The following is a 1153433-nucleotide window of genomic DNA, read 5'->3' as shown; positions in this document are numbered from 1 at the left end:
TTCCATTTATTTCAGCTGATGCTTAAGCGCTTTTACTTGCCAATGCCTATGTCCGTAATTTTCTGCCCTTTAAACTAAAGCATTTCTTACAACCTACTGTACCTTAGTTCTGTAAGACTTCATGTTGGTTGGCAAATGGTCTCCTGAGGGTTTGTGCCTCTATATCATAGTAATATGTAGTGCACATTTAAAGCTGGATGTCCCTTTCCATTTATTTGGATCTCCCCTACATGGACACCAATGCTTACAGTAACTAACCTGCACAGTGGTTGCCTCTCTTTTTCGTACATTTGCATCAAACTAGCCTTTTAATACTGGATAGCATGTGGCCACACAGTTGCTTAGCCCTCATTTTACTTCATGACTGAGCTCCGATGGGCAGAACGCTTGATTCTTTTCTACAGCGCTCAGCATTATTCTCTAACAAATTAAGCTCTTGGATTTGTGTACACATTTAAATGCTACTTAAAGTGACAGCAGCATCTAAATGGTTAAAAGCACTGCTCAGAGCTCACTGCTGTTAGAGGCAGTGGCTGAGCCCACTGCAAGCACCAGCAATGTACATCCTATGTCTGGAAGCGGTTAAACAAACACTTAATAGTCTCCTTTACTTTCATCTTTACATAAAAATGAGGAACACACAAATTGTGTCTTAGGAGCTTTGTCTCATGAAAGTCACCAATCAGATTGATCAGTATGGGTCAAGAGGGAGATCAGTTCTCTTAGTGATCGGAAAGGACACTGTCAGCATTCATTACAGGAAGATGCCTCTGAATTTTTAAATGCACCCACTTAACAAGATTTTTTCCTTGCTAAAAAGTAAGTCTTATAATCCAGAAATGAGATATATTTTTAGCTTAATTTAAACATTGACTTCTAGGTTTACTGTTACATTAATACAGGGTTGTGCTTAGGATATGTAAAAAGATAAATGCAATACATTTTTGAAGAAACTGCAGATTATTAGGTGTTTAAAGATTAACACATGCTAAGTGGTAGAGCTGTATATGATATTAATGTTTTGCTTTGATTATTCTATGGGGGAAAAAAAAAAAGATTTTCACTTTTAATTCTGCATGCAAGCAGCAACAACTGGGCTTACGACATGATTGTTTATTATTAATTATTTATTTATATAGCACCATTAATTCCATGGTGCTGTACATGAGACAGGGTTACATCAAAATGCAAATATCACTTACAGTAAACAAAACTAACAATGAGACTGATACAGAGGGGAGATGACCCTTGACGCGGGTTGCCAGCTTATATATTATGGCCAGAATATCAACCAATACCTTACATATATTTATATGTTTTGTTTTGCACTTTGTATTTTTTGCAGGATGCAGTTGGGCCCAAATGGTTTTGTACACTGTGGCCTCTGTTCACACAGGATGCATTTTAGCACTGGGCAGCCCGCCATAGGGCGTCATTAATAGGCTGGAGCCAGATGCTCTGCATTCCTTGTGTGAACATGCCACATACAGAGTATATTTTTTAGTGCATTGGTGTACCACACGGCCAATCCCTGATTGAAGGCTGGCTGTTTCATTAGGTATTGCACCTGTGCATTTGCCATTTTATTTGGGTCCGCTGCGCTCTGTCTGTGCAATTGTATTGAGGCTTTCTTGAAGAGGTGGGTTTTCAGGTTTCTTTTGAAGGACCCAAATGTGGTGGATAACTGGACGTGTTGGGGCACAGAATTCCAGAGGATGGGGGATATTCGGGAGAAGTCTTGGAGGCGATTGGATGAGGAGCGAATAAATGTGGAGGAGAGAAGGAGGTCTTGGGAGGACCGGAGATTACGTGAGGGAAGATATTGGGAGATTAGTATGGAAATATACGGAGGAGAAAGGTTATGGATGGCTTTGTAGGTCAGTGTTAGTAGTTTAAACTGGATACGCTGGGAAATTGGGAGCCAGTGAAGGGATTTGCAAAGAGGGGAAGCAGGAGTGTAGCGAGCAGAGAGATTAATTAGTCGGGCAGCAGAATTAAGGACGGACTGGAAGGGTGCGAGAGTGTTAGAAGGTAGGCCACAGGAGGATGTTGCAGTAGTCGGGGCGGGAGAGGATTAGGGCATGCAAAAGCATTTTGGTAGAGTAAGGGTTGAGGAAAGGACGGATTCTGGAAATATTTTTTGGACCTGTAAGTGACAGGAGGTGGAGAGAGCTTGGATGTGCGGTTTGAAGGACGGGCATTGTCATGGGTTACTCCGAGGCAGCGGATTTTGGGGATTTTTGTTTTAAAGGCAACTTCATGTGTCATAGCTAGCTAAAAAATTACCAACTACTTAACAGGCCTTTGATAAAACTATGGAAATAAAAATTTTGCACATGGCCTAAAAAATAAATAAATAAAAAAAGCAAAATACACAGCCACCTTACCTGGATGAAGCATTTCGTCCAAGACCACGTTTGTGCTCCGACTCTTTAAGGCTTTGACTGATGGTAGGAATCAGGCTGGCAACTAGCGATTGGTCTAAAACTGCAAGGGTCTCCAAAATGGAAAATATTTGATAGTCATACATGGTTATATTTTCAAGTATAAACTGTCTGCAGGGAAACAAAAACAGCAGAACCAATAGTTACAATACGTTTTAATAAAAAATGTAAGTTTCAATAAAAAAAAAACCTTACAGCTAGGCTGACTGCACTCATCGCACATGTAATCTATGTATACATAATATATAGCAGAAAAACATTGCAAAAAGTCCCAAGATTTTGGGAGAACACAGGGGTCCTTCTGTGTTCCATTTTTTTGGCTGGATACCTGAATTCTTACTGAACAGAGGCAGAAGAGCTCCTGCATCAGCACCGCACAGGACAGTGAGGATGAGGAGGAGATGACTGAGCTTTAGGGACACACAACAAACATTTCTTTATTTACTTCTCAGTTTTAATTATACTTGGAGACAAAGTAGAACCAACAACAGCAAGAGGAGATTATGGGAGGAATTGGGTTTTTTTTAAGCATTTTCTATATTTAGTGTTCCTTCAAATGGAATCTGTCTCCAGGTTTCTGCTGCCCCATCTGAGAGCAGCATTATGTAGGGTCAGAGACGATTCCAGAGATGTATAACTTATGGGCTGCTTGCTGCAGTCCCTGGCAGATCTACTAGATCTCTGAATGCTGAGCAGTGCACTGTATAACCTCGCCCCCACAAGTGAGCATCTGCTTTCTGTGCACACTGTGAATAAGCAAAACACTGCCAATCAGTCGTGAGTGTGGGGTTATAGAGCGTTCATGTGGCGGACTACCTGGCAACAGGTTTACTAATCCTCTAGTGATAATCTACTGCTGATAGAACAGTGACTATCAAAACTACAGAAAGCAGCCCAGTACGTGACCTCACTGAAATCATTGTCACGGTCTCTAAGTTACGGCGTTCTCCGATTAGATGGCAAAAACATGATGACAGATTCATTTTAAGCAATGATTGTACCTTAAATTTGTTGTTAATCGAGTTGCAGCATCGCCTTGCGGTACGGCCTGGCAGCCTTCAACCATGTGCTGTAGTGCATCCGTAGAAAGCTTCTTAACTGAACGATCAAAGCATAAATCATCAGCACTGGTTACATATTTGCAAACTTACACTAAAGACTTTTCTTATGACCAGCACCCTATTAATTGGGCCAGACAGAACTATCCATGACACTGTAAAGTTGTTTTGACCTAGAGCATCTAAGGATTGAGGAAAAAAACAAAACTGAAAACGGTGGTGAACCCACTGCAAGTGGGACATGTAAAAAGGGTCTACAGGCATAGTGTATATGCAGCACAAGTGTATATACTTAGCATCACTATAGTCGTTTGGGGTCTGTGTGTAAAAACACAGCAATTGTAATCTCCGTTTGAGGTCTGCATTAACATACAGGTTGCAGGCTATAATTTTGAAACCCTAATAACCTGAAGTCACAGCATAGAGACTTTTAGCCAAGCAAGAAGATGTGGTGAGGAGTGGGAATAGTGCTGGAGTGGCACAGGCTTTAGATCTACAGTGTCAGTTGCATATAAATTCCACTACATATGCATAAATAGTTTTGGGGGGACTCATGCTGACTTAATAGCAGGCCACAGCTTCTTTCCAGATTACATTCAGCTTACCCTGTGGCTCATTGACCAGTATCAAACACTTTAGAAGCGATGGAAGAAGAGTATCAGCATCTGCAGCATCAATGGTCTTGGTTCTCTGGAACACATCCACTATGAATGACAGAATAGTGGCTAAACGAGGAGGTGGCGCATGACCTTTGAACTGCAAGTAGCCATCTCTAAAACAAACAGTGTTCCCAAGAGAAAAGACATAAGTGCGGCAAGTTTTAGGGAGTAATTTGATACATTTTTTTTATTATATTATGAAATAACAGTTAATGCTTGATCTGTTACCACTCCTGACATATTAGTCATTGTGAACACCTGTATTTTTCATTAAACAACTCTGGATCATATTTTATTTTAGAACTCTGAATTGTAAGGCTCTGTAGACCGTGTGCTGGGGTGGTCTCTCCCAAAATACAGTGGTCCAAGGACAAAGAACACGACCAGGCAATTTGTTAAGGAACTAGTTTTTACTTACAATGAAAACTGTTACCACTGAAACGCAAGAAAGAAACACTATCACACACACCAGATCAGCTAGGACCCATGCGCTACACAACCGATAGAACATACCAGGGTGGATAAAAATCAATGTTTTTTTAAAAAAATAAAAAAAAAAAAAAAATCGGATTTTTTTCAATAAACTGCTTTTTGAGGAAAATATTTTACCATCCAAAGGTTCTTCCATCATGAGATAAAGCTGAGTTGTTTAACTCAGTAGAATAAAGGCTGTATATGTGTAACATTCACAATGCCATGCTCTTCCAGAGGTTTCTGTAGGATGCTGACTATCCAACAAGTTTGGGCATGTCAACTGAATGGAAAAAGAAACTAAACCAAAAGTGAAACCAAGCTAGAAGTGTGGAATTAAAGGGGCAGTATGAACAAAATGTGGAGGCTATTAATAGTTTATACAATTAAGACATGCTGCTTTTAAACACCTACCTATTGCCATATAGTAAAACAAAAAAGATTTTTACTTACTTTGGGGTCCCCCCTCACCCTGGCGTTAGATCGTTGCCCCTAGTTTCGTCCGTGTAACTATGGGCGCACATGCGCACTGCTCTCACTTCTCATTTTAATCGTGATTTATATTAAAAAAAAACTTTTGATTTAAATCAGTGATTTAAATCATGATTAAAATCATGATTTAAATCGATCCGATTTAAATAGAAAAAAATCTTTTGATTTAAATCGTGATTTAAATCATGATTTAAATCGGCGTGATTTAAATCAATCCACCCTGGAACATACGGGCCTATCGGGTACACTATAATATGTCTGACCCGTGGTTCTGCCTACTGTGGTAACCGGGATACCTAGAGCAGGGGGCAAATAGAGGAGTACAAGAGGTGGACCCTGCTGCGGTGCAGCATAGAGATTCACAAACTTAACAATTCTCTAAAACTACAATTCTGTGATGCTATCTATACACAAGCTCACCCGCTGTGGGGAATATCTAGCTAAGGTTCACATAACCCTATTGGCAAACAATATCACTGAGAATTTAGGTTTGGCTCCAAACTCTCGCTCTAAAGTCTGCGTGCATGCACCCACCGGGATCCCTGTGGTGGGGCCTGAGCTCAGGACTTACCGGCCGTTAACTGAACACAGAAGTGGCTGTCTGATCGTCCAAACGGCCGTTTAGCTGGGAGACCGTGGAGTGGATCCTGGGCTTGTCACCTGAAGAGCAGTTTTGCCTGACAGGCTAGCAGAAGACCATTCACGTCACAGCCGATGCTTTGGGTGGAATCTAACTCTGTATCCAACCATAGTCTTCTCCCCAATGTGATTCTTCTTCTCTGACAGGAATCACCGACAGTGTTGCACCTTTCCTCAGTAATCTGACAATTCCTAGCACACACCTGTTCCTCTTAACTCCCCTGTGCTCCTGTCACATCTGTCTCTAACTCACTGCACTCCAAGATGGCCGCCTGCAACTCTCAGTCGCTCTTCAGTTTTTCCAACTGTTGCTGGGGGCGGCTCAAACTGGTTATTTCCCTGTGTGCCAACTGACATACAGGTGACTGTCGTATGAATCTGCAAACAGCTGCCATCTACTAGCTAAAACACCAATAACATATTTTATGTGTACACAGGTGTGGAGTGGGGATCTTCAACCACCCCATCACAGCTCCTCCAATTCTCTCTACATATCACTGAATGAATTGACAACTGGGTGTAACCATTTCCCTTGATAAGAAGGACTGTCTGGTGACAGTCTAACAGTGTCAGCACTGATTGGACAAGATCAGACTATGTACAGACACCCCCAAAGTGGTAACACCCAGAAGGTTATATTGCCGCAAATGTTTGAGGAATCCTAGAGGAACCAGACAATGAAGAGTTCTAAAAACAGAGGTCATATTATTGGAGATAAAATTATTTACTAATGCAGGCAATTCAGGAGGGCACTTATGTCCAAATTCCTTTAAAATATGCAAAACCAGACTCCTGGCTTAGTATATATCCATTGAGGAGGCAGCAGATGTGTGCTGTGAGCCCCCAACAAAGCACATTCATTATTCAGATGAAATAACGCTTTTTATTGGTCCCTTTTAGTGATGAGCGAACGTGCTCGGATAAGGTGTCATTGGAATATCTCGGGCATAGTTGAGTAATAAGCTAGCGTCCCAGTGGCTGGATGTCTCGTGGCTGTTAGGAAATCCCTGCATGTGCTGCGGCTGTGTAACAGCTGAGGGGACTCGAACATATTACCCGACTATGCCCGAGATACTCCAATAACACATTATCTGAGCACGTTCTCTCATCACTAGTGATCACGCTCATGTGCTAACCGAGTGTCTTCGGCGTGCTCGAATCCCATGTTTGAGTCGTTGCGGCTGTTTGTTAGGGAATGTGTTACAGCCAAGAGTCATGCAGCCGCGGGGACTAGAACACAGAGCATCTTCGGTGTGCTCAGACCACACTTTATCAGAGCATGTTAGCTCATCACTAGTCCCTATCCAAGAAGCAGCGTCACTTTATATATACTCGTCCTTCATGCTGATCACCATGTTACCAATACAATTAGGCCAGATAACATATTAATATCGATACATAACCCCCACTGAACCGAATCATTCCGTCTATGCTCACCGTACGACTTCCATTACAGTCCTTCTTAGGTTAGTTGTATGTGGGCTTGGAACAGAATCACACAGAGCTAGCAGCAGCGGGTGACTTCCTGATACAGAAGGTGCATTGGGAAGAAACCTTCCAAAATATTGTTGGATAGTCGTTTTTAGCTGCTGTTTGACATAAGCAGCTTGGGACTGACGAGATATAATGGACAGACCCTAAAATGAAACAACATTAATATGTTAAGATTCTTTTATTTTCTAAACTTAACCAGCAATGCAAGTTTATTATATTCCTATATTCAAGCTGGAATTTCTGTTACAAATGGCTCCCTATTACGGATTACATCCACTCAATAGATTGCAAAAAGTAAGTAATAGTTGCACTTAAAACTAACATGAAGAACTGATATTTACTTGCATACTACAGTGCTAGCGGAAATTCACAGGGTATAGCATGGTGTGTGCCCATCTAATAAGCAGTGTGCTGCTGGGATGTGCGTGCTTAGGCACTCCCCATTGTCTCTGTAGTGGTGTAAACTGCAAATATTAGTCACTTATGATATGACCAGTAATGGTAAGCCAACCCCTTTAAATATCAAATCCACAATCTTAAGAGGTTTTTCCCATCTTCATAAATGGCTATTATAACTACAAGCAATTTTGTTCATGTTTCCAGCTGTTCTTGAGATATTCAGGCTTTTCTTTTGTACACAGCTCATTGCCTTGGAGACCAACCACTACTGCTAGACAGTATAACATAGGAAGTGCTTACAAGGTTTTTTTTCCCCCTGTGAGCTTTTATAAAACACTATTTTGAATTTGGCTAGGATCAGTGGAGTACATGGTTAGCACCTAATCCCAGCCAGTTTAAGTCAGTGCTTACAAGCTAGAAAGCAGCGGTGGCCGGTGTCCAGGACAACAAGCTGTAGCGTGAATGAAGCCATGTGGCCGCATCTCTATTAATGAAAGCCGGAGGAATAAATGAAGATCTTTAGTACTCAGAGCTCAGTTTTCGATGGGGTGAGCCAGTACTGTACCATGAGCAATCAGCAACATGTCATTTTGAAACAAGCATCCTCAAAATGGGCCTGTGGGACAGACTTCGTAGAGCACAATCTGAGTTTATATGACAACGTTCCTGTACTGCTCAGTTGGAGCTACCTCTAATACAAGGACTGGCGCACACATGCAGTTTTTTTTTTTTTTTCAGCCGAAACACAGAAATCTTGCTCCAAAGAGAAGGTCTCCGTGTCCGATTTCTACGTTTCGTACCCTTCAGATCCACTCTTGGTTTTGGCATTAAAATCCTGAATGTGCGACTCCAGCTGAAAATGACAATTTTGCAATAAAACTATGGTGCCGACTATACAAGTAAATTCTCTTATGGGAAGTGGAGGATGGAAAAATTATTTTTAAACAAAGTATAGACAGAAGGGAATGTTAACGAACTGAATAAGTCATCATTATAGACTTTTGTGAAGCTTATAAAACATTTTCTGCTCTTTCCTGGTCACCAGTTCTTAAAGAAAAATACATAATGAGAGTAATACTGTGAGATTTACACCTGTAGAAAGAGAGGTAGGGTCTCCCGTATAGCAGACAGCATGGCTGGCAGCAAACCCTTATCTTGCTGGAACAAGGCATGTGGTAAAAGCAGGTAATCAATGATGCGGAAGAGGAGCTGCTGTGCTTTGGAAGTGGCCAGAATCAATGCCCAGTACCGTACAAGATATCCTGGAAAGCAGACAAGAAACAAGATAAAATAGCAGCACACAACTGCCTCACTTGGCATGCCCGCAGGTGCCAATCACAGCCTCATTTTATAGTTCAGACATACTTTATATGACGGCAAGTGTGGCACCAGGAGTAAATCAGAGGAGATTGTAACAGGCAACAGATGAAGCCTGGCAGCTCTATTAGGTTCTCAGCATTACTTGTCTTGTTTTATCAATTGACTTGGCTTCTAGTTATTGCAACGCACATTTCTATATTTATTATGTAAATATATATTTTTTCTTTTAAAATCCTTAAGGGTACGTTCACACAGGACTTTTTTGCTGCTTTTTTTTTATGCTTTTTTTATGCTAATTTTCAGCTGCTTTTTACAGTACCAGTAAAGCCTATGAGATTTCAGAAATCTCATGCACACACGTTGGTTTTTTGTTTGATCAGTTTTTTCTGCTTTGCTGCTTTTTTTGGACATAGGGCATGTCACTTCTTTCAGCGTTTTTGCTGCGTTTTTGCAGCGTTTTTTCACCCATTGACTTGAATGGGTGATGAAAAAAACGCTGCAAAAACGCTGAAAAAACGCATTTAGCATTATTTGCTGCGTTTTTTTGTGCAGAAAATCATGGCCAGCAGGAAGGGATCTCACAGCCAAGAGCTTAGGGGTGTGGTTAGTGAGGTGTGAAGAGCCATTGTGAGGTGTGAAGAGCCATTGTGAGGTGTCCTGTTTGTGATCTATTGTGAGGGAGTTCCTGGTAGTGAGGTGTGAAGAGCCATTGTCAGCCATTGTGAGGTGTGAAGAGCCATTGTGAGGTGTCCGGATTGTGATCTATTGTGAGGGAGTTCCTGGTAGTGAGGTGTGAAGAGCCATTGTCAGCCATTGTGAGGTGTGAAGAGCCATTGTGAGGTGTCCTGATTGTGATCTATTGTGAGGGAGTTCCTGGTAGTGAGGTGTGAAGAGCCATTGTGAGGTGTCCTAGCAGCTGAAAATTGGCATAAAAAAGCAGCAAAAATCTGCAGCAAAAAAGTCCTGTGTGAACGTACCCTAAGACATTTCATGGTGTGATCTTCTCATAATAGATACCAGCAAGCCAAGATCAGATAAGATAAAAAAATTAACATTAATTTGAAGATTTTTGAAAATTGAAGGAATTAAAGGTAAATAAAAAATTTATATTTGGTCTAAACTGTGCAGGTATAGTAGTAGGAACTGTATGTAGGTGCCATTACGATAAAGCAGTTCCTGGCACTTCCTGCGTGGGCGGGCAATGCTCCTGGAACTCTCCGCGAGGGCGGGCCATGCTCCTTGAACTCCCCGCGAGGGTTGGCCATGCTCCTGGAACTCCCCGCGAGGGTTGATAATTACTTTGGTTTGTCTCTTAGCACATGAACCCAATAGTAAGCCGAAGTGACATGTCAATTGAAAGGCATTAATGCTTACTGACAAGGACACAAGGAAGTTCAGGGAATATGCAGCAATTATACAGATACTTTTTGTCAGAATGGTGAATGTATGCTTGTACGTATTTACAACAGTAAGGGTCCATAGACTCTCTATGAACATCCATTGCCTTTTCTGTATGGGCAACCATGTAAAACTAACCATACATACAGATTTGGCCCTCATCTCCCTCTGGAAACAAATTTGACACGGAATTAAACACTTGATACGTCTTTGCACAAAATATATATTTTTTTGTTTGCAGTTTAAATTTGCAAATACTAGGATTTCATCAGCTCACCCAACCAGACATATTAGAATCCAATTCTCAATAGACATGTGCACAGCACGGATCACCACCAAGTTCCTGCCGGCCGACTCCCAGGTGAAAATGCAAATCACTCACTTATCCAGCTCATGCAAATATTGAATGGAGGAGATGAAAATAGAATAAAATCTTGTCTTTAATTAGTGAATCATAAAAACAAGCTGACGCGTTTCAGGAAGTACTGCCCTTAGTCATAGCTATGATGCACTAATAAAGGATAAGATTTTATTCTATTTTCATCTCCTCCATTCAATATTTGCATGAGCTGGACAAATGAGTGATTTGCTTTTTAAATGCAAATGTTAAACAACTTTCTAAAATTTTTTTTACATAAAAAAAGTTCACTCTTTTGTTGTAGCAGAGTGTCTAAAATGCTGCTTTTAAGTGGGCAGCAAATGGGAAAAAGAAATTTGGTTCGTCAGTTGGGATTATTTTTGGGCAGGCTGAAAAATAATTATTCCCGGCAGCACATTGTCCTGTGTAAACACAACGTGCTGCTGAGCACAATGATAATCTATAAGCACAAAACTATCAGAATAGCAAGCATTGTGTGTCCATGGAAGTGCAGGAAAGATATATGGAATAAATGGAATACATGGATACATGGAAGTGCAGTCAGCCGGTCAAAAAAGGACATTCAAGGACTACTGATTTGCTTGCATGTAGCTGATTGGCTGTCATTTAATAACCAATGATGACACATGTAAACTGAGCAAAAGTCTTAACAGAGTGCTCTGCAAAAAAAAAAAAAAAAAAAAAAGAATCTAAAATCTGTGGAAGCTACTGCTCCAAGCAGCTCTCTCCCTACTACCCGCCTTTCTTATCATTAGATAATGATATAATTAGTGTTAGAGCAGCATGAAATGTGGCAAGAAGGGAATCCAGCTACAGTTTCAGGCAGGACAAGACCTGATGAGGGGAGCAACATTCCACTAGAACCAGGTTTATGAACATACCCCACACTGGCCGTTCAGTGGCTGCAATGCTCTGGTTTTGGAACAAAAATGAATAATGATTTTCTGCCTATTTTAATGTAGAAAACCATTTGGAATCTCTGAGCTCTTTAGGACTTTGTCTTCTGTAAGATGTGTGTGTATGCGCAAAGTTTACCTTGACGTTTCAGTTAAAGCAACACTGACTTTAACAGACTTGAATCACTTTAACCCAGTAGTCGCACTCACCTACAGTCCGGTAAGTAATCTGCAGGCCTTCAACTGGGCCTTTCTTCGTCAAGTATGGCTTTACATACTTTAGTATATCTCCAATATATTCCTGGCATTTTGACACCATAGAAGACTTTTCTGACAGGGTTTGTAAACCGGCATATGTTGTACCAGTTGCCTGACAAAAAGAAAAATAAAAACCTTTCAAAGTAAATTAAAAAAGAATCCAGTTTCATATCCTTGTTTTTTTTCAGTAGCCATTTTACATAACTGAAGAAATAGAACATTGTGAAAAACATCACAGTCCTTAAAGGACGACTTGTAGGTTATTATTAGAAAAACATGACATGTAACAGTAGATTAAGTTATAGGGTTTTCTCAAATATATTATTAGCAAAGCAGATTATTTCCCTCAGTATTACAGCATTGCAGGTTTTACTGAAAGTTTACCAGAGAAAAGCTTTTGAGATGGACGCTTATACAGCATGTACATGGAAACGTAGACTCTCAGTCTCCCCTACCCACTGTTATCTCCCAGCTCAAAAGCAGGAAGTCTCACACAGCCGTGAAGATACTGAGACATTGGAGAGTCTACCTTTAGTTATCAGTCGGCCTTTGTTAAGAAGCCAGAGCTTTTGTCACCAAGTCAGGAATTATTTTAGTATTTCAAAATTTTGCAGATTTGAGTAAGCTTTTATATATTTTAACCCCTTCATGACCCAGCCTATTTTGACCTTAATGATCTGGCCATTTTTTGCAATTCTGACCAGTTTCCCTTTATGAGGTAATAACTCAGGAATGCTTCAACGGATTCTAGCGATTCTAAGACTGTTTTTTCGTGACATATTTGGCTTCATGTTAGTAGTAAATTTAGGTCGATAATTTTTGCGTTTACTTGTGAAAAAAAATCGGAAATTTGGCGGAAATGTTGAAAATTTCGCAATTTTCAAATTTTGAATTTTTATTTTGTTAAACCAGAGAGTTATGTGACGCAAAATAGTTAATAAACAACATTACCCACATGTCTACTTTACATCAGCACAATTTTGGAAACAAAATATTTTTTGCTAGGAAGTTATAAGGTTTAAAATTTGACCAGCAATTTTTCATTTTTACAACACAATTTACAAAACCATTGTTTTTACGGACCACCTCACATTTGAAGTTAGTTTGAGGGGTCTATATGGCTGAAAATACCCAAAAGTGACACCATTCTAAAAACGGCACCCTTCAAGGTGCTCAAAACCACATACAAGAAGTTTATTAACCCTTCAGGTGCTTCACAGCAGCAGAAGCAACATGGAAGGAAAAAATGAACATTTCACTTTTTAGTCACAAAAATGACTAAATTTGTTTTATTTTCCCAAGGGTGAAAAGAGAAACTGGACCCCAAAAGTTATTGTACAATTTGTCCTGAGTACGCCAATACCCATGTGAGGGGTGAACCACTGTTTGGGCGCACGGCAGGGCTCGGAAGGGAAGGAGCGCCATTTGACTTTTTGAATGAAAAATTGGCGTTTAGAGAGCCCCTGTGTGCCTAAATATTGGAGCTCCCCCACAAGTGAACCCATTTTGAAAACTAGGCCCCCCAAGGAACTTATCAAGATGCATAGTGAGCACTTTCAACCCCCAGGTGCTTCACAAATTGTCCGTAAAAATGAAAAAGTACTTTTTTTTTTTTTTTCCACAAAAAAATTCTTTTAACCTCAATTTTTTCATTTTCACATGGGCAACAGGATAAAATGGATCCTAAAATTTGTTGGACAATTTCTCCTGAGTATACCGATACCTCATATGTGAGGGTAAACCACTGTTTGGGTGCACGGCAAGGCTCGGAAGGGAAGGAGCGGCGCCATTTGACTTTTGAATGAAAAATTAGCTCCAATAGTTAGCGGACACCATGTCACATTTGGAGAGCCCCCTGTGTGCCTAAACATTGGAGCTCCCCCACAAGTGACCCCATTTTGGAAACTAGACCTCCCAAGGAACTAATCTAGATATGCAGTGACCACTTTAAATCCCCAAGTGCTACACAGAAGTTTATAACGCAGAGCCGTGCAAATAAAAAATCATTTTTCTTTCCTCAAAATTTATTTTTTAGCCTGCAATTTTTTATTTTCACAAGGGTAACAGGAGAAATTGGACCCAAAAAGTTGTTGTCCACTTTGTCCTGAGTACGCGGATACCCCATATGTAGAACCTATCACAGCGATCAAAATGTACCTGGAACGAATCTGCCGGCGGATTCGGCGGGCGCACTGCGCCCACCATTTTGGAACATGGCGGTGCCCATGCAGAAGACGGACGGATACCGGGAGGGACACCGGAGGTCGGTAAGTATGCGGGGGTGGGATCGGACAGCAGGGGGGTGAGATCGGACTGCGGGGGGCGGACAGGAGGACGGAGGGCAGCGGAGCACAGGACGGAGGATCGGTGGCAGATGGCGGTCTCCAACCATGGCCGATGATATTGCAGCATCGGCCATGGCTGGATTGTAATATTTCACCAATTTTCATTGGTGAAATATTACAATTGCTCTGATTGAAAGTGAAACGTCACTTTCAACAGCCAATCAGAGCGATCGTAGCCACGGGGGGGAGGGGGGGTTGCGAAGCCACCCCCGCTGGGCTGAAGTACCATTCCCCCTGTCCCTGCAGGTCGGGTGAAATTACAGTTAACTCTTTCACCCGGCCTGCAGGGACGCGATCATTCTGTGACACAGCATATGCGTCACAGGTCGGATTGGCACCGACTTTCATGACGCATACGCTGTGTCACAGGTCGGGGAGGGGTTAATCTCTTTATTTATTGAGGTTTTTCAGGAGGGGTAGATCTTCTTAAAATTAAATGACAGGCTGTCACTGTCTACAAGGATTGTGTGCCAGATGTCAGACAAGAAGGGCTTAATGAATTTTGGTAACAAGGCAACACATTTTCCTCCAATCCAGCCACAAGAGCAAGTCTACAGTATAAAAAATAGAAACATATGTCCAACAGGCTTTCCCCACATTATGATGGCTGCATTCATAACAAGAACATGAATATTGCAATCAAACATACAGCAGCATGACACAGGGAAAAAGTATTAAAACACACTTACTGAAATCTAATACATACACTCATACAGTAACCTTTGTTGGTGATGACAGCTTCAAGATGCCTCCTGTATGGAGAAACTAGTCGCCTGCATTGCTCAGGTGTGATTTTGGCCAATTCTTCCACACTCTTCAAATCCCGAGGGTTCCGTGGGCTCCTATGAACTGAGCTTTAGTTCCCTCCATAAATTTTCTATTGGATTCAGGTCAAGTGACTGGCCGGGCCATTAAAGCAGCTTTATTATCTCTGAAACCAATTGAGAGTTTCCTTGATTGTGTGTTTGGGATCATTGTCTTGCTGAAGTGTTCACCCATGTGCCATATTCATCATCCCGGTAGATGGCAGAAGATTTTTATCAAGAAAGTCTAGGAACATGTGTCCATTCATCCTGCCTTCAAAATCACATGAAGTTTACCAGTGCCGTATGCTGAAAAACAGCACCACACAATGATGTTCCCACCTCCAAACTTCACTTTTCGTATGGTGTTTTTGGGGTGATATGCAATTCCTTTTGGCCTCCAAAAATGGTGAGTGTTATGGCATCCAAAGAGTTAAATTTTAGTCTCATCTGACCAGAACATATTCTCCCATTATTTCAAAGGCTTGTCAAACTGATGTTGAGTAAACTTTAAACACGCCTAATAATGCTTTTCGTTCAGCAAAGGAGTCTTGTGTGGTGTGGGTGCCTACAAACCAGAGAGGTTGAGTGCATTACTTATCATTTTCTTTGAAACAATTGTACCTGCTGATTTAATGTATTTCTGTAGCTCTCCACCGCTGGTGCTTGGCTCTTGAACAACTCTTCTTCTGATAATTCTTTTGACTCTGTTGTCTGAAATCTTGTGGGGAGCACCTGGTTGTGGCCGAGTATGTTCTTTCCAGCTTTGGATTATGACCCCATCAGTGCTCACTGGAACCATCAGTAATTTATAAATCTTCTATGACCAATGCCATCAGCAGGTTTTTCAACAATAAGGTTACAAAAGGTATTGAGATAGCTCACTGGTTTTACCCATCATGAGATGTTTGTTGTGTGGCACCTTCCTAATGAGACATCTTTTTACAGGCCATCAGTTAAACTAACTGATATTTTCACTAAGAGGTAGGGTTGCTTTTCTAAAAATTTATAGATTTCAGCTGGTCTCATGACGCTTTTTGTCCATCTTTCTTGATGTGTTGAATAATGTTTTTCCCGCGCATTTCTCATTATTACACATAACTTAATTTTATGGATATCTATGGTTTGATTTCTTTGCCTGTGTGGATTAGATAACCCATCTAATCCACACAGGCAAAGAAATCAAACCATAGATATCCATAAAATTAAGTTATGTGTAATAATGAGAAGTGCGCGGGAAAAACATTATTAGACACCTGATGAGAATTTCATTTCAATAGCACCTTTACTAATATATTTACTTAGAAAATTGGTGACGTGTTCAATACTTATTTCAACGGCAACATAATTGGCCATATAAATTAGTAGCTGGTCAGAAAAGAAGCTCTATTTCATCATCTTCTGATCTGGTCATTACCGCTTCCTATAAAAACTGGTCATACCTTCTTATCCCTGTTGGTGAAAGATTTGTCTTCCTGTGCTGTGTGCTAAAGCCAAGTGGTTGGAGTAGAGTTGCTGTAGCAGTGTTCTGTAGTACGTTTGTTTATTTCCTGGTCCATGTTCCCATTTAGTTTATTCCTCCCTGTCCCTATCTTTCTTCCTATTGTTGGTTAGTGCTTTTATATGATAGAGGTTTCAGTTATCCCTTTGTGTCTTGTTTATGTTACATTTCTGTCCCATTTCTTATGGGGTGGAGGAGGGCACAGATCAGGGTTTAACAGGAGCATAGTACCTTCAAGAGTACCCCCGGGACAATGATAGTTAGGGTCCCAGTTCCAGGGGCAGTTTGAGGCCCCCTTTCTTTACCAAAGACCTTCACAGCGTGGCATTACAGCTGCAAGTCGCTTTGCATTGGTCTCTATGAGCTTTCCACATCTTGCCACTGCGATTTTTGCCCATTCCTCAAGGCAAAACTCATCCAGCTCCTTCAAGTTAGATGGTTTCCGCTGTTGATCAGTAATGATGAGCGAACATGCTCAGATAAAGTGCTATCCGAGCATGCTCGTGTGCTGAGTGTCTTTGGTGTGCTCGAAAAATATCTTAATCCACCTAGCTGCATGTCTCACAGATGTTTAACAGCTGTAACATATGCAGTCATTGCCTGTTTGTTGGGAAACAACCGCAAAATATGCTGCCACAGACACCCGATTAGCACACAAGCATGCTCGGATAACACCTTACCCGAGAATGTTTGCTCATCACTAGTGAACAGCAATTTTCAAGTCTGACAACAGATTATCAATCGGATTAAAGTATGGGCTTTGACTAAGCCACTCCAAAAGATTTACATGTTTCCCTTAAAGCACTCGAGCGTTGCTTTAGCAGTCTAGGGTCATTGTCTTGTTGGAGGTGAACCTCCAACACTGGCAAATCACGGACAAACAGGTTTTGCTCAAGAATATCCCTGTATTTTGCGCCATCCATCTTCCCCTTGCCTCGGACAATTTTCACTGTTCCTGCGGCCGAAAAACAACCCCACAGAATAATGCTGGCACCACCATGTATCACTGTGGGGATAGTGTTCTTGAGGTGAACAGCTGTGTTGGTGTGGTGCCAGAAACAACGTTTACCTTTGTGGACAAAAAGTTCAATTTTGTTCTAATTTGATCATGGCACCTTCCTCCATACCATTTGGGAGTCTCCCACACGTGTCTTTGCAAACTCAAAACAAGCCTTACAATTTGGTGTGTAAGCAAAAGCTTTTTACTGCCCACTCTTCCATAAAGGCCACCCGTTTGGAGTGTACGGCTTATTGTAGTCGTATGGACAGATACCCCAGTCTCTACTTGGGAACTCTGCAGCTCCTTAAGGGTTACCCTTTGGTCTCTGTGCTGCCTCTCCGATTAATGCCGTCCTTGCCCAAGTTGAGAGTTTGGGTGGATAGCCCTCTTTTGGCAGGTTTGTTGTAGTACTTGGTTATTTCCATTTAATAATGAAAGATGTTATGGTGCTCCGGGGTATCAAACATTAGGATATATATATTTTTTTTTTAATACTCCAACCCTGACTAGTATGTCAACAGCTTTGTCCCTGATTAGTTTGGAGATCACCTTCATCTTCACTGTGTTGTTTGGTTAGTGGTGCCTCTTGCTTAATGGTGTTGCAGCCTTTGTGGCCTTTCAGAGAAGGTGTGTATATACTTACAGACCACGTGACACTTAGATTGCACACAGGTGAACTTCGTTTCATTAACCATGCTACTTATGAAGGTAATTGATTGCACCAGAAAAGTTTTTAGAGGCTTCATAGCAAACGGGGTGAATACATATGCAGGTGCCAATTTTTATAGTTATTTGATCCTGTAAATTTAATTTATGCCTATATTTTCCTCACTTAAAATATTTAGTGCTGATGCATCACATACAAATCGGATTACAAAAATCTTGAAACACAGATTGTAATGTAACAAAATGGGTAAAAGCCAAGGGGGTGAATACTTTCGCAAGCCATTGTATTTCTGCTTTGTTGGATGCCACAAGGTCACCAAATTGGTTGTTGCATATGATCTAGCTTCTCAGGAATGGAAAACTGTTAATTTTATTATTTGCAAAAAATACTTAGAAATGCACGTAGAATTGTTTGATTTAATAGACTATTCAGCATTACCTTGATGAACTGGAGTAGTGCTTGCTTTGGGTCTTGTTTGTAGCTTCTTTGATCTATTTGTGCTTTACTCAGTATGTTTTCTGCTTCTGGGAGCTTGAACACCAATCTGGTGAGTTCCACAAGTTGCTCTGCCAGTACTGAGGCTGGTAAGAACAAAAGGATGGCTGATGTTCACTGATAATCATGTAAATACTAGCAAAAACTTAAATAGTTAATTCAGGGGTGGGGAGCCTCAGGTCTGCGGGCCGTTTATGGCCCTTGATGACTTTTTATCCAGCCCATGTGCAGATTCGAGGGGACAACAGTGCTTGGGCTGGCAGCTGTATTTTGCTGGCCGCTGGCCCATTAATATCTACTTGCACTGTGAGCACGCGCATTTTGTGTTCACTACTGAATGCCAAGGAAGAAATGAAATATTACGACCTGACACCAGTGCCAGCGTTAGGACACATTTTGTGGGCAGAGGTAACGCGAAATATACACGGCCCCCAAAGGATGGTATAAATATCCAAAAGATTTCAGATTTGACGAAGGCAGATGCCGAAACGCGCGTCGGGGTGAACGTATACCTGGGACAGACTTGGACCCCTCTCTCCTCCATCTTCTAACAGGTACTACACCATGCAATATAGTGGCAGTATATGTATATTTACACTTTACTCCATGGGTAGACATCGTTAACTGGCACTGTTTACGTGGTCAACAGTGTATTAACATGGTGACAGTATAGGCACTTGCACTTTATTATCTATTAATCCTCATACTGCCTTCTTTACTATATCTCGTATCTGGTTTTTTCATGCGGGTCCATTTTTACACTTTTTTATATGCTTATATTTTTCGTATGCATCACTGATTGTGATACATTAGCAGCACATCATTTAATATTTTTGTACGCACTTTTTAAATTCAAATTACCATATTTTTGCTGCTATTAGTTCCTTGTCATAATATCTACCTGTCCCCCCGTGTACTGCGTGCCTTTTTGTTCGCTTGAGTATTTGTTTCCACCTTTTCCAAATCTTTTATCATTGCATTTAATAAATAAAGCATTTTTTTATTATTCATTTGGGTTGTAAATTTGTTTTTTTTTCTTCCTTTTTTTTTTGTCTATGTCTCTCAGACTTGCATTGAGTTGTGACTTCCAGATCGCCCAGCAAAAAAATGGAGCGATCCTGCAGAAGACGACCAGAGCGGTGCCGATAATATGTGAAGACGGCAGCTGGTAAGTATATTAGATGCAAAGAACTTTATTGAACCCCTCCCCCAAAAAACATCCTGCTAATGTGTGTTAATGTAATTTTACATAAAAGTTGCAAAAAAATACATGTAATAAACTGCATAACCTAGACAGGTCATAGCGGTCACTATAAAAAAGGTGTGGAACAATTACACTATTTCAGCAAAGTTCTGAGTTAACTTTGACATTTGACACTTTGGAGTGTCATCCTCAGCCAGCACTGGGGAGATTACTACCATGCTTATCGGCGCAGTGGTTAGCCCTGCAGCGCTGGAGTCCTGGGTTCAAATCCCACCAAGGACGACATCTGCAAGGAGTTTGTATGTTCTCCCTGTGTTTGCGTGGGTTTCCTCCGGATTTTCCAGTTTCCTCCCACATTCCAAAGACATACTGATAGGGAATTTAGATTGTGAGCCCCATCGGGGACAGTGATGATAAAGTGTGAAAAAACTGTAAAGCGCTACAGAATATGTTGACGCTATATAAATAAAGAGATTATTATTATTGTCAAATCTATCGTTAAAGGGAACCAGTCACTTGATTCATGCTGGCTAAAAACTGTGGACAGCATGAATCAGAGATTAGCAGCCTATCTGCAGACCGGTACGTTTTACCCTGAAAAGGTCTGGAGTTTCAGCGACAAATATGTTTGAAGAACTGTCCAGGAACAAGGCGATTTTGATGCGGTCCCTAGCAGGATTCTTCCCACCGCAAGTGACTGGCAGGTATTTCCATTAGCACACACATGGGATGGACCAGTCAAAGAGCTGGAGGATGACTGTTAGAAGCCAGCCGGGAAAGGAACTGGTCTAATAAAGTCTCAGTCTCTAGTCCCCGGCCAGCTCTTAAGACTAATGGGTCGGCTCATCAAAGCTTTCACGCCGGAAAAATGGCACAAAAAGAGTGAAAAGATGCAGAGTTGCAAAAATTTGGCAACTATTGTCACACCAGTTTTAATCAGCACCTCCAAATGTGCGGCACTGGTGAGGAGCCAGGCGGGACGAGGCAGGCCATGTCCACTCATCCAAATCATCAAAAGTGTGGGAGCTTTGTACATCCCTGACTGGCATAGCATTTTTTGTGCAGTGTATGTTCTGAGTGATTGATTATGTGGTGTGCAACCCTTAAAGAACTTGGTGACTCGCATGCCAGTGAGTTTACTCTACACCAGTTTTGATTAATCGTCCCCTATGTTTTTTTCTGAAACGCTAAAGCATTTCAGAGTACAACATACCTGACCGCAACTGCGCAACAAGGCTGCAATTCATGCTGCTTGCGGTCTGACAGGTTCTCTTTACGTTGTGACATTTGATAAATATACAGTGGCTGAGGTGAAGTGAGTATACTGAAAGGTTTGGTGCAAATTACGACAGTTTTGATAAATACGGGCCTTTGCATAAGCACAGATTTTCTATACGAGGTTTATACATGAGTAAATGACTGCTGCTGTGGAAAGATTAAAAAAATACAAATAAACTACTTACTTGGTTCAGTTCCTGTTTTAATTATAGCACCGACTGGCAGGTCAATATACATCTGCAATACACATCGAATCCAAGCTCGAATTGACAAGGCTTGATAAGAGGAATATCCAATACCAGTAAAGGCTTCTATCAATGTACTGGAAAGTAAAAGGTCATTAAAAGTGACTTCACTTATTAAAAATAAAGTATTAAAACAAAAGTACATTATATATACACCCGAAACTATAGTACTTCAAGGGGGTTGCCAAAATTGAAAGATGTCCCCCATCTGTATGATAGTGGATAACTTATCGCATGGAAGCAGGGGGTCCGACTGCTGGAACCTCCAGAGATTCTGAGAACGGGACTCTTGAAAATATCAGGACTGTATATGCTTGGCCTTCACTCCATTCATTGTTAATGAGACAAAAATAGCCAAGTACTGTGCTCCTCCTTTTCCTGTTGTCCCAAAAACAATGATTAAAGCGGAGATTGAACCTGCGCAGCTTTGCCCAATTCAAGACGGTGCTCTGCACAGCCCTGTTCACAGGGTCGCTGTGGGTCCCAGCAGTTGAACCCCCAGTGTTCAGCAAACCCCTTTGAGTAATCAGAAATATCTACTGTATAAGATTGTGACAAAAAATGGTTAAAAGCAAGAATGGAATTAAAAAATAAATTAAAAAAATTGACCTGGTAAGGCCACTTCCAGTCTTTATTTCCTTATCTGTAGTGATGACAGATGACATGATGTACATCCATGTGACCATTGCAGCCATCACTGGCCTCAGCGGTCTTGTGCTGTACATGGAAGCATCACTACCTTTTTTATTTTAGGCAAACTTGCGACTCATTGCATTAAAATCCCTCTCAACCCCTATAAATAATTGGTACAAAAGCAATCGCTTACCTGTTTGGAACCAAATGGCTCAGATAACGGGATACCATTTGTGGTGTGACCATATCATCCCAGCCAAAAAGTTGCATCATTGAAACGAACGGCTGTGGCTGCAGGTCAGGTGGGGCACTGCTCGGCATGTCCAAAGCGAGAAGCGTGTATGCTGGTAATCAAAAAAGTAGATTATACACTGCTCGAAAAAATAAAGGGAACACAAACAACAGAATATAACTTCAAGTGATCAAACTTCTGTGAAATCAAACTGTCCACTTAGGAAGCAACACTGATTGACAATCAATTTCATATGCTGTTGTGCAAATGGAATAGACAACAGATGGAAATTATTGGCAATTATCAAGACACCCCCTATAAATGAGTGGCTCTGCAGGTGGAGGCCACAGACCACATCTCAGTACCAATGCTTTCTGGCTGATGTTTTGGTCACTTTTGAATGTTGGTTGTGCTTTCACAGTCGTGGTAGCATGAGACGGACTCTACAACCCACACAAGTGGCTCAGGTAATGCAGCTCATCCAGGATGGCACATCAATGCGAGCTGTGGCAAGAAGGTTTGCGGTGTCTGTCAGCGTAGTGTCCAGAGGCTGGAGGCGCTACCAGGAGACAGGCCAGTACACCAGGAGATGTGGAGGGGTGTTATGGACTGGTAATTTAGGAGCGACATGCGACTAGCTCTGGGCAGGTGGTAACTATACAGACCGCAGTTCCTGATATTAACACAACACTAGCAGTAGCCGTGGAATGTTCCTGTCACTCCCTGGACATCTCGTCACAGCCGGAGAACTAGCTACCCCTAAAGGTAGAAAACGGAAAGCTATCTTGCCTCAGAGAAAATCCCCAAAGGATAGGACAGCCCCCCACAAATATTGGCTGTGAGAGGAGAAGGAAATGACATACGTAGTATGAAACAAGTTTTAGCAAAGGAGGCCAATTCTAGCTAGATAGACAGTAAGGAAAGAAACACTGTGCGGTCAGTAATAAAAACTAGAAAAAGTCCACCGCAGAGATATGCAAAAATCTCCACACCTGACTAAAGGTGTGGAGGGCAAAATCTGCAGCCCAGAGCTTCCAGCTTAGCTAAATAGATACATACTGATAAGCTGGACAAATGAACAAAACATAAATGTGCTGAACAATAAGTCCACAACCAGTGGACTGCAAAAGGACAAGCAAGGACTTAACTTTGCTGAACGGGTCAGAGTGTCAGGGAAATCCAAGAGCCGTGCCTCCAGGCAAGAACAATTGGCAACTGGCATTGATTGAGGGATAAAGCCAGACTAAAATAGCCGAGCAGAAAGAAGATCAGTGGAAGAAGCTGCTGATACTAAATCCAAGAAGCAGCTATACCACTCAAAACCACAGGAGGGAGCCCAAGAGCAGAATTCACAAAAGTGCTACTTACAACCACCGGAGGGAGCCCAAGAGCGGAATTCACAACAGAGGGGGCCGTAGGAGGGCAACAACCCAGCAGCAGGACCGCTACCTCAGCCTTTGTGCAAGGAGGAACCGGAGGAGCACTGCCAGAGCCCTGCAAAATGACCTCCAGCAGGCCACAAATGTGCATTTGTCTGCACAAATGGTTAGAAACCGACTCCATGAGGATGGTCTGAGTTCCCGACGTCCACAGATGGGGGTTGTGCTCATAGCCCAACACCATGCAGGACGCTTGGCATTTGCCACAGAACACCAGTGTTGGCAAATTCGTCACTGGCGCCCAGTGCTCTTCACAGATGAAAGCAGGTTCACACTGAGCACATGTGATAGACTTGACAATCTAGAGACACCGTGGAGAGCAATCTGATGCCTGCAACATCCTTCAGCATGACCAGTTTGGCAGTGGGTCAGTAATGGTGTGGGGTGGCATTTCTTTGGAGGGCCGCACAGCCCTCTATGTGCTCGCCAGAGGTAGCCTGACTGCCATTAATTACTGAGATGAGATCCTCAGACCTCCTGTGAGACCATATGCTGGTGTGGTTGGCCCTGGGTTCCTCCTAATGCAAGAACAATTCCAGATCTCATGTGGCTGGAGTGTGTCAGCAGTTCCTGCAAGATGAAGGCATTGAAGCAACGGACTGGTCCCCCGTTCCTCAGACCTGAATCCGATTGAACACATCTGGGACATCATGTCTCGCACCATCCAGCAACGTCACGTTGCACCACAGACTTTCCAGGAGTTGGCGGATGCTTTAGTCCAGGTCTGGGAGGAGATCCCTCAGGAGACCATCTGCCGCTGGAACTGGAATATTTCATTCAGTGATACCGAGGATGTGGAATTTTAGTGTGCCCTTTATTTTTTTGAGTAGTGTAGGATATGTAGCCTAAACTACTTAATGAGTCTATATTAGCATGCCAGTATAACGACATCTAAACCATTACAATATTACGATGAACAAGGAAAATAGCAAGCAGATAGTAGACAAGGGCACAGACCTGCTGCTGTGTCAGCTAACTGGGAGGGAGGGGTTTGGGAAAGTCTTAAACTTTTCAAGAAGGGGAAGAAATTTCTCCAGAGAGCAGTAGCGACTGCTAGATGGCGCTCCTTTGCCACCGACACAGATAGTGCATGAATCCCTGGATTCCCATGTCCTTGGACTGCGCGGCTGTGGATGTTTCTGAGAGAAAAAAAAAACCCACAAAGATGTGTTAGAAGAGTCACATACAATAAGACAAAATTAATAGTGTTTGTTTTCTTCGCATGTACTAGAAGGGTTAATTCACACTGCTAGAAAAACATTTCTCATAACAGTTATTATTGTACGCGTAACTGAGCATTGATAAATTCTTCACAAATCGTGAAGCAATAAGAAGAAAAAACATGGTCAAAACAGATACCAAGCAGGATTTACACCGGCTGATTACTGAGTGAGCGTTCCTAGGAATGATAGGCTCCGAATAGTCAGGCAGTGTAAACAGGCTGCTGGTCACTCACTTGGCAGGTGAAATTAGTTTTAAGTGGACTAAAAGGGAATCTGTCAGTAAGGGAAACCCTCATAAGATATCTATATGGGCATATCGCTTCATTGACTTTAGGGTAATTGGAAAAAAAGAAATCTAACTAATGTACCAAAACAAATGTACTGAAGTCTGGACACGATCTGTAGTGGGAACATAGCTGTAGAGCAGGGTTTCTCAACTCCAGTCCTCAAGACCCACCAACAGGTCATGTTTTCAGGATATCCTTAGTATTGCATAGGTGATAATTTCATCACCTGCTCAAGCATTAATTCCATCACCTATGCAATACTAAGGAAATCCTAAAAACATGACCTGTTGGTGGGTCTTGAGGACTGGAGTTGAGAAACACTGCTGTAGAGCAAGGATGTCAAACGCAAATACACAGAGGGCCAAAAGTAAAAACTTGGACAAAGTTGGGGGCCAGCCTTGATATTCATAACATTAACCCCTTTCCAACATCGGGTGTACATTCACGCCGATGTCGGTATCCCCCGCTTTGATGTGGGCTCCGGGAGTGAGCCCACATCTTTTCCGGCACATGTCAGCTGTTTTGAACTGCTGACATGTGCCCAGAACAGCCCCGGGTGGAATCGCTATCCACACGTGGCTATTAACCCATTAAATGCTGCTGTCAAACTCTAACAGCGGCATTTATCGTGAGCTTCCGGCCATTGAGCCTGAAATCCACCCACCAGTGACCCCTGTCACGTGATCAAGGTGGGTTGGCACAACAACCAGAGGTCTCTTGGAGACCTCTATGGTTGTCACTGTCGAATTGCTATGAGCGCCACCCAGTGGTCGGCACTCATAGCAAGTCAGTAAATCGACTACATACAGGTGATCTGATCATCGCCTGTATGTAGCAGAGCCAATCAGGTTATGGCAGCTTCTAGTCTCCCATGGAGACTACTGAAGCATGCCAAAAGTAAAAAAAAAAAAGAAAAAAAAAGTTTTTAAACATATATAAAAATATATAAAAAGTTCCAATCACCCCTCTTTCGCCCCATTCAAAATATAATAAAAAAAAAAAAATAAAAAAAATATCAAACATACACATATTTGGTATCGCCGCATTCAGAATCGCTTGATCTACCAATAAAAAAAATGGATTACCCTGATCACTAAACGGTGTAGCGAGGGGAAAAAAAAAAAAGGCAAAACGACAGAATTATGTTTTCTTGGTTGCGGCGACATTGCATTAAAATGCAATAATGGATGATCAAAAGATCATATCATAAAAAATAATCCCTCACCCAACCAGAGATCACAAAAATGTTGATGCTACGGTTATCGGAAAATGACGCCTTTTTTTTTTTAAAACAAAGTTTGGAACTTTTTTTCACCACTTAGATAAAAAAAAGAACCTAGGCATGTTTGGTGTCTATGAACTCGTAATGACCTGGAGAATCATAATGGAAGGTCCGTTTTAGCATTTAGTGAACCTAGCAAAAAAGCCAAACAAAAAGTGTGGGATTGCAGTTTCTTTGCAATTTCACAGCACTTAGAATTTTTTTCCCCTTTTTCGAGTACACGACATGATAAAACCAATGATGTCGTTCAAAAGTAAAACTCGTCCCGCAAAAACAAGCCCTCACATGGCCATTTTGACCAAAAAATAAAAAGTTATGGCTCTGAGACAAGGGGAGTAAAAAATGAAATTGCAAAACCAAAAATACCTCTGGTCGTTACGTGATTAATAGCAACAGAAAAAATGGGAATAGGAAGAGAAAGGGGGAAAAATGGGTTGGTGGAATTTGCCTAGGGTAGAGAGAACCCCAAATTTGCAGAAGTTAGGGTTGTTGGCATGCTAGATAGCAGTATACAGGGGAATGCACAGGGTATGGTGACTCAAATAGAAGGAAATATAGGGGAGTACAGAACATGAGAAGTACATAAACAGCATTGAAACAATATTTGCAGAGTCCAGATGGAGAGGAGTGAACAAATCAGGTATGATCTCAATAACTGATGAAATGATAATGTACAAAAACAAAATGAAAAAGGAGAATGACCAAATGGCATGAGAGCACCAGCTCAATAGTGTCACGAGTTTACAGCAAGAGAGAGGCCAGAAGACCGCAGCGTCTGATTTCACATACTCCTGCACTGATTAGAAGCACTATCCCTTCATATTAAATGGTGCAGGTTTCTGTTAGCAGTGCAGGGGTAATCTGTTCAGCTTGGAGTCTCTGTAGCTGCCCAGCTTGGATGATCTCAGCTGTGCAGTATTAGACACTCCCCTCTCTGTGTTTGGTATTTCATTTTTCCCTTAAGTCCTTCCTTATTTGTCCTGTTTGTGTATATTCATACACTATTACTCCCCAAATCCCTGTGTGGAGGAGGGGTTCAGGTATAGGGCTGATTCAGAAGCTCAGCAAGGTATGTGGCCCAGGCGTCTTCACCATCAGAAGTAATTCAGGGAGCAGGAAAAGCTAAGGCGCTCCTAGAGCTAGGGACAGGGAAAAAGCCCCATGGCTTCGGGTAACCTGGTGACAGAAACGTGACAAATATAGCATACCTATGCCCAGCTTGTAGACGAGATAAAGGGTAGGCGCTATGCTCGCTGAGATATATGGGAGAGCAAGAAGTGAGTGCGCGCTGATGTAGGAAGAAGAGGAAGGAACTCTCGTCTCAGTTTAAAGCTGATGGGGAGCGCATTACTACGGGGGCATGTCGTAAACAGCCTTGTAGTATCCAGGGAGCGTGCTGGACTGGAATTGTGAGATTTCTAGTATTACCAGAGCTGGCTACCGGTGAGCCAGCTCCAGTAGACATTTGGTATTTTTTTGGGGGGCCAAATATAATAACACTGAGGGACAGATTTGGCCCAGAGTTTGACATATATGTTGTAGTGGAACATTTTATATAATTATGTATACGGGTTCATCATTAAAGATATCTTGCATGATCAAATATTTTAAAGCCCATGACAAAGGAATTTTACATGATATTTTGTATTTGTCGGATCACAAAGTTAATAAAAACAAAATATAATAAAACATTCTAAAAAAAAACAAAACAGAAAAGAAAACCTAGAACATCGTTTTACATTCTCAAGGATAAAATGCCATCTTGCTATACTCCAATAAGAAAAAACAGAGTGCAGATCTCAGAGTTCCCTTCAGCAGGACCAGTGTACGATTTCCTAATGCGTTTTAGAAAATGATATTACATGGCTGTGACCACATCTTTGTTAGTAGAGTAAGGACAAACATTGCAGCCATACAAAGCATCTCCCTTCTGCAGACAATGTGGCATGAATTCAATAATACACTCAATTTTCTTTGATTTCTCTAGTACCGTACTTGCTACTTAATCTAATTTGGAAGTTGTGACTTTCTAGAGGTTTAATAGAGATATGTCTGCGGGGAATCAATGTTCCCTGAAACAGGGGGGAGGGGGAAAAAAAGGCATTAACAAATTTGTCTGGCAGAGCCAGATTCACAGCATTACTGCGGTAGGCTGATGAACTAAATTACACGCTTATTAAAAACAATCTGCAGGAACGCAGCAGCATTGCTGCTTCCATTTATCTTCTGGTCAACCCAATTCTGTACCTACATTAAATTTACCACATTTCCTTTATTAAATTGTCTAAAGCGCAGCGTAGCGTCAGTGCCTAGATATCTGTCCGATAAAGCAATAACCAAGTGTTAAATGTGGGGGATAAAAGTCTGATGGAACATGGGGTCACTGGAAGCACTCGGCCTCTACATGTAACATTGTAATTATAGAGAACTGAATCCCCACGTGTTGTGTCTGTCTGCAGCGGCAGGGACTGGGACATAATATACAAGCACGCCCAGATGCTTGGCTAAGACGTTATCACTAGTTCTGATATTATTTAGAGCGTAACCGGTTTCATTTTTATCTCATAGATCAATAGTACACATGAAAATAAGAAACTTTGTAGTATATTTTATTAGAAACGTTTGATCAATTTGGTCAGAGAAAGAAGCAGTCATTTGCAAAATTCTCAATTCTGAGGTAAAATCTGTATTCAGTGAAGACAGGCTACCCCATTACTGAGATAAGAGATTGTGGGTGTTATGGATAGAATTTTATGTAAATGGGGAGGGGCTTGTCTCTAGCTCCTCCCTCCTCCAATCTACATAGCACTGTATCCACAGCAACTGGATCATAGTCCGGCCCGTAGATCTTAACAGCTCATTTACATATAAGAAAAAATTTGAGTTTTCTGAAAGCAAAGCACTGGATTTCAGATATCAAGGCATCACTTTATTTGGCTTCCTATGACCTACATGTCCAATAAAACAGCATTCATTATGGTAGTTATGTGTTTTAATTTCACTGTACAAGGACTTTTAAGGCTTTTTTTTCCCCTTACAAGGGGTTTTCCCACAAAGTTAATTTTAAAGTTGATTTTAATCAATACATCTTAGAATAAGAATAATTTCCACAATTGGATGTTAAAAAAAATAAAAATAAAATGTTCTTGTGTGGAGTTAATGGCTGTAAGGGCTTGAGAGAGGTCCACATCCTGGACTGAAACGTCGCACATGGGCCAATAAACCACATTTATTTTTTCCATTGGAGTGCTGCCTTCATTTTTCTAGATAATAGCATGAGGTTTGGTAATACCTGGAAGGATTTTTTGCACCCTTTGTTTTCTGTTGGTGCTGCTTTTTGTTATCTTTTTAATATATATATATATATATATATATATATATATATATATATATATATATATATATACACACACACACACATATATATATATTATTAAAAAGATATATATAATATATGTAATATATATATGTAATATATATATACACACAGACATACACACATATATATATATATATATATATAGTATATATATGTGTGTGTGTATGTCTGTGCATATATATATATATATATATATATATATATATATATATATATATATATATATATATATATATATATATATATATATATATATATATATATATATATATATATATATACACATACACACACACACACACATATATATATATATACACACACATATATACACATATACATATACACACACACACACCCCATGTATACACACTAAAAGGAGCCCAAATATTTCACACTGATACAGTGTATCTGGACACAGCCTTTTAGGCGAAATGCGTGTCAGCCTGGTGTGTAATTTGTGTTTGGTTGGATTTTTGTGGTTCTTGCCTTTTGAATTCTCATAATTATAGGTTTCCAGTCCCTCATCGCTTCTTACTGCTTATGTGCACTATTTTCTGCTCTAACCACAGCATGTTAGGCTACCAGTATTGATTATTTTTGGGCAATTGTGTTAACCCCGTTATTTGCAGTGGTTTTAAAATCACAGAAACCATTTTTTTTGTGCAAATTTAACATGGGAATGCTACAGTGTATTGATTTTCGATATCTACAAGACCCTTTTATTCCTTTGTACATATTGAAAATAATGTTTGATACAGGTGTAGTTATTGCAACAGATTTGGGGTTTTTGCTGTTTGTATGAGTTTCTGTTTATCCAATTTTTTTTTCTTTCTATAGATGCATTATGATAATAGGGCCGATGCATACATTTTGTAACAATAGTGAAATTACTGTAATTTGACTTGGTAGAATGGATTTAAGATTGTAGATTCCTTTTTGTTTCCATACTTGGCAGATCTGGGTGCCGTTATATAACCCTGTCTGCTATAGCAACTAATGGATGCCTCCTTCCTCTGTCTAACCACTTAGACGTGGTGGTAAATCCTGACAGCAGCATCTAAGGAATTCATCGGGTATAGAATACAGATAGTGCCAGCACAACGCCTGTGATCGCGCCATCACAGGGCTGTCAATCTACAGGTGCTAATAGGGCTTGCTTACTTTCTGCTACTTACCAGTCAACCTTTTATGTTGCCAATTTGTAAGCCCCAGGCTGCTGAGTAAACTATGGGTTCCCTGGAAGTCACCTCCCCATCTATACATTTGGAAACCATAGTCAGCATTGACCTTGGCATCTATGGGGTTTAATTCACAAGATTGGAGTTATCCTATGACACAGTGTGTTAAAGGGTTCACTTATTCACATGGCTAACTTATGTATAGGTCATTATTTCTTTAAAAGATGTATGAAGTATTTGTTATACACCTTGGTGCAAAAAAAAAGGATTGTGCAATTTAGCCTAAAGAGCTATTCATACAATTTTTCTTCCTACCGGTGTTTCATCAGTATTTACATATATACCGTATATACTTGAGTATAAGCTGACTCGAGTATAAGCCGAGACCCCTAATTTTGCCACAAAAAACTCGGAAAACTTAATGACTCGAGTATAAGCCTAGGGTGGAAAATGTAGCAGCTACCGGTAAATGTCAAAAGTAAAAATAGATACCAATAAAAGTAAAATTAATTGAGACATCAGTAGGTTAAGTGTTTTTGAATATCCATATTGAATCAGGAGACCCATATAATGCTCCATACAGTTCATGATGGGCCCCATAAGATGCTCCATACAAAATACGCCCCATATAATGCTCCATACAGTTTATGATGGGCCCCATAACATGCCCCATATTAAAATATGCCCCATAGAATGCTGCACAAATGTTGATTATGGCCCCATAAAATGCTCCATAGAGATATTTGCCCCCATATAATGCTGCACATGGCACCATAAGATGCTCCATAGAAATATTTGCCCCATATAACGCTGCATATGGCCCCATAAGCTGCTCCATAGAGATATTTGCCCCATATAATGCTGCATATGGCCCCATAAGCTGCTCCATAGAGATATTTGCCCCATATAACGCTGCATATGGCCCCATAAGCTGCTCCATAGAGATATTTGCCCCATATAATGCTGCACATGGCCCCATAAGATGCTCCATAGAGATATTTGCCCCATATGCTGTTGCTGCGATAAAAAAAAAAAAATGACACACTCACCTTTCGTCGCTCAGGCCCCCAACACTTGCTATATTCACCTGTCCCACGTTACACCGTCGGTGCCGCTCCGTCTTCCGCGTCCTCTCCACTGACTGTTCAGGCAGATGGTGGCGCGCACACTAATCGCATCATCGCACCCTCTGACCTGAGCGTCACTGCAGAGGACGCGGAAGACGGAGTGGCGCCGACGGTGGAACGTGGGACAGGTGACTATGCCCCCATTATACTCACCTGCTCCTGGCGCGGTCCCTGCAGGTCCCTGGACAGTAATGAATATGCGGCTCCACCCCTATGGGAGTGGAGTCGGGTCCATATTCATTGCTGTAATGAGCGGTACCATGTGACCGCTCAATACAGGAAGAAGCTGTCAGTGCCTGGAGAACCAGGGACCTGCAGGGACCGCGCCAGGAGCAGCTGAGTATTATTAGACAGCTGCCGCTCCCCCTTCCCAGCCGACCCCTGGGAATGACTAGAGTATAAGCCGAGAGGGGCAATTTCAGCCTTAAAAAAATGGGCTGAAATTCTCGGCTTATACTCGAGTATATACGGTATGTATATGTGTATATGTGGGGCTGGGGTCTGCTGACATCATCCTAATGGAAACCATAAAGCAGCACAGATTTACAATAGGGGCAACCAGGGTTTCTGATGTTGCGCTACTCTACTCATCACACCCGACAGAATCTGCAAAGGAGCCTAACAGGGTTAACAGAGCCTTATGACTGCTTACTTCCTTAGAGGAATTTTCTTGTCACTAGGGGGAACTTTGCTTGGAAACATTGAGAAACACTGTACTAGTCTGCATTTTTTGGAGGACATTAAGTGATAAAGATATATATCTATCGCACACATATATTAGTGGCAGCGGTGTCCACACTGTGCAGTGATGAGGCTGTGACCCAGGAAAGTTCAAAGTAAACGTAGTTTTTAATGTCCCAAAACTTACAAACAAAACAATGGTATCCTCCGGATTACTGCTGGGAAACAAGACAGTCCATAAATGCGTTCGGTTGCCGAGGGCGACTGCACCGCCGTGTACGCTGAGGGGTGCCAGGTGTTTGGGCTCCGCTTAGATTCTGTGTTGCTTCACACAGATGGAGCTCTGCACACTTGCGAAAACCAAACTTACGCACCTAACCCTATTTTTATTTTTTTTTACAAGGAACCTGTGCAGGCCATATGGAAAACCTGGCTGGGAAGGAAAAGGACCTCCTCACTACCATCCGGTAGTCTGTTTAAAAAATAAAAGCCCAGAGCAGGTTTCTTAAATCTGCCTTGGACAAATATGTAGCTTGCCCATGACCAAACACTCACTTTTATTCTGCATTGCAATCACAGCTAAGCCTGTGATTGCAATGCACTCCCACGGCCTCCATAGGCTTCTTTGCACATCCTGGGGGACACATAGAGGCCCTAGCATATAACACCGGTCACTGCCTCACAATGACAACATGTCTCCAAATTTCCAAGCAATCATTTTTTTTTTTTTTACTAAGAAAAATGGTCAAAATGTAAATAATAAAAAAAAATCCCACAGTGCTTTCAGACCTCAAATAAAGCAAAAAAAACCCCAACAAGATCATAATAATTTAGAAACAACAATACTAATGTTTTAACTCGGGAATAGATCAGAAATCAATATTTTGTGGAATAACCATGATATTTAATCACAGCTTTCATACGTCTTGGTATGTTTTCTACTTTTAGTCTTCCACACTGCTCCTGGCGCAAAAATATAAGCAGTTCTTCTTTGTTCGATGGCTTGTGACTATCCATCGTCCTCTTGATTACATTCCAGAGGTTTTCAATGGGGTTCAGGTCTGGAGATTGGGCTGCCCATGACAGGGATTTGATGGGGTGGTCTTTTTGCCAGAGCTGTTTAAAGTGTGAACAAGGTCAAAGATTGAGGACCAACCATAGTTATAGAAAACTTCGGGTGGGTCCCAAGTTTCAATAGGCAAAGGGGCTAACCACAAAAAAAATAACTAGAACAATGCTGCTAAAGTACCGTTAGACTTGTGAAACAGATGATCCATCCATATATTTGTATTACAGTTTATAGGGAATCGACAGCTATCAATCAAAAGACAAGAAAGATAGAAAAAAGCTAAAGATGCTGTGTAATAAGCAGATTAATTATGGATGTTAAGGACTCCATGCTTCAACTGACCAAAGAATTCTTAGATCAACAAAAAAAATGGGCATCTTTCCTCTGCACCATATATCCCAAAGAGAAAATGCTAAAGAATTTTGGTAATTAAATGGAATCAAATTGTTGTGATGGGGAGGGGGATATGTTTGTTTCATGGATGGGCTTTCAGCAGTTTCACCTTCTGTAAAAACTCATGTAGCGGACTTAGAAAGAAGACCAGGACCATGTAATTGCCTAGCATTATCCAGTTGAACTGATAAGGTTCGAACGATTACAAGCAAGGCCATAAAGAAGCATATTTCATTTCCTTTACCTCTATCTTATTTGTCTGAAGGCTGCGTGGAGGCAATATAGCACTGAAAACCCTCGCTGCAGAAGAGCCTTTGCTCCGGCATCTCCTCCGCCCGACAACACGCAGACTGTGAAGAATTAGGCTGCTTGTGCAGAGTAAATTGATGATACTTGATAAACAGCTTCTGTTGTAAACCCCTTAGGAGGTGCAAAGCCACACTGGTTGGCATTAGACCAGATAAGCAGGCGAACCAGCTGTAATCTCATTTAGACCTGAGCTGATCCCCCAGTCCTTTCATTCTCTAGGATCAAAGCAGAACCACTGTGGATGGTGCAGCATCTATGCGACAGGCGTACCACAAATACACCCCCTTGAAGCCTGTCGACACATAATCTTCTCAGAGCTGGCACAATCAATGGCTCTCTGAATTCATTACTCTTTTTGACGAGCTCTGTATACAAGAAGTTGCTGGAGAAGCTACTATGGCATAAAACAAGGCCAATTTGATTTCTCCTGGAGTCAGAAGTACACATTTTACTGCAGATTATCACACCAGGCCTGTGTGGCTAAGGTTAGAGCTCAAAATGAACATTTTCCAGAAAAAAAAAAAAAAAGGATACTGCCGGGATGGAGGCCATACAGTTACTCGGATGGCTTTATTTAAGTGAATATCGGAATCCAGTTTTCTAGGGATTCTTACAGAACCCGCAAGAGTACTGGAAGGAGAACACAATATATTAGTGTGAAACCAGCCTTACATTGTTGTAGTGACTGGTAACATTTATTAGAAAGTGCAGAAATATTACCCAATTTAGTGCATTTCCAACTTTCTAGGGCTAAGTAAACATGGTATTTGGTGAGCTTTTGAGCTTGCACATTTTCTGCATCTATTAGGGTTTGTTTCCAAGGTCAGTAAATGCTGCGGGTTGTACTTGTGCAGGGTCCATCTCGCAGCGTCCAGATGTTACAGCATAGTGGATGGGATTTCAAGAAATCCCATGCCCACTAGGCGTCCAGAGATGCCCACAGCTTACCTGTGGAGATGGACATGCGGACCAACTTTCCAGACCGCAGCATGTCTATTTATCTTGCGGAGACGCACAGTCTCCGCAAGATAAATATCACCCATCCAATGTTTAGGACGTGGTGATTCCACACGGTTCAATGAACGCAAGCGGAATCACCTGCGTTCAACAACCGGCAGCGCTTTGGACTCAGCGGACATGTGCTGGGCCCAAAGTACTGCCAATTACTGACCATGTGCGCCTACCCTTAGGTTACTTGTATTTTACTCATTGCATATCTGGTGTGTTGTAAATAAACCTACCATATATACTCGAGTATAAGCTGAGATTTTCAGCCCTTTTTGTGGGTTGAATGTCCCCCTCTCGGCTTATACTCGAGTAATACCCAGGGGTCGGCAGGGGAGGGGGAGCTGTCTAATTATACTCACCTACTCCTGGCACGGTCCCCGCTTCCCCGGCACCGCAGCTTCTTCCTGTACTGAGCGGTCACATGGTACCGCTCATTACAGTAATGAATATGCGGCTCCACCTCCCATGGGGGTGGAGCCGCATATTCATTACTGTAATAAGCGGTAACGGTGACTGCTCAATACAGGAAGAAGCTGCGGTGCCGGGGAAGCAGCAGGTGAGTATAACGGGGAGGGGAGCGCAGCGCTGCGCGATATTCACCTGCTCCTCGTTCCGGCGCCGCTCCGTCTTCAGCAGTGACGCTCAGGTAAGAGGGCGCGGTGACGTGGTTAGTGCGCACCCTCTGCCTGAACGTCAGTGCAGAAGACGCTGAAGATGGAGCGGCGCCGGGACAAGGAGCAGGTGAATATTGAAAGTGCCGGGGGCCTGAGCGACGGAGAAGTGAGTATGTGATTTTTTTTCTTTTATCGCAGCAACAGCAAATAGGACAAGTGTCTGTATGGAGCATCTTATGGGGCCATAACGTTTGTGCAGCACTATATGGGGCAAGAATCTGTATGGAGCATCTTATGGGGCCATAATCAACGTTTGTGCAGCACTATATGGGGCAAATATCTTTATGGAGCATCTTATGGGGCCATAATCAACGTTTGTGGAGCATTATATGGGGCAAGTGTCTGTATGGACCATCTTATGGGGCCATAATCGTTTGTGGAGCATTATATGGGGCAAGTGTCTGTATGCAGCATCTTATGGGGCCATAATCAAGGTTTGTGCAGCACTATATGGGGCAAATATCTTTATGGAGCATCTTATGGGGCCATTATTAACCTTTATGCAGGATTATATGGGGCATATTTTAATATGGAGCATCTTATGGGGCCATCATAAACTTTATGGAGCATTATATGGAGCTCCTGATTCAATATGGATATTCAAAAACACTTAACCTACTTATGTCTCAGTTAATTTTACTTTTACTGGTATCTATTTTTACTTTTGACATTTACCGGTAGCTGCTGCATTTTCCACCCTAGGCTTAACTCGAGTCATTAAGTTTTCCCAGTTTTTTGTGGCAAAATTAGGGGGGTTGGCTTATACTCGAGTATATACGGTACTTTGTTTTAGATCCTTACAGTTAAATACCTTTTATAAAACTTAATGGATACAGTTGTGTGGACTTCAAATGTTTTAGTGTTTTTCGCAGCGGAAACGCACATGCATTTTTTTTTTTTACCTATGGGCATAAGATTTATATAAATTCCATCCACTTTTCTGAAACCAAGATGCTGCATTTTTTATGCACCAAAAATGCTGCACTTCGCCTTGGCCCCAAAGCTTGTTTTCACCTTCCTGACCAGACCAATTTTTAAAATTCTGACCACTGTCACTTTATGAGGTAATAACTCTGGAACGCTTCAATGGATTCCACTGATTGAAATTATTTTCTCGTGACATATTCTACTTCATGATCGTTGTAACATTTCTTTGATATGACTTGCGTTTATTTGTGAGAAAAAAGGAAATTTGGCAAAAATTTTCGCAATTTTCAAACTTTTAATTTTTATGCCCTTAAAATCAGTGAGTCATATGGCACAAAATAGTTAAATAATATTTCCCACATGTCTACTTTACATCAGCACAATTTTTGAAACAAATTTTTTTGTTAGGACATTATAAGGGTTAAAAGTTGACCAGTGATTTCTCATTTTTACAACAAAATTTGCAAAACCATGTTTTTGTAGGGACCACGTCACATTTGAAGTGACTCTGAGGGGCCTATATGACAGAAAATATCTAAAAGTGACACCATTCTAAAAACTACACCCCTCAAGGTACTCAAAACTACATCCAAGAACATTATTAACCCATCAGGGGAGTCACAGAAATTTTTGGAATGTGGAAGCTTTGAAAAAAATAAAAATAGAAAAATGTCCTTTTCTTTCACAAAAATTTCCTTTTTTTACTTTTGCAAGGGTATCAGGAGAAAATGGACCATACATTTTGTTGTGCACATTCTCCTGAGCATGTAGATACCTCATATATGGAAGAAATCTACTGTTTGGGCGCACTGCAGGGCTCAGAAGAGAAGGAGCACCATTTGACTTTTTGAATGCAAAATTTGCTGGAATAATTAGAGGAAGCCATGTCGCGTTTGGAGACCCCCATGATGTGCCTAAACAGTTGGCCCTGGCTTCATTGATTGTTCCCGGCCAGCAACAATCAGCGACAGGCGCAGTCTGGCCGTGAATTGGCGTGGGATTTGAACCACGTTTCGCTAATTGGTCGCACCCGGCTGGCCGAATCCTGTGTATTCATTACATTATTATCAAAGCTTCATAAATAGACTACATACATATTCTAGAATACCCGATGCGTTAGAATCGGGCCACCATCTGATAAAAAAAAATATATATATATATATATATATATATATATATATATATATATATATATATATATATATATATATATATATATATATATATATATATATATATATATATATATATATATATATATATATATATATATATACACACACATACATACATACATACATATACATACATATACTCTCAAATGCTTCTGCGCTGCAGGGCATCAGACCAGCATCTGGCAGGCAGTGAAGGAGTCTCAAGTCCTGCTCTCTGCAGGCACTGCGAAGCCACCTTCCCTGAAGGACCCCGCAGCCATCTTGTGGACCATCAGGACAACACGATTGCAGGGAATGGGTTCCCCACGCGATGCTCCTCTATGTCGCGGTCACTACTGACTGCAGCATCAGAGGGGTTAAATGCCCGCGATCGGTGCTAGCACTGATTGTGGGCATTGCTGCAGGGTGTCAGCTCTCACACAGGGCTGACAATCGCACCTGATCGCCACGGCGCTCAGCGTGAGGCCGTGCGAGCAGTACATGTACAGCGCATATCAGGAAGGGGTTAAAATCTCAGAGTGGGAACTTAACCCAAGTCAGCAAATTAAATCTATGCTTGATATGAACTATGAACACGTGAAGTTTGGTCCAAAATGTGCGCTATTTTCAGGCTTTCTACTTGATAAATTTGACTATGACAGTCTCCTTGGTGACAACAACGACTTTTTTGCCATGCCTCTAATTTGTAGAGGACAATCAGACAACCAAAGAACCATAGCAGTAAGTTTAGGTTAATAGTGTAATATTATGCCAGGTTCATAAAGCAAACTTTAGATATGGATTATAATTTGTTTAAAGCATGACTTAATATTTTTGATGAGTTTATAGCCTTTGGCCAGTGTTTCTGCCCTTGAACGGTGTCTCACATAACAATGAGCTGCTTCTTATTAGTGAACTAATACAGTTGCGTCATCTTACATTCACACGGTATGTTCAAGTTGAAAAAAATCAGGCAATTTTACAGAGGTTTCGGAAAATCAAAGCTAAAAATAAATAAAACTCAAAGCATGGTAAACATACCCTTAATGTTCAAGGTGGGAACCTTCCTATTTCACAAAATTTAGCCATAATAATCATAACAAATGAATGGATCAATATCTTAAAAGTTTTGTACAAGGTAAATAGGAGGGGCAAATTTGAGGGGCCAAAAAGCCCCCTTTACTAGTGTTAGCTACTGTATTCTTCAGTTAATCAGCAGTTGCTCATACGTCCTCTCCTTCTGTGAGGCAAGCAATATGTGACACCAGAGTGCACAAAAATGAAAGCCTCCTGACAATTATTCTGGAAGCTTAGCACTGTGTGAAAGAAATGAAGAGTGGTACATACACTGGCATTCTACATAAGGCATTAGTGCAAAACTCCCCCCCCCCCAAAAAAAAAAATTGACCATATTTTTCAGATTATAAGACACACCTAGGTTTTAGAGGAGGAAATTAGAAAAAAAATTGAAGCAAAAAATGTGGTCAATTCTGTACTTATATCCCCTATGCTGGTATTAAGGGCCCCCATCTCTGTCCTGGTATGATTGGCCCCCATCTGGGTTCCTGCACGTGTGCCACTACTAAAAGGAAGAAATATTCATTACATTCCACGCCTATGGGAGTGGAATGCAGTGAATATTCATTGCCTTAAGTGACCGGCACACTCGAATGCCAGGCAGCTGCAGGTAGCCAGCTGCTGGGGATAATACTGTGCTCGCTATTAAAGAGAAATGAATATTCACTACTTTCCACGCCCATGGGCATGGAATGCAGTGAATATTAATTTCTCTTTAGCAGCGGGCACCGGAGTTTGCAGTAGTAGTGGCTCCTGCCCCCTATGACCCGCTGCTCCACCACTGACGCTCCCCCACCTCAGCCACATTAGGGACATACGGACTAGAAGATGCACCCCCCCAATTTTCCACCACATTTTTGGAGAAAAAAAAAAAAAGAGAGCATCTTATAGTCCGAAAAATACGGTATTTACAGAAACTCAAATTACAGAAATAATGAACAGTGCTAGTAGTACAAATGAAGGTTCTGTGAAGTCCTGGGAGAAAATATTAATATGAAAGATACTAAGTGGTCTGTTCTATAATGAGTACTCTGACTTTGAAGGGCTTATCAAGCAAAGAAATTTTTTTGAAAACCACTGTTGAATTATACCAAAAGGGTTACACTTATCTTACCGATCCACCATTACTTCAGTTACCCTGACAATCTATGTACTTTGTACTGGTACAGTAATGTGAAAGGCAGGTCTAAAGAAATATAGGTTTTTAGGGCATGATTAACACTGTGAATATTGGTAATTAACCAGTTTATCAAGGGAAGTGGATTCTAGAGAACTGGTGCAGCACAAGAAAAGTCTAAAAGACTGGAATGGGAGGTTTGCATTATGGAGGATCTTAATCTCGACTCATTAGCAGATTGGAGAAGATGGGAAGGAAGGTAGACAGAGATGAGGGAAGAGATGAAGGGTGGTGCAGAACTGTGGAGTTTTGAGTCTGAGTGATAACTATTTTGTACTCTATAACAGATGGGCAACCTGTGTAATGATTGACACAAGGTGGAGGCATCTGTGTAGAAGCTGGACAGAAAGAGGACCCTGGCTCCTGAATTCAGGATAGATTAGTAAGCAGGAGACCGATTAGCAGAGCGTTGCAGTAGACCAGATAAGAATAAATCAAAGCAACCGTAAGAGTTTTTGCAGTTTTAAGAGGCAGAAAAGGGCAGATTCTGGAGAGGTTTTTAAGACAATGGTGAATTGAGCGAGCAAGTAGAAATAGGGAGAAGTAAAGATCTAAGTCAAATATAATTCCAAGACAGCAGAGCACTGCTTCAGAGTTATGTTAGAACCACACATAGAAATAAAAATGCCAGGTTTAAGTGGGTTAGTAGAGGGAGGAAACATAAGAAATTTAGTTTTGGAAAGATTCCGTTTAAGACAGAAGGAGGACATGAAGTTAGAGACAGCAGACAATCACTGGTATTTTGTAGTAATGTCAGAAGAATTGTATAATTGGTTGTCATCAGTACAGAGAGGATACTAAAAACCAAATCTGTTAATGGTTCACCCAATAGTGGCAGCATATAGAGAAAAGAGGAGGGGACCCAAGACTGAACCCAAAAAAACTCAGACATTAAAGGGAAAGCAGAAGAGCAGCCAGCAAACAATACATTGGAGGCATGGTCAGAGGTGTAGGAGAACCAAGAGAGTGATTTCCTTTACACAGAGAAGCATAGTGGGAGGGAACTGGTGGTCCACAGTGAAGTTTGGTATTCTCTATTCATTCCTATACACTTGGTGCAGTTTGTCTACGCCTCTGATGGATCCAATATTAGAAAAAGTACTTTTTTCAAGTCAATTCTACTTTTGACAGCGTCACATGCCACATTTATACTGTTTAACAAGGCCACAGGTTAATGTCACCAGGCAGATGTCGATCAGTCATTCTATGGTCAGAAGAGCACTATAAGTCACCTAGAGAGAGGGTATTTTGGAAACCACCATGAATGCGAAGAACCCTACAAAAAGACAAGTGTGCGCATAGGCATACTATTTCCCCAAAGATATGGGAAACAGAGCAGGATATGCTTCTTACAATCAGCAAGGAGCAAAAGCAATGGGTTATCGGTGTCCTAATTCTTTTAATATTTGCCAGATCCCGCTTTGTGTGATGATAACAATGCTACAGGAACACAGAAAATTGTTTAATTAAGCTTTAATTGTTTTGTGAAGCTTGCATTAATCACAGAGTTTAAGTACCAGGCTTGGAATTATAATAATTCTGTAAAACAAATTTAAACTAGCTAAGTAGGTCAGCGCTGGGAACATGCAACATGGGACCTCTGGGAATTCATCTCTTAATGGCTATTTATGTGCAAATGAGCACCCTCTAACGATCCAAAATCCTGCGTAGCTGAAGGGCATTTCACTTAGCCAGGAGCACTGTTTAACACATAAAGACGTAAACTAAAGCGTTTTATTGGGAATATGGTATATTTTCTAACTTCTTCCTCTTTTCAGAGATACACCTTCTACTTTTATAGTAAAACAGATCACAAGTTAGCGATATGTTAGCCAAAACTGAAATTATCCAGAACAGGAGGAAAAGGTCTAGCTCAAACTGACAAGCTGGGAGTTGCTGCCAGAGCTATTAGCAACTTCTGGGATAGCTGATGGGCTGTAAAGCTTAATTTAGGCCAAAATCAGATACTATACCACTGCTTTGGATGGGAGTCATCAATCCACTGCCAAGTCAGGTTGGTAGCAGAGACATAGAAGGATAATATATCACAAAATGGAGTAAATATGTAGAGATGGTAGTGAAGGCGCACCTGTAGGCACACACACTATTGGACAAATGAAGCCAGTGCCCAGGTTCTTCCACACTCCGCCAAAGGAGCAAAGATTAACAATGATGAGGTCTGCAGGTTTATCCTTCAGATAGAGGCACAAATGGATCCCAGATGGAAGAGAAGAATAGGCAGGACAATGAGCGATAGTCTTTATGAAATAAATAGAAAATGTCCCCAACAACAGCGAGTTTCAACACAGTCAACTTTTTCAAGTATATGGAGATATATTTATATTCAGTGCCAAAAATACGGTCAGGCACCATCACTACAGCGCAGGGAAACCAGTTCCAAATAAAATCTTTGGTAAATGTTCTTGTTTTGTGCTGAAAGAAACCCTTTAAGTGCCAAGAAGTGCATCAGGTCCTCTCAGGATGAACCATCCTAAGCCAGAGTCTATATGGGCATGTAGGTCATAGAAAGTTGAATAAAATGATATCTTGATACCTGCTTAAAGGGAACCTGTCACCGGAATTTGGCGGGACCGGTTTTCGGTCATATGGGCGGGGTTTTCGGGTGTTTGATTCACCCTTTCCTTACCCGCTGGCTGCATGGTGGCCGCAATATTGGATTGAAGTTCAGTATGCTTTGCCCAACTGCAGGCTAAGCCGAAAAGCACTAGTGCGCATGCGCTGGCGCACTATGTTCCGGAACACAGCAAAATACCCCACCCATATGACCGAAAACCGGTCCCACCAAATTCCGGTGACAGGTCCCCTTTAATAAGATCTATGGGGTGGACACAGATCTCCCTGAGAATCTGCTTCCAGAGCTTGTTATAAAATGAAAGTGGGAGTTACCAGTGTGAGACATGTAGATCAGGAGAGCAGGCAGTCAGTCATTACTTTGTGACCATATAGACTGCTTAGCAGAGATGATACTAGCTAGTGACAGATTCCCTTTAATATTCAGATCTCCAGCACAACTGTATCATACGATTCTAATCCTGCACTTTGTGTCAGTGACCAGCTGCTCAGACACACTTGTGTAACACGCAAGGGCAGGGCCAGACGGTGCAGACGGTTTGGACCCGTTGAAGTGCTGAGGCACGAAACGATCGTTGTCCGCATTTTTTCTACACTCTCCCTTGCTTTTGTTATAATGTTGTCCGAATAAAGTTGTGACTTTTTGCATATACGGGTAAGTGCACTTTTTTATCTTTTCATGGACTTTGATGTATTACTTCGCAAGATGCACCCCGTAGCATAAAAAAGGATATAAAATCGGCTCACTAATTGGGTGATAAAAACGATAGAGTCTAGCCTAAAATAACAGCAGTGCGGAGGTTCACTTTTTTCTTCATTTAGAGGTAGCAGATAGGTCTAGCCTATAAATGTTTAAAAAATGTAGACGGAGAGGACCAAGTGGCCGCCTTACAGATTTGGTCGATGGTAGCATCTGCTCTCTCCGCCCAAGACGTCGCCATGGCCCTCGTGGAGTGGGCTTTCAGACCCTGTGGAACAACCCTGCCTGCACTACTATACGCTAGAATAATGGCCTCTCTCACCCATCTAGCTATAGTCTGTTTCGAGGCTTTAAGGCCCTTCCTTGACCCCTGGAATGAAACAAATAAAGCCCTCTGTTTCCTCCAGGATTTTGTCATCTCTAAATACTGTAGTATACATCTCCTGACATCTAGGCAATGGAGTCTTTCCTCTTTCTTGTTACTAGGATTGGGACAGAAAGAGGGTAGGGGTTATATCCTGAGCCCTATGGAATCTCGATACCACTTTGGGGAGATTTGCCGGATCTAATTTTAATACAACCCTATCGTCCATAATTTGTGTGTAAGGGGGGTCAGCTGACAACGCGTGTAAATCCCCCACCCTACGGGCCGATGTAATTGCCACTAACAAAGCTGTCTTTAATGTTAGTACTTTATCTGATGTTGTATTTAACGGCTCAAAGGGGCTTTCTGTCAAAGCTGTTAACACTAAATTTAGATCCCATGGTGGAGGAGTAGGGGATGGAACAGAGTCAGCTCTACTACAGGCTCGGATAAACCTCACCACCCACCTATTGCTTGCCAGGTCACAGTTGAATAAGGCTGCTAAAGCTGAAATGTGTACTTTGAGGGTACTAACAGCTAACCCCAGATCTAAGCCCTTTTGCAGGAACTCCAGTATTGCCACTATCGGGACCTCCCCTTCCCATATTGGCCCTGAGCTGGACAGGAATTTCTTCCATATTCTCCCATAGATCTTTTTCGTTACTGGTTTTCTGCTACTGAGCAAGGTGGATATTAAACCAGCTGAGAACCCTTCTTTCTCTAACAACGACCGTTCAAATGCCAGGCTGTCAAATGTAGCCTGGAATTCTGCGGGTGACTGAAGGGACCTTGTGTTAGAAGGTCCTGGTCTTCCGGGAGAACCCACGGGTCCGTCACTGACATCACTCTCAGCCAGTAACACCACTTTTCAGCCAGAAGGGAGCTATTACAATTACCCTGGCCTTGTCCTCCCTGATCTTCAGAACTGCTGGGATTAAACATATCGGTGGGAAGGCATACAGGAGTCCTGACGTCCATTCTATGCTGAAGGCGTCTACTGCCAACGGCCTGTCTGCTGGGTTCAGGGAGCAGAACTTTTGAACTTTTTTGTTGGCTTTTGAGGCAAAGAGGTCTACACTGGGTTTTCCCCACATGTGCACTATCTGTTGAAAAATTGACTTTTTTAGGGACCATTCCCCTTGCCTTAAGTGGTTCCTGCTTAAAAAGTCTGCCTTTATATTGTCCACACCTCGGATATGCAGGGCCGATAATGAAAGGAAATGCCTTTCGGCTAGAGTCATGAGTCTTTTGGTTATGTGCATCAGTGACCGAGAACGGGTACCCCCCTGGTGGTTCACGTATGCGACCGCTGTTCGGTTGTCCGATAGGACTCTCACATGATGCACTGTCAAGTGTGGAAGTAATCTCTCTAGCGCCTTTTCGATTGCTAGGAGTTCCCACTCGTTTGAGGATAGATTTTTCTCCTCTTGAGCCCAGGGATCTTGGACCCATAGTGTGTCTGAGTGAGCTCCCCACCCCCATGGACTGGCGTCCGTTGTGATTACTTTGAAGGCTGTGTATGTCCAGGGAACTCCTCTCGGAGATGACTATCTGTAACCACCATCTGAGTGTTTGGAGTACAGAGAGTGGGAGAATGAGCTTCTGCTCTAGCTGCCCCTGAAATTCCAGGTCTTTCTGCAGCACACACTATTGCAGTTCTCTTGCATGGAACTGGGCCCATTTTACTGCCGGTATGCAGGAGGTTAGGGACCCCAACACCGACATGGCTCTTAAAGTCATCTCTGGTTTTTTTAATGTGGTCATAATCATTTGTTTGATCTTTTCCTCTTTTTCCTCTGGGAGGCGACATTCCTGCGCCACGGAGTCTACCGTTATCCCTAGGAAATTCTGGACCATTGCTGGCTCTAGTTTGGATTTCTTGAGGTTCAGTTGCCATCCTAGTGTCTGTAGAGTGTCCATCACTATTCTGACCTGCTCCTGACAGTGAGAAAAGTTTTTCCCCACTATCAGGAAGTCGTCTAATTATCAGAGTATCTTTTTCTCTGAGATGTGCTGTGATCTCTGCAATCAGTTTTGTAAATACCCGTGGGGCTGTTGCTATCCCAAAGGGCAAAGCCCTGTACTGAAAGTGACATAGCTGGGACCCCATCTGAACTGCCACTCTGAGAAACTGACGATCTTGTTGTCTGATTGGGACATGATAATAAGCGTCCTTGAGGTCTAGGACGGACATGTAACACTGAGGATATATGAGCTTCACTGCTGATTTTATTGTTTCCATTTTGAACGATGGAATTATTAGATATTTATTGAGGCCCTTTAGATTTATTATTGTCTTCCAAGAATTGTCCGTTTTTTTTTATGAGAAAAAGGGGGGAGTAAAACCCTTTCATCCTTTCCTCTATTGGAACTTTTTCCAAGACGTGTTTGTCTAGGAGTGATATTATTTCTCCTTCCAGACTGTGTTGTTTCTCTTGGGAGGACTGTACCGGGGTCTGCATGTATCTTCTTGGAGGCCAGTGGTGGAATTTTAGTTTTAGGCCTGATCCTATAATCTGACGGATCCATACGCTGGATGAGATCCTCTCCCAGGCTGGAAGTGAGAGAGCCTCCCTCCCACCTGAGAAGGACCGTCACTGGGAGGTTTTCTTGGTGTCCCTGGGGGAGTTGCCAAAATAGAAGCCTTTTCCTCCCCTGGACCGCTTATCGAAGTTGCTCCTGTCTCGGTCTCTATACTGCTGCCTTCGGAATTTTCGGCCCCTCTGAAAGGAGCGCCGAACGGGCTGAAATGGCTGCTTTGGAAAATTTGTCTTTTTGTCACCAGCTTTCTCCAACACTTCGTCTAATGCCGGTCCAAACAGAAAGTTCCCCTCACATGGCAAAGAGCAAAGCTTCATCTTTGCCTGTGTATCTCCTGGCCAGCATTTAAGCCATACCGCACGGCGTCCTGTGTTGGCTAAAGCTGCTGACTTTGCTGCCAGTCTAGCAGAGTCTGCTGATGCTTCAGCTAGAAACACTGCCACTGCTCTCATGGTTGGTATTGTCTCTAGGATAGTTTCTCTGGGAACTTTTTGTTCTACCTGTTCTTCCAGGTTGTCTATCCAGATTTTTAGGGATCTGGCTACACAAGTGGCAGCGATAGCTGGCCTTAGTGCTCCTGCCGAGGCCTCCCATGCTGTCTTTAGGCAACTATCCATCTTTCTATCCAGAGGTTCTTTTAGAGAACCTAAATCCTCGAATGGCAGGGAGGATTTTCTGGCAACTTTTGAAACTGCCACATCAATTTTTGGGGCTCTATCCCAAGATGAGGACGCCTCCTCCTCCTCAAAAGGATATCTTCTCTTTAGGGAGGTGGTTATTTGGGACCTTTTTTCCGTTTTTTGCCATTCCGTTTTAATCAGTTCTTGTAGCTGTTCATTAATAGGGAATGACCTCCGTTTTCTCTTTTGCAGACCACTGAACATAAGTTCTTGTGCTGTCTTTTTTTGCCTTCTCGTCCAACAGCCCCATGGTAGAGCGAACAGCTTTTATAAGCTTATCCGTAGCCTCTGCTGGAAATGTATCTTCCTCCTCTGAGCTACTATCTGAGCAATGAGCTGTATCTTAAGGTACCTTCACACTGAACAACTTAACAACGATAACGATAGCGATCCGTGACGTTGCAGCATCCTGGATAGCGATATCATTGTGTTTGACACGCAGCAGCGATCAGGATCCTGCTGTGACATTGTTGGTCGGAGCTAGAAGGCCAGCACCTTATTTCGTCGCTGGCTCACCCGCTGACATCGCTGAGTCGGCGTGTGTGACGCTGATTTAGCGATGTCTTCACTGGTAACCAGGGTAAACATCGGGTTACTAAGCGCAGGGCCGCGCTTAGTAACCCGATATTTACCCTGGTTACCAGTGTAAATGTAAAAAAACCAAACACTACATACTTACATTCCGGTGTCTGTCGCGTCCCCCGGCGTCCGCTTCCCTGCACTGTGTCAGTGCCGGCCGGCCGTAAAGCAGAGCACAGCGGTGACGTCACCGCTCTGCTTTACGGCCGGCGCTTACATAGTGCAGGGAAGCGGACGCCGGGGGACGCGACAGACACCGGAATGTAAGTATGTAGTGTTTTTTTTTTTTTTACATTTACACTGGTAACCAGGGTAAACATCGGGTTACTAAGCGCGGCCCTGCGCTAAGTAACCCGATGTTTACCCTGGTTACCCGGGGTCTTCGGCATCGTTGGTCGCTAGAGAGCTGTCTGTGTGACAGCTCTCCAGCGACCACACAACGACGAAACAGCGACGCATCATTGTCTATATCGCTGCAGCGTCGCTTAATGTGACGGTACCTTTAGTCTTCTCCTGACTCTGAAGAATCCCTTTGAGATGCTACTGAGGGGCTGGATCTGTCCCTAGACAGATGGTATCTGTGTCGGCTGTCTGCAATGCTTTTACAGACCTACAGACCTCTGATTGGATCAGTGATCTTAGACTCTCTGTAAAGGAGGGTGTTTCCTCCGCTACCGTCTTGTTAATGCAATCCTGACACAGATTTTTATTCCAGGATGGTTTCAATGCTTTTTTGCATAAGGGACATTCCTTGTTTTTAGCCTTCAATTTACACTTCTTGGGGACCTCCTATACTCCACCCCCCCAAATGTATGTAAGAAAAGAGGGGAGAGGCGGAGATAAGAGAAGAGAACAGAACAGACATTAGCGTGCTGGACTTTCTCGAGGTTCACTCACCACTCGGACGCTTTCAAAATACGGGTACCGGATCCGGAGGTTGGCTGGTTCTCTCCGTGTCTCCCAATGAGACCAGGGACCCCTCCTTGGCATGGCGATCCGTCCGTACGCTGTCCGAGCGGCATCTACTGCTGCCATGGCGGATCTGGCTCTTCTCACTTGAGCGAGACCGCCTCTCCTGCACCTCTTGCTGTGGCATTAAATGTTCTGGTGAAAAGCTCTCCATTTTACACACTACCACGTAACAAGAGCAGTCACAATCAACCTGGCCTGGTTTAGTGACACAGGGCAGCACTCCTGGTTCGTTTAAATAGATTCACTTCCCCCTTTTTTTATTTAATGGATCACCTGGTTGATCCTGCCATTACTGGTCGCTTCAGCAGTCAGGTGCATGCGTGCACCTGTCTTGATTGATTACCTGGCTGATCGTGCCTGCACCACTTCTGGTGCATGTGATGCAATCAATCACCTGGTTGATCCTGCGTCTGTCAGCTGCCAGCGCGACGCCATACACTCATGCATAAGCGCGCACCCGGCAACCACTTCCGGTGCGTGCTTCTTAATCCACCATTCATCTGGTTGATCCTGCCTCTACCCGAACACTGGTGGTCCTGCGCACGCACCCGGTCCTTACTTCCGGTGCGCGCTGCTGTACTGTGCTCCAGGCGTGCATCACTTCCGGTGCGCGACGCCTTTTTCGATCCCCCTGCCCCTTACAAATGTTCCGAGTGCTGCCGCCGGGTAATGTGCGCACGCGCGTACCTCCACTTTCGGGTACCCGGCGCCGGCTGGAGGGAGGCTCGCAGTGCTGACGGTGTCCACGCCACGGATGTCAGGAAGGCAGCGCAGCACTTACCCTCAGCGTCCCTCACCACCAGACACTGCTCCATGCTTCTCCCTTCTCAGGTACCGACTAGGAAGGAGGGGAGGGGAGGGGGAGACCTGCTCTTAATGCTCGACAGGGAGGCCCCCAACCTCCGAGGAGACTTACCCAGCCCGGGCACCGATGTGCCTTACGGGCTGCATAGCCACCTTTGGTCAACAGGGGGGGCACCATAAAAGTGACCCCCGTGGACAGCAGGATTTTAAATCAACAGGGGGGAAACACTACCTGCGGCCCCCGAGGATAATTTTTACCCAGGCATTGCCTCACGGGTTGTGGCCATGCTTCGCTCAGGGGGGGCATGGAATACATGACCCCCGAGGCGACTATCGATACCTGGTGACGGGTGCAGCAGACCAGCGCCTGCCCAAATCCACCCGACCCAGGCATCCTCTTCTGTCTTCATCAGAAGTCTTCATCTTGAGGGTTCCCTGTCAAGGACAGGAAACCAACTGATGTGGAGAGAGGAGCCGCCCCTTTTATCTTGAAGGTTTCCTGTCCTTGATGGGCGGATCCCCTCTCTCGTGGTGCCATCACGTATGATGGAAAAAAACAGATAATTTTATATACGGTAGGTTAAAACTAGCCAATAGCTGTTCATTTCTATCCTCGTCTTCATCATGCACATTTCCCTTTCCCCGTAGATACAAATACAGTGTATCTTGACTTGGTGGATGTGATTTTGGAGTTTGTTAGTTTTTCCCCCTGTTCCCTTTCATCCTTACAACACTCAGGGTATCTGCACACGTCCGGATTTCTTGCAGAAATTTCCTGAAGAAAACCAGAAATTTTCTGCAAGAAATCCGCATTTTTTTTTTTTTGCGTTTTTTTTTCCGTTTTTTTTAGCATTCTGCAAGCGTAATTAGCTTGCAGAATGCTAAAGTTTTTCAAGCGATCTGTAGCATCGCTTGGAAAACTGACTGACAGGTTGGTCACACTTGTCAAACATACTGTTTGACAAGTGTGACCAACTTTTTACTATAGATGCTGCTTATGCAGCATCTATAGTAAAAGATAGAATGTTTAAAAATAATTAAAAAAATAAAAAAAATGGTTATACTCACCCAGACGATCTCCTCAGCGGCGTCCGTTCCTCTTCCTATAGCTGGTGTGTGCGCGCAGGACCTTCCATGACGTCGCGGTCATGTGAGCGGTCACGTGAGCGGTCACATGACCGCTCACGACCAATCACAAGACAGTGACGTCATCACAGGTCCTTCACCGCACACCAGCTATAGGAACCGAAGAGGCAGCATGCAGCGGTGAGGCGGGAACACTGCGGGGGACATCGAAGGTGAGTATAGGGCTATTTTTTATTTTAATTCTTTTTTTTTTTTTTTTACCAATTATATGGTGCCCAGTCCGTGGAGGAGAGTCTCCTCTCCTCCACCCTGGGTACCAACCGCACATAATCTGCTTACTTCCCGCATGGTGTGCACAGCCCCGTGCGGGAAGTAAGCAGATCAATGGACTCCTAGGTGTGCGGAATCCCCGCAATTCCGCATTTTTAATGAACATGTTGCTTTTTTTTCCCGCGATGCGATTTTTTCGCGGAAAAAATCGCAACATTTGCACAAAAAATGCGGAATACACTGTAAATAATAGGAGGCATATGTTAGCGTTTTTTTCGCGTTTTTATCACGTTTTATAAAAAAACGCTAAAAATCCTGAACGTGTGCACATGGCCTCAGTGGTACTTTTACAGACAGGGAATCTGTTTACACTAGATAAATAAGTCTGGTGACGACTGTATACGTTTCCAACAACTAATTGTATATAAAGAAAATAAATCAGTCAAACAAAATTACCACATTATTTAGGCTAGGGGGGCTAATTGCCTTCATTGCACAGCGGCATTTTATTAAGAAGGCTTAAATATCCTGAAGCACCTCTCTATCACCAGAAGCTGAAGAGACTGCATCAACGGCTCCTCGGCACCGCCAAGCAGTTAGCAGCCGGCTTTAGACTACTGTCATTATAAAAGCAAGATGACACTGTTCTCTAATCCAGCCAAAGCTGATAAGTACCATCAACCTGTCACTTCCTACACTTCAAAATTCTTCCATCTCAGCTTCAAAGAGTTTTTACATTTCGATTTCTTTTGCTGGCAGCCTCTCATTCTCCCACGGTGCTCTAATGCAGCATTTGCACACCAGGGTGACTCCCCACCTGAATAGCAGGTCATCCCCTGCTCACTGAGCTCATCTGTGGCCCATGTGCTAGGCAATTTAGATCCAATCAGCCCTTATTTAGCTCAAGAGTAATGAGCAGCATAGTGACACAGAGTTAAGCCTGACCCTCAGGACACTGCTCATCAAGCAGTAAAACTGTGACAAAATCATTCATCTTCTACCCGCTGGCAAGAAATAATACTCACATTCTCTGTATTACTTTTCAAGATACAAAAAAAAATAAAAAAAACGCTCCTGAATTTTCATGATGTGAGACATTAATTTGCAGAGAGCTGAATTCCCTTAAACCCCCTACCGCTATCTGCTCACCAGGGGAAATAGGCCTTAGGAGACTGAAATGGAATAAAGAAAATTGCTCCAGCTTTCTTTTCATTTTAAATAAGCCTTGCATCTGACATGCAGAAAACACCGGGAAGATTCCAAAAGAAATTAGAAATTCTTGTAATATCCAAAAGGAGAATATCGTAGGTTAAACTTTAGAAGAAAAAGTCTGTCATCCAGACTGTACGTACTCACACACGGACCCACATACACGTCCATCATTAATGTTCTTAAACAACACAACACATTGATGACTCTGTCACTGTCCGTTCTTATGCAGCCAGGTGACTTTATACTAGAAACCTTACTTTTCGGGCATACATTTTACAGGTCATTTACAGCAGCCAGCAACGTAAACTATTCACGTTTTCATTATTGTTGCCGTAGCCCAGGGATGTCATCTATACAATTTTATATAAAAAAAAAGAGAAAACGCAATGGTGCAGAGGGATGACAAGGTGGGCAGGCACTAAAGGAACCATTGCCCCTATCGCCAAAGTCTACCGAGGTGCAAATTCCTTACCACCCCCGAGGGAGCAGCCACTACCGTCAAAGTGATCCGCGAGTGCCTGCTCAACACAGCTTGTTGTCACGGTTGCTGCCTATGCAGAGAGTAGCATTTTGCGACAAACTAATCTAGACTGTTGCATACTGCATAAGCAGCAGCTGACATGATAGTAATGAGTGAGCTGCTCATCTTCCAAGAATTGCTCTAACTAGGATAGGAATTGTTTAGGATTAGGCTTTGTGCTAGGGTAATAAAATTGTTGCATTAAAAATTGTACTAGAAATCTAAAAAGATAACATTTTAAAAGTAAGAAGTTATGTCCAACTTCATCAAAAAGCAGAACACAACTAGGTTAAAGTGCAAACTATAATTGCAATAGCATTTTTCTCAAATTACAATACATGTGTCTGTGGAATAAAGTGCTCAATACCAGAGTGGTGAAAAAGTTTTATGGCTAACCACTAATCTCACCTAGAGTCGCTAAAGAAATGACATTCATTATTGGATGTCAGGCTCTTTATATTCCCCTTCTCTCTCTCTCATCTGCATGATGATATCTTGAAATAAGGTTGCCTTGTTTTTTTTATTCATTTTTTTATATAGATTTTTGCTGTCCTCTTTTTCCCCTAGCCCCGCGGTTTTTTTTTTTTTTTCAGAACTCTACAATGGACATTTATGCCATCATTTGTCATTTCCAGGGCTGAGGAGTCATTGTCCCTTTTTCATTGAGTCGAAGTCGGTATAACATGGTCAGACTCATAAAATATATAACAATTGGGTACAATAGTACAATGCAGGATGTGCTATAAAGATTTTGGGAAAGTTATGAAATGTCCTATATATGTGGAGATGAATCTGTGCTGCACTTTATGTACATGCTCAGTAGTGACCAGTGCTGTGGAGATGAATCTGTGCTGCGCTTTATGTACATGCTCAGTAGTGACCAGTGCTGTGGAGTCGGAGGGGAGATGAATCTGTGCTGCACTTTATGTACATGCTCAGTAGTGACCAGTGCTGTGGAGATGAATCTGTGCTGCACTTTATGTACATGCTCAGTAGTGACCAGTGCTGTGGAGATGAATCTGTGCTGCGCTTTATGTACATGCTCAGTAGTGACCAGTGCTGTGGAGTCGGAGGTGAAATGAATCTGTGCTGCACTTTATGTACACGCTCAGTAGTGACCAGTGCTGTGGAGTCGGAGGTGAGATGAATCTGTGCTGCACTTTATGTACATGCTCAGTAGTGACCAGTGCTGTGGAGTCGGAGGTAAGATGAATCTGCGCTGCACTTTATGTACACGCTCAGTAGTGACCAGTGCTGTGGAGATGAATCTGTGCTGCGCTTTATGTACATGCTCAGTAGTGACCAGTGCTGTGGAGATGAATCTGTGCTGCGCTTTATGTACATGCTCAGTAGTGACCAGTGCTGTGGGGTCGGAGGGGAGATGAATCTTTGCTGCACTTTATGTACATGCTCAGCTGTGACCGGTGCTGTGGGGTCGGAGGTGAGATGAATCTCTGCTGCACTTTATGTACATGCTCAGTAGTGAGGCAGTGCTGTGGAGATGAATCTGTGCTGCACTTTATGTACATGCTCAGTAGTGAGGCAGTGCTGAGGAGTTGAAGTCAGGGAAATTGAGGGGTCGGAGTCAGAGAAATTGAAGGGTCAGAGAGGTTTGACTTATCGACTCCACAGCCAGCGTCATTTCTATCTCGCATTGGTCTATATCCTCTTTAATCCTGATCTGATCCTCTTTAATCCTGATCTGACCTGGAAGTTTATAACTTGTTTAACTATTCTCTTCATTTTTTCCACTAAAAACTGAAATTTGAAAACAGAGAACAAGAGAAAAAGAACCAGCTGTAAAGCTCTTATAATAGTGCTCGTTACTTGAGTTTGCCTACAGTGCTCGGGTTTGCACAGAGCATCACGGGTGCTCGAGTGACATGTTTGTGTCCCCCGAGGCTGCCTATTTTGCAGCTATTGGACATCCACAAAACACGGGAGGATTCCACGTGTACGTCAGTCAATCCCCCCAATGTTTTGTGGTTGTCTAACAGTCGCAAAACATGTGGGCGCAGGGACTCGAACTTGTCACTCAAGCACCCGCGATGTTCTGTGCATACCTGAGCACCATAGACAAACTCTAGTAACTAGCACTCATTACTAATAATAATGTGAGAGCTATTCACACCCTGCTCATAGGTGAAGCCACAGTGGCTCAGTGGTTAACGCTGTTGCTTTGCAGCCAGCACTGAGGTTCTGTGTTCAAATCCCACCAAGGTCCACAGCTGCAAGGAGTTTAGTATGTTCTAGTATTTATGTGGGTTTCCTCTGGGTACTCAGATTTCCTCCCACACTCAAAAGACATACAGATTGGAAATTTATATTGTGAGCTCCATAAGGGACAGTGAGGATGTCTGTAAATTTATCTGCAATACGAGCAACAGGGCAATGCATCTTCTAAATAAATGTCAATTTCATGATTCTACACTTTGCACAATTCTGGTGACTAATGTGTCATATACCATCTGTATGGAGAAAGATTTTTACCTATAATCTTTAGGATTCATTACAGTTTCCCAATGTCTAAATTAAATGCTCACCATGATTTTTGCAAAAGTTGTCGAGAAATGAAAATAAAAAAATGATATAGACACACAAATTAATCCTACATTTAGTGCTTATTTTAAGTAAAAAGAAAAAAAGACTTACAACAAAAACATTTGCGCTTTTCTGTTACCTGAGTCTTGCAATGGCTGTCTGCAGAAAATGAAGAACAGCACTCAACTCTGACTCCCGACACGCTGGCAGCAACATACTGAAACCATCATTCAGTAACTTTTCTTCTGAAAGTTGTAAAAGACTGCTTGTCTCAAAAACCTCTTGGACGCCATCGACATATGTGGAAAGCAGGGTCCAGTGTGTATGTTTCTGGCCATAGTCCCCTTTAGAAACCAGGAACTCTTTGGCAGTTTCGCGAAAGCTGTGGGAAAGGTTTTCAGCCAAAACACTTAGATCCATGTTTTTCTCCACATAAATTAGTATGAAGGCAAAATTGCCTCTCCATATTAGAGCTTGCTGAGCAGAACTAAGATGGGAAGGAACTAGAAAACGTAAGAGGTCCAAAACACGGCTTGTGACATCTTCAGTCTCTGCTAAAGTAGCCAGTAACAGAAAAAGCGTAAAAAAGTTCTGCAAGCCAACTTCTGTGAGCTCCTGCATTTTCCTTTGATGGAATTTGGAGTAGATTCTGTCAAAGAATCAGATATGTCCAGTCAATATATATTCTAGCGTAGAGAAGAATACAACATAGTAAAGTCATGAACAATAGAAGAACATAGAACACAATCCGTGCAATGAATCAGATCAGATAGAAACTCTACATGTAGCATTTCCGCCTGAATCAGTAAGAACAAAATTAGATAAAAGGATAAAGTAATTTGTACGAAATTGACCAATTTTATAAATGACAGCCAATACCCAAATAAAAGGACTATCATGACGAGGAACAGCATTAACAACCAAGCAGGTACTCAACAGGTTGAAGAATACAGACCTGCCTTTAATTTGCTTCCAAGGATGAGCACCGGCACTATCCTTGGCTTTTTTCATTAGCCGGGCCAAGATGCGTAAGAAGATAAGGTAGCTGTTATCAGACTTGTACAAGTCGGGACTCTGATCCTCTGCACAACAGCTTTTCACAACTTCCAGCATGGAAAAAGGCGTTTTACTGACACTGGCCAGGGATTTTAATCCTAGCCAGGATATGTTAAACAAACAGTTCTAGAACAAAAAAAGGGCAAGACAACATTTAGTGATTCAAAAGTAAGAAAACCAGAAGAAAGACTATATTTAGCTGGTAAACTGAGGAATGTAAAACGAATACCGTATATACTCGAGTATAAGCCGACCCGAGTATAAGCCGAGACCCCTAATTTTGCCATAAAAAACTGGGAAAACTTAATGACTCGAGTATAAGCCTAGGGTGGAAAATGCAGCAGCTACCGGTAAATGTCAAAAATAAAAATAGATACCAATAAAAGTAAAATTAATTGAGACATCAGTAGGTTAAGTGTTTTTGAATATCCATATTGAATCAGGAGCCCCATATAATGCTCCATACAGTTCATGATGTGCCCCATAAGATGCTCCATACAAAATACACCCCATATAATGCTGCACAAATGCTGATTATGGCCCTATAAGATGCTCCATACAGACATTTGCCCCATATTAGGGCATGTTAGGTTAGGCTATGGGTTGAACTAGATGGACTTACAGTCTTCCTTCAACCTTAATAACTATGTAACTATATATAATGCTCCACAAATGTGGATTATGACCCCATAAGATTCTCCATACAGTCATTTGAACCATGTAATGCTCCATAAATGCTGATTATGGCCCCATAAGATGCTCCATACAGTCATTTGCCCCATGTAATGCTCCATAAATGCCGATTATGGCCCCATAAGATGCTCCATACAGTCATTTGACCCATGTAATGCTCCATAAATGCCGATTACGGCCCCATAAGATGCTCCATACAGTCATTTGCCCCATATGCTGTTGCTGCGATAAAAAAAAAAATCACATACTCACCTCTCGTCGCTCAGGCCCCCGGCAATTGCTATATTCTCCTGTCCCAAGTTCCACCGCCGGCAGCTGCCGCTACGTTCCCCGTCCACTGCACTGACTGTTCAGGCAGAGGGCGGCGCGCACTAATCGCGTCACCACACCCTCTGACCTGAGCGTCAATGCAGAGGATGCAGAAGACGCAGCGGCGCCGGCGGTGGAACGGGGAGCAGGTGAATATCGCGCACTGCTTATACTCACCTGCTCCTGGCGCGGTGTCCCTGCTTCCCCGGCGCTGACAGCTTCTTCCTGTAGTGAGCGGTCACATGGTACCGCTCATTACAGTAATGAATATGTGGCCCCACCCCTATGGGAGTGGAGTCGGGTCCATATTCATTACTGTAATGAGCGGTACCATGTGACCGCTCACTACAGGAAGAAGCTGTCGGTGTCGGGGAACAAGGGACCGCGCCAGGAGCAGGCGAGTATGATTAGACAGCTGCCACTTCCCCTCCCCTAGCGACCCCTGGGTATGACTTGAGTATAAGCCGAGAGGGGCAATTTCAGCCTAAACAAATGGGCTGAAATTCTCGGCTTATACTCGAGTATATACGGTAATTATGTACATTCTAAAAGATGACCTTCACCATTGCATGTGTACGTCCATGTGTCTGGTACTGCTGTTCGGCCCTACGAGACAATTTGTACAGTTTTATGTCCTGAAGTGAAGCGTTCAGCTTCAGTTGGAGATGCTGGATCTTAGGAAACGTCATCTGCTGCTGCATGCAGGCAGGAGGATAACATTCCCCTGTAACTGGGGCTTATACACCAGCACATGTTACAGGGGAAATCACCATTTAAAAATAAATAAATTAAAATAAAAGTATTAGGCCATGTTCACAGTTTGCGGGTTTTACCGCGGATCCGCAGCGTTTCTGCAGCTGTGGGTCCGCAGCAGTTTCCATTGCGTTTACATTTACATGTAAACCCTATGGAAACCGCAATCCGCTCAGCACATGCTGCGGGAAAAACTGCGCAGAAACGCAGAGGTTTACATTCCGCAGCATGTTACTTCTTTTGTGCAGAATCGTGGCGATTCTGCACACATAGGAATGCATTGATCCGCTTACTTCCCGCATGGGGCTGTGCCCACGATGCGGGAAGTAAGCGGATCATGTGCAGATGATACCCAGGGTGGAGGAGAGGAGACTCACCTCCAGGCCCTGGGAACCATATTTGTGTTAAAAAAAAGAAATAAAATAAAAAAAATAATGATATACTCACCTCTCAGCGCTGCACGCGGCCGTCCGGTCGCAGGGTTGCTGTGCGAGCAGGACCTGCGGTGATGTCGCGGTCACATGACCGTGACGTCACGAAGGGTCCTTCTCGCACAGCATCTTTGGAACCAGACCGCCGCGTGCAGCGCCGAGGAGATCGTGACTTCAGAGGGTGAGCATAAACCATTTTTTTTTTTATTTTTAACATTACTATTGATGCTGCATATTGCTGCATATGCAGCATCAATAGTATAGGAGTAATCCCGCAGCGGAAACCGCCAGACAAACCGCGATAAATCTGCAGGGATAACCGCAGCGGTTTTGCCCTGCAGATTTATCAAATCCGCTGCGGGAGAACCCGCAGAGACCCTTCCTATGTGTGCACATAGCCTTAATATGTTAAAATGCCTCCTCCTCCCCTGACAAAGATCTTATGAGGGGGCACAATGTGAAAAATAAATAGCCCCTCCTGGGGGAAAAAAATTCAGCATCTAAAAATTATTTCTTTGGAAAGAGAAACGCAATTAATTTTTTTTTTTAGCAATCTTTTGTGGTGATTAAAAAAAACAAAAAAAAAAACGACCACACATTTCCTAGTTTTCTTTTAATTTGCCAACTCCATATCAGCAAAACGAATGCAATAATAACATGAAAATTAAAACCCACATATTGTGGGGAAAAAAAAATCTAATTTATTGAAATGCCCAATAAGCATGTACAATAAAGCATAAAAATGTCAGAAACGGGGGAAAATGGTCTATAATATTTGTGCTTTTTTTTATAATTAAAATCAGCCTAAAATATGAAATATTCTATTTTTCAAACTGGTCACTAAAAGGCACACAACAGGCTGACCCTGCTTATAGACACTCAGGAGAGCACAAAACTTTTTTTTGTGTGTTACCAATGACTCTAAAGTACATTTTCATATTACCATAAAAACATATACTGAATACATTTTTCTATCTTGCTACGCTTTCCTAAAACATTTATAGTTGCTACAGCTCACCAGATTTTTGCTGTAATACTCCCACAGTATAGTGGCTACTGTTAGATTTGGTTCCCAGACGTCACATAACGACAGGCAGCACTGTAGATGCATCCGCAGTTGGTCCTCCAGGATTCCAGACTGGAAAGTATAACCACAATAGGATAATTATTACTACCTTTAGCACGGTTCTTAACAATTGTACACAAAAGATACACCAGTGCGGACTACAAAAATTACAATTTAATATTATCAGTACCTGATTAGCGCTAGACTTCTTTAAAAGGTCTTCTACAAACTTCCAATTTGATGTTATTTCAATCTGTTGAAAAAAGTAGCAAAAATTATGCAAGTTCTATTGTACAAAACCTCATTTGTTATTACATACTATCAATTAAGCATCGCAACAAGAGCCTGCCTGTTTTTCTTTCCCTCCGCTATAGTTTTCTTCCTACCTTAATTCCACGGGCCATACATTTTTTTTTTATTTTTCTGGCGACTAAGCCGTGTGACAGCTTGCTTTTTTGCAGGACAAGTTGAACTTTTGAATGACACCCTCTATTTTAGCGTATAATGTACCGGTAAGAGGGGAAAAAAATTCCAAGTGTAGCGAAAGACCGAAAAAAAACAACGCACTTCAGCAATAACATTTTTTTTCATTAGCAGCAATCATTTTACAGTAAAAATTACCTGGTTACGCAGGTACAAAACATGTATCGTTTTTATTTCATTAAAGTGGTGAAAAAAATTCAGAAATTTTTTTTTTTTAAAAAAGTTGCTTGCGTCACCAATTTCTGAGAGCCGTAATGTTTAAAATTTTCATAGATATGGACTTGTCCGAAGGCTTGATTTGCGCCCTAAGGCTTCTTTTACACTTGCTGTGGTTATGCGGCCCCAATAGATTTCTATGGGGCCGCAATCGTAGGAGTGCTGTATGCCATATGGCCGTGAGGGCCGTGAAAAAAACATCGATCTTGCTCGATATTTTTCACAGCTTACGGACACAGCCCCCATTGTAAATCAGTGGGGCCGCAAAAACAATGGAAGGTTGTTTTTGAGGTGTGCCGTGACTTCCGGTTTTGCGGACCGCCGTTTTTTTTCAGCAATACTTTTGCTATAGTACTGGGAACCTGAAAAACGGTGATCCGCAAGGTTTTTGCGGTCCGACATTGCAGCAGACCTTGAAAATTGCGGCGATTCGGCCCGCAAAACCACCCCGCAATAACGGGCCGCAAAAACCTGGTTAGTGTAAAAGAAGACATTTTTATTGATAATCACTTATAGGGGTAGATGAGATGCTTTGATCTCCTCTTATTACATTATGTGTTGTTGCAGCGGCCAAAAAAACTACGATTCAGGGGTTCCGATTGCTTTTCTTGATACAACGTTTAATGATTGGATTGATTGATTTTATTACATTTTGATAGATGGGACTTTTATAAACGTAGCAATACCAAATAGTTTTTTTAATTTTCTTTATTTCAGAATTTTTAATGGGGGAAAGATGTGAAAAATTGAACTTTTGCATTTTTTTTTATTCATTCTATATTTTTTTATAAACATTTTTTTCACTTCACTGTATTTATTAGTCCCCTTAGTGATCGCTTGTGCTACATATAGCAATGCCACAGCACTGTTGTACATAGGAGAAATCACTGTCTCCTATGAATGCCAGAGACAGGCTGGCTTTCACAGCTTTCACAGGAGTACCGTGATGACAGGCACAGGGGTCTTCAGCAGATCCGTGACTGTCATGGCAACCCATGAGGTCACGTGTGCACTGATGGAATGAAGTGCCCCCCCGACTGTCTGACTGTCTGACTGCCCCCTGACGAAGTCGACGCGAAACGCGCGTTGGGGCTCCGGTGGTGATCCCTGTGCGTCTGCGTAATGGGTAAGAGATATTGAACCGGGTCGGGTACGGTATATGCCGAAATGTGTTCGGTACCCCACTGTGGGATTTATATGGACTGACCCATAGTAACCCGGTCTGGGTAGCTTCTCTTGCCTTGATATGCACTTTTAGCACTTTATGATGGAAAATAAGCAGAGTTTCATAGGGGCTGCCATCGTATAGATTGTATCAGTGTTTTCCTTAGTTTCCCTTGCTGTTCAGATTATGTCTCTAATGATTAATTGTTACTAAGCAATTTGTTGTTTTTTCTATAAATAAAAAATGTGTATTTATATTTTTCTAAATGGGACTTATACTCCGTGTTTTTCTTTAGTTTATGAAACACAGAGAGGAAGCAGAAGCAAAGAGATGCCACTGCTCCTACTACAGTTGGGTCAGCCAGCGAGCAGCCCTGTAAGAGATTACAGAGTGCGTTAGGCGAGCCCCCCTACAGCTCATGACCAGGGGAATGACTGGCGGCTCCAAAGGTCCTATTCTCACATTGGGTAACAAAAATAAACAAGGGCTTACATGCTGCTACAAATTCATAAAAAACAATCACAAAACACTCACATTATTTTCGGCAATGCCATTGCGATCAAGGCAATATAATGGTGACAGATGTGAAATTAACCACCAGCAGAATCCCAAGGGGTCTTTACATTGCACCGCACTACCAATGGGGTGTGCTCCACTTTCACTTGATCCCCGAAGTAAATGCCTCATTATAGCACTCGCTAATGTCCAGAAACTCTGAAATAAAATGTAAAACAAAATAAAAGTTTATTTTAAAAAGTCACGGTCTGTTCCTACATAAACTACAGCTCACATAGGCACAATTAGGACTTATTTATTAACCCCTTGGCATAACAGTGTTGGCTTTTTTTTTTTTTTTTACGGTCATGTTAGAGAAATCGTAACTTTTTATTTTACTGCATTTTTTTTTAGCTGTACGAGGGCTTGGATTTACTGCATTAGTTGTATTTTTCAGTGGAATTATTTTAGTGTACAAGTAACTTGATAACTAACTTCTTAACTCTACCAAGAGTAACACTGACAAAACAGCAATTTTGCCTCTGCTGGTAACATTTCAAATTTTAAATTCTCACTATGCAGCACAAATAAAGAGTTAACTTCATTTTTGTAGGTCAATACAATTACAGCGATACCAAATGTATTTACCGTATATACTCAAGTATAAGCCAAGGCACCTAATCTTGCCACAAAAAAATGGGAAAATTTATTGACTCGAGTATAAGCCTAGGGTGGGAAACGCAGCAGCTCCTGGTAAATGCTCCATACAAAATACGCCCCATATAATGCTGCATAAAGGTTGGTGATGGCCCCATAAGATGCTCATCATACCAGTGCACTTTATGTTGATTTGATTATATCCTATATTGCTGCTGCAATAAAAAAAAAAAAAAAAAAAAAAAAAAAGAGACACTCCTCATCGCTCACTGCTGCTCCTCAACATCGCCGGCTCTCAGCAGTGACTGTTCAGGCAAAGGGCGCACACTAACGCGTCATCCGCCCTCTGACCTGAACGTCACAGCCAGAGGACCCGGAAGACAACGTGGCAGCAGAGCGGGAACAGGTGAATATCGCAAGTACCGGGGGCCTGAGCAAGCAGCGGCACAGGTACCTGGCCCCTATAGCGTGCCTGTATCCCCCACCTGCTCAGGACCCCGGCATTTGTTCTGTGGCCAACGCCGACCCTGTCAGCAGCCACCGGAACACTTACGAGGCTGCAGGGGAGCGTGGACATGTTACGGAGACCCCGGGGACCTCCGCACTGGGACCATGACTCGTGTATAAGCCGGGGGGGTCTTTTTCAGCCCCCCCCCCCAAAAAAAAAAGGGGGGTTGAAAAACTCGGCTTATACACGAGTATATATGGTAGTTTTGTGGGGTTTTTTTTTTTTTTTTTACATAATACACACTTTTGAAGAGAAAAAAAAATAAAACAATCCACTTGTTTTCATGTTGCAATATTCAAAGAGCCTGAAGTCTTACAATTCTCTGCAGTCAGTGGAGTGGTACGAGGGCTCATTTTTTGCAAGACAAGGTAAAGGGTTCATTGATGCCATTTTATGTTGCTAGCAATTTTTTGATCAATTTTTATTACTCTTTGGGAGGCAAAATGAACACAAAAAAAAAACTCAATTCTGAATTTTTTTCTCACTTGCAATTTAAAGGGGTTGTCCACTACTACTACACTTGATCTAAATGTTGGCCCCTGTGACAAAGTCACTGGTAAAGTGCTGGAAGGGAGATATGCTTCACTAGGCTTGATGGCATCAGTGATGTGAAACCCAGAGTTTTACCTCCAACACAATAAGTGCTGGAAGACTTAAGCTACCGTATTTTTCAGACCATAAGACACAGATAAGTTTTAGAGGAGGAAATTAGAAATAAAATTGAAGCAAAAACTGTGGTCAATTCTGTCCTTGTGTGCACGATCCCCACATCGCTAGCCTGGTATGCACGCCCCCCCCATCCCTAGGCCTGGTTTGCACCGCCCCCCACCATCCCAAACCTGGTGTGCACGCTCCCCCATCCCTAGCCTGGCATGCATGGGCTCCCCCATACCAAGGCCGAGTGTGCACGGCCCACCCATCCCTAGGCGTGGTATGCACGGCTCCCCCCATCCCTAGGCCTGGTATGAACGGCCCCCTCCATCCCTAGCCTGGTATGCACGCCCCTTCCCCTCATCCCTAGCCTGGTATGCAGGGCCCCATCCTTATCCTGGTATGATTGGCCCCCGTCCTCACCCTGGTACGCATGGCCCACATCAGAAGAGCATTAAAAAAAAAAAAAAAAAAAAAATTACTTACCTTCCTGCGCTCCTTCGTAGCGTTTTGTTCCGAAGCCAGGAGCTGATTTATGCTTGTTAGCAGCACATGGCAGTGACATCATGCACTGCTTACAAGCAGAAGACAGCTACCAAAATACTCACTGCTCTCCACACCAAGACTGGCAGGCAACTGACTGCAAAAGTATGGCTGTGTTACAGCATTTTGTAATTTTTGTTGTTTTCATGTTTTGCCTGAAGGGCTGTGTTTTACTTTTCCCTTCATGTTGGTTTATGCCACTATATAATAAACAAACAGAAGATTTAAAGAGACAGTGTTCCTGTTTTCTACCTCCGTGTACCGCTGAGAGTGTTGAACTGCCACACCTCGGTAAAATAAAAAAAAGCTTATACTCGCTTCCCGTGCCGGAGCCAAACATTTAGATCAAAAGAGAGTTGTCCTAGTAGTGGACAGCCCCTTTAATCCCCATTTATAGGATATGATTTTGATCCCATAAATGGGGCTCTCCACCCAAAGGCTGGACCCCAGCAAGCACTTTTTGCTCCCTATAGACCTCTCAAAGGCAAGAAAGAAAAGCGAAGATCTGACCAATTACTGTTGACAACATTGCTAGGCTTTCTATTTTGATGAGGCCTAACGTCTATATGTTCATTTGTTCAGATACAAAAACTTTATATTTGTGCTAGAGAAAATCCAGGGGCAGGGTGCTGCTGTACCCACTGTGTATTTTGGAGGAAGAAGAGAAGACAGTACTGCAGTAACCATTGTAGGTAATGGTGGGCAAACAAGGCACTGCTGTGAGCATCGGATGTATGGTGGAAGGCTAAGCTCTGCTAAGGTTATAGTGGTGGAAGATAGCCGCAAGGACTGCAGTGAGTATTATGAAGTAATAGGAGAACATGGCACCGCTGTGAGCATCGGATGTATGGTGGAAGGATAAGCCCTGCTAAGGTTATAGTGGTGGAAGATAGCCGCAAGGACTGCAGTGAATACTATGAAGAAATGGGAGAACATGGCACCGCTGTGAGCATCGGATGTATGGTGGAAGGCTAAGCCCTGCTAAGGTTATAGTGGTGGAAGATAGCCGCAAAGACTGCAGTGAATACTATGAAGTAATAGGAGAACATGGCACCGCTGTGAGCATCGGATGTATGGTGGAAGGCTAAGCCCTGCTAAGGTTATAGTGGTGGAAGATAGCCGCAAGGACTGCAGTGAGTATTATGAAGTAATAGGAGAACATGGCACCGCTGTGAGCATCGGATGTATGGTGGAAGGCTAAGCCCTGCTAAGGTTATAGTGGTGGAAGATAGCCGCAAGGACTGCAGTGAATACTATGAAGTAATGGGAGAACATGGCACCGCTGTGAGCATCGGATGTATGGTGGAAGGCTAAGCCCTGCTAAGGTTATAGTGGTGGAAGATAGCCGCAAGGACTGCAGTGAATACTATGAAGAAATGGGAGAACATGGCACCGCTGTGAGCATCGGATGTATGGTGGAAGGCTAAGCCCTGCTAAGGTTATAGTGGTGGAAGATAGCCGCAAAGACTGCAGTGAATACTATGAAGTAATAGGAGAACATGGCACCGCTGTGAGCATCGGATGTATGGTGGAAGGCTAAGCCCTGCTAAGGTTATAGTGGTGGAAGATAGCCGCAAGGACTGCAGTGAATACTATGAAGTAATGGGAGAACATGGCACCGCTGTGAGCATCGGATGTATGGTGGAAGGCTAAGCCCTGCTAAGGTTATAGTGGTGGAAGATAGCCGCAAGGACTGCAGTGAATACTATGAAGAAATGGGAGAACATGGCACCGCTGTGAGCATCGGATGTATGGTGGAAGGCTAAGCCCTGCTAAGGTTATAGTGGTGGAAGATAGCCGCAAGGACTGCAGTGAATACTATGAAGTAATGGGAGAACATGGCACCGCTGTGAGCATCGGATGTATGGTGGAAGGCTAAGCCCTGCTAAGGTTATAGTGGTGGAAGATAGCCGCAAGGACTGCAGTGAATACTATGAAGAAATGGGAGAACATGGCACCGCTGTGAGCATCGGATGTATGGTGGAAGGCTAAGCCCTGCTAAGGTTATAGTGGTGGAAGATAGCCGCAAGGACTGCAGTGAATACTATGAAGAAATGGGAGAACATGGCACCGCTGTGAGCATCGGATGTATGGTGGAAGGCTAAGCTCTGCTAAGGTTTATAGTGGTGGAAGATTGCCGCAAGGACTGCAGTGAATACTATAAAGAAACTAGCTGTTTCCAGCCAGCTAACGCTCGGCACACTCATTGCTATCTAATTAACGCTGCTAGTGATTAAACTAAAGTAAATAATGACAACATTCAATAGCGCTTACGCAGGTGGTAAATTAACTTAAAATGAAGTTAATAACAATAATAATCATAAAAAATCTGAATAATACTAATACATTTTATTCACAGTGTAAAATCAAAAACAAGCTGGATTCGTGTGGTAATGTGTGGGGACAGAGCCTCGTGTGGTAATGTGGGGGGACAGAGCCTCGTGTGGTAATGTGTGAGGACGGAGCCTCGTGTGGTAATGTGGGGGGACGGAGCCTCGTGTGGTAATGTGTGGGGAGGGAGCCTCGTGTGGTAATGTGTGGGGACGAAGCCTCATGTGGTAATGTGGGGGGGCAGGATTATGTGTGGTAATGTGGTGGGGGGTGGGATTATGTATGGTGATGTGGTGGGGAGGGCGGGATTATGTGTGGTGATGTGGTGGGGGGCGGGATTGTGTGTGGTAATGTGGTGGGGGGCGGGATTATGTGTGGTGATGGGGGGCGGGATTATCTGTGGTGATGGGGGGCGGGATTATGTGTGGTGATGGGGTGGGGGGCGGGATTATGTGTGGTGATGGGGTGGGGGGCGGGATTATGTGTGGTGATGGGGTGGGGGGCGGGATTATGTGTGGTGATGGGGTGGGGGCAGGATTATGTGTGGTGATGGGGTGGGGGGGCGGGATTGTGTGTGGTGATGGGGTGGGGGGGGCGGGATTATGTGTGGTGATGGGGCGGGATTATGTGTGGTGATGTAGTGGGGGGCGGGATTATCTGTGGTAATGTAGTGGGGGGCGGGATTATCTGTGGTGATGTGGTGGGATTGTGCGTGGTAATGTGGTGGGGATGGGATTATCTGTGGTAATGTGGTGGGGGGACGGGATTATGTGTGGTGGTGGGGGGACGGGATTATGTGTGGTAGTGTGGGGGCGGGATTATGTGTGGTGATGTGGTGGGGGGCGGGATTATGTGTGGTGATGTGGTGGGGGGCGGGATTGTGTGTGGTGATGTAGTGGGGGGCGGGATTATGTGTGGTGATGTGGTGGGGGGCGGGATTGTGTGTGGTGATGGGCGGGATTATGTGTGGTGATGTGGTGGGGGGCGGGATTATCTGTGGTAATGTGGTGGGGGGCAGGATTTTGTGGTAACGTGGTGGGGGGTGTGTGTGTAGTAATGTGGTGGGGGGCAGGATTATGTGTGGTAATGTGGTGGGGGGCGGGATTGTGTGTGGTGATGTGGTGGGGGGGCGGGATTGTGTGTGGTGATGTGGTGGGGGGGCGGGATTATGTGTGGTGATGTGGTGGGGGGCGGGATTATGTGTGGTGATGTGGTGGGGGGCGGGATTATCTGTGGTAATGTGGTGGGGGGCGGAATTATGTGTGGTTATGTGGTGGGGGGCGGGATTATCTGTGGTAATGTGGTGGGGGGCGGAATTATGTGTGGTTATGTGGTGGGGGGCGGGATTATCTGTGGTAATGTGGTGGGGGGGTGGGATTGTGCGTGGGGATGTGGTGGGGGGGCGGGATTATCTGTGGTAATGTGGTGGGGGGCGAGATTGTGTGTAGTAATGTGGTGGGGGCGGGATTGTGTGTGATGTGGTAAGGGTGGAGCTACTGTGCAGGGGGCGGGATTAGCGAGTAATCACGATGCCTCATATATATAGATGGGAGAACATGGCACTGCTGTGAAAGCTGTGTGTGATGGAGACACAGGTGGTGGTATACCAGCTGTCCTTTGCAGAGTATTAGTGTTAGATATGAGAAGCTGGTTCCTAGCCCACAGTTAGATTTGCCCCTGGCTTGTGCTGTGTCATACACACTTAGCGCCCGATTCATCATTTGCAGTTGTTTTTCCCCAAGTTACCGTTTTTTTTTGTTTTTTTTAATCTTGTGGTGTTCGCTTAACAGGAGGAAATGTAATAACAGATCAGGCACTTGGAGCACATTAGAGAGACTGAAGTACAAGTCACCCCAATATAATGTAAGCAGAAGACTTGGTGCAGTACTACATTAGGATGGCATTCTCAGCAGACTTCTGACACTCCTGTTCACCTCTGAAGAAGATCCTTTGCTTCTATGATCAAGAAGTTGAATAAGTAAAGTCCACATCTCCTTAATACAGGGACAAGGGTAAATGTGACTACTCAGCACTTCAGAGGGGCGAACCTGATGGGAAAACAAACAACGTTATTGATTTCAGATTTAGGTCTGTATTTCAATCCTTTTCACTATTTTTAAATTAATGCACCACATAAAAAAAAGATTAAAAAGTCTATTTAAAGAAGATCCGTCACCAGATTTCACACCATGAATTACATACATTATGTAGATCTCCAACACAAAGTGCGTAGTGTACGTACTTTGAAGATCCGTGTAAAAATATATATATTGTCTTGTAAAAGTGTTTTTAATGAATACCAAAATGCTCATTTTATGTCAAAGTAAGTACATTTATTTTGTGAAATCTGGTGGCAGAACTTATTTGAAAGGGAATGTCTGGGAGTTTTATATAGATGGCATATCTTTAGGATAGATCATCAATATCTGATCAGTGCGAGTGAGACACCCCCTGCAGATCAGCTATTCCTGGTACCGGCTGGATGTGCCAAGTTGCGGAGCTGCACAGCTTCATTAACTGCATAGTGGATGGGTACTGCACAACCAACCCCTATTTGAACAAATTGGGAGTAGATATGGTGGCCATTATATAGTTGGCAGGATTGTGGAAGCCTGCAGCTTGGCAGATCCAGCTGATCTGCGGTGGTGCCGGGGTATCTCACCCCCAACAATCAGATATTAACGACCTCTCCTAAAAACAGGTCATTAATATTAAAATCCCAAACATCCCCTTTAAAAATATTTTAGAATATTTTCTTCTTCAACTGTGAAATTAAGGAGAGAGAGCGCACATAGGGCGATAAAAGTGATAATTTGGATGACAATACACGGTAGGTGCACTCACCTTTAGAGGTTGTGAAAAGTCACAACCCCTTGCAGAATATGAGAAGAAACCGTGGTCGCTGCAGACTCCTGTAGATACCAATGTAACAAAGAAGGAAGGAGAAGACCAGGCTTCTCAATGTATCCGCGCTGACCACACACGATGGAAATGTTCTTAAAAGCTTTATTGTACCGACGCGTTTCATGGCAATTGCCACTTCCTCAGGGCCAAATATTTCTTATCCAGAGATTCCTTTGGCCCTGAGGAAGTGGCACATTGAGAAACCCGGTCTTCTCCTTCCTTCTTTGATACTTCTTCAACTGTAAGACTTCAAAGGCAATCCCAGTTTTAGTGAAAATATGCTCACTTTCACTGTATACTATATACACACACATACATACATATATACATAATTTTCATGACCTCTTTGGAGGCATGCGGAGTTAAAAATCTAAAAGTAAATACAAAGAGAAAAAATAAAAATGAAAACCACATGAAGACAGCCGCCATAGCTGCCCAGAATCCACAACTATACATATGATATATTACAGCAACTGAAATAAAAACAGGAAAGCCATTCTTATGTATTACTTTTGTACACATTGCCTTGACACCCATCTTGCCCTATGAGGTGCTATGTCTCTGTAATCAGTGGATATCAGACTGCATATAATGTACCCTCACTGATCAGTATGTGATGTCTGACTGATGAAAGCAAGCAAGGAAAAACGTACATATGCCAGACACAATAAGAACAACATTTCAACCACCAGCAAAGCAAATAGCATAAAGGAACATTAAAAGACCACCAATAGTGAAGTACCTTAGTATATTTAGTCGCTGACAGCGCAATAAGACTGCACAGGAGGTTCTTACAGTGACCCTCTAATAAGCTCACATTTGTTAGGTTTTCTCCAATCAGATTGATATATTGATGGGCATAAACAATTTGACCTGTATATTAAAAAGAGAAAAAGAAAACATTGACAAGTAATGTGCAAGAAAACTGACTGTTCTGGGCCATGGCAATAACAGTCTGCATTGTCCTGTCGCTGATGGGGTAGAGGAGGAAGGCTCCTGCTGCAGCCAGACACAAGACAGCGAGAGGAACCCCTTTCAAGAGGTTAAAGACCCCTCTTCTGTGGGTAATGTATTTTTAGCTTATTTTTTTTGTTTCTGTTGGGCATTATTAAAACTCTTATCTTAAACCTATCTCTACAACCTCTATACAGTACTTTGCAGTCAGAATCCAACAATGGGCATGTCCTGACATGAGACTTTCTAAGGCTACGTTCACATTTGCGGTCCGCGCCGCAGCGTCATGCGCCCCTATATTTAACATGGGGGCGCATGGACATGCGGTGCACTTGCGTTTTGCGCCGCATGCGTCACTGCGGCGCACGCGTCCGGGCGCAGAGGACGCAGCAAGTTGCATTTTTGCTGCGTCCAAAATCAATAGAAAAAAGGACGCATGCGGCGCAAAACGCAGCGTTGTGCATGCGTTTTTGTTTGCGTTGTGGCGCCGACGCTGCGGCGCACAACGCAAATGTGAACGTAGCCTTATTCTTGGTCTCCTCATTTGAGCGGTTCTCAGCAGATTTCTAGCCACATGAAAGTGCAGTTGAGCTTCGGGGTCATAGATCCACTGATAGGAGCTGAGAAAAAGGAACATAAGGCTATGTTCACACGTTGACTTTTTCTATGCAAATTTTCAGCTGCGTTTCACAGTACCAGCAAAGTCTATGAGATTTCAGAAATCTCATGCACATAGCTTTTTTTTCCTGTTTTGTTAAAGAGCTCCATTTTTGAAAAATGTAGCATGTCACTTCTTTCAGAAATGTTTCAGTGTTTTTCACCCATTGAAAGCAGTGGGTAGTGCATCAAACGCTGCAAAAACGCAGGTATCAGCTGCACTAATGCCAAAACCTGATCAGGTTGAATCAAATTATTTTTTATCCACTAATCTTTAATCACCATGCACAAGAGACAAATGTACCCCAACAAAAACTGCTTTTTGCAAGCAGCTTAAACTTTGCATTAAAAAAGCAGCAAAAATGCAACGTGTGAACATGGCCTAAGAGTGCTAAAGTCTCCTGTAAGAACAGGATCACTACTGGACTCTCAAACTCATTCTGTGACCAGCAACACTGAGGCCGTAACAGTGCCAGGGTTTAATGAAACTTTATTGCCAAAGTCAATTTTAGCCCGATAATTGCACTCGAAAGGTGTCGATATCCTTCTGTACTACATAATAAATTGAAACTAGCTTATCTTACTCTGGATGCTGAATGTCCACCCTACTCTATTGAGCGTTACCCTTCCTACCCACAGCATTCTGATGAATACCGATTCTGGCTATGTGGGGCGCTATCTCCATGCAAGCTCCCATCAGCACCTTGATGCCCCTTCAGCTATCGTATACAACATTTTCTCAGGTTTAGAGTATGTTCACTTTTTTTTAGTTTTTTTCAGGAAGCCAAAAATATCCATTTTTTAAGCAGAAGATGCTTCAAGAAACTTTTCATCTGGCATTTTGTAAGTTTTGTTTATGGTTTTTTCAATCACTTTTGACAGCCAACGTTCTTTTGAGCAGTTTTTCTAACATTTTGAGGGTGTCTTATGTACTGTCGATTTCTGGACTTTTTTTTTTTCTTTTAAATAAATTAACAATAAAGAAACTGCTAGTGGTTTTCAAGCAAACCCGCTAGCAAAATGGTAGAAAAACAAAAAAAAACCACAACAACCTGGGAGTCTTGAGCCTTCTCATAAAGTGTCTTCAAAATATAAAATGCCAGAACAATTGATAGCTCACTGTTGGTTAAAAGACGCTCAAAAAAGATGAAAATATGACTAGCAAGTAGTGTTGAGCGATACTTTCCGATATCGGAAAGTATCGGTATCGGAAAGTATCGGCCGATACCGTCACAGTATCGGAATCCAATCCGATACCGATACCCGATCCCAATGCAAGTCAATGGGACGAAAATATCGGAATTAAAATAAACCCTTTATACACTTGTAGGTTCATTCTACATGAAGGAAAACAACTAAAAATATTGTAGGATGTATTGGGGGACGTGGCGGAGATATTAAAGGGACAGAGGTTTAGCCCAATGTAATAGAATAGCAGGATTTTTTTTTTTTTTTATGAAGTTCGGCGTTAGAAAGAATTTGACTATGTTTTTTGTTTTTTTTTTATGTCAGATATTGATGTTTCACTACTTCCACGCCCTTCACCTTCTTTTTTACTTCTCCCACGCTTTCTTCTTAATTATCCTCATCATCAGCTTCTTTGACATCAACTTCTTCACCTTATTCATCTTCTTCTTCATCTTCTACCTATTATTTTTTGGGTTACATTGTTCATATTCTTTTTATTTTACTATTATCTTCATCATATTCAACTTCTTCATCATATTCTTATTTGTGACAGGCATTCCCGTAGTTGTTATCTATAAAAGTTTGAAGATTACACCTTCCGTTCTGCCTGTCACAAAACAGTTACATTTGTCCGCGTTCAGTTTGGCCTGCAGCATCAGGCTTTATCCAGGGGCACCACGAGGAGGAACGGACTCACCCCCATACACTGCTTAGTCTTCTTCTGCTTATAATTTACATAATATTTTTTGCTCTGATATTTTGTGTTATGCTTAATGTCCTTCTGCTCTTTGTTCTGCAGCCTCTTGTTCTTCTGCTTCTCGGTCTTCCAGGTCGTCGTCGTCTCCAGGGTCGTCGTCTCCGGGGTCGTCGTCATCGGGGTGGTCTTCAGGGTCGTCGTCTCCGGGGTCGTCGTCATCGGGGTGGTCTTCGGGGTCATCGTCTCCAGGGTCGTCGTCATCACGGTGGTTGTCGTCTCTGGTGTCGTCGTCATCTTAGGGGTGGTCTTCTGGGTCATTGTGTTTAGTCTCTTGAACTTGGAAATGTAGCAGAAGGTACAAGAAGGCTGAGAAAATGCCGAGAACCAGCTGATGGAACTGGAACTCGGATGGCTACCCGAAGGTCCAAGAGCCAATGGAACTACCGAGGACCAGCTGACGTTACTGGAACCCGGTTACTAAGCAGGAGGTACCTGTGCTGAAAGCACTACCAAGGACCACCTGACGTTGGTGGAACTCGGATACCCAGAGGGAGGCACCTAAGCCAAAGGCTCTGCCCGGAACCAGCTGACGGTACTGGAACCAGGATGGGGAGCAGAAGGTACAAGAGCAAAAGACACTGCCGAGAACCAGCTGACGGTGCTGGAACCCGGATGGGTAGCCGAAGGTCCAAGAGCCAATGGAACTACCGAGGACCAGCTGACGTTACTGGAACCCGGTTACTAAGCAGGAGGTACCCGTGCCTGAAAGCACTACCAAGGACCACCTGACGTTTGTGGAACTCGGATACCAAAGGGAGGCACCTAAGCCAAAGGCTCTGCCCGGAACCAGCTGACGGTACTGGAACCAGGATGGGGAGCAGAAGGTACAAGAGCAAGTGTCTGCGTGGCTTTTGCAGGACACGATGCCGGCTGCACAGCAGGGGAACAGCTGGCGGTGCTGGACCCCACTGACACATTGGCGAGGTGTTTTTCTCTGTGCAGCTAGCACATCTGGGCCCCAACTGGCGGTGTGTTAGAGCCCAGGGTCAGCAGGAGGAGGAGCAGGAGGAGGAGGAGCAGGGGGAGGGGAGTGTAGGCCGAAGCCTGCACTGGCGGCAGCTTTGGGTCTGTTGTGTCTGCGTGGCTTTTGCAGGACACGTTGCCGGCTACACAGCAGGGGAACAGCTGACGTTACTGAACCCCAATAACAGAGGAGGGACTGTTGACTGTGCGTACAGCACTTCTGGACGGCAACTGGCGGTGTTGGAGCCCAGGGACAGGTGGAGGAGGAGGAGGTTGGAGGAGGTTGGAGGAGGTAGGAGGGATTGCCACACACACAGCAGGGGAACAGCTGACGTTACTGAACCCCAATAACAGAGGAGGGACTGTTGACTGTGCGTACAGCACTTCTGGACGGCAACTGGCGGTGTTGGAGCCCAGGGACAGGTGGAGGAGGAGGAGGTTGGAGGAGGTTGGAGGAGGTAGGAGGGATTGCCACACACACAGCAGGGGAACAGCTGACGTTACTGAACCCCAATAACAGAGGAGGGACTGTTGACTGTGCGTACAGCACTTCTGGACGGCAACTGGCGGTGTTGGAGCCCAGGGACAGGTGGAGGAGGAGGAGGTTGGAGGAGGTAGGAGGGATTGCCACACACACAGCAGGGGAACAGCTGACGTTACTGAACCCCAATAACAGAGGAGGGACTGTTGACTGTGCGTACAGCACTTCTGGACGGCAACTGGCGGTGTTGGAGCCCAGGGACAGGTGGAGGAGGAGGAGGTTGGAGGAGGTAGGAGGGATTGCCACACACAGCAGGGGAACAGCTGACGTTACTGAACCCCAATAACAGAGGAGGGACTGTTGACTGTGCGTACAGCACTTCTGGACGGCAACTGGCGGTGTTGGAGCCCAGGGACAGGTGGAGGAGGAGGAGGTTGGAGGAGGTTGGAGGAGGTAGGAGGGATTGCCACACACACAGCAGGGGAACAGCTGACGTTACTGAACCCCAATAACAGAGGAGGGACTGTTGACTGTGCGTACAGCACTTCTGGACGGCAACTGGCGGTGTTGGAGCCCAGGGACAGGTGGAGGAGGAGGAGGTTGGAGGAGGTTGGAGGAGGTAGGAGGGATTGCCACACACACAGCAGGGGAACAGCTGACGTTACTGAACCCCAATAACAGAGGAGGGACTGTTGACTGTGCGTACAGCACTTCTGGACGGCAACTGGCGGTGTTGGAGCCCAGGGACAGGTGGAGGAGGAGGAGGTTGGAGGAGGTTGGAGGAGGTAGGAGGGATTGCCACACACACAGCAGGGGAACAGCTGACGTTACTGAACCCCAATAACAGAGGAGGGACTGTTGACTGTGCGTACAGCACTTCTGGACGGCAACTGGCGGTGTTGGAGCCCAGGGACAGGTGGAGGAGGAGGAGGTTGGAGGAGGTAGGAGGGATTGCCACACACACAGCAGGGGAACAGCTGACGTTACTGAACCCCAATAACAGAGGAGCGACTGTTGACTGTGCGTACAGCACTTCTGGACGGCAACTAGCGGTGTTGGAGCCCAGGGGCAGGTGGAAAAGCAGAGGAACACAATGTAGGCCGAAGCCTGAGAAAGTCGAAAGGGAACCTTTAACCCCCCCCCCCCAAGGCGTTTGTAGCTGAAAGAGCCAGCTTGTGCAGCACAAAAGATGCAAAAGGAAAAGGTGGCTCTTTTCATCATGCTCCTTGCAAACACAGAACTAAACACTTATAAAATGTGTCCCCTGAAGCCGTGAAACCGTCCCGGAGGTGGGACTTTCCTTCGTAATATGACGCAGCACAGCCATCATTACTACCCCCCCGCCGCCGTGCCCCGGCTCCTCAGCGTTGTTTGATTCCGTCCCGGAGCCTGCGCTGTTATGTTATCCCGTGGCCAGGCACACTTAGCGCTGCCCATCTTCTGACATCATTTGGTGTCAGGCTGGCTGCGCCTGTGCGGCCGCGCTGGCCGAGAGCCCGCCTCGCAGTGTCTTCTGATGTAATCCCACTGGGGGCCTGGGATCCATGGCCATGCGCAGTGCATATCCTCGCCTCTCACTCCCCTCCCTACGGCTTCTTTTTCAGACTGTGCGGTGTCACGGCCGTGGCATGCTATTAGGGACCAGCTGACACCGAACAGTCTGAAGAAGCCATAGGGAGATGAGTGAGAGGTGGAGGTTCAGATATGCACTGCGCATGTCCATAGATCCCAGGCCCCCAGTGGGATTAAATCAGAAGACACTGCGAGGCGGGCTCTCGGCCAGCGTGGCCGCACAGGCGCAGCCAGCCTGACACCAAATGATGCCAGAAGACGGGCAGCGCTAAGTGTGCCTGGCCACGGGATAACATAACAGCGCAGGCTCCGGGACGGAATCAAACAACGCTGAGGAGCCGGGGCGCGGCGCCGGGGGGGTAGGAATGACGGCTGTGCTGCGTCCTATTACGAAGGAAAGTCCCACCTCCGGGACGGTTTTACGGTATCAGTGGACACATTTTATAAGTGTTAAGTTTTGCGTGTGCAAGGAGCAAAACCAAAATAGCTACCTTTTTCCTTGTGCAGCATTACTGCTGCACAAGGTGGCTCTTTCAGTAACAAACGCCTTGGGGGGGGGGGGACAGATTCCCTTACATTTCAGTTGTTGTGTCAGCGTGGCGGTCGCATGACACATTGCCGGCTACACAGCTGGGGATCAGCTGACGTTACTGAAACCCAATAACACTGGGTCGTATGTTTTGACTGTGCAGACGGCACGTCTGAGCCTCAACTGGCGGTGTTGGAGCCCAGGAATTTAAGTTCAGGTGGTAGAAAGATGAACACAACAGGAGACCTGGATAACGTATACAGTGACCTAATTATTTAATCAGGAGGAGGAGTGGCAAATTCCTGCGAGATCCAGGCCTTGTTCATTTTCAGAAAAGTAAGCCGGTCAACGTTATCGGAGGATAGTCGCATGCGACGGTCAGTTAGTACACCACCTGCAGCACTAAAGACACGTTCCGATAATACACTGGCCGCAGGGCAAGACAGCACCTCCAATGCATACTGGCTTAGCTCTGGCCATGTATCCAGCTTTGAGACCCAAAACTTGAAAGGGGAAGAGCCGTCTGGGAGTACAGCAAGAGGGCAAGACATGTAGTCTGTCACCATCTGACGGAACCGTTGCCTCCTGCTGACTGGAGCCGTCTGTGATGGTGTAGACTTTTGTGGGGGGCACACAAAACTGTGCCACAGTTGGGCCATACTGGTCTTGCCTTGGGCAGAGGCACTGCTTCTGCTCCCTCTTTGTGCAGAGCCTCCACCACTGCCTGGACGCACTGAGCTGCTTTGGAATGCAGTAGCAGCACTTCTCTCAGTTGGAATGGAGAAGATGATGGAACTGACCAGTGTGTCTTGGTACTCCCGCATTTTTCGCTCCCGGTTCAACGGTGTGATGAGGCTTTCTACGTTGTCCCGGTAGCGAGGATCGAGGAGGGTGAACACCCAATAATCAGACATGTTGAGAATGTGGGCGATGCGGCGGTCGTTTCTCAGGCACTGCAGCATGTAATCCACCATGTGCTGCAGACTGCCAACTGCCCAAGAAACGCTGTCCCCAGCTGGAGGCGTGATCTCTGCCCGCTCGTCATCACCCCACCCTCGCTGTACACACTGAGTACTGGACAATTGTGTAACTCCCTCCTCTGGACGGATGTCTTCCTCCTCCATTGACTCCTCCTCATCCTCCTCACAAACTGTCCCCTGCCTACGCGTTTGTGAGGAACCACGTGGCGCTGACTGTCCAGAAGATGATGGAAGTGGTGAATCCTCATCCTCCACCTCTTCCACAACATCATCCCTTAGCGCTTGCAGTGATTTTTCAAGCAGGCAGATAAGGGGGACAGTCATGCTGACTAGTGCATCATCTGCACTCGCCATCCGCGTGGAATAATCAAAGGGACGCAAAACCTGGCAGACATCCTTCATAGTGGCCCACTCTGTGGTTGTGAAGTCTGTACGGCGCTGACTGCGACTTTTTTGCGCCTGATACAGCTGGTACTCCATTACAGCTTGCTGCTGCTCACACAACCGCTCCAACATATGTAACGTGGAATTCCACCTGGTAGGTAGGTCACATATGATGCGATGTTCCGGCAGGCGGTGTCGGCGCTGCAGAGCCGCAATGCGCGCTTTTGCCGTGCTGGAACGCCGCAAGTGAGCACACTCTAGGCGGACCTTGTGCAGCAGTGCATCAAGATCCGGATAGTCCCTCAAAAAACTCTGCACGACCAAATTGAGCACATGTGCCAGACATGGGATGTGAGTGAGGTTGCCGAGGCCCAGGGCTGCCACCAGATTTCGGCCATTATCACACACTACCATGCCTGGCTGGAGATTCGCTGGCTCAAACCACACATCGCTCTCCTGCTTGATGGCATTCCAGAGCTCCTGCGCTGTGTGGCTACGATTCCCCAAAAAAATTAATTTCAAGACGGCCTGTTGACGTTTGGCCACGGCTGTGCTCATGTCGGTCGTAACAGGTACACGTTCATCACGGGTCCATGTGGAGGTGGACTGTGACGGCTCCTGCAGCGATGATTCTGAGGAACTGGTGTAAGAGGAGGAGTCAATGCGTACAGAATGGATTCCTGCAATCCTTGGAGTGGGCAGGACACGTCCTGCGCCACTCGCACGGTCTGTACCCGGCTCAACTACATTAACCCAATGGGCAGTGAGGGAAAGGTATCGCCCCTGTCCATGTTGACTGGTCCACGCATCGGTGGTGAGGTGGACCTTGCTACTGACGGCGTTCAGTAGCGCGTGTTTTATGTGTCCCTCCACATGCTTGTGCAGGGCAGGGACGGCTTGCCTGCTGAAGTAAAAGCGGCTGGGCACATTGTACTGTGGGACTGCCAATGACATCAAGTCACGGAAGCTGTCAGTCTCCACCAGCCTGAATGACAGCATTTCCAGTGACAGAAGTTTGGCAATGCCTGCAGTCAGAGCCTGTGCTCGTGGGTGGTTTGACGAGAAAGGCCGCCTTTTCTCCCATGCCTGTACTACCGATGGCTGTAGACTGGGCTGGGAGTGTGTGGATGACTGGGAAAGTGGTGCTGCGGGTGGAATGACAGCGGGTCTCTGGACAACAGGGCCAGAGGTTCTTCCACGGCGATCCTGGGAGGAAGCCGAACCAGCTGCGTGTGAGCTAGAGGAAGAGGCAACACGAGCTTAAGAGGTGGTAGCTGCCGCTGTTGGTTGGCCTAGCTCTTCAGTGTGTTTGTCTAACTCCGCCGGGTGCCTGTTGCGCACGTTTCCACATGTTGGAGGTATTGAGGTTGGCGACTTTTTGACCTCTTTTGATTTTTTGATGACACACCTTGCATCTGACATAGCAAATGTCATCTGCAACTGGGTCAAAAAAGGACCAGGCACTGCAAGTCTTGGGAGCCCCCCTTTTGACTTTTGGAAGAGACATGCTCCTTACGGGTGCCAAAGCGGAGGCTGCAGGATCCGCAGTCTTCCCCCTCCCTCTCCCTCTTTGGGCCGTACGGGGAATCTCTTCCTCAGAGCTGCTCCCACCACCTTCCTGTCCCTGACGCCAAGATGGGTCAAGGACCTCATCATCTACACTACCCTCTGCCCCCAACTGCTCCTCCTGGGTAGTCTCAGCAGCAGAGCACGCACCAGTAAGTGGCACCTGAGTGTCATCATCAGCTGATGCGGCCTGCGAGGTGGTGACCGGAGCCACTGGCCCACCCGCCTCTTCAGAGGAAGACAGAAAAAGCGGTTGGGCATCACTGCACCCTGCCTCTTCTTCCATTTCTCCAATGCTGCTTGGCTGGCCCCCTGTTTCCAAGCCAAGAGATGATTCAGAGAACAGAAGTAGAGACTGCTCCTGTCCTGGGATCTCTGTCTGCCTGGCCAATTTTGCAGGTGGTGAAGAGACAGATGGCTGCTCTCCAGTGCTCTGTGTCTGAGAGGATGTGGCACTAATGGAAGTTGATGCATTAGCTGCCATCCATCCCACAACGGCTTCAATTTGGTCTTGACGCAGCAGCGGTGTACGGCGCTCGGCGACAAAGCTGCGCATGAACGACTGTTCCCTTGTGAAAGTGGGTGCTGATGACTCACCGGTGCCCGCAGCAGGCACAGAATCCCCACGTCCCCTCCCTGCTCCGCGCCCACGCCCACGTGCCTTACTCACTGCCTTCTTCATCTTGGTTGACTGATAAAGATAAGCAGAAAAGTACTAACGGCTTTGTGTGCTTATTCCTGAGCAACTCCTCCTAACAGGTATAAGACACACTAATTTTCTAAAGTGTGGACTAGACTTGAATATGAGCTAATGTGGCCTACACAAATGTAAAGTGGTGTAACTGGTATGTTTGGTGAACTTTATTATTTATTTTTTTGGGGCTGAACTGACAACGGATAGAGCTGCAGTCACACGGAGACCGTGCAGACAGACGTAAACGGCGCTGCAAGGCCCAAAAACCCTCCTCTACTTTATCCTATGTAGTGTTTTTCCACAAATTAGCTGGAGACGGGTGGAAAGACACTAATAGGATTTTTTTAAATTAATTAGCAGCAGACTACACTACTTGAAAACAAAATGAAAATTGATTTGGCGGTATGACGCAGTGAACAACCCTGAGCTGGAGACAACCAAGCTACGGCTCCTCACAGACTACAGGGCGAGCTGCAGTCACACGGAGACCGTGCAGACAGCCGTAAACGGCGCTGCAAGGCCCAAAAACCCTCCTCTACTTTATCCTATGTAGTGTTTTTCCACAAATTAGCTGGAGACGGGTGGAAAGACACTAATAGGATTTTTTTAAATTAATTAGCAGCAGACTACACTACTTGAAAACAAAATGAAAATTGATTTGGCGGTATGACGCAGTGAACAACCCTGAGCTGGAGACAACCAAGCTACGGCTGCTCACAGACTACAGGGCGAGCTGCAGTCACACGGAGACCGTGCAGACAGCCGTAAACGGCGCTGCAAGGCCCAAAAACCCTCCTCTACTTTATCCTATGTAGTGTTTTTCCACAAATTAGCTGGAGACGGGTGGAAAGACACTAATAGGAATTTTTGGAAAAAATGTGCAGCAGCCTGCACTACTTCAAAAAAAAAAAAAAAAAAAGAACAGTATGAGGCAATGAACCACCCTCCCTGAACTGAATACAACCAGCTATGGATGGCCTATGTGGCTGCACTCAGACTAGAGAGTGGGCTGCACTCACACACACACACACAGAGAGACCTTGCAGATCGCTGTGAAAACAGCGCTACAAGGCAAAAGGAAGGTGAATAGTAGGTGAACACAGCGGTTGCTAAATTAGCCTTTGGAAAGCACAAAGAAGCAAATCGCTATCTCTAAACTGTCCCTCAGTCAGCAAACAGCGTCCTGTCACTAACTGAATTCACAGCAGAGTGATCGCAAAATGGCGCCAGCGACTTTTAAACTGCATCATGACATCATTTCAGCAGCCAATCACAGCCATGCCAGTAGTTTCATGCCCTCCATGCTGAACAGGATGTGCCCACACTTGAAATCATTCTCATTGGCTGAATTTCTGCATTTTGAATCTGGGAACTTCCGATTCCGGTATCCGATACGCGGCAAGTATCGGAATCCCGGTATCGGAATTCCGATACCGCTAGTATCGGCCGATACCCGATACTTGCGGTATCGGAATGCTCAACACTACTAGCAAGTCATTTTTAAGTACTAAATATATATGTTCATTTTTTTAATTGTTTGTTGAGTGCTTTTTAGGGTGGGTTTGGAATAGCCAAAGGCATGTAGCTGTTTAATATTGTTAGTAGTAATGGTCAGCCTCTCGGTGCCCTAATGATTGTATTCCGATAGCTTAGGTATTGCTCCGATGGTGACGTTTATGGAGGCAGTATGGTGTAAAATTAATATGTACAGTAAGTCAGTACAAAGATCACTATTCCAAAATATGCAAGAGTCAATGTTCCATACCAAACATACTGTATGTGAGCCCCTTAAATCAGAAAAACAAAGGGGAAAAATTGCGAAGTTGAATGCCGTGCTCAATAGTCTACAGTTAGCAGTGGATGGGCTATATGTATATATGAATGGCACCCCCTACTCTCCAAAAATAGATGAAAAATTCTAATGAAAGAGAAAAACAGCCAAGTTGTTCAGTTACTTTGTCATTATATAAAAAAAATTACCACAAGAAGCAGGGCTGTGGAGTCGGTGTCCATTTTGGTGGATTCGGTGTTGAAATAAAATGGACCGACTATTAAAATATACGTTGAGTACTGTAGTACAATGCAGGATGTGCTGTAAACATTTTCATAATAATTTGGGAAAGTTCTGAAATGTCCAATAAATGTCTGTTCTGTTCCTGATCTAATGATCTCGGCTTTTAGTGGAGATGAATCTGTGCTGCACTTTATGTCCATGCTCACTAGTGGCCAGGGCTGTGGAGAATCGGAAGTCAGGGAAATTAAGGAGTCGGAGTAAGAGGTTTAGCTTACCGACTCCACAGCCCTAACAAGCAGAGATACAACAATCATACCTTGCATCTTTTCTCCCAAAATCTGCAGGATTTCCAAAATAGACCAATGTATATCCAGATGAAGATGAAGCAAATGCCAAGAAGCTGGTAGAACCTATAAAAAAAAGTATATATTTTTCACCCTACTGGTCAATGTTATTTAAAGGGAATCTGTCAGTAGGATCAATCCTCCCAAGTTGGCTACTTGGACATAGGAAGCTGAATAAAATTATATCTTGATATCTGCATTCTGATATCTTATTCCACAAAAATCCAAGTTTTTCTTATATAAATGAGCTGTTAAGATCTATGGGCCAGACACTGATCTGCACAAGAATCTGTCTCCAGAGCTTATAAAAAAAATACTGCTAATCAAAATCATTGTTACTAGACCCGCCTCCGTTAACTAAAGAGAGAAAAAAAAGTCCAATATTTAAAAAGGATTGTTACAAAAAGGGGAACACATTTTAAATGTATTGTAACGGTTCACTGTAGTCATAAAAATAACAAACTAAGTCCTACATACCTTGAAAAAAATTGTTTGACTACGTGAACGAGAGGGGAAAAAACAAAAAAAGTCGCAGCTTTTTAAACCACACGTTCGATAAAAACCCCAAATGTGCCAGATTTAGAATGGAGCTACAGTACAGACCAAAAGTTTGGACGCACCTTCTCATTTAAAGATTTTTCTTTATTTTCTTGACTATGAAAATTGTACATTCACACTGAAGGCATCAAAACTATGAATTAACACATGTGGAATTATATACTTAACAAAAAAGTGTGAAACAACTGAAATTATGTCTTATATTCTAGGTTCTTCAAAGTAGTTGATGAGCTTCAAGAGGTAGTCACCGGGAATGGTCTTCCAACAATCTTGAAGGAGTTCCCAGAGATGCTTAGCACTTGTTGGCCCTTTTGCCTTCACTCTGCGGTCCACCAGCTCACCCCAAACCATCTCGATTGGGTTCAGCTCTGGTGGCTGTGGAGGCCAGGTCATCTGGTGTAGCACCCCATCACTCTCCTTCTTGGTTAAATAGCCCTTACACAGCCTGGAGGTGTGTTTGGGGTCATTGTCCTGTTGAAAAATAAATGATGGTCTAACTAAACGCAAACCGGATGGAATAGCATGCCGCTGCAAAATGCTGTGGTAGCCATGCTGGTTCAGTATGCCTTCAATTTTGAATAAATCCCCAACAGTGTCACCAGCAAAGCACCCCACACCATCACACCTCCTCCTCCATGCTTCACAGTGGGAACCAGGCATGTAGAGTCCATCCGTTCACCTTTTCTGCGTTGCACAAAGACACGGTGGTTGGAACCAAAGATCTCAAATTTGGACTCATCAGACCAAAGCTCAGATTTCCACTGGTCTAATGTCCATTCCTTGTGTTCTTTAGCCCAAACAAGTCTCTTCTGCTTGTTGCCTGTCCTTAGCAGTGGTTTCCTAGCAGCTATTTTACCATGAAGGCCTGCTGCACAAAGTCTCCTCTTAACAGTTGTTGTAGAGATGTGTCTGCTGCTAGAACTCTAATCTGAGCTGCTGTTAACCTGCAATTTCTGAGGCTGATGACTCAGATAAACTTATCCTCAGAAGCAGAGGTGACTCTTGGTCTTCCTTTCCTGGGGCGGTCCTTATGTGAGCCAGTTTCTTTGTAGCGCTTGATTGTTTTTGCCACTGTACTTGGGGACACTTTCAAAGTTTTCCCAATTTTTCAGACTGACTGACCTTCATTCCTTCAAGTAATGATGGCCACTCATTTTTCTTTACTTAGCTGCTTTTTTCTTGCCATAATACAAATTCTAACAGTCTATCAGCTGTGTATCCATCAGACTTCTGCACAACACAACTGATGGTCCCAACCCCATTTATAAGGCAAGAAATCCCACTTATTAAACCTGACAGGGCACACCTGTGAAGTGAAAACCATTCCCGGTGACTACATCTTGAAGCTCATTAAGAGAATGCCAAGAGTGTGTAAAGCAGTCATCAAAGCAAAAGGTGGCTACTTTGAAGAACCTAGAATAAGAATTTCAGTTTCACACTTTTTTGTTAAGTATATAATTCCACATGTGTTAATTCATAGTTTTGATGCCTTCAGTGTGAATGTACAATTTTCATAGTCGTGAAAATACGGAAAAATCTTTAAATGAGAAGGTGTGTCCAAACTTTTGGCCTGTACTGTATATCAGAGGTGTCAAACTGCATTCCTCGAGGGCCGCCAACAGGTCATGTTTTCAGGATTTCCTTGTATTGCACAGGTGATAATCTAATCACCTGCACAGAATGATTCCAGCACCTTGTGGAATGCTAAGGAAATCCTGAAAACATGACCGGTTGGCGGCCCTCGAGGAATGCAGTTTGACACCTCTGCTGTATATGGTCCGGTCCTTAACTGGTTAAAGAGGACCTTTCAGCAGGTCAAAAGTGCCCAGTTATTTGACTCTCCCTGCTCCCATGAGTAATCAGGTATTTTATTTATTTATTTTGTTAAATCCTTCATGGGGTTCCATAAATAAGGGGCTTTTTACTTTGAGCTAATCTTCATGGTCTTTCTTTAAAAAGGGAACATTGCTCACAGGGTAATAACACATCAGCCTAAATTCGCACCATCAAAGAACCCTCGGAGCATCACCCCCTTAGTAAAGTCCCAGAAAACTAGCACCAAATTAAACTGGCCCATATCTCTGGAACTGTATCAATAAAGAGAAATAAAAACAAACATGGAGTACTCAGGGAAGAAAGAATAAAACAATTTTGCAAACGCTGGGTAATGATTTTGGAGATCTAGGAGCTGGCACTAAAGAGGACCCATAACTTCTTTATCCTGCTGTAAATATCTGTTCTCCTGAATCTGGCATGGTTTCCTTTTTTGTTCCGCTGCGTCTTCATTACGGAGATATGTTTTGTTTTTAAGCTTTTTGCACTGTTTTGCTCATTTATTGCAGAGGCTTTTGCCACCTGTGTTTTTTTTTTTTTTTTTTACTTGTGGGTATAACATAGTGCATGGATTCCAAGCGGAGGACCCCTGAAGAAAGGTCAGGTCACTTCTTTTAACCGCTTGGTGTCTTTGGAAACCTGAAGCAGTTAAAAGCAGTTTCAAAGACGAAACATAAGCAGAGCAAGTTGTTTTCCGATGCACACATTAACTACTTTTTCAGGTGGGATTCGGAGTGTATGCACCTAAAAAAGACATTGTGAGGATACTGTATATCCTTGAAGGGCTTGCCCACTACTTGTACTACCATATCCTACATGGAACAGTACCCTGCTTAAAGTAAACGCAGCATCTAAACACATCCCGGACTGGTGCAGCAATAGCGGAGCAGTGTCTCCCATGATATTATGTCACATGAGCCCAACAGCCACTGATGGGGCCTCCACCTCCCTTGTCCAAAACAGTTTGGAGGGATTGGTCACAGTTTAGCAATCTATTTATTAGCTGATGGGCTGCAGTGCTCATGAGACATAATCGGGCACGACTGATTGCAGACACAAGCAGGTTTGGCACTGGTCCGAAAGGCAAATACCGGTATATGTACTGTTGCATTTAAGAAAAGGTTTTCTATGTAGTGGAAAACCCTTGTAATAGCCTTAAATTACTAAATTAGAGAGGAATTTTTTATTCCTGTATGTATATATATTAGACAGGGTTACACTTTGTCTCTTAAGCACATACATTAATGATAGCCATGCAAAATGAAAAGGCAAAGGATACAATGCATTTATGGCCAGTGTCGGGCACATATGCTCAGGTGGTATACAACACAGTCACGATGGGTGGAAAGATGGACGTCTCGGCATCCGTCCATCATAGAGACCATCTTTTTATGTGGTGCTTCACTGTATAGGAAAGAGCAGTCTGCAACTCATTCTTATGTAGTTCAAAAAACAGTATGCACACACATACCGGCGAGAAGAAGGGCAAAAGAACACACTTTTGGCCTCTGTCTATTGGCTGGGCCCCACACAGAGTACACTAAGGGAGCTTTTACACTGCATTCAGACTCCCGTTCGTGGGTCCCATCAGGGCTTCTGTCCAAACCCCCCGCAAAATGGGATTCTGGCGTATGTGCCGACGGGGCCATAAACTGTAATTGTACCCACAGAGCGAAGGTGTGCGGTGTCGAGCATAATTTGTGGGTGTATATGCCTACTGGAGATAGACACAGAGACTCAGTCTACTACATCTGAGAATGTCTGCCCCCAGTAGGCATATACGCCCAAAAATGATGCACAACACCGCATACATTCACTCTGCCGGCATCATTATAGTCTATGGCCCTGTCTGCACATACCTCCAAATCCCATTTTGACAGGGGGTTCGGATGCAAGCCCACGAACTTGTAGAAAAGCCCAACGTGAAAGCACCCCAAGTATAATGTGCACATTGGCAAACCAAGTCAGCTAGATTGTGGAGATAAAAACTAATACAAGTACATACATTACAACCAACACTGTTTGAAAAAATAAATAAATAAATAAATCTTTTGTTCTTTGTGTCTCTATACACAAATCCAAAGAATATTTGAGTAAAATGAGTGACATGAGTCACTGTGCAGGAGGAATACGATATGTTACATATGATTACAGTACAATTTAGAACTTATTTTTTACTGCTTATGCAAAAAAGTAAGCAACTTTTTATTTATTTTAACATCACATTCTGACAGCTGGCACTTTTTTCATTTTTCAGACTACACACTCCATATGAATTTTTGACCATTTTATCTCATGAAAAATAAACAAAAATAGGAATTCTGGTGTAGTTTTATTTAAAACTTTTTTTTTTTTTTTTTTTTTAAGGGAAAGGGGTGACGGTAAATAATTGTTCTAGTTGTGACAGGCCCGGTAACACCACATGTGTCTCTTTTGGGACATTTGGCTTCATTATAGAACAGACTTTTTAACAGTGGGTGTTCAATTGATAGCAGACAACTGAGGAAGGCTGTAGGATGCCAAAACATGTTGTGTTTTTATCTATTTTTAAAATTGTAAACTTTTTTTTTTTTTTATTGGTGGCAAATTTGTATTCTTCTGCTGTGAGAGTGCCACACACCAGAACACCCACTGCTATCACACGCTGGAGGAACTTCTTGCAGCACACTAGGTCGGCTCTACCCATCAGTTAGCACAAATCATTCAGATGGGCACACAATTTCTCACCTGATGATTTTATTTTCACCCACTATGGTTAGGTAGCGCCACCATTACTCTCCTTTCCAGAAGGGGTTTAGAGTATTAGTATTATTATCCAGTCTGTTCATGTTCTACTGATAGGTAGCTGAACAGGTTGTGCCTCTGGCCCGATCTATTAGGTTTTGGTCTATGGTAAACTGGAGAACAACCATTGGCTCCTTGCGATCACACTGCAGAGAGCCAATAGAGCAGGGGTGGGGAACTTTTCATGTGGCCCGTGGGCAGGTCACCGGAGTCCACAATGCTCGGGCGGCAGCCGTATCCTGCCAGCTCTTTAACCCCCAAGTGCACAGTATGCAGCGTACATTATAGAACGCTGCCTGCCTGCACATGAATGAGGAGGTCATCGGGGTGGGTGGGGTTAGTGCCCAGTGCACTCCGTCCTCCTGTCCTGGAAGAGGAGCTGCTGCCAGAGAGTCCAGTGCGATCTCTGTGCCGGCAGCTCTGTGCCTGTCTGCTGGTGAGTGGTGATTTGTGTGTCCGCAACTCTGTACCTTTCTGCTAGTGATCTCTGCCCCTCAGCTATGTGCACCCCCCTGAGATGTGTCCCCCCCAGTTATGTGCCCCAATATGATCTCTGTGCCCCCCAAATATATAGCCCCCTGTGATTTGTGTCTCCCAGCTATGTGCCCCCATGTGATCTGTGCCCCCCCGTGATCTGTGTCCCCAGTTATGTGCCCCTCCTGTGATCTCTATGCCCCATAGCTATATATCCCCCTGTGATCTCTATGCCCCCCAGCTATGTGCCCCCCTGTGATCTGTCCCCCCCCCCCTATATGCACCCCCCCTGTGATTTCTGTGTCCTCCAGCTATATGCCTCCCTATGATCTCTGTGCCCTCCAGCTATGTGCACCCCCGTGATCTGTGGCTCCAGCTTTGTGCCCCCCTGTGATCCCTGTGCCCCCTGCTATGCACCCGCTGTGATATTTGTGCTCCCATGTGTTCTCTGTGCCCCCTGTGATCTCTGTCCCCTCCAGCTATGCCACCCACCGGTTATCACTGTGTTCCCCTGGTGATCTACGAGTTCCACCTGGTGATCTATTTCCCTGCTCGGCGATGCCTGTCCCCCCCCTCCACCAGTGTTGTATATCCCCCCAGGGCTGTATGTGCCCCCAAGTGATATGTACATTCCCAGTGCTGCATTTACCCCAGAAGTGCTGTATATCCCCCACCTGTGATGCATATAGCCCCAGTGACGTATGCGACCCCACCAGTGATGTATATTCCCCCCCAGTGCGGTCTGTGCTTCCTAGTAATGTATATAGCCCCCTCAGTGTTGTTTATTCCCCCCAGTGATGAATATGTCCCAGCATCTCCTGTGATGTCTATGCCCCCCAGCACCGCCTGTAATTTATATGAGCCAGAGTCTCCTGAGATGCCTTCACATTAAGGGCAAGTTACTGTAATTGTTTGACTAAATATACCGAGGTAATTTTCAAGGTGGTCATTTTTTTTGTGGCCCCCGAATGATGGTAGAAATTTCCAAATGGCCCCCGACTGGAAAAAAGGTTCCCCACCCCGGCAATAGAGTGACAGAGAGAAAGATTTATACGTCGCAGTAGCTATTCAATGTAGCATGTAAGGAGTTAATAGAGCTGCTACAAAGACTGACAGCACTCACACCTCACCGCTGTGTCAGCTGTGCTTTACAGTCTGTGCTTCCTCTTGCACTAGTAGTTAGGGCCTTTTCACAATGAAATGTATAGTGGCGCCTTTTCACAATGAAATGTATAGTGGCTCATCCATTAGGATGTGAAAAGGCAGTGCTGTGAATAAGGCCTCTGTGATCTCTAGTAAGTAACTATGTATGACCTCTAGTAAGAAAAAATGTCAATTTAACAATGGAATGTCATTTTTAGGATTTATCAAACCTGATACCCAGGTGGGGACCCATGTGATTGTGGAAATAAAGTGACTGCATTGCTTTTATTCAAAAGTGGGAAAACGGCACCTCGCCTCCACTAAAATTAATTGGGCTTAGCTGCACCACCACTTACAAAATGTGAAAGGCTGCCGCATAGGAAGAGAGTAGCCATAATTTCCTACAACCTCTCAATACTGCATAGTCTGGTCTTCAAATAAGACTTGTCATCAACATACTAGACAAACCTTGCCGTGATGTTGAATGGAAAATGCTCCAAGAATGTGGTTTGGGAGATCACTGAGACTTCCAATATACAAGGTAAGTCCGTGTAGCGCTTCTATCAGTTTGGTGGGGAGCTGAGCATTCATGTCCTCATATGGATGAGCCAACGAATTTTCTGTCTGCCTTGAGGAATCCACAAACCTAAAAAAATATAGGATTTTGTTTAAGAAAAAAAATAGGGATTTTTGTGTGTACTCACCATAAAATCCTTTTCTCCGAGCCACTCATTGGAGGACACCGGACCATGGGGTGTTATGCTGCTGTCACTAGGAGGCTGACACTAAGCTGAGACAAAAAAAGGTTAGCTCCTCCCCTGCAGTATACACCCTCATGCTGGCTTCCAGAGACCCAGTTCAGTGCAAAAAGCAGTAGGAGAATAATAACAATATATCATGTAACAGTAGAGTACAACATGTCAAAGAAAGTCAAAAACCGAAAAAGGTAAAAAGCCGAACAGGCTAACAGGGTGGGTGATGTGTCCCCCAATGAGTGGCTCGGAGAAAAGGATTTTACAGTGAGTACACACAAAAATCCCTATTTCTCCTTCGCCACATTGGGGGACACAGGACCATGGGACGTCCCAAAGCAGTCCCTGGGAGGGAAACAATACAACCAAATAACTCCGTGTACCATCTGACTACAAATGCGCGACGGCCGCTTGCAGAACATGTCTGCCAAGGGCCGCGTCCGCAGAGGAATGAATGTGGACATTGTAGTGCTTTGTGAAAGTATGCAGGCTGGACCACGTTGCGGCCTTGCAAACCTCCTCCGCTGTTGCCTGGTGCCGGATGGCCCAGGAAGCACCCATCGACCGAGTGGAGTGAGGTCTAATCCCCACCGGGATAGGTCTACCTCTGACTTGATAGGATTCTTGGATAGCAAACCAAATCCATCTCGCTATCGTGGACTTAGACGCAGCCAAACCCTTTCTGTGACCCTCCGGAAGAACGAAAAGGGAGTCTGATTTTCTGAAATGAGCCGTTCTGGAAATGTACCTCCTAAGGGCCCGTACCACGTCTAGGGTATGAAGGGCTTTTTCAACCCTGTGTTTTGGCTGCGGGCAAAAAGAGGGAAGAATGATGTCCTCGTTAAGGTGAAAAGAGGAAACCACCTTAGGGAGAAAAGCAGGAGATGGGCGTAGGACTACCTTGTCCTGGTGGAAGGCAAGAAAAGGAGCCCGGCAGGATAAAGCGGCCAATTCTGAGACCCGTCTGATAGATGTTACGGCCACAAGGAAAGCAACCTTCCAGGAGAGAACAGTAAGTGGAATGTCCGGAATAGGCTCAAAAGGAGGTTCCTGAAGAACCCCCAGGACCAAGTTGAGATCCCAGGTCTCCAACGGCATTCCGTAGGGGGGTACCACATGGGAGACCCCCTGAATGAAAGTGTTGACTTGAAGGCTGGCAGTGATCCTACGTTGGAATAACACGGATAACGCTGAGATCTGACTTTTGAGGGAACTCCGCGCCAAGCCGGAATCCAAACCGGACTGAAGGAAATCCAAGATGCAAGGGATAGAGAAAACGAGCGGAGGGCGATGACGGAGCCTACACCACGAGAAGAAGGATTTCCAGGTGCGGTGGTAGATGGAAGCGGAAGACGTCTTGTGAGCGCTTAAGATGGTGGGAATGACCTGCTGAGAGAAACCGTCTCGAGTTAGAATCCAGGTTTCAACAGCCACGCCGTTAAACGTAGGGCCCCTGAGCTCTGGTGGCAAATCGGCCCTTGGCGAAGCAGATCTGGACGGTCTGGTAACCGCCAGGGGACGTCGGCTACGAGCTGAACGAGCTCCGCGTACCAAGCGCAACGTGGCCAATCAGGAGCGACCAGAATGACCGGAACCCCCTCCGTCTTGATCTTCCGGATCACCTTCGCCAGTAAGGGAAGCGGAGAAAACACGTACGGGAGATGGAACTGATGCCACGGGGATATCAGTGCGTCCACTCCAATAGCCTGGGGATCCGGAGAACGAGCAATGAAATTGTGAACCTTGGCGTTCAATCTGGATGCCATCAGATCCACGTCCGGGGTCCCCCAGCGAAGGCAGATCTGTCGAAACACCTCTGGATGGAGTTCCCACTCCCCCGAGGCAAGGCCCTGACGGCTCAGAAAGTCCGCCGCCCAGTTTTCGACGCCCAGAATGTGCACCGCGGAAATGGTGGAATGGTTGGCTTCGGCCCAACGAAGAATGTGGGAGACTTCCTGCATCGCCGCCCTGCTGCGGGTACCCCCCTGGTGGTTTATGTATGCCACCGCTGTGACATTGTCCGATTGGACTCGGATTGGGTGACCCGCGAGCAGGGAGTGAAAGTGTCTCAGGGCGAGTCTGATCGCGCGAATCTCCAGGATGTTTATAGGGAGCCTCGACTCCCGAAGTGACCAACGACCCTGGGCAGAGTGGTGAAGAAACACCGCACCCCAGCCGAGGAGACTGGCGTCGGTAGTTACCACTAACCAGCGGATCGGGAGAAAAGACTTCCCCTGGAGGAGAGATGGACCCAGGGTCCACCATACAAGGGATTGTCTGATCCGCGGAGACAAAGGGCATGGACGATCGAGGGATAAGAGACTCCTGTCCCAGTTGTCCAGCAGAGCCTGTTGCAAGAGGCGGAGATGGAGTTGAGCGAAAGGAACCGCTTCTATTGCGGCTACCATTTTGCCCAGGATCTTCATGGCGAACCGAATGGGTCGCGGACGAGGATGGCAAAGCGTCCGAACCCCATGCTGAATCTCTTGGGCCTTGGGCCGAGGAAGCAAGACCAGTCCCCTTGAGGTGTCCAGGATCATACCCAGAAAGGAGATCCGTCGGGCAGGAACGGGGGAGGACTTGTCCAAGTTGATCAACCAGCCCAGGCGCGAAAGAGAATCCAAGGTAATGTGGACGCTTGCCTGGCAAGCCTGAAAAGACGGACCCTTTATGAGGAGGTCGTCTAAGTAAGGCAACACGACCACTCCTCGAGAATGAAGAATGGCCATGACGGCCGCCATGACTTTCGTGAATACCCTGGGCGCCGTGGCAAGACCGAAGGGTAAGGCCGTGAATTGGAAGTGGTCCTCTAGGATGGCAAAGCGGAGGAACCTTTAGTGAGGCGGGAATATAGGAATATGGAGGTAGGCATCCTTGATGTCTATCGAAGCCAGGTATTCCCCTCTCTCCATCGAGGAGATGACCGACCGAAGCGATTCCATCCTGAAGTGCCGTACCTTTACGCACTTGTTCAGGAGCTTGAGGTCCAAAATGGGGAGCACTTTCCCGTCCTTTTTTGGTACGACGGAGAGGTTTGAGTAAAAACCTCTGAACCTCTCGTGTTCCGGAACCGGAACTATGACCCCGCTTTGGCGGAGGGATTCGATGGCGCAGAGAAGAGCGCGAGACTGAGCTCCCGAACTTGGAAGACGCGAGGGAAAAAAACGAGCTGGAGGGGAGGCGGAGAATTCTATTTTGTAGCCAGACGACACCAGATCCCTGACCCATTCGTCGTGGACGACGGAGAGCCAGACTTGCTGAAAAAGAAGGAGACGTCCGCCTACTTTGGAGGTGTCGACTGGAATAGACCCCGAGTCATTGTGAAGGGAATCTGGCAGGCCTGGACCCTCTGGTTCTGGGTTGCCTAGGCTTTCCTCGCCAGGACTGATTCGGCCTGAAAGAGGGACGAACGTCTCTGTCTGAGCGAGCGGATCGGTCCGATTTGGAAGAGGCGGCAGGATTGGACCAGGCTGGACTGCTACGAAAGGGCCGAAAGCGAAAATATGGTTGGCACTGGAAGGCAGTCTTGGGCCTCTGTTGGGGAAGGAACTTGCTCTTTCCCCCTGTAGCATCAGAAATAAGCTGGTCTAGCTTTTCTCCAAAAAGACGCCCGCTCTGAAAAGGAAGGGAAATCAGAGACCTTTTAGAGGAGGAATCTGCGCGCCACTCTCTGAGCCAAATGGCTCTTCTGATGGTGATGGCGTTAGAAGCCGCCGTTGCTGAACAGTTCGCTGCATCGAGGGATGCGTACATCACGTAATCACCCGCCATGGCAATCTGTTTGGCAAGGCCCGCCACCTCAGACGGGAGATCCTGCTCCTGCACCGATTTTGCTAGGGCATCTGACCAGGAAACCATTGCCTTGGCCACCCAAGCCACGGCGAAGGAGGGAAATAGAGAAGAACCTGAGGCTTCGTACACTGAACGAGCTAGGGAATCTAGCTGGCGTTCTGTGGGGTTCTTAATTGAAGCGCCATCTGGAACGGATAAGAGAGTTTTGGAAGCAAGGCGTGAAACAGGATGGTCTACCAAAGGTGACTCCGTCCAGTCTTTAACGAGATCTGCGGAAAAAGGATACTTCGATTCCAGGGCCTTTTTGCCTGTGAAACGCATATCCGGACGCTCCCTGTGTCGCCTGACTATATCCAGGAAATCTGGGTGAGAGGCGAACGTCTTATGGGAATGCTTGGCTCTAGTAAAGGAGACTGAGTGGTCCGGAGCCGAATTAGAGTCATCGTCCACTTTGAGAGCGTGATTGACTGCCTCAATGAGGGAGTCAACTGTAGATCTAAACTCCGGAGCATCCGGGTCTAAGGATACGTCAGACTCATATACAGAGTCGTGAACGCTACGAGCCCCTAAAGAGGGTGAGCGAGAAGTGGAGCTGTCAGAGCCTGACTGGCGAGGCGAGTGCTCAGGAGAGGTAGTGCGGATCCGTTTCCTGGATGACCGTGCCTCTTTCCGGAGAGAGCGGCCCCTGCTGGCCGACGATTCCCCTGCTACGGAGGGATCTCTTAACCCATGAAAAGGATTGCCCCGCTCCCCAGGCGGGTTCTGAATAGATTTGATGGCATTGGCTAAAAAATCCACGGACTGAGACAGTGAAGCGACCCACGCAGGGGGACTAGCTAACCCGGGGTCGGTGGCGGTGGAGGGCTCCTGGGCACTTGGGGCATCGCAGGCTGAGCAGAGGGAGGAACTCTGAGGCCGAGGAAGCGGAGCCTGGCAGGTGGTACACACAGAAAAAAAGGTAGTATACACCTTTGAGGACTTATTTGACTTTGACTGGGACATGGTGCACTCTAATGTAAGATAGACCACAGGGTCTACAACTAAGGAAGCAAGGGCGGCGCTGCAGGGGAGAACCTGACGTGGTCTCCTTACCCGAGGTCCTGTGTCCCGCAAAGGAGAGAGAGAGAGAGAGGCGGCTGATGTTGGCGACAGTCGGCGATCAAAACGCTGCACGTGAGAGAAGCTGCGGCGTGCAGAGGAAAAACCAAGATGGCCGCCGAGATTAGAGAGAGGAGATCTCGCAGACAGCGAGAAGCGCCAGGACTGGGGGGCGGCGCCGCATGATGAGGCGAAAACGGGGGCGGAGCCTATCGGCATGCGGCCTGTGCAAGGCCGAAGCCGCTGAACGCCGGAGGGTAAGGGGCCCAGAAATAAACGTGCCGCTGTAAAAAGGAGCCCTCCGGACCGCAGAGCGGCCGACCCCCCCCCTGAGACACTTACCCCGAAAAGAGGGGGAACGCTGACTCTTGTTGCCCGCAGGAAACTGTCAGGTGAGCTGTGCCCGGGGATCTCTAGAATAGGACGGTGCAGGGATTGGGGGAGCCTCCATTCACCATCCCCTGAAAAGGGGGGTGGAGAGGAACCATCCGCCTCCTTCCATCATCCGTTCTTTTTCAGTGGTGATGCAGTGGGGGCTGCATGGACGCCACGGTGGAATAGTGCCTCTGTACAGCCGAGGGTGAAACCTGGTGGGCAGGGCAGATGTCCGGCAATAAAAAAGGGCCTGGCTGCAGAAGAGGATACTGGAGGTAAAAACACCAGTGCTCGTCTGTTACTCGGGGGAAGATCGGTGCCCGTGAAAGGGTCCCGTCGCCCAAAAAGGTCAGCTCAGGCAGTGGCATCCCACGTCGCAGGAAAGGATACGGAGAGGTGAAACTCCCGTGCTCGCCTGTTGTTGGTTCGGGGGAGATCGGAACATAAAAGAATCCGTCGCCCCCTTCGTCCGGAATAGAAAGGTTTAAATTCCAGTGTGCCTCCTACGGACACTAAGCTTGAACTGGGTCTCTGGAAGCCAGCATGAGGGTGTATACTGCAGGGGAGGAGCTAACATTTTTTTGTCTCAGCTTAGTGTCAGCCTCCTAGTGACAGCAGCATAACACCCCAATGTGGCGAAGGAGAAAATGATCACTTCTATTCATATTTTCTAAAGTAGATTTTATTAAAAGGAAATGGTCATGATGCCCTCAGAGATTAAAGGGGTTGTCTGGTCCAAATAGATAAGTCTGCAGTCTCTCTTCCCGATGCAGAAGTAAGAGGAGTCACAGTCTATTACAAAATGTTGGCATAAGCAAAGTGATGGGAAGCATCTTCACAATGTGCCTGGTGTACATTTTTCAGAAAATAATGATGGCATAATGCGATTTTCCTTTTGCATTTAAAAATTCTGAATTGGGGGTGTGAACGATGGCCCGAAACCAGTGAAAAAGGTTAAAGTGCATCTAAAGCAGAGAATCTGCCACACAAGAGATATTCACAGAAACAAACATGTTTCCATCAGTCTATTGTCCCTACAAGATCCGCTATATAATATGGTCATGTGAACAGTACCATAAACTATAATGGGTACATTTTCATTCCTTGAAAAACGGAGAAAAAAAGTGAAAAACGGACACCTTACCTGTATAAAAATACCTTTACATAATGTAGAAATTTTGTGCATTGGTTTCTGATTTCTTCGGCCTCATTGTGAATGTTATTTACTTGTCCTAAAAAAATAAAATTCCAACATTAATACATAAATAGTAAAGCCAATATTATTACTAGAACTGTCCCTTGAAATTGTATTTGGTGTAATAATATTTTAGCCAGAGAGAAAAATGATTTCTGAACGTTGCAGTGAAAATGGAAAGGGCAACACAGAAGAACATTTTGGGTTCTTAACATAAAGCGATGCATTGTAATGGCATATGTTCCATGGTGGTATTTTAATACTTTGTGTCTGTGGCAGCAACAGATGATCAGGCATGTACCACATAAATTCCTGTGTATACCATATAAATCTAGCATGAGAATTCTCCTTCTTAGGCCAGTTTCACATGTCTGTTTTTCCCAGTACCGGAAAAAAAAAACAGTACAGGAGATGTTAGTGTTCGTGTGTGTAATACTTGCAGCATCCCATCCACTATGCTGTAACATCTGGCCGCTGTGGGCTGGACGCTGCGGATGTACGCAGCGTCAACCCACAGCGTTTACTGACCGTGGGAACATACCCCCACATAATTAACCTACATATGCTGTAACAAAAAAGCAACAGTCAGAAATATGTGTCTGTTTAGCTTTCAAAGAAATTTTATTTAAAATTGCGTGGGCTCCCGCATAATTTTAAATAACCAGCAGAGGGAAAGCCGACGGCTGAGGGCAGATGTTAATACTATGGGAAAGAGCCAATAGCCATAAAGGTTCCCAGGCTATTAATATCACCTCACTGCTGTTTGCTTAGCCTTTACTGACTAGTTTATAGGGGAACCCCAGAAAAAAGTTGACATGGGGGCCCCCCTATAAAATCGAACCAGCAAAGGCTAGGCAGACAGCTGCGGGCTGATATTAATAGTCTGGGAAGGGGCCATGGATATTGGCACCCCCCAGGCTAAAAACATCAGCTCTCAGCTGTCCTAGAAATGGCGCATCTTATAGATGCACCAATTATGGCCTCGCTCTTCCTACTTGCCCTGTAGCAGTGGCAAATAGGGTTTATATTTGTGGGGCTGATGTCACCTTTGTATTGTCAGGTGACATCAAGTCCACAGGTTAGTAATGGAGAGACATCTATAAGACACCTATCCATTACTAACCCTATAGTTACATGGTAAATAAATACACGGCCAGAATAAAGTCCTTGATTTGAAATAATCACAAAGACTATATTGAAGCTTAATTTACCATACTTACTGAACCCCTAATCCCCAATACCCTCGTCTCCTGCAACAAAAATAAAATAATAAACCAACATATAATTGTGATGGTGTGATATGTTATGTGGGTATCATTTTGTGTATATTTATATTTTACTGATTATCATGGTGCTCTCTTGTAGTAGGAGTTATTTGCCAATTAATGAATGGCTGTTATTTGCCATCTGATATCAGATCCCACATTCCTGTACTGTTATCTCTCCACAGGGTCAGTGAATAAACATGTCTGCTAATATGCTAATGACATATTGAACTAGCTTGTTGAAACAATGACCCCCTGTAGTGCCTTAATCCACCAGCCACCTTTGTCAGGTGTGGGAGGCCTGAAAACCACCCCAACCTGTCTGACTACTCCTGGACATAAGGAGAGGACAGGAGCTGGGGGGAATTCAGATCCTGTGTGGAACCCATGATCTGAAGACAGCACATCAGAGAGAGAAAGAAGGGAATATGGACTGTTATCCTCTGTGCTGGATTGTTGGACTTTTATCCTGTTACTGAACTGCATTCGTGTTCTGGAATATTTTATCCTTTGTGTGGTGGATCATATATGGACCCTTCGTACTTTTGCCTAAATAAAGGTCTTGGGATTGTTCAATATTCTTTTGCTCTGTTGATTGTGTGATACCGGAGAAGGAACCTGTAACAATATAATACTCCCTGTCTGACGAAGTCCATTACAGAGTGTCCCACGACAATCTCACATGTAGAACAGTCACATCGGGAGATGTGACCGCTCAACCCAGCCTCCAGTGATACACTGACGGGAGGTAATCGCTCCTGTAGTGTATCACTGAGAGTTTACCGAAGTTCATCAGCTCCGGTGCTCTCACTTATGGCACCATTGCGTGAGAATTTTCTCACAGAGCGGTGCCACAAGTGAGAGCACCGGAGCTGATCAGCTGATCAACTCCGGTGAACACTGCGGGAGTGATTACTTCCTGTCAGTGTATCGCCGGAGGCCAGGTAGAGAGGTCACATCTCTTGATGTGACTCTTCTACACGTAAGATCGCCGTGGGACACTCGTTATTAAATGGACTGCGACGGACAGGGAGTATACATTGGTTTATTATTTTTGATTGCTTGCAGGAGACGCGAGCTTCGGGGATTAGGTGTTCGGTGAGTATGTATTGTATATGTAAATATGCAAATGTTTTGTTTTTTTTTTTACAATTGAACACAGGTGCCGGATGATGGGACTACTCTCCCATCATTGGCTTATGCTGTCACTGTTATATGTGACAGCAGACATAGCCAGATGGGAGTAGTAGTCCCATCAGACGACGCCTTGGTGCACACACACACAGACAGACAAGCACATATTCTCCGCTCAAACATATTCTAAGCCCACACACTCTTCCTCCTTCTGACATTTCCATTCTGCAGCGTTTTTGGCACGCAAATCCGCAAATCTTTTCACACCTGCCTTTTTGCTGCGGATTTGACTGACTCAATGCAAGTAAATGGGTGCAGAAACACTGCAGATCCGCAAAAAGAATTGACAGGCTGCACAAAATAAAATCATGCCTATGCAGCATCAATAGTAACAAGATATAATGTTAAAAATAATTAAAAAAAAAAAAAAAAAAAAAAAAAAAAAAAAAAAAATCGCAGTATTCTCACCTACCGGCGTTCCTGCGCAGCATCACCAATGCTCCCGGCAGCTAGCGTTACTTCCTAGTAATCCATTGTGAAATCTCGCGAGAAGTCAAGGCCTCGCGAGACTGCGACTTCTCGCGAGATTTCGCAATGGATTACTAGGAACGCTAGCTGCCTGGAGCATCGCTGCGTGGGAACGCCGGTAGGTGAGAATACTGCGATTTTTTATTTTTTTTAACCTGGTTTGTGTTGTGTATGCGTTTTCGCAGAGGAAAACAGCTGCGAAGACGCATACACAACAGGTGCACATAGCCTCGACGGGTCCGTCAGAAAGACGGGCCCAGTGCACACGTTTCCCACAATCTGCACAGGATCCGTCATTTCAACGTCTTGACGGATCCTGTGCAGATTTGGAAGACGGAAATGTGAAAGAATTCTAAAGTAAATTTTTTAATATTACATTGTTGCATTTTGCTCTGTGACTTTTCTAATGCACCAACCAAAAGCAATATTCAGCTTGTACTTTGCATGATAGAGAATTAAAGTGTATTATACCTTCTGTCCTTTTATATTAAGATAATTATGCTTTTACACTGCGATAGGATTCCTACCCCATTAATTGCATTTAAACAAAACTTTGTTGAAAAAAAATAAAAACCAAAAACTTACCAAAGTCAAAAGAAACAGGCTGTGTTAATCTTTCAAGCGCATCTATTTTTTGCCTTAAAAAAAAAAAAAAAAAAAAAAAAGGTATAAAACACTAAAGAGAAATAAATACACATATACAAACACACACATACATAATATACAGTTGCTACGGAAAGTATTCAGACCCCTTTAAATTTTTCACTCTTTCATTGCAGCCATTTGGTAAATTCCAAAAAGTTCATTTTTTTATTCACATTAATGAACACTCTGACCCCCATCTTGACTGAAAAAAAAAAACAAACGTCAACATTTTTGAAAATGTAAAAAAAAGAAAAACTGAAATATCGCATGGTCATAAGTATTCAGACCCTTTGCTCGGACACACATATTTAAGTCACATGCCGTCCATTTCCATGTGATCCTCCTTGAGAAGGTTCTACTCCTTCATTGGAGTCCAGTTGTGTTTAATTAAACTGATAGGACTTGATTTGGAAAGGCACACACCTGTCTATATAAGACCTCCCAGCTCACAGTGCATGTCAGACCAAATAAGAATCATGAGGTCAAAGGAACTGACCAAGGAGCTCAGAGACAGAATTGTGGCAAGGCATAGATCTGGCCAAGGTTACAACAGAATTTCTGCAGTACTCAAGGTTCCTAAGTGCACAGTGGCCTCCATAATCCTTAAATGGAAGAAATTTGGGACCACCAGAAGTCTTCCTAGACCTGGCCGTCCAGCCAAATTGAGCAATCGTGGGAGAAGAGCCTTGGTGAGAGAGGTAAAGAAGAACCCCAAGATCACTGTGGCTGAGCTCCAGAGATGCAGTACAGAGATGGGAGAAAGTTCCACAAAGTCAGCTATCACTGCAGCCCTCCACCAATCTGGCCTTTATGGCAGAGTGGCCTGACAGAAGACTCTCCTCAGTGCAAGACATATGAAAGCCTGCATAGAGTTTGCTAAAAAACACATGAAGGACTCCCAGACTACGAGAAATAAGATTCTCTGGTCTGACGAGACGAAGATAGACGTTTTTGGTGATAATTGGAGATGTGTGGAGAAAACCAGGCACTGCTCATCACCTGCCCAATACAATCCCAACAGTGAAACATGGTGGTGGCAGCATCATGCTATGGGAGTGTTTTTCAGATGCAGGGACAGGACTGGTCATTGAAGGAAACATGAATGCGGCCAAGTACAAAGATATCCTGAATGAAAACCTCTTCCAGAGTGCTCTGGACCTCAGACTTGGCCGAAGGATCACCTTCCAACAAGACAATGACCCTAAGCACACATCTAAAATAACAAAGGAGTGGCTTCAGAACAACTCTGTGACCATTCTTGACTGGCCCAGCCAGAGGCCTGACCTAAACTCAATTGAGCATCTCTGGAGAGACCTGAAAATGACTGTCCACCAACGTTCACCATCCAACCTGATGGAATTGGAGAGGATCTGCAAGGAAGAATGGCAGAGGATCCCCAAATCCAGGTATGAAAAACTTGTTGCATCATTCCCAAGAAGATTCATGGCTGTACTAGCTCAAAAGGGTGCGTCTACTCAATACTGAGCAAACGGTCTGAATACTTATGACCATGTGAGATTTCAGGGTTTTTTTTTTATAAATTTGCAAAAATTACATTTGTTTTTTTCCCCTCAGTCAAGATTGGGTGCAGAGTGCACATTAATGAGAAAAAATGAACTTTTTTAAATTTACCAAATGGCTGCAATGAAACAAAGAGTGAAAAATGTAAAAGGGTATGAATATGTATATATGGTATAGTGTAATGGTTAAGTGCACTGCCTATGACATGCGAAACTGGGGTTCAAATCCCGGATCTTACCTGTGGAAAAGTTATATACCAAGGCTCCTAACACTGTAATACACTATAATACCTACCCTAGGTGGCTGTTATAGCGTAGCGGTTAAGGTGCACAACCACTCTGGTAGAGGACCCGAGAATGAGAAAGGACAAAAAAAAAAAAAAGACCACTCCCATTGGGGGTGAGAAGGAAGGATCTATAATATAACGCTGGGAGCATCACTCTGTCCGAAGCCTTTATAGACTGCGCAAGCGCCGGCGCAGTCTGGACCCCACAGAGTGACGCTCCCAGGAGATCGCGGTATGCGTAAGCACTGAACGCACACCGCGATCTCCAACGGAGAAGCAGGGACGAGAGTGAGTATGCAATATTTACCTTCCAGTGATGCGCGCTGCTCCATCCTCCGCTTGCGACTGTTCAGTCAGTCATCGCGCCCTCTGAACTGAACAGTCACAGGCAGAGGACCCGGAAGATGGAGCGGCGCGCAGCAGTGGAACGGGGGACAGGTAAATATAGCAAGTGACCTGACCCCCCCCAGCGCGCCGGTGTCCCCGCCTGCTCAGGCCCCCGGCACTCACCACCGCCACGCACAGCCGCCCGCACTCAGCGCGCAGGATGAGAGCACATGACAGGATGGGGACGCAGGATGGAGCAGCACATGACAGGATGGGAGAGCAAGATGGGAGCAGCACATACCAGGATGGAGACCATATACCAATATACAGTGGGGCAAAAAAGTATTTAGTCAGTCAGCAATAGTGCAAGTTCCACCACTTAAAAAGATGAGAGGCGTCTGTAATTTACATCATAGGTAGACCTCAACTATGGGAGACAAACTGAGACAAAAAAATCCAGAAAATCACATTGTCTGTTTTTTTATCATTTTATTTGCATATTATGGTGGAAAAATAAGTATTTGGTCAGAAACAAAATTTCATCTCAATACTTTGTAATATATCCTTTGTTGGCAATGACAGAGGTCAAACGTTTTCTGTAAGTCTTCACAAGGTTGCCACACACTGTTGTTGGTATGTTGGCCCATTCCTCCATGCAGATCTCCTCTAGAGCAGTGATGTTTTTGGCTTTTCGCTTGGCAACACGGACTTTCAACTCCCTCCAAAGGTTTTCTATAGGGTTGAGATCTGGAGACTGGCTAGGCCACTCCAGGACCTTGAAATGCTTCTTACGAAGCCACTCCTTCGTTGCCCTGGCGGTGTGCTTTGGATCATTGTCATGTTGAAAGACCCAGCCACGTTTCATCTTCAATGCCCTTGCTGATGGAAGGAGGTTTGCACTCAAAATCTCACGATACATGGCCCCATTCATTCTTTCATGTACCCGGATCAGTCGTCCTGGCCCCTTTGCAGAGAAACAGCCCCAAAGCATGATGTTTCCACCACCATGCTTTACAGTAGGTATGGTGTTTGATGGATGCAACTCAGTATTCTTTTTCCTCCAAACACGACAAGTTGTGTTTCTACCAAACAGTTCCAGTTTGGTTTCATCAGACCATAGGACATTCTCCCAAAACTCCTCTGGATCATCCAAATGCTCTCTAGCAAACTTCAGACGGGCCCGGACATGTACTGGCTTAAGCAGTGGGACACGTCTGGCACTGCAGGATCTGAGTCCATGGTGGCGTAGTGTGTTACTTATGGTAGGCCTTGTTACATTGATCCCAGCTCTCTGCAGTTCATTCACTAGGTCCCCCCGCATGGTTCTGGGATTTTTGCTCACCGTTCTTGTGATCATTCTGACCCCACGGGGTGGGATTTTGCGTGGGGCCCCAGATCGAGGGAGATTATCAGTGGTCTTGAATGTCTTCCATTTTCTAATTATTGCTCCCACTGTTGATTTCTTCACTCCAAGCTGGTTGGCTATTGCAGATTCAGTCTTCCCAGCCTGGTGCAGGGCTACAATTTTGTTTCTGGTGTCCTTTGACAGCTCTTTGGTCTTCACCATAGTGGAGTTTGGAGTCAGACTGTTTGAGGGTGTGCACAGGTGTCTTTTTATACTGATAACAAGTTTAAACAGGTGCCATTACTACAGGTAATGAGTGGAGGAAAGAGGAGACTCTTAAAGAAGAAGTTACAGGTCTGTGAGAGCCAGAAATCTTGATTGTTTGTTTCTGACCAAATACTTATTTTCCACCATAATATGCAAATAAAATGATAAAAAAAACAGACAATGTGATTTTCTGGATTTTTTTTTCTCAGTTTGTCTCCCATAGTTGAGGTCTACCTATGATGTAAATTACAGACGCCTCTCATCTTTTTAAGTGGTGGAACTTGCACTATTGCTGACTGACTAAATACTTTTTTGCCCCACTGTAAATGCTCGCCACCCGGGCGTAGAACGGGTTCAATAGCTAGTATATATATATTATTAGTAAGGGTAAGTAAGGGTATGAGTAAGGGTATGTGCACACGTACACCATGTAAAGCTATGGAAAACAAAATCCGTGTGGAAACGCAGTGTTGTATTTTCTACAGCATGTCAATTCTTTGGGCAGATTCCGCAGCGTTTTTACACCTCTTCCTTTATAGGAATCCGCAGGTGAAATCCACACAAAAAACGCTGGAAATCTGCGGGTAATCCACAGGTAAAAACGCAGTGCATTTTACCTGCGGATTTTTCAAAAACTGAGCGGAAAAATCCGCACAGAAATCCGCAAAGTGTGCACATAGCCTAACTCTGGAATAATTCAACGGATCCCACTGATTCTAAAGGGTTTACGCTGTTAGGGTTTACACAGCTTAACAGCTGATGTCAGCGGTGGCGGGTTTCGCAACCCTACCAATAAGACATTGATGACCTATCCTAAGGATAGGCCATGAATCAAAAAATAGCGGACAACCCCTTTACAGGTGACCAAATATGCTATGCGGCCAATATACTACCATATACATACAAAATGCGTCAGCACACTGACACTAAACACATGAACTCCAATATTGATGCATGTAACAACCCTGCTGGCATCACTGCATGGCCTCCCATCCCCAACCTGCATTACACTCAAACTCACTTACTTCTCTGGGCCATCTTGTGACTTCTCTCTGCTGCCAGCTCCATGCTGTGTGCCTCATGTCTGCGGCTTGCTCTGTGCATGCTCTGTCTGTGTGCATAGGGGGGGCGGCGCCGGCAACTCCTGTGTCTTATTGAAACTGTGTGCACCTTGCTAAGGTGTCCCCTGCCAATAGCCATGAGGCTTCCTGTATTTAAGACTTCCCCACCCATTGGTGGGAGCCTGTGCAACTTACTCCCTCAGTTCTTAGCTGCTGAGGTGCGGGCCCTGTCTGTTACTCTTATGTCCGCCACCCAGGGGGGCAGTGTACCCTGGTCTGTGTCCTGTGTTAGCCACCCAGTGGGGCCTCGTATCATGGCCTATGTCCGCCACCCAGAGGGGTGTCGTACCCTAGCTTGTGTCCATGTCTCTGTGCCTTGACCTGTTCTTGACTTTGTCTTAGCCTAGTCCTGTTTCTGTGTCCGTTTATATCCCCGCCTTGGTTTCCTTTCCCTGCTGTGCGTACTCTGTCTTGCTTTGCTCTGCTTTTGGCTCTGCTCTCTGCGACCTTGCTTTGCTCCTTGCTCTGCATTCTGTGACCTTGCCCTGCACTCTGACTTTGCTCTGCTCTCAGCTCTGCACTGTGGCTTTGCTCTGTGGCTCCGCTCCTTGTGGTTCTACCTTGCTACGCTTCTTGTGGTTCTTCTCTGTTCTGCCTCCAGCGTCTCTGCACTTGGCTCCGCCTCCTGCATGTCTGCACTTGGCTCCGCCTCCAGCGGTTTTTTCTTTTTCACTTGGCTCCGCCTCCTGCTCGTGGCTCCACCTCCTGCATGTCTGCACTTGGCTCCACCTCTAGCGTTTCTGCACTTGGCTCCGCCTCCTGCTCTTGGCTCCACCTCCTGCGTTTCTGCACTTGGCTCCACCTCCTGCGTTTCTGTGCTTGGCTCTAGCGCCTGTGCTTCCGCTCTGCATCCGCTCTTGCAGTCTCTCTCTACCTCTTCTTAAGTCCTCCTGTCTGAACAGGTTCTTGCATGTTTTACATACCTGCCTGTAGACCAGTCCTTACCGGTTCTTCCAGTGTACCAGCCTTTTCTGTCAGTCCTGCTAGAGCCAGCCGAACCTGCCTGCCTACCAGAGAGCCAGCCGTGCCCGCTTGCCAGTGTCTCTGTTGTATCCGTCTGCCTGTCTGTGTCCCAGCCGTGCCTGCCTGTCTGCCAGAGTGCCAGCCGTGCCCGCTTGCCGGTCTACGTTCCGTTCCCCGGTGGTATCAGCAGTCACAGCCAGACACCACCCTGGAGTAGCACCTAGTAGCTTCCTGCGGCACAAGCCTGACCTCACCATCATAGGCTCCAGCGAACACCAAGGAACCTACTTAGTTACGCCCCTTCCAGGGTAGTCTGGTCTGTGGCACAGTGGGGCCACACCCCCGCACCAACCTGTCTGGGCGCGAGTGTGACAATGCAAATGTTAAAAACGTAGAGGTACGTTTTTTGTTTGTGTTTTTTTTTTATCAAAGAGTGCAAAAGCCATCCAACCACGTCAAGGTGTACCTAAATATGGATGGTTCCTAAAGATTAAATGTCTTACCTTTGTAGTGTAGGTATATGTTGTATTTTATGTTAGTGGTAAATATGTTTTGCGTTTATGAAAATATGGGAATTTTGGCTTAAGTTTAGAAAATTGTACAATGTTCAAACTTTCAATTTTTATATCCTTAAAATCATTTAATACATAGATATTAAGGTTGAAGGAAGACTTTAAGTCCATATAGTTCAACCCATAGCCTAACCTAACATGCCCTAACATGTTGATCCAGAGGAAGGCAAAAAAAAACCCATGTGGCAAAGAGTAAGCTCCACCTTGGGGAAAAAAATTCCTTCCCGACTCCACATACGGCAATCAGACTAGTTCCCTGGATCAACGCCCTATCAAGGAATCTAGTGTATATACCCTGTAACATTATACTTTTCCAGAAAGGTATCCAGTCCCCTCTTAAACGCAGACTCCCCAGTCCTCTAATAACCTTGGTCGCTCTTCTCTGCACCCGCTCCAGTTCAGCTATGTCTTTCTTATACACCGGAGACCAGAACTGTGCACAGTATTCTAAGTGTGGTAGAACTAGTGACTTGTATAGAGGTAAAATTATGTTCTCCTCATGAGCATCTATGCCTCTTTTAATGCATCCCATTATTTTATTTGCCTTTGTAGCAGCTGCCTGACACTGACCACTGAATATGAGTTTGTCATCCACCCATACACCCAGGTCTTTTTCATTGACGGTTTTGCCCAGAGTTTTAGAATTAAGCACATAGTTATACATCTTATTACTTCTACCCAAGTGCATGACCTTACATTTGTCCCCATTAAAGCTCATTTGCCATTTATCAGCCCAAGCTTCTAGTTTACATAAATCATCCTGTAATATAAAATTGTCCTCCCCTGTATTGATTACCCTGCAGAGTTTAGTGTCATCTGCAAATATTGAAATTCTACTCTGAATGCCCCCTACAAGGTCATTAATAAATATGTTAAAAGAAGAGGGCCCAATACTAACCCCTGTGGTACCCCCACTGCTAACCGCGACCCAGTCCGAGTGTGCTCCATTAATAACCACCCTTTGTTTCCTATCCCTGAGCCAGCTCTCAATCCACTGCCAATAAGAAAAAAACACTGGCGCACTACTGGTAGTATATAATCAATAATCGGGGTGCAGCAAGAGTGGTAATGAAACTGGCATAAGAAAATAGAGAAAGAACCACTCCAAAAAAGTGCACACCACTGTATAACAATATATAAAAGGCAAAACTTTAATTTGGTGCAATGAAGGCGCAGTCTTCATTGTCCGTCATAGGTCAGATGCAGGGTGCCTGACTGCGCCTGTGTGGGCAGTGCGGCCACCCTGTTGCTGAATCCCCGCCCCGCACTGTGTTATTCATTATGCACAGTGCGGGGCTGGGGTTCCTGGGCATGCGCACTGCACTGTTCAGACGCTCCCCCGGTCCCCCGCCTTCCAGCGTTGCCGTAATATACAGGTTTCCTTGCCAGCGTTTGGAATGAAGCAGCCGCAAATAACAACGCTGGAAGGCGGGGGAGCGTCTGAGCTGGGGGAGCGTCTGAACAGCGCAGTGCGCATGCCCAGGAACCCCAGTCCCGCACTGTGCATAATGAATAACACAGTGCGGGGCAGGGATTCAGCAACAGGGTGGCCGCACTGCCCGCACAGGCGCAGTCAGGCACCCTGGATCTGCCATGACGGACAATGAAGACTGCGCCTGTCACAGGCAGGCACGCACAGCGCAGGCGCCGGATTTAAGACGAAACAGCGCGAAGGGGGCGGCGACCACATCCCCAGAAGAGAAGAGTGACGGCCGTTGGGAGATTCACAGAGGAGGCTTCGGACCGCCTCCAGGTCTACAGACAGGCAGTTAGGGCAAATTTTAAAACGCTTTATTGAGGGAATAACGGAATCAAAAACTAAAAGAGCCACCTTGTTAGACTGCAGCATTACTGCTGCACAAGGTGGCTCTTTTAGTTTATAATGGCTGGAGGGGGTGACAGTGGCCCTTTAAAGATTAAAAATAATGGTCTATCAACGACTGTACTTAATTCCTGCAGTACTCGAGGGTGTATCTCATCCGGGCCCGGAGATTTGTCAATTTTAGTGAGTTTTAGACGCCGCAGTACTTCCTGCTGGGTTAAGCAGGTGACATTTAATTGGGAATTTTTATCACTAGTCATTTTGTCTGCCATGGGATTTTCTTTTGTAAATACTGATGAAAAAAAGTCATTTAGCATATTGTCTTTTTCCTCATCCACCATTTCATCCAGACTATTTTTAAGGGGGCCAACACTATCATTTTTTAATTTCTTACTATTTATGTAGTTAAAGAATATTTTGGGATTATTTTCTCTCTCTCTGGCAATGAGTCTCTCTGTCTCAATCTTTGCTGCCTTGATTTGCTTTTTACAGAATTTATTTAATTTTTTGTATTTATTTAATGCCTCCTCACTACCTACTTCCTTTAATTCTCTAAATGCTTTCTTTTTGTCACTTATTGCGCCCCTTACAGCTCTATTTAGCCATATTGGTTTCCTCCTATTTCTAGTATGTTTATTCCCATACGGTATATACTGTGCACAGGTCCTATCCAGGATGCTAATAAACGTCTCCCATTTTCTTTGTGTATTTTTATGTCTCAGGATATCGTCCCAGTTAATTGCACCAAGATCCTCTCTCATCCGTTGGAAATTTGCCCTCCTGAAGTTTAGGGTCCTTGTCACCCCTCTACTACACATCTTATTAAAGGATACACGAAAACTTATTATTTTGTGATCACTATTCCCCAAGTGACCCCCAACTCTTATATTTGATATGCGGTCATGCTGCACAAAATAGTAAATAACATTTCTCACATGTCTACTTTACATCTGCATCATTTTTGAAATTTTTTTGTTATGAAGTTAGAAGAGTTAAAAGTTAATCAGCAATTTCTCATTTACAAAACCATTTTATTTTTTCAGGGACCACATAACGTTTGAAGTGACTCAGCGAACTATATGACAGAAAATACCCAAAAATGACACCATTTAAAAAATTGCACCCCTCAAAGTCATCAAAACCACATTCAAGAAGTTTATTAACCCTTTTGGAACTTCACAGGCATTAAAGCAAAGTGGAATGGAAAATAAACATTTTAACTTTTCCCACCATGTTCATTTAACCCCAAAATTTGCATTTCCACAAGGGTAACAGGATAAATTGTTGCACAATTTCTACTGAGTATGCAGATACCCCATATGGGGTGGAAAACTACCGTTTGTGTACACATCAGGGCTCGGAAAGGAAGGAGTGCAGTTTCACTTTTGAAGAGCAAAATTGTCTGGAATAGATAGAGGTCATGTCACGTTTGGAGAGTACCTGATGTGCCTAAACAGCGGAATCCCCCTACAAGTGATACCATTTTAGAAACTACACCCATAAGCAGCTTATCTAGATGTGTGGTGAGCACCTTGAATTTGCAGGTGTGTCATAAAATTTTATTAAGTTGTTCCATGAATATAAAAAAAGCACATTTCCCCATGAAAATGTTGCTTTAGCCCCAAATTGTTTTTTTTCTGAGGCACAATGCAAAGATCAGAAGGGAAGAAGCGCTATACGGAAATACAGATTTGCCTGGAATGGTGTGATGGCGCCCATGTCACATTAGTAGAGATCCTGAAGTCCCAGAACAGTGGACTCCCCCATAAGTGACCCCATTTTGCAAGCTGCACCCCTCAGTGAATACATCTAGTGATGCAGTGATCATATTGACACCACAGATGTGTCACAAATATAAACTATTGGGTGATCAAAAACTAAACTACATTTTTATCACAAATACTGTTTTACCCACTAATTTTTCCATCTTCGGAAGAGAAAATGATTAAAAGGCACGAAAATAAGTTACACAATGTCTCCCGAATGTGACAACAGCTTACCGTATAAACTCGAGTATAAGCCGACCCCCCCTAATTTTGCCACAAAAAACTGGGAGAACTTAATGACTCAAATATAAGCCTAGGGTGGAAAATGCAGCCAGCTACTGGTAAACTTTAAAAATAGATACCAATACAAGTAAAATATGCCCCATATAATGCTGCACAAAGGTTAATACTGGCCGCATTAGATGCTCCACACATTATGCCACACACATTATGCCCCACAAGATGCTCCACACATTATGCCCCACAAGATGCTCCACACATTATGCCCCACAAGATGCTCCACACATTATGCCCCACAAGATGCTCCCCACATTATGCCCCACAAGATTCTCCCCACATTATGCCCCACAAGATGCTCCCCACATTATGCCCCATTTGCTCACCTCTCTTCACTCAGGCCCCCGGCACTTGCGATATTCACCTCTCCCCGTTCCACCGCTGCGTGCCGCTCTGTCTTCCATCCTCCGCAGTGACTGTTCAGGTAGAGGGCGGCGCACACACTAACTACATCATCGCGCCCTCTGACCTGAACAGTCACAGCCAGAGAACGGAAGACAGAGCGGCGTGCAGCGGTGGAACGGGGAGAGGTGAATATCTCGCAATGCTCACCTCCCCCGTCATACTCACCTGCTCCCGGCGCGGTCCCTGGCAAAGTCTCACTGTCAGATGATCTTCGGGAGCCGGCGGCATCTTCCTATGTACAGCGGTCACGTACCGCTCATTAAAGTAATGAATGTGTGTCCATATTCATTACTTTAATGAGTGGTACCATGTGACCGCTGAACACAGGAAGAGCTGCCCGGAGACCATCGGAGGCAGGGACTGCGCTAGGAGCAGGCGAGTATGTGACAGCCGCCGCTCCCCTCCCCTGCCAATCCCCTGGGATAACGACTCAAGTATTAACCGAGAGGGACACTTTCAGACCAAAAAAAGTGGGCTGAAAATCTCGGCTTATACTCGAGTATATACGGTATATGTAGCTGTACAGTTTGGCAACATGGCAGGGAAGGAGCGTTATTTGACTTTTGATGAACTGGTTTTCCTAGAATAGTTTGTGGACCATTTGCACAGCCTCTGATGTGCCTAAACACATCTGAAGGCATTTCCAAAAACAAATACGCAGTGAAAGTTGCAAATATGCCATTGTATTGCCCAATACATTGTAGTGTCCAGTACTTTGTAGTGCCCGTACATTGTGCCCAGCTTGTACTTCTGGAGCCACCCACCTGTATATTAAGTGGGCTCTCCTCACTGTTAAACATGTGGTCACTAACTGCAGTTTAGGCACATCATGGAGCTCAGAAGGGAGGGGATATTTGGATTCGGAAGAGCAAAACTAGCTGCATCTCTTTTGGTGGGAGACATGTCACTTCTTCAGAGCAGTTATGCTACCAATAATGTGGAAGCCCACTATATTCTGTTAACATATGACGGACATTGGGGGGGGGGGGTTTGGAATTTTGTATCAGTTCTAATTTTTCTTGTGCTCTACACTGAGCATTTGTAGTGGCGACCAAAAGTTTTTTATTTTATTTAAAGTGTGATTACTTCTGTCTGGTTGCTGTGATGCCATTTTCCTGGTGATGAATTGAAATTGCATGAAGTTCTCATCATGCAAGGCCTTAATTTTAACCAAAATGCTTTATAATACAGGTATGGTTATTTAACCCCTTTCTGACATTGGACGGAATAGTACGTCTGATGGCAGATCCCCTGCTTTGATGTGGGCTCCGGCGGTGAGTTAAATGCCGCTGTCAAGAGCTTGCGGCCGGACAGCGGCATTTAACAAGAGCTTGGGGCCGGAAATGAGCGCACCGATGACCCCTGTTTTTGGGGGTTTGTTTGTTTTTTTAAGCAAAGTTTGGAATTTTTTTTTCACCACTTACATAAAAAATAACCTAGACATGTTTGGTGTCTATGAACTCATAATTACCCGGAGAATCATAATCGCAGGTCAGTTTTAGTATTTAGTGAACCTAGCAAAAAAGCCAAAGAACCAAGAAGTGTGGGATTGCACTTTTTTTTGCAATTTCACCGCACTTGGAATTTTTTTCCCGTTTTCTAGTACACGACATGCTAAAACCAATGATGTCGTTCAAAAGTACAACTTGTTTCGCAAAAAAATAAGCCCTCACATGGCCATATTGACGGAAAAATAAAAAAGTTATGGCTCTGGGAAGGAGAGGAGTGAAAAACGAAAACGGAAAACTGAAAAAAGCTCCAAGGGTTAATTATACAAAACCGACTACCAAAAGTTTTGCATATACTATTTATTGATCACCATATACAAAGTAATTCATTGTCTACAATACCAAACTTAGTATTTTGTAGCATAACCTCTTGCTTCAATTACTGCACCACACCGACGGGGCATTGAAGCTACTAGGGTATTCAAGACATCCAGAGGGCTCGCTCCATTCCAATTCATCTTTCTTGCTATGGGTACGGGCCCCAACTCGTCACTAACTTATGCCAAAGGTGCTCTATATGATTGGCTTGGCCGTTGCAAAAGGCGAACATTTTTCTTTGCTAGCCAATTTTTGACTAAATTGGATGTGTACTTAGCTTAGGATCATTGCCTTCCTGGAGTCTCCAGTCCCTGCCTACTTTGGTTTTACCATGTGGCAGCATTACATTCTCCAGTATATCCTTGTACACAGCACCTGTCATATTTCCATCAATTTTATGTAGAGAGCCAATGGCAGATGCAGAAAAGCAGCCCCAAACCATGACATTGCCACCACATTTCACTACACGTGTTTGGTACTGTATATCATTATGTTTTTCAATTGGGCGATATAGTGATGGCGAACCTATGTAAATATCTGAGCTGTGTGATTCAGATGAACACCCCCCCCACACCAGAGAGATCCATTCACTATAATACGTAAGCAGAATAATTTGGACTACATTTGGCCTCTGTTCAGAGTTGTCATTTTATTCAGAAACTAGCTGAAGAGCCCGGCCCGGCGTTGCCTGGGCATAGTAAATTTCTGTGGTTAGTTATAGCACCTCACTTCTCTTATTTTCCCATCACGCCTCTCATTTTCCCCCTCACATCTCTCATTTTCTCCCTTACACCTAATTTTCCCCCTCACTCCTCTCATTCCCCCATCCTCCTGTATATTGTATATACCTATGTGTCATCTCCTCCTGTATATAGTATATACCTGTATGTCATCTTTTCTGTATATACTATATACTTGTATGTCATCTCCTCCTATATATAGTATATACCTGTATGTCATCTCCTGTATATAGTATACCTGTATGTCATCTCCTGTATATAGTATATACGTGTCATCTCCTCCTGTATAGCATATACCTGCAAGTCATCTCCTCCTGTATATAGTCTATACGTGTCATCTCCTCCTGTATATAGTATATACCTGTGTCATCTCCTCCTGTATATAGTATATACCTGTGTGTCATCTCCTCCTGTATATAGTATATACCTGTGTGTCATCTCCTCCTGTATATAGTATATACTGTGTCATCTCCTCCTGTATATAGTGTATATACGTGTGTCATCTCCCCTGTGTATAGTATATACGTGTGTCATCTCTTTCTGTGTATAGTATATACCCGTGTCATCTCCTCCTGTATATAATATATACCTGTGTCATCTCCCCTGTATATAGTATATACCTGTGTGTAATCTCCTCCTGTATATAGTATATACGGGTCATCTCATCCTGTATAGCATATACCTGCAAGTCATCTCCTCCTGTATATAGTCTATACGTGTGTCACCTGCTCCTGTATATAGTATACCTGTGTCATCTCCTCCTGTATATAGTATATACCTGTGTCTCATCTCCTCCTGTATATAGTATATACTGTGTGTCATCTCCTCCTGTATATAGTGCATATACGTGTGTCATCTCCCCTGTGTATAGTATATACGTGTGTCATCTTTCTGTATATAGTATACCTGTGTCTCATCTCCTCCTGTATATAATATATACCTGTGTCATCTCCCCTGTATATAGTATATACCTGTGTCATCTCCCCTGTATATAGTATATGTGTGTCATCTCCTCCTGTATTAGACATCATTCACATGTTATTTGCTCAGTATTTTTACCTCAGTATTTGTAAGCTAAATTGACAGCCAGATAAATCCACAGCCAACAGGAAGCCCTCCACCCTAGCAGTATATATTAGCTCACACATACACATAATAGACAGATCATGTGACTGACAGCTGCCATATTTCCTATATGGTACAGTTGTTGCTCTTGTAGTTTGTCTGCTTATTAATCAGATTTTTATTTTTGAAGGATAATACCAGACTTGTGTGTGTTTTAGGGCGAGTTTCATGTGTCAAATTGTGTGTGTTGAGTTGCGTGTGGCGACATGCGTGTAGCAACTTGTGAGATGAGTTTTGTGTGACCACATGCATGTAGCAACTTTTGGTGTGTCGAGTTGCATGTGACAGGTTAGTGTATCAAGTTGTGTGCAGCAAGTTTTGCGCGTGGCGAGTTTTGAGCGGCGACTTTTGTGTTTAGACTTTTATGTGGCGAGGTTGGTGTATGTGTGGTGAAATGTGCGCTGAGGGTGATATGTGTTCAAGCACGTGGTAGTGTGTGGCGCATTTTGTGTGTGTGTTCATATCCCCGTGTGTGGTGAGTATCCCATGTTGGGGCCCCACCTTAGCAACTGTACGGTATATACTCTTTGGCGTCATCGCTCTCACTCTTTAAGTCCCCCTTGTTCACATCTGGCAGCTGTCAATTTGCCTCCAACACTTTTCCTTTCACTTTTTCCCAATTATGTAGATAGGGGGAAAATTGTTTGGTGAATTGGAAAGCGCGGAGTTAAAATTTCGCCTCACGACATAGCCTATGACGCTCTCAGGGTCCAGACGTGTGACTGTAGCTGCGACGGTGCAGATGCCAATCCCGGACACACACACACACACACACACACACACACACACACACACACACACACACACACACAGCTTTATATATTAGACTAGCTGAAGAGCCCAGCGTTGCCTGGGCATAGTAAATATCTGTGGTTAGTTATAGCACCTCACTTCTCTTATTTTCCCATCACACCACTCATTTTCCCCCCTCACACCTCATTTTCCCCCCTCACTCCTCTCATTTTCCCCCCTCACTCCTCTCATTCCCCCCTAAGGCCGCCGTCACACATGCGAGTTTTACGGACGTAAGAGCGCAGAAACTACGTGCGTAAAACTCGCATAACATACGGCACAATGCTTCTCAATGGGTCTCGTCCTATCAGCCGTATATTACGGATCCGTAATATACGGCGTTCTACGGCCGTACAAAATCGCAGCATGCTGCGTTTGTCAGCGTATTGAGCAAATAATACGCCAATGAAAGTCTATGGGGGCGAGAAAAATACGGATTCCACACGGACCAGCAGTGTGACTTGCGAGAAATACGCAGCGGTGTTAGTGAAAAGTCGGTAATTCAATTGCCGGCTTTTCATTTCTCCTGCCTAAACCCGACAGGATATGAGACATGGTTTACATACAGTAAACCATCTCATATACCCTTTTTTTTTGCATATTCCACACTACTAATGTTAGTAGTGTGTGCATGCAAAATTTGGGCGCTGTAGCTGCTAAAATAAAGAGTTAAATGGCGGAAAAAATTGGCGTGGGCTCCTACGCAATTTTCTCCGCCAGAGTGGTAAAGCCAGTGACTGACGGCAGATATTAATAGCCAGGAGAGGGTCCATGGTTATTGGCCCCCCCGTGGCTAAAAACATCTGCCCCCAGTCACCCCAGAAAAGGCACATCTGGAAGATGCGCCTATTCTGGCACTTGGCCACTCTCTTCCCACTCCCGTGTAGCCGTGTATCCACCAGGGGGCGCATCACCGCGACTGAAGGAAATGTAGGTCAATGACCTACATTTCATTCATTCGCTGGGGAATTACAAGCACGAGCACAGCTGCATTTGCAGGGCTCCTGCTTGTAAATTATTTTAACCCCTTCAGATGGATTACTTCGTGGGACGTGACGGGTCAGCAGAAGGTATGTATATTGTGGGTTTATTGTTTTGCCAAGCGAGGGTCTGCAAATGGATTGAGAGAGCAATAAAATATTACAACAACCGCTGTGTTTATTTCATTAAAATACTTTTAAATCGTGTGTGTGTGTGTTTTTTAACCCTTTCATACAATTGGATTAATAATGGATAGGTGTCATAATTGACGCCTCTCCATCATTAATCTGGCTTAATGTCACCTTACAATAGCAAGGTGACATTAACCCTTCATTACCCCATATCCCACCGCTACACGGGAGTGGGAAGAGAGTGGCCAAGTGCCAGAATAGGCGCATCTTCCAGATGTGCCTTTTCTGGGGTGGCTGGGGGCAGATGTTTTTAGCCACGGGGGGGCCAATAACCATGGACCCTCTCCTGGCTATTAATATCTGCCGTCAGTCACTGGCTTTACCACTCTGGCGGAGAAAATTGCGTAGGAGCCCACGCCAATTTTTTCCGCCATTTAACTCTTTATTTTAGCAGCTACAGCGCCCAAATTTTGCATGCACACACTACTAACATTAGTAGTGTGGAATATGCAAAAAAAAAAAGGGGATATGAGATGGTTTACTGTATGTAAACCATGTCTCATATCCTGTCGGGTTTAGGCAGGAGAAATGAAAAGCCGGCAATTGAATTACCGGCTTTTCACAGATATCGCGCTGAAGTAAATATAAATACAGATATATATATATATATATACATATATACACACACACATATACATATATCCATATATATATATATATATATATATATATATATATATATATATATATATATATATATATATATATATATATATATATGTGTGTATATATATATATGTGTGTATATATGTATATGTGTATATATATATATATATATATATATATATATATATATATATATATATATATATATATATATATATATATATATACACACACACATACATATATATACATATACACACATACATATATATATACACATATACTGTATATATGTTTTACCGAACATTTGAGCACATAAATCCATTAGATGTCGGTTTTGCAAGCCTGCGAGAAAATATCGCAGTACGGATGCCATACGGATTACATACGGAGGATGCCATGCGCAAAATACGCTGACACACCCTGACTACGGATCACTATTTTGGGAACATTTCTCCGTATTACGGCCGTAAAATACGGACCGTATTGTCTTACGCCGAGTGTGACGCCGGCCTAACACTTGTCATTTCGACCTCACATCTGTCATTTTCCAATCACTCCACTATTTTCCCTCACTCCTCTCATTTTGCACTCACACCTTTTCATTTTCACCTCACTCCCCTCATTTTCACCTCAGTATATACATGTTTGTCATCTCCCTTATTTATAGTATACACCTATATGTCATCTCCTGTATATAGTATATACCTGTATGTCATCTCCTCCTGTATATAATATATAGCTGTATATCATCTCCCCTGTATATAGTATATACCTGTATGCCATCTCCCCTGTATATAGTATATACCTGTATGCCATCTCCTCCTGGCTGTCAATTTGCCTCCAACACTTTTCCTTTCACTTTTTCCCCCATTATGTAGAGAGGGGCAAAATTGTTTGGTGAATTGGAACGCGCGGGGTTAAAACTTTGCCTCACAACATAGCCTATGACACTCTCGGGGTCCAGACGTGTGACTGTGCAAACTTTTGTGGCTGTAGCTGCGACGGATACATACATACATACATACATACATACATACATATTCAGCTTTATATATTAGATGCACAAAACTGTGGCAGACATCACTTTTATGCACGCCCAAAAAGACAGATACCGCCAAATCACAGGGCAGACAGCGTCCACAGTGCCTTCATCTTCCTCATTATAGGGAATCTTCCACTGAGGTTCCGTCTGAATCACGTATTGTAATGATTTACACAGAAACCCCGGTGTAAGCGCTCAGCGCAGAATATATGTGAGCCGAGCCTTACTGCGATCTTTGGGAGGCAGAATGAACAAGTCAACAGCAGTTGAAGATTAAACAACTTTATCCTTGAGGTCGGTGCGATTACAGTGATGAGAAAGTTAGAAAGTTATCTTTGCTATATTTGGCAGCTGTCACACACAAATGCTTTTTTTAAATAGTTTTTGCTGCATTTCAATTTTTTTTTTTTTTTTACTGTGTTCACTGAAGGGGTTAACTAGCGTGATAGTTTTATAGATCAGGTCGTTCTGGACTTTGTGATAACATGTGTACCTTTGTTTTTACAATTTTATTTTTGTACTGTTCTTATTTAGTCCCTTTATGGAATTTTAACGTTTATTACTCTGATCGCTGGTATAATGCATTGTAATACATAATACCTGTCAGTTTTACACTGACAGAAGCCTCTTAGATCATGCTCCAAGCAAGGTCTAAGCAGGCCTCCATAGCTGACAGGTCAGGAGGGTGTCATGTGACCTCCTACGGGATGACGTTTTAGGGGTACGCTCAGACGGGAGAGGGAATCCACTGCCTCTCCCAGCCTTCTAACTGCTGTGATCACTATTGCTCACACCATCTAGAGGGTTAAACAGCCTGGGGCGGTGCAGGCACCATTCATGGCAGTGACAGCCATTGAGGCTATCACTCAAGCAGAGTTCCCGGCAGCGATTGTGTGAGCACAGGAGCTGTGCCAGTGCTATCACCATGACAAACTGGTACGTCCATTTCCAGGAGTGCACCGCAAAATATGACACTGCTACATCATATTTTGGGAAAGAGGTTAAACTATTTTATGACTTTGTAAGCCTAAAGAAAAGGAGTTAAAAACTGATCATTTGTACAACAAGTCATTTTTATGCAAATGTTCTTTCTTTTTGGTGCTTTTTCAGCTGGGTTCTAGGCGGAATCTACCTGAAAAAGACACTCTGTGGATATACCCTATATGAAGAATGTTAGACTAGTTCCATATGTCCCACATTCAGGGGGTAAATATGGATGGGTAGCGGGTCTCCTGACCTAAACGCAACAACCGGTAAATGCATATAAGGCTGTTGGAGACACACGGCAGCTCTGTACACTGTGGTCAATACTCAGTCAAATGTCAGATGTGTGAATCTGGCCTTACTTCGGAAACTCCAGAAGGAGCGCAGAAGCCAAATACTACCCCAGATTCTCATTATACCTTTTTACCACTACACCTGTCTGAAAACCAGCACCTAATTATACAACAGATAAACAAAAAAAATGTCTGTACCGGAGCAATCCAAACAGGAGATTGGTGGATTCCACAAGGGCAGTCTCAGTCACCCACTGAAAGCCAAAAATCTCCACTGTGTCTGCCTCATAATCGGTCGGAGATGGGTCGAGCTTCAATAAGAGCCTAGATGAAAAATACATTATTACTAAGACTTCCATTATAATAAATGTGTAATCATACAAATACAGAACCCAAGAGGATGTGTGATCCATCCTGCTGCTTTGCAATAGGATAAGAAGTTAATTCCGGAATGAACAAGTCAATCATTGAACCACTCAGTGTTTAGTTCATCGTTTGGCGATTGCCGGCATGGTTACTCAAGGTTTGCCATTATCAGCTTGTCTAAATGGGCCTTAAAGTGGACCATTCACTGGATTGTTTCATTTAAACTCAGTACCTCCTCCAAGTGGCACTGCTCCACTGATTCGGAAACGGTTTTTCTTTATTTTTTGATCTCCTCCATTCCAAAGTTATGCCTCCGGGACATAAAGATGCAGATTCTCCTTTCAAATAACTGAACGCATATGAAAGACTTGTCTGTGGGCATTTACTGTTTCTCATCTGATCCAGACCAATCACAACACAGCCACGCTACAGAGAAGTGATTGAAGGGGAAATCTGCACAACTAATACCAGGGGCGGGGGAATAACCTTGGAATGCAGGGGCCCAGAAGATAAACAGCTGCACAACCAGTGGAGCAGCACCAATTGGAGGAGATACACAGCTAAACCTGTCAGCAGGATTTTGTAATGTACCGTAAATGAAAGCAATGGCAATAACCCTGTAAGGCCGGTTTCACATGTCCGTTTAATTGCGGTACGGGAGAGGTCAGTGTGTGTGTACTACGTGTGGCATCCAGTGGCATCAGTACCATACGGACGGACACTGAGGGAAGAAGCGCTACAGTAAGCGCTGTTCCCCAGTGGCTGGTGCTGAAGTCGGCTGTCATCATTCTCCCCTGCTATGCCAGCAATCGGCGCAAGCAGAGAAGAATGATGAGAGTTATAATAAAGTCCGAGTGATGACAGCGGATGGGGGCAGGTCGGTGCCAAGATGCGGCCGTCCCGGCTGAAAACCACTGGTGAATGAGATTCTGAGAGCAGCATCATTCACCAGCGGTGACATCATCACTAGGATTTTCCCACGGTCCTGAGGTCACCGCAGTTCAACCCGACCTCGATGAGGTCACCGCTGGTGAATGATGCTGCGCTCTCATTCACCAGTGGTTTTCAGTCGGGACGGTCACATGTTGGCACCATCCAGGCTGAAAACTGTCCGGACATGGATTACAGAATGGGACACAACGACAGACAGGTGTGGTATATTGTTGTTTTTTTATTTTACTTTTATTACAGAAGATCGAGGGCTTCGGGGAACTAGCTGTTGCAATAAGTATGGTTTAATTTAGAATATTTAAGGAGTCTGTGTCATTTTTTTCAAATAAAGGATTTTATTCCGGCTATGTCTTTATTTAACATATAACTATAGGGTTAGTAATGCGTAGGTGTCTTATAGACACCTCTCCATTACTAAGCCGTGGGCTTGATGTCACCTGACATTACAGAGGTGACATCATCTCCACAAGTATTAACCCCCCACTTGCCACCGCTACAGGGCAAGTGGGAAGAGCCGGGCAAAGCGCCATAATTGGCACATCTAATAGATGCACCTTTTCTGGGCAGCTGCAGGCTGCTGTTTTTAGGCTGGGGGAGGACAATATCCATGGCCCCTTACCAGCCTGAGAATACTAGCCCCCAGCTGTGAGCTTTAGCAAGGCTGGTTGTCAAAAATGGGGGGACCCCTCAACGTTTTTTAAATTATTTAAATTATTAAAAAAAAACTGCACGGGGACCCCTCTATTCTTGATAACCAATCTTGCATAAGCTGACAGCTGAGGGTAGCAGCCCCCAGCTGTGACTTTTGCCTGGTTGGTTAAAGAAAATAGGGTGGAACCCAAGTCAGATTTTTCATTCATTTATTTCATTAGACCACAGGCGGTGGCTGAGGGATACCCCGATCATCCACTCCTGCTGTCACTATTATTAGCGGCATCAGGTGTCGGATTATGGGAGTAAGAGTCCCAAAAGTCCCCACCTCCCGTCATCGCTAAGATTTTATTATAACTCTCATCATTCTCCTCTGCTCGCGTCATAGCCGGCAGAGCAGGGGAGAATGATGACAGCCGGCTTCAGCACCAGCCGCTGGGGAACAGTGCTTATGAGTCGCCCGCCAGGGCCGTGGGGTACTCGGTACTGGGTCTAGTACTTAAGGGGACGTGTCACGGCGGCGACCCGGTCCGTGGCCCTGGGCACCCATGTAAAAGGGGAAAGTCTTTAAAGGGATTTGGTGAATAGAGTTTATGTTCGTGACACCACCTGTGGTATTCGGTCAGTGGGGACCGATGCTGCTTTAAGGGGTCCTCTGGGGTGATGTTATGGCAGCTAGATGGTATAATTTTCCACAGGTGAAGTATATCCCCAGGGCTCCCGATGTGTAGATGGAAGATGGTGAATGGCGCAGTAAAGAACGAGGACACAGGTTTGCAGTCTCTTTACCTGGTTTACTGAAGACTTAAGGCAGCCACAGTCCAGGGTACCAGATCACAGGGCAGGCAGGTTCCGGCCGGCTTGGAAGCGAATCCAGAGTCCCCTCTACCAGGTAGGAGTTAAAAGCCTTCCTCAAATCGCGGTGGTGTTGTAGTCCCTTACTGCCGATGGCTTCACATAAGGTCCTCACAGTTGTTCTCTCTGTCCCCCATATAGGATAGGACATAACCCGTATGACTGGTGACTTGAGCCTTTTTACAGGGACTCTAGCATGCCCCGGGCTCTATAGGTGTCACCGTGCCTCCTGGGTATTAAGGTGGACAGGTAACTTGCAGTTCAGCTGTCCTGCCGGTCTCTGATGTAAGTCGTAGAGTCCTTACAACCTCGGTGGTCAGGCTACCGGTTATCTGCGCCTCCGAGGGAGGCAGCCTGCTCTTAGCTGGTCTCCCCTGATATCCTTCTCCTGTGCTTCGCTCTCCTTCACGCTCACTCAACAATGTTCTGCTGTCGGTATAATCTCTGTCCATGAGCTCCAGCATTTTCTGGCTGAACGGCCCCTCCAGTCCTATAGACTGCTCTCTTCTGTCTCTCTGACAATCTGATCTCTCTTTCCCTCCAAACCACTATATATAGGGGAGTCACCTAGTAAATAGGATCAAAAGCTCCCCCATGTGGCCTCGAGTGTGAACATGTTGTGTGTATAGTGGTTACCTGATAAGAGTTATCCTTCGCTTCCAAATGTAACATCAGTCTCCCCGTGAGGAAAGCAATGCTACTGTGATGACCAGGACCCTGGGGCGCCACACTTACTGTAGCGCTTCTTGCCCGATGTGTGTCACACGGATGACATCAATGTGTGTTCTCTGTGTGCAGAACGTTTTGCCATCCATGCTGACGGTAGAAAATGGACACGACAGCGTGTTTTGCCTACTGACACAGTCCGTGGAAACATACTGACATGTGCACAGACCCATTCATTTGAATGGGTCTACGTGTCTCCGATACGTGTGAAAGAGGCTTAATACTGATTAGGGAAGAAATCCTCTTTGTGGTTCTTTTTTTAATTTACCATGTGAAGCTTCCAGTAATTAGATTTTGGTGCACAGAGGCTGGACTGTACACAGGCTCCTCCTTTTGTGTGATTCCCTGGACCCTCCACCCGCCTCCGGTCTATGATTCACCCCTTTCCACGAGGTCAGCGGCAGCATACGCAGCGAGCACCCATACACCCGCATGATCATCAGCAGCGGGCACCCATACAATCATCGGCAGCGGGCACCCATGCAATCATCGGCAGCGGGCACCCATGCAATCATCGGCAGCGGGCACCCATGCAATCATCGGCAGCGGGCACCCATGCAATCATCGGCAGCGGGCACCCATGCAATCATCGGCAGCGCGCACCCATGCAATCATCGGCAGCGCGCACCCATGCAATCATCGGCAGCGCGCACCCATGCAATCATCGGCAGCGCGCACCCATGCAATCATCGGCAGCGCGCACCCATGCAATCATCGGCAGCGCGCACCCATACACCCGCACAATCAGCGGCAGCACACACCCATACACCTACATGATCAGCTGCAGTATGACGTTAACCCTGTTCCAGACAGTTTAGTCTTTAAAGGGAACCTGTCACCCCCAAAATCGAAGGTGAGCTATGCCCACCGGCATCAGGGGCTTATCTAGAGTATTCTGTAATGCATTCTGTAATGCTGTAGATAAGCCCCCGATGTAACCTGAAAGATGAGAAAAAGAGGTTAGATTATACTGCAGTGCGCAGGTGTTGGGAAAGGTCAGAGGCCCGGCACCTGCGCACTACAGTACTTTGCTCTGCCCTCAACAGGACAAATTACGCCTGCGCCAGAGCCGCAGCATGAAGACCAGAAGAGGACGTCATCGTAAGAAGATAGGAGGCGCCCGACCGGGACACCCATCGGACCCGTATCGCAGCGGGACCACCCCTGGGTGAGTATAATCTAACCTGTTTTTCTTACCTTTCAGGATACATCGGGGGCTTATCTACAGCATTACAGAATGCATTCCAGAATGCTGGAGATAAGCCCCTGATGCCGGTGGGCTAACCTTCCATTTTGGGGGTGACAGGTGCCCTTTAAGGGGCTATAATATAGGTTACCCATTACAGACGCCCAGCACCTACAGAATATAAACTTACACCACAATCACCAGAGGAAAAACTGCAGAATAATCGCAGAGTAATGACTCGAGCAGACACAAATGGACGGACTGCGTAGGACACTACACCAGGGGGGCTCTCACCTTTTTAAGCTGCCAGTTGTTAAATAAGAATCGAAAGAAAATACTTTCCCGCCATCTTTGCAGCTATAGCTGTCACACGTAAAGCGCGGCGGCCGACAGTCCCCGCAGCTCTCCCGCTCCAAGCTCTCGGTAAGATACGGCGAGAACGGAGGAGTCAGTGATCCGGTGAACTCTTCACTCATGATTATTGCTTGGCAGTGGCACGGCGGACATTTCCCGTGCGATCGTGTGAGAAGCACAGACCACGCCCCCCCTTAGCAAACGTCATACTGACGGCAGCCAATAGAAAGCCTTTCCTGCTGCTGCATTCATGCTGCCCATTGGCTGAGGCTGTGAAGTGTTAGCGCGGGAATAGCCGGCGTGGCCTGGACTCGGGGCGGGACGAGAGAAAGAGATGGAATGGCTGTGTGAGAGTGTGACGTGTGTGTGTCGGCGGAGGCCGTGTGTGTCGGCGGAGGCCGTGTGTGTGAGTGTGTGTGTGTCGGCGGAGGCCGTGTGTGTGTGTGAGTGTGCCGGCGGAGGCTGTGTGTGTGTGTGTGTGTGTGTGTGTGTGTGTGTGTGTGTGTGTGTGTGTGTGTTCCAGCGTGTGTGTGTGTGCCGGCGGAGGCCGTGTCTGTGTGTTCCAGCGTGTGTGTGTGTGCCGGCGGAGGCCGTGTGTGTGTGTGTGTGTGTGTGTGTGTGTTGGTGGAGGCCGTGTGTGTGTGCAGGCGGAGGCCGTGTGTGTGTGTGTGTGTGTGTGTGTGTGTGTGTGTGGGCGTGTGTGCAGGCGGAGGCCGTGTGTGTGTGCTGGCCTCTGTGTGTGCCGGCGGAGGCCGTGTGTGTGTGTGTGTGTGCTGGTGGAGGCCGTGTGTGTGTGCAGGTGGAGGCCGTGTGTGTGTGTGCAGGCGGAGGCCGTGTGTGTGTGAGTGTGCCGGCGGAGGCCGTGTGTGTGTGCTGGTGGAGGCCGTGTGTGTGTGCTGGTGGAGGCCGTGTGTGTGTGTGCAGGCGGAGGCCGTGTGTGTGTGTGTGTGTGTGTGTGTGCCGGCCTAGGCCGTGTGTGTGTGTGTGTGTGTGCGCCGGCGGAGGCCGTGTGTGTGAGTGTGCCAGCGGAGGCCGTGTGTGTGAGTGCGCCGGCGGAGGCCGTGTGTGTGAGTGTGCCGGCGGAGGCCGTGTGTGTGTGAGTGCCGGCGGAGGCCGTGTGTGTGTGAGTGCCGGCGGAGGCCGTGTGTGTGTGAGTGCCGGCGGAGGCCGTGTGTGTGTGAGTGCCGGCGGAGGCCGTGTGTGTGTGTGTGTGTGTGTGAGTGCCGGCGGAGGCCGTGTGTGTGTGTGAGTGCCGGCGGAGGCCGCGTGTGTGTGTGCTGGTGGAGGCCGTGTGTGTGTGTGCCGGCGGAGGCCGTGTGTGTGTGTGCCGGCGGAGGCCGTGTCTGTGTGTTCCAGTGTGTGTGTGTGTGTGTGCGCCGGCGGAGGCCGTGTGTGTGTGCCGGCGGAGGCTGTGTGTGTGTGTGTGTGCGCCGGCGGAGGCCGTTGTGTGTGTGTGTGTGTGTGTCGGCGGAGGCCGTGTGTGTGTGTGTGTGCGCTGGTGGAGGCCGTGTGTGTGTGTGCAGGCGGAGGCCGTGTGTGTACCGGTAGCCCCGTGCCCCGCTTGCTGGTGTACTCTGTAGTTGTTCCTCTGTAGCTTGTTGAGGTGGTTCTTACCTTTGTGTAGTTGTATGGTCACGTTAACCCTTTTACCCCAGACCAAACATTCGTGTTTCCTCTCTTCCAGGAGCCATTACTGTGTTATTTTCACGTCCCCATAGCTGTGTGAGGGCTGTTTTTGCAGGACAAGTTGTACTTTGTAAGGACACCATCCATTTTATCATGGAAGGCAGGAAAAAAAATTCCAAGTGTGGCGAAATGGCGACAAAAGCCCAATTCGAAAATTGTCTTGGGGATTTTCTATTTCCTGTGTTCTTTATACGGTACGTGACCTGGAAATCTGATTGTACAAAAAACATGATTCCGGGATGTGCTTTTTTTTTGTTAAGCCATGTACCAATCTGATTATTTTTTTGATTTTCGATAGATTGGACTTTTACCAATAAACCGCATGTGGATTTTTAAAATGTATTTTAATTGGGTGGATGATTTTAACTTTTTTAAAATATTTTTTGCATTATATCCCTGTAAGGAGACTTGAACCTGGATTGTCTGATCGCTTGTACTATGCACAGCAATAGTCACAGTCTCCTATGAATACCAGCAACGAGCCAGCTTTCACAGGAGAGAGTACTGGCAGGGGGTTGTCAGTAGACCCTTGGCTGTCACGTGCAACCTGAAAAAGCCGCTGCCAGAGATCGACAGGTAACAGGTTAACTGATGCAGGCTGAGGTTTAGGCCCCTTTCACACATCAGTTTTTTGCCGTCAGTCGCAATCCGTCGAATTTTGAAGAAAAAAAGATCCGGCGACTGATGCCGCTGGATTCGTTTTTTTCTCATAGACTTGTATTAGCGACGGATGGCCTCACGTTTCATAATTCGAGAATTGTTAATCCAGAGACAATGGACAAAGTAAACTTTTTTTGGCTCCGCCATCCGTCATTTGCAAGAATTGGAAGCCTATGGCGCCAGATCCGTCAAATGACGGAATCTGGCGACGGATTCTGTTTTTTTAAACCCCTTAATCCCATATGACGTACTATCCCGTCGAGGTGACCTGGGACTTAATTCCCAGTGACAGGATAGTACGTCATATGCAATCGGCCGCGCTCACGGGGGGGAGCACGGCCGGGTGTCCGTTGACTATCGCAGCTGGCATCCGGCACTATGTGCCAAGAGCGGTCACTGACCGCTCCTCGCACATTGAGCCCTGGAACACTGCAATCAAACATGATCGCAACTTTCCAGGGGCATAGGGAAGCATCGCGCAGGGAGGGGGCTCCCTGAGGGCTTCCCTGAGACCCTCAGTACAAGACGATGTGCTCACCTTGTACTGAGAGTCTCCTCCCTGCAGGCCCCGGATCCAAAATGGCCGTGGGGCTACTTCCGGGTCCTGCTGGTAGGTGGCTTACAAGCGCCTGGTCTGAGCAGGCGCCGGGAAGCCTCCCTGCATATCAGATTGCTGATCTGACACAGTGCTGTGCAAAGTGTCAGATCAGCGATCTGTCACTATACAGTGATGTCCCCCCCAGGACAATGATAATGTAAAAAAAAATATTTAGATGTGTAAAAAAAAAAAACCTTCCTAAATAAAGAAAAAAAATATACATTGTTCCCATAAATACATTTCTTTATCTAAAATAAAAAAAACAATAAAAGTACACATATTTAGTATCGCCGCGTCCGTAACGACCCGACCTATAAAACTGTCCCACTAGTTAACCCCTTCAGTGAACACCGTAAAAAAAAGAGGCAAAAAACAACGCTTTATTATCACACCGCCGAACAAAAAGTAAAATAGCACGCGATCAAAAAGACGGATATAAATAACCATGGTACCACTGAAAACGTCATCTTGTCCCGCAAAAAAACGAGCCGCCATACAGCATCATCAGCGAAAAAATAAAAAAGTTATCGTCCTCAGAATAAAGCGATGCAAAAATAATTATTTTTTCTATAAAATAGTTTTTATCGTATAAACATAAAAAAATGATATAAATGCGGTATCGCTGTAATCGTACTGACCCAATGAATAAAACTGCTTTATCAATTTTACCAAACATGGAACGGTATAAACGCCCCCCACAAAAGAAATTCATAAATAGCTGGTTTTTGGTCATTCTGCCTCATAAAAAAAAAAAAAATAATAAAATTAAAAAAATGTATTTCCATTTTCCCATTAGGGTAAGGGCTGGGGCTAAAGATAGGGCTACAGTTAGTGTTGGGGCTAAAGTTAGGGTTAGGATTACATTTGGGATTAGGGTTAGGGGTGTGTTGGAGTTAGGGGTGTGGTTAGGGTTAGCGGTGTGTTGGGGTTAGGGTTTCAGTTACAATTGGGTGGTTTCCACTGTTTAGGCACATCAGGGCTCTCCAAACGCGACATGGTGTCAATTCCAGCCAATTCTGCATTGAAAAAGTAAAACAGTGCTCCTTCCCTTCCGAGCTCTCCCGTGCACCCAAACGGGGGTTTACCCCAACATATGGGGTATCAGTGTACTCGGGACAAATTGGACAATAACTTTTGGGGTCCAATTTCTCTTGTTACCCTTGGGAAAATAAAAATTTGGGGGGGCTAAAAAAAAAAAAAAAAAGTTTTTGTGGGAAAAAAATGATTTTTGCATATAATGGAAAGGGGGCACCACGGATCATGGGATACCACCAGGACCTGAGACATATGAGCATACACAAAAGATGAAACAGACAAGGTCCTAAAAAAGGGGATCACCACAACAAGGATATGGCAAAAAAATATATACACAGCTTTATTGAAATATATATATACAAACAAGGGTAACAAACACATAGACATATAAAAACACTTAAAAAGCATACAAATGCTATACACAACAGCCCCTAATACGGCCGTACCCCACATAGGACTCGAGTCATGTACATATGATGTAATTACCTAGAACCAAATTGCTAATAGAATGAAAGAAATAGGCCAAGCTACCTAGGCACTCCCCTGGGTACTGCAAATGGAAACAGACCACTAATAGTGTGAATGCAAAATAGCAAAAGTATAAAGCCCACATAGACATACAAATCCCTGCACTGCAAGTGCTAGATAAGGGAGACACATGCACAAACCTGCCTAGCATGTAGAGACGACAGGTGTGTACATTACGCTACATAAATGTCAAGCAGCAAAAACTATAACAGCATAGTGCCTCAATAGCATGTGACCAACAATCTAACATGCCACTATACAGAAAAATAGCACCAAGATAGTGTGAGCTGTAGAGATAGCATATTACCCAGGGCACATGATGCCCAAGCCTATAGCGCCTGGAAAAAGAGTCCTAATGTGGGCTACAAGGAGACCCAACGCGTATCGCCACCACACCGGGCAGCTTCGTCAGGGGTATATATTTTTTTGCCATATCCTTGTTGTGGTGATCCCCTTTTTTAGGACCTTGTCTGTTTCATCTTTTGTAAAAAAATGATTTTTATTTTCACGGCTCTGCGTTATAAACTGTAGTGAAACACTTTGGGGTTCAAAGTTCTCACAACACATCTAGATAAGTTCCTTGGGGGGCCTAGTTTCTAATATGGGGTCCCTTGTGGGGGGTTTCTACTGTTTATGTACATCAGGGGCTCTGCAAATGCAACGTGACGCATACAGACTAATCCATCTAAGCCTGCATTCCAAATGGCGCTCCTTCCCTTTCGAGCTCTGCCATGCGCCCAAACGGTGGTGTCCCCCCCCCCCATATGGGTTATCAGATCAGCTTACTCGGGACAAATTGGAATGATTTTTATTTTCGCGGCTGTGCGTTATAAACTGTAGTGAAACACTTGGGGGTTCAAAGCTCTCACAACACATCTAGATAAGTTCCTTAGGGGGTCTACTTTTCAAAATGGTGTCACTTGCAGGGTGGATAAAAATCAATGTTTTTTAAAAAAAAAATCGGATTTTTTTGATTTAAATCGGATTTTTTTTTTTTAATTTGGATTTTTTTCAATAAACTGCTTTTTGAGGAAAATATTTTACCATCCAAAGGTTCTTCCATCATGAGATAAAGCTGAGTTGTTTAACTCAGTAGAATAAAGGCTGTATATGTGTAACATTCACAATACCATGCTCTTCCAGAGGTTTCTGTAGGATTAGTGGGCAGTTTCTCTCCTATATTATCACAGACGCTCGCTTTACTTACGCAGTTCTCAAAACTGAATTTGACTCCGCAGAGGTCCCAGCCTCTTCTTCATGGCAAAAATGTTACAACATGAACAGAGTTGAGAAAAAGACCTTAATCCTATTGTTCTACAAACCTATGAATACAGAATCAACCCCTTCAGTGCCAAGTCCAAGAAGTTAGACAATATGTTTCTGATTGTTTGGAGTGGAATAGATCTGCACAACACAAGAAGAATGTGAATCTAAGTGTTTTGAGGAGGAAGGGCAAGCAGACAAAAAAATGAAAGTGAAACTTTGAGCACAATACTGCAGCATAGCCACAGACAGACAAGTTTGGATCTGTTTGTGTGTACGATCTGAGGTTTATTACATTCTTTCCTTATAATGGCAGCAGGCCGTAAAAGAGACCCAGTTTGGGAATATTTTAATGAAGCTCCTTCGCCTATCGGTAAGGCAGGCATGCGTGCAAAATGCAAACGATGCAACAAAGAGATGCAAGGCCTGGTGGCGTGAATGAGGCAACATCATGAGAAGTGCGGTGATGAAGATGACCAAAGAAACACTTCACTATCAACATCTTCATTTCCCTTCTGGTTGCAGTTTTCATAATGTGATTTCAAACGGCAAACAAGTCCTTGGATATCCTTTTGACAGTATTTGCACTTTGCTCTTGCACCTTTCTTTCCAAGATCTGCTGCTGGCATCTCAACAAAATGAACCCAAATAGGGTCTCTCTTACGACCTGCCATGGCTCACACAGATCACTTATGAAGTTTGATTGTTACTACAGCCAAGTACTGCTGACTATCCAACAAGTTTGGGCATGTCAACTGAATGGAAAAAGAAACTAAACCAAAAGTGAAACCAAGCTAGAAGTGTGGAATTAAAGGGGCAGTATGAACAAAATGTGGAGGCTATTAATAGTTTATACAATTAAGACATGCTGCTTTTAAACACCTACCTATTGCCATATAGTAAAACAAAAAAGATTTTTACTTACTTTGGGGTCCCCCCCTCACCCTGGCGTTAGATCGTTGCCCCTAGTTTCGTCCGTGTAACTATGGGCGCACATGCGCACTGCTCTCACTTCTCATTTTAATCGTGATTTATATTAAAAAAAAACTTTTGATTTAAATCAGTGATTTAAATCATGATTAAAATCATGATTTAAATCGATCCGATTTAAATAGAAAAAAATCTTTTGATTTAAATCGTGATTTAAATCATGATTTAAATCGGCGTGATTTAAATCAATCCACCCTGGTCACTTGTGGGGGGTTTCAATGTTTAGGAACATCAGTGGCTCTCCAAACGCAACATGGCGTCCCATCTCAATTCCAGTCCATTTTCCATTGAAAAGTCAAATGGCGCTCCTTCCCTTCCGAGCTCTGCCATACGCCCGAACAGTGGTTTACCCCCACATATGGGGTATCAGCGTACTCAGGACAAACTGCACAACAACTTTTGTGGTCCATTTTTTCCTTTTACACTTGTGAAAATAAAAAAATCATTGCTGAAAAATCATTTTTGTGGAAAAAATGTGATATTTTTTTTTTTTTTTTTTAAATTTTCACGGCTCTACGTTCTAAACTTCTGTGAAGCACCTGGGGGTTTAAAGTTCTTACTACACAGCTAGATAAGTTCCTAGAAGGGTCTAGTTTTGAAAATAGGGTCACTTGTGGGCGTTTTCCAATGTTTAGGCACATCAGGGGCTCTTCAAACGCGATATGGCGTCCGCTATCAATTCCAACCAATTTTGCGTTCAAACAGCCAAAAGGTGCTCCTTCGCTTCCGAGCCCTGCCGTCCGCCCAAACAGTGGTTTTCCTCCATATATGGGGTATCGGCATACTCAGGAGAAATTGCACAACAACGTTTGGGGTCCATTTTCTCCTTTTACAATTGTGAAAATAAAAAAATTGTTGCTGAAAGATCATTTTTGTGACTAAAAGTTAAATGTTCATTTTTTCCTTATACGTTCCTTTAGCTGCTGTGAAGCACCTGAAGTGCAGCGCCCCAGGGTCCTGGTCGTTGCAGTAATGTAATTTTCCTCTAGGGGAGAGTGATATTACGTTTTGGAGGCAAAGAAGGACAACTGCATCCAGGTATCACAAACATGCAACACATTTCACACTCCAGGCTGCCAGGGGGAGCTCTTGCTCCTATTTATTAGGTCTCTCCCCCAACATAGGTAAAACTGGTTTCCTGTAGGGAAAGTTAGCTAGTTGCTGGCTGAGCTCTGCTCAGTGAGTTGGTCCCTGACAGGGGTGGGATCCTGTCAGAGAACGAAGGAGAAAGGACACGGAGCTGTGCATGCCCTCAGAGCTGCAGCTCCCAGAAAGAGACATCGAAGGCAGAACTGTATTGCAGAGAGGGTGAAGGAAGTCGTAGCAAAGGAGTTGATACCAGAAGGGAACCAGCCCTTCACAGGATGCCTCCTGAGGCGCAGAACCTCGGTAGCCGGAGCACCGAGGGAGTAAGGACCTTTATGCTTTGCTCCAGAGACCGGCTAATTTCATGTTACCTGTCCGCCCTACACCCAGGAGGCACGGTGGCACCCCTTAGAGGCTGGGGCATGATAGAGTCCCTATAAACCGCCTCAAGCCACCAGTCATACGGGTTTGTCCTATCCTATACGGGGGACAGAGAGCGAGAGACATTACATCTGTGAGGACCTTATGTGAAGCCTTAAGCAGTAAGGAACTACAACACCACGGCGCTAGAGGAAGGCTACTGATTTCCACCTGGACAAGGGGACTCTGGACTTGCCTCCAAACCGGCCGGACTCTGCCTGCCCTGTGATCTGGTGCCCTGGACTATGGATGCTGAAGTCCTTAGTAAAGATAAAGAGACTGCAACCCTGTGTCCTCGTTCTTCTCTGCGTCTCTCACCATCCACCATCTACACACCGAGAAGCCCTGGGGATACACTTCACCTGTGGGAAGGTATACATCTAGCTGCCATAACATCACTCCAGTGGACCCCTTAAAGCAGCGTAGGTCACCCTGACCGAATACCACAGGTGGCGTCACGAACATACGCCTTAAAGACCTTTCCCTTTTACACGGACGTCCCAGGGCCACGGACCGGGTCAGCAACCGTGACATCCCCCTGTGAACCGAAGGACCTGGTACCGGGTACCCCATGGCAACATGGGGGCACTCCAACTGCGCTGCTGCAGAGTCAGATGGCCACTAACAGCACTCTACAGCAGTCTGTGCAGCCAGGATAGGGGATGTATGGACGTGGGTGAACACATAAGCAGTCAGGGAGTACACAAACGATGCCAGAGCACCTCCATAAGCAGGGATTAAACATAACAATGCCAGAGCGCCCCCTTAAGCGGTCAGGGAGTAAACAACAATACCAGAGCGCCCCCATAAGCAGTCAGGGAGTACACATAACAATACCAGTGCGCCCCCATAAGCAGTCAGGGAATACACATAATACCATAGCGCCCCCATGAGCAGTCAGGGAGTACACATAATACCATTGCGCCCCCATAAGCAGTCAGGGAGTACACATAATACCAGAGTGCCCCTATAAGCAGTCAGGGTGTAAGCATAACAATACCAGAGTGCCCCCATAAGCAGTCAGGGAGTAAACAACAATACCACAGCGCCCTCATAAGCAGTCAGGGAATAATAATAATAATACACAGCGCCCCCATAAGCATTCAGGGAGTACACATAACAATACCAGAGCGCCAACATAAGCAGTCAGGGAGTAAACATAACAATAGCAGAGCGCCCGCATAAACAGTGTCAGGTTGTCCATATAAACAGTGTCAGACCTTAATCATAAGCAGTCCTAGAGAATACACATGAGTGCCCCCATAAACAGTGCCATAGAGTCCCTAAACAATGCAATATTGTCCCCATAGACCGTGTCAGACAGTACACAAACAGTACCAGAGTGCCCCAATAAACAGTGTCAGTATACATAAGCAGTGCCAGAGAGTACACATAAACTGCACCAGAGTGCCCCATAAAAAGTGTCAGTTGTCTCCATAAACAATGCCAGAGAGCACACAAACACTGGCAGACAGTACACAAACCATTCCAGAGTACACATGAACAAATAGTGCCAAAGGGCCCCTATGAACAGTACCATTGTCCCCATAAGCTGTATCAGCCTACCTACACTCAGTGCCAGAATGCACCATAAACATTGCCACGGTCTCCCTATAAAAGTGCCAGAGTTCCATTAACAGTGCCAGGGTGTCCCCATAAAAGTGCCAGTGTGTCCTATAAACAGTGTCAGTGAGTACACATACACTGTACTAATGTAGAAATGACGTGTACAAATATCAGATATTGGAAAATAACATAAGTCAGCAATACAAACTAGGAGACAAGTCCCTGACTGCTTATGGGGATGCTCTTGTATTATGTGTACTCTCTGACTGCTTATGGGGGCGCTCTGGCATCGTGTATATGTACTCCCTGACTGCTTATGGGGATGCTCTGGTATTGTTATGTGTACTCTCTGACTGCTTATGGGGGCGCTCTGGCATCGTGTATATGTACTCCCTGACTGCTTATGGGGGCGCACTGACAGTTAAAGCTTTCTCAGTGTCACTGGTGATTATACCATTATTACATGATATTATGCGATGACTGTAGCCACCTTGTGATGCCGCTTGCTGGCAGTAAGTACCCCTGAGCAGCAGTGTCCGATGTCTTTCTCGTGAGCTCGTTATGTAGTGAGCTCGTTATGTAGTGTGCTCGTTATGTAAGGGGCTCCTCAGTGATTCTGTCCTGGTGACCCTGCACCAGCTAATATCTGCAGTCCCTTTAACCCCTTAATGACCGCCGATTCGTCTTTTAACTGACCTAAGATATAAGAGAATAGCATCTCCATACAGGAGACAATACAGCAGCTGTCAGCTGTACACTATAGCTGACAACTTCCTGCATGAGCCACGATCAGTGTTGTCACCATCCATATCTGTTTAACCCCTTAGATGCTGCTGTCAATAATGACTCATATAAATGTTTATCCCCATCGGCATCCTGAGATCACGATTGTGTGGTCCTGATGTTTGTGATGGCAATTCACAAGCAAATAGCGGCCTTAGTCTGCCGGCTACACTGACCTGTTAAAAAGTCTGCGACATTTAGGTTGTAAAAATCAACTTTTTCATTCCTATCATGCCACTTTGTATTAATTCCTGAAAAGCACCTGAAGGGTTAATAAACTACCTGTCAGCAGCTTTCAGTATGTCAGGAGGTGTTGTTTTTAAAATGGTATCAGTTTTGGGTGTTTTCCAATATATAGGACCCCCAGAGTCACTTCAAACCTGAATAGGCCCCTAAAAAAAAATATTTTGTAAATTTCCTTGAAAAAATGAAAAATTACTGCTACATTTGTAAACCTCCTAAAATGCTAACAAAATAAAATAACATTTAACTAAAGGTGCCGATGTAAAGCTAACATGAGGGAAATATTATTTATAAGGCTATGTGCCCACGTTGCAGAATGTTTGCAGAATTTTCCTGATAAAAACCGGACTCCTTTCGCAGGAAATCCGCTCGTGTTTTTTTTCATGCTTTTTTTCCCGGAGCTTCCCAATACAATAATATAAGAACCACAATATTAACACCTTTCTGGATAAAACAAAAATTTTTCACTATAAAAATATATAATATATAATATTACAATAGTAATGCTTATACCAGACTTAAAATCAAATAATATAATATGATCAAAGCTGACTAATCAGCCCCCAATGTAATGCCTCCTACTAGAACAACAACTCCATTTATGATTTTTAATAGTAATAAGGGACTAAAAAATGAGTGAGTAATGAATAAAAGCCAAAAATTGTGCAAAGAGTGCCACATCAAAACTGCAATTGTAAACTGATGATCTCCATATCGGAGTAAAGTATAAAGTGGCAAACGTAGGGAGCAATAAATGAGTCCCACATATAATATAATGGTAATCTTCAAGGGGAAATAAAGTGCCAAGGTAGAAATATACGTGTATCAAGAATAGTGGGGTAATAGGAGGGCTATACCTTTAAGGTCCGTCTGGTCCCTGTAGTGTGCGCACCCCGACGTGCGTTTCGGAAGTATTTTCCTTCGTTAGGGGGTGGTATAATGTACGCCGTTTGGTTGTATATATAGTAGCGCTTTATTTACCGATAGATTTGCCCCCAGTGTTTGCAGCGCGTGCGCAGTTCATGACCCAGAAGTATCAGTCAGCGTGTCATGTGACCGGACGCACGGGACTGAGTACCCGGCGTTACCTAGGTTACATGAACGCCGAAGACAGACGTAAGGGGACAGACCATGCATGCGCACCACCTAGAGCACAGTATGGGCAAACCAGCGATGTAGGTAATAATAATATAGCGGCAAATCCACCGAAATTCCGCAAAATTAATGAACATGCTGCGTCTTTTTCCACAATGCGCTTTTTTGCGGGAAAAAAACGCAGCATGGGCACAGCAATGCGGATTTCCATTAAAAATAATGGAAAGCGTTTTTAAGCGTTTTCACAGTGAAAAAACGCAACGTGTGCACACAGCCTTAATGTTCTGCTATGGTATGACTATTTGAATTAAAGGGATAATCACTCAAATTTTGAAAATTGCTATTTTTTTACATTTGTCAATTTTCCGATAGTTTTATAAATAAACACAAAACATATCAACCTAAATTTATCATTATCATAAAGTATAATGTGTAACGGAAAACCAATCTCAAAATCACTAGGATTTGTTGAAGCGTTCAAGAGTTATTACTACATAAAGTGACACTGGTCAGATTTTTTAAATTTGTCTCTGTCACTAAGTGGTTAAGAAAGGATGCATAAGGCTGCCATCACACTAGCAGTATTTGGTCAGTATTTTACATCAGTTTTTGTAAGCCAAAACCAGGAGCGGGTGATAAATACAGAAGTGGTGCATATGTTTCTATTATACTTTACCTCTAATTGTTCCACTCCTGGTTTTGGCTTACAAATACTGATGTAAAATACTTACCCAATACTGCTAGTGTGACGGCAGCCTAACAAATCAAGCATTCCCTGACCCCACAGCCAGGTTTTGAATAGACAGTACAGCTGCTAGGAGGGCGGGCAGCCCTGTCTGTTGATAATTAACCGGCCCAGGGGGCAATTGCCTCTCTGCCACCCGACCCAGTCCGCCCCTGGTTGCTAGGGAATCCCCACATGTAATCAAGCTGTCTAGTAGCCGTAAATCATCTAGCTGCAGCAAGCAAAACTAAATCTCCAAGCAGTCATAAATACTCGGAGACTACCCCAGCGTGCTCGGGGAAAACCCAAACAACGAGTATACTCACTCATCACTACTTCTGACAGGTTCCCTTTAAATAAAAAAAACCTATACATGTTTGGTATCTGTGTACCCTTAATGACCTGGAAAATCATAATGGCAGGTCAGTTGTACCATATAGTGAATATGATAAATAATAAATTGTTTTCCAGTACCCTATATGGTAAAATCAATGGTGTCCTTCAAAAGTACAACTTGTCCCGTAAAAAGCAATCCCTCATAAGGCCATATTGACAGAAAAATAAAAAAGTTATGGCTCTGGGAAGAAGGGGATATCAGCCATTGCTGTAAATTTCTGACATCAATGAACCTTTAATGAAAATTAAAAAAAGCAGGGCGCTCCATAGTACTTAAATACTTAGAGGTTGTCGACTTCTAGGAGAACCCCTCTCCTCCAGGAGACTGGGACCATTTTTTTTTTCTCACTTTTCATTCGTGTGCAGTCCTTATGGAATCTGTTTTTTTTTTTTGTTTTTTTTTTGCTCTGCAGTAGTGTTATAAGGTGTTATCCAAGCACACTTGGGTGCTAAGAGTATATTTGTTGTGCTCGAATAGAATACTATGTTTGAGTCGCCGTGGCTGCATGTCTCTTGGCTGTTGGGCCATCACCATCATGCTGTTGGTGGACTATCATTATTTGGTGGTTGTCTTACTGTTAGGGTGGCAGTGGTGGCCATCAGGCTGTAAGGGGAGTTGTGAGGGACCATCATACTTTATGGACGGCTGTGGGGGAACCATGATATTATTGGAGGACTACAATACTGTGTGTGGGGCTGTGGAGACAATCATGTTGTGAGGGGACTTTCATACTGTTTGGGTGCCTTGATACTGGGGGGGGCAGTAGAGCCCATCAAACTGTCTGGGAGGCATTGGTGGATATCCTACTGCGGGTGGCAATGGTGATCATCATACTGTAAGGTGGGGTGTGTGTGTGGCTGTGGGGTAGTGGTGACCATCATGCTGTGTTTGGGGTTGTGGAGATCCACATACTGGGTGGGGGGCATTAGTGACCATCATACTGTGGGAGGAGCAGGACTGACCATCATACTGTGAGGAGATAAATTTACCATCATACTGTGTTGGGTTTGCGGGGCCATCATACTGTGTACATGGAGGAATGTGAGAACATTCTTTGTGGTAGCATCATACCCTATGTGGGCCATGAAAGGGGTATTTTAGTGGATGAGAACACAAATTTCAGTAGGGACAAAATAACTCTTAAGTGCTGTGATACATATCCCTCTCCATGTCTTAGGCTACGTTCACACGATCAGGATTTCCATCCTTTTTTTTTCCTGCCCGTTTTTGGAAAACGGCAGCTAAATTCCGCAGTGATTTTGAGCTGCGTTTTCTGATCCTTTTTCTTCAGCGTTTTCCACTGCGGGTTTCCAATAGCAGTTTCCTATTGGAGCTGCTGGAAAACCGGTGCGGAATCCGCTGAAAGAATTGACATGCTACTTCTTTTTTCCGCTGGAAAATCCGCGCGGATTTTCCAGCGGAAAAACGGATCGTTAGCACAGCGGTTTTGGTTTTCCATTGGGTTACATTGTACTGTAACCAACATGGAAAACTGATCCGGATCCGCAGCTGAAAATCCGCTACGGATCCGGATCAAAATCCGGATCGTGTGAACGTAGCCTTACTATGGAACCCAGTGATTTCTATGTACATCCCTGCTCAGAAGCATTATTATAAGGAGGCACACAGAGGAACTATTATGAGAAATACACAGGGCTGTGTTTGTATTATTATAAGGTCATGGTCATTGATAATGTGGGTAATGAGGAATTATTTCTATATGGTGCTGTATAACTGTATGGAGACACAGAAGCATTATTATTGCAAGAAAGTATAGGGGGAATATTATTACTGGGTATGAGCACAAAGGAGGCACTATGAATGTGTAGGGTGCAAATGGAGGGTACTATCACTATGTAACGGGTGGGGTGGCACCCATGGCTGAAGTGCACATCCTCCACGCCCCACCACGCTACATGAAAATGGGGATCCAGACTGGGTGTAGTGCTGTTGCCTTGGCTATACAACTCTGCGGACTGCATGCTGCTGATTGCCTTGGCAGGCCAGGATCTGATGTACTGAAGGTGAGTGAGGGAGACAACAGTCCAAGACGAAACTTTTCTTTACTGAACAACTTGATGAAAAGTACAGCAGGTGAAATAATTATAGAAACTTGATTCCAGCTCACCCAGTTGCTCTATGCTCATCCACCTGGGGCTCAGACACCGGCCTCGCCTTGGCCTCACAGCAAGGAAAATAGAAAAAATTGGAGTTCGGCTCAACAGGACTGGATTTTCCTTTTCTTTTTCAAAAGAAATTATAATGCATACAAAAGAAAAATGTACAGTTATATGAAAAAGTTTGGGCACCCCTATTAATCTTAAACTTAATGTTTTATTAAAAAAAAATGTTTTGCAACAGCTATTTCAGTTTCATATATCTAATAACTGTTGGACACAGTAATGTTTCTGCCTTGAAATGAGGTTTATTGTAATAACAGAAAATGTGCAATCTGCATTCAAACAAAATTTGACAGGTGCATAAGTATGGGCACCTCACCAGAAAAGTGACATTAATATTTAGTAGATCCTCCTTTTGCCTCTAGTCGCTTTCTGTAGCTTTTAATGAGTTCCTGGATCCTGGATGAAGGTATCTTTGACCATTCCTCTTTACAAAACAATTCCAGTTAAGTTTGATGGTCGCCGAGCATGGACAGCCCTCTTCAAATGATCCCACAGATGTTCAATGATATTCAGGTCTGGGATGGCCATTCCAGAACAGTGTAATTGTTCCTCTGCATGAATGCCTGAGTAGATTTGGAGCGATGTTTTGGATCATTGTCTTGCTGAAAGATCCATCCCCTGCGTAACTTCAACTTTGTCACTGAATCATGAACATTATTGTCAAGAATCTGCTGATACTGAGAGGAATCCATGCATCCCTCAACTTTAACAAGATTCCTGGTGCCGGCATTAACCACACAGCCCCAAAGCATGATGGAACCTCCACCAAATATTACTGTGGGTAGCAAGTGTTTTTCTTGGAATGCTGTGTTTTTTTGCCGCCATGCATAATGCCTTTTTGTATGACCAAAGAACTCAATCTTGGTTTCATCAGTCCACAGGACCTTCTTCCAAAAAGAAATTGGCTTCTCCAAATGTGCTTTTGCATACCTCAGCCGACTCTGTTTGTGGCGTGCTTGCAGAAACGGCTTCTTTCACATCACTCTCCCATACAGCTTCTCCTTGTGCAAAGTGCGTTGTATAGTTGACCGATGCACAGTGACACCATCTGCAGCAAGTTGATGCTGCAGCTCTCTGGAGGTGGTCTGAGGATTGTCCTTGACTGTTCTCACCATTCTACTTCTCTGCCTTTCTGATCTTTTTCTTGGCCTGCCACTTCTGGCCTTAACAAGAACTGTACCTGTGTTCTTCCATTTCCTTACTATGTTCCTCACAGTGGAAATTGACAGGTTAAATCTCTGAGACAGCTTTTTGTATCCTTCCCCTGAACAACTATGTTGAATAATCTTTGTTTTCAGATCATTTGACAGTTTTTTTTGCGGAGCCCTTGATGCCACTCTTCAGAGGAGATTCAAACAGGAGAACAACTTGCAAGTGGCCACTTTAAGTAGCTTTTCTCATGATTGCATACACCTGGCTATGAAGTTCAAAGCTCAATGAGGTTACAAAACCAAAAAAAGTGCTTTAGTAAGTCAGTAAAAAGTAGGTAGGAGTATTTAAAACAAGAAAATGATAAGGGTGCCCATACTTATGCACCTATCAAATTTTGTTTGAATGCAGATTGCACATTTTCTGTTAGTACAATAAACCTCATTTCAAGGCAGAAACAGTACTGTGTCCAACAGTTATTAGATATATGAAACTGAAATAGCTGTTGCAAACAAAACAATTTTTATAAAACATTAAGCTTAAGATTAATAGGGGTGCCCAAACTTTTTCATATAACTGTACATGGTCGACAAGACATGGTCGACATGACCCAGTCGACGTGTTTCGACTGCACTAGGCAGTCTTACTCATTACAGTGCAGTCGAAACGCGTCGACCATGTACATTTTTCCTTTGTATGCACTATAATTTCTTTTGAAAAAGAAAAGGAAAATCCAGTCCTGTTGAGCCCGGACTCCAATTTTTTCTTTTTTCCTTGGGTGAAATTATTGAACGAGTCACCAATTTTCTAAGTAAATGTATTTCTAAGGCCAGGGTCACACTTGCGAGTGTGATGCGAGAAACTGGCACGAGTCTCTCGCATCAATTCCTAGCACTGCCACCAGCACTCGGGACTCGAGTGTGCGGCCGTATAGAAATACATGCAGGCCCACACTCCGGTCCCGAGTGCCAGCGGCAGTTCTGGGTTTAGAGGCGAGAGACTCACGTGAGTTTCTCGCATTGAACACGCAAGTGTGACCCCGGCCTAAGACTGACATTGGCTTGGAACCAAGCCAGGAACAAGTGAGTAAGCTTGCAAAGTGACGGTATGTGCACACGATGCAGATTTAGTGCAGAATTGGTGCAGAACTGCAGCAGATTTTTCTGCTGCAGAAACGCTGTAGAACTGCACTGTGAATTACAGTACAATGTAAATCAATGGGAAAAAAAAAAGCTGTGCACATGGTGCAGAAAAATCTGCGCAGAAACGCTGCAGACTTCAAAGAAGTGCACGTCGCTTCTCTTGTGCAGTTCTGCAGCGTTTCTGCTGCAGATTTTTCTGCACCATGTGCACAGCTTTTTTTTTTTCCCATTGATTTACATTGTACTGCACAGAAACTGCATAGAAACTGCATAGAATCTGCGCAGAAACTGCATAGAAACTGCACAGAAACTGCATCAAATCTGCAGATGCAGATTTAGTGCAGAAAATTCTGCACCACATTTCCTACGTGTGCACATAGCCTAAGCCTTTAACCTACACATAGAAACACAGTGCATCTACTCTGTATTCTAGGGGGGAACACCAGTCTCGGCAACTTAAAGAAGGATAACAAGAAGTCAGGGAAGGATAGAAGATGTTCTATCTGTAACGTACCAGATACCTGGCAGAAGCACCTATGTGAACCCTGCACTTCAAAAATCATCAGAGAGGAACTGACTTCTTTGCTGTCGGACATGAGGTCCATAATCAGAGAGGAGGTCCAGGCCTCATTTTCTGGGATAGTATTCTCATACCTCACAATCCGAATCCCAGGGTGGGTCCCGTAAAAGACCAAGGGAGATAGAAGTGTCCTCTGAAGAAGAGATGTTGGATGAATCCGACCAGGAAGAAGGGGAAGTATTTTCTGACCCACCAGAGGGAGGGAAGAGATATATCTCTTCCTACAAGGACACTGATGAACTCCGTGCTTTACGAACTCCTCCATGCGATACGAAATACCATGCAGGTGGAGGAAACCCCAAAACCCCTCTTCTTACAGGATGAGATGTTTTGAGGGTTACGATCGCAGAGAAATAGAGTATTCCCGGTCAACAGCCACATTCGTTTTATGATCATGGAGGAATGGGAGGATGCCGAAAAAAGGCTGGTCATTCCGAGAGACTTTAAACTTCGCCTACCCTTTGAGCCAGAGAACATCAAAGCCTGGGAAGATATCCCCAAGATAGATGTTCTGGTAGAAAAAGTGGTGAAGCGAACCTCAATCCCGTTTGAAGATTCCTCCAGCCTGAAAGAAGCCATGGACCGGCAGGCAGACGGCCTCCTAAAGAAAACCTTGGAAACCTCGGCAGCCATAATCCGGGCTAACATAGCATCCTCGGTGGCTCGATCCATGCATTTATGGGTCAATGGCTTAGAGGAACACTTGAGATATAAAACTCCCAGGGACACCATCCTAAAATCCCTTCACCTCCTGAGACTGGATTCATGGCTGACGCATCAGCTGAATCTGTACGATTCGCAGCCAGGAATGGGTCTTTGTCCAATGCTATCTGGTTAAAGACTTGGTCGGTGGACACTCAGTCCAAGAATAAGCTCTGTTCCATTCCCTTCTCGGGCCTATTTTAGATGATATTCTGAAAAAGGCGTCAGATAAAAAGAAAGGGTTCCCTGAGCAGAAACCAAAGAAATATCAGCCCTTTCTTTGGGCCCAACATAGCCAGAAGTCAGGCTATAAGGGAAAGGGCAAATGGAGCTACCCCCAGGGAGGTAGGGGTAAGAAATCTATATTTTTTTTCAGGCTCAGGTAGAAAGTAAAGCCATGAGAGTGGGGGGCTAAGATGGTTCTTGTGGGGCTGGCAGGAGATCTCTGAAAATCTGTGGATTCTAGAGCTAGTCTCCCATGGTTACAAAATAGAGTTCACCCATCTACCCCAGAAAGGTTCATAGGACAGATGTAAAGGACCTACTAAAATCGGAGAGGTAGTCCCGGTCTCCAAGCAGGAAAAATGCAAGGGCCATTACTCCAGTCTCTTCTCGGTAAAGAAACCCTCAGGAGAGAGCAAGACAATTATAAATCTGAAGCCCCTAAAGCAGTAGTCCCCATCCTGTAGCTCGGGAGCCACATGTGGCTCGCAGTCCCATGAATTGTGGCTCACGGCTGTCTGTCAGCTTGGTGAATTAGCTCCAGTTCTAGCAAACAGGTATGAAGTGTAAATCTGAAAATGGTGAATTTTGTGAGCAGCCCTGCACAAAAGAGCAGATCTGGATGCACATATACAGGTCCTTCTCAAAAAATTAGCATATAGTGTTAAATTTCATTATTTACCATAATGTAATGATTACAATTAAACTTTCATATATTATAGATTCATTATCCACCAACTGAAATTTGTCAGGTCTTTTATTGTTTTAATACTGATGATTTTGGCATACAACTCCTGAAAACCCAAAAAAACTGTCTCAATAAATTAGCATATTTCACCCGTCCAATCAAATAAAAGTGTTTTTTAATAACAAACAAAAAAACCATCAAATAATAATGTTCAGTTATGCACTCAAAACTTGGTCGGGAATCCTTTGGCAGAAATGACTGCTTCAATGCGGCGTGGCATGGAGGCAATCAGCCTGTGACACTGCTGAGATGTTATGGAGGCCCAGGATGCTTCAATAGCGGACTTAAGCTCATCCAGAGTGTTGGGTCTTGCGTCTCTCAACTTTCTCTTCACAATATCCCACAGATTCTCTATGGGGTTCAGGTCAGGAGAGTTGGCAGGCCAATTGAGCACAGTAATACCATGGTCAGTAAACCATTTACCAGTGGTTTTGGCACTGTGAGCAGGTGCCAGGTCGTGCTGAAAAATGAAATCTTCATCTCCATAAAGCATTTCAGCCGATGGAAGCATGAAGTGCTCCAAAATCTCCTGATAGCTAGCTGCATTGACCCTGCCCTTGATGAAACACAGTGGACCAACACCAGCAGCTGACATGGCACCCCACACCATCACTGACTGTGGGTACTTGACACTGGACTTCAGGCATTTTGGCATTTCCTTCTCCCCAGTCTTCCTCCAGACTCTGGCCCTTTGATTTCCGAATGACATGCAAAATTTGCTTTCATCAGAAAAAAGTACTTGGGACCACTTAGCAACAGTCCAGTGCTGCTTCTCTGTAGCCCAGGTCAGGCGCTTCTGCCGCTGTTTATGGTTCAAAAGTGGCTTTACCTGGGGAATGCGGCACCTGTAGCCCATTTCCTGCACACGCCTGTGCACGGTGGCTCTGGATGTTTCCACACCAGACTCAGTCCACTGTCTTCCTCAGGGTCCGGTCACCTCTTCTCGTTGTACAGCGTTTTCTGCCACATTGTTTCCTTCCAACAGACTTACCATTGAGGTGCCTTGATACAGCACTCTGGGAACAGCCTATTTGTTGAGAAATTTCTTTCTGGGTCTTACCCTCTTGCTTGAGGGTGTCAATGATGGCCTTCTTGACATCTGTCAGGTCGCTAGTCTTACCCATGATGGGGGTTTTGAGTAATGAACCAGGCAGGGAGTTTTTAAAAGCCTCAGGTATCTTTTGCATGTGTTTAGAGTTAATTAGTTGATTCAGAAGATTAGGGTAATAGGTCGTTTAGAGAACCTTTTCTTGATATGCTAATTTATTGAGACAGGTTTTTTGGGTTTTCAGGAGTTGTATGCCAAAATCATCAGTATTAAAACAATAAAAGACCTGACAAATTTCAGCTGGTGGATAATGAATCTATAATATATGAAAGTTTAATTGTAATCATTACATTATGGTAAATAATGAAATTTAACACTATATGCTAATTTTTTGAGAAGGACCTGTACTGGTCTTAGGGGTTTTGAGAGGATTTAAGTATGGTACGCTGGAGACAAGATGATACCACCTGTCAGCGGAGGTGTTTGAAGCTGGATGTGACAGTGTCTTGGGAGTGCTTTATAGGAGAATAGTGAATGGGGATATTGTGGGAACCCCTGGATCTTAGTATACTGCTTTAGCGTGATTTTTGTGGAAAAATTTTGGCTACCATTATGCCTGTAATGTGGGCTTTGGTTGCCACTATTGTGAGGTGGGCGGGAGCTGAATGTGGCTCGCAACCCTCTCTCAAGGCTGGATGTGGCGCTCAAGGTCAGAAACGTTGGGGATCCATGCCCTAAACCAATGGATAAAATACAAGACGTTCAAGATGAAATCCATCAGATCTACAATTCCTAGATTTAAAATAAAGCGTACAATCACATTCCCATCCATGCTTCATTCCAGAGATTCCTAAGTTTTGCTCTGAGGGTCCAGGGGAGGATCCGTCACTACCAGTTCCAGTGTCTTCCCTTTGACTTAGCTTCAGCACCCAGAGTATTCACCAAGCTTGTGGCGGAGTTAGTCGCCTACCTAAGGAAACAGGACATCATCATCAGCCCCCTATCTAGACGACTTCCTGATCATAGCCAGCTTCTAGGACCAGCTCAGGGAGCACTGGCAGACCTCAATCTCAATGCTTCAAAGGCTGGGATGGGTCGTAAATTGAGAAAAGTCAGATCTCGGTCCAGAATCCAGGAAGAAATTCTTAGGGGTCCTGCTAGACTCCCCACTAGGAACATATTTTTAACAGCAGGATGCCATGATGGAAAGAATCTGCCAATTTACAGGAAGCAGCTGCTCCATCAGAGAGGCAATGAGATTCCTGGGACTAATGACATCTTGTATTCCCTGTGTAAGGTGGAGTCATTTCCACTCTCAAGAGCTCCAGGGTGCAGTTCTATCTGCCTGGGATAAACATCAACTGTCGCTGGACAATGTGATGCCCATATCTCTCCCAGTGATGGAATTTTTACATTGGTGGACCACTCCGTAAAACCTCCAGGCGGGAGTTCCGTGGATTCTCTCCCCGTGCATCATGGTCACCACCAACGCAAGTCAGCTGGGTCGGGGCGGCCATGTGGAAGGGAGATATTTCCAGGGAGAATGGAGTCCAGAGATGTGATCCAGGTCTTTGAATTTCATGGAACTGTATGCAGTATGGAAGGTATGACTTCAAGTCTGGTCAGAGGCAGACATATAAAGATCCTTTCAGACAACATGACCGCGGTGGCATTCCTGCGTCATCAAAGGGGACCAAAATATCCTACACTGCAACACCTGGCCAAGAAGATCTTCAGATGGGCAGAAAGGATGGTTCTATCTGTCTCTGCAGTACACCTGGAAGGATCCAGGAACCAGGTGGCGGACTTCCTAAGCAGGCATAAGTTATCCCCCACAAAGTGGGAGCTGAACGGGGAAGTGTTCAGCATGCTGTGTCAACGCTGGGGGGTGCCGTGAGTGGATCTGTTCGCAAACAGAGAAAATGCGAAGGTCAGAAGGTTTTTCCCCTAAACCCCCAAATGGTTGAGCAGGAGTCGGCGCACTGTCCCAACCATGGGGAGAGGGGCTGTCCTATGCATTTCCCCCCCTTTTCCTTTGGTTCCGAGGGTGCTCAGGAAAGTGCAAGAGGAAAGGGCGAAGATCGCTTTGGTTGTGCCCTTCTGGCCAAACAGGAGTTGGTTCCCTCTGCTGAGGAAAGTGGTGGAAGAAGACCCAATCCTCCTTCCAAGGAGAAAAGATCTCCACCAGGGCCAATTCTCCACCACAATCCAGACAGTCTTCAACTTTCAGCATGGATTCTGAGAGGCATATCCTGAGGTCAAGGGGATTGTCCGACAAAGTGATATCTACCCTTCAAGCAAGCAGGAAAGCCGTGACCTCTGCTATATATAATAAAATCTGGAAGCGTTTCTGCATTTATTGCGGAGAATCGTCAGTAGATACATCCCTCACGGACATTCCCAAGATTTTTGATTTCCTGTAGGCAGGTTTCAAGAAGGGTCTTAGAATGAGTACTCTAAGGGTACAGATTTAGGTCCTTTTGCATATTTTTCGACTCTCCCCTATCTACCCACCCCTGGATAGCTAAGTTCTCTAGAGCTATACTAAGTCATATTGCACGACTCGTTAAAGGGTTGATTGTGACTTGTAGGATCGCTACTTCCAACAGGTGGCGCTATAGAGTTAAGTCCTGTTTTTCTCAGAAGAGGCAATTTGCATATTTAATTTCCCAGAGGAGCATTGCACGGCGAATAAGCCTCCTTACCTTGACAAGCCAGCTGGTATGTCACTCTCCATAAGGAGAAACGTTACCCCTTAGACCCCAGTCCAGAGCCTCTCACCTAGCCAAATCAGTTCTCATGCTTCGCACTGACGAGGGCCAACAGCCCGAAACACCATGTCTGCGAATTGAGATACTGATTTGGCTTTTATCCTAAGTCATATTGCACGACTCGTTAAAGGGTTGATTGTGACTTGTAGGATCGCTACTTCCAACAGGTGGCGCTATAGAGTTAAGTCCTCTTTTTCTCAGAAGAGGCAATTTGCATATAGAGCTATACAAACACTGAAACCTTCTGTGAGGAAGTCTGTCCCACCTTGGGATCTAAACCTGATGCTAAACGCACTTTGTAAACATCCCATACGAACCAGCAAAGGATATGGACATTAGTAGGCTCTCATTTAAAACTGCTTTCCTTGTAGCAATCACATCGGCCAAAAGAATAGGGGAATTGTAGGCCCAATCTATTCAAGACCCGTATATACAAGTGTTTGAGGACCAACTGGTCTTGATGCTCAACCGAGCTCTCCTACCCAAAGTAGTGTCAACCCCGAACATAAATCAGGAAGTTCTCCCCTCCTTCTGCCAGCACCCTAGAAACCTGAAGGAGCAATCCTTTCATTGCCTAGATGTTAGCGAGATGGTTCTCAATACCTAGAGGCAACTAGGGTCGGGAGACAGGACACAAACCTGTTCGTGCAATATGGGGGTTCAAATAGGGGTAAGAAAGCTGCAAAATCCACAATAGCCATGTGGATCAGATCCACGATTGGTCTAGCCTATGAGGCTCAGGGAAAAACTCCCCCGGAGACTTAGGGCCCATTCAACTAGGGCCAGAGCTACTTCATGGGCAGAAAAAGGGGGTGCTTCAGTGGATCAGATTTGTAGAGCCGCAACTTGGTCTAGTCTAAATACCTTCTCAAGACATTATAAGCTAGATGTAGTTTCAGGGCAACTGGCCTTCGGTAGGAAGGTTCTTCATGCAGTGGTCCCACCCTAGATCATCATACTTTGGTATTCTCCATCGTGCTTTCAGGATGGTGAACTTGAAAACAGTAATTAGACCTACCGGTAATTGTATTTCCAGGAATCCATCCTGACAGCACTACTAGTTCCCTACCCTCTGAGAAGATTCTATACTAGAAGTGTGACCAGAATGGTGACTGGTCTGCAAACCATGTCCTATGAGGAACGTTTACAGGATTTGGGAATGTTTAGCTTGCAAAAAAGAAGACTTAATAGCTGTCTATAAATAGCTCAAGGGCTGTCACATTGTAGAAGGATCATCTTTATTCTCATTTGCACAAGGAAAGACTAGAAGCAATGGGATGAAACTAAATGGGAGGAGAAACAGATTAGATATTTTGACAGAGTGATCAATGAGTGGAACAAGTTGCCACGAGAGGTGGTGAGTTCTTCAATGGAAGTCTTCAAACAGAGGCTGGATAGACATCTGTCTGGGATGATTTAGTTAATCCTGCTTTGAGCAAGGGGTTGGACCAGATGACCCAGGAGGTCCCTTCCAACTCTAACATTCTATGATAATGTGAAGAAAGGTTTGTATAAAGAATGACTAATACATTTTATGTTGCATCCATCCAGATGTGGTACTTTGAAAAGACACTGAGGGGTGGAGATGGGAGGGTCCTTTTAACCTCTCATTGTTTCCTGTTCCAATGAGAATAAGAAGGATGACCTCCATGGTGCTATCAGGATGGATTCCTGGAAATACAATTACTAATAGGTCTAATTACTAGTGATGAGTGAGTGTACGCGTTGCTCGGGTTTTCCCGAGCACGCTCGGGTGATCTCCGAGTATTTATGACTGCTCGGAGATTGTTTTCATCGCCTCAGCTGAATGATTTACAGCTACTAGCCTGCTTGATTACATGTGAGGATTCCCTAGCAACCAGGCAACCCCCACATGTAATTAAGCTGTCTAGTAGCTGTAAATCATTCAGCTGCCGCAATGAAAATTAAATCTCTTAGCAGTCATAAATACTTGGAGGTCACCGGAGCAACGAGTAGACTCGCTCATCACTACTAATTACTGTTTTTTTTTTTTTTAATATTTTCTTATGGAGCCATGCATACTAAGACGAGATGGGAGCCCTGCATACCAGGATAAGGGTGGGGGCCATGCATACCAGGATAGGGATGGGGCCATGCATACTAGGACGAGATGGGGACCCTGCATACCAGGATAGGGATGAGGTATCCATGTGTATCAGGATGGGGATGAGGGAGCCTTATGTACCTATACCAGGATAAGGGATATGAAGTACAGAACTGACCACATTTTATGCTTCAATTTTTTTCCCCTAATTTCCTCCTTTAAAACCTAGGTGCGTCTTATAGTCTGAAAAATATTATAATTATCTATTTTAAAAACCCGCTCCAGCTATATGGTTTTTAAAAATATTGTGTGAATGTTTACAGCTTAAGCACTTAACCGCATTTTTGTCATTATCACTCCCTGATGTTTGACAAAATTATCTCTTACTTAGCATGTAATATTGTTGTCTATTGTTGACCCAGGGCTTAGATTGCTGTGTTGCATACTTTTATGATGGACTACACTGTTAATATTAAGCGTTGAGTAGTTTTTTACTGAATGTGTTCTATCGTTAATTTTAGATTTAGATTCAACGGTCTCTCCTGTGCGGCACTTCATCTGCAGTTTCTAATTGGGAAATCGACCATCTCAGGCATTGTACTGTACATTCCACTTGTACCCAAATATGGGCCCGCCTTCATAATTCTGTTCTGCCGGAGCCCAAACAAGAAGACTGGCTGCTGATAGTCCGTGGCTTTGAGCAAACATGCCAGTTCCCCAACTGCATAGGATCCCTTGATGGGAAGCACATCTGTGTTCGTAATGTGCCGAACTCAGGTTCCTAGTAAGCATTTTTATGCTTATAGGAACTCAGGTTCCTATAAACATTTTTTCTGTAGTGCTGTTGGCCCTGGTCAGCAGCACATACAGGTTTATAATAGTCGATATTGGAGCCTATGGAAGAACTGGAGACTCCAGAGTCTTCAATACTTCCTTAATGGGTCAGCGGATGCAAAATAATGATTTGGACTTCTCACCCCCACGTGTTCTACCGGGTTTATGTTTGGAAGGGGTTCATTATGTTATGGTTGCTGATGAGGCGTTTCAATTGAGCCACAGTGTAATGAGGCCATATCTATAGAGAGGCCTTGACCACCGGTGCCAAATCTTTAATAATCGGTTATCCCACGCATGACGATTGGTGGAGTGCGCCTTTGGAATCCTATGTGCAAAATGGAGGGTCCTGATGTCAGCCATACAACTAAGTGAAGCAAATGTCAATGCTGTCATTAAAGGGAACCTGTCAACCCCAAAATCGATGGTGAGGTAAGCTCACCATCATCAGGGGCTTATCTATAGCATTCTGTAATGCTGTAGATAAGCCCCTGATGTTACCTGAAAGAGGAGAAAAAGACATTAGATTATACTCACCCAGGGGCGGTCCCGCTGCGGTGGGCGTCTCAGGTCTGGTACAGCTCCTCCCATCTTCATTCCATGACGTCCTCTTCTGGTCTTCACGTTGCGGCTACGGCGCAGGCGTACTTTGCCCTGTTGAGGGCAGAGCAAAGTACTGCAGTGCGCAGGTGCCAGAAAGGTCAGAGAGGCCCGGTGCCTGCGCACTGCAGTACTTTGCTCTGCCCTCAACAGGGCAGGCAAAGTACGCCTGCCCCGGAGCCACAGTGTGAAGACCAGAAGAGGACGTCATGGAATGTAGATAGGAGGCGGCGGCGGAGCGGACCTGACACACCCATCGGACCGGACCGCAGCGGAACCGCACCTGGGTGAGTATAATCTAACCTCTTTTTCTCCTCTTTCAGGTAACATCAGGGGCTTATCTACAGCATTACTGAATGCTGTAGATAAGCCCCTGATGACGGTGGGCTTACCTCATCATCGATTTTGGGGGTGGCAGGTTCCCTTTAAAACCTGTGTCATCCTTCACAATTTCATAAGGATACATGAATTTCCTTAAAGTGCAGGACATATTAACAAATTATTTTCTATCACCAGCAAGATTATGCTGTCTATGTTATAATAACTCTGTATATCATAAGCCTCGACTATATATTTGTAAAAAAAAACAAAATCACACATTCAACTAACTGGTTTATTTTTTACAACTGTATTTTTCCAAAAAGTATGGCAACTTAGGTTACTATGCCATAGAAACCTGAAACAAAGATATTACCCATTAAAAGACACTTTTTTTTTTTTTTATGCAAATTCTGGTACGAAGGTGGAGGTAATGGCGGCAGCACAGCCTGATTTGTTTGTTGATTTATGTTTACATGATTGGGCCCCTGAGAGGTGGATGAGGCTGTATTCTGGCCCAAAAGAGGGCCCTGTTGTGGTACATGGTATTGGCTGTTTGGGTAATGGTATCTATGCTCATGTGGATTTGTGTTTTACATTTGGCTAATGAATTGATAGAATAGATAGATAACTTGCGGTATCCTCTTCACTGGCATTTTCCCAGGGGCCAGAGGTTACCTCAGGTCAGGCTGTGAGGGAGTGCAGGCTCAGTGATGTCACCGCTGGTTACTGCGCCTGCGGCTGCTGTGTCTCATTCATTCCCCAGTAGCTTACAGCCGGGAGCGGCCGCATTAGCAGGGCAAATACTGCGTGGGACACTCGTTATATTGGACTGCGACGGATCAGGGAGTATACTTTTGTTTTTTTATTTTATTTTTATTTCAGAAGATCGATGGCTTCTCTTGGAATGGCAGAATAATAAAATGGTAAAACTGTGTGGTGTTTTATTTCATTAAAATACTTTTTTCTGCATGTGTGTGTTTATTTAACCCTTTAATTACTATAGGATTAGTAATGGATAGGTGTCTTATTGATGCCTCTCCATTACTAAGCCAGCTTAATCGTCACCTTTCAATAGGAACGTGACTTTAACCCCTCAATACACTGCTTGCCACCACTACAGGGCAAGTGGGAAAAGCCAGGCAAAGCACCAGAATTGGTGCATCGGTAATAGATGCGACTTTTCTGGGCAGCTGCGGGCTGCTATTTTTAGGCTGGGGAGCGCGTATATAGCAATGACCCCCTACCAGCCTGAGAATACCAGCCCCCAGCTGTGAGCTTTAGCAATGTTATTTGTCAAAAATGGGGGGGACCCCACACCGTTTTTTTTTAATTATTTAAATGATTTTTTTTTTTTTAAAGTGTGAGGACCCCTCTTCTTGATAACTAGCCTTGCTGAAGCTGACTGCTGGGGATTACATCCCCCAGCTCTGAGTTTTGTCTGGCTGGTTATCGAAAATGGGGAACTCACGCAGTGTTTTTTTTTTTTTATTACTATAGCGCAGGAGCGGCAGATGAAAACTCCCATCCTCCGTTCATGCTGTCACTGTAATTAGCGGCTGCAGGTGTCAGATGATGGCATCAGTAGTCCCATCAGCTGACACCAGTGATCAGAGGTGATGTTTATACCTCTGATCACAGCTGAGCTCTCCCCGCTGTCTTCTGACAGCGTGGGAAGCGCGGCTCTCTGGCCGGTGGGGATGATTTCCCCGCCGATCAGAAGCGGTGTTTGCCGCGCTGTCATGCATATGACAGCGTGTCAAACACTGTAATGTTGGACCCCCCATTCAAGTGAATGCCCACTCTGCTGGATGAAAGGCTGCATGGACCCATCATGCAGCCTGCCATCTAGATGTAGCAGAGCCGAGTGTGACCTCACATCCGACTGTCCTTGACTTTTATGGAGCAAATACGCTGCAAGAAAAGTCAATCTGCGTATTTGCAGCGTTTTTCCACCATCCATTTAAGTCAATGGGTGGAAAAATGCTGAAACAAGTGACATGTCCAAAAAACGCAGCAAAGCACAAAATACTTATCACACAAAAACCAATGAGTGTGCATGACATTTCTGAAATCTTATAGGCTTTGCTGGTACTGTAAAAAGCAGCTGAAAATTAGCATTAAAAAAGCAGCAAAAAACGTCCTGTATAAACATACCCTTAGTATGATCACCTTGTTTGCATTAAGAATGATAGCTTACAATGTAAACTTGCCTTCAATTTGCTAAGTGTCTTTGGACAAACATGCCAGTTATTCCAAGTAACCGTGAAATACATTATTTCATTTTTTTTTTTAGTTTTTTTTTAATACTTACTAATGTTCTGCAGTGCCTCACGTGTACTTTTAGAATAATTGAGGAACATCTGGCAGCATATGCATCTCCAAGCTCCATCCTTTCTATTGCGGTCCGCATAATTGGCATCGCGTTGGTTCCAGATTTCAGACCTTTCCTGCATCAGAACAATCAGCATTTCCACACTGATATGTCTGACCATGTTGCTGGTATCCGTGAAGGCATGTTCCTGGCTTTTTTATTGGTTGCCAGGACAATCTGCATGCCAAGCCACCTGTTTTTGCCTGATGCAATTTTCTGCCTTCAGGAAAATATGTGTATTTGTCGCACGCTATACGAATGGTCCGTGTGGCGTCCGAGTTTTTCCTGCACCCATTGACTTGCATTGGTGAGTTCCAGGTGATATACGTGCAAAATCGCGGCATGCTACGATTTTACACGCACATCGAATACACCTGAGAAAAATAACGTTAATGTGAGCTGCCCCATAGATTAACACTGGGTCGAGTGCTATGTGATGTTTTTTCACATAGTACTCGGCCGTATTCTACGGTGCGGTGATGTGACTCCAGCCCTCCTGTCAAAGTCCATTCGATGAGGGCCACAGTGCCACATGCTCCTTGCTGTGCCAATGCATTTTCAGTTCCCCATAGGAGATTTCTTCTCCCAACTTGGCCATCTTGCCCTCTATGAAGCTGAGGCCTGGCTACACTCTAGCATTCAATCTAGTGCAGATAATAATTTACTTTACACCTGCTTGCCTGAGATAAGGAATCCTTCTTCCACTTAGTCTTTGCTTTAGGCCCCCTTGCCTGAGATAAATTTCTTCTGCTTGGGAAGTGCCAGTAGTCATTTTGTTGAAATAACAAGAAAATAGAAAAAAAAATGAGTAGGGAGGCAAAAACACTGGAAGCACGAAAAAGCTGGCAAAATGAAATAAGGATATTTTCAGCTCACCGTGTGTGGGAATACAGCCTCTATAGTAGGGTACGGTGTACGGACTCCATCTGGGCAGCAAAGTCAAAGAGAAAAAGGGGATTCCAGCATCCATTTGATGTTGAGATTAAAACATGACACTTAATGGTAACCTTTAAAAATGAAAAAAATCATAATGATAAAATAAATGTGGGGAAAGAAGGATGGAAGTGTGGGGAGAATTAGGACATTTTTCTACGTATTTTAAGCTCATGGCTCTTAGTCCTGACAATGTGTGTGTCCAGGCTAGATGTAAATATATCCAACAGGAAGGGAAAAAAAACCCTGAAACATATGGTGTAATCAGACATGAACTGAATGTTAGTTGCATATAAATGAACCTGTGCTGACAACAGCCTTCAGCAGAAAGACTACATAGAACAAAATGAAAAAATATATCATATACAACTTAGAAGCCAGACAACGACAGCGATACGAATGTGTTGCAGTAATTTCTTTGTGCACAGTACATAACATAGAGAGTATGCAAGATTTTACATACTCGCAAAAGCTTTCATATTTGAAATTTGGTACCAACATCCTTATTATAACCATTTATATTATGCCTACATTTTTATATTGCTGTCTGGCTTCTAAGTTGTATAGGGTATATTTTTTCATATTGTTTGATGTTCACTGCTCAAAAAAATAAAGGGACCACTAAAATCCCACATCCTAGATATCACTGAATGAAATATTCCAGTTGTAAATCTTTATTCATTACATAGTGGAATGTATTGAGAACAACAAAACGTAAAAATTATCAACATAAATCACAACTAATATCCCACGGAGGTCTGGAGTTGGAATGATGCTCAAAATCAAGGTGGAAAATGAAGTTACAGGCTGATCCAACTTCAGTGGAAATGCCTCAAGACAAGGAAATGATGCTCAGTAGTGTGTGGCCTGTTTGACCTCCCTACAATGCCTGGGCATGCTCCTGATGAGGCGGCGGATGGTCTCCTGAGGGATCTTCCACACCTGGACTAAAGCATCTGGATCACCCCCAGTAGGGCAGTGGAGTACTCGGTACCGGGTCCTTCGGTTCTCGATGGGGATGTCACGGTGGCTGACCCGGTCCGTGGCCCTAGGGATGTCCGTTTTAAAAGAAGGGGGAAAGGTCTTTAAAGGGATAATGTTCGTGACGCCACCTGTGGTACTCTGTCAGGGTGACCGACGCTGCTGTAAGGGGTCCGCTGGGTTGATGTTATGGCAGCTAGATGGTATACCTTCCCACAGGCGAAGTGTATCCCCAGGGCTTCCCAGAGTGTAGATGGTGGATGGTGTGAGGCGCAGTGAAGAACGAGGACACAAGGTTGCACTCTCCTTACCTTTTACTGAAGGCTTCAGCATCCACAGTCCTGAGCACCAGATCACAGGGTACGCAGAGTCTGGCCGGTCTGAAGGCAAATCCAGAGTCCCCTTATCCAGGTGGAAATCAGTAGCCTTCCTCTAGCGCCTGGGTGTTGTAGTACCTCCCTGCTGAGTGTCTCGGTAAGGTCCTCACAACTGTTGTAGATGTTCTAGATGTTATGTCTCTTTCTCTCTGTCCCCCTGATGGTAAGGATAGGACAAACCCAAATGACTGGTGGCTTGAGGCTTTTTACAGGAGCTCTAGGATACCCCGGCCTCCCATCGTTGCCACTGTGCCTCCTGGGTAAAGGTCGGGCAACTAATATGGAATTAGCTGTCCTGCCAGTCTCTGGAGCCAGGCTTGGAGATGATGATTCCCTCGGTGTTCCGGCTACCGGATCCTGCGCCTCAGAAAGGAGGCAGCTTTTTACAGGGCAGAACTCCTGGTTTCCTCTCCTTTTGCTGTGACTTCGTTTCTCACTCTCTACAATACAATTCCCTTCCAATGTCTCTTTCTTAGGATGCTGCCGCACGTCGGGCAGGCGCAGCTCTGTGGCCTTCTGTCTAGGCCTCTGACAGGATCCCACCCCTATCAGGGACCCACTACATGAGTGGAGCTCAGATAGCAGCTTACTGGGTAAAGCCCAGCTCGCTTCTGCCTAACTTCCTATCCAGACCACCAGTTTTACCTAATTGTGAAGAGTGCCCTAATAGATAGGAGCATAGCTCCCCCTGGTGGACTGGAGTGTGAAGTGTGTTGTGTTGTTTGTGATACCTGGTAAAAAGATCTCCTTTATTGCCTTCAGACGTAACATCACTCCCCTGGTGGGAGAATGACATTACTGCAACGACCAGGACTCTGGGGCGCTGCACATCCGCCAACTCCTGGACAGTCTGTGGTGCAAGGTGACGTTGGTGGATGGTGCGAGACGTGATGTCCCAGATGTGTTCAATCTGATTCAGGTCTGGGGAACGGGCGGGCCAGTCCATAGCTTCATGCCTTCATCTTGCAGGAACTGCTGACACACTCCAGCCACATGAGGTCTAGCATTGTCCTGCATTAGGAGGAACCCAGGGCCAACCGCACCAGCATATGGTCTCATAAGGGGTCTGAGGATCTCATCTCGGTACCTAATTACAGTCAGGCTACCTCTGGCGAGCACATGGAGGGCTGTGCGGCCCTCCAAAAAAATGCCACCCCACACCATTACTGACCCACTGCCAAACTGGTCATGCTGAAGGATGTTGTAGTTAGCAGATCGTTCTCCGCAGCCTCTCCAGACTCTGTCACGTCTGTCACATGTGCTCAGTGTGAACCAGCTTTCATCTGTGAAGATTAGGGTTGAACGAAATGGATCGTTCATTTTCATAAGTCGCCGACTTTTGGCAAAGTCGGCGTCTCATGAAACCCGACCCGATCCCTGTGTGGGGTCGGCCATGCGGTACGCGACTTTCGCGCCAAAGTCGCGTTTCAATGACGCTAAAAGCGCCATTTCTCAGTCAATGAAGGTGGACGCAGAGTGTGGGCAGCGTGATGACATAGATCTCAGTCCCCACCATCTTAGAGAAGGGCATTGCAGTGATTGGCTTGCTTTCTGCCGCGTCACAGGGGCTATAAAGGGGCGTTCCCGCCGACCGCCATCTTACAGCTGCTGATCTGAGCGTAGGGAGAGGTGCCGCTTCGTCAGAAGCAGGGATAGACAGTGTTAGGCAGGGTACATTCACCCCCAAACCGCTTGTGCTGTAGCGATTTCCACTGTCCAACACCACCTTTTGTTTGCAGGACAGTGGAAGCTACATTTTTTTTCCTCAGCGCTGTAGCTCACTGGGCTGCCCTAGAAGGCTCCCTGATAGCTGCGTTGCTGTGTGTGTACGCCGTGTGCTGTGCAAACCAACTGCTTTTTTCAAAGCACAAATCCTGTTGTTCCTTTCTGCACAGCTATCTTGTTTGTTTGTCCACACTTTTGTGTGCAGCAGTCCTTTTTATAGCTGCCTGCCATACTTTTCTGAGATTACTGCAGGGAGATAAAGATTGGCAAGTCTGCCTCTGTGCCAGTGCTATGTGTGGCATCTGTCTCTCATTGTGTGCCACAGAAAACCTAGTGTGTAATATTGTTTTTTGTTTTGTTTTTTTTAATTCTCCCTGAAAAAAAAATATAAATAGTGGGAGATAAAGATTGGCAAGTCTGCCTCTGTGCCAGTGCTGTGTGTGGCATCTGTCTCTCATTGTGTGCCACCGAAAACCACTGTGTAATACTGGGCCATTTTTTTTTTTTTCTAAATTTTCCCTGTAAAAAAAAAAATAATTAGTGGGAGATAAAGATTGGCAAGTCTGCCTCTGTGCCATTGCTGTGTGTGGCATCTTTCTCATTGTGTGCCACCGAAAACCACTGTGTAATACTGGGCCATTTTTTTGGGGGGGGTAAATTCTCCCTGTAAAAAAAAAAATAATTAGTGGGAGATAAAGATTGGCAAGTCTGCCTCTGTGCCATTGCTGTGTGTGGCATCTGTCTCATTGTGTGCCACCGAAAACCACTGTGTAATACTGGGCCATTTTTTTTGGGGGGGGGGTAAATTCTCCCTGTAAAAAAAAAATAATTACTGGGAGATAAAGATTGGCAAGTCTGCCTCTGTGCCATTGCTGTGTGTGGCATCTGTCTCATTGTGTGCCACCGAAAACCACTGTGTAATACTGGGCCATTTTTTTTTTCTAAATTCTCCCTGTAAAAAAAAATAATAATTAGTGGGAGATAAAGATTGGGAAGTCTGCCTCTGTGCCATTGCTGTGTGTGGCATCTGTCTCATTGTGTGCCACCGAAAACCAGTGTGTAATACTGGGCCTTTTTTGGGGGGGGGGGGGTAAATTCTCCCTGTAAAAAAAAAATTAATAGTGGGAGTCTGGGAGATAAAGATTGGCAAGTCTGCCTCTGTGCCAGTGCTGTGTGTGGCATCTGTCTCTCATTGTGTGCCACAGAAAACCTAGTGTGTAATATTGTTTTGGTTTTTTTTGTTTTTTTTTTGGTTTTTTTTAAATTCTCCCAGAAAAAAAAAAAAAATAGTGGGAGATTAAGATTGGCATTTCTGCTTGAGTGCTGGTCCTGTGTGTGCCATCTGTCTCAAATTTTTGGGGCACAGAAAACCTAGTGTGTAACATTGGGCCTGATTTTCCTTTCAGTGTCAGGCACCTATAAAGGTATATATAAATCCAACAGAAGTTTGAGTTCACCTTATAAGTTGTTTTACAGTAACAAATACCGTTACTTTGGTTATGCTTTGCAAACAATGAGGAAGTCTAGTGGAAGAGGTCGTGGCCGTGGGCGGTCATTGTCAGCTGGTAATGATGGTAGTGGTGGTGGAGCATCAGGTGGTCGTGGTAAAAGCAGTACAGCACCTAAGTCTCGAGTTGTTGAGCCAGGATCGTTGTCTGGCTACACAAGGCCTCGAACGCTCTCTTTTCTGGGAGTAGGAAAACCAATTTTGAAGCCGGAGCAGGAGGAACAAGTATTGGCTTTCATTGCTGACTCTGCCTCTAGCTCTTTCGCCTCCTCCTCGGAAAGTGCCAAATATCAGAGCAGTGCATCGTCAGTGGATGCTCCCGGTCAGGAACAAGTCGCTTCCTTGTGTCCTTCACCCAGAACAACAGAGAAGGATGCGTCAGTCGACACAACAGGTTACTCCATGGAGCTCTTTACACATACCGTTCCTGGGTTACACAGTGAAACAGTTAACAGGCCATGCCCATTAGAAGTTGAATCGGACATGGAGTGCACAGATGCACAGCCACAGCCAGATTACTATGCTGTTCCTTTGACTCAGACCAGAACATTGCCCTCGCAGTGTACTGAGGCAGAATCAAACCCAGCGGAGACTATGGTGCCCCGTCACGAGCGCTATACCACCGGCTTACATGGTGACACAGACGAAGTTGCACACGACATAGAAGAGGAGGTCATAGATGACCCAGTTGTTGACCCCGATTGGCAGCCATTGGGGGAACAGGGTGCAGGCGGCAGTAGTTCTGAAGCGGAGGAGGAGCCACAGCAGGCATCAACATCACAACAGGTTCCATCTGCCGGGCCCGTATCTGGCCAAAAACGCGTGGCAAAACCAAAACCAGTTGGAGGACAGCGTGGCCATCCGGTTAAAGAAGCTCAGTCTGCAATGCCTGAAAAGGTATCCGATAGTAGAAAGAGTGCAGTCTGGCATTTTTTTAAACAACATCCAAATGATCAGCGCAAAGTCATCTGTCAAAAATGTTCAACTACCTTAAGCAGAGGTCTGAATCTTAAAAGTCTAAATACAAGTTGCATGCATAGACATTTATCCACCATGCATTTGCAAACCTGGACTAACTACCAAATGTCCCTAAAGCTTGCAGCACCCTCGGCCAATGAAGCAAGTCAGCAACGCTACATCCCTTCCCTCACTGTAAACCCACCATTTCCCGCACCACCTGCAGTATCAGTGCAGCTTTCGTCGCCAGGCCAAAGCAGTCAGGGAATCACCAGGTTTGCAGTAGCAAACACTGCATGTAGGGCACCGGCAAGAATACCATCTCCAACCCTCTCTCACTCACCCATGTCCACCGGCACCACCGCTAGTTCCACGATCTCCAGCTCTCCAGTCCAGCTCCCCCTACATGAGACTCTTGTTAGGAAAAGGAAGTACTCATCCTCGCATCCGCGTACACAGGGTTTGAACGCCCACATTGCGAGACTAATCTCATTAGAGATGATGCCCTACCGGTTAGTTGAAAGCGAAGCTTTCAAAGCGCTGATGGACTACGCTGTACCACGCTACGAGCTACCCAGTCGACACTTCTTTTCTAGAAAAGCCATCCCAGCCCTCCAACTGCATGTTAAAGACCACATCGTCCATGCACTCAGGCAGTCTGTGACTACAAAGGTGCACCTGACAACAGATGCATGGACCAGTAGGCATGGCCAGGGACATTACGTGTCCATCACGGCACACTGGGTGAATGTGGTGGATGCAGGGTCCACAGGGGACAGCAATATTGGGACAGTTCTGCCTAGCCCACGGTCCAGGAAAGAGTTGGCTGTAGGCGTTCGCCCCCCCTCCTCCTCTTCCTTGTCCTCCTGCAGAAGTGAGAGCTCGTCCACAGACCGCAGTCGCACATCCACTCCATCCGCACCTGCCACTGTTGCACACCAGGTGTGCCATTATGGGACAGCTAGTGGCAAGCGTCAGCAGGCTGTATTGGCAATGAAGTGTTTGGGCGACAACAGACACACTGTGGAAGCTCCTGACGAAGCTCATCGGGCGAAACGCGCGTCGAGGCGCCTGGCAGCTCGGCAGCAGGATCTACCCACCTCCTATAGACCAGCCATGGCCACAGGTATAACAAGCTAACATACTATTGGATTATATTTTTTCTAAATTGCTAAAATAGTGGTGCAAACTAGTTAGCTATTGTTAAGAACCTTTTAGCCTATTATGGCTTAATAGCCATGGCAGTCTAAACATTTGGTATCCCAGATTGGGACCGTTCATAGATACTCCATGTGGTGCGGGTTTTTCTTGCTTTCGCTGCCTGGCTTAGCATTCGCATCTTCTGTTTCTTTTTGTCTGCTACTAGGGGCTGTCCACAGTTCTACTATATATATGATGTTATTGCCTAATACTGTACTTTTCTATATTTAAATAAAGTTTATTATGTTTATAAAACTTTGGTTGTTTTACCTCCACCATGATATATAGTCCTCTTAGAATATTATTTTTCTCATTGGGAGAAATCTGGACTATATTGTTGTAGGTTTTCATGTTATTGTGTTGCTTTGGAGGTACACACTAATTTTGGAAGAAAAATTTATAGGTTGTGCTACAGGGCAGAGGTGTTAGAGGTGCACAGATCAGAAGTGGCGTTGGACAGAGGGGTTTTCTGACCAGGTTGTGGAGTGATTTCGCAATGACCGCAGACAGGACAGGTACTGCAGCATCTATTCAAAGTGACAGGAGACAACATTTGTCCAGTATGGTTACTAACTATTTTTCATCCCTTATCGATGTTCTCCCTCAACCGTCATTCCCATTTGATTACTGGGCATCCAAATTAGACACCTGGCCTGAATTGGCAGAATATGCATTGCAGGAGCTTGCTTGCCCAGCAGCTAGTGTGCTATCAGAAAGAGTATTCAGTGCTGCTGGTTCAATATTAACCAAAAAAAGGACTCGTCTGGCTACCCAAAATGTGGATGATCTCACCTTCATTAAAATGAACCACTCCTGGATTTCAAATTATTTTGCCCCACCTTTCCCGGCTGACACCTAGCTTTCCTATAAAAAGGTCTTGCTTGTGGACTGGTCTTACTGAGTGTTCCAATCTCTTAATTTGCAGCAGCTGTTTGTCCAGCATACGACATGATTACACCTCCCTCAATGGGAAAACTCCCCCCACGGGGCCGTGGTCCCGCCACTTGGCGCAAGCACCCGTTAGAGTGCTGTTTGTCTGAAGAGGTGGGTGTGCCCGCTTTTGGTCGACGGCACTGCCACTGGGTCCCTCATAGTACAATAAAGTGTCTCTGGCGGTGGTGGCGCGCACCCAACGTCAGACACACCGTTGTAACATGAGGGGCCCTGGGACGGTACCGCCGGCCACAAGAGAGTTCCCCCCCCAGCTCAAACTGTGCTCTACCCCGTGCAAAATTATCACGCACAGCTCCACCAATGTTTAGTCTATGCGCTGACATCATTCAATGCCTGGCACTGACAATACCAATTTGTTGACATCTATGATGCTAGTTAAAGTAGTCTGGGTCAGTGTCCTATATTGACACCAGTAAATACTTACTGCCAAATTACTTTGTCAGACACTCAGCAGATGAGCCCACCCCTGTACCTAAGTATGCCACACTTTTTTTGTTGTTGTTGTTTTGCGAGACATTAACATCTATTTATTTTTTGTGACAGTACTAACTGTGTCAGACACTCCTTGCAATCCTCCTCCTCCGCTGACCACAATGCTGCCTGTGTATCCATGTAACCGATTTAAAACTGCCTTGAGCCTATTTTTTGTTATTTTAGGCCTTCGTTAGCCTGTCTGCGGTCCCTCCTTGCAATCCTCATCCACTGACCACAATGCTGCCTGTGTATCCATGTAACCGATTTAAAACTGCCTTGAGCCTATTTTTTGTTATTTTAGGCCTTCGTTAGCCTGTCTGCGGTCCCTCCTTGCAATCCTCATCCACTGACCACAATGCTGCCTGTGTATCCATGTAACCAATTTAAAACTGCCTTGAGCCTATTTTTTGTTATTTTAGGCCTTCGTTAGCCTGTCTGCGGTCCCTCCTTGCAATCCTCATCCACTGACCACAATGCTGCCTGTGTATCCATATAACCGATTTAAAACTGCCTTGAGCCTATTTTAAGTTATTTTAGGCCTAGTATGCCTGTCTGCGGTCCCTCCTTGCAATCCTCATCCACTGACCACAATGCTGCCTGTGTATCCATATAACCGATTTAAAACTGCCTTGAGCCTATTTTTTGTTATTTTAGGCCTTCGTTAGCCTGTCTGCGGTCCCTCCTTGCAATCCTCATCCACTGACCACAATGCTGCCTGTGTATCCATGTAACCGATTTAAAACTGCCTTGAGCCTATTTTTTGTTTTTTTAGGCCTTTGTTAGCCTGTCTGCGGTCCCTCCTTGCAATCCTCATCCACTGACCACAATGCTGCCTGTGTATCCATGTAACCGATTTAAAACTGCATTGAGCCTATTTATATATTTTATTTAATATTAATAAAGCCATGATGGACTACGCTGTACCACGCTACAAGCTAACCAGTCGACACTTCTTTTGCGAGAAAAGCCATCCCAACCCTCCACCAGCATGTAAAAGACCGCATTGTCCATGCACTCTGGCAATCTGTGAGTACAAAGGTGCACCTGACAACAGACGCATGGACCTGTAGGCATGGCCACGGAAGGTTACGTGTCCATTACGGCGCAATGGGTTAATGTGGTGGATGCATGGTCCACAGGGGACAGCCTACTAAGTCTGTCTGCAGTCCCTAATTCAAATTGTCCTCCACTGTCTAAATCTGAGCTTCAACCTTCTGGCTCTCATTAAGTGCTGTTTTTTAAAAAACTTGGTGGTTACGGCCTACTAACGGTGTCTGCCGCTCCCTGGTGTTGTCCTCAACTGTATAAAGCTGAGCTTCAACCTTCTGGCTGTCATTAAGTGCTGCTTTTTAAAAAACTTGGTGGTTACGGCCTACTAACGGTGTCTGCCGCTCCCTGGTGTTGTCCTCAACTGTATAAAGCTGAGCTTCAACCTTCTGGCTGTCATTAAGTGCTTTTTTAAACAAAAATTGGTGGTTACGGTCTACTAAAGGTGTCTGCCGCTCCCTGGTGTTGTCCTCCACTGTATAAAGCTGAGCTTCAGTCTTTAGGCTTTTGGCCTATAGTAGCAGATATTAAACTGCATTTGGCCTACTAGTGTGGTTGGGCCCTTAAAACAGTGTCTGCTGCTCCTGGGTTTGCTACTCCACTGAACAAAGCAATGCCGCCTGTTTAGTCCTGTTACCAATTTTGAACTGCATTTAGCCTACTTTATTCTTTGGCCCTATATCTGTGTTTCCTCCTCATCCTGCCCATTGCCCAGCCACTGCTAGATGAGTCTGCTGGTACATTGACCTAGACCACTACATTCCCCTTGCACTCTACACAGCCAGAATCTGACCCTGCTGAAAGTAAGGTTCCCCTTCCCGCATGTTATACCACCTTACACAGGGACAAAGAGGAAGGTGCAGATGAAAGTACAGGTTCCTTCATCAGGTGGGGGGGCATACTCGTTGGCGACGTCACTGGCACAGGGCCCCTCAGAGTACGCAAAAGTGTCGCTGCTGGTGGGAGGCACCCCCGCCCGTGCAAACACACCGCTGTACTTTGAGGGGCCCTGTGCCAGTGCCAATGCCAACGAGTGGGCCCCCCCTGCTTGCTTAGGATCACAGCACTTGCAAAGTTGACATACTTACCTCTCACTGCTCCACCGCCGTGACGTAGTCCACGTTTCCTGGGCCCACTAAAACCTTGAACCAGCCCTACCCCCCACAACTTTTGCCAAATGACCCCCAATTTCCAATGCCCAACTATTATTATAAAGTTAATTAAGATTGACAAGCTTCAGAAACAAGAATGGATGTTTTTGGCATTAAAATGGGCACTGTAGGTGTTTTCATGGCCTCCACTCACTGTCGACTATGCTTCCCCATTGACTTGCATTGGGTTTCGTGTTTCGGTCGATCCCCGACTTTTAGCGATAATCGGCCGACTGCACTCGACTCGACTCTGGACAAAGTCGGGTTTCGCAAAACCCGACTCGATCTTAAAAAAATGAAAGTCGCTCAACCCTAGTGAAGATCACAGGGCACCAGTTGCAAATTTGCCAATCCTGGTGTTCTGTGGCAAATGTAAAAGCATCCTGCACGGTGTTGGGCTGTGAGCACAACCCCCATCTGTGGATGTCAGGCACTCAGACCATCCTCATGGAGTCGGTGTCTAACCGTTTGTGCAGACACATGCAAATTTGTGGCCTGCTGGAGGTCATTTTGCAGGGCTCTGGCAGTGCTCCCCTTGTTCCTCCTTGCACAAAGGCTGAGGTAGCAATCCTGCTTCTGGATTGCTGCCCTCCTACGGCCCCCTCCACGTCTCCTGGTGTACTGGCCTGTCTCCTGTTAGCGTCTCCAGCCTCTGGACACTACGCTGATAGACACAGCAAACCTTCACGCCACAGCTCGCATTGATGTGCCATCCTGGATGAGCTGCGCTACCTGAGCCACTTGTGTGGGTTGTAGAGTCCGTATCATGCTACCACAAGTGTGAAAGCACAACCAACATTCAAAAGTGACCAAAACATCAGCCAGAAAGCATTGGTACTGAGATGTGATCTGTAGTCCCCACCTGCAGAACCACTCCTTTATTGAGTGTATCTTGATAATTGCCAATAATTTCCTTCTGTCGTCTATTCCATTTGCACAACAGCATGTGAAATTGATTGTCAAACAGTGTTGCTTCCTAAGTGGACAGTTTGACTTCACAGAAGTTTGATTTACTTGGAGTTACAGTATATTCTGTTGTTTAAGCGTTCCCTTTATTTTTTTGAGCAGTGTAGTTTTTCTGCTGAAGGCAGTTGTCAACCCAGGTTCATTTATATGAAACCAACATTCCATTCATGTCTGATTACACCATATGGTTCAGGTTTTTTTTCTTCCTTCCTGTTAGATTTATATACATCTAGCATGGACACACACATGGTCAGGACTAAGGGTCCTGAGCTTGAAACACGAAGACAGATGTCCTAATCCCGCCCCCACTTCCCTCCTTCCCCCACAATTATTTTATCATTATGATTTTTTTCACTTTAAACGTTATCATTAAGTCATGTTTTAATCTCAACATCAAGCGGATGCTGGAATCCCCTTTTTCCCTCCTGACAGCACCATCAGGAGGATGTCCTTCTTGTCCTTGATAGGGACAGGAACACAAGAGGTTAAAAGGCCCGTCCCTTCACCACCCCTCAGTGTTTTTCCTGTCCCTATCAGGGACGGATGCGGAAGAGTGTACCTGTCTTCTTCCATCAAGCTAGAGCTCCTGATCGGGAGGATCGGGACGGGGTCCTCGTTATCTCTTCACTTCCTCCTGTGGGAGGTCTGGAGCCCGACAGCCCGCCGAACAAGGGGTCCCGCAGCCTGTTCAGTTGAGTGGATGCTCCTGGAGTGAGCTGCTTCCCCTCCTGAGGGGCTCTTGGCTCGCACAGCTCATGCCAGCTCGTGGTTCCGATATGTGCTGAAGATTCAGAGGCACTTCCGGCAGAGGGATGACGTGCAGGCTTCTAGTGTGCTGCATGCGTTTCACTGTGGAAGGCTACGTTCACATTTGTGTTGTGTGCCGCAGCGTCGGCGACGCAACGCACAACGCAAACAAAAACGCAGCAAAACGCATGCAAAACGCTGCATTTTGCGACGCATGCGTCCTTTTTTTGGTTGATTTTGGACGCAGCAAAAATGCAACTTGCTGCGTCCTCTGCGCCCGGACGCGTGCGCCGCAGTGACGCATGCATCGCAAAACGCAAGTGCAACGCATGTCCATGCGCCCCCATGTTATAGGGGCGCATGACGCATGCGGCGATACTGCGGCGCCCGACGCTGCGGCGCCGACCGCAAATGTGAACGTAGACTTGTCGCCGCATGCGTCATGCGCCCCTATATTTAACATGGGGGCGCATGGACATGCGTCGCACTTGCGTTTTGCGCCGCATGCGTCCCTGCGGCGCCCGCGTCCGGGCGCAGAGGACGCAGCAAGTTGCATTTTTGCTGCATCCAAAATCAATGAAAAAAAGGACGCATGCGACGCAAAACGCAGCGTTGTGCATGCGTTTTGCTGCATTTTTGTTTGCGTTGTGCGTTGCGGCGCCGACGCTGCGGCGCACAACGCAAATGTGAACGTAGCCGAACGCACTTTCATGAGATTTGGAAAAAGGGCACCAAATCCTAATATAAAGGGGAACCGCCTTTTGACGATTCAGATGGAAGACAGGTGAGACATTTAATTTATGGGCAGGGGGAGCTGAGGTTCCAGTACATCTAGTTAGCCAGCTATGGAAGGGCAAGCCACTAGCCAGTCTGATACTCCTGCTGAAACCTTGGTACAAGTGAGTTTCTGAGAGTTTGGGTCTCGCACTTTCTGTCGTCTACGTTACAATTCATAGCACCATCTATTGTTCTTTTATAAGACAAGGAAGGCCCTAAAAGGTCCATGACACCATCTGCACCTAAAAAGAAAGGGAAGGGATGTGGCATGTGTAGTACTAAACTGGCTGACACGTATGGGAAGCAGTTATGCTGAGTGTATTGCCAAGGTGGTTAAAGATGACCATGCCTAATTTATGACCAACATAAGGACCATAATAAGAGAGGAGGTTCAGAATGTCGTCACTGAGTTAGTTCCCCCACAATCTTCCCAGATGGCTCCTAGGCAAAAAAGACTACAATAGTAGATGGAATCCAGTTCAGAGGGGGGAAGAGTTATCGGAAGAGGGAAGGGAAGAATTTGTTACAATGCCCCCAGAAGAAAAGAAGTACCTTTTCTCTTGGGAAGATACTGATGCTCTATTATCAGCCATCAGGAATACTATAAAGGTGGAGGATACCCACCAGCCCCCCCTCCTCAATACAGGATGAAATGTTTGGAGGTTCAAGGAGCCGTATGAACAAGGTGTTCCCTGTCAATAGGCATATTAAAGCCATGATCTTGGAGGAGTGGAAGATGTAGAAAAGAGACTGACAATTCCAAGAAGGTTTAGGTCACGCCTGCCTTTTGAGTTGAAGGATAGAAAATTATGGTAATAAATCCCTAAGTTGGATATCCCTATAGCGAGGGTAGCAAAGAAAACAGCTATCTTTAAAGAATCGTCATGCCTAAAAGATTCTAAGGACAGGTAGAAGGTCTTCTCAAAAAAAACATGGGAGACATCTGCAGCCATAATTAAAGCTAATATAGCCTCTACCTCTGTTGCAAGATCCATGAATATATAGTTGGAAGAGTTGGAAGCTAATCTAAGAAAGAAGACACCCAGAGAGGAGATCTTGGAATCTATGCCGTTGCTCAAAATGGCAACAGGTTTTATGGCTGATGCCTCAGCAAAATCCATTAGATTAGCAGCAAGGAATGAGGCATTGGCCAATATGGCTAGCCGAGCAATATGAGTGAAAATGTAGTCAGGGGATTGTCACTCTTAAGAATAAATTGTGCCCCATCCCCTTTTCGGGCCTTCGAAAGTTTTGTCCGGTATTGGACGACATGTTGGAAAAGGCATCAGATAAAAAAAAAGGGGTTTCCGGAAGAGAAACCTAAAAAAGTTTCGTCCGTTCAGAAAACCTTATTCCCATCAGAAGCCAGAATACAAAGGGAAAGGAAAGACCGGTAGATGGAACTACCTGAAGGGCGGTAAAGGAAAAAGTGCCTTTTCCGGTTTAGCAAATAGCACACGTAAACAATGACACCAGGAAAGTGGGGGGAAGACTCCAAAACTTTCTTCCGGTTTGGACAGAGGTATCCAGGAACCCATGGATACTGCAAACGGTAGCAGAGGGTTACAAGATACAATTTGTGCAGATATTCCCAGGAAGATTCCACCTGACAACTAACCAGTCTCCCCATGTCGCAAGAAGGCTGCTGGCGGATGTAAAGAAGTTGGTGGAATCAGGAGCAGTGGTTCCAGTGCCAGAGTCAGAATAAGGTCTCGGTTACTATTTGGGCCTGTTCTCAATAAAAAACTGGGGGGAAAGGCTAACGCACCATATTCTGAAGTCACTAAACAGATGGGTATCATACAAAAGATTAAAAATGGAGTCTATAAGATATGCAACTCCTGTGATCAAGAATATGGTAATGTGCAAGTTAGTCCTCAAAGAAGTGTATTATTACACGCCTATTCATCCTCACAGCCAGCGGTATCTAAGATTTGCGTTGGTAAAGGAGGGGAAAACTCAACATTACCAATTCAAATGCCTCCCATTTGGTCTTTCCTCAGCACCACATATTTTCAACAAAGTGGTGGAAGAAGTTATATCCTTTCTCAGGGAGCAAGGAATATTAATTGTCCAGTATCTGGATGACTTCCATTTGATGGCGGAGTCTCCCCCAGCAACTGAGAACCAGTTTAACATCAACCATCTTAGTGTTAAACAACTTAAGGTGGATCATAAACTGGAAAAAAACAGATATGATGCCAGGAAGGCAAAAGGTCTTCCTTGGAATTCTTTTGGAATCCGAACAGCAGATGTCTGTCCTTCAGGAAAAGAAACAGGAGGAACTCAGAAACAAGGTAATACCCTTCAGAAGGAGATCACAGGTGTCCATCAGAGAGGCTATGAGGATTCTGGGGCTGATGACTGCTTCTATTCCAGGGGTCCGGTGGTGTCAGTTCCACTCGACATCTGCAGCATCAGGTCTTGATAACCTGGAACAGAAGGACAGATGGGCTAGACAAGAAGTTAAAACGGTCAGCAGTAACAAAAAGGTCGTTAGCCTGGTGGATGTCCATGACCAATCTAAAATAGGGCATTATGTGGAGACAGTCCCTGTTCATATTGATCACCATAGACACAAGTGGCAGTGGCTGGGAGGGCCCAGATGCAGGATCAGTGTATACAGGGTACCTGGCAAAGATCAGATCCTCCCAGATCATCCCACCTCTGACAGCTTCAGGCGGTCTGGGAAATGCTAAAGTGATGTGGACAAAGCCTAAAGAACAGACACATCAGGATTCTGTCAGACAATATTACTACAGTGGCCTTCCTCAAACATCAAGGGGGTCCAAGACACCACCTTTTGCAGGTGGTAGCATAGAAGATCTTCCTTTGGGCAGAGGAAACGGTGCTATCAGTGACCACAGTGAATCTGAAATGGTCTCATAATGTAGTAGCAGACTTTCTCAGCCGGTAGACAATTCAACAGTCAGAATGGGAGCTGAACTGGGAAGAATTCTGTCACATAGTATGCCCATGGGGTACCCCCCAGGGGTACCTGTTTGCTACAAGGGAAAACTCAAAAGCAGAGAATTTTTCTTCCTTCAAATCAGGGAGAAAGGCCAGCATGAGTAGACGCCTTTTCTCAAAAATGGGACAATGACCTGGCATATGCTTTTCCCCCATTTCCTCTAATCCCAGCAGTGCTGAGGAAGATACAGGAGGATCAAGTCAAGGTGATCATAATTTTCCCTTTTTGGCCCAGAAGGAGCTGATTTCCCTTACTAAGAAGGATGGCCATAGAAGATCCCATCATCTTTCCAGAGAGGCACAATCTAGTGGTTCAGGGGCCAATACACCATCCCAATGTGAAACTCCTACAGTTGTCTGCTTGGATCCCAAGCGGCAGATCTTGAGGTCTAGAGGTCTCTCGGATTCGGTCATAGCGACGATACAAAAAAGTAGGAAACTGGTAACATAGGCAATATATACGAAAATATGGATCAAAAATTGTGTGCAATATCCCGAGGCGACTATAGTACTATATAAGCCTGATATTCCCAAAATCTTAGAATTCCTCCAAGCAGAGTTTGAGAAGGGCCTAAGACCCAGCACTCTGAAAGTGCAGATTTTGGCTCAAAGTGTTTTTATGGACTATCCACTAGCAGGACATCCATTAATTGAATGATTTGTAAAGGCCACAGGCAGAGTAAGACCCACGGTTAAAGCCTATGTCCCACCTTGGGATTTGAACACGGTCTTAAATGGGTTATGCAGGTCACCATATGAACCACTTTAGGATTCAGATACAAAATCTCTCCCTTAAAAATGCATTCCTGGTTGCCATAACAGCCAGATGAATTGGGTAAATACAGGCATTTTACATTAAAAGCCCATATCTACGGATCTTAGATGACTGCATTATTCTTAGATTAGACCTTGCATTCTTGCCAAAAGTAGTAACATCCTTTCATATGAGGCAAGAGATAGTCTTGCCTTCCTTCTGCCAGGACCATAAAAATAGTCAGGAACAGTCTTTTCATTCCTTAGACGTCAGAAGGGTAGTCCTCCGGTACTTGGAAGAAACAAAGGACTGGGGAATAAATCCCAATCTGTTCATACAGTTTTTGGGGAAAAATAAGGGGAAAAGGCATCAAAAGCAATGTTGGCATGATGGGTCAGTTCAGTGATCAGCCTGATCTACACATGAGAAGGAAAGTCTCCTCCAGTCAATATCAGTCCATTCCACGAGAGCAGTAGCCACTTCTTGAGTAGAGCAAGCAGTGAGCTTGGTGGGTCAAATCTGCAGTGCTGCAACATGGACAAATCTGAATACCTTTTGCAGACACTATAAACTGGACATTTTATCTGGCCACAAGATGGCCTTCGGCAGGAAAGTCCTCCAAGCAGTGGTCCCGCCCTGAATGTGTCCTCTGGCCTGATGGTGCTGTCAGGAGTGACGTCCTGGAAAGTAGGCATTAGACCTACCAGTAATAGGTTTTCCAGGAGTCCATCATGACTGCACTAATTACATCCCCTCCCTTATATGTTGCGGTAACGTATGTAGAAGGAAAACTGAATAAAATAGAGTTGCATCCATCCTGGTTTGGTACTTGAAAAAATCACTGATGGGTAGTGGAGGGAGGGGCCTTTTAACCTCTTCTGTGTTCCTGTCCCTATCAAGGATAAGAAGGACATCCTCCTGATGGTGCTATCATGATGGACTCCTGGAAAACCTATAACCGGTAGGTCTAATGCCTAATTTCCCTCATAGGTAAGCCCAGCAGTGTCCACACACACCAGCGTTACACTGACACTACCTCCTCATCAGCCGTTTGACTGTGCAAACCCACCCAAGGACTGATCCACCTAAAATGTAGCAGTTCTTCCACAAAATTCTTCTGAATCTAGAAACCATCCATTGGGTCTCTTATGGTAAAAATTTTTCTGACAGAACAGAATTACTCCACTGGTGGAAAAGACTGCTAGACATGAAATTATCTCCTTTTAGTAAATTTCACCATTTCTTCATGGCTAGCTAAGTTTCCTTTGTTCTTCTGTATTGATAATGAAAGCAAAGCAGAATAAAACAAATTACAGAACTCCTTTTCTGTTTAGACTTGTGGCCTTAGTGGGCATTCAGGTTAGTGGCTTCTAATCCTCAATGTCCTCCGCAACTCAAATCTTATTGCCATGTACCTCTTGATCCACTATAGCTGATACCTCTAACAAAACTCTGGGTTGAAATTCCCATGGACTGTTTTTTTCAAAGATCTTCCTGAAGCACCAGGGTTAGCTGCCATCTTAGTCCTGGTTGGCTGATTTTCCAAGATATCTCATTTTGTTCTCTTAACTGGACTACTATCTGCTCTACATCTGTCCTGAATGTTCTTCAAAGAGATTTTCATATTACACGGCCTTTCTGTTCCTATTCAAAGTGTCTAACTATAGTGTGGAATTTGTATCCAGGTTCTGTAGGTCAATTTGCAAAATTATTATAATCTCCTTTGACTTTTCGTCTACTTTTTCACATCCAAAGTATTGGGTAGGCAGAGAGGATCAATAAGTCAATGGAACAATATATTTTTGGATTTTCTGAGATACCATCACAGATAACTGGCTGGGTTTGCTTTCTGAGGCTGATTTTGCCCACAACAATTCAATTTGGGTCTTCTGGAAAATCTCACTTCGTCACAATCTATGGTTGAGCCTTATCTTCTTCGACCAATAGCATCTAATAGTAAACGTCCTGTTGTATGTAAATAGTCCTCAGGATATCCTAAGCATCTGATCTGAGGTTTAATTCAAGGTGGCAGCAGCTGTGGCAATAGCAAAGAAGAGGCCTGGTCAAATTTGAACCCTTATAACTTCCTAACAATAAAAAAAATGTGGTTTCAAAATTGTGCTGATGTAAAGCAGACAGGTAGGAAATGGTACTTATAGAAACAAGCAGCAGTGAATGTTGCCGTTGTAATGGCCAGTACGCTGTGGTGCCAGTACTCTGTAGTGACCAGTACGTTGCTGTCACCAGTACATTATGCCCAACCCGTGCTTATGGAGGCATGCACCCGTAAGTTAGATGGGCTCTCATCACTTCAGAAATGCCAAACGGGGATGCAATATGTGGTTTAGGTACACTGTGGGGCTCAGAAGGAAGGGAGGCATTTGGATTTGAGAGCGCAGAATTTGTTGAATTTCTTTTGGTGGATGAGAAGCCATTTCGCTTTTCCAGAGCCTTTGTGCTACCAGTAATGTGTAAGCCCCCTATATTTGCATTAACTGATGATGGACCTGAGTGAGGGCTTGCTTTTTTTGTGGATTGAATAGAAGCTTTCATTGGGAACATTTTACATAACATTTGGGATCACATTTATCTGGCGCTCTATGCTGAGCACTTTGGGGTTTCCATTTAAGGGTATGTGTACACGTTGCGGATCGTTTTATTTTCCGCAGCATGTCAATTCTTTTTGCGGTTCTGCAGCGTTTCTGCCCCCATTGACTTCCATTGAGTCTGGCAAATCCGCAGCAAAACTGCAGATGTAAAAAAGATTTGGTGAGCATACAACCCAAGCCCATTTTCCTACACTGAGGATGGGCAACACTCCACTACATTTATAAACATACTGATCAAAAATAGTTATTAAACTATATTGAGTCAAGAAGTGCCTTTATCTTTTTTTTTATTAAAAATTTAAACCTTTATTTACATATACATACAATAAACACGATTAAAATAGTGCCTTTGAACCAAACAATTGTAGAAAGAGGTAAGCTAGGGCATATATAGATGACCAGATACAATAAACATTACAAACTCCTTTTCATAAAGTGCTAACTATAGACATTCAAAATATAATTTATAAAAAAATATCCTCACTCATTGCCTCCAAAATCATATGTGAATTTCCCTATAAGTGAAGTAAATTATAACTATAAAGTGCAAATGCGTCAATATTTCAATGTCCAGGCACATTAACCCCTTTCTGACCTCGGATGGGATAGTACGTCCGAGGTCAGAACCCTCGCTTTGATGCGGGCTCCGACGGTGAGCCCGCATCAAAGCCGGGACATGTCAGCTGTTTTGAACAGCTAACATGTGCCCGCAATAGCGGCGGGTGAAATCGCGATTCACCCACCGCTATTAACTAGTTAAATGCCGCTGTCAAACGCTGACAGCGGCATTTGACCGGCGCTTCCGGCCATCGGGTTGGAAATGAGCGCATCGCCGACCCCCGTCACATGATCGAGGGTCAGCGATGCGTCTGCATAGTAACCATAGAGGTCCTTGAGACCTCTATGGTTGCTGATGCTGGATTGCTATGAGCGCCACCCTGTGGTTGGCGCTCATAGCAATGCAGGAATACAGCTGCATAGGAGCGATCTGATGATCGCTTCCATGTAGCTGAGCCAATCGAGTTGTGCCAGCTTCTAGCCTCCCATGGAGGCTATTGAAGCATGGCAAAAGATAAAAAAAAAAAAGTTAAAAATGTGAAAAAATTAAAAAAATATAAAAGTTTAAATCACCCCCCTTTCGCCCCATTCAAAATAAAACAATAAAAAAAAAAAATCAAACCTACACATATTTAGTATCGCCGAGTTCAGAATCGCCCGATCTATCAATAAAAAAAAAGGATTAACCTGATCGCTAAATGGCGGAGCGAGAAAAAAAATCGAAACGCCTGAATTACGTTTTTTTGGTTGCCACGACATTGCATTAACATGCAATAACGGGCGGTCAAAAGGACGTATCTGCACAAAAGCGGTATCAATAAAAACGTCAGCTTGGAATGCAAAAAATAAGCCCTCAACCGACCGCAGTGTATGAAAAATGGAGATGCTACAGGTATCGGAAAATGGCGCAATTTTTTTTTTTTTAGCAAAGTTTGGAATCTTTTTTCACCTCTTAGATAAAAGACAACCTAGACATGTTTGGAGTCTATGAACTCGTAATGACCTGGAGAATCATAATGGCAGGTCAGATTTAGCATTAGGGAACCTAGTTAAAAAGCCAAACAAAAAACAAGTGTGGGATTGCACTTTTTTTGCAATTTCACCGCACTTGGAATTTTTTTCCCATTTTCTAGTACATGACATGGTAAAACCAATGGTGTCGTTCAAAAGTACAACTCGTTTCACAAAAAATAAGCCCTCACATGGCCATATTGATGGAAAAATAAAAAAGTTATGGCTCTGGGAAGGAGGGGAGCGAAAAACAAACATGGAAAAATGGAAAATCCCAAGGTCATGAAGGGGTTAAATTGTAAAGGATAGTCCACAATGGCAAATATCGGAGCATGTACAAAGTGCAAATGCATGTCCTATTAATTTGAAGTCACTACTGTCTGAGCCATGTGGACAATATCCACACGATCCAAAGCACCATTGAAAGGCAAATTGCCTCAACAATGTCCACAGTGTAAAAAGGCAAGTTGCCGCAATGATATCAGTATATACACCATATGTTTACAATAAACCAAAGCTAGTAGCCCCCAACAGACACATTTTACCTGAATCTATTATGCCGCTATTCAAAATCCAATGCCAGGTGGCACGCTATAGCTCCGAGAACCCGGACGCGTGTTTTGTGACTGCTTCCTTCTGGGGGCGTGTCTATGGTTGAGCGTCATAGGACGCTGCTAATAGCGCGTCATATAATGACAGTGCCTGCCACTGCCGTCTACAAAAGATACTCTGAAGTGACCAATAAGATTAAGGCTGGGCAAGACTATTAGCAGCATGTTATGTAGCGCAATATTGGTAAGATTGCACAAGGTGGAGCACTTTGTCAGTACATCAAGAGTAGAAAGCACATATAGCTACAGCCTAAATATACGCTTTAGCTTAACCAATTAAATTATAGCAAAAAACGGTAAAATTGAACAGAGTAGCGCGCCATATATAAATAGCGCATGTAGCTACAATCAGACTATATGCTTTGAGTTAGCCAATGAGATTATAAAAACTGGGCTAGTAACATTACGTCATATGGTAACAGCGCATACATCTGCAGTATAACAAGTAAATGATACATATAACCCTAATACAAAAAGCCATGTTAGAAAAACTGAATTGTCATGCAAAAAAGCCCTATAAGAAACTAGGGAAACACAAATTATTATGATGTCACTAAAGATAAAGGGATAGATCTACCCCTATTAAACTCCTATATTTGTCCATACCCACAGGCAACATGTTCATTAACCCTTATGATCCCAAACAGAAGGGGTACAAAAATATAACTATATACTGAGTACCCAATTGCCTATGATTAATGCACCATTATTATCATAAATCGTAATACTTTTACACCCTCTAATTGTAGCCAAAGATAAAACTACACCTTATATCATAGAAACTCGACTTGGTGTGCAGTAGAAAAGATCTTAATTGAATAATGAATAGTGATTAATAAACGTTTGAAGAGATGAAAAGATCAGTCAGTAGGTGAGAGGGTTAAAAAAATCAATAAATGAACACCGGATGAAAAATATAGAGAACTACTACCAACACCTGGATAGTGAGGAGCAACCACCACCTCCCCTGCAGGATAGAGGAAATGGCCGCTACCATCACCCTCTATACGATCCGGGGTTATTCTACTGTTCAGACCAGAGTGCAAGGAGCAAAAAAAGACCCATATACTAAAACACCTAGAATGTGCTAGTATCAAAATAATTTATTATTTTTCCTAAAACTTCATGGTTAACAGTAATATATATGTAGACCACTTCCACCAGTGAATATCTAACTATAGAGGTAAATCTAATTAGCAGATATATAAATATGCCTTACAGACATAGATCACTAATATGTCTATATCAACAAGAACCTCCCTACCACGGCTCATAGTATACATCTTGGTAGGTCCGCATTTTTATGTCCCCATGCATAACTTGTGTCTTTAACTTACCTAAATATATTACAGACAAATCATATTTAGTGAATATACCCTACAAAGAATTAAACACCCTCCAAAAATATACAATCTTCTTCACTTCCATTAATAGATAAATTCTTAATAGTGCAATCCCCATTTTAGAAATATAATAATAATTTTGGCATGGTCCATATCTTCAAATATTTACATCACAAATTTGAAAGTTTCCGATGTTTCCAGTCCAGAAAGTCTCTGGCTAAACTCCAACTCTATTCAAGCCAGCTGACACCCACCAAAATCCAGATCACTGGTGAAATCCTTTTTGATGAAGGCAAGACCATATGATTACGAACAAGGTGATATCCTATGAGAGACAAAGATAATTAAAACTAGAAAAAGCAACAGTAAAAACCCATGGGGAAAGAAAGCCCCACCACAGACAAAAAATGTTAAAAAACTGATGAAACAAATGCAGATAGGGACACAGGAAGATATGACTTAATTACAAAAAAGCTCCAAAGCTTAAGTTTTCGTTAAGGCCTTGAGGGCCCAAAGTATGCAGCCGATAGATCCATCGGCTCTCGACTTGAGCCAATGCTTTTCCTAGATCCCCTCCCCTAGGACCCACATTCACAATATCTTTACCTTTTACCTTCATAAGATGAGTATTGCAGTTGTGAAATTTCTTGTAATGTCTTGGGATTGTCTTCAAGCTAAGGGTATCCTCCACTGTTTTTGCTTTCTCAATGTCCAAAAAATGTTCATGGACACGTACCCTTAGCTCTCTTGTGGTAAGACCTATATACACTTTACCACATGGACAGGTGGAGTGGTATATGACTCCTTTTGATGTACATGTAATAAACTTCCTGATGGCATACATTTTAGATCCATCAAAGTTGGGGAATTTTTTGGCTTTCACACAATTAGAGCAAGCTTTGCACCGACCACACGGAATAAAGTCACTGAGTTCTTTGTCCAAATTCTTTGCCTTTTTTACAGGTTCATGGTGGCTATTGTTATGATCCGGTGACCTTGGAGCCGCATGAAACTTTCTCTGGAGTAGGTGGAAACTATACTGACCGCAGATCCTGAACTAACACCGCAACTAGAAGTAGCCGTGGGGTGTGCCTAACAAACCCTAGACACCTCGACACAGCCGGAGGACTAAATACCCCTATAGATGGAAATAGGAATACTACCTTGCCTCAGAACCCCAAAGGATAGGCAGCCCCCCATGAATATTGACTGTGAGTAGGAGGGGAAAGACACGCAGGCAGAAAACAGGATTCAGCAAAAGAGGCCACTCTAGCTAAATAGGGAAAGATAGGACAGAATACTAAGCAGTCAGTATTAAAACCCTTCCAAAAATATCCACAGCATATAATACAAAACGTTCCACAATCTAACTAAAGACATGGAATGTATATCTGCCACTCCAGAGAATCCAACAAGACCGAGAAAATACTGACACAATCTAAGCTGGACAAGAAAACACAAAAGAATAGCACTGAATCATGAAGCACACAGCATGTGTGCAACAGAAAAAAAACCAGACACTTATCTTTGCTGATTTGGCAGAAAGGCAGGAGGAACCAGGCAGAGGTCCAACACCTCCCAACAACAATTGACAACTGGCAAGGACTAATGAATCCTGCACACCTAAATACCCCAGTCAGAACTGCAATCAGCAGAAACACCTAACCAGGACTGAAACCCAGGGACAACTGCATTACCACCTACCACCACCGGAGGGAACCCAAAAGCAGAATTCACAACAGTACCCCCCCTTGAGGAGGGGTCACCGAACCCTCACCAGAGCCCCCAGGCCGATCAGGACGAGCCAGATGAAAGGCACGGACCAAATCAGCAGCATGGACATCAGAAGCAAAAACCCAAGAATTATCCTCCTAGCCATAACCCTTCCATTTGACAAGGTACTGAAGCCTCCGCCTCGAAAAACGAGAATCCAAAATCTTCTCAACCACATACTCCAATTCCCCATCAACCAACACAGGGGCCGGAGGATCAACAGAGGGAACAACGGGCACCACATATTTCCGCAATAAAGATCTATGGAAGACATTATGGATAGCAAAAGAGGCCAGAAGCGCCAATCGAAAAGACCGGATTAATAATCCCAGAAATCCTATAAGGACCAATAAACCGAGGCTTATACTTAGGGGAAGAAACCTTCATAGGAACATGACGGGAAGACAACCAAACCAGATCCCCAACCCGAAGCCGGGAACCAACACACCGACGACGGTTAGCAAAACGTTGAGCCTCCTGAGACAACACCAAATTGTCCACCACATGAGCCCAAATCTGCTGCAACCTGTCAACCACAGAATCCACACCAGGACAGTCAGAAGGCTCAACCTGCCCAGAAGAAAAACGAGGATGAAAACCAAAATTACAAAAGAAAGGCAAAACCAAAGTAGCTGAACTAGCCCGATTATTAAGGGCAAACTCGGCCAATGGCAAAAAGGCCACCCAATCATCCTGATCAGCAGACACAAAGCATCTCAAATAGGTCTCCAAGGTCTGATTAGTTCGCTCGGTCTGGCCATTTGTCTGAGGATGAAATGCAGAAGAAAAAGACAAATCAATGCCCAGCCTAGCACAAAAGGCCCGCCAAAACCTAGAAACACACTGGGAACCTCTGTCAGACACAATATTCTCCGGAATACCATGCAAACGAACCACATGCTGAAAAAACAACGGAACCAAATCTGAAGAGGAAGGCAATTTAGGCAAAGGCACCAAATGAACCATCTTAGAAAACCGGTCACAAACAACCCAGATAACCGACATCCTCTGGGAAACCGAAAGATCAGAAATAAAATCCATAGAAATATGCCTCCAGGGCCTCTCAGGAACCGGCAATGGCAAAAGTAACCCACGAGCACGGGAACAACAAGGCTTGGCCCGCGCACAAGTCCCACAGGACTGCACAAAAGAACGCACATCACGTGACAAGGAAGGCCACAAAAGGACCTACCAACCAAATCTCTGGTACCAAAAATACCAGGATGACCAGCCAACACGGAACAGTGAACCTCAGAAATCACTCTACTAGTCCATCTGTCAGGAACAAACAATTTCCCCAGAGGACAGCGGTCAGGTCTGTCAGCCTGAAATTCCTGAAGAACCCGCCGTAAATCAGGGGAAATGGCAGAAAGGACCCCCCCTTCTTTCAGAATGCCGACCGGTTCAAGGACCTCAGGAGAATCAGGCAAAAAACTCCTAGAAAGGGCATCAGCCTTAATATTCTTAGAACCCGGAAGATACGAAACCACGAAATCAAAACGGGAAAAAAACAAGGACCATCGAGCCTGTCTAGGACTCAGCCGTTTGGCAGACTCGAGGTAAGTCAGATTCTTATGATCAGTCAGGACCACAATACGGTGCTTAGCTCCCTCAAGCCAATGTCGCCACTCCTCAAATGCCCACTTCATAGCCAACAACTCCCGATTGCCGACATCATAATTGCGTTCAGCAGGCGAAAACTTGCGGGAGAAGAAGGCACACGGTTTCATCAAGGAACCAACAGAATCCCTCTGAGACAAAACGGCCCCTGCCCCAATCTCAGAGGCGTCAATCTCAACCTGAAACGGAAGGGAAACATCCGGTTGGCGCAACACCGGAGCAGAAGTAAATCGGCGTTTAAGCTCCTGAAAGGCAGAGACAGCCGCAGAGGACCATTTCGCCACATCAGCGCCTTTCTTCGTCAAATCGGTCAAGGGTTTAACCACGCTGGAGAAATTAGCAATGAAACGGCGATAAAAATTTGCAAAACCCCAAAATTTCTGAAGGCTCTTCACGGATGTGGGTTGAATCCAATCATAAATGGCCTGAACCTTAACCGGATCCATCTCCATAGATGAGGGAGAAAAAATGAAGCCCAAAAAAGAAACCTTCTGCACCCCAAAGAGGCACTTAGACCCCTTCACAAACAAAGCATTGTCCTGAAGGATCTGAAATACCATCTTGACCTGTTCCACATGAGACTCCCAATCATCAGAAAAAATCAAAATATCGTCCAAATATACAATCAAGAATTTATCAATATAAGTCCGGAAGATATCATGCATGAAGGATTGAAAATCCGATGGAGCATTAGTGAGCCCGAATGGCATCACAAGGTATTCAAAATGGCCTTCAGGCGTATTAAACGCAGTTTTCCATTCATCACCCTGTTTAATACGAACAAGATTATATGCCCCCCGAAGGTCAATCTTAGTAAACCAACTAGCCCCCTTAATCCTAGCAAACAAATCAGAAAGCAAAGGTAAAGGGTATTGAAACTTGACCGTGATCTTATTCAAGAGGCGATAATCAATACAAGGTCTCAAGGCGCCATCCTTCCTAGCAACAAAAAAAATCCCGCTCCCAACGGTGAAGAAGATGGCCGAATATGCCCTTTCTCCAAAGACTCCTTAACATAACTCCGCATGGCGGTATGTTCAGGCACAGACAGGTTGAAAAGTCGTCCCTTAGGAAACTTACTGCCTGGAATCAAGTCAATCGCACAATCACAGTCCCTGTGCGGTGGAAGGGAACTGGACTTGGGCTCATCGAATACATCCTGAAAATCAGACAAAAACTCTGGAATTTCAGAAGAGGAAGAAGAGGAGATTGACATCAAAGGAACATCATTATGAACCCCCTGACAACCCCAACTAGTCACAGACATAGACTTCCAATCCAACACAGGATTATGTACCTGCAACCACAGAAAACCCAGCACGATAACATCATGCAAATTATGCAACACCAGAAATCGACAATCTTCCTGATGGGCTGGCGCCATGTGCATGGTCACCTGTGTCCAAAACTGAGGCTTATTTTTAGCCAAAGGTGTCGCATCAATCCCCCTTAAAGGAATAGGATTCTGCAAAGGCTGCAAGGGAAAACCACAACGCCTGGCAAACTCAAAATCTATTAAGTTCAAGGCGGCGCCTGAATCCACAAACGCCATGACAGAAAATGATGACAATGAGCAGATCAAGGACACCGATAACAGAAATTTAGGTTGTACAGTACTGATGGTAAATGAACTAGCGATCCTTTTTGTCCGCTTAGGGCAGACTGAAATGACATGAGAAGCGTCGCCACAATAATAACACAACCTATTCTGACGTCTGAATCCTTGTCGTTCCGTTCTAGACAAAATCCTATCACACTGCATTGGCTCAGGAATTGGCTCTGAGGACGACGCCACGGCGTGCACAGTTCTACGCTCCCGTAAGCGCCGATCAATCTGAATGGCCAGAGACATAGAATCACTCAGACCGGAAGGCGTGGGAAACCCCACCATAACATCTTTAATGGATTCAGAAAGACCCTTTCTGAAAATTGCCGCCAAAGCATCATCATTCCATTTAGTCAACACAGACCATTTTCTAAATTTCTGACAATACAATTCTGCCGCCTCTTGACCCTGAGACAGGGCCAACAAGGTCTTCTCCGCTTGATCCACAGAATTCGGTTCATCATATAATAATCCTAAAGCCTGAAACAAGGAGTCTACATTAAGCAAAGCAGGATTCCCAGATTCCAGGGAAAATGCCCAATCCTGTGGATCACCACACAGCAGGGAGATGACGATTTTAACCTGCTGAATGGAATCACCGGAGGATCGAGGTCTCAAAGCAAAAAACAGTTTACAATTGTTTTTAAAACTCCAAAATTTGGACCTGTCACCAAAAAACAAATCAGGAGTAGGAATCTTCGGTTCTAAAACAGGAGTCTGAACAATATAATCAGAAATACCCTGTACCCTAGCAGCAAGCTGGTCTACACGAAAAGCTAATTCCTGAACATCCATGCTAGCACAAGACTCCTCAGCCACCCATAGATAAAGAGGGAAGAAAAGACAAAACAGACTACAGAAAAAAAAATGGCTCAACACCTTTCTTCCCTTCTTCTGAGATGCATTTAGCTCATTATGGGCCAGTTGTACTGTTATGATCCGGTGACCTTGGAGCCGCATGAAACTTTCTCTGGAGTAGGTGGAAACTATACTGACCGCAGATCCTGAACTAACACCGCAACTAGAAGTAGCCGTGGGGTGTGCCTAACAAACCCTAGACACCTCGACACAGCCGGAGGACTAAATACCCCTATAGATGGAAATAGGAATACTACCTTGCCTCAGAGCAGAACCCCAAAGGATAGGCAGCCCCCCACGAATATTGACTGTGAGTAGGAGGGGAAAGACACACGCAGGCAGAAAACAGGATTCAGCAAAAGAGGCCACTCTAGCTAAATAGGGAAAGATAGGACAGAATACTAAGCGGTCAGTATTAAAACCCTTCCAAAAATATCCACAGCAGATAATACAAAAAGTTCCACAATCTAACTAAAGACATGGAATGTATATCTGCCACTCCAGAGAATCCAACAAGACCGAGAAAATACTGACACAATCTAAGCTGGACAAGAAAACACAAAAGAATAGCACTGAATCATGAAGCACACAGCATGTGTGCCACAGAAAAAAAAACAGACACTTATCTTTGCTGATTTGGCAGAAAGGCAGGAGGAACCAGGCAGAGGTCCAACACCTCCCAACAACAATTGACAACTGGCAAGGACTAATGAATCCTGCACACCTAAATACCCCAGTCAGAACTGCAATCAGCAGAAACACCTGACCAGGACTGAAACCCAGGGACAACTGCATTACCACCTACCACCACCGGAGGGAACCCAAAAGCAGAATTCACAACAGTACCCCCCCCTTGAGGAGGGGTCACCGAACCCTCACCAGTGCCCCCAGGCCGATCAGGACGAGCCAGATGAAAGGCACGGACCAAATTAGCAGCATGGACATCAGAAGCAAAAACCCAAGAATTATCCTCCTGGCCATAACCCTTCCATTTGACAAGCCTCCGACTCGAAAAACGAGAATCCAAAATCTTCTCAACCACATACTCCAATTCCCCATCAACCAACACAGGGGCCGGAGGATCAACAGAGGGAACAACGGGCACCACATATTTCCGCAATAAAGATCTATGGAAGACATTATGGATAGCAAAAGAGGCCGGAAGCGCCAATCGATATGACGCTCAACCATAGATAGACACACCCCCAGAAGGAAGCAGTCGCGAAACGCACGTCGGGGTTCTCGAAGGTATAGCGTGCCACCTGGCATTGGATTTTGAATAGCGGCATAATAGATTGAGGTAATATGTGTCTGTTGGGGGCTACTAGCTTAGGTTTATTGTAAACATATGGTGTATATACTGATGATATCATTGCAGGAACTTGCCTATTTACACTGCGGACATTGTTGAGGCAATTTGCCTTTCAATGGTGCTTTGGATCGTGTGGATATTGTTCACATGGCTCAGCTAGTAGTGACTTCAAATTAATATGACATGCATTTGCACTTTTGACATGCTCCAATATTTGCTATTGTAGACTATCCTTTACAATTTAATGTGCCTTGACATTGACATATTGATGCATTTGCACTTTATAGTTATAATTTACTTCACTTATAGGGAAATTCACATATGATTTTGGAGGCAATGAGTGAGGATATTTTTTTATAAATGATATTTTGAATGTCCATCGTTAGCACTTTATGAAAAGGAGTTTGTAATGTTTATTGTATCTGGTCATCTACAGTACATATGCAATAGCTTACCTCTTTCTACAATTGTTTGATTCAAAGGCACTATTTTAATAATGTTTATTGTATGTATATGTAAATAAAGGTTTACATTTTTAATAAAAAAGAAAGAAAGAGGCACTTCTTGACTCAATATAGTTTAATAACTATTTTTGATCAGTATGTTTATAGATGTAAAAAAGATCTGCGGTTTTGCTGCAGATTAGGGTGTCAAAAACGCTGCAGAGGGCAGTCACCATCTTGGAGCCGAAATGGAGGCCTATCGTTGCATGGGGATGGATGTCTGGCGTCTGATTGACCTGATATGCATGTGTGTGTGTGTCTGTGTGCGTCTGTCAGTGTGCATCTGTCTATCCCCATGCAACGATAGTGCGACATAATTGTACTCAGTAGTCGTATGGGACTGCTGCTCCCATCCGGTTATTATGATGGGAGAGTAGTCATTGGAATGCACTACCCAAGTTAATATGATTAATCCCCAATCCCCAGAGTTTTAAGTGTGCCCTAAAAACGCATTTGTTCAGACTGGTCTTCCGCCTCAATGCATTAACCTAACTATCCCTGTGTGGCCCATTCAAAGAACTTAAACCATAATCAGGTTCCTCGCATCATGTTTCTCATACACTTTATGCAGTTAATTAGCCCTCTGTTTAGGCTGGTAACTGGTTCATGCAGCTTTACATGAACACCAGATCCTTACACTATGGCTGGTCCGAACAACGACAACAATTGTTACCATCCACCTCTCGTGTCTCCCCTTTTTCCTCATAGTTTATAAGCTTGCGAGCAGGGTCCTCTCTCCTCTTGGTATCTGTTTTGAACTGTGAATATTGTTATGATGTAATGTCTATTGTCTGTACAAATCCCCTCAATAATTGTAAAGCGCTGCGGAATATGTTGGCGCTAAATAAATAAATAAAATTATTATTATTATTATTAGTCCCATCATCCTGCGACTGAGTACAATTGTGAGTTAAACAAAAAACACATAATGACATACAATACACATACAATACATATAACATACATCATAGACAGTATATACAATATACAACATAGAGTACATACTCACCATACACCACATCTAATGCACTGAAGCCCTCGGTTCCCCTAGAAAAAAAGAAACAAAAATAAACCTATAATATACTCCCTGGTCCGCTGTAATCCAATACAAGTGTCCCACCCCGAACTGTTACTTCCTCCGGCTATACACTAACTGGAGATATGCTCCTGGCAGTGTATCGCTGAGTTCGCCGGATTTTTGCAGCTCCGTGCTGTCACTTTATGGCACTAGAGCTGCGTGAGAATTTTTCTATGCAGCTGTGCCATAAAGCGAGAGTACTGGAGTAAATGAACTCCGGTAAACTCTCGCGCATGCGCAGTGACACACTGCAGGAGCCGTAGCTCCTGTCAGTATGTTGCTAGAGCCGTGGACAGCAGACACATCTCCTGATGTGACTGTTCTCCATGACAGATCATTGTGGGACACTCGTTATGGACTGCATCGGACCAGGGAGTATACTTTTGGCTTTTTATTTTTTATTTTTTTCCAGGAGAACGAGGGCTTCGGTTGGAATGAGCGTTCAGTAAATTATGGTCAAAAACACTGTAATTATTTCATTAAAATACTTTTTTCTAGTGTCTGTTTGCTTTATTTACTTTTTCTTACTATTGGATTAATAATGGATAGGCGTTTTCTTGACGCCTCTCTATTATTAACCGGGCTTAATGTCACCTTACAATAGCAAGGTGACATTAACCCCTTATTACCCCATATGCCACCACTACAGGGCAGAGGGAAGAGAGAGGCTAAGCGCTGAAATTGGCACATCTTACAGATTTGCCTTTTCTGGGGCTTCAGTGGGCTGGTATTTGTAGCCAAGGGGGGCCAATATACATGGCCCCTACCAAAGGCTATGAGTATCAGCCTGCAGCTGTCTGCATAGTCTTTCTGGCTATAAAATATAGAGGGACCCCATGTCATTTTTGGGGGGGTTCCCCCTATTTTAATAGCCAGTAAAGGCTATGCAGACAGCTGCTGGCTGATATTCATGGCCTGGGTAGATCCATGGGTATTAACCCCTTCCCAGGCTATAAACATCTGCTCCCAGTTGCCGGCTTTCCCTCTCTGGGGCATAAAATTGCACGGGAGCCCATGCAATTTGTTTTCCGAACCCCTTTTGTTAACCATGTAAAAAAAAAGTTATAAAAAAATTTAAAAACCCCCAATTAAATATTAAATTAAAAAAAACTTGTATTAACCCATTAAAGTATGGCTAAATAATAAACTAAATTTTTGGAAACTATTTCAATTTGCAAATTAGTATTAGGGCTAGCGTTGGGATTAGGGTTAGGGGTGTGTTGGGGTTAGTGTTCTGATTAGGCTTGGAGTTAGAGTTTGAATTAGGGTTAGGGTTGGGATTAGGGATAGGGTTTGGATTAGAGTTAGGGTTTGGATTAGGGCTAGGGTTGGGATTAGGGTTAGGTGTGTGTTGGGGTTAGTGTTCTGATTAGGCCTGGGGTTAGTTTGGATTAGGGTTAGGGTTGGGATTAGGGATAGGGTTGGGATTAGAGTTAGGGTTTGGATTAGGGTTAGGGTTGGGATTAGGGTTAAGGGTGTGTTGGGGTTAGGGTTCTGATTAGGCCTGGGGTTAGGGTTGGGATTAGGGTTTGGGTTAGGGTTTGGATTAGTGTTAGTTTTAGGGGTGTGTTGGGGTTAGGGTTCTGATTAGGCCTGGGGTTAGGGTAGGGGTTAGATATAAATAAGTAGCGCATTTTTTTATATTAACTTTTTTTTTATATTATTTGGTTGTTGAATAACGTATCTAATGACATTATTGTATACATTGTAGGTTAGTGATTTTCCAGCAATCTGGGACGCCGCTGATGACTCATACAAGGATAAATTTTATAGAGACATTTGTTGGACTAAAATTTTTCAAGAGCTATATCCTGATTGGAATTCCTGCACAAATTCAAGGCAGTTGCAAATTGGTAATTATATACGTTATTTGACAATATTATACTTTTTAAAAAATGGACTAAGATTGATAATAGTGTTTATTTATTTTTTTAGAGAAAGATATTAAACAGAGGTGGCATTTCGTCAGGGACAGGTTCAACAAATTTTTCACCAACTGTCAAAAGATAAATTTCCCTTTTTTTCAGGAGTTGCAATTTCTTCTGACAAGCAGGACATTGTGGAGGTAAGTTTTTTTCCCCAAAAATATATAAATCAGTAATTAAATATATATCTAGCCTGTATGTTTCCAGGTGGCGTAATACAGCACAATTGGCTGCGTATTCAACATCCGCATTCAATCCGCAGGGTTCAGACGTTACAGCATAGTGGAGGGGATTTTATGAAATCCCATCTCCACTATGCGTACAAAGACGCAGGTGGGCAGGTGGCAGACCTACGTCACCGGACATGCGGCGCATCTTTCTAGACCACAGCATGTCTATCTTTCTGGTGGAGGCGCTCTGTCTTCGCAAGCTAACTACTATAGGGCAAAATAGGGTCTTATCCTATAGATAACTGTTATGGTTTCCAATGGCAAGGAAACATCAGAAGCATAGAATAAACGGACAAGCTCTCGGGTGATGGAAACTAGAGCTGACCGCGATGCTAAACCTACACACCACACTAGAAGTAGCCAGGGGGCATTCCTGCGTTGTCTCTAGATGCCGCGCGCCAGCCGGAGAACTAACTACCCCTGGTAGAAGAAAACACAGTCCTGGCTTGCCTCCAGAGAATGTCCCCACAGGAGATAGCAGCCCCCCACATATAATAACGGTGAGAGCAGATGAAAAGACACACGTAGTATGAAAGCAGATTTAGCACAGAGAGGCCCGCTAACTAAATAGCAGAAAGATACAACAGAGGACTTCGCGGTCAGCTGCAAAACCCTTCAAAACACCATCCTGAAATTACCTTAACTCATGTGACAACTCATGCCACTGGAGTGGTAATTTCAGCCCAACAAGAGCTTCCAGCTGCAGAGATTCACATAAATGCAAACTGGACAAAACATACAAAAATAGACTTAAGGACTAAAGTGTCCAACTTAGCTGAGCAGAAATCTGGGAGCAGGAACATGCAACAGAATCACTCTGGATACATTGATGGCCAGCATTAGAATGACTGAGGAGCAAGGTTAAATAGGATACTCCCACATCCTGATAGGAACAGGTGAACTGAGAAGGCAAAGCTTGCAGGACACCAGTACCACAAGAGACCACCGGGGGAGCCCACGAACCGAATCACAACAGTACCCCCCCCTTAAGGAGGGGGCACCGAACCCTCACAAGAACCACCAGGGCGATCTGGATGAGCCCTATGAAAGGCACGGACCAAATCAGAAGCATGAACATCTGAAGCTGTAACCCAAGAATTATCCTCTTGACCGTAGCCCTTCCATTTCACCAGATATTGAAGTCTCCGTCTGGAAACACGGGAGTCCAAGATTTTCTCCACCACGTACTCCAATTCACCCTCAACCAGCACAGGAGCAGGAGGCTCAACAGAAGGCACAAGTGGTACCTCATACCTCCGCAATAATGACCGATGGAAGACATTATGGATAGCAAAGGATGCTGGGAGGTCCAAACGAAAAGACACAGGGTTAAGAATTTCCAAAATCTTATAAGGACCGATGAACCGAGGCTTAAACTTAGGAGAAGAGACCCTCATAGGGACAAAACGGGAGGACAACCACACCAAGTCCCCAACACGAAGACGAGGACCAACACGACGATGGCGATTAGCAAAACGTTGAGTCCTCTCCTGGGACAACTCCAAATTGTCCACCACCTGCCCCCAAATACGATGCAACCTATCCACCATGGTATCCACTCCAGGACAATCCGAAGACTCCACCTGACCAGATGAAAAACGAGGATGGAACCCTGAATTGCAAAAGAAAGGGGAGACCAAAGTGGCAGAACTGGCCCGATTATTAAGGGCAAACTCAGCCAACGGCAAAAAGGAGACCCAGTCATCCTGATCAGCAGACACGAAACACCTCAAATAAGTCTCCAAGGTCTGATTAGTACGTTCCGTCTGGCCATTTGTCTGGGGATGAAATGCAGACGAAAAAGACAAATCAATGCCCATCCTGGCACAAAACGCCCGCCAAAATCTGGACACAAACTGGGATCCCCTGTCGGAAACGATATTCTCCGGAATACCATGCAACCGAACCACATTCTGAAAAAACAGGGGCACCAACTCAGATGAGGAAGGCAGCTTGGGCAAGGGCACCAAATGAACCATCTTAGAAAAGCGGTCACACACCACCCAAATGACGGACATCTTCTGAGAAACAGGGAGATCAGAAATAAAATCCATAGAGATGTGTGTCCAAGGCCTCTTAGGAACAGGCAAGGGCAACAACAACCCACTAGCCCGAGAACAACAAGGCTTGGCCCGAGCACAAACATCGCAAGACTGCACAAAAGTACGCACGTCCCGAGACAGGGAAGGCCACCAGAAGGACCTAGCCACCAAATCTCTGGTACCAAAAATTCCCGGATGACCTGCCAACGCAGAAGAATGAACCTCCGAGATGACTCTATTGGTCCACTCATCCGGCACAAACAATCTACCAGGCGGACAACGATCAGGCCGATCCGCCTGAAACTCTTGTAAAGCCCGTCGCAGGTCTGGGAAGACAGCAGACAATATCACCCCATCCTTAAGTATACCCGTAGGTTTAGAATCACCAGGGGAATCAGGTTCAAAACTCCTAGAAAGGGCATCCGCCTTCACATTCTTAGTACCTGGCAGATACGAAACCACAAAATTAAACCGGGAGAAAAACAACGACCAGCGCGCCTGTCTAGGATTCAGACGTCTGGCCGACTCAAGATAAATCAAATTTTTGTGATCAGTCAAGACCACCACCTGATGTTTAGCACCCTCAAGCCAATGACGCCACTCCTCGAATGCCCACTTCATCGCCAAAAGCTCCCGATCACCGACGTCATAATTTCGCTCGGCGGGCGAAAATTTTCGAGAAAAGAACGCACAAGGTCTCATCACTGAACAATCTGAACTTTTCTGCGACAAAACCGCCCCCGCTCCGATCTCGGAAGCATCAACTTCCACCTGAAAAGGAAGAGAAACATCAGGCTGGCACAACACCGGAGCAGAAGAAAAATGGCGCTTAAGCTCCCGAAAGGCCTCCACAGCAGCAGGAGACCAATCTGCACATCAGCACCCTTTTTAGTCAAATCAGTCAAAGGCCTGACAACGCTAGAAAAACCAGTTATGAATTGACGATAAAAGTTAGCAAAGCCCAAAAATTTCTGAAGGCCCTTAAGAGAAGTCGGTTGCGTCCAGTCACAAATAGCCCGAACCTTCACAGGATCCATCTCAATAGAAGAGGGGGAAAAAATGTACCCCAAAAAAGAAATCTTCTGAACCCCAAAAACACACTTTGAACCTTTAACAAACAGAGAATTGGTCCGCAAAACCTGAAAAACCCTCCTAACTTGTTGAACATGAGATTCCCAGTCATCCGAAAAAATCAAGATATCGTCCAAATACACAATCATAAATTTATCCAGATATTCACGGAAAATATTGTCCATAAAAGACTGAAAGACCGAAGGGGCATTTGACAGACCAAAAGGCATCACCAAATACTCAAAATGGCCCTCGGGCGTATTAAATGCGGTTTTCCACTCATCCCCCTGCTTAATTCGCACCAAATTATACGCACCGCGAAGATCAATCTTAGAGAACCACTTCGCCCCCTCAATGCGAGCAAATAAATCTGTCAGCAATGGCAAAGGATACTGATACTTGACTGTGATCTTATTCAAGAGTCTATAATCAATACAAGGTCTCAAAGAACCATCGCTTTTAGCTACGAAAAAGAACCCCGCTCCAAGAGGAGACGAAGAAGGACGAATATGTCCCTTTTCCAAGGACTCCCTAATATACTCTCGCATGGCAGCATGTTCAGGTACAGACAGATTGAATAGACGACCCTTAGGAAATTTACTGCCAGGGATCAAATCTATGGCGCAATCGCAATCTCTGTGAGGAGGAAGAGAATTAAGAGTAGATTCCTCAAAAACCTCACGATAATCAGACAAAAACTCAGGAATTTCAGAGGGAATAGATGAAGCAATGGAGACCAAAGATGTGTCCCCATGATTTCCCTGACATCCCCAGCTTAGTACAGACATTGTTTTCCAGTCAAGGACTGGGTTATGAGTTTGCAACCATGGCAATCCCAGCACCAACACATCATGTAGATTATACAGTACAAGGAAGCGAATCACCTCTTGATGGTCTGGAGTCATACGCATAGTCACTTGTGTCCAGTATTGTGGTTTATTACTAGCCAATGGTGTAGAATCAATACCCTTTAAAGGTATAGGAACTTCCAGAGGCTCTAGATCAAACCCACAGCGCCTGGCAAAGGACCAATCCATAAGACTCAAAGCGGCGCCAGAATCCACATACGCATCCGCAACAATAGAAGATAACGAACAAATTAGAGTTACAGACAAAATAAACTTGGACTGCAAAGTGCCAATAGCAGAGGATTTATCAACTTTCTTTGTTCGTTTAGAGCATGCTGATATAACATGAGTAGAATTTCCACAATAGAAGCACAAATGATTTTTGCGCCTATAAATCTGTTGTTCGCTTCTGGACAGAAAGCTATCACATTGCATACTCTGTGGTGCCTCTTCAGAAGACACCGCCAACTGGTGCACAGGTTTGCGTTCCCGTAAACGCCGATCAATCTGAATTGCCATTGTCATGGACTCATTCAGACCAGTAGGCGCAGGAAACCCCACCATGACGTCTTTTACAGCATCAGAGAGACCTTCTCTGAAAATTGCCGCCAGAGCGCACTCATTCCACTGAGTAAGCACAGACCATTTTCGAAATTTTTGGCAATATATTTCGGCTTCATCTTGCCCCTGAGAGAGGGCTATTAGGGCTTTCTCAGCCTGAATCTCCAAATTTGGTTCCTCATAAAGCAACCCCAAAGCCAGAAAAAACGCATCCACATTGAGCAACGCAGGGTCCCCTGGTGCCAATGAAAATGCCCAATTTTGGGGGTCACCCCGCAGTAAAGAAATAACAATTTTTACTTGCTGGGCAGGATCTCCAGCAGAATGAGATCTCAGCGAAAGAAACAATTTACAATTGTATTTAACATTTAGAAAACAAGATGGATCTCCAGAAAAAAACTCCGGTATAGGAATTTTAGGTTCAGACCGAGGAGCATGTAACAAAAAATCTTGTATATTCTGAACTTTAGAGGCAAGATTATTCAAATTGGTAGCCAGACTCTGGAGATCCATATTTCAACAGATAAAGTCTGAGCCATTCAGGGGTTAAGAGGAGAGGAAACAGGAGACTGCAATTAGAGCTGGAGTGCAACTTCAGAGGAAAAAAAAAAAAAGGTTTCACACAGTTCCTTTTCTCTCCTGCTTCAGCCTATAGATTAAACATTTTTGGCTGGCCATACTGTTATGGTTTCCAATGGCAAGGAAACATCAGAAGCATAGAATAAACGGACAAGCTCTCGGGTGATGGAAACTAGAGCTGACCGCGATGCTAAACCTACACACCACACTAGAAGTAGCCAGGGGGCATTCCTGCGTTGTCTCTAGATGCCGCGCGCCAGCCGGAGAACTAACTACCCCTGGTAGAAGAAAACACAGTCCTGGCTTGCCTCCAGAGAATGTCCCCACAGGAGATAGCAGCCCCCCACATATAATAACGGTGAGAGCAGATGAAAAGACACACGTAGTATGAAAGCAGATTTAGCACAGAGAGGCCCGCTAACTAAATAGCAGAAAGATACAACAGAGGACTTCGCGGTCAGCTGCAAAACCCTTCAAAACACCATCCTGAAATTACCTTAACTCATGTGACAACTCATGCCACTGGAGTGGTAATTTCAGCCCAACAAGAGCTTCCAGCTGCAGAGATTCACATAAATGCAAACTGGACAAAACATACAAAAATAGACTTAAGGACTAAAGTGTCCAACTTAGCTGAGCAGAAATCTGGGAGCAGGAACATGCAACAGAATCACTCTGGATACATTGATGGCCAGCATTAGAATGACTGAGGAGCAAGGTTAAATAGGATACTCCCACATCCTGATAGGAACAGGTGAACTGAGAAGGCAAAGCTTGCAGGACACCAGTACCACAAGAGACCACCGGGGGAGCCCACGAACCGAATCACAACAGATAACCAAGAGAGCTTTCTTAGAATTGCTCACCTGATTTTATTGAATGAAGAGCATGTAGCGATTTCGGCTGCTGCAGATCCGCAAGCCGATCAATGGCCATATGACAATATAAACTGTGCAGGAGGTGTGAGTTAAATCCGCGCTGCCTTAATGATGAAGTTCCAAGGATAATAAATTTAGACAGTGGTTTATTCAATGCGTTTCAAGGTCAGTGCGACCTCTTCTTCAGGAAATTCAAAATACAACATCAATCACATGTTGTATGTGGAATTTCCTGAAGAAGAGGTCGCACTGACCTTGAAACGCGTTGAATAAACCACCGTCTAAATTTATTATCCTTGGAACTTCATCATTAAGGCAGCACGGATTTAACCCACACCTCCTGCACAGTTTATATTCGCAAGCTAACTAGCACAGTGTATTGATAAGATGCGGTGATTTCACGTGTGTTCAATGAAAACATGCGTTATCACCACGCAAACAAAAAAGGGGGCAGCGCTTTGGGCGGAGCATGCTTTTTGCTGCGTCCAAAGCGTTGCTCCTACGCAGCGTGGAAACATACCATAATAATGATGAGTTGTTTTCTTTTTTTACACAGCACTGAAGGGAACATTTGTCCTCCTGGGCCTGATGAAGATGACTCTGAAGACTTACAACTTTGGAGGACCCTGTTCCAATTGCACCATTTCAAGACATTTTAAAGGGGGTCCTTGGTAGTTTTTGTCCAAGACCACAACCAAGAAAACATGACTGCAGATACAGTAGGCCAGCCAGCACTTATTCCCAACAATGTGAGTCAGGCAGCACACAAAGGCTGGGCCCCTCACCGACTGCAAGTTTCCATTCAGATCCAGCGACATCATATGGGTACTGCCCTGAGTACCAATTTTTAAATTAGGTTTAAGGTTTTGTTTAATCCATGCCAAGTGTCTCAGACCAGCCATCAAGGCCTTCCTCAAGATGTTTGAAGTCTGCAACGCCGAGTTTGACGTTGCCACCACAAGGCCGGCTTCACTATCAAGAGACCAATGACCTTTTTGGAAGCATAGCAACTTTTTTGTTATGTAGTCAAAAAATTAATTTATTTGGCCAAAAGTTTAAAAAAAGTTTTCATATTGAAAAAAAAATGACAATGTTTGTCATAATGTTTTTATTGGTTTTCAAATAAAGTTATCTTTTCAAAATGTAAGTTTTTTTTATATATATTAGTACAAGGGGGCTATACAAGGGCTCTATCTCTGACTGTTTCATGGGTATATGAGCGCAGGACTATGGGATAGAGGATATGTATGATGGTATATGGGCATGGGACTATAGGATGGAGGATATGTATGATGGGTATATGGGCACAGGACTATGGGATGGAGGATAATGATTATAATTTGTTATAACAAACCACACTTAGTAAATAGAAAACATAAAGCACATCAAATTAACAATCATAATTTTTTTTATTACAGAAAAATATACAGCTAACATTTAAAAAAAAAAAAAATTGTAATGATCTTCTTTTGGGTCGGTCAATGTTCTTCCATCCTTCTCTGCTGTTCAGGCTGCACAACACAGTTTTGCCAGTGCACGGCACCTTCTGGACTCATAAAATAGTCAGTAAAGGTTTCTCACACGCACCAGTCAAGCGCACCAGAATTGGATGGCCTTCCCAGACCAACGTTGCGCACTGTATTAAATACTGGCTCCTGGTGCTCCACATGTACCTCAGCGCTGTACTCATGATTATAGTTATGGAGTACACAGCATGCCTTAATCACAGCGTCAACTGTCTGTTTCCAAATGGATGGGTGTGTGAAAGATCCTCCACTGACTACTCGTGATTCCTAAGGTGCATTCCACATATCTGCTTGCATGACTCAGCCGATAGTTAAAAATCCTCCACCGGGCATCCAGTCCCCTTTGTGGGTGTGGGCACAGCAGGGTGCTCATTAAGGGAAATGCCTCATCCAATACCACTGTATGTGTGGAACCTGGCAAAGGTCATGGGGCTGGAAGCATTCCGCAATCTCAAAGAATTTGCAGACCAATCTGTGATGTTCGCAACACCCGAGAGTTCCCAGTACTGCCATAGGCACCAACATCAATGGCAACAAATGTGCATCAGCCACTGCCATCAGGACCACAGAAAAATACTTCTTATAATTAAAGAAGCGTGATCCCGATCGTGGTAGCTGCTGAACCCTTAGGCTAAGTGCACACGTCGCAGAATTGCCGCGGAAATTTCCGTGGCAATTCTGCAACTCCTGCCGTGGGTATATCGCATGCGAAATTGGCATGCATATTCCTGCTAAAAACTAGCGTTTTGCAAGCGTAATTAGCTTGCAGAATGCTAGCGTTTTCTAAGCGATCTGTAGCATTGCTTGGAAAACTGATTGACAGGTTGGTCACACTTGTCAAACATAGTGTTTGACAAGTGTGACCAACTTTTTACTATTGATGCTGCTTATGCAGCATCAATCGTAAAATATATAATGTTAAAAAAATAAAAAAAATAAAAAAAATGGTTATACTCACCTTCTGATGACCCCCGATCTCCTCAGCGGCTTCCGTTCCTATAGATGCTTTGTGTGCAGGACCTTCGATAATGTCACGTGACCGCGACATCATCACAGGTCCTTCACACAAAGCATCTATAGGAATGGAAGTGGCCGCGTGCACCGCTGAGAGGCGGGAAGACTCCGGGGCCATCAGAAGGTGAGTATATCACGATTTTTTATTTTAATTCTTTTTTTTTACCAATCATATGGTGCCCAGTCCGTGGAGGAGAGTCTCCTCTCCTCCACCCTGTGTACCAACCGCACATGATCTGCTTACTTCCCGCATAGTGGGCATAGCCCCATGCGGGAAGTAAGCAGATCAATGCATTCCTAGGTGTGCAGAATCCCTTTGATTCCGCAAATTAATGAACATGCTGCGTTTTTTTCTGAAATGTGATTCCGCTCAGGAAAACAACGCAGCATGTGCACAAAAATGCGGATTGCATTCTATTAAATAGGATGCCTAATGTGAGCGTTTTTTTCGCGGTTTTATAGTATTTTTATAGTGAAAAACCGCGAAAAAAACGCGAAAAATCTGCTACGTGTGCACACAGCCTTACATGTTTACCATCAACTGCACCTATGCAGTTTGGGAAATTGGCCACAGACTGAAAGCCTGCTGCAACCTGCAGCCAAGTCTCCTTGGTGAAGGCATCACGATGGGCTGCAACTTCTGCCAGATCAAGTTACATGTGCACTTCACAATTTTATGTGATGGTGGATTTACCAACTCTAAACTGGAGGTGTAGTAATGTATAGCTCTCTCCTGTGGCCCGAAATCTGCAAAGGAAAAGAAAAGATTATTAGAAATGTCACCCAAAAATGTAAGGGAACCTGTCAGCAGTTACGGCTGTAATAAGATTTGGCCACCGCCTTTCAGGTCTTATCTGAAGTATTCTATAACGCTGTCGATAACACCCCGGTCCGACACAAAAGATAAAAATATATAAAAATATATATATTATACACAACTGCGTGGGGTGGTCACATCAGATGGGAGTCGCAGGTCCCTGTCCAGCCACTCACATCTTTTTGCAACGACACCCTCCTGCTTGCTTCAACACTCTACTACTCAGCCGTACTTATCTGGCCTGTTGAGGGCAGAGCAAATTCCTGCAGTGAGCAAGCGCCAGGAAAGGTCTGAGAGGCCCAGCGCATGCACACCTCTGGACTTTGGTCTATCCTAATCAGGACACAAAAGTATGCCTGCGCAGTAGAGTAATGAAGCAAGCAGGAGAGTGGTATCGCAAGAAGAAGGGAGGCGCCCCACCTGGACCTGCGACACCTATCGGATCACATCACACCATAGCGCCCCACGGGTGAATATAATCAAAATTATTTTTCAAATTTTTCTTATCTTTCTCTTCTGACCCGGGGGGTTAATTACAGAGTGCTGTAGATAAGCCCTGAAAGGCAGAGGCTGCATCTTATAGCAGCCAAAAATGCTGACAGGTTCCATTCGGGTTTTACACATCATGATATTTCCAGTACCGTAAAACACTGTACCAGAGATATCCATGTCTATGTGTGCGGCACACATGTGGCAACCGCGTGCCACCCGTGTGCTGCATCATTACCACACGGATGGCTGGCAGGGAAAAAACGCTACAGTAAACGCAGTTACACGGTTGCAGGTGCTGAAGACAAATCCCATTCTTCCCTGATGGTGCTTAAATCATGCATAGCATGGGAGGATGATCACAACATCTTCATCACCTGCCACCAGGGAACAGCGCTTCCTGTAGCGCTTCTTCACCAGTGCCAATGTGTATCACACAGAGGACATCAATGTGTGTTCTCCGTGTGCGGTACACTTTGTGCAACTGGTAAAAATATGACATTTCAGCGTGTTTTGCCCATGGACACACGGTCTGTGAAAACATACTGTCAAGTGCATAGACCCATTCTTTTGAGTGGGTCTATGTGTGTAAGTGTGTCCGGGATATGTGAAAACTTTCACCACACGTACCGGACACACTGATGTGTGAAAGAGGCAATGACAGACAAACAAAAAATTATTTACTTACTGCAAGGTGATGAGCAGCCTTTCCTCATGACCGTATCGGACACTGTTAGATGGGGTGACAATATTCCGAGCAGTCGGTCAAATGCCGCGATCGTTATATGGCAAAATGGTATGAATTTGTCTGGAAATCTGTAAGAAAATTTGACATGAAAATAATGGTTAGTTTATATATGATTATTTTTTTCCATACACATTTCTGGATATTATCTTAAGATATGGGTAACTTACCTTCACAAATATGTGTATAGCACATAAAAGTGCCCCTTCTCAGTGCGCTCTGCAACTATTGGGTGCTCCCACATCTTTCTTGCTCTCCTTCTGTGCTGCTCCTAAAAAGATAAAAATTTTGTTTAGTACACAACACAGTGAAAAAACAAAGAAATGTCAATATTTTTTACATATACTTTAGCTCACATGCTCTCTGTGACGATTGATGTTTTGCAGCAGTAATCCCAACATCATTATTCTATATGGCCGCCTGAGGAGCCGTAAGCGCTGCGCGTTCTGCTGTTGGGTACACTCTGCTGGGCGCTCTGCTCTTCTACCAACCGTCCACTCTTATTGTTTTTGCAAAATGGAGAATGGAAGAAGAAGGGTTGGACAAGGAAATTACATCACAAATTTTTTTTTTGGCTGAGTAAAGTTTGTCAAAGTTTAGATATCTTTATTGCTGTCAAAAACGCAGACAAATACGCAGGAAAAAACGCAATGAAAAACCGCATCAAATCCGTATCCAATCCGCACCTGCGTTTTCTGCCAAGAGATGTGGATTCTGTGCGGAAAAATCCGCAGATAAATCCACGTGTGCACATACCCTAAATCTCCAAGTAACGTAATTCAGATGAAACCGCTGAGGGGTCCAGTCACTATAATGAGGCAGCAGAGTTACTGGCTTCTGTTCAGTGGTATCCTTTTCAGAAGTGCACAAAACTGCGGCCGACGGCACTTTTATGCAATACTAAAAGGACGGACACTGCCGGATCATAGGGAATCTTCTGCCGGCGTTCCGTCTGATTCACGTGTTACAGAGATTTATATGGAAACTCCGGTGTAAGTGCAGAGCGCAGGATAAATGTGACCCGAGCCTTACTGCGATCTATGGGGGCCAGAATGAAAAAATCAAAGCATGTGAAGAATTGGTTTTATTTATTTTTACGATGCTCCTTGTGCGGTATAAGTGATTAGGCAACTATTCTTCGGGTCGGTGCGATTACAGCGATACCAGATTTATATCGGGTTTTTATGTTTGGCAGCTGTCACACTAAAAGACACTTTTTATTGCAAAAAGTAGTTTTTGCATCACCACATTTTGATAGCTATAATTTTTCCTTATTTTGGCCCATAGAATGTTGTGAGGTCTTGTTTTTTGCAGCACGAGTTGACGTTTTTATTGGTGCCATTTTCGGGCACATGACATTTTTTTTCGTGTTCTATTCCGATTTTTGGGAGACAGAATGAACAAAAACCATTAATTCAGGAATTTCTTTTGGGGGGGATGGTTTATACCGTTCCATGTGTGGTAAAATTGATAAAGCAGTTTTATTCTTCGGGTCAGTACGATTACAGCGATACGTCATTTATAGATTTGTTATGTTTTGGCTCTTTTATACAATAAAAACTATTTTATAGAAAAAATAATTATTTTTGCATCACTTTATTCTGAGAGCTATAACTTTTTTTATTTTTCTGCTGATGGAACTGTATGGCAGCTTGTTTTTTGTGGGACATGATGTTTTTTGAGCAGTACCATGTTTATTTATATCTGTCTTTTTGATCGCGTTTTTTTCCACGTTTTTTGGCAGTATGATGATAAAGCATTGTTTTTTGCCTTTTTATATGGTGTTCACTAAAGGGGTTAACTAGTGGGACAGTTTTATAGGTCGGGTTGTTGCAGACACAGCGATCTCTCGTATACTTTTATTGTTTAGATTTTTTTTCCATTCAAATATTTATTAAGAGATACAATATCGTTTGATTTTTTATTATTCTTTTGATTTTTTTAAAAAAATATTTTGACAATTAAAACATTTTTTTTTACTTTTTTCTAACTTTTTTACTTTGTCCCGCTGTGGGACAATAATTTTTTGCAGGTTGATCGCTTCTGCAGCATCATCCCCATGCTGTAGAAACTGTCAGCTCTGCACTTACAGACAAACTTGCTCATCATGCACTGGGCTGGATCTGCAAGTTTCCTAGGTCTGGTGACCTGAATGACATCATGACGACATCGGGTCACGCAGCATGGTCTTCGATCCAAAGGCAGAGGGGTTGTCAGCCCTCTGCCGGCTCCCTTGAATGCTGCGTTCGTGTTCGATCTCATCATTTCGGGGGTTAAAGTGCCGGAAGCGGTCTGTGACCACTTCTGCCACTTTGTGCCGGGTGTCAGCTGTCAGAATCAGCTGACACCCGGTGATGATCGTCCGTACACCCCTTGTGTCCACGGGCAATCGCGGGGATGTAGTAATCCGTTCCTGGTTAAATGGACAGATAATTACATCTGATGTCAGAAAGGGATTAAATAAAGCACTTATTATTTTGTATGACCAGATGTGCCATGCATTTTTGAATTACAAATACAATATGAGATACTGATGTGAAATCATAAAGCGTGAACTCTCCAGTCTAGGGCCCCAATTTTCAATGCATAACCATGAGTAAGGAGTAGTGTTGAGCATTCCGATACCGCAAGTATCGGGTATCGGCCGATATTTGCGGTATCGGAATTCCGATACCGAGTTCCGATATTTTCAGTATATCGGATACCGGAATCGGAAGTTCCCATAATTCAGGGCCAGAATTCAGCCAATGAGGAATGGTTAGAAATGTGGGCACATCCTGTTCTGCATGGTAGGCATGTAAGTACTGGCATGGCTGTGATTGGCTGCTGAAATGATGTCATGATGCACTATAAAAGCCTCCGCAGCCATTTTGGGCTCACTCTGCTGTGAATTCAGTTAGGGACAGGACGCTGTGTTCTGACTGAGGGCCAGTTTAGAGATAGCGATTTGCTTCATTGTGCTTTACCCAGGCTAATTTAGCAACCGCTGTGTGAGAACCTTGCTTTTGCCTTGCAGCGCTGTTCACAGCTGTCTGCAAGGTCTCTGTGTGTGTGAGTGCACATCGCTCTGTAGTCTGTCCGCAGCCACAGCCGGTTGCAGTCAGCTCAGGGTGCATCACTGCCTCATACTGTTCAATCCATTGTCCGTTTCTCAATTAGTGCAGCCTGCTGCACATTTTTTTCAAATTTATCCTATTAGTGGCTTTCCACCCGTATCCTGCTAGATTGTGGAAAAACACTATAGGATTACATAGAGGAGGTTTTTTTAGCCTTGCAGTGCCGTTTATGGCTGTCTGCACGGTCTGTATGTGAGTACAGCTCGCTCTGTAGTCTGTTCTGCCGCCACAGCCGGTTGTAGTCAGCTTAGGGTGCGTCACTGCCTCATACCGTTCCATTGTCCTTTTTTGCAATTAGTGCAACCTGCTGCACATTTTTTCAAATTTATCCTATTAGTGGCTTTCCATCCGTATCCTGCTAGATTGTAGAAAAACACTATATAGGATTACGTAGAGGAGCTTTTTTTGGCCTTGCAGCGCTGTTTACGGCTGTCTGCACGGTCTGTATGTGAGTACAGCTCGCTCTGTAGTCTGTTCTGCCGCCACAGCCAGTTGTAGTCAGCTCAGGGTGCGTCACTGCCTCATACCGTTCCATTGTCCGTTTCTCAATTAGTGCAGCCTGCTGCACATTTTTTTCAAATTTATCCTATTAGTGGCTTTCCATCCGTATCCTGCTAGATTGTGGAAAAACACTATATAGTATTACGTAGAGGAGCTTTTTTTGGCCTTGCAGCGCCGTTTCCGGCTGTCTGCAAGGTCTGTGTGTGAGTGCAGCTTGCTCTGTAGTCTGTTCTGCCGCCACAGCCGGTTATAGTCAGCTCAGGGTGCGCCACTGCCTCATACCGTTCCATTGTTCTTTTTTGCAATTAGTGCAGCCTGCTGCACATTTTTTCAAATTTATCCTATTAGTGGCTTTTCATCCGTATCCTGCTAGATTGTGGAAAAACACTATATAGGATTACGTAGAGGAGCTTTTTTTGGCCTTGCAGGGCCGTTTACGGCTGTCTGCACGTTCTGTGTGTGAGTGCAGCTTGCTCTGTAGTCTGTTCTGTGGAAAAAACAAAAAGTTTATAAAGTTCACCAAACACTCCACTTTAGAGTTGTGTAGGCCACATTAGGTCATATTAAAGTCTAATCTACACTTGATAAAGTTAGTGTTCCTTATACCTGTTAGCAGCTGTTCAGGAATAAGCACACTAAGCCCTTAGTACTTTTCTGCCTATCTTTATCAGTCTACCAAGATGAAGAAGGCAGGGAGTAAGGCACATGGGCGTGGGCATGGAGCAGGGAGAGGATGTGGGGATTCTGTGCCTGCTGCGGGCACAGGTGACTCATCATCCCCCAGTTTTAGCAGGGAACAGTCCTTCATGCGCAGCTTTGTAGGAGCTCGTCGTGCCCAGCTGCTGCGGGGTGAACAAATTGAAGCAGTTGTCAGATGGATGGCAGCTAACGCATCGACTTCAATTAGTGCCACATCCTCTCAGGCACAGAGCACTGAAGAGCACCCATCTGTCTCTTCACCACCTGCCAAATTGCCCAGGCAGTCAGAGAGCCCAGGACAGGAGCCATCTCTACTTCTGTTCTCTGAATCTCTTGGCTTGGAAACAGGGGGCCAACCAAGCAGCATTGGAGAAATGGAAGAAGAGGCAGTATGCAGTGATGCCCAACAGCTTTGTCTCTCTGACTCTGAAGAGACGGGTGGGCCAGTGCCTCCGGTCAGCATACCTCAGTACGCATCTGATGATGAGACTCAGGTGCCACTTTCAGGTGCGTACTGTGCTTCCAAGACTACCCAGGAGAAGCAGTTGGTGGAAGAGGGGAGTGTAGATGATGAGGTCCTTGACCCATCATGGCGTGAGCTACAGGAAGGTGGTGGGAGCAGCTCTGAGGAAGAGATTCCCCGAACGGCCCAAAGAGGGAGAGGGAGGGGGAAGACTGCGGAGCCTGTAGCCTCCACTTCGGCACCTGTTAGGAGCATGCCTCTTCCAAAAGCCAAAACGGGTGCTCCCAAGACTTGCAGTGCCTGGTCCTTTTTTGACACAGTTGCAGATGACATTTGCTTAGTCAAATGCAAGGTGTGTCATCAGAAAGTCAAAAGAGGGAAAAGTGTCAGCAACCTCAATACCACAAATATGTGGAAACATGTGCGGACCAAGCACGCGGTGGAGTTACAAAAACACACTGAAGACCTAGGCCAACCTACAGCGGCACCTACCACCTCTTCAGCTCATGTTGTTGCCTCTTCCTCCAGCTCACACACAGCTGGTTCGGCTTCCTCACAGGATCGCCATGGAAGAACCTCTGGCACTGTTGTCCAGAGACCCAGTGTAATTCCACCCACAGCACCACGTTCCCAGTCATCCTCACACTCCCAGCCCAGTCTACAGCCAACGGTAGCACAGGCATGGGAGAAAAGGTAGCCATTCTCAGCAAACCACCCCCGAGCACAGGCTCTGAATGCTGGCATTGCAAAACTACTGTCCCTTGAAATGCTGTCATTCAGGCTGGTGGAGACTGACACCTTCCGTAACTTGATGGCATTGGCAGTCCCACAATACAATGTGCTCAGCCGCTTTTATTTCAGCAGGCAAGCCGTCCCTGCCCTGCACAAAAAACGTGCTACTGAACACCGTCAGTAGCAAGGTCCACCTCACCACCGATGCGTGGACCAGTCACCATGGACAGGGGCGATACCTTTCCCTCACTGCCCATTGGGTTAATGTTGTTGAGCCGGGTACAGATCATGCGAGTGGCGCAGAACGTGTTCTGCCAACTCCAAGGATTGCAGGAATCCAGTCTGTACGCATTGACTCCTCCTCATACACAAGTTCCTCAGAATCATCACTGCAGGAGCTGTCACAGTCCACCTCCACATGGACCCGTGAACGTTTACCTGTTACGATCGATATGAGCACAGCTGTGGCCAAATGTCAACAGGCTGTCTTGAAATTAATTTCTTTGGGGAATAGAAGCTACACAGCGCAGCAGCTCTGGAATGCCATCAAGCAGGAGTGCGACGTGGGGTTTGTGCCAGCGAATCTCCAGCCAGGCATGGTAGTGTGTGACAATGGCCGAAATCTGGTGGCAGCTCTGGGCCTAGGCAACCTCACTCACATCCCATGTCTGGCACATGTGCTCAACTTGGTCGTGCAGAGTTTTTTGAGGGACTATCCGGATCTTGATGCACTGCTGCACAAGGTCCGCCTAGAGTGTGCTCACTTGCGGCGTTCCAGCATGGCAAGATCGCGCATTGCAACTCTGCAGCGCCAATTCCGCCTTCCGGAACATCACATCATATGTGACCTACCCACCAGGTGGAATTCCACATTACATATGTTGGAGCGGTTGTGTGAGCAGCAGCAAGCAGTAATGGAGTACCAGCTGCATCAGGCGCAAAGAAGTAGAACTGCGTGCCGTTTGGACTTCACAACCACAGAGTGGGCCACTATGAAGGACGTCTGCGAGGTTTTGCGTTCCTTCGATGATTCCACGCGGATGGCGAGTGCAGATGATGCAAAAATGCGGGAGTACCAAGACACACTGGTGAATTCCATCATCTTCTCCAGTCCAACTGAGAGCAGTGCTGCTAGTGCTTTACAAAGCAGCTCAGTGCGTCGAGGCAGTGGAGGAAGCTCTGCACAAAGAGGGATCAGAAGCAGTGCCTCAGCACAAGGCAAGACCAGTATGGCCCAACTGTGGCACAGTTTTGTGTGCCCGCCACAAATGTCTACACCATCACAGGTGGCTCCAGTCAGCAGGAGGCAACGTTTCCATCAGATAGTGACAGACTACATGTCTTGCCCTCTTACTGTACTCCCAGACAGCTCTTCCCCCTTCAAGTTTTGGGTCTCTAAGCTGGATACATGGCCAGAGCTAAGCCAGTATCCATTGGAGGTGCTGGCTTGCCCTGCTGCTAGTGTATTATTGGAACGCGTCTTTAGTGCCGCAGGTGGTGTACTAACAGACCATCGCATGCGACTATCCTCCGATATCGTTGACCGGCTTACTTTTCTGAAAATGAACAAGGCCTGGATCTCACAGGAATTTGCGACTCTTCTTCCAGATTAAATAATTGGTTGGCTACAGTATCCAGGTCTCCTGTTGCATTCATGTTTCTACCACCTGAACTGTAATCCCTGGGCTCCAACACCGCCAGTTGATGCTCAGAAGTGCCGTCTGCACAGTCAAAACACATGACCCAGTGTTATTGGGTTTCAGTAACGTCAGCTGATCCCCAGCTGTGTATTCGGCAATGTGTCCTGCGACCGCCACGCTGACACAACTGAAATTTAAGGGAACCTGTCCTCCACCCCCCAGGCGTTTGTTACTGAAAGAGCCACCTTGTGCAGCAGTAATGCTGCACAAGGAAAAGGTAGCTCTTTTAGTTTTGCTCCTTGCACACGCTGAACTTAACACTTATAAAATGTGTCCCCTGGTACCGTAAATCCGTCCCGGAGGTGGGACTTTCCTTCGTAATGGGACGCACCACAGCTGTCATCCCTACCCCCTTGGCGCCGTTCGCCGCCTCCTTAGCGTTGTTTGAATCTGTCCCGTAACCTGTGCTGTTATGTTCAACCTTGGCCATGCGCAGTTTGTGCTGCCCATCTTCTGACATCATTTGGGGTCAGGCGGACTGGGCCTGTGCGGCCGCGCTGCCCGAGATCCCGCCTCGCAGTCTCTTCTGATTTAATCATACTGCGGGCCTGGGATCCATGGGCATGCGCAGTGCATATCTTCACCTCAGGCTCTCACTCATCTCCCTCCGCCTTCTTCAGACTGTGCGTCGTCAGCTGATCCCTACTAGCATGCCACGGCCTTGACGCCGCACAGTCTGAAGAAGCCGAAAGGAGGTGAGTGAGAGGCGAAGATATGCACTGCGCATGCCCATGGATCCCAGGCCCGCAGTGTGATTACATTAGACGACACTGCGAGGCGGGATCTTGGGCAGCGCGACCGCACAGGCGTAGCCAGCCTGACAACAAATGATGTCAGAAGACGGACAGCGCTAACTGCGCATGGCCAAGGTTGAACATAACAGCGCAGGCTCCAGGACAGATTCAAACAACGCTGAGGAGGCGGTAGGGTAGGAATAATGGCTGTGCTGTGTCCCATTATGAAGGAAAGTCACACCTCCGGGACGGTTTCACGGTATCAGGGGACACATTTTATAAGTGTTTAGTTCTGCATTTGCAAGGAGCATAATTAAAAGAGTCACCTTTTCCTTTTGCAGCATTAGTGCTGCACAAGTTGGCTCTTTCAGCTACAAACGCCTGGAGGGGGGTTAGAGGTTACCTTTCAACTTGTTCCAATTAGGCCTCAGCCTACACTCTGCTCCTCCTGCTTTCCCTGGGCGTCAACACCACCAGTTGCTGCCCGGAAGTGCTGTCTGCACAGTCAACACTTGCTGCCGTGTTATTGGGGTTCATTAACACCAGCTGCTCCCCTGCTGTGTGTGCGGCAATAACTCTAGCCTGCTCCTCCTGCTTTCCCTGGGCTTCAACACCGCCAGTTGCTGCCTGGAAGTGCTGTCTGCACAGTTAACAGTTGCTCCTCTGTTATTGGGGTTCAGTAACGCCAGCTGCTCCCCTGCTGTGTGTGCGGCAATAACTCTAGCCTGCTCCTCCTGCTATCCCTGGGCTTCAACACTGCCAGTTGTTGCCCCGAAGTGCTGGTGTCATGCGGGTACTGGGTAGACTACAGCTGATTATCCGGGCCCCTGCGATATCCTTCAGACTAGGGAAAACCCTGTCTGTCCCTCTCCCAGAATTTACACTGATGGTGTGCTTGTCTGGACCGCCAGGCCTGACCCTAACTCCTGTTTCTGTCCTATGCTGAAACCTCCACCCGCCACCCAGTGATAAGACCACACACCAACCCCTACAGAAAGCACAGACAGGGAAAACTAAAAATGCACCACGCCGCAGACACACAGGAAAACACTATAATGTGCACAGGGCAAAACAAATACAAACATAGGAAGGAGAAATATGACAAAGGATAATACACCACCAGATAGGATATTTCTTCTCCTAGACCTCCACTCCAGACCGAGATCACCAGGCACAAGACACAAGCTATAATCGGCGACACCCAAAGTCCAGAATGACTATTTAAAGGCCATGGGCGTGACCCAGCCTCCAACCCGATTACCAGCTAGATTAACCCCGGACAACCTGGATAAAGTCTACCCGGTGCCACTGAGCGTATAGTGGACAAATGTGGAATTACCGCTGTCTGTCAGACGCCCTAGTGTGAATAGCGTCCGACATGACAGCTGGCTGCACAGTTAACAGTTGCTCCTCTGTTATTGGGGTTCAGTAACGCCAGCTGCTCCCCTGCTGTGTTGCGGCAATAACTCTAGCCTGCTCCTCCTGCTTTCCCTGGGCTTCAACACCACCAGTTGCTGCCCGGAAGTGCTGTCTGCACAGTTAACAGTTGCTCCTCTGTTATTGGGGTTCATTAACGCCAGCTGCTCCCCTGCTGTGTGTGCGGCAATAACTCTAGCGCTGCCAGCCTGACACCAAATGATATCAGAAGACGGGCAGCGCTAACTGCGCATGGCCAAGGTTGACCATAACAGCGCAGGCTCTGGGACAGATTCAAACAACGCTGAGGAGGCGCCGCACAGCGCCAAGGGGGTAGGAATGACGGCTGTGCTGCATCCCATTACGAAGGAAAGTCCCACCTCCGGGACGGTTTCACGGTATTATGGGGACACATTTTATAAGTGTTTAGTTCTGCGTTTGCAAGGAGTATAATTAAAGAGCCACCTTTTCCGTTTGCAGCATTAGTGCTGCACAAGTTGGCTCTTTCAGCTACAAACGCCTGGGGGGTTTAAAGTTTTCCTTTCAACTTGCTCCAATTAGGCCTCGGCCTACACTCTGCTTCTCCTGTATTCCCTGGGCTCCAACACCGCCAGTTGCTACTCGGAAGTGCTGTCTGCACAGTCAACACTTGCTGCCGTGTTATTAGGGTTCAGTAACGCCAGCTCTTCCCCTGCTGTGTGTGCGGCAATAACTCTAGCCTGCTCCTCCTGCTGTCCCTGGGCTCTAACACTGCCAGTTGGTGCTCAGAAGTGCTGGCTGCACAGAGAAAAACACTCGCCACTGTGTCAGTGGGGTTCAGTAACGCCAGCTGTTCCCCTGCTGTGTAGCCGGCAATGTGTCCTGCAAACGCCACGCAGACACTACAGATATTAAACTGCCTCCAGTGCAGGCTTCGTCCTACACTCTGCTCCTCCTGCTGTCCCTGGGCTCTAACACCGCCAGTTGGTGCTCAGAAGTCCTGGCTGCAAAGAGAAAAACACTCGCCACTGTGTCAGTGGGGTTCAGTAACGCCAGCTGATCCCCTGCTGTGTAGCCGGCAATGTGTCCTGCAAACACCACGCAGACACCACAGATATTAAACTGCCTCCAGTGCAGGCTTTGGCCTACACTCTGCTCCTCCTGCTGTCGCTGGGCTCTAACACCACCAGTTGGTGCTCGGAAGTGCTGGCTGCACAGAGAAAAATACTCGCCACTGTGTCAGTGGGGTTCAATAACGCCAGCTGTTCCCCTGCTGTGTAGCCGGCAATGTGTCCTGCAAACGCCACGCAGACACTACAGATATTAAACTGCCTCCAGTGCAGTCTTCGGCCTACACTCTGCTCCTCCTGCTGTCCCTGGGCTCTAACACCACCAGTTGGTGCTCGGAAGTGCTGGTTGCACAGAGAAAAACACTCGCCACTGTGTCAGTGGGGTTCAGTAATGCCAGCTGTTCCCGTGCTGTGTAGCCGGCAATGTGTCCTGCAAACGCATATCTTCGCCTCTCAGTCATCTCCTTCTGCCTTCTTTAGACTGTGCGGCTTCATGGCCATGGCATGCAATTAGGGATCAGCTGACGCCGCACAGTCTGAAGCAGGCGTAAGGACATGAGTGAGAGGCGAAGATATTTACTGCGCAAGGCCATGAATCCCAGCCCCGCAGTGTGAATAAATCACAAGACACTGCGGGGCTGGGATTCATGGGCAGCGCGACCGCACAGGCTGACATCAAATGATGTCAGAAGACTGGCAGCGCTAACAGCGCATGGCCAAGGGATAACATAACAGCGCAGACTCCGGTACACAAAAAAGCAACGCTCAGGAGGCTGCGCCCAGTGCCAAGGGGGTATTTTTTACAGCTGTGCTGCATCTCATTAAGAAGGAAAGTCCCGCGTCCATGACGGTTTAACGGTATGAGTGGCACAATTTTATAAGTGTTTCATTCAACGTGTGCAAGGAGCATAATTAAAAGAGCCACCTTTTCCTTGTGCAGCATTACTGCTGCACAAGGTGGCTCTTCTAGTTACTAACGCCTGGGGGGGTTTAAAGGTTCACTTTCAATTTGCTCCAATTAGGCCTCAGCCTACACTCTGCTCCTCCTGCTGTCTCTGGGTTCCAACACCGCCAGTTGCTTCCCAGAAGTGCTGTTTGCACAGAGAAAAACACTTGCTCCTGTGTTAGTGGGGTTCAGTAACGTCAGCTGCTCCCCTGCTGTGTAGCTGGCAATGTGTCCTGCGACCGCCATGCTGACACATCAACAGATATTAAACTGCTTTGAGTGCAGGCTTCGCCCTACACTCTGCTCCTCCTGCTGACCCTGGGCTCCAACACCGCTAGTTGCTGCTCAGAAGTGCTGTTTGCACAGTCAACACTTGCTGCCGTGTTATTGGGTTTCAGTAACGTCTGCTGATCTCCAGCTGTGTATCCGGCAATGTGTTCTGCGACCGCCATGCTAACACAACAACAGATATTAAACTGCCTCGAGTGCAGGCTTCGGCCTACACTCTGCTCCTCCTGCTGTCCCTGGGCTCCAACACTGCTAGTTGCTGCTCGGAAGTGCTGTCTGCACAGAGAAAAACACTCGCTCCTGTGTTAGTGGGGTTCAGTAACGTCAGCTGCACCCCTGCTGTGTTGCGGCAATAACTCTACCCTGCTCCTCCTGCTGTCCCTGGGCTCCAACACCGCTAGTTGCTGCTCAGTAGTGTCTTTGGCACGGGTACTCCCTCCTGCCCAGCCAGGTTACAGCACGCCAGCTGTTTCCGGGTAGTGTTAAGGTCACTTGGCCTCCAATACCTTGTCCTGTCGGGTTGAGGTCGGGTTAGCCGACTCTATGGTGCCTGCAGTTTAGGTGCTTCCTATGTGGGCTGCGGGAACTGGAAATCAAGGCTGGTTCCGTAGTGCCAATAGGACAAGCTCTCGCTGTAGGACTGTGGATTTTCGGTAATCACGGCCGGCTCGCGGCCTAGCAACTTTTGATTTTCCTGTGGACCTTCTGCTGCCTATCTGAGTTCCAGCACCATTAGCTGGTTCTTAGGAAGACAATCTTGAATAGGTCCCCCTGGTTCCAGTACCGTCAGCTGGTTTTGGGCAGAGCCTTTGGCTTAGGTGCCTCCTTTTGGGTATCCGAGTTTCACCAACATCTGGTGGTCCTTGGTAGTGCTTTCTGGCACAGGTACCTCCTGCTTAGTAACTGGGTTCCAGTAACGTCAGCTGGTCCTCGGTTGTTCCATTGGCTCTTGTACCTTCTGCTACCCATCCGGGTTCCAGTACCGTCAGCTGGTTCTCGGCAGTGTCTTTTGCTCTTGTACCTTCTGCTCCCCATTCTGGTTCCAGTACCGTCAGCTGGTTCCAGGCAGAGCCTTTAGCTTAGGTGCCTCCTTCTGGGTATCTGAGTTCCACCAACATCAGGTGGTCCTTGGTTGTGCTTTCTGGCACGAGTACCTCCTGCATAGTAGCCGGGTTCCAGTAACGTCAGCTGGTCCTCGGTAGTTCCATTGGCTCTTGTACCTTTGGCTACCCATCCGGGTTCCAGTACCATCACCTGGTTCTCTGCATTTCCTCAGCCTTCTTGTACCTTCTGCTACATTTCCAAGTTCAAGACCCTAAAGACGACGACCCTGAAGACCACCCCTAAGACGACGACCCCAGAGATGACGAAGAAGAAGACTAAGCAGTGTATGGGGGTGAGTCCGTTCCTCCTCGTGGTGCCCCTGGTTAAAGCCTGCTGCTGCAGGCCAAACTGAACGCGGACAAATCCTGTTGTACCTCTTTTGTGACAGGCAGAACAGAAGGTGTAATCTTCAAACTTTTATAGATAACAACTACAGGAATGCCTGTCACAAATAAGAATATGATGAAGAGGTAGAATATGAAGAAGAATAATAGTTTAATCAAAAGAATATGAAGAATGTAACAAAAAAAATAATAGGAAGAAGGTGAAGAAGAAGATGAATAAGGTGAAGAAGAAGTTGATGTCAAAGATGCTGCTGCTGAGGATGATGAAGAAGAAAGTGTTTGAGAAGTAAAAAAGAAGGTGAAGGGCATGGAAGTAGTGAAACATCAATATCTGACAAAATAAAAAAAAATCTTAACATAGTCAATATCTTTGTAACTCCGAATGTCTTAAAAAAAATGAAATTCCTGCTATTCTATTTGATTGGGCTAAACCTCTATGCCTTTAATGTCTCCGCCACCTCCCCAATACATTCTACATTATTCTTAGTTGTTTTCCTTCATGTTGAATGAACCTACAAGGAAAGAAAAGGTTTATTTTAATTCCGATATTTTGGTCCCATTGACTTGCATTGGTATCGGGTATCGGTATCGGGTATCGGTATCGGCGCTATCAGATATTTTTTGAATATCGGCCGATCCAATCCGATACTTTTGGTTATCGGAAGGTATTGCTCAACACTAGTAAGGAGGAGTTTAAATGAAGTGATGGTTTGAGCATGCATGGTACAGTTTTATTCAAAGTGTTTGGGTCTGACAGTGACATCTGAATATAATTTTTGTTGATGGCTATCTGCCTAATAGACACTGATTGGACCAGAGTCGGACATGCGTTCTGCTACTCCACAAAGACGCCTCATCACTTTAGTCTTGCAGTGCGGAAGTACAAGTTTGGGCCTCCTGTTCTAGTGATCTATAGTTTCAATGGTCAGACATTTATAACGTATGCTATGGACAGTTGATGAATGGCAATTGTGGGAACATATAGGGGGTTACAAAAATTGTCATATTGAATGGTATTTACATAACCATATACAGGAGTTTTTAATTTTTATTATATACTCAATGCCAGTGAGGTACATATTTTACCAATCCGCAGGACAATATAAAGCACCAACATCATCTGTTAATGTGAATTGTGAAAAAAAAGTATCCTGCTGATTTAACTGCCTCAAATAGGGAATGAGACAATATTAATTGGACGTGTTGTAAAATAAAAAAAATATATAAGTATGTAGAAATAGTGGAATGAAATATGAACGATTATAATTTAATTGTTAATAAATCATAAAATGATTGCAATACAAAATATGTTTCCAGTAAAATTGTCTTGAAGGCAAGATTTATGGTGCTGAATTCACCAATGTTTACTTTGGATACGATCAATAATTATTGATTCATTCAATGTCAACGTCATCTTTAAAGTGAAGGCATTCAATTTGAGGGATTAATGGAAGGAAATTAAATGTTTTATTAAATAGTATAATATAAGCCCTCTGACTTGCATTATTAAATAAATCAATATTCATTATGAGGGACCTAATTTCACCTTTATTCAATTCAAACTATTGGATGTATTTATATCCTTATATATTATTTCTAAACACTCTTTTTCGGTGATTACCTTGCATCTCCGTTCATACTGCACCCACACACACAATTGATACACCATTTGAAAGGTAAACTTTCCCCCTTCAGCAAGAAAATAGCCAAACAAGCCACACATCTACGGTGTGATTACAAAATACAGTTTAAACATTAATTGTCATAAACCTGCAGTAAGGAAAAATGACCTGCAGGTGGCACCACACTACCCCAAAGCACACTACCACAAAGCTGCTTATAGACATCACAAACAAATCCTAACATTTGCCTTGGGAGCTTTCCAGCTTGTCGAACTCCTTGCCCAGACGATTTCAGCCACATTGGAGGATTGCACACTTCACTGCAGGTGAGTCACATATGCAAACACATTTGTAAACATGCACTGCCTATTTAATTGCACACTTGCTACATTTATACTCCACTGACACACAAATGATACACCAATGTCAAATTACCTGCAGGTGGCATTTGCCTTGGGGTTTTTCCAGCTTGCCGAAGTGCTTGCCCAGCCTATTTCAGGCAAATTCGCCCCCACACACAAATAATACACCATTTGAAAGGTAAACTTGCCCCTTCAGCAAGAAAAGACACAAACAAACCACACATTCACGATTTGATCAATAAATACAGAATAAACATTCATTTTCAGAAACCTGCAGTAAAAAAACAATAACCTGCAGGTGACACCACAACCTCAAGTTGCTCCGTTTATACTCCACTGACACACACAAATGATACACCATTTCTAAGGTCAAATTACCTGCAGGTGGCATTTGCCTTGGGGGCTTTCCAGCTTGCCAAGCCTATTTCAGGCAAATTCGAGGATTGCACACTTCACTGCAGGTGACTCACATATGCAAACACATTTGTAAACATGCACTGCTTTTCGGTGATTACTTTACTCCACACACACAAATAATACATTATTTGAAAGGTAAACTTTCCCCTTCAGCAAGAAAATGCAGTGCCCCAGAGTCCTGGTCGTTGCAGTAATGTCGCTCTGCCACTAAGGGGAGCGATGTTACGTCTGATTGCACTAAAGGAGTTCACGTGACCAGGTATCACAGTCACACATTACACTTCACAGCCTCCAGGGGGAGCAAAGGGTTCTATGTATTAGGCCACTCCTCACACTCTGGTAAAACTGGGGGTTGGATAGGAAGTTAGGGAGAAGCTGACTGGGTTTTGCCCAGGTAACATCTAGTGAGAGGAGAGCGTTACTTGGGAAGATTCAAGGGGGTCCCTGTCAGGGGTGGGATCCTGACAGAGGCCTAGCGAAAGGACAGATTGTTACGGAGCCGTGCCTGCACCTCATTGCGACGGCATCTTAAGAAAGGACATGAAGCGAAGGATATTGTGGAGAAGTGAGAAACGAGATCACAGCACAAAGGCGATAGAACCAGTAGGAGTCGTGCCCCGAGATCGGCAACATCCTACTGAGGCGCGTAGCCGGTGGCCAGAACACCGAGAAAGTAACAGACTCTACGCATTACTTTGAACCAACGGCAGGGCAGTTAACTTTAGGTTGGCTGTCTCACCTTTTTCACCTAATGAAGACAGCGGAGGCAATTGTGGGAGAGGGGCGTCTCTAGGGTCCCTATAAAATAACTCCAGGCCTACCCCGTCATACGGGTGCGTCCTATCCATATCATCTGGGGGACGGAGAGAGAGAATAACAGAAACATACACGACAGTTGTGAGGACTATCCCGTGGTGCTCAGCAGGGAGGTACTAGAACACACAGGCGCTGGTAGGAAGGCCACTGATTTCCACCTGTAAAGGGAACTCTGGATGTGCCTTCGGACCGGCCGGTCTCAGCCAGCCCTGTTAGCAGTGCTCTGGATTGCGGATGCCGAAGCCTTCAGTAAAAAGGTAAAGAGACTGCAACCCTGCGTCCTCGTTATTTACTGCGACCTGCACCGTCATCTACATCTTTAATTGGGCGCCCCTTAGCAGGGCCACGGACCGGGTCAGGCCACCATGACATCCCCAGAACCGAGAGAGACCCGGTACCGAGTACCCCGCTGCCCTGCGCTTGGGGGGCCGCTCCAAAAAGACACAAATAAACCACACATTCACGATTTGATCAATAGATACAGTTTAAACATTCATTTTCAAAAACCTGCAGAAAAAAACTATAACCTGCAGGTGGCACCACAACCTCAAGACATTTTTTAATCTCTACTTATCAAACCAATTTATTGTATTACCAATCTACATATATAAATACCTCTCTGCGTTCATAATCTCATTAAATACATCAACATTTGACCAGCTTGATTTTCCTGAAGTTGCCTGCGACCCCAACAACCAATGTGCGCAAATTTCGCACAGGCCAACTAGTAGTTTTATATTTTTCCAAATGTTTCCAAACCAGACATTATACAGTTTTAATATTGTCACTTAGATTTACCCAATTAGCTGAAAAATTAATGAAAGCAATAAAACAATTGTAGTGCTGCACAAGTATCCAAATTAAATAAAGAAGCAGCCTTCTCCTCATAGTTCAAACTCGGCTATCATCTTCTCCCCCTCACACAATGACTACCACCACTCATGTTACATCTGGACTAGCTTTTTCCAAGGCATGTTTCAGAAAGAAACTAAATCAGGTGATTGAATCCGAGCTGATTATGCACAGTCTATTGCTATATCAACTTGACATGGGTCACTTCATGAGTGACACCTCACGGTTAATGGCTCTACAATACAGTTCCGACAGGTCGATACCCTGGGGTAACTTTTAACTCTGTCCTGGAAACTCGCCTTTGTGTACCTTCACATGGCACTAGTGACCACCTTTTATCCCCACATGGTGGTAATGCACCTTTTGTACCTCCTCATGATATTACCATATTATGACATATGGTGCCCCACTCCATCTCCTCATTACACTGTCATCCCCCACTGTCTATCCTTATTCTATATCATGAAGTATAAGGGAAGGGGGGTGGGGAAAGCATAGAATGTGAGGCCTTTATCTGCAAACAAACCAACCTCAAACTTTCCATGTACCTGTAGTAAAAGCACGAGAACCTCTTTTTTTTAGGAAACCTAAATAATCGATGGTGAACCCAGTCGGCATCCTGAAGCTTCTTCAGATCACCAAACTGGATTTTAATAGTAAATACACTTTCAACATTTTTTCACATTTTACAGGCAATGGGGTGGTTCAGATCCTGAGAACACCACGATTATTTGTTAAATCCCTTAGAAGTGTGCAGCTCAGTAGACAGAAGCACACAGCTCCTGCTTAATTAGGCATACAGAGCAGAGTATGGATTCAATAGAAAGCATAGCCTCTATACCTCTCTTGAGTGACCTGTTGGGGGTCTCGGGACAATACCAAGCCTATGCTTTTTATTGAGTCCATACTCCGCTTTGTGTGCATGTCCAGGCAGGAACAATGTGCTTTTCTGTTCTGAGCTCTGCACTTCTTAGGGGTCACTTGAGCAACTGATGGGTGGTTCAGTACCCAGTCACCTACTGGTTGCTAGGCAAATAAAGTATCTGCAAAATATGAAAAAATGTTGAATATTTAGTTACCCTTTTCAGGAGAATAGGGGTAAACTGTCTGAATTTCACCCCTGTCCTTCATCACCTTATGCCATCTCTAAATTCAACACCATTTCCTGAATATTCTCTTCTCTCAACTTTGAATCTGCAAAAATGCTTGTAAAAGTCCACATTATCTTCTGCCTAGTCTACTGGACCATTCTTCTCTGTGGCTTCCCATCTAGCACTCCTGTGCTCCACCAATCTATTCTTAGATTGTCTGATTAGTCCACCTCTGACCTTGTTTCTCTTCTGCATCTTTCTTCTGCCAATCCCTTCACAGATTACACATTACCCCGATAATTCAGTTAAAAATACTAACAGTAACATACATTTCTTACAATACAATTTCTAGATGCCTCCATATAACTGACCTAATTTTCCACTACCTCCAAAAACATAAGGCTTGATTCATTAAGACTGGCATTTATGTGCCTTTACCAGAAATGCTACTGCAGCGCCCCAGAGTTCTGGTCGTTGCAGTACTGTCGCTCCGCCGCTAAGGGGAGTGATGGTATGTCACAACAGGTGTTGTTTTCTTCCCAGTCCAGGAGTACTGGATTTAACCGGGGGGGAGTGCAGCGCCCCAGAGTTCTGGTCGTTGCAGTATTGTCGCTCCGCCGCTAAGGGGAGTGATGGTATGTCTGATGGCACTGAAGGAGTTCACCTGACCAGGTATCACAGACACCAATACACTTCATAGTCTGGCCTCCAGGGGGAGCTAAGGGCGCTATGTATTAGGCCACTCCTCACAATCTGGTAAAACTGGGGGTTGGATAGAAAGTTAGACAGAAAGCTGACTGGGTTGGAACCAGGCAACATCCTGTGGCAGAGGGTGTTGCAGGGGAAGATTCAGAGGGGTCCCTGTCAGGGGTGGGATCCTGACAGAGGCCTAGCGAAAAGGACAGAACGTTAAGGAACCGCGCCTGCACTACATCGCGGCGGTATCTCAAGAAAGGACAAGAAGCGAGGTTTATTGTGGAGAGTGAGAAACGAGATCAAAGCAAAAATGGAGATAACACCAGTAGGAGTCATGCTGTAAGATCGAGGCAACATCCTACTGAGGCGCGTAGCCGGTGGCCGGAACGCCGAGGAAGTATTGGGCTCCAAGCATTATTTCAAACCAACGGCAGGACAGTTAATTATAGGTTGGCTGTCTCACCTAAATCACCTAAGCAGACATAGGGGGCAACTGTGGGAGAGGGGCGTCACTAGGGTCCCGGAAGAACTCCAGGCCTACCCGTCATATGGGTGCGTCCTATCCATATCATCTGGGGGACGGAGAAGAACATCAGAACAGACATAAGTTGTGAGAAAGAACATCAGAAACAGACACAACAGTTGTGAGGATTATCCCGTGGTGCTCAGCAGGGAAGTACTACAACACACAGGTGCTAGAAGGTAGGCACAGATTTCCACCAGCAAAGGGAACTCTGGAGGTGCCATCGGACCGGCCGGTCTCAGACAGCCCTGTTAACCATACTCTGGAGTGAGGATCTTGAAGCCTTCAGTAAAGAGGTAAAGAGACTGCAACCCTGTGTCCTCGTTATTCACCGCGACCTGCACCACACACCACCACCTACACCTTTCATTGGATGCCCCTTAGCAGGGTCACGGACCGGGTCTTGCCACCGTGACAACCCCAGAACTGAGACAGAGAAGCCCGGTACCGAGTACCCCGCGGCCCTGCGTCTGGGGGCGCTCCACTACTCTTGAGTACACTTCTAGCAAAATGTACGCCCTTAATGTGGCATAAATTTTGATAAATTTGTTGGGTGGGTTTCATCACGCAGCAGCTATGTGTACTTTGACAAATCTCATTGGAAACAAGAGTAGAAACACAAAAAGTCACAAAGTTTCAGGTAGAATTAACTCATGGGATAACCAGCTCCAAGGATACAAAAAATGCTAGGCTAAGACACAGGCTTTTCACTGAACTAGTTTTATTTTCTTCTCAGGCAAAGAAATATTACGTGTCACAGTAAAAAAAAAATAAAATCCTAAAGCTGATTGGTTATTATCTACACATACTGTATAACTTTCCATAGATAGCAGGTGCAGGTCTACTACCTAACATCTCAAATATACATTTACCACACCAATCTTGACTCCAACAAGCTAGTGTTATGACTTTGCAATCCCATGCACATGGTTAGCATACAAACGAGGTGGGTAAATGCTAGAACATGACATCCTTGTTCCAACTGGTAAAAGCTCTAATCTACCCCTGTTTGTCCTTACCTGACTGCGGAGGTTGGCACCCTAAGGTAACGCAATGGTGCCCCCACTCAACGGTGGCTCACCCTGAATGCACCTTGTATAATTACGCCTGTGTAGTAACTCACTTGGGAAAATAGGTTATACCCTTAAAACTAACTGACCCTGACGGTTCCTGTACAAACTAGATATCCTGACTCCGCAGTCCCTAGTGGTACCTGCGGGTTCAGAGATAGACCTAACCACAGACTAGGAGATGGCAACTGTGGCCTAAACTGCCTAAAAGGTGACAAGTTGCTTCACGTTCCTCCTAAAGAATTGGAGGGCAGAGCATGAATTACCTACAAGAAGAAAAGTGTGCTGGACAAAGTAAAGATTCCAACGTGAGTAGAGTAAACACCAAAATACCAAGCAAAGAATTAAGCAAGTATTGTTAATAAATATGCTGCCTACTACTTAATGATAAACAGAAGATAGGTACAAGAAAACAGCAAATCAAAAAACCGTAGCTGGAATCTCCCAGACTGGCTCCAAATATCAATAGAATGTCAGAACACCCAAAGGAATCTATCACCAGCAGGAGAACAGAATATAAAGTCGCATCCAAAAGGTGATAGATACAAATGAAAACATCTGTGTTAAGCTAAGCAGACTGCAGTCAGAAAAGCACAGAAAACAGAAACCAAACACTTATTAAAAATGAATGTCTCCTGCGTGGCTCAGCAGAAAGAGAAGCTGACCACAGAAGACAAGCTCAAGAAATCTAATCCAGGAGCATGACAGTATCCCCCTTCTACGAGGGGCTACTTGGCCATCAGATATTCCCAACCACTTATGCCACCAAAGAATTATTCTCCCAATCAAAACTTTTCCACTTAACACAATGGTGCCATTGCTCACCCTCATACTCCAGAGCAAAACTACATGATAAAGCATCAGTCTCGTCATTCTTAGTATCGCGGAGATCTCAACATCGGGTTGACTGAGGACAGAAGCTTTAGAAAAAGGCTGTCTTGAGGGCAACATAACCTATAACAGCCTCAGTAGGCCTAAAGAAAAATTCAGTACCCTTCTTGCTTATATCAATAAGAGGTGTGACTATGACCGAAAAGTCTTTAATGGAATTACTATAAAAATTATCAAACTCTAAATATGTAAGATTTGTTTCCTGTACCCAATCAAGGACGGGCTGTACTTTAACGGGATCAATCCGAGCATCCAATCATGAGGCCTCTGGAGGAGAAGAACTTCTCTCTAAAGGTACCTTCAGACTAAACAACTTTCCAACGAGAACGACAACGATCCGTGACGTTGCAGCGTCCTGGATAGCGATCTCGTTGTGTTTGACACGCAGCAGCGATCTGGATCCCGCTGTGATATCGCTGGTCGGAGCTAGAAGTCCAGAACTTTATTTGGTCGTCAGATCGGCGTGTATCGTCGTGTTTGACAGCAAAAGCAATGATGCCTGCAATGTCCCTTCATGGAGCGAACTGGAGCGAACAACCAGCGAGAACGATAAGTATGTCACTGGATCGCTCCTGCATCGTTCTGCTGTTGCCGGTGTCTGACGTCTCCTAGCGACCTAAACAGCGACGCTGCAGCGATCGGCTCGTTGTCTATATAGCTGCAGCGTCACTTAATGTGACGGTACCTTAAGTCTAAGAAAAAACACCCTCAGAATCCTGAACAAAATTGGGAGGAGAAGCTCTCATAGATGACATGGATTTAGATAAACAACTTGAAAAACAGAAATTCCCCTAACACTTAACCTCGCAAGTCCTCCAATTGATGCTAGGTTTGTGTTTCAGAAATCAAGGCACACCCAACACAATTTTAGCTGGCAAAGAAGGAAGAACCATGAATGAACAAGATTCTGTGCATAACACACCCACTTTCATGCATACATTTGCAACCTTAGAAGTAAGGCTGGATAAGGGGAGAACTATCAGTTGTGGACACTTGAACAGGATACCCAAGAGTTGCAACTCTGTGCCCTCACTTGACAGACAAATTTCTGTCAATGAGATTTAAGGCGGAAACAAATGCAGAGGTGACTATAACTCTAGATTTGGTAGCCAATGACACTTGAAAAAAGCAACCAGTAATCTGCATGTGACATAACCTCAAACCTTTAGAAACAGTGTCCTTACATATTAGTGACTTGCTTCTTTCCTTCTCCTTAGATTTAAGAAATTCATTATTGAATTTGACACATTGAATCATTACATGACCTGTTTGACCACAGTATAGACAGAAACGAGCCAGTTTTTTTAGGTGTAATTTTGCCCTTAGAGTCTCTGCAGGCATCAATTTGTATTGGTTGTACTGACTCAATAGGATGAAAGGGATAATTCACTAAAACACTGTTGAATGTTTTCTTATCCCTAAGATGTCTCTTCAAGCACACTGCCAGTGACATGACCTCATCCAGGGACAATGGGGAGGGACTATTAGCCATCATATCTCTTATCTGATTAGTAAGACCCTGGCAAAATTGACTGCAGAGAGCTGGGTCATTTCAGGAGGTTTCCACTGCCCAGCATCTGAACTGAGAGCAGTACTCCTCCACACTATATTTTCCCTGAACCAAACTGCAGATTATTGATTCAGCAACAGCAACTTTATGGGGGTCATCATAAATGAGCCCAAGAGCAGAAAGAGAATTCTCAGGCAGAGAAAATACCCAAGCCTGAGGATCTCCACAGAGCAATGACGGAACAATACCCACAAGTTGACTCTCACTTGTGGGTGAAATAGGAAGGAGACATAAAACAGCTCTATATGAAGAAAGAAAAATGGAAAACTTACTTTGGTCCCTGTTAAAGCAATTTGTCAAATTTATCTTAGGCATAGAAAGTGGTTTTAGTTGTTGTAGAACCTGCGTAGCAGCAGGTAACACCTGCTGATATTGCTGCTTAGATATCTGCCACTTTGAACAGCAAGGACTGCAATTGCGCTGTCAATTAGTCCACAATGTTCATGATGGCTAATTAGCACAAAAAGAATGGTGTGTTCTGGTGATAATTTTATGACTACAGAAGCACATGCACACGGGTAGCATACAAACCAAGTGGACAAATACCTGAACATGACAGATGCCCCTTCAGACTGATAAAAGCCCTACTCTGGCCTTGGTCAGTCTCTACTTGACTGCAGAGGAAGGCACTCAAAGATAATGCAATGGCGCCCCCACTCAACTGCGTATCACCCGGAATGTTCCTACCAGTACCTAGTATAGATATGCCTGACTCTGACTCTGCACCCCACCCATCAGCCCAAGGATGTTTGTAATCAGCTCTGATTCCTTCCGGCTTACTTAAATGCGCAGGTTTGTAACCCAGGGGAAGCATGTTTGCCCATTCACACTGTAAACTTATAGCACAAGAGAGGCATATTTTAGATGATAGGACCCATCAGATAGGTGTCACCTTGTTGCGGATGATGAGCTCACATGAATTGGCCAATTTATGCGCTAAGAATCTTCACTTTTACAAGTAATTAAAAAATTTATTTTCTACTTTTTATTACAGTTTACTCAGCAATTAGGATAGATTTTGTGTTCGCATATTGGTCTCTACAGAGTGCTGCTGCGTTCCTCCTTTTTGCAAGTTGTGTAGTCATTGCAGTAGGCACCTGTTCACACTATATGGAGGTGCTGGTTAGGTATTTTGTTCTATGCAGTTATCTGTTGGAGGTTGTTACTGCCTCCTTTCTGACTCTGCACCCCACCCATCAACCCAAGAGTGTTTGTAATCAGCTCTGGTTCCTACCAGCCTACTTAAATGTACAGGTTTGTAACCCAGGAGAGGCATGTTTGCCTATTCACACTGTAGACTTATAGCACAAGAGAGGCATGATTTAGATGATAGGACCCATCAGAGAAGTATCACCTTGTCGCGGTTGATGTGCTCACATGAATTGGACAATTTATGCGCTAAGAACCTTCACTTTTGTAAGTAATTTTTTATTTTTTTACCTTTTATTATGCAAAGATAGATCTAATCACAGACTAGGAGATAGCAATTCTGGCCTAAACTGTCTAAAAGGCCAACAAGTTGCTTAACATTCCTCCTAAAGAACCGGTGGGCAGAGCAGAGTGTGAATTACCAATAAGAAGAAAAGTGTGCTGAACAAAGGAAAGATCCTAAATGGAGTATAGTAAATAATGAAATACCAAATAAAGAATTAAGTACTGTTAACAAATATACTGCCTACTTCCTAATGATAAACAGAACATAGGTGCAAAGTATAGCAAAGAAACAGCAGAGAAAAAAAATCAGCTGGAATCTCACAGACTGGCTCCAAATATCAATAGACTGTCAGAACATCTAAATGAATCTATCACCAGCAGGAAATGCCAGCAGGGGGACAGAATATAAAGCTGCACCTGTATTTAGCTAAACAAAAGCCAGAAAAGTAGAACCCAAACACCCAGAGAAAAGGTGTGTCTCCTGTGGCTCAGCAGAAAGAGAAGCTGACCAAAGACTCAAGGGATTGAATCCAGGAGCATGACAGCTGTCATGCCCACAGCTGCGGGTCCGGTCTCCGCTGTGCAGCACCTATCACGCAGCTCCACTGGTACTGCTTACCCTGTCCATGGCTCCAGACGATCAGCGGTTCCTTTCTCTGCTAGGAATCTGCAACCTCTTGGCAGGTCTCCTGTAAATGCTCTTAGGAGGCGTGCCCCGCTTCCTGCACATACTTAAAGCAGCAGGGCACCTGTTCTCTAATTGGGCTGTCTGTGCTGTGATGCTCTGTGCATAAAAGGCACCATCCCCTTAAGGGAGGTGCCTGGGCAACATGTTCATTCTGTGGGATCATTGCTTCCTGCTCAGGCTGCACTCTGCTGTGCTCTGCAATCAGACGTTTGTTGTTTTGCTTTATGCTGATATCACTGTCTCCATAAAATCCTCTGCTGGCAGTTCCCTTTCCTGGATCCCTCAGAACCATCCGGATACCACTACCAGCTAGATCAGCCTTTCCAGGATTATACGGAGCTTCTGGGATTCTCTCCATCGACAGAGACAGTATTTCACAAGTCTCTTCTATCTGGTCTGTACGGGTCATCCCTCTGGTCCGAGATTCACAGCATTTAGGTCTCCTGGTGTTGTGACAGGGGAATCCCTGTATAGGGGTACACCTTGCCCGGTGCTCCACTACGAGGTTCAGTGTTGTGATCCAGGGGGTCTGTTATGATCCGGTGACCTTGGAGCCGCATGAGACTTTCTCAGGAGTAGGTGGAACCTGTACTGACCGCAAACCCTAAACTGTCACCGCAACTAGAAGTAGCCGTGGGGTGTATCTAACACATCCTAGACACCTCGACACAGCCGGAGGACTAAATACCCCTATAGGAAGGAAATGGGAATTCTATCTTGCCTCAGAGCAGAACCCCAAAGGATAGGCAGCCCCCCACAAATATTGACTGTGAGTATTAGAGGAAAGACACATGCAGGCAGAAATCAGGATTTAGCAAAAGAGGCCACGCTAGCTAAATAGGAAAGGATAGGACAGAATACTAAGCAGTCAGTATTAAAACCCTAAAAATATCCACAGCAGATAATACAAAAATTCCACCATCTAACTAAAGACATGGAATGTATATCTGCATCTCCTGAGAATCCAACTTGACTGAAATATCCAAACACAGTCTAAGCTGGACAAGAAAAAACATTGAATAGTACTGAATTGTAAAGCACACAGCATGTGTGCTGTAGAAACAAAACCAGACACTTATCTTTGCTGATTTGGCAGCAGGGCAGGAGGAACCAGACAGAGATGCAAAACCTCCAAGAACAATGGACAACTGGCAAGGGCTAATGAATCCTGCACACCTAAATATCCCAGTCAGAGCTGCAATCAGCAGGGACACCTGCCCAGGATTGCAACCCAGGGAGAACTGCATTACTACCAACAACCACAGGAGGGAACCCAAGAGCAGAATTCACAACAGGGGTCCTCCTCTCAGGCACCTTTTTCCTTTTGTTAAATCTTCTTTAATAAATATCCTTGGTTTATGAAGCTCAATCTCTTGTCTCTTGAGTATCTGGTATACAGCTGCCGCTGCACCATCAGTGGTCTAATGAGTCCAGTGTACCTCATCACGCCCTGTGGGCGTAACAACAGCTAGCATCACCTATCTTTCTCAAACTGGGAACCTTGTGTGAATTGCTTTAATTTTATATAATGAGATCTCTCAGTTAAATTGCACTTACTTTATTTATTTATTTATTTATTTTACTCTCTTACCGTATTTTGCGGACTATAAGGCGCACCTAGGTTTTAGAGGAGGAAATTAGGAAAAAAAATAAAGCAAAAAATGTGGTCAATTCAGTACTTAATATCCCCTATCTTGGTATATATGGTCCCCCATCCTCATCCTGATACACATGGCCCCCTCACCCTACCCTGGTGTGCATGGCCCTCTCATCTCTACCCAGGTATGTATGGCCCCCTCATCCCTATTCTGGTATGCATGGCCCTCCCATCCCTATTCTGGTATGCATGGCCCCTTCACCCCTATCCTGGTATGCATGGCCCCCTCATCCTTATCCTGGTGTGCATGGCCCCCTCATCCCTATCCTGGTGTGCATGGCCCCCCTCATCCCTATCCTGGTAGGAATGGTTTCCCTCATCCCTATCCTGGCAGGAATGATCACTCTCATCCCTATCCTAGTATGCATGGCCCCATCCCTATCCTGGTATACAGGGCCCCTATTTAATCCTAGTATGCATGACCCCATCCCTATCCTGCTATGCAAGGTCCCCATCTCATCCAAATACGCATGGCCCCATTCCTATCCTGCATGGAAGGCCCCATCCCTATCCTGGTGTGCAGGGCTCCCATCTCATACTAGTATGCATGGCCACCATCCTTATCCTGGTATGCAGGACTCCCATCTTGTTCTAGTATGCATGGCTCCATCCCTATTCTGGTATGATTGGCCCCCATCCCAGTCCTAGTATGCATGGCCCCATCCCTATCCTGGTATGCAGGGCCCTCATCTTGTCCAAATATGCATGGCCCAATCCCTATCCTGGTATGCAGGGCCCCATGTTGTCCTAGTATGCATTGCCCCATCCCTATTCTGGTATGCAGGGCCCCCATCTCATCCTAGTATACATGGCCCCCATCCTTATCCTGGTATACAGGGCCCCCATCTTGTCCTAGTATGCATGGCCCAATCCCTATCCTGGTATGCATGGCCCCCATCTCGTCCTAGTATGCATTGCCCCCATCCTTATCCTGGTATGCAGGGCCCCCATCTTGTCCTGGTATGCACGGCTCCATCCTTATAATTGTCCTCCACCCCCATCCTGGTGTTACATCCTCCGCTACGCTCCAGCGTCCTCGTTCCATCGCTCCAGCGTCCCGGTCTGCACGCTCCTCTGCAGGTGTTCTTTCTCTGCGCAGGCGCTCTAGCTTCCCTGTAGCTCGCAGGCCCAGCGTCTCTGTTACCTCCTCCTGAAGTCACATGTTCTTTCCATCCAATCCTGTTCCTGCTCCTCCTATAAAAGGTAGTTCTTCCTGCTTCCTGGTGCCTGATTGTTTTAGCACGTTTGCTATTACGTTTGGCCCTTCGTATTCCCTGCTTAAGTACCTGCACTCTGTGCCTTACCGTGCTACCTTCCGGCTCTCTCTGGTTCACTCCGTTTCCTCCTTGTTGTTACCTGCAGTCCCCGTTCTTCTTTTCCTGTGGTTTACCTATGGTCTTTGTTTTGTTTTCCTTCCCTCAGCTCCGCTCCGTTCCTGCCTCCCAGCCCTCCGGGCTCTCTAGCTGCTTCCCGTATTCTTCCTCAGTATCCTGCCTTCGTTTATTTCTCTTCCTGGAGCCGTCCCTACTGGTATCTCACCGTGGGTAAGTGACCTCTGGGCTTGCTCCTTCCGGTCCCTGTATAGGGGTCGTTATCTCCTAGGTCGCTCGCCCAGGGGTAGGGCTCCCCACGGTCCAGAGGGTCCACTCTTGTCTCTCCTAGTTCGCTATACCTGGTATGCTTGGCCCCATCAGAAAATGTTAAAAAAAACCCCAAACTATCACACTTACCTTCCTGGTGCTCCCAGGCTGTTGCCAGCAGCTTCTTTATGCTTGTAAGCAGCGCATGGCAGTGACATCATGCGCTGCTCACAAGCAGATCATAGCTGGAGGAATACCCACTGCTCTGCACACCGGAACTTTGTGCGCAGAGAGCAGTGAGGATTCATTCCTTTTTAGAAGCGTGCACAGTGTCAGCCAGAGCCTTCCTGCCACTGCGGGTGGTCACATATGCCACTACTTAAGAGAAGTAAATATTCACCTCTCTGGGTGTGCAGAGAGGTGAATATTCATTTCTCTTAAGTAGTGGCACACATGACCGCCCGGCAGCAGCAGGAATCCGGCGGCTGACACTGTGTGTGCTATTAAAGAGCAATGAATACTCACGGCTCTCTGCGCACACAGTCCCAGCGTGAAGAGCAGTGAGTATTCCGCCAGCTATGATCTACTTGTGAGTAATGCATGACATCACTGCCATGCGCTGCTTACAAGCATAAAGCAGCTGCTGGCAACAGAGCAGGACGCTGCGAGGGAGTGCCGGGAAGGTAAGTGTTATGTTGGGTTTTTTATGTTTTCTGATAGGCCATGCATACCAGGATGGGGGTGAGGGCCAGTCAAAAGGATGAGGCCATGCATACCAGGACCAGGATTGGGGCCAATCATACCAAGATGCTGTTAAAGAGAAATGAATATTCATTGCCCTCCAAACTCATGGGCTTGTAATGCAGTGAATATTAATTTCTCTTTAGCAGCGGGACAGCCGCAAGCTCAAGCCTCCTGTGACCCGCTGCTCCGCCGATGCTGCTCCCCCACCTCCCCACCACAGCCAGAGATGGCCGGTACATCTGGACTATAAGACACCCCCCCATTTTCACAGGAAAAATGTGTTATAGTCCGAAAAATACAGTATATAGTGCCAATAATTCCACAATGCTTTATGGACATCATCATCATCAGCCCATTGGGGCTCCGAATCTAACTTTCCTTTGGAATGTGGTAGGAAACCGGAAAACCTGGGGGAAATCCACAACATAGATACTCCTTTCGGATGTTATCCATGGAGGGATTTGAACCCAGGACCCCAGCGCTGCAAAGTAACAATGCTAACCACTGAGCCACTGGGCTTGCTTGCATTAGACAGCCTAAGACAAAGACTGTCTGCTTGTAGTCAAATCTCCTCTTCTTTTTCCACTCCTGCAAAACAGCCCTTTGAGGCCTTCCACATGCTAAATAAAGAGAAATTATAGCTTAGTAAAATACGTTTGTAATACTCTAACACTTTTAGGCTCAGTTCCCATGATGAGTTTTTGATGCTGCGTATTTTCACTGCCCAAAATCTGCCACATCTCAATTTTCTCTTGTGGGTACGCTGAGTTTTGTGTGCAAAATTTCCCTGTAGATGTACAATAGATTTCGAAAATTTGCGTAGTGTTATTTAAAACATTGAATATAAAAAAAGAGACAACAACCGCAGATTCAAAAACAAGATAAAAATGCATGTAAAGAAACCTGTAAATAACCTAACCTAGCTAATAAGTGCAGAATTGCTGCAGAAAATCTGCAACATCAAAAGCTCACTGAGGGTATGTGCACACGTCAGGATTTCTTGCAGAAATTTCCTGAAGAAAACCGGAAATTTTCTGCAAGAAATCCGGATTTTTTTGCGGTTTTTCCCCGTTTTTTTCGCGTTTTTTTTAGCAGTTTGCAAGCGAAATTAGCTTGCAGAATGCTAAAGTTTTCCAAGCGATCTGTAGCATCGCTTGGAAAACTGACTGACAGGTTGGTCACACTTGTCAAACATAGTGTTTGACAAGTGTGACAAACTTTTTACTATAGATGCTGCCTATGCAGCATCAATAGTAAAAGATATAATGTTTAAAAGTAATAAAAAAAAAATAAAAAATGGTTATACTCACCTGCAGACGGCCGATCTCCTCAGCGGCGTCCGTTCCTATAGATGATGTGTGTGTGCAGGACCTTCGATGACGTCGCGGTCACGTGAGCGGTCACATGACCGGTCTCGTGACCAATCACAAGACCGCGACGTCATCGCAGGTCCTTCACCACACACCAGCTATAGGAACCGAAGCGGCAGCATGCACCACTGAGGCAGGAACACTCCGGGGGCCATCGAAGGTGAGTATATCACTATTTTTTATTTTAATTCTTTTTTTTACCAATTATATGGTGCCCAGTCCGTGGAGGAGAGTCTCCTCTCCTCCACCCTGGGTACCAACCGCACATAATCTGCTTACTGCCCGCATGGTGGGCACAGCCCCGTGCGGGAAGTAAGCAGATCAATGCATTCCTAGGTGTGCGGAATCCCCGCAATTCCGCAAATTTAATTAACATGTTGCTTTTTTTTCCGCAATGCGATTTTTTCGCGGAAAAAAATGCAACATTTGCACAAAAAGTACGGAATACCCTGAAAATAATGGGAGGCATATGTTAGCATTTTTTTCGCGTTTTTATAGCGAAAAAACGCGAAAAAACCGCGAAAAATACTGAACGTGTGCACATGGCCTAAAAGTTCATCATTCAAGCATGCATTTATGCTGCACTATTGTGAACAACTATTCTTAGAAACGTTTGTTCACAATTATTGTGCAATATAAACAGGAAGCCAATCATTTGGTTTGCCCAAAAGATCATCTTTCTGTGCAGCACATCTCCCTGTGTAAACAGGAATTGTGCTGGCAAGAACAATGGCAGCTTATGCACACTAATAGATCTATTACTAATCATTCATGGCGAATCTGAAGAGCGGTCTGCCGGTGTAAACAAGGAGTGTTGAATCAGGCTTTTAATCCAATAAACAGATAAATCCAATTAGGACGCGTTTTAGCCCATTCCATCAACAATATTGATGAAAAGCTGGGATAAGCTGCAATGCATCCTAATTGGATTTATCTATTTATTAAATTAAAAGCCCGATTCATCAGTATGTGAGAGCCTGGACCTCTTTGAATTCTATACATTGCATTTTCCTCGAGCACCACTTCACATGGAGTGCCGATCCACCTTTTGAACTTGCCTGTGTAAACAGGCTGTTACACGTCTGCCAAATATTTACCAAGCGGTGATCATTTTATGACACAAAATCGGTGAATTTCAGAGCGGCATTAACAGCTACAGTGCTACAACTAGTAAAGAAAAAGAAAACTACACACAACAAATGTTAATGAAGCTTGAAAAATCTGACTTCTACATTTTCAAACAATCCTGTTCTCATGGCGAGCTGTTCAAAATCTGTATTTATTTCCCATCGGAACCAACATTTGTCTCATGTCACATTTATCTGGATCTGTGATCTTTCTAGGCCCATCAGCTAACTGCCATAGAGCCTCAACTCATTCCCTGTATTATGCTTCACATATGAAATAATTGTATTTTCTTTTTAAAGATGACTAGTAATTACAATAGGATAAAGGTACAAATGAATAGGCATGATGCACTTTTGCTGGTTCTAATTTCACTAAACTTTTGTGTGGTCCCCTTCCATCCCCTCAGTTGTCTCATTCTGCATTGCTAACATTCCTGGCTAATTAGAAAAACACTACATCATTGTTAAATAAAACTGTGCCCAGGATTACCCTAATTTCCATATGCAGATTTATCTGCACTGACAGCCCTCTTTTTTCTTTTCCTTCTCCCTCTCAGTGTCTCTCCCCATATCTTTGGGCATTGCATTGAGACTGCTTCCAGTAGCTACCTTCTAATAAGCACACAACCAAATAATGAACATATTAAAGACAATCGACAACTGCTGCGACTGATTTGAATAAAACCTACTGCATTCTTTTACCTGATTTTTAACTTCTTCAGCCTGTGGAGCAGCCTGTTACGGATGGAATGATGAAAACACCATGCGGATGCTATCAACTGTTTTGGAATTTACTCTACAGAAGACGGAAAAAACTCACAACGTGAATTAAAATGATGTATCTTTATCTTGACGACGCATAGATTTTGTCCTGAAAATGAATATTCATAGCCTTGGACTTCTTTCTGGCCGAAGAAATGAAATGAACTAATCTTCTGCTACACTATTTAAGGTACGTAAATGTTTTATATATTACGTAAAGCTTTTTTTTGTGTGTCACATCAAGAACATACACAGAACAGAGCGTACGTCTTTTTGCAGTGTGATTATAGAAGCCTAGTGCGTGCTCATAGGAAGAACAAAACTAGCAGTGGCTGCCAAGGAAATTAGCTTTGATTTTATTTTCACGGGGCACAAAATATTAGGTTATTTCAATGCACTTCAGTTGTTCTCAGAACCATTTTTGTATGAAAATATTTAAGACGCTTCTTGTGTATTTTTGTTCTGCTTTCAAGTAAATATTTGAACTTTGATTAAAACAGCGGATTCCTGCGATAAAGTAATTAATGTTACAAAATTAAGTACAGTGTTTAATTTGTCTGTTGTGAAGCAAAAGAAGAAGGTAATAATTTTTATTGTACTATTCAGTCTCAAGACGTTCTCTGTGTTAATTGGGTTAAAAAAATTGCAGTACTTATTAGAAATTCTAATTTCACAATGCAGCTCTGACAATACGCTCAGCCTGTGAATTATTCACATCTTTAATTTGCTCACTTAATGACAGTGTTCTGTAATCAGAGAGCAGAGCCTGCTTCCCATGCATTATGTATGACGCTCAGGACTTAAATGCAGGACATTATGAAGCTCTCAGTGGTTCAGTAATTAGTTTTCCACAAGGCGGTACTTAGATATTAAAGTACTGGAACGCATATTTCAAACAAACTGCACGCTGTAACTAATGATGTTTTATCCCCAGACAGCCTTGTTCCAATATTTTTTTTTTCTAAAGAAACACTTGTTGAACCTAGAAAATAAAGACAAGTGGGAAATGACATAAAGAAAGTGTAGTGACATGTTTGGATTTGTATATTTGCTATTATTGTCACTTCTGAAATATCTTCCTCTTTCTAAAAAAAAAAATGTTTTCCTGTACACTAGACAGACAAGGCCTATGAAATGAAGGAAAATAGTCTAAGTGAAGCCCATCATAAAAGTTGTGGCCCACAAAGCCACTCTTATTTTTATAGCAGACACTATTAAATTGGCATATACGACCATGACAACCATCTTGGGGAAAGGAACGTCAAAGAAGACTACCGGTGCTTGACCGATTCCAAACCTCTACAATATGGATCATACAGAATGTACTGTACATGGAGACTTACTCTTCTTTACTAAAATTATTAACCATGTTAATATAATGAGCTATTGCTGTTCTGCAATGTGTTTTATTTGGAGAAAAGCTACTGTATGCATTTTTCTATGACAGTCCTACCAAAGGAAGGGCACAGGCGGAACATAACCAAATATGCAAGCTCATATAAATAAAGTTTATGCTTGTCATTGTGTAAGGAGAAATAATGGTCTGTAGTAGGGTTGAGCGACTTTCATTTTTTAAAGATCGAGTCGGGTTTTGTGAAACCCGACTTTGTCCAGAGTCGAGTCGAGTGCAGTCGGCCGATTATCGCTAAAAGTCGGGGATCGACCGAAACACGAAACCCAATGCAAGTCAATGGGGAAGCATAGTCGGCAGTGAGTGGAGGCCAGGAAAACACCTACAGTGCCCATTTTAATGCCAAAAACATCCATTCTTGTTTCTGAAGCTTGTCAATCTTAATTAACTTTATAATAATAGTTGTTCAATGGAACTTGGGGGTCATTTGGCAAATTTGTGGGGGGTAGGGCTGGTTCAAGGTTTTAGTGGGCCCAGGAATCATGGACTACGTCACGGCGGTGGAGCAGGGAGATGTAAGTATGTCAACGTTGCAAGTGCTGTGATCCTGAGCAAGCAGGGGGGCACACTCGTTCGCATTGGCACTGGCACAGGGCCCCTCAAAGTACAGCGGTGTGTTTGCACGGCGGGGGCGCCTCCCACCAGCAGCGACACTTTTGCGTACTCTGAGGGGCCCTGTGCCAGTGACGTCGCCGAGTATGCCCCCCCACCTGATGAAGGAACCTGCACTTTCATCTGCACCTTCCTCTTTGTCCCTGTGTAAGGTGGTATAACATGCGGGAAGGGGAACCTTACTTTCAGCAGGGTCAGATTCTGGCTGTGTAGAGTGCAAGGGGAATGTAGTGGTCTAGGTCAATGTACCAGCAGACTCATCTAGCAGTGGTTGGGCAATGGGCAGGATGAGGAGGAAACAGATATAGGGCCAAAGAATAAAGTAGGCTAAATGCAGTTCAAAATTGGTAACAGGACAGGACTAAACAGGCGGCATTGCTTTGTTCAGTGGAGTAGCAAACCCAGGAGCAGCAGACACTGTTTTAAGGGCCCAAACACACTAATAGGCCAAATGCAGTTTAATATCTGATACTTTAGGCCAAAAGCCTAAGACTGAAGCTCAGCTTTATTCAGTTGAGGGCAAACACCAGGGAGGGGCAGACACTGTTAGTAGGCCCTAGCCACCAATTTTTAAAAACACAGCACTTAATGAGAGCCAGAAGGTTGAAGCTCAGCTTTATTCAGTTGAGGACAAACACCAGGCAGGGGCAGACACCGTTAGTAGGCCGTAACCAAAGTTGAAGGCCAAATGCAGTTTAATATCTGATACTATAGGCCGAAAGCCAGAAGGTGGAAGCTCAGCTTTATTCAGTTGAAGGCAAACACCAGGGAGGGGCAGACACCGTTAGTAGGCCCTAACCACCAATTTTTAAAAACACAGCACTTAATGAGAGCCAGAAGGTTGAAGCTCAGCTTTATTCAGTTGAGGACAAACACCAGGCAGGGGCAGACACCGTTAGTAGGCCCTAACCACCAATTTTTAAAAACACAGCACTTAATGAGAGCCAGAAGGTTGAAGCTCAGCTTTATTCAGTTGAGGACAAACACCAGGGAGGGGCAGACACCGTTAGTAGGCCGTAACCAAAGTTGAAGGCCAAATGCAGTTTAATTTCTGATACTATAGGCCGAAAGCCAGAAGGTGGAAGCTCCGATTTAGACAGTGGAGGACAATTTGAATTAGGGACTGCAGACAGACTTAGTAGGCTGTCCCCTGTGGACCATGCATCCACCACATTAACCCATTGCACCTTAATGGACACGTAATCTTCCGTGGCCATGCCTACAGGTCCATGCGTCTGTTGTCAGGTGCACCTTTGTACTCACAGATTGCCAGAGTGCATGGACAATGCGGTCTTTTACATGCTGGTGGAGGGTTGGGATGGCTTTTCTCGCAAAAGAAGTGTCGACTGGTTAGCTTGTAGCGTGGTACAGCGTAGTCCATCATGGCCTTATTAATAGTAAATAAAATATATAACTAGGCTCTATGAACTTTTAAATAGGTTCCAGGGGTACACGGGCAGCATTGGTGTGGTCAGTGGAGGAGTATTGCAAGTAGGGGCCGCAGACAGGCTAACAAAGGCCTAAAATAACAAACAATAGGCAGGCATGGCAGTTTTAAATCGGTTACATGGATACACAGGCAGGCACTCCAGGCAGCATTGTGGTCAGTGGAGGAGTATTGCAGGTAGGGGCCGCAGACAGGCTATCAAAGGCCTAAAATAACAAACAATAGGCAGGCATGGCAGTTTTAAATCGGTTACATGGATACACAGGCAGGCACTCCAGGCAGCATTGTGGTCAGTGGAGGAGTATTGCAGGTAGGGGCCGCAGACAGGCTATCAAAGGCCTAAAATAACAAACAATAGGCAGGCATGGCAGTTTAAAATCGGTTAAATGGATACACAGGCAGGCACTCCAGGCAGCATTGTGGTCAGTGGAGGAGTATTGCAGGTAGGGGCCGCAGACAGGCGATCAAAGGCCTAAAATAAAAAACAATAGGCAGGCATGGCAGTTTTAAATTGGTTACATGGATACACAGGCAGGCACTCCAGGCAGCATTGTGGTCAGTGGAGGAGTATTGCAGGTAGGGGCCGCAGACAGGCTATCAAAGGCCTAAAGTAACAAACAATAGGCAGGCATGGCAGTTTAAAATCGGTTACATGGATACACAGGCAGGCACTCCAGGCAGCATTGTGGTCAGTGGAGGAGTATTGCAGGTAGGGGCCGCAGACAGGCTATCAAAGGCCTAAAATAACAAACAATAGGCAGGCATGGCAGTTTTAAATCAGTTACATGGATACACAGGCAGGCACTCCAGGCAGCATTGTGGTCAGTGGAGGAGTATTGCAAGTAGGGGCCGCAGACAGGCTATCAAAGGCCTAAAATAACAAACAATAGGCAGGCATGGCAGTTTAAAATTGGTTACATGGATACACAGGCAGGCACTCCAGGCAGCATTGTGGTCAGTGGAGGAGTATTGCAAGTAGGGGCCGCAGACAGGCTATCAAAGGCCTAAAATAACAAACAATAGGCAGGCATGGCAGTTTTAAATCGGTTACATGGATACACAGGCAGGCAGCATTGTGGTCAGTGGAGGAGTATTGCAAGAAGTGTCTGACACAGTTAGTACTCCCAAAAAATAAATAGATGTTAATGTCTCGCAAAACAACTATAAATAAAAAAAAGGGTGGCATGCTTAGGTACAGGGGTGGGCTCATCTGCAGAGTTTATGACAAAGTAATTTGGCAGTAATTTAGTATTTACTGGTGTCAATATAGGACACTGACCCAGACTACTGTAACTATCATCATAGATGTCAACAAATTGGTATTGATTGTCAGTGCCAGGCATTGAATGATGTCAGCGCATAGACTAAACATTGGTGGTGCTGTGTGAGATAATTTGGCACGTGGTAGAGCACAGTTTGAGCTGGGGGGGAACTCTCTTGTGGCCGGCGGTACCGCCCCAGGGCCCCTCATGTTACAACGGTGTGTCTGATGTTGGGTGCGCACCACCACCGCCAGAGACACTACATTGTACTATGAGGGACCCAGTGGCAGTGCCGTCGACCAAAAGCGAGCACACCTACCTCTTCTGACAAACAGCACTGTAACTAATGGGTGCTTGCGCCAAGTGTCGAGAGTGAGACAACGGCCCCGTGGGGGGAGTTTTCACATTGGGGGAGGTGTAAACATGTCGTATGCTGGTCAAACAGCTGCTGCAAATTAAGAGATTTTAACACTCAGTAAGACCAGTCCACAAGCAAGACCTTTTTATAGGAAAGCTAGGTGTCAGCCGGGAAAGGTGGGGCAAAATAATTTGAAATCCAGGAGTGGTTCATTTTAATGAAGGTGAGATCATCCACATTTTGGGTAGCCAGACGAGTCCTTTTTTCGGTTAATATTGAACCAGCAGCACTGAATACTCTTTCTGATAGCACCCTAGCTGCTGGGCAAGCAAGCTCCTGCAACGCATATTCTGCCAATTCAGGCCAGGTGTCTAATTTGGATGCCCAGTAATCAAATGGGAATGACGGTTGAGGGAGAACATCAATAAGGGCTGAAAAATAGTTAGTAACCATACTGGACAAATGTTGTCTCCTGTCACTTTGAATAGATGCTGCAGTACCTGTCCTGTCTGCGGTCATTGCGAAATCACTCCACAACCTGGTCAGAAAACCCCTCTGTCCAACGCCACTTCTGATCTGTGCACCTCTAACACCTCTGCCCTGTAGCCCCCTGCAGCTCGTGTGAGAACCATCACCGGCGCTGTGTGCTGGGAATGCCTGAATCAAATGGTCTACAAGAATAGCTTGTTTGGTTGCTAATATTTGTTCGAGGTTCTCATGTGGCATAATATTTTGCAATTTGCCTTTATAACGAGGGTCAAGGATGCAGGCCAACCAGTAATCGTCATCGGCTCATCGCTCATCATTTTAATAATGCGTGGGTCCTTTTTGAGGATACGTAAGGCATAATCCGCCATGTGGGCCAAAGTTCCAGTTGGCAAATCTGCGGTTGTGCTGGTTTGAGGGGCAGTTACAGGCAAATCTACGTCACTTGTCTCCCTTACAAAAACAGAACCCGGCCTTGCAACGCCACTAATTTCTGTTGGCCCAGGAGAAGCTTCCTCAGTAAAAAAGTACTCATCCCCATCATCCTCCTCGTCCTCCTCTTCGCCCGCTACCGCGTCCTCTACACGGCCCTGACCAGACAATGGCTGACTGTCATCAAGGCTTTCCTCTTCCTCGGCTGCAGACGCCTGCTCCTTTATGTGCGTCAAACTTTGCATCAGCAGACGCATTAGGGGGATGCTCATGCTTATTATTGCGTTGTCTGCACTAACCAGCCGTGTTATTACAACAACTGCTGTGTTTATTTCATTAAAATACTTTTAAATCATGTGTGTGTGTGTTTTTTTAACCCTTTCAAACAATTAGATTAATAATGGATAGGTGTCATAATTGACGCTTCTCCATTATTAATCTGGCTTAATGTCACCTTACAATAGCAAGGTGGCATTAACCCTTCATTACCCCATATCCCACCGCTACAGGGAGTGGGAAGAGAGCGGCCAAGTGCCAGAATAGGCGCATCTTCCAGATGTGCCTTTTCTGGGGTGGCTGGGGGCAGATGTTTTTAGCCACGGGGGGGCCAATAACCATGGACCCTCTCCTGGCTATTAATATCTGCCCTCAGTCACTGGCTTTACCATTCTGGCGGAGAAAATTGCGCGGGAGCCCACGCCAATTTTTTCCGCCATTTATCCCTTTATTTTAGCAGCTACAGCGCTGAAATTTTGCACATACACACTACTAACATTAGTAGTGTGGAATATGCAAAAAAAGGGGATATGAGATGGTTTACTGTATGAAAACCATGTCTCATATCCTGTCGGGTTTGTGCAGGAGAAATGAAAAGCCGGCAATTGAATTACCGACTTTTCACTAACACCGCTGCGTATTTCTCGCAAGTCACACTGCTGGTCCGTGTGGAATCCGTATTTTTCTCGCCCCCATAGACTTTCATTGGCGATTTTTTTGCGCAATACGCTGACAAACGCAGCATGCTGCGATTTTGTATGGCCGTAGAAAGCCGTATAATACTGAGCCGTAATATACGGCTAATAGGAGCAGCCCCATTGAGAATAATTGTGCCGTATTTAATGTGAGTTTTACGGACGTAGTTTCTGCGCTCTTACGTCCGTAAAACACGCATGTGTGACCCCGGCCTTAGAGGCAGAGTCAGCAATGAAAGCCAATACTTGTTCCTCCTGCTCCGGCTTCAAAAGTGGTTTTCCTACTCCCAGAAAAGAGAGCGTTCGAGGCCTTGTGTAGCCAGACAACGAACCTGGCTCAACAACTCGAGACTTAGGTGCTGTACTGCTTTTACCACGACCACCTGATGCTCCACCACCACTACCATCATTACCAGCTGACAATGACCGCCCACGGCCACGACCTCTTCCACTAGACTTCCTCATTGTTTGCAAAACGTAACCAAAGTAACACTATTTGTTACTGTAAATCAACTTATCAGGTGAACTCAAACTTCTGTAGGATTTATATATACCTTTATAGGTGCCTGACACTGAAAGGAAAATCAGGCCCAATGTTACACACTAGGTTTTCTGTGCCCCAATAATTTGAGACAGATGGCACACACAGGACCAGCACTCAAGCAGAAATGCCAATCTTAATCTCCCACTATTTTTTTTTTTTTTCTGGGAGAATTTACCCTAAAAAAAAAAAAATGGCCAAGTATTACACAGTGTTTTCGGTGCCACACAATGACAGACAGATGCCACACACAGCAATGGCACGGAGGCAGACTTGCCAATATTTATCTCCCACTAATTTTTTTTTTTGGAAAAGGGAGAATGTACCCCCCCCAAAAAAAAGGGCCAAGTATTACACAGTGTTTTCGGTGGCACACAATGAGAGACAGATACCACACGCAGCAATGGCACGGAGGCAGACTTGCCAATATTTATCTCCCACTAAGTTTTTTTTTTGGAAAAGGGAGAATGTACCCAAAAAAAAAAAAATGGCAAAGTATTACACAGTGTTTTCGGTGCCACACAATGAGAGACAGATGCCACACACAGCAATGGCACGGAGGCAGACTTGCCAATATTTATCTCCCACTAATTTTTTTTTTCGAAAAGGGAGAATTTAGAAAAAAAAAAAATGGGCCAAGTATTACACAGTGTTTTCGGTGGCACACAATGAGAGACAGATACCACACACAGCAATGGCACGGAGGCAGACTTGCCAATATTTATCTCCCACTAATTTTTTTTTTGGAAAAGGGAGAATGTACCCCCCCCCAAAAAAAAATGGCCAAGTATTACACAGTGTTTTCGGTGCCACACAATGACAGACAGATGCCACACACAGCAATGGCACGGAGGCAGACTTGCCAATATTTATCTCCCACTAATTTTTTTTTTGGAAAAGGGAGAATTTAGCAAAAAAAAAGGGCCAAGTATTACACAGTGTTTTCAGTGGCACACAATGAGAGACAGATACCACACACAGCAATGGCACGGAGGCAGACTTGCCAATATTTATCTCCCACTAATTTTTTTTTGGAAAAGGGAGAATGTACCCCCCCAAAAAAATAAAATGGCCAAGTATTACACAGTGTTTTCGGTGCCACACAATGAGAGACAGATGCCACACACAGCAATGGCACGGAGGCAGACTTGCCAATATTTATCTCCCACTAATTTTTTTTTTGGAAAAGGGAGAATGTACCAAAAAAAAAAAGGGCCAAGTATTACACAGTGTTTTCGGTGGCACACAATGAGAGACAGATACCACACACAGCATTGGCACGGAGGCAGACTTGCCAATATTTATCCCCCACTAATTTTTTTTTTGGAAAAGGGAGAATGTACCCCCCCCCAAAAAAAAATGGCCAAGTATTACACAGTGTTTTCGGTGCCACACAATGACAGACAGATGCCACACACAGCAATGGCACGGAGGCAGACTTGCCAATATTTATCTCCCACTAATTTTTTTTTTGGAAAAGGGAGAATTTAGCAAAAAAAAAAAGGGCCAAGTATTACACAGTGTTTTCAGTGGCACACAATGAGAGACAGATACCACACACAGCAATGGCACGGAGGCAGACTTGCCAATATTTATCTCCCACTAATTTTTTTTTTGGAAAAGGGAGAATGTACCCCCAAAAAAAAAAAAATGGCCAAGTATTACACAGTGTTTTCGGTGCCACACAATGAGAGACAGATGCCACACACAGCAATGGCACGGAGGCAGACTTGCCAATATTTATCTCCCACTAATTTTTTTTTGGAAAAGGGAGAATGTACCCCCCCCCCAAAAAAATGGCCAAGTATTACACAGTGTTTTCGGTGCCACACAATGAGAGACAGATGCCACACACAGCAATGGTACGGAGGCAGACTTGCCAATATTTATCTCCCACTAATTTTTTTTTTGGAAAAGGGAGAATGTACCCCCCCCAAAAAAAAATGGCCAAGTATTACACAGTGTTTTCGGTGCCACACAATGACAGACAGATGCCACACACAGCAATGGCACGGAGGCAGACTTGCCAATATTTATCTCCCACTAATTTTTTTTTTGGGAAAAGGGAGAATTTAGAAAAAAAAAAAATGGGCCAAGTATTACACAGTGTTTTCGGTGGCACACAATGAGAGACAGATACCACACACAGCAATGGCACAGAGGCAGACTTGCCAATATTTATCTCCCACTAATTTTTTTTTTGGAAAAGGGAGAATGTACCCCCCCCCAAAAAAATGGCCAAGTATTACACAGTGTTTTCGGTGCCACACAATGACAGACAGATGCCACACACAGCAATGGCACGGAGGCAGACTTGCCAATATTTATCTCCCACTAATTTTTTTTTGGGGAAAAGGGAGAATTTAGAAAAAAAAAAATGGGCCAAGTATTACACAGTGTTTTCGGTGGCACACAATGAGAGACAGATACCACACACAGCAATGGCACAGAGGCAGACTTGCCAATATTTATCTCCCACTAATTTTTTTTTTGGAAAAGGGAGAATGTACCCCCCCCAAAAAAAATGGCCAAGTATTACACAGTGTTTTCGGTGCCACACAATGACAGACAGATGCCACACACAGCAATGGCACGGAGGCAGACTTGCCAATATTTATCTCCCACTAATTTTTTTTTTGGAAAAGGGAGAATTTAGCAAAAAAAAAAGGGCCAAGTATTACACAGTGTTTTCAGTGGCACACAATGAGAGACAGATACCACACACAGCAATGGCACAGAGGCAGACTTGCCAATATTTATCTCCCACTAATTTTTTTTTTGGAAAATGGAGAATGTACCCCCCCCCAAAAAAAAAATGGCCAAGTTTTACACAGTGTTTTCGGTGCCACACAATGAGAGACAGATGCCACACACAGCAATGGCACGAAGGCAGACTTGCCAATATTTATCTCCCACTAATTTTTTTTTGGGAAAAGGGAGAATGTATCCAAAAAAAAAAAAAGGGCCAAGTATTACACAGTGTTTTCATTGGCACACGATGAGAGACAGATACCACACACAGCAATGGCACGGAGGCAGACTTGCCAATATTTATCTCCCACTAATTTTTTTTTGGAAAAGGGAGAATGTACCCCCCCCCAAAAAAAATGGCCAAGTATTACACAGTGTTTTCGGTGCCACACAATGAGAGACAGATGCCACACACAGCAATGGTACGGAGGCAGACTTGCCAATATTTATCTCCCACTAATTTTTTTTTTGGAAAAGGGAGAATTTAGCAAAAAAAAAAGGGCCAAGTATTACACAGTGTTTTCAGTGGCACACAATGAGAGACAGATACCACACACAGCAATGGCACAGAGGCAGACTTGCCAATATTTATCTCCCACTAATTTTTTTTTTGGAAAAGGGAGAATGTACCCCCCCCCAAAAAAAAAAATGGCCAAGTTTTACACAGTGTTTTCGGTGCCACACAATGAGAGACAGATGCCACACACAGCAATGGCACGAAGGCAGACTTGCCAATATTTATCTCCCACTAATTTTTTTTTGGGAAAAGGGAGAATGTATCCAAAAAAAAAAAAAGGGCCAAGTATTACACAGTGTTTTCATTGGCACACGATGAGAGACAGATACCACACACAGCAATGGCACGGAGGCAGACTTGCCAATATTTATCTCCCACTAATTTTTTTTTGGAAAAGGGAGAATGTACCCCCCCCAAAAAAAAATGGCCAAGTATTACACAGTGTTTTCGGTGCCACACAATGAGAGACAGATGCCACACACAGCAATGGTACGGAGGCAGACTTGCCAATATTTATCTCCCACTAATTTTTTTTTTGGAAAAGGGAGAATGTACCCCCCCCCAAAAAAAATGGCCAAGTATTACACAGTGTTTTCGGTGCCACACAATGACAGACAGATGCCACACACAGCAATGGCACGGAGGCAGACTTGCCAATATTTATCTCCCACTAATTTTTTTTTTGGGAAAAGGGAGAATTTAGAAAAAAAAAAAATGGGCCAAGTATTACACAGTGTTTTCGGTGGCACACAATGAGAGACAGATACCACACACAGCAATGGCACAGAGGCAGACTTGCCAATATTTATCTCCCACTAATTTTTTTTTTGGAAAAGGGAGAATGTACCCCCCCAAAAAAAAATGGCCAAGTATTACACAGTGTTTTCGGTGCCACACAATGACAGACAGATGCCACACACAGCAATGGCACGGAGGCAGACTTGCCAATATTTATCTCCCACTAATTTTTTTTTTGGGAAAAGGGAGAATTTAGAAAAAAAAAAATGGGCCAAGTATTACACAGTGTTTTCGGTGGCACACAATGAGAGACAGATACCACACACAGCAATGGCACAGAGGCAGACTTGCCAATATTTATCTCCCACTAATTTTTTTTTTGGAAAAGGGAGAATGTACCCCCCCAAAAAAAAATGGCCAAGTATTACACAGTGTTTTCGGTGCCACACAATGACAGACAGATGCCACACACAGCAATGGCACGGAGGCAGACTTGCCAATATTTATCTCCCACTAATTTTTTTTTTGGAAAAGGGAGAATTTAGCAAAAAAAAAAGGGCCAAGTATTACACAGTGTTTTCAGTGGCACACAATGAGAGACAGATACCACACACAGCAATGGCACAGAGGCAGACTTGCCAATATTTATCTCCCACTAATTTTTTTTTTGGAAAAGGGAGAATGTACCCCCCCAAAAAAAAAAAATGGCCAAGTTTTACACAGTGTTTTCGGTGCCACACAATGAGAGACAGATGCCACACACAGCAATGGCACGAAGGCAGACTTGCCAATATTTATCTCCCACTAATTTTTTTTTGGAAAAGGGAGAATGTACCCCCCAAAAAAAAAAAAATGGCCAAGTATTACACAGTGTTTTCGGTGCCACACAATGAGAGACAGATGCCACACACAGCAATGGCACGGAGGCAGACTTGCCAATATTTATCTCCCACTAATTTTTTTTTGGGAAAAGGGAGAATGTATCCAAAAAAAAAAAAAGGGCCAAGTATTACACAGTGTTTTCATTGGCACACGATGAGAGACAGATACCACACACAGCAATGGCACGGAGGCAGACTTGCCAATATTTATCTCCCACTAATTTTTTTTTTGGAAAAGGGAGAATGTACCCCCCCCCTAAAAAAAAAATGGGCAAGTATTACACAGTGTTTTCGGTGCCACACAATGAGAGACAGATGCCACACACAGCAATGGCACGGAGGCAGACTTGCCAATATTTATCTCCCACTAATTTTTTTTTTTAAAAAGGGAGAATGTACCCCCAAAAAAAAAAATGGCCAAGTATTACACAGTGTTTTCGGTGCCACACAATGAGAGACAGATGCCACACACAGCAATGGCACGGAGGCAGACTTGCCAATATTTATCTCCCACTAATTTTTTTTTTGGAAAAGGGAGAATTTAGCAAAAAAAAAAAAGGGCCAAGTATTACACAGTGTTTTCGGTGGCACACAATGAGAGACAGATACCACACACAGCAATGGCACGGAGGCAGACTTGCCAATATTTATCTCCCACTAATTTTTTTTTTTGGAAAAGGGAGAATTTAGCAAAAAAAAGAAAAGGGCCAAGTATTACACAGTGTTTTCGGTGGCACACAATGAGAGACAGATACCACACACAGCAATGGCACGGAGGCAGACTTGCCAATATTTATCTCCCACTAATTTTTTTTGGGGAAAAGGGAGAATTTAGCAAAAAAAAAAAAAATGGCCAAGTATTACACAGTGTTTTCGGTGGCACACAATGAGAGACAGATACCACACACAGCAATGGCACGGAGGCAGACTTGCCAATATTTATCTCCCACTAATTTTTTTTTTTGGAAAAGGGAGAATGTACCCCCCCCCCAAAAAAAGGCCAAGTATTACACAGTGTTTTCGGTGCCACACAATGAGAGACAGATACCACACACAGCAATGGCACGGAGGCAGACTTGCAAATATTTATCTCCCTGCAGTTATCTCAGAAAAGTATGGCAGGCAGCTATAAAAAGGACTGCTGCACACAAAAGTGTGGACAAACACACAAGATAGCTGTGCAGAAAGGAAGGAAAAACAGGATTTGTGCTTTGAAAAAGCAGTTGGTTTGCACAGCGGCGTACACACAGGCACAGCAACGCAGCTATCAGGGTCAGGGAGCCTTCTAGTGCAGCCCAATGAGCTACAGCGCTGAGGAAAAAAAAATATAGCTTCCACTGTCCCTGCAATCAAAAGGTGGTGTTGGACAGTGGAAATCGCTACAGCACAAGCGGTTTGTAGCTTTATGTACCCTGCCTATCACTATCCCTGCTTCCGAAGAAGCTGCAGCAACCTCTCCCTACGCTCAGATCAGCAGCAGTAAGATGGCGGTCGTCGGGAACGCCCCTTTATAGCCCCTGTGACGCCGCAGAAAGCAAGCCAATCACTGCAATGCCCTTCTCTAAGATGGTGGGGACTGAGATCTATGTCATCACGCTGCCCACACTCTGCGTCCACCTTCATTGGCTGAGAAATGGCGCTTTTAGCGTAATTGAAACGCGACTTTGGCGTTTCGAGCTGGAGTTTTGGATCAAAGCTAGAGGTGAACTGTAAACATGTTGTGATTTGTTTCTTTACTCTGTTTCCATATGTGTTTCCTCATTGTTTTGCTGCCTTTAGTCTGAATCTACAATGTGACCATTCCAATTTAGCGATTACCTTTTCAAAGTACCAAGGGGATTTACGGTACTATTATTTTATATGACTACTATTTTATAGAGGAACAAAACAAAGAAAATAGATGTATAGCTTTGTTTTATGCTGTGTACAATGAAGTAGCAAGAAATTGCTGTTCACTAGGTAATGAGTGAACGATTGGAGCAAGTTCAGAGAAGTGCTACCAGGATGGTGAGCGGACTGCAAAGTATGTCCTACGAGGAATGGTTAAAAGATCTAGGAATGTTTAGCTTACAAAAGAAGGCTAAGAGGAGACTTAATAGCTGTCTACAAATATCTGAAGTGATGTCATTGTGTAGAGGGAACATCCTTATTCTCATTTGCACATGGAAACCTGAGAAGCAATGGAATGAAGCTGAAAGGGAGAAGATACAGATTAGATATTAGAAATAACTTTTTGACAGTGAGGATGATCCATGAGTGGAACAGGCTGCCCTGATAGGTGGTGAGCTCTCCTTCCATGGAAGTCTTCTAACAGAGACTGGACAGACATCTGTCTGAGATGATTTAGTGAATCTTGCATTGAGCGGCGGGGGGGGGTTGGACATGATGACCCTGGGGGTTCCTTCCAGCAATAACGTTCTGTGGTTCAAATATAAGCCCCTGGACACATTTTCAGGTAGCATTAGCCTGCAGGTCCTAACTGATCCGATCATTTAAATCAGGTCAGGTGATAAACTGCAGCTAGACAAGTGCAGGAGTTAGCTGCAGTTTTCAGGCTTAGGCAGGAAGTTTCAACACCATAGAAGGTTTCAAGAAAGAGAGTGGGCAGCAAGCCTTCATCACCAGATAGAGCTGTATTCAGCACACGTAGTCTACTGCACATCGAGTGGGAGCACCTGATGTAATGAAGATTTAAGTCAGAAGGTTCATTGAGACTAAAACTGGTCAATGCATTTTAGCAATTAGCAACTGAACTTTGCATAAAGCGATTTACAGCCTCAATAGAGACCACGTGCATATTTGGCCCTAAGTTAATGGATTGTTCTAGCACTGTAGTTTATCCAGTAAGAAATGTATTAGGAACTGAGCTGGAATCACAGGTTGCTGGCAAAAATTTGCTTTTCATTGCAATAGGGACTGAGGTCTTTTAAAGTGCCATTTATTTCATCTGTACATGTATCAGTCGAAAGTTTGGACACACCTGTTCATGCAAAAGTTTTCCTCACTCTAATTGGAATGAGCACATTCCACTGAGGTGCTATTTGTCTTTTCTGAGGCTTTGAACTTTTCTGAACTTATTCTCTGCAACAGAGAAAATTGAAAAGTCTTCTTTTCATTGGGAAGTCCTTATAAGAGCCAGTTTCATCAAAGCGATTGATGGTTTTCATGACTGAAATCATTGAAATGGGTGACTCGCAGTCCAGAGAAGACCTGCTTCAGAGTACTCAGAAACCGAAGCATTCTGCACCACATGATCATCATGCTCCCACAGCGGCGTAGCGCACTCCAAGGCCCTGTCTGACAGAAGGGAAATAATAAACCCCACTTTAGCCCGCTCTGAGGGGAAACGTGCAGCCATTAGCTCCAGGTTTATCGCACACTGGTTCACGAATCCCCTACACGACTTGCTATTGGAGCGCCCCCACTGTCGCAGGGCCGAGGGGTATCCGGTACCGGGCCTCACTGTCTCGGTTCTGGGATTGTCACGGTGGCTAGACCCGGTCCGTGACCCTGCTAAGGGGCGTCCAGTAAAAGTTGAGAGTGATAATGTGTGGTGCAGGGTGCGATGAATAACGAGGACACAGGGTTGCAGTCTCTTTACCTCTTTACTGAAGGCTTCAGGATCCTCAATCCAGAGTACGGTTAACAGGGCTGTCTGAGACCGGCCGGTCCGATGGCACCTCCAGAGGTCCCTTTGCAGGTGGAAATCTGTGCCTTCCTTCTAGCGCTTGTGTGTTGTAGTCCTTCCCTGCTGAGCACCACGGGATAGTCCTCACAACTGTTGTGTCTGTTTCTGATGTTCCCTCACAACTGATTCTGATGTTCTTCTCCGTCCCCCAGATGATATGGCTAGGACGCACCCGTATGACGGGAAGGCCTGGAGTTCTTCCGGGAACCTAGCGTCGCCCCTCTCCCACTGTTGCCCCCTATGTCTGCTTAGGTGATTTAGGTAAGACAGCCCGCCTATAACTGACTGTCCTGCCGTTGGTTTGAAGTAAGGCTTGGAGCCAGTACTTCCTCGGCGTTCTGGCCACTGGCTACGCGCCTCAATAGGATGTTGCCTCGATCTTACAGCACGACTCCTATTGGTGTTATCTCCTTTTTGCTTTGATCTCGTTTCTCACTCTCCACAATAAACCTCGCTTCTTGTCCTTTCTTGGGGTACCGCCGCGATGTAGTGCAGGCGCGGTTCCTTAATGTTCTTTCCTGTTCGCTAGGCCTCTGTCAGGATCCCACCCCTGACAGGGACCCCCCTGAATCTTCCCCTGCAACACCCTCTGCCACAGGATGTTGCTTGGTTCCAACCCAGTCAGCTTTCTCTCTAACTTTCTGCCTAACCCCCAGTTTTACCAGATTGTGAGGAGTGGCCTAATACATAGCGCCCTTAGCTCCCCCTGGAGGCCAGACTATGAAGTGTATTGGTGTCTGTGATACCTGGTCAGGTGAATTCCTTCAGTGCCATCAGACGTACCATCACTCCCCTTAGCGGCGGAGCATCAGTACTGCAACGACCAGGACTCTGGGGCGCTGCACAAATGTATTACATTTCTTTTTTATAAAACATTTTTTTGTTCTAAAGCAGGGATGATGTTACGATAAGAGAACCACCAAATAAAGGCAAAAAAATTGCTAGTATGTAAGGTATAATGAAACTGGAAAAAAAATGTTTTTTAATACATTTGTTTCCATAAAAATTACTTTTTTTACGGTTTATTGCTTCCCTGTTCTCCTTTTTTCATGTTTATTTGATTTTAGAAGTTTTGCCGCTTGCCTAGGCAGCATTCATTTTTGATGTTGGACATTTTATCTACCTGGCCGTTATTGGTACTGAAACCCATCCTCCAAGACATGTGTGGATGCATGGCCTGATAATGGTGTGAATGGTGCCTGTTTCTCCTAATCCTCTTACTCCTGTGCCACCTTTTCATCCATCATCGCCTGAAGCTTTGTTTTTCTAGGAGGCATAGAAGTTGGTTAGTAGTGCTGATGCTGACATCATCAGCACTGGCTATGTTCCTGGAGCACCTGGAAGCAGTGCAATACAGCACACACATCTGCAGGGAGACCCAGTCATAGGCCGTGAAGTGTTGTTGTTCTGCAGATCGATTCACCCTTATGTGCTGCAGCTGAAACTCAACTATCATGTGTTGCTGCTCACACAGTTTCTCCAGCAAATGCGAGTTCCACCTCGTGGGTATATCACATATGAGGTGAGGATCAGGACGGCAGAAGTGACGTTGCACCGCAGACAGGTGAGAAGAAACAGATTGAGAACACCAAAAGCGCTCACAGACGGCCTGTGGTTTCTGACCGGATGAAGAGATGGTGGAGGAAGTGAAGTAGGAAGAGGAGGCAACTTGGACAGAGAAAAGGCTAGAGGCTGACCGCGTTACACAGTAGCAGCTAATTTAATGGCTAGGGGCTGGCTGTTGTTGGTACAAGAACCCATTCTCAAAGACATTTATAGATGCCTGGCCTGATTATGGTGTGAATGATACCTGTTCCTTCTAATCCTCTTCCTCCTGTGCTACCCCCTCATCCATCATCGCCTGAAGCTTTGTTTTTCTACGAGGCATAGAAGTTGGATAGTAATGCTGATTATGGCATCATCAACGCTGGCCATGTTCATGGAGCACACGAAGCAGCGCAACATGGCACACACATCCACATTAAGGCCCACTTGTTGGTCCTGAAGTGGTGTTCTGCAGATCCATTCACCCGTGTGTGCTGGCGCTGAAACTTAACTATCATGTTCTGCTGCTCACACAGTCTCTCCAGCATATACGAGTTTTCCACCTCTTGGGTACGTCACATATGAGGCGATGATCAGGATAGTAGAAATGACGCTGCACCACAGACAGGTGAGCAAAAGCAGGTTGAGAACACCAAAAGTGCTCACAGATGGCCATCATTTTCTGACCAGATGAGATGGTGGAGGAAGCGGCGTAGGAGGCAACATGGACAGAGAAAAGGCTAGTGTGTTATGGACCTGGTGGTTAGGTGCACCTGGAATGACCTGATGGTTAAACTAGAAGACAGGACGAGCTCTGGGAAGTGGGAACTCTGCTGACCACATATCCTAATCCTATAACACACACACTAGAAATAGCTGTGGAGCGTACCTAATTCTCCCTAGACGCCTCTTCACAGCCTAAGAGCTAACTACCCCTAAAGATAGGAAAATAAGCCTTACCTTGCCTCAGAGAAAATTCCCCAAAGGTAACGGCAGCCCCCCACATATATTAACTGTGAGTTAAGAGGAAAGTCACAAACACAGGGATGAAACAGGTTTCAGCAAAGGAGGCCAGACTTACTAGATAGACTGAGGATAGGAAAGGGATCTATGCGGTCAGCACAAAAAACTACAAAAAGCCACGCAGAGTGTGCAAAAAGACCCCAGCACCGACTCACGGTGCGGAGGTGCCACTCTGCAACCCAGAGCTTCCAGCTAGCAAGGCAATATCATGTTAGCAAGCTGGACTAGAACTTAGCAAGTACTAAGAAATATATTCAGTACACAATGAACAACAAATGAACTAGCAGGGACTTAGCTTCTGCTGGAGTAGACAGGTCATCATAAAGATCCGAGAGAGATCTGAACCAGTGCTAATACATTGACAGCTGGCATGGAGTAACGATCTGAGTGGAGTTAAATAGAGAAGCCAACCCAGCCGCAAACGAGGGCAGCTGAGGAAGCAACTTCAGAACCAGCAGTTCCACTCACAGCCACCAGAGGGAGTCCATGGACAGAACTCGCCGAAGTATCATTCATGACCACAGGAGGGAGTTCAAGAACGGAATTCACAACACTAGTGGCTGACCGCGTTGTGCAGTAGCAGCCATCTTAATGGGTAGGGGCTTGCCTCGGCGCATTTGCACCCTGCTCCCTCCTTTGCTGTGCATCTGCGGCAGCGTGACCACCATCTCTTCCCCCAAACTGCCAATGTCACTTGGATGGCCTTGTGTAATAATCATAAGGGATAACTCAGGAGACTCTTTGCGTGGAACAAGACAACTACAGGACACAGTTTTATAAGTGGTAAAGTCTATATTATTACACGGTGATTCAAACAGGTGCAGAGAGAAACTCAAATCTACAACACTTGGTGTAAATATTAAACGCAGCTTAGCAGTCTATAGGAAACTTCAGAGGAAAATGCAATCACGCAGAAAGTCTATGATGCACAGTTATTCTTGAGGATACTTGACACGAATAAGTCCTTGCTTTAGTCCAAACACAGATAGATATTCTTATAAGGCAGTTCAAATAATATCTTAGCACAACCAGGGTGGCCTGGGTAATAGTCTCAGGTTTTTGCAGAGCAGCAACAGCTTACATGTCCTGCAAATGCAGATGGAAGTAAACACAAGCAGCAGATGAAGGAGGATTTCTGGAAACTGGTGTAAGCAGCAGGAACTCAGAGCAGAGTAGCAGGATCACCACACAGGTTCACAGGAGCAGGTATATAGCCAGGGAGTCACCAGAGTCAGGAGCTGGATGCAAGGCAGAATACTCTAGCACAGCCTGAAGGCTGGGGTGGAGTTTTATAGCAGGAAGACACAGTGCACATGAGACCAAAGACGCCATCTTGGAAAAGGGCAGTAATGCATAAAAGGTAATAAAAAATGTTCAGAGTCCTGACATTAGAAGATCCTTAGAAGCGGCCTCAGTACGATCCTGGACCTGGTTTCTCAGGGAATCTCTGATGAAAAAGAGAAATCTTCTGTTGGGCATTGATGTTTTCCACAGGTTCCCAAGTGTCTTCCTCAGGGGGATATCCCTGCCATATTATCAGATATTGGAGCCGATTCCTGCGAATCCTGGAATCAACAATTTCCTCCACCACAAATTGTTCTTGCCCATCAGTCACCACAGGCTGCGGAGGTGGCACAACATGTCCCTGGAAGGTATTAGGAGATACAGGCTTTAGTAAAGATACATGAAAAACTAGATGTACCTTATAGTCCTAGGCAGCTTCAGCCGGCAGGCCACAGAGCTCACAATAACGTTGATCTTGAAAGGGCCAATGAATTTCTGTCCAAGTTTTTGTGAAGGAATGTTTAACTTCAGATTCTTAGTTGCTAACCACATGGAATCTCCTACCTTGAACATGGGTGCAGGTTTACGGAATCTATCAGCCGATCTCTTATAACTTTCTTGAGCTGTGGTCAGGGATTCCTTCAGAACCTCCAGATTTTGCCTCATCACAGTCAGCCTTTCCTCCACTGCCGGAACCGGAGAATTAATTGGAGACCTAGGTAAGATACACGGATGATAACCCAGATTGGCAAAGAAAGGTGTAAATTTAGTGGAGGCGCTCTTAGAATTATTATATGAAAATTCGGCTAACGGCAGCAACTCCAACCAATCATCCTGGAGATGGCTGACATAGCATCTTAGATATTGTTCCAGCATCTGGTTGGTACGCTCAGTCTGACCATTTGTCTGGGGATGGTAAGCAGAAGAGAGACAGACATTAATATTGAGTGCAGAGCAAAACCCCTTCCAGAATCTTGAAGTGAACTGTACTCCACGGTCAGAGATGATCTCATCCGGAACCCCATGCAACCGAAAGACATTCTGTATAACCAAGTTCACTGTATCTTTAGCTGAGGGGAGGCCGGTGCACGGAACAAAATGAGCAGCTTTAGTCAGGCGATCAACTACCACAATGATTGTATTCATGCCCCCTGATGTAGGCAGCTCCACAATAAAGTCCATTGATATAGACCCCCAAGGGCGGGACGGAACAGGTAATGGTTGTAGAAGACCCGTAGGTGCCACATGAGGAGTCTTGTAACGAGCACATACCTCGCAAGAGAGAACATAGTCCTTGGTATCCTTCAGGCAAGTTGGCCACCAGAAGAATCGGCTCAGGAACTCTTCTGTCTTCTGTACCGCCCTGTGACCAGCCAACTTAGAGTCATGTACCAACTTGAGGATCTGCAGACGGACGACCTCAGGGATGTAGATACGTCGATCTCTGTACCACATGCCACCCTTAAAGACAAGATTAATATCCACAGGTGGGTTGGCCAGAAATACATCACCGTCATAGGCCTCCCTGCACTCCTTCCACAAGTCCTGATTGTGGATAACTCCGATGAAATTGGCATCAGATAGAATGGTCTTGGACGGGGCTCCAGGTACGGAATCCGCAGCATAATTCGGGATAAAGCATCAGCCTTCCCATTACGAGAACCTGGACGGTACGAGATAACAAAGTTAAATTGATTTAAAAATAAGGTCCAATGAGCCTGTCGAGGAGAAAGACATCTAGCGGATCTAAGGAACTCTAAATTGTGATGGTCAGTTAGCACTATGATCTGTTGTGCAGCTCCTTGCAGATGATGCCTCCATTCTTTGAAAGCCGCAGTAATAGCCAGCAATTCCTTGTCTCCCACATCGTAATTCTTCTCTGCTGAGGTTAGTCTACAGGAAAAGAAAGCACAAGGATGTAGCAGACCCTTCTCTCCAGTTCTTTGGGAGAGAATAGCCCCCAAAGCATTATCAGAAGCGTCCACCTCCACAATGAAAGTGTTGGATCTGGGTGTATCAACAGCGGTGCTGATGTTAAACAAATCTTAAGCCGATCAAAAGCTTCTTGAGCCTGTGATGACCACTTAAAGGGCTTTTCCTTCTTTGTCAAGGAAGTAATGGGACAGACAATATCAGAAAAATTTCGAATGAAGCGTCTGTAGAAATTTGCAAAACCAATAAAACGTTGGCCCTCCTTAAAGTTCTTGGGTACCGGCCAGTCAAGGATAGCCTGAATCTTACCAGATTCCATGTTCAGCCCCTGGGGAGAGATGATATAGCCTAAGAACTGTATCTCAGAACGATGGAACTTGCATTTCTCCGGCTTAACATACAGATGGTTCTCTTTCAGACATCTTAAAACAGTTTTGACATGTTCTTCATGTTCCTGTAAAGAGTCAGAAAAGATTAGTATATCGTCCAAATAGATCACCACAAACTGGTCCAACAAATCTCTGAAAATGTCATTAGCAAGGTGTTTAAACATTGCAGGGGTGTTACAAAGCCCGAAGGGCATCACAAGATATTCAAAGTGTCCATACTGGCATCTGAATGCTGTCTTCCACTCATCCCCTGGACGAATACGCACCAAATTATAAGCCCCACGAAGATCCAGTTTAGAGAACACCTTAGCATGGCGGACTCTTTCCAGTAATTCGGGAATCAGAGGCAAAGGGTAACGGTTTCGTACGGTTACCTTATTGATTTCCCGATAGTCAACACAAGGTCTCAGGGTCCCATTCTTCGTTTGTACAAAAAATATAGGTGCCCCTGCTGGTGAGGAAGAAGGATGTATGAAGCCTTTGGCCAGATTTTCATCAATATACTCCTTTAAGGCTTGAAGCTCAGGTGCCGCCAAAGGGTATACGTTACCAAAAGGAATAGCTGCCCCAGGAAGCAGCTCAATGGGACAGTCATAATGCCTGTGTGGAGGAAGCTGATCTGCATTCTTCTTGTCACAGATGTCAGAGAACTCTTTATATGCTGGAGGTAAAGAAAATACCTGTACATGTGGTTCCGTAGCCATGGACTCAGGGACAGCTTCTGTTAACGCTGAGTTGCTCCTTGTTGGAAAGATAATCTCCTTGGTCTTCCAGTTGATAATTGGGTTCTGAGAACGCAACCACGGAATGCCTATAATCACAGGAAAATGAGGAGAAGAAATAAGCAAGAAAGAAAGTTGCTCCTGATGATTAGGCTCCAACAAAATTTCAAGGGGTACAGTCTCCTGATCCACAGGCCCAGAGATTAAAGGTGTCCCATCCACTGTTTCCATGGTAATTGGAGAGGCTCTTTGCTGAATTTTAATACCATGTTCCTTGGCAAATGCGATATCCATGAAATTGCCACCTGCACCAGAGTCAATCATAGCTGCACTGGAAATCCACTGTCCTGAACACAGGATCTTAGTAGGGAGAGAACAGTGAGAGTTCTTTTCCTTAAGCTCTTTGGGGGTGAAGTCATAGAAAGTGAATGGAATACAGCGTTTAAAGGCAGGCTACATTCAGAGATGTCAGATTCATCATCACAGTTGTCATACTCCCCTACTGCTGCTAGCACCTTGTTAGGCCATCTAGGACACTTAGGACAATTGATCAAGAAGTGGTCAGACTGACCGCAGTAGAAACATAGACTTTCACGAAGGCGATGCTCCCGGCGCTCATTATGCTCACGCCTCTGAACGGAATCAATTTGCATGGGCACCTCCTCCACCTACCGAGATGTTTTACCTGCAGGCTCTTTGGAAGGAAGGGAAAAGTTAGAAATATGGTTATATGCAGCAAACTTCTCCTGCCTACGCTCAGTAAGGCGAATGTCTATGCGCAAACAATGCTGTATAAATGTCTCTAGCTCTTGTGGTGACTCAGAGCAAGCTAGTTCATCTTTTACAATACTAGACAGACCCCTTTTAAAAATAGGCAATTGTGCATAACTTGTTGTGATTTTGCTTTTTGCTCCCTCTAGTGGTCATTAGTGATTTGACTCTGGAGCGTCTGTCTTTTCCTATATCCTCACCTGGGCCGTTAGTTCAGGGGCGTTGCTATATAAGCTCCCTGGACCTTCAGTTCAATGCCTGGCATCGTTGAAATCAGAGCTAATCTTTTGTGCTCTTGTCCTCTGATCCTGGTTCCTGTTTTTCAAGCTAAGTCTGCTTCTTTGCTTTTTGCTTTTGTTTTGTTTGGTATTTTTGTCCAGCTTGTTCCTATCTGTATCCTGACCTTTGCTGGAAGCTCTAGGGGGCTGGTGTTCTCCCCCCGGACCGTTAGACGGTTCGGGGGTTCTTGAATCTCCAGCGTGGATTTTTATAGGGTTTTTGTTGACCAGATAAGTTATCTTGCTTTATTCTGCTATTAGTAAGCTGGCCTCTCTTTGCTGAACCTGGTTCATTTCTGTGTTTGTCATTTCCTCTTACCTCACCGTTATTATTTGTGGGGGGCTTGTATCTTGCTTTGAGGTCCCTTTCTCTGGAGGCAAGAGAGGTCTTTGTTTTCTTCTCCTAGGGGTAGTTAGATTCTCCGGCTGGCGCGAGTCATCTAGCGATCACCGTAGGCATGATCCCCGGCTACTTCTAGTGTTGGCGTTAGGAGTAGCTATTTGGTCAACCCAGTTACCACAGCCCTATGAGCTGGATTTTTGTATCTTGCAGACTTACACGTTCCTCTGAGACCCTGTCCACTGGGGACACGTTCCTCTGAGACCCTGTCCACTGGGGTCATAACAGTATGCCAGGCCAGTATTAAATGCTTAATGCATTGCAGAAGTGGGATTATAAGAAAGAAAATTTTGAGTTTTTTTTTTCCCTCTCTCATTTTTTTTTTTTTTTTTTTTTTCTTTTCCCCTTTACCTCAGAGTGGCTTAAGCTTGCTGCAGACATGAATGTCCAGACCTTGATTACAAGTGTGGACCAGCTTGCCACTCGTGTACAGGGTATACAAGATTATGTTACCAGAAATCCTAGGTCTGAACCCAAGATTCCGATTCCTGAACTGTTTTCAGGAGACCGATTTAAGTTTAGGAATTTCAGGAATAATTGTAAATTATTTTTGTCCCTGAAACCTTGTTCGTCTGGAGACTTTGCTCAACAAGTAAAAATTGTTATTTCATTCTTACGGGGTGACCCTCAGGATTGGGCTTTTTCGTTGGCGCTAGGAGATCCGGCATTGGCTGATATTGATGCGTTTTTTCTGGCGCTCGGTTTACTTTATGAGGAACCCAATCTTGAGATTCAGGCAGAGAAAGCCTTGCTGGCTATGTCTCAGGGCCAGGACGAGGCAGAGGTGTATTGCCAAAAATTTCGGAAATGGTCCGTGCTGACACATTGGAACGAGTGTGCACTGGCCGCTAATTTTAGAAATGGCCTTTCTGAGGCCATTAAGAATGTTATGGTGGGTTTTCCCATTCCCACAGGTCTGAATGATACCATGTCCCTGGCTATTCAAATTGACCGGCGGTTGCGGGAGCGCAAAACCGCAAATTCCCTCATGTTGTTGTCTGAACAGACACCTGATGTGATGCAATGTGATAGAAAAACCGCAAATTCCCTCATGGTGTTGTCTGAACGGACACCTGATTTGATGCAATGTGATAGAATTCTGACTAGAAATGAGAGGAAAATTCATAGACGCCGGAATGGCTTGTGCTACTACTGTGGTGATTCTACACATGTTATCTCAGCATGCTCTAAACGTATATCTAAGGTTGTTAGTCCTGTCACCGTTGGTAATTTGCATCCTAAGTTTATTCTGTCTGTAACTCTGATTTGCTCACTGTCATCTTATCCTGTCATGGCGTTTGTAGATTCAGGTGCTGCCCTGAGTCTTATGGATCTCTCATTTGCTAAGCGCTGTGGTTTTATTCTTGAACCATTAGAAAATCCTATCCCTCTTAGGGGTATTGATGCTACGCCATTGGCAGAAAATAAGCCGCAGTATTGGACACAGGTTACCATGTGCATGACTCCTGAACACCGCGAGGTGATACGTTTTCTCGTTCTACATAAAATGCATGATTTGGTTGTTTGGGGCTGCCATGGTTACAGACCCATAATCCAGTCCTTGACTGGAAGGCTATGTCAGTGTCTAGTTGGGGCTGTCGTGGTATTCATGAGGATTCCCTGCCTGTGTCTATTGCTTCTTCTACGCCTTCGGAAGTTCCGGAGTACTTGTCTGATTATCAGGATGTCTTTAGCGAGTCCAGGTCCAGTGCATTGCCTCCTCATAGGGAATGTGACTGTGCAATAGATTTGATTCCAGGCAGTAAGTTTCCTAAGGGAAGACTGTTTAATCTGTCGATACCTGAACATACCGCTATGCGTTCATATATCAAGGAGTCTCTGGAGAAAGGACACATCCGTCCGTCTTCTTCCCCTCTTGGTGCGGGATTCTTTTTTGTGGCTAAAAAGGACGGATCTTTGAGGCCTTGTATTGACTATCGGCTTTTAAATAAGATCACTGTCAAATTTCAGTATCCTTTGCCGCTGTTGTCTGACTTGTTTGCCCGGATTAAAGGTGCCAAGTGGTTTACCAAGATAGACCTTCGTGGTGCGTACAACCTTGTGCGCATTAAGCAAGGGGATGAATGGAAAACCGCATTCAATACGCCCGAAGGTCATTTTGAGTACTTGGTGATGCCTTTTGGGCTCTCTAATGCCCCTTCAGTTTTTCAGTCCTTTATGCATGACATTTTCCGGAACTATCTGGATAAATTTCTGATCGTTTATCTGGATGATATTCTGGTTTTTTCTGATAATTGGGACTCGCATGTGGAGCAGGTCAGGATGGTCTTTAAAATTTTGCGTGAAAATTCTTTGTTTGTCAAGGGCTCAAAGTGTCTTTTTGGTGTACAGAAGGTTCCCTTTTTGGGGTTCATTTTTTCCCCTTCTGCTGTGGAGATGGACCCAGTCAAGGTCCGAGCTATTCTTGATTGGACTCAGCCCTCGTCAGTTAAGAGTCTTCAGAAGTTCTTGGGTTTCGCTAACTTCTACCGTCGTTTTATCGCTAACTTTTCTAGCATTGTGAAACCTTTGACGGATATGACCAAGAAGGGCTCCGATGTGGTTAATTGGGCTCCTGCTGCCGTGGAGGCTTTCCAGGAGTTGAAACGTCGGTTTACTTCGGCGCCTGTTTTGTGCCAGCCTGATGTCTCGCTTCCCTTTCAAGTTGAGGTGGATGCTTCAGAGATTGGAGCAGGGGCCGTTTTGTCGCAGAGAGGCCCTGGTTGCTCTGTTATGAGACCTTGCGCCTTTTTCTCTAGGAAGTTTTCGCCTGCGGAGCGAAATTATGATGTGGGCAATCGGGAGTTGTTGGCCATGAAATGGGCATTTGAGGAGTGGCGTCATTGGCTCGAGGGTGCTAAGCATCGTGTGGTGGTCTTGACTGATCACAAAAATCTGATGTATCTCGAGTCTGCTAAACGCCTGAATCCTAGACAGGCCCGCTGGTCATTGTTTTTCTCCCGTTTTGACTTTGTTGTCTCGTATTTACCAGGTTCAAAGAATGTGAAGGCCGATGCTCTTTCCAGGAGCTTTGTGCCTGATGCTCCTGGAGTCGCTGAACCTGTTGGTATTCTTAAGGATGGTATTATCTTGTCAGCTATTTCTCCAGATCTGCGACGTGTGTTGCAGAGATTTCAGGCTGATAGGCCTGATTCTTGTCCATCTGACAGACTGTTTGTGCCTGATAAGTGGACCAGCAGAGTCATTTCCGAGATTCATTCCTCAGTGTTGGCAGGTCACCCAGGAATTTTTGGCACCAGAGATCTGGTGGCCAGATCCTTTTGGTGGCCTTCCTTGTCTAGGGATGTGCGGTCATTTGTACAGTCCTGTGGGACTTGTGCTCGAGCTAAGCCTTGCTGTTCTCGTGCCAGCGGGTTGCTCTTGCCCTTGCCTGTCCCTAAGAGACCTTGGACACATATCTCCATGGATTTCATTTCTGATCTTCCGGTGTCTCAGGGCATGTCTGTTATCTGGGTGATATGTGATCGCTTCTCCAAGATGGTCCATTTCGTTCCTTTGCCTAAACTGCCTTCCTCTTCCGATCTGGTTCCTGTGTTTTTCCAGAACGTGGTTCGTTTGCACGGCATCCCTGAGAATATTGTGTCAGACAGAGGATCCCAGTTTGTTTCCAGATTCTGGCGATCCTTTTGTAGTAGGATGGGCATTGACTTGTCGTTTTCGTCTGCTTTCCATCCTCAGACTAATGGACAGACGGAGCGAACTAATCAGACTTTGGAGGCTTATTTGAGGTGTTTTGTCTCTGCTGATCAGGACGATTGGGTGACCTTCTTGCCGTTAGCTGAGTTTGCCCTTAATAATCGGGCTAGTTCCGCCACCTTGGTTTCGCCGTTTTTCTGCAACTCTGGTTTCCACCTTCGTTTTTCTTCGGGTCATGTGGAACCTTCTGACTGCCCTGGGGTGGATTCTGTGGTGGATAGGTTGCAGCGGATCTGGAATCTTGTGGTGGACAACTTGAAGTTGTCACAGGAGAGGGCACAGCGCTTTGCCAACCGCCGCCGCGGTGTGGGTCCCCGACTACGTGTTGGGGATTTGGTGTGGCTTTCTTCCCGCTTTGTTCCTATGAAGGTTTCCTCTCCCAAATTTAAACCTCGTTTTATTGGTCCTTACAAGATATTGGAAATTCTTAATCCTGTGTCCTTTCGCCTGGATCTTCCTGTGTCGTTTGCTATCCACAACGTGTTTCATAGGTCCTTGTTGCGGCGGTACGTTGTGCCTGTGGTTCCTTCTGCTGAGCCTCCTGCTCCGGTGTTGGTTGAGGGCGAGTTGGAGTACGTGGTGGAGAAGATCTTGGATTCTCGTCTCTCCAGGCGGAGGCTTCAGTACCTGGTCAAGTGGAAGGGCTATGGTCAGGAAGATAATTCCTGGGTGGTCGCCTCTGATGTTCATGCGGCCGATTTAGTTCGTGCCTTTCACGCCGCTCGTCCTGATCGCCCTGGTGGTCGTGGTGAGGGTTCGGTGACCCCTCACTAAGGGGGGGTACTGTTGTGATTTTGCTTTTTGCTCCCTCTAGTGGTCATTAGTGATTTGACTCTGGAGCGTCTGTCTTTTCCTATATCCTCACCTGGGCCGTTAGTTCAGGGGCGTTGCTATATAAGCTCCCTGGACCTTCAGTTCAATGCCTGGCATCGTTGAAATCAGAGCTAATCTTTTGTGCTCTTGTCCTCTGATCCTGGTTCCTGTTTTTCAAGCTAAGTCTGCTTCTTTGCTTTTTGCTTTTGTTTTGTTTGGTATTTTTGTCCAGCTTGTTCCTATCTGTATCCTGACCTTTGCTGGAAGCTCTAGGGGGCTGGTGTTCTCCCCCCGGACCGTTAGACGGTTCGGGGGTTCTTGAATCTCCAGCGTGGATTTTTATAGGGTTTTTGTTGACCAGATAAGTTATCTTGCTTTATTCTGCTATTAGTAAGCTGGCCTCTCTTTGCTGAACCTGGTTCATTTCTGTGTTTGTCATTTCCTCTTACCTCACCGTTATTATTTGTGGGGGGCTTGTATCTTGCTTTGGGGTCCCTTTCTCTGGAGGCAAGAGAGGTCTTTGTTTTCTTCTCCTAGGGGTAGTTAGATTCTCCGGCTGGCGCGAGTCATCTAGCGATCACCGTAGGCATGATCCCCGGCTACTTCTAGTGTTGGCGTTAGGAGTAGCTATTTGGTCAACCCAGTTACCACAGCCCTATGAGCTGGATTTTTGTATCTTGCAGACTTACACGTTCCTCTGAGACCCTGTCCACTGGGGACACGTTCCTCTGAGACCCTGTCCACTGGGGTCATAACAATAACTGTCCCAATTGGTATCTACCGCTAATCTCCTGAATTCAGTAGCATACTCAATAACAGAACGTTTAGCCTGGCATAAGGACAATAAAGCAGATTCAGCGGTTGCACGGCGATTAGGGTCATCAAACATTAATGCCATAGCGGCCAGTAAATCATCCAAGTTATTTAACCGTGGGTCACGAGACTCAATCATCGGATTCGCCCAGGCGAGAGCTCGTGCAGTCAGCAGCATTATTACACACAATACTTTGGATCTATCATTAGGAAAACGGTCAGCATGCACATCAAAATATAGCATACATTGATTCACAAAGACACAAAATTTGTCGCGATCACCATTAAATCTGAATGGGGGCAACTTAGGTGGGCTAGCTGGTGGCGGTTGCCCAGAGGGTAAAATCACTTGTGCAGCTATTTGCGTGCTTATGTCCTGAAAAGCCCGTCCATACTGGGACTCTATGCCAGCAAGTTTGTTTTCCTGGGCTGCCATGCGGGTGCTTAAGTCCTGCAAAGTCTGTCCAAACACTTGTTGATTGTGTTCAAAGCTTCCAAACTTCTTTTGCAGACCTTCCACATCTTTCTGCAGTGATCTAATTATGGAAAACACCTGCTCTAATCTGCTCTCTGCAGCCATTGTTCCAGCAGTCTCCTCTTTTGAGGCTAGAGTATCCTGTAATAATTATAGGTGATAACTCAGGAGACTCTTTGCGTGGAACAAGACAACTACAGGACACAGTTTTATAAGTGGTAAAGTCTATATTATCACACGGTGATTCAAACAGGTGCAGAGAGAAACTCAAGTCCACAACACTTGGTGTAAATATTAAACGCAGCTTAGCAGTCTATAGGAAACTTCAGAGGAAAATGCAATCACGCAGAAAGTCTATGAAGCACAGTTGTTCTTGAGGATCTTGACACGAATAAGTCCTTGTTTTAGTCCAAACAGATAGATATTCTTATAAAGCAGTTCAAATAATATCTTAGCACAACCAGGGAGGCCTGGGTAATAGTCTCAGGTTTTTGCAGAGCAGCAACAGCTTACATGTCCAGCAAATGCAGATGGAAGTAAACACGAGCAGCAGATGAAAGAGGATTTCTGGAAACTGGTGTATGCAGCAGGAACTCAGAGCAGAGTAGCAGGATCACCACACAGGTTCACAGGAGCAGGTATATAGCCAGGGAGTCACCAGAGTCAGGAGCTGGATGCAAGGCAGAATACTCTAGCACAGACTGAAGGCTGGGATGGAGTTTTATAGCAGGAAGACACAGTGCACATGAGACCAAAGACGCCATCTTGGAAAAGGGCAGTAATGCACAAAAGGTAATAAAAAATGTTCAGAGTCCTGACACCTTGACTCCATGTGGGGTCTAGGATCTCATCATGCACTATCGCCTCATCGCACCTCTCTAGTCTGTCCTTAGCTCTGCTGCCCTACTAATGCACTTCTGTTCTCAAATCTCCTCCGCTTCTACCCTCTGCAAATCCCTTCATTGTCTCCCATCTCCACAAAGTATCCACTTCAAACTACTAAGATCTACAAAGCCATCCATAATCTGTCTCCACCTACATCTCTGAAAAAATCTCCCGATATCTCACACCACATATAATTTCTGATTCTCTCAAGACCCCCTTCTCTCCTCCACAATCGTACGTTCCTTGTCCAATCGCCTGCAAGACTTTTCTCAAGTATCCCTCATCCTGTAGAATACTGTGGCCCAACACATACCATTTTCCCCTACATGTGGAACTTTCCATTAGAACTTAAAAACCCATGTCTTCAGAACAGCTTACAGTCTGCAATGACTCTGCTGCCACCTAACCAACACTAAAGCTGCAGCAGCCCCCGAACCTACTGTCTCTTTCCCCATTATCCTGTAGAATGTAATGCAGCTAGGGTAGGGTCCTCTCTCCTGTGTACGTGTCTAAAGATTAAAAAATGGGATGTAGAGGTAGATTCTTCTCTGCGCCGCTTATAAAATTAGAAGTCCAATTAAGTAATCCAATGAAAAAGTGGCTTTATTCTATAAATAAAATAAAGCCACTTTTTCATTGGATTACTTAATTGGACTTCTAATTTTATGAGCGACACAGAGAAGAATCTACCTCTATATTCCATTTTTTATCTTTGGTTGGTCACGAGGAGACCGGTGGATTTGCAGCAGCTTACTTCTTTATGAGCCTGTGTTGGGGCTCAATCTGGTGAGTAAATTTGAATAGAATTTATCTTATTATACCCAGATAAGACCCTTATGCGCTTTTTATTTCCTTCTAGCCCTTTACTGCTCTGAATGTGACTGTCATTATTATTCTGTTCCTTGTAATTTCTTTTTGGGTTTTGTATGTAACCCCCTCTTCATGTACAGCACAATGGAATCAATGGTGCTGCAAAAAAACTAATAATAATCTTCCGCATGATTTTACACCCAGTTTTCACACCTGCCGTTCTTGCTGGACTGCACACAGCAGAAAGCTGCAGCAGTTGCCACCTGTGTTTCATCATCATCAGAGATGTGCTGTGGTGGTCCGCTGACCTTTTGCACTATCCGTCCCAGGTGCTTATCCTCCAACAGAACAGGTGGTTTGGCATCAGTGCATTCAATCTCTTCCTATTGTTGGGCCGGGCCACGGGGATAGCCCACGAAACCACAGCCAGCAGAGTCATCAAAAAGCAGAAATGACTGCTGCATGACTTGGGGCTCAGACTGCTTGCCTGATTTGCAAAGGGGTGAGGTGAAAGACAGATGCCCATAGGCCGAATGGTCCAAAATCTGCGCTTTCAGCAGGGGACCGGGTGGAAGACAAAAACCACCTCTATTTGTTACATCCTCACCACTCATCCAGCTACATTCGGGCATATTAAATTACACAAAATGTCCTGTCATCTGCTTGCACCAGAGGAACGTGTTTCATTTGAGTGTGTAGCAAGCACATAACCACTGACTCTCTTTCCAAGCTGCAGCTACACCAACACCAGCAACACGGCCACATCTCCTATATGATGCTCTCCTCATTGTTTTCACCCAAAAAAAGTGCAGAGTATTAAACGGTTGTATCCAGAGAGAAAGCGGCCAGCAGATAATTATACTGCATGTTTTCAGAGTATCCCAAAAAATCAATGAAAAACCTCCTACACCTCTTCCACCTACACCGCCATCTCCTCCTCCACTTGGACCTCCGCCTCCTGGTTCAAGATTCTAATTTTTATTTATTCTGTCATTATAAGTCATTTCCATATCCACATTTGTTTGCAGGGCAATTGTCCTGCTCTTACCCCCAATTACCTATCTTTTGCAATCCCCTAGCACTTACAATGACCTTTTTACAACCATTTTAAAGCACCAAAGTACGGGTCCCCATTGACTTCTATTGGGTTTGGGTTCACTGTCAAGTTTGGATACCAAACCAAACTTTCAATTCTATTTCGGACAAACCTGACGAACACAAACATCCACGGGTCAGTTTATCCCTATTGATGATATCAATTATGTTTTTTTTTGCTATATGTTTAAAATGAGAAAAGGGGGTTCATTTGAATTGAAGCAAGTAAAAAGTAAAAACAAAGTTTCTAAAAATATTAAAATAATAAAAAAACACAAACGTTCAAATCACCCCTTTTTGCCCCATTCAAAATAAAACAATAAAAAAAAATCAAAAATACACATTTTTGTTATCGCCGGGTTCAGAAATGCTCAATGTACCAAAATATAAGAATAATTAATCTGAGTGGTAAATGGTGTAATGAGAAAAAAACAAAACCACCAAAATTAAATTTTTTTGGTCGCCACAGCATTGCAGTAAAATGCAACAGGGGATCAAAACATCGGCTCTACCCCCAAATGGAATCAATAAGAACTTCAGCTCAGCATGCAAAAAAATAAACCCTCACTCATCCCCAAATCTGAAAAAATGGAGACGCTACGGGTCTCGGAGTATGACACCATTTTTTTTCTTTTACAAACTTTGGATTTTTTTTCACCACTAAGGACCTATACATTATTGGTATCTAAGAACTTGTATTGACCTGGAAAATCATAATTGCATGTCAGATTTAGCACTTTGTGAACATGATTAAAAAAAACCAATTGTGGATATTCTCTTTTTTGCAATTTCACCGCACTTGGATTTTTTTTTACCGTTTCCCATTATACTATATGGTAATATCAATGGTTTCCTTCAAAAATACAACTTGTCCCGAAAAAAAGAAGCCTTCACATGGGAGCAAAAAACAAAAACGCAAAAACGGAAAATCCCAAAGTGGCGAAGGGGTTACCATACCAAATTTTTGAAATCTGCCCAGTGTCACTTTATGTGATAATAACTCTGGAACACTTCAGCATACAGTTGTGCTAAAATGTTTACATACCCTGGCAGAATTTTTGTTTTCTTTGCCTTTTTTCAGAGAATATGAATGATAACACCAAAACTTTTTCTCCACTCATGGGTAGTGGTTGGGTGAAGCCTTTTATTGTCTAGCCACTGTATCTTCTCTTTTTAAATCATAATGACAACTCAAAACATCCAAATGACCCATATCAAAAGTTCACATACCCCTTTTCTTAATACCGTGTACTGCCCCCTCTAACGTCAATGACAGCTTAAAGTCTTTTGTGGTAATTGTGGATGAAGTTCTTTATTTTCTCAGATGGTAAAGTTGTCTACTCTTCTTGGCAAAAGCCTCCTGTTCCTGGGAATTCCTGGGCTGTCTAGCATGAACTGCGTGCTTGAGATCTCCCTAGAGTGGCTCAATGATATTGAGGTCAGGAGACTGAGATGACCACCCCAGAACCTTCACTTTGTTCTGCTGTAGCCAATGACAGATCAACTTGGCCTTGTGTTTTGGATTGTTGTCATGTTGGAACGTCCAAATACGTCCCATGCGCAGTTTCTGGGCTGATGATTGCAAATTTGCCTCCAGTATTTGCTGATAACTTGCTGCATTCATCTTTCCTTTAACTTTGACCAAGTTTCTTGAGCCTTTGTAGCTCACACATCCCCAAAACATCAGCGATCCACCTCCGTGCTTTACAGTAGGAATGGTGTTCCTTTCATCATTGGCCTTGTTGACCTCTCTCCAAATGAACGTTTATGCTTGTGGCCAAAAAGTTCAATTTTGATCTCATCATTCCAAATTACCTTGTTCCAGAAGATTTGAGGCTTTTCTCTGTGCTATTTTACGTATTGTAGGTGAGATACTTTGTGGCATTTGCGCATTAATGGCTTTCTTCTGGTGACTCGACCATGCAGCCCATTATTCTTCAAGTGCCTTGTTATTGTGCATCTTGAAACAGCTACACTGCTAGTTTTCAGAGTCCAGTAATTCAGCTGATGTTATTTGTGGGTTTTTCTTTGCATCTCGAACAATTTTCCTGGCAGTTGTGGACAAAATTTTTGTTGGTCTAGCTGACCATGGTTTTGTTTTTACAGAGCCCCTGATTTTCCATTTGTTAATCACAGTTTGAACACTGCTAACTGGCATTATCAATTCCTTGCATATCTTTTTGTATCCAGTTCCTGTTTTATACCGTTCAACTATCTTTTCCCATGAATCACATTCCTGTAACGTTAGTGGCTGGATGAAAGTTGCAAGAGTCTGTCTGGATTCCAAAAACTCACTCAGCTTTTATGCCTTCACACTGATTACAATCAAATAGGTCCCAGGTGAAGATGTTACCTTTAATAGCCATTCAAACCCATTTGTGTCAACTTCTGTGCATATTATCAGGCCAAAATTACCAGGGTATGTGAACTTTTGATCAGGGTCATTAGGATGTTTTGGGTTGTCATTATGATTTTAAAAGAGAAAACACAGTAGTTTGGCTTCACCTCACCACTAAACATGAGTGGAAAAAAAAGTTTTGGTATTATCATTCATATTCTCAGGAAAAAGGCCAAGAAAGCAAAAATTCTGACGGGGTATGTAAACTTTTGAGCCCAACTGTATCCCAGTAATTGTAAGTTTGTTTTTTCCTGACATATTGTACTTAATTTTAGGGGTACAGTTTGGTCAATATGATTTGTGTATATTTATGAAAATGTCTAAAATTTGCCAAAAAATAGCAAAGTTTCCAATTTTGAACTTTAAATTTTTATGCACTTAAAAATGTCTAATTTTTTCAACAAATGTAGAAAACCTGGTTTTTTTTAACCCCTTTCCAACATCGGGCATAATAGTACGCCAATATCAGACTGCCTCCCTTTGAGGTGGGCTCCGGCAGTCGGCCCACATCTTTCCAGGCACATGTCAGCTGTTTTGAACAGCTGACATGTGCCCGGAACATCCAAGGGTGGAATCGCGATCCGCCAGCAGCTAGTAACCCATTAAATGCCGCTGTCAAATACTGACACTGGCATTCAACATGTACTTCTGGCAATTGCGCTGGAAATCCGCCCATCGGTGACCCCCGTCACGTGATCGAGGGTCACCGTTGGGTTGACATGACACCCAGAGGTCTCCTGAAGACCTCTATGTTTGTCACTGCCGATTGCTATGAGCGCCGCCAGGTGATCGGTGCTCATAACAAGTGAGGTATTCTGCTACATACAGGTGATCTGATGATCGCCTTTGTGTAGCAGATCCGATCGGGTTATGGCAGCTTCTAGTCTCCCATGAAGACTGTTGAAGCATGCCACAAGTGGAAAAAAAAATGTTTTCAAAATATAAAAAAATATAAAAAAAATATAAAAGTTCAAATCACCCCCCTTTCGCCCCATTCAAAATAAAACAATAAAAAAATCAAACATACACATATTTGGTAAAGTTGCATTCAGAATCTCCCGATCTATCAATGAAAAAAAAGATTAACCTGATCGCTAAATGGCGTAGCAAGAAAAAAAGTCAAAACACAAGAATAATGGGCGATCAAAAGATCGTATCTGCACCAAAATGGTATCATTAAAAACATCAGCTCGGCGCACAAAAAATAAGCCCTCACCCAACCCTAGATCCCAAAAAATTGAGATGCTACTGATTTCGGAAAATGGCGCAATTTTTTTTAACAAAGTTTAGATTTTTTTTTACCACTTAGATAAAAAAGAACCTAGAAATATTTGGTGTCTATGAACTCGTAATGACCTGGAGAATCATAATGGTAGGTCAGTTTTAGCATTTAGTGAACATAGTAAAAAAGCAAAAGAAAAATCAGCTGTGGGATTGCCCTTTTTTTGCAATTTCATCGCACTTGGAATTTTTTTCTCATTTTCCAGTACACAATATGTTAAAAGCAATGGTGTCGTTCAAAAGTACAACTTGTCCCACAAAAAACAAGCCCTCACATGGCCATATTGATGGAAAAATAAAAAAGTTATGGCTCTAGGAAAAGGGGAGGAAAAAACGAAAACGCAAAAACGAAGATACCTCCGGTCATGAAGGGGTTAAGGACTGTCACGAAAAGGGGGGTGACCTTCGGCCAGCACACGGCTATCACATGTGCAGGGGGCTTATCTTAGTTATCCCACCACTGCTACAATTTGATGAAAACACAAACAATGCTATTGACCTATCAATTTACTGCAGGTGCTTATTTTAGTTATCCCACTGCTGCTACAATATGACACGAACTGCAGTGTTTTATGTATATCCCACTTTCCAGTTCCGCTTCTGAACTTGCAGCTCTCAGGCACCCCCTTACCCTCAGGTAAGTCAAGGAACTGCACCTGGGATAATTAGTCGCCGGATGGGCCGCTTCACTGTGGACTGGCTAGCAGGCACGCTGCAGCGAGGGAATTATATAATGCTCAGGCTGCAGCCAGACAATAGCTTATAAAACCCCGTTAGCATAATTAACTTCAGACATGTGAAAATTCACATAGAACATGGAGAAAACGAACTAGTAGTTTTATAGTTTACTCCAAAAGGTAGTCAGTGTTTACAAAAGGTGTATAAAGATTTTACAATATGAGACAATTAAAGTATGCACAGCAATTACTAAAAAAAAGGGATTAAGGAAGATAAACACTCACATGTTGCTTAGATCATCTTAGGTAACCATGCTGGTGGGAGGAGCCAGATATCCCAATTCATCAGAGGGTCCTGGTGCAACAGCTTCTCAGGCAAGAATGAAGGCTGGCCTGGGTGCAGTGACTTATACTTTTGGGCTTGTGACATCACTAAAGGGGCTGGTTTTACCTGCCCGGGTGCACATTTTGGTACGAAAACTTATAATACTCCTAAATGTGCTTGCAAATCTAGCAGAATAATGGCACACACATCACTCATCTTATATTGAAATTAGCTTTGTAATGAGTCCAAGCTTGGGCTAGCTATTCCACTCTGTTTAGGAGAAATCCATTTCTCTGGTTCTCTTGGTGCTAGATTGCAGCAAGAGGCCCTGTAGTGAAGCTCTATCACAGCACGTTGCGAATATGTATCTGTCATATTCCTATCATACACTGGCTCCGCAATATGGCTTCTTTAATATCTCCCCCACACACAGCAAACACATGGACTTTAGACAAAAGAAATTCCTACGGGAGTGGGGAAGGAGCAGTGAGGAGAGTCAGAGCCCCACACTGGAGTTTCAAGCTACACAGGGTTTGTGCCTAGACCAGCGAAGGCAGTGGGAAGGGCAAGAAGGGGGGTCGGGGCCCACAGCGTGTGTCTTGCACAGCTAGGCAGATACTCAAACATGGCATATTCACATTATTGTGACAAGGACCTATTAAGATCTACATGGACTTTGAGGGGCCTATAAGTTGGAAACTCCCCAAAATTGATACCATTTTAAAAACTGCACCACTCAAATACTTCAAAACTGTTGTCTGGAATTTTTTTACTCTTCAGGTGTTACTCAGGAATTAATGCAAAGTGGAATGAAAAAAAAATTACTTCTAAAATCTTGCTTTAGCCCCAAATTTCTAACTTTTGCAAGAGGTAAGCAAAAAGTGGACCCCACAGTTTTTTACACACTTTTTTATGAGCACAGAGATAATCCACATGCAGTCAAAAAGTTCTGTTTTGACAAACGGCAGGGCTTTAAGGAAAAGAAGCAATATCTGAATTTTGGAACACAACGCTATGCCGCATTTTCAGGGCTTTTAAGGAGCCGAAACAACAGAAATCCCCCGCAACTGACCCCATTTTGAAAACTATACTTCTCAAGGATTTTATCTAGGGGTATAGTGAGCATTTTGGACCCACGGGTATGACATTGAATTTGAGAACATTAGGTTGTCATATTGAAAAAGTTAATTTTTTTAACCAAAAAGTCGACCCCACAGTTTTACGCACTTCCTTATGAGTGTGGTCATTCCCCACATATAGCCAAAAGTTCTGCTTGGACAAACAGCAGAAACAATATTTGAATTTTGGAACACAAATTTGGCGGAAACGTGGCGGTCACCATGTACAATTCGCAGGGCCCCTAAGGTGCCTAAACAGAAGAAAGCCCCCGAAAACTGACCCCATTTTGGAAACTATACTCCTCAAGGATTTTATCCAGGAGTATAATGAGCATTTTGTACCCACAGGTGCGACACAGAACTTAATAACATTAGGTCGTCATTAGTGTTGAGCATTCCGATACCGCAAGTATCGGGTAACGGCCGATACTTGCGGTATCGGAATTCCGATACTGAGTTCCGATACTTTTATGGTATATCCATATACTCACCTCTCCGGCGGCCCCTGGACCTTACCGCTGTAACCGGGAGCCTCCGTTCCTAAGAATGAGCCCGTGAAGGACCTTCGATGACATCGCGGCTGAAGTCGCGGCTTCTGATTGGTCGTGTGAGCGGTCACATGAGCGGTCACGTGACCAATCAGAAGCCGCGACGTCCTTCACGCGCTCATTCTTAGGAACGGAGGCTCCCGGTTACAGCGGTAAGATCCAGGGGCCACCGGAGAGGTGAGTATATCCATATTTTTTATTTTAATTCTTTATTTTACACATGAATATGGATCCCAGGGCCTGAAAGAGAGTTTCCTCTCCTTCAGACCCTGGGAACCATTCCGATACTTTGGGTCCCATTGAAATGCATTGGTATCGGGTATCAGTATCGGCGATATCCGATATTTTTCGGGTATCGGCAGATACTATCCGATACCGATACTTTCAAGTATCGGACGGTATCGCTCAACAGTAGTCGTCATATTAAAAAAGTTCCTTTTTTCACAAAAATCTTGCTTTTGCCTCAAATTTCTCACTTTTGCAAGAAGTAACATCAAAGAGTGGACCCCACAGTTTGTTTCCCACTTTCTTACGAGTGTGGCGATACAACACATGTAGTGAAAATTTTCTGTTAGTACAAATGGCAAGGCTCGGAACGGAAGGGGCACAATGTGATTTTTGGAAAACAAATTTGGCTCTATTTGGAATAGGTTGTCATATTTGCAGAGCCTGTGTGCTTCAAGAGCAACAGAAATGTAAATGTATTTTTTTGTAAATTACTGTATTTTTCAGACAATAAAAAGCAACGGACCATATGGCGCACCCCAAATATTCAGAATTAAAATAGGGAAAAAAAATGAATGCGCCAAATCGGGGTCCGTCTTACAGTCTGAATTCAGCTTAAGGGGGAGATAGTCAGCATTGGTGGAGCAGGGTCACAGGAGATTATCGGTGGTCCCACGTTGATCTAACTCCCATCCCAAGCTGGTGTGGCAGGTTTGGCGGTGCTCGGTGGTGCGGGGGCTCCGTCGACATTTTGTGAAATCTGAAGCCCCCGCACATCCATTGCTGCAATGCGGTGGCCTCCAGGAAATCCCATCCCAGACTGATTTGGCAGTGCTCGGTGGTTCGGGGGCTCTGCCAACATTTTGTGAAAGCCCGGAGCCTCCGCAATTCCATTGCTGCAATGTGGTGGCCTTCGGGAAATGAGATCTCATTTTGCCGGAGGCCACCGCATTGCAGTAATGAATGTGCGGGGGCCTTGGGCATTGACAAAATGTGGAAGGAGCCGCCACACAACCAAACACCACCATACTAGCCTGGGATGGGTGTAAGATCATCGCCCTGCAGCATCAGACACCGAACAACCCCTCTTCCCAGCCCAGTGCCGGCAGAATCGCCACAATCCTGCTGCCGCCACACTCCTGGTAAGTACATTCAGACTATAAGACACACCGCCATTTTCCCCCAACATTTTTTGGGAAAAATGTGCTTCTTATAGTCCAAAAAAACCTCCAAAGATTATATCTAGGGAGGTAGTGACTAGTTTTGTACCACCATTTTTTATGCAGTTAGTGCAACCACAGGTTTGAAAATTTACAATTTGTATTTTTTGTCACTGTTACTTTTATGAATTAAATCTTTTTTGGTACAGTCTGAGCAACACACCTCAAATTCTATTGCACTACTTTTTATGTGTTCAGAAATACATCCAATATGGCACCAATGCAAGTACTAGACACACGGCTCTGCCTATAATAGATGGTACACAATTTGGTCTTTAGGGTAAAATTGATGGAATTCCAGGACCCATTCAAAGCTTACAGTGGCATTGAGTTACCAAACAAGAAAATCCTTTTAGGATGACTCTGGGAGTTTATCTGCAACAAGGTGCATGCATTTGGGTGAGCTAACTTTCTCCTTTTACATTGTAATAAATTTATGTAAGGCGTTGACTTGTTGGACCCTGTGCTTCAACCGTATCTGGTGAAGCGGAACACCAGGTAGTAATCTACCTCATCCAGATTGCTACAGCTTTATCCTCTATAGGTACTCACTTTTCTCCAGTTCCAGGAGAAAATTGTCGAGTGTCTCCTATGTGACTCAACGGCACAAGAGGCAGTCTTCTAGTCAGAGGATGTCGGGAGACTATCAGAGCGACATTTTTTTTGCCTTGTCCCTGCCACTCCCGCCCATTTATGTTAGTTTGACTATTTTTACAACTGTCTTGCTACACAAAAATTTAGTTTTCATTTATTTTACTGATCATGATCATTTTATTGGAGGATCTCAGATAATGATGCTGTTCCGCACTTATACACTATGGGCTTTACTGCACGGTTCTTGCCGCACCTCCTATACCAGACAATACTTTCAAGATTCTGTAAGGGATTGGTTGTTTTATGCACATAGCGGTTCCTAACTTTGCAGATGGGAGCCTGTAATAGTATACCACTTCTATTGGCACATTCGTCCCTCATATACGGATTGATGGAGCCAAAGAGACGTTGTATGACCAGTCTCTCAAAGATAAACCTAGTCAGGAACGTAGGTAGACAAAATGGTATATGCATGGTATATACAGTATATATATACCATTGACTAAGGCTCTCTGATGAAATGCATTGGTTTATACTGCTATATATCTCTATTTGTGGTGTCCAGTTACCCATGTTTTTATACTTGTACTATTAAAAGATAACTTTTAACTTATCTATGTTTTCTACACTGGAGATTCTTTGCTTCCTTAAATTTATTACATAAATAACAGAAAAATTGACTGGCACATGAAGAACTAGTCTGAACAGGTGCATACAAAAAAAAGCAACTTCTATATCTGACCTTTCCTGGCGCCTGCGCACTGCAGTACTTTGCTCTACCCTCAACAGGGCAGACAAAGTACGCCTGCGCAGGAGCCGTGGCAAGAGGACAAGAATAGGATGTGATCATATGAAAATGGGAGGCGCGGGACCCGGATCGCAACGCCCATCGGACCCGGACCGCTGCGGGACCACCCCTGGGTGAGTATAATATAACCTTTACTTCTCATCTTTCAGGTTACATCGGGGGCTTATCTACAGCATTACAGAATGCTGTAGACACGCCCCTGATGACGGTGGCCGCAGCTCATATACGATTTTGGGGGTGACAGACTCCCTTTAATAACTATGTCACTATGTTACTATGTAATATCTGAATGCATGGGTGAATATAAACATCTCTCTTGGTAAAGCCTACCTTTATGGGTTGGATGGAATCTGATGAGGAACCGATTCCTGCTATTCCCCGGCCCCTCCTCACCCATCCCTTGTAGATTGTGAGCACTCGTGGGCAGGGTCCTCTCTCCTCCTGTACCAGTTGTGACCTGTATTGTTTAAGATTATTGTACTTGTTTTTATTATGTATACCCCTCCTCACATGTAAAGCGCCATGGAATAAATGGCGCTATAACAATAATAAATAATAATAATAATGTAGTTAAAATCACTACATGGTGAAGGTGAAGGGCGGAGTGCTCAGTTAGCATATAAATAACAGAAAAACTGACCGGCACATCAAGAACTAGTCTGAACAGGTGCATACCAGAAAAAGGCTACTTATATATCAAAATCTGAAAATGGTTGCACTCAATAAATTTATTATAGTCAGTAATGCAGAGCAGTTTTTGCTTGTCCCTGGTAGTGCTCCTGTCTTTGACCATCACAGTGGTGTCCACATGCAGCATAGTCAGCATGTAGACGTCCTTCTTGTCATTCCACTTTACTGCAAGAAGTTGGTTACTTGCAAGTGAGAATACCACCCCCTTCTCCAAATCTCTGGACCCCAACTGTGATAGAAAACCTACTCATTTTTTTCAAACTATCCCTATATTTGCAGCAAGGAGGGATACCCATGTAGTAGTTTTCTGTGTAAACATAGTATCCTTGATGAAGAAAGTGCATCATTAGCTCCCAGACAATTTTACCTGTGATGCCAATTGTCTGGGGCAGTTTGGTGGGTTAATTTGGGGGTTTCTACTTTTGAAAATTATAAGGGTGGATTTGTAGCCTGTTGTGCTCTCACACATTTTATATAACTTGACGCAGTATTTGGGTCTCTCGGAGGGGATAAATTGTTGCAATGACAGACGGCCCTTGAAACTCATCAAGGACTTGTCAAATGCAACATTTTGCTCAGGAGTGTATGAATTAAAAAAAAAATGTTTAAGAAGGGAAATTAGTAGTCTCAATTTGTTCAGGTGATCGTAGTTGGGAATAGTTCTCGGTAGGGGCTTTATAATTGTCACTAAAATGAAGGAATCTCATTAGCGTTTCATAATGGCATTTCGACATGACAGCTGCAGAAGGAGACTTCCGATCATGCTCAGTGCGCCTCTCTGAAGCTGGCACGCATACACCCGGAGTGATGATACTAACTTAAGTTCCATGACTCTAGTCTTATACTTACCAGCTGCCGTCTTAAGCTCTTCCCGACGCTGCTTCGGTCCCTTTCTGCCATTTTGTGACTGCAATTTCTGAGTGACCAGAAGTCAGAGTAAACAGTCACAAGCTCTCAGTGTAAGCCTATGAGAGCATCGTTCTGGCTTTCTCTCCAGCAAACACTGGAGCGATCCGGCAGGTCACAAACTGTTAGAGAGAGTCTGGAGCAGTACCAGAAACAGCTGATGTCGGCTGCTGGCGAGTATGAAACTTTGTACAAGGAACTTAGATTAGTGACACTACTCAAGTGCTACAATAAAAAAAAACACTAGAGTGGTGCTTTAAGTTATGGCAAAATATATATATATAAAAAAGTTTTTTTTCTTATCTGCTGGTATACTTTAACTCAACACTTAGAAAGAGATCACTTATCTAAAGATACTTCAGAGTTTTAAGACTTATTCATTGCCTTTTGATCTATCAAGTGTTACATTATAATGTATATTTTTATATTTTACTAGCACTGTTGAAATTTGAGAGCTTTACAAAATTTTAGTTAATAATGTCAGCACTTTTGCAAGTGAAAATATTTTATGCTCTGTTAAACTAAAGTCCCTGTGCAATTGTATTTAATTAGACTTACTCTGTGTGAGGAATACTCAAACCTGAATTACTTCAAAGGGTCATTGGAAGTGATGCTATGAAATATATCCCACAGTGATAGTTAAAGCTGCTCATGGCAAATAAAGGTAGATGAGAACCAATTCATCTGTACAAACCTCCACTCTATGGATAACCTCCCTGTTTCTGCAATTTGCATTACTTAAATTGCTGGCCCTTATCTGTCACTGTATGCATCTAGGTTTCTGCTGATTTAGTGTTTTACTAATGGCAAATGCCAAAAAGTTACACAATCTACAAGCCAATTATTGTATTGTGGGTTGTATTGTAAACTAACTAAATAGCAAATGGTGGAGTCTTAGATCCAATAAGTGCAACCTGTTTTTGGTTGCATGTTTCATTGATTGGCTACTGCAGGAGTTGCAAAAACAGACATTATGGGTATTGCATAGTAATTAGCAAATATATTCGTTGCTCGAGATTTCCCGAGCACGCTCGGGTGTCCTCCGAGTATTTTTTAGTGCTCGGAGATTTAGTTTTTCTTGCCGCAGCTGAATGATTTACATCTGTTAGCCAGCATAAGTGCATGTGGGGTTGCCTGTTTTCTAGGGAATCCCTGCATGTAATCAAGCTGGGTAAGAGATGTAAATCATTCAGCTGAGGTGAGGAAAACAAAATCTCCAAGCACTAAAAATACTCGGAGGTCACCCGAGCGTGCTCGGGAAATCTAGAGTAATGAGTATATTCGCTCATCACTAGTATTGCAGAATATTCTTCCTCTTCTTCTGAAAGCAGGCATATATATAGACAACCTAATTACAGGGATTAAATTATGAAATTAAACTAAATTACCAGATCAGCAAGCAATGACTAGGTATCTTCACGTTGCTATGACACATCATCATACAGTGTCTTTCTAAAGTCTGTTCTGGGATTATTATGGGAACTTTGATCTCAACTACCCTTAGGGTAAGAAAAGGACTGCCACTGTTACATAGGAATGGTATTCATCACATGGCGCTGGCAGTAATGCTTTGTGTCACTATATAGGGTTTTAACTTATTGTGTTGTCGAATACAGCAGCAAAAGGTCAACAGCCAAAAAATGATAGCTTTATTGGTATGCAAATAGTCTTTTTAGAAGGAAAAGGACTTTAGCTCTCGCAACACCTATTGGGTGTAGCAATCCTAAAAGTCAATATTGACCCTTTAACGAGCCTTGCCACATGATTTAGGATAAGAAGCCAAACCAGAATCTCCATTTCTAGACATGTTTCAGGGTGTTACTCCTCCTTAATGCAAAACAGATGATCTGATTTGGCTAGGTGAGATGCCTCTGACTGGGAATATAAGGAGGAACGTTTCTCCTTGTGGAGAGTGCCAAGCCAACGTAAGGAGACTTATAGGCCTTTTCAGAGGAAGAGGACCTTTTCTCTTGTGCCACCTATTGGATGTAGCAATCTTAAAAGTCAATATCCACCCTTTAACGAGCCTTGCCACATGAATTAAGATAAGAAGCTGAACCAGAAACTCAATTTGCAGACAACATGTTTCTGGGTGTTGCCCCTCCTTAGTGCAAAGCAGATTTGATTTGGCTAGGTGAGAGGCCTCTCTCTTGGGATCTAAGGGGGAACTTTTCTCCTTGCCGAGCCAGTGTAAGGACACTTACAGGCCATACAATACTCTAGTGGGAATTTAAATATATGCAAATAGCCTTTTCAAAAGGAGGAGGACTTTAGTTTTATTAGCATGCAGTTTTTTTTATCTATACTGGTCAATTATCATCTGGATCGCTTGAAAACAGGAAATTGAATCAATATTTTGAATGCCCATGTAAATGTCCCATTAGAGATGCCCATACTTAGATCTTTTATTTCAATGTTGCTTTGTTGCTTGTGCTTATTTGATAAGAAAAGGAAAACAATAAGTAAACCAAATAACAGCAGTTACAATTTTTTATAGTTGGAATGTGAAAGAGTAACTATTTTATGTATAGACATTTTTATTTCACAGATAATGAACTAATTACTCATTTAGAGAATTTTGAAAATGAACACAGATTTGAATGTAATAAAAATAATTTAGTAGGGTGCATTATACTCCTCAACACTGAAATATGGAAATTGCAAAAGCAAGAATGAAAAGTCACTTAAGTATGAAAATCACAGGATCAATAGACATGTTAAATATAGACAAATGATGAAAAAATCTAAACAGAAATTTTAAAACATTTTGCATTATTCAATATCAAGTATGATCATCATGCACAGAAATGCACGCATTTACATGCCTTGGCATTCTATCAATGAGGTTATTAATGGTTGTCTGAGGAATGTTCTGCCACACTGAATGGACATGGGCACACAAATCATCAAGATCTGCTTCTGGCAGCTTGCTTTGCAAGTATCAACCAATGACATTCCAGAAGTGCTCAATAGGAGACAAGCTAGAGATGCTGCAGGCCATAGTTGCATGGTTAGGACACCCAGGCTGCACACAATAATATGAGCAACATACTCCCAGGAGTAGGACAGGTGTGATATTCCCTCATGTTGACCTCTTCATGACAGGGCACACGTGGTCTCCAGATGTAGACCAGAGGTTGGAATGTGGTAATGGAGACAGGAATCAAGATCTTCAGTGATGAATCCTGCTTTTGTCTTGGACACAATGATAGCCAGAGATTTGCCTGGGAAAAACATGGGCCATGGAATGAAGCAGCTTTCACAAGGCAATGTCACACTTGTTTTACTCCTGGGATTGTGCTGTGGGGTGCCATAACTTATGGCAGCCAGACCTCTTTGTCTGTTGTAATTAAATAAAGCAGAACATTGTGGTATTCTAACCTTTAGCACCCTTGGCCGCCTTCTCCTCCTTGTGAATGTACATGCTAATACATATTATTTACATATTATCTAAAACACTTATCTCCTATCCACAGGATTTGGCTGCCATCAGTGGGACTATTAACCCCTTTCTGACATTGGATGTACTATCCCGTCGAGGTGGGGTGGGCCCGTATGACCACTGACGGGATAGTACATCCAGCGCAATCGGCGGCGCTCACGGGGGGAGCGTGGCCGATCGCGGCCGGGTGTCAGCTGACTATCGCAGCTGACATCCAGCACTATGTGCCAGGAGCGGTCACGAACCGCCCCCGGCACATTAACCCCCGGCACACCGCGATCAAACATGATCGCGGTGTACCGGCGGTACAGGGAAGCATCGCGCAGCGAGGGGGCTCCCTGCGTTGCTCCGAGGGTCTCCTACCTCCTTCCTCGCTACAGGTCCTGGATCCAAGATGGCCGCGGCATCTGGGTCCTGCAAGGACGGAGGTGGCTTACCGAGAGCCTGCTCAGAGCAGGCGCTGGTAAGCCTGCAGTGCTCTAAGTCAGATCGGTGATCTGACAGAGTTCTATGCAAACTGTCAGATCACCGATCTGTGATGTCCCTGGGACAAAGTAAAAAAGTAAGAAAAAAAATTTCCACATGTGTAAAAAAAAAATAAAATTCCTAAATAAAGAAAAAATAAATAAATATTATTCCCATAAATACATTTCTTTATCTAAATAAAAAAAATAAAAAAATAAAAGTACACATATTTAGTATCGCCACGTCCGTAACGACCCCACCTATAAAACTATAACAAAAAGTGGAATAACACGCGATCAAAAAGACGGATATAAATAACCATGGTACCGCTGAAAACGTCATCTTGTTCCGCAAAAAACGAGCCGCCATACAGCATCATCAAAGAAAAAGTAAAAAAGTTATAGTCCTCAGAATAAAGCGATGCCAAAATAATTATTTATTCTATAAAATAGTTTTTATCGTATAAAAGCGCCAAAACATAAAAAAATATAACTGAGGTATCGCTGTAATCGTACTGACCCGAAGAATAAAACTGCTTTATGAATTTTACCAAACGTGGAACGGTATAAACGCCTCCCCCAAAAGAAATTCATGAATAGCTGTTTTTTTGTCATTCTGCCTCACAAAAATCAGAATAAAAAGTGATCAAAAACTGTCACGTGTCCAAAAATGTTACCATTAAAAACGACAACTCGTCCCGCAAAAAACAAGACCCACATGACTCTGTGGACCAAAATATGGAAAAATTATAGGTCTCAAAATGTGGAGACACAAAAACTTTTTTGCTATAAAAAGCGTCTTTTAGTGTGTGACGGCTGCCAATCATAAAAATCCGAAATAAAAAACGCTATAAAAGTAAATCAAACCCCCCTTAATCACCCCCTTAGTTAGGGAAAAATACTAAAATTAAAAAAATGTATTTATTTCCATTTTCCCGTTAGGGTTAGGGCTAGGGTTAGGGCTAGGGTTAGGGCTAGGGTTAGGGTTAGGGCTAGGGTTAGGGCTAGGGTTAGGGTTAGGGCTAGGGTTAGGGTTGGAGCTAGGGTTGGAGCTAAAGTTAGAGTTAGGGTTGGGGCTAAAGATAGGGTTAGGGTTGGGGCTAAAGTTGGGGTTAGGGTTTGGATTACATTTACAGTTGGGATTAGGGTTGGGATTTGTTAGTTAGTTAGGGGGGTGTCAGGGTTAGGGATGTGGTTAGGGTTACCGTTGGGATTAGGGCTAGGGGTGTGTTTGGATTAGGGTTTCAGTTAGAATTGGGGAGTTTCCACTGTTTAGGCACATCAGGGGTGCTCCAAACGCGACATGGCATCCGATCTCAATTCCAGCCAATTCTACATTGAAAAAGTAAAACAGTGCTCCTTCCCTTCCAAACTTTCCTGTGCGCCCAAACAGGGGTTTACCCCAACATATGGGGCATCAGCGTTCTCAGGACAAATTGCAGAACAACTTTTGGGGTCCAAGTTCTCTTGTTACCCTTGGGAAAATATAAATTTGGGGGGCTAAAAATCATTTTTGTGGGAAAAAAAAAGATATTTTATTTTCACGGCTCTGCGTTGTAAACTGTAGTGAAACACTTGGGGGTTAAAAGTTCTCCCAACACATCTAGATAAGTTCCTTGGGAGGTCTAGTTTCCAATATGGGGTCACTTTTGGGGGTTTCTACTGTTTGGGTACATCAGGGGCTCTGCAAATGCAACGTGATGCCTGCAGACCAATCCATCTAAGTCTGCATTCCAAATGGCGCTCCTTCCCTTCTGAGCTCTGCCATGCGCCCAAACAGTGGTTCCCTCCCACATATGGGGTATCAGCATACTCAAGACAAATTGGACAACAACTTTGGGGGTCCAATTTCTCCTGTTACCCTTGGGAAAATACAAAACTGGGGGCTAAAAAAATCATTTTTGTGGAAAAAATGTTTTTTATTTTCATGGCTCTGCGTTATAAACTGTAGTGAAACACTTGGGGGTTCAAAGTTCTCACAACACATCTAGATAAGTTCCTTGGGAGGTCTAGTTTCCAATATGGGGTCACTTGTGGGGGGTTTCTACTGTTTGGGTACATCAGGGGCTCTGCAAATTCAACGTGATGCCTGCAAACCAATCCATCTAAGTCTGCATTCCAAATGGCACTCCTTCCCTCCCGAGCTCTGCCATGCGCCCAAACAGTGGTTCCCCCCCACATATGGGGTATCAGCATACTCAGGACAAATTGGACAACAACTTTTGGGGTCCAATTTATCCTGTTACCCTTGTGAAAATACAAAACTGGGGGCTAAAAATCATTTTTGCAAAAAAAAAAAAGAATTTTTATTTTCACGGCTCTGCGTTATAAACTGTAGTGAAACACTTGGGGGATCAAAGCTCTCAAAACACATCTAGATAAGTTCCTTAGGGGGTCTACTTTCCAAAATGGTGTCACTTGTGGGGGTTTAATGTTTAGGCTCCCAAACGCAACATGGCGTCCCATCTTAATTCCAGTCAATTTTGCATTGAAAAGTCAAATGGCGCTCCTTCCCTTCCGAGCTCTGCTATGCGCCCAAACAGTGGTTTACCCCCACATATGGGGTATCGGCGTACTCAGGACAAATTGCACAACAACTTTTGTGGTCCAATTTCTTCTCTTACCCTTAGGAAAAAAAAAAATTGGGGGCAAAAAGATAATTTTTGTGAAAAAATATGATTTTTTATTTTTACGGCTCTGCATTATAAACTTCTGTGAAGCACTTGGTGGGTCAAAGTGCTCACCACACATCTAGATAAGTTCCTTAGGGGGTCTACTTTCCAAAATGGTGTCACTTGTGGGGGATTTCAATGTTTAGGCACATCAGGGGCTCTCCAAACGCAACATGACGTTCCATCTCAATTCCAGTCAATTTTGCATTGAAAAGTCAAATGGCGCTCCTTCCCTTCCGAGCTCTGCCGTGTGCCCAAACAGTGGTTTACCCCCACATATGGGGTATCAGCGTACTCAGCACAAATTGTACAACAACTTTTGGGGTCCATTTTCTCCTGTTACCCATGGTAAAATAAAACAAATTGGAGCTGAATTAAATTTTGTGTAAAAAAAAGTTAAATGTTCATTTTTATTTAAACATTCCAAAAATTCCTGTGAAACACCTGAAGGGTTAATAAACTTCTTGAATGTGGTTTTGAGCACCTTGAGGGGTGCAGTTTTTTGAATGGTGTCACACTTGGGTATTTTCTGTCATATAGACCCCTCAAAATGACTTCAAATGAGATGTGGTCCCTAAAAAAAATGGTGTTGTAAAAATGAGAAATTGCTGGTCAACTTTTAACCCTTATAACTCCTTAACAAAAAAAATGTTGGTTCCTAAATTGTGCTGATGTAAAGTAGACATGTGGGAAATGTTACCTATTAAGTATTGTGTGACATATCTCTGTGATTTAAGGGCATAAAAATTCAAAGTTGGAAAATTGCGAAATTTTCAAAATTTTCGCCAAATTTCCATTTTTTTCACAAATAAACGCAAGTTATATCGAAGAAATTTTACCACTATCATGAAGTACAATATGTCATGAGAAAACAGAATCGCCAGGATCCGTTGAAGCGTTCCAGAGTTATAACCTCATAAAGGGACAGTGGTCAGAATTGTAAAAATTGGCCCGGTCATTAACGTGCAAACCACCCTTGGGGGTGAAGGGGTTAATGATCATGAGAATGGAGGTTCAGTGAACTCTGTATGAATTGAGGTTCTGTGATGAATTCACATATGCACAGTACTATACCACATATAATGAACTACTAGATGGAGGCCCGATGCTATCACATCAGGAGGGCGGTAATGTCACGATGAGGGCAGGCATGCGGCGCTGTTGTTGCCTAATGGCATCCTGTGATAATCTAATGACTTTTCCATTAGGGATCTCATGTGCTTGACGCCTACGCTTATATGCATTGTTTTTGTCCCAGCGATGCTGTAGCTCGTCAAGAGTCTCATTTGCCCTTTGTTGTCTTTGACATTGTGCCTTTGCCACTTTCCTTTCATTGTCATTGGTGTAATTTTTAGGAGGATCCATGTTGGCATTGAGATTTGCTTTTTAAAGGGGTTTAAATTTTTCGGCTGATCCTGGTAGCGGCGTGTCCGCAACGGTGTTCCGCTGGTGGTACCACGCAAGAGGCTGTGTGAGTGTGTGAGTATGAGTGTGTGAGTGTGAATGTGTGTGTGTGTATGAGTGTGTGTGAGTGTGTATGAGTGTGTATGTGGTGCGTACGGCGCATAGAGTGTGTGTGTGTTGCGTCGGTGTTCCGCTGGTGGTACCATGCAATAGGTTGGTACAAGCAGCAGTTTCCATATTGAGACACCCATCACTTGGGTGTCCCAATATGGCGGTCGGTGAACTTCCTCCGCTTGGAATTTTGGGATACGGTGACATCTGAACAGAACAGGAAATTAAAACATTACATGGCAATTATATAAATAGGTTAATCACCTGTGAACGGGAATGAGTTTGTATTATGGGAAAACCACTTTTAAAGGAAAAATGTCATGTCCCCCAAGCCACTAAACCACCACTATAATGTCAAAATTGATTTATCTGTGCAATCAAATACAGTGCTTGATGCCCTACATTGTGGTCAGTCTCTCTGAGCCAGCAGCTATTGAAGAGAACTCTAGTTTTTCAATTTGCACTTGCCATCACTGTGGCTCCTGGGTATACACAGTGTATCAGTGAAGCTAAAGAGAGTACACCCAGCTTCATTGTGCACCCTGGGGCAGGATGTAGGCTTTTCTAAGAAGTTGAGTATAGAATAGAGAATATCAGTCACCCCCCCGGTTGTGATTGTAGAATTTGAGCCAGGTCTAGTCTGGGGTAAATGATGCCTCACTTGACTAGTATTGGCTCATTTGCACATAACAAAAGTTATAAAAGTTATTTTTTTTACAACATAGCAAAATTTGTGTGGAGCATCTTGTACTGAAATTAGATTCCAGGAGTAGGCCAATTCAAGATTATCGTGGTGATCTGGCAGGTTTGGGTGGCCTGACAGGTTCTCCTTAATAGCATAACCTATTGTTAAATCACTAGAATCAAAGTTTTTCGTGGGATTATTATTAATTAACTTGTATTATATATTCTTTATACGATTGTTACATTTTTCAATTGGATTGAAAACAGATAGCAGCTATTCAGGAAAAAACCTTGAGAGACACTGAAGATTACTGGTATGTGCCAGCAGTGAACTTTACATTCTACACTACATTGTATTCTAACAGTAATGTTCACACTAAGAAGAAAATACACTTGGTCTATATATTTCATTTACCACATTAGGCCAACAACTGACATTTTAAATCAAATGCAATTACCGCTTGCTTGGAACCATATCTACGTGTTATTTCAACTTGTAAGAAAGAACTCATTTCTTTGAGGTGACTGCCCTAACCAGAAATTGATTTTAACAGCCTCATCACAAAGAATATGAGTCCCTGTTATTGCTCCGGAGTTAATAGCATTCTTAGATACTAATCCAAATCTGAAAAGCTTTTGTTTTAATTGCGTAATAGCATTCATTTTCATCAGTATAGAAAATGATATTTAATCCATTTTAATTAGGACAAGGAAAAATGTATTTAAAAGTAAGGCATGAGTTAATGGGAAGTATGATCAAACACTTTAAGAGGAATACAATGTTAACAAATGCTTAACATTTAAAAATGTCTCTAAACTTTTACTTTATTGGTTTTTGTTATCCACACTCACTCTTTATTTATGTAAATGTTTTCTACATTATTATATTGGTCCCAAATGTGTGGTAAAATGGATAAAATGTATCTTTACAGTAATTGGGTGAGTAGTCTGACCTTTTCCAGTTTTCACAGCGCCTATAATTACCAACATTAGAACAGCAAACTATTATATATTCCGACCCCACTTTTGCAGTTCCCATAGTAGCACACAAAGTACAGAATTAGAACAGCACAGTGGGGTTGAGTTCAAACTCACTAACACAGATTGATCTGATATTGATGACCTGCCCTATACCTAGGATCATGTGATTTTTTGCTTCTATGGTATTCACCTTGCAGCAGAGGCATATATAAAAATCATGATGCCCCATAGCAGAAGTCCTAATTGGGCCCCCCTCGAAAAAAAAATGGGAGAAAATGGGAAAAATATTATTGCCTTTGTTAGATCAGGGGTACCCAACCTGAGGCTTAGGAGCCACATGTGTCTCTCAGGTCTGTAACAGGGTGAACCATGATAACATCAGGAGAGCATTAGGACCCTGCTGTTTCTGCATGACTTAGCTGAGAGAAAAAACCTGGGAAACTGTGTGAGCGGGGAAGCTCAAGAGAGGGGAAGCTCAAGAGAGACGAATGGAGGGGGATAAGAGAAACTGCTGTGTGAGACACAGCATAGGGCAGCTGATGTGAAGTGAGGAGTTTGGACTCTAAAAAGACAGTTTTGCTGCCAGCGTGTTAGTGAGGGTGTTAACCCCTTCCTCTGGTGAACCTGTGGTACTGTTGTGGAACAATTACAGAGCATTCAGGAGAGCTATGTGACTTTAAAGCTCTGTGGAGTCCCTGCAGTGCTGAGCTGAATAGCGACAGAAAACATTAAGCCTGTGCAGATTCAGGCAGCTTGCTCTCAGGACAATTTGTAAGTGACTGCTGGAGACAAGCCTCGTTGAAGCCAACATACCTTGTTGAAGTGCTATCCCGGACTGTATCCTGAGGCTTTAGAACTGTAAATCCCCGGCGTGTGGGCTTGGCATTGGCCGACAAGATGAGGAATCTTATTTTCCTGTGGTTGTTTTGGCACCAAAGATTTTGGGACTGGCTGCAGCCGATGCAAATTATATACCTGAGTAGAGACTCACCTCAGGTTAAGGGTTACCGTAGTAATAGATACCCGGGAATCCCCAGATTAAGTGACTTAGAACTTTTGTTATATTTATATGTATTGTTATTGTGGGTTTTGAATGGTTTATACTCAGTGTGCCATCCCAGGGGGTTCCATAATACCACCTCATCTGATTTACACCTGTTTTCTTGGTGCCTTGTTTGACCTTTACGACAGGTAAATTTATTGTAAACCTCAGTGTAACACACTCAAAGCGGGAACTTTGGGATTGGCACATTGATTTCAGCTCTGGCTGAATGAGTGTAATTGAAAGGGAATTTCAGTCTGTTTCCTTCAATACTAAACCTCAATCCAACTGTCATTTTAGTAAAGACAGTATTGTTATTTCTGCCTCAGTCTCAGTTTATGACCCACTGGATCTTATTAGAACCTCTGGTCATTATAGGTCCATGATGTGTGGTTCATGGCTGCCTGCCTGCATTAGCACCAGGTTAAGCAAACAACTACAAAGAGCAGGTCTCCAGATAGTGAATTTTGTGAGTTGCCCTCCACCAAAGAACAGATCTGAATGTGCATGTTCTGACCATGGGGGTTTGAAGTTAATTTAAGTATAGTCAGCTGGAGTGTGGATAAAACGAACTGTCAGAGGAGGTACTTGAAGCCGGATTCAACAGTGTGGTGGGAGTGATTGATGCGAGATTATTGAATGGAGGTATTGTGGGAACATCTTGATCTTGGTATTCTGCCTCGATATGATTTAGGTTTAAAAGCTTTGGCTTTTATTACACCAGTAATGGGGCCTCTGTGTGTCCCAACTGTGAGGGGGCAGGAGCTGGATGTGGCTTGTGACTCTCTCTCAAATATGAACGTGGCTCTCAAGGTCAGAAAGATTGGGAGTCAGGTTGAAAAAAACCTAGGTCCATGTTTTTTTCATGAAATGTGATCAATTTGATGAATGTGGCCAGAGTTCTATTTTAATCTCCTTGGTCCACAGGACTTTTTTCCAAAATGCAACAGGCTTATTTAGATGTTCTTTTGCATACTTCTAATGCTAGATTTTATGATGAGGATGCAGGAGAAGTTTTCTTCTGATGACTCTTCAATGCAGGCCATATTTGTGTAGGTGTCTCTGAACAGTAGAACAATGTGCCACAACTTCGGAGTCTGCTAAATCTTTCTGAAGGTCTTTTGCAATCAAGCGGGGATTCTGATTTACCTCTCTAGCAATCCTACGTGTAGCTCTCACTGAAATTTTGCTTGGTCTTACAGACCTTATCTTAGCCTCCACTGTTCCTGTTAACTGCCATTTCTTAATTACATTTTGAACTGAGGAAAGGGCAACTTTAAAAAAGCTTTGCTTTCTTCTAAATAGCCATTTCCTGCTTTGTGGGCGTCCACCATTGTCAGAGTTCTAGGCAGCTACTTAGAAGAACCAATGTCTTCTGTTTTTTGTCACAAGGTTAGAGTAGGCTGGGTTTTTATAAAGCTGGGAAATTTGCATCACCTGACCTTTCCTATGATAGTGAACAAGCCATAACCCTAACAAACTATTCAAGGTCTGAAACCTTGGTCAATGTTAACAATAACAGTAATTTTGACCAGGGATTCCCAAACTTTTACATGCTACTGTACCAGGGGCACATTTATAAGATTATCTCAGTGCAGGAACATTTTTTCTAATCACATCCAACTGTGGAATGCTTTATTATTCCAAAATCTGTTCATTAAAAGGAACTTTATTCATGGGACGACCCCTTTGCAACAGTATAATGCCCCAACAGCTCCCCACATACTGTACATTATGAGGCCCTAACATTCACTCCCAACAAATTAGGATGCTCACAAAGAGCCTACACAATATGATGTCTTCACAGTATGATGGACCCCCATATCCCCTCACTCCACAGAGTTTGATAGCCACTACAGACTACCATATAGTAAAATGGCCCTCATAGGCCCCATGACTATATGATGGCCCCCACAGCTCCTCCACTCAGTATTATAGCTCCCACACATTCAAACACACTACTATGACTTCCACAGCCCTAAAAACAACCCCCACTCAGCACCCCCCACAGCACCCCACACTCACAAAATGATGACCATCACAGAATCCTATATAGTAGGATACGCTCATAGTGCTCCATAGTATGAAGCTGATTGTGGAAACTTCACACTAGACCTTGAAAATCAAGGTCCCAGAGTCTGGAGGAAGAATGGTGAGACAGACAATTCAAGCTGCTTGAGGTCTAGTGTGAAGTTTCTACAATCAGTGATGGTTTGGGGAGCCATGTCACCTACTGGTGTAGGTCCATTTTGTTTTATCAAGACCAAAGTCAGCACAGCCGTCTACCAGGAAATTTTAGAGTACTTCATGCTTCACTCTGCCGACAAGCTTTTTGGAGATGGAAATTTAATTCTCCAGCAGGACTTGACACCTGTCCACACTGCCAAAAGTACCAATTCCTGGTTTTAAAATAACAGTATCATTGTGCTTGATTGGCCAGAAAACTCGCCTGACCTTAACCCCATAGAGAATCTATGGGGTATTGTCAGGAGGAAGATGAGAGACACCAGACACAACAATGCAGATGAGCTGAAGGCTGCTATCAATGCAGCCTGGGCTTCCATAACACCTCTGCAGTGCCACAGGCTGATCGCCTCCATGCCACTCCGCATCGATGTAGTAACTGATGCCAAAGGAGCCCCAACCAAGTATTGAGCGCATTTACTGAATATATATTTCAGTAGGCCAATATTTCAGATTTTAAAATATTTTTTTTAAGCAGGTGTTTTAAAGTATTCTAATTTATTTAGATAATGACTTTTGGGTTTTTATTGGCTGTAAGCCATAATCATCACCATTAACAGAAATAAACACGTGAAATAGATCATTCTGTTTGTAATGACTCTATATAATATATGAGCTTCAGTTTTTGTATTAAACAACTGAAATAAATTAACTTTTCGATGATATTCTAATTGTTCTAATTTTGTGAGATGCACCTGTAGCTTGATGGCCCCATAGCCACCCACACCTCTCCATACAGTATGATTCATTCATGGTTCCCCCTACACATAGTATGATGCTACCACAGCTCTTTCACACAAATTATGAGACCCCCACAGTGAACCCCAAAACAGTATGATACATTTCTAGTTTCAAAACAATATGATGCACCCAAAGTCCCTCACTTAGTATGATGCCCCCAGTCTAATCCCCTTATTATGATGCCCCCACTTTATGATGGCTCCCAAAACCCCCAACAAAGTATGCTGGCACCACAGAGCTCCACATGGTACAATGGCCCACACAACCCCTACACAGTATGATGATCCACTAAACCTTTACACAGTACTTTGGCCTCCACAGACCCTCACACAGTATGACATCTCCCAAAACCCCCACCCCCAATATACTGAACCCCCACACAACACATGGTATGCTTCCTCCACAGTACATTACCTGACACAGTATGATGGCCCATGTTGTGCCAGAATCTTTCCCTATTTTTCGTCTATGATAGCCCATATAGTCCCTCACACACAGTATGATGCCTACATTTCCCCCCACACAAAGTGATGCCCCACAATCCCCACAGCACAGTATAATGTCTTCATAGTCCCCCCCACACAGAAAGATAGTATGATGCCTCTACAAAGAGTATTATGCTGCCACAGTGACCCCACTCATACACAGTATGATGAAAACACTGATGAAATTATATATTTTTTAGAATCCGAAAATCACTGACATGTGAATGAGCACTTAAGTAAAGGCTCATCTGAAAATATGTTCAGATACAGGATTATTTGAGTTCGTAAATAATTGTTCATAAGGAATGGAGAGAAGGCGACTATTTGAAAAGTCTAAGGGCTCAATGAGATGTAAGTGCAAATCGGTCCAAGTACTGATCATAACGGATGAACTGGCCACAGGTCTGCAGACTGGAGCATGATAGGTACATGTACTTCTATCTCACTTGGGTTGGGAGAACTGCTGCCAGTCTGTGTATTGCTGTCTGTGCTCATACCGATTTGCACGTAAATCTAAATGATCGCTAAGTTTGAATCTAGATGGATTTTTAAAAAAAAATATTCTATCCCTAAGGGTTTTGTTTTAAATTAAGAAATTTAACTTTGTTTTTGAACATGCACAGCAGTATTATAAGGTTTTTGGGTATCCCGATATGTATTTTTCCTTAGGATTCATAGCATTATTTTCCCATACATAGAGTGATCAAGAGAGAAAATGGTGGATTTTACTTTTTTTACATATGATTTGTATTGTTTCTTATTGTATTCTATTTCTGCTCCTTACATTGTTAGATGATACAGTATGTTCACCAGTTCTGGGGTTACAGATACAGCAAGTTGCATAATGTCTACATTTGAGGGAGTATATCTAAATCCTTTCACGATCAATGATGTATATTTACATCTTTGATGTGGACTCCGGCGCTGAGTCTGAATCTTTCACCATACTTGATGGCTGATTTAACGCTTGTGGCTGTTGTTCATTGGAGATTGTGATTTTTTTTCTATACATAGCAGGGCTGGAGCATTCAGAAATGTACAATCTATTAAAATATAAAGCAAATTAATCCAATCCGTAAACGGCATAAAGAGAAAAAAATCAAAACGTAAGAATTACAGTTTTAGAGTTGTCTCAACTTTGCAGTAAAATGGAATAACAGGCGATCAAAACATTGTCTCTACCTCCAAATGCTATTAATAAAACCATCAGCTCTGGGCACAAAAAATAAGCAATCACACAACCCCTGATCACAAAATATAAGAATGTTACGGGTCTCGGAAAGTGGTGACAAACGCAAAAACTGTTTTTGATACAAATTTTAGATTTTTTTTCACTACTTAAATAAAAGATAAACCATACATGTTTGGTATCTACATACTTGCAATGACCTGGAGAATCATGCTACTAGGTCAGTTTTACCATATAGTTAACATAGTAAATAAAAAAAGCTAAAAAAACTATCGCGAAATTGCCCTTTTTTTTGCAATTTCATCGCATTTAGATTTTGTATTCTGTTTTCCATTACTCTAAATGGTAAAATCAATAGAGTCATTCAAAAAAAACCCCTCATATGGCCATATTGATGTAAAACTATAAAATTTATGACTCTTGGAAGAAGGGAGGGAAAAAGACAAAAACGGAAAGTCGCCTAGGGGCATTTAATAGAGCTGAATATTAGATTTGTAGCTATAAATCGTCATTTGGTACATATTCTATATAATTTTGAACTGTTATGAGTAAAGGAGTAATTTTGAAACATGCAAATATACCAAGTGGAAGTTTTTATATATGCTATTATTGTCTGGATTTATTCCGGAATTTTTATGCCTCCCTCTTCTACTGCCATCCAAAACATTTTATACGAAAGCGAAAGCCAGTGAGGAATTAAAACCCTGAGGCCGGCCTCACACTAGCGAGTTTTACGGACATATGAGCGCATACACTACGTCCGTAAAATACGCATAACATACGACCCAATGATTCCCTATGTCCCAGCTCCTATCAGCCGTATTTTACTGATCCATATTATACGGTCTTGTACGTCCGTACAAAATCGCAGCATGCTGCGTTTGTCACCGTATTGCGCAAAAGAATCGCCAATGAAAGTCTATGGGGGCGAGAAAAATATGGATTACACACGGACCAGCAGTGTGACCTGCGAGAAATACGCACCGGTGTTAGATGTGCCTTTTCTGGGGTGGCTGGGGGCAGATGTTTGTAGCCGGGGGGCCAATAACCATGGTTCCTCTCTAGGCTATTAATATCTGCCCTCAGTCACTGGCTTTACCACTCTGGCGGAGAAAATTGCGCGGGAGCCCACGCCAATTTTTTCCGCAATTTAACCCTTTATTTTAGCAGCTACAGCGTCCAAATTTTGCACATACACACTACTAACATTAGTAGTGTGGAATATGCAAAAAAAAAAAGGGATATGAGATGGTTTACTGTATGTAAACCATGTCTCATATCCTGTTGGGTTTGGGAAGGAGAAATGAAAAGCCGGCAATTGAATTACCGGCTTTTCACATATATCGCGCTGAAGTAAATATAAATACAGAATATATATAAAAACTTACAACAATAGAAAGACAGGAAACCGGCACCAGGTATATATCCACTACTCCATACTTGCTTCAGCTGACGGGGAATAATAGCGGACTCTCTGGAGCGCATAGGAAACCAGCTATGGGTGGTGCTCAACCAGAAAATACTGTCAAGTTATTCCAAGAATCGAATACGAAAAGAAAGTGGCACTCACCCAGATGTTGCTGAAAAAATAATTCGTCCTTTATTGAACTTTACATGGAGAGGCGGCTGGTAAAGAACGAGGGTGCGGGGAGTGAAGAGAGGACTACGGCCGTTTCACGCTTATGCGCTTCTACGGGTCCATGTCACCCGTAGAAGCGCATAAGCGTGAAACGGCCGTAGTCCTCTCTTCACTCCCCGCACCCTCGTTCTTTACCAGCCGCCTCTCCATGTAAAGTTCAATAAAGGACAAATTATTTTTTCAGCAACATCTGGGTGAGTGCCACTTTCTTTTCGTATTCGATTCACAGAATATATATATATGTGTCTCAATATATATACTGTATATATGTTTTAACGAACATTTGAGCACATAAATCCATTAGATGTCGGTTTTGCAAGCCTGCAAGAAAATATCGCAGTACGGATGCCATACGGATTACATACGGAGGATGCCATGCGCAAAATACGCTGAAACACCCTGCCTACGGATGACATACGGATCACTATTTTGGGGACTTTTCTGCGTATTACGGCCGTAAAAAACGGACTGTATTTACATACGCTGAGTGTGAGGCCGGCCTGATGAAGGAAGGTGTTTTTCCTAAATGCGTAGGGTTTCTGGTTCTCACGGGTACCTGTACTTTAAAGCAAGTGATGTCACACACCAATGCTTGGATCAAAAGCTTCCGGACAGTTTTGGCACCCCGTATAAGGCAATAAGTTTGCACTTGCAGTGGGTAGCTAATAACAAACAGATTAATTGACTGCCTTTTCACCTTATCTGGCAAGGTCTTTGTAGGAATTTTTGCATTCATTACTAAACTGCAAATTCATCCTTGAATTTTTCACTGCTTTATGAAATACCTAAATGTTTTTTTTTATTAATAGCTACAGAGAGAAATGCCTTTTATCATTAGATAGTGAGTTTTTGGTCTTTTGGAGCTCCCTCCAGGGCCGTGGGGATACTCGGTACTGGGCCGGATCTTAACCCCTTTCTGACCTCGGACGGGATAGTACGTCCGAGGTCAGAAGCCCCTCTTTGATGCGAGCTTCGGCAGTGAGCCCGCATCAAAGCCGGGACATGTCAGCTGTTTTGAACAGCTGACATGTGCCCGTAATAGGCGAGAGCAGAATCGCGATCTGCCCACACCTATTAACTAGTTAAATGCCGCTGTCAAACGCAGACAGCGGCATTTAACTACCGCTTCCGGCCGGGCGGCCGGAAATGATCGCATCGCCGACCCCCGTCACATGATCGGAGGTCGGCGATGCTTCAGAATAGTAACCATAGAGGTCCTTGAGACCTCTATGGTTACTGATCCCTGGCAGCTGTGAGCGCCACCCTGTGGTCAGCGCTCACAGCACACCTGCAATTCTGCTACATAGCAGTGAACATCAGATCGCTGCTATGTAGCAGAGCTGATCGTGCTGTGCCTGCTTCTAGCCTCCCATGGAGGCTACTGAAGCATGGCAAAAAAATAAAAAATATATAAAAGTTTAAATCACCCCATCTTCGCCCCAATCAAAATAAATCAATTAAAAAAAAATCAAAGCTACACATATTTGGTTTTGCCGAGTTCAGAATCGCCCGATCTATCAACAAAAAAAAAAAAGCATTAACCTGATCGCTAAACGGCGTATCAAGAAAAAAATTCGAAATGCCAGAATTACGTTTTTTTGGTCACCGCGACATTACATTAAAATTTAATAACGGGCGATCAAAAGAATGTATCTGCACCGAAATGATATTATTAAAAACGCCAGCTCGGCACGCAAAATATAAGCCCTCAGCCGACCCCAGATCGTGAAAAATGGAGACGTTACGGGCATTGGAAAGTGGCGCAATTTTTTATTATTTTTTTTAGCAAAGTTTGGAATTTTTTTTCACCACTTAGATAAAAAATAACCTAGTCATGTTAGGTGTCTATGAACTCGTACTGACCTGGAGAATCATAATGGCAGGTCAGTTTTAGCATTTAGTGAACCTAGCAAAAAATCCAAACAAAAAACAAATGTGGGACTGCACTTTTTTTGCAATTTCACTGCACTTGGAATTTTTTTCCCATTTTCTAGTACACGACATGCTAAAACCAATGATGTCATTCAAAAGTACAACTCGTCCCACAAAAAATAAGCCCTCACATGGCCAAATTGACGGAAAAATAAAAAAGTTATGGCTCTGGGAAGGAGGGGAGTGAAAAACGAACACAGAAAAACGGAAAATCCCAAGGTCATGAAGGGGTTAAAGGGATGTGGTCACGGCAGCAGTGACCCTGTCCATGGCCCTAGGCATCCAATAAAAGAGTCAATGAATTGAAAGGGGAAATAAAGTTAACAGGGGTATTGTTCGTGACGCCACCTATGGTACTCAGCCAGGAATGGCCGACATTGCTTAAAGAGGACCGCTGGGGCTCCACAGGTAGAGCTTAGTCCCAGGGCAATTATGGTGCTAAAGTCAACGATGGTGGAAGTGAATGTTGTAGTGCAGGTGGTGCAGCAATAATTCAAAGGGCACAGCAGGGTGCAGTTTCCACTGTTTACTCACAGTTTGAAGTGCAGGCCGGGGCACTGGTTACAGATGACAATGGAAGTCCAGGGAGCCTGGAAGCAACTTAGGATCCACTAGCCAGATGGATTTTGAGACCTCCTTACTGCACTGTCCTAAAGCTTTGCTCAGTCCTCTGTTCCTTATTGGTCTGTAGTACTTGCCTGTATAGCAGGCAGCTTGAGCCTAATACAGGTGTCACTCCTTCGTGGTGGCTCCGGGCTCTCATTTGCTGCTGTGCCTTTAGGTGTTGGATGGGTCAGGAGACCTGCAGTCCCCTGCCCTCTGGATTTAGTTGTGGGGCCTGCAGTTCCCACACAACCATGGACTCTGGTGTCTGGTCTTTGGCGCTCAGTCCTGGGGTGAGCTCAGTCGCAGCTCAAACCCCTCAGGTTCTTCCTTGACTTCCTCTCTGTCTTCCTTAGACTAACTAACTCCGCCTCCAGGCCAGAACTTATATAAGGAAGCTCCCCTAAAATCAGGTGTTAGAGCTCCCCCTTCTGGTCTGGAGTAGGAAGAATGTTGGATGTAAGTGTTATCTAGTCAGGGAAACCCTCCTTGCTTCCAGGCATGTCATCACCCTCTGAGAGGGAGGCAATGCCACTGTGGCAACCGAAATCCTGGGGTGCCACACTTTGGATTGATGCCATTGATATTCTATCTAACTCTAATTTAATATATGTAGACTCACCTTCTTATTTTAGCTGTTGTGGTGTGTGTTGTAATGTGATAGTGGATAGTTCTGATTTTTTTGTTCAGTTTTCTGAATGTAGTGTCTCAGCAATTTTATGGTACAGTTTATCACTTGCACACAGTGAGCGCAGAAGTTTTGTTTTTTGTTGTTTGCAAAATATTTTATGTTTATTTAATCAATTTGCTGTTTTCAAATTGATTAGGTGCCAACAGTATAAGTCTTCAATAGTGAATGCAGATCAATATAGTTCTAATTTTAGAATTTATTCAATCCATTTCATTTGATTTTATTTTATTAGAAAAATGTTAAATTGTTTAATATACTTCTAAGTGACCATAAAGTGAGCCTCCTCCCTCCTTTCCATATAGAATCATTCTACTGCAGGTAACTTGATAGCCAAAGATTTTTTCTTTCAATTACAAAAATATCACTTTAAATTTAATCTATGGATGGTACAGAAAAAGCACGGCCCCATTTCACACTCTGTAAAGAAAATCTGAAGCATAAATTAACGAGTGTTGCTGATTTGACAACTGCAGCATGTGCTGAGAGTGAGAAGTGCAAGAAATCCGCATAAGTTGTACTAAAACTAAAACACATTGGGAATATAAACTAAATCTAGTCATGTTCACAAATGTCTTCCATGTAAACAGGTTGCCGATCACCCGGATGAAATGATCGTTCTTCTTGAGAAAGAAGTGCAGAGTTCTCAGCAGTGCATTGTCCTGTGTTAACAACACTACCAGTGCCGAGAAAGATGGCAGTCTGTTTGCAATTGACAATAAATCGTTCAGCCAGGGGCGTAACTACCGCGGTCGCAGCGGTCGCCAGTGCGACCGGGCCCGGCAGGTCAGGGGCCCGGCAGGTCAGAGGCACCCAACACCATGTTGCAGTGCAGGAGATTCCTCCTGCACGGCAACAGTCCAAGGCGTATCTAGGGGGAGGGGGCAGCTGGGTAACGTGAGAGACAGGAAGCAGCTCCAGTCATCATCGTGAGACTGTCAGCTTCTGCTCTGCAGCCCCGGGACAGAAGGTGAGAGCAGGGGGGAGGTGCGGGACAGAGCCGCTTTAGTCAGGAGAAGCTGAGGAGCTGCAGCCAATTTTACATCAGCCACCCCTGTATCAGAGAGGAGATTGTGAGTTGTGTATATGAGCTGGTATCCGGTGTGTGTGTGTGTGTGATATCTGTAGTATGTGTGTGTGTGTGATATCTGTAGTATGTGTGTGTGTGATATCTGTAGTGTGTGATATCTGTAGTGTGTGTGTGATATCTGGTGTGTGTGTGTGATATCTGTAGTGTGTGTTATCTGTAGTATGTGTGTGTGTGATATCTGTAGTGTGTGTGTGTGTGATATCGTAGTGTGTGTGTCCCCATGTGCCTGTCTCCTTTGTCCCCTTGTGCTTGTGTCAGTCTCCCTTGCCCACTAGTCCCTGTGTGTCAGTCTCCCTTGCCCACTAGTCCCTGTGTCCCCTTGTGCTTGTATCCCTTGTCCACTAGTCCCCGTGTGCCCCTTGTGTCAGTCTCCCTTGCCCACTTGTCCTCGTGTGCCCCTTGTGTCAGGCTCCCTTGCCCACTAGTCCCCTTGTGTCAGTCTCCCTTGTCCCCTTGTGTCAGTCTCCCTTGTCCCCTTGTGTCAGTCTCCCTTGCCCACTAGTCCCCTTGTAACCTTCTCCCCTGCCTCCTAGCCCCCATGTGTCCCCTTGTGCCTGTCTTCCTTGCTCCCTAGCCCCCCTATGTTACCCTTGTGCCTGTCTCCCCTAGCCCCCTTGTGCCCTCTCCCCTGCCCCCTCGTCACCATTTGTTTGTGTCTTTCTCACTGCCCCTGTATGGAGGGGCTGCATTATACTATGAGGGGGGCTGCGTTGTATTCTATGGGGGTTACATTGAGTTGTATGGCAGGGCTGCAGGGGGGGGCTTCATTTGGAAGTTCGCACCGGGGCCCATAACTTTGTAGTTACGCCACTGCGTTCAGCCCATGTGGTTTGCTCGTGTCCTAAACAAGTATTTTCGGCGTACATGAAAAAAATGTTCAAGACGCCGCGACTGCATGTCTCGCAGCTAGCTATTTGACAGCCGCAACACTTACAGGGATTGCCTGTTTGTTAGGTAATTCCACATGCAGCAATGGCGACTTGAGCATTTTTTTCATGCACGTCGAAAATACTCATTTAGGACACGAGCGTGCTCGGATAACACCTTTTCCATGCACATTTGTTTATCACCAAAAGGTTTAAAGGTCCATGTAAAGGGATTCTAAGATTTCTTTGTGGTTCTAATCACTGATGTTCATCTCTTACTGCTGGGTCTGATAGTGATAAAACAATGGGAACCTACTCACTTTGTTTATACCGCTTAGATATTGTGATGAAAATTATTTATGGCATCAGAGAAGTTGAATGGCCAAGATTGAGATGTTTTCTGTGCCGGAGAACCATGTGTTACAGCTGTCCTCTCTCCAAGTCCACAACTACTGTGTCTGTGCGATCCTCCTGTCTTGCTTGTATGGTATATCAAAATATTTATATAGATTTTTCAAGATTGCCTAACTCCTTCACCAGGTAATAGCTTTTTTTTATGTTTGCATTGACATAGCTGTACTAGGGCTTGTAGTGTTTTCAATGAATAAAAAATTTGCTTATGTTTCCATTTTCTGAGACTCCTAACTTTTCTTTTTTTGTTGATCAATCTGGGATACATACAAAATTCTGATTGCTTTTTATTGCCTTTTTGAGAAAGGTACAATGATCAAAAATTGTACGTTCTGGCATTTTGATATCTTTCATTGCCATATGGACTAATTAATTTTATATTTTTATATATTGGACTTTTGTAGACAAAGCGATACTTAATATGTTATTTTTAAAATGTTATTCCCATATTTTTTAATTGGAAAAAGGAGGGGGTCCTTGTTAATTTTTATTTTTTTTTTATCTTAAAAAATTTGGGAAAAACATTATTTATTTTTCAGAGAAAAGGGTACAATATAAAGAAAAACTGGATCCGCGCTACAGTGCTGTAAAAACAACTCAAAATGTGCACCAAATAATAGGCTTAGACAATGCACAGTAAATAAAACAACAAAGGGATGATTGCTGTAGTGCCCAGTGGTCCTGTGGCACCCCGTACTCTCTCCTAGCTCAGTGACGTCACACGCTGAGCCTTGCGCCAGCGAGCTCCTCCCTCGGTTGTTTCCCGCTCGCATCCAGGGACGCTACCGGCCGGAGTGGTCCCTGGCTCTGCGTAGCTCTTCCACACGGCAGCCTGCTCGTTCGCCCAATCTGCCCGCACACCAGCCCAACGGACACCACCTTCTATTGGACCCGTATACACCATCATCTACTGGGTACTGGAATAACGGTTAGTGTGGCAATTTTCACCGGCTCTCCAGGCCCTTCTCTAATGCTGGTCATGGTATTTGTACATATTTGGTGTCGTGTGTAACACTGGGCACTACAGCAATCATCCCTTTGTTGTTTTATTTACTGTGCATTGTCTAAGCCTATTATTTGGTGCACATTTTGAGTTGTTTTTACAGCACTGTAGCGCAGATCCAGTTTTTCTTTATATTGTACCCTTTTCTCTGACAGTTTTAGCCTCTGTTCTGTCTTGGTTCCTGCTGCTCAGTGACTTTGGTAGGCAGCGCTGGTGTATTCTTTTGCATTATTTATTTTTCACTTTTTTAGGCCCGCTAAGGAAATTCATCACTTGTACAATATACTGAAATACTACACTATTATAGTATTTCACAATTTCCTGTGAAAGCCCTTGAGTAGGCTCTAGCTGTCATGGTAACCCATCACGACCCCACAATTTAATAGTAGTATATTCGTAGTAGGCACACAACAGCTATAAAAGGTGGGTGCTCTATACTAAATTATCTTGTAGACATGAAGAGGAAACCATGTACTCCAAGTGCAGTTCCTGGTTTCCTCTCTACACCCCACAATTTAGATGTTCCCATCTAAATGCTGCTTTCAGTGACTGACATCGAAATTAGGGGTGGAAAATTAATTTTCTCAAGGGGCGACATGAGAGACCATTACTGTTGTGGAGGGTTGAACCAACATGATGAACTAAATTCTGATCAATATTATTATTGTTTTATATAGTTTTTAATATTGAGCAGATTTAAATATGTTGACTAACTTCTACTGTTAATACATTTTACATGGGTTTATTATAACATGTGTTCTTACCAGTAGAAGCTAATTGAAACAACATAATTTGCTGAGTTTTAAAAAAGTTGTACTGCTCCTGTAATGCATTTTTATTATGTATAAGTATAGAGGTACCTTGATGAACAGCTCCCAACACATAATGATGCCACCACAGCATCCCCAACACAGCATGATGCCCCTACAGCCCCCACACATTATGATGGCTCCATAGTCCCCCACACAATATTATGCCCCTACAGCATCCCCAACACAGCATGATGCTCCTACAGCCCCCACACATTATGATGGCTCCATAGTCCCCCACACAATATTATGCCCCCACAGCTCCCTACTCAGTATGATATCACCATATTTCCTCACAGCCCCCAAATGATGTCACAGTGGAATCCACACATTTGAGAAACAGAGTCTTCTGTGTTGAGGAACTGCTGTATTTTACTAGACCTGAAAACCCTTAGTTTCTTATTCAGAATCCTTTTAGGATCTATACCCATGTTTAAGTTATATATTTCTTTGAGAACTATTCTCTATAGCATTTACTTTCGTCTGTCCACATGAAGAGAAAACGAATGTTACATGAGTGGGTTACGATGACTTTGCACAGTAGGTAACGCAAATGTTAAAGAAAAATATTAGTATTTTTATGAAGCGGTAAGTATGCATTATGGCATTCACTGCCTAGGTGATCACCGCTAAGAAGACCACCTACCAATAGATATCTCTGAATGTATAGGTTTTACTGTTGAGATTTACTGCTTTTGTAACAATGGAATTTTCATAGCATATGGTGAGTTGGAATCAGAAGGTGAAGACGTTTGTGGAACTAGTTTTTTAACCTATTGCCTCCTTCATTTTGTATTTTAGTTTGGATTTATTTTATAAGGAGGTAAAATTGCTCTTATTAAAAAGCTACCATTGCTGAGTGGACGCAGCAGTTTAATATTTTTTGTGCCACACAAGGCAGATTTTACTTATGTGGAAATGGTTTCCAATCTCTACATTATTCCCCTGTCAGCTCTTCCTGCAGTCTTTTGTTCATAAAGATGTTACTTTGGAAATGCTTTGTGATGCTCCTATCTTTTCATTATTGCTGGTCAACCATGCTGTTTTTTCATTGCCTAAGGGCATGTCTCTTCAATTTATTCTTATTTAATCATTTTCTATTTTATTTTGATAAAGGAGCTTTATTTTCTTTGTCAGATCACTTAATTAGGCTCTCTGCAATATGCTTATCCCAGCAGTTACTTTTCAGTGTTTCATCACAAACAAATCCATTAAAAACACTTTAGGTCCGTGACTCATATGAGCTGTAAATCCTCAGCACACTGTCCTGAGTGAATTACAGTAGAAGAGAGATATTTCATATCACACAATAACTGCACAGTACGTGACCTTCTGTCATAATCAAGTCATGTTTGAATTGTGTTGCCTTTCTTATAAAGCATCCCAGTTTTTCGTGACATCTTCCATCTATGCCTAGTGTTTATAGATGAGTTGTAGTTTGCATAATAATAAGCAATTTCTACTGAGGGTATTAATTACATAACTTATTTGCATACTAAATAAATATTCTCCCATAAACCAACCAATTTAATGGCAATATGTTCAAAACTGTTATAATTTAGCACAATGGATAAGCTAAGTGTTATAGTTTTGGTGGTTCAAATTTTTACATTTTCACCATCTGTCAATTGGGCTGGGAAAGATTTCAAGATATAAGATGGTCTTATCTTTGATGTTCGTTATAAAATTATGAAGCACTTATTATGTCAAAAGAATGCCCTGCGTTCTGATTACGGCTTATCCAAGCCTGATTGGCCAGAAAGCACCACATAAGCATGGGTGGGACTCCTTCAAGCCACACCTCTATAAAGGAATATTACCTATGCTCAAGGCTTCAATATTTCATAAGCGGAGAGCTATCCCAATAATCAACTGTTTGCATTGCCAACAGTAGACATATCTAAACTGTGTGTGAAGTCAGAACAACACAGTTTCATACTCAGCGTAGTGGCCATTTTTGAGGATTGTGGCTCAGCTCCTATTCCCTTTAATGGGACCTGATCTGCACATGCAACACAGCTCTGTACACTGTTTGTATCCGGCCACCACCACCTCTGCAAACAGCGGGTACCAGGTGACCCCTACTGACCTCCACTGATCCCAAGGATAGATCATTAATAAGTAGTGAATAAGACCTTTAAAATGTAGTCAGAAAATATGTTATGAGTTTCAATTAAAAATCTTGATTGCAGTCTCTTACTTGAATGTAAGAATTGCATGCTATGTGCTCATGATCAGGAATAGCAGTATTTTGGATGCAGCGTATTTTCACTGGCTCTAAAACGCTGTGTTCTAATCACGCACTTAAATCCGCATGTTCTTAGTGAACTATGTGGATTTAATGCATCTAATGAATAGCTATGGGGGTGTGGCACCCCAGGAGTCCGGTTGCCACAATGGCATTGCCTTCCTCATTGGGGGTTGATTTCATGCCTTGGAGTAAGGAGGGATCTCCTTGGTAGGTAACACAAACATACAAAACCTTCTGACTCCAGACCAGAAGGGGGAGCTCTAAACCCGGATTCAGGGGAACTTCCCTAGAAGTTCTGGTCTGGAGGTGAGGTTGGGGAGTGTAGGGTAAGACATTGAAGGGAGAGGAAGCATGTGAGGAAAGAGACTGGGAATGGAGCTGTAACTGAGCTCTTCCCAGGATAAAGCACAAAAGACACTGGACACCGGAGTCCGTTGTTGCACGGGTACTAAAGTCCCAGCAGCTAGAACCAGAGGGCAGGTGATTGCAGGTCTCCTGGCCCATCTGACACCTGGAGGCACCACAGCAGATCAGGATCCTGGGGCTGTCAGTGAGAATACAGTGCCCATGAAAGGCTCATGCTGTTAACCATACAGGTTAGGAGTAACAGACACTGAGAGGAACCTGTGTAAAGCTTCAGGCAGCAAGAGACAGAGAATTCAGCGCAGAAGGAAGGCCTCCGAACCCACCTGGCTAAGTGGAATCCAAGTTACTCCCAGGCCAGCCGGACCCAATCTACACCTGTAACCTGTGCCCCGGACTGCACCTGAAATTCACCAGTAAATTATTTCCTGCTCCCTCCGTCCTGCACCCCACCAGCTATCATCCCTTACCAACTGCACCTGTAGCCCTGGGGTCTAAGCTCTACCCGTGGGAAGCTATATCAACTCTGCTGCAACACCATCAGCCCCAGTGGGCCCCTTAAAGCAGCGTCGGCCATCCCTGGCCGAGTACCACAGGTGGCGTCACGAACATTTCTCCATAGCCTTTATTTACAACTACACTTCATCCCCTTTAATTGGATGCCCAGGGCCATGGACCGGGTCATCGCTTCCATGACCACCCCTTTAAGTACCGCTGGATCTGGCCTGAGTACCCCACTGTCATATGGGGTGCTCCAGGGGAAACTACACAGTGGAGACTGGAAATACACAAAACAACATTTGGAAATGTGTCATGGTTCCCAATGGCAAGGGAACGTCAGAGAACATAAATAACAGAACAGCTCTTGGGTGATGGAATCTCGAGCTGACCGTGAGCTAAACCTACCACACAACTAGCAGTGGCCGGGTGGCGTACCTACGTTTTATCCCTAGACGCCTAGCGCCAGCCGGAGGACTAACTAACCCTAATAGAGGAAAAGACAGACCTGGCTTACCTCTAGGGAAATTCCCCCAAAAAGGAGACAGAAGCCCCCCACATATATTGACGGTGAGTTCAGAGGAAAAGACATACGCAGTATGAAGGTAGGTTCAGCAAAGCGAGGTCCGCTTACTAGATAGCAAGAAGATACAATAGGGAACTTCACGGTCAGCTGAAAACCCTATTAAAATACCATCCCGAAATTACTTTAAGACTCATGTGTCAACTCATGACACCGGAGTGGCAATTTCGGCCAACAAGAGCTTCCAGCTACAGAAAAATAACATAACTGTGAACTGGAACAAAAATGCAAAACAAACTTAGGACTAAGAGTCCAACTTAGCTGATAGTAGTCTAGAAGCAGGAACATGCAACAGAAAGGCTCTGGTTACATTGATGGCCGGCACTAGAATAACTGAGCAGCAAGGCTAAATAGGATACACCCATACCCTGATGGAAACAGGTGAACAGAGAAAGTGAAGCACACAAGTCCAGTACCACCAGTGACCACCGGGGGAGCCCAAAAACCAAATTCACAACAGAAATGCATAAAACAATCCCAAACTAGCTTTCATTAACCCCTTTCCAACATCGGGCGTAATAGTACGCCGATGTCGGACAGCATCCCTTTGATGCGGGTTGCGGCGGTGAGCCCACATCTTTCCTGGTACATGTTAGCTGTTTTGAACAGCTGACAAGTGCCCGCAATAGCTGCGGGTGGATCACAATTTCTATTAACCAGTTAAATGCCAATGTCAAACTCTGACAGCGGCATTTAACAAGAGCTTCCGGAAATCGCACCGGAAATTCTCCAACTGGTGACCCGTGTCACGTGATTGTGGCTCACCAATGTGTTGGCATGACAACTGGAGGCCTCCTGGAATCCTCTTTGGTTGTCAGTGCTGCATTGCTGTGAGCGCGACCCAGTGGTCGGCGCTCATAGCAAGTGTAAGTAATTCTGCTACATAGAGGCGATCTGAGAATCACCTCTGTGTAGCAGAGCCGATCGGGTTATGGCAGCTTCTAGTCTCCTATGGAGACTATTGAAACATGCTAAAAGTAAAAAAATTACTTTAAAAAATATAAAAAGAATAAAAAAATATAAAAGTTCAAATCACCCCCCTTTTGCCATATCTGAAATAAAACAATAAAAAAACAAACATATACATATCGTTGTTGGTATCATCACATTCAGAATCAACTGATCTATCAATAAAAATAATTAACCTGATCGCTAAACAGCGTAGCGAGAAAAAAAGTCAAAACGCCAGAATTACTTTTTTTGGTCGCTGCTACATTGCATTAAAATGCAATAACAGGCGATCAAAAGAACGTATCTGCACCAAAATATTATCATTAAAAACATCAGCTTGACAAGAAAGAAATAAGCTCAACCCAACCCAAGATCACTAAAAGTGAAGACGCTATGGGTCTCTGAAAATGGTGCAATTTTTTTTAACAAAGTTTGGAATTTTTTTTCACGATTTAGATAAAAAAAACCTAGACATGTTTGGTGTCTATGAACTTGTAGTGACATGGAGAATCATAATGGCAGGTCAGTTTTAGCATTTAGTGAACATAGTAAAAAGGCCAAACAAAAAACAAGTGTGGGATTGCACTTTTTTTGCAATTTCACCGCACTTGGAATTTTTTTCCCACTTTCTAGTACATGACATGGTAAAACCAATGGTGTCATTCAAAAGTACAACACGTCCTGTAAATAGTTATGGCTCTGAGAAGAAGGGGAGCAAAAAACGAAAATGCAAAACTGAAAAAAGTTCCGGGGGATAAGGGGTTAAAAGTGATGCTTAAAAAAGCATACCTATTAAATACAATAGGTATGGAAAGTATTCAGACCTCTTTAAATTTGTCACTCTTTGTTTCACTGCAGCCATTTGGTAAATTTAAAAAAGTTAATTTTTTCCACATTAATGTACACTCTGCACCCCATCTTGACTGAGAAAAAACAGAAATGTAGACATTTTTGCAAATTTAATAAAAAAGAACAACTTAAATATCACATGGTCATAAGTATTCAGACCCATTGCTCAGACACTCATATTTAAGTCACATGCTGTCTGTTTCCCTGTGATCCTCCTTGAGATGGTTCTACTCCTTTATTGGAGTCCAGCTGTGTTTAATTAAACTGATAGGACTTGATTTGGAAAGGCACACACCTGTCCATATAAGACCTCAGAGCTCACAGTGTATGTCAGACCAAATGAGAATCATGAGGTCAAAGGAATCCTTAAATGGAAGAAGTTTGGGACCACCAGAAGTCTTCTGAGACCTGGCCGTCCAGCCAAACTGAGCAATCTTGGGAGAAGAGCCTTGGTGAGAGAGGTAAAGAAGAACCCCAAGATCACTGTGGCTGAGCCCCAGAGATGCAGTAGCGAGATGGGAGAAAGTGCCACAAAGTCAACTATCACTGCAGCCCTACACCAGTCAGTCCTTGATGGCAGAGTGGCCCGATGGAAGCCTCTCCTCAGTGCAAGACATATGAGAGCCCGCATAGAGTTTGCTAAAAAACACATGAAGGACTCCCAGACTATGATAAATAAGATTCTCTGTTCTGATGAGTCAAAGATAGACCTTTTTGGTGATAATTCTAAGCTGTATGTGTGGATAAAACCAGGCACTGCTCAACACCTGCCCAATACAATCCTAACAGTGAAACATGGTGGTGGCAGCATCATGCTTTGGGGGTGTTTTTAAACTGCAGGAACAGGACAACTGGTTGTCATTGAAGGAAACAAGAATGTGGCCAAGTACAGAGATATTCTGGATGAAAACCTCTTCCAGAGTGCTCTGGACCTCAGACTTGGCTGAGGGTTCACCTTCCAACAAGACAATGACCCTAAGCACATAGCTAAAATAACAACGGAGTGGCTTCAGAACAACTCTGTGACCACTCTTGACTGGCCCAGCCAGAGCCCTGACCTAAACCCAATTCACCTTCCAACCTATTGGAATTAAGGAGGATCTGCAAGGAAGAATGGCAGAGGATCCCCAAATCCAGGTGTGAAAAATTTGTTGCATCATTCCCAAGAAGACTCATGGCTGTACTTGCTCAAAAGGGTGCTTCTACTCAATACTGAGCAACGGGTCTGAATACTTATGACCATGTTATATTTCAGTTTTTCTTTTTTAATAAATTTTAAAAAATTACTACATTTCTGTTTTTTTCAGAAAAGATGGGGTACAGAGTGTACATTAATGTGAAAAAATGAACTTTTTTGAATTTACCAATTGGCTGCAATGAAACAAAAAGTGAAACATTAAAAGGGGTCTAACTACTTCCCATACCCACTGTAAGTCTAAAAAAATTGCACTTCCAATACACAAAGTGATTGCCAGTCAATTATCCTAATAACATGCCTCATTTTATTAAAGTGCCCCTGTCAGCAATTTTGGCGGATATAAGATACGGCCACCGCCTTTCAGGGCTTATCTACAGCATTCTGTATTGCTGTAGATAAGCCCCCAGTCCCACCTGAAAGATAAGAAAAATAAGTTTTATTATACTCACCTGGGTTGTGGTCCGATGCGGTCCGGTCCGATGGGTGTTTGCAGGTCCTCGTCCGGCACGTCCCATCTTCTTGTGATGCCGCCCTCCTGTTGCTTCATCATTCTCCGGTATCGCGCTGCCACACAGGTGTACTTATCTGCCCTGTTGAGGGCAGGGCAAAGTACTGTAGTGCGCAGGTGCGGGGAAAGGTCAGAGAGGAACAGCACCTGCAGTACTTTACTCTGCCCTCAACAGGACAGATAAGTACGCCTGTGCAGGAGCTCGATGCTGGGGAGCCAGGAAGCAACAGTAGGGTGGCATCACAAGAAGATGGGAGGCGCCGGACCCGGACCTGCGACATGTGCACTATTGGCGCATTTTCATACTAGTATATGATAAATTGCTGGAAGCAGATTTGAAGCATTTTTAGATTTCTATTTTGGTGAGGAAGCTGGGTAAAAAAAACTGCAAAAAAATTCTGTGTGAATATACCTAAGGAGGTTTTTCTTTTTACAAGGATTTTTCAAGCTGTCAAAAAACACACCAAAATGCTCCAAAAAACATAGGTATGTAAACACTTTGTTAACTCAGCCCTTTAGTTTCTTTCTAAATCTACATAAAAAGTACATACTATAAGTGCCAAAGACTTCACTATTTAGAATTGAGAGTCCTCAGTAGTTGATACCTTTTAATGGCTAACTGAAAAGATGGTAACAAATTGCAAGCTTTCGAGACTACACAGATCCCTTCATCTTAAAAGGTATCAACTACTGAGGACTCTCAATTGTAAATATTTTTCTATCCACTGGCTAACAAGGTACCAAGATATATATCTTTCCTGTTTCAAAGACTTCACTAGTAATTTAATCGTTTACCATATTTCATGTTACAAACTGCATAACTTATTAAAATATTATTATATTCAGCTGAGCATCAGATGAGGCTGATGTGCTTAACTAAAATTATGTCAGAATGCATGAACAATTATAATGTTAAAATTATAATTTTAAGGGCTTGCGCACACTATCGTGTAAGATACAGTGCCTTGCGAAAGTATTCGTCCCCCTGGAACTTTTCAACCTTTTCCCACATATCATGCTTCAAACATAAAGATACCAAATGTAAATTTTTGGTGAAAAATCAACAACAAGTGGAACACAATTGTGAAGTTGAACAAAATGTATTGGTTATTTAAAATTTTTGTGGAAATTCAAAAACTGAAAAGTGGGGCGTGCAATATTATTCGGCCCCTTTACTTTCAGTGCAGCAAACTCCCTCCAGAAGTTCATTGTGGATCTCTGAATGATCCAATGTTGTCCTAAATGCCTAATGATGATAAATATAATCCACCTGTGTGTAATCAAGTCTCCGTATAAATGCACCTGCTCTGTGATAGTCTCAGGGTTCTGTTTGAAGCACAGAGAGCATCATGAAGACCAAGGAACACAACAGGCAGGTCCGTGATACTGTTGTAAAAGGTTGAAAAGCTCCAGGGAGCCGAATACTTTTGCACGGCACTGGAGGAAATTACTGTGATGTTTTATCGGATAGCACTTGGACCTATGTTATAGTATGGGGTAGAGCAGATCTCTGATTATTTTCTCTTGCTGATTTGGCATGAGAAAACAATGGCAGCATGCTGCCGATGCATCCAATCAGATTGCGTGCACCCATACAAGTCTATAGGTGCAAGTGAAACATTGGATTGCACTCAGATGTCATCTGAGTGCAGTCAGATATAATCGCATAGAGTTAATGAAGAAGATGGAGAAATTAAGTTCTCCATCCTCTCCACACCTGTGCTGCAATTCTCTCATGCAAAAAAATCACACTCAGATAACACTCGGATTCAATTCTGAAAAAGTTTGATCCGAGTGTCATTAGCACAAACCAGCCCAATTCTCTAGCAAGAGAGAAGCTACACCAGTGTGAGCGTACCCTATTTGTCCAGCTTAACAGTTAGGGGTGAAAGAGCCCAAGTTTGTTCAATCTCTAACGCAGTCTGAGTAGCAGCATGAACTTATACTGAGCAGCAACCGAGAAGAGGGACACATAGAAGCTGTCAATCAGACTAGGTGGGCCTGATTTGAATTAAAACTTTCAGTGAGCATTATACAGCCACTCTAAGGGCAGATGCAGATGAGATAATCAGGGTTATTATGCTAATCACGCTCAGATCGGAGTTTGATCACAGTGTCAGCATGGTATAATCCAATTCTTTCGGATGAGGAGTAGATGAAAAAAAATATTTCTCCATCTTCTCCATTCTGTCAGTTTGTGGAAATTGGACTGCACTCAGATGTCATCCGCGTGTAGTCTGATGGTTTCCAGCAACTCATCGACTTACATGGCCAAGTGTGATCCAAATATCGGATAACATGCTGACATGCAAGACCCTAGAGCCGTGATGGTGAACTTATGACATGCGTGTCAGCACTGACATGCTAGCCATTTTCGATGACACGCAGCCGCATACAGACAAGTATGTCGCTGCATGAAGAGAAGGACGTTTCATCCTTGGCTCCTGCACGGCCAGTTGCATTAGGCGTCCGTACTGATCACCTACTGTCCAGGCACGGACACCGAACACGGTGTTACTGTTTGGGTTAGGCTGCCCGAACACTGGGTGTTTGTCGAGCTGTCATGTGCTTGGCAGCGCTGCAAACACTGCTTCTGATTGGCAATCAAATCATTGCCGCCAGTCAGGGAGCTGTGGTTCCATGCTGTCAAAAAATAGCGTGAGCACTCAGCTGTGATCGGAGGTATAAACTTCATCTCTGGTCACTGGTGTTAGCTGATGGGACTACTGATCCCATCATCTGACATTTGCAGCTGCTTATAACAGTGAGAGCAGGGGTGGTGAATCGAAGTATTCATCAGCTGCTCCTGAGCTGTAAATATAATAAAAAAAAAAACCTCCATGGACCCCCCTGTTTTTGATAACCAGCCAGGCAAAACTCACATCTGGGGGCTGGAACCCTCAGTTGTCAGCGTTAGCAAGGTTGGTTATCAAGAATAAAGGGGTCCCCAAGCTGTTTTTTAAATTATTTAAATAAATAATGTAAAAAAATGGTGTGAGTGCCACCCATTTTTGACAACCAGCATTGCTAAAGCTGGCAGCTCGGGGCTGGTATTCTCAGGCTGGTAAGGGGCCATGGATATTGACCCTCCATGACTAAAAGTAGCAGCCCGCAGCTGCCCAGAAAAGGCACATCTATTAGATGCACCAATTCTGGCACTTTGCCCAGCTCTTCCCACTTGCCCTATAGCGGTGGTCAGTGGGGTTTATATTTGTGAGGTTGATGTCACCTTTGTATTGTCAGGTGACAGCAAGCCCCGAGGTTAGTAATGGAGAGGCGTCAATAAGACACCCCCATTACTAACCCCATAGCTACATTGTATAAAGACACAGACACCAAGAATAAAGTCCTTTAATTGGAAAAATGACACAGACTCCTTTAATCTTCATTAAGCCATACTTACAACCTCAGTTATTCCACCGAAGCCCTCGTTCTCCTGTAATAAAACTAAAATAATAAAACAGTATACCATAATTGTTTGTCGTTCTGTCCCACACTGTAACCCATGTCTAGGGGATTAATAGTTTTAATAGTTTTCTACCTGGATGGTGCCAAGATGTGACCGTTCAGGCTGAGAACCACTGGTGAATGAGCTGCTGTGAGCACAGCGTCAGTGACTGGGGTGACGTCACTGAGGCTCCATTCCCAGCCGGGCTGAACTGCGGTGACCTCGGTGAGATCCCTGCTAGCACCGTGAAAAAAACTCTCACGATGCTAGCGGTGTTGTCACCGAGGTCTCTGCAGTTCAGCTCGGCTGGGAATGGAGCCTCACTGATTGGTGGTAACCTTGATGACGTCACCACCGGTCTCTGAGGCTGTGCTTGCAGCAGTTCAGGCATCATCCAGGTTGAAAACTATTTATCCCCAGACATGTATTATGGCATGGGACAGAACTCCTCTGTGCCAGAGGTCTGTAGGCCAAAACAACGGAACTCCGGCATTGAGCGTCTAGTTCTGGGACTTCCATTAGGCCATTAGGGGATCTTTGACCTCACTTCTGGCAGGTGGAGCAGGGAGCAGCGGAATACTGTGGGAGACGCATCTCTGTGGGCCCTGTGATCACCATTACCAGCAACCACATAACCACAGCAACCATCATCCAATCTACTGCTCTGGGGTGTCGTGGATTTCTAATTGATCATCATTACTGAGATAAGTGATGAAGAGGCTGGGAGAGGCGAGGGCCTGTGCTATAGGTGCTGTTTCACGCCATTAAAAATTGCGGTAGCCATCTTAATTTACGTAAGGAATGCCATCTTGCAGCATAGTGCAAACTCCATTTCATCACTATTACTTTGTGTATCCTTATTAACCCCTATTTCTGCTTATTAACTATGCCCTTTCCTAAAAGACAGTTACATGTGCCATCTTGTGGTCAGTTAGGCTAGTTAACCCCTAATTTCCTTCAGGGCTAACAGGCTCTCTAGAATTTTATCTTCTGTCACTGCCCCCCTGATGGAGAACCCAAACAAATAAAAAAAAAAGGTTAATTAAAGGAAGGTTAACACAAGATGACGGATGAACAAAAAAGTCACTAAGCAGATAAGTTAAATAATTCATTTTTGGTTTATTAAATACAGTTATATATTACAATTATACATTTTTGTTATTTAAATTATAAATATCGCAAAGTTATGTTTTTTTAATCTCAAAGTGACACATACCCGAGTTATGCTCATTTTTTTGGCGAATTTTGACACACCAAGTTCAAAAGATTGCCCATCACTGCCCTAGAGACTAAGATTGATCCAGATGTGATCCGATGTTTTGTAGGATCGTACTCGGACCAAATACAGTTGTCTGTACAAGCGCTGATATAGAGTAGTAATTTTTCTGGAGCTCCTTCTCAGGTGAACTAGCTTTTCAAACAGCTGGGCAGCCATTGATTTAAGCTGATGTGTCATCAAAAAATTACCTATTGTTTAAACAAAGCTATCATGTAAAAAAAATGCTATTAACCTGCAATTAATTAGCCTGAGGTTAATTTGCAGGATAATTGCATTTTGAAGATTCATTTGCTCCCACACTGAAGACATGGCTACTAGGAGCAAATTAACTTTCTTCCTGCTGGCAGCCCCGAGCTTTCAGTCATAGAGTTGCGGGTGGCACAATTTCAGTCACCGCTCAGTACATAGTGAGCAGCGGCTGTAACCACACATTGGCACTGACTGACAACCGGCTCAGCACTGATGCACCGTAGAGCTGGCTGTCAGTCAGTGCCAGGGTGTGGTTACAGCTGCTGCCCACTATGAAGGCCCAGGGCTGCTGGGAGGAATAAAGTTAATTTCCGCCGGGTAGGCGGGCACTTAGTGTGGGCCCCCTCTCAGCTCCAGAACGCTATTAACCTGTAGATTAACCCTATATTTGCAGATTAATAGTGCTTTTTTCTCATGACAAGTTCTGAGTAACATTTTATTTAAACACATCCAATTGTTTAAATTATTATTATTGCAAAATCTATTAATTAAAATTAACTTTTGTTGGTAGGAAACCCCTTTAACTCTGATGCCGGCACTATTCCAGCGATGTCTGCACAGGTTCTCTGGGTGCTCACATGATGTCTTGCTTCCAATCAGAGGCCTCTAATGAACTGCTTCATACTCTATTAGGGTGAAGCTAACATTCAGAAGAAGTGAGATCGTCTTGTCTCTCTGACCTCCTCTAAAAGTCAGTTATGTCTGAAGGAATAAAAAGGTAATGCTGGGAATTCAGGGTAAGCCTTAGAAGAGCTAAAGTCATTAATGAAGTAAAGGTACCTTCACACTAAACAACTTTCCAACGAGAACGACAACGATCCGTGACGTTGCAGCGTCCTGGATAGCGATCTCGTTGTGTTTGACATGCAGCAGCGATCTGGATCCCGCTGTGATATCGCTGGTCGGAGCTAGAAGTCCAGAACTTTATTTGGTCATCAGATCGGCGTGTATCGTCGTGTTTGACAGCAAAAGCAACGGTGCCTGCAATGTTTCTTCATGGAGCGAACTGGAGCGAACAACCAGCGAGAACGATAAGTACGTCACTGGAACGCTCCTGCATCGTTCTGCTGTTGCCGGTGTCTGACGTCTCCTAGCGACCTAAACAGCGACGCTGCAGCGATCGGCTCATTGTCTATATCGCTGCAGCGTCGCTTAATGTGACGGTACCTTAAGGCTTGCAAGGGAGACCAAAAGCAGTTAAAAAAAGATTTTGGAGGTATGACAAAAGCAAAGGAAAAGTCAAAGATGTTATAGGATATTTACAGGATGAAAAGGATGAAGTGGTAAAAATGATGTTGAGCAGGCCAAACTTTTAAATTGATATTTTGCATCTGTGTTCTCTAAGAAAGCAATTGTAACATCAACTGATCTTCACTGTGCCATCAAAAGAATAAAAGAATCCACAGTATCCATAAACATAGAGATGGTGAGGGAACACTTAGCTAATTTAAATGAATTTAAATCTCCTGGTCCAGATGAATTACATCCTAGGGTACTGAAAGAATTAGCAGAGAAAACTGCAGAACCACTAGCCAGAATCTTTGAAAAATATTGGAAAATAGGAGAAATCCCAGATTTCACGCACCCTGCACGGTACTTACAGACAGGTTCATGCAGGTGTCCTGAGCAGGGGTGAAAGTATACCGGGCACGCAATCAGGGATCTAGGAGGAGTGATGTAGCTGAGGTAAAGAGAAGTATTTTAGTTTAACAGGACCTTGTTGTGACTGCGAGGGGAGTGTCTGGGGCAGAGCCAAACCCCGGAGTCCCAGAGATCTATACAGTGCTGGGAGAAGCAGGAGAAGTGTCATACAGGCGAAAGTCAAAACCAGAGGAGGGCACAAATTGCAGAAGGGGGCAGACAGGAACATGGTCAGGGACAAATGCCGAGGTCAGAAACAGAGAGATAACAAAGTACCAGAGGGGTCAGATAAAGCGGGTAGCCTAAGGGAAAAGCAGGAGTAAAAAAAAATGCAAGCAAATAAACAGCACCAAGACAACAGACAAACTCACAACGAGGGGACAGACCGGGTCATAACCAAATGAGCAACAAGATAACAGGCACAAGCCACAGGTACACAAAGGGTCAACCACTTCAGCCAAGTGCAGGAATTTAACTGACACCGGACCTAGGAAGATTGGCAACTAAATAGCTGCCTTCTGCCAGAGAGAGGCAGATACAATTAACTCCGTCTGACCAGGATGGGATAAAGACAAAACCCTGTCCTGGATCATGACACCAGAAGATTGGAGAAGGTCAAATGTTGTCCCTACCTTCAAAAAGAAAGAAGATGGAGCCAGGAAATTACAGACCAGTGAGCTTTACATCTGTACCAGGAAACTTGTTTGAACAAATTATTAAACAGCATGTATGTAAGTACTTGGATAAGAATACAGTAACTAACCAGAGACAGCATGGATTTGTAGCTAACAAATCATGCCAGATTAATCTAATTTCTTTCTATGATGGAATCACTGACTGGGTGGATCAGGGAAATGTGGTAGAAATAGTATATCTCGACTTCAGCAAAGTACGAGATTGACGAGGCTATGGTTAGATGGATTCATAACTGGCTTGGTAATCTTACTCAAAAAGTAGTGATAAATGGTTGCACATTCAATTGGAAGAGTGTTTCAAGTGTGGTACCACAAGGCTCTGTCCTGGCCCCAGTGCTGTTCAACATTTTTATAAATGATCTAGATAAGGGAACTGAAGGTTAACTGATCAAATTTGCAGAAGATGCAAAGCTAAAAGCATAGGTAACATTAGAAAAGACAGAAACGACTCATAAGGATCTAGATAAGCGTGAAAAATGGGCAGTGACTAATAGAATGGTATTTAACACAGAGGAATGCAAGATTCATCTGGGCAAGAAAAACAAAAGCTACATCTACAGAATGGGAGGAATAGAACTAAGCAACAGCACGTGTGAAAAAGGACTTAGGTATATTAATAGTTCAAGAAAGGAGAAATGAGTTCCAGCTCCGTAAAATTCAAAAGTGAAAATAAAAACAATACTGTGAGGAATCAGAGCAATATACCCAGGAGACTTCAACATGCACTAAAAGAACTTAAAGACATGACAGACATTACTATAAAAATGTCAGACAAAGGAGGGGTAGTAGTAGTATTAAATACATCAGACTACCATAATAAAATGATGGAACTGTTGTCTGACCCAAACACATATGACAAACTAAAATCAAATCCGGCCAGTGCAATTATAAAAAGAAGGGACCTAATTATCAAGGAGGGACAGAATTTAGGAGTACTAACCAAAAAACAAATAGATTATATTATGGTAGAAAATCCGATTCTTCCCATTATATATGGGGTACCCAAAATTCATAAAAAGGAAGGGATTCCTCCTATGCGACCAATAGTGTCGGGAGTAGGTTCATGTAATGAGAAGCTCTGTCAGTGGGTTGATTCTCTCCTCCAACCATTAGTAAAACGAACTCCGGGTTATATACAAGACTCCAAGGAGGTATTGCGGATCATGGACAACAAAACGTGGCAAACTAATTATTCTTGGGTTTGTTGTGATGTTGTCTCCCTGTACACGTGTATTCCTCACAGTGTGGCACTTACAGCAATACAGTATCATCTTGTTAAATTTAGTGACTACTCTATGGATCTGATTAATTATTTGCTGATGGTAATTCAATTTTTACTAACCAATAATTTCTTTTCTTTTGATGGCCAATTCTACATGCAAAAAACGGGAGTGGCCATGGGTGCCAAATACTCACCCTCCCTAGCGAATTTGGTCATGTCATTTTGGGAGTTGGAATACGTCTTCTCGGTGGCCAATCCGTATCTGGACTGTGTGGTGTGGTATGGCAGATACATAGACGATACCCTCATTATTTGGAGGGGTGATGTATCTGCCATACCACACTTTGTGGATTATCTTAATGATAACCAGTACAACATTAAATTTACATATAAATTTGATGGGTCAAAAATTTCTTTTTTGGATCTAGAACTTAGTGGATCCACCGATCTAAATATTACCACTAAAACCCATCATAAACCAGTTAGCGGAAACACTATTTTGCATGCGGACAGTAGCCACAGTAAGCATACAATCAAGGCAATCCCGGTGGGTGAGTTTACCAGGGTTAAGAGAAATTGTTCTCTGGAGGTAGATCTTCAGGGGGAATTCAGGCAGATTGAAAACAAATTAAAAAATCGGAAATATCCAAATTGGGTAATTAATAGAGCAAACAAAATAGTAGAAAAAAAAGATCGGAATGATCTAATAACATCAGAAAGGAGGATAGATTTAAATCAGGTGAAAAAGCCGTATATATGTTTTCAATACAGTCCCCAATTCAACAAAATTAAAAATATTATCCATAGATATCTGCCTATCCTCTATGAGGACCAACATCTTAATGACATTTTAAAATCAGGAATTAACATAGTATCAAGAAGGGCTCCAACCATAGGTAGCCAAATATCCCCCAGTCTATTTCAATCTCAGATAACGGGACACAAAAAAACATGGTTGAATTATCCCGTTTTTTTCAGATGTGGCACAAATAACTAGTGCATGCAAATATGCTTTGGTAGCCAAAACCTTTCAAAATGCGGAAGGCACAATAAACTTTAGTATCAAACAATATATTAATTGTAATTCTACCAATTTAGTGTATAAAATTAATTGCAAAGAGTGCAATGTGTCATATGTGGGCTGCACATCGAGGAAACTCAAAACCCGTATTCGGGAACATCTATATGACATTAATAACATAACAAGTGGCAATAGGAATATGTCAGCAGCATCCAGACACTTTGTTACCTGTCATGCACGTAATACTGCCAATTTCCAGATCCAGGCCATAGAGCAGGTGAATATGCCTCGTTGGGGCGGGGATATGAGAAGACGTCTCCTAACACGAGAGGCGTATTGGATTTTCCATTTAAATACTAGATATCCGATGGGACTAAATAAACGTACGGAGACCATGCTGCACTATTGTTAAATATAAAGTGAATATTTTAATATATATTTATCTGTTGTTAATGTTTTTACTAGGACCTTAAGAAATGTCATGTGATCCAGTAATTTAATCTGATTGGTGGATCTCTCTATATAGAGAAACACAATCAGACATAGGTATGGCTTTGAGAAAGATCTTCGGATCGAAACGCGTCGCCATTTGCTCCTCATACTTGGGCATGTACACCGGAGGGAGCACAGTCACCTGTCTGTATTTTAATGAAGGACTCAATTAAACTTTTGAATTTTACGGAGCTGGAACTCATTTCTCCTTTCTTGGATTCTACTCGGTTTCCCGCAAACGGAGTTCCGTGCACCTGCGTTCATCAATGGTGAGCTGGCTTACAACTTTTTTATATTAATAGTTCACAGACTGCACATCAGTCAACAGTGTGATGCAACAGCAAAAAAGGCAAACAGTTCTAGGATATACGGTATTAAGAGAAGCATAGTCTAGATCACATGAAGTAATTATCCCCCTTTACTACTCCTTGGCCAGGCCTCATCTGGAATATAGTGTCCAGTTCTGGGCACCATATTATAAAAAAGACATTGAAATACTGGAACAAATTCAGAGTAGAGCTATCAGAATGGTGAGCAGTTTGTCCTATGTCCTATGTCCTATGTCCTATGTCCTATGAGGAAGGGTTAAAGGATCTGGGAATGTTTAGCTTGCAGAAAAAAAGGCTAAGAGGATATTTAATAGCTCTCACAAATATCTAAAGGGCTGTCACAGTGTAGTGGAATCATCCTTATTCTCATTTTCACATAGAAACAAGAGAAGCAATGGAATGAAACTGAAAGGGAGAAGATACAGATTAGATATTAGAAAAAACTTTTTGACAGTGAGGGTGATCAATGAGTGGAACAGGCTGCCACGAGAGGTGGTGAGTTTTCCTTCAATGGAAGTCATCATAAAGAGGCTGGACAGACATCTGTCTGAGATGGTTTAGTGAATCCTGCGCAACATTGAGCAGGGGCTTGGATACGATGACCCTTGAGGAGTGAAGTGGCCCATTAGTGACTACTGAATGGCTGCAGGAATCATGAGACATAACAATGTCAACGTCACTAAAATGGTTCAGACACTGGCTGTTTTTATCTTACAAGGTGAATATAGTAATTTGGAAAGGGATGTACAAGTAGAGGACAACCCCAATAACACTGCAGGTTAGAGAAGGTGAACTTGTGGAAATAAGTTTATTACCATACTACTTTGCATTAAAATGCTTACATTCCATACAAATATTGCATGTACTATAATGCTTATATGTGAATTGATAAGAGAATTGGGAATCATTGATATGAGCTTTGGGAATCATAATTTTAAATTTAACAGACATTTCAGCTTTTTGATGCCCCTGTCTGTCACCTACTACATTCTGTATTTGATTCCTTTTTTTGTAGTATTGCAATACAATGTTATATAGTAAAGTTATAGGTTTGGGTAGATACTGAGATTATTAGTTTATCAGCATTGATAAAAGTGTTTCCAAGTTTAGTTTTGCCAAATTTCTTATCAATACTTACTAGTTGTTACTCACACAGAGAGTAAGTCCAACTGACTTACAGGTCTGTGTTCCAATACGAAACTTAGACATATAGGAGCATAGAAACCACTAAGATACATCAGTAGGGCCTCAAGGCTAGGAACTAGTACTTGATTATTTGTGTTGAAGCAATCTATCTAACATGAAAGGTTTTTCACCTGGTTAGTGTTCTGCACTCCCTGTTGCTATGTTCTAGCAATACACGAGGCTCCTTATGTGGTAAGGGTTTGAGCTTAGTTTACTTGAGCTTCAATTGATTTCTGATTGTGCTATTGTTACACAGCCGTAGCCTTTCACACAACACATTATTAACTCACAAATGATTGTTCTTAACATATTTTGACCATCAATATATAGTCAAGACATTACAGTACACATAGCAGTTATTACTTTTTGTGACCAAAAATATATTACTGTGAAATTTCTGTTCTTTAACACTTATCTTTTATGATATGATATTTGAGGACTGTAACATTTTATGTCACTGACAGTATGACATCCATGATACACAGTTACTGACTATAAGTATCTCAGAAAGTCCAGAACCCAACATCTAGCATCCAAATTTCTGTGACCAAGGTTGATCTTGACATTGTACAAAGAAGAGTTCCCTATTGTTTAGTTTAAATTTGACAATATCAACTACGTATAAGTGTTTTTTTTTTTGTTTCAGTTGTAAAACAAAACCCTTGTTTAGGGTATGTACACACTAATTTTTCTGGAATCCAACTGATAAAGCGCCACTAAAGTGCAGCAAAAAATGAACATAATGCACAGCAATGTTAAAACTTTTTCGCACATGTTCCATCTTATGTCACTTCTTTTAACTGCTTCAGTGTTCAGAAACCTTGAAATGGTTAAAAGATGTAACATGCTTAATCTTGGTTCTGCTTTGTTTCAAAGCTGTCCACGCTATATACTTAAAAGTAAAGATTATAGACATGACCTCCCACATTTTTCAAGTTTTTGCATCTTGGAAACGCCAACGACATCCCCTGATGTCTTAAAGATGCCATGTGCACATAGCCTAATAGAAAACAATAGCATCTTTACCTAGGAGACATATTGTTTTATGCCAATGTAACCATTTTCTTAGGTTTTTATTTGCAGGATGTTTTTTTTTTTTAGTTTTTTTCTTGGCACTCATCGGTAATCTTTTTCCTTTCTGCTACTGTAGAGAAATCCCTTAAACAGCTGTGGTAAAAACACTTTACAGTTTTCATTTAGAGAAATATTGGATAAATCCTATTGCTGTTCCAACATTTTTTAACCCTAAAATTAAGTATGTAACAAACAGCGCTGAATGAGCCAACATCTATCTTTCCCGATTACTTCATGAGATTGATCATGCCAGAATCATTTGGCAGCAGGTTATCTTCCTGCCAAACAAAAGGACCAGGTTATTCCAACTGCTTGATCCTCATGTACCCTGATATAATCTGTCAGGGAACAGTCATGAGGTTCCCTTACACTTTAGATCAGTGTTTCTCAACTCCAGTCCTCAAGACCCCACAACAGGTCATGTTTTCAGGATTTCCTTAGTATTGCATAAGCGATGGAATTAATGCTTGAGCAGGTGATGAAATTATCACCTGTGCAATACAAAGGAAATCCTGAAAACATGACCTGTTGTGAGGTCTTGAGGACTGGAGTTGAGAAACACTGCTTTAGATAATCTTCCTAAACCACCAATATTGTCTGGTTTAGTCGACTTTTATCTAATGTGTATAGGTACATTTAGGCTAGTGAAACTTATGGCAACTGTTGGGTGAACACACTTAAAAGATATATGCCCAACAAAGGCACAATAATTCATCCATCTTTCGAACAGATTAGAGGTGAGCAAGTGTTTTGAAGTTCATTTCAGTTCATATTAATTATTATTATTATTATTATTTATTTATATAGAACCGTTGATTCCATGGTGCTGTACATGAGGAGGAGTTACATACAAATTACAGACACTTACAGTAAGCAAACTACCAATGACAGACTGATATAGAGGAGCGAGGACCCTGCCCTTGCGGGCTTACATTCTACAGGATGATGGGGAAGGAGATAATAGGTTGGGGGTTATGGCAGCTCCGGTGTTGGTGAGGGGGTAGCTCCAGTGGTGGTTAGGAGGCAGCAGGGTCATTGCAGGCTGTAGGCTCTTTTGAAGAGGTAGGTTTTCAGATTCCATGTGAAGGATCCGAATGTGGTTGATAGTCGGATGTGTTGGGGCACAGAATTCCAGAGGATGGTGTATATACGGGAGAACTCTTGGAGGTGATTAGGTGAGGAGCGAATAAGTGTGGAAGAGAGAATGAGGTCTTGGGAGGACCGGAGATTACATGAGGGATAATATCAGGAGATTAGGTCAGAGATATATGGAGGGGACAGGTTATGGATGGCTTTGTAGGTCATTATTAGTAACTTGAACTGAATATGCTGAGGGAATGGGAGCCAGTGAAGAGATTTGCAGAGGGGAGAAGCAGAGGAGTAGCGAGGAGAGAGAATTTGTCGGGTAGCAGAGTTAATGATGGACTGGAGAGGTGCGAGAGTGTTAGCAGGGAGGCAACAAAAAAGGATGTTGCAGTAGTCGAGGTGGGAGATGATGAGGGCATGCACAAGCATTTCAGTAGATTGAGGGTTGAGGAAAGGATAGATTTTGGAGATATTTTTGAGCTGGAGGTGACAGGAGGTGGAAAGAGCTTGGATGTTGAAGGACAGGGCAGAGTCAAGGGTTACTCCGAGTCAGCGGACTTCGGGGGAAAGTATGATGTCATTAATGATGATAGATACAGTAGATCAGGTAAGGTCAGGTAAGGAAGATCTGTGAGATGGTGGAAAGATGATGAGTTCATATTTGTCCACATTGAGTTTGAGGAAGCGAGGGGAGAAGAAGGAGGATATGGCTGATAGACACTAGGGATTCTGGACATCAGAGAGGTGACGTCTGGACTAGAGAGGTAGAGATCTGAGTGTCATCAGCATAGAGGTGGTACTGGAATCCATGGGACTTTATGAGTTGTCCCAGGCCAAGTGTATAGATTGAGAAGAGTAAGGGTCCTAGAAAGCAGAGAACAGGTCTAGAAGGAGGAGTATAGAGCATTGTCCGTTAGCTTTGGCTGTAAGTAGGTTGTTAGTAATTTTGGGCAGGGCAGTCTCAGTGGAATGATGTGGATGGAAACCAGATTGTGGATTGTCAAAGAGCAAGTTAGAGGAGAGGTGGGAGGAAAGTCCAGCGTGGACGTGCTGCTCCAGGAGTTTGGAAGCGAGAGGAAGCAGTGATATTGGGTGATAGCTGAACATAGTGGTTGGGTCTAGGGTTGGCTTTTTCAGGATAGGCGTGATTGTGGCATGTTTGAAAGCAGAAGGGAAGGTGCCAGAAGTTAGTGATAGGTTGAAGAGATGGATTAGGCATGGGATAAGTATGGTAATGAGGTTGGGGAGGAGGTGGAATGGGATGGGGTCTAGTGCACAAGTGGTGAGGTGTGATTTGGAGAGGAGACAATTAAGCTCCCCTTCAGTGATGTTGGACAGGGAGGTTATGGGGTTTGGGCATTGGTCTGGTTTACAAAGGGGTTGTGGTGGTTGAACAATGAAGACTTGCCTTGTTTGGTCTATCTTATTTTTGAAGTGTGTGGCAAAGTCCTCAGCTGAGATGAGGGAGGTTGGAGGGGGAAGTGGTGGGCAGAGGAGGGAGTTAAAAATTTTGAATAACTGTTTGGGGTTGGAGGATAGGGAAGATACAAGGGTTGTAAAGTAGGCTTGTTTAGCAGAGCTTGGATCAAATCAAAAGTGCCCAGAAAGCTGTATCAGATGATTTTTATACTCTGTCGCTCCAAACTCCAACGCATAATAAATGTGAGGTAGGGAATACATCCTAGTCAAATGTCATTGGCACTCACCTGTACTTATGTCAGGTCCCATTGACGTACATTGCCATTCCATTCACCTGACGGTGTACAGCCAATCACTGACCTCAGCACTGGAAGATTACGTCAGAAGAGCTGAATACCAGAGTGGAATGTGATGTTGTGTCGGAGCAATGACCTAGGACAGCTAAGTATAGTATGATTCATTATTTTAATACATTTGAGGCTCATTTGACCAGGTGACCACCGTTTTGATGGATTAGTGAAAATCGTATTCTGCAAGTTTCACAAGAATCTGAAGGTTTTGGGAAATCCATAAATATTTGAGTTATTACAGATAGATTCACTTATTTCCAATAAGTACCCACTTGGAGGTAACAGCATCATGCTCTGAGGATGTTTTTCTTCACCAGGGAAACTGGTCAGAGTTGATGGGAAGATGGGTGGAGTTAAATGCAGGACAATCCTGGAAGAAAACCTGTTAGAGGCTGCAAAAGACTTGAGACTGGAGCGTAGGTTCACCTTTCAGCATGACACCAACCCTAAGCATTCTGTCAGAGCTTCAATGGAATGGCTTAGATCAAAGCATATTCATCTGTTTGAAAGGTCCAGTCAAGGTCCAGGAGTAAATCCCATTCAGAATCTGTGGTAAGTCTAAAAAATTGCTGTTCACAGACGTTCTCCGTCCAATCTCACTGAGCTAGAGCTAATTTGCAAGAATGGGCAAATATTTCATCTTCTAGATGTGCAAAGCTGGTTGAGACATACCCAAAAGACTTGCAGCAGTAATTTCCGCAAAAGATGGTTCTACAATATATTAACTCAGGAAAATTGAATACAAATGCAACTCACAATTATCAGATTTATATTTTTTAAATATTTAGAAAACCATGTATCATTTATTTTACACTTCACAAGTACTTGCTACTTCATGTTGTTACATCACATAAAGTCCAAGTAAAATACATTTAAGCTTGTGGGTGTATTAAGAAAAAAATTTGAAAAAGTTCACAGGGTAAGGCTCTATGAACATACACAATGTAAATGTTCTTTGTCAAGGCACCAAGGACATTTTCTCATTGCTTTATCCACACACTAATTTAGAAATACTAAATACATAGCTAATTACTACTTTTTTAATACTTTAATGAAAATTATTTTGCAATTAAAATACTTAATTCACATACAACTAAGCAATCTTGTTACATTTCTGTTTTCCTATGCTAAGAATATACCTTGCATTCGCATTACTTAAAAAGAACCTAAAGAATATAAAACTATGTTCTTTTTCCTTTCCTTTTAATGAGAAAACTCAAATATGGATGTAACACAAAAATAGTACAATGTATCTAATATCAATTTACGAACATAAAATGAGGAATCAACTGAAGAACAATCCTCATAATGTGCCAAAAAAGATTTTATAATCCTTTGAATCTTATAAATGTTTGCTAGGATCCAGCAGATGGCAGAGAAGCTCCAATAGCTGCATCTTTGTAAATGTGAAAATGAACAGAGTGTATTGTTAAACACTTTTATGTGGTAAAATACCAAAGTATCATGCAAAGTTTGTATTTTGTGGTTAACTAGATAAAATTAGGAATATCAAAAATGTATTAATCAGGTTAATTTGGTAATAAAAACCTTTAAAGAGGTTTCCAGTCTTCTGATAAAAGTTTGCGATCACTCTATGTGGCTGCAGACATCTGAATCCTTTCAGGCTGTGCAAAATTGTGCGAGGCCGAGCACATCTAGTTGGAATGTGGCCGGAATTATGCAAATCACATGACTTCCGGCTCTTGCAGGCAATGCTGGAGAATACTGACAGCGTGAGGTATGCATGCTGTAAGCATTCAGTTGTCTGTAGTCACATAGAGTGACTGCAGACTTTATCAGAAGACTGGACAATCCCTTTAAGTGACTGATGAGGAATGCGTAGATATCAGGGTGCTCCACAGCAAAATTCCATATTGGACCCTCCTCGCTCTCCAAAAAATGGGGCAGGGCACATAAGCGTAATCACGGGGGGGGGGGGGGAGAAATACCTCCCAATATTTAAACATAGGGAGAGAGACGTGTTTTGGAGCATGTACACAATCATAGTGACCCTGTTTAAACAGCTTAGTGTTCTCATCCATTATGATACCCTTTCATAGCTCCCATATAGTATGATGCGCCCCAAAATGCCTCCACACAAGGTATGATATCTCACAGTGAATCCCCCCACATAATTTACTTGGACAGTACAGTCCCACACTGTATGACTGTCCTACAGCCCTCCATACATGGTGTCCTCTACAGTTCCTCACACAGTATGATGCCTCCTATAGCTCCACACACAGTGTGATGCCCCAACACCATGTATCATACATCTTCACAACTCCCAACACCATGTATGATGGCCCCACAGTCCGTCACACAGTATAGTGTCACCCACAGCCCCTCACACCATGTGTGATGCATCCACAGTCCACCACATGATGCCTTTACCACTCCACCTACCATGTAGTGATGTCATTGTTTTAAAGATATTAAAGCTTATTTGCACAGGGTAAATGAAGGAGCAGAGAATGATAACTCCCTTTTTTACCTGTATTTAATAGTATTTGCACCCTCATGATTCGGATGCTGTCAAGGTCAGAATGCCTTGTATGTGGAGTTGTAAGGTGGTGTTGCACAGCACTACCCCCCCAGCTGAGGGGCTCCATAGCTGCTGTGAAGACCCTTGACTGCATAATAGTTCTGCATATGGGCTAGACTGGCCTCAGCACCTAAAATGTGAGGAAAAGGTTGCGACCAACTGGAGTAGGGATGGACTGCTGAAAGTGAGGTAGACAGGAGAAAAAATTAAAGCAAGGATGAATACCACACAATAAAATAGAAAAGAATAGATCTACAAGTGGTCAAACATTTGCTAGCTTTGATCACAGCATCATGAAATGGCTGATATTGAAAGGTAACTTCACATCCCAGAGAGACAGATGAGTGTGGGAGTACAAACTTATGATGAACCTTGACACATTCAGAGGAGGAATGAATGTGTCTCATGGATTTATGTCTTTTTACATCAGTTCAGGACTTTGCTCCTCAGATCTCGTAAGGGAATCAAAATCATGGATTAAACCTCAATCAGTGGACAATAAAACTTTCACATTCCTTATCTATGATCTGCCCCAATATTTACTACCACAACTGTTTCTCCTTGTCCCATACTAATAGTTCTCCTTTAACGTCATTTGTCTAATTTACTGCACTATTCCTGTGCCCTGTTGTGCATAAATATGTCTTGAAAGCTTGCTATTTGTTATCTTTTCAGTTAGTCAAGAAAAGGTATCAACCACTGAGGGCTCTCAAGGGTTATTATTTTTGTTATACTGAAGCATTAAGATTTCCTTTCATTGCAATTAAAGGGTTTAGGCCGACTCCTGAAAAATAACTCCACCATTATTTCTCATCTACCAAACTTTACAGTTGGCACAATATCGTTAGACAGTTAACAATCCTGGCATTCGCAAAACCCTAACTCATCAATCAGATTGCCTCATCTTATCGGAGCTATCCTTCCCACTGCCTGCCTGTGAGATGGAACCTGACAAGCTCTGCTGTAATGTGGTAGTTGTAATCATCTCAGTTCTGAAGTGAGATCAGGAGAGCAGACTGTCAGTCATTACATGTCTCACATTGGTAATGCCCCTTTCCTTTAAAATAAACTCTGGATGCATATTCTCAGGGAGATAAATGTCCTGCCAATACATCTTAATATCTCATTTACACATTAATAAAATGTGGATTTCTCTGGAATAAGACTCTGGCTTGTCCATAGCAACTTATCTTTTTATTGAACTTTCTAGTGCATGCTCATATAGCCGGCTTAGGAGGGCCGATCCTTCTGACAGATTCCCTTTGAGGCAAGAGCTTTAACAATATCCTAGCCTAAAACCATAGGCATTAATAGAGAGTTGGTCCTCAGTTTGCAGCTATAACAGGTTATACTCCTCTGGGAAAGGATTTCTAAAAGTTTTTGTAGTGTTTTGGTGGAAATAGTTTTTGTCCATTCATCAAGAAAAGCATTTGTGATGTCACACACAAATTTTGGAGGGGGTCTGACTTGCAATGCCTGTTTTATTTCATCCCCAAAGTGTTCGATCAGGTTGAGGTAATGGATCTTTCATGGCAAACTCACCCAGCCATGCTATTATGAACCTTTCTTTGTGCACTGGGGCACAGGCACAGTCATGCTGGATCAGAGAGGGTCTTCCACAAACTGTTCCTACTAAGTTGGAATCATACGATTGTTGAAAACGTCCTGGTATTTTGAAGCATTAAGATTTCCTTGCACTGTAACTAAAGGGCTTAGGCCAACACCGAAAAATAATCCTAATACCATTATTCCTCCTCCACCAAGCTTTGCAGTTGGCTCAATGACATCACACAGGTAACGTTCCAGGCATTCACAAAACCCAAGCAACATATCCCATGTCAATAAATGTATGGGACATTTACATTTATTGACATGGGATATGTTGTTTCATTTTGATGAAGTGCCCTAGGTACTATTGGACACATGTTGATTCACAAAACCCAGACCCATCGATCAGACTCCATAGAACATATTTCCACTGCTCTAGAGTCTGGTGGGCTTTTACAAATGTCTTTAAAGGCAGACTGCATGGCTGCGAGCTTTATTTTATAGGCTTGTGGTAATAAATCCCAAAGAGAAACCTAAATTTAATGATTAAGGGGTGTGTTCAAATACTTTTCCAGTGTCTCTGTAATCCCTATAACTATAAAAAAATAAAATAAAATACAGTCAATGTATTATTTATAGCAATCACTAGATGACATGATTAAAAATACCTATTTTTTTCTGAATTTAAAAAGATAATGCAAATAAATGCTTATATCTCTGTATGGCCAACGGCAGCTTGTCCCAAAATAAGACTTTATTCAGCTATGTTGATGCAAAGATTAAAACGTTATGGCTGTTTTAGCTATGAATATTGGAAGTCAAAAAGAACAATTCTTCAGGCTTTGTTGATACAACAAGGGAATGTAATTACAGATGTAGCAAGTGCCATCATAACTACCATATGGCACATTAGCAAAAGAGATTCTGTCTGCACAAAATGACTGTTGATGAAACCAAGTACAAGCGCTTGGTGCACCATGGCATGGCCAAACAATTAAGTGCACCTTCCCACCTTGTTTTTCCTCTATCTCCACCTTTCTCTGGCCAGAGCTTTCAATGAAAGAAGAAGAGGGTGGAGATTGAGGGAAAACAAGCAGGTTGAAGGGTGTATTTAAGTGATAGACCCCGCCATGGTACACCGGGCGGTAGTATTTAGTTTGAACAGCTTTCTGTGTTGACAGTCCCTTTAAACTTAGCATGCCTGCAGAATTTTCATAACCAGGCATGCACTGATTTTACGGTTGTGGGAAAAGCTAAGTACATGAATTGTATGGTTTATGTATCAGAACATAATAAAAAGTCATCTGGTCCTTAGAAAGTCTTAAAACGTCTTATTATTCTATGTAAATCTGTTCTTTTTTGCAGTTTGTATTTTGTTTCCCCAATATATGCCTACATTTGTGGCTTCATAAAAGGCTGATGTGCTTCAAGGGGGCTGTCTGTACAAGTAAGTGCACTAGCTAAGGGGCACTCCATTGTTTCTGCATCAGCTATAACAGAGAAGGAGCATGTGTTAGCTATTGAAAAGAGCTGGACAGCTAGCTCCCGTCAGGCATATAACTAGTCATATGTCGATACATAGACCTCCATTTTGCATTGAACCAAACCTGGTAGTACAGTAGGATTAAAGTTTAAATCAGGACACGTTGCCTTAAAAAATAATGAAAGTATATTACTAAGGTTTTTAAATCAGCATTACAAACACATTTAACCAATTTCCTTATCCGGCTGGACAATCCGTAAAAATATGTAAGGAGGTGGTCAGATTTTTTCTGAAGACATTAGTTGTTTTATTGTATTATAGTAATGTTATGTACCTGAAAAGTGCCTGCAGTATTAACCACCGGCCACAAGAGGTCATTGTCTTCACTTTGATATGTTTAGGTTTCCCTGTGGCCTGCAGCATCCTGAATTCAGGGATGAGAGAGTTAAGTTTTAGAGTGCAAACTGTGTTCGTAACGCATCCGGTCAAGTCTTTCACCCTTCAATATTAATTTTTTACTGGCTTTCACAACAATGCCAATATTTTTATTGTGCATCAAATACAAATTTACTATTTTACTCAACTTTGCTGGAGCCGGATTCTCAATTAAATCCTCGCACATGAGAGGGTTAACACCTAGCCAGCCAGGGAGGGGGAAGAGTGACTAGGCACAAACACGAGACTAGTTCAGGGTAGAGTTTATGTTGAGGAGACACTGTTGGCCATTAGTGGGAGAATTAAAGGAAGAAGTGAGCAGTGTTGGCCAGACGTGGGGGACCGTATGAAGGAAAGGTGCTGCCCAGCTGAGGACACAGAAGAGGGAAAGCAGCTCTAGAAGTGGCCCTTCTAAGGGATCACAGACTGCTGTTTGGTTTCAGGATTCACAGCATAACATATCAACCAGTATGTACCTGCACTTGGATGATGGAGCTTCAGGTACGGACTGGGACTGAAATTCAGCCCTGGCATTTAAAATCACACATGCCCATGCCGTAACCCACCTCCGAGCACCAGATGGGGATATATTACTAATATTACCCTGGATTGAAGAAAGCAAGATTTACTACAAGTCCAATATTTCTAATGATACCTGTGGCCTGCTGGGAAAAGAGACGGTGTCAGCGACTTTGTGCTCCATCACAACTCTTAACAGTATGTGTATCTTGAGAACACGGATTCTGCTAACAACGTAGCAGACAAGGCAGCCCATGACCAGACAGGCCCTTCTGGCATTTGCTAGAATTGCCAGATGGCCAGTCCGGCCCTGTGGAGCTTTATCTAATTTGCTCTGCTTATTTACCATCCACATGTACAAGTGCCGTAGCCAGAAACTGATAAGAACGTACCTCTGTATGAAACAGAGGAAGTTGTAAAGTGTACTGTCTGCTGCCTTGTGTACCTAAGTGTACTGCCAACTAAAGAGTATCTTGTTCTTATGAACGCGCCTGGTGTCCTTGTCTTGAAGTCTAATGGACCTGGAAAGGAGTAGAACAGAAGTGGCCTGAAGGTGAAGGTACCCATAGCAACACTGTCAGCATACACACACACATCCAGAACTCGTGTTTTTTCTGTAACATGCCGGTGTGTGGAATCCACGACACTCGCCCACTGCTACCACTCTGGGCACGTTACCAAATACATGAATAAAGGAAGAAGAACCGTAGGAGGCAGGAGTTCCTAATACTAACATTTGAGGACAATCTTAACAGACCACACATTAAAAAGTTAAAGTTAAGGCAGTTGCTGCACTGATTTCACCTACACATAAAATCCTGAAGAACCTTTTAAGGAATTTTGTGTAAGAAAATGGAATGTTTTGATCAGAGCTGTATTTTGTTTTTACTTTTGTCGCTTAAGTAAATGTAGGCATTCAACTTTTACATTAATGTTAATGCTTATTTCTTTAAATACACGTTTTTCGTGAGTTAAATGCAGCACATCCAACAGTTTGGACAGGCTTGCACAAGTAGTCAAAGTTAAAGTAGTAAAAATTTGTAAGTAAGTGACATAAGAACACAAGTAGTGCTACATAAGAATTTGTTTAATTGCATCCATTTGCTTAAGTAATAACAAGCATTCCTGTAAACACTTCACAAAGTTAAATCACGCCATTAGCTTTTACCGTATTTTCATAATCTATTCAAAGCAAAGCTGCATCACAGCGATGAGGAGACAGATGACTTAGAAATAGTGACATCCAGTGGCTGCTTGGTGCTCATTTAAAGAATTATGAAAACATTTACAGAGTGCTCACAGTTTTCTATGCTTTCCTTCACATAGTACATTTACACTATATTGCTTTTCTCATTTATTTGTTCAGCTTTAGTGCATTTCTGAACTTATTCCTTTTGTCATGGGTCCACAGTTCTGAAGTCTCTGGATCATGAAACAGGAGTAGCATGCATATATTTATCGTTCTCAATACTGCTCTGCACAAATAATGTAAGAATATGAATCTTAATGAATAGAAGATCTTTATCTACAGTCTATCTATCTATCTATCTATCTATCTATCTATCTATCTATCTATCCCATATCTATCTATCTATCTATCCATCCCATATCTATCTATCTATCTATCTATCTATCTATCTATCTATCTATCTATCTATCTATCTATCTATCTATCCCATATCTATCTATCTATCTATCTATCTATCTATCTATCCCATATCTATCTATCTATCTATCTATCTATCTATCTATCTATCTATCTATCTATCTATCTATTTATCCATCCCATATCTATCTATCTATCTACAAAAAGAAGAGCAGATCACAGCATCTGAACAATAGCAATAGTTGGGTGCAGGGCTATAGGCTAAGTGCACACGTTGCAGAATAGCCGCGGAAATTTCCGCAGCAATTCTGCAACTCCTGCCGCCGGGATATCGCATGCGGAATTGGCATGCGTATTCCCACTAAACACTAGCGTTTTGAAAGCGTAATTAGCTTGCAGAATGCTAGCGTTTACCAAGCAATCTGTAGCATCGCTTAGAAAACTGATTGACAGGTTGGTCAGATTTGTCAAACATAGTGTTTGACAAGTGTGACAAACTTTTTACTATTGAAGCTGCCTATGCAGCATCAATAGTAAAAAGATCTAATGTTAAAACTAATAATAAAAAAAAAAAATCATGATATTCTCACCTTCCGGCGTCCCGCGCAGCTTTTCTGCTCCTCGCGATGCTCCCATTCCCAAGGATGCTTTGCGGCATGACCCCAGATGACGTGGAGGTCTCATGAGACCACTACGTCATCACAGGTCATTTTCACAAAGCATCCTTGGGAACGGGAGCATTGCGAGGAGCTGAAAAGCTGCGCGGGACGCCGGAAGGTGAGAATATAACTATTTTTTATTTTAATTCTTTTTTTTTTTTAACAATTATATGGTTCCCAGGGTCTGGAGGAGAGTCTCCTCTCCTCCACCCTGGGTACCAACAGCATATGATCCGCTTACTTCCCGCATGGTGGGCATAGCCCCATGCGGGAAGTAAGCGGATCAATGCATTCCTATGTGTGCAGAATCGCCGTAATTCCGCACAAAGAATGAACATGCTGCGCTTTTTTCCAGAATGCGAATCCGCTGCGGAAAAAAATGCATGTGCACAAAAAATGCGGAATACATTCTAAAAATAGGATGCTTAATGTATGTGTTTTTTTCCCGGTTTTATTGCGTTTTTATAGCAAAAAAACACAAAAATTTCTAAACATGTGCACATAGCCTTAAAGTTATATACCAGTCCTTATATTAGAAAAATCAAAGACGCAGCACACCATCATTTTAGTGCTAAAAAAAAAGCTATTTTAATAGCCCATTTGTGCACGACGTTTCGGCTCTGTGTGTGAGCCTTTTTCAAGCTTAGAGAGAAGAAGAAACTTGTCCGGCTCCACTGCCAAATGGATCTTCTCAGCTTCTCAGTGCCAAAGCCCTAGTGTCTACATAGGGAAAGATAGATAGAGTAGTATAGCTAGCTAGACAGATAGATATGAGAGAGCGAGATAGATGATAGATAGATAGATAGATATGGGATAGATATGTGATAGATGATAGATATGGTGATAGATAGATATGAGAGAGCGAGATAGATAGATGATAGATATGGAGATAGATATGGGATAGATGATAGATAGATAGATAGATAGATAGATAGATAGATATGGGATAGATGATAGATAGATGATAGATATGGAGATAGATATGGGATAGATGATAGATATGGAGATAGATAGATAGATAGATAGATAGATAGATAGATAGATAGATATGGGATAGATAGATATGGGATAGATAGATAGATGATAGATATGGAGATAGATAGATGATTGATAGATAGATAGATAGATAGATAGATAGATAGATAGATAGATATGGGATAGATAGATAGATGATAGATATGGAGATAGATAGATAGATAGATAGATATGGGATAGATAGATGATAGATATGGAGATAGATAGATAGATGATAGATATGGAGATAGATGGATAGATAGATAGATAGATAGATATGGGATAGATAGGTAGATGATAGATAGATAGATATGGGATAGATAGATATGGGATAGATATATAGATAGATAGATGGTGGAGCAGGATGAGTTTCTTCTCCTTCTCTCTATGGTCCTCAAACAGATCTTGATATTCAGCACCACCATTATGTGTCACTGGGATTCTTACTCGCTTGTGCAAGTGAGTTTCTTCGTACTTATGTAGGTTTATTGTTATTTAGCTCTTTACACTTTACATTGTTGTCCCCATAATCTGTCTTTTTCTACTTCTTGTTAATGCACATTTTTTTGTGTTTTGTTCAACCATTTTCTTTGTGTTTAGGTTGGGCATGAGTCTGCTTCGGGTGTTTTTTGTTTGTTGTGTACCTCCCCATTGCATACTTTGCGCTTGGTATTTTAATTGTTTCCAGTGGTTGTTTGTGTATTGTCACTACTGCAATAAACTATGGATATGTTTTGTGGCTTATTTGATTTGGTGTATCATTGATAATTTAATGATTTGCAGTAGACACAACGTATTTCCTCATGGGATATTTAATATCACCAATTGCTTAAGCCTATGTCAAAAAGAAAATAGTTGTAAAACCAACATCTGTAGTTATCAATTGTTATGACCAAGGGAAATGTTGCTATAGGGAAATATAGTATCGCATGCCATACCAGTCATTCAAAAGAACCATGAGGGGTTGGGTCTACCAGGTAATTTTTGTCATTCATCGTTTTATGTATGTAATGAATAAACAGAGTATTAATAGAGCACAATAGAAACAGAAAAATGAGAAGAAAAAGTAAATATTGAAAAACGAATAAATCAAAGTAAGACTGAAACATACTTATATCATCTTTCTCTTTTTTATCAAATTGGAATCTCTAGACTGGACTCTATCAGTCTTTCATTTGTGAAGAACTATCGAGTTGGCGCTGGATGAAAACAATTATTAAAGGGAACCTGAACCACAAGTAGCAGGAATCAGGGGCAGGGACACAAATCTATATTACAATCTCTGTGGTTTCAGAGGAAACATAATTTTAATGGGGAAAGTGGGAGTGAAAGATGGAGGGGGGAGGGCAGAACAAGGTGACAAATAAAATAGTAATTTTAAAAGGAAGTGCAAGTAATCCAGGGGCTTCCATCTTAGTGCTCCCTCGTAGATGAAAAACGATTTTGAGCAGCAGCTGAAACATCTGTGAAAAAAATGATATTTTCAAAAACACAAGACTTGATGAAGCAAAAAACTAAATAAACGATATAGTCGCTACATATAACTAAAGGCTATGGTCACCTTTGACACGTAAAAAATGATTTTTACGTATGTTAGTAGTTACCTTTAGTTAATAAAATCGCACTGAGTTTCAGTCTACAGTCTTTAACCCCTTCCCGACATGTGACGGAATAGTACGTCACATGTCGGGACCCCCGCTTTGATGTGCGCTCCGGCGGTGAGCGCACATCAAAGTCGCGACATGTCAGCTGTTTTTTACAGCTGACATGTGCGCGCAATAGCGGCGGGTGAAATCGCGATCACCCGCCGCTATTAACTAGTTAAATGCCGCTGTCAAGCGCAGACAGCGGCATTTAACTACCGCATCCGGCCGTGCGGCCGGATATGAGCGCATCGCCGACCCCCGTCACATGATCGGGGGTCGGCGATGCTCCTCCATTGTAACCATAGAGGTCCTTGAGACCTCTATGGTTACTGATCGCCGGTGGCTGTGAGCGCCACCCTGTGGTCAGCGCTCACAGCACACCGGCATTTCTGCTGTGTAGCAGCGATCTTATGATCGGTGCTGCATAGCAGAGCCGATCGGGTTGTGCCTGCTTCTAGCCTCCCATGGAGGCTATAGAAGCATGGCAAAAGTAAAAAAAAAAAGTTTTTAAAAATGTGAAAAAAATAAAAAAAATATAAAAGTCTAAATCACCCCCCTTTCGCCCCAATCAAAATAAATCAATAAAAAAAACCCCCAACCTACACATATTTGGTATCGCCGCATTCAGAATCGCCCGATCTATCAATAAAAAAAAGCATTAACCTGATCGCTAAATGGCGTAATGAGAAAAAAATTCGAAACGCCAGATTTACGTTTTTTTGGTCGCCACGACATTGCATTAAAATGCAATAACGGGCGATCAAAAGAACGTATCTACACCAAAACGCTATTATTAAAAACGCCAGCTCGGCACGCAAAAAATAAGCCCTCACCTGACCCCAGATCACGAAAAATGGAGACGCTACGAGTATCGGAAAATGGCGCAATTTTGTTTTGTTTTGTTTTTTGCAAAGTTTGGAATTTTTTTTCACCACTTAGATGAAAAATAACCTAGTCATGTTAGGTGTCTATGAACTCGTAGTGACCTGGAGAATCATAATGGCAGGTCAGTTTTAGCATTTAGTGAACCTAGCAAAATAGGCAAGCAAAAAACAAGTGTGGGATTGCACTTTTTTTGCAATTTCACTGCACTTGGAATTTTTTTCCCGTTTTCTAGTACACGACATGCTAAAACCAATGATGTCGTTCAAAAGTACAACTCGTCCCGCAAAAAATAAGCCCTCACATGGCCAAATTGACGGAAAAATAAAAAAGTTATGGCTCTGGGAAGGAGGGGAGCGAAAAACGAAAACGGAAAAACGGAAAAAGCTCCGGGGGTGAAGGGGTTAATTATTAATTCATTTTCAGACCCATTGGATTGCAGTTTGCAGACGGACCCATGTTTCAGATCTTTCTCTGGTGGGATTGCCCCTTTCTGTAATGAGTGGCTGAACGTAAGGTCTGGGTCTATCCAGGGTACTGAGACTTTCAGTAGCTAAAATATAATTAAAGCTTCTATCTTTATGCACTTTCCTCTTGTTTTTTTGCTCTCCTTGAGAGTTCCCCTCACCTCTGTCCATGCTGTGGGGATCTGAATATGACTCTTCTGCTCTCCCCCTCCCTTCTATATGGTTGTTTCATATAGCTAAAAGGCTATGGTCATCTTTAACTTGGAATAAATGATTTTACCTATGTTATTGGTTACCATTAGTTAAGATAATTGAACTTAGTTTCAGTCTGGAGTCTTCATTTCTTCATTCACTTCATTCATACTCAGACCACTTTGGTTTGCGGTTTAGAACCTGACCCAAGTTTCAGATCTTTCTCCTGTGGGGCGTCTTTTCCTGCAATGTGTGGCTGAATATAAGGTCTGAATCTATCCAGGGTACTGAGATTTTCTGTAGATAAAATATCACCTCCATCTATGATGTGGAGATTGATATACAATCACGCTGCACCCCATCTCTTCTCTCAGTGATAGAGATTGCAGTAGGGTGGAGGAGGGAAGAGAAAGCTGTCAGAACTGAGGGTTTTTATTTTTTTATTTAAATCACTTTGCTAGATAAAGTGTTGCTAATGCAATGAAAGAGACATTTTAACCCCTTTATGACCAGAGGTATTTTTGGTTTTCATTTTCATTTTTTGCTCCCTTTCTTCCCAGAGTCATAACTTTTTAATTTTTTTTTTCTAAATGGCCATGTTGTTTTTTTGCAGGATGAGTTGTACTTTTGAAAGACACCATTGGTTTTAACATATCATGTACTGGAAAACTGAAAAAAAAATTCTAGTGCTGTGAAATTGCAAAAAAAAGTGCAATCCCACAGTTGTTTCTTTTTTTTTTATTAACCATGTTCACTAAATGCTAAAACTGTCTGGCCATTATGATTCACCGGGTCATTACTAGTTCATAGACACCAAAGATGTCTAGGTTATCTTTTATTTAAGTGGTGAAAAAAAATCCAAGGTTTGTTAAAAAAAAATGCACCATTTTCCGATACTCGTAACATCTCCATTTTTTGTCATCTTGGGTTGGGTGAGGGTTTATTTTTTGCACGCTAAGCTGACGATTTTAATGATACCATTTTGGTGCAGATGCAATCTTTTGATCGCCCCTTATTGGATGTTAACGCAATGTTGTGGTGACTAAAAAAAGCGTAATTCTGGTGTTTTGACTTTTTTTCTCATTATGCCGTTTAATGATCGGGTTAATCATTTTTTTTATATTGATAGATCGGGCGATTCTGAAAGTGGCGATAACAAATATGTGTATGTTGACATATTGACAGAGATTGACAGCGGCATTTAACTAGTTAACAGCTTTGGGTGGATCACAATTCCACCTGTGACTGTTAGAGGCACATGTCAGCTGTTCTAAACAGCTGACATGTGCCAGAAAAGATGTAGGCTCAGCGCAAGAGCCCACATCAAAGGGCGTCCGATATCTGCGTACTATTACGCCTGATGCTGGAAAGGGGTTAAAGAAGACTATTTAGAGAGATGTAAAACTTTACATTTAAAAAGCAAATGAACCATAAAAAATCAGTGTGAAAGTGTACATAGCTTTTAATTCCTAACCTCAAGTTACCAAGTTTAAATATTACATATGAAATAATCAAGTAAAAAATATTAACAAAATTCTATACCCACAAGATTTCTTAAAAGTTATCTAGTGGTTGGCTACTTCCATTTCTACTTCATCCATGAAAATAAAAACTTTTCATTCTTGGTGGACCAATTTATGCCAGACTGTACCCAATTATCAGAACATTCAGATTTACCAAGCTTTGCTTACCCTTACCCCAAATATCAAGTTACAACCAAGATAGTTTTTCATGCCACACAGCTAAATTTATCCCGCAGTGATCCATAAGACAACTGGATCATCAGAAGTAACTGAAGAAGCAATCAGAAAGACGTCAACAAATATTCCACTAAAACGCTACTTGAACAGTTAAACATTTTATTACTTTCTCTTTAAAATACATGTCTTCAGATGATGCTTTCAATTCTAACTTGTGCCCCCACAAAAAATAAAATGCATCATAATACACAAAAAAAACACAATCTCTCACATAAAAGTTGTGTTCTTTGACCATTATTGTATTGTCAAAAATACCCTCCTTGGAGTAATTAATTATTAATTAGGCTTCTAATATACACGTTTGTTTCCTGGCCTGAGTATGGCATAAATAATGCATTATGGAGGATACCTGAAGGCTGCGCCTGAAAAGCTGATTGGCCACTTTGGATTTGTGGAATTATGAAGTTTCATTATTAGGAGAGTAGGCAGCTGAGAGATACGCTTAGCTTCGGGGACTTTGAAAGCATAAGCTGTCTCATTAGGGAAAAGGGAATGAGGCAAAATATGCAAACATGTTAGCTATAGAAAAAAGGTAAGCTTCAGCGCTGAATATTTTTCTAAATATAGGGTTTTCATTTTATGCAACTTAAATTCCACAAGCCTATCTATTTCAAAGGGACCTTATTTCATCAGAGAAAGCTTCTCTCTAAAGCATTTTGTTTTGTATCAAGAGCAATCTTTAATATTTTACTGAAAAATCCACAGGTAGCTTAATAGGTTCTGCAGCCGAGCTGGCACTTGGAAATGAGAGAAAGAAGACAGTCCAGGGTTCTCGCTAGAACGTGTGTTGTGCATGCAATTAAATCTCAAGGTCAAACAATTTACAGACAATTACTTTTCTCACATCTCCAGAAATGCCTGCTTACGCGTCTTTAATTTTAAATGATACTGATATTCCAATTCTCCCCAAAGGTTAATGCTGACTAAATCCAGCTGTGACCTGACACGATACGACAGCACAGTAGCTAATTATCCTCTGGATAGTCATTTACTTGAAACCATTAAGAAATAGAATGTGAGGGAGATTTAGGACCCTGACAAAATGTTCGGCAGACTTTTTTTTTTTTTCTTTAAGAGACAATGGAAAAATAAATAAATAAGAAAAAAAATAACATATTTATTAAATGTTCTACATTTGCTTTTATGGCGGAAAATCTTCATCCCGTTGTGTCTTTCTCAGGTTAAGTTGTTAACTAGCTAATTTTATCCTTTCCCTGAGGCTGCCACTAAATGTCAGTGACAAATTTTGTATATCTCAAATGAATTATGTCGTACACAAAAGCAATAAAATTTGCGCAAAATTCTCCTAGACTATCAAAGATACCTTTTATTATAATGGTGTGACAGCATTTTAACTGATCTTTGCTAGTCTGTATCCATTACTAGAGCTGTGTGCAAATGACAAACTAAAAGATATACTCAGTGATGTATTACCATTAGTATCATCTTGCTACCTTCATTTATATAAGATTATGTATTTAACCAACTTACGGTATATGTTTTTGAAACCACATTTTGTTAGTGGAATAAACACATCCTCAGGGGTATTCATGTTTCATTCATATTTCTAGTTCAATATGTGTCTAGCAAATTAATTTTCATTGTTGACCATTTAACTATTACCAAACAAAATCTTATTTTTTTTAGGAAAACACTGTTTAAAATACACAAGTTAACAGTATTTAAAAAAATGAAGAAAATTGGCTGCATAGGTGACTCAACCCTTTAAAGAGAATTTCACCAAATTTTTCATGTTAAGCTGTTAGTTAGTCACACCCAGTTCTGCTGTGCTCCGGCACCTGTAATCACACGGCAGGAGGAGATATTAGTAGTGATGAGCGAATATACTCGTTACTCGAGATTTCACGAGCATGCTCGGGGGTCCTCCGAGTATTTTTTAGTGCTCGGAGTTTGTTTTTCTTGCCAGAGCTGAATGATTTACATCTGTTAGCCAGCATAAGTACATGTGGGGGTTGCCTGGTTACTAGGGAATCCCCACATGTACTTATGCTGGCTAACAGATGTAAATCATTCAGCTGTGGCAAGATAAACTAAAACTCTGAGCACTAAAAAATACTCAGAGAACCCCCGAGCGTGCTCGAGAAATCTCGAGTAACGAGTATATTCGCTCATCACTAGATATTAGTCAATGCTATTTTTGGGGGTGTTCATCTTACCCCAGTGTTTTTGCCTGCTTATGATTGGCCAGAGTCAGAAAGAGGTGGAAGTAAATGCCCCCAGTGAAATCTCTCTGGTAATACCCATTTGGACTTAAAAAAAAATGAAATGTTTAAAGGCGTTGTGCACTACTTGGACAATACCTTCTCAATGTGACTGTTTGCCCCTTGAAAATAAAATCAATTATACTAACCTTCAGCTTTGCATCTGGCTATTACATTGTGTGTCCAGTTTCACATTAAAACCCCTTAATGACCACCAATTTACCTATTTAATGAACTGAGATATAAAAGAATAACAACCCCCCATTGGGTGAAAATGCAGCAGCTATCAGCTCTATATGATTGATGACATCCTGCTGCATCAGTCCAAGTCGGTGTTGGCAACTGCGGCCTTTAAACATTCTGTATGCTGCTGTCAATAGTAATAGTTGCATTTAGATGGCTAACAGACAGTGAGGGCTCCCTCTTTAATCCCATTGACACTCTGAGATCGCAATTGGGTAGTCCTGTTGGTTGCCATGGAAATACAAGGCCTAGTAATGGCCTTAGAGTCTGTCAGCTAGTGGTCTGTTTAGAAGTTAGCAACAAATTAGTGGTATACAAAATAATTTTTCATTCCTCTCATTCCATTTTGCGTTAATTAAAAGACCTAAAAAGGGTTAACAAAATACCTAATGGCAGTTTTGAATATTTTGAGTAGTGCTCTTTTGCAATTGGTATAACTTTTTCAAATATATAGGTCCCCCAAAGTCAAAACTGAAAAGGTCCCTAAAAAATAATAATCTATCTAAAATTCCTTGAATAAATGAAAAGTTGCTTCCCAATTTTAAAACCTTCTAATGTCCTAACAAAATAAAAGGACTTTTAACAAACTCTGTTGATATAAGGTAGACAGAAGGTAAATGTTATTTATTAACTAGATTGTGCGGTATGACTATCTGGATTAAAGGTATAAACATTAAAAGTTTGAAAATTGCTAATTTATTGACATTTTTGAAAAAATTTATGAACATTTTCATAAATAAATGCAAAACATATCAACCTAAATTTACAAAGTATAATGTGTCATGAAAAAAACATTCTCAAAATCACTGGCATATATTGAAACATTTGCTGCATAAAGGGACACATGTCCGATTTAAACATTTTTGGCCTGTCACTAATGGGTTAAACTTTTAGTGAATTGTCCTCTTTTATAATTACAGGATTATAATGCAAGCTGGATTTGAATGTGTATATGAACGTAAATACTTTCAGCAGCTATGCAAAAAGTCACATTAAGTAAAGTAGTCGCATTTTTTAAAATCAAATGACCGAGGACATCTTTATGCCGATAGCAGCACTGCTGCTTTCCGCTGCTTACTATATTGATCCATAGATGTTAGAGGCCCTTAAAATGCAGTGTTGCAGTTGTCAATTTGGTCAGTTTGACTGGATCGAGTGAAGTGATTTTAAAACCTGGAGCCATATCAGGAGCCATAGCCAATTTAGTGGTGATCACAACACCACAGCTATTATCGTATATAAAATCCTTATCTGTTAATGTTATTTTTTCCATACCCTATTTCTCTCCTCTATATACAAGTTACTTACATATCTACCTTTAATAAAATATTTATATACCTTACATTAACATTATATCCTTGAAGCATGTGGGTGATTTTAGATGAACACCAACTGCGAGTGGTGCCGTGTGAATTTGCTCCCATCATATGGCTATATATAGGGCATTGTACCTATACATCACTCATATTCTTATATGCGGTACTCTCCTTATCTCCAATATCTATATTTTGTCTCTTTCATATTACCTGGCCATATTGAGCACTTTTGGATGTGCCTAGCTAATATGTCCAGTAATAGTGTTTTTTTTGTTAATCAGTGGTCCTTATGGTGTTTGTATGACTGCATCCTGCAGCACACTGGGTATTTTTTTTTTATAGCTTTCCTGGTTGGTGTCGTGTTCCCTAATAATGGTTTCTGTGCTTTTGGGTGCTCGTTGTGTCTGCGTGAATATTATACACATAGCGTCTTGGTACCAACATGCACATCAGCATATTAGTGTCTGATTGCAAATGCAAGCACCGCCAGTACGATTGCAGCACCTGCGCTGTGCTCCCCCTATGTTGCAGCGAGGAAGTATTCATCAAGTACACTAGCATATCACTGGTCTTACTGATGTAATTTATGCAGGCAACATTTGATGATTGCCTGCACTTGCGCAGTAGGTGGACTATGCACTGCGTTGTTGTCAATATCTGACACACCTGCGCACTAGATTGTGGGAGCCTCTAGTGTCTAACTGAAGCTCAGTCATGCACATTTGACTGTTAGGGGGCATTTTTTCATGCACACACACCCTCTTTACATTTATTCTAAACAAGAAGTGGACTCATTAGACAGGTTAGTGCCTGTATATTATACAGTGGGGGAAATATTTGATCCCTTGCTGATTTTGTAAGTTTCCCCACTGACAAAGACATGAACAGTCTATAATTTTAAGGGTAGGTTAATATTAACATTGAGAGATAGAATATCAAAAATAAAATCTAGAAAATGACATTGTATAAATTAAATAAATTTATTTTAATTTTACAGGGAGAAATAAGTATTTGATCCCTCTGGCAAGCAAGACTTAATACTTGGTGGCAAAACCCTTGTTGGCAAGCACAGCAGTCAGACGTTTTTTGTAGTTGATGATGAGATTTGCACACATGTCAGGAGGAATTCTTGTCCACTCCTCTTTGCAGATCATATCTAAATCATTAGGATTTTGAGGCTGTCACTTGGCAACTCAGAGGTTCAACTCCCTCCATAAGTGTTCTATGGGATTAAGGTCTGGAAACTGGCTAGGCCACTCCATGACCTCAATCTGCTTCTTTTTCAGTCACTCCTTTGTTGCCTTGTCTCTATGTTTTGGGTCATTGTCTTGCTGGAAGACCCAGCCACAACCCATTTTTAAAGTCCTGGTGGGAGGAAGGAGGTTGCCACTCAGGATTTTACAGTACATGGCTCCATCAATTCTCACCCAGCATCTTACTTATGGTTTTGTAGCCCATTCCTGCTTTGTGCAGGTCTATAATCTTGTCCCTGACATCCTTAGAAAGCTCTTTGGTCTTGCCCATTTTGTAGAGGTTAGAGTCTGACCGATTAATTAAGTCTGTGTACAGGAGTCTTTTATAAAGGTGACTATGTAATACAGCTGTTTGTAATGCAGGTAATGAGTTGATTAGTAGCGTCTAACTGGTCTGTAGGAGCCAGAACTCTTAATGGTTGGTATGGGATCAAATACTTATTTCTCACTGCAAAATGTAAATAAATTTGTATAATTTATACAATGTGATTTTCTTTTTGATATTCTATGTCTCAATGTTAAAATTAACCTACCCTTAACCCCTTCCCGACCTGTGACACAGCGTATGCGTCATGAAAGTCGGTGCCAATCCGACCTGTGACGCATATGCTGTGTCACAGAATGATCGCGTCCCTGCAGATCGGGTGAAAGGGTTAACTCCAATTTCACCCAACCTGCAGGGACAGTGGGAGTGGTACTACAGCCCAGGGGGGGTGGCTTCGCCCCCCCATTGCTACGATCGCTCTGATTGGCTGTTGAAAGTGAAACAGCCAATCAGAGCAATCTGTAATATTTCACCTATGAAAATTGGTGAAATATTACAATCCAGCCATGGCTGATGCTGCAATAGCATCGGCCATGGCTGGAGACCCTGATCTGGCCCCCCCACTGACTGACGGCGGTGATCTACAGCCGCCGTCAGTGTTCCGTACCCCTCCGTCCTGTCCTAAGCGCCTTCCTCTCCCCTCCGCCCCCCCCGCTGTCCGATCGCACCCCCCCATACTTACCTAGTCCCGGTGTCCCTCCCGGTGTCCTCGGTCTTCTCGCATGGGTGCCGCCATCTTGGAAAATGGTGGGCGCATGCTCAGTTCGCCCGCCGAATGTGCCGGCCGGCAGATTCGTTCCCTGTACATTTTGATCGCTGTGATAGGTTCTATCAAAGCGATCAAAATAAAAAAATAAAATAGTAAATAAACCCCCCCTTTATCACCCCCATAGGTAGGGACAATAATAAAATACAGAAAATATATTTATTTTTGTTTTTCCGTTAGGGTTAGGGGTAGGGTTAGGGTTAGGGGTAGGGATAGGGTTAGGGGTAGGGTTAGGGTTAGGGTTGCACTTAGGGTTGCACTTAGGGATAGGGTTGCACTTAGGGATAGGGTTGCACTTAGGGATAGGGTTGCACTTAGGGTTAGAATTAGGGTTAGGGTTATAATTAGGGTTAGGGTTACAATTAGGGTTAGAATTAGGCTATGTGCACACGGTGCGGATTTGGCTGCAGATCTGCAGTGGATTGGTCGCTGCGGATTCATAGCAGTTTTCCATCACGTTTACAGTACCACGTAAACCTATGGAAAACCAAATCCGCTGTGCACATGGTGCTGTAAATACAGCACGGAAATGCTGCGTTGTATTTTCTGCAGCATGTCAATTCTTTTTGCGGATTCCGCAGCGTTTTACACCTGCTCCACAATAGGAATCCGTAGGTGAAATCCACACAAAAAACACTGGAAATCCGCGGTAAATCCGCAGGTAAAGCGCAGTGCGTTTTACCTGCAGATTTTTCAAAAACTGTGCAGACAAATCTGCACACAAATCTGCAATGTGGGCACATAGCCTTAGGGTTAGGGTTGGAATTAGAGTTAGGGTTGGAATTAGGGTTAAGACTAGGGTTAGGGGTGTGTTGGGGTTAGGGTTGGGATTAGGGTTAAGGGTGTGTTGGGGTTAGTGTTGGAGTTAGAATTGAGGGTTTTCCACTGTTTAGGCACATCAGGGGGTCTCCAAACGCGACATGGCGCCACCATTGATTCCAGCCAATCTTGCGTTGAAAAAGTCAAATGGTGCTCTCTCCCTTCCGAGCCCCGACATGTGCCCAAACAGTGGTTTACCCCCACATATGGGGTACCAGCGTACTTAGAAGAAACTGGACAACAACTTTTGGGGTCCAATTTCTCCTGTAACCCTTGGGAAAATAAAAAAATGCAGGCTAAAAAATTATTTTTGAGGAGAGAACTTATTTATTATATTCCTGGCTCTGCGTTGTAAACTTCTGTGAAGCACATGGGGGTTCAAAGTGCTCACCACACATCTAGATAAGTTCATTTGGGGGTCTAGTTTCCAAAATGGGGTCACTTGTGGGGAGTTTCTACTGTTTAGGCACATCAGGGGCTCTGCAATCGCAACGTGACACCCGCAGAGCATTCCATCAAAGTCTGCATTTCAAAACGTCACTACTTCCCATCCGAACCCCGACGTGTGCCCAAACAGTGGTTTACCCCCACATATGGGGTATCAGCGTACTCAGAAGAAACTGAACAACAACTTTTGGGGTCAAATTTCTCCTGTTACCCTTGGGAAAATAAAAAATCCGGGCTAAAAAATCATTTTTGAGGAAAGAAAAATTATTTTTTATTTTCACGGCTCTGCGTTATAAACTTCTGTGAAGCACCTGGGGGTTTAAAGTGCTCACTATGCATCTGGATAAGTTCCTTGGGGGGGTCTAGTTTGCAAAATTGGGTCACTTGTGGGGGAGCTCCAATGTTTAGGCACACAGGGGCTCTCCAAACGCGACATGGTGTCCGCTAACGATTGGAGCTAATTTTCCATTGAAAAAGTCAAATGGCACGCCTTCCCTTCCGAGCCTTGCCGTGTGCCCAAACAGTGGTTTACCCCCACATATTAGGTATCGGCGTACTCAGAAGAAATTGCCCAACAAATTTTAGGATCCATTTTATCCTGTTGATCATGTGAAAATGAAAAAATTGAGGCTAAAAGAAATTTTTGGTGAAAAAAAAGTACTTTTTCATTTTTACGGATCAATTTGTGAAGCACCTGAGGGTTTAAAGTGCTCACTATGCATCTAGATAAGTTCCTTGGGGCGTCTAGTTTCTAAAATGGGGTTACTTGTGGGGGAGCTCCAATGTTTAGGCACACGGGGGCTCTTCAAACGCGACATGGTGTCCGCTAAAGATTGGAGCCAATTTTTCATTCAAAAAGTCAAATTGCGCTCCTTCCCTTCCGAGCCCTGCCGTGCGCCCAAACAGTGGTTTACCCCCACATATGAGGTATCAGCATACTCAGAACAAATTGGACAACAACTTGCGTGGTCCAGTTTCTCCTTTTACCCTTGGGAAAATAAAAAAATTGTTGCTAAAATATCATTTTTGTGACTAAAAAGTTAAATGTTCATTTTTTCCTTCCATGTTGCTTCTGCTGTGAAGCACCTGAAGGGTTAATAAACTTCTTGAATGTGGTTTTGAGCACCTTGAGGGGTGCAGTTTTTAGAATGGTGTCACTTTTGGGTATTTTCAGCCATATAGAACCCTCAAACTGACTTCAAATGTGAGGTGTTCCCTAAAAAAAGTGGTTTTGTAAATTTTGTTGTAAAAATGAAAATCACTGGTCAAATTTTAACCCTTATAACTTCCTAGCAAAAAAAAATTTTGTTTCCAAAATTGTGCTGATGTAAAGTAGACATGTGGGAAATGTTATTTATTAACTATTTTGTGTCACATAACTCTCTGGTTTAACAGAATAAAAATTCAAAATGTGAAAATTGCGAAATTTTCAAAATTTTCGCCAAATTTCCGGTTTTTTTTTCACAAATAAACACAGAAATTATCGACCTAAATTTACCACTAACATGAAGCCCAATATGTCATGAAAAAACAAACTCAGAATCGCTAGGATCCATTGAAGCGTTCCTGAGTTATTACCTCATAAAGGGACACTGGTCAGAATTGCAAAAAATGGCCAGGTCATTAAGGTCAAAATAGGCTGGGTCATGAAGGGGTTAAACTTATAGACTGTTCGTGTCTTTGTTAGAAGGCAAACTTACAAAATCAGAGAGGAATCAAATACTAATTTCCCCAACTGTATATGGAGTGAGGGGGTGAGGTGAGTTGCAACCTCATCTGTAGGACATTGATCCGTCATTATGCCTATCGATTTTCAGATCTCCTGATGAACCCGGACTTATTGAAAGTGGCATTTAACATGCTAACAGCTGGTAGATCGCGATTCCACCTGTGGCTGTTAGGGGCAGGTGCCTGAAAACATGCACGTTCAGCACTGGAGACTGCATCAAAGAGGGGAAGGTGACCTTTGACATACCTATACATCATAGATCCTAAAGGGGTTAGAGGTTATAAACTTCCATAGGATTTCAAACAAAACACAGCCTGTTAGGCACAAAAATAAACAGAATATAAAAACTCCATGCAGTAGGCACAGGTATGTCAATGCAGGGCTTACTCGAACAGATTATAGTCCAGCTCTGTACTTCTGTCAGAGATTAAGAAATATTCACAGGTCTTCCCACCTCTCCTCCCAGATGCAGACACTGAATGAGGCAGCTGAACTGCCTTAAATAGGTAATTCAAAGACCTGGAGGTATGTGAATAGCCAACCCCACCCTGCTCTAATGGCCGTCCCTAAAACTCGAACCCAAAATTCGGGCCCATTAAAACCGTCTCAGCACTAACTGTGCTGGAGCCTGCTCTTTGTGCTTCACATCACCAAGGCTTGGGACCTCTGTGACAGGAATATAGAAGATTCAATACCAAATTATAGGAACATTTTATGCACATGATCTTTTATAACATCCCCAAACTACACTCAGAAAATTGGAAGAATAGAATTGTCCAAACTGTCCTGGTTTTCTGCAAACTTCTGATCACTGGAAGTAAGGAGCCTTTCCCAACTTCTCAAAAACAACCCCATAGTAGTATCCCTACTCCACCCAGCTTTAAAGCTGGCACAATGTATTCAGCATTAACATCCAATACATCAATTGTTTGACACGGTGTTTGATGATTTCAGGCTTGCATGCAGCTGCCCGACCATGAAAGCCCATCCTATGAAGCTCCTAAGACATAGATTTTGAGTTGATATGAATGCTAGAAGAGGTTTACATAGTAACATAGTTATTAAGGTTGACAGAAGACTTTAAAGCCATCTAGTTCAACCCATAGCCTAACCTAACATGCCCTAACATGTTGATCCAGAGGAAGGCAAAAAACCCCATGTGGCAAAGAGTAAGCTCCACATTGGGGAAAGAAATTCCTTCCCGACTCCACATACGGCAATCAGACTTGTTCCCTGGATCAACACCCCATCAAGGAATCTAGTATATATTACCTGTAACATTATACTTTTCAAGAAAGGTATACAGTCCCCTCTTAAGTTTAAGTAATGAATCACTCATTACAACATCATACGGCAGAGAGTTCCTTAGTCTCACTGCTCTTACAGTAAAGAATCCACATCTGTTATTATGCTTAAAACTTCTTTCCTCCAGACGTATAGGATGCCCCTTTGTCCCTGTCTCAGGTCTATGATTAAAAAGATCATCAGAAAGGTCTTTGTACTGTCCCCTCATATATTTATACATTAAAATAAGATCACTCCTTAGCCTTCGTTTTTCCAAACTAAATAGCCCCAAGTGTAATAACCTATCTTGGTATTGCAGACCCCTAAGTCCTCTAATAACCTTGGTCGCTCTTCTCTGCACCCGCTCTAGTTCAGCTTTGTCTTTCTTATACACCGGAGACCAGAACTGTACACAGTATTCTAAGTGTGGTTGAACTAGTGACTTGTATAGAGGTAAAATTATGTTCTCCTCATGAGCATCTATGCCTCTTTTTTAATGCATCCCATTATTTTATTTGCCTTTGTAGCAGCTGCCTGACACTGGCCACTAAATGTGAGTTTGTCATCCACCCATACACCCAGGTCTTTTTCATTGACGGTTTTGCCTAGAGTTTTAGAATTAAGCACATAGTTATACATCTTATTACTTCTACCCAAGTGCATGACCTTACATTTATCCAAATTGAAGCTCATTTGCCATTTATCAGCCCAAGCTTCTAGTTTACATAAATCATCCTGTAATATAAAACTGTTCTCCTCTGTATTGATAACCCGGCAGAGTTTAGTGTCATCTGCAAATATTGATATTCTACTCTGTATGCCCCCTACAAGGTCATTAATAAATATGTTAAAAAGAGGGCCCAATACTGACCCCTGTGGTACCTCACTGCTCACCGTGACTCAGTCCAAGTGTGCTCTCAACCCACTTACACATATTTTCCCCTATCCCCATTATTCTCATTTTATGTATCAACCTTTTGTGTAGCACTGTATCAAAAGCTTTTGAAAAGTCCATATACACTACATCTACTGGGTTCCCTTGATCCAGTCCGGAACTTACCTCCTCATAGAAATTGATCAGATTAGTCTGGCGGTCCCTAGTAAACCCATGCTGATATTGGGTCTTGAGTAGTGTTGAGCATTCCGATACTGCAAGTATCGGGTATCGACCGATACTTGCTGTATCGGAATTCCGATACCGAGATCCGATATTTTTGTGGTATCGGGTATCGGTATCGAAACAACATTAATGTAAAAATGTGTGTAAAAATGTGTAAAAGAAAGAATTAAAATAAAAAATATCGCTATACTCACCTCTCCGACGCAGCCGGGACTTCAGCGAGGGAACCGGCAGCGTTGTTTGTTTAAAATTCGCGCTTTTACTTGGTTACGTGAAGTCCCGGCTTGTGATTGGTCAGGTCGGCCATGTTGCCGGGACGCGGACCAATCACAGCAAGCCGTGACGAAATTACGTCACGGCTTGCTGTGATTGGTCCGCGTCCCGGCAACTTGGCCGCCATTAACCAATCACAAGCCGTGATGTCACGGGAGGCTGGACTTGCGCGCTTTTAAAAAGCGCGCGTGTCCAGCCTCCAGTGACGTCCCGGCTTATGATTGGTCACGGCGCCATGTTGCCGGGACGCGGACCAATCACAGCAAGCCGTGACGTAATTTCGTCACGGCTTGCTGTGATTGGTCCGCGTCCCGGCAACATGGCCGACCTGACCAATCACAAGCCGGGACTTCACGTAACCAAGTAAAAGCGCGAATTTTAAACAAACAACGCTGCCGGTTCCCTCGCTGAAGTCCCGGCTGCGTCGGAGAGGTGAGTATAGCGATATTTTTTATTTTAATTCTTTCTTTTACACATTTATATAGTTCCCAGGGCCTGAAGGAGAGTTTCCTCTCCTTCAGACCCTGGGAACCATCAGGGATACCGTCCGATACTTGAGTCCCATTGACTTGTATTGGTATCGGGTATCGGTATCGGATTGGATCCGATACTTTGCCGGTATCGGCCGATACTTTCCGATACCGATACTTTCAAGTATCGGACGGTATCGCTCAACACTAGTCTTGAGGTTATTCCTCTTCAGATACTCCAGCATAGCATCTCTTAGAATGCCCTCCAGGATTTAACCCACAGTAGAGGTTAAGCTTACTGGCCTATAATTTCTGAGTTCATTTTTTGTCCCCTTTTTGAATATTGGCACCACATTTGCTATATGCCAGTCCTGTGGTACAGACCTTGTTATTATGGAGTATTTAAAGATTAAAAATAATGGTCTATCAATAACTGTACTTAATTCCTGCAGTACTCGGGGGTGTATCCCATCCGGGCCCGGAGATTTGTCAATTTTAGTGATTTTTAGACGCCGCCGTGCTTCCTGCTGGGTTAAGCAGGTGACACTTAATGGGGAATTTTTGTTATCACTGATCATATTGTCTGCCATGGAATTTTCTTGTGTAAATACTGATGAAAAAAAGTCATTCAGCATATTGGCTTTTTCCTCATCCTCATCCACCATTTCACCCAGACTATTTTTAAGGGGGCCAACACTATTATTTTTTTAGTTTCTTACTATTTACATAGTTAAAGAATATTTTGGGATTCTTTTTACTCTCTCTGGCAATCTTTGCTCCCTTGATTTGCTTTTTACAGAATTTATTTAATTTTCTGTATTTATTTAATGCCTCATCACTACCTACTTCCTTTAATTCTCTAAATGCTTTCTTTCTGTCACTTATTGCGCCCCTTACAGCTCTATTTAGCCATATTGGTTTCCTCCTATTTTTAGTATGTTTATTCCCATACAGTATATACTGTGCACAGGTCCTATTCAGGATGCTAATAAACGTCTCCCATTTTCTTTGTGTATTTTTATGTCTCAGGATATCGTCCCAGTTAATTGCACCAAGATCATCTCTCATCCGTTGGAAATTTGCCCTCCTGAAGTTTAGTGTCCTTGTAACCCCTCTACTACACATCTTATTAAAGGTTACATGAAAACTTATTATTTTGTGATCACTATTCCCCAAGTGACCCCCAACCCTTATATTTGATATGCGGTCTGGCCTGTTGGTTAATATTAGGTCTAGCAGTGCCCCCCTCCTTTGTTGGGTCCTGAACCAGTTGTAAAAGGCAATTGTCTCTCATAGTTGTCAAAAACCGATTACCTTTGCTGGAACTGCAGGTTTCTGTTCCCCAATCTATTTCAGGGTAGTTGAAGTCCCTCATAATAATGACTTCTCCTTGAGTCGCTGCTTCATCTATTTGCTTTATGAGGATACTCTCCGTTGCTTCTATTATTTTTGGAGACTTATAACTGACCCCTATCACTAATATATTATTTTTTCCCCCCTCCTCTTATCTCCACCCACAGGGACTCTACATTTTCATTAGATTCACCTATATTATCACGCAGGATGGGTTTTAAGGACGATTTTACATATAGACACACCCCTCCCCCTCACTTATCTGTACCGTCATTTCTGAACAGACTATAGCCCTGTAAGTTAACAGCCCAGTCATGGCTCTCGTCCAGCCATGTCTCTGATATCCCCACCATGTCATAATTATGCTCCAACAACATTAATTCTAATTTGTCCATTTTGTTGGCGAGGCTTCTGGCATTAGTATACATACACTTTATGTATCTCTCTGCACCTCTATTTTTTCTTAAATTATTAATTGTTCTAACTCCACCCCCATGCCACCGCCACCCCCAACTTCCTTATTTGTGCCCAGTTCTCTATCTGCACTATCTTCCCCTCCTATAAAATCAATACCCTCCCCCCAATCCCTAGTTTAAACACTCCTCCAACCTTCTAGCCATTTTCTCCTCCAACACAGCTGCACCTTCCCCATTGAGGTGCAGCCCGTCCCTAGCGTAGAACCTGCAGCCAACCGAGAAGTCGGCCCAGTTCTGCAGGAACCCAAACCCCTCCTTCCTACACCAATTCTTGAGCCACTTATTAACCTCCCTAATCTCCCATTGCCTCTCTTGTGTGGCAAGTGGTGCAGGCAGTATTTCGGAAAATACCACTTTGGAGGTCCTTGATTTCAGCTTGCAGCCTAATTCCCTGAAATTGTTTTTAAGGACCTTCCACCTACCTCTAACTTTGTCATTTGTGCCAATGTGCACCATGACCGCTGGGTCCTCACCAGCCCCTCCCAGTAATCTGTCCACCCGATCAGCGATGTGTCGGACTCGAGCACCAGGTAGGCAGCACACTGTTCGACGATCCCTGTGTTTGTGACAGATTGCCCTATCTGTTCCCCTAATAATTGAATCCCCCACTACCAGCACCTGTCTGGCCTGCCCTGCTCTCCTATTTCCCTCCTTACTGTAGTAATCACTCCTCTGGCTTTCAGAGAACATGCCTGGCTGCAGCAGTGCTACCCCTGTACTGGCAACTTAGCAAACTTATTGGGGTGTGCCAGATCAGGACTAGCCTCCCTGGCACTCTTCCCTCTACCTCGCTTCCTAACTGTCATCCAGCTTGCTGCTCCACTGTCCTGCAGCTCCATCCTACATCTTCCTCCTCATCTATCCCATTGAGTGTCTGCTCAGTGAGCAGAAGTCTCCTTTCCATATTGTCAATGGATCTCAGTGTTGCCAGCTGCACATTTAGATCCAGTATCTGGGCTTCCAAATGCTCAACGTGCTCACATCTCGCACAGCAGTATGCACCCTCAACCGGCTGATAAAGGATAGCATACATGTGGCAAGATGTGCATTGGATGGCATTAACAATAGTGGAGCACATTTCCTAATGGGGATTGCACCAGACAGAAAAGTTAAATAAAAAATAAATGTAAAGTATTAATAAAATACAGACAGCAATTCAGTAATTCCTCCCTTGGAAACTCCCTGAATCCAAAGTCACTGAATCACAAGTCACACTTACTGCCGTTCACACTTACGCTCAGGTCACACTCAGCTCTTTCACACTCTCTAAGCTGAAGATATAAAGAGATTTTTTTTTTTCTCTTTCCCCTCAGCAGCAATCCACCTTGCTGTTCAATGCACTTCCAAAAGTTGGAACTCAGCAGTTATTGAGTTAGGTCCTTCTCTTGCTGTTATGTCTCCTATTTTTTCTACTTATTGCAAGAAGCGCAATTTATGTATTTTTAACAGATTCATAATACAGTATTAGAGAGATCCTGAAAAAGGCTTACCTTGTAAGCCACATTCAGCTTCATGAAAAGGTTGGGAGCCACATTCAAGTCAGAAATATAGAATTGATGTATTAAACGTTGGAAAGTAGATAATATAAAATTGCAAATGTATATACAGCTCTGGCAAAAATTAAGCGACAACCACATCAAAACCCTGTCATGGGCAGCCCAATCTCCAGACCTGAACCCCATTGAAAACCTCTGGAATATAATCAAGAGGATGATGGATAGTCACAAGCCATCAAACAAAGAAGAACTGATTCACTTTTTGTGCCAGAAGCAGTGTGAAAGACTGGTAGAAAGCATGCCAAGACGCATGAAAGCTGGGATTAAAAATCATTGTTCTTTCACAAAATATTGATTTCTGAACTCTTCCTGAGTTAAAACATTAGTATTGTTGTTTCTAAATGATTATGAACTTGTTTTCTTTGTATTATTTGAGGTCTGAAAGCTCCGGTTATTTTGTTTAATTTTGACCATTTCTCCTTTTCGGAAAAAACAAAAACAAAATTTATTGCTTGGAAATTCGAAGACGTTGTCAGAAGTTTATAGAATAAAAGAACAATTTACATTTTACTCAAAAATATACCTATAAAGAGAAAAATCAGACAAACTGGACATTTTGCAGTGGTCTCTTAATTTTTGCCAGAGCTGTAAGTGTGTATGTGTAGATTTATATATTTATTGTAGGTATGTTTGTCGGACTGAGAACACTATAGGGACCCAATGTGTTTGAAGACCATTCATTAGCCAGTAGTACGTTTCATGGCCAGCCAGTACTACTGTATTGTGCTAAGACGTTATAAGAAATTATACCATCTGTTTTCATGCACAAAAATAATTATTTGTTGGATGTATTTGGACACTGAACATATAACATAACCTAGCAATTTATTCTGTTTAGAGCCCTCTATAGAACCTAATGACTGTGCATGTTAAATGCATTCTGTTAATATATTTTAACAATAGTCAGATGTTTTTCATCCTTACACTTAATTTGCTATGTTTTTTCCATGTTTATTTTGAAGCTAATTGTTGTTCAATTGAATTGCCATCTGTTTCCCTTCAATATTTACTTATATACAGATATTTCAATCTCCACAAGTTTAATAACTATGTGTTGGCTGTGAGAAATTACATTTATCATGATAAAGCAAAATATCACACATATTTTGCATACTAGATTTATTCCCAGAAACAATCTTTGAAAATGAATCAGTAAGTGGCATATTTATGTTTATCTGCTGAAGTGCAAAAAAGTATTCATTTTACTCAAATCTATAATTTAGCTTACAGAACATAGCAGCAAGTATATTTCAACAACGGATCTGAATATTTTTCACTTGCCTCAGTTACAAATTGAACTGCATTCATATCGGTGTTTATTAGCACAAATGAATAAAATTACATACTTATATTTAAGTCTTTATTTCTCATTGTATATTATATATTTACTTCTAATTAGATATTATTATGGGTTTTTATGGAAATCTTTGTAAACAAGTTACTATTTTTTATCCTCACCCATCCCTTGTAGATTGTGAGCCCTCGCGGGCAGGGTCCTCTCGCCTCCAGTACCAGTCAGTGGCTTGTATTGATCACGATTATTGTATTTGCTTTTTATTATGTATACCCCTTTCACATGTAAAGCACCATGGAATAAATGCCGCTATAGCAATAAATAATAATAATATAATACTGTGTACAAAAGCATTTGTTGGTGATGACAGGTTCAAGTCTCCTTCTGTATGGAGAAACTAGTCGCATGCATTGCTCAGGTGTGATTTTGGCCCATTCTTCCACACAAACACTTCAAATCCTGGAGGTTTCATGAGCTCCTTCTATGAATTCTGAGCTAAACTGGCATATTTATGCTTATATGCTGAAGTGCAAAAAAGTATGCATTGTACTCAAATCTATACTTTAGCTTACATAACATAACAACTATATTTCAACAGCGGATCTGAAGATTTTCCACTTGCCTCAGTAACAAAAAAAACTGCATTCATATCGGTGTTTATGAGTACAAATTAATCAAATTCACATTTATATTTAAGTGTATATTTCTCATGATATACCATATTTTTTACTTCTAATTAGATATTATTATGGAAATATTTGTAAACAAGCTAGGGTTTTCTTTAACATCTTTTTTCTTTTGGCAAAGATGCAATAATTCTAAAATAAATGTACTTTTTGATTTAATAAATTAATTGTATTTTGTCAATAAATAATTTATTACCCCAATTATAGCGGGTGAAATCAGTATTGCAGATGTCACCAATTTTCTAAGTAAATAAATTTCTAAAGGTGCTATTGACATGAAACTCTCAATAGATGTTGGTAACAACCCATCCAATCCAGACAGGCAAAGAAATCAAACCATAGATGTACATAAATTAAGGTACTTGTAATAATGAGAAATGAAATAGGAAAAAAGTATTGAACACACTTACTGAAATGTAGTTAACCTCTTAATGATTAGGCCAAATTAATTAAATCTGACCAGTGTCACTTTATGTGGTAATAACTGTGCAACTCTTCAACATATCCTGTTGATTTTGAGACTTTTTTTGGTGACATTCTTTACTTTATGACAGTGGTAAATTTATGTCCAAATTTTCTGCATTTATTTATAAAAATATCAGAAATTTTACAAAAAAATAAAAAATAGCAATTTTTGAACTTTGAATGATTATCTCTTTAACCCCTTCACGCCGCAGCCCATTTTTTTTTTTTTTGTTTCTGGTTTTTGCTTCACCACATGCTAAAACTGACCTGCCATTATGATTCTCCAGGTCATTACAAGTTTGTAGATACCAAACATGTATAGTTTTTTTTAATTCAAGTGGCAAAAAGAAAATCTAAAGTTTGTTAAAAAAATTGTGTCTTTTTCCGAATCTGGGGCCAGGTGGGGGCTTATTTTTTGCTTGTCTTGTTTTTTGATGTTTTTAATGATACCATTTTGGTGTAGATACGATCTTTTGATCGCCCGTTATTGCATTTTAATGCAAAGTTGCGGCAACCAAACAAACATAATTCTGGGGTTTTTACTTTTTTTTTGCTGCGTCATTTACATGAGACCACAACTAAGACTATTTAGTTGAAATGCATCAGTCTTGCTCCCCCTGGGATCCCCCTTGTGAAGCCAACATGTCTTTTTAAAACAAGTATTGAATAAATTTGAAGTTTTACCTTTCTACACTGGAGAACATTCCTTCCTATTTCTGTCTCAAAAAACGTCCAGGACCAGGGCAGCTCCGTGCGTGGATTCCTTTCACTACCAAGTGCCAGATATACGATGAGCTATTTCCCCTCCCTATACTTATATTTTTTAGAGACCTATTAAGTTTTGAAGTGATTTTGGGGGTCTGTGAGACAGTGAGGGGGATCATATGCGAGGGTCGATATATATCCTATTAGACCCGCTTGAGTGCCTTGTATTCACAGCAGGACACTTGGGAGCCAAAAGGCAAAGTAAAAGTAAGTATGAACCTGGTCAACCTACTGTATTTGACAAAGGCAATATTCAGGAAAACCAGGTAAGGGCTTTTAATTTTTAAGCGGACTACAGGATGGTATTGGGGCGGTCAGCTTTCTCCAAGCTGGGTCTTAAGGTGGCCCATGGCCACAGATTCCAGTTAAAAACCCTGCAGGTGTGTCAGTGTTTGTTTGCAAGTAGCAGAGCAGGTAACTCTTCAGCATCCAGCCTGTGTGAGCTAACAAGAGCAGTGAACGCCTGGCACCCCGCAGCGTGATATGGTGGTGCAGTCGCCCTCGGCAACTGGTCTCGTGTACAAACTGTTGTGACGCCTTGGCTGCGATCCGGAGGATACCATGGGCTGTGCACTGTGTGAGTTGTTTTGGACATTAAACATGTTTGCTGTGAACTTTCCTGTGGTTCCTGCCTATCTGTCACACTGCACCAAACCCACTGCAGTACCTATGGTTGGAGAATGCAGGCAGTGTGAACTGAGGCTGTGTGCTGCATGTCGGTGATCAGGCCTGCAATGCTGCAGCCCAAGCCTGCTGACAAGATGGAGGAAATACAGTTGACGGTCTCTCAAGCGCAACAGCAGAAGTTGCAGGAATTTCAGCAGCAGCTACAGCAGCAGCAGCAAACCAACAATTTGATCCTGCAACAGATTGTGGCTCTGTGTGAAATGTCTTCCCCAGCGACAATGGTCCGTTCAGAGGCAAGGTACAAAGTCCAGTCAGCGCTGAGGAAGATGGGTCCTGAAGATGACATGGAGGCCTTCCTCACCGTCTTCGAGCGCACCGCAGAGCGGAAGAGCTTGGTGTGTTCCCAGTGGGCTGAAGTGGTGGCTCCTTTCCTGATGAGAGATGCCCAGAAAGCCTACCTGGACCTCAGTCGAGACGATGCCCTGGACTGTGGGAAATTGAAAGGTATTGGCAGATGTCGAGGAGACCCCACCGATCCCTGAGCTGTAAGTTTTCCCTGGTAAGTTCGGGACAGCTCAGCTCCAGGATCCCACTCTGACCCAGGCACAGGAAAGAGTAATCAAGGTAAATGGGGTGGCTCAGCAACCAGGTGAGGAGATGTGTTTCCACAATGGGGATCAACCAGGAGTTATTATATATGGTTGATAAGATCTGGGTTGAGGTGGTAGGACAACTAGTAGTGCCCAAATCCTTCCATCTGGTTGTGCTCTACATGGCTCACACCCAAATGCTGGGAAGCATTTGGGGGCCAAAAAGACGCAGGAGCGCATACTGCGGTGTTTTTTTTGGCCTTAGGTCTACACTGAGGTACAGAGGTACTGTGATACATGTCCAGAGTGTCAACTAACCTCACCCACCACAAACTAATGGAGTCCATTCGTGCCCCTGCCCATTATAGAGGTACCTTTCGGCTAAGCTTATCGCACGGGAGTTGGTTGCCATGTTCTGTCGCCTTGGGCTACCGAAGGAGATCCTCACTGATCAGGGGACTCCTTTCATATCCAAGGTGACGAAGGAACAGTGGAGGCTCCTCAAGATAAAACAGTTGTGCACATCAGTGTACTATACTCAGACCGATGGACTAGTCAAGCGCTTCAACAAAACCGTCAAATCCATGTTGAAGAAGGTAGTCTCCAAGGATGGAAGGGATTGGGACATGTTGTTGCCCTACTTGATGTTCGCCATTCGTGAGGTACCGCAGACTTCCACGGGATTTTCACTCTTTGAGCTACTGTATGGCAGACATCCTAGTGTCTGCTGGATGTAGCCAAAGAGATGTGAGAGAAGGAACCTACACCACATAAGAGTGTCATTGAGCATGTGGCCAATATGCAGGATCGAAATGCAGAGGTCATGCCTATTGTAAATTAGCATTTGGTGAATGCTCAGTCAGTGCAGGGCCATGTATATAACAAAAAGGCCATGGCCCGCTCCTTTAAAGCAGGAGATTGGGTATTAGTTTTGATGCCCACCACTGAAAGCAAGCTTATGGCCAAGTGACAAGGGCCGTATGAAGTTCAGGAAAATGTGGGGTAAGTAAACTACCGAGTTTACCAGCCCAGGAAAAGGAAACCCGAACAATTGTATCACGCTAATTTGTTGAAACCATAGAAGGACCGGGAGTGTATGCTCCTGGTGGTGACTCCGAACATGTCATCTAGAGACCCTCCGATGTTGGTCCAGATGGAGGCCGAGAGAGAGGTAACGATAGGAGACACCCTCTCGAAACAGTAGCAGTGAGAAGTGCGGAAATTGGTACAGGAGAATATGGATGTATTCTTGGGATTACCTGGTCTTTACCGCTGTCATCCAGCATCAAATTGTCACCGAGCCTCATGTAAGTGTGTGAATGAAACCATACCGTGTGCCTGAGGCCCGGAGACAAGCCATCGCGAGTGAGCTAAAACAAATGCTCCAGCTGGGAGTAATCAAGAAATCCCGGCGTGACTGGGCTAGTCCAATTGTGCTAATCCTGAAGCCTGATGGATCATTATGATTCTGTAATGACTTATGAAAATTAAATGAGGTGTCAAAGTTCGACCTGTACTCAATGCCGCAGGTGGACAAGCTGATCGAGCGACTGGGTCAGGCCCAGTACTTTACCACGCTCAATCTGACCAAGGGTTATTGGCAGGTGCCTCTTACAGAGTCGGCAAAGGAAAAGACTGCCTTCATAACACCAGAGGGTCTGTACCACTATGTCATCCTGTCCTTTGGACTACATGGGGCCCCAGCCACTTTCCAGAGGCTGATAGACATAGTGCTAGAACCCCATAGGAAGTAGGCATCAGTGTACTTGGATAACATCATCATCCTTAGTACTGACTGGCATACCCAGTTGTCCCAGGTGCAAGCCATAGTAGATTCGCTCAGAACCACAGGCTTGATGGAGAATCCCAAGAAATGTGTGGTATGGCTCGAGGAAGCCCAGTACTTTGGATACATGATAGGCTGTGGGGTTATCAAACCCCAAATAAATAAAATCGAGGCCATTCAGAACTGGCCCCGACCGGTTATCACTAAACAGGTGGGAGCGTTTCTCAGGATTGTTGGTTATTACCGAAGGTTTAAACCTAATTTTTCGGGGAGAACAACACCCCTTACCAATCTCCTCAAGGGAAAGAAGTCGGTCAAGGTTCAGTGGAACCCCCAGGCAGAAGAAGTGTACCAATCCATTTAGGTGGCGCTCTGCGGACAGCCCACCCTCATTAGTCCTAACTTTCAGAAATGCTTCATCATACAGATGGATGCCTCTAACTTGGGCCTAGGAGCGGTCTTGTAACAGGAGGTGAATGGGGAGGAACATCCAGTTACCTACCTAGGTAGGAAACTCACCCCAGCTGACAAAAATTATAGCTTATTGGAGAAGGAGTGCCTTGCCATTAAGTGGGCCTTGGAGTCCCTACGCTATTATTTACTCGGTCGACCATTTTGTTTGGAGACAGATCATTCACCCTTGGACCGGATGAGGAATGCCAAGGAGAGGAATGCTTGGATCACCAGATGGCTTCTATCCCTGTAGAATTTTAATTTCACCATTGAACATTGGGTGGGGAAATCACAAGGAAATGCGGATGCCCTGTCATGGTCCCACTGTATGGTGACAATAGTTCAACCCCACAAGTTTGAACAGAGGGGGGATATGTAAGGCAGTGAGGGGGATCATATGCGAGGGTCTATATATATCCCCGAGGATGCGGACGGAGTCACATTAGACCCGCTGGAGTGCCTTGTATTCACAGCAGGACGCCTGTGAGTCACACCCTGCAGTATAGGGTTTGGGTGTGTCAGTGTTTGTTTGCAAATAGCAGAGCAGGTAACTTTGTAGCGTCCAGCCTGTGTGAGCTAACACAGAGCCAAGAACAGCGAATGCCTGGCACCCCACAGCATGAAACGGTAGTATAGTTGCCCTCGGCAACCGGTCTCATGTACAGATTGTCATGACACCCCAGCTGCGATCCGGAGGATACGTTGTGCTGTGCACTGTGTGAGTTGTTTTGGACATTAAACACGTTTGCTGTGAACTTTCCTGTGGTCCCTGCCTATCTGTCACACTGCACCAACACTGCTGCATTACAGGGTCCTATATATTGGAAACACCCAAAAGTGACACCAGTTTAAAAACGGCACCACCCAATATGTTCAAAATTGGTTTCAGGTAGTTTATTAACCCTACAGGTGCTTTTCAGGAATTAATGCAAAGTGGCATAACAGGAATTAATAAGTTTATTTTCACCATCTAAATGTTGATAAATTCTGAAAAGGTCACTGTAGCCTGTAGACTTTAAGGCCATTGTTTGGCCATGAATTGCCATGGTAAACATCAGGTACCACACAATCAAGATCAAAGGTTGCCGATGGAGTTAAAGAGAAAGCCCCCACACTCAGTTAAACAACTAGATGCTGTAGTCATTATTGACAGCAACATTTAAAGGGTTAAACGACTGTAGTTGGTACCAACACTGATTGTGGCTGATGCAGCAAATTGTCAGCTGCTGGATTGTCACTAGTGGAGGGATGTTAGTCCCTTATATCGCAGGTCAGTAGAAAAGACGCATTGGTGGTCACTAAAGAGTTAATACATCTTACACAAGCCTTTGTTGGTGATGACAGCTTCCAGACACCTCCTGTATGGAGAAACTAGCCGCATCCATTGTTCAGGTGTGATTTTGGCCCACTCTTCCTCATAAACACTCTTCAAATTCTGATGGTTCTGTAGGCTCCTATGAACTCTGAGCTTTAGTTACTTCCATACACTTTCTGTTGAATTCAGGTAAGGTAATTGGCAGGGCCATTCTAGCAGTTTTATTTTCTTTCTCTGAAACCAATGGAGAGTTTCCTTGGCTGTATGTTTGGGATCATTACCTTGCTGAAATGTCCACCCTCATTTCATCTTCATCATGCTGGTAAATGGCAGCAGATTTTTATCAAGAATATCTTGGTACATTTGTCCATTCATCATTTCTTCAATCACATGAAGTTTACCAGTGCTGTTGTTATGATCCGGTGACCTTGGAGCCGCATGAGACTTTCTCAGGAGTAGGTGGAACCTATACTGACCGCAATCCCTAAACTGACACCGCAACTAGAAGTAGCCGTGGGATGTACCTAACAATCCTAGACACCTCGACACAGCCGGAGGACTAAATAACCCTATAGATGGAAATGGGAATCCTATCTTGCCTCAGAGCAGACCCCCAAAGGATAGACAGCCCCCCACAAATATTGACTGTGAGTATTAGAGGGAAGACACACGCAGGCAGAAAACAGAGTTTAGCAAAAGAGGCCACTCTAGCTAAATAGGAAAGGATAGGACAGAATGCTAAGCGGTCAGTAATAAAACCCTGAAAATATCCACAGCAGATAATACAAAAATTCCACCATCTAACTAAAGACATGGAACGTATCTCTGCATCTCCTGAGAATCCAACTAGACTGGAAAAATAATGGCACAGTCAAGCTGGACAAGAAAAAACAATGAATAGCACTGATCTGTAAAGCACACAGCATGCGTGCTGCAGAAACAAAAACCAGAAACTAATCTTTGCTGAATTGGCAGCAGGGCAGGAGGAACCAGACTGAGATCCAAACCTTCCAAGTACAATGGACAACTGGCAAGGGCTAATGAATCCTGCAACCTTAAATACCCCAGTCAGCACTGCAATCAGTAGGGACACCTGCCCAGGATTGCAACCCAGGGACAACTGTATTACCACCAACAACCACCGGAGGGAACCCAAGAGCAGAATTCACAACATGCTGTATGCTGAGAAACAGCCTCACACTATAATGTTCCCAACTCCAGACATCACTGTTGGTATGTTGTTTTAACATGATGTGCATTATAAACACGTAAAAGAGAACAGATACAAGCCATGTACAAACAGGGATCGCCAAAAAATATATCACATTTTATTAAGGCACATAAAGCCACAAAAAAAGTATTTTAAAAATGTCAAGAAACTACATTATTACACAACAACCCATAATAGGGTTATATGAACCATAGCTGTTGAAAAAAATTGGAACAACACAGAAAAAGTGAAAAAATGTCAAATTGGACAAAATTTCACACAAAACCCCCAAAATGGGCTGGACAAAATTGTTGGCACCTTTCCAAAATTATGGATAAACAACTTTGTTTCAAGCAAGTTCAAAATCACCTGTCGGCAAGATGAAAATCATACATGAAACAAGATAAAAAGGAGAGAGTTGACGCCAATCTTTGCATTGTGTGTCTGTGTGTGCCACACTAACCATGGTGAAAAGAAAGTGGTTGACACAGAGCCTTAACCCTAGAACGCATACCCATAGAAATCTACACATTCACGCACCTGGGGTCTTTTAGGCCTGTTTACAATTATCATGGAATAACTCAAATAAAAATACTTTTCAAAGTTTATTGCAAAGTAAGGATGCATTCCCACTAGCGCAGGGGTCCGCCAGGACGGGATTCCGTAATGGATCTGACCTCCTGGTGACCCCAGCTAAGGCTGGCGGACGCATACCTGGGGCCTCGCAGGACTGCCAGGTTACTTGTTTTCTATTTTCTGTAAAATTACTTTAGTTAGAATTTTGAAACTCTAGGTATTCCACAGGTATATAGTTGTTAGTAATTTCCAGTTGTTCATATATTTTTATGTTATAGACATTTCGGTATAACAACCTTTTTTTGGGACTATCCCATATTCACGCACTTGGGGCCTTTTAGGCCTGTGTGCAAATAACACGGAATAACTCAAATAAAAATACTTTTCAAAATTTATTTTACAATTGCAAGGTAAGGATGCATTCCAACTAGCGCTGGGGTCCGCCAGGAGGGGATCCGTAATGGATCTGACCTCCTGGTGACCCCAGCTAAGGCTGGCGGAATCCCGCCATTCCGGCAGCCTTAGCTGGAGTTACCAGGAGGTCAGATCCATTATGGATCCCCTTCTGGCGAACCCAAGCGCTACTGGGAACACAGCCTAAGATGTGTATATTTCAAAACATAATTATGTGCATAAAACAACAAAAAAGTAAGTAAACGGGCATGCCAAATATAGGCATTCTATATGCAATTTTTTTATGAAAACATTTTTTGGTTGTAGCAAACTTGGTGCAGGAATATTTATTTGTAACTTTACATATTCCCCCGACAGTTCTCACATATTATTTTTTCGGCTGAATGTTCCTTGCATACATTTTGTCCGTAAGTAGAACAGAAACGCTCCGATTTTCTTTCCTTCTTTGCTGGACAAATATAGCAGCGCTTTCTTTTTTTTCTCTTTGCTCTGGATGTTCCAGAAAGCGTATTCCACATCGGATCATTGCTTCCGTAATTTGCCTTGATAAGCATATCATGCTGCTTCTCTCCATCATAGTTGGCATCAAAAGTTCATATCAAAGTTCTGTCAAAAATAGACGTCTCTTGTCTTTCCTGTTGGCATGGAATTCTGGATTAGTTTGACAATAAACAATGTAGCTATTGAGGGCTGACACATCAAGGATATTGGAAAAAAGGGCAACAGGCCAACGTTTAGTCTGCCTTTTGCACGAATACTCTCCAATCATTTCGTCCATCTTGTCGACACCTCCTTTTGTCTTATTATAATGCAGTATGATTTCAGGTTTTTTTCCTGTCATTGGTATCAATACTTCCATCATGATGCATTGTACTCAGTAATATCACGGATTTTTCTTTCTTGGCTTTATAAGACACCATTGTTGCTTGATTGCAGAAACCGAATACACTCTCGTAGATTGTTCGCTATGCATTGTGCTTCATGATTGGAGGAATTTTGCGGCGGTTTGGCTTCATAGTACCAACAAGTGTAAGTTGCTTTTGAAGCAAAAAGTTGGCCATTTCAAAATTGGTAAAGTAATTATCCATTGTAATATTTTTATTCTTTTTTTTTTTCTTATTTTTCTTATTTTTATGTTGTCATGCAGAATCCACACTCTTCCCAGCAATAGCAGAGTCATAAAAGTTCTTCCCCAGCAACAATACAGACAAAAAGACTGAGTTTCACATGTAAACCTAGTACAGGCCTAAAAGGCCCCAGGTGCGTGAATATGGGGTAGTCCCAAAAAAAGGTTGTTATACCGAAATGTCTGTAACATAAAAATATATGAATAACTGGAAATTACTAACAACTATATACCTGAGGATACCTAGATTTTCAAAATTCTAACTAAAGTACTTTTACAGAAAATAGAAAACAAGTAACCTGGCAGGCCTGCGAGGCCCCAGGTATGCGTTCTAGGGTTAAAAACTATACTGCAGTTTGTCAAAATATACAGCCAAAATCTTTTTGGTAAAGCGTCTTTTGGACAGATGAGACCATGATAGAGTTTTTTGATAAAGCACAGCATTCTACTGTTTACTGAAAACGGAAAGAGGCCTACAAAAAAAAAGAACACAGTACCTACAGTGAAACAAAGGACTGGGGAGTTTTAAAGTGGCCAGCAATAAGTCCGGATCCTAATTCCACTGAATACCTGTAGAAAGATCTTAAAATCGCAGTTGGGAGAGAGCACCTTTCAAATATGAGAGAACTGAAGCAGTCTGCAAGCGAAGAATGGTCCAAAATTCCAGTTACGAGGTGTAAGAAGCTTGTTGGTGGTTATAGGATGTGATTGATTGAAAGTATTTATTCCAAATGGTGTGCAAACAAATATTCAGCTGAAGATGTCAACAATTTTGTCTGTCCCATCTTTAGGGTTTTGTGTGAAATTATGCCCAATTTGACTTTTTTTCAGTTTTTTTGTGTTGTTCCAATACACACAAAGGAGATAAACATGTGTATAACATAACGTGTTGTTGCAATCATTTTAAGGTCAGTGTTCATGACTCCACCATAAGAAAGAGCATGAGCAAAAATGACTTGCATGGCAGAGTTCCAAGAACAAAAAACCACCACTGAGCAATAAGAACATAAAGACTCATCTCATTTTTGCCATAAAACATCTTGATGATCCCCAAGACTTTTGGGAGAATACTCTGTGGACTGAAAAAACAAAAGTTGAACCAAGGGCATGGAGTGATGGTAGCACCTTCTCTTTCAATATACAGCAGTACATCTGTGAATTCATGATGCCGTCAATGAAATGTAGCTTCCCTACACCAGCAGCACTCACAAAACCCCTAATAAAGACACTGCCACCATGCTTCACTTTAGGCACTATGCATTTTTTTGTACTTCTCAACTTTGCAATGCAATACAGTTTTGAAGCCATCTGTTTCAAAAATGTTTCTCTTGGTCTAACCACTTCAGAAAATAGAGACCCAGTAGTTTTCATATTTTTCAGAATATGCCCTGGCAAATTGTATGTGGGTTTTTTTGTGCATGGAATTTAGGAAAGCCTTCCTTCATGGATGACACCCATGCATACCATTCCTCTGTAGTTTACACCATATTGCATCATGGGAAACACTCACACCTTTTGACTTTCTACTTCTTATGCTAACTGCAGTGAACTTGCATGTTGATTTTCTTTAACCCTTCTCATCATAAAATGCACCTGCTTAGGTGTTAACTTCTGTGGTAGGTCTGGACATCAATGTGAGATGGTTGCAGTTCCATCTTTAAGCTTTAAATCACTTTTGCTACAGTATTCTGACTGAATTGTAAAGCTTTGCAGATCTTCTTGAAGCCTTCACCTTTGTTGTGAAAATAAATTATTTTATTTCTTAATTCTTATGACATTTCTCTTCCATGTGGTGCAATTGCTGACTGCATTAAATAGGATGGGATTTTCTTTGTTAAAGAGGTTGTCCACTACTTTAACAGTAGAATATGTCATAAATGTTTGTTAATCAGCTGGCACCCCCTCTGATTAGCTGTTCTTGGTGTCGACAGTGGCGAGAAGTGCTCCATCTAGTGACAGTGGCCACGGTTGGGGTTTGCACATCCACCCCCTATTCAAATCCATTACTTTTTTTGGGTGTACAAAATAACAAATCTTGTTTGCAATATATGGCCCACATTTGTGTTAGTATTTTGTAGTGTGGTATCCCATAGACAGTATTGATTTTGAAAGAAAGCTAAAAGTATTTTTGACAAATCTGTTGCAATATACTCCTTTGTGTTTTTTTCACATACGAGAAAAACTGCTAAAAATTGAGTCAAACTCTGTGGCTGATGAAAGTGGCTGATGAAACTCAGTCTGCTCATTGCTTACATGAAAGAAACGGATGTCTGAATCAGTCCTTAATCTAATAGCAACAACACCTATAAGTGTTGATAGATAAATATTAACAAATCGTCTTATTTACAAAGCACCTATGGTGAGGGCCCTGTTACTGGATGTGCACTAGGGCTTAGGAGCTTAAAACGAACAAGCCACCTTGGAAATGCTATTTACCTACACATATTGTGTTAATCTGTTGCCATATAGTGTTCTAATGCTGCCCCACTGCTTTGCTGAACATGCTAAAATAAATTAGCTTATTTCCTGGGAGCTGTTGGCTTTCAGTCATAGGGGCATGCACAGTCACAGCATCACTAACTATACCGTTAGTGGTGACTGTAGACACTTCCTGGCAATTTGATTGACAGTGGTCTCTGCAGCTCATGTGTTGAGAGTGAGCTGTCAATCAAAGTGCTGAGGTGTGCTTACCACCGCTGCTTACAGTATAGTGAGTGATTACTGTATCCACTCTCTATACCCCCTATAACTGAAAGCAGGCGGCTCCTGGTAACCAAACATTCAGTAACGCTACTGAGCAACATTGTAAAGCCATTTACCTGCAAATTGACCCAATATCTGCACATAAATAAATAGTGTTTTCCAACGTGACAGGTTCCATTTAAAGCTAAACCTCTGACACTAGTGTAATGATTGTATAGTGGCCTTACTAGATAATGACATATTTGTATACATATTAAACATGAATATCATTTCCCACTGTGAGTATTGTCAGTGTTTTATTTGTGTCAAGTATAAGGAGACTTTTTTACATAAGTGCAGAACTGGCAACGTATAGGAAATGTAAATGCTTTAATAACACAAGAACATTTTTACGTTCTTCTGAACTGCATTTCTAAGGTGCCATTTTACTCTACAATCCTAACTTCATAGTGTTTCTCTCTCTGTAAGATTCAAGTTATTCTAGCCACATTGTTTTAATGCTCGTGGTTCGGCACTGGAAGGTGCAATGATTGTAGTTTAATGGGGGTCTGCAGCCCCAAGTTCTTTCCTAGCTTAGAGTGTGGTTACTCTGTAAGGACATTTTAGAACCTTTACTGATCGTCAAAGTGAATTTTCTCTGAGCCAGAAGGGGTCAGTGCAGACTAAAACAAATTGTGATCAATTAAATTGTTGCAACAATTATGCTATAGTGGCCATAGGAAAAAGTATTTTTATAGTAAACATCTGTACTGCATTTTAAATATACAAGTTATTAAGTTAACGATAATTATGTATTGCAGTGTGAAAGGAGCTACAATATCACAAAAAGATGCAATATCAATATCTCATATTTCAGTTTTTCTACTCCCCCACTTTTTAATACAAACATGTCTGGACTTATTGTTATCCTTAAAATGACTTTCTTCATACCGACATTGATGGCAAATCTGCAGGATCAGTGAGGATCTGACCTCCATTAACCCTTCCTATTTCAAACTGGCAGTAACTTGCTACGGTCTTCAGTTGGTTCCAATCAGCATTTCCTGGAGACTGCATCATTGCTGCATTGCACTTTATTGATCACAAGGGATCACAGCAGTTAGGCTTCCATTGATAGATGTTGATGTAATCTTTTAGCATAATATTATACTAGAGACGATCGGATCTGACAAGATGTGAATTTGCCAAATTGCATGAATTTTAACCAGAAAACGTAATTAAAAACAAAAACATTTTCCGCGAATTGAATGTCCCTTATTATGGGGTCTGGAGAGACCCCAGATCTTAATAGAATTAATATGGAGAAAAAAAAAAACAACCAATATTCACCTAACCTCTTATCTCTGTTGCTTACTGTACGATCCTCCATATGAAAGGCGCAGCAACAAGTGATAAGCGAACCCGAACTGTAAACTTTGGAGTTCGTACCAGACACACCCACAATTCGAACTTCTAACCCTACATCCATGTTATTATTTGGGTTCGTCAGACTAAGAAAGCTTGTTGAAAAGCTGCAGCTGACATCATCACCTGTGAGACATGACCATGAGTGACCTATGGAGCCTTCTGTTACCTGTCTTCATTCTGGCTCTCACACTGTGCTCTGCGAGAACCAGCGGCTGTGAACTAAGGTGACATCACTAAGGTCTGTGAAGCATCGTGGGAAGCTCCATGGTTATTGGGCACTTCCCAGCTTAAAAATAACAGCCTGAAGCTGTCTGCTTTGCCTTAGCTGGCTATTAAAAATGGGGGGACCCCACATCCTTTTTTTTGGGGACCCCCCATTTTCAATACCCAGCAAAGGCCAAGTAGAAAGCTGCAGGCTGATATTACTAGGTTGGGAATGTCCATGGATATTGGTCCCTTCCCAGCATAATGAGACCAGCTTACATCTATCTACTTTCCCTTGGCTGGATATTAAAAATAGAGGGGACCCCACGTCTTTTTTTTATTTCTTTATTAACAAGTATATTAAACTACACATACAAGGCACTGCAGGTTCAAGATGATTATTTTTAATTTTTTTAATCTGTTATTTTAAGTCATTTTCCTATACACATTTGTTTGCAGTGCAATTGCACACTAGCCCTTACTATGACCATTTTACAGTACCAAAGTTTTGGTCCTCATTGACTTATATGGGGTTTGGGGTCAAGTTCTTGTACCCAAACCAAACTTTGGAATAAACTTTGTCTGAAATTGACGAACCTGGACATCCACAGGTCAGCTTATCCCTACCTAGTATGGCTATGTCAATGCAAAAATAAAAAAAGCTATTGCCTGGTCATGAAGGGGTTAGGCTATCTTGAAAAATCTGTATATTTTGATATATTATACAGATAAGACAATAAACAGGAGGATCGCACAAACACTACAGATGACTTATATAAGGTACTGGGTTGGGGTCAGGTTCGGGTACCAAGCAAAACTTTGGATTAAAGTTTGTCTGAACCTGCTGAACTCAAACTTCCACGGGTCTGTTCATCACTAGCCGCAACATTACAATATGCATTCTAGGCTGGGACTTCTGGCCATAACTAGACCTGGGATGTGCAAGATGATTTCTATTTTAAAGGATTTTGCTACATTTTTGCGGTTATGAAGAGGCAACGATGACAGTAGGGGAGGTGGCAATCTATCCCATAACTATCTATCTATCTATCTATCTATCTATCTATCTATCTATCTATCTATCTATCTCTCTCATATCTATCTCTCTCATATCTATCTAGCTACTGTATCTATCTATCTATCTATCTATCTATCTATCTATCTATCTATCTATCTATCCCATATCTATCCATATATTATCTATCTATCTATCTATCTATCTATCTATCTATCTATCTATCTATCCTCATATCTATCTATCTATCTATCTATCTATCTATCTATCTATCTATCTATCTATCTATCTATCTATCTCAATTATTATTATTTAAGCGGTGTTCCTTTTTGTAAATATATGAAGAATAATTGCATTTGTTCAAAATGGCATTTATGAAATACCGTTGATTGTGTCACAAACTGCTCAGTATTTGGTCAGCATTTTACCTCAGTATTTTACATGAGTATCTATAAGCCAAAACCAGGAGTGGGTGATAAATGCAGAAGTGGTGCATATGTTTCTATTATACTTTTCCTCCAATTGTTTCGCTCCTTGTTTTGGCTTACAAATACTGATGTAAAATACTGACCATGGTCTCACTCCGTGTGACATGATCAGTATCCATACAATGTATGAGGAGAACACCCAGTGTAAAATGAAGACAAGGGCTCTCTGGCCATATTGCCTTTTGTTAGAGCTAATGTACAGCAATAGCATATAGATACAGTATATGGCAGTATATTATAGTAAAACATATAAGGTTAAATAAGCCCTAATGGGATTAAAAACAAGCGCAATAAATAAAGAAAAGTGATGTTAAAAAAGCAATAAAAACACGTTTTAAATTAAAATCATTTAAATATAAATGCAACAAAATATCTACATATTGGTATCACCCCCTACCGCATCGTTTTAACAATGTGAACAATAAATATATTTTTGACTTTTCTCTGCATTGTTCTAAAGTAAATATTAGTATAGGCTAATGTCTAATGTGCAAGTGCTGTAGAAAAAAATGGTACTCCCGAAAATAAAAACAATGCCTCATACAGCTATTTTGACATGAATCCCATAGAATGTAAGTCCGTAAGGACAGGGTCCTCTCTCCCCCCTGTACCAGTCTGTCACTGTAAACGTCTTTACTGTAAATGATATCTGTAACTCTGTTTGTAACCCCTTTCTCATGTACAGCACCATGGAATTAATGGTGCTATATAAATAAATAATAATAGTAATAATAATGAACATTAACCCCTTCACGACCTATGAAGTATAGGTATGTCATAGGTCGTATATTTCTCTTTGATGCAGTCTCCGTCCCTGAGCCTGGATTTTTTTCTGGCACATGACAGCTGATTTGATAAGCAGCCATAATAAAGATGACATCTGAGGGTTGCTGCTCGCAGCTGTCAGTTTCTCCATGCTGGTTTTCAAAAATAGAAAGACCTCATGTCATTATTTTTATTATTCATTTATTTCTAGTGCAGATGCTGGCTGATGAATATTCCCATCAGCTGCTGCCTGCTCTCGCTGTTATTAGGGACAACAGGCGTAGGCTGATGGGAGTAGTACTCAAATCAGCCGATGCACCTGTGACTGGAGGTAAAAAAATTTTCATAAATTATCTTACCGCCATTCAGAGCCACTGGTGTTTTTGGCACTGTCATGCCAAACCTGAACAGTAACACAGACAACCTGGAGAAGTCTGTGTTCGGGGTCCGAGACGGAACAGTAGGTGTTCGGTATGGACCATGAACTTTACAGTTCGGGTTCGCCCATCACTAATTGTTAGTCAAAACCAGGAGTGGGTGAGAAATGCAAAAGTGATGCATGTGTTTCTATAAACCTTTTTCTCTAAGGCCGGAGTCTCACTACCGTACAATACAGCCGAGTGCTATGCAATAAAACATTGCATAGCACTCTGCCCAGTGTTAATAGAGCAGCACACATCTGCAATTATTTTCTCATGCCAAATCGGCATGTGAGAACAATCGCAGAATGCTGTGATTAGCATTGAGACTCGGCCGACTCTTGGCTCACTCGCACCCTTATAAGTCTATGAGTGACACAACGCATATCACTCGGATATCATCCACGTATGGTGCAATATATACCAAGTTCGGCAGCGGAGGTGATGGAGAAATTACTTTCTCCACCTCCTCCACAGTTGTGCTGTTCCTCTCTGTGCAAGAGGCTTGGAGCACAGTAGCATGACACTCGGCTCCGGCTCGCAGCAGAGCAGGAGCCAAGGGTCATTAACATATCGCATCCGATGCTCTCGCATTGGATGCCATATGCTAGTGTGACTCCAGCCTAAGGGCTCATTCCCACTTGAGATGAAATCAATCAAATGCAATCTGCTGGAAAATCGGATTGCATTGTTAGTCTATCATTGTGTGTTCATCTGCATTTTTTTCTTCCAGCTTGGATCGGATCACGATCGAACTGAAACAAACTTGCAGCATGCTGCGATAGTAATCGGAAATCAGATTGCATCCCGCAATAGAAGGCAGTGGGTGCGAGAAAAAAACTTTCTCACGCTTGCAGTGCTGTCAGACAGGCCTCATCATGCAACCATGCAGCCTGCCATCTAGATGTAGTAGAGCTAGACCCGTCGTGGAACAAATGGATTATCATCTTCTCTGTGCAAGGGTGAGGAATATTGTTTGTTTTTTTAACTCTTTTGCAGAAGACAATGGCGTCAGTGGAATAGGCGAGGTGGTAAGTATGGTTTAATTAACATTTATTAAAGGAGTCTGTCATTTTTCCAAATAAAGAACTTTTTTCTTGGTATGTGTGTTTTTATATGATATGACTATGAGGTTAGTAATGGCGGTGTCTTATTGACGCCTCTCCATTACTAACCTTGGGGCTTGATGTCACCTGACAATACAAAGGTGACATCAACCCCCTCCAACTATCACCCCACTTGCCACCGCTAAAGGGTAAATAGGAAGATCAAGGCTAAGTGTCGGAATTGGCACATCTTAGAGATGCGCCTTTTCTGGGGTGGCTGAGAGCTGATGTTTTTAGCCTGTGGGGGTCAGTATCCATGGCCCCTTCCTAGGCTATTAAAATCAGCCCACAGCTGTCTGCATAGCCTTTGCTGGTTATTAATTATAGAGGGACCCTACATCATGTTGGGGGTCCTCCATTTAACAGCCAGTAAAGGCTAAGTGCACAGTTGTGAGATGATATTAATAGCCTGGGAAGCTCCATAGGTATTACCCCCTTCCCAGGCTATAAACATCAGCCCCAGCAATCAGCTTTCTCTCTGCTGGTTAAGAAAATTATGTGGGATCCCATGTAATTTTTTTCAGAAAAATAATCTTTAATTACTTAAATACATGTACAGTAAGCTGCACACACACTGTACTAATTATATATGTCAGTGACATCTGTATATCTATCTATTCTATGTGTATATATCAATTCTATCTATTCTAATCTGTCACGCTGTGATTTTACTGTAAGCTGCAAATGAATCGACGAATATATATATATATTGAAGAATATTTCCTTTGAAAACAATGTGTAGATGACATAGAGAGAATTGCTGTAGTAAAAGCTCATATTAAAATCGCATTGCATTCGGATGTAAATCGGCTGTTAGGTGTGAAAAATCGGATTGGACTCGCATGAAAAACACATGACACTTGCATTACACTTGCATTACACTCATTTCAGGAACAAAATCGGACCGATTTTGAAATTACTAGTGCGACTCCAGCCTAATTGTTCAACTCCTCATTTTGACTTAAAAATACGGAGGTAAAAACTCACCAAATATTCAACGTGTGCACATGGCCATGGAGTCTGTTCACATGTTGCAGTTTGATCACATTTTTTTCTGCGCAGTTTTGTCACAGAACCGCAAGGATCTACTAGTACCAGTAAATTGAATGAGGTTCCTGATGTCTCCCACACATGCTGCTTATTTTTTCATTGCAGATTTGCAGCACGTCAATTCTTTCAGCATTTTTGCTGCATATTATACTAATTCTAATGAGTGGGGAAAAACCTGCACCAAAAACGCATTTAAAAAAAGAGTCAAAAATGCACCGATTTTACACAGTAAGTTTTTCCTCCCAAGAAATGCAGAAATTTCTGCTGCAAATAATAAAGATTGTGCATATACCCTAAGAGTCTTAAAAGTTTACCTAAAAATTAGAGAGTGAGTTATAGCAAATAAGTGGAAAGGGAATCTAGTCCGACAAACAGGTTCTTCTTTATTTAGATGAAATTCATACAAAGAACATCTGACAAGATGATAGCGAATGAATAGTCACTAACATAGCGCTGGTATCTAGTTGTTTCAGGTGACATCTGAATTGCGTAGATGCCAGCGCTATGTTCGGATGGGTCGAGAGATCTCAGCAATGAGCTGGAACTGTTATCGCATTATTTTCGTTATCACAACCTCGTATGTGTTCCATCCACAACATTAATTTACTATAATATCAGCACTGCACTCTGGAAATGCATCATAGCTGTGAAATACCTTTCTTTTTTCATGTTTTTTCAATTACATGTTAGTGGTCATTTCACCAGACTACTGTCTTTTACTCCATTTAGATTAATTATGTTTATGCAGTAGAAATACAATGAAAATTGAAATAAATATGCCAATTTAAATGTCAGGCTATTAAAGCATCACAGAAGGCACAATTCTATTCAGTTAATAACATTGACTAATTCTCTAGACTGATTTAATTTCAATTTTAACGTGTTTATCTGCCAAAGGATAAAATATTGTGAAGTGAATAATGTTTCATGGTAAAATATAATAGATACATTTTTTTTCTTTATTTAGGAACTACTCTAATAGCTTTGGATAAAAAAAGGAAGAAAAATACTGATCAAATACTGAAATGTGAATGAGGCCTTACCAGTAGGGTTGAGCGACTTTTCCTTTTTTGAGGTCGAGTCGGGTTTCACAAAACCCGACTTTCTCAAAAGTCGAGTCGAGTGAAATCGGCCGATCTTCTTGAAAGAAACCCAATGCAAGGTAATGGAAAATCTATATATTTTTATATTTACTTCAGCGCGATATATGTGAAAAGCCGGTAATTCAATTGCCGGCTTTTCATTTCTCCTGCCTAAACCCGACATGATATGAGACATGGTTTCCATACAGTGGACTGAGAGAGCAATAAAATATTAAAACAACCGGTGTGTTTATTTCATTAAAATACTTTTTAATAATGTGTGTGTGTGTTTTTTTAACCCTTTCATACAATTGGATTAATAATGGATAGGTGTCATAATTGACGCCTCTTTATTATTAATCTGGCTTAATGTCACCTTACAATAGCAAGGTGGCATTAACCCTTCATTACCCCATATCCCACTGCTACACGGGAATGGGAAGAGAGTGGCCAAGTGCCAGAATTGGCGCATCTTCCAGATGTGCCTTTTCTGGGGTGGCTGGGGGCAGATGTTTGTAGCCAGGGGGGGGCCAATAACCATGGACCCTCTCTAGGCTATTAATATCTGCCCTCAGTCACTGGCTTTACCACTCTGGCGGAGAAAATTGCGCAGGAGCCCACGCCAATTTTTTCCGCGATTTAACCCTTAAATTTAATAGCTACAGCGCCGAAATTTTGCACATACACACTACTAACATTAGTAGTGTGGAATATGCAAAAAAAAGGGGGATATGACATGGTTTACTGTATGTAAACCATGTCTCATATCATGTCGGGTTTAGGCAGGAGAAATGAAAAGCCAGCAATTGAATTACCGGCTTTTCACATATATCACGCTGAAGTAAATATAAATATATATATATAAATATATATATATATATATGTGTTTCAATGACATATATATATATATATAAAAAACGAAACCCGACTTTGGAGCGAAGATCGCCGACGGCCGACCCGATCCCACAGTGAGATCGGGTCGGGTTTCACGAAACCCGACTTTCCCAAAAGTCGGCGTCTTTTGAAATTGGCCGATCTGTTTCGCTCAACCCTTACCAGCATTATGTGCATGAAGGGAGGAGGTGAAAATCAGGAGGGGAGTGAGGTGTAGCGTCAAGCAGAAGCTAGAGTGATAACTGATGCCAAAGAGGAGGCACTGTTCTCTCCTAGCTTTGCGTTCTGAAAATATTAAAAATTCCACAACATGCAATTGGATCTGTTATTATGCTTCTTAACCTTATTAATTGTTGAAACTGTCAGTTTTAGGCTACGATCTCACTATTATTTGTATTTGTTGAGTTTTTCATATTGCAGATTTTCTGCTGCATTTTTATACCTACTAGGTAATATGTATTTTTTTTTTTATTTTTTTTCCATTGTGTTTTTCTAGCATTTTTAAACTGAGTTCTTCTGTTTCTTTTTTATATCATGTTTTAATAAAATCTGCTTTGTTTTTGAAACTTTCTTCATACTCCCCCCTCCATGAAGCCCACCTGCATATAAACTGTACATTTACATGCATACTCACATTAGTCACACATATGTAAAGTAAGCACATGCTGATACATTATTTGCAAGTTAAGCATGCAGGCATAGTACACACATGCACACCACTATATATATAATATGCAAGCACAGATAACACATTTATACACATAATGACATTTTTGTGATCCACTTGTTTAGATGACCAGATGATTTTTTTTGTACATTTTTTCATTGTTGCAAATTGTCTCTTCAGAGAGGAATTTACCGTATTTTTCAGACTATAAGATGCCCCGGACCATAAGACGTACCTAGATTTTAGAGGAGGAAACTCTAAAAATAATTGAAGCAAAAAATGTAGTCAGTTCTGTACTTTTATCCCCTATCCTGGCATATATGTTCCCCTCCTCCCCAACCTGATATACACGGTCCCTCATCCCCATCCTGGTATATATGGCCCACTCATCCCTATCTTGGTATGCATGGCTCCCCATCCTGGTATGCATGGCCCCCTCATCGCTATTCTGGTATGCATGGCTCCCTCATCACTATCCTGGTATGCATGGCCCCCTCATCCCTATCCTGGTATATATATATTCCCCTCCCCCCAATCTGATATACATGGTCCCTCATCCCCATCCTGGTATATATGGCCCACTCATCCCTATCTTGGTATGCATGGCCCCCATCCTGGTATGCATGGCCCCCTCATCGCTATCCTGGTATGCATGGCCCCTTCATCACTATCCTGGTATGCATGGCCCCCTCATTGCTATCCTGGTATGCATGACCCCCTCATCCCTATCTTGGTATGCATGGCCCCCATCCTGGTATGCATGGCTCCCTCATCGCTATCCTGGTATACATGGCCCCCTCATCCCTATCCTGGTATGCATGGCCCCTCATCGCTATCCTGGTATGCATGGCCCCCTCATTGCTATCCTAGTATGCATGACCCCCTCATCCCTATCCTGGTATGCATGGCCCCTCATCGCTATCCTGGTGTGCATGGCCCCCTCATCGCTATCCTGATATGCATGGCCCCCTCATCCCTATCCTGGTATGCATGGCCCCTCATTGCTATCCTGGTATGAATGGCCCCCTCATTGCTATCCTGGTATGCATGGCCCCCTCATTGCTATCCTGTATGCATTGCCCCCTCATCCCTATCCTGGTATGCATGGCCCCCTCATCCCTATCCTGGTATGCATGGCCCCCTCATCCCTATCCTGGTATGCATGGCCCCCTCATCCCTGTAACGTGTGGCTCACGATCCCATGAATTGTGGCTCACAGCTGTCTGTCTGCCAGCTTGGTGCATTAGCTCCAGGTCTAGCAAATAGATATGAAGAGCACATCTCAAAATGGTGAATTTTATGAATAGTCCTGTGCAGAAGAGCAGATTTGAATGCACATATACTGGTCTTAGGGGTTTAGAGATACATTTAAGTATGACAAGTAGGAGGTGATTCACAAGGCTCTTGCCTGGCTGCCACCAGACCAGGGTCCTGCAAATAAATTAATTCATATCTACTTATTGGTCTTTTTCTTACGGGTTAATTAATTCAATTACATCTTAGTGATGATATATCCTGTTCAGTATATATGGAAGTTATCCCTCTAATTAATTTCTTCTGGTGGGCTTAAGAGTCTGAGTCATCACTGGTTAGAGGGACGAGGTTTCTTTTTTAGATACCATGATAATTTAGCATATCTATGCAGTATGGATGGGATATTGAGAACCACTGTACACTGGTTACATCTACAGCCTTGGCCTGCAACACCAGCTTTATATTGTTCCTTGTCATAAAATATGAAGTCAGCCCATGAAAGACTTGGAAGTCAGTAGTCTCTTGAATATACGATTCTTTATACATACAGAAGTATACAAACAGCTTTGAACATTTTTCAGTTTGCATCAAAAAGAAACCTGTATAAAAAATATCTACAAATGTAGTCGTATTATTTCCCATGTTTTGTATAAAGGTACGGCAGCCTAAAATGTGCAGATAACAGATCAATTGTACCTTTCTGTCCACTGAATTCTAACAATGGCAGTAAAACAAAATAATAAAAATGAATTAAATTTTTGTGTTTTTTTTTATTGTCTCCGGGGAGTCATCAGTCTCAGTCCCTGTATGTGCAACTTCTTGCTGATATTCTGAACTGACAGAGAAACAGTGTCTACTGGGACCGCAAACACACAAAAAGAGATGCATACTGTCCCTCGATACCAGGCGTGTTTTGCCTTACCCCTTGGCAATTTATGCTGCAGCACAGCTTTGTATAAATAGGATAGGAGAATTTATACCACAAGCTAAAATGCAAAAAGGCAAAAGGCCTTCTATCTATCCCTGCTTAAGACATATCAACCACAGAGAGGAGGAAAAGGTAAAAAAAAGAGATTTCTCTCTCTTCTACATTTATGCTTAAAGCTCAAGGCCAATTTCATGGAGCTTCTCAAGGCTGACTTGTAAAAAAAACCCATAGGGTATATTCATAAAGAGGTTTTTTTTACATGTGGAAAATAAGTTTTTTAAATAAATTAAAGCCAGAATTTCAGGCATTTTCTTGCATTGTTTAACCCCTTCACTATCCGACGATTTTCCACTTTTTCCTCCCCTTCCTCTTCCAAGAGCCCTAACTTTTTTATTTTTCTGGCCTTATAGCCATAAGATGTATTGTTTTTTTGCAGGATGAGTCGTACTTCTGAATTACATAATTCATTTTACCACATAGTGTACTGGAAAAGAGGGAAAAAAAAGTCCACTGAAATTGCAAAAAATGTGCAATTTCACAATAGTGTTTTTGGTATTTTATTTATTAGGTTCAATATATGGTAAAACTGACCTGACAATTTGATTCTCCACGTTAGTACGAGTATGCAGATACCAAACATGTATAGTTTTTTGTACATTGCCCTTGCAGTGTACTGAGCCAGAATCTGACCCTGATGAGACTATGGTGCCCCGTCACGAACGCTATAGCACTTTACACAGTGACACAGAGAAAGGTGCACATGACATTGAAGAGGAGGTGATAGATGACCCAGTTGTTGACCCAGATTGACAGCCATTGGGGGAACAGGGTGCCGCTGGCAGTAGCTCTGAAGCGGAGGAGGATGGTCCGCAGCAGGCATCTACATCGCAACAGCTTTCGTCTGGCAGGCCCGTATCTGGCCTATCAAAAACGTTTGACAAAACAAAAAACACTTTTAGGACAGCATGGCCATCCGGTGAAAGTAGCTCAGCGTGCAATGCCTGAAAAAGTATTCGATAGTAGGAAGAGTACAGCGTGGGCATTTTTTAACCAAGATCCGAATGATCAGTGCAAAGTTATCTGTAAGAAATGCTCAAAGACCTTTAGCAGAGGGAAGAATCTTCAAAATTTAAATACAACGTGCATGCGTAGACATTTAACCAGCATGCACTTGCAAGCCTGGACTAACTACCAAACATCCCGTACCATTGGTGCACCCGCTCAGAATGAAGGTAGTCAGCAACGCTACATTGCTTCCCTCACTGTAAGCCCACCGGTTAGGACACCACCAGCAGCAAATGTGGAGGTATCGTTGCAAGGCCAAAGCAGTCAGGGAATCACAAGGTTCTTGGTAGGCAACACTGTATGTAGGCCAACATCAAGAATACCATCACCAACCCTCTCAATCTGCCATGTCCACCACCACCCCCGCTAGTTCCACCATATGCAGCTCTCCAGTCCAGCTCACCCTACAAGAGACTCTCGTTAGGAAAAGGAAGTACTCATCCTCTCATCCGCGTACACAGGGTTTGAATGCCCACATTGCTAGACTAATCTCATTAGAGATGATGCCCTACCGGTTGGTTGAAAGCGAAGCTTTCAAAGCCCTGATGGCCTACGCAGTACCACGCTATGACCTACCCAGTCGACACTTCTTTGCGAGAAAAGCCATCCCAGCCCTCCACCAGCATGTCAAAGACCGCATTATCCATGCACTCAGGCAATCAGTCAGTAGAAAGGTGCACCTCACAACAGATGCATGGACCAGTAGGCATGGCCAGGGACGTTATGTGTCCATCATGGCACACTGAGTTAATGTGGTGGATGCAGGGTCCACAGGGGACAGCCATAGTGGGACAGTTCTGCCTAGCCCACGGTCTAGGAAACAGTTGGCTGTAGGTGTTCACCACCCCTCCTCCTCCTCCAGAAGCGAAAGCTCGTCTACAGAGCGCAGTCGCACGATCACTCCATCCGCAGCTGGCAGTGTTGCACACGAGGTGTCCCATTATGGAACAGCTAGTGGTAAGCGTCAGCAGGCTGTGTTACAAATGAAGTGTTTGGGCGACAACAGACACACCGCGGAAGTACTGGCCGAGTACTTGCAGCAAGAAACTCAGTCATGGCTGGGCAGTGTACATCTTGAGGCAGGCAAGGTAGTCAGTGATAACGGAAGGAATTTTATGGCTGCCATAGAAAAATATTTAGAATTGAGTTAGCCAAAAAGCCATTTCAGAACTGAAACACATACCTTGCCTGGCTCACACCTTGAAACTGGTGGTGCAGTGCTTCCTCAAATATTATCCGGGGTTACCAGCCCTGCTCCTGAAGGTGAGAAGACTTTGCTCGCACATCCGCCGGTCGCCCGTACACTCCAGCCGTATGCTGAACCATTAGCGATCGCTGAGGCTTCCCCAGCACCGCCTAATAATCGACGTTACAACAAGGTGGAACTCCACACTGCACATGCTTCAGAGGCTTTGCGACCAGAGGCGTGCTGTAATGTATTTGTGGGAGGATACACATTGTCTGCTCAGGGAACTCTCCTGGATGAGGTGGCGGATGAAGAGGAGAAGGAGGATGATGGGGATGAATATTTATGGGAGGAGGATGCTTCTCAGGGGGCAATAGAAACTGGTGGCGTTGCAAGGTCAGGTACAGGGTTTTTGCGGGAGACAAGTGATGTTGATTTGCAAGAAAGTGCTCCTCAACCCAGCACAAGCAGTGAATTGACACCTGGAACATTGGCCCACATGGCTGAGTATGCCTTGTGTATCCTAAAAAGGGACCCCCGCATTATCAAAATGATGACCGATGACGATTACTGGTTGGCCTGCCTCCTGGATCCACGATATAAAGGGAAATTACAAAATATCATGCCACATGAGAACCTTGAGCAATTCTTGGCTACCAAACAAGCAACTCTTGTAGACCGTTTGGTTCAGGCATTCCCAGCACACAGCGGCAGTGATGGTTCTCACACGAGCTGTAGGGGGCTACATGGCAGAGGTGTTAGAGGTGCACAAATCAGAAGTGGCGTTGGACAGAGGGGTTTTATGACCAGGTTGTGGAGTGATTTCGCAATGACCGCAGACTAGTGTTGAGCATTCCGATACCGCAAGTATCGGGTATCGGCCGATACTTGCGGGTATCGGAATTCCGATACCGAGATCCGATACTTTTGTGGTATCGGGTATCGGTATCGAAACAACATTAATGTGTAAAATAAAGAATTAAAATAAAAAAAAATTGCTATACTCACCTCTCCGACGCAGCCTGGACCCCACCGAGGGAACCGGCAGCGTTCTTTGCTTAAAATGCGCGTGTTTACTTCCTTCCATGACATCACGGCTTATGATTGGTCGCGTGCCGCCCATGTGGCCGCGACGCGACCAATCACAGCAAGCCGTGACGTAATTTTCAGGTCCTCAATGCCTAATTCTAGGCATTCAGGATTTTAAAATTACGATCCGGCTTGTGATTGGTCGCGTCGCGGTCACATGGGCGACGCGACCAATCACAAGCCGTGACGTCATGGGAGGCAGGAAACGCGCGCATTTTAAAATTACGTCACGGCTTGTGATTGGTTGCGTGCCGCCCATGTGACCGCGATGCGACCAATCACAGCAAGCTGTGACGTAATTTCAGGTCCTGAATGCAGAATTAGGCATACAGGACCTGAAATTACGTCACGGCTTGCTGTGATTGGTCGCGTCGCGGTCACATGGGCAGCACGCAACCAATCACAAGCCGTGACGTAATTTTAAAATGCGCGCGTTTCCTGCCTCCCGTGACGTCACGGCTTGTGATTGGTCGCGTCGCCCATGTGACCGCGACGCGACCAATCACAAGCCGGATCGTAATTTTAAAATCCTGAATGCCTAGAATTAGGCATTGAGGACCTGAAAATTACGTCACGGCTTGCTGTGATTGGTCGCGTCGCGGCCACATGGGCGGCACGCGTCCAATCACAAGCCGTGACGTCACGGAAGGAAGTAAACGCGCGCATTTTAAGCAAAGAACGCTGCCGGTTCCCTCGGTGAGGTCCAGGCTGCGTCGGAGAGGTGAGTATAGCAATATTTTTTATTTTAATTCTTTCTTTTACACATTAATATGGATCCCAGGGCCTGAAGGAGAGTTTCCTCTCCTTCAGACCCTGGGAACCATCAGGGATACCGTCCGATACTTGAGTCCCATTGACTTGTATTGGTATCGGGTATCGGTATCGGATTAGATCCGATACTTTGCCAGTATCGGCCGATACTTTCCGATACCGATACTTTCAAGTATCAGACGGTATCGCTCAACACTACCGCAGACACGACAGGTATTGCTACATCGATTCAAAGTGACAGGAGACTGCATTTGTCCAGTATGGTTACGAACTATTTTTCCTCCTTTATCGATGTTCTCCCTCACAGGTCATTCCCCTTTGATTACTGGGCATCTAAAATAGACACCTGGCCTGAATTGACAGAATATGCATTACAGGAGCTCACTTGCCCAGCTGCTAGTGTGCTATCAGAAAGAGTCTTCAGTGCTGCTGGTTCAATACTGACCGAAAAAAGGACTCGTCTGGCTTTCCGAAATGTTGATGATCTAACCTTCATTAAAATGAACCAATCATGGATTTCAAATTATTTTGCCCCACCTTCCCCTGCTGTCATGTAGCTTGCCTGAAAAATGTCTTGCTTTTGGCCTCCTCTTACTGACTGCTCCAATTCCTCCATTTGCAGCTGCTGAATGTCCACCATAGGCCATTTTTATACCTCCCTAAATGGGCTGACTCCCCCCACAGGGCTGTGGTCACCACTTGGCGCAAGCACCCGTGCGAGTGCGGTTTGCCTGGACAGGTGGGTGTGCCCACTCTTGGGCGATGGCACTGGCACAGGGTCCCTCATAGTACAATGAAGTGTCTCTGACGGTGGTGGTGCACAACCAACGTCAGACACACCGTCGTAATATGAGGGGCCCTGTGCCAGTACCACCCCCCACGAGAGAGTGTTCCCCCCAGCTCGAACAGTGCTCTACCACATGCAAAACTTACCTCTCCCTGCTCCACCACTGTGTATTCTGTGCAGTTAAATCCTTCAATGGCACTGCCAATACAAATTTGTTGAAATGATAGATGATAGTAAAAATATACAGGGGCCCTGGCCTCCATTTAGACCAGTTAATACTTTGCGCCAACTACCACCGTCTGCTATTCAGCAGAGGAGCCCACCCCTGTACCTAGCTATGCCACCTGTTTATTTATGAACATTTTTTTGGCAGACATTTAGTTTACTTACTTATTTGGTCCTAGTAACTGTGTCAGCCAGTCCTTACAGTTGTCCTCCACTGAACAAAGCAATGCCGCCTGTGTACTCCTGTTACAAATTTTGAACTGTATTTAGCCTACTTTTTTATTTTAGGCCTACTACCTGTGTCTGTCTGCGCTAGTCTTTACAGTTGTCCTCCACTGAACAAAGCTATGCCGCCTGTGTACTCCTGTTACCATTTTTGAACTGCTTGGAGCCTACTTTTTTAAAAGTGGGCCTACAAACTGTGTCTGCGCCACTCATTACAGCTGTCCTCCATTGAACAAAGCTATGCCGCCTGTTTACTCCTGTTACCATTTTTGAACAGCTTGGAGCCTACTTTTTTAAATGTGGGCCTACAAACTGTGTCTGCGCCACTCATTACAGTTGTCCTCCATTGAACAAAGCTATACCTTCTTTGTAACTCCTGTTACCAATTTTGAACTGCATTTAACACACTTACTTATTTGGGCCTAGTAACTGTCAGCCAGTCATTACAGTTGTCCTCCACTGAACAAAGCAATGCTGCCTGTGTACTCCTGTTACAAATTTTGAACCGCATTTAGCCTACTTTTTTATTTTAGGTCTACTACCTGTGTCTGTCTGCGCCACTCCTTACAGTTGTCTTCCACTGAACAAAGCTATGCCGCTTGTGTACTCCTGTTACCAATTTTGAACTGCATTTAGCCTACTTTTTTATTTTAGGCCTACTACCTGTATCTGTCTGCGCCAGTCCTTACAGTTGTCCTCCACTGAACAAAGCTATGCCGCCTGTATACTCATGTTACCAATTTTGAACTGCATTTAGCCTACTTTTTTATTTTAGGCCTACTACCTGTGTCTGTCTGTGCCATTCCTTACAGTTGTCCTCCACTCAACAAAGCAATGCCGCCTGTGTACTCCTGTTACAAATTTTGAACTGCATTTAGCCTACTTACTTATTTGGGCCTAGTAACTGTGTCAGCCAGTCCTTACAGTTGTCCTCCACTGAACAAAGCTATGCCGCCTGTTTACTCCTGTTACCATTTTTTAACAAATTGGAGCCTACTTTTTTAAATGTGGGCCTACAAACTGTGTCTGCGCCACTCATTAAAGCTGTCCTCCATTGAACTAAGCTATGCCACCTGTTTACTCCTGTTACCATTTTTGAACAAATTGGAGCCTACTTTTTTAAATGTGGGCCTGCAAACTGCCTGCGCCACTCATTACAGTTGTCCTCCATTGAACAAAGCTATGCCGCCTGTTTACTCCTGTTACCATTTTTGAACTGCTTTGAGCCTACTTTTTTAATGTGGGCCTACAAACTGTGTCTGCGCCACTCATTACAGCTGTCCTCCATTGAACAAAGCTATGCCGCCTGCTTACTCCTGTTACCATTTTTGAACTGCTTTGGGCCTACTTTTTTAATGTGGGCCCGCAAACTGTGTCTGCGCCACTCATTACAGCTGTCCTCCATTGAACAAAGCTATGCCGCCTGTTTACTCCTGTTACCATTTTTGAACTGCTTGGAGCCTACTTTTTTAAATGTGGGCCCGCAAACTGTGTCTGCGCCACTCATTACAGCTGTCCTCCGCTGAACAAAGCAATGCCGCCTGTTTAGTCCTGTTAGCTATTTTGAACTACATTTTGCCTACTTACTTATTTGGGCCTACTAACTGTGTCAGCCTCTCATTACAGTTGTCCTCCGCTGAACAAAGCAATGCCACCTGTTTAGTCCTGTTACAGATTTTGAACTGCATTTAGCCTACTTACTTTTTTGGGCCTACTAACTGTGTCTGCCCCCCATTACAGTTGTCCTCCACTGAAAAAAGCAATGCCGCCTGTTTAGTCCTGTTAGCTATTTTAAACAACATTTAGCCTACTTACTTATTTGGGCCTACTAACTGTGTCAGCATCTCATTACAGTTGTCCTCCACTGAACAAAGCAATGCCGCCTGTTTAGTCCTGTAGGCTATTTTGACCTGCATTTAGCCTACTTTTTTATTTTAGGCCTACTAAGTCTGTCTGCGACACTCAATACAGTTGTCCTCCACTGAACAAAGCAATGCCACCTGTGTACTCCTGTTACCAATTTTGAACTGCATTTAGCCTACTTTCTTATTTGGGCCTATATCTGTGTTTCCTCCTCATCCTGCCCATTGGCCAGCCACTGCTAGATGAGTCTGCTGATACATTGACCCAATAAGTAACAGAACACAAAACAAAAATATGCATAGCAGAGGATGATATTTATAATTCAAATGATCCAGAACAAAATGCTACGCCAAGAGGACTAATGCATAAATGCGGGTAAGTCGCTATAAAATATAAAGCAAGGGAAATGTGGGTCATAAAGACCCAGAAAGAACGACCAAAAACCCAATGTATAAAACTATAAATTTTATTGCACAAAGATATAAATGTAAAGCATACCACATATAAGAAAAACAGGTGAGGCTCGGTACCGCAGGGTGCACATGGACACCACTAAAGGAGCATATAAGGGGCGCACGGAGCCGGGATCAGATTTTAACCCATAATAATAGATGGTGGACCATAAAGCCCATACTGCTGACTAAATACAAGCCCCAACACACATAACCAGACCAAAGGCCCAAGTACAACAGTGTAATAAGGTATAATAACTGCAAGGTTTCCCTTTCCCCCTGAGGAAGGTTTTATTACCGAAACGTGCGTTGGGGAGGACGCACTGACCCTGGATCCGGTTTACCCACCTGCCCCTCTGAGGTAATGTGTATGCAGTTATTATACCTTATTACACTGTTGTACTTGGGCCTTTGGTCTGGTTATGTGTGTTGGGGCTTGTATTTAGTCAGCAGTATGGGCTTTATGGTCCACCATCTATTATTATGGGTTAAAATCTGATCCCGGCTCCGTGCGCCCCTTATATGCTCCTTTAGTGGTGTCCATGTGCACCCTGCGGTACCGAGCCTCACCTGTTTTTCTTATATGTGGTATGCTTTACATTTATATCTTTGTGCAATAAAATTTATAGTTTTATACATTGGGTTTTTGGTCGTTCTTTCTGGGTCTTTATGACCCACATTTCCCTTGATACATTGACCCAGACCACTACATTCCCCTTGCACTCTACACAGCCAGAATCTGACCCTGCTGAAAGTCAGTTTCGCCTTCCCGCATACTATACCACCTTACACAGGGACAAAGAGGAAGGTGCAGATGAAAGTGCAGGTTCCTTCATCAGGTGGGGGGGCATACTCGTTGGCACTGGCACAGGGCACATAGTATGCAAAAGTGTCTCTGGCAGTGGGAGGCGCCGCCTGCCGTCAAACACACCGCCGTACTATGAGGGGCCCTGTGCCAGTGCCAACTAGTGGCCCCCCTCTGCTTGCTCAGGATCACAGCACTTGCAAAGTTGAAATACTTACCTCTCCCTGCTCCACCGCCGTGACGTATTCCGCGTTTCCTGGGCCCACGAAAATCTTGAGCCAGCCCTACCCCCCCACAACTTTAGCCAAATGACCCCCAGTTTTCAATGCCTAACTATTATTATAAAGTAAATTAAGATTGACAAGCTTCAGTAATAAGAATTGATGTTTTTGGCATTAAAATGGGCACTGTAGGTGTTTTCCTGTCCTCCACTCACTGCCGACTTTGATTCCCCATTGACTTGCATTGGGTTTCGTGTTTCGGTCGGCCCCCGACTTTTCGCAATAATCGGCCGATTTCACCCGACCCCACTTTTCAGAAAGTCGGGTTTCGCGAAACTCGACTCGATCCTAAAAAAGTGAAAGTTGCTCAACTCTACTGAGCACTTTATGCCTCCCAGGTGGAGATGTAGAGCAATCACTATTAAAATATATGTGTGATCTTTATAATATGAGTTAGCGAATTAGTATAATAACTTGAGCCCAGTCTTATTGCACCAAATTTTTTACTGGCTTTTTTTGGAATTATGTGGATATCACCTTTTAATCAGGGTTATATTGGCACTATGCATTTATTGAAAGAATATACAACATTCAGCAATTTGTTGAATTATACCTAGGTGTTACATTTTCCTTGCAAAGAAAGTACCGTATATACTATATTTAAATATATCATATAAACTGCAATGTACTGTAATTCTGGTATACATCACCTCGTGTTATTACAATCCGTATTCTGAAATTTGGCTCATTTTCTTATGATAATCCTGTGTTTTCAGGTCCATTTTTGTATCTACCCGCTAAGACAATACTTGTTTCAAAAGTTTTTATAAAACTTGTATGTTTATCTTTTTGTTAATAAAATTACTTATTTTTTTACTACTTGGTATATGCTTCCGTATGTTGCAGGTTTAATGATAGTTGAAAGTACCTTTGAAGCTAGGTCATTTTTTCTTTTTTTTTGTGTACCTTACTACTGTAGTTGCAGATAGAGTTTTTAGTTGTTACAGGATAAAAATATCTGCCAATTGATGTGACTGTAATTGTTTATACCACTCCCACAGTATAGTGAATGGTGACTGTAACCGCTCCATGCCCCACCCTAATGACTGAAAGTAGGCAGCTGCAGGGAAAATAAAACTTCACTTTATTCTGTGTCCGCTGATCCAGTTAGCCAGTCAGGCATAGTTTGAATGCTATTTACCAGCAGATTACCACCTTATCTGTGGGAAAATAGCATTCTTAGAGGTGAGCGGTTCCCTTTACATTAGTTAATGAATAAATTGCAGGTCACTGTAATGTCCTACTGTCCGTAGCCATCTGTAGGTAAATGTATTATACCTCTGTGATAAGATCACATAGGGATACTCACTGAATCAAACTGTGGAAATACAGTTTTTTCTACCTTTCAGAGCAATTTTAAGAGGCATGATCTTAATATGCATATGATAAGTACTATGGCTTTGAGATGTGTATGGGTCTCTTTGAAGAAAAGTTGAATACAATAAAAGCATGTAAGTAAGAGATTTTTCTTCCTAATGGTAGGCTTAGGCCACAGTAGAAATAAAAAATGCATGACGGATTTTATTTTGCCTTATGGATTTTTGCTATTTTATTTTCTATATTACCAACACATTTCCTGTGCCGCAGCATTATTTTTAAAAATTTTATTTATTATATGTTTTAACAATGCTGAACAGCCATAATTTACTTACAAGCACAAACTGGACTTGAGTAAAATGATTCCAATATTATAATCATGAATCGTTCTGAGAAAGTTTGTGACATAAAGGGACACTAGTTAGTTCTGAATGTTTATTCACAATATGTTATTTTAAAGTAAAGCTCAAATTCTTCCTCAATTATTTCCACAATGAGCTTAGTGATATCCATTGCCTCTGGATGCCAAGGAAATATTCACTTCTTTCATTTGTTTAATGCAGAGTGAGATGCCTCCTGGCAATGAAGGATGTTTGCTCCATCTTCGTAGATAATAAAATTGCATATAAAACAGGGGAAAAAAAATCATGCAGTTAAAACCTCTCCGAACAGCAAGCCTAGTGATTGTTTATGCTCCAGAATCCCCTGTGGTAGAATTAGGTGAGCATGGCTTTTCACTGAATATTTCAGTGGAGTAGGAAGAAGGAAATCCTTTGCTCTTCATCCTGAGTCTTCCCCCAGCATTTACTTCTATCATATGTCCTTGCTATAGTGCATGCAATAAAACCTTTTTCTTTTCTAAGCCTTCCCAGTGTGGCTGAACACAGCAATTAGAGAACACGCTTGGCTAGAACCTTTCTACTCTCTTTGAAAGTTCAAACTTCTCAATTCTGAGCATCCATCCATTTCTAAGGCCCAGCTTCTTTTCATTTTCCATTAACTAAACAGAATTTATTTGTAACACATTACTAGTTGCCTCTCAGTGGAGTAATTTAATCATATACTGTATGTAAACAGTAAAAAATGTTATTTACAGTGTATTGTATATTTTATAGCTTCATAGTTTTATTCTGTCAAAAAACAAAGTGCCTGGATGTGACAATATTGCAATAGAGCTGATAAGTTCTTCTAAAGCAGCAGTTGATGCCATCATACGCCTGTGTCAACAGATCTGGACAACTGGTAAACGGCCCGAAGACTGGACAAAATCTGTGTTTATTCATTGTGGACTATTGCGCTCATACCTCATGCCAGCAAAATACTGCTGAAGATCCTACAAAGAGGTGCCAGAGGAGCAAGCAGGATACAGAACATTCAGAGTAACAAGAGATGAATTGTTAACATTAGATGGATAATGGAAAAGGCAAAAGAATATGCGCCGTCACCCTGCATGCCACTGAGCACATATTCTGCTCCACTAGCCAGTACCTGGTATACTCACCTTTTCCATTGGATCACTATTTGGCACCCTTTGTATTGCATTTTTTTGAGGCCCTATCCTTTACAGATATATCGTGATAAAAGCCGGACTTAAGGCCGGAACGGAGTTGGAGAGTAGTCCTCATGGTGGAGACAGGGAAGTGTTGGCTGTAGATACATTGGCACATATGGCCGACTTTATGTACCGCTGCCTTTCCCTTGGCCCTCGCAAGTCAAGATACATTATTCTTGGCCAAAAAGAGTACTGATTTTTACCCTTCTACAAGGAGAACATTGCATCTCTTCTTCCTGAGGCAGAGAGTTCTTCTAAAATGATGCTATACCAGAATACCAATGTTGAAAATATGTTGAAAAAATTCCCATCAGTCAACACTAGCAGCAGGGGGCAAGCTTCCTGGCCCAAGCAAGGAGGAAAGGTGAAAGAGAGACACACCAGGTACAGCAGAGGCAGGAGTACACTGTCAAAGGCCTTGACCAATTTCATGACACCTTCCCACCGTTCATGCCCTCATGACCGGGTATTTTTAACAATGTTGGAAAAGTTTTAAAAGATGGTCAAGCAATACCTGGTTAACCAAACCAACATACTTGCTAATTCCTCTGCAACCTTCAGCTATTAGGTTTCAAATTTGAGCAAATGGCATGAGCTGTCCCTCTGTGCCCTGGAGGTGTTGGGCTGCCCTGCTGCTATAGTCTTGTGTGAGTTGATTTTTAGCGCCACAGTGGGGTCACAACAGACAAGTGCTGATAGGCTCACTCTGATAACAATGCACAAAGCCTGGCTTAGACCCGATTTTTATACACCACTAGATGATAGCAGCATATAAAGTGTTTTTAATGTTCTATATTTGAATGATGCCCACCAGTTTTTGACTTTTAGGGTCTATGGATGACCCTACTTATATTTTGTTCCTGGCTTTGAGCCTTTATGAGTGTAGAAGTACTACAACTATACTTTGTTTACAATATTAGAATGAGGCAATACAAGGGTGTATGGATGACCCTGCTTGTAATGTTTGGCAGGATTTGCACTTGGTGAATAGCCTTTATGAATCTAGGAGTGCCAATACATGACCATTTGAACAGAATGTGTATTAGGACCTCATTTATGTCTAATATTGGGTGTATCTGAGTCCCTCTCAGTCCCTAATTTTTGGCAGTTCTTGCTTCCTTCTTGAATTAAACTTAAATTTCCTATTTTTTAATAACAAAATCAATTTTGGTTTACTTAAATTATATATTTTTAAAATCCTTTTTAAAATTTTCCTTATAAACAAGTCATTATACAGGAAAAAAAAGCATTACATTTGTTTTTCAGTAAAATGCAATTTCTTGTGAATTTGGAATGTTTTATTGTCCCTCCTTAAAGGGAACCTATCACACCCCAGGCATTTTTAACTAAAAGAGCCACCTTGTGCAGCACTAATGCTGCATTCTGTCAAGGTGGCTCTTTTAGTTCGGATCCCTGCAAAAGCTGAAATAATCGCTTTTATAATGTGCCCCTCATACCTGAATTTGTCAGGGGGGCAGGTCTTTTCCCCCTGACACAAACACCTCCCAGCTGTCACTCAGGGCCGCCGGGCGCCGCCTCCATTTCCTTCATGAACATCCCCGGTGCCTGCGCTGTAAGTTCGAAGGGCAGCGCAAACTGCGCATGCCTGAAAAAAAAACTTACAGCGCAGGCGCTGGGGACATTAATGAAAAAAATGGAGGCGGCGCCCGGCGCTGGGAGGTCTGAGTGACAGATGGGAGATGTTTGTGTCAGGGGGGAAAAGACATGCCCCCCGACAAATTCAGGTATGAGGGGCACATTATAAAAGCAACTATTTCAGTGTTTGCAGGGATCCGAACAAAAAGAGCCACCTTGGCAGAATGCAGCATTATTGCTGCATAAGGTGGCTCTTTTAGTTAAAAATGCCTGGGGGGGGGGGGGGGTGTGACAGGTTCCCTTTAAAGTGGAGTAAAAGTGTGACACCATTGTTCTCAGCAATGATCTGGGAGTCAGAGTTGCTTCCAGGTGTCTACCCCATGCTGTTTTCCTTCCATTCAGCACATTTCCCATCTATTTCAACATTTTCAATGTCCCTGGACCTATTTGTAGTGTCTGCTGGAAAAAACTTGGCTTTCCTATTGACTCCCATTATACTTGTTACTCGAAACGAGTATTCGTGTATTAGGAATTGCTTGGTTCGAGCAAAGAGCACCCAATAATTTTAGTGCTTGCTCACCTCTATATGCTATTTGATTGATCTGCAAAGGATCCTTTTTTCTTTCTTGCTTACCCATAGAATAGGTGAACCTCAACCAAAATGCAGAAGAGATTAGTGCATGCTGTGATCATTGTCATACACATATTCCATGTTATAAAATCTTAATTTTAACAGCCCTATTGAATAACATTTGTCTGAATACTGTCTAATGCTGTCTGCTGTCTGATTGTCTGATGATAGACAGCACAGACTGTAGCCTTCATATGTATTTTATATGTATCTTATTACCTTCTGCAGCTTCAGTTGTCAGTTATGCTGTCATAAAACATCTATTGGGTTGCTTTGTGCTTACAGACATGTGTTTCAGGCTTTTTACCCCTCCTCATTGCAAAGTCCTCTTTTCAATATTTAAATTCCCAGAGGAGAATTGCATGACCTATAAGTCACCTTATGCCAGCTTGGCACTCTCCACAAATCTTAGGGTACCGTCTCACAAAACGATTTACCAACGATAACGACCAGCGATACGACCTGGCCTTGATCGTAAGTCGTAGTGTGGTCGCTGGGGAGCTGTCACACAGACAGCTCTCCAGCGATCAACGATGCCGAAGTCCCCGGGTAACCAGGGTAAACATCGGGTTACTAAGCGCAGGGCTGCGCTTAGTAACCCGATGTTTACCCTGGTTACCAGTGTAAAATGTAAAATAACAAACACTACATACTCACCTTCGCGTCCCCTGGCGTCCGCTTCCTGCACTGACTGAGCGCCGGCCCTAACAGCAGAGCGGTGAAGTCACTGCTGTGCTGTACTTTCACTTTCACTTTACGGCGCTCAGTCAGTGCAGGAAGCGGACAGCGAGGGACGTGTGACAGACATCAGAGGGTGAGTATGTACTGTTTGTTTTTTTTACTTTTACGATGGTAACCAGGGTAAACATCGGGTTACTATATCACTGTTTAAAAGAAATTTGCCAGAAGGTAGGGGCTGAGACACTGATTTCAGCAATGTGTCACTTATTAGGCTGTGTGCTGTTGTTTCAATAAAATGAGTGTTTTATCAGCAGGAGATTATTACTGCCGGATTATGTGCCTATGTGCATCTTGGTTCAACTCCACCCCCACCACTGATCTGCAGCTTATTGTCAATCAGGGCTGCCACCAGGAATTTCAGGGCCCCATACTGGCAAAATTTTCAGGTCCCCTTGAGACTCCGTCCAGGCTCTACCCCAGCTCCGCCTCCCCCTCAAATCTTCATCAATCCCATTGCCCATTCTTGGAAAAACTCCACTTCTGCACAACGTCCTCAGGACTCACTAATTAACAGTTCCAATGGAACACCATATCAAATACATAGCCATCAGCTTTTGTTTTCGCCAAAAGAAGGTAGACTCTTTTTGCCGTGCCCTACTCTACTCTAACCTATTACACACGTCTTAAAATATCCAATACTCTTTTTAAGGAGAAAAATTGGAACAGCATCAATTGTTACCTTTAGATATCATGCAGATCTTCCCAATCATCAATTCAATGGTTTCCAATAATACTCTCCCACACCTTCTAGTCTCAATTCATGACCATTTGCTGTACCCCATCCCCAGTCTCAATTTATCATTATTTGCTGTCCCCACCCCCAGTCTCAATTCATCTTTATTTACTTTCCCACACTCCCCATTCTCAATTCATCACAATTTTCTGTACTCCATCCCCACAGTCTCAATTAATCATTATTTGCTGTCCTCACCCCCCAATCTCAATTCATCATCATTCACTGTAACCCACTTCCAATCTCAATTCATGCTCATGTGCTACTCCCTTCCGACTCTCATTTAATTCATTTTATAAAGCAAGAATGTCATACTTACCTCTCAGACGATCCACTGCAGGTGCAGCTCCACTTCTGTAGTCCTCTTGGCGAGTGGTGCACATACATACTGGTGCGTTTGTAATGATGTCATCATGTACGCGACATCACTAGCACATCACAGAAGAGGCGATAGTGAGCCCTGAAGCCGCGCGGCTGTTCTGTATTGACTGCTGTGCAGCAGCAGGGGGAAAGCGCCCTGCTCACGGCACCCCTGAACTCAATACTTTACACCCTGGGGCCCAGTGAGCAGAAGCACAAGTGGGGAAGCCCAGACTGGGCCCGTGTGCCCCCTCTTTCCTTCTGCTCACCGGGCACCATACAGCAGCAATGGCAGTAATGCCCTGATGCTCTGCTGTCAGTATGTAATGTACACAGAAATTTGCTAATCAGGAATGTTGGGTATAGGTGAGGTTAGGTTTCTAATGCTTTGCTTCATGCAACATCTAAAAACTGCTGCACCCAGTAAACTAAGTGATACATGGCTGGAATCAGGGTCTCTTTTCCTACAATTTGCTGCTCTCAGATAAGGTAGCAAAAATCTGATAACAGATTCCCTTTAAGTGGACTAATAATATAAAATATAACCTTTATTATATACATATTAAATATATTCACTATTCCACTGTGCTTAGTCCAAGTCTATCCAGTAAGCTGCAGCAGTGACAATGGTTATTTGAGTCATTTCACATAGATGAATTGTGGCAATTTGTTAGCAGGGTAACCCTATCTAAAAAGAGAAGCAAAAATTTTTTATCTGTCATATTATCTACATCAATAGAATCATTACATACAATATTGCAATTCTAAGCAAAATCTAGCTGGCCCATTAAAACATTACATTCCTCTTGCATATCATAAGCACTAGCTAAACCTATTCCTTTATGCTTATTATCTGCTAGTTCAGGTTTGGGGAACTTCCGGCCCGTGGGCTGTTTGCGGCATGTGATGATCTTTTCATTGGCCCAAAGGCAGATTCCCAGGGACTGCAGTGCTCGACCAGCAGCCCTGTATTGCTGACCACCAGACCTTTAACTACTTCTTGTACTGTGAGCACTCGCATGCAGCATTCGTTACGTTACTGAATGCTGCTGTGCATGCACTGAAGGATTACATACTAGTGCTGGCCAGTCCTACAAATGAAGGCAGCAGCAGTCCCACTGACTCCTGCGATGTACATGTTGCAGCCCCACTGTGTCCTGTGATGTACCTGCTGCAGCCCCATTGTCTCCTGTGATGTACATGCTGCAGTCCCACTGTCTGATATGATGTACATACTGCAGACCCACTGTTTCATGGGATGTACATGCTGCAGTCCCACTGTCTAATGTGATGTACATGCTGCAGTCCCACTGTCTCCTGTGATGTACATGCTGCAGTCCCACTGTCTGATGTGATGTTCATGCTGCAGCCCCACTGTCTCCTGAGATATATATGCTGCAATCCCACTCTCAGATGTGATTTACATGCTGCAACCCCACTGTCTCCAATTGTATATACTCTATCCCAAGCATGTCCTATGTGATATATATGCTTCTAACTCAGTGTCTCCTATGTGATGTATATGCTCCAGCCCCAAAGTCTCCTATGTGATGTATATACTGCAGCCTCCCACTGCCTGCATTAATTTAACATGAGCAGTGATGAATTTACCACTGTGAGGAGACAAGCAGTGTAATATACCTCTGTCTTCAGAACAACTTACTGCAAGTTCTTTACAAAACTTACCACAAGAAGTTGCCTGCACGCCAGACTGACGCAAACCAAGAAAAGCAGTTTTGAGTATTAACATGATCAACATCACACTTCTCACCAAAGAAAAGCGTTCCATTACATTATAGGTGAGTTACAGTTGTGCTCAAAAGTTTACATACCCCAGCAGAATTTTTGCTTTCCTGGCCTTTTTTCAGAGAATATGAATGATAACACCAAAATGTTTTCTCCACTCATGGTTAGTGGTTGGGTAAAGCTATTTATTGTCAAACTACTGTGTTTTCTCTTTTTAAATCATGACAACCCAAAACATTCAAATGACCCTGAGTTTTTTTGTGGTAGTTGTGGATGAGGTTCTTTATTGTCTCAGATGGTAAAGCTGCCCACTCTTCTTGGCAAAAAGCCTCCAGTTCCTGTAAATTCCTGGGCTGTCTAGCATGAACTGTGAGCTTGAGATCTCCACAGAGCAGCTCAATGATATTGAGGTCAGGAGACTAAGATGGCCACAACAGAACCTTCACTTTGTTCTGCTATAGACAATGACAGGTCGACTTGGTCTTGTGTTTTGGATCGTTGTCATGTTGGAACGTCCAAGTACGTCCCATGCGCAGCTTCCGGGCTGATGATTGCAAATTTGCCTCCAGTATTTGCTGATAATATTCATTCATTCATAGATTCATTTTTCCTTCAACCTTGACCAAGTTTCCTGTGCCTTTGTAGCTCACACATACCCAAAATATCAGCGATCCACCTCCATGCTTTACAGTAGGAATGGTGTTACTTTCATCATAGGCCTTGTTGACCTCTCTCCAAATTTAACATTTATGGTTGTGGCCAAGTTCAATTTTGGTCTCATCACTCCAAATTACCTTGTTCCAGAAGTTTTGAGGCTTGTCTCTGTGCTATTTTGCATATTGTAGGCAGGGCCGGACTGGGACTAAAATTCAGCCCTGGCATTTGAAGTCACACAGGCCCACTTGTCGCATGGTGACTGTATAATATCTTTGTACACTTGTACGCTACAAGAAGTGAGGGGAGTGTAACACGACTATATAACATATAATTACAGCTGTATCCAGCATTACAGCTCAGCCCCCATAGAATGTAATACAGCACAGCCCCCATAGAATGTAATACAGCACAGCCCCCATAGAATGTAATACAGCACAGCCCCCATAGAATGTAATACAGCACAGCCCCCATAGAATGTAATGCAGCCAGACCCATAGAATGTAATACAGAACAGCCCCATAGAATTTAATGCAGCACAGTCCCCATAGAATGTAATGCAGCACAGCCCCCATAGAATGTAATGCAGCACAGCCCCCATAGAATGTAATGCAGCCAGCCCCATAGAATGTAATGCAGCACAGCCCCATAGAATGTAATGCAGCCAGCCCCATAGAATTAAATGCAGCACAGCCCCATAGAATATAATGCAGCACAGCCCCATAGAATATAATGCAGCACAGCCCCATAGAATATAATGCAGCACAGCCCCATACAATATAATGCAGCACAGCCACCATACAATGTAATGCAGCCAGCCCCATAGAATATAATGCAGCACAGGCCCATAGAATGGAATGCAGCCAGCCCCATAGAATATAATGCAGCACAGGCCCATGGAATGGAATGCAGCCAGCCCCCATAGAATGTAATGCAGGCAGACACCATACAATATAATGCAGCACAGCCCCCATAGAATGTAATGCAGGCAGGCAGCCCCCATAGAATGTAATGCAGGCAGGCAGCCCCCATAGAATGTAATGCAGGCAGGCAGCCCCCATAGAATGTAATGCAGGCAGGCAGCCCCCCATAGAATGTAATGCAGGCAGGCAGCCCCCCATAGAATGTAATGCAGGCAGGCAGCCCCCATAGAATGTAATGCAGGCAGGCAGACCCCATAGAATGTAATGCAGGCAGGCAGCCCCCCATAGAATGTAATGCAGGCAGGCAGCCCCCATAGAAAGTAATGCGGCCAGGCAGCCCCCATAGAAAGTAATGCAGGCAGGCAGCCCCCATAGAAAGTAATGCAGGCAGGCAGCCCCCATAGAAAGTAATGCAGGCAGGCAGCCCCCATAGAAAGTAATGCAGGCAGGCAGCCCCCATAGAAAGTAATGCAGGCAGGCAGCCCCCATAGAAAGTAATGCAGGCAGGCAGCCCCCATAGAAAGTAATGCAGGCAGGCAGCCCCCATAGAAAGTAATGCAGGCAGGCAGCCCCCATAGAATGTAATGCAGGCAGGCAGCCCCCATAGAATGTAATGCAGGCAGGCAGCCCCCATAAAAAGTAATGCAGGCAGGCAGCCCCCATAGAAAGTAATGCAGGCAGGCAGCCCCCATAGAAAGTAATGCAGGCAGGCAGCCCCCATAGAAAGTAATGCAGGCAGGCAGCCCCCATAGAATGTAATGCAGGCAGGCAGCCCCCATAGAATGTAATGCAGGCAGGCAGCCCCCATAGAAAGTAATGCAGGCAGGCAGCCCCCATAGAAAGTAATGCAGGCAGGCAGCCCCCATAGAAAGTAATGCAGGCAGGCAGCCCCCATAGAATGTAATGCAGGCAGGCAGCCCCCATAGAATGTAATGCAGGCAGGCAGCCCCCATAGAAAGTAATGCAGGCAGGCAGCCCCCCCAATAGCTCCACAATCCAGTCATCACTCATTGATAAAAAAAAAACAAACAAACACACTACTCACCTCTCTCCTCGTGTCCCGCGCTGCTCCTGGCTCCGGCCTCAGCAGTCGCAGTCTGCCCGCCCGGTCACACAGCAGGTGCGCGATGATATGACGTCATCGCGCACCCGCAGTGTCAGCGGCAGGCACAACGGGGAATGATGGGAGAGGGGGCGTCAGCAGACGCTCTCTCCTCCATCATTGCATTCAACTGTACCGGCGTCTATGACGCCGGTATAGTTGAATGCGGGGCCGGGAGTGCGCCGACAGTGGGGGGAGTGTGCCGACAGCGGCACATTCGAGCGGCCCACTACTGCCATTGGCCCTTCTGGCATTTGCCAGAACTGCCCTATGGCCAGTCCGGCCCTGATTGTAGGTGAGATATTTTGTGGCATTTGGGCAGTAATGGCTTTCTTCTGGCGACTCGACTATGCAGCCCATTTTTCTACAAGAGTCCAGTATTTCAGCAGATGTTATTTGTGGGTTTTTCTTTGCATTCTGAAAAATTTTCCTGGCAGTTGTGGATGAAATTTTTGTTGGTCTACCTGACCGGGGTTTTGTTTTCACAGAACCCCTGATTTTACATCTGTCAATCACAATTTGAATGCTGATGACTGGCATTATCAATTCATTGGATATCTTTTTGTATCCCTTTCCTGTTTAATACAGTTCAACTTCCTTTTACCATAGATCCATTGACAATTATTTTACTTTCCCCATGACTCACAATCCAGAAACGTCAGTGGCTGGATGAAAGATGCAAGAGTCTGTCTGGATCCCAGAAACTCACTCAGCTTTCATGCACATACACTGTTTACAAGCAAACAGGTCACAGGTGAGGATGTTACCTTTAGTAGCCAGTCAAACCCATTTGTGTAAATATCTGTGCATGTTATGAGGCCAAAATCACCAGGGTATGTAAAGATTTGATCAGGGTAATTTGGATGTTTTGGGTTGTCATCATCATATAAAAAGAGAAAACACAGTCGTTTGACAATAAATGGCTTCACCCAACCACTAACCATGAGTGGAGAAAAAGTTTTGGTGGTATCATTCATATTCTCTGAAAAAAAAAGGCCAAGAAAGCAAAAATTCTATATAGCAGGATCATTTTCCAGTTGATAATTTTGTATAAACCCTGAATGATGTTATAAATATCCAAATGGCCTTTGTCAGAATCAAGGTTCTTCACCCCTGTGTTAATATAACTGTTATTAATTGTCCCATTCTAATATAACTTTTGTCCAGGCTAATCTTTCGCCCAATATACTAACACAGTGGTTACTGAAGCAACCAGACTTTTCATCATAGTTAATTGGATCCAACCAAGTCATAACAATAGGCAAATTGTGTCTATCTTTACTTATTGTTATTATTGGCAGAATCGCTATGATATACAAAGTTGCAACTCTAAAACGATTGCTTCCTGCAATAATGGAGAACCAATATTGTCTACTTGTGTCTCATCCAAGCTGGCTAAGCCCGTGCTATAGTATTATAAGCTGCTGTTTGCAGGATCCTATCATGACAATATTCAATTCCCATTGATTGTCCCTAGATAAGTTTGGAAACTTTTAGTCTCTCATCTCAACATGTTTCGCCAGCCCTTTTTGCACTAGCTATAGAACCACTTGCAGAAGCCATTAGAAAAAAATCCGAATATAACAGGTCCCTCAGATCTAGATGACGAATATAAAGTCAGTCTGTTCGCAGATGATCCTCTTTTAACTGTTACCAACGTCTACACCACTCTTCCTAATTTATTTTCTTTGCTTCATGATTTTGAAACTATTTCTGGTCTCAAGATAAATGTAGATAAATCTGAAGCCCTTTTTCTAAATACTCCTAAGGAAACACAAGACAGTATAGTTTCCCACTTTAATTTCATAAAAAAGGATAATTATTTGACATATTTGGGTATCAATTTAACATCAAACAGGTCAATTCCTTTTTAAGTGGAACTACACTCCTCTCATCCAGAATTTTCAAGCTGATCTTACCAAATGGTCTTCGACTAATTTATCTTGGCTAGGAAGAATCCACTCAATTAAAATGGTCTCTCTACCTCGTTTCCTATACCTTTTTCCATCCCTACCAATAGCTATACCAACTATAACATTTTCTAAGATACATAATTTAGTATTTAGCTATATTTGGCAGAGAAAAAAACCTAGAATTCTACGAAAAACCTTTTTTTCAGAGAAAATTAGGAGGTGTCTCATTACCAAGTTTTGCTCTGTATTATAGGTCTGCACAAATAGCCCAATTAACAAGCACCTGCTCATTTATCAATAAACCAAGATGGGTACTTCTAGAATCATCCCTTATCAAACCATTCTCATTAGCCGGTTTAATGTGGACAATGGAAAAACTCCCAAAAGGCATTAATATTATATCGCCCCCTTTACAGCCCACTCCATGCTACTCTGGAGAAAAGCTAGATTTAAATTTGGACTACAGTCAGCTTCCTCTCCTATGACTAATCTTTTTTTTAATCCAATGTTTACCCCTGGTTTAAACCCACACCTTTTCTCATGGTGGATCTTAAAGGGATTTTTTACACTAAAACACTTGTGTTCACCATATAATGTATTATTGGATTAGACAGGAGTTTATTCTGAAATATGAACCTCCGGTAAGAGAATTCTTATGAATTAAGCAAATATTCAATTTTTCTAAAAGACTTATACCAAATAAAAACCCTCTTACCATCTCCAGTTTTGAACAAACATGTATCAATGATCCTATGAGAAGATGTACAATTTCTTTGATATATTCAATTATTAATCCTCCTCATGATGAGAAAAAATAGAATTACATGATAAACTGGGAGAGGGACCTGGGTTTTGAATTATCTATAGAAGACTGGAGATATTGCTGTGACACATTATCTAAAGGTAGCCATCAATCATCTCTGGTGGAGACCTCATTAAAGGTTCTCCATAGGATATATCTTGTTCCATCTAAATTACATAGCATATATCCACATGTATCTGCTTTATGCTTCCGAGGTTGTAGCCAGCGAGGGGATATGATGCATATATGGTGGACGTGTCCCATGGTATTAGATCTGTCAAAAAGATAAATTCCTAGTAGATCAAATGATTGGCACAAGAATTTGTTTGGATCCAGCGGTTTTCCTACTGGGGGCAAGACACCCCTTACTCCAGAATGGTATGCACAAACTAGTAAACTTCCTCTTTATGGCTACCAAAATTCATATAGCTGCTAAATGGAAATCACCCTCGCTATCCATATCAGTTGTTAAAGAAAGAATGAATAACATTATGCTATCTGAACGTATTGAAGCAACCAGAGGTGATACTTGGGATCTCTTTTTCAAACTTTGGAGTCCTTGGATGGATTTGGAGCCAAATTTCCAAGTGGATCGAGCATTACACCTCTCTCCATAATTCTTCCTATAATATGGTACATTTAGATTGATATAATCTTCAAGGATATGTTATTGCTATTTTATATGCTGTGGAATTTTTGTTTGTCTCTTTCCTATTGTGCTATCCTTCCTCGGTCTTTGTCTGGTTCCCCTTTATGTTAATTGCATTATTATTATTACAACTCATTGAAGTTCCCCTGCGAGGGAATAATACATCTTTCGATTCCTTTTATGAAAACAATGTACCGTATATACTCGAGTATAAGCCGACCCGAGTATAAGCCGACCCCCCTAATTTTGCCACAAAAAACTGGGAAAACTTATTGACTCGAGTATAAGCCTAAGGTGGAAAATGCAGCAGCTACCGGTGAATTTCAAAAATAAAAATAGATGCTCCATACCATTCATTATTGCCCCATAGATGCTCCATATAAAGCTGTGCCATATATAATGCTCCATACCATTGATTATTGCCCCATATATTATCCATATATAGCTGTGCCATATAGAATGCTCTGCACCGTTCATTATGGCCCCATATATGCTCCATATAAAGCTGTGCCCCATATACAATGCTCTTGCACCGTTCATTATGGCCCTATAGATGCTCCATATAAAGCTGTGCCATATATGCTCTGTACCGTTCAGTTTGGCCCCATAGATGCTCATTATAAAGCTGTGCCCTATATGCTCTGCACCGTTCAGTTTGGCCCCATAGATGCTCATTATAAATCTGTTCCCTATATGCTCTGCACTGTTCAGTTTGGCCCCATAGATGCTCCTTATAAAGCTGTGCCCTATATGCTCTGTACCGTTCAGTTTGGCCCCATAGATGCTCCTTATAAAGCTGTGCCCTATATGCTCTGCACCGTTCAGTTTGGCACCATAGATGCTCCACATAAATCTGTGCCATATATAACGCTGCTGCTGCTGCAATAAAAAAAACAAAACACATACTCACCTCTCTTGCTTGCAGCTCCCCAGCGTCCGGTCCCGGCGTCTCTCCGCACTGACTGATCAGGCAGAGGGCGCCGCGCACACTATATGCGTCATCGCGCCCTCTGACCTGCACAGTCAGTGCGGAGAGACGCCGGGAAGATGGAGCGGCGCCCGGCGTGTGGATCGTGGACAGGTAAATATGCGATACTTACCTGCTCCCGGTGTCCCGCTCCTTCCCCCGGACAGCTGGTCTCCGGGTGCCGCAGCCTCTTCCTCTATCAGCAGTCACCGGCACCGCTGATTAGAGAAATGAATATTCATTTCTCTAATGAGCGTTCCCACGTGACCGCTGTACAGGGGAAGAGCTGCGGCACCCGAAGACAGTGTGACGGGCAGGGGGAGCATCAGGATCGCCGGGACTAGGTAAGTATGCCTCAGCGCTCTCTCCCCCTCACCCGCCGACCCTGCCACAGACTGTGACTCGAGTATAAGCCGAGAGGGGCACTTTCAGCCCAAAAATTTGGGCTGAAAATCTCGGCTTATACTCGAGTATATACGGTATTAAGTTTGAATTGTTTAAATAAAACTTTATTGAAATTAAAAAGCCTGCCATATGACTTATTATAAGAAGCCAAATCAGAAACTCCATATGCAGACACGTGTTTCAAGGTGTTTGTTTCCATTAGTGCAAACAAAGAGAACTATTTTCATTGGGTGAGAGTGTTCTGACCGGGGTTTTAAGGGATAAAGTTTCTCCTTGTGGAGAGCACCAAGTTGTCATAAGCAGACTTACATGCTCGGGAATGGTCCCATAGGAATTTGAATATGCAAATAGCCTCTTCAGAGAGGAAGAGGACAGGAGCGCTAGTGGAATCCTATTGGAAGCAGCAATCCTACAAGTCATTATCAATCCTGTAACGAGACTGGCACATGACTTAGGATAGAAAGCCAGAGCAGAAGCTCCATTTGCAGATTGGCAATATCACATGTCTGTGAGTGGAAAAACGATGTGAGCCTTTCCCTTTAGTATCTGTTATGACTCTCTTGTGCAGAAATAACTGTATCTCAAAGTTTCCAGTAACTGTTGATTAGTTCTGCACATCAACTTTCATGAATTCTCTACCGTTACTCACTGCCAAACAGCTTAAACAACTGTTGGTGGGTTTTCTTCCATAAACTAGCTTCAGTCCCTTCCACAAAATTCCTATAGAATTTCAGTCAGGACTTTGACTTTGTCATTCCAAAACTTTCACTTTTTTCTTCTTTGACCATTTTTTGTAGAATGACATGCGTTTTGTGTTGTTGTCTTGCTGCGTGACCCATGTTCTCTTGATAGTCGCCTCATGCACAGATAGCCTTAGATTTTCGATTAAAATTTGCTGGTGAAATTCAGAATTTACACTGTGTTTCAAATTATTATGCAAATTATATTTTTCTCAGATTTTCCTAAATGGTTGGTGCAAATGACAGTCAGTCTAATAAAAGTAATCACCCGTTAGAGTATACAACAAATTTTATTGAAGAACCCTCCCAATGATAACAATATAATCTCCAAAATGAATAAAAACTCAAAATGCACTGTCCAAATTATTAGGCACAGTAGAATTTCTAAACATTTGATATGTTTTAAAGAACTGAAAATGCTCATTTGTGGAATTTGCAGCATTAGGAGGTCACATTCACTGAACAAAAAAGCTATTTAACTCCAAAACATCCTAACAGGCCAAGTTACATGTTAACACAGGACCCCTTCTTTGATATCACCTTCACAACTCTTGCATCCATTGAACTTGTGAGTTTTTGGAGAGTTTCTGCTTGTATTTCTTTGCATGAAGTCAGAATAGCCTCCCAGAGCTGCTGTTTTGATGTGAACTGCCTCCCACCCTCATAGATCTTTTGCTTGATGACACTCCAAAGGTTCTCTATAGGGTTGAGGTCAGGGGAAGATGGTGGCTACACCATGAGTTTATCTCCTTTTATGCCCATAGCAGCCAATGATTCAGAGGTATTCTTTGCAGCATGAGATGGTGCATTGTCAGCATGAAGATGATTTTGCTCCTGAAGGCACGTTTCTGCTTTTTATACCATGGAATAAAGTTGTCAGTCAGAAACTCTGTATACTTTGCAGAGGTCATTTTCACACCTTCAGGAATCTTAAAGGGCCCCACCAGCTGTTTCCCCATGATTCTGGCCCAAAACATGACTCCTCCACCTCTTTGCTGAAGTTGCAGCCTTGTTGGGATATGGTGGCCATCCACCAACCATCCACTACTCCATCCATCTGGACCATCCAGGGTTGCTCGACACTCATCAGTAAACAAGACTGTTTGAAAATTAGTCTTTATGTATGTCTGGGCCCACTGCAACTGTTTCTGCTAGTGAACACTGTTTATGGGTGGACGAATAGTAGGTTTATGCATCACAGCAAGCCTTTGAAGGATCCTACAACTTGAGGTTCGAGAAGCTCCAGAGGCACCAGCAACTTCAAATAACTGTTTGCTGCTTTGTAATGATATTTTGGCAGCTGCTTTCTTAGTCCAATTAATTTGTCTGGCAGAAACTTTCCTCATTATGCCTTTATCTGCATGAACTCTGTCTGTGCTCTGTTTCAGTCACAAATCTCTTCACAGTATGATGATCACTCGTAAGTTTTTGTGAAATATCTAATGTTTTCATACCTTGTCCAAGGCATTGCACTATTTAACGCTTTTCGACAGCAGAGAGATCCTTTTTATTTCCCATATTGCTTGTAACCTGTGGCCTGCTTAATAATATGGAACATCATTTTTAAGTAGATTTCCTTTAATTAGAATCACCTGGAAAACTAATTATCCCACGTGTTTAAGATTGACTTCAGTGAGCCATTGAGCCCTGAGACACAATACCATCCACGAGTTTATTTGAAAAACAAAACAATTAAATCTTTATGACACTTAAATCCAATTTGCATAATAATTTGGAACACACTGTATTGTTTCATTAATGATGATGAGCTTTCTCCTCGCCAGACTTAAACATTATGTTTATATCAATACAAACTGTTGTGAAATTGGATTTTGGGCTCCCCCGGTGGCCACTGGTGGAATTGAACTTGTGTGCATCATCCCCTCTGTTCACCTGTTCCCATCAGGATGTGGGAGTCGCTATTTAACCTTGCTCCTCTGTCACTTCCATGCCGGTCAACATTGTAATCAGAAGCCTTTCTGTGCATGTTCCTGCTACCAGACAACTTCCAGCTAAGTCGGACTTTTGTCCTTGTTTGTTTTTTGCATTTTGTTCCAGTTCACAGCTGCAGTTTCGTTTCTGTGTCTGGAAAGCTCTTGTGATCTGAAATTGCCACTCTGATGTTATGAGTTAATACTAGAGTCTTAAAGTAATTTCAGGATGGTGTATTGATAGGGTTTTCAGCTGACCATGAAAGTACCCTTTCTGTCTTCCTGCTATCTAGTAAGCGGACCTCGATTTTGCTAAACCTATTTTCATACTACGTTTGTCATTTTCATCTTAAATCACCGCCAATATATGTGGGGGCCTCTGTCTGCCTTTCGGGGAAATTTCTCTAGAGGTGAGCCAGGACTATATTTTCCTCTGCCAGGATTAGTTAGTCCTCCGGCCGGCGCTGGGCGTCTAGGGATAAAACGCAGGCTACGCTACCCGGCTACTGTTAGTTGTGCGGCAGGTTTAGTTCATGGTCAGTTTAAGTTTCCATCCTTCCAAGAGCTAGTTCTTATGTATGCTGGGCTATGTTCTCTTGCCATTGAGAACCATAAAAGTTTGACCGGCCCACAAAGGGTTAAATTAATTGGCAGAGAAAGGAGAGAAAAAAGAAGTCTGCTGAAAAATTTTTTTTTTTTTTTTTTCCTTCAGTTCTGAGTGTGCTTTCAATTGAATCACTTGCAAGTCTGCCTATATTGCAGCCTTCCTCTCTCTCTCTCCTTCTAATCCTGGAATGGCTCTGTGTTCACCTGTTTAAAATGGATATTCAGAGTTTAGCTGCAGGTTTGAATAATCTCACCACGAAAGTTCAAAATTTACAAGATTTTGTTGTTCATGTTCCTATATCTGAACCTAGAATTCCTTTGCCTGAATTTTTCTCGGGGAATAGATCTTGCTTTCAAAATTTCAAAAATAATTGCAAGTTGTTTTTGTCCCTGAAATCTCGCTCTGCTGGAGATCCTGCTCAGCAGGTCAGGATTGTGATTTCCTTGCTCCGGGGTGACCCTCAAGATTGGGCTTTTGCATTGGCTCCAGGGGATCCTGCGTTGCTCAATGTGGATGCGTTTTTTCTGGCCTTGGGGTTGCTTTATGAGGAACCTCATTTAGAGCTTCAGGCGGAAAAGGCCTTGATGTCCCTATCTCAGGGGCAAGATGAAGTTGAAATATACTGCCAAAAGTTCCGTAAATGGTCTGTGCTTACTCAGTGGAATGAGTGCGCCCTGGCGGCGAATTTCAGAGAGGGTCTCTCTGATGCCGTTAAGGATGTTATGGTGGGGTTCCCTGTGCCTGCGGGTCTGAATGAGTCCATGACAATGGCTATCCAGATCGATAGACATCTGCGGGAGCGCAAACCTGTGCACCATTTGGCGGTGTCTACTGAGAAGACGCCAGAGAATATGCAATGTGATAGAATTCTGTCCAGAAGCGAACGGCAGAATTTTAGACGAAAAAATGGGTTGTGCTTTTATTGTGGTGATTCAACTCATGTTATATCAGCATGCTCTAAGCGTACTAAGAAGCTTGATAAGTCAGTTTCAATTGGCACTTTTCAGTCTAAGTTTATTCTATCTGTGACCCTGATTTGTTCTTTATCATCTATTACCGCGGATGCCTATGTCGACTCTGGCGCCGCTTTGAGTCTTATGGATTGGTCCTTTGCCAAACGCTGTGGGTATGATTTAGAGCCTCTTGAAACTCCTATACCTCTGAAGGGGATTGACTCCACCCCATTGGCTAATAATAAACCACAATACTGGACACAAGTAACTATGTGAATTAATCCGGATCATCAGGAGATTATTCGCTTTCTTGTGCTGTATAATCTACATGATGTGTTGGTGCTTGGATTGCCATGGCTGCAATCTCATAACCCAGTCCTCGACTGGAACGCTATGTCTGTGTTAAGCTGGGGATGTAAGGGGATGCATGGGGACGTACCTTTGGTTTCCATTTCGTCATCTATTCCCTCTGAGATTCCTGAATTCTTGTCTGACTATCGTGACGTTTTTGAAGAACCTAAGCTTGGTTCATTACCTCCGCACCGGGAGTGCGATTGTGCCATAGATTTGATTCCGGGTAATAAATACCCTAAGGGTCGTTTATTTAATCTGTCTGTGCCTGAACATGCTGCTATGCGAGAATATATAAAGGAGTCCTTGGAAAAGGGACATATTCGTCCTTCGTCATCTCCCTTAGGAGCCGGTTTTTTCTTTGTGTCTAAGAAAGATGGCTCTTTGAGGCCGTGTATTGATTATCGGCTTTTGAATAAAATCACGGTTAAATATCAATATCCGTTGCCACTGCTGACTGATTTGTTTGCTCGCATAAAGGGGGCCAAGTGGTTCTCTAAGATAGATCTCCGTGGGGCGTATAATTTGGTGCGAATTAAGCAGGGGGATGAGTGGAAAACCGCATTTAATACGCCCGAGGGCCACTTTGAGTATTTGGTGATGCCTTTTGGCCTTTCAAATGCCCCTTCAGTCTTTCAGTCCTTTATGCATGACATTTTCCGTGATTATTTGGATAAATTTATGATCGTGTATCTGGATGATATTCTGATTTTTTCGGATGACTGGGACTCTCATGTCCAGCAGGTCAGGAGGGTTTTTCAGGTTTTGCGGTCTAATTCCTTGTGTGTGAAGGCTTCTAAGTGCGTTTTTGGGGTTCAAAAGATTTCCTTCTTGGGATACATTTTTTCCCCCTCTTCCATCGAGATGGATCCTGTCAAGGTTTGGGCTATTTGTGATTGGACGCAACCCTCTTCTCTTAAGAGTCTTCAGAAATTTTTGGGCTTTGCTAACTTTTATCGTCGATTTATTGCTGGTTTTTCTGATGTTGTTAAACCATTGACTGATTTGACTAAGAAGGGTGCTGATGTTGCTGATTGGTCCCCTGCTGCTGTGGAGGCCTTTCGGGAGCTTAAGCGCCGCTTTTCTTCCGCCCCTGTGTTGCGTCAGCCTGATGTTGCTCTTCCTTTTCAGGTTGAGGTCGACGCTTCTGAAATCGGAGCTGGGGCGGTTTTGTCGCAAAGAAGTTCCGACTGCTCCGTGATGAAACCTTGTGCTTTTTTTTCTCGTAAATTTTCGCCCGCCGAGCGGAATTATGATATTGGGAATCGAGAGCTTTTGGCCATGAAGTGGGCTTTTGAGGAGTGGCGTCATTGGCTTGAGGGGGCTAGACATCAGGTGGTGGTATTGACCGACCACAAAAATTTAATTTATCTTGAGTCCGCCAGACGCCTGAATCCTAGACAGGCGCGCTGGTCGTTGTTTTTCTCTCGGTTTAATTTTGTGGTGTCATACCTACCGGGTTCTAAGAATGTTAAGGCGGATGCCCTTTCTAGGAGTTTTGAGCCTGACTCCCCTGGTAATTCTGAACCTACAGGTATCCTTAAGGATGGAGTGATATTGTCTGCCGTTTCTCCAGACCTGCGGCGGGCCTTGCAGGATTTTCAGGCGGATAGACCTGATCGTTGCCCACCTGGTAGACTGTTTGTTCCTGATGATTGGACCAGTAAAGTCATTTCTGAGGTTCATTCTTCTGCGTTGGCAGGTCATCCTGGAATCTTTGGTACCAGGGATTTGGTGGCAAGGTCCTTCTGGTGGCCTTCCCTGTCACGAGATGTACGAGGCTTTGTGCAGTCTTGTGACGTTTGTGCTCGGGCCAAGCCTTGTTGTTCTCGGGCTAGTGGATTGTTGTTGCCCTTGCCTATCCCGAAGAGGCCTTGGACGCACATCTCGATGGATTTTATTTCGGATCTTCCTGTTTCTCAGAAGATGTCTGTCATCTGGGTGGTGTGTGACCGTTTCTCTAAGATGGTCCATTTGGTTCCCCTGCCTAAGTTGCCTTCTTCTTCCGAGTTGGTTCCTCTGTTTTTTCAAAATGTGGTTCGTTTGCATGGTATTCCGGAGAATATCGTTTCTGACAGAGGAACCCAATTCGTATCTAGATTTTGGCGGGCATTCTGTGCTAGGATGGGCATAGATTTGTCTTTCTCGTCTGCTTTCCATCCTCAGACTAATGGCCAGACCGAGCGGACGAATCAGACTTTGGAGACATATTTGAGGTGTTTTGTGTCTGCAGATCAGGATGATTGGGTTGCTTTTTTGCCTTTAGCGGAGTTTGCCCTCAATAATCGGGCCAGCTCTGCCACCTTGGTGTCTCCTTTTTTCTGTAATTCGGGGTTTCATCCTCGATTTTCCTCCGGTCAGGTGGAATCTTCGGATTGTCCTGGAGTGGATGCTGTGGTGGAGAGGTTGCATCAGATTTGGGGGCAGGTGGTGGACAATTTGAAGTTGTCCCAGGAGAAGACTCAGCTTTTTGCCAACCGCCGGCGTCGGGTTGGTCCTCGGCTTTGTGTCGGGGACTTGGTGTGGTTGTCTTCTCGTTTTGTCCCTATGAGGGTTTCTTCTCCTAAGTTTAAGCCTCGGTTCATCGGCCCGTACAAGATATTGGAGATTCTTAACCCTGTGTCCTTCCGTTTGGACCTCCCTGCATCTTTTTCTATTCATAATGTTTTTCATCGGTCATTGTTGCGCAGGTATGAGGTACTGGTTGTGCCTTCCGTTGAGCCTCCTGCTCCGGTGTTGGTTGAGGGCGAGTTGGAGTACGTTGTGGAAAAAATCTTGGACTCCCGTGTTTCCAGACGGAAACTCCAGTATCTGGTCAAATGGAAGGGATACGGTCAGGAGGATAATTCTTGGGTGACTGCCTCTGATGTTCATGCCTCCGATCTGGTCCGTGCCTTTCATAGGGCTCATCCTGATCGCCCTGGTGGTTCTGGTGAGGGTTCGGTGCCCCCTCCTTGAGGGGGGGGTACTGTTGTGAAATTGGATTTTGGGCTCCCCCGGTGGCCACTGGTGGAATTGAACTTGTGTGCATCATCCCCTCTGTTCACCTGTTCCCATCAGGATGTGGGAGTCGCTATTTAACCTTGCTCCTCTGTCACTTCCATGCCGGTCAACATTGTAATCAGAAGCCTTTCTGTGCATGTTCCTGCTACCAGACAACTTCCAGCTAAGTCGGACTTTTGTCCTTGTTTGTTTTTTGCATTTTGTTCCAGTTCACAGCTGCAGTTTCGTTTCTGTGTCTGGAAAGCTCTTGTGATCTGAAATTGCCACTCTGATGTTATGAGTTAATACTAGAGTCTTAAAGTAATTTCAGGATGGTGTATTGATAGGGTTTTCAGCTGACCATGAAAGTACCCTTTCTGTCTTCCTGCTATCTAGTAAGCGGACCTCGATTTTGCTAAACCTATTTTCATACTACGTTTGTCATTTTCATCTTAAATCACCGCCAATATATGTGGGGGCCTCTGTCTGCCTTTCGGGGAAATTTCTCTAGAGGTGAGCCAGGACTATATTTTCCTCTGCCAGGATTAGTTAGTCCTCCGGCCGGCGCTGGGCGTCTAGGGATAAAACGCAGGCTACGCTACCCGGCTACTGTTAGTTGTGCGGCAGGTTTAGTTCATGGTCAGTTTAAGTTTCCATCCTTCCAAGAGCTAGTTCCTATGTATGCTGGGCTATGTTCTCTTGCCATTGAGAACCATAACAACAAACATATTTAAATACAGTTTATAACAGTACAAATAATGCATCATCTAATCCACAAAAACAAGATGTGAAGTACTTTAAAGGGAATCTGTCACCAGAAATAACTTTGGGGTTATTCTGCAGGTTAACAGAGTTATGATGCTGCCCAGCTCCTGCACGTAGCCAAATGCGGCGGAGAGAAAATTATCTTTATTCTCTCCGCCAGCATTTGGTATTCAGTCATAGGTGTGGCGACTGACACTGGTGCTCCATTTCGGCCGGCTGTGAGTCAGGGCCGGGAGCATGGTTACAGCAGCCAGTCTGCATACTCAGAGCGGCGGATGAACCAGCGCTGCCCCCCATGACTGAATAGCGAATGCTGGGTGAGGAGAATAAAGATTATTTACTCCCTGCTGCATTCGGCTGCGAGCAGGCACTGGGCAGCATCATAATGCTGTTAACATGCAGATTAACTGCATAGGCGCAGGCTAACAGCGTTATTTCTGGTGACAGGTTCCCTTTCATGGAGCTCCATTTTAAAACATATAAACGTAATAAGTTATTTAGCTCCCTCTAGTGGCATCTTTTAGAGCACATAATTTTATCATTTAATGGTAAGACTATGGAAGTGGGGGATTAGGAGTTATAAGAATAATAAAGATATTTAAAAAATGAATTGGCAAAATATACAATGGTTGAAACATTACTTTAAACCAAAGTATAGTGATCCCAAATTAGTAATTTATTGGTTTCTCTTGATATTATAGATTTCCTGTCTACTAGCACAATTTGTGAATAGGATTGTTTTCCATGAATGAAATTGCAAATTTCCATTTGTTGTACACTGTGTTTTCTAGGCTCTTGTCACTTGTGTTGTTCTGTGCATTGAGGTTTACATTCTGTAGATAGGAGAAATAGGTTTACTAGAGCTATTACAGAAAACACTGTCTTCCGATATTGGTTTATTATTGTGAAATAGCTATTGAAGATCTTGCTCAAAATATTACTGCAAAAAGTTGACAGTAAATCAAAGACAGTTTGCCAAGCTAACCCAATATCCTGTGCACAAATGCCATATATTCCGTGAGTTACAGTAGAGGCAGCAGCCTGCTTGTAGCAAGGAAATAGAATTTTTTTTTCTTCATTTGTTGGGCCATTTAGAGTGTTAGCAGTTTTACTGGATGGAATCTATCTGTCAAGGCATTTAATCAATGAAAGGGTGAGTGTGAGATGTATTTTCTCTCATGGGTATAAAGAAGTTCATTTAAAAAAAATGTAAGCTGTCTCTTTAGATACGGCTGGGAATCTTCACCTTAAACAAGATATGAGCATGGTTCTTGCTGCTCTTCCTCTTCAGTGGGCTGAATTAGTCCCTAGATAAAACGGTGAGGGTCCTAGGTTGTGTACTAGTAGTGCAGGTGCATGAATCATATTGCAGACATGCTGACAATGCTTCAATGCTCCTTTGCCATAACAAATTAACATCAAAAGGTTAGCACACTGCTTTGTAAAGACTGACATTTCCTGCACAATTCGTTATCATTGTCTTATAGTCTTGCATAGCATGGTAGCACACCTACAAGTTACACACTTTAGCTTTCCACAAACAGGTGCTCCTTACAAAATTAGAATATCATCAAAAAGTTAATTTGTTTTAGTTCATCAATACAAAAAGTGAAACTCATATATTATATAGTCATTACAAACAGAATGATCTATTTCAAGTGTTTATTTGTTATTTATGTTAATGTTGATGATTATGGCTTACAGGCAATGAAAACCCAAAAGTCATTATCTCAGTAAATTAGAATAATTAACAAAAAACACCTGCAAAGGCTTCCTAAGCATTTAAAAAGTCCCTTAGTCTGTTTAACTAGGCTCCACAATCATGGGGAAGACTGCTGACTTGACAGATGTCCAGAAGGCAGTCATTGACACACTCCACAAGGAGGGTAAGCCACAAAAGGTCATTGCTAAAGAAGCTTGCTGTTCACAGAGTGCTGTATCTAAGTATATTAATTGGAAGTTGAGTGGAGGGAAAAAGTGTGGTAGAAAAAGGTGCACAAGCAACCGGGATAACTGCAGCCTTGAAAGGGTTGTAAAGAAAAGCCATTCAAAAATTTGGGTGAGATTCACAAGCAGTGGACTGCTGCTGGAATCATTGCTTCAAGAGCCACCACACACAGACGTATCCAGGACATGGGCTACAAGTGTCACATTCCTTGTGTCAAGCCACTCATGACCAATAGAGAATGCCAGAAGCATCTTACCTGGGCCAAGAAGAAAAAGAACTGGACCGTTGCTCAGTGGTCTAAGGTGTTGTTTTCAGATGAAAGTAAATTTTGCATTTAATTTGGAAATCAAGATCCCATAGTCTGGAGGAAGAGTGAGGAGGCACACAACCCAAGCTGCTTGAGGTCCAGTGTGAAGTTTCCACAATCAGTGATGGTTTGGGGGAGCCATGTCATCTGCTGATGTAGGTCCACCGTGTTTTATCAAGACCAAAGTCATCACAGCCATCTACCTGGACATTTTAGAGCACTTCATGCTTCCCTCTGCCAACAAGTGTTTTGGAGATGGAAATTTCATTCTCCAGCAGGTCTTGGCACCTGCCCATGATGCCAAAAGTACCAATACCTGGTTTAAAAACAACAGTATTACTGTGCTTGATTGGCCATCAAACACACCTGACCTTAACCCCATAGAGCATCTATGGGGTATTGTCAAGAGGAAGATGAAAGACACCAGACCCAACAATGCAGACATTATTCTGATTAAAATGATACCTTGGTTGATGAAAGACGTCTTGTGGTTGTTGTGATCTGATAGATGCTACTGCACAGGCACTAGAGGTGCCATCTTGGTGGAGACAATTTTTTTTTCCTCCAGCAAAATGGCACCTATGGCGCCTGCACAGAAGCATCTATTGTCGATTCGGTGCCATTTTGAGAAACTTTTTTTTTTATATAATAAATGTATATGACTAAATAAAACAATTTAATGCGTATTATAGATGTGCAATGTTATTATAGTATGTTAGATACAAGGCTAGGACAGCAAAAAGCTTGAATAAAAGAGTGTATCTTAACTAAAGTTAAGTTTTTGTTTAAATTATTATTTTAAGGTTAAGTTCTCAAATTTTCATGTGTACAGTACACACCAGTCCATCTACATGTTATTGATCTGTTCTTGATCATGGTGGATAGATCATTCACCCTAGTCAGTCTTTCATGAACACTAGAAACATCACATTGTGATCTCATTGACCTTGACCATACCTAGACATTAATCTTACAAATTTAAAAATAACCGTATAATCAAAATTTGTGACAGATTTTAAGATCAATGTCAATATTTTTTTATTTTTCACAATTATCGTTCTTGTAACTGGCAATTTTTGCATATTCCTAATGTCATTTATATAGTGTTAAGGAACTTCTCTGTTGGCCATTGTTTTCCACGTAAGCTAACTCAAATGGAAAATCCTTCTGTTTCACCACTCTTCTCTCTAGAAGTAGCAGAGGGGTCATTATGAATTAGTGAAACTGTAATGGTTCCACCCCTCAGAGTGTCCTAGGACACAGTGATTGACAGCTCAGTCATCTAGTCTGGTGCAGGGGCGTGCTGAGCTGTCTGTGCAGTGACTGACAGCTCGGCTAGGAGGTGCTGAGATCCCTTCAGGTGTTCCCTTTTCTGGTGATTACTTAGCTACTTAACTGAGCTGTCTGGACGAGATAGCTGTCAGTCTAAAGGTACCTTCACACGAAGCGACGCTGCAGCGATAGCGACAACGATGCCGATCGCTGCAGCGTCGCTGTTTGATCGCTGGGGAGCTGTCACACAGACCGCTCTCCAGCGACCAACGATGCCGAGGTCCCCGGGTAACCAGGGTAAACATCGGGTTGCTAAGCGCAGGGCCGCGCTTAGTAACCCGATGTTTACCCTGGTTACCAGCGTAAAAGTTAAAAAAACAAACAGTACATACTCACCTGCGCGTCCCCCGGCGTCTGCTTCCTGACACTGACTGAGCTCCGGCCCTAACAGCACAGCGGTGACGTCACCGCTGTGCTTTCACTTTCACTTTAGGGCCGGTGCTCAGTAAGTGTCAGGAAGCAGACGCTGGGGGACGCGCAGGTGAGTATGTACTGTTTTTTTTTTTTACTTTTACGCTGGTAACCAGGGTAAACATCGGGTTACTAAGCGCGGCCCTGCGCTTGGTAACCCGATGTTTACCCTGGTTACCAGTGTAAAACATCGCTGGTATCGTTGCTTTTGCTTTCAAACACAATGATACACGGCGATCGGACGACCAAATAAAGTTCTGGACTTTATTCAGCGACCAGCGACATCACAGCAGGATCCTGATCGCTGCTGAGTGTCAAACTAAACGATATCGCTAGCGAGGACGCTGCAACGTCACGGATCGCTAGCGATATCGTTACAAAGTCGTTTCGTGTGAAGGTACCTTTAGCTTTTAGCTCTGTGTGGTTTGTTCTTCTGTGCCTTGCTCTCAGCATTCTGACTTTCTAATACTTTGTTGCCTCTTGGGGGCATTAATTCTAATATTAACCATTTTATGAGCATTGCCACATGACTTAGTATAAAAAGCCAAACCTGACACTCCATTTGCAGACATTTTTGTCTCAACATTGTAAAGCAGGAGGTCTGATATTGAGTCTAAGTGGGCATGTTTTTACTTGTGGAGAGTGCCAAGCTGTTATAAGGAACCTTATAGGCCATGCAATGCTCATCTGGGAATTTAAATATGGAAATATCCTCTTCAGGTACTAAGAAAAATAGAAATCTAGTGCAAGCTATTGAAGGTAGCAATCTTAAAAGTCAATATCGACCCTTTAACAAACCTTGTCACATGACTTGTGGCAAGTCTCTTTATAGCCTCTTTGTGATGCTCCTTAGGCTTACATTGCAAAAGCGAGTACAGGAAGAGCCATAACATGACCGTAGCGAGCAGGAAACCATGAGAAATGGCGATCCATTAGTATATTAACACACTTAGGCTAGGTTTGCACATTCAGTATTTGGTCAGTAAACGAAAACTAGCACAGGATAAAAAATGCAAAAGTAGTGCAATCCTATGATTGCTCCTCTCCTAGTTTTGACTGACAAATATTGATATAAAATGCTGACCAAATATTGAATGTATAAACACTGCACTTATTTTGAAAGTGTGCTTTGCAAAAAATATTGTGACTGAGAATAACCCATAACTCCTTCGCAACCTTGCAATTTTCCACTTTTTTTTGTTTTCGAGTTTTCATCCCTTTCTTCCAAGAGCTGAAACTTTTTTAATTTTGTCAATATAACCATATGAGGGCTTGTTCTTTCCAGGTGGAGTTGTACTTTTGAATGACATCATTCATTTTATGATGGGATGCACTGGAAAGCAGCAAAACACTTTCAAGTGCATTGAAATTGCAAAAAGGGTATAATTCTACAACTGTTATTTGGATTTTTATTTATTTAATTTTTTTGGGGGGGGTATTAGTTACCATGTTCACTATATGGTAAAAAGGACCTAACAATATGATTTTCTAGGTCAGTATGAGTATGCAGATACCAAAAATGTATAGTTTTTTTAAGAATTAAAGTTGTCAAAAAAATTGTAAATTTGTAAGAAAACACATTTTTTCTTGTGTTGCCATTTTCCAAAACTCGTAACGTTTTTATTTTTCTGGATATGGGGGTTGTGTGAGAGCTTATTTTTGGCTTGCTGAACTGACATTTTATTGATACCATTTTGAGGTAGATACAATGTTTTGATTGTCTCATTGCATTTTATTGCAATGTTGCGGGGGCCAAAATAGCTTAACCCCTTTCTGACCTCGGACGGGATAGTACGTCCGAGGTCAGAAGCCCCGCTTTGATGCGGGCTCCGGCGGTGAGCCCGCATCAAAGCCGGGACATGTCAGCTGTTTTGGACAGCTGACATGTGCCCGTAATAGGCGCTGGCAGAATCGTGATCTGCCCGCGCCTATTAACTAGTTAAATGCCGCTGTAAAACGCAGACAGCGGCATTTAACCGGCGCTTCATGCCGGGTGGCCGGAAATGAGCACATCGCTGACCCTCGTCACATGATCAGAGGTCGGCGATGCTTCTCCATTGTAACCATAGAGGTCCTTGAGACCTCTATGGTTACTGATCGCCGGTAGCTGTGAGCGCGACCCTGTGGTCGGCGCTCACAGCACACCTGCAATTCTGCTGCATAGCAGCGAACATCAGATCGCTGCTATGTAGCAGAGGCGATCGGGTTGTGCCTGCTTCTAGCCTCCTATGGAGGCTATTGAAGCATGGCAAAAGTAAAAAAAATGGAAAAAAAATGTGATATAAAAGTTTAAATCACCCCCCTTTCGCCCCATTCAAAATAAATCAATAAAAAAAATCAAATCTACACATATTTGGTATCTCCGCGTTCAGAATCGCCCGATCAATAGAAAAAAGGCATTAACCTGATCGCTAAACAGCGTAGCGAGAAAAAAAATTGAAACGCCAGAATTACGTTATTTTGGTCGCCGCGACATTGCATTAAAATGCAATAACGGGCGATCAAGAGAACGTATCTGCACCGAAATGGTATCATTAAAAACGCCAGCTAGGCATGCAAAAAATAAGCCCTCAACCGACCCCAGATCATGAAAAATGGAAACGCTACGGATATCGGAAAATGGCGCAATTTTTTTTTTTTTTAGCAAAGTTTGGAATTTTTTTCACCACTTAGATAAAAAAGAACCTAGTCATGTTAGGTGTCTATGAACTTGTAATGACCTGGAGAATCATAATGGCAGGTCAGGTTTAGCATTTAGTGAACCTAGCAAAAAAGCCAAACAAAAAACAAGTGTGGGACTGCACTTTTTTTGCAATTTCACCGCACTTGGAATTTTTTTCCCGTTTTCTAGTACACGACATGGTAAAACCAATGATATCGTTCAAAAGTACAACTCATCCCACAAAAAATAAGCCCTCACATGGTCATATGGACGGAGAAATAAAAAAGTTATGGCTCTGGGAAGGAGGGGAGCGAAAAACGAACACGGAAAAACGGAAAATCCCAAGGTCATGAAGGGGTTAAATGGAACCTATCAGAAGGATTGTGCTGAGTAACCTACAGACAGTGTTAGGTCAGTGCTGTTATACTGATTGAAATGAGATCTTGGTTGATGAATTCCATTTTGTCGTTGTTGTTTAATTCTTCATTTGTAGTTCTCAGTTAGGCCGGGGTCAACTTGCGAGTTCAATGCGAGAAACTCACACGAGTCTCTTGCATCCACCGGCACTCGGGACCAGAGTTTGCTGCTGCATGTATTTCTATGCAGCCGCACGCTCCGGTCCTGACTGGCGGCAGCAGTGCCGGGACTTGATGCGAGAGACTCACGTGAGTTTCTCGCCTAGAGCTCGCAAGTGTGACCCCGGCCTTAATAAGATTCTCGTGCTACAGGGCGGCCTGTGGGGGGCCTTCATGTGGTGCGCTGATTAGGTATTCATCTGTATGGCTTATGACATGCCACTGATCCCTCAGTGACCTGCCCCCTATTTTACATACTGATTATTATATGTATTGAATAAAAAAAAATCACATGCAGCAGGCAGGCAGAGGCGGCTTCTGCGCTGCAACATGATCGCATGTATAATGTGCATTAAATTGTTCCCTTTAGTTCGGCATTTTACAACGACCTAACTAAATATGTGTTTTTTTATTATTGTTTTATTTTTATTGGGGCAAAAGGGGAATGATTTGAACTTTTGTGTGTTTTTTTCAGAATTTTTGAACTTTTTGTCAGAAAACAATTTTTTTTTGTGCTGCCATTTTCCAAATGTCGTAATGTTTTAATTTTTCTACATATGGGTTTTTACTGATATCATTTTGGAGTAGATACAATGTTTTGATTGCCTACTTTTGCATTTTATTGCAATGTTGCACCAAAAACTTTTTTTTTCACTTTTTATTGTATTTAATACTTTCCTTAGGGGACTTGAAGCTGCGATTGTCTGATTGCTTGAGCTATATACACCGGTATCAGTGCATCACGATATCCTATGAAAGCCAGCCATGGGTTGGCTTTCACAGGAGGATCACAATGACAGGCATGGAGGTCTTCAGTTGTCATGTCATCCTATTGGTGCCTCATGATCACGTCACAGGTGCGCCGATGGTTGAGTGGAATGATGCGCACTCCTTCCTGCACGTGTTTAATGCCGTTGTGAAAGGTCGACAGTGAGATTTAACAGGTTACCATCTGTAAGCAGAGCTTCGGTCCACCTGCTGCTGTTAGAGGCACATGATGGCTGATTAAATGGGGGAAAGATGGGGGCTTGGTGTGTGAACCTGCATCAAAGGCAGAGAATCGACTTTTGATGTACAAGTACATCAAAGGTCATGAAGGAGTTAATATCTTTGATTATATAATTGTACAAAATTAGAGATTTGAGACCAGCAAGCCAGAGTATTGCAACAGCTCAATAGGCTTCAATCTGCTCAAGGTATTTAGGTGTTGTTATTGGTGTTACTACAGCTCTGGCAAAAATTAAGAGACCACCACATCAAATCCCTGTCATGGGCAGCCCAATCTCCAGACCTGAACCCCATTGAAAACCTCTGGAATGTAATCAAGAGGATGATGGATAGTCACAAGCCATCAAACAAAGAAGAACTGCTTACATTTTTGCTCCAGAAGCATTGTGAAAAACTGGTGGAAAGCATGTCAAGACGCATGAAATCTGTGATTAAAAATCATGGTTATTCCATAAAATATTGATTCCTGATCTCTTTCTGAGTTAAAACATTAGTATTGTTGTTTCTAAATGATTATGAACTTGTTTTCTTTTCATTATTTGAGATCTGAAAGCACTGTTTTATTTTAATTTTGACCATTTCTCCTTTTCAGAAAAAATACAAAATGTATTGCTTGGAAATTCGGAGACATTGTCAGAAGTTTATAGAATAAATGAACAATTTACATTTGACTCAAAAATATACCTATACAGAGAAAAATCAGACAAACAGAACATTTTGCAGTGGTCTCTTAATTTTTGCCAGAGCTGTATACTAACATTAACACAAGTGGGAATTAAAAAATAATGGACTCCAAACTGCCAAGTATAAAAAAATGAACATTAATAAAATACAGGTTATAGTAAATCATTTTCCCAAAATACAACATGCTTATGCCCTGGAAGATAATCTTTGCAGATGAGGCTGCTTGGTTAATGTGGCAATTTGTTTTAATTCAATACAAAGTGGTGCCAATACAGAAAAGTTACATAGAAAATTCTTAATGTAAAAATCAAAATATAAAAAATGCAGCTTAAAAATTATTTTAAAAAGTGCAAAAATACATTTTATTAAGTAAATATATATTAATATTATACATGCAGTAAAATGTCTGTCATTTTCAACCAAAAGACCTTAGAAATTTGAGCTTTTATGGTGTGGTCTAAAAGAAGATGGCCAGTATATACAATATAATATCATTTAATTTAATATTGTGGTACTGAAAATTTGTTATAGCAAATTTGGTTTGGATGTGTAGATTGTGTAGATTGCACCAGAACCCCAGTGCAAAATCTGCAATAGAGTCCCGGACTATCAAGGGTCTATCATAGTGTTGGATTTCTCATATGTGCTAAAGGTACCTTTTGGTATGTGACTGTATTTACAGAAAATGTCTTTATAATAAGTTATCGAGCCTTCTCAGTGAATAATATATTATTAAAATGATAAAGTAAATCCATTAAAGAACACACGTTTGTGAGCCCAAGTTCCCAGTTGCTGGTTGATTCACCTACTTTACAGCCATCCGTTTAAACCCTCAAGGCAAGAAAGAAGCCTGTATCTTAAATATGCATCATAGATTCCAAAAATGAAAAGAAATTGGATTTGGATAGTGCTTACTCAATACATAGACATGATACATGGTAAGAAGGTGCACTGTCTGCCCTGTGATAGATTAAACTACTTTGTAGGAAAATTACTGTGAACCACTCACTATCACCAGCGTGGCTAAATCTTTAATAAAATTCTCTTCCATATTCAACAGTGAAGTATGAAGTACACAAGGAGTAAGGGAGGTGGGGGGAGTACCGTGCCATTTATCAAACGCAAGCAAGGTCTGCAATCTTCAGCTGAATCGCTCTTTTCTACTTGAAGTGTGTTTATTGCTAGAAGAAAGTAGATGCATTGGAGGCGTCTGAGCAGGGCTGCATTGCTTTTACGTTTCGATTGAATGCAAATATTTGTATTTATACCGTTTTAGGCAAGTTAATATTAAATACAATAATATGCCAGAATCCTAATTATTCTTTTATTCAAAACGCATTGTATCTAATGCTCCCATTGACCGTAAAGAGCAACGTCTGACGCTGCCCCAAGGTGGCACTAGTTGGTCAGAACATTGAGCTGCATGCCAACGGTAAAGAGGAAACGTGTAACTTTCACCTTCATGTGTTTGTTATGACATTATGGAGAATTATGATAATTAACACAATACATATTCCTAAAGGAGTAATTGTTCATATTTGTTAATATTTTTAACATTTGAATGTGTTCTGGAAAGACAGGTTTCATACGATTAATATATAAAATATGCAATTGGACTCTTAAGGAAATATATCTGACAAGGAGTTTTGAGTTCAGATGATGGCATACTGTATGTGTGATGTTTTAAGCTTCGCAGGTGATTTATAACTTTATGCAGATATAACATATAACATTTTTTAGATCACATAGGGCATTGATTAAAATTAAAGCAACAATATGTTACAGTACGTGTATCGTGACATTGTTGTTTGCTCCCAAAAAGGGTCAAAACTTTCATATTTTGAGGTCTTTAATGTCTACTATGCTGACCATTTTGTAATTTCTTTCATGTATTAATTTCAGTTGTCTGATATGTGGTATGGGGATTTTAAAGAATAATTCCCAAAATTATTATGTCAAAACATAATGATTCTCATGCAATTATATTTACCGTGTTTTTCGGACTATAAGACGCACCGGACTATAAGGCGAACCCAGGTTTTAGAGGTGGAAAATAGGGAAAAAAATATTTGAAGCAAAAAAATGTGGTAAAATATTTAATAACATACTATTATATGTGGTGTTATTATATATAATAGTATGTTATTATGTTGGAAGCTGCGGGACCAGTGTGGTGTCTGTGAAGTACTATATGAAGATGCTGGAGGGTGAGTATAAGAATGGGGGCACAGGGCTTATATTGAAAGCACCACTCCAGCACTGCAAAATAACACTAGAGTGCTGCTTTAAAATCTCATGGGAGACCTATAACTCCCAGCATGTCCTGCAGATCCTATGACATGCTGGGAGTTATAGTTCACTAAAGGAGTAGCAGAGTGCTTTATTGTGTTTTGGAAAGACTAACCTCTTAATTGTGGCAGCCAGCCACACTGTGGTGAGGTAAAAGCATCCCATGACTGCACACACAGAGCCCTCCCTCTTGTTGCCTTTCCACAGCACAGGTAATGGAAGCTTGCAGATTCTAGTGTTGGAGTCTGAAGGACCTGTGATGATGTCAAGAAGAGGGAGGGCTCTGTGTTGCCATGTGGTGCTCCAGCCCGCCCACTTCTGACATCATCACAGGTCCTCCTGCACAGCACTCAGCTCCAGCCCAGGAAGGTACCAGCGATCTCCTCACACCCGGACCCTGCTGCTGCTGCCTCCTCCTCCCCCGGACACACGGATCTCCCCAGCTGCTGCAGGAATCAGCGCTGAGGAAACCATGTGTGTCCCTGCTTAAGTGCAGTATTCATTTGCTGCTCCTGGCTCACCGCTCAGCTGATAGGTGGGCGGGGAGTAGCTAATGAATATTCACTGCACTTAATCATCGGGACCACATGGTTTCCCCAGCAGCTGATTCCCGGCAGTGGGGACATTTTTCTGCCTCCTGAAGTGGGATAACAGTGCGATCCCACTCACTGCTGCCCCCCTCCCCACATGCTACATCGCTACCATAAGACGCACCCACACTTTCCTCCCAAATTTGGAGGAAAAAAAGTGCGTCTTATGGTCAGAAAAATACAGTACTTGTGCCAATATAAAAAAATCAAATCTGTCTAGCTTTTGACATATTACCCCTCAAAGGTTCCCCCCTCTGTTCTAATTACTCTCCTTTGCCATTGGAACTGTCCATACCACAGAGGTTGAACATGTGAAGATGATATCCTGTATCTGCCTGCTCTTGCTCTCTAAGGTGCTTTCTTCCAATTTATTGCTTTTGAGACGACTGCCTGTGCCAGCTCTTGACCTGCCTTCAGTAAACCGCTCATACTTGGTTCAGTGCATTAACCTTTGGGCAGCCAGCCATCACAGCCAGGGCCGGTTTTAGGCAAAGTGGGACCATAGGAAAAAGTTTAAAATGGGGCCTCAAATGCTAACATATTACATATCACACAGAAGCATTTCTGTTGTATTTACATGCGCCGAATTCAGGCCGCTAAACGAGTGTGATCGACAATATTGAAGTTGTTTGACACTTGTTTCCCGACCTCTTTACATCAACTGAGGAAGAATGATGAGGACAGAACAGTCACTAATAGATCAATCTGTCCCCATACAGTATCATGTTATCAGCAGCATATCTACAGTTTACACCGGCGATGTGCTGCTGTGAACAATAATTTCTGTTCTGGCATAAACAATCCAATCATTTGATGACTATGCAGCATTTTGCTTGTTTAGCATAATACACCTCATAGTCCTCCATATAGTATAATGCCCACCCCATAGTCGTCCATATAGTATAATACACTCCCCATAGTCTGCCATATAGTATAATACACTCCCCATAGTCCTCCATACAGTATAATGCACTTCCCATAGTACTCCATATATCAAAATACACTGCTCAGTCCTCCATATAGTATAATATACTCATCATAGTGCTCCATATAGTATTATATGCTCCCCATAGTTCTCCATATAGTATAATACACTCCCTATAGTCCTCCATATAGTATAATAAACTCCCTATAGTCCTCCATATTGTATATTGCACACCCCATAGTCCTCTTGGCCTTGTTTCAGAGAATATGAATGATAACACCAAAACTTTTTCTTCACTCATAGTTAGTGGTTGGGTAAAGCTATTTTTTTGTCAAACTGCTGTGTTTTCTCTTTTTAAATCATAATGACAACCCAGAACATCCAAATGACCCTGATCAAAAGTTCACATACCCTGGTGATTTTGGCCTTATAACATGCACAGAAGTTGACACAAATGGGATTGAATGGCTACTAAAGGTAACATCTTCACCTGTGACCTGTTTGCTTGTAATCAGTGTGTGCATAAAAGCTGAGTGAGTTTCTGTCATGTCGGGGTTAATTTACCTTATGTTCGGATTGGAAGCTGGGCCATGCCCATTGCCTTTAAATAGTTCTCCTGAACATTGGGCGTCGCCGATTATAGCTTCTGTCTAGTGCGTTGTTATCTCGGTCTGGAGTGGTGAGCTAGTAGTTGGAGTATCGTTGCTGGTGGTGTATTTCCCTTTGTTTTATTTACTCCTTCCTATATTTGTATTTATTTTGCCCTGCGCATTTATAGTGTATTCCTGAGTGACTGCGGCGTGGTGTATATTTTCCGTTATCCTTGTCTGTTCTAACTGTGGGTATTGGTGTATGATCTTTCCACTGGGTGGTGGGCAGTGGTTTCAGCCTAGGGTTGAAACAGGAGACAGGGCGAGGGTCGAGGCCTAGACATGCACACCATCAGTGTAAACTCTAGGTAGAGGGTCAGTCAGGATTTCCCTAGTCTGAGGGAAGTTGCAGGGGCCCGGGTTATTAGCTCTTGCCCACCTAGTCTCCCCGTGACAGTTTCTGAGATCCAGACAGACTCTTGCATCTTTCATCCAGCCACTGATATTTGTGGATTGTGAGTCATGGGGAAAGCAAAACAATTGTCAATGGATCTACGGGAAAAGGTAGTTGAACTGTATAAAATAGGAAAGGGATACAAAAAGATATCCAAGGAATTGATAATGCCAGTCAGCAGCATTCAAACTGTGATTAACAAATGGAAAATCAGGGGCTCTGTAAAAACAAAGCCAATGTCAGGTAGACCAACAAACATTTCATCCACAACTGTCAGGAAAATTGTTCAGGATGCAAAGAAAAACCCACAAATAACATCTGCTGAAATACAGGTTATTATTACACTTGGGGTTATTTAGTGTTGAAAAAAGAAGGCTAAGGGGTGATCTTATTTTAATGTAAGTTGTAAGTAAGTTAAGTTGTAAAGCGCTGCGGAATATGTTGGCGCTATATAAATAAAAATTATTATTATTATATATTATATAATGTATAAATATATGAGGGGACAGTACAGAGACCTTTCTGATGACCTTTTTACTCGTAGACCTGAGTCAGGGACAAGGGGGCATCCTCTACGTCTGGAGGAAAGAAGGTTTAAACATAATCAGACGCAATTCTTTACTGTAAGAGCAGCGAGACTATGGAACTCTCTGCCGTATGATGTTGTAATGAGTGATTCATTACTAAGATTTAAGAGGGGACTGGATGCCTTTCTTGAAAAGCATAATGTTACACGGTATATACACTAGTTTCCTTGATAGGGCGTTGTTCCAGGGAACTAGTCTGATTGCCGCTTGTGGAGTCGGGAAGGAATTTTTTTCCCCAATGTGGAGCTTACTGTTTGTCACATGGTTTTTTTTGCCTTCCTCTGGATCAACATGTTAGGGCATGTAAGGTTAGGCTATGGGTTGAACTAGTGTAGATGTTTTGGAGAAATGTGAGCTACAAAGGCACTGAAAACTTGGTCAAAGATGAAGGAAAGATGAATGCAGTATGTTATCAGCAAGTACTGGAGGCAAATTTGCAATAATCAGCCTGGAAGCTCCACATGGGACGTACTTGGATGTTCCAACATGACAATGATTCCAAACACAAGGCCAAGTCAATCTGTCATTGGCTACAGCAGAACAAAGTGAAGGTTCTGGAGTGGCAATCTCAGTCTTCTTACCTCTATCATTGAGCCACTCTGGGAAGATCTCAAGCGCAGTTCGTGTTAGACAGCCCAGGAATTTACAAGAATTGGAGGCTTTTTTGCCAAGAAGAGTGGGCAGCTTTTACCATCTGAGAAAATAAGGAACCTCATCCACAACTACCACAAAAGACTTCAAACTGTCATTGATGTTAGAGGGGGCAATACACAGTATTAAGAATTGGGGTATGTGAACTTTTGATCAGGGTCATTTGGATGTTTTGTGTTGTCATTATAATTTAAAAAGAGACAACAGTTTGACAGGACAGGGCAAGGTCTTTGATGCCAAGGGAAGAAAGAATCTGTAGCAGTAGGCAGTGGTGGACAGTGTCAAAGGCAGAGGACAGGTCGAGAAGGAAGAGGATGGAGAACTGTCTGTTGGCTTTGGCTGTGAGTAAGTCAATAGTAATTTTGGTCAGGGCAGTTTCGGTGGAGTGGTCGGGGTGGAAGCCAGGCTGGAGGTTGTCAAGGATAGAGTTAGATGAGAGGTGGGAGGAAAGTTGAGCATCGACATGCTGCCCAAGGAGTTTTGAAGCAAACGGGAGCAGTGATATGGGGCAATAGCTGGGCATAGCAGTTGGGTCAAGGTTTGTTTTTTGAGGATGGGTGTGATGGTGGCATGTTTGAAGGAAGAGGGGAAGACAGCAGAAGATAGTGATAGGTTGAAGAGATTGGTTAGGGCTGGAATGAGCGTGTTAGTGAGGTTGGGGAGCAGGTGGGAAGGGATGGGGTCAAGTGCACATGTGGTGAGGTGTGATTTGGAAAGGAGGTGAGTAAGCTCTCCTTCAGTGATGTTGGAGAAGGAGGTTATTAGGGAAGGGCAGAGGTCTGGTATATGGAGTGGTTGGGGTGGTGGAACAGTAAAGGTTTGCCTTGTTTAGTCGATCTTATTTTTGAAGTAGGTGACTCAGAAGAGATGAGGGAGTTGGAGGTGGCAGTGGTGGGCAGAGGAGAGAGTTGAATGTGCTGAACAGTTGTTTTGGTTTGTAGGATAATGAAAATACAAGGTTTGTGAAATAGGTCTGTGTAGTGTAGCTTGTTTGAAAGCAGTGAAGTCGTCTGGCAGGCGTGTTTTCTTCCGATGCTGCTCAGCGACCCTGGATGCTTGTCAAAGTTTGCCTATTGCCTATTGATTCATCGCATTTTGCCATGCATGAGATGGACAACTGAGTCTATGGCTGATGTGAGGGTATGTAAACTTTTGGTATGATGTAAGGGTATGTAAACTTACATGGTATGTAAACTTTTGAGCACAACAGTATCTACTGAGAATAGCTCAAAGTTTTCAGCTCTATTATGAAATGTCTCTATTTCATATATTGCTTTCTGTCTCTCCTCCTTTATGGGGTATAATCAGCACTTACCAGTCAAACAGTAATACTCGTTTGTCAGCACTGCTCAGAAGTTGTAAAATATTCTCTTCCAGCATCCTGCCGGTTCCATGCCTAATGATTATAATCTTGGATCATGGCATTATTTTTCCTAAAGCTAACGTATTGCTCTTTTAATATTCATTTCCATATGGATCTGGGATGACATTTGTTCCTGTGGGTATTCCAATAGTGCTCTTGCATTCCATTCTGGTTTTAATAATTTTATGGTGTAAAAAGAAAACACTAAGTGCTTTTTCCTCTGTTCAAGGCATTTTTATAAAAAGTGGGCATAACTTAGCAGGAGGGGATGGGTCCATGAACATATGGACCAATTTACTGTAATGTACACCAAACAGGGGCATGCAATTTATTGTAAATCTATGGTATATGACAGCCATTTGATTTTCCACCTCACATACCTGTTACTCATTATCATGTGAATTCATCCAACTGGACTTTATGTTTTGTTCCCAATAAATTTGGAATTTTTTGGGAAGCTGGATTTTTTCTTTCCTTGCTACATTTGTTTCACGTGATGGCGACACGATATCCGTGCTTCCCCACAACACATGCCTAACAGGTGAGCTGGTTTTTCTATTTCTATGTATTCACTCATGTTGTTTATGTGCATGTAGTTCTTCTCCAGACCGTACTGCACGATGTCTCTGGTTTGGCATAGGTGTCTCTTCCAGTATTCCTTTAGGTTGTGATGATGCAGATAATGCTTGCTTTATGTTCCAAGTTAAACAGTTCATTCTCCTATAATATATGAGTGCTGAATGTTTTTCCTGAAAATTACAAAAAAATTCAATATGTTATGAACCCAGATACACAGAAACAGAAGGGCACAGAATGGAGAACAAGGGATTTTACAGAGGTTCACATCACCTGTATGCAAGCAAGTGGAAATGTTACTGTCCAAAGCTGACTTATGGGATTTTATTACTACAGAGAGACTAATAATCAGGAATGGGATCAGAAAAACAGACTGTCAAGATCCATTACATAACATTAATTATTAGTGGAGATAAGGCCTTCTATTAGAATAGTGAAAGCTGCAGCTGATCAACGGCCGGTGATTGACTGCAGCAGTTACGTGACATTGTTTATATTATATCACCATCAGGAAACACAATGCAGATATTGATGGAATGGCACAGGTCCGGGGGATAACTATACTAATATATGAATATTAAATAACTACCACACTACAGTCCTACTATAAATCCTAAAAAAGTGTCTATAGAAAAACGAACAGCCACTGACATGTGACACCACTGTGGTGTCACTTGTCAGTGGCTGTTCCTTGTTCTATGAACACTGTTTAGGATTCATAGGACTGTAGTGTAGTAGTTATTTGATATTCATATATATAACGAATGTACAGGATTCAGACAGGATTGAACACTGAACCTGTCAATCTTCAGCCTGCGGGCGCCAGTGTGTCCTCTTACGTTTTTTAGATAAGTATACTTTTTTGTGTGCACAGCCAAGCTGCAAAGAAAGGGTTGTCCAGCAGTGGAAAACGACTTTTTTCCAAAATGAAATTTTGTAAAGCTTTTAATATAATGTCTTAAAGAGCTGGAGACGTTGATTGATAACACTTTTCTGTAAAACATGACAAATAATTATAATATTGAATATAATTATTAAGAAAAAATCCATTTTTGTAATATATATTTTTCATTTGTTAAAAGAAAATAAAAATAGAAATCAAAACTCTTTTGAAGCAGAACATTTGATTTGTTGGTTAATGGCTTCTTGACATGTAACGGAATATATTAAAATAAATTATTCTTTGTAACATAGATGATGGTGTCAAGATTTGTTTCAGGTATGTATTGCTGTACTATATTCATATTACCTATTTTAAACTAACATCAATATAGTATAATTATCTGACTCAACGAGTTAGATGCAGTAGATCTGATCCAGCATAACAATTGTCTTCAATTTCAAGACTTACAATGATCAGCTTTGCCTTTTCAGGGGATTTTAGAAGAAATATAGAAGACTGCCTGCAAAAATCTTCTGTTCCATCTAATTCCATATAATTTACCTTTACATTTTTTTCCTTTTCAAAAATATTGACTTGAAGCATTGTTGCAATAATTTTATGCAGACATTGCTTCATTTAGCATATGCAGTTTCAATGTATCAAAGTACATAAACAGTTACAAAATACATAGCAAAATGTGCTTAGAAAATCTGATTGGTTTCACTGTAAATGATATTCTGCAGCTGGCTATGTACTGTGATATGTAGAGGATGCCAAAGCCACAGGAGGAATCGCAATCCTCACACAGCTGTTAACTCATTACTTGCCACTGTCAAACTCTGACAGGAGCATGTAACATGAGATTCTGATCACCAATGGGTTGGCATGACAACTAGTGGTCTCCTGCAGACCTCTATGGTTGTCACTGCCAGATTGCTATGAGCACTACCCGGTGGTGGACGCTCATAGCAAGTGAATAATTTTGCTACATACAGGTGATCTGATCATCGCCTGTATGTACCAGTGGTGATCGGGTTATGGCATCTTCTAGTCTCCCATTGAGACTATTGAAGCATGCCAAAAGTAAAAAGAAAAGTTTTTAAAAATAATAAAAATTAAAAAAAATATAACAGTTCAAATCACCCCCCCCCTTTCGCCTCATTAAAAATGAAACAATAAAAAAACAAACATACACATATTTGGCATCACCACGTTCAGAATCACCCGATCTATCAATAAAAAAAAGGATTAACCTGATCGCTAAATGGCATAGCGAGAAAAAAAGTAAAAACCCCAGAATTATGTTTTTTGGTCTCCACGACATTGCATTAAAATGCAATAACCGGCGATCAAAAGATCATTAGAAGAAAAAAATTGATGCACTCACCATGTTGCCGATATGTTTATTTAATTGCTGAGCACTATAATATTGTTGCATGTGCTGAAGGAATTCAGTTAAATAAAGGACCATTACTTAAAAGGCATGAGACTGCTGTTTGGCTCTGGTGCAGTTCACTTTTTTTTCTTCCTTTGAGATCAAAAGATCATATCTGCACCAAAATGGTATCATTTAAAAAGTTAGCTTGGCATGCGAAAGATAAGCCCTCACGAAAGCCCTCCAAGATCACAAAAAATGGAGACACTACAGGTCTCGGAAAATGGAGCAATTTTTTTTAACAAAGTTTGGAACTTTTTTTCACCACTTAGATAAAAAAAAACCTATACGTGTTTGGTGTCTATGAGCTCATAATGACCTGGAGAATCATAATGGCAGGTCAGTTTTAGCATTTAGTGAACATAGTAAAAAAGCAAAGCAAAAAAAACAACTGTGGAATTGCATTTTTTTAGCAATTTCACCGCACTTGGAATTTTTTTTCCCGTTTTCCAGTACACGATATGTTAAAACCAATGTTGTTGTCATAACTCTCCAACCATCCTACTGACTGTGGGAAACAACAGATGTGTGAGTCTGCAGAGCTGTTCACACATTCTATTCCATGGCCATCAGAGGTCTGCTCCAAAGGAGGAAAGCATCTGCACCGGTGTCCAAAATTTTTTTTAGTTGGATGCGGAGCTGGACAAAGTAGGGTCCGAGCAGATTCCAGACCCTCAACACCAAACGTTAACCCCTGAGGGTGGAGGTGATCCTGATGAGAGTTAGATACCTGAGGCAAAAGGACTGTACTGGGGCATGAAGAGGAGGAGGGTGATTCTCAGAGTGAAGAGTGTGAGAACAGAGTGGACCAAGATGAGGTTGTAGATCCCACTTGTTGTGAACCCAGAGGCATGCAGCTGAGTGGCTGTGCTGGAGATGGAGGAAGAGTAAGATGAGGAGGTTACGTTGTGACTTGCCGCACAGACTCGGATGGTGCAACCACGACAAGCAGTGCATCCTCAGCCACAGCTCTGGCTGTGGCCAGCAGCGTTTGCGGGTCTGCAGTTTGCATGGGCAGCAAGACCTGCCATTGGCCATTTTGAGACTGCAAAGGTCTACCCAACTCATGTTATCTGCCAAATTTGTAAAAAACACTCAGTAGAGGCAACATTGCAATAATTTGACTGCAACATGCATGAACCGGCACATGCACAATGAGCATGCATTAGCCTGGGAATCTCACAGCTCTAAAATGTTGCCTGGCAGGCTTTGCCAACCACAGATTTCCTCATCAACTGCATCTGTTGCTTCTTCCCCCTCTGTCACTGTTGCAAGTGTTCTCACACAGGTTTCTGGCCTCAGAACCTACACTTGTTTACCCAGTACAGTCGGGGTGAGTGAGAGCCCATAAGATGTTATGGATGTGGACATGCCTGCTGTTTTTGACAGATCTGCACCTCCTTCACTGTCCAGCAGTTTGTCATGTTCACCCTACTCCACCCTGTCTCAGGACAGCAGCCATCCCTCAGTCCCGCAGTTGTGGTCACGTACTTCACAACTACTTGAACTTCACCATCTTCAATCTGTGGGTCATGGAAATGCTACCTTTCCACCTGGTGTATACAGACACTTTTTGAAAGCTGATGCCTGTTGCTGTCCCTCAGTACCACTTACCCAGTAGTCATTACATATTTAAGAAGACTGTACCTGCGTTGCACCAGCACGACGCAAACAACATCGCACATTCCTTGAAAAAATCTATGTCTGCCATGGTGTATTTCACCACTGACATCTGAACCAGCAAGCATGGCTAGAGGCGTTACATCTTGCTGACTGGGCACTGAGTGACTCTGGTGGCTGTGGGGGGCAGATGGGGAAGGGTCTGCTCCACAAGTCTTGCAGGGCCCTTGGGGATGGGGAATTAAATCAGTACACAGTAGAGGATGGAGAACTAAACTACTAGACAACAGGGTTTGGAGAACAAAACACCTAGGGTTCGATAATTAAACCACTACACACCAGGGGATGGAGAACTAAACCACTACACAATAGATGGTGAACTATACCACTAGACACCAAGGTGTCACTAGACACCAAGTCTTGGAATCCCCAAAGCTTGTGGTACAAACCTCTGTATCTAACACTTCCTCCACTGCTTCTGCCTCCTCCATTTCCTGTAGGGCCTCCACCTGCATCCTCAACCTCTCCCTTAATGAGACACACATTCTAACAGTACAGACAGAATCCCCCCACCTTCATACTCTGTAGTCAAGGCTCACTGCAATCAGGCAGTTTTAAAATTAATTTGACTTGGAGATCGCAGTCACACAGCTCAAGAGTTGTGAACAGCAATCCAGGCCGAGTTTAAACAGTGGCTGTCTCCACAGAACTGGATGCAGGGAAGGATGTGAGCAATAATGGTGCAAACCTGTTGGCAGAACTACGCTGGAGCAACTTCACACACATGCGTTGGTACAGCAATTTCTTCACCACCATCCTGGCCTGGATGCATTGCTGCTATAAGCACGGTCACTGTGTGCTCATTTATGCTGTTCGCACCCCGTGGGTCATCAACTTGCATCACTACAGAAGTCTTTGGGGCTACTGGCTAACTTTTGGATATACGATGTGCTGAGACGTTGGAAATACACTCTGCATATGATGCACCGACTGTGACAGTAACAACAATTTCTGGTGCAGTATGCAATTTTGCATAGCCTAGGAAAACTCAGTATGGATGTGGTGTAAATCCTGCATCCAGAGTGGCATAGATGAAGGATCTCTGCCCCCTTCTGCACAGATGCAAAATGGCTACTAAGATGGTTAGCGCTGATGATGCCATCATCAGCATCACTATTCCGGTCATCTACATTCCAGAGTACACTTTGAATAGTCTGTGGGAAGAGGTGCTGGTCCCAGAGGAAGAGGATGAAGCAGAGGAGGATGCGAAAGTGTTAAATATACTTATTTTGTATATTTATTTATTCAGGACTATTTACCATAAGCGATACTCTAAAGAAAATGTCCTGATATGTCTTATAGAAAATGCAGTGGTTTATTGGATTGTGCACCAAAAAGAATCATTGCAGCAAAACATAAAATAGGTGAAATAGTTAAAAAGAGATTGTCCATTTGTTCATATCGAAGTTTGTTCCCCATCTTTCCTGGAATCCTGAATGGTAAATGGCATCTGTCTCTGCCAAAAGCATGGTAGAAGTCAAATAAAAAGCACGTGGTTAACTCCATCTGTCCATCTGATGTCCATGTGAAGTGTGTGTGAAGTGTCTGAAGAGAGCCAAGAGAGCCCGCTTCCTGTGGGTCATGTGTTATATATTTCCCACAGAGCACGTGTTCTCTGTATATGGTGTTAACTTCTACTCTGAGCTAAATATACAGGAATAATACATGTAATGTCAGCAAAAGGCAATGTACTCAGTACAGAATTGAGTGTAATAAGAATAAATTAATAACCAATAATTAACCCCTTCCCGACATTTGACGTACTATCCCGTCGAGGTGGGGTGGGCCCGTATGACCGCCGACGGGATAGTACGTCATCACCGATCAGCGGCGCTCACGGGGGGAGCGCGGCCGATCGCGGCCGGGTGTCAGCTGCATATCGCAGCTGACATCCGGCACTATGTGCCAGGAGCGGTCACGGACCGCCCCCGGCACATTAACCCCCGGCACACCGCGATCAAACATGATCGCAGTGTACCGGCGGTATAGGGAAGCATCGCGCAGGGAGGGGGCTCCCTGCGGGCTTCCCTGAGACCCCCGGAGCAACGCGATGTGATCGCGTTGCTGCGAGGGTCTCCTACCTCCTTCCTGGCTGCAGGTCCCGGATCCAAGATGGCCGCGGCATCCGGGTCCTGCAGGGAAGGAGGTGGCTTACCGAGTGTCTGCTCAGAGCAGACACTTGGTAAGCCTGCAGCCCTGCACAGCAGATCGTCGATCTGGCAGAGTGCTGTGCACACTGCCAGATCAATGATCTGTGATGTCCCCCCCTGGGACAAAGTAAAAAAGTTAAAAAAAATTTTTTCCACATGTGTAAAAAAAAAAAAAAAAAAAATCCTAAATAAATAATAATAAAAAAAAAATATATTATTCCCATAAATACATTTCTTTATCTAAATAAAAAAAACAAAACAATAAAAGTACACATATTTAGTATCGCCGCGTCCGTAACGACCCAACCTATAAAACTGCCCCACTAGTTAACCCCTTCAGTAAACACCGTAAGAAAAAAAAAAAAAAAACGAGGCAAAAAACAACGCTTTATTACCATACCGCCGAACAAAAAGTGGAATAACACGCGATCAAAAAGACTGATATAAATATCCATGGTACCGCTGAAAACGTCATCTTGTCCCGCAAAAAACAAGCCGCCATACAACATTATCAGCAAAAAAATAAAAAAGTTATAGTCCTGAGAATAAAGCGATACGAAAATAATTATTTTTTCTATATTTTAGTTTTTATCGTATAAAAGCGCCAAAACATAAAAAAATGATATAAATGAGATATCGCTGTAATCGTACTGACCCGACGAATAAAACTGCTTTATCAATTTTACCAAACGCGGAACGGTATAAACGCCTCCCCCAAAAGAAATTCATGAATAGCTGGTTTTTGGTCATTCTGCCTCACAAAAATCGGAATAAAAAGCGATCAAAAACGGTCACGTGTCCGAAAATGTTACCAATAAAAACGTCAACTCGTCCCGCAAAAAACAAGACCTCACATGACTCTGTGGAGCAAAATGTGGAAAAATTATAGGTCTCAAAATGTGGAGACGCAAAAACTTTTTTGCTATAAAAAGCGTCGCTGGTTTCACACTTGCGTTTTTGTCTGCAGCGTTTTTTGCACAAAAAACGCATGCATTTTTTCCCTATATTTAACATTGAAAACGCATGCGGTTTTTTTGTACGCGTTTGGTCGCGTTTTCAAACGCATGCGTTTTTTTTCTGCATGCGTTCATTTTCAGAAATACAACCTGCAGTATTTTCTTGCGTTTTTAAGCACATGCGTTTGTTTGCGTTAAAAACGCATGCATTTAAACACACTGAAAAGCCACCCACCACCATCAAGGTGATAAAGGGATCCAAACCCTAACCCTAACTCTACCCCTAACCTCACCCCTAACCGTTTAATGAACATTTTCTGACAGTCATAGTGCCACGTATTTCAGTGCCACGTATTTCAGTGCCACGTATTTCAGTGCCACGTATTTCAGTGCCACGTGTTTCAGTGCCACGTATTTCAGTGCCACGTATCACATATTTCAGTGCCACGTATCACGTATTTCAGTGCCACGTATCACGTATTTCAGTGCCACATATTTTAGTACCACGTATTTCAGTGCCACGTATTTCAGTGCCACGTATTTCAGTGCCACGTATTTCAGTGCCACGTATTTCAGTGCCACGTATTTCAGTGCCACGTATTTCAGTGCCACGTATTTCAGTGCCACGTATTTCAGTGCCACGTATCACGTATTTCAGTGCCACGTGTTTCAGTGCCACGTATTTAAGTGCCACGTATCACGTATTTCAGTGCCACGTATTTCAGTGCCACGTATTTCAGTGCCACGTGCCACGTATTTCAGTGCCACGTATTTCAGTGCCACGTATTTCAGTGCCACGTATTTCAGTGCCACGTATTTCAGTGCCACGTATTTCAGTGCCACGTATCAGTGCCACGTATCACATATTTCAGTGCCACGTATTTCAGTGCCACGTATTTCAGTGCCACGTATTTCAGTGCCACGTATTTCAGTGCCACGTATTTCAGTGCCACGTATTTCAGTGCCACGTATTTCAGTGCCACGTATTTCAGTGCCACGTATCACGTATTTCAGTGCCACGTGTTTCAGTGCCACGTATTTAAGTGCCACGTATCACGTATTTCAGTGCCACGTATTTCAGTGCCACGTATTTCAGTGCCACGTATTTCAGTGCCACGTATTTCAGTGCCACGTATTTCAGTCACGTTTAGGGTTAGGGTTAGGGGTAGGGTTAGGGTTAGGGTTAGGGCTAGGGTTGGAGGTAAAGTTAGGGTTGGGGCTAAAGTTAGGGTTGGGGCTAAAGTTAGGGTTAGGGTTTGGATTACATTTACGTTTGGATTAGGGTTGGGATTAGAATTATGGGTGTGTCAGGGCTAGGGGTGTGGTTAGGGTTACCGTTGGGATTAGGGTTAGGGGTGTGTTTGGGTTAGGGTTTCAGGTAGAATTGGGGAGTTTCCACTGTCCAGGCACATCAGGGGCTCTACAAGCGCGACATGGCGTCCAATCTCAATTCCAGCCAATTCTGTGTTGAAAAAGTAAAACAGTGCTCCTTCCCTTCCGAGCTCTCCCGTGCGCCCAAAAAGGGGTTTACCCCAACATATGTGTTATCAGCGTACTCGGGACAAATTGAACAACAACTTCTGGGGTCCAAGTTCTCTTGTTATCCTTAGGAAAATAAAAATTTGGGGGGCTAAAAATCATTTTTGTGGGAAAAAAAAGATGTTTTATTTTCACGGCTCTGCGTTATAAACTGTAGTGAAACACTTGGGGGTTCAAAGTTCTCACAACACATCTAGATAAGTTCCTTGGGAGGTCTAGTTTCCAATATGGGGTCACTTGTGGGGGGTTTGTACTGTTTGGGTACATCAGGGGCTCTGCAAATGCAACGTGACGCCTGCAGACCAATCCATTTAAGGCTGCATTCCAAATGGCGCTCCTTCCCTTCCGAGCTCTGTCATGCACCCAAACAGTGGTTCCCCCCCACATATGGGGTATCAGCGTACTCAGGACAAATTGGACAACAACGTTTGGGGTCTAATTTATCCTGTTACCCTTGTGAAAATACAAAACTGGGGGCTAAAAAATCATTTTTGTGAAAAAAAAAAAGAATTTTTATTTTCACGGCTTTGCGCTATAAACTTTAGTGAAACACTTGGGGGTTCAAAGTTCTCAAAACACATCTAGATAAGTTCTTTGGGAGGTCTAGTTTCCAATATGGGGTCACTTGTGGGGGGTTTGTACTGTTTGGGTACATCAGGGGCTCTGCAAATGCAACGTGACGGCTGCTGACCAATCCATTTAAGTCTGCATTCCAAATGGCGCTCCTTCCCTTCCGAGCTCTGTCATGCGCCCAAACAGTGGTTCCCCCCCACATATGGGGTATCAGCGTACTCAGGACAAATTGGAAAACAAATTTTGGGGTCCAATTTATTCTGTTACCCTTGTAAAAATACAAAGCTGGGTGCTAAAAAATCATTTTTGAGAAAAAAAATAAAAATTATTTTCACGGCTCTGCGTTATAATCTGTAGTGAAACACTTGGGGGTTCAAAGCTCTCAAAACACATCTAGATAAGTTCCTTAGGGGGTCTACTTTCCAAAATGGTGTCACTTGTAGGGAGTTTCAATGTTTAGGCACATCAGGGGCTCTCCAAACGCAACATGGCGTCCCATCTCAATTCCAGTCAATTTTGCATTGAAAAGTCAAATGGCGCTCCTTCCCTTCCAAGCTCTGCCATGCGCCCAAACAATGGTTTACACCCACATATGGGGTATCAGCGTACTCAGGACAAATTGCACAACATTTTTTGGGGTCCAATTTCTTCTCTTACCCTTGGGAAAATAAAAAATTGGGGGCGAAAAGATCATTTTTGTGAAAAAATATGATTTTTTATTTTTACGGCTCTGCATTATAAACTTCTGTGAAGCACTTGGTGGGTCAAAGTGCTCACCACACATCAAGATAAGTTCCTTAGGGGGTCTACTTTCCAAAATGGTGTCACTTGTAGGGGGTTTCAGTGTTTAGGCACATCAGGGGCTCTCCAAACGCAACATGGCGTCCCATCTCAATTCCAGTCAATTTTGCATTGAAAAGTCAAATGGCGCTCCTTCCCTTCCAAGCTCTGCCATGCGCCCAAACAATGGTTTACACCCACATATGGGGTATCAGCGTACTCAGGACAAATTGCACAACATTTTTTGGGGTCCAATTTCTTCTCTTACCCTTGGGAAAATAAAAAATTGGGGGCAAAAAGATCATTTTTGTGAAAAAATATGATTTTTTATTTTTACGGCTCTGCATTATAAACTTCTGTGAAGCACTTGGTGGGTCAAAGTGCTCACCACACATCTAGATAAGTTCCTTAGGGGGTCTACTTTCCAAAATGGTGTCACTTGTAGGGAGTTTCAATGTTTAGGCACATCAGGGGCTCTCCAAACGCAACATGGCGTCCCATCTCAATTCCAGTCAATTTTGCATTGAAAAGTCAAATGGCGCTCCTTCCCTTCCAAGCTCTGCCATGCGCCCAAACAATGGTTTACACCCACATATGGGGTATCAGCGTACTCAGGACAAATTGCACAACATTTTTTGGGGTCCAATTTCTTCTCTTACCCTTGGGAAAATAAAAAATTGGGGGCGAAAAGATCATTTTTGTGAAAAAATATGATTTTTTATTTTTACGGCTCTGCATTATAAACTTCTGTGAAGCACTTGGTGGGTCAAAGTGCTCACCACACATCAAGATAAGTTCCTTAGGGGGTCTACTTTCCAAAATGGTGTCACTTGTAGGGGGTTTCAGTGTTTAGGCACATCAGGGGCTCTCCAAACGCAACATGGCGTCCCATCTCAATTCCAGTCAATTTTGCATTGAAAAGTCAAATGGCGCTCCTTCCCTTCCAAGCTCTGCCATGCGCCCAAACAATGGTTTACACCCACATATGGGGTATCAGCGTACTCAGGACAAATTGCACAACATTTTTTGGGGTCCAATTTCTTCTCTTACCCTTGGGAAAATAAAAAATTGGGGGCGAAAAGATCATTTTTGTGAAAAAATATGATTTTTTATTTTTACGGCTCTGCATTATAAACCTCTGTGAAGCACTTGGTGGGTCAAAGTGCTCACCACACATCTAGATAAGTTCCTTAGGGGGTCTACTTTCCAAAATGGTGTCACTTGTAGGGGGTTTCAGTGTTTAGGCACATCAGGGGCTCTCCAAACGCAACATGGCGTCCCATCTCAATTCCAGTCAATTTTGCATTGAAAAGTCAAATGGCGCTCCTTTCCTTCCGAGCTCTGCCATACGCCCAAACAGTGGTTTACCCTCACATATGGGGTATCAGCGTACTCAGGACAAATTGTACAACAACTTTGGGGGTCCATTTTCTCCTGTTACCCTTGGTAAAATAAAACAAATTGGAGCTGAAATAAATTGTGTGTGAAAAAAAGTTAAATGCTCATTTTTATTTAAACATTCAAAAAATTCCTGTGAAACACCTGAAGGGTTAATAAACTTCTTGAATGTGGTTTTGAGCACCTTGAGGGGTGCAGTTTTTAGAATGGTGTCACACTTGAGTATTTTCTATCATATAGACCCCTCAAAATGACTTCAAATGAGATGTGGTCCCTAAAAAAAAATGGTGTTGTAAAAATGAGAAATTGCTGGTCAACTTTTAACCCTTATAACTCCGTCACAAAAAAAAATTTTGGTTCCAAAATTGTACTGATGTAAAGTAGACATGTGGGAAATGTTACTTATTAAGTATTTTGCGTGACATATGTCTGTGATTTAAGGGCATAAAAATTCAAAGTTGGAAAATTGCGAAATTTTCAAAATTTTCGCCAAATATTCGTTTTTTTCACAAATAAATGCAAGTTATATCGAATAAATTTTACCACTAACATGAAGTACAATATGTCACGAGAAAACAATGTCAGAATCGCCAAGATCCGTTAAAGCGTTCCAGAGTTATAGCCTCATAAAGGGACAGTGGTCAGAATTGTAAAAATTGGCCCGGTCATTAACGTGCAAACCACCCTTGGGGGTGAAGGGGTTAATATCTAACAGGAAGGGAAAACACTATCTCAAAATTCCAGACTGTCGTCGCACAAGCGGGTGCCATGTAAGGGGTGATTGCAGCAATTGAGGGGGGCTCATGGTACTTGACAAACTGTTAGTGAAGGTGCAGGAGCCGAGGTCCCAGACCCTGCCCCTTGCATCCATACTGAGTCAGTTGGACGTTTGGTTAGTTGAGATGTGGGGAGAAACGAAGGTAATTGTGGTGCCACCTCTGAGGACTGTACTGTGATAAGGTGGAGGAAGAGGAGTAGAGGCCACTTGATGCAGTGCTTGCCATTATCTAGAATGTGTACCGCTGTGCGTCTGCCAAAGAAAGGGGGTCGAGTAGCATGTCCAGTAGCACAGGTTGTGAGTTGTCTTTGTATAGAATGAGCCGGTGTTTGTTTAGTAGAACTTTTAATAATATTACCATCTACTCCACGTACACCTTAACCCCTTCATGACCTTGGGATTTTCCGTTTTTCCGTGTTCGTTTTTCGCTCCCCTCCTTCCCAGAGCCATAACTTTTTTATTTTTCTGTAAATTTGGCCATGTGAGGGCTTATTTTTTGCAGGACGAGTTGTACTTTTGAACAACACCATTGGTTTTAGCATGTCGTGTACTAGAAAGCAGGAAAAAAATTCCAAGTGCGGTGAAATTGCAAAAAAAAGTGCAATCCCACACTTGTTTTTTGTTTGGCTTTTTTTCTAGGTTTACTAAATGCTAAAACAGTTATTTTTTATCTAAGTGGTGAAAAAAAATTCCAAACTTTGCTAAAAAAAAAAAAAATTGCGCCATTTTCCGATACCAGTAGCGTCTCCATTTTTTGGGATCTGGGGTCGGATGAGGGCTTATTTTTTGCATGCCGAGCTGGCATCTTTAACTATACCATTTTGGTGCAGATACGTTCTTTTGATCGCCCGTTATTGCATTTTAATGCAATGTCGCGACGACCAAAAAAAAGTAATTCTGGCGTTTCGAATTTTTTTCTCGCTACGCTGTTTAGAAATCAGGTTAAACCTTTTTTTTAATTGATAGATCAGGCGATTCTGAATGCGGCAATACCAAATATGTGTAGGTTTGATTATTTTTATTGATTTATTTTGAATGGGGCAAAAGGGGGGTGATTTAAACTTTTATATATTTTTTATTTTTTTCACATTTTTTTACTTTATTTTTTACTTTTGCCATGCTTCAATAGTCTCTATAGGAGGCTAGAAGCTGGCACAATGCGATCGGCTCTGCTACATAGCAGCGATCATCAGATCGCTGCTATGCAGCAGAAATGCAGGTGTGCTATGAGCGCCGACCACAGGGTGGCGCTCACAGCTACCGGCGATCAGTAACCATAGAGGTCTCAAGGACCTCTATGGTTACTATACAGAAGCATCGCCGACCCCCAATCATGTGATGTGCTCGGCCGTAAGCGCCGGTTAAATGCCGCTGACAGCGGCATTTAACTAGTTAATAGCGGCGGGTGAATCGCGATTTCACCCGCTGCTATTGCGGGCACATGTCAGCTGTTCAAAACAGCTGACATGTCCCGGCTTTAATGCTGGCTCAGTGCCGGAACCCTGCATCAAAGCGGGGTATCTGACCTCGGACGTACTATCCCATCCGAGGTCAGAATGGGGTTAAACACCAAGCCTATTCCCCTTTTCACCACAACCTTGCTTTTTCCCCACTCATGTTGGATGTACCTTTCCCCTCTTTTAATGACCTGTTTCACAACCCTAGGACCAGACCTGTCAGTAACCTTTCACTAAATTAATAATTAGTATTTAATGGCTGATATAGCGTGGCTAGACAACAGAATTCGCACAAAAGATTTATATTATGACATGTGGACTAGTGGCTGGACCACACAATTAGCACAAACGATTTAGATGCTGAAATGTGGTACCACAGAATTAGCACAAAATATTTTGATTATGTAATGAGGAATGGTATGTCCAGCAACAGAGGATCCGTTTACGACCCTAACTGGTTAAGGGCAGTTATGTAGCACACACATATGAAAATTTCTTTGTTCTTTAAGGATCGAATATAATACATATTCATGAATGACAATGAATATTCATAGAGGCAGAAAACTTATATTTTTGGAAACTGCATGGTTAGAGCTATCCACAGGTGGGTTTTACAATTTCTGCGCCCATCAGAAATCAAGTAAAGGGTATATGCTTCCCAGTAACACATAGATATACGATGTTTGGTAATTTCATAATAAGAAGAATGATACCCTTGTCGTGTCATTGTGAGGTTTCCACCCAGAGTTATAGCAAATAGAAGTATTGATAACTGTATAAAAGGGGGCGTATAGCCTAGAGCTCAGCCTCCCCCAGTGAGGTCAGCAAAGGAAAGCTATAAAGTTCAGATGCTGACTCAGTGGGGTGTCATTTGCCCAGGGTGCCAGCTAGGAGCTGTGCTGATAGACCATTTTCACTTGAGGAAAGCACCCCTCCCCCTCCTCCACATGGCGTGCCATTGACTGAGATCTGTAAGTTTCATATTTTAATCCATCTTATTTTGTAATTGCCTGTATATACTGTATTTTGTTGCATTTGTAACATCTTTTGTATTTTTGTGAACACTGCCTATATTTTCTGGAGTAAATCTAGAAAATTTACTAGTTTTGTTTTCTTTGTTCTATGAACGGACCGCCACATCCTTCATGCTAAATTACGCTACCTTGTGAGTGAGCTTCTGACCCGATATGGATTTTAATGTGAAACGAGAAGCTCGTGGCAGCAAAGTGTTCTGGGGTATCCCTGGCAGTGATGGAACGGAGGTTCATGTGTTTATTTCCTGCAAGAGACTGGGGATATACATACCGCCCTCACTGCAGAGTGCCCAATAGCCAGTACATGGCAAGGCAGCCTTCAAGGTGACTACTTATCCTAGGTGTAGTTCCCTGACTGTCCTGAGGATAAGGGGGGCACCAGAGAGCTGCAAGTTCATAGCTGGAAAATGGGATATAATAAATCCCTGACAATTTGGGGCAATCACACCCCCCAGTTCCTGACACACAGTATTTTCACAAACAGTTTGGATTATGAAATAAGGTCTGGTGTCTGCACTAGAGTATTATCCCAAAGAATTTTGATTATGAAATGAGGTCTGGTGCCTGCAACACATTATTAGCACAAAGGATTTCTATAATGAAATACAGGCTGATGCCTGCACCAGAGTATTATCCCAAACAATGTGAATTATGCAATGAGTCCTGGTGCCTGAACCAGAGTAATATACCAAACAATTCGGATTATAAAATGAAGTCTGGTGCCCACACTAGAGTGTTAGGCCAACCAATTTAGATTATGAAATAAGGTCTGGTGTCTGCACCAGATTATTATCTCAAATGATTTGGATTATGAAATGAGGCTTCGTGCCTGCAACACATTATTAGCAAAAAGGATTTATGTTATGAAATATGGGCTGATGCCTCCACCAGAGTATTATCCTAAATGATTTGGATTATTAAATAAGGTCTGATTTTTGCACCAGAATATTATCCCAAACAATTCGGATTGGGAAATGGGGCCTGGTGCCTGTATCCCTATATTATCACAAACAATTTTGATTAGTAAATGTGACTGTCACGTCGCCACCACCACCGCTTCCTGAGCCCTGCCATACTTACCTTTCATTGGCATCCTGGCGCGCTCCTGCAGCTGCTGTTCCCTGCCTGGCACTGCCTCCTCCTCAGTGCTCGCACCCGGCTTCTGCTTCACGTCAGGTGCGCACGCGTGCTGGGTTCAGCGCTGCACGCACACTTCTGAGCTCGGTCCTGGTCTCTCTTGCCTGCCCTCTCTATCTCCCTGGAGGACTCCAACCTGGAAGTAGTGCACTGCACTGCCCTTATTAGGCAATCTCTTCCTCTTGGCCATGCCTGATGCTCATTTGTGATCCACAAGTGAATCTGGCTCCACGTCTCTCCTGCATCCCTCCCTGCCTTCTTGTTCACCGCTTCCTTCCCATTGCTATATCCTTTAGCTAATCCTAGTCTTCTCCTTTGTTCCCTCCTAGTGCCTGCCTTCCGATGTCCTCCGTCCTGTCCGTGTTCCAGTGTCCTTGCCTGCCTGCCTCCGTCCTCCACCTTGTCCATGTTTCAGTCTCTAGCCTGTCTGCCCGTGTCCTCCATCTAGTCCCTGCTCCCGTGCCTTGCCTTCCTGCTCATCCTCTCCGTCCAGTCCGTATTCCAACGCTTTCCCTGTTTCTGTCTCCTCATTAGTCCTTACTGATCCCTATTAGTTGCCTTCTTGTCCATTCTTCCTTACCAGCTGCCGTGGAGATAATCTCTCTCGGGTCTGCCACCAACGCTCCCTGTATAGGGGGTGGTGCACTTGGTCAGCTCACCCATAGGAGGTTCGTTGTCATGGTACAGTGGGTCCACCCTATAGTCTCCACAGTTAATCCTCATGGTGACCTCCTGAGTCCTGAATGCAACACAGTATTAGCCCAAACAATTTGGATTAGTTAATGGGGCCTGGTGCCTGGAGCCCAATATTAGCCCAAACAATTTTGATTAGTAAATGTGACCCTCTGAGTTGAGTGACCTTGTTCGGAAAATGGTCACCAGACTCAAATTCAGCACGAACGTAGCCCATTCGGATTCGTTTTCCGATTCATTTTTCCTAATAATTGTCATAAGTCGGCCAAAGTTTGGTAAATATCCAAGGTCACTAAGGGCTCTTTGAGACATCAGCATTTCCGGTTGTGTTTTCCAGTGACATCAAGCCCCTGGCTTAGAAATGGAGAGGCGTCTACAAGATGACAATCCATTACTAATCCTATAGTTATATTGTAAAAAAATAATAGATGAGCCTTTTCTGGGGAGGCAGCAGGCTGCTATTTTTAGGCTGGGGGGGCCAAAATCCATGGCCCTTTAGCATCCTGGGATTACCAGCAACCCAGCTGTCATCTTTAGCGTGGCAGGTTGCCAAAAATGGGAGGACCCTACACCGTTCTTTTTAAATTATATATTTAATTTAAAAAAACAGAGTGGGGACCCTTCTATTCTTGATAACCAGCCTTGCTAACGCTAATACCTGAGGGTTGCAGCTTTCAGCTGTCAGTTTTGCCTGCCAGGTTATCAAAAGTACAGGGGAACCTACGTCAATTTTTTAACTATTTATATACAGCACAATTGATGAATGTCTGCCCCTAATTATAGCTGTTTTTCCAGCTTTTTTGCCCCCCTGAAGGTGTTGTCTATGCACTTGGCTTTGCCTCCTATTGAAGTCAATGGGGTTTGTGTATGTTCATCAAAACGTTAAGCGAAAATGTTTGGCAAATATTGGGATGTTCGCTGATCCTATCCGAACCGAACATTGAAAGGTTCACTCATCTCTACTCCTGAGTCCTGACTGCAGCACAGTATTGGCCTAAACTATTTGGATCAGGAAATGGGGCCTGGTGCCTGCACCCCAATATTAGCCCAAACGATTTTGATTAGGAAACATGGACTCCTGCCTGCACCCCAATATTAGCTCAAACATAAGATGCCTATCCATTACTAATCTTTCAGTTATATTGTAAATTAACACACAGACAGAATAAAGTTCTTTTTTTGAAATAAAAAAGCACACTTTTACTTTTTTATTTAAAAATAACAAACACAGTTGTACTCACTTAACGCCCAATTCCACTGAAGCCAATGTCTCCACTAAAAAACAAAAATATAACCATATCCCTCACCTGTCCATTGTTCAGTCTGTAGTCCAAGTCTGGGATAAACAGTTTGCATTTTCTAATTATTGCTCCCACTGTTGATTTCTTCACTCCAAGCTGGTTGGCTATTGCAGATTCAGTCTTCCCAGCCTGGTGCAGGGCTACAATTTTGTTTCTGGTGTCCTTTGACAGCTCTTTGGTCTTCACCATAGTGGAGTTTGGAGTCAGACTGTTTGAGGGTGTGCACAGGTGTCTTTTTATACTGATAACAAGTTTAAACAGGTGCCATTACTACAGGTAATGAGTGGAGGAAAGAGGAAACTCTTAAAGAAGAAGTTACAGGTCTGTGAGAGCCAGAAATCTTGATTGTTTGTTTCTGACCAAATACTTATTTTCCACCATAATATGCAAATAAAATGCTAAAAAAACAGACAATGTGATTTTCTGGAATTTTTTTTCTCAGTTTGTCTCCCATAGTTGAGGTCTACCTATGATGTAAATTACAGACGCCTCTCATCTTTTTAAGTGGTGGAACTTGCACTATTGCTGACTGACTAAATACTTTTTTGCCCCACTGTATATGTATATGTATATACGTATCTCACTGTATATATGTTTTGATGAATATTTGAGGCCATGGATCAGTTAAATGTCCATTTTGCAAGTGTGCGAGAAAATAATGGCATATGGATGCCATACGTATGTCACACGAATATTTAGATGCAAGGAAATTGTATCATCGCATTGCAAACGGATTACATACGGATCACTGTTCAGGGACCAGTTGTGCAATTCTCGACCATCAAAATCAGACCGATTTTTTATGCGTTAAGTGTGACTCCAGCCCAATAAATACTTTCAAGGTACATGTCCCACAAATGGAACTTGCATCTACTGTATTTTGAGCACAGGACCCTGTCACACAGTGATGTAAGTGGTGAGGTAGGCAAAATTCTGGCTACCTCTCCACTAACAGCGAAATAGATGCCTGTTCCATTTGTGAGAACCACATCTACTATTGTGGCACATCCTGGAAATATGTGAGCACCCATTAAAGTGCAATAACAAGAAATGAGTATTATTTACTAAATAAAAATAAATATTATATAAAACTGACTTTACTGAACAAAATTTATAATTTCCAAAGAAATAGGAATTTCACCTTTCCCAATTTTAAAAATTGGAAATCAAGTTTGCCTACTAGCCATCTCAGCATATTTTTAGCATCTACTCAGTAATGCAAATACACAAAATTAGCTCAAAGTATGTTGAGAATACGCTGGGATCACCCAGCAGCACCATTGAAGCAGCAGATCAAACTTGCCCCACCAACAACACTGTTAGGCCCCCTTCACATGTCCATATAAAACACGTACGTGTTACACCGATATCGGTGTCACCAGCTGGGGCAGGGGGTGAGCCGGTGTCCCGGTGCCCCAGTCCAACCCTGGCACTGACTGATGAATACTCCCATAAGCTACCGCCTGCTCTCGCTGTTATTAGCAGCAGCAGGCGTAGGATGATGGGAGTTGTAGTCCCATCAGCCGACGCTAGTGACTGGAGGTAAACTTTTTATCTCCAATTAAACCTGCGGGCTCATGCTGTCACCTTACAGCATGGGAACCATGGCTCTCTGACCAGCGGTAATGATATTACCGCTGATCAGAGATAGTGTTTGCCGCACTGTCAAACACATGATAGGGTGACAAACACTGGATATAAGGGCCTCCCATTCAAGTGAATGGGGTCCACTTTCATGTAATGTTTTGGTACACGAACCAAAGTTTTTTTTACTGTTCTGCCAGACTCGAACATCCAGGGGTTTGCCCATTTCTAGCACAAGATTATGGGTGTGCCAGCACAACAATTACCTCAAACATACTTCAAGAAGCACCCAGAAATGGATGGAAACTAAGCTCTAGAGAGTTCTGAAGTGGCCAGCAATGAGTCCAGCTCTATACCCCACTAAACACCTCTGGACAGATCTTAAAATTGCTTTTGTGAGAAGGCACCCTTCAAATATGAGAGACCTGGAGTAGTTTGTAAAAGACGTTGAAGGTGTAAGAAGTTTGTTGATCGATACACGAAGCGAATGATTGCAGTTATTTATTCCAATTGGTTTGCAACCCAGCATTAAGATGAGGACATCAACAATTTAGGGGATTAGTGAAAAAATATGTTGAATTGCCTTTTTTTCTCCGATATTTTTGTGTTGCTCAAATACACACAAATTATATAACGAATTATGCATGTGTATAACAAAACATGTGTAATTGCAATAGTTTTCTGGGAGAAATACTTCATTTTCTGGAATAATTTCAAAGATGCCAACACTTTCGGCCATAACTGTATATGTGAAAAGATATATTTAGAGGAAACATAAGGAAAAGTTTAAGATGTTTACTAGGGATGAGCGAACGTGCATGGTGACACTCGGATATCACTCGTGCATCATTGGCTGGTGCTTGGTTTGAATGCGCAAATTCTCGCTACACATGTTCGGCACCTGTTACACAGCCAATACACATGCGGGGATTGCCTGCCAGTCATTGTAATGCTGTAGCCATCTTGGTAGTGGCATTACTGTGACTTTTCAGGCTCCTTTACCTCATTTGAGGTTATAAAAGGACTGGCGCCACCACACTCGGCTCACTAACTTCATTGCAAAGCTCAGGGACAATTGTGATTGGAGAGAGAGAGTAGTTGTCCATGCCTGTGTGTTCACAATTTAATTAATCAGAGTCCTCTAGTGGTGCTCCTGGTGCTGATTCTGGACCATCATTCTGTTTATATACAGTATGTAACATTCTGCATTTTGCATAGGGACAACTGCTGGAGCAAAGAGAGTGGCTGAATGCAGCCTCTAGGCAGGGCTTAGGGATTTGGAGTCTGTTTGCTAAATATATATATATATATATATATATATATATATATATACACTCACTGGCCACTTTATTAGGTACACCTGTCCAACTTCTTGTTAACACTTAATTTCTAATCAGCCAATCACATGGCGGCAACTCAGTGCATTTAGGCATGTAGACATGGTCAAGACAATCTCCTGCAGTTCAAACCGAGCATCAGTATGGGGAAGAAAGGTGATTTGAGTGCCTTTGAACGTGGCATGGTTGTTGGTGCCAGAAGGGCTGGTCTGAGTATTTCAGAAACTGCTGATCTACTGGGATTTTCACGCACAACCATCTCTAGGGTTTACAGAGAATGGTCCGAAAAAGAAAAAAAATCCAGTGAGCGGCAGTTCTGTGGGCGGAAATGCCTTGTTGATGCCAGAGGTCAGAGGAGAATGGGCAGACTGGTTCGAGCTGATAGAAAGGCAACAGTGACTCAAATCGCCACCCGTTACAACCAAGGTAGGCCTAAGAGCATCTCTGAACGCACAGTGTGTCGAACTTTGAGGCAGATGGGCTACAGCAGCAGAAGACCACACCGGGTACCACTCCTTTCAGCTAAGAACAGGAAACTGAGGCTACAATTTGTACAAGCTCATCGAAATTGGACAGTAGAAGATTGGAAAAACGTTGCTTGGTCTGATGAGTCTCGATTTCTGCTGCGACATTCGGATGGTAGGGTCAGAATTTGGCGTAAACAACATGAAAGCATGGCTCCATCCTGCCTTGTATGGAGCATCTTTGGGATGTGCAGCCGACAAATCTGCGGCAACTGTGTGATGCCATCATGTCAATATGGACCAAAATCTCTGAGGAATGCTTCCAGCACCTTGTTGAATCTATGCCATGAAGAATTGAGGCAGTTCTGAAGGCAAAAGGGGGTCCAACCCGTTACTAGCATGGTGTACCTAATAAAGTGGCCGGTGAGTGTATATATATATATATATATATATATATTTACTTCTGTACATGACCACATTTTTTTGGTGAGAAAAAATTGATTATATTGCCATGCATACAATTTAACGTGCTATGTGTAAAATGCTAGTGGCTTAAAATTTGTTAAAACGGCTTGTACTGCTACAGTTCACAACATTTTTTGTTCCAAAAATTGACTATTGTCATTCATACATTTTAACGTGCTTTCTGAAAAATTCTGGTGGTTTACAATTTGTAATAAATGCTTGTCCTGCTACAGTTCACAAAATGTTTTTGTTCCATACATTGACTATTGCCATCCATATAGTTGAACATGTTTTGTGTAAAATTCCAATGGTTTAAAATTTGTAAATATCGCTTAGCCTGCTACAGTTCACAAAATGTATTTGTTCCAAAAATTGACTATTGTCATCCACACAGTTGAACATACTTTGTGTAAAATTATGGTGGTTAGAAAATTTTAAAAACTCCTTGGCCTGCTACAAGTGATCATATATTTTTTTTAATTGAAACAATTTAGTTACAATTTATCAAGGAAACTTGGTTTCCAGAGACCAAGCAATCACAAAATGCATAAGGCTTAAAGTAAAAGACAGGGAAGTGGTAGTGCTGATGTTGGTGCACGCAAACAGCAAGGACGTTTGGCAGGTGCGACTGCGCCTTTTGCTCGAGCAAAAGAAACAAGCCCATCCATGACACATAGCTTCCTATCCCATTTTGCAGGGAGGCAGAGGACACCACTTATGAAACCTCATCAATGCAAACAGGCAGTTGGTTAGAAGATAATGCTTCCAGTATGATTGCCAACACCACCCAGTCTTCCACACCGTCCAAGTTCACCTCCCAAGAGTCTGGTTCATTTAATTCTCACCCTGAATCCCACCATATCAAGTCCAAAGAGACTGGCAATCCCACACAATGACACTCTGTGGAACTCTTTACATCATCATTTCTTGATTGTGACCTCTCATCCAGCATGTTCCACAAGCGACAGGAGGACATGCTGTTTAGTGATGCACAAAACAAAGAACAGCCATGGTCACAAGAAGATAATAGCGTTGAATGGAAAATTTTGTCTACAGAGATAGATGATGATGAGTCACAGTTTCCAATATCTCTGGTTGTTGTTAAATCACCAAGTCAGGAGAACCAGGGTGCGGAGGTGAAGACGAGGTGGTAGATGAAGAACTTACTGACCCAACCGGGGAAGCTGGCATGCAGAGCGATGCCAGCAGCACTGATGGGGAGGGATCAGCAGCACCAAGACAGGATGGAAGAGGTAGTGGCATGACTAGAAGGAGAAAGCAGGCAACTGATCTGCAGAGCACCAACACTTGTGAATTTCTTCATCAAAGAGTTATGTGCTTCCCCAAGACTTTTTTAAAGGAGAGTTCTAAGACAAAAAAATGGTAATTTGGAACCTGTGCCATGCTATGATTAGTAGGGGCTTGACCATTAAGAGTCTAAACACCACCACATGATCAGGCACATGTCATTTAAGCACCCAACTTGGTGGGCCGAACGCCTGGTTCCACAATTGGTGCCAGTGGGTGACATCATTGCTTTTTTCCCCTGCGATAGGTGTTTGCCAATCCACTGTCCATGCCTCCCGCCCTGCACCTGTCCCTCCATATTCTACGGTACCATCCTCTGGCACTTCAAAATCCTTGTTCCAGTACATCGTTCAGCTATAGTTTCCAGTCACCCACCCACAGGCCCAAATGCTAAACTGACACATTACCAGGCTGCTTGCTGTTGACTTGCAGACATGGAGGATTTCCAACAACTCATGGCAGGAGCTGTCCTTTGGTACTTGGTCCCAAGCCGACAGTATTTCTCCCAGTGTGGCATCCCCACTTGTTGCAGCACATGTTGAGGAACATCACCCATGCCCTTTCCAATGCTCTTACTGGGATTGTCCACTTAATGATTGACATGTGAACCAGAGCTTGTGGTCAGGGATGCTACATTTCCCTGATTGCACACTGGGTAAACATTGTGGATGCTGGGGTTGAGTCCCACCCTGGCAAGTCACATGTACTCCCAACACAGAGGATTGGTGGCCCTACCTCTATAAGAGATTCCTCCACCTCCTACGCCAGTTCTTGCTCCCCTCTTGCTTCTCCTCATCTTTCACCTCTGATGTGGTATGTCAGAGCACATCATCCACATCAGCTGGAAGCTGGAAACTCTGCAGCACTGCCTCAGCTTAGTGGCAACAGGCTCTGCTGAAGCTAATTTGTCTAGGAGAGAAACTGAACCCCCATGCATATTTACTGAAAGGAATAACAGATCAGAAAGATCTGTGGCTCTCGCCGCTGAATCTACAACAAGGTATGGTCATGTTTGATAATGGCCATAACCAGGTGGCATCTGTGAAACTTGGCAAGCGTGCACACATACCATGCTAGGAACATGTACTCAAATTGGTAGTTCAGCGGTTTCTGAAAACCTACGGAGATTTGCTAGATCTTATGGTCAAGGTACTCCCCTTCAGCACCCATTTCTGCATGTTATACGAACAAGGAGTGAAAGGCACCATCAATAACAAGATATCACCTGTAACATGTCCAATAAATTCTACATGTACAACCTGAAGAAAATAGAACATGTGAAATTACAGGGATCACACCAAATGATATAAAGATCACAATATTTTATTGAACACAGCACTACAAAAGCATTAAAAACATTAAAACCACAAACAATACAGTAAGCCTATAATAGGACTAAGTCATGCCACTCCCTGCAACTGCAATGTATATAACAATGTTTAAACGCAATAAGATCAAAATAAGGTAATTACGGCACTTCTGTGGATGGTACCCAAGTAGGATCTTATCTCATGTAAATCTTGTAGAAAACTTGGCATTCAGGTAAATGTTGTGAGCAGATCATTTTATTTTGTGCAGGCAATCCAAAAACAAAGAAACACTTCGGTGCTACAAGGACCTTCATCATTCAAACAGATTGGAGTGTGCACAGGGATACAGGCAGAAATGAATGCTCAGGATATGCAGCACATGCTGCAGCAGTATGTGCTGCAGGACAGAGACGTTGTAGGACCAAAACATTTCTTTGCTTTTGGATTGCCTGCACAAAATAAAATTATCTGCTCACAACATTTACCTGAGTGCCAAGTTTTCTGTTCAATAGTCTGATGTCCTGATTATCAACAAGGTTGGTACATATACCATAATCCCTCTATCAAAGTAAATGCATGCAAAAATGTTACTGTCATCCAACCTGTTTTGTAACACTACATGGAAACACATGGGTGCAAAAAATTTGCACCTGTAGAAAACAACTGATAATAAGTTTAACACGTTACAGGCCAAGAAATAGGGCCAGTGGATAGCCATACTACCTATGTAGCGTGGTGTCCCATGAATAGAATGAGAACCTGTGGATGGGAGGAATCAAATTGAGCTGGGTGTAAGGAAGAGGAGATGAAGCTTGCCCGACGCGTGTCACCAAAAATTGGCTCAGGGGCTTGGGGTGCAGTGGTGCTGGGTCACTATAAGTATGCAAAAAATCACAAGCATAATGAGAACTCGGAGCCGCGGGATGACCGGAAACCCAGGATGCAGTCACCAGAAGTGACGTGTCACTAATGGGAATCAAGGCAACCAGGAAAACCAACGTTCTGGCTCGTGTGTAGAGGAAAGGAACCACCCTCCTTAGTAAAGGGGAGATAGCATCTATAGTTTACAATGAAGGTAATGCCACAGGACTGCATTTATGAAATAAGTATATGACAAGTGGTTATTTAATTTACACAGATGACATAATTATCCATGAATGCACTACCTATTCCTTAATGGTTGGAATATAATATGGAAAAGAATATAATAAGAAAAAGATAGCATGCAAAAAAGGGAAAGGAGAGAAAAGCACAGATAATCGACTGCGCAGTAGATCATATTTTTAGACCATGATCTAATGCAGATAGAACATCCGTGCTCTTGTTGTGATTAGAGCTGTCTGGTTGAAAGAGAAGGCAGAGAGCTCCAGATGAACACAATAAAGAGAGAAGGAAAATAGATTTTGATATGGAGGTAGGTCATAAGGTTATTATTACCACTAACTTAAGAATAGCAATATTAAAAATATTAAATAATATTAATATTCTTCTTCTTCTTCTTCTTCTTCCTCTTATTATTATTATTATTATTATTATTATTATTCAATTATAAATTTACACGCAAAAAGGATCATGGTGAATCTATTATTTTTATTATAGCTTTGTTTTTTGTTTCTATATTATTATATTATACTTTAAGAAAAATTACTTAGTGTAAGCTAACATGAGCTGAAATATGAAACGTCATGAACAAGGGGGTAAGAGAAACATGGAGTGCAAGGGAAAAGGTAACACTGTCTATGCCAATATATATGATAGTGCTAAAGCACCAGAGCCCAAAAAAAAGATTATGGTATGCAAAGTAAAGGGTTTGAAGATATGTTATAGACCCAACAATTTGTCTCCTCTGCCTAGTCTGGTGACATTGCAGAAATAAAGATAATGCCCCAACAGTCCACACGGCAAGAGGAACCTAGTCCAGGCAGTATATAGGCTCTACAATGCATAGTGTCCATAGGCTCAGGCCTATTGGCCTATCAAAGGACATCAATGCTTCAAACATGTGAGGGCTATCATGTAGTGGAATAGAATCCCACTATTGGCCAAGGCCAAATGACCATAGATGTCAGGACGATGCAGGTCCGAAGAGGGAAGACATAACCAGATTCGTTCTGCAACAATTCTTTAGCAGCCAGTCTGTTCAGGGTCAGAGTGCAACAGGATCTGATGAGATGCAGAAGGAGAAGAGGCTTAATGTCCAGAAATCTCATAAAAATAGGGAAGGTGGTCCAAATTTTCAAATTGTGTGTTTGTAGATGGAGTTATCAAGTCAAATCAGTCCACCTCAAGATGTGTCCAAAAGATTAAATAGGTATATATTAAGGTTAAATCCCATTATCTTCATCTTTATACATCCACATTTAACTAGTGTGAAATTACTGGATCCTGACAGGCAGAGTGAAATAATGGTAACTATTTACATTTGTTTATGGAATCCGGGACATCTGGGACAACTCATAAAGTCATATGGCTTCCAGTACCATCTATATGCCGATGACACTCAGATCTACCTCTCTGGCCCAGATGTCACCTTTCTGCTCTACAGAATCCCAGAGTGTCTTATCAGCCATGTCCTCCTTCTTCTGCTCTCGCTTCCTCAAACTCAATGTGGACAAATCTGAGCTAATTATCTTTCCTCCATCTCGCACATTCCCTACCTGATCTATCAGACCTGGGTGTATGGGTGGATGACAAACTCATATTCAGTGGCCAGTGTCAGGCAGCTGCTACAAAGGCAAATAAAATAATGGGATGCATTAAAAGAGGCATAGATGCTCATGAGGAGAACATAATTTTACCTCTGTACAAGTCACTAGTTCGACCACACTTAGAAAACTGTGCACAGTTCTGGTCTCCGGTGTATAAGAAAGACATAGCTGAACTAGAGCGGGTGCAGAGAAGAGCGACCAAGGTTATTAGAGGACTGGGGGGTCTGCAATACCAAGACAGGTTATTACACTTGGAGCTATTTAGTTTGGAAAAACGAAGGCTAAGTGGTGATCTTATTTTAATGTATAAATATATGAGGGGACAGTACAAAGACCTTTCTGATGATCTTTTTAATCATAGACTGGTGACAGGGACAAGGGGGCATACTCTACGTCTGGAGGAAAAAAAGTTTAAGCATAATAACAGACACGGATTCTTTACTGTAAGAGCAGCGAGACTATGGAACTTTCTGCCGTGTGATGTTGTAATGAGTGATTCATTACTAAAATTTAGGAGGGGACTGGATACCTTTCTGGAAAAGTATAATATTACAGGGTATATATATTAGATTCCTTGATAAGGCGTTGATCCAGGGAACTAGTCTGATTGCCGTATGTGGGGTCGGGAAGGAATTTTTTTCCCCATGGTGGAGCTTACTCTTACCACATGGGTTTTTTTTTGCCTTCCCCTGGATCAACATGTTAGGGCATGTTAGGCTATGGGTTGAACTAGATGGACTTAAAGTCTTCCTTCAACCTTAATAACTATGTAACTATGTAACTATCTATCACAATAAATTAATTCACACTTACTCCTGTCCCAGTAATCCACTGCCTCGGAGTAACCCTTGACTCTGCCCTGTCTTTTAATCCGCACATCCAAGCTCTCGCCACCTCCTGTCGCCAGCTCAAAAACATTTCCAGAATCTGTCCTTTCCTCAACCCTCACTTTACCAAAATGCTTGTGCATGCCCTAATCATCTCCTGCCTCAACTACTGCAACATCCTCCTTTGTGGTCTACCTTCTAACACTCTCACACCCCTCCAGTCCGTCCTTAACTCTGCTGCCTGTCTAATCACTCTCCTCACTACACTTTTGCTTCCCCTCTTTGCAAATCCCTTCACTCGTTCCCAATTTCCCAGCGTATCCAGTTTAAACTACTAACACTGACCTACATAGCCATCCATAACCTTTCTCCTCCGTATATCTCCGAACAAATCTCTCAGTATCTTCCCTCACGTAATCTCCGGTCTACCCAAAACCTCCTTCTCTCCTCCATGCTTATTTGCTCCTCACTCGATCGACTTCTCCTGAATATCCCCCATCATCTGGAATTCTGTGCCCCAACACGTCCGGTTATCCATCACATTTGTATCCTTCAAATGGAACCTGAAAACCCATCTCTTCAAAGAAGCTTACAACCTGTAATGACCACACTGCCAGCTCAACATCATTGGAGCTACTGCAACCCTGACCTACTGTCCCCTTCCCCACAATCCTGTAGAATGTAAGCCTGCAAGGGCAGGGTCCTCTTCCCTCTGTATCAAGTAGCAATAGGTAGCAGTCAACAGCACTTCAATGCAGGGGTGCACATTCCAGTCCCAGTCCAATGGCCCAATTGGAAAGAAAACACAGTCCAGTACAAAAAAGAAACAGCATCCCATCCAGGTGAAGAAAGATTAAAATAATAAAGCTCTTTTAATCTTTCATCACCTGGATGGGATGCTGTTCCCTTTTTGTACTTTCCTCTGTATCAGTCTGTCATTGTTAGTTTTGTTTACTGTAAGTAATATTTGTATTTTGATGTAACCCCATCTAGAGTACAGCGCCATGGAATTAATGGTGCTATATAAATAAATAATAATAATTATAATCCAGTTAATAGAAATTCCTTATTGAGTCCATGGGGTACTAAACTACATAGCTTGTGTATCCTTTTGGATTCACACCTTAGGAGTTTACTTGTGATGTTACCACCCCTGATGTTGATTTGAATCTCTTCAAGTCCCAGAAAATTTAATCACGTTCGACTCCTGTGGACTTCCAGGAAATGTGATGCTGTAGAGGTCAATTTTTCCCTTTCTAGCTGTGGAGATGCTTGATAAATGCTATTGTACTCTTCTTTTGTGTCGTTTGTCCAACATAGATTTTAGAACAATCGCAGACTAGCGCATACACCAGATCTCGAGACCTACAGTTGAATTAAGCCTTAGGGCAAATCTGGATGGGAAACACAGAGATGGAGAGTAGTGTTGAGCATTCCGATACTGCAAATGTCGGGTATCGGCCGATATTCACTGTATCGGAATTCCGATACTGAGTTCCGATATTTTTGCGATATCGGATATCGGAATCAGAAGTTCCCACAGTGCAAAAATGCAGTATAATTGAGTGTGGGCGGTGCATGGGCGGAGACTGCGTGTCGCTGTGCGGGCGGGGTCTGTGCGGGACCATGGGTGGTCTGTGCGTGCCTGCTGGCGGTCTGTATGGCCTGCCGGGTGGGTCTTTACGGCCTCTCCGGGGTCTGTGCGGCCTCTCCGGGGTCTGTGCGGCTTGCCGGGGGGTCTGTACGCCTGCTGGGGGTCTGTGTGGCCTCTCCGGGGTCTGTGCGGCCTGCCGGGGGGTCTGTACGGCCTGCCGGGGGGTCTGTACGCCCTCTCTGGGGTCTGTGCGGCTTGCCGGGAGGGTCTGTACGGCCTGCCGGGGGTCTGTGCGGCCTCTCCGTGGTCTGTGCGGCTTGCCGGAGGGTCTGTACGGCCTGCCGGGGGGTCTGTACAGCCTGCCGGGGGTCTGTGCGGCCTCCCCGGGTCAGTGCGGCTTACCGGGAGGTCTGTACGGCCTGCCCGGGGGTCTGTACCGCCTGTCGGGGTCTTTGTGTCTGTGCAGGCATCGCCCGATGGGACTACAAGTCCCATCGGGCTATGCCTGCTACAATGACAGTGATTGACACACTAGCCAATGATGGGACAGTAGTAGTCCCATCATCCGGCTAATGTGTTGAATGTAAAAAAAAAAAAAATACTACATACATGTTACATACATGCTACATACATGTTATATACATGCTACATACATGCTACATACATACAGTCATGTGAAAAAGTTTGGGCACCCCTATTAATCTTAAGCTTAATGTTTTATAAAAACTGTTTTTTTTTGCAACAGCTATTTCAGTTTCATATATCTAATAACTGTTGGACACAGTAATGTTTCTGCCTTGAAATGATGTTTATTTTACTAACAGAAAATGTGCAATCTGCATTCAAACCAAATTTGACAGGTGCATAAGTATGGGCACCCTTATAATTTTCTTGTTTTAAATACTCCTACCTACTTTTTACTGACTTACTAAAGCACTTTTTTTGGTTTTGTAACCTCATTGAGCTTTGAACTTCATAGCTAGGTGTATGCAATCATGAGAAAAGCTACTTAAAGTGGCCACTTGCAAGTTGTTCTCCTGTTTGAATCTCCTCCGAAGAGTGGCATCATGGGCTCCTCAAAACAACTGTCAAATGATCTGAAAACAAAGATTATTCAATATAGTTGTTCAGGGGAAGGATACAAAAAGCTGTCGCAGAGGTTTAACCTGTCAATTTCCATTGAGAGCAACATAGTAAGGAAATGGAAGAACAGAGGTACAGTTCTTGTTAAGGCCAGAAGTGGCAGGCCAAGAAAAACATCAGAAAGGCAGAGAAGAAGAATGGTGAGATCAGTCAAGGACAATCCTCAGGCCACCTCCAGAGATCTGTAGCATCAACTTGCTGCAGATGGTGTCACTGTGCATTGGTCAACTATAGAACGCACTTTGCACAAGGAGGAGCTGTATGGGAGAGTGATGCGAAAGAAGCCGTTTCTGCAAGCACGCCACAAACAGAGTCGGCTGAGGTATGCAAAAGCACATTTGGAGAAGCCAATTTCTTTTTGGAAGAAGGTCCTGTGGACTCATGAAACCAAGATTGAGTTGTTTGGTAATACAAAAAGGCGTTATGCATGGCGGCAAAAAAACACAGTGCGTTGTATAGTTGACCGATGCACAGTGACACCATCTGCAGCAAGTTGATGCTGCAACTCTCTGGAGATGGTCTGAGGATTGTCCTTGACTGATCTCACCATTCTTCTTCTCTGCCTTTCTGATGTTTTTCTTGGCCTGCCACTTCTAGCCTTAACAAGAACTGTACCTGTGTTCTTCCATTTCCTTACTATGTTCCTCACAGTGGAAATTGACAGGTTAAATCTCTGAGACAGCTTTTTGTATCCTTCCCCTGAACAACTATGTTGAATAATGTTTGTTTTCAGATCATTTGACAGTTGTTTTGAGGAGCCCATGATGCCACCCTTCAGAGGAGATTCAAACAGGAGAACAACTTGCAAGTGACCACTTTAAGTAGCTTTTCTCATGATTGCATACACCTAGCTATGAAGTTCAAAGCTCAATGAGGTTACAAAACCAAAAAAAGTGCTTTAGTAAGTCAGTAAAAAGTAGGTAGGAGTATTTAAAACAAGAAAATTATAAGGGTGCCCATACTTATGCACCTGTCAAATTTGGTTTGAATGCAGATTGCACATTTTCTGTTAGTACAATAAACCTCATTTCAAGGCAGAAACATTACTGTGTCCAACAGTTATTAGATATATGAAACTGAAATAGCTGTTGCAAAAAAAACAATTTTTATAAAACATTAAGCTTAAGATTAATAGGGGTGCCCAAACTTTTTCATATGACTGTACATGCTACATACATGCTAGATACATACATGCTACATACATGCTGCATACATACATGCTACATACATGCTGCATACATGCTACATACATGCTACATACATACATGCTACATACATACATGCTACATACATGCTACATACATACATGCTACATACATACATACTACATACATGCTACATACATACATGCTACATACATACATACATGCTACATACATGCATACTACATACATGCTACATACATGCTACATACATACTACATACTATATACATACATACTACATACAAACTGCATACATACATACATACAGTACATTCATACATTACATACATGACATACATATAGACATACAGTACATTAAACATAGATTACATACTCACCATTACTTGTCACTTTGTTCCCCGAAGCCAGTGTCAACCTGTAAAAAATATGAAAAAAACAAACAACCAATATACTCCCTGTCCGCAGAAATCCACGAGTGTCCCACGACGATCTCCCGTGGAGAACGGCAGCAACAGCTGTTGCAACCGCTCTCTAGGGGCTCCAGGAAAACAATGACGGAGGAAGGTATTCCTCCGCCACTGTTAAAAAAAAGTCCCTAGTCTCACTTTATGGCATTGCTGTATGAGAAATTTTCCCACGCAGCTTTTTGCCATAAAGTAAGACTTTGAACTTTAGTAACCTCAGTGATGCACTGCAGGAGCCATTGTCTCCTGTCAGTGTGTCACTGAGGGTCCTATAGAGCAGTGACATCACCCGATGTCACTGTTCTATAGGGGAGATCGTCATGGGACACTCGTTATTGATTGGACTACGGCGGACAGGTAGTATAAGGTTTATTATTTTACGTTTTTTGCAGGCGCTGAGGTATGGTAAGTACGGTGAAATGAAGAATATTAAAATACTTTTTCATAATGTGTGCGTGTTTTATTAACCCTTTCATACTAATGGATTAATAACGGATCTTATTGACGCCTCTCCGTTAATAACCCGGCTCTATGTCACCTTACAATAGCAAGGTGACATTAACCCCTTATTACCCCATATCCCACCGAGAGGAGCTAAGTGCCGGAATTGGCGCATCTTACAGATGCGTCATTTCTGGGGCGGCTGTGGACTGGTATTTGTAGCCGGGGGGCCAATATCCATGGCCCCTCTCTAGGCTATGAATATCAGCCCGCAGCTGTCTGCATAGCCTTTCTGGCTATAAAATATAGGGGGACCCCACGTCATTTTTTTTGGGGTCCCCCTATTTTAATAGCCAGTAAAGGCTACGCAGACAGCTGCGGGCTGATATTCAGAGCAGGCTACAAATTTTGGCCTCCGGCCGTCAGCTTTCCCCCTCTGGCGTAGAAAATTGCATGGGAGCCCACGCCGTTTTTTCCATTTACTTAGTTTTTTAAAAAAATTAAACGCTCATAAAGGCCTCTTTCACGCTTGTGTCGGTACGGGTCCGTCGCTATGCGTCTTGCCGACGTACCGATGCACGTTGTGAAATTTGTGCCCGATGTGGGCAGCGGATGCAGTTTTTCAACGCATCCGCTGCAGATTCTGAAGTCTGGGGAGGAGGGGGAGGAGTTTCTGCCACGCATGCGCAGTAAAAAATGGCGGAAGCGACGGACAAAAAAAGTTCACTTGAACGTTTTTTCGTGCTGACGGTCCGCCAAAACACGAAATGTAGTTTTTGGTGCAGTTTTTGGTGCAGGTTTTGATGCTGGTTTTTGGTGCAGTTTTTGGTGCGGTTTTTGAAGCGGTTTTAGATGCTGTTTTTAATGCAGTTTTTGATGTGGTTTTTGATGCAGTTTTGTTCCGTTTTTTGACCGGTTTTGATGCAGTTTTTGGAAATAAATAAACGGAAAATGTTCATGATTTGAATGGAAACATGCATGAAAAAACAGATTCGGAGGCCGGATTAATTATTTCACATCTGTTTCATCCATTTCTTGCTGGATCCGTTGCTGTGCGTTTTTTCGCCGGATGGAAAAAACGTTCCTCTGTATGTGTTTTCCGTCCGGCGGAAACAGCTTTTTTGACGGATCCTGCAAAAAACAGATAAAACGTGTGGCCATCAGGCGCAATCCGGCGCTAATACAACTCTATGAGAAAAAAACGGATCCAGCGGAAAAAAAATGGATACGGTGGAAAAAAACGGATCTGGCGGAAAAAAACGGATCCGGCGGAAAAAACAGATCTGGTGGGAAAAAACGGATCTGGCGGAAAAAAACGGATCCGGTGGAAAAAATGGATTCGGTGGAAGAAAACGGATACGGTGGAAAAAAACGGATCCGGCGGAAAAAAAGGATATGGTGGAAAAAACGGATCCAGTGGAAAAAAACGGATACGGTGGAAAAAAACGGATCTGGCTGAAAAAAACGGATACGGTGGAAAAAACCTGATCTGGCGGAAAAAACGGATCCTGCAAATGTGCTCGCAGGATGTTTTTTTCCCATAGACTTGTATTAGCGACGGATGGACACACGTCGCGTCCGTTGTGCAACGGATCCGTTGTGTTTTGGCAGACCATTGGCATGAAAAAACGTTCATCGCATCCGCCATTTTCTACCACGCATGCGTGGTCGAAACTCCGCCCCCTCCTCCCCGCATTTCAGAATGGGCAGCGGATGCGTTGAAAAACTGCATCCACTGCCCACGTCGGGCACAAATTTCACAACGTGCGTTGGTATGTCGGCCCGACGCATAGCGACGGACCCATAACGACGCAAACGTGAAAGAGGCATTTATGAGCGCTGAATTAAAAAAACCCCAAAATAAACGGAAAAAAAAGGTGTGGGCTCCCGCCCAATTTTCTGCGCCATAGGGGGAAAGCCGACGGCCGGGGGCCAATATTTGTAGCCTGCTATGAATATCAGCCCGCAGCTGTCTGCGTAGCCTTTACTGGCTATTAAAATAGGGGGACCCCCCCAAAAAATGACGTGGGGTCCCCCTATATTTTATAGCCACTAAGGCTACTCAGACAGCTGCGGGCTGATATTCATAGCCTAGAGAGGGGCCATGGATATTGTCCCCCCCCCGGCTGTAAGATGCGCCAATTCCGGCACTTAGCCCCTCTCTTCCCACTCCCGTGTAGCGGTGGGATATGGGGTAATAAGGGGTTAATGTCACCTTGCTATTGTAAGGTGACATTAAGCCGGGTTAATAACGGAGAGGCGTCAATAAGACGCCTATCCGTTATTAATCCAATAGTAAGAAAGGGTTCATAAAAGACGCGCACATTAGGAAAAAGTATTTTAATATTCTTCATTTCACCATACTTACCATACTTCAGCGCCTGCATAAAATGTAAAATAATAAACCGCATACTACCTGTCCGCCGTAGTCCAATTAATAACGAGGGTCCCACGACGATCTCCCCTACAGAACAGTGACATCGGGTGATGTCACTGCTCTATAGGACCCTCAGTGACACACTGACAGGAGACAATGGCTCCTGCAGTGTATCACTGAGGTTACCTGAGTTCAAAGTCTTACTTTATGGCAATTGCCGCATGGGAAAATTTCTCATACAGCAATGCCATAAAGTGAGACTAGGGACTTTTTTTTTACAGCGGCGGAGGAATACCTTCCTCCGTCATTGTGTTCCTGGAGCCCCTAGAGAGCGGTCGTAACAGCTGTTGCTGCCGTTCTCCACTGGAGATCGTCATGGGACACTCATGGATTTCTGCGGACAGGGAGTATATTGATTGTTTTTTTTTCATATTTTTTACAGATGACACTGGCTTTGGGGATCAAAATGACAGGTAATGGTGAGTATGTAATCTATGTTTAATGTACTGTATGTCTATATGTATGTCATGTATGTAATGTATGAATGTACTGTATGTAGCATGTATGTATGTAGTATGTATGTATGTATGCAGTATGTATGTAGTATGTATGTAGTATGTATGTATGTATGCAGTATGTATGCAGTATGTATGTAGTATGTATGTAGCATGTATGTAGCATGTAGCATGTAGCATGTATGTAGCATGTATGTAGCTTGTATGTAGTATGTAGTATGTATATATGCAGTATGTATGTATGTATGCAGTATGTATGTATGTAGCATGTATGTAGCATGTATGTAGCATGTATGTATGTATGTATGTAGTATGTAAGTATGTATGTAGTATGTATGTATGTATGCAGTATGTATGTAGTATGCATGTAACATGTATGGAGTATGTATGTAGCATGTATGTAGCATGTAGTATTTTTTATTTATTTTTTTCATTCAACGCATTAGCCTAATGTGTCAATCACTGTCAGTGTAGCAGGCATCGTCCGATGGGACTTGTAGTCCCATCGGACGATGCCTGCACACATGCACAGAGCCCCAGCACGCTGCACAGAGACCCCCCATGCCGCACAGAGACCCCCCCACGACGTACAGAGACCCCCCCACGCAGCACAGAGACCCCCCCACCCCGCATAGAGCCCGGGCAGCCCACATACAGCCCCGGCACACCGCATAGATCCCCTGCATGCCGCATACAGCCCCGGAAGGCACGTACAGATCCCTGGCAGGCCTGCACAGACTCCGCCCGCACACATAGACATAGACACTCAGTGTCCACCCACGCACCGCCCACACTCTTCCCCCCTCTGGCACAGCATATAGAAGGACAGAAAGGGCTTATTTACTTTCCGATATTTGTGTCCCATTGACTTGCATTGGTATCGGGTATCGGTATCAGCGATATCCAATATTTTTTGGATATCGGCCGATCCAATCCGATACCGATACTTTTGAATATCGGAAGGTATCGCTCAACACTAATGGAGAGACCATCTTATGCAACAGTAAATTGACAGACGTTACAATTTCAACAGGGATAGGTTCCAAAAGTTCTAATTCCCTTATTGAGCCTGTTTATGGGATGGGTGTAGTGACTTTAACATAAAATGTCTTTAAGGTTCTTTGCCCATCTGGCTACAATATTTGGGGCTGCTCAGATATGTGATAGCAGTTTAGATTCACTTAAAAGTATTCCCCAGTTCTTGTCTAATATTTTTCTGATATCACGTCACTGGTTGTTAAAAGTCATCATAACACCTAAAGGTCTCTTGGACTCACTTGTTCACCTCAGAAAATATCTTGTCATGGGCTCTGTTGAGCTTGTTGAGAGGCACTGGAGATTACCTTTTAGGAATACACTCTGTGTCTAAACCAGTCCGTTAGACTCTTGGCTTGAACCCTGAATTTTGACATGGTGCTGCAATTTCTCCTGAGACGATAGAATTACCCTTTAGGGATTCCATTCTTAAGATGATTGGGATAGAAACTGGTATAGTGCAAAAGATTATTAGTGGCCGTGGGTTTATAGAACAGTGTAGTTGAGATATACGAGCCATCTACGGAAAGTTTCAGGTCCAGTATATCCACTAATAGTGTGGAGATAAGTTTGATGTAGAGGTCATTGTCATTAAGCTCTGTGATGAAGGACTTACATTCTTCCATAGTGCCTGTCCAGAACAAGAGGACATCATCTACAAACCATAGCCACGTCAATACATTTGGTGCAAATTTGTTCTGTGTATATACCACCGTTTCCTCCCACAACCCCAAATAGATATTAGTGTATGAGGGGATTCTTTTGAGATTGTAGAATTACCCTTTAGGGATTCCATTCTTAAGATGATTGGGATAGAAACTGGTATAGTGGAAAAGATTGTTAGTGGCCATGGTTTTATAGAACAGTGTAGTTGAGATATGCGAACCATCTACGGAAAGTTTCAGGTCCAGTATATCCACTGATAGTGTTAGATAAGTTTGATGTTGAGGTCATTGTCATTAAGCTCCGTGAGGAAGGACTTACATTCTTCCATAGTGCCTGTCCAGAACAAGAGGACATCATCAATAAACCATAGCCACGTCAATACAGTGCATGCAAGTGCCAGGTCACCGACTAGTGTGTGACGTAAACACACTCTGTAACTGCACACTGCACATGCTGGCAAGGGAAGTGTTGGCTGTAGGAAGCTTGGCACATATGGCCGACTTTATGTACCGCTGCCCTTGCCATGACCCCCGCATTGTATTCATCCTGGCCAAAAAAGAGTACTGGTTGTTCACCCTGCTAGGCCCATGCTACAAGGAGAATGTTGCATCTCTCCTTCCTTTGGTGGAGCGGACTACTAAAATAGTGCTATTATAGAAAGTTATTTTGGAAAATATGTTGAAAAGACAATGCTAGCTGCAGGGTCAAGCTTCCTTGCCCAACCAAGGAGGAGAGTCAAGGGAGACATACCACCAGATGACAGCAGAACATAAAGTGTTTTTAATCTTCAATATTTGAATTAGGCACTCCAGTTGGTGCCTTCAATAGTGTATGGATGACCCTTTGATAATTTTTTTCCCACTTTGCACTGTGTGCAGAACCTTTATGATTGTAGAAGTACCACAACTTCACTTTCTTAGTATTTGAATGAGGTACTACAGTTGGTGCCTTCAAAGGTGTATGGATGACCTTGCTTGTTATTTTTGACAGGCTTTGCCTAACCAAGGAGGATAGGCATGGGAGACATACGCCAGAGGCATGGGTACACTGTCAAATACCTGAGCCAAATTCATGATGCCCTCCCAGACTCCAAGCACTGATAAACAGGTATTTTTTACATGGAAGGAAAAGTTTTAACCCCTTTACCCCCAAGGGTGGTTTGCACGTTAATGACCAGGCCAATTTTTACAATTCTGACCACTGTCCCTTTATGAGGTTATAACTCTGGAACACTTCAACAGATACCAGTGATTCTGACACTGTTTTCTCGAGACATATTGTACTTCATGACAGTGGTAAAAATTCTTTGAAATTAACTGCGTTTATTTGTGAAAAACAACGGAAATTTGGCGAAAACTTTGAAAATTTTGCAATTTTCCAACTTTGAATTTTTATGCAATTAAATCACAGAGATATGTCACACAAAATACTTAATATGTAACATTTCCCACATGCCTACTTTACATCAGCACAATTTTGGAACCAAAATTTTTTTTAAGGGAGTTATAAGGGTTAAACTTGACCAGCAATTTCTCATTTTTACAACACCATTTTTTTAGGGACCGCATCTCATTTGAAGTCATTTTGAGGGGTCTACATGATAGAAAATAACCAAGTGTGACACCATTCTAATAACTGCACCCCTCAAGGTGCTCAAAACCACATTCAAGAAGTTTGTTAACCCTTCAGGTGTTTCACAGGAATTTTTGGAATGTTTAAATAAAAATGAACATTTAACTTTTTTTCACAAAAAATTTACTTCAGCTCCAATTTGTTTTATTTTACCAAGGGTAACAGGAGAAAATAGACCCCAAAAGTTGTTGTACAATTTGTCCTGAGTATGCCGATACCCCATATGTGGGGGTAAACCACTGTTTGGGCGCATGGCAGAGTTCGGAAGTGAAGGAGCGCCATTTGACTTTTCAATGCAAAATTGACTGGAATTGAGATGGGACACCATGTTGCGTTTGGAGAGCCCCTGATGTGCCTAAACATTGAAACCTCCCACAAGTGACACCATTTTGGAAAGTAGATCCCCTAAGGAACTTATCTAGATGTGTGGTGAGCACTTTGTCCCATTAAGTGATTCACAGAAGTTTATAATGCAGAGCCGTTAAAAAAAAAATAATAATATTTTTTCACAAAAATGATCTTTTCGCCCCCCAATTTTTTTCCAAGGGTAAGAGAAGAAATTGGACCCCAAAAGTTGTTGTACTAGTTATCCTTAGTACTTTGATACCCCATATGTGGGGGTAAACCACTGTTTGGGCGCATGGGAGAGCTCAGAAGGGAAGGAGCGCCATTTGACTTTTCAATGCAAAACTGACAGGAATTGAGATGGGACGCCATGTTGCGTTTGGAGATCCACTGATGTGCCTAAACATTGAAACCCCCCACAAGTGACCCCATAGGTGGGGGAACCACCATTTGAGTGCATGGCAGAGCTCGGAAGGGAAGGAGCGTCATTTGGAATGCAGACTTAGATGGATTGGTCTGCAAGCGTCACATTGCATTTGCAGAGCCCCTAATGTACCTAAACAGTAGAAACCCCCCACAAGTGACCCAATATTGGAAACTAGACCCCCCAAGGAACTTATCTAGATGTGTTGTGAGAACTTTGAACCCCCAAGTGTTTCACTACAGTTTATAACGCAGAGCCGTGAAAATAAAAAATCCTTTTCTTTTCCACAAAAATTATTTTTTAGCCCCCAGTTTTGTATTTTCCCAAGGGTAACAGGAGAAATTGGACCCCAAAAGTTGTTGTCCAATGTATCCTGAGTACGCTGATACCCCATATATTGGGGTAAACCCCTGTTTGGGTGCACGGGTGAGCTCGGGAGGGAAGGAACACTGTTTTACTTTTTCAACGCAGAATTGGCTGGAATTGAGATCGGACGCCATGTCGCATTTGGAGAGCCCCTGATGTGCCTAAACAGTGGAAACCCCCCAATTATAACTGAAACCCTAATCCAAACAAATCCCTAACCCTAATCCCAATGGTAACCCTAACCACACCCCTAACCCTGACACACCCCTAACCCTAATCCCAACCCTATTCCCAACCGTAGATGTAATCCAAACCCTAACTTTAGCCCCAACCCTAACCGTAACTTTAGCCCCAACCCTAACTTTAGCCTTAACCCTAGCCCCAACCCTAACCCTAACCCTAGCCCTAACCCTAGCCCTAACCCTAACCCTAGCCCTAGCCCTAACTCTAGCCCTAACCCTAACCCTAGCCCTAACCCTAATGGGAAAATGGAAATAAATACATTTTTTTAATTTTTTGCTAACTAAGGGGGTAATGAAGGGGGGTTTGATTTACTTTTATAGCGGGTTTTTTAGCGGATTTTTATGATTGGCAGCCGTCACACACTGAAAGACACTTTTTATTGCAAAAAATATTTTTTGCATTACCACATTTTGAGAGCTATAATTTTTCCATATTTTGGTCCACAGAGTCATGCGAGGTCTTGTTTTTTGCGGGACGAGTTGATGTTTTTATTGGTAACATTTTCGGGCACGTGACATTTTTTGATCGCTTTTTATTTTTGTGAGGCAGAATGACCAAAAACCAGCTATTCATGAATTTCTTTTGGGGGAGGCGTTTATACCGTTCCGTGTTTGGTAAAATGGATAAAGCAGTTTTATTCTTCGGGTCAGTACAATTTCAGCGATACCTCATTTATATCATTTTTTTATGTTTTGGCACTTTTATACGATAAAAACTATTTTATAGAAAAAATAGTTATTTTTGCATCGCTTTAGTCTAAGCACTATAGTGTTGAGCGATACCGTCCGATACTTGAAAGTATCGGTATCGGAAAGAATCGGCCGATACCGGCAAAGTATCGGATCTAATCCGATACCAATACCCGATACCAATACAAGTCAATGGGACTCAAGTATTGGACGGTATCCCTGATGGTTCCCAGGGTCTGAAGGAGAGGAAACTCTCCTTCAGGCCCTGGGATCCATATTAATGTGTAAAATAAAGAATTAAAATAAAAAATATTGCTATACTCACCTCTCCGACGCAGCCTGGACCTCACCGAGGGAACCGGCAGCGTTGTTTGCTTAAAATGCGCGCTTTTACTTCCTTCCGTGACGTCACGGCTTGTGATTGGTCGCGTGCCGCCCATGTGGCCGCGACGCGACCAATCACAGCAAGCCGTGACGTAATTTTCAGGTCCTCAATGCCTAATTCTAGGCATTCATGATTTTAAAATTACGTTCCGGCTTGTGATTGGTCGCGTCGCGGTCACATGGGCGACGCGACCAATCACAAGCCGTGACGTCACGGGAGGCAGGAGACGCGCGCATTTTTAAAATTACGTCACGGCTTGTGATTGGTTGCGTGCCGCCCATGTGACCGCGACGCGACCAATCACAGCAAGCCGTGACGTAATTTCAGGTCCTGAATGCAGAAATAGGCATCAGGACCTGAAATTACGTCACGGCTTGCTGTGATTGGTCGCGTCGCGGTCACATGGGCGGCACGCAACCAATCACAAGCCGTGACGTAATTTTAAAAATGCGCGCGTCTCCTGCCTCCCATGACGTCACGGCTTGTGATTGGTCGCGTCGCCCATGTGACCACGACGCGACCAATCACAAACCGGAACATAATTTTAAAATCATGAATGCCTAGAATTAGGCATTGAGGACCTGAAAATTACGTCACGGCTTGCTGTGATTGGTCGTGTCGCGGCCACATGGGCGGCACGCGACCAATCACAAGCCGTGACATCACGGAAGGAAGTAAAAGCGCGCATTTTAAGCAAACAACGCTGCCGGTTCCCTCGGTGAGGTCCAGGCTGCGTCGGAGAGGTGAGTATAGCAATATTTTTTATTTTAATTCTTTATTTTACACATTAATGTTGTTTCGATACCGATACCCGATACCACAAAAGTATCGGATCTCGGTATCGGAATTCCGATACCCGCAAGTATCGGCCGATACCCGATACTTGCGGTATCGGAATGCTCAACACTAACTATAACTTTTTCATTTTTTCTTTGATGATGCTGTATGGTGGCTCATTTTTTGCGGGGCAAGATGACGTTTTCAGCGGTACCATGGTTATTTATATCCGTCTTTTTGATCACATTATTCCACTTTTTCTGTGGCGGTATGATAATGAAGAGTTGTTTTTTGCCTCATTTTTTTTTTACGGTGTTCACTGAAGGGGTTAACTAGTGGGACAGTTCTATAGGTCGGGTCGCTATGGACGTGGCGATACTAAATATGTGTACTTTTATTGTTTTTTTTATTTAGATAAAGAAATGTATTTATAGGAAAAAAAATTTTTTTTTGCATTTTTTTGGAATTTTTTTAATTTTTTTTTACACGTGAATTTTTTTTTACACTATAACATTGACCTCAGGGGGGGGGCATCATGTTATAGTGTAAGATCACCGATCTGACACTTTGCTGTGCAATGTGTCAGATCGGCGATCTGAAATGCACAGCTCCTGCCTTCCCGGCGCCTGCTGTGAGCAGGTGATGTGAAGCCACCTCCCTGCAGGACTCGGATACCGCGGCCATTTTGGATCCAGGCCTGCTGCAGGGAGGAGGAGGTAAGAGACCCTCCGAGCAACACGATCACATCGCATTGCTCCGGGGGTCCCAGGGAAGCACGCAGGGAGCCCCCTCCCTGCGCGATGCTTCCCTATACCGCCGGAACACTGCGATCATGTTTGATAGCAGTGTGCCGGGGGTTAATGTGCTGGGGGGGTCCGTGACCGCTCCTGGCACATAGTGCCGGATGTCAGCGGCGGTAGTCAGCTGACACCCGGCCGTGATCAGCCACGCTTCCCCCGTGAGCGCGGCCATCGCTATGACGTACTATCCCGTCGAGGGTCAGATAGGCCCAGGTCACCTCGACGGGATAGTACGTCTAAGGTCAGAGATTGGTTAAAGATAGTCAAGCAATACATGGCCAACAAAACCAGTTTACTCCCTAATTACTCTGCGATGCTTAACTTTGGGGTCTCAAAGCTTGATACCTGGCATGAGCTATCCCTCTATACCTTGGAGGTGTTTTGCTACCCTTCCATTAGCATCTAGTCTGAGTGGGTTTCTAGTGCCATCGAGGGGTGGGGCAGGTCATAACACACAGGCGCTTTGAGCCTGTCAACAGAAAATGCTGACAGGCTCAATCTGATAAAAACGAGCAAAACCTGGATTACCCCCGACTTTTTCACACCACCAGATGACAGCAGCACATAAAGTGATTTTAATCTTCAATAGTTGAATTAGGCACTTTAATATTTTTAAAAACATTTTTCTTTATTTTTGCCATGCTTCAATAGTCTCCATGGGAGACTAGAAGCTGCAGTTGTCCGATCAGCTCTGCTCTATACAGGTGATGATCAGATTGTCTGTATGCAGCAGAAATGCTAGCTTGCTATGAGATCCGACCCACGATCATGAGTCAGAGGGATTTCTGGCTTGCTTCCTTGAAGCGCAGGTTAAATGCCGCTGTCAGAGATTGACAATGGCATTTAGAGGCACATGTCAGCTGTTCAAAACAGCTGACATGTGCCGGGAAAAGGGGAAAAGATGTGGGCTCAGCACAAAGCCCACATCAAAGGGAGTCCGATGTGGGAGTATTATTATGTCTAACATCGGAAAGGTGTTAAATTTTTGTGTTATATACAAGTCATTGTGCAGGAAAGATTGTTTCTTAAAATTATTTTTCCTGTAAACTCCAATTTCTCATTGATTTTGATCTGGCAGTGATAGATTCTTACAGGGGTCTTCCCCATGCTGTTCTCCTTCCATTCAGCACATTTCCCATCCATATGAACATTTTCACTGCCCCCCAACCTCTTTGTAGGGTCTGCCTGAAAAAGACTTGGATTTCCCATTCACTCCCATTATGCCTGTTACTCGAAACGAGCATCCGAGGATTAGGAATTGCTTAGTTAGCGTAATGAGCATTCGACCATTTTAGTGCTCGCTCATCCCAAGTGTTAACCTGTCATCTGAATTACCCATAACAAGCAAAATAAATAGGCTGATTACTTTGTCTTGGCAAAACTCCACTTAAAGCAACCAAACACGCAGATTCTTTATAGATTACTGAGTATGGATTTTCTTTTGCATTCAATTCATAAAACAATTCACAGCAGAATTCTAAGTTTCCCTAGTGGTGGCTGCAGGAGTACAGAATGTTGTTATTTTAGTTTATAATGAGAGTAAAAAAATAAAGAATTTGAAGTTCAGTCATAGAAAAAACAGACCTCCGACTTCTGTAAAGGAAATGTAAAGGTATTCTGAGGTGAATAACTAAATATACAGTATATATTTAGGGGAAACAACTAGTCAATATGGCATGGATAAGAGCCATGGACAAGAATCCGCATTAAGCTGTGTCAAACAGACTCATGGCTGGCAGGTAATAGCAGTTGCTTTGCTGCTAATCAATTTAAACTGATTAAAGAAAGTAAGAGAAGTCAAGCATCTATAGACATTGTGCCAGAATACAACTCAGAAAAAGTTTAGGATATCTCAAGGCACAACAGGTATGTATAATACATTTTTGCATTTTGGACCTAAACTTATTTGCACAAGAAAGCTGAAATAATTTACAGGTCTTTGATATTAAATAAGTGCTGTGACTCAAATAATTTTGCTTTCTTTTTAGAGCTTTTAAAATTAAACAAACTCTTATATTTAAGTTGAATTAAAGGGACCCTGTCACCGGAATTTGGCGGGTCCAGTTTTCGGTCATATGGGCGGGGTTTTTGGGTGTTTGATTCACCCTTTCCTTACCCGCTGGCTGCATGCTGGCCGCAATATTGGCTTGAAGTTCATTCTCTGTCCTCCGTAGTACACTCCTGCGCAAGGCAATCTTGCCTTGCGCACGCGCAGTATGCTTTGCCCAACTGCGAGCAAAGCTGAAAAGCATTAGTGCGCATGCGCTGGGTGCACTATGTCCCAGAACACAGTGAAATACTTCCGGGACATAGTGCGCTGGCGCATGCGCACTAATGCTTTTCGGCTTTGCCCGCAGTTGGGCAAAGCATACTTTCCCAATGATCAGACATTTCTCCTCTTTCCTTTGAAAAGGCTGCATATAACAATATTTATTAACCCATTATCTACCAATGTCCTTTTTTGGGACTCCTAATCTTTAGCTTCTAGCAACTAAGATTTTACAATTTTTAGAATTAGGTCCAATTTTTTTGTGTTGTGTTTGTAACATGAATGTTTACAAAATAGGAAATCATGTCATTGTCATTTTTAATTGAATATTGGGACGCCCGTTTCTGAAAAATCTGTACTTGAAAAAATTTTGCAAATTATGTTTCTTATTCATTAGGACCCAAATCATTAAAAATCTGTCATTAAAAAAAATTAAAAAAAATGAAAATTGCTAATTTGGCAAGTAACGGGTTAATCCTTTAAGATAAAGTCATACTTAGCATTCATTTCATTTTAAGCATTTTTAGACTTTTGCCAATTATTATTTTTTAAAAATAATGTTAAATAACAATTGGCAAAAGTCTAAAAATGCTTAAAAGGAAAGGTAAATGATCAACTTTTATAATTTGACTTTTGCTAAAATGAAAAAAGTTAATTACAGTATAAATGGTAACTTCATTTTAGGTTATTGTGATGTGTAGATATCGTCTAATTTGATCAATTATTATCAATGATTGATTGATCATCTGTTACAAAATATATGACATATGGAAGAGTAAGTATAAATTAATTAGAAAATATCTTCAAACACAATAAAATGTCCATAAAAAGTATTGATGTGTTTGAGCAAACAATAAGATCCTTGGTCAAGTAAAGCTTTGTTAGTCATGAGAAGCCTGAAACCTATGCTTTCTTTAACCCTGCACAACTGAAGTCTGTTTTCACCTTCATGACAGAGGATCATTTTTCAAATCTGACACTTTATGTTATAACAACTTTGGAATGCTTCTTCCAATATCACTGATTCTGAGAATGTTTTTTTTTATTTTAAGATGCATTTTACTTCTTAGTAAACTTAGGCACATAAAGTTTACGTTCATTTATGAAAATATCAGAAATTTGGCAAAAATGTTGAAACATTTAAAATATACAAATATTGAATTAAGAGTTAATAAATAATACCATATGACCAATTTACATTAGCAACAATTTTAAAAATGCTCTTTTACCTTGCAGGATATTAGAATGATTAAAACTTAAGCAACAATTTTCATTCTATCAGCAAAACATGCAATATCTACATTTTTTTTTACAGACCTATTCAGTTTTGAAGTGACTTTTAGGGGCCTATATGACAGTTAACTGGCAAAAATGTTACCAATTTAACCCCTTAACCCCCAAGGGTGGTTTGCCTGTTAATAACCAATTTTTATAATTCTGACCATTGTCCTTTTATGAGGTAATAACTCTGGAACGCTTCCATGGATCCTGGTGATTCTGACACTGTTTTCTCATGCCATATTTTACTTCACGCTAGTGGTAAGATTTATTTGATATGACTTGCGCTTATTTGTGAAAAAAAAAATTTTGAAACATTTTTGAACATTTTGCAATTTTCCAACTTTGAATTTTCATTCCCTTAAATCACAGAGATATGTCGCACAAAATACTTAATAAGTGACATTTCCCACATGTCTACTTTTCAGCCAAATTTTGTAGCCAATTTTTTTTAGTTAGGAAGTTATAAGGGTTAAAAGTTGACCAGCGATTTCTCATTTTTACAGCACCATTTTGTTTAGGGACCACATCACATTTCAAGTCACTTTGAGGGGTCTATATGATAGAAAATGTCCCAAAGTGACACCATTCTTAAAACTGCACCCCTAAAGGTGCTCATAACCACATTCAAGAAGTTAATTAACCCTTCAGGTGCTTCACAGGAATTTTTGGAATGTTTTTAAAAAATGAACATTTAACTTTTATTCACAAAAAATGTAATTCAGCTCCAATTTGTTTTATTTTACCAAGGGTAACAGGAGAAATTGGACCACAAAAGCTGTTGTACAATTTGTCCTGAGTACACCGATACCTCATATGTGGGAGTAAACCACTGTTTGGGTGCATGGCAGAGCTCGGAAGGGAAGGAGCGCCGTTTGACTTTTCAATGCAAAATTGGCTGTAATTGAGATGTAATTGTAATTGAGAAACTTTTTCCAGGAGAACCAAAACACTATTTTTTCATTTTGTCTAAATGGTGTGCTGCTTTAATTTTTTTTGCTATTATATTGAGGATCAATATATGCTGGAAGGTTTGGCAGCCGTATAGTATATATTTATTTTTTCTGTGTGTATATATACTGAATATACTTGTTATACACTCACACACCATGTGACTTAGTCCTGTGGCCGGGGTAAGAGTATATGACAGCCAGTATGTGCGTATAGATGTCCACATATAGGTGTAGGCCCTGGAACTTATACTCAGTCTGGACAACAAGAGCCCTAATGGGAGACAAAGGAAAAAAGAGAAGACGTACCAGGGGGCGCATTTTCTTCTTTACATGTGTAATATTTTACCTCCCCCTCTTCTATTTCCCTCTTTCTTTCTGGTCCCCTCTTTAGGGTCTTATGGAAGCTAATGCGGGGGCCAGTATAGAGCATGATAGCTATTGTGGGGGCCATTATACAATGTTGGAGCTAATGTGAGGGCCATTATACAGTACAGTTTAAAGGCTACTGTGGGGGCCATCATACAGTGTGGGAGTTACTGTGGGGGCTGTCATGATCGGGGTTTATATACAGTGTGAGGACTACTGTGGGGGCTTTTAGACAATGTGGGAGCTACTGTGGGAACAATTAAAGAGTGTGGAGGCTACTGTGAGTGCACAAAGGAGACATTCTACTATGTAAGGGGCGCAGTGGTTGCATTACTAGTAAGAGAATTCCTGTTTTTCTATCACACAGCAGGTGCAGTAATAGGGACATATATGGTGGCAGCAACAGCAGCAGCTCAGTATTGTGGTGACAGCACATTGATGCATTTGTACAGGTTGGGAATAGATGGGGTCTTTCTTGCAATCTCTGAAGACGAATTGTGGCTGGAAGGAGATGTCTGAGTAAGATGGAAAGAACTTCACCTATAAGTTATTATCTCTATTTTATTGTAATCTCTTATATATTCTGCGTGGACTGGTATCTACCATTAGGGTAATATCAGCACTAGCCATTGTATAGAGGTTTTTTTCAGTTACAGCAGGGTCATATGTTGAGGTTCCCCAATACCCACGACTAGAGTAGGCCGCTGAGTTGGAATCAGGGTTACCAGTTAGGGGCCCACACAGATATTTTCCCCTCCCCACCCTGAGCTCCTAGCTAAGCCTCTGGCCCCTGATGTGCCTAAACAGTAGAAAACCCCAACAGGTGACACCATTTTGGAAAGTAGACCCCCTAAGGAACTTATGAAGATGTGTGGTGAACACTTTAAACCCCCAAGTGCTTCACAGAAGTTTATAATGTAGAGCCATAAAAATAAAAAATCATATTTTTTTTCACAAAAATGATCATTTCGCCCCCAATTTTTTTATTTTTCCCAAGGGTAACAGGAAAAATTGGACCCTAAAAGTTGTTGTGAAATTTGTACTGAGTACGCTGATATTCCATATGTGGGGGTACACCACTGCTTGGGCGCATGGCAGTTTTATGGAACTGCAACATAGGACTAGGGTAGAAGGGGGAAAACTGACCCTGCACTATGACTAGGCTAATACCCTATAATGGAGTGGGTGACCCATTCCTAGCAAATAGACCCACCGACGATCCTAGGTTAATCTCAAGCGAAGACCTATAGACATGGGGAAGGGGGTCCCTGAAAGATATAAGGGCTGGGAACAAAAACAGGTCACCTCCTAATAGAAGGCACAGAGAAGGTTGCAGAAACCAACTGAAAACAAAAACTAGACTAGCAGAACCAGAGATCCCAGAACTGCTCAAATTATTACACACGGAAGACAAAGCAAAGCACCAAGCTAGAACTCAAGCAGATTAACACTGTCATCCAGCAAGGACTGGGAGACAGGTGCTGGTTAATAAAGAGTGATACAAACACCTGATGCAAGACCAACCCAGCACCAGAGGAGAAAGACCAGCATCCAGAACACCACAAGAAAATGGTGGATAGCCACAAACTAAACAGATTCTAACAGGCAGAGCTCGGAAGGGAAGTAACGCTGTTTGACGTTTCAATGCAAAAATGGCTGGAATTGAGATCGGACACCATGTCGTGTTTGGAGAGCCCCTGATGTGCCAAAACAGTAGAAACCCCCCATAAGTGAGCCCATTTTGGAAATTAGACCCCCCACGGAACTTATCTAGATGTGTTGTGAGAACTTTGAACCTAAAAGTGTTTCACTAAAGTTTGTAATGCAGAGCCGTGAAAATAAAAAATAATTTTTTTCCCACAAAAATGATTTTTTTAGCCCCCAAATTTTTATTTTCCCAAGCTTAACAGGAGAAATTGGACAGCAACAGTTGTTTCTGAATTTGTCCTGAGTATGCTGCTACCCCATATGTTGGGGTAAACCACTGTTTGGGCGCATGGCAGAGCTTGGAAGGGAAGGAGCACTTTTTTACTTTTTCAATGCAGAATTGGCTGGAATTGAGATTGGACGTGATGTCGCATTTGAACAGTCGCTGGTGTGCCTAAACAGTGGAAACCCCCCAATTCTAACTCCAACCCTAACCCAAACACACCCCTAACCCTATTCCCAACCCTAAACATAACCCTAAGCACACCCCTAACCTGAACATGCCCCAAATCCTAATCCCAACCCTAACCACACCCCTAACCCCAAAACACCCCTAACCCCAACACACCCCTAACCCTAATCTCAACCCTAACCATAACCCTAACCACACCCCTAACCCTGACACACCCCTAACCCTAAGCTCAACCCTAACCCCAACCGTAAATGTAATCCAAACCCTAACCTCAACTCTAGCCCCAACCCTAACTTTAATCCCAACCCTAACTTTAGCCCCAACCCTAACCCTAACTTTAGCCCAACCTTAACCCTAACTTTAGCCCCAACCCTAACCCTAACTTTAGCACTAATTCTAACCCTAACCCTAATGGGAAAATGGAAATAAATACATTTTTTTATTTTATTATTTTTCGCTAACTAAGGGAGTGATAAAGGGGGGTTTGATTTACTATTTATAGCCAGGTTTATAGCAGTCACACACTAAAAGATGCCTTTTATTGCAAAAATAGTTTTTGCATCACCACATTTTAAAAGCTCAAATTTTTCCATATTTTGGCCCACAGAGTCATGTGAGGTCTTGTCTTTTGTGAGACAAGTTGACGTTTTTAATGGTACCATTTTTGGCCACATGACATTTTTGATCGCTTTTTATTATGATTTTTGGGAGGCAGAATGAACAAAAACCAGCAATACATGAATTTCTTTTTGGTGGGTCGTTGATAAAACAGTTTTATTCTTTGGATTAGTACGATTACAGCGATACCTCATTTATATATTTTTTTATGTTTTGATATTGTTTTACAATAAAAACTATTTTATATAAAAAATAATTCTTTCTGCATCGCTATATTCTGAGGGTTATAACTTTTTTATTATTTTGCTGATGATGCTGTATCATGGCTCATTTTTTGCAGGACAAGATGATGTTTTTAGTGGTACCATGCTTATTTATATCTGTCTTTTTGATCGCATGTTATTCCACTTTTTGTTTGGCAGTATGATGATAAAGCATTGTTTTTTGCCTCGTTTTTTATTTATTTTTTTACGGTGTTCATTGAAGGGGTTAACTAGTGGGACAGTTTTATAGGACGGGTCGTTACGGATGGGGCGATACTAAATATGTGTACTTTTATTGTTTTTTTTATTTACAAAAATAAATGTATTTATTAGAACAATATTATTTTTCTTTATTTAGGAATTTAGAAAAAATATATTTTTACACAGTATATATATATTTTTTTTACATTGTCCCAGGGTGGGACATTACTATATAAAGTCAGATCGCTAATCTGACACTTTGCACAGCACTGTGTCAGATCAGCGATCTGACAGGCAGTGAAGGAGGCTTCTCAGGTCCTGCTCTCATCAAGCACTGACAAGCCACCTCCCTGCAGGACCTGGAAGGACCCCGCAGCCATCTTGGATCTGGGGTCTGCAGGCAGGGAGAACCTCAGAACAATAAGATGACATCGCGTTGTTCTGAGGGTCTCAGGGAAGCACGCAGGGAGCACCCTCCCTGCGCAATGCTTCTCTATGCCACCGGAATGCTGCGGTCTTGTTTGATCACAGTGTTCTGGGGTTAAGGTGCCAAGAGCGGTCCGTGCTGTGATAATCCCGTGAGTGCGGCTGATCACGTATGACGTATAGTGTTGAGCAATACTGTCCGATACTTGAAAGTATCGGTATCGGAAAGTATCGTCCGATACCGGCAAAGTATCGGATCTAATCCGATACCGATACCCGATACCAATACAAGTCAATGGGACTCAAGTATCGGACGGTATCCCTGATGGTTCCCAGGGTCTGAAGGAGAGGAAACTCTCCTTCAGGCCCTGGGATCCATATTAATGTGTAAAATAAAGAATTAAAATAAAAAATATTGATATACTCACCCTCGGACGCAGCCTGCACCTTACCGAGGGAACCGGCAGCCTTCTTTACTTAAAATGCGCGCGTTTACTGCCTTCCGTGACGTCACGGCTTCTGATTGGTCGCGTGCCGCCCATGTGACCGCGACGCGACCAATCACACAAGCCGTGACGTAATTTTCAGGCATTCAGGACCTGAAAATTACATCACGGCTTGTGTGATTGGTCGCGTCGCGGTCACATGGGTGGCACGCAACCAATCAGAAGCCGTGACGTCACGGAAGGCAGTAAACGCGCGCATTTTAAGCAAAGAAGGCTGCCGGTTCCCTCGGTAAAGTGCAGGCTGCGTCGGAGAGGTGAGTATATCAATATTTTTTATTTTAATTCTTTATTTTACACATTATATCGATCCCGATACCGATTCCCGATACAACAAAAGTATCGGATCTCGGTATCGGAATTCCGATACCTCAAATATCGGCCGATACCCGATACTTGCGGTATCGGAATGCTCAACACTAATGACGTACTATTCCATCCATGGGAGGTAAGGCCCAGGTCACATGGACAGAATAGTACATCGGATGGCAGAAAGGGGTTAAAAACTGCACCACGTCGAGCATTCAAAACTGCATTCATGAAGAATGTTTTACCCTTCAGTTGCGTCTCCAGAATTAAAAAAATTGAGACACCTAAGCATGATTGGTATCTTCGTAATTATATTGACATGGAGAATCATATTACCAAGACAGTTTTATTGTGAACATTGTAAGTAAAAAAAAAACAACTGTGAAATTGCACTTTTTTGCCATTTCAAGCACTTGAAATTTTTTTCCCCACTTTCCAGCGCATCACATGACAAAATGATTGTCATGATTCAAAAGTACAACTCGTCCAGCAAAAAACAAGCCATAATATGGTTCTGTGGAAAGAAAAAGAAAATAGTTATGGCTCTTGAAAAAATGCAGCATGAAGCGTTTAATGCAAAGGAATGCAAAAAACCAAAAAAATCCTGATTAAAACAAATCAAATATTGCATTTTTAAAGCAATAATGAGAGAAATTGCACTCCAAAATTGTTAAGCAATTACTACTGAATGTGCCTATGTCCCAAATGAGGTCAGAATCTGCTAGTTGGGCACACACTGTGGCATAGAAAAGAAGGAGCGCTAATTGACTTTTGGAGTACAGTTTTGCCTGGAATTGATTGTGGTCTCCATGACAAATTCTAAAACTGACCTGACATTATGATTCTCCAGGTCATTATGAGTTCATAGACACCAAACATGTCTAGGTTCTTTTTTATCTAAGTGGAGAAAAAAGTTCCAAACTTTGCAACAACAAAAAAAGCTCCACATTCCGATACCCATAGCATCTCCAGTTTTCGTGATCTGGGGTTGGGTGAGGTATTACTTTTTTGCGTGCCGAGCTGACATTTTTAACAATACCATTTTGGCGCAGATCCATTCATTTGATTGCCCTTAATTGAATTTTAATGCAATGTCGCGGTGATCAAAAAAACGTAATTCTGGCGTTTTTACTTTTTTTATCGCTACCCGTATAGCGATCAGGCTATTCCTTTTGTATTGATAGATCGGGAGATTCTGAATGCGGCAATGTCAAATATGTGTAGGTTTGATTTTTTATTGTTTTATTTTGAATGGGGCGAAAGGAGGGTGATTGAAACTTTCATAATTTTTTATTTTTTCATATTTTTAAAAACATTTTTTTTATTTTCTCATGCTTCAATAGCCTCCATGGGAGGCTAGAAGCTGCCATAACTCGATTGCCTCTGCTGCATAGAGGCAATGCTCAGATCACCCCTATGTAGCAGAATTACAGCATTGCTTATGAGTGCAAACCACAGGGTGGTGCTCATAGCAATGTGGCATCAACAACCAAAGCGGTCTCAAGGAGACCTCTGGTTGTTATGACCACATACCGATGACCCCGATCATGTGACTGGAGTGACAGGTGCGCGCATTTCTGTCTGGATGGCCGGAAGCGCTTGTTAAATGCCATTTTCAGAGTTTGACAGCAGCATTTAACTAGTTAATAGGCGCGGGCAGATCGCGATTCCACCCACACCTATTGCGGGCACATGTCAGCTGTTCAAAACAGCTGACATGTCCCGAATTTGATGTGGGCTCACCGCCGGAGCCCACATCTAAATGGGGGTTCTGCCCTCGGACGTACTATTCCATGCAAGGGCAGAAAGAGGTTAAAAGCTGTTATAGTGTCTGCCATTACTACCTCCTGTGGCAGGGCATTCCACAGTCTGACTGCTCTAACTGTAAAGAACCCTTTTTGTTTAACTGCTGGAATCGCCTTTCTTCTGCCCATAATGAGTGCCCCCTAGTCCTCAGTTTGGTCTTTGAAAAAAATAAGTTATGTGCCAGTGTTTTGTAATGGCCACACATATATTTATGCATTTAAATGAGATCCCCTCTGAGGAGTTTTTTTTTCTAAGCTAAACAAGGCCAAATTTTCCAACCTCTCCTCATGTGAGAGGCCTTCCATCCCTAGTAAAAATCTAGTTGCCGGTTGTTGAACCAATTCTTACTTCTGAATATCCTTTTTAAAATGTGGAGCCCAAAACTGGATCCCATATTCTAGATGTAGCCTCACCAGTGATTGATAAAGGGGTAATAATACATTGGGGTCACGGGATTTTATCTCTGTTTTTATACATCCTAAAATCTTGTTTGCTTTTGCGACTGCTGCTTGACATTGAGTACTGCTGCTCAGCTTACTTGTAATGAGAATACCTAAGTCCTTCTTTTAATCTGTAGTCTCAAGTATACTCCCATTTAATGTATATGCATCAATAGGATTACTCCGTCCTATGTGCATTACTATACATTTATCTACATTAAATCTCATTTGCCAAGTGTTTGCCCATTCAGTCTTCTTATTCAGGCCATTTTCCAATATTGTACTGTCATGGTCAAATTGTAATATCCTACATAGTTTGGTGTTGCACATATAATAACCAGTAATATAACAGCAAATACCCATGTAAATGGCGACTCGCCAAACAAGGCAAAAACAAGTAGAAAACCAAGTCTGAAAATACCAATAAAAAATCACCAAAATTGATTGATTCAATTAAATAAACAAATTGCAAAAAATATTAATGAATAAATAAATACAAAAATGTAATACATGGGTTTTAGTCATCCCCTGAGGAAGAAACATTTGAACGCGAAACACGCATCGGGGTACATGGCCGAGGTCAAGGCAGGACGCATCACTACAATGGGTAGTTATTCCTGATTTTACTATCATCACCCTGGATAGGCATGGGGTGCAACAGAGAGATTTAGAGGCTGTGTTTACTGGACATTTAAGGCTAATGGGGAAACTTTGGCATATATAGACAAGTGATATCTCTTTGCTATTGTCCTTTGAAATGGATTATATGTCCTCCTTTTCTCCTGTTTGCACCTTATGATAAATCCTGAGCATTTCTACTGCCCAATGTTTACACCTGTGGATTTAATTGCCTTGTGACTAAAGCCCACGTATTACATTTTTGTTAAGAGGTCAATTCTCCTTCATCATTTTTACTATCAAAGTGGAACTGCTGTACAGGGAGCTGCTCCGTTCACATACATAGGGCTGTGCTGCACTTCCCTACACTGCAGATAGATGGCAGTGCTGCTGTAGAGGGGAAGAAGATGCTGCTGCCTCTGTTCTTTTGCAAGGTCCTAACTATCAGACCCCTTCTGATCAGTAAGTAAAATACCATTATGTTTAATGTTGGGGGATCTCCTTTAGGCTGGAGTCACACACAACGCAAACAAAATCGGTCCGTTTTACACGGACGAGTATCACAGAAATGTTCCCTGAACAGTGATCCGTATGTCATCCATGTCCAATGTGAGGATCCGATTTTCTCGCATGCAAGCATCCATATGACATCCATATGGCGAGATTTTCTCGCCGGCTTGCAAAATGGACATATAATGGATCCATGGGCTCAAATATTCGTGAAAACATATATATATATATATATATATACCGTATATACTGTATATGTCAGTGACACATATAGCTCTCTGTGTTCATCATCTCATTAAATACATTTACATTTGACCAGCTTAATTTTCCTGAAATTGCCTGCTCCCCACAACTAATGTGCAAAAATTTTGCAAGGGCCAATAGTTGTGAATTGTGGATAAGAAATTGTAGCTCTTAGCACAACCAGAAGATTCTATGTCCCATTGAATGTCTGGATAGCTAAAATCTCCCATTATAAGAACCCTATTACTGCTTGCTGCCTTTTTATTTTGCTGCAGCTTTTTTATCCTCTACCTGTTCAGCTATACTAGGAGGCTTGTAGCAAAATCCAATTAGCAGCTTTCCATTATTGCCATCCCCATGTACATTTACCCATAGTGACTCTACATTGCTGTAACTCCCTCCAATGTCTTCATTGAGCACAGGTTTTAATGAGGATTTTACGAAGATGCACATCCCTCCACCTTTTTTATCTTTCCTGTCCTATCTAAATATAATGTAACTCTCTACCCTTGTTGCCCAGTCATGGCTATCTTCAAGCCAGGTTTCTGTAATGCCACCACATTGTATTCTGTGACCATGTGACCATCATAAGAGTCTCCAGTTTTTTTCGTTTTGCTTGCTAGACTTCTTGCATTTGTCAGCAGGCATTTAATTTATTGATACATTTGTTACTACTGCTCAGCTCCCTGCTTTCCTTGCATATCCCAGCCTCCCCTAATCCTCTTTTATTCCTACTGCCTCCCTCTCTCTGTTTACTCTACCTATCCCCTTATTGTCACAAGTACCCTCCCTCCCTCAGATCCTAGTTTAAAAGCTCGTCCATCCATCTTACAATTTTTTCCCCAAGCACAGCTGCACCCTCCCCATTGAGGTGCAGCCCGTCTCTACCATAGAGCCTGTAGCCGACAGAGAAGTTGACCCAGTTCTCCATGAACCCAAAGCGTTCCTTCCTGCACCATTTTCTAAGCCACTTATTTATCTCCCTAAGCTCCCGCTGCCTATCTAGTGACACTTGTGGAACTGGCAATATTTCTGAAAACACCACCTCGGAGGTCCTGGCCTTCAGCTTCCCTCCTAGTTCACTGAAATCATACTTTAGGACCTTCCGCCTTCCTTTAACTTTGTCATTGGTACCGATATGTACCATGACCGCTGGGGTTTTCCCAGCCCCACCCAGCAATCTGTCTATCCGATCCACAATATGTAGAACCCGAGCACCCGGCAGACAACACACTGTTCGCCATTCACGGTCTCAAAGGCAGATGACCCTGTCTGTCCGCCTAATTATAGAGTCCCCTACCACCAACATCTGCCTGGCCTTGCTGCACTCCCATTTCCCTCCTACCTACAGCAGCTGTATTCATGGTTGGTAGGAACAACAGCCTGCTGCAGTTATTCAAGTCTTGGACTTGCATTCCTAATATCAGCCAAACAGGCATATTTACTAGGTTGTGCCAGATCAGGACTGGGCTCCCTTGAACTTTTACCTCTACTCCTACCCCTTCTTGTAACATTTACCCAGCTGATTATTTCTCTTTCCTGATCTTCCCCACATCCACTCACAAGTAACACGATTTTGGAAAATAGACCCCTTGTTGAACTAATGTAGATGTGGATTGAGCACTTTGAAGCCACAGGTGTTTCACAGAAGTTTATAGTGTAGAGCCATGGAAATAAAAAAATCACATTTTTCCCAAATAAATCTTTTTTTAGCTACATATTTTGCATTTTCATAAGGGTAACAAGAGAAATTTCTACATACAATTTGTTGTGCCATTTCTCCTGAGTATGCCAATACCCCATATATCGAGGAAAACCATGTTTGGGTGCACGGCAGGACTTGGAAGGGAAGGAGCACAATTTGACTTTTAAAATGAAAAATTTGACGGAATAGTTAGCGGATGCCATGTCCTGTTTGAAGAGCCCCTGATATGCCTGAACAGTGTAAATCCCCCACAAGTGACACCATTTTGGAAACTAGACCCCTTTGGAACCTTAGCTAGATGTGTATTAAGCACCTTGAACCCCCAGGTGCTTCAAAGAAGTTTATAAACTTAAGCCGTGAAAACAAAAAAAATCAAATTTTTCCCACAAATATCTTTTTTAGCTACAAATTTTGTATTTACATAAGGGCAAAAGGAAAAACTGGACCCCAAAATGCTCAGAAGGGAGGGGGGCAATTGGATTTGGGAGAGGAGAGTTTGCTGAATTTTGGTTTGGCAGGTGAAGAACCATTTAGCTTTTTCAAAGCCTTTGTAATACCATTAACGTGGAAGCCCCCCATATTTCCATTAACAGATGACAGATCTGAATGGGGATTGCTTTTTTTGTGGATTGAGTGGAAACTTTTATTGGGAACATTTTACATAATGTTTTGGATCACAGTTATTCGGCGCTCTACGCTGAGCACTTTTGGGTTTCCATCTAAATCTCTGAGTGATGTGATTCAGATGAAACCCCCTAGCCATCCATTCACTGTAGTGAGGCAACAGAGTTAATCTGGATGCAATCTGGCCTCTGTTCCGTGGTTTCCTTTTTTTCAGAAGTGCACAAAACTGTGGCCGACAGCACTTTTATGCAATATTAAAAAGATGTATAGCACTGGATCACAGGTCCTATGGCGCCCACAGTGCCTCCATCTGCCTCATTATAGGGAATCTTCTGCCAGAGGTTCTGTCTAAATCATGTATTAGAGATTTACACAGAAATCTCGGTGTAAGCACTCAGCGCAGAGTGCAGGATAAATGTGCTCAAAGCCTTACTGAGATCTTTGGAAGGCAGAATGAAAAAAATCAATGGAATGTGAAGAATTTGTTTTATTTATTTTTTATGTGGTTCCTCGTGAAGTATAAGTGAATAGGCGAATTTATTCTTGAAGTCTGTGCGATTACAGCAATACCAGATTTATAGTGGGTTTTGTGTTTGGCTTCTGTCACACTCTAAAAGACTTTTTTATTGCAAAAACTAGTTTTTTCATCACCACATTTTGAGAGCTATATTTTTTTCACATTTCGGCTAACAGAGTCATGTGATGCCTGTTTTTTGCAGGACAAGCTGATGTTTTTATCGGTACCATTTTCGGGCACATTACATTTTTTTATCGCTTTCTATTCCGATTTTTGGGAGACAGAATGAAAAAAACCAGCAATTCATAGATTGCTTTTCTTTATACTGTTTTGCGTATGGTAAAATTGATAAGGCAGCTTTATTTGGGTCAGTACAATTACAGCGATACCTCATTTATTTAATTTTTTTATGTTTTGGTGCTTTTACAAAATAAAAACTATTTTATAGAAAAAAATAACTTTTTCATCACTTTAATCTGAAAGTTATAACTTTTGTTTTTCAAGTGATGCAGCTGTATTGTGACTTGTTTTTTGAGAGACAAGATGACGTTTTCAGCGGTACCATTTTTATTTACATCAGTCTTTTTTATTGCGTTTTATTGCACTTTTTGTTAGGCAGTATAATGATAAAGCATTGTTTTTTGCCTCATTTTTATTTTTTTTACGGTGTTCACTGAAGGGGTTAACAAGTGGGAGAGTTTTATAGAGCGGGTCGTTATGGACGCAGCAATACCAAATATGTGTACTTTTTTTTAATTTACATAAATAAAAGTATTTATTGCAAAAATATGTTTTTTTTTCTTTATTTGGGGATTTTTTTAAAAATATATTTTTACACATTATAATATTTTTTTTTAACTTTATTACATTGTACCGGTATGGGACATTACTATATCATGATCTGACAAGCAGGGAAGGGGCATGCCGGCACCTACTCTCAGCAGGAGCTCGCAAGCCACCTTCCCTCCAGGACTCGGAAGGACCTCGCTGTCATCTTGGTGCCAGGGGTCTCCATGGTGACCATCAGAACAACGCAATCTCATCACTTTATTCTGAGGGAAGTGTGCAGGGAGCCCCCTCCCTGCGCGATGCTTCTCTATGCCGCTGTCACTACTGACAAAAAAAGTTTGAAAATTTAGTTTGTCTGTTCGCATTTTTTTTAACCATATACTATTCTGTGTTCTGGGGTACATTTTTGTGATATATAACACTCAAAAAAAGCATTTAAAAATTTTGCTGGGTCTCATTTCTCAGCCATACAGTATTACATGGGTACATTTTGTTGGTATATAACACTAAAAAAACTTGTTCAAAATGTTATCGTTATTATAGTAATCACCCATAGACCAGTCCGTGGTCTGGAGAACATTTCGTTGGTATATAACCCTCAAAAAACTTGTTCAAAATTGTATCGGTATCATATTGCTCACCCTTAGACTATTCCATGGTCTGGAGTACATTTCCTTGGTATATAACCTTCAAAAAACTTGTTCAACATTTAATCAGTATTATATTTCTCATCCATATAGTATTACATCTTCTTGGGTACAGTTTGTCCCTATATAAGCCTAAAAAACTTGTTCATAAATGTATTTGTATTACATTTCTCACCCATAGACTATTCCGTGGTCTGGAGCACATTTTGTTGGTATATAACCTTTAAACAACTTGTTCAAAATGTAATCGCTATAATATTGATCATCCATAGGGTATTACATATTCTTGGGTACAGTTCATTGCTATATATGCCTCAAAAAACTTGTTCATGTATTTATTTGTATTATATTGCTCACCCAAAGACTATTCTGGTCTGGCGTACAGTTCGTTGGCGCACTGCCCTCCTACATCAAAGACACGATGGACCTCCTCTGGATATTGGAAGGGGTCCACATCGAACCAGGGGTCCTACTAGCAAGTATCGATTTAGAGGCCCTATACTCATTGATCACCCATGAACATGGGATATGGGGAGTTAAATACCTTCTGGGTATGAGGGGGCATCAGAGCATACCCCATATTGAGAGGGTGGTGACCTTCCTTGACTTTGTGTTGACAAATTATTATATTTGCTTTGATGGTAAGCCACCAGCTCAGGGGCGCCGCCATGGGGAACTCATGTGCACCAAGTTATGCAAACTTTTTCCTGGGCTAGTGGGAGGATACCATCATTTTTTCAGAAAACTTACCATGAATATACAGCAAAGATAGAGATGTGGGTCCGATTTATAGACGATATTTTAATTTTATGGAAAGATACCAAACAAACTTTTGAAGAGTTCATTTCATCTATGAATAATAACAACATTGGTCTGAAATTTACTTTTGAAATTGTGAAAGAGAAACTTCCGTTTTTGGATATAGTGATCGCAAAGTCAGGGAGGAGGGATAGTTTGGAGACTACCATCTATCGCAAACCAACATCCACCAACTCACTTTTAAGATGGGAGAGCCATCACCCATATATCCAGAAAAAAGGTATCCTCAATGGGCAATATCTCAGATTGAGACGCAAATTGCTACAATAAAAAGGATTTCAAAATAAAAGCGGATGATATGAGACAAAGATTTCTTTCTAGGGTGTACCCTGACTGGGTGCTTAGGAAGCATTTCATCATGCAACAGGGCATCAGAGGGCAACACTTCTGGCACCATGGGAGAAAAATTAATCGAAGGTGGACAAGCTAGATTGATATGTGCCTTTGATAATGGAGCACCGTTGATCAAAAAAATCTTGGGGAAACACTGGAGCATCCTAAAGATGCACGATGATATTAGGAAACTTGTGGGGGAGAGACCACAAATTACCTACAGGAGAAGTAAAACATTGGGGGATCGACTAGTGCATAGTCACTTTAGTTCCCCCCAAAATGAAATGTGGCTTCCAAAAAAGCCAAAGGGGTGCTTTTAAGGTGGTTCTTTTGTTGCATGTGACTCGATATGAGTAGGGAATGAATTTCACAATGAGAACAAGGGGGAAATTTTCAAGATCAAGGACTTTATAAACTGTAAGACCAAAGGGGTCATATACAGGGTGACTTGTGAATGTAATATGACCTACGTGGCTAAAACTATTAGGGAGTTTAGAAGAAGGGTGGGGGAACATTTGGAGGACATTTGGAATAAAAGAAAAGCACCGCTTGCCAAGCATGTCATTGGGCATCATGGAGGAAATGAGGGAGTGATTAAATTTATGGATATTGAGAAAGTAAAGGCGCCAGTGAGAGGGGCAATTTTGATAAAATGATTCTGCAAAGGGAAGCAAGATGGATATTTCGTTTGGATATTTGCTATCCCCAGGGTCTTCATGAGCAGCTGAATTATGGATGCTTCTTATAAAATCCATGGAAATTTGACCCCTGGTGCCCAATGATTTAACCTCACATCTTGCTCACCCATATTATTTCCTTTAACCCCCCTCCCCCAAGAAATACTACAGCCCCCCAAAAAAACAACCCCCACCCTCACCCTCTTTCCTTAGTCATATTCTTCTTCTCTCCCTCCATTTTTCCTCGCTACTCCCTCCTTTCCATTCCTATGATCCCCTCTTTGGATCTTTTACTTAATGAGAACTGGGTAGGGAATTTGTTTTGAGAAACTGCCCTTATGTCCCCCCAGTTGTCTCCAATTCTTGGATGAATAGGATGTGTATATTTTGGGATGATATTAGCAGGATATATAGGGAACCTCTGACTGAGAGTGATCAATGGCTGACATTGACAATGCCTTATGTGTCCTTGCCTGCCCTGGGGGGCTATCTGTAAAACAGTTTATTTTTGTCTATTAAGACGGATGTTATCTGAAGGAGTGGATATACTAACCACTCTTTGTGAATGGAATTTTTGGTATCCTATATTTTAGAATGTAATCCCCTAATTTGCAACAGAACTTTAGTTAAGGGATACCTAATAACTTACATATTATTTTGGGATCTTCCATTTTCCCTATAGTGGTGAAGGCATATTTGAATACTTATGAATGAGGGCCAGAAACTGTTTCAGGCATATATGAAAGTATAGAGAAGAGGGTCCACTGACCTAGAAAGTAAAGGGTGCTTGCCCTAATTGACATTCAACTATTTAATCTAAGATGTGAGAGATGGATGTAGATATCCGAATGTACGCGTTCCCATGGAAATGATGGGGAGGTCAGCATAACATCCGGATATTTTAGGAGGAATATGGTGCAGATATGTCTGGGACAGGTGCATTCCACATCGTGTATACAGTGGACGCGACCGGATGTCATACAATTAATATAACGGAACAGTTTCCGCTAGTGGTGTGCTTCATGTGCCGCACTCGGATGTGACATCATTAATATGGCAGAATAACTTCCGCCTTCGATGCGTTCCATGTGGTGACACGCATGGGAGTCCCAAGTGTATACAGAGAACGGGACGGTACTATGCACCCGGGGGAATCCCTTGGCACCAATGAGGAGGCAGGATACCGAGAGATCAGGATATGAGGTCAGACGCCAGGGGTGAGGGAGATAAATGGTACCTCTATTATAAAATATGAACATACTGACAGAATGGTTTATTAAACCCAGTCAAGAAGTGTATAATTATTAAAAACCAAACCTTTATTAACATATAGCAATACAAAAAATGTTAAAATAGACATTTTTACATGGTTTATACCACAGTCAACCACTGACACCGCGAAATTGCTACCATTATCATTCCTGGTGATTATATAGAAACCCTATGTGATGTGGACAGAATAAACCCTCATTGACCAAGTCGTGGTCCATACAGAGGGAAAATACTAAGGACTAAGTACAATTCCTTACATAGAGCTCTTTTGACTGTGGTATAAACCATGGAAAAATGTCTATTTGGTGATTAGTAGGAAACTGCTAGGCAGTATATATATAAATCTGCTGCTTTCCTTGGCATTTAAAATTGTATTTGACTGTGAGGCACTGTTTTAACATTTTTTGTATTGCTATATGTTAATAAAGGTTTGGTTTTTAATAATTATACACTTCTTGACTGGGTTTAATAAACCATTCTGTCAGTATGTTCATATTTAAATTGGAGTGTGACCCATTTGTAACTTGAGGAAATGGGTTGGTGCGTTGTGCTAACTCTATTATAAAATGCCTGAAAGGAGGGCCCACTTATGCCACTCACTCAAACAGGGTCCATAGCACAGATGGTCACACCTGGATAATAATATACCTGCCACTGCAGAGTTTTTGCTCCCTATAAATGAGAAGGGAGATAATCTATATCCTACTTTACATATGATTTGTTAATTTCCCTGATGAATACCCATAATTGGGGAGGAAACGCATAGAGAAAATATAGCTATAGAGTGATGCTGGGAATCCCATAGCAGTATACATTAGGGGACTGTCCTTGTAAGGACAGGAGCAATACAGGGGCACGACAGGGAAGAATAGAAATAGCCCTTTCAATTTTTCAAGCAAAACCTATTTGGATGATATTTCCTGATCCTGTCCAGACCGCATCTGCTATCTGAAGAAGTGATTTGGTGAGAGCAAACCAATCTTTTTAATTGAGCTCTGTTTATGCACGAACACCTTATTTGTATTGGTTTATGTGTTGTTGTTGTTTTGGAGGAATTTTTTTAACTTTGGTCAATAAAAGTTAGATTTTATTGAAATGGGACTCTCATAGCTATATACCTCGTTGGTATATAGCCCTTGGGTACATTTTGTTGCTAAATAACCCTCAGAAAAATGTGTTCCAAATTTATCTGTATTATATTGCTCACCCATAGGGTATTACATCTTTTTTGGGTATATTTTGTTGCTATAAAAGCCTCAAAAAAGTGGTAAAAAATGTATCAGTATTATATTGCTCACTTATGGACTATTCCATGATCTGGAGTACATTTTGCTGGTATATAACCCTCAAAAAACTTGTTAAAAATGTTATTGGTATTATGTTGCTAATCCATAGACTATTCCATGGACTGGAGTACATTTTCTTGGTATATAACTCTCAAACAACTTGTTTAAAAATGTATTGGTATTATATTACTCATCCATAAGGTATTACATCTTCTTGGGTACATTTCAACAAAAACTCCAGGTGATGATGCCCTACAGTGAGGCAGATGAACACGCTGTGGATGCTGTCTGACCTATGATCCAGTGGTGTCCGTATTTTAAGCATGCATAAAAGTGCGGTTGGCCACAGTTTTTTGAACTTCTGAAAAGAAGAGCACTGCTGTACAGAGGCCAGGCAGAGTCCAAAGTAATACTGCTTCCTAATTATAGTGATTGGATTCATCGAGGGGTTCACATGAATCATGTTATTCGGAGAATTACGTGGAAACCCCGATGAGCGTGCTCAGCGTTGTGCGCAAGATAGATGTGATCCAAAATGTTATATAACATTTTCCCAATAAAAGCTTCAATTCAATCCACAAAGCTAATAAATCCCCACTCAGGTCCTTCATCTGTCGATGGAAATTTAGAGGGCTTCCATGTTACTGGTAGCACAAAGGTCTGGAAAAGTGCTATGGTTCCCGCCCGCTACAAGAAATTCAGCTAATTTTGTGCATGCAAGTCCAAATGTCCCCCCACTTGTGAGCCCCAGTGTGCCTAACCACATTTTAGTGTCCATGTTTTGGTATTTCTGTAGCTATGAGAGCCTGCCTAATTTGTGGGGGCATGTCTCCAGAAGCACAGGCTGGATATAATGTACTGGGAACTACAACGTACTGGGCACTACTATAGCAGATTTGCAATTTTCACTTAGCAACACCAATTGCTGCTCATTTCTGGAAAACACCCATGGAGCCATAATCATCACTACACCTGTAGATATATTCTCAGAAGGGTGTAATTTCCAAAATAGTGTCAGTTGAGGGGGGGGATTCTACTTTTTTGGCACTTAGGGTCACTGCATTTGGAGTCTGTAAACTATTCTAGGAAAGTCTGTGCTCCAAGAGTCAAATAGCACTCTGTTTCTCCTGAGTCTTGCTACGGGGCTAAGCACTCCTTGAAAGCAAAATTGTGGAGCCATTTTTACCTTTTCCTAGTGTGAAAATGTAACATCTGGGGCTAAAACAATTTTTTTGTGTGGTAAAAATGTAATTATTTTTTCTTCATTACTCAATGATATAAAATTCTGTGACACACCCGTGATATCAATATGATTACTGCTCCCCTTGATGAATTAATTGAAAGGTGTAGTTTGTAAAATGGTGTCACTTACTGGGGAGTTCAGCTGTTCTGGCACCTCAGGGGCTCTTTCAGTGGGTCATGGTACCTGCAAACCATAACATAATCTTCTAAATTTCTAAAAATACATATATATATGTTTAATAAATTATGGTAATGTAAAGCTGAAATGTGGTATATGTTATTTATTAATTGTATTGTGTGATATAGCTCTCTGGTTTAAGGGCATAAAAAGAAAAAGTTTGAAAATTGAGAACATTTTCGCCAAAATGTATAAATAAGTGCAAAAAATATCGACCTAAACTTACCACTAACATAAAGTTCAATGTGTCATGAAAAAACAATCTCAGAATCACTGGGATGTGTTAAAGTGTTCCAGAGGTACTACCTCATAAAGTTACACTAGTCAGTATTGTAAAATTGTGCTTGATCATGAAAGCGAAAACAGGCTCGGGGGTGAAGGGGATGAAATGCAAAGCAGACCCATTATCCTGGCATTTTGATAGAGTTCTAGATTTGAAGTGTAGCTTACAAATTTTTTTACCGGGAAGTTTATTTTTTGTTATATTTTTGCCCACTATTAGGATTTTCTAGTTACAATATTTATTATTGTGTTTATGGTGTGCAAGGACATCTATAATCAATGGGCAACTAACGTGAGCAGCGTCTACGATCCTTGGTGGTTATAATTCACAGAATGAAAAGCTCTCCGACACCTCAAGGAATGGAGAGACTTGCACTGCATTACATTGTTAAGGATTGCAGGCTTTACCAGCACTTAAGTAGTGCAAAGACAAAATGAAATCTGCCACAGTTTCTCACAAGAAGAAAAATATCTATATAACCATACCTTGGAGAAGTCATTTACAGTTCTATGCATGAGCTTTAGAAGTACGCAGCAATTTATTTGAAGCAGAGGCAGTGTGAAATTTCAATAGCGTTATGCAGTGGTTTTACCAGCGGAGTTGAAGCGAAGCGTACAATTCTACTCGAATTCCCTGTCTCCTTAGAGAAGAAATATGATGAATTAGTCTCACCTGCCTCCAGCCATTTAGCACTTGACCTAACAGTCTTCTCCTGCTTTATATGTACATGCAAGATTTTGCTCACTTTATGACTGAAATAAAACGTAAAACTGAAATAAAACATAAAACAGGATTTCAAGACATCAGTAAAAATGGCAAATATTGGTATTCCTAATAGGATTTTGAGCTTGACATCTTATTTTTCAAATGTCTAAAATAACTGTAAATCTTTATAGAATTTATTTTATAAGCTTGTACACCAATAAAATCATGAAAAGCAGGAAACCATCTGTTTTCTTCACTGCGTACTGTATGTATGATAATATGTAAATAAAGCACACTATTATTACTGTATAAAAATTTGTTCATTTTAAATATTGAGACCCAAACATATAACTCAGTCTAGTTTACTGCAGATGTTACCGCAAAAGGCTGCTGATCCTTTCTGTAGAAGTTGTAAAATGAATATTCTAGGTATCAATGTAAAACCAATGGGAGCCCCACACCTACCTCGTGCCATTTATAATCAAGTGTCTTATCTAGAGGAAAAGCTGATGATCTCCTTCAACCACCAGGATTTTAGTGTAGGAACTCAAATGACCATGACGACCCTTGACTTGGGCTTGAGTTCTTTGGCCAAAATATGAACTAATGCCTCATGTACTAATGCAATACATGCAGGGTTGGACTGGCCCTCCGGAGAACCAGAGGATTCTCCGGGGGGTCCAGGCACTGACACCTGCTGGCATACTGGCCAGCAGCTGCCTAGGGCCCCAACTGCTCCAGTGGCCCCCAGCCAGTGGGCAGCTGCAAAAGAGAAATTAATATTCACTGCTCTCCATGCCCCCATGAGCAGTCACATCCAGGGAGGTTGGCTACAGTCCCATGAATCTTAAATTTCTGAATAATATGTGCAACTGTAGTCACAGGAATTTCAAGCTGCTTGGAGATGGTCTTATAACTTTTACCTTTAACATGTTTGTCTATAATTTTCTTTCTAATCTCCTGAGACAACTCTTTCCTTCGCTTCCTCTGGTCCATGTTGAGTGTGAAACACCCCATGTCACCAAGCAGCTCAGTGAGTATCTGTAGCCCTATGTACAGGCCCACTCACTGATTCCAAGATTGTAGACACCTGTGATGCTAGTTAGTGGACACACCTTGATTTAGAATGTCCCTTTTGTCACATTATTTTCAGGGGTACTTTCATTTTTGTCCAGGCCTATTTCATGAGTTTTTTTTTTTTTTTTTATTCTATGGAAGCATAGTTGAAAAGAAATGTCTGACTTTCATTTGTTCATTTTCATAGATCTTTTATTTATTACTTTTGTCATATTCAAGTTATTTCTGTGACCATTGTAGGTTTTTCTGTCATTAAATGAGGGGTACCAACAATTTTGACCATGTGTGTATGGTATATGCCAATGGAAAATGAGGTGCAGAGAAACCAACAATGCTACTGGAACCAGATGCCTATAAGCTCATTTAAAGTCCCTAAAGCTGCTCCTCACCTTGCCGTGGAGGTTGGCGCCCGAAGATACGATATGGCGCCCCCCCACTCAATGATGTCTGACTCTTAATAAAGCCCCTAAGAAGGAGACAGTGTCCTAAAAAAACAAAAAACAAAAAAAAACCTTAAATGCAAAATGAAAAAATCATGCACTTATCTTGTGCTTCAAATGTACCAGATATTCCGATTAGTCCATCCACCAGTCATGTCTCTGGTATATGTCTCTTCGTCTGACACATTTTTCTCCTGCTATCTCAATATTAATATCTGGGGTACATCAGGAGACATGAAGAAACTTAGGTCACAATAGACCATTCCAGTGAAGGGGTATCAGGCCGGCGTCACACTAGCGAGTTTTACAGACGTATGAGAGGTGCAGAAAATACGGATTGCATACGGTACAATGATTCTCTATGGCCCAGCTCCTATCTGCCGTATTTTACTGACCCGTATTATACGGTCTTGTACGGCCTTAGAAAATCGCAACATGCTGCGTATGTCACCGTATTCCGCAAAAAAATCACCAATGAAAGTCTATGGGGGCGAGAAAAATACAGATTACACACGGACCATGCATGTGACTTGTGAGAAATACACAGCGGTGTTCTCTAGAAAAGCCGGCAATTCAGTGCGGTGTACAGTAAAATCACACTGACAGAATAGAATAGAATAGGTAGAATAAATGTCTACACATAGAATAGGTATATATATACAGTATATGTCAGTGAGACACATATATATATATATATGTTTATATTTCATACAGCGCTAGATATCATAAAAGCCGGTAATTCAATTGCCGGCTTTTGCTATCTCCTTCCCAAACCCGACATGATATGAGACATGGTTTACATACAGTAAACCATCTCATATCCCTTTTTTTTTTTTGCATATTCCACACTACTAATGTTAGTAGTGTGTATGTGCAAAATTTGTGTGCTCTAGCTATTAAAGGATTAAATCGCAGAAAAAATTGGCGTGGGCTCCCGCACAATTTTCTCCGCCAGAGTGGTAAAGCCAGTGACTGAGGGCAGATATTAATAGCCTAGAGAGGGTCCATGGTTATTGGCCCCCCTGGCTAAAAACATCTGTCCCAGGCACCTCAGAGAAGGCACATCTGGAAGATGCACCTATTCTGGCACTTGGCCACTCTCTTCCCACTCCTGTGTAGCAGTGGGATATGGGGTAATGAAGGGTTAATGTCACCTTGCTATTGTAAGGTGACATTAAGCCAGATTAATAATGGAGAGGCGTCAATTATGACACCTATCCATTATTAATCCAATAGTACGAAATGGTTAATAAAACACACACACATTTTTACAAAGTACTTTAATGAAATAAAGACACAGGGTGTTGTAATATTTTATTATTCTCTTAATCCACCTCGTTCTGTAAAAAAGGAAAAATAAAAAATCAACAATATCCCATACCTTCCGGCGTTCTGGAACGTCCAACGATGTAAATTCATCTGAAGGGGTTAAAACATTTTACACCCAGGAGCTCTGCTAATGCAGTTGTGCTCGTGGATGTAAAACCCCGGGGAATGAATGGAAAGCAGGGGAATGTCCTGTAGTTACCTTGAGTCGCGGTGATGCGCCCTCTGCTGGATGTCCTCATATGAACTTGAGCATGGGAAAAATATCTGCCCTCAGTCACTGGCTTTACCACTCTGGTGGAGAAAATTGCGCGGGAGCCCACGCCAATTTTTTCTGCGATTTAACCCTTTAAATTAATAGCTAGTGCGCCCAAATTTTGCACATACACACTACTAACATTAGTAGTGTGGAATATGCAAAAAAAAAGGGATATGAGATGGTTTACTGTATGTAAGCCATGTCTCATATCATGTCGGGTTTGGGAAGGAGATAGCAAAAGCCGGCAATTGAATTACCGGCTTTTATGCTATCTAGCGCTGAATTAAATATAAATATATATATATGTGTCTCAATGACATATATATATATATATATATATATATATATATACTGTATATATGTTTTAACGAACATTTGAGCACATAAATCCATTAGATGTCGGTTTTGCAAGCCTGCGAGAAAATATCGCAGTACGGATGCCATACGGATTACATACGGAGGATGCCATGTGCAAAATACGCTGACACACCCTGCCTACGGATGACATACGGATCACTATTTTGGGAACATTTCTGCGTATTACAGCTGTAAAAAACGGACCGTATTTTCATACGCTGAGTGTGACGCAGGCCTCAGTTTTCCTGGTGAACCTCAGATATTAATATAGCAGGGGGGAAATGCATTGAGACTAAGAGAAGCACGAGATAAGTACTGCATGATTTTTTCATTTTTATTCTTCGGGTCGGTGTGAGTTCAGCAATTCAAGATTTAAATTGGGATTTTTATGTTTTGCTGCTATCATACAGTAAAAATGCTTTTTTATGAAAAAATAAAAAAGGTTTTTCAATGCCACATTCTGAGAGCTGTATATTTGTAGAGTTTGGTGAACAGAAGAGCACAAAAGCTTATTTTATGCGATAAGAGTTGGAAAAAATTTTGTTACCATTTTGTGGCACATAACGTTTTTTGATTGCTTTTTAATCAGATTTTTCAGATGCAGTATGAACAAAAACCAGCAAGTCAGTTATTGTTTTTATTTTTTCTGTTGTTCACCATGTGGTAAAAGTAATTAGATTACTACGCTACCTGATCTATAAAGTTTTAGTACGCTTTGCTACTTTTAAACACTAAATGCTATATTTTAAAAACATGAATGCTTTTGCATCACCATATTCTGAGAGCTGTAACTATTTTATTTTTTGCTGAATTAATCATATTAGTGTTAGTTTTTTGTGAGATGGTTTGACATCTTCATTTATACCATTTTATTCTACATATGACTTTTTGATAGCTTTTTATTCCATTTTCGGTTTGTTAGTATGATGTGTTAGTATGATGACTATTTTACTTTTTCCACATTTTCACTTAGCCCCACTGTGGGCCAGATGTAATTGTTACTTTGATAGCTGGTCTCATGTATTACAGTACTCATGTACTGCAGTGCATGAGACCTGTCAGTATCTCACTGACAGAGTCTGTTAGACTCTGCTTATACCCTGGAGTTATATAACCTCAGGGTACCATAACAATGGTCGGAACAGACGACTACGATTGTGAGGGTTGATCCTTTCAAAGGGGGTCTTTTAACCACTTAGATACTTTTGTCGCGATTGACAGCAGTATTTAAGGGATTAATCATCTCCTATCGATTTCAAAAGCAGTCATGGACGATGCAGAAAAGAGTCAGCTGTCATATACAGATGTCATCTGTGGGATCTGTGCCCACTGCGGAGTGCTATTCACTTTTTCCTCAGTACCGTTAGTAAGGCCCCTTAATGACGCCCTGTTAAAAGGTATATCGGTGATAATTAATGGGTTGAAAGAATGTAAAATGATGATCACGGCTATAATTCTAATTTTTTTTTTTCATTTTTGTTCAAGTACAAGAAAATAATTAAAATGTGCAAAAATTTCCCTTGCTTTTCATGTGTACTGAGGCTAGATGCTAGAGCATTAGCCCTATATAGATCAGTGCTGGAAAAGTAGAAAAATGTTTCAGTTTGTGTAATTGGTTATACAGTACCTAGTGATTTAGAAAAAAAAACCACTAAAATTCTAGACAGAAGAGTCCTAGACTTTTAGACTCTGCTGCTTGAGTTCATTAGACAAAAGTGATTCTGAAAATCTTGCCTCCATCTATACAGAAAATGTACAGGTCCACTTTTAACTCCTTCCCAAAACACGATGTAACAGTATGATTGATACGGATATGAGTTCTAGCAAATGGATGTACTGATACATCCTGGTGATCGTGTGAGCAAAAGACCTGTGTCTGGCAAGATCATCACTAGGCATTTGGCTTAAAGTCAAGGTCCTGCAGCAATGGCCAATGTCAGCACTGTGCCTGGCTATATAACCCTCAAAATAACGCAACTGTCAGATGCCATTTAGAAGCTTGGGAGTCATCGCAAGAAACCAATGAAACAATTCTCATTGCATTGCAAGAAGCCAATCAATGTCAAGGCAACAAAAAATCAAAGAATGACATCTGGGTCTGCCAAGTCTTAGGCACTGTCAGAAACATGGTATATGCCTCCCATCAGTGCAGCACATTAAGGGATGTCAGACCACTGATCAGACAAATGAAAATGTATATCCCATTAAGGGATCAAGTAAAAAGTAGATAGATGGTTGAAAAAAATGCAATTTTATATATATATATATATATATATATATATATATATATATATATAATCACAAAATATAAACATATAGAACAAAAAGCTGAAAAATGTGTAAACAAAAACTAATTTTTTATCTAAAAACAAAAATAAACAAAAAAAAGTACATATATTTAGTACTGCTGTATCTGGAACGACCAGAGCTAGTCAATTTTCATTTTATTTAGTTCTTAAGGTGGTCAAAGAGAACCCCCCACCCCACCCCCTGTGTAAATGCTGTTTATTCATCTTTTTGGAGCAGAAAAAATGGAATGAAATGCAATCAAAAAGTCATGTGTAAAGAAGTACAGTATCACTGAAAACATAATTTTGTCCCAGGAACATCAAGCCCACACATGGTATAGTTGATAATAAAATAAAAGCTATAATTCCAGGTATTTGACATTGCAAAAATCAAATGGTTTTTCAAAAAAGCTTTTCATACTGTACAAAAGTAGAAGAACACAAAACCCCCCACTTACCGTAAATCTTATATTGCATTATCCCAAATAATGAAATTGTCTTATTACTTTTCCTGCATGGTAAATGGCTTAAAAAATAAAAATAACCCATGTCCATACTCCTTTTCTAACTTATCCTTCCACATTCTTTTCCTCTTGCACTATCCTTTATTCTCTGTTGATTCTTATTTGGATATAACTTCTTACTTACTTGTATAATTGAGCAAGTTTTAGATCACTCTTATGTTTTATTACTCACTTTATTGACTATAACTATAATCTCTATCCCAAAAATTGTTAAAAAAAATCCCCCAAATAAAAAGAATATTGAAAATAAAAATGAAATAAATAAAAAATAAATAAATACAAAAATAAAAATAAAAACAATTCTTGAGCTGCTGTTTATTGTTCATTCTGTCTCCCAAAAATCAAAATAGAAGGTGATAAAAAATACTATGCATTCCAAAATAAAAACATCAACTCATCCAACAAATAAGCTATTTAAAAGCTCTGTTGGAGGAAAATAAAAAGGTTATAACTCTCAAGACATGGCGATATAAAAAAAAATATTTTTTTTGTTTAAAGGGAATTTGTCAGCAGGACCAAACCTCTTAAGCTGTTTATATAGGCATGTAGGTCTTAGAAAATTGATATCTGAAATCTAGTGTCTTATTCCTGAGAACTCCATATCAGCTATTGCTTTGAAGAATTTATTGGGCAGGCTTCCATTTCCCATCCCACCCATGCTCTGCCCACTTTGGCGGATCTGGCCAAGACTGGTTTGAAAATGAATAAAGTCACAACATTTTTCTGCAGCTTCAAATTGTGCAAAAGTTTTCAACTTTTCAAAGTGTTTAACATCAAAAATCCTGCAAAAACAGTTTTATGGATCAGGGCCTAAGTTTCTATGATCCACAATAGAAATGAATTAATTAAATCAGTTGAATTTGATTTTTGATTTGCAGCAAAGTTATTCTCCTTGAATTGAATATTCTCAAGACTGCGGAGCATAATAAATGTAGCATGTAAAAAAAACCTAACACCTCACCTCTCACTTTTCCAGACACCAGCTGCTCATCATCCAGTCTTCAATGACTCTTCTTTCCACCTTTGCTCACTGCATCTTTGCTTTCTTCAATATAGGCCAGAACATCTGGCAGCATTCAGATCTAAGATGTCCCTTCACATCGAAAGGTCGTTGACTTTATAATGCTCAATGACTTTCTAGGCTACATCATAGCAAGAAGTTCTGACCGATGATGAAACCAAATAAGCAGCCCACATGTGGCTGTACAGTACTACTTAGCCATACGGAGAGACTCGAGAGGAATGGAGCGCTATTTGCCTCCTGGAGCGCAGATTTTCCATGAACAGTTTGCGGACTCTGAAAGAGCAGAATCCCCTCTCAAGTGACCCCATTTTGGAAACTATACACCTTGGGGAATTTATCTATACAGATGTAGTGACGATTTTGACTTCATGGTATTTTCCAGAAACAAGCAGCAATGAATGTTGCCAAGTGAAAATTGCAAATTGCTGTTGTTGTGACCAGTACACCGTAGTGACCAGTATGTTCCATTCACCAGTACATTATTCCCAGCCCGTGCTTCTAGAGACATGCACCCATAAGTTAGGCAGGCTCTCATTGCTTCAAAAATGCCAAATGTGGCCATAATGTGGTTTAGGTACACTGAGGGCCTCAGAAGGAAGGGGGGGCAATTGGATTTGGGAGCGCAGAATTTGCTGAATTTCTTTTGGTGGATGAGTAGCAATTTCACTTTTCCATTGCTTTTGTACTACCAGTAATGTGGGAGCCCCCTATATTTCAGATAACAGACCTGAGTAGGGACTTGCTTTTTTGTAGAATGAGATGAAGCTTTTATTGGGAACATTTTACATAACATTTGGGATCACATTTATCTGGCGCTCTGCACTGACCACAAACTTTGGGGTTTCCATCTAAGTCTCTGAGGGACATGATTCAGGTGAAACCCCCTAGTGATCCATTCTATATAATGAGGCAGCAGAGTTACTCTGGTCTCTGTTCAGGGGTGTCCTTGTTTTCAGAAGTGCAGAAAACTGTGGCTGATGGCACCTTTATGTAATTCTAAAAAGACGGACACCGCCGAATCTCAGGTCAGACGTCATCCACAGTTCCTCTATCTGCCTCATTATAGGGAATCTTCTGCCAGAGGTTCCGTCTGAATCATGTATTTCAGAGATTTACACAGAAATATCGATGCAAGCGCTCAGCGCAGAGCGCCAGGTAAATGTGCGCAGAGCCTTACTGCAATCTTTGGGAGACAGAATGAAAAAATCAACAGCAAGTGAAGACTTGGTTTTATTTATTTTTTACACTGTTCCTTATTCAGTATAAGTGATTAGGAGACTTTATTCTTCGGGTAGGTGCGATTACAGCTGTACCAGATTTATATTGGGTTTTTACGGTTGGCTGCTGTCACACTAAAAGACGCTTTTTATAGCAAAAAAATAGTTTTTGCACCACCATATTTTGAGAAGCATCATTTTTCCATATTTTGGCCCACAGAGTCATGTGATGGCTTGTTTTTGTGGGACAAATTGACGTTTTTATTGGTACCATTTTTGGGCACGTGACATTTTTTGATCACATTCTACTCCAATTTTTGGGAGGCAGAATGAACAAAAAACAGCAATTCAGGAATTTTTTTTGGAGGGGGGTTTATGCCGTTCTCTGTGTGGTAAAATTGATAAGGCAGCTTTATTCTTCGAGTCAGTACGACAATACACCACTTGCATCTTTTTTATGTTTTGGCGCTTTTATGTAATAAAAACTATTTTAAAGACAAAATAATTATTTTTGCATCACTTTATTCTGAGAGCTATAACTTTTTTAATTTTTTGCTGATGGAGCTGTATGGTGGTTTGTTTTTTGCGGGAGAAGATGACGTTTTCAGAGGAACTATATTTATATTCGTTTTTTATCGCGTTTTATTCCACTTTTTGTTCGGTGGTATGATAATAAAGCATTGTTTTTTGCCCTGTTTTTTTATTTTTTCTTATGGTGTTCACTAATGAGAATAACTAGTGGGACAGTTTTATAGGTTGGGTTGTTGCGGATGCGACGATACCAAATATGTGTACTTTTATTGTTTATATTTTTTATTTTCATTCAAATATTTATTTTTAGATACAATATGTTTTGATATTTTTATCATTTTTCATTTTTTATATATTTTTACAATTATTTACATTTTTTCTTTAATTTTTTATACTTTGTCAAAATATGGGACTATCATTTTTGCAGACTGATAGCTTGTACAGCATGGGGATTCCACAACATCACCATGCTGTAGAAACTATCAGCTCTGCACTGACAGAGAAGCTTGCTCATCATACACTGGGCTGGATCAGCAAGATTTCTAGCTCTGGTGACCTGAATGTCGCCATGACAACATCGGGCCACCATGTCAGCGATTGTGGCCCTGCGTCATGCCGCGGGGTCCCTGATCCAAAGGCAGATTGGCTGTCAGCCCTCTGCCAGCTCCCGAAATGCTGTGATCGCTTTCCGTTGCAGCATTTAGGGGGTTAAATTGCCAGAAGCGGTGTGTGACTGCTGCTCGCCTTAGTGCCGGGTATCATATATCAGACTCAGCTGACACCCGGCGGCAATTGCACATGCACAGCCCCTATGTGCGGGTGATTGCGATGTCATAATAATGCATCGCTGGTCAGATAGGCCCAGGGCACAGGAATGTATTATTACAACAAATGTCAGAAAGGAGTTTCAGTAATTAAATTGCATTTTACTGCATGAAATAAGTATTTGATCACCTACCAACCAGCAAGAATTCTGGTTCTCACAGACCTGTTAGTTTTTCTTTAAGAAGCCCTCCTACTCTGCAGTCATTACCTGTATTGTTTGCACCTGTTTAAACTTGTTACCTATATAAAAGACACCTGTCCACACACTTAATCAATCACATTCCAATCTCTCCATCATGGCCAAGACCAAAGAGCTGTCTGAGGACACCAGGGACAAAACTGTACATCTGCACAAGGCTGGGTATGGCTACAGGACAATAGGCAAGCAGATTGGAGAGAAGGCAACAACTTTTGTTTCAATTAGTAGAAAATGGAAAAAACATAAGATGACTGTCAATTTTCCTCGGTCTGGGGCTACTTACAAAATATTGCCTCGTGGGGTAAGGATATTTCTGAGAAAGGTCAGGAATCAGCCCAGAACTACATGGGTGGACCTGGTCAATGACCTGAAAAGAGCAGGGACCACAGTCTCAAACAATATTGCTAGTAACACACTCTGCCACCATGGATTAAAACCCTGCAGGGCATGCAAAGTGCCCCTGCTCACACCAGCACATTTCCAAGTCCATTTGAAGTTCACCAATGATCACATGGATGATCTAGAGGAGGCATGGGAGAATGTCATTTTGTTAGATGAGACCAAAATAAAACTTTTTGGTATCAACTCCATGTGTTGGGAGGAAGAAAAAGGATGAGTACAACCCAAAGAACACCATCCCAACCATGAAGCATGGTGGGGGAAATATCATACTATTGGGGTTCTTTTCTTGAATTATAACAGGACGACTGCATCACATTGAAGGTGAGATGGATGGGGTCATGTATCGCGAGATTTTGGCCAACAACCTCCTTCCCTCATTAAGACAATTGAAGATGGGTCATGGCTGGTTCTTCCAGTATGACACTGACCTGAAACAAACAGCCAGGGCAATGAAAGAGTGGCTTTATAAGAAGCATTTCATGGTCCTGGTGTGGCCTGGCCAGTCTCCAAACCTGAACCCAATGGAAAATCTTTGGAGGGAGCTGAAACTCAATGTTGCCAAAGGACAGCCTTGAAACCTGAACTGGAGAAGATCTGAATAGAGGAGTGGGCCAAAAATTTCTGCTGCAGTGTGTGCAAACTTGATCAAGCACTAAAGAAAACATCTAACTTCTGTAATTGCAAATAAAAGTTTCTGTACCAAATATTAGGTTGTGTTTTTCTATTGTATCAAATACTTATTTCAGGCAATAAAATGCTAATTAATTATGTAAAAATCATACAATGTGATTTTCTGGAATCTTTTTATAGACTCTGTCTCTCACATTTGAAGTATAAGGGCAATAAAAATTAGAGAACTCTGCATTCTTTGTAGGTGGCAAAATCGGCAGTGTATCAAATACTTATTTTCCCCACTCTATGTTTTTTTTTCATTTATTAAAATTCAGCCAATTCACCAGTAGATTTTCATGATAATAAACTAATTATTTAAATGTCCCTAGCCCTAACCCTATTATTTTTGGGAATCGATTATATGCCTCCTGTTTTTAGAAGCACAATGTACATGTAGGATCCATGCGATTCCTATTGGATACAGATGGAATATTGAATGTTAGGCCCCTCAGTTTGATCTGATAGACAAATCATTACCTTGCTTAATGCCTAATGTCAAGTATTAGGGTCCTTCCCTCTTCATGTGTCTGAGTTATGTCTTCTATCTGTGTTTTTGTCTCTATATTTTTTTAGATATTACATTGACAAAGTAAACATGTTGCCTATAGGGCCTAGCTTACAGATTTCACAGTAAGGTCCAGCTATAGCAACCAGCATTAGTCAGCGGTCAGCAGACGCTCCTGGGACTAAATCCTGCTTTTTGCCTTCTGAGCATGCCCGTGAGACGACCACTCATTGGTGGTTGGAGGTCACATGCCCAAGACCTCAAGCAGCTTGGATTGGTCCAGTAGCAAGGTCCCAGAAGACTACAGCTATAAAAGGTTTGTACAACTGCACAGTATATTCCAAAATCATGTGCGTGTGCAAGCATGTGTGTATCTGGTGACTGCTCCTAATCATCACCTACCCTCTTGATGTGACTGAGTCTGGGTGTTTGGAGCAAGATAGTAGCATTGCCAGCACAGCACATGTTGGTCAGTGTCTGTTAGTGGCGTTCGCCAGAGCAACACTGCCCGCACTCAGTGCACTAAATTCCCTAGTCAGGGTTGGTTAGTGGCATTCGCTAGCGTGACGCTGCACGCACTTTGTGCACTAAATCATTTAGTAAGTGGTTGTTAGGCATTGCTAGTGCGAGGCCGAGCGCCTAGTGGGTCTAGATAGACTCTCACCCCTGCGTCATTGGGGCTGAGTCTTGTGTCCTTACACTAGCACTAAATACCGCTGTGCCCTGTAATGGCTAACAGGGTGAGGTATCCGTATTCTGTGGTATAGCAGTTCTGTGAGGTGACAGAGCTCCTCGCAAGTACACACCAGGTGGCAGCTTATCCTCGTGTGTCCAATGCGATACCGCCACTTAGTGTCCGCCATTACCGAGCAGCAGTTACCATCTCTGCATGGTGGACCCCGGGCTCTGTGCACTAAATCATTTAGATAGTGGTTGTTTAGGCATTGCTAGTGCGACGCTGAGCGCCTAGTGGGTCTAGATAGACTCTCACCCCTGGGTCATTGGGGCTGAGTCTTGTGACCTTACACTAGCGCTAAATACTGCTGTGCCCTGTGACAGCTAACAGGGTACGGTATCCGTATTCTGCGGTATAGCAGTTCTGTGAGGTAACAGAGCTCCTCGCAAGCAAACACCAGATGGCAGCTTATCCACGTGTGTCCAGTGCGATACCGCCACTTAGTGTCCGCCATTACCGAGCAGCAGAACCATGTCTGCATGGTGGACCCCGGGCTCTGTGCACTAAATCATTTAGTTAGTGGTTGCTAGGCATTGCTAGTGCGACGCCGAGCGCCTAGTGGGTCTAGATAGACTCTCACCCCTGCATGATTGGGGCTGAGTCTTGTGACCTTACACTAGCACTAAATACTGCTGTGCCCTGTGATGGCTAACAGGGTGAGGTACCCATATTCTGCGGTATAGCAGTTCTGTGAAGTAACAGAGCTCCTCGCAAGCAAACACCAGGTGGCAGCTATATTTATTTGGTGTGTTCCGCCAGCCCTAACATATATACAACTCAAATATGCTGAAAATCGATTTTGTGTGACAGCTGATCATTTCTCAAAGAGGACCTTTCACCAGTTTAAGCAAGGTGAATTGACCATATCATGAAACAAAATGTAGTTTTTATTTTGTAATTTTACTTCTCCTTTGCAGACTTATTAGCTTGTAAAGTTTAGTTCCTAATTTATGTTTAATCTAATGCAACCATAGATTTTTCACTAGGGGCAGGTACTTCTTCCACTGTATGGCATTACCCAAGATAAAACATAATAAACATATACTCTGCAGTAAATAACATGTGTATTTGTTTGTTCCTATGTTCAAAATCTGAATAAAAATGAAGGTTTTTTTGTTTTTTTTAAAATCAAACTCTATTAGATTATAGAATTTTACCATTGTCCTCTAAAGGGAATAAATGGCATTATTGTTACTGATACAGAGTGGCAAACCAGTATGTACTTAATATAGAGACACTTGCTATTATCAAAGGATATTTTGGTTTTATCAAAATTTTCTTGACTTGCAAATCTTTTGTTTTCTGTTAGTTTAGGCAGAATTCAATGGAAATCTGTATCATTAAGCATCACTCGGAAGGCAGCCCACAAAGGTAACAATCTGCTCAACCATGCATGATGTAATTTACATCTGTTCGATGAAGTCTTAGAGGCCCAAGAACAATTAATTTGTGTCATTGCTAGTGTTGAGCGATACCGTCCGATACTTGAAAGTATCGGTATCGGAAAGTATCGGCCGATACCGGCAAAGTATCGGATCTAATCCGATACCGATACCCGATACCAATACAAGTCAATGGGACTCAAGTATCGGACGGTATTCCTGATGGTTCCCAGGGTCTGAAGGAGAGGAAACTCTCCTTCAGGCCCTGGGATCCATATTAATGTGTAAAATAAAGAATTAAAATAAAAAATATTGCTATACTCACCTCTCCGACGCAGCCTGGACCTCACCGAGGGAACCGGCAGCGTTCTTTGCTTAAAATGCGCGCTTTTACTTCCTTCCGTGACGTCACGGCTTGTGATTGGTCGCGTGCCGCCCATGTGGCCGCGACGCGACCAATCACAGCAAGCCGTGACGTAATTTTCAGGTCCTCAATGCCTAATTCTAGGCATTCAGGAATTTAAAATTACGTTCCGGCTTGTGATTGGTCGCGTCGCGGTCACATGGGCGACGCGACCAATCACAAGCCGTGACGTCACGGGAGGCAGGAGACGCGCGCATTTTTAAAATTACATCACGGCTTGTGATTGGTTGCGTGCCGCCCATGTGACCGCGACGCGACCAATCACAGCAAGCCGTGACGTAATTTCAGGTCCTCAATGCAGAAATAGGCATCAGGACCTGAAATTACGTCACGGCTTGCTGTGATTGGTCGCGTCGCGGTCACATGGGCGGCACGCAACCAATCACAAGCCATGACGTAATTTTAAAAATGCGCGCGTCTCCTGCCTCCCGTGACGTCACGGCTTGTGATTGGTCGCGTTGCCCATGTGACCGCGACGCGACCAATCACAAGCCGGAACGTAATTTTAAATTCCTGAATGCCTAGAATTAGGCATTGAGGACCTGAAAATTACGTCACGGCTTGCTGTGATTGGTCGCGTCGCGGCCACATGGGCGGCACGCGACCAATCACAAGCCGTGACGTCACGGAAGGAAGTAAAAGCGCGCATTTTAAGCAAAGAAAGCTGCCGGTTCCCTCGGTGAGGTCCAGGCTGCGTCGGAGAGGTGAGTATAGCAATATTTTTTATTTTAATTCTTAATTTTACACGTTAATGTTGTTTCGATACCGATACCCGATACCACAAAAGTATCGGATCTCGGTATCGGAATTCCGATACCCGCAAGTATCGGCCGATACCCGATACTTGCGGTATCGGAATGCTCAACACTAGTCATTGCTCATGTGGCTTTAACCCAAGAGAAGTTTGCCTGTAGAATCCAAACTGTACTTTGGTATTTGTCCTTTTCCCCATTTTTAGAAAAGTCAATTTGTGTTTAATCAAGTATTAAAATTAAACATGCCCCATACCAAGAAAGCTGCAAAATTAAACATCTAATCACTTATTGTTGAAAAGCTCATAAAATGTTGAAGTAGAAACATGTGCTATTAAAATCATACAATACACAGTATGATCTAATGGGTAGGGAGAAGGACATTCTGATTTCGCAAAGACATTTTAAAAAATCATAACTGTTATCTGCTTGGTATGATATCTATACTATTTAATTTTATTAAAAGGATTGTCAAGTATATACAGCTCTGGCAAAAAGTAAGAGACCACTGCAAAATGTTCAGTTTCTCTGATTTTTCTCTTTATAGGTTAATTTTTAGTAAAATGTAAATTGTTCTTTTATTCTAAAAACTTCTGACAACATGTCTCCGAATTTCCAAGCAATACATTTTGTATTTTTTTCAGAAAAGGAGAAATGGTCAAAATTAACCCCTTCATGACCCAGCCTATTTTGACCTTAATGACCTGGCTGTTTTTTGCAATTCTGACCAGTGTCCCTTTATGAGGTAATAACTCAGGAACGCTTTAACGGATCCCAGCGGTTTTGAGATTATTTTTTCTTGACATATTGGGCTTCACTTTAGTGGTAAATTTAGGTCGATAATTTTTGCGTTTATTTGTGAAAAAGATGGAAATTTGGCAAAAATTTTGAAAATTTTGCAATTTTCACATTTTGAATTTTTATTCTGTAAAACGAGAGAGTTATGTGACACAAAATAGTTAATAAATAACATTACCCACATGTCTACTTTACAACAGGACAATTTTGGAAACAAATTTTTTTTTTGCTAGGAAGTTATAAGGGTTAAAATTTGACCAGCAATTTCTCATTTTTACAACGAAATTTACAAAACCATTTTTTTTAGGGACCACCTCACATTTGAAGTCAGTTTGAGGGGTCTATATGGCTGAAAATACCCAAAAGTGACACCATTCTAAAAACTGGACCCCTCAACGTGCTCAAAACCACATTCAAGAAGTTTATTAACCCTTCAGGTGCTTCACAGCAGCAGAAGCAACATGGAAGGAAAAAATGAACATTTAACTTTTTAGTCACAAAAATGATCTTTTAGGCCGGTTTCACACGTCAGTTTCTCCGGTACGTGAGGTGACAGTTTCCTCACGTACCGGAGCCACTGACACACGTAGACCTATAAAAATCAATGCATCTGTGCAGATGTCATTGATTTTTTGCGGACCGTGTCTCCGTGTGCCAAACACGGAGACATGTCAGTGTTCGTGGGAGCGCACGTATTACACGGACCCATTAAAGTCAATGGGTCCGTGTAAAACACGGACCACACACGGACCTTCTCCGTGTGCAGTCTGTGTGGCGTGCAGGAGACAGCGCTACAGTAAGCGCTGTCCCCCCCACATGGTGCTGAAGCCGCGATTCATATCTTCTGTGCAGCAGCGTTTGCTGCATAGAAGATATGAATAATAGTGTTTAAAAGAAAGATCTATCTGTCCAAAGCCCCCCCACCCCCTGTGCGCCCCCCCGCTGTTCTGAAAATACTCACCCGGCTCCCTCGCAGTGTCCTGTGCTGTTAGCCCCTTCTACTGTATGCGGTCACGTGGGGTCGCCGATTAGAGTCATGAATAGGTGGCTCCACCTCCCATAGGGGTGGGGCCGCCTATTCATGACTGTAAATGAGTGGCCCCACATGACCGCATACAGGAGAAGATGGGGCCAGACCAGGAAGCAGCCACAGCCAACGAGGGAGCGGGTGAGTATTTTCTGAACAGCGGGGGGCGCACAGGGGGTGGGAGGGCGGCAGACACATAGATCTTTATTTTAAACACTATTATTCATATTTTGTCTGCAGCAAACGCTGCTGCAGGGAACATATGAATCGCGGATTCAGCACCAGATGCTGGTAGTACGTGTGGTACCCAGCACGGTGCGTGTGGTACCCAGTGGGCACATGGGCGGCACACGTGGGCCACACTGATGTTCACCAGAAACGCAGAGGAACACGGACATGGATAATTCCGGTACCGATTGTTTCCGGTACCGGAATTATCTGGACGTGTGGGACAGCCCTTAGCAACAATTTTTTTATTTTCCCAAGGGTAAAATGAGAAACTGGACCCCAAAAGTGATTGTACAATTTGTCCTGAGTACGCCGATACCCCATATGTGGGGGGAAACCACTGTTTGGGTGCACAACAGGGCTCGGAAGGGAAGGAGCGCCATTTGACTTTTGAATGAAAAATTAGCTCCAATCATTAGCGGACACCATATCGCGTTTGGAAAGCCCCTGTGTGCCTAAACATTGGAGTTCCCCCACATGTGACCCCATTTTGGAACCTATACCCCCCATGGAGCTTATCTAGATGCATAGTGAGCACTTTGAACCCCCAGGTGCTTCACAAATTGATCCGTAAAAATGAAAAAGTATTTTTTTTTGTAAAAAATTTTCTTTTAGCCTCAATTTGTTCATTTCCACATGAGCAACAGGATAAAATGGATCCTGAAATTTATTGGGCAATTTCTCCTGAGTACACTGATACCTCACATGTGGGGGTAAACCACTGTTTGGGCACACGGCAGGGCTCAGAAGGGAAGGAGCGCCATTTGACTTTTTGATTGAAAAATTAGCTCCAATCGTTAGCGGACACCATGTCGCGTTTGGAGAGCCCCTGTGTGCCTAAACATTAGAGCTCCCCCACATGTGACCCCATTTTGGAAACTAGACCCCCCAAGGAACTTATCTAGATGCATAGTGAGCACTGTGAACCCCCAGGTGCTTCACAAATTGATCCATAAAAATGAAAAAGTACTTTTTTTTACAAAAAAATTTATTTTAGCCTCAATTTGTTCATTTCCACATGGGCAAAAGGATAAAATGGATCCTAAAATGTGTTGGGGAATTTCTCCTGAGTACACCGATACCTCACATGTGGGGTAAACCACTGTTTGTGCACACGGCAGGGCTCGGAAGGGAAGGAGCGCCATTTGACTTTTGAATGAAAAATTAGCTCCAATCGTTAGCGGACACCATATTGCGTTTGGAAAGCCCCTGTGTGCCTAAACATTAAAGCTCCCCCACATGTGACCCCATTTTGGAAACTAGACCTCCCAAGGAGCTTATATAAATGCATAGTGAGCACTTTGAATCCCCAGGTGCTTCACAAATTGATCCGTAAAAATGAAAAAGTACTTATTTTTTGCAAAAAATTTCTTTTAGTCTCAATTTGTTCATTTCCACATGAGCAACAGGATAAAATGGATCCTAAAATTTATTGGGCAATTACTCCTGAGTACACTGATACCTCACATGTGGGGGTGAACCACTGTTTGGGCACACGGCAGGGCTCGGAAGGGAAGGAGCGCCATTTGACTTTTTGAATGAAAAATTAGCTCCAATCGTTAGCGGACACCATGTCGCGTTTGGAGAGCCCCTGTGTGCCTAAACATTGGAGCTCCCCCACAAGTATCCCCATTTTGGAAACTAGACCTCCCGTGGAACTAATCTAGATGTGCGGTGACTAGTGTTGAGCGATACCTTCTGATACACAAAGGTATCGGTATCGGATGGGATCGGCGGATATCCAAAAAATATCGGATATCGCCGATACCGATACCCGATACCAATGCAAGTCAATGGGACACAAGTATCGGAAGGTATCCTGGATGGTTCCCACGGTCTGAAGGAGAGGAAACTCTCCTTCAGGCCCTGGGATCCATATTCATGTAAAAAATAAAGAATTAAAATAAAAAATATGGATATACTCACCCCTCCGGCGGCCCCTGGACCTTAGCGATGTAACCGGCAGCCTCCGTTCCTAAGAATGAGGAGTGAAGGACCTTCGATGATGTCGCGGCTTGTGATTGGTCGCGTGACCGCTCATGTGACCGCTCACGCGACCAATAACAAGCCGCTACGTTATCGCAGGTCCTAAACTCACTGCATTCTTAGGAACGGAGGCTGCCGTTTACATCGCTAAGGTTCAGGGGCCGCCGGAGGGGTGAATATATCCATATTTTTTATTTTAATTCTTTATTTTTTACATGAATATGGATCCCAGGGCCTGAAGGAGAGTCTCCTCTCCTCCAGACCCTGGGAACCATACACTGGGAACTTCCGATTCCGATTTCCGATATCACAAAAATATCGGAACTCGGTATTGGAATTCCGATACAGCAAATATCGGCCGATACCCAATACTTGCAGTATCGAAATGCTCAACACTAGCGGTGACCACTTTAAACCCCCAAGTGCTTCACAGAAGTTTATAACGCAGAGCCGTGAAAATAAAAAATAATTTTTCTTTCCTCAAAAATGATTTTTTTGTCCGCTATTTTTAATTTTCACAAGGGTAGCTGGAGAAATTGGACCCCAAAAGTTGTTGTCCAGTTTGTCCTGAGTACACTGATACCCCATATGTGGGGAGGGAACCACTGTTTGGGTACACGTTGGGGCTCGGAAGGGAAGTAGTGACATTTTGGAATGCAGACTTTGATGGAATGGTCTGCGGGCATCATGTTACATTTGCCGAGCCCCTGATGTGCCTAAACAGTAGAAACCCCCCACAATTGACCCCATTTTAGAAATTAGACCCCCAAGGAACTTATCTAGATGTGTGGTGAGCACTATGAACGCCCAAGTGCTTCACAGAAGTTTACAATGCAGAGCCGTGAAAATAAAAAAATATTTTTCTTTCCTCAAAAATTATGTTTTAGCAAGCAATTTTTTATTTTTGCAAGGGTATCAGGAGAAATTGGACCCCAATAGTTGTTGACCAGTTTGTCCTCAGTAGGCTGGTACCCCATATGTGGGGGTAAACCACTGTTTGGGCGCACGTTGGGGCTCGGAAGGGAGGGAGCACCTTTTGACTTTTTGAACGCAAGATTGGCTGGAATCAATGGTGGTGCCATGTTGCATTTGGAGACCCCTGATGCGCCTAAACAGTGGAAACCCCTCAATTCTAACTCCAACACTAACCCAAACACACCCCTAACCCTAATCCCAACTCTATCCATAACCCTAATCACAACCCTAACCCCAACACACCCCTAACCACATCCCTAACCCCAACACACTCCTAACCCTAATCCCAACCCTAACCCAACCCTAACCACAACCCTAACCCCAACACACCCCTAACCACAACCCTAACCCCAACACACCCCTATCCCTAACCATAACCCTAACTTCAAGCATAATCTTAACCCTATTTCCAACCCTAGCCCTAAATCCAACCCTAACTCGAATTCCAACCCTAACCCTAAGGCTATGTGCCCACGTTGTGGATTCGTGGGAGATTTTTCAGCAGCATTTTTGAAAAATCCGCAGGTAAGAGGCACTGCGTTTTACCTGCGGATTTACCGCGGATTTCCAGTGTTTTTTGTGTGGATTTTACCTGTGGATTCCTATTGAGGAACAGGTGTAAAATGCTGCGGAATCCGCACAAAGAATTAACATGCTGCGGAAAATACAACGCAGCGTTTCCGCGCAGTATTTTCCGCACTATGGGCACAGCGAATTTGGTTTTCCATAGGTTTACGTGGTACTGTAAACCTGATGGAAAACTGCTACGAATCCGCAGTGGCCAATCCGCTGCGGATCCGCAGCCATATCCGCACCGTGTGCACATAGCCTAATTCTAAGGGTATGTGCACATGCTGCGGAAAACGCTCTGGATCCACAGCATTTCCGCAGCTGCGGGTCCGCAGCAGTTTCCCATGAGTTTACAGTTCAATGTACACCTATGGGAAACAAAAAACGCTGTGCACATGCTGAGGAAAAAACTGCGCGGAAACGCAGCGGTTTACATTCCGCAGCATGTCACTTCTTTCTGCGGATTCCGCAGCGGTTTTACAGCTGCTCCTACAGAAAACCACAGTTGTAAAACTGCAGTGAAATCTGCAGAAAAACCGCAGTAAATGCGGAATAAATCCTCAGTGGTTTTGCAAAAATCCGCAGAGGACCAGAATACGTGTGCACGTAGCCTTACCCTAACCCTAATTTTAACCCTAGCCCTAACCCTAACCCTAGCCCTAACCTTAACCCTAACCCTAGTTCTAACCCTAGTTCTAACCCTAGTTCTAACCCTAACCCTAGTGGAAAAATAAAAGTAAATATATTTTCTTCATTTTATTATTGTCCCTATCTATGGGGGTGATAAAGGGGGGGTTCATTTACTATTTTTTTATTTTGATCACTGTGATAGGTTTTATCACAGTGATCAAAATGTACATGGAACGAATCTGGCAGCCGGAAGATTCAGCGGGCGCACTGCACATGCGCCCGCCATTTTGGAAGATGGCGGAGCCCATGGAACGGACGGACACCGGGAGGCTCGGTAAGTATGAGGGGTGGGGATCGGAGCACAGGGGGGATCGGAGCACAGGGGGGGATCGGAGCACGGGGGGGTTGGATCAGAGCACAGGGGGAGCAGACAGGAGGACGGGGGAGGGGACAGGCAGACAGAGGGGAGCGGAGCACAGGACAAAGGACTGGGGAGGAGATGGGTGGTGGTGGGGGGGCAGATCAGGGTTTCTGCAGTATAATCGGCCATGGCTGGATTGTAATATTTCACCACTTTTCATAGGTGAAATATTACAAATTGCTCTGATTGGCTGTTGCACTTTCAACAGCCAATCAGAGCGATTGTAGCCACGTGGGGGCAAAGCCACCCCCCTCGGCTAAAGTACCACTCCTCCTGTCCCTGCAGATCAGGTTAAATTGGAGTTAACCCTTTCACCTCATCTGCAGGGACGCGATCCCTTCATGACGCCACATAGGCGTCACAGGTCGGATTGGCATCGACTTTCATGACGCCTACGTGGCGTCACAGGTCGAGAAGGGGTTAAAAAAATCCAGTGCTTTCAGACCTCAAATAATGCAAAGAAAACAAGTTCATAATCATTTAGAAACAACAATACTAATGTTTTAACTCAGAAAGAGTTCAGAAATCAATATTTTGTGGAATAACCATGATTTTTAATCACAGCTTTCATGCGTCTTGGCATGCTTTCCACCAGTCTTTCACACTGCTTCTGGCGCACAAATGTAAGCAGTTCTTCTTTGTTTGATGGCTTGTGATTATGCATCGTCCTCTTGATTACATTCCAGAGGTTTTCAGTGGGGTTCAGGTCTGGAGATTGGGCTGCCCATGACAGGGTTTTGATGTTGTGGTCTCTTAATTTTTGTCAGAGCTGTACATTATTGGAGAATCCTGAGTTAAAGTGTTTTTTTTTTCCGATGAGACAAAGTAATACCTGAAATAAAAATTGAAGTTTCTTTTTGTTTCCCTCAGCATAATTTTGGAATTAGATTTGATAACAGCAGATCCTTGGTAATTCATTAAATTTTTTGTGTATAGAATTGGACAACACCATCTAAAAAAAATAACCAAAGATCCAATTGCAAGTGTTCTCCCTTCTTCCTTGTGTTCCTTTCTCCCTCCCACTCTGTCGTATAGGAGAATCACATAGCTTGTGAATAGCATATTCTCAAGGCCAAGGGATCATAAAACGTAGAGAATATTCAAAGTGGAGAACCTCTTTACAGAAAACCAGTCAGCACAATTTTTGCAATGGAAAGTAAAATCATGTTTGTAATGGTGCTGTAATACAGATTATATTCATGCCTTTAGTGAAGAAATCCACTTTATGGTTCTTCATTATTCACTATTTTAAGTTTTTTTTAAGTAATTAGATTTCAGTGCACAGGGGCCAGACTGTACATGGGGTCTTTTTCTCCCTGTCTGTGTTTTCCCAGTCCCTCCATGTGCCGTAGGTCTGTGAATGTTGAGATTTTCAAACAGAAGGCAGGTGATTCACAGATGAAGGCAGGCAGAGGGGCCGGGGAAATACAGACCAGAGGTGGGTGGAGGGGCTGAGGTATCACAGACTGGAGGCAGGCAGAAAGCCTGGGGAATCACAGATCAGAAGCAGGTGGAGGGGCTGGCGAGTCACAGACCGGAAGCAGGCAGAGGAGCCGGGGAATCACAGACCAGAGGTAGGCGGAGGGGCAGTAGAACTAGCAAAAAATGTTACAAGAAGAAAAGCAGAGGATTTCTTCACCAAAGGTATCATTGTAATCAGTATTACAGCTCCATTACAGCCATTGGTGTGCTTTACATAACAAAATCATGCTGACAGGTTCTATTTAATAATGATGGTGTATTGCATTTCTGCATTTCTGTCCCTATTGGACTCTGTTTAATAAAAGTGTATTAGATATTTTGAAAAATATTTTCAGTGCATGTTTAAAAATATTTTAATATCTAATTGCTTTTATGCTGCCTTGGAATAATGCCATCTCTCTTTTAATTTACTCCAAAATCTCACCCTTAATTGATAATAACTCATTTCCTCATCTTCTCAAAGCAGACATTTGTGATTGCATATGAAATTGACCCCTCACTCAATAGATATGGGAAGAATTTGATCAGTTCAACATCAGAAAATCTCATTGTTCAATTCCAGCATGTGTTATATTTAAAAACAACCTCCATATACAATCATATTGAAAAAAAACACTTTGCATATTGGCTGCCTAAAGTCGCTCATATTAGATAGTTACAAAGTCTCATTCGTTAGGTTTAATAATTAGTAAAGTAGAATTTCTGTTCCTTATGGTTCTAAGTAAAGAAAAGTTAACTTTTTAACTTGGATAATATTTTATTGAAACATGCACAATTCCAATTAAGCAGGCACTGAGATAAGCATTGTCCCAGATGCGCTTCCAACACTGACCTTATTACAGTCACATGCCTTGCTTCTATGGTAAAAACATCATTGATACCCCACAAAAAATATTAATTTATGTTTGCCTATGTCTTACAGACACATACTGTATGTATAGAAATGTATGTAACCAAAATGATCTCTGGCGCCTAATTTAGTTTAAAATTAACATTTAATTGCATGGTCTTTATTTTCTACTTTCTCCCATATCTACATTGGTTTTACAAAAATTTTGAAAATGCATTTCAGTTTTAAAATATTACTTTTAAGCAAGATATATTGAACGTTAGATCACAATTTTACAGTGGGTAAATACAAAAATACAACTGCATAACATGAAAGAAAAAACAGCATTAATATTCATATGATTTATTTATTATTATCATAAGTATTAATTCATCTCAGGATTTTATTTATAAAGCTATGGTAGCAGAAATTAATTTTCTATTAGCATAAAGTGTTCATCTGCCAAATGCACCTGGGAACTACCACTAATGGAATGCAATCTAGAATGCCAAGATCTTCCTGGCTTATTTCACAAAACAAAGTTATGTTTTACAAGTTTACATATCTATCTATCTATCTATCTATCTATCTATCTATCTATCTATCTATCTATCTATCTATCTACCTATCCCATATCTATCTATTTTTCAAGCTTGAAAAAGGCTTATAGCCGAAACGTCGCCACGCCATCTGGACCTAATAAAGTCCACTTTATTTTGAAACTACTTTTTGGAGTGCTGCCTTCCATTTTTTACTACTATATGTTGACAAGTATGGATTGATTGCTGGGAGACTTTGCACCCATTTAACTTTTAGTGCTGTTCCATTTTTTCTATCTATCTATCTATCTATCTATCTATCTATCTATCTATCTATCTATCTATCTCTCTATCTATCTATCTATGTATCTATCCTATATCTATCTATCTAATATCAATCTATTTATTCCATATCTATATATTTATCAATCTATCCCATATCTCTCTATCTATCTATCTATCTATCTATCTCTCTATCTATCTATCTAATATCTATCTATATTTCTATCTATATAATATCTATCTATCTATCTATCTATCTATCTATCTATCTCTCTATCTATCTAATATCTATCTATCTATATTTCTATCTATCTAATATCTATCTATCTATCTGTCTATCTATCTAGGCCTCAGTCACACATCTGTTTTAAAATGTACATGGAAATAGTTCCGGTGTCATCAGTGTTTTGGATCAGTGTGTACTTAGTGGACAGTACTTGTGTCCATTTTTACTGGCAGTGTCATCACCGTGTTTTTATGGGTAGATAAATAAATTACAAAGATTATCCTATCTTTTGCAATGTTAAATACGGACAACATGTGAAAAACTTGGATAGATCACATATGTGCAACACGGATGTAGAATGAGGCCAAAAGAATTCAAGATTTCTAATATTGCTATATACGTAAAGAAATATGAGGCACTTTTCAGTAAAAATACTTGTGGGTATGCACTGATATTCCATATCATTGGAATGGAACATATTATAAGCATTAAGAGTTGTGATACTACTTATATTTAATCCTTGCACAAGCTCATTGGTAATATTCACAGCCTTACTGTTTATTGGTCTTTATAGATAAAGTAAAACTCTAAAATTAGACAAGGCCGAACATATCTTAGAACCTGACTATGAGTTGCTTTCAGAGAGTTGGATCCAGCACTGATGTGTCCTATACATTACACTATTACAGTCTTATAAGACCCAATTGAGGCCTCTGAAAAAAACAAGAACTACATTGTTTGCAAAGAATGGATTGAGGAGCTGTTTCAAGTGCTATCAAAAAATAAAATTGCACACAAGCATTAGACAGCAAATATGTGTATGTTTGATTTTATTTTTATTGTTTTATTTTGAATGGGGCGAAAGAGGGGTGATTTGAACCTTTATATTTTTTAATTTTTTTTAATATTTTTAAAAACATTTTTTTTACTTTTTGCATGCTTCAATAGTCTCCATAGGAGACTAGAAGCTGCCATAGCCCGATCGGCTCTGCCGCTGGGTGGCGCTCATAGCAAGTCGGCACTAACAACCATAGATGTCTCCAGGAGAGCTCAGGTTGTCATGCCAACACACAGGTGACCTGTGATCACGTGACGCGTGTCACCGGTGTGCGTATTTCTGGCCCGATGGACGGAAGTATGATTTAAATGCTGCTGTCAGAGTTTGACAGCGGCATTTAATTAGTTAATAGCTGTGGGTGGATCGTGATTCCACCTGCGTCTGTTGCGGGCACATGTCAGCTGTTCAAAACAGCTAACATGTCCCCGGAAAGATGTGGGCTCACCTCCGGAGCACATATCAAAAGGAGGGATACCGACATTGGCGTACTATTAAGCCCGATGTTGGTAAGGGGTTAAGTAAGGATTTTGTGTTAATTGTAATTTTAAAAAAATCACAATGTTTTTGTAAATATAATCTTTATTAACATAAATTAACATATTAACACAAAGTAAGCTGGTAATCAACATGGCCTTTTTATTTCAATTTTCACACTGGTCTGAGGGTTTTTTCAGATCTATCTTCCTTTTGTTTCAGGAATTTCACATGTACATTAGTAGCAATGAACAGACTCTAACTCTATGTGTGGAAGCATTTAATAGGTCAGTTAAGGCCCCTTTCAAACATCAGTTTTTTGCGGTCAGTCACAATCCGTTGGCTCGATGGATCCGTCGCAGATTGTGAAAAACTGATGTGACGGATTCATTTTTTCGACGGATCTGACTAACGGATCTGGCTAAATAAATCGGAGCATGCTCAATTTAAAAAAAACGGAATTCATCACCAGATTCTGTCATTCAATGAATTTGGCGCCCATAGGCTTCCATTCGAGCAAACAATGGACGGCGATGGATCCCTCGCTGTCCGTTTTTTCAATGTACACAAAAAACGTTACTATGTCTGTTGTCTCCAGCCATCGGACAAACAATTTTCGACGGATCCAGCGAACGACGGATGAAACGTGAGGCCATCCATCGCTAATACAAGCCTATGAGAAAAAAACGGATCTGGCGGCATAAGTCACGGGATTTGTTTTTTTCAAATTTCGACAGATTAATTTGCGACTGATAGCAAAAAACTGATGTGTGAAAGGGGCCTAATATAGGTAATTGTGAAGGGCGAGGTAACAATGACAACTCTGATATTGCCTATTATGACTCGTGGATCCTTTGTTATCAGCTGTGTCTAGAGGTGTTGCCTGTCACTGTAATCCTGCTTTTGCTGATACATAAATGGCCATAAGCTCTACCTGAAACAACAGTAAGTTAGTGTCTAAAATAGTTGCCAATGTAAAAATTGCAAGATTCATAAGTTTTTTTTAATAAAGATCATCATATGGAAAAAAACTATTGCCAAAAATTAAAAAAATACATGTAACACAAAAGTCTGATTTAAACAATAAGTCATTTCATTCTCTTTACACTGTGTTCCAAATTATTATGCACAAAGAGTTTAGGAGTGATAAGGTTAGAATTTTTTTGTTTGTCATTTAAACTCATTGATGGTGATGTGTGTCAGGGCTCTTTATATCGCTGAAAGCAATTGCAGATACCTGTGCAAATTAGTTTGGCAGGTGTGTCCAAATAAAGGCAAGACTACTTAAGAAGGCTGTTCCACATTATTAAGCAGTCTACATTTTTGCCAAAATGGAAAAGAAAAAGGATGTGTCGGCTGCTGAGAAGCAACAAATTGTGGAGTATTTAGGTCAAGGCATGACTACAATCAACATTGCCAAGACACTTCATCGTGATCATCGCACAACCAAGAAGTATGTAGCTGATTCCCAGCACACACGGGTGCGTGCTGATAAGGAAAAATTGAGGACTCTTTCCAACAGGCAATTGCATAAGGTTAAAAGAGCAGCTGCAAAAATGCCTTGTCAGAGCAGCAGACAAGTTTTTGATGCTGCTGTTGCCTCCAACGTCCCCAGAACAACAAGATGCAGGGTCCTTCAGAGGTTTGCAGCTGTGCGTAAGCCATCCTGTCCACCACCTCTATCCACTGCACACAAGCAGAAACGGCTCCAGTGGGCCAAACGATACATGAAGACTGACTTCCAAACTGTTTTGTTCACCGATGAGTGCCTTGCAATGCTCGATGGGCCAGATGGATGGAGTGGAGGATGGCTGGTTGATGGGCACCCCATGAAAACACGGCTAAGGCGCCAACAAGGAGGAGGTGGAGTAATGTTTTGGGCTGGAATCATGGGGAGAGAGATTGTCTATGTGGAGTTTCTAAAACAACACTTTCTGCCATGGTTCAAGAGGAAGAACCGTGCTTTCCGCAGCAAGATCATTTTCATGCATGATAATGCACCGTCTCATGCTGCAAAAAACACATCTGCATCTCTGGCTGCTATGGGCATAAAAGAGGACAAACTTATGGTGTGGCCACCATCTTCCCCTGACCTCAACCCCATTGAGAACCACTGGAGCATCATCAAAAGGAGTGTCTATGACGGCGGGAGGCAGTTCACATCTAAGCAACAGCTCTGGGAGGGTATTCTGTCCACATGCAAAACAATTGAAGCAGAAACTATCCAAAAACTGACAAATTCAATGGACGAGAGAGTTCAGAAGCTTCTTTCGAACAAGGGGTCCTATGTGCAAATGTAACATCACCTAGAATAAAGTTTTCACTTGAAAACTGTTTGATTTCATTTTGTAATAAGCTGATAATGCTTATAACTTCACAATTGACCATTTTTTTGATCAAAATAAAAAAAAAGGTTGAAAACTCTGCTGTGCATAATAATTTGGAACATGCATTTTGAGTGTTTATTTTTTTTTAAAAAAGATACTGTTTTCATAGGCAGTTTGTTCCAAAACATTGCAATTATACTAGAATAGTAGATGACTGGAAAATAAAAATGTCTGCAATTCTGATAGATAATTTAGAGAAAATATGAGGAAATATTATTTGCATAATAATTTGGAACACAGTGTAAGTGGACATTCACGTTAGCATTTGATGGCCATGGATTGATGCTCTTGGCTATAGTAACAAATAATATCTGTCCACTGTTTAGTTACTTTACTGTACAATCATTTGTTTTACCTTTTCCATCAATATCTGTAAGTTAAAACCAGGAGTGGGTTAAAAACACAGACTCAGTTCACACCCCTCCACTTTACTTTTTCTCTTTGTAATCTGTATTCCATTTTTATTGTGGTTTACAATTTAGTTTGTGTTTTTTTATACTGCGGAATTAAAAAAAAAAAGTTTTTCAAAATATTCCACTAAAGTTTATTTCTGAATTAATATAAACCAGTACATGCAATTCCCATAACACAAACATGATTATACTTGGACGTTTCCTGATCTAATCCCACAGTTAGTGGTGTAAGAAGAGGACTAATAGTAATCAGTAACGCAACAGTGCTCCATATAATGATATTCTACTCTGAGTTCCTGCTTATGGGTGTATATTAATGAGCCTATTATCACCAGGCCCTTATAAATATGGAGTTTTAAGTTATACAGTGACATCTCCATCAGCCTATTACTTTTACACTAGATTTGTGGCTTGTGGCTCATGGTGAATTTGTGGCACATACATGTATCTTTTGAGCTTATGTATCTCTTGTAGATATAAATCTCTTGTAAACTCTAGTCATTGATCAGAGTCGGAATCAAGAACAGTGAGGAGTCCTAAACTAATATATGTTAAATACATAAAAAGGCTGTTCGGGTGTTGAGTTCATGGTTAACTGTTCAAAAGACTCCTGCTGTGTTACAAAAGATAAGGCGCTAGGAGCAAAAAGGGAATTAATGAGAAGCTTGTGTGGATAGGGTGCATGCACGTAAGTCGGAGCTCATTATGGATTAGAATGAAAAAAAATTACAAACTAAAGAGGTGATAATTCTAGGTGATGGCGAAAAGGTTTAGGATTTATTTATTCTATTTTACAATTGTTTTGTAAGTCGTTTCTTTTTAGCTGAATTCCATTATCAGCTTTTTTGTTATTCTTGTATCTTCCTTCCTGCTTCACATTATCGCTGCTATATATTGAAATCTGCCACCTCATTTGGATTTATTAATTGGATTCTTTGACCTAGTACTTATTGTTTGTCTGCGCCGCGATATCTTTTCAACCTCCTTCAAGACCGTCTTCTTTTTACAACCAAGGTTACGCACACTTTATGAACTTTATGTTTCAGGATATACACATTTAAGTACTCAGTATTGAGAATTTGGTGAGATATAATTGTAAGCATTTCAGCATTGTTTGGGGGCTCTGAAATCTGATTATCGCTTTTCAAATGTCAGTAGGTAGGTACAGTAAAGGTAGCGAGTTGGTAATGCTTTCTTATTTTAGAACTTTCTCTTTCTTACTCCAGCTATACATTTTTACTGTTTTCTGTTTTATATTCACAAATCTTCTATTTTCTTTGTAAAAATACATATACAACAGATAATCAAATGGTCTTTCACCAATTCAACGTAAGACTTTTCACCAGGCTTCAACTCCGGCCATCTTCAGATCTTTTTCACCATGCTGAGACGCAGCAAGGAGAAGGTGGAATGGACATCACACTCGTGTGAATTTTCGGTGAGGTATTCCCTGTTTACAATCACCTAATGTATACAATGTACAAATATACCATAATCATTAAAGAACATACACATAGCAATAATTATAATAATGTTGATAATGATAATAATTTTTTTATAGCACCATCATATTCCACAGAACTATACAATTTTACAAGGAACTTGTACAGACAATAAAGACATTGCAGAAAAAAACATAACTTGGTTACCAAGAGGAGTGAGGGTCCTGCTGGCAAGCTAAAATCTATGAAGAAATAGGTGAGACACAAAAAGTAAATGATAAAATATGCTTATATGGTATGATACAGCCAAAATATACTAAATAGGATATGCACATAAGGCTGCATGAACTGGTCACCACCCAGTATGTGTACAGTACAGACACAGAGGGCTTTTTAAATGCATGGAAGGTGTGTGAACAGATGGAACTAGGGCCCTGATTTTGTAGAAAATTTTGTATGGGTAAAAACAGGAATAGTTAGATAAGTGAAGTGTGGCAATAAGCCAGTCTAAAGAAATGCATGTTTAGGCCATGCGTTAAACTGTGGGTATTGTGAATTAACAAATTGTCCTGGGTAACGCATTCCAAAGAATTGGAACAGCATGTGAGAAGTCTTGGAGATGGGCATAGGAGGTACGGATTATTGAGGATTTTAGTTTTAAACGATGGAGGAGATGTAGGGTGGTGCTGAATCATGAAGTGCTTTGTGGGTGAGAATGATAAGTTTATATTGAACTCTGTATTGGATGAGCAACCAGTGCAATGACTGGCACAGGGTAAAGGCATCAATGTAGTGGTTGGAAAGGAATATGATCCTGGCTGCTGCATTCAGGAAGGATTGGAGAGGGGAGGGTTTAGCAAGAGGGAGATCGATTATTAGAGAGTTGAAATCGTCCAGATGAGAATGAATAAGAGCTACAGTAAGAGTTTTTGCCAAGTAAAAAGTAAGAAAAGGTTGAATTCTAGAGATGTTTTTGAGGTGAAAGTGACATTAGCCGGCGAGTAATCAGGTGTGGGAAGCGATGGAAAGATCTGCATCAAATATGACACCAAGACAGCGCACATGTTGCTGGGGAGTTACAGTGGAACCACAAACAAAAATGTCAATATCAGGTATAGATACGTTAGTGGACAGAGGAAACACAAGGAGTTCAGTTTTTGACAGATTCAGTTTTAGATAGAGGGAGACATAATGTTAAAAACAGCGGAAAAAGAATCACAGGTGTTATGTAGTAATGCAAGGGTGATATCAGGAGACAATGTACATAATATGGTGTCATCAGCATAGAGATGGTAGTGAAAACCAAATCTACTGATTGTTTGTCCAATAAGGGCAGTGTACAAGGAGAAAAGAAGGGGGCCTAGGACAGAACCTTTAGAAACCCGGACAGAAAGTGGAAGGGGAGAGGAAGAGGTGCCAGTAAAAGATACAGTGAAGCAGCAGTCAAAGAAGTAGGAGGAGAACTGCAAAAGAACAGTATCCTTGAGGCCAATAAAGCATAGCATAGTGTGGAGGAACTGGTGATCCACAGTGTCGAATGCTGCAGAGAGATTCAGGAAAATAAGCTGGGAGTAGTGACCATTAGACTTAGCTGTCATAAGATTGTCAGTTACTCTAGTGAGGGCTGTTTCAGTAGAGAGATAGCAGGTGAGAAATGAGTGGACCAAGCATTCCAGGATTTTAGAGATGAGGGGAGATTGGAGACAGATCAGTAGTTAGCAGCTCAATTGTGGTCGAAGGATGTTTTTTAAGTAATGGATTTATATTGGCATGTTTAAATGAGGAGGGAAAAGTTAGGTGAGTGGGGACAGTGTTATGATCCTAGTGGCAAGGATCGCAAATCTGACTAGCTAAGAAACTGAACCGACGACTAGCTCTGGGGAAGTGGTAACTGAATTGACCGCAACCTGATCCTATCCGCAAACAACTATAAGTAGCCGTGGAACGTTACCTGGAAATCCTAGACGTCTCGTCACGGCCTGAGAAACTGACTATTTCTAGAGAGAAAGTAAGTCCTCACTTGCCTCAGAGAAATGACCCCCAAAGATATAGAAAAGCCCCCCACAAATATTAACGGTGAGTTAAGGGGAAAGCACATACGCAGAGATGAAATAGATTTAGCAAATGAGGCCCACTAACACTAGATAGCAGAAAATAGGAAGAGAACTGTGCGGTCAATGAAAAACCCTATTCAAAATATCCACGCAGAGATTGCTCGAGCCCCCGCACCAACTAACGGTGCGGGGGAAGCAACTCCGTACCCCAGAGCTTACCAGCAGCAAGAAATCACATATTAGCAAGCTGGACTAAACTCATCATAAACAGAAATCATATTGCAGACAGATGAGCAAAAAATAATCAAACAGAACTTAGCTTCTCATGAAGAGACAGAAAACCAAGATAGTCAGGAGTAATCAGAATAGCACTGAATACATCGACAGCCGGCAACAAGTGGAGGTGAAGCAGAGCTAAATAGGAACCTCCCTAGAGAATAACGAGGCAGCTGATCCAGCCACAGACCCGCAAGATAACAAACAAAGCCACCAGGGGGAGCCCAAAAATAAAACTCACGCAATACCACCTGTGACCACAAGAGGGAGCCCGAAAACAGAGTTCACAACAGGACAGCCAGGGAAAGGGACTGGAGGAGATGTGAGGGATTATGGTCCCTGGTACAGGTAGTAGGGCGAGAAGATGCAAAGAGCCTGGACACTTTTCCTTCTTACACATGAATGACCTATAATAAATACAAGACATAGTTAGTAATTTATAAACCCAAACACAAAAGCCAATTTAGCGTAAAATGATGTTCATAATTTTAATTGTAATTCTGAGTCTTTTTACACCTAATTGGCTATTTTGGATCATAAAATATTAACTATATGGCTTGTATGAATTACCGCAGTTGACGCTTGCTTGAGAAAGTGATACAACCCCCTATGAAGAGTCGAACTAGTGTTCAAAATTAGGGTTGAGCGACTTTTGTTTTTTTAGGATCAAGTCGAACTTCTCGAAAGTCGGATCGTGTGAAATCTGCCGATTATTGTGAAAAGTCGGGTGGCCGACCGAAACACGAAACCCAATGCAAGTCAATGGGGATTTTTTTTTTTCTCTCTCTCTCTCTCTCTCTCTCTCTCTCTCCTCGGACACAGTGTAAATCAGTACATTCCTCGAACTGTGTAAATCGCTACATCCAAAACGGTAAGATGGCGTTTCTACCCAAACCCCCTGTGACGCCGCAGAAAGCAAGACAAGACCTATGTCATCACGCTGCCCACACTCCTTCATTGGCTGAAAAAATGGCGGTTAAAGCATCATACGAAACGCGACTTTGGCGCGAAGATCGCCGACCGCATGGCAGATCCCACGCTGGGATCAGCTCGGGTTTCACGAAACCTGACTTTGCCGAAAGTCGGCGACTTATGAAATTGACCGATCCATTTCACTCAACCCTATTCAAAATGCTTATTTCACCTCCACCTTACAGCATATCGGCATGGTAAAAAAAATATAAAGATGGCCAGAGTTGAAACCTGATGAAAAATGTTATGCTGAATTTCACCAAAATATGGTGAATATGGTGAAAGTTCATCATATTATCGGTTGTATATGCATTCTTACAATGGACATGCCAGGGCTCCAGAACCCCCTTATACTTTAGGTGTCCCAGCGAGCCATTAGGTCCTGGAGCCCTGTCAAAAAACAAAAGAAAACAGTGCTTGGTCTCCAGGACCCCCTTGCTACTTATAACTTAGTTCTCCTAGGCCTAACTATTGTTGCTTGGCTTTCCAAGACAAATTAATAACATTTTATTAATAAAAGATTGTTCTGTAATAATCACTAAAATAAAAGATGTATGTGAAGAAGCTAAGCTCCGAGATATAAATAAATACATTTGGTAGCATACTAGTGCACTATATTATGCCATGTGTATACTGGAGATTCGGAGACTTCACAAATAAATGATATAAAGACTGGAGATCCTGGCCGCTTTGTCATAAACAATATGAAGGATTGTTTCAAGTGCAACTTTTTTCTTCTTTGAAATCAATAATGAAATGAATTCATTTTATCCAAACATATATCTAGCGCTTCATGACAGTTTAAAAATGTAAAAATGCCTACAGAGGATATGAGTTTATTGAATTTTTTTACTGTTTCACAGACTATATCCTACGCAGATGTAGAAATCTAATTGTAGTAAGAAAGTGGAATATAGGATTTTATTTTAATGCTAAAAAGGTCAATAGCTTTTCAGCTTAAACTCTTTACTGTCTTCAATACTGCACCTGAGGATCACGAGAATTTCTTCATAAAAATAAAGTACAGATTTATAAACCCAAATCTACTTACCCATCTGTTTCATATGAAGTTCTGCATAACTGACTTTAAATATGCGCTTTAGACCAACTTATACTCCACTATAAGAATGAAATTTTCTACTTTATAGGAATAAACTGCTACTACTTCTATATTAGTTCTATTTTTCAGTATATATTACGTTTTACTGAAATATTTCCATGAGACCAGTTTTATGAACAGCTCAAGGTAACCTTTTAACCCATTGTCATGTGAACTTTGGTTTATACAATTGTATTTGTTGCTATAACACTCCTACATCCATATGTCCGAACCTAGCATCACAGATTGTGTTAATGTGAGACTTCCTTACTTTTAGAATGTCCAACTCAAGGACGCAGGTTTTTGTAATATGAGTGATTCCAATTTCTGCAAAACACTATCTCATTATACTCACTTTCTCAACATGGGTATAATGTATTGCACATTCTTACATAAGGTGGATTGGGGGATTACAGGTGTAGCGCTTCTGTTGGTGACCCTGCATGGTGTCCCCTTCTCCCCTCATGCAGGGAAGCTGGCTAACTCACCGCTCCCGCCCCGACATGGTCCTTGGCGTGCTCCTGCTTAATGTACTGTGTGTGCACCGCAGTTCCTGGTGTCGCACCTAGTATGTGCGTGTACATGATCCCCAGCTTTTAAAGAGGCAGCGCATGCACAAAGTAAAATTCCCCCAACTGATGGCTGGGAGGAATTTCATTAATGTGAATATTTGCTAGATGTCTCCCAGCCAGTACCTGGGAGGCATCTTGTATAAAAGGCACCCTTCCCAATTGGGAAGTGCCTGAGCAACCCCTATAGTTTAGTGTTAGGTGTGTTGGTGTGTGCAACTGTATGTTGCCAGGTCCCTGCCCTTAGTCTGTTAGAACCATTCCCATATCCTTTATTCCCATAGTCGTTTATAAAAATTTCCCTTCCTGTACTATATCTGTAGTTTATCTAGGTTACACATTATCCTGAAAAACACATCCACGGTTTTCATACCCTATGGCTGCATCAGCAGTACCTGAACCTGTCTCAAGTGGCTATCCTGTCTGCACAGTCTGAACCTGTCCCAAGTGGCCACCCTGTCTGCACAGTCTGAACCTGTCCAAAGTGGTCACCCTGTCTGCACAGTCTGAACCTGTCCCAAGTGGCCACCCTGTCTGCACAGTCTGAACCTGTTCCAAGTTGCCACCCTGTCTGTACAGTCTGAACCTGTCCCAAGTGGCCACCCTGTCTGCACAGTCTGAACCTGTCCCAAGTGGCCACCCTGTCTGCACAGTCTGAACCTGTCTCAAGTGGACATCCTGCCCTGTCTTGGACTCTCTATTCGAGTTAATGGCTCCAGTGAACACCAAGGTAGCTGCTTAGTCATGCCTCTCCAGGGTAGGTCCAGTCTGTTGCACAATGAGTCCACAAACCACGTGCACCACCTGCAAGCATGACAATATGTCTCTTAATATACCTAGTCTTCTATAGAGTTCTGAGGGACAAGAAATACTATCTTAGATAATTTATAGGAGTAAAGGAGCTATTAGTAAAATATGTTATTGTCTGGGGAGTAGTGGGTTAATAGGATGTACAGAGCAAAAGTATTAAGAAAAAATGCTGCCATCTATATATATATATAATTGTCTAAGTGTCTGTCTGTAACCGAAATCTCGCATCGCTGATTGGTCGAGCCCGTCCGGCCTCGACCAATCAGCGTTCATAAATAAACTACATACATATACTAGAACGGGAATAACACGAAGGACAGTCTGTGAGGGAGAGAATAATTTGGAGGACAGTCTGTGAGGGAGAGAATAACATGGAGGACAGTGTGTGAGGGAGAAAATAACATGGAGGACAGTGTGTGTTTGAGAGAATAACATGGAGGACAGTCTGAGAGGGAGAGAATAACATGGAGGACAGTCTGTGAGGGAGAGAATAACATGGAGGACAGTGTGTGAGGGAGAAAATAACATGGAGGACAGTGTGTGAGGGAGAAAATAACATGGAGGACAGTGTGTGAGGGAGAGAATAACATGGAGGAAAGTGTGTGAGGGAGAAAATAACATGGAGGACAGTCTGTGAGGGCGAGAATAACATGAAGGACAGTCTGTGAGGTAGAGAATAACAAGGAGGAAAGTGTGTGAGGGAGAGGATAGCATGGAGGACAGTTTGTGAGGGAGAGAATAACATGGAGGACAGTCTGTGAAAGACAAAATAACATGGAGAACAGTCTGTGAGGGAGAGAATAACATGGAGGACCGTTTGTGAGGGAAAGGATAACATGGAGGTCAGTCTGTGAGGGCGAGAATAACATGGACAGTCTGTGAGGGAGAGAATAACATGGAGGACAGTGTGTGAGGGAGAGAATAGCATGGAGGACAGTCTGTGAGGGAGAGAATAACATGGAGGAAAGTCTGTGAGGGCGAGAATAACATGAAGGACAGTCTGTGAGGGAGAGAATAACATGGAGGACAGTCTGTGAGGGAGAGAATATTATGGAGGTCAGTCTGTGAGGGCGAGAATTACATGGAACACAGTCTGTGAGGGAGAGAATAACATGGAGAACAGTCTGTAAGGGAGAGAATAACATGGAGAACAGTCTGTGAGGGAGAGAATAACATGGAGGACAGTGTGTGAGGGAGAAAATAACATCGAGGACAGTGTGTGTTTGAGAGAATAACATGGAGGACAGTCTGAGAGGGAGAGAATAACATGGAGTACAGTGAGTGAGGGAGAGAATAACATGGAGGACAGTCTGTGAGGGAGAGAATAACATGGAGGACAGTGTGTGTTTGAGAGAATAACATGGAGGACAGTCTGTGAGGGAGAGAATAACATGGAGGACGGTCTGAGAGGGAGAGAATAACATGGATGACAGTGTGTGTTTGAGAGAATAACACAGAGGACAGTCTGCGAGGGAGAGAATAACATGGAGTACAGTGAGTGAGGGAGAGAATAACATGGAGGACAGTCTGTGAGGGAGAGAATAACATGGAGGACAGTGTGTGTTTGAGAGAATAACATGGAGGACAGTCTGTGAGGGAGAGAATAACATGGAGGACAGTCTGAGAGGGAGAGAATAACATGGAGGACAGTGTGTGTTTGAGAGAATAACATGGAGGATAGTCTGTGAGGGAGAGAATAACATGGAGGACAGTCTGTGAGGGAGAGAATAACATGGAGGACAGTGTGTGAGGGAGAAAATAACATGGAGGACAGTGTGTGTTTGAGAGAATAACATGGAGGACAGTCTGTGAGGGAGAGAATATTATGGAGGACAGTGTGAGGGAGAAAATAACATGGAGGACAGTGTGTGAGGGAGAGAATAACATGGAGGACAGTGTGTGAGGGCGAGAATAACATGGAGGACAGTCTGTGAGGGAGAGAATAACATGGAGAACAGTCTGCCAGGGAGAGAATAACATAGAGGTCAGTCTGTGAGGGAAAGGATAACATGAAGGTCAGTCTGTGAGGGAGAGAAGAACATGGAATACAGTGTGTGAGGGAGAGAATAACATGGAGGACAGTCTGTGAGGGAGAGAATGACATGTAGGAAAGTCTGTGAGGGCGAGAATAACATGAAGGACAGTCTGTGAGGGAGAGAATAACATGGAGGACAGTCTGTGAGGGAGAGAATAATATGGAAGTCAGTCTGTGAGGGCGAGAATAACATGGAACACAGTGTGTGAGGGAGAGAATAACATGGAGGACAGTGTGAGGGAGAGAATAACATGGAGAACAGTCTGTATGGCAGAGAATAACATGAAGGACAGTCTGTGAGGGAGAGAATAACATGGAGGACAGTCTGTAATGGCGAGAATAACATGAAGGACAGTCTGTGATGGAGGGAATAACATGGAGGACAGTCTGTGGGGGAGAGAATAACATGGAGGACAGTCTGTGAGGGAGAGAATAATATGGAGGTCAGTCTGTGAGAGCGATAATAACATGGAACACAGTGTGTGAGGGAGAGAATAACATGGAGGACAGTGTGTGTTTGAGAGAATAACATGGAGGACAGTCTGTGAGGGAGAGAATAATATGGAGGACAGTGTGAGGGAGAAAATAACATGGAGGACAGTGTGTGAGGGAGAGAATAACATGCAGGACAGTGTGTGAGGGCGAGAATAACATGGAGGACAGTCTGTGAGGGAGAGAATAACATGGAGAACAGTCTGCCAGGGAGAGAATAACATGGAGGTCAGTCTGTGAGAGAAAGGATAACATGAAGGTCAGTCCGTGAGGGAGAGAAGAACATGGAATACAGTGTGTGAGGGAGAGAATAACATGGAGGACAGTCTGTAAGGGAGAGAATGACATGGAGGAAAGTCTGTGAGGGCGAGAATAACATGAAGGACAGTCTGTGAGGGAGAGAATAACATGGAGGACAGTCTGTGAGGGAGAGAATAATATGGAAGTCAGTCTGTGAGGGTGAGAATAACATGGAACACAGTGTGTGAGGGAGAGAATAACATGGAGGACAGTCTGTGAGGGAGAGAATAACATGGAGAACAGTCTGTATGGCAGAGAATAACATGAAGGACAGTCTGTGAGGGAGAGAATAACATGGAGGACAGTCTGTAATGGCGAGAATAACATGAAGGACAGTCTGTGATGGAGGGAATAACATGGAGGACAGTCTGTGGGGGAGAGAATAACATGGAGGACAGTCTGTGAGGGAGAGAATAATATGGAGGTCAGTCTGTGAGAGCGATAATAACATGGAACACAGTGTGTGAGGGAGAGAATAACATGGAGGACAGTCTGTGATGGAGGGAATAACATGGAGGACAGTGTGTGAGGGAGAGAATAACATGGAGGACAGTCTGTGAGGGAGAGAATAACATGGAGGACAGTCTGTGAGGGAGAGAATAACATGGAGGACAGTCTGTGAGGGAGAGAATAATATGGAGGTCAGTCTGTGAGGGGGAGAATAACATGGAACACAGTGTGTGAGGGAGAGAATAACATGGAGGACAGTCTGTGAGGGCGAGAATAACATGGAGGACAGTCTGTGAGGGAGAGAACAACATGGAGGACAGTCTGTGAGGGAGAGAATATTATGGAGGACAGTGTGAGGGAGAAAATAACATGGAGGACAGTGTGTGAGGGAGAGAATAACATGGAGGACAGTGTGTGAGGGCGAGAATAACATGGAGGACAGTCTGTGAGGGAGAGAATAACATGGAGAACAGTCTGCCAGGGAGAGAATAACATGGAGGTCAGTCTGTGAGGGAAAGGATAACATGAAGGTCAGTCTGTGAGGGAGAGAAGAACATGGAATACAGTGTGTGAGGGAGAGAATAACATGGAGGACAGTCTGTGAGGGAGAGAATGACATGTAGGAAAGTCTGTGAGGGCGAGAATAACATGAAGGACAGTCTGTGAGGGAGAGAATAACATGGAGGACAGTCTGTGAGGGAGAGAATAACATGGAGAACAGTCTGCCAGGGAGAGAATAACATGGAGGTCAGTCTGTGAGGGAAAGGATAACATGAAGGTCAGTCTGTGAGGGAGAGAAGAACATGGAACACAGTGTGTGAGGGAGAGAATAACATGGAGGACAGTCTGTGAGGGAGAGAATAACATGGAGAACAGTCTGTATGGCAGAGAATAACATGAAGGACAGTCTGTGAGGGAGAGAATAACATGGAGGACAGTCTGTAATGGCGAGAATAACATGAAGGACAGTCTGTGATGGAGGGAATAACATGGAGGACAGTCTGTGGGGGAGAGAATAACATGGAGGACAGTCTGTGAGGGAGAGAATAATATGGAGGTCAGTCTGTGAGAGCGATAATAACATGGAACACAGTGTGTGAGGGAGAGAATAACATGGAGGACAGTGTGTGTTTGAGAGAATAACATGGAGGACAGTCTGTGAGGGAGAGAATAACATGGAGGACAGTGTGAGGGAGAAAATAACATGGAGGACAGTGTGTGAGGGAGAGAATAACATGCAGGACAGTGTGTGAGGGCGAGAATAACATGGAGGACAGTCTGTGAGGGAGAGAATAACATGGAGAACAGTCTGCCAGGGAGAGAATAACATGAAGGTCAGTCCGTGAGGGAGAGAAGAACATGGAATACAGTGTGTGAGGGAGAGAATAACATGGAGGACAGTCTGTAAGGGAGAGAATGACATGGAGGAAAGTCTGTGAGGGCGAGAATAACATGAAGGACAGTCTGTGAGGGAGAGAATAACATGGAGGACAGTCTGTGAGGGAGAGAATAATATGGAAGTCAGTCTGTGAGGGTGAGAATAACATGGAACACAGTGTGTGAGGGAGAGAATAACATGGAGGACAGTCTGTGAGGGAGAGAATAACATGGAGAACAGTCTGTATGGCAGAGAATAACATGAAGGACAGTCTGTGAGGGAGAGAATAACATGGAGGACAGTCTGTAATGGCGAGAATAACATGAAGGACAGTCTGTGATGGAGGGAATAACATGGAGGACAGTCTGTGGGGGAGAGAATAACATGGAGGACAGTCTGTGAGGGAGAGAATAATATGGAGGTCAGTCTGTGAGAGCGATAATAACATGGAACACAGTGTGTGAGGGAGAGAATAACATGGAGGACAGTCTGTGATGGAGGGAATAACATGGAGGACAGTGTGTGAGGGAGAGAATAACATGGAGGACAGTCTGTGAGGGAGAGAATAACATGGAACACAGTCTGTGAGGGAGAGAATAACATGGAGGACAGTCTGTGAGGGAGAGAATAATATGGAGGTCAGTCTGTGAGGGGGAGAATAACATGGAACACAGTGTGTGAGGGAGAGAATAACATGGAGGACAGTCTGTGAGGGCGAGAATAACATGGAGGACAGTCTGTGAGGGAGAGAACAACATGGAGGACAGTCTGTGAGGGAGAGAATAACATGGAGGACAGTCTGTGAGGGAGAGAATAACATGGAGGACAGTCTGTGAGGGAGAGAATAATATGGAGGTCAGTCTGTGAGGGTGAGAATAACATGGAACACAGTGTGTGAGGGAGAGAATAACATGGAGGACAGTCTGTGAGGGAGAGAATAACATGGAGGACAGTCTGTGAGGGAGAGAATAACATGGAGGACAGTCTGTGAGGGCAAGAATAACATGAAGGACAGTCTGTGAGGGAGAGAATAACATGGAGGACAGTCTGTGATGGAGAGAATAACATGAAGGACAGTCTGTGAGGACAGTCTGTGAGGGAGAGAATAACATGGAGGACAGTCTGTGAGGGCAAGAATAACATGAAAGACAGTCTGTGAGGGAGAGAATAACATGGAGGACAGTCTGTGATGGAGAGAATAACATGGAGGACAGTCTGTGAGGGAGAGAATAACATGGATGACAGTGTGTAAGGGAGAGAATAAAAAATTTTCCCCGTTTTTACGTTTATCATATGGTAAAATAAATGCTGTCTTTGAAAACTATAAGTCATCCTGTAGAAAACAAGCTATCATACAGCGATAGATGACTAATGAAGTTTTGACTCTTAAAATAAAGACAGGAGAAAAACAATGGCAGTGTGTCCAATGGGTTAAAACATAAATGTAAGCACCGATGTTTATATGAATACTAGATGGTGGCCCCATTCTAACGCATCGGGTATCTATATATATAATTGTCTTAGGTCCACTTCCGTCTGTTTATCTGTCACTGACATCCTGCGTCGCTGATTGGTTGCAACAGGCACAGTCCGGCCGTGAATTGGCCCCTCCCTACTCCCCTCCAGTCATCGCCCACATAGCGTTTTAGCAGTCCGTTAAATGGTCTGCGTTACACCGCGACATAATGTGGTGTAACGCAGCCCGTTAACGCTGCCATTAACCCTGTAAGTGTGACCAACGTTTTACTATTGATGCTGCCTACAGAAACACGGAAAACATACAAGGCTCAAAACAAAATATCTCGTCATGATTATATAAGAATTTAAAGTATTAGAGCCCTAATTATTGGAAGTGTGGGACACACTGAATAGAAAACTAGAAAAACAAAAAAACAGTGCAGAAGTCCATAGTTTAAATGCATATTACAAAATTTATTAATAAATACAAAAAAAAAAAATCATGTGATGCTTCTCTAATTTGTGTAATTAACAGCACCTGTAACTTACCTGTGGCACCTAACAGGTGTTGACAATAACTAAATCACACTTGCAGCCAGTTGACATGGATTAAAGTTGACTCAACCTCTGTCCTGTGTCCTTGTGTGTACCACATTGAGCATGGAGAAAAGAAAGAAGACCAAAGAACTGTCTGAGGACTTGAGAAACCAAATTGTGAGGAAGCATGAGCAATCTCAAGGCTACAAGTCCATCTGCAAAGACCTGAATGTTCCTTTGTCTACCGTGCGCAGTGTCATCAAGAAGTTTAAAGCCCATGGCACTGCTGCTAACCTCCCTAGATGTGGACGGAAAAGAAAAATTGACAAGAGATTTCAATGCAAGATTGTGCGGATGTTGGATAAAGAACCTCGACTAACATCCAAACAAGTTCAAGCTGCCCTGCAGTCCGAGGGTACAACAGTGTCAACCCGTACTATCCGTCGGCGTCTGAATGAAAAGGGACTGTATGGTATGAGACCCAGGAAGACCCCACTTCTAACCCCTAGACATAAAAAAGCCAGGCTGGAGTTTTCCAAATTTACCTGAAAAAGCCTAAAACATTTTGGAAGAATGTTCTCTGGTCAGATGAGACAAAAGTAGAGCTTTTTGGGCAAAGGCATCAGCATAGAGTTTACAGGAGAAAAAAAGAGGCATTCAAAGAAAAGAACACGGTCCCTACAGTCAAACATGGCGGAGGTTCCCTGATGTTTTGGGGTTGCTTTGCTGCCTCTGGCACTTGACTGCTTGACCGTGTGCATGACATTATGAAGTCTGAAGACTACCAACAAATTTTGCAGCATAATGTAGGGCCCAGTGTGAGAAAGCTGGGTCTTCCTCAGAGGTCATGGGTCTTCCAGCAGGACAATGACCCAAAACAGACTTCAAAAAGCACTAGAAAATGGTTTGAGAGAAAGCACTGGAGACTTCTAAGGTGGCCAGCAATGAGTCCAGACCTGAATCCTATAGGACACCTGTGGAGAGATCTAAAAATGGCAGTTTGGAGAAGGCATCCTTTAAATATCAGGGACCTGGAGCAGTTTGCCAAAGAAGAATGGTCTAAAATTCCAGCAAAGCATTGTAAGAAACTCATTGATGGTTACCGGAAGCGGTTGGTCGCAGTTATTTTGGCTAAAGGTTGTGCAACCAAGTATTAGGCTGAGGGTGCCAATACTTTTGTCTGGCCCATTTTTGGAGTTTTGTGTGAAATGATCAATGTTTTGCTTTTTACTTCATTCTCTTTTGTATTTTTTCATTTAAGACAAGTTAAATGAAGATAATAATATCTAAGATTATGTGTTTGCAATCATTTTCAGGAAGAAACTGAGTATTATCTGACAGAATTGCAGGGGTGTCAATACTTTTGACCATGACTGTAAAATGTAACCGAGTAACTTGTAGCAGCCGGGATGTTATACACAAAGCACATCAAATCATGCCAAGAAGTGTTGTAGTATAAATTGGCAGTCTATATATTTAAAGGTAAATATATACCCAGTCTATATATTTAAAGGTAAATATATACCCAGTTGGCAATGCAGAGGATACCACGCCGTCTCTCGCCCTCCCCTTTGATTGCCAATTTTAACCCTTTGTCTTGCCTTGACTTTTTTGTATTTATTAATAAATTTTGTAATATGCATTTAAACTATGGCCTTCTGCACTGTTTTTTGTTTTGCGGTTTTTCTGATGCTGCCTATGCAGCATCAATAGTAAAAACATATCATGTTAAAAATAATTTTAAAAAAAGCAGCATTGCTAAATGAATAAATAAATATAGTATATGGGACATGGTGCCCACATTGCTATATACTATGTGGGCTGTGTTATATACTACGTGGGCTGTGTTATATACTGCATGGGCTGTGTTATATACTACGTCACTGTGCTATATACTCCGTGGGCTGTGCAATATACTACGTGGCTGTGCTATATACTACGTGGCTGTGTTATATACTATGTGGGCTGTGTTATATACTGCGTAGGCTGTGTTATATACTGCGTGGGCTGTGTTATATACTGCGTGGACTGTGCTATATACTACATGGACTGTGCTATATACTATGTGGGCTGTGTTATATACTGCATGGGATGTGCTATATACTACGTGGTTGTGGTATATACTATGTGGCTGTGCAATATTCTACATGGCTGTGCAATATACTACATGGCTGTGCAATATACTACATGGCTGTGTTATATACTACGTAGCTGGGCTATATACTATGTGGCTGTGCTATATGCAACGTGGGCTGTGAGATTCTTTCACCCGGGCCCTCAAAAACCTGGAGCTGGCCCTGGCTTCACTGATTGGTCGCACCCAGCCAGTCGCGAACAATCAGCGACAGATGCAGTCCGGCAGCGAATTTGCACGGGATTTGAACCACACTTCACTGATTGGTCACGGCTGGCCGGGCACGACCAATCAGCGATATTGGCTCAGGATTTAAACCCCGCTTCACTGATAATGTATATATTTTACCTGGAAAATCCTGTGTATTCATTGCATTATTCTTAAATCTTCATAAATAAACTACATACATATTTTAGAATACCCGATGAATTAGAATCGGGCCACCATCTAGTGTATAAATAAATGGATGGATTATTTCTTCAGTACACATAACATAGTACACATAACATTGTGCTTTATAGATAGTTTAGTGTTAAAAAATGTATAATTGGTGGAGAAAGGCTGAACTTGGTGGACCCAGATCTTTTTTCAACATATGTAACTATGTATAGTTGCTATTAAAAATACAAGTGTTAATAGTTTATTTTTTTTCAGTTAACAAAATGTAAAACGAATGAACAAAACAGCAATCTAATTCAATCAATATTTGGTGTGACCACCAGGGATCCAATTCCTTCCCATGCTTTCCTGAGTCTCGGAAGGAATAGATCTAAATGTGGCAGATAATTGTACAATAGAGAATGTAGATTGCTATAAGACTATATTTTGATTGGCAGTGGTCTTTGTCTTGTAGCTGTAACACAGATGTTTAGCTGCAACTCTGAACCAAGCATACACTATAATTCCACTTGATAACCCAGCTATTCTTGTAAGACATTAGTCAGCAGTATACAGAGGCTATGTTTTCCACTTTAATTTCAGAAACTACTTTTTTCTTTTAAGAAACATGAACCTTTTCAGCAATTACCAAAGATAGGAATATTATGTCAGTACTTCCAATGTCAACAGTGTAAAAGAGTAGAAAGAAGGCAAGAAAATATTGATTTTTCCCTTTAAGTCACCACTGGTAGATGTGTATAATACTGTATTTTACTAACTTTGTAACTTTGAAGCAAAATTTCAGCATCTCATTCCATTATCCTGTATGTCACATTACATCTTTAGTAAAGCTACATCTCCTTATCTCGGGTCATAGGTATCAAAGCTTTTACACAAGAATTTCCCCTAAAGGATATGTTAACATTTTGGGAATGTTTGTTGCTCTGGAGAATGTGAAAATGTCTTGGATGACTAAAGTAAGAAATGTTTCATAGCTAAGAAAGATGAAATTGAAGATAATTTTACATAATACAAACGGTCTTACAATCATTCTGTAATAATAATAATGCTTCTATTATAATGCCATTTCTGTAATAATAGCACTTCTGTTATAGAAACACTATTATTATAGATATGCCATTATAAAACAAGCACTGCTTCTCAGAGTTTCTTCTGGGAAAAAAGTGCTAAATAAGCGAGCTTGAATTACAGAAAATTATTGTAAATTTGCTTTGCTAGGTAAGAGGGGAAAAAACTTCTTTCTTTCCATAAAGTTTTCTACATCTAGTCTAAAGGAGAGAATGTATAAAAAAAAGTCTAAGAACTAGGAAAAAAAAAAACAGAAAAAATATGGAGAAACAATGATAATAAAATAAAAGATATCAATATGTGTCATATAAGGATGTGCTAAATGGATTTATATGTTTTTTTAAATCTTTGTTTTACAGTGGCGTAGACAAAGGGGGAGACCATTAAAATGGATATCGGAGTGGATGTCTTCTCAGAAGTGCAGATATTATATCACCCTTATATTTACCTTCATTGCCTTCATAAATTACACTTACAAAGGACATGAGTCATCTTGCTTAGCATTCCAGTTCCCCCTATGGAAATTGTATGTGGTGCCTTTTGTCACATTTACTCTGCGACTTGCATCTTTTTGTGCTATAATGCACCCACCTTGTTTGTACTTTGATGATTACAGACATTAGTTCTTCATTCTCACTTACATAGCAATTCAAATGCTGCTTTGACCATGTAAAGGTATTGGTGAACTTGTCTTTGAACGCCATCAATACATATAAATAGTTTGGGGTGAGAAATCTCGCTTACAGTTTCCTTTTAAAGTCATTACTATGACTTGGCCACTCCAAAGTTTTTATTTCATAATTTTTTAATCATTCTTTTGTAGAATGACTTGTGTAGCAGGTCATTGTCTAAGGCCGCCGTCACACATGCGAGTTTTACGGACGTAAGAGCGCAGAAACTACGTGCGTAAAACTCGCATAACATACGGCACAATGCTTCTCAATGGGTCTCGTCCTATCAGCCGTATATTACGGATCCGTAATATACGGCGTTCTACGGCCGCAGAAAATCGCAGCATGCTGCGTTTGTCAGCGTATTGCGCAAATCATATGCCAATGAAAGTCTATGGGGGCGAGAAAAATACGGATTCCACATGGACCAGCAGTGTGACTTGCGAGAAATACGCAGCGGTGTTAGTGAAAAGTCGGTAATTCAATTGCCGGCTTTTCATTTCTCCTGCCTAAACCCGACAGGATATGAGACATGGTTTACATACAGTAAACCATCTCATATCCCCTTTTTTTTGCATATTCCACACTACTAATGTTAGTAGTGTGTATGTGCAAAATTTCAGCACTGTAGCTGCTAAAATAAAGGGTTAAATGGCGGAAAAAATTGGCGTGGGCTCCCGCGCAATTTTCTCCGCCAGAGTGGTAAAGCCAGTGACTGACGGCAGATATTAATAGCCAGGAGAGGGTCCATGGTTATTGGCCCCCCCGTGGCTAAAAACATCTGCCCCCAGCCACCCCAGAAAAGGCACATCTGGAAGATGCGCCTATTCTGGCACTTGGACACTCTCTTCCCATTCCCGTGTAGCGGTGGGATATGGGGTAATGAAGGGTTAATGCCACCTTGCTATTGTAAGGTGACATTAAGCCAGATTAATAATGGAGAGGCGTCAATTATGATACCTATCCATTATTAATCCAATTGTTTGAAAGGGTTAAAAAACACACACACACATGATTTAAAAGTATTTTAATTAAATAAACACAGCGGTTGTTTTAATATTTTATTGCTCTCTCAATCCATTTGCAGACCCTCGCTTGGCAAAACAATAAACCCACAATATACATACCTTCTGCTGACCCGTCATGTCCCACGAGGTAATCCATCTGAAGGGGTTAAAATAATTTACAAGCAGGAGCCCTGCAAATGCAGCTGTGCTCGTGCTTGTAATTCCCCGGCGAATGAAGGAAATGTAGGTCATTGACCTACATTTCCTTCAGTCGTGGTGATGCGCCCCCTGGTGGATGTCCTCATATGACCTGGAGCGTGGGAAAAAGTTCCCAGGCTGCAGTTCATGAGAACATCCAGCAGGGGCGCATCACCGCGACTGAAGGAAATGTAGGTCAATGACCTACATTTCCTTCATTCGCCGGGGAATTACAAGCACGAGCACAGCTGCATTTGCAGGGCTCCTGCTTGTAAATTATTTTAACCCCTTCAGATGGATTACCTCGTGGGACGTGACGGGTCAGCAGAAGGTATGTATATTGTGGGTTTATTGTTTTGCCAAGCGAGGGTCTGCAAATGGATTGAGAGAGCAATAAAATATTAAAACAACCGCTGTGTTTATTTCATTAAAATACTTTTAAATCATGTGTGTGTGTTTTTTAACCCTTTCAAACAATTGGATTAATAATGGATAGGTGTCATAATTGACGCCTCTCCATTATTAATCTGGCTTAATGTCACCTTACAATAGCAAGGTGGCATTAACCCTTCATTACCCCATATCCCACCGCTACACAGGAATGGGAAGAGAGTGGCCAAGTGCCAGAATAGGCGCATCTTCCAGATGTGCCTTTTCTGGGGTGGCTGGGGGCAGATGTTTTTAGCCACGGGGGGGCCAATAACCATGGACCCTCTCCTGGCTATTAATATCTGCCGTCAGTCACTGGCTTTACCACTCTGGCGGAGAAAATTGCGCGGGAGCCCACGCCAATTTTTTCCGCCATTTAACCCTTTATTTTAGCAGCTACAGTGCTGAAATTTTGCACATACACACTACTAACATTAGTAGTGTGGAATATGCAAAAAAAAGGGGATATGAGATGGTTTACTGTATGTAAACCATGTCTCATATCCTGTCGGGTTTGGGAAGGAGAAATGAAAAGCCGGCAATTGAATTACCGGCTTTTCACAGATATCGCGCTGTAGTAAATATAAATACAGACTATATATATATATGTGTCTCAATGACATATATATATATATATATATATACTGTATATATGTTTTCCCGAACATTTGAGCACATAAATTCATTAGATGTCGGTTTTGCAAGCCTGCAAGAAAATATCGCAGTACGGATGCCATACGGATTACATACGGAGGATGCCATGCGCAAAATACGCTGACATACCATGCCTACGGATCACTATTTTGGGAACATTTCTCCGTATTACGGCCGTATTACGGCCGTAAAATACGGACCGTATTGTCTTACGCCGAGTGTGACGCCGGCCTTACCGCACTGCCCAGATTCTCTTGAGATTCAGCTAATTGGCAGATATCATGACATTTTCCCTTAAAGTTTGGTGGTAAAATTTAGCAATAGTTATTCCATCAATAATAACAAATCGTCCTAGCACAGATGCAGCAAAAGAGTACTAAACTATACTACCACCACCATGTTTGTTGTACGTTTTTTTTTAAAGATGTAATGAAGTGTTTTTCTTACTCCAATCAAAATGATTTTAGTTTAAACCAAAACCTCTATTGTAGTTTTGCCCATCCATAAAACATTGCTCCAATAGGCTTTTGGTCTGTACAGTTGACCTTTAACAAATTGTATGTGGGCAGCAATGATCTTTTTGGAGGGCAATGGCTTTCTCTTTGCAGTCTTTCCATGCACATTATTGTTGGTCAATGTTCTCCTGATGGTGGACCCATCTACATTAACATTAACTCATGTGAGAGTCTATTAGTTGCTTAGAGGTTACCTTTGATTCCTTTGTGACTTCATATACCATCATATGCCTTATTCTATGAGTGATTTTTTTTCCATCAACTATTCCTGGGAATGGTAATAATGGTCTTGAATTTCCTCCATTCATAGACAATCTACTTAGGGTACCATCTCACAGTGCCACTTTGGTCGCTACGACGGCACGATCCGTGATGTTCCAGCGATATCCATACGATATCGCTGTGTCTGACACGCAGCAGCGATCAGGGACCCCGCTGAGAATTGTATGTCGTAGCAGATCGTTTGGAACTTTCTTTCGTCGCTGGATCTCCCGCTGTCATCACTGGATCGGTGTGTGTGACACCGATCCAGCGATGTGTTCGCTTGTAACCAGGGTATACATCCGGTTACTAAGCGCAGGGCCGCGCTTAGTAACCCGATGTTTACCCTGGTTACCCAGGGACTTCGGCATCGTTGGTCGCTGGAGAGCTGTCTGTGTGACAGCTCCCCAGTGACCACACAACGACTTACCAACGATCACGGCCAGGTCGTATCGCTGGTCGTGATCGTTGGTAAATCGTTTAGTGTAACGGTACCCTTAGAGAAGTTTTTGTAACCTTTTCCAGCCTAATGAGAATCCTCAACTCAGAAATCTTCTATGGTCATGCCATGATGTACTTCTCCAAATGTGTTATAAATATTAGACTTTGGGAGATCCTTGTTCTTTAAGTAATACTGGTTGCTTACATTATCTCTCCATTGAGTGAAAACACCAGACTTTAATGTCACTCAAATATTTTTGACTCATTTGTTACGTTGGTTCTATTTCTCTACTTTTGTCACTTGTATGAAAATTTGATGTAGTTCTAAGTCAATTGTATGCATAAATTTGAATGCTATGAACAATTCACAAACTTTAAAGCACCACTGAACATTGAAAATCTGTAAACCGTCAGCATAAGTCTTTGATCACATCTGCATCATCATAGGTTCAATCAGGATGTTCTGTGGTTTGAGAAGTATACAGCAGATCCCTTAAAGGGGTTTTCCACCCCAGGACAAAATTTCAGCAATCAGTGCTAGGATTTTACTTTAGTAGCTGTTTTAAGTGGTTGTCACTTAACTGCAAGTTTACGATTTATGATGGTCTTCTCCTGTGCTCTCATACTCACTTGTTATCGATGTTATAAACAGTAAATAAGTTAGTTTACTGGATTACTATAAAAACACTTTTTTTTTCTATCACAGTTGGAGTGTTGTGATATTTAATTATTTTTAACAATTGGAATTACATCCTGTCTGTGCACCCACATCTTCCTTTTTTTAGTAGAGTGATGTATTACCCTCTTAACCCATTGACTGCTGATGTCATTATTGCCCCTCACTCAGCGACTATCTACTGAAGATATTACTGAGACTCCAAGGGAAAGTCCCTAGGACGCTATTATTGTTCATATAATACCGTATAATTATAATTCATTGGGGTACGTATATATATATCAGTAGGCAGGGCTGAAAAAATAAACTGAGCCACTGATATATAAATGGGCAGGGGTCAATGTGTTAAACACCAATTGGGAGAGAAGCAGCAGGGTGTTGGCTGTACTATACAGCGGACAACCATTGCATAATTGCCCATCATGGGGTTCTATTTACTTATGAAGCTGTAGAAAGTGCCAAGGAATAAAGCCCCTTAATAACCACCCTAAAAATAAAGAGGGAAATAAAAATAAAGGAAAGAAAAAGGAAGAAAGACCCAATAAGGAAGTAAACAAAAAAGACAGGTAAAGGAAATATATATAACAGTATTGGTAGGACTCTGTAGAAACAAAGAGATGGTCGCTACAAATATTGTCTGCTTATGACTAGTACACATGCCTCTTGAGAGTTGTCAATTTGTTACACTATTATTTTATACTAATTATATAAATGTGGCATTTTATTATGTTTCCATAGCTGATTAGATCAATACACTAAAATCTCTTTTCATACCTCGAGGAGAAGAAGCATCGTTGTAAAACATTTTGGTGAATATTTTGCTGTGTATTAATGTGCAGCTGGTAAGAGTTACCAAGTCAACCTCCTACTAATTCAGCCTGTATTCATTTTTTAAAACAGTGGACATGAGTAGTTTTGTGTTCACATTTTAGTGTGATGATCCAATCTGCTAAAGATGGAAGCACAAATTAAAATGTATCACTAAGGGACATGTTATGTGTTTTTGAAGTTCAATACTATTAAAATAAATTTTAAAGGGACTTTATAGTTTTTATGGTGTGTTTTTTATCTCACATAGTAAAATTATGTACCAATTGTGGCATAATAGTACGTTACATATCAGGTGTCAAAGTATGTAGCAGACTCAGTAACTGAGTCCAAGTCATACCAGGAAGATGCTGGCTCTGATTTTCATGGGTTTACCCAGACAGAGAGGGGCTAGAAGCCAGCGGTGTCTGATTCCACATACTCCTGCACTGAAAAGAAGCACTTCACCATCATATTAAATGGTGCACGTTTCTGTGAAGGGATTAAATCTGTTCAGTTGAGAGTCTCTGAAGCTTTCCTACTTTGCTAATCTCAGCTGTTCAGTGTTGGCCACTCCCCTCTGCTATTTATACTCGACTCTGGCAGTCAGAATTGCCAGTGTTAGTTTTATACTGCCTGGTGTGGAGTTGGAGGAATCTGTGGAGTAGGCATTTAGAGTGTTGATCTAAAGACGGTTGCTTGGTGATTTGTCTGTGTGCATATCCTGATCCTCTCCTATTTGCTTCATTTTATTTCCTGATGTTCCACTCTGTTGTTTATTAGTGCATATTTGTATAATTGGTATTTTCATTTATCCCTGTATGTCTTCCCTTGTTTGTCTGGTTTGTGTATTCTTAAATATAACTGCTCCCCACTTCCCTGGGTAGGGCAGGGGACCCATAAGGGCTGATTCAGAAGCTAAGCAAGATATATGGCCTTGGCATCTTCACCCTGGGATATCACAATGCAGTCATGTGACACTGATACACAGCCAGCACCTTCTTAAAGGAGCAACCTGAGCTTATTCTAATCACTGCTGTTTAACCATATTAATGCTGCTGCAAATTAATGACAGTGGTGTAGAAATAACAAGACTGCTAGTGCATGTTTGAATTAGTTGTTATCTGCCACTTGAAATGCAATCAGAGGGAGCTGATAGGTTGTCATGGCAGCTGGAGGCTTGCTGAAGGCCCTCATTGCTGCCATATTAATCCTATGAATGAGCTTCATAAGAAAATGTCATTTTAACTATAAACTATGAAACAAAAGTAGCACAGTATATAGGAAAAGCAATCAAATAACCACAGGTTCAAGATCCCTTTAGGCTATGTTTCCAAGATGAGCTTTAGGTGAGTTTTTGATGTTTCAGATTTTCTGCACCATTTCTGCACTTATTAGGTGAATTAGGTTACATTTTTATTGCATTTTTTAGTGCATTTTTTTTAATATGACTTTTTATCATGTTTTTGATGCTGCTATTTTTTTTCTACCAGTGGATTTTCCAATGCATGTATAAGAGAAAAATTCACACATAAAGCTCATCATATCCACTAGAGAATTTGATATGTTGAGAATTTCGGACATGCACCTCGGGTGAATTACTGCTCAATAAGACTAATGCACAGTGAGCATGAGATTTCAATAATTCCCATCAACTTTGATGGAACTGTAAGATGCTATGTTTCTGAAGTAGTGAAAATATGCAGTGTCAAAAATTCAGGAACAACTCAATGTGGGCACATAGCCTAAGGGGATTAAAACATTAAGTAAAAAAAAATTTCTAAAAATGCAAAAACTTAAAAAAGTTGTAAAATGTAAAATATTAATAAAGAAAAAAATAAACTATTAAATACGAATAAGTACCATAAGTGTTTGAGGCACCAATTTTAACCCCTTGCTGCCAGCTGACGGGATAGTATGTAAGGCTACTTTCACACTAGCGTCGTGCACTGCACGTCGCTATGCGACGTTGCGGTGCATCGACGCTAGCGTTGAAAGCGCCGCACAACGGGGCAGTGGATGCAGTTTTACATCGCATCCGCTGCCCCATTGTGAGGTGCGGGGAGGCGGGGGCGGAGTTCCGGCCACGCATGTGCGGTCGGTAAAGACGCTCACGACGCACAAAAAAAGTTACATGTAACTTTTTTTGTGCCGACGGTCCGTCGCAACACGACGCAACCGTCGCACGATGGTTGCGACATGTGGCAATGCGTCGCACTGCGTCGCTAATACACGTCTATGGAGAAAAAAACGCATCCTGCAAGCACTTTTGCAGGATGTGTTTTTTCTCCAGAACGACGCATAGTGCAGTGCACAACGCTAGTGTGAAAGTAGCCTTAGCTGGCAATATCCCCTGCTTTGAGGTGGGCTCTGGCGGTGAGCCACGTGTCAGCTAGTTAACTAGTTAAATGCCACTGTCAAACTCTGACAGCGGCATTTAACAATTGCCGTCTGGCCACGCGGCCAGAACTGCTCACGCCACTGACCCCTGTCACATGATTGGGAGTCATTGGTGCATTGCCATAACAACCTGAGGTCTCCTTGAGACCTCTATTGTTGTTGATGGCCGATTGCTATGAGTGCCACCCTGTGAACGGCGCTCATAGCAATGCTGCATTTCTGCTACATAGAGGTGATCTGTGCTTCACCTCTATGTAGCAGAGGCGATCGTGTAGTTCATGCTTCTAGCCTCCTATGGAGGCTATTGAAGCATGCCAAAAAAAATGTGTTTAAAAAATATAAAAAAATATAAAAGTTCAAATTACCCCCCTTTCGCCCCAATCAAAATAAAACAATAAAAAAATCAAACCTACACATATTTGGTATTTCCGCGTTCAGAATCACCAATCTATCTATCTATCAATAAAAAAAGGATTAACCTGATCGCTAAACGGCATAGCGAGAAAAAAAATCAAAACGCCAAAATTGCTTGGTCGCCACGACATTGCATTAAAATGCAATAACGGGAGATCAAAAAAACATATCTGCACAAATGTGGTATAATTAAAAATGTCAGCTCGGCACGCAAAAAATAAGCCCTCACCCAAAGGCAGATCATGAAAAATGGAGACGCTACGGGTATTGGAAAATTGTGCAATTGTTTTTTTTAGCACATTTTGGATTTTTTTTTCACCACGTAGATAAAAAAGGACCTAGACATGTTTGGTGTCTATGAACTCTTAATGACCTGGAGAATCATAATGGCAGGTCAGTTTGAGCATTTAGTGAACCTAGCAAAAAAAGGCAGACAAAAAACAAGTGTGGGATTGCACTTTTTTTTGCAATTTCATCGCACTTGGAATTTTTTTCCCATTTTCTCTTACACGACATGGTAAAACCAATGGTATCTTTCAAAAGTAAAACTCGTCCTGCAAAAAATAAGCCCTCACATGACCATATTGACAGAAAAATAAAAAAGTTATAGCTTTGGAAAGAAGGGGAGAGAAAATGAAAACGAAAAAAGCTTAACCCCTTAATGACCGCCAATAGTCTTTTAACTGACCTGAGATATAAGAGAATAGCATCCCCATACAGGGACAATCCAGCAGCTGTCGGCTGTACTCTATAGCTGACAACTTGCTGCATCAGCCACGATCAGTGTTGTCACCGTCCATATCTGTTTAACCCCTAAGATGCTGCTGTCAATGGTGACTACATCATATAAATAGTTAACAGAGTGTGGGGGCTTCCTGTTTAACCCCATTGGCACCCTGAGATCATGATTCTGTGGTCCTGATATTTGCCGTGGCAATTTACATCCAAATAGCTGCCTCAGAGTATGCCTGTTCAGAAGTCAGTGATATTTATGTGGTAAAAATAATTTTTTTCTTTCCTGTCATGCCACTTTGCATTCATTCCTTAACATCACCTGAGGGGTTAATAAACTACCTGACAGCAGTTTTCAATATGTTGGGGGTGCTGTTTTTAAAATGGTATCATGTTTGGATGTTTTCCAATATCTAGGACCCCAAAAGTCACTTCAAACCTGACTATGTCCCTAAAAAAATAAGTTTTGTAAATGTCCTTGAAAAAAATAAAAAATTGCATCTATATTTTTAAACCTCCTAAAAAGCTAATAAAATAACATTTTTCAAATGGTGCTGATGTAAATCCGACATGTGGGAAGTGTTATTTATTAATGTGTTTGTGTGGTATGACTGTCTGGAGTAAAGGGATATTCATTTAAAGTTTGAAATTTTTTTTTACATTTTTGTCAAATTTCTGATATTTTTTATAAACAAAAAAATATATAGACATAAATTTACCATTAACATAAAGTACAACATGTCACGAAAAAACAATCTCAAAATCATTGGGACCTTTGAAGCATTCCAGAGTTATTACCACATAAAGGGACACTGGTCAGATTTCAAAAATTTGGCTCCATCATTAAGGGGTTGAAAATTTTCACCAGTGTGTACTGACCCTTATTATGGCAACACAACCTCTGTCAGATTTATTCAGGGTGGTGCATGAACACATTGCAATCTTTCAAAGGAGTAGAAGAAAATCAGCACTCATCCCATCTGAAGGTACATCAGTCCATTTTTATTTTCATTTCATTTAGGGTAGCGACAGAAAGTGCAATAGTGCTGTCAGCGTGAATGCAGGTGCAGGGATTTCAAAAGAGAGACATGGCGTGCAACAAACCTTTTGCTCTTAAAGTGCCCTTCTACTGGTCAGAAAGTTGAAGTGAGTTCACTGGCTGTGAACTTGCAGGACCTGTCTGGCGGCATATATATATATATATATATATATATATATATATATATATATATATATATATATATATATATATATATATATATGTGTGTCACTGACATTTATATTTATTTATTTATTTATTTATATACAGTGGGGCAAAAAAGTATTTAGTCAGTCAGCAATAGTGCAAGTTCCACCACTTAAAAAGATGAGAGGCGTCTGTAATTTACATCATAGGTAGACCTCAACTATGGGAGACAAACTGAGAAAAAAAAATCCAGAAAATCACATTGTCTGTTTTTTTATCATTTTATTTGCATATTATGGTGGAAAATAAGTATTTGGTCAGAAACAAGCAATCAAGATTTCTGGCTCTCACAGACCTGTAACTTCTTCTTTAAGAGTCTCCTCTTTCCTCCACTCATTACCTGTAGTAATGGCACCTGTTTAAACTTGTTATCAGTATAAAAAGACACCTGTGCACACCCTCAAACAGTCTGACTCCAAACTCCACTATGGTGAAGACCAAAGAGCTGTCAAAGGACACCAGAAACAAAATTGTAGCCCTGCACCAGGCTGGGAAGACTGAATCTGCAATAGCCAACCAGCTTGGAGTGAAGAAATCAACAGTGGGAGCAATAATTAGAAAATGGAAGACATTCAAGACCACTGATAATCTCCCTCGATCTGGGGCTCCACGCAAAATCCCACCCTGTGGGGTCAGAATGATCACAAGAACGGTGAGCAAAAATCCCAGAACCATGCGGGGGGACCTAGTGAATGAACTGCAGAGAGCTGGGACCAATGTAACAAGGCCTACCATAAGTAACACACTACGCCACCATGGACTCAGATCCTGCAGTGCCAGACGTGTCCCACTGCTTAAGCCAGTACATGTCCGGGCCCGTCTGAAGTTTGCTAGAGAGCATTTGGATGATCCAGAGGAGTTTTGGGAGAATGTCCTATGGTCTGATGAAACCAAACTGGAACTGTTTGGTAGAAACACAACTTGTCGTGTTTGGAGGAAAAAGAATACTGAGTTGCATCCATCCAACACCATACCTACTGTAAAGCATGGTGGTGGAAACATCATGCTTTGGGGCTGTTTCTCTGCAAAGGGGCCAGGACGACTGATCCGGGTACATGAAAGAATGAATGGGGCCATGTATCGTGAGATTTTGAGTGCAAACCTCCTTCCATCAGCAAGGGCATTGAAGATGAAACGTGGCTGGGTCTTTCAACATGACAATGATCCAAAGCACACCGCCAGGGCAACGAAGGAGTGGCTTCGGAAGAAGCATTTCAAGGTCCTGGAGTGGCCTAGCCAGTCTCCAGATATCAACCCTATAGAAAACCTTTGGAGGGAGTTGAAAGTTCGTGTTGCCAAGCGAAAAGTCAAAAACATCACTGCTCTAGAGGAGATCTGCATGGAGGAATGGGCCAACATACCAACAACAGTGTGTGGCAACCTTGTGAAGACTTACAGAAAACGTTTGACCTCTGTCATTGCCAACAAAGGATATATTACAAAGTATTGAGATGAAATTTTGTTTCTGACCAAATACTTATTTTCCACCATAATATGCAAATAAAATGATAAAAAAACCAGACAATGTGATTTTCTGGGTTTTTTTTTCTCAGTTTGTCTCCCATAGTTGAGGTCTACCTCTGATGTAAATTACAGACGCCTCTCATCTTTTTAAGTGGTGGAACTTGCACTATTGCTGACTGACTAAATACTATTTTGCCCCACTGTATATATGTATTCTATGTGTATATATCTATCCTATTCTAACCTGTCAGTGTGATTTTACTGACACATGAATTGCTGGCTTTTCAAAGGACAGCACTCGCATGGTCCGAGTGCTGTGCGATTTTTTCTTTCTCGCACCCATAGGCTTGCATTGGCAATTCTCGTCTGAGTCTCGGTGATAATTGCAGCATGCTGTGATTTTACATGCATGCTGTATATGCTTGGGAAAATAAACGGTGATGTGAGCTGCCCCATAGATTAACACTGGGCCAAGTGCTATGCAATGTTTTCTTGCATAGCAGTCGCCCGTATTCTACGGTAGTGTGCCCTCGGCTTAAACGTGCTTACCTGTGTATTTTTTATATTCTGCTTTTTTGGGTGGATTCTAGCAATTCTAGATGGTTTAGCCTGATTTATCAATTGCAACATTTTAAAAGTCGCAAAATTTGGGTAAAATTCACTCTAGTCTCCCTGATGTATCATTGAATACTTATTTTTTTGCCCCCAATTCATGAATTGTGTGCATTTTGATGAATTCAATGTAAAAAATAAGACAAAAAAGAAAACTGTCTTAGGCCGGTTTCACACGTCATTGGCTCCTGTACGTGTAGTGACAGTTTTCTCATGTACCGGAGACTCTGACACACGTAGACCTATTCAAATAAATGGGTCTATGCACATGCCTGCATGTTTTCACCAACCGTGTTCAAAACACGGAGACATGTCTGTTTTTCTCCGGCAGCATGGTCCGCAAAGCGTCCCGCACACGTGCACATGGAGAACAGTGTGCACTCTCCTCCGTGTGCACATACCACCGCAGGAGAAGCAGCGCTACAGTTAAGCGCTGTCCCCTGCATGTGGTGCTGAAGCATTCATCTCTTGTCCACTGCAGCGCTCGCAGGAGAGAAGAGATGAAAACCACGTGACCGCTCACACAGGACAAGCTGCCGGAGCTGAGAGGAGGCATCGCGGGAGCTGGGTGAGTATTTCTCTGCAAGCGGGCGGGCGCACGTGGGTGGGAGGTGGGAGGTGACCCCCAAACTTTATTTTTAACAAAAAAAAGTTAGATTTTTCATCTCTTCTCTCCTGCGAGCGCTGCAGGGGACAAGAGATGAATGCCGCCTTCAGCACCACATGCAGGGGACAGCGCTTACTGTAGCGCTGTCTCTCCTGCACGGTCCGTGTGGTCCTCAGGCGGCACATGGGCGGCACACGGCTGCCGCACGTGTGCCACACTGATGTGCCACCTGAGAACACAGACACACGAACACGCATAACTCCAGTACCGATTTCTCCGGTACCGGAATTATCTGGACGTGTGAGACTGGCCTTAAAGACCCTGCAAATGGTGAACCAGGTCCCTAGAGTTTCATGGATCTACGTATACACACTCGTACCCATTATAATCTATGACATGTATTTTTGTAGGCCATGTATTCCCCTAAAAAAAAAAATCACAGAAACATGTTTGTTTTTGATCTGAGTCACATATCAAAATTACCCATACATGTTTATGGGACCGTTAAAATCCCAAGCAGCACATATTGTCATCTGTGTGCAATATTTTACTAATGCAATGAGTAGAAGAAGCTTTGATATTTATTTATTTATTTATTTATTTTTTCAGTTGAGAAAATCACTGATAAAATCGATGGGAAAAACTGAAACACAGACCAAACTCTAATGAAAATTGGATGCAAACAACTGATGATGAAATTCGGACTGCTTTTTTTGCGTACTAGAAAAATCACTGACATCTGAATGAGACCTACCAATGATTGAGGAATAAAAAAAAAGGAAAATAGTCAGTAAGTATTACATTGATACTGATATTGGTGAGAAATTAATAAATTTACATTTTCATTAGATCTATGTTTTGCAGAATATGTAAAACAAAATAAGCAAAGAAGAAAATCAAGGAGATACAAATGAATGAAAGGCTGTCGGGGGGGGGGGGGGGGGGTAAAGTGTGTATCAGTTCTACTCCTATGCCATAGAGGTCTATGGCTGCATGCCAGGAATCTTCAGTGGAATATGTCTAATGAAGGAAGGGAAATGATGACCTGAATACATTGGCTAGCAATGTGTGGAGCCCATCTAATTGGCATAAGTCAGTGGTGCAAACGTCTCTAGTTTAATTAGAAAGGGAAGGGCCTGTTAAAGAATAAAACAGGGAGAATTTAAAAATGCTGGCAGACTTTCGTGTGTTGGTAAAATAACTCATTTTAGGGCAATTTGCTTTGCAATCTGGTCTGCAGCCTCTCAAGGGAGAAGAGATAAGGAAAAAACAAAAAACAAAAGAGGACTAAAATCAGCTATCACATAGTGTACAACCTCTGTAGAATACGCTTTAGTGTCTTAAATCTGCCCAATCAATATGATTCCTTTCTTTTAAGTTATCACTTCAGAAACACTGTATCACACTAGAAATCGGGAATGCCGTATTGATGATAGGACTCTTGGGGGCTTCTTTAGATTTAAAAAAACTATTTTGCTCAACTATATTGTTTTCTCCTTCCCAGGGAATATGGCTGGCAATTTACAATCCTGAGCTAGTGTACAATGCATGCAGTCTATGTGAAGTTCTCCTGCAGGGTTATGATGTAGCCTGCTGCATTATATCACATTATGTGCTGCGAAGGTTTACGTTTACAGAGCTATTATAGGGATGCAGTTTCATAGAGGTTTGGTTTTTTCACATCAAGTGTACAGTGCTCTCCCTGTGGTAGTTCTGCTTAGAAAGTATGCAGCGTGAAGCACAAAACATGCACAAGGAAGGAAAATTTATTGTTGATAAGGGTGGATAAGCACAGAGGAGTCAGACCAGAAAATACCCCAAAGTGACACCATTCTAAAAACTGCACCCCTCAAGGCGCTCAAAACCACATTCAAGAAGTTTATTAAGGCCGGAGTCACACTACAACGAGATACGGCCGAGTCTCGCAGGTTAAAAACAAGCTCTGGCACCGGCACTCCGGAGCGGAGCTTGCGTCTCCATGTATTGCTATGCGGCTGCACGCTCCACTCTGGAGTGCCGGTGCCAGAGCTTGGTTTTAACCTGCGAGACTCGGCCATATCTCGCTGTGTGTGATCCCGGCCTAACCCTTCAGGTGCTTGACGAGAACTAAACCCATGTGGAAGGAAAAAATTAACATTTTACTTTTTTTCAAAAAATTTTTTCTTTAGACCCAAACTTTTTTATTTTTTGAGACCCCGGATGTGGGGGAAAGCCACTGTTTGGGCGCATGACAGGGCTCAGAAGGGAGTGAGCACTGTTTGGTCGGCACTTATTTCTCAGCGCCCTTAACTACTGCCGTTACAAGGCGCATCAGCAGTCGTTAAGGGGTTAAGGTGACCATGAATTAAATAGTCTCTTGGGAACAGACACAGCGTGATCAATTGAGATCATAAAAATTATTATTAAGAATTAAATGTTTGTGTTACTTGCTTTATGACTCCTGTTACTATGGCTGTACAATATTTGTCACTGCAACTTACATAGCATGGAGCATGACAGTTTGTCTTACTTTGTTATGTATTATGTGTGAGGAGAAAATAATGATGCTTCTTAACATTGAAATTGCAACATGAAGAAGGAAAATTATGGAATTATGGTATTATGGAAATTTCAGTATTGATACACATGTAATGATATAAAAATGGAAACAAAATTTTCAAAACATCTTAATTTATTGTGTATTAAGTACGATTATCACACTCAGAAATACATGCACTTATACACATTGCTAAACAATCAATGAGGTAATTAGTGGTGGTATGAGGAATGTTCTGCCAAGGTGAATGCACTTAGGCACACAAATCATCAAGATCTGCTGTTGGCAGCTCTCTGTGCAATTACTGACAAATGGCAAACCAGAGGTGCTTGATTGGAGACAAATCTGGAAAGGCTGCAAGGCTTGGGAGATCATTAAGGCTGCTTGCAGTAATATGAGCAACATTTAGCCTGGCATTATTGGGTTGAAGAAACACTTTGAGACACACTGGAATATTGCGGATAAATGGCAGTACCACTGATTCCATCACAAATCAATGTAATACTGAGCTGTTGATGTAACTAGAATGAAGACTGTAGAGGTGTAGCTAAAGTATGTTATGTCTCCCCACACTATAATCTTAGGAGTAAGACCAGTGTAACATACCCTCGTGAAGGCCTCTTCATGACGTTGCCCACGTTGTCTCCAGATGGAGACTCATGGTTGGAAAGGGGCAGTGGATGCTGGAATGAAGCTCTATCCTCTTCAGTGATGAGTCCCGCTTTTGTCATGAACTCAATGATAGCTAAAGATTAATTCCGCCTAATAAACTCTAGATTTGATTTCATTTATACTTTGTGATTCTGCGTTATCTTGCATGATCAATATGGAAAATGTATAACCCTGAAATATGCAATTGTATATGTTATAGTAATGTTCATAACAAATTGGGTACCATTATTATGTTTATTGTATATATTTTTATGAGGTCTCTTTTATTTGTTGTCAAAATGTGTTACAGTGATGTTGACCTTGTCTTTCTATTATAGCCTTTGGATTTCTATGACATATTCACTACATTCAGTATAATGACCAATTACATCACGGAGAGTTCTTCATTAAAGGTTACAAGGTTACATTCTCACTTATATGGCTTCTCTAGAAATATGCAAAAAATATAAATTACTAAAGAAAATATAATCAAGAATAAGTTCATAAATACCTTTAATCAGGGAACCTGTCACATCAGATGACATTATTAATCTGCAGATATAGGGTTAATCTACAGGTTAACAGCATTAGGATGGCGCCCGGCGCCATACTAAAGATGCAAAACTTGATGGAATATTAACTTTATTGCTCATGGGCGCCACCTACTCTCAATTAAACAGGCATGCCAATGCTGGTACAATCATCAATCACAGCACTGTGAGTAGTGGCTGTAAACACACCCTAAGGCTTTGACTGACACTTGGTTAAGGTACTGGGGCATGCTAACGGCACTATTAGGGTATGTGTCCACGTTCAGGAAACGCTGAGTTTTTGACGCAGCGTTGAGCAGCATGCATAAAAAATGCAGCGTCCAGATGTTACAGCATAGTGGAGGGGATTTCATGAAATCCTGTCTCCACTATGCAGTAAAAGACGCATGCGGCACACCCGAGAAAACTCACATGCGGCGCGTCTTTTAAGAACGCAGCATGTCCTTACATTGCAGAAAAAACTCAAGGACAACGCAGGTGACCTGCCAGTGACCTCAGGTGCAGGTTTGGTCAGGATTTTACCTGCATAAAATCCTGACCAAATCTTGAAGCAATCCTGAATGTGGACACATACCCTTAGGGTACGTGTCCACGGCTAAGCCCCGCCCCCTTTCTGGGACACGATGATGCCGGATGTGTTAACTGTACACATCCGGGATCATCGCACCCTCGCATAGCGCCCTGTGATATTACTTGCGGCGACGCAGCGTCGCCGCAGGTAGCACGGACATGCTGCGATCTGAAAAGACGCGCAGCATGTCCGGAGTCGCAGGGAAGTCGGATGCGTGTTTCCACGCATAGTGGACACGGGATTTCATAAAATCCCCTCCACTATGCTGGAACATCTGGACGCTGCGTGTTTGACTGTCGGCACGCCGAAACACCTGTATAACTAAAAGCTGATGTGTATGACTAAGGCCGGTGTCAGATGAGCGAATGGCATCCGATGCGAGAGCATTGGATGCAATATGCTAATGATGCTCGGCTCATGCTCTGCTGCGAATGTCATGCGTCTGTGCTCCGAGCCTCTCGCACAGAGAGCATCGGAGCACAACTGCGGAGGAGGCGGATAAATACATTTTTCCATCTCCTTTATTGCCGGGGTCACGGTGTAACGCACATCACTTGAATGATATCCAAGTGATGTGCGTTGTCTCACTCGCACCCATAGGCTTATATGAGTGCGAGTGAGCCGAGACTCTGCCGAGTATCGGTGACAATCGCAGCATGCTGCGATTTCACTCACACCTACAATACGGCTGAAAAAAACCCGATGATTTGAGTTTCCTCATAGTTTAATACTGGTCCAAGTGCTATGCGATTTTTTATCGCATAGCAGTATTATACGGTAGTGTGACTCCGGCCTAAAAGCCAGTGGTTTTTTTTGAGGAATTGTGATTGACCCGTAGAAGCGCCGTACAAGTGCGAAACGGCCGTCGTCAGCACCTGCACACTCCTGTCCTCTCCTGTCCTCATTTTCCCGGCCATGATGACTTTTTAATCGTGACTGAATAAACAATGGATTTTTAAAGGATCGGTGAGTGCTACCTGTTTTTTCTCTTGGAATTCATCTGACATGTTGTCTCCAGAAGAGCACCCGGAATCCTGAGGTACAGTTTTGCTATTGTACTTTATATTTCACGGCATACAGATCCAGTAATAACAGCGGTGCTGTCTGTTTTTTTCCTTTTGGCTTGGTGGACCCATATGAGTGTTCGTATTTGCAGGACAAGTTTTATTTTGAAGTACGGTAACTTCAATTCATTTTGACGCATAATGCGCTGGAAAATGAGAAAAAAACTCCAAATGTGGTGAAATTGCATAAAGAAAAAAAAAGCAAATGCCCCATTGTTTTTTTTCTGTGCTTTGTTTTTTATTTTCATTTAGGTGGTCACAATGACCTGGCAATTTGATTTTTGGGGTTTATACTATTACAATGACATAAAACTCAAACTTCTGAAATTGTAAAAAAAAAGAATATTTGTGATTTCTAATTTTTTTCATTTTTATATACATGAAACTTGGTAAAGGCTTGCTTTTTGTGCCTCCAGCTGACATTTTAATTGATACAAATTTTGGATAAATATGATATTTTGATCGTTTTTTATTGCATTTTTTGTGAGGGAGGTTAGGGTGTAAAAAATGACTATTGACCATTTAAGCCCTACAGTGTTATGTCATCTGTAGTGTTGAGCGATACCTTCCGATACTCAAAGGAATCGGTATTGGATGGTATCGGCCGATATCCAAAAAATATCAGATATCGCCGATACCGATACCCGATACCAATGCAAGTCAATGGGACACAAGTATCGGAAGGTATCCTGGATGGTTCCCAGGGTCTGAAGGAGAGGAAACTCTCCTTCAGGCCCTGGGATCCATATTCATGTAAAAAATAAAGAATTAAAATAAAAAAGATGGATATACTCACCCCTCCGGCGGCCCCTGGACCTTACCGATGTAACCGGCACCCTCCCTTCCTAAGAATGAGCAGTGAAGGACCTTCGATGACGTCACGGCTTGTGATTGGTCGCGTGACCGCTCATGTGACCGCTCACGCGACCAATCACAAGCCGCGACATCATTGCAGGTCCTAAACTCACTGCATTCTTAGGAACGGAGGCTGCCGGTTACATCGGTAAGGTCCAGGGGCCGCCGGACGGGTGAGTATATCCATATTTTTTATTTTTATTCTTTATTTTTTACATGAATATGGATCCCAGGGCCTGAAGGAGAGTCTCCTCTCCTCCAGACCCTGGGAACCATACACTGGGAACTTCCGATTCCGATTTCCGATATCACAAAAATATCGGAACTCGGTATCGGAATTCCGATACAGCAAATATCGGCAGATACCCGATACTTGCGGTATTGTAATGCTCAACACTAGTCATCTGTGAACATTTCTGTGCTCTTAAAAACTGATAAAAAGCTTTTCAAAATTATTTAGGATACCATACCTCAGCCCTACACTGTTATATGGCCTGTGATCATTTCTGTGATCTCTAACCCCTTCACGCCGCAGCCCATTTTTGTTTTTACATTTCTGTTTTTGCTTCCCTGATTTCCAGAGCCATAACTTTTTTATTTTTCCGCCAATATGGCCATGTGTGGGCTTCTCTTTTGCAGGACAAGTTGCACTTCTGAATGACACTATTGGTTTTACCATGTCGTGTATTGGAAAACAGGAAAAAAATTCCAAGTGCGGTGAAATTCAAAACAAAGTGCAATTCCACAACAGGTTTTTTTTTTTATACCTTGTTAACCAAATGCTAAAACTGACCTGCTATTATGATTCTTCAGGTCATTATAAGCTGGTAGATACCAAACATGCATAGAATCTTTTTATTTAAGCAGAGAAAAAAATCCAAAGTTTGTTAAAACAAAAAAAAATTGCATCATTTTCCAAGACTCGTAGTGTCTCCATTTTTCATGATCTGGAGCTGAGTGAGGGCTTATTTTTTGCGTTCTGAGCTTACATTTTTAGTAATGCCATTTTGGTGTAGATACAATCTTTCTATCACCTGTTATTGTATTTTAACCCCTTAAGCCCCGAGGGTGGTTTGCACATTAATGACCGGGCCAATTTTTACAATTCTGACCACTGTCCCTTTATGAGGTTATAACTCTGGAACACTTCAACAGAGCTTGGCGATTTTGACACTGTTTTCTCGTGACATATTGTACTTCATGATAGTGGTAACATTTATTTGATATAACTTGCGTTTATTTGTGAAAAAAATGAAAATTTGGCAAACATTTTGAAAATTTTGCAATTTTCCAACTTTGAATTTTCATGCCCTTAAATCACAGAGACATGTCATGAAAAATACTTAATAAGTAACATTTCAAACATGTCTACTTTACATCAGCACAATTTTGAAACCAAAATTTTTTTTGTTAGGGAGTTATAAGGGTTAAAATTTGACCAGCAATTTCTAATTTTTACAACACCATTTTTTTTAGGGACCACATCTAATTTGAAGTCATTTTGAGGGGTCTATATGATAGAAAATACCCAAGTGTGACACCATTCTAAAAACTGCACATTCAAGAAGTTTTTTAACCCTTCAGGTGTTTCACAGGAATTTTTGGAATGTTTAAATAAAAATGAACATTTAACTTTTTTTCACACAAAATTTATTTCAGCTCCAATTTGTCTTATTTTACCAAGGGTAACAGGAGAAAATGGACCCCAAAAGTTGTTGTACTATTGGTCCTGAGTATGTTTATACCCCGTATGTGGGGGTAAACCACTGTTTGGGCGCATGGCAGAGCTCGGAAGGAAAGGAGCGCCATTTGACTTTTCAATGCAAAATTGACTGGAATTGAGATGGGATGCCATGTTGCCTTTGGAGAGCCCCTGATGTGCCTAAACATTGAAACCCCCCACAAGTGACACCATTTTGGAAAGTAGACCCCTTAAGGAACTTATCTAGATGTGTGGTGAGCACTTTGACCCACCAAGTGCTTCACAGAAGTTTATAATGCAGAGCCGTAAAAATAAAAAATCATATTTTTTCACAAAAATGATCTTTTCACCCCCAATTTTTTATTTTCCCAAGGGTAAGAGAAGAAATTAGACCACAAAAGTGGTTTTGCAATTTGTCCTGAGTACGCTGATACCCCATGTGTGGGGGTAAACGACTGTTTGGGCGCATGGCAGAGCTCGGAAGGGAAGGAGCGCTGTTGTGAATTTTCCTTTTGGCTCCCTCTAGTGGCTACTAGTGATTTGACTCTGGGTATGTCATTCATCCCTTGTATTCTCACCTGGGTCGTTAGGTCAGGGGTGTTGCTATATAAGCTCCCTGGACCTTCAGTTCTATGCCTGGCAACGTTGATATCAGAGCTAATCTGCAGTGCTCTTGTCTACTGATCCTGGTTCCTGCTTGTTTAAGCTAAGTCTGCTTTCTTGCTTTTTTTGCTATTTGTTTTGGTTTGCATTTTTGTCCAGCTTGAATATAATCTGTTTCCTGACCTTGCTGGAAGCTCTAGGGTGGCTGGTGTTCTCCCCCCGGGCCGTTAGACGGTTCGGGGGTTCTTGAATCTCCAGCGTGGATTTTGATAGGGTTTTTGTTGACCATATAAGTTATCTTACTACATTCTGCTATTGATAAGTGGGCCTCTCTTTGCTAAAATCTAGTTCATCTCTGTGTTTGTCATTTCCTCTTTCCTCACCGTTATTATTTGTGGGGGGCTACTATCCTACTTTTGGGGTCTATTCTCTGGAGGCAAAAGAGGTCTTTGTTTTCCTCTTCTAGGGGTAGTTAGTCCTCCGGCTGGCGCGAGACATCTAGCGACCAACGTAGGCATGTTCTCCGGCTACTGCTAGTGTTGGCGTTAGGAGTAGATATATGGTCAACCCAGTTACCACTGCCCTATGAGCTGGATTTTTGTACTTCGCAGACTTACTTGTTTCTCTGAGACCCTCGCCATTGGGGTCATAACAGTTTGCCAGGCCAGTATTAAATGTTAAATGCATTGCAGAAGCGGGATTATAAGAAAGAAAGTTCTGAGTTTTTTTTTCTCTCTCTCATTTTTTTTTTTCTTTTCCCCTTTACCTCTGAGTGGCTTGTGTTTGCTGCAGACATGAATGTCCAGACCTTGATTACAAGTGTGGACCAGCTTGCTGCTCGTGTGCAGGGCATACAAGATTATGTTATCAGAAGTCCTATGTCAGAACCTAAGATACCGATTCCTGAACCGTTTTCCGGAGACCGATTTAAATTTAGAAATTTCAGGAATAATTGTAAATTGTTTTTGTCCCTGAAACCCTGTTCATCTGGAGACTCCGCTCAGCAAGTAAAAATTGTTATTTCTTTTTTACGGGGCGACCCTCAGGATTGGGCCTTCTCGCTGGCGCCAGGAGATCCGGCATTGGCTGACATTGATGCGTTTTTTCTGGCGCTCGGTTTGCTTTATGAGGAACCCAATCTTGAGATTCAGGCAGAAAAGGCCTTGCTGGCTATGTCTCAGGGCCAGGACGAGGCTGAAGTGTATTGCCAAAAATTTCGGAAATGGTCCGTGCTGACCCAGTGGAACGAGTGTGCATTGGCTGCTAATTTTAGAAATGGCCTTTCTGAAGCCATTAAGAATGTGATGGTGGGTTTTTCCATTCCCACAGGTCTGAATGATTCTATGGCCCGGGCTATTCAAATCGACCGGCGGTTGCGGGAGCGCAAAACCGCTAATTCCCTCATGGTGTTGTCTGAACAGACACCTGATTTAATGCAATGTGATAGAATCCTGACTAGAAATGAGCGGAAAATTCATAGACGCCAGAATGGCTTGTGTTACTACTGTGGTGATTCTACACATGTTATCTCAGCATGCTCTAAACGTCTTACTAAGGTTGTTAGTCCGGTCGCCATTGGTAATTTGCAACCTAAATTTATTCTATCTGTAACTTTGATTTGCTCACTGTCATCGTATCCTGTCATGGCGTTTGTGGACTCGGGTGCTGCCCTGAGCCTTATGGATCTGTCATTTGCCAAGCGCTGCGGATTTGTTCTTGAGCCATTGGAAAATCCTATCCCTCTTAGGGGTATTGATTCTACGCCATTGGCAAAAAATAAACCGCAGTTTTGGACACAGGTTACCATGTGCATGACTCCCGAACATCGGGAGGTAATACGTTTTCTTGTTCTGCATAAAATGCATGATTTGGTTGTTTTGGGTTTGCCATGGTTACAGACCCATAATCCAGTCTTGGACTGGAAGGCTATGTCAGTGTCAAGTTGGGGCTGCCATGGAATTCATGGAGATTCCCTGCCCTTGTCTATTGCTTCTTCTACGCCTTCGGAAGTTCCGGCGTATTTGTCTGATTATCAGGATGTCTTCAGCGAGTCTAAGTCCAGTGCACTGCCTCCTCATAGGGAATGTGACTGTGCAATAGATTTGATTCCTGGCAGTAAGTTTCCTAAGGGGAGACTGTTTAATCTGTCGGTACCTGAACATACCGCGATGCGTTCATATATCAAGGAGTCTCTTGAGAAGGGGCATATCCGTCCTTCTTCTTCCCCTCTTGGTGCGGGATTCTTTTTTGTGGCCAAAAAGGACGGATCTTTGAGGCCTTGTATTGACTATCGGCTTTTAAATAAGATCACTGTCAAATTTCAGTATCCTTTGCCGCTGTTGTCAGATTTGTTTGCCCGGATTAAAGGTGCCAAGTGGTTCACCAAGATAGACCTTCGTGGTGCGTACAACCTTGTGCGCATTAGGCAGGGCGATGAATGGAAAACCGCATTCAATACGCCCGAAGGTCATTTTGAGTACTTGGTGATGCCATTCGGTCTCTCTAATGCACCTTCAGTTTTTCAGTCCTTCATGCATGACATTTTCCGGAAGTATCTGGATAAATTTTTGATTGTATATCTGGATGATATTCTGGTTTTTTCTGATGATTGGGACTCGCATGTGGAGCAGGTCAGGATGGTTTTTGAGATTCTGCGTGAAAATTCTTTGTTTGTAAAAGGCTCAAAGTGTCTCTTTGGTGTACAGAAGGTTCCCTTTTTGGGGTTCATTTTTTCCCCTTCTGCTGTGGAGATGGATCCAGTCAAGGTCCGAGCTATTCATGATTGGACTCAACCCTCGTCAGTTAAGAGTCTTCAGAAGTTCTTGGGTTTTGCTAACTTCTACCGTCGTTTTATCGCAAATTTCTCTAGCGTTGTTAAACCGCTGACGGATATGACCAAGAAAGGCTCTGATGTAGCTAACTGGGCTCCTGCTGCCGTGGAGGCTTTCCAGGAGTTAAAACGCCGGTTTACTTCGGCGCCTGTTTTGTGCCAGCCTGACATCTCACTTCCCTTTCAGGTTGAGGTGGATGCTTCGGAGATTGGGGCAGGGGCCGTTTTGTCGCAGAGAGGCCCTGGTTGCTCTACTATGAGACCTTGTGCCTTTTTCTCTAGGAAGTTTTCGCCGGCAGAGCGAAATTATGATGTGGGCAATCGGGAGTTGTTGGCCATGAAGTGGGCATTTGAGGAGTGGCGTCATTGGCTCGAGGGTGCTAAGCATCGTGTGGTGGTCTTGACTGATCACAAAAATCTGATGTATCTCGAGTCTGCTAAACGCCTGAATCCTAGACAGGCCCGCTGGTCATTGTTTTTCTCCCGTTTTGACTTTGTGGTCTCGTATTTACCAGGTTCTAAGAATGTGAAGGCCGATGCTCTGTCTAGGAGCTTTGTGCCTGATGCTCCTGGAGTCGCTGAACCTGTGGGTATTCTTAAGGAAGGAGTTATCGTGTCTGCTATTTCTCCAGATCTGCGACGTGTGTTGCAGAGATTTCAGGCTGGTAGGCCTGACTCTTGTCCACCTGACAGATTGTTTGTGCCTGCTAGATGGACCAGCAGAGTCATTTCCGAGGTTCATTCCTCGGTGTTGGCAGGGCACCCGGGAATTTTTGGCACCAGAGATCTGGTGGCCAGGTCCTTTTGGTGGCCTTCCTTGTCAAGGGATGTGCGGTCATTTGTACAGTCCTGTGGTACTTGTGCTCGAGCTAAGCCTTGCTGCTCTCGTGCCAGCGGGTTGCTCTTGCCCTTGCCTGTCCCGAAGAGACCTTGGACACACATCTCTATGGATTTCATTTCTGATCTTCCGGTGTCTCAGGGCATGTCTGTCATCTGGGTGATATGTGACCGTTTCTCCAAGATGGTCCATTTGGTTCCTTTGCCTAAGCTGCCCTCCTCTTCTGATCTGGTTCCTGTGTTCTTCCAGAACGTGGTTCGTTTGCACGGCATTCCTGAGAATATTGTGTCGGACAGAGGATCCCAGTTTGTTTCCAGGTTCTGGCGATCCTTTTGTGGTAGGATGGGCATTGAGTTGTCGTTTTCATCTGCTTTCCATCCCCAGACTAACGGACAAACGGAGCGAACTAATCAGACTCTGGAGGCTTATTTGAGGTGTTTTGTCTCTTCTGATCAGGATGATTGGGTGACCTTCTTGCCGTTGGCTGAATTTGCCCTTAATAATCGGGCTAGTTCCGCCACCTTGGTTTTGCCGTTTTTCTGCAACTCTGGTTTCCATCCTCGTTTTTCCTCGGGACATGTGGAGCCTTCTGACTGTCCTGGGGTGGATTCCGTGGTGGATAGGTTGCACCGGATCTGGGGGCATGTGGTGGACAACTTGAAGTTGTCACAGGAGAAGGCTCAGCGTTTTGCCAACCGCCGCCGCGGTGTGGGTCCCCGACTTCGCGTTGGGGATTTGGTATGGCTGTCTTCTCGATTTGTTCCTATGAAGGTCTCCTCTCCCAAATTTAAGCCTCGCTTCATTGGTCCTTACAAGATATTGGAAATCATTAATCCTGTATCCTTTCGCCTGGATCTTCCGGTGTCCTTTGCCATCCACAACGTATTTCATAGGTCCTTGTTGCGGCGGTACGTTGTGCCTGTGGTTCCTTCTGCTGAGCCTCCTGCTCCGGTGTTGGTTGAGGGCGAGTTGGAGTACGTGGTGGAGAAGATCTTAGATTCTCGTCTCTCCAGGCGGAGGCTTCAGTACCTGGTCAAGTGGAAGGGCTATGGTCAGGAGGATAATTCCTGGGTGGTCGCCTCTGATGTGCATGCGGCCGATTTAGTTCGTGCCTTTCACGCCGCTCATCCTGATCGCCCTGGTGGTCTTGGTGAGGGTTCGGTGACCCCTCACTAAGGGGGGGGGTACTGTTGTGAATTTTCCTTTTGGCTCCCTCTAGTGGCTACTAGTGATTTGACTCTGGGTATGTCATTCATCCCTTGTATTCTCACCTGGGTCGTTACGTCAGGGGTGTTGCTATATAAGCTCCCTGGACCTTTAGTTCTATGCCTGGCAACGTTGATATCAGAGCTAATCTGCAGTGCTCTTGTCTACTGATCCTGGTTCCTGCTTGTTTAAGCTAAGTCTGCTTTCTTGCTTTTTTGCTATTTGTTTTGGTTTGCATTTTTGTCCAGCTTGAATATAATCTGTTTCCTGACCTTGCTGGAAGCTCTAGGGTGGCTGGTGTTCTCCCCCCGGGCCGTTAGACGGTTCGGGGGTTCTTGAATCTCCAGCGTGGATTTTGATAGGGTTTTTGTTGACCATATAAGTTATCTTACTACATTCTGCTATTAGTAAGTGGGCCTCTCTTTGCTAAAATCTAGTTCATCTCTGTGTTTGTCATTTCCTCTTTCCTCACCGTTATTATTTGTGGGGGGCTACTATCCTACTTTTGGGGTCTATTCTCTGGAGGCAAAAGAGGTCTTTGTTTTCCTCTTCTAGGGGTAGTTAGTCCTCCGGCTGGCGCGAGACATCTAGCGACCAACGTAGGCATGTTCCCCGGCTACTGCTAGTGTTGGCGTTAGGAGTAGATATATGGTCAACCCAGTTACCACTGCCCTATGAGCTGGATTTTTGTACTTCGCAGACGTACTTGTTTCTCTGAGACCCTCGCCATTGGGGTCATAACAGAGCGCCGTTTGACTTTTCAATGCAAAATTGACTGGAATTGAGATAGGACACCATGTCGCGTTTGGAGAGCCCCTGATGTGCCTAAACATTAAAACTCCCCACAAGTGACTCCATTTTGGAAAGTAGACCCCCTAAGGAACTGATCTAGATGTGTTTTGAGAGCTTTGAACCCCCAAGTGTTTCACTACAGTTTATAACGCAGAGCCGTGAAAATAAAAATTCTTTTTTTTTTCCACAAAAATGATTTATTAGCCCCCAGGTTTGTATTTTCCCAAGGGTAACAGGAGAAATTGGACCCCAAACATTGTTGTCCAATTTATCCTGAGTATGCTGATACCCCATATGTGGGGGGAACCACTGTTTGGGCGCATGGCAGAGCTCGGAAGGGAAGGAGCGCCATTTGGAATGCAGACTTAGATGGATTGGTCTGCAGGCATCACATTGCATTTGCAGAGCCCCTGATGTAAACAAACAGTACAAACCCCCCACAAGTGACCCCATATTGGAAACCAGACCTCCCAAGGAACTTATCTAGATGTGTTGTGAGAACTTTGAACCCCCAAGTGTTTCACTACAGTGTATAACGCAGAGCCGTGAAAATAAAAAATCTTTTTTTTCCACAAAAATTATTTTTTAGCCCCCAGTTTTGTATTTTCCCAAGGGTAACAGAAGAAATTGAACCCCAAAAGTTGTTGTCCAATAAGTCCTGAGTATGTTGATACCCCATATGTTAGGGTAAACCCCTGTTTGGGTGCACGGGAGAGCTCGGAATGGAAGGAACACTGTTTTTTTTTTCAACGCAGAATTGGCTGGAATTGAGATCGGACGCCATGTCGCGTTTGGAGAGCCCCTGATGTGCCTAAACAGTGGAAACCCCCCAATTATAACTGAAACCCTAATCCAAACACATCCCTAACCCTAATCCCAACGGTAACCCTAACCACACCCCTAACCCTATTCCAAACCCTATTCCCAACAGTAAATGTAATCCAAACCCTAACCCTAACTTTAGCCCCAACCCTAACCCTAACTTTAGCCCCTAATTGTAGCCTTAACCCTTGCCCCAACCCTAACCCTAGCCTAACCCTAGCCCTAACCCTAGCCCTAACCCTAACCCTAACCCTAGCCCTAGCCCTAACCCTAACCCTAGCCCTAACCCTAACCCTAGCCCTAACCCTAGCCCTAACCCTAACCCTAACCCTAGCCCTAACCCTAGCCCTAGCCCTAACCCTAGCCCTAACCCTAACCCTAATGGGAAAATAGAAATAAATACATTTTTTAAATTTTTTAATTTTTCGCTAACTAAGGGGGTGATGAAGGGGGGTTTGATTTACTTTTATAGCAGGTTTTTTTTAGCGAATTTTTATGATTGCCAGCTGTCACACACTGAAAGACGCTTTTTATTGCAAAAAATATTTTTTGCGTTACCACATTTTGAGAGCTATAATTTTTCCATATTTTGGTCCACAGAGTCATGTGAGGTCTTGTTTTTTGCGGGACGAGTTGACGTTTTTATTGATAACATTTTCGGCCATGTGACATTTTTTGATTCCGATTTTTGTGAGGCAGAATGACCAAAAACCAGCTATTCATGAATTTCTTTTGGGGGAGGTGTTTATACCGTTCCACGTTTGGTAAAATGGATAAAGCAGTTTTATTCTTCGGGTCAGTACAATTACAGTGATACCTCATTTATATCATTTTTTTATGTTTTGGCGCTTTTATATGATAAAAACTATTTTATAGAAAAAATTATTTTTGCATCGCTTTATTCTGAGGACTATAACTTTTTTATTTTTTCTTTGATGATGCTGTATTGTGGCTCGTTTTTTGTGGGACAAGATGACGTTTTCAGCGGTTCCATGGTTATTTATATCCGTCTTTTTGATTGCGTGTTATTCCACTTTTTGCTTGGCGGTATGATAATAAAGCATTGTTTTTTGGCTCGTTTTTTTTTTTTTTGCGGTGTTCACTGAAGGGGTTAACTGGGACAGTTTTATAGGTCGGGTCGTTACGGACGCGGCGATACTAAATATGTGTACTTTTATTGGTTTTTTTATTTAGATATATAAATGTATTTATAGGAACAATATATTTTTTTTGGGGGGGGAATTTTTTGGGGGATTTCTTTTTATTTTTTTTTTACACATGTGAATATTTTTTTTTACACTATAACATTGCCCCAGGGGGGGGCATCATGTTATAGTGTAAGATCGCCGAACTGACACTTTGCTGTGCACTGTGTCAGATCGGCAATCTGACATGCACAGCTCCTGGAGGCTTCCCGGCGCCTGCACTGAGCAGGCGCAGTGAAGCCACCTCCCTGCAGGACCCGGATGTCGCGGCCATCTTGGATCTGGGCCTGCTGCAGGGAGGAAGAGGTAAGAGACCCTCGGAGCAACGCGATCACATCGCATTGCTCCGGGGGTCTCAGGGAAGCACGCAGGGAGCCCCCTCCCTGCGCGATGCTTCCCTGTACCGCCGGTACACTGCGATCATGTTTGATCGCAGTGTGCCGGGGGTTAATGTGCCGGGGGCGGTCCGTGACCGCTACTGGCACATAGTGCCGGATGTCAGCTGCGATAGTCAGCTGACACCCGGCCGCGATCGGCGGCGCTCCCCCCGTGAGCGCGGCCGATCTCATATGACGTACTATCCCGTCACTGGGAATTAAGTCCCAGGTCACCTTGACGGGATAGTACGTCATATGGGATTAAGGGGTTAATATAATATTGTGCCAACCAAAAAAAACGTAATTTTTAATTGTTTTGTTTTGAATGGGCGTGTTTTTGATGTCACAAAAGGGGAGTTGTAACAGACAGGCGTGCTTTTGCCTGGCAACACAGAATGCAGACAGGCTCATTCTCTTAAAAAAGAACAAAATCAGGATTGGCCTACACTTTTCAATACCAGTAGAGGACAGCAGCACATAAAGTGTTTGTAATGTTCAATATTTTAATGAGACCTGCCAGTTGTTGCCTTTCAGTGGTCCATGGATGACCCTCCTCATAATTTCTGACTGGCTTTGCACTTTCTGCACTTTTAAAATATTTTAGTGCAACATTTGTTTTATGGTTTCAATGACTCATATATGCAGTTTAATATGATTATTGTTGCTTTATGGTGGTATGTAAAACTTATAAAACGCATAGAAAAATATTTCAATGTTAGATTACTGATCCATACTATATTTTGTGGTTTCTGTCACATTTTGGTGGTATATAACAGTACAAACAAGCTTTTAACACTTCTTATCTATACACTATTCTATGTTCTGGGGTAGATTTTTGTGAAATATAACTCTCAAAAAACAATTAAAAATGTTGCTGGGTTACATTTCTCAGCCATACAGTATTATGTGTTCTTGGGTACATTTTGTTGGTATATAAGTCTCAAAAAATTGTTTAAAGCATTATTGCTATTATATTACTCACCCATAGACTATTCCGTGGTCTGGAGTACATTTTCTTGGTACATAACCCTCAAAATTCTTGTCAAAATTGAATCGGTATTATATTACTCACCTATAGACCATTCCATGGTCTGGAGTCCATTTTGTTGGTACATAAGTCTCAAAAAATTGTTCAAAACATTATTGCTATTATATTACTCCCCCTAGACTATTCCGTGGTCTGTAGGGTTGAGCGACTTTCATTTTTTTAAGATCGAGTCGGGTTTTGCGAAACCCGACTTTGTCCAAAGTCGAGTCGAGTGAAGTCGGCCGATTATCGCGAAAAGTCGGGGATCGACCGAAACATGAAACCCAATGCAAGTCACTGGGGAAGCATAGTCGGCAGTGAGTGGTGGCCAGGAAAACACCTACAGTGCCCATTTTAATGCCAAAAACATCCATTCTTGTTTCTGAAGCTTGTCAATCTTAATTAACTTTATAATAATAGTTGGGCATTGGAAATTGGGGGTCATTTGGCAAAAGTTGTGGGGGGTAGGGCTGGTTCAAGGTTTTAGTGGGCCCAGGAAATGTGGACTACGTCACGGCGGTGGAGCAGTGAGAGGTAAGTATTTCAACTTTGCAAGTGCTGTGATCCTGAGCAAGCAGGGAGGCCCACTCGTTCGCATTGGCACTGGCACAGGGCCCCTCAAAGTACGGTGGTGTGTTTGCACGGCGGGGGCGCTTCCCACCGGCAGCGACACTTTTGCGTACTCTGAGGGGCCCCATGCCTGTGATGTCGCCAACGAGTATGCCCCCCTACCTGTTGAAGAAACCTGCACTTTCATCTGCACCTTCCTCTTTATCCCTGTGTAAGGTGGTATAGTATGCGGGAAGGGGAACCTGACTTTCAGCAGGGTCAGATTGTGGCTGTGTAGCGTGCAAGGGGAATGTAGTGGTCTGGGTCAAAGTACCACAAGACTCATCTAGCACCGGCTGGGCAAGGGGCAGGATGAGGCGGAAACACTGATATAGGCCCAAATAATAAAGTGGGTAAAATGCAGGTCAAAATTGGTAACAGGACTAACCAGGTGGCATTGCTTAGTTCAGTGGAGTAGAAAACCCAGGAGCGGCAGACAGACACCATTAGTAGGGCCGAACCACACTAGTAGGCCCTATGCAGTTTAATATTACAAATGAAGGCCGAAAGCCTGAAGATTAAAGGTCATGAAAATAACACAGGACAACACCAAGGTGCGGCACACACCGTTACTAGGCCCAACCAAATTAGTAGGCCAACTGCAGTTTAATTATTTAAAATGTAAGCCGAAAGCCTGAACATTGAAGGTCGGGACAACAAAACAGGAGAAAACCCATTAGCGTCAGACACCGTTTTAAGGGCCCAACCACACATTTTAAAAACAACTACTTAACGAGAGCTTTAAGATTGAAGCTCAGCTTTATACAGTGGAGGACAACACCATGGAGCGGCACACACCGTTAGTAGGGCCCCAACCACGAATTTTTAAAAACAACTACTTAATGAGAGCCAGAAGGTTGAAGCTCAGCTTTATACAGTGGAGGACAACACCAGGGAGTGGCACACACCGTTAGTAGGGCCCAACCAAGGTTGAAGGCCAAATGCAGTTTAATATCTGCTACTATAGGCCGAAAGCCAAAAGGTTGAAGCTCAGCTTTATACAGTGGAGGACAACACCAGGGAGCGACAGACACCGTTAGTAGGGCCCCAACCACCAATTTTTAAAAACAACTACTTAATGAGAGCCTGAAGGTTGAAGCTCAGATTTATACAGTGGAGGACAATACCACGGAGCGGCAGACACCGTTAGTAGGCCCCAACCACCAATTTTTACCAACAAATACTTAATGAGAGCCAGAAGGTTGAAGCTCAGCTTTAAACAGGGGAGGACAACACCAGGGAGCGGCAGACACCGTTAGTAGGGCCCAACCACCAATTTTTAAAAACAACTACTTAATGAGAGCCTGAAGGTTGAAGCTCAGATTTATATAGTGGAGGACAACACCAGGGAGCGGCACACACCGTTAGTAGGGCCCCAACCACCAATTTTTAAAAACAACTACTTAATGAGAGCCTGAAGGTTGAAGCTCAGATTTATACAGTGGAGGACAATACCACGGAGCGGCAGACACCGTTAGTAGGCCCCAACCACCAATTTTTACCAACAAATACTTAATGAGAGCCAGAAGGTTGAAGCTCAGCTTTAAACAGTGGAGGACAACACCAGGGAGCGGCACACACCGTTAGTAGGGCCCCAACCACCAATTTTTAAAAACAACTATTTAATGAGAGCCTGAAGGTTGAAGCTCAGACAAGGAAACCTGGAGGAGAACACCAAGGAGGAGGAGAACACCGTTACTAGGCCCCAACCCAAGTAGTATGGCAACTGTAGTGTTACATTTAAAAATACTTAATGAGAGCCTGAAGGTTGAAGCTCAGACAAGGAAACCTGGAGAAGACCAAGGAGGAGGAGAACGCCGTTACTAGGCCCCAACCCAAGTAGTATGGCAACTGTAGTGTTACATTTAAAAATACTTAATAAGAGTCTGAAGGTTGAAGCTCAGACAAGGAAACCTGGAGGAGAACACCAAGGAGGAGGACAACACCGTTACTAGGCCCCAACCCAAGTAGTATGGCAACTGTAGTGTTACATTTAAAAATACTTAATGAGAGCCTGAAGGTTGAAGCTCAGACAAGGAAACCTGGAGGAGAACACCAAGGAGGAGGAGAACACCGTTACTAGGCCTCAACCCAAGTAGTATGGCAACTGTAGTGTTACATTTAAAAATACTTAATGAGAGCCTGAAGGTTGAAGCTCAGACAAGGAAACCTGGAGAAGACCAAGGAGGAGGATAACACCGTTACTAGGCCCCAACCCAAGTAGTATGGCAACTGTAGTGTTACATTTAAAAATACTTAATGAGAGCCTGAAGTTTGAAGCTCAGACAAGGAAACCTGGAGGAGAACACCAAGGAGGAGGAGAACACCAAGGAGGAGGAGAACACCGTTACTAGGCCCCAACCCAAGTAGTATGGCAACTGTAGTGTTACATTTAAAAATACTTAATGAGAGCCTGAAGGTTGAAGCTCAGACAAGGAAACCTGGAGGAGAACACCAGGGAGGAGGACGACACCGTTACTAGGCCCCAACCCAAGTAGTATGGCAACTGTAGTGTTACATTTTAAAATACTTAATGAGAGCCTGAAGGTTGAAGCTCAGACAAGGAAACCTGGAGGAGAACACCAAGGAGGAGGAGAACACCGTTACTAGGCCCCAACCCAAGTAGTATGGCAACTGTAGTGTTACATTTAAAAATACTTAATGAGAGCCTGAAGGTTGAAGCTCAGACAAGGAAACCTGGAGAAGACCAAGGAGGAGGAGAACACCGTTACTAGGCCCCAACCCAAGTAGTATGGCAACTGTAGTGTTACATTTAAAAATACTTAATGAGAGCCTGAAGGTTGAAGCTCAGACAAGGAAACCTGGAGAAGACCAAGGAGGAGGAGAACACCGTTACTAGGCCCCAACCCAAGTAGTATGGCAACTGTAGTGTTACATTTAAAAATACTTAATGAGAGCCTGAAGTTTGAAGCTCAGACAAGGAAACCTGGAGGAGAACACCAAGGAGGAGGAGAACACCAAGGAGGAGGAGAACACCGTTACTAGGCCCCAACCCAAGTAGTATGGCAACTGTAGTGTTACATTTAAAAATACTTAATGAGAGCCTGAAGGTTGAAGCTCAGACAAGGACACCTGGAGGAGAACACCAGGGAGGAGGACGACACCGTTACTAGGCCCCAACCCAAGTAGTATGGCAACTGTAGTGTTACATTTAAAAATACTTAATGAGAGCCTGAAGGTTGAAGCTCAGACAAGGAAACCTGGAGGAGAACACCAAGGAGGAGGAGAACACCGTTACTAGGCCCCAACCCAAGTAGTATGGCAACTGTAGTGTTACATTTAAAAATACTTAATGAGAGCCTGAAGGTTGAAGCTCAGACAAGGAAACCTGGAGGAGAACACCAAGGAGGAGGAGAACACCAAGGAGGAGGAGAACACCGTTACTAGGCCCCAACCCAAGTAGTATGGCAACTGTAGTGTTACATTTAAAAATACTTAATGAGAGCCTGAAGGTTGAAGCTCAGACAAGGAAACCTGGAGGAGAACACCAAGGAGGAGGAGAACACCCAGGAGGAGGAGAACACCCAGGAGAGGCAGACATCACTAGTAGGCCCCAACCAAACTAGTAGCCCAAATGCAGTTTCCTATTTTTAAAAAAAGCCCGAAAACCTGAATTGAGGACAATTTTAATTAGGGACTGCAGACAGACTTAGTAGGCTGTTCCCTGTGGACCATGCATCCACCACATTAACCCATTGCGCCATAATGGACACGTAACCTTCCGTGGCCATGCCTACAGGTCCATGAGTCTGTTGTCAGGTGCACCTTTGTACTCACAGATTGCCAGAGTGCATGGACAATGCGGTCTTTTACATGCTGGTGGAGGGTTGGGATGGCTTTTCTCGCAAAAGAAGTGTCGACTGGTTAGCTTGTAGCGTGGTACAGCGTAGTCCATCATGGCTTTATTAATATTAAATAAAATATATAAATAGGCTCTATGAACTTTTAAATAGGTTCCAGGGGTACACGGGCAGCATTGGTGTGGTCAGCGGAGGACTATTGGAAAGAGGGACCGCAGACAGACTTACTAGGCCTAAAATAATAAAATAGGCTCAATCCAGTTTTAAATAGGTTACATGGGTACACAGGCAGCATTGGTGTGGTCAGCGGAGGACTATTGGAAGGAGGGACCGCAGACAGACTTACTAGGCCTAAAATAATAAAATAGGCTCAATCCAGTTTTAAATAGGTTACATGGGTACACAGGCAGCATTGGTGTGGTCAGTGGAGGACGATTGCAAGGAGGGACCGCAGACAGACTTACTAGGCCTAAAATAATAAAATAGGCTCAATCCAGTTTTAAATAGGTTACATGGGTACACAGGCAGCATTGGTGTGGTCAGTGGAGGACGATTGCAAGGAGGGACCGCAGACAGACTTACTAGGCCTAAAATAATAAAATAGGCTCAATCCAGTTTTAAATAGGTTACATGGGTACACAGGCAGCATTGGTGTGGTCAGTGGAGGACTATTGGAAGGAGGGACTGCAGACAGACTTACTAGGTCTAAAATAATAAAATAGGCTCAATCCAGTTTTAAATAGGTTACATGGGTACACTGGCAGCATTGGTGTGGTCAGTGGAGGACGATTGCAAGGAGGGACCGCAGACAGACTTACTAGGCCTAAAATAATAAAATAGGCTCAATCCAGTTTTAAATAGGTTACATGGGTACACAGGCAGCATTGGTGTGGTCAGTGGAGGACTATTGGAAGGAGGGACTGCAGACAGACTTACTAGGTCTAAAATAATAAAATAGGCTCAATCCAGTTTTAAATAGGTTACATGGGTACACAGGCAGCATTGGTGTGGTCAGCGGAGGACGACTGCAAGGAGTGTGTGACACAGTTAATACTCCCAAAAAATAAATAGATGTTAATGTCTCGCAAAACAACAAAACAAAAAAACAAAAGTGTGGCATACTTAGGTACCGGGGTGGGCTCCTCTGCTGAGTTTCAGACATAGTAATTTGGCACTAAGTATTTACTGGTGTCAATGTAGGACGCTGACCCTGACTATTTTAACTAGCATCATACATGCCAACAAATTGGTATTGTCAGTGCCAGGCATTGAAGGATGTCAGCGCATAGACTAAACAGTGTTGGAGCTGTGAGAGATAATTTTGCACATGGTAGAGCACAGTTTGAGCTGGGGGGGACTCTCTTGTGGCCGGCGGTACAGGCCCAGGGCCCCTCATGTTACAACGGTGTGTCTGACGTTGGTTGTGCGCCACCACCACCAGAGACACTTTATTGTACTATGAGGGACCCAGTGGCAGTGCCGTCGACCAAAAGCAGGCACACCCACCTCTTCAGACAAACGACACTCTTAACGGGTGCTTGCGCCAAGTGACGAGACCACGGCCCCGTGGGGGGAGTTTTCCCATTTTGGGAGGTGTAAACATGTCGTATGCTGGACAAACAGCTGCTGCAAATTAAGAGATTGGAACACTCAGTAAGACCAGTCCACAAGCAAGACCTTTTTATAGGATAGCTAGGGGTCAGCCGGGAAAGGTGGGGCAAAATAATTTGAAATCCAGGAGTGGTTCATTTTAATGAACGTTAGATCATCAACATTTTGGGTAGCCAGACGAGTCCTTTTTTCCGTTAATATTGATCCAGCAGCACTGAATACTCTTTGTGATAGAACACTAGCTGCTGGGCAAGCAAGCTCCTGCAATGCATATTCTGCCAATTCAGGCCAGGTGTCTAATTTGGATGCCCAGTAATCAAATGGGAATGACGGTTGAGGGAGAACATCGATAAGGGATGAAAAATAGTTAGTAACCATACTGGACAAATGTTGTCTCCTGTCACTTTGAATAGATGCTGCAGTACCTGTCCTGTCTGCGGTCATTGCGAAATCACTCCACAACCTGGTCAGAAAACCCCTCTGTCCAACGCGACTTCTGATTTGTGCACCTCTAACACCTCTGCCCTGTAGCCCCCTGCAGCTCGTGTGAGAACCATCGACGGCGCTGTGTGCTGGGAATGCCTGAATCAAACGGTCTACAAGAGTTGCTTGTTTGCTAATATTTGTTCGAGGTTCTCATGTGGCACAATATTTAGCAATTTGCCTTTATAGCGAGGATCAAGGAGGCAGGCCAACCAGTAATCATCATCGGTCATCATTTTAATAATGCGTGGGTCCCTTTTGAGGATACGTAAGGCATAATCCGCCATGTGGGCCAAAGTGCCAGTTGTCAAATCTGCGGTTGTGCTGGTTTGAGGGGCAGTTACAGGCAAATCTACGTCACTTGTCTCCCTCAAAAAACCTGTACCCGGCCTTGCCACGCCACCAATTTCCATTGGCCCCGGAGAAGCTTCCTCATTTAAAAAATACTCATCCCCATCATCCTCCTCGTCCTCCTCCTCTTCGCCCGCTACCTCGTCCTGTAGACTGCCCTGACCAGACAATGGCTGACTGTCATCAAGGCTTTCCTCTTCCTCGGCTGCAGACGCCTGCTCCTTTATGTGCGTCAAACTTTGCATCAGCAGACGCATTAGGGGTATGCTCATGCTTATTACGGCGTTGTCTGCACTAACCAGTCGTGTGCATTCCTCAAAACACTGAAGGACTTGACACAGGTCCTGTACCTTCGACCACTGCACACCTGACAACTCCATGACTGCCATCCAACTGCCTGCCCGTGTATGTGTATCCTCCCACAAATACATAACAGCACGCCTCTGTTCGCACAGTCTCTGAAGCATGTGCAGTGTTGAGTTCCACCTTGTTGCAACATCGATGATTAAGCGATGCTGGGGAAGGTTCAAAGACCGCTGATAGTTCTGCATACGGCTGGAGTGTACGGGCGAACGGCAGATATGCGAGCAAAGTCTGCGCACTTTGAGGAGCAGGTCGGGTAACCCCGGATAACTTTTCAGGAAGCACTGCACCACCAGGTTTAATGTGTGAGCCATGCAAGGAATGTGTTTCAGTTGGGAAAGGGCTATGGCAGCCATGAAATTCCTTCCTTTATCACTCACTACCTTGCCTGCCTCAAGATGTATAGTGCCCAGCCATGACTGAGTTTCTGTCTACAAGAACTGGGAAAGAACTTCCGTGGTGTGTCTTTTGTCGCCCAAACACTTCATTGCCAATACAGCCTGTTGACGCTTGCCACTAGCTGTCCCATAATGGGACACCTGGTGTGCAACAGTGGCAGCTGTGGATGGACTGGTTGTGCAACTGCGGTCTGTGGACGAGCTCTCGCTTCTGCAGGAGGACGAGGAGGAGGGGGGCGAACGCCTACAGCCAACTGTTTCCTAGACCGTGGGCTAGGCAGAACTGTCCCAATATTGCTGTCCCCTGTGGACCCTGCATCCACCACATTCACCCAGTGTGCCGTGATGGACACGTAACGTCCCTGGCCATGCCTACTGGTCCATGCATCTGTTGTCAGGTGCACCTTTGTAGTCACAGATTGCCTGAGTGCATGGACGATGCACTCTTTAACATGGTGGTGGATGGCTGGAATGGCTTTTCTGGAAAAGAAGTGTCGACTGGGTAGCTCGTAGCATGGTACAGCGTAGTCCATCAGGGCTTTGAAAGCTTCACTTTCAACTAACCGGTAGGGCATCATCTCTAACGAGATTAGTCTAGCAATGTGGGCGTTCAAACCCTGTGTACGCGGATGCGAGGATGAGTACTTCCTTTTTCTAACGAGAGTCTCATGTAGGGTGAGCTGGACTGGAGAGCTGGAGATCGTGGAACTAGCGGGGGTGCCGGTGGACATGGCAAGACTGAGAGAGGGTTGGAGACGGTATTCTTGCCGGTGCCCTACATACAGTGTTTCCTACTACGAACCTGGTGATTCCCTGACTGCTTTGGCCTAGCGACGAAACCTGCACAGATACTGCAGGTGGTGCGGGAAATGGTGGGCTTACAGTGCTGGAAGGGATGTAGCGTTGCTGACTAGCTTCATTCGCCGAGGGTGCTACAACCTTAAGGGACATATAGTAGTTAGTCCAGGCTTGCAAATGCATGGTGGTTAAATGTCTATGCATGCAACTTGTATTTAGACTTTTTAGATTATGACCTCTGCTTAAGCTAGTTGAACATTTTATACAGATTACTTTGCGCTGATCATTTGGATGTTGTTTAAAAAAATGCCAGACTGCACTCTTTCTACTATGGGATACCTTTTCAGGCATTGCAGACTGAGCTTCTTTAACCGGATGGCCACGCTGTCCTACAACTGGTTTTGCCTTTGCCACGCGTTTTTGGCCAGATACGGGCACGGCAGATGGAACCTGTTGCTTTGTTGATGCCTGTGGCGTCTCCTCCTCCTCCGCTTCAGAACTACTGCCGCCTGCACCCTGTTCCCCCAATGGCTGCCAATCGGGGTCAACAACTGGGTCATCAATGACCTCCTCTTCTATCTTGTGTGCAACTTCGTCTGTGTCACCGTGTAAGCAGGTGGGATAGCGTTCGTGACGGGGCACCATAGTCTCAGCTGGGTTTGATTCTGGCTCAGTACACTGTGAGGGCAATGTTCTGGTCTGAGTCAAAGGAACAGCATAGTAATCTGGCTGTGGCTGTGCATCTGTGCACTCCATGTCCGATGCAACTTCTACTGGGCATGGCCTGTTAACTGTTTCACTTTGTAACCCAGGAACGGTATGTGTAAAGAGCTCCATGGAGTAACACGTTGTGTCGCCAGACGCATCCTTCTCTGTTGTTCTTGCTGAAGAAGACAAGGAAGCGGCTTCTCCCTGACCGTGAACATCTACTAAGGACGCGCTGCTTTTACATTTACCAGTTCCAGAAGAGGAGGCAAAAGAGCTAGAGGCTGAGTCAGCAAGGAAAGCCAAAACTTTTTCTTGCTGCTCCGGCTTTAAAAGCGGTTTTCCTACTCCCAGAAAAGGGAGCGCTCGAGGCCTTGTGTAGCCAGACGACGAACCTGGCTCAACAACTCGAGACTTAGGTGCTGTATTGCTTTTACCACGACCACCTGATGCTCCACCACCACTACCATCATTACCAGATGACAATGACCGCCCACGGCCACGACCTCTTCCACCAGACTTCCTCATTGTTTGCAAAACGTAACCGAAGTAACGGTATTTGTTACTGTAAAACAACTTATAAGGTGAACTCAAACTTCTGTAGGATTTATATATACCTTTAGGTGGCTGAAACTGAAAGGAAAATCAGGCCCAATGTTACACACTCGGTTTTCTGTGCCCCAATAATTTGAGACAGATGGCACACACAGGACCGGCACTCAAGCAGAAATGCCAATCTTAATCTCCCACTATTTATTTGTTTTCAAGGAGAATTAACCCCTTAAGCCCCGAGGGTGGTTTGCACGTTAATGACCGGGCCAATTTATACAATTCTGACCACTGTCCCTTTATGAGGTTATAACTCTGGAACGCTTCAACGGATCTTGGCGATTCTGACATTGTTTTCTCGTGACATATTGTACTTCATGTTAGTGGTAAAATTTCTTCGATATAACTTGCGTTTATTTGTGAAAAAAACGAATATTTGGCGAAAATTTTGAAAATTTCGCAATTTTCCAACTTTGAATTTTTATGCCCTTAAATCACAGACATATGTCACACAAAATACTTAATAAATAACATTTCCCACATGTCTACTTTACATCAGCACAATTTTGGAACCAAAATTTTTTTTTGTGACGGAGTTATAAGGGTTAAAAGTTGACCAGCAATTTCTCATTTTTACAACACCATTTTTTTTTAGGGACCACATCTCATTTGAAGTCATTTTGACGGGTCTATATGATAGAAAATACCCAAGTGTGACACCATTCTAAAAACTGCACCCCTCAAGGTACTCAAAACCACTTTCAAGAAGTTTATTAACCCTTCAGGTGTTTCACAGGAATTTTTGGAATGTTTAAATAAAAATGAACATTTAACTTTTTTTCACACAAAATTTATTTCAGCTCCAATTTGTTTTATTTTACCAAGGGTAACAGGAGAAAATAGACCCCAAAAGTTGTTGTACAATTTGTCCTGAGTACGCTGATACCCCATATGTGGAGGTAAACCACAGTTTGGGCGCATGGCAGAGCTTGGAAGCAAAGGAGCGCCATTTGACTTTTCAATGCAAAATTGACTGGAATTGAGATGGGACGCCATGTTGCATTTGGAGAGCCCCTGATGTGCCTAAACATTGAAACCCCCCACAAGTGACACCATTTTGGAAAGTAGACCCCCTAAGGAACTTATCTAGATGTGTGGTGAGCACTTTGACCCAACAAGTGCTTTACAGAAGTTTATAATGCAGAGCCGTAAAAATAAAAAATCATATTTTTTCACAAAAATTATCTTTTCACCCCCAATTTTTTATTTTACCAAGGGTGAGAGAAGAAATTGGACCCCAAAAATTGTTGTGCAATTTGTCCTGAGTACGCTGATACCCCATATGTGGGTGTAAACCATTGTTTGGGCGCAGGGCAGAGCTCGGAAGGGAAGGAGCGCCATTTGACTTTTCAATGCAAAATTGACTGGAATTGAGATGGGACGCCATGTTGCATTTAGAGAGCCCTTGATGTGCCTAAACATTGAAACCCCTAACAAGTGACACCATTTTGGAAAGTAGACCCCCTAAGGAACTTATCTAGATGTGTGGTGAGCACTTTGACCCAACAAGTGCTTTACAGAAGTTTATAATGCAGAGCCGTAAAAATAAAAAATCATATTTTTTCACAAAAATTATCTTTTCACCCCCAATTTTTTATTTTCCCAAGGGTGAGAGAAGAAATTGGACCCCAAAAATTGTTGTGCAATTTGTCCTGAGTACGCTGATATCCCATATGTGGGTGTAAACCATTGTTTGGGCGCAGGGCAGAGCTCGGAAGGGAAGGAGCGCCATTTGACTTTTCAATGCAAAATTGACTGGAATTGAGATGGGACGCCATGTTGCATTTAGAGAGCCCTTGATGTGCCTAAACATTGAAACCCCTAACAAGTGACACCATTTTGGAAAGTAGACCCCCTAAGGAACTTATCTAGATGTGTGGTGAGCACTTTGACCCAACAAGTGCTTTACAGAAGTTTATAATGCAGAGCCGTAAAAATAAAAAATCATATTTTTTCACAAAAATGATCTTTTCACCCCCAATTTTTTATTTTCCCAAGGGTAAGAGAAGAAATTGGACCCCAAAAATTGTTGTGCAATTTGTCCTGAGTACACTTATACCCCATATGTGGGTGTAAACCATTGTTTGGGCGCAGGGCAGAGCTCAGAAGGGAAGGAGCGCCATTTGACTTTTCAATGCAAAATTGACTGGAATTGAGATGGGACGCCATGTTGCGTTTGGAGAGCCCCTAATGTGCCTAAACATTGAAACCCCCCACGAGTGACACCATTTTAGAAAGTAGACCCCTTAAGGAACTTATCTAGATGTGTGTTGAGCACTTTGACCCAACAAGTGCTTCACAGAAGTTTATAATGCAGAGCCGTAAAAATAAAAAATCATATTTTTTCACAAAAATGATCTTTTCACCCCCATTTTTTTATTTCCCCAAGGGTAAGAGAAGAAATTAGACCACAAAAGTTGTTGTGCAATTTGTCCTGAGTACGACGATACCCCATATGTGGGTGTAAACCATTGTTTGGGCGCATAGCAGAGCTCAGAAGGGAAGAAGCGCTATTTTACTTTTCAATGCAAAATTGACTGGAATTAAGATGGGATGCCATGTTGCGTTTGGAGAGCCCCTGATGTGCCTAAACATTAAACCCCCCCACAAGTGACACCATTTTGGAAAGTAGACCCCCTAAGGAACTTATCTAGATGTGTTTTGAGAGCTTTGAACCCCCAAGTGTTTCACTACAGTTTATAACGCAGAGCCGTGAAAATAAAAATTATTTTTTTTTTTCACAAAAATGATTTTTTAGCCCCCAGTTTTGTATTTTCACAAGGGTATCAGGATAAATTGGACCCCAAAAGTTGTTGTCCAATTTGTCTGGAGTACGCTGATACCCCATTTGTGGGGAGGGACCACTGTTTGGGCGCATGACAGAGCTCAGAAGGGAAGGAGCGCCATTTGGAATTCAGACTTAAATGGATTGGTCTGCAGGCGTCACGTTGCATTTGCAGAGCCCCTGATGTACCCAAACAGTACAAACCCCCCACAAGTGACCCCATATTGGAAACTAGACCCCCCAAGGAACTTATCTAGATGTGTTGTGAGAACTTTGAACCCCCAAGTGTTTCACTACAGTTTATAACGCAGAGCCGTGAAAATAAAAATTATTTTTCTTTTTCACAAAAATGATTTTTTAGCCCCCAGTTTTGTATTTTCACAAGGGTATCAGGATAAATTGGACCCTAAAAGTTGTTGTCCAATTTGTCCTGAGTACGCTGATATCCCATATGTGGGTGTAAACCATTGTTTGGGCGCAGGGCAGAGCTCGGAAGGGAAGGAGCGCCATTTGACTTTTCAATGCAAAATTGACTGGAATTGAGATGGGACGCCATGTTGCATTTAGAGAGCCCTTGATGTGCCTAAACATTGAAACCCCTAACAAGTGACACCATTTTGGAAAGTAGACCCCCTAAGGAACTTATCTAGATGTGTGGTGAGCACTTTGACCCAACAAGTGCTTTACAGAAGTTTATAATGCAGAGCCGTAAAAATAAAAAATCATATTTTTTCACAAAAATTATCTTTTCACCCCCAATTTTTTATTTTCCCAAGGGTGAGAGAAGAAATTGGACCCCAAAAATTGTTGTGCAATTTGTCCTGAGTACGCTGATATCCCATATGTGGGTGTAAACCATTGTTTGGGCGCAGGGCAGAGCTCGGAAGGGAAGGAGCGCCATTTGACTTTTCAATGCAAAATTGACTGGAATTGAGATGGGACGCCATGTTGCATTTAGAGAGCCCTTGATGTGCCTAAACATTGAAACCCCTAACAAGTGACACCATTTTGGAAAGTAGACCCCCTAAGGAACTTATCTAGATGTGTGGTGAGCACTTTGACCCAACAAGTGCTTTACAGAAGTTTATAATGCAGAGCCGTAAAAATAAAAAATCATATTTTTTCACAAAAATGATCTTTTCACCCCCAATTTTTTATTTTCCCAAGGGTAAGAGAAGAAATTGGACCCCAAAAATTGTTGTGCAATTTGTCCTGAGTACACTTATACCCCATATGTGGGTGTAAACCATTGTTTGGGCGCAGGGCAGAGCTCAGAAGGGAAGGAGCGCCATTTGACTTTTCAATGCAAAATTGACTGGAATTGAGATGGGACGCCATGTTGCGTTTGGAGAGCCCCTAATGTGCCTAAACATTGAAACCCCCCACGAGTGACACCATTTTAGAAAGTAGACCCCTTAAGGAACTTATCTAGATGTGTGTTGAGCACTTTGACCCAACAAGTGCTTCACAGAAGTTTATAATGCAGAGCCGTAAAAATAAAAAATCATATTTTTTCACAAAAATGATCTTTTCACCCCCATTTTTTTATTTCCCCAAGGGTAAGAGAAGAAATTAGACCACAAAAGTTGTTGTGCAATTTGTCCTGAGTACGACGATACCCCATATGTGGGTGTAAACCATTGTTTGGGCGCATAGCAGAGCTCAGAAGGGAAGAAGCGCTATTTTACTTTTCAATGCAAAATTGACTGGAATTAAGATGGGATGCCATGTTGCGTTTGGAGAGCCCCTGATGTGCCTAAACATTAAACCCCCCCACAAGTGACACCATTTTGGAAAGTAGACCCCCTAAGGAACTTATCTAGATGTGTTTTGAGAGCTTTGAACCCCCAAGTGTTTCACTACAGTTTATAACGCAGAGCCGTGAAAATAAAAATTATTTTTTTTTTTCACAAAAATGATTTTTTAGCCCCCAGTTTTGTATTTTCACAAGGGTATCAGGATAAATTGGACCCCAAAAGTTGTTGTCCAATTTGTCTGGAGTACGCTGATACCCCATTTGTGGGGAGGGACCACTGTTTGGGCGCATGACAGAGCTCAGAAGGGAAGGAGCGCCATTTGGAATTCAGACTTAAATGGATTGGTCTGCAGGCGTCACGTTGCATTTGCAGAGCCCCTGATGTACCCAAACAGTACAAACCCCCCACAAGTGACCCCATATTGGAAACTAGACCCCCCAAGGAACTTATCTAGATGTGTTGTGAGAACTTTGAACCCCCAAGTGTTTCACTACAGTTTATAACGCAGAGCCGTGAAAATAAAAATTATTTTTCTTTTTCACAAAAATGATTTTTTAGCCCCCAGTTTTGTATTTTCACAAGGGTATCAGGATAAATTGGACCCTAAAAGTTGTTGTCCAATTTGTCCTGAGTACGCTGATACCCCCTATGTGGGGGGGAACCACTGTTTGGGCGCATGACAGAGCTCGGAAGGGAAGGAGCGCCATTTGGAATGCAGACTTAAATGGATTGGTCTGCAGGCGTCACGTTGCATTTGCAGAGCCCCTGATGTACCCAAATAGTACAAACCCCCCACAAGTGACCCCATATTGGAAACTAGACCTCCCAAGGAACTTATCTAGATGTGTTGTGAGAACTTTGAACCCCCAAGTGTTTCACTACAGTTTACAACGCAGAGCCGTGAAAATAAAACATATTTTTTTTCCCACAAAAATGATTTTTAGCCCCCCAAATTCTTATTTTCCCAAGGATAACAAGAGAACTTGGACCCCAGAAGTTGTTGTTCAATTTGTCCCTAGTACGCTGATACCCCATATGTTGGGGTAAACCCCTTTTTGGACGCACGGGAGAGCTCGGAAGGGAAGGAGCACTGTTTTACTTTTTCAACGCAGAATTGGCTGGAATTGAGATTGGACGCCATGTCGCGTTTGGAGAGCCCCTGATGTGCCTGAACAGTGGAAACTCCCCAATTCTACCTGAAACCCTACCCCTAACCGTTTACTGAACATTTTCTGACAGTCATAAGTGCCACGTATATAAGTGCCACGTATATAAGTGCCACGTATATAAGTGCCACGTATATAAGTGCCACGTATTTAAGTGCCACGTATTTAAGTGCCACGTATTTAAGTGCCACGTATTTCAGTGCCACGATATTTCAGTGCCACAATATTTCAGTGCCACGTATTTCAGTGCCACGTATTTCAGTGCCACGTATTTCAGTGCCACGTATTTCAGTGCCACGTATTTCAGGCACTGAAAAATACGTGGCACGTAAATACTTCAGTGCCACGATATTTCAGTGCCACGATATTTCAGTGCCACGTATTTCAGTGCCACGTATTTCAGGCACTGAAAAATACGTGGCACGTAAATACGTGGCACGTAAATACGTGGCACTTAAATACGTGGCACTTATATACGTGGCCACTGAAATATCGTGGCACTTATATACGTATATACGTATATAAACGTATATTTCAGTGCCACGTATTTCAGTGCCACGTATTTCAGGTTAGGGGTAGGGTTAGGGGTAGGGTTAGGGTTTTTTGTTTTTTTCTTGTTTTCTTGTGTTTTTCTATAAAAATGCATGCGTTTTACCGCGTTTACATGCATTTTTTCACACATGCGTTTTTTTTAAAAAACGCATGCAGATAAAAACGCAAGTGTGAAACCAGACTAAAAGACGCTTTTTATAGCAAAAAAGTTTTTGCGTCTCCACATTTTGAGACCTATAATTTTTCCACATTTTGGTCCACAGAGTCATGTGAGGTCTTGATTTTTGCGGGACGAGTTGACGTTTTTATTGGTAACATTTTCGGACACGTGACCATTTTTTATCACTTTTTATTCCGATTTTTGTGAGGCAGAATAACCAAAAACCAGCTATTCATGAATTTCTTTTGGGAGAGGCGTTTATACCGTTCTGCGCTTGGTAAAATTGATAAAGCAGTTTTATTCGTCGGGTCAGTACGATTACAGCGATACCTCATTTATATCATTTTTTTATGTTTTGACGCTTTTATACGATAAAAACTATTTTATAGAAAAAATAATTATTTTGGCATCGCTTTATTCTGAGGACTATAACTTTTTTATTTTTTTGCTGATGATGCTGTATGGCGGCTCGTTTTTTGCGGGACAAGATGACGTTTTCAGCGGTAACATGGTTATTTATATCCGTCTTTTTGATCGCGTGTTATTCCACTTTTTGTTCGGCGGTATGGTAATAAAGCGTTGTTTTTTGCCTCGTTTTTTTTTTTTTTTTTCTTACGGTGTTTACTGAAGGGGTTAACTAGTGGGCCAGTTTTATAGGTTGGGTCGTTACGGACGCGGCGACACTAAATATGTGTACTTTTATTGTTTTTGTTTGTTTTTTTAGATAAAGAAATGTATTTATGGGAATAATATTTTTTTTTTTATTATTATTTATTTAGGAATTATTATTTATTTTTTTTACACATGTGGAAATTTTTTTTTTTACTTTTTTACTTTGTCCCAGGGGGGGACATCACAGATCGCAGATCTGATAGTGTGCACAGCACTCTATCAGATCTGCGATCATACTTTCATCGGAGCAGGCTGCAGCTTTCATCTGCAGCCTGCTCCGACCCGGAAGTGCTCCCTGCAGGACCCGGATACAGCCCCTCGGCCATTTTGGATCCGGGGCCTGCAGGGAGAAGAAGTTCGGTACGAGGTGAGTACATCACCTTGTACCGATCGTCTCAGGGAAGCCTGCAGGGAGCCCCCTCCCTGCGCGATGCTTCCCTGTACCGCCGGTACACCGCGATCATGTTTGATCGCGGTGTGCCGGGGGTTAATGTGCCGGGGGCGGTCCGTGACCGCTCCTGGCACATAGTGCCGGATGTCAGCTGCGATATGCAGCCGACACCCGGCCGCGATCGGCCGCGCTCCCCCCGTGAGCGCGGCCGATCGCGTATGACGTACTATACCGTCACCGGGAATTAAGGCCCACCCCACCTTGACGGTATAGTACGTCATATGGGATTAAGGGGTTAAAAAAAAAAAAAAATTCCCAGTATGACACACTAGGTTTTCTGTGGCCCAATAATTTGAGACAGATGGCACACACAGTACCAGCACTCAAGCTGAAATGCCAATCTTAATCTCCCACTATTTTTTTTTCCAGGGAGAATTTGAAAAAAAAAAAAAAATCACAGTATGACACACTAGGTTTTCTGTGGCCCAATAATTTGAGACAGATGGCACACACAGTACCAGCACTCAACCTGAAATGCCAATCTTAATCTCCCACTATTTTTTTTTCCAGGGAGAATTTGAAAAAAAAAAAAAAAAATTCCCAGTATGACACACTATGTTTTCTGTGCCCCAATAATTTGAGACAGATGGCACACACAGTACCGGCACTCAAGCTGAAATGCCAAACAAAATCTCCCACTAATTTTTTTTTTTTTCAGGGAGAATTTAAAAAAATAAAAATAAAAGGGACTGTCCTACAATTACTATCTCCCTGCAGTAATCTCAGCAAGGTATGGCAGGCAGCAATAACAAGCAGTGGACAGCTGCACAAAAAAAAACAAAAGTGTGGACAAACAAACAAGATAGCTGTGCAGAAAGGAAGGAACAACAGGATTTGTGCTTTGAAAAAAGCAGTTGGTTTACACAGCGGCGTACACACAGCAAATACAGCTATCAGGGAGCCTTCTAGGGCAGCCCAATGAGCTACAGCGCTGAGGAAAAAAAATGTAGCTTCCACTGTCCCTGCAAACAAAAGGTGGTGTTGGACAGTGGGAATCGCTACAGCACAAGCGGTTTGGGGTTTATTTACCCTGCCTAACGCTCTCCCTGCTTCTGAAGAAGCGGCAGCAACCTCTCCCTATGCTCAGATCAGCAGCAGTAAGATGGCGATCGGAGGGAACGCCCCTTTATAGCCCCTGTGACGCCGCAGAAAGCAAGCCAATCACTGCAATACCCTTCTGTAAGATGGTGGGGACTGATATCTATGTCATCACGCTGCCCACACTCTGCGTCCACCTTCATTGGCTGAGAAATGGCGCTTTTAGCGTCATTGAAACGCGACTTTGGCACGAAAGTCGCGTACCGCATGGCCGACCCCACACAGGGATCGGGTCGGGTTTCATGAGACGCCGACTTTGTCAAAAGTCGGCGACTTATGAAAATGACCGAACCGTTTCGCTCAACCCTAGTGGTCTGGAGTACATTTTCTTAGCACATAACCCTCAGAATTCTTGTTCAAAATTGAATCGGTATTATATTACTCTCCTATAGACTATTCTGTGGTCTGCAGTCCGTTTTGTTGATATATAACCCTCAAAAAACAAATTAAATACTACTTGTAGGCACTGTATATATATATACACACAGCTCTGGCAAAAATTAAGAGACCACTGCAAAATGGTCAGTTTGTCTGATTTTTCTCTTCATAGGTATATTTTTGAGTAAAATGTAAATTGTTCTTTTACTCTATAAACTTCTGACGACATGTGTCTGAATTTCCTAGCAATAAATTTTGTATTTCTCTTCCAAAAAGGAGAAATGGTCAAAATTAAAAAAAAATAACAAAGTGCTTTCAGACCTCAAATAATACAAAGAAAAGAAGTTCACAATCATTCAGAAACAACAATACTAATGCTTTAACTCAGGAAGAGTTCAGAAATCAATATTTTGTGGAATAACCATAATTTTTAATCACAGCTTTCATGCTTTTTGGCATGCTTTCCACCAGTCTTTCACACTGCTCCTGGCGCAAAAATGTAAGCAGTTCTTCTTTGTTCAATGGCTTCTGATTATCCATCATCCTCTTGATTACATTCCAGAGGTTTTCAATGGGGTTCAGGTCTGTAGATTGGGCTGGCCATGGCAGGGTTTTGATGTGGTGGTCTCTTAATTTTTGCCAGAGCTGTATATATATATATATATATATATATATATATATATATATATATATATATATATATATATATATAATATATGTAGATAGATTAAAAGCCGGCAAATTATTTGCTGCGTACAGTATAATCACAGAGTGACAGGTTAGAATAGAATAGATAGTATAGAAATATACACATAGAATACATATATATATATATACTACTGTTCAAAAGTTTAGGGTCACTTGGAAATTTCCTTATTTTTGAAAGAAAAGCAAAGTTTTTTTCCAATGAAGCCAACATTAAATGATTCAGAAATACACTCTATACATTGTTAATGTATTTTTTATTTAAATTCACTTTTGCTTTTTTACTTAGTTACATCAGGGTTTTTGCTTACTTTTTCTCTTGTATGTTTTAATGTTTTGTGGCCAATGTGAACATGCGTTTAGCCTCTGCATGTGTACCAACTCAAGTTAAGCTCAATTTTTTTTTTCTCTGTATTGTTGCATTCTGTGCAAGACGGGGTGTGGCCTCCCTGTTTCTGAGCTATGGATTATATATAAGGCTTCCCCAGTCTAGTGTTTCACTGGTCGGGCCCAGTCCTTTTGTCTGCCCTTATTCACACTGAGGTCAACATTGACACATGGTAAGGTTTTAATATTAGACAGTGTAGGACTGTCCCTATCAGAGTTACCCTGACAAGGTGGGATGGCTTTTGTGCTATTTTTTGATCAAAAAACAGTATTACTAAAAACTCTGTATTATTAAAATGCACTTTTGCTTTTTTACTTAGTTACATCAGGGTTTTTGCTTAATTTTTTCTCTTGTATGTTTTAACATTGTTAATGTGGTAAATGACTATTCTAGCTGCAAACGTCTGGTTTGTAATGCAATATCTATAGGTGTATAGAGGCCCATTTCCAACAACCATCACTCCATTATTCTTACGGTATTTGTCTTTGCTAACTGTGTAAGAAGGCTAATAGATGGTTAGAATACCCTTGAAAACCCTTGTGCAAGTATGTTAGCACAGCTGAAAACAGTTTGGCTGATTAGAGAACCTATAAACATGACCTTCCTTTGAGCTAGTTGAGAAACTGGAACATTACATTTGTTGGTTCCATTAAACTCTCAAAATGGCAAGAAAAAAAGAACTTTCATGTGAAACTCGACAGTCTATTCTTGTTCTTAGAAATGAAGGCTATTCCATGCGAGAAATTGCCAAGAAACGGAAGATTTCCTACTATCTTTCTGTGCAAAATAAATACATATATATACCGTATTTTCCGGATTATAAGGCGCACATAAAATGTTGAGAATTTCTCAGAAATAGAAAGTGCGCCTTATAATCCAGTGCGCCTTATATATGAACCAAGAGAGAGGTTCATACAGGATCCTTTACCTCTATCGTGGGCGGCAGGGGTCGGCGGCGGCATACCACAGCACCACCACTATTGGTATATATAAGACCAACTGGCTGCGGGCCCGAAGTGAAAGTGAAAGTACAAATAAAGTGCACGCTTATATTACGCCCCTAATTGGCACCTGGTTCCACAGCACAATCTAGCTCCAACAGTATTAAAGGGAACCTGTCACCCCGTTTTTTCAGATTGAGCTATAAATACTGTTAAATAGGGCCTGCGCTGTGCGTTACTATAGTGTATGTAGTGTACCCTGATTCCCCACCTATGCTGAGAAATACATTACCAAAGTCGCTGTTTTCGCCTGTCAATCAGGCTGGTCTGGTCAGATGGGTGTGTTCACAGCGCTCTTTTCTTCCCCAGCTTTCCGTTGGTGGCGTAGTGGTGTGCGCATGTCCAAGTTCCGAATTCCCTGCGCCCACGTGAAGACACAGCGCGCGATCTGCGCTGTCATCCCTTTCATCGGTGGGGGCGGCCATCTTCCTGGGGCCGCGCGTGCGCAGAAGAGTGCTCTGCAGCGTGTCTGCTGCACGGGGCTTCAGGAAGATGGCCGCAGGATGCCGCGCGTGCGCACAAGAGATCGCGGCGGCCATCTTTCCAAAGCCGAGTTTGCATCTCGGCTTTGGGAAGATGGCCGCCGCGATCTCTTCTGCGCACGCGCGGCATCCCGCGGCCATCTTCCTGAAGCCCCGTGCAGCAGACACGCTGCAGAGTTGATGAGGCTGGCGTGCAGGGGTCCCGTGACGTTCCTATACAGCAGGTGGGGCGGAAGAGCTTTGGCCGCAGGGTGGATGTGACCGGCGTGCAGGGTTGCTGTGATACTTACAGCTCTGTGCGCAGGATCCTTGCAATATATCTGTGCTTTAGCGTTAACTATATCCACTACCCCAAAAAATGCCTCCTGTTAAGAGACATGCTTATGATGCAGGTTTCAAGCTTAAAGCTATAAGTTATGCAGTAGAGCATGGAAATAGGGCAGCTGCAAGAGAATTCAACATTAATGAATCCATGGTGCGTAAGTGGAGATTTGCAATTACAGCTGAACCAGTTTCAAGTTATTGTTAAAAAGTGTAATAAATCTTGACTTGCAGTCTGAGCAATGGTTTATTTAACGGTAATGTGCTGCGCCTTATAATCCAGTGCGCCTTATATATGAAACAAAATTGCTTATGAGGCGCTCATAGAAAGTGCGCCTTATAATCCGGTGCGCCTTATAATCCGGAAAATACGGTATATGTGTGTGTATGTGTTACTGACATGTATATATATACATCTGACCCCATTGGCAGGCTTTCCCTGTGCTGGTTGCGAAAATTGCACGGGAGCCCACGCTATTTTTTTCCGCAAAATAATCTTTTATTAATTAAATACATGTCCTGCAATTTGCACACACAGTACTAATTGTATTTGTCACTGACATCTATATATCTACCTATTCTATATGTATTTACTGTATGTAATCCATCTCTTCTATCCTGTCGGCTCCTGCAGTGATTTTACAGAAGCCGACAGATGAATTACCGGCTTTTCTTCTATCTATCTTTCTGTGCAATATAAATACATATATACAGTACAGACCTAAAGTTTGGACACACCATCTCATTTAAAGATTTTTCTGTATTTTCATGACTATGAAAATTTTACTTTCGCACTGAAGGCATCAAAACTATGAATTAACACATGTGGAATTATATACTTAACAAAAAAGTGTGAAACAACTGAAATGATATCTTATATTATAAGTTCTTTAAAGTAGCCACCTTTTGCTTTGATGACTGCTTTGCACACTCTTGGCATTCTCTTGATGAGTTTCAAGAGGTAGTCACCGGGAATGGTTTTCACTTCACAGATGTGTCCTGTCAGTTTTAATAAGTGGGATTTCTTGCCTTATAAATGGTGTTGGGACCATCAGTTGTATTGTGCAGAAGTCTGGTGGATACACAGCTGATAGTCCTACTGAATAGACTGTTAGAATTTGTATTATGGCAAGAAAAAGCAGCTAAGTAAAGAAAAACGAGTGGCCATCATTACTTTAAGAAATGAAGGTCAGTCAGTCTGAAAAATTTGGAAAACTTTGAAAGTGTCCCCAAGTGCAGTGGCAAAAACCATCAAGTGCTACAAAGAAACTGACTCACATGAGGACCACCCCAGGAAAAGAAGACCAAGAGTCAACTCTGCTTCTGAGGATAAGTTTATCCAAGTCACCAGCCTCAGAAATCGCAGGTTAACAGCAGCTCAGATTAGAGACCAGGTCAATGCCACACAGAGTTCTAGCAGCAGACACATCTCTACAACAACTGTTAAGAGGAGACTTTGTGCAGCAGGCCTTCATGGCAAAATAGCTGCTAGGAAACCACTGCTAAGGACAGGCAACAAGCAGAAGAGACATGTTTGGGCTAAAGAACACAAGGAATGGACATTAGACCAGTGGAAATCTGTGCTTTGGTCTGATGATTCCAAATTTAAGATCTTTGGTTCCAACCACCGTGTCTTTGTGCAACGCAGAAAAGGTGAACTGGTGGACTCTACATGCCTGGTTCCCTCCGTGAAGCATGGAGGAGGAGGTGTGATGGTGTTGGGGTGCTTTGCTGGTGACACTGTTGGGGATTTATTCAAAATTAAAGGCATACTGAATTAGCATGGCTACCACAGCATCTTGCAGCGGCATGCTATTCCATCCAGACGACCTGGCCTCCACAGTCACCAGATCTCAACCAAATCGACATGGTTTGGGGTGAGCTGGACCGCAGCGTGAAGGCAAAAGGGCCAACAAGTGCTAAGCATCTCTGGGAACTCCTTCAAGATTGTTGGAAGACCATTCCCGGTGACTACCTCTTGAAGCTCATCAAGAGAATGCCAAGAGTGTGCAAAGCAGTCACCAAAGCAAAAAGTGGCTACTTTGAAGATCCTAGAATATAAGACATAATTTCAGTTGTTTCACACTTTTTCATTAAGTATATAATTCCACATGTGTTAATTCATAGTTTTGATGCCTTCAGTGTGAATGTACAATTTTCATAGTCATGAAAATACAGAAAAATCTTTAAATTACAAGGTGTGTCCAAACTTTTGGTCTGTACTGTATATATGTGTGTGTGTGTATTACTGACGTATAAATATATATAATGTACATGTATTCTATGTGTATATTTCTATTCTATCTATTATATTCTAACCTGTCAGTGTGATTTTATTGTACACTGCACATGAATTACCGGCTTTTCAAAGGACAGCGGTGCATAAAAAACGGACAGCACTTGCATGCTGTGTGTGCTGTACGTTTTTTTTCTCTCACCCATAGACTTGCATTGGTGAAACTCACCCGATATATGCGTAAAATCGTAGCATGCTGTGATTTCACTCGCACGTAGAATAAGCCTGAGAAAAAAAAGTTGCTGTGATCTTCCCCATAGATTAACCTTGGTCCGAGTGCTATGCAATGTTTTCTCGCATAGCACTCATCCGTATTATACGCTAGTGTGACACAGCCTACCGGTAATATCAGGATGTGTGAAACCGGCCTTATCACAAACTATTTGGATTAGCTAATTGGGCCTCCTGACGGCACCCCAATATTGGTCCTAGCGATTTTTAAGTGGAAATCTGGCTTTCTGATTTGCCACTGAAACACAGTTTTATCACAAATGATTTGGAATAGCTAATTGGGCCTCCTCGCTGCACCTTGATATTAAGCCTAATGATTTTTAAATGGAAATCTGACCTTCTGATATGCCACTGAAACACAGTTTTATCACAAATGATTTGGAGTAGCAAATGGGACCTCTGGAGACTGCCACACAGTTTTTACACAATCTAGTTAGATGCTGGAAGATCGATTTCACACAGGACAGGATCCTGTCTAGCTAACTGACAAGTTCACTTGCACCACTATCAGGAGCAGCTTCTCTGCACTCTGACACTGAGCAAATGATGCCAGCAAAACAAGATGTCCGCTTTTTTATGGCCAGGGACATGTGACTTCAGCAGCTAATCACAAAAGACCTTGTGCCATGACGTTGTGAATGGTTTCTGCACCCTGATTGGCTGCCGGAATCAACACACATAAAGGTAACGGAAAAAAAAGAGCACGCCACTCCTCCAACCTCTCTACAACCCCTCCCCTCATCAAACACATCACCCCGCCCCCCCCACTGATCATACACTACCACCATCCTAGCCAAAGTAATAACAAAAGCATTAGTGGAAACGCTATGACTTACGAGAACTGTGACCAAATTTTACCAACTTTGAGTAAAAATGCTTGTAAAAGCAAACACAAAACCAAATGTGCTACTTTCATGCCGAATTTGAAATTGGTGAACATTTTCTGAACACATTTGCTTATCTTTAGTCCCCTTAGGAGCCTTGAGCCCACAATCGATTTTATAGCTTTTGTTGTAAACTGCAATACTGCAGTATTGCAGTATACAGTAAAATCATAATTCTCTTATGATGCTTTGCTTGAGCATCACATGAGAACCAAAATGGAAATTATGTGACCTTTAGCAGGCTCCCACCTGCCTTACTAATCCAGGGGTGCCAATTGGAGCCAATGAGGGCTGAGAATTGCATCCTTTGAATCCATTTTCAGAGATTGATAGTAGTGTTATATGGTTAAACTGCAGCGATCTAAGCCAAAGTAACATAGCCAACATCTGTTGAATATGAAGCAAGCTCAGATTCTTAGCCAGCTTCATACTTTCCTTCAGGTCCTATAACAAAAATGTACGTCATAGGTTGTTAAGGCAAATTAAGAAAATCCCACAAGTTTTTTTTAGAGAGGAAATCAATATATAATTAAAATGGCTAAATCCACTGATAGAAACTTTTCCTGGAATGGAACAAGTCCCCAGAATCATGTACAGTGAGAAGTTATGCCACTTCCCTTCATGTGTAGGAAGATGTGCTCTCAGTGGAACTTCTGATCTAATAATGAAGATACTGTATCAAGAGTGCTGAGGTAAGAAAAACCTGCTCACACTGTTGTCCACTATGTCTAATTGATGTAATAGTGGAGATACCATGGGTGCTGAGGTAAGAAGAGGCTACTCACACTTCTATCCTCCTTGCTTTTCTGATCTAATATTGGATTTATCAGATGTACCAATGCAAGAAGAAGCTTCTTACACTGCTATTCACACTGTCTTTCTGAGAAAATAATAGAAATATCTGGGGTAAGATGAGGATGTTTACACTGCATTCCATTTTCCTATCTGATTTAATACTTAAGATACTATGGGTGTGAGGTAATAACAGGCTACTTACACTGCTGTCCGCCCTGTCATTTTGATCTAATAATGGAGGTACTAGAGGTGCTGAGGTAAGAAGAAGCTGCTCCTCATTTTATCTGATATCTGATTTAACACCAGACATATAAAGAGAGCTGAGGTAAAAAGAGGCTGCTCAGATTATTGTCCATTTTGTCTATCTGATCTAAAACTGGAGATACCAAACATGCTGAGGTAAGAAGTTACTTATGCTTCTGTCCACCATGTCCATCTGATCTAATACTCGTGATATGAAGGATGCTAAAATAAGAAGTGGAGGTCAAGATAAGATTTGGAAGACCAATCATAGGATTGCTAGAGAGGCTCATCAGAACCCCTGCTTGACTGTAAAAGACCTTCACAAAGATTTAGCAGACTCTGAAGTTGTGGTTCATTATTCTACTATTCAGAGACACCTGCACAAATATGGCCTTCATGGATGAGTCATCAGAAGAAAACCTTTCCTGCGTTCTCACTATAAAATTAAGCATCAGAAGTATGCAAAGGAAAATCTAAATAAACCTGATACATTTTGGAAACAAGTCCAGTGGACCAATGAAATAAAAATAGAACTCTTTGGTCACAATGATCAAAGGTATGTGTGGCGAGAAAGAAAAGGCCACACAATTTCAGGAAAAGAACACCTTGCCAACCAATAAGCATGGGGGTGGATCAATCATGCTTTGGGGTTGTGTTGCAGCCCATGGCACGGGGAACATTTCACGGGTAGAGAGAATGGAATCAATGAATTTAAATAAATTCTTGATGCAAACATAACATTATCTGTAAAAAAACTAAAGTTGAAAAGAGGATGGCTTCTACAAATGGATAATGATCCTAAATACATGTCAAAATCCACAATAGACTACCTCAAAATGCTCAAGCTGAAGGTTTTACAATGACCCTCACAGTCCCCTAATCTGAACATTATTGAAAATCTGTGGCAAGACATCAAAATAGCTATGCATGTAAGACAATCCAGGAATCTCCCCTCACAGAACTGGAAGAATTCTCCAAGGAAGAATGGATGAAAATCCCTCAAACAAGAATTGAAAGACTCTTTGCTGGTTCCAAAAAAAGCATTTACAAGTTGTTCTACTTGCAAAAAGGGGTGTTATTAGGTACTAACCATGCAGGGTGCCCAAACTTTTACATTGACCTATTTTCCATAATTTTTAAAATGTAAACCACGACTATTTATTTTTTGCCTAAAATAGGGAAATGTGTCATCTTTAACTTTAGCCCTTTTAGAGATCATGTCATCTTCAACTTGCATAATTGTTCACAATAACAGTAATTTTGACCAGGGTGTCCTCATGTGCTGAGGTAAGAATAAGCTGCTCCTGCTGCTTTCCATCATGTTTATCTGATCCAATACTGAAGATACCACTGGTACTGAGGTAAGAAGAGGCTTTTCACACTGCTATCCATCCTGTCTCATTGATCTAATACTAAAGATACCAGTAGTACTGAGGTAAGAAGAGGCTGCTCACACTGCTATCCATCCTGTCTCATTGATCTAATACTAGAGATACCAGTAGTACTGAGGTAAGAAGAGGCTGCTCACGCTGCTATCCACCCTGTCTCATTGATCTAATACTAGAGATACCAGTAGTACTGAGGTAAGAAGAGGCTGCTCACACTGCTATCCATCCTGTCTCATTGATCTAATACTAGAGATACCAGTAGTACTGAGGTAAGAAGAGGCTTTTCACACTGCTATCCATCCTGTCTCATTGATCTAATACTAGAGATACCAGTGGTACTGAGGTAAAAAGAGGCTGCTCACACTGCTGTACACCCGGTCTTTTTGATCTAATACTGGAGACACCAAGGGTACTGAGGTAAGAAGAGGCTGCTCACACTGCTGTCTTCCCTATCTCTCAGATCTAATACTGGAAATACATAGGGCACTGAGGTAAGAAGAGGTTGCTTACACTACAGTCATGGACAAAAATTTTGAGAATGAGATAAATATTAATTTTTCCAAAGTCTACTGCTTCATTTTTTCTAATGGCAATTTGCATATACTCCTGAATGTCAGAGTGATCAGCTTAACAGCAATTACTGTACTTGCAAAGTCAATATTTGCCCAGAAAATGAACTTTAACCCCCAAAACACATTTCAACATCATTGCAGTCCTGCCTTAAAAGGAGCAGCTAACATCATTTTAGTGATTGATCCATTAACACAGGTGTGGGTGTTGATGAGGACAGGGCTGGCGATCAATCAGTCATGATTAAGTAAGAATGACATCACTGGACACTTTAAAAGGAGGCTGGTGCTTGGTATCATTGTTTCTCTTCAGTTAACCATGGTTATCTCTAAAGAAACACGTGCAGCCATCATTGCACTGCACAAAAATGGCCTAATAGGGAAGAGTATCGCAGCTACAAAGATTGCACCTCAGTCAACAATCTAAGGCATCATCAAGAACTTCAAGGAGAGAGCTTCCATTGTTGTCAAAAAGGCTCCAGGGCACCCAAGAAAGACCAGCAAGCGCCAGGACCGTATCTTAAAACTGTTTCAGCTGCGGGATCGGACTACCAGCAGTGCCGAGCTTGCTCAGGAATGGCAGCAGGCTGGTGTGAGTGCTTCTGCACGCACTGTGAGGTGGAGACACTTTGAGCAAGGCCTGGTTTCAAGAAGGGCAGCAAAGAAGTCACTTCTCTCCAGAAAAAACATCAGGGACCGACTGATATTCTGCAAAAGGTACAGGGAGTGGACTGCTGAGGACTGGGGCAAAGTCATTTTCTCTGATGAATCCCCTTTTCAATTGTTTGGGACTTCTGGAAAACAGCTTATTCGGAGAAGAAGAGGTGAGCGCTACCACCAGTCTTGTCTCATGCCAACTGTAAAGCATCCTGAAACCATTCATGTGTGGGGTTGCTTCTCAGCCAAGGGAATCGGCTCACTCACAGTCTTGCCTAAAAACACAGCCATGAATAAAGAATGGTACCAGAATGTCCTCCAAGAGCAACTTCTCCCCACCGTCCAAGAGCAGTTTGGCGCCCAACAATGCCTTTTCCAGCATGATGGAGCACCTTGCCATAAAGCAAAGGTGATAACTAAATGGCTCATGGAACAAAACATAGAGATTTTGGGTCCATGGCCTGGAAACTCCCCAGATCTTAATCCCATTGAGAACTTGTGGTCAATCATCAAGAGACGGGTGGACAAACAAAAACCAACAAATTCTGGCAAAATGCAAGCATTGATTATGCAAGAATGGACTGCTATCAGTCAGGATTTGGTCCAGAAGTTGATTGAGAGCATGCCAGGGAGAATTGCAGAGGTCTTGAAGAAGAAGGGTCAACACTGCAAATATTGACTTGCTGCATTAACTCATTCTAACTGTCAATATAACCTATTGGTACTCATAATATGATTGCAATTATATTTCTGTATGTGATATAAACATCAGACAAACACTAATAAAAGCCAGAGGGCAGCAGATCATGTGAAAATATAATTTTGGTGTCATTCTCAAAACTTTTGGCCATGACTGTACTATCCATCATGTTTCTATTATGCAATATAAAATATGCCATGGAGCTGAAATAAGAGTCCACTAATTCTGCTGTCTACCCCGTCTTTCTGATCTAATACTACAAATTTAATATTTAATATTTAAAGGCATTTAGGAATGTAATTATGACATTTCCTTTACTTATTTATTTTTCTCTATTGTCAGACAACCTCTTTAAATCATAAACATTTATACATTTACCTATGACGTCAGCCTTATAGCCAAACAACAGAGATGGAGGCAGTGGCAGAGAGTCGTTTCTGAACATGGGGAGGGTAAGTGATACTCAGCTTCTTTTTTATAACTATTTCAGTGATGTTTTATCTACACTCATTCTGACGTATGAGGGTCATTTAGCGGAAGCATTCTGTTTTTAAATCACAGTTTTATCTGTTTACTATTTTCTTGCAACACTTAAAGTGTAATTGACTTGAAGCTCCTGTATTTGACCATTGTTTCGCATTCTCACGAACATGGCTTGCAGCCAGGGTCTACGGGGAGGCTCTCATTTAAAGTTTTCATGTTTTGACTTAACTGATATGTGGAGATTTGCCAGGTGAATGGGTTAGGTTAATTGAGGCTGTGGATCGAGAACTCTCATATCTATTTAACTGTATGGAGGAATTTAGATGAAGAAATTTAATGTGTAAAAAATCATTAATTCCTTGTATTATTTTATTGCATGTATTATGTACATTGTACATTACAACAGAGTCCATATGAATATTTTTGTTCTAATTTTACATGCAAACAGACAATGTTATATAACAAAAATTGTGGTCTCAAAACATATTTGTGTCCACTGTTGTTTTATATGTAAATTGCACAATTAATCTGCCAAAATGCAACACACAGGAACTAAATTCAGAGGTCTTCTCCTATGTCCATTACACCAATGTAAGAAATGTGTGTGTTTCTTTTGCAGACTTGATTGGCAAGTGTCTTTCACGAAGAAAGTAGAGATTATAGAGACACAAAATTTGACGACAAGGAAAATGTGGAAGAAAATAGTTTTACCCAGGACATTGAACCTATTATATTTCCATCTTGAAATGATACAGGATTACCAAGGTAAAACCATTTAGGGTCAGGAACTTTTTAGAAGGCCATCAAAATAACATAATCTAAGATATTAGGGCTGAATTGTATCATATTTTTTACACTGTAGTGCAGACATATAATACTTTTTCTATCTCCCCTTTCAATGTTACATTGTTTGTTCAATTCTATACTCCTGACAATGGTACAAAGTAAAAAAACGATCACATTGGGACTTGATAGAAAGAAAATAATGTTCAGTTCATGAAATGAGCTCTGTACTACAAATTGAAAAAAAATAAGAAGGTTCATATATATGTATCTAGACATTTTAATTGCAACGACATCACATTTCTAGGACATAATGGTCTGTTGCTCCACAATAGTAGTCATCTGAGTCAGACTAACCCACAAGAGTAGATCTGAGAAAAGGGCAGCCCATGGACCGAGACAGCCAAAGGATTGAAACAAGCGGCCCACAGGCCATACCATGCGTCGCCCTGCCTCGCCCATATCCATTGTAATTTCACCACTACATTTATCCTCAGGATAATGATGGTGGAGAAAACAATGGTGGAGGATACAGCCACTGGCTTCTCCTTCAGCGTGTGTGACTGAGACTGCAGAAGCGATTACATCACTACATAGCGTCTGTTGTACTGATCAGTGTTTTTAGATGTGTGAATATTTGTGGGCTCATACTGCATATAGGGGGCTGTGTGTGTCACACTGTATAATATAGTTACTGTGTGTGAACTCTTACTATACCTACTGTATATAGGGGGCTGTGTGTGGGTGCTCCCACTGTATAGGATACATATTGTATATAGGAGGTTGTGTAAGTGGGCTGTGTGATTGATCATACTGTATATAGGGGGCTGTGTAGGGGATCATACTTTTTATAGTGGGATGTGTGGTGGAATATACTGTAAAGGAAGGCTGTATAGTGGATCCTACCTTATATAGGTAGCTGTGTGTGGAGATCAAACTGTACATGGGGATATGATGACCATCATACTGTATATAGAGTGGCTCTTATGACTATCATACTATGTTGGGGGATCATACTGTGTATAGGGGGCCTGTGAAAACCATCATAACATGTGTGAGGAGCTGTAAGGATCATCATACCATGTGTAGGGTGCTGTCAAAACCATCATACCATGTGTGGGGCACTGTCAGGACCATCATACTGTGTGGGGGCTGTGAGGACCATCACACTGTCTGTGGGAAGTCATCATACTGTCTGTGGCATCTTTAGGGGCCATCGTTTTGTGTGAAAGGTTGTGGGGGTTCATACTGTGAGGAACATCAAAATGTGTATGGGGGGGCTATTAAAAAATTAATTGCCAAGCCCTGCACTAGACTATCAGAGTGCAGGATTTGACACAATAACAGGTTCCAAATATAGGTTGAACATAGACAATCGTTTATAGAGCTTTGGGTCAACCACCTGATATTAGAGTCAATTTCATAAGAGTTGATTTATAACTAACTGATTAACCTTAGTGATGAAATGTTCTATGTGTGTAACGATAAAAATCAGGTTTATTAATAACTAGCTGTACTACCCGGCTTCGCCCAGGTTAATAACTGCTGATAGCAAAATAGACTGTGTAACAAAAATGTATTCTGCACACAAAAACCACAGAACAAATAGATAGAACTGTAATTATTAAAAGGCAAAAACTAAGCTAATAGAAGCATTTCAAAACATATATTAGCTTTGTTATACTGAGAATGTCCTTTGTTGCCTATATTAACCAATCATAGCTCAGATTAATTAACTGTAGCAAAATAGAAGCTGAGCTGTGATTGGTTGCTATTGGCAGCCTGATAAATCCCCAGCCAACAGGAAGCCCTCCCCCTGTATATATTAGCTCACACATACATATAATAGACAGGTCATGTGACTGACAGCTGCCGTATTTCCTATATGGTACATTTGTTGCTCTTGTAGTTTGTCTGCTTATTAATCAGATTTTTATTTTTGAAGGATAATACCAGACTTGTGTGTGTTTTAGGGCGAATTTCATGTGTCAACTTGTGTGTGTTGAGTTGCATGTGGCGACATGCATGTAGTGACTTTTGTGAGATGAGTTTTGTGTGGCGACATGCGTGTAGCAACTTTTGATGTGTCGAGTTGCATGTGACAGGTTAGTGTAGCAAGTTGTGTGCAGCAAGTTTTGCGCATGGCGAGTTTTGCGCGTGGCGAGTTTTGTGTGTGGTGCGTTTTGAGTATGTGCAAGTTTTGCGTGAGGCAACTTTTGCATGTGTTGCAACTTTTGCGCATGTGGCAATTTTTCCACGTGTGCAAGTTTTACGTGTGGCGAGTTTTCCATGAGGTGAGTTTTGCACGTGTGGCGAGTTTTGCGTGAGTCTAATTTTGCATGTGGTGAGTTTTGCATGTGGTGAATTTTGCGCGTGGCGAGTTTTGAGCGGCGACTTTTGTGTTTCGACTTTTATGTGGCGAGGTTGGTGTATGTGTGGTGAAATGTGTGCTGAGGGTGATATGTGTTCAAGCACGTGGAAGTGTGTGGCGCATTTTGTGTGTGTGTTCATATCCCCGTGTGGTGAGTATCCCATGTCGGGGCCCCACCTTAGCAACTGTACAGTATATACTCTTTGGCGCCATCGCTCTCATTCTTTAAGTCCCCCTTGTTCACATCTGGCAGCTGTCAATTTGCCTCCAACACTTTTCCTTTCACTTTTTCCCCATTATGTAGATAGGGGCAAAATTGTTTGGTGAATTGGAGCACGCGGGGTTAAAATTTCGCCTCACTACATAGCCTATAACGCTCTCGGGGTCCAGACGTGTGACTATGCAAAATTTTGTGGCTGTAGCTGCGACAGTGCAGATGCCAATCCTGGACATACACACATACACACACACACACACACACACACACACATTCAGCTTTATATATTAGATTGAAAAGGGTGAGTACATGTCTTAAAAATAGAAGCTAGGTCCAATAATTTACTATAGTTAGCAAAAAAGGAATAATCATTAGACCAATACAAAAATGTAAAAAAATTCTAATTTTTATTTAAGTTTTTAATTATCATGCAAAGCAAAAAATATGAATTAAAAAAAGGTAATGGATGATTTCCCTAGATCCTATAACTAAAATGGCTAGAATTAACCAGTCATTTTTACATAAACCTATGACGTTCCAAATAGTATTATAGATAGCAACATTATAAAGTGATATATACTGCAATGCAGAGAACACTTCAAAGCAATCCATGTATCAGGCATGTGAAATGGTCAAGCAAATAACAGCCGCATAGTACAAATAGTCAGGGCTAGGGACAACATGCTCCCCTGTGTTTCAATGCACATGCTTTGCCTGGGGTAGCATAAAGGACATGTTAGGGTAGCATAGAAGGATTATCATGGCTTGCATTAGTAACTTTGCAATTTGCAGTAACAAATGTTATTAAAATCCAAAAGCACGCTAAAAAATACTTCTTAAATTAAGAAATAATAGGATGGATTATGTTGATTACGAAATATGTATAAGTGGTGTATGTAGATGTGTACACGCTTAACTTTTCTTCCATTTTGGTTAAGGACCCAAGATTTTCTGCAGTACTGCAACGTTAGTAAACTCCTTGACAATCTGGAATTCACATCTCAGCACCACATAGACACATACAGCTTGTACATTTTGTGACATATTGCAAATTTACAACTTTTTAAAAGTAGGTAATCTCAAGTCACACATCATGGGACCTGTTGAACTAAAAGTAAAGGCTAGAAAGGACACATCTGTTCATGGCTGCACGCATTTCAGACAAGTGTAGGTGCTACCATCTAGAGACTAATTTAAGTTTTTGACATTCATAATTAGAATGGCATAGGCTAGCGACAGACTCAAATTTTCATTTTAAAACATTCTAATGAAGCATACATTGGCTATGTTAAGGTACCACATAATTTACACATAATACTACCATATATTACTAGAATAGGTAATCAGGTGGTCGCTTACTGAGGTTTAGGCACACTATGGGGCTCAGTAGGGAAGGGATCATTTGGATTTGGGAGTGCAGATTTCACTAGATTTTATTTGCGGGGATGGGAGCGTGTCGCATTTCTAGAGACTTTGTGCTACCAGTAGCATAAACCTTCCCCTACATATCTACTAATAGACAACGTAACTGAATGGGCTGGCTTGTTTTTGTGGGTTCATTTGAAGTTTTTATTACTAACATTTTGGGTACATATCATTTTTTTGATTGCTTTCTGTATAAGGATAGGATCCCATTCTTGTGTTCTATGCTGAGCACTTCCCCCAAAACAGCGATTTTGATGAAAGCCTCAAATGATCCACTCACTAAAATGAGGTAGATGAAGACACATCTGTTGCAGTGATGTTTTCTTTCTTGTTAATCATTCACATAACTGTGGACAACCACACATTTGTGTATCTACTAAGATGCCTAAATAATGGGACACCACAGGAACAGAGGCCAGACTCCGTCTGCCTCATTATAGTCGATATCATAGTTATTAGGTTGAAGGAAGACATTAAGTACATCTAGTTCAACCCATAGCCTAACCTAACATGCCCTAACATGTTGATCCAGAGGAAGGCAAAAAAAACCCACGTGGCAAAGAGTAAGCTCCACATTGGGGAAAAATATTCCCTCCCGACTCCACATACAGCAATCAGACTAGTTCCCTGGATCAATGCCCTATCAAGGAATCTAGTGTATATACCCTGTCAGTGGCGTATCCAGGGGGGGGCAGCCGGGGCATGTGCCCCGGGCGCAGCCAACAGGGGGGCACCAGCGGGCCGCCTGATGATGCGGCGGTCCAAGGAGGCTCCTCGTCGGCGGCATTCTGCCGCCCCCACACTTAGATTATAGTCCCGTTCTCTGAGCCGGCTGTCAAATTGACAGCTGGCTCAGAGAAAGTGCTGCGCGTGGAATCCCAAGTGTCAGTAGCGTAACTACCGCGGTCGCAGGTGGGACTGTGTTTTGAATTCTGCTCTTGGGCTCCCTCCGGTGGTTATAAGTGGTAGCGCTGCGGTCTTTGGATCGCTGCATTCATCAGGTGTGTCCACTTATGGCAATTCTGACTGGGCTATTTAGTCTTGCTTGACCCTTTAGTCAGTGCCAGTTGTCCATTGTTCCTGGAGGATTCACATCCCTGCCTGGTCTCTCCTGCTTTGCAGTTCATTTCAACAAAGATAAGTTCTGGCCTTGATTTTTGCAGTCCACATGCTGTGGGCCTTATTGTTCAGTTCTTTTCCATGTTTTGTCTTGTCCAGCTTGGTCTGTATAAGGATTTGTTTAGCCAAGCTGGTATCTCTGGAGATGCAGATATACCCTCCATATCTTTAGTTAGATGTGGAGATTTTGTATTTCCTGTGGTGGATATTTTCTAGTGTTTTAATACTGACCGCATAGTACTCTGTCCTATCCTTTCTATTTAGCTAGAGTGGCCTCCTTTGCTAAATCCTGATTTCATTCTGCGTATGTTATTTCCCTCTCCTCTCACAGTCAATATTTGTGGGGGGCTGTCTATCCTTTGGGGATTTTCTCTGAGGCAAGATAGTTTTCCCTTTTCTAGATAAATAAATAGGGGTATTTAGTCCTCCGGCTGTGTCGAGATGTCTAGGAAGTGTTAGGTACATTCCACGGCTACTTCTAGTTGCGGTGTTAAGTTCAGGGTCTGCGGTCAGTACAGGTACCACCTTCTCCAGAGTACGTCTCATGCTGCTCCTAGGCCACCAGATCATAACAGGACTGCACTTGTCCCGAAGCAGAGCCCCTCCACCGCAGAGAGCCGCACACCACAACTATGGCTGCTGCTGCTCTGTGCGCACAGGACCTAGGATGAGGTCACAGGAGGGGAGGAGTCAGAGTCACATGATCGGGACAGAAGGACCTCTGTGTAGTGCAGGACTCTGCTGGTTTTCATGGCGCTGGACGAGGGTAAGGTTTTGTGTGGGGTCAGGAGTGGTTTGTGTGGATGTAGCAGAGCCGTGTGTGTATGAGGTGTACAGAGCGGAGCCGTGTGTGCAAGGTGTATGGAGCGGAGCTGGGTGTGTACGAGGTGTACAGAGTGGAGCCATGTGTGCAAGGTGTATGGAGCGGAGCTGGGTGTGTACGAGGTGTACAGAGTGGAGCCATGTGTGCAAGGTGTATGGAGCAGAGCTGGGTGTGTACAGAGCGGAGCCGTGTGTGTACGAGGTGTACACAGCGGAGCCGTGTGTGCAAGGTGTATGGAGCGGAGCTGGGTGTGTACGAGGTGTACAGAGCAGAAGCCGTGTGTGCAAGGTGTATGGAGCGGAGCCATGTGTGCAAGGTGTATGGAGCGGAGCCGTGTGTGTACGAGGTGTACAGAGCGGAAGCCATGTGTGCAAGGTGTATGGAGCAGGGCTGGGTGTGTACGAGGTGTACAGAGCGAAGCCGTGTGTGCAAGGTGTATGGAGCGGAGCTGGGTGTGTACGAGGTGTACAGAGCGGAAGCCATGTGTGCAAGGTGTATGGAGCGGAGCTGGGTGTGTACGAGGTGTACAGAGCGAAGCCGTGTGTGCAAGGTGTATGGAGCGGAGCTGAATGTGTATGAGGTGTGCGGAGCGGAAGCCGTGTGTGCAAGGTGTATGGAGCGGAGCTGGGTGTGTACGAGGTGTACGGAGCAGAGCCGTGTGTGCAAGGTGTACAGAGCTCAGCCACGTGTGTAGGAGTAACTAGGTGTGGCCATTATACTGTACGCAATATGTGTGTGTGTGTTTGTGCGTGCATGCGTAGCGCTGCGGGCGAATGTGCAGAGAGGTAAATGGTTTTGCATGAGTGTGTACAGGGAGGAGAGGCGAGGGCAATGATGGGGCTGACGGGGAGAGTGCAATAATTGGGATGGAGGGAGAGGAGGAAATGATGGATGTGGTGGAATGGGCAATGATGGAGGTGGAGTAGTCAATGATGGGGGGAGGAAATGATGGAGGTGGTGGAATGGGCAATGATGGAGGTGGAAATTGGAATGGTCGATGGTGGTGGGGGGAGAATGCAATGATGGTGGGGAGGAGGAAATCATGGAGGTGGTGGAAAGGGCAATAATGAGGGGGGGAAGAAATTATGGACGTGGTAGAATGGACAAGGATGGTGGTGGTGGAAAGCACACTGATGATATTGGAGGGGAAAAAATGATGGAGGTGGTGGAATGGGCAAGTATGGTGATGGCGGCAGAAAGGACAATGATGATCGTGGTGGAAAGGGCAATGATGGGGATGGTGGGGGAAGAGAAAATGATGGATATGGTGGAAAAGACAAAGGAGGAAATGATTGAGGTGGTGGAATGGGAAATTATGGGTGGTGGAGGAGAAAGCAATGATAGTGGTGGTGGAGAAGGCGAAGATGGAGGTGGTGAAGAGAGCAATGATGGGGTGGGGTAGAGGAAAATAATATGCATATATGAGGAAACAGTACAGGAGAATGGGGGGATGTATGGGCAATGGGGGGCATGTATGAGGAAACAGTACGGGGGGATGGGTGCAGACAGTATGGGGAGCGAATGGGGGAATGTATGCGGGCACAGTATGAGTAGCAATGTGAAAAATGTATGTTTACAGAGTACGGGGAGTGAGGGTAATGGGATGTGTGCAGACACAATGGGGAGTCAGGTGAGCAGGCAGTATAGAAAGTGAGGGGGTAAATATATGAGGAGACAGTATGGTGAACAGGAGGGATGTGAGAGGAGACAGTATGAGGAGGGAGGGGAATAGTGTGAGGAGACAGTATGGGGGAGAAAAGTGATTGGGCATAGAATAGAAACTGAGTAGTGGGGGCATAGCATGGAGGGACAGTGTAAGGGCACAGTAGGAGGGGACAGTATACCAAGAAGGGGGAGTGTGATGAGAGAGTACAGCATAAATACTGGGCCCTATAGGGGGACACAGTGTGAGAGGACAGTGTGAAGAGGGGTCCGGTATGGAAAGGAGAGGTCAGTGTGAAGAGCATGTACCATAAGAGGGACAGTGTGGGGGTCATATTTTGTGCAGACAATATAGTGAGGGGCAATTTTTTATTCAGGAGCATTATAATGACACCTGTATCTTTAAGGGCATCATGTGGAGATTTTCTGCAAAAGAGCGGAGAAGATGGAGGTCTGCAGAGACAGCTCTGGATGAGAAAACTCATCATGGGGTCTGGACAAGATGAAGAAAAGAAGGAGAATGGCTTCAGAGACGACGTCATCTATCAGGTACCTGGATGTAAATGTTATATGTGATACTAACTAACTCTCATGTTTTATCTATGTTAGGAGCATTAAAGGGGATGTCCAGGTTTGTAATTAGTCTGCAGTCATTGTTTGTGACTGCAGACTTCTGATTTCTCACAGTGCGCACTGCACGCTGTCAGGATTCTCTCATGCCGGTGATTTAGATACATGCGGTCACGTGCTGACTAGACATGTGTGGCCTCACTCTATGAAAATGAACTGAGCAAGGCCGGGAACGTCTAGTCGGAATGTGGTCAGAAGTATACAAATCACATGCTTGTGATGACATGACTGTCCACCGGCAAGGGAGAATCCTAAAAGTGTGCAGTGCATGCGTTGTGAGAATTCAGAAGCTGCGATGTCAGGATTCAGCTCTGCTGTTTCCAGTAGTCATCACATGGACACTTCACTCATATGCGACTTTCACACTTATGGTCTTGTGACCACGAGCTTCTCTTCTGCTTCTCTCTGTTTTTCACTAAACATTGAGAGCATTAGGAAGAGAAGCTCGTCCGAACATGACAAAGTGTGCAAATCGCATGTGTGCTGGGGGGGCGCCAAAATGAATTATTTCCCCGGGTGCCAGAAAACCGACATACACCTCTGCCAGTATGTTACTGCCAGCGGTGATAACTGGGTCCAGTGGAGGGATGTCTGTGCACAGGCAATGAGGCAGTGAGGCAGTGAGGCAAGGACTGAGAGTGTGCACAGCGAGAGAATGGAGACCCGGAGACTGTCCGTCCCAGTCTACGCTGTAGCCTGGAGCCCTCATTATCATAGGAATATGTCAGTTAATAAATTGTTTTTGCAAAGCTTTATAGTGTAGTTTTAGGGCATCATGTGGAGATTTTCTGCAAAAGAGCGGAGAAGATGGAAGTCTGCAGAGACGGCTGTAGATGAGAAAACTCATCATTAGTGTTGAGCGATACCGTCCGATACTTGAAAGTATCGGTATCGGAAAGTATCGGCCGATACGGCAAAGTATCGGATCTAATCCGATACCGATACCCGATACCAATACAAGTTAATGGGACTCAAGTATCAGACGGTATCCCTGATGGTTCCCAGGGTCTGAAGGAGAGGAAACTCTCCTTCAGGCCCTGGGATCCATATTAATGTGTAACATAAAGAATTAAAATAAAAAATATTGATATACTCACCTCTCCGACGCAGCCTGCACCTTATCGAGGGAACCGGCAGCCTTCTTTGCTTAAAATGCGCGCGTTTACTGCCTTCCGTGATGTCACGGCTTCTGATTGGTCGCGTGCCGCCCATGTGACCGCGACGCGACCAATCACAACAAGCCGTGACGTAATTTTCAGGTCCTGAATGCCTAATTCTAGAATTATACTTGCGGTATCGGAATGCTCAACACTACTCATCATGGGATCTGGACAAGATAAAGAAAAGAAGGAGAATTGCTCCAGAGACGACGTCATCTATAAGGTACCTGGATGTAAATGTTATTTGTGATACTGACTAATTCTCATGTTTTTATTTATGTTAGGAGCATTAAAGGGGATGCCCAGGTTTGTAATGAGTCTGCAGTCATTCTATGTGACTGCAGACTTCTGAATTCTCACAGTGCGCACTGCACGCTGCTAGGATTCTCTCGTGCTGGCGATTTACATACATGTGGTCACGTGCTGACTAGACATGTGTGGCCTCACTCTATGAAAATGAACTGAGTGAGGCCGGGCACATCTGGTCGGAATGTGTGGTCAGAAGTATACAAATCACATACTTTTGCTGACATGACCGTCCACCGGCAAGGGAGAATCCTAAAAGTGTGCAGTGCATGCGTTGTGAGAATTCAGAAGCTGTGATGTCAGGATTCAGCTCTGCAGGTTCCAGTAGTCGTCACATGGACACTTCACTCATATGTGATTTTCATACTTATGGTCCTGTGACAACGAGCTTCTCTTCCTGCTTCTCTCAGTTTTTCACTGAATATTGAGAACATTAAGGAGAGCGGCTCGTGGGTACATGACTAAGTGTGCAAATCGCATATGTCCTGGGGGGGCACCAAAATTAATTCTTGCCCCGGGTGCCAGAAATCCTAGATACGCCTCTGTACCCTGTAACATTATACTTTTCCAGAAAGGTATCCAGTCCCCTCTTTAATTTTAAATTTTAGTAGAGCAGTGAGACTATGGAACTCTCTGCCATATGATGTTGTAATGAGTAGTGTTGAGCATTCCGATACCGCAAGTATCGGGTATCGGCCGATACTTGCGGGTATCGGAATTCCGATACCGAGATCCGATACTTTTGTGGTTTCGGGAATCGGTTTCGGGATTAATATCAATGTGTAAAAGAAAGAATTAAAATAAAAAATAGGGATATACTCACCTCTCCGACGCAGCCTGGACTTTACCGCCGTAACCGGGAGCCGTTGTACCTAAAAATGCGCACTTGAAGGGCCTTAGATGATGTCACGGCGCTCTGATTGGTCCGTAGCGGTCGCGTGACCGCTACGCGACCAATCACAAAGCAGTGACGTCACCTAAGGTCTTTCAAGCGCTTGGGAGGTGCGCAGATGGAGATCGCGGCGGCCATTTTCCTGAAGCCGAGTTTGCAGACTTAGATCTCGGCTTTAGGAAAATGGCCGCCGTGCTCTCCATCTGCGCACCCGCGGCCTCCCACGGCCATTTCCTGAAGCCCCGTGAAGCACAGCACTCCATCTGCGCACGCGCGGCCTCGGGAAGATGGCCGCCGCCACCGATATTCAACCCGGCTCTGCTGCTCACATTGCATTCCGGGCTGCTGCGTCACCTCAGTGGTGGAAGGGACGCTGCGCATGCCATACCACACCTCTGCCGTCGCCACACCACTGCTGCAACCCCCCAATGGACACCAGGCCATGGCGTCGCCCACCTAAGCAGGAAGGGACCCTGCTCAGGTTCACGCCACACCGCATCACCCCACCTCTGCTGACACCATGACTCCTGTGACCCTGCTCTACCACCGCCAGCCCTCAGGTAAGATACTGTAAATTCGGACAATAAGACAGACCCCCATCTTACAAAAAAATCTTTTTTTCTGCAATTTTCACCCCAAATTTGGGGTGCGCCTTAGGGTCCGGTGCGTCTTATAGTCCGAAAAATACGGTAATTATATTAGTCCGGCTCACTAAAGCCATCCCAATTTCTCATGCAGCCCCATGGCAAAATTAATTGCTCACCCCTGCTCTGGATGAACATGTTAGGGCATGTTAGATTAGGCTATGGGTTGAACTAGATGGACTTAAAGTCTGCCTTCAACCTTAATAACTATGTTACTATGTTACTATTATTCTGATCTTTGGGAGGCAAAATGAACAAATCAACAGCAGTGGTAATATGGCTTTATTATTTTAAATTTATTTTTGTATCACTATATTTTGATAGCTGTAACTTTTTAAAAAACGTTTTGCCAAAAGAGCCATATGAGGGCTTGTTTTTTGTGGGACGATTTGATGTTTTCATTGATGCCATTTATTTACATATGACTTTTTGATCAGTTTTTATTCAATTTCTGTCACTATGATAAAAAAATAAATTTGTGACATGTTTTTCATTCATTTATGTACAATGTTCACCATATACAGGTCCTTCTCAAAAAATTAGCATATAGTGTTAAATTTCATTATTTACCATAATGTAATGATTACAATTAAACTTTCATATATTATAGATTCATTATCCACCAACTGAAATTTGTCAGGTCTTTTATTGTTTTAATACTGATGATTTTGGCCTACAACTCCTGATAACCCAAAAAACCTGTCTCAATAAATTAGCATATTTCAACCGTCCAATCAAATAAAAGTGTTTTTTAATAACAAACAAAAAAACCATCAAATAATAATGTTCAGTTATGCACTCAATACTTGGTCGGGAATCCTTTGGCAGAAATGACTGCTTCAATGCGGCGTGGCATGGAGGCAATCAGCCTGTGACACTGCTGAGATGTTATGGAGGCCCAGGATGCTTCAATAGCGGCCTTAAGCTCATCCAGAGTGTTGGGTCTTGCGTCTCTCAACTTTCTCTTCACAATATCCCACAGATTCTCTATGGGGTTCAGGTCAGGAGAGTTGGCAGGCCAATTGAGCACAGTAATACCATGGTCAGTAAACCATTTACCAGTGGTTTTGGCACTGTGAGCAGGTGCCAGGAAGCATGAAGTGCTCCAAAATCTCCTGATAGCTAGCTGCATTGACCCTGCCCTTGATGAAACACAGTGGACCAACACCAGCAGCTGACATGGCACCCCACACCATCACTGACTGGATACTTGACACTGGACTTCAGGCATTTTGGCATTTCCTTCTCCACAGTCTTCCTCCAGACTCTGGCACCTTGATTTCCGAATGACATGCAAAATTTGCTTTCATCAGAAAAAAGTACTTGGGACCACTTAGCAACAGTCCAGTGCTGCTTCTCTGTAGCCCAGGTCAGGCGCTTCTGCCGCTGTTTATGGTTCAAAAGTGGCTTTACCTGGGGAATGCGGCACCTGTAGCCCATTTCCTGCACACGCCTGTGCACGGTGGCTCTGGATGTTTCCACACCAGACTCAGTCCACTGCTTCCTCAGGTTCCCCAAGGTCTGGAATCGGTCCTTCTCCACAATCTTCCTCAGGGTCCGGTCACCTCTTCTCGTTGTACAGCGTTTTCTGCCACATTGTTTCCTTCCAACAGACTTACCATTGAGGTGCCTTGATACAGCTCTCTGGGAACAGCCTATTTGTTGAGAAATTTCTTTCTGGGTCTTACCCTCTTGCTTGAGGGTGTCAATGATGGCCTTCTTGACATCTGTGAGGTCGCTAGTCTTACCCATGATGGGGGTTTTGAGTAATGAACCAGGCAGGGAGTTTTTAAAAGCCTCAGGTATCTTTTGCATGTGTTTAGAGTTAATTAGTTGATTCAGAAGATTAGGGTAATAGGTCGTTTAGAGAACCTTTTCTTGATATGCTAATTTATTGAGACAGGTTTTTTGGGTTATCAGGAGTTGTAGGCCAAAATCATCAGTATTAAAACAATAAAAGACCTGACAAATTTCAGTTGGTGGATAATGAATCTATAATATATGAAAGTTTAATTGTAATCATTACATTATGGTAAATAATGAAATTTAACACTATATGCTAATTTTTTGAGAAGGACCTGTAAATGACATGACAATTTTATAGTTCAGGTTGTTCAGGATACAGTGATACCAATTATGTGTACTTTTTTTGTTTGTTTGTTTACACGCAAAAGCTGTGTTTTTAGTCGTGAAGCAGCATTTTGGGATTTTTTTGCGCTTTTTTTGTACTTTTTTTTTTACAAATTTTCTGTAACTATTTTTCATTTTTTTTCTTTAGGACATGAATATTTTTCACTTTGATCAGTCTTTCGCTGATGCACTCTGTTAAACCCTGATGGCACTGTCTAACAGACCACCTTGCCCTGAGGTTATCAGATAACCTCGGGTTCTGACCACAACTTTTGGCACCCATGTTTGCAGGGCATTAATACGGTTACAGAGCAGAACTGTTTGGGACTGATCCCACAAGGTGTCGTATACAGCTGACACCAATGACATTTTCGCCCGTTGGAGAGCGCTATGGAATTAATTCTCAGAACCATGAAAAAGCGACCCTGAGTATTAAAGACCCTTATTTATTGCCGTATCAACGGTGATTAAGTGGTTATTCAGCTAATTTTTTTTTTTCTAAATATTTATATGAAATATTTGATATTCATCATAGTTGCTATGATAAATTGATTTTATGGTATCACAATGCTGTTGCGATGACAGGACATGTACTTCTCAGTCACAGATGCACACCTGAGGCAATCTTTTACTTTTATTACAGAAAGTCTATTTTTAGGATTATTTTGCCATATAGAATACAAATTTTTTGTTCAGATTTCAGTAGCTTACATTTTTCGCACGCAGGTTCCTGAGTAAATAGTTTGCACCCTTTAGCTGAAAGCAAGTTATTATTGATTTTTTTTGCCACATGATAACATTATTTATTACAATGTTGCCTTGCAAAAATTTCTAATTGAAATCACAGAACGCAGTAGGTAACTCTCCATATTTTTCATAACCAGAAACATTTATGACACAAATATAACACAATGAAGATAAACCGTATAACATAAGCAATGATCTCAAATGTCCCCCCCTCCCCATTCTGCTCTCGTAATTCCATGTCATCCTTAAAGTAATCATTTTTAGATTTCTCTTCATTAAGCCTTTAAGATGCCAATTTTCCATGAATGAAGATGGAATATATCTCTGGTAAGGACGAATAAATCTTAGACGTTCTCTTTGTCAGTAAGCACTAAAATACTTGCAGATACACAAATTTCAGATATTTACAGAAAATTAAAATGTAATAAGAAGAAACATTTAAATATATTTACAAAGTATCACATTCCCATTCTGTAAAATAATTAGTTTAGTCTACGCAAAGATTCAGTATATCCTGCAGTAATATAACGAGATGTCTTCCTACAAATGCTAAGCATATTTTAGTGAAGACTCTTCGGATTTCTCTTGTCAATCAAAACATAAAAAGCATGTGAATTGGATTTGATTGTCTGGATTTTGTAGGTTACCTTACTATTCACGTGATGGTTTTTAGAACGCGGTCTCTGAGAAACAAGTGGCTATGTAAATCCACCAGATGCAGGTTTTGCCATGTGCTGTCAGCGAGGAATGATTAATGAGGATTTGCCCCTTCTGAAAGCACTGCTTGGTACATTGTTCAGGGCATCTGTGGAACTGTCGGGGGAAACAAGGACACAAGTGAACAACCAATTATTTGGCCATCACTGAGGCAGCGTGAAAAAGACATCAACTTGGACACAAAGACAACGCTTTTGTTGTAATCCTACTTATTGGAGACATTAGCAATATAGGGGATGCTACCTGTCCATGTTAGACAATATTTTATATTCTTGTCACAGGCTAAAAGAAAAACAGTACAAAGTTCCCTTTACAGGATAAACAGGTATGAAAGGACAAATAAAATCACATATTAGAACGGGCTATAAATGGCTTACAAGACACAAACCATATCAGCTAGAAGGCATATGTGTGACACGTAATTCCTGCTGACTTTTCTTCCTGACAGCCAGCTGTTCTATACAGGATGATTTTTTCTAACACATTTGTATAAGATCATACAAATGTGTTCGAAAAAATCATCCTCATGCCTGTTAATGCCAATAGAAAACAGGGCACCATCATTTTATAAAATTTACAGTAAGAATATTTTGCATATTATTTTAATAAATTGCATTCCCAATATTCCCCTAATGTTATGTCCTTGCTTCTATCTCATTGGCTGGTGGAAATTTGCAATGCCTTATTCTTGTTTTTTCGTGGAGCCCGAATTTGACAGCTTGTGATAGGATGCTGACATAGGCTATAGTATTCTATCAGAGGAAGAGAACTCCGAGGCCTGGGTAAGACTGCCACCACTGAACGCCTCTGCATACTTCCTGACCACCAACATCTACACCCTGACTATGTAATTTTCCATGCCCATGCAGCCTCAGGCTTGTAAAGGTATATTATATAATGAGAAGTGATCTGCCTAATTTATTATCTAAGGCTGTGTTCAGGTTTCTCAGCTCTTATCCGCTATGGTCTTTCCACTGCTTCCCTGCACAAGCGCTTAATTTTACAGGGAAACAGCTATTTCACCTGTAAAACCACGTGGCTAGTACAATCAGATGAGTAGTATTGAAGGTGGAACAGCTGTTTCCTTGTAATCTAAAGTGATTGGTTAGAGAGAAAGTGGACCACAGCAACAGGGCACCTGTGGTCAGGCTCGGACTGGCCCATAGGGTAACAGGGGAATACCTCGGTGGGCCCCTGTGCAGATCTGAGCTCCCAACTCCACTGTATGGGCAGTACTAGACATAATTCACTTGGTTCCCTCTGTATAGAAAAAGCAGCATCTCATCATTCTGTAACCAAACTACCCAGTTTATTATTATATAGGGATATGGGTACATTTGTGAATTAGGGTAGTGTAATATTTGTATGCAGGTGAAAAGTGGGCCTCTCAAAGTTGATGTTTCTGGTGGGCCCTTGGCACCCCGTTCGACACTGTCTATGGTTCTTTGTCATACAATTTTCTTAAATTTACCTGTCACTAGTATTAAAACCTCACTTTGTGTCAACCAACCTTAATATAGATAAGGTACAGAGACCCGACTGTCAAGACACATGTCCATGGGAGGCTATATAGATGAAATGCCTAGCTTAAAAAGGGAGACCATGCCCATTTGTAAAAAGTAAAAGAAACTACATCAAAACCAAAGGAAGAAACTAGAACATAAATTGGTATATATGCAATTTTTAAGAGCAAATCCACACTGTGGCCATTACACATATTTTGCCATATAATTAAAAGCAGATATTGTTACACCATACACAAAAAAAAGCATGCCACACTGCAATGCCACAAAAAAACACCCCACAACAAATTTTAATGTGGTGAGTTTTTCATAATAGGTATAAAATAGATTTTTCACCAGATTTCATAATATAAACTGCATACATTATTAAATAGATTTTTTAGCCATGATGAGATTATGGCACATTCTATGTCTGTTTGGCTCTAAAAGCCATTTAGAAAGTTTACACTCGCTGCCCATCTAGCCTAATAAGAATTCTTAAACAGAGAGAATCCTATTTGATTCATACTTTAGATACATTGGAGCCCAAGGGCTTTAACAGAGAGATCAATTGGCTTCTGTAATGTCATTAATTATTTTTTCCTTCTTTTACAGACGCGCTGATGCCACTTACACCTAGGTGAGTGTCAATACTCCTAACTCCCTGGCTCTATTTCATTTTAATTTTAATTTTTATTATTTTTTAAAACCTGTTATTTTTATTTTTGTTCTCATTCATTTACTTTTTTCTGTCTCTCCGATTATTATTTTCCATTTAATTTTTATTTTTTATTTCTCAGATTTTTTCACATTTTTCATAATTTGTCTTACTTTTCATATTTTCATTATTCTATTTTATATTGTTTCCATTTTATTTTCTTTATTTATTGGTTATTCTGATCTTACCCCTAATACAAAACCGACCCTAGGAGTAATTAACCCCATATGACCTTTATTGTAGTTAGCTATGCAATTATAGGCTTTACATATCATATGCGTTATACATTATGCCCCATTCATAAATTCTTTAGATTGCTAACCCTTGCTATGATAATTCTAGAAGATTTTCTCTGTGGATATGCTGCTAGTTATGCATTAACCGGCTTTGGAGGTGAATATGAAACATGCCCATCGACATTTTACCATTATAGACTCTATTGCAGCTTCACATATTTCTCTACCCTTCATATATTGCGGCATATATCAGCCCTAGTTGTTACCAAGCAGACAGAGTCCGTAACGATGGCTGTGCATGCGCAGTTACCATATTGAAGTAACGCGACGTCACTTCCGGGTGCTTCCTGTCTACGGAGCGGCAGGACTATTTATAACCGCCCCACAGCTGTCAGGCTGTACCACGCAGCAGGACGCAGGTACGCCGCTCGTCCACGCTACCCACTAAGGTAATGAAGCTCCACTACATCACCACACCACCAACTGGCCCTGACATATCACCATACTTATTACCACACTTTCGATCTTATAGGTTCCCAGGCCTCATCAGGTAACTTACTATTTCACAGAATAAGAGACTTCTTTGGGGTACTGTAACAATCTTATACTCTCCTCAACAGCCTTAGGGTACAGTTCAGATATTATTAATATAATTATTTCTTACAGCCCCTGGACATTACAGGGATTTCACTTCTTTCATTTTGAGTCCTACACTGCGCTTGGATTAAGGTAAAACCCCACTATTCATGATATTAAAGGATCTCTTTAGATACCATGTCACCAAACTTTGGCTTCCCCTGCCACTTACTATATTACTGAATGACTCTGGTCTCATTTATTGCTTGCATTATTTTGGGGACTTTAAAATATCATTTTGCACCTGATCTTGAAACTAGCAGTCCTTGTCTTAACTATTTCACACTGTCTGTTTAAGTCTACTTTATTGTATATATGTTTCTTTTGTTTTTGTTTTTTTACAGCGACCTATGATTAAGACTCGGGAGGGGTCGAAACATGAGCTATTTGTGTTGCATTGTTACTTGTGCTTCATATTGATCCAGTGTTCATTTGATCAATTTTATACGTACTTTGAATAAATTTGCATTTTCTGAAAGATATTCCACGAAGGGTGTGCGGTGGATTTCAAAATGACTGATATTAGACCTTCATGGTCCGTCACACCAGCACCCCGTTTTATCACAGAGTGCAGGCCAATTTATGTACTTGACTTACTTCATCTAGCCTAATAGACAGTCAATCAGTGTCCCTCCTGCTGCTGAGATCTCACACTGCTCAGTACAAGCTGCAGCTGTCAGCTGCGGCAATAGAAAAATGCACTTGGCTCATCAAGATCTCTATCGTTTTTTAGCTAGATTCATAAGATGGTAATTTTAATGTCAGGAATATAGATCTATTCTGGGAATTCTCTACTTGTAGTTCAGCTGAGCGTTTCTTCACAGTCTTCTCCAGCATCTTGTGTATTTAACCTTCCCTCACAGACACTGCCAATCACAGCATTTTAGACTATTAGAACTACTGCCAAGCTGTGATTGGCAGCATTGTATGAAAGGGCAACCCGCAGAGAAGACTATGAACAAATGCCCAGTTTGACTGCAGGCAGAAATTTCACATACCGTGCTCCAAAAGAAGCATGTGAATTTCTCTCCAATAGAGCGATGCAGCACAAAATGGAAAATCTTGGGAGTTCAGAAATTTTACAAGGTGTTTAACTCAATTTTTTGGAGCAAGTGACACGCTTATGTAAAGGTGTCCAAAGCTGTTTTTTGTTATGAGTTGCTAAATTGTCATGAATAGTATTACGCCAACAAGTGGTCAATGTGTATAGCAATCTTCATGCCCAACTAATGAATCAAAGTAGACCTCTGACTTCACAATTTAAGTCACCCTCAGCCTCCGGTAACATAGGTGATGAAGTGCCTTATGATACCTAATGCCTATTAAGGAAGATCTATTTTTTTTGTAAAATTCAGCTTGCCTCAAGGATTAACTCACATCTAGTATACAGTTCATATGTATCTATGTTACATTTAGAATCTATTGAAGAGTTCACCATTTCATGTGAATGATATTATTTACTTCCAATAGCTTAAAGGGGTTGCCTTGCCTTGGGGTTTCAGGTTTGTAGTGACTCTATGTGACTGCAGACTTGCAAATCCTCTCAACATGTCCATTGTGCATTGTCAAGATTTTCTGGTACCGGGAGTAGGCCTGTCATGAGACTGCAAATATGAGATTTGTAGACTTCCAGCCACATTACGACTAGACGTTTCTGGCTTAGCTCAATACAAGTGAATTAAGCAAGGTCATACATGTCTAATTGGCAAGTGACCGCATTTATGCAAATCACATACTTGCTGTCAAATGCACACCATCTCCTAGCGTTTTCACCAGAAATTCTTGTGCATGCTATGAGGATTCGCCAGTCTGCAGTTACATAGAGCCTCAGTTATGACTCTATAGATGAGAATGGCAAAATACTAGAGAAAACTGTGAGCTCAAGCTTCTGCGACTTTAACAATGGAGCGTATCATAGCATGATATAGGTGTATCAGGCATGTAGCTTTATTCCATTAAAATACGGATGTTGTGAATTAAATGATAATGAGTTTAGTGATTTCTCTTTAAAAGGCAGGCTTTCATGAAATTCTGGAATGACTGTACACCCTGGTTTATTCCTGCTAATTAATAACAGTTGGCAGACATCATATGGCAGCCATAAGAGCGCACACTGTTTTTATGACATTTCTGAGATATTAGCCAATATTCCTGTTATAAAAATAACTGCAAAATAAGAGCATCTGGCATGTCATTGATTTCCCTAAAACATTTAACACTGGATATGCTAAACACGGTCATCTGTGCTAACTGGTTTTCATGTAACTCTTTCATTGCTGCTGTAACAAAGATTCTCAGTAATGTGCTATGGTGCATAGATAAGACTTGTTTGTTAATTTTAAGTTATTATTTTATGAAAAAAATTCTATTGGTTAAAAAGCAACAAGACTATATGGCTTATAAAGTAAAGCTCCTTCAAGTTAGGATACATCATGGCCATTACTTCTAGCGACATTGCAGGAGCGTTGCATTGCACCCATACCGACCCGCACGGCACAATATGACAATACTAAGTGTGTATTTATTCTGCCCAACTGCAACTGTGAAATAACCACCGACCGGCTAGATGACAGCTGATCAGCGGTGGTTTAATAGCCTGCGTAGACTGGCCCACCGGACTTCACTGCACACAGAACAGGCAAGGAATCATTAATACAGCCATTCTTTGCGCATAGAATAGCATTGCTGTTGGCAGCCCATGTCCTAAGTACACCATACAGTACAATGTGCTGCCAAGAACGATAATATTTAGGCAAGCTTAAAAATCATTTCACCATTCGTAGAATCATTGGGTGATTGGTAGTCTCTTTAGAATGCTTATTCCCAATTATTCTCCAATGTAAATGCACCTTAAGGACACAGTCAGACGACCATGTAAATCGGAATGAGAACAGAACGCAGTGCACGGATTGGTCGGGGCTCTCCTGACCCAAGTGTGACAGCTTAATGTATTTCTATGCAGCTGTCACGCTCCAGTCAGGAGAGCCGCCAACCAGTCAGGACATTGCTGTCCTATCTTGGTATGATGTACACGGCCGTCTAACTGAGCCCTAAATTTAGCCAGAAGCTTATTTCTATTGTATCTATGTGAGATACACACATGTGTTTAGATGCACTTATTTACATTTTGACCATTTTTCTTTTTAAGATATGCATCTGTGGAAATGAAAAAAAATAAAATAAAATCCGAATGAGGCTTAAGACCTCATTCAAATAAATGAGGTCATAGGCCTAAATCACTTTTTTTTTGCACATGAGTTAAAAACAGACAATTTTTTTTAGATCTAGTTTATATCCTTTATTTTCCACATATCACTTTTTACCATTAGCGTGGCAGCCATTTTTGTCTTTTCAAAGAAAGAAAAAATAATTACAAGCGTCTCCTACCTGTCAGGCTGGTTTTACACATTATTTTGTTTTCTCATGGGTGAAAAAGTGTTTCTTTTCTTATTGCATGCTAGGTACACTTTACGTGTCAGTTTTTAGAGTCCTTGTTGCATCTGTTTTTCATGTATTTTTTCAGTGGACCACTGACTGGCATTGATGAGTTTGATCAGCAACATGGATAAAGTCAGGCATATTTCTCTTTTTTTTAACGGACAATCAGTCTGCAAAAAAAAAAAAGACACTTGAAAAGGCACATTAATTGTAATTAGTCCATGATCTATCCACAAAGATAATTATAATATAGCACAAGTACCTACCAAAGAAATTGAAACTGGCCATAAACAGTAAAACCTGACATCTCTTGGGTGACATAACTGGACAAGTCTCTTTTTCTATCTGCTAGAACATGTCCATGAAATGCAGACGTCTTAGGCTACTTTCACACTAGCGTCGTGCACTGCGTCGCTATGCGTCGTTTTGTAGAAAAAACGCATCCTGCAAAAGTGCTTGCAGGATGCGTTTTTTCTCCTTAGACTTGCATTAGCGATGCAGTGCGACGCATTGCCACACGTCGCAACTGTCGTGCGACGGTTGCATCGTGTTGCGTCGGTCCGTCGCCACCAAAAAACGTTGCATGTAACGTTTTTTGGTGCTTCGAGACCGTCTTTTTCGACCGCGCATGCACGGCCGGAACTCCGCCCCCGCCTCCCCGCACCTCACAATGGGGCAGCGGATGCATTGAAAAACAGCATCCACTGCCCCCGTTGTGCGGCGCATTCACTGCTAGCGTCGGTACGTCGCAACGACGCAATTCGTCGTGCGTCGTACGACGCTAGTGTGCAAGTAGCCTAAATAAGACCTGATGACGCAGTTTTTCTTTTTGTGTAGGTTTCATGATTTCTCACAGATTTGTGAAGGTAGACTCATCATGGATTTACATGGTGGTGTTGGTGATTTGGACAGATTGTTATAGTAAGGTTGGAAGTACGTGAAAGTGTATAACATATTATTTTAATATTGTGCACTTTTTCATTTCACTTTTTTTCCCATCAGTTCATTTGTAGTTAAGCTAACCAATTTACATTCAAGCCTTTCTAAACACATGCGAACTGTCACTATCTATATACTATATATAGGAGCAAGTGAGGTTCAGCCAATTAGTTGTGGCATTTTGGGAATGGAAGCATTGGATCAGGAGTACCAGGGAAATGAGCTAAAAAAATCTGGTTAGCAAAATGGAAGCTTCCTGCTTTATAGCAGGTTCTCAAAGGTCTTGTTAAATCCTTAATTTGAACCTCTCAGTCTGCCTCTTATTAGCAAATACGATTGACAGGCAGCAGATGTGAGGGCTGGGAGGTGATGTTATGGTACAGAGACAGTGGGGTGTGAATGTAAATTAGATATTCATGAAGTACTATATATATGTATACTGTATATACACATACATTAACATATAGCTACATATACATGTGCATATATATATATATATGTATATATATATATATATATATATATATATATATATATATATATATATATATATATAAGGATTCCGACTTAGACTCATACACTAGTATTTTCCATTACTTAAAATGTTTTTATTTAAATATATATATGTATATATACATACGAGTATATATATATATATATATATATATATATATATATATATATATACAGTATATATAATTTTTAAATATGGTAATAGAAAAATACTAAAGTGTATGAGCTTAAGTTGGAACCTTTTTCTAAGATTTAAGTCTTACTCAAAGGAATGCAACCTAATGTCTTTCATGTTATGGCTATTTGCATAATTGTGTCACCCAGATTAGGAATCTTGTTCTTTGTTTCAATTATCCCAGTTAAAAAAATGTATGAAATAAAAAGCATGCTCGATAAATGTTCACAGTGTGTTTGAAAAGATTAATGAAACACAAAATCAAAGTGACATTGTCATACCTCACTTAATGCAATTATTTAAGGTAAAGGAGCAGGATCTAAAACACTGGTACTCTGATCAAGCAATTGAAGACTGACATCTTGTAGGGTATCATTAGTCAGAATAACAAAATGCTTCTGCTATTTGAGACTGTTAATTACGTAGATTGCATCTTAATGTGAACTTATGGAAAGGTCTGGAACTATATGGTACTTTGAGTACAGTTAACTTTGGAATCGACAAAGTCTTCATTCTATCTACCGTACATACTGCAAGTAATGAAGGCTGCCTGCCAACTTTAGGGGCAAAAAAACTTTGTTAAACCAATATGGTGACTTTTCAACTGAGATTTTTTTGCTATTTTAAGACAAAACCTCACCACATGGGCTAAGTAAAGTCTCTCACTTTTTTGTAGCTAAGACCTGGACCAAAGCCTTCATTTGTTAAATTATCTACTCTAGGAAGAGGTCTTTGGTTCAGGGCTTTGAGATGTTGCACCCACTCACTCCGTAACTGTGTAAAGGACAGCTGCTTCAATTTTCATCTATCTATCCCATATCTATCTATCTATCTATCTATCTATCTATCTATCTATCTATCTATCTATCTATCTATTGTCTATCTATCTATCTATCTATCTATCTATCTATCTATCTATCTATCAATCTATCAATCCTTCTGAAAAATGAGGCAGCACTCTATCAATTACTTTTGAAGCACAAATGTGGGCTATTTGCCCATAATGTACTGCAATGTTTTGGCTCAAAGGTAAATCAGCTTTCATCAAGCTCAGTTGTTTTTGAGCAGTCTGCAGTTTGAATGGATATTTTAGGTTGAATATATGAAAATTTCACCCATCGTCCTGAAGCCTGATGTCACTATCTATCTATCTATCTATCTATCTATCTATCTATCTATCTATCTATCTATCTATCTTCTATCTATCTATCTATCTATCTATCTATCTATCTATCTATCTATCTATCTATAAAGTATAATATAACAGCACACAATTATAAGCACTTCAGGTGAAGGGCCTCCCACACTCAAAATCCCTTCCTTGCAAAATAGTATACAAATAGAAAAAAGAGGCATCACTCCAATACTTATCCAAATAAAAAAATAACTTTAATAGCCTTGGTGGTGTGACAACTCTTCAGCTACAATGAGCCTTTCTCAAGCAGTGTTTAGAGTATACACACATGTACTGTATATAAAGTATAACCACTAAATTGATCTTATTGATGGGCCACCAAGTATATTTCCACTTATGAAATTCTGTAATATTAAGGAAATTACTGATTTGGATAAACTATGCTTCAGTGTGTGATGTACAGTAGAACACTGCCCGTTGACATATCCTGTGCATGTTTGTGGAGTGGATGAAGGTGTCATTTATTCTGTATTGTTATGACGCAATCATACATTACATTTTCTATGCACTTATTTACAACTCTTTAAACACAGTTTATAGGGTTTCTGTAGTCATACTTATCATAACTGGTAAGGTAGAACAGAACCAAAAGAGCAGAGCATATTGGATAGTATTGTTTCTTCACTTCCAACAAGGTAAAGGTTGTCTGTAGGTAAAAGAGTGGGATAATAAAAATTATGACGGTAGAGTTTGTGCTATGCCTAGGTTATACATACAGTATGTTTCCTTCAATTGTTCTATCTTGAGGAAGTATGACTTTTTTATGGCTACAGCACAAAATGGGTACAAACTTATTGATTATGTTCCTACAGAGGCGCAAGTTTGGTTACAGCAAGCAAAACCAGTATCAATCGTTTTCTGATAATCATCAAATGCCAAAACAACAGTAATGGTGACTGTCCTGTAGGCTTGTGAGTTGCTTTTGCAGAGTATGACTGTGTGTCAATGGGCAGGAATTGTAGGGCTCGCAATAATGGTAACACGTTGCTGCCTTTTGTAGTCTCTATGACTACATATAGACTCTATGGATGCCGCTCTCTTTCTTTCTGTGATGTTTCAGCTTGGGCCATGTCTTTCAAACTCCTTCTCAATTGTATCACCAAGGAGGTTTCTTGCTGGACACTGGCAAAATGCACAAAATCTAGCTAGCATTACCAATCAAACTTTATATGTCCCCTGGCCAATTAAATAGATTACATAGATAAACTAGAGAACAAAATAGAAAACTAGAAATTCAATTTAATTAGGCTTTAGAAATACATAAAATCATGACTAGTGTTGAGCGATACCTTCCGATATCGGAAAGTATCGGTATCGGAAAGTATCGGCCGATACCGTCAAAGTATCAGATCTAATCCGATACCGATAACCGATCCCAATGCAAGTCAATGGGACGAAAATATCGGAATTAAAATAAACCCTTTCTTAACTTGTAGGTTCATTCTACATGAAGGAAAACAACTAAGAATAATGTAGGATGTATTGGGGGAGGTGGCGGAGACATTAAAGGCACAGAGGTTTAGCCCAATCTAATAGAATAGCAGGATTTTGTTTTGTTTTTTATGACGTTCGGCGTTAGAAAGATTTTGACTATGTTAATTTTTTTTTTATTTTGTCAGATATTGATGTTTCACTACTTCCACGCCCTTCACCTTCTTTTTTACTTCTCCCACACTTTCTTCTTCATTATCCTCATCATCAGCTTCTTTGACATCAACTTCTTCACCTTATTCATCTATTATATAATATTCTTATTTGTGACAGGCATTCCCGTAGTTGTTATCTATAAAAGTTTGAAGATTACACCTTCCGTTCTGCCTGTCACACAACAGTTACATTTGTCAACGTTCAGTTTGGCCTGCAGCATCAGGCTTTATCCAGGGGCACCACGAGGAGGAACGGACTCACCCCCATACACTGCTTAGTCTTCTTCTGCTTATAATTTAGATAATATCTTTTGCTCTGATATTTAGTCTTATGCTTAATGTTCTTCTGCTCTTTGTTCTGCAGCCTCTTGTTCTTCTGCTTCTCGGTCTTCCAGGTCGTCGTCGTCTCCAGGGTCGTCGTCTCCGGGGTCGTCGTCATCGGCGTGGTCTTCAGGGTCATCGTCTCCAGGGTCGTCGTCATCTCAGTGGTTGTCGTCTCTGGTGTCGTCGTCATCTTAGGGGTGGTCTTCCGGGTCGTCGTCTTTAGGGTCTTGAACTTGGAAATGTAGCAGAAGGTACAAGAAGGCTGAGAAAATGCCGAGAAACAGCTGATGGAACTGGAACTCAGATGGCTACCCGAAGGTCCAAGAGCCAATGGAACTACCGAGGACCAGCTGACGTTACTGGAACCCGGTTACTAAGCAGGAGGTACCCGTGCCTGAAAGCACTACCAAGGACCACCTGACGTTGGTGGAACTCGGATACCCAGAGGGAGGCACCTAAGCCAAAGGCTCTGCCCGGAACCAGCTGACGGTACTGGAACCAGGATGGGGAGCAGAAGGTACAAGAGCAATAGACACTGCCGAGAACCAGCTGACGGTACTGGAACCCGGATGGGTAGCCGAAGGTCCAAGAGCCAATGGAACTACCGAGGACCAGCTGACATTACTGGAACCCGGTTACTAAGCAGGAGGTACCCGTGCTGAAAGCACTACCAAGGACCACCTGACGTTGGTGGAACTCAGATACCCAGAGGGAGGCACCTAAGCCAAAGGCTCTGCCCGGAACCAGCTGACGGTACTGGAACCAGGATGTGGATCAGAAGGTACAAGAGCAAAAGACACTGCCAAGAACCAGCTGACGGTACTGGAACCTGGATGGGTAGCCGAAGGTCCAAGAGCCAATGGAACTACTGAGGACCAGCTGACGTTACTGGAACCCGGTTAGTAAGCAGGAGGTACCCGTGCCTGAAAGCACTACCAAGGACCACCTGACGTTGGTGGAACTCGGATACCCAGAGGGAGGCACCTAAGCCAAAGGCTCTGCCCGGAACCAGCTGACGGTGCTGGAACCAGGATGGGGACCTATTCAAGCTTGTCTTCCTAGAGCCCCAACTAGCGGTGTTGGAGCAAAGGGTCAGTAGGGGGAGCAGAGTGTAGGCCAAAGCCTGCACTGGAGGCATTTGTAGGTCTGTTGTGTCTGCGTGGCTGTTGCAGGACACGTTGCCGGCTACACAGCAGGGGAACAGCTGGCGGTGCTGAACCCCACTGACAGAGTGGCGTGTGTTTTGCTCTGTGCAGCCAGCACTTCCGGACAGCAACTAGCGGTGTTGGAGCCCAGGCTCTGCAGGTGGAGCAGAGTGTAGGCTGAAGCCTAATTTAACCGATTTTAAAGGTAACCTTTAACCCCCCCTCAGGGGTTACAAACTACAAGAGCCACAGCTTGGGCAGCAGTAGTGCTGCACAAGTCAAAGGTTGCTCTTTTAATTTTGTTCCTTGCACAAGCTGAATGAAACACGTACAACATTTTGGCCCTTATACAGTCCATCTGTCTTGGAGGCGGGAGTTCCCTTTGTAATGAGACGCAGCACAGCTGGCAAAAATACCACCTTGGTGCTGGGCGCGGCCTCCTGAGCATCGCATTTTGCTGTACAGGAGTCTGCGTTGTTGCGTTATCCCTTGGCCATGCGCTGCCCGTCTTCTGACATCATTTCATGTCGGCTGGTGCGGTTCGCGATGCCCATGAATCCCAGCCCCGCAGTGTCTTTACAGTGTTTCACACTGCGGGGCTGGGATTCATGGCCTGGCGCAGTACATATGTTCGCCTCTCGCTCGTGTCCTTACACCTGCTACAGACTGTGCGGCGTCAGCTGATCCCTTATCGCATGCCACGGCCATGAAGCCGCACAGTCTGAAGAAGGCGGAAGGAGCTGAGTGACAGCCTGGCGAAGATATGCACTGCTCATGCCCGTCAATCACACCCTCGCAGTCAAAATAAATAAGACACCAAGGGGCGTTATGTCGGGCAGGGCGGCCGCAGAGGCGCAGCCAGCCAAACAATGATGTCAGAAGAAGGGCTGTGCTACCAAGGGGGCTGTTGCGTGTCATTACAAAGTAAAGCCACACCTCAGGGACGTTTTAATGGTCTCAGGGGACACATTGTAGACGTGTTCTGTTCCACGTGCAAGGAGAATAAGTTTATGAGCCACCTTGCACACATGCAGCATTACTGCTGTACAAGGTGGCTGTAAAACATACAAACACCTGGGGGAGGGGGGACAGGTTCCCTTCAATTTCAGTTCTATTGTCTGCATGGCTGTTGCAGGACACGTTGCCGGCTACACAGCAGGGGAACAGCTGGCGGTGCTGAACCCCACTGACACATTGGCTGGTGTTTTTCTCTGTGCAGCTAGCAGTACCGGGCCCCAACTGGCGGTGTTAGAGCCCAGGGTCAGCAGGAGGAGAGGGAGCAGAGTGTAGGCCGAAGCCTAATTGAACCAATTTTAAAGGTAACCTTTAACCCCCCCCTCAGGTGTTACAAACTAGAAGAGCCATGCCTTATGCAGCAGTAGTGCTGCACAAGTCAAATGTTGCTCTTTTAATTTTGTTCCTTGCACAAGCTGAATGAAACATGTACAACATTTTGGCCCTTATACAGTCCATCTGTCTTGGAGGCGGGAGTTCCCTTTGTAATGAGACGCAGCACAGCTGGCAAAAATACCACCTTGGTGCTGGGCGCGGCCTCCTGAGCATCGCATTTTGGTGTACAGGAGTCTGCGTTGTTGCGTTATCCCTTGGCCATGCGCTGCCCGTCTTCTGACATCATTTCATGTCGGCTGGTGCAGTTCGCGATGCCCATGAATCCCAGCCCCGCAGTGTCTTTACAGTGTTTCACACTGCGGGGCTGGCATTCATGGCCTGGCGCAGTACATATGTTCACCTCTCGCTCATGTCCTTACACCTGCTACAGACTGTGCGGCATCAGCTGATCCCTTATCGCATGCCACGGCCATGAAGCCGCACAGTCTGAAGAAGGCGGAAGGAGCTGAGTGACAGCCTGGCGAAGATATGCACTGCTCATGCCCGTCAATCACACCCTCGCAGTCAAAATAAATAAGACACCGAGGGGCGCTGTGTCGGGCAGAGCGGCCGCAGAGGCGCAGCCAGCCAAACAATGATGTCAGAAGAAGGGCTATGCTACCAAGGGGGTTGTTGCGTGTCATTACAAAGTAAAGTCACACCTCAGGGACGTTTTAATGGTCTCAGGGGACACATTGTAGACGTGTTCTGTTCCACGTGTGCAAGGAGAATAAGTTTATGAGCCACCTTGCACACATGCAGCATGACTGCTGTACAAGGTGGCTGTAAAACATACAAAACACCTGGGGGAGGGGGGACAGGTTCCCTTCAATTTCAGTTCTTGTGTCTGCGTGGCTGTTGCAGGACACGTTGCCGGCTACACAGCAGGGGAACAGCTGGCGGTGCTGAACCCCACTGACACATTGGCTGGTGTTTTTCTCTGTGCAGCTAGCAGTACCGGGCCCCAACTGGCGGTGTTAGAGCCCAGGGTCAGCAGGAGGAGTAGAGGGAGCGGAGTGTAGGCCGAAGCCTGCACTGGCGGCAGCTTTGTGTCTGCGTGGCTGTTGCAGGACACGTTGCCGGCGACACAGCAGTGGAACAGCTGGCGGTGCTGAACCCCACTGACACATTGGCTGGTGTTTTTCTCTGTGCAGCTAGCAGTACCGGGCCCCAACTGGCGGTGTTAGAGCCCAGGGTCAGCAGGAGGAGAGGGAGCAGAGTGTAGGCCGAAGCCTAATTGAACCAATTTTAAAGGTAACCTTTAACCCCCCCTCAGGTGTTACAAACTAGAAGAGCCACGCCTTATGCAGCAGTAGTGCTGCACAAGTCAAAGGTTGCTCTTTTAATTTTGTTCCTTGCACAAGCTGAATGAAACACGTACAACATTTTGGCCCTTATACAGTCAATCTGTCTTGGAGGCGGGAGTTCCCTTTGTAATGAGACGCAGCACAGCTGGCAAAAATACCACCTTGGTGCTGGGCGCGGCCTCCTGAGCATCGCATTTTGCTGTACAGGAGTCTGCGTTGTTGCGTTATCCCTTGGCCATGCGCTGCCCGTCTTCTGACATCATTTCATGTCGGCTGGTGCGGTTCGCGATGCCCATGAATCCCAGCCCCGCAGTGTCTTTACAGTGTTTCACACTGCGGGGCTGGGATTCATGGCCTGGCGCAGTACATATGTTCGCCTCTCGCTCGTGTCCTTACACCTGCTACAGACTGTGCGGCGTCAGCTGATCCCTTATCGCATGCCACGGCCATGAAGACGCACAGTCTGAAGAAGGCGGAACGAGCTGAGTGACAGCCTGGCGAAGATATGCACTGCTCATGCCCGTCAATCACACCCTCGCAGTCAAAATAAATAAGACACCGAGGGGCGTTGTGTCGGGCAGGGCGGCCGCAGAGGCGCAGCCAGCCAAACAATGATGTCAGAAGAAGGGCTGTGCTACCAAGGGGGTTGTTGCCTGTCATTACAAAGTAAAGTCACACCTCAGGGACGTTTTAATGGTCTCAGGGGACACATTGTAGACGTGTTCTGTTCCACGTGTGCAAGGAGAATAAGTTTATGAGCCACCTTGCACACATGCAGCATTACTGCTGTACAAGGTGGCTGTAAAACATACAAACACCTGGGGGAGGGGGGACAGGTTCCCTTCAATTTCAGTTCTTGTGTCTGCGTGGCTGTTGCAGGACACGTTGCCGGCTACACAGCAGGGGAACAGCTGGCGGTGCTGAACCCCACTGACACATTGGCTGGTGTTTTTCTCTGTGCAGCTAGCAGTACCGGGCCCCAACTGGCGGTGTTAGAGCCCAGGGTCAGCAGGAGGAGTAGAGGGAGCGGAGTGTAGGCCGAAGCCTGCACTGGCGGCAGCTTTGTGTCTGCGTGGCTGTTGCAGGACACGTTGCCGGCGACACAGCAGTGGAACAGCTGGCGGTGCTGAACCCCACTGACACATTGGCTGGTGTTTTTCTCTGTGCAGCTAGCAGTACCGGGCCCCAACTGGCGGTGTTAGAGCCCAGGGTCAGCAGGAGGAGAGGGAGCAGAGTGTAGGCCGAAGCCTAATTGAACCAATTTTAAAGGTAACCTTTAACCCCCCCTCAGGTGTTACAAACTAGAAGAGCCACGCCTTATGCAGCAGTAGTGCTGCACAAGTCAAAGGTTGCTCTTTTAATTTTGTTCCTTGCACAAGCTGAATGAAACACGTACAACATTTTGGCCCTTATACAGTCAATCTGTCTTGGAGGCGGGAGTTCCCTTTGTAATGAGACGCAGCACAGCTGGCAAAAATACCACCTTGGTGCTGGGCGCGGCCTCCTGAGCATCGCATTTTGCTGTACAGGAGTCTGCGTTGTTGCGTTATCCCTTGGCCATGCGCTGCCCGTCTTCTGACATCATTTCATGTCGGCTGGTGCGGTTCGCGATGCCCATGAATCCCAGCCCCGCAGTGTCTTTACAGTGTTTCACACTGCGGGGCTGGGATTCATGGCCTGGCGCAGTACATATGTTCGCCTCTCGCTCGTGTCCTTACACCTGCTACAGACTGTGCGGCGTCAGCTGATCCCTTATCGCATGCCACGGCCATGAAGCCGCACAGTCTGAAGAAGGCGGAACGAGCTGAGTGACAGCCTGGCGAAGATATGCACTGCTCATGCCCGTCAATCACACCCTCGCAGTCAAAATAAATAAGACACCGAGGGGCGTTGTGTCGGGCAGGGCGGCCGCAGAGGCGCAGCCAGCCAAACAATGATGTCAGAAGAAGGGCTGTGCTACCAAGGGGGTTGTTGCCTGTCATTACAAAGTAAAGTCACACCTCAGGGACGTTTTAATGGTCTCAGGGGACACATTGTAGACGTGTTCTGTTCCACGTGTGCAAGGAGAATAAGTTTATGAGCCACCTTGCACACATGCAGCATTACTGCTGTACAAGGTGGCTGTAAAACATACAAACACCTGGGGGAGGGGGGACAGGTTCCCTTCAATTTCAGTTCTTGTGTCTGCGTGGCTGTTGCAGGACACATTGCTGGCTACACAGCAGGGGAACAGCTGGCGGTGCTGAACCCCACTGACACATTGGCTGGTGTTTTTCTCTGTGCAGCTAGCAGTACCGGGCCCCAACTGGCGGTGTTAGAGCCCAGGGTCAGCAGGAGGAGAGGGAGCAGAGTGTAGGCCGAAGCCTGCACTGGCAGCAGCTTTGTGTCTGCGTGGCTGCTGCAGGACACGATGCTGGCTACACAGCAGGGGAACAGCTGGCAGTGCTGAACCCCACTGACAGAGTGGCGTGTGTTTTGCTCTGTGCAGCCAGCACTTCCGGACAGCAACTAGCGGTGTTGGAGCCCGGGCTCTGCAGGTGGAGCAGAGTGTAGGCCGAAGCCTAATTGAACCGATTTTAAAGGTAACCTTTAACCCCCCCTCAGGGGTTACAAACTACAAGAGCCACAGCTTGGGCAGCAGTAATGCTGCACAAGTCAAAGGTTGCTCTTTTAATTTTGCTCCTTGCACACGCAGAAAGAAACACGTATAACATTTAGGCCCTTAAGCAGTCAAACTGTTTTGGAGGCGTGAGTTCCCTTTGTAATGAGACGCAGCACAGCTGTCAAAAATCCCACCTTGGTGCTGGGCGCGGCCTCCTGAGCGTCGTTATTTGCTGCACAGGAGTCTGCGCTGTCGTGTTATCCCTTGGCCTTGCGCTGTTAGCGCTGCCCATCTTCTGACATCATTTAATGTTGGCCGGTGCGGTTCGCGATGACCATTAATCCCAGCCCCGCAGTGTCTTTACATTGTTAAAACACTGCGGGGCTGGGATTCATGGCCTGGCGCAGTACATATGTTCGCCTCTCACACTCGGGTCCTTACACCTGCTTCAGACTGTGCGGCGTCAGCTGATCCCTTGTCGCATGCCACGGCCATGAAGCCGCACAGTCTGAAGAAGGCCGAAGGAGATGAGGGACAGGCGAAAATATGCACTGCTCATGCCCATCAATCACACCCTCGCAGTCAAAATAAATAAGACACCGAGGGGCGTTGTGTGGGCCAGGGTGGCCGCAGAGGCGCAGCCAGCCAAACAATGATGCCAGAAGACGGGCAGCGCTACCAAGGGGGTTGCAGCATGTCATTGCAAAGGAAAGTCAAACCTCAGGGACGGTTTAATGGTCACAGAGGACACATTTTAGACGTGTTCAGTTCCACGTGTGCAAGGGGAATAAGTTTCTGAGCCACCTTGCACACATGCAGCATTACTGATGTACAAGGTGGCTGTGAAACATACAAACGCCTGGGGGAGGGGGGACAAGTTCCCTTCAATTTCAGTTCTTGTGTCTGCGTGGCTGTTGCAGGACACGATGCCGGCTACACAGCAGGGGAACAGCTGGCGGTGCTGAACCCCACTGACACATTGGCGAGGTGTTTGGCTCTGTGCAGCCAGCACTTCTGGGCCCCAACTGGCGGTGTTAGAGCCCAGGGTCAGCAGGAGGAGTAGAGGGAGCGGAGTGTAGGCCGTAGCCTGCACTGGCGGCAGCTTTAGGTCTGTTGTGTCTGCGTGGCTGTTGCAGGACACGTTGCCGGCTACACAGCAGGGGTACAGCTGGTGTTGCTGAACCCCACTGACACATTGGCTGGTGTTTTTCTCTGTGCAGCTAGCACATCTGGGCACCGACTGGCGGTGTTAGAGCCCAGGGTCAGCAGGAGGAGCATAGTGTAGGCCGAAGCCTGCACTGGAGCAAGTTGAAAGGGAACCTTTAACTCCCCCCAGGGGTTTGTAGCTGAAAGATCCATATTGTACTGCACTAATGCTGGAAAAGGTAAACTTAGCTCTTTTAATTATGGTCCTTGCAAACGCTGAACTTGACACTTATGAAATGTGTCCCCTCACACCGTTAAACCGTCCGGTCGGAGGGACTTTACTTTGTCATGTGACGCAGCACAGCTGTCATTTTTACCCCCTTGGCGCCGTGCGCCGCCTCCTCAGCGTTGTTTGAATCTGTCCCGGAGCCTGCGCTGTTATGTTAGCCCTTGTTCAGGCACACATTTTGCGCTGCCCATCTTCTGACATCATTTGGTGTCAGGCTGGCTGCGCCTGTGCGGCTGCGCTGGCCAAGATCCCGCCTCGCTGTGTCATCTAATGTAATTACTCTGCGGACCTGTGATCCATGGGCATGCGCAGTGCATATCCTTGCCTCTCACTCCCCTCCTTCCAGCTTCTTCAGACTGTGCGGTGTCATGGCCGTGGCATGCTATTAGGGATCAGCTGACGGCTGAAGAAGGCTGAGGGAGATGAGAGAGAGGCGGAGGTTAAGATATGCACTGCGCATGTCCATGGATCACAGGCCCGCAGTGGGATTAAATCAGAAGACACTACGAGGCGGGATCTCATCCAGCGCGGCCGCACAGATGCAGCCAGCCTGACACCAAATGATGTCAGAAGATGGGCAGCGCAAAATGTGTGCATGGACAAGGGCTAACATAACAGCGCAGGCTCCGGGACAGATTCAAACAACGCTGAGGAGGCGGCGCATGGCGCCAAGGGGGTAAAAATGACAGCTGTGCTGCGTCACATGACAAAGGAAAGTCCCTCCGACCGGACGGTTTAACGGTGTGAGGGGACACATTTCATAAGTGTCAAGTTCATCGTGTGCAAGGAGCACCACAAAAAGAGCCACTTTTTCCTTTTGCATCATTATTACTGCTGCACAAGGTGGCTCTTTCAGTAACAAACGCCTTGAATGGGGGGGGGACAGGTTCCCTTAAATTTAAGTTGTTGTGCCTGCGTGGCGGTCGCATGACATGTTGCCATATACACAGCAGGGGAACAGCAGGCATTACTGAACCCCACTAACACATTGGCGAGGTGTTTGGCTCTGTGCGGACAGCACTTCTGGACAACAACTAGCGGTGTTGTAGCCCAGGGACAGCAGGAGGAGGAGGTGGAGGAGATAGGAGGGATTGCCACACACACAGCTGGGGAACAGCTGACGTTACTGAACCCCAATAACAGAGGAGCGACTGTTGACTGTGCGTACAGCACTACCAGGCAACAACTAGCGGTGTTGGAGCCCAGGGACAGCAGGAGGAGCAGAGTAACACAGTGTAGGCCGAAGCCTGATTGGAGAAAGTCGAAAGGGAACCTTTAACCCCCCCCAAGGCGTTTGTAGCTGAAAGAGCCAGCTTGTGCAGCACAAAGGATGCAAAAGGAAAAGGTGGCTCTTTTCATTATGCTCCTTGCAAACACAGAACTAATCACTTATAAAATGTGTCCCCTGATACCATGAGACCGTCCCGGAGGTGGGACTTTCCTTCGTAATATGACGCAGCACAGCTGTCATTCCTACCCCCTTGGCGCCGTGCCCCGGCTCCTCAGCGTTGTTTGATTCCATCCCGGAGCCTGCGCTGTTATGTTATCCCTTGGCCAGGCACACTTAGCGCTGCCCATCTTCTGACATCATTTGGTGTCAGGCTGGCTGCGCCTGTGCGGCCGCGCTGGCCGAGAGCCCGCCTCGCAGTGTCGTCTAATGTAATCCCACCGCAGGCCTGGGATCCGTGGCCATGCGCAGTGCATATCCTCGCCTCTCACTCCCCTCCCTACGGCTTCTTCAGACTGTGCGGCGTCACGGCCGTGGCATGCTATTAGGGATCAGCTGACGGCGCACAGTCTGAAGAAGGCGTAGGGAGATGAGTGTGAGGCGGAGGTTCAGATATGCACTGCGCATGTCCATGGATCTCAGGCACCCAGTGGGATTAAATCAGAAGACACTGCGAGGCGGGCTCTCGGCCAGTGCGGCCGCACAGGCGCAGTCAGCCTGACACCAAATGATGTCAGAAGAGGGCCAGCGCTAAGTGTGCCTGGCCAAGGGATAACATAACAGCGCAGGCTCCGGGACGGAATCAAACAACGCTGAGGAGCCGGGGCACGGCGCCAAGGGGGTATGAATGACAGCTGTGCTGCATCATATTACGAAGGAAAGTCCCACCTCCGAGACGGTTTTACGGTATCAGTGGACACATTTTATAAGTGTTACGTTCTGCGTGAGCAAGGAGCTAAGCAAAAATAGCTACCTTTTCCTTGTGCAGCATTACTGCTGCACAAGGTGGCTCTTTCAGTAACAAACGCCTTGGGGGGGGGACAGGTTCCCTTACATTTCAGTTGTTGTGTCAGCGTGGCGGTCGCAGGACACATTGCCGGCTACACAGCTGGGGATCAACTGACGTTACTGAAACCCAATAACACTGGGTCATATGTTTTGACTGTGCAGACGGCACTTCTGAGCCTCAACTGGCGGTGTTGGAGCCCAGGAATTAAAGTTCAAGTGGTAGAAAGATGAACACAACAGGAGACCTGGATACTGTAGACAGTCACCTATTTATTTAATCAGGAAGAGGAGTGGCAAATTCCTGCGAGATCCAGGCCTTGTTCATTTTCAGGAAAGTAAGCCGGTCAACGTTATCGGAGGATAGTCGCATGCGACGGTCAGTTAGTACACCACCTGCAACACTAAAGACGCGTTCCGATAATACACTAGCCGCAGGGCAAGCCAGCACCTCCAATGCATACTGGCTTAGCTCTGGCCATGTATCCAGCTTTGAGACCCAAAACTTGAAAGGGGAAGAGCCGTCTGGGAGTACAGCAAGAGGGCAAGACATGTAGTCTGTCACCATCTGACGGAACCGTTGCCTCCTGCTGACTGGAGCCGTCTGTGATGGTGTAGACTTTTGTGGCGGGCACACAAAACTGTGCCACAGTTGGGCCATACTGGTCTTGCCTTGGGCAGAGGCACTGCTTCTGCTCCCTCTTTGTGCAGAGCCTCCTCCACTGCCTGGATGCACTGAGCTGCTTTGTAATGCACTAGCAGCACTTCTCTCAGTTGGAATGGAGAAGATGATGGAATTCACCAGTGTGTCTTGGTACTCCCGCATTTTTCGCTCCCGGTTCAACGGTGTGATGAGGCTTTCTACGTTGTCCCGGTAGCGAGGATCGAGGAGGGTGAACACCCAATAATCAGACATGTTGAGAATGTGGGCGATGCGGCGGTCGTTTCTCAGGCACTGCAGCATGTAATCCACCATGTTCTGCAGACTGCCAACTGCCCAAGAAATGCTGTCCCCTGCTGGAGGCGTGATCTCTGCCCTCTCGTCATCACCCCACCCTCGCTGTACACACTGAGTACTGGACAATTGTGTAACTCCCTCCTCTGGACAGATGTCTTCCTCCTCCATTGACTCCTCCTCATCCTCCTCACAGAGTGTCCCCTGCCTACGCGTTTGTGAGGAACCACGTGGCGCTGACTGTTCAGAAGATGATGGAAATGGTGAATCCTCATCCTCCACCTCTTCCACAACATCATCCCTTAGCGCTTGCAGTGATTTTTCAAGCAGGCAGATAAGGGGGACAGTCATGCTGACTAGTGCATCATCTGCACTCGCCATCCGCGTGGAATAATCGAAGGGACGCAAAACCTGGCAGACGTCCTTCATAGTGGCCCACTCTGTGGTTGTGAAGTCTGAACGGCGCGGAGTGTGACTTCTTTGCGCCTGATGCAGCTGGTACTCCATTACAGCTTGCTGCTGCTCACACAACCGCTGCAGAGCCGCAATGCGCGATTTTGCCGTGCTGGAACGCCGCAAGTGAGCACACTCTAGGCGGACCTTGTGCAGCAGTGCATCAAGATCCGGATAGTCCCTCAAAAAACTCTGCACGACCAAATTGAGCACATGTGCCAGACATGGGATGTGAGTGAGGTTGCCGAGGCCCAGAGCTGCCACCAGATTTCGGCCATTATCACACACTACCATGCCTGGCTGGAGATTCGCTGGCACAAACCACACATCGCTCTCCTGCTTGATGACATTCCAGAGCTCCTGCGCTGTGTGGCTTCGATTCCCCAAAGAAATTAATTTCAAGACGGCCTGTTGACGTTTGGCCACGGCTGTGCTCATGTCGGTCGTAACAGGTAAACGTTCATCACGGGTCCATGTGGAGGTGGACTGTGACGGCTCCTGCAGCGATGATTCTGAGTAACTGGTGTAAGAGGAGGAGTCAATGCATACAGAATGGATTCCTGCAATCCTTGGAGTGGGCAGGACACGTCCTGCGCCACTCTCACGATCTGTACCCGGCTCAACGACATTAACCCAATGGGCAGTGAGGGAAAGGTATCGCCCCTGTCCATGTTGACTGGTCCACGCATTGGTGGTGAGGTGGACCTTGCTACTGACGGCGTTCAGTAGCGCGTGTTTTATGTGTCCCTCCACATGCTTGTGCAGGGCAGGGACAGCTTGCCTGCTGAAGTAAAAGCGGCTGGGCACATTGTACTGTGGGACTGCCAATGACATCAAGTCATGGAAGCTGTCAGTCTCCACCAGCCTGAATGACAGCATTTCCAGTGACAGAAGTTTGGCAATGCCTGCAGTCAGAGCCTGTGCTCGTGGGTGGTTTGACGAGAAAGGCCGCCTTTTCTCCCATGCCTGTACTACCGATGGCTGTAGACTGGGCTGGGAGTGTGTGGATGACTGGGAAAGTGGTGCTGCGGGTGGAATTACAGTGGGTCTCTGGACAACAGGGCCAGAGGTTCTTCCACGGCGATCCTGGGAGGAAGCCGAACCAGCTGCGTGTGAGCTGGAGGAAGAGGCAACACGAGCTGAAGAGGTGGTAGCTGCCGCTGTTGGTTGGCCTAGCTCTTCAGTGCGTTTTTCTAACTCCGCCGCGTGCCTGTTGTGCACATGTTTCCACATGTTGGAGGTATTGAGGTTGCTGACATTTCGACCTCTTTTGACTTTGTGATGACACACCTTGCATTTGACATAGCAAATGTCATCTGCAACTGTGTCAAAAAAGGGCCAGACACTGCAAGTCTTGGGAGCGCCCTTTTTGGCTTTTGGAACAGACATGCTCCTAACGGGTGCCAAAGTGGAGGCTACAGGCTGCGCAGTCTTCCCCCTCCCTCTACCTCTTTGGCCCGTTCTAGGAATCTCTTCCTTGGAGCTGCTCCCACCACCTTCCTGTCCCTCACGCCACGATGGGTCAAGGACCTCATCATCTACACTACCCTCTGCCACCAACTGCTCCTCCTGGGTAGTCTCAGCAGCAGAGCACGCACCAGAAAGTGGCACCTGAGTGTCATCATCAGCGGATGCGGCCTGCGATGTGGTGACCGGAGGCACTGGCCCACCCGCCTCTTCAGACTCAGAGAGAAAAAGCTGTTGGGCATCACTGCACCCTGCCTCTTCTTCCATTTCTCCAATGCTGCTTGGCTGGCCCCCTGTTTCCAAGCCAAGAGATTCAGAGAACAGAAGTAGAGACGGCTCCTGTCCTGGGCTCTCTGTCTGCCTGGCCAATTTTGCAGGTGGTGAAGAGACAGATGGCTGCTCTCCAGTGCTCTGTGTCTGAGAGGATGTGGCACTAATTGAAGTCGATGCGTTAGCTGCCATCCATCCGACAACGGCTTCAATTTGGTCTTCACGCAGCAGCGGTGTACGGCGCTCTGCGACAAAGCTGCGCATGAAGGACTGTTCCCTGGTGAAACTGGGTGCTGAGGAGTCACCGGTGCCCGCAGCAGGCACAGAATCCCCACGTCCTCTCCCTGCCTCTCTCCGTGCCCACATCCACGTGCCTTACTCCCTGCCTTCTTCATCTTGGTTGACTGATAAAGATAAGCAGAAAAGTACTAACGGCTTTGTGTGCTTATTCCTGAACAGCTCCGAGTCCTAACAGGTATAGGAAACACTAATTTTCTAAAGTGTGGACTAGACTTTAATATGAGCTAATGTGGCCTACACAAATGTAAAGTGGTGTGTTTGGTGAACTTTATTATTTATTTATTTTTGGGGGCTGAACTGACAACAGAGAGAGAGCTGCAGTCACACGGAGACCGTGCAGACAGCCGTAAACGGCGCTGCAAGGCCCAAAAAAACTCCTCTACTTTATCCTATGTAGTGTTTTTCCACAAGTTAGCTGGATACGGGTGGAAAGACACTAATAGGAATTTTTTGAAAAAATTAGCAGCAGACTACACTACTTGGAAAAAAAAAAAAAAAGAACAGTATGAGGCAATGAACCACCCTCCCTGAACTGAATACAACCAGCTATGGATGGCCTATGGCTGCACACAGACTAGAGAGTGGGCTGCACTCACACACACACACACACAGACCTTGCAGATCGCTGTGAAAACAGCGCTGCAAGGCAAAAGCAAGGTGATTAGTAGGTGAACACAGCGGTTGCTAAATTAGCCTTGGAAAAGCACAAAGAAGCAAATCGCTATCTCTAAACTGGCCCTCAGTCAGCAAACAGCGTCCTGTCACTAACTGAATTCACAGCAGAGTGAGCGCAAAATGGCGCCAGCGACTTTTAAACTGCATCATGACATCATTTCAGCAGCCAATCACAGCCTTGCCAGTAGTTTCATGCCCTCCATGCTGAACAGGATGTGCCCACACTTGGAATCATTCTCATTGGCTGATTTCGTGCAAATTTGTGCAGTTTGAATCATGGGAACTTCCGATTCCGGTATCCGATACGCGGCAAGTATCGGATCTCGGTATCGGAATTCCGATACCGCTAAGTATCGGCCGATACCTGATACTTGCGGTATCGGAATGCTCAACACTAATCATGACCTAAATAACACAAATTCACACTAAATCTTTCCATTGTTATTATTTCTTACTACTGTTAATATGGTTATTACTAGTACTGCTATTATAATAGATATTTATTTTTATGGTGCTTGTAACAGTATTGCAGAAGTACTCCCAGATTTTTAAAGTATGTTCCCTGCCTTACATAACATTAATACAAATTAATACAACTCTTATATGGATAACATTAGGGATGTTTACAAGATATTACTTAAAACTGCATGATTTTAATCTGCTCAGCCAGCAGAGAGACTACTTTTGGGTAATTCATAACTGACTAAAGACTTTAACAGTCTGTAGATTCTCTAGTTTTGGGTTGCACAATGGCAGTCCAACAAGATGACATGGAATATTTGTGTTAAATTCTTTAATTATCACATTTTACTGGAAAAGAACATGGTGATTCATTGTTGTTGAAACCAGCTAGTATGGTTATAGTCTAACAAAAAATGCTAAATTAGACATGCAATACATAACACTTTATGACAGACCATACAGAACACTAATAAAAAAGTATATTTTGGGATAACATTATATTATTATCAGAAAATGTCCTTTTCTCAGATCAGCATTCTTTTCATCCTGCTTGCAAGATGGCTGCCATCTGCCACTGTGGCATGGAGAGTTGAGTGCTAAGTGTAAACCATGCCTTTCTTGCCTTCCCTGTCTAAACCATGTCTCCCCTAATTTACTACTGCACTCCATATGCCATAGCAGCCAGGTTAAAAACAAGAGGAACGGAACACTTTTTTGATCAAAGGAAGCAGTGCACAGCATACGGAGGGAATCAGATAAGGTGTAAATGAGAATTGTATAGAAACATTTCAGTGCCAGACTGGAGGGTTGCTTTAAAAATTATATGAAAGTTAAACTTATGTTTATAAAAATATGGGAAGAAAACAATGTTTGTGAAAAAAATATGGCAATTGGTAGCCCAACAAATAAGAGTCATACTGTAGCTATTTGGATGGCTACCATGGCTATGACACAAGTCACGTGGAAAGGCAATGTAAGCGTGCCACTGATTACAGCATAGTGCAAGTGAATAGGATTGCAATAAACTAGTGAATAAGATTGCAACCTGCATTGTACCTCAACAAGCAAGCCACAAAAAATTGGAACCAGTTGGATATTTAAAGACTTGCTTGTCATAGTTGCGATTCTTTATGGGCCACGATGTCAACCCTTTCGCATACCTCCCAACTTTTAAAGAACAGAACAAACTATGATGCTCGCATATGTCGCCACTGCACATTTCGACCATGCCCATGCCCATAGCCCCACCCAAGCCATACCTATTTACAATTTGTAAGGAGGAGATGTCATAGGGAGTGGTGGCAGTGAGAGACATTCAGCAGAGGTCCAGGACTGCAGGTGTAGACCCAAATCTGGGACTGTCCTGCTGTATCTGGGAAGGTTGGGACCAATGGATTTATTTTTTGTTCATTTAATCATAGTTTTAGTTGGCAAAACATTCTCATTTTTATGTAAGCTTCACTGTATGACATCTTGCTTTTTTGTGTCAGAAAGGCCACGCGTGCCTTAGGCATAAACATTGTAATCTTCTCTGATTGTTGAATTTTTCCTGTATTTTTTACTTGATGCCTTTTTGGTGCAGATGTGAAACAGCATTTTTATGTATTTTTATAGCATATATGGGTAGTATGGTGGCTCAGTGGTTAGCGGAGTTTGTATGTTCTCCCTGTGTTTGTATGGGTTTCCTCCCACACTCCAAAGACATACTGATAAGGATTCTAGATTGTGAGCTCCAATGAGGACCGTTCCGATAATGTCTGTAAAGCGCTGTGGAATTAATGGCATTATATAAGTGAGTAAAATAAATAAATAGCGCACAAAAGCTTTGATTCTATGCTGAAAAAGCAACTGCATTTTAAGGCAGGAAAGAAGATAGATATCACACAGAGTGAGTGGAAGTTGGAACACAGCACTGACCTCCCGAGACAGCTTAATCAAATCGGAACAGTCCTACTGGATTCAAGATGGTTGGAAGCTACGTTCAGCATGCACCATGCTGTAATGTAAATAACCACTTACAATACTATGTATGACTACAATGAATGATCACTCCACATAACTGCAAAGAAACCTACAAGTAGATCTTTTGAAATCTGAATTTGTTGCCTTTCCCTTACCCTACTGATCATAAGAGCATACACTGTATAGGAGAAAGAGCGACAGACCCGATGACCATAAGCGCTTACTCACTACAGAAGAGAGAGAGAGGACCCTGCTGACTGTAAGAGCTTACACATCACAGGACAGATAGAACCCCGCTGACCATAAGAGCTTACTCTCTATAGGTTAAGAAGCAGACTATAACAACTTACACACTGTAGAAGAGAGAGCGTAAGGAGCTCACTGATCATAAGAGATTATAATCTACAGGAGAGTGAGAGAGAGAAGACCCCACTGATCATAAAAGCTTTTACTCTACAGGAGAGAGCAAGGGAGCAAGAAAGAGGACCTTGCTCACCATAAGAGCTCAGACCCTGTAGAAGACAGAGACTTGCCTAGATACTCTAGAGATGGAAAATTACTCTGCCATGCAAACCGTGCTCTACTGGGAACTGCTGTTCTGTGATGGCCCAGGTATTGACTACCACTGCACAGGGTATGATAATCCGCTAGACGTCCTAGTGGCAGAGTATTATTAGGGCATGGCGACACAAAAAGACATCCCACTCTCCGATGCTTTAATAGAGTGGGAAATGGTAATGGACAATGTTTTTTCCTGTGAACAGTGAATGTTCAAATTCATGTGAAACCGCTAATTTCAGAAGATTCAACTTGAACTTTATTGATCCACTCATCTGTAAATACAACATAAGCAGTACTAATAAAGCTAAATAAATACAAATAAACATAATCTTTATTGGATCAATACAGAAAGAGTTAAAAACACATTATTAAAATAGGACAATGATTGCATAAGACTAATTAATCCGACTCAATAGCCATGCCAAATGGCAAATAATTGTATAGATACAGAATATTGACACACTCTGATACAAATAGACGTACTCAACAGTGCAAATAAATAACCAATAATATATTCAGGTTAGTATACATACCAACTCCATAGGAACAATATAACCCGCAAAATGGAAGCCGAAGAAGAACAAGGAGAAAGTAACTTATTGAAAGTGGACATCAAATGTGTTGAGCTGTCGTTATGTAAAACGTGTTTTGAAGTTTGCTTCCTCAGGGTTGAACCCATGGCACCAGAATACAGTGATCTTTGGGTGCACAACCCAAAGTTGGCATGTAGCCTGCTGCCTGAGGATAAATTGATATGTTCTAAATTATGCTACATAGAATGTCTGTACTTGAAGACTCAAAATACCCTGGACTTGAATCTGCTAAACTTCTATCATATTCTGCTTGTATTAGTTTATTGTGAGTAATGCATTGGTTTAAAAATATGCAAAATAATGAAATTCACACTACAGCTTACAATAGAACAATATCATCATCAGTTTATGTTACTTTTAACATTGTACTTTTACCATTGTATGGTAACAATCTCCTTTGGCATCAAACATTGCATACTGTTATTTACTAAATTCTCCATTCAACCTTGTCCCAGGAACGATATGGCCTTCTTCACATAGGTGAGCATTCAGATTCAAATATATGCTAATATATTTTCCCCAAACATTTTATTATTATTTTTGTTTCCTTTTATTCAGAATCTTAGCAACTCTAAATTGCCCTGTAGCTAAGGTTCACACTCATTCCTTGAATGTACAGATGTGACCAAGATAATGGGTCACATATTTATCGAGAGAGGTGTTTTGATTAGTGTTGAGCGATACCGTCCGATACTTGAAAGTATCGGTATCGGAAAGTATCGGCCGATACCGGCAAAGTATCGGATCCAATCCGATACCGATACCCGATACCAATACAAGTCAATGGGACTCATGTATCGGACGGTATCCCTGATGGTTCCCAGGGTCTGAAGGAGAGGAAACTCTCCTTCAGGCCCTGGGAACCATATTAATGTGTAAAATAAAGAATTAAAATAAAAAATATTGCTATACTCACCTCTCCGACGCAGCCTGCACCTTACCGAGGGAACCGGCAGCGTTGTTTGCTTAAAATTCGCGCTTTAACTTCCTTACGCGAAGTCCCGGCTTGTGATTGGTCGCGCGCCGCCCATGTGGCCGGGACGCAACCAATCACAGCAAGCCGTGACGTAATTTCAGGACCTTCAGGATTTTAAAATTACGTTCCGGTGTTGTGATTGGTTGCGTCGCGGTCACATGGGCGACGCAACCAATCACAAGCCGTGACGTCACGGGAGGCAGGAGATGCGCGCATTTTAAAATGGTACAGGCACATCTTCACAATGAGGGACAGGCCTTCTTGCAGATTCCATGTTACTCCCATTTTCGTTTCTTATGCTTATTGAATCCTTGCACTTGCACTGCACAGAAATAACAGTCATCATGATGATTTTTTGGCTCTCTCCACACCATTGGAACACCAAATTTGAAGCTTTTTCTTTGTCCTTTGCTCCATTTTCGTAATAATTCGATACATGCTTTGCACACTATGTGTGGTGCCCAAAACTTGTCTTGGTCCCCAAGCATAACCCCAAAATAGGCAAAATACACTTTTTTTTACGAAGTCTGTTATGTTTCTTCTATGTTTTGGCAGTGTGTATTCACCACAAATGTAACAGAATGAGTCTGGATCGTTAAGACAACTTCTTCTTGATGAGTTCATGCTTTTCACTGGAAAACAGACAACAACATAAAGTTAGTGCAAAAATCAAGCTATGAACAAACTTTTAGAACACTAATTAACACAAAACTATATTGAGAACTGCTCAGTTCAAGTACTAATCCAAAGAAATTAATGAGATGATGCGTCGCATTTACCAACAAGTGCTATAAATAAGATACCAAAAATCTCAAAAACTTGAGCCAATCTGTCAAAACTGATGACATATTCAGAATCAGCACCCCAAAAATACCCTAAATTCGATGAAATATCTTTGGCACCAAAAATGCTGTTGACCAGTGTAATATGTAAGAGGCCAGATACAATAGCTAACATAACGATGCATGTTAGAAGTGCCATGTTGATTATTATTTATGTCTAGTTGCTGTGATTGTGGAATATACTGAATGACCACATTATTGGTGACACTCATCTGTTAGTTCATTGCATCTTCTTTGCATGCAGTAAACAGTTGTCATGAAACAATGAAATTGGTTATGCTTAAATGAGCACTTCCATCAAAGTTTGTATCCTCTTACTATATTTAAATCACCATATTATATGCAACTGTGTTCTTACAATTGCTCATATTTCCCTTCTAGCCAGTTAATTCTTCTCTTTTCCATTAGGTCTATGATATCACTTGATTAAAAACTGACTGGATGAATCCTTCTAACCTCTAAAGGTACCGTCACATTAAGCGACGCTGCAGCGATATAGACAACGATGCCGATCGCTGCAGCGTCGCTGTGTGGTCGCTGGAGAGCTGTCACACAGACAGCTCTCCGGCGACCAACGATGCCGAAGTCCTCGGGTAACCAGGGTAAACATCGGGTTACTAAGCGCAGGGCCGCGCTTAGTAACCCAATGTTTACCCTGGTTACCATTGTAAATGTAAAAAAAAAAACACTACATACTCACATTCCGGTGCCTGTCACGTCCCCGGGCGTCCGCTTCCCTGCACTCCTCCTGCATCCTGTGTAAGCGCGGCCGTAAAGCAGAGCGGTGACGTCACTCCAGCGACCAACGATGCCGAAGTCGCCGGGTAACCAGGGTAAACATCGGGTTACTAAGCGCAGGGCCGCGCTTAGTAACCCGATATTTACCCTGGTTACCATTGTAAAACATTGCTGGCATTGTTGCTTTTGCTGTCAAACACAACGATACACGCCGATCTGACGACCAAATAAAGTTCTGGCCTTCTAGCTCCGACCAACAATATCACAGCAGGATCCAGATCGCTGCTGCATGTCAAACACAACGATATCGCTATCCAGGATGCTGCAACATCACGGATCGCTATCGTTATCGTTCTAAAGTCGCTCAGTGTGAAGGTACCTTAAGTCTCTTTTCCATGCATGAGTCATCCCCCTCTTCAACTCCTGACCCAGCTTTTCCCCTCCTCCCCCCTGCTAGGCACTTTGCAATGATGACTCATGCAGGGAAAAGAGACTTCCTGTTTCTACATAGAGCTTAGAAGGATTCAGGGAGTCAGTTTTTAATCAGGTGATACAAGAAAAAACTGGAAGAAACAGGAAAGTGTAACAGGGTCTTATCTGGGTACAAAGTAAGGATAAAACTGCACAATTGTGCTCAATTTGTAGGGTTTCATGCACACAACTACTAATGAGGCTTAGGCTGCTGCAGACCCACAAGAGAAACTGGAAAGGAATAGATTAACTTGAGCTGCCATGGTTTGTCGTGATGAAGAAGTTGTATACTGCGAAATGCATTTACAGTTAAACTACATATCTGTAGAATGCGATCTTCTCATCATTACTGATGGCAGCGCAGGTTAACCCGTTCCTTTCCAGTTTAATCAGGTAATGTCATAGACCTAATGGAAAATAGAAGAATTGACTGGGTAGAAAGGCAAAATGAGCAATTGTAAGTACACAGTGCCATATAATATGAAGATTGCAATATATTAAGAGGATAAAAACTTATATGGAAGTACTTCTTTAACTAAGCCCTACTGATCAAATTTCCATCTACACCTATCAGAAGATTTGTTCTGTGTCAAGATGATAGAATTCCCCACACCATTATTCATCTGCCAGTCTGAAATGTTGACACCAGACAAGAAGAGTTCATATTATTTTGATGCTTTAATCAGTAATCTGGACTCATCTGACCAGGCAATGTTTTTCCACTCCTCATTGACTACTTTTGCGCTCTATTTTGCCCACTGGAGTCATGCCTTTCTGTTTCTCTTAGGTCTTCTTAACGTGTCTGTTTTGTATGTCTTTATGCGGTCTGATTTTTAAGGACCGCAAATATGGACATGTATACACCCTTTGTATTTAATGGTGGTGAGTACATGTGAGGTTTTTCACATGGACCATGTATCCATGTGAGAAACGCATGGATGTGTCAGATTTTTTTGCTCAGCATGGACAAAATGCGTACTGCACACTGATGACACACTGATGACATCTGTGTGTCATCAGCATGACACGTACCAGCATCTGAGAAGGGAGCTCTCATCATTGTCACGTGCTCGTGCTCAGATCAGCATGACCAGGAGACAATGAAGGGAGTAGTCATCAGTGTGACAAGTACCAGGGAACAAGCAGTACAGCTTGCGCTGTTCCCTGGTGCCAGCAGGCTACTGAAGGCAGCTATCATCATTGTCTCCTGCTCACACTGATCTCTTGTGTGTAAAATAAATACATTAAAAAAAGTTTGGGTTCCCACACAATTTTCATAACTAGCAGAGGGAAAACCCACAGCTGGGGGCAGATATTAATAACCTGGGACAATGGACAATACCCCATAAGGTTCCCAGGCTAGTAATAACAGCTCACAGCTGTTTATCTTAGCCGTTCCTGGTGAATTTATGGGGGACCCTAGAAAAAAAATTACATAGGGTCCCCCTATAAATTCAAATCAGCATAGGCTGGACAGACATCTGTGGGTTGATATTAATATCCTAGGAAGGGGTCAGAGATATTCTCCCCCGCTAGGCTACCAACATCAGCCCACAGCTGACCTCTGAAATTGCGCTTCCAAAAGATGCACCAAATCTGGCACTTAGCCTTGCTCTTCCCACTTGGCTTGTGGCAGTGGCAAGTGGGGTTAATATTTGTGGGGTTAATTTAACTTTTGTATTGTCAGGTGACATCAAGCCCACAGGTTAGTAATGGAGAAGCATCTATAAGATGCCTAACAATTACTTACCCCATAGTCATATTGTAAATAAAAACACAGCAAGAACAAAGTCCTTTATTTAAAACAATCCAAAACACCCTGTTTAACACATTTATTTTTTTTAAAAAACCATAGTTATATTCAGTTAATGTCTATTCCATCGAAGCCCTCGTCCCCTGTAAAAAAATGAAAAAAATAAACAATCATATACTCACCTTACTTCCAATCCATTGCAGCCCTTGTCTCCTGTAAGAAAAAGAATAATAAATCCCCATATCCCTAACCTGTCCTACATACTGTCTCGCACCATAATCCATCTCAGCGATATATGCTTTACAACCTGAATGGTGCCAAGATGCGGCCATCCAGGCTGAAGAGCAGGATACAATGAGGTGCTGCGAGCATAGCTACAGTGATGAGGGGTGACATCATAGAGTTCACTGCCGGTCATTGTAATTGCATTCCCACCCTTCATTGTGAGCGGCACGATGAACTACAGTAAACTCAATGAGATCACAGCGAGAAACCATGAGAAAAATTGTGCTGGAGCCCACGCCTTTTTTTCAATTTAATTATTTATTTTACACAAGAGAGATCAGCGCGAGCAGGGGACAAGGATGAGAGCTGTCTTCAGCAGACAGCTGGTGCCGAGGAACAGCACAAACTGTACCGGTTGTTCCCTGGTGCCGGTACTTGTCATGCTGATGGCAACTCCCATCGTTGCCTCCTAGTCACGCTTATCTCACAGGGAGCATGAGACAATGATGACAGTTGACTTCAGCAGCCGGCTAGTGCCAGAGAATAGTGCAAACTGTACTGCTTCTCCCCTGGCGCTGGTACATGTCAAATGGAAAGCACATGGAAGTAACATACAGACACATGAACATACTAACACATGGACAGCACACAGACTGCACATCAATGTCATATGTGCACACACAGACATGGACCACAGATCTTACCAGTACTAGTTTTTCTTTTAAAGGAATTACCAGGACGTGTGAAGGAGGTCTTAGGCACAGTTTCTCTATAATGGATTTCAGCTATTACACCACATGGTCTAGTGCAGCCAATGAGGCTAGACTATCAGAGCCACTATAAAATATAAGGTAGGGAAAACAATGGTAATTTTAGGCTTGGGGAGAGGAAGTCGGAGTGCTTAACTCATCATTAGAGATAGAAATAAAAAAGCCTAAAACAGTAGTCAAATACTATAAACAGAGTGTGATAGTGATTAAAAATTTTGAATATTATCTTGATTCAAGTGATAGAGGGAAATAGCAGAGGTACAGGAGCTGCAGAGTCTGTGTGACTGTGAATTGACTGATCCATGATAATGATATAGTCCAGCAAGGCACCTTTTCCAGCTGTCTGTGAATTCAATCATAACCTTTTTGATTGTTTTAAAGCAATAAAAGTCATGAAAGCAGTTTAATTATCCTCAGTCCTATTTTTCCTACTGAAAGTAATAATCTCTAATATTCATCAGAACAATCCTTGACATCCTCGGAATCCTCTTTTGCTGAATATTTTTCCTCAGTCATACACTTTTCAACATACTTTCACCACTGAATGAGAAAATCCCACAATCTTGGCAGATTTTGAAGTACTGCCCCCAGTTAATTTAAAAAACTTGCTCACTTGATTTTATGCCCCACTTTGGGGGCACACATCTTATTTCCATATTTTCATATAGTAAAATTCCAATGATGAAAAACCTGGTGTTCCTAATAAAGTGGCCATTTACTGCAGTCCTATGTAATAGTTTTGAATATTATAAAACAGCAGACCAATGGAAAATTGCAAGAGAAGTAGGTAAGGATAAAACAAGTTTCATAGCATAGATCTAAAAATGGGGCTCCCTTTTCTGGTATTTTAACTATGTCAGGCTGGTTTCACACTTGCGTTTTGATCCGCAGCGTTTTAGCGCTAAAAAACGCATGCTTTTTTTCCCTATACTTAACATTAAAAACGCATGCGTTTTTTTCCCTATACTTAACATTAAAAACGCATGCATTTTTTTTTAGCATGCGTTTTGATGCGTTTTCGGCAACGCATGCGTTATTTGACGCGTGCGTTCATTTGCAGAAATGCAACCTGTAGTAATTTCTAGCGGTGTATTTTTGCCGCAAAAAAACGCATGCGTTTATTTGCGGCAAAAAAATGCATTGCTGTCTATGTAAACACATGCGTTTTTAAGCATATGCGTTTGTTTGCGTTAAAAACGCATGCGCTTTATAGAAAAACACAAGAAAACACAAGAAAAAAAAAGAAAACCCTAACCCTAACCCTAAACACAAGAAAAAACAAGAAAACCCTAACCCTAACCCTACCCCTAACCCTACCCCTAACCCTAACCCTAACCCTGACAAGCCACCCCCCACCATCAAGGTGATAAAGGGATCCAAACCCTAACCCTACCCCTAACCCTAACCCTACCCCTAATATTTTATATTTTTAGTACTCTATAGCAATACCGTATATCTTGGGGTGTCCACATTGAACAAAGCTTTTTATTAGAAGAATGTCCTGGTCACCAGGTCAACATAATAGCCAATTCCTATGGATCCCTAGGATCCCTAGGGTTAGGGTTAGGGTTAGGGTTTGGATCCCTTTATCACCTTGATGGTGGATGTTGGCTTGTCAGGGTTAGGGTTAGGGTTAGGGTTTGGATCCCTTTATCAACTTGATGGTGGGGGGTGGCTTGTCAGGGTCAGGGTTAGGGTTAGGGGTAGGGTTAGGGTTAGGGTTTGGATCCCTTTATCACCTTGATGGTGGATGGTGGCTTGTCAGGGTTAGGGTTAGGGTTTGGATCCTTTTATCACCTTGATGGTGGGGGGTGGCTTATCAGTGACCTGGTGACCAGGACATTCTAATAAAAAACTACCCCTAACCCTAGGGATCCTAACCCCAACCCTATCCATAACCCTAACCCTAACCCTAGCTATTTCTATTTATAGTGGGTTTTCTAGTTGATTTTGATGATTGGCAGCTGTCACACACTTCTCAGCATGCGTTTAAAAAATGCAAACGGATGAAAAAATGCATGTAAACGCGGCAAAACGCCGCGTTTTTTTTCTGCATGCAAAAACGCATGCGTCTAAAAAATGCGGCGTTTTGCCGCGTTTACATGCGTTTTTTCACCACATGCGTTTTTTTTAAAAAACGCTGCAGATCAAAACGCAAGTGTGAAACCAGCCTCAGTGGGTCATTGTGCTTGTTTGCCTTTCATTTAGGATTCACTCACATCTGCATATTAAAAAGTACTCCGATGTTCATCCTGAATAAATGGATGAGTGTCATGCGTATATGTCATTTTGTATGTCATCATATGCGAGTGTGTGATTTTTTATCGCATTGCACTCAGCGTATTTATACGCAGATGTGGGCAAATGCTTACTCTTAATTCAGTGCCCATAGAGAGGAACACTGCACTGGTTCTAACTATCCATTATGTGAGGAGATGAAATCAGCTTGCTAAGCAGTCTCAATGGTTTCCTGTAATGTACGCATGCCACTGGACACAGCATAATATGTGGGAGCAGTAATGATTTGATTTTTCTTTCATTGCCCAAATTATAATAAAATATGTTTGCTCAAAATCATATATGCAATCTTTAAAGATGATGTGTATTACAGACAAAAATTTTTATATATTGCATGTAAAGAATGGCATAAGCAACCAGTAGCATATTTGCATTTATTCTATCTTTTAAGATTTTTCATGTAACATATTTTAGGGTGACATAGGTTAGCCACAAAAGCGTGCAAAAGATGCATGAAAGTACCTTAAGCCCCTCCTTTATTCTCAGCTTCTTTCCTGTTTGTATGGCATCCTCATCTATAGGATGTCTGCACTAGAGTCCTCTTCCTCTCTGAAAAGACAATTTGCGTATTTAATTTTCCAGAGGAGCATGTAAGGCATTTAAGTCTTCTCATACTGGCATGCCAGACCTGGCATATCACTTTCCACAGGGAGAAACCTTACCCTGTAGAAAGATGGGCATTTGACAAGACACATCACTCCACCTCCTCCATTGAAACCCGGTGCGTGCCTGCTTTCTGCATTTGTGCCGTCCTAAGTCTACTCTATGGCTATTGTGTTTCATTATGGAGTCAGAATACTAAGTCTAGTTAAATGCCCCTCCATCTGGAGTGCTCATATTAATGAGAATCCATATATATGTAAGGTTATACGAGCAACTGGGTTTGACTTTACTGATATTAAAAACATCAAAGAACAAAAAAGGAAATATTAGTTGCTTGCGTGCATATTTCACACAAAATTGTTATTATTAGCTATAAAGTTCCCAACCCATTTAATAACATTACTATTCTATTAAACGTGAGTTAAATTATAAGAAAAATGACAAGTTGTCATAAATAACATATTCACCCCAAATTTATACACAACGTAGTAATTTCATTGTTCACTTGACCTATGAGCCCACATTATTGTCTTCATAAAGATCAGTCAAAGTCATGGAATTTTCATTATCAATAGCATCTATGAAGACCCTCACTTGGTGCACAGAATAATACTCTCGGCCATGCAATTTAATGAGTGTATGGAAATCATTGGACTGTACACAGATGACATCTGAATGCAGTGCAATTTTCGCTCACTGACACAATGGAGAAGATGGAGCGTGTTACAGTTCTCTCATTGGACAGAATCGGATACCACTCTGCTGACACTTTAATAAGAGTTTGATCAGAGTGTCATTTTCACAGTCGTCCCGATTCTCTCTGATGACGGAATCTACTGCCGTCTACATGAGCCTGTATAGAAAGCTGTAAGTAGAGATGAAAAGGAAGACCCTCACCATTGGGGCTCTCTCACGCTGGCGTATAACTCAGACAAAAAATCAAATTGCCCTCGGAACAATGTTACTCAATGAGGCAGTGCAGATCTGTAGATTTTTTCTCAGCTGTATTCGACATGAGAAAAAATTGCAGCATGTTACTATTTTACTCCAACATCAGTACAGTGTGAGAACAAATTCAGATGTCATACCGACCATCAGTATGGCATCCGATCTTGTGGATACATTACAATTCTGTAGATTAGGAAACTGTAAATTGCCCTGTAAATGATTAATAGCTGCTGAGTAAAGGAACGGATTGTACACAGACAGCACACGGATGACACGTGAGAAGAAAGAAAAAATCGTCCCATTATCCTGGATCAGAATGAGGCCGATTTGTTATACGCAAGTGTGAGCGAACCCTTAGATAGAAATAATCATATCAATTCCTTTCTTTGCTACTTTCATTATTTTTAGTCTTCAAAATTAATTTATCAATCTCCACGAGGAGAAACGATATGTCTTGGATATCAGTCGGATGCCTCTCACTCAGCCAAACCAGATCTCCACTTTGCACTGACGAGGAGCAGTACCCCGAAACACAGTGTCTGCAAATTGAGATTCTGGTTTGGCTATTATCCTGAGTCATGTGACAAGGCTCGTTAAAGGGTCGACATTGACTTGGAGGATTGCTACCTTCCAATAGGTGGCACTAGAGTTCTAGTCCTCTTCCTCTCTGAAGAGACAATTTGCATAATTAGCATATTTCCCAGAGGAGCATTGCAGCTTTAAGTCTCCTCATCTCGGCATGCTTAGCATGTCAATCTCCACAAGGAGAAATGATACTTCTTGAATATTTATCAATCACAGACACCTAATATTGTTACAAACAAACTGAAAATTTATACTCAATCCTAGCAATTTTAAGTGATATACTGTATGTCTACAGCCCAGAATGCTGCCATGAACACATCCGCCACATCTTCTGGGAACTACTGAAGCTCCATCAGACTCTGGGAGCTCCTCCATTTTTTAAAAAAATAACCAATGCTTAGATTTGTTTTGATGGACACACTGAAAAAAACCTTACTATCCTGTATGCCTTTCATGAAAGAATGAGTGAAACAAAACACGTGAGCACTGCTATTATGGTGCGCAGGTAGGTTCCCAAACCAAATGCATATAATTATAAAGAACCTGGCACTCAACTTGGATTAAGGTTTTTTTATTCTGTAGTACGGTCAAAACGTTTCGGCCTGGTATGGCCTTCGTCAGTAACTACAAAATTACAGGCAAGATAAAATAAAATAAAGATTACATCCATCTGTAACACATATGTGAATATTTACAAAATTGAAAAAATAAGGTGGAAAACCAAAATAATGAACAAGCAAACAATGTATATACAGTAAATAATACGGTCATAATGAGTGACTAACTGTAAATATTCATACAACTTTGAAGAGTCGACCAAAGCACCCAGAGCCCCCTAACTTAGGTGAGTAAGGTGGAGAGAGCATGAAAAAGTGCGTACCGTACAGCAGATTAACTGAGCGTCCACTCAGTGGATATGATGGTCCTATGTTTATCTAGGTTGTTGAAAGGAACAAAAGGAGTCCGCTATATTAGAAATAAGAGACATCAGCTGTGAGGTGCATATGTGCACGTAACATGAAATCCCCCAGTGGGGTGAGTGGTACCTGGGTAGTGCCTTTACTGGCAAGTAGAGAGCACGTCATAGTGCTGAAATAAAAGTAAATAATCCAGGTCAGACTGATAGATATAAGTTTTAAGTCAGCGCCATGGTAGCAAGCAGTGGTGGGGACATTACCTGATGGAGTGCGGGTCTATGCGCGGTGTCCACCGCTGTCAAAAGTGCTGCCCGGGTGTGAAAGTGCCTGTTCAGCGTTCCTTAAGTGTGCTACTGCCAGACCGGAAATGATAAACCGGAAGTGGCCGTGTATTGCTGTGGTGACTGACAGAAGTGTGTCAGCCAACCAGAGGACGCTGACTGTGAGAGGGCGGGACTACTAGATCTGTGCACTGTTGCATGGATACCGTACAGAAGTTGCAGAACTTGGCGCCCCCTTACGCAAATTGCTACATGGCAGACTTCGAGGAAAGTCTCATTTACCCAGATCCGCGTTTCCAGACTAACGTTTTACTCTGGAAACGCTATATTGATGACATTTTTTGCGTATGGGGCGGCACGTTGGAGTTCCTCCTGTCTTTTGTGGATTTCCTGAATAGTGCTTGGCCAGGTATTTCCTTCACCATGGCCCATGATTCCCATAGAATGAACTTCTTGGACACAGTGGTCATCAAAGACCAATCAGGCAATCTTAGCACTGACATCCACATTAAAAATACAGACAGAAACAGCCTATTACATTACCAGAGTTGGCACCCCCAGACCATTAAGAAGGCGATTCCCAAATCCCAAATCCAGCGGGTCACCCGCATAGTCTCTGATATTGGATTACGTACACAAAGAGTGTCTGAAATGAAGGCTAAATTTCAAGCAAGGGGCTACCCAGACTCTGTTCATTATTTTGGTTTTCCACCTTATTTTTTCAATTTTGTAAATATTCACATATGTGTTACAGATGGATGTAATCTTTATTTTATTTTATCTTGCCTGTAATTTTGTAGTTACTGACGAAGGCCATACCAGGCCGAAACGTTTTGACCGTACTACAGAAAAAAAAAACCTTAATCCAAGTTGAGTGCCAGGTTCTTTTTAATTAAATTTCATGAAAGAATAACACAAACAGGAATTTACTCTAGAAGTGTCATTAAAAAAGAAACATTCGCACACTCTGGCTGCTTATCAAGCAGTTCCTCATTAGTCCTCAAATCAACAATTACTATTTGTGATGGTATAGTCAGAAGCACTATGAGGACCACGGAAACTGAGGAGCAATTTTGCAGCATGTAACAAATCTAGCCCCTTTAAAATGAATTGCACTGATCTTGTATAACCCTTCTGTTAGCAAATAGACATTTGAAGGGTATGTTCACATGACATTTTTGCAATGCTTTTACTGCATTTTTGATGTATGAAATGTATATTCGTATATTTGTATTTGATGCATAAAATATGCAGAATAATCAGTGAAATTTGTGAAATCTCAAATGATTGGGTGAAAATGCTGAAAAAATGCATATAAAGCATGACAAAAATGTGAATGTATGCTTTTTTGGTGTCAGCACTCTGGTTTTCGGTGCAGAACAAAATGTAACGTGTGAACATACCCTTACACTCGTCATTCATTCCCATCTTGTCTTATTTTGCCCTTTTTTATTATGCTTGCTTATATAGCACAAACGTATTCTGCAGACATACAGACAAACATAGAATTATCCCCATAGTGGTTCACAATCTAAGCTCAAAATCATTCAGTTTTTGGTCTAGGCTTGTGGGGGTTTTTGTACTTTTTTCTTGCTTTCACCCAATTTCTAATTCTATTTTCATCTTTTTTTAAGTTTATTTTATATGTTCTTATGTGTTTTTCAGCTTGTTTTCCTCTTTGTGGTGAAAGTTTAGCAATTCCAGATGTTTTTGCCTGATTCATCAATTGTGACTTTTAAAAATGTAGCAAAATTTGGTGCAACTTCACTCAATCCACCTCCCACCTTTGTGTATTTCTGAGTATGCCAACATTTTGGTTAAATTTTTGCCAAAAGTCACAAAAAAACGGCTTAAGATGGGAAAAAAATAAGTTTTCGACTTTGTGCCAAATTCATGGATCACGTGTGCCATTTTAAAGAATTTAGCTCCAAAAACAGCAACTAATACCACAAGACAAAAAAAATGAAAGTCACTATTGTTCTTGGTTTAGATTTCAGCCATGGACCTTAGCATTGTAAACAACAATGCTAGCAACTTTTTAGCTGAAAACATCATATTATACTTGCTAAATGTAAACTTGTCATCTTGCTCCTAAGATACATGCACAAGTTCAGTATTTGCTGCAGAAATTTCTGCACCATTTCTACATCTATTGGCAGGAAAAATGCAGCAGCAAAAACGACTGTTTTAGTTGTGTGGCACCCCAGGAGTTTGGATACCATAGTGGTATTGCCTTCCTCTCAGGGAGGGTGATGCCATGCCTGGAAGTGACAAGGATCCCTTTAACAGGTAACACATACAGTACATGCAACATGTTCTGACTCCAGGCCAGAAGGGGGAGCTCTAGACCCGGTTTCAGGGGAACTTCCCTATACATTCTGGCTGGAGGAGGAGTTAGGAGTTCAGTCAAGAGAAGAACTGGAGCTATGCAGACTCAAGGTTCTGCAGCTCCTGACAGGACAGTGGAGTCTGTAGGAGAGTGTGAAGGAGGAAGGAGCACAGGAGAAGTGAGAAGCTGGAGGGGAGCTGTGATTGAGCTCCCTCCACGCTGAAGCGCAGAAACTGGACACTGGGAGTCCAAGGCTGTGTGGGACTGTATGACCTACAGAAGAAACCGGAGGGCAGGAGATTAAAAGTTGCTCATCCACAACTACACCCAAAGGCACAGCAGCATACAGAGCCCGGAGTCACCGCAAGTAGGGACACCTGTAAAAAGGCTCGTGCTGCCTGCCATGCGGGTACTGTCCTAAGACAGAGAGAGAAAGAGAGGGGACCTTGTGTGAAGCCTTAGGCAGCAAGCGATACACATTAGGGTGAGTGTCCATGGTAAGTAAACGCTGCGTGTTTGACGGTGCAGCGTCAAACACACAGCGTCCAGATGTTCCAGCATAGTGGAGGGGATTTTTTGAAATCCCGTGTCCACTATGCGTTGAAACCCGAACGCGGCGGGCCTGCGACTCCGGACATGCTGCGCGTCTTTTCAGATTGCAGCATGTCCGTGCTACCTGCGGCGACGCTGCGTCGCCGCAGGTAATATCACAGGGCCCTATGGTGAGGGGTGCGATGATCCCGGATGTGTACAGTACACATCTGGCATCATCGCGTCCCAGAAAGGGGGCGGGGCTTAGCACCGAGCGGCTTCGCCGCTCCGGCGATACCGCCGGCCGTCCTGATCGTGGACACGCAGCCTTACTGTGCAATAAAGAAGGCTCCTAATCCCACCTGGCTAAGGGTATTCCAAATCGTTTCCAGGCATCACCTGTTACCGGTACCCTGGACTGTGGCTTTTCACCACCAGTAAAAGGTAAGGAGACTGCAACCTTGTGTCCTCTGATTCTTTCTGGCACCACACTATTGACTATCTTTGCTTGCTACACCAGGAGCCCTGGGATCTGGCTTCACCTGTGGGAAGCCATACCATCCCTGCTGCAGTGCCATCATTCCTAGTGAACCCCTTTGGGCAGCATCGGTCATCCCTGACTGAATACCACAGATGGCGTCACAAACATTCTTTATTCAAAACAACACCTTTAAAAACTTTCCCTTTAACTTGGACGCCCAGGGCCACGGACCGGGTCACTGCCACCGTGATTACCCCTTTAACGACCACCGGACCCGGTACTGAGTATCCCCTAGTCCCTAGCTGGCGCTCCAGCTGCGTTTTTGGTGCAGATTCTTCCTCACTCATTAGTGTGGGTGAAGTCTCCAGCAAAAACGCAGATAGAATTGACATGCTGCAGATTTAAGGCCATGATCACACGTTCAGTATTCGATCGATATTTCATATCCGGATTTGTAAGCCAAAACCAGGAGTGGGTGAAAAATACAGGAGTGGTGATGTGTTTCTATTATACTTTTCCTCTGACTTCTTCACTCCTGGTTTTGGCTTACACATACTGATATAAAATACTGACCAAATACTGATCGTGTGACCGTGGCCTAAATCGGCACCAAATCTGCAAGTCACAAATAAGCAAAGTGTGAATGAGACTTCAGGGTTCTCATTCACTTTGCTGGCATCAGGAAACCCTTCATGTTTTGTGACAAATCGACACTGAAAAAACGCAGCAAAAATGCAATGTGTGCACACAGCCTGAAACATTTCCATATGTTAGTTGCACTTTCATACGCTGCTTAGTTAAGGTTGCTTTGCATTCTTTGGGGTGCTAATACTTGTGCATTGTACTCTCAGAGCTGAGCTAATGTAGGCATAATGCAGGTTTATCAGCAGGCAGAAGCCCCTCTGAGATACGACAATGAGTTGTGCCAAATGACAAACTCAGTCTTGCTATTCATTTTTTCCTCTGTGCAGAGGTAAACTGTATAATGGTTCTTGTGTAGAAATGCAGCGTTCATTCTCCGTTATTTGCTTTGAATGTTTGAACAGGTGACATTCTCTGTGAGTTCTTGATAGCATAAATGAAAAAGAAATAAAATGTAAAAGAAAAAAAAAAGCAGATATTAAAGGGATGTTTATTCTGAAAATGAGAACAGCAGAACAATAATTGTTATGATGAACGTAGGGTTTTTTTTTATATATATTCATTGATGCGTAAAGCATCAAGAGATTAAAAAGGGCATAAATAAACAAATACATTTTAGTTATCTTATTCAACAGATTGCTGTGCTGAAATTGTATGTGAAATTCCCTCAAAGGCGCAATGTCAACAGAGGCAGAATACTTGATTGTCAGCTTTTTTTTTTCTTCTTTAATAAATGCATTTTTGTGTTTCCTGTAAAATACCAAATCATTGTGAATGTTAATGGAATATTCCAAGCACATATTTTTGGGACTTCCTTCTTTTTTCCAAACTGCGCTCAAGTGGAACATACACTTATTTCTGCAACAAAAATCTTTCTAAGCGATTGACAAAATGAATAGCATCAACGGAAAATATTTAAAAATGTAGTCACATCCACATCTTGCAGCCTATAAGGAGCTTTCACGCTTTTGGGCTCGCTTTAGATCTTTAATACCCTTTCCTTTTGTGTCAAGGAGCTCACGAGGCGTAAAGAAGCGCTGATAAACCCACTTAGATCCCTTCCTGGGCCGTCACCTCTCTCTGCCAAGCAGCTTTAGGTGGTAACTGATCTGTGACAAGCTGCCAGTCAAACAGAGCATTTCTGAAAGCTAACACAAAAGACGGAACAGTGGAAAAAGGAGTGGGGAATAAGAAAAGAAACCAAACAGTATCTGCTCTTCTCTCCAGCTCATTTCTCTCTCTCAGCCTCTCTCCTTCCATTCCCTCTTAGAAGGTTCATGGCAGGGGCAGCTCCTAGCCTGCTCGATAAAGATCAGTAGCCCATTCATACAAGGCACTGTCCTGGCTTACTGCTGATAATAGAGGCAGAAGTGAGATTGACAGTCAGATGGAAATTAACACAGGGCTTCCTTGAATGCGCACAATTCCCAAGGGATGAACAGAGAAAAGTGAGGAGAGAGAGGGGGAGAGGTATGGAAGAGAAATGCAGAGTAATAAGAACAGAAAATGCCGAACTGAAATGTCACTATGTTCCCAAGATTCTCCCAGGACCAACATCCGCTGCACCCATTCATTTTTACTAGGAGGGAATTATACAGTAATTCCTGAAAGTTTGTGACAGGTGTTGGTCTGACATTACTCAAATTCTTCCTGCCGTTTACCAAAATGTGTGAGGTCATTTTTTTCTTTATTCATGAGCCTTTTAAGCCTGCAGGATAAGATAGTGTCGACATATGGCATTTACTGTATTTGTAGCTCCGTTATTACTGTGGTGTTGTTGGACATGAAATAAGTTTTAGATGACTTGGGCTTAAGTGAATATTTCAGCATAAACAACTCAAATTATGTATCCAAACCTTTATAATTCTGTAGAGCGCTATAGGTTGCTTATGTGTATATTATTATTTTATGCAGACACACAGGCACACACGCAGGCATACAGGTACACACGCACACACACAGACACACACCTACGCATGCACAGACACATACACACACAGACTCACACAGAAACAGACACACATGCACACACACAGAGACACGCACACACGCACACAGAGATACACAGACACACACAGAGACACACACAGACACAGAGAAACATGCACACACACACGCAGAGATACACAGACACACACACACACACAGAGAGACACACACACACACAGAGATACACAGACACACACACACACACACAGAGACACACACACACACAGAGATACACAGACACACACACACAGAGACACACACACAGAGACACACACACAGACACAGAGAAACACGCGCACACACACCTGCACACACACAGACATAGACACACATACACACAGAAACAGACAAACACCAACACACAGATGCACACACACACACGTACACAGATGCACGCGCACACACACACACACACGTACATAGACGCACACACACATTCTGGCAGAGACTGACTTTGCAAACTCCTGCTAGATTTCACAAGATCTTGGGACTGTAAATAAAGAAGTGCTATTAAATATTGATTATTAAGCTACACATTTTTAGTAGAGAAGAAAGAGGCCATCTGTCTTCATCTGAAACAGCTATCCTTAAAGTGTATCTATCATTTAAGTTTTTCTTTTATTTTTTTAAACCCTATCACACATTCTGCCAATTGATGGTGTCACATCATCACCTGGACGTCTTCTTCTGTCACCAGGCATAGTTGTATTCATTCTGTAGATGGTGCTGGTGATGGAAGAGACATCATAACCATAAGCTCCTGCTCACACAGGCTCATTCCGGTTTCTGATTTGGCCCATGTTTAGACTATCCTTCTGCTGGATGATTCTGTTCCTGTCCCTTACCTCTTGGGATTGATGCAGCTTTCTGACCACACTCTGCCTGCCTGCTCCATCAGCAAGTAGCCATTATGTGGATCGCACCCAGGGACCCCTGAGTAAGTCCAGAGCCCTATACAGGGGTTAAAGTGTGAAGGAAAGGGTACTCCCTGGGATCTGCTAGAATTGAATGACTAGTGAAAATCCTGTCCCTGAAAGGCCTATTAAGAGCTTTAGCCTTCCACAAACTGCGCTTCCTGAAAGATGGAGGTCCAGGTTTTGAGAAACCCATCAAATGCTGAAAAGACTACTGCACAATAAGCAAGCAGCTTATTAAGGAGAAATACCCATCTTCTGCATGATCACATAAGCTCAATTGAATGTCTATGGGTCTCTATACCACTCTGTTCACTTGACCCCAACTGATCTGCAAGATGTGTAACATATGAAATCAAATTAAATGTAAGTTACACATTAAACAAAAGGTTAAACCAAAGTTGCAGCTGCTGTCCAGGTGGCTGGTCTCAGACGATCTTGGAGGTGAAGATGCTGGAGGTTGAGGTCTTGGGCAGTGTGGCTACACATGATCTGTGGTTGTGATGCTAGTTGGATGTCCTGACAAATTCTCTGAAATGCCTTTGGAGATGGCTTATGGTAGACAAATGAACATTCTATTCACAGGCAACAGTTCTGATGGACACTGCTGCAGTCATTATGCCAGTTGCACATTCCATCAAAACTTGTGACATCTTCAACATTGTGCTGTGCGAAAAAACTGCACATTTTTGAGTGGCCTTTCACTGTGGCCACCCTAAGGCACCTGAGCAATAATCACGCTGACTAATCAGCATCTGGATACTCCTCACTCCTGTGAGGTGGATGATTATCTCGGGAAAGGAGAAGGGCTCACTAACACAGATTTAGACAAATTTGTAAACAATATTTGAGAGAAAAAGTCATTTTGTGTACATAGTAAAAGTCTTAGATCTGTGACTTCAGCTCATGAAAAATGGAATAAAAAATAACAGTGTTGTCTCTATATTTTTGTTCAATATATACATATATATATATACACAGTTGTGATCAAATGTTTACATACCCCGGCAGAATTTTTGCTTTCTTGGCCTTTTTTCAGAGAATGTGCATGTAATAACACCAACATTTTTTCTCCACTCATGGTTAGTGGTTGGGTGAAGCCATTTATTGCCAAACTACTGTGTTTTCTCTTTTTAAATCACAATGACAAAATTTCCAAGAGCTACTTACGGCATTTAGTTTTATTATTTTTATATTAGACTTAATATTTGAGTGTGGCAGTGTGCTTCTTTTATCGTTATTTTGGAGTCTCGAGAGGTCAGTGGATGCTCTAATCCACTAGCCCCAACTGCATGGACCAGAGCTCATCCCACCGAATGCCCACTCTCCTTTTACTGTAAGCATAATACTACTCAGACAACACAGGGTGAGGGTAAAACAGTTTGTCAGTACTTTATTGAACCACAAAATAGGCCAATAACACAAAGAAAAGTCCCAGCAAAATACCCAAGATAGTGCAAAATTACAGAATCTTACCCTTCCTCTGACTTGCCGGGATAAGGGCAAATGTGACTTCAGAACTTCCAGGGATGACTACCTCCACCTGTGGCATGCACAGAGAAGTGGTAATGACAAGGTTAGGAAGCTGAAAGTCCATTGAGGTACAAAGCCAGGTGAACGGAGTGTCACAACCTGGCTTCTCCAAACATCTCCATGGAGCCAGATGACCGGTGGGTCCTAATACTTACTAACCCTAATGTATCCATGAGTTCAGTGATGGGCAATGGAGCAGATCTGTATTCTTTCAGCTGGAGCCATCATCCCCTAAGTTGGTATCCTGTAGAATGTAAGATCTGTGCCCCTCGTAATTGAGTCATGATTTGGCAGCTATCCTGTAGAGTGTTCCTGGCTGCGTTTGTTTAAAGAGTCTCTGGTTCTTTGGATCTATTGGGTATCTTGGATGTTTGGATAACCTGTTACAGAGGCATATCCCACTTATGTAGTTCACAACTGTTCTACAAGCCATTGTTCACAGCTCAAGGGAAAGGGGTGATTAAATTAACTCACATTTGTTGATTATTTAATCAATTTGCAAAGTTTTTCCTCCTCTATTTTGCAAATCCGCAAGCCAAAGGACCCAAACAATGGTCATTCAACATATTAAAGGGACTCTGTCACCTGAATTTGGAGGGAACAATTTTCAGCCATAGAGGTGGGGTTTTCGGCTGTTTGATTCACCCTTTCCTTACCCGCTGGCTGCTTGCTGGCTGCAATATTGGATTGAAGTTCATTCTCTGTCCTCCGTAGTACATGCCTGCACAAGGCAATCTTGCCTTACGCAGGCGTGTACTATGGAGGAGAGAGAATGAACTTCAATCCAATATTGCAGCCAGAATGCAGCCAGCGGGTAAGGAAAGGGTGAATCAAACACCCAAAAACCCCGCCTCTATGGCTGAAAATTGTTCTCTCCAAATTCAGGTGACAGAGTCCCTTTAAGCACACATCCATTGATCAGTGACCTTGCGTCCCTGTTTTGCAAAGATTGCAGTGCAATAAATTGTAGGAGCTGATCTAAGAGGTAAATAGCCACCATTCATCAATTTACAAATATCAATTCAACCTACAGGAAGAGTCAACATAAAGATAACAATCTATGCCTCCCGGCCAACTGAAGATAGACATCTGGATAATTAAGATTAAATTCTGTGTCATCACAGTTATGTAATGCTTATATTCTGCTTAAAGGGAACCTTTAACCTTGGAAAATGCTACTTACCTGAAGATATAGGGTTAATCTACAGGTAAATAGTGTTTCAATCCGGCTTGGCCACTTTCCTGAAAGTGCAGCTACTGGTAGAAAATGAACTAATTTCTTTCCTGGAACCACCAGCTTTCAGTCATGGTGATATGCGCAGAGTAGCTACAGTCACCACACATAACACTGCTCACTAGATTTTTAACAATGGTGGTAAGAATGCCCCAGCACTTTTATTGAAAGCTCACATTGCACAGATGTGCAGCAGCGCAAGCTATAAAAGTGTTTATGCGTGATTACAACCACATAGAAAGAGAGAGATTTATATTTTCCAGCACCAAAGTTCAGGTCACCATCGATTTCTTTGGGGTTCAAGATCAGGTTCAAGTTCGGATCAACTTCTGCTACCTGAACCAAATTTTCAACTAAAATTTGAATAAACCAGATGACATGGAGTGACAGTTTACTTTAAACGTGAATCTGTTAACTAGTACTTCCTATGTAATCTGAGAACTCCATGAAGTAGGAGCTGAGAAATTGATTTTAGTAATGTGTGGAACACTAGTCACCATCCATGGACAAGCCGCGAGACAGCATAGTCAAATGTTCCAGGGTCAGCTATGAAGTGAACACATAATAATTGAAAAGATGATAAAGGCAAAGTAAGGTCATGATCAGAAGTTAGAATCCCAGGAGAGTAGTGGATAAAAACAAAGAGGTTTAACATGCGATAGTTAGAACTAGGTCAAAAGTCAGGTAGCAAAAGATCAATGAACAGATCACAGAATACTAGGCAAACAGTGCCACCAAACAAATGCTATGATTGGCATAGATCCCCACAGTATTATAATCACATATAGAGCCCCCCTCCCATAGTATAATCAGGACCCTTGTAATATAATCACATCTGGAGTCCCCAGTATAGATCTACCAGCCAGAGTATGATCACTTGCATCCCTTGTGGTAATTGCTCCTGCTTGTTGTATAATTAATCACCCCTCCCCACTGGATCAGGACAGGATGAATTATAGACAGAGGTAGGCACCTTGCTAGGGTGCTACCTCAGGATTAGAAGGAACTGCTGATGCCACTTATGCATTTTACTAGGCAGCCATGACGATGCTCACTGCTTTATGTGGACTCTACCACCAGAGAGATTACAGTGTCGGCCCTGCTCACCAGGGGTCACAGTCAGTATGGTAGTCACTGCCAGTAGTAGTCTAGTACTGGTAGATAAAATGGCTGGTGGTCGAGGAACATAAGACCAGATCAGTCCAGTAGCCACTGTCCAATAGAAAAGAGAAAAAAACTTTCCCATGTGAAGTGTTTTATAAATGGAGGATTTTGATGGACTGGTCTGGTCACAAGCTCCTCCTCCAGGAGCCATAATGGACAGTGCTGGTCAGTGTGCGAGGAAAGTTGCACTAGTGGCTGACCTCTTTTCCTGAGAATCCATCAATGAGCTTGTTCTATCAGTCTAACATGAAAGTCTGTAACTCTTTTATCTGTCATTTTCTGTGCTCCTCTCAGCTGCTTTATAGCCATAGCTTACATTAAAGTTGAACGTGCAGAGAAGTAAAAAGCCCATAAAGCAAAACAGTGTACAATGTGCAATTGAACTCAATTGGAAAATTATTTTAGCACAAAATACATGCTTTTAAATAAAAAAAAAAGTCTCCAAAAGGTGGCTAACCCCTTTAATAATAGTATTTTTTTCATACTGCTCACACATTGCAAAATTAAACCCTTCAGTGCTAATTTGGTCTCTCCTTTTTCCTGGCTTTTCAGTGCTGCAATGCATGTCAAATTTATTCCGCACAAATTGAATTATTTGTAAAAATTGGGCGGACTCGTTGAAATCAAATTTCAAAAGTTCCGCTGTAGAAGAAAGAAATGGCGCTATGTCACTAGTCAATACTGCAGCATGCTTTGGAGCTTTAAACTATTTGTGTGGTGAAGATATTCATTCGCTTTGAATGAACAGTGCACCGCGATAATTGCATAAGGTGCGCTACGCAACTAACATAAGCCATCAAGTTGGTGGTTACTACATCATATGCAAATACTAAAATCGTTGCATTAAATATAAGACCAGAGCATCACATATTGCTTAGCTCTAATGTCAGTGTGTAGCTAGAGCAAAATCTGAAAATGTCGTTCCACACTGATTTCATGGAAGGAACAGATATTGGCAGAATAAAAGCAACAACTTGGAAGATCGATTGTTTTTATTTGCTTGCATTCTCCATACTTATTTTTACAGCTTCTCTATGGGAAAATAATTCAAGTAGAGCTCAGTCTTTTTTTCCCAAATTGTTGTATAAAACTGCAAGATCATAGCAAATCAAGGAATTATATTGGAAAGCGTGAAGAGAAATTTGATAAAACAAAGGACTATTGGACTGTGGAATATATACTTCTTTCTACCCTACTTGAAAGTGCCAGACAGGACAAATTAAAGATAAATTGAAATAACCATCCAGAGCTGTAGTAATATGACTCTGTTATATGTTACTCAATAAGCCTTTTTGATTTATTTGATATGAATCTTTTTTTAGAATAAAAATCTAAATTGGATTTCTAGGCATGTATTGTGCAATTTAATATTATTGAAACCCTTCATATTTTTAAGAGTGCTTCAGCCTGAAAGAGCAAGCCTTTTTCCCCACAAATGTAAAAATGAGTAAATTGCTCTGTAAGACCAGAATCCCTGATCACTTTGCAATTGAAATGCTAGCAAAAATGTGGTTGTCTAGTAATCATTGTACAGCTCTCAAACCAGTTACCTTTGTCTAAATGCCAATGCATTTTTCCCCTTAAGCTGAAGATTTTTTTGGCCTAAGACTGGTAAAAAAAATGCTAAAGTATGATAATTGTCTTAGTATAAAAGTAATATACTGTATATATAATATAATATATAACATATACATTTTGTGCACAAACAGAATTAGTGATGAGTAGGGTTGAGCGACTTTCATTTTTTTAAGATCGAGTCCGGTTTTGTGAAACCCGACTTTGTCCAGAGTCGAGTCGAGTGCAGTCGGCCGATTATCGCTAAAAGTCGGGGATCGACCGAAACACGAAACCCAATGCAAGTCAATGGGGAAGCATAGTCGGCAGTGAGTGGAGGCCAGGAAAACACCTACAGTGCCCATTTTAATGCCAAAAACATCCATTCTTGTTTCTGAAGCTTGTTAATCTTAATTAACTTTATAATAATAGTTGTTCAATGGAACTTGGGGGTCATTTGGCAAATTTGTGGGGGGTAGGGCTGGTTCAAGGTTTTAGTGGGCCCAGGAATCGTGGACTACGTCACGGCGGTGGAGCAGGGAGAGGAAAGTATTTCAACGTTGCAAGTGCTGTGATCCTGAGCAAGCAGGGGGGCACACTTGTTCGCATTGGCACTGGCACAGGGCCCCTCAAAGTACAGCGGTGTGTTTGCACGGCGGGGGCGCCTCCCACCAGCAGCGACACTTTTGCGTACTCTGAGAGGCCCTGTGCCAGTGACGTCGCCAACAAGTATGTCCCCCCCACCTGATGAAGGAACCTGCACTTTCATCTGCACCTTCCTCTTTGTCCCTGTGTAAGGTGGTATAACATGCGGGAAGGGGAACCTTACTTTCAGCAGGGTCAGATTCTGGCTGTGTAGAGTGCAAGGGGAATGTAGTGGTCTAGGTCAATGTACCAGCAGACTCATCTAGCAGTGGCTGGGCAATGGGCAGGATGAGGAGGAAACAGATATAGGGCCAAAGAATAAAGTAGGCTAAATGCAGTTCAAAATTGGTAATAGGACAGGACTAAACAGGCGGCATTGCTTTGTTCAGTGGAGTAGCAAACCCAGGAGCAGCAGACACTGTTTTAAAGGCCCATCCACACTAGTAGGCCAAATGCAGTTTAATATCTGATACTATAGGCCCAAAGCCAGAAGGTTGAAGCTCAGCTTTATTCAGTTGAGGGCAAACACCAGGGAGGGGCAGACACCGTTAGTAGTCCCTAACCACCAATTTTTAAAAACACAGCACTTAATGAGAGCCAGAAGGATGAAGCTCAGCTTTATTCAGTTGAGGACAAACACCAGGCAGAAGCAGACACCGTTAGTAGGCCGTAACCAAAGTTGAAGGCCAAATGCAGTTTAATATCTGATACTATAGGCCGAAAGCCAGAAGGTTGAAGCTCAGCTTTATTCAGTTGAGGGCAAACACCAGGGAGGGGCAGACACCGTTAGTAGGCCGTAACCAAAGTTGAAGGCCAAATGCAGTTTAATATCTGATACTATAGGCCGAAAGCCAGAAGGTTGAAGCTCAGCTTTATTCAGTTGAGGAAAAACACCAGGCTGGGGCAGACACCGTTAGTAGGCCCTAACCACCAATTTTTAAAAACACAGCACTTAATGAGAGCCAGAAGGTTGAAGCTCAGCTTTATTCAGTTGAGGAAAAACACCACGGAGGGGCAGACACCGTTAGTAGGCCCTAACCACCAATTTTTAAAAACACAGCACTTAATGAGAGCCAGAAGGATGAAGCTCAGCTTTATTCAGTTGAAGACAAACACCAGGCAGGGGCAGACACCGTTAGTAGGCCGTAACCAAAGTTGAAGGCCAAATGCAGTTTAATATCTGATACTATAGGCCGAAAGCCAGAAGGTTGAAGCTCAGCTTTATTCAGTTGAGGACAAACACCAGGGAGGGGCAGACACCGTTAGTAGGCCCTAACCACCAATTTGTAAAAACACAGCACTTAATGAGAGCCAGAAGGTTGAAGCTCAGCTTTATTCAGTTGAGGAAAAACACCAGGGAGGGGCAGACACCGTTAGTAGGCTCTAACCACCAATTTTTAAAAACACAGCACTTAATGAGAGCCAGAAGGTTGAAGCTCAGCTTTATTCAGTTGAGGACAAACACCAGGCAGGGTCAGACACCGTTAGAAGGCCGTAACCAAAGTTGAAGGCCAAATGCAGTTTAATATCTGATACTATAGGCCGAAAGCCAGAAGGTTGAAGCTCAGCTTTATTCAGTTGAGGAAAAACACCAGGGAGGGGCAGACACCGTTAGTAGGCCCTAACCATCAATTTTTAAAAACACAGCACTTAATGAGAGCCAGAAGGATGAAGCTCAGCTTTATTCAGTTGAGGACAAACACCAGGCAGGGGCAGACACCGTTAGTAGGCCGTAACCAAAGTTGAAGGCCAAATGCAGTTTAATATCTGATACTATAGGCCGAAAGCCAGAAGGTTGAAGCTCAGCTTTATTAAGTTGAGGAAAAACACCAGGCAGGGGCAGACACCGTTAGTAGGCCGTAACCAAAGTTGAAGGCCAAATGCAGTTTAATTTCTGATACTATAGGCCAAAAGCCAGAAGGTTGAAGCTCAGCTTTATTCAGTTGAGGAAAAACACCAGGCAGGGGCAGACACCGTTAGTAGGCAGTAACCAAAGTTGAAGGCCAAATGCAGTTTAATATCTGATACTATAGGCCGAAAGCCAGAAGGTTGAAGCTCAGCTTTATTCAGTTGAGGAAAAACACCAGGCAGGGGCAGACACCGTTAGTAGGCCGTAACCAAAGTTGAAGGCCAAATGCAGTTTAATATCTGATACTACAGGCCGAAAGCCAGAAGGTTGAAGCTCAGCTTTATTAAGTTGAGGAAAAACACCAGGCAGGGGCAGACACCGTTAGTAGGCCGTAACCAAAGTTGAAGGCCAAATGCAGTTTAATATCTGATACTATAGGCCAAAAGCCAGAAGGTTGAAGCTCAGCTTTATTCAGTTGAGGAAAAACACCAGGCAGGGGCAGACACCGTTATTAGGCCCTAACCACCAATTTTTAAAAACACAGCACTTAATGAGAGCCAGAAGGATGAAGCTCAGCTTTATTCAGATGAGGACAAACACCAGGCAGGGGCAGACACCGTTAGTAGGCCGTAACCAAAGTTGAAGGCCAAATGCAGTTTAATATCTGATACTATAGGCCGAAAGCCAGAAGGTTGAAGCTCAGCTGTATTCAGTTGAGGACAAACACCAGGGAGGGGCAGACACCGTTAGTAGGCCGTAACCAAAGTTGAAGGCCAAATGCAGTTTAATATCTGATACTATAGGCCGAAAGCCAGAAGGTTGAAGCTAAGCTTTATTCAGTTGAGGAAAAACACCAGGGAGGAAAAGACACCGTTAGTAGGCCCTAACCACCAATTTTTGAAAATAACAGCACTTAATGAGAGCCAGAAGGTTGAAGCTCAGCTTTATTCAGTTGAGGAAAAACACCAGGCAGGGGCAGACACCGTTATTAGGCCCTAACCACCAATTTTTGAAAACACAGCACTTAATGAGAGCCAGAAGGATGAAGCTCAGCTTTATTCAGTTGAGGACAAACACCAGGCAGGGGCAGACACCGTTAGTAGGCCGTAACCAAAGTTGAAGGCCAAATGCAGTTTAATATCTGATACTATAGGCCGAAAGCCAGAAGGTTGAAGCTCAGCTTTATTCAGTTGAGGACAAACACCAGGGAGGGGCAGACACCGTTAGTAGGCCGTAACCAAAGTTGAAGGCCAAATGCAGTTTAATATCTGATACTATAGGCCGAAAGCCAGAAGGTTGAAGCTCAGCTTTATTCAGTTGAGGACAAACACCAGGGAGGGGCAGACACCGTTAGTAGGCCCTAACCACCAATTTTTAAAAACACAGCACTTAATGAGAGCCAGAAGGATGAAGCTCAGCTTTATTCAGTTGAGGACAAACACCAGGCAGGGGCAGACACCGTTAGTAGGCCGTAACCAAAGTTGAAGGCCAAATGCAGTTTAATATCTGATACTATAGGCCGAAAGCCAGAAGGTTGAAGCTCAGCTTTATTCAGTTGAGGACAAACGCCAGGGAGGGGCAGACACCGTTAGTAGGCCGTAACCAAAGTTGAAGGCCAAATGCAGTTTAATATCTGATACTATAGGCCGAAAGCCAGAAGGTTGAAACTCAGCTTTATTCAGTTGAGGACAAACACCAGGGAGGGGCAGACACCGTTAGTAGGCCCTAACCACCAATTTTTAAAAACACAGCACTTAATGAGAGCCAGAAGGATGAAGCTCAGCTTTATTCAGTTGAGGACAAACACCAGGCAGGGGCAGACACCGTTAGTAGGCCATAACCAAAATTGAAGGCCAAATGCAGTTTAATATCTGATGCTATAGGCCGAAAGCCAGAAGGTTGAAGCTCAGCTTTATTCAGTTGAGGAAAAACACCAGGCAGGGGCAGACACCGTTAGTAGGCCCTAACCACCAATTTTTAAAAACACAGCACTTAATGAGAGCCAGAAGGATGAAGCTCAGCTTTATTCAGTTGAGGACAAACACCAGGCAGGGGCAGACACCGTTAGTAGGCCGTAACCAAAGTTGAAGGCCAAATGCAGTTTAATATCTGATACTATAGGCCGAAAGCCAGACGGTTGAAGCTCAGCTTTATTCAGTTGAGGAAAACCCCAGGCAGGGGCAGACACCGTTAGTAGGCCGTAACCAAAGTTGAAGGCCAAATGCAGTTTAATATCTGATACTATAGGCCGAAAGCCAGAAGGTTAAAGCTCAGCTTTATTCAGTTGAGGACAAACACCAGGGAGGGGCAGACACCGTTAGTAGGCCGTAACCAAAGTTGAAGGCCAAATGCAGTTTAATATCTGATACTATAGGCCGAAAGCCAGAAGGTTGAAGCTCAGCTTTATTCAGTTGAGGAAAAACACCAGGGAGGGGCAGACACCGTTAGTAGGCCCTAACCACCAATTTTTAAAATAACAGCACTTAATGAGAGCCAGAAGGTTGAAGCTCAGCTTTATTCAGTTGAGGAAAAACACCAGGCAGGGGCAGACACCGTTAGTAGGCCCTAACCACCAATTTTTGAAAACACAGCACTTAATGAGAGCCAGAAGGATGAAGCTCAGCTTTATTCAGTTGAGGACAAACACCAGGCAGGGGCAGACACCGTTAGTAGGCCGTAACCAAAGTTGAAGGCCAAATGCAGTTTAATATCTGATACTATAGGCCGAAAGCCAGAAGGTTGAAGCTCAGCTTTATTCAGTTGAGGACAAACACCAGGGAGGGGCAGACACCGTTAGTAGGCCGTAACCAAAGTTGAAGGCCAAATGCAGTTTAATATCTGATACTATAGGCCGAAAGCCAGAAGGTTGAAGCTCAGCTTTATTCAGTTGAGGAAAAACACCAGGCAGGGGCAGACACCGTTAGTAGGCCCTAACCACCAATTTTTAAAAACACAGCACTTAATGAGAGCCAGAAGGTTGAAGCTCAGCTTTATTCAGTTGAGGAAAAACACCAGGGAGGGGCAGACACCGTTAGTAGGCTCTAACCACCAATTTTTAAAAACACAGCACTTAATGAGAGCCAGAAGGTTGAAGCTCAGCTTTATTCAGTTGAGGACAAACACCAGGCAGGGGCAGACACCGTTAGTAGGCCGTAACCAAAGTTGAAGGCCAAATGCAGTTTAATATCTGATACTATAGGCCGAAAGCCAGAAGGTTGAAGCTCAGCTTTATTCAGTTGAGGAAAAACACCAGGGAGGGGCAGACACCGTTAGTAGGCCCTAACCATCAATTTTTAAAAACACAGCACTTAATGAGAGCCAGAAGGATGAAGCTCAGCTTTATTCAGTTGAGGACAAACACCAGGCAGGGGCAGACACCGTTAGTAGGCCGTAACCAAAGTTGAAGGCCAAATGCAGTTTAATATCTGATACTATAGGCCGAAAGCCAGAAGGTTGAAGATCAGCTTTATTCAGTTGAGGAAAAACACCAGGCAGGGGCAGACACCGTTAGTAGGCCGTAACCAAAGTTGAAGGCCAAATGCAGTTTAATATCTGATACTATAGGCTAAAAGCCAGAAGGTTGATGCTCAGCTTTATTCAGTTGAGGAAAAACACCAGGCAGGGGCAGACACCGTTATTAGGCCCTAACCACCAATTTTTAAAAACACAGCACTTAATGAGAGCCAGAAGGATGAAGTTCAGCTTTATTCAGTTGAGGACAAACACCAGGCAGGGGCAGACACCGTTAGTAGGCCGTAACCAAAGTTGAAGGCCAAATGCAGTTTAATATCTGATACTATAGGCCGAAAGCCAGAAGGTTGAAGCTCAGCTGTATTCAGTTGAGGACAAACACCAGGGAGGGGCAGACACCGTTAGTAGGCCGTAACCAAAGTTGAAGGCCAAATGCAGTTTAATATCTGATACTATAGGCCGAAAGCCAGAAGGTTGAAGCTCAGCTTTATTCAGTTGAGGAAAAACACCAGGGAGGAAAAGACAGCGTTAGTAGGCCCTAACCACCAATTTTTAAAATAACAGCACTTAATGAGAGCCAGAAGGTTGAAGCTCAGCTTTATTCAGTTGAGGAAAAACACCAGGCAGGGGCAGACACCGTTAGTAGGCCCTAACCACCAATTTTTGAAAACACAGCACTTAATGAGAGCCAGAAGGATGAAGCTCAGCTTTATTCAGTTGAGGACAAACACCAGGCAGGGGCAGACACCGTTAGTAGCCCGTAACCAAAGTTGAAGGCCAAATGCAGTTTAATATCTGATACTATAGGCCGAAAGCCAGAAGGTTGAAGCTCAGCTTTATTCAATTGAGGACAAACACCAGGGAGGGGCAGACACCGTTAGTAGGCCGTAACCAAAGTTGAAGGCCAAATGCAGTTTAATATCTGATACTATAGGCCGAAAGCCAGAAGGTTGAAGCTCAGCTTTACTCAGTTGAGGAAAAACACCAGGGAGGGGTAGACACCGTTAGTAGGCTCTAACCACCAATTTTTAAAAACACAGCACTTAATGAGAGCCAGAAGGTTGAAGCTCAGCTTTATTCAGTTGAGGACAAACACCAGGCAGGGGCAGACACCGTTAGTAGGCCGTAACCAAAGTTGAAGGCCAAATGCAGTTTAATATCTGATACTATAGGCCGAAAGCCAGAAGGTTGAAGCTCAGCTTTATTCAGTTGAGGAAAAACACCAGGGAGGGGTAGACACCGTTAGTAGGCTCTAACCACCAATTTTTAAAAACACAGCACTTAATGAGAGCCAGAAGGTTGAAGCTCAGCTTTATTCAGTTGAGGACAAACACCAGGCAGGGGCAGACACCGTTAGTAGGCCGTAACCAAAGTTGAAGGCCAAATGCAGTTTAATATCTGATACTATAGGCCGAAAGCCAGAAGGTTGAAGCTCAGCTTTATTCAGTTGAGGAAAAACACCAGGCAGGGGCAGACACCGTTAGTAGGCCCTAACCACCAATTTTTGAAAACACAGCACTTAATGAGAGCCAGAAGGATGAAGCTCAGCTTTATTCAGTTGAGGACAAACACCAGGCAGGGGCAGACACCGTTAGTAGGCCGTAACCAAAGTTGAAGGCCAAATGCAGTTTAATATCTGATACTATAGGCCGAAAGCCAGAAGGTTGAAGCTCAGCTTTATTTAGTTGAGGACAAACACCAGGGAGGGGCAGACACCGTTAGTAGGCCGTAACCAAGGTTGAAGGCCAAATGCAGTTTAATATCTGATACTATAGGCCGAAAGCCAGAAGGTTGAAGCTCAGCTTTAGTCAGTTGAGGACAAACACCAGGGAGGGGCAGACACCGTTAGTAGGCCCTAGTTAGTAGGCCGTAACCAATGTTGAAGGCCAAATGCAGTTTAATATCTGATACTATAGGCCGAAAGCCAGAAGGTTGAAGCTCAGCTTTATTCAGTTGAGCACAAACACCAGGGAGGGGCAGACACCGTTAGTAGGCCCTAACCACCAATTTTTAAAATAACAGCACTTAATGAGAGCCAGAAGGTTGAAGCTCAGCTTTATTCAGTTGAGGAAAAACACCAGGCAGGGGCAGACACCGTTAGTAGGCCCTAACCACCAATTTTTGAAAACACAGCACTTAATGAGAGCCAGAAGGATGAAGCTCAGCTTTATTCAGTTGAGGACAAACACCAGGCAGGGGCAGACACCGTTAGTAAGCCGTAACCAAAGTTGAAGGCCAAATGCAGTTTAATATCTGATACTATAGGCCGAAAGCCAGAAGGTTGAAGCTCAGCTTTATTCAGTTGAGGACAAACACCAGGGAGGGGCAGACACCGTTAGTAGGCCGTAACCAAAGTTGAAGGCCAAATGCAGTTTAATATCTGATACTATAGGCCGAAAGCCAGAAGGTTGAAGCTCAGCTTTATTCAATTGAGGAAAAACACCAGGCAGGGGCAGACACCGTTAGTAGGCCGTAACGAAAGTTGAAGGCCAAATGCAGTTTAATTTCTGATACTATAGGCCGAAAGCCAGAAGGTGGAAGCTCCGATTTAGACATTGGAGGACAATTTGAATTAGGGACTGCAGACAGACTTAGTAGGCTGTCCCCTGTGGACCATGCATCCAACACATTAACCCATTGCGCCGTAATGGACACGTAATCTTCCGTGGCCATGCCTACAGGTCCATGCGTCTGTTGTCAGGTGCACCTTCGTACTCACAGATTGCCAGAGTGCATGGACAATGCGGTCTTCTACATGCTGGTGGAAGGTTGGGATGGCTTTTCTCGCAAAAGAAGTGTCGACTGGTTAGCTTGTAGCGTGGTACAGCGTAGTCCATCATGGCCTTATTAATAGTAAATAAAATATATAACTAGGCTCTATGAACTTTTAAATAGGTTCCAGGGGTACACGAGCAGCATTGGTGTGGTCAGTGGAGGAGTATTGCAAGTAGGGGCCGCAGACAGGCTCACAAAGGCCTAACATAACAAACAGTAGGCTCATGGCAGTTTTATATCGGTTACAGGGATACACAGGCAGGCAGCATTGTGGTCAGTGGAGGAGTAATGCAAGTAGGGACGGCAGACAGGCTATCAAAGGCCTAAAATAACAAACAATAGGCCCATGGCAGTTTTATATCGGTTACATGGATACACAGGCAGGCAGCATTGTGGTCAGTGGAGGAGTATTGCAAGTGGGGGCCGCAGACAGGCTCACAAAGGCCTAAAATAACAAACAGTAGGCAGTCATGGCAGATTTACATCGGTTACATGGATACACAGGCAGGCACTCCAGGCAGCATTGTGTTCAGTGGAGGAGTATTGCAAGTAGGGGCCGCAGACAGGCTCACAAAGGCCTAAAATAACAAACAGTAGGCAGTCATGGCAGTTTTACATCGGTTACATGGATACACAGGCAGGCACTCCAGGCAGCATTGTGGTCAGTGGAGGAGTATTGCAAGTAGGGGCCGCAGACAGGCTCACAAAGGCCTAACATAACAAACAGTAGGCTCATGGCAGTTTTATATCGGTTACATGGATACACAGGCAGGCAGCATTGTGGTCAGTGGAGGAGTAATGCAAGTAGGGACGGCAGACAGGCTATCAAAGGCCTAAAATAACAAACAATAGGCTCATGGCAGTTTTATATCGGTTACATGGATACACAGGCAGGCAGCATTGTGGTCAGTGGAGGAGTATTGCAAGTAGGGGCCGCAGACAGGCTCACAAAGGCCTAAAATAACAAACAGTAGGCAGTCATGGCAGATTTACATCGGTTACATGGATACACAGACAGGCACTCCAGGCAGCATTGTGTTCAGTGGAGGAGTATTGCAAGTAGGGGCCACAGACAGGCTCACAAAGGCCTAAAATAACAAACAGTAGGCAGTCATGGCAGTTTTACATCGGTTACACGGATACAAAGGCAGGCACTCCAGGCAGCATTGTGGTCAGTGGAGGAGTATTGCAAGTAGGGGCCGCAGACAGGCTCACAAAGGCCTAAAATAACAAACAGTAGGCAGTCATGGCAGTTTTATATCGGTTACATGGATACACGGGCAGGCAGCATTGTGGTCAGTGGAGGAGTATTGCAAGGAGTGTCTGACACAGTTAGTTCTCCAAAAAAAAAAATAGATGTTAATGTCTCGCAAAACAAGTATAAGTAAAAAAAAGTGTGGCATGCTTAGGTACAGGGGTGGGCTCATCTGCAGAGTTTATGACAAAGTAATTTGGCAGTAAATTAGTATTTACTGGTGTCAATATAGGACACTGACCCAGACTACTTTAACTAGCATCATAGATGCAAACAAATTGGTATTGTTTGTCAGTGCCAGGCATTGAATGATGTCAGTGCATAGACTAAACATTGGTGGAGCTGTGCGAGATAATTTTGCACGTGGTACAGCACAGTTTGAGCTGGGGGGGGAACTCTCTTGTGGCCGGCGGTACCGCCCCAGGGCCCCTCATGTTACAACGGCGAGTCTGACGTTGGGTGCGCACCACCACCGCCAGAGACACTTTATTGTACTATGAGGGACCCAGTGGCTGTGCTGTCGACCAAAAGCGGGCACACCCACCTCTTCAGACAAACGGCACTCTAATGGGTGCTTGCGCCAAGTGGCGAGACCACAGCCCCGTGGGGGGAGTTTTCCCATTGAGGGAGGTGTAAACATGTCGTATGCTGGACAAACAGCTGCTGCAAATTAAGAGATTGGAACACTCAGTAAGACCAGTCCACAAGCAAGACCTTTTTATAGGAAAGCTAGGTGTCAGCCGGGAAAGGTGGGGCAAAATAATTTGAAATCCAGGAGTGGTTCATTTTAATGAAGGTTAGATCATCCACATTTTGGGTAGCCAGACGAGTCCTTTTTTCGGTTAATATTGAACCAGCAGCACTGAATACTCTTTCTGATAGCACACTAGCTGCTGGGCAAGCAAGCTCCTGCAATGCATATTCTGCCAATTCAGGCCAGGTGTCTAATTTGGATGCCCAGTAATCAAATGGGAATGACGGTTGAGGGAGAACATCGATAAGGGATGAAAAATAGTTAGTAACCATACTGGACAAATGTTGTCTCCTGTCACTTTGAATAGATGCTGCAGTACCTGTCCTGTCTGCGGTCATTGCGAAATCACTCCACAACCTGGTCAGAAAACCCCTCTGTCCAATGCCACTTCTGATTTGTGCACCTCTAAAGGTACCTTCACACGAAGCGACGCTGCAGCGATAGCGACAACGATGCCGATCGCTGCAGCGTCGCTGTTTGATCGCTGGGGAGCTGTCACACAGACCGCTCTCCAGCGACCAACGATGCCGAGGTCCCCGGGTAACCAGGGTAAACATCGGGTTGCTAAGCGCAGGGCCGCGCTTAGTAACCCGATGTTTACCCTGGTTACCAGCGTAAAAGTAAAAAAAACAAACAGTACATACTCACCTGCGCGTCCCCCAGCGTCTGCTTCCTGACACTGACTGAGCTCCGGCCCTAACAGCACAGCGGTGACGTCACCGCTGTGCTTTCACTTTCACTTTAGGGCCGGCGCTCAGTAAGTGTCAGGAAGCAGACGCTGGGGGACGCGCAGGTGAGTATGTACTGTTTGTTGTTTTTACTTTTACGCTGGTAACCAGGGTAAACATCGGGTTACTAAGCGCGGCCCTGCGCTTGGTAACCCGATGTTTACCCTGGTTACCAGTGTAAAACATCGCTGGTATCGTTGCTTTTGCTTTCAAACACAACGATACACGGCGATCGGACGACCAAATAAAGTTCTGGACTTTATTCAGCGACCAGCGACATCACAGCAGGATCCTGATCGCTGCTGCGTGTCAAACTAAACGATATCGCTAGCGAGGACGCTGCAACGTCACGGATCGCTAGCGATATCGTTACAAAGTCGTTTTGTGTGAAGGCACCTTAACACCTCTGCCCTGTAGCCCCCTGCAGCTCGTGTGAGAACCATCACCGGCGCTGTGTGCTGGGAATGCCTGAATCAAACGGTCTACAAGAGTAGCTTGTTTGGTTGCTAAGATTTGTTCGAGGTTCTCATGTAGCATAATATTTTGCAATTTGCCTTTATAGCGAGGGTCAAGGATGCAGGCCAACCAGTAATCGTCATCGCTCATCATTTTAGTAATGCGTGGGTCCTTTTTGAGGATACGTAAGGCATAATCCGCCATGTGGGCCAAAGTTCCTGTTGGCAAATCTGCGGTTGTGCTGGTTTGAGGGGCAGTTACAGGCAAATCTACGTCACTTGTCTCTCTTAAAAAAACAGAACCCGGCCTTGCAACGCCACTAATTTCTGTTGGCCCAGGAGAAGCTTCCTCATTAAAAAAGTACTCATCCCCATCATCCTCCTCGTCCTCCTCCTCCTCTTCGCCCGCTACTGTGTCCTCTACACGGCCCTGACCAGACAATGGCTGACTGTCATCAAGGCTTTCCTCTTCCTCGGCTGCAGACGCCTGCTCCTTTATGTGCGTCAAACTTTGCATCAGCAGACGCATTAGGGGGATGCTCATGCTTATTATGGCGTTGTCTGCACTAACCAGCCGTGTGCATTCCTCAAAACACTGAAGGACTTGACACAGGTCTTGTAGCTTCGACCACTGCACACCTGACAACTCCATGTCTGCCATCCAACTGCCTGCCCGTGTATGTGTATCCTCCCACAAAAACATAACAGCACGCCTCTGTTCGCACAGTCTCTGAAGCATGTGCAGTGTGGAGTTCCACCTTGTTGAAATGTCGATGATTAGGCGATGCTGGGGAAGGTTCAAAGACCGCTGATAGTTCTGCATACGGCTGGAGTGTACGGGCGAACGGCGGATATGCGAGCAAAGTCTGCGCACTTTGAGGAGCAGGTCGGGTAACCCCGGATAACTTTTCAGGAAGCACTGCACCACCAGGTTTAAGGTGTGAGCCAGGCAAGGAATGTGTTTCAGTTGGGAAAGGGCTATGGCAGCCATGAAATTCCTTCCGTTATCACTCACAACCTTGCCTGCCTCAAGATGTACAGTGCCCAGCCATGACTGAGTTTCATTCTGCAAGAACTCGGACAGAACTTCCGCGGTGTGTCTGTTGTCGCCCAAACACTTCATTGCCAATACAGCCTGCTGACGCTTGCCACTAGCTGTCCCATAATGGCACACCTGGTGTGCAACAGTGGCAGCTGCGGATGGAGTGGATGTGCGACTGGGGTGTGTGGACGAGCTCTCGCTTCTGCATGAGGAGGAGGAAGAGGAGGAGGGGGGGCGAACGCCTACAGCCAACTCTTTCCTTGACCGTGGACTAGGCAAAACTGTCCCAATATTGCTGTCCCCTGTGGACCCTGCATCCACCACATTCACCCAGTGTGCTGTGATGGACACGTAACGTCCCTGGCCATGCCTACTGGTCCATGCATCTGTTGTCAGGTGCACCTTTGTAGTCACAGACTGCCTGAGTGCATGGACGATGCGGTCTTTAACATGCTGTTGGAGGGCTGGGATGGCTTTTCTAGAAAAGAAGTGCCGACTGGGTAGCTCGTAGCATGGTACAGCGTAGTCCATCAGCGCTTTGAAAGCTTCGCTTTCAACTAACCGGTAGGGCATCATCTCTAATGAGATTAGTCTAGCAATGTGGACATTCAAACCCTGTGTACGCGGATGCGAGGATGAGTACTTCCTTTTCCTAACAAGAGTCTCATGTAGGGTGAGCTGGACTGGAGAGCTGGAGATCATGGAACTAGCGGTGGTGCCGGTGGACATGGGTGACTGAGAGAGGGTTGGAGATGGTATTCTTGCCGGTGCCCTACATGCAGTGTTTCCTACTACTAACCTGGTGATTCCCTGACTGCTTTGGCCTGGCGACGAAAGCTGCACAGATACTGCAGGTGGTGTGGGAAATGGTCGGCTTACAGGGAGGGCAGGGATGTAGCGTTGCTGACTAGCTTCATTGGCCGAGGGTGCTGCAACCTTTAGGGACGTTTGGTAGTTAGTCCAGGCTTGCAAATGCATGGTGGATAAATGTCTATGCATGCAACTTGTATTTAGACTTTTAAGATTCTGACCTCTGCTTAAGGTTGTTGAACATTTTTGACAGATGACTTTGCGCTGATCATTTGGATGTTGTTTAAAAAAATGCCAGACTGCACTCTTTCTACTATCGGATACCTTTTCAGGCATTGCAGACTGAGCTTCTTTAACCGGATGGCCACGCTGTCCTCCAACTGGTTTTGGTTTTGCCACGCGTTTTTGGCCAGATACGGGCCCGGTAGATGGAACCTGTTGTGATGTTGATGCCTGCTGCGGCTCCTCCTCCTCTGCTTCAGAACTACTGCCGCCTGCACCCTGTTCCCCCAATGGCTGCCAATCGGGGTCCACAACTGGGTCATCTATGACCTCCTCTTCTATGTCGTGTGCGATTTCGTCTGTGTCACCGTGTAAGCCGGTGGTATAGCGCCCGTCACGGGGCACCATAGTCTCCGCTGGGTTTGATTCTGCCTCAGTACACTGCGAGGGCAATGTTCTGGTCAGAGTCAAAGGAACAGCATAGTAATCCGGCTGTGGCTGTGCATCTGTGCACTCCATGTCCGATTCAACTTCTAATGGACATGGCCTGTTAACTGTTTCACTGTCTAACCCAGGAACGGTATGTGTAAAGATCTCCATGGAGTAACCCGTTGTGTCTCCTGACGCATCCTTCTCTCTTGTTCTGGGTGAAGAAGACAAGGAAGCGACTTGTCCCTGACCGGGAGCATCCACTGACGATGCACTGCTCTGACATTTGGCACTTTCCGAGGAGGAGGCGAAAGAGCTAGAGGCAGAGTCAGCAATGAAAGCCAATACTTGTTCCTGCTGCTCCGGCTTCAAAAGTGGTTTTCCTACTCCCAGAAAAGAGAGCGTTCGAGGCCTTGTGTAGCCAGACAAGGAACCTGGCTCAACAACTCGAGACTTAGGTGCTGTACTGCTTTTACCACGACCACCTGATGCTCCACCACCACTACCATCATTACCAGCTGACAATGACCGCCCACGGCCACGACCTCTTCCACTAGACTTCCTCATTGCTTGCAAAACGTAACCAAAGTAACACTATTTGTTACTGTAAAACAACTTATAAGGTGAACTCAAACTTCTGTAGGATTTATATATACCTTTATAGGTGCCTGACACTGAAAGGAAAATCAGGCCCAATGTTACACACTAGGTTTTCTGTGGCCCAATAATTTGAGACAGATGGCACACACAGGCCCAGCACTCAAGCAGAAATGACAATCTTAATCTCCCACTATTTTTTTTTTTTTCTGGGAGAATTTACCCCCCCCCCCAAAAAAAAGGCCCAGTATTACACAGTGTTTTCAGTGGCACACAATGAGAGAGAGATGCCACACACAGCAATGGCACGGAGGCAGACTTGACAATATTTATCTCCCACTAATTTTTTTTGGGAAAAGGGAGAATTTAGAAAAAAAAAAAAAAAAAGGACAAGCATTACACAGTGTTTTCGGTGCCACACAATGAGAGAGAGATGCCACACACAGCAATGGCACGGAGGCAGACTTGATAATATTTATCTCCCACAAATTTTTTTTTTGGAAAAGGGAGAATTTAGAAAAAAAAAAAAAAGGACAAGTATTACACAGTGTTTTCAGTGGCACACAATGAGAGAGAGATGCCACACACAGCAATGGCACGGAGGCAGACTTGACAATATTTATCTCCCAATATTTTTTTTTTTTTGAAAGGGGAGAATGTACCCCCCCCAAAAAAAAATGGCCAACTATTACACAGTGTTTTCAGTGGCACACAATGAGAGAGAGATGCCACACACAGCAATGGCACGGAGGCAGACTTGCCAATATTTATCTCCCACTAATTTTTTTTTTTTGAAAAGGGAGAATGTACCCCCCCAAAAAAATGGCCAAATATTACACAGTGTTTTCAGTGGCACACAATGAGAGAGAGATGCCACACACAGCAATGGCACGGAGTCAGACTTGACAATATTTATCTCCCACTAATTTTTTTTTTGGAAAAGGGAGAATTTAGAAAAAAAAAAAAAAAAGGACAAGTATTACACAGTGTTTTCAGTGGCACACAATGAGAGAGAGATGCCACACACAGCAAAAGCACGGAGGCAGACTTGCCAATATTTATCTCCCTGCCGTTATCTCAGAAAAGTATGGCAGGCAGCTGTAAAAGGACTGCTGCACACAAAAGTGGGGACAAACACACAAGATAGCTGTGCAGAAAGGAAGGAAAAACAGGATTTGTGCTTTGAAAAAAGCAGTTGGTTTACACAGCGGCGTACACACAAAGCAACGCAGCTATCAGGGAGCCTTCTAGGGCAGCCCAATGAGCTACAGCGCTGAGGAAAAAAAAATGTAGCTTCCACTGTTCTGCAAACAAAAGGTAGTATTGGACAGTGGAAATCGCTACAGCACAAGCGGTTTGTGGCTTTATGTACCCTGCCTATCACTATCCCTGCTTCCGAAGAAGCTGCAGCAACCTCTCCCTACGCTCAGATCAGCAGCAGTAAGATGGTGGTCGGTGGGAACGCCCCTTTATAGCCCCTGTGACGCCGCAGAAAGCAAGCCAATCACTGCAATGCCCTTCTCTAAGATGGTGGGGACTGATATCTATGTCATCACGCTGCCCACATTCTGCGTCCACCTTCATTGGCTGAGAAATGGCGCTTTTAGCGTCATTGAAACGCGACTTTGGCGCGAAAGTCGCGTACCGCATGGCAGACCCCACGCAACTGAATGATTTACATCTGTTAGCCAACAAAAGTACATGTGGGGATTCCCTAGCAACCAGGCAACCCCCACATGTACTTATGGTGGTTAGTAGCTGTAAATCATTCAGCTGCGGCACTGAAAACTAATTCTCCAAGTGCTTACAATACTCGGAGGACATCCGAGCGTGCTCGGGAAATCTCGAGTACCGAGTATATTCGCTCATCACTAGTTAGTAATAAAACAACTATATTTGACCCCAAGTAGATGACTGTTCTTGGATGGACAAATAAAAGCATTGTACATTAGCCGATTTAAGCATGTATAAAGATAGATAAGTAAATAGGTAGACAGACGCATAGGCGGACATACCGCATGTGCAGCTTGTGTGGCTGCACCGGTGCCCGAAGGTGGAGGGGGCCCCTGCAGGGTGGCTAATAATGAGGGCAATCTGGCTCCGCTGCCTACAAGAAAAAACAGCAGCGGAGCTGCAGTGATCTGTCCTGCTTCCTTTCACACAGACAGCAGCACCGCTGGATGACGTCATCATTTAAATGTGCAGATAGGTGAATGGTGCTGTGTGTGTCTGTGTGTGTGTAGGGGGAGGAGAGGGCAATGATGGGGCTAATGAGGAGAAGGCACTGATGGGATGATGGAGAGGGCAATGATGGGGACAGTGGAGGAGGAGGAAATGATGAAAGTGGTAGAACGGGCAAGGATGGGGATGGTGGGGGAGGAAGAAATGATGGATGTGGTGGAAAGGGCAATAATGGGGTGGTGGAGGTGGTGGAATGGGCAATGATGGTGGTGGGGGAGAAGGCAATGATGGAGGTGGTGGAAAGGGCAATCATGGGGAGTGGAGGGGGAGGAAATGATGGAGGTGGTGGAATGGACAAGGATGGTGGTGGATTAATAATAATAATAATAATAATTTTATTTCTATAGCGCCAACATATTCCACAGCACTTTACATTTTAGAGAAGACTTGTACATACAATAGACATTAAAGCATAACATAAACACATAGATCAAAACAGATACCAAGATGAATGAGGGCCCTGCTCACAAGCTTGCAATCTATGAGGAAAAGGGGAGACACAAAAGGTGGATGGTAGCAATTGCTTTCGTTGTTCGGACCAGCCAAAGTGTAAGAATCGGATGTTCATGTAATGCTACATGAACCAGTTATCAGCCTAAGTATGTAACAGTACAGACACAAAGGGCTATTAAATGCATAAAGCATGTGAGAACATGATGCAAGGAACCTGGTTATGGTAAAAATTTTGAATGGGCAACACAAGGATAGTTAGGTTAATTTGTTGAGACGGTAGGCCAGTCTGAACAAGTGTGTTTTTAGGGCACGCTTAAAGCTATGGGGATTGGGGATTAATCATATGCACCTGGGTAGTGCTTTCCAAAGAATTGGTGCAGCATGTAAAAAGTCGTGGAGACAGGAGTTGGAGGTTCTGATTATTAAGGATGCTAATCTCAGGTCATTAGCAGAATGGAGGGCACTGGTAGGGTGGTAGACTGAGACGAGGGAGGAGATGTAGGGTGGTGCTGAGCCATGGAGTGCTTTGTGGGTGAGGGTAATAAGTTTGTACTGGATTCTGGAGTGGATGGGTAACCAGTGTAATGACTGGCACAAGATAGAGGCATAGGTGTAACGATTGGTGAGGAATATGATTCTAGCTGCAGCATTCAAGACAGATTGGAGAGGGGAGAGTTTGGTTAGAGGGAGACCGATTAATAGAAAGTTACAATAGTCCAGATCATAATGAATAAGAGAAACAGTGAGAGTTCTTGCAGAGTCAAAAGTAAGAAAGGGTCGAATTCTAGAAATGTCTTTGAGGTGCAGATAACAAGAGTGAGCCAGTGATTGAATGTGGTGGGCGAATGAAAGCTCAGAATCAAGTATGACCCCAAGACAGCGAGCATGTTGCTGGGGAGTAATGGTGGAACCACACATGGAAATGGCAATGTCAGGCAAAGGTAGGTTAGTAGAGGGAGGAAACACAAGGAGTTCAATTTTTGACAGGTTCAGTTTCAGATAGAGGGAGGACATGATGTTAGAGACAGCAGTAAGACAACTAATGGTGTTTTCTAAAAAGGCAGGCGTGATATCAGGAGAAAAAGTGTATAATTGGGTGTCATCAGCATAGAGATGGTACTGGTAACCAAATCTACTGATTGTTTGACCAAAAGAGGCAGTATACATAGAGAAGAGGAGGGGGCTTAGAACCGATCCTAGAGGAACCCCAACAGTAAATGGAAGAGGACAGGAGGAGGAGCCAGCAAAAGATACAGTGAAGGGGTAGTCAGAGAGATAAGAGGAGAACCAGGAGAGAATGGTGTCCTTGAGGCCGATGGAGTGGAGCATAGTGAGGAGGATCTGATGATCCACAGTGTCAATTGCTGCAGAGAGATCCAAGAGAATTAGCAGGGAGCAGTGACCATTAGATTTAGCTGTTAGTAGATCATTAGAGACTTTAGTAAGGGCAGTTTCGGGAGAGTGTAAAGAGCAAAAACCTAATTGTAGAGGGTTGAGAAGAGAGTTATCTTAGAGATATCGGATAAAATGGGAGTGGACCAGGTGTTCCAGGAGTTAAGAGATGAAGTGAAAATTAGAGACAGGTCTATAGTTAGCTGCAAGTTTTGATTGAGGGATTGTTTTTAAATAATGGATGTTTGATGGCATGCTTAAATGAGGAGGGAAAGATACCAGAAGAGAGAGAGGTTGAATATTTTTGTGAGGTGAGTGGTGACAGCAGGGGAAAGGGACTGGAGGAGATGTGACGGAAAGGACAATGATGGTGGTGAAGGGGGAAGGAAATGATGGATGTGGCGGAATGGGCAAGGATGGTGGTGCTAGAAAGGACAATGATGGTGGTGATGGAAAGGGCAATGATGAGGATGGTGGATGAGGAGGAAATGATGAATGTGGTGGAAGAGGGAATGATGGGGATGGTGGGGGAGGAGGAAATAATGGAGGTGGTAGAAAGGGCAATAATGGGGGGTTTGGGGGAGGAAATGATGGAGGTGGTGGAATGGGCACGGATGGTGGTGGTGGAAAGGGCAATGATGGGGTGGTGGGGGAGAAGGCAATGATGAAGGTGGGGAGAAGTGTTGTGAACTCTGTTTTCAGGCTCCCTCTTGTGGTCACTGGTGGTATGGTGTGACTTTTGCTTTGGGCTCCCCCTGGTGGCTTTGTTTGTTATCCTGCTGGTCTCTGGCTATCAGCTGGTTCATTATCCTCTGGGAGGTTCCTATATAGCTCTGTTTCACTTCCACTTGTTGCCGGCTGTCGATGTAATCAGTGCTACTCAGATTCCTTCTGACTACCTTGCTCCCAGTCCATCCAGGACAAGCTAAGTTTTGTTTGCTCATTTTTTGATCAGCAGTGTTTATCATGTTTTCTTGTCCAGCTTGCTAAAATGTGATTCCCTCGTTTGCTGGTTGCTCTAGTGAACTGAGTTTCTTCCCACACACCGTTAGTTGGTGCGTGGGTTCTTGAAATCTCAGGATGGATATTTTGTAAGGGTTTTTTATTGATCGCATAGACCCCTGCTCTATTTTCTGCTTTCTAGTACTAGTGGGCCTCTTTTGCTGAATCTGATTTCATCTCTATGTATGTGCCTTCTTCTTACTTCACCGTTAATATATGTTGGGGGCTTCTTTATCTTTGGGGATTATTTCTCTGGAGGCAAGCGAGGTCTTTCTTTCTCTTTAGGGGTAGCTAGTTCCTCAGGCTGGCTCGAGACATCTAGGAATTTTTTAGGCACGTTCACCGGCTACCTCTAGTTGTGTTGGATAGGTTCAGATTTGCGATCAGTCCAGTTACCATCTCCCTAGAGCTTGTCCTAAGTTTATTCACTTGCTGGTCTATTTGTGATCCTCAGCCACTAAGGATCATAACAGAGAAGGCAATGATGGTGATAGTGGAAAAGACAATGATGGGAGTGGTGGGGAAGGAGGCAATGATGGGGGTGGTGGAGAAGAAGACTGCAATGGAGGTGATGGAAAGGGCAATGATGGGGGTGATGGAGAGGGCAATGATGGGGTGGTAGGGGGAAAGCAATGATGGAGGTGGTGGAAAGAGCAATGATGGGGTGGTGGGGGAAAAAGCAATGATGGAGGTGGTGGAAAGAACAATGAAGGGGTGGTGGGGGAGAATGCAATGATGGTGGTGGTGGAAAGGACAATGATGGTGGTGGTGGAAAGGGCAATAATGTTGGTGGTGGGGGAGGAGTAAATGGAGGTGGTGGAATGGGTAATGATATGGGGTGGTGGGGGAGAAAGCAATGATAGTGGTGGTGGAGAAGGCAATGATGGAGGTGGTGAAGAAGGCAATGATGGGATGGGGAGAGGATAATAATGGGATGCAGTGGAGGAGGACAATGAGGGGTATGAGGGATTGGGATGGGAGGAAGTGGGACTTATATACTTATATACTTATATACTTTTAATTATAATGGACTTAGGAACAGGGGGAGGTGGAGGAAGACATTATTATAGCTTATTATGTCCAACACAGTCCCTTAGTATAGAGTGTACGTACTTATTATGTATAACACAGTGCCTTAGTATATAGTGTACTCTCTAAGTCTGTATAACACAAATCTTTAGTCAGATAGTTTCCTCTTTTATTATGTATAACATCGTCCCTTATCACGGACCATCCTCTCTAGTTATACATGGTGCCATCCCTTATTATATAGCTTCCTCTGCTGTTATGTACAGTGCTGTCTCTTACATAGTGTATTCTTATTAGTTTTGTTATTCACAGCACCCTCTTTTATTACATAGTCCCCTCTCTTTTAAGATATAAAATGACTGCTGATAGAGGAGCCGGTGACCAGAAGACCTGTCCATCAGATCCTCCATTAGAAAAGAAGCTTTCCCATGCTCCATCAGCCATCATTGCATTATACAGCTAACAAGATAGGATTGTATGTAGTAAAAACAGGGCTCCACTTTCCAGGAAGCTGCTCAGTTATGCACTGAAGATGGCATGTTCCCTGAGTTTTTCCAGCAAGATAGTGCACCCCCACATTATGGGTGTCAGGTCCAGGCATTCCTACATGAACTATTTCCTGGAAAGTGGATTGGTCATCATGGGCCTGTTGAATGGCCACCAAGGTCTCCCGATCTGACCCCATTAGACTTTTATCCTTGGGGTCATCTGAAGACAATTGTCTATGCTGTGAAGATACAAGATGTGCAGCATTTGAAACAACTGATACTGGAAGCCTGTGCTAGCATTTCTTCTGTGGTATTGCTATCAGTGTGTCAATAGTGGGTGAAGAGGGTTGCATTGACAATCCAACACAATGGGCAGCACTTTGAACACATTTTATAAGTGGTCATAAACTTGTAAATAACTCATGAAAGAAAAAGAAGATACGTTAAAACCAAGCATACCATTGTTTATCTTGTGAAATTCTCAATAGGTTTGATGTGTCACAAGGCCCCCCTCCCATTGAAAAAAATAAGGTTGGATCCAAAATGGCTGACTTCAAAATGGCTGCCATGGTCACCACCCATCTTGAAAAGTTTCCCCCCTTCCATATACTAATGTGCGACAAACAGGAAGTTAATGTCACCAACCATTCCCATTTTATTTAGGTGTATCCATATAAATGGCCCACCCTGTATATATATATATATATATATATATATATATATATATATTTAGCTTTGTTGCCATAAAAGGGGGGGGCCCAAACACATTTCTTGCACAGGGGCCCCAAGCTGTCAGTGTCCACCCCTGGACAGACAGATAGATGGACTCACTTTAACTCCTTTCCAACATCATCTGTTTTCAACAGCTGACATGTGCCCGCAATAGCCGAGGGTGGAATCACGATCCACTGGCGGCTATTAACCAGTTAAATGCCACTGTCAAACTCTGACAGCGGCATTTAATAAGTGCTTCCAGCAATTGAGCCGGAAATACGCACACCAATGACCCCCGTCATGTGAGCGCGGGTCACCGGTGTGTTAGCATGACAACTGGAGATCTCCTGGAGACTTCTATCATTGTCAGTGCCGGCTTGTTGTGAGCACCACCCAGTGGTCGGCGCTCATAGCAAGGGAGTATTTCTGCTTTATAAAGGCGGTCTGATCATCGCCTCTATGTAGCAGAGCCGATCGGGTTGTTGCAGCTTCAAGTCTCCCATGGAGACTATTCAAGCATGCCAAAAGTAAAAAAAAAATGTTTTAAAAATATTTAAAAAAATATAACAGTTCAAATCACCCCCCTTCGCCCCATTCAAAATAAAATAAAAAAAATAAAACATACACATATTTGGTATCGCCCCGTTCAGAATAGCCCATAATATCAATAAAAAAAAAGTCGCCGCAACATTGCATTAAAATGCAATAACGGGTGATCAAAAGATCGTATCTGCACCAAAATGGTATCATGAAAAAAGTGAGCTTGGAATGCAAAAAATAGGCTCTCACCCAACCTTAGATCACGAAAAATGGAGACGCTACGGGTATTGGAAAATGGCACAATTTTTTTTAACCATGTTTCGTGTATATGAACTTGTAATGACCAAGTAAAAAAGCCAAACAAAAAACAAGTGTGGGATTGCATTTTTTTTGCAATTTCACTGCACTTGGAATTTTTTTCCAGTATTCTAGTACATGACATGGTAAAACCAATGGTGTAGTTCAAAAGTACAACTCATCCTGCAAAAAAACAAGCCCTCACATGGCCATATTGACAGAAAAATAAAAAAGTTATGGCTCTGAGAAGAAGGGGAGCAAAAAAAAAAAAAAAACGCAAAACCGAAAAAGCTCTGGTGGTTAAGGGGTTAAAGGAAATAATCATTTTACCCCAATTCAAATGTTTTATTTTTTTTAACTGGAAGCAATCAGAATATTTTTTACAGGATTTATCCCGTTTCGTAAGTAAACTATGGGATCCCATTTGGTTTTTACTGATCTGGCTTTTGACTAAATTCAGGGATGGAGTCTTAAGTAATTCCATGGTATTCATCCCTTACCTCATATACAGAGATAGAGAATTCAATAGGGAAATGCTCAGCTTATTTCTACAACTGATCAAATCTTTTGTAATTCAAATCCATCAGGATCAACAAATTTATTAAAACAATTATGTTGCAGTGAAAAGATTTGATACGAATTTTATACTGCAAACCCTCCAGTTGCCCTGAATAGATGTGTGTAACAATTTGAGGGCTCTATCCAACCTCTTGCATGGTCTTTAACTCAAACGTAGTCTTAATGATGTCAATGTAATCGGACCATAGAAATGGGTTATGACCTGGGAGTAGCCAATAGCCCAATTACTAACAAAATCCACTGATAGAGTTGACTTTTTTTAAATTAAAAATGGTCCAAGAATTATCTCTCTCAGTCATTTGTAACCAGGCAGAACTCTGTCTCAAACTGATGGTGACTCTGTCAAAAGTAACATCATACTGCTGTGACTGAAATGAGTAATAAGCCATGTATTCCACAATGCCCTCCACCTCCTCCTTATTGATACACTTGCTGGAAGCGGAGGAGACTAGTTGTGACCTACATTTCGTATTAGCCAGTGATGGTGATGGAGCTTCTGTTCCTGTTGTGGCTACCACATTTTCAGCCATCAAATGTGCTTATTTTATTTTAAACTACCCCATCAACTGTAATTGCAAATTTAAATTTTACTATACATTTTGTACAAGACTATAATTAACTTTTGAAAATAGTTTGTATTTCAATTATTCAACCCTTGCAAAAAAGGATGCAACAAGAAATGCAAGGTGGGTAGGAGCAAAATGTGGCAAGAGGCCACAAAATAGGTGTGGCATGTATGATTGTCAAATTGGTCTGTAAAACCAGTGAGCAAAAAGAGACAAGCACAGTTAAATGTCTATATTTATTTGTTTCTTGTTTTGTAACAAAATTCAACCCACTTCCCAAAAATGACAAAATAAGAAATGCTAGGTTTGCACATATCCAAAAGGCCTGCAACTGCAACCATATGCTGCTTTGGTGTGGCAAATATGGATGCAAAATTTGACTAGTTAAAGAAAAATGTTACGACATGCACATTTTGTGACGTGGCGGTCTTAGTTAAATGTCTGGATTTTCAGGAATTTTCTTTTGTGTTATTAACAAATATTATTCCCTCCTCCACAAAAAGGATTGCACAAAAAATGTAAACACTTACTACAGTTACTTCTGACAAACAAGTACACAATCTCTGACTAACATTGATTTCAGACATTTTTTTTCATAAAAATATTGTGCTGGCTCACTGTTTTCTTGTACATTACCAAGAAAACTTGTGTAATTGTAATTTAAAAAAGCATCACAGATGCCAGCTACAGCATATTAAGGTCCCGTCACACTTAGCGAAGCTAAAGCGATCCCGACAACAATACGACCTGTCAGGGATCGTTGCTGCGTCGCTATGTGGTCGCTGGTGAGATGTCAAACAGTGAGATCTTCCCAACGACGCAGCAGCGATGCAGAGACCTGTAGCGACCTGTACAACAATGTCGTTGGTCGTTGTGACCCTGTCACATGGCAGCTATTATGATGATTCAGACCTCGATGAGGGACGTCCTGTGTGATGTTGTAGTCAACGAGGTCGTTGGTAAGGTGTCAAACACAGCGATGTGTGCTACCCAGCGGGACCTCAACGATCAAAAAAAGGTCCAGGCCATTCCGACACGACCAGCGATCTCACAGCAGGGGCCTGGTCGCTGCTACGTGTCAAACATAGCGAGATCGCTACTGAGGTCGCTGTTGCGTCACAAAACTTGTGACTCAGCAGCGGTCTCGCTAGCGACCTCGCTTAGTGTGACGGGGGCTTTACTGATCAATCACACTGAGTCTGTCACTATTGCTGGTACCTGCCTTATCTCTGTCTCATTCACAGACCACTACTCTCATCTTCACTGCTGCAGTTGTACAACACATTACAGGATGGAATATTTGTCCAATGTTTTAAGGCTTTCTCTAGCTATCTCTGTTGCTGAGCTCTGATGTCTTCTCACTATCCTAAATCACTATAAATGGCTGTTGCATTCCCTGTCTTGAGTTTTATACAGGCTATGATAGCCCCTCTTAATTGGCTGCACTGTGTCATGTAAGATGATAGCTTCAAGGCATTATGGCGAAGACTAAGGTCATGTGAGCCTCTGTGGCTGATGCTACATCTTTTGCAATGTATAAAATGGTGGCAGGCATTTTTTGGCCTTACCCCCAAATTGAATAGCAAATGTTTCAATTTCAATGGAACTTGCATATTTAATTAAATTCTGCACAAATTCATTTTACATTGATCGATTAGCTCATCTAGTTATTACTCCAGTGGTGGTCTCCTTTGGCAACAGCTTAATTTAAACGGAGCTGGAGGCACCAGGAAACCGTACCAAGTCAGCTGACACAAGTCGAGGTCAGATGTGAAATGACATTAGAATGAAAAACAGGCCAGGGTTAAGATTTCAGAATAGAGGATCAATAATTGATGGGCAGAAGGTAGGGATGAGTAGCAGACAGATAAGGTGAAAAGAGAAGTCAACTCAAATGCCAAAAATACTGACTAGAGGCTTACCTTAGCAGCAAGCAGTTCCTAATGTGTTTAACCCTTTTCTGACATCAGGCGTAATAGTACGCCGATATCAGACTCCCTCCCTTTGATGTGGGCTCCAGCGCTGAGCCCACATCTTTTCCAGCACAAGTCAGCTGTTTTGAACAGCTGACATGTGGCTCAAACAGCCACCGGATATTCCGCCCATCAGTAACCCCGTCACGTGATCACGGGTCACCGATGGGTTGGCAAGACAACAAGAAGTCTCCTGCAGACCTCTATGGTTGTCATAGCCAGATTCTATGAGCATCGCCCGGTGGTGGACGCTCATAGCAAGTCAGCAATTCTGCTACATACAGGTGATCTGATCATCGCCTGTATATAGCAGAGCCCATCGGGTTATGGCAGCTTCTAGTCTGCCATGGAGACTATTGAAGCATGCCAAAAGTAAAAAAAAATGTTTTTAAAAATATAAAAAAATAAAAAATATATCAAAGTTCAAATCAGCCCCCTTTCGCCCCATTCAAAATAAAACAATAAAAAACAAACATGCACATATTTGGTATCGCCGCATTCAGAATCGCCTGATCTATCAATATAAAAAAAGAATTAACCTGATCGCAAAATGGCGCAGCGAAAAAAAAGTCAAAACACCAGAATTACAGTTTTTTTAGTCGCCGCAATATTGCATTAAAATTCAGTAATGGGTGATAAAAAGATCATATCTGCACCAAAATGGTATAATAAAAATGTCAGCTCAGCGTACAAAAAATAAGCCCTTACTTAACCTGAGATCACAAAAAATGGAGACTTTCTTCACTTAGATAAAAAAGAACCTACACATGTTTGGTGTCTATGAACTCGTAATCACCTGGAGAATTATAACGGCAGGTCAGTTTTAGCATTTAGTGAACATAGTAAAAAAGAAAAACAAAAAACAACTGTGGAATTGCACATTTTGGGCAATTTCATCTCATTTGGAATTATTTTTCCCATTTTCCAATACATGATATGTTGGTGTTGTTCAAAAATACAACTTGTCCCGCAAAAAACAAGCTCTCGCATGGCCATTTTGACCAAAAAATAAAATAGTTATGGCTCTGGGAAGAAGGGGAGCAAAAATTGAGACGCAAAAACAAAAATACCTTCTGTCATGAAAGGGTTAAAAATAATGATTAAAAAAAAGCATCTGGTTTGGTACGGAACAGGAGGCATCCCTCTTTCTTGAAGAACATAACACCAGCAATTGGGTACTCTCATTCACTTCAAACATTGCCAAGGAAAGTATTATCTTCCTGGATTTAGAACTATACCATGAGGATAATAACATCAAAAGCCGAACTAAATTTAAACCAGTCGACATTAATGGCTATTTGGATATTTTTAGTTCACACTATTCCAAATGGAAGACAAATTTTCCATCTAGCCAATTCTATCATATTAGACGCAACTGTACGTCCAATACAGACCATGTACAACAATCAGAGGTTTTACTTTCCAGGTTTAAAGAAAAAAGTATCCAAAATTATTAGTACATGCAGCATATCAACGCAATCTTACTCTCACACAGGATGATTGCCTGAAAAAACAATCTTCAAAACATGGTGCTATTGACAGCACAACAAAGTAGAAATATAGCTTCATTGCCGCCTACAATAGAGGCCACCAATCCATCCGCTGTATTCTTGAAAAATATTAGTTCTTACTGAGGAAAGACCCAATACTCAATGATCTGATCCAAAAAAGACCTAATATCGTATTCAGAAGAGGTACAATATTTAAAAATGATATAGCACCTAGATATTTATATGCCATCTGTCCAAAAAATGAGATAAAAAGGAATTTTTAAATGTGGAAAAAACGTTGTGACTGTTGTAAAATTAAAGATCATGGTGAGAAAAATGTAAATATAAAAAACAGCAATACCACATACAATTTTACCCAAGAATTAACCTGCGGCTCTGATTTTGTTGTGTATGTGGTGACTTGTGTGTGTGGACTTTTATATGTAGGCCGCACCACACAGTCACTGCGAAATCATATGAACGGTCATAGGCATAATGTGAAAATAGGTTTTCTGAAACAAAGTTTATCTAGCACATCGCTCACGTAACAAAAACTTTGTACAAAAGTCACGCCAATAAAACAAAGTCCGGCATCCACGAGAAACAGAAAAAACAGTTCTAAATGCCAGTGTCCTATTGGATTTACAGACTTTGCAGTCTGTTCCCCGATGGACTGAATGAGATCTCTGATCTCGTATAGCTCAATCAATAGAGTCCCTGTTGGTTTTATTTTTGCGTTGTGCTTGTTTCTTTTTGTTTTTTATAGAATTTTTTTTTCTTTTAGAAATTTTTTTTTCTTTTAGAATTTTTTTTTATTACCATTAGGGTCTGCAGTTCTTTTAGTTTACTGCTCGACTGCTCGCACCAAGAGGAGAGAGGTGTATTATCAGACATACAGTTACATGTACAGGTGCAGAGGTTTTTTTTCTGAACATGTATATTGACATGTGTGATTGCCTAGATTTTATAGACATATTGTTTTAACCCTGGGCTAGGTGAAGGAGGGGTGATGTTATATAATATGTGTATACAATATTACTTTCTTGGGCACAAAATAATAATATACTGTATGTATTCTAACTGCTAATCAGTTTGATAGATAGCGATTTATTCCTCAATTAGTACAAACATACCTATTAGTAATGAAAATGGGGTATAAATAGCTTCTAACTAAATAATTTTATTATACATCTGATGAAGGCCTGCATGGCCAAAATGCGTTGTGTTTTTTTAATAAGTTTTTATTGTCTTTTATAAAGTTTTTTATTTTCTGTACATAGCCAATAAAATATCAGTTGATTCAGCGTCAGAGATGAGTGACTTTTTGGCTATATAACTCTCTTACTCCAAATTGGGTAAAGAATCCTCTGAAGGAAGCACTCTGAAACATCCTTATTTGCATTATCCACGCGGAGGAATTTGTTTCTGGGAGAGGAAAATCACCTCCATGTTATTACAGATGGGCTGCATACCAGTGGAAGGATCACCCTTGTTTGCAAACTTTTCCCAGTGTTGTGCCTCCTTACACAACCACACCAGGTGAGCAAGATTCATGTTGTACTTTTTCTCACTAAGTAAGATTCACTCATTTACTACGCTTAGATATCGCTTTCCCTCTGTTTCCCCTCATCCTCTTTTTTCCAGGACCTATTTTACACAAACCTGAGTGCACATTAATTTGTAGCATATCAGATGCTGTATATTTTTTAATGACGGAAGTTGTGGCATAAGTATATCAACACCATTTACCACATTGTGCAGAATTATTAAGCAGCTTACAAGTCTTACAGAGGGATGCAGCACTTTTAAAATTGATAAGATATTGGAGCATGATCACAGAGCTATCAAATGTTTTGTTGCAAATAGTCAACAGGGGCAACAAAAATGTGCAGTGAACAAAGATACACATTAACTGCCAAAGAATTGAAAAGAATCAGCATTAAAGAGAACAGGAACCCATTATCCTCCAGTACTGTCATATTCCAGAACTACAACCTCCTTGGAGTGCCCAGAAGTATAAGATGTTCAGTGTTCAGAGACAAGGCCAAGGTAAGGAAAGCTCAAACTGAACTGATGAGCTGAGAGTGACTTTTGACAAACCAGATGGATGGCCCTGTGGCTTGATCAGTAACGGGCAAAGACCTCCACTTCAACACAGATGCCGGCAAAGTTGAGGTGGAGTACTGCTATTCGCAGTATTATTAACCCCTTCACCCCCACGGGTGGTTTGCACGTTAATGACCGGGCCAATTTTTACAATTCTGACCACTGTCCCTTTATGAGGTTATAACTCTGGAACGCTTCAACGGATCCCAGTGATTCTGACATTTTTTTCTCATGACATATTGTACTTCATGATAGTGGTAAAAATTCTGTGATAGTACCTGCGTTTATTTGTGAAAAAAATGGAAATTTGGCGAAAATTTTGAAAATTTTGCAATTTTCCAACTTTGAATATTTATGCAATTAAATCACAGAGTTATGTCACACAAAATACTTAATAAGTAACATTTCCCACATGTCTACTTTACATCAGCACAATTTTGGAACCAACATTTTTTTTTGTTAGGGAGTTATAAGAGTTAAAAGTTGACCAGCAATTTCTCATTTTTACAACACCATTTTTTTTAGGGACCACATCTCATTTGAAGTCATTTTGAGGGGTCTATATGATAGAAAATACCCAAGTGTGACACCATTCTAAAAACTGCACCCCTCAAGGTGCTCAAAACCATATTCAAGAAGTTTATTAACCCTTCTGGTGCTTCACAGGAATTTTTGGAATGTTTAAATAAAAATGAACATTTAACTTTTTTTCACAAAAAATTTACTTCAGCTCCAATTTGTTTTATTTTACCAAGGGTAACAGGAGAAAATGGACCCCAAAAGTTGTTGTACAATTTGTCCTGAGTACGCCGATACCCCATATGTGGGGGTAAACCACTGTTTGGGCGCATGACAGAGCTCGGAAGCGAAGGAGCGCCATTTGACTTTTCAATGCAAAATTGACTGGAATTGAGATGGGACGCCATGTTGCGTTTGGGGAGCCCCTGATGTGCCTAAACATTGAAACCCCCCACAAGTGACACCATTTTGGAAAGTAGACCCCATAAGGAACTTATCTAGAGGTGTGGTGAGCACTTTGACTCACCAAGTGCTTCACAGAAGTTTATAATGCAGAACCGTAAAAATAAAAAATCATATTTTTTCACAAAAATTATCTTTTCACCCCCAATTTTTTATTTTCCCAAGGGTAAGAGAAGAAATTGGACCCCAAAAGTTGTTGTACAATTTGTCCTGAGTACGCTGATACCCCATATGTGGGGGTAAACCACTGTTTGGGCGCATGGGAGACCTCGGAAGGGAAGGAGCGCCGTTTGACTTTTCAATGCAAAATTGACTGGAATTGAGATGGGACGCCATGTTGCGTTTGGGGAGCCACTGATGTGCCTAAACATTGAAACCCCCCACAAGTGACACCATTTTGGAAAGTAGACCCCCTAAGGAACTTATCTAGATGTGATTTGAGCGCTTTGACCCACCAAGGGCTTCACAGAAGTTTATAATGCAGAGCCGTAAAAATAAAACAAAAATTTTTTCCCACAAAAATTATTTTTTTAGCCCCCAGTTTTGTATTTTCCCGAGGGTAGCAGGAGAAATTGGACCCCAAAATTTGTTGTCCAAGTTGTCCTGAGTGCGATGATACACCATATGTGGGGAGAACCACTGTTTGGGCGCATGGGAGGGCTCGGAAAGGAAGGAGCGTCATTTGGAATGCAGAGTTAGATGGAATGGTCTGCAGGTGTCACATTGCGTTTGCAGAGCCCCTAATGTACCTAAACAGTAGAAACCCCCCACAAGTGACACCATTTTGGAAAGTAGACCCCCTAAGGAACTTATCTAGATGTGTGGTGAGCGCTTTGACCCACCAAGGGCTTCACAGAAGTTTATAATGCAGAGCCGTAAAAATAAAACAAACATTTTTTCCCACTAAAATTATTTTTTAGCCCCCAGTTTTGTATTTTCCCGAGGGTAACAGGAGAAATTGGACCCCAAAAGTTGTTGTCCAATTTGTCCTGAGTGCGCTGATACCCTATATGTGGGGGGGAACCACCGTTTGGATGCATGGAAGGGATCGGAAGGGAAGGAGCGCTGTTGTGAATTTACCTTTTGGCTCCCTCTAGTGGCTACTAGTGATTTGACTCTGGGTATGTCATTCATCCCTTGTATGCTCACCTGGGTCGTTAGGTCAGGGGTGTTGCTATATAAGCTCCCTGGACCTTCAGTTCTATGCCTGGCAACGTTGATATCAGAGCTAATCTGTAGTGCTCTTGTCTACTGATCCTGGTTCCTGCTTGATTAAGCTAAGTCTGCTTTCTTGCTTTTTGCTATTTGTTTTTGTTTGCATTTTTTGTCCAGCTTGTATATAATCTGTTTTCTGACCTTGCTGGAAGCTCTAGGGTGGCTGGTGTTCTCCCCCCGGGCCGTTAGACGGTTCGGGGGTTCTTGAATCTCCAGCATGGATTTTTGATAGGGTTTTTGTTGACCATATAAGTTATCTTACTACATTCTGCTATTAGTAAGTGGGCCTCTCTTTGCTAAACCTAGTTCATCTCTGTGTTTGTCATTTCCTCTTACCTCACCGTTATTATTTGTGGGGGGCTTGTATCCTACTTTTGGGGTCTTTTCTCTGGAGGCAAGAGAGGTCTTTGTTTTCCTCTTCTAGGGGTAGTTAGCTCTCCGGCTGGCGCGAGACATCTAGCGACCAACGTAGGCATGTTCCCCGGCTACTTCTAGTGTTGGCGTTAGGAGTAGATATATGGTCAACCCAGTTACCACTGCCCTATGAGCTGGATTTTTGTACTTCGCAGACTTGCTGATATCTCTGAGACCCTCGCCATTGGGGTCATAACAGAGCGCCATTTGGAATGCAGACTTAGATGGAATGGTCTGCAGGCGTCACATTGCGTTTGCAGAGCCCCTAATGTACCTAAACAGTAGAAGCCCCGCACAAGTGACCCCATTTTGGAAACTAGACCCCCAAGGAACTTATCTAGATGTGTTGTAAGAACTTTGAACCTCCAAGTGTTTCACTACAGTTTATAACGCAGAGCCGTGAAAATAAAAAATCTCTTTTTTTTTCCCACAAAAATTATTTTTAGCCCCCAGTTTTGTATTTTCCCAGGGGTAACAGGAGAAATTGGACCCCAAAGTTTGTTGTCCTATTTGTCCTGAGTACGCTGATACCCCATATGTTGGGGTAAACCCCTGTTTGGGCACACGGGAGAGCTCGGAAGGGAAGGAGCACTGTTTTACTTTTTCAACGCAGAATTGGCTGGAATTGAGATCGGACGCCATGTCGCGTTTGGAGAGCCCCTGATGTGCCGAAACAGTGGAAAACCCCCAATTATAACTTAAACCCTAATCCAAACACACCCTTAACCCTAATCCCAACAGTAACCCTAACCACACCTCTAACCCTGACACACCCCTAACCCTAATCCCAACCCTATTCCCAACCGTAAATGTAATCTAAACCCTAACCGTAACTTTAGCCCCTAACCCTAACTTTAGCCCCAACCCTAACTGTAGCCTTAACCCTAGCCCCAACCCTTGCCCTAACCCTAGCCCTAACCCTAGCCCTAACCCTAGCCCTAACCCTAGCCCCAACCCTAGCCCTAACCCTAGCCCTAACCCTAGACCTAGCCCTAACCTTAGCCCTAACCCTAGCCCTAACCCTAGCCCTAACCCTAGCCCCAACCCTAACCCTAGCCCTAACTCTAGCCCTAACCCTAGCCCTAACCCTAGCCCTAACCCTAGCCCTAACCCTAGACCTAACCCTAACCCTAGCCCTAACCCTAGCCCTAACCCTAGCCCCAACCCTAACCCTAACCCTAACCCTAGCCCTAATGGGAAAATGGAAATAAATACATTTTTTTTATTTTTCCCTAACTAAGGGGGTGATGAAGGGGGGTTTGATTTACTTTTATAGCGAGTTTTTTAGCGGATTTTTATGATTGGCAGCCGTCACACACTGAAAGACACTTTTTATTGCAAAAAATATTTTTTGCGTTACCACATTTTGAGAGCAATAAATTTTCCATATTTTGGTCCACAGAGTCATGTGAGGTCTTGTTTTTTGCGGGACGAGTTGACGTTTTTATTGGTAACATTTTTGGGCACGTCACATTTTTTGATCGTTTTTTATTCCAATTTTTGTGAGGCAGAATGACCAAAAACCAGCTATTCATGAATTTCTTTTGGGGGAGGCGTTTATACCGTTCCGCGTTTGGTAAAATTGATAAAGCAGTTTTATTCTTCGGGTCAGTATGATTACAGCGATACCTCATTTATATTATTTTTTTATGTTTTGGCGCTTTTATACGATAAAAACTATTTTATGGAAAAAATAATTATTTTTGCATCGCTTTATTCTCAGGACTATAACTTTTTTATTTTTTTGCTGATCATGCTGTATGGCAGCTCGTTATTTGTGGGACAAGATGACGTTTTCAGCGGTACCATGGTTATTTATATCTGTCTTATTGATCGCGTGTTATTCTACTTTTTGTTCGGCGGTATGATAATAAAGCGTTGTTTTTTGCCTCGTTTTTTTTTTTTTTTTCTTACGGTGTTTACTGAAGGGGTTAACTAGTGGGTCAGTTTTATAGGTTGGGTCGTCACGGACGCGGCAATACTAAATATGTGTACTTTTATTGTTTTTTTTTATTATTTAGATAAAGAAATGTATTTATGGGAATAATATATATATTTTTTTCATTATTTTGGAATATTTTTTTTAATTTTTTTTTACACATTTGGAAAAATTTTTTTTTACTTTTTTACTTTGCCCCAGGGGGGGACAATACAGATCAGTGATCTGCCAGTTTGCATAGCACTCTGACAGATCACCGATCTGAGAGAAGTGCAGGTTGCTTCACAGTGCCTGCTCTGAGCAGGCTTCTGTGAAGCCACCTCCCTCCCTGCAGGACCCGGATCCACGGCCATCTTGGATCCAGGTCTGGAGCAGGCAGGGAGGGAGGTAAGACCCTCGCAGCAACGCGATCACATCGCGTTGCTGCGGGGGGCTCAGGGAAGCCTGCAGGGAGCCCCCTCCCTGCGCGATGCTAACCTGCACCGCCGGCACATCGCAATCATGTTTGATCGCGGTGTGCCGGGGGTTAATGTGCCGGGAGCGGTCCGTGACTGCTCCTGGCACATAGTGCCGGATGTCAGCTGCGATAGGCAGCTGACACCCGGCCGCGATTGGCCGCGCTCCCCCCGTGAGCGCCGCCGATCGCGCTGGACGTACTATCCCGTCCGTGGTCATGGGGGCCCACCCCACCTCGACGGGATAGTACGTCCGATGTCAGAAAGGGGTTAATTAAAGAAGAGCTAGATGGACCTCTTTGGATTGAAAATAGACTCAAAATCAATGCCAAAAACCTACTGTCGGTTTTTAGAAAAACTTTCTTCAAACAATGGTACAGGAAAAGGTCTGCGTGTTTCAACAAAACCTTGATTTTTATGCAGGACAGTGCTCATTCACATGCACTGAATTACTGAATCATTTGGCTAGCCAGTAAAGATCATAAAGATGAATTATAACATGGCCCCCTTCCCCACCTTACATAAACCCTACTGAGAACTTGGGGGCTTTCTTTTGCACACTTCTGACTCTGAATTTTATAGTGAGGATACAAAAGAGATTTTCTTTTGATGACTCTTCAATGAAGGTCAAATTTGTGCAGGTGTCTCTGAATAGTAGAACAATGTACCACAAGTCTAGAGTCTACTAAATCTTTCTGAAGGTTTTGAGCAGTCAATCAGGTGTTCTGATTTACCTCTCTAGGAATCCTACAAGCAGCTCTCACTGAAATTTTGCTTGTCATCCAGACCTTATCTTGACCTCCACTGTTCCTATTAACTGCTATTTCTAAAGTACATTTCAAACTGAGGAAAGAGAAGCTTGAAAACTCTTTGCTATCTTCTTATAGCCTTCTCTTGCTTTGTGGGCCTCCACCATTTTCATTTTCAGAGTGCTAAGCAGCTGCTTAGAAGAGCCCATGGCTGTTGTTTTTTGTCACAAGGTTAGAGGAGACTGGATTTTTATAAAGCTGGGAAGTTTGCATCACTTGGCCTTTCCTAACGATAATAGTGAACAAGCCATAACCCCAATAGGCTAATTAAGTTCTGAAACCTTGGTCAAAGTTATTTGAGTACACATATTTCCAAAGATGCCCAAACTTTTGCATAGCCCCATTTTCTTTTTTGTAATTTTTTTAAAATGAAAAAAATGACAACATATATGTTTTTGCCTAAAATACAAAGGAAATGTTTAATCTTTAAGTTTAGACCTTCTAGAGATCATTGAATCTTCAGCTTGCTAACTGTTCAAAGTAACAGTGATTGTGACCAGCGGTGCCTAAACTTTTACATGCCACTGTACAAAGAATTGATCGTGTATGTTTCTTCATTTATTGTCCCATATATTATCTTGTTAATTTGGTTTTATTCCCCCCCATTTCCCTTGACTTGTATATTTTGTTTGGAACTTAATTACTATTTCATTGCTAGTTTATATTTTGTTGTACTTTAAAACTTCATTAAATAAAGAATTTTAAAAAAAAAACTCGGCAATTAACGTGAGAACCGCTAACTGCACCAAAAGCACCATTTCTGGGCAATAGTACTACCATATACAGGCTACACTTGGGCTCTATTGCCTCTGCAAGCATATTGTTGGGGAGAAAGTAGAAGGCTTCATGGAATTTATGCACATCTCTCAGTCACAGTAGGATGATGTTACTTCTGACAGCGACACCAACAGTTTCAGTAAGTGTTCTGAAAAGAAAGACCTGTCTGATCAGAAGTGACTGGGAGGGATAGAATCTTTCAGTTCACTGTTATGAAATGGACTGGTTATCATCCATTTCTATGGTGAGGTCACAATTACATTACTAAGGCTGTGTTTATGTTAAAGTGCTTGAAAGGCGTGGATATATATATATATATATATATATATATAATTGTCTAAGGGTTTTTCCGTCTGTCTGTCTGTCTGTCTGTCTGTCTGTCTGTCTGTCTGTCTGTCCTGGAAATCCCGCGTCTCTGATTGGTCGAGGCCGCCAGGCCAATCAGAGACGGGCACAGCATGGCGACGATGATGTCATAAAGGTTGCCTCGACCAATCAGTGACGGGCACAGTCTGCCGTGAATTCGCCTCGACCAATCAGCGACGGGCACAGTATCGACGTAGATGTCATAATGGTTGCCATGGCGACGATGATGTCATAAAGGTTGCCTCGACCAATCAGCGACGGGCACAGTCTGCCGTGAATTCTGGAATCATCATTGTCCATATACTACGGGGACATGCATATTCTAGAATACCCGATGCGTTAGAATCGGGCCACAGTCTAGTATATATATATATATACAGTCCTAAGAGGCTTCAAAGTGTCACACATGTCTTTTCAGAGCAATTGGAGGTTTGCAGTTTTGTAATTTATAAATAATTGATTCACTGCTAATTGATTCACTGCTAATCAAACTTTTGTGAGAAAATTGTGGAACCTGCCAAATTCAAATTTCTATGGATTTGATCATCTCTGAAAAGAAATCTATGGGTTTAGTCACCAATAGTGTTGAGCATTCCGATACCCAAATATCGGGTATCGGCCGATATTTGCTGTATCGGAATTCCGATACAGAGTTCCGATATTTTTGCGATATCGGAAATCGGAATCGGAAGTGTGCGGTGCATATGGTTACCAGGGTCTGGAGGAGAGGAGACTCTCCTTCAGGCCCTGGGATCCATATTCATGTAAAAAATAAATAATAAAAATAAAAAATATTGATATACTCACCCCTCCGGCGGACCCTTGCTCTTAGCGGTGCCTCCGTTCCTAAGAATGCAGGGAGTGAAGGACCTTCGATGACGTCGCGGCTTGTAATTGGTCGCGTGAGCGGTCACATGAGCGGTCATTCGACCAATCACAAGCCGCGACGTCATCGAAGGTCTTTCACTTCCTGCATTCTTAGGAACAGAGGCAGACGCTTGGACCGGTGAGAGCCGGGGCAGTCTGAGTGTGAGTATATCAATATTTTTTATTTTTATTCTTTATTTTATACATGAATATGGATCCCAGGGCCTGAAGGAGAGTTTCCTCTCCTTCAGACCCTGGGAACCATTCTGATATTTTGTGTCCCATTGATATGCATTGGTATCGGGTATCGGTATCGGCGATATCCGATATTTTTTGGATATCGGCCGATCCAATCCGATACCGATACCTTTGTATATCGGAAGGTATCGCTCAACACTAGTCACCAAACTTTCCTGGTTTATAGTAAGAGAGACAAAAATATAAGAATTTGTAATAAAAAATACAGACCTGAAAACCTGAAATGTATTTTCTGCAATACTGTCTAAATTATGGTTCGTAGAACACTGGAGATTAGTTGTTTATCCCAAGATTTATTTTAACTCCTTACGGACAGAGCCAATTTGGTACTTAATGACCAAGCCAATTTTTACAATTCTGACCACTGTCACTTCATGAAGTTATAGCTCTAGAACGCTTCAACATATCCCACTGATTCTGAGAATATTTTTTTGTGAAATATTGTGCTTCATGCTAGTGGTAAAATTTATTTGATATTGAGTTTATTTATGAAAAAGACTGAAATTTGGCAAAAATTGTGAAAATTTTGCAATTTTCAAACTTTTAAGTTTCGTACCCTTAAATCAGAGAGTGGTGTCACACAAAATAGTTAATGAATAACATTTCCACATGTCAACTGTACATCAGCACAATTTTTGAAACATAATTCTATTTTGTTAGGATGTTATAAGGGCTAAAGGTTGACCAGCGATTTCTCAATTTTCCAGCAAAATTTACAAAACCATTTTTTTAGGGACCACCTAATATTTGAAGTGAGATTGGGGAGTCAATATAACAGAAAATACTTAAAAGTGACACCATTATAAAAACTACACCCCCTCAAGGTGTGCAAAACTATATTCAAGAAGTTTATTAACCCTTCAGGTGCTTCACGAGAGCTAGAGCATTGTGGAAGGAAAAATGAACATTTTCCTTTTTTCACAAAAAATTTGCTTTGGAACCAAATTTTTTTATTTTCACAAGGGTATCCGGAGAAAATGGACCGCAACATTTGTTGTGCAATTTCTCCTGAGTATGCTAATACTCCTTATATGGGGGAAAGCCACTGTTTGGGTGCATGGCAGGGCTCAGAAGGGAGGGAGCAACATTTTACTTTTTGAATGCAAAATTGGCTTGAATCAATGGTGACACCATGTTGCGTTTGGAGACCCTCTAATATACCTAAACAGTGGCACCCCCAATTCTAACTCTAACCCTAACCTCAACACCACACCCATAACCCTAATCTCAACCCTAACATAACCCTAACCCCAACACACCCCTAACCCTAATCCCAGCCCTAACCATAACCCTAATCATAAAGCTAACCCTAACACACCCCTAACCCTAATCCCAACCCTAACTGTAATCGCAACCATAACCACAACCCTAACCCTAGCCCAACCCTAACGTTAGCCCAATCATAACTTTAGCCCAACCCTAACCATAGCCCAACCCTAACTTTAGCCCAACCCTAACCCTATCCCAACCCTAACCCTAGCCCATCCCCTAACCCTAACTTTGCCCAACCCTAACTTTAGCTTAACCCTAACTTTAGCCCTACCCTAACCCTAATCGAAAAATGGAAATAAATACATTTTTTATTTTATTGTTTTTACCTAACTAAGGGGGTGATAAAAGGCGCACTGCGCATGCGCCCGCCATTTTCCAGATACCGCTAGCATGGGGACTTCATGGGGGGATGCAGGCACAGCGGAGGTACCGGGGAAGGAACGAGGGACTTCATTTCTCTCTCCTCAGATGTGCAATCACATCAGAGGAGAGAGAAATTAAATGGGAGATCAGACTTTTTTTTTGCTGTCACCATTAATAACAGCAATGGCAACACTGGGGTCAGTAAAACTAACCTGAATTATGTTCTCTCTACCCCCAGTAGCTGATACCCCTGGAGAAATTCCGGCACTGGAAGGCACTATAAACTTATTTCTCAGCGCCGTTAAAAAACGGCACTGAGGAATATGTATCCTTAATTGCCGCCATTAAAAGGCCTATCAGCGGTCATTAAGGGGCTAATATTTGGAATTGGAAAACATTTGAATTGCAAAGATGAGAAAAAAGTGGATGAAGTGAATAAAATTATATTTTGCCTCATTGTCTTTTTCTCCTTTTTCTGGCAGAAGATTTTGATTATCTGGTTTGACCTATGTGTTTTTCAGCTTTGAGAACTTTATAGCTACATAACTATGTAATACTCTATCAGTAGGCTCAAGGCCTAAAGATAACCTTTTTCACTCTGTAATATTAACAGCATCAGAATTTTCTTCTTGAAGTGTTTACAAAAATCCCTCAAAATGAAAATCAATTGATATTTCTGCTTTTTAATTTTGTAATTGGAAAATTATGATATAGATAAAACAAAGATACTATTTTGTTTTTGGCAAAAATTCATGGTTGAGATTACCCTTGGATATTTTCTATAAATTAGTAATTTGTGGACGTGCTATTTTTATTTAACTCACTAATTAATCAATTGAAAATCTATCTCCAAATTAAGTAAAGCAGCAATATTTTACTGATAGCTGCTATAACACTTTTGTAAGAAAGGGATACTTGTAACATCAAAGCGTAATGAGACATTAGCTCTTTTCTCCCTTGCTCATGACCTGAAAGCATAGCAAAGGAAAATATGCTTTTTAAAAGAAAGCCTTGCTAGATTGGGGATATTTTACTCTCAGTGGAATAATAGGTTTGAAAGGTAATCTAAAAATTTGTATCTTTGCGACGAGTGCTTTTCTTACTGAACATTATGTATGTTGAGAGTAAAACTCCTGCTTTGAACTAATAAGGTCTGAAAGGAAGAAAACACTTTCAAAAAGCAGCTTTTGTCTGGATAAGCTCATTGGTCTGGGAATGAAAGATTGGAGCATGCTTTAATGTGCCCCGTACTCACTTTTTATGTAGGGCATAAAGTCCCATTTTGAAGCCCTGGTAAAATAACAAAACAAACTTGGCATGGTTGTCTATTCTGAACATTAGTGTTATTAAGTGAAGTAAATACTTGTAATAGAGCCAACAGCTACTTGAAACCTTTCACACCTGTCACAGCTTCTCTGTTACTTCAGAGTACAATTTCTTCAATTTTCTAAATGTTCAATTGGCTACTTAAAGGGGTTGTCTCCTTTCAGACATTTCCCAATATGCAGCTTGTTGTAGAAAGAAAACTAACTGTGCTTTACTCATCATCCAATGTCTAGTGCTGTGTCTCCACCGTTCCGTGTGTCCAACATGGTCTATCTGTTGTTTGGCTGCAGTCATATTGCCATCACTGCATCCAGTGAATAAAAATTAAATAGATTTTGCTCTCCATAATGGAACTATAGTATGAGTGCTTAACATTTTGTGACCTTTTGAAAAAAGTAGTAAACTAATTAAGATAAAACATTTGGATCATCTAGAAAAGGACCACATGAACTTTGTTGCAGCCAGGTTGGTTTTCCATAATGCCTTGCATCTATCACATCGCATGATGAAGCACAGCCAATCAAGAGGAACTATATGTAAAAAGTGAAAGCAGGGAATGCAACAGACATTGTGGAGTGAATCTGGATAGTAAGAGGCAGTTAGGGTACCGTCACACATTGAAATTTCCATCGCTACGACGTTACGATTCGTGACGTTCTAGCGATATCGTTACGATATCGCTGTGTCTGACACGCTACTGCGATCAGACACTCTGCTGAGAATCGTACGTCGTAGCAGATCGTTTGGAACTTTCTTTCGTCGCTTGATCACCCGCTGACATCGCTGGATCGTTGTGTGTGACAGCGATCCAGCGATGTCTTCGCTTGTAACCAGGGTAAACATCGGGTAACTAAGCGCAGGGCCGCGCTTAGTAACCCGATGTTTACCCTGGTTACAAGCGTAAACGTAAAAAAAACAAACCGTACATACTCACCCGTCGGTGTCCTTCAGGTCCCTTGCCGTCTGCTTCCTGCTCTGAGTGCCGGCCGGAAAGTGAGAGCAGAGCGCAGCGGTGCTGCGCTCTACTCTCACTGTACGGCTGCACTCAGCGCAGGAAACAGACGGCAAGGGACCTGAAGGACACCGACGGGTGAGTATGTACTGTTTGTTTTTTTACGTTTACGCTGGTAACCAGGGTAAACATCGGGTTACTAAGCGCGGCCCTGCGCTTAGTTACCCGATGTTTACCCTGGTTACCCGGGGACTTCGGCATCGCTCCAGCGCCGTGATTGCAACGTGTGACCGCAGTCTACGACGCTGGAGCGATGATCATACGACGCTGCGACGTCACGAATCGTGCCGTCGCAGCGATGAAAATTTCAATGTGTGACGGTACCCTTACACTTTAGCAATTGAAATAGTGAGAGAAAGCAATAAATAAATATTAGCTTTAGTGTGTGACAGCCCAGACATGCATAGTAATTTATGTTGAGATTGTTTGGGCTAAAAAAATTCAAAGGGGGGTAGAAACAGTCCTAGGAGAAATCAGAGTGGTATACATGTCTTTTCTTGGGAATTATATTACTTGAGATTCCCTGCAAATCGATTTGCCAAAAATCAAATTGTTTGGAAAAATATATATTTAACCCCTTTCTGACATCGGGCATAAATGTATGCCGATGTCAGACCCCCCCTGTTTAGTGAGGGCTTTGGCACTGAGCCCGCACCTTACCGGGCACATGTCAGCTGATCTTTACAGCTGACATGTGCCCACAACAGCCTTCGGTGGAGTCACGATCACATTAATTCCACTAGTCTGTTCCACAAACAGAAAAGAAAAATAGAATTCTATAAAGCAAGTGTGAAAGTAGTCATTTACACTGCCCAATTTTTGGGGAATGTGCCTAGGAATGATTGTTTGCTGATTATCAGGCAGTGTAAACAGGATGCAAATTATCTCACCAATGCTCTTATTTGATAAATGAAATGATCTTTAACCCCTTCACATATTTATGTCATATGTTTTGCTCCTGACTTTGATTCAGGCTCATACGCTGAGCCCACATCTTTCCCCGCATATGATGACACTGATTTAATCATTAACAGAAGGATTTAACATGCGCCAACCAGAAGCGCATCATTCATCCCGCCTATCAGTGTCCCTGTCATGTGATCACAGGGCAGCGATGGGTTGTTATGACAGCCGGAGGTCTGCTGATGACCCCAGTGACTGTCATGACAATGCTCCTGTGAATGCTGGCCCGAAGCACTGCTATGTATAACATAGACAATCGGATGACCACAGATTCAAGTCTCCTAAGGAACTATTAAATAAATAGTAAAAAAAGTTTTTACAAATATGAAGAAATAAAAAAAACACAAAAGTTCAAATCACCTACCTTTTCCCCAATTGAAAATAAATTAATAAAAAAAATAAAAAATATACATTTTGGGTATTGCTACATTCAGAAATGTCTGGTCTATCAAAATATAAAATAAATTATCAGATCGCTGAACGGAACAACAAGAAAAAAATCAAAATGCCAGAATTCCGTTTTTTGGCCTCTGCAAAATTGCAATAAAATTCAATAACAATACATCCTATCTATACCAAAATGATATCAGTAAAAATGTCAGCTTAGGACACAAAAAATGAGCCCTCACACAGCCCCATATCCTGAAAACTGGAGACATTACGGGTCTTGGCAACAAAATCAAAACAGTTTTTTCATGAAAATTTATGTTTTTTTTACTGTTTAAATAATAGAAAAAAACTTTCAATGTTTGGTATCCTTATACTCCTACTGACCAGGTGAATTATATTGCCTGGTCAGTTTTACCATATAGTGAACATGGTAAATTAAATTTCACCATAATGTTTTAGACCTGGCCTATAAATGTGGCAATAGCCTTGACAGTGGATCCTTATTTTACAGTACCATAGGGAGACAGGATAGTGTTGAGGTTACCAGAGTAATAGGAACGTTTGACAGCCAAAGTGAATGGGTATATAACATTCTCAAAAGACATTGGAGCATATTATTAGCAGATCCAGATCTTAACTTCAGAAAAAGGAAGTTTACTGAGGGATCATTGAAGAAGGGTCATGGCTGGGTCTTTCAGCATAACAATGGCCAGAAACAATCAGCCAGGATAACTAAGGAATGGCTCCATAAGAAACATTTCAAGGTCTTGGAGTGGCCTAGACAGTCTCCAGATCAGAACCCAATAGAATTTCTTTGGAGTGAGATGAAACTCAATGTTGCCCAACGACAGCCCTGAAACTTGAAAGATCTGGAGAAAATCTGTATGGAGTAGTGGGCCAAAATCCCTGCTGCCATCTGTAGTCAAAAACTTGGTCAAGAACTACAGGAAACGTCTGACCTCTGTAACTGCAAATAGAGGTTTCTGAACCAAATATTAAGTTCTGTTATTCTATTGTATCAAACACTTATTTCATGCAATAAAATGTAAATTAATTATATAACAATCATGCAACGTATTTTCTGGATTTTTTGTGGGGGATTTTGTCATTTACAGTTGAAGTGTACCTACGATAAATATTAGACCTCTCCATTCTTTGCAGTTGGGAAAAATTGCTAAATCAGCAGTGCATCAAATACTTATTCCTCCCATCAAATATGGATTTGCTATGCTTTCCATTTAGAAACACTGACATGCATAATCAATGCATGATTATAGCCTCTATGACATCCAACAGGCACTAGGATCACCACCTCCTCTGTGTGGGCTCCACTGTAAAGCACACAGTGTTACTTTAAGGTGGAATGTACGCCACTACTTATCAGCGATGCGCCCCTCATTGAAACGCATGTGGTCATTACCACCAAAGAGTGGAGCGCATGTCTCTGACTTTCGGTGATGCGATCAAGGATGAAATGCATGAGAATAAAGGCATGTGCATACTGCTCTAGGTGGCCCTGAAATACGCACTGATACCTCTCTTTATCTAGATACCTCTGATGTCAGTGTGAAAGGGACGCATGCTCATTAGGCTATCTGAAGACACTACGGTCCTACTGATGATTCATCTATGCTGTGGTAGGCTTGGGATTTATACAAATCAAACTGAGGACATATACTAAGTGTAATGTGGGTTATTTAAACAAGGATACACAGTAGCCAGGCACACCATTCTGGGCTTGTGATCCTGTCAAGATGTCATCTCTATCAGCCTACTGAGGAAGCTTCATATGGGGAAACGCATTGAGGCAACGACAGCAGCGTTACATTGATAAGTACAATATATTTTTGCTTTTTGCTCTTTCTGCCTACCTTAAGTACTGTACTATTGATGTAGTTCTTACTCCAATACTTTATTTATAGGGCATCCCATTACTTCCAAGGTTCAGCTATTGAGGAGCAAGGACGCCATAGTCACCAGAATTTTAGGGTGCCAATCTCCGCAGTCATGCAGTTATATATTAATAAGGGCTCATTGCATAGGGTTATTTGAGCCCCCTGGTGATCTACATGGTGTTTTATCAAAGCACTTTGATATGTACTATTGTGACAGTTAATTCATATTTTTGGGTCAAATCCCCATCATTTATTCGTGTTGTATGTGTTTATTGGTTTTGTATTTTTTTAACATATATCAAATTACATTTTTTAAAGGGGATTTTTCATATATGCACACACTTGATCCCTGAGCAATCGGCAAATTTTATTACAAGTAATGTAATATAGAGAACCCTTTATTCAGATTCATACCAAGTTTTAAATGTTTCCAGGTTTCCAACAAACAAGGGTATGCACTGTATGTAAATTACATGCTGCTTTTCTGGATTTCTCTTCGTTTTGTTTTACAGTGATGGTGACTATATTTTTCTTCTCATTGAGCAATAAGAATGAGTGGATCTTTTGAAATTGGAATTTGCTTTGACGAATCTCCCCCAAAGATTCCATTGGCATGGAATTTAAATATTGGAAATCTCACCATGAAATCTTACACTTTACAGGTGAGAGAGGAGAGTGAAAGGACCCCAATGACTGTAAGAGCTTAGACTCAACAAGAGAGAGATGATGCAGTTTATCCTAAGAGCTTACACTCTTGAGGAGAATGGAGAGGACACTGCTTACCATAAAAGCTTACAATACAGAAGAGACATATTTCCCCAGTGATGCTGGAGATGAAAAATGACTCTGTCATAAAACTGTGCGCAGCTGGGAACTGCATTCAGTAGCATCATTCAACGTATTTACATACAGCCACCAACAGAGTAAAAAGAAGCCGATCGTTGGGGGTGCCAGGTGTCGGCCCCCCTCTGACCTGTTATTGATGACCTATGTGGGGAACAGACCTGAGTAGTTTAGAAAGCTTGCTATATGTTACCATCTTTTTAGTTAGCTATTAAAATGTAAATAACAATCGATTTTTTTATACATTTTTTTAGCTTTTTTCCCATTATCTATTTTATTTATATATCAGGCACAATTATATAGAACAATCATATTTCACAGTATTTTAACCCCTTAATCCCATATGACGTACTATCCCATCAAGGTGACCAGGGACTTAATTCCCAGTGACGGGATAGTACGTCATATGCGATCGGCAGCGCTCACGGGGGGAGCGTGGCCGATCGCGGCCGGGTGTCAGCTGACTATCGCAGCTGACATCCGGCACTATGTGCCAGGAGTGGTCACGGACCATCCCCGGCACATTAACCCCCGGCACACCGCGATCAAACATGATCACGGTGTGCTGGCGGTACAGGGAAGCATCACCCAGGGAGGGGGCTCCCTGCGTGCTTCCCTGAGACCCCCGGAGCAACGCGATGTGATCGCGTTGCTGCGAGGGTCTCTTACCTCTCCTCCCTGCAGCAGGCCCGGATCCAAAATGGCCACGGCATCCAGGTCCTGCAGGGAGAGGGAGGTGGCTTGCCGAGTGCCTGTTCAGAGCAGTCGCTGGTAAGCCTGCAGTGCTGTAAGTCAGATCGCCGATCTGACAGAGTGCTGGGCAAACTGTCAGATCAGCGATCTGTGATGTCCCCCCCTGGGACAAAGTAAAAATGTAAAAAAAAAAATTTCCACATGTGTAAAAAAAAAAAAAAAAAAAAAAATTCCTAAATAAAAAAAAATATATATATTATTCCCATAAATACATTTCTTTATCTGAATAAAAAAAAACTATAAAAGTACACATATTTAGTATCGCCACATCCGTAACGACCCAACCTATAAAACTGTCCCACTAGTTAACCCCTTCAGTGAACGCCGTAGGAAAAAAAAAAACGAGGCAAAAAACAACGCTTTATTATCATACCGCCGAACAAAAAGTGGAATAACACGCGATCAAAAAGATGGATATAAATAACCATGGTACCCCTGAAAACGTCATCTTGTCCCACAAAAAACAAGCGTCATCAAAGAAAAAATAAAAAAATTATAGTCCTCAGAATAAAGCGATGCCAAAATAATTATTTATTCTATAAAATAGTTTTTATCGTATAAAAGCGCCAAAACATAAAAAAATGATGTAAATGAGGTATCGCTGTAATCGTACTGACCCGAACATTAAAAATGCTTTATCAATTTTACCAAACGTGGAACGGTATAAACGCCCCCCCAAAAGAAATTCATGAATAGCTGTTTTTTTGTCATTCTGCCTCACAAAAATCGGAATAAAAAGCGATCGAAAAATGTCACATGCCCGCAAATGTTACCAATAAAAACGTCAACTAGTCCTGCAAAAAACAAGACCTCACATGACTCTGTGGACCAAAATATGGAAAAATTATAGGTCTCAAAATGTGGAGACTCAAAAACATTTTTGCTATAAAAAGCGTCTTTTAGTGTGTGATGGCTGCCAATCATAAAAATCCGCTATAAAAAATGCTTTAAAAGTAAATCAAACCAACCTTCATCACCCCTTTAGATAGGGAAAAATAATACAATTTTAAAAATGTATTTATTTCCATTTTCCCATTAGGGTTAGGGTTAGGGCTAGGGTTAGGGTTAGGGCTAGGGTTAGGGCTAGGGTTAGGGCTAGGGTTAGGGTTAGGGCTAGGGTTAGGGCTAGGGTTAGGGTTAGGGCTAGGGTTAGGGCTAGGGTTAGGGTTGGGGCTAGGGTTGGAGCTAAAGTTAGGGTTAGGGTTGGGGCTAAAGTTAGGGTTAGGGTTTGGATTCCATTTACGGTTGGGATTAGAGTTAGGGGTGTGGTTAGGGTTACCATTGGGATTAGGGTTAGGGGTGTGTTTGGATTAGGGTTTCAGTTAGAATTGGGGAGTTTCCACTGTTTAGGCACATCAGGGGCTCTCCAAACGCGACATCCCGATCTCAATTCCAGCCAATTCTGCATTGAAAAAGTAAAACAGTGCTCCTTCCCTTCCGAGCTTTCCCGTGTGCCCAAACAGGGGTTTACCCCAACATATGGGGCATCAGCGTACTCGGGACAAATTGGACAACAATGTTTGGGGTCCAAGTTCTTTTGTTACCCTTGGGAAAATATAAATTTGGGGGGCTAAAAATCATTTTTGTGGGAAAAAAAAGGATTTTTTATTTTCACGGCTCTGCGTTGTAAACTGTAGTGAAACACTTGGGGGTTCAAAGTTCTCACAACACATCTAGATAAGTTCCTTGGGAGGTCTAGTGTTATGATTTTCCCAATGGCAGGGAAATCAAAATAACAACGGACTAGCTCTCGGGTGATGGGAACTAAAGTGACCGTGACCTGAACCTGACACGACACTGGAAGTAGCCGGGGAGTGTTTCCTACGATGCCCTAGACACCACGCGCCAGCCGGAGATCTAACTACCCCTATCAGAGGAATATACAGGCCTGCCTTACCTCCAGAGATGAACCCCAAAAGGAGATAGCAGCCCCCCACAGATATTGACGGTGAGTCAAGAGGAAAAGACATACGTAGGATGAACAGCAGATTTAGCACAGTGAGGTCCGCTTACTAGATAGCAGAAGTACAGGAAAGAGTCACTTCACGGTCAACTTCAAAACACTACTCAAAAACACCATCCTGAAATTACTTTAAAACTCCAGTGACAACTCATGCCACTGGAGTGGCAATTCCAGTCCACGAGAGCTTCCAGCTACAGAGAGTCACATTGCAAATAGCTGGACAAAAATAGAATAAACTAGAAACAAAATTCAACTTAGCTGAACAGGATCTTGAGGCAGGAGAATGAAACAGAATGCTACTGATACATTGTTGGCCGGCATCAGACCAGCAGCCAAGCAGCCTTAAATAGGAAACTCCCCTAATGGGTGTCAACAGGTGATCAAGGATAGAAGAAGGCAAATAAGTGGCACTACCATAAAACACCACCGGGGGAGCCCACAAACAGAATTCACAACAGTACCCCCCCTTAAGGAGGGGGCACCGAACCCTCACCAGAACCACCAGGGCGATCTGGATGAGCACTATGAAATGCACGAACCAAATCAGGAGCATGAACATCAGATGCTGTCACCCAAGAATTATCCTCCTGACCATAGCCTTTCCACTTAACCAGATACTGAAGTTTCCGTCTGGAAACACGGGAGTCCAAGATCTTTTCCACCACATACTCCAACTCACCCTCAACCAGCACAGGAGCAGGAGGATCAGCAGACGGAACAACCGGCACCTCATACCTCCGCAACAATGACCGATGAAAAACATTATGAATAGTAAAAGATGCTGGGAGGTCCAAACGAAAGGACACAGGATTGAGAACCTCCAGAATCCTATAAGGGCCGATAAACCGAGGCTTAAACTTAGGAGACGAGACCTTCATAGGAACAAATCGAGAAGACAACCAAACCAGGTCCCCAACACAAAGACGAGGACCGACACGCCGATGACGATTAGTGAACTATTGAGTCTTCTCCTGGGACAACTTCAGATTGTCCACAACCTGTCCCCAAATCTGATGCATTCTATCAACCACAGCATCTACTCCAGGACAATCCGAAGACTCCAATTGACCGGACGAAAAGCGAGGGTGAAACCCTGAATTACAAAAAAATGGAGAAACCAAAGTGGCAGAACTGGCCCGATTGTTAAGGGCAAACTCTGCCAATGGCAAAAAATCAAGCCAATCGTCCTGATCAGCGGACACAAAACACCTCAAGTAAGTCTCCAAGGTCTGATTAGTACGCTCAGTCTGGCCATTAGTCTGAGGATGGAATGCAGACGAAAAAGACAAGTCGATGCCCATCCTGGCACAGAACGCCCGCCAAAATCTAGACACAAACTGAGTACCCCTGTCAGACACTATATTCTCAGGAATACCATGCAAACGCACAACATTCTGAAAAAATAGAGGGACCAGCTCAGAGGAGGAGGGCAATTTGGGCAAAGGTACCAAGTGAACCATCTTGGAAAAACGGTCACACACCACCCAGATGACGGACATCCTACGAGAAACAGGAAGGTCAGAAATAAAGTCCATAGAGATGTGCGTCCAAGGCCTCTTAGGAATAGGCAAGGGCAACAACAACCCGCTGGCCCGGGAACAGCAGGGCTTAGCCCGAGCACAAACATCACAAGACTGCACAAAAATACGTACATCTCGAGACAAGGAAGGCCACCAGAAGGACCTAGACACCAGATCCCTGGTGCCAAAAATTCCAGGATGACCTGCCAACGCGGAAGAGTGAACCTCCGAAATAACTCTACTGGTCCAGTCATCAGGGACAAACAATCTACCAGGCGGACAGCGATCAGGCCTATCCACCTGAAACTCCTGCAAAGAGCGCCGCAGGTCTGGGGAGACAGCTGACAATATCACCCCATCCTTCAGGATGCCAGTAGGTTCGGAATCACCAGGCGAGTCAGGCTCAAAACTCCTAGAGAGGGCATCCGCCCTCACATTCTTAGACCCAGGCAGATATGAAACCACAAAGTTAAATCGAGAGAAAAACAACGACCAGCGCGCCTGTCTAGGATTCAGACGCCTGGCTGACTCAAGATAAATTAGATTTTTGTGGTCAGTCAAGACCACCACCTGGTGTCTAGCACCCTCAAGCCAATGACGCCACTCCTCAAATGCCCACTTCATGGCCAAGAGCTCCCGATTTCCAACATCATAATTTCTCTCAGCGGGCGAAAACTTTTGAGAGAAAAACGCACATGGTCTCATCACTGAGCAGTCAGGACCTTTCTGCGACAAAACTGCACCTGCTCCGATCTCGGAAGCATCTACTTCAACCTGGAACGGGAGCGAAACATCAGGCTGGCGCAACACAGGAGCAGAAGAAAAGCGGCGCTTAAGCTCCCGAAAGGCCTCCACAGCCGCAGAGGACCAATTAGCAACATCAGCACCCTTCTTGGTCAAATCAGTCAAAGGTTTAGCAATGGCAGAAAAACCCGCTATGAATCGGCGATAGAAATTAGCAAATCCCAAGAATTTCTGAAGACTCTTTAGAGAAGTAGGTTGTACCCAATCACAAATAGCCTGAACCTTAACAGGGTCCATCTCCATAGATGAAGGGGAAAAAATATATCCCAAAAAGGAAATTCTCTGAACCCCAAAAATACACTTTGAGCCCTTCACAAATAGAGAATTAGCTCGTAAAACCTGAAAAACTCTCCTGACCTGTTGAACATGAGATTTCCAGTCCTCCGAAAAAATCAAAATATCATCCAAATACACAATCATAAATTTATCCAGATATTCACGGAAAATATCGTGCATAAAGGACTGAAAAACGGAAGGGGCATTCGCGAGACCGAAAGGCATTACCAAATACTCAAAATGGCCTTCAGGCGTATTAAATGCGGTCTTCCACTCATCCCCCTGCTTAATCCGCACCAAATTATACGCACCACGTAGATCAATCTTAGTGAACCACTTCGCCCCCTTTATGCGAGCAAAAAGATCAGTCAGTAAAGGTAACGGATACTGGTATTTAACTGTAATCTTATTCAGAAGTCGATAGTCGATACAAGGTCTCAATGAACCATCCTTTTTACCCACAAAGAAAAACCCTGCCCCCAGTGGAGACAAAGAGGGGCGAATATGACCCTTTTCCAAAGATTCTCTGATATACAGGTCCTTCTCAAAAAATTAGCATATAGTGTTAAATTTCATTATTTACCATAATGTAATGATTACAATTAAACTTTCCTATATTATAGATTCATTATCCACCAACTGAAATTTGTCAGGTCTTTTATTGTTTTAATACTGATGATTTTGGCCTACAACTCCTGATAACCCAAAAAACCTGTCTCAATAAATTAGCATATTTCACCCGTCCAATCAAATAAAAGTGTTTTTTAATAACAAACAAAAAAACCATCAAATAATAATGTTCAGTTATGCACTCAATACTTGGTCGGGAATCCTTTGGCAGAAATGACTGCTTCAATGCGGCGTGGCATGGAGGCAATCAGCCTGTGACACTGCTGAGATGTTATGGAGGCCCAGGATGCTTCAATAGCGGCCTTAAGCTCATCCAGAGTGTTGGGTCTTGCGTCTCTCAACTTTCTCTTCACAATATCCCACAGATTCTCTATGGGGTTCAGGTCAGGAGAGTTGGCAGGCCAATTGAGCACAGTAATACCATGGTCAGTAAACCATTTACCAGTGGTTTTGACACTGTGAGCAGGTGCCAGGTCGTGCTGAAAAATGAAATCTTCATCTCCATAAAGCATTTCAGCCGATGGAAGCATGAAGTGCTCCAAAATCTCCTGATAGCTAGCTGCATTGACCCTGCCCTTGATGAAACACAGTGGACCAACACCAGCAGCTGACATGGCACCCCACACCATCACTGACTGTGGGTACTTGACACTGGACTTCAGGCATCTTGGCATTTCCTTCTCCCCAGTCTTCCTCCAGACTCTGGCACCTTGACTTCTGAATGACATGCAAAATTTGCTTTCATCAGAAAAAAGTACTTGGGACCACTTAGCAACAGCTTCTGCCGCTGTTTATGGTTCAAAAGTGGCTTTACCTGGGGAATGCGGCACCTGTAGCCCATTTCCTGCACACGCCTGTGCACGGTGGCTCTGGATGTTTCCACACCAGACTCAGTCCACTGCTTCCTCAGGTTCCCCAAGGTCTGGAATCGGTCCTTCTCCACAATCTTCCTCAGGGTCCGGTCACCTCTTCTCGTTGTACAGCGTTTTCTGCCACATTGTTTCCTTCCAACAGACTTACCATTGAGGTGCCTTGATACAGCACTCTGGGAACAGCCTATTTGTTGAGAAATTTCTTTCTGGGTCTTACCCTCTTGCTTGAGGGTGTCAATGATGGCCTTCTTGACATCTGTCAGGTCGCTAGTCTTACCCATGATGGGGGTTTTGAGTAATGAACCAGGCAGGGAGTTTTTAAAAGCCTCAGGTATCTTTTGTATGTGTTTAGAGTTAATTAGTTGATTCAGAAGATTAGGGAAATAGGTCGTTTAGAGAACCTTTTCTTGATATGCTAATTTATTGAGACAGGTTTTTTGGGTTATCAGGAGTTGTAGGCCAAAATCATCAGTATTAAAACAATAAAAGACCTGACAAATTTCAGTTGGTGGATAATGAATCTATAATATATGAAAGTTTAATTGTAATCATTACATTATGGTAAATAATGAAATTTAACACTATATGCTAATTTTTTGAGAAGGACCTGTACTCCCGCATAGCAGTATGTTCAGGTACAGACAAATTAAACAAGCGACCCTTAGGAAATTTACTACCGGGAATCAACTCAATAGCGCAGTCACACTCTCTGTGAGGAGGGAGAGAATCAGTTTTAGGCTCCTGAAAGACATCATAAAAATCTGACAGAAATGCTGGGATCTCAGAGGGAGTAGATGAAGAAATGGGAACCAAAGGTGCATCCCCATGAATCCCCTGACATCCCCAGCTCAGCACAGACATTGATCTCCAGTCCAAGACTGGATTATGAATTTGTAACCATGGTAATCCAAGTACTAATACGTCATGTAGATTATATAACACAAGGAAACGAATAATCTCCTGATGGTCTGGGGACAGATGCATAGTCACTTGTGTCCAATATTGTGGTTTATTGCTAGCCAAAGGTGTAGAATCAATACCCTTTAAGGGAATAGAAACCTCCAGAGGCTCTAAATCAAACCCACAACGCTTGGCAAAGGACCAATCCATGAGACTCAGAGCGGCGCCAGAATCCACATAAGCATCCACAGTAACAGATGATAAAGTACAAATCAATGTCACGGACAAAAGAAATTTAGACTGCAAGGTACCCATAGAAAAAGATTTATCAACCTTTTTATCAACCTTCTTTATGCGTTTAGAGCATGCTGATATAACATGAGCTGGATCTCCACAATAGAAGCACAACCCATTTTTGCGCCTGTAATTCTGTCGTTCGCCTCTAGACAATACACTATCGCATTGCATATGCTCTGGTGCCTTTTCAGAGGTCACCGCCAAATGATGCACAGGTTTTTGCTCAGAAGATACCGCCATATGGTGCACAGGTTTTTGCTCAGAAGATACCGCCATATGGTGCACAGGTTTTTGCTCAAAAGATACCGCCATATGGTGCACAGATTTTTGCTCAGAAGATACCGCCATATGGTGCACAGATTTGCGCTCCCGTAAACGCCGATCAATCTGGATAGCCAATTTCATGGCATCATTCAGACCTGTAGGCACAGGGAACCCCACCATGACATCCTTCACGGCATCAGAGAGACCTTCTCTGAAATTAGCTGCTAGAGCGCACTCATTCCATTTAGTAAGCACCGACCATTTACGAAATTTTTGGCAGTATATCTCAGCTTCATCTTGCCCTTGAGAAAGAGCTATCAAGGCTTTCTCAGCCAAAATCTCAAAATTAGGTTCTTCATAAAGCAACCCCAAAGCCAGAAAAAACGCATCTACATTTAATAACGCAGGATCCCCTGGCGACAATGCAAATGCCCAACTTTGTGGGTCACCCCGCAATAGAGAAATAACAATTTTAACCTGTTGCGCAGGATCACCAGCAGAGTGAGATTTCAGAGACAAAAACAATTTACAATTCTCTCTGAAATTCAAAAAACGGGATCTGTCTCCGGTAAAAAATTCAGGCATAGGGATCTTAGGTTCAGACATTGGAGCACGTATAACAAAATCTTGTAAGTTCTGGACCTTTGTAGCCAGGTTATTCAGACCTGCAACCAAACTCTGTGGATCCATGATTCAAACAGGTGTAACCAAAGCCATTCAGAGATTAAGAGGAGAGGAAAAAAAAAAAGGCTGAAGACTGCAGTTTAAGCAAGGAGTACAAATAAGCACTAAGGTGCACTTTCCAAACACAGAAGGAAAAAATAAAACCTTTTCATATCCTTTCCTGCTTAGTGCATAGTTTTAACACATGTTGGCCGGCCAAACTGTTATGATTTTCCCAATGGCAGGGAAATCAAAATACCAACGGACTAGCTCTCGGGTGATGGGAACTAAAGTGACCATGACCTGAACCTGACACGACACTGGAAGTAGCCGGGGAGTGTTTCCTACGATGCCCTAGACACCACGCGCCAGCCGGAGATCTAACTACCCCTATCAGAGGAATATACAGGCCTGCCTTACCTCCAGAGATGAACCCCAAAAGGAGATAGCAGCCCCCCACAGATATTGACGGTGAGTCAAGAGGAAAAGACATATGTAGGATGAACAGCAGATTTAGCACAGTGAGGTCCGCTTACTAGATAGCAGAAGTACAGGAAAGAGTCACTTCACGGTCAACTTCAAAACACTACTCAAAAACACCATCCTGAAATTACTTTAAAACTCCAGTGACAACTCATGCCACTGGAGTGGCAATTCCAGTCCACGAGAGCTTCCAGCTACAGAGAGTCACATTGCAAATAGCTGGACAAAAATAGAATAAACTAGAAACAAAATTCAACTTAGCTGAACAGGATCTTGAGGCAGGAGAATGAAACAGAATGCTACTGATACATTGTTGGCCGGCATCAGACCAGCAGCCAAGCAGCCTTAAATAGGAAACTCCCCTAATGGGTGTCAACAGGTGATCAAGGATAGAAGAAGGCAAATAAGTGGCACTACCATAAAACACCACCGGGGGAGCCCACAAACAGAATTCACAACAGTCTAGTTTCCAAAATGGGGTCACTTTTGGGGGTTTCTACTGTTTGGGTACATCAGAGGCTCTGCAAATGCAACGTGACGCCTGCAGACCAATCCATCTAAGTCTGCATTCCAAATGGCGCTCCTTCCCTTCCGAGCTCTGCCATGTGCCCAAACAGTGGTTCCCCCCACATATGGGGTATCAGCATACTCAGGACAAATTGAACAACAACTTTTGGGGTCCAATTTCTCCTGATACCCTTGGGAAAATACAAAACTGGGGGCTAAAAAATAATTTTTGTGGAAAAAAAAAGAATTTTTATTTTCACGGCTCTGCGTTATAACCTGTAGTGAAACACTTGGAGGTTCAAAGTTCTCACAACACATCTAGATAAGTTCCTTAGGGGGTCTTCTTTTCAAAATGGTGTCACTTGTGGGGGGTTTCAATTTTTAGGCAAATCAGGGGATCTCCAAACGCGACATGGTGTCCTATCTCAATTCCAGTCAATTTTGCATTGAAAAGTCAAACGGCTCTCCTTCCCTTCCGAGCTCTCCCATGTGCCCAAACAGTGGTTTACCCCCACATATGGGGTATCAGCATACTCAGGACTAATTTTCCAACAACTTCTGGGGTCCAATTTCTTCTGTCACCCTTGGAAAAATAAAAAATGGGGGCAAAAAGATCATTTATGTGAAAAAATATGATTTTTCATTTTTACGGCTCTACATTATAAACTTTTGTGAAGCACTTGGTGGGTCAAAGTGCTCACCACACATCTAGATAAGTTCCTTAGGGGGTCTACTTTCCAAAATGGTGTCACTTGTGGGGGGTTTCAATGTTTAGGCACATCAGGGGCTCTCCAAACGCGACATGGCATCCCCTCTCAATTTCAGTCAATTTTGCATTGAAAAGTCAAATGGTGCTCATTCCATTCCGAGCTCTGCGATGAGCCCAAACGGCGGCTTACCCCCACATATGGGGTATCAGCGTACTCAGGACAAATTGCACAACAACTTTTGAGGTCCAATTTCTTATGTTACTCTTGGGGAAAAAAATTGGGGGCAAAATATCATTTTTGTGAAAAAATATTATTTTTTATTTTTACGGCTCTGCATTATAAACTTCTGTGAAGCACTCAGTGGGTCAAAGTGCTCACCACACATCTAGATAAGTTCCTTGGGGGGTCTAGTTTCCAAAATGGTGACACTTGTGGGGGATTTCAATATTTAGGCACATCAGGGGCTCTCCAAAAGCGACATGGCGTCCCATCTCAATTCCAGTCAATTTTGCATTGAAAAGTCAAACTGCGCTTCTTCCCTTCTGAGCTCTGCCATGCGCCCAAACAGTGGTTTACCCCCACATATGGGGTATCATTGTACTCAGAACAAATTTTACAACAACTTTAGCGGTCCAATTTCTCCTGTTACCCTTGGTAAAATAAAACAAATTGGAGCTGAAGTAAATTTCTTGTGAAAAAAGTTAAATGTTCATTTTTTTTAAACAGTCCAAAAATTCCTGTGAAACACCTGAAGGGTTAATAAACTTCTTGAATATGGTTTTGAGCACCTTGAGGGGTGCAGTTTTTAGAATGGTGTCACACTTGGGTATTTTCTATCATATAGACCCCTCAAAGTGACTTCAAATGTGATGTAGTCTCTAAAAAAAAATGATGTTGTAAAAATGAGAAATTGCTGGCCAACTTTTAACCCTTTCAACTCCCTAACAAAAAAAATGTTTTGGTTCCAAAATTGTGCTGATGTAAAGTAGACATGTGGGAAATGTTACTTATTAAGTATTTTGTGTGACATATCTCTGTGATTTAAGGACATAAAAATTCAAACTTGGAAAATTGCAAAATTTTCACAATTTTTGCCAAATTTCCATTTTTTTCACAAATGCAGGTAATATCAAAGAAGTTTTATAACTATCATGAAGTACAATATGTCAGAATCATCAGGATCAGTTGAAGCGTTCCAGAGATATAACCTCATAAAGGGACAGTGGTCCGAATTGTAAAAATTGGCCCGGTCATTAATGTGCAAACCACCCTTGGGGGTTAAGGGGTTAATGAATGGTAATATATACTTTTTACTTGGTTATCTTTGAATACTTCTTTTGGGTAATATATAAGTTTATCATGGTCTTATATCACTAAACTGCACTGTAGCACTTACCAGAAATACAAAAATAGTCATTACTAGTGATGAGCGAACGTGTTCACTCGAACCTGGTGTTCGATCGGACATTAGGGCGTTCGAAGGTGTTCGGTATTCGGCCGAACATCTCGCGGTACTCGAGTGAAATCTCGTTTTTGTTTTTCTCATTTTTGGCGGTTTTTCAAGGAGCCAATCATGTTAGGTGAGCCTTCTAAGCTACTAGCATGACGTAGGGACATGTACAAGACGAGAGCAGTGAGTGGCTGGCCAGATCAGGTGACCTGACCAGCCAATAGACTGCTTTCATTATGTTCGGCGTTTTCAGCCATTTGCAGTGTGAAAGAGCATAGGGACAGACGTGCTGGGGGGACTGGGAATTGATAGGGACTAGAGCAGGGACAAAGACCAGAATTAATCAGGCAGGCAGGGTGCAGAAATCAACAGCCCTTGTCAGGGCTAATCTACGTTTACTACTACTAGTCCTCTCTTGTATTTGCTGGCTAGCTGTGTGGCAGCTGGGACCAGGAATGCAGCGGCCGCCATCTTAGCTGCGCACTCACTGTCTCAGTGCCAAGTCTCAATCTCAGTCTCCAAGTCAATCTTTATAGGCATTAGGCATTAGGCAGGGATCGTGTGTGCATTAGGCTGGGCTTTATAGTGCGGCGTCCGCCATTTTGGGCGAACGCCGCACTATTAGAATATCGGCTGCTGGATGTTCCTCAGACTCCATTTAGCCTCCAGCACACGCTGTCTGTAACCTCATTTGTGCTGCTGTCTGGGACTTGTAGTGCCTCAGACTCCAGCACACGCTGTAACCTCATTTGTGCTGCTGTCTGGGACTTGTAGTGCCTCAGACTCCAGCACACGCTGTAACCTCATTTGTGCTGCTGTCTGGGACTTGTAGTGCCTCAGACTCCGTAGAGTGGTACAGCACACGCTGTCACCTCATTTAATAATAATAATATTAATTAATAACAATAATTAATAAATTAAAAAAGGAAATATTTGCGGCCTAAAAATAAAACCGCATAAGATATAAAAATGCATTTTTGAGTGATACAGATATACCACACCTGGCCCAAAAATATTTGTTTAGCGTACACATAAGCGCAGTGTACAGAATACGCAATTCTGCCACATATATAGTATATATATATAGTATAGAATACCCTACATTCTAATCCAAGGTTTTGTGTGTCCAAAAAACCGCATTAGATAAAAATTGCATTTTTATAGCACGCCATATCTAATAGTTAAAGAAATAAAAGGTATTTGATGTGAAGAAATACCACAAATATAAACACAGTTTTATATCTGTTACTGGTACCCAAGTTTTGTGGTTCAAAAATACGCTCTGTATTTAGTGACTAGGCCTGTTGCCAGATTTGTGCACGCCATATCTAATAGTTAAAGAAATAAAGGGTATTTGATGTGAAGAAATACCACAAATATAAACACAGTTTTATATCTGTTACTGGTACCCAAGTTTTGTGGTTCAAAAATATGCTCTGTATTTAGTGACTAGGCCTGTTGCCAGATTTGTGCACGCCATATCTAATAGTTAAAGAAATAAAGGGTATTTGATGTGAAGAAATACCACAAATATAAACACAGTTTTATATCTGTTACTGGTACCCAAGTTTTGTGGTCCAAAAATAAGCTCTGTATTTAGTGACTAGGCCTGTGGCCAGTTTTGTGCACGCCATATCTAATAGTTACATAAAGAAGGGGTATTTGATCTGAAGAAATACCACAAATATAAAACACAGTTTTATATCTGTTACTGATACACATCAGTTTGCTGTAAACCAAGGTTTGGTTGCATAAAATACGCTCTTTACCGAATAGTCCTTTTTGCAACACGCAATATATCCTCTGTTTGGACAAATAGAGTGTATTTCACCTTCATAACTAGCTTTTCTAGCATAACCTTTACAATGGTGAACCCCAGGGGTAAGGGACGAGGATGAGGACGTGGTCGTGGGCGTCAAAGTGAGGTTGCAGGCAGAGGCCGTAGTCCTGGGCAGGGTGACACAGTACCTGCTTCTGATGGAGCACTGGAACGCCGCAGAGTACCCTTTTCTAGCTTCCTGTCCCAATTTACAGTGTCACGTGGCACACCCCTATTGGATCCCCAGCAGTGCGAACAGGTGATCAACTGGATAGCGGATAATGCATCCAGTAGTTTATCCACCGCCCAGTCTTCCACGCAGTCCACCAACGCTAGCCAAGGGAGTGGACCTCAGGATCTTTCAGCTCAACCTCCTCCCGCCCAGCCTGGCCCCTCCTTGGAAATTAGTGATTCAAATCCTGCATACTCCCAGGAACTATTTTCCCAACCCTTCCTAGATTCACAAAGCACTGCTGAGCAGCAACCTGACCAGTGGGTCTGTCCCGATGCCCAAAATAGAGAGCTTTCCCAGTCTGTGGGTGATGAAAGTGGGGATTTACAAATAGTCTGTGGAGAGGTGTCTGAGGATGAGACACGGGTGTCAGACAGTGAGGTGCTTGTCAGTGCAGTAATTCCCAGGGGGGAGCAGGCTGATGAATGGGAGGAGGAGGAGCCGGTGGATGATGAGGTGACTGACCCCAGCTGGGTTGTTAGGCCTAGTCAAGAGAGTGCTTCGGAGGGGGAGGCAAGTGTAACATCAGAAAACGTTGCAAGAGGTAGACGTGCGACCAGAGGGAGAGGCAGGGCCAGAGTAATTTCATCAGACAGAGGTTCAACAAGTGAACCAGTTTGGTCGAGGCCTCGGTGTTCTAAAGTCTGGAGCTTCTTTAAAGAAAGTGAGGAGGACCGACGGACTGTGTTGTGCAACCTGTGCCACACCAAGCTCAGTAGGGGAGCCACCACTAGCAACCTAAGCACTACCAGCATGCGCAGGCATATGAGTGCTAAACACCCAACTCATTGGAATCAAGGCCGTTCACCTCCTTCTGGTCGCACCGCTGCTCCTTCCCCTGTGTCACATGCTGGCTCTGCCAGTAACTCCCCAGCCCAGGAGCCCGGCACCAGCGACTCCCGCCATGCAACCACCCCTGCACCTTCACCATCCCCCCCACAATCCACCAATGTGTCCCAGCGCAGTGTTCAGCTGTCTTTGCATGAAACATTTGAGCGCAAGCGCAAATATGCCTCCACCCACCCACATGCACAGGCCTTAAATGTCCACGTCTCCAAACTCCTGAGTTTGGAGATGCTGCCCTACAGGCTGGTGGAGACGGAGGCATTCCGCAACCTGATGGCGGTGGCTGCCCCTCGCTACTCCGTCCCAAGCCGCCACTATTTTTCTCGATGTGCCGTCCCAGCACTACACCAGCACGTGTCTCAGAACATCAACCGTGCCCTGACCAACGCGGTTACAGAAAAGGTCCACTTAACCACGGACACGTGGACCAGTGCTGGGGGGCAGGGACACTATATCTCCCTGACGGCACATTGGATTAATTTGGTTGAGGCTGGGACAGAGTCTGAACCGGGGTCAGCTCATGTGTTGCCCACACCCAGGATTGCGGGGCCTACCTCGGTGACTGTTTCCCAGGATTACTATACTTCTCCCCCCTCCTCCTCCTCCTCCTCCTCCTCCTCCACAAACACCACTTGTAAATTTCCATCCGTGGACACGCCACCTTCAGTCGGCAGCTGCAGTCGCAGCAGGACCGCAGTGGGCAAGCGCCAGCAGGCGGTGCTAAAACTGCTGAGCTTAGGTGACAAGAGGCACACTGCCAGGAGCTGTTACAGGGCATGACGGCTCAGACGGATCTTTGGCTGGCGCCGCTGAACCTGAAAGCAGGCATGGTCGTGTGTGACAACGGGCGTAATCTGGTGGCGGCTCTGCAACTGGGCAGACTCACACACGTTCCATGCCTTGCCCACGTGTTCAATCTGGTGGTTCAGCGGTTCCTCAAGACCTACCCCAATCTGTCAGATTTGCTCACCAAGGTGAGACGCATCTGTGCCCATTTCCGCAAATCCACCACTGATGCTGCCACCCTGAGGGCAGTGCAACGGCGCTTACAACTGCCAGCTCACCGACTGTTGTGCGACGTGCCAACGAGATGGAATTCCACCCTACACATGTTAAACAGGGTTTACCAGCAGCGCAGAGCCATTGTAGACTGTCAGATGACCACTTCCACCAGAACCGGTAGTCAAGTTAGTCAGCTTCCTCAAATCTACAATGAGGAGTGGACGTGGATGTCTGATATATGTAAGGTGTTAAGCCACTTTGACGAGTCAACACTGATGGTCAGCGGGGATGACGCCATAATCAGCGTCACCATCCCGCTGCTTTGTCTGCTGAAAAAATCATTGCTCAGCATGAAGTCTGAGGCGCATCGATTGTCACAGGAGATGGGGGAAGAAGAGTTGACTGAGAGCCAGAACACCAGCCAGTCTGTTTCTCAGAGTGTAACTGAGGAGGGGGAGGAGGAAGATGAGGATGAAGAGGAGGAGACTGTGGGCGAGACTGAAGACGGTACCCATTCCCTCTTCTCAGTTCAGCGTGTTTGGGCTGAGGAGGAGGAGTTGGAGGAGGAGGAGGAGGAGGAAATGGAGAGTCGGCCTGTTGCGGAGGGGGAATTCTTACGTGTTGGGACTCTGGCGCACATGGCTGACTTCATGTTAGGCTGCCTTTCCCGTGACCCTCGCGTGAGAAAAATATTTTCCACCAGCGATTACTGGGTGTTCAACCTCTTGGACCCCCGGTACAAGCACAACTTTTCCACTCTAATTCCTATAGAGGAAAGGAGTATGAGACTGCATCAATACCAACTGGCCCTGGTGCACAAGCTGAAAATAGCCTTCCCATCTGACACCGCTAGCGGCAGAGGACGTGGTTCTGAGGGCCAACAAGCGAGGGAGAGGAGGGGAGCAGGCAGCTTGTCAAGCGCTGGCAGAGGATCAATCTCCAAGGCCTTTGCCAGTTTTATGCCACCCATGCAAGAGTATGCCACCAATCCACAGTCTAGACAGAGTAGAGGCGAGATTTACAGAAAGATGGTGAAGGACTACCTAGGTGACCATACCAACGTCCTGCATGATCACTCTGCTCCATACAACTACTGGGTTTCAAAGCTGGACACGTGGCCAGAACTGGCACTGTATGCCTTGGAGGTGCTGGCTTGCCCTGCCGCTAGCGTGTTGTCAGAGCGGGTCTTCAGTGCAGCTGGTGGCATCATCACCGATAAGCGTACATGCCTGTCAACTGACAGCGCTGACAGGCTGACGCTTATCAAGATGAATAAAGCATGGATTTCTACAGATTTCCACTCACCACCGTGTTAAAGCAGCTCAAACTGAAGTCTGTCATGTCACCGTGCCACTCTCCGTGCTGACGCTGCTGACGCCTCCACATGCTGGGTCTTCGCTACCTCCAAACTATGTAATTGTGCCACTCTGTGGCCTCAATGTGTAAGGAATGATGCTGCTGCCGCCTCCTCAAGGGTCCGTCACCGTGCCACTCTCCGTGCTGACGCCTCCACATGCTGGGTCTTCGCTACCTCCAAACTATGTAAATGTGCCACTCTGTGGCCTCAATGTGAAAGGAATGATGCTGCTGCCGCCTCCTCAAGGGTCCGTCACCGTGCCACTCTCCGTGCTGACGCCTCCACATGCTGGGTCTTCGCTACCTCCAAACTATGTAATTGTGCCACTCTGTGGCCTCAATGTGTAAGGATTAAGGAATGATGCTGCTGCCGCCTCCTCAAGGGTCCGTCACCGTGCCACTCTCCGTGCTGACGCCTCCACATGCTGGGTCTTCGCTACCTCCAAACTATGTAATTGTGCCACTCTGTGGCCTCAATGTGTAAGGAATGATGCTGCTGCCGCCTCCTCAAGGGTCCGTCACTGTGCCGCTCTCCGGCCTGATGCTGCCTCCGCATGCCGTGCCCATAGCTGCCATGCTGTGTCAGGCTCAATTTCGGTGTGTTTCACCTGCTACCTCATCAAAGTGGGTCACTCTGTCACCACAAAGCTGTTGGCCATAATTTGGCGTAATGGTGCATTTGGGCAGCCTCAGAGGCAACTATGCATGCTGCCCCTGCTGTTTCCTGTCCATTCCAGTGTTGTTTCCATCATTTTCTGAGCTTCCCAGGTTTTTAGGCGACCTTCCCTGTGCAGAGCTTTGGTCCCGCTGAAAAATGTTCGAGTCTCCCATTGACTACAATGGGGTTCGTTATTCGAAACGAACACTCGAACATCGGGAGATGTTCGACTCGAACAACGAGCACCCGAACATTTTAGTGTTCGCTCATCACTAGTCATTACTTGTTTTACTAAATCTTGGTTTGTCTAAAATGATGAGGCAGTTACTAACAGCTCTATAATGTATCTATAATTGAGCCTGTCTATGTGTATCAAAAATGAAAACATAATTAGACATCAATTTTTTAAAGTGAATCTGTCACTACATTTGACCTACAAGTGTTTATTTCTGTTAATGTTGATGACTATGGCTTACAGACAGTGAAAACCCAAAAGTCATTATCACAGTAAATTAGAATAATTAACCCCTTCCCGACATGTGACGGAATAGTACGTCACATGTCGGGACCCCCGCTTTGATGTGCGCTCCGGCGGTGAGCGCACATCAAAGTCGCGACATGTCAGCTGTTTTTTACAGCTGACATGTGCGCGCAATAGCGGCGGGTGAAATCGCGATCACCCGCCGCTATTAACTAGTTAAATGCCGCTGTCAAACTCAGACAGCGGCATTTAACTACCGCATCCGGCCGTGCGGCCGGATATGAGCGCATCGCCGACCCCCGTCACATGATCGGAGGTCGGCGATGCTTGTACATTGTAACCATAGAGGTCCTGGAGACCTCTATGGTTACTGATCGCCGGTGGCTGTGAGCGCCCCCCTGTGGTCGGCGCTCACAGCACACCTGCATTTTAGCTACATAACAGCGATCTGATGATCGCTGTTATGTAGCAGAGCCGATCGGGCTGTGCCTGCTTCTAGCCTCCCATGGAGGCTATAGAAGCATGGTAAAAGTTAAAAAAAAAAGTAAAAAAAAATGTGAAAAAAATAAAAAAAATATAAAAGTTTAAATCACCCCCCTTTCGCCCCAATCAAAATAAATCAATAAAAAAAAACCCCAACCTACACATATTTGGTATCGCCGCGTTCAGAATCGCCCGATCTATCAATAAAAAAAAAGCATTAACCTGATCGCTAAACGGCGTAATGAAAAAAAAAATCGAAACGCCAGATTTACGTTTTTTTGGTCGCCACGACATTGCATTAAAATGCAATAACGGGCGATCAAAAGAACGTATCTGCACCAAAATGCTATCATTAAAAATGCCAGCTCGGCACGCAAAAAATAAGCCCTCACCCGACCCCAGATCACGAAAAATGGAGACGCTACGGGTATCGGAAAATGGCGCAATTTTATTTATTTATTTTTTTGCAAAGTTTGGAATTTTTTTTCACCACTTAGGTAAAAAAGAACCTAGTCATGTTAGGTGTCTATGAACTCGTACTGACCTGGAGAATCATAATGGCAGGTCAGTTTTAGCATTTAGTGAACCTAGCAAAATAGCCAAACGTAAAACAAGTGTGGGATTGCACTTTTTTTGCAATTTCACTGCACTTGGAATTTTTTTCCCGTTTTCTAGTACACGACATGGTAAAACCAATGATGTCGTTCAAAAGTACAACTCGTCCCGCAAAAAATAAGCCCTCACATGGCCAAATTGACAGAAAAATAAAAAAGTTATGGCTCTGGGAAGGAGGGGAGCGAAAAACGAAAACGGAAAAACGGAAAAAGCTCCGGGGGTGAAGGGGTTAACAAGAAACACCTGCAAAGGCATCCTAAGCCTTTAAATAGGTCCCTTAGTCTGTTTCAGCAGGCTCCACAATCATGGCGAAGACTGCTGACTTGACAGATATCCAGAAGGCAGTCATTGACACACTCCAGAAGGAGGGTAAGCCACAAAAGGTCATTGCAAAGAAGCTGGCTGTTCACAGAGTGCTGTATCCAAGCATATTAATGGAAAGTGCAGTGGAAGGAAAATGTGTGGTAAAAAAAGGTGCACAGGCAACTGGGATAACCGCAGCCTTGAAAGGATTGATAAGAAAAGGCCATTCAAAAATTTCAGGGAGAATCATAAGGAGTGGACTGAAGCTGGAGTCATTGCTTCAAGAGCCACCACACAGACATATCCAGGACATGTGCTACAATTGTTGCCACTCATGACCAATAGACAACGCCAGATGCATCTACCTGTGCCAAGGAAAAAGAACTGGACTGTTGCTCAGTGGTCCAAGGTGTTGTTTCCAGATGAAAGTAAATTTTGCATATCATTTGAAACCAAGGTCCCAGAGTCGGGAGGAAGAGTGGAGAGACACACAATCCAAGATGCTTGATGTTTAGTGTGACGTTTCCACAGTCAGTGATGGTTTGGGGAGCCATGTCATCTGCTGGTGTAGGTCCACTCTGTTTTATGAAGACCAAAGTCAGTGCAGCCGTCTACCAAGAAATTTTAGAGCACTTCATGCTTCCCTCTGCCGACAAGCTTTTTGGAGATGGGAATTTCATTCTCCAGCAGGACTTGGCACCTGTCCACACAGCCAAAAGTACCAATACCTGTGTTAGGGGTTGAGTTCCCGCCTCTGCACAGGGGGAATCTCAGGCCATTTCCGCTGCGGTCTCCCATTCTTCTCCTGCCGCAGTGGAGCCTGCTCAGCGGAGAAGTCGGTCCCAGCATCTTGCTCAGTCCCACTCTGTACAAAGATTTACTGCTGCTTTTCCTGCTTCTGCCATTGAAGTCAGTGCTGGGCAGCAGCGAGCAGACGCTTCTGGGACTAAGTCCTGCTTTTCTCGTTCTGAGCATGCCCTGAGTAAGATCTCTCAGTGGGGATCGAGGGTCACATGGTCAGATACTGCAGCTAAGCCCATTGGTCCTTTCAGGAAGGTCCTGTAGGTGCTAGGACTAAGTCCTCCTCTGCACACACTGAGCATGCCCAGGGCAAGATCTCTCAGTGGAGATCTAGGGTCACATGCTCAGGTATGGCAGTCTCTCATTGGTCCTTCTAGGAAGGTCTTTTACTTGCTGCAGCTATATAAGGCTCGCATGGCCGCAAGGCCATGCGCTAGTATCAAATCTGTTATGTGCATGCGCCAGTGTGGTCACATTTATGTGTGTTCAGGGACTCCGGCGAGGAGATTGTGTGCGTGGATTTAGGGCCCCGGCTGAAATAAGCCCCTAGAATACCGGCTCCTCCAGTGAGGAGATTGTATGTTTGCGTGACCACAGACTGCCTTCAGCTCGGCAGTTAGCTGTGAACTCCTGTGGGGTTAACAGGGCACAGCGTCTTGTTTCCGTGCGACTGTGAAGTAACAGAGTTCGCTTAAACCGCCATATAGTGCCGTCATTTGCTAGCAGCAGGTTCCTCCTGCACGGTGGACCCCGGCTGCGAATGCACCAATAAAAACATCTATATTTAATCAGTGCGTTCCGCTAGCCCTAACATAATACTAGCGCCAGGGTCTGGCTAGCAATGCCGGACAAACAGCAATCTTTGCAGTACATCCAGCAGCTGGAGGGTAGGTTGGCGGCTCTCGAGTGCACAACCTCAGCTGTGGATGTTACCGCAGTAGCTGTTCAGGCTGCTAGCGTGGCTGCAGCAGCTTTGTCCACTGCCACTCCTGTTCCGACCCTGTCTCGCCTCCCGCTGCCAGAAAAATTCTCTGGTGATGGCAAATCATGTAGGGGTTTCGTGAGCCAGTGCTCTATACACCTCAAGCTCCTGGCTGCACGTTTCCCTACAGAGCGGGCAAAGGTGGGATTCATTATGTATCTCCTGTCGGACAGGGCATTGGAGTGGGCTACGCCGCTGTGGGAGCGTGGCGATCATGTGGTGCAGAGAGCTCCGCTGTTTCTGAGCACTCTGAAAAAGGTCTTTTTAGGACCTCGAGTCACCCATGATACGGCGCTCCAACTGTTGGCATTGACTCAGGGCTCGTCCTTGGTCAGCCATTTTGCCGTCCACTTCCGCACCTTAGCATCTGAGCTGCAGTGGTCGGATAAAGCCCTCATCCCTATAATTTGGAGGGGGCTGGCTGACCATGTTAAGGACGCTTTGGCCACTAGGGAGATTCCCGCCACACTGGAGGAGTTAATAGCTGTATCTACTCGTATTGACTTCCGTTTTAACGAGCGGAGGTTAGAGCGAGCCCAGTGTAGGCAGAGGTTTCGGCTGGCTCCCACCTTCGCCAAACCTTTGGAATCTCAGGTCCAGGCACCCAAGTCACATGAGGCCATGGAGGTGCTACGAGTGGGACCTAAGTCCCGGACCACTCGTGCACTTAGGGTCTGTCATGTTTGCCGGCAGTCAGGACATCTTGCCACCAGATGTCCTCAGCGGTCGGGGAAACGTCAGCGTCTAGTGGTAGTAGGTGGAGGTTCACTAGACAAGGCGACATTTGCCTCCAAATTGTCCTTTAAGGGGACAATTACCATTGGCCCATCCACTCATTCGGGAGAGCTTTGCGTGGATTCCGGGGTGGAGGGCAATTTTATGTCTTCTGTCTTTGCCCAATGACACGCAATACCTCTGGTGATGCTCGCCCAACCAGTGACCATACGAGTGGTGAACCATACGAGTGGTGAATGGGTCGACACTGCTCTCACAGATTACACACCAGACCATCCCATTTACTCAATCCATGTCGCCATCTCATCAGGAGATAATATCTCTGCTCATCATTCCTGAGGGAATTGATGAGGTCCTCTTAGGGATACCTTGGCTACGGTACCACTCTCCTCATATTGAGTGGTCCACTGGCAGGATTTTGGGATGGAGTGAATCTTGTGGGGGTAGATGTCAGAGGGAATGCGTTCAGGTTGCTACTACAGAGGTACCCGCAGATCTCTCCTCTCTCCCCAAGCAATATTGGCCCTATGCGGACGTGTTCTCCAAAAAGGCTGCGGAGACTCTTCCGCCTCACCGCCCCTATGACTGTCCTATTGACCTCTTGCCTGGTGCTGAGCCTCCCCAGGGTCGAGTCTACCCGTTGTCTCTCCCAGAGACGGAGGCAATGTCTCAGTACATCCAGGAGAATCTGGCAAGGGGATTCATTAGGAAGTCTGTGTCACCTGCAGGGGCTGGTTTCTTCTTCATGCAGAAGAAGAATGGAGAATTACGTCCATGCATAGATTACAGGGGTCTTAACGCCATCACCATTAAGAACAAGTACCCTCTGCCCCTGATATCTGAGCTTTTTGACAGGCTTCGGGGAGCAAGAATGTGTACTAAATTAGATCTGCGGGGTGCTTACAACCTGATTCGCATCCGTGAGGGGGATGATTGGAAGACGGCTTTTAACACCAGGGATGGGCACTATGAATATCTGGTGATGCCCTTTGGGCTTTGTAATGCCCCCGCCGTTTTCCAAGACTTTGTAAACGATATCTTCTGGGATATGCTCTCCACCTCAGTTGTAGTCTACCTGGTTGATATTCTCATCTACTCTCCAGTGGACCCCGGGCTGCGAATGCACCAATAAAAACATCTATATTTAATCAGTGCGTTCCGCTAGCCCTGACAACCTGATGTGAAAATAACAGTATCACTGTGCTTCATTGGCCAGCAAACTTACCTGACCTTAACCCCATAGAGAATCTATGGGGTATTGTCAAGAGGAAGATGAGAGACACTAGACCCAACAATGCAGATGAGCTGTAGGCTGCTATCAAAGCAACCTTGGCTTCCTTAACACCTCAGCAGTGCCACAGGCTGATCACCACCTTGCCACACCACATTGATGCAGTAATTGATGCCAAAGGAGCCCTGAACAAGTATTTAGTGCATTAACTGAACATTCATTTCAGTAGGCCGTCATTTCGGATTTTAAAATCATTTTTCAAGCAGGTGTTATAAAGTATTCTAATTTACTGAGATAATGACTTTTGGGTTTCCATTGGCTGTAAGCCATAATCATCATTAACAGAAATAAACACTTGAAATAGATCACTCTGTTTGTAATGAATCTACATAATATATGAGTTTCACTTGTGTTGAAGAACTGAAATAAATTAACTTTTTGATGATATTCTAATTTAGTGTGAAGAACTTGTGACACGCCCACCTGGGCCATGGGGTACTCAGAACCATGTCGGACAATTCTTTGGGGAAGTCACGTGGCCATGATCCGACTCCGTGGCCCTGGCCATGCCGTAAAATGCAGAATATGTATATGGGATTTAAAGTGACGTCACCTATGGTGTTCGGCAACGGATGGCCAACGCTGCTAAAGAAGACCACTGGGGCTGATGGTGATGCAGCTGGGATGGTTCTGCTCCCCACAGATAGGGTTTAACAAAAATCCCCACATTCCTTCAGGGTTAGAAATAAAGTGCAAATAGTGCATAAATATCAACGGCAAGCATATCTTACCCATAGGATGCCGAAAGCCGCTGCACAGGTACCCCAACACGCGTTTCGCTGCTGCTTCTTCAGGGGGCAGTTTGCATCATTTTTCATTAGATCGGTCCAGTACTTTTTGTTTTTTATTATGAGCACTGGTTTGCCTTTTTTGTACCTAATAACTAATAAAGATATTTTTTATAGAATTTTTCTGGGCATTTGTGATTAATTACTCATTATTATTGAGTTACATGAGGTGAGATATATGTAGATGAAGTGCCAAGACAGAGTTATCTTCCGAACAATGTCCTGCCCATTGCTTTTAAAGGGTCATTAAAATAAGCAGATAAAAGATAATTTATTAGCAATAAGACATCTGATATGAGGCATACAGATAGGACTTTTTCAGCAATCTATAACCTGTATGCCCATATTAACAGTTTAGATGGGTCAAATGTGATGAGAGATTTCCTTTAATCCACTGTTACCATTGCATTTATAGGTAAGCAGGCTAAAGTTGGGGAACTATAACTCATGGGTCATTGCTTTGCTGTGTCACCCAGGCTAGTATTTGCGAGCCAATCCCTGATAGCAGCCCATTCTTGGTTCCCTTGGATAAGAACCTGTTGAACTTGAAACTGGTGAACTTTTGTTTTAATGGTGTCATCATCTCAGTGTTAATTTGACGATACAATTGATGTGAGAATAACGAGCACGTTTTGTACCTTTTCCTGATTCTGTAACCATTATGCTTCTGTATTACTTGAAGCAAAAGTAACCACCATATCACCGATACTCATTGTGAGAGAAAAATATTTGTATTTGCTCCAAAGACTGTTGCGTTCCAGTGGAGTGCATCATACTTCACAACACTGTGAAGCTGCTACGGCAGCATTCCTCTACTGAGTGATTTTGCGACAGGACTGGTTTCCCTTATGGTATGTCTGTCTGTGGTGCACTGTATATATTTTATATACCCATTAAACATACAGAACATAATGTGTTTAAATGTTTCTTTGGCTCATAACAATATGCAAGATAAGCAGTGCTTTCCTGATACATTTGCTGTAATGGATGGTGACAGTACACTACAATCTTCTCCTCAGCATCATAGCTGTAGCACATGAAATATGATGTTTATGAGTCAGTTTGATAAACCGTACAGTAATAATGAAATTCATATACTGATCACATAATGTACAAAAGATCCCTTACACTTAGTGCAAAGCAAATGTGCTGATGTGGCAATGTGATATCTGTCTTCCTTAGCATATTCCTGGATACTAATTTGTATTGTTTACCCAAGATTTCTACAGTCAATTTGCATTTCTGTGACACATCATGACTGTATAATGAACAGCAGTGTAGAGGGGCATTCAGATTCTGTTAAACTAGTATCTAGGCAGGTTACCCTGTTATATAAATTATTCATTGGTACCAGTTTTAACAAGACACATTAGAACCTCTACCTTGTTTTCGCATGTGGTCAATGGAAAGCCTTTATATTACATGCCTATCAGTTACATATAATTTTGATATTATAGGAACAGTGAAAGACAGCAATATGTAATGCAATGTTAAACTGTTATAGTAATATACTTTAAATATCATTATTAGTTGTTTTTTTTTCACTTTATTTGCGATTAGGTTATTTTCTAATTTATTCAGGTGCCAAGGGTTATTTAGCAAAAAAATATATAATGGTATACGCTAAGAATTTTACATTGATGCACAACCTTCCAAAGAACGAAATCATTGTTGAGCCAATCTAAAAAGAGTAATTTCTGCTTGATAACATATACCAGTGTAATTAGTGAGGAATGAAGTGGAAGTAAGGACTTTCATCTTCTGGACAAGAATGCACACATATCTTGCAGGCTGTTTAGGAAAAGCTTTTTATATATGCTTACTTATCTGCCAACAGGCAACAATGAGGTTTCTAAAAATAATTAGCAATCATCTTATTAGGATGTGTGAACTTCTCTTCTACGCTGAATTAAATTCTCTGTTTAGATTTTGGAGCTTCTGTCTACATTTATGAACTATATCCACATATGGAAAATAGCTTTTATGTGTGTTTCTGTTTTTACTATATCAGTGCTGGAATCAACATAAAGCCTTGACCAAACCAAGATCACATCTAGCGGCTCAGTACAAAAGTCTTAGGCCTTGATGTAAAATATTGAAGGTGCTCTTTATCACATTACAGTAAAAGAAACATTTTTATACTCGGATTTGAACATCACGGAAGAAATATGTCAACAGTGTGATAAATAATATGACAAGTTCTTTTCAGCTTTGACATTTATGAAGGAGACTGAAAATTTGCTGTGTTAAATAATTCACTCAGAATTGTAAAATTACTGATGTAGGTGGAGATTTTTAACATTTTCTTTTTTTTAATTACTGGAAAGTTGGTTTCAAAACACATATAGCACATTATATGCATAGAAAACTAGTCTGATCATAGCAACATTCTCTAACAAGCATACTAATTATTAAGATATGTAACACGTACATAGCTAATACCAAACTCTACAGAAAACTGTACACTTAGATCTGCTTTATAATTAAAAGTTTTCTATCCTAATACATGTATATTAATTACGCAGTAATACTGGTCAAATGTATGTTTCTAGTCAGCCTTATTAAAGTGATATTACCAAAATCACAACTTATCCCCTTTCTTTAGGATAGGGGATAATTAGCTTATCATTAGGTGTCTGACTGCTGAAACATTCAATGATCCCAAGATCCCAAGCTCTGGTATACTAAGAATGTGGCTCAGCAATCCCATCTTGAATGAAACAGTGCTCATGCTCAGCTTACAGTTCTTTTATTGTTTAGTGGACTGACAGAGATAGACAAGGACAGCAATCTGCTTTCTCCAACAATCCCACACCTCTAGTGTTGAGCATTCCGATACCGCAAGTATCGGGTATCGGCCGATACTTGCAGGTATCGGAATTCCGATACCGAGATCCGATACTTTTGTGATATCGGGAATCGGTATCGGGATTAATATCAATGTGTAAAATAAAGAATTAAAATAAAAAATAGGGATATACTCACCTCTCCGACGCAGCCTGGACTTAACGCCGTAACCGGGAGCCGTTGTACCTAAGAATGCGCGCTTGAAGGGCCTTAGATGAGGTCACTGCGCTCTGATTGGTCCGTAGCGGTCGCGTGACCGCTACGCGACCAATCACAAAGCAGTGACGTCACCTAAGGTCTTTCAAGCGCTTGAAATACCTTAGAAGACGTCACTGCTTTGTGATTGGTCGCGTAGCGGTCACGTGACCGCTACGCGACCAATCAGAAGCTGCAGACGTCTTCTAAGGTATTTCAAGCGCTTGAAAGACCTTAGGTGACATCACTGCTTTGTGATTGGTCGCGTAGCGGTCACGCGACCGCTACGGACCAATCAGAGCGCAGTGACCTCATCTAAGGCCCTGCAAGCGTGCATTCTTAGGTATAACGGCTCCCGGTTACGGCGGTAAAGTCCAGGCTGCGTCGGAGGGTGAGTATATCCCTATTTTTTATTTTAATTCTTTCTTTTACACATTGATATGGATCCCAGGGCCTGAAGGAGAGTTTCCTCTCCTTCAGACCCTGGGAACCATACAGGATACCGTCCGATACTTGAGTCCCATTGACTTGTATTGGTATCGGGTATCGGTATCGCATTAGATCCGATACTTTGCCGGTATCGGCCGATACTTTCCGATACCGATACTTTCAAGTATCGGACGGTATCGCTCAACACTACACACCTCCTTTCCATTGAAGATAGAGATGCAAAGCTGGGGTCTGAGTGGTTAAGCTCCCAGCAATTATCTAATTGTCCCTGATCGAAACAAAAGGGGATAACTTGTGAATTTTGGAATAACCCTTAAAGTCTCTTATCAGGTTAAACTTCTCAAAACAAAGGGGCTACCCTCTTTTGGCAACCTTTCTTTCCATCTCTCTTTCTGTACATCTCTCTTTGTATTATGCCAGCTTCTACAGTACACAATGTATCACACGGCACTTTATGGACTCACAATCTAAATTTCCTATCAGTATGCATTTGGAGCAGTGGTGAATAGTGATGAGTGAGTATACTCATTGCTCGGGTTTTACCGTGCACGCTCGGGTGTCCTCCGAGTTTTTCTTAGTGCTCGGAGATTTAGTTTTCGTCACCTCAGCTGCATGATTTATGGCTGCTGGACAGCCTGAATACATGTGGGAATTCCCTAACAAACAGGCATTCCTCACATGTATTCAGCCTGTCCAGCCGCCGTAAATCATGCAGCTGCGGCAATGAAAACTAAATCTTCGAGCACTAACAAATACTCATCAGTAGTGGTGAACAACCATTTTTGGTTCAAGGCCTACATGTTCATACTGAGCCAATTCCAACAGCTGCAAGAAAAATTCAGAGGGTATTTCCTTATGTGACATTTATGGCACATCAAAAGTACATTCGATTAACGCCTAAAAAGTGCAAATTCTAGCTACAGGACTCTTCCTTCCACCAATCAGAACTCTAATGTTACGTTGATCCAAGGTTTTATTCAATGAGGATATAGGGCAGACCTGCAAATCTTGGCAGTAGGTAGTGACAAATATTAAAATAGGCTAAACTTTGGTCCACAGGTTTTTAGTGGCTCACTATGCAAGTTAGGAAATACAAGCAGAAACACTAAACTCTTCTAAAAAAATCCACAAACTCTAAAGTTATCAGTTTTTGGAGAAGATTTTGAGAGATTCTGCTCCAAAAAAACTCAGCGTGATCACACTTAGTAAATCCAGGACAGTAACAGACTAGTAGAAAGTAGCAAGAACAAAGATCCGTAAATCATTTTTGCAATATTGACTTTACAGTTAATTAAAAGCTTGTCTTATCCCAATGATTTCATTTCAAAATGATATAACATTCTCTTTGTTTGCTTATTGTATGCCAAGCTTGTTCACTTTCATGTTTTTCGTATACTGAATCCCTCTTCCAAAAGTTGTATATTGTAATTCCTTCTTTTGTCAAACATTTAGCAGTTTTATTAGTCAGCTAAAGATATACTAATTTAAGAAAGAGATGCATTCAGCTCAAGGACATACATTAAGGATAATCTATCAACACCATAAATTAAAATAACTACGTAACAAAACTACCTTCCCAAAAAAGGCGTCCTATTCTCTACATTCCCATCTTAATTGTCTTGCTATAAAAATAGAAGAACAGATTATTTTCAGGAAAATGGATATTTCTTTGGCTGTTTCTTTTGTTGTAGAAGCAGCAGCGGCCTTTTTGTATTTACATTCAGTCATTTATTGCCCATTAAAGAAGTAATGCTATGTTAATGTAAGAGAAAAAGAAATCAATGGTACTCAGATCAGTTGCTGTGGGGAAACAGAGCAGCAGCTGGTTTGCAAACAGAAAGCCCACACAGATCAATGAAATTACAAGCTAAATCTGCTGATGCTCACAAACCGCTCTGGCATTGTGATGCCTAACCTTCTCAAGTTCAAGATCTCTGGCATAACTATAACAGCTTCAGCGCAGAATAAAAAAAAAAAAGCTTCCCATTAATGTGGTGGAATCTCATTGATAGTCTGTGTATTATGTACACGGGTGAATAGAAAACATGTTTCTGTCATAAAATTTGATTTTTAATATTTTTCAATTTTTTTTCAGAAGTGCTGATTCAGAATCAAGAAACCTGTTTTATTACAGACATGAAAAAGTCTATATTATACATTATTTTTCAATGAGAAACATTTCTCATTTTCCCTATCATAAAGTTAATAACTTAAACTACTTTAGAGTTTGATTAAATGCTATTATTTTAACAATTACAAAAGCAGATAGTTACTATATTAATAGATATTCTAATTGACAGATCTACTTGTCCCTGCTTTTTAGGTCAAAAGGAGGATTAGATAGTGATACGTTAGAGAGGAGAAACATTCTCTTGGAAAATATTAGATATTTTTTCCCCAATAGAATGGAACTTCCATGTGTGATGTAAAAGAGACCTAACACATGGAAAAACATCTTCCTTTGGTTATGTTTGCACTGGCGTATACCTGTCCTTCTGCTGTCCATGTGTGCAATGGATTAGATACTGACAACATGTACACAACTCATGGGCTAATGTCAGCTTTTGTGCTAGTGCACATGGGCTATTTACCACATAGACCTTAGGTCCACATGGAAAAAAATCACAACATGCATTAGATTGATTGAGTTTATGGACCGTTTTAGTGTATATAAATATAAAAAACCAATAGGGTATCCTTATACTAGGTAAATAGTTCTGCAGAAATATCAAGTATCCTATATAAAAGGAAAACAGAACTCAATAAGTAAATGTAAAATATGAAGTTTCTATTATTACACGATTAAAAAAATAATATATAATATATATATATATATATATACAGGTGTTGGACCAAATATTGGAAACACCTAACGTTTTGGCATCATAATATTCAAACATGTGATAAACATGCAAACCATGACATATGGTAATGTTTTGTAGTTGATTATTTGTGTTATGTGATATATGTATGTAAATTAGCTGTTTGTTTTGCATAATTGTAAGAACATTGATGAAAACCTGATACCAATGGCAGACCTCTCGGATTTTCAAAGAGGCCAAATTGTTGGTGCTTGTATGGCAGGCGCTAGTGTAACAGAAAGTGCCGGAATGCTTGGCGTGTCAAGAGGTACTGTCTCCAAAGTAACGACTGCGTTTGAAAGAGAAGGAAAAACATCCACAGCAAAGCACAGGTCTGGCTGAAAGTCAAAGTTGACTGAGAGAGACCGTCGGACTCTAAAGCGAATTGTGAGAGAGGATCGCAAGACCACGGCTCCGAAAATCACTGCTGAGCTCAATGAACACCTACAGAACCAAGTTTCCACGAAAACTGTTCGTCGGGAGCTGCACAAATCTGCATTCCATGGAAGAGCTGCAATTAGAAAATCGCTGCTCTCAAAGACAAATGTTTCCAAACATTTAGAGTGGTGTAGAAACCTCCAGAATTGGTCCCTCAAGCAGTGAAAACATGTGATATTCTCAGACAAATCATCGTTTACCCTATTTCCAACTTCCGGCTGAGTGTATGTTTGGAGACAGCCAAAAGAAGCATTCCATCCAGACTTCCTTCTCCCAACCATAAAACATGGTGGAGGTTCTGTGATGATCTGGGGTGCTATTTAGTGGAGATCTGCCGGACCAATGATATCCCTTCATAGAAGAATTAACAACCGAGATTATTTAGGCATTTTGGGTGACCAAGTGCATCCAATGGTTCACGAGGAACATTCTAATGAAGTTGAGCATCTCATCTGGCCCCCACAATCCCCAGACCTCAACATTATTGTGCATTTATGGTCGATTTTAGAGATTCAAGTTAGACGTCGATTTCCGCCACCATCGTCGCTCAAAGAACTGGAGGGTGCTTTAACTGCAGAATGGGCTAAAATTCCTTTGGAAACAATTCACACCTTGTTTGAATCCATACCTCGGAGAACTGATGCTGTAATCTCCGCAAAAGGTGGGCCTACACCATATTAAACTAACTTTTGTTGATGTTTCCAGGTGTTTCCAGAATTTTCTCCAACCCCTGTATATATATATATATATATATATATATATATATATATATATATATATATATATATATATATATATATATATATATATATATATATATATACATATGCTGTACATACTTGCTCTTTGATGCTTCAGCAGTGTGGGAAATTGTGCCTGGTAATTTTTTTTTATAAATTAAGAATCGGATTTCAAAATGTTTAAATTTGTGTGAAACTATTTTCAGGAGATTCAACTCCAACTCGATCCTGTGTGGATCGATCCTCTGGTCTCTAATAGTAAATATAAATAACGTAGTGCTCTACATTAAGATTGGAAGCTTAAAAGTAGTTTTCATAAACTGCTAAACATTTTAGCTACATATATGAGATAGAACAATTCATATAAGACCATTCAACATTGTATATACACACAGTAGTAAGTAATTGCTCTCCTAGAAGAAACACATCTGATGCACGTTTCGCATATAGCTTTTTCAGGTTCACACTAACATATTGTCTGTCCTTTTACTTCTCATTTGCACAGTGAACTGCTTATTGACTGCTCAGTGTCAGCATATGGATGTATGTCAATGCTTATGCTAGTGTACATGGGATAATTGCCACATAAACCTCAGGTCCTACAAGGTGTGGGCAAGCACACAGAGCGAGTCACTTCTGCAGTCTGCAGTTTGTAGATGTGACTGGTCAGCAAAGTTGGACGCTCATCTGAACATAGCCTTGTGAAGATAAAAGGACTAAAGAGGCACCAAATTAACAGCAAATTGGGATAAGAATCAATATACAAGGTAATTTTTGCTTATCACTAGTAGAAAGCTTCTAGAATTAGTTGCAAATTGATAATTAGCCATAATTAGCAATGAATGTAAAGCTACTGAATTCATTATAGTTACATTCAGAATAATGATATCAGTTACACAATTAAAAAAAAATCAAAACTGAATATGAAATTAAGTATGAACAAAGATTCTGAAAATGATGGTATGTAAATTTAGACGATACAGAGATATAGGTTCAGAAATACATTTCTCACGCTAACTATTTGCTAAATATCTTGAGTTTTAGGACCAATGACTATGAAGAATTACTGAAAACTGAAAAAAAGATGTATTTTAAAAGTTAATGAGGACCCATCATCACATTTTAGACAAAAAAAATAGATATGACAGATAAAATTACTGGTGAGGACACATTATCAAAGAAACTTTTCTTTGAGAGAAGAATTAGATAAATTCAAATTGCAGTCACAAGATTTTATTTAAGGAACTAAATATGTGAAAATGCTTCTTCATATGACATGCAATTACTACAAATATGTAAAATCTCTACTATTCCATCTGTACTTGGCTTAATACTGCAAGTGGACCAATTTATTCAGGTGGAATTGAATTCTACTCAAAATTTACAAAAGTATGAATTCTGGAGAATACAGATTTTTTTTTAATTTGCTCTTCACAAATTCAACAAAACGATGGCTACCATCTTGCTGAACAGTAGAGGGCTAGTAAAAGGTTGGAAAGAAAAAAATCATATTCACTTCACTGCTCACCTCAACTAAGGCTCTCACTGCTCCCTCCTTCCTGTCCACTGGGCAGTGTTCACTCTGGGCTCGGACTTCCAGACCTAGGCCACTGGTCATTGAAGATAACAACCTTCGGGGCCTGCTCACAGCTGTAAGTCCAGACATAGAGTGAACAAAATATTGGGACTTCTGTGCATGCACAGTGTCCTCCGAGGCCTATCCAAAAGTTTTTGCCCAAAGCATAGCAAGTGACATCCGATTCCTGCTTATGGCTGAAATTTACAGCCTAGAGTGAACATAAGGCCTTGGATGCAGTGTATTAGAGCATGAGGTTTCTTTTTCCTTTTTACATCTTATATTAATTGTGCTCTGGGAGCATTTGTGCTGTAGAGCATGGTAGGGAACATTCAATTCACAGAGAATAACTTCCCTGTGAATTAAATTTTTCCAGTAAAACAGCATGATTTGTCAGATCTGATCATCTCTACTGTTTTCGAAAAAAAAAATAAAAATATTTATATCATGATGCTTATACAGCACCAACATATCTTGCACCATATTCCTGTTAGGGCACCTAATCTGTTTGCTCTGTTTCTTACACCCTCTTAAATGAGTCATAAAGTATTGGAAAAACTTGTCTCCTGTCTTTCAGAATCAGCACCACACTTGTTCATGGGTTATGTCCGGTATTCAATCTGAACACTGAAGTTGCTGAATGCAGTAAAGTATTTATATGTCTTTCTAGTCCTGCACAAACCCTTTAGCCTATTGTACCCATTAGAATTCTACACAAACTCATAGAAGTTTCATGCAGGGTTTGCTCATTATTAGAATGAGTTAAAGGCCAAGGTACACCTCCCAAAATGTCAGCCTACCAGCCAGGTACATGCAATCTGTTCGGCAGCCATTTAATAGCTTGTTTAGATACACTGATGACACTTTTATATCCACAGAAGGAGTATTAATAAGCATTAAGAACAATAGCTTGTATTTTGCTTGTTGGGTAGGTGATTGCTGGCCTGTTTTGAATGCTCGTTCCCCAATGATCAGCCTATCAATATGGCCCCTGTATAGTTTCTTATGATCCTAATTTCCTTTGATTCTGTTAAGTAGATCTTTCGCAAGATTTCACACTACAAACTTTATACAATGTTAAATAGGTCTCCTAGACTTTATAAGCATTGTATAACTACTGTGAATAAGGACATCAGTACTGCTGTATAATCCTGAAATCAAAATGAGAATTTTATGGGTCCTGCTAGAGCTAAAAGTATTCATTTTAGTATTAATTTATAAAACTTTATGCATGGGCCCTATTTGCATTTGTGAGAAAAAGCCTTCTAAAGATATGTGTTTATTAAAAAAATACAAATAAAATATATAAATCTCACAGAAAACACAGCAATTAGATAATTTTCTCAGTGATACTTCTTAATAACATAGTAATATAATTATTAGATAACAAATGTTAGCTTCATAATGCTACTGAGAAGAGTCCACTATGCCAGGAGCCATATTATTAATACCACTATACAGGAAACACATAATGTCGCCACACCATAACCATATGGAACTACTATCCTGCTAATGCACAATGTACACTATGCCAAGATCAATATGCTAATCATAAGGCATATAAGGAGCAAATACTGCAATGCCTTGGCCATATATTATCAAATTCAATGGTGATCGAATAATACTACCATACTGACCATTAACAAAAAAAACAAAAACCAGTGTACTAACATCACTATTATGACCAATGGCAGTTATATAAAGTAGCTCTGCAGATACCTTATAGCATAAGTGTACAGATAAAGCCAGTGATCTCCAGTGATGTCTCCAATTGCCTTCTTCATGCATCGCAGACAGCTATGACTTCGTCCAACCAGGACTCTTTTGCTGCCCCATGTCTAAATATTATCCTCACTGTGTCCCCATAAATTAATTTCCCACAATTCTAGCCCCCATATGCTAATAATCTCCCCCTTTCAGGCCATCATATATTTATAATGTCCCCAAATCCTGAATATTATACATTTACAGTATTATGTCCCCAAATTACATAGTGTATCAAATAGTGGTGATCTTTATTAAAAAGTAACAAAGAAATAACAACAACTATTCGTTTCATCTGTCCCCTGATGAAAAATGCAGTATAGTCAAGGTGCGGCTATCGATGACCCGATCTCAGCTGTTGACTTCGGATATAGGCCGGTGGGCTGTATATTATTATGGAGCAGAGAGCCAGGAACTCTCCAAAGTTGCACATCTGGCTGAAAATAGCACTGGCAGGCTCTCTGGCGCTCTGAGTCAGCTCACGGTCACAGAAGATTGTTAAGCCATAACTTATCAAGTTTGAGTGATCTGATCTATTTAAAAACATATTCAGTTGAAATCTACAGTATATACTTATAAAATGTAATGAAGATAAGTGTAAGATTATACACTTGGGCAGGGGAATTAAAATGTATAAATATGTACTGAATTGTAAAACACTGGGTAAAACTGTCACTGAAAAAGACTTGGGCATATGGGTGGACGGCAAACTCAAAATTAGTTATCACTGTCAGAAAGTTGCTGCCAAGCCAGATAAGATAATGGGATGCATTAAAGGGTATCTGTCACTCCATTTTAGCATTTTTAGCTAATAATATGGGCATACAGGTTGTAAAAGCTGAAACTTATACCCTGCAAAATAAAATAGCCTCTTTCATTATACAAAATTTCTCCTCCCCCCTCTTCGCTACTTGTCTTTGAGGCAACGTGCACAACCAGAAATCTCGCACTTGCGCATTCTGCCTGCCAGATCTCCTGTTGCACTCTTCTGCCAGTCTCAGGGCAATTACTTCAATTTTCTTGTGCGCTGGTGCCGGAGAACATTGGGACTGGAAGTGACAGTGACTGTAGGATGCTTGCACGCAAGAAAATTGAAGTAACTGCCCTAAGAAGGGCAGAACAGTATGCTGGAGAGACGGCAGGCAGAATGAGCAGATGCGCGACTGCCGACCACACAGCTGACGTCAAAGGCAGGGAAGGAAGAGGTGGGAGGAGAAATTTAGTATAATGAGAGAGGAGGCAGTCTTCTCTTATGGCAGCATATGACCCATAGCATGGAAGATCAAAACAAAAAAAGATGATTTTTAATGAACAAGGCATCATCAAGAAGGCATATAGGTATGACCTGTTACAGCTTTATACCACCTACATGCCCATATTATTAGCTAAAAAAGATCAAATGGGGTGACATATACCCTTTAAGAGATAGTTACTTGTGACCAGAACATAGTTTTGCCTCTATATACTGTAAGTCACACTTGCAACTTTGGTCACCTGTGTATAAGAAGGATATAGCTGAAGTAGAGCCGATGCAGAGAAGAGCAACCAAGGTTACTAAGGGAATGGGTGGATTACAATACTAAAGCAGGTTATTATGCTTGGGATTATTCCGTTTAGAAAAAAAAGAATGATTTAGGGTGATCGCCCTTACAATGTACAGATATATGAGGGGACAGTAAAGAGATATTTCTAATGATTTTTTAACACTTAGGCCTGCAATAGTTACAAGGCTACAACATATGCATGTAGAGGAAAGAAGGTTTAATCATAATCACAGAAACAGATTCTTTACTGTAAGAGCAGTGAGACTATGGGACTCTGCCACGTGATGTTGTAATGGAAGATTCACTACTAAAATTCAAGAGGGATCTGGATGCCTTTCTTAGTAAATATAATATTAAAGGTTATGGGCACTAGACTCTGTGATGGGGCGTTAATCCAGGGAACTAATCTGATTGCAGTATTTAGAATATATATATAGTATATAGAAGTTTTTTTAGCTTTCCTCTAGAAGGTTATTCGTTGAACTTAATGGACTTAACTCTACTTTCAAACTTATATCTCTGAAACTTTGAAACTAAAAGTATGGTGATCGATCTGCTTTTATATTTTGTTATTTCTATTACAATTTCCTTTTTTCTATAATATTATTAGTCCTAAACAACTGATAGCCTTCTCCTACCTGTTGGGCTGGATCAGGGCCATATTTGCCACTAGGCACTTGAGGGCACGTGCCTAGGGCACCAGGATTCGGGGGGCGCACTTGACCTAGGTTTTTTTTTTTTTAATAAGTCTGGGGTCAAGTGTCCACCCCCCTCCTCCCTCCCTCCTTCCCACCCCCCTCCCTGAAGACATCATACTCACCTTCCTCCAGCGATGGCTGCAACTCCGTCTCAGCGCCAGCAGCGCGTCCTGTCTTCAGTGATCACGTGATACCGCTCATTAAGGTGATGAATATGCACATATTTATCACCTTAATGAGCGGTACCACGTGACCACTCATACAGGAAGGAAGACGCTGCAGAGATGCCAGGAAGTTCTGTGCCACGCGGTGAGAGGTGAGTATGACAGGGGAGAAGGATGGGGGAGCCATGGATGCAGGGGAGAAGGATGGGGGAGCCATGCATGCAGGGAGGAGGATGGGGGAGCCATGCACACAGGGTGAGAGGATAGAGGAGCCATGCATGCAGGGGAGAAGGATGGGGGAGCCATTCACACAGGGTGGGAGGATAGGGGAGCCATGCATGCAGGGGAGAAGGATGGGGGAGCCATGCATGCAGGGGAGGAGGATGGGGGAGCCATGCACACAGGGTGAGAGGATAGGGGAGCCATGCACACAGGGTGGGAGGATGGGGGAGCTATGCACACAGGATGGGGGAGCCATGCACACAGGGTGGGAGGATGGGGGAGCCATGCACGCAGGTTGGGAGGATAGGGGAGCCATTCATGCAGGATGGGGGAGCCATGCACACAGGGTGTAAAGATGGGGGAGCCATGCATGCAGGGTGGGAAGATGGGGGAGCCATGCACACAGGGTGGGAAGATGGGGAAGCCATGCACACAGGGTGGGAGGATGGGGGAGCCATGCATGCAGGGTGGGAAGATGGGGGAGCCATGCATGCAGGGTGGGAAGATGGGGGAGCCATGCACACAGGGTGGGAAGATGGGGGAGCCATGCATGCAGGGTGGGAAGATGGGGGAGCCATGCACACAGGGTGGGAAGATGGGGAAGCCATGCACACAGGGTGGGAGGATGGAGTATAAATATGGAGTATAAATACTGAGCTCTATAGGCGGGACACAGTGTAAGAGGACAGTGTGAAGAGGGGGCTGATATAGAAAGGAGAGGTCAGTGTGAAGAGCATGTACCATAAGAGGGACAATGTGGGGGTAATATTTTGTGCAGACAATATAGTGAAGGGTAATTTTTTATTCAGGAGCATTATAGCGACACTTGTATCTTTAAGGGCATCATGTGGAGATTTTCTGCAAAGGAGCGGAGAAGATGGAAGTCTGCAGAGACCGCTGTGGATGAGAAAACTCATCATGGGATCTGGACAAGATGAAGAAAAGAAGAATGGCTCCAGAGGCGATGTCATCTATAAGGTACTTGGATGTAAATGTTATTTGTGATACTAGCTAACTTTCATGTCTTTATTTATGTTAGGAGCATTAAAGGGGATGTCCAGGTTTGTAATGAGTCTGCAGTCATTCTTTGTGACTGCAGACTTCTGAATTCTCCCAGTGCGCACTGCACGCTGTCAGAATTCTGTCATGCTGGGGATTTACATTAATGCGGTCACATGCTGACTAGACGTGTGGCCTCCATCAATGAAAATAAACTAAGCGAGGCCGGGCACGTCTAGTCGGAATGTGGTCAGAAGTATACAAATCACATGCTTGTGCTGACATGACCGTCCACCGGCAAGGGGGAATCCTAAAAGTGTGCAGTGCATGAGTTGTGAGAGTTCAGAAGCTGCAATGTCAGGATTCAGCTCTGCAGGTTCCAGTAGTCGTCACATGGACACTTCACTCATAGGCGATTTTCATACTCATGGTCCTGTGACAACGAGCTTCTCTTCCCACTTCTTTCAGTTTTTCACTGAACATTGAGAGCATTAGGGAGAGGAGCTCGTGGGCACATGACCAAGTGTGCAAATCGCATATGTCCTTGGCGGAGGGGGGGCACCAAAATGAATTCTTGCCCCTGGTGCCAGAAACCCTAGATACACCTCTGCTGGTATGCTACTGCGAGCGGTGATTACCGGGTCCGGTGGAGGGAGGTCTGTGCACAGTGCAGCACAGGCAGTGAGGCAGGGACTGAGGGTGTGCATAGAGAGGATGGAGACCCGGAGACTGCCCGTCCCAGTCTGCGCCGTAGCCTGGAGCCCTCATTATCATAGGAATATGTCAGTTAATAAATTGTTTTTCTAAAGCTTTATAGTGTAGTTTTAGGTCAGGGGGATGGTTGGGATGAGCTAGCAGGGTGCAGGGACAGGTAGTGATGGCTACTTGTGGACATGTGCGGCAATTGCGGTTTTGCACTTGCGATGATACAAAAAACACTGCTAGCAGTGTTTTTTTCTATTGCTGCAAGTACCGCATTTGCCGGATCGCAGCAAAACCGCAAGTGCCGCACATGTCTGCAAGTCCCATAGGGAATGAATGAGGCCGAACGCAGTGTTGCCATAAGTGATCCATTACGCGGCAGATGCGGAAAAACTGCCGGATCTGCTGCAAAAGGCTACTTTCACATCAGTGATTTATGGCAAAGTCACTGCCGATAGTGTCATACTCACCAATGGGATGAAAGTGCCTAGGGCAGCAGAAACTCTAAATACGGCCCTGGGCTGGATTCACATAAATCAGTTGCATCAGGCTCAGTTTTGTGAAGCCTGAAACAACTCAACAGTAATCAACAGGTTTTTTTCACCATTTTCTCCCACAGTCTGGTCAGTGCTGCATCATGACAGGGTCTGTACCTGTCAGTCACAATAACTGATAGAACAGTACAGTTTGCTGATGAAAACCTGATGAGCCCATATTAACAGTAGAATACCTCAGTTTATGATAGGTCTCATTTGTAAAAGTGTCACTCAGGTATAAAAACAGTATAAAAACAGAAGCAATAGGCAAAGTCTAGACAACAGTAATTTACATGAAGTAAAATGATCAAACACTTACATAGACTCAAAGAAATAATTAATATGGAAATTATTTTATTTACTCCACCATGTGCAATACATCGTGAAATTCAAACAATATTCTTTAAAAAAAAAAACGAGGATACCCACTGAAGATTCTGTGCTACATGGAAATACTTGCACAGGCCCCATTTTACTGTTGGAAGAAAACAGTTAATCACTTCACACCAGGTGCATTGATTTTCATGTAGCACTAGTTACTTTCTGAAATCAATAGTGTATCCAGATGGTAATTCCAGATGGCTTAAAATTAATAGGTGATGCACCCATGGTGTTTCTGTGTCAAGGAAAAAAAAGATCTAAATTAACGAAGAAATGTAGTAAATTTGACTGACATGTGATACTTTAGGTTTGCTATGATTCCTATTTGGTTTGTATCTCTCTCTTACTAACTTTTTTCTCTATCTCTTTCTTTTTCTTCCCATTTTTTTTTATAATTACAAGTTTTGAGGTACATTTTGCATAATATTAAGAAGCCTAACTTCAGCTAACAAATGCTCAAAGGAAGTTGCGCATAACTATTGGAAATAAACTGGAATCTCCAGCTTAAAAGGCTTGTTGAGTCTGGAAAACTCATTTTCTTTTATCTTCCTTAGGAGTTCTGAGTAGGGTTGAGCGAAACGGATCGTTCATTTTCATAAGTCGCCGACTTTTGGCAAAGTCGGCATCTCATGAAACCGACCCGATCCCTGTGTGGGGTCTGCCGTACGCGACTTTCGCGCCAAAGTCGCGTTTCAATGACGCTAAAAGCGCCATTTCTCAGCCAATGAAGGTGGATGCAGAGTGTGGGCAGCGTGATGACATAGATCTCAGTCCCCACCATCTTAGAGAAGGGCATTGCAGTGATTGGCTTGCTTTCTGCCGCGTGACAGGGGCTATAAAGGGGCGTTCCCGCCGACCGCCATCTTACTGCTGCTGATCTGAGCGTAGGGACAGGTTGCTGCCGCTTCTTCAGAAGCAGGGATAGTGATAGGCAGGGTACATAAAGCCACAAACCGCTTGTGCTGTAGCGATTTCCACTGTCCAACACCACCTTTTGTTTGCAGGGACAGTGGAAGCTACATTTTTTTTTCCTCAGCGCTGTAGCTCACTGGGCTGCCCTAGAAGGCTCCCTGATAGCTGCGTTGCTGTGTGTACCCCGTGCACTGTGCAAACCAACTGCTTTTTTCAAAGCACAAATCCTGTTGTTCCTTCCTTTCTGCACAGCTATCTTGTGTGTTTGTCCCCACTTTTGTGTGCAGCAGTCCTTTTTATAGCTGCCTGCCATACTTTTCTGAGATTACTGCAGGGAGATAAAGATTGGCAAGTCTGCCTCTGTGCCAGTCCTGTGTGTGGCATCTGTCTCTCATTGTGTGCCACCGAAAACCACTGTGTAATACTTGGCCATTAATTCTTTTTGGGTAAATTCTCCCTGTAAAAAAAAAAAAAATGAGTGGGAGATAAAGATTGGCAAGTCTGCCTCTGTGCCAGTCCTGTGTGTGGCATCTGTCTCTCATTGTGTGCCACCAAAAACCACTGTGTAATACTGGGCCTTTTTTTTTTTTTTTTCTAAATTCTCCCTTTTAAAAAAAAAAAAATTAGTGGGAGATAAAGATTGGCAAGTCTGCCTCTGTGCCAGTCCTGTGTGTGGCATCTGTCTCTCATTGTGTGCCACCGAAAACCACTGTGTAATACTTGGCCATTTTTTTTTTGGGGGGGGGTAAATTCTCCCTGTAAAAAAAAAATAATTAGTGGGAGATAAAGATTGGCAAGTCTGCCTCTGTGCCAGTCCTGTGTGTGGCATCTGTCTCTCATTGTGTGCCACCGAAAACCACTGTGTAATACTTGGCCATTTTTTGGGGGGGGGTAAATTCTCAACGTAAAAAAAAAAAAATTTATGGGAGATAAAGATTGGCAAGTCTGCCTCTGTGCCAGTCCTGTGTGTGGCATCTGTCTCTCATTGTGTGCCACCGAAAACCACTGTGTAAAACTTGGCCATTTTTTTGGGGGGGTAAATTCTCCCTGTAAAAAAAAAAAAATTAGTGGGAGATAAAGATTGGCAAGTCTGCCTCTGTGCCAGTCCTGTGTGTGGCATCTGTCTCTCATTGTGTGCCACCGAAAACCACTGTGTAATACTTGGCAATTTTTTTTGGGGGGGTAAATCCTCCCTGTAAAAAAAAAAATTATTAGTGGGAGATAAAGATTGGCAAGTCTGCCTCTGTGCCAGTCCTGTGTGTGGCATCTGTCTCTCATTGTGTGCCACCGAAAACCACTGTGTAATATTTGGCCATTTTTTTGGGGGGGGTAAATTCTCCCTGTAAAAAAAAAATAATTAGTGGGAGATAAAGATTGGCAAGTCTGCCTCTGTGCCAGTCCTGTGTGTGGCATCTGTCTCTCATTGTGTGCCACCGAAAACCACTGTGTAATACTTGGCCATTTTTTTGGGGGGGGTAAATTCTCCCTGTAAAAAAAAAATAATTAGTGGGAGATAAAGATTGGCAAGTCTGCCTCTGTGCCAGTCCTGTGTGTGGCATCTGTCTCTCATTGTGTGCCACCGAAAACCTAGTGTAAAATATATATATATTTTTTTTTTTCTAAATTCTCCCTTTTAAAAAAATAAATAAATTAGTGGGAGATAAAGATTGGCAAGTCTGCCTCTGTGCCAGTCCTGTGTGTGGCATCTGTCTCTCATTGTGTGCCACCGAAAACCACTGTGTAATACTTGGCCATTTTTTTGGGGGGGGAAAATTCTCCCTGTAAAAAAAAAATAATTAGTGGGAGATAAAGATTGGCAAGTCTGCCTCTGTGCCAGTCCTGTGTGTGGCATCTGTCTCTCATTGTGTGCCACAGAAAACCTAGTGTGTAATATATATATATATATTTTTTTTCTAAATTCTCCCTTTAAAAAAAAAAAAATAAATAGTGGGAGATAAAGATAGGCAAGTCTGCCTCTGTGCCAGTCCTGTGTGTGGCATCTGTCTCTCATTGTGTGCCACCGAAAACCACTGTGTAATACTTGGCCTTTTTTTTTTGGGGGGGGGGGGTAAATTCTCCCTGTAAAAAAAAAAAAATTAGTGGGAGATAAAGATTGGCAAGTCTGCCTCTGTGCCAGTCCTGTGTGTGGCATCTGTCTCAAATTATTGGGGCACAGAAAACCTAGTGTGTAACATTGGGCCTGATTTTCCTTTCAGTGTCAGGCACCTATAAAGGTATATATAAATCTTACAGAAGTTTGAGTTCACCTTATAAGTTGTTTTACAGTAACAAATACCGTTACTTTGGTTACGTTTTGCAAACAATGAGGAAGTCTAGTGGAAGAGGTCATGGCCGTGGGCGGTCATTGTCAGCTGGTAATGATGGTAGTGGTGGTGGAGCATCAGGTGGTCGTGGTAAAAGCAGTACAGCACCTAAGTCTCGAGTTGTTGAGCCAGGTTCGTTGTCTGGCTACACAAGGCCTCGAACGCTCTCTTTTCTGGGAGTAGGAAAACCACTTTTGAAGCCGGAGCAGGAGGAACAAGTATTGGCTTTCATTGCTGACTCTGCCTCTAGCTCTTTCGCCTCCTCCTCGGAAAGTGCCAAATGTCAGAGCAGTGCATCGTCAGTGGATGCTCCCGGTCAGGAACAAGTCGCTTCCTTGTGTCCTTCACCCAGAACAACAGTGAAGGATGCGTCAGTCGACAGAACAGGTTACTCCATGGAGCTCTTTACACATACCGTTCCTGGGTTAGACAGTGAAACAGTTAACAGGCCATGCCCATTCGAAGTTGAATCGGACATGGAGTGCACAGATGCACAGCCACAGCCAGATTACTATGCTGTTCCTTTGACTCAGACCAGAACATTGCCCTCGCAGTGTACTGAGGCAGAATCAAACCCAGCGGAGACTATGGTGCCCCGTCACGAACGCAATACCACCGGCTTACACGGTGACACAGACGAAGTTGCACACGACATAGAAGAGGAGGTCATAGATGACCCAGTTGTTGACCCCGATTGGCAGCCATTGGGGGAACAGGGTGCAGGCGGCAGTAGTTCTGAAGCGGAGGAGGAGGAGCCGCAGCAGGCATCAACATCACAACAGGTTCCATCTGCCGGGCCCGTATCTGGCCAAAAACGCGTGGCAAAACCAAAACCAGTTGGAGGACAGCGTGGCCATCCGGTTAAAGAAGCTCAGTCTGCAATGCCTGAAAAGGTATCCGATAGTAGAAAGAGTGCAGTCTGGCATTTTTTTAAACAACATCCAAATGATCAGCGCAAAGTCATCTGTCAAAAATGTTCAACTACCTTAAGCAGAGGTCAGAATCTTAAAAGTCTAAATACCAGTTGCATGCATAGACATTTATCCACCATGCATTTGCAAGCCTGGACTAACTACCAAACGTCCCTAAAGGTTGCAGCACCCTCGGCCAATGAAGCTAGTCAGCAACGCTACATCACTTCCCTCCCTGTAAGCCCACCATTTCCCGCGCCACCTGCAGTATCTGTGCAGCTTTTGTCTCCAGGCCAAAGCAGTCAGGGAATCACCAGGTTCGTAGTAGGTAACACTGCATGTAGGGCACCGGCAAGAATACCATCTCCAACCCTCTCTCAGTCACCCATGTCCACCGGCACCACCGCTAGTTCCACGATCTCCAGCTCTCCAGTCCAGCTCACCCTACATGAGACTCTTGTTAGGAAAAGGAAGTACTCATCCTCGCATCCGTGTACACAGGGTTTGAACGCCCACATTGCTAGACTAATCTCATTAGAGATGATGCCCTACCGGTTAGTTGAAAGCGAAGCTTTCAAAGCGCTGATGGACTACGCTGTACCACGCTACGAGCTACCCAGTCGGCACTTCTTTTCTAGAAAAGCCATCCCAGCCCTCCAACAGCATGTTAAAGACCGCATCGTCCATGCACTCAGGCAGTCTGTGACTACAAAGGTGCACCTGACAACAGATTCATGGACCAGTAGGCATGGCCAGGGACGTTACGTGTCCATCACGGCACACTGGGTGAATGTGGTGGATGCAGGGTCCACAGGGGACAGCAATATTGGGACAGTTCTGCCTAGCCCACGGTCAAGGAAAGAGTTGGCTGTAGGCGTTCGCCCCCCCTCCTCCTCTTCCTCCTCCTCCTGCAGAAGCGAGAGCTCGTCCACAGACCGCAGTCGCACATCCACTCCATCCGCAGCTGCCACTGTTGCACACCAGGTGTGCCATTATGGGACAGCTAGTGGCAAGCGTCAGCAGGCTGTATTGGCAATGAAGTGTTTGGGTGACAGACACACCGCGGAAGTTCTGTCCGAGTTCTTGCAGAAAGAAACTCAGTCATGGCTGGGCACTGTACATCTTGAGGCAGGCAAGGTAGTGAGTGATAACGGAAGGAATTTCATGGCCGCCATAGCCCTTTCCCAACTGAAACACATTCCTTGCCTGGCTCACACCTTAAACCTGGTGGTGCAGTGCTTCCTGAAAAGTTATCCGGGGTTACCCGACCTGCTCCTCAAAGTGCGCAGACTTTGCTAGCATATCCGCCGTTCGCCCGTACACTCCAGCCGTATGCAGAACTATCAGCGTTCTTTGAACCTTCCTCAGCATCGCCTAATCATCGACGTTGCAACAAGGTGGAACTCCACACTGCACATGCTTCAGAGAGTGTGCGAACAGAGGCGTGCTGTTATGTATTTGTGGGAGGATACACCGGCAGGCAGTTGGATGGCAGACATGGAGTTGTCAGGTGTGCAGTGGTCGAAGCTACAAGACCTGTGTCAAGTCCTTCAGTGTTTTGAGGAATGCACACGGCTGGTTAGTGCAGACAACACCATAATAAGCATGAGCATCCCCCTAATGCGTCTGCTGATGCAAAGTTTGACGCACATAAAGGTGCAGGCGTCTGCAGCCGAGGAAGAGGAAAGCCTTGATGACAGTCAGCCATTGTCTGGTCAGGGCCGTGTAGAGGACGCGGTAGCAGGCGAAGAGGAGGAGGAGGATGAGGAGGATGATGGGGATGAGTACTTTTTTAATGAGGAAGCTTCTCCTGGGCCAACAGAATTTAGTGGCGTTGCAAGGCCGGGTTCTGTTTTTTTTAAGGGAGACAAGTGACGTAGATTTGCCTGTAACTGCCCCTCAAACCACCACAACCGCAAATTGGCAGAATATGCATTGCAGGAGCTTGCTTGCCCAGCAGCTAGTGTGCTATCAGAAAGAGTATTCAGTGCTGCTGGTTCAATATTAACCGAAAAAAGGACTCGTCTGGCTACCCAAAATGTGGATGATCTCACCTTCATTAAAATGAACCACTCCTGGATTTCAAATTATTTTGCCACACCTTTCCCGGCTGACACCTAGCTTTCCTATAAAAAGGTCTTGCTTGTGGACTGGTCTTACTGAGTGTTCCAATCTCTTAATTTGCAGCAGCTGTTTGTCCAGCATACGACATGTTTACACCTCCCTCAATGGGAAAACTCCCCCCACGGGGCCGTGGTCTCGCCACTTGGCACAAGCACCCGTTACAGGGCTGTTTGTCTGAAGAGGTGGGTGTGCCCGCTTTTGGTCGACGGCACTGCCACTGGGTCCCTCATAGTACAATGAAGTGTCTCTGGCGGTGGTGGTGCGCACCCAACGTCAGACACACCGTTGTAACATGAGGGGCCCTGGGACGGTACCGCCGGCCACAAGAGAGTTCCCCCCCAGCTCAAACTGTGCTCTACCACGTGCAAAATTATCTCGCACAGCTCCACCAATGTTTAGTCTATGCGCTGACATCATTCAATGCCTGGCACTGACAATACCAATTTGTTGACATCTATGATGCTAGTTAAAGTAGTCTGGGTCAGTGTCCTATATTGACACCAGTAAATACTTACTGCCAAATTACTTTGTCAGAAACTCAGCAGATGAGCCCACCCCTGTACCTAAGTATGCCACACATTTTTTTTTGTTGTTTTGCGAGACATTAACATCTATTTATTTTTTGTGAGTACTAACTGTGTCAGACACTCCTTGCAATCCTCCTCCGCTGACCACAATGCTGCCTATGTATCCATGTAACCGATTTTAAACTGCCTTGAGCCTATTTTTATTTATTTTAGGCCTTCGTTAGCCTGTCTGCGGTCCCTACTTGCAATACTCCTCCACTGACCACAATGCTGCCTGTGTATCCATGTAACCGATTTAAAACTGCCTTGAGCCTATTTTTTTTTATTTTAGGCCTTCGTTAGCCTGTCTGCGGTCCCTACTTGCAATACTCCTCCACTGACCACAATGCTGCCTGTGTATCCATGTAACCGATTTTAAACTGCCTTGAGCCTATTTTTATTTATTTTAGGCCTTCGTTAGCCTGTCTGCGGTCCCTACTTGCAATACTCCTCCACTGACCACAATGCTGCCTGTGTATCCATGTAACCGATTTTAAACTGCCTTGAGCCTATTTTTTTTTATTTTAGGCCTTCGTTAGCCTGTCTGCGGTCCCTACTTGCAATACTCCTCCACTGACCACAATGCTGCCTGTGTATCCATGTAACCGATTTTAAACTGCCTTGAGCCTATTTTTTTTTATTTTAGGCCTTCGTTAGCCTGTCTGCGGTCCCTACTTGCAATACTCCTCCACTGACCACAATGCTGCCTGTGTATCCATGTAATCGATTTTAAACTGCCTTGAGCCTATTTTTTGTTATTTTAGGCCTTCGTTAGCCTGTCTGCGGTCCCTCCTTGCAATACTCCTCCACTGACCACAATGCTGCCTGTGTATCCATGTAACCGATTTTAAACTGCCTTGAGCCTATTTTTATTTATTTTAGGCCTTCGTTAGCCTGTCTGCGGTCCCTACTTGCAATACTCCTCCACTGACCACAATGCTGCCTGTGTATCCATGTAACCGATTTAAAACTCCCTTGAGCCTATTTTTTTTTATTTTAGGCCTTCGTTAGCATTTCTGCGGTCCCTCCTTGCAATACTCCTCCACTGACCACAATGCTGCCTGTGTATCCATGTAACCGATTTACAACTGCCTTGAGCCTATTTTTTTTTATTTTAGGCCTTCGTTAGCCTGTCTGCGGTCCCTCCTTGCAATACTCCTCCACTGACCACAATGCTGCCTGTGTATCCATGTAACCGATTTTAAACTGCCTTGAGCCTATTTTTTTTTATTTTAGGCCTTCGTTAGCCTGTCTGCGGGCCCTCCTTGCAATCCTCCTCCGCTGACCACACCAATGCTGCCCGTGTACCCCTGGAACCTATTTAAAAATTCATAGAGCCTATTTATATATTTTGTTTAATATTAATAAAGCCATGATGGACGCTGTACCACGCTACAAGCTAACCAGTCGACACTTCTTTTGCGAGAAAAGCCATCCCAACCCTCCACCAGCATGTAAAAGACCGCATTGTCCATGCACTCTGGCAATCTGTGAGTACAAAGGTGCACCTGACAACAGACGCATGGACCTGTAGGCATGGCCACGGAAGGTTACGTGTCCATTACGGCGCAATGGGTTAATGTGGTGGATGCATGGTCCACAGGGGACAGCCTACTAAGTCTGTCTGCAGTCCCTAATTCAAATTGTCCTCCACTGTCTAAATCTGAGCTTCAACCTTCTGGCTTTCCTTAAGTGCTTTTTAAGAAAAAATTGGTGGTTGGGGCCTAATAACTCTGTCTGCCGCTCCCTGGTGTTTGTCCTCAACTGTATAAAGCTGAGCTTCAACCTTCTGGCTCTCCTTAAGTGCTTTTTAAAAAACAATTGGTGGTTGGGGCCTAATAACTCTGTCTGCCGCTCCCTGGTGTTGACCTCAACTGTATAAAGCTGAGCTTCAACCTTCTGGCTTTCGGCCTATAGTATCAGATATTAAACTGCATTTGGCCTTCAACTTTGGTTACGGCCTACTAACGGTGTCTGCCGCTCCCTGGTGTTTGTCCTCAACTGTATAAAGCTGAGCTTCAACCTTCTGGCTCTCCTTAAGTGCTTTTTTTAAAAAAATTGGTGGTTGGGGCCTAATAACTCTGTCTGCCGCTCCCTGGTGTTTGTCCTCAACTGTATAAAGCTGAGCTTCAACCTTCTGGCTCTCCTTAAGTGCTTTTTTAAAAAAAATTGGTAATTGGGGCCTAATAACTCTGTCTGCCGCTCCCTGGTGTTCTCCTCAACTGAATAAATATGAGCTTCAACCTTCTGGCTCTTATTTTTTTTTTTTTAAATTGGTGTTTGGGGCCTAATACCTCTGTTTGCCGCTCCCTGTTGTTTGTCCTCAACAGTATAAAGCTGAGCTTCAACCTTCTGGCTTTCGGCCTATAGTATCAGATATTAAATAGCATTTGGCCTTCAACTTTGGTTGCGGCCTACTAACGGTGTCTGCCGCTCCCTGGTGTTTGTCCTCAACTGTATAAAGCTGAGCTTCAACCTTCTGGCTTTTGGCCTATAGTATCAGATATTAAACTGCATTTGGCCTTCAACTTTGGTTGCGGCCTACTAACGGTGTCTGCTGCTCCCTGGTGTTTGTCCTCAACTGTATAAAGCTGAGCTTCAACCTTTTGGCTTTCGGCCTATAGTATCAGATATTAAACTGCATTTGCCCTTCAACCTTGGTTACGGCCTACTAACGGTGTCTGCCGCTCCCTGGTGTTTGTCCTCAACTGTATAAAGCTGAGCTTCAACCTTCTGGCTCTCATTAAGTGCTTTTTTTAAAAAAATTGGTGGTTGGGGCCTAATAACTCTGTCTGCCACTCCCTGGTGTTTGTCCTCAACTGTATAAATCTGAGCTTCAACCTTCTGGCTCTCATTTTTTTTTTTTTTTCAAATTGGTGTTTGGGGCCTAATACCTCTGTTTGCCGCTCCCTGTTGTTTGTCCTCAACTGTATAAAGCTGAGCTTCAACCTTCTGGCTTTCGGCCTATAGTATCAGATATTAAACAGCATTTGGCCTTCAACTTTGGTTGCGGCCTACTAACGGTGTCTGCCGCTCCCTGGTGTTTGTCCTCAACTGTATAAAGCTGAGCTTCAACCTTCTGGCTTTCGGCCTATAGTATCAGATATTAAACAGCATTTGGCCTTCAACTTTGGTTGCGGCCTACTAACGGTGTCTGCCGCTCCCTGGTGTTTGTCCTCAACTGTATAAAGCTGATCTTAAACCTTCTGGCTCTCCTTAAGTGCTTTTTTAAAAAAAATTGGTGGTTGGGGCCTAATAACTCTGTCTGCCGCTCCCTGGTGTTCTCCTCAACTGAATAAATCTGAGCTTCAACCTTCTGGCTCTCATTTTTTTTTTTTTTTAAATTGGTGTTTGGGGCCTAATACCTCTGTTTGCCGCTCCCTGTTGTTTGTCCTCAACTGTATAAAGCTGAGCTTCAACCTTCTGGCTTTCGGCCTATAGTATCAGATATTAAACAGCATTTGGCCTTCAACTTTGGTTGCGGCCTACTAACGGTGTCTGCTGCTCCCTGGTGTTTGTCCTCAACTGTATAAAGCTGAGCTTCAACCTTCTGGCTTTCGGCCTATAGTATCAGATATTAAACTGCATTTGGCCTTCAACTTTGGTTGCGGCCTACTAACGGTGTCTGCCGCTCCCTGGTGTTTGTCCTCAACTGTATAAAGCTGAGCTTCAACCTTTTGGCTTTCAGCTTATAGTATCAGATATTAAACTGCATTTGGCCTTCAACTTTGGTTACGGCCTACTAACGGTGTCTGCCGCTCCCTGGTGTTTGTCTTGAACTGTATAAAGCTGAGTTTCAACCTTCTGGCTCTCATTAAGTGCTGTTTTTTAAAAAATTGGTGGTTAGGGCCTACTAACAGTGTCTGCCGCTCCCTGGTGTTTGTCCTCAACTGTATAAAGCTGAGCTTCAACCTTCTGGCTCTCCTTAAGTGCTTTTTTAAAAAAAAATTGGTGGTTGGGGCCTAATAACTCTGTCTGCCGCTCCCTGGTGTTTGTCCTCAACTGTATACAGCTGAGCTTCAACCTTCTGGCTTTCGGCCTATAGTATCAGATATTAAACAGCATTTGGCCTTCAACTTTGGTTGCGGCCTACTAACGGTGTCTGCCGCTCCCTGGTGTTTGTCTTCAACTGTATAAAGCTGAGCTTCAACCTTCTGGCTCTCCTTAAGTGCTTTTTTAAAAAAAATTGGTGGTTGGGGCCTAATAACTCTGTCTGCCGCTCCGTGGTGTTCTCCTCAACTGAATAAATCTGAGCTTTAACCTTCTGGCTCTCATTAAGTGCTTTTTTTAAAACAAAATGGTGTTTGGGGCCTAATACCTCTGTTTGCTGCTCACTGGTGTTCTCCTCAACTGAATACATCTGAGCTTCAACCTTCTGGCTCTCATTTTTTTTTTTTTTTTTAAATTGGTGTTTGGGGCCTAAAACCTCTGTTTGCCGCTCCCTGTTGTTTGTCCTCAACTGTATAAAGCTGAGCTTCAACCTTCTGGCTTTCGGCCTATAGTATCAGATATTAAACAGCATTTGGCCTTCAACTTTGGTTGCGGCCTACTAACGGTGTCTGCCGCTCCCTGGTGTTTGTCCTCAACTGTATAAAGCTGAGCTTCAACCTTCTGGCTTTCAGCCTATAGTATCAGATATTAAACTGCATTTGGCCTTCAACTTGGTTGCGGCCTACTAACGGTGTCTGCTGCTCCCTGGTGTTTGTCCTCAACTGTATAAAGCTGAGCTTCAACCTTCTGGCTCTCATTAAGCGCTGTTTTTAAAAAAATTGGTGGTTAGGGCCTACTAACAGTGTCTGCCGCTCCCTGGTGTTTGTCCTCAACTGTATAAAGCTGAGCTTCAACCTTCTGGCTTTCGGCCTATAGTATCAGATATTAAACAGCATTTGGCCTTCAACTTTGGTTGCGGCCTACTAACGGTGTCTGCCGCTCCCTGGTGTTTGTCCTCAACTGTATAAAGCTGAGCTTCAACCTTCTGGCTATCCTTAAGTGCTTTTTTAAAAAAAAATGGTGTTTGGGGCCTAATACCTCTGTTTGCCACTCACTGGTGTTCTCCTCAACTGAATACATCTGAGCTTCAACCTTCTGGCTCTCATTTTTTTTTTTTTTAAATTGGTGTTTGGGGCCTAATACCTCTGTTTGCCGCTCCCTGTTGTTTGTCCTCAACTGTATAAAGCTGAGCTTCAACCTTCTGGCTTTCGGCCTATAGTATCAGATATTAAACAGCATTTGGCCTTCAACTTTGGTTGCGGCCTACTAACGGTGTCTGCCGCTCCCTGGTGTTTGTCCTCAACTGTATAAAGCTGAGCTTCAACCTTCTGGCTTTTGGCCTATAGTATCAGATATTAAACTGCATTTGGCCTTCAACTTTGGTTACGGCCTACTAACGGTGTCTGCCGCTCCCTGGTGTTTGTCCTCAACTGTATAAAGCTGAGCTTCAACCTTCTGGCTCTCATTAAGTGCTGTTTTTTTTAAAAATTGGTGGTTAGGGCCTACTAACAGTGTCTGCCGCTCCATGGTGTTGTCCTCCACTGTATAAAGCTGAGCTTCAGTCTTTAGGCTTTTGGCCTATAGTAGCAGATATTAAACTGCATTTGGCCTACTAGTGTGGTTGGGCCCTTAAAACAGTGTCTGCTGCTCCTGGGTTTGCTACTCCACTGAACAAAGCAATGCCGCCTGTTTAGTCCTGTTACCAATTTTGAACTGCATTTAGCCTACTTTATTCTTTGTCCCTATAGCTGTGTTTCCTCCTCATCCTGCCCATTGCCCAGCCACTGCTAGATGAGTCTGCTGGTACATTGACCTAGACCACTACATTCCCCTTGCACTCTACACAGCCAGAATCTGACCCTGCTGAAAGTAAGGTTCCCCTTCCCGCATGTTATACCACCTTACACAGGGACAAAGAGGAAGGTGCAGATGAAAGTGCAGGTTCCTTCATCAGGTGGGAGGGCATACTCGTTGGTGACGTCACTGGCACAGGGCCCCTCAGAGTACGCAAAAGTGTCGCTGCTGGTGGGAGGCGCCCCCGCCGTGCAAACACACCGCTGTATTTTGAGGGGCCCTGTGCCAGTGCCAATGCCAATGAGTGGGCCCCCCCTGCTTGCTTAGGATCACAGCACTTGCAAACTTGACATACTTACCTCTCAATGCTCCACCGCCGTGACGTAGTCCACGTTTCCTGGGCCCACTAAAACCTTGAACCAGCCCTACCCCTCACAACTTTTGCCAAATGACCCCCAATTTCCAATGCCCAACTGTTATTATAAAGTTAATTAAGATTGACAAGCTTCAGAAACAAGAATGGATGTTTTTGGCATTAAAATGGGCACTGTCGGTGTTTTCCTGGCCTCCACTCACTGTCGACTATGCTTCCCCATTGACTTCCGATGGGTTTCGTGTTTCGGTCGATCCCCGACTTTTAGCGATAATCGGCCGACTGCACTCGACTCGACTCTGGACAAAGTCGGGTTTTGCAAAACCCGACTCGATCTTAAAAAAATGAAAGTCGCTCAACCCTAGTTCTGAGTTGTAATGAGGGTCTAATATTTAGCATTCTCATCCCGCTAGAGTTAAGAGTTTTTACGAAGATAGTCTCTTGCTCTGGGAATCCTGCTCTAGGAAATCCTGCTTACACACAGACAACCTGCTTAATTTTCCCGGAGGTGTCACTTCAGAGACATAAAATACTTGTTTGCAGAATTTCTTACAGATTATAGCAGATCACTGTGGTTCCTAGCAGTGGCACACATTCTAATATGTTTATTGTCAATAGACTGATCTAACATGTAGGCATGCTATCTCAATTTTGCCATTTTATTCTCAAGTTATGTCCATTTTAATCTTGGGTTGACTATCTCAGCGTTAAAGAGATATGTCATAAAATTAGTAAAGAATTCTGTGCCTTAACCCCTTCCCGACCCATGACGCCACGTAGGCGTCATGAAAGTCGGTGCCAATCCGACCCATGATGCCTATGTGGCGTCATGGAATGATCGCGTCCCTGCAGATCGGGTGAAAGGGTTAACTTCAATTTCACCCAATTTGCAGGGACAGGGGGAGTGGTACTTCAGCCCAGGGGGGTGGCTTCACCCCCCGTGGCTACGATCGCTCTGATTGGCTGTTGACAGTGAAACTGCCAATCAGAGCGATTTGTAATATTTCACCTAAAAAACTGGTGAAATATTATAATCCAGCCATGGCCGATGCTGCAATATCATCGGCCATGGCTGGAAACACTTATGTACCCCCCCACCACCACCGATCTCCTCCCCGGTCCTCCGTCCGGTGATCCACTCCCCTCCATCGTCCTGTCTGCTTCCCCGTCCTCCTGTCCGCTCCCCCCGTGCTCCGAAGCCACCCCTGTCCTCCGATCCACCTACCATGCTCAGATCCCCCCCTTCATACTTACCGAGCCTCCCGGTGTCCGTCCGTCTTCTCCTTGGGCGCCGCCATCTTGCAAAATGGCGGGCGCATGCGCAGTGCGCCCGCCGAATCTGCCGGCCGGCAGATTCGTTCCAGGTATATTTTGATCACTGTGATAGGTTATATCACAGTGATCAAAATAAAAAAAATAGTAAATGACCCCCCCTTTATCACCCCCATAGGTAGGGATAATAATAAAAAAAAAAAATATATATATTTTTTTTTCCACTAGGGTTAGGGTTAGAACTAGGGTTAGAACTAGGGTTAGGGGTAGGGTTAGGGGTAGGGTTAGGGGTAGGGTTAGGGTTAGGGCATGTGCACACGGTGCGGATTTGGCTGCGGATCCGCAGCGGATTGGCCGCTGCGAATTCGTAGCAGTTTTCCATCAGGTTTACAGTACCATGTACACCTATGGAAAACCAAATTCGCTGTGCCCATGGTGCGGAAAATACCATGCGGAAACGCTGCATTGTATTTTCCGCAGCATGTCCATTTTGTGCGGATTCCGCAGCGTTTTACACCTGTTCCTCAATAGGAATCCGCAGGTGAAATCCGCACAAAAAAACACTGGAAATCCGCTGTAAATCCGCAGGTAAAACGCAGTGCCTTTTAGCTGCGGATTTTTCAAAAATCGTGCGGAAAAATCTCACACGAATCCGCAACGTGGGCACATAGCCTTAGGGCTAGGGTTGGAATTAGAGTTAGGGTTGGAATTAGGGCTAGGGTTGGAAATAGGGTTAAGATTAGGCTTGTGGTTAGGGTTACGGATAGGGTTAGGGGTGTGTTGGGGTTACAGTTGTGGTTAGGGTTGGGATTAGGGTTGGGGTTGGGATTAGGGTTAGGATTAGGGTTAGGGTTGGGATTAGGGTTACATGTGTGTTGGGGTTAGGGTTGTGGTTAGGGGTGTGTTGGGGTTAGGGTTGTGATTAGGGTTATGGCTACAGTTGTGATTAGGGTTAGGGGTGTGTTGGGGTTAGTGTTGAAGTTAGAATTGAGGGGTTTCCACTGTTTAGGCACAACAGGGGTCTCCAAACGCAACATGGCGCCACCATTGATTCCAGCCAATCTTGCGTTCAAAAAGTCAAATGGTGCTCTATCCCTTCCAAGCCCCGACGTGCGCCCAAACAGTGGTTTACCCCCACATATGGTGTACCAGCATACTCAGGACAAACTGGGCAACAACTATTGGGGTCCAATTTCTCCTGTTACCCTTGCAAAAATAAAAAATTACTTGCTAAAACATAATTTTGAGGAAAGAACAATTATTTTTTATTTTCACGGCTCTGCGTTGTAAACTTCTGTGAAGCACTTGGGGGTTGAACGTGCTCACCACACATCTAGATAAGTTCCTTGGGGGAATCTAGTTTCCAAAATGGGGTCACTTGTGGGGGTTTCTACTGTTTAGGCACATCAGGGGCTCTGCAAACGCAACTTGACGCTGGCAGATCATTCCATCAAAGTCTGCATTTCAAAACGTCACTACTTCCCTTCCAAGCACTGACGTGCGCCCAAACAGTGGTTTACCCCCACATATGGGGTATCAGTGTACTCAGGACAAACTGGGCAACAACTATTGGGGTCTAATTTCTTTTGTTACCTTTGTGAAAATAAAAAATTGCTTGCTAAAACATCATTTTTGAGGAAAGAAAAATGATTTTTTATTTTCAAGGCTCTGCGTTGTAAACTTCTGTGAAGCACTTGGGGGTTGAACGTGCTCACCACATACCTAGATAAGTTCCTTGGGAGGTCTAGTTTCCAAAATGTGGTCATTTGTGGGGGGTTTCTACTGTTTAGGCACATCAGGGGCTCTGCAAACGCAACTTGACGCTGGCAGATCATTCCATCAAAGTCTGCATTTCAAAAGTCACTACTTTCCTTCTGAGCCCCGACATGTGCCCAAACAGTGGTTCCCCCCCAGATATGGGGCATCAGCATACTCAGAACAAACTGGACAACAACATTTGGGGTCCAATTTCTCCTGTTACTCTTGTGAAAATAAAAAATTACAGGCTAAAAAATAATTTTTGAGGAAAGAAAAATGATTTTTTATTTTCACGGCTCTGCGTTATAAACTTCTATGAAGTACTTGGGGGTTTAAAGTGGTCACCGCACATCTAGATTAGTTCCATGGGAGGTCTAGTTTCCAAAATGGGGTCACATGTGGGGGAGCTCCAATGTTTAGGCACACAGGGGCTCTCCAAACGCGACATGGTGTCCGCTAACGATTGGAGCTAATTTTTCATTCAAAAAGTCAAATGGCACTCCTTCCCTTCCGAGCCCTGCCGCGTGCCCAAACAATGGTTTACCACCACATGTGAGGTATCAATGTACTCAGGAGAAATTGCCTAATACATTTTAGGATCCATTTTATCCTGTTGCCCATGTGGAAATGAACAAATTGAGGCTAAATGAAATTTATTTGTGAAAAAAAAGTACTTTTTCATTTTTTCGGATCAATTTGTGAAGCACCTGGGGGTTCAAAGTGTTCACTATGCATCTAGATAAGTTCCTTGGGGGGTATAGTTTCGAAAATAGGGTCACATGTGGGTAAGCTCCTATGTTTAGGCACACAGGGGCTTTCCAAATGCGACATGGTATCCACTAACGATTGGAGCTAATCTTTCATTCAAAAGTCAAATGGCGCTCCTTCCCTTCCAAGCCTTGCCGTGTGCACAAACAGTGGTTTGTGACCACATAGGAGGTATCAGTGTACTCAGGAGAAATTGTCCAACACATTTTAGGATCCATTTTATCCTGTTGCCCATGTGAAAATGAAAAAATTGAGGCTAAAATAATTTTTTTGTGAAATAAAGCACTTTTTCATATTTACGGATCAATTTGTGAAGCACCTGGGGGTTCAAAGTGCTCACTATGCATCTAGATAAGCTCCTTGGGGGGTCTAGTTTCCAAAATGGGGTCACTTGTGGGGAAACTCCAATGTTTAGGCACACAGGGGCTCTCCAAATGCGACATGCTGTCCGCTAAAGATTGGAGCCAATTTTTCATTGAAAGTCAAATGGTGCTCCTTCCCTTCAGAGCCCTGTCGTGCGCCCAAACAGTGGTTCCCCCCCACATATCAGGTATTACTCAGGACAAATTGTACAATAACTTTTTGGGTCCAGTATCTCTTTTTACCCTTGGGAAAATAAAAAAATTGTTGCTAAAACATCATTTTTGTTACTAAAAAGTTATAAATGTTCATTTTTTCCTTCCATGTTGCTTCTGCTGCTGTGAAGCACCTGAAGGGTTAATAAACTTCTTGAATGTGGTTTTGAGTACCTTGAGGGGTGCAGTTTTTAGAATGGTGTCAATTTTGCGTATTTTCAGCCATATAGACCCCTCAAACTGACTTCAAATGTGAGGTGGTCCCTAAAAAAAATGGTTTTGTAAATTTCGTTGTAAAAATGAGAAATTGTTGGTCAAATTTTAACCCTTATAACTTCCTAGCAAAAAAAAAATTTGTTTCCAAAATTGTGCTGATGTAAAGTAGACATGTGGGTAATGTTATTTATTAACTATTTTGTGTCACATAACTCTCTGGTTTAACAGAATAAAAATTCAAAATTTGAAAATTGCAAAATTTTCTAAATTTTAGCCAAATTTCCATTTTTTTCACAAATAAAGGCAAAAATTATTGACCTAAATTTACCACTAACATGAAGCCCAATATGTCTCGAAAAAACAATCTCAGAACCGCTAGGATCCCTTCAAGCGTTCCTGAGTTATTACCTCATAAAGGGACACTGGTCAGAATTGCAAAAAACGGCCAGGTCATTAAGGTCAAAATAGGCTGGGTCATGAAGGGGTTAAAATTGCCTAGAATTAGATGTACATATTATATTGACCTAGCACTAAGGAGAAATAGAAACTTGGAAATAACATTTCTTTGCTCTTTCTGGAGTAACCCTTTATTTGGAGTAACCCTTCCAGACTAGAAAGGAGCAAATCTATTTATGATTAATTGAATTCAGTTTGAATTTCACAAATAAATAAGATTTGCAAATACTTAAAAATGGCTGCCATTTTGATACATGTTTTTTAGGGTCAGGAAGGAGAATGAGAGGAGTACTGGTACCAAATTTTTGGCTAGTGGCTGTAGAGCATTGTATAATTTTTCCATGTGCGGTCCATGTCTTCTCTACAGTTCTGGCATATAGCATTATTGTCCCCTCTTTTTTTGTTTTATTTGGTACCAGCACTCCTTCCACTTGAGACAGGCAATTTTAAGTTAGAAGCAAAGGTCCATCTATTTTTTCTCTCAGTTCTCAGTCTAAGATCAAGTGGAAGGTGAGTTTTTCAGATCTACTAACTTAATGTTGGTGCTGTCTGGTGGCAATTGCTTCTATGGTGGTGTGCTATGTGGGGTGGTGTGCTCTGGAGCCATGGGGGCTTTACCTTACCTTGCAGCATGGGTGATGTGGGGCACCTGATCGCTTCTCCTACTTGTGTGCTACTGCTGTAGCCGGGGTCAGCCCATGGCGCTGCTCCTTTTACGCTATGGACCCACTGAGATGTTCACCATGACATGGCAGGGGGCTTCATAAATTCAAAATTCGGACAATTGAAGTCAAAACTACTGTCTTTAGAATAAAAAGATAGTATTTATTAAATAATGAAATCATATATTATGATCACCAATTACAACAGTACATTAAGAATGTATAATCATCTCAAAGTAACTACACAAACGAAGGACACAGGTAACAAATCCAAAGATCCACATTAATAAGGAAATCCGACCCGAGGCATCAAGTTCTTAAGGCATATAAGCCGTATAGTAACAATCAGTATATGTCCCAAAAGACACCTAATCACATTAATAAATACAAGATTGATCCTCACCCATTTTGGTCGTAGTGTGGAAATGGACTGCCAGCCCCTACGCGCGTTTCGCGTAGGCTTCTTCGGGGGGGGGGGGGGCTTCATACAGTCTGATCAGTATGTTAAACTAAGAACTTCATGTTAAGTTTTATACATTTTTGTCTTGCAGATTTAGATCAATATGTGATTTTTGGATGTACAGTCCATGTCTTCTCTAAAATTCCAGCATTTTTTATTGTATGACCTACAGTGAAGGAAATGATTATTTGATCCCTTGCTGATTTTGTAAGTTTGCCCACTGACAAAGACATAAACAGTCTATAACTTTAAGGGTAGATTAATTTTAACATTGAGAGATAGAATATCAAAAATAAAATCCAAAAAATCACATTATATAAATTATATAAGTTTATTAGCATTTTGCAGTGAGAACTAAGTATTTGATTCCTGTGGCAAACAAGACGTAATAGTTGGTGGCAAAACCCTTGTTGGCAAGGACAGCAGTCAGACTTTTTTGTAGTTGATGACGAGATTTGCGCAAATGTCAGGAGGAATTTTGGTCGACTTCTCTTTGCAGATCATCTCTAAATCATTAAGATTTTGAGGCTGTTGCTTGGCAACTCGGAGTTTCAACTCCCTCTATAAGTTTTCTAGTGGATAAAGGTCTGGAGACTTTCTAGGCCACTCCATGACCATAATGTGCTTCTTTTTCAGCCAATCCTTTGCTCCCTTGGCTGTATGTTTTGGGTCATTGTCTTGCTGGAAGACCCAGCCACAAGCCATTTTTAATGTCCCAGCGGACGGATGGAGGTTGTCACTCAGGATTTTACTGTACATGGCTTCATTGATTCTCCCACTGATTTGGTGAAGTATTCCTGTGTCCTTAGCAGAGAAACACCTCCAAAACATAATGTTTCCACCTCCATGCTTGACAGTGGGGATGGTGTTCTTTGGGTCATAGGCAGCATTTCTTTTCCTCCTAACATGTCGAGTTGAGTTAATGCCAAATACCTCAATTTTTGTCTTATCTGACCACAGCACCTTCTCTTAATTACTCACAGATTAATTAAGGTGTTCATTGTCAACCTTCAGATGGGCATTTACATGGACCTTCTTGAGCAGGGAGACCTTGTGTGCACTGCATGATTTTAAACCTTTACTGCGTAATGTGCTACCAATGGTTTTCTTGGTGACTGTGGCCCCAGCTGCCTTGAAATCATTAGCAAATTCCCCCCGTGTAGTTTTAGGCTGATCTCTCACCTTCCTCGTGATCAAGGATACCCCTCGAGGTGAGATTTTGCATGGTGCCCCAGATCGATATCGATTGACAGTCATTTTGTATTTCTTCCAGTTGTCTCCTTCTCACCCAGCATCTTACTTATGGTTTTGCAGCCCATTCCAGCTTTGTGCAGGTCTATGATCTTGTCCCTGACATCCTTATAAAGGTCTTTGGTCTTACCCATATTGTAGAGGTTAGAGTCTGACTGATTAATTGAGTCTGTGGACAGCAGTCTTTTATAAAGGTGACTATGTAAGACAGTTGTCTTTAATTCAGCTAACGAGTTGATTAGGTGCGTCTAATTGATCTGTAGGAGCCAGAACTCTTAATGATTGGTTAGGGATCAAATACTGATTTTTCACTGCAAAATGCCAATAAATTAATACAATTTTTACAATGTGATTTTCTGGATTTTATTTTTGATATTCTATCTCTTAATGTTAAAATTAACTTACCATTAAAATTATAGACTGTTCATGTCTTTGTTAGTGAGCAAACTTACAAAATCAGCAAGGGATTAAATAATTATTTCCTTCACTGTAAGGCTATGTTCACACGCTGCGGGTTTTGCTTCGGACCCGCAGCTGTTTTGCAGCTGCGGGTCCGCATCCTTTTTCCATGTAGGTTACAGTACAATGTAACCTAATGGAAAACAAAACCCGCTGTGCCGACGATCCTTTTTTTCTGTGGAAAATCCGCGTGGATTTTCTGCAGAAAAAAAGAAGGACCATGTCACTTCTTGGTGCAGAATCGCAGCGATTCTGCACCCATAGGAATGCATTGAACCGCTAACTTCCCGCATGGGGCTGTGCCCACGTTGCGGGAAGTTAAGCGGATAATGTGCCGATGGTACCCGGGGTGGAGGAGAGGAGACTCTCCTCCAGGCCCTGGGAACCTTATTTGGGTGTAAAAAAAATAATTAAAATAAAAAATAATGCTATACTCACCTCTCAGCGCTGCACGCGGCGTCCGGTCTCAGTTGCTGTGCCGAACAGGACCTGTGGTGACGTCACGGTCACATGACCGTGATGACGCCGCGGTCACATGACCGTGACGTCACAAAGGTCCTTGTCGGCACAGCCGCTTGCAGCGCCGGGGAGATCGCGACGTCAGAGGGTGAGTATAGCCAATTTTTATTATTTTTTACTATTGATGCTGCATATTGCTGCATATGCAGCATCAATAGTACAGCAGTAATCCCGCAGCGGAAAAAGCGGAACAAACCGCGATAAATCTGCAGGGATAACCGCAGCGGTTTTGCCCTGCAGATTTTCAATTCCGCTGCGGGATTAACCCGCAGAGCAAGCCGCAACGTGTGAACGTGGCCTAAATGTGTATTCAGCAATTTAAAAGACCACATAGCATAACAAATTGTTTTTTTTTTTACCAGTAATCCAATTCAATTCAAATAAATACTACACAAATCAACTTTGCTTGCCATATTTGAGTGACTCAGGAATTTTGTAAGATTTGCTCATCCCTATTCTAGACCTCTTGAAAATAAAAAAAATTGAAAATATTCTAACAACAGCACTGCAATAGCTGCATTATATAGAAAAAGAAAACAAAGCAGCACTGTATAGGTGCCAAAATATATGCAAACACTGAAAACATTGAATCTAAACTGTGTTATTATTCAGGAGGACCTAGGAGGTGCTGGTCAGGTTTTTTGTTTATATTTTACTATTGGAGGTGTGACTGCCTCCAGCCTGACTCTGCACTCCTCCCATTGTCCATCAGGTGATGTATATCAGTTCTACTTACCCATTTGAATTGCAGGCTCATGTCCTGGGAGAGACATGTTTTGTACATTTAACTGTAGGCTAATAGCTCAAGAGAGGTATGTATAGTAGAACAGGGAATCATCAGAGAGAGGTCACCTTGCTGCGGTTGATGGGCACACCCGAATTCGCTAATTTATGCGTTACGAATAGTGTTGAGCATTCCGATATCGCAAGTATCGGGTATCGGCCGATACTTGCGGTATCGGAATTCCAATACCGAGTTCCAATACTTTTGTGATATCGGGAATCGGTATCGGAACCATATTCATGTGTAAAATAAAGAATGAAAATAAAAAATATGGATATACACACCTCTCTGGCGGCCCCTGGATCTTACCGCTGTAACCGGCAGCCTCCGTTCCTAAGAATGAGCGCGTAAAGGGCCTTCGAAGACGACGCGGCTTCTGATTGGTCGCGTGAGCGCTCATGTGACCGCTCACGCAACCAATCACAAGCCGCGACATCATCGCAGGTCCTTCACGCGCTCATTCTTAGGAACGGAGGCTCCCGGTTACGGCGGTAAGGTCCAGGGGCCGCCGGAGAGGTGAGTATATGGATATATATATATATATATATGGATATACTCACCTCTCCGGCGGCCCCTGGACCTTACCGCCGTAACCGGGAGCCTCCGTTCCTAAGAATGAGCGCGTGAAGGACCTGCGATGACGTCGCGGCTTGTGATTGGTCGCGTGAGCGGTCACATGAGCGCTCACGTGACCAATCAGAAGCTGCGACGTCATCGAAGGCCCTTCACGCGCTCATTCTTAGGAACGGAGGCTCCCGGTTACATCGGTAAAGTCCAGGGGCCGCCGGAGAGGTGAGTATATCCATATTTTTTATTTTAATTCTTTATTTTACACATGAATATGGATCCCAGGGCCTGAAGGAGAGTTTCCTCTCCTTCAGACCCTGGGAACCATTCCGATACTTTGCGTCCCATTGAAATGCATTGGTATCGGGTATCGATATCGGCGAGATCCGATATTTTGTTGATATCGGCCGATACTATCCGATACCGATACCAATGCATATCGGAAGGTATCGCTCAACACTAGTTAAGAACCTTCATTTTTGTAAGTTCATCTTACTGAATAATAATACAGTTTAGATTCCATGTTTTCAGTGTTTGCATATATTTTGTCTCCTATAAAGTGCTGCTCTGTTTTCTTTTTCTATCTATCTATCTATCTATCTATCTATCTATCTATCTATCTATCTATCTATCTATCTATCTATCTATCTATCTATCTATCTATCTATCTAAACATTTGCTCCACTAGAGTATAATAACATGTTATTACATAGCTTTATATTCCATGTTCTTTTTCTGTACAAATAAGATTAAAATAAAGTAAGGAACAGTCTTTTTTGTTTAAATTCTTTCAATATTTTCTTTATATAGTTATATAGCAAGTGCAACTTCAAATGAATGTATTAGAAGAAGCCCCTTTGACACACATTTTCATCACTTTATAAATTGTGTCATCTTGTAGCAAACTTTCTGATAATGAAGTACATGGTGGAAGGACACTTTGGACGTTGATACATTAATATGCTACCTCTTAATGCAGCACTTCCCCTTACATTAGTATACGTATTAGCAGAAAGCTTATGGCATTTTAATTATTCAAATCTTAAGTATGTTTAATCTTTGAACTAGCTGAAAAAATGGGAGCAAGTAAACAGGTCTCTCAAACTTTTCTTGCCAACCTTCAAAGGTCAGGGCTGGCTGTGGCACCTAAATTCGAAAGTAATTAGTTCGAGATTTATGGGGATTGCATGCCAATCTTCTAGTAGCTTAGATGTGACATAGTGAATAACCTTTGTCAATCCCAAGAGATGTGCAAATAGATGAAAAGATAAATAGCAAAATATATCTCTTGCTTAGGGGCAGATGATCACTTTGCCCACAGAATAAAATGCCAGCATAAAATTTAAATAGAGGTTTTCAGTGGTTGTGCAAAGTGTACAAAACTCATAATTGTTGGCAAATTGCCCTTTTTACAATAATGGACTAAAAAATCAAGTCAACATGGCATAATAAAATATTTAGTAAATAGACTAATTTATTGATAATAAAAGGACACTGTTCATCAAAGAAATTGTACCTGTATTTGTAAGAATATACATTATGCATTTGAATTATTGGATAGCCATTGACAACTAGTATAGATAAACATATCGAAAAACAAAATTGCCACAAAACAATATCACTGCTTTTTTTTGTAATACTACTTTGAATTATAATACAAATTCGGTGCTTCAATGTAGACTTTGATTTCATACTCTTGTAAAGCTGCCCAATGACCTATGAGGTTTTATACATTTTATAATTAAAAGGATATTCAAAGAGAATATATAAAATAAAATTACAACCAAGTATGCTGTTTGCGTATCCTACAGAAAATATGGCTAGACATTAAGAAACTACAAATGTAGCCATTCCTAAAATGTCAAAGATATTAACATGTAGAATGACGTACCGGCACAGTAGAGTGCTTATTTTTAACAGTACAAGATCAGTGGCTTTTGTTGTCCAAAGTGTTAACAGTTAATGTTTTGCTCCGTGGTATCTTTATCGTGTGTTAGTTTTAAAAAGTAGCTACATCTGTATGTCTATACAGTTGCATATATTTGCCAATAGAAAATTGTATACCATTTACCATTACCATTACCATTTACAGTTTTCACTCAGTCAACTGCGCTTTTTAATACAGTTGAGGCTGTGGAGTCCCAATTCCTGAGGCACAAAATCATGCCCTTTTTTCAGCCATTAAAGTCTACAATTTATGTTGTACTGCTTGAAAATATGCGAAGTTATGACAAAAAGCGCACAATAGGGTATTACTCATAACTAGTGTTGAGCGATACCTTCCGATATCGGAAAGTATCGGTATCGGAAAGTATCGGCCGATACCGTCAAAGTATCGGATCTAATCCGATACCGATACCCGATCCCAATGCAAGTCAATGGGACGAAAATATCGGAATTAAAATAAACCCTTTCTTAACTTGTAGGTTCATTCTACATGAAGGAAAACAACTAAGAATAATGTAGGATGTATTGGGGGACTTGGCGGAGACATTAAAGGCACAGAGGTTTAGCCCAATCTAATAGAATAGCAGGATTTTGTTTTGTTTTTTATGACGTTCGGCGTTAGAAAGATTTTGACTATGTTAATTTTTTTTTTATTTTGTCAGATATTGATGTTTCACTACTTCCATGCCCTTCACCTTCTTTTTTACTTCTCCCACACTTTCTTCTTCATTATCCTCATCATCAGCTTCTTTGACATCAACTTCTTCACCTTATTCATCTTCTTCTTCATCTTCTACCTATTATTTTTTTTGTTACATACATTGTTCATATTCTTTTTATTTTACTATTATCTTCTTCATATTCAACTTCTTCATCATATTCTTATTTGTGACAAGCATTCCCGTAGTTGTTATCTATAAAAGTTTGAAGATTACACCTTCCGTTCTGCCTGTCACAAAACAGTTACATTTGTCCGCGTTCAGTTTGGCCTGCAGCATCAGGCTTTATCCAGGGGCACCACAAGGAGGAACGGACTCACCCCCATACACTGCTTAGTCTTCTTCTGCTTATAATTTAGATAATATCTTTTGCTCTGATATTTAGTCTTATGCTTAATGTTCTTCTGCTCTTTGTTCTGCAGCCTCTTGTTCTTCTGCTTCTCGGTCTTCCAGGTCGTCGTCGTCTCCAGGGTCGTTGTCTCCGGGGTCGTCGTCATCGGGGTGGTCTTCAGGGTCATCGTCTCCAGGGTCGTCGTCATCTCAGTGGTTGTCGTCTCTGGTGTCGTCGTCATCTTAGGGGTGGTGTTCCGGGTCGTCGTCTTTAGGGTCTTGAACTTGGAAATGTAGCAGAAGGTACAAGTAGGCTGAGAAAATGCCGAGAAACAGCTGATGGAACTGGAACTCGGATGGCTACCCGAAGGTCCAAGAGCCAATGGAACTACCGAGGACCAGCTGACGTTACTGGAACCCGGTTACTAAGCAGGAGGTACCCGTGCTGAAAGCACTCCCAAGGACCACCTGACGTTGGTGGAACTCAGATACCCAGAGGGAGGCACCTAAGCCAAAGGCTCTGCCCGGAACCAGCTCACGGTACTGGAATCAGGATGGGGAGCAGAAGGTACAAGAGCAAAAGACACTGCCAAGAACCAGCTGACGGTACTGGAACCCGGATGGGTAGCCGAAGGTCCAAGAGCCAATGGAACTACCGAGGACCAGCTGACGTTACTGGAACCCGGTTACTAAGCAGGAGGTACCCGTGCTGAAAGCACTACCAAGGACCACCTGACGTTGGTGGAACTCAGATACCCAGAGGGAGGCACCTAAGCCAAAGGCTCTGCCCGGAACCTGCTGACGGTGCTGGAACCAGGATGGGGACCTATTCAAGCTTGTCTTCCTAGAGCCCCAACTAGCGGTGTTGGAGCAAAGGGTCAGCAGGGGGAGCAGAGTGTAGGCCGAAGCCTGCACTGGCGGCAGCTTTGGGTCTGTTGTGTCTGCGTGGCTGTTGCAGGACACGTTGCCGGCTACACAGCAGGGGAACAGCTGGCGGTGCTGAACCCCACTGACACATTGGCAAGGTGTTTTTCTCTGTGCAGCTAGCAGTACCGGGCCCCAACTGGCGGTGTTAGAGCCCAGGCTCTGCAGGGGGAGCAGAGTGTAGGCCGAAGCCTAATTGAACCAATTTTAAAGGTAACCTTTAACCCCCCCTCAGGTGTTACAAAGTAGAAGAGCCACAGCTTATGCAGCAGTAGTGCTGCACAAGTCAAAGGTTGCTCTTTTAATTTTTCTCCTTGCACACGCTGAATGAAACATGTATAACATTTAGCCCTTTATACAGTCAAACTGCGTTGGAGGCGAGAGTTCCCTTCGTAATGAGACGCAGCACAGATGTCAAGAATCCCACCTTGGTGCTGGGCGCAGCCTCCTGAGTGTTGTTATTTGCTGTACAGGAGTCTGCGCTGTCGTTTTATCCCTTGGCCTTGCGCTGTTAGCGCTGCCCATCTTCTGGCATCATTTAATGTCAGCCGTTGCAGTTCGCGATGACCATGAATCCCAGCCCCGCAGTGTCTTAACATTGTTAAAACACTGCGGGACTGGGATTCATGGCCTGGCGCAGTACATAGGTTCGCCTCTCACACTCGGGTCCTTACACCCGCTTCAGACTGTGCGGCGTCAGCTGATCCCTTATCGCATGCCGCGGCCATGAAGCCGCACAGTCTGAAGAAGGCGGAAGGAGATGAGGGACAGGCGAACTTATGCACTGCTCATGCCCATCAATCACACCCTCGCAGTCCAAATAAATAAGACACCGAGGGGCGTTGTGTGGGTCAGGGCGGCCGCAGAGGCGCAGGCAGCCAAACAATGATGCCAGAAGATGGGCAGCGCTACCAAGGGGGTTGCAGCGTGTCATTACAAAGTAAAGTCACACCTCCGGGACGGTTAAATGGTCACACAGAGGACACATTTTAGACGTGTTTTCAGTTCCACATGTGCGAGGAGAATACGTTTATGAGCCACCTTGCACACATGCAGCATTACTGCTGTACAAGGTGGCTGGAAAACATACAAACACCTGGGGGAGGGGGGACAGGTTCCCTTCAATTTCAGTTCTTGTGTCTGCGTGGCTGTTGCAGGACACGTTGCCGGCTGCACAGCAGGGGAACAGCTGGCGGTGCTGAACCCCACTGACACATTGGCTGGTGTTTTTCTCTGTGCAGCTAGCAGTACCGGGCCCCAACTGGCGGTGTTAGAGCCCAGGCTCTGCAGGGGGAGCAGAGTGTAGGCCGAAGCCTAATTGAACCAATTTTAAAGGTAACCTTTAACCCCCCTCAGGTGTTACAAAGTAGAAGAGCCACAGCTTTTGCAGCAGTAGTGCTGCACAAGTCAAAGGTTGCTCTTTTAATTTTTCTCCTTGCACACGCTGAATGAAACACGTATAACATTTAGCCCTTTATACAGTCAAACTGTGTTGGAGGCGAGAGTTCCCTTCGTAATGAGACGCAGCACAGCTGGCAAAAATACCACCTTGGTGCTGGGCGCGGCCTCCTGAGCATCGCATTTTGATGTACAGGAGTCTGCGTTGTTGCGTTATCCCTTGGCCATGCGCTGCCCATCTTCTGACATCATTTCATGTCGGCTGGTGCGGTTCGCGATGCCCATGAATCCCAGCCCCGCAGTGTCTTTACAGTGTTTCACACTGCGGGGCTGGTATTGATGGCCTGGCGCAGTACATAGGTTCGCCTCTCGCTCGTGTCCTTACACCTGCTACAGACTGTGCGGCGTCAGCTGATCCCTTATCGCATGCCGCGGCCATGAAGCCGCACAGTCTGAAGAAGGCGTAAGGAGCTGAGTGACAGCCTGGCAAAGATGTGCACTGCTCATGCCCGTCAATCACACCCTCGCTGTCAAAATAAATAAGACACCGAGGGGCGTTGTGTCGGGCAGGGCGGCCGCAGAGGCGCAGCCAGCCAAACAATGATGTCAGAAGAAGGGCTGTGCTAACAAGGGGGTCGTTGCGTGTCATTACAAAGGAAAGTCACACATCAGGGACGTTTTAATGGTCTCAGGAGACACATTGTAGACGTGTTCTGTTCCACGGGTGCAAGGAGAATAAGTTTCTAAGCCACCTTGCACACATGCAGCATTACTTCTGTACAAGGTGGCTGTAAAACATACAAACACCTGGGAGTGGGGCGACAGGATCCCTTCAATTTCAGTTCTTGTGTCTGCGTGGCTTTTGCAGGACACGATGCCGGCTACACAGCAGGGGAACAGCTGGCGGTGCTGAACCCCACTGACACATTGGCTGGTGTATTTCTCTGTGCAGCTAGCAGTACCGGGCACCAACTGGCATTGTTAGAGCCCAGGGTCAGCAGGAGGAGCAGGGGGAGCAGAGTGTAGGCCGAAGCCTGCACTGGCGGCAGCTTTGGGTCTGTTGTGTCTGCGTGGCTGTTGCAGGACACGTTGCCGGCTACACAGCAGGGGAACAGCTGGCGGTGCTGAAACCCACTGACACATTGGCGAGGTGTTTTTCTCTGTGCAGCCAGCACTTCCGGACAGCAACTGGTGTTGTTGGAGCCCGGGCTCTGCAGGTGGAGCAGAGTGTAGGCCGCAGCCTGCACTGGAGCAAGTTGAAAGGGAACCTTTATCCCCCCCCAGGCGTTTGTAGCTGAAAGAGCCATCTTGTACAGCACTAATGCTGGAAAAGGTAAACTTAGCTCTTTTAATTATGGTCCTTGCACATGCTGAACCTAACACTTTTGAAATGTGTCCCCTCACACGGTTAAACCGTCCGGTCGGTGGAACTTTCCTTTGTCATGTGACGCAGCACAGCCGTCATTCTTACCCCCTTGGCGCCGTGCGCCTCCTCCTCAGCGTTGTTTGAATCTGTCCCGGAGTCAACGGCCGTGGCATGCTATTAGGGATCAGCTGACAGCGCACAGTCTGAAGAAGGCGTAGGGAGATGAGTGAGAGGCGGAGGTTCAGATATGCACTGCTAATGTCCATGGATCACAGGTCCGCAGTGGGATTAAATCAGAAGACACTACGAGGCGGGATCTCGTCCAGCGCGGCCGCACAGGCGCAGCCATCCTGACACCAAATGATGTCAGAAGACGGGCAGCGCTAAGTGTGCCTGGCCAAGGGATAACATAACAGCGCTGACTCCGGGACAGATTCAAACAACGCTGAGGAGGAGGCGCACGGCGCCAAGGGGGTAAGAATGACGGCTGTGCTGCGTCACATGACAAAGGAAAGTTCCACCAACCGGACGGTTTAACCATGTGAGGGGACACATTTCAAAAGTGTTAGGTTCAGCATGTGCAAGGAGCACCACGAAAAGAGGCACTTTTTCCCTTTGCATCATTACTGCTGCACAAGGTGTCTCCTTCAGTAACAAACGCCTGGGGGGGGGGGACAGGTTCACTTAAATTTAAGTTGTTGTGCCTGCGTGGCGTTCGCAGGACACGTTGCCGTATACACAGCAGGGGAGCACCAGGCATTACTGAACCCCATTAACACATTGGCGAGGTGTTTGGCTCTGTGCGGACAGCACTTCTGGAAGGCAACTAGCGGTGTTGGAGCCCAGGGACAGGAGGAGGAGGAGGAGGTGGAGGAGATAGGAGGGATTGCCACACACACAGCTGGGGAACAGCTGATGTTACTGAACCCCAGTAACAGAGGAGGGACTGTTGGGACTGTGCGGACAGCACTTCTGGACGGCAACTAGCGGTGTTGGAGCCCAGGGACAGGAGGAGGAGGAGGTGGAGGAGATAGGAGGGATTGCCACACACACAGCTGGGGAACAGCTGACGTTACTGAACCCCATTAACAGAGGAGGGACTGTTGGGACTGTGCGGACAGCACTTCTGGACGGCAACTAGCGGTGTTGGAGCCCAGGGACAGGAGGAGGAGGAGGAGGTGGAGGAGATAGGAGGGATTGCCACACACACAGCTGGGGAACAGCTGACGTTACTGAACCCCAATAACAGAGGAGGGACTGTTGGGAATGTGCGGACAGCACTTCTGGACGGCAATTAGCGGTGTTGGAGCCCAGGGACAGGAGGAGGAGGAGGAGGTGGAGGAGATAGGAGGGATTGCCACACACACAGCTGGGGAACAGCTGACGTTACTGAACCCCAATAACAGAGGAGGGACTGTTGGGACTGTGCGGACAGCACTTCTGGACGGCAACTAGCGGTGTTGGAGCCCAGGGACAGGAGGAGGAGGAGGAGGTGGAGGAGATAGGAGGGATTGCCACACACACAGCTGGGGAACAGCTGACGTTACTGAACCCCAGTAACAGAGGAGGGACTGTTGGGACTGTGCGGACAGCACTTCTGGACGGCAACTAGCGGTGTTGGAGCCCAGAGACAGGAGGAGGAGGAGGAGGTGGAGGAGATAGGAGGGATTGCCACACACACAGCTGGGAACAGCTGACGTTACTGAACCCCAGTAACAGAGGAGGGACTGTTGGGACTGTGCGGACAGCACTTCTGGACGGCAACTAGCGGTGTTGGAGCCCAGGGACAGGAGGAGGAGGAGGAGGTGGAGGAGATAGGAGGGATTGCCACACACACAGCTGGGGAACAGCTGACGTTACTGAACCCCAATAACAGAGGAGGGACTGTTGGGACTGTGCTGACAGCACTTCTGGATGGCAACTAGCGGCGTTGGAGCCCAGGGACAGGAGGAGGAGGAGGAGGTGGAGGAGATAGGAGGGATTGCCACACACACAGCTGGGGAACAGCTGACGTTACTGAACCCCAGTAACAGAGGAGGGACTGTTGGGACTGTGCGGACAGCCCTTCTGGACGGCAACTAGCGGTGTTGGAGCCCAGGGACAGGAGGAGGAGGAGGAGGTGGAGGAGATAGGAGGGATTGCCACACACACAGCTGGGGAACAGCTGACGTTACTGAACCCCAGTAACAGAGGAGGGACTGTTGGGACTGTGCGGACAGCACTTCTGGACGGCAACTAGCGGTGTTGGAGCCCAGGGACAGGAGGAGGTGGAGGAGATAGGAGGGATTGCCACACACACAGCTGGGGAACAGCTGACGTTACTGAACCCCAATAACAGAGGAGGGACTGTTGGGACTGTGCGGACAGGACTTCTGGACGGCAACTAGTGGTGTTGGAGCCCAGGGACAGGAGGAGGAGGAGGAGGTGGAGGAGATAGGAGGGATTGCCACACACACAGCTGGGGAACAGCTGACGTTACTGAACCCCAATAACAGAGGAGGGACTGTTGGGACTGTGCGGACAGCACTTCTGGATGGCAACTAGCGGTGTTGGAGCCCAGGGACAGGAGGAGGAGGAGGTGGAATAGATAGGAGGGATTGCCACTCACACAGCTGGGGAACAGCTGACATTACTGAACCCCAATAACAGAGGAGGGACTGTTGGGACTGTGCGGACAGGACTTCTGGACGGCAACTAGTGGTGTTGGAGCCCAGGGACAGGAGGAGGAGGAGGAGGTGGAGGAGATAGGAGGGATTGCCACACACACAGCTGGGGAACAGCTGACGTTACTGAACCCCAATAACAGAGGAGGGACTGTTGGGACTGTGCGGACAGCACTTCTGAACGGCAACTAGCGGTGTTGGAGCCCAGGAACAGGAGGAGGAGGAGGAGGTGGAGGAGATAGGAGGGATTGCCACACACACAGCTGGGGAACAGCTGACGTTACTGAACCCCAATAACAGAGGAGGGACTGTTGGGACTGTGCGGACAGCACTTCTGGACGGCAACTAGCGGCGTTGGAGCCCAGGGACAGGAGGAGGAGGAGGAGGTGGAGGAGATAGGAGGGATTGCCACACACACAGCTGGGGAACAGCTGACGTTACTGAACCCCAGTAACAGAGGAGGGACTGTTGGGACTGTGCGGACAGCACTTCTGGATGGCAAATAGCGGTGTTGGAGCCCAGGGACAGGAGGAGGAGGTGGAGGAGATAGGAGGGATTGCCACACACACAGCTGGGGAACAGCTGACATTACTGAACCCCAGTAACAGAGGAGGGACTGTTGGGACTGTGCGGACAGCACTTCTGGACGGCAACTAGTGGTGTTGGAGCCCAGGGACAGGAGGAGGAGGAGGAGGTGGAGGAGATAGGAGGGATTGCCACACACACAGCTGGGGAACAGCTGACGTTACTGAACCCCAGTAACAGAGGAGGGACTGTTGGGACTGTGCGGACAGAACTTCTGGACGGCAACTAGCGGTGTTGGAGCCCAGGGACAGGAGGAGGAGGAGGTGGAGGAGATAGGAGGGATTGCCACACACACAGCTGGGGAACAGCTGACGTTACTGAACCCCAATAACAGAGGAGGGACTGTTGGGACTGTGCGGACAGCACTTCTGGATGGCATCTAGCGGTGTTGGAGCCCAGGGACAGGAGGAGGAGGAGGAGGTGGAGGAGATAGGAGGGATTGCCACACACACAGCTGGGGAACAGCTGACGTTACTGAACCCCAATAACAGAGGAGGGACTGTTGGGACTGTGCGGACAGCACTTCTGGACGGTAACTAGCGGTGTTGGAGCCCAGGGACAGGAGGAGGAGGAGGAGGTGGAGGAGATAGGAGGGATTGCCACACACAGCTGGGGAACAGCTGACGTTACTGAACCCCAGTAACAGAGGAGGGACTGTTGGGACTGTGCGGACAGCACTTCTGGACGGCAACTAGCGGTGTTGGAGCCCAGGGACAGGAGGAGGAGGAGGAGGTGGAGGAGATAGGAGGGATTGTCACACACACAGCTGGGGAACAGCTGACGTTACTGAACCCCAATAACAGAGGAGGGACTGTTGGGACTGTGCGGACAGCACTTCTGGATGGCAACTAGCGGTGTTGGAGCCCAGGGACAGGAGGAGGAGGAGGTGGAGGAGATAGGAGGGATTGCCACTCACACAGCTGGGGAACAGCTGACGTTACTGAACCCCAATAACAGAGGAGGGACTGTTGGGACTGTGCGGACAGGACTTCTGGACGGCAACTAGTGGTGTTGGAGCCCAGGGACAGGAGGAGGAGGAGGAGGTGGAGGAGATAGGAGGGATTGCCACACACACAGCTGGGGAACAGCTGACGTTACTGAACCCCAATAACAGAGGAGGGACTGTTGGGACTGTGCGGACAGCACTTCTGGATGGCAACTAGCGGTGTTGGAGCCCAGGGACAGGAGGAGGAGGAGGTGGAATAGATAGGAGGGATTGCCACACACACAGCTGGGGAACAGCTGACGTTACTGAACCCCAATAACAGAGGAGGGACTGTTGGGACTGTGCGGACAGCACTTCTGGACGGCAACTAGCGGCGTTGGAGCCCAGGGACAGGAGGAGGAGGAGGAGGTGGAGGAGATAGGAGGGATTGCCACACACACAGCTGGGGAACAGCTGACGTTACTGAACCCCAATAACAGAGGAGGGACTGTTGGGACTGTGCGGACAGCACTTCTGGACGGCAACTAGCGGTGTTGGAGCCCAGGGACAGGAGGAGGAGGAGGAGGTGGAGGAGATAGGAGGGATTGTCACATACACAGCTGGGGAACAGCTGACGTTACTGAACCCCAATAACAGAGGAGGGACTGTTGGGACTGTGCGGACAGCACTTCTGGACGGCAACTAGCGGCGTTGGAGCCCAGGGACAGGAGGAGGAGGAGGAGGTGGAGGAGATAGGAGGTATTGCCACATACACAGCTGGGGAACAGCTGACGTTACTGAACCCCAATAACAGAGGAGGGACTGTTGAGACTGTGCGGACAGCACTTCTGGACGGCAACTAGCGGTGTTGGAGCACAGGGACAGGAGGAGGAGGAGGAGGTGGAGGAGATAGGAGGGATTGCCACACACACAGCTGGGGAACAGCTGACGTTACTGAACCCCAATAACAGAGGAGGGACTGTTGGGACTGTGCGGACAGCACTTCTGGACGGCAACTAGCGGCGTTGGAGCCCAGGGACAGGAGGAGGAGGAGGTGGAGGAGATAGGAGGGATTGCCACACACACAGCTGGGGAACAGCTGACGTTACTGAACCCCAATAACAGAGGAGGGACTGTTGGGACTGTGCGGACAGCACTTCTGGACGGCAAATAGCGGTGTTGGAGCCCAGGGACAGGAGGAGGAGGAGGAGGTGGAGGAGATAGGAGGGATTGCCACACACACAGCTGGGGAAAAGCTGACGTTACTGAACCCCAATAACAGAGGAGGGACTGTTGGGACTGTGCGGACAGCACTTCTGGATGGCAACTAGCGGTGTTGGAGCCCAGGGACAGGAGGAGGAGGAGGTGGAGGAGATGGGAGGGATTGCCACACACACAGCTGGGGAACAGCTGACGTTACTGAACCCCAATAACAGAGGAGGGACTGTTGGGACTGTGCGGACAACACTTCTGGATGGCAACTGGCGGTGTTGGAGCCCAGGGACAGGAGGAGGAGGAGGAGGTGGAGGAGATAGGAGGGATTGCCACACACACAGCTGGGGAACCGCTGACGTTACTGAACCCCAATAACAGAGGAGGGACTGTTGGGACTGTGCGGACAGCACTTCTGGATGGCAACTAGCGGTGTTGGAGCCCAGGGACAGGAGGAGGAGGAGGTGGAGGAGATAGGAGGGAATGCCACACACACAGCTGGGGAACAGCTGACGTTACTGAACCCCAATAACAGAAGAGGGACTGTTGGGACTGTGCGGACAGCACTTCTGGACGGCAACTAGCGGTGTTGGAGCCCAGGGACAGGAGGAGGAGGAGGAGGTGGAGGAGATAGGAGGGATTGCCACACACACAGCTGGGGAACAGCTGACATTACTGAACCCCAATAACAGAGGAGGGACTGTTGGGACTGTGCGGACAGCACTTCTGGACGGCATCTAGCGGTGTTGGAGCCCAGGGACAGGAGGAGGAGGAGGAGGTGGAGGAGATAGGAGGGATTGCCACACACACAGCTGGGGAACAGCTGACGTTACTGAACCCCAGTAACAGAGGAGGGACTGTAGGGACTGTGCGGACAGCACTTCTGGACGGCAACTAGCGGTGTTGGAGCCCAGGGACAAGAGGAGGAGGAGGAGGAGGTGGAGGAGATAGGAGGGATTGCCACACACACAGCTGGGGAACAGCTGATGTTACTAAACCCCAATAACAGAGGAGGGACTGTTGGGACTGTGCGGACAGCACTTCTGGACGGCAACTGGCGGTGTTGGAGCCCAGGGACAGGAGGAGGAGGAGGAGGTGGAGGAGATAGGAGGGATTGCCACACACACAGCTGGGGAACCGCTGACGTTACTGAACCCCAATAACAGAGGAGGGACTGTTGGGACTGTGCGGACAGCACTTCTGGATGGCAACTAGCGGTGTTGGAGCCCAGGGACAGGAGGAGGAGGAGGTGGAGGAGATAGGAGGGAATGCCACACACACAGCTGGGGAACAGCTGACGTTACTGAACCCCAATAACAGAGGAGGGACTGTTGGGACTGTGCGGACAGCACTTCTGGATGGTCACTAGCGGCGTTGGAGCCCAGGGACAGGAGGAGGAGGAGGAGGTGGAGGAGATAGGAGGGATTGCCACACACACAGCTGGGGAACAGCTGACGTTACTGAACCCCAGTAACAGAGGAGGGACTGTTGGGACTGTGCGGACAGCACTTCTGGATGGCAACTAGCGGTGTTGGAGCCCAGGGACAGGAGGAGGAGGTGGAGGAGATAGGAGGGATTGCCACACACACAGCTGGGGAACAGCTGACGTTACTGAACCCCAGTAACAGAGGAGGGATTGTTGGGACTGTGCGGACAGCACTTCTGGACGGCAACTAGCGGTGTTGGAGCCCAGGGACAGGAGGAGGAGGAGGAGGTGGAGGAGATAGGAGGGATTGCCACACACACAGCTGGGGAACAGCTGACGTTACTGAACCCCGGTAACAGAGGAGGGACTGTTGGGACTGTGCGGACAGCACTTCTGGACGGCAACTAGCGGTGTTGGAGCCCAGGGACAGGAGGAGGAGGAGGAAGTGGAGGAGATAGGAGGGATTGCCACACACACAGCTGGGGAACAGCTGACGTTACTGAACCCCAATAACAGAGGAGGGACTGTTGGGACTGTGCGGACAGCACTTCTGGACGGCAACTAGCGGCGTTGGAGCCCAGGGACAGGAGGAGGAGGAGGAGGTGGAGGAGATAGGAGGGATTGCCACACACACAGCTGGGGAACAGCTGACGTTACTGAACCCCAGTAACAGAGGAGGGACTGTTGGGACTGTGCGGACAGCACTTCTGGATGGCAAATAGCGGTGTTGGAGCCCAGGGACAGGAGGAGGAGGTGGAGGAGATAGGAGGGATTGCCACACACACAGCTGGGGAACAGCTGACATTACTGAACCCCAGTAACAGAGGAGGGACTGTTGGGACTGTGCGGACAGCACTTCTGGACGGCAACTAGCGGTGTTGGAGCCCAGGGACAGGAGGAGGAGGAGGAGGTGGAGGAGATAGGAGGGATTGCCACACACACAGCTGGGGAACAGCTGACGTTACTGAACCCCAGTAACAGAGGAGGGACTGTTGGGACTGTGCGGACAGAACTTCTGGACGGCATCTAGCGGTGTTGGAGCCCAGGGACAGGAGGAGGAGGAGGAGGTGGAGGAGATAGGAGGGATTGCCACACACACAGCTGGGGAACAGCTGACGTTACTGAACCCCAATAACAGAGGAGGGACTGTTGGGACTGTGCGGACAGCACTTCTGGATGGCATCTAGCGGTGTTGGAGCCCAGGGACAGGAGGAGGAGGAGGAGGTGGAGGAGATAGGAGGGATTGCCACACACACAGCTGGGGAACAGCTGACGTTACTGAACCCCAATAACAGAGGAGGGACTGTTGGGACTGTGCGGACAGCACTTCTGGACGGCAACTAGCGGTGTTGGAGCCCAGGGACAGGAGGAGGAGGAGGAGGTGGAGGAGATAGGAGGGATTGCCACACACAGCTGGGGAACAGCTGACGTTACTGAACCCCAGTAACAGAGGAGGGACTGTTGGGACTGTGCGGACAGGACTTCTGGACGGCAACTAGTGGTGTTGGAGCCCAGGGACAGGAGGAGGAGGAGGAGGTGGAGGAGATAGGAGGGATTGCCACACACACAGCTGGGGAACAGCTGACGTTACTGAACCCCAATAACAGAGGAGGGACTGTTGGGACTGTGCGGACAGCACTTCTGGATGGCAACTAGCGGTGTTGGAGCCCAGGGACAGGAGGAGGAGGAGGTGGAATAGATAGGAGGGATTGCCACTCACACAGCTGGGGAACAGCTGACATTACTGAACCCCAATAACAGAGGAGGGACTGTTGGGACTGTGCGGACAGGACTTCTGGACGGCAACTAGTGGTGTTGGAGCCCAGGGACAGGAGGAGGAGGAGGAGGTGGAGGAGATAGGAGGGATTGCCACACACACAGCTGGGGAACAGCTGACGTTACTGAACCCCAATAACAGAGGAGGGACTGTTGGGACTGTGCGGACAGCACTTCTGGACGGCAACTAGTGGTGTTGGAGCCCAGGGACAGGAGGAGGAGGAGGAGGTGGAGGAGATAGGAGGGATTGCCACACACACAGCTGGGGAACAGCTGACGTTACTGAACCCCAATAACAGAGGAGGGACTGTTGGGACTGTGCGGACAGCACTTCTGGACGGCAACTAGCGGTGTTGGAGCCCAGGGACAGGAGGAGGAGGAGGAGGTGGAGGAGATAGGAGGGATTGTCACATACACAGCTGGGGAACAGCTGACGTTACTGAACCCCAATAACAGAGGAGGGACTGTTGGGACTGTGCGGACAGCACTTCTGGACGGCAACTAGCGGCGTTGGAGCCCAGGGACAGGAGGAGGAGGAGGAGGTGGAGGAGATAGGAGGTATTGACACACACACAGCTGGGGAACAGCTGACGTTACTGAACCCCAATAACAGAGGAGGGACTGTTGGGACTGTGCGGACAGCACTTCTGGACGGCAACTAGCGGTGTTGGAGCACAGGGACAGGAGGAGGAGGAGGAGGTGGAGGAGATAGGAGGGATTGCCACACACACAGCTGGGGAACAGCTGACGTTACTGAACCCCAATAACAGAGGAGGGACTGTTGGGACTGTGCGGACAGCACTTCTGGATGGCAACTAGCGGCGTGGAGCCTTGGGACAGGAGGAGGAGGAGGTGGAGGAGATAGGAGGGATTGCCACACACACAGCTGGGGAACAGCTGACGTTACTGAACCCCAATAACAGAGGAGGGACTGTTGGGACTGTGCGGACAGCACTTTTGGATGGCAACTAGCGGTGTTGGAGCCCAGGGACAGGAGGAGGAGGAGGTGGAATAGATAGGAGGGATTGCCACTCACACAGCTGGGGAACAGCTGACGTTACTGAACCCCAATAACAGAGGAGGGACTGTTGGGACTGTGCGGACAGCACTTCTGGACGGCAACTAGCGGCGTTGGAGCCCAGGGACAGGAGGAGGAGGAGGAGGTGGAGGAGATAGGAGGGATTGCCACTCACACAGCTGGGGAACAGCTGACGTTACTGAACCCCAATAACAGAGGAGGGACTGTTGGGACTGTGCGGACAGGACTTCTGGACGGCAACTAGTGGTGTTGGAGCCCAGGGACAGGAGGAGGAGGAGGAGGTGGAGGAGATAGGAGGGATTGCCACACACACAGCTGGGGAACAGCTGACGTTACTGAACCCCAATAACAGAGGAGGGACTGTTGGGACTGTGCGGACAGCACTTCTGGATGGCAACTAGCGGTGTTGGAGCCCAGGGACAGGAGGAGGAGGAGGTGGAATAGATAGGAGGGATTGCCACACACACAGCTGGGGAACAGCTGACGTTACTGAACCCCAATAACAGAGGAGGGACTGTTGGGACTGTGCGGACAGCACTTCTGGACGGCAACTAGCGGCGTTGGAGCCCAGGGACAGGAGGAGGAGGAGGAGGTGGAGGAGATAGGAGGGATTGCCACACACACAGCTGGGGAACAGCTGACGTTACTGAACCCCAATAACAGAGGAGGGACTGTTGGGACTGTGCGGACAGCACTTCTGGACGGCAACTAGCGGTGTTGGAGCCCAGGGACAGGAGGAGGAGGAGGAGGTGGAGGAGATAGGAGGGATTGTCACATACACAGCTGGGGAACAGCTGACGTTACTGAACCCCAATAACAGAGGAGGGACTGTTGGGACTGTGCGGACAGCACTTCTGGACGGCAACTAGCGGCGTTGGAGCCCAGGGACAGGAGGAGGAGGAGGAGGTGGAGGAGATAGGAGGTATTGCCACATACACAGCTGGGGAACAGCTGACGTTACTGAACCCCAATAACAGAGGAGGGACTGTTGAGACTGTGCGGACAGCACTTCTGGACGGCAACTAGCGGTGTTGGAGCACAGGGACAGGAGGAGGAGGAGGAAGTGGAGGAGATAGGAGGGATTGCCACACACACAGCTGGGGAACAGCTGACGTTACTGAACCCCAATAACAGAGGAGGGACTGTTGGGACTGTGCGGACAGCACTTCTGGACGGCAACTAGCGGCGTTGGAGCCCAGGGACAGGAGGAGGAGGAGGTGGAGGAGATAGGAGGGATTGCCACACACACAGCTGGGGAACAGCTGACGTTACTGAACCCCAATAACAGAGGAGGGACTGTTGGGACTGTGCGGACAGCACTTCTGGACGGCAAATAGCGGTGTTGGAGCCCAGGGACAGGAGGAGGAGGAGGAGGTGGAGGAGATAGGAGGGATTGCCACACACACAGCTGGGGAAAAGCTGACGTTACTGAACCCCAATAACAGAGGAGGGACTGTTGGGACTGTGCGGACAGCACTTCTGGATGGCAACTAGCGGTGTTGGAGCCCAGGGACAGGAGGAGGAGGAGGTGGAGGAGATGGGAGGGATTGCCACACACACAGCTGGGGAACAGCTGACGTTACTGAACCCCAATAACAGAGGAGGGACTGTTGGGACTGTGCGGACAGCACTTCTGGATGGCAACTGGCGGTGTTGGAGCCCAGGGACAGGAGGAGGAGGAGGAGGTGGAGGAGATAGGAGGGATTGCCACACACACAGCTGGGGAACCGCTGACGTTACTGAACCCCAATAACAGAGGAGGGACTGTTGGGACTGTGCGGACAGCACTTCTGGATGGCAACTAGCGGTGTTGGAGCCCAGGGACAGGAGGAGGAGGAGGTGGAGGAGATAGGAGGGAATGCCACACACACAGCTGGGGAACAGCTGACGTTACTGAACCCCAATAACAGAAGAGGGACTGTTGGGACTGTGCGGACAGCACTTCTGGACGGCAACTAGCGGTGTTGGAGCCCAGGGACAGGAGGAGGAGGAGGAGGTGGAGGAGATAGGAGGGATTGCCACACACACAGCTGGGGAACAGCTGACATTACTGAACCCCAATAACAGAGGAGGGACTGTTGGGACTGTGCGGACAGCACTTCTGGACGGCATCTAGCAGTGTTGGAGCCCAGGGACAGGAGGAGGAGGAGGAGGTGGAGGAGATAGGAGGGATTGCCACACACACAGCTGGGGAACAGCTGACGTTACTGAACCCCAGTAACAGAGGAGGGACTGTAGGGACTGTGCGGACAGCACTTCTGGACGGCAACTAGCGGTGTTGGAGCCCAGGGACAAGAGGAGGAGGAGGAGGAGGTGGAGGAGATAGGAGGGATTGCCACACACACAGCTGGGGAACAGCTGATGTTACTAAACCCCAATAACAGAGGAGGGACTGTTGGGACTGTGCGGACAGCACTTCTGGACGGCAACTGGCGGTGTTGGAGCCCAGGGACAGGAGGAGGAGGAGGAGGTGGAGGAGATAGGAGGGATTGCCACACACACAGCTGGGGAACCGCTGACGTTACTGAACCCCAATAACAGAGGAGGGACTGTTGGGACTGTGCGGACAGCACTTCTGGATGGCAACTAGCGGTGTTGGAGCCCAGGGACAGGAGGAGGAGGAGGTGGAGGAGATAGGAGGGAATGCCACACACACAGCTGGGGAACAGCTGACGTTACTGAACCCCAATAACAGAGGAGGGACTGTTGGGACTGTGCGGACAGCACTTCTGGATGGTCACTAGCGGCGTTGGAGCCCAGGGACAGGAGGAGGAGGAGGAGGTGGAGGAGATAGGAGGGATTGCCACACACACAGCTGGGGAACAGCTGACGTTACTGAACCCCAGTAACAGAGGAGGGACTGTTGGGACTGTGCGGACAGCACTTCTGGATGGCAACTAGCGGTGTTGGAGCCCAGGGACAGGAGGAGGAGGTGGAGGAGATAGGAGGGATTGCCACACACACAGCTGGGGAACAGCTGACGTTACTGAACCCCAGTAACAGAGGAGGGATTGTTGGGACTGTGCGGACAGCACTTCTGGACGGCAACTAGCGGTGTTGGAGCCCAGGGACAGGAGGAGGAGGAGGAGGTGGAGGAGATAGGAGGGATTGCCACACACACAGCTGGGGAACAGCTGACGTTACTGAACCCCGGTAACAGAGGAGGGACTGTTGGGACTGTGCGGACAGCACTTCTGGACGGCAACTAGCGGTGTTGGAGCCCAGGGACAGGAGGAGGAGGAGGAGGTGGAGGAGATAGGAGGGATTGCCACACACACAGCTGGGGAACAGCTGACGTTACTGAACCCCAATAACAGAGGAGGGACTGTTGGGACTGTGCGGACAGCACTTCTGGACGGCAACTAGCGGCGTTGGAGCCCAGGGACAGGAGGAGGAGGAGGAGGTGGAGGAGATAGGAGGGATTGCCACACACACAGCTGGGGAACAGCTGACGTTACTGAACCCCAATAACAGAGGAGGGACTGTTGGGACTGTGCGGACAGCACTTCTGGACGGCAACTAGCGGCGTTGGAGCCCAGGGACAGGAGGAGGAGGAGGAGGTGGAGGAGATAGGAGGGATTGCCACACACACAGCTGGGGAACAGCTGACGTTACTGAACCCCAGTAACAGAGGAGGGACTGTTGGGACTGTGCGGACAGCACTTCTGGATGGCAAATAGCGGTGTTGGAGCCCAGGGACAGGAGGAGGAGGTGGAGGAGATAGGAGGGATTGCCACACACACAGCTGGGGAACAGCTGACATTACTGAACCCCAGTAACAGAGGAGGGACTGTTGGGACTGTGCGGACAGCACTTCTGGACGGCAACTAGCGGTGTTGGAGCCCAGGGACAGGAGGAGGAGGAGGAGGTGGAGGAGATAGGAGGGATTGCCACACACACAGCTGGGGAACAGCTGACGTTACTGAACCCCAGTAACAGAGGAGGGACTGTTGGGACTGTGCGGACAGAACTTCTGGACGGCATCTAGCGGTGTTGGAGCCCAGGGACAGGAGGAGGAGGAGGAGGTGGAGGAGATAGGAGGGATTGCCACACACACAGCTGGGGAACAGCTGACGTTACTGAACCCCAATAACAGAGGAGGGACTGTTGGGACTGTGCGGACAGCACTTCTGGATGGCATCTAGCGGTGTTGGAGCCCAGGGACAGGAGGAGGAGGAGGAGGTGGAGGAGATAGGAGGGATTGCCACACACACAGCTGGGGAACAGCTGACGTTACTGAACCCCAATAACAGAGGAGGGACTGTTGGGACTGTGCGGACAGCACTTCTGGACGGCAACTAGCGGTGTTGGAGCCCAGGGACAGGAGGAGGAGGAGGAGGTGGAGGAGATAGGAGGGATTGCCACACACAGCTGGGGAACAGCTGACGTTACTGAACCCCAGTAACAGAGGAGGGACTGTTGGGACTGTGCGGACAGGACTTCTGGACGGCAACTAGTGGTGTTGGAGCCCAGGGACAGGAGGAGGAGGAGGAGGTGGAGGAGATAGGAGGGATTGCCACACACACAGCTGGGGAACAGCTGACGTTACTGAACCCCAATAACAGAGGAGGGACTGTTGGGACTGTGCGGACAGCACTTCTGGATGGCAACTAGCGGTGTTGGAGCCCAGGGACAGGAGGAGGAGGAGGTGGAATAGATAGGAGGGATTGCCACTCACACAGCTGGGGAACAGCTGACATTACTGAACCCCAATAACAGAGGAGGGACTGTTGGGACTGTGCGGACAGGACTTCTGGACGGCAACTAGTGGTGTTGGAGCCCAGGGACAGGAGGAGGAGGAGGAGGTGGAGGAGATAGGAGGGATTGCCACACACACAGCTGGGGAACAGCTGACGTTACTGAACCCCAATAACAGAGGAGGGACTGTTGGGACTGTGCGGACAGCACTTCTGGACGGCAACTAGTGGTGTTGGAGCCCAGGGACAGGAGGAGGAGGAGGAGGTGGAGGAGATAGGAGGGATTGCCACACACACAGCTGGGGAACAGCTGACGTTACTGAACCCCAATAACAGAGGAGGGACTGTTGGGACTGTGCGGACAGCACTTCTGGACGGCAACTAGCGGTGTTGGAGCCCAGGGACAGGAGGAGGAGGAGGAGGTGGAGGAGATAGGAGGGATTGTCACATACACAGCTGGGGAACAGCTGACGTTACTGAACCCCAATAACAGAGGAGGGACTGTTGGGACTGTGCGGACAGCACTTCTGGACGGCAACTAGCGGCGTTGGAGCCCAGGGACAGGAGGAGGAGGAGGAGGTGGAGGAGATAGGAGGTATTGCCACATACACAGCTGGGGAACAGCTGACGTTACTGAACCCCAATAACAGAGGAGGGACTGTTGGGACTGTGCGGACAGCACTTCTGGACGGCAACTAGCGGTGTTGGAGCACAGGGACAGGAGGAGGAGGAGGAGGTGGAGGAGATAGGAGGGATTGCCACACACACAGCTGGGGAACAGCTGACGTTACTGAACCCCAATAACAGAGGAGGGACTGTTGGGACTGTGCGGACAGCACTTCTGGATGGCAACTAGCGGCGTGGAGCCTTGGGACAGGAGGAGGAGGAGGTGGAGGAGATAGGAGGGATTGCCACACACACAGCTGGGGAACAGCTGACGTTACTGAACCCCAATAACAGAGGAGGGACTGTTGGGACTGTGCGGACAGCACTTTTGGATGGCAACTAGCGGTGTTGGAGCCCAGGGACAGGAGGAGGAGGAGGTGGAATAGATAGGAGGGATTGCCACTCACACAGCTGGGGAACAGCTGACGTTACTGAACCCCAATAACAGAGGAGGGACTGTTGGGACTGTGCGGACAGCACTTCTGGACGGCAACTAGCGGCGTTGGAGCCCAGGGACAGGAGGAGGAGGAGGAGGTGGAGGAGATAGGAGGTATTGCCACATACACAGCTGGGGAACAGCTGACGTTACTGAACCCCAATAACAGAGGAGGGACTGTTGGGACTGTGCGGACAGCACTTCTGGACGGCAACTAGCGGTGTTGGAGCACAGGGACAGGAGGAGGAGGAGGAGGTGGAGGAGATAGGAGGGATTGCCACACACACAGCTGGGGAACAGCTGACGTTACTGAACCCCAATAACAGAGGAGGGACTGTTGGGACTGTGCGGACAGCACTTCTGGACGGCAACTAGTGGCGTTGGAGCCTTGGGACAGGAGGAGGAGGAGGTGGAGGAGATAGGAGGGATTGCCACACACACAGCTGGGGAACAGCTGACGTTACTGAACCCCAATAACAGAGGAGGGACTGTTGGGACTGTGCGGACAGCACTTCTGGACGGCAACTAGCGGTGTTGGAGCCCAGGGACAGGAGGAGGAGGAGGAGGTGGAGGAGATAGGAGGGATTGCCACACACACAGCTGGGGAAAAGCTGACGTTACTGAACCCCAATAACAGAGGAGGGACTGTTGGGACTGTGCGGACAGCACTTCTGGATGGCAACTAGCGGTGTTGGAGCCCAGGGACAGGAGGAGGAGGAGGTGGAGGAGATGGGAGGGATTGCCACACACACAGCTGGGGAACAGCTGACGTTACTGAACCCCAATAACAGAGGAGGGACTGTTGGGACTGTGCGGACAGCACTTCTGGACGGCAACTAGCGGTGTTGGAGCCCAGGGACAGGAGGAGGAGGAGGAGGTGGAGGAGATAGGAGAGATTGCCACACACACAGCTGGGGAACAGCTGACGTTACTGAACCCCAATAACAGAGGAGGGACTGTTGGGACTATGCGGACAGCACTTCTGGACGGCAACTAGCAGTGTTGGAGCCCAGGGACAGGAGGAGGAGGAGGAGGTGGAGGAGATAGGAGGGATTGTCACATACACAGCTGGGGAACAGCTGACGTTACTGAACCCCAATAACAGAGGAGGGACTGTTGGGACTGTGCGGACAGCACTTCTGGACGGCAACTAGCGGCGTTGGAGCCCAGGGACAGGAGGAGGAGGAGGAGGTGGAGGAGATAGGAGGTATTGCCACATACACAGCTGGGGAACAGCTGACGTTACTGAACCCCAATAACAGAGGAGGGACTGTTGGGACTGTGCGGACAGCACTTCTGGACGGCAACTAGCAGTGTTGGAGCCCAGGGACAGGAGGAGGAGGAGGAGGTGGAGGAGATAGGAGGGATTGTCACATACACAGCTGGGGAACAGCTGACGTTACTGAACCCCAATAACAGAGGAGGGACTGTTGGGACTGTGCGGACAGCACTTCTGGACGGCAACTAGCGGCGTTGGAGCCCAGGGACAGGAGGAGGAGGAGGAGGTGGAGGAGATAGGAGGTATTGCCACATACACACCTGGGGAACAGCTGACGTTACTGAACCCCAATAACAGAGGAGGGACTGTTGGGACTGTGCGGACAGCACTTCTGGATGGCAACTAGCGGTGTTGGAGCACAGGGACAGGAGGAGGAGGAGGAGGTGGAGGAGATAGGAGGGATTGCCACACACACAGCTGGGGAACAGCTGACGTTACTGAACCCCAATAACAGAGGAGGGACTGTTGGGACTGTGCGGACAGCACTTCTGGACGGCAACTAGTGGCGTTGGAGCCCAGGGACAGGAGGAGGAGGAGTTGGAGGAGATAGGAGGGATTGCCACACACACAGCTGGGGAACAGCTGACGTTACTGAACCCCAATAACAGAGGAGGGACTGTTGGGACTGTGCGGACAGCACTTCTGGACGGCAACTAGCAGTGTTGGAGCCCAGGGACAGGAGGAGGAGGAGGAGGTGGAGGAGATAGGAGGGATTGCCACACACACAGCTGGGGAACAGCTGACGTTACTGAACCCCAATAACAGAGGAGGGACTGTTGGGACTGTGCGGACAGCACTTCTGGACGGCAACTAGCGGTGTTGGAGCACAGGGACAGGAGGAGGAGGAGGAGGTGGAGGAGATAGGAGGGATTGCCACACACACAGCTGGGGAACAGCTGACGTTACTGAACCCCAATAACAGAGGAGGGACTGTTGGGACTGTGCGGACAGCACTTCTGGACGGCAACTAGCGGCGTTGGAGCCTTGGGACAGGAGGAGGAGGAGGTGGAGGAGATAGGAGGGATTGCCACACACACAGCTGGGGAACAGCTGACGTTACTGAACCCCAATAACAGAGGAGGGACTGTTGGGACTGTGCGGACAGCACTTCTGGATGGCAACTAGCGGTGTTGGAGCCCAGGGACAGGAGGAGGAGGAGGTGGAGGAGATAGGAGGGATTGCCACTCACACAGCTGGGGAACAGCTGACGTTACTGAACCCCAATAACAGAGGAGGGACTGTTGGGACTGTGCGGACAGCACTTCTGGACGGCAACTAGCGGCGTTGGAGCCCAGGGACAGGAGGAGGAGGAGGAGGTGGAGGAGATAGGAGGTATTGCCACATACACAGCTGGGGAACAGCTGACGTTACTGAACCCCAATAACAGAGGAGGGACTGTTGGGACTGTGCGGACAGCACTTCTGGACGGCAACTAGCAGTGTTGGAGCACAGGGACAGGAGGAGGAGGAGGAGGTGGAGGAGATAGGAGGGATTGCCACACACACAGCTGGGGAACAGCTGACGTTACTGAACCCCAATAACAGAGGAGGGACTGTTGGGACTGTGCGGACAGCACTTCTGGACGGCAACTAGCGGCGTTGGAGCCTTGGGACAGGAGGAGGAGGAGGTGGAGGAGATAGGAGGGATTGCCACACACACAGCTGGGGAACAGCTGACGTTACTGAACCCCAATAACAGAGGAGGGACTGTTGGGACTGTGCGGACAGCACTTCTGGACGGCAACTAGCGGTGTTGGAGCCCAGGGACAGGAGGAGGAGGAGGAGGTGGAGGAGATAGGAGGGATTGCCACACACACAGCTGGGGAAAAGCTGACGTTACTGAACCCCAATAACAGAGGAGGGACTGTTGGGACTGTGCGGACAGCACTTCTGGATGGCAACTAGCGGTGTTGGAGCCCAGGGACAGGAGGAGGAGGAGGTGGAGGAGATGGGAGGGATTGCCACACACACAGCTGGGGAACAGCTGACGTTACTGAACCCCAATAACAGAGGAGGGACTGTTGGGACTGTGCGGACAGCACTTCTGGACGGCAACTAGCGGTGTTGGAGCCCAGGGACAGGAGGAGGAGGAGGAGGTGGAGGAGATAGGAGGGATTGCCACACACACAGCTGGGGAACAGCTGACGTTACTGAACCCCAATAACAGAGGAGGGACTGTTGGGACTATGCGGACAGCACTTCTGGACGGCAACTAGCAGTGTTGGAGCCCAGGGACAGGAGGAGGAGGAGGAGGTGGAGGAGATAGGAGGGATTGTCACATACACAGCTGGGGAACAGCTGACGTTACTGAACCCCAATAACAGAGGAGGGACTGTTGGGACTGTGCGGACAGCACTTCTGGATGGCAACTAGCGGCGTTGGAGCCCAGGGACAGGAGGAGGAGGAGGAGGTGGAGGAGATAGGAGGTATTGCCACATACACAGCTGGGGAACAGCTGACGTTACTGAACCCCAATAACAGAGGAGGGACTGTTGGGACTGTGCGGACAGCACTTCTGGACGGCAACTAGCAGTGTTGGAGCCCAGGGACAGGAGGAGGAGGAGGAGGTGGAGGAGATAGGAGGGATTGTCACATACACAGCTGGGGAACAGCTGACGTTACTGAACCCCAATAACAGAGGAGGGACTGTTGGGACTGTGCGGACAGCACTTCTGGACGGCAACTAGCGGCGTTGGAGCCCAGGGACAGGAGGAGGAGGAGGAGGTGGAGGAGATAGGAGGTATTGCCACATACACACCTGGGGAACAGCTGACGTTACTGAACCCCAATAACAGAGGAGGGACTGTTGGGACTGTGCGGACAGCACTTCTGGACGGCAACTAGCGGTGTTGGAGCACAGGGACAGGAGGAGGAGGAGGAGGTGGAGGAGATAGGAGGGATTGCCACACACACAGCTGGGGAACAGCTGACGTTACTGAACCCCAATAACAGAGGAGGGACTGTTGGGACTGTGCGGACAGCACTTCTGGACGGCAACTAGTGGCGTTGGAGCCCAGGGACAGGAGGAGGAGGAGTTGGAGGAGATAGGAGGGATTGCCACACACACAGCTGGGGAACAGCTGACGTTACTGAACCCCAATAACAGAGGAGGGACTGTTGGGACTGTGCGGACAGCACTTCTGGACGGCAACTAGCGGTGTTGGAGCCCAGGGACAGGAGGAGGAGGAGGAGGTGGAGGAGATAGGAGGGATTGCCACACACACAGCTGGGGAACAGCTGACGTTACTGAACCCCAATAACAGAGGAGGGACTGTTGGGACTGTGCGGACAGCACTTCTGGACGGCAACTAGCGGTGTTGGAGCCCAGGGACAGGAGGAGGAGGAGGTGGAGGAGATAGGAGGGATTGCCACTCACACAGCTGGGGAACAGCTGACGTTACTGAACCCCAATAACAGAGGAGGGACTGTTGGGACTGTGCGGACAGCACTTCTGGACGGCAACTAGCTGTGTTGGAGCCCAGGGACAGGAGGAGGAGGAGGAGGTGGAGGAGATAGGAGGGATTGCCACACACACAGCTGGGGAACAGCTGACGTTACTGAACCCCAATAACAGAGGAGGGACTGTTGGGACTGTGCGGACAGCACTTCTGGACGGCAACTAGCGGCGTTGGAGCCCAGGGACAGGAGGAGGAGGAGGAGGTGGAGGAGATAGGAGGGATTGCCACACACACAGCTGGGGAACAGCTGACGTTACTGAACCCCAATAACAGAGGAGGGACTGTTGGGACTGTGCGGACAGCACTTCTGGACGGCAACTAGCGGCGTTGGAGCCCAGGGACAGGAGGAGGAGGAGGAGGTGGAGGAGATAGGAGGGATTGCCACACACACAGCTGGGGAACAGCTGACGTTACTGAACCCCAATAACAGAGGAGGGACTGTTGGGACTGTGTGGACAGCACTTCTGGATGGCAACTAGCAGTGTTGGAGCCCAGGGACAGGAGGAGGAGGAGGAGGTGGAGGAGGTGGAGGAGATAGGAGGGATTGCCACACACACAGCTGGGGAAAAGCTGACGTTACTGAACCCCAATAACAGAGGAGGGTCTGTTGGGACTGTGCGGACAGCACTTCTGGACGGCAACTAGCGGTGTTGGAGCCCAGGGACAGGAGGAGGAGGAGGAGGTGGAGGAGATAGGAGGGATTGCCACACACACAGCTGGGGAACAGCTGACGTTACTGAACCCCAATAACAGAGGAGGGACTGTTGGGACTGTGCGGACAGCACTTCTGGATGGCAACTAGCGGTGTTGGAGCCCAGGGTCAGGAGGAGGAGGAGGAGGTGGAGGAGATAGGAGGGGGTGCCACACACACAGCTGGGGAACAGCTGACGTTACTGAACCCCAGTAACAGAGGAGGGACTGTTGGGACTGTGCGGACAGCACTTCTGGACGGCAACTAGTGGTGTTGGAGCCCAGGGACAGGAGGAGGAGGAGGAGGTGGAGGAGATAGGAGGGATTGCCACACACACAGCTGGGGAACAGCTGACGTTACTGAACCCCAGTAACAGAGGAGGGACTGTTGGGACTGTGCGGACAGCACTTCTGGACGGCAACTAGCGGTGTTGGAGCCCAGGGACAGGAGGAGGAGGAGGAGGTGGAGGAGATAGGAAGTATTGCCACATACACAGCTGGGGAACAGCTGATGTTACTGAACCCCAATAACAGAGGAGGGACTGTTGGGACTGTGCGGACAGCACTTCTGGACGGCAACTAGCGGTGTTGGAGCCCAGGGACAGGAGGAGGAGGAGGAGGTGGAGGAGATAGGAGGGTTTGCCACACACACAGCTGGGGAACAGCTGACGTTACTGAACCCCAATAACAGAGGAGGGACTGTTGGGACTGTGCGGACAGCACTTCTGGACGGCAACTAGCGGCGTTGGAGCCCAGGGACAGGAGGAGGAGGTGGAGGAGATAGGAGGGATTGCCACACACACAGCTGGGGAACAGCTGACATTACTGAACCCCAATAACAGAGGAGGGACTGTTGGGTTTGTGCGGACAGCACTTCTGGACGGCAACTAGCGGTGTTGGAGCCCAGGGACAGGAGGAGGAGGAGGAGGTGGAGGAGATAGGAGGGATTGCCACACACACAGCTGGGGAACAGCTGACGTTACTGAACCCCAATAACAGAGGAGGGACTGTTGGGACTGTGCGGACAGCACTTCTGGACGGCAACTAGCAGTGTTGGAGCCCAGGGACAGCAGGAAAAGCAGAGGAACACAATGTAGGCCGAAGCCTGATTGGAGAAAGTCGAAAGGGAACCTTTAACCCCCCTCAAGGCGTTTGTAGCTGAAAGAGCCAGCTTGTGCAGCACAAAAGATGCAAAAGGAAAAGGTGGCTCTTTTCATTATGCTCCTTGCAAACACAGAACTAAACACTTATAAAATGTGTCCCCTGAAACCGTGAGACCGTCCCGGAGGAGGGATTTTCCTTCGTAATATGACGCAGCACAGCCGTCATTCTTACCCCCCCCCGGCGCCGTGCCCCGGCTCCTCAGCGTTGTTTGATTCCGTCCCGGAGCCTGCGCTGTTATGTTATCCTGTGGCCAGGCACACTTAGCGCTGCCCATCTTCTGACATCATTTGGTGTCAGGCTGGCTGTGCCTGTGTGGACGCGCTGGCCGAGAGCCCGCCTCGCAGTGTCGTCTAATGTAATCCCACCGCGGGCCTGGGATCCGTGGCCATGCGCAGTGCATATCCTCGCCTCTCACTCCCCTCCCTACGGCTTCTTAAGACTGTGCGGTGTCACGGCCGTGGCATGCTATTAGGGACCAGCTGACACCGCACAGTCTGAAGAAGCCGTAGGGAGATGAGTGAGAGGTGGAGGTTCAGATATGCACTGCGCATGTCCATGGATCTCAGGCCCCCAGTGGGATTAAATCAGAAGACACTGCGAGGCGGGCTCTCGGCCAGCGCGGCCGCACAGGCGCAGCCATCCTGACACCAAATGATGTCAGAAGACGGGCAGCGCTAAGTGTGCCTGGCCAAGGGATAACATAACAGCGCAGGCTCCGGGATGGAATCAAACAACGCTGAGGAGCCGGGGCACGGCGCCAAGGGGGTAGGAATGACGGCTGTGCTGCATCATATTACGAAGGAAAGTCCCACCTCCGGGACGTTTTTACGGTATCAGTGGACACATTTTATAAGTGTTAAGTTCTGCGTGTGCAAGGAGCTAAACAAAAATAGCTACCTTTTCCTTGTGCAGCATTACTGCTGCACACGGTGGCTCTTTCAGTAACAAACGCCTTGGGGGGGGACAGTTCCCTTACATTTCAGTTGTTGTGTCAGCGTGGCGGTCGCAGGACACATTGCCGGCTACACAGCTGGGGATCAGCTGACGTTACTGAAACCCAATAACACTGGGTCCTATGTTTTGACTGTGCAGACGGCACTTCTGAGCCTCAACTGGCGGTGTTGGAGCCCAGGAATTTAAGTTCAGGTGGTAGAAAGATGAACACAACAGGAGACCTAGATAACGTAGACAGTGACCTAATTATTTAATCAGGAAGAGGAGTGGCAAATTCCTGCGAGATCCAGGCCTTGTTCATTTTCAGGAAAGTAAGCCGGTCAACGTTATCGGAGGATAGTCGCATGCGACGGTCAATTAGTACACCACCTGCAGCACTAAAGACACGTTCCGATAATACACTAGCCGCAAGGCAAGCCAGCACCTCCAATGCATACTGGCTTAGCTCTGGACATGTATCCAGCTTTGAGACCCAAAACTTGAAAGGGGAAGAGCCGTCTGGGAGTACAGCAAGAGGGCAAGACATGTAGTCTGTCACCATCTGACGGAACCGTTGCCTCCTGCTGACTGGAGCCGTCTGTGATGGTGTAGACTTTTGTGGCGGGCACAGAAAACTGTGCCACAGTTCGGCCATACTGGTCTTGCCTTGGGCAGAGGCACAGCTTCTGCTCCCTCTTTGTGCAGAGCCTCCACCACTGCCTGGACGCACTGAGCTGCTTTGTAATGCACTAGCAGCACTTCTCTCACTTGGAATGGAGAAGGTGAAGGAATTCACCAGTGAGTCTTGGTACTCCCGCATTTTTCGCTCCCGGTTCAACGGTGTGATGAGGCTTTCTACGTTGTCCCGGTAGCGAGGATCGAGGAGGGTGAACACCCAATAATCAGACATGTTGAGAATGTGGGCGATGCGGCGGTCGTTTCTCAGGCGTACTGCAGCATGTAATCCACCCTGTGCTGCAGACTGCCAACTGCCCAAGAAACGCTGTCCCCTGCTGGAGGTGTGATCTCTGCCCGCTCGTCATCACCCCACCCTTGCTGTACACACTGAGTACTGGACAATTGTGTAACTCCCTCCTCTGGACGGATGTCTTCCTCCTCCATTGACTCCTCCTCATCCTCCTCACAAACTGTCCCCTGCCTACGCGTTTGTGAGGAACCACGTGGCGCTGACTGTCCAGAAGATGATGGAAATGGTGAATCCTCATCATCCACCTCTTCCACAACATCATCCCTTAGCGCTTGCAGTGATTTTTCAAGCAGGCAGATAAGGGGGACAGTCATGCTGACTAGTGCATCATCTGCACTCGCCATCCGCGTGGAATAATCGAAGGGACGCAAAACCTGGCAGACGTCCTTCATAGTGGCCCACTCTGTGGTTGTGAAGTCTGAACGGCACGGAGTGCGACTTCTTTGCGCCTGATGCAGCTGGTACTCCATTACAGCTTGCTGCTGCTCACACAACCGCTCAAACATATGTAACGTGGAATTCCACCTGGTAGGTAGGTCACATATGATGCGATGTTCCGGCAGGTGGTGTCGGCGCTGCAGAGCCGCAATGCGCGCTTTTGCCGTGCTGGAACGCCGCAAGTGAGCACACTCTAGGCGGACCTTGTGCAGCAGTGCATCAAGATCCGGATAGTCCCTCAAAAAACTCTGCACGACCAAATTGAGCACATGTGCCAGACATGGGATGTGAGTGAGGTTGCCGAGGCCCAGAGCTGCCACCAGATTTCGGCCATTATCACACACTACCATGCCTGGCTGGAGATTCGCTGGCACAAACCACACATCGCTCTCCTGCTTGATGGCATTCCAGAGCTCCTGCGCTGTGTGGCTTCGATTCCCCAAAGAAATTAATTTCAAGACGGCCTGTTGACGTTTGGCCATGGCTGTGCTCATGTCGGTCGTAACAGGTAAACGTTCATCACGGGTCCATGTGGAGGTGGACTGTGACGGCTCCTGCAGCGATGATTCTGAGGAACTGGTGTAAGAGGAGGAGTCAATGCGTACAGAATGGATTCCTGCAATCCTTGGAGTGGGCAGGAGACGTCCTGCGCCACTCGCACGGTCTGTACCCGGCTCAACGACATTAACCCAATGGGCAGTGAGGGAAAGGTATCGCCCCTGTCCATGTTGACTGGTCCACGCATCGGTGGTGAGGTGGACCTTGCTACTGACGGCATTCAGTAGCGCGTGTTTTATGTGTCCCTCCACATGCTTGTGCAGGGCAGGGACGGCTTGCCTGCTGAAGTAAAAGCGTCTGGGCACATTGTACTGTGGGACTGCCAATGACATCAAGTCACGGAAGCTCAAGTCATGTGGGCGATGCGGCGGTCGTTTCTCAGGCGTACTGCAGCATGTAATCCACCCTGTGCTGCAGACTGCCAACTGCCCAAGAAACGCTGTCCCCTGCTGGAGGCGTGATCTCTGCCCGCTCGTCATCACCCCACCCTCGCTGTACACACTGAGTACTGGACAATTGTGTAACTCCCTCCTCTGGACGGATGTCTTCCTCCTCCATTGACTCATCCTCATCCTCCTCACAAACTGTCCCCTGCCTACGCGTTTGTGAGGAACCACGTGGCGCTGACTGTCCAGAAGATGATGGAAATGGTGAATCCTCATCATCCACCTCTTCCACAACATCATCCCTTAGTGCTTGCAGTGATTTTTCAAGCAGGCAGATAAGGGGGACAGTCATGCTGACTAGTGCATCATCTGCACTCGCCATCCGCGTGGAATAATCGAAGGGACGCAAAATCTGGCAGACGTCCTTCATAGTGGCCCACTCTGTGGTTGTGAAGTCTGAACGGCACGGAGTGCGACTTTTTTGCGCCTGATGCAGCTGGTACTCCATTACAGCTTGCTGCTGCTCACACAACCGCTCCAACATATGTAACGTGGAATTCCACCTGGTAGGTAGGTCACATATGATGCGATGTTCCGGCAGGTGGTGTCGGCGCTGCAGAGCCGCAATGCGCGCTTTTGCCGTGCTGGAACGCCGCAAGTGAGCACACTCTAGGCGGACCTTGTGCAGCAGTGCATCAAGATCCGGATAGTCCCTCAAAAAACTCTGCACGACCAAATTGAGCACATGTGCCAGACATGGGATGTGAGTAAGGTTGCCGAGGCCCAGAGCTGCCACCAGATTTCGGCCATTATCACACACTACCATGCCTGGCTGGAGATTCGCTGGCACAAACCACACATCGCTCTCCTGCTTGATGGCATTCCAGAGCTCCTGCGCTGTGTGGCTTCGATTCCCCAAAGAAATTAATTTCAAGACGGCCTGTTGACGTTTGGCCATGGCTGTGCTCATGTCGGTCGTAACAGGTCCGCAGTCTTCCCCCTCCCTCTCCCTCTTTGGGCCGTACGGGGAATCTCTAACTCAGAGCTGCTCCCACCACCTTCCTGTCCCTCACGCCAAGATGGGTCAAGGACCTCATCATCTACACTACCCTCTGCCCCCAACTGCTCCTCCTGGGTAGTCTCAGCAGCAGAGCACGCACCAGTAAGTGGCACCTGAGTGTCATCATCAGCTGATGCGGCCTGCGATGTGGTGACCGGAGCCACTGGCCCACCCGCCTCTTCAGAGGAAGAGAGAAAAAGCTGTTGGGCATTACTGCACCCTGCCTCTTCTTCCATTTCTCCAATGCTGCTTGGCTGGCCCCCTGTTTCCAAGCCAAGAGATTCAGAGAGCAGAAGTAGAGACGGCTCCTGTCCTGGGCTCTCTGTCTGCCTGGGCAATTTGGCAGGTGGTGAAGAGACAGATGGCTGCTCTCCAGTGCTCTGTGTCTGAGAGGATGTGGCACTAATTGAAGTTGATGCATTAGCTGCCATCCATCCGACAATGGCTTCAATTTGTTCTTCACGCAGCAGCGGTGTACGGCGCTCTGCGACAAAGCTGCGCATGAATGACTGTTCCCTGGTGAAAGTGGGTGCTGATGAGTCACCGGTGCCCGCAGCAGGCACAGAATCCCCACGTCCCCTCCCTGCTCCGCGCCCACGCCCACGTGCCTTACTCACTGCCTTCTTCATCTTGGTTGACTGATAAAGGTAAGCAGAAAAGTACTAACGGCTTTGTGTGCTTATTCCTGAACAACTCCTAACAGGTATAAGAAACACTAATTTTCTAAAGTGTGGACTAGACTTTAATATGAGCTAATGTGGCCTACACAAATGTAAAGTGGTGTCACTGGTGTGTTTGGTGAACTTTATTATTTATTTATTTTTTGGGGGCTGAACTGACAACAGAGAGAGCTGCAGTCACACGGAGACCGTGCAGACAGCCATAAACGGCGCTGCAAGGCCCAAAAACCCTCCTCTACGTTATCCTATGTAGTGTTTTTCCACAAGTTAGCTGGAGACGGGTGGAAAGACACTAATAGGAATTTTTTGAAAAAATGTGCAGCAGCCTGCACTACTTAAAAGAAAAGGAAAATTGATTTTGCGGTATGACGCAGTGAAGAACCCTGAGCTGGAGACAACCAGGCTATGGCTGCTCACAGACTACAGGGCGAGCTGCAGTCACACGGAGACCGTGCAGACAGCCGTAAACGGTGCTGCAAGGCCCAAAAACCCTCCTCTACGTTATCCTATGTAGTGTTTTTCCACAAATTAGCTGGAGACGGGTGGAAAGACACTAATAGGAATTTTTTTTAAAAATGTGCAGCAGCCTGCACTACTTAAAAGAAAAGGAAAATTGATTTTACGGTATGACGCAGTGAAGAACCCTGAGCTGGAGACAACCAGGCTATGGCTGCTCACAGACTACAGGGCGAGCTGCAGTCACACGGAGACCGTGCAGACAGCCGTAAATGGCGCTGCAAGGCCCAAAAACCCTCCTCTACGTTATCCTATGTAGTGTTTTTCCACAAATTAGCTGGAGACGGGTGGAAAGACACTAATAGGATTTTTTTGAAAAAATGTGCAGCAGCCTGCACTACTTAAAAGAAAAGGAAAATTGATTTTACGGTATGACGCAGTGAAGAACCCTGAGCTGGAGACAACCAGGCTATGGCTGCTCACAGACTACAGGGCGAGCTGCAGTCACACGGAGACCGTGCAGACAGCCGTAAACGGCGCTGCAAGGCCCAAAAACCCTCCTCTACATTATCCTATGTAGTGTTTTTCCACAAATTAGCTGGAGACGGGTGGAAAGACACTAATAGGATTTTTTTGAAAAAATTAGCAGCAGACTACACTACTTGGAAAAAAAAAAAAAAAGAACAGTATGAGGCAATGAACCACCCTCCCTGAACTGAATACAACCAGCTATGGATGGCCTATGTGGCTGCACTCAGACTAGAGAGTGGGCTGCACTCACACACACACACACACACAGACCTTGCAGATCGCTGTGAAAACAGCGCTACAAGGCAAAAGCAAGGTGATTAGTAGGTGAACACAGCGGTTGCTAAATTAGCCTTGGAAAAGCACAAAGAAGCAAATCGCTATCTCTAAACTGGCCCTCAGTCAGCAAACAGCGTCCTGTCACTAACTGAATTCACAGCAGAGTGAGCGCAAAATGGCGCCAGCGACTTTTAAACTGCATCATGACATCATTTCAGCAGCCAATCACAGCCTTGCCAGTAGTTTCAGGCCCTCCATGCTGAACAGGATGTGCCCACACTTGGAATCAGTCTCATTGGCTGATTTCGTACAAAGTTGTGCAGTTTGAATCCTGGGAACTTCTGATTCCGGTATCCGATACGCGGCAAGTATCGGATCTCGGTATCGGAATTCCGATACCGCTAAGTATCGGCCGATACCCGATACTTGCGGTATCGGAATGCTCAACACTACTCATAACACTAGGTGTTTTTCGATGCAGTATTGCTCATCTTGCTGAGTTGTGTCAAGAGCAACTCTTAAATAGGCAGAGATAGGACTTTGCATAAGACATAACGGTATTCATGGGTGTCGAAAAAAGAGATGTAGGGGCATCAATTTTTTTTACCCTTAATTAAGTGTGCATATACCCATTTTTTTTCTTCACGACCTCTAATTCGAATCGCTTCAGGGTGCTGCAATATCAAAGGTATATAAAAAGAAATGATAGCACTCACCCAATCCTTTAGAAGGTAAATTAGTCCTTTATTGCTTTTCTTTCATCTTGGACAAACGTAAGGTGCGATAGTGCAGGTGCAGGAGTTTCAATACCTGTTATGTCTTTTGTCTCTGGGTATTCAAGAAGTATGGTTTCTCCTTGACAGTCTTAACATGTCACTCTACGCAAGGAGAAACAATACTTCTTGGATCCCGGTCAGACGCCTCTCACACAGCCAACTTTGCAGTGATGAGGGGCAGTATCCCAAAACACAGTGTCTGCAAATTGAGACTCTGGTTTGGCTCTTATCCTAAAGGCCCCGTCTCACACAGCGACGCTGCAGCGATACAGACAACGATGCTGATCGCTGCAGCGTTGCTGTGTGGTCGCTGTGTGGTCGCTGGGGAGCTGTCACACAGACAGCTCTCTCAAGCGACCAACGATCAGGGGAACGACTTCGGCATCGTTGAAACTGTCTTCAACGATGCCGAAGTCCCCCTGCAGCACCCGGGTAACCAGGGTAAACATCGGGTTACTAAGCGCAGGGCCGCGCTTAGTAACCCGATGTTTACCCTGGTTACCAGCGTAAATGTAAAAAAAAACAAACAGTACATACTCACCATCTGTTGCCCGTCAGGTCCCTTGCTGTCTGCTTCCTGCTCTGACTGAGCCGCCGTACAGTGAGAGCAGAGCGCAGCGGTGACGTCACTGCTGTGCTCTCACTTTACGGCGGCTCAGTCAGAGCAGGAAGCAGACGGCAAGGGACCTGATGGGCAACAGATGGTGAGTATGTACTGTTTTGTTTTTTTTTACATTTACGCTGGTAACCAGGGTAAACATCGGGTTACTAAGCGCGGCCCTGCGCTTAGTAACCCGATGTTTACCCTGGTTACCAGTGAAGACATCGCTGGATCGGTGTCACACACACCGATTCAGCGATGTCAGCGGGACCTCAACGACCAAAAAAAGGTCCAGGCCATTCTGACACGACCAGCGATCTCGCAGCAGGGGCCTGATCGCTGGTACGTGTCACACATAGCGAGATCGCTACTGAGGTCGCTGTTGCGTCACAAAACTAGTGACTCAGCAGCGATCTCGCTAGCGATCTCGCTATGTGAGACGGGGCCTTAAGTCATATGACAAGACTCGTTAAAGGATCAACATTGACTATTAGGATTGCTACTTCCAATAGAATTCTAGAGTAGTTCTAGTCCTCTTCCTCTCTGAAGAGACAATTTACATATTTTTCTGGGTATTGAAACTCCTGCATCTGCACTACCACACTTTACTTTTGTCCAAGATGAAAGAAAAGCAATAAAGGACTAATTTACCTTCTAAAGGATCGGGTGAGTGCTGTCATTTGGCAAGCACTGTACACATGGATGTATCTGCTGCGCTGCTGGTGAATGAAGAACTCCAATAGAGGTGGGAATATGAAGCTCATGCAGTTTATTTGTATGCATTTCTGAGTCGAACAAACTCTTTCATCAGGAAAATCCACAAGGAGTTTGTTCGAAGAAGTAGAAGTAGCAGATCTTCACCTTCATACTTCCATTGGACTTCTTCATTTACTAGTAGCACAGCAGATACATCTGTGTATTCATTTATCTCATGTACTGTACATGTCGAGACAGTAACCAATAAGGTGTGAATTTGGCCATTTTGATCTACATTCGGCAAAATAGTTTTGAATATTTTTGTTAGATCTATGTATATCTGATTCATACATACAGTACCATCATAAACTGAAAATAAAATGTAAAATTATGGCACTGAATTATAGATGTATTTAATTTGAATTTAATGTTTTAAATATCAATTAATGTGATTACAGACATTACTGTGAATACTCCATGCGTCTCACTTTTGTAGACATGTTTATTTGTATCTCGTTCATAAATCTCGAAAATGCTAGAAAAGGTATCTCCTTAAATGGACCAAGAAATGAAGACATGTGCTTTGTAACATACTTGGCTATGTAATAAAAAGATTTATGGCATGCTAGAATGCTTGGCACATGTGTAGACCTGGTAATGTTATCATTGGAACCATTTTTAGGTAAAGACTTCCCTTTATAAAAAAATGACTAGAAACTGTTCCACGTCCTCCTTTACCTACAGAAGAAGTAGAGTAAAAAACTACAGTAATTTGGGTTTAAAGATAGAAGATAGTAACAACATATAGTAACAGGGATTATAATGTAATTAGAAAACATAAACAAACAAGCCAAGATCAGGACAAGACAATGCCAGCATTTCAAGTAAAAGACCTGAACGATTATAAATTACCAGCATTGTCAAACAATCTGGTGTGCACAGTAAATGATGAGCAACAAATAGCTAAAATCACAATGAGTGCTACCAGCAGTTGGTCATTTTTAGTTTTACTAAAGTGCCCTCTTTTTTAATGGCTTGTTTGGCCATACGTGTTAAGCATACCTCACCCAACATCCTACAAGTGTTGCTTGAACATGGCATGGCTAAGTAATTCTACTACATCTTTTTGTAAAGTGTTTAATGAAAGCAAAATATATTCTTCGCATGAATACTGTAGCATTGTATGATAAATTTGCTTAAAATTCCCATGCTTAGAAAATTTAGAAATGCATTTTTCATTTTTTTTATAGAGCATTTTTTTCCCAGTTAGAAACTTAGAGTCTTAGAATGCAAAAGTATTTGAAAAGAGTTCCATTAAGGGAAGCTTGGCACTTACTGCCAAGTTTTCTTACAGATTACAGCTGATAGATGGGGGCCTATTAGCTGCAATCTGTGAGCAGACTTGGTTGTACGCGTTACAACTTCCCTTGCCACCACATGGGAAATTAAGCATTAAATAGTTGAGATTAAAATCAATGGGATGTCTGTGTAAGCAGGACAGGTCCTTGAAAGTGAAGGATGTGAGGATTCAGGAACAGAGGGCTCCCTCTTTCAACTCAGGATTCCCTAAAAGAGCATTCAATGTAAGATAATATTATTTAGTCTGGATAATTCCCTTAATGTCACATTTTTCTATTATTGGGTATATTTATAGGTGCTTCCTGTATTGTGGCTCATGTCCAAAAACCACCCATAGTTCACAAAAAGGTCGTAAGTATAAAGAAAAATTAAATTGAAAACTGTATTTATTTCTGCAATAAAATACAAAACACTGCACAAACTATGGAACCTGAATGCCTATAAATACCCCATAAAGTGAATGGCACTCCTAATCAAAATATATATGACCTGCACAAAATAGGAGTACTAAGACAATGAAAAATCTTTAATCTTTATTAATTACATAATGAAAAAAAACACAATAAAATTATTGATAAAAACGAAGAATGTCAAGCAAAAGAAGGACCACACAGGAACCCCAATATTATGTAACAATTAGTGTTGAGCGATACCTTCCGATGTTCAAAAGTATCGGATGGGATCGGCCGATATCCAAAAAATATCGGATATCGCCGATACCCGATACCAATGCAAGTCAATGGGACACAAATATTGGAACGTAAATAAGCCCTTTCTGTCCTTCTATATGCTGTGCCGGAGGGGGGAAGAGTGTGGGCGGTGCGTGGGCGGACACTGAGTGTCTGTGTCTGCGGGCGGGGTCTGTGCGGGCCTGCCAGGAATCTGTACGTGCCTTCCGGGGCTGTATGCGGCGTGCAGGGGATCTATGCGGCGTGACGGGGCTGCCCGGGCTCTATGCAGCGTGGGGGGGTGTCTGTGCGGTGTGGGGGGGTCTCTGTGCGGCGTGGGGGGTCTCTGTGCAGTGTAGGGGGGTCTCTGTGCGGCGTGGGGGGGGTCTCTGTGTGGCGTGGGGGGGTCTCTGTGTGGCGTGGGGGGTGTCTCTGTGCGGCGTGCGGGGTGTCTCTGTGCGGCATGCGGGGTCTCTGCGGCGTGCAGGGTGTCTCAGTGCGGGCATCGTCCGATGGGACTACAAGTCCCATCGGACGATGCCTGCTACACTGACAGTGATTGACACATTAGCCAATGATGGGACAGTAGTAGTCCCATCATCCGGCTAATGTGTTGAATAAAAAAAAATAAAAAATCCATACATACATACATGCTGCATACATGCTACATACATACATGCTACATACATGCTACATACATACATGCTGCATACATACATGCTACATACATACATGTTGTGAATTTGGATTCTGGGCTCCCCCGGTGGCTACTGGTGGAATTGAACTGGTGTTTTCATCTTCTCTGTTCACCTGTTCCCATCAAGATGTGGGAGTTGCTATATAACCTTGCTGCTCTGTTAGTTGCTTGCCGGTCAACAATGTTATCAGAAGCCTCTCTGTGCTTGTTCCTGCTCCTAGACAACTACTAGATAAGTTGGACTCTTGTCCATGTTTGTTTTTGCATTTTTGTTCCAGTTCACAGCTGTAGTTTCGTTACTGTGTCTGGAAAGCTCTTGTGAACAGGAATTGCCACTCTGGTGTTATGAGTTAATGCCAGAGTTTTAAAGTAATTCCTGGATGGTGTTTTGATAGGGTTTTCAGCTGACCATGAAAGTGTCCTTTCTGTCTTCTGCTATGTAGTAAGTGGACCTCAAATTTGCTAAACCTATTTTCATACTACGTTTGTTATTTCATCTTAATTCACCGCCAATACATGTGGGGGGCCTCTGTCTCCTTTCGGGGTATTTCTCTAGAGGTGAGCTAGGACTAATATTTTCCTCTGCTAGCATTATTTAGTCCTCCGGCTGGTGCTGGGCATCTAGAATCAACGTAGGCATGCTACCCGGCCACTGCTAGTTGTGCGTTAGGTTTAGTTCATGGTCAGCTCAGTTCCCATCTTCCAAGAGCTAGTTCCTATATATGCTGATGCTATGTTCTCTTGCCATTGAGAACATGACACATACATGCTACATACATACTGCATACACACTATATACATACATATTACATACATACATACTGCGTACATACATACATACTACATACATACTACATACATGCTACATACATGCTACATACATACTGCATACATACATACTACATATAGTACATTCATACATTACATACATGACATACATATAGACATACAGTACATTAAACATAGATTACATACTCACCATTACTTGTCATTTTGATCCCCGAAGCCAGTGTCATCTGTAAAAAATATGAAAAAAAGAAACAACCAATATACTCCCTGTCCGCAGAAATCCACGAGTGTCCCCCGACGATCTCTGCAGGAGCCATTGTCTCCTGTCAGTGTGTCACTGAGGGTCCTATAGAGCAGTGACATCACCCGATGTCACTGTTCTATAGGGGAGATCGTCGTGGGACACTCGTTATTAATTGGACTACGGCGGACAGGTAGTATGCGGTTTATTATTTTACGTTTTTTGCAGGCGCTGAAGTATGGTAAGTATGGTGAAATGAAGAATATTAAAATACTTTTTTCTAATGTGTGTGTGTTTTATTACCCCTTTCTTACTATTGGATTAATAACGGATAGGCATCTTATTGACGCCTCTCCATTATTAACCCAGCTTAATGTCACCTTACAATAGCAAGGTGACATTAACCCCTTATTACCCCATATCCCACCGCTACACGGGAGTGGGAAGAGAGGGGCTAAGTGCCGTAATTGGCGCATCTTACAGATGCGCCATTTCCGGTGCGGCTGCGGACTGGTATTTGTAGCCGGGGGAGCCAAAATCCATGGCCCCTCTCCAGGCTCTGAATATCAGCCCGCAGCTGTCTGAGTAGCCTTTCTGGCTATAAAATATAGGGGGACCCCACGTCATTTTTTGGGGGGTCCCCCATTTTAATAGCCAGTAAAGGCTACGCAGACAGGCTACTGCGAGCTGATATTCATCGCAGGCTACAAATATTGGCCCCCGGCTGTCGGCTTTCCCCTTCTGGCGTAGAAAATTGCGTGGGAGCCCACGCCGTTTTTTTCTTTAAATTCAACGCTCATAAAGGCCTGTTTCACACTTGCGTCGGTACGGGTCCATCGCTCTGCGTCGGGCCGACGTACCGATGCACGTTGTGAAATTTGTGCATAATATGGGCAGTGGATGCAGTTTTTCAACGCATCCTCTGCCCATTCTGAAGTGCGGGGAGGAGGGGGCGGAGTTTTGGCCACACATGCGTGGTAGAAAATGGCGGATGCAATGGACTAAAAAAGTTCACTTGAACGTTTTTTCGTGCCGACGGTCCGCCAAGACACGACTGATCCATTGCACGACGGACGCGACGTGTGGCCATCCGTCACGATCCGTCGCTAATACAAGTCTATGGGAAAAAAACACATCCTGCGAGCACATTTGCAGGATCCATTTTTTCCGCCAGATCCGTTTTTCCACCGGATCCGTTTTTTTCCACCGGATCCGTTTTTTCCGCCGGATCCGTTTTTTTCACCGGATCCGTTTTTCTCCGCCAGATCCGTTTTTCCACCGGATCGGTTTTTTTCTGCCAGATCCGTTTTGTCCACCGGATCCGTTTTTTCCACCGGATCCATTTTTTTGCTGCCGGATCCGATTTTTTTTCCGCCAGATCCGTTTTTTCCACCGGATCCATTTTTTCGGCCAGATCCGTTTTTTTCTCATAGAGTTGTATTAGCGCCAGATTGTGCCTGTTGGCCACACGTTTCATCCGTTTTTTGCAAGATCCATCAAAAAAGCTGTTTCTGCCAGACGGAAAACACATACAGAGGAACGGTTTTTCTGTCCGGCGAAAAAACACACAGTGACGGATCCAGCAAAAAATGGATGAAACAGATGTGACATGATGAATCCGGCCTCCGAATCCATTTTTTCATGTATGTTTCCATTCAAATCATGAACATTTTCCGTTTATTTATTTCCAAAAAATGCATCAAAACCGGTCAAAAAAACGGAACGAAAACTACATCAAAAACAGCATAAAAAACCGCATCAAAAACAGCATCTAAAACCACATCAAAAGCTGCACCAAAAACCAGCATCAAAACCTGCACCAAAAACTACATGTCTTTATTTGGCGGACCGTCGGCACAAAAAAACGTTCAAGTGAACGTTTTTTTGTCGATCACGTCCGCCATTTTCTACTGCGCATGAGCAGCAGAAACTCCGCCTACTCCTTCCCGCACTTCAGAATTGGGCAGCGGATGCGTTGAAAAACTGCATCCGCGGCCCACGTCGGGACAAATTTCACAACGTGCGTCGGTACGTCGGTCCGACGCATAGCGACGGACCCGTACCGACGCAAGTGTGAAAGAGGCCTTTATGAGCATTGAATTAAAAAAAACACAAAAATGGAAAAAAATGGCGTGGGCTCCCGCGCAATTTTCTGCGCCAGAGGGGGAAAGCCGACAGCCGGGGGCCAACATTTGTAGCCTGCGATTAATATCAGCCAGCAGTAGCCTGTCTGCATAGCCTTTACTGGCTATTAAAATGGGGGACCCCCAAAAAAATGACATGGGGTCCCCCTATATTTTATAGCCAGAAAGGCTACACAGACAGCTGCGGGCTGATTTTCATAGCCTAGAGAGGGGCCATGGATATTGGCCCCCCAGGCTACAAATACCAAATACCAATTCCAGCACTTAGCCCCTCTCTTCCCACTCCCGTGTAGCGGTGGGATATGGGGTAATAAAGGGGGTTAATGTAACCTTGCTATTGTAAGGTGACCTTAAGCCGGGTTAATAATGTAATGGAGAGGCGTCAATAAGACGCCTATCCGTTATTAATCCAATAGTAAGAAAGGGTTAGTAAAACACACACACATTAGAAAAAAGTATTTTAATATTCTTCATTTCACCATACTTACCATACTTCAGCGCCTTCAAAAAACGTAAAATAATAAACCGCATACTACCTGTCCGCCATAGTCCAATTAATAACGAGTGTCCCACAACGATCTCCCCTATAGAACAGTGACATCGGGTGATGTCACTGCTCTATAGGAACCTCAGTGACACACTGACAGGAGACAATGGCTCCTGCAGTGTATCACTGAGGTTACCTGAGTTCAAAGTCTCAGTTTATGGCAATAGCTGCCTGGGAAAATTTCTCATACAGCAATGCCATAAAGTGAGACTAGGGACATTTTTCTTACAGCGGCGGAGGAATACCTTCCTCCTGTCATTGTGTATCTGGGTCCCCTGGAGAGTGGTTGCAACAGCTGTTGCTGCCGTTCTCCACGGGAGATCGTCGTGGGACACTCGTGGATTTCTGTGGACAGGGAGTATATTGCTTGTTTGTTTTTTTCATATTTTTTACAGATGACACTGGCTTCGGGGATCAAAATGACAAGTAATGGTGAGTATGTAATCTATGTTTAATGTACTGTATGTCTATATGTATGTCATGTATGTAATGTATGAATGTACTGTATGTAGTATGTATGTATGTATGTACGTACGCAGTATGTATGTAGCATGTATGTAGTATGAATGTATGTAGCATGTATGTAGCATGTATGTAGTATGTATGTATGCATGTAGTATGTATGTATGTAGTATGTATGTAAGTATGTATGTAGTATGCATGCAGTATGTATGTAGTATGTATGTAGCATGTAAGTATGTAGCATGTATGTAGCATGTATGTATGTAGCTTGTATGTATGTAGCATGTATGCAGCATGTATGTATGTATGTAGCATGTATGTAGCATGAATGTATGCAGCATGAATGTATGTAGCATGTATATATGTAGCATGTATGTATGTAGCATGTATGTATATAGCATGTATGTAGCATGTATGTATGTAGCATGTATGTAGCATGTATGTATGTAGCATGTATGTAGCATGTATGTATGTAGCATGTATGTAGCATGTATGTATGTAGCATGTATGTATGTATGGAATATATATTTTTTTTCATTCAACACATTAGCCGGATGATGGGACTACTACTGTCCCATCATTGGCTAACGTGTCAATCACTGTCCGTGTAGCAGGCATCGTCCGATGGGACTTGATGCCCGCACTGAGACACCCCGCACACTGCAGAGACACCCTGCACACCGCAAGGAGACCCCGCATGCCGCAGACACCCCGCACGCCGCACAGAGACCCCGCACGCCACACAGAGACCCCCCGCACGCCGCAGACCCCCCACATGCCGCACAGAGACCCTGCACGCTGCACAGAGACACCCCGCATGCCACACAGAGACACGCCGCACAGAGACCCCGCACGCCGCACAGAGACACCCCGCACGCCGCACAGAGACATGCCACACAGAGACACCCCGCACAGAGACACCCCGCATGCCTCACAGAGACACACCGTACAGAGACACCCTGCACAGAGACACCCCGCACGCTGCATAGAGCCCCGGCACACATGCAGAGAGCCCCACGGTCACGCACAGACGCCACCCACACACGCGCACACGCACACACGCAGTCTCCGCCCACACTTCATTATACTGCATAATTTCACTATAGGAACTTCCGATTCTGATTTCCGATATCGCAAAAATATCGGAACTCGGTATCGGAATTCCGATACAGCAAATATCGGCCGATACCCGATATTTGCAGTATCGGAATGCTCAACACTAGTAACAATTATTCATCTTCAAAAATGAGTATGATATATAAGTATATGCCCATGTGGGTGTAGCAGAGAAATATCTCATTACCAAACAGATAAGTATAGGTATATGCCCATATACTCAAAGTGTAACTTTTACCCAGAAGAAAGTACAGCACACATGGCTTCAAGACAACAAAAATAAATACCAAGCCAAATGTATGTAACTATATAGCAGTGGAGAAAGTCCTACCAGGAGGTATTACCCATTAGTGGATGTAAATAATTACAACATGTGGCTCAGAGTGCTGTATTAAAATAGGATAATACAAAGCAATTATATATAACTATTTAGCAATGGACATAATCCCATTCAAAGTGCATATGCAATAGCCAACAGCCCTCTGGTGTCAGGGTTTGGATGGAGGTAAAAACCATATATGATATAGCAGAATCCTAGAACACAACAAAAAGACAAAAATACCTAAACAAACAATGGGCATTGCTTGGGGAGATTACTGATTAGCGCCTTATACATCATTTAAATCCCTACATTTGTGTCTCCTGGACAATAGGATGAAATACCGCAGTAAACAAATGAGTATAGATATTTGAGGTGCTGCATTGTTTCTCTGCCTAAAGAGACGATTGTGTCTGTCTACATTATGAGTGCAGATATTTAAAGTGTTGCATTGTTTTTCTGCTTAAGGAGACAACTAGCATTGCACTATGCACTTTAATACTGTGGTATCTTTTATTAATTAATTTTCTTTGTCTTGGAAACCCTATATGGTTATCAACGTTTGGACAATACCTGATTTATTGCATCCTGTCTACCTGTATATAATAATTTATTTGGGGGATATTATGTTTGGCTTATGTATTCCTAGTGTGCCATCAGTTTATTGTGATGACAACTACTGATTAAGTAACATCTGACATCTTTGAGACATTTGTCTTTTTTTTTTACATAGAATAACACATAAATACAGGAGGGCATATGCAAAAAGGATATTTCAATCTATGCAGACCCAGAAGGGAGTACCCCTGACTTACGTTTCGCCTGTTGCTTCTTCCGAGGGGTAATAAAAGAGAACTCCAGTGACTTGGCATCCAATGTCACAACTACCCGCCCACAGTGTGCAGTCACAAATTGAGCAGGGAGAGACAAAGCACAAGGATGTGACGCCCTGGAGACTGAGGGCAGAGACAACCACGTGACTGCTCACTGAGAATGACAAGCTGGCTCTGGATCGCCAAAGTAAGGAGGCTTATTCACCGTGCAATGCTTCTCTGAAAAATGAAATATGCAAATTGCGTCTTCAGAGCGGAAGAGGATTTGAACTTTATACCACCACCTGTTGGAAGCAGAAATCATACAAGTCACTATCAACTCTAGCCTACTTACTTTGGCATGCAAGAGCCGGTATGTCATGCTCCGCAAGGAGAAACATTACCCCTTAGACTTCAGTGTGGAGCCTCTCACCTAACCAAATCAGTTCACTTCTCACACTTTTTCACTTATGAAGGGCAATACCCCCCAAAACACTGTATATGAAAATGGAGATTTTGATTTGACTTTTGTGCTTTGTCACATTTCAAGGCCTGTTAAAGGATCAATAGTGACTTGCAGGACTGCTGCTTCCAACAGGTAACACTATAGAGTTCAAGTCCTCTTTCTCTCTGAAGAAGCAATTTGCATATTACATTTCCCAGAGAAGCATTGCTCAGAGATTGAAGGAGAAACATTACTCCTTAGACCTCAGGCCAGAGACTCTCACCTAGCCAAATCAGTTCTCATACTTTGCACTGACGAAAGGCAATACTCCGAAACACTGAGTCTGCAAATTGAGATTCTGACTTGGCTTTTATCATGTCACATTTTAAGGCCCGTTAAAGCGTCAACAGTGACTTGGAGAATTGCTGCTCCAACAGGTGGAACTATAGAGTTGAAGTTACAGTGGCAAAAAAAGGATTTAGTCAGCCACCAATTGTGCAATTCTTCCACGTAAAAAAAGGTGAGAGAGGCCTGTAATTGACATTATAGGTAGATCACAACTATGAGAGTCAAAATTGAGAAAACAAATCCAGAAAATCACTTTGTCTGATTTGGTAAGATTTATTTTACATATTATGGTGTAAAATAAGTATTTGGTCACCTTAAAACATACAAGATTTCTATCTCTCACAGACCAGCAACTTCTTCTTTAAGAGGCTTCTCTGTCCTCCACTCATTACTAGTGTTGAGCGATACCGTCCGATACTTGAAAGTATCGGTATCGGAAAGTATCGGCCGATACCGGCAAAGTATCGGATCTGATCCGATACCGATACCCGATACCAATACAAGTCAATGGGACTCAAGTATTGGAAGGTATCCCTGATGGTTCCCAGGGTCTGAAGGAGAGGAAACTCTCCTTCAGGCCCTGGGATCCATATTAATGTGTAAAATAAAGAATTAAAATAAAAAATATTGATATACTCACCCGTCCAGAGGCACCTAGAAGGGAATTTAGGACCTGAGGGATGACGTCACGGCTTCTGATTGGTCGCGTGGCGGTCACATGAGCGGCACGCGACCAATCAGAATCCGTGACATCATGGAAGGCCCTAAACGCGCTCATTTTAAGCAAAGAAGGCTGCCAGTTCACAGCGGTGATGTCCAGGGGCCTCCGGAGAGGTGAGTATATCAATATTTTTTATTTTAATTCTTTATTTTACACATTAGTATGGATCCGATACCGATTCCCGATACAACAAAAGTATCGGATCTCGGTATCGGAATTCCGATACCGTAAGTATCGTCCGATACCCGATACTTGCGGTATCGGAATGCTCAACACTACTCATTACCTGTAGTAATGGCACCTGTTTGAACTTGTTATCAGTATAAAAGACACCTGTCCACAACCTCAAACAGTCACACTCCAAACTCCACTATGGTGAAGACCAAACAGCTGTCGAAGGACACCAGAAACAAAATTGTAGCCCTGTACCAGGCTGAGAAGAATACATCTGCAATAGGCAAGCAGTTTGGTGTGATGAAATCAACTGTGGGAGCAAAAATAAGAAAATAGAAGACATACAAGACCACTAATTACCTCCCTCGATCTGGGGCTCCACACAAGATCTCACCCCTTGGGGTCAAAATGATCACAAGAATGATCAGCAAAAATTCCAGAATCACACAGGGGGACCTAGTGAATGACCTACATAGGGCTGAGACCACCATAACAAAGGCTACCATCAGTAACACACTACACCTCCAGGGACTCAGATCCTGCAGTTCCAGACGTGTTTCCCTGCTTAAGCCAGTACATGTCCGGGCCCATCTGACGTTTGCTAAAGAGCATTTGGATTATCCAGAACAGTATTGGGAGACTGTCATATGGTCTGATGAAACCAAAGTAGAACTGTTTGGTAGAAACAAAACTCATCGTGTTTGGAGAAGACAGAATGCTGAGTTAAATCCAAAGAACACCATGCCTACTGTGAAGCATGGCAGTGGCAAAATCATGCTTTGGGGCTGTTTCTCTGCAAAGGGATCAGGATGACTGATTCTTGTACATGAAAGAATACCCTAACATGCCCTTACAAACAGGCAATCCCTGCATGTGTTCAGGCTGTCTAGCAGCCGCAAATCATACAGCTATGGTGACAAAAACTACATCTCTGAGCACTCCCAAATACTCAGAGAACACCCAAGCATGCTCGACAAAACTCGAGTAATGAGCATACTCACTCATCACTAGTTTTTATACAAATGTTCCATAATATTTATATTAGAAAAAGATTCAGAAATGAAAACTAAGCCGGATACTTGACTCATGCTTATTCTTTAGAGATGACTTCAGAGCAGTCTCGTTACCATCACAGATAGGATTACAATAAAAATAAATCCACCAAATTATAACACAAAATCAACCGTTCACAATAGATGATGGTCTTAGTTTACCTCCTTCACCTCCCTGCATAATGACATTTGTCCAGATCAAACAATGCACACCTACTGTATTACTTGTATTGTGCAATTTCCTTCTTTTTTTCAATATCGATAGTGATTTCAGAGTTGATCGAATGTTTTCAAATCTGAATTTGTCAGATTTGATGGTTTTCTTTATTTGATTTTCATTGAATTGATTAACCATGGATTGCAATACTGCAAAACCTCAAATTGGCATGAAAAGATGTGTGTAAAACTCTGAGGTCTCTTAGGACTGTATCCAATCTCTTTCAAACTCATTAACACAACTACGGAATTACAATGTCAAAGTCTCCTCACCATAAAAACAAATGAGAGGACTCACAGGTTCCCATGCAAATGAAGACTTTATTCTAAGAGAGGATTGGCATTGTTTAGGTCCTGTTAACAAGAAATGCCTAACCGTGGCTATCAGGTACACATGAATTTGACAATTTATGCGCTTAGCTTTCTCAATTTTTCATATTTCTAGTGGAGTAATGCAATTCAAATTTCATATTTTATGTTTGCAAGCTATGGCGCTACAGAGTGCTGCTTTATTTATTTGATTGTATATGAGTTGGTAACTCAAGGTTAGCACCTGTACACACCTAGTCTATGTTTGGATGTGATGGTCAGTTTTTTGAAGTTTGTATTCATTAGCCTTCTGACTGAGCACACTTCCGCTTATCTTCAGGCATTTTTAATAAAAGCAGGACCCTACCCCTCCACAGAGATATAGATTTTAGTCTAAGAGAGGACTCACAGGTTCCCATACAGATGAAGACTATATTCTAAGAGAGGATTGGCATTGTTTTGGTCCTGGTAATGAGAAGCACCTTACCATGGTTACCAGGTATACAAGAATTGGACAATTTATGCGCTAAGCTTTCTCAATGTTTCATATTCCTAGTGCAGTAATGCAATTCAATTTTCATATTTCATGTTTGCACGCTATGGCGCTACAGAGTGCTGCCTTATTTATTTGATTGAATATGAGTTGGAGACTCTAGGTTAGAACCTGTTCACACCTAGTCTATATTTGGATGCGACGGTCAGTTTTTTAAAAATTTTTATTCATTAGCCCTCTGACTGAACACTCTGACTTTTATCTTAAGGCCTTTTTAAATCAAAGCAGGACCCTACCCCTCCACAGAGATATAGATTTTAGTCTAAGAGAGGACTCACAGGTTCCCATGCAGATGAAGACTTTATTCTAAGAGAGGATTGGCATTGTTTAGGTCCTGGTAGCGATAACCACCTAACTGTGGCCTCAAGATACACATGAATTGGACAAATTTATGCGCTAAGCTTTCTCAATTTTTGATATTTCCCAGTGCAGTAATGCAATTCAATTTTCATATTTCATGTTTGCAAGCTATGGCGCTAAAGGGTGCTCTCCAAAAATCATTCCTCTTAGTCATCTAAGAAAAAACTAAGACTTGAAAAAAGTTAACTCAATTTACATGGCTAATATTCAGATCAATTACCCAGTAAATAATATCACCAGTCAGATTACCCTCTAGTGGTTGCCTTTGTTGCAGAAATTGCTCTTTCATATAACTTTCAACATGTTATAGAGAAGTGTCAGCAGTTTTTGATTTGTGGGACTCAGTGCTGTGACCCCATGCTAAAATGGACAGTCAGAAGTGTTCAGCTGAGTGGTGCATTTCTTAGAGACTGAACATGAGCTCAATAGCAAGTCAATAAGCTCTGCCTTTCGTTTCAGGTAGAGCAATACCCACTAAAGTGCTGTAGCCATTTAGTTTCTACTCAAATCAAATATTTAGTTATGTCTTTACGACATTTTGAGAGTTTTATGAAAATGGAATTACTCTTCATTTAAAATGTTAATACCTTTTACAATATAATCTGTATATGTTGATTATAAATAACTTGAATAACATTTTGGAGTGTGTCTGTATAGAAATGTTACTTATTCATCAAGAAAAGTTTTTGTGAGGTCAGACATTGATATTGGACAAGAGGGTCTGACTTCAAATGCATGATCCAGTTCCTCACAAAGGTGTTTTCTGGAATTGTATAGGCGGCTTTGTGTAGGCTAGTCAAATTCTTCCACATCATTTTCAGCTAACCATTAGTGATGAGCGAGCACTAAAATGCTTGGGTGCTCATTGCTCGGGTAGAGCAAATTGTAATGCTCGGGTGCTTGACCCAAAAAACGAGCCCAATATAAACCTATAGGAAACCCGATCATTTTTTGCTGCGATTCCCCTGGGGGTCTTTTTAGGGTCTAAAACATCAGAAATCGATGGGAACAGTGCTCAAAAAACATGGCAACATCATGTAGAAGACCCCTGGAAGCAGTTCTGACTCCCAGGTTACTGCTGTGACCAATGTTTTCAGAGTCTTTTCCAGGTGCACAAGAAAACATACAAAAATAAAACCAAAATGGATTTTCCTGGGAAATATGTTAAGGAACATCCTTTCCAGGGTAATGATTTGCATATAAGGAAAATAAATTACCCCAAAAATAAATGTTCCTCAACCACTCGGGCTATGTTCAGAAAGCATTGGTTTCAACCAAGACAAATGCATTCACTGGGAAATGTTATTTTAACATTTTACAACCTTAGCTGGCCATGTGGTGTGTGAAACATCATCAGACACATCCTGTTTCTTTTATGAAGGAGGGACAATTAAAGGAGGAGGGCCATCAGGTGGACTTTAATATTCTTAAAAGGATAGCAGTTGTTCCTCACTTTTTTTAGAGTGTGCCATCAGCCGGCTATGCTTTGTTGTTTCCATTATTAAACAGTAGGTCTCCCAAATTTGGAGGCACCCCAATAACCCCAAAAACAGATGTCCTGGAAGGCCACATGAAACCAAAGTTCCCATTATTAGACTCTCATACTGTTTGAATATGCATTCAAGGCCTTCCCTGCCCCAAAGTTACATGCACCCCAATAACCCTTTGAAGCGACGTAGTGGATGGCCACATGAAACCAAAGTTCCCATTATTATTTATTTTGTACTGCCATACTGTTTGCCTATGCATTGAATGCATGGCCTGGCCTGCCCCAAAGTTTAACACACCCCAAAAACAGTTTGAACAGACGTGGTGGATGGCCACATAAAACCAAAGTTCCCACTACTGTTTATTTGGTACTGCCATACTGGTTGCCTATGCATTGAATGCAAGGCCTGGCCTGCCCCAAAGTTACATGAACCCCAAAAACATTTTGAACAGACATGGTGGATGGCCACATGAAACCAAAGTTCCCATTATTATGATTTTTTTTAATCCCATAAAGTTTGTCCATGAAGTGAATGCAAGGCCTGCTCCAAATTGGGAAGCACCCCAATAACCCTTTGAACAGACATCCTGGAGGGCCACATGAAACCAAAGTTCCCATTATTATGATTTTTTTATTCACATCAAGTTTGCCCATGAAGAGAATGCAAGGCCTGCTCCAAATTGGGATGCGCCAATAACCCAAAAAAACAGACATCCTGGAAGGAGCCATGAAACCAAAAATCCATTCTTTTTTATTTGGCACTGCCATATTGTTTGAATATGCACTGAATGCAAGGCCTGCCCTGCCCCAAAGTTATATGCATCCCAATAACCCTTTAAACAGATGTAGTTGATGGTCACATGAAACCAAACTTCCCATTTTTATGATTTCTCTACTCCCATACAGTTTGCCCATGAAGTGAATGCAAGGCATGTTCCAAATTTGGATGCACCCCAATAACCCAAAAAACAGACATCCTTGAAGGCCCCATAAAAACAAAGTTTTATTATAGATTGTAAGCTCACAAGCAGGGCCCTCACTCCTATTGCTTTCTATTTTGAACTGTGATTTTTGTTATGCTGTAATGTCTACTGTCTGTACAAATCCCCTCTATAATTTGTAAAGTGCTGCGGAATATGTTGGCATTATATAAATAAAATTATTATTATTATTATTTTTATTTGGTACTGCAATACTGTTTGCCTATGCATTGAATGGAAGGCCTGCCCTGCCCACAAAGTTACACACACCCCAAAAACCCTTTGAAGTGACGTAGTGGATGGCCATATGAAACCAAGGTTCCCATTATTAGGAATTTGGTACTCCCATAATGTTTGTCTATGCAGTGAATGCAAGGCCTGACCCAAATTTGCACGTTCCCCAGTCACCCTTGGAAGAAATGTGGAGGAGGGTCTCCTGGGGGTACACATCAACATACTGTGTCAACTTTTTTTTTACGGTAATCAAAAACACCCTTTAACACAATAACATGACTGTTGCATCATGGAACAAGTTCACCCTGGTGATCTAGTGGGGGTGTCTGAAGAGACGTGGAGGATGGCCTCCAAAAAATTATTTTCCCAATTTAAAGGAGCAGGTCTCATATATTTTTATTTTTTATGCCCTTAAATCAGAGAGATATGTCACACAAAATAGTCAATAAATAACATTTCTCACATGTCTACTTTACATCAGCACAATTTTGGAAGCAAATTTTTTTATTGTTAGGGAGTTATAAGGGTTAAAATTTGACCAGCGATTTCTTATTTCTACAACATTAGCAAAACCATTTTTTTGAAGTCATTTTGAGGAGTGTACATGACAGAAAATACCCAAAAGTGACACCATTCTAAAAACTGCACTCCTCAATGTACTCAAAATTTCAAGAAGTTTATTAACCATTTACGTGCTTCACAGGAACTGAAGCAATGTGGAGGGAAAAAATGAACATTTCACTTTTTTCACAAACATTTTATTTCAGAACCAGTTTTTTTATTTTCACAAATGTAAAAAAAGAAAATGAACCATAAAATTTCTTGTGCAATTTCTCCTGAATGTGACGATACCCAATACGTTGGGTTAAACCACTGTTTGGGCACACAGCAGAGCTCGGGAGGAAGGAGCATCGTTTGACTTTGTCAATGCAGAATTGGCTGGAATTGGGGTTGGATGCCATGTTGCGTTTGGAGAGCCCCTGATGTGCCTAAACAGTGGAAACCCCCCAAAAGAAACACCATTTTGGAAACTAGACCCCCCAAGAAACTTATCTAGATGTGTGGTGAACACTTTGAACCCCCAAGTGCTTCACAGAAGTTCATAATGTAGAGCTGTGAAAATAAAAAATCAGATTTTTTCCACAAAAAATGATATTTTTGCTCCCAAATTTTTATTTTCCCAAGGGTAACAGGAGAATGACATCATTTTGGAAAATAGACCACGCAATGAGTATACCTAGATATGTGGTGAGCACTTTGAACCCCCAATTGTTTCACTAAAGTTTATAAAGTGGAGCCGTGAAAATAAAAAAACGTTTTTTTCCACAAAAATGATATTTTAGGCCGCAATTTTTTATTTTCTCAAGGGTATCCGGAGAAATTGGATCCCAAAAGTTTTTGAGTGCTTTGTCCTGAGTACGCTAGTACCCCATATGTGGGGAGGAACCACTGTTTGGGGGCATGGCAGAGCCGCTTTGGAATGCAGACTTTGATGGAATGGTCTGCCGGTGTCATGTTGCGTTTGCAGAGCCCCTGATATGCTTAAGCAGTAGAAACCCCCCACAAGTGACCCAATTTTGGAAACAAAACCCCCAAGGAATTTACAGTGCCTTGCAAAAGTATCCGGCTCCCTGGAACTTTTAAAACTTTTCCCACATATCATGCTTCAAATATAAAGATACCAAATGTAAATTTTTGGTGAAGAATCAATAACAAGTGGAACACAATTGTGAAGTTGAATGAAATTTATTGGTTATTTAAAATTTTTGTGGATATTCAAAAACTGAAAAGTGGGGCGTGCATTTTTATTCGGCCCCTTTAACTTAATGCTTTAACGCCACCTTTTGCTGCGATTACAGCTGCAAGTCTCTGTATAAATGCACCTGCTCTGTGATAGTCTCAGGGTTCTGTTTGAAGCACAGTGAGCATCATGAAGACATAGGAACACCACAGGCAGGTCCGTGATACTGTTGTGGAGAAGTTTAAAGCCGGATTTGGATACAAAATGATTTCCAAAACTTTAAACATTTCCCATAGCATGATATGTGGGAAAAGATTGAAAAGTTCCAGGGAGTCGAATACTTTCGCAAGGCACAGTATCTAGATGTGTTGTGAGAACTTTGAACTTCCAAGTGTTTCACTAAAGTTTATAACGCAGAGCCATGAAAATAAAAAAATTTCTTTTTCCACAAAAATGATTTTTTAGCCCCCAATTTTTTATTTTCCCAAAGTTAACAGGATAAATTGGACTGCAAAAGTTGTTGGCCAATTTGTCCTGAGTACACTGATACCCCATATGTGGGTGTAAACCACTGTATGGGTGCATGGCAGAGCTCAGAAGGGAAGGAGCACTGTTTTACTTTTTTAATGCAGAATTGGCTGGAATTGAGATCGGACGCCATGTCACGTTTGGAGAGCCCCTGATGTGTCTAATTAGTGGAAGCCCCCCAATTCTAACTCCAACCCTAACCCCAACAAATCCCTAACCCTAATCCCAACCCTAACCATAACCCTAACCAGACCCTTAACCCCAACACACCCCTAACCCTAATCCTAACCCTAATCACAACCCTAACCCCAACACACCCCTAACCGCAACATACCCCTAACCATAACTCTAACCACAATCCTAACCCTGACACACCCCTAACCCTATTCCCAATCCTAATCCTAATCCCAGCTGTAAGCGTAATCCAAACCCTATCCCTACTCCCAACCCTAACTTTAGCCCCAACCCTAACCCGAACTTTAGCCCCAACCCTAACTTTAACCCAACTCACTTTAGCCTAACTAATGGAAAAATGGAAATAAATGTATATTTTTTATTACATTATTGTTCCCTAAGGGGGTGACAAAGGGGGTTTTATTTACTATTTTTTATTTTGATCACTGTTATCGGGACTATCACAGTGATCATAAACAACCAATAGGAAAAAAAGAGAGAGAAATTAAAAGGCAAATTGGACTTTTTTTGCGGTCGCAGTTATACGGTTAATAACGGCGATCACAACCATGGGGTTGGTAAAAACAGACCCAAATCACATTCTCTGGTGTCTCGGTTACTCCTGGCAGCCGGGACCCCAGAGAAATTCTGACTCTGGGGGGGCGCTATACACTTTTTCCACAGTGCCATTAGAAAGCGGTGCTGTGGATTAAGTACCCTTAACTGACGCCGTGAAAATGAGTATCGACGGTCATTAAGGTGTTAAAGAAATGGGTCTTGTATACTTGTAATGCACAGAACATGTTCACCCTGGTGAGCTGATGGTGGTGTCTGAAGAGACTTGGAGGATGGCCTCATACAAATTATTTTCCCAATTTAAAGGAGCTGGTCTCCTATGCGTAATTCCCATACACTAAGTGTATGGGCTGCCAAACATTTTCCCCTGGGGAGTACACATCAACATAATGTATAAACATTTTTTTATGGGCATCAAAAACACCCTTTAACACAATAATGTGGCTGTTCCCTCACGGACCACGCTCACCATGGTGATATAGTGGTGGTGGATGATGAGGATGAGGAGAAGGAGGAGGACGACAACAGCAAATAGATGAAATCAGGAAGCATATACCCATGTGTGGGTGTGAAGAGGTGCATGGTAATAGAGCTAACAAAAAAAGACACTGGAGTAGAGTTTATGTTTTGCTGCTAACATTTTCAGATGACAGGCAGATGCGCTTATCAGTTATAATTCCAAAACCGGCACTAAATACCCGCTCTGACAAAAAGCTAGCAGCAGGGCAGGCCAGGACTTGCAAGGCGTACACAGCAAGTTCATGCCACATGTCCAGCTTGGATACCCAATAACTATAAGGCACAGAGGAATCAAGGAGGTACGGTCAGCAAGGTACTTCCTCAGCATCTTCCAAAACTTTGCACTCCTTGTGAGAGTACCCCTCACCTCAGGGCCTGTGCTATGGGTCTGAGAAAACTCTCTCAGAACTTTGCTAGTGTTCCCCTGCCTCTGCTGGATTAGAGTGGTGTCTCTCTCGTCTGTACTCTCTGGTTGTCCAATGAACTGTGACCTCTGCTGCCAGCCTTTTCAGATGGGAATTTTTTTAATAATTCCACAACAAGGGCCCTCTGGTACTGCACCATTTTTAGTACACCTGTCTGACTCTGGAATAAGAGATAGAAAGTTTTCCTTGTAGCGTGGGTCTAGAAGTGTCACCAACGAGTAATGACTGTCACCCAAAATTTTGAGAACGTGAGGGTCACGAGAAATGCAGCGTAACATAAACTCAGCCATGTGTTAGAATGTATTTCATTTTGGCCATCCGACATTTTGTTTTGGTTTTCAGGCTGCTGGTCTTTTACCTCAGGTGCTGGGTTTGTCTTAGGTCAGGTGATTGCGTCACCCTTTATTACCCAACAACTTCCTCCCAGTCCTTGATGGACATCAGTGTTAATCCGCTAGTGTTCTGGCTTGGTGCCTTGTAAGCTTTCTGTGTTTGATTTTGTGCAGTTCTGGGATCTCTAGTTCTGCCAGTCTTGTTTTTGGTTTTCCATTCATTTCTGCAACTTCCTCTATTTTCCTTCTAGGAGGTTACCTATTTTTGTTCCCAGTCCCTAGATCATTCAGGGACACCTTTCCCCCCTACCTGTAGGTCTTCGTTTGAGTTTAGCCTAGGAAACGTCGGAGGGTCTATTCACAAGGTATAGGTCGCCCACTCCATCGTAGGGTTTCAGCCTAGTCCTAGTACAGGGTCAGCTGTTCCCCCGTCTACCCTAGTCCTGAGCTGCAGATCCGTAACAACATGCGTGCCAGACTGCTAACAGGTAAGACTTCCATGTCCTCACCAAGAGGACTGACCATGATGTTCTTCCTCCTCCTCCCTGTCCTCAGGCCATCCATGCTGAAGAGATGGCATGACAGTTGTGCTTGCAGCACCATCTATAGCGCATGAAAGTAGTTCCTGTTCTTCCTCGTCTTCCTCATTGTCACCCAATCCACGTTGGGATGAGATGAGGCTGGGCTGTATGTAGTCACCCTGTATGGTTCCTTGCTCCGTCTCATCAATCTCCGCTTGCAATGCATCCTCTTTGATAGTGAGCAGAGAGTGTTTCAGGACACAGAGAAGTGGGATGGTGATGCTAATTATGGCATTATTGCTGCTCATCATCTTGATGCAGTCCTCAAAGTATTGGAGGAAGGTACATATGCCTGCCATCCATGTCCACTCCTGAGGTCTTATGTTTGGAGTCTGAACTGAAAATCAATGGCCTTGTTGATGCTGATAGTCATCAACTGCCCTCTTCTTCTCACAAATACTTTCCAACATCTGCAGAGTAGAGTTCCAATGCGTGGTGACATCACACAACAGTCAGTGAGCCAGAAGCTGCAAATACTGCTGAAGCACAGCAAGGGTGGTGGAAGCTGTAGCTGACTTTGTGAAATGGGCACACAGGTGGCGTACCTTGACAAGCAGATCTGGCAGTTCCGGGTAGCTTTTGAGAAACCGTTGAACAACGAGGTTAAGCACATGGGCCAGGCATGGTACGTGTGAGCTTGCCTTGCCTCAGAGCCACCACCAGATTATGGCCATTGTCACACATGACCATGCCTGGCTGGAGGTTTAGCAGTGTCAGCCACAGATCTGCCTGGTTTTTAAGAGCTGTCCACAACTCTTCACCATTGTGCAGTTTGTTACCTAAGCATATTAGCCTCAGCACAACCTGTTGCCACTTGGCTGAGGCAGTACTGCTGTGCTTCTAGCTTGTGACCGATGTGGTCATTTTGGAGATGGAATGTGAAGAGGAGGAGGAAGAGGTACAGGAGCTGTACACTGTGGGGGCAACCCTGATTGACGTAGGGCCCACAATCCTCGGCGTTGGGAGAATTGCATTGTTGAGGGCACAGCTAATGTTGTGTGACACATGCTTGTAAAAAGCAGGGACAGCACACCGGGAGAAATAGTGGCAGCTGAGGACAGAGTACCTTGGGATGGCCACTGCCATCAGGTTGTGGAAAGCTTCCATCTCCACGAGCCTAAAAAGCAACATTTCAAGTGCAAGCAGACAAGAAATGTGTCATTTTAGTAGTCTGGCCTGTGGGATGTTGGCAGCATATTTGTGCTTGTGTTCTAAGGACTGGGGTATGGACAACTGAATGCTGTGCTGGGACGAGGATTTAAACGTGCTTGATGATGGTGCTAGTTGAGTGTGTGCAACAACAGGTGCAGGGCAGGAGGCATCTTCGCAGGCACCAACAGTTGTACTGTCAACTTCCATCGGGTTGGTGTTATGGGTAACGTTTGCCTGCCTTCTGTCTGCGGCCACCAAACTGCTCCACCTGTTGAGTTGCTATGCCTACCTCCCCCTGTGTGTTGTTGTCCTTGCTCTGCATGTTCTCCTACCAGGTTGGGTCGTTGCTATATCATCCACCACCTCGTCTTCCACTTGCACAACCTGGTCCTCCTCCATACTTTCATGCAATTGTGTCTCATCATCATCCACCTCTTGTGACACTTTCCCACTGTTGCCTTCATTTGACCGTGGCTACTCAAATATTTGGGCATTTCTAAATGCCATCCCCTCTTGCCCCGCTTCAGGTGGACCGGGCGAGAATCCAGAATCTATAAATGGAAAAGTGAACAGCTCTTCGGAGTGTCCAAGTATGCGATCAGTTGTTTCCGGGCACTTAGCATTGTGGGAGGAAGGAGGATCAGGGTGAGGCATATGTGGTCCACCCTCACGGCTACTCAGACTTGACCGTGTGGAAGACAGGGTGGTGGTGGTGGCAAAGTGACTGGAAGCATTATCCAACCAACAACCCTTTGACACTGCTCTGGGTTTAATAGTGGTGTGCTGCTGAGGTCCCCTAGTAATTGTGACAGGAATGTCGAGAGAGATGTGGGTGTTTCTTGTGGCCCAATTTCAGCTTGCCCACGGCCTCGGCCTCACCCTCTGCATGCACCATCACGTCCATTTCCCCGTCCCTTGCCAAAAGCCTTGCCCATTATAAATGTACTACAATATTTTCCACGTTCACTACAAATGCCTGAGTTTGGAGCTAAATTAGATGTGATTTGTGTGTGGGAAAACCACAGTTTAAAATATCTGGCCTGTAGATAAGAATTTATTTTTCTGCAAACTGGTGTCAATAACTAGACTAATACATAGCAATAATACTTCAATGGAGACTTCAAATCCCACAATTTTTAGACCACAGATAGATGATGCATGTGACTGATATACCTCACTTTAAATTATCTGGCCTGGATTTTTTTTACTAAACAGCAAAGTAGTGTAAATAAGTAGGCTAAGACAGCAATAACCGTTCAATGGAGCACAAAAAATGCCCCAAGTTTTAGCCCACAGATAGGTGAGGTGCGTGATGGAGTTACCCCACTTTCAAATATCTAGCCTGCATTTTCTTTTAAAACTTTAAATCTGAGTCAATAAGTAAGCTAAGACGCAGGGCCATATTTAGAGTTTCTGCTGACCTAGGCACTTTCAGGGCTGCCTCCCCCTTTGGTGAGTATGACACTATCGTCAGTGACTTTTGCAAAAATCGCTGATGAGAAAGTAGGCTTTTGCAGCAGATCCAGCAGTTTTTCCGCATCTGCCGCTTAGCGGATCACTTACGGCAACACTGTTTTAGCCCACAGATAGGTGAGGTTCACTATGGAACTTGCAGACACGTGCGGCACTTGCGGTTTTGCCGCGATCCGGCAAATGCGGCACTTGCAGCAATGAAAAAAAAAACGCTGCTAGCAGTGTTTTTTTGTCTCAACGCAAGTGCAAAACCGCAAGTGCCGCACATGTCCGCAAATAGACATCACTACCTGTCCCTGCACCTTGCTAGCTCATTCCTAACCATCCCTCTCTGACCTAAAACTACACTATAAAGCTTTGCAAAAACAATTTATTAACTGACATATTCCTATGATAATGAGGGCTCCAGGCTAGGGCGTAGACTGGGACGGACAGTCTCCGGATCTCCATTCTTTCGCTGTGCACACCCTCAGTCCTTGCCTCACTGCCTCACTGCCTGTGCACAGACATCCCTCCACTGGACCCGGTTATCACCGCTGGCAGTAGCATACCGGCAGAGGTGTATGTCGGTTTTCTAGCACCCGGGGAAAGAATTCATTTTGGCGCCCCCCCAGCACACATGCGATTTGCACACTTAGTCATGTACCGACGAGCTTCTCTTCCTAATGCTCTCAATGTTCAGTGAAAAACAGAGAGAAGCAGAAGAGAAGCTTGTGGTCACAGGACCATAAGTGTGAAAGTCGCATATGAGTGAAGTGTCCATGTGATGACTACTGGAACCAGCAGAGCTGAATCCTGACCTCTCCTTTCCATACCAGCCCCCTCTTCACACTGTCCACTCACACTGCATCCCCCCTATAGGGCCCAGTATTTATACTGTACTCTCTCATAACACTCCCCTTCCTTGGTATACTGTCTGCTCCTGGCTGTGCCCTTACATTGTCCCCCATGCTATGAACCCACTACTCATTTTCTATTCTGTGCCCACTCACTTTTCTTCCCCATACTGTCTCATCACACTATTCCCCTCCTCATACTGTCTCCTCTCACATCTCTCCTGTTCACTATACTGTCTCCTCATATATTTACCCCCTCGCTTTCTATACTGCCTGTGCACCTGACTCCCCATACTGTGTCTGCACACATCCCATCACCGTCACTCCCCGCACTCTGTCCACATACATTTTTCACATCACTACTCATACTGTGCCCGCATACATTCCCCGTTCACTCCCCATACTGTCTACACCCATCCCCCGTACTGTTTCCTCATACATGCCCCCCATTGCACATACATGCCCCCCATTACCCAGTACTGTTTCCTCATACATGCCCCCCATTCCCCCATACTGTTTCCTCATACATGCCCCCCATTGCCTAGTACTGTTTCCTCATACATGCCCCCCATTCCCCTGTACTGTTTCCTCATACATGCCCCCATTGCCTAGTACTGTTTCCTCATACATGCCCCCCATTCCCCAGTTCTGTTTGCTCATACATGCCCCCTATTCCCTATACTGTTTCCCCATCTACCCCTTTGGTCTTCATTTTGTGTCCTCAAATATCCCCCCACACATTAAATACCTCATCCCCACTCCAATTCTCCCCACACATAATAAATTCCCCCATCCTCACTCCAATTGTCCCCACACATAATAAATCCCCATATCCCCACTCAAACTCACCACACACATACTAAATCTCCCCATCCCCAATCAAATTGTTCCCCCCTCCCATCTTGTATAAATGGCTCAGCTTCCCCCCTCCCATCTTGTATGAATGGCTCAGCTATCCCCCCCTTGTATGAATGGCTCAGCTTCCCAACCTTGTATGAATGACCCAGCTTTCCCCCCTTGTATGAATGGCTCAGCTCTCCCCCTTGTATGAATGGCTCAGCTTTCCTCCCCCTTGTATGAATGGCTCAGCTTTCCTCCCCCTTGTATGAATGGCTCAGCTTTCCCCTCTTATATGAATGGCTCAGCTGTCCCCCCTTGTATGAATGGCTCTGCTTTCCCCCTTGTATGAATGGCTCAGATTTCCTCCCCCTTGTGTGAATGGCTCAGCTTTCCTCCCCCTTGTATGAATGGCTCAGCTTTCCTCCCCCTATTATGAATGGCTCAGCTTTCCTCCCCCTTGTATGAATGGCTCAGCTTTCCTCCCCTTTTTATAAATGGTTTAGCTTTCCCCCTTGTATGAATGGCCCAGCTTTCCCCCCTTGTATGAATGGCTCAGTTTCCTCCCCCTTGTATTAATGGCTCAGTTTCCTCCCCCTTGTATGAATGGCTCAGTTTTCTCCCCTTCTATGAATGGCTCAGTTTACTCCCCCTTGTATGAATGGCTCAGTTTCCTCCCACTTGTATGAATGGCTCAGTTTCCTCCCCCTTGTATGAATGGCTCAGTTTCCTCCCCCTTGTATGAATGGCTCAGTTTCCTCCCCGTTGTATGAATGGCTCAGTTTCCTCCCCCTTGTATGAATGGCTCAGTTTCCCCCCTTGTATGAATGGCTCAGTTTCCTCCCCCTTGTTTAAATGGCTCAGTTTCCTCCCCCTTGTATGAATAGCCCAGCTTTCCCCCCTTGTATGAATGGCTCAGTTTCCTCCCCCTTGTATGAATGGCTCAGCTCCCCCTTGTATGAATGGCTTAGCTTTCCCCGACTCACTCCTTCATCCTCCCTCCGCTCTCCTTCATCCTCCCCCCATCCTCCCTGGCTGTTATACTCACCTTTCCACGGTGCGCCGAACCCAGCTCTGTCCCGACGCGGCAGCTTCTTCCTGCATGAGCGGTCATGGGGTATCGCTCATTAAGGTGATGAATATGAGTCCATATTCATCACCTTAATGAGCGGTACCAAGTGACCGCTCACACAGGACGAGCTGCAGGCGCTGAGACCAGACATCGCTGGAGTAGGTGAGTATGATGTCCTCAAGCGGGGGGGTTGTGAGGTGGGAGGTGGGGCGGGCACAAGCGGGGAGGAGACCCCGGACTTAAATGTAAAAAAACCCAGAACAGAACAAAAAACTTGCTCAGGTGCCGCTCCCCCACATCGTCCCACCCTAGGCTTGTGTCCTCAAGTGCCTAGTGGCAAATACGGCCCTGCTAAGGCGCAGCAAAAAAAGTTAAATGTAGGCCTCAAATGCCACAATTTGTAGCTCACAGACAGATGAGGCATGTGACGGAGATACCATTCTGTAAAATATGTGTCCTGTATTTTTATTTTTTTCAGCAAAATAGTGTCAATAACTAGCATAACACACAGCAAAAATAACTCAATGGAGACCTCAAATGCCACAATTTGTAGCCCACAGATAGATGAGGCATGTGATGGAGATACCACACTGTAAAATATGTGGCCTTTAGTTTTATTGGTCATTGTGGGCCAGTTGAATTGCAACCAAGGTCTCCCAATCTCACCCCATTAGACTTTTATCTTTGGGGTCATCTCAAGGCAATTGTCTATGCTATGAAGATAGGAGATGTGCAGCATCTGAAACAAAGGATACTGAAAGCCTGTGCTAGCATTTCTTCTGCAGTGCTGCTATCAGGGTGTTAAGAGTGGGAGAAGAGGGTTGCATTGACAATCCAACTCAATGGGCAGCACTTTGAACACATTTTATAAGTGGTCATAAACTTGTAAATAACTCATGAAAGAATGAAGTTAAGTTAAAACCAAGCACACCATTGTTTTTCTTGTGAAATGCTCAATATGTTTAATGTATCACATGACCCTCTTCCCATTGGAAAAAATAAAGTTGGATCCAAAATGTCCAACTTCAAAATGGCCACCGTGATCACCACCCAACTTGAAAAAAATTTCCCCTTCCATATACTAATGTGCCACAAACAGGAAGTTGATATAACCAACCATTCCCATTTTATTTAGGTGTATCCATATAAATGGCCCACCCTGTATTTTAAAACGGAATCTTTCCAAAACTAAACTTCTTATTTTTTCCCCTTCTACTAAAAAAGCCTAAATCTGTTATTTTTAATTCAATACTTGGTACTGCCATTATGCCCAGTCAGCATGCCCATTGTCTTGGGGTTGTGTTTAACTCAGATCTTTCCTTGACTCGCTATAGCTATTCACTCACGCACTCATATCGCCCTCACCTCAAAAACATCTACAAATCTACACCATTTTAATTCCTTCAAAATGGCAAAAAATGTTATTGTTGCTCTGAAACGCTTTCATCTTGGCTAATGAAGCTCACTACTAATAAATATCACCTCTCTCTTAACTGTTCCCTCTGCAATCTTTCCTAAATGCAGCAACCAGTCTCATATATCTGTTAGGTCATAATCCAAATTCCCCACTGCCATATCCAAGATTTTTTTCATGATGCACCTGTTCTCTTGAATGCACTACCCTAGTCAATAATTTTAATACCTAGTGTCCACAGTTTTAAGAGTACCCTAAAACACATCATTTTAGGCAGGCCTATCGTATCACCACATTAATGTCATTTGAATCTGCTCTCCATTTCTACATTTTTCTTTAATATCTAATCCCTTTGATCAGTTGTTTCCTATGCACTCCATGCACTCAAAAGCACTTTATATTTGAAAATATACAGATGTTGGTTGATGGCTGGCTAATACAGCCTTACATGAATAACTATATTATTTTAACCCCTTCCCGACCCATGACGCCACATAGGCGTCATGAAAACCCGTGCCAATCCGACCCATGACGCCTATGTGGCGTCATGGAATGATCGCGTCCCTGCAGATCGGGTGAAGGGGTTAACTCCTATTTTACCCGATCGGCAGGGAGAGGGGGAGTGGTGCTTCAGCCCAGGGTGGGTGGCTTCACCCCCCCGTGGCTACGATCGCTCTGATTGGCTGTTGAAAGTGAAACTGCCAATCAGAGCGATTTGTAATATTTCACCTAAAAAACAGGTGAAATATTACAATCCAGCCATGGCCGATGCTGCAATATCATCGGCCATGGCTGGAAAACCTGAAGTGACCACCCCCCACCCCACCGATCGCCCCCCCACCGCTCCGTTATGGGGTCCGGTCCCCTCCGTCCTGTGCTCCGCTGCCCCGTGCTCCTGCCCGCTCCCCCGTCCTGCTGTCCGCTCCCCCCGTCCTCCGATCACCCCCCCTGTGCTCAGATCCACCCCCCCACCACCCCTTCATACTTACCGATCCTCCCAGTGTCCGGCCGTCTCCTCGCTGGGCGCCGCCATCTTCCAAAATGGCGGGCGCATGCTCAGTATGCCCGCCGGCCGGCAGATTCCTTACAGGTACATTTTGATCGCTGTGGTAGCTTCTACCACAGCGATCAAAATAAAAAAAATAATAAATAAACCCCCCCCTTTATCACCCCCATAGATAGGGACAATAATAAAATAAAGAAAATATATATATTTTTTTTTTCCCACTGTGGTTAGGGTTAGAACTAGGGTTAGGGTTACGGGTAGGGTTAGGGTTATGGCATGTGCGGATTTGGCAGCGGATCCGCAGCGGATCGGCCGTGGATCCGCAGCGGATCGGCCGCGGATCCGCAGCGGATCGGCCGCGGATCCGCAGCGGATCGGCCGCGGATCCGCAGCGGATTGGCCGCTGCGAATTCGTAGCAGTTTTCCATCAGGTTTACAGTACCGTGTACACCTATGGAAAACCAAATCCGCTGTGCCCATGGTGCGGAAAATTCCGTGCAGAAACGCTGCGTTGTATTTTCCACAGCATGTCAATTCTTTGTGCGGATTCCGCAGCGTTTTACACCTGTTCCTCAATAGGAATCCGCAGGTGAAATCCGCACAAAAAAACACTGGAAATCTGCTGTAAATCCGCATGTAAAACGCAGTGCCTTTTACTTGCAGATTTTTCAAAAGTCGTGCGGAAAAATCTCACACGAATCCGCAACGTGGGCACATACCCTTAGGGTTAGGGTTGGAATTAGGGCTAGGGTTGGAATTAGGGTTACGGGTGTGTTGGGGTTAGGGTTGTGGTTAGGGGTGTGTTGGGGTTAGTGTTGAAGTTAGAAATGAGGGGTTTCCACTGTTAGGGCACATCAGGGGTCTCCAAACGCAACATGGCGCCACCATTGATTCCAGCCAATCTTGCATTCAAAAAGTCAAATGGTGCTCCCTCCCTTCCAAGCCCCGACGTGTGCCCAAACAGTGGTTTACCCCCACATTTGGGGTACCAGCGTACTCAGGACAAACTGGGCAACAACTGTTGGGGTCCAATTTCTCCTGTTACCCTTGCAAAAATAAAAAATTACTTGCTAAGACATAATTTTTGAGGAAAGAAGAATTATTTTTTATTTTCACGGCTCTGCGTTGTAAACTTCTGTGAAGCACTTGGAGGTTGAACGTGCTCATCACACATCTAGATAAGTTCCTTGGGGGGTCTAGTTTCCAAAATGGGGTCACTTGTGGGGTGTTTCTACTGTTTAGGCACATCAGGGGCTCTGCAAATGCAACGTGACGCCCGCAGACCATTCCATCAAAGTCTGCATTTCAAATGTCACTACTTCCCTTCCGAGCCCTGACGTGTGCCCAAACAGTGGTTTACCCCCACATATGGGGTATCACTGTACTCACAACAAACTGGGCAACAAACATTGGGGCCCAATTTCTCCTGTTACCCTTGTGAAAATAAAAAATTGCTTGCTAAAACATCTTTTTTGAGGAAAGAAAAATGATTTTTTATTTTCACGGCTCTGCGTTGTAAACTTCTGTGAAGCACTTCGGGGTTGAATGTGCTCATCACACATCTAGATAAGTTCCTTGGGGGGTCTAGTTTCCAAAATGGGGTCACTTGTGGGGTGTTTCTACTGTTTAGGCACATCAGGGGCTCTGCAAATGCAACGTGACGCCCGCAGACCATTCCATCAAAGTCTGCATTTCAAATGTCACTACTTCCCTTCCGAGCCCTGACGTGCGCCCAAACAGTGGTTTACCCCCACATATGGGGTATCACTGTACTCACAACAAACTGGGCAACAAACATTGGGGCCCAATTTCTCCTGTTACCCTTGTGAAAATAAAAAATTGCTTGCTAAAACATCTTTTTTGAGGAAAGAAAAATGATTTTTTATTTTCACGGCTCTGCGTTGTAAACTTCTGTGAAGCACTTGGGGGTTGAATGTGCTCATCACACATCTAGATAAGTTCCTTGGGGGGTCTAGTTTCCAAAATGGGGTCACTTGTGGGGTGTTTCTACTGTTTAGGCACATCAGGGGCTCTGCAAATGCAACGTGACGCCAGCAGAGCATTCCATCAAAGTCTGCATTCCAAAACGTCACTACTTCCCTTCCGAGCCCCGGCATGTGCCCAAACAGTGGTTTACCCCCACATATGGGGTATCACCGTACTCAGGAGAAACTGGACAACAACTTTTGGGGACCAATTTCTCCTGTTACCCTTGCAAAAATAAAAAATTCTGGGCTAAAAAAATATTTTTGAGGAAAGGAAACACATTTATTATTTTCACGGCTCTGCGTTATAAACTTCTGCGAAGCACTTGGGGGTTAAAAGTGCTCACCACACATCTAGATTAGTTCCTTGGTAGGTCTAGTTTCCAAAATGGGGTCACTTGTTAGGGAGCTCCAATGTTTAGGCACACAGGGGCTCTCCAAACGTGACATGGTGTCCGCTAATGATTGGAGCTAATTTTCCATTCAAAAAGCCAAATGGCGTGCCTTCCCTTCCGAGCCCTGCCGTGTGCCCAAACAGTGGTTTACCCCCACATATGGGGTATCATCGTACTCAGGACAAACTGGACAACAACATTTGGGGTCCAATTTCTCCCATTACCCTTGGAAAATTAAAAAATCCTGGGCTAAAACTCATTTTTGAGGAAAGAAAAATTATTTTTTTATTTTCACGGCTCTGCGTTATAAACTTCTGTGAAGCACCTGGGGGTTATAAGTGCTCACTATGCATCTAGATAAGTTCCTTGGGGGGTCTAGTTTCCAAAATGGGGTCATGTGTAGGGGAGCTCCAATGTTTAGGCACACAGGGGCTCTCCAAACGCGACATGGTGTTCGCTAACGATTGGAGCTAATTTTCCATTCAAAAAGTCAAATGGCACGCCTCCCCTTCCGAGCCTTGCCGTGCACCCAAACAGTGGTTTACCCCCACATATGAGGTATCAACATACTCAGCAGAAATTGCCCAACAAATTTTAGGATCCATTTTATCCTGTTGCCCATGTGAAAATGAAAAAATTGAGGCTAAAAGAAATTTTGTGTGAAAAAAAAGTACTTTTTAATTTTTACGGATCAATTTGTGAAGCACCTGAGAGTTTAAAGTGCTCACTATGCTTCTAGATAAGTTCCTTGGGGGGTCTACTTTCCAAAATGGGGTCACTTGTGGGAGCGCTCCAATGTTTAGGCACACGGGGGCTCTCCAAACGTGACATGGTCTCTGCTAGCGATGGAGATCATTTTTCATTCAAAAAGTCAAATGGCGCTCCTTCCCTTCCGAGCCTTACCATGTGCCCAAACAGTGGTTTACCCCCACATGTGAGGTATCAGTGTACTCAGGAGAAATTGTCCAACAAATTTTAGGATCCATTTTATCCTGTTGCCCATGTGAAAATGAAAAAATTGAGGCTAAAATAATTTTTTTGTGAAAAAAAAGTACTGTTTAATTTTTACGGATCAATTTGTGAAGCACCTGGGGGTTTAAAGTGCTCACTATGCTTCTAGATAAGTTCCTTGGGGGGTCTAGTTTCCAAAATGGGGTCACTTGTGGGGGAGCTCCAATGTTTAGGCACACGGGGGCTCTCCAAACGCGACATGGTGTCCGCTAAAGATTGGAGCCAATTTTTCATTCAAAAAGTCAAATGGCGCTCCTTTCCTTCCAAGCCCTGCCGTATGCCCAAACAGTGGTTTACCCCCACATATGAGGTATCAGCGTACTCAGGACAAATTGGACAACATCGTTCGTGGTCCAGTTTTTCCTTTTACCCTTGGGAAAATAAAAAAATTGTTGCTAAAAGATCATTTTTGTGACTAAAAAGTTAAATGTTCATTTTTTCCTTCCATGTTGCTTCTGCTGCTGTGAAACACCTGAAGGGTTAATAAACTTCTTGAATGTGGTTTTGAGCACCTTGAGGGGTGCAGTTTTTAGAATGGTGTCACTTTGGGGTATTTTCAGCCATATAGAACCCTCAAACTGACTTCAAATGTGAGGTGGTCCCTAAAAAAAATGGTTTTGTAAATTTTGTTGTAAAAATGAGAAATCACTGGTCAAATTTTAACCCTTATAACTTCCTAGCAAAAAAAAAATTTGTTTCCAAAATTGTGCTGATGTAAAGTAGACATGTGGGAAATGTTATTTATTAACTATTTTGTGTCACATAACTCTCTGGTTTAACAGAATAAAAATTCAAAATGTGAAAATTGCGAAATTTTCAAAATTTTTGCCAAATTTCCGTTTTTTTCACAAATAAACTCAGAAATTATCGACCTAAATTTACCACTAACATGAAGCCCAATATGTCACGAAAAAACAATCTCAGAATCGCTAGGATCCGTTGAAGCGTTCCTGAGTTATTACCTCATAAAGGGACACTGGTCAGAATTGCAAAAAACGGCAAGGTCATTAAGGCCAAAATAGGCTGGGTCATGAAGGGGTTAACAATTCTCTAGTCCATACACTGAATTCTGAATGTTATGTGAATTATGTGTTATTCTGTGGCTGCTGTATAGATAACATTAATATTATTCTTATTCTGTAATGTTTTGGTCTGCTAATAAGATTTCTCTTCAATAAGGGAACTAAGAGGCTTAGGCATAGGCCCCATAAATACAACCCCACAACCCCATTATCCCTCCTTCACTAAACTCTATAGGAGGAAAAGGTATGATGAGTGTGCTCCTGCAGCCCCAACGCACATGGGCGTCCTGAGGAAATGACCACACAGGAGCATCCTCATCATACTTTGTCCTTCTATGTAAGTCCTACAATTATAATTGTACTGTATCGTACATGCACACTATAAAGCGTGAAAGCACTTTTTTGCACTCTGACTAAATTGGCACATGATAGGATATAACTAGGGCAAAATGTATAAGGTCTCCTTAGACTGGTACATGGTATTGCAGCCTCTGACATGATATTTGAATTTTCTATATGATCTTCTTTTGTTTTAATATTTATTAAAAAAGATTAATAATAATTTTATATGATAATTATACTTTTCTCCAATCATGAGTTTTTCAATGTAACTTTACATGATCTGACACTTTCTGACTTAGTTGCTCTGAGTCCTTAACACTAGGACAGAGGTTCCCAACCTTTCTGACCTTGAGAGCCACATACAGCTCTGAGAGAGGGTTGCGAACCACATTCAGTAGCGAAAAACGGAGCCCCCATTGCTGGCATAATGACAGCCAAAGTTTTTCCACTGAAATCACACCAAGGCAGAATGCCAAGCTCCAGGGTTCCATATTTGACCCCATTCATAACTGCTCTTATGTGCAAGGCTGCACACAAAAGTCACCATCTAGAAATCTGCTCATAATGGCTGTTTGCTATACCTGGTGCTAATGCAACAAGCTGACAAACAACCATGAGCCACACATCACAGGCCCATGAGCCACATGTGACTCTCAAACTGTAGGTTGGGAACCTCTGCACTAGGGCATCACAACATTACCACTTGTGACAACATAGGCATCCTTTTGCAATATCACATTTGAGTGCAGTGAACTCTTTAGATAAACAAATTCTTTCACAAGTTTTTGTAAAGGCAGACTGCATGACTAAGGCCAGTTTCACATTTGCGGTTGTGTCCGCAGCATTTCTTTGCATGTCGCGTTTACCGCGCCAAACCGCAGACATGTATACAACATTTAATGTCTTCATTTATGTTTTAGGTTACAGAACGGGATGAGGACCTTATTGACAACAATATCCTCATCTCCCTGGTCCATGAGCGAGTCCCGTTGTGGGACACCCGGGTTCCACAGCACTCGGACAACGTGATGATTCGGCGCCTATGGAATGATGTGGCCAAAGTGATGTGGGATGGCTGGGACAATGCCCCGACTCGGGTCAGAACTGCATTTTGTAAGTATTGCAATGCAGTGTGAAGCAGCAGAGACCTTGACCGTGCTCACATAACTGTGTATGATGAGAGAAACTCTCAGGAGTTTCTCTCATCACACACAGTTGTGTGAGCTTGGCCAAAAGTACATTGTCTAACCATTATGTTTTGTTTTTTCAACAGTGGGCAAAGTCAAAACACGTTGGCGTTCGATGAAGGACCGCTTCAATAAGGACCTGCGTCAAGAGAGCCGTGTTCCCAGTGGTTCTGGAGCAAGGATCCGAAAGTATAAATACCATCGCATTCTGGCATTTTTAAGACCGGTCCTTGCCCAGAAAACGTAAGTATTTCTCCTGTGCATTACATTGTGTTGAATTGCCCTAATCTGTATGTTTCTACTCAACAGGAGTTGGCGTTTGGTAAATTTTTGGTATTAATTTTTTTCCCTTTTTTCACAGCACATGGAGCAGCACTGTTGGCCCAGGTTCTGGAGCGGTCCTTCATCAGACAGCCACGAACCCGTCCCAGCCATCCAGCAGTGCTGCAGCAAGTGGGCCTGCCACACTAACTGGAGACCAGGAAGCTGGTCCATCAGGTGTTCCCCTTTCCCAGTCCTCTGCGTCTGCCCCTTTTTTTTTGGGCTCCTCCCAGCAGCGGCAGAGGGCATCGGACAGGTCACTCATGCCCGAATTTTTGCACTTGAGCTTGGTTTTTCACGATGGACTCAAGGCTTTGGGTGACCGAATGGATACTGCCATTAGCCATATGAATACACATATCCAGGAGGTCACCAAAAGCCTTGACCAAGTAAAAGCCAACCTCCAGAGGCCAGCACATCATTTTTTTAACCAAATTGAACAGGGCATGTCGGAACACCTTACTCCTGATCTCCAGCTTAGTGTCATGCAGGCCTGCAATGCTGCTTACGTGCAGGCTATGCAGCAGAGTCGGTATTTTCAGCAGACAGTGGCGGCATATCCACCTGTGCCTTCACTGTCACAATTAACCTAAATGCCGACCTCTGCTGCATACCATTGCACGGCCACCTCTATTCCTAGCACTGCTGGACACCAGTACAGCACCACCACCATGCCGAGTGCTGTAGCACAGCCCACCGCCACCACCATGACAACCGCTGCTCCTGCTTGGACCTCCTCCACTGACACCATGATGCAGCAGCAGGACCCTGGCATGGCCTTCCGCTCCACCACCACAACGATGCAGCAGGACCCAGGCATGGCCTTCCGCTCTATGAGCACAATGGACCCTGGCATGGCCTTCCAACCCACCACCACCATGATGCAGCAGGACCCAGGCATGGCCTTCCGCTCTACAAGCACAATGGACCCTGGCATGGCCTTCCGCTCCACCACCACCACGATGCAGCAGGACCCAGGCATGGCCTTTTGCTCTACAAGCACTATGGACTCTGGCATGGCCTTCTGCTCCACGAGCACTATGGACCCTGGCATGGCCTTCCGCTCTATGAACACTATGGACTCTGGCATGGCTGCACACTCTACGAGCACTATGGACTCTGGCATGGCTGCACGCTCTATGAGCACTATGGACTCTGGCATGGCTGCACGCTCTACGAGCACTATGGACCCTGGCATGGCCTTCTGCTCTACGAGCACTATTGACTCTGGCAGACCTGCACGCTCTGTGAGCACTATGGACCCTGGCATGGCTCTCCGTTCTACGAGCACTATGGACTCTGGCATGGCTGCACGCTCTACGAGTACTATGGACTCTGGCATGGCTGCACGCTCTACGAGCACTATGGACTCTGGCATGGCTGCACGCTCTACGAGCACTATGGACTCTGGCATGGCTGCACGCTCTACAAGCACAGTGCATGCAGACCCAGACAGGTCACCCACCACGACCATGCCACGACATATGAGTCCACCGAGGCTTACCAGAACCCGGCGATCCCAGAAAGGGAAAAAAAAACTCATACTATCAGTATTCCTCCGCCCTCACCTCCCAGTGTGTCTGTAATGTCAGGTTTGTCTCACCTTTCCAGTGCGTCTCAGGCCTCTCATATGTCAGGCCCCACCCCCGAACTACCAGAACCCACTAGTTTAATTGCCCCTTCTCCTGCCACCCCTGCATCGTCCACACTTAGCCAGGCCTCACAGCTTCACACCCCCCATTTGCATCACTCTACCCCAAGCAGGCACAGTTAATTAAAAAATTTTGGTTTCTAAGAAAATAAATAATATTGTTTTTTGCCCCCAATTATGTGTGGTTTAATTGTGTCTTTCGCCGCCAGCAATACACCCCGTTCGCCGCACACCTAATTTTTTGGCCACATCATAGCTCCAGTACTTAGCAAGTAAAAAAACTGCAGTTTTCTGTGTCTTTAGTATAGATATGAGGTTGGACAAAAAATTAATACTTGTATTTTCTCCATATCTCTTTGTTCTGCTTAGTCTGTGACTAGTGTTGAAGACTGAAGAGAAAATGGTGGCAATACAATGCAGATGTATACTCAACAGGTCAGGTGTCCAAAAACTCATTAGTAAGGACACCTGACCTTGTGAGTAGAGAACTGCCTTGTATATCCTCCATTTTCTCTTCTGTGTACGTAATCTATTTCACACAAAGTGAAGGGACGATGGCGGTCATTCAAGGCATATCTATGCTCACCTGGACATGTGTCAGAAATAGTGAATTCATGAGGCTGTTATATGTGCATCATGAATTCATTATTTCTGACACCTGACTTGATGAGTATAAATCTGTTTTGTATTACAGCCATTGTCTCTTCAGTCTGCATCCAATGGATACTGCAGAACAGAATCAGGACGCAATGACGTCAACAACCTTACCACTAAAACAACATGGCTGCCGTCACACTAGCAGTATGTGGTCAGTATTTTATATCAGTATTTGTAAGCTAAAACCAGGAGTGGAACAAATAGAGGAAAAGTATTATATTAACACATTTAGCACCTCAGCATTTATCACCCTTGGTTTTGGCTTACTGATATTAAATACTGACCATATACTGCTAGTGTGAGGACAGCCTTGGTTTGTAGAGGAAATACATAGGAGACATGGTCAAGATACCAAAAAATAAAGTTTATTAATGAGAAATATTAGTAACATTTAAGAAAATAACTGGTACAGACAAAATCCCAAGAGAACATTTACACATTGTCCTGCCATGACACACATCCAATATCTGATTAAAAAAGGAAGCAAATTGATCCTGCATGTGGCCAACTTCAGCAGTTGACCGCAGCGGGTGATGCTGGTAATCGGGCAATGAGTGTGCAACTGGTTCAATGTTGGGCCGCTCCTTAGCCATTATGTAATTGTGCAGAACCACACAGGCTTTGACCACCTTGTCGACTGTCTCCATTTTTAGATTAATGGCTGATGCAAGAATGCGCCATTTTGAGACTAGAATCCCAAACGTACACTCTAAAGTTCTTCAGGCCCTGGTCATTCTGTAGTTAAAGATCCTTTTAGTGTGGTTCAAGTCCCGACTGGAATATGGCTTCAGTAGGTTTACACACATCTGAAAGGCCTCATCCCCATACTTAACAAATGGCATCGGTGGACCTTGAGTGTTGGGGAGAGGTCGTGGCCGTGGAAAATTTAAATTTTTGCCATACAAACGGCGGCCCATATCCGAGTTTTTAAAAGTCTGGGAATCGTTGCCATGACCAAAAGCTCCAATGTCCACGGCGATGAAGCGACAGTCCGCATCGGCTATTGCCATGAGGACAACAGAAAAATATTTTTTGTAATTGAAGTACTCCGATCCTGTTCTGGCTTATTTGATAATGCGTATGTGCTTTCCATCCACCACTCCCAAATAGTTGGGGAAATCACACACACTCCAGAATTTTTCAGCAACTGCCATCCACATGTCTGCGCTGGGTAGGGGTATAAACTCATCCGGAAAATATTCCACAAAGCCCGGCAGGTGTCCGCAACTATTCCAGACAGGGTGGAAATTCCAAGCTGGTATTGGAAGTGGAGGGATGATAAACTCTCTCCGGTTGTCAGAAATCTGGAAGAAAATAAAAAAAATGAAAAAAATAAAATCAATTCTACGTATGGTGTTCTTATGCTAAAGACAAAGGAAAATACCCAAAAAATACATGTCAGAACACCCAAAATTAGCACTGGCATTTGTTTAGATTTGTTACGTACCTTAAAGTAACAAGCAGACGTTCCTCTGGTGGAATCGCTCTACGGAGCTGGGTGTCCTGTCTCCGCATGGCTCCTTGGAAACGAGCAAGCAAATCCCGGAACGAGTCTTGCGACATCCTTGTATATTCTGGGAATTTGTCCGGATTGGCATTAAGCTCACCATACAGTGTGTGATAGGCTCCACGGCTCTCACGTAGTTCAATAATGGGGTGTCTCCGAAAACGCCTACGCCGTCTCCTTCTCCATCTTTCGCGATTTCTGTCTTGCTCCCAAGCAAACGCACAGGCAAGAAAAAGCTTGATGCTTAAATCCAGATTGAAATAAAAGCTCTCCATGTGAAGATCCATCATGACACAGGATACAGTAGCGCACTGTTAAGATTTCAGCAGTCCTAGGGTCTATATATAGAGATCCCATAATACACGTCCTCTTAATCACATTGGCGGTGTCTGGTTATCTAGATTTTTTTCCTGTAAAATTTATCACCATGCGCACCGCATCTGCAAACGCAGAAAAAACGCATGGAAAAGCGTGAAAACACGGCGTTTTTTTAACCGCATGCGTTCCCGCATGCGACTAAAAAATGCCACGCTTGTATGTGCTTCTATGCGTTTTTTCCTGCACTTGCGGATGCGGATTAAACGCTGCGGATTTTAACGCAAATGTGAAACTAGCCTAAGTGTTGGAATATATATGCATTGCTGGCAATGGACTGAATAAACAACCTGAATTCAATGAATAAAATGTGTGTCCTAACACTTTTTTGCATATATTGCATGTCCTAGGTGTGACGGTAGTAACTTCTCATGACTAAGGTGTGAGTCAAAATGGTCAAGGAGTCCAAGGTCAGAAGCCAGGAGGGTACGTCATAAATAGAAGGAAGAGACAAAAGCGTGGTCAGATAACATTCTGAGGTCAGAATACAAGGAGGATAATGGATCAGATCAGAAGGAGTTAAAAAGACAGATGGTCAGAAGGAAGTCCAAGGTCTACAAACAAAATATCAAGCATACAGAGCTCAAGGCACAGAAAGCACAAACCTCACTAGCTTAAGGTATGTCTGACAGAGGTCTGAGAGAAACAGCTCAGCTAAGTGGCATAACAGTCACCTGGAATAATGAACACTTGGAGACTCCAACGCCTCTCAATCTCAGATTGGATAGTCGAACTGTCAATCAACACACTGACAGCTTAGCACTAGTGATGAGCGAGTATACTTGTTACTCGGGTTTCCCTGAGCACGCTCGGGTGATCTCCGAGTAATTTGGCATGTTTGAATATTTAATTTTCATCACAGCAGCTGCATGATTTGCGACTGCTAGACAGGCTGAATACATGTGGGAATTCCCAAACAAACAGACAACCCCTCAAGTATTCAGGCTGTCTAGCAGTCACAAATCATGCAGCTGCGGCGAAGAAAACTAAATCTCTGAGCACGGCAAAATACTCAGAGTCCACCCGAGTGTGCTCCGGGAAACCCGAGTAAGGAGTACACTCGCTCATCACTACTCAGCACGCCCCTGTACCAGATTGGATAGCCAAGCTGTCAATCAAAGTACTGACAGCTTCAGCACACCCCTATACCAGATTGAATGGCCGAGCTGTCAGTAACTGCATCCCAGACACTCTGAGGGGTGGAACCATAACACTAGATGTATATCGAAAGTCTAGAGCACATGCAGTGTACTAGCCTGAGACTGACATTAATTCTATGTAAGAGTTGTAAATATGTCTTTATGTGTCCCCATTTATGATCATAGACTGAAGCATTAGAGCAATAGAGAATTTCATGCCCATGGAGAATAGATATAAAGGAAGTTACAAAAATGCAATGAAATATAGTATGGTAGTATTATTTGTTATATTAATTAAATATGCATGCTATATTTGAATGGATTTTTTGCATTATTTGTATGAATTAAAGATGCGCAGACACATGTCCAAAATAACTTCTAAGAATAAAAAAAAGGTAGAAATTTTATTAAGGAGATAACTGACCTTGTATCTGGTGAGTGTCGCCTTGAGGCTCTTGTGCTGCTGCAGTCGTGTGGTTGTGAAATTTGACGTTTAAACATGATTGACATCTTGATTTATAGAAAATGTCTTATGAACACAGAACAATGTGTCATTGTCGAGTCCACACTATGTCCTTTCATGCTTGTCTAGGTTGAAGCTGCTAGTTATTTGGAAGAACAGAAGAAATTGTAGGATCCTAAGGGCAAGAAATGAAGCCTAAATATATCTGTAAACATTACTTGTTACTGTCACACTATATACAGTGTCTCCCCAGGGTCTCACACATCACGTTTATTAATATCATAAATGCCCAAGTTATGGTAATGGTTTAGGGCTTAAATCTTGCAGGACTGGTATTACTTACAGGCATTTTCCTACTGTTTTGTGGTAAGGACAATGTTTTGATTGCCTTTTATTTAATTTTGTGGCAATGCAGTGTGACCAAAAACCTGTGTGTTTTACATATTTGCATTTCTTACAGCATTCACCAAAAGCAGTAAATATTGTGACATTTTATAAGTTTAGACTGTTACAGACCTGCTGATATCAGCATATTTATTTTTTATTTTTTACATTTTTTTATCTAGTTATTTTGAAAATTTGGGATTTTCAAAACATATAAAACATTTATTGCAACAGGTGTTTACATTTTCATTAGTTCCCATAGCGGACATAATCCTGTAATTGCCACAAGAGCATTGTCTGCATCCTCTGGTTGTGTTAAAGGAAGGCTGAAGGGGTGACACTCCTCTATCAAACTGGTTAGGTGTGTCTAATGGGTTAAAGTGATGCAATTGAAACTAGCTCCAAAAGAAGCAGATTTCAATCATGTGCTGCCTGTGTTTCATAGCCAGCACCCACAGTGTATGTATACCTAATGTGGGGCGCTTGTTGGCAAGGGTTACAGGGAATCTGTCACCTGAATTTGGCGGGCTATGTACATGCCATGTTTTCGGTCCAATGGGCGGTGTTTCTTTTTTTTTCCTCCGCCCCATCCTTCCCCGCTGTCCACAATATTTTCCGGAATTGGAGTAGGTGTTCTCCATAGTTCGCGCGTGCGCAATGCAATCTTGTCTCGCTCACACGCAGTATGCTTTGCACTCAGAGCAAAGCTGAAAAGTATTACTGCGCATGCGTCGGCGCACTTTGTCCCGGCACAAAGAGAAATACTTCCGGAACATAGTGCGCCGGCGCATGCACAGTAAGAAACACCGCCCATTGGACCGAAAACAGGGCATTCACATAGCCCGCCAAATTCAGGTGACAGATTCCCTTTAAATAAATGTTCCCCATAATGTCTGCATGAGAGAGGGGGACAATTTGGTAAAGATAGTAAAGATATATGCATTTTATTGATACGACAGGTAATGATGATGAACATAGGTTTATTTTGTTTCTTGCAAGATACAATGTCTTTAAGATTTAAGCAGAAGATGAGTTGTTTGAAAGCCACAGAACATCAAAGAAATATTATTAAGCAGCTGATGCTTATTTTGCATCATTTCAGATCTGTATCGAACTAAATAAATTACCCCACATGGGAATTTACCATGTTTCTGTATTTGAAAGGAAAGGCAAGAGAAGACATCAAAATTAGGCCATGTAGACTATGTGTCTGTCAGTCATTGATGTCTGCAATCAACAATAAGTTTACTATACATCCTCTATATCTAAGATCCAGTTGGGCTGATATATATACACATATACCCAAGCTAATCTGATTATTTAATTCTTAAAATGCAATGTCTAAAATATATAAATCAATGATGGTCAGACACAACCATTCTTGTGAAATCATGTAAAATATATTTTCTTGATGTACCTGCCTGTCATTGAGAGTTTATATAATTGTCTTCAATATGTGAAATTGTACAACAGAATTTTCTCTCTTTTCCGTTCCCTTGCCAATGTCATATAAGCATATATACATTAAAGCATAGAAAGACTTGCTTGCAGCACGAGTGTTAAGTAAAACATAAAACAAAATGCAATGCTTAGAAATAATAGCCGTTTCCTATTGTACCATATGTGTTAAATGTTGCGAAATGATAGCCTTAAGCAATGAATTAAAACATAGGTTTTAATTTGATTCAATTAAAGTTACAGTTCTGGTTGGAAGGAAAATAAACGAAAACCATTAATAAAAGTAAAAATATATATTTTACTGTTTAGTGAAGGTTTTGTTCCATAAATTGTCTATAGTCTGTATATTTACATTTTTATTTCATTTTAACTGTAGGGCGTGAAACCATTGGTTATTTGCCTGCTGGCAGAAGCACAGAATTAGAGTTCCTCTGTTCTATAAAGTGTGAATCTGTGACTCCTATTAAAATGGAAATATTCAAAGCAAGCAGGCGTCTGTATCTGTCTGTTCCAAGGACATGTTAATGCATTTGAAAGGATATTAAGGCTTAACACAGAAAAGAGGTCCTGGTGGCAAAATGTAAGGCTGCTTAACAGAATTACAGGCAGAACTGTGGCTCACATTACTGTTATACCTTCTTAGCAGGACAGATTTAGGATGAGAATGGAACATGTGGACAGGCCAGACTCTTACCAGTCTTTCAACGGCTGAAGCCATTTTTATAGGAATAAAGCTAAATACACCAGAGCTGTTGGGAAAATTCTACAGATATACAGTATGAGAATCTGTATCACATGTACTTTGCATGACTGTGTATAATACAGTGAATGTGCCATAAATATTACTCAAAGTGTCAAGCCTGTTAACACAATCATTACCCTAGTTCAAATCTATGAGAAGTAAGGAATGAAAATAATAATACTTCATTAAAGAAATTTGTATTTTTAAAGGTTTTGCCACCATAAAGGATACATTTAATTAAGCAGAAAACGTGTAACTAAAAAATGTTTTAGCAATTTACAGGTATTAAAAAAAAACAATCTTTCATCTTTTGGAATTGGCCCCCTGGTGTTATTCTGTCTGCGAGCTTTATCCATCCCTCCCAGTGCCGGATCAGCTTGCCGTGAATTTGCATTTCCTGTCATCATAGAAAAAAAGTTCCTCCACCTCTCCATCTCCAGTGTGCGCAGCGCATGTGAGTTGCTCCCGAGCCGGCGCTCACAGAATGCTGGGAAACATGTACAGTGATAGGAATAACACTCCCTTCACTCACACAGGTCTGACAGCTGGGTGAGATTGCTCTGCTTCACCTGAGGGTGCTGTCTGAGCTGTGTGAGTGCGATGGCAGACAGATGCTCCCTGCACTCACACAGCTCTGACAGCACTCGCAGGATACAGAATTTTGGGAAGTGAGTGCCGTGATTGCAGACCGATGCTCCTTGTGCTCACACTGCTCTGAGAGCTGGGTGATATCAAAATTTAAAATTCAAAAGAATATTAGGCTTTGTCCGATGTCATAATGTCAGCACAGTGCCATGATATAACAGGACCTTAACAATACCCAAAGCTGTGAAGATGTCAATAAAAACCAGACAACCAAACTGGAGAGGAGCTGCATGTTGGAACAGGTGAGGGTTGGGTGAGTATACTTGAAACTTGAGGCAGTGCTAAAAGTTTGAAACTTTTGGCTTTCACATAACATTTTCAGCCAGCTCCAACAAAATGGGTGAAGCTGATGCAGGATGGGGGCATGGCAACCACAGCTCATCAGATTCATGATTAGCATCATTGTTCACTATGCACAAATCTTACTCCATCAAGGGCTGGAATAGGATTAATGCCAAAACACATACATAGATGTATGCCGCTTGTCTGGCGCTAATCATTCATGAAGAGGCGTACACCTCTTCATCAATTAAGAGCATCTGACTCCATCACATTTCCTCATGAAAATCAGTGTGAACAACGCTGCCCTTGATGAATTGACTCAAAGCTTTACTCTGCACCATTTTGCAGACAGAATTTCCCCATTCAGTTGAAAGAGTCAGTGAAAAAAACCCAACATTCTGATGGCATCTGCCTGATGTCAATATTTGACTATCTGATTGATAGAAGAAGCTTGGGAAATCTCCATAAGGCCTCCTTCATATTGATTCTTGCCAACCCTGAGTGATCCCATCGGGACGTACGTCTGAACCCCCTGCAAACTGATATTCGAGTGTATACACCAATGGAGCCATTGACTATAGTGGTGCTGACAGAGTCAATGTGTGCTCTGTCGAACATCATTTTTTGGGTTATACGCCTACTTGAGGTGGACACTTAGATACAGTCTACTACACCTGAGTGTCCTCACCCAGCATTGTGTATATGCCCAAAAGTGATGCAAGACAGAAAACACGTTAACTCTGTTGGCACAATTATAGTCAATGGTCCCCGCTGATGAATACATCTGAATCCAGTTTTGCAGGGGGATCGGATACAAGCAACAACAGGAACACTGAGCGTGGACAAAAAATGCAACGTGAAAGCACCCTAAGTTTTTTTTTAAGTTGAAAAAAACTGATTATACACAGAGGTAAAAATGAGCATGGGGACAAAAAAAATGGATGGAAGAAAATTCACTGAGGTGTAAAAAACATTTAGATTCTGATTTTCCAAAATATAAAAATTAAAGTTGGATGGATATGTTGTTTTAAGAAAAAATTACATATGAATTAATTTGTCTTTGTATAACCATCTTTCCTTGCATGACCTTAACTGTTTTGTCCTTTCACAGTCATTTGCCATGTTTAAATATTATAACGCAAATATAGTTCTACAGAAGCTTATTGATTGGAAGAATCACTTTCCTTTTGTGCATTAGTTAATCAGTCTGCTGTTTTGAAATCTTTCCAGAAACCCACAGAGGAACCTTTAGTAATCCATCTGTTTAAGTCTCAAATGGTTTCACTGCTCCACTCACTTACCAGCTCTGTTGGAATGTTAGTGCTTTATGATTAAAGGATACCGTTGTTCTTTTCATCCATCATCTCGGGGTTCGCTATTAATAATCCAGTTCTTTTTTTTTTTTCATTCCAAGACATATCTTTAAAAAGCCATTTAGACATTCTGCTTGCTCTCACACTCTTGTTTTCCTTGTGAACACGGTTCAGTTCCGAGAAAATAAATTAGAAACGGCAAGCTTGAGGGAAACACACATACTTAATAAGATGCGTTATCTTATTGGAGTATTTTGAGAAATAATTGAAAATTAAAGCTGCGCAGAGGTCAGAAGATGTGCGAATGTTTAAATAACCATCAGTGTGAATTGACATATAATCACTGCATGTCTAAAATTGGACAGATTTCGAAATCCTGAAGATTATTTATATTATAAATGTACTTTTTGCAAAGCTCCTGAGAACAAATATATTTTAATCATGACCTAGTTTTCTAATAATTTAGCCTGAGGCTTAGCAGTACTACATTTTTTTCTACACCAAGAGGACCAGTCAAAATATGTAGCAAAAATCACTAAAGACTAAAAGAAGAAAGTAATATGAATTTCTAATCTGTTTTGTGGATACTAAAGACTTAAATCTTCAATTCCTCTTGAACTTGGTTACAGAACTAGGGTAGATAACTGGAAAAGGGGTTCAGTAAATATAGCCACAGAGCACTGCACTATAATAAGGAAAAGCGTTACATCTTTCTCTGAGATTTTGAATTGACATGTATCAAAGTGTTTTTTTTTAGGACTAACACACTAACATTGACACTTTGAATTAAGTTTATGCTGTATTAGCCTGAACATACAATGCATACTTCATCTATCTAAGTGCATGTTAATTCTAGATAAATTGCAGGCACCATCATCAAGGTTTGATTTTGGGGTTCAAATAAAATTAAGAGAAATACATATGTATTAATCATTGCCTTTAGTATAATTTACTACAGAAGTAGGGAACCATGGCATTCTAAGCTATTAATTTCAACCACTGTTCTAATAGTAGGTATAATAAAATGGCACGGTACATTAATAATGCAGAGCACTACATAAGAATTGCTACATTGGCATATAGTATTAACAATTACAGGATTTTGCCATCTATGTTTCTTAACCCCATTGACTTGCTGTTAGAGATGATTGAGTTGTTTGAAATTCTAAATTTGCCAATTTCCCCAAATTTCCCCCCCAAAAAAGAATTGCAATACTGCAAACCTTCTAATTGGGAAGAAAATTGGTGTATAACACATGAAGATGTCCTAGGACTGTATTGAACACCTTTAAGCTCTTTAATGCAAATACAGCCTTATCAACATATAAATGACCTCAATTTTTCTGGGCAGTTGAAGAGGACTGCTAACCAGTGCGAAATAACATGCTAATTAACAACACACTTCAGTATCATACTTGTTAGGCTACTTAAATTGTAGAAACATTAGGAAAATAATCCCATTTTGGGGTCAGATGCCTGACTTACTGGTGTTTATACACAGTTTGGGCAAACAGAAGAGGCTGTGGCTTTTTCACATGAGGTAGTGCAGGAGCATACCCTGCTTGATGAGTGTCAAGATATTTTGCTTTGCTATATGAAGAAATTAAAGCTTTTTTACAAGGCATCTAAAAATTCTAACTTTTTTTTACAGAACAAAAACAGGCATGCTCTGCTTTTTTGAAAGTGAAGAATTAATGGTTTCCAGATTAGTAATGAGAAAAATTATCCTTTTTTTGCGATTTGTAGCAGGCTTGCTATTCTCAAAACAAGTAAACAAATACAAAGGTTTTTTTATCAAGCCTTACAAAAATGATCCACTTTTTTAGGGAGCATTGATAGGCCAGCTGTTTTCAAAGTAAAGAAATAATTACTTGTTGTCCACAAACCTTCAAAAAATAGCCCTATTTTGTGAGCTGTTTGATGAGAGTGATGTCTAAAATAAGCACGTTTTGCATCAGCGGTAAAGTCGAGCACTATAGAACATGGCATGCATGAAGGAGATATGTCTTTGATGTGCCTTCTGCAGTGGCTTTAGCAGAAGGTGAAGAATTAGAATGAGGGAAGGTAAGAAGATATCTGGCAGTGTAGAATCAGAAATGGCTGGCAAAGCATCAGCAGTACAGTCTATACTATAAACACTGTGAGCAGGTAGCTAAGAAATATGTAGTTTAGTGGCAGCAGCAGAAGCAGCTCGGTAGAGAATTAAGAAGGGTCAGGAAAAGATCTGTCACTGTAGGGCCAGCAACAACAACCCCGACAGCAGCACTACTAAAGTATAGATGACATGAAAGACAGGAAGTAGATGCCTGCCTGAGAAGGGTGTATTACAAGACAGACTGTCAGGCAGGAAAATGGTACCAGCAAATGGTGATATAATTATTGGAATCAACCTTAGGTAAATGAAATTCAGCACTGAACCATGCCTGATTAATGTGGACAAATATAAGGATTTCCACTCTTGCGGTGAACATCCTGGTCTACATTGGTATGCCAAAGCTACTGGCTGTGCTGAATACCCTCTCTGACATTACACTGGAAACTGTTAGTGGATCGCTCCCCAAGGGCAGTGGGGTACTCGGTACCGGGTCCTTCGGTTCACAGGGGGATGTCACGGTGGCTGACCCAGTCCATGGCCCTGGGACATCCGTGTAAAAGGGAAAGGTCTTTAAAGAGATAAAGTTTATGTTTGTGACGCCACCTGTGGTATTCGGTCAGGGTGACTGACGCTGCTTTACGGGGTCCGCCGGGGTGATGTTATGACAGCTAGATGGTATACCTTCCCACAGGTGAAGAATGTCCCCAGGGCTTCCCGGTGTGTAGATGGTGGTATGGTGAGAGGCGCAGAGAAGAATGAGGACACAAGGTTGCAGTCTCTTTACCTTTGCTGAAGACTTCAGCATCCACAGTCCAGGGTACCAGATCGCAGGGCAGGCAGAGTCCGGCCAGTTTGGAGGCAAGTCCAGAGTTCCCTTGTCCAGGTGGAAATCAGTAGCCTTCCTTTGCGCTGCGGTGGTGTAGTCCCTTACTGCCTGTGGCTTCACATAAGGGTCTTACAGATGCGATGTTTCGCTCTCTCTGTCCCCCATAGAGGATATGACAAAACCCGTATGACTGGTGACTTGAGCCTATTTATAGGGTCTCTTAGATAACCTGGCTCTGTAGGTGTCACCGTGCCTCCTGGGTGTAGATGCAGAAAGGTAACCTTCAATTAGCTGTCCTGCCGGTCTCTGAAATAAGGCGTAGAGGTCCTTACTCCCTCGGTGTTCCAGCTACCGGGATGTTGCGCCTCAGAAGGAGACAGCTTGAGCGGGGCTGGTCCCCTTCTGGTATCCCCTCCTTTGCTTAGACTTCCTTCACGCTTGCTGCAATACAATTCTGCCTTTCAATGTCTCTTTCTGGGAGCTGCAGCTCTGAGGGCATGCACAGCTCCTTTAACCTTCCATCCTCCTCAGACTCTGGTCTGGAACTAACAGAACTCCTGTCTGGAGCTCTGCCAGGAACTGAACTCTGTCTGGAACTACCTAACTTTCCCTTCAGAATACCAGTTATTTACTGTATATATGGAGAGTGACCTAATAAATTATTATTACTATTATTTATTGTTATAGCGCCATTTATTCCATGGCTCTTTACATGTGAGGAGGGGTATGCATAATAAAAACAAGTACAATATTCTTAAACAATACAAGTCATAACTGGTACAGGAGGAGAGAGGACCCTGCCCGCGAAGGCTCACAATCTACAAGGGATGGGTGAGAATACAGTAGGTGAGGATAGAGCTGGTCATGCAGCGGTTTGGTTGATCGGTAGTTACTGCAGGTTGTAGGCTTGTCGGAAGAGGTGGGTCTTCAGGCTCTTTTTGAAGGTTTCGATGGTAGGCGAGAGTCTGATGTGTTGTGGTAGAGGGTTCCAGAGTAGGGGTGATACGCGAGAGAAATCTTGTATACGATTGTGGGAAGAGGAGATAAGAGGGGAGTAGAGAAGGAGATCTTGTGAGGATCGGAGGTTGCGTGTAGGTAAGTACTGGGAGACGAGGTCACAGATGTATGGAGGAGACAGGTTGTGGATGGCTTTGTATGTCATGGTTAGGGTTTTGTACTGGAGTCTCTGGGCAATGGGGAGCCAGTGAAGGGATTGACAGAGGGGAGAGGCCGGGGAATAGCGTGGGGACAGGTGGATTAGTCGGGCAGCAGAGTTTAGAATAGATTGGAGGGGTGCGAGAGTATTAGAGGGGAGGCCACAGAGCAGGAGGTTGCAGTAGTCAAGGCGAGAGATGATGAGGGCATGGACTAGGGTTTTTGCAGATTCTTGGTTGAGGAATGTACGGATTCGTGAAATATTTTTGAGTTGAAGTCGGCAGGAAGTGGAAAGGGCTTGGATATGTTGATTGAAGGAGAGATCAGCGTGAAGGATTACCCCGAGGCAGCGAGCTTGTGGGACTGGGGAGAGTGGGCAGCCATGAACGGTAATGAATAGGTTCGTTGGGGGGGTCGCGTGAGATGGGGAAAGATGATGAATTCTGTTTTGTCCATGTTAAGTTTCAGAAATCTAGTGGAGAAGAAGGATGAAATAGTGGACAGACATTGATAAATAGGAGCAGAAGCTCCCCCTGGTGGTCTGGAGTGTCAAATGTGTTGCATGTTTGTGATACCTGGATGCAGCTATCCTTCTTTGCCTCCAAACGTAGCATCACTCTCCCCGAGAGGAAAGCAATACCACTGCGACGACCAGGACCCTGGGGCGCCGCATTAGCAAACTGGGCTAGTTCGTTCCACTAATCCAATATGTTGACCCAGAAATTCCTGGGATTGGAAATCATGCTATCTGCCTGAAAAAAAGTGACAGTTGAGGATTGACTGAATCTGGTTGTTCAGCTGGTTCGTCTCTAGATGTGCATCAGGTTGGCACAATGGCAGATAAAACAACTAGTCCATTATGTCAAAAATACGGTTGCTGCTTTGCTGCTGCCACTGCCTTGATTACTTGCTGTAATCTTAATGCTAGCACATGCCTTTCAAAAGTCAGAAAAATCCCCCATTTTGCTTCTATACCAAAAGTCTTAAAGCAGGGCTACTAAATGGTCATCCTTTTCTTAATGCTAGCAATACACCTGACATCTCACAAGCATTCCAGCATACAACTTGCTCACCAGAATGCCAAAGACCTCATTGATTTATTTTCATCAGTCTACTGCAATGGTTCATTGTCATGGCTTACATCATCATAGTATTCTTCACTATAATTGTCAGCCTTGTCCTCTACCTATTCCAAACCTATGATCACCTCAACATGCACCTGTTGCTGCTCATCCTCCACCAAATCCTGCTGCTGACAACATAAACCTTGATGGCCCCTCAAAAAGGGTGCTGTTGAACATTTGAAAGTTGCTGTTCTTGCACCATTCCCATTTTATCTTGGTACCACATCTATTGCCAGTGCCATATTTTAGTTTAACATATATTTTGGACATAAAGTTTATTGCCAGCTAAACCTAACCAACCCTTGAAAACTATGTAATAAAAAATGAAAGGCAGGGTTCACGTGATGCCTAAAAAGTCTAATGCAACCCCAACCTGCATATAATATTGGTGTGGAGTATTTCCAGCCAGAGATTGTAGAAAAATCACCAGGGAAATTATGCTTAGCAGTATCCTCAGTGTTGGACAAAACTGTCCAGAACTGAGGAAACTGCTAAAATGAATACCCTGTTTTTTCTTTACGCTGCTTAATATTCTCTGTGCTGGACAAAATTGTTCACCACTGAGTATATTGCTAAGATTGACTACCTTGTTTTTTTCCTCAGGTCTTTGTCTCAAAATACGCTGTACTTTCACCGCATTCTGGCAAGCAAACCTTGCAAGCAGTCCTACAGGATTCAGCAGCTGCTTTTGAACTATTGTATTGTGTATATTCTACTTGAGCTTTTGTGACTGCACACAACAAGCAAAGATGAAAGTCTTATTTTTTCACCTATCAACTAGATCCCTATTTTAGTGCAGAATAACGCTTTGTGCCACAATTGGTGTTTCTTCTTTTTTTTTTGCTAAAAAACAAACATAATATTGGTGCAGCATGCATGCATGTCCAATTTGACAATTTAAATAGGTGTGCCAAAACAGACCTTCACTGTTAAATGTGTCAAATTACTTTAACAATTTGTACTTAAATGTGTTTGTATACTTTACTGACTCAAATGCTTTGCCAAAGCAAATTAATTACCCCTGTCCACAATGAAACATATAACAACAGATGCCGGGAGGTAGGAATACATCCTCAAAATGCAGCAACAGTCAACAGGATGACTATATTGGATTTAAAAAAAAACAGATGAAAAGAATATGTTGCAAACATTTTTTTCGCATATCTGTTTGACTATTCAGATGTGAGATCTGTAAAAGCCTTGCAAATATAGCATCCTACTTCAAGCACTTGCTTTCTGGATGTGTATCTAGATAAATCCTCTTTTTACATGATTTTTGGGAAAGATGGTTGAATTTTTCTTTCAAAAATGTGGACATTTAGCTGTACATATCCATTTTGCACATCTGTTTTGCTAGTCAAATTTGACAAGTATATATGCCACACCTACACTGTTACCTGCAGCCACATTTTGTTGATTGCATGTGTACATGCCTATGAACATTTCTTATTCCATCTTTTTTAGTAAGGGTTGAAAAATTAGAACTGAAAAATTTGTCAAAACTTATTCCCAGTGTAGTACAAAATGTATATTACTATAAAAAGTAGTAATGACAAAAAATAGGGTAGTATAAAAGAAAACAAAAACCATGGCTAAGAATATAGAAGTCATTAGCAGCAGCAGAAGCAGAACCACTACTGGCACCAGACATTTGAGCAGTAGTATTAGCAAACATAAGCTATACTTGTCCTCCTTTGCTTTTGGCAAGGACATTAGTGGGCAAGGAGTTGAGGACACTATAGAATATAAGGCACATCACTAATCTCAGTCACTGCAGGATCATGTTACCCAACAGTGATACCATCAGTTTGAGTCAGTGTTCTTCATGGAATGGTCTGCCTTATCCCAAAAAGGGATAATTTTTGGACTATTATTTTATTCATGAGGATTAAAGGTCTGTTAGTGCACTGTTTTATCAAATGGACTATGGAGTACTACTAGATTACCATCAATTTCATTGGTGAGGTCACTAGACATTATTAAGAATGTGTCATGATCTATTTTTGGATCTGTGGCAGATTTGGCGTTTCATATTAAAACTTTTTTCCTTTCAGGCCATCGGGGGTTAATATCTGTTTCCCCCCCTGGTGGCCGCTGGTGTAATTACATTGCTGCCTAGTCTGCTGATGTGGTTGTGACTAGGGTTGAGCGAAACGGGTCGGCCATTTTCAGAAGTCGCCGACTTTTGGCAAAGTCGGGTTTCATGAAACCCGACCCGACCCCTGTGTGGGGTCGGCCATGAGGTCGGCGATCTTCTGAATCTGGTATCGGAATTCCGATACCGAGTTCCGATATGTTTGCGATATCGGGAATCGGTATCGGAATCCATATTTAAGTGTATAATAAAGAATCAAAATAAAAAATATTGATATACTCACCCTCGGACGCGCCCTGGTACTAACCGGCAGCCTTCCTACCTAAGAATGAGCGCGTGAATGACCTGCGGTGACGTCGCGGCTTGTGATTGGTCGCGAGTGGTCACATGGACAAGCCGCGACGTCATCTAAGGTCCTTCACGCGCTCATTCTTAGGAAGGAAGGCTGCCGGAAAGAAGCAGGGCGCGTCCGAGGGTGAGTATATTCCTATTAGGTATATACTCACCCTCGGACGCGCCCTGCTTCTTTCCGGCAGCCTTCCTTCCTAAGAATGAGCGCGTGAAGGACCTTAGATGACGTCGCGGCTTGTCCATGTGACCGCTCGCGACCAATCACAAGCCGCGACGTCACCGCAGGTCATTCACACGCTCATTCTTAGGTAGGAAGGCTGCCGGTTAGTACCAGGGCGCGTCCGAGGGTGAGTATATCAATATTTTTTATTTTGATTCTTTATTTTACACATTAATATGGATCCCAGGGCCTGGAGGAGAGTTTCCTCTCCTTCAGACCCTGGGAACTATAGTATCCCATTGCACTGCATTGGGTTTCGTGTTTCGGCCGACCCCGACTTTTTTATAGGATCGGCCGATTTCACTCGACCCGACTTTTGAGAAAGTCGGGTTTCGTGAAACCCGACCCGATCCTATAAAAATAAAAGTCGCTCAACCCTAGTTGTGACCACTCCCACCTTCCTTCAAAAGGTCACCTGCTGCATCAGCTGACTGTTGGTTATACAGGTCCTTTTAGAGAATGGGTATTTTCTGTCATATAGGATCCTCACAGTCACTTCAAATGTGAAGTGGTCCCTAAAAAAATGGTTTTGCAAATTTTGTTGTTAAAATAAGAAATTACTGGTTGACTTTTAACCCTTATAACTTCCTAACAAAAAAATTATGGTTCCAAAATTGTGGTGATGTAAAAGTAGACATGTGAGAAATATTATTTATTAACTATTTTGTGCCATATTACTCTCTGATTTAAGGGCATAAATATTAAAGTTCAAAAATTGCGAAATTTAAAAAATTTTCATCACATTTCTGTTTTTTAACAAATAAATGCAAGTCATATCAAAGAAATTTTACCACTATCATAAAGAACAATATGTCATTAGAAAACATTCTCAGAATCATCAGGATCCGTTGAAGTCTTCTAGAGTTATGACCTCATAAAATGACAGTGGTCCGAATTGTAAAAATTGGCCTGGTCAGGAAGGTGAAAACAGACTTCGGGGTGAAGGCGTTAAACCTTACATTTCAGGTAACAGAGTGAAAAGTCATTTACCTTGATTTGTAAAGAAAAAGAGAAAAGGCTTTTAAAGTGTGTTGCCCTCAATATAGGACACAGCGAGCAAAGGATTGAATATACTAATCTTCTTGGGTTCTCAATGTAAGACACAGTGAGCAAAGGATTGTATATGCTCACCTTCCTGGGTTCTCAATATAGGATTCAGTGAGCAACAGATTGTATATGCTCACCTTCCTGGGTTATCAATATAGGACACCGCGAGCAAAGGGTTGTTCAATTAAGGACAAATCGAGCAAAAGAATTATCTCTATATAGGAAACAGTGAGCAAAGGATTGAATATGCTCATCTGCCTTGGTTCTCAATATAGGACACAGTGAGCAAAGGATTGCATATGCTCTCAATATAGGACACAGCAAGCAAAGTATTGGTCAATAAAGGATAAAGCAAGCAAAGGATTGTCTCAATATAGGACACAGTGAGCAAAGGATTGTATGTACTCACCTTCCTAGATTCTCAATATAGGACACAGCGAGCAAAGTAATGTATATGCTCACCTTCCTAGGTTCTCAATATAGGATACAGCAAGCAAAGTATTGTTCAATAAAGGATCAAGCAAGCAAAGGATTGTCTCAATATAGGACTCAGTCAGCAACAGATTGTATATGCTCACCTTCGCGGATTCTCAATATAGAACTCAGTGAGTGTTAGGGCTGGCAGAACGCACCAAGTAAATAAGGACATAGTATAGGTACGTTCGCAGCCCAGTGTCCACTGTGCAGGAGTGGAACCTGCTGCTAGTAGATGGTGGCACTATATGACGGTACTACGCCTGAATAGACACGGGTTCAGTCACTCTGTCTGTAAAGGAGCGAACCCTGTTGCTTCACCGAGTCGCAGGGATTAAAGGTAACGCTGTGCTCTGTTAACCTCACAGAGGATCACAGCTCTCTAATGGAGCAGGTAGCATACAGTGGTCGAACAGTCAGCAACAGCACACAAACAACTCCTCTCCGGAGGTGCCGGAATTCTAGTGGCTATACGCCAGCTGTAAATTCACACACACAAACTCCTCTCCGGAGGTGCAGGAATTCTAGTGGCTATACAGCCGACCCTGAGCACATGCTGACACAGAACACAATGTAGCTAAGCTCATAAACATAAGTTGATACTAGCGCATGGCCATACGGCCATGCGAACCTTTTATAGAGAAAGCTCTCCAGGACCTTCCTAGTGGTCCAATAAGATCTGCTTCAGGATCTGAGCATGTGACCCCCGACCTCCAATGAGAGGTCGACCATTTGGCATGCTCAGTAGTGGAAAAGCAGGATTTAGTTCCCAGAGCATCTGCTCGCCGCTGAACAGTGCTGGTTACAATGGCTGAGCCTGAAAGATCAGCAGTAACCAAGCGCATAGTAACTGACTGAGCCAGATGCTCGGACCGATGTCTCCACTAAGCAGGCTCCACTGTGGCTGGAGAAGAATGGGAGACCACAGCGGAGGTGGCTCGAGATTCCCCCTGTGCTGTGCAGCAGCGTGAACTCGATGCCTAACATTACCCCCCTCCTTTGGCCTTGCTACGCTCAAAGGCAGCAATGAGTTGCGGAGCCCGAATGTTCTCAGCAGGCTCCCAGGACCTGTCCTCTGGGCAATAGTCCTTCCAATCCACTAAATAAAATTTCTTACCACGTACCACCTTACATCCCAAGATAGCATTCACCTCATAATCATCCATAGATGAACCCGATGTCCCAGCAGATGACTCAGAAAACCAGGACATGTGAACGGGCTTAAGAAGAGACACATGAAAGGTGTCGGTGATACCTAGGCATGGAGGAAAGGCCAGATGGTAGACCACAGGGTTAACCTATTCCAGGACCTTGAAGGGACCCAAGTAGCGAGGTGTAAACTTAGCGGACTCAACTCACAGCCTGATGTTATGGGCGGAGAGCCACACTAGGTCGCCAGGATCAAAGGTCAGAGCGGGGTGCCGATGCACGTCGGCGGAGGACTTCATTCTCTCCTTGGTAGCCTGGATGGCATCCTGAGTGCAGTCCCAAATGTCGCGTGCCTCCACAGCCCAGTCTGCCACCCTGGAATTGGCAGAAGACATGGGCATAGGCACAGGAACCCACGGATGCTGGCCATAGTTAAGGAGGAATGGGGTCTGTCCAGTGGAGTCGGCTATGGTGTTGTTTAGCACCGCCCGCGGTAGCAAAGAAGCCCAGTCATCCTGCCTAGCAGAAACAAAATGTCGCAGAAATGTGACCAAGGTCTGGTTGGCCCTCTCTACCAACCCATTCGTCTCAGGATGGTATGCTGAAGAGAGATTCAGCTCGATGCTGAGTAGACGACAGAGCTCTCTCCAGAACCGAGACACAAACTGGGGACCCCAGTCACTGCCAATTTTATCCGGCATACTGTGTAGGTGGAAAATTTGTTTAATAAACAACACTGCCAAGGCACATGCAGAAGGTAGCCATGGAAGAGGCCCCAAGTGCACCATTTTAGAAAAATGATGGTGCAACCATTGGACTTCGGTAAACCCACCACAAAGTCCATCCCGACCATATCCCAGGGCCTGTCTGCCACTGGCAGGGGGTAAAGTAACCCAGCTGGCTGCTGTCGAGGAGACTTATTCTTGGCGCAGGAGACACATGCCCGAATATAGTCTCCGATGTCACGGGCTATATGCGGCCACCAGTACATCCTCGCCAGAAGCTCAGATGTCCTTTTGGTCCCAAAGTGTCCACTCACCCTGGACAAGTGAGCCCAAGAGAGAACCTCCGGTCACAAATTTGATGGCACAAAAGTCTTGCCCGGGGGCACAGACTCTAGTGAAACTGGAGCCACTGTCCTCATGCTCTCAGAAGGGACAATAAGCTGAGGTTCCTTCTCCTCCGCTGATGACACTACGGAGTGGGGGAGAGCGTCGGCACGAATGTTCTTCTCCCCGGTGAGAAAATGGAGGGTGAAATGGAACTGGGAGAAGAACAGGGACCATCTGGACTGGCGAGAATTTAGCCGCTGTGCAGTCCAAATAGACCAAATTCTTGTGGTCAGTGAAGACTTGGAAGTGAAAGCGAGCCCCCTCCAGGAGGTGTCTCCTGTCCGAGAAAGTCAACTTCATGGCTAGCAAATCCCTCTCCCCGATGGAATAATTCCTCTCCGCTGGTGTGAAGGTCTTGGAGAAGAGGAAGCAAAGATGCTTCCGACCTTGAGCATCCTTCTGGAAGAGGACTGCTCCAGCACTGATGGAAGAGGCATCCACATCCATAAAAGGTTTATCAACATCAGGGCGTTGTAAAATGGGAGTGCTGGCAAAGTGTGACTTAATTGAGAGAAAGGCTCTGGAAACCTCCTCCGACCACAATTTGGGATTTGCTCCCTTTTTGGTGAGGACAACCAAGGGAGCTACCAACGTTGAGAAGTGGGGAATGAACTAGTAATTAATGAACCCCATAAAGCACTGTACCGCTTTGAGAGAATGGGGTTCCGGTCAGTCCATCACAGCCTGTAGCTTGGCAGGAACCATAGCCAATCCCTGGGCAGAGATGATATAGCCAAGGAAAGGCAAGGACTCCTGCTCAAACACACACTTCTCCAACTTGGTGCAGAGGGAGTTTGCCTGTAGGAGGTCGAAGACTTTGCAAACATCTCTCCGGTGGGAGTCTATATCTGGAGAGTAGATGAGAATATCATCCAGATAAACTACGACCGAGGTGGAGAGCATATCCCAGGAGATATCATTCACAAAGCCTTGGAAAACGGCAGGGGCATTACAGAGCCCAAAGGCCATCACCAGGTAATCATAGTGCCCGTCCTTGGTGTTAAATGCCATCTTCCATTCATCCCCCTCATGGATGCGAATCAGGTTGTAAGCACCCTTCAGATCTAGTTTAGTAAATACCCTGTCCTGTAAAGGAGTGAACCTTGTTGCTTCACAGAGTCGCCGGAATTAAAGGTAACGCTGTGCTCTGTTAACCTCACAGAGGATCACAGCTCTCTAATGGAGCAGGTAGCATACAGTGGTCGTACAGTCAGCAACAGCACACAAACAACTCTTCTCCGGAGGTGCCGGAATTTTAGTGGCTATACACCAGCCCTAAATTCACACACACAAACTCCTCTCCGGAGGTGCAGGAATCTAGTGGCTATACAGCTGACCCAGAGCACATGCTGACACAGACCACAAAGTAGCTAAGCTCATAAACATAAGTTGATACTAGTGCATGGCCGTGGGGCCATGCAAACCTTTCATAGAGAAAGCTCTCCAGGACCTTCCTAGTGGTCCAATAGGAACTGCTTCAGGACCTGAGCATGTGACCCCCGACGTCCAATGAGAGGTCGACCCTTGGGCATGCTCAGTAGCGGAAAAGCAGGACTTAGTCCCAGGAGTGTCTGCTCACCGCTGAACAGTGCTGGTTACAATGGCTGAGCCTGGAAGATCAGCAGTAACCAAGCGCATAGTATCTGACTGAGCCAGACAGATGTTGACAGACGTCTCCGCTGAGCAGGCTCCACTGTGGCTGGAGAAGAATAGGAGACCGCAGCGGAGGTGGCTCGAGATTCCCCCTGTGCAGCGGTGGGAACTCAATGCCTAACAGTGAGCAATGGATTGTATACAGTGGGTACGGAAAGTGTCCAGGCCCCTTTAAAGTTTTCACTTTTTTTTCATTGTAGCCATTCGGTAAATTCAAAAAAGTTCATTTTTTTCTCATTAATGTCCCGTGCGTCCCATCTTGACTGAAAAAACAGAAATGTGGTAATTTTTGCAAATTTAATAAAAAGAAAGGCTGAAATATCACATGGTCATAAGTATTCAGACGCTTTGCTCAGACACTCATATTTAAGCCACATGCTGTCCATTTCCTTGTGATCCTCCTTGAGATGGTTCTACCCCTTTATTGGAGTCCAGCTGTGTTTAATTAAACTATGTCCTATGACTTGATTTGGAAAGGTACACACCTGTCTATATAATACCTCACAGCTCACAGTGCATGTCAGACCAAATGAGAATCATGAAATCAAAGTAACTGGCCAAAGAGCTAAGAGACAGAATTGTGGCAAGGCACAGATCTTGCCAAGGATACAACAGAATTTCTGCATTACTTCAAGGTTCTTAAGAGCACAGTGGCCTCCATAATCCTTAAATGGAAGAAGGATGGGACCACCAGAAGTCTTCCTAGACCTGGTTGTCTAGTCAAACTGATCAATTGTGGGAGAAGAGCCTTGGTGAGAGAGGTAAAAAGAACCCCAAGGTCACTGTGGCTAAGCTCCAGAGATGCAGTAGGGAGATGCGAGAAAGTTCCACAAAGTTAACTATCACTGCATCCCTCCACCAGTCGGGCCTTTATGGCAGAGTGACTCAACGTAAGCCTCTCCTCAGTGCAAGACATGTGAAAGACCACATAGAGTTTGCTAAAAAAAACACATGAAGGACTCCCAGACTATGAGAAATAAGATTCTCTGGTCTGATGAGACAAAGATAGACCTTTTTGGTGATAATTCTAAGCGGTATGTGTGGAGAAAACCAGACACTGCTCATTACCTGCCCAATACAATCCCAACAGTGAAACATGATGGTGGCAGCATGCTATGCTTTTCAGCTGCAGTGACAGGATGACAGGTTTTCAATGAAGAAAACATGAATGCGGCAAAGTACAGAGATATCCTGGATGAAAATCTCTTCCAGAGTGCTCTTGACCTCAGACTTGGTGGAAGGTTCACCTTCCAACAAGACAATGACCCTGAGCACACAGCTAAAATAACAAAGGAGTGGCTTCAGAACAACTCTCTGACCATTCTTGACTGGCCCAGCCAGAGCCCTGACATAAACCCAATTGAGTATCTCTGGAGAGACCTGAAAATGGCTGTCAACCAATGTTCACCATCCAACCTGATGGAACTGGAGAGGATCTGCAAGGAAGAATGGCAGAGGATCCCCAAATCCAGGTGTGAAAAACTTGCTGCATCATTTCCAAGAAGACTCATGGCTGTACTTGCTCAAAAGGGTGCGTCTACTCAATACTGAGCAAAGGGTCTTTTTTTCAGTCAAGATGGGGTGCAGAATGTACATTAATGAGCAAAAAATGAACTTTTTTGGATTTACCAAATGACTGCAATGAAACAAAGAATGAAATATTAAAAGGGGTATGAATGCTTTCCGTACCCACTGTATGCTTACCTTCCTGGGTTCGAAATATACGACTCAGCAAGCAACGGATTGTTTATGCTCACCTTCCTGGGTTCTCAAGATAGGACACAGCAAGCAAAGGTTTGTTCAATAAAGATCAAATCGAGCAAAGGATTGTCTCAATATAGAACACAGTGAGCAAAGGATAGAATATGTTCATCTGCCTTGGTTCTCAGTATAGGACACAGTGACCAAAGGATTGTACATGCTCACATTCCTGGATTCTCAATATAGGACACAATGAGCAAAGGACTGCATATGGTCTCAATATAGGAAACAGCAAGTAAAGTACTGTTCAATAAAGGACAAAGCGAGCAAATGATTGTCTAAAAATATTACACAGTGAGCAAAGGATCTCAATATGTGACACAGCATGCAAAGGAAAAAGGGGAAAGTGAAAAAAGCAAACATTTAATTTGTAAAATCTGGAAGATGTGAAACTTTTTCCAACTCTAGATTCTTGAAACAAAAAAGCCCTATTCATACATACGAGATGTGAGTGAATGATACGCACAATCACAGGCAAGAAAAATAAGGGAAAAAAATGTAACCATAATATTACAATAAAAAAGTCAAATGCCACCACAATATTGCCACCATTAGTTAGACCATTTTGTAAACATTATGCATCTAAATAGAACAGAACTAGCCTGCGGAGCACAATGGTATATTTCAATGTATACTCAAATAGAAGGATGAAAAAATAGCATTACCAGATATCTTTATCACGGTGCCCTGTGGCAGAAATAAAATGTAGGAATGAAACCAAGTGTCCCTGAACCTTTTTAAAAGAGAAACTTTGGGAAAAAACAAAAAACAAATTATGGAAGATGCTCCTTCCTCTCTAAGGTCATTCTTCGTTTTTATCCCTCTGTTCATATGTCACTCCCATCAGGACACTGATCAAATGCCCATTTTGTGTGTTTTGGTTTATATTAAGCTGTTTACAGTCACATTTATAAATGTAGGAGCAATGGACACTTAATTATATATATTCTAATTACAACCTAACTCTTTTCTGCCGCTCTAGTCAAAATGTTTCCATTGTGTAGCCATCGTTTTTCATTTCTAATCATTATTTGATTCCCTGTGGCTGCCTGCTACTTATTTGTACTAGCACCATTCATCCATTGAGACCTTTCCATCTGTCACACAGCTTTGCCTTTTCCCCAGAAGCTTCATTCTCCTGCTGTGACATATTTGCTGTATCTTGGTTTGGTTCGATATTAGTAAGCCTTTTTAATTTTTAGTTTTAGTTTGGATAAATGCCAAATTGGTGTTATTTCACATCTGAAATGGCAACAAATGTGATACTAGCTTGATTAAAGGAAAGCTATCATGAAGACATATAGAGATGACCCAAAAATAAACATTCATTTTATTTTCTTACGAATGGGTCATTGTTGTCATATTCATATTTTTAATATTTACTCTTCCCGTACTTTGCAGTTAGATTAGAAAATTGCTACAGATTTATCAACTAGTTTTAAATATGTATAAAACCAGAAAAGGCTTAATCAGGAATAAAACTATGCCCAATCCTATCATCGTATTCATCTCACTGGGCCACAATCAAAATAAACAGGACCAAATGAAAGCCCTTTAAACTTACTTATGGGACATATTTATTTTTTGTGGAAATTTGACTTTTATAGGCTTAGCATTAATATTTAAAATGTTCAATAATTTTTCGGAAATATACTTTTAGGGGTCATTTCAGATCTCAAGTTCCTTTGAGAGGTCTAAATATTAGAAACTAATACAAATGTCTAATTTTAAAAGTACAACCCTTTTAATATTAAAAACAGTATTTAGGATTTAGTAACATTGATAAAATGTAGATTTAACCTAATTTTTTTCATTTTTACAAGCAGTAATAAGATTGCATTTTCAAAATGTGGCTGTGTTTGGATGCACAGCAAAACTGATAAGGAAAGGAGCGCAATTTGACATCTGGAGTGGAAATTATTCTGGATTGGTTTTCTTTAACCCTATCAGTTTTTCAGAGCTCCTGATGTCTTAGTACAAAAAAAGCCCTCAGAAATGACTTCATTTTAGAAATTACAACCCCAGGGATTCGTTAATGGGTCTAGTGAACATCTTTACCCCTCAAGTTTTTCATAGATTTTTCTTAGCAATGGCCTGAGGAAATTAAAAATTGTGTTTGCTACAATATTGTATAGATTTAACTCAATTTTTTTCATTTTCAAAAAGTACCTTGTCATAATTTCTCCTGAATATGGCAAGAGACTGACAAAGACATGAACAGTCTATAATTTTAAGGGTAGGTTAATTTTAACATTGAGAGATAGAATATCAAAAATAAAATCCAGTAAATCACATGGTATAAATTATGTAAAGTTATTTGCATTTTGCAGTGAGAAATAAGTATTTGATCCCTCTGGCAAACAAGTCTTAATACTTGGTGGCAAAACCCTTGTTGGCAAGCACAGCAATCAGACGTTTTTGTAATTGATGATGAGGCTTTCACACATGTCTGGAGGAATTTTGGTCCATTCCTCTTTGCAGATCATCTCTAATCAAAGTACTATTATTGTGTAAACATAGCAGAACATTAATAAAACTATATAAATTTGTTAAAACTAATAAAAACCTTGACACAGAGAATACAGTTAGTGTCACTTAACCCAGACAGTCAATGCTGGTAAACAAAATTAACCTTCCATGTCCCTCAAGTTACTGTGATGTCATGTTAAAACCTCCCTAAGATCTGTGCTCTGGAAAATCAAGTCTGCTCTGATGCTTGCAGGGAAGTTTGTTCAACATATTTTCTGTTCCATGGATTCATGTTTCATATTGTCTGAAATAGAGGCATCCAGTTTGCTTCTTGCTCTGGAAAGCTACCTGCAAACTAGTGAATGTCACTTTGGAATTCTTCCCATCCCCAATTCAATGGCCAAGTAGAGTGGGTCAATCAGATCCTGACCAACTTCCTGCGGCACTTCGTCAATGCCCACCACAGTGATAGGGCTGAACTCCTGCCTTGGGCCGAATTCTCATACAACAACCATGTGAGTGAATTCTCTGCTAAATCTCCATTTTGTGTGGCCTGCGGTCGGCATTCCAATATTCCATTTCCTGTTTCTACTACCGCCGACATTCCTGCTGCTGAATCCTTTATCAAGAGATTTTCTCAAATCTGGAAGGATACCAAGACCACCTTATTGAAATCCTCTGAACTGATGAAATGACAAGCAAACAAGACAACTGGATCCACCTCTATTTCATCCAAAATTTGGCTGTCTTTTAAATATGTTCATCTCAAGATATCCTCATATAAATTAGGTACTCACTTTATCGGTCCGTTTGAGGTTCTAAAATAGATAAATCCAGTAGCCTAAAAGCTCAAACTCCCGGTCTCTTTATAGGGTTCAAATTCATTCCCTGTTTCTTTCCTCAAGTTTTTCATCCTCAGTCCTTTCTTCAAATATCATGGTACCACTCCTGTAGCACTGAGAACATTTTTGAGGTAGAGAACATTCTGGCAGCAAAAGGGTAAGAGGAAAAATCTTTTTTCTTGTGGATTTGAAGGGGTTTGGTCCAGAGGATGGGTCCTAGGAGCCCAGGGAGAACATCCATGCCCCTCTCCTTCTGGATAGATTTCTTCCAGGCTTGAAAAAGATGGGGCTTAAAGTGGGGTTCTGTAGTGCCAGTGTCCCTGCATGCTGTCCCTCTCCCCCCAGCAGGAGTGCTGACTCACTCATTACCTTGGTCCCATCCAGCACTTCTTCCTTCCTCTCTGGCTGCATGCAGATCCCCGGACACTGTGCTTAATATGCGCATGCACTCACTCTTTCTTAAAGGAGCCATGTGTACAGTCCTAAAGTGCCCCCAGCCACTAGCTTGGAGACACTTATTATTTGAGGCACCTCCACCTGCATGGAGGTGCCTGTGCAACATTGTTAGTTTGTTCTCTACACGTTTGCTAGTTCTCAGGTCCCTGTCTGCTAGTGCCCACTAGTTCTGCTAGTTTCTGTCTGTCCGTCCCTAACCTCCTTGCTAGTACCTGCCTTGTCAGTCTGTAAAAAGAAGAAAAAATGTTCCAGCTTTTGGTAAAATTTTCAGAGTAATCTTTATTCCATCAAAACAACAATTAAAAAAATGGTGGACAGGAACAAGAGCAAGCTAAGCGTTTTGAACATGGTTGTTATTTATCAAGCTCTGAAAATTTTACCAGATGCTGGAATATTTTTTCTTCTTTTTGCAGTTGCTACATGAATGGTTCGTTCATGGTTCCACACACACTGGACTCCTAAAATCTTCAATGGGGAGCTGGCATTATCCTTTCTGTTTCCTTGTTAGTCTGTATTTCAGCCGGTACCAACCTGCACCTGCCGTGCCACTCTTTATGACAGTGTAGGACCATCTTGAATATGGTCACCTTGCCACTGATGGCATTGCTTTCATGTTTCTTTTGATCAAAAACAGTGTTACTAAGAACCCTGTTATTTAAATGCACTTTTGCTTTTACTTATGTAGATAAAGCAGAGTTTATGCTCATTTTGTTTCCTGTAGGTTTTGTCTGTTGAATGGCTAAAGTGAACATGTGTTTATTTGCTGCTTGTATACCAACTCAAAGTCCAGCTCAATTTGTGTGTTTTTTTATTTCTGCATTTTGTGCAAGTTATGGCATGGCCTTCCCTTCTTGAGCAGGACATTACATTTAAAAAGCTTTCCAAGGCTGAGGTGTTTAGAGTTCGGGACCATGTTCTTTGTCTGCCCTTATTCACAAAGGTAATTTCTGACGCATGGTAAAGTTGTAATTTTAGACAGTGTAAGACTGTCCCGAATAGGGTCATCTTGCTGCTGGTCAGATGGCTTTTTTTTTTTTCTATCAAAAATAGTTTGCTAAAAACTCTGTGCTATTTAAATGTACTTTTGCTCTTTACTTAATTAGTTACAGCAGAGTTTATGCTCATTTTGTTTCTGGTTGGTTTTGTCAATATCATTAAATAAGCTAATGAATGGGGATTTGGTGGCAAGGTAACACTAATTTGAGGATATTAATTATTGGGTCTGGGACCTCTAGTTTTCAATACAGCTTATAATGGCTTTTCACAAAGTTTACTGTTTCAAACAGGTAAATATTTGACATTTTATGCAATGTCAACATTCACAAATCATAGTCCATAGGGCAAGTTGTGGAAAAAGAGAGGTAAATGAACAATGAATTAGAATATTTTTTGAGTGTTAGGATCACCACATAGTCGGAACCTTATTACAAATGGTTGACCATGCTGTCTCCTGAAAATGCTGATTAGAACCGACAGGAGACAAAGTGACACTATGCTTTCCCATTACTGCTACCACTTTGTTTTAGCTAACTGCAGAAGATGCAGCAGTTGTGCCCCCACCAACTAAATATTGATACAAAATTCTAAAGATTATATGTTCATGCTGGGATAACCCAATTGAAAATAACATTCTTAAATTAGCTAATTTTTATAATTATTAGGTTTATCATTTTTCGTTAATGTAATGTTATTACTCTTTTTACTTAATTTACTCTTTTTTCTCTTGTGTATCTATGATCTATCTATCTGTCTATCAAACATGTATATTTTTATGCCCTATATAATTTTTATATAAGTTATAATAGTAGTATTTATGCTAAACTTCTTATATAACAGACACGGAAAATTACAGTGATGCAAATTATTTCCCTGAAGTAATTTTGTGTTAAGAGATCCAATGCCATATGTCGTTTTGCTCATCAGTACACACTATCTCCTGTATATTAGCATTAATACTGCTTCATAGTCGAATTCAGACTATGTGCAAATGACTAATACAGTTCCAGGGTGTTACAAATGTATGAGGCTGCTATACAGTTCTTGATCTTGTATTAAAATAGCTAACACTAATCACAACATGAAGTCAAGTGAAGAATTGATTTTATAATGCTTGGTTTTTACCTATTGCTTAAACAGCAGGTCAATATTTAATCAATCACACTTTTTTCATATGATGACATTTACTTAGGTGATTTCTCCTTCCCACAAATTTCCCTGCCTCCTAACCTTGTGTGATGGAAAAAACTGTAAAGCTTATGTTCCGAAAATGAGCTGAAAATAGTGCTGCACTAAGCAGAACCTGATAATGTTATTCACTTTGTCGATAATACTATGCAGTAATTCTATCTATCTATCTATCTATCTATCTATCTATCTATCTATCTATCTATCTATCTATCTCACTATTTATTTTCTATATATACACTCACCGGCCACTTTATTAGGTACACCATGCTAGTAACGGGTTGGACCCCTTTTGCCTTCAGAACTGCCTCAATTCTTCGTGGCATAGATTCAACAAGGTGCTGGAAGCATTCCTCAGAGATTTTGGTCCATATTGACATGATGGCATCACACAGTTGCCGCAAATTTGTCGGCTGCACATCCCAAAGATGCTCCATACAAGGCAGGATGGATCCATGCTTTCATGTTGTTTACGCCAAATTCTGACCCTACCATCCGAATGTCGCAGCAGAAATCGAGACTCATCAGACCAAGCAACGTTTTTCCAATCTTCTACTGTCCAATTTCGATGAGCTTGTACAAATTGTAGCCTCAGTTTCCTGTTCTTAGCTGAAAGGAGTGGTACCCGGTGTGGTCTTCTGCTGCTGTAGCCCATCTGCCTCAAAGTTCGACGCACTGTGCGTTCAGAGATGTTCTTAGGCCTACCTTGGTTGTAACGGGTGGCGATTTGAGTCACTGTTGCCTTTCTATCAGCTCGAACCAGTCTGCCCATTCTCCTCTGACCTCTGGCATCAACAAGGCATTTCCGCCCACAGAACTGCCGCTCACTGGATTTTTTTTCTTTTTCGGACCATTCTCTGTAAACCCTAGAGATGGTTGTGCGTGAAAATCCCAGTAGATCAGCAGTTTCTGAAATACTCAGACCAGCCCTTCTGGCACCAACAACCATGCCACGTTCAAAGGCACTCAAATCACCTTTCTTCCCCATACTGATGCTCGGTTTGAACTGCAGGAGATTGTCTTGACCATGTCTACATGCCTAAATGCACTGAGTTGCCGCCATGTGATTGGCTGATTAGAAATTAAGTGTTAACAAGAAGTTGGACAGGTGTACCTAATAAAGTGGCCAGTGAGTGTAGTTGTGATAACAACACAGCATAAGTTCTTTTTATGCAATTTCATTTAATGCAGATATGGATAATGAATAACTTCTGCCTTACATTTATTGATAATTAACAAGTGACAGAAATGATACTTACTAATTATTTACCGCAGTATGATCAAATATTTCGAAATTCATTTGTACATAAAGCTGATTCCTGACACTGGCATCTGGTTTTGTCAATCATCTTTCTGTCAAACTAAGACTGAGTTTTCATTTCAAGTGAATAAAAATACCAAGCAGCGTCAATCATCATTGTCTTTTTGCATGATATTCCGATTTTACATTTCAAATAAGTCTAGCTTTGATGTCTGACTTTTACAATCATCATCATTTATAAATGAAGAAAATATTACATGTAAATGAATTGCTGTCCAGCCACCTGATTGTCTGTTGTCATTGTTGATTGACATCAAGAACTTCTGGAATGTCACATATTTCTTATGCTTCGGGTCATTAATATTTAAAGTTAACTTATTATTGCTTAATATTGCTGATAATTACTTTCTAAAATCAAACTTATTTTTTTGAATATTAGTTTTCATATTTAGCACATGAATTAAGGTTTAGCATATCTAAAAGTTGTAAATCGTCAATGCATATCAAAGACGTGATGCAAACAAAGTCGTAGCTAGATATATGACCTAAAGCATCTACTTATATATTGCAATAGGACAAAATACATTGCATTATTCTTAACATTATAATTGCTCACAGTAGGGAAGATTTTTATAATACGCATGAAAGATTTTTCTGGAATAATTTAAAGAGTGACTTTCACCAGAATTCTTCTTTTCTTATAATTTTGGACACATTATGCAATCATATAATAAATTCATTCTTTATGTGCTTTTTATTCTCTACCAAGTAACTTACACTTCATCAATCCTGATTTGTTTGTATGTATCATAACTAAATGAAAGCTGAAGAATACTACAACCGTGCCCAGCCCATGGTAGCAGCTAATTAGCTGGTTACGTCACCTGACATTCTCTGTTGAATATCATTGCTTTAATCAGGTGAAATTCAACCATAAACCAACCCTCTGCACCAATTTTAAATTGAAAGCTACTGAAAATGGCCAAACTGGACACTAAAAAAAGCCAATGGTCCCTATTCATCAAAATGTTTACATTAGATATCTAACGTTAAACACTTTGAAAAATTGCAAAATGTTTCGCAATTTGAGATTGCGCAACATTTTTCAAACTTTTAATTTTCACTCCAATTTTTACAGTTTTGCCAAAATAAACAAAGTTGAAGGGTTGTATCATGAACAAAAATATACAGGAAAGAAATAATGAAAAATAATATGTACGATAAATACATTATATGAGGTATTGGTCAATATTTTCTCCAAAATTTACAAGCTCGCACCCACGTCAGGGGTCCTCATGCATGCAAGTCCTAACACTAAAATCAAAAACAGCTCACTAAGGCTAGGTTCACACTTGTGTACGTACTGTGGATTTGCGGATGACTGCAAATTTCCTCCCTGAAGCTCCACCCACTTTTGCACTTCCGTTAAGGTCCGCCTACTTCTGCATGTGTCCTGCTTACCTATCTTTAACATTGAGTACACAGGATATGCAAATGTATGTGGATGTATCATTTTGACGCGCCCGCCGACCGCACGGGAATGCCAGTCTTGATCATTTGGAATTATATGTTTATTTCTAGAATGTCTATTTATATAACCCCTTCATGACATATTATGTACATTTACATCATACACTGATGAGCAAAAGGGTAACAATGTTTTGAATTTTTGACTTTCAGGCCAAATATCCATTCCCTACTGTTTTGAATGTGAGACTACTATCATTTTATAGATAATCATTTTGGCTATCTCATACATAAATTTGACTTGCAACTATTTTATGTATGACTATTTATGCAGCTTATTATCATGTCAGTGCACTGTTACTGTTTTGTTCTTAAAAATGTAATCTTAACTTGTATTATTTTGTTAGTATTTTGTAAGTCCACACTTTGCTTTCATCAGTGCCTGAATCCTTCTGGGAATGCCCTTGATCAAATGCAAGCATGTCTTGACCGAAATCTGATCCCGTGTCTCTTCTACACGTTCCCAAAATTGGTGCATACTGATTGACTTACATGGGTATGTATACAGTTTTTTTCTTCAACTCTACCCACAAGTGTTGAAAGGGTTGAGGCTTCAGGACTGTGGGGGACAATCCAGCACCTCTACTTCATTGTCATAGAACCATTTCTTCACCAATCTCAATGTATGTGTCAGGTCGTTGTCCCGCTGAAACATTATGTTGTCCTTTACATAGTACTTGAGTGTATGAAGCAACTAGTCTTGTGTTATACTCACATATAGCATTTAGAGCACCATCGATCCTGGTCAAAAATCCAACACATTTGGCTGTGAAACAACTCCATATCATCAGGCTTCCTCCACTGGACTCGACAGTTTCTTCTATTTCTTGATCTGTTATCCTTTGTCCCTTATTTCTTCCAGACTCATTTGTACCCATCAGAGCCTAGTCTATTGACTTTCATCTCATCGCTCCAAAAAATACATTTTCAATCTTCATTTTTTGTATTGTTTTGCAAACTTGAACCGATGCTTCCTATGATGATATTGAAGTTGAGGCTTCTTCACCTTTTTTCAGGTGACCATTCCAGACTTGGGTAACGTGCATCTCATGGTGCTTGCATTGATGTCTGTAATCTAACTATTGCAAAGCGTACAAGCCTTCTCCACTTCCGTATTTGTCACTTCAGAAGTGATAGACCTTGTGATGACCTGACTTTTTGACTCTGACATTTTGCTTTGATGTCCACCTTCAGTAGTGGATAGCGAGATATGGAGGCTGAAAGTCAAAAGTTCAGAACATTGTTACCTATTTGCTCGTCAATGTATGTCGTGTCTCTGCCTTTGTTGCCGGTTTACACATTGAGCCTGCATCTTTCCAGGCACATGTCCACTGATTTAATTAGAAAGCATGTGCCTCTAACAGCCGTGGGTGGAGCAGATCTTCGCCCACAGCTGTTAACCTTTTAAAACCTACAGTCAGTCTCTGACATCAGCATTTCTGTCCATTGGCGCCCCCATGGTGAGAAAACGGGGCACCGATAGGTTGTTATGACAGCCAGGGTTCTGCTGATGACCTCTGTGACTCTCATTATGACCGTGATTTCTGCTATACATAGAAGTGCTGAAGCACTGCTATGTTTAGCACAAGCGATCGGATGATTGCAGCTTTAAGTCCCCAAAGAATGATTAAATACATTGGAAAGTAAAAAAAAAGTTTTAAAAAAATATGAAAAAAATTAAAAAAACACAAATTCAAATCACCCCTTTTGCACCATTGAAAATAAAACAATTAAAAAATAAAAAGTCACATATTTGGTATTGCTGCATTCAGATATTTCTGACCTATTAAAATAAAAATATAAATTAATCCAATTGGTATTTGACATAATGAAAAAATGTAAATGCCATGATTACTGTTTTTGGCTGTCAAAACAATGCAATAAAATACAATAAGAAGTGATCAAAACATTGTATATTCCCCAAAATGGTTTCAATAAAAATTTCAGCTCAGGGTAGAAAAAAAGAGTTATGGCTCTTGAAAGAAGGGGAAGAAAAATGAATATGCCAAAATGAAAAATCAGCCAAGGCTGAAAGGGTTAAGGCAATATATTCCCAGTATGTAAGTTGTTACAAATATTACATGTATTTTGCTAAACTGTAGTTGAAAGTCTCATTACCCCTGCAGGTTTCTAATTAGAAGACATCAAAAAATTAAATGGAACACGTGATAAAACTGAAGTTTATTTTTGTGTTATATGATGTCATGTTCACAGTATGTTCAGTATTTATTTCCACAGTGTGCATCTGGAGTTACAACAGGCTCATACAGTAGAAAAGTCCATCAACTCCTAAAGACCTAACTTCGCAGGTACAAGCTTTCCTATACAGTCAATGAAAGTAACAAAATGTATTTAGTTTACTACATAAAAGTTATTTTGAATAGAATCAAATAGAGGGCAAATTGTGTGCACGTTATGTACAGTATACCCTGCCTTTGATTTATATATTACCTTGTATTATCACTACAAGTACACGTTAAATGTAACAGAGGGATATTTAGGGTAGGGGAGATTTACTGTGGTGGAAGAAATGAACTGTGCATGGGGGGGAGATTTACTGTGATGATGAGATTTACTGTTTTGAGGACACAAGTTTGGGGAGCAAGGAAGTGACAGGGGCAAACACAATATGGGGAGCAGCAGAAATTTAAAGACACAATATGAGGAACAAGGGGGTAGATGGAGGCCATGCATGAGGAAACAGTATGGGGGATGGGAGCAGACACAGTATGGCGGGTGGAGGAATGGGTGCGGACACAGAATGGTGAGTGTGGGGATGGGTGCATGCACAGTATGGTAAGTGGAAGGATGGGTGCAGACACAATATGATAAGTGGGGGTGGGTGCAGACACAGCATAAGGAGCAAGGGGAAAAAGTATGCAGACACAGGGGAGCAAGGGTGTGGGGATGGGTGCAGACACAGTATAGGGAGTCGAGGGGATGTGTGAGGAAGCAGTATGAAGGGGAGGGGGAAACATGTGAGGAGACTATTAAAGGGAATAGCGAAGGAGACAGTATGGGGAGAAAAGTGTGAGAGGGCACAGAGTAAAGACTGAGTAGTGTGTGGAGGTAGCATGGCAGTGTACATGCACAGCCAGAAAGGTATAGTAAGCCAAGGAGGAGGAGTGTGGGGAGGGGTCACAGCATAGATACTGGGCCCTATAGGGAGGGCACAGTGTGAGATGATAACATGAAAAGGGGAGCCAGTATGGAAAGGAGAGGGCAGTGTGTACAGCATGTACCATAAGGGGACAGTATGGGGTCATATTTAGTGCAAGAAATATAGTGAGAGGCAATTGTTTATTCAGGGGCTCAGAGTAGGGCAAATATTTTTTCTTCAGGAGCATTATTGCGACACTGCTGTTTTTAAGGGCATTGTGTCGGGATGTGCTGCAGAAGACCGTAGAAAATGGAAGTCTGCAGAGATGGGCTGCAGATGAGAAAACTTATCAAGTAGGGCTACATTCACATTTGCGCTGTTGGGCGCAGTGTAACCGACGGATACCGACGCATGCATCATGCGCCCCTATCTTTAACATGGGGGGCGCATGGGCATGCGCCGGTATGCATTGTCTAGCGTTGTCTGATGCATGCCTCATTTGGGCACAACACTCCGGGCACAGCCGACGCTACATGATGCAGTTTTTCTGCAGCCAAAATTCATGTAAATGTTGAACGCATTCGTCAAAAAACGCTGCGTTGTGTATGCGTTTTGCATTGCGTCGGCGATGCTGCACCCAACAACGCAAATGTGAATGTTACCTAACTGCAGACTTTTGAATTTTCTAAGGGTGCACTGCCTGCTGTCAGGATTACATGCAGTCACATGCCGACTAGACATGCGTGAACTCAATCAATGAAAATTAATTGAGTAACGCCAGATATGTCTAGTCAGTATGTGGCCAGAAGTATACAAATCACATTCTAGTGCAAGGGAGAATCCTAAAAGTGTGCAGTGCATGCTCTGTGAGAATTCAGAAGCCTGCAGTCACTTAGAATGACTATAGACTTTCATCTCCAATCTGTGTGGACCATTTAATTATAAAATTAAGACCTATAGCATGCCAATCCTAACAGCCTGTAATATACTTACTGTCAGGCTTCAGCTCTGTTTGCTGGTTCCAGCAGTCATCACATGGCCACCTCACTCATATGCCATTTTCAGTCTTGCTGTCACTTGACACCTAGTTTCTCTACCTACTTCACTGCTTTTCACTGAATATTGAGGGAATTAGGAAGAGCAACTGGTTGTGCAAATCGCATATGTGCTTTTGGTGGGGGCGCCAAACTGAATTTTAGGCTTCGGGTGCCAGAAAACCTAAATATATCTTTGAGTAGACTACATTAATTCTCAAAATAGAATTTAATGAATTTTTCTAATTCTGGTTCTGGTTATTAGTGAATTCCAAATTCATAACGAATCAGTTCTTCAATCCCTAATGATAATACAAGCAAAAGGGAAAAAAAAGGAGTACATAAAAATTCAATAGAGGGTAATGTAAATAAAAAATGAACAAACAATAAAAAACACACATTGAGGAAAATATAGAGGAGACATGAATGCAGGCAAGGGACAGAGTGGGAGTCAAAGTATGACAACGGGGTCAGGAAAAAATAATAAAAAGAAATGACCAATATTTGCACAAACAGCTATAAAAGACTGGTAGAAAAGTAGTAGATGGAATATCCTAAGTACCAGAAACATGTGCTGCCACAGTAAATAGATCCTGCTTATCCATCATTAATCACGACTCTCTCAGCTCCCCTGCGACCCCTGACATGCGTTTCGCATTCCTGCTTTTTCAAAGGGGGGTTAATCCCTAATGATAAGCCTAGCTTATGAAGTGTTCTGGTTTCTACTTTTCTGATATAGTAGTAACTTATAAGTAACACACATGAAATGATTGTTTTTACCAGTGCTTCTGCCTAATATTGTGAAATACTTCTATAAAAGATGGACTCATCCAATAATAAGAGACTTCATTGAAAAGACAACCTGGTGTGTGACTTTGTGTCTAGTCTTCAACAAGCTTGGGTATCTAGTCCGGTCAATTCTACCTGAGAGTGAACATCTCATATCTAAAATCTCTATAAATTACATTTTCTTGCAGTACTTTGCAGCTTACATCAGGTAAGATGTAATAGTCGTTTATGTATTCACCCATTTTCTTTAAGTTTATGTAAAGTTGTCACGCACAAATAATTTCAGTTGAATATTCCTGTTGTAATAGCGGTTAAAGAAATGACATGAATAACTAAGTGCAGCATTTGAGAAAGAACATGTTAAGTACAAATGATTACATAAATAACAGACCTAAATTACAGATAAAGTTTGAAACTATCACATTTTCATTTCTTTGCATTTCTGTTTTGTTTCTCTACATATCAATAAAATCATTGATATGGTGGAAGATTCATTTATGCTTCCTTCATTTCGGGGAAGGGAGGAGGAGACAAATTTTCTCATTTAGTTTTAGACATATTTCTCAACTGTTTAACCCCTTCCAACCATGGCTAAATTTAGTGTTTGTTTTGGTGGCTGTTTTTTTACAGCATTCATTGTACAGTAAAAATAACTTGATAACATGATTTTTCAGGTCATTATGATGACTGTGATACCAAACTTGCAAAGATTTTTTATTTGAATGTTGAAAGAGAATTCCGAAATTTGTATGAAAAAAGTGTGTGTCATCATTTTCGGAAACCTTTAACTTTTTAAATTTTTTTATTGATGGATTTGTGTGAGGTACTGTTGTTATTTTCAGAATATTAGCTTATTTATTGATACCATGTTTGATTACAAATTCAATTTATGTATAGGATTTTATTGCAGTTTTGGGAAATGTCCAATGATTGAAAAATGGCAATTCTGGCATTTTGATATTTTTTTGCTTCCAGTGTTTATTGCATAGGTGAAACAATTTTGTATTTTGATAGGTTAGACTTGTATAAAATCAGCAATGCAAAACATATTCTTCCTTATTTTTTTTGTTTAGTTTTAAAAGGGGGAAAAGGTTGAAAGTTTAAATTCTTTAACATATACTTTTCTCTTTATATATTTAAATTTATTTTTTTTAGTCCTCTTAGGGCACTTGAACCTGAAGTTTGATACTTGTGCAATATACTGCAATACGAGAATATTGTAATAAGCAAAATAAAAGTGGTGCAAAGTAATCTTTTTAACAGTTGGTGTAGCATAAAAAAGTGTCTAAAAATTTACCAAAATTAGAAGACAGTATGAGTCACCATAATGAATTTTTGCGCTTTTGACTAAACACAGTAAAAGATTACACAATCTGATTATAATCTTCTACAAATGTGTGCAATATGATAATGAATTCATACTGAATTATCATTATAATTTTTCTGATATAGCATAAATCTGTCAAATAATAAAATTAAATTTTGCCATTAGAGCCAATTTTCCTTCAACTATATATGTGCTATGCTCTTGACTTCTGTTTTAGAACTGTTTTAAATCCAAATATGTTATTTTATCACTGTTTCATTTGGAAACCAACAGGTAGACACAGAGGACATGAGTCAAAGACAGAGTAAGGGGACATTTATGCTACAGCCTTTTGAACCTGCATGGTTTTTTTTATTGAAGAAGATACATGATAGTTTAGGTAACCTGCACTTCTAATGTGCACTAAAGATTGTTCTGTGCATACAGAATATCATTGTTCTCGGCAGCACATGTCCTGTTTACACAAGATGATGTGCTGCCAAGAATGATGGCTTTTAATTAAGCTTATAAATAATTCTATACAATTATCAATCTCATTCATTAGGTCACTGTCATCCTATTAGTACCATCCGATTACTGGGAAAAATAATTACATTTTTTGGGAGGCCTATAGTCTACTTCCTTATCTTCACAGCTTCCTCAGTCACTCCACAGCACCCCAGTCACCAAATGCATTTCTGACCTTTTTTTGTAGTCAATGGTCCTGCAGAGGAAACAAAGAACATACATTGCTCTATACACAATGCAAAAAAGTATGCTAATGTGGATTTTAAGTTTTAGAAAAGTGGGCTCCAACTGACCAGGTAGAAGTACAAAAAATAAAAAGAAAGCACTCACTCTGCCTCTGTCAAGTGCCGGCTCCCCACAGCTGCTCACATGTCTGTGTTTTGGCTGCAGTGGAAACAATATGACTAAAGCATGCAATGTTGCTCTTGACAATAATTTTGATCAGTCCAATACTGCCTCTGTTGACAGCACATGCTATTGAGCTAAGCTAATGGCTGCAGCCGGGTTGCACACTGTATTTGTAATGTCACTACTGCAGAGAAAACACATGCAACACAGCAGCGGTGTAGAGTTTGCACTGGTCCTGGGGAGGCTGAGTACCAGATTTGTATTTACTACTGTCTGATCAGTGGTTGTAGCTTAATTCTCTATGCTAAATCCTTTACTGCAGGTCACACAGTTAGGGAAATAAGTATTTGATCCCTTGCTGATTTTGTAAGTTTGCCCACTGACAAAGACATGAACATTCTATAATTTTAAGGGTAGGTTAATTATAACAATGAGAGCTAGAAGGTCAAAAATAAAATCCAGAAAATCACATGGTATAAATTATATAAATGAATTTGCATTTTGCAGTGAGAAATAAGTATTTGATCTCCTACCAACAATTAAGAGTCCTGGCTCCTACAAACCAGTTAGACACTGCTAATCAACTCATTACTTGCATTAAAGACAGTTGTCTTACATAGTCACCTTTATAAAAGACTCCTGTCGACAGTCTCAATTAATTAGACTCTAACCCCTACAACATGGGCAAAACCAAAGAGCTTTATAAGGATGTCAGGGACAAGATTATAGACCTGCACAAAGTTGGAATGCACTACAAAACCATAAGTAAGATGCTGGGTGAGAAGGAGACAACTGTTGGTGCAATAGTAAGAAAATGCAAGAAATACAAAATGACTGTCATTCAACAAGAATCTGGGGCACCATGCAAAATCTCACCTCGTGGGGTATCCTAGATCATGAGGAAGGTGAGAGATCAGCCTAAAACTACACGGGGGGACTTGTTAATGATCTCAAGGCAGCTGGGACCACAGTTACAAATAAAACCATTGGTAACACATTACCCTGTAAAGATTAAAAATCCTGCAGTGCCCACAAGGTCCCATTGCTCAAGAAGGCACATGTGCTGGCCCAAAATTTTCCAATGAACACCTGGATGATTCTGTGAGTGATTGAGAGAAGGTGCTGTGGTCAGATAAGATAAAAATTGAGGTCTTTGGCATTAACAATTCACTGTGTTTGGAGGAAGAGAAATGCTGCCATTGACCCAAGGAATACCATCCCCACTGTCAAGCATGGAGGTGGAAACATTATGTTTTGCGGGTGAGAGATGGGAGAATGGATGGAGCCATGTACCATAAAATCCTGAGTGACAACCTCCTTCCCTCCACCAGGACATTAAAAATGGGTATTGGCTGGGTCTTCCAGCAAGATAATGACCCAAAACATACTGCCAAGGCAACAAAGGAGTAGCTCAAAAAGAATCACATTAAGGTCATAGAGTGGCCTTTCCAGTTTCCAGACCGTAATCCCATAGAAAACTTTTGGAGGGAGTTGAAGCTCTGTGTTGCCAAATGACAACCTCAAAATCTTAATGATTTACAGATGATCTGCAAAGGGGAGTGGACCAAAATTCCTCCTGACATGTACGCAAACCTCATCAACTACAAAAAATGTCTGACTGCTGTGCTTACCAAAAAGGGTTTTGCCACCAAGAATTAAGTCTTGCATGCCAGAGGGATCAAATACTTATTTCTCACTGCAAAATGCAAATAAATTTACATAATGTATACAATGTGATTTTCTGTATTCTATTTCTTATATTCTATCTCTCAATGTTAAATTGAACCTACCCTTAAAATTATAGACTGTTCATGTCTTTATCAGTGGGCAAACTTACAAAACCAGAAAGGCATCAAATACTTATTACCCCCACTGTGTATAGTTTCCCTCAACTGCAAAATTTTAACAAAATTTTGAGTCTATACATATAAAGCTGAGTGTATGTATGTGTGTGTATGTATCAAGCAATGCCCACTCCACATAGCCCTGCCCACTCCACATAGCCAAACTCAGTCAGCATACAGTGCTGAGGGGGGCACACAGTGCTGAGGAGGGGGTCACACAGTGCTGAGGAAGGGGGGCACACAGTGCTGAGGGGGCCACACAGTGCTGATGGGGTCACACAGTGCTGAGGAGGACGGTCACACACTGCTGAGGAGGGGGTCACACAGTGCTGATTAGGGGAACCAGATAGTGCTGAGGAGGGGGGTCACACAGTGCTGAGGAGGGGGTCACACAGTGCTGAGGAGGGGGTCACACAGGGCCGAGAAGAGGAGGTCACACAGTGCTGATGAGGGGGTCACACAGTGCTGAGGAGGGGGGTCACACAGTGCTGAGGAGGGAGGTCACGCAGTGCTGAGGAGGGGGTGTCACATGGCTTCTGTATCTCTCACAGGCCACCTATTACCCCCAATGGCCGCACTTCTGTCTGGAGAGTCTGCAGCACTCACCTTGGCTGGTGTCCTCAGCACACAGCTCCGTACCACTGGCTTTCTCAGTGACAACACCAATGTAAATGTGTACTCCCTGTCCCAGCACTCCGAGCCACCCACAGCTGCTCACTTCATTGCCAGGCAACGAGCAGTCAAACAGCAAGAGAAGTATGGGAAGGAAGAGCAAGTAATAAGGCTGGAGGAAGGCGGGGAGTTGGGAGGTAGGTGCGTGCTCAGGTACGAGGCAGGGAGAAGCCATTGCAAGGGACATCCACATCATATGTGCCTGAACAGGCAGGAAAACAGGAGTCTGTGCTGCACCGAGTAATACACAGCAGCACCCCTTTTGGCATGCAATATGTAATACAGGAGAGGGGTCTGGCACACACTCTCTCTATTTCTGGAATGTTTTTGAGAAAATGACACCAAAATCACATTGAATTCGGTTGTGTTTAAAATGAATATAATCATTATAATTTGTTATAAAAGACCACAGTTAGTTAGTATGCTCGGGCAACGCCGGGCTCTTCAGCTAGAGCAAGTTATAAATTAGACTTCAAAGTTAAATACAAAAAAAGGAAGAAATCTGCAATCAAATAATATTTTAACTTGTCTGACAAGTAAGGAACTTATTTTTTTGTGAAAGCTTTTAAAACAGAGCCAATGTCATGGTGCTGTGATATTTTAGCGAACCATCATTATTTTCTTCATTACAATGCTACTGAATAACCTTCAACAATAATATTTTTTCAGTAGAATAATTTAGCTATTTTTCTAGTTCATGTTACTACTATGTTATATGAAGTTCTACCGCACCTTTCTAATCAAACACTAGCTTTTATCTTTCCTCATAAAGGAATTGAAATGGCTTCTTTCAGGCTTCTGTTGCCTCCAGGGAGATAAGGACCCTGCGGTTAACAGGATGAAAGATTTTTGTTTAGAAAATTTTATTTAGACAATGAAAAATGACCTCTGTAAACTCAAAGCTATCTTATTTTGGGGGCTTTAGGCTTCTGGCAGATAAATCAATTGGACCCTTGGGACAGAAGAAAAAATATATATTGCAGTAACAATATAAGGGCAATGCTGAACATTTATGTATGAGAGTTCATAGCAGAATATGAAGTTATTGTTAAAAATTTAGAACATTTTGTAATATTTTGTTTTAGGTTATATGCAAATTTTATCTTGTTTATTTACAATATATTGTATTTATCAGGTATAAAACAGACTTTTAAGCAGTCATACATATATATCTTCAGCACAGACTGTAGTGCAATATAATTATGTTTTTATACTTTTCTCTTTTAATTTAATGGTGAAGTAGTCAGCCCTTTTTATCTGTGCTAAGTACACTGTATTCTGGGTAGCAGGAAGAAAATCAATATTATGATTAACTGCTCTTTTTTGGATAAATTATTTTGTTGTTTTTTGCCTGCTAATAAGTTGTCTAAGAAACACGCCAGCAGATAACCAGAAGTGGTTTTGCACGTCTGCTTAGCCCTGAGGTTCTTGCAGGTCCTCACAGCATGAATTTGCACTGCATGTTTGCTTTCTAAGGAGGAAATTTTGCACTTTGAAATTTGTTTTATACTCATGTCATGTAGAGTGCAAAATTAAGGTGAAAAGTTATGCAGAAGTAAATCGTGAACTCGACAAGTTAGCAAATCAAGAGACAGCTACTTAACATGTATTGATGCTCAGTTGTTATTAATGAGATATTTGGAGTCTGATTGAAATGGTAAAAATATCAAGTAAATGAGTTGAATTCTAAATACTTTCACTTTGTTTATCTAAGTTTTTTTTTAAATAATATAAAAAATGTATGACCTTTAGCAAACAGTGATCTAAAGCACCCATCCATTGCTTTTTTTTATTTCACCACTGGAGTGGTGCTTAAAATCCAAGTCCTATGCTTCTTGTCTGATACTCACCTTGCGGCATTTTCATCTGTTTTCGCCGCCGCTATGGTCCTGTATTTGCTGGAGAAAACCGAACGTCATTAATCAATAGAAAGAAAGGTACTCAAAAGAGACAAAAACATTTTTCCCAAAATATTCAATTTTATTAGATACATAAACTACATATAAAAATAACATAAAGACAAGGACAAATAAAAAATATAAAAAACAGCTCAAGAGGAGGGAAGAGTATTATAATATATATATGTACTTCCTTCTTTTATAGGATTTACACTAATCAGTACAAGTCTGTGAGGGCCTTGTTCTGGTCTTATTCTAGCTCTCAGAAGCTTGCATTGAGAGGGTGTGACATAGCTTCTGAGTTCCGGCCGCGCAGAAGTTGTGATCACAAGATAGCACCACGAAATCGGACCGGAGATGAAAAACGGTGAAGACGCCGGAAGGTGAGTATATGACTGGGAGCAGATGAATTACATTTAAAGCACCACTCTGAAAAAAAAACCTTGCTGGAGTGGTTCTTTAAATTTATGTAAGTATGGCAGTAGGTGCAACATTGCATTGTGGTATTGTGATATATCGTAGTTGTCATTTTTTATGTCACTGTAATATAAATATTGTTTTCCATTTGGCAATGTCACACCCTTTATTTTCTAGAGTACACAATTAGTAAACATAACCTTTGGCACGCACATATAGCAAAACCTAAACCAATCTTTTGAACTGTGGAGTTTTGCTCTGTCCATGGTGCTGAAATTGAAGTGCTGTCAGCACACGTAAGTGTAGGTGATTTGCCCTTATATAAAATGCAGCGAATCATGCAGATTGGTGTTCTCTTATTAAACTATTGTTTGCTGCAACTGTTATAAAACTAGGGGCTACATACATAGAAAACAGAATGGCAACTTTTTTCATTAGAGAAATGTATAAACTGACATGCCAACTACTAGCAAGCTTATTATACTTAAAGATATTCAAAATTAAACTTTACTCATGCAACTAGTTGAACTTTGATCCTGAAACTCTAGCTGATCATACTATTTTGGCATCATACCATAGCAAAATAAGAGAAAAAGGGTTTGCCATTTACAGCATTTCATAAGAAAGGGTAACAATAATACGTAATATATACATAAATGTACCATATGTATAAATTACACACACCTACACACACACTCACCTCTACCTATTTTTACATATAACTATTTTTAGTTTACCTTTTTTTGTTTTACAAATATAGTCTCATTTTAGGTCTATTACTTATCATTTACTCCATAGCTTTTTGGCCTTTTGTCTAAGTGCAGTGCTAATCCATCTGTGGGTTTTGTTAGGATCGTATTTTTTTCCACAATATAAATGTAGTACATTGTTAGAGATGATTTAACAAGTTCTGTCAGTTGGATGGTATCATGGTCTTTTGTGTATAACTTTATTTTGGCTAGCATGCAGGACTGATCACAAATATTTCCTTCTTATTTTTCTTTTTTATTGAAGTCCAAATTCTGAAACATTTTGAAATTTCTGAATCTAAACTTTGCGCATTTGCACAAGTCACATGGTTAGAGAATTATCCTACATCTATAAATATATATAAATAAAAAAGTAGTGTGCTCCATAGTGCAGAAATCCTTATTAAATTAGAGATGGTGAGGGCTGACAGATGGGTGTATGGTAGTGCTCTCACCTTGGAGGAATGTGCAGAAACAACACGTAACCCTGTTTCACAGCCTCCGATGGAAGGAAGCAGGTGCAGCTGCCCCATGTAATGGTCTAGTCCAGGAACCACCAAGTATGAGAAAAAAAGACTAAAATAATTACGTAAAAAAGGGGTTGATAAAAGAGCTGCTGAGTGCAACAAAAAGGCAGGTAACACATAAGAATTTTATTTATGACCTGGCGTTCATAGGAAATTGTGATTTTTGCTCTAAAAAAAAGCAGTGCTGATGTTTCTGCTATGTACAGTGGGGAAAAAGTATTTAGTCAGCCACCAATTGTGCAAGTTCTCCCACCTAAAAAGATGAGGCCTGTAATTAATATCATATGTAGACCACAACTATGAGAGTCAAAATGAGAAAACAAATCCAGAAAATGACCTTGTCTGATTTGGCAAGATTTATTTTGCAAATTATGGTGGAAAATAAGTATTTGATCATTAAAAAAAGTTAATCTCAATATTTTGTTATACATCCTTTGTAGGCTTAAGGGTTACCTTTCTACAATATACAAATATATGATGAGACAGTACAGAGATCTTTCTAATGATCTTTTTACATCTAGGCCTGTAATAGGGGCAAGCGGACATCCTCTACCTCTAGAGTCTACAGGAAAGAAGGTTTAATTATATTCATATAGTGTTAATGGTTGATGCACAACAAGGAGGGATTGCATGCTTTTCTTGAAAAATATCATATTACAGGTTATGAGTAGAGATGAGTGAATATATTAACATTCCATTCTGCTCACGAGTGCCGGATTACCAATATTTGCCAATTTAATCACTGAATATAGCCGAAGGCCATACACAGCACAAAAGCCAGTGTTTACCACACTGTATGACAGAGTGGAAAAATCCAGCATAGTACTTCTGATTGGCCGTTACGTTACCGCTGGTAAATCATTACCGTTGGTAAATCGTAACCGCTGTCAGAGCCCTGCGGGGTCACATTGTCAGATGTCGGCATTACCCCACAGAGATGCAGTGACCTACGGTAAAAAGCTTACCGTAATTCAGCAGGCGCCGGCTAATGAGACACTACTTCTCTCATCAGCCTATGTCTGCTGTCACTGATAACAGTGACAGCAGGTGCCGCTGATGGGAGAAGTAGTCTCACGTAAGCCGGCACCTGTTCTCAAATTTAAAAAAATAACATTTAAATGAATTATATAACTATTCAAATAAAAATAAGAAACACATTATACTCACCTAACGCCCAATCCCTGATGCCCTCGTCTTCTAAAAAAAAGTAAAATTAAAAACAACATATACTCACCTTAACAGCTAATCCCAGATGCCCATGTATCCTAGAAAAAAAATAAAAAATAATAAACCACCATATACTTTCTGTCCGCTGTAGTCCACATAATCCCAAGTGTCCCACGGTGATCTCACGAGTAGCACAGTCACATCGAACGATGTGACTGCTCTACCCAGGTGCTGGCAAAATACACTGACAGAAGGTAATCACTCCCAAAGTGTAAAGCGCTGAGCTGCTGTGAGAGAAGTCACATGAGTTCATGATGAACTACGGTAAACTTTCTCACACAGTGGTGGTGCCGTGAGATCACCGGACCTCATCAGCTGATGAACTCGTGTGACCTCTCTCACGGCAGCTCAGTGATACACTGTGGGAGTGATTATCTTCTGTGTCAGTGGATAGCTGGCTATCTTTGAGAGCAGTCACATCAGTTATTGCTCTCATAATTATAAAAATTGTCGTGGGACATTATGGATTATTATTATCTTTTCAGTGGGCAGGTGAGGAATTTTGTGCTTTGTTATTTTATTTTTGTTGCAGGAGACGTTGCAACCCTCAGCTGTCAGCGTTAGCAAGGTTGGTTATCAAGAATAGAGGGGTCCCCATGCTGTTTTTTTAAATTATTTAAATAAATAATTTATAAAAAACAGTGTGAGGTCCCACCATTTTTTGACAAACAGCCTTGCTAAATCAGACAGCTGTGGGCTGGTATTCTCAGGCTGGTAAGGGGCCATGGATACTGACCCCCCCAGCCTAACAATAGCAGCTCTCAGCCACTCAGAAAAGGCACATCTATTATTCTGAGGCTTTGCCCAGCTCTTCCCACTTGCCCTGTAGCGGTGGCAAGTGGGGTTCATATTTGTGGGGTTGATGTTACCTTTGTATTGCCTGGTGACATCATGCTCACGGATTACTAATGGAGAGGCGTCTGTAAGACACCTATCCATTACTAATCCTATAGTTATTATTATTATTTATTTATATAGCACCATTGATTCCATGGTGCTGTACATGAAAAGGGGTTACATACAAATTACAGATATCACTTACAGTAAATAAACTAAAAATGACAGACTGATACAGAGGGGAGAGGACCCTGCCCTTGCGGGCTTCTATTCTACAGGATGGTGGGGAAGGAGACAGTAGGTGGGGGGTTACAGCAGCTCTGGTGTTGTTGAGGCTGTAAGCTTTCTTGAAGAGGTGGATTTTCAGGTTACGTCTGAAGGATCGAAATATGGTTGATGGTCGGTCGTGTTGGGGCACAGAATTTCGGAGGATGGGGGATATTCGGGAGACGTCTTAGAGGCAATTAGGTGAGGAGCGAATAAGTGTGGAGGAGAGAAAGAGTTCTTGGGAGGACCAGAGATTATGTGAGGGAAGATATTGGGAGATTAGTTCAGAGCTATATGGAGGAGACTAGTTATGGATGGCTTTGTAGGTTAGTATTTGTAATTTGAACTGGATATGCTGAGGGAATGGGAGCCAGTGAAGAGATTTGCAGAAGGGAGAAGCGGAGGAGTAGCGAGGAGAGAGATGAATTAGTCAGGAAGCAGAGTTAAGGATGGACTGAGAGGTGCGAGAGTGTTAGCAAGGTGGCTACAAAAAAGGATGTTGCAGTAGTCAAGATGGGAGATGATGAGGGCATGCACAAGTATTTTAGTTGATTGAAGGTTGAGGAAAGGATGAATTCTGGAAATATTTTTGAGCTAGAGGCGACATCAGGTGGAAAAAGCTTTGATGTGCTGTTTGAAGGACAGGGCAGAGTCAAGGGTTACTCTGAGGCAGCGGACTTCTGGTACAGGGAAAAGCATGAATTCATTTGTGATAGCTAGATCAGGTAAGGAAGATCTGTGAGATGGAGGGAAGATGATGAGTTCAGATTTGTCCACATAGAGTTTGAGAAAGCAAGAGGAGAAGAAGGAGGGAACGGCTGATAGACACTTAGGGATTCTGGACAGGAGAGAGGTGATGTCTGGGCCAGCGAGGTTGATCTGAGTGTCATCAGCATAAAGGTGGTACTGGAATCCATAGGACTTAATGAGTTGTCCCAGGCCAAGTGTATAGATTGAGAAGAGTAGAGGTCCTAGAACAGAGCCTTGGGGGACTCCCACAGAGAGAGGGTGGGATGAGGAGGTAGTGTGGGAGTGGGAGATGCTGAATGTGCAGTTGGAAAGGTATGAGGAGATCCAGGGTAGGGCAAGCTATTTGATGCCAAAGGAGGAGAGGATCTGTAGTAGGAGGCAGTGGTCAACTGTGGCAAAGCAGAGGACAGGTCTAGAAGGAGGAGTATAGAGTATTGTCTGTTAGCTTTGGCTGGAAGTAGGTCATTAGAAATTTTGGTCAGGGCAGTCTCAGTGGAGTGATGGGGACGAAAACCAGATTGTAGATTGTCAAAGAGAAAGTTAGGTGAGATGTGGAAGGAAAGATCAGAGTGGATGTGCTACTCCAGGAGTTTGGAAGCAGATAGGAGCAGCGATATTGGGTGATAGCTGGACATAGCGGTTGGGTTGAGGGTTGGCTTTTTAAAGATAGGTACAGTGCCTTGCGAAAGTATTCGGCTCCCTGGAGCTTTTCAACCTTTTCCCACATATCATGTTTCAAACATAAAGATACCAAATGTAAATTTTTGGTGAAGAATCAATAAGTGGAACACAATTGTGAAGTTGAACGAAATTTATTGGTTATTTTAAATTTTTGTGGAAATTCAAAAACTGAAAAGTGGGGCATGCAATATTATTCGCCCCTTTAACTTAATACTTTATTGCGCCACCTTTTGCTGTGATTACAGCTGCAAGTCGCTTGGGGTATGTCTCTATCAGTTTTGTACATCGAGAGACTGAAATTCTTGCCCATTTTTCCTTGGCAAACAGCTCGAACTCAATGAGTTTTGATGGAGATCGTTTGTGAACAGCAGTTTTCAGCTCTTTCCACAGATTCTCAATTGGATTGAGATCTAGACTTTGACTTGGCCATTCTAACACCTGGATACGTTTATTTGTGAACCATTCCACTGTAGATTTTGCTTTATGTTAGGGATCATTGTCTTGTTGGAAGACAAATCTCCATCCCAGTCTCAGGTCTTTTGCAGACTCAAACAGATTTTCTTCAAGAATGATCCTGTATTTGGTTCCATCCATCTTCCCATCAATTTTAACCATCTTCCCTGTCATGGGCATCTTGGCTGCATCTCTGATCAGTCTTCTCCTTGTTTTAGATGAAAGAATGGTGCCACACTTGGTTATTTTCTATCATATAGACCCCTCAAAATAACTTCAAATGTGATGTGGTCCCTAAAACAAAATGGTGTTGTGAAAATGAGAAATTGCTGGTCAACTTTTAACCCTTATAACTCCCTAACAAAAAAAATGTTGTTTCCAAAATTGTGCTGATGTAAAGTAGACATGTGGGAAATGTTATTTATTAACTATTTTTTGTGACATATCTCTCTGATTTAAGGGCACAAAAATAAAAAGTTTGAAAATTGCAAAATTTTAAAAATTTTCGCCATATTTCCATTTTTTTTCATAAATAATCGCCAGTAATGTCGAAGAAATGTTACCACTAACATGAAGTACAATATGTCATGAAAAAACAGTCTCAGAATCAGCAGGATCCGTTGAAGCGTTCCAGAGTTATAACCTTATAAAGTGACAGTGGTCAGAATTGTAAAAATTGGCTCGGTCATTAAGTACCAAATTGGCTCTGTCACTAAGGGGTTAAAAATAGCAAACACGGTTATACTCACCTAATGCCTAATTCCGCTGAATCCCTCATCTCCTGCAATAAAACTACAATAAAAAAAAACAATATCCCGTACATCTGTCATTCTGTCCCCTAATCCATGTCTGGGGGATTACTAATTTTCAACCTGGACGGTGCTAAGATGCGACCGTCCAGAGTGGGAACCACTGGTGAATGAGTTGCAGCGAGAGCAGCCTCAGTGACTAGTGGTGACATCATCAAGGTTACTGCTGGTGACTGAGGCTGCGTTCCCAGCTAAGCTGAACAGTGGTGACCTCAGCACCATTGGAAAATGAGTGACGAGATCACCACAGTTCAATCTCGGTGAATTAACCGCAGATCACCATGATAATTTCTCACCCTGATCTGTAGTGAAGTCACTGAGCTTGAACTGTAGTGAACTCAGTGACTTTTGTCATGGTGCTGAGGTCACCGCAGTTCAGCCTGGCTGGGAACTCAGCCTCAGTTACCAGCAGTAACTTCAATGACATCACCACTAGTCACCGAGGCTGCACTTGTAGCAGCTCATTCACCAGTGGTTCTCAGCCGGAGCTCACATTCTGAGAACTGGAAGATCTGCAGCAGAAAAAAACAATTATTTTATATAAATGACAGCATTCAGCCCAGTAAGTGGTACATTGCTGGAATCAGGTTCTCTGCACCTACATCATGCTTCTTTCAGATTATATAGAAAAAAACCTGGTGACAGATTCCCTTTAAAACCTTTACAGCCATGATAAAGCATTGTTTTCAGTTCTTTTTTCTTTATTTCTTTATCACATTCTGAAAGTGATAGCCATTTTACTTTTCTGCCATATGAGAGCTTGTTTTTGTGGACCAAGTTGTATATTTAAAGTCCATCATTTTGGGGTAGCATTGGCTAACTCTTTATGACTATAGAAAAAAAGATATCATGTAACACATTTAGTAAGATAAATGTGCTACAAATCTGCCTTAATTTGATATATACCAAAAATTGCTGCCTTTCAGGCTTTGCAGGACATTTATTAAGTCTTTTAGACACATTTTTGTCCCGAAACATGGAGGTAGACAGTCTCGAATCCAGGCTTTTCAGTCATATAATAAAGTTTTATTGTTTTAAATTGATAAAGACTTATAATAGGTCAAAATTCTGTATATATTGATGGCGGAATACATTTTATTATATGTCTGAACACCCTGGATTGGTCATTTTCTACCTGTATGTTAGCTGAAGATTTCCAAGTGGGTCCCTTGGAGGGATTAAGCGCAGTCAGCTACTTTTGATGGATTATATTTTTGTCAGGGGCATGGTCTTTCTGACAGTGGTGGATAAAGGGTTGTCTTTTTATCACTTTTTATTCCACTTTAAATGGAGACTATAAAAAATAGCAATTCTGAAATACTTTTTTTTATCACGTTTACATGTAGTATGATTGATAGATTAACTTTATTCTGTGGGTAGATACAGTTACAGCTGTATGAAAATGAAATAGTTTTTATATATTTTACTACTATTTTTCTGCCTATGCTAAGAGATTTTCCTTGCTATTTCTGGAGTTATACAGTTGTAAAAGTATTGTGTTTTTGTCGATCAAACTGTAATTTTCATTAATACCATTTTGAGGGACAAGCTATACATTTTTTATTCCATATTTTTGGTAAGCTTTATAAACAAAAACAACTATTCGTTTTTTTAATAGCCATAACTATAATGGATAAATAACATAATATTTTTATAGTTAAACCACCTTCATAAGTGATGATACCAAGCATACCATAAAACATTTTTATATTAAAAAAGAGAAACTTAGTGTTTTTTAGTTTGCTTTTTTTACACTTAAAATTAAAATATGTCAATGGGGTTAAGAGAGAGCGCCTTAGATGTCACAAAGTCACATAATCACTATTGCAGGGATGTAAAACACAAATACAAAGAGAGACAAAATTAAAAACTTGGACAAAGTGGTTGGCCAACCTTGATATTTATTAAACAAGTGAGTTTGTTTTTCCGTATCATCAAATAAAATGAGAAAACTTTTCAAATGGAATCAAACTTTAAGGGCTTTAACCATGAACAAAGTACTTTTTAATTAATAGATTTTAGAATAAAATTGGCACAAAATCACAAATTGGGCATACTGGTATAATATATGTTATGTAAGAGCAGTAAAAAGTATATAGCCCAATAACCTAATGTAAATATGTAATAACAGGATAAAATACAGTTTATTAGGCACCATATAGTCCTTGGCATCGCGGGCCAAATATAATCACCCTGAGGGTCGGATTTGGCAAGAGTTTGACATGTGTGCATTATAGGACCAAGTGGTTACTGGGATCTCACATAGAAGCAAACCAGACCATTGTATGAGGAGTCCAACGCTAAGCTCACAATATGTAATGTGCACGGATCCTGCTAAATTTCTACATTGTAAATAGGAAATTTAGTTAACATTAAGTATTTGTAAAAAAAATTATGAAAAACACATTTTTAAATAAAATACATTTTATATATAAAAAAAACCTTGTGCAATAGTATAGCCAAAATATATTTGGTATCCTGATAGTCATTACATTACTAAAGTAGAAAACATGTAGAGCTGCCACTAATACATTTTGTATTAACGTAGGTGAGCTATGTGACATGCTATGCCATTAATTTACTGTTTCACAATTATCTTGTCACTAGCAACATCTACTGTATACAATGAGCAGGTGCTTATTATAGGTCAGTGATGAGCAATATGTAATAAAGATAAAATGTACAATTTTTAGCTTGCCACCTTAAAGTAAAATTAATTAAAATTATGGCTAATATTTATTAAAAATTGTCATTTGTACAAAAGCTTTAGTGTATTTACTTAAAGGGTTGGTCTGGTATGTAAAATGTCCTTTCTAAATATTAATCTTTATACCTAACCACTTTTGTAATTAGCTTTATTAAACAATACCCTACATTTCTTCCTATCTAGCTAATCCCTAAATGTGTTTTTTTTTTTTTTTACTTCACTTCCTATGATGTTTTGTTTAAGAGGAGTCTCAAACAGGATCACAGGAGGCTGGGGCTGCAATCACTTTCCAGAAGCATCTAGCTCCCCTCCTGGAACAGTACAATATTAGGGGGCATGCTGAATTTACTTACTACAGTTTCTTGCATTGCCATCCTCTGAAGATATCCTGGATCCATGATCATGGTGATAAAATCTGTGGGAGATGTGAGTGCAGCGCCCACACTCTGCTTCTATCTCCACCGCTGATGTTTCTAACTGTGAAAGAAGACATTGTCAGTGGGTGAAGATAAAAGTAGTAAGTGACACCAGCACCACCCCACAGCTTTTAGCACCCCTCTCAATCAAATCATTATCAGGGGATAATGACAGAACTATGTGAGGGATACCAGTAATGCCCCTCGATAATGATTCATTTGGAGGTAATGCAAGAAGCTGTTGTACAGCACTGGTGTCACTCACAAAGCTTCTATCAAACAATTCATTTGAGTATGGTGCTGGAAGCTGTGAGTTGGTGCTGGTGTTAGGTACTGCATTCACATCTCCCACAGATTCTATCACCATGACCATATATATGGGACATCTTAAGAAGTATTGTAGTAAGAAAATGCAGCTCTGCCCCCTGATGATGTCCTGTTCCAGGAGGACACTGCAGTGAATTGAGTCCAATCCCAGCCTTCTTTGGCATCCTGTTTGAGACTCCTCTTATAGAAAATGTCACAGGAAATTAAGTAAAAAAATATATTTAGGGATTAGATAGGGAGAAATGTAGGGTATTTTTTATAATAAAGATAATTACAAAAGAGGTTAGGGTGTAAAGATAGATATTTGGAAAGGATATTTTTTTTTATCTCAGAGCACCACTTTAATCTCCACTTCTCTATATTTATGAAATGTTACACTATAATGATACATTTGGGGCAAATTTGGTACATCAGCTCAACTTTTAAGCATTGTGGTATACCTCCCAATGTACCAATGTTAGAGAAAAGCTGGAGACCAATGTGTTAAATGTTGCTTTCTTAAGCACAATTTTGCACAAATTGTGAGTTTTAAAAAGTAGACGAAACATAATAATATTGTTTTCAAGCTTTTTTTAAAAACAGTTATAACCTGCATAAAATTTGAGACGTTAATATAGGCATGTATTTATAATATGCTGTACGTCATTAAAACAATTCAAAATGCCCCCTTCTCTTGTCATCCTTAAAGGGAACATGTCACCAGAAATAATGCTGTTAACCTGAAGATATGCACTTAATCTCCAGGTAAACAGTGTTATGATGCTGTCTGGCGCCTGCACGCAGGCGAATGCAGCAGGTAGAAAATGATCTTTATTCTCCCCGCCAGCATTCGATATTTAGTCATGAGGGGCAGGGGCGGTCACTGCTTTGAGTATACAGAGTGGCCGCTGTAGCTGTGCTGCCAACCATGACTGACTGCCGACCGAAATGGAGAGCCAGTGTCAGTCAGGGTCAGGGGCAGTTACAGCGGCCGCTCTGTATACTCAGAGCATGAATAAACCAGCACTGCCCCCACCCCTATGACTGAATACCGAATGCTGGCGGAGAGAATTAAGATAATTTTTCCCTGCCCCGTGCAGGCGCCGTACAGTATCATAATGCTGTTAACCTGCAGATTAACCCCATATCTGCAGGTTAACAGCATTATTTCTGGTGACAGGTTCCCTTTAGATTTTAGCATAAGTACTAAAAAATGATGTATTTAATGGAACATGAATGTTTAACAAGGGAATATCACAAATCATTAAACAGAATGATAATTACAGTGAAATGCCCCTCAGTATAGTATGTAACAAAACTACAAATAGTCCTGCAAACAAAAGAAAAACAAAGCAAAAGTGTTTGGTGCATACATCCAAAAAGTTGTTGGTTCCAGAATGGTAAAAGTGGCCTAGCCCTTTAGGAGAAATTCATGACTCATTGTGTTTATAAATACCAATTAGTACTCAATAAATATAAATACTTGCATACCTTCAAAGCTCCAGAATATAATTTGGGAAGATAGACAAAAGTCACATTGTCCTTGTCAGAAGTCTATGGACTGTACAATACAAATCAAATTTCATCAACATGCATAACAAATAATCCATAATTGATCTTGTCTGTGATGTGCAGTGATTAACCATGTACTGCGGATAATTCACTCATATGTAGCTATTATATAATGGATCATTTTATTGTCATTAGATTATGATTGTTTTGTGTATAACTAATGGACAGCTGAATTGAGTTCAACATTTTATTGACTTGTTTTAGCTTCATCATATTGTACTAACTGTGAAGAGGCAGAAGAAAATCTAAGATAACATTTTTTTTCTATTTCAGATTACATAGTGCAGTGCAAGAAAACAACTAACTCTAGAGGTTTAGGTAACAGAAGTAGTAAGCTATCAAGAAATTCAACACTTATATTATTCCAGTTAATGGACCAATACTGTATACACCCAAGTCTGTTTTATTGACAGTTTTATTCAATGTTTTACAATTTAGTACATTATAGAACATTTCATTTCCTTTCCCCAAGTGCATGACCTCACTTTTATCTACATTAAACTTCAAATGACATTTTTCAGCCCAAGTCTCCAGCTTATATACATCCCTCTGTAATATTAAGTTTTTCTCCTTTGTGTTGATTATCTTGCAGAGTTTAGTATCATCTACAAGGTCATTAAGAAATATGTTATATAGAAGAGGTCCCAATACTGACTCCTTTGGTACCCCCACTGATAATAATTATGTTTTATTAATAACCACCCTTTGTTTCCTATCACTGAGCCAATGGGTAACCCTGTTAAAGAGTCCAACCTCTCTTATTTTATGTACCAACCATTTATCTGGCACTGTATCAAACACCTTAGAAAGTTCAGATGGAGGACACCCATGGTGTGACCATGATACAGTCTAGAACTTACCTCCTCATAGAAGCTGATCAGATAAGTTTAACAGTACCTATCCCACATAAAACCATTTTGATGATGGATATTGAGATACTTCAGGATAGCATATTTAAGGAAACCCTCAAAGATTTAGAGGTTAAACAATCTGGCCTACTTTTTTTTTAAGATTTTGCCCGCATTTTGAATATTGGCATCACAGTTGCTATGCACCAGTCCTGTGTTATAGACTCTGTTATTATGGAAGCATTGAATATTCAAAATTATGATCTACCATGGTCCTCAATTCCATCAGTATGCCATCCGGTCTCTGTACTTTTGTGACTTTGAGGCAGTGCTGTACTTACTGATGGGTTAGGCGGGTGACATTTTATGGAAAATTTATGGCATTGCTGATCATGTCATCTATACTGTAAATAAAGAGATTTAGTAGATTGGCCTTTCCCTCATCTTCTTTCACCATTTCACTCAGATTATTTTTGAGGGGGGGCAACACTCTAATTTTTTGAGTTTCTTACAGTCTATAGAGTTGAAGAATATTTAGCAATTATTTTTACTTTCTTTCGCAATGAAGCTTTCTGTATTAATTTTTGCTGCCCTGATTTCTTTATCAAACAATTTATTTTTTTCTCTACAATTATTTAATACTTCGTCACTACCCACTTGCTTTAATTCTCTAAATGCTACATTTTTTCATTTATTGCTCCCATTACAACTCTATTTAGCTATAGTGTTTTTTCACTTTCTAACTTGTTTTGTTGTTTGGTTTATTTTATCTATTTAGTTATTTATTTTACTCGCTCATATAGTGCCATTAACTCCACAGTACTTTATAAACATTATCAGCACTGTCCCCATTGGGGTTCACACTTTAAATTCCCTATCAGTATGCATTGGGAATACAAACTCCATGCAGATGTTGCCCTTGGTGGGATTTGAACCCAGGACCCGAGCATTGCAAATAACAGTGCTAATCACAGAACACCATGTATTCCCATAGGGTATATATTATGCCCAGGTCCTATTCAGGATGCTTAAAAAAGTGTCCCATTTGCTTTGTGTACTTTTATTTTCAGGGACATTTTCCCAATTTATGACACTAAGATCATCTCTCCATTGTTGGAAATTCCCCTTGCTGAAGTTTAGTGCCCTTGTAGCCCCTCTACTATACATTGTTACACTTCAGCTGACTGGTCCAGTCTCCGAGGTGCAGGGAGATTGGGTCCTGCCAGTTCGTGGGCATTCCCTGGGTCCCCGCAATCTGTCTCACCCTGTCCACGTTCCCGCAGCGCTCCCTCCGTCTTCGGCATCTGCCTGGAATGTCTACTCTTCTCCTTTGCTTTCTGGTTGCAGGGGAGCGAGCTCAGGGAGCATGCATGCCGCTGTCGGATCATTTAAAGAGCCAGCGCACCCTTTTTCCTGAGGTGTCCTCCTAGCCAATCGCTGAGGGATCTGTGAGTATTTAAGATCCTTTCTTCCTTAGGGAGGTGCCTGGCAATTTTGTGTGATTTTGTGAAAATCGCAGGTTGAAAAAATAGACAATTTTTAATGCTCATCTAAACCCTGCCTAAAAATATCCCTCATTTCAGAGGTCACTTGGTAATTGTACTTGAAGATTTATCAATTACCCAGAATAATTAAGTAACAGTACATAATTGTGAGAAAAACTTAAAGGGATTGACATACCTTTTCTATATGCATATGGCCATCATATAATAGATCCTAGCTACTTGGAGTTCTGTTTTGTTAGCCAGAGTAGAAAGTTGTAACAAAGAGCAATTCTTATTCAGATAGACCAGACTCAAACATGTGCAATTTGGTAGGCTATTTAGTTGAAGAGCCATCATGTAATACCATTTTTTCTCAGTGACTCTATTGTAGGAATGTATGGCCTCAACTGTTATCAGCTGATTGCCAGCAGTTTATGAAGTTGCCTGTCTACACTTGATAAGACTCCCCCTTTATTACATGTCACAATCACAACCTATTTATCCTATTTCAGTAATATTATATAAACATAAATTGAAGCAAATTTTTATTTGCTTATTTGATTGAAAAATAAGATGCCTAAAAAGGAAATTTCCATTTACTTTTTTGAGATGAGCATCTGAGATAACATTTTTGTAATGATTCAATGACATTAGTAAAGCTGTGCATGGAAGCCTTGAAGCTCTAAATAGGGCTTCCATGGACAGATTGTACACTATCCACTCAGCGTAGCAGGTTCCAGAACCTTCAACCTTTATCCCCTATACAGTGATCTGGTCCTACACAGGGTCCTCTGGGTTATATCCATGGAGTGGCTGCTGGCCAGTGGAGTAAGAAGGCAGAGAAAGATCCATACCAGAGAGGGCAAATACTGAAAAAAATCAGAAAACTGGTGCAAGGTAAAAACTAGTAAGACAGAGTCGGAGTCAGGTAACAAGGGTAAATTTGGTTCATAGCTAAGTCAGGCAGAAGAGACTGACTAGGCCACAGACCAGAATCGGAATACACTGCTAACAGGAAATTGGTATGGAGCAATTGCAAGCAGCATGGATTAGTGACTGGCTGCATGAAATATATGCGGAACTTGACTCCAATTGTGTAGTCAGAATCTGTTTTATGCTGCTTGCAGTTTGGGCAGCATGAACCAAATAACAGGTTCCCTCTAAACCTGCATTTATACAGCAGATTTGATGCCCTGTAGAGGAAGAAAATCAGTATAGAGCACTGGACCTACTGTTGAAATCACATGATGGACAGCTGCTTTAAATGTTCTAATGCTATTTTAGAATCAAACAATCATCAAGTCAACTAGTGAGTTATAAAACAATTTAAAAAATAATACTATAATCACTTTCAATGTATTGCAATGCTGTAATATAATATGCAGGCTTATAATTAAGCACAATTCTTTCGAGAAATAAACAAAAGATACTGCCACCGTATACCTGTATTTCGATCCCTAAGTGGCTTCTTCAAATTTTAAATATGTTGAAAAAAGGTTTTTTTGTTTTTTTTTAGTGATCTTTTTACAATTATAAACATTTAATAACATTTTCAGAAGTATCCAAAGCCGAGGGAAATGAAAGCTATATGGTTTTTACAGAATCATTCATGAAGAACTAATTGAAGCCTTCATACAGTTTAGAGCTGATAAAACACTGTAACAATAAACAATAACAAAATTCACTGGAGAAGGATTTGTTTTGCCTTGAGGGATAGAGTTCTGTTCTATCTAGGGGATTCCTAGTTAAAGCATCACCATTTCTTTCTTTTCAATTTGTTTGGGATAAACAGACCTTCCTCTTGATAATCATGAAGGGGAAGCAGTGTCAAATGTATTAGTATTGCTCCAATGGAGCTATTCTCATTGTAGACATTTGCGATTGTTCGTGTTTGACATTCTATAGAAACATAAGCAGAATATTTCAGACAAGTTTAATCTTCTCACTGTTTTTTTCACAAAGTGTAAACTTCATATTCTGTATCTTCTGTATCTTCTAAAATTTAAACTTCCAAGTAAAAGTAGTTTATTTAAATCAGGTCTGTCAGCAGTCTGTATGTCAATACGAACTGCATAAATTATTAACTAGATCTCTTGGACCTAATGATGCTGTACTTACTTTTTAAAACCGATGTTAGAATGGCTGTATTATCCTTTTGGAAAGTTCTTCAGGCTCATCAGATGTATATTGCTTATATTGCTAAATCTAATGACAGATCATTAGAAAAAATAAGTACACCCTGTTTGAATTCTATGGTTTTACATATCAGGAGTAGTAATGAGCGAGTATACTCCTTACTTGAGATTTCCTGAGCATGCTCGGGCGGTCTCCGAATACTTTGGCGTGCTTGGAGATTTAGTTTATGTTGACGAAGCTGCATGATTTACGGCTGCTAGACAGTTTGAATACATGTGGGGATTCCCTAACAAACAGGCAACCCCCACATGTATTCAAGCTGTCTAGCAGCCGCAAATCAGTGTTAGCAAACTAAATCTCCGAGCACGCCAAAATACTCGGAGGCCATCCGAGCATGCTCAGAAATCTAGAGCAAGAAGTATAACAGTTTGTAAAAATATAAGGACACTCCAAAGCCTGTAAAACCACCTTTAGCATGAAGAACTTGACATATTGGTAATTTGTATGAGTTTATCAATCTCTCACATCATTCTGGTGGATTTATGGCCATTATTATTTACAATGTTGCCTAGATTTTTGAGCATTCATTTAATCATAGCTTTTTCAAAGTCCCACCACAGCATTTCAGTTGATTTGAGGTCTAGACTATGACTTTGCAATTGCAACACCCTGATTTTTTTATTTTTTTCAGTCATTCTGATGTAAATTTGCTGGTGTGCTTATGATCATTGTATTGGAGCATGAAACAATTTTGGCCGAGCTAAAAGCAACACTCCAGAATTTTTTTTTTATTTCACCACTGGAGAGGTGTTACTAAACAAAGTTCCCTGACGCTAGTCTTATACTCATGAGTCGCTGTCTTCAGCTGTTCCTAGCGCCCCTCCAATCTCACACCACCATCTTATGAATGCAGCTTGTGACTGACTGTAAGTTAGGAAGCAAGTATTTATGATCCTTGTTATAGCTGTCATAGACTGACATTGAGGCATGACTTTTGGATTGCCCAGCAAACACTGGAGCGATCCAGCAGGTCACAGACTGCTGGAGACTGACCAGAGCGGAGCTGATAAAATATGAAGATTGCGAAAGGTAAGTATGAGACTAAGTGCAGGGAACTTAGATTAGTAGTTCTGCAATGCAAAAAATGCTAGAGTGGTGCTTTAGGCTTTTGGATAGATTGGCTCACATTTGACTCTAGAATTCTTTTATACAAAGAAGTTCATAGTCGACTAAATTGATGCAAGATGACCAGGCTCTGTGACTGCACAAAAAAAGAAATCTTTTACCCCCATGCTAGACAATTGTTATTACATTTGGTATGTGCTGTTATGCTATGTTTGGATTTTTGCCTAATGTGGAGCAGTGCACAGATGAGACCAAAGTGCATTTACTTTGTCTCATCCGTCAAAAGGACGTTGTCTGAAAATTCACGTGATTTGTTCAGATGCAACATTGCAAATTTTAGCCATGCTCTCAAGTTCTTTTTAGAAGCAATATGTTTTCTCTTGGTAATCCATCCAAACAAGCAATATTTGCTCAGTCTTATTCCAATTTTACTGTTATGAATTTGAATATTTAATATGCTAAACGAGGCCTTTAGAGTGTGAGCTGTAACTCTTGTTTTTTTTGCATTAAAGATTAAAAAAACAAGAGTCATGTTAGTGAAGCTATGAACCCTAAAGAGCCCCAATCTCAGCATTATCAAATATGTCTGGATTACATAAAAAAACAGAATGAGTTGCATAGGCCTGCATACACAGGAGGACTGTGGTCAGTTCTCAAAAACTGTGTACCTGTGTACCATCAAGTGTACCTAGAAGTTGATGGTTTGATGCTCTTTTGAAGGAAATAGTGGTCACACCAAATAATCGATTGATTTAGAAGAACAATTTTGAAAATGTTGATAAAACTGAGTTTCATACAACATTTTTTAACTTATGGCATGAAACTAAGGCTACTTTCACACATCATTTTTTTTGTTTCAGGCACAATCTGGCAGTTTTTGAAAAAAATTCATCCGTTTTTCCCCATAGAGTTGTATTAGCGCCTGAAGGACATGCGTTTCATCCGTTTTGTGCCGGATCCATCCCTTCAGGCTTTTTTGCCGGACACAAAAAACATTGACTGCAACGTTTTTTCTGTGCGGCGAAAAAGCCTGAAGGGACGTTTCCGGCAATAAACGCATGGTACAGATGTGTGAATAAACGGTTACCGCTACCGAATCCGTTTTTTACACATTGAGCATGCCCAGAAGCTTTGTTTTTGATTCTGGCATGGGAAAAATCTCTCTCTCTCTCTATTTCTCTTTCTTCCCCGGAATCAGGAAGTCAAAAATCCATGTGCAGTAAAGAGAGCCGGATCCAGCTAAAAAACTGATCCGTTGCATCAGTTTTTCACAATTTACGCCGGATCCGTTTTTTTGCAAATTTGCCGGATTTAGCCTGAAACCAAAAACCTGATGTGTGAAAGTAGCCTAAGGTTAATAATATAACTTTCATTGCAAAGTCTTCAGTTTTACTACAATTAGTTGATGTAAAAATGAATACACCCCACATCAAAAACTGCTGCATATAGTATTTTGTGTAACCTTCATGATTTCTAAGGACAGAATCAAGTCTTCTATACATGGAATGAGTAAGTCGGTGACAAATTGAAACATATACCATATTTTGCTGGTTATAAGGCGCACCCCAAATTTTGAGGAGAAAAATAGGAAAAAAACAATTTTTTTAATAAAATGGTGGTGCTTCTTATAATCCATGCATCTTATTGTTTACTGGCCTTGGTGGCTGCTTTGAAGCTGGGTCTAGGGTCACTGCTGGAGGAGGCAAGAGTGGAGCATTGCTGCAGGCTGCAGGCTGGGATGAGGGGGTGTCCGGATGTGCACCGCTGTGGGTGTTCGGCGGTGCGGTGGCTCTGCTGACATTTTGTAATAGCCCAGAGCCCCCGCACTTACATGGTTTACTATGTGGTAGACTCTGCAAAAATGGCTGCCGGGGGCGGCGCATGCGCAGATGGAGATCTCGGGAAACCAAGATCTCGGGAGATGAGATCTCAGCACTGACCATTCAATATTAAAATACTTATAACTGTGTTGGCATAAAGATTTTTCAATTGTCCTGTCATCAATTTACTTCTATCTAAAGTGCTATTTCTCTTTTTGGTGTTAAAATACTAACATCTCGCTTCAGTTTGAATTTCCTAAAACTTCATGGCTTCTTTTGCTTTCCTCACAAAGTTCTTTTGTGTTTAAACTGGATAACTAATTTTGTGAGAGCCTAGCTCATTAGTTTGTGCTTTCACAGATATTAAATCAGGAGAGTTTCTCTTAATACATTTCTTTTGAAGCCACAAAACTTGATCTCTGATCAGAGCCTCTATCAAATCACCAAAGGCACAAACCTTTCTGAGTTTCATTAATTTGTTGCCACATAGTTCAAATTCTTTAATAATTTCAGACATCTCAAACTTTTATTCTGCACTTTTAATTTCAGGAAAACTCATTTATGATATAGTCTAAACAATAAAATGATACATCTTGATGTGCTTCACCTTTCCCACGTGACCACCTGAAACGAATCACAAACCTCAGATTGTCCTCAGAACCAGAGTGGAGAGATGTAGGACCAGAAGACTGTGGAGCAGTGGTGACAATGTAGGGAGTGGAGGTGGCATACACGCCAAAAGAACAGGCTAGGAAGGATGAGTCTATGGTTTTTCAAATTATTTTAACTCCTTTCCATTCCTATCAGCAATCAAGACAGTTTCAAATCGGACCAAATTTTCACAAACCGAGGAGAATCTGCAGGAAAAATTTGAACAAATGTAGTAGAATGGAATTTTATTAGATTCACTAATCTCTGCTTGTTACTTATTTAGAATTATTAGTTTTATTTTAAAATCTAGTTGTCAGGTATTATTTTGCAGTCAGTATATGATGGTACTGATTGGTCTTTTTTTTTAAAGTAATCTTCATTCATTGTATAGTGCCATTAATCTGTCCTAGTATGACAGTAATCGCCAGCTATTTTATGACTGTATTAATTGGTAATCTGATGTATGGTTCCATTAACAGACACTATATTGGGATATTATTATATTGAGATTAGATAAACACATCCCTGTATTATTATTTGCAATATCTGGCAGTATGGAATGGATGATATATATTAGAATAGTAAATCTCCAAACACTAAAATTATGGACAAAAAAAACAGAACAGGGTCCCATGGAGTAAAGGGGAACTCCGAAATGGATAGATGCTACATAATAATTAATAAAACACATCCCCAAGCTATGACAAAAATGTATTCAAAGAGTCTATTTATGTAAAAGTCATGTATAAAATGTTATTGCAATGAACAAATAAATAAATAAATAGACAGTATAGAATTTGTTGAATAAAATGCAAATACTAGTAGGTCACTGGTGAGGGCACAAACAGAAAAACATGCAGACACACGATATATGATTAACAGGAGGCAGGGCAGCCAAGGTGACTTCAGACATAGTTGTATGCCATTAAAACAGGCAATTTACTGTAATGGCAGTTTCAAGAGAGTTAGTGTGTATGTACAATGAAGCCATGCAATGCTAGCCCTGATGTGTGCTCAGCAAAATCTATTCGCATTTAGCAAACTGCATTTTATTCGTGCTATTCTGTCTATATATTTGCTCATTGTAATAAAATGTTATAAATGACTTTTAAATAGACACTGCACAGGCAGGTCAGAAAAGGCAAACATTCTTTTAAATTATCAAACAAAAATTCTTGGAATTCCATAAATGCATTTTTTTGTCACAAATTCATAATTTTTTTTCATAATTGTTAATAGTTTATTGGGACCACCTGTCTGAGCAGGAGACCACTATCAGCTCTTTGCAGAGTTAACATTTCCGTGCATGTGCCAGCACTACAGCTACAATAAATATCCAAGGCAGGAGGACCAATTAGGCTATGTGCACACGTTGCGGATTGTATGCATTTTTGCTGTGTTTTTTCACAGCAAAATCAGGGTGAAAATGCTGCGAAAACACATACACAATACAGCCTATTGTATTTAATGGGATTCCGCAATGCTGTGCTAATGCTGTGTATTTTTCCACGGCAGAATCACATAGCGGAAAAATACACAGCATGCTCATTCTTTGTGTGGAATCGCGGCGAATCCGCACACATAGGAATGCATTGATCAGCTTATTTCCTGCATGGGGCTATTCCCATCATACGGGAAGTAAGCGGATCATGTGCGGTTGGTACCCAGGGTGGAGTAGAGGGGACTCTCCTCCAGGCCCTGGGAACCATATACCTGTAAAAAAAAGAATTAAAATAAAAAATAGGGATATTCTCACCTTCCGGTGGCCACCGCAGCCTTCCCACTCCTCGCGATGCTCCCGTTCCCAGTAATGGCTTGCAACAATGACCTGTGAAGACGCAGTGGTCTCGCGTGATGCTACGTCATCTGGAGTCATTGTGACAAGGCATTACTGAGAACGGGAGCTGCCAGGAGCATCGCGAGGAGCGAGAAGGCTGCAGGGGCCGCCGGAAGGTGAGAATATCACGATTTTGTATTTTTTAAATTATTTTTAACATTATATCTTTTTACTATTGATGCTGCATAGGCAGCATCAATAGTAAAATGTTGGTCACACTTGTCAAACACTATGTTTGACAAGTGTGACCAACCTGTCAATCAGTTTTCAAGCGATGCTACAGATCGCTTGGAAAACGCTAGTGTTTTTCGGGAATACGCATGCCAATTCTGCTTGCGTATTTCCTGTGGCAGGGAGTTGCAGAATTGCCGCAGAACTTTCTGCGGTAATTCTGCCATGTGTGCACATAGCCTCAAAGTTTTTATATCAGCCATACCATCATCCTGCTTGACTGTATGTTGCCTGTCTTCAAAACAGTTCTCTTTCAATGAGTGCCGGTGGCCCCTGCTCATTCCTCTGTAGTACTGCTTCTTCAGGGTCTGCTGCTGCTGGCCATACATAGCTACATATTTCCTTGCCTGCCCCATCCTTATTCTCTGCCATGTAACTTCTGCTGCTGCCACTTTACAGCCATGCCAAAAATACATTTCCTGCCTACACACCCACTTTTTATACCAACAAAAAACAAAAAATGATGAAAAAAACTAATTAATATAAAAAATAATTAAATAAATAAATAAATAAATAAATAATACAAATTGGGGTAAAAAGCAGAGTAACACAAACACAATTAAGGACCACATTTGCAAATAGAAAATATAGCTAGTAAATTGTTTTGTATGCTTACCAGTGCCTGAAGTATATATCACAATGGAGGGTACAAAATAAAGTATATAATTAAAAGCACTTACATTGTGTGATGAGGAGGAGAAGTGAGTGCACTGTGATCCTGGCGCCACTTATAAGGCACATATATTCCACTAATGTCCCTTGGTGATTCTGCTTTGTGTAATTTCCCCATGGGTGAGGTATCTGAAAGCGCATGCGCCACCAATGTGGTTTCAAATGTAGAACGATTCTTGTCTATGACATACCAGTGATGCTGGATGTTCTCGTTGGCTGAGAGATAACCTTGGGCACTCACCTTTTTGCATTATCCCTTTTTTATATTTCGTCCTTTTACTTACAGTGGGGAAAATAAGTATTTGATAATAAGTATTTTGCAAGTTTTCTCACCTACAAAAAATGTAGAGGTCTGTAATTTTTATCAGAAGCACACTTCAACTGTGAGAGACATACTCTAAAAATTGTATGATCTTTACATACTTAATTTGCATTGTATTGCATGAAATAAGCATTGGATACAATAGAAAAACAGAACTTAATATTTGGTACAGAAATCTTTGTTTGCAATTACACGTCCATTCCTCCATATAGATCTTCTCCAGATCTTTCAGGTTTCAGGGTTATGGCCGGACAACATTGAGTTTCAGCTCCCTCCAAAGATTTTCTATTGGGTTCAGGTCTGGAGAATGGTTAGGCAACTCCAGGACCTTGAATTGATTCTTACGAAGTCACTCCTTAGATGCCCTAGTTGTGTGTTTAGGGTCATTGTCATACTTGAAGACCCAGTCATGACACATCTTTAATGCTTTTACTGAGGGAAGGAGGTTGTTGGCCAAAATCTCATGATTCATGACCCCATTCTCCCTTCAATACAAATCAGTCATCTTGTCCCCTTTCAGAAAAAAACCCCCAAAAGTATGATACTTCCCCCACCATGCTTCACGGTTAGGATGATGTTCTTTGGGTTGTACTTATCCTTCTTCTTTCTCCAAACACGGAGAGTGTAGTTGATTCCAAAAATTTCTCTTTTGGTCTTATCTGAACACATGACCTTCTCCTATGCCTCCTCTGGATCATTCAGATGGTAATTGGTGAACTTCAAATGGGTCTGGACATGTGCTAGCGTGACCAGTGGGACCTTGCGTGCCCTGCAGGATTTTAATCCACATGATGGCGTAGTGTGTCACCAATGATACTTTTTGAGACTGTGGTCCCAGCTCTGTTTAGGACATTGACCAGGTCCTCCCATGTAGTTGTGGGCTGATTCCTGACCTTTCTCAGAATCATGAGGTGAGATCTTGCATGGAGCCCCAGACGGAGGTAGATTGAGATTCATCTTGTGTTTCTTCCATTTTATAATAGTTGTGTCAACAGTTGGTTGCCTTCTCACCAAGCTAATTGCCTTTTGCCCTATAGCTCATCCCAACCTTGTGCAGGTCTACAATTTTTTCCCTAGTGTCGTTAGACAGCTCTAAGGATTTGACCATGGTAGAGAAGTTGGAGTGTGATTGATTAAGTATGTGGACATGTATCTTTTATACAGGTAATAAGTTCAAACAGGTATAATTAATATAGGTAATAAGTGCAGAGTATGATGGCTTCTTAGAAAAAACTAACAGGTCTGTAAGAGCCAGAATTCCTGCTGGTTGGTAGGTGGTCAAAACTTATTTCATGCAATAAAATGCAATTTAATTATTTAAAAATCATACAGTATGATTTTCTGTTTTGTATTTTTAGATTCTGACTCTCACAGTTGAAGTGTACCTATGATAAAAATGACAGACCTCTCCATTCTTTGTAGATGGGAAAACTTGCAAAAGCTTAGCCTATTTGTGCATTCTCCTATTAGCAGAAGACATCTGTCTTCACTAATACAAAAATAATGTTATAACCCCCACTGAGAAAAAAACCCACTGAGATCAAGGTTTGGTGAACCAATGAGGTTCTAACTGCTGGTTATAAAGATCAGGGATGAATGGCTGAGGATACTGATTCATTGCAATAATTTTGTTAAGTTTTCGATAGTCAACACATGGTCTTAAACACCATCTTTTTTCACCACCAAAAAAGAAATCTGCCCCAACAGGTGAAGTGGAGGGTCTGATGAATCCATTTTGCAGACTGTCTGTTATATAATCTTTTATAACCTGATGTTTTAAACCTAAAAAAAAGTATATATTTTACCTAATGGGAGGCAAGGGTTTGATACCAAATTAATACAGCAATCTTAAATTCTGTGTGGGGTAATTTTTCAGATGCTGACACAAAAAAAATATGCAAAATGTTCAATTAATTCAGGTGAACCACTGGTTAAGACTTTTGACAAAACCACAGGTAACCACAAACCATGTTTGCACAGAAACTCAGGGGTCTAGAGTACAATATTACACTGGTGACAGTCAGCAATCAGACTATAATGTAAAGCGCTGCCGAATATGTTGGCGCTATATGAATCAAATTATTATTATTATTATTATGATTACCCAACCAAGGTATTCCCAAGACTACCGCTGTGGACAGATTTTCAAGAACAAAAACTAAATAGATTCATTATGTACAGTACTAATACAAAGGAATACCTCCTTAGTGACAAACTTCCTGACACCTTGGTTGAAAGATATATTAACCCCTTCATGACCTTGGGATTTTCCGTTTTTCCGTGTTCGTTTTTCACTCCCCTCCTTCCCAGAGCCATAACTTTTTTATTTTTCTGTCAATTTGGCCATGTGAGGGCTTATTTTTTGCAGAACGAGTTGTACTTTTGAACAACATCATTGGTTTCACCATGTTGTGTACTAGAAAATGGGAAAAAAATTCCAAGTGCGGTGAAATTGCAAAAAAAGTGCAGTCCCACACTTGTTTTTTGTTTGGCTTTTTTGCTAGGTTCACTAAATGCTAAAACTGACCTATTATTATGATTCTCCAGGTCAGTGCAAGTTCATAGACACCTAACATGACTAGGTTATTTTTTATCTAAGTGGTGAAAAAAAATTCCAAACTTTGCTAAAAAAAATAAAAAGAAATTGCGCCAATTTCCGATACTCGTAGCGTCTCTATTTTTCATGATCTGGGGTCGGTTAGGGACTTATTTTTTGCATGCCGAGCTGACGTTTTTTAGTGATACGATTTTGGTGCAGATACGTTCTTTTGATCGCCCATTATTGCATTTTAATGCAATGTGACGGCGACCAAAAAAACGTAATTCTGTTGTTTCGAATTTTTTTCTCACTATGCCGTTTAGCTATCAGGTTAATGCTTTTTTATTGATAGATCAGGCAATTCTGAATGCGGCGATACCAAATATGTGTAGGTTTGATTTTTTTTATTGATTTATTTTGATTGGGGCGAAAGGGGGATGATTTAAACTTTTATATATTTTTCTTTCACATTTTTTTTACTTTTTTTTTACTTTTGCCATGCTTCTATAGCCATAGAGGCTAGAAGCAGGCACAACGTGATCGCCTCTGCTACATAGCAGCGATCTGATGTTCGCTGCTATGTAGCAGAAATGCAGGTGTGCTGTGAGCGCCGACCACAGGGTGGTGCTCACAGCTGTCCGGGATCAGTAACCATAGAGGTCTCAAGGACCTCTATGGTTACAATATAGAAGCATCGCCGACCTCCGATCATGTGACGGGGGTCGGCGATGCACTAATTTCTGGCCGCCCGGCTGGAAGCGCCGGTTAAATGCTGCTGTCTGCGTTTGACAGCAGCATTTAACTAGTAAATAGGCGTGGGCAGATCGCGATTCTGCCCGCGCCTATTAGGGGCACATGTCAGCCATTCAAAACAGCTGACATGTCCCGGCTTTGATGCGGGCTCACCGCCGCAGCCCGCATCAAAGCGGGGCTTCTGACCTCGGAGATACTATCCCGTCCGAGGTCAGAAAGGGGTTAATAGAAGTAAATGAATAGGAAAACATAAATTTAGCAAGGGTAAATCAAGCTCTTTAGCATCAATAAAATTGCCTATGGAACCACAGTTAACATAGGATAGGCTTAAGCTACACAGATTTTTCTATATAAGGCAAACATGCAGAGTAATATTTTAACAGAATCATAAGGAAATTTCCATGCCCTCATATAGGTATCCCTGGTAGTGATGGGCGAACCCGTGGATGTTCAGGTCCGGCGGGTTAAGCCAATTGTTTAAAAATAAGTTTGGTTCATTTGCCAGAACAGTGCCTGAACTAGGACCCGAACCTGGACTCCATTCATCAGAATTTGGGGCACGAACATCTGTTGTTTGCCACACTGTCATCTGTGTGACAGCGCAGCAAACATGGGCTCTTATCGGTGATATGATCATTACCACCAGTCAGAGTACTGCAGTTCCCATGCTGTCAAATGACAGCACATGAGCCAGCAGCTGTGACCGGCGGTAAAAAGGTTACTGCTGGTCACAGGCATCAGTAGATGAGAGTACTACTCTCATCAGCGTACGCCTGCTGTCACTGATATCAGCGAGAGCAGGTGAGACTGATTAGAGTATTCATCAGCCGGTGCCTGTGCAATAAATAAATGAATGTAAAAGAAATCACTTGAGGTCTGTTCTATTTTTAATAACCAGCACAGGCAAAATTGACCGCTGCGGGTTGCAACCCTCAGCTGTCAGCTTCAGCAAGGCTGGTTATAAAAAATAGAGGGGTCCCCATGCTGTATTTCTTAACAATTTAAATAAATAATAAAAAGAAAGCATGGGGTTATTCCTATTTTTGACAACCAGCCAAGCTAAAGCAGACAGCCAGGGGCTCATAATCTCAGACTGGGAAGTAGCCATGGATATTGACCCTCCCCAGCCTAAAAATAGCAGCCCGCAGCCACCCCAGAAAGGGCCCATCTATTAAATGCTCCAATTCTAGCACTTTTCCAGGCTCTTCCCACTTGTTTTGGTGTAGTGGTAAATTAGGTAATAGGTTTGGGGTTGAGGTCAGCTATTTTGAAGCCTCGAACATCAAGCCCAGGGGTTAGTAATGGAGATATCTATAAGATACCCCCTTTACTAACCCCATGATTAGATTGTAAGAAAAAAAACAGCCAGAATAAAGTCCTTTAGGCTGCTTTCACACATCAGATTTTTTGCTGTCATTCACAATTCGGCGAATTTTGAGAAAAACGGATCCGTTATTTTCTCATAGACTTGTATTAAGTACGGATTGTGATGGATGGCCTCAAGTTTCATTCGTTTTTCACTTTATCCATCGAAAATTGTTTTTCTAGCGGCCGGAGAAAATGGACATAGTAACTTTTTTGTGTCAGTCGAAAAAACGGACAGCGATGGATCCGTCACCGTTCTTCATTTGCTATAATGGAACCCTATGTCGCCAGATCCATCAAATGACTGAATCCATAGACGGATTCTGCTTTTGTTAACTGAGCATGCTCCAATTTTTTAAGGATGCAATTAGCTGGATCAGCTAGTCAGATACGTCGAAAAAACGGATCCGTTGCATCAGTTTTACACAATCGGTGATGGATCCGTTTTTTCAACATTTGACGGATTGTGCCTGATGGCAAAAACTGATGTGTTAAAGCAGCCTTATTTGAAGAGATATAAATATACTGACACCTTTATTTGAAATAAAAATAAGAAAAGCAAAGTTATACTCACCTTTACACAAAATCCACTGAAGCCCATGTCCCCTGTAAAAAAAACTAATAAAACACCATATGCCTTATGTGTCCAACAAGAAGATAATTCTCATCATGTTACCTGTATCAGACCTGTAAACAACCTGTCCGACTGTAATCCATTAATGTACGAGTAGCACACGGCACTCAAGGTTCCTTGGTGGTGCACAAGTAAGGTTTCCAACCCGTCAGTAAATAATAAAGCACTTGGCACTCAAAGATTCATTTGCAAGATGAACGTAAAAGTTTTGTTTATTTGTGCGACCAGTTCAAAAGATTTTAAACGTTTTCGGTCACAAGACCTTCATCAGAAACATCTCTTATGAAACTGGAAGCAAGACAGCGCGATGCATAGGCCCAAAAGGCCTGCGTACAAATATAACCTGGCAAAAACACCTCGGGGGTCCTGGAGGGTGTATTAGAGGTGGGGCGCACGGAGACAGCGAGATCTCGCTGGAGGGAACTGGCGCTAGTGTGTCCAGATCCAGGACGCCGAGGTGCTGGGGAGCCGGTGTTGCCAGCGGCTTCTGGCAACACCGGCTCCCCAGCACCTCGGCGTCCCAGATCTGGACACACTAACACCAGTTCCCTCCAGCGAGATCTCGCTGTCTCCATGCGCCCCAACTCTAATACACCCTCCAGGACCCCCGAGGTGTTTTTGCCAGGTTACATCTGTGCGCAGGCCTTTTGGGCCTATGCATCGCGCTGTCTTGCTTCCAGTTTCATAAGAGATGTTTCTGATGAAGGTCTTGTGACCGAAAACGTTTAAAATCTTTTGAACTGGTCGCACAAATAAACAAAAATGTAATCCATTAATGGGCATGTTCCACATTGATCTGTATTATTTTGGATAGCAACCGCTATCCTTGCCAGCAGGCACACATTGAGACAGGAGTATAATTACGCTGCTGCAGTGTGTAGCCGTGATGTGGAGTTCATAGCTTATGAAACCCGGTCACCTCACTTATGGCATCACTCGCTGAGTGACAAAGTTCCCGGAGAGCTGCTGCGTGTGAACCAGCGGTAACAATGATTTACCACTAGTGTTGAACATTCCGATACCGCAAGTATCGGGTATCGGCCGATACTTGCGGGTATCGGAATTCCGATACCGAGATCCGATACTTTTGTGGTATCGGGTATCGGTATCGAAACAACATTAATGTAAAAATGTGTAAAAGAGAGAATTAAAATAAAAAATATTGCTATACTCACCTCTCCGACGCAGCCTGCACCTTACCGAGGGAAGCGGCAGCGTTCTTTGTTTAAAATTCGCGCTTTTCTTTCCTTTACGTGAAGTCCCGGCTTGTGATTGGTTGCGTCGCAGTCACATGGGCGACGCAACCAATCACAGCAAGCCGTGATGTAATTTCAGGCCCTTAAGGATTTTAAAATTACGTCCCGGCTTTGTGATTGGTTGCGTCGCAGTCACATGGGCGACGCAACCAATCACAAGCCGTGACGTCACGGGAGGCTGGACACGCGCGCATTTTAAAATGCGCGCTTGTCCAGCCTCCCGTGACGTCCCGGCTTGTGATTGGTTGCATCGCGGTCAACCAATCACAAGCCGGGAGGCTGGACACGCGCGCATTTTAAAATGTGCGCTTGTCCAGCCTCCCGTGACGTCCCGGCTTGTGATTGGTTGCATCGCGGTCAACCAATCACAAGCCGGGAGGATGGACACGCGCGCATTTTAAAATGTGCGCTTGTCCAGCCTCCCGTGACGTCCCGGCTTGTGATTGGTTGCATCGCGGTCAACCAATCACAAGCCGGGAGGATGGACACGCGCGCATTTTAAAATGTGCGCTTGTCCAGCCTCCCGTGACGTCCTGGCTTGTGATTGGTTGCATCGCGGTCAACCAATCACAAGCCGGGAGGATGGACACGCGCGCATTTTAAAATGTGCGCTTGTCCAGCCTCCCGTGACGTCCCGGCTTGTGATTGGTTGCATCGCGGTCAACCAATCACAAGCCGGGAGGCTGGACACACGCGCATTTTAAAATGCGCGCTTGTCCAGCCTCCCGGCTTGTGATTGGTTGACCGCGACGCAACCAATCACAAGCCGGGACGTCACGGGAGGCTGGACAAGCGCGCATTTTAAAATGCGCGCGTGTCCAGCCTCCCGGCTTGTGATTGGTTGACCGCGACGCAACCAATCACAAGCCGGGACGTCACGGGAGGCTGGACAAGCGCGCATTTTAAAATGCGCGCGTGTCCAGCCTCCCGTGACGTCACGGCTTGTGATTGGTTGCGTCGCCCATGTGACTGCGACGCAACCAATCACAAAGCCGGGACGTAATTTTAAAATCCTTAAGGGCCTGAAATTACATCACGGCTTGCTGTGATTGGTTGCGTCGCCCATGTGACTGCGACGCAACCAATCACAAAGCTGGGACTTCACGTAAGGAAAGAAAAGCGCAAATTTTAAGCAAACAACGCTGCCGGTTCCCTCGGAGAGGTGAGTATAGCAATATTTTTTATTTTAATTCTTTCTTTTACACATTAATATGGTTCCCAGGGCCTGAAGGAGAGTTTCCTCTCCTTCAGACCCTGGGAACCATCAGGAATACCGTCCGATACTTGAGTCCCATTGACTTGTATTGGTATCGGGTATCGGTATCGGATTGGATCCGATACTTTGCCGGTATCGGCCGATACTTTCCGATACCGATACTTTCAAGTACCGGACGGTATCGCTCAACACTATTTACCACTGATCAGAGCTTCCAGTGTTTCTTGCACAATTTTTTGCAAAGTCTATGAGGGTGTAATCACATTGTTTTCACTGGGTGCATGTTCATTTATCCTCCATGATCCCCCCAATCAGAAACAGACAGCAACACACTGCAGAAAATTACACATCACAATTAGCATAGAGCATTCGCAGAATGTAAGAAATGTGATATCAGACAGACCTGATCTGCTACTCTTATCTTGTGCGTGATTAGAAAGTGCTGGTAGAAGAGCAAAGATAACTAATACCTTTCAGAAAAGGTTTCAGCAGTTCATGTGGGGGAGGGGCATCACAGTTGAGTTAAATTGTGTCACATTACAAACCCTTCTATCAGCTCTCCAGTTCTCACAGCACTGTCACCTCTGCTGTAGCGCTCCCTGATCTCTCACTGAAGTACAAATTTGAAAACAGATCTGACCAGTTTGTGAAAGTTAAAAACTTTGAGCCTTGTGTTAAATTCTATTAAAAGAAAATTAAACAAATTTTATTTGAAATCAGCCCACACATCTATTACTACAAAACAAATATCAGATAATGAATTAGTTATATATTTTTTAGATGTAGCGTACTATACAAATTGTCATAAAGTCCAGGAACCTCAGTGGGCTATTTTACATATGAATAATTATTGCAATTTGTAATTGCAGTAGATCACAATACAATAGTTTACATTTACATTACATAGTTTTTGTGATCAGGAAATTGCAGTGGCATGATATAGTATGGACATAAGTGAATGCATGCAGCTCTCACAAGTTAACATTAGTGTCAATGTGCAATACAGTATGTTCCTTATGCACCAATCAATTCTGCATCACTCTGACATCATTAGATAAGTTGGGCTGGTGATATCATGTCCACTGATACCTGCTGGAATATTTTATAGGACAAGAACTCTATAACTACTAGTGGCACATGTGACCTAATAGGTATCATTGGATGTGTTTTCCAGAGCTGGAATACTCTTTAAGTCATGCATGGAACCCATATCAATTTAAAAAATTAAATAGGCTATACATGTATGTGGTAGAGTTGCACTAATTTATTCAATGGAATTGAATTCAACTCAAATTTAAAAAAAAATCTGCATTCTCCAAAATTAGCAATTTGCTCAACTAGAATACAACATACAGCTGACCAGCATTTTACTGAATTGTAGAAGGCTGGCAAAAAGTTAAATCAAATAACTAAATAATACCTCATCGCTGACTCTTACCTGTAACATTCCTGCCGGCATTACTGCTTGGCTTCCCATCCCAACTATTCAGGGATACTGACAGGGTATCTGGGTGTTTTTGCTGCTTTTTTATGCTAATTTTCAGCTGCTTTTTACAGTAGCAGCAAAGCCTATGGGATTTCAGAAATCTCATGCACATACATTGTTTTTTTTGTCATCAGGATTTTGCGCGTTGTGGTGAGGGACTCTCCTCAACCCAATGCGCGTTTTGCCCTAACTTCGCGCCCCTGGAAGAAGCTAGGGCGAAACATGCATTGGGGTAAGGAGGGTCCCTTGGTCGGCTCTGGCTCCAGGTCCTGGCATCGGCCGCTGTCCTGTGATCTGCTGATCTTTTGTAGGCTATTCCTTTCAATTAGGATTGCAGGGTCTGGTACAGTTACATAGGTTCAATCTTTTATTATATGATGTCCAGCGATCGGGTACACATATAAAACATTTTTTTTGTATTTACGTGACCTATGCCAGTATCCTTTTTGACGCCATATCGGCTATATAACACATATATTATGTTGTGTACAGGGCTACCGATATCTACTACTTATGATGAATTTTTCACTGGTAATCTTGGAGTTATATATTTACCATGCTTGATATGTGGAGTTGTCTTTTGTCGTACTGAGGGCCCCTCCTATTTGACATGTTTGTTTGGATATTCCTAAGGTCTTTTTGTATTTTCATAGATTTTCAATAAAGTTTCTTAGCTTTTTACATTTATGGTTCACTTCTTTAGACTACAAGGATTTGTAAGTCCATTTGTGTCAGTCAGTTTATTTATCTATCTATTCTATGTGTACATAGCTATTCTATATATTCTATTCTAACTGGTCACTCTGACATTTTACTGTAAGCGGCAGATAAATTGTCGGCTTTTCAAAGGATCTAGAGGTATGGTTTTACAGGAAGTATTTTTTTTTCCTCTGGGGGCACTCAGCTTTATTAGCATGCACAAAAAGACACAAGTTAGCCCCCAAAACACATGAAGAAAACCACACCAAAACAGCAACAAAAATGCAAATAAAAATGCACCAAAACAGCACCAAAATGTGTTCTTGCCACAACTTCTTTCCTGCCAAGAAATCAGGTTTTGCTGCAGCAAAAATAACTAGTATGAATATATCCTTATTCTCCACTCCAGACTGTGCAGTAAGCTCTATGCCCTCTGCTTGCTGTGAGCAAACTTCCGGGCTGCATGCTTATAGTGGCCACACGTGCCCTGATTCTTAAAGAGACTGTGCGCTCATTCTTAATGTGGCGTTAGGTACTTAAGGCACCTCCACTATTTGGAAGGTGCTTGAGCAACATTCTCTTTTAGTCTGTTGGCAAGTACTGAGTTGTCAGGTCCTGTTCTGCTTCTGATCTTGCTTGTTCCTGTTTTTGCAACCCGGGAGGCTGAATACCCAGGCCCAAATCATGAACCTGTACCTGTGTCTGTCCTTGTCTTAATTCGGACCTCTCCCTGAACATGTTTGTATCCAAGTCTGGATCTTTTCCTAAACCTGCGGTGTCTGTCCCTGTTCCTATCCCACAAACCTGCTCTGTCTGAACTAATCCTTATCTCAAAAACCTGCAGTACTTGAACCAGTACCTATCTCTATTATCTCTGTAAAACATTAGCGATCTTTGTATACACTTGTTACTACATTATATGTACCCTGTGTGAATTTGGTCCCGTCTGTCCTGCTTTTACCCATCCTTGTATTGGTCTTGTGTGAATTCTCTCCTGTCTGTCCTGTGTGTACTTGTCCTTGTATTTGTACTATGCTTTCCTGTTTCTGCAGTTTCCTGCTTGACTGCGCCTATGGTTTCCTGCTTGACTGTATCTGCGACTCTGTACCTGTCTGCACCTGCGGCTCTGCGCCTGTCCACACATATGGCTTTGCGCCTGTCTGCACCTGTGGCACTGCACTTGTGGCTCTGCATCTGCCCGCACCTGCAGCTACTTGTCTGTCCAGTCTGAACTGGGTCCTATCTGTTCCCGTATTCGAGTTGTACCTGTCCCAGTCCTTCCTGAAACTGTTCCTGTCTCTCCAGTCAGAACTAGGTCCTTCTCATCCCTGCATTTCAGTCATACCTGCCTGTGTCCCAGTCCTTCCTGAAACTGACTCCTACCTCTGCCAGAGTATCAGCTGTGCTTGCCTGCCAGAGTATCAGCCATGCCCAGCTGCCCCAACCTGCCTGTATACCTGCGGTGTCTGCCTGTATATCGCCCGTGTCTGCCTGTCTATGTTTCAGTTGAGCGAGGCAGCATATCTACAGTACTTGCCTGCACCTGTCATTACAGTGTCCTGTCTGTTGTGAATTCTGCTTTTGGGTTCCCTCCGGTGGTGGTAGGTGGTAATGCAGTTGTCCCTGAGTTGCAGTCCTGGTCAGGTGTTTCTGCTGATTGCAGTTCTGACTGGAGTATTTAGGTGTGCAGGATTCATTAGTCATTGCCAGTTGTCAATTGTTGTTGGGAGGTGTTGGACCTCTGCCTGGTTCCTCCTGCCTTTCTGCCAAATCAGCAAAGATAAGTGTCTGGTTTTTTTTTCTGTGGCACACATGCTGTGTGCTTCATGATTCAGTGCTATTCCTTTGTGGTTTCTTGTCCAGCTTAGATTGTGTCAGTATTTTCTCAGTCTTGTTGGATTCTCTGGGGTTGCAGATATTCATTCCACGTCTTTAGTTAGATTGTGGAATTTTTTTGGTATTATCTGCTGTGGATATTTTTTGAAGGGTTTTAATACTGACCGCCTAGTATTCTGTCCTATCCTTTCCTATTTAGCTAGAGTGGCCTCTTTTGCTAAATCTTGTTTTCTGCCTGCCTGTGTCTTTTCTTCTCCTACTCACAGTCAATATTCGTGGGGGCTGCCTATCCTTTGGGGTTCTGCTCTGAGGCAAGGTAGTATTCCTATTTCCATCTATAGGGGTATTTAGTCCTCCGGCTGTGTCGAGGTGTCTAGGGTTTGTTAGGCACACCCCACGGCTACTTCTAGTTGCGGTGTTAGTTCAGGATCTGCGGTCAGTATAGTTTCCACCTACTCCAGAGAAAGTTTCATGTGGCTCCGAGGTCACCGGATCATAACAGTACAACTGGCCAATAATGAGCTAAATGCATCTCAGAAGAAGGGAAGAAAGGTGTTGAGCCATTTTTTTTCTGTAGTCTGTTTTGTCTGTTCTTCCCTCTTTATCTATGGGTGGCTGAGGAGTCTTGTGCTAGCATGGATGTTCAGGAATTAGCTTCTCGTGTAGACCAGCTTGCTGCTAGGGTACAGGGTATTTCTGATTATATTGTTCAGACTCCTGTTTTAGAACCGAAGATTCCTACTCCTGATTTGTTTTTTGGTGACAGGTCCAAATTGTTGAGTTTTAAAAACAATTGTAAACTGTTTTTTGCTTTGAGACCTCGATCCTCCGGTGATTCCATTCAGCAGGTTAAAATCGTCATCTCCCTGCTGCGTGGTGATCCACAGGATTGGGCATTTTCCCTGGAATCTGGGAATCCTGCTTTGCTTAATGTAGACTCCTTTTTTCAGGCTTTAGGATTATTATATGATGAACCGAATTCTGTGGATCAAGCGGAGAAGACCTTGTTGGCCCTGTCTCAGGGTCAAGAGGTGGCAGAATTGTAATGTCAGAAATTTAGAAAATGGTCTGTGTTGACTAAAGGGAATGATGATGCTTTGGCGGCAATTTTCAGAAAGGGTCTTTCTCAATCCGTTAAAGATGTTATCCCCTTAACGACCGCCGATACGCCTTTTAACAGCGGCCGCTAAGGGTACTTAAACCACAGCGCCGTTAATTAACGGCGCTGTGGAAAAAGTGAATAGCGCCCCCCAGAGTCAGATTTTCTCTGGGGCCTCGGTTGCCGAGGGTAGCCGAGACCCCAGAGAACATGATTAGGGGGGTTTTTACGAGTTGCGATCGCCGGTAATTAACCGTTTACCAGCGGTCGCAACAAAAAAAAAACGTGATTTGCCATTTAATTTCTCTGTCCTCCGATGTGATCGCACATCGGAGGACAGAGAAATAGTGTCCCTGATGGCCCCAATAGCACCCCAATACTCACCTATCTCCCCCGGTGCTCCTCGTGGCTCCCGATGGGCCCCGCCATCTTTTTTCCGGGAAAAAATGGCGGGCACATGCGCAGTGCGCCCACCGCCCGGCACCCGGAAGATCTTTGGGGTCTCGGCTGCCGGGGGTAGCCGAGACCCCAAAGAACATGATCGGGGTCGGTTTTTACCGACCCCTGTTTTGCGATCGCCGGTAATTAACTGTTTACCGGCGACCGCAAAGAAAAAAAAAAAAAGTTCTGTAATTCTCTGTCCTCTGATGTGATCGCACATCAGAGGACAGAGAAATAGGGGGATTCGGGGACCCTATCGTACTCACCCGGTATCCCTGGGTCCTCCTGCGTCTCCTCTTGCCGGCCGGCTTCTTCCTCGGGAAAGAAAATGGCGGGTGCATGCGCAGTGCGCCCGCCATCTGCTGCCATCTGCCGGCCGGCAGGAGAGACGAGTTGGGGCTAAAATTAGGGTTAGGGTTAGGGCTAGGGTTAGGGCTAGGGCTAGGGTTAGGGCTAGGGTTAGGGTTGGGGCTAAATTTAGGGTTAGGGTTGGGGCTAAATTTAGGGTTAGGGCTAGAGTTAGGGTTAGGGTTAGGCTACTTTCACACTAGCGTTTTTTGGCTTCCGTCGCAATGCGTCGTTGGAGAAAAAACGCATCCTGCAAAAGTGCATTACGACGGATTGCCACACGTCGCATCCGTCGTGCGACGGATACGTCGTGCTTTGGCGGACCGTCAGCACAAAAAAACGCTACATGTAACTTTTTTGTGCGATGTGTCCGCCATTTCCGACCGCGCATGCGCGGCCGGAACTCCGCCCCCGCCTCCCCGCACCTCACAATGGGGCAGCGGATGCGTTGAAAGAACATCATCCGCTGCACCCGTTGTGCGGCGCTTACAACGCTAGCGTCGGTACGAGGCCGAGTATGACGCTAGTGTGAAAGTAGCCTTAGGCTTCTTTCACACTTGCGTCGGTACGGGGCGGTCGCAATGCGTTGGCCCGATGTACCGACGCACGTTGTGAAAATTGTGCACAACGTGGGCAGCGGATGCAGTTTTTCAACACATCCGCTGCCCAGTCTATGTCCTGGGGAGGAGGGGGCAGAGTTACGGCCACGCATGCGTGGAAATGGCTGACGCTACGTACAAAAAAAAGGTTACATTGAACTATTTTTGTGACGACGGTGCGCCAAAACACAACGGATCCAGTGCACGATGGACGCGACATGTGGCCATCCGTCGGTAATACAAGTCTATGGGCAAAAAAGGCATCCTGTGGGCACATTTGCAGGATCCGTTTTTTGTCCAAAACGACGGATTGCGACGGATGCCACACGACGCAAGTGTGAAAGTAGCCTTAGCGTTAGGGTTGAGGCTAAAGTTAGGGCTAGGGTTAGGGTTAAATTTAGGGTTAGGGTTGGGGCTAAAGTTAGGGTTAGGGCTAGGGTTGGGGCTAAAATTAGGGTTAGGGTTAGGGTTGGGGCTAAAGTTATGGTTAGGGTTGGGGCTAAAGTTAGGGTTAGGGTTGGGGCTAAAGTTAGGGTTAGAGTTGGGATTAGGGTTAGGATTAGGGTTGGTATTAGGGTTCCGTTTGGCATTAGGGTTAGGATTAGGGTTACGTTTGGGATTAGGGTTACGTTTGGGATTAGGGTTACGTTTGGGATTAGGGTTGGGATTAGGGTTAGGGTTGGGATTAGGGTTAAGGTTAGGGTTGGGATTAGGATTAGGGGTGTATTGGGATTAGGGTTAGGTTTGAGGTTAGGGTTGAGATTAGGGTTAGGGGTGTGTTGGATTTAGGGTTTTGATTAGGGTTATGGTTAGGGTTGAGATTAGGGCTGTTTTGGGGTTAGGGTTGTGATTATCGTTAGGGTTGTGATTAGGATTATGGATTGTGTTGAGATTAGGGTTAGGGGTGTGTTGGAGTTGGGGTTGGAGTTAGAATTGGGGGGTTTCCACTGTTTAGGTACATCAGGGGGTCTCCAAACACGACAGCCAATTTTGCGCTAAAAAATGGTGCTCCCTCCCTTCTGAACTCTGCCGTGCGCCCAAACAGTGGTTTACCCCCACATATGGGGCATCAGCGTACTCGGGATAAATTGGACAACAACTTTTGCAGTCCAATTTCTCCTGTTACCTTTCTGAAAATAAAAACTTGGGGGCTAAAAATCTTTTTTGTGGGAAAAAAAAATATTTTTTTATTTTCACTACTCTGCATTATAAACTTCTGTGAAGCACTTGAGCATTCAAAGTTCTCACCACATATCTAGATAAGTTCCTTAGGGGGTCTAGTTTCCAAAATTTGGTCACTTGTGGGGGGTTTCTACTGTTTAGGTACATCAGGGGCTCTGCAAACGCAACATAACGCCCGCAGACCATTCTATCAAAAGCCTGCATTCCAAAATGGCGCTCCTTCCCTTCCGAGCTCTGCCGTGTGCCCAAACAGTGGTTTACCCCCACATATTGGGTACCAGCATACTCACGACAAATTGGATAACAACTTTTGGGGTACAATTTCTCTTGTTACCCTTGTGAAAATAAAAATTTTGGGGCTAAAAAATCTTTTTTGTGGGAACAAAATATATTTTTTATTTTCACTACTCTGCATTATAAACTTCTGTGAAGCACTTGGGCATTCAAAGTTCTCACCACATATCTAGATAAGTTCCTTGGGGGTCTATTTTCCAAAATGGGGTCACTTGTTGGGGGTTTCTACTGTTTAGGTACATTAGGCGTTTGCAAACGCAACATAACGCCCACAGACAATTCTATCAAATTCTGCATTCCAAAACAGCGCTCCTTCCCTTCCAAGCTCAGCCATGCGCCCAAACAGTGGTTTACCCCCACATATGGGGTACCAGCATACTCAGGACAAATTGGACAACAACTTTTGGGGTCCAATTTCTCTTGTTACCCTTGTGAAAATAAAAACTTGGGGGCTAAAAAATCTTTTTTGTTAAAAAAAAATATTTTTTATTTTCACGACTCTGCATTATAAACTTCTGTGATGCACTTGGGCATTTAAAGTTCTCACTACACATCTAGATAAGTTCCATGGGGGTCTAGTTTCCAAAATGGGGTCCCTTTTGGGGGGTTTCTACTGTTTAAGCACATCAGGGGCTCTCCAAACGCGACATGGCGTCCGATCTCAATTCCAGTCAATTTTGCATTGAAAAGTCAAATGGCGCTCCTTTGCTTCCGAGCTCAGCCATGCACCCAAACAGTAATTTACCCCCACATTTGGGGTGTCGGCGTACTCAGGACAAATTGTACAACAACTTCTGGGGTTCATTTTCTCCTGTTACCCTTGGTAAAATAAAAATTTGGAGGCAAAAATATAATTTTTGTAGAAAAAATGCGATTTTTTTATTTTCACGGCTCTACGTTATAAACTTCTGTGAAGCACCTGGGGGTTTAAAGTGCTCACCACACATCTAGATAAGTTCCTTAAGGGGTCTAGTTTCCAAAATGGTGTCATTTGTGGGGGTTTCCACTGTTTAGGCACAACAGGGGCTCTCCAAACGTGACATGGTGTCCGATCTCAATTCCAGCCAATTCTGCATTGAAAAAGTCAAACGGTGCTCCTTCACTTCCAAGCTCTGCGGTGTGCCCAAACAGTGGTTTACCTCCACATATGGGGTATCTCCGTACTCAGGAGAAATTGCACAACAACTTTTGTGGTCTAATTTCTCCTGTTACCCTCGTGAAAATAAGAATTTGTGGGCGAAAAAATCATTTTTGTGAAAACAAATGCGATTTTAAATTTTTCACGGCTCTACGTTATAAACTTCTGTGAAGCACTTGGGGGTTCAAAGTGCTCACCACACATCTAGATAAGTTCCATAAGGGGTCTAGTTTCCAAAATGGTGTCACTTGTGGGGGGTTTCCACTGTTTAGGCACATCAGGGACTCTCCAAACGCGACATGGCGTCAGATCTCAATTCCAGCCAATTCTGCATTGAAACAGTCAAACGGCACTCCTCTTCCAAGCTTTGCGGTGCGCCCAAACAGTGGTTTACCTCCACATATGGGGTATCGGCGTACTCAGGAGAAATTTCACAACAAAATTTGTGGTTAAATTTCTGTTTTTACACTTGTGAAAATTTAAAAAAATGGTTCTGAATTAAAATGTTTGCAAAAAAAAGTTAAATGTTCATTTTTTTCTTCCACATTGTTTCAGTTCCTGTGAAGTACGTAAAGGGTTAATAAACTTCTTGAATGTGGTTTTGAGCAGCTTGAGGGGTGCAGTTTTTAGAATGGTGTCACACTTGGTTATTTTCTATCATATAAACCCCTCAAAATGACTTCAAAGGTGATGTGGTCCCTAAAAAAAAGATGGTGTTGTAAAAATGAGAAATTGCTTGTCAACTTTTAACCCTTATAACTCCCTAACAAAAAAAAATTTTGTTTCCAAAATTGTGCTGATGTAAAGTAGACATGTGGCAAAGGTTATTTATTAACTATTTTTTTGTGACATATCTCTCTGATTTAAGGGCGTAAAAATACAAAGTTTGAAAATTGCAAAATTTTAAAAATTTTCGCCATATTTCTGTTTTTTTTCATAAATAATCGCAAGTAATATCGAAGAAATGTTACAACTAACTTGAAGTACAATATGTCACATAAAAACAATCTCAGAATCAGCAGGATCCGATAAAGAGTTCCAGAGTTATAGCCTCTTAAAGTGACAGTGGTCAGAATTGTAAAAATTGGCTCGGTCATTAAGTACCAAATTGGCTCTGTCACTAAGGGGTTAAGGTGGGGTTTCCCACGCCTTCCGGTCTGAGTAATTCTATGTCTCTGGCCATTCAGATTGATCAGCGCTTGCGGGAGCGTAGAACTGTGCGCGCTGTGGCGTCGTCCTCAGAGACAATTCCTGAGCCAATGCAGTGTGATAGGATTTTGTCTAGAACGGAACGACAAGAATTCAGACGTCAGAATAGGCTGTGTTATTATTGTGGTGACGCTTCTCATGTCATTTCAGTCTGCCCTAAGTGGACAAAAAGGATCGCTAGTTCATTTACCATCAGTACTGTACAACCTAAATTTCTGTTATAGGTGTCCTTGATCTGCTCATTGTCATCATTTTCTGTCATGGCGTTTGTGGATTCAGGCGCCGCCTTGAACTTAATGGAATTTGAGTTTGCCAGGCGTTGTGGTTTTCCCTTGCAGCCTTTGCAGAACCCTATTCCTTTAAGGGGGATTGATGCTACACCTTTGGCTAAAAATAAGCCTCAGTTTTGGACACAGGTGACCATGCACATGGCGCCAGCCCATCAGGAAGATTGTCGATTTCTGGTGTTGAATAATTTGCATGATATTATCGTGCTGGGTTTTTCATGGTTGCAGTTACATAATCCTGTGTTGGATTGGAAGTCTATGTCTGTGACTAGTTGGGGTTGTCAGGGGGTTCATAATGATGTTCCTTTGATGTCAATCTCCTCTTCTTCCTCTTCTGAAATTCCAGAGTTTTTGTCTGATTTTCAGGATGTATTCGATGAGCCCAAGTCCAGTTCCCTTCCACCGCACAGGGACTGTGATTGTGCGATTGACTTGATTCCAGGCAGTAAGTTTCCTAAGGGCCGACTTTTCAACCTGTCTGTGCCTGAACATACCGCCATGCGGAGTTATGTTAAGGAGTCTTTGGAGAAAGGGCATATTCGGCCATTTTCTTCACCGTTGGGAGCGGGATTTTTTTTGTTGCTAAGAAGGATGGCTCCTTGAGACCTTGTATTGATTATCGCCTCTTGAATAAGATCACGGTCAAGTTTCAATACCCTTTACCTTTGCTTTCTGATTTGTTTGCTAGGATTAAGGGGGCTAGTTGGTTTACTAAGATTGACCTTCGGGGGGCATATAATCTTGTTCGTATTAAACAGGGTGATGAATGGAAAACTGCGTTTAATACGCCCGAAGGCCATTTTGAATACCTTGTGATGCCAATCGGGCTCACTAATGCTCCATCGGTTTTTCAATCCTTCATGCATGATATCTTCCAGACTTATATTGATAAATTCTTGATTGTATATTTGGACGATATTTTGATTTTTTCCGATGATTGGGAGTCTCATGTGGAACAGGTCAGGATGGTATTTCAGATCCTTCGTGACAATGCTTTGTTTGTGAAGGGGTCTAAGTGCCTCTTTGGGGTGCAGAAGGTTTCTTTTTTGGGCTTCATTTTTTCTCCCTCATCAATGAAGATGGATCTGGTTAAGGTTCAGGCCATTTATGATTGGATTCAACCCACATCCGTGAAGAGCCTTCAGAAATTTTGGGGTTTTGCAAATTTTTTTCGCCGTTTCATTGCTAATTTCTCCAGCGTGGTTAAACCCTTGACCGATTTGACGAAGAAAGGCGCTGATGTGGCGAATTGGTCCTCTGCGGCTGTCTCTGCCTTTCAGGAGCTTAAACGCCGATTTACTTCAGCTCCGGTGTTGCGCCAACCGGATATTTCCCTTCCGTTTTAGGTTGAGATTGACGCTTCTGACATTGGGGCAGGGGCCGTTTTGTCTCAGAGGGATTCTGTGGGTTCCTTTATGAAACCGTGTGCCTTCTTCTCCTGCAAGTTTTCGCCTGCTGAACGCAATTATGATGTCGGCAATCGGGAGTTGTTGGCTATGAAGTGGGCGTTTGAGGAGTGGCGACATTGGCTTGAGGGAGTTGTGGTCCTGACTGATCATAAGAATCTGATTTAACTCGAGTCTGCCAAACGGCTGAGTCCTAGACAGGCTCGATGGTCCTTGTTTTTTTCCCGTTTTGATTTCGTGGTTTCGTATCTTCCGGGTTCTAAGAATACTAAGGCTGATGCCCTTTCTAGGAGTTTTTTGCCTGATTCTCCTGAGGTTCTTGAGCCGGTCGGCATTCTGAAAGAAGGGGTGGTCCTTTCTGCCATTTCCCCTGATTTACGGCGGGTTCTTCAGGAATTTCAGGCTGACAGACCTGACCGCTGTCCTGTGGGGAAATTGTTTGTTCCTGACAGATGGACTAGTAGAGTGATTTCTGAGGTTCACTGTTCCGTGTTGGCTGGTCATCCTGGTATTTTTGGTACCAGAGATTTGGTTGGTAGGTCCTTTTGGTGGCCTTCCTTGTCATGTGATGTGCGTTCTTTTGTGCAGTCCTGTGGGACTTGTGCGCGGGCCAAGCCTTGTTTTTCCCGTGCTAGTGGGTTACTTTTGCTATTGCCGGTCCCTGAGAGGCCCTGAACGCATATTTCTATGGATTTTATTTCTGATCTTCCGGTTTCCCAGAGGATGTCGGTTATCTGGGTTGTTTGTGACCGGATTTCTAAGATGGTTCATTTGGTGCCTTTGCCTAAATTGCCTTCCTCTTCAGATTTGGTTCCGTTGTTTTTTCAGCATGTGGTTCGTTTGCATGGTATTCCGGAGAATATTGTGTCCGACAGAGGTTCCCAGTTTGTTTCTAGGTTTTGGCGGGCCTTTTGTGCTAGGCTGGGCATTGATTTGTCTTTTTCTTCTGCATTTCATCCTCAGACAAATGGCCAGACCGAGCGAACTAATCAGACCTTGGAGACCTATTTGAGATGCTTTGTGTCTGCTGATCAGGATGTTTGGGTGGCCTTTTTGCCATTGGCCGAGTTTGCCCTTAATAATCGGGCTAGTTCAGCTACTTTGGTTTCGCCTTTCTTTTGTAATTTTGGTTTTCATCCTCGTTTTTCTTCTGGGCAGGTTGAGCCTTCTGACTGTCCTGGTGTGGATTCTGTGGTTGACAGGTTGCAGCAGATTTGGGCGCATGTGGTGGACAATTTGGTGTTGTCTCAGGAGGAGGCTCAACGTTTTGCTAACCGTCGTCGGTGTGTTGGTTCCCGGCTTCGGGTTGGGGATCTGGTTTGGTTGTCTTCCCGTCATGTTCCTATAAAGGTTTCTTACCCTAAGTTTAAGCCTCGGTTTATTGGTCCTTATAGGATTTCTGGGATTATTAATCCGGTGTCTTTTCGATTGGCGCTTCCGGCCTCTTTTGCTATCCATAATGTCTTCCATAGATCTTTATTGCGGAAATATGTGGTGCCCGTTGTTCCCTCTGTTGATCCTCCGGCCCCTGTGTTGGTTGATGGGGAGTTGGAGTATGTGGTGGAGAAGATTTTGGATTCTTGTTTTTCAAGGCGGAGGCTTCAGTACCTTGTCAAATGGAAGGGTTATGGCCAGGAGGATAACTCTTGGGTTTTTGCTTCTGATGTCCATGCTGCTGATTTGGTCCGTGCCTTTCATCTGGCTCGTCCTGATCGGCCTGGGGTGCTGGTGAGGGTTCGGTGACCCCTCCTCAAGGGGGGTACTGTTGTGAATTCTGCTTTTGGGTTCCCTCCGGTGGTGGTAGGTGGTAATGCAGTTGTCCCTGAGTTGCAGTCCTGGTCAGGTGTTTCTGCTGATTGCAGTTCTGACTGGGGTATTTAGGTGTGCAGGATTCATTAGTCATTGCCAGTTGTCAATTGTTGTTGGGAGGTGTTGGACCTCTGCCTGGTTCCTCCTGCCTTTCTGCAAAATCAGCAAAGATAAGTGTCTGTTTTTTTTTTTCTGTGGCACACATGCTGTGTGCTTCATGATTCAGTGCTATTCTTTTGTGGTTTCTTGTTCAGCTTAGATTGTGTCAGTTTATTCTCAGTCTTGTTGGATTCTTTGGGGTTGCAGATATTCATTGCACGTCTTTAGTTAGATTGTGGAATTTTTTTGGTATTATCTGCTGTGGATATTTTTTGAAGGGTTTTAATACTGACCGCCTAGTATTCTGTCCTATCCTTTCCTATTTAGCTAGAGTGGCCTCTTTTGCTAAATCTTGTTTTCTGCCTGCGTGTGTCTTTTCTTCTCCTACTCACAGTCAATATTCGTGGGGGCTGCCTATCCTTTGGGGTTCTGCTCTGAGGCAAGGTAGTATTCCTATTTCCATCTATAGGGGTATTTAGTCCTCCGGCTGTGTCGAGGTGTCTAGGGTTTGTTAGGCACACCCCACGGCTACTTCTAGTTGCGGTGTTAGTTCAGGATCTGCGGTCAGTATAGTTTCCACCTACTCCAGAGAAAGTTTCATGCGGCTCCAAGGTCACCGGATCATAACACCTGTCCCTTTGGGGGTCAGCTGCTACTGCCAGACTCTGACCAGGAGTGGTACCTGGTAGCTACCTGCCACACAAGCCTGACCTCACCACTAGAAGCTCCAGTGAACAACAAGGTAACTGCTTAGTCACGCCCCTTTCAGGTAAGTCTGGTTTGTGGCACAATCCACGCTCCCGATAACCTGTCTGGGCGCGATTGTAACAACCTGTACGGCCCTTGATGCCTCTGAGGTGAGTTGAGTATTGGCTGTTCTTTTTGTTTGATTGATTTTTTCTACAGCTTACATTTATTATATTCTGAGGTCTTTTGAGACCCTAGATTATAGTAAAGGACATTCAATTCATGGAGAATAAAGTTGTAATGAATCTAATTTCCCGGTAATATACTGTGGATTCGGATCTCCTCAGATCTGCTCACATCTAGTTGGTGCTCTTTCCTCACTAATTGGCTATTTCTAGTTTCCAAAAAATAAGCACACATGCTCTGTAGTCTCCTAGCTTTATTTATTTACTCCGTTATAACTTAGACATGCGCACTAAAAGCTAAAATAAGCAGATAGTATTTTGTTTTTATACAATTACTGCTTCCATGTACTACTATTATGAAATAATATTGGAACAGATAATTGTTGGATAAGCATAAGGAATGTAATAGTCTCTAAATCATATTGGATGGCAATGCCACACTGAGAAATATAGTGCTATTGACTTTAACCCATATGTATTTCTCTCTAAACTGCTTCCTTTCTTTCAAATTAGTCAATAAAATGAAATCCTACTTGGAGTTTAAATTGTATTAATTCCAGGTCCTTATGCCAATAACACTTCTATGGCTGCAACAAAAGCCAAGTCTAGTCTTCCTAAAATGCATGATCACCATCAATTTTCATAGTAGGGGATGTAGTTATATTAAGATGACACATTAGGCACAATTAAAGTGCTTTTAATGCTTCTTTTCATCCCATTTCAGAAAGGAAATTGTTAGTATCATTTAAAGTGCAGTTCTGATAAATGCCTTTTCTGTGCTGGAAATTTAGGTCAACAAATGAATTCAAATAAAGTTTTAAAATCACTTTGCAATAACATTAAGGGAGGAAGATGGGATAGATCACTGTGAGTGATGTATGTCAATAATTATACTTTATAGTACATCTAGAACACGTAATTCATCACAATATGGAACATACTTATTAGTTAAGTCAGATTTTTTCTGAATACCTAGCAACTTCTGAAAAAAAATAGTGGTATGCTTTACTATTGAGATAACTTATATAGTACACACATATATCTAGTGGGATTGCCACTTACTTGGGTGTGTCATGAGGCAATACAGAAGGCATTTCCATTTAAAAGTCCATGGTGATCTACTGGTGCTTCATAAACCAGCCGCAAGCAAAGGAAAAATTAAAAGCCTTTTAGTGCAGGCAAAATAAAGTAAGCAGTTCTTAACAAAGTCTCTTTAGAGCCAGTACAGATCACACAGGCTGGATAGCATCCAGTATAGTACCTCAGTCTGGATATAATACACAGGAGGCCTTCTCCCTCCACATCCACAGACCATACGTCAAACAACAGACTCTATATTTGCATCTGAACCACACGCAGAGGTGTGGCATGTGGGCCGCAGACCTGCCCACCTGTCAGGCTGCCTGTAAAGCCTGGCCCACATGCACCAAACAAGCCTCTTAGTACTATGTGCACTGGGAAAATATTCCAGGTTTATATCACATATGACAACCACCTATGTGATACATACCCACCATCAACTATGTGTCCTGTAGCCACCTTACTATATATATATATGTATATATATATATATATATATATATATATATATATATATACATATATATATATATATATATACTTCTCAAAAAAATAAAGGGAACACTTAAACAACAGAATATAACTCCAAGTAAATCAAACTTCTGTGAAATCAAATTGTCCACGCTGTTTGACAATCAATTTCACATGCTGTTGTGCAAATGGAATAAACAACAGATCGAAATTATTGGCAATTATCAAGACACACTCAATAAAGGAGTGGTTCTGCAGGTGGGGACCACAGACCACATCTCAGTACCAATGCTTTCTCGCTGATGTTTTGGTTACTTTTGAATGTTGGTTGTGCTTTCACACTCGTGGCAGCATGAGACCGACCCTACAACCCACACAAGGGGCTCAGGTAGTGCAGCTCATCCAGGATGGCACATCTTGTGGCAAGAAGGTTTGCTGTGTCTGTCAGCATAGTGTCCAGAGGCTGGAGATGCTACCAGGAGACAGGCCAGTACACCAGGAGATGTGGAGGGGGCTGTAGGAGGGCAACAACCCAGCAGAAGGACAGCTACCTCAGCCTTTGTGCAAGGAGGAACAGGAGGAGCACTGCGAGAGCCCTGCAAAATGACCTCCAGCAGGCTACAAATGTGCATGTGTCTGCAGAAACCAACTCCAATAGGATGGTCTGAGTGCCCGACATCCACAGATGGGGGTTGTGCTCACAGCCCAACACTGTGCAGGATGCTTGGCATTTGCCACAGAGCACCAGGATTGGAAAATTCACCATTGGCACCCTGTGCTGTTCACAGATGAAAGCAGGTTCACACTGAGTGCATGTGACAGGCATGACAGAGACTGGAGACGCCGTGGAGAGTGATCTGCTGCATACAACATCCTTCAGCATGAAGGCAGTGGGTCAGTAATGGTGTGGGGTGGCACTTATTTGGAGGGCACAGCCCTTCATGTGCTCACCAGAGGTAGCCTGACTGCCATTAGGTACCGAGATTAGATCCTCAGACCCCCTGTGAGACCATATGCTGGTGCTGTTGGCCCTGGGTTCCTCCCAATGCAGGACAATACCATACCTCATGTGGCTGGAGTGTGTCAGCAGTTCCTGCAAGATGAAGGCATTGAAGCTATGGACCGGCCCATCTGTTTCCTAGACCTGAATCCAATTGAACACATCTGGGACATCATGTTTCGCACCATCCACCAACTTCATGTTGCACCACAGAGTGTCCAGGAGTTGGTGGATGCTTTAGTCCAGTTCTGGGAGGAGATCTCTCAGGAGACCATCCGCCACCTCATCAGGAGCATGCCCAGGCATTATGGGGAGGCCATACAGGCACATGGAGAACACACACACTACTAAGCATCATTTCCTTGTCTTGTGGCATTTTCACTGAAGTTAGATAAGCCTGTAACTTCATTTTCCACTTTGATCTTGAGCATCATTCCAACTCCAAACCTCCGTGGGATATTAGTTGTGATTCATGTTGATCATTTTTAGGTTTTATTGTTCTCAACACATTCCACTAAAGATTTACAACTGAAAAATTTCATTCAGTGATATCTAGGATGTGGGATTTTAGTCTTCTCTTTATTTTTTGAGCAGTATATATATATATATATATATATATATATATACTAGATGGTAGCCCGATTCTAACGCATCAGGTTTTCTAGAATATGTAGTTTATTTATGAAGATTTTAGAATAATACATTGAATACACAGGATTCGGCTGTCCGCGACCAATTAGCGAAGCGTGGTTCAAATCCCGCACCAATTCGAGGCTGGACTGCGCGTGTCGCTGATTGTTCGTGGCCGGCCATGTAGTATATAGCCATGTAGTATATAGCAGAGCCACATAGTATATAACAGCCCACATAGTAAATAAAGAGTTTAGGAGTTTCAGCTCCTTAACATGTGCCACCCTGTTTTTAAAGGGACCAAAAGTAATTGGACAATTGACTCCAAGGCTATTTCATGGACAGGTGTGGGCAATCCCTTTGTTATGTCATTCTCAAGCAGATAAAAAGCGTGGAGTTGATTTGAGGTGTGGCGCTTGCATTTGGAAGGTTTTGCTGTGAAGTAAACATGCGGTCAAAGGAGCTCTCCATGCAGGTAAAGCAAGCTATCCTTAAGCTGCAAAAACAGAAAAAACCCATCCGAGAAATTGCCACAATATTAGCAGTGGAAAATCTACAGTTTGGTACATCCTGAGAAAGAAAGAAAGCACTGGCGAACTCATCAATGCAAAAAGACCTGGGCACCCACGGAAGACAACAGTGGTGGATGATCGCAGAATAATCTTAATGGTGAAGAGAAACCCCTTCACAACAGCCAACGAAGTGTACAACACTCTCCAGGAGGTGGGCGTATCCATATCCAAATCTGCCATGAAGAGAAGACTACATGAAAGTAAATACAGAGTGTTCACTGCAGGGTGCAAGCCACTCATAAGCATCAAGAATAAAAAGGCTAGATTGGACTTTGCTAAAAAACATCTAAAAAAGCCAGCACAGTTCTGGAAGAACATTCTTTGGTCAGATGAAACCAAGATCAACCTCTACCAGAATGATGGAAAGAGAAGAGGCGTGGTACAGCTCATGATCCAAAGTATACCACATCATCTGTAAAACACGGCGGAGGCAGTGTGATGGCTTGGGAATGCATGGCTGCCAGTGGCACTGGGTCACTAGTGTTTATTGATGATGTGACACAGGACAGAAGCAGCCAAATGAATTATGAGGAATTCAGAGCCATACTGTGTGCTCAGATCCAGCCAAATGCAGCCCAACTGATTGGTTGTCGTTTCATAATACAGATGGACAATGACCCAAAACATAAAGCCAAAGCAACTCAGGAGTTAATTAAAGCAAAGAAGTGGAATATTCTTGAATGGCCAAGTCAGTCACCTGATCTCAACCCTCTTGAGCATGCATTTCACTTGTTAAAGACTAAACTTCAGACAGAAAGGCCCACAAACAAACAGTAACTGAAAACCACCTGTCAGGACTCTGAACATTTTTTACCTTTTGTGCATTACTGCCCTCTTCCAAGATGGCGTCTTTGGTCTCATGTGCACTGTGTCTTCCTGCTATAAAACTCCACCCCATCCTTCAGTCTGTGTTAGAGTATTCTGCCTTGCATCCAGCTCCTGACCTCTGATTACTCCCTGGCTGTACACCTGCTCCTGTGAACTTGTGTTGTTATCCTGCTACTCTGCTCTGAGTTCCTGCTGCATACACAAGTTTCCAGTAATCCTCCTTCATCTGCTGCTCGTGTTTACTTCATCTGCATTTGCTGGACATGTAAGCTGCTGCTGCTTTGCAATAACCTGAGACTATTAACCAGGCCTCCCTGGTTGAGCTGAGATATGATTTGACCTGCCTATAAGCATATATATCTTTGTCTGGACTAAGACAAGGATTTATTTGTGTCAAGTATCCTCAAGAATAACTGTGCTTCATAAACTTTCTGCTTGTTTGCATTTTTCTCTGAAGACTGCTAAGCTGCGTTTATTATTTGCACCAAGTGTTGTGGACTTGAGTTTCTCTCTGCACCTGTTTGAATCACCGTGTGATAATATAGACTTTACCACTTATAAAACTGTGTCCTGTAGTTGTCTTGTTCCACGCAAAGAGTCTCCTGAGTTATCCCCTATAATTATTACACCACCGCAGTGAAGGCCAGGCAGAGCATCAAAAAGGAGGAAACACAGCATCTGGAGATGTCCATGAGTTCAAGACTTCAGGCAGTCATTGCCAACAAAGGGTTTTCAACCAAGTACTAGAAATGAACATTATATTTACAATTATTTAATCTGTCCAATTACTTTTGGTCCCTTTAAAAACAGGGTGGCACATGTTAAGGAGCTGAAACTCCTAAACCCTTCATTCAATTTTAATGTGGATACCATCAAATGAAAGCTCAAAGTCTGAACTTCAACTGCATCTGAATTGTTTTGTTTAAAATTCACTGTGGTAATGTTTAGAACCAAAATTAGAAAAATGCTGTCTCTGTCCAAATATATATGGACCTAACTGTAGATGGCAGAGCAGAGTGTAAATTACCTACAAAAGGGAAACTTCTGCAAATTCTGCACTTACGAACATAGTTTATAAAGCTTTAAGATTAGTAGGTTGTACTCAATCAAGGACAGCCTGTACCTTAACAAAATCCATCTGAAAATCTTTAGCAGAAAATAAATGACCAAAAAACTAAATCTGCTGCACCTCAAACTGAAAAAACTGAAGCACCTGTCTAACATGCTCCTGCTGTTCCTCACGAGAACTTGGGTAAATCAAGATATCATACAATTAGATCACTACAAATCTACCCACCAAAGAAAAATATAATTTAGGAAATTCTGTAACACTGCTGGTTCATTGATCAAACTGAATGGCATCACCAAATACTCAAAGTGACCTTCAGGTGTATTGAAGGCAGTCTTCCACTCATCACCTTGGTGAAATGAGATTAAGTTATATGACCCTCTTAGATACAGTTTAGAAAGTCACTTGGCCCCCACTAGTTGATTAAACAGATCAGGAATAAACGAATAAGAGGTAATGGGGTACGGATTTCGTACAGTAATCTTGTTAATTTCTATAAAATTCAAACAAGGATGCAAACCTTCTTCTTGCTTAGCAAAGAAAAAACACATAGCAACTGATGTGGTAGAAGGCCTTATTTAACCCTTGGAGAGATTCTTTTGAATGTAATATTTCAAGGCACCTCTTTCAGGATTAGAAAGGTTAAGCAGTAGTGTTGAGCATTCCGATACCGCAAGTATCGGGTATCGGCCGATACTTGCGGGTATCGGAATTCCGATACCGAGATCCGATACTTTTGTGGTATCAGGTATCGGTATCGAAACAACATTAATGTAAAAATGTGTAAAAGAGAGAATTAAAATAAAAAATATTGCTATACTCACCTCTCTGACGCAGCCTGGACCTCACCGAGGGAACCGGCAGCGTTGTTTGCTTAAAATTTGCGCGTTTACTTCCTTACGTGAAGTCCCGGCTTGTGATTGGTCGCGTGCTGCCCATGTGGCCGCGACGCGACCAATCACAGCAAGCCGTGACGTAATTTCAGGTCCTTCAGGATTTTAAAATTACGTTCTGGCTTATGATTGGTCGCGTCGCGGTCACATGGGCGACGCGACCAATCACAAGCCGTGACGTCACGGGAGGCTGGACACGCACGCATTTTAAAATGCGCGCGTGTCCTGCCTCCCGTGACGTCCCGGCTTGTGATTGGTCACGTCGCCCATGTGGCCGCGACGCGACCAATCACAGCAAGCCGTGACGTAATTTTAGGTCCTTCAGGATTTTAAAATTACGTTCTGGCTTATGATTGGTCGCGACGCGACGCGACCAATCACAAGCCGTGACGTCACGGGAGGCTGGACACGCGCGCATTTTAAAATGCGCGCGTGTCCAGCCTCCCGTGACGTCACGGCTTGTGATTGGTCGCGTCGCCCATGTGACCGCGACGCGACCAATCACAAGCTAGAACGTAATTTTAAAATCCTGAAGGACCTAAAATTACGTCACGGCTTGCTGTGATTGGTCGCGTCGCGGCCACATGGGCGACGCCACCAATCACAAGCCGGGATGTCACGGGAGGCAGGACACGCGCGCATTTTAAAATGCGCGCGTGTCCAGCCTTCCGTGACGTCACGGCTTGTGATTGGTCGCGTCGCCCATGTGACCACGACGCGACCAATCATAAGCCAGAACGTAATTTTAAAATCCTGAAGGACCTAAAATTACGTCACGGCTTGCTGTGATTGGTCGCGTCGCGGCCACATGGGCGGCACGCGACCAATCACAAGCCGGGACTTCACGTAAGGAAGTAAACGCGCGAATTTTAAGCAAACAACGCTGCCGGTTCCCTCGGTGAGGTCCAGGCTGCGTCGGAGAGGTGAGTATAGCAATATTTTTTATTTTAATTCTTTCTTTTACACATTAATATGGATCCCAGGGCCTGAAGGAGAGTTTCCTCTCCTTCAGACCCTGGGAACCATCATGGATACCGTCCGATACTTGAGTCCCATTGACTTGTATTGGTATCGGGTATCGGTATCGGATTGGATCCGATACTTTGCCGGTATCGGCCGAAACTTTCCGATACCGATACTTTCAAGTATCGGACGGTATCGCTCAACACTATTAAGCAGACAAGATTTAGGCAATTTGCCCTTTGGATAAATTTCATAGCACAATCATAATACCTATGCGTGGGAAAAACTTCACATTCTGTCTCAGATAAAACATCCTCAAAATTCTGAATAAACTCTTGAAGAAGAGATCTCATAGATGTGAGGGATTTAAATAAACAACTAGAAACACAAAAATTCCCCCAAGAGTTAAAGCAAACCTCTCAGCAGGTTTTACTAAATTAAATACAGACACTGACTGGTTGGCGCTGTTGTACTGATTGAAATGAAACCTGGGGTGAAGAAATTCATCTTGTGGTTTTTGTGTAATCAATGCTAGAAGTTTTCAGTTAATGATATTCCCGTGCTCCAGGATGGGACTGTATGCAGAGTCTTATATTCCTGCTCTAAGCCAGAGAAACCAAGGAAATACCTGCTCACAGGACCGCCCCATAGCACAAACATGTTCCTCATCATAGACACAGACTATGCTTCGGGGCGAGCCTGTGGGTAGGTCTTTCCTTGGTTTCTCTGGCTTAGAGCAGGAAGATAAGACTCTGCATACAGTCCCGTCCTGGAGCACGAGAATCTCATTAACTGAAAACTCCTAACACTGATTACACAAGAACCACAGGACAGATTTCTTTACCAAAGGTATCATTATAATTAGTATAACAGCACCAACCTGACAGTGTTTGAAGTTCACTTAGCAAAATCCTGCTGACAAGTTTTCTTTAACCTTGTGAGTCTCCCAATTGATAGTAGGATTGTGTTTCAGTAACCAGGGCATGCACGACACATCTTTAGCTGGCAAGGAAGTAAGTGCCATTAATTAAATAGATTCTTTGTGCAATCCTCCCTCTCTTATGCACATATTCTCAACCTTAGAAGGACCATGACTTTAGGTAAAGGGAGAATTATCAATTGAAGATACTTGAATAGGGTAACCAAGAGTTGAAACTGTGCACCCACACTCGATAGCACAATCATTGTCAATGAGATGTAATGTCTAGACTGAGTCAACAAATGCCAGAGGTAAATATAACTCCTGAATTGGTAACCAAAGACACCTGTATAAACATTCACTAATATGCATGAAAGATATCCTCAAACTTTTAGAACCAGTGTCCTTACATATTAATGATTCTTTTTTTTTTCTTTCGATTTAAGAAATTCATTATTGTATCTGAAACACTGAATCATTACATTACCTGTTTGACCGCAGTACAGATAGAAACATGCAGGTTTTTAAAGTTTAATTCCCTCCTTGGACTCTCTGTAGGCCCCAATTTGCATTGGTTCTCCTGCCTCAATAGGATGAGAGGGAAAAGTCACTAAGGCTACTTTCACGCTAGCGTTGAAAGCGCCACACAACGGGGGCAGCGGATGCAGTTTTACATCGCATCCGCTGCCCCATTGTGAGGTGCGGGGAGGCGGGGGCGGAGTTCCAGCCGCGCATGCACGGTCGGAAAAGACGGGAATGACGCACAAAAAAAGTTACATGTAACGTTTTTTTGTGCCGAAGGTCTGACGCAACACGACGCAACCGTCGCACAACAGTTGCGACGTGTGGCAATGCTTCGCACTGCGTCGCTAATACACGTCTATGGAGAAAAAAACGCATCCTGCAAGCACTTTTGCAGGATGCGTTTTTTCTCCAGAATGACGCATAGCGACGTGCAGTGCACGACACTAGTGTGAAAGAGGCCTCAAACACCTTTTAATGTTTTCTTATCCCCAAGACATCTGTCCAAATGCACTGCCAGTGACATGGCCACATCCAGAGACAAAGTGGAGGGACTATAAACCATCATATCTCGTATCTGGCTAGAAGGACCCTGGCAAAATTGACTGTGGAGAACTGGGTCATTCCAGAAGGTTTCCACTGCCCAGCATCAGAACCAAAAGCAATAGTCCTCCATTTTATGATTTCCCTGAATTAACCTATCCATCATTTATTCAGCAACATCAACTTTATTGGGGTCGTCATAAATAAGCCCCAGAGCAGAGAAAAATGCGTCAACTGAGGAAAGTGCTGGAGAATCCTCAGGCAGAGAAAATGCCCAAGTCTGAGGAGCTCCACTTAGTTACAACAGAACAATACAAATGCATTGACTTTCTCCTCTGTATGAGGCAATATGGAGACAAAAAAACAACTTACATGAAGAAAGAAAACTGGAAAATGTACTATATACAGTATATTGATTCTTAAGCTAGAAATGTAATTTGCATAAATATCGTAATTGGTTTATTTACCCTATTTTGCCTATTTTCTGTAGAAAACAGATGCAGAAGTGTGCTGTGCCAACTGCTTAGATCCTTTCACCATATCTTGGTACAGATCTGCCAACTTTAAGTAGAGTGGGATCTAATCTTTACAGTATGCACAATCTACTACATAAATAGTAGCCACAGTGAGAGAAGTGCAGGAGCTGCGTCTGCACGACACTGTCGCTTTGATTGTAATGATGATAGAGGCACAGAGAGCGTTATTCAGGAGTCATAAAGGAGACCTAACGTCCATGGCCCAGTGACAGGCATGTGGATAGAGGCCGGGTAAGTCTTCATAGAGTGCATGCTCTGCATTTTTTTATAGGAGGCACAAAAAGAGTAGAGCAGGAGCATAGTCTGCACAGCCCCCTGACTATGACAGTCACAGAGAAACAGTCACACACGCTTGTAAGCTTTATCATAGACTGCAGTTCTGCTTTACCCAGGGCCGCTCCCTGACTCTAGCTCCTGTACAGCGATCTCTGCGGTTCTAGCTTTATTGCAGTAATGGGGAGAGTTTTGTTCAGACCCAGATCCTGCACTCCTCTCACTGTGGCTGCAATATAGAAGGCAGGGTACACATGCTGTGACAATTCTGCTTCCCCTTACTTAAAGGGACTTTGTCACCTGAATTTGGAGGGAACAATTTTCAGCCATAGGGGCGGGGTTTTAGGGTGTTTGATTCACCCCTTCCTTACCCGCTGGCTGCATGCTGGCTGCAATATTGGATTGAAGTTCATTCTCTGTCCACCGTAGTACATGCCTGCACAAGGCAATCTTGCCTTACGCAGGCGTGTACTATGGAGGACAGAGAATGAACTTCAATCCAATATTGCAGCCAGCATGCAGCCAGCGGGTAAGGAAAGGGTGAATCAAACCCCCGAAAACCCCGCCCCTATGGCTAAAAATTGTTCCCTCCAAATTCAGGTGACAGAGTCCCTTTAAAGTTGTTAAGTCCATACACAAGATAAAAAGTAGTTGCTACAGCACAGTTCAGCATCTGTTTTCAGCAAAAATGAACAACAAAATAGGGTAATTAACTTTATCAAAATTTGCATGCAAATTGCATATCTAGAACTTTAGTGGCACAACTAATATTGATGGTATGATCACCGGTGCAACTGAGTTAGTGTATATATAAAATACTGTATATTTTAAGCATACTACAGGAATGATTTAAATTCATCTACATCAGCTAAATTCTCAACTCATCTTATCTAACAAATTAAATGACTTCTAAAGGAAGACCCTGTGTGTAGTTTTGGCTATAAATCTGCTTCCCATATTGTTTAAGACATTGCCAGCTTCCCATCCGGTTGGTGGAGATTCTCCTGGTGGTAAGGGCATTGGTTGTCATTTTTATTATACCATACATCATATTTATTAGACACAGCAGCAGCTGTACCTGACCTTGAATTATCTCTGCTTTTTTCCTAGTCTTTCTTCTTTTCCACAAAGTAAGAAAGTATCAGATTATTGAAAGTAGCAAAACATGCCCCGAATCCATCTCATTAAAATCGAAAAAGATATTACATAAATATGCAGAAAATAAAATGAACATTCCTGTAGAAAATAATTATATTTACTTGGTTAACATACGTTAAAGATAACAAAGGACGCTCCATGTGTCTTCTGAAGTTGTCAAAATGTTTGTTAAAGATGAAAATCTTTATTGATCGTAATGGGAATTTTAACAGACACCTACTGGAAAAGGCCATACGATATGTGTCACCGGAATAAAACAAAGAGAAAAAAACTTTTACATTTAAATGTCTTAAGTGTTCAACACAGTTCATGCTTGACTCCATTATTCTCTTTTTTTGTGATATGCTTTATTCATCAAATTGGATACAGAACATTTGGAACATTCAGAATAATTATTTCACTGTCATAACAAAGATGATCAAACAATAATATTTACTGTTTTGCATATGTCTTTCATTAGTTTAAATATGTAAATGAATTCACTGACATAACGTCGACATTCAAATCTATAAAATTCAAGGAATAATTATAAAATAAAATAATCTGACAACTCACCCTAAAATAATGAGAAAAGGTATGAAGAAAAGAAAGGAAAACATATATAACATATATGTTAATGTGCGCATACTTAAAAAAAATCAATGTTGACTGTTATATGATAAAGTATTATAATTTAATGCTACGTAGTGAAATCATCAGCATTAAAAACAAAGATCAATACATAATTATGGAGTTAGTAAACAACAAAACTTATTTCGAGAAACTGATCAAGCTACTACATCAAACTTAGAAAGTTGTAGTATGTAGACATTCGAAAAGAAAATAGAGCAGCCAGAAAAAGAGGTAAAGTGTTAAACTTTACTTGGATGTGCCTGCTGTGCAATTATGTGCAATTATGTGAAAAATTAAGTATGAAATGTTTATTTCTTCACAAAGTGGACATAATAATAATTAATAAAGAAATTCATTAGAATAGTATGCAAATAAAAAGGCATTAGAATAAACAAGAAATCAATAAAAAATGGCTTAGAAAAAAGTGGGATTTTATTTTGTTACTTTCTTGAAATTGAGAATGCAAAAATATACTCCAGGCCATGGGTTAAGAGAAAAACTGAAGTTTTTATTAATGAAAATGTGCAAGAATTTTGATGCCACAAGCCACGTTTATGAATAGTTTAGGTTGATTTTTGTGCCCCACTAGACATTATTTTAAAGGATTTATAGAGGAAACATGGTTAGGCAGATTAGTAAAATATGGAATATTCAATTGCAGCATGTACCAGCTTTGAGTATAAAAAAAAGTGATGTAAAGTAAGCCAGTCTTCAGCTGGTGTGATGAACAGAAAGTTGTACCGAGAAGTGCTAAACTTATTAAACAGTATGAGCCTCTGTAATTGTTCGGGAATGTCTACTGACTGCTAGAGTTATGTTTGTGTCGTACAAATGTTGGACTGCATAAGTAAATCTGTCCCACTATTGTGACCAGTGGTGGACAGGGATGGAAGAGGGCCCTTGTACAAGAACAGTATATAGGCCCCTGTTAGTGTATGTGACAGGACCTGCTTGTTGATTTGAAGTAAAAGTGGGCCCTTTTACCCCATGGGCTCCTGTGCAGCTGCACATGCTGCAGCAATGGTCCGATTGTGACATTATCACATTAGGACATAACCGAAAAGACAAAGGTTATTGTGACATCTTTACAATGAAGACAGGTTAATAATAAATATAGACACAACTGTGACATTATTACAATATAGCCGACTCTAAACATAAACACATGAACAATTGTGAATTTATCTGTAGTTTCTAAATGAGGACACAAATTGTTGTGTATAATGTGACAACATCGCAATAGTGCACAGTTAGTGTTGAACGATACCTTCCGATATGCATTGGTATCGGTATTGGATAGTATCGACCGATACCGGCAAAATATCGGATCTCGCCGATACCGATACCCGATACCAATGCATTTCAATTGGACGCAAAGTATCGGAATGGTTCCCAGGGTCTTAAGGAGAGGAAACTCTCCTTCAGGCCCTGGGATCCATATTCATGTGTAAAATAAAGAATTAAAATAAAAAATATGGATATACTCACCTCTCCGGCGGCCCCTGGATCTTACCGCTGTAACCGGGAGCCTCCGTTCCTAAGAATGAGCGCGTGAAGGGCCTTCAATGATGTCGCGGCTTCTGATTGGTCGCGTGACCGCTCATGTGACCGCTCACGCAACCAATCACAAGCCGCGACGTCATCGCAGGTCCTTCACGGGCTCATTCTTAGGAACGGAGGCTCCCGGTTACAGCGGTAAGGTCCAAGGGCCGCCGGAGAGGTGAGTATATGGATATATATGGATATACTCACCTCTCCGGCAGCCCCTGGACCTTACCGCTGTAACCGGGAGCCTCCGTTCCTAAGAATGAGCCCGTGAAGCACCTGCGATGACGTCGCGGCTTGTGATTGGTCGCGTGAGCGGTCACATGAGCGGTCACACGACCAATCAGAAGCCGCGACGTCATCGAAGGCCCTTCATGCGCTCATTCTTAGGAACGGAGGCTCCCGGTTACAGCGGTAAGATCCAGGGGCCGCCGGAGAGGTGAGTATATCCATATTTTTTATTTTAATTCTTTATTTTACACATGAATATGGTTCTGATACCGATTCCCGATACCACAAAAGTATCGGAACTCGGTATCGGAATTCCGATACCGCAAGTATCGGCCGATACCCGATACTTGCGGTATCGGAATGCTCAACACTATGTACAGTTGATAAATAGGACTATTGTTACATATCTACTATATATAATATTGTAAGAAGGCAGACATACACTATTTTTATATCATCCCAATATAATACAACAATCGGGGTTCTCTTGATGAAGCGGCTCTATGCTTTGAAACACGTTGACAAATAAACCACTAACTGCTGGATTCCCATCCTCCATTCTTTCACAGCAGTGCAAAAAAAACTATCTGCTCCTTATTTTTAGGAATATAAACTCTTTTGTTACTTTGAATTATTTTATCAAGTCATTCAGTATAGCAAATCTGTAACAGCACTCCACTAGGATTACATATCAGTACTTGGACTCCTCCCATAGCAAGTAGGCAAAGATGCTTTTGAGGCAAAACTGAGTTTGATTTCAACATGGGGGAACTGTCATTGTAAACACGTGCGACCTCAGCATGGCAGACAGGGCTTGTAGCTACTTACCTGCTCGATGTAAGTAAAAGGGACATTTGCACTGTAAGATTATCATTAAAGAGGATTGTTAGAATGCTGGTTTCATGATTATCTTGCAGTGTAAACTGGCTACTGATCACCCAATGAACGAACAAAACGCTTTTCAGCAGGTGAAATTATCTTTTTTGCAGCATAGAAAATCACATTTCGCGGGTTACATTGCCATGTGTAAACAGAAATCATACTGTCAGAGGGTTTCCGCAACAGAGAGGAGCCAGAAGAAGCCATTTCTGAACTCTCCAGTGCTTTGTTTCCATCCATTTCTGGGGATTTCTTGAAGTATATTTGGGGTCAAAGTCCTGCTGGAAGACCCATGACCTAAGCTTCAAATCCAGCTCTCTGGCACTGGACACTGCATTGTGATCCTAAATCTATCTATATTATTAACATTTCATGATGCCTTGCAAACAGTCAATGCACCTAGTGCAATAGGAAGCAAAACAACCCCAAAATATCTTTGAACCTCCACAATATTTGATTGTAACTATTGTGTTCTTCGATATGTAGGCCTCATTCCATTCACAGTAAACAGTAGAATGATGTGCTTTATCAAAAAGCTCTATCTTGTTCTCATCTCTCCAAAAGACACCTGATGACCCTCTAACAATAGTAAGGGCCACCTAGTGGTCCTCTACAAATAGTGAGGGTTGCCTTATGGCCCTCAAAAAAAGTGTTACTTTCAGAGTTCCTCCTCCATAAATTAAACATTACGTGTGAACATAGCCCAAGGTGTGGATGAGCATTTTTTTTTCTCCTATTTACTTTGCCTTATCTACAAGTCATTATCCTGGAATGAATGTTTCTTAACATTTTTTTCCAGTAAAATCCATTTTAACTTTGATTTTTATATGTTTTGTTGTCAGTCAGCAAAAGACGCGCAATACTCTGACAACACTGTTCCCAGCAGCGACCTGGGATTCAGAGATGTTTTTAAGGATCTTTCCCATGCTGATCCCATGCCATTTCAGTGCTGTTTCCATCAATTTCAGCAATTTTTACACCCCTTTGGGGGGGCGCCAGAAAAATGCCAGAGTATCCCATTGACTTTCATTATACTCATAACTACTAGAGTAACGAGCATCTGAGCATTTAGTGCTCACTCATCATTACTCAGCACTCATTGTTTTCTTTAAGGCCCCGTCTCACATAGCGAGATCGCTAGCGAGATCGCTGCTGAGTCACAAGTTTTGTGACGCAACAGCGACCTCCATAGCGATCTCGCTATGTGTGACACGTACCAGCGATCAGGCCCCTGCTGTGAGATCGCTGGTCGTGTCGGAATGGCCTGGACCTTTTTTTGGTCGTTGAGGCCCCGCTGACATCGCTGAATCGGTGTGTGTGACACCGATCCAGCGATGTCTTCACTGGTAACCAGGGTAAACATCGGGTTACTAAGCGCAGGGCCGCGCTTAGTAACCCGATGTTTACCCTGGTTACAAAAAAAAACAAACAATACATACTCGCCTTTCGGTGTCCAGGTCCCTTGCCATCTGCTTCCTGCTCTCACTGACTGCCGGCCGTACAGTGAGAAGTGAGAGCACAGCGGTGACGTCACCGCTGCGCTCTGCTCTCACTGTACGGCCGGATCTCAGTCAGAGCAGGAAGCAGACGGCAAGGGACCTGGACACCGAAAGGCGAGTATGTACTGTTTGTTTTTTTTGGTAACCAGGGTAAACATCGGGTTACTAAGCGCGGCCCTACGCTTAGTAACCCGATGTTTACCCTGGTTACCCGGGTGCTGCAGGGGGACTTCGGCATCGTTGAAGACAGTTTCAACGATGCCGAAGTCGTTCCCCTGATCGTTGGTCGCTGGAGAGAGCTGTCTGTGTGACAGCTCCCCAGCGACCACACAACGACTTACCAACGATCACGGCCAGGTCGTATCGCTGGTCGTGATCGTTGGTAAATCGCTTAGTGAGACGGGGCCTTTAGTCTGCCTGTATAAGCAAACATTAAAACGTCCACCCAAAGGTAAAAGATTACCAATCAGCGGTCACATTTTTCCCCTGGTCAGTCTGTGTAAACAGACCATAAGCTATAAAACAATGTATGTAAGATAATGGACTACAGGAAAGGAGACTTGGTGAACACCACCAATGCTACCTATCTCTCTATATCTCCATCCCCCAGCCTTTGTCTTATAAAATGTACATCCCTACTGAAATTTGTAAGCAAACAGTTTTTTATATAGAATACAATCACATTAAAACTAAAGAAATTATGGACCATTTTATTAGATTTTCAAGGTAGTGTTTTGAATTATGCAACAAAGCACATATTGTTAAAAAAAAAGAGTCTTGAAAACTATTTTTCGGTGAAATTATATCCCCCTTTTTTATGAAAGGTTTGTACAGATTCTGCAGGATTGTAATACAATATGTCACATTTCTGAACATTCACTGAAAACCCACCTCTTCAGGAAAGCCTACTGCCTGCAATAACCATTCTGCTTTCACCACCACCCGAGCTGCTGCGTCACCACCACCCAATCTGCCATGTCACCACCACCCAAGCTGCCACCTCACCACCACCCGGGCTTCCGCCTCACCACCACCCGAGCTGCCGCCTCACCACCACCCGAGCTGCCGCCTCACCACCACCCGAGCTTCCGCCTCACCACCACCCGAGCTGCCGCCTCACCACCACCAGAGCTGCCGCATACCCGACCTTCTGTCTCTTCCCCATTATCCTGTAAAATGTAAGTCTGCAAGGACAGGGTCCTCTCCCCTCTGTACCAGTCTGTCATTGTAAATTTGTTTACTGTAAACGATATCTATATCTCTGTACGCAACCCCTTTCTCATGTATAGCACCATGGAATTAATGGTGCTATATAAATAAATAATAATAATAACAATAATTTCTGAATCCAGAATGTAGAAGCGCTAAATACCATAGTATTTTTGAGATCTGGGCTCTAAAGTTAAAAGGTTTGACCCTAAATAATATCGATTAGGCAATATTGAACATCATAGTGGCAGAGTCAAATGTAATGCAACATTTCCTCTGTAGAAGCCTCTGCAGGAAATTAGTATTGTCAGATGTGTGTACCCTGTATAAACAACTGACCATCAGAATACAGATAACTTGGCTGTGATCTGATTGTTAGGATAGTGTGAACAACTTTCAGGCCATGTGCACACGTTCAGGATTTTTTGCGTTTTTTTCACATTTTTTCGCTCTAAAAACGAGATAAAAACATGAAAAAAACGCTAACAAATGCCTCCTATTATTTAAAGGGTATTCCGCATTTTTTGTGCAAATGTTGCATTTTTTTCCATGAAAAAATCGCATCGCGGAAAAAAAAGCAACATGTTCATTAAATTTGCAGAATTGCGGGGATTCCGCACACCTAGGAGTGCATTGATCTGCTTACTTCCCGCACGGGGCTGTGCACACCATGCGGGAAGTAAGCAGATTATGTGCGGTTGGTACCCACGGACTGGGAACCATATAATTGTTAAAAAAAAAGAATTAAAATAAAAAATAGTGATATACTCACCTTCGATGGCCCCGGAGGCATGCTGCCGCTTCCGCTTCTTTAGATGGTCTGTGTGAAGGACCTGCGATGACGTCGCGGTCTTGTGATTGGTTGTGTGACCGCTCATGTGACCGCTCACGCGACCAATCACAAGCCGCGATGTCATCGAAGGTCCTGCACACACACAGCATCTATAGGAACGGATGCCGCTGAGGAGATCGGCTGTCTGCAGGTGAGTATAACCTTTTTTTATTTTTTTTAATTATTTTTAAACATTCTATCTTTTACTATTGATGCTGCATAGGCAGCATCTATAGTAAAAAGTTGGTCACACTTGTCAAACACTATGTTTGACAAGTGTGACCAACCTGTCAATCAGTTTTCCAAGCGATGCTACAGATCGCTTGGAAAACTTTAGCATTCTGCAAGCTAATTACGCTTGCAAAATGCTAAAAAAACCGCGAAAAAAACGGGAAAAAAAAACGCAAAAAAAAAATGCGGATTTCTTGCAGAAAATTTCCGGTTTTCTTCAGGAAATTTCTGCAAGAAATCCAGACGTGTGCACATACCCTTAAAGTGGTTTAGCCAAGATCACAAGTTATTCCATATCGAAAAGGAAAAACTTGCTTATTGCAGAGGGTCCATCTACAGGTACCCCTAGCAATACTGAAAGAAGGGCTCCAGTAACAGACCTGTGCTTCCCCTGTGGAGAAGGGCCTGTAATTTGCTCTCTGCACCTCTCGCTTCCCAAACATCTAACGGCAGAAACACCAGCACTTTTATCATCTTCCAGAGGTTTCCTTAATCCTTCTCTGCTCACAGCCAGATCTATTAGGAGATTCCCCCTGAGAAGTGCAGTGATTACAGCCTGCACACACTTGCAATAGCCCTGTTCTCACAGTGGGGGGGCCAGGACAGATCCTCCTTTGCTGAGCAAACACGACTCCAGTGTGAGAGATAAGGGAGGCTGACAATATCCCTTCTAGTCAACAGAAGCTGATCATCTACCACTGTCACTCTCCTCCATAAGAGAAGATAAACTACTTCTTTGGAATTCCATCCCTTTTCCAGCAGCAGCACCCAGGAGAACAATAAGACATATATCAGAGACAGTGTGCTTCCTGTATGTTTTTCCTCTGCTTCTACAACATCATCACTGAATTGTACCCTCAAGTACACTGTCCTGGGCTTGTCCCACACCTAACCTTGTCATGCTGGACCTAAAATGAGGTGACGAGCTTTGGCACCACCAGACATAACCCGGCTCATACCAGCTTTCACTGACTCTCCTGACCGCTGAGGCGCTTATCGCTAGCACCGCAGCATGACTGGGCACATGATGACCCGAGGCAGATCTCATAAGAAGGCCTCTCCTCCTCGCCTGCCAGACTTCTTTCCGCGGTCTCAAACCACACATGCCGCAGGGAAAATGGCGGCGGCTTCTCCCTCCAGATCATTACACTCCTCCCGCGGCTCCCAGGATTCAGAAAGAGGTGATACCTCAGCAGGAGCACAATATAGCAGCTCTGCACCTATGACCAGGGGGATATGAAAGAATTCCTCACATCTATATGCGCCTCATTAAAAGAGGATATGCAGGACATGTTGAAGGAGATAAGAGGAGACATTAAGGGTACTGTCACACAGTGGCACTTTTGTCGCTACGACAGTACGATCCGTGACGTTCCAGCGATATCCATACGATATCGCTGTGTCTGACATGCAGCAGCGATCAGGGATCCTGCTGAGAATCGTACGTCGTAGCAGATCGTTTGGAACTTTCTTTCATCGCTGGATCTCCCGCTGTCATCGCTGGATCGTTGTGTGTGACAGCGATCCAGCGATGCGTTCGCTTGTAACCAGGGTAAACATCGGGTTACTAAGCGCAGGGCCGCGCTTAGTAACCCGATGTTTACCGTGGTTACCAGCGTAAAAGTATAAAAAAACAAACAGTACATACTCACATTCCGGTGTCTGTCCCCCGGCGTTCTGCTTCTCTGCACTGTGAGCGCCGGCCGGAAAGCGAGCACAGCGGTGACGTCACCGCTGTGCTTTCCGGCTGGCACAGACACAGTGGAGAGAAGCAGAACGCCGGGGGACAGACACCGGAATGTAAGTATGTACTGTTTGTTTTTTTATACTTTGACGCTGGTAACCACGGTAAACATCGGGTTACTAAACGCAGCCCTGCGCTTAGTAACCCGATGTTTACCCTGGTTACCCGGGACCTCGGCATCGTTGGTCGCTGGAGAGCTGACTGTGTGACAGCTCCCCAGCGACCACACAACCACTTACCAACGATCACGGCCAGGTCGTATCGCTGGTCGTGATCGTTGGTAAATCGTTTAGTGTGACAGTACCCTAACTCCTTAGGGGCCCGCACAGATCATTTGGAAAACAAAATGTCCAAATATGTCTCTGTAATTAACGCTCTGGTGGATGAAAACCAAGCTATAAAAGGCAAGTTAGCAGGGGCGTTTGATAAATTGCACGACTTAGAGGACAGATCCAGGAGGAACAATATTCATGTGAGAGGAATCCCTGAGAATTTTGCAGATAAAGATTTAGCTGCTTTCCTCCAGAATTTTATGCAGGCTGTTCTGCCCTCACTTTCCTCGAGAGATCTACTGGCGGATAGGGTACATAGAACACGCAAACCCAAGCATCTAGATCCATCTCTTCCTAGAGACATCCTTGCACGGATTCATTTGTACACTACTAAAGAGACATTCCTGCGGCAGATAAGGAGCCCCTGACCTACCCCCTGAATTCCGGGATCTCCAGGTCTTCCCGGATTTGTCAGCTGCTACCCTGGCAATCCTGTGCATTTGATTATCACTTATGAAGGACACACGGTCGCCTGCTCCTTGCCTAAACAGGCAGAGGAGAGGCTTACGGCCTGGAAAATACCCTTTGCTCCCAGACCTGCGGATACAGGAAGGAAAATAGCCTCAGACTGGTCTACGGATTGACAGTGCCACACGGACCGTGTCTGGATTGCTGAGCTCTTCTACTGCACCCCTCAGTGGGCCTTTGGATTGTGAACCTCTCACTTCCACCCTTCCATGCAGATTCTGTTCTGCGGACTGTCTGGACTGTTCCGGACGTTCCTACGAGGATTCCTCGTATATTGACCTATGTTTTGGTTTTTTTTTGCTTTTTTTGTTCCTTTGTTTTTACTTCTTTTTATTTTTTATTTTTTGGTTCTTTTTCCTCTGTCTGGCATACATTTAGAGTCTCCTTCCGATGCGACTACATACTTGCCCTTCCCCTTTCTTCCCTCCAGGTTTTTTCTCTCCAAATCCCCGGGCATTCTCTGTCTATATTGATTTTTGATTGTTATTATGGAACTGGCAATTATTTGTATATAAGTTTCGGTACACCGCCAATGGGGTCACTGGGTAATACCAGCAGTATAGACTTATATAGACAATACGTATAGACAAATTCTTTCCTTGAATGTCAGGGGTTTAAACTCCCATGAGAAGAGATCTATGATGTGGAGGGAGGTGAAGCGGTCGAGGGCAGATATTATCTGCTTGCAGGAGACCCATTTGTTGGTCGTGGATAATTTTAGGCTCTGTCATCCCCTCTTCCCACACATTCTATTTGCTACTGGCCCAACCAAAAAGGCTGGTGTGTGCATCATGGTGAAAAATACAATCGCTTTTAAATTGATAGCGCAAAATAATGACCCCACGGGTAGGTGCTTAACTATCACGTGCCTATTGAATGGTGAGTTACACACATTGACAAATCTTTATGCTCCCAATGAGGGACAACATAAATTCCTGAGAACAACCCTTCATGAAGTCTCTACGAATGTGAAGGGCAGCAATAAAATATGTGTTGACTTTAATCTCCCCATGCATGTGGACCTTGATTGCTCTTCTGGTAGCAGATGACCTAGAGGGGACTTGACTCTCCTCACAGGCAAATTTCACCTGCATGATTATTGGAGATATTCGCGTGCATCTGAGAGGGATTATACCTTTTACTCTTCCAGGCATTCCACATACTCCCGTATTGATTATTTTCTAACAGACAGTGCAATCTTGTCCAGATGTAGATCCGCAACTATAGGCTTAATAACGTGGTCTGATCACACTCCCATCACTCTCACTCTTACTTTAGCACACCAAGCTAACCCAGCCTTTAGGTGGCGATTAAACGACGCATTGCTGCTGAATGGGGAGATGTTAGATAGAATCTCTTCGGAGTTGGAACATTACTTTCAGATAAATGATAATGGAGAGATTTCTGATGAGTCCTTATGGTTGGCGCATAAAGTAGTGATTAGAGGTGTGCTTCTCCAACAAGCTTCCTACCTGAAAAGGAAGAGGGAGAGTGGCAGAGAGGTATTACTTTCCCACCTGCAATATTTAGACAATATCAACAAGTCTGCTCCCATGCCTTCTATCTCCGAGGAGATCTATCAGATTAGGTTTAAATTGAGAGAAAATCTCCTGGCCAGATATGCACATAACATAAAGAAATTCAAGACTAATCTATATGCCGCAGGTGATAGGGCAGGTGCACTCCTGGCGCGCAGAGTACATAAGAGGGAAGCTAAATCAAGAGTGGACCATATCTTAGATAAAAATGGGAAGGCCCTCAGGAACCTTCAGGACATAGTCCAAGCTTTTGCAGAATATTATACCGGCTTGTATAATTTAAAAGATGACCCTTCTACTACCCAACTGGATCACCAATCTATTTATAACTATCTAGACTCTATAAAATTACCCCGTATTACATCTGAGCAGCTAAACTACCTTAATTCTCCCTTCACAGATGTAGAAATTAACTCGACGATTAAACAAACTAAATCTCATAAGGCCCCAGGCCCAGACGGGCTGACGAATGACTATTATAAATCCTTTTATCTGTTGCTGACTCCATATTTGCAGAGATTATTCTTGGTGTGGAGAGACTCGGGTACTGTGACGGCTCCTGGTTTGGAAGCTACCATATCTACCATGCCCAAGCCTGGGCAACCCCTCACACACACTGGTGACTTTAGACCCATTGCTCTGCTCAATTCAGATGTCAAAATATTCACTAAAATTATAGCGTCCAGACTAAAGCTTATTATCCCAACTATAATTTCACCAGACCAAGTGGGTTTTGTGGCCGGACGTGAGACGAAAGATGGGGTGCGGAGCATGCTGAATCTGATTAAAATAGCCAAGCTGTCTGGCCTACCCAGTGCATTCCTGTCGCTTGATGCTGAGAAGACTTTTGACAGGCTGCACTGGGGGTATCTTCAGGCAGTATTGGAAAGGTTTGGACTGTCGGGCCCAATATTCTCAGCAATCTGTGCTATGTACTCGACTCCTTGTGCCAGAGTCTTGAAGTCTGGTTTTTTATCTGGTCCGTTTCAGATCACGAATGGCACTCGTCAAGGTTGCCCACTCTCTCCTATTATTTTCGCACTGTGCATGGAGCCGCTTGCTGAACGCATAAGAACCTCTATTAATATCACTGGCATCAGGGTTGGACAGATGGAGCACGGAATTGGCTTGTATGCTGATGATGTTATTCTATCCTGTGTCAACTTGGAGACATCCTTGACAGCTATTACCTTGGAACTCGGGGAATTCAGTAATGTGTCATACTACAGGTTGAATCCCACGAAGTTGTTTCCGGTGGCGGTTCCATGCGTGGCCAAGTCGAAAATGGAGGCTGAGTTTCCATTTAAATGGATGACAGAGGAGTTTCCATTTAAATAGATGACAGAGGGTATCCCGTACTTGGGAGTTATATTGACGGGCTCTAAATTGATCACACAGGTTAGGGCACAACTTGACCATTTTCACATAGTTATGACATCCTGGATTGCCAGGATTAATCTTTTCAAAATGATGATCCTGCCTAAAATACTGTATCTCCTTAGGTGTATCCCATTAAAAATCCCCAAACGTTTGATTTTGAAATTACAAACTATGACATACGATTATATTTGGTCACACAAAAAATCTAGAATCTCTAGGACCTTGATGTACTATCCGTACAAAAGGGGAGGGCTGGGAATGCCGAACCTCATGCTGTACCATAGATTGGCCATACTAACTGGACTTAGAGACTGGTGGCAGGCGGACAAAGACCATAGATGGCTCCAAATAGAAAAATACTATGCAAAAACTAGATTTACCCGCACGATTCTTGAGGCTGAATCTATTGCAATCACTGATTATTCCCCTACCTTACCAACCATGAAAATCGCGCTCGACTATTGGAGGACTTTGGTCCCTTCCTTGATTAAATTATCTCATGACTCCCTATCCTTAAAAGCCCTTGAGACACACATCCCATTTATTAATCTCCAGCCTTGGGTTGATGCTGGAATCGTTACATTACGGCAGATATTGGGTACCACTGGCCTTATCCCCTTTGATTGCTTGGCCTCCAACTTCCCGAATGTCCGGAGATATTTCTATCAATATTTGCAGATACGTCATCTACTTCATAATTCCCCAAACTCACCTTTCTTCAACTCCTATTTAAATAACAGGGTTAATGGTTATTTCTTGTTGCCTGACTCTGGCCTGAAGGGATTTTCAATATTATATAAAGCCTTAAACGACCCAGCAGAATATGTTAAACTGCCATATATGATCAAGTGGGAACAGGATCTGGACTTCCTATCTGACCCGATAGATTGGGAGGAGGGACTGGGTGAAGTATTACGGGTATCTGCCTGCATCAATCATCTCGAACAATTGAAAAAAGTACACCTTAGATGGTATCAATATCCGGTTCAAGTGGCTCACTATGACCCTGCCGGGTCGGACAAATGCTGGAGGGGGTGCGGTCACAGGGGAACTCTGGAACACACCTGGTGGTCGTGTCCAATTCTTCAACCCTGGTGGAGAGATATGGACCTTTTAATTGCACAGGTCTTGGGGATCCAGCTGACTCTGTCACCTAGGCAGGCCATTCTTCACATCGGCCTGGAGGACATTCCACACATACTTCGAGGTACACTATCACATATTCTAATAGCTGCCAGGTTATTAGTCGCCTCAAGATGGAAAGACACTAATTCTCCCAATATTAGTGAATTAATTAATAAACTTAATGTCCACTGCCAATATGAACTCGCCTTGGCTCACTCCATGACTGCCAAAACGAAAAGACAAAATATTTGGCACCCTTGGTTACATAGTGGTCATTCCTCTATTGACCCGCACCACCTTGTTTGACCGTTTACTTGAGTGGGAATAAGTAAGCATAATTGACATGTCTGTTTTTGTGTTTGTAATATTCTTATTCTGCCACAGTTTGCCAGGACCCCTTGTCTATAAATGAACTGCTAGATAATGTCTTGTGAATGCCTATACACCTTTCCTCCCCCCCTATTCTCCCTACCGTACCTCCCCCTCCCCCCTCTCCCCTGCTTCTCTCCCCTACTTCCTACTTCTTCCTGTCTGATTGGTTTTGTTTTTCTCCTTACTTATTTCTGGTCATTTTTAGTTGACCTCTGTTACTGTTATTACTGTTTGACTGCACTGTATTATTTTTGAAATCTTCAATAAACACTAATTGATAAAACAAGAAGGGCTCCACACCCCCAGAATGGGACTTTACAGAGGACTGTGTAGAATGGAATGGAATGCATGGCCCCTGATCCATTCATCCTCAAGGAACTGTCGGAAATAGTCAAGCATTGTGAAGTGGAGTAACAACAGAGTAGAGGCGTGCATCTCTGATCCATACAAGACAAGGATTTACATTGGTCAGACCACCAGAAATTGATTTTGCGATTTTGGTAAGATACTTTCAAGCATGGCTCACAACAGTTTTGCCTCCCAGGTGGATCGTGGTCTGTGCTATACACAATAATGACAACATTGTACAAGTTGTTCAGCTAATGTCGCCTAACCCAAAATTGACTAGGTAGGAAGCTATAAAATGAGTTGTATTTTCCTACTGCATTTTTGTACAATACCATAGGAATAAAGTCTGGCAGCTGAACATATGTGAAGGATACCTTAGTCATTTACTGTTTTAATATTTCTTTATATGGCATTTTATCTGAAACAAAATAGGAATTTTTATTAAGAAACATTAATTCTAACAATTAACTAAGTAGTTTGCTCTTAAGGTTTCTTTGACATTCTTAATGGTCAGTATAAAATGAGAATTCCGTTCCTGGCATAAGTGATTCTTATATTGTAGATGGAAATTGTAAAATAATATTTTCTAAAAATTTTTTGCTGTCCTTATTGAAAGTAGATATAACAAACAAATCTTATTTAATCTGCTCATTCAATGTATGATTCTTTGGCAAGTATACCTCCTTCAGCACTATTAAGCACACTGAATAATTACTTCCTCAGATAGTTCTCAAGACTTTTATCCGGTATCACATCCTCATTCGCCTGTCTATATTTCACTGCAAATACAATTATTGCAGCCACAGTATTCATTTTACATACAAACAATATCTTTGCTTGCAGATATGCAAATGACGAAGCACATTCAGTACTTCAAAGTGAATTGCCTATTCACCTAATTATTTAACTGTGTCAATGGGCTCTGCATTATCATATGTAATTGAATAGTTCGACAAGATAACAGGTTAACATAGACACTATCCAGCAAAATTAAATAATGTACTCTTCACTCTGAATAAGGAGGGTGACACTTAAAAACGTGACATTCATTTTATTTAAATGGAAAGCTGGATACATTAGTGTACATTAAATAACACATATTAATTCAGTTACATACCATGCATAATTCCTCTGTAATGTTTCATCCGTGACAGAGTAAAACCCATTCAAAAATGTTATTACTTTTGTCCCTTTTCTAGATGATGGAAGGGATATTAAAAACCTGTGACTAGAGCTATAATGCTGCTGAATACATATACAGTGACAAGCAAAATTGTAACAATGTTTTGAACTTTTGAGCTTCAGGCTCCATATCTCCTCATCCACTACTGCTTTGAATATGAGACTACCATCATTTTATAGATAATCTTATTGGCTATCTCAACTACTTAGCATGTGATTAGTTATGCAGATTATTGACATGTCACTACATTGTTACTATTTTGCTCCTAAAAATTAAAATTTACATTTTTATTATTTTGTTAGAATTTTGTAAATCCACCTTTGACTTTCAACATTGCCTGAATCCTTTTGGGAATGTTCTCAATCAAATTAAAGCATATCTTGACTGAAATGCGATGCTAGTTCTCTACTACACGTTCCAAAACTTGGTGCTTACTGGTCAACTTGGGTATGTATACAGTTTTTTCTTCAACTCTACCCATAAGTGTTCAATTCGGTTGAGGTCTGGGGACTGTTGGGGCCAATACAGCTCCTTTACTCTATTGTCATTGTACCATTTCTTCGCCAATCTCGACGTATGCTTCAGGCTGTTGTCCTGCTGGAACACTAAGTTGTCCTTTTCATACCCATAGTACTTGAGTTTATGAAGTAACCCATCTTGTAGAATACTCACATATAGCTCAGAATTGAGACCAACATCGATCCTGGAAGTACACAATGCCTTTGGCTGTGAACCCACCCCATATCACCAGGCTTCCTCCATGAACTTCAAGGTTCCTTCAATTTATTGTTCCACTAGCCCTTTTCTACTTTGTTTCTTCCAGACCCATTTGCACCCATCTGAGCCTAGTCTATCGACTTTCATCTTATCGCTCCAATCCACCTGTTTCCAATATTCTTCTATCCACTTTTCATACTTTTTTGCAAACTCGAGCTGATGCTTCATATGATGATATAGAAGTTGAGGCTTCTTCACCTTTTTGCGAGCCACCATTTCAGACTTGTGCAACGTGCATTGCACAGTGCTTGCATGGATGTCTGTGATCTCACTATCAAGTAGCATAGAAGCCTCTTCTACTGCTGTGTTTGTTGCGCCAGAGCTGATAGACCTTGTGATGAGCCAACTCCAAAATTTTGCCTGGACACCCACTTCTTGGCTTTTCAACAGATGGATGGACTTCATTTCATATTCTTTAACCCCTTCATGACCCAGCCTATTTTGACCTTAATGACCTGGCCGTTTTTTGCAATTCTGACCAGTGTCCCTTTATGAGGTAATAACTCAGGAACGCTTCAACGGATCCTAGCGGTTCTGAGACTGTTTTTACGTGACATATTGGGCTTCATGTTAGTGGTAAATTTAGGTTGATAATTTCTGAGTTTATTTGTGAAAAAAACAGAAATTTGGCAAAATTTTTGAAAATTTTGCAATTTTCACATTTTGAATTTTTATTCTGTTAAACCAGAGCGTTATGTGACACAAAAATAGCTAATAAATAACATTTCCCACATGTCTACTTTATATCAGCACAATTTTGGAAACAAAATTTTTTTCTCCTAGGAAGTTACAAGGGTTAAAATTTGACCAGTGATTTCTCATTTTTACAACAAAATTTACAAAACCATTTTTTTTAGGGACCACCTCACATTTGAAGTCAGTTTGAGGGTTCTATATGGCTGAAAATACCCACATGTGACACCATTCTAAAAACTGCACCCCTCAAGGTGCTCAAAACCACATTCAAGAAGTTTATTAACCCTTCAGGTGTTTCACAGCAGAAAAAGCAACATGGAAGGAAAAAATGAACATTTAACTTTTTAGTCAAAAAAATTATCTTTTAGCAACAATTTTTTTATTTTCCCAAGGGTAAAAGGAGAAACTAGACCAAGAGCATTGTTGTCCAATTTGTCCTGAGTACGATGATACCTCACATGTAGGGGTAAACCACTGTTTGGGCACACAGCAGGGCTCGGAAGGGAAGGAGCGCCATTTGACTTTTTGAATGAAAAATTGGCTCCAATCTTTAGCGGACACCATGTCACGTTTGGAGAGCCCCCGTGTGCCTAAACATTGGAGCTCCGCCACAAGTGACCCCATTTTGGAAACTAGACCCCCCAAGGAACTTATCTAGATGTATAGTGAGCACTTTAAACCCTCAGGTGCTTCACAGATTGATCTGTAAAAATGAAAAAGTACTTTTTTTCACACAAAATATTTTTTAGCCTCAATTTTTTCATTTTCACATGGACAACAGGATAAAATGGATCCTAAAATTTGTTGAGCAATTTCTCCTGAGTACCTCGATACCTAACATGTGGGGGTAAACCACTGTTTGGGCACATGGTAAGGCTCGGAAGGGAAGGAGCACCATTTGACTTTTTGAGTGAAAAATTATCTCCATCGTTAGCGGACACCATGTCATGTTTGAAAGTCCTGTGTGCCTAAACATTGTAGCTCCCCCACAAGTGACCCCATTTTGGAAACTAGACCCCCCAAGGAACTCATCTAGATGCATAGTGAGCACTTTAAACCCCCAAGTGCTTCACAGAAGTTTACAATGCAGAGCCGTGAAAATAAAAAATCATTTTTCTTTCCTCAAAAATGATGTTTAGCAAGCAATTTTTTATTTTCACAAGGGTAACAGGAGAAATTGGACCCCAATAGTTGTTTCCCAGTTTGTTCTGAGTACACTGATACCCCATATGTGGGGGTAAACCACTGCTTGGGCACACGTCGTGGCTCGGAAAGGAAGTAGTGACGTTTTGAAATGCAGACTTTGATGGAATGGTCTGCGGGCGCCACGTTGCATTTGCGGAGCCCCTGATGTGCCTAAACAGTAGAAACCCCCCACAAGTGACCCCATTTTAGAAACTAGACCCCTTAAGGAACTTATCTAGATGTGTGGTGAGCACTTTGAACCCCGAAGTGCTTCACAGAAGTTTATAACGCAGAGCCATGAAAATAAAAAATACTTTTTCTTTCCTCAAAAATTATGTATTAGCAAGCAATTTTTTATTTTCACAAGGGTAACAGGAGAAATTGGACGCCAATAGTTGTTGCCCAGTTTGTCCTGAGTATGCTGGTACCCAATATGTGGGGTAAACCACTGTTTGGGTGCACATCAGGGCTCGGAAGGGAGGGAGCACCATTTGACTTTTTGAACGCAAGATTGGCTGGAATCAATGGTGGCACCATGTTGCGTTTGGAGACCCCTGATGTGCCTAAACAGTGGAAACCCCTCAATTCTAACTCCAACACTAACCACAACACACCCCTAACCTTAATCCCAACTCTAGCCATAACCCTAATCACAACCCTAACCACAACACACTCCTAACCACAACCCTAACCCTAATCCCAACCCTAACCCTAATCCTAACCCTATTCCCAACCCTAACCCTAACCCCTACCCTAACCACAAATTTAACCCCAACACACCCCTAACCATAACCCTAACCACAAGCCTATTCTTAACCCTATTTCCAACCCTAGCCCTAATTCCAACCCTAACTCTTATTCCAACCCTAAGGCTATGTGCTCACGTTGCGGATTCGTGTGAGATTTTTCCGCACCATTTTTTAAAAATCCGAAGGTAAAAAGCACTGCGCTTTACCTGCGGATTTATCGTGGATTTCCAGTGTTTTTTATGCGGATTTCACCTGCGGATTCCTATTAAGGAACAGGTGTAAAACGCTGCGGAATCCGCTCAAAAAATTAACATGCTGCGGAAAATACAACGCAGTATTTCCGCGCGGTATTTTCCGCACCATGGGCACAGCAGATGGTACTGTGAACCTGATGGAACACTGCTACGAATCCTCAGTGGCCAATCTGCGGATTTGGCTGCGGATCCGCAGCCAAATCCGCACTGTGTGCACATAGCCTAATTCTAACGCTAACCCTAGTTCTAACCCTAACCCTACCCCTAATCCTAACCCTAACCTTACCTCTAACCCTACCCCTAACCCTACCCCTAGGGGGGAGCGGACAGGAGGACGGGGGAGCGGACAGGATGACGGAGAGGAGCGGAGCACAGAATGGAGGACTGGGGAGGAGATTGTTGGCAGTGGGGGGGGTGCAGACCAGTGTTTCCAGCCATGACCAATGATATTGCAGCATCGGCCATGGCTGGATTGTAATATTTCACCAGTTTTCATAGTGAAATATTACAAATCGCTCTGATTGGCTATTTCACTTTCAACAGCCAATCAGAGCGATCGTAGCCACGGGGGGGGGTGAAGTCACCCCCCCTGGGCTGAAGTACCACTCCCCCTGTCCCTGCAGATCAAGTGAAATTGGAGTTAACCCTTTCACCCGATCTGCAGGGACACGATCATTCCATGACGCCACATAGGCGTCACAGGTCGGATTGGCACCGACTTTCATGACGCCTACGTGGCGTCAAAGGTCGGGAAGGGGTTAAACTGTCACTTACATGATACAGGTTGGTAATTTTCTTAGCTGAAAGACTGCTAACAATGAGCTGAACTGTTTCTCTTTTTTTGGGAAATCTTCTTCATGGCTACTCCTCGATATGAACCATTACCTTTTGTTTTAAAATCAGTCTAATAACACACTGAGCTATTAGGGAATATGAAAATCGGCTATACTTTGTAAAATACAAGAAGAAAAAGATTTTTCCCCAAGGAGGAGCAAAACAGTAACAATGCAGTGACATGACAAGTATCTGCATAACTAATCACATGCTAAATAGCTGAAAGTCAAATTTACGTATGAGATGGCCAAGATGATTGTCTATTAAATGATGGTAGTCTCACTTTCAAAGCAGTAGTGGATAATTTGATATGGATCCTGAAAGTCAAAAAAGTCAAAATATTGTTACCATTTTGCTTGTCTCTGTATACCAATAACTCTATCTATCTATCTATCTATCTATCTATCTATCTATCTATCTATCTATCTATCTATCTATCTATCTATCTATCTATCTACCTGTCTTTGCTCAGCGCCGAGGCTCTAAGGTGGCCTATGGCCAAATTGCCCTCATCATAATATGTTTTGCATCGCTATCGGCAGTGTACATCGTTGCCAGCAAAAGAAAATTGCAGAAAAGCTACAGAAAGCCAGCTTGATGATGTCATCAGCTTCATCATTTACTATGTACCTGCTGGCCATAAGAGAAATCAAGCAAAGCCACTGGGAATTGTCTGGAGAGGTTAGTCATTTATTTATTTTATCTGTTTAAATGAAAAAAATGAGGAGGTGGGAGAGAGGACTTGACATTATAATGAATTGATGCAAGGGGAAGGACATATAACTGTAATGAATAGGGGAAGCAAGAGGAGCACAATGGTGGGTAAAGGACAAAGGAGAGGGACTTGTAATGAAAATTAGTGTTGAGCATTCCGATACCGCAAGTATCGGGTATCGGCCGATATTTGCTGTATCGGAATTCCGATACCGAGTTCCGATATTTTTGTGATATCGGAAATCGGAATCGGAAGTTCCCAGTGTATGGTTCCCAGGGTCTGGAGGAGAGGAGACTCTCCTTCAGGCCCTGGGATCCATATTCATGTAAAAAATAAAGAATAAAAATAAAAAATATGGATATACTCACCCCTCCGGCGGACCCTGGACCTTAGCGATGTAACCGGCAGCCTCCGTTCCTAAGAATGCAGTGAGTGTAGGACCTGCGATGACGTCGCAGCTTGTGATTGGTTGCGTGAGCGGTCACATGAGCGGTCACGCGACCAATCACAAGCCACGACGTCATCGAAGGTCCTTCACTCTGCATTCTTAGGAACGGAGGCTGCCGGTTACATCGCTAAGGTCCAGGGTCCGCCGGAGGGGTGAGTATATCCATATTTTTTATTTTTATTCTTTATTTTTTACATGAATATGGATCCCAGGGCCTGAAGGAGAGTTTCCTCTCCCTCAGACCCTGGGAACCATCCAGGATACCTTCCGATATTTGTGTCCCATTGACTTGTATTGGTATCGGTATCGGCGAGATCCGATATTTTGCCGGTATCGGCCGATCCAATCCGATACCGATACTTTCGAATATCGGAAGGTATCGCTCAACACTAATGAAAATTCAAAGTTGGAAAATTGCAAAATTTTCAAACTTTTCACCAAATTTCCATTTTTTTCACAAATAAACGCAAGTAATGTCAAATAAATTTTACCACCAACATGAAGAACAATATGTCATGAGAAAACAATATCAGAATCACCAGGATCCATGCAAGGTTTCCAGAGTTATAACCTCATAAATGGACATTGGTCAGATTTGTAAAAATTGGCCCGGTCATTAACATGCAAACCACCCTTGGGGGTTCAGGGGTTAACTAGAGATGAGCAAATCAATTTGCAGAACCTTTGTCCGTGCCAGTAATCTGTAGTCACCAGACTACAGTCTGCTACCTGTTGGAATATCCAGTGAATATTCTGATTTGTAGACCTGTCACAACTTCATTGCTCCACATTGACAGATGCATGATGTTTGTGCCATGACTATTAACTAGAAGAAGCACTGGGATGGTTGGTAATAATAACTTTGCAGAGTTCTCATCTGGCATCCATGGACTACTGATGTAACCACTGGACCAGGGCTCTGCAAAAACAATTCACTTATCTGTACTTTTAGATTACTTATGACAGATAGCTAGTATTATCTATATGCTAGAAATTATTGACACATTGGAATTTAGCTTTAAACCACATACTAGTTGAGCTCTCAATTTAACCCTACACAGTTAAAAGAAGATGGTGATTAGTTTACAGTTGAAACCATAGGTGAAAATTCTTGGGATGTTGTTGCCAGGTGTTAGGATTCAGCTTGGCCAATTAGAGAGAAATAATCTTTTATAGGATAATACATGGACAGGGAATAATTAACTACAACATTTGGATTTCTCATCCTACAGTCAGTACTCTTATGGATTTCCCTTTGCAGTTCAGAGATTGCCTTTATTGACTATAGACTTCAAACTTATTGAATAGATTTGCACATGTATTCTATACAGATTTGTCTTCTTCTCCACAGAGAAAATAATTTTATTTATCTGGACATTTTATTTTTGCTTAATAATGAAAATGGTAACAGAAAATACATTGGAAAACTATTTTCACATCTCTTTTGGTAACTGTAGTGCTCTGTTTACATTAGTGATTTTAGGTCTAGCATTTTGGAAAATAAGAATAGCACAGGTTTCACTCTACCAAAAACCAAAATGGAAAAGTATACAGATAATACAGCAATTGGTGAGGTTTAGTGAAAAGCAAATAAATTAAAGTAGACTTGAATGCTACTCACATTTTACAAAAATCCACATTCATCAAAATGCAGATTTTTGTGGCTAATGTATACTAGTAAAAATTCTGCACTGTCATTAATATACATCAAATTACCAAGGGTGCTATATTGAAATATACTGGCACAAAAAATCTGAAGAAATAGACAATACAAAGAACAATGTGCAAACCTCTGCAACATAACTACAGTCACCCCTGGCCCCACGCTCTGAGGTGCCAACTCGGAGCTATGCTTCTGTTAACTGTATAGGCGTGCGCAGCCCTCCTATACAGTTAAGCTCTGCGGCAAAGCAGGGAGACTTGATCTTCCTCCACTGCTACCCAGCTGCTATGGGGCCTGTGGGCAGTAGGGGGTTGCTGGGCCTCCGTCCCATCATCACAAGTTTGACTGTATTGGCTGGATGCCAATACAATTGAAAGCAATGATAATAGAGGGAGTGTGATGCGGCCTCTCCCATCATTCCCCCTCTGTGTCTGACCACACAGATGCAGACACTGATAGCGGGATAGATGATGTCATTACATGGTGCTCATTGTGCTGAGATGTGCATGAACTCGGAGCAGTAGGGTAATGGGAAGGAGAGGTAAATATTTTATTCTTTTTTAAAGGGAGTGCATTATATTGTATAGAGGCCTATAGGGAATGCATTATGCTATATAGAAGCCTATGGGGAGTACATTAACCCCTTTACGCCGTGACCCTTTTTCGTTTTTGCGGTTTCGTTTTTCGCTCCCCTCGTTCCCAGAGCCATAACTTTTTTATTTTCTTTTTATGGTTATGCGAGGGCTTATTTTTTGAGGGGCAAGTTGTACTTTTGAACAACATCATTGGTTTTCCATGTCTTGTACTAGAAAATTGGAAAAAAATTCCAAGTGTGGTGAAATGGCAAAAAAAAGTGCAATCCCACACTGGTTTTTTGTTTGGCATTTTTGCTAGGTTCACTAAATGCTAAAACTGACCTGATTTTATGATTCTCCAGGTCATTACGAGTTCATAGACACCTAACATGTCTAGGTCATTTTTTATCTAAGTGGTGAAAAAAAATTCAAAACTTTGCTAAAAAAAAATGCTTCCCTTTCCGATACACGTAGCGTCTCCATTTTTCATGATCTGGGGTTGAATGAGGGCTTATTTTTTGCGTGCTAAGCTGACATTTTTAATGATACCACGTTTATGCAGATACGTTCTTTTGATTGCCCGTTATTGTATTTTAATGCAATGTCGCGGCGACCAAAAAACGTAATTCTGGCGTTTCAAATTTTTTTCTTGCTACGCTTTTAGCAATCAGGTTAATGTTTTTTTATTGATAGATCGGGCGATTCTGAACTGGGCGATACCAAATATGTGTAGGTTTGATTTTTTTTATTGTTTTATTTTGGATGGGGCAGAAGGGGGGTGATTTAAACTTTTAGATTTTTTTTATTTTTTTCATATTTTGAACCCCTTAGTGACGGAGCCAAATTTTTGAAATCTGACCAGTTTCACTTTATGTGGTAATAACTCTGGAACGCTTCAACAAATCCCAGTGATTTTGATATTGTTTTTTCGTGACATATTATACTTTATGGAAATGTAAATTTAGGTCAATATGTTTTGTGTTTATTTATAAAAAATATCAGGAATTTGAGAAAAATGTAAAAAAATTAGCAATTTTTAAACTTTGAATGATTATCCCTTTAATCCAGAGAGTCATACCACAGCAAAACATTAATAAATAACATTTCCCACATGTCCGCTTTACATCAGCACCATTTGTAAAACGTTCTTTTATTTTGTTAGCATTTTAGGAGGATTTAAAATGTAGCAGCAATTTTTCATTTTTTCAAGGAAATTTATAAAATTTATTTTTTTAGGAACTTATCCATGTTTGAAGTGACTCTAGGGGTCTCATATATTGGGAAACCTTCAAACGTGATACCATTTTAAAAACCGCACCCCCTGACGTATTGAAAACTGCTGTCAGGTAGTTCATTAACTCTTCAGGTGCTTTACAGGAATTAATGCAAAGTGGCATGACAGAAATGAAAATGTGTATTTTTACCACCTAAATGCCTCTAACTTCTGAACAGGTTATTACTGCCGTTAGACTCTAAGGCCGCTATTTGGTCATGAATTGCCATGGCAAACATCAGGACCACACAATCATGATCTGAGGGCAACCTGTCATGGTTCCCAATGGCAAGGGAAAGTCAGAGAACATAAATAACAGAACAGCTCTTGGGTGATGGAATCTCGAGCTGACCGTGAGCTAAACCTATCACACAACTAACAGTGGCCGGGTGACGTACCTACGTTTTATCCCTAGACGCCCAGCGCCAGCCGGAGGACTAACTAACCCTAATAGAGGAAAAGACAGACCTGGCTTACCTCTAGGGAAATTCCCCCAAAAAGGAGACAGAAGCCCCCCACATATATTGACGGTGAGTTCAGAGGAAAAGACATACGTAGTATGAAGGTAGGTTCAGCAAAGCGAGGTCCGCTTACTAGATAGCAAGAAGATACAATAGGGAACTTCACGGTCAGCTGAAAACCCTATTAAAATACCATCCCGAAATTACTTTAAGACTCATGTGTCAACTCATGACACCGGAGTGGCAATTTCGGCCCACAAGAGCTTCCAGCTACAGAAAAATAACATAACTGTGAACTGGAACAAAAATGCAAAACAAACTTAGGACTAAGAGTCCAACTTAGCTGATAGTAGTCTAGAAGCAGGAACATGCAACAGAAAGGCTCTGGTTACATTGATGGCCGGCACCAGAATAACTGAGCAGCAAGGCTAAATAGGATACTCCCATATCCTGATGGAAACAGGTGAACAGAGAAAGTGAAGCACACAAGTCCAGTACCACCAGTGACCACCGGGGGAGCCCAAAAACCAAATTCACAACAGTACCCCCCCCCTCAAGGAGGGGGCACCGAACCCTCACAAGAACCACCAGGGCGATCAGGATGAGCCCTATGAAAGGCACGGACCAAATCAGAGGCATGAACATCAGAGGCTGTCACCCAAGAATTATCCTCCTGACCGTAGCCCTTCCACTTGACCAGATACTGAAGTTTCCGTCTGGAAACACGGGAGTCCAAGATCTTCTCCACAACGTACTCCAATTCACCCTCAACCAACACCGGAGCGGGAGGCTCAACGGAAGGCACAACCGGTACCTCATACCTGCGCAATAATGACCGATGGAAGACATTATGGATAGAAAAAGATGCTGGGAGGTCCAATCGAAAGGACACGGGGTTAAGAATCTCCAAAATCTTATACGGGCCGATGAACCGAGGCTTAAACTTAGGAGAAGAAACCCTCATAGGGACAAAACGAGAAGACAACCACACCAAGTCCCCAACACGAAGACGAGGACCAACACGACGACGGCGGTTAGCAAAATGCCGAGTCTTTTCCTGGGACAACTCCAAATTGTCCACCACCTGTCCCCAAATCCGATGCAACCTATCCACCGCAGTATCCACTCCAGGACAATCCGAAGACTCCACCTGACCGGAAGAAAAACGAGGATGAAACCCCGAATTGCAAAAGAAAGGAGAAACCAAAGTGGCAGAACTAGCCCGATTATTGAGGGCAAACTCCGCCAACGGCAAAAAGGCAACCCAGTCATCCTGATCTGCAGACACAAAACACCTCAAATAAGTCTCCAAGGTCTGATTAGTTCGCTCAGTCTGGCCATTAGTCTGAGGATGGAACGCAGACGAAAAAGACAAATCAATGCCCATCCTAGCACAGAACGCCCGCCAAAATCTAGACACGAACTGGGTCCCCCTGTCAGAAACGATATTCTCCGGAATACCATGCAAGCGAACCACATTTTGAAAAAACAGAGGAACCAACTCGGATGAGGAAGGCAACTTAGGCAAGGGCACCAAATGAACCATCTTAGAAAAACGGTCACACACCACCCAGATGACAGACATTTTCTGAGAAACAGGGAGATCAGAAATAAAATCCATAGAGATGTGAGTCCAAGGCCTCTTCGGAATAGGCAAAGATAACAACAATCCGCTAGCCCGAGAACAACAAGGTTTGGCCCGAGCACAAACATCACAAGACTGCACAAAAACTCGTACATCTCGAGACAGGGAAGGCCACCAGAAGGACCTAGCCACCAAATCCCTGGTACCAAAGATCCCGGGATGACCTGCCAACACAGAAGAATGAACCTCCGAGATGACTCTACTGGTCCAATCATCAGGAACAAACAGTCTACCAGGCGGGCAACGATCAGGTCTATCCGCCTGAAACTCCTGCAAAGCCCGTCGCAGGTCTGGGGAAACAGCAGATAATATCACCCCATCCTTAAGGATACCTGTAGGTTCAGAATCACCAGGGGAATCAGGCTCAAAACTCCTAGAAAGGGCATCCGCCTTCACATTTTTAGAACCCGGTAAGTATGAGACCACAAAATTAAACCGAGAGAAAAACAACGACCAGTGCGCCTGTCTAGGATTCAAGCGCCTGGCAGACTCAAGATAAATCAAATTCTTGTGATCGGTCAATACCACCACCTGATGTCTAGCCCCCTCAAGGCAATGACGCCACTCCTCAAAAGCCCACTTCATAGCCAAAATCTCCCGATTACCAATATCATAATTTCGCTCGGCGGGCGAAAATTTTCGAGAAAAGAACGCACAAGGTCTCATCACGGAGCAGTCGGAACTTTTCTGCGACAAGACCGCCCCAGCTCCGATCTCGGAAGCATCGACCTCAACCTGAAAAGGAAGAGTAACATCAGGCTGACGCAACACAGGGGCGGAAGAAAAGCGGCGCTTAAGCTCCCGAAAGGCCTCCACAGCAGCAGGGGACCAATCCGCAACATCAGCACCCTTTTTGGTCAAATCAGTCAAAGGTTTAGCAACATCAGAAAAACCAGTTATAAATCGACGATAAAAATTAGCAAAGCCCAAAAATTTCTGAAGGCTCTTAAGAGAAGAAGGTTGCGTCCAATCACAAATAGCCCGAACCTTGACAGGATCCATCTCAATGGAAGAGGGGGAAAAAATGTACCCCAAAAAAGAAATCTTTTGAACCCCAAAAATACACTTAGAACCCTTCACACACAAGGAATTAGCCCGCAAAACCTGAAAAACCCTCCTGACCTGTTGGACATGAGAATCCCAGTCATCCGAAAAAATCAAAATATCATCCAGATACACGATCATAAATTTATCCAAATATTCACGGAAAATGTCATGCATAAAGGACTGAAAGACTGAAGGGGCATTTGAAAGACCAAAAGGCATTACTAAATACTCAAAATGGCCCTCGGGCGTATTAAATGCGGTTTTCCACTCATCCCCCTGCTTAATTCGCACCAAATTATACGCCCCACGGAGATCAATCTTAGAGAACCACTTAGCCCCTTTTATTCGAGCAAACAAATCAGTAAGCAGTGGCAGAGGATACTGATATTTGACTGTAATTTTATTCAAGAGTCGATAATCAATACACGGCCTCAAAGAGCCATCTTTTTTAGATACAAAGAAAAAACCGGCTCCTAAGGGAAATGAAGAAGGACGAATATGTCCCTTTTCCAGGGACTCCTTAATATATTCTCGCATAGCAGCATGTTCAGGTACAGATAGATTAAATAAACGACCCTTTGGAAATTTACTGCCCGGAATCAGATCTATGGCACAATCGCAATCTCTGTGAGGAGGTAGTGAACCAAGCTTAGGCTCCTCAAAAACATCACGATAATCAGATAAAAATTCCGGAATCTCAGAGGGAATAGATGACGAAATGGAAACCAAAGGTACGTCCCCATGAGCCCCCTGACATCCCCAGCTTAACACAGACATTGCTTTCCATTCAAGGACTGGGTTATGAGATAGTAACCATGGTAATCCGAGCACCAAAACGTCATGTAGATTGTACAACACAAGGAAGCGAGTCATCTCCTGATGGTCTGGATTCATACGCATAGTCACTTGTGTCCAGTATTGTGGTTTATTACTAGCCAATGGTGTAGAGTCAATACCCTTCAGAGGTATAGGAACTTCCAGAGGCTCTAGATCAAACCCACAGCGCCTGGCAAAGGACCAATCCATTAGACTCAAAGCGGCGCCAGAGTCGACATAGGCATCCGCGGTAATTGACGATAATGAACAAATCAAGGTCACAGACAGAATAAACTTAGACTGTAAAGTGCCAATTGAAATAGACTTATCAACCTTTTTTGTACATTTAGAGCATGCTGATATAACATGAGTTGAATCACCACAATAGAAGCACAACCCATTTTTTCGCCTAAAATTCTGCCGTTCGCTTCTGGACAGAATTCTATCACATTGCATATTTTCTGGAGCCTTCTCAGAAGACACCGCCAAATGGTGCACAGGTTTGCGCTCCCGCAAACGCCGATCAATCTGAATAGCCATTGTCATGGACTCATTCAGACCTGTAGGTGCAGGGAACCCCACCATAACATCTTTAATGGCATCAGAGAGACCCTCTCTGAAATTCGCCGCCAGGGCGCACTCATTCCACTGAGTAAGCACAGACCATTTACGAAATTTTTGGTAGTATATTTCAGCTTCATCTTGCCCTTGAGATAGGGCCATCAAGGCTTTTTCAGCCTGAATCTCTAAGTTAGGTTCCTCATAAAGCAACCCCAAAGCCAGAAAAAACGCATCCACATTGAGCAACGCAGGATCCCCGGGTGCCAATGCAAATGCCCAGTTTTGAGGGTCACCCCGCAGCAAGGAAATTACTATCTTAACCTGCTGTGCGGGATCTCCAGCGGAGCGAGATCTCAGGGAAAGAAATAATTTACAATTATTTTTGAAATTCAGGAAACGAGATCTATCCCCGGAGAAAAATTCTGGTATAGGAATTCTAGGTTCAGATATAGGAGCATGAATAACAAAATCCTGTAAATTTTGAACCTTCATAGCAAGATTATTCAAACCTGTAGCCAAACTCTGAGGATCCATTTTAATCAGGTGAGATCAGAGCCATTCAAGGATTAGAAGGAGAGAGAGAGACAAAGGCTGCAATTAGAGCAGAAATGCAACTGAGTCAACTAAAAAGCAAGCTCAGAAGAAAAAAAAAAATCTGCAGACTTCTTTTTCTCTCCTTTCTTCTGCCAACGGTTTTAACCCTTGGCCGGCCATACTGTCATGGTTCCCAATGGCAAGGGAAAGTCAGAGAACATAAATAACAGAACAGCTCTTGGGTGATGGAATCTCGAGCTGACCGTGAGCTAAACCTATCACACAACTAACAGTGGCCGGGTGACGTACCTACGTTTTATCCCTAGACGCCCAGCGCCAGCCGGAGGACTAACTAACCCTAATAGAGGAAAAGACAGACCTGGCTTACCTCTAGGGAAATTCCCCCAAAAAGGAGACAGAAGCCCCCCACATATATTGACGGTGAGTTCAGAGGAAAAGACATACGTAGTATGAAGGTAGGTTCAGCAAAGCGAGGTCCGCTTACTAGATAGCAAGAAGATACAATAGGGAACTTCACGGTCAGCTGAAAACCCTATTAAAATACCATCCCGAAATTACTTTAAGACTCATGTGTCAACTCATGACACCGGAGTGGCAATTTCGGCCCACAAGAGCTTCCAGCTACAGAAAAATAACATAACTGTGAACTGGAACAAAAATGCAAAACAAACTTAGGACTAAGAGTCCAACTTAGCTGATAGTAGTCTAGAAGCAGGAACATGCAACAGAAAGGCTCTGGTTACATTGATGGCCGGCACCAGAATAACTGAGCAGCAAGGCTAAATAGGATACTCCCATATCCTGATGGAAACAGGTGAACAGAGAAAGTGAAGCACACAAGTCCAGTACCACCAGTGACCACCGGGGGAGCCCAAAAACCAAATTCACAACAGCAACCAATTTGGATAAAGAGGAAGCCCCCACACTCTGTTAACCATTTATAATGATGTAGTCACTATTGACAGCAGCATCCAAGGGGTTAAACAGATATTCAAGGTGCAAACACTGATCGTGGCTGATGCAGCAAGTTGTCAGCTATAGTGTCCAGCCGACAGCTGCTGGATTGTTACCTGTATGGGGAGGCTATTCTCATATCTCAGGTCAGTTAAAAGACATATTGGCTGTCATTAAGGGGTTAAAAACATTATTTTTAACTTTTGCCATGCTTCAATAGCCTCCATAGGAGGCTAGAAGCTGGCACCACTCAATCGTCTCTGCTACATAGCAGCAATCATCAGATCGCTGCTATGTAGCTGAATTGCAGGCTTGCTCTCAGCGCTGACCACAGGGTGGCTCTAACAGCAGGCTGGCATCAGTAACCATAGAGGTCTCAGGGACCTCTATGGTTACCATCCTGACACATCGCCGACCCCCGATCATGTGACGGGGGACGGCGATGCGCTCATCTCCAGCCGCATGGCCGGATGCACCGGTTAAATGTCGCTGTCAGTGTTTGACAGCGGCATTTAACAGGTTAATAGCGGTGGGTGAATCGCGATTTCACCTGCCGCTATTGCGCGCACATGTCAGCTGTACATACCAGCCGACATGTCGCGACTTTGATGTGGGCTCATCGCCGGAGCCCCCATCAAAGGGGGAGACACGACATGCGCTGTACTAGTATGGCGCATGTCGTGAAGGGGTTAAACTATAGAGGCCTATTGGAAAAGCATTAAACTATATATAGGCTATGGGGCGTGCATTACCCTATATAGGTCTATGGGAAGGGCATTATACTATATAGAGGCCTATAGAGAGTGAATTAAACTATATAGAGGCAAATGGGAAGTGCATTATGCTATATAGAGGCATATAGGGAGGGCATTATACTATGGATAGGTCTATGGGGAGTGCATTATACTATATATAGAGGCCTATGAGGAGTGCATTATGCTATATGGAGGACTATGGCTTATGTTATACTATATCGAGGTCATTAGGTGGCAATCATACAGTGAGAGGGCCATCATACAGAGTGGGAATTACAGTGAGGGTGCCATTTTACAGTGAGGGGGTCATCATACAGTGTGGGAACTAATGTGGGGTCTTTGTACAGTGTGAGGGCCATTATACAGTGTTGGAACCATCAAACGGTTTGGGGGCTACTAAGGGGTCAGAATACTGTAGGGGGTACTATACAATGAGAGGTATTGTACTGTATATAAGAGCACATTATACTGTATAGATGGGAGTGTACAAGGGGACACTTATTGTTATTGAGGAACTCAGGCTATAGTAACTCTCAAAAGGGCACACAGAGGGCATTATTACTTTCTAGGGGGCAAAATGTGGGCACTGTTTTCTAGTGCAGTTCCACAGGGCATTAATATTTTCTATAGGTTTGTTTTACCATGTAGAGGGCACACGGTACCACACAGTAGGTGACACATATAGCAGCAGTGGCTCAGTATTAGTAGGATAAGGAGTTTGTGCAAGTTGGAGACAGACAGATGGGGCCGTTCTGAAATGTGAGAAGTCAGATGCATCTTTGTTGTAATCTCTGCAAGCCCTGGCTGCAAAAAGCTGTCATGTCGGTCTGGGATAGACAGAAAAGATGGGAAAAGTGAACAATTTCATAAAAAAAAACGTCAGCGGTAAGTCATCATCTATAACTGTACTGTAATCTCCTATATATTCTGCAGGACTGGTATGTACCACAACATGATCACCATATGGTGGTAATATCAGTGTTGGTCTTTGTATAGAGATGATGTTCACTAACAGCCCAGTCATATTCTGAGGTTCTCCTACATCCACAATTAGGGTGCACCACCATAGTCATAATCACCCAAAACCTAATCTACGCCTCTGGCACAACTGAAAATAAGGTCCAAGGAATTCACCAATGCAGACGCTAATCCAAAGTTGCAATGAGAACGTAATAGGTGGTGATGAGTAGTGTAGGGGACAGAAAGGCTAGTGGTGAGGTGAGTATGACGATATTTTTATTTTTCTACTTATTATTATGTTAATTATATTATGGGGACTGAAGAGACCCAAAAGCATTATAAAGGACATTAAATTCATGGATAATAATTTCTCTGAGAATTTAATTTCCAGGGAACAAAAGAGCAAACGGGAAAATTTTAAATTTGCCTGATCCGCTCATCTACTGTATAGTGCTGTTATAAGCCACCACTGTGGGCACAAATGGAACTTAATTCAGCCTTGCCAAGATATGTGAAATGCTATTAAGTTATACACACAAATCCCAAAATTTGTAAACAATGTTTGGGACATTGCGCACGTAAGGCTTGCCCAAGCACTATAGTATCCTCCATAGAGCACATTCTGTGATGAGCAAAATTCAATAAACTCCAAAACAGATCTATCATTTGTATTAACTATGACAATATTACTGATTGCTGAGTGCAGCACCAGTGAGATAGAAACACTCTGCATGGTTCTGCCATTTTAATTACTGCACTCGCTCCTATTCACAACTTCTTAGAAAGCGCTTATGTCGTTGAATGGCTATTTATATTTGTAACCTACAAAAACAGAATACACATGATAAAAAAAATCCTGATGCAATCATTTATTACAAATTTACACGATTCCTCAGCATAATCCTTATAATTGTTTTTGTGGAATCTGGGGGTAGGAGGTATGTAGGGCAGCTCCAGATCCCAACACATTATACTAAGGTGATGTTTGTTTAGCAGAAATGACATGGTTGCCTATGTAAAAATATATCTGACAGCAGAGCTTTCGAGTCAGCGCTTTTCTTCATTTTCCCCGCTGCTCAATCCATCCAGCGGCTGTCACAGTGGGGAAGCGGACAATCTATCAAGGTATCGAGATATATTCCTTTCACCTGCATGAGTTCTTTAATGAACAGCCAACATGATCTCGGCTGACAAGCAGGAAATGGATGTAATAAAGATTGTTTCTGCATGCTCTTTGCATCTTTGATAAATCACCATGCTGTGCATCAGATACAAGTGCCACATGGAAAATTTTATTTCACATGGTGCAAAAACTGATGGAGTTAGGGTCACCTAATTCATTTTTTTTACCTTCTTTGCTTTGGAAAATTGCTGGCCAGTGTGGGCTCCTTATTACTTTCTTAGGCTAGCCGCGCACAACAGGCATGCATCCTTAAAATTGTTGTTACAGCTTCTGGAAGCTGTTTTAGGTTTGGGCTTGTCTGGCACTGTTACTCCATTTTTCTATTTAGCATCAATGCAAAGGTCATGAAAAACAAAGGTGTTGAAGCATGACCTCTGTTCTTGCACCATGTGTTAGCATCTGTAAGTGTATGAGATCTGCTTCCAGTCAGCTTCACTTAAATGATCTCCAGTGAGTGTATCAGAAGGCAGTGAGATAGCAGTCAGGTAATTTATGATTTAATTTTATGTGAGCCCTGCTTTCAGTAATTTGCTCTAAGCTCAAGGGAGGCTGCTGCTAACCAGTTCTCTAGCTCTGGGGGATAGTGGCACACACTGAAGGGTAGTTTGCTTGCTAATACAAGGATGGTTGTTTTTATATTTTATTTTATGAGAACTTGACAAGCTGGAATGAAATCATGCTTAGTATTCTAATCAACGTATAAAAAGTCTCCATTACAAAATTGCAAGAGCAGTGTGTATGGAAATCATCCTCGCATACAATTAGAGGAAAAGGTACGGGTTTCTTTTGCTCGGAGTTCTCTTTTTTGGTATATTTAAATAATGTATTCCTTTAAACATGTACAATTCACGGATTCACAGCATGAAAGTAGCGGGTGACATACTTTGAGGATCTTGACCAAAAAATAAATATTTTTCAGGCTGAGTCTGTAAAAAGGAAATTATAACATGTAATTAAAATGTTAATAATAGTATTGAATATGAATTGGTAAATTTGTCGAAAGGTATAGTTTATGCAGAGAATAATAATGTTTTAATGAAATTGACTTAATTATTTAATGATATTGCATTACCAAGGTTTTATAGTTCTTGCAAATAACCTTAGTATTATTGTATTAAATGACAAAAAGGCTCACACTGAGAAACCTATAGTATTAAACAATGTCTCCTTGTGTGTTCCTTGCAGATTTCATGTTTTGTACTTAAATCTTTATTATTTATGCGGGATATCAGGCAGCTATATCCATTCATGTCAGAAAAGAGAAGGTGAAAAAGCAGCATTAGGTAACTATGGACTATAAGCCGAACCGCAGATGCTTGTATCTAATGTATGTGTTCCTGGTAGAGATGAGCAAGTTTATTCATGTGAAATTGAAATTTACAAAAATCCACCTTTGCCAAAACACAGTTTTTTGCAATTTGCTTTTGCTGGTCGGTCCTCGTAGCATATTCTGATCTCCACCGTAGGTGCTGAAATACAGGCTTGGGACAGTTCTGTGCTGGAGATTGAATCTAAGGATGATTTTAAAATGTGTCCTTACAACTTGTGCATGTGGAACACCTGCCAGGGCCATGTGGTACTCAGTACTGGGTCCGGTACTTAAAGGGGATGTCGTGGTGGTGGCGAACTGGTCCATAGCCCTGGGCGCCCAAGTAAAAAGGAATGTCTTTAAAGGGGTTTGAATAAAGTTTGTGTTCGTAACGCCACCTGTGGTATTCGGTCAGGGTGACTGACGCTGCTTAAAGGGGTCCTCTGGGGAGTTGTTGTGGCAGCAGTGATGGTATGGCTTCCCACAGGTGAAGCTGGGTCCCCAGGGCTCCCAGTGTATAGATAAAATGGTGGGTGGTGTAGCAAGAAACGGAGGACACAAGTTTGCAGTCTCTTTACCTGGTTTACTGATGAATTCAGGCAGCCACAGTCCAGGGCACCGGATCACACGTACAGGTAGGGTCCGGCCGGCTTGGAAGCGAGTTGGGAGTCCCCTTTACCAGGCACTGTGGCGTAGTTCCTTGCTGCCCTAGCCCTCTCACAAGGTCCTCACATGTTCTCTCTGTCCTCCTTGTAGGCAGGACACTAACCCGTATGACAGATGGCTCGAACTTTTTTACATGGTCTCTATCACAACCCGGGATCTATGCGCCACTGTGTCTCCAGGTGTCAGGGCAAACAGGTGACTTGTAATCCAGCTGTCCTGCCGGTTTCTGCTGTGAGCCATGGAGTCCTTCACAACCTCGGTCTTCCGGCTACCGGTGTCTACGCTCTGTAGGGAGGTAGCCCAGTCGCAGCTATTTTCCGCAGTTTTCACTCTCCTGCGCTTCACTTCTCCTACACGCTCTCTACAATCTGTTCGGCTTTCTCTTTCTCTCTTTCCAGGAGCTGCAGCACTTCTCGTGGCTGCATGACCCCTCTGCTCCCTTCTCTGTCTCTCTAATAGGAACTAACTCAACTCTCCTCCAGACCAGAATATAGGAAGGGGAGCCACCCACAAGCTGGATCAGAGCTCCCCCTTCTGGCCTGGAGTGTAAACATGCTGCATGCTTGTGTTTACCTGATAAAGAAGATCCTTCCTCGCTTCAAGCGTGACATCACTCTCCCCGTTTGGAGAGCGATGCCACTGTAACAACCAGGAACCTGAGGTGTTACACGTGTAACACTTGTAGCAAGAGAGTTTTATGTATTGAAATTGCAGTTGGGAATAAACGGAAAATCACAGCAACAGACATTAATTCTTCTTTTGCTTTACTGCCCAGGACTGCAACTCCCTGCAGCTTCCTGGAAGAGAAAGAGTAGCAGAGGAATTGACTGATTGGCTGAGCAAGTTGGAGAGGAAGGGCGTATATAGCTGGGCACAGAGAGGTGTGTGTGCTTCTCCATTAAAGACTCCTGAGAGCCTGAGATTGGAAAGCAGAGAACAGAGGCAAAGGGTGAGTGCTGACAGCCCAGTTGCTAAGTGTGTGAAGAAAGAAGATAACCCTGGAGCTAAACCACACATGCGGACTAGCCAGGTGATCAGGTGATGTCCACCTATGCCTTTCTTAGCTCAGATGTGGAAACTGACACTCATTCTCTGTATCCTAGGCATCTGGTTAATGCAGCCCCAAACTAGATCCCTGTGTGACTCCAGACCTGTGATATCAGGGAGTGAGTAGCTACTGCTGGGAAATGTGGCTCTACTGTTGAAGAGTTTATAACTGAACTGCTTGATAAGCGATTATTTTTAGGACTTGTGGTGCCATGTGTAAGGAGTTTATAAGAGGACCAACCATGAGGGGAATTTTGATCTTATTGAATTGTCAAATGCACCAACATCTCCTGAAACTGTTCTGAGATCTATGGCAACAGGGTCCCAAAGGTGGACTTTTACTTGCAGCCATTTGTGGGTTAAGTGTTATGAGATAGGATATCTTGGCTGACACTTAAAAGGAAAGAGTCTTTCTCAAATGTGGGCCAGCAGCATAGGTAGAATTGGGGAATTTATGGGAGATAGCTGTACTGTTTTACTCCCAGGGATTGTCACATGCTATCACAGCACCCAGACCTGCTGGTAAGTACATTTTGTACCTCCTTTCTGTCTATTACATATCTGTTGTGTTTGTGTGATATAATTTTTTTTTGCTGCTCCTTGTTATGCCATATGCCTTTTACAACTTTTAAACTCTACAATAAACCTGGTTGGTTGCTTTAATCTCATCTCACTTGAGTGTATATGGAACATGGACAGGGGTTCTACCAGTTGACTCCTGGCAGATTCGGGTTGAGGCCCTGCGCCATCTTGGGGTGAGAACTACCAGACTCCTCGCCCACAAATGCAGCTTAAATAGGTTTTACACATGATATTCCACCAGATTTTAATGTGAAAAAATGTATAACATCAATTTTACTTTATCATAATTAATGTACAGGGTGGGTCATTTATATGGATACACGTAAATAAAATGGGAATGGTTGGTGATATCAACTTCCTGTTTGTGGCACATTAGTATACAAGAGGGGGGAAACTTTTCAAGATGGGTGGTGACCATGGTGGCCATTTTGAAGTTGGCCATTTTGGATCCAACTTTATTTTTTTCAATGGGAAGAGATTCATCAAACTTTGTTGAGAATTTCACAAGAAAAACACTGGTGTGCTTGGTTTTAATGTAACTTTATTCTTTCATGAGTTATTTACAAGTTTATGACCACATATAAAATGTGTTCAAAGTGCTGCCCATTGTATTGGATTGTCAATACAACCCTCTTCTCCCACTCTTGACACACTGATAGCAATATTGCAGAAGAAATGCTAGCACAGGCTTCCAGTATCCGTTGTTTCAGATGCTGCACATCTCGTATCTTCACAGCATAGACAATTGCCTTCAGATGAAAGATAAAGATAAAAGTCTAAGGGGTTGAAATTGGGAGACTTTGGTGGCCATTCAACTGGCTCACGATGACCAATCCACTTTCCAGGAAACTGTTCATGTAGGAATGCTCAGACCTGACACCCATAATTGATGGTATGGTGTGGTATATGGGGTACAAAGATAGTGGGGCCATTCTTCATTAATGGCAACCTCAAAGCCACTGGATATCTAAAATTGCTACATGATGATGTTTTGCCCTCTTTATGCATTGAAGATGGCACGTTCCCTGAGGTTTTCAAGCAAGATGGTGCACCACCACCTTATGGGTGTCAGGTCCGAGAATTCCTACAAGGAATCTGACCCCCTTAGACTAGCATTTCTTCTGTGGTGTTGCTATCAGAGTGTCAAGAGTGGGAGATGAGAGTTGCATTGACAATCCAACACAATGGGCAGCACTTTGAACACATTTTATAAGTGGTCATAAACTTGAAAATAACTCATGAAAGAATAAAGTTACATTACAACCAAGCACACCAATATTTTTCTTGTGCAATTCTCAATAAATTTGAAGTGTCACATAGCCTTGTTCCCATTGAAAAAATAAAGTTCGATCCAAAATGTCCGACATCAAAATGGCCACCATGGTCACCACCAAACTTGAAAAGTTTCCTACATCCCATATAATAATGTGCCACAAATAGGAAGTTGATATCACCAGCTATTCCCATTTTATTTAGGTGTATCCATATAAATGGCCCACCCTGTATACAGGCCCACTCACTGATTCCAAGATTGTAGACACCTGTGATGCTAGTTAGTGGACACACCTTGATTTAACATTTCCTTTTTGTCACATTATTTTCAGTGGCACCATCATTTCAGTCCAGGCCTATTTCATGAGTTTAATTTTTTTATTTTTTTAAATCCTGTGGAAGCATGGTTGAAAAGCAATGTCTGACTTTCATTTGTTCATTTTCACAGATTTTTTATTAATTATTACTTTTGTCAGATTCAAGTTATTTCTGTGACCATTGTGAGTTTTTCTGTCATTAAACGAGGGGTACCAACAATTTTGACCACGTCTATATATATATATATATATATATATATATATATATATATATATATATATATATAAATATATATATACCGTATTTTACGCTTTGTAAGACGCACTTTATTTCCCCCAAATTTGGGGGGGAAATGGGGGTGCGTCTTACAAAGCAGATATACCGCTTACCGTTACAGGCTGGGATGAGGGGGTGTCCGCTGCCGCCCGCTGCTGCTGCTGCCCACCACCGCTGCTGCTGCCGCCCGCCACCGCTGCTGCTGCCGCCCGCCACCGCGGTTGTCCGCTGCTACTCCGGTGCTGCGGGGGCTCTGGCGACATTTTGTGAAAGACCAGAGCCCCCCGGCAGTTCATCCATGCGTTCCTTCCTGTATGACTGACTCCGGGAAAATGGCCGCCGAAATCTCGGGAGATGAGATTTCAGCGCTGAGATCTCATCTCTCGAGATTCCGGCGGCCATTTTCCCGGAGTCAGTCATACAGGAATACATGGACGAACTGCCAGGGGGCTCTGGCCTTTCACAATATGTCGGCAGAGCCCCCGCAGCACCGGAAACAGCCCTGCAGCCCCAAAGCCCCCCTGCAGCACAGGAGCCCCCCCGCAGACCGCCTCATCCCAGCCTGCAGCACAGGAGCCCCCCTGCAGACTGCCTCATCCCAGCCTGCAGCACAGGAGCCCCCCTGCAGCACAGGAGCCCCCCTGCAGACCCCCTCATCCCAGCCTGCTGCACAGGAGCCCCCCTGCAGACCCCCTCATCCCAGCCTGCTGCATAGGAGCCCCCCTGCAGACCTCCTCATCCCAGCCTGCAGCAATGATCCACTCCTGCCTCCAGCAACGACCCTGGGACCCTGATCCACCGCAGCCACAACCCCTGGTAAATAATAAGACGCATGGATTATAAGACGCCCCACCAATTTATTAAAAAAAGTTTTTTCCTATTTTTCTCCTCAAAATTTGGTGTGCGTCTTATAATCCGGAGCGTCTTACAAAGCGAAAAATACGGTATATATATATATATATATATATATATATATATATATATATACATTATATATATACAGTACAGACCAAAAATTTGGACACACCTTCTCATTTAAAGATTTTTCTGTATTTTCATGACTATGAAAATTGTACATTCACACTGAAGGCATCAAAACTATGAAGTAACACGTGGAATTATATACTTAACAAAAAAGTGTGAAACAACTGAAATTATGTCTTATATTCTTGGTTCTTCAAAGTAGCCACCTTTTGCTTTGATGGCTGCTTTGCACACTCTTGGCATTCTCTTGATGAGCTTCAAGAGGTAGTCACTGGGAATGGTCTTCCAACAATCTTGAAGGAGTTCCCAGAGATGCTTAGCACTTGTTGGCCCTTTGGCCTTCACTCTGTGGTCCAGCTCACTCCAAACCATCTCAATTGGGTTCAGATCTGGTGACTGTGGAGGCTAGGTCATCTGGCGTAGCACCCCATCACTCTCCTTCTTGGTCAAATAGCCCTTACACAGCCTGGAGGTGTGTTTGGGGTCATTGTCCTATTGAAAAATAAATGATGGTCCAACTACACGCAAACCGGATGGAATAGCATGCCGCTGCAAGATGCTGTGGTAGCCATGTTGGTTCAGTATGCCTTCAATTTTGAATACATCCCCAACAGTGTTACCAGCAAAGCACCCCCACACCATCACACCTCCTCCTCCATGCTTCACGGTGGGATCCAGGCATGTAGAGTCCATCCATTCACCTTTTTTGCATTACACAAAGACACGGTGGTTGGAACCAAAGATCTCAAATTTGGACTCATCAAACCAAAGCACAAATTTCCACTGGGCTAATGTCCATTCCTTGTGTTCTTTAGCCAAAACAAGTCTCTTCTGCTTGTTGCCTGTCCTTAGCAGTGGTTTCCTAGCAGCTATTTTACAATGAAGGCCTGCTGCACAAAGTCTCCTCTTAACAGTTGTTGTAGAGATGGGTCTGCTGCTAGAACTATGTGTGGCATTGACCTGGTCTCTACTCTTAGCTGCTGTTAACCTGCGATATCTGAGGCTGGTGACTCGGATAAACTTATCCTCAGAAGCAGAGGTGACTCTTTGTTAGGGTGAGCGGAATCACCGAATATATTTATTAGATGGGATAGGTGCGTTCGCAACCCGGGATCCACCATACAGGAAAGAACCTGCTGCTAAGTAAGGCGGCGAAGCAAATTAGAACAAACAATCTCTGTTACTTCACAGAGACCGTAGTAAAGAGAACGCTGTGCCCTGTTTAGCTCACAGGGGACACAGCTACTGTGTAGAGGCGACAGTGGTCATGCAGTCGAACGAACACGCAGCTCCTCTCCGGTGGATCCGGAAATCTATCGGCTATTAGCCAGCCCTGAATACACACATAAACTCCTCGCTGGAGGTGCCAGAATTCTAGGGGCTTATTTCAGCCGGGTCCCTGACTGCATACACAAAACTCCTCGCCGAAGGTGCCAGCATTCTAGGGGCTTATTTCAGCCAGGTCCCTGACCACACACAAGACCACACTGGCGCTGAGCTCATACATATTTGACACTAGCGCATGGCCGTGCGGTCATGAGAACCTTTTATAGTTGTAGCACCTACAGGACCTTCCAAGAAGGACCAATGGAAGGCTGCCACAGAACTTGATCAGGTACAGGACCTTCCTGGAGGACAAATGGAAGTTGCTGCAGTACCTGAGCATGTGACCCTTGATCTCCACTGAGAGATCTTACCCTGGGCATGCTCAGTGTGTGCAAAGCAGTACTTAGTCCCAGAAAAGCCTGCTCAACGCAGATCAGTGCAGGGTACAATAGCAGAGCCTGAAGAGGCAGCAGTAACCCTTTGCACAGTATCAGACTCAGCGAGACGCTGGGACCGATGTCTCCGCTGAGCAGGCTCCACTGCAGCCGATGCAGAATGGGAGACCGCAGCAGACATGGTTCGAGATTCCCCCTGTGCAGCAGTGGGAACTCAACTCCTAACATTACCCCCCCTCCAATGAGCAGCGGAGTCCGAATGTGCTCCACAGGTTCCCAGGTTCTATCTTCTGGACCGTGACCCTTCCAGTCCACCAGATAAAATTTCTTGCCACGTACCACCTTGCACCCCACAATAGCATTCACCTCAAACTCATCCGTGGATGAACCCGATGTCCCGGCAGATGACTCAGAAAACCGGGTCAAATGAACGGGCTTTAAGAGGGAAGCGTGAAAAGTGTCGGTGATAACAAGGCATGGAGGAATAGCCAAACGGTAGACCACAGGGTTGACCTGTTCCAGAACCTTGAATGGGCCAATGTAGCAAGGCGCAAACTTAGTGGACTCAACTCGCAGCCTGATGTTACGGGCAGAGAGCCACACTAAGTCGCCAGGAGCAAAGGTCAGAGCGGGGCGCCGGTGTGTATCAGCAGAAACCCTCATTCTCTCCTTGGAGGCCTGGATGGCATCCTGTGTGCAGTCCCAAATGTCACGTGCCTCCACCGCCCAGTCTGCCACCCTAGAATTGGTGGATGACACGGGCATGGGCACAGGGACACACGGATGCTGGCCGCAATTAAGGAGAAAAGGAGTCTGCCCAATGGAATCGGCTACGGCGTTGTTCAAGGCAAATTCCGCCTAAGGTAGCAAAGATGCCCAGTCATCCTGCCTAGTAGAGACAAAATGTCACAAGTATGTCACCAGAGTCTGGTTGATTCTCTCTACCAACCCATTTGTCTCGGGATGGTATGCAGAAGAGAGATTCAACTCTATGATGAGTAAACGGCAGAGCTCTCTCCAAAACCGAGACGCGAACTGGGGACCCCGGTCACTGACAATTTTATCAGGCATTCCATGTAAATGGAAAATGTGCTTTATGAATAACGCCGCCAAGGCCCGTGCAGAAGGTAACCGTGGAAGCGGCACCAAGTGCACCATTTTAGAGAAATGATCGGTGACAACCCAGATAACGGTGCAGCTACGCGACTTAGGTAAGCCCACCACAAAGTCCATCCCGACCATTTCCCAGGGCCTGTCTGCCACCGGTAGGGGGTAAAGCAACCCAGCAGGCCATTGCCAAGGAGACCGATTCTGGGCACAGGAAACGCATGCTCGAATATAGTCCTTGACTAGGGTTGAACGAAACGGATCATTCATTTTCATGAGTCGCCGACTTTTGGCAAAGTTGGCATCTCATGAAACCGAGCCGATCCCTGTGTGGGGTCTGCCATGCGGTACGCGACTTTCGCGCCAAAGTCGCGTTTCAATAACGCTAAAAGCGCCATTTCTCAGCCAATGAAGGTGGATGCAGAGTGTGGGCAGCGTGATGACATAGATCTCAGTCCCCACCATCTTAGAGAAGGGCATTGCAGTGATTGGCTTGCTTTCTGCGGCATCACAGGGGCTATAAAGGGGCGTTCCCGCCGACCGCCATCTTACTTCTGCTGATCTGAGCGTAGGGAGAGGTTGCTGCAGCTTCTTTGGAAGCAGGGATAGTGATAGGCAGGGTACATAAAGCTACAAACCGCTTGTGCTGTAGCGATTTCCACTGTCCAACACCACCTTTTGATTGCAGGGACAGTGGAAGCTACATTTTTTTCCTCAGTGCTGTAGCTCATTGGGCTGCACTAGAAGGCTCCCTGACCCTGATAGCTGCGTTGCTGTGCCTGTGTGTACGCCGCTGTGCAAACCAACTGCTTTTTTCAAAGCACAAATCCTGTTTTTCCTTCCTTTCTGCACAGCTATCTTGTGTGTTTGTCCACACTTTTGTGTACAGCAGTCCTTTTTATAGCTGCCTGCCATACTTTTCTGAGATAACTGCAGGGAGATAAATATTGGCAAGTCTGCCTCCGTGCCATTGCTGTGTGTGGTATCGGTCTCTCACTGTGTGGCACCGAAAACACTGTGTAATACTTGGCCTTTTTTTTGGGGGGGGGGTACATTCTCCCTTCTCCAAAAAAAAAAATTAGTGGGAGATAAATATTGGCAAGTCTGCCTCCGTGCCATTGCTGTGTGTGGTATCTGTCTCTCATTGTGTGCCACCGAAAACACTGTGTAATACTTGGCCATTTTTTTTTTTTTGCTAAATTCTCCCTTTCCCAAAAAAAAATTAGTGGGAGATAAATATTGGCAAGTCTGCCTCCATGCCATTGCTGTTTGTGGCATCTGTCTGTCATTGTGTGGCACCGAAAACACTGTGTAATACTTGGCCCTTTTTTTTGGGGGGGGGGTACATTCTCCCTTTTCCAAAAAAAAAAATTAGTGGGAGATAAATATTGGCAAGTCTGCCTCCGTGCCATTGCTGTGTGTGGTATCTGTCTCTCATTGTGTGCCACCGAAAACACTGTGTAATACTTGGCCATTTTTTTTTTTTTGCTAAATTCTCCCTTTCCCAAAAAAAAATTAGTGGGAGATAAATATTGGCAAGTCTGCCTCCATGCCATTGCTGTTTGTGGCATCTGTCTGTCATTGTGTGGCACCGAAAACACTGTGTAATACTTGGCCTTTTTTTTTTTTTTTTGGGGGTACATTCTCCCTTTTCAAAAAAAAAAAATTAGTGGGAGATAAATATTGGCAAGTCTGCCTCCGTGCCATTGCTGTGTCTGGTATCTGTCTCTCATTGTGTGCCACCGAAAACACTGTGTAATACTTGGCCCTTTTTTTTTTTTGCTAAATTCTCCCTTTTCCCAAAAAAAAATTAGTGGGAGATAAATATTGGCAAGTCTGCCTCCGTGCCATTGCTGTGTGTGGCATCTGTCTCTCATTGTGTGCCACCAAAAACACTGTGTAAGGCTACGTTCACATTAGCGTTAAGCTAATGTGCGTCGGGTTTGCGTCGGCGACGCAGCGGCGACGCATGCGTCATGCGCCCCCTATACTTAACATGGGGGACGCATGCGTTTTATTTTGTTGCGTTGTGCCACACATGCGTCTTTTTTGCCGCAAGCGTCGGACCAAGAAAACGCAACAAGTTGCATTTTTCTTGCGTCCGATTTTCGGCAAAAACCGACGCATGCGTCGCAAAACGCAGCGTTTTTGCGTGCGTTTTGCCACGTTTTTGCGTGCGTTGTGCGTTGCGTCACCGACGCAGCGGCGCACAACGCTAGTGTGAACGTAGCCTAATACCTGGCCCTTTTTTTTTTTTTGCTAAATTCTCCCTTTTCCCAAAAAAAAATTAGTGGGAGATAAATATTGGCAAGTCTGCCTCCGTGCCATTGCTGTGTGTGGCATCTGTCTGTCATTGTGTGGCACCGAAAACACTGTGTAATACTTGGCCTTTTTTTTTTTTTTTGGGTACATTCTCCCTTTTCCAAAAAAAAAATTAGTGGGAGATAAATATTGGCAAGTCTGCCTCCGTGCTGTTGTGAAATTGGATTCTGGGCTCCCCCGGTGGCCACTTGTGGAATTGAACTTGTGTGCATCATCCCCTCTGTTCACCTGCTCCTATCAGGATGTGGGAGTCGCTATATAACCTTGCTCCTCTGTCAGTTTCTTGCCGGTCAGCAATGTAATCAGAAGCCTTCTGTGCTTGTTCCTGCTACTAGACAACTCCCAGCTAAGTTGGACTTTTGTCCTTGTGTGTTTTTGCATTTTGTTCCTGTTCACAGCTGCTGTTTCGTTACTGTGTCTGGAAAGCTCTTGTGATCGGAAATTGCCACTCTGGTGTTATGAGTTAATGCTAGAGTCTTAAAGGAATTTCTGGATGGTGTTTTGATAGGGTTTTCTGCTGACCATGAAAGTGTCCTTCCTGTCTTCCTGCTATCTAGAAAGCGGACCTCGATTTTGCTAAACCTATTTTCATACTACGTTTGTAATTTCATCTAAAATCACCGCCAATATATGTGGGGGCCTCTGTCTGCCTTTTGGGAAAATTTCTCTAGAGGTGAGCCAGGACTGTCTTTTCCTCTGCAAGGATTAGGTAGTTCTCCGGCTGGCGCTGGGCATCTAGGGTTAAAAAACGTAGGCATGCTACCCGGCCACTACTAGTTGTGCGGCAGGTTTAGTTCATGGTCAGTATAGTTTCCATCTTCCAAGAGCTAGTTCTCATATATGCTGGGCTATGTTCTCTCGCCATTGAGAATCATGACAGTTTGACCGGCCCAAAAAAGAGTTAAATTACTGGCTGAGAAAGGAGAGAAAAAAGAAGTCTGCTACAATTTTTTATTTTTTATTTTTTTTCCCTCTAGTTCTGAGTGTGCTCTTAATTGAATCACTTGCTAGTCTGCCTATACTGCAGCCTTCCTCTCTTTCTCTCCTTCTAATCCTTGAATGGCTCTGTGTTCACCTGTTTCAAATGGATCTTCAGAGTGTAGCTACAGGTTTGAATAATCTCGCCACAAAGGTACAAAATTTGCAAGATTTTGTTGTTCATGCACCTATGTCTGAGCCTAGAATTCCTTTGCCTGAATTCTTCTCGGGGAATAGATCTCACTTTCAAAATTTTAAAAATAATTGCAAATTGTTTTTGTCCCTGAAGTCTCGCTCTGCCGGAGACCCTGCACAGCAGGTCAGGATTGTAATTTCCTTGCTCCGGGGCGACCCTCAAGACTGGGCTTTTGCATTGGCACCAGGGGATCCTGCGTTGCTCAATGTGGATGCGTTTTTTCTGGCCTTGGGGTTGCTTTATGAGGAACCTCATTTAGAGCTTCAGGCGGAAAAGGCCTTGATGTCCTTGTCTCAGGGGCAAGATGAAGCTGAAATATACTGCCAAAAATTCCGCAAATGGTCTGTGCTTACTCAGTGGAATGAGTGCGCCCTGCCGGCGATTTTCAGAGAAGGTCTCTCTGATGCCATTAAGGATGTTATGGTGGGGTTCCCTGTGCCTGCGAGTCTGAATGAGTCCATGACGATGGCTATTCAGATCGATAGGCGTCTGCGGGAGCGCAAACCTGTGCACCATTTGGCGGTGTCTACTGAGAAAACGCCAGAAAATATGCAATGTGATAGAATTCTGTCCAGAAGCGAGCGGCAGAATTTTAGACGAAAAAATGGGTTGTGCTTCTATTGTGGTGATTCAACTCATGTTATATCAGCATGCTTTAAGCGTACTAAGAAGCCTGACAAGTCTGTTTCAATTAGCACTTTACAGTCTAAGTTTATTCTATCTGTGACCCTGATTTGTTCTTTGTCATCTATTACCGCGGACGCCTATGTCGACTCTGGCGCTGCTTTGAGTCTTATGGATTGGTCCTTTGCCAAACGCTGTGGGTATGATTTGGAGCCACTGGAGGCTCCGATACCTCTGAAAGGGATTGACTCCACCCCATTGGCTAGTAATAAACCACAATACTGGACACAAGTGACTATGCGTGTTAATCCGGATCACCAGGAGGTTATTCGCTTTCTGGTGCTGTATAATCTACATGATGTTTTGGTGCTGGGATTGCCATGGCTGCAATCTCATAACCCAGTCCTCGACTGGAGAGCTATGTCTGTGTTAAGCTGGGGATGTAAAGGAACTCATGGGGACGTACCTTTGGTTTCCATTTCATCATCTATTCCCTCTGAGATTCCTGAATTCTTGTCTGACTTTCGTGACGTTTTTGAAGAACCCAAGGTTGGTTCACTACCTCCGCACCGGGAGTGCGATTGTGCCATAGACTTGATTCCGGGTAGTAAATACCCTAAGGGTCGTTTATTTAATCTGTCTGTGCCTGAACACGCTGCTATGCGAGAATATATAAAGGAGTCCTTGGAAAAGGGACATATTCGTCCTTCGTCATCTCCCTTAGGAGCCGGTTTTTTCTTTGTGTCTAAGAAAGACGGCTCTTTGAGGCCGTGTATTGATTATCGAATTTTGAATAAAATCACGGTTAAATATCAATATCCGTTACCACTGCTTACTGATTTGTTTGCTCGTATAAAGGGGGCCAAGTGGTTCTCTAAGATTGATCTCCGTGGGGCGTATAATTTGGTGCGAATCAAGCAGGGGGATGAGTGGAAAACCGCATTTAATACGCCCGAGGGCCATTTTGAGTATTTGGTGATGCCTTTTGGTCTTTCAAATGCCCCTTCAGTCTTCCAGTCCTTTATGCATGACATTTTCCGCGATTATTTGGATAAATTTATGATTGTTTATCTGGATGATATTCTGATTTTTTTGGATGACTGGGACTCTCATGTCCAGCAGGTCAGGAGGGTTTTTCAGGTTTTGCGGTCTAATTCCTTGTGTGTGAAGGGTTCTAAGTGTGTTTTTGGGGTTCAAAAGATTTCTTTCTTGGGATACATTTTTTCCCCCTCTTCCATCGAGATGGATCCTGTCAAGGTTCAGGCTATTGGTGATTGGACGCAACCCTCTTCTCTTAAGAGTCTTCAGAAATTTTTGGGCTTTGCTAACTTTTATCGTCGATTTATTGCTGGTTTTTCTGATGTTGTAAAACCATTGACTGATTTGACTAAGAAGGGTGCTGATGTTGCTGATTGGTCCCCTGATGCTGTGGAGGCCTTTCGGGAGCTCAAGCGCCGCTTTTCTTCCGCCCCAGTGTTGCGTCAGCCTGATGTTGCTCTTCCTTTTCAGGTTGAGGTCGACGCTTCTGAAATCGGAGCTGGGGCGGTGTTGTCGCAGAGAAGTTCCGACTGCTCCTTGATGAGACCTTGTGCTTTTTTTTCCCGTAAATTTTCGCCCGCCGAGCGGAATTATGATATTGGGAATCGGGAGCTTTTGGCCATGAAGTGGGCTTTTGAGGAGTGGCGTCACTGGCTTGAGGGGGCCAGACATCAGGTGGTGGTATTGACTGACCACAAAAATTTAATTTACCTTGAGTCTGCCAGGCGCCTGAATCCTAGACAGGCGCGCTGGTCGTTGTTTTTCTCTCGGTTTAATTTTGTGGTGTCGTACCTACCGGGTTCTAAGAATGTTAAGGCGGATGCCCTTTCTAGGAGTTTTGAGCCTGACTCCCCTGGTAATTCTGAGCCCACAGGTATCCTTAAAGATGGAGTGATATTGTCTGCCGTTTCTCCAGACCTGCGGCGGGCCTTGCAGGAGTTTCAGGCGGATAGACCTGATCGTTGCCCACCTGGTAGACTGTTTGTTCCTGATGATTGGACCAGTAGAGTCATCTCTGAGGTTCATTCTTCTGCGTTGGCAGGTCATCCTGGAATCTTTGGTACCAGGGATTTGGTGGCAAGGTCCTTCTGGTGGCCTTCCCTGTCACGAGATGTGCGAGGCTTTGTGCAGTCTTGTGACGTTTGTGCTCAGGCCAAGCCTTGTTGTTCTCGGGCTAGTGGATTGTTGTTGCCCTTGCCTATCCCGAAGAGGCCTTGGACGCACATCTCGATGGATTTTATTTCGGATCTGCCTGTTTCTCGGAAGATGTCTGTCATCTGGGTGGTGTGTGACCGTTTCTCTAAGATGGTCCATCTGGTTCCCTTGCCTAAGTTGCCTTCTTCTTCCGAGTTGGTTCCTCTGTTTTTTCAAAATGTTGTTCGTTTGCATGGTATTCCTGAGAATATCGTTTCTGACAGAGGGACCCAATTCGTGTCTAGATTTTGGCGGGCATTCTGTGCTAGGATGGGCATAGATTTGTCTTTTTCGTCTGCTTTCCATCCTCAGACTAATGGCCAGACCGAGCGGACTAATCAGACCTTGGAGACATATTTGAGGTGTTTTGTGTCTGCGGATCAGGATGATTGGGTTGCTTTTTTGCCTTTGGCGGAGTTCGCCCTCAATAATCGGGCCAGCTCTTCCACCTTGGTGTCCCCGTTTTTCTGTAATTTGGGGTTTCATCCTCGATTTTCCTCCGGTCAAGTGGAATCTTCGGATTGTCCTGGAGTGGATGCTGTGGTGGAGAGGTTGCATCAGATTTGGGGGCAGGTGGTGGACAATTTGAAGTTGTCCCAGGAGAAGACTCAGCTTTTTGCCAACCGCCGTCGTCGTGTTGGTCCTCGGCTTTGTGTTGGGGACTTGGTGTGGTTGTCTTCTCGTTTTGTCCCTATGAGGGTTTCTTCTCCTAAGTTTAAGCCTCGGTTCATCGGCCCGTACAAGATATTGGAGATTCTTAACCCTGTGTCCTTCCGTTTGGACCTCCCTGCATCCTTTTCGATTCATAATGTTTTTCATCGGTCATTGTTGCGCAGGTATGAGGTACCGGTTGTGCCTTCCGTTGAGCCTCCTGCTCCGGTGTTGGTTGAGGGTGAGTTGGAGTACGTTGTGGAAAAGATCTTAGACTCTCGTGTTTCCAGACGGAGACTCCAGTATCTGGTCAAATGGAAGGGATACGGTCAGGAGGATAATTCTTGGGTCACTGCCTCTGATGTTCATGCCTCCGATCTTGTCCGTGCCTTTCATAGGGCTCATCCTGATCGCCCTGGTGGTTCTGGTGAGGGTTCGGTGCCCCCTCCTTGAGGGGGGGGTACTGTTGTGAAATTGGATTCTGGGCTCCCCCGGTGGCCACTTGTGGAATTGAACTTGTGTGCATCATCCCCTCTGTTCACCTGCTCCTATCAGGATGTGGGAGTCGCTATATAACCTTGCTCCTCTGTCAGTTTCTTGCCAGTCAGCAATGTAATCAGAAGCCTTCTGTGCTTGTTCCTGCTACTAGACAACTCCCAGCTAAGTTGGACTTTTGTCCTTGTGTGTTTTTGCATTTTGTTCCTGTTCACAGCTGCTGTTTCGTTACTGTGTCTGGAAAGCTCTTGTGATCGGAAATTGCCACTCTGGTGTTATGAGTTAATGCTAGAGTCTTAAAGGAATTTCTGGATGGTGTTTTGATAGGGTTTTCTGCTGACCATGAAAGTGTCCTTTCTGTCTTCCTGCTATCTAGAAAGCGGACCTCGATTTTGCTAAACCTATTTTCATACTACGTTTGTCATTTCATCTAAAATCACCGCCAATATATGTGGGGGCCTCTGTCTGCCTTTTGGGAAAATTTCTCTAGAGGTGAGCCAGGACTGTCTTTTCCTCTGCAAGGATTAGGTAGTTCTCCGGCTGGCGCTGGGCATCTAGGGTTAAAAAACGTAGGCATGCTACCCGGCCACTTCTAGTTGTGCGGCAGGTTTAGTTCATGGTCAGTATAGTTTCCATCTTCCAAGAGCTAGTTCTCATATATGCTGGGCTATGTTCTCTCGCCATTGAGAATCATGACACCGTGCCATTGCTGTGTGTGGCATCTGTCTGTCATTGTATGGCACCGAAAACACTGTGTAATACTTGGCCATTTTTTTTTGGGGGGGGGTACATTCTCCCTTTTCCAAAAAAAAAAAATAGTGGGAGATAAATATTGGCAAGTCTGCCTCCGTGCCATTGCTGTGTGTGGTATCTGTCTCTCATTGTGTGCCACCGAAAACACTGTGTAATACTTGGCCCTTTTTTTTTTTTTGCTAAATTCTCCCTTTTCCCCAAAAAAAATAGTGGGAGATAAATATTGGCAAGTCTGCCTCCGTGCCATTGCTGTGTGTGGCATCTGTCTGTCATTGTGTGGCACCGAAAACACTGTGTAATACTTGGCCATTTTTTTTGGGGGGGGGTACATTCTCCCTTTTCCAAAAAAAAAATTAGTGGGAGATAAATATTGGCAAGTCTGCCTCCGTGCCATTGCTGTGTGTGGCATCTGTCTGTCATTGTGTGGCACCGAAAACACTGTGTAATACTTGGCCATTTTTTTTTTTTTTTGGGGTACATTCTCCCTTTTCCAAAAAAAAAAAATAGTGGGAGATAAATATTCGCAAGTCTGCCTCCGTGCCATTGCTGTGTGTGGTATCTGTCTCTCATTGTGTGCCACTGAAAACACTGTGTAATACTTGGCCTTCTTTTTTTTTTTGCTAAATTCTCCCTTTTCCCCAAAAAAAATTAGTGGGAGATAAATATTGGCAAGTCTGCCTCCATGCCATTGCTGTGTGTGGCATCTGTCTGTCATTGTGTGGCACCGAAAACACTGTGTAATACTTGGCCTTTTTTTTTTTTTTTTTTTGGGTACATCCTCCCTTTTCCCAAAAAAAAAATTAGTGGGAGATAAATATTGGCAAGTCTGCCTCCGTGCCATTGCTGTGTGTGGTATCTGTCTCTCATTGTGTGCCACCGAAAACAGGTGGTCGTGGTAAAAGCAGTACAGCACCTAAGTCTCGAGTTGTTGAGCCAAAAACGTCGTCTGCCTACACAAGGCCTCGAACGCTCTCTTTTCTGGGAGTAGGAAAACCACTTTTGAAGCTGGAGCAGGAGGAACAAGTATTGGCTTTCATTGCTCACTCTGCCTCTAGCTCTTTCGCCTCCTCCTCGGAAAGTGCCAAATGTCAGAGCAGTGCATCATCAGTGGATGCTCCCGGTCAGGAACAAGTCGCTTCCTTGTGTCCTTCACCCAGAACAACAGTGAAGGATGCGTCAGTCGACACAACAGGTTACTCCATGGAGCTCTTTACACATACCGTTCCTGGGTTAGACAGTGAAACAGTTAACAGGCCATGCCCATTAGAAGTTGAATCGGACATGGAGTGCACAGATGCACAGCCACAGCCAGATTACTATGCTGTTCCTTTGACTCAGACCAGAACATTGCCCTCGCAGTGTATTGAGGCAGAATCAAACCCAGCGGAGACTATGGTGCCCCGTCACGAACGCTATACCACCGGCTTACACGGTGACACAGACGAAGTTGCACACGACATAGAAGAGGAGGTCATAGATGACCCAGTTGTTGACCCCGATTGGCAGCCATTGGGGGAATAGGGTGCAGGCGGCAGTAGTTCAGAAGCGGAGGAGGAGGAGCCGCAGCAGGCATCAACATCACAACAGGTTCCATCTACCGTGCCCGTATCTGGCCAAAAACGCGTGGCAAAACCAAAACCTGTTGGAGGACAGCGTGGCCATCCGGTTAAAGAAGCTCAGTCTGCAATGCCTGAAAAGTTATCCGATAGTAGAAAGAGTGCAGTCTGGCATTTTTTTAAACAACATCCAAATGATCAGCGCAAAGTCATCTGTCAAAAATGTTCAACTACCTTAAGCAGAGGTCAGAATCTAGTCTAGAATTTAAGTCTAAATACAAGTTGCATGCATAGACATTTATCCACCATGCATTTGCAAGCCTGGAATAACTACCAAATGTCCCTAAAGGTTGCAGCACCCTCGGCCAATGAAGCTAGTCAGCAACGCTACATCCCTTCCCTCACTGTAAACCCACCATTTCCCGCACCACCGGCAGTATCTGTGCAGCTTTCATCGCCAGGCTAAAGCAGTCAGGGAATCACCAGGTTTGCAGTAGGAAACACTGCATGTAGGGCACCGGCAAGAATACCATCTCCAACCCTCTCTCACTCACCCATGTCCACCGGCACCACCGCTAGTTCCAGGATATCCAGCTCTCCAGTCCAGCTCACCCTACATGAGACTCTTGTTAGGAAAAGGAAGTACTCATCCTCGCATCCGCGTACACAGGGTTTGAACGCCCACATTGCTAGACTAATCTCATTAGAGATGATGCCCTACCGGTTAGTTGAAAGCGAAGCTTTCAAAGTGCTGATGGACTACGCTGTACCACGCTACGAGCTACCCAGTCGGCACTTCTTTTCTAGAAAAGCCATCCCAGCCCTCCAACAGCATGTTAAAGACCGCATTGTCCATGCACTCAGGCAGTCTGTGACTACAAAGGTGCACCTGACAACAGATGCATGGACCAGTAGGCATTGGCCAGGGACGTTACGTGTCCATCACGGCACACTGGGTGAATGTGGTGGATGCAGGGTCCACAGGGGACAGCAATATTGGGACAGTTTTGCCTAGTCCACGGTCAAGGAAAGAGTTGGCTGTAGGCGTTCGCCCCCCTCCTCCTCTTCCTCCTCCTCATGCAGAAGCGAGAGCTCATCCACACACCGCAGTCGCACATCCACTCCATCCGCAGCTGCCACTGTTGCACACCAGGTGTGCCATTATGGGACAGCTAGTGGCAAGCGTCAGCAGGCTGTATTGGCAATGAAGTGTTTGGGCGACAACAGACACACCGCGGAAGTTCTGTCCGAGTTCTTGCAGAATGAAACTCAGTCATGGCTGGGCACTGTACATCTTGAGGCAGGCAAGGTTGTGAGTGATAACGGAAGGAATTTCATGGCTGCCATAGCCCTTTCCCAACTGAAACACATTCCTTGCCTGGCTCACACCTTAAACCTGGTGGTGCAGTGCTTCCTGAAAAGTTACCCGGGGTTACCCGACCTGCTCCTCAAAGTGCGCAGACTTTGCTCGCATATCCGCCGTTCGCCCGTACACTCCAGCCGTATGCAGAACTATCAGCGGTCTTTGAACCTTCCTCAGCATCGCCTAAACATCGACATTCCAACAAGGTGGAACTCCACACTGCACATGCTTCAGAGACTGTGCGAACAGAGGCGTGCTGTTATGTTTTTGTGGGAGGATACACATACACGGGCAGGCAGTTGGATGGCAGACATGGAGTTGTCAGGTGTGCAGTGGTCGAAGCTACAAGACCTGTGTCAAGTCCTTCAGTGTTTTGAGAAATGCACACGGCTGGTTAGTGCAGACAACGCCATAATAAGCATGAGCATCCCCCTAATGCGTCTGCTGATGCAAAGTTTGACGCACATAAAGGAGCAGGCGTCTGCAGCCGAGGAAGAGGAAAGCCTTGATGACAGTCAGCCATTGTCTGGTCAGGGCCGTGTAGAGGACGCGGTAGCGGGCGAAGAGGAGGAGGAGGACGAGGAGGATGATGGGGATGAGTACTTTTTGAATGAGGAAGCTTCTCCTGGGCCAACAGAAATTAGTGGCGTTGCAAGGCAGGGTTCTGTTTTTTTAAGGGAGACAAGTGACGTAGATTTGCCTGTAACAGCCCCTCCAACCAGCACAACCGCAGATTTGACAACTGGAACTTTGGCCCACATGGCGGATTATGCCTTACGTATCCTCAAAAGGGACACACGCATTATTAAAATGATGAGCGATGACGATTATTGGTTGGCCTGCATCCTTGACCCTCGCTATAAAGGCAAATTGCAAAATATTATGCCACATGAGAACCTCGAACAAATATTAGCAACCAAACAAGCTACTCTTGTAGACCGTTTGATTCAGGCATTCCCAGCACACAGCGCCGGTGATGGTTCTCAGTCTCACACAAGCTGCAGGGGGCTACATGGCAGAGGTGTTAGAGGTGCACAAATCAGAAGTGGCGTTGGACAGAGGGGTTTTCGGACCAGGTTGTGGAGTGATTTCGCAATGACCGCAGACAGGACAGGTACTGCAGCATCTATTCAAAGTGACAGGAGACAACATTTGTCCAGTATGGTTACTAACTATTTTTCTTCCCTTATCGATGTTCTCCCTCAACCGTCATTCCCATTTGATTACTGGGCATCAAAATTAGACACCTGGCCTGAATTGGCAGAATATGCGTTGCAGGAGCTTGCTTGCCCAGCAGCTAGTGTGCTATCAGAAAGAGTATTCAGTGCTGCTGGTTCAATATTAACTGAAAAAAGGACTTGTCTGGCTACCCAAAATGTGGATGATCTCACCTTCATTAAAATGAACCACTCCTGGATTTCAAATTATTTTGCCCCACCTTTCCCGGCTGACACCTAGCTTTCCTATAAAAAGGTCTTGCTTGTGGACTGGTCTTACTGAGTGTTCCAATCTGTTAATTTGCAGCAGCTGTTTGTCCAGCATATGACATGTTTACACCTCCCCCAATGGGAAAAATCCCCCACGGGGCCGTTGTCTCGCCACTTGGCGCAAGCACCCGTTACAGTGCTGATTGTCTGAAGAGGTAGGTGTGCCCGCTTTTGGTCGACGGCACTGCCACTGGGTCCCTCATAGTACAATGTAGTGTCTCTGGCAGTGGTGGTGCGCACCCAACGTCAGACACACCATTGTAACATGAGGGGCCCTGGGGCAGTACCGCCGGCCACAAGAGAGTTCCCCCCCAGCTCAAACTGTGCTCTACCACGTGCAAAATTATCTCGCACAGCTCCACCAATGTTTAGTCTATGCACTGACATCATTCAATGCCTGGCACTGACAAACAATACCAATTTGTTTGCATCTATGATGCTAGTTAAAGTAGTCTGGGTCAGTGTCCTATATTGACACCAGTAAATACTAATTTACTGCCAAATTACTTTGTCATAAACTCTGCAGTTGAGCCCACCCCTGTACCTAAGCATGACACCCTTTTTTAACTTATAGTTGTTTTGCGAGACATTAACATCTATTTATTTTTTTGGAGTACTAACTGAGTCAGACACTCCTTGCAATACTCCTCCACTGACCACAATGCTGCCTGCCTGTGCATCCATGTAACCGATGTAAAACTGCCATGAGCCTATTGTTTGTTATTTTAGGCCTTTGATAGCCTGTCTGCGGTCCCTACTTGCATTACTCCTCCACTGACCACAATGCTGCCTGCCTGTGCATCCATGTAACCGATATAAAACTGCCATGAGCCTATTGTTTGTTATTTTAGGCCTTTGATAGCCTGTCTGCGGTCCCTACTTGCATTACTCCTCCACTGACCACAATGCTGCCTGCCTGTGCATCCATGTAACCGATGTAAAACTGCCATGAGCCTATTGTTTGTTATTTTAGGCCTTTGATAGCCTGTCTGCGGTCCCTACTTGCATTACTCCTCCACTGACCACAATGCTGCCTGCCTGTGTATCCATGTAACCGATATAAAACTGCCATGAGCCTATTGTTTGTTATTTTAGGCCTTTGATTAGCCTGTCTGCGGTCCCTACTTGCATTACTCCTCCACTGACCACAATGCTGCCTGCCTGTGCATCCATGTAACCGATATAAAACTGCCATGAGCCTATTGTTTGTTATTTTAGGCCTTTGATAGCCTGTCTGCGGTCCCTACTTGCATTACTCCTCCACTGACCACAATGCTGCCTGCCTGTGCATCCATGTAACCGATGTAAAACTGCCATGAGCCTATTGTTTGTTATTTTAGGCCTTTGATAGCCTGTCTGTGGTCCCTACTTGCATTACTCCTCCACTGACCACAATGCTGCCTGCCTGTGTATCCATGTAACCGATATAAAACTGCCATGAGCCTATTGTTTGTTATTTTAGGCCTTTGATAGCCTGTCTGCGGTCCCTACTTGCATTACTCCTCCACTGACCACAATGCTGCCTGCCTGTGCATCCATGTAACCGATATAAAACTGCCATGAGCCTATTGTTTGTTATTTTAGGCCTTTGATAGCCTGTCTGCGGTCCCTACTTGCATTACTCCTCCACTGACCACAATGCTGCCTGCCTGTGCATCCATGTAACCGATGTAAAACTGCCATAAGCCTATTGTTTGTTATTTTAGGCCTTTGATAGCCTGTCTGCGGTCCCTACTTGCATTACTCCTCCACTGACCACACCAATGCTGCCCGTTTACCCCTGGAACCTATTTTACAGTGCATAGAGCCTATTTTTTTATTTTATTTAATATTAATAAAGCCATGATGGACTACGCTGTACCACGCTATGGGCTACCCAGTTGACAATTCTTTTGCGAGAAAAGCCATCCCACCCCTCCACCAGCATGTAAAAGACTGCATTGTCCATGCACTATGTCAATCTGTGAGTCCAAAGGTACACCTGACAACAGACACATGGACCTGTAGGCATGGCCACGGAAGGTTACGTGTCCTTTGTGGCGCAATGGGTTAATGTATTGGATGCATGGTCCACACAGGGGACAGCCTGGTAAGTCTGTCTGCAGTCCCTAATTCAAGTTGTTCTCAAATGAATAAATCTGAGCTTCAACCTTCTGGCTCTCATTAAGTGCTGTTGTTTAAAAAAAAATTGGTGTTTAGGGCCTACTACCGGTGTCTGCCCCTCCCTGGTGTTGACCTCAAGTGAATACAGCTGAGCTTCAACCTTCTGGCTCTCATTAAGTGCTGTTTTTTTTTTTTAAAAAGGGCGTTTAGGGCCTACTAACGGTGTCTGCCCCTGCCTTGTGTTTGTCCTCGACTGAATAAAGCTGAGCTTCAACCTTCTGGCTCTCATTAAGTGCTGGTATTTAAAAAAAAAAGGGTGTTTAGGGCCTACTAACGGTGTCTGCCCCTGCCTGGTGTTTGTCCTCAACTGAATAAAGCTGAGCTTCTACCTTCTGGCTCTCATTAAGTGCTGTTTTTTTTAAAAAAAAGGGTGTTTAGGGCCTACTAACGGTGCCTGCCCCTGCCTGGTGTTTGTCCTCAACTGAATAAAGCTGAGCTTCTACCTTCTGGCTCTCATTAAGTGCTGTTTTTTTTTTTAAAAAAGGGTGTTTAGGGCCTACTAACGGTGTCTGACCCTCCCTGGTGTTGACCTCAACTGAATACAGCTGAGCTTCAACCTACTGGCTCTCATTAAGTGCTGTTTTTTTTTTAAAAAAAGGGTGTTTAGGGCCTACTAACGGTGTCTGCCCCTGCCTGGTGTTTGTCCGCAACTGAAAAAAGCTGAGCTTATACCTTCTGGCTCTCATTAAGTGCTGTTTTTTTAAAAAAAGGGTGTTTAGGGCCTACTAACGGTGTCTGCCCCTCCCTGGTGTTTGTCCTCAACTGAATAAAGCTGAGCTTCTACCTTCTGGCTCTCATTAAGTGCTGTTTTTTTTTAAAAAAAGGGTGTTTAGGGCCTACTAACGGTGTCTGCCCCTCCCTGGTGTTGACCTCAACTGAATACAGCTGAGCTTCAACCTACTGGCTCTCATTAAATGCTGTTTTTTTTAAAAAAAGGGTGTTTAGGGCCTACTAACGGTGTCTGCCCCTCCCTGGTGTTGACCTCAACTGAATACAGCTGAGCTTCAACCTTCTGGCTCTCATTAAGTGCTGGTATTTAAAAAAAAAAGGGTGTTTAGGGCCTACTAACGGTGTCTGCCCCTCCCTGGTGTTTGCCCTCAACTGAATACAGGTGAGCTTCAACCTTCTGGCTTTCAGCCTATAGTATCAGATATTAAACTGCATTTGGCCTTCAACTTTGGTTACGGCCTACTAACGGTGTCTGCCCCTCCCTGGTGTTGAGTCTGACCTCAACTGAATACAGCTGAGCTTCAACCTTCTGGCTCTCATTAAGTGCTGTGTTTTTAAAAATTGGTGGTTAGGGCCTACTAACGGTGTCTGCCCCTCCATGTTGTTTGTCCTCAACTGAATAAAGCTAAGCTTCAACCTTCTGGCTTTTGGCCTACAGTAGCAGATATTAAACTGCATTTGGCCTACTAGTGTGGTTGGGCCCTTAAAACAGTGTCTGCTGCTCTTGGGTTTGCTACTCCACTGAACAAAGCAATGCCGCCTGTTTAGTCCTGTTACCAATTTTGAACTGCATTTAGCCTACTTTATTATTTGGCCCTATATCTGTTTCCTCCTCATCCTGCCCATTGCCCAGCCATTGCTAGATGAGTCTGCTGGTACATTGACCTAGACCACTACATTCCCCTTGCACTCTACACAGCCAGAATCTGACCCTGCTGAAAGTAAGGTTCCCCTTCCCGCATGTTATACCACATTACACAGGGACAAAGAGGAAGGTGCAGATGAAAGTGCAGGTTCCTTCATCAGGTGGGGGGGCATACTCGTTGGCAACGTCACGGGCACAGGGCCCCTCAGAGTACGCAAAAGTGTTGCTGCCGGTGGGAGGCGCCCCCGCCATGCAAACACACTGCTGTACTTTGAGGGGCCCTGTGCCAGTGCCAATGCAAACAAGTTGGCCCCCCCTCCTTGCTCAGGATCACAGCACTTGCAACGTTGAAATACTTACCTCTCCCTTCTCCACCGCCGTGACGGAGTCCACATTTCCTGGGCCCACTAAAGCCTTGAACCAGCCCTACCCCCCACAACTTTTGACAAATGACCCCCAATTTCCTATGCCCAACTATTATTATAAAGTTAATTAAGATTGACAAGCTTCAGAAACAAGAATGGATGTTTTTGGCATTAAAATGGTGTTGTGAATTTACCTTTTGGCTCCCTCTAGTGGCTACTAGTGATTTTACTCTGGGTATGTCATTCATCCCTTGTATGCTCACCTGGGTCGTTAGGTCAGGGGTGTTGCTATATAAGCTCCCTGAACCTTCAGTTCAATGCCTGGCAACGTTGATATCAGAACTAATCTGTAGTGCTCTGGTCTTCTGATCCTGGTTCCTGTTTGATTTAGCTAAGTCTGCTTCCTTGCTTTTTGCTATTTGTTTTTGTTTGCATTTTTGTCCAGCTTGTATATAATCTGTTTCCTGACCTTGCTGGAAGCTCTAGGGTGGCTGGTGTTCTCCCCCCGGGCCGTTAGACAGTTCGGGGGTTCTTGAATCTCCAGCGTGGATTTTGATAGGGTTTTTGTTGACCATATAAGTTATCTTACTACATTCTGCTATTAGTAAAGTGGGCCTCTCTTTGCTAAAATCTAGTTCATCTCTGTGTTTGTCATTTCCACTTACCTCACCGTTATTATTTGTGGGGGGCTACTATCCTACTTTTGGGGTCTATTCTCTGGAGGCAAGAGAGGTCTTTGTTTTCCTCTTCTAGGGGTAGTTAGTCCTCCGGCTGGCGCGAGACATCTAGCGACCAACGTAGGCATGTTCCCCGGCTACTGCTAGTGTTGGCGTTAGGAGTAGATATATGGTCAACCCAGTTACCACTGCCCTATGAGCTGGATTTTTGTATGTCGCAGACTTACTTGTTTCTCTGAGACCCTCGCCATTGGGGTCATAACAGTTTGCCAGGCCGGAATTAAATGTTAAATGCATTGCAGAAGCGGGATTATAAGAAAGAAAGTTCTGAGTTTTTTTTTCTCTCTCTCATTTTTTTTTCTTTTCCCCTTTACCTCTGAGTGGCTTGTGTTTGCTGCAGACATGAATGTCCAGACCTTGATTACAAGTGTGGACCAGCTTGCTGCTCGTGTGCAGGGCATACAAGATTATGTTATCAGAAGTCCTATGTCAGAACCTAAGATACCGATTCCTGAACCGTTTTCCGGAGACCGATTTAAATTTAGAAATTTCAGGAATAATTGTAAATTGTTTTTGTCCCTGAAACCCTGTTCATCTGGAGACTCCGCTCAGCAAGTAAAAATTGTTATTTCTTTTTTACGGGGCGACCCTCAGGATTGGGCCTTCTCGCTGGCGCCAGGAGATCCGGCATTGGCTGACATTGATGTGTTTTTTCTGGCGCTCGGTTTGCTTTATGAGGAACCCAATCTTGAGATTCAGGCAGAAAAGGCCTTGCTGGCTATGTCTCAGGGCCAGGACGAGGCTGAAGTGTATTGCCAAAAATTTCGGAAATGGTCCGTGCTGACCCAGTGGAACGAGTGTGCATTGGCTGCTAATTTTAGAAATGGCCTTTCTGAAGCCATTAAGAATGTGATGGTGGGTTTTCCCATTCCCACAGGTCTGAATGATTCTATGGCCCTGGCTATTCAAATCGACCGGCGGTTGCGGGAGCGCAAAACCGCTAATTCCCTCATGGTGTTGTCTGAACAGACACCTGATTTAATGCAATGTGATAGAATCCTGACTAGAAATGAGCGGAAAATTCATAGACGCCAGAATGGCTTGTGTTACTACTGTGGTGATTCTACACATGTTATCTCAGCATGCTCTAAACGTCTTACTAAGGTTGTTAGTCCGGTCGCCATTGGTAATTTGCAACCTAAATTTATTCTATCTGTAACTTTGATTTGCTCACTGTCATCGTATCCTGTCATGGCGTTTGTGGACTCGGGTGCTGCTCTGAGCCTTATGGATCTGTCATTTGCCAAGCGCTGCGGATTTGTTCTTGAGCCATTGGAAAATCCTATTCCTCTTAGGGGTATTGATTCTACGCCATTGGCAAAAAATAAACCGCAGTTTTGGACACAGGTTACCATGTGCATGACTCCCGAACATCGGGAGGTAATACGTTTTCTTGTTCTGCATAAAATGCATGATTTGGTTGTTTTGGGTTTGCCATGGTTACAGACCCATAATCCAGTCTTGGACTGGAAGGCTATGTCAGTGTCAAGTTGGGGCTGCCATGGAATTCATGGAGATTCCCTGCCCTTGTCTATTGCTTCTTCTACGCCTTCGGAAGTTCCGGCGTATTTGTCTGATTATCAGGATGTCTTCAGCGAGTCTAAGTCCAGTGCACTGCCTCCTCATAGGGAATGTGACTGTGCAATAGATTTGATTCCTGGCAGTAAGTTTCCTAAGGGGAGACTGTTTAATCTGTCGGTACCTGAACATACCGCGATGCGTTCATATATCAAGGAGTCTCTTGAGAAGGGGCATATCCGTCCTTCTTCTTCCCCTCTTGGTGCGGGATTCTTTTTTGTGGCCAAAAAGGACGGATCTTTGAGGCCTTGTATTGACTATCGGCTTTTAAATAAGATCACTGTTAAATTTCAGTATCCTTTGCCGCTGTTGTCAGATTTGTTTGCCCGGATTAAAGGTGCCAAGTGGTTCACCAAGATAGACCTTCGTGGTGCGTACAACCTTGTGCGCATTAGGCAGGGCGATGAATGGAAAACCGCATTCAATACGCCCGAAGGTCATTTTGAGTACTTGGTGATGCCATTCGGTCTCTCTAATGCACCTTCAGTTTTTCAGTCCTTCATGCATGACATTTTCCGGAAGTATCTGGATAAATTTTTGATTGTTTATCTGGATGATATTCTGGTTTTTTCTGATGATTGGGACTCGCATGTGGAGCAGGTCAGGATGGTTTTTGAGATTCTGCGTGAAAATTCTTTGTTTGTAAAAAGCTCAAAGTGTCTCTTTGGTGTACAGAAGGTTCCCTTTTTGGGGTTCATTTTTTCCCCTTCTGCTGTGGAGATGGACCCAGTCAAGGTCCGAGCTATTCATGATTGGACTCAACCCCCGTCAGTTAAGAGTCTTCAGAAGTTCTTGGGTTTTGATAACTTCTACCGTCGTTTTATCGCAAATTTCTCTAGCGTTGTTAAACCGCTGACGGATATGACCAAGAAAGGCTCTGATGTAGCTAACTGGGCTCCTGCTGCCGTGGAGGCTTTCCAGGAGTTAAAACGCCGGTTTACTTCGGCGCCTGTTTTGTGCCAGCCTGACATCTCACTTCCTTTTCAGGTTGAGGTGGATGCTTCGGAGATTGGGGCAGGGGCCGTTTTGTCACAGAGAGGCCCTGGTTGCTCTACTATGAGACCTTGTGCCTTTTTCTCTAGGAAGTTTTCGCCGGCAGAGCGAAATTATGATGTGGGCAATCGGGAGTTGTTGGCCATGAAGTGGGCATTTGAGGAGTGGCGTCATTGGCTCGAGGGTGCTAAGCATCGTGTGGTGGTCTTGACTGATCACAAAAATCTGATGTATCTCGAGTCTGCTAAACGCCTGAATCCTAGACAGGCCCGCTGGTCATTGTTTTTCTCCCGTTTTGACTTTGTGGTCTCGAATTTACCAGGGTCTAAGAATGTGAAGGCCAACGCTCTGTCTAGGAGCTTTGTGCCTGATGCTCCTGGAGTCGCTGAACCTGTGGGTATTCTTAAGGAAGGAGTTATCGTGTCTGCTATTTCTCCAGATCTGCGACGTGTGTTGCAGAGATTTCAGGCTGGTAGGCCTGACTCTTGTCCACCTGACAGATTGTTTGTGCCTGCTAGATGGACCAGCAGAGTCATTTCCGAGGTTCATTCCTCGGTGTTGGCAGGGCACCCGGGAATTTTTGGCACCAGAGATCTGGTGGCCAGGTCCTTTTGGTGGCCTTCCTTGTCTAGGGATGTGCGGTCATTTGTACAGTCCTGTGGTACTTGTGCTCGAGCTAAGCCTTGCTGCTCTCGTGCCAGCGGGTTGCTCTTGCCCTTGCCTGTCCCGAAGAGACCTTGGACACACATCTCTATGGATTTAATTTCTGATCTTCCGGTGTCTCAGGGCATGTCTGTCATCTGGGTGATATGTGATCGTTTCTCCAAGATGGTCCATTTGGTTCCTTTGCCTAAGCTGCCCTCTTCTTCTGATCTGGTTCCTGTGTTCTTCCAGAACGTGGTTCGTTTGCACGGCATTCCTGAGAATATTGTGTCGGACAGAGGATCCCAGTTTGTTTCCAGGTTCTGGCGATCCTTTTGTGGTAGGATGGGCATTGAGTTGTCGTTTTCGTCCGCTTTCCATCCCCAGACTAACGGACAAACGGAGCAAACTAATCAGACTCTGGAGGCTTATTTGAGGTGTTTTGTCTCTTCTGATCAGGATGATTGGGTGACCTTCTTGCCGTTGGCTGAATTTGCCCTTAATAATCGGGCTAGTTCCGCCACCTTGGTTTCGCCATTTTTCTGCAACTCTGGTTTCCATCCTCGTTTTTCCTCGGGACATGTGGAGCCTTCTGACTGTCCTGGGGTGGATTCCGTGGTGGATAGGTTGCAGCGGATCTGGGGGCATGTGGTGGACAACTTGAAGTTGTCACAGGAGAAGGCTCAGCGTTTTGCCAACCGCCGCCGCGGTGTGGGTCCCCGACTTCGCGTTGGGGATTTGGTATGGCTGTCTTCTCGATTTGTTCCTATGAAGGTCTCCTCTCCCAAATTTAAGCCTCGCTTCATTGGTCCTTACAAGATATTGGAAATCATTAATCCTGTATCCTTTCGCCTGGATCTTCCGGTGTCGTTTGCCATCCACAATGTATTTCATAGGTCCTTGTTGCGGCGGTACGTTGTGCCTGTGGTTCCTTCTGCTGAGCCTCCTGCTCCGGTGTTGGTTGAGGGCGAGTTGGAGTACGTGGTGGAGAAGATCTTAGATTCTCGTCTCTCCAGGCGGAGGCTTCAGTACCTGGTCAAGTGGAAGGGCTATGGTCAGGAGGATAATTCCTGGGTGGTCGCCTCTGATGTGCATGCGGCCGATTTAGTTCATGCCTTTCACGCCGCTCATCCTGATTGCCCTGGTGGTCTTGGTGAGGGTTCGGTGACCCCTCACTAAGGGGGGGGGTACTGTTGTGAATTTACCTTTTGGCTCCCTCTAGTTGCTACTAGTGATTTTACTCTGGGTATGTCATTCATCCCTTGTATGCTCACCTGGGTCGTTAGGTCAGGGGTGTTGCTATATAAGCTCCCTGAACCTTCAGTTCAATGCCTGGCAACGTTGATATCAGAACTAATCTGTAGTGCTCTGGTCTTCTGATCCTGGTTCCTGTTTGATTTAGCTAAGTCTGCTTCCTTGCTTTTTGCTATTTGTTTTTGTTTGCATTTTTGTCCAGCTTGTATATAATCTGTTTCCTGACCTTGCTGGAAGCTCTAGGGTGGCTGGTGTTCTCCCCCCGGGCCGTTAGACGGTTCGGGGGTTCTTGAATCTCCAGCGTGGATTTTGATAGGGTTTTTGTTGACCATATAAGTTATCTTACTACATTCTGCTATTAGTAAAGTGGGCCTCTCTTTGCTAAAATCTAGTTCATCTCTGTGTTTGTCATTTCCTCTTACCTCACCGTTATTATTTGTGGGGGGCTACTATCCTACTTTTGGGGTCTATTCTCTGGAGGCAAGAGAGGTCTTTGTTTTCCTCTTCTAGGGGTAGTTAGTCCTCCGGCTGGCGCGAGACATCTAGCGACCAACGTAGGCATGTTCCCCGGCTACTGCTAGTGTTGGCGTTAGGAGTAGATATATGGTCAACCCAGTTACCACTGCCCTATGAGCTGGATTTTTGTATGTCGCAGACTTACTTGTTTCTCTGAGACCCTCGCCATTGGGGTCATAACAAATGGGCACTGTAGGTGTTTTCCTGGCCTCCACGCACTGTCGACTATGCTTCCCCATTGACTTGCATTGGGTTTCGTGTTTCGGTCGATCCCCGACTTTTAGCGATAATCGGCCGACTGCACTCGACTCGACTCTGGACAAAGTCGGGTTTCACAAAACCCGACTCGATCTTTAAAAAATGAAAGTCGCTCCTTGACATCATGGGCCATATGTGGCCACCAGTACATTCTCGCCAAAAGCTCGGATGTCCTTTTGGTCCCAAAATGCCCACCCACTCTGGACGAGTGAGCCCAAGAGAGAACCTCCGGTTGCAAATTCGCTGGCACGAAAGTCTTGCCTGGGGGCACAGACTCTAGTGAAACTGGAGCTACAGTTCCCAGGCTTTCAGAAGGGACAATTAGCCGGGGCTCCTCCACCTCCTCCTCAGATGACACTACGGAGCGGGAGAGAGCGTCGGCGCGAATGTTCTTCTCACCGGAGAGAAAATAAAGAATAAAATGAAACTGGGAGAAGAACAGGGACCATCTAGCCTGGTGAGAATTCAGCCGCTGGGCCGTCTGTAGATATACCAAGTTTTTGTGTTCAGTGAAAACCTGGAAGGGAAAGCGAGCTCCCTCCAAGAGATGTCTTCACTCTGAGAAAGCAAACTTCATGGCTAGCAACTCCCTGTCCCCGATGGAATAATTCCTCTCCGCCGGTGTGAAGGTCTTGGAGAAGAAGAAGCAAGGATGCTTCTGACCTTGAGCATCCTTTTGGAAAAGGACTGCTCCAGCACCAAAGGATGAGGCATCCACCTCCATGATAAATGGCTTATCTACATCGGGGCGATGTAGAATGGGAGCGCTAGTGAAGTGTGACTTAACCGAGAGGAAGGCCTTGTAGACATCCTCCAACCACAACTTAGGATTTGCTCCCTTCTTGGTGAGGGCAACCAAGGGAGCTACCAAAGTTGAGAAGTGCGGCATGAACTGACGACAGTAATTAATGAACCCCATAAAGCGCTGCACCGCTTTAAGAGAATGGGGTTCCTGCCAGTCCATCACAGCCTGTAGCTTGGCAGGATCCATAGCCAAACCCTGGGCAGAGATAATATAACCAAGGAAAGGCAAGGACTCCTGCTCAAACACACACTTCTCCAACTTGGCATAGAGGGAGTTTGCCCATAAGAGGTCGAAGACTTTGCGAACATCTATCCGATGGGAGTCAATATCTGGAGAGTAGATGAGAATATCATCCAGATAGACTACAACCGAGGTGGTGAGCATATCCAGGAAGATGTCGTTCACAAAGTCTTGGAAAACGGCTGGGGCATTACAGAGCCCAAAGGGCATTACCAGATACTCATAGTGCCCATCCCTGGTGTTAAAAGTCATCTTCCATTTGTCCCCCTCACGGATGCGAATCAGGTTGTAAGCACCCCGCAGATCTAATTTTGTAAATACCCTTGCTCCCAGTAGCCTATCAAAAAGCTCAGATATCAGGGTTAATGGGTACTTGTTCTTAATGGTGATGGCGTTAAGACCCCTGTAGTCTATGCATGGACGTAAGTCTCCACTCTTCTGTACGAAGAAGAACCCAGCCCCTGCAGGTGACACTGACTTCCTAATGAATCCTCTTGCCAGATTCTCTTGGATGTACTGAGACATTGCCTCCGTATCCAAGAGAGATAACGGATAGACTCGACCCCGGGGAGGCTCAGCACCAGGCAAGAGGTCAATAGGACAGTCATAGGGGCAGTGAGGCGGAAAGGTCTCTGCAGCCCTTTTGGAGAACACGTCCGCATAGGGCCAATAGTGCTTGGGGAGAGAGGAAAGATCTGCGGGTACCTATGTTGTAGCAACCTGAATGCACTCCCTCTGACATCTACCCTCACAGGATTTACTCCATCCCAAAATTCTCCCTGAGGACCACTCTATATGAGAAGAATGATAGCGTAGCCATGGTATCCCCAACAGGAACTCGTCAATTCCCTCAGGAATGACTAATAGAGAGATAATCTCGTGATGTGATGGAGACACAGAAAGAGTGAAAGGAATGGTTTGGTGGGTAATCTGTGAGGGTAGTGTCGACCCATTTACCACTCAGACGGTTACTGGTTTGGCGAGCATCACCAGGGCTATTGCGTGACGCTAGGCGAAAACGGATGACATAAAATTACCCTCCGCCCCAGAGTCCACATATAGCTCTACCATAAGAGTGGATGGGCCTGTGGTAATTGTCCCCTTGAAGGACAACTTAGAGGCAAACATCACCGTGTCTAGTGTACCTCCTCCAACTGCCACTAGATGCTGACGTTTCCCCGACTGCCGAGGACACTTGGAGGCAAGATGTTCTGACTGCCGGCAAACATGACAGACCTTAAGTGCACGAGCAGACTGGGACTTGGATCCCGCTCGTGTCACCTTTATGGCCTCATGTGACTCGGACGCCTGGACTGGAGATTCTAAGGGTCTGGCGAAGGTGGGAGCCAGCCGAAACCTCTGCCTACACTGGGCTCGCTCCAACCTTCGCTCGTGAAAACGATGGTCTATGCGAGTTGAAACAGCTATGAGCTCCTCCAGTGTGGCAGGAATCTCCCTAGTGGCCAAAGCGTCCTTCACATGATCAGCCAGCCCCCTCCAAAATACGGGAATGAGGGTTTTTTCTGGCCATTTCAACTCAGACGCTAATGTCCGGAAGAGAAAATGGCTGACCATGGTTGAACTTTGAGTAAAAAACAAGCAGTTGGAGCGCTGTATCATGGGTGACCTGAGGTCCCACAAAGACCTGTTTCAGAGTGTCCAGAAACCGAGGAACACTCCGCACCACATGATCGTTGCGCTCCCACAGCGGCGTAGCCGACTCCAAAGCTCTGTCCGACAGGGGAGAGATTATGAATCCCACCTTTGCCCGCTCTGTGGGAAAACGTGCAGCCAGGAGCTCGAGGTGTATACCACACTGGCTCACAAAACCTCTACAGGACTTACTGTCCCCAGAGTATTTCTCAGGCAATGGGAGGTGAGATAAAGTCAGACCAGAGGTGGCAGTGGGTAAAGCTGCTACAGCCACGCTAGCAGCCTGAACAGCTATTGCGGTAACATCCACCACCGATGTTGCATGCTCAAGAGAGGCCAACCAGCCCTCCAGCAGCTGGATGTACCCCTGCAATCACTGTTCATCTGCCATTACTTAGCCAGATCCTGGTGCTAGTGTACTGTTAGGGTTAGCAGAACACACCGAATATATTTATTTGATCGGCTTGGTGCATTCGCAACCCGGGATCCACCAGGCAGGAAAGAACCTGCTGCTAAGTAAGGCGGCGAAGCAAATTAGAACAAACGAACTCTGTTACTTCACAGAGCCTGTAGTAAAGAGAACGCTGTGCCCTGTTTAGCTCACAGGGGACACAGCCACTGTGTAGAGGCGACAGTGGTCATGCAGTCGAACCAACACGCAGCTCCTCTCCGGTGGATCCGGAATTCTATCGGCTATTAGCCAGCCCTGAATACACACATAAACTCCTCGCCGGAGGTGCCAGCATTCTAGGGGCTTATTTCAGCCGGGTCCCTGACCACACACACGACCACACTGGCGCTGAGCTCATACATATTTGACACTAGCGCATGGCCGTGCGGTCATGAGAACCTTTTATAGTTGTAGCACCTACAGGACCTTCCAAGAAGGACCAATGGAAGGCTGCCACAGAACTTGATCAGGTACAGGACCTTCCTGGAGGACCAAAGGAAGTTGCTGCAGTACCTGAGCATGTGACCCTTGATCTCCACTGAGAGATCTTACCCTGGGCATGCTCAGTGTGTGCAAAGCATGACTTAGTCCCAGAAAAGCCTGCTCGCAGCAGGTCAGTGCAGGGTATAATAGCAGAGCCTGGAGAGGCAGCAGTAACCCTTTGGACAGTATCAGACTCAGCGAGACGCTGGGACCGATGTCTCCGCTGAGCAGGCCCCACTGCGGCTGATGCAGAATGGGAGACCGCAGCAGACATGGTTTGAGATTCCCCCTGTGCAGCGGTGGGAACTTGACTCCTAACACTCTTGGTCTTCCTTTCCTGGGGCGGTCCTCATGTGAGCCAGTTTCTTTGTAGCGCTTGATGGTTTTTGCCACTGCACTTGGGGACACTTTCAAAGTTTTCACAATTTTTCGGACTGACTGACCTTTATTTCTTAAAGTAATGATGGCCATTCGTTTTTCTTTACTTAGCTGCTTTTTTCCACCGTAATACAAATTCTAACAGTCTATTCAGCAGGACTATCAGCTGTGTATCCACCAGACTTCTGCACAGCACAACTAATGGTCCCAACCCCATTTAAAAGGCAATAAATCCCACTTGTTAAACCTGACAGGGCCCAGCTGTGAAGTGAAAACCATTCCTGGTGACAACCTCTTGAAGCTCATCAAGAGAATGCCAAGAGTGTGCAAAGCAGCCATCAAAGCAAAAGGTGGCTATTTTGAAGAACCAAGAATATAAGACATAATTTCAGTTGTTTCACAATTTTGTTAAGTATAAAATTCCACATGTGTTAATTCATAGTTTTGATGCCTTCAGTGTGAATGTACAATTTTCATAGTCATGAAAATACAGAAAAATGTTTAAATGAGAAGGTGTGTCCAAACCTTTGGTCTGTACTGTATATACGGTACAAACAAAAAGCTAAAGCTAAAGATGTCACATTTCCTTTGCATTTTAGGACAATTTTTTTTAATATATATATATATATATATATATATATATATATATATACACAGTGGGGCAAAAAAGTATTTAGTCAGTCAGCAATAGTGCAAGTTCCACCACTTAAAAAGATGAGAGGCGTCTGTAATTTACATCATAGGTAGACCTCAACTATGGGAGACAAACTGAGAAAAAAAAATCCAGAAAATCACATTGTCTGTTTTTTTATCATTTATTTGCATATTATGGTGGAAAATAAGTATTTGGTCAGAAACAAAATTTCATCTCAATACTTTGTAATACATCCTTTGTTGGCAATGACAGAGGTCAAACGTTTTCTGTAAGTCTTCACAAGGTTGCCACACACTGTTGTTGGTATGTTGGCCCATTCCTCCATGCAGATCTCCTCTAGAGCAGTGATGTTTTTGGCTTTTCGCTTGGCAACACGGACTTTCAACTCCCTCCAAAGTTTTCTATAGGGTTGAGATCTGGAGACTGGCTAGGCCACTCCAGGACCTTGAAATGATTCTTACGAAGCCACTCCTTCGTTGCCCTGGCGGTGTGCTTTGGATCATTGTCATGTTGAAAGACCCAGCCACGTTTCATCTTCAATGCCCTTGCTGATGGAAGGATGTTTGCACTCAAAATCTCACGATACATGGCCCCATTCATTCTTTCATGTACCCGGATCAGTCGTCCTGGCCCCTTTGCAGAGAAACAGCCCCAAAGCATGATGTTTCCACCACCATGCTTTACAGTAGGTATGGTGTTTGATGGATGCAACTCAGTATTCTTTTTCCTCCAAACACGACAAGTTGTGTTTCTACCAAACAGTTCCAGTTTGGTTTCATCAGACCATAGGACATTCTCCCAAAACTCCTCTGGATCATCCAAATGCTCTCTAGCAAACTTAAGACGGGCCCGGACATGTACTGGCTTAAGCAGTGGGACACGTTTGGCACTGCAGGATCTGAGTCCATGGTGGCGTAGTGTGTTACTTATGGTAGGCCTTGTTACATTGGTCCCAGCTCTCTGCAGTTCATTCACTAGGTCCCCCCGCGTGGTTCTGGGATTTTTGCTCACCGTTCTTGTGATCATTCTGACCCCACGGGGTGGGATTTTGCGTGGAGCCCCAGATCGAGGGAGAATATCAGTGGTCTTGTATGTCTTCCATTTTCTAATTATTGCTCCCACTGTTGATTTCTTCACTCCAAGCTGGTTGGCTATTGCAGATTCAGTCTTCCCAGCCTGGTGCAGGGCTACAATTTTGTTTCTGGTGTTCTTTGACAGCTCTTTGGTCTTCACCATACTGGAGTTTGGAGTCAGACTGTTTGAGGGTGTGCACAGGTGTCTTTTTATACTGATAACAAGTTTAAACAGGTGCCATTACTACAGGTAATGAGTGGAGGAAAGAGGAGACTCTTAAAGAAGAAGTTACAGGTCTGTGAGAGCCAGAAATCTTGATTGTTTGTTTCTGACCAAATACTTATTTTCCACCATAATATGCAAATAAAATGATAAAAAAAACAGACAATGTGATTTTCTGGATTTTTTTTTCTCAGTTTGTCTCCCATAGTTGAGGTCTACCTATGATGTAAATTACAGACGCCTCTCATCTTTTTAAGTGGTGGAACTTGCACTATTGCTGACTGACTAAATACTTTTTTGCCCCACTGTATATATATATATATATACCGCATATACTCGAGTATAAGCTAAGATTTTCAGCCCATTTTTTAGGCTAAAAGTGCCCCTGTCAGCTTATACTCGAGTCATTGTCCTGGGGGAGTGGCGGCTGTGACATACTCACCTGCTCCCAGCGTGGTCCCTGCAAGTCCCTGGTTCTCCGGGCCCTGACAGCTTCTTCCAGTGTTGAGCGGTCACATGGTACTGCTCATTACAGTAATGAATATGGACCTGACTTCACTCCCATAGGGGTGGAGCCACATATTCATTACTGTAATAAGCGGTAACTGTGACCGCTCAACACTGGAAGAAGCTGTCAGCGCCCGGAGAACCAGGGATGTGCAGGGACCACGCCGGGAGCAGGTGAGTATAATGGGGATGGGGAGCACTGCACGATATCCACCTGTCCTCGTTCCTGGCACTGCTCCGTCTTTTGCGTCCTCTGCAGTGATGCACAGGTCAGAGGGTGCGATGACGTGGTTAGTCCACGCCCTCTGCCCGAACGTCAGTGCAGAGGACGCAGAAGACACAGAGGCGCCAGAACGAGGACAGGTGAATATTACATGTGCCGGGGGCCTGAGCGACGAGAGGTGAGTATGTCATTTTTTAATGGCAGCAACAGCATATGGGGCAAATGTGTCTTTGGAGCATCTTATGGGGCCATAATCACCATTTGTGGAGCACTATATGTGGCAAATATCTTTATGGAGCATCTCATGGGGCCATAATCACCATTTGTGGAGCACTATGTGGGGCAAATATCTTTATGGAGCATCTTATGGGGCCATAATCACCATTTGTGGAGCTCTATATAGGGCAAATATCTTTATGGAGCATCTTATGGGGCCATAATCACCGTTTGTGGAGCACAGTATGGGGCAAATATCTTTATGGAGCATCTTATGGGGCCATAATCACCATTTGTGCAGCATTAAATGGGGCAGATATCTCTATGGAGCATCTTATGGGGCCATAATTAATGTTTGTGCAGCATTATATGGGGCAAATGTCTCTATGGAGCACCTTATGGGGCCATAATCTGCATTTGTGCAGCATTGTATGGGCAAATGTCTGTATGGAGCATCTTATGGGGCCATAATCAATGTTTGTGCAGCATTATATTGGGCAAATGTCTCTATGGAGCATCTTATGGGACCCTTATTAACCTTTATGCAGTACTGTATGGGGCAAATGTGTCTATAAAGCATCTTATGGGGCCATTATTAACCTTTGTGCAGTATTATATGGGGCATATTTTAATATGGAGCATCTTATGGGGCCCATCATGAACTGTATGGAGCATCTTATGGGGCCCATCACTAACTGTATGGAGCATTATATGGGGCTCCTGATTCAATATGGATATTCAAAAACACTTAACCTACTGATATCTCAATTAATTTTACTTTTATTGGTACCCATTTTTATTTTTGAAATTTACCGGTAGCTGCTGCATTTTCCACCCTAGGTTTATACTCGAGTCATTAAGTTTTCCCATTTTTTTGTGGCAAAATTAGGGGGTCGGCTTGTACTCGAGTTGGCTTATACTCGAGTATATACGGTGTATATATATATATATATATATATATATATATATATATATATATATACAGTATATAGTCTTTTTTACATTTTAAAATATACAAAATGGAAAAAGTTAGGACACCCTTGGAGATTTGTATGCTCAGATAACTTTGACCAAGGTTTTAGACCTTTACTAGTCTGTAGTGTTATTGCTTGTTCAATATTATCGCAATGAAAGGTCAGGTGGTCCAACTTCCCATCTTTATAAAAAAAACAGTCTTCTCTAACCATGTGTCAAAGAACAGCAGCCATGAGTTCTTCTAAGCAGTTGCCCTTGAAAATGAAAATGGTGTAGGCCCACAAAGCAGGAGAAGGCTATAAGAAGATAGAAAAGCATTTTCAAGTTGCCCTTTCCTCAGTTGGAAATGTAATTAAGAAATGGCAGATAACAGGAACAGAGGAGATCAAGATAAGACCTGAAGCCTAAAGGTACCTTCACACTGACCAACTTTCCAACGATAACGATAGCGATCCGTGACGTTGCAGCGTCCTGGATAGTGATATCGTTGTGTTTGACACACAGCAGCGATCTGGATCCTGCTGTGATATTGTTGGTCGGAGCTAGAAGTCCAGAACTTTATTTGGTCGTCAGATCGGCGTGTATCGTTGTGTTTGACAGCAAAAGCAACGATGCCAGCAATGTTTTACATTGGTAACCAGGGTAAATATTGGGTTACTAAGTGCAGGGCCGCGCTTAGTAACCCGATATCTACCCTGGTTACCATTGTAAAAGTTAAAAAAAAACACTACATACTCACCTTCTGATGTCTGTCACGTCCCCCGGCGTCCGTGCTGCTGCTCAGAGCTTCCTGCACTGAATGTGTCAGTGCCGGCCGTAAAGCAAAGCACAGCGGTGACGTCACCGCTGTGCTTTAGGGCCGGCGCTTACACAGTGCAGGGAAGCGGACGCCGGGGGACGCGACAGGCACCGAAATGTAAGTATGTACTGTTTTTTTTTTTTTACATTTACACTGGTAACCAGGGTAAACATCGGGTTACTAAGCGCGACCCTGCCCTTAGTAACCCAATGTTTACCCTGGTTACCCAGGGACTTTGGCATCGTTGGTCGCTGGAGAGCTGTCTGTGTGACAGCTCTCCAGCGACCACACAACGATGAAACAGCGACGCTGCAGCGATCGGCATCGTTGTCTATATCGCTGCAGCGTCGCTTAATGTGACGGTACCTTAAGCAAAATATCAGTGAGAGTTGCTCCTAAGATTGCCTGAGAGGCAAATCAGAACCCCTGCTTGACTGACAAAAGATCTTCAGAAAGATTTAGCAGACTCTGGAGTTGTGGTACATTTTTTTCTTGTTCAGAGACACCTGCACAAATATGGCCTTCATGGAAGAGTCATTCTCACCAAAAAATTCAGGGTAGGAAGTATGCAAAACAACACATAAACAAGCCTGATGCATTTTGGAAAGAAGTCCTATGGATTGATGAGATTAACCCCTTCATGAGGGCACATCATTTTGAGAAAATAATATCTCGCCAACCATTAAGCTTGGGGATGGATCAATCATGTTTGAAATTGTGTTGCAGACAGTGGCAGTAGGAACATTTCATGGGTATAAGGAATAATGGATTATGTGAAATTCCAACAAATTCTTGATGCAAACATAACACCATCTGTTAAAAAGCTGAAGTTAAAATGAGGGTTGCTTCTATAAAGGGATTTGATCCTAAACACACATCCACAATAGACTACCTCAAAATGAGCAAGCTGATGGTTGTAAAATGGCCCTCACATTCCCCTGATCTGAACATCATTGAAATTCTGTGGCTAGACCTCAAAATAGCAGTGTATGCAAGACGACCCAGGAATCTGACAGAACTGGAAGAATGGATGAAAATCCTTCAAATGAGAATTGAAAGACTCTTAGCTGGCGGCAGCAAAAAGCATTTGCAAGCTATGATACTTGCAAAAATTGATAGACTCTTGGCTGGCTGCAAAAAGCATTTACAAGCTGTGATACTTGCAAGAAGGAGGGCTACTAGGTACTAATTATGCAGGGTGCCCAAACTTTTGCTTTGGCCCATTTTCCTTTTTGTATTTTTAAAAATGTAAAAAATGACAATATACAGTATATATATTTTTTTTTGCCTAAAATTCAAAGGAAATGTGTCATCTTTAACTTTAGCCTTTTTAGAGATAACTTAATCTTCAACTTGTTTAACTGTTCACAACAACAGTAATTATGACCATGGGTGCCCAAACTTTTATATGCCACTGCATCTGTTTACCCTACAATGTGTATGGTATGCTGCATGATCAGGGAGGGTCCAGCCACTTCACCACAAGTGGCACAAAACTTATTTTTCAATAAAAATGTCTAATATTCACAAACCACACTATAAGTAACAGAACAGCAGAAAACAATTTCAACGAACTCACAGTTTATAAAAACAAAATGGAAGATGTGTCCTACTCTTTACACTCTACACACTCTACAAAATCTGAACAGAAATATGTAATATACTGTGAGTTAATAAAATAGACAACCAGCTGTATTTGCTGGTCTGACTGACACATCATTTAGAGTTTCATATTGTGCCAAACTGTCATCTAACAGTGCATTCAGATTTCTCAGCCATACAGTATGTGTTTCTCTATAGAACAAGTGCTTATTAAAATTCACCCCTTCCTGAGCATTTGATGTTACAAACAGATAACAAAAATGTTTTCTTTCCATACAGCTAGTTCACTGATTCTACCTGCATCTCTAGTTTTCATTTGTATAACCTGCCAAGTGCCCGGTCTGATGTGTGCCCCAGCAGGCAGCTATCAGCCTGCCACCAGAAGGTCAGAGTGATCTATCTTTGATCTATCTTGTCAACATCAATCCTTTCTGGTCTGTCCATTCTTGAGAGGTGCTGTAGTTCAGGCTGGGTTGCCATGTATCTTGGGAATAGTGTTTTTCTGTCCTTGCCCTCACTTTTTTTTTCTTCAGTTATCTGATCCATAAAAATGTTTTATTTGCTATTTCAAAATTTTGTCTTAAACTGAATTAACAATTAAAATACCATATACTGTTTGATTAAAGATAAGATTTTTGTAATAAAGAGCAATTTAATTACATATTTCATTGTATTTACATTAAGTTTTAAACTAATAATATTTTAATGCAACTAATTTTATATCATTCCAGCCGGTTTGTTACTGAATTTCTTTATTATATTCATATTTGTTTGATGGCAGTGAGACCCTCAAATTCAATGGTCTCAGGAACACCACCATGTTGAAATGAGATTGCCAAAACTGAACAGCCCATTTAAAAACCCTTAAATAAGGAGGAAAAAAAAATATAGTAGTGTGTTAGAAGGTTAAATATGAAGCAACCCTTAATTGCCTCCTAGGGTTAAGCTGTGTTGTGTGAATACAACCTACCTACCTACCTACCTACCTACAAGGAATTTTTTTCCCCATGGTGGAGTTACTCTTTGCCACATGGGTTTTTTTTGCCTTCCCCTGGATCAACATGTTAGGGCATGTTAGGTTAGGCTATGGGTTGAACTAGATGGACTTACAGTCTTCCTTCAACCTTAATAACTATGTAACTATGTAACTATATTAGTTAATAATTAATATTAAATATTTATTGATGCTTCTTGCATGCAATCCGAATTTTATGTAGGATAAGAGGTAACAACTTTTCCCATTAGCAAGTTCCCATTTTTCTTTTTAGTTTGCTGACAGGGGATCCCAAGATTACTGCCTACTCTGATATCTTTTCTCCATTGCCCTGTTTTATACCAAGGAAAATTTAGGAGTGGCCATGCTGTGTCTAGTTTACAGGAAAACGCTGAAAGTATTGTAACCAACTAGAACCCTACTTAAGGAATTAAGGAGGTTTAATGATGGAAAATCAACTATCATTTCCTACACATATGCTAACAATGTCTGGTGCGAAGACCAAGTCAATAGTAAAGATTATTTTTTAATTATTCACTCCTCAACATTGAATTTGCAACAAGTAGGAAAAATTGAGGATTTATGCAAATTATTGGATCAACAGAAATGTTAATTAGAGATGAGCAGATTGTTATAAATTTGAATTTGCAGTCAACGCCAAATATCTCCCCCCCAAAAAAAACAGTTTGGTTTGCTAGAAATAAATTTGTTCCAATCAAATAATTAAAACGTCTCTAATTGCTTGAAAAATATCTATAGAACATTGCAAGTTCCAATTGGATTGAAAATTCTCCTACCCCTGACAAAAAGATAACTTAAATAAAGAGGTCACTACAGAAATATGGTCTAAGGGGTAACGTTTCTCCTTATGGAGAATGACATACCAGCTGGCTTGTCAAGGTAAGGAGGCGTATTTGCCGTACAATGCTCCTCTGGGAAATTAAATATGCAAATTGCCTCTTCTGAGAAAAAGAGGACTTAACTCTATAGCGCCACCTGTTGGAAGTAGCGATCCTACAAATCACAATCAACCCTCTAACGAGTCGTGCAATATGACTTAGGATAAAAGCCAAATCAGTATCTCAATTCGCAGACAAGGTGTTTCGGGCTGTTGGCCCTCGTCAGTGCGAAGCATGAGAACTGATTTGGCTAGGTGAGAGGCTCTGGACTGGGGTCTAAGGGGTAACGTTTCTCCTTATGGAAAGTGACATACCAGCTGGCTTGTCAAGGTAAGGAGGCTTATTTGCCGTACAAAGCTCCTCTGGGAAATTAAATATGCAAATTGCCTCTTCTGAGAAAAAGAGGACTTAATTCTATAGCGCCACCTGTTGGAAGTAGCGATCCTACAAGTCACAATCAACCCTCTCACGAGTTGTGCAATATGACTTAGGATAAAAGCAAAATCAGTATCTCAATTTGCAGACACGGTGTCAGTTCTCATGCTTCGCACTGACGAGGGCCAACAGCCCAAAACACCGTGTCTGCGAATTGAGATACTGATTTGGCTTTTATCCTAAGTCATATTGCACGACTCGTTAGAGGGTTGATTGTGACTTGTAGGATCGCTACTTCCAACAGGTGGCGCTATAGAGTTAAGTCCTCTTTTTCTCAGAAGAGGCAATTTGCATACAGAAATATGTACATGGACAGTGATTGCAGTAACAGCCAGCATTATTGCTGTCGTGTCTACCTTTGTTAACTGCAGCTAGACAAACAGTTTCAAAACCTTAACTACTTGTTTTCTTTTCTTTCTTGTTTCAGTTCTTTAACATTTTTTATATTTTTTTTAATATTTACATTCAACTAAAATGAAAATTAATGTAATGATGCCTAAAATGTTAGATTGCAAAGTTGCTACAAAGTTGCTACAGTTGCTAGTTCGCGAATGGTATCAAATATGGGGCAACAATGATAATAGTGTCATGGGGTGAATGGTGTCTAGAGTAGACAATTAAAATTGGCTTTGCAAAAATAAAGAGATGTTTTACATAAAAGGTGAAGAGTTTTAAAAAGGCCATGTCCCTTTACAAAATAAGATGAGACCAGAAAATATAGGTCAAATTACTTCTCACAAACAAGCACGTGCAATTGGCCTCTGTATTCAAATGGTGTGTACACTTTGGTAGGAAAAAACTTGTATTTAACCCCTTCGTGCCATGCGCCGTACTAGTACGGCGCTGCCGGCACTGCATTAGTGCCAGCCGCAGTACTAGTACGGCGCATCGATCACCGCGGTCTCGCGCTGAGCGCCGCGGTGATCGGGTGCGGGTGTCAGCTGTATATGACAGCTGACACCCCACAGCAATGCCCACGATCGGCGCTGTCGCCGATCGTGGGCATTTAACCCCTCTGATGCCGCTGTCAATAGTGACAGCAGCATAAAGGGGGATCGCGCAGGGACGGGGGCTCCCTGCGCTCTCCCACCGGAGCAAGGCGATGAGATCGCGCTGCTCCGGTGACCTGGAAGGAGTCTCCTGATCAAAGATGGCCGCGGGACTCCTTCCGGGTCATGAGATGACCCTGCTTGCCGGCGTCTGCTGAGAATTCCTCATAGCAGGCGCCGGCAAGCCTCTGCAATGTGCCTGTCACATCGGTGATCTGACAGAGTGCTGTGCACACTGTCAGATCACCGATCTGTGATGTCCCCCCCTGGGACAAAGTAAAAAAGTAAAAAAAAAATTTTTCCACACGTGTAAAAAAAAAAAAAAAAATCCTAAATAAAGAAAAAAAAAAAATATTCCCATAAATACATTTCTTTATCTAAATAAAAAAAATCACACAGTAAAAGTACACATATTTAGTATTGCCGCATCCGTAACGACCCCACCTATAAAACTATATCACTAGTTAACCCCTTCAGTGAACACCGTAAAAAAAAAAAAAAAAAAACGAGGCAAAAAACAACGCTTTATTCTCATACCGCCAAACAAAAAGTGGAATAACACGCGATCAAAAAGAGGGATATAAATAACCATGGTACTGCTGAAAACATCATCTTGTCCCGCAAAAAAAAAGCCACCATACAGCATCATCAGCAGAAAAATAAAAAAGTTATAGTCCTCAGAATAAAGCGATGCAAAAACAATTATTTTTTTATATAAAATAGTTTTTATTGTGTAAAAGCACCAAAACATAAAAAAATTACATTAATGAGGTATCGCTGTAATCGTACTGACCCGAAGAATAAAACTGCTTTATCCTTTTTACCAAACGCGGAATGGTATAAACGCCCCCCCTAAAAGAATTTCAGGAATTGCTGGTTTTTGTTCATTCCGCCTCCCAAAAATCGGAATAAAAAGCGATCAAAAAATGTCATGTACCCGAAAATGGTACCAATAAAAACGTCAACTCGTCCCGCAAAAAACAAGATCTCACATGACTCTGTGGACCAAAATATGGAAAAATTATAGCTCTCAAAATGTGGTGATGCAAAAACAATTTTTTGCAATAAAAAGCGTTTTTTAGTGTATGATGGCTGCCAACCATAAAAATCCACCCAAAAAAACGCTATAAAAGTAAATCAAATCCCCCTTCATCACCCCCTTAGTTAGGGAAAAATAATAAAATTTAAAAAAATATATTTATTTCCGTTTTCCCGTTAGGCTACTTTCACACTAGCGTCGGTACGGGGCCGTCGCGCTGCGTCGGCCCGACATACCGACGCATACTGTGCAAGCGCCGCAAAACGGGGGCAGCGGATGCTGTTTTTCCACGCATCCGCTGCCCCATTGTGAGGTGCGGGGAGGTGGGGGCGGAGTTCCAGCCGCGCATGCGCGGTCGGAAATGGCAGACCGTCGGCACAAAAAAAGTTACATGTAACGTTTTTTGCTGCCGGCGGTCCGCCACAACACGACACAACCGTCGCACGACGTTTGCGACGTGTGTCAATACGTCGCTAATGTTAGTCTATGGGGAAAAAACGCATCCTGCAGATGACTTTGCAGGATGCGGTTTTTTTCGCCAAAACAACGTATTGCGATGTATGCAAAAAAACGCTAGTGTGAAAGTAGCGCTAGGGTTAGGACTAGGGTTAGGGCTAGGGTTAGGGTTGGGGTTAGGGCTAGGGTTAGGGCTGGGGTTAGGGTTGGGGTTAGGGTTTCAGTTAGAATTGGGGAGTTTTCACTGTTTAGGCACATCAGGGGCTCTCCAAACGCGACATGGCGTCCGATCTCAACGCGTTTGTTTGCGTTGAAAACGCATGCGTTTTTATAGAAAAAAAACAGAACACACACTGAAAAGTCACCCACCACCATCAAGGTGATAAAGGGATCCAAACCCTAACCCTAACCCTACCCCTAAACTCACCACTAACCGTTTAATGAACATTTTCTGACAGTCATAGTGCCACGTATTTCAGTGCCACGTATTTCAGTGCCACGTATTTCAGTGCCACGATATTTCAGTGCCACGTCTTTTAGTGCCATGATATTTCAGTGCCACGTATTTCAGTGCCACGTATTTCAGTGCCATGATATTTCAGTGCCACATATTTCAGTGCCACGTATTTCAGTGCCACGATATTTCAGTGCCACGTCTTTCAGTGTCACGTCTTTCAGTGCCACGTATTTCAGTGCCACGTATTTAAGTGCCACAATATTTCAGTGGCACTGAAATATCGTGGCATTTACGTGAAATACGTGGCACTTAAATACGTGGCACTTATATACGTGGCACTTACATACGTGGCACTTAAATATGTGGCCACTGAAATATCGTGGCATTTACGTGAAATACGTGGCACTTATATACATGGCACTTATATACGTGGCACTTATATACGTGGCACTTATATACATGGCACTTATATACGTGGCACTTATATACGTGGCACTTAAATATGTGGCCACTGAAATATCGTGGCATTTACAGAAATACGTGGCACTTATATACGTGGCACTTATATACGTGGCACTTATATACGTGGCAACTGAAATATCGTGGCACTTATATACGTATATACGTATATAAACGTATTTCAGTGCCACGTATTTCAGTGCCACGTATTTCAGTGCCACGTATTTCAGGTTAGGGTTAGGGGTAGGGTTAGGGTTAGGGGTAGGGTTAGGGGTAGGGTTAGGGTTTTTTGTTTTTTTCTTGTTTTCTTGTGTTTTTCTATAAAAACGCATGCGTCTAAAAAACGCATGCGTTTTACCGCATTTACATGCGTTTTTTCACACATACGTTTTTTTTTAAAATGCATACAGATAAAAACGCAAGTGTGAAAAGAGCCTTTACCCTTGGTAAAATAAAAACATGGGGGCTAAAATATAATTTTCGTGGAAAAAAATATATTTTTTATTTTTGCGGCTCTGCGTTATAAACTGTAGTGAAGCACTTGGGGGTTCAAAGTTCTCACAACACATCTAGATAAGTTCCGTGGGGGGTCTAGTTTCCAATATGGGGTCACTTGTGGGGGTTTCTACTGTTTAGGTACATCAGGGGCTCTGCAAATGCAACATGACACCTGCAGACCAATCCATCTAAGTCTGCATTTCAAACGGCGCTCCTGTGATAGAAATATATATATCATGTAGATCTCACTTGCATGTATACTCCTCTATAATCAAATATATACTTATATGCTCACAGCGAATATATACATTATAATCAATGGTTTAAAATGGCTGACAAACTGATATAACCCAGACAGATCATATGGGGTTTTCCATCCCTAAAGCAGAACCGAGTCAGATGTTTGGTGACTGCTGATCAAGTCTCTCCACTTTGTCCTAGACACAGAACTCGAGTTCGGTTGCTTAATCAGCAGTCATATGAGCATTAATCACAATATTCCATATATGTTTAGATAACCAATGACAGAGGAGCTAGACAATATGGTAATTAACTAACCACCCCTGACAACCCCTAACCACTCCTTTCTATGTGAAAATATAAAACTATGTATGTACAATAAAGTATCAGTATTGATGGAATGTTGTTCTGTCACAGTTGTGTACAGTCCATTCTTGATGAGCGCTCAAAATACTCAGTCTAATTGGGAGCGGCCGCAGCACACACAGAGGGATAAATTTATCCAACCCTAATATTTCCATAACATAATGGCGCCCAACGGCTCGGATGAAACGCACGGGATCCTTCTAACCGGAGATACGGAAGTTGTAGCGTGGCCTGGCACAGGGGCAGGAGACTGCGCAGCTCCATAAGTAAGGTAAGAAAATGTTATCTTCTTACCTGAAAGTCCCCTGTGCCCAGTCCTTGTCTATGCCTCTTGCCGGTCAGATGTGGTCACAAATTCCCAGGTAGTGTAAAAAATCCGTAGCCACGAATCCACCCTGGGAGGTGTCTGCTGTGTACCGTGTATATGTTTTGTGTAAAATCCGAGAGAAGAAGGAAAAAGTGACTTTTGTTTGTGGTTGCTGGGAAACAGACGGCAGGAGGTCAAATCGCTCGATAAGTTATTGCAGGATTCCCGTGCATAGGAGGAACACGCAGAGTTCCGGGGCAGGTGGTCCCATGTTCCAGGCACGGGTAGTGATAACTTAAGAGGGCTACTGCAGATTCCCGTAGTGCCGGCGATCCAGTCAGGACGTCCGGACCGGGGTGGTAGATTTCCCGCTTGTTGTGCTTCTCACTCAGGCGGCCCGGGCGCAGGTGCGTCCAGTGCGATTGGCAGTAGTCTGTTCCCAGCTCAACCTGCATGTGTCACAGAATTTAAAAGGGCATCTCTCGGATTGTCTGTTTCTGTTTGTGTCATGTACTATTGCCGCTTTAAGAAGCATGAAATAGTGAAAATAAAGTTTTGGTTTTTTTTTTCCTTCTCTCATGAACTTCCTCTTTTTTCAGCTGAAGCGGAGATATGCATTGTAAATCAAACTGTCACATCTGGTTTTTTTTCTGACTGTTTTCAGCTGCAATGCTGGCTATATGTAGTTTTTTTTGTGTGAAGAAGTGAAATTTAAATTGTATCTATCATTTTTGATATGAAAAACGTGATTTTAGTGACATTTGATATTATTGCAATGGCATACGGAGTAAAAGAGGAAGTGTGTCTCTGACTGCATTTGAGCGCAGAGATTCTAAAAAAAAAAAAAAGAAGAGGAAAGCCGTTTTAATTTTTAATTTTTTTTTTTACTCTCTTAAAGGGTCTTTTTCTTTTTGCGGCATTTTAAAGTTTTTTTTAATTAAGTTTTCCTCAATCTTCAATCTCTTTACCTTTTTATTTTTTATTTATTTATTTTTGAAAAAAGTTTTTTTTCTTTACTCTTGTATCAAAGTTTTGAGTTTTTGGTTGTGAACTAAGTTTTTTGACGTTTTTTCTTATCGTTTTGGGTTTTTCTTAGAGTTTTATATACTCGTTTTTAGAAGTTTTTTTTAGTACTGTTTTCTTTTTTCATTTTTGTGTGTTTTTCATTTTCATTTTTTGCTTTTGCCATGGGGAATAGAGTGGCCGAGCAACAGGAAAGTCTTTTTACTTCCTGATGAGAAAACAGCCCCTAGATAGTGACAGAATACGAAGGTGTTAAGTATGTGAAGATTTTGGAAGGTATAAAGTACGTGAAATTCATTAGAATGGCAGATTTCAAGCTGCGGAATGGCATAACGTAGAAAGGAAAATAAGGGAAGTTACAGTAGCTGATGTTGGATTGCTGAATACTAATACATGGTATGAAGTGGCAGCAGAGCTTACATCGTTTAGGTGGTACAGAAATGTAGAAGTGTATGTGAGCAAACCAGGAAGTGATTTTTGTGGGTATGAGACGGGAGAATCTGCGCAGTCTGCTTTTAGCAGAATCCATGGTATAGGTAGCTATTTTTTTGCACAGTATGTGGCGCACCCCGTCTCTCCCTACAGGGAGAAGGCATAATTGCTCCTCTCTATTATTCTTGTTGTTCTCATCTATCCTCTTTTTTTCTCTGTCAGTCTTTTCTCTCCGCATTCTCTCTCCTTTCCTCTCCTCTTCCTCCACATTTTTTCTCTTCTCTCTTCCCCTCCTTCTCCACCCTCCATCTTCTCCTCCCTCCTTCTCCACTCCCCCACCACACCTTTCTCCTCTCTCTCTCCTCCCTCTTCTCCTCACCCTCTCACTCCCCTCCTTCTCCACTCCTCTCTTCTTCTCTCTCTCCCCTCCTACTATTCCTTTGTCTCACTCCTCAACCCCTCCCCCTTCTTCTTCCTCTTTTTCCCTCCTTGTTGCCGGCTGGGCCAACGCCAAATTCAAACAATATGGTGCTTACAGCACAAGGTTCCCTTTCCATGTCCCTGGCACAGTCTAGCCATTGCCATTTGTGATATCGGGGAAAGAGGGTGGAAGCCCCCCCCACAGTGGGCAGCCCCAGACACATCAGGTAGCAGACAGCTCAGCCCTGGGTGCAGAGGGGGGAGGAATGATATCAGAACGAGCTCACTGACAGATCTTCCGTTACCTCATTTCACAGTCAACAATATTGTAACCCTTAAGGTTTTACATGAACATTGATATCACTATGTATTGATAATGTACAGCTTCAGCACCGGTCAGAGCTGCCTGCATCCACATTCACACCAACATGAAACTATAAGCCTAATCCATCACAGCTTCAGCAAGGGGGGAGACATCCTCACACAAAAAAGCAACTTCTAAGTCCAATATCAGTCAGTGTATGACCCCAGTACAAGCTATCACAACTATTCCTCTGATGAAGATGAAGAGGGAACATCATACATGCTGTCTAGTACTAGAGAGGAAACCCACAGGCACCAAGAATGCAAGGGCAGATAGAGGCACCACCATTACACTATGTGCACTGCACTTCAAAGTCAGGTGACAATCTTCCAGACCCAGGGATGCATCCCATGCCATTTTACCGAAGAGAGTAGCAGAAGCAGCAAACATATGCAGCCACCTGGAATGATCTCTGGGCCATGAATGAAAATAGAAGCAGGTGATGCACTCTGGCCAATCATGAAGGAACAATTCAAACTTCCGGCAGAATCAGACGTACATGCTTGGAAGTCAGGGCCACAGCTAATTGAACAACTCAGAGAGTGGGCCAAAGGCAGGCTGGCCGGACAGGCCCTCAGCTTACATGACATGAGCCAAGAAAAGACAGAGTCTGTAAAGAAGTTTCATTGCAGAGTAATGCAAGTATTCCAAGACTTGGGCTTCACCATTCATGACCAGATACACAGGCCTTTGGGCATGGACTGAGACAGCCAATCAGGAAACCACTGATAGTGGCTAGGCCTAGGAACAGGTCAATAGCAGTGGACTGACCCAGAAAAAATGTTTTATGTGCGCCTAGGAGACTGTTTATTGCCGATTGTCACCAAAACTGCCGCCATTATAGCACCGCAAAGAGCGCGAAGAAGGAAACGGGTGCTGTGCTGCTGAGAACGCTGGAAGGGGAGCCAGAGGTGAAGACGCTGCAAAGTGCCGACCAACACACCAGAAGAACCGCTGCAGACTCCAGAGAGGAGACACCGACCTCAATAAGGTTAGCAAAGGGGAGAAGCTATGTTGGAGCAGGGGGAAGAAGTGATGGCAGATGCAGCCACAGCCCCTGTAACGCCCCAAGACCTTGGGTTGGATGCAGCCGCCGGTCCCATGGCACCCCAGGCCTCGTCACGAATGCACCTGCAGGCCCCGTCTTACCACCGCAGCTTCAATCAGCAGGCCGGACCACGCTGCCGCTACAGTACCCATCATGCCGTTGTCCACAGTAGCCAAAAGGATTGAGTCTAAACCAGGGGTGCAGAAGACAGCCCCTCTCATGGTGACCACTGACCTGGAAGAGCAACCACCCTACAAAGACAGAAGAAGTGTCAAGGGTTACATCTGTGGCAAGTTTGGCCATTACCAGAACCAGTGCGAAGCACCCACGCCCCCGAAGAGACTGGACCCATGCAACCCAAGAGTTGGTCCAGAAGAAACAGGTCAAGGAGGAAGTGCAGAAAGCAGTGAAGTACCCCATCCAAAGGACAGGGGCAAGCAAGCCAGGTTCGCAAGACACTACGCTCCTGACATGTAAAACTTCATCTGCAGGACCAATACCTCAAATTACCTTTAAAGTGGATGGCGTTGTCAGATCCAAAGTGGTGCAGCCAGAAGTGTGATGACACCTGTGGAACTCGCTGATCCCACCTGCCTATCAGAATCCTCTGTGTCTCGCATGGGCATTGATGGTCAAGTCAGACATTCTCAGCTTACAAAGCCACTGAGCATGTGCACTCAGCCAGGACACTCTATCCTGTCCCAGTTTGTGGTGTAAAGGACCTGCCACTCAACCTGCTGGGAGCGAACCTACTGCAGAAGCTGAAGGCAACCACAGTGTTCCAGGAAGATGGGACAGTGACACTTTCTTCATCCCTGACCCGAGAAGAGTCATGCTGGCGGCCCTACAAGAACATTAAACAATCGAGGCCTACCCAAGGAGGTACTGGATGTAGTACCAGAAAGTCTATGGTCTAAGGGACCCCAGCACGTGAGAAAACCTCAAGTTGCCCCAGTACGGGTGTCACTCAAGCCATGTACCCCGTACCCTCGTAAGGCCCAGGCCAGGCCTAGAGTCAAGCTGCCTCTGACCAACTGAAGGTCTACCTGGAAATAGGAATAATTGTTCCTCGCACATCGCCTTGCAATACCCCGCTTTTCCCCGTCAAGAAAAAGACTGTAAAAGGAGAGCCAGCCAAGTTCAGAATGGTATATAACCTGAGAGCTGTGAATGACGCCACGGTGTTTGAAACTGCAATTATGCCGAATCCGCACACTCTGCTCTCAAATGTGTCTGCCACAGCAAAAGTGTTCACAGTGACCGACCTGGCTAAGGTTTTCTCCAGTGTTCCCCCTTCATCCGGAAGACCAGTTCCTGTTTGCCTTAATGCACCAGGGGGGACACCACACATGGACAGTGATGCCACAGTGGGCCCAGAACAGCCCTTCACAGTTCACCAAAGCAATGTCCACAGTTCTCACCAACTGAGTCACAGAACAAGCAGAAGTAACCCTGCTACAATACATGGACAATCTACTCCTTTGTGCAGTTGACTTTGACACGTGTAAAGCCCATTCCTTGTATCTCCTACTCTACCTGGCGGAGCAGCACTGCAAGATCTCAAAGAACAAAGTCCAGTGGTGTCTGAAGCAAGTTACGTTCCAGAGACACTGTATTGCTCACCAGGCGAAACACCTGACAGATGACCGGAGGACCACAGTGGAGAAGATGGTTCCTCCAACAACTCCAAAGGTGCTACAGGCCTTCCTTGGTCTAGTTTCGTATTGCAGAGCCTGGATCCCTGATGCTTCCGTCCTAATGCAGCCTCTGTGTGAATACGTCAGCGTGACCCCGTTCCTCCAGAGAGATGTGGCCTTCAGTTCGTTCAAGAAGTTAAAAGGCTCTGTAGTCTCTGCCAGCACTAGGCCTATCTGACTACGAGAAGCCATTCCGTCTCTACTTAATGAGAAAAGAAGGCCTTGCTACTGGAGTCCTGACACAGCTTCAGGGGGGAAAGCAGAGACTTTCGGACTACTTTTCAGCTTGCCTGGATCCAGTTGCAAGGGAAGCCTCTTCCTCCCGCATGAGAGCAGCAGTTGCAGCACACGCCCTCCTGGACAGGACTACTGACATCAGTGGAAAAACCATTGGAAATCCTGGCTCTGCATGACATCTCAGCAATCCTCAACCAAACCCAGCTAAAACATCTCTCCACCGCCAGGCATCTTCGCCTCCAGTGCTCTCTACTCCTGCCCAACAATGTCACCATCTCCAGATGCACAGTCCTCAATCCGCCCACTCTACTCCCACTCCCAAGGGGGGATACAGATACGGATCCTCAGATAAAAAGTCTGATCAAAATCTGCATGATACCTTCTGCAGGGATCTGAATTTGCTCCGGACGGATGACCATGATTGCTTCAGCATCATGCAAGAGGAAACAGCAGGACTACCCAAGGTGGCAGAAGAGCCACTGACCAACCCAGAGTTGATCCTCTATGTGGATGGCTCCAGATTCGCAGATGATGAAGGAATATTTCACACGGGATGTGCAGTGACCAGCAATCAAGAGATCCTGTGGTCCAGAAGTCTGCCGCCCAGTCTGTCAGCCCAGGAAGCAGAACTGATAGCACTGATGAAGGCCTACCAGATGGCAGAAGACAAGACTGAGAAAATGTATACCGATTCAGGGTACTTGCATGGCATAGCACACGACTTCGGACCCATCTGGGCTGCAAGGGACTTCATAACAGCCAGCGGAACAACCGTGAAGCATCAATGGAGCCATTAAGGACCTGCTGAACACACTTCAACTTCCAAAAGTGGTGACAATGCTAAAAGTCAAAGCGCATGGAAAACTGAACACAGTAGGGGCACGAGGCAACAACATGGCGGATATGGCAGCCAAAGAAACAGTCAAGGGAAGACAATATGGACAAGTGGAAGAGGTCGTAGAGCTGGACGGCTACTACAGGACGGCTGAAGGCAGGAAACCTGACAAGATGACATCCTGGGATCTGCTCAAAAAAGCTGCAAGAGCAAGCCCCAAAGGACAAGAAGGAATGCTGGATGCAGAAGTGAGCAACACATGAAAAAGGAAGGGTATACTCAATGGACTACAAACCCTGTTTACCCCGAAGCATGCACCCTATGGTGGTCCAGTAGGCACTTGGGCCCACACACAGATTAAAGACACAGATGAATGATCCGATTGGTGCTTACTGGTTCGCTCCAGAAATCTCCACCCTAACAGCCAAGTTCATAAACAGCTGTCTGACCTGTGGCAAATGCAACCCTGGAAGAATGAAGAAAGTTCCCACACATCATCTTGCCAGACCACTGTACCCCCTTCCAGAGGATCCAGATAGACCACATCCAGATGCCGCCAAGTGGAGGATTCGAATATGTCCTTGTGGTCGTTGACATATTCTCAGGATGACAGCCAGAAGCTTTCCCAGTGAAGAACCAGTCAGCAAAGACTACTGCAAAGAAGCTACTCTCAGAGATGAGATATGCAGCCATGGGGTCCCAGAAGTGATAGAGAGTGACCAGGGACCTGCATTCACAGCAGACTCCACATGAGAGATCTAGTCAGCAGTAAGGTCAGACTTAGGCCTACACACTCCCAATCACACTACTCAGTGTTAGGCACACTCCCAGAGGCCCAGAAAAGCTGTCATTATATGAAATTTTGTTTGTGTCTAGTCCCAGGTTAGGGGTATCCTTTCCCTCAGCAGCTGATTATGTAATATGATACTTTGTCTGCTTATGTAATTGAAATCACCAAGAAACTTGCTAACATCCATTCTCGAGTTTTTTTCTTCATTGCCAGATCCAGATTCAGTGTCCGGTATGCACTCCTAGAAGCCAGGAGACTGGGTGTTGGTGAAAAAGCTTGTAAGGAGAACACCACTCGATCCCAGATTTGATGATCCTGCTCAAGTGCTGCTGATGACACCAAACTCTGTGAAACTGGAGGGAAGACCCACTTGGATCCACTCATCGCATGGCAAGAAAGCTCCCCTACCAGAAGATGACACCCAAGCCAGAATGATGTCGTGGATGCCCTGCCTGACCGAACAGATGACCTACCTGATAAAGACTACACATCGCTCACTACACATGCTATTGTCTAAGAGACTGATTGCAACGAACCCCCGTTAGGGACAGATCTCCTGACCGCCCATTTGCGAAAAGTCTGTACGGAGTGGGGCACAGGCGTTAGGCTTGTGTCAGTTCGCCGACAGCACAAAAGAGTTGCAGCGCTTTGGGACAGGAGGCTAGGATTAGGGCAAGTGATATCTAAGGGGGGCTTGTGATAGAAATATATATATCATGTAGATCTCACTTGCATGTATACTCCTCTATAATCAAATATATACTTATATGCTCACAGCGAATATATACATTATAATCAATGGTTTAAAATGGCTGACAAACTGATATAACCCAGACAGATCATATGGGGTTTTCCATCCCTAAAGCAGAACCGAGTCAGATGTTTGGTGACTGCTGATCAAGTCTCTCCACTTTGTCCTAGACACAGAACTCGAGTTCGGTTGCTTAATCAGCAGTCATATGAGCATTAATCACAATATTCCATATATGTTTAGATAACCAATGACAGAGGAGCTAGACAATATGGTAATTAACTAACCACCCCTGACAACCCCTAACCACTCCTTTCTATGTGAAAATATAAAACTATGTATGTACAATAAAGTATCAGTATTGATGGAATGTTGTTCTGTCACAGTTGTGTACAGTCCATTCTTGATGAGCGCTCAAAATACTCAGTCTAATTGGGAGCGGCCGCAGCACACACAGAGGGATAAATTTATCCAACCCTAATATTTCCATAACACTCCTTCCCTTCCGAGCTCTGCCGTGCGCCCAAACAGTGGTTCCCCCCAATGTATGGGGTATCAGCGTACTCAGGACAAATTGGACAATAACTTTTGTGGTCCAATTTCTCCTGTTACCCTTGGGGAAAAAAAAATTGCGGGCTAAAACATCATTTTGTGGAAAGAAAAAATGATTTTTTTAATTTTCACAGCGCTACATTCTAAACTTTAGTGAAACAACTGGGGGTTAAAAGTGCTCACCACACATCTAGATAAGTTCCTTAGGGGGTGTTCTTTCCAAAATGGTGTCACTTGTGGGGGTTTTCGCTGTTTAGGCACGTCAGGGGCTCTCCAAACACGACATGGGTTCCGATCTGAATTCCAGCCAATTTTGCATTGAAAAGTCAAATGGCGCTCCTTCCCTTCCGAGCTCTGCCATGCGCCCAAACAGTGGTTTATCCCCATATATGAAGTATCAGCGTACTCAGGACAAATTGCACAACAACTTTTGGTGCCCAATTTATCCTGCTACCCTTGGGAAAATAAAAAATTTGGGGCAAAAAGATCATTTTTTGTGAAAATTAATATTAATTTTTTTTTACGGCTCTACATTATAAACTTCTGTGAAGCACTTGGAGGTTCAAAGTGCTCACCACACATCTAGATAAGTTCCTTAGGGGGTCTACTTTCCAAAATGGTGTCACTTGTGGGGGTTTCCACTGTTTAGGCACGACAGGGGCTCTCCAATCCCGACATGGGTTCCGATCTCAATTCCAACAAATCTTGCATTGAAAAGTCAAATGGCGCTCCTTCCCTTCCGAGCTCTGCCATGTGCCCAAACATTGGTTTACCCCAACATGTGGGGTATCGGCGTACTCAGGACAAATTGAACAACGACTTTTTTGGTCCAATTTCTCCTGTTACCCTTGGTAAAATAAAACAAATTGGATCTGAAGTAAAAATTTTGTGAAAAAAAAGTTAAATGTTCAATTTTTTTTAAACATTCCAAAAATTCCTGTGAAGCACCTGAAGGGTTAATAAACTTTTTGAATGTGGTTTTGAGTACCTTGAGGGGTGCAGTTTTTAGAATGGTGTCACTTTTGGGCATTTTATGTCATATAGACCCCTCAAAGTCACTTCAAGTGTGAGGTGGTCCGTAAAAAAAATGGTTTTGCAAATTTTGTTGCAAAAATGAGAAATCGCTGGTCAACTTTTAACCCTTACAACTCCCTAACAAAAAAAAATATGTTTCCAAAATTGTGCTGATGTAAAGCAGACATGTGGGAAATGTTGTTTATTAACTATATTATGTGATATAACTCTCTAATTTAAGGGCATAAAAACGAAAAATTTGAAAATTGCTAAATTTTCATAAATTTTGACAAATTTCTGTTTTTTTCACAAATAAATGCAAGTCATATCGAAGAAGTTTTACCACTATCATAAAGTACAATATGTCATGAGAAAACAATCTCAGAATCACTAGGATCCGTTGAAGCGTTTCAGAGTTATGACCTCATAAAGTGACAGTGGTCAGAATTGTAAAAATTGGCCGTGTCACTTAGGTGAAAACAGGCTTTGGGGTGAAGGGTTTAAGTTTCATGATTATGTTGTTTTCGGAGACTGTTGATTATACTTTACTAAGCACACACTGTTACTGTTGAATGCATCCCATAGAAGGTACTGAGACCAGTGCATATACATCAAATAGGATGCACTGAGACTGCTGTGCACATCACTTAGAATACATTGAGAGTGCTCTATATATCTCATATAAAATACACTGAGAATGCTAAATGCATCTCATAGGAGGTACTGAGACTGCTGTATGCATCATATAGAAGGCACTGAGACTGTTGTATACATCATATAGAATACACTGAGACTGCGGTATACATCACTAAAACTGTTGTATGTACATCCCATAGAATACACTAAACTGCTGTATATACATTACATTGGAGACATAGACTGCTCTATATACATCACATAGAATAAACTGACTGCTGTACATACATCACATAAGAGACACTGAGACTGTGCAGTGTACATCACATAGGAAACACTGAGACTAAGAAGTATTCATCATATTGGAGACTATAACTTTGTTGTGCAAATTCCAAAGATTACACTGAGACCACTGCATTAATTACATAGAATACAAAGACTGCATTATATCACATAGTAAAAGCTTAAATTACTGTATATATCACATAGGATACACTTAGACTCCTGTTTAGATCACTGTTACATACCTGTCCCGGGGACCTTGGGCTCTGCTTTGCTTCTTTCATCTCAGTCCGCTGCCCTTGTTGTGCTCCACATCAGGTTTAACAAGTTGCCCAGCATGGCTCAGTAAAGTAATTTCTCTAATACTCTTAAAGACCCAATAGAATACACATTTGTGTCTTAGGATTGAGACTCAAGAGTCGAGATGAGTGACCTTGTTCGGAAATATTCGCAAATCTCAAATTCGGCACAAACGCAGCACATTTGGATTCGTGTTCGGTTTCCCCAGCATTTTTCCTCAAAGTCAGCAAAATTCGATCACAGTTCTGTAAATGATCACATTTCCATTAATGCTTTTGTTTCCACTTTGTCTAGGATAGTGGTGCAGTATGATGAGCGGGGGACATGTGCTATGAGGGGAGGAGGTGTCTAGGTCGGAGGAGCTGAGGAGTGTAATTTAGTTTTTCTTTAATAACTTCATGTGTGTACATTCCAGCAGCCAATCAGCCACAGAAACCATCCACAACATCATGACACAATGTCTTTTGTGATTCACTGCTGAAGTCACGTGTCACTGTTCAAATAAAAAGTGGATATCTTGTTTTGCTGTTGCCATTTTCTCAGTGTCAGAGTGCAGAGAGGCCCACTTGATGTTAATGAAAGCTCAACTGTACAAACACCATCTCATCCTATCGAAAGACCACAGAAAATATTTATTTGATGGGCTACTCCACTCCCTTTCTTTGGCAGTCTCACAGCGGTATGCTTTGTAGCTGAGGACCAGAAGGAGCATGTGCTCCAGTGGATGGCAAGTGCTGTATCAAGTAACATCACACTGTACAATCCACAGAGGTGGCATCAGAAATTTCCAAATACCCAACTTACTATAGGGAACCACAGATGGGCCATTCTGCAGAACTGTTCACACATTCTGTTCTATGGGCATCAGAGGTCTGCATCAAAGGTGCACAGAATCCAGAGGAGGAAAGCATCTGCACCGATATCCAAATTTTTTTCTGATGGATCCAAGGCAGGACCAAGTAGGGTCTGGGGAGAATCCAGACCCTCATCACCAGACGTTAACCCCGAGGGTGGAGGTGATTCTGATGAGATGAAGATTAGGGTTGAGCGAAACGGGTCGATCATTTTCAAAAGTCGCCGACTTTTGGCTAAGTCGGCGTCTCATGAAACCCGATCCGACCCCTGTGCTTGTCGGCCATGCGGTACGCGACTTTCGCGCCAAAGTCGCGTTTCAATGACGCGAAAAGCGCCATTTCTCAGCCAATGAAGGTGAACGCAGAGTGTGGGCAGCGTGATGACATAGATCCTGGTCCCCACCATCTTAGAGAAGGGCATTGCAGTGATTGGCTTGCTGTCTGCGGCGTCACAGGGGCTATAAAGGGGCGTTCCCGCCGACCGCCATCTTACTGCTGCTGATCTGAGCTTAGGGACAGGTTGCTGCCGCTTCGTCAGAAGCAGGGAGAGCGTTAGGCAGGGTCCACTAACCACCAAACCGCTTGTGCTGCAGCGATTTCCACTGTCCAACACCACCTTCGGTGTGCAGGGACTGTGGAAGCTATTTTTTTTTTTTTTCCCCTCAGCGCTGTAGCTCATTGGGCTGCCCTAGAAGGCTCCGTGATAGCTGTATTGCTGTGTGTACGCCACTGTGGAAACCAACTGCTTTTTTCAAAGCACATATCCTCTTGTTCCTTCCTTTCTGCACAGCTATCTTTTTTGTTTGTCCACACTTTTTATTTAATTTGTGCATCAGTCCACTCCTATTGCTGCCTGCCATACCTGGCTTAGATTACTGCAGGGAGATAGTAATTGTAGGACAGTCCCTGTTTTTTTTTTGTTTTTTTTGTGGGAGATTAAGATTGGCATTTCTGCTACAGTGCCATCCCTGTGTGTGCCATCTCTCACTGAGTGGGCCATAGAAAGCCTATTTATTTTTTCCGTGATTTGTGTTCTAAATTCTACCTCAACACAAAAACACTACATCAATCAGTGGGAGAAAAATATTGGCCTCAGTCAGGGCTTGTGTGCCACTGCTGTGTGTGCTATCTCTCATTCAGTGGGCTATAGAAAGCCTATTTATTTTTATTTTTTTTTTAATATTATTTGGTTTCTAAAGTCTCCCTGAAAAAAAAAAAATACCTAAAAAAACAGTGGGAGAGTAATATTGCCCTTTCAGCTTGTGTGCCAGTCTTGACTCCTGGGTGTGCCACCTCTCTCTCTCATTCAGTGGGCCATAGAAAGGCTATTTTTTTTTTTGGTTTTTTTAATATTATTTGGTTTCTAAAGTCTCCCTGAAAAAAAAAAAAAAAACATAAAAAAACAGTGGGAGAGTAATATTGCCCTTTCAGCTTGTGTGCCAGTCTTGACTCCTGGGTGTGCCACCTCTCTCCCTCTCATTCAGTGGGCCATAGAAAGCCTATTTATTTTTTTAAAAAAATATTATTGGGTTTCTAAAGTCTCCCTTAAAAAACAAAAAATACATAAAAAAACAGTGGGAGAGTAATATTGCCCTTTCAGCTTGTGTGCCAGTCTTGACTCCTGGGTGTGCCACCTCTCTCCCTCTCATTCAGTGGGCCATAGAAAGCCTATTTATTTTTTTTTTTAAATATTATTGGGTTTCTAAAGTCTCCCTTAAAAAACAAAAAATACATAAAAAAACAGTGGGAGAGTAATATTGCCCTTTCAGCTTGTGTGCCAGTCTTGACTCCTGGGTGTGCCACCTCTCTCTCATTCAGTGGGCCATAGAAAGCATTTTTTTTTTTCCTTGATTTGTGTTCTAAAATCTACCTCAACACAAAAACACTACATCAATCAGTGGGAGAAAAATATTGGCCTCAGTCAGGGCTTGTGTGCCACTGCTGTGTGTGCTATCTCTCATTCAGTGGGCTATAGAAAGCCTATTTATTTATTTATTTTTTTTCTTATTATTTGGTTTCTAAAGTCTCCCTGAAAAAAAAAAAAAATAAATAAAAAAACAGTGGGAGAGTAATATTGCCCTTTCAGCTTGTGTGCCAGTCTTGACTCCTGGGTGTGCCACCTCTCTCCCTCTCATTCAGTGGGCCATAGAAAGCCTTTTTTTTTTTTTTTTTTTAATATTATTGGGTTTCTAAAGTCTCCCTTAAAAAACAAAAAATACATAAAAAAACAGTGGGAGAGTAATATTGCCCTTTCAGCTTGTGTGCCAGTCTTGACTCCTGGGTGTGCCACCTCTCTCTCTCATTCAGTGGGCCATAGAAAGGCTATTTTTTTTTTGTTTTTTTTAATATTATTTGGTTTATAAAGTCTCCCTGAAAAAAAAAAAAAAACATAAAAAAACAGTGGGAGAGTAATATTGCCCTTTCAGCTTGTGTGCCAGTCTTGACTCCTGGGTGTGCCACCTCTCTCTCTCATTCAGTGGGCCATAGAAAGGCTATTTTTTTTTTGGTTTTTTTAATATTATTTGGTTTCTAAAGTCTCCCTGAAAAAAAAAAAAAAACATAAAAAAACAGTGGGAGAGTAATATTGCCCTTTCAGCTTGTGTGCCAGTCTTGACTCCTGGGTGTGCCACCTCTCTCCCTCTCATTCAGTGGGCCATAGAAAGCCTATTTATTTTTTTAAAAAAATATTATTGGGTTTCTAAAGTCTCCCTTAAAAAACAAAAAATACATAAAAAAACAGTGGGAGAGTAATATTGCCCTTTCAGCTTGTGTGCCAGTCTTGACTCCTGGGTGTGCCACCTCTCTCTCATTCAGTGGGCCATAGAAAGCATTTTTTTTTTCCTTGATTTGTGTTCTAAAATCTACCTCAACACAAAAACACTACATCAATCAGTGGGAGAAAAATATTGGCCTCAGTCAGGGCTTGTGTGCCACTGCTGTGTGTGCTATCTCTCATTCAGTGGGCTATAGAAAGCCTATTTATTTATTTTATTTTTTTCTTATTATTTGGTTTCTAAAGTCTCCCTGAAAAAAAAAAATAAATAAATAAAAAAACAGTGGGAGAGTAATATTGCCCTTTCAGCTTGTGTGCCAGTCTTGACTCCTGGGTGTGCCACCTCTCTCCCTCTCATTCAGTGGGCCATAGAAAGCCTTTTTTTTTCTTTTTTTTTTAAATATTATTGGGTTTCTAAAGTCTCCCTTAAAAAACAAAAAATACATAAAAAAACAGTGGGAGAGTAATATTGCCCTTTCAGCTTGTGTGCCAGTCTTGACTCCTGGGTGTGCCACCTCTCTCTCTCATTCAGTGGGCCATAGAAAGGCTATTTTTTTTTTTGTTTTTTTTAATATTATTTGGTTTCTAAAGTCTCCCTGAAATAAAAAAAAAACTTAAAAAAACAGTGGGAGAGTAATATTGCCCTTTCAGCTTGTGCGCCAGTCTTGACTCCTGGGTGTGCCACCTCTCTCCCTCTCATTCAGTGGGCCATAGAAAGCCTATTTTTTTTTTTTTTAAATATTATTGGGTTTCTAAAGTCTCCCTTAAAAAAACAAAAAATACATAAAAAAACAGTGGGAGAGTAATATTGCCCTTTCAGCTTGTGTGCCAGTCTTGACTCCTGGGTGTGCCACCTCTCTCTCTCATTCAGTGGGCCATAGAAAGGCTATTTTTTTTTTTGGTTTTTTTAATATTATTTGGTTTATAAAGTCTCCCTGAAAAAAAAAAAAACATAAAAAAACAGTGGGAGAGTAATATTGCCCTTTCAGCTTGTGTGCCAGTCTTGACTCCTGGGTGTGCCACCTCTCTCTCTCATTCAGTGGGCCATAGAAAGGCTATTTTTTTTTTGGTTTTTTTAATATTATTTGGTTTCTAAAGTCTCCCTGAAAAAAAAAAAAAACATAAAAAAACAGTGGGAGAGTAATATTGCCCTTTCAGCTTGTGTGCCAGTCTTGACTCCTGGGTGTGCCACCTCTCTCCCTCTCATTCAGTGGGCCATAGAAAGCCTATTTATTTTTTTTTTTAAATATTATTGGGTTTCTAAAGTCTCCCTTAAAAAACAAAAAATACATAAAAAAACAGTGGGAGAGTAATATTGCCCTTTCAGCTTGTGTGCCAGTCTTGACTCCTGGGTGTGCCACCTCTCTCTCATTCAGTGGGCCATAGAAAGCATTTTTTTTTTTTCCTTGATTTGTGTTCTAAAATCTACCTCAACACAAAAACACTACATCAATCAGTGGGAGAAAAATATTGGCCTCAGTCAGGGCTTGTGTGCCACTGCTGTGTGTGCTATCTCTCATTCAGTGGGCTATAGAAAGCCTATTTATTTATTTATTTTTTTTCTTATTATTTGGTTTCTAAAGTCTCCCTGAAAAAAAAAATAAATAAATAAAAAAACAGTGGGAGAGTAATATTGCCCTTTCAGCTTGTGTGCCAGTCTTGACTCCTGGGTGTGCCACCTCTCTCCCTCTCATTCAGTGGGCCATAGAAAGCCTTTTTTTTTTTTTTTTTTAAACATTATTGGGTTTCTAAAGTCTCCCTTAAAAAACAAAAAATACATAAAAAAACAGTGGGAGAGTAATATTGCCCTTTCAGCTTGTGTGCCAGTCTTGACTCCTGGGTGTGCCACCTCTCTCTCTCATTCAGTGGGCCATAGAAAGGCTATTTTTTTTTTGGTTTTTTTAATATTATTTGGTTTCTAAAGTCTCCCTGAAAAAAAAAAAAAAAACATAAAAAAACAGTGGGAGAGTAATATTGCCCTTTCAGCTTGTGTGCCAGTCTTGACTCCTGGGTGTGCCACCTCTCTCCCTCTCATTCAGTGGGCCATAGAAAGCCTATTTATTTATTTTTTTAAATATTATTGGGTTTCTAAAGTCTCCCTTAAAAAACAAAAAATACATAAAAAAACAGTGGGAGAGTAATATTGCCCTTTCAGCTTGTGTGCCAGTCTTGACTCCTGGGTGTGCCACCTCTCTCCCTCTCATTCAGTGGGCCATAGAAAGCCTATTTTTTTTTTTTTTTTAAATATTATTGGGTTTCTAAAGTCTCCCTTAAAAAACAAAAAATACATAAAAAAACAGTGGGAGAGTAATATTGCCCTTTCAGCTTGTGTGCCAGTCTTGACTCCTGGGTGTGCCACCTCTCTCTCTCATTCAGTGGGCCATAGAAAGGCTATTTTTTTTTTTGGTCTTTTTAATATTATTTGGTTTCTAAAGTCTCCCTGAAATAAAAAAAAAACTTAAAAAAACAGTGGGAGAGTAATATTGCCCTTTCAGCTTGTGCGCCAGTCTTGACTCCTGGGTGTGCCACCTCTCTCCCTCTAATTGTGGGCCATAGAAAGCCTTTTTTTTTTTTAATATTATTTGGTTTCTAAAGTCTCCCTGAGAAAAAAAAATAAATAAATTAGGTGGGAGATTAATATTGACATTAGTGCTTGAGTGACAGTCCTGCGTGTGTGTCATCTCTGTGATTTTGTGCCACAGAAAACAGAGTGTGTAACATTGTGCCTGATTTTCCTTGTGGTCTCACCAACCTGTTAAGGGATATTGAAATCATACTGAAGTTATAGCTCACCGTGTAAGTTGTTTGACAGCAACAAATAAAGTTACTTTGGTTAAGATTTTAAAACAATGAGGAAGTCTGGTGCAAGAGGTCGTCGTGGGCGTTCATTGTCAGCTGGTAATGATGGTAGTGGTAGTGGAGCATCAGGTGGTCGTGGGGATAAAAATATTCCACCTAAGTCTGGAGCTGTGGAGCCAGTTTCGTCGTCAGGCTACACAAGGCCTCGAACGCTCTCTGTTCTGGGAGTAGGAAAACCGCTTTTAAAGGCGGAGCAGCAACAGCAAGTTTTGGCTTACATTGCAGACTCAGCCTCTAGCTCTTTTGCCTCCTCTTCCGAAACTGGTAAATGTAAAAGCAGCGCGTCGCTTGTGGATGTTCACGGTCAGGGACAAGTCGCTTCCTTGTCCTCCTCAGCAAAAACTACAACAAGAGAGAAGGATGCAGCAGGCGACACAACGGGTCACTCCATGGAGCTCTTTACACATACCGTCCCTGGCTTAGAAAGTGAAACATTTAACAGGCCATGCCCATTACAAGTATATTCTGACATGGAGTGCACTGATGCACAGCCACAGCCAGAGTACTATGCTGCTCCTTTGACTCAGACCACCACATTGCCCTCTCAGGGTACAGATCCACAATCAGACCCTGATGAGACTATGTTGCCCCGCCACGAACGCTATACCACCGACCGACACAGTGACACAGACGAAGTTGCACACGAGCTCGAAGAGGAGGTAATAGATGACCCAGTTATTGACCCCGATTGGCAGCCATTGGGGGAACAGGGTGCAGGCGGCAGTAGTTCAGAAGCGGAGGTGGAGGAGGGGCCGCAGCAGGCATCAACATCGCAACAGGTTCCATCTGCCGGGCCCGTATCTGGCCCAAAACGCGTGTCAAAGCCAAAACCTGTTGGAGCACAGCGTTGCCATCCGGTTAAAGCTCAGTCTGCAATCCCTGAAAAGGGATCCGAGTCTAGGAAGAGTGCAGTCTGGCATTTTTTTAAACAACATCCAACTGATCAGCGCAAAGTCATCTGTCAAAAATGTTCAACTAGCTTAAGCAGAGGTCAGAATCTGAAAAGTCTAAATACTAGTTGCATGCATAGACACTTAACCACCATGCATTTTCAAGCCTGGACTAACTACCAAACGTCCCTCAAGGTTGTAGCACCCTCGGCCAATGAAGCTAGTCAGCAACGCAACATCCCTTCCGTCACTGTAAGGCCACCATTTTCCGCACCACCGGCAGTATCTGTGCAGGTTTCTTTGCCAGCCAAAAGCAGTCAGGGTCAGGGAATCACCAGTTTTGTAGGAGGAAATATTGCATCTAGGGCACCGGCGGAAACAATACCGTCTCCAACCGTCTCTCAGTCTGCCATGTACACCGGCACACCCGAAAGTTCCACGATCTCCAGCTCTCCAGTCCAGCTCACCCTACATGAGACTCTGGTTAGAAAAAGAAAGTACTTATCCTTGCATCCGCGTACACAGTGTTTTAACGCCCACATAGCTAGACTAATCTCGTTAGAGATGATGCCCTACCGTTTAGTTGAAAGCGAAGCTTTCAAAGCCCTGATGGAGTACGCTGAACCACGATACGAGCTACCCAGTCGACACTTTTTTTCCAGAAAAGCCATCCCAGCCCTGCACCAGCATGTTAAACAGCGCATCGTCCATGCACTCAGGCAATCTGTGAGTACAAAGGTGCACCTGACTACAGATGCATGGACCAGTAGGCATGGCCAGGGACGTTATGTGTCCATCACGGCACACTGGGTGAATGTGGTGGATGCAGGGTCCACAGGCGACATCAATTTAGGGACAGTTGTGCCTAGCCCACGGTCTAGGAAACAGTTGGCTGTAGGCGTTCGCACCCCCTCCTCCTCCTCCTCCTCGTCCTCCTGCAGAAGCTACAGCTCTTCCACAGAACGCAGTCTGCCAACCACTCCATCGGCAGATGACACTGTTGCACACCAGTTGTCCCATTATGGGCCAGCTACTGCCAAGCGTCAGCAGGCTGTATTGGCTATGAAGTGCTTGGGCGACAACAGACACACCGCGGAAGTTCTGTCCGAGTTCTTGCAACAAGAAACGCAGTCGTGGCTGGGCACAGTAGATCTTGAGGCAGGCAAGGTAGTGAGTGATAACGGAAGGAATTTCATGGCTGCCATCTCCCTTTCCCAACTGAAACACATTCCTTGCCTGGCTCACACCTTAAACCTGGTGGTGCAGTGCTTATTGAAAACTTATCCTGGGTTCTCCGACCTGCTCCTCAAAGTGCGTGCACTTTGCTCACATATCCGACGTTCGTCTGTACACACCAGCCGTATGCAGACCTATCAGCGGTCTTTGAACCTTCCCCAGCATCGCCTAATCATAGACGTTGCAACAAGGTGGAACTCAACACTGCACATACTTCAGAGACTGTGCGAACAGAGGCGTGCTGTTATTTATTTGTGGGAGGATACACGGGCAGGCAGTAGGATGGCAGACATGGAGTTGTCAGGTGTGCAGTGGTCTAAGATACAAGACATGTGTCAAGTCCTTCAGTGTTTTGAGGAATGCACACGGCTGGTTAGTGCAGACAACGCCGTAATAAGCATGAGCATCCCCCTAATGCGTCTGCTGATGCAAAGTTTGACGCACATAAAGGAGCAGGCGTCTGCACCAGAGGAAGAGGAAAGCCTTGATGACAGTCAGCCATTGTCTGGTCAGGGCAGTGTACAGGACGAGGTAGCGGGTGAAGAGGAGGTGGAGGACGAGGAGGATGATGGGGATGAGTATATTTTTAATGCCGAACCTTTCCCTGGGGCGCAGGAAATTGGTTGCGTGTCACGGCCGGGTTCTGGTTTTTTGAGGGACACAAGTGACGTAGATTTGCCTGCAACTGCCCCTCAACCAATCACAACCGGAGATTTGACAACTGGAACTTTGGCCCACATGGCGGATTATGCCTTACGTATCCTAAAAAGGGACACACGCATTACGAAAATGATGAACGATGACGATTACTGGTTGGCCTGCCTCCTTGATCCACGCTATAAAGGCAAATTGCAAAATATTATGCCACATGAGAACTTGGAACTAATATTAGCAACCAAACAATCAACTCTTGTTGACCGTTTGCTTCAGGCATTCCCAGCACACAGCGCACGTGATCGTTCTCACACGAGCTCCAGGGGGCAGCAGACTAGGAGTGTTAGGGGTGCACACATCAGAAGTGGCGTTGGACAGAGGGGTTTTCTGACCAGGTTGTGGAGTGATTTTGCTATGACCGCAGACAGGACAGGTACTGCTGCATCAATTGAAAGTGACAGGAGACAACATTTGTCCAGTATGGTTACTAACTATTTTTCATCCCTTATCGATGTTCTCCCTCAACCGTCATTCCCATTTGATTACTGGGCCTCCAAATTAGACACCTGGCCAGAATTGGCAGAATATGCATTGCAGGAGCTTGCTTGCCCGGCAGCAAGTGTCCTATCAGAAAGAGTATTCAGTGCTGCAGGTTCAATATTAACCGAAAAAAGGACTCGTCTGGCTACCCAAAATGTTGACGATCTAACATTCATTAAAATGAACCACAACTGGATTTCGAAATCTTTTGCCCCACCTTGCCCGGCCGACACCTAGCTTTCCTATGAAAGGCTCTTGCCTGTGAATTACTTTTCTAATGTCTAATTTGCTGCAGCTGATTGTACAGCATACGACATGTTTACACCTCCCTAAATGGCCAAACTCCCCACACGGGGCCGTGGTATCGCGACTTGGCGCAAGCACCCGTGAGACTGCTGTTTGTCTGAAGAGGTGGGTGTGCTCGCTTTTGGTTGACGGCATTGCTACTGGGTCCCTCATAGTACAATGTAGTGTCTCTGGCGGTGGTGGTGCGCACCCAACGTCAGACACACCGTTGTAACATGAGGGGCCCTGGGGCGGTCCCGCCGGCCTCTAGAGAGTTCCCCCCTACCCCAGCTCAAAATGTGCTCTACCACATGCAAAATTATGTCGCACAGCTCCACCAATCTTTAGTCTATTCGCTGACATCATTCAATGTCTGGCACTGACAATACAAATTTGTAGACATCTATGATGCAACTTAAAGTAGTCTGTGTCTGTGTCCTATATTGGCACCATTAAATAGTTACTGCCAAATTACTATGTCAGAAACTCAGCAGATGAGCCCACCCCTGTACCTAAGTATGCCACCTTTTTTTTTGTTTTGGTTGTTTTGCGAGACATTAACATCTATTTATATTTTGGGAGTACTGGGACAGACACTCCTTGCACTACTCCTCCACTCACCACCAAGCTGCCCGTGTATCCATGTAACCGCTGTAAAACTGCCATGAGCCTATTGTTTGTTATTTTAGGCCTTTGATAGCCTGTCTGCGGTCCCTACTTTAAATACTCCTCCACTCACCACCAAGCTGCCTGCCCGTGTATCCATGTAACCGCTGTAAAACTGCCATGAGCCTATTGTTTGTTATTTTAGGCCTTTGAAGCCTGTCTGCGGTCCCTCCTTCCACTAGTCCTCCACTGACCAGACCACTGCTGCCCGTGTACCCCTGGAACCAATTATAAAGTGCCTACAGCCAGCCCATTTTTTTATGTTAGGCCTTTGAAGCCTGTCTGCGGTCCCTCCTTCCACTAGTCCTCCACTGGCCAGACCACTGCTGCCCGTGTACCCCTGGAACCAATTATAAAGTGCCTACAGCCAGCCCATTTTTTTATGTTAGGCCTTTGAAGCCTGTCTGCGGTCCCTCCTTCCACTAGTCCTCCACTGACCAGACCACTGCTGCCCGTGTACCCCTGGAACCAATTATAAAGTGCCTACAGCCAGCCCATTTTTTTATGTTAGGCCTTTGAAGCCTGTCTGCGGTCCCTCCTTCCACTAGTCCTCCACTGACCAGACCACTGCTGCCCGTGTACCCCTGGAACCAATTATAAAGTGCCTACAGCCAGCCCATTTTTTTATGTTAGGCCTTTGAAGCCTGTCTGCGGTCCCTCCTTCCACTAGTCCTCCACTGGCCAGACCACTGCTGCCCGTGTACCCCTGGAACCAATTATAAAGTGCCTACAGCCAGCCCATTTTTTTATGTTAGGCCTTTGAAGCCTGTCTGCGGTCCCTCCTTCCACTAGTCCTCCACTGACCAGACCACTGCTGCCCGTGTACCCCTGGAACCAATTATAAAGTGCCTACAGCCAGCCCATTTTTTTATGTTAGGCCTTTGAAGCCTGTCTGCGGTCCCTCCTTCCACTAGTCCTCCACTGGCCAGACCACTGCTGCCCGTGTACCCCTGGAACCAATTATAAAGTGCCTACAGCCAGCCCATTTTTTTATGTTAGGCCTTTGAAGCCTGTCTGCGGTCCCTCCTTCCACTAGTCCTCCACTGACCAGACCACTGCTGCCCGTGTACCCCTGGAACCAATTATAAAGTGCCTACAGCCAGCCCATTTTTTTATGTTAGGCCTTTGAAGCCTGTCTGCGGTCCCTCCTTCCACTAGTCCTCCACTGACCAGACCACTGCTGCCCGTGTACCCCTGGAACCAATTATAAAGTGCCTACAGCCAGCCCATTTTTTTATGTTAGGCCTTTGAAGCCTGTCTGCGGTCCCTCCTTCCACTAGTCCTCCACTGGCCAGACCACTGCTGCCCGTGTACCCCTGGAACCAATTATAAAGTGCCTACAGCCAGCCCATTTTTTTATGTTAGGCCTTTGAAGCCTGTCTGCGGTCCCTCCTTCCACTAGTCCTCCACTGACCAGACCACTGCTGCCCGTGTACCCCTGGAACCAATTATAAAGTGCCTACAGCCAGCCCATTTTTTTATGTTAGGCCTTTGAAGCCTGTCTGCGGTCCCTCCTTCCACTAGTCCTCCACTGACCAGACCACTGCTGCCCGTGTACCCCTGGAACCAATTATAAAGTGCCTACAGCCAGCCCATTTTTTTATGTTAGGCCTTTGAAGCCTGTCTGCGGTCCCTCCTTCCACTAGTCCTCCACTGGCCAGACCACTGCTGCCCGTGTACCCCTGGAACCAATTATAAAGTGCCTACAGCCAGCCCATTTTTTTATGTTAGGCCTTTGAAGCCTGTCTGCGGTCCCTCCTTCCACTAGTCCTCCACTGACCAGACCACTGCTGCCCGTGTGCCCCTGGAACCAATTATAAAGTGCCTACAGCCAGCCCATTTTTTTATGTTAGGCCTTTGAAGCCTGTCTGCGGTCCCTCCTTCCACTAGTCCTCCACTGGCCAGACCACTGCTGCCCGTGTACCCCTGGAACCAATTATAAAGTGCCTACAGCCAGCCCATTTTTTTATGTTAGGCCTTTGAAGCCTGTCTGCGGTCCCTCCTTCCACTAGTCCTCCACTGACCAGACCACTGCTGCCCGTGTACCCCTGGAACCAATTATAAAGTGCCTACAGCCAGCCCATTTTTTTATGTTAGGCCTTTGAAGCCTGTCTGCGGTCCCTCCTTCCACTAGTCCTCCACTGACCAGACCACTGCTGCCCGTGTACCCCTGGAACCAATTATAAAGTGCCTACAGCCAGCCCATTTTTTTATGTTAGGCCTTTGAAGCCTGTCTGCGGTCCCTCCTTCCACTAGTCCTCCACTGACCAGACCACTGCTGCCCGTGTACCCCTGGAACCAATTATAAAGTGCCTACAGCCAGCCCATTTTTTTATGTTAGGCCTTTGAAGCCTGTCTGCGATCCCTCCTTCCACTAGTCCTCCACTGGCCAGACCACTGCTGCCCGTGTACCCCTGGAACCAATTATAAAGTGCCTACAGCCAGCCCATTTTTTTATGTTAGGCCTTTGAAGCCTGTCTGCGGTCCCTCCTTCCACTAGTCCTCCACTGGCCAGACCACTGCTGCCCGTGTACCCCTGGAACCAATTATAAAGTGCCTACAGCCAGCCCATTTTTTTATGTTAGGCCTTTGAAGCCTGTCTGCGGTCCCTACTTTAAATACTCCTCCACTCACCACCAAGCTGCCTGCCCGTGTATCCATGTAACCGCTGTAAAACTGCCATGAGCCTATTGTTTGTTATGTTAGGCCTTTGATAGCCTGTCTGCGGTCCCTACTTTAAATACTCCTCCACTCACCACCAAGCTGCCTGCCCGTCTATCCATGTAACCGCTGTAAAACTGCCATGAGCCTATTGTTTGTTATGTTAGGCCTTTGATAGCCTGTCTGCGGTCCTTACTTTAAATACTCCTCCACTCACCACCTAGCTGCCTGTGTATCCATGTAACCGCTGTAAAACTGCAATGAGCCTATTGTTTGTTATTTTAGGCCTTTGATAGCCTGTCTGCGGCCCCTACTTGCAATACTCCTCCACTGACCACAATGCTGCCTGGAGTGCCTGCCTGTGTATCCATGTAACCGATGTAAAACTGCCATGACTGCCTACTGTTTGTTATTTTAGGCCTTTGATAGCCTGTCTGCGGCCCCTACTTGCAATACTCCTCCACTGACCACAATGCTGCCTGGAGTGCCTGCCTGTGTATCCATGTAACCGATGTAAAACTGCCATGACTGCCTACTGTTTGTTATTTTAGGCCTTTGATAGCCTGTCTGCGGCCCCTACTTGCAATACTCCTCCACTGACCACAATGCTGCCTGGAGTGCCTGCCTGTGTATCCATGTAACCGATGTAAAACTGCCATGACTGCCTACTGTTTGTTATTTTAGGCCTTTGATAGCCTGTCTGCGGCCCCTACTTGCAATACTCCTCCACTGACCACAATGCTGCCTGGAGTGCCTGCCTGTGTATCCATGTAACCGATGTAAAACTGCCATGACTGCCTACTGTTTGTTATTTTAGGCCTTTGATAGCCTGTCTGCGGCCCCTACTTGCAATACTCCTCCACTGACCACAATGCTGCCTGGAGTGCCTGCCTGTGTATCCATGTAACCGATGTAAAACTGCCATGACTGCCTACTGTTTGTTATTTTAGGCCTTTGATAGCCTGTCTGCGGCCCCTACTTGCAATACTCCTCCACTGACCACAATGCTGCCTGGAGTGCCTGCCTGTGTATCCATGTAACCGATGTAAAACTGCCATGACTGCCTACTGTTTGTTATTTTAGGCCTTTGATAGCCTGTCTGCGGCCCCTACTTGCAATACTCCTCCACTGACCACAATGCTGCCTGGAGTGCCTGCCTGTGTATCCATGTAACCGATGTAAAACTGCCATGACTGCCTACTGTTTGTTATTTTAGGCCTTTGATAGCCTGTCTGCGGCCCCTACTTGCAATACTCCTCCACTGACCACAATGCTGCCTGGAGTGCCTGCCTGTGTATCCATGTAACCGATGTAAAACTGCCATGACTGCCTACTGTTTGTTATTTTAGGCCTTTGATAGCCTGTCTGCGGCCCCTACTTGCAATACTCCTCCACTGACCACAATGCTGCCTGGAGTGCCTGCCTGTGTATCCATGTAACCGATGTAAAACTGCCATGAGTGCCTACTGTTTGGTATTTTAGGCCTTTGATAGCCTGTCTGCAGCCCCTACTTGCAATACTCCTCCACTGACCACACCAATGCTGCCCGTGTACCCCTGGAACCTATTTAAAAGTTCATAGAGCCTAGTTATATATTTTATTTACTATTAATAAGGCCATGATGGACTACGCTGTACCACGCTACAAGCTAACCAGTCGACACTTCTTTTGCGAGAAAAGCCAACCCAACCCTCCACCAGCATGTAGAAGACCGCATTGTCCATGCACTCTGGCAATCTGTGAGTACAAAGGTGCACCTGACAACAGACGCATGGACCTGTAGGCATGGCCACGGAAGATTACGTGTCCATTACGGCGCAATGGGTTAATGTGTTGGATGCATGGTCCACAGGGGACAGCCTACTAAGTCTGTCTGCAGTACCTAATTCAAATTGTCCTCCACTGTCTAAATCGGAGCTTCCACCTTCTGGCTTTCGGCCTATAGTATCAGAAATTAAACTGCATTTGGCCTTCAACTTTGGTTAGGGCCTACTAACGGCTTCTGCCCCTCCCTGGTGTTGCCCTCAACTAAATAAAGCTGAGCTTCAACCTTCTGCTCCAAATTACCATTTTAAAAAAATGCAATAGGCTTTTCCGGCCTACTAAAGGTGTCTGTCTGTGTGCCCCTGCCTGGTGTTGTCCTCAACTGAATAAAGCTGAGCTTCAACCTTCCGGCTCTCATTAAGTGGTTTTTAAAAAACAAAATGGTGGTTAGGGCCTACTAACGGCTTCTGCCCCTCCCTGGTGTTGCCCTCAACTAAATAAAGCTGAGCTTCAACCTTCTGCTCCAAATTACCATTTTAAAAAATGCAATAGGCTTTTCCGGCCTACTAAAGGTGTCTGTCTGTGTGCCCCTGCCTGGTGTTGCCCTCAACTAAATAAAGCTGAGCTTCAACCTTCTGCTCCAAATTACCATTTTAAAAAATGCAATAGGCTTTTCCGGCCTACTAAAGGTGTCTGTCTGTGTGCCCCTGCCTGGTGTTGTCCTCAACTGAATAAAGCTGAGCTTCAACCTTCCGGCTCTCATTAAGTGGTTTTTAAAAAACAAAATGGTGGTTAGGGCCTACTAACGGCTTCTGCCCCTCCCTGGTGTTGCCCTCAACTAAATAAAGCTGAGCTTCAACCTTCTGCTCCAAATTACCATTTTAAAAAATGCAATAGGCTTTTCCGGCCTACTAAAGGTGTCTGTCTGTGTGCCCCTGCCTGGTGTTGCCCTCAACTAAATAAAGCTGAGCTTCAACCTTCTGCTCCAAATTACCATTTTAAAAAATGCAATAGGCTTTTCCGGCCTACTAAAGGTGTCTGTCTGTGTGCCCCTGCCTGGTGTTGTCCTCAACTGAATAAAGCTGAGCTTCAACCTTCCGGCTCTCATTAAGTGGTTTTTAAAAAACAAAATGGTGGTTAGGGCCTACTAACGGCTTCTGCCCCTCCCTGGTGTTGCCCTCAACTAAATAAAGCTGAGCTTCAACCTTCTGCTCCAAATTACCATTTAAAAAAATGCAATAGGCTTTTCCGGCCTACTAAAGGTGTCTGTCTGTGTGCCCCTGCCTGGTGTTGTCCTCAACTGAATAAAGCTGAGCTTCAACCTTCTGCTCCAAATTACCATTTTAAAAAATGCAATAGGCTTTTCCGGCCTACTAAAGGTGTCTGTCTGTGTGCCCCTGCCTGGTGTTGTCCTCAACTGAATAAAGCTGAGCTTCAACCTTCTGCTCCAAATTACCATTTTAAAAAATGCAATAGGCTTTTCCGGCCTACTAAAGGTGTCCGTCTGTGTGCCCCTGCCTGGTGTTGTCCTCAACTGAATAAAGCTGAGCTTCAACCTTCCGGCTCTCATTAAGTGGTTTTTAAAAAACAAAATGGTGGTTAGGGCCTACTAACGGCTTCTGCCCCTCCCTGGTGTTGCCCTCAACTAAATAAAGCTGAGCTTCAACCTTCTGCTCCAAATTACCATTTTAAAAAATGCAATAGGCTTTTCCGGCCTACTAAAGGTGTCTGTCTGTGTGCCCCTGCCTGGTGTTGTCCTCAACTGAATAAAGCTGAGCTTCAACCTTCTGCTCCAAATTACCATTTTAAAAAATGCAATAGGCTTTTCCGGCCTACTAAAGGTGTCTGTCTGTGTGCCCCTGCCTGGTGTTGTCCTCAACTGAATAAAGCTGAGCTTCAACCTTCCGGCTCTCATTAAGTGGTTTTTAAAAAACAAAATGGTGGTTAGGGCCTACTAACGGCTTCTGCCCCTCCCTGGTGTTGCCCTCAACTAAATAAAGCTGAGCTTCAACCTTCTGCTCCAAATTACCATTTTAAAAAATGCAATAGGCTTTTCCGGCCTACTAAAGGTGTCTGTCTGTGTGCCCCTGCCTGGTGTTGTCCTCAACTGAATAAAGCTGAGCTTCAACCTTCCGGCTCTCATTAAGTGGTTTTTAAAAAACAAAATGGTGGTTAGGGCCTACTAACGGCTTCTGCCCCTCCCTGGTGTTGCCCTCAACTAAATAAAGCTGAGCTTCAACCTTCTGCTCCAAATTACCATTTTAAAAAATGCAATAGGCTTTTCCGGCCTACTAAAGGTGTCTGTCTGTGTGCCCCTGCCTGGTGTTGTCCTCAACTGAATAAAGCTGAGCTTCAACCTTCTGCTCCAAATTACCATTTAAAAAAATGCAATAGGCTTTTCCGGCCTACTAAAGGTGTCTGTCTGTGTGCCCCTGCCTGGTGTTGTCCTCAACTAAATAAAGCTGAGCTTCAACCTTCTGCTCCAAATTACCATTTTAAAAAATGCAATAGGCTTTTCCGGCCTACTAAAGGTGTCTGTCTGTGTGCCCCTGCCTGGTGTTGTCCTCAACTGAATAAAGCTGAGCTTCAACCTTCTGCTCCAAATTACCATTTTAAAAAATGCAATAGGCTTTTCCGGCCTACTAAAGGTGTCTGTCTGTGTGCCCCTGCCTGGTGTTGTCCTCAACTGAATAAAGCTGAGCTTCAACCTTCTGCTCCAAATTACCATTTTAAAAAATGCAATAGGCTTTTCCGGCCTACTAAAGGTGTCTGTCTGTGTGCCCCTGCCTGGTGTTGTCCTCAACTGAATAAAGCTGAGCTTCAACCTTCCGGCTCTCATTAAGTGGTTTTTAAAAAACAAAATGGTGGTTAGGGCCTACTAACGGCTTCTGCCCCTCCCTGGTGTTGCCCTCAACTAAATAAAGCTGAGCTTCAACCTTCTGCTCCAAATTACCATTTTAAAAAATGCAATAGGCTTTTCCGGCCTACTAAAGGTGTCTGTCTGTGTGCCCCTGCCTGGTGTTGTCCTCAACTGAATAAAGCTGAGCTTCAACCTTCCGCCTCTCATTAAGTGGTTTTTAAAAAACAAAATGGTGGTTAGGGCCTACTAACGGCTTCTGCCCCTCCCTGGTGTTGCCCTCAACTAAATAAAGCTGAGCTTCAACCTTCTGCTCCAAATTACCATTTTAAAAAATGCAATAGGCTTTTCCGGCCTACTAAAGGTGTCTGTCTGTGTGCCCCTGCCTGGTGTTGTCCTCAACTGAATAAAGTTGAGCTTCAACCTTCTGCTCCAAATTACCATTTTAAAAAATGCAATAGGCTTTTCCGGCCTACTAAAGGTGTCTGTCTGTGTGCCCCTGCCTGGTGTTGTCCTCAACTAAATAAAGCTGAGCTTCAACCTTCTGCTCCAAATCACCATTTTAAAAAATGCAATATGCTTTTCCGGCCTACTAAAGGTGTCTGTCTGTGTGCCCCTGCCTGGTGTTGTCCTCAACTGAATAAAGCTGAGCTTCAACCTTCCGGCTCTCATTAAGTGGTTTGTAAAAAACAAAATGGTGGTTAGGGCCTACTAACGGCTTCTGCCCCTCCCTGGTGTTGCCCTCAACTAAATAAAGCTGAGCTTCAACCTTCTGCTCCAAATTACCATTTTAAAAAATGCAATAGGCTTTTCCGGCCTACTAAAGGTGTCTGTCTGTGTGCCCCTGCCTGGTGTTGTCCTCAACTGAATAAAGCTGAGCTTCAACCTTCTGCTCCAAATTACCATTTTAAAAAATGCAATAGGCTTTTCCGGCCTACTAAAGGTGTCTGTCTGTGTGCCCCTGCCTGGTGTTGTCCTCAACTAAATAAAGCTGAGCTTCAACCTTCTGCTCCAAATTACCATTTTAAAAAATGCAATAGGCTTTTCCGGCCTACTAAAGGTGTCTGTCTGTGTGCCCCTGCCTGGTGTTGTCCTCAACTGAATAAAGCTGAGCTTCAACCTTCCGGCTCTCATTAAGTGGTTTTTAAAAAACAAAATGGTGGTTAGGGCCTACTAACGGCTTCTGCCCCTCCCTGGTGTTGCCCTCAACTAAATAAAGCTGAGCTTCAACCTTCTGCTCCAAATTACCATTTTAAAAAATGCAATAGGCTTTTCCGGCCTACTAAAGGTGTCTGTCTGTGTGCCCCTGCCTGGTGTTGTCCTCAACTGAATAAAGCTGAGCTTCAACCTTCTGCTCCAAATTACCATTTTAAAAAATGCAATAGGCTTTTCCGGCCTACTAAAGGTGTCTGTCTGTGTGCCCCTGCCTGGTGTTGTCCTCAACTAAATAAAGCTGAGCTTCAACCTTCTGCTCCAAATTACCATTTTAAAAAATGCAATAGGCTTTTCCGGCCTACTAAAGGTGTCTGTCTGTGTGCCCCTGCCTGGTGTTGTCCTCAACTAAATAAAGCTGAGCTTCAACCTTCTGCTCCAAATTACCATTTTAAAAAATGCAATAGGCTTTTCCGGCCTACTAAAGGTGTCTGCCCCTCCCTGGTGTTGTCCTCAACTGAACAAAGCTGAGCTTCCACATTCTGGCTTTCGCCCTATACTATCAGATATTAAACTGCATTTGGCCTACTAGTGTGGTTAGGCCCTTGAAACAGTGTCTGCTGCTCTTGGGTTTGCTACTCCACTGAACAAAGCAATGCCGCCTGTTTAGTCCTGTTACCAATTTTGAACTGCATTTAGCCTACTTTATTCTTTGGCCCTATATCTGTTTCCTCCTCATCCTGCCCATTGCCCAGCCACTGCTAAATGAGTCTGCTGGTACATTGACCTAGACCACTACATTCCCCTTGTACTCTACACAGCCAGAATCTGACCCTGCTGAAAGTAAGGTTCCCCTTCCCGCATGTTATACCACCTTACACAGGGACAAAGAGGAAGGTGCAGATGAAAGTGCAGGTTCCTTCATCAGGTGGGGGGGCATACTCGTTGGCGACGTCACTGGCACAGGGCCCCTCAGAGTACGCAAAAGTGTCGCTGCTGGTGGGAGGCGCCCCCGCCATGCAAACACACCGCCGTACTTTGAGGGGCCCTGTGCCAGTGCCAATGCGAACGAGTGGGCCCCCCCCTGCTTGCTCAGGATCACAGCACTTGCAACGTTTAAATACTTACCTTTCCCTGCAACACCGCCGTGACGTAGTCCGCATTTCCTGGGCCCACGAAAAACTTGAGCCAGCCCTACTCCCCCCACAACTTTCCCCCAATTCCCTATGCCCAACTATTATTATACAGTTAATTAAGATTGGCAAGCTTCAGAAACAAGAATGGATGTTTTTGGCATTAAAATGGGCACTGTAGGTGTTTTCCTGGCCTCCACTCACTGCCGACTATGCTTCCCCATTGACTTGCATTGGGTTTCGTGTTTCGGTCGATCCCCGACTTTTAGCGATAATCGGCCGACTGCACTCGACTCGACTCTGGACAAAATCGGGTTTCCCAAAACCCTACTCGATCTTAAAAAAATGAAAGTCGCTCAACCCTAATGAAGATATCTGAGGCGCATGCAGACTGTACTGTGCTGTCAGGGCAGGAAGAGGAGGAGGGAGACTCTCAGGGTGATGAGTGGGAGAATGGAGAGGATGACAATGAGGTTGTTGATCCACCCAGGTGTGAACCCAGATCAATGCAGCTAAGTATCTCAGCAGAAGAGGTATAAGGGGATGTTATTTATTCTTATTATTTTTTTCTACTTTTCTTTGCCTGATGATTACATTGCGGTTAGGCATTTGTTTTTTACCACTGCTATCATTACTGAATTGCCACTTTCAACTATTGTGTTTGCATATTGCACTTTTTTTTTACTATTGCTGCTAATATACAGTATATGTGGCCTTTGTAGTTCCTTTTATCATCTACTTACTTGTTGATTGAATACTTGTATGCACTTTGCACTCTGTTGGTAACCCTTGCCCCTGCAATTTTGGTGTTCAGCAGTCTTTCATTTATCTATATCTATTTTATGTGATGTACTTAATAAAATTGATTTTTAAAGTATTATACTCTTTGGTTCATTCCCCTCCTTCTCTCAGGTGTTCAGTCTAAGAAATCTGTGCATACGCTACACCAGCACATAGCGGACAGCATCATCCATTACTTGAAAAAAATTATGTCTTCTAGGATGCACACATGTACTAGCAAACATGGCCAGGGGCATTACATCTCTCTGTCTGGACACTAGGTGACTCTTGAAGCTGTGGGGGCAAGGAGCTGCTTCACAAGTCTTGTAATTTCCAATGCTTTCGGGATAAACCTCTGTAAGAAAATGCGGAAGTGATTACAATATCTCTATTTACCAGATTGAAATTGCACAGGTGGGTGCCATGGGAGGGTGGATTACAGCCATCAAGGTGGGCTCATGGTACCAGACAAACTGTTAGTGAAGGTGCAGGGGCCAATGAACAAAAGGAAGAGGAAAAGATTATTGGCATGTAACAGTCAGGAAATGAAGAGGTTAATGATCCTCTCTCTGTTGTCTGTGGTTGGCGGGAGAGGATTAAGGGAGCAAGTTTAAGTGTTACCCCACCACCAACACACCATGGACTTGAACCTCATGGAACATGATGCTGGTATTGATAGGATTAGAAATAGTGCTGACTACTGGGTTGCCACTCTGTTAGATCCACAGTACAAGAGTAAACTTTGCCAGATGCTCCCCCCAGAAAGGGACCAGTGCATGTTGGAGTACTCAAACACACTCATAGACGATCTAGAGTGGTGTTCCCCTAGACAGCAGTGTGCATTGCAGTTATAGACTTCCAATGCCAGGAACGTTGAGTCATCAACGCAAAAACATTATCAGCAGCAGTTTATTTGGCATAAGCAATTTCTGTGAGTCATTTCACACATTTTTGTACCAGCCCATGCACCAGCAGAATAGAGTCCAAGTCTAACACGTTGTGAACGACTGGAGAGGATGTTGCAGGAATATTTCAAGCTCAATATCAATGCCATCAGGGGGAATTTGGACGCTTTTGCATTTTAGTCTACAAAAATGGAAGAGTAGCCTGTCACACATTGGAGGTTTTGTCATTGTAGGCAGCCATCATTCTGTCAGAGCGAATCTTCAGCACTGCTGGTGGTGTACTGATGGGTAAGCGCATCTGGCTGTCTCCTGAAAGTGTAGACCACCTAACTTTCATCAAGATGAACAAGTCATGGATCTCCAATGACTTGTGCACCCCAATCGCAGACTAGGCAGGCTAGGCAATGGTGTTAGTGTGCTGCATTGATCTCACGTTATTGCAGCCTGTGACACCTTTGTCATGTTTCCTGTGCCTGCTGTTGCTACTGCTGCTGATGTTACAAACAATTTTTTTTAATGTGAAGACTCTAAGTTGGGTCTCCATCATGTGGGTTGCCTGTAATGGAAGGAGTTTCAGAGGCCTATTAAACTATTTCTACTCTGGTAAAATTGATGCTACTTTACTGGTGTCTGCCAAATTTTTTTTTGAAATGTGGATTCTCCAAGATGAATTTCCATCTTATGGGTTGCCTGTAGTGGAAGTGGTCTGAGAGGCTCATTATACTATTTCTACTCTGGGGAAATTTATACCAATTTACTGGTGTGTGCCAATAATTGTTTTAAATGTGGAGACTCCAAGCTGGGTCTCCATCTAGTGGGTTGCCTGTAGTGGAAGGGGTCTGAAAGGCACATTATACTATTTCTACTCTGCGGAAATTGATGAAACTTTACTCGTGTGTGCCGATATTTTTTTTAAATGATTGGTCTCCAAGTTGGTCTCCTTCATGTGTGTTGCCTGTAGCAGTATTTCTCCCAGACCAGCAACCTGTGTTACTATCCTTAAATGTTTCTAACCATAGTAGTCAACAAAGATGATATTTGTGTCACCTGAGTGTCGCTGAGCAGAAAAGCAGTCTACGATTTTGCATGAAGTATCTGCGCTCCTAGCACAGCAGTCTTACACCGGTCCATTACCCACCTCGTCTTAATTAAAACTTCAATTCAAATCTCTAAATGCTGGCCCAGACCCAGATACCTCATTCATTACCCATCACTGACTGCTACTGTGACATCAACTTTCTACTGTGCGTCAATTGATGCCTCTTTTCCTGTTGTCTGACCCTAATTTTGGGAAATGTTTGGACTCCTAGTTAGATATTCTTCATGTGTGTTGCCTGAATTTGGCAGGCCTCTCAGAGCTCAGGCCTACATCTGTCAATGATCAATGTTTCAGCTAGAAATGCTTGTCCAAGCTCTGTCCCAGGTCCTGTCCTGTGTATCCATGCTGTGCAATTACACAATTTGTACACTGGGTCAATTTATGCCACTTTTCTTGGTGTTTGCCCCTAATTTAAGCTGTTTGTTAAGCTTTTTGCCCCCCCTTAAGGTGTTGTCTATGTGTTTGGTTTAGCCTCCCATCAAATTCAATGGGGCTTGGGTACGTTATGCGAACATGTTTGGCGAGCATTGAAAGGTTCGCTCACCTCTAAACCTTACTCCACAAGGCAAGATCTTGCATGTAGCCCCAGACAGAGGAAAACAGACAGTCATCTGGTGCTTCTTACATTTTCTAATAATTGTGCCAACAGTTGTTGCCTTCTCACCGAGCTGCTTGCCTATTGTCCTTTAGCCCATCCCAGCATTTTGCTTTTCTGCAATTTTGTCCCTGGTGTCCTTAGACAGCGCTTTGTTCTTCGCCATGGTGGAGAAGTTGAAGTGTGATTGATTCAGTGTGTCCACAGGTGTCTTTTTTAAGGATAACAAGTTGAAACAGGCACAATTAATACAGGTAAGGAGTGCAGAGTAGGAGGGTTTCTTAGGGTACGTGTCCACATTCAGGATGGCCGGCGCTTTGGACGGAGTGGAAAACCCGCTCCGCCCAAAGCTTCGCCCCCTTATGTAGACGTGATGATGCCGGATGTGTTCATTGCACACATCCGGCATTATCGCACCCCACACATAGGACCCTGTGTTTTACCTTGCGGCGGCGCAGCATCGCCGCAAGGTAAACGGACATGCTGCGTTGTAAAAAGACACGCCACATGTCCGGAATCGCAGGGCCGCCAGATGCGTGTTACCACGCATAGTGGAGATGGGATGTCATAAAATCCCCTCCACTGTGCTGTAACATCCGGATGCTGCATGTTTGACGCTGCGGCCCTACGCATCGTCAAACACGCCGCGTTTCCTGAACGTGGACATGTACCCTCAAAGAAAAGCTAACAGATCTATCAGAACTAGAATTCTTGAAAGTTGATAGGTGATCACATACTTATTTCATGCAATATAATACAATTTAATTATGTATAAATCATACACTTTGATTTTCTGGTATTTATTTTTAGATTGGGTCTTCCACAGTTAAAGTGTACCTATGATAAAAAATTGCAGACCTCTAAATTCTTTGTAGGTGGAAAAACTTGCAAAATCGGCAATGTATGAAATACTTATTTTCCCCATTGTATGTATATTATACAGTCTTTACCATGGAAACTACAAAAACTTTTTTCTTCATTCTCATTTTGACTACTGCAACTCAGAAGTAACCGGTATTCTTCTCATTAATCTCTTCACTTTGCAATGTTTCCTGAATATAAGTACCAAACTCATATTTCTGTGCGGCAGCTAAACTGATACATCCACTTTATGTAATCACTGCACTGAAATAACTATAATATAAATTGATCATTCTCACCAACAGAACTCACCACAATTCCACACCTATATATCCTCACTCATTTCTGCTTTCCATGCTATTTATGCTCTCCATTAGCAATTTGTATCTGTGCATATGCATAGTTACTGACTGGTGACAGCTCATGCAGCTTTATGTGTATACCATTATCTAATATATAAAGCTGAATGTGTGTGTGTGTGTGTGTGTGTGTGTGTGTGTAAGTATGTGTGTATGTCCGGGATTGGCATCTGCACTGTCGCAGCTACAGCCACAAAATTTTGCACAGTCACACGTCTGGACCCTAAGAGTGTCATAGGCTTTGTTGTGAGGTGAAATTTTAACTCCGCGCTTTCCAATTCACCAAACAATTTTGCCCCTATCTACATAATGGGGAAAAAGTGAAATGAAAAGTGTCGGAGGCAAATTGACAGCTGCCAGATGTGAATAAGGGGGACTTAAAGAACGAGAGCGATGGCGCCAAAGAGTTTATACCGTACAGTTGCTAAGGTGGGGCCCCGACATGGGATACTCACCACACATGGGGATATGAACACACACAAAATGCGCCACACACTGCCACGTGCTTATATCATCCTCAGCACACATTTCACCACACATACACCAACCTCGCCACATAAAAGTCAAAACACAAAAGTCGCCACTCAAAACTTGCTACGCGCAAAATTCGCCACATGCAAAACTAGGCTCACGCAAAACTAGGCTCACGTGCAAAACTCACCTCATGGAAAACTCACCTCATGGAAAACTCGCTACACGCAAAACTTGCACACGTGTAAAAAATTGCCACATGCACAAAAGTTACAACACATGCAAAAGTTGCCTCACACAAAACTTGCACAAACTCAAAACGCACCACACATAAAACTTGCCACACGCAAAACTCGCCATGCGCAAAACGTGCTTCACACAACTTGCTGCACTAACCTGTCACATGCAACTCGACACACAAAAAGTTGCTACATGCATGTCGCCACACAAAACTCATCTCACAAAAATCGCTACATGCATGTCGCCACACGCAACTCAACACACACAACTGAAAATGAAAAGGTGTGAGTGCAAAATGAGAGGAGTGAGGGAAAATAGTGGAGTGATCGGAAAATGACAGATGTGAGGTCAAAATGACAAGTGTTAGGGGGGAATGAGAGGAGTGAGGGGGGAATGAGAGGAGTGAGGGGGAAAATAAGAGAAGTGAGGGGGAAAATGAGAGGTGTGAGGGAGAAAATGAGAGAAGTGAGGGGGAAAATGAGAGGCGTGATGGGAAAATAAGAGAAGTGAGGTGTTATAACTAACCACAGATATTTACTATGCCCAGGCAACGCTGGGCTCTTCAGATAGTATTTATTAAAAAAAAGAATAGCTGGACCATACACTATAAGCACTTTTTACCCAGTATATCACCACTGTTTCATCATAAATTGTAAGCTTTCAAACATCACTTCTTTTGAACATTGCGCTGCTTTGTAATTTATGATCTCGCTTGTACATGTACCCTCTTCCTTGTAAGGTGCTGTGGTACATGTTAGCACTATATAATTAATAATAATGATTGATTAGCTTTTACATTAAAAGTTATTTCTAGTTTGGCTAAGAGGTTCAGTGAATAGTTTTCCCACAAATAATAATAAAATAAATTGGCAGAGGAAACCAGTGACTGATAATTATCCGCTGCATTTCCCTCTGAGATGATTTTGTTGAAGTCTCATAATATGTTGCATTTGCAAGAATTAATGACTATTATAATGGCAAATAGATGTTTGGAGCTCAGTAATGTTCCTTCACAAGGTAACATGGGGTTTCTAGTCCCTTGGAGGCTATAATTGGTGGCATTAATGCAGTTTTTAATTACATTTCCTGGGAAAAATGAATTGGGAAGAAAACAAAGAGAAATGATCATCTTTCTCAGTATCTTTCAATTGTTAAAATGTAATAGAAAGTCACTTGCATGAAACCAAAAGACATTAAACAGTTCACTTCTATCTCCTTATGTCTATTATTTGTTTAACAAACGGAATTGATTGAAACTTTTCTATTATTTCTTCATTGGGGCTTTGTAAATCTTTTATTTTCTTAGCAGTGGCTCACTTATGGGGAATAAAAGATAAATATATATGGGTTAATATAGCAATGTTATGATAAGCTATTATTACTGGAATCACTCTTTTTACAGTGCTATGCCAGTGGTAAACAGAAGAGCACTGAAAGTAAAAAGCTACTCCCCCTTACTCCAAGCTTCTAAACCCAGAATTGGGTAAATAATGTGCTTTTCTGTGCCTGGCCTCAACTTATAAAAGGTGGAAAAGTCATCTAAACACTCTCTGAAGACTTCTAATATATTATTGCATTGACTTTTTATGTGTCTTTAATTCGAATATTGCTGCGGTTTCCTGGATATTTAGAGGTGACAAGATAGAAGCAGTGGGCTGCATAAAAGCATTGTGTAAACCAGTTCTGTAGGTTTAGAGAAGTCCTATTCTGACCAGGAAAAATTACTCTTTGTAGTGGAAGATAAAGATAGTCACAACAGCGCTAGAAAGCTTGAGAAGCATTCTGGTACTCCTGTATTGTACCTATACTATCAAAATGCCGTATTGCATTCTCTTAAAGAAGAAGTCTCTGCATGATGCAGAAGAAACATACTGTATATAAAGTATTGTGCCTGTTATCAATTGTTGAAATTCTGTTTTTAAAAATTGTAATCTTTTTAAAATGGATGATAGATTACTGATTCATTGAGTATTTACAAGGTCCTCATATCATCAAACCATTAGTGGCCTGAAAAGGGGTAATCAACAAACCCTAAGATCACACAAACATAAGGTTACACAGGGTATTTTTTGACTGCACAGCAAATCTCGCCATGATGGGTCCCTTACACTCCCTTGCTTTTTTTAGGTTAATACAACTAAAAAAGGGGCCGTGAAATGAACCGTTACTTAAATGAAGAGATCCATAACGATTAAGATTAGATATTTATTATTGAAAAAGTTTTATGTTTCGCTTCATTTAAGTGACGATTCATTTTACCGCCCCTTTTTTAGTTGTATTTGCTATTTAGAAGTGCCAGTTTGGTATATGTTGGGACATTGATTAAAAGTGTGCATTTTTTTTAGGTTAAGCATACTTTAAGGCCATGTGCACACATTCAGGATTTTTCGCTTTTTTTTCGCTTTTTTTTGCTATAAAAATGTGATAAAAACTTGAAAAAAACGCAAAAAAAACGCTAACAAATGCCTCCTATTATTTACAGGGTATTCCGCATTTTTTGTGCATTTTTTTCATTAAGTTTGCGGAATTGCGGGGATTCCGCACACATAGCAGATTATGTGCGGTTGGTACCCAGGGTGGAGGAGAGGAGACTCTCCTCCACGGACTGGGCACCATATAATTGTTAAAAAAAAAAGAATTAAAATAAAAAATAGTGATATACTCACCTTCGATGGCCCCTGAGGCATGCTGCCGCTTCCGTTCCTTTAGATGGTCTGTGTGAAGGACCTGCGATGACGTCGCGGTCTTGTGATTGGTCGCGTGACCACTCATATGACCGCTCACGTGACCAATCACAAGCCGCAACGTCATCGAAGGTCCTGCACACACACAGCATCTATAGGAATGGACGCCGCTGAGGAGATCGGTTGTCTGCAGGTGAGTATAACCTTTTTTTTTATTTTTTTTATTATTTTTAAACATTCTATCTTTTACTATTGATGCTGCATAGGCAGCATCTATAGTAAAAAGTTGGTCACACTTGTCAAACACTATGTTTGACAAGTGTGACCAACCTGTCAATCAGTTTTCCAAGCGATGCTACAGATCGCTTGGAAAACTTTAGCATTCTGCAAGCTAATTATGCTTGCAAAATGCTAAAAAAAACGCGAAAAAAATGGGAAAAAAACGCAAAAAAAAAAATGCGGATTTCTTGCAGAAAATTTCCGGTTTTCTTCAGGAAATTTCTGCAAGAAATCCTGACGTGTGCACATACCCTCACACTAGGCAGCCATTGAAACAAATCTTTAGCGTCCATAGTGTATGCCACATCTGTATTGACTCAGAATACTTCTCATTGTCAGGACTTTTACTTTAATTTAAGTTTTGATATTCTGAATCTCCCATCTGGTATTGTTGTTACATAGTAACTGTCATTTCAATAAACTTTTGGTCATCTCATAACTCGAGCACTTACTAACAAAATTGTGAGGTATAAGTTTTCTGCCAAAAAACCACTCCAAAAGTACAGACCACTAGTTATCTTCTGTCTGGCTATTTTGCATTTAGCAGCCTATTGCCGTTTTCTCCCGAAAACCACTCCAAAAGTGCAGACCACTAGTTATCTTCTGTCTGTCTATTTTGCATTTTGCAGCCTATTGCCAAGTTCTCTCTAGAGATATTGAGGCGGAATACAAGAAATGGTCGTAGCTCTTTGTCTATCGATTTCAACTCTCCGTTCTGTTAAACTGCGTACAGGCAAAACAGAGATGTGAGATTTCAGTCCACTGTAGATAAGCCATAGCAGATGATATTCATGATGAGAAGGAATGAAAAGGAAGAACCAGTTCCTATAGTGCTGAAGCTTAGGGGCCACCTAACCATGAAGAGTGTATTGAAAATTGCAGTGCTCCAAGATTGGGACAGTTTCTGGATATATCGGATTGGCTTGTGCACCAAGGATAGTTTAACCTTGTTAAGAGGATGAGGACAGCAAAACTATGATTTCCTCTGGTTCTGGGTCAAGTTTTTCAGCAAGTATTTAAGGTTGGATGATCTTAGACAGTACAGTAAAGGTACAAGTACAATGCATGGTAGTCTAGTCCAATAAAATATCATTTCTGCTATCTATATTTTTTCATTTCTAACTAAGGTTTAAATGTTTTTGTCCCTTGTGCTACTGAATGTATTGGTCCAATAAACAACCATATGTGACTGCAGATATCGGCTAGTGATGGACAAAACAAGCTACATTGTGCCCTATCATTCATGACTAACAGTGGTGTGCTAGTAATATAGGCTAGCTAGGAAAAGAGCTCTATGTGTAATTTATCAATAAGTTCTATTTTATTGTGTTTCAAAATGTAAAATTGGTGTCATGGTGGCTCTAGAGCCCTACAGCAATGAGGTTCCGCATTCAAATCTGACCATGTCCAGATCTGCATAAGGTTTCCAACACCATGTTAGCCCCTTTCACATGTCCGTATAAAACATGTGCGTGAAAAAAATGGTATCAGTGTTTTGGATCAGTGTGTCGTCCGTGTGTCTGTTTTCACCATCAGTCATCAGTGTTTTGCCGGTATGGATAAAGAAAGCTTCTCCTATACTTTGCAATGTTAAACATGATAAACGCTATACATCTTTTTCATGGCCCCATAAACTTGTATTAGCCCTTTTTATCCATGCTGTTGGTAAAAAACAGTCATGTTTCCATGTGGTGCATGTAAAAATATGGACTTGTGAGCAGCCACACAGGTTATAATAGAACCTGAAGACAAGCCTACAACCTTCAGTAACCACCAATCGACCAAGCCACTGCACGACCAGCTCTACCCTCGCCTACTGTATTCTCACCCATCCCTTGTAGATTGTGAGCCTTCGCGGGCAGGGTCCTCTCTCCTCCTGTACCAGTCGTGACTTGTATTGTTTAAGAATATTGTACTTGTTTTTATTATGTATACCTCTTTTCACATGTAAAGCGCCATAGAATAAATGGCGCTAGAATAATAAATAATAATAACAATAATAATAATAATGGGTACAAGTGGTATCAGTGAAAAAGCGGATACCGCATGTACTGGAAGCACAGACATGTGAAGGTGGCCTAAGTGATAATTTTCAATATATTTTGTGTTCCTTCCCAAAAATATAAAATAATAGTGAGTGAATTAGTTTTATATTAAATTAACTCCGATTAATGTGCGATTCAGAAATTAGATTATGGGTCCCACTGTTACTTTTATGTACACTGCTGCAAAATGTTTTAAAAATATTATTGAAAAGTGAAAGTCTATCTTCGTCATTAGATACTTTAGTGTTATATTGCCTGAAAAAGAACAAATATTTAATACGCCACCTACAAGATATTAGTTATTTTTATTTGTGCTTTTAAGCACTTGGGAATAGGCATAACTTAGAAAGATTGCGTTTAAGCAATTTATGCACTCATGCAGATTTTAGTTTGTTGATATAAGCCAGAATATTTGCTAAATACGTATTATTTTGTCTGTTTGTGAAACTGGTGGCTTGATTTGTATGTATCCTTCTTCATAGAATTGTTCCAATGCTCTGTCAGAGATCACGTAGAGTAATTTTTCCCATCAATCTTTGCTGTGCAACCATGCACGGATGCTGTAGAAAAAAGGGGGGTAGAAATCAAATCACTTAATTGCAGCATTTTTCATCTACATCTTTTGTTTTATGGTGGTAAAGGGCCTGAAGTAGCCTCCCATGATTCATGGCTGTCACTGCTGCCGTTAGCAGTTCAATCCTTCATTCCGGGCATTTTAGTACTGAAAGTACCTACACAATTACTTTGATGAATATGACTTGTTTGTTTTTTTCCCATTTTTAGCAGATAGAGGTTGTGCTTAACAGAGACATTTAAATACAATGCTATTTCTGACTGCTCTTTCTGTCCTCTGTTTCTAAACTTTTATGCCTACATTATCAGCCACAAAGTGAATCAGTTCAATTTTCATTTTCCTAACTTATGTAAATATTCCACTTTCATGTTTTTAAGGTTTTTTTTTTTCTTCTGCGAAGTTACATAAGCAGATGTGGCGAAGAAATGTACCTATTTAACTTTTAAACAATGAAAATACTTATACCATATGCTCAGGAAAATGAATAGTAAAATTAGCATCTACAAAGAAAATGTCATTGGTATCAGCAGGTTTCTGAGACTCGTTAAATGAGCTAGCTTTACAAAATTTGTTGTTTTATCGGCAATGCACTGTCAGCAGAAAAAGGCGTATTCTTTGAAAATGTAAGCAAGAAAAAGACAAGTGATTGAATTTCTTTATTAGTACATCCCGTGCCAAATTCATGGCGCGATAGACAGAGTTTACTGTGTAACACATGCTTTTAAAATATACTTAGTGTACATGTTCCACAATATAGAGATCCAATAATTTATTCCAATTTTTCCATCTATTTTATAGATTTTCATTAACATATAAAGGGATATTATTCTGGATATAAAAACATCAAGTTTTCCCAAGATCATACAATTCATCCCATTTAAACTGCTATATTGTATCAACTAACGGCGATCACATCCAATTAATGACGATTGACAACTAATTAATATTTTATCATGTTAGCATTATGGCAAGCGAGACAACACAGTGCTGTTAGCCAGGTGGCCAAAATTCTGCCCACCCACTCTGGCCAATGGCAGCACAATTTCATCTCAATTTCATGCAACCATTGGCCACCACAGTGGGTGGAGGTTCAGCCATGTGTGGCCAGCTGCTCCACTTAGTCTCACTAAGAGGCCATACTGTGGAGAAGTGAGTCAGGTCAAAGCTTCATGAAATGTTTGCATAAAAAAGCATGTTTTAAGCAGTAAGACTGCTATCTGGTCTTTAAAACACTGGGCTTATTCTAGAATGGTCTAAACCAACATGTGACTTTGAATCTACATGTAATTTAAGCAATCAAGAATGTAAAAAAAATACTCAAAATAGGATGGGAACACAGACTCCTTCTATTGAAAGTGAGTAGTAATATGTTAATGATAAGGAGCTACTTAATGTTTTTTTCCACAAAGTTCATTTCAATTAATAGATCTTGGAATAATAATAATTTCCACAATTGGATGTGTTAAATTATTTTTTCCTGTGCTGAGATAATCTTATAAATGTGCCCCTGCTGTGTACTGTGTAATGGATGTGTCTGACCGTACAGGAACAGGGTCTGATCATACCACAGCTCCTGGGCAGGGGAGGATGCAGTATACAGACAGGACAGTATGGGATCACAGATGCTGCTTTTTGTGAGGTAAAACATTTCCCTGCCTGTTTAAAAACAAGCAGCTAATGCTTTATTTAAGAGAAAAAAAATCAACTGTGATCCTAGCAGCCTATACATTATAAAGGAGACGATGGTGCTGCAGCCTATACATTACATGGAGGATGCTGGGGCTGCAGCTTATATATTACATGGGAGACACTGGGGCTGCAGCCTATACATTACATGGAGGATGCTGGGGCTGCAGCTTATACATCACATGAGAGACCCTGGGGCTGCAGCTTATATATTATATGGGAGATGCTGGGGCTGCAGCTTATACATTACATGGAGGATGCTGGGGCTGCAATCTATACATCACATGAGAGACCCTGGGGCTACAGCTTAAACATCACAAGGGAGACGCTGGGGCTGCAATCTATACATCACATGAGAGACCCTGGGGCTGCATCTTATACATCACAAGGGAGACGCTGGGGCTGCAGCTTATACATTACATGGGAGACCCTGGGGCTGCAGCTTATATATTACATGGGAGACGCTGGGGCTGCAGCTTATACATTACATGGAGGATGCTGGGGCTGCAATCTATACATCACATGAGAGACCCTGGGGCTGCAGCTTATACATCACATGGAAGACGCTGGGGCTGCAGCTTATACATCACATGGAAGATGCTGGGGCTGCAGCTTATACATCACATGGAAGACACTGGGACTGCAGCCTATACATCACAAGGGAGACGCTGAGGCTGCAGCTTATACATTACATGGGAGACGCTGGGGCTGAAGACTATACATCCCATGGGAGACACTGGGGCTGCAGACTATACATCCCATGGGAGACACTGGGGCTGCAGCTTATACATCACATAGAAGACACTAGGGCTGCAGCCTATACATCACATAGGAGACACTGGAGGTGCAGCGTTTTCATCACATGGAAGATGCTGGCGCTAGGGTTTCACATGGGAGACACTGGGGATGCTGTCTTCAGTGAGACAGTAATGCAGAGTGCGCCAACTTTGTCTACAAAGTATGTTCAGCATCAAGTTGTAATCCTTTATTGCATGCACCACAGCTTTATGAGTGAATGATGTGTGTGCATGCTTTCTGTGCTACAGCTGGCAAAGTGGGAGTGCCTGGCCTGAGTCATGTGGTCCCCTGGAATCTGTCTGGGGGCCGGTGATAAGGACATAGCATGCTGCTTACAGCCTGAGGGTTATATGTTCCCAACACTTGCTCCAAAGTAAAGAGCATGTAAGCACACACTCCTCTAGGTGATGATAACCTCTAATACACAGCAGAGAAGACCAGTAACCTCTCCTTGAAAATGGGGAGGATTTTTAATAAGTAAATTGCAAAGCAGCTTAACAATGGGGTTTCTGATCCAGTATGTTAACCTTCATACATATGGAACTATATTAACGAGTTTACTTCTGTGTACCAAAAACATGAATCAATTAAAAGGTAGGTTGTAGCACCACTAACTGATCTAATCTGTGCTAGGTTGTTTTAATGCAGATTTAATTCCATATTGTCATGCCCTCAGCCGCAGGTCTGGTCTCCGCTCTGCAGGGAGACCAGCACCTATCATGCAGCTCCACTGGTACTGCTCACCCTGTATGTGGCTCCAGACAATCGATGGCTCCTTTCTCTGCTAGGAACCTGTATCCCTTTGGCAGGTCTCCTGGAAATGCTATTAGGAGGCACACCCAGCTTCCTGCACATACTTAAAGCAGCAGGGCACCTGTTCTCTATTAGGTCTCTCCCTGCTGCAATGCTTTGTGCATAAAAGGCATCCTCCCCTTAAGGGAGGTGCCTGGGCAACGTGTTCATTCCTTAGGATCGGTGCCTCCTGCTCAGGCCATACTCTACTGTGCTCTGCGATCTGAAGACTGTTTCTTTGCATTTTATTAATACCTCTGTCTCCTCAGAATCCTCTGCTGCCAGTTCCCTATCCTGGTCCCTTTTGGACTCTCCAGTTTCCACTCCTGGCTGACCAAGCCTCTCCTCACGGAACCATCCAGATATCACTGCCGGCTGAATCAGCCTTTCCAGGATCTTTCACCCAATGTTACTGTTTCATCCATTGAATCTAAATTTTGACTATCAGAAATGAGAGCTGTAAATTGCAACAAAAGAGGCAGAGGATCCTAGGTATCATAGGTACCAAACACTCTGTGCATCACGATCCTCAAAATAACAATTAATCTGAAATCAGCTTTGAACAAGCACATTTCACACAGTCACTGCACACAATTGTACAGGTGGCTGAGCCACAAATGTATTTTCAAAGTTAAAAAGAGTGTTTATCCACAACTAAGTGATAAACTCAACCAACAATTCTAAGAGGCTATTAATAAAATGACAATTATGCAGACTGACTGAGAGTAATTAGTAGAGTCTCGTGGAAAACAAGAAGCCCTTTCCCAATCCCTTATACTTTCACAATAAGTCATATGATATTTTCATGTTTAATTCAACTTCTCTGTGAAGGTATTCCTGGCTTCTACATCATCAGAATTAATATGAGAGAGACCTACATTACAATGATAAAATGCCGCACCCAGTGGGAGAAAGGACTACAAATTTGATTGAACTTCGGTATTTTAAGTTTGGAAATATGTGCTGCCCACGAAAATGAGCTATTGACTAATACAGAAAGAAATGTTATATTGCAGTAATGTTCATCTTCATCCACACTGTAATGAGAAGGATTAGACTTACTTCCCTATGAGCAATATTTATATCGGCAATACAAGAAAATGTATTTCCCTAATATTTTTTCTGTATGTGTGAGGCTTTAAATTTTACAGAGGTGATTAATGTTTTAATTTGCTGTTTCAGCTGGGTACAAGTTTACTATGCAATATAAATTACTTTCTAGGAATTTTTCTTACACAGCTTAATTCTCAGGTTGCTTAAGCACAGTCTGAAATTAGGATTGAATGAAGGAGGCTGTTGGTTTTATTTTTAGGAACAAAATATAAACAATTAGATTATCCATAAATTTGATTCATTTAATTTCCAAACATTTGAAAGCATATTTTTCATTTTACTTGAAACACCAGTATTTGTAATCTGTCAAAATATTTTTTTATTTTTCCTCATATTATTTTCTAACATATATTTTCCTATACCAGCTGAAATAAGTTATCTCAGAAGACATATGACATATGCCCAATGGACGGGATATATAAAAACTAACAAATGTCGTCACACTGACATCCATTTGGATTGAGTGCAGCCTGCTCCATGGTGTGCACAGAAACAAGAAACGGTGATGTCACCATTACACCAGCCACCAGACTGCGACGTTCTATGAATGTTTCAGAAAAGGTGATCTAAGAGACTAACACAGTGACAATAAAATGGAGAATATAAAGTGTCTAACATGAACGAAAAAAATAAAAAATAAAAGATAATATTTATTAATGATTGTTAAAATAGAACTACAAATTCGTCCGAGACAAAAGGTAGTAAGTGACCCATAAGGTCACAATCAATATCCACTGCTCAGTATAGAGAAAAGAGTAGGAGGGATAAGGGGAAAGGAGGATACTCTGCCTAGACAATGTACCCTATAGACCAATGACCAATGATATTCTGCCTGACCATGGAGGTTGTCACCATAGAAAAGCACACAAGAATGGTTTCCCCTCTCAAAATTGTCTTGCCCTAGGAAACCCTAGGGAGCTCTACTGTTACTGTAAATAGGCTTTTACTTTTGTAGCTTGAATCACGCAGAGAATATATGACATTACTACATGCTAATTATAGGAACAGTTTGGGTTTATTTCTGCAGACATAATGAAAAGAATTGAATTAAAAAAATGCAGTATGTAGAGCACTGAGACATAAGCGCTATTCTGATTTTTTTCGTTTTCAGGCTGTGGTCACATTAGAGTATGCCACCTTATGCAATAGCAATGGATGCAATTTTAATGACACTCAGCTCAGACTCTGCTGCAAGTGTGAATCGAGTGTCTTGCTAATGTGATCTGAACCTTTTGCATGCGAGAGTCGGATCACAGGTTAGGAGAAGAAGGAGAGATTAATCGCTCATCTTCTCTATTGCCTGTCTTGGCAGATATCGAACTGCACTTGGATCCCTCATTGAAAAACACTGGTTAGAGTGCAATGTGAGATATTCTCGCATTGAATTCCTCCGTATTATACACCAGTGTGAGTGAGCCCTAATACTTGGGTTAAATCTATTATTATGTGAATTTGTATATAGTTTAGCGTATAGTATAGTTACTTTGGGGATCTTTAAGGGGAAAGAGATCATAGGGATTTTTTGTTACTACTGCACACCCATCCATTACCACACAACTACTGAATGATAGTTTTGGATATGCATATGTTGTATAGATCAAGTTTAGAGTAGCATACATGAATACAGTGTCCTTCAGTGAGCACTTATGTAAAAACCTTTGAAGAGCTATTTCACCAGTACATGTACTTATTAACACAAAATACATGCAGAGCAAAAACCTTTACCCCCCTCCTCAAATAATCTGCAAAGATAAAAGGTGAATGTTTAGAAGGATTTACTTTCATGTGCCCAGTAGACCTCAATCTAATGCTGAATCAAACTGTAAAGGTTCTTAAATATTGATATTTAAGAAGGGTAAAAAGATGGTGCTGGGAAACCACCATCCAAAAGTTACCACATATGTGGTGTACAAAGTGTTTGAGGGCATAGTAGGAAATAGGCTGCAACAGTCCACTCCTCAAATTGTGAAATGGGGACATTGTAGATGGCAGCATGACAGCTGTTAATAGGGCTTTCATGGATAAGCTCAGCACAAAACACTCCATTGACCAGATCCCATGGGTTACCTCGGCCACCATTTAACCACAGGAATCAGGACTTACACAGGGGTTGGAAATGGCTACTATCAGATGGAGCAAACTTTGCAACAAGAAGGGTCATCATGTCAGATTGGTACCAAGATGTCTAGTCAGGTCCAAAATTGGAAAGCAAGCAGGTGGTGGAAAAATAAGCTAAAGGTAAAAATCTGGGTGATGAAAATAAAGCAACAGGAGAAATATAACAAGCATAAACCTGAGAAGAAAAACTTTTAACTGGAGGTAGGAGTCAGAAGTTCAGGAATTTAAATTGAATTATTCCTGCTAAGGAATTACAGAAAGGAGTTATCTCAATAACCATGAATTAACGCCATTGAGCTGCTTCAAAAGTCCCAGTATTCAAATAAAACAGCCTGTTACGCGCGCAAGTGGCGCACGTGGTTCGTGCACTCACCGTGCCACAGACTGGATCTACCCTGGAGGAGTGTGACTAAGCAGCTACCTTGGGGTTCACTGGAGCCTCTAGTGGTGAGATCAGGCTTGTAAGGCAGGTAGCTGCTAGTTACTGGGCAGAATCAGGCAGTAGCAGCTGACCCCAATGGTCTAAGCCATAAATATAGACTCCTGGATACAGCAGGACATCCACTGGGACAAGTTCAGATGGTGTAAACAGGATGGTCACTTGGGACAACTTCACACTGTGCAGGCAGGACAGCCACTTGGGACAGGTTCAGACTATGCTGACAGGATGGCCACAGGGACAGGTTCAGACTGGGCAGTCTCTGGATAGCAGACGGAACAGCTACAGTGACAGTTTCAGACTGTGCTGACAGGATGGCCACAGGGACTGGTTCAGACTGAGCCAACAGGACGGCCACTTCAGGTACAGCCAATGAGGTTTCAGGGTACGGACACCGCCAAAGCAGACACAGGAACAAGGACTAACAATGCTTAACTAATAGGACACAAGATATGGAAACAAGTTAAACAGACTAAGGATGGAAGACCTGGCAGCATACAGTTGCACAACCCTAACACTAAACTTTAGTGGTTGCTCAGGCACCTCCCAATTTAGGAGAGTGCTTTTTATACAAGATGTCTCCCAGCTATTGGCTGAGAAACACCTTGCAGTTGAACACATTACTATATGCCTCCCAGCTATTAGCTGGGACATTTACCATGTGCTCATGTTGCCCTTTTTAAGAACAGGGGAGTGCGCACACGCACGCACTAAGCACGCATCTGAGACACAGCGTGGAGTGCACAGCAACAGGAAACAGGAGTTCAGTATGCTCACATTTATATATCTCAACTATAAAGATAATTCCTTAAAGAAGTACTTCCATTGTTTTTTTATACATTAAATGTGTGTATATGTACATGTAATGTAGCGTGACTGTATTAATATATCACGCAACACTGCTTATTCCAGTGTTTAGCACCATTCTCCTCTGTTTCTCAGTGACATCACTGCTCTGCAGACTGTCCAGGTCATGTTGCGCTCTTCGTAACCTGGAAGTAAATTTTACAATGTAAGCCTATGGTGCATCAGTACTTGGCTTTATATACTTATATTTTAAAAGAGACTTCCGGCTCATGCATAGAGCATAGAGTGAGCTGTCACAACAGCGGTGTTGTCATGGGAAGAGAAGCAGAACAGTGCTGGACACTGGAGAAAGCAGAGGTAGCTGAATACATTGATACAATCACACTACATTAATTGCACATATACGCATACATTTAGTGTATAAAAAATGTAATGGGAGTACTTCTTTAATAAGCTGTAGCAGAATTAAACATTGATAGTGTCCGTGGTTTCTATAATGTAAAGAATAATACAAATAATGTAGTAAAGTATAGTTTATGAAGCGGCTATAAATATATTTCCTCTACAAATTTACTTTGCAATGAAAATGTATGCAGAAGATAAAGCATTAGACTGATTTTCACTATTCTGAAAAAATGGGTCAGCAATACGCTTGCCTACGTGTCTGCTGTGTGCTTATGTTCCTTTAATAAAATTATATGTGTTCCCGGTATTCTTTTTTGTTGGAGTTGCTGAAAAGCCTTTTCTAACATAATACAAAGCAAATATCAATTCAATCAAATGCTTACGTCTTATGTATTTTTGTTGTTGTCTCTTTTAATTCAAAGTGATTAGCAAGGTCTGAAAAAAATCACCTTATCTCTGTAAAACACAGGTACAAACACTGAGTAAATATTTTGGTAAACAATTATTTTTCAATTGCATATTCAGCAGTGTGCTAAATTATGCATAATCTCGCATAAGTAATAAGCTAAGGTAGCTTACATTTGTTTTTTGTTGTTTTTTTTCTTTTACCTGACCTATTTCTTTCAGTGCTGTTAGCTTCTTAAATCATGTATGAGCTTTCGTAAGGCTTCAATGGGTAGTTCTACTAGAGAGACTTCAGTAATAAATTTCAACAGTAGATAAGTTTTCTGACAAGCAAGGGGAAAACATTAAGAGTATAGAATACACACTACGGGATTTTAGCACAATCCCTGCAAAGCAGCTTTTCTTAATTTACTGTTAAAAATTGAAAAAAGTATCATGCACAAAAAAATATTCTTTGTAAAATGTAAATCATTTATCAGAGCACATGCACCACACAGAGTAAGTGTAGATTTCCAAAATGAACTTTTCTTTTATAAACTATTGTATAATATTTTAAACAATTATACAAATTACAATTTTCGGTGTCAACATAAAATAACCTTATTGTTACCAACAGTATATGGCAGCAAACAAAGCTATTGTACTGCTTTGTTAGTGATTTTTGGTTTGTGTAGCCAAGCCAGTTTGGATTAACCCAGCCATCAGAAATGTAACTTGAATCCACTATACTCCAATACTAAACCTGTAACTGGTCTTCTGTCTACCATGTACATTTACGTATTGGAGTGTCTTCTTTTATGGCAAAAGTATACTCTTAGGGTATGTGTCCACATTCAGGAATACATCCGGATTAGCTGCAGATTGAACGCTGTGTACAGCCGCAGCGTTCAACCCGCAGCGTCCAGATGTTACAGTGTATTGGTGGGGATTTTATGAAATCCCGTCTCCACTATGCGGGCGAACACGCATCCGACGGCCCTGCGTTTACGGTCATGCGGCGTGTCTTTTTAGAATGCAGCATGTCTGTTTACCTTGCGGCGACACTTCGTTGCCGTAAGGTAAATCACAGGGCCCTATGTGTGGGGTGCGGAGTTTCCGAATGTGTTTACTGAACACATCCGGAATCACCGCTCGTACAGAAGGGGGCGGCGCTTTGGGGTTTCCACTCCATCCAAAGTGCAGTCATTACAGAACGTGGACACGCACCCTTACAGTCATTTTGGTTTTCAGGTAAACAATCCTCTGGGAAAAACAAACTAGTTATAATGGTTTTGGTGATTTATGTTACCTCTATGATATTTAGGATGTGTAGGTTGGAAATAGCTCTGGGTAATATTAGAAATGTGAGAAGTAAAATGTGTCTGTGTTACAAACTTTACAGAGAAAAGTAGTCAAGGAGTCGTCATGGTGGGCTTCACCTGATGGAAGAGATGGGTAAAGTGAATAACTCCAATCATATAGAATGTGTTATCTAAGTCACTGTATATATCTGTATTGTCATAACCTATAATGTCTGCATAGCTAGTATTTACTAGCATAAAGATACCTTGTGGCAGTAATATTGTGCTTTTTTACCATTTTACAGTGCATTTTTTTAATTTAGTAACAGTTTGTGTAATTCAGTCACTCTGTAGCAGCAGGTGTATAACAGGGCAGGCACAGACAGAACAGAGTCCCTATGCAAAAATATATGGGATTTTTTGCAATCCAATAGGTCACGATAATGCATAATTGCATCTGCTTTAGAGGTACAAGGGGATCCTCTTAACTATTGGGCCCCTGTGCAGCTGCACAGTTGGACTAATGGAATGTTGGCACCTGTATTATGGGTATAATTGGCATTTGTACATTGTGTTTTGATCAGTAGATGTATTATTTAATCATCATGTAGTCATGGTAGTGATCATAATGTAGCGGTACTATTTCAACATATTATGGTATTGTTGGTATTTATAGTCTTTACATAGTATGCTGTGTTGAGAACAGTAAATACAGTAGGTGTTAATATGTTCTAGTGTAGTAGTAACAGTGATAAACTATGTGTATGCAATAATTAAACATTAATTGGTGGTTGTGCACATTGGGCAACATGTTCTTTGGGGTTTGGACTGATGATTTGTGATGGGTGAATCAACAGGTAAAGTTCGGGGTTACTACCAGACACCTAGTGTCTATGCAAGAACTCCAAACAAGGACTTCTCATGGAAATCTGTGTTAGTGTTTGGTTTCAGCAACCTGAAATAAGTTTGTTGAAAGGCTGCAGCTCAGCCAGTCAACAAGCTTTTCCCATGTGGGCACTTCCAGCCCCATCACAGCCATGTTAGGCTACGTTCACATTTGCGTTGTTGTGTGCTGCGTCGGCGACGCAATGCACAACGCATGCACAACGCATGCATAACGCATGCATAACGCAGCATTTTGTGACGCATGCGTTCATTTTTTTAACGCAAAAAAATTGCTACAGGCAGCGTTCTCTGCGCCCTGACAGTTGCGCCAAAAATGACGCATGCGTCACAAAACGCGAGACAACGCATGTCCATGCACCCCCATGTTAAATATAGGGGCTCGTGACGCATGCGTCGCCGCGGCAGCGCCTGACGCAATGCAAATGTGAATGTAGCCTTAGTTAATTATTAACATGGCTGTGACTGAACAGCGCACAATGTAAAAAAAAAAATAATACAAAAAAGACATGGAGTCCCCTCTATTTTTGATAAGTGCAGGTAAAGCAGACAGCTGCGGGCTGCAGCCCTCATCCATCTGCTTATTCTTAGCTGGTTATCAAAAATAGAAAGGCCATCACACCATACTGTTTTAATTTATTAAATAATTTTAAAAAATGACGTGAGGTCCCCTACATTTTTGATAACCAGCCAAGGTAAATCAAACAGCTAGGGGCTGGTATTCTCAGGCTGGGAAGGTCCATTGATATTTGGCCCTCCCCAGCCCAAAAATATCAACCCACAGTCACCCCAGAAAAGGTGGATCTATTAGATGCGTATATTCTAGCTCATTGTCAGGCTCTTCCCGCTTGCCCTGGTGCATTGGCAAGCGGGGTAATATTTGGTGTTGATGTCAGCTGTGTTATGTCTGCTGACATCAAGCCCAGAGATTAGTAATGGGGTGGCGTCTATAAAACACCACCATTACTAACCCAGTAATTGGGGTGGCACATGAAAAATCACTTTATTTGAATAAAATTATTTTATTTGAATAAAGACTCCCCCACACTCCCTAGTTTACCCATTTATTAATTAGAAATCAATACAGGAAGTTCCAATGAAAATCCAATAGTGAAATGTCCCACAATGTCCATCGAATCCTATGGAGTCTCATTATGAGAAAGTTCTCAGAATGAGACTTCATGTCCCTCATTTTCAGTGGCATTCACAGAAATTCTTATGCTCCTGCCTGTCATATACCACACGTAACCCTATTGAGCTTAGTTCTCAGAAGGTTCTCACAAGGGCAGCATAAGTGCTAGGCTGATGAGTTCTGAAGTATTGAGTGCCGGACTCACAGTCGCTCATTAGTCTGGCACTCACGCTGACCTCTTGAGAACCGGTCACTGTGAACTAAGGTGACATCAGTAAGGTTATCTCAGTTCATAGCAGCACTGCCCTAAAGAGAACCTGCTGCTGTGAACTGAGATAACCTTACTGACAACAACTATTTTCAACATATGGATCTTGCATTGTACATTACAATGCTTTGAATATTATGGTGCCATTGAACCTTTTGGACTTTCTATGTTCATATAAGAATGTTTGATGACTGATTATTGCCTCTGCCTTTGAACTGCTGAGTAGTTACCTATCCAAGAGGGACCTGTCAAAACGAGTTACCCCATATGTTTATCACACTGGGTCAGGAATACTACTGCTGGTCTGTTTCAAAAGCCTATGAGAGTTATACTTTTATGATCAGCATTATTCCTTTAAATACTGAGCATTATTGTCAGCATGGCTCAGTATATTCTAGGCACCAACGAATAGAGAAATAAGTTGTTTTTCAGCACTTTATTGTAGTGTTTGGTGGTGGCTTTGTTAGGGTCAGCCGTCGTAGAGCGGGAGCGCCAATTTGTTACCCATGGTGCCAACCTCCGCTGTTAGGAAAGAAATCATGTAGGGTAATGCACATTCTATCCTCCCTAGATTTTTCTAAATATACTACTGGTCTATTATTTTCAAATGAATATGTCAATTATGTTGCTCCATCTTAGTGGATGACTTCCACGTGAGCATCAATCTAAGACCCTATACCTACTCCTTTTTTGGAAATTATTGTGGTATTTTGACTTTTAGACAAAATTATTAAATGTTATTTTTTAAGGGTTTTTGTTTCATGCTTGGTTCCCTAAGCCATTACCTCTCTGCCTGATAAAGCTGCTTGTAAGAATGCCATAAGTGTGTAAGCTGTCAATGGAGTAAAAGAGGGGTACTTTGAGGATTCTAACACAAATTAAACACAACTTCTGGTTTGTTTCACATGCATTTTTTTAATCCTTGTTGCCCTATTTATTCATGATTTTTCTGCCTACTTTCTTAATTTAAAATATGCACAATCCAACAATAACAACATAAACCATTGCGTGAACAGGTGTGTACTATTTTATATACATACTGCTTCGCTACTACCTTATGCAGATAAAAATATAAAAAAACAAGAAAAGTTGTCATTAATGAACTTATTGCATTTGAGTAAATAGAAATATGTTGTTATTTTCGTCAACGTGTCACATAATAACAAATTTTATTCTGTTTATTCGATATAATTAAAAAAAAGAGACCTTAGTAAAATTTACTTTCCCTGTTGAACAAGAAAGTCGATAAAATTTGGAAGCTTCACTATATCATGCTTGTTTAATTGTTGAGCTTTATCTGTACAAGAAAGAAGTAGTTGAAGCTTCTTTTTCTTTTGAATGCTGAGTATTTACAGGAAAATAAGACTAAACATGTTATAGTGTAGGATAGAAAGTTAATTTTCTGCAATCCCTTTACTCACCCAAAGAAAAAAAGAAGCAAACAAGTGCACACCAAAATAGAAACATATATTATCTCATTCTTTCAGAGTAAGTAAACAGCAAAGCAACAAGTAATGAATCAAAATAGTAACACTCCTCATTGGCCATTTCACAATTCCATTGACAAACATGAAAAAGAAAAGAAGAGAAAATAATGAATAAAGAGAACACTGGACACCTAGAGCTCTTCTGGGGCTTCTCTAATCTAAAGTCTAGCACATGGAGCTACCTGGCAGTCTTATAGAACTTCACCAAAGGTCATCAGTTCTAAATAGGGAAAGTATAATAATTTAATATTTAAGAAGCTGAGCATATTTAACATTTATGACATTAAGTATCCAGGTGTGAAGCAGTTAATGCTTGCCATCAGGGCCATATTTATATCTAGGCACAGGAGTGAAGTATTTCTGCTGCAGTCTACAGAGATCCAGACCTCTGAAATCTACAGGTATATTGTGTAAATGTAAAGTAACCCCTTCATGACCCAGCCTATTTTGACCTTAATGACCTGGCCATTTTTTGCAATTCTGACCAGTGTCCCTTTATGAGGTAATAACTCAGCAACGCTTCAACGGATCCTAGCGATTCTGAGACTGTTTTTTCGTGACATATTGGGCTTCATGCTAGTGGTAAATTTAGGTCGATAATTTCTGCGTTTATTTGTGAAAAAAACGGAAATTTGGCGAAAATTTTGAAAATTTCGCAATTTTCACATTTTTTATTTTTATTCTGTTAAACCAGAGAGTTATGTGACACAAAATAGTTAATAAATAACATTTCCCACATGTCTACTTTACATCAGCACAATTTTGGAAACAAAATTTTTTTTTTGCTAGGATGTTATAAGGGTTAAAATTTGACCAGTGATTTCTCATTTTTACAACAAAATTTACAAAACCGTTTTTTTTAGGGACCACCTCACATTTGAAGTCAGTTTCAGGGTTCTATATGGCTGAAAATACCCTAAAGTGACACCATTCTAAAAACTGCACCCCTCAAGGTGCTCAAAACCACATTCAAGAAGTTTATTAACCCTTCAGGTGCTTCACAGCAGCAGAAGCAACACGGAAGGAAAAAATGAACATTTAACTTTTTAGTCACAAAAATGATCTTTTAGCAACAATTTTGTTATTTTCCCAAGGGTAAAAGGAGAAACTGGACCACGAAGGTTGTTGTCCAATTTGTCCTGAGTACGCTGATACCTCATGTGGGGGTAAACCACTGATTGCGCGCACGGCAGGGCTCGGAAGGGAAGGAGCGCCATTTGACTTTTTGAATGAAAAATTGGCTCCAATCTTTAGCGGACACCATGTCGCGTTTGGAGAGCCCCCGTGTGCCTAAACATTGGAGCTCCCCCACAAGTGACCCCATTTTGGAAACTAGACGCCCCAAGGAACTTATCTAGATGCATAGTGAGCACTTTAAACCCTCAGGTGCTTCACAAATTGATCCGTAAAAATGAAAAAGTACTTTTTTTCACAAAAAAATTCTTTTAGCCTCAATTTTTTCATTTTCACATAGGCAACAGGATAAAATGGATCCTAAAATTTATTGGGCAATTTATCCTGAGTATGCTGATACCTCATATGTGGGGGTAAACCACTGTTTGGGCGCACGGCAAGGCTCGGAAGGGAAGGCACACCATTTGACTTTTTGAATGGAAAATTAGCTCCAATCGTTAGCGGACACCATGTCGCGTTTGGAGAGCCCCCGTGTGCCTAAACATTGGAGCTCCCCCACAAGTGACCCCATTTTGGAAACTAGATGCCCCAAAGAACTTATCTAGATGCATAGTGAGCACTTTAAACCCTCAGGTGCTTCACAAATTGATCCGTAAAAATGAAAAAGTACTTTTTTTCACAAAAAAATTCTTTTAGCCTCAATTTTTTCATTTTCACATAGGCAACAGGATAAAATGGATCCTAAAATTTATTGGGCAATTTATCCTGAGTATGCTGATACCTCATATGTGGGGGTAAACCACTGTTTGGGCGCACGGCAAGGCTCGGAAGGGAAGGCACACCATTTGACTTTTTGAATGGAAAATTAGCTCCAATCGTTAGCGGACACCATGTCGCGTTTGGAGAGCCCCTGTGTGCCTAAACATTGGAGCTCCCCCACAAGGGACCCAATTTTGGAAACTAGACGCCCCAAGGAACTTACCTAGATGCATAATGAGCACTTTAAACCCCCAGGTGCTTCACAGAAGTTTATAACGCAAAGCCATGAAAATAAAAAATAATTCTTCTTTCCTCAAAAATGATTTTTTAGCCCGGAATTTTTTATTTTCCCAAGGGTAACAGGAGAAATTGGACCCCAAATCTTGGTCTCCAGTTTGTCCTGAGTACGCTGATACCCCATATGTGGGGGTAAACCACTGTTTGGGTGCACGGCAGGGCTCGGAAGGGAAGGCACCCCATTTGGCTTTTTGAATGGAAAATTAGCTCCAATCATTAGCGGACACCATGTCGCGTTTGGAGAGCCCCTGTGTGCCTAAACATTGGAGCTACCCCACAAGTGACCCCATTTTGGAAACTAGACCTCACAAGGAACTAATCTAGATGTGTGGTGAGCACTTTGAACCCCCAAGTGCTTCACAGAAGTTTATAACGCAGAGCCATGAAAATAAATAATAATTTTTCTTTTCTCAAAAATGATTTTTTAGCTCGCAAATTTTTATTTTCCCAAGGGTAACAGTAGAAATTTGACCCCAAACATTGTTGTCCATTTTCTCCTGAGTACGCTGATACTCCATATGTGGGGGTAAACCACTGTTTGGGCACACGTCGGGGTTCGGAAGGGAAGTAGTGACGTTTTGAAATGCAGACTTTGATGGAATACTCTGCGGGCGTCACGTTGCGTTTGCAGAGCCCCTGATGTGCCTAAACAGTGGAAACTCCTCACAAGTGACCCCATTTTGGAAATTAGACCCCGAAAGGAACTTATCTAGATGTGTGGTGAGCACTTTGAACCCCCAAGTGCTTCACAGAAGTTTATAACGCAGAGCTGTGAAAATAATAAATACGTTTTCTTTCCTCAAAAATAATTTTTTAGCTCAGAATTTTTTAATTTTCCCAAGGGTAACAGGAGAAATTTGACCCCAATAGTTGTTGTCCAGTTTCTCCTGAGTACGCTGATACCCCATATGTGGGGGTAAACCACTGTTTGGGCACATTCTGGGGCTCGGAAGTGAAGTAGTGATGTTTTGAAATGCAGATGTTGATGGAATGCTCTGCAGGCATCACGTTGCGTTTGCAGAGCCCCTGATGTGCCTAAACAGTAGAAACCCCCCACAAGTGACCCCATTTTGGAAACTAGACCCCCGAAGGAACTTATCTAGATGTGTGGTGAGCACTTTAAACCCCCAAGAGCTTCACAGAAGTTTATAACGCAGAGCCATGAAAATAATAAATACGTTTTCTTTCCTCAGAAATAATTTTTTAGCTCAGAATTTTTTATTTTCCCAAGAGTTACAGGAGAAATTGGACCCCAAAAGTTGTTGTCCAGTTTCTCCTGAGTACGCTGGTACCCCATATGTGGGGGTAAACCACTGTTTGGGCACACGTCTGTGCTCGGAAGGGAGATAGCACCATTTGACTTTTTCAATGCAAGATTGGCTGGAATCAATGGTGGCGCCATGTCGCGTTTGGAGACCCACTGATGTGCCTAACCAGTGGAAACCCCTCAATTCTAACTCAAACACTAACCCCAGCACACCCCTAACCCTAACCACAACTCTAACCGCAACACACCCCTAACCCTAGTCTTAACCCTAATTCCAACCCTAACTCTAATTCCAACCCTAACCCTAAGGCTATGTGCCCACGTTGCGGATTTGTGTGCAGATTTTTCAGCACCGTTTTTGAAAAATCTGCAGGTAAAACACACTGCACTTTACCTACGGATTTACCGCGGATTTCCAGTGTTTTTTTGTGGATTTCACCTGCGGATTCCTATTATGGAGCAGGTGTAAAACGCTGCGGAATCCGCATAAAGAATTGACATGCTGCGGAACATACAACACAGCGTTTCCGCGCTGTATTTTCCGCACCATGGGCACAGCGGATTTGGTTTTCCATAGGTTTACGTGGTACTGTAAACGTGATGGAAAACTGCTATGAATCCGCAGTGACCAATCCGCTGCGGATCCGCAGCCAAATCTGCACCGTGTGCACATAGCCTAATTCTAACCCTAATTCCAACCCTAGCCCTAATTCTAACCCTAATTGTAACCCTAATTCTAATCCTAGCCCTAAGTGCAACCCTATCCCTAAGTGCAACCCTATCCCTGAGTGCAACCCTATCCCTAAGTGCAACCCTAAGTGCAACCCTATCCCTAAGTGCAACCCTATCCCTAAGTGCAACCCTATCCCTAAGTGCAACCCTATCAAGTGCAATTCTAACCCTACCCCTAACCCTAACCCTAACCCTACCCCTAACCCTAACCCTACCCCTAACCCTAATGGAAAAACAAAAATAAATATATTTTCTGTACTTTATTATTGTCCCTACCTATAGGGGTGATAAAGGGGGGGATTTATTTACTATTTTTTTATTTTGATCGCTGTGATAGAACTTATTACAGCGATCAAAATGTACAGGGAACGAATCTGCCGGCCAGCAGATTCGGCGGGCGCACTGCGCATGCGCCCGCCATTTTCCAAGATGGCGGCGCCCATGCGAGAAGACGGAGTACACCGGGAGGGACACCGGGACTAGGTAAGTATGGGGGGGTGCGATCGGACAGTGGGGGGGATGGAGGGGAGGACGGGCGAGGGGCGGAGGTGAGGACGGAGGGGTATGTTATGGTTTCCAATGGCAAGGAAACATCAGAAGCATAGAATAAACGGACAAGCTCTCGGGTGATGGAAACTAGAGCTGACCGCGATGCTAAACCTACACACCACACTAGAAGTAGCCAGGGGGCATTCCTGCGTTGTCTCTAGATGCCGCGCACCAGCCGGAGAACTAACTACCCCTGGTAGAAGAAAACACAGTCCTGGCTTGCCTCCAGAGAATGTCCCCACAGGAGATAGCAGCCCCCCACATATAATAACGGTGAGAGCAGATGAAAAGACACACGTAGTATGAAAGCAGATTTAGCACAGAGAGGCCCACTAACTAAATAGCAGAAAGATACAACAGAGGACTTCGCGGTCAGCTGCAAAACCCTTCAAAACATCATCCTGAAATTACCTTAACTCATGTGACAACTCATGCCACTGGAGAGGCAATTTCAGCCCAACAAGAGCTTCCAGCTGCAGAGATTCACATAAGTGCAAACTGGACAAAACATACAAAAATAGACTTAAGGACTAAAGTGTCCAACTTAGCTGAGCAGAAAACTGGGAGCAGGAACATGCAACAGAATCACTCTGGATACATTGATGGCCAGCATTAGAATGACTGAGGAGCAAGGTTAAATAGGATACTCCCACATCCTGATAGGAACAGGTGAACTGAGAAGGCAAAGCTTGCAGGACACCAGTACCACAAGAGACCACCGGGGGAGCCCACGAACCGAATCACAACAGGGGTACGGAACACTGACGGTGGCTGCAGATCGCCGCCGCCAGTCGTGGGGGGGCCAGATCGGGATCTCCAGCCATGGCCGATGCTATTGCAGCATCGGCCATGGCTGGATTGTAATATTTCACCAATTTTCATAGGTGAAATATTAAAGATTGCTCTGATTGGCTGTTTCACTTTCAACAGCCAATCAGAGCGATCGTAGCCACGGGGGGCGAAGCCACCCCCATGGGCGTAGCACCACTCCCCCTGTCCCTGCATGTCGGGTGAAATTGGAGTTAACCCTTTCACCTGGCCTGCAGGGACGTGATCTGGCCATGACGCATATGCTGCATCTCAGGTCGGATTGGCACAGGTTTTCATGACGCATACGGTGCGTGAAAGGTCGGGAAAGGGGTAAGTAAATGTATGGGTGTATTATGTATAAGTAAGGACTGGGAGTAGTAAGACTTCAGTAGAGGAGCAGTGAGGGCTGCAGCTCCTGCAAGATGGACATTTATTGAATGGAGAAGACCTAAACATAGGTTATCAGTAGTGTTGAGCGATACCTTCCGATATCGGAAAGTATCGGTATCGGATTGGATCGGCCGATACCGTCAAAATATCGGATCTCGCCGATACCGATACCCGATACCAATGCAAGTTAATGGGACGAAAATATCGGAATTAAAATAAACCCTTTCTTTCCTTGTAGGTTAATTCTACATGAAGGAAAACAACTAAAAATAATGTAGAATGTATTGGGGGAGGTGGCGGAGACATTAAAGGCATAGAGGTTTAGCCCAATCAAATAGAATAGCAGGAATTTTAATTTTTTTTAAGACGTTCGGAGTTACAAAGATATTGACTATGTTAAGATTTTTTTTATTTTGTCAGATATTGATGTTTCACTACTTCCACGCCCTTCACCCTCTTTTTTACTTCTCCCACACTTTCTTCTTCATCATCATCAGCATCTTTGACATCAACTTCTTCTTCACCTTATTCATCTTCTTCTTCATCTTCTACCTATTATTTTTTTTTTTCATTGTTCATATTCTTTTTATTTAACTATTATTCCTCTTCATATTCAACTTCTTCATCATATTCTTATTTGTGACAGGCATTCCCATAGTTGTTATCTATAAAAGTTTGAAGATTACACCTTCCGTTCTGCCTGTCACAAAAGAGTTACATTTGTCCGCCTTCAGTTTGGCCTGCAGCATCAGGCTTTATCCAGGGGCACCACGAGGAGGAAAGGACTCACCCCCATACACTGCTTAGTCTTCTTCTGCTTATAATTTAGATAATATCTTTTGGTCTATTTAGTGTTATGCTTAATGTTCTTCTGCTCTTTGTTCTGCAGCCTCTTGTTCTTCTGCTTCTCGGTCTCCCATGTCGTCGTCATCTCCAGGGTTGTCGTCTCCGGGGTCGTCGTCATTGGGGTGGTCTTCAGGGTCATCGTCTCCAGGGTCGTCGTCATCTCAGTGGTTGTCATCTCTGGTGTCGTCGTCATCTTAGGGGTGGTCTTCCGGGTCATCGTCTTTAAGGTCTTGAACTTGGAAATGTAGCAGAAGGTACAAGAAGGCTGAGAAAATGCAGAGAAACAGCTGATGGAACTGGAACTCGGATGGCTACCCGAAGGTTCAAGTGCCAATGGAACTACCGAGGACCAGCTGACGTTACTGGAACCCGGTTACTAAGCAGGAGGTACCCGTGCCTGAAAGCACTACCAAGGACCACCTGATGTTGGTGGAACTCGGATACCCAGAAGGAGGCACCTAAGCTAAAGGCTCTGCCTGGAACCAGCTGACGGTACTGGAACCAGGATGGGGAGCAGAAGGTACAAGAGCAAAAGACACTGCCAAGAACCAGCTGACGGTACTGGAACCCGGATGGGTAGCCGAAGGTCCAAGAGCCAATGGAACTACCGAGGACCAGCTGACGTTACTAGAACCCGGTTACTAAGCAGGAGGTACCCGTGCCTGAAAGCACTACCAAGGACCACCTGACGTTGGTGGAACTCAGATACCCAGAAGGAGGCACCTAAGCCAAAGGCTCTACCCGGAACCAGCTGACGGTACTGGAACCAGGATGGGGACCTATTCAAGCTTGTCTTCCTAGAGCCCCAACTAGTGGTGTTGAAGCAAAGGGTCAGCAAGGGGAGCAGAGTGTAGGCCGAAGCCTGAACTGGAGGCATTTGGAGGTCTGTTGTGTCTGCGTGGCATTTGCAGGACACAATGCCGGCTACACAGCAGGGGAACAGCTGGCGTTGCTGAACCCCACTGACACATTGGCGAGTGTTTTTCTCTGTGCAGCCAGCACTTCCGGGCGACAACTGGTGGTGTTAGAGCCCAGGGTCAGCAGGAGGAGCAGAGGGAGCAGAGTGTAGGCCGAAGCCTGCACTGGAGGCAGTTTTAGGTCTGTTGTGTCTGCGTGGCATTTGCAGGACACGTTGCTGGCTACACAGCAGGGGAACAGCTGGCGTTGCTGAACCCCACTGACAAATTGGCAGGTGTTTTTCTCTGTGCAGCCAGCACTTCTGGGCACCAACTGGCGGTGTTAGAGCCCAGGGTCTGCAGGAGGAGCAGAGTGTAGGCCGAAGCCTAATTGAACCAATTTTAAAGGTAACCTTTAACCCCCCCTCAGGTGTTACAAACTAGAAGAGCCAAACCTTGGGCAGCAGTAGTGCTGCACAAGTCAAAGGTTGCTCTTTAAATTTTGTTCCTTGCACACGCTGAATTAATTATGTATAAAATTTAGCCCCTTATAAAGTCAAACTGTCTTGGAGGCGTGACTTTCCTTCTTAATGAGACGCAGCACAGCTGTCAAAAATTCCACCTTGGTGCTGGGTGCAGCCTCCTGAGCGTTGTTATTTGCTGTACAGGAGTCTGCACTGTTGTGTTATCCCTTGGCCATGAGCTGTTAGCGCTGCCCGTCTTCTGACACCATTTCATGTCGGCCGGTGCGGTTAGCGATGCCCATGAATCCCAGCCCCGCAGTGTCTTTTCATTAATTCACACTGCGGGGCTGGGATTCATGGCCTTGCGCAGTCAATATGTTCGCCTCTAACTCGTGTCCTTACACCTGCTGCAGACTGTGCAGCGTCAGCTGATTCCTTATCGCATGCCATGGCCATGAAGCCGCACTGAAGAAGGCGGAAGGAGATGAGTGACAGGCGAAGATATGCACTGCTCATGCCCATCAATCACACCCTTGCAGTCAAAAAAATTAAGACACCGAGGGGCGTTGTGTCGGGCAGGGCGGCCGCACAGGCGCAGCCAGCCAAACAATGATGTCAGAAGATGGGCAGCGCTACCAAAGGGGTTGCTGCGCGTCATTACAAAGGAAAGTCACACCTCAGGGACGGTTTAATGATGTCAGGGGACACATTTCATACGTGTGTTGAGTTCGACGTGTGCAAGGAGAATAACTTCATGAGCCACCTTGTACAAATGCTGCATTACTGCTGTACAAGGTGGCTGTTATACATGCCAACGCCTGGGGGGGGGAGGACAGGTTCCCTTCAATTTCAGTTCTTGTGTCTGCGTGGCATTTGCAAGACACGATGTCGGCTACACAGCAGGAGAACAGCTGGTGTTGCTGAAACTCACTGACACATTGGCGGGTGTTTTTCTCTGTGTAGCCAGCACTTCCGGGCACCAACTGGTGGTGTTAGAGCCCAGGGTCAGCAGGAGGAGCAGAGGGAGCAGAGTGTAGGCCGAAGCCTGCACTGGAGGCAGTTTTAGGTCTGTTGTGTCTGCGTGGCATTCGCAGGACACATTGCCGGCTACACAGCAGGGGAACAGCTGGCGTTGCTGAACCCCACTGACACATTGGCGGGTGTTTTGCTCTGTGCAGCCAGCACTTCCGGACACCAACTGGCGGTGTTAGAGCCCAGGGTCAGCAGGAGGAGCAGAGGAGCAGAGTGTAGGCCAAAGCCTGCACTGGTGGCAGCTTTGTGTCTGCGTGGCGTTTGCAGGACACATTGCCGGCTACACAGCAGGGGAACAGCTGGCGTTGATGAACCCCTCTGACACATTGGCGGGTGTTTTTCTCTGTGCAGCTAGCACTTCCGGGCACCAACTGGCGGTGTTAGAGCCCAGGGTCAGCAGGAGGAGCAGAGTGTAGGCCGAAGCCTGCACTGGCAGCAGCTTTGTGTCTGCGTGGCGTTTGCAGGACATGTTGCCGGCTACACAGCAGGGGAACAGCTGGCGTTGATGAACCCCTCTGACACATTGGCGGGTGTTTTTCTCTGTGCAGCTAGCACTTCCGGGCACCAACTGGTGGTGTTAGAGCCCAGGGTCTGCAGGAGGAGCAGAGTGTAGGCCGAAGCCTGCACTGGAGCAAGTTGAAAGTGAACCTTTAACCCCCACCCCAGGCGTTTGTTGCTGAAAGAGCCATCTTGTACAGCACTAATGCTGCAAAAGGAAAAGGTGGCTCTTTTAATTATGCTCCTTTCAAAGGCTGAACTAGACACTTATGAAATGTGTCCACTCACACCGTTAAACCGTCCCGGAGGTGGGACTATCCTTTGTAATGTGACGCAGCATAGCCGTCATTCCTACCCCCTTGGCACCGAGCGCCACCTGCTCAGCATTGTTTGATTCTGTCCCGGAGCCTGCGCTGTTATGTTATCCCTTGGCCAGGCACACTTAGCGCTGCCCGTCTTCTGACATCATTTGGTGTCAGGCTGGCTGCGCCTGTGCGGCCGCGCTGGCCGAGATCCCGCCTCACAGTGTCATCTAATGTAATCCCACTGCAGGCCTGGGATCCATGGCCATGCGCAGTGCATATCCTCGCCTCTCACTCCCCTCCCTCCGGCTTCTTCCGACTGTGCGGCATCACGGCCGTGGCATGCTATTAGGGATCAGCTGACGGCGCACAGTCTGAAGAAGGCAGAGGGAGATGAGTGACAGCCTGAGGTGAAGATATGCACTGCGCATGCCCATGGATCCCAGGCCCGCAGTGTGATTAAATCAGAAAACACTGCGAGGCGGGATCTCGGCCAGCGCGGCCGCACATGCGCAGCCAGCCTGACACCAAATGATGTCAGAAGACGGGTAGCGCTAAGTGTGCCTGGCCAAGGGATAACATAACAGCGCAGGCTCCGGGACAGAATCAAACAACGCTGAGGAGGCGGCGCAAGGCGCCAAGGGGGTTGGAATGACAGCTGTGCTGCGTCATATTACAAAGGAAAGTCCCACCTCCGGGACGGTTAAACGGTGTGAGAAGACACATTTCATAAGTGTTAGGTTCAGCGTGTGCAAGGAGCACAAAGAAAATAGGCACCTTTTTCTTGTGCAGCATTACTGCTGCACAAGGTGGCTCTTTCAGTAACAAATGCCTGGGGGGGAAGGTTCCCTTAAATTTCAGTTGTGCCAGCGTGGCGGTCGCATGACACGTTTCCGGATACACAGCAGGGGAGCAGCAGGCGTTACTGAACCCCACTAACACATTGGCGAGGTGTTTGGCTCTGTGCAAACAGCACTTCCGGGCAGCAACCAGCAGGGTTGGAGCCCAGGGACAGCAGGAGGAGCAGAGTGTAGGCCGAAGCCTGCACTGGAGGCATGTAAATGTCTGTTAGTGTGCCAGCGTGGCAGTCGAATGACATGTTGCCGGATACACAGCAGGGGAGCAGCAGGCGTTACTGAACCCCACTAACACATTGGCGAGGTGTTTGGCTTGTGCAAACAGCACTTCCGGGCAGCAACCAGCAGTGTTGGGGCCCAGGGACAGCAGGAGGAACAGAGTGTAGGCCGAAGCCTGCACTGGAGGCATGTAAATGTCTGTTAGTGTGCCAGCGTGGCGGTCGCATGACACGTTGCCGGATACACAGCAGGGGAGCAGCTGACGTTACTGAACCCCAATAACACGGAAGCAAGTGTTAACTGTGCATCCAGCACTTCCAGGCACTAACTAGCGGTGTTAGAGCCCAGGGACAGCAGGAGGAGCAGATTGGAGGTATTGCCGCACACATAGCTGGGGAACAGCTGACGTTACTGAACCCCAATAACAGAGGAGCGACTGTTGACTGTGCGGACAGCACTTCCAGGCACCAACTAGCGGTGTTAGAGCCCAGGGACAGCAGGAGGAGCAGATTAACACCGTTTAGGCCAAAGCCTGATTGGAGCAAGGGAAAGGGAACCTTTAACCCCCCCCCAAGGCGTTTGTAGCTGAAAGAGCCAGCTTGTGCAGCACAAAGGAGGCAAAAGGAAAAGGTGGCTCTTTTCATTATGGTCCTTGCAAACACAGAACTAAACACTTATAAAATGTGCCCCCTGATACCGTGAGACCGTCCTGGAGGTGGGACTTTCCTTCGTAATGGGACGCAGCACAGCCGTCATTCCTACCCCCTTGGTGCCGTGCGCTGACTGTCCAGAAGCTGATAGAAATGGTGAGTCCTCATCCTCCACCTCTTCCACAACATCATCCCTTAGCGCTTGCAGTTTTTGTTGAAGCATGCTGAAAAGGAGGACAGTCATGCTGACTAGTGCATCATCTGCACTCGCCATCCGCGTGGAATAATCGAAGGGACGCAAAACCTGGCAGACGTCCTTCATAGTGGCCCACTCTGTGGTTGTGAAGTCTGAACGGTGCGGAGTGCGACTTCTTTGCGCCTGATGCAGCTGGTACTCCATTACTGCTTGCTGCTGCTCACACAACTGCTCCAACATATGTAGCGTAAAATACCACCTGGTAGGTAGGTCACATATGATGCGATGTTCCGGAAGGCGGAATCGGCGCTGCAGAGCTGCAATGCGCGATCTTGCCATGCTGGAACGCCGCAAGTGAGCACACTCTAGGCGGACCTTGTGCAGCAGTGCATCAAGATCCGGATAGTCCCTGAAAAAACTCTGCACGACCAAGTTGAGCACATGTGCCAGACAAGGGATGTGAGTGAGGTTGCCGAGGCCCAGAGCTGCCACCAGATTTCGGCCATTGTCACACACTACCATGCCTGGCTGGAGATTCGCTCGCACAAACCACACATCGCTCTCCTGCTTGATGGCATTCCAGAGCTCCTGCGCTGTGTGGCTTCGATTCCCCAAAGAAATTAATTTCAAGACGGCCTGTTGACGTTTGGCCACGGCTGTGCTCATGTTGTTCGTAACAGGTAAACGTTCACGGGTCCATGTGGAGGTGGACTGTGACGGCTCCTGCAGCGATGATTCAGAGGAACTTGTGTATGAGGAGGAGTCAATGCGTACAGACTGGATTCCTGCAATCCTTGGAGTGGGCAGGACACGTCCTGCGCAAATCGCACGATCTGTACCCGGCTCAACAACATTAACCCAATGGGCAGTGAGGGAAAGGTATCGCCCCTGTCCATGGTGACTGGTCCACGCATCGGTGGTGAGGTGGACCTTGCTACTGACGGCGTTCAGTAGCGCGTGTTTTATGTGTCCCTCCACATGCTTGTGCAGGTCAGGGACGGCTTGCCTGCTGAAGTAAAAGCGGCTGGGCACATTGTACTGTGGGACTGCCAATGCCATCAAGTCACGGAAGCTGTCAGTCTCCACCAGCCTGAATGACAGCATTTCCAGTGACAGAAGTTTGGCAATGCCTGCATTCAGAGCCTGTGCTCGTGGGTGGTTTGACGAGAATGGCTGCCTTTTCTCCCATGCCTGTACTACCGATGGCTGTAGACTGGGCTGGGAGTGTGAGGATGACTGGGAACGTGGTTCTGTGGGTGGAATTACAGTGGGTCTCTGGACAACAGTGCCAGAGGTTCTTCCATGGCGATCCTGGGAGGAAGCTGGAGGAAGAGGCAACACGAGCTGAAGTGGTGGTAGCTGCCGCTGTTGGTTGGCCTAGCTCTTCAGTGTGTTTTTGTAACTCCGCCGCGTGTCTGGTCCACACATGTTTCCACATATTTGAGGTATTGAGGCTGCTGACATTTCTCCCTCTTTTGATTTTCTGATGACACACCTTGCATTTGACAAAGCAAATGTCATTTACAACTGTGTCAAAAATGCCCAGGCACTGCAAGTCTTGGGAGCGCCCTTTTTGGCTGTTGGAAGAGGCATGCTCCTAACGGGTGCCGAAGTGGAGGCTACAGGCTCCGCAGTCTTCCCCCTCCCTCTCCCTCTTTGGCCCGTTCGGGGAATCTCTTCCTCAGTGCTGCTCCCACCACCTTCCTGTCCCTCACGCAACGGTGGGTCAAGGACCTCATCATCTACACTACCCTCTGCCACCAACTGCTCCTCCTGAGTATTCTCAGCAGCACAGCACACACCAGAAAGTGGCACCTGAGTGTCATCAGCGGATGCGTACTGCGGTGTGGTGACCGGAGGCACTGGCCAACCCGCCTCTTCAGACTCAGAGAGAAAAAGCTGTTGGGCATCACTGCACACTGCCTCTTCTTCCATTTCTCCAATGCTGCTTGGCTGGCCCCCTGTTTCCAAGCCAAGAGATTCAGAGAACAGAAGTAGAGACGGCTCCTGTCCTGGGCTCTCTGACTGCCTGGGCAATTTGGCAGGTGGTGAAGAGACAGATGGGTGCTCTCCAGTGCTCTGTGCCTGAGAGGATGTGGCACTAATTGAAGTCGATGCGTTAGCTGCCATCCATCTGACAACGGCTTCAATTTGGTCTTCACGCAGCAGCGGTGTACGGCGCTCTCCGACAAAGCTGCGCATGAAGGACTGTTCCCTGCTGAAACTGGGTGATGATGAGCAGCAGGCACAGAATCCCCACGTCCTCTCCCTGCTCCGCGCCCACCACCATGTGCCTTACTCCCTGCCTTCTTCATCTTGGTTGACTGATAAAGATAAGCAGAAAAGTACTAACGGCTTAGTGTGCTTATTCCTGAACAGCTCCTAACAGGTATAAGAAACACTAATTTTCTAGGTATAAGAAACACTAATTTTCTAAAGTGTAGACAAGACTTTAATATGACCTAATGTGGCCTACACAACTTAAAGTGGTGTGTTTGGTGAACTTTATTATTTATTTATTTTTGGGGGGCTGAACTGACTACAGGGCGAGCTGCACTCACACGGAGACTGTGCAGATAGCTGTAAACGGCGCTGCAAGGCCCAAAAAACCTCCTCTACGTTATCCTATGTAGTGTTTTTCCACAATTTAGCTGGATACAGGTGGAAAGCCACTAATAGGAAGTATTTAAAAAAATGTGCAGCGGGCTGCACTATATGCAAAAAAGGACAATGGAATGGATAGAACAGTATGAGACTGTGAACCACCCTGAGCTGAATACAACCGGCTATGGCTGCACACAGACTAGAGAGTGGGCTGCAGTCACACACACACACAGAGACCTTGCAGATGGCTGTGAAAACAGCGCTGCAAGGCAAAAGCAAGGTGAACACACAGCGGTTGCTAAATTAGCCTGGGAAAAGCACAAAGAAGGAAATCGCAATCTCAACTGGCCCTCAGTCAGAACACAGCGTCCTATGCCTAACTGAATTCACAGCAGAGTGAGCCAGAAATGGCGGCAGCGTTTTTTATAGTGCATCATGACATAATTTCAGCAGCCAATCACAGCCTTGCCAGTAGTTACATGCCCACCATGCTGAACAGGATGTGCCCACACTTGTAATCATTCCTCATTGGCTGAATTTGTGCTGTTTGAATTCTGGGAACTTCCGATTCCGGTATCCGATATGCGGTAAGTATCGGATCTCGGTATCGGAATTCCGATACCGCAAGTATCGGCCGATACCCGATACTTGCAGTATCGGAATGCTCAACACTAGTTATCAGCTATTCTGTGAATCAGAAACAAAGACACTGTTGAAATAAGGTGCACAATTGGATAGTGATATTTTTTCCCCTTCTGTGAAAGCTCTTCCACACTGCACTAGTTGTCAGCTGCAAGCTAACAGAGTAGTATACATACACACCTGCATTTATGTGGCTAAATCTGCAATTTATATATATATATATATATATATATATATATATATATATATATATATATACACTAGATTGTGGCCCGATTCTAACGCATCGGGTATTCTAGAATATTATGCATGTCCCCGTAGTATATGGACAATGATGATTCCAGAATTTGCGGCAGACTGCGCCCGTCGCTGATTGGTCGAGGCAACCTTTATGACATCATCGTCGCCATGGCAACCATTATGACATCTACGTCGATACTGTGCCTGTCGCTGATTGGTCGAGGTCTGGCGGCCTCGACCAATCAGAGATGCGGGATTTCCAGGACTGACAGACAGACAGACAGACAGAAAAACCCTTAGACAATTATATATATAGATACTGTATATCGGCATAGTGGCTCACTCGGCTGCACACTGAGGTAGTCAATGGAACACTGCGGCTTTAAGGATGCACATGGTTTATTGTTACCATATAAACCAAGGTGTGTAAAGAAAATACAGCCCTCTGGGCAAAGCAGCAAAACAGCGGTAGCACTTCGTGCAGTCCTTGCACTAGTGGTGGTCAGACCAATCAGGGTTAACAATGTCCTTGCACAAGCACTATGTGCACAAACACTCTCTTGGAATCTTCCTCCCCAGGCCCTCAATAGCCCAAACTAACTCTTGAGTTCAGCTATTTAAAGCCAGACCATGTGACTCTCCATCATGTGACTGATCACATGATCCTGACATCACACAGGTCCTGTTAGGACTCGGCATGTGGAGACACATGGACATTCTCCCTCCCGCTCTATGAATGTCCACTAAAACCAGCCCATAATATAACTTTCAATAAACTGGCCCAACACATAGTGTACTGGAGGAAATTATTCTGGTTTTAGATCACTGACGCTATCATGTGAAGTGACACGTATCTCCCCTCCATCACTTCACCATTGACTCTGTCACATATTCCCTCCTCTGTCCAAAGCCGGGGGTTTTGTCATCTTCACTCGCTAAACATGGGTCTCTGGACAGGGCATCTATGTTCCCATGCAACCTCCCTGGCCTGTTCTCCACATGGAAATTGAAGTCCTGGAGCACCAGAAACCATCTAGTTAACCAGGCATTCATCCCCTTCTTTTCCCTCATCCATCTCAAGGACTCATGATCAGATATTAGTCTGAACTTTCTGCCTAACATCTCAGGGTGTAAATTGCCCACTTGATGTCCGAGCACGCTTTTGTCCATGATAACATAGTTCTTCTCACAGGATGAGAGTTTCCTACTCAGGTATAGGACTGGGTGTTCGTTTCCATGTATTTCCTGGGACAGCACAGCTTCTAAACCGACTTCGGAGGTGCACAAACTCCTTCATGAAGTCTGGAGCAACCAAGACTGGCTGTCAGCACTGGACAAGCTTCAACTCCTGAAAAGCCATCTCCGCTTCAGAGGACCATTTGACCATTGTCAACTTTGTGCCCTTGAGAAGGTCAGTCAGGGTGGCAGCTATCATGGTGAACTTCGGGATAAATTGCTGATAATATTCCAAAATCCAGCGGAACGCCCGGACCTGCTCTCACCTCTTCCAATGATATAGCCAAAGTACTGCACCTCCTCTTTCCCGAGGGAGCACTTCTTTGGATTTATGGTAAACCCCGCTTTCCTTAGTGCATGGAGTATCGCCTGGACCTTCTGCAGGTGACTTCCCCGATCCGGGCTGAAAATCACAATGTCGTCCAAATAAGCAGGGGCATACTTCTTGTGAGAGACTAGAATCCGGTCCATAGCTCTCTGGAAGGTGGCTTGACCTCCTTGTAGTCCGAACGGCATCTGGAAAAATTGAAAGAACCCATCAGGTGTAGAGAAGGCTGTCTTCTCCATCCTGTAATAGTTACTGACTCGCCACTCTCCATTTGGCTTTGGCACCAGGACAATAGGGCTGGACCATCCGCTCTTTGACTCCTCAATGACACACAGGCTCAACAACATTCTCTTCACCTCCTGGGAGATTGCCTCGCGTCGAGCTACAGGAATCTGATATAGCCTTTGGTTCACCCTCACCTGTGGTTCAGTCAGGATCTTGTGCTCCACCACCTGAGTGCATCTTGGTAACTCTGAAAAAAGGTCACGGTTCCTTTGAAGAAGCTCACGGCATTGTTGTTTCTGAGCAGCCACAGTCTCTCTGCCACTGTGACCTCCTCAAATTTGGCTTCAGGATGAGCCCATAGGCATGGTGCTTCTACTAGATCCTAGTCTTGCCACAGTTTCAGCAGGTTAATATTGTATACTTGGTATGGTTTCCTTCTTCCAGGTTGGTGGAGCTTATAGTTGACATCACTCAACTTCTCGACCACCTTGTAATAAATAAAAAGATTATTATTATCCTAGTCTCGCCACAGTTTCAGCAGGTTAATATGGTACACTGGGTACGGTTTCCTTCTTCCTGGTTGGTGGACCCTATAGTTGATATCACTCAACTTCTCGACCACCTTGTATGACCCTTTCCACTTGGATAGGAATTTACTTTCCACGGTCAGGATCAACATGAGCATCCGGTCCCCAAGGCTAAAGTGTCTCAGCCTCAAGGCCTGGTTGTAGACTCTCGCCTGGGCTTCTTGTGTTTGAAGAAGACTCCCCTTCACAATCGGCATCACCATTGCAATTCGGTCCTGCATTTCAGCTACATGCTCATTGATGCTTCGGTGGGGTATAATTTCTGCTTCCCAAGTCTCCTTTGCAACATCTAGAAGTCCCCGAGGGGGTGCCGTCCGTATAACATCTCGAACAGTGAGAACCCCGTAGAGGCCTGTGGGACTTCCCTGATTTAGAACAGTAGGTATGGTAAGAGGCAATCCCAATCTCAGCCATCCTCCCTGAGTCTAAGAGTCCTGTCACCAACACCCCATTTATTGACACGGGGCATGCTGGGGCCCCTCACCATGCTGATAGTCCACTCTGCAGGCAGGGTAGACATAATAGGAGCACCTCCTTAGGTTACAGTCCATCTCTTTAAAGGACAAGTGACAACAGGTGGCAATAATGTGACAAGGCAAAGATCTGGCCAAGGATACAACAGAATTTCTGCAGCACTCAATGTTCCTAAGAGCACAGTGGCCTCCATAATCCTTAAATGGAAGAAGTTTGGGACCACCAGAAGTCTTCCTAGACCTGGCCGTCCAGCCAAACTGAGCAATTGTGGGAGAAGAGAGAGGTAAAGAAGAACCCCAAGATCACTGTGGCTGAGCTCCAGAGATGCAGTAGGGAGATTGGAGAAAGTTCCACAAAGTCAACTATCACTGCAGCCCTCCACTAGTTGGGCCTTTATGGCAGAGTGGCCTGACATAAACCTCTCCTCAGTGCAAGACATATGAAAGCCTGCATAGAGTTTGCTAAAAATCACATGAAGGATTCCCAGACTATGAGAAACAAGATTTTCTGGCCTGATGAGACAAAGATAGACCTTTTTGTTGATAATTCTAAGCGGAATGTGTGGAGAAATCAGGCAATACTCAACACCTGCCCAATACAATCCCAATAATAAAACATGGTGGTGGCAGCATCATGCTATGGGGGTGTTTCTCAGCTGAAAGAACAGGACGACTGGTTGTCATTGAAGGAAATATGAATGCGGCCAAGTACAGAGATATCCTGGATGAAAACCTCTTTCAGAGTGCTCTGGACCTCAGACTTAGCCGAAGGTTCACCTTCCAACAAGACAATGACCTTAAGCACACAGCTAAAATAACAAAGGAGTGGCTTCAGAACAACTCTGTGACAATTCTTGACTGGCCCAGACAGAACCCTGACCTAAACATAATTGAGAATCTCAGGAGAGATGTGAAAATGGCTGTCCACCAACATTCACCATCCAACCTGACGGAACTGGAGAGGATCAGCAAGGAAGAATGGCAGAGGATCCCCAAATCCATGTGTGAAAAACTTGTTTCATCATTCCCAAGAAGACTCATGGCTGTACTAGCTCAAAATGGTGCTTCTACTCAATACTGAGCAAAGAGTCTGAATACTGTGAGATAGCGCTCCTTGAGTGGGTTGGGGGACACTTACTTGGCAATGGGATTAAAGCACTCAGGCATGATTTTTCACATAAACAGTCTATCCGGTTTATTTTGGCATCATAAACCGCACCACGAACAGTTCATTATATATATCAATGGAACACAATAACCACTGACAGTCTGTTCCAATGGCAGATACTTCTCTGCCCGTAACCCCCTTTATCTGGAATTACCTTACATGAGCTCCTGCACCACACACTGACTCCTGTCAGTCCTGGTTCCCAGGGTAGCTGCCTAACTGGGATCACCGTCCTTGTGACCAGGGCATTTCAGATAGTCCAGACCCGCAGAAGGAATGGTAGCCTCCCCAATACAGTGCCGTCACAGACTCTGCACATATGGCCTCTCCATGTGCTATTCAGGAAGTCCAGTCCCAGGAACTTCCAACACACAGGCGATCAGTCCATGGCCTCACCATGTGCTTTCAGGAATCTAGTCCACTCCAGGACATTCCAACACACAGGCCTTCAGGACCTCACACTCTGACCATTCAGGTCCATACACTCTGAACATGTGACCCAAACCCTGGTCATATTATGCAGCTGTAACCACCCCCATAGGTTGGAGGTGTGTGTGATTAGTCAGTCCTGCCCAGCTCTCCAACTAACCCTGTAAGCCCCCCTTATAACAAAATAAACACTTGTGTAACTACAAGTCCCAGAACAACAACATTTTGGGATTACAGCACAGAGGACAACCTATGTCTCTGTGGCACATAGCGGCCATTCACAATGATGCCAGTCACTGTATCACATACCCTCTCCCTCTGTTCAAACTTGAGGGGTTGAACACTTGTCATAAACCAGGGCCCCGAGACTGGGCACTCATGTCACCTTTCCCTACCAGTTGAGAAAACTGTCTCAGTCAGGTTTGAGTGTCATTCATCACCATATCCTTGTTAGGCCTCCACTGCCCCCAGCGGTCAGTATGTAGCCGTTGAGCTTTGGTTCTTAAGTCACAGTCTGTCTGTGTCATCAGACCCTGTTTAGTCTCCACATTTTTCCAGTATGCTCCGTCACCCGACCTTTCTCTCCATGACCGTCTCCAGTGGCCGTGAGTCTCACATACAGTCAAGCCTACTGTCTGGTCTAAGTCTACTACATCATAGGGCTACTTTCCAGGTCCCTCAGTCTTGTACTGAGATTAGAACTGCCACTTGCAGAATCTGAGTCTCCTTGGCTTGCTGAAAGTCTTTGGCTGTCAGCCATTCCATTATTTGGAGGGCCCTCTCTGTTCCCTTTTACCTTGAGTTGAAGGCGGCTGCCATCTTATGTCCTGCAGCTGTTAATTAATCTGCAGTCTGTCCCATTTTAGCTGCTCTATCTCCCTCAGGTATGTCACCCGATATTCAAAGAGCATTCGGATGTACGAAAGGCTTTTCATTGAGCCGACAATGATAAATCGTATCATCCCATCTTCACCAGCTACCTGGGCGTCATCATGAGCTGGTATCCTCACTCTCACCACACCAGATTTATTCATGATTTCCTGCATCACTTTACCACGTCTCCCAATGACTTTCCTCACCAGATTTCTGGGTACTTGAACGACATCTTCCACAAAGCCCAGCCGACTTTGAGCTTTCCTGGCATGCTCCATACATGGAGATGCTTCCTTATTACTCAACAGGATCATCTGTTTCTTGCGGAGGCATTGTAGGTACACATCCCTCAGGATAGCCACCCACTTCGCTTTGACTTCCCTAGTTGACAGTATCACCAACTGTTTCATCTCTGGTGCCCTGTTCACACTACACACTTATACTGCCTTTTTAAAGGCCTCATGCACAGTATCACTGATACATGCTTCTCGCACATCTTCGGGTACCTCTATCACTCACTTGAAGAGCGAAGTCTCATTCTCTTCATGGACAAACTACATCCGCTTTTCCATGGACTTTTCCATCAAGACATCTGCCATGACCATGTGACTGTCTTGTTCAGCTTTTAGAGCAAACTCTTTCTGAGTATTACACTCTTCAAGACCATTTGCCAAGATCAGCATTTGCAGCTCCGCCTCTTTACCACTCTGGCACTGCCGCTGTAAGTCTGCAACCACCAACTTCTTCTCTTGCAGAAGACTTCCATACAGCATGCTTCTCTGAGCACCTCCATATCGTCCAATATGGTTTTGTTCACGGTTTGACACGTTAACAGGTGACCTCTGAGCTCAGAGACTTCCTTCTCCAGCTCATCTACTCTGAGCTCTGCAGCTTGTTTCAGGACCTTTTCTCATTTGACATGCTCTTTTACTGCCTCTTTAAGCATCTCTATTTCGTGATCCTGTTCCCTTTTGGCTGGTACGTGTTTCACCATCACTTCTTTAATTATATTTTCAGATGGGCCATCTTGCCCACCCACACTTTGCCTCTTCAGAGTTCTACCTGTTCCTTCTTCAACAGGTTCCACTTTCTCTTCGGTCTTCCGTTTATCACCTTAGACTACCTTTAGGGTCTCTGCTGGACTCTCTGCAGAATCACTGTTCTAAATCCCAGACTCCAAAACTGCATTTTCCTCTGCTTTCTGTTCATGTGCTTCCTTCTCGCCAACCTGAGCTTTGACTGCCAAGGTCTCAGACTCCAGGCGACGCACCTGATCCAGCGGTGCAGAATTGGTGGCTTCCATACCCGACACCTTCAACCTTTCTTTAGGCTCTGCCTGGTCATCCTTAGGCATTTCTCGATCCTCTGGAACTTTAGAGAACTCCACACTCTCCATCTCTTCAGCACCAGGTTCTCTAGAGCTTTCACCATACTCAGCTCCAGTGGTTGCTACTGGGAATGACACGTCACCTTCCTTCCTGCTCTCTTCAGTGTGTGGAACAGTACTCACATCTTGACTAAAAGCACCAGTCACTGCTTTTTCTTTATTGATATCCTCAAAGGGTGCAACTTTGTCAGTCTCTTTGTGCCTTTTATGTCTCCAACGATGGGAGGAAGACTTGCCATTTGTACCTGGGATAACATTACTGTACTCTCCTTCCCTGTCTTTAGAGTCACCGTTTAAATGGGAGTCACCACTACTCACGCTGTCACTCTGGCACAAGTCCCCACTTAAACAGGTGTCAGACCCCTTTCCTGGAATTACCCCATTTTCAATGGTCACATTGTTGGTCACCTCTGCTAAGTCCCAGAGTTGGTCAGACCCACACTTTCTTCCGGTCACTACTACATCTGACCCATCCATTTTGGGAGGTGTTACTGCCTTAATGTATGCACCCCAACAGTAGAGAGACCTCCATCCTCCTACTGTAGAGGAACGCTCTCCTCCCACAAGTCTGAGAACAGAGTCCCAGCCTCCTGTCACCGAACAGGTTAAGTTTGGGACTATGGTGGCCTCAAGACTTGTACGGCCCCTGACCGTCTCCAGGTGCACCCAGGCCACTGAGTAAACCTTAGTGTCCCCATGGATGCATGTGACCTCGATTTTCCTTTTGGACATTACAAACTTATCTTCCACAGCCCTTATTAGGGTCACCAAACTCCCCAAATCGACCAGATCTGTCAGGACTCTGAACATTTTTTACCTTTTGTGCATTACTGCCCTTTTACAAGATGGCGTCTTTGGTCTCATGTGCACTGTGTCTTCCTGCTATGAAACTCCACCCCAGCCTTCAGTCTGTGCTAGAGTATTGTGACTTGCATCCAGCTCCTGACCTCTGATTACTCCCTGGCTATACACCTGCTCCTGTCAACCTGTGTGGTGATCCTGCTACTCTGCTCTGAGTTCCTGCTGCATACACAAGTTTCCAGTAATCCTCCTTCATCTGCTGTTCGTGTTTACTTCCATCTGCATTTGCTGGACATGTAAGCTGTTTCTGCTTTGCAATAACCTGAGACTATTAACCAGGCCTCCCTGGTTGAGCTAAGGTATGATTTGAACTGCCTAATAAGCATATCTATCTGTGCCTGGACTAAGACAAGGATTTATTCATGTCAAGTATCCTCAAGAATAACTGTGCTTCATAGACTTTCTGCTTGATTGCATTTTCCTCTGAAGTTTCCTATAGACTGCTAAGCTGCGTTTATTATTTGCACCAAGTGTTGTGGACTTGAGTTTCTCTCTGCACCTGTTTGAATCACCGTGTGATAATATAGACTTTACCACTTATGAAACTGTGTCCTGTAGTTGTCTTGTTCCATGCAAAGAGTCTCCTGAGTTATCCCCTATAATTATTACAAGATCAAATACATCCTCTATCTCTGCGTTCAACTCCAGAACGCACCCACGTAGCCTCTTGACAGGAGGTTAGTTCTTATGGCAGATTGGACATACATGGTATAGTTGCCCCTGGCAACAGTCCATCTGTGCCACCCCTTTAACTTCTAGAGACTCAGCCCCTTTTTGGGTAACTACCACTTCCTCATCTAGCCAGAAGGGACACTGTCGTGACGCCTTATTGGCAGATCAATCCACAGCATAGCATGAACCAACATAGCATGAACTACGTTGTTCCCGGCTACAGTCCAATGGCGCATTCACCGCTGCCTCTTTTTTTGCCACCACCACTATTTAGGTTCCCCCCCTTTTGGGACTCTGCCCGCATTAGGGTCACCACCCCCTTTTGGGACTCCACCCCTTTTTGGGCAAATACTCCCTTTTGGGATACTGCCCTTTTTTGGGACGCCAATCATCCTTGTTTGGGATGCCGCCCCCTTTTTTGGGACAACACCCCCTTTAGGGACACCACCCCACTCTGGGGTACACCCCATGGACTCCCCCACAGTACTCTCAGGCCCCAATTCACACCATACACTTATGTCTCTCTGGGCTTGTACTGGCTCTTTAAGAACACACAGGCATTCAGGACCTCACACTCTAACCATTCAGGTCCATACACTCTGAACATGTGACCCAAAACCTGGTCATATTATGTAGCTGTAACCACCCCCATAAGTGGGAGGTGTGTGTAGTTAGTCAGTCTCGCCCACCTCTCCAACTAAACCTGTAAGCCCCCCTTATAACAAAACAAACACATGTGTAACTACAAATCCCAGAGCAACAATATTTTGGGCTTACAGCACAGAGGACAACCTCTTTCTCTGCGACACATACCGGCCATTCACAATGACGCTCTAGGGTGCAGAGTGTACATAGATGAGAAAAAAATGAACTTTTTGAATTTATCAAATCGCTGCAATGAAACAAAGCGTGAAAAATTGAAAGGGGTATTACTTTCCATAGCCACTATATATACAGTACAGAGCAAAAGTTTGGACACACCTTCTCATTTAAAGATTTTTCTGTATTTTCATGACTATGAAAATTGTATATTCACAATAAAGGCATCAAAACTATGAATTAACACATGTGGAATTATATACTTAACAAAAAAGTGTGAAACAACTGAAAATATGTCTTGTATTCTAGGTTCTTCAAAGTAGCCACCTTTTGCTTTGATGACTGCTTTGCACACTCCTGGCATTCTCTTGATGAGCTTCAAGAGGTAGTCACCGGAAATGGTTTTCACTTCACAGCTGTGCCCTGTCAGGTTTAATAAGTGTGGGTTTTTTGCCTTATAAATGGGGTTGGGACCATCAGTTGTGTTGTGCAGAAGTCTGGTGGATACACAGCTGATAGTCATACTGAACAGAATGTTAGAATTTGTATTATGGCAAGACAAAAGCAGCTAAGTAAAGAAAATGAGTGGCCATCATTACTTTAAGAAATGAAGGTCAGTCAGTCTGAAAAATTGGGAAAACTTTGAAAGTGTCCCCAAGTGCAGTTGCAAAAACCATCAAGCGCTACAAAAAAAACTGGCTCACATGAGGACCTCCCCAGGAAAGGAAGACTAAGAGTCACTTCTGCTTCTGAGGATAAGTTTATCTGAGTCACCAGCCTCAGAAATCGCAGGTTAACAGCAGCTCAAATTAGAGACCAGGTCAATGCCACACAGAGTTCTAGCAGCAGACACATCTCTAGGAGTGGAGACTTTGTGCAGCAGGCCTTCATGGTAAAATAGCTGCTAGGAAACCACTGCTAAGGACAGGCAACAAGCAGAAGAGACTTGTTTGATGTAAAGAACACAAGGAATGGACATTAGACCAGTGGAAATCTGTGCTTTGGTCTGATGAGTCCAAATTTGAGATCTTTGGTTCCAACCACCGTGTCTTTGTGTGACGCAGAAAAGGTGAACGGATGGATTCTACATGCCTGGTTCCCACCATGAAGCATGGAGCAGGAAGTGTGATGGTGTGGGGGTGCTTTGCTGGTGACACTGTTGGGGATTTATTCAAAATTGAAGGCATACTGAACCAGCATGGCTACCACAACATCTTGCAGCGGCATGCTATTCCATCCGGTTTGCCTTTAGTTGGACCATCATTTATTTTTCAACTGGACAATGACCCCAAACACACCTCCAGGCTGTGTAAGGGCTATTTGACCAAAAAGGAGAGTGATGGGGTGCCATGCCAGATGACCTGGCCTCCACAATCATCAGACCTGAACCCAATCGAGATGGTTTGGGGTGAGCTGGACCACAGAGTGAAGGCAAAAGGGCCAACAAGTGCTAAGTATCTCTGGTAACTCTTTCAAGATTGTTGGAAGACCATTTCCGGTGACTACCTCTTGAAGCTCATCAAGAGAATGCCAAAAGTGAGCAAAGCAGTCATCAAAGCAAAAGCTGGCTACTGTGAAGAACCTAGAATATAAGACATATTTTCAGTTGTTTCACACTTTTTTGTTAAGTATATAATTCCACATGTGTTTTTTCATAGTTTTCATGCCTTTAGTGTGAATTTACAATTTTCATAGTCATGAAAATACAGAAAAATCTTTAAATGAGAAAGTGTGTCCAAACTTTTGCTCTGTACTATATACAGTATATATATATATATATATATATATATATATATACAGTATATAAAATATGTTTTTATGCATATATAAATAAATTGTAAAATGGCCGCCAGACAAGTCCTTGAGGGGAGGTATATGTCATCGCAGCTATTATCTGTGCTGATGTGAGCTTGGAGGTATGCTCCAGCACATATAGTCCTGAGAGGATTGTTTTGGGCTTCTCCAGGGCTGGGTTTTACGAGAGGTCAGAAGAGATGGGTGGAAATGACCGCTCACATATCCCACCCCAGGGGCGTGTTTTGGTGAATAAATTTGAGATCTATTGCCTCATTTAGTGTCTGTGGTCGGAGGTGTGGAGACCTCCAATGTGAGTGTTGTAAAAGACACTGACTTGTGTGGGCAGACCCGCTGTATTACAAGGACTGTGTACTTTTTTTTCCTGTTTGTTACTTTGTGCCGGAAAAGGCTATTCATTTGTTTTTTTTTCTAACCAGAGCAGTTTATACCTTTTAAATAAACTTGCTTGGACACTTCAGTGACTCTGCCTCATGTGCCTACCTCAACAACAGCTGAGCGAGTGCAGATCCCCACTATCTATCTTTATATATATATCTATATATATAGATATATATATATACACATTGGCGGACAGACAGAAAAGGGACGCTGTGCATTTGAAGATGGAAATAACCCCTTTACGCCTTGCACCAATGATGTGCCATATACAGTATATTTAGTACTTTTGTTTTTATGTGTGTACTCTAGGTGGCATTTATTAACCCCTTTACCCCTGAAGGTTGTTTTCACGTTAATGACCAGGCCAATTTTTACAATTCTGACCACTGTCACTTTAAGAGGTAATAACTCTGGAACACTTCAACGAATCCTGGTGATTCTGAATTTTTTTTTGTGACAAATTGTACTTCATCATAGTAGTAAAATTTCTTTGAAATGACTTGCTTTTATTTGAAAAAAAAAATGGAAATTTGGCAAAAGTTTATAAAATTTAGCAATTTTAAAATTTTAAATTTTCATGCCCTTAAATCACAGAAATATGTCACACAAAACAGTTAATAATTAACATTTCCCACATGTCTACTTTACATCAGCACAATTTTAGAACAAACAATTATTTTGGTAGGAAGTTGTAAAGGTTAAAAATTGACCATTGATTTTTCATTTTTCCAACAAAACCATTTTTTTAGGGACCACATCATATTTCAAGTCACTTTGAGGGGTCTATATGATAAAAGATACCCAAATGTGACACCAATCAAAAAATGTCCCTTCATGGTGCCCAAAACCACATTCAAGAATTGTATTAAACTTTCAGGTGCTCCACAGGATTCTTTGAAATGTGGAAAAAAATGGACATTAAAAATTTACTTCAGATCCCAAATTTTTTATTTTGACAAGAGTAACAGAAAAAAATTGACCACAAAATTGGTTGGGAAATTTCTCCTGAGTATGCCGAAAGAATAAATTTAAGTTAAAATTAAGCACACCATTGTTTTTCTTGTGAAATTCTCAATAAGCTTGATGTGTCACATGACCCTTAAAGTTGGATCCAAAATGGCCGACTTCAAAATTGCCGCCATTGTCACCACCCATCTTGAAAAGTTTTTTCCCTCCCATATACTAATGTGCCACAAACAGGAAGTTGATATCACCAATCATTACCATTTTATTTAGGTATATCCATATAAATGGCCCACCCTGTACTTTTGAGGCACAGTGCAAATCTCAGAAGGGAAGAGGTGCCACATTGGAGTTCAGGTTTTGCTGGAACGGTTTGAGGGAGTCATGTCACATTGGCAGATCCACTGAGGTGTCTGAACAACAGAAACCCCCTATATGTGAACTCTTTTTAAAAACTACACTCCCAAATTAATTAATCTAGGGGTGCATTGGTCATATTGACAATATATGTGTCTCACAGAATTTTATGCCATTGAGTGGTAAAGAAATAATTAATTACATTTTTACCACTAAAATTATATTTTAGCCCAAAGTTTTTAATTTTTCTAAGGGCTAATAGGATTTTTTTTACAAGAAACTGAGGACCATTTTTTCCTGAGTGAGCTAATACCCTACATGTAATAGGGAAATATTTTTTGGGCACAGTGCAAACCTCAGAAGGTAAGGAGCACCAGACTTTACTGTTATAGTTTGCAGGTCCCATTACCCACTGGGAAAGTCCATGAGGAGCCAGAACAGCAAAACATCCATAAGTGACCCCATTTTATAAACTGCGTTTTATAAACTCCCCCGGAAGAAGGCACACGCAGCCGAAATGCACGTTGGGGTCGTGGTACCATCAGACCAGAGATACTGCAAATTATACAAGTTTGCCGTTTGTTTTACTGACCTATATGTGGGAACTTTGAATGACTATGCCGTTAAGGCGGGAGAGACTATTTATCCACGGGGTTAATGAATAATGTGGCATTGGATTATATGGCTCTGTGATACAATTACCTTTGGTCTGTGGTGTTGTGTTTTCATTTGGTACCATTTCCATCATTATTGTTTATAAATTTTATATGTTATTACCAATAAAATCTATGTAATTTTTGTATGTTAAGTTCTAGTGTGCACAATTCTTCATAGTTTTATATACGCACAGAATTTATACCATTGGGCAGTGAAGACAAAATTACTACATTTTTACCACCAAAATTTTGTTTTAGGCCCAGATTTTCCATTTTCACAAGGAAGTGACAATACCTCATATGTGGATGTACAATACTATTTAGCCGTACTGACAGACTCAGAAGGAATGCGCTATTTGCCTCCTGGAGTGCAGATTTTTCTAGAAACAGCTGGCGGACTCCATATACAGAGCCCATAATTGTTAGAAGAGCAAAATCCCACCTTAAGTTACCTCATTTTGGAAATTATACCCCTTTTGGAAGTTATCTACAGGTGTAGTGACAATTTTGACTCCATGGTTAATTTCCAGAAAGAAGCAGCAATCAATGTTGCCGAGTGAAAATTGCAATTTGCCGGTGTAGTACATTGCAGTAACCAGTATGTTGCAATCACCAGTACGCTTCTGGAGACATGCACCCGTAAGTTAGGCAGGCTCTCATTGCTTCAGAAATGCGAAGCATGTTGACTCTATATCTGGTTTAGGCCCACTGTGGGGCTGAAAAGGGAGGGGGCATTTTGATTTGGGAGTGGAGAATTTGCTGAATTTCTTTTGGAGGGTGAGGAGCCATTTCACTTTTCCAGAGCCTTTGCACTACCAGTAATGTGGAAGCCTCCTTTATTTCCATTAACAGATGACAGACCAGAGTCAGGACTTGCTTTTTTTTGTGGATTGAGATGAAGCTTTTATTGGAAACATTTTACATAACATTGATGGTCACATTTATCTGGCGCTCTACGCTGAGCACTTACTTTGGGGCTTCCATCTAAATCTCTGAGTGATGTGATTCAGATGAAACCCCCTAAGGATCCATTCACTATAATGAGACAGCAGAGTTACTCTGGACTTCATCTGGCCTCTGTTCAGTGGTGGCCTTCTTTTAAGAAGTGCACAAAACTGTGGACGACAGCACTTTTGTGCAAAACTAAAAAAAAAGGACACCGCCGGATCACAGGTAAGATGGCGTCCACAGTGCCTCCATCTGCCTCATTATAGGGAATCTTCCATCAAGGGTTCCGTCTGAATCACGCATTTCAGAGATATACACGGAAACCCCGATGTAAGCGCTCAGAATAGAGCGCAAGATAAATGGGACTTTTTTTGGGGGGGGTTATGTCATTCCTCTTGTGTTAAAATTGATAAGGTAGTTTTATTCTTCGTGTTAGTGTTATTATAGCAATACCTCATTTACCTCTTTTTTTATGTTTTAGCACTTTTAACACAATAGAAACTATTTTATAGAAAAGATAACTATTTTTGCATTGCTTTATTCTTAGAGATATAACTTATTTATTTTTAGATTTTTTGCAGGACAAGATAACGTTTTCAGCGGAAAGGGGTTAATGTAAAAATAGCCAAGCAATGGGCAACCTCTTGCTACAAACTATCCAATTTCCATGCCTTAAAGTGGTTACGATCAAGTTGGCATGCCTTACTTTTGCTAAGTAACCACCATCGTCTTTACCGGATATCTGAAATGTATCCACAAGCTTTGTGCCTCACGACTGTGTGTAACTGTCAAGATTGCATTCTCACTGATTGACTGTATGGGTCATGCTACATAACTAACACTAAGTAATCTGGTAAACTCCAGAAATGTATGACTACATGTTGCTCTATAACCCTAGCCTAATTCAAGAAGATATGGCCTGTTAACCCATGTGACTTATAATACAAAGACAAAGCTTCTTATAGGACCAGTATGGTAAAGGGGATACCACAAATGTCACTAAGCTAAAAAGTAACACAAGGCATGTAAACTAAAATAGCATCTGGGAGCACGAGACTAACCCTGTATAGAAAAAATGGAAAATTAATAGCGATGATTGAATAATGAAATATGTCTCTTGGTACTCTTAATGGGGGGAGGAAGGAGGACCAGGTTGAGAATTCAGAGTCCAAGCCTCTTGGCTACTGAGACTGGACCGTGTGGAAGAATTTGTGGTGTTGGTTGTCAACATACTGGAGTCTTTGTCTGCCATATAACCCACAACATCGGCACACTTGTCAGGGTTCAACTGTGGTGTAGTGCACTGACTAAATTTTAAAGGGAAACTAGAATGAGATACAGTCACCTTCTTCTCTGTCACATGGCCTTGGCGGGCACCACCACATGCACGTCTATGTTCCTTAATGTCACCATTTATCATATTGAATGCGTCATGAAAAAAAAATTCCTGGCTTTATTTTTCACAAGTGTCCCCTCAGAGGTGTCATGTACAAATTCCCTGTATCTAGCAATGTGTGGGTATTTTTTCTTCAGATATCAGCTTTATTAAACATGGCAACAGCAGACTCAAGAAAATTACAGGTAGCTAGTAACGTTTGCGTTTCTCAGCATGCTTTGCACCAGTTGCACAACTGCTAGATAAAGATATGCTATTTATTTAACCCCTTTGTGACATCCAACGTACTATCCCGGCAAGGTGACCAGGGCCCATATGACCATCGACGGGATAGTACGTCACATGCGATCAGCCGCTCCCCCTCGCAGCAGGGTGTCAGCTGTGATAAACGGTCATGGACCGTTCCTGGAACTTTAACCCCTGAAACACTGTGATCAAACAAGATTGCAGCATTCCGGTGGCATAGAGAAGCATCGCGCAGGGAGGGGTCTCCCTGCGTGCTTCCCTGAGACCCACAGAACAACGCGATATGATCACGTTGTTTTGAGGGTCTCCTCCCTGCAGGCCCCTGGATCAAAGATGGCCACGGGGTCCTTCCAGGTTTTGAAGGTGGCTTGTCAGTGCCTGCTGAGAGCAGGCGTTGAGAAGCCTCCTACGCTGCCTATCAGATCGCTGATCTGACACAGCTCTCTGCCAAGTGTGAGATCAGCAATTTTACTTTATGTAATAATGTCTCATCCTGGGACAAAGTAAATAAGTAAAAAAAAAATGTGTACAAATATTTTTTTAAAATTCCTAAAAAAAATTAAAAAATATTTTTTTTTCCAAAAAATACATTCCTTATGTAAATAAAAAAAATAAAAGTACACATTTTTAGTATCGCCGCATCCGTAATTACTAAACCTATAAAACTGTCCCACTAGTTAACCCCTTCAGTGAACACCATAAAAAAATAAATAAAAAATGAGGCTTTATCATCATACCGAACAAAAAGTGGAATAACACGCGATCAAAAAGACATATAAATAAACATGGTACCGCTGAAAACGTCATCTTGTCCTGCAAAACAAAGAGCTGCCATACAGCATCATTAGGAAAAAATTATAAAAGTTATAGCTCTCAGACTAAAGCGATGCAAAAATAATTATTTTTTTTTATAAAATAGTTTTTATTGTGTAAAGGTGCCAAAACATAAAAAAAGATATAAATGAGGTATCGCAGTAATCATACTAACACAAAGAATAAAACTGCTTTATCAATTTTACCACATGCAGAACGGTATAAATGCCCCACCAAAAAGAAATTCATGAATTGCTGGTTTTTGATCATTCTGCCTCCCAAAAATTATAAAGCGATCAAAAAATGTAAAAACGTTAACTCGTACCGCAAACAACAAGACCTTACATGACTCTGTGGGCCAAAATATGGAAAAATGATAGCTCTCAAAATGTGGTGATGATGCAAAAGCTATTGTTTGCAATAAAACGTGTTTTAGTGATTGACAGCTGCCAAGCAAAAACCCGTTATAAATACTAAATCAAACCCCCTTTATTATCCCCTTAGTTAGGGAAAAATAATAAAATAAAAAGTATTTATTTCCATTTTCCCATTATGGTTAGGGTTAGGGTTAAATTTAGGGTTTGGGCTAAAGTTTGTGTTGGGGCTAAAGTTAGGGTTAGGGTTGGGGATAAAGTTATGGTTAGGGTTGGGGCTAAAGTTAGGGTAAGGGTCGGGGCTAAAGTTAGGGTTAGGGTTAGGGATAAATTTAGGGTTAGGGTTGGGGCTAAAGTTAGAGTTAGGGTTGGGGCTAGAGATGGGGTTAGGGTTTGGATTACATTTACAGTTGGAATTAGGGTTGGGATTAGGGTTAGGGGTGTGTCAGGGTTAGGGGTGTGGTTAGGGTTATGGTTGGGATTAAGGTTAGGGGTGTGTTGGGGTTAGGGGTGTGGATAGGGTTGGGATTAGGGTTAGGGGCATGTTTGAGTTAGGGGTGTGCTTACGGTAATGGTTAGGGTTGGGATTAGAGTTAGGGGTGTGTTTGGGTTAGGGTTGGAGTTAGAATTTTGGGGTTTCGACTTTTGGGCACATCAGGGGCTCTCCAAATGTGACATGGTGTCCAATCTCAATTCAAGCCAATTCTGCGTTCAAAAAGTAAAACGGTGCTCCTTTCCTTCCGAGCTCTGCCGTGTGCCGAAACACTGGTCTACCCCCCATATGGGGTATCAGGGCACTCAGGACAAATTGGATAACAACTTTTGTGGTCCAATTTCTCCTGTTACCCTTGGGAAACTAAAAAATTGGGGCTAAAAATCATTTTTGTGGAAAAAAATGATTTTTTTTATTTTCACGGATCTGCGTTATAAACTTTAGTGAAACACTTGGGGGTCAAAGTTCTCACAACACATCTTGATAAGCTTTTTGTGGAGTCTAGTTTCCAAAATGGGGTCACTTGTGGGGGGGTTCTACAGTTTAGGCACATCAGAGGTTCTGCAAACACAACATGACACCATTCCATCTAAGTCTATATTCCAAAACGGTGCTCCTTCCCTTCCGAGCTCAGCCATGAGCCCAAATGGTGGTTCCCCCCACATATGGGGTATCAGCATACTCAAGACAAATTGCACAACAACTTTTGGGGTCCAATTTCTCTTGTTACCCTTGGGAAAATGAAAAATTGGGGGCGAAAAGAGCATTTTTGTTAAAAAATATGATTTATTATTTTAACGGCTCTACATTATAAACTTCTGTGAAGCACTTGGGGGGTTCAAAGTGCTCATCATACATCTAGATAAGTGCTTTAGGGGGTCTACTTTCCAAAATGATGTCACTTTATGGGGTTTCGACTGTTTAGGCACATCAGAGGCTCTCCAAACGCAAAATGACGTCCTATCTCAATTCCAGCCATTTATGCGTTGAAAAGTCAAATGGCGCTCCTTCCCTTCCAAGCTCTGCCATGCACCCAAACAGTGGTTTACCCCCACATATGAGGTATCAGCATACTCAGTACAAATTGCACAACAACTTTTGGGGTCCAATTTCTCCTGTTACTCTTGGAAAAATACAAAATTGGGGGTGAAAATATCATTTTTTTGAACAAAATATGATTTTTTATTTTTACGGTTCTACATTACGAACTTCTGTGAAGCAGTTGGGATTTTAAAGTGCTCACCACACATCTAGATAAGTTCCATAGGGGGTCTACTTTCCAAATGGTGTCATTTGTGGAGGTTTTCCATTGTTTAGGCACATCAGGAGCTCTCTAAACGCAACATGGCATCCTATCTCAATTCCAGACAATTTTGCATTGAAAAGTCAAACAGCGCTCCTTCCTGTTGTGAATTTGCTTTTTGCTCCCTCTAGTGGTTACTAGTTTTTTGACTCTGGTTTTTCTGTCATTCCTTTTATCCGCACCTGGGTCGTTAGTTAGGGGTGTTGCTATATAAGCTCCCTGGACCTTCAGTTCTATGCCTGGCAACGTAGTTATCAGAGCTAGTCTGCTGTGCTCTTGTCTACTGATCCTGGTTCCAGTTATATCAGCTAAGTCTGCCTTTTGCTTTTTGCTATTTGTTTTGGTTTTGTATTTTTGTCCAGCTTGTTCCAAATCTATATCCTGACCTTTGCTGGAAGCTCTAGGGGGCTGGTGTTCTCCCCCCGGACCGTTAGACGGTTCGGGGGTTCTTGAATTTCCAGTGTGGATTTTGATAGGGTTTTTGTTGACCATATAAGTTACCTTTCTTTATTCTGCTATCAGTAAGCGGGCCTCTCTGTGCTAAACCTGGTTCATTTCTGTGTTTGTCATTTCCTCTTACCTCACCGTTATTATTTGTGGGGGGCTTCTATCCAGCTTTGGGGTCCCCTTCTCTGGAGGCAAGAAAGGTCTTTGTTTTCCTCTACTAGGGGTAGCTAGATTCTCCGGCTGGCGCGTGTCATCTAGAATCAACGTAGGAATGATCCCCGGCTACTGCTAGTGTTGGCGTTAGGAGTAGATATATGGTCAACCCAGTTACCACTGCCCTATGAGCTGGATTTTTGTATTCTGCAGACTTCCACGTTCCTCTGAGACCCTCGCCATTGGGGTCATAACAGTTTGCCAGGCCAGTATTAAATGTTTAATGCATTGCAGAAGAGGGATTATAAGAAAGAAGATTCTGAGTTTTTTTTTTCTTCTTCCCCTTTACCTCAGAGTGGCTATGCTTGCTGCAGACATGAATGTCCAGACCTTGATTACAAGTGTGGACCAGCTGGCTACTCGTGTGCAGGGCATACAAGACTATGTTATCAGAAATCCTAGGTCAGAACCTAAAATACCGATTCCTGAACTGTTTTCCGGAGACAGGTTTAAGTTTAGGAATTTCGTGAATAATTGTAAATTGTTTTTGTCCCTGAGACCCTGTTCATCTGGAGACTCTGCTCAGCAAGTAAAAATTGTTATTTCGTTCTTACGGGGCGACCCTCAGGATTGGGCTTTTTCGCTGGCGCCAGGAGATCCGGCATTGGCTGATATTGATGCGTTTTTTCTGGTGCTCGGTTTACTTTATGAGGAACCCAATCTTGAGATTCAGGCAGAAAAGGCCTTGCTGGCTATGTCTCAGGGGCAGGACGAGGCTGAAGTGTATTGCCAAAAATTTCGGAAATGGTCCGTGCTGACACATTGGAACGAGTGTGCACTGGCCGCTAATTTTAGAAATGGCCTTTCTGAAGCCATTAAGAATGTTATGGTGGGTTTTCCCATTCCCACAGGTCTGAATGATACTATGGCACTGGCTATTCAAATTGACCGGCGGTTGCGGGAACGCAAAACCGCAAATTCCCTCATGGTGTTGTCTGAACAGACACCTAATTCGGTGCAATGTGATAGAAAAACCGCAAATTCCCTCATGGTGTTGTCTGAACAGACACCTGATTTAATGCAATGTGATAGAATCCTGACTAGAAATGAGCGGAAAATTCATAGACGCCGGAATGGCTTGTGCTACTACTGTGGTGATTCTACACATGTTATCTCAGCATGCTCTAAACGTATAGCTAAGGTTGTTAGTCCTGTCACCGTTGATAATTTGCAACCTAAATTTATTCTGTCTGTAACTTTGATTTGCTCACTGTCGTCTTATCCTGTCATGGCGTTTGTAGATTCAGGTGCTGCCCTGAGTCTTATGGATCTGTCATTTGCTAAGCGCTGTGGTTTTACTCTTGAACCATTAGTAAATCCTATTCCTCTTAGGGGTATTGATGCTACGCCATTGGCAGCAAATAAACCGCAGTATTGGACACAGGTTACCATGTGCATGACTCCTGAACACCGCGAGGTGATACGTTTCCTGGTTTTACATAAAATGCATGATTTGGTTGTTTTAGGGCTGCCATGGTTACAGACCCATAATCCAGTCCTGGACTGGAAGGCTATGTCAGTCTCAAGTTGGGGCTGTCGTGGTATTCATGGGGATTCCCTGCCTGTGTCTATTGCTTCTTCTACGCCTTCGGAAGTTCCTGAGTATTTGTCTGATTATCAGGATGTCTTCAGTGAGTCTGAGTCCAGTGCACTGCCTCCTCATAGGGACTGTGACTGTGCTATAGATTTGATCCCAGGCAGTAAATTTCCTAAGGGAAGACTGTTTAATCTGTCGGTACCTGAACATACCGCTATGCGTTCATATATCAAGGAGTCTCTGGAGAAAGGACATATTCGTCCGTCTTCTTCCCCTCTTGGTGCGGGATTCTTTTTTGTGGCAAAAAAGGACGGATCTTTGAGGCCTTGTATTGATTATCGGCTTTTAAATAAGATCACTGTCAAATTTCAGTATCCTTTACCGCTGTTGTCTGACTTGTTTGCCCGGATTAAAGGTGCCAAGTGGTTCACCAAGATAGACCTTCGTGGTGCGTACAACCTTGTGCGCATTAAGCAAGGTGATGAATGGAAAACCGCATTCAATACGCCCGAAGGTCATTTTGAGTACTTGGTGATGCCTTTTGGGCTCTCCAATGCGCCTTCAGTTTTTCAGTCCTTTATGCATGACATTTTCCGGAAGTATCTGGATAAATTTTTGATTGTTTATCTGGATGATATTTTGGTTTTTTCTGAGAATTGGGATTCGCATGTGGAGCAGGTCAGGTTGGTCTTTAAAATTTTGCGTGAAAATTCGTTATTTGTCAAGGGCTCAAAATGTCTCTTTGGTGTACAGAAGGTTCCCTTTTTGGGGTTCATTTTTTCCCCTTCTGCTGTGGAGATGGACCCAGTCAAGGTCCGAGCTATTCTTGATTGGACTCAGCCCTCGTCAGTTAAGAGTCTTCAGAAGTTCTTGGGTTTCGCTAACTTCTACCGTCGTTTTATCGCTAATTTTTCTAGCATTGTGAAACCTTTGACGGATATGACCAAGAAGGGCTCCGATGTAGCTAACTGGGCTCCTGCTGCCGTGGAGGCTTTCCAGGAGTTGAAATGCCGGTTTACTTCGGCGCCTGTTTTGTGCCAGCCCGATGTCTCACTTCCCTTTCAGGTTGAGGTGGATGCTTCAGAGATTGGAGCAGGGGCCGTTTTGTCGCAGAGAGGCCCTGGTTGCTCTGTTATGAAACCTTGTGCCTTTTTCTCTAGGAAGTTTTCGCCTGCCGAGCGAAATTATGATGTGGGCAATCGGGAGTTGTTGGCCATGAAATGGGCATTTGAGGAGTGGCGTCATTGGCTCGAGGGTGCTAAGCATCGTGTGGTGGTCTTGACTGATCACAAAAATCTGATGTATCTCGAGTCTGCTAAACGCCTTAATCCGAGACAGGCCCGCTGGTCATTGTTTTTCTCCCGCTTTGATTTTGTTGTCTCGTATTTACCAGGTTCAAAGAATGTGAAGGCCGATGCTCTTTCTAGGAGCTTTGTGCCTGATGCTCCTGAAGTCGCTGATCCTGTTGGTATTCTTAAAGATGGAGTTATCTTGTCAGCTATTTCTCCGGATCTGCGACGTGTGTTGCAGAGATTTCAGGCTGATAGGCCTGAGTCTTGTCCACCTGACAGACTGTTTGTCCCGGATAAGTGGACTAGCAGAGTCATTTCCGAGGTTCATTCCTCGGTGTTGGCAGGTCACCCGGGAATTTTTGGCACCAGAGATCTGGTGGCCAGGTCCTTTTGGTGGCCTTCCTTGTCAAGGGATGTGCGGTCATTTGTGCAGTCCTGTGGGACTTGTGCTCGAGCCAAGCCTTGCTGTTCTCGTGCCAGCGGTTTGCTCTTGCCCTTGCCTGTCCCGAAGAGACCTTGGACACATATCTCCATGGATTTCATTTCTGATCTTCCGCTATCTCAGGGCATGTCCGTTATCTGGGTGATATGTGATCGCTTCTCCAAGATGGTCCATTTGGTTCCTTTGCCTAAGCTGCCTTCCTCTTCCGATCTGGTTCCTGTGTTTTTCCAGAACGTGGTTCGTTTGCACGGCATCCCTGAGAATATTGTGTCAGACAGAGGATCCCAGTTCGTTTCCAGGTTCTGGCGATCCTTTTGTAGTAGGATGGGCATTGATTTGTCGTTTTCGTCTGCTTTCCATCCTCAGACTAATGGACAGACGGAGCGAACCAATCAGACTTTGGAGGCTTATTTGAAGTGTTTTGTCTCTGCTGATCAGGACGATTGGGTGACATTCTTGCCGTTGGCTGAGTTTGCCCTTAATAATCGGGCTAGTTCCGCCACCTTGGTTTCGCCTTTTTTCTGCAACTCTGGTTTCCATCCTCGCTTTTCTTCGGGTCATGTGGAGCCTTCTGACTGTCCTGGGGTGGATTCTGTGGTGGATAGGTTGCAGCGGATCTGGAATCATGTGGTGGACAACTTGAAGTTGTCACAGGAGAGGGCTCAGCGCTTTGCCAACCGCCGCCGCGGTGTGGGTCCCCGACTACGCGTTGGGGATTTGGTATGGCTTTCTTCCCGCTTTGTTCCTATGAAGGTCTCCTCTCCCAAATTTAAACCTCGTTTTATTGGGCCTTACAAGATATTGGAAATCCTTAATCCTGTGTCTTTTCGTCTGGATCTTCCTGTGTCGTTTGCTATTCACAATGTATTTCATAGGTCCTTGTTGCGGCGGTACATTGTGCCTGTAGTTCCTTCTGCTGAGCCTCCTGCTCCGGTGTTGGTTGAGGGCGAGTTGGAGTACGTGGTGGAGAAGATCTTGGATTCTCGCCTCTCCAGGCGGAGGCTTCAGTACCTGGTCAAGTGGAAGGGCTATGGTCAGGAGGATAATTCCTGGGTGGTCGCCTCTGATGTTCATGCGGCCGATTTAGTTCGTGCCTTTCATGCCGCTCATCCTGATCGCCCTGGTGGTCGTGGTGAGGGTTCGGTGACCCCTCACTAAGGGGGGGGGTACTGTTGTGAATTTGCTTTTTGCTCCCTCTAGTGGTTACTAGTTTTTTGACTCTGGTTTTTCTGTCATTCCTTTTATCCGCACCTGGGTCGTTAGTTAGGGGTGTTGCTATATAAGCTCCCTGGACCTTCAGTTCTATGCCTGGCAACGTAGTTATCAGAGCTAGTCTGCTGTGCTCTTGTCTACTGATCCTGGTTCCAGTTATATCAGCTAAGTCTGCCTTTTGCTTTTTGCTATTTGTTTTGGTTTTGTATTTTTGTCCAGCTTGTTCCAAATCTATATCCTGACCTTTGCTGGAAGCTCTAGGGGGCTGGTGTTCTCCCCCCGGACCGTTAGACGGTTCGGGGGTTCTTGAATTTCCAGTGTGGATTTTGATAGGGTTTTTGTTGACCATATAAGTTACCTTTCTTTATTCTGCTATCAGTAAGCGGGCCTCTCTGTGCTAAACCTGGTTCATTTCTGTGTTTGTCATTTCCTCTTACCTCACCGTTATTATTTGTGGGGGGCTTCTATCCAGCTTTGGGGTCCCCTTCTCTGGAGGCAAGAAAGGTCTTTGTTTTCCTCTACTAGGGGTAGCTAGATTCTCCGGCTGGCGCGTGTCATCTAGAATCAACGTAGGAATGATCCCCGGCTACTGCTAGTGTTGGCGTTAGGAGTAGATATATGGTCAACCCAGTTACCACTGCCCTATGAGCTGGATTTTTGTATTCTGCAGACTTCCACGTTCCTCTGAGACCCTCGCCATTGGGGTCATAACACCTTCCCTTCTGAGCTCAGCCATGCGCCCAAACAGTGGTTTACCCCCACATATGTGATATCGGCATACTCAGGACAAATTGCACAATAACTTTTGGCATCCATTTCTTCCTGTTACCATTGATAAAATAAAACAAATTGGATCTAAAATAATTTTTTTGTGAAAAAAAGTTAAATGTTAATTAAAAAAAAAAATTCCTGTGAAGCACCTGAAGGGTTAATAAACTTCTTGAATGTGGTTTTGAACACCTTGAGGGGTGCAGTTTTTAGAATGGTGTCACTTTTGAGTATTTTCTATCATATAGACCCCACAAAGTGACTTCATATGTGATGTGGTCCCTAAAAAAAAATGGTTTTGTAAAAATGAGAAATCGCTGGTCAACTTTTAACCCTTTTAACTTTCTAACAAAAAAAATGCTTCCAAAATAGTGCTGATGTAAAGTGGAGATGCAGTAAATGTTACTTTTTAAGTATTTTGAGTGACATATCTCTGTGATTTAAGGGCATGAAAATTCAGAATTTTCGTCAAATTTCCATTTTTTCACATATAAATGCAAGTCAAATCAAATTAATTTTACTACTATCATGATGTACTTTATGTCATGAGAAAACAATGTCAGAATCACCGGGATTCATGCAAGTGTTCCAGAGTTATTACCTCATAAAAGGACAGTGGTCAGAATTGTAATAATTGTCCCATTCATTAACATGCAAACCACCCTTGGGGGTTAAGGGGTTAACCAATAGAAAATTCATATTGTTTAAAGATCGCCTTTCTGACACAAGGCAAAAGCAGAGTAAGGAAAATTTTTGGCACTGGTAAATTGTTACGTTTGCGTGTCTCTGCAGGGTTTTCGCCAGTTGTACATCTACTAGATAAAAATATGCCATTTATTTAACCAATAGAAGATTAGTATTTTTTAAAGATCGCCTTTCTGACACACAACAACAGCAGAGTAAGAACAATTATTGCAACTGGTAAATTGTGATGTTTGCGTATCACTGCAGGGTTTGCGCAAGTCGCACAACTGCTAGATAAAGATGCAATATTTATTTAACCAATTTTTTTAGTTTATAACCCCTTTCTGACCTCGAACGGGATAGCACGTCCGAGGTCAGATCCCCTGCTTTGATGTGAGCCCACATGAAACTGTGATATGTCAGCTATACAGGTCCTTCTCAAAAAATTAGCATATAGTGTTAAATTTCATTATTTACCATAATGTAATGATTACAATTAAACTTTCATATATTATAGATTCATTATCCACCAACTGAAATTTGTCAGGTCTTTTATTGTTTTAATACTGATGATTTTGGCCTACAACTCCTGATAACCCAAAAAACCTGTCTCAATAAATTAGCATATCAAGAAAAGGTTCTCTAAACGACCTATTACCCTAATCTTCTGAATCAACTAATTAACTCTAAACACATGCAAAAGATACCTGAGGCTTTTAAAAACTCCCTGCCTGGTTCATTACTCAAAACCCCCATCATGGGTAAGACTAGCGACCTGACAGATGTCAAGAAGGCCATCATTGACACCCTCAAGCAAGAGGGTAAGACCCAGAAAGAAATTTCTCAACAAATAGGCTGTTCCCAGAGTGCTGTATCAAGGCACCTCAATGGTAAGTCTGTTGGAAGGAAACAATGTGGCAGAAAACGCTGTACAACGAGAAGAGGTGACCGGACCCTGAGGAAGATTGTGGAGAAGGACCGATTCCAGACCTTGGGGAACCTGAGGAAGCAGTGGACTGAGTCTGGTGTGGAAATATCCAGAGCCACCGTGCACAGGCGTGTGCAGGAAATGGGCTACAGGTGCCGCATTCCCCAGGTAAAGCCACTTTTGAACCATAAACAGCGGCAGAAGCGCCTGACCTGGGCTACAGAGAAGCAGCACTGGACTGTTGCTAAGTGGTCCCAAGTACTTTTTTCTGATGAAAGCAAATTTTGCATGTCATTCGGAAATCAAGGTGCCAGAGTCTGGAGGAAGACTGGGGAGAAGGAAATGCCAAAATGCCTGAAGTCCAGTGTCAAGTACCCACAGTCAGTGGTGTGGGGTGCCATATCAGCTGCTGGTGTTGGTCCACTGTGTTTCATCAAGGGCAGGGTCAATGCAGCTAGCTATCAGGAGATTTTGGAGCACTTCATGCTTCCTGGCACCTGCTCACAGTGCCAAAACCACTGGTAAATGGTTTACTGACCATGGTATTACTGTGCTCAATTGGCCTGCCAACTCTCCTGACCTGAACCCCATAGAGAATCTGTGGGATATTTTGAAGAGAAAGTTGAGAGACGCAAGACCCAACACTCTGGATGAGCTTAAGGCCGCTATTGAAGCATCCTGGGCCTCCATAACATCTCAGCAGTGTCACAGGCTGATTGCCTCCATGCCACGCCGCATTGAAGCAGTCATTTCTGCCAAAGGATTCCCGACCAAGTATTGAGTGCATAACTGAACATTATTATTTGATGGTTTTTTTGTTTGTTATTAAAAAACACTTTTATTTGATTGGACGGGTGAAATATGCTAATTTATTGAGACAGGTTTTTTGGGTTATCAGGAGTTGTATGCCAAAATCATCAGTATTAAAACAATAAAAGACCTGACAAATTTCAGTTGGTGGATAATGAATCTATAATATATGAAAGTTTAATTGTAATCATTACATTATGGTAAATAATGAAATTTAACACTATATGCTAATTTTTTGAGAAGGACCTGTATAAAAGTTTAAATCGCCCCCCTTTCGCCCCATTCATAACAAAACAATAAAAATAAAATCAAATATACACATATTTGGTATAGCCGCATTCATAATCACCCGATCTATTAATAAAAAATGATTAACCTGATCGCTAAATGGAGTAGCGAGAAAAAAATTAGAAACAACATAATTAGGTTTTTTTGGTCGCCGTGACATTGAATTATAATGCAATAATGGGCAATCAAAAGAACATATCTGAACCAAAATGGTATCACTAAAAACATCAGGTTGGCCCGCAAAAAATAAGCCCTAACCCGGCCCCAGATCATGAAAAATGGAGAAGCTACGGGTATCGGAAAATGGCACAATTTTTTTTTAGCAAAGTTTGGAATTTTTTTTCACCACTTAGATAAAAAATAACCTAACAATTTTTGGTGTCTATGAACTCGTAATGACCTGAATCATAATGGCTGGTCAGTTTTAGCATTTAGTGAACCTAGCAAAAAAGCCAAACAAAAAACAAGCATGGGATTGCACTTTTTTTGCAATTTCACCACACTTGGAATTTATTTCCCATTTTCTAGTACATGACATGGTAAAACCAATGATGTCGTTCAAAAGTACAACTCGTCCCGCAAAAAATAAGCTCTCACGTGGCCATATTGACAGAAAAATAAAAAAGTTATGGCTCTGGGAAGGAAGGGAGCGAAAAACGAACACGGAAAAATTGAAAATCCCAAGGTCATGAAGGGGTTAATATCGCTTTTATGAGACAGTCGCACAACTGCTAAATAAATATTAGTTATTTCAGCAATACGCAACATTGTTTAGAAATTAGCTTTTAAAAAAGGATGCTACTATATGCTGGTACTAATTAATATTATTTAGCTGTAATAAAAGTTTATTTATATGCTGGTATGCAGGAATATTATGTAGCTCCAAAAAAATTTGTTTAGCATATGCTGGTACTAACTAATACTATTTGGCTCAAAAAAGAGCTTCTTTGTATATTATGGTAGTGGATGAATCCCTGCCTATTTCTCCCTAATCCCACAGTCTGATCCTAAGTTATTGTTGTGAACTCTGTTTTCAGGCTCCCTCTTGTGGTCACAGGTGGTATTGTGTGACTTTTGTTTTGGGCTCCCCCTGGTGGCTTTGTTTGTTATCCTGCGGGTCTTTGGCTGATCAGCTGCCTCGTTATTCACTTGGGAGTTTCCTATTTAGCTCTGTTTCACTTCCACTTGTTGCCGGCTGTCAATGTACTCAGTGCTATTCTGATTACTCCTGATTATCTTCGGTTTCAGTCTCTTCAGGAGAAGCTAAGTTCTGTTTAATTATTTTTTGCTCATCAGTCTGCAATATGATTTCTGTGTATGATGAGTTTAGTCCAGCTTGCTAATATGTGATTTCTTCTGCTGGTTTGCTCTGGGGTGCAGAGTTGCTCGCTCGAGCGATCTCTGCGTGGATATTTTGAATAGGGTTTTTAATTGACCGCACAGTTCCCTTTCTATTTTCTGCTTTCTAGTGTTAGCGGGCCTCATTTGCTAAATCTAATTTCATCTCTGCGTTTGTGCTTTCCCCTTAACTCACCGTTAATATTTGTGGGGGGCTATTCTATATCTTTGGGGTCATTTCACTGAGGCAAGTGAGGACTTTCGTTCCCTCTAGGAATAGTCAGTTTCTCAGGCTGTGAAGAGACGTCTAGGATTTTCAGGTAACGTTCCACGGCTGCCTATAGTTGTTTGCGGATAGGATCAGGTTGCGGTCAATTCAGTTACCACTTCCCCAGAGTTTGTAGTCAGTTTAGTTACTTAGCTAGTCCTACTTGCGATCCTTGCCACTAGGATCATAACAGTTATACAACACAATGCAAACTAGCAGTGATCTCCAGCATGTACTTGCAATGATGATTGATAACACTCTGGTGCCTGCCTTTAATGTTCCTTCCTATTAATTCTCTCCCTATGCTATCTCCACCTAACAAATAACTAATTTTCACCCTCAGTAGCTCTTAAAAGAGCTTTTTGGAATCCAGCTGTAATGTGTGCAAGATGGCGCCGGCAGAGATTAAATATCCCCTATGACGCTGAAAGGCCAGCCAATCACAGTAGTACCACACCAAAGATGGCACCTGCATTACTGTGATTGGCAAGCAAGCCCAGCATGTTCGTTGGCTGCAAATAAAGCGCCAAACTTGAATATACTGATGTAAATAGCAAATTACTTGCCAAGTAATGAATAGCTCAAATAGCATACTATTCGTGCGAGTAATGAATAGTGCCACATGTATTCACTCATCACTAAAAATTAAGTATATAGGATTCTTCTGTGTACTAATATTGTCAGTTTATTATAAAATATGTAATGCAGAAACAGAAGTATTGTAAATAAAAGACTAAAGAAAATTTAAGGTGTAAATTCAGTAAAAAAAAACAACATAGATTTGATAAGTATAGTTTCATTTAATTATCCATCACATTTTTTTCAGTTTCTTTCTAATTTTACATATTTACTGTTTAAGCATTAAGGCTGCTCTCATTAGCAAACTTCTAAATAGCATGTTGTTTTGCCTGTATACAGATAATTGCAAGGGAGCTAGAGTACAAAAGTAATAAATCAGAAACTGTAGAATGTGTGAATATATTAAAGAGAATGCAGATTTTGCATCAAAAAGTGTATGGTGGAACAAAGACAAAGTGCTGCCAACAGCTGTTTCACATGCAGCCACTTTCTTACAGCGCAGTACAATTCAAACAAAACACTGGTGTGAGCTGATTAAATTAAATGATGTAAAACGTGCACTCCCTCATAATTAGAGAATGTTGCCTGGAAAGCAAAGCTATTCATTGCATAACTATATCGTGCCAAAACGATGCCACAGAGCAAATGTGTTAGGGCTAGCGGAACGCACCAAATAATTATAAGGATGGTATAAGGTGCGTTCGCAGCCCGGGGTCCACCGTGCTGAGATGGAACCTGCTGATGAGTATTGACAGACTATATGGCGGTATAATGTGAATACACACACGGGATAACTTCACCCGGTATGAAGGAAGCGAACCCTGTTGTGTCACAGAGTGCGGTACCGCACAAAGAGCACAAGCAAAGAGTCACAGAACTCGGTCCCAAGACTCAGGGAAAGAGTTCCTCTAGACCTTTTGCGCTCGACACAGCTACTGGGGTGTCAGAGATTAACAGAACTAATAATTTATTGTGCGTGCAGTGCCGCTCTGGCGACGCCACTAACCACCCAGACTTGGGTCAGGAAAGTGCTCTATTAGCGCACGGTGCCGCACTGGCGGTGACTGCTATCAGATGCTGTATCGTGTGCTAGCTGTGCGGATATCACTGTCAGGCGCTAGGTAGCTTCGACCATTCGCGAACAGTCAACAACATTAGGGATGGGAATGATTCGGAGCTTTCATCCATCGGCAGGCATACATTCACACACAATATTAAGTTTATACTAGTGCATGGCCGTGCGGCCATGCGAACCTTTTATAGCGGAAGCTCTCCAGGACTTTCCTAGTGGTCCAATAGGAGCTGCTACAGGACCTTAGCATGTGACCCCCGACCTCCAATTAGAGGTCGTCCCTTGGGCATGCTCAGAAGAAGAAAAGCAGGACTTAGTCCCAGGGATGCCTGCTCGCCGCTGATCAGTGCTGGTTACAATGGCTGAGCCTGGAAGGCTAGCAGTAACTAGCCACACAGTATCTCCTTGAGCCAGATGCTGGGACTGATGTCTCTGCTGAGCAGGCTCCACTGTGGCTGGAGGAGAATGGGAGACCGCAGCGGAGATGGTTCGAGATTCCCCCTGTGCAGCGGCAAGAACTTGACACCTAACAAAATGTATCTTTGAAAATTGCCACTAACAAAATATTTAGAGCTGAGGGGAAGCACAATTTTACATTAAAAATCAAGAATATAATGTAGGTATGATCTAAAGGAGGGTGTCTTTAACTTTCTTAGTGGGCATCATTTAGCAAAGCCATGGTGATTCTGAGGCATTATCAATTTACTAAATCTTTCTCAAAGAACCAAACAAATACCATCTTATAGTATCCAATATAAACCTCTGTAACACCAAATATCACAAGGTGGCCAACATACTCACATGTTTTACAGTCCCAAACAAATATCACAGCCTGATAAATGCCACAATGCAGCACAAAATACTTCCCAGCAATGCCAAACAAATATAGTTCAGCACCACTAACAGCAGCATTCCCCTCCTTCTCACCACTCCTGCACAGACAGCTGCAGTCCCCTGATCAGTCTACATCTTCCTGGAGAACCCCACAGGAGAAAATACAGTAACCACCCCTTATCCTAATGGCAGCTAGATTGTCCGGTTACCAACCTCTCCCAAATTTCCCCAAGCATTAGCATTCTAGTCACCCTATGGCACCAGAACTCCTCACAGAAATCCTTCTTCTTCAATGGCAGCAACGTATTTTAAATTTCAGTTCCTCCAAGACTGACAATAGTTTCTCCATACTACAGGAAATGGCAGAGATTGATTGATTTTAGCAGTTGGAGTGATGATGTGAGGAAAATTCCTCTCTTACACCCTCGGCCATTTATCCCTAGTCTCTAGACTCATCTTAAACTATTAACTACAGGACTTAAAACCATGAAGTCCAAGCCAGTTCGTCACTCAATCTTAGGCTAGGGTCACAACAGTGTATTTTTTCTCATCCGATATAATCAAATATTTTTTTTATTATGAGTCTTACAAAAATAAAAATGAAGAAAGATGGAGGTATCAAAGAGATCAAACCTGTTTTATGAGTAGGCATTAAGAAATTCAACCGGGGTGTATGGTGTCTTTTCTACTTGGAGATGTTGGACTGGTCCCTTGGAGAATGTCCAGTCCTTAGGTGGTCAGTTCGATCTTTGCCCCCTTTTATTTTTAGCTTTGAAAGCTGAAAGATTTTCTCTACTGGTTATGCTTGCTTTCATATTGGATTTAAAATCTTCTGTCACTTCCTTTTTTATTGGAAGACACAAAAGTCTAACTACTGCAGATTTTCATTAACAGTCATTTATAAGTCATTGACAATGCGAAATTTAAAAAGTATTGCATGAAAGTTAAATTGATCTCACTAAAGCAGCCAATTCTATTTAAATTCTCAGCAAGTCTTTTTTTTCTTTTTTTTTTCTCCTTTTCATTCTCCTTGTGTTATTAATTTCTTTTCTTTTAAGAGTACAAAAATAATGGTCTTTTTTACAGACTTATCTGATTTACAATTTCTATCGGAGACTGTTGCCTGTTGAACTGCTGAGAAATTTATATCTAAGGTCAGTTTCACCTCAATCAATAGAAATCTATCTTTTGGCCTAATCCAAAATCAATAGCCTCTAGAGAATTGCCGTCCCTTCTGCCTCTGAAAGAATGTAGGATTTAGAATATTATCATTGTAAAACCGAAGCATTTGTGTTATCTGATGCTTGTTCTAAAAGGCTTAAGTCAATTATATGTTTTCGGTGAAAAGTCTAAAGTACTGGTTCATTGCATAGAAAATAATTAATCCAAATGAAATGTTTACATAACCAATGTCCGTTATTTTACAAGAATAATGGAAAATAAATGGAGTATAACTATTTATGGATTTTGTAAACAGCTTATACCTGTTACATAGCAACCACCTTATAACTAACAAACGTATAGTTCGTTATCTACCAAATATGCAAACAATTATACTGTTTTTTGCGTTGTAGCAAGTGACAGTCTGAATCCTACAGGCTAAGAGCACAGATAAAAATTTACTCAACTTCATCCCTAGTACACAAATTAAAGGGAATCTGTCAGCAGTTCTTATGCTATGTAATCTGAGGACAGCAGGAGGTAGGGGTTAAAATACAGATTTCAATAATGTGTCACATGTCAGGCTGTGTGCTGTTGTTAACTTACAATGAAGGTTTTATCACCTCATGATTATCATTGCCTGGGCTAGAGCAACTACAGCGCCACTTGCATGCTAGTCGGACTCCTCTCTTTCCTGTGATAAGCAGCTTACTGTCAATAGGCAATGTACAAGCATTGTCTATTGACAGTGAACATACATACATACCGCCTGGTGTGGACGGGGTTAGCTTTCTCAGCTCTGCCGCATTACTAAATCTAAAAACTCTGACTGCAGAAAAATGTAATACATCATGGGATTCAGGGTCTCTTTTCCTACATTATGCTGCTGACAGATGAGGTAGCAAAAACCTGTTGACAGATTCCTTTTAAAAGTGTTGTGAATAGCACAACCTTAACCCCTTTCCGACATCGGGTTTAAATGTGTGCCAATGTCAGACTCCCTCCCTTTGATGTGGGCTGATGTGGGCTCCTGCAGTGAGCCCACATCTTTCCCTACACATGTCAGCTGTTTTGAACAGCTGACATGTGCCCGAAACAGCTACGGTCGGAATCGCACTGTCAAACAATGATAGCAACATTTAACATGTGCTTTCGGCAATAATGCCAGAAATGCACTCATCAGTTACCCTGACACCTGATCACTGGTCACTGATGGGTTGGCATGACAACCAGTGGTCTTCTGCCGACCACTATGGTTGTTACTGCTGATTGCTATGAGTGTTGCCCTGTGGTCGGCACTCATAGCAAGTGAGTAATTTTGCTACATTCAGGCGGTCTGATGATCACCTGCATGTAGCAGAGGTGATCTGGTTATTGCAGCTTCTATTCTCCCATGGAGGCTATTGAAGCATGCCATAAGTAAAAGAATGTTTTTAAAAATATAAAAAAATTATAAAAATTTAAAACATACACACATTTGGCATCACCGTGTTCAGAATCGCCCGATGTATCAATATGAATAAAGAATTAACCTGATCGCTAAACGGCGTAATGAGAAAAAAATTAAAAATGCCAGAATTAAGGTTTTTTTGTCACCACAATATTGCATTAAAATGCAATAACGGGCGATCAAAAGATCGTAGCTGCACCAAAATGGTATCATTAAAAAATGCCAGCTCAGCACGCAGAAAATAAGCCCTCACCCAATCCGAGATCACGAAAATTGGAGACGCTATGGGTATGGGAAAATTGCAGAATTTTTTTTTTTTTTTTTTACCAAAGTTTGGATTTTTATTTCACCACTTAAGTAAAAGATAACCTAGACATGTTTGGTGTCTATGACCTGGAGAATCATAATGTCGGGTTCATTTTAGTTTAATGAACATGGTGAATAAAAAATCCGAAAAACAAATGAGGGATTGCACTTTTTTTGCAATTTCATCGCACTTGGAATTTTGTTTTGTTTTCAAGTACACAATATGGCAAAACCAATGGTGTCATTCAAAAGTACAACTCGTCCCACAAAACACAAGCCCTCGGTCTGACATTGGAAAAAGGGATTTATAAGAAAAGAGGAAAAATAGAAATGTTTGATAAACTGTGGTCTTTGTGGCTTGAAATGGGATAGAGGTTAGATATAAGGGACGGGAGAGTCAAGGGCCTGACTCGGTGAGAACAAAATATAGGGTATGCGGTCCTAAATGGGATGATATCCATTCAGTATTATTGATGGTTGTGTTATTAAAAGAGGTTGGCTGTCTTATTGGGATGGGGCGGGATAAGTTGGGAATGCTGGGGTTTGGTTATGGGGAAAATTTTGTATTGAAAACAAGACTATAATATGTAAAATGCAATGGTATTCTTAATAAAAATCTATTTGAGTTAAAAAAAAAGAACACAAGCCCTCACATGGCCATTTTGACGAAAAACTAAAAAAATCATGGCTCTCGGAAAAAGGGGAGTGAAAACCGAAAATGCAAAACCAAAAATACCTCTGGTCTTTAAGCGGTTAATAAATTTAAGTGCCTAATTAAAACAGTGGATACTCACCTACTGCAGTGGTGCCATTTCATTTATGTCAGCGTCGATGTTCTCAGAGAGTAACGTGACTTGTTTCTGGTGCAGGCTGTAGCCTACGAGAATCCTCGCGCCAACAAATTAAAAAAGTGTCACTCTTTGTCAAATTATGTCATCATGCTCCTTGTGGACATGTGAATCCTGTGTCTGTTTGCAGTCATTATGTAAACTGGTAGAGCGAAAGAAAGGAGTTAGAAGGCGAGCTATGAAGGGGAGAAAGGGTGAGAGGGGACCAGCAGAGATGGAGAGAGGGTGAGAGGGATGTTAGGGAACCCCATGCAGCAGCCTATATGATAAATTATCTGAAGACAGTAACACAATTGTACAAATTCTAGGTGCACAAAAATGCAAAAAATGTAGTCATTTTAAAAAATGACAATTTTCCACTGATCATGCATAATGATTAGTTCTAATGTCCAATTTATTCATCATTAGCATTCCTGCCTCTGCAGCTTTAAGTAGTCAAGTGCAAATTGCTCACTGTCATAACACATGGACATTTAAATAGGTACTTGGTAGTGTTGAGCGATACCTTCCGATATGCAAAGGTATCGGTATCGGATTGGATCGGCCGATATCCAAAAAATATCGGATATCGCCGATACCGATACCCGATACCAATGCATATCAATGGGACACAAAATATCGGAATGGTTCCCAGGGTCTGAAGGAGAGGAAACTCTCCTTCAGGCCCTGGGATCCATATTCATGCATAAAATAAAGAATAAAAATAAAAAATATTGATATACTCACCCCTCCGGCGGCCCCGGCTCTCACCGTTCCAAGCGTCTGCCTCCGTTCCTAAGAATGCAGAGTGAAGGACCTTCGATGACGTCGCAGCTTGTGATTGGTCGCATGACCACTCATGTGACCGCTCACGCGACCAATCACAAGCCGCGACGTCATCGAAGGTCATTCACTCCCTGCATTCTTAGGAACGGAGGCACCACTAAGCACCAGGGTCCACCGGAGGGGTGAGTATATCAATATTTGTTATTTTTATAATTTATTTTTTACATGAATATGGATCCCAGGGCCTGAAGGAGAGTCTCCTCTCCTCCAGACCCTGGGAACCATACGCACCGCACACTTCCGATTCCGATTTCCGATATCGCAAAAATATCGGAACTCGGTATCGGAATTCCGATACAGCAAATATCGGCTGATACCCAATATTTGCAGTATCGGAATGCTCAACACTAGTACTTTGTTCAGTAAGAAATATTCTTCATCTTGTTGCCTGTGATGATTGTGTGATAGAACATACTGTAGACACTTGTTTTATAAATTCTCTTTTTATACCAAAGGTTTCTATACATGAAATAATGTAATAGTAGCAAGATTACAAATTTTTATTTAAATAATTGTTCATTCTAAATCTTATTGAAAAAGAATACAGTGTCATGGCACTCGCATGATGCCGTTTGGCAATTCTCTTGCCTGAAAGACCACTATCAAAGAGCTGGATGATGCTGTATCTCTTTTATTGGAAAATCTTCTTTATGGCTGCTCCTCGATTCAAATGAATGACCTTTCGCTTAGGAGTCAACCTAATAACACACTGAGCTATTAGGGAAAGTGCAAACAGGTTGTATTTTGTAGTATTCTGTCAATACAGTAAGACTTTTCCACCATCAGGAGAGAAGCAGTAACAATGCAGTGACATGGCAAAAATCTACATAACTAATCACATGCTAAATACTGCAAGTCAAATTTATGTATGAGATAGCCAAGATGATTATCTATAAAATGATGGTAGTGTCATGATTAGGGTTGAGTATTCCGATACCGCAAGTATCGGGTATCGGCCGATATTTGCGGTATCGGAATTCCGATACCGAGTTCCGATATTTTTGCAATATCGGGAATCGGGATCGGGATGCATATTCATGTGTAAAATAAAGAATAAAAATAAAAAATAGGGATATACTCACCCTCGGACGCGCCGTGGTTGTAACCACTGCAACCGGCAGCCTCCATTCCTAAGAATGAGCGAGTGAAGGACCCTTCGATGACGTCACGGTCTTGTGATTGGTCGCGTAACCGCTCACGTGACCGCTCACATGACCGCGATGTCATCGAAGGTCCTCTTAGGAATGGAGGCTGCCGGTTGCATTTTACACATGAATATGGATCCCAGGGCCTGAAGGAGAGTTTCCTCTCCTTCAGACCCTGGGAACCATCCAGGATCACTTCCGATATTTGTGTCCCATTGACTTGTATTGGTATCGGGTATCGGGTATCGGGTATCGGTATCGGCGATATCCAATATTTTTCGGATATCGGCCGATACAATCCGATTCCGATACTTTCAAATATCGGAAGGTATCGCTCAACACTAGTCATGATCAAAGGATCAAAGGAGAAGTGGATGGGGAGGTAAGGAGCCTGAAAGTGAAAAGTTTAAAACATTGCTAACCTTTTGCTCATCAGTGTATATACAGTATATGTATATATATATATATATATATATATATATATATATATATATATATATATATATATGTATGTGTCTACATATGTTTCTTAGTTATATTTATTTGCTTCAATAGCCAATCTTATTCTAAGCTATGTAGTATATGGCACTAGACAGGGTAATAAGCACTGATGATGAAGATAGCGTTCATGAGCTATGTAGCTTATCTCTACATATACAGCTCCCTCATGGATGCCCATGATAAACATTATTGGAACAATTAGCTTCCGCTGACATAGAAACTAGACACAAAAGCAACTGCCAGCAACAGAGAGCCAAAATTATGGCGCCAAGATCCATTAAAAGCAACACCCAGCTACATTCCCCATTCAACTGCAGTCGTAAAATCCTCCCAGTGCTATGTTTGCATAGCTGGCTTCAATGATATGACACTAAAGCACAAAAAAAAGCTGCAGCTCTTCCCTTTGTTTAGCTGGAATTACAAGTCACTGAATTAGTATGTCATCTTTATTGTGCTATCATGCAGCGAAGGTGAGGAAAGCTCACTGTAATGGAAGTTAGAGTTTGATGCCCCATGCACTGGGCTCACAGATGGCTGTCTATATAAAATAGTTTGCCTTTTCCAGCAATGCATTTATTTTATTTATACTGATTTCAATGGTTACTAAAACTAATGATATTTCAGGGGGAAAATATCCTGGAAAGCTTGTCTGAATATTGGAAACTGAGACTGCATGAACAGTTTTTTTGTTTAATTAAAACATGAAAAATTGTTTCAGAGAAAAAGTTGAAAAGCCCCGTGGGACTGTCGTTAATGCAAACCTGTCAGCAGGATTTTTCTATGTAAGCTACAGGCATTGTTAGGTTGGCAGTATTAAACTGATTAAAATGATACCTGCAGTGAAGAAATCCTTCTTGTGGTTCTTGTGTAATCAGTGATAGAAGTTTTCAGTTAATGAAATGCTCATGCTCCTGGGTGGGACTGTAGGCAGAGTCTTATCTTCCTGCTCTAAGCCACAGAAACCAAGTAAAGGCAGCCAAAGGTTCAACTCAAAGCACAAACAGTCTGTTTCTCTCTCTGTGTATCACTCTCTCCATCCCTCAATGTCTCTATGATGAGGGAAATGTTTGTGCTTCAAGGCAGCCTGTGGGCAAGTCTTTCCTTGATTTCTCTGGCTAAAGCAGGAAGATGAGACCTGGCCACAGGCCCACTTGAAGCATGAACAGTCTGTCTCTCTATCTATATGATGAGGAACATGTCTGTGCTTTGGGGCAGCTTGTGGGCAAGTAAGTTGGGTGCTGGCTCAGAGCAGTGAGGAGGACAGGGTAGGGTGCAGCGCGCAGAATGGTGAGTGGCATGCTCTCCTTCCCTCATCAGAAAGTATCGGTGTGGCAATGTGCCTTATAGAAGGAGCTCCCGTTTCCTGCAGAGCAGAGCCGTTCCCACAGAGCACAGCCAAGCTGGGTGCTGCAGCAGTGAGAGAGAGAAGTGCTGCATCCGGGGAGCATGAGAGCTGCACAGACCAGCAATCGCTGTTGCCCCCCTCATCAATAGCGGGGACCAGAGAGATTGGAACGTGCAGTGTGTGGCCGGTGACCGTTATAAGTCAGGTGTCAGACATTTCAGGATCGTGAGTACCGTGCGCGTGCCGCCTGAAAGAGACCGGGAGCCTTACCATTATTTACATCCTGACTGTACTAGTGAATGTCAGCCCAGGTACTTGTGACCAGATTTCGCAAGCGTATGAGAGCAGAGCCTCGCCTAATTCTGACAGGACTGTGGCATATACCTTGCTGGCCTCAAGCGTCTTCTTACTGCAGAGTCCACGGGACGTTTCAAAGACTTAAAGTTGCCAGCCGGAAACGGATCATCACCATCTTCCCAGGACCATAATGGATCCACGTTGAGTCTGCGGCTGTTGGCGCAATTATCTTCTCCGGAACAGTCCTTCAGATATTTATAGACAACTATTAAGTGTCCTCTAAGTCTTCTCTTTTGCAAGCTAACCATTCCCAAATGTTTAGTTTAGAAGCAGAATCCCTCTTTACGGTTACATCCGAGTCACTTGTGCAGTAAGTGGGCGGTGTATATAACTGCATATATATTTTTTTAATACCAATTGAAAAAAATAATTATTTGAGATATTTACGCAATAGTTAGCTTCTGTAGCATTTTACAAGAAAACATTATTATAGGACTTTACTAGTCCTATGTATTAGGGCAGCTCAAATTCCCTAACATACAAACAAACTCATTTTCTAACAGTCCTGGACATCAGGGCCTTGTGACCATGGCAGATTTGCTGTGTCCTAATTTATTTGTTAGGATTAGTGACCATTGGCAGCTCTTTTTTCGCATCAAGTGCATGCACTGAGGATATTTCTCAATGTTTGTAGAGCTATTGGGCATACAGTATAAACATGTATCATTATTAGTGTTGAGCGATACCGTCCGATACTTGAAAGTATCGGTATCGGATAGTATCGGTATCAGATAGTATCGGCCGATACCCGAAAAGTATCGGATATCGCCGATACCGATACCTGATACCAATACAAGTCAATGGGACACCAAGTATCGGAAGGTATCCTGATGGTTCCCAGGGTCTGAAGGAGAGGAAACTCTCCTTCAGGCCCAGGGATCCATATTAATGTGTAAAATAAAGAATTAAAATAAAAAATATTTATATACTCACCTCTCCGACGCAGCCTGGACCTTACCGCTGTTAGCCGGCAGCCTTCTTTGCTTAAAATGAGCGCGTTTAGGGCCTTCCATGACGTCACGGCTTCTGATTGGTCGCGTGCCGCTCATGTGACCGCCACGCGACCAATCACAAGCCGCGACGTCATTCTCAGGTCCTAAATTCCTATTCCTATTTAAGCAAAGAAGGCTGCCGGCTAACAGCGGTAAGGTGCAGGGGCCTCCGGAGAGGTGAGTATATCAATATTTTTTATTTTAATTCTTTATTTTACACATTAATATGGATCCGATACCGATTCCTGATAACACAAAAGTATCGGAACTCGGTATCGGAATTCCGATACCGCAAGTATCGGCCGATACCCGATACTTGCGGTATCGGAATGCTCAACACTAATCATTATAGAAATAATTATAAAATAATGTTATAATTCTATGCTATAATAAATACAGCATTAATACAGAATAATCTTAATAGTACATTAAAGTTTTCGCTCTAGTTTTTCTCGAAATATTGTGTGATCAAATGACTATAGAAAATGCACTTGTGGCACAAAGATTTTGTGACTGCAAAATTATTTTTAAATTTGAGTTGTTTTAGATGACAAAAAATGAGTTTGAAAACGTATCATCATTCTGAATTACATGTTTGTCAAATCTATTATCTGTACTAATACTTATGTCAGTATATACATAAACATGTGCGCGCGCGCGCGCCCACACACAATTGTTCATTCCATGTCATTATACTCTGCTCTAAAAAATAAAGGGAACACTTAAACAACAGAATATAACTCCAAGTAAATCAAACTTCTGTGAAATCAAACTGTTTACTTAGGAAGCAACACTGTTTGACAATCAATTTCACATCATGTTGTGAAAATGGAATAGACAAAAGATGGAAATTATTGGTAATTATCAAGACACACTCAATAAAGGAGTGGTTCTGCAGGTGGGGACCACAGACCACATCTCAGCTCCAATGCTTTCTGGCTGATGTTTTGGTAACTTTTGAATGTTGGTTGTGCTTTCACACTCGTGGTAGCATGAGACAGACTCTACAACCCACACAAGTGGCTCAGGTAGAGCAGCTCATCCAGGATGGCGCATCAATGCGAGCTGTGGCAAGAAGGCTTGCTGTGTCTGTCAGAGTAGTGTGCAGAGGCTGGAGGAGCTACCAGGAGACAGTCCAGTACACCAGGAGATGTGGAGGGAGCTGTAGCAGGGCAATGCAGAACCACTACCTCAGCCTTTGTGCAAGGAGTAACAGGAGGAGCACTACCAGAACCCTGGAAAATGACCTCCAGCAGGCCACAAAAGTGCATGTGTCTACACAAACGGTTAGAAACCGACTCCATGAGGATAGTCTGAGTGCCTGACGTCCACAGATGGGGATTGTGCTCACAGCCCAACACCGTGCAGGACTATTGGCATTTGCCACAGAACTCCAGGATTGGCAAATTCACCACTGGTGCCCTGTGCTCTTCACAGATGCAAACAAGTTCACTCTGGGCACATGTGACAGACGTGACAGAGTCTGGAGACGCCGTGGAGAGTAATCTGCTGCCTGTAACATCCTTCAGCATGACCAGTTTGTCAGTGGGTCAGTAATGGTGTGGGTTGGCATTTCTTTGGAGGGCCGCACAGCCCTCCATATGCTCACCAGAGGTAGCCTGACTGCCATTAGGTACCGAGATGAGATCCACAGACACTTTGTGAGACCATATGCTGGTGCGGTTGGCCCTGGGTTCCTCCTAATGCAGGACAATGCCAGACCTCATGTGGCTGGAGTGTGTCAGCAGTTCCTGCAAGATGAAGTCATTGAAGCTATGGACTGGCCCACCCGTTCCCCAGACCTGAATCCGATTGAACACATCTGGGACATAATGTCTCACACCATCCACCAACGTCACGTTGCACCACAGACTGTCCAGGAGTTGGCGGATGCTTTAGTTCAGGTCTGGGAGGAGATCTCTCAGGAGACCATTCGCTGCCTCCTCAGGAGCATGCCCAGGTGTTGTAGGGAGGTCATACAGGCACATGGAGGCCACACACACTACTGAGCATCATTTCCGTGTTTTGAGGCATTTCCACTGAAGTTGGATGAGCCTGTAATTTTATTTTCCACTTTTGAGTATCGTTCCAAATACAGGCCTCCGTGAGGTATTAATTTTGATTTACATTGATAATTTTTATGTTTTATTGGTCTCAACGCTTTCCACTGTGTAGTAAATAAATATTTACAAGTGGAATATTTTATTTAGTGATATCTAGGATGTGATATTTTAGTGTTCCCTTTATTTTTTTGAGCAGTGTATATCTTTCAAGATCAATATCAGTTGATCAAATCAGCAATATGAACTTCAAACACAATTTAATCTGATTCAAATTCCCATCTTTCAAAGAAATGTAATTGCACATAAGTGTAATAAATTATTTATGGATGCATATTGAGTTGAAGTGTGTATACAAACAGTAGTTGTGTATTCAGTTCATTGTTCGCTAACTAAAACAATGACTGGCACATCTTCCAAAAACTCTCTGGCCAAGCCAAAGTCATGTTATTAAGTTTCCAGTGTTGTTTATTAAGCTTACATGGTGAAACTAAGGCTATATTCACACAAGGTGAGCGTGCTGCAGATTTCCCAAAGCAGGTTAGAGCACAGACATACTGGATGTGATTTATTAATATATCAAATCAATGGCTGTAAAAAAAATCCCGCAAAATATTTTATTTATTTATTTTACTCACTTATATAGCGCCATTAAGTCCACAGCAATTTACAGACATTATCTGCACTGTCTCCATTGGGGCTCACAATCTAGATTCCCTATCAGTATGTCTTTGGAGTGTGTGAGGAAACCAGAGGAAACCCAAGCAAACACAGGGAGAATATACAAACTCCTTGTGGATGTTGTCCTTGGTGGGATTTGAACACAGGACCCCAGCGCTGCAAGGCTGCAGTGCTGAACTATGTTGATAGAAATTGAAGAGAATTTCGCATTGATATACTAAGAATCTGATGGAAATAAGGAAAAATAGAGGATTTACCAGCAAATGAAACACTGAATGAGCAGCCAGGTTAAAGGATAGAATGAAAGCCAATCACACACATAGAAAATGTTTGGAAGGAGATTGTCAGCAAAGATGTTGCCATTGATGTAATCATTGTGTATTTTGTTGTTTTTTTAATGCCATTGCAAAAAATTGTGAAATACTGAAAATTGATTGTGTAGGGCTCATTTTAAGCAGATAGTTGACCTTAAGGGGAATCTGTCAGTAGGATCAACCATCCTAAACCATCTGTATGGCCATGTAGGTCATAGGAAGTTAAATAAAGTGAAACCTTTATATCAGCAATGTCTTACTCCTGAGAAATCTATGGTTTACTTAATACGTAAATTAGCTGTTAAGATCTATAGGCTGGATATAGATCTCCCTGAGAATCGGCCTCCAGAGCTTAT

General features: G+C 43.5%; 2 protein-coding genes and 1 long non-coding RNA gene across 6 annotated transcripts in view; 2 read left to right on the top strand and 1 right to left on the bottom strand.

Annotated features, from left to right (window-relative positions):
• MMS22L (MMS22 like, DNA repair protein) overlaps positions 1 to 125039 on the bottom strand; it is a 125650-nt gene extending 611 nt beyond the window's left edge. Inside the window, exons 1-23 of one of the 2 annotated variants that reach the window (XM_077289684.1) lie at positions 124783 to 125039; positions 119952 to 120077; positions 100419 to 100471; positions 96856 to 96943; positions 90163 to 90340; positions 82875 to 82968; positions 70562 to 70692; positions 68850 to 68963; positions 62265 to 62444; positions 60057 to 60119; positions 59819 to 59938; positions 56514 to 56740; positions 55698 to 56207; positions 24707 to 24888; positions 22272 to 22422; positions 21386 to 21522; positions 18662 to 18804; positions 11860 to 12019; positions 8749 to 8918; positions 7201 to 7400; positions 4108 to 4274; positions 3446 to 3542; positions 2388 to 2555 (exon numbers count right to left, since the gene is read on the bottom strand). In XM_077289684.1, coding sequence (XP_077145799.1) covers positions 2388 to 2555; positions 3446 to 3542; positions 4108 to 4274; positions 7201 to 7400; positions 8749 to 8918; positions 11860 to 12019; positions 18662 to 18804; positions 21386 to 21522; positions 22272 to 22422; positions 24707 to 24888; positions 55698 to 56207; positions 56514 to 56740; positions 59819 to 59938; positions 60057 to 60119; positions 62265 to 62444; positions 68850 to 68963; positions 70562 to 70692; positions 82875 to 82968; positions 90163 to 90340; positions 96856 to 96943; positions 100419 to 100471; positions 119952 to 120077; positions 124783 to 124964 — 3641 coding nt within the window. In that variant the 5' untranslated portion in view covers positions 124965 to 125039. The remainder of the gene's footprint in view (positions 1 to 2387; positions 2556 to 3445; positions 3543 to 4107; positions 4275 to 7200; positions 7401 to 8748; positions 8919 to 11859; positions 12020 to 18661; positions 18805 to 21385; positions 21523 to 22271; positions 22423 to 24706; positions 24889 to 55697; positions 56208 to 56513; positions 56741 to 59818; positions 59939 to 60056; positions 60120 to 62264; positions 62445 to 68849; positions 68964 to 70561; positions 70693 to 82874; positions 82969 to 90162; positions 90341 to 96855; positions 96944 to 100418; positions 100472 to 119951; positions 120078 to 124782) is intronic. The other variant, XM_077289685.1, reaches the window with a different exon arrangement.
• Positions 9929 to 68801, top strand: LOC143807772 (uncharacterized). Its single transcript, XR_013221795.1, has 3 exons — positions 9929 to 10067; positions 19785 to 19886; positions 68706 to 68801. It is a non-coding gene; the product is annotated as an uncharacterized LOC143807772 (long non-coding RNA).
• A 106782-nt stretch (positions 125040 to 231821) lies between the features above and the next one.
• Positions 231822 to 856852, top strand: LOC143807770 (uncharacterized). 3 transcript variants are annotated; one of them, XM_077289680.1, is made up of 8 exons: positions 231822 to 232333; positions 556108 to 556288; positions 602898 to 603007; positions 603658 to 603803; positions 750141 to 750402; positions 852417 to 852609; positions 852770 to 852926; positions 853045 to 856852. In XM_077289680.1, exon 8 carries the CDS (start codon positions 853598 to 853600, stop codon positions 854588 to 854590), a length of 993 nt encoding a protein of 330 aa, XP_077145795.1. In that variant the 5' UTR covers positions 231822 to 232333; positions 556108 to 556288; positions 602898 to 603007; positions 603658 to 603803; positions 750141 to 750402; positions 852417 to 852609; positions 852770 to 852926; positions 853045 to 853597; the 3' UTR covers positions 854591 to 856852. The 3 variants fall into 2 exon arrangements, with proteins under 3 accessions (XP_077145795.1, XP_077145797.1, XP_077145796.1); XM_077289681.1 differs by lacking the exons at positions 231822 to 232333; positions 556108 to 556288; positions 602898 to 603007; positions 603658 to 603803; positions 750141 to 750402 and having other exon boundaries at positions 852411 to 852609.
• Positions 856853 to 1153433: the final 296581 nt, after the last annotated feature.

This window comes from Ranitomeya variabilis, chromosome 2 (assembly GCF_051348905.1).
Source record: "Ranitomeya variabilis isolate aRanVar5 chromosome 2, aRanVar5.hap1, whole genome shotgun sequence".
Taxonomy (NCBI): Eukaryota; Metazoa; Chordata; class Amphibia; order Anura; family Dendrobatidae; genus Ranitomeya; species Ranitomeya variabilis.
The sequence above is the reverse complement of the archived record's forward strand: the minus strand, read 5'-3'. Positions and strand labels throughout refer to the sequence as shown.

Bases quoted from the DNA above. Each gene is read 5' to 3' on its own strand.
- LOC143807770 (XM_077289680.1), top strand. From the start codon at position 853,598: ATGCCGACCTCTGCTGCATACCATTGCACGGCCACCTCTATTCCTAGC.